Source organism: Pongo abelii, chromosome 10 (genome assembly GCF_028885655.2).
Source record: "Pongo abelii isolate AG06213 chromosome 10, NHGRI_mPonAbe1-v2.0_pri, whole genome shotgun sequence".
In the NCBI taxonomy this organism is placed as follows: Eukaryota; Metazoa; Chordata; class Mammalia; order Primates; family Hominidae; genus Pongo; species Pongo abelii.
In genome coordinates, this window is record NC_071995.2 from 16,240,001 (window position 1) to 17,325,000 (window position 1,085,000).

Here is a 1,085,000-nt window from a genome sequence, read left to right on the forward strand (position 1 = left end):
TAGATTGCCAGCAGATTCACGAAACTTTGGTGGTATGTGATGACAGGTCCCTTTGACAGTCAGTCATTACTATCTTCTAGTCTTGGTGAATCAACCTGGATCCCTGGGCCAACTTTAAGAGGACTTGCTAAGTCTACATAAGATGATCAGTTTCCTAACCTTAAAAAAAAGAAAAAGAAAGGGAAAAAAAAACCAGGAATGAGACATGTTGGACACATCACAAATAGCTCTCTGGTAATAGAATATCCATTCATCAATCCATGTAACTAATATATATTGAGAACCTTCTAAGTACTACTCAGATGCCAGACTACTTGTGGTAATAGTGATGGTAATGAACCCAGAGCGCTCTTTCACTTTCAGTTCACAAGCAGCTTATGATCTAGTGAAGAGGAAGATGGTAGTAAGTGCTGTACGGTGCTCTACAACAGGGAAATGTGGTGCAGAATGACTATGAGGTCAAAGCTTTCTTTGAGGAAGCCATGGAGGCTATGGTCTGAATAACAAGAAGAACTGGCCAGGAAAAGGCCAAGAAGGAGGATGCCAGGCAGAGGGAACAGGCAGGCCTGAGTGTAGGTCTTTTAAGGCATGCAGTTGGAATATTATTTTCAGAATAATGAAGGGCCATTGACAGAACTTAAATAATCCGATTTACATTTAAAACAATCCCTCTGGTTGCTTAATGAGAAAGGGATTATTGTATCAACAATGAAAGTAAGGGAACTAATTAAGGGGCTATTCGTGCCAACTTTAAAAATAATATTCTAATTCAAAGAAGTGGCAAGAGAGTGATGGTAACTTTGACTACAGTGGTTGTAATGGAGATGAAGAGAAGGGGACAGAATTCAGGAGCTCTTTTGGAGGTTGTGTCCACAGAACTTTCTGATAGGGCAGAAACAGGAAGTGAGGAAAAGGGAAATTAATGACTCCCAGGCTTCACTCTTGAGCAACTAGTACGAATGGTGGTGCAATTCACTGAGATTGAGATGACTAGTAAAACTACAGGAGGAGAACATTTAGGGTGAAGTAAGAATCAAGGATTCTTCTTCGGATGTAAAAAAAAAATTAAAATGATTATTGGATATCCCGGGGCAGATGTGAAGGCAAGGGGAGAATTCTGGGCTGGAAATAAAAATTTGGAAGTGTCTGGATGAAATCACCAAGTAATAAGTAAAGACAGAGAAGAAAAGAGAAGCCCGCGATTGAGTCTGGAAGAACCACCCCAGCAGTTAGGAATTCACCTTAGCAGGAAGAATCAGAAAGAGAGAGTGGAAAGGAACAGCTAAAGAGGTCAGAGGAAACAAAACAAAACAAAAAACAGAATTGCACACCACCATCATCAAATTTCTGCTTTATTCTGACCACAGACATGTTCGGGCACGTTCGAGATAAAGAATCATATAACTTTAGTGCTAGGAGAGCTTTTGGAGATAATTCAGTGCTATGTCCTCATTTGAACAAGCTGGCACTTAGAGAAATGTGACACGCTTTATACATTGCTAAATCTTGGTCCAGAAACAGTCATTTCGTACTTTTTATCCATCTGCTGCTTCTATTCCTGGACTGGGGTGTGGCCTTTTCCCTTCAAACTTCATTTTTTCTATTAAAAAATTTAACAACAGGGAGGAGCCTCATACCCACTTTTGTGACTCTCCGTTCCTCTTTTGGAATTTGGTCTTAGGGACATTGGCTTGATTTTCTTAGTCTCAGTCATCGAAACTTTTTTAGAGATTAGAAATCTTTAAAACATAATTTGGCTATGGACAAGAAAAAAATCAAAATACTTTGAAATGTTAAGTATTTGGGGGATAGTAGGCTTTTTCTCTCTGTCTCTCTCAAATACGGATATAGATATAGATATATAGAAATCTGTAGGCTGCCAGTCAGCTAGAAAGAAGCTAATAAAATGCTTAAGGTCTTATACTTTTTAAAAAAATTATTCATCCTGTGAATCAGCGAATATTTATTTAGCATTTACTATATGCCACACACTATCTTGGTTCTGAGCATACAGAAATGAACAAAACTGACAAAAATGTCAACCCTCATTCTAATGGAAAAAAGGAGATGATAAACATAAATATAAGAATGTTAATGGTGATAAGTGTCATGGAGAAAAGTGAAAGAGGAAAAGAGGATAGGAAGTGCTCTGGGGGATGGGTGCAATTTTTGTGGGGAGTAGAGTAAGTGTCACTGTGAAGGTGATGTTTGAGTCAGAGCCTAAAGGAGATGAGGGAGTAAGCCAAAGAGATCACTGGGATGAGATTCTGTAGGCAGAAGGAACCACAGGTGCACAGCTACGGAAGCGTAGTGTTCCTGGCAAGTTCAAGGAAAAGTCAGGCAGGCAGTGCGGCTGGAGTGGAACAAACAAGGTGGAGAGCCGTAGATACGGGGCAGAGAGGTAGCAAGGGATCAGACCGTGTAGGGTCGTTGAAAAGACACTTTCCTGTGAGTGAGATGATTCTCCATTGCATGCTTTAAGCAGAGGCACATAACCTAATGGGTTTCACTGGGTCACTCTGGTGATAATAGATTGTTCAGGGCAAGGATAAGGGCAGGAGGGAACCAATTAGGTAATATGACCATACATCCCTGTTGCCTTAGACAATACCACTTTACAACTCTTATGGATTAGTTAAAAGGCAGTAATCCTCTTTAGGATTTGGGGCAAGCCTTTTCTGCCCCAAAAGTGTTCCCGTGTGGACATTTTTGATGAATTACATGGTCACCTTAAAGTTTAGAGAACACTGAGTCTGTCCAGATAAGAGATTATACTTGTTTAGGTCAGACTGGGAGCCGCAGAGACGATGAAAAGTGGTCAGATTCAAAATTTATTTTGAAGGTGTTGCTGAGAAAATCTGCTGATGGACTTAGATGTTGTCTGTGAATGAGTAAAAGCAGCCTAGAGACACAGCAAGATTTGGGGCCTGAGCAGTTGGAAAGACAGAGGTTTGATTGATTTATTAACTTGGAGAAGATTATGGTAGAGGCTGGTTTGAGGCAATGTCAGAAGTTCAGGTCTGGGCGGGTCAACATTTTGAAGGTTCCTATGAAACCATTCAATAACAAATACTGAGCAGGCAGTTAGATAAAGGAGCTTGGGTTCAGTGAAGACTTCAGGACTAAAAATATAAATTTGAGTGTAGGCAGGAGACAGATGTGATGAGTTAACCAAGACAATAAAGAAAAAATAATGCTATCCAGGAACTAAGCCCTGGGCCACTCCAGCTGTAAGACGTGGAGATGGTAAGTAAAAACCAGCCAAAAGTGACTGGGGAGTATTGGCCAGGCAAGCAAGAAAGAGCATAGAAAAGTGTCCTCTCCCAGGAGCCAAGGGAAGAGAGATCCTCAGTGAGTGGAGATTGTCCAGGTCAAACCTGTGAACAAATCTGGTAAGATGAGGAATGAGAATTGACCACTGATCTTAGCAGCCCACAAGTCACTGCTGATTTTGAGAAGAGGCATTTGGGTGCCATGGTGATAGAAAAAAAAATCTAATTAAAAGGTGTTCAAAGAGAATGAAAGGAGAAAACCATGAATAGCTAGAATAACAAAACCTTTGAGGATTATATTATAAAGGGAGGGAGAGAAAATGCACAGGAGCTAAAGGATAGAAGAATCCAAGAGTTTTTGGTAGTTTTTTGTTTTTATTTTGTTTTCTTTAAGTGAGTGAAAACAGCTTGTCTGTAGGCTAAGAAAAATGATTCAACAAAACAGAGAAAACTGTTGATGCAGCATAGAGGTGAGACTTGGTGTGATGTCCTTGATTGGAGCAGAGGAGATGGAACCCAGGGATCCAGTGGAAGAATTGGGTCTAGATATATCTTCAGGAAGACAATGACAGACAAACAGACAGTATGGGCATTAATGGGATAGTGAGCAGAGTGAAAATCATGGATGGTTTCTTCTGACTGACTTCTTGTAAGATAAACACATGCATGTTCTTTAGGTTTGCAGGGGGCAATACCTGCCATGCTACTCTTCTGATATATACCTCCGTGGCCAGCAGCCCCATCCAAGCATTGTTTCCTGGTTTAGGTTCTCAGTGACAGCCATGCCACAGTCCCATGGCTCTGTACCTGGGCCTGACACTAACCAATCCCTCGCCTCAATATACCCCTCCTCACTGCAGTCTTCTGAGCGTCACCGTGGTTTGTCAACTGCCCAGAGGCATGCCAAACCACTTTAGTGCTTCTTTTTTTTTTTTTGAGACAGAGTCTTACTCTGTCATCCAGGCTGGAGTGCGGTGGCCTAGTCTCTGCTGACTGCAACCTCTGCCTCCCAGGTTCAAGCAATTCTCCTGCCTCAGCCTCCCAAGTAGCTGGGATTACAGGCGTGCACCACCACGCCTGGCTAATTTTTGTATTTTTAGTAGAGACGGGGTTTCACCATTTTGGTCAGGCTGGTCCCGAACTCGTGATCTCTTGATCTGCCTGCAAATGCCTCCCACAGTGCTGGGATTACAGGCGTGAGCCACCGCACCCGGCCCACTTTAGCGCTTCTCTAAAGGCATTTCTCCTGCTCATCATAAGGTACTGCATATTCCGCAGGTACATGATTCTCTCCGATGTATTGGAAGAATCTGAAGGATGGACACATAGAGCAATGACTGTGAAGTCTGGCACTGACCTAAACACACAAGCAAGTGCCCACTCTGGAAAAGTTAGTCTTCTAAGCAAAGGAATTTTTCAGGAGGCTTGGTCATCCCCACTTATATGCAACTGAGTGGGAAACTCACTGATTGGGAGGAAACCAGGTGTAATAGGAACGACCCTTAATTAGGGGTCCAGAGGTGTGGATCCCAGTTCTCGCCCTCACAAACAAATTGTGTTACCATAGCAAAGTAACTCAGACCCTCTGCATTCCAGCTTCCTATCTATAGAATGAGTCTGGGCTAGATGATCTTTTATGCTCCTTCAACTTTTAGAATTTCATTCCATACCTGAGTTCAGAATAAAAGCAACAAGATTAATGACGCAACGAAAGTGCTGATCTTATTCTAAGAATTTTGCAATATATGACTCCTAACAAAATAAAAATTGCTAAGTAAAAGCACATATTCCTGGAACCACTGAAAAGGAGGAATTCAGATATTTGTTTTGAAACTAAGCAAAGAGAATCAGAAGGGTGAGGGGGTGGGAAGTGGGTGGATGATGAGAAATTATTTAGTAGGTACAATGTATGTTATGTGGATAATGAATACCCAGAAAGCCCTGACTTCACCGCTATGCAGTCTATGCATGTAACGAAATTACACTAGTATCCCATAAACATATGCAAATTTTTAAAAATTAAAAAAAAAAGTAATGTTAAATGGGAGCTTTCTCTGAAAAACTCTATTGATCTTTAGAAGTTACTTAAGATACTAAAACTATCAACCCATCTAGTGATTCACAGAAGAAGGTATTATACTTGCTATCTCTAAGCCTTAAAGAATATAGGTAAGGCTGGGCACAGTGGCTCACTGCCTGTAATCCCAATCCCAGCACTTTGGGAGGCCGAGGCGGGCAGATCACTTGAGGTCAGGAATTCGAGACCAGCCTGGCCAACATTGTGAAACCCCGTTTCTACTAAAAATACAAAATTAGCTGGGCGTACTCATGGGTACCTGTAATCCCAGCTACTTGGGAGGCTGAGGCAGGAGAATTTTTTGAACCCGGGAGGCAGAGGTTGCTGTGAGCCAAGATTGCGCCAGTGCATTCCAGTCTGGGTGACAGACTGAGACTCCGTCTCAAAAAAAAAAAAAAAAAAAAAAAAAAAAAAAGTAATGAAAATAGCAGACATTTCTAACTCCTGAGAAAATTTTATGTTTATATATGGGAAAAAGGCCTCATAATTTAATGTGTTTTCAGGTGCTAAATATTTGCCTGAATTTTTTTTTACTTCCTGGCTTTTTTTTTTTAAATGTTCAAATTACTTGTTAAATGTATCTAGGAAAAGAATTTCCCTAAGTCAACAAGACAAAGTCTAATAAACTTCAGGTCTAACAAAGACTTCTGCTGTTTAATGTAAGTATTTCTCTCCTTAATTTCATTGCATATCAATCTTAACTCACCCTGAATAATTTCTATACCTCTTGTTTATTTTCCTTTCAGAGAGTGCTTTCTTTTGCAGATGTTATTTCACCAACTTGAGCATAGTTTCTGCAGCCTACACTGCTTACGTTACAGATGCTTCCTTTGGCCAAGTCAAATATGCTATATGACTTACACTGCTTAACATAGAGTTGCTTAAGTTGAGGAAAATAAAAATAAATTTAAAAGGCTTATTACAATACAGATGTTAACAATTATGCTTTGCATATGAAGAGCATCCTAAAAAACTGTTATCAGTAAGGCTAAAGATTGAAAATAAATGTTGTTATGTGGATCATGGATTAAGATAATTTTAACAATACTTTTCTACTTAATTTTCCTTATTACCAATGTCGCACATTTGTAAAATGACTCACCACGCTGGTCCTTATGGATATAATCTTGGCCTCATAAACATCATTCTCTAGGCAGCTAAATTAATGAGTCACATTAAAAGAAGAAACAATGTAATAGCTATCAGAGAAAGATGGGTTTTAGACAATAAATACATTACATTCTGCTCCTAGGCTAAATATTACATCTGACTATTCCCTTTGGAATTCCTGAGAAAAGAAAGAGATTTGCTGCCAGAGCACAGCATAAGAATCAGACACTAGCTCATACTTCAGGAAGGTCACTTTCACTCCCCAGAGATCCTAGGCAACAGCTTGAGCCTCTCATAATCCAATCTAAATTAAATGGTAGAGATGGCCTTGCAGCCTTCCAGTCTGCCCATATTCTATGCATTGTACTTGATTTTCTTATAAAATTAAATTGGATTCTCAGTCCAAACCCGGAGAGGCATGGAATGAGAGAGAAGAAAAGAAAATAGGCAGGGCCAGCTAGTTGAGTGGAACACCAGCAATGTTAGAAAGCTTTTAGAGGGTATTTAAAAGCAAACAACCCTATATCTATACCTCATTTTATGAAAATGGTATGTCTATCCCCCTTACCCATATACATAGGTACTCACACCAAATATCATGGACTGTGAAATTATTTTAAACAAAATGAAATTTGACATTTCGGAGCATGAGAATATTGAAAATGTTATGATTGAAAACTTCATTTAGAAAGATAAAAAACAATAGCCAGGAGATGTTCCATAACTAATATCTACGTGGCTTTACATTATATAAAGTGTTTGTGTATACATTGTCTTCAATTTCATTTACTCTTCACAACATTATTGGGTTTTTCCTATCCTTCTGCTTTAGAAGACTGACTGTATTTGATATTTTATAGGGTTTGTTTTCATCCCTCATGTGCAGAAAGGGACATATTTGGTGTTTTGAATAGTAAAAGACTGTATTAGTTTGATAGGGCTGTCATAGCAAAATACGACAGACTGGGTGGCTTAAACAACAGAAATTTGTTTTCTCACAGATCTGGAGTCTGGAAGTTCAAGGTCCACGTGTGAGCAGAGTGGGCTTCTCCTGAGGCTTGCAGATGATCACTTTGTAACTGTGTCCTCACATGGTCTTTTCTTTGTGCACGTACATCTCTTTGCTGTCTACATTTCCTCTTCTTATAAGGACACCAGTCTGATTAGATTAGGGCACATGCTAACAGCTTCATTTAAATTAATCACCTCTTTAAAGGCTCTATTCACCCCGGGTGTGGTGGCTCATGCCTGTTATCCCAACACTTTGGGAGGCTGAGGTGGGTGGATCACTTGAGGTCAAGAGTTCAAGACCAGCCTGGACAACATGGTGAAACCCTGTCTCTACTAAAAATACACAAGTTAGCCGGGTGTGGTTGCAGGCGCCTGTAGTCCCAGCTACTCAGGAGACTGAGTGGGAGGATCGCTTGAATCTGGGAGGTGGAGTTTGCAGTGAGCCAAGATCATGCCACTGCACTCCAGCCTGGGCGACAAAGCAAGACTCCACCTCAAAAAAAAATACAGTCACATTCTGAGGTACTAAGGGTTAGGGTTTCAGCATATGAATTTAGGGGGAGGGGATATAATTCATCCCATAACAAAGATAGAAAGCAATCAAAATGCTTTTGATGTCATTGTATTCCCTATCATATGCAATTGCCTAATTAATATTTAGCCACTATCCACTTTCATCTTGTGCTTCTGAGGATGGAAAACATGAGTCATGTAAACCAGGAGTGTCCAGTCTTTTCGCTTTTGGCTTCCAAGTGCCACACTGGAAGAAGAAGAATTGTCTTGGGCCACACATAAAATATACTAACATTGATGAATCAAAAAAATTCACAAAAAATCTCACAATGTTTTGAGAAAGTTTATGAATTTGTATTGGGCTGCATTCAAAGCCATTCTGGGCAGCATGTGGCCTACTGGCCATGGGTTGGACAAGCTTGATCTAAACCATCCTAGGCTGTGGCACTGAGCTGGCCTTGACTTCTCATGAGATGTGGGACCCCTCCAGCCAGTTTTTGCCAGAAATTTCCAGACTTCTACTCTAGGCAATAAGAAGAAATGCTCTAACTCAGTACTATTCATTTGAAACATAATAAGAGCCACATGTATAATTTTCAATTTTCTAGTAGCCACATTAAAAATTAGTAAAAAGAAACAGGTAAAATTAAATTCAATATATTTTATGTAACCAAATATATCCAAGGTCATATTGTTCCAATATATAATCAATATAAATAACTATTAATGAGATATTTTATTCTTTTCTCATACTAGGTCTGCGAAATTCTGTCTGTATTTTACATTTGCAGCACCTCTCAATTTGGACTAGCCACATTTCAAGTACACAACAGTTACATGTGGCTAGTGGCTGTGTTGGACAATTCACATTCCAATTCTTACATTTTAAAACATTTCCTGGGACAGTTGTTGTCTTGAGTAGGAAAATCTAATTATAAGCACTCCCAATTCAATTATACTTTCACTTGTGAAATCTTGTAATAGTAATAAGTTCATAATTATAATAACAATAAATTGTAATAATTTTCTTTGTTTCCTTTGGGATACCAGAGTTAAATTTCTGCCTGAGTAATTTAGGGAAGCACACCAATCACGAAGATCCTGAACAGTCCTCAAGCAGGTGATTTATGTATGTTATTCATTGACCTACAGAGCTGACATGTAAACGTCTTCCAGAAAAGTGCACAGTGATCACAGGTGCAGGGACCTTGAAATAATCTATTGCCCTCATATTCTACCCAAAAAGAAAAATTTGTTACATGGCTGTTAGATGTCCCAGACCTCTAGGAGATTTTCCTGAGGATCTTATCACCTAGAGCCACATTCTCAGCCAGAACAAAGGAAACCCTCACTGCAGTATTCATGTCATATTCCTTGGACCACTGGGAGCTCTTGCAATAATTCATGATAGTTCTTGACTTTGCCCCTGAAATTTGATAATTTTATCTACATAAAAACAGAAGAGAACATTAAGATACAACCTCAGCATGTCTGGTCTTGCATGGTGCTTGAATCCTCCTCTTTTGGTTGATGAATCTTGACTCATGTTTTAAATCAGCCGATAAATAAGATTTATTGAGTACCTATAGGCGGCTACTTCAAATGTCATTTATAACACATGACCCCTGTTCTTAAAGAATCTAGCAGGATCTACTAGAATCGGGCCTTCACTCACATAGATTATATAGGAAATAATTAAAGGCAGTAGAATGTCAGAGAAGGGATAAATCTTCAAGAGTAAGAGTCACCAAATGAGACTTCAAGGAGGAGGTAAGACTTTTTCTTGACCTTCGAATAAGCAGAATGAAGAGCATACTGATTGAAGGTAAACATGGGCTGAAATAGAGCACTGCCCTGAAGGTCAGTGCGAAGACTGTCTTTCCCAGGAGGCAACACATCTATGTGTCAGGAATGGTGGTGAAGCTGGTTGGATAGCATGCAGCCAGTTTAAGCAGGATCTTAAAGACATGGTATGTTTGGATGTGATACCACAGACAATGCACAGATAGGATTTAACATGAGTGAAATGGCATTTTAAGGTGATTTTAATCCATCGTTGACAAAATGAAGAAAGAACTGATTAGAGCCAGGGAAAAAGAGGCACAGCAAGTTTGTGATGATCAATGAGTGTGATCACAAAAGTCTAGACATGCAATATAATTTAAAAACAGATTAAAGGAGGCTGGGCATGGTGGCTCATGCCTATAATCCCAGCTCCCAGCACTTTGGGAGGCTGAGGCAGACAGATCACGAGGTCAGGAGATCGAGACCATCCTGGCCAACATGGTGAAACCCTGTCTCTACTAAAAATACAAAAAAATTAGCAGGGCGTGGTGGCACATGCCTGTAGTCCCAGCTACTCAGGAGGCTGAGGCGGGAGAATTTTTTGAACCCGGGAGGTAGAGGTTGCAGTGAGCCGAGATTGCAGCACCACTGCACTCCAGCCTGGTGACAGAGCGAGACTCCATCTCAAAAAAATAAAAAAGATTAAAGGAAGGAAAAGGTAACAAGAGTTTTTAAAAGATATGCTCTCTGGGACTGAGAAAAAAGGGAAGAGCCTCAGAATTGTGACTGAGGAACAATTCTGTAGTGTGTATTTTTAAAAAAGAAAAGCCTAGGCTCAGCCTAACTAATCATTCATCTATGCCCCCAAACAACTTCACACTTGGTTCCATAGATCCAAGTTCCACATGAGTCAGAATGCCTGAAGGACATAATCCTATTAGCAATGGCGGTTATAAAGGAAGTGAGAAGTGGAAATTGACCTCTGTGTTTCATTAGCAGTCTTCCTCAGAGCAAAAGTGGGACAATACAATGCCTGGAGGACTGGACAATTCATTGCAAGTGAAAAAGGGGTCCTGACATCTATTGTGAATTTTGCTTGCCTAAGAAGAACTCATCTCTTTCCTCCTTCAACTCTTCTGCCTAACCTTGTCAAGTTGCTGCAAGAAAGAAACATGCTTCTTTTTAGTTGGACATAAGTTTAGGCGATCTGTGATAAATCATGTCAAGAATGATTTTGACATACTTCTTGGTCCTGGGCAGGGCCACAATGATGATATTCTAGAAACAAGGTTCAAATCTTCCCACATAAAGATGTGTACCTGTCAAAGCAGTGAAATGGCCGACAGGACTTTTTCAAGCACCTCTAAAGGACAGGAGCTGGAGAACAGACTTAGGAGAATGGGGCAGAAAATGAAAAATCCAAGTAACAAGCAGGAAGAAACCTACAACAGTGGGTAGTTATCTGACAGGCACATATAAGTGGGTGGAGGATGCTGTTATGTGAACCTAGCAGCAAGATACAATATGTCCAAATAAGCAATGTCAGGGGGTCTGAGAGCAGGTAACAGGGACCCCAGCTTAAGACCTTGAGTTCAGGCACAGCACTCTACATACTGGGGGACCTAGAGGGAAAGACAACGTCCAAAAGACAGTCACAAGCAGAAGACCAGGAGACATTCAGGAATGGAGAATGAGACAGCAGATGACTATTAGAATTGAGGAACAGGCAGGATTTTTTGGTCTCACGAGAGCAATGCCAGTGACTCAATTCCTAGAAATAAGTATGAAGAGGACAGACAACACAGCTTCCTTGATGAATGGATTTATTTATTATTAAGATAAAATGTCCAAGATAAAAAATTTATCTAATGTTTTATTAATCCTCCAATTCCCTTCTATCAATTCTTTTCTTAAAAAATTGTATTATCAGCCAGGCATGGTGGCTCACACCTGTAATCCCAATACTTTGGGAGGCCAAAGTGGGTGGATTGCTGGAGTCCAGGAGTTTGAGACCAGCCTGAGCAACACGGCAAAACTCTGTCTCTGCAAAAAATGCAAAAATAAGCCAGGTAGTCCCAGTTACTTGGGAGTCGAGGCAGGAGGATCACTTGAACCAGGGAAGATGAGGCTTCAGTGAGCTGTGTTCGCACTACTGCACTCCAGCCTGGGTTACAGAGTGAGACCCCGCCTCAAAAAAAAAAAAAATGATACTATCTGTTTAGCTTTATCTTTTTAAATTTTGACTAAAATTTCAAGCAGCCATTTTTCTGTCTGAATTGTTCCAGATAGTTTCCAGAGAAAGGAAGACAGGTTGTTGGCTAAATACCAAACTGCATCCCTTCATTAGAAGGAAGCACACCAAGTTTCATTTTTCTCCACCTTTATTAAGTGCAGATTTTTGTTTCTCATCCAGGAAGTTCTGTATTATCAGGGCAATGCTAACTCCAGTATAAATGACACAGAAACTATTAATAGATTATGTCTATGATGAAACTGAAGTAGAAAACAGAAGTGTTCTGAAAAGAGAAGTAAAGAAATGGAAGGGGGAAAAGGCAAAGTATTCTGCCTTCCAAGTTAGATAGCTATCTTTATGAAAGGACATATTTCAAAGGCAATATAAAGTCTTTATGGTGCTCTTACCTACCTATATTTGAATTGGGGGATGCTTCACCTGCTTATTAGTGAAAGAAGAAAGAATACACTCAGTAAATTAAATTTTAAAAAAAACTCTGTCTTTGCTCAGAACCAGCTCCACCCAAATCACTCTTCGCAGTGAACAAAACCCAGACTTCAGTGACTTTGCTGTGGGTGGAAGAGGGAGTAGCTGATTTCTTTGAAGTTTTCTGTCAACAAGTTGGCTCCAGTCAGAAAACCAAACTTCAGGTACTGTACCTTTTGATCTACCTTTTCTCAGTTCACTTAAGTAAGGCTAATTATCTGGGCAAAATAATAATCTTCTATTTCTTTGATCTATATAAAATGAAAACTGTTTATTTGCTCTTTTGTGTTTCAGTGATAGAAATTAACAGCAGGCTTAGACCAAGCCCAAAAGTTGTTATAAGAACTTTTATCCTTGTCTGTATCACTTGCTCCTAATTCATAAGTCACTCCAGGTCAGACAAAGGAATAAAGGTAGTAGGCCATTGACTTGATCAAGGGAAGAACGACCCTACCATATAAAATATAATTTAACAAATATGAACCATTTGCCAAGTATATAAAAGGCACTGTATAGAACACACATGATAGAATCAATATTTGCCTTCAAAACATTTTTATATGGTGTGGACATTGCATAAGTATAGAAAAAAGTAAAGTAAAATATAAGTACCACAAGACAGGTCCATACTACCAGGAGAATTTAAAATAAACGTGCATATCTAGTTTGTAAGGGGGACAGTCTTGTTGCAAAATGAAGACTGAGGGAAGGCTATTGCTAAAGCTCTAGAATTGCAAATGGCAGATACGATAAACAGAGTTGTTCACCAGGTCAGAATGAATGGAAGGAAAGAGATGAACCTGCAGTTCTATGAGTGGCAATGCCACAAGGAAAAAATATTTCACAGCCAGAAGTGAAAGGAAAAGGACAGATTTGTTAGGGATTTTACATAACACAGTGTGTAGACTAATACTGTGAACATAAGTAATTGATCTTTTTAAATAATGAAGTTCATGAGATTGAGAAGAAAAAAGGATTGCTGGGAGTGCAAATCTTTTCATATTGAATGCTGAGATAATTTGCTTTGATTCCTTTCTCTTTTTGAGATTCCCTTCTATGAATGTATCTCTTGTTGATTTGTACTGAACAGCTGAATTTTCTCTATTCTAAGAATCCTTTTGGAAAATAACTGCTCTTCCGATAATGGATTTTCTTCTCTATAACTACAGTGATGCCTTCCTTTAAGAAAACAATGGTTAGTTAGCTACTTACTACAACTGAGTCCTGTTAGCAAAAGTCTTTCCTTAGAATAATTCTTTTATAGAATAGTGAAAGAGAAGGAAGTGGAAGAAAATGCTGATGGCTCTCATTTCTTTATGCAAGGGTGTTTCAAAATCTTGTTTTGAAAAAGATGCTGGCTCATCTTTTGCTATTGTACAGTAGTACTTGTCACTAGTCTGGCCATGGGTCCACCAAGTTAGCAACTTTTTTGACTCAAGAATAAGTTAATACTAAATGTTTCTTAGTGCAGATAGTTGCCATGTTTTAGTGGATGTTATATAAAAGCTAAGAATGCAGACAAAGGTGTAGTGTCCTTAATATATAAAGAATTGCTACAAGTCAAAAAGGTAAAGGTCAACAACCCAAAACAAATATTTCATAGAAAAATACAGAAATCTCTTGAACAGATGAAAACTTCAGCAACCTCACTTATGATAAAAAAAAATGTGAAATAAAACTACAATATACAATTTTCACTAGTAATAATGGAAAAGCTCAGAGTTTGCAAATGTATGGTACTGGAAAGAATGTAGGGAGGCAGGCATTGTCACGCATTGATGCCAAAGGTGAGTAACTCGCAAAATGTCTGTAGAGAACTATTTTTCTATAGCTTTCAAAATTTTAAATGTACGCTTTTTGACTCAGCAATTCAAAGAATGTGACACTAGCAAAGAATATATGAGTATATGTGTATGTGTGTACGTTCACACATACATACATATTACATGCATATATTGTGTGTATATATGTGTGTATATATATGTGTGTGTGTGTATGTGTCTATATTCATATGTGTGTGTCTTCCCAAATTTGTGAAATGAAGTTCATTGTAGCATTGTTTTCAATAGCAAAAAATCAGAGACCATTTACACATTCATCAACCGGGGCTCATTAAATAAAGTACGGTATGTCCTTTCAATGGATTTCTGTCCAGCCCTTAAAAAGAATAAAACAGCTTAATCTGTACTGATATGGAAAAAGCACCAAAATATATTGATAACTAAGGTAAAAAAATTAGCAGAACAATGTGTAAGCTAAGCCATCACTTATGTTTTTTAACTGTGTCATTCATGTTCATACATCCATAAAATGCATATGGGAAGAAAAATAATGCCTGACAACATGGAATAATGCTGCTTCCATGGAAGGGAATTGGTCAGATGGGGAATGGGGAAAAAAGGAAACATTTTTCAATGCTATTCTTTGTCATCTTGTACATTTTTTACTCTGTCAACCTATTACCAACTCAACTATGAAATATATTTTTAAAAAATATAGATGAAGTTAACCTAAAATTTATCTTATTTTCTGAAACCCCAGGAACCAGTTGCTGTTTCTTCCCATGTCGTGACCATCTCCAGCCTTCTTCCTGCCACTGCCTACAATTGTAGTGTCACCAGCTTTAGCCATGACAGCCCCAGTGTCCCTACGTTCATAGCCGTCTCAACAATGGGTAATTATACACATTAGTGAAATCTGGTCTTTGGAAGTTCTTTCCATATTTTTTTCCATATTTTTCTCACTTTTTTTGAATATATATATATATATGTATTTGTATCAATATTCCACTAAGAAATCCCAAGCTTCGGAGTCAGAGAGTCCTTAATTTCAATCCCAAAGTGCACTTACTAACTATGGAGTTAGAGAAAGACATTTGGTGCCTCTGAGCTTTTCTTTCATCTGTAAAATTGGAATAATAATATGTAACTTTCTGAGTTGTTTTGAAGCTTAGAAATAAAATACTTAAATCCTTAGTATATGCTGTCTAAATACTAGTTGCTAACTCATCTCATCTTCTTCAGGAATAGACACAGTACTCTTGTCAATCCAATTTCATCTGTTTAGCCTTGGCCTTCATTGGTCACTGATCAGAGAATGACATAATTGATAACTGGGTCAAAGAAAGAAAGTTTCCAATCCAGCCTAAGGTATAAGTGGGAAAATTAGAGATTAATGAAAGGTCTGGAATGATGCTGTTTATTTCCTTATTCTTTTCTTAGTTGTATTACATGTGTTACTCCTGGTTTGTTAGAGTCTGATTCTGCAACCTGAGACCCTCTATGAAGCTTCTTGTGATAAAGCCACTCATAACTTCACTGGTTTAGTTCCATTTCTGTAATATTAGTCATATATTTAGCTGCTATATTCAGGGATGACTGGAGTGGACTGTTTTCTTTTTTCTTTTTCTTTTTGGTTTTCTGTTTTTAATTTTTGTTTTTTTCAGAAGAGAGGACAAAAAATATACCTGCAAAGTATTTTAATGGTCTTTCATTCCTACATCCTTGTATACTTTCTAAAATATACAGTTGACCACGAATAATGAGAGACTTAGAAGTGCCAACCCCTGCATAGTTGAAAATCCATGTATAATTTTTGACTCCCCCAAAACTTAACTACTCATAGGCTACTGTTGACCTGAAGTCTTACCAATGATATAGACAGTTGATTAACACATTTTTGTATGTTATACTTATTATATATTGTATTCTTACAATAAAGTAAGCTAGAGAAAAGAAAATGTTATTGAAAAAATCATAAGGAAGAGAAAATATATGCACTATTCATTAAGTGGAAGCAGATTTTCGTAATGATCTTCCTCATGGTCTTCACATTGAGTAGGCTGAGGAGGAGGAGGAAGAGGAGGGTTTGGTCTTGCTGTCTCAAGGGTGGCAGAGAGGAAAGATAATCCATATATATGTGAACCTGCACAGTTCAAACTCATTTTGTTCAAGGGTCAACTGTACCTTAATGTCCATCATTCCTTGTCAGCTCCATGACAATGTAGCATAACAGGTGATATTATTAAACTTATTTATAAATGAGGAAAATGAGGCCCATAGGGCAGATGAAATGGCTTCTCTCCAAATAGCAGTACTCAAGTGAACAAGCTCTTCTGATCATGAGTCCATTGTTCTTTCTGTTTAAGCACTCTACTCATAAACTGGAGCCAAGCTGGCCCAAATGGGAAGTGGTAAATATCCAAAACCTTAGGGATCTGATGCGCCTGCTCATTCTGTGATTTTACGATCAATGCACAAGACGGTATGAGTCCTCAGGCCCATTTTAAAGAGTTTTATAAGAATATTTAACCTATGTTCCTGCCTTTGATATCCTGTTCTTCTGTGTAGTATGAAGTAGACAATGTGTAAGTGCCACAGGAGACAAGTCTTTATATAGAATACATGAAAAGGACGCGACCCCTGTTCTTCAGAGCCCTACAACCTATTGATAGGTTTAATCTCTTGAGTTGTGCAGATGGAAAACCTCTAAACATATGGCCACGGATCATCAGAATGCCTGCTTCTAGTAATGTGTTAAGTGCTTCAGCAGATGGTAGTTTGCCAACGTCTTTTTGATATACATTATTAGTTGTAAGCAAAGTATACAGTTGTGCTTTCTGACTTCAATATCATGGGCGTAAAATAAGAGGTTGCCACCCTCTAAGCTTGCGAAAATGTTAAAAAACAATAATGCATGATAATGACTTCCATATTTTTAGCTTTCAAATGAATTTAAACTGTGGCATAGGTATTCTTCATTCTTTAGTTTCCATGTGTGAGAATATCCTGAATGTTGCAGGCCTTTGAAAGGGACTCAATTCTTCCAGACACCTGAATACCACTTATCAGTCTAGTTTGCTAAGTTACAGTTGACCAGGAAGAGGTCATTGTTGGCTTGGGGAACATGATTGTTACTATTATTGGTATCATCATAAGCTCACTGCCCTTAAGACTAGATGAAAAGCAATGAATGGTTCTGTTTGGTTCCCTGTAACAGAACCTATGATGAAAATGCACAACTTATCTCTTTAGTTACAGAGATGAATCCCAATGTGGTAGTGATCTCCGTGCTGGCCATCCTTAGCACACTTTTAATTGGACTGTTGCTTGTTACCCTCATTATTCTTAGGAAAAAGCATCTGCAGATGGCTAGGTAAGTTAAGTTTTACTAATATTTCATCCGGAATCTTTAAAATATCTTTATCTGCTATATATATATTGTTTTTGCACACCTAAGTTGTATAGCGGTATATTGGATTTTAGTTTTCAGTGTCTGTTTCTATTGCATGTGTTTTCTAAATAGACTTTGAAACATTATATTGGAAAATATTACTATTGAAATGAGAAAGCAAAGGATTGCTTGTTTACACGAAGTCAGATCTCTTGCTATCAATCTTGGCATTTGAAGTAGCCCATATATGGGGATCCATTACATTTGGGTACTTTCAGACACATTTAGAATAAGAGAAATATCTATGACTGTTCGGTATAGTTAATGAAAAAAGTTAATAAAAATGGAGATGACAAGAAAGAATGGCGGGGGAGAAACCCTCTCCATAATTTTAAGCTGTTCTATTGGAAAATATTTGTACAGTTTATGATTAAGTCCATTAGCAGTCTCTATTAGTTTTATTCCTATTACTCAGAGTTGCAGCCAGCTTAGTTTTTCTTGCAATTAGAAAAGCCTTTGATTTATGATTTCAGCTCTTCCCTGTTCCTTTGACCACTGATGCATTGCTCATCAGAGCACATTCTCAGGTAGTTTCTGTGGCCCCCTGTATTATCAGAACAATCTATCAATTCCCTTAAAAACTGTTGCTTATTTGAATACTACTTGGTTTGGGAAATTTTGTTAACATTTATATTTGCCCAATATTAACCTGCTGAATTATAAATGAACATTTTTCTCCTGTCTCAGAGTTCTATCATTCACATATTCATAAATAAATTCATCCATCCAATAGTGATCTAATCAGTGCCTGACGTGGCATATCCAAAGAAAAATCAGACATCAAAGCTGTCCACTAGGAGCTTACCTACCTAGCTGGATATATGAATAGATAGATATATTTAAAGGCATAAGCTGACATGTAGTATAAAGGGGATTAAAAACAGGATGCCATGAAAGTAGAGAATAAAGACTAATTCTGAATGTGAAAATTAGCTTCTTGAAGGTTGGCATTTGAATAATCTTAAAAGGATAAGAAGAGATGTGGGATTGCACTGTAACTACAGTGGAGATCTCTGAAATTACACTCCCTGAGGTCAAATCTTTTTTTTTTTTTTTTTTGAGACAGAGTCTCACTCTGTTGCCCAGGCTGGAGTGCAATGGCGCCATCTTGGTTCACTGCAAGCTCTGCTTCTCAGGTTCAAGCGATTCTTCTGCCTCAGCCTCCTGAATAGCTGGTATTACAGGCACGCACCACTAGGCCTAGTTAATTTTGGTATTTTTAGTAGAGACAGGGTTTCACCATGTTGGCCAGGCTGGTCTCCAACTCCTGACCTTAAGTAATCTGCCCACCTCAGCCTCCCAAAGTGCTGGAACTATAGGTGTGAGTCACCATGCTCGGCCTCCTTGAGGTCGAATCTTGACTTCCAACTTGTGTGAATTTGTGTAGGTCATTGAAACTTCATGCGTTCATATTACAAATATTGCTACATATATGACAGTATATGAAACAGACAAAAATATGTGCCTTCATGGAGCTCATATTCTAGTGGGAAAAATAGACAATAAACAATAAAGATATAAGTAAAAGGACTGCCCCTTATGTTAGCAGGTGATAAAGAAAGGAAACAAGGCCAAGTAAGGGAGATAAACAGTACCAGTGTGGGGATAGGGGTCCTAGGAGGTGGGTAGGCTTCACTGAAATAGTGGCATTGGAGCAGAGACTTGAAGCACATGAGGGAGGTAGCCTGTGTTATCTGTGGGAAGAGTGTGCCCAGTGGCAAGAACAGCTGGTGTAAAGGCCCTGGGGTAGGAGCACGACTAGGATGTTCAAAGTGTAGCAGAGGGGCCGTTGTGACTAAAGCGGAGGAAGACAAGAGTAGAAGGAGATGTCAAGTCATGTAGGGCTTCGTATGCCTTTGGAAGGACTTTGGCTTTTACTCAGTAAAATGAGCAGGCATTGCAGGCTCTGGGGCAGAAGATTAACAGCATCTGACTTAGATTTAACACTTTCATTTTGACTTTTATGTAGAAAACAGGCTGTATTGAGGCAAGGACAGAGACAGGCATATCAACTGTGGTAGCCAGGAATCCAGGCAAGAGATGGTAATAGTTCAGTCCAGAGTAGCAACACTGAAGGCAGAGAGAAGCCATCAGATTCTGGACGTATTTTGAAAATAGGAGCAACAGGATTTGCTAATAAGTTGATATGGAATGGAAATGAAAAAAAGAGTTGAGGCTATAATCCCAGCACTTTGGGAGGCTGAGCCAGGTGGATTACCTGAGGTCGGGAGTTCAAGACCAGCCTGACAAACATGAAGAAACCCTGTCTCTACTGAAAATACAAAATTAGCTGGGCATGGTGGCGAATGCCTGTAATCCCAGCTACTCGGGAGGCTGAGACAGGAGGCAGAGGTTGCGGTGAGCCAAGATTGCACCATTGCACTCCAGCCTGGACAACAAGAGCGAAACTCCATCTCAAAAAACAAATAAACAAACAAAAAAAAGAGTTGAGGCTAACTCCAGGTTTTTGGCCCAAGCACTTGAAAGGATGGAGCTGCCGTCAACTGAGAGAGGATTCCAGGTCAGAGTTGGGTGAACATCAAGACTTCAGTTTTGGAAATTGTATTAGTCAGGGTTCTCTAGAGGGACAAAACTAACAGGACATAGTATATATATATATCCTTTTAGATATTATATAGAGATATAGTGTGTGTGTATATATATATATCCTATTATATATTATATATAGATATAGGTATATGGGAGTTTATTAAGTATTAACTTCCATGATCACAAGGGCCCACAATAGGCTGTCTGCAAGCTTGAGGAGAAAGGAGAGCCAGTCTGAATCTCAAAACTGAAGAACTTGGAGTCCAATGTTGAAGGTCAGGAAGCGTCCAGCACAGGAGAAAGATGTAGGCTGGGAGGCGAGGCCAGTCTCTCCTTTTCACGTTTTTCTGCCTGCTTTATATTCACTGGCAGCTGGTTAGATTGTGCCCACCCAGTTAAGGGTGGGTCTGCCTTTCCCAGCCCACTGACTCAAATGTTAATCTCCTTTGGCAACACCTTCACAGACACACCCAGGATCAATACTTTGTATCCTTCAATCCAATCAAGTTGACCCTCAGTATTAACCGTCACAGAAATGTTAAGTTTGAGATAACTTGCAAGTGCAGGTGCAGAGTAGCCACCTGGACATAAAAGTCTAATGTTTGAAAGAGAACTTTTGGTTGAAGATATAAATTTGAGAGTTGTTGGCTCGGCACAGTGGCTCACGCTTGTAATCCCAGCACTTTGGGAGGCAGGCAGATCACTTGAGATCAGGAGTTTGAGACCAGCCTGGCCAACATGGTGAAACCCCGTCTCTACTAAAAATACAAAAAATTAGCCGGGCGTGGCGGCGGGTGCCTGTAATCCCAGTTACTCAGGAGACTGAGGCAGAAGAATCGCCTGGACTTGGGAGGCGGAGGTTGCAGTGAGCTGAGATCGTGCCACTACACTCCAGCCTGGGTGACGACTGAGTGAAACTCCGTCTCAGGAGAAAAAAAAAACAAATTGAGAGTTGTTAACATATAAATTGCATTAGAGCTTTAGACTGGATGAAATTCAGGGAGTAAATGTAAAAGAAGGCCCTGCATTAATCACTGGAACAATCGATATTAAGGTTTTCAGGGAGAAAAGAAGATAACAGTAAGCGAGTGACAAAGAGGCAGCCAGTGAAGTATAAGGACAACTAAGGGAGTGTGGTGGCCTGGAAGCTAGGGGAACAATGTGTATGCAGAAAAGATGATAATTGCCCCTATATTAGTGGATACTTAGGAGCATTAATGCAGTAATGACATAGCATAATACTCAACTCATAGGAAGTGTGCAGTAAATGTCAGCTCACAATAGTAATGGCGGAGGAGGTGGTAATAGATGTAGTAATGCAAGTAGTGGTATTTCTGAGCATTTTTTGTGGTACATACCAAAAATATTTAGGAGGGGTGGTTCTGATTCTTTCAGCTAGTTATTAAAACAGAGATTCCCATCATTTTTCGTGCCATGATCCTTCTTGGCAGTCTGGTGAACTCTTCTAAGAATAACGCTTCCCTTTTCTGTGCCTAAAATAAAATAGATAGGATTATACAACTATATTGAAATATGATAATCATAATATTTAAAAAGCAAATGTGTTGTATGCTTTTTAATTAGTATATTAAATGTCAATATGTAATAGTCTAACAATTTCATCACGGTGATGAATATGACCAATATTTCAAGATATCTGCAGCAAGTCTATTATTAAAAAATATGTAATCTCTATTGCTAGCAAATCACCCATGTGGATATTATGATGGTTTGATACCTACTTTAATGATAGAAAGGACTGCTAAGTTTAGTCACAGGTTGTGAAAATAAATATGTACCCTTTTCTCACATATGTTCATAGAGTCCTAAATTCTATCTTTGGAACTCCAGATTAAAACCCTTGAGTTAGAGGTAAAATAAATCCCATATATAGAAAATTGACATAGGAAAATTCATTAATGATGTGTAATTTATAATACACTATGATATTATATTAGTGTATTTTTCAAAAGAAGAAAATTGTTCTTGGAACACCTTAATAAGAACAGGTAGATAATTCAAGTAATTAGCACATTGTGCCAGTAATGTTAAAATATCTGCTTCAGTTCTGGGTATTAAATCCATTAATTCCATATAAAGAAAAAATGAGATACATGAGCCCCAATGAGCTGTTATTCATGCATGAAATTAGCCAAAAGGTAGAGAAGGCATGAGAATATGTTTACTTTTTCTCTACTTCTGGAAAAAAAAAAAAAAAACTTCAACAGTGTTTTTACTAGCAGATTAATAGGCCACATTCCGGACAATAGGCACGCCAGAAGCTTCACTATTTCAATACATTCCACTGTTTTATTCTAATCTCCAGTGATGAATAATACGGGCATCACAATGTAAGAGAAAGATTTTGGAGGAAGTAAACATTCCACTTAATCCACTATCATTGTAGAGAGGAAATCAAAATACCATAAACAAAACCCTACAAAGAATTTTTGCTAAAGATGGAAAATGCTCAGTTCATCTAGGAGAGTTTCTATGTTACTATTAAAGGCTTTGTAAAAAAAATAAATAAATATTATACCCCAAATAGTTCAAATATTTCTTTTAGAATCATGAGTGCCCTTTGGAAAGGATTGTGAAGTGAATTCTTTTGGCCTCAAATAATTTGATTTGCAACCTTGCAAAAGATTATTTCTTTTCATTTTATCGTTCTGTTTTGCATTGTATGCCAAAAGGGAACATATGGAACTTCTATTAGCTTCTTTTATTTTGTTTTATTTTTTTTCTTTTTCTTTTTGAGACGGGGTCTTGCTCTGTCACCCAGGCTGGAGTGCGGTGGCGCGATCTCTGCTCACCACAACCTCCGTCTCCCAGGTTCGAGCAATTCTCCTGCCTCAGCCTCCCAAGTAGCTGGGATTACAGGCACGTGCCACCACACCTGGCTAATTTTTGTAGTTTTAGTAGAGACAGGGTTTCGATATGTTGGCGAAACTCCTGACCTCAGGTGATCCGCCCACCTCAGCCTCCCAAAGTACTGGGATTACAGGCGTGAGCCACAGCACCTGGCCTAGCTTCTTTTTTTTTTAACTTAATGCTGTGATGATAAGCTAGTAAAGTCTCTCTTTACTTTTATGTCAACGTAAGAATGCTTTGTCAAGCAGTAACCTTGATTTTGTGTTCCTTTAAAACAGGGAGTGTGGAGCGGGTACATTTGTCAATTTTGCATCCTTAGAGAGGGATGGAAAGCTTCCATACAACTGGTGAGTATTGTTTCGGAACAAGCTTCTACATAGTTTAACTATGCTGTGTGTGCTCCAAAGTCGATTTTACTATCCTTTGGGGATAGTTTTGTCTGATTATCCTTTTGTAATTTCGGTGATGGTAGACTTTCAATGGCTAGATCTTCACAGAATATAATGGTTTATATAAGCTCAGTGCAGTTCTGAAGTAGGGAAAACATCACGGTCTGCTCTGTATTTACAATATTAAACAAGGGACTGAAACAGTGGTGCACACACAGGAGCAAATACCTGTGCTGAAAAAGGGCTTAAATGCAGGAGCCACACTGAACAAGTGTGGCACAAGAAGAGATTCCAATGAAGCAGCTTGCGACAGATCAGCTTCTCCATTTTATTTTATATTTTATTTTATTTTATTTTTTATTGTTTTGTATTTTTTGAGGAGACAGAATCTCCCTCTTTGGTCACCCAGGCTGGAGTGCAGGATGATCTCAACTCACTGCAATCTCTGCCTCCTGGGCTCAAGTAATCTTTCCACCTCAGCCCCCCGAGTAGCTGGGACTACACGCACGCACAACCAAATATGGCTAATTTTTAGATATTTGTAGAGATGATGTCTCACTATATTGCCCAGGCTGGTCTCAAACTCCCGGGCTGAAGTGATCCTCCCACCTCGGCCTCCCAAAGTGCTGGGATTACAGGCCTGAGCCCCCATGCCCACCCAGCATCTCCATTTTAAACTCACATTTCAGTGCCTGAGGCAATAAGAGCCACCACTTCTGTTAAAAAGTTATACAGCCCAGTATTCAATTCTCATGCTTACAGATAAATAAATATCAAAGCCAGGGAAGTTTCATAAGAAAACATGGCTTCATTTTTCTTTATGCTTGAGTATTAAGGACCCGGAGGGAGGAAGTGTTCGAATTTTAAAGAGCACTGTCAGGAGATTAAATTGGTTGACATTATACCTGACAATGATAGATGAAGATTAACAATCCTATCCAGTTCAGTCAATGCCCAACAAAAGTACTAATTAAGTAAACATTTAACATGAAGCTAGTACTACTTACATGGTCTAGTTTGTTTCTTTTGCAAGAAACTATGCAAAGTATACGTAAATGAATATATGTCATATTAATCATTGTTCAGTTATTTCTTTCTGTTTACTAACTCCCTAAAATGGTTAATCTTAAAGAAATACGCATGGGAGACTGGAAATTTTACAGAATCAATGAGGGAGGGAGAACTTTATTTAGCATATAAATTTTACTTCCCTCAACGTAGCTGATACTCACTCTAGCTGAAAATCTAGTTGAAACCAGATTTCTTTTAATAAGACAATATGTTGTGCCATTTAAAATTTTTAACATGAATAGAATTTTGCTGTTAAAAAACAACCCAACTGTGAAGAAAAAGAAATCCATCAACCGTTGATGGTGAAAAGTTAGGAAACATTACCAGGTTTGTTCAAATATATTAGCACTCTTTCCAAAATTAAGAGATTGACTCACTGATACTTGTTTCATGCCTGGTTCACCCTTATAAAAGGCCCAATGGGAAACCAGTGATGAGTGGCCCATCTAGGAACCAATCCGATTATATGTATTTAATACTTGTGACTCATGAGAGGTAGATATTAACTAACTTCACAGCCAGTCACAATTCATGGAATTTATGGGGGACCAGTCATGGGAGAACTGAAGCAAAAGAGAATTCACTTCAGGATCTTTCTATAAAATCAAGCACATTTTGCAGCTCTTCACAAAGAGTTTTGCCGACTCTAGCATTTTCTAGCTGACTGAGGATAGATATCTCACTGAAGATTTGTAATAACTGAAGTGACAAGGTGACAGTATTTGTCCCCCTAATTCTCAGAATAACTATAGATGCAGTCACAGGATATTTTAAAATCTATATTAATGGGTGTTCTATTTGACAAGTGGTTTGAATATCTGAAACCAGGCATTTTAAATCAACAGTCTGAATTAGAATTAAAGTGAAACTCAACTATTTTGCTCCTACTTAGCTGAGTATCAGTGAGGTCACAGACTAAGTAGTTGATGAGCTACTTATCTTGAATGAATGATATCCTAGTATCATCCATACGTCTGTTTTAAGGGTTATATTTATAAATTTTATAGTAATTTAAAAACAATACAGAAAGTCACACTTAGTAGTACAGCTTTATAAGAATGTCTCTTAAAAGCTTAGTCTTCACCGGAATCAGTATATGTAAACTGACCATTTTTATTTTCTCACACAAGCTGCTGTTTAGCTGTCAAATGATGTTACAGAGGTTGCTTAAAATAGGCTTAAGCATAGGAAGAATAATATCCAAGAATAAGCCTCAAGATAACTAATGAGGCATTTAAGTGCTTCATTTAACTGAATGCAAAATGTAATCACCTGGTAGCAGACTAATTAACACAAAATAATTTGAAAGAAATATATCTGATTACAATAAGGTCATGTGTGAATAAAAACTGATTTTGTCAATATTGTAGCATTGAAGCCCTCACATTTATATTTCACAGAATGGAGTAATATTTAATTGTAATTAAGGTGCTTTTCATATTAATTAATCCCAGTAGATAATTTACTGATATCTATTCACAGTTTATATTACTAACTCTTGCAACTTTTTCATCTTTCCATCTGTTATCTATTAATGCACACAGGCGTAGGAGTATATTTGCTTTCTTAACCCTGCTACCCTCATGTCTTTGGACTGATTATCTTTTGGCATTTTATATTAATCCTTGGTAAGTGATTTTTTTTTTTACTGTTTAACACAAACCCTTTAAAAGTTAGCTTTCAAGAAGTAAACAAAAATGAAAGTTTCTTTTTAACTATTTTGTATGTTCAGTAGCATCTAAAATTATTAATCATGTATTGAAGTGAATTAAAGCAGTTAACGGTACAAAGATGTTAACTATAAGGTTTTCTGTTAAATTTTTTTCTGTGATGTTCCTGGCAAGCGTTTTTTCCCGTTTAGTACTAGTTATTTTTTTCTTCATTGAGTCAATCCATTGGCCTCTCATCTTTGCAAATAATGCTTTCCATTTTCCATTATCGTCTTCATCCATTAGAGAGCTCCAAATTTCCAAGAAGGTAGAAATGCATTAAGATGGAGAAATCAGAGTCTATACAATCCTCTGTATCTGAGGCCTCCTTGTTTTTATAATAATGCTAACTCAGTGACTATTAAACAGCTGACTATATGCAAGCCTCTTTGTATGATTATCTTATTTAATTTTCCCCCACAATCCTGCAGAGAGTATAATTAGTCCCATTTTAGAAATGTGGAAATGGAGGCTTACGGAGATTAACTGTCTTAGTAGCACATTCCACTATGTACAAAATCCAGGTTCCAAACTCAGTTCTCTCTGAAATCTATTCTTTCCTCTGTAAACGGCAGACTCCTTTAATTTCTTATTTTCTTGACTTCTAGATCATTTTAATAATCAAATCTTGAAGTGTTCCTTTTGACTTTTTAATATGTAATAATAATAATAACCTTGAGTTCTGAGACTAAAGAATCAAGAACTATTTCTTTTCCTGTGCCATAAGATAAAAGGTAGCAATTTCCCACGGAACTGACAAAAAAGTCATTGTCCTTAAATATCAATACCTAGTGTTTAGGTACTAAATTATGTACAGACAGATCCATAAATGTGGACAACTTGAAAAAGTCTCAGAAGAAAACAATAAAAATATCTCATAGACTGGAAAAAAATAGCTTATGGGGTGGTGGTGCGGGTATGAAAAGCAATCTGGAGCTTTTATTTATTCAAAAAGACAATTGACCAAATGTTCTTCAGCTCCTCCAAGGACAGAATAAATACAGCTGGCAGAATTTAGGATTTCAAGTTGCACTGGAAGAAACATAAAAAAGGATTTCCTCAAAATAGCGATTGTTAATTCCAGAATTCATATCTTCTTTTAAAAAAAGAGACTAGAGGAAAGCTTTTGAAACAAAGTAGACATGATGTGTAGGTAATAAAGTCAGAGGAATGTGCTAGATGCTGAGGACCCATTCACTGTTATTCTAAGTTCATTGTTACAGTTTTTAGTATAGGGCTTCAGCACAGTCAACTCCACATTTTCAGTATTTGACATCAAATAGTTTTCAGGTATGAATAGCACACATAAATTCCATTTCGACCTTCAAAATATACATTTACTTTTAACTGAACTTCTACTAATCATCCTCAAATAGTGTGCCTATCATTAAAATACTGATAGCAAATACCCATAAAGTATCCCAGATTGCAAATAAAATGAAAGAAAGATGCATATATCATTTCCTTGCTTAATTCTCTGAGACTTTCTCATTTTCCACAGTGCGTTTTTAAGCTTCCGTAAGGTAGGCCTGTGCAAATAAGCATGTATTCCTTAATAGGCCTCATTGATGAACATATGTTCAAATTTCAGCAACCCTTACAAGGTCTGCTATTTCTAGTACCAATCAAATAGCACGAGGCCCAACTTATGGGGAGAAAATACCCTTCAGTAATTTTTAGAAGAATCACCTTGAAACTGTAAATGGTTGTCTCCAGTTGAGAAGAGAAGGTAAAACATAGAGCTGCATGCTTTCTGTCACTTCAGTAAATTTCACACATATCAACTAGTGAAAACATACTGAATATAAACTATGTTCTCAGCCCTTTTGTACAATGCCAGATACAAAGGAAGTGAAATTCATGCTCCCCGCTCGTGGAAATACAGCTTCTACTCACACAACCACTCCAATTCCCTGTTTGCTTCATCTAATAACTTGTGGTTATTTTCCCCTGCTTTCATTGGCTAAAGAGTCCTTTGTAATCCTCCTAATGATGTGTTTGTCTTCATATTTCACCTACCCTGTTAACAACAGCTGCAAATAACAGAGCCGTCTCCCCAGACGCACACTGCCTAACTCCACAGTGTCCAACTTCCTTTCTAAACCATCGGTTTCTTGGAAATATATGTTCCTGTTGATTTTCTAAAACCCATCTGATGCCACTAGTGGTTTGTGTGGAAATCAAAAAACTCTTTCTCTCTCTCATAGTGTTGCTCGAATCTTTTCCTGGGGTGGTAGCAGAATCAGTGTGGAGCACCAGTACCCAGTTAGGTTGGTCTCAGGATTGTGTTCTGCAAGGATTTCTGACTTTCAGAGCTTAGAGTATGTTTCCTATTGAAAGAAATCATCTAAGTTGAACTAGCTATATCTAGATTCAGTGTTAAATCTTTTTTTTTTTTTTACTGCCGTAATGACCCTCATGCTATACTCAGGTATTCATCTGCTTGTTCTCAATCCTCAGCAGTTGGCATTTTAAGCAAGAAGTGGCATTTAGTTGAAAATGCTCAGCTTTACTCCTGATGATTGCACGTTCTATTTGAAGAATGATATAATATCCTAAAGTCCTTTTTAAGATTTGGGGATGGTTTCTGCTTAGCTCATCAAAGAGTAAGCAGCACTTACAAGATTGGAGACTTTTAGAGTTTTGTTTTGTCTTGTTTTAACCATTATAAATCGCATGTCCTTGCTATTGCTTTTTCGGAATGAATTACAGTGTGGATGGCTTTCCAAGACTGTCATAACCATGGCTAATTTATGCAGAATGTATCTTAACTTTTTGAAGTCATTAGGATTTTGAACCTTACCTAATATAAGGGAAAGAGAAAAAATTAAAAGTGCACAATCCTATATGCATACATGCTGTAAGTGTGTCTGATGGGAGTTATTTATTGATTTGGAAAATCTTTTGCAATGAAAAGGCGATACCCTATATGTCACACAAAATCGTCACTGTAACGTGCACATATTGGCTGTTTACAGAATATGCTTAAGTTAAAATTGCTAGCAAAGCCTTAATCTGCGTGAATTTTCCCCCGGTTTTAGTCTCGGAATTAGCACAGCAATTGAAAATGTAGGAACATTTTATCAGTGTTGCAGTGAAGCTTCATAATTCAATCCTGTCATGTTCCACAGCCTTAGGATACAGAAACTCCTCGGAATCAGCAAGATCTAAATAGAACCATGAAAATTGTATACAAATCATGATTACTTATGCCAATAAGTATATGATAATATGTCATACAAAACATGTAGTAGAATTATACATTATATTGAAAGTTCATTCAATAATGAATGAGATTGAAAGAAAAAAAAATGTGTCTCTCCTCCATGAATCAAGTTTCTATGCAGCTGCCGAGTAGTAGCAGCTTAATATTTCAGCACTGAATTTATTCAGTGTTACCCTCTTACATACATTTGTTACTTCCTAGTTTCCTTTAAAGCCTGTTTGGATAGGAAAGTATTTTTTTGTTCACTCCTGATCACAAAATGTGTTGGCAGCCTCCTGACTTTACCAGAGCTGTTAGTCATCTCCGCTGACATTCTGCTTTCCGAAAGCACTGAAGTAATTGGCTCTTACTACAAGAAGTAAATGTGGAATTCCTAAAACTAACTAAATTACCATCACGGGGCTGAATAAAAAACATGATCAATAAATATTCCTTTAGGTTCCCAAATGCCTGTAAGATACAGCTATGTCCAACATGACAGTGTTTTTTGAGGGGTCAGGGAGAGGCAGAGTAAAAACTGGACTGATTTTTCCCTCTAAATCTCAAGTATGGAAGACAAAGAGGGTGAGGGAGAAAAAACAGAACAGGAACCGTTGAATGGATTGTTTTCACTTAGAAGTGGGAGGAAATTAAAACTACCTGAAAACCACAAACACCACTTGCCTTCATGGATGTGTTCCTACATTTCTTGACCTGCGTTACTTTGTCTTCATCCGCAAGTCCCATCTTTTCAATAGAACATCACAAGCCCAAGTCTAGTATTCAATTGTTAAAGGAATCATTACATGAAATTCTGAGAGTAACATGGCAGAGATATTTTGTTTCAGTTCAATCGAATAAGCATTTCTTGACCGCCCACTAGGTGTTTCATTAACTATGCTCAGCCCTGGGGGGAAGCTATAGTGAGTGTAGCAAGGTGTGTAAGGTGTGTACCTGCAACTAACAATCACACAATGTGAGAAACTCTCCATTTGCAAAGTGCTGTGAAAGCACAAAGTAGTGCTTTATCCTGCTGAAAGCTTTCAGGAAGTGGAGATATCCGAACATTCATAATTTTAAACATAAATAAATATTTGGACACATTAAAGTACTAGGATTACAACTGGTTATTTACTCTAGACTGTTTATTTTCTGAAAAGTTGGGTGCGTCTATCAAAATTATGTAAAGACCTCTGAAAATTACTTGCAAAGAAGTTTGCTGTAACGTCACTCATACAGTCAATCATGTTTCAATATTTATTATTTATAGATGACAATAAGAATACAATCACAAAGTGCTTCAATAGATACTGTTAGCCTTAGCTAACTTAGGTAAGTTATCTTACTTGGTTGGGTGAAAACCATTACCTTAATTATCCCCTAAACAAATGTAACTAACTAAAGCATGCATTAGCATTTCCTGTGTTTGAGCTTATAGACTAGTAATGATGAAGAGCAAGCAGGTAATAGGTCCAGTTCTTCAGATAGCTTAGAAATTAGTTCAAGATGGAATAAAAACAACGCCATGCTAGAATTATATAAGGTACATGTCCACACTGACAGCACACATTCACATCCCCAAAGAAAAATGTCAGAAAAAGTTATTTTAGTCTTTAATTAAGAAAACAACATTCCACCATCTCTTTATTAGTTCTCCATTTATTCACCCATTCTTCCCTCCTGCCTGTAGAAATTGGAGTGCTCAGGTGGTAGATAGATAGTTCTATATATTTACAAACTGCTTTAGCAACTTAATCAACAGCAGTTAGAAATTTCATTTCTAGAACTCAGTTTTTGGCAAATGGTGGGAAGTATAAAGTGCAGATATGTTCATGCAATCTAGTAGAGTTTTAAAAAATGAATCTGAAATTATTATTATCTTCTCATGTAAGGAAAAGTAATTAAACAAACCTGATATGTGTTTAATGAAAATTAAATAAAACTGAGGTACCTGATGTAATTATTTAAAGCTCTTCAAGTTTAATTATTATGTTAATCAATTCTTTTGCCCAGATAAATTTGTCTTTTCTTTTTTAATTATCAGGAGTAAAAATGGTTTAAAGAAGAGGAAACTGACAAAGTAAGTTTTTCTTACTATGTCATTTAAAAGGATGTTTGTTATAATAATCTTAACGTTCCAATTAAAGATTGTTTGCCTTCAAATAGAAGGGATGCTTGAGAAAGAGGCAAATGCATATTACGATAGCTAAGCACAATCATGTATTGGTCGTTTATGCCTGAGTGGCAGTGGCCACTAGAAAAGTGTATCACAGAAATCACATCAGAAATAAGGACAATGTTTATCATACCAAATCTGAGACAGTGGATCGTTAGTAATTTTTAAAGTCTTGGAGGAGGAAGTAAGATATTCTAAATACAGTATATGAAAATCTAATATTTAACTACATCAAAGGGTTTCAAAAATCCTTTTAGTATTTTGAAATTCTGTGTTTATTGCAGGAAAAGGCTTTTACTCTATTTAATGTTACAATAAATACTTTGATAATGCTTTCTCAAGAAACCTGTATAATAAATAGAAAAGATAATTAATCTAGCCTGTGGTTTTCTTTATCTATTAAACCATTAAATGAGAAGAATTACTATTGTGGTAAGTGAAAATTAACCCCCAGTTGATTTCAAAAGCCTATTAGATTATCACCTCCACGCCTTTTCTTAATTATAATTCTGCATATGAAGAGTGGAACTTTCCTTTATATAGAGTTTGTTCTTGATACCTGCCTAGATAGAACATTGGTGAATTAGTACAAGAAGGAAATTAGGGGGTCCAGCCAGGTCTGTGGCATCTATGCTTATGGAAAGAAATCATGAGTAATCCATGACATAATCCGAAAGAAAAGTTGATGTAAAAATGTTTCTAGTTAGTCTTGAGTGGCATATAATTTTATGGCATATATGAAAACAGAATAATTTTTTCTAAGTCAATTTCATTTTTTATTTATTTTTATTTTTTAATTTATTTTATTTTATTTTTTGGAGATGAAGTCTCGCTCTGTCACCCAGGCTGGAGTGCAGTGGCACAATCTTGGCTCACTGCAACCTCTGTCTCCCAAGTTCAAGTGATTCTCCTGCCTTAGCCTCCCGAGTAGCTGATACTACAGGCACACGCCACCATGCCTGGCTAATTTTTGTATTTTTAGTAGAGACGAAATTTCACCATATTGGTCAGACTGGTCTCGAACTCCTGACCTCATGTGATCCACCCTCCTCAGCCTCGCAAAGTGCTGGTATTACAGGCATGAGCCACCGTGTCCAGTCTCTAAGTCAATTTCAAACCAGCATACATTCCATTGGCTTATACCAACTGATGTAGGAGAGATAAGAGCAGACTGAATAGAGGAGAGGGTACCGTCAACTGGGAGGGATGATTTCACAGAAACAGAAAGACTTTGTTACCAAAAACTATTGGTTGGGTTGGCAGGTGAGCTAAAAAGGTGAGCTAAAAAGGTAGAGCTAAAAAGGTGAGCTAAAATGGTAGAGACTAGAGCATTTAGAAGATAGTGTCCTTGGACAAAAAGGAGAGACTATCAATGCTTGCTCCTCTCATGACCCAGGCAAAGAAAAGAAGGAGAAGCAAGACCCAGACAAAAGATATGGTAGAGATTAGGAGTGGTAGAACATGCCTACAAGCAAAAAAACTCACATCAATTCGGCTTCCACCTTCCCCTGTCTCATCTTCCTCTGAGTCCTCTCTCCTTCTCTAGAAGACATTTCTTGAAAGGCTTTCCTCTCACCTTTTTATTTGCCTTCTCTAGCATTTCTCTTTCACTCCAAATGCCCCACCACTACAGTGTCTCCATGGTTCCCATTTTCTATCTCCACTTGTCTTCATTCCATCCTTCCTTTCCATCTCCTCCTCTTTTCCTTTTTCCTCTGTAGATATTTGTCCTTTTGGTCTCTACTCCCTTCCAGCTTTCTTTTTCTTTTCCTTGTCATTCTCCTTCTCCCTTATGTCCATTCTTCTGTTTGCTAGTCCTTCCTCTCTCTCTCTTTTCCCTCTGCTTCTTGCTTTTACTTCTTTTAACCCATAAATACTTTGTCTGGTTTGCCTTCAGTATACGTGTGCCCATTTTCCTAGTAACAAGATGAAAGCTAGAGTTGTTAAATCCAACTTTAAGGTCGATACACTGCCCAAAGACACCAGCCAGAGAGTGCAGTTCTAAGGGGGTTAATTCCAGGAGAGGAGTCCCAACTTTAGCCCATTCTTTTGGAAGGATAACAAGTTTGAAGTGGGAAAAGCTTTGAACCGGGTCTTACTCTCCCTGGATTCCAGTGAGAATTCTACTGCTTAGTAGACATGTGATGTTGGGCTACTCATTTAACTCTCTTAGCCGTGGCTCTCTCAGCTGGAGCATGGAGCTAATGTCTATTCCTACCTCAGGGATCGATTAAGCAGGATAACGCATGTGAATATTTATGAAGTGTAGCCTGTTTTATAAATGAGTTATTGTTCTTAAGTAAAAACATTTAAGTTTAAAGGTATTTTCTGGAAGATATAATGCCCTCTAAAATTTACTAAAATGTTAACGTAAATGAATTCATCAGATTAGCTAATCAACAACCTTAAATGAGCATTATTAAATACTATGTATTTTCTAATTGGACATAAGACCACAGTTAGGCTGGGCGCAGTGGCTCATACCTGTAATCCCAGCACTTTGGGAGGCCGAGGCAGGTGGATCACTTGAGGTCAGGAGTTCAAGACCACCGTGGACAACATGGTAAAACCAAATCTCTACTAAAAATACAAAAATTAGCCAGGTGTGGTGGCACCTGCCTGTAGTCTCAGCTACTTGGGAGGCTGAGGCAGGAGAATCGCTTGAACCTAGGAGGCGGAAGTTACAGTGAGCTGAAATAGTGCCACTACACTCCGGTCTGGGTGACAGAGTGAGACTCTGTCTCAAAACAAAACAAAACAAAAAAGACCACAGTTAGATGATACAAGCTGAGTAACACACCACAAGACCAAGCGAAGGGTCAACTATAAGGACCCTGCCAAAGTGGAAAGGCTTGAGTTAGATGACAGAATGTGGCATTCTGCAGAAGCAGAGAGGTACTTTAGAGAGCAAATTGGTTTAGGTAGGCTCTAGAGGAGATAAGCAGCTACAGAAAACTACAACAGATAAAACTTGATTCTTATTCTCAAAAAAAAAAAAAGTGAGAACTTCTGCTGCGGATGCAGAAACATAGCTCAGATGTGTTACTTGATTGAACCTCTGAGCCATTTCCATACTTTTATAGATATGCAAGCCTCTAAAGATAACTCGCTGCAGTGAGACCCTGGGAGCTTTCTGGACAAAAGTTTCATCCCACTGATCCTGCCTCTGCTTTGGGGAGACTGTAGCTAGCAGCACAATTCCTTATACTTGTAAAGCTGTTGAAACTTACAAAGTTCTTTATGTACTGTATGTCAACCCTGTAGCTATAACTATTTTATTTTATGGATGAGAACATTGACTCTGAAGAGTTAGGTGATTCTCTAGGATAACACAGTCAATAAAGCAAAACCATAACTCAAACAGGTCTTTGGAATCCAATCCTTTGTTATTTTCCATATGCCAGAGTTTTTTAGAAGCAACACATATGGGGGATGTGTATATGAGTACGCATATATATACAACTGTACTGCTAGAGTAAGAGCCAAGTGGAAATCTAGAGATTTCTCCTATCAAGGAAGCTGGACATATATGCCCTTCTTTTCAATTGCAATATATTAAGGATTGGTAACTTGAATCAAAAAAAAAAAGGCGAGTGCTAACCTTAGGGAAGTAAAACTTCTATTTTCTCCAAGAAGATTAAGAAGTATGATATTAAACAATATATAATACTTATCAACAAGAGTTTTAAAATGTATGTATATTTCTTTGTGTTTGACAAAGCCCGGTTCAACTGGATGACTTTGATGCCTATATTAAGGATATGGCCAAAGACTCTGACTATAAATTTTCTCTTCAGTTTGAGGTGAGTTGGTTAAGGCATTTTCTACCTTCTGTAATGGAAAGGGCCTGGGAATTGTGGGGTTTGTGTTGGGATCATGTCCCTGCTCACTGGCAGTGCATAACAAAAAGGGTATTGGACTGGCGGGTGCTGATCTGCTGGTTTAGAGCAAGGGTTGTCAATCCTTGCTTGGTAGGCAAGGCCTCAGGTGGCACAAATGAGGGGAAGAAGAGAATAGGTTTAGGTACTGAGGTGAGCAAACATAGGTACAGTAGAAGCCATCATTAAAAACCAGGGAAATCGAGAGTACAAGAAGAAAAATGCAAGCTGAGGCACGAAGCCTGAGACAGAATTTCCTTTTCAGGGGATTTATAGTGTTTCTCATGCTTCTTAGGCCACAGCAGGGGCGGATAGTGAATAAAACTGACCCCCTTTGTGTCCTGGGCACATAACGTCCTGGAGTAGGGCTTTTCAAACTATAGGACTCCTGGCATTCTACTTAAGAAATTTTGTGCAGTTTTATTTTCTTTCCTTGGACAAATTGGGGAGATAAAGTTACACATGATTTGCGTTAAGAAAAAAATTGACAACATCTCTTTTTCTCCAAAGGACACATATTTCTTTGGATCTAAAGCCATATGTCAGAAGAGATGGAAGTGAGTGAATCTAATATCGCAGCAGTGTGGGGGAAGATAATTAGTTCTCACTTTTTCTTTCTACATATTTTACAGCTCATAACACAGTCTAAATGGCCCCCCATCCTTCAGGTTTCTATAGCATGGCTTGAGTGGTCAGTGATTCAGGGAAAAGGGGAAGATAAAGTGATTTTTCTAAATTCTGTAGTTTTTTTTTTTTTTATAAAGCCTTTTAAGTGCTCTTTTCTATTAAGGTAGCTGCTTTTTCTTCAGTTTTTAAAATCATTTCTCCTTTCCACTTATCAGCCAAGGACAGCTTTAGTCTGCAAAAAGCATCAGTGGTCCTGGTGTGCAGACACTAATGGGGAATTTGAGGATGAGAAGAATCTTATACATTACCAAATACAAAGACCGCTAACTACCACCTGTGTCCTGAAAAATTCCACACAGAGCCTGCTCACTTATCCATTGTATGCAGGTGCATAGGATATTATAGCTGCTACACCAAATGCTATACTCAAAGAAATTCAATTTGAATTGGAAATGAATGAGGAGGGTGGCATTTCAGAAAGTATATTAAGGAAACGAGGACTTTTTTTCTAAGCAAACATGAGGCAAAACTCTGAAAAAATAAATAGCTAGATGATTCTAACAATGATGATAGAAATTATGGCATAGCTACACTTTTAACCTAATTAAAGCCACATTTTCTTAATTCCTTCAAGATGGCATGCCCTTGGTGGCACAGCTGGATCATAACCTCTGCTGGCAACTCACAGTTTATTTCTTGAAGCCCAAACATAACTATTACTGTTTCTGAATTGCATGAAAAAAAATTCAACAAGTCATTTTCCAGTAAACATATTCTTCTAGTTGTGAGTGACAAAAACATAGCTCAAACTTGTTTAGACTAAAGGAAACGGGGTTTATTCAAAGGATACTAAGGTATCTCATACAATCAAAGAAAGGGTTGAGTAGCTAGACTACGTGCAGGGAAGCAGCACGGTTTCAGGGATGACTGGAGCCAGGGACCAGAGCCCTGCAGGGGTCCCTCTCTGTCTTGGTTTCACTTTGTTTCACTGAAACCAACCTCTTTTTCTTTTTGTCACTTTTGTTTTGTTTTGTTTTGTTTTTTGAGACAGAGTCTCGCTCTGTTGCCCAGGCTAGAGTGCAGTGGCGCGATCTTGGCTCACTGCAACCTCTGCCTCCCAGGTTCAAGTGATTCTCCTGCCTCAGCCTCTTGAGTAGCTGGGACTACAGGTGCCCGCCACCATGCCCAGCTAACTTTTGTATTTTTAGTAGAGACAGGGTTTCACCATATTGACCAGTCTGGTCTCGAACTCCTTACCTTGTGATCTAGCTGCCTCAGCATCCCAAAGTGCTGGGATTACAGCCATGAGCCACGATGCCCAGCCCAACCTCTTTTTCATAGTGAAAAGCAACCAACAACAACCCTTGAGCACCACAGCCTTTTGTTTCCATGGTTTCCAAAGGGAACTATTGTCTCTCTTTCTTGTTTGTAGTTTGAAAATTAACAGGGGAGGATTTTGATGGACGAGCCTGTGTCATGGTGCCCATTCAAACCAATCGCAGCCAGAGAGGGCAGATGCACACAATCTCTAACTGGAACCATGTGGCTCAAGTAGCAAAACCTAAGAAGGGCATTATCTCCCAATAAAGAGAGGGTATTGGGAGAACCAAACCATAAGTGATTAGCATGCTATCTTTAGATATTACAAAAATATGAAAGGCAGAATTATAAATTTTATGTGCTAAATGTTCAACTTATATTATGCTGAGGGCTTTTATACATTCAATGGATAAATGAATACATTTAGTCTGACTTCATGGGATTTATAAGGGAGTTAGAAATGTGCTAAACTAGGAATCTAAAATCCGGAATCCTCACTACAGTGTCGCTACTAATTAACATTCTAAAAAACATGTTTTTTTCTTAACCAATTGATATATAATGAGTTTGGGGTGGGTTTGGGGGTGGATGATGTATTAGCTACAGATTTTTTATGTAGTGAACATGCTCATGTATAAGTTTCAATTTATCCAACTACTTTGTTGGAATAATTCCTATGGATTGAAACTGCCCAGGCAAAGTATATGCAAAATCTGCATTTAGAGTAAATTTCCCATAAGCGGAGTAAGTTTTCCCAGTGTTTGAGTGTTCCCCACTTCCTAAAACTATACAAACAGTAGATATCAACATTAGTAATCATTGATAATGTAATATTACAAAGAAATTGCTTTCTCATCTGTTAACATTAAGCTACATCATCTTCATATAGCACTATTAGTCATTTGTGTTATTTCATTTTCCTCTGTTTCTTTTATTTTCATGTACCTTATAATCTTCATCATTTTGTTACTGATTTCTAACAGCTGATTTATGATTAAAGAGGTTAACATTTTGTGAAGGGCTGAACATGAAATACCATTTTTTTCTCATTTTTTTACATTGGGGTCTTATTTGGAGTTTGTACAGAAGTTGTGTATTGAAAAATAATCATGTTCTGCTTTTTTTTAAGTACATTTTCTCATCACCTTAGTTTCTTTATGTATACAATGGGTGAGTTGAAGTAGATCAATGGTTCTCAACTGGACAAGTACCAGTCAGCCCCCAGATGAAATTTGAAAATGTGTGGGAGTGTTTTTGGTTGTTATAATAGCTTAGGAAGAGGATGCTAACAGCATTTTATGGAAGAGGGATGGGGCGTTAAATGCTCTTCAAAGAGTGGGACATTCCCGCACAATGGAGAATTGTCCTAGGCCGAAAGTGTTTGATTGAGAAATATGGGTTAAATATGGGATGAGGCTACAACCAAGCTTTATAACCCATGTGTATTAGTTAGGGTTCTCCAGAGAAACCAATGGGATGTTTATATAGAACAAATATGATGTATATATAGAGAGATCTATTTTAAGGTATTGGCTTTTGAGGTTATGGAGGCTGGCAAGTCTGAAACCTGAAGGGCAGGCTGGCAGGCTGGAGATCCAAGGAAAAGTTGAGGTTGCAGTTTTGAGTTTGAAGGCAGTGGGGAGGCAGAATTCCTCCCTCCTTGTAGGACCTGTCTCTTCTCATCAGGCCTTCAAACTGACTGGTTGAGGCCCAGCCACATTACGTAGCATAATCAGCCTTCCTCAAACTCTACTTACATAAATGTTAATCACATATGAGAAAAACACCTTCACAGCAGCAGACTGGTGTTTGGCCAAGCAACTGGACACTATACCCTAGTCAAGTTGACGTATAAAATTAACCATTACACCACGATTTTAAGGTCTTTAATATTGTTATTTATTATGATGCTCTCTTCATACATTTCTATTCTTAGAACATTATTGGTCATATATGTAATTAATTGGGTGGTAAGTCCTGACATTATTTACATATTCTGGTGGGAAAATACAACTTACTCTCTAGGGCTCTGTTTTAAGTCACAGGCTTAGACTGTATGTTTTGGACTAACATTTGCTCAAGCAGTGGCCTACTGGTCTAATTTACTTCCTTCTTCATTTGACAGACTTCAGATATTACCAGTCCTCAGTCCCATTCTGCCCCCTACATCCTCAGGGTCAGTGTCAGGGTTTCCTCATCAATTTTCATAGAAGTATTGTACTCCCATGCCTGATTTCAGGACGTATGCTGGACCTTTCACATGGCAGCCCCCAAATTTTTTTGAAATATATTGATAGTTAATTGAGACTTAAGGAAAAAAATGTTCCTAGCTCTAATGAGAATTCAAGAGGGTATGAGATGGCTGAATCACCTTGGTCTAGATAATTCCAGCAGCTGAACTTTTACTTGTTCTGTTTTTATTAATGCCTAGTATTTGTATTCATTTTGATGCTGACATTGAAATATCACATTCACATTGAGAAATCACATCATTTATAAGCATTTTGCAAATTGAAACTAATGTCTGGATTTATATATGCTACCAATACAGCTATAAGTCAAACATGAAGCTATATGAGTTACTAATTTGTGTTTACTGAATAAATTTCTTTTTTACTCTGAATCTGATTTTAAATCTGCTAGAAAGAATGATTATCCTTCTGATAAAAATATACACCTTTCCTTTAAAATCTGGGGACCCAGTGTTTAAAATAGGTTCCTCATTTTTTATGTTTCACATGGGAAAGATTTTGAAGAACCAGACTTCATAGCTGAAATGTGAGAGCCCAGAAGACATATCACATATTGCTCATTCTGCTATTAATGTCTGTGCTTAGTGTTTGATCAGGATACTAGTAAAGGCCCTCACCATCTCTGTTCAGACATGTGGCTGCAAAGATCAAAACAAAATTATAGAACTGGCCATGCAGTTCACAAGAGGTGACCTTTGATTTCTGGTAGTAGCTTTTACTTGCTATAGATGGAACCTCTTCTGTCAACACCACCGGCACATTGTTTCTCCTCACTTTTTCCACCCCTATGGACAAGTAATCTAGTAATCTTAGTATCCTTTGAATAAACCCCCTTTCCTTTAGTCTAAAGTAGTTTGAGCTATGTTTTTGTCACTCACAACTAAAAGAATATGTTTACTAGAAAATGACTTGTTGGATTTTTTATAATCACCTAATTCAGAAACAGTAATAGTTATGCTTGGGTTTCAAGACATAATGTCCACCCAATCCCAAAGCAAACACCGAAAGCAAACTGTCACCTGCTGACATTGTTACAAACCCTAAGACCAGAATACAGATTGTGCTCTCCTCAGAAGATGATGTTGCAGGTTAAGGGCTGAATATTTGTGGCCCCCCAAAATTCCTATGTTTAATCCCTAACCCCCAATGCAATGGTATTTGGAGATGGAGCCCTTGCTAAGTAATTAGGATTAGATAAGCTCATGAGGGTGAGGACTTCATGGTAGGATTGTTGCAGGACTTTTCCTTAGTTCAGCTAAAGATGAAGTCCTTGTCCATCCCACAGCCATGAAAATTTAGATTCACAGGCAGTTTGGAGGGTGAGTAAAACAGGGTTTTACTCGGTGAAAAGGAAGAAAAGGGAGAAACAGAGACTTTTACTAGGCTGGAGTCCCTACTACAGCACTTCCCACCGGCAGCTTGAATCTCAGGTTCCACACAGGAAGAGGAGAGGCCAGGCTCCTTCCCCACTGCAAACATGGTGAACTTCCCCGAGGCTCCACCTCTGTGAGCAGGCTAGTTGGAATTTCTCCAAGGACCCCCTCCCACCTGACTGTCTCAGGATTAGCCAAGACAAGATGCCTTAGAATGAAATCTACCTGTTGCCATCTTGATCTTGGACTTCCCAGCCTCCAGAACTGTGAGACATTAATCTCTACTGTTTAAATTATCACTCTATGGTGTTTTGTTATGGCAGCCCAAGCCAACTAGTGTAATGTATATGCTTGTGCTTTGCTTTCCAAGACCTGTATGCTTCAAACACAGCCAACAAAACGTAGCCTGCTATCGGGTTTGGGTGACCGTATTAGTTCCTATGGCTGCCATAACAAATTATCACAATTGTCATGGTTTAAAACAACAGAAATTTATTCTTACAATTGCAGAGCCAGAATTCCAAAATCAAGGTGTCAGCAGGGCCACACTCCCCCGAAGACTCTAGGGAAGAATTTTTCTTTGCGTCTTTCAGCTTCTGTTGGCCACAGCAATTCCTTGGCTTGCAGCTGCGTAACTCTGCTCTATCTCCATCTTTACATGCCTTTTCCTGTTCTCCAGGATGATCTCATCTCATGTTCTTTAACTTAATTACAACTGCAAAGACACTTTCCCCAAATCAGATCACACTCACAGGTTCTGGGGGTTAGGACGTAAACGTTTCTTTTTGGGGATCACCATTCAACCCACTACAGATGACTGTATATCCTAGAAAAAAAGGGTGATAAATTATATTTAGAAACGAAACTGACAAAAGAAAATTCAGAAATGATTTATGTGGGTTTCAGGTCCATCACTCCATACTTTGTCTTCATAAAGATTTAAGCCAGTGGAATTTCCATAAGGTTGGAAAGAAAATAACTTCAAAGCTGCTGAACTGGAAACTTAATATTTTATTTTCCACTTAGTGACAGGCTAAATTACAAAGGCTGCAAAGCATACTGTGTTTACATGCAGTTCCCACTTCGCCGCAATTCAACTTTGGCAACTTCCACTTACAGTGTTCAGCCAATTAAACCTCTCTTATCAACTTAGCTATTTACAGCAGGAAGGCAACACACAATTAAAGTTCTATCAGTTAGTCAGCTTCCACATGTGCTCAAACGCTCAGCCTCAATCTGTTTCCACCGTTCCTTTTGTATCTGAGGCCTTTTCCCGTGGCTTATCAGTCTGTCCCCAAAGCAAGAGAATTGGGGGAAGAGCTGTTGGTCTGCTGGCATAAATGGCAAAGGAGGAAGAAATTATGGAGGCAGGCAAAGCAAAACAAAGAATCATCACAAAAATATTTCACAATGATTATCAATAGTGTTGTATTGGTATTTGTTGAGTTAAATTATTCCATTCGATAATCACTATAAAAAAAGGAAAGTATGGAGAAATTACTAGCCTTATCTTACAGGTAATTAAACCGAAGCTAAAAAGAGTTTAATTACCCTTCCAAGAACATAAAGTTTATAAGTGGCATGTCAAAATATGTGAGATATTTTGAAAAAATATCTATGCAGGCATTTTCTAAAGGAGGTAGATTTCTGAAATAATTTAAGCAATGGAAGCATCATTTAAATAAGCTTATAACTACCAAAAGGAACTAACCTAAACATCACACTGATTTAGTTGAAATTTACTAAAAATAAGTTGTTTCTTACAAGAAAAATATAGTCAACCTTTGAATACCCTTTAAAATGGAACACTCAGCTATAAAATAACAATGGGAAGCATCTGCCTAAATATATTTGGCAAGTAAGTGCCTGAGATGGAAAAAACCCAATTTTGTGAGTTGAAAATCAAATGTAACATAGTTTGTATATAAGACTGACATCAGCTTAGTCCAAAGAACTTCAGATATTGTCATCCTGAAAAGCCAAGAGATGAGGAATCAAAAGAAAGAAATCTGGGCAATTTTTGTTGGTTCATCCATGTTGGCTACAGTCAGGCAACCCAATGCCATTAAGCACAAGGTAATTTGCCACCAAGGGTCTTCTATTTAAAAGCATCAGAAGACCCAATAACTTGATTAATAAAGCACGTGCTTTGCAAAGAGCACTTGAATAAAGACACAAAGGGCATGAAACAGATATCCCTATTCAATCCTAGAATGTGGTCAAATGGCTCCAATTCTCTTCAACAGTGTTAAAAGACTCTCAGAAATTCTTCTCCTAGGGAAGTATTCCTCCAGCTTTGATTCCTTGAAGTAATAATTGGGAGGAATTATGAAGAGTAAAACTTGTGCTCAATATTAACATTCTATAAATGTAAATAAAATTTATAACAAGTGATTTTTGCCTCACTTAGTAGGCTTACAGAAAGGTGCACACTATGTGGGTAATCCCACTTATACACAATTATGTACACTGTTTACTAACATTCCTCTAAAATTTGTATAGGAATATAACTAGATCCACTGCATTGGTTGCACATTGTACAACTCCAGTGAACACCATTCATATAGACCACAATGTGAATGATGCCTCCAAGAAATACAGGTGGCCTGATCATAATCCCCCTGTTTCCTGTAAGACACATGGCATAGCAACTTAGAAATTCCCCTTTCCCCATAACATACCATTTTTGAAGTGTGACAGTTATTTATATAAAAATTTCCCATCAGTCCACCTTCTGAAATGAGGTTTATAAGAGTACCAATATATGCAGGCAGATATTTGGATGTTCTGATTCTCACTGAAGGATTTTCTCCAACAACTACAGATCCATCTTTATGTTTGAGGTTTCATTACCAGATATTTAGTGACTGTTAATCCCATACTTTGTAACATGGAGATTGTTCCCTACTCATTCCTCACTATTTTTTACTACTTTCTCTAAGGCTCATTGCCTACAAGAAAAAAAACCTAGATTTCTTCAGAGAATAGGAAATATTTATACAAATCGCATAAACTTAAGTTATTCCATTCCTCCAAAAATCTGAAAAGCATTTTTATTTTCAAATATTTCATACCCTGAGTTTTATATATATAGTTCTTACTCCTCCAAATGACCACTAAGTTATCCAAGGTATTTAGTGTTGTATTAGATAGCTATTACCACAATAATGCTGTATAAGAAACAACCTCAAAATCTCTACATAACATTTACTTTTCTCATTCATGGGTCTGTGGAACAGCTGGGACAGTTCTGCTTCAGGCTGTGGGTCAGAGTCAGGTCTGCCCTATGTGCCGCCTCATTCTGGGACTAGCAGCTTCCCTGGGCATGTCCTTTTCATGGCAGATGGCAGACACACAAGAGGGCAAACCAAACAAGCAAGTGCATTGAAAGCTTCTGATTGGACTTGATTTCTACCTAAGATCATTGGCCAAAGCAAGTTGACAATAGTGGGGTGGAGGAGTACACTCCGCCTCTAAAGGGAGCTAATTGCAATGTCGTATAGGAAACGGCTTGTGAGCAATAAACCAGTGTGAACAATAATCCAGTTCACACCATCTATGGAAATCTCAAATCCATTCTCTGTCCTTTACAGGAGTTGAAATTGATTGGACTGGATATCCCACACTTTGCTGCAGATCTTCCACTGAATCGATGTAAAAACCGTTACACAAACATCCTACCATGTAAGATCGTCAATTGTGCCAATCATACTCATGTCTTAAGGGTTGATGGACTGTCATTGCAGATTAATCAATTTCACCAATCTCTGGCCACACCCATTTGTGGTCCGGATCTCAAGGCCAAGTCTGAGATTGCATTGATCTCACTCTGCTTTGATGTCTTTAGATCTTAGCATATGGAGGAAGATTTAATTATAGTGCTTTTAAATGAATTGCAGCAGAACAAAAAGACGGACCATTTGGCCCTTTAGAGATTAAAGAGCCATAGTCAAATTGGGGATTGGATCATTTGTACTCTCATAAAATATTTTCAGCCAATTCATTGATAATGGAAAGAGGCAAATGGAAAGGCAATGCAGTATATTAAAATGCCTTCTCTAACTTCTGACAAGTTATATAGTTGCTTAGCATTTTGTAATAAAAAGCAACATTCAAGAAAAAAAAGGTAATATAAAGCACTTACAAAACAATTAAAATACATTCCAGTTTAGATTTCACTTTTCTTTCTGCTACATGCTGTGGGAGCTAGGCACGAATGGAAAAGTGAGAAGAGAAAGGCTGAAAAAGCTCTAGAAAGAGAAGTCTCCTCTTGATATGGTTTCTTGATGAAATTAGATATATTATCATAATAACACTTCACATCTGTACACAGTTCAGAAATTGCTTCTTTCATTTAATGTCCACCTACAAAAGAAACCCATGCATCTTCTCTTCTCTTGGTCTCCTTAAAGTCGTGAACACTCTGGATATCTCTAGGTGAAATGAAAATCGTGTGCTTAGGCTACATACTATAGCTGTCTAATCAATCTCACAGATACTGTAGTTCCTGAAATACTCTGAACAACCCCTAAACAATCCTGGAAACAATTCTTTCAAGGACAGGAGAGCTGGTAGTGAAAAAAAATAGTGGTTGGAAAATATTCACTTATTTATTTAAACAACAAACCAAAGTTGAACAATGGCTAAAATATCAGGCTAAAAATTATTATCTACCTACTCTGTCACTGACTGATTTAACTTAATATTGGATAGAGAGGGCCAAAATAATTTTTCCTTCCATCCTGAATTTTAATATTTTTTTTTCTCCTTATCCTCTATAGATGACTTCAGCCGTGTGAGATTAGTCTCCATGAACGAAGAGGAAGGTGCAGACTACATCAATGCCAACTATATTCCTGTAAGTAGGAAAAAAAATCAGGCATCCCAATGCTAACCCAGCCAGAGAAAGACTAGCAGGGCTATATGGATGTGTCAAACAGTTCAAAAGAGAGCCATTCCCAACTCAGCAATTGAATTCTAAAAAGTTTGCATTACTCTGTTTCATAATAAAGAATAGAAAGAAAAAGCCCATAGATTAGTAATGTCTCTATTTCTTTATAAAGGACCAGTGAAACGGAAAGTAGAAAGGCTAAAGATCACCACTCTTGTGTTTAAATTTCACCTTCAGCAACCAAATTCAAAGGGTTCCACCCTAGCACCTGCACTTTTAAAATATAAAGATAGTTATTATTGTCATAAAAAGGTGTGGATGTGATTTTTACAGCCTTCTGGAGAACAATGCTCACAATCACACAGACTAATTATGGTCAGTTACTCTGATAGCCTCTTTGATTAAAACAGGAGAAAACATTACATAGGTGTGTGATCCTTTGCCAATTTTATCACCAGTAAATTTTCAGTTTTTTTCCCATAGGCCTGGAGCAGCATTTGGTGTTGACAGTGTCTGGTTAGGTGATAATTTTGTCACTTATCTTTCAGGGATACAACTCACCCCAGGAGTATATTGCCACCCAGGGGCCACTGCCTGAAACCAGAAATGACTTCTGGAAGATGGTCCTGCAACAAAAGTCTCAGATTATTGTCATGCTCACTCAGTGTAATGAGAAAAGGAGGGTACGTACTTACTGAAGCTGCTCCCACTTAGCAGCAAAACCTGCCCCAGCCACTGCCGTTGATGAAATGCTTGCTGTTTTCAAAGTCAAATAAAACATAGAGACAAATCACTAAATTTAAAACATTGTATTCGGGAAGCAAGAATTACAATTTGGGGGTAAACACACAGACCCGGTGGTCTTTGCAATGTCCAAAGGAAAAAAGAGAAGGTTGGGAGTCTTCTAAAAAGGAGAAATATTGCATATTGTTTTGCAGGAAAGTTCATTAGCACTGGTAAAGTTCTGGGGAGCTGGCAAGCTCTGATTGATGAATGGATGGTGGTGGGTAAAACTAGTCTCAGAGTCGCAACAGGCTGTTTCAGTTGCTGTTAGATAACACTGGTTTCAAGTTACTAGAGGCAGTTTCAGCAACCGGGGTTTACAGAGAATTATATTCCTGGAACAATGTTATGCGTTCTGAGGGTTTTTTTTTTTTTTTTTTTTTTTGAGACGGAGTCTCTCTCTGTCGCCCAGGCTGGGGTGCAGTGGCGCGATCTCAGCTCACTGCAAACCTCTGCCTCCCGGGTTCAAGCGATTCTCCTGCCTCAGCCTCCCGAGTAGCTGGGGCGCTCTGAGTGCTTTGTCCCCTGATCCATCAACTCTGTTTTAGTTCGATATGATAAGAATGACCCAAGTCATGTGATAAGAATTCACACTATGTAGCAGAAACGCTTGCATTTGCTTTATGTTTCATCTTCACCACAGTCCTATCTAATTCTTTAGAGGTGAATACCTTTGTTTTCCCTAAGTGAGCACACTTAATTTCTTTCCTAGCCTGTTTGTTTTAAAAAATTGTTTTGTCCTCGCTCCAGGTGAAATGTGACCATTACTGGCCATTCACGGAAGAACCTATAGCCTACGGAGACATCACTGTGGAGATGATTTCAGAGGAAGAGCAGGACGACTGGGCCTGTAGACACTTCCGGATCAACTATGTAAGTCACCAAGCAGAGAGCAGGTGCTGTCCCTATGCTGACACCTGCTGAGACCAGTTTGGTCGGGGAGACCCTAACCCAGCGGCGCTAGAGGAATTACAGACACACGCACACAAATATCGAGTGTGGAGTGGGAAATCAGGGGTCTGACAGCTTTAAGAGCTGAGAGCCTCAAACAGAGATTTACCCACATATTTATTGACAGCAAGCCAGTGATAAGCATTGTTTCTATAGATTATAGATTAACTAAAAGTATTCCTTATGAGAAATAAAGGGATGGGTCTGGCTAGTTATCTGCAGCATGAACATATCCTTAAGGCACAGTTCGCTCATGCTATTGTTTGTGGTTTAAGAACGCCTTAACAAGTTTTCTGCCCTGGGAGGGCCAGGTGTTCCTTGCCCTCATTCCAGTAAACCGACAACCTTCAGCATGGGCATCAAGGCCATCATAAGCATGTCACAGAGCTGCAGAGATTTTGTTTATGGCCAGTTTTGCAGCCAGTTTATGGCCAGATTTGGGGGCCTGTTCCCAACAGACACCTACACCACCACCGCCAGGCAAGTGATGGGAGACCAACCCAATGAGCACTTTGAGCTTTGCAATGCTGCTTCCTTCAAGAGGAAAAATCCACTCTCAGTGTCATTGTTTCCCATTTCATCAGTGATGGTGTGGATGATATGGTTGGTCTGGAGAGGCTGAGAAGACGCAGTAAAAAGTCTGCACTAGTTCATCTCAAATTAGCTCAAGATCATAGAAGACACTATTAATCATCGTTTATGAGGCATCATTGAGGACAGAAGTATTCTCCTTACTTATATTAATCATATATGAGTATAATTAGGGTATATAAGGCACACTTACATTTTAAATTAAATAATTAAACCCTGATTTAGTAGTTTGGGTTTTGTTTTGGTTTTTTTTTCTTATTTTGTTCTGGTTTGGTTTTCATTATTTGTAAGGTACTTCTAGGTCTTATTAATCATAATTCCTTATCTCTCTTGAAGGGCTACTGATTTCTGATTGATAACACATCCAAAAAAAATGTCTGTTTTTCTCACAAGGCCTGCCACCTTTCTGCTGACAAGTCTCTGAGCAAACGCTAAATATTTCTGTGCCAGGCTTAGGTGCTAACATCAATTGAAGTCATGCCATTGACCTCAGCCTATAGAATATACAGTTTTTACTATTAATAGTCTTCTCCACTTGAACATGCTCTCTATGAAGACAAAATTGAATAGGAAAGCTCTCACTGAGATGTTCTTCCCTGCTTAGAAACAATCCTTTCTAATAGTTAAGGAAATAGCAAACTGTAGCCTGTGGACCAAATTTACCTACTGCTTGTTGGATAAAGCCCATGAGCTAAGAATGGTTTTTACATTTTTTAATGGTTGAAATAAAACAACTGAGCATGGTGGTTCACACCTGTAATCCCAGCACTTTGAGAGGCTGAGGCGAGCAGATCACTTAAGCCCAGGATTTCAAGATTGACTGAGCAACACAGGGAGATCCCATCTGACTAAAAATACAAAAATTAGCTGGCGTAGTGGTACACACCTGTAGTCCCAGCTACTCAAGAGGCTGAGGTGGGGGGAATGGCTTGAGCCCAGTGGGTGGAGGTTGCAGTGAGCCAAGATGGTGCCACTACACTTCAGCCTGGGCAACAAGAGCAAGACTCTGTCTCCACAAAAAAAAAAAAAAAAAAAAAAAAAAAAATCAACAAGAAAAACAGTATTTTATGTGAAACGCTATATGTAAATTATGTGAAATTCAAATTTCAATGTCCATATATAACATTTTATTAGAACACAGCCTGCATTGTTTATGAATTGTCTATGACTGCTTTTGTGCTACATCAAGCTTGAGTAGCTGCAAACTATATGATCTGCAAAAACTAAAATATTTACTAACTGTCTCTTTGCAGAAAATGTTTGCTGACCCTTAAAATAGGCAATGGAAACAAAGATTGCCCATGTCAATACAACGTTAGAACTTGATACTACCTACTTATTGATATCTACAGGAGATAAATCACTTCTTAGCCATTGTTAACTGCCACTTGTTAACTGGCAGTTAACAGTGTCTTTTATGACCAGGAGAATTTAGGCAAATCCCCGTATGACTCTAACAGACTGTGTTTCGTGTTGTTTCGGTCATTTAAAATTCACATTGCTTCCTTGTTAAGCACGTTTTTACTCAAATGCAGAGTTTCAGCTTAAGCACGTTTTTACTCAAATGCAGAGTTTCAGCTTAAGCGTCACCTCCTTTGTGGAGTCTTCTCTGGGCTTGGACACCGTTAGCCCATTCCTTCGCTGGGGCAGACTCTTAAGCAAGCTGCTTTATCACAGCACACCATAGATAGTTACAATTCTCCCTTTTTGTGTCTGCCTCCCCAGTATACTGTGAGTTTCAGAAGCAAGTGCTGTATCCCTGTGGAACGAATAAATCAGCGAATGAATGAGTTATTTCAAAAATAATAAGGCACTTGTAAAGCATCAATAGACTTTCCATCAGAGAAAATATTTGTCAATCCAAATGCCATTTGAACTCTGTTTTTTGTTCTTAGATATTTCAATTGAAAAGCCAGTGCAAACTGATAACCAAATACAGTACAAATCTGTCCCTAGGTTTGCACGTAGGAGAAAAAATTTCTGAGCACAAAATAGGGTCTGTTCCATTGCCTATTCTGTTGACAAAGAAGAGTCACATAGATTATTGCATGGTCAGTACTATGCTTCTTGTCCTTGGTCTTAAGTGATGACCTATCTTTCAATGACAATCATGTGAAGGACTTGAAAAATAGGAATAAAACATTGAACAGTAGTGTTTGCTTGTAAGAGATTTACTTGTTACAAGCATCTGGTACCACAGTGCCCCCTTTTGGCCATAAGCATAATGAATCTAAATGTTAAGCTCCTACAATGAAGGCTAAATTGCCCAAAGAACATTGTGCTGTGCCTAATTAATATATTTTTCAATTTGTTTCATTTTTTGTTTATACCCTTCTTTATCCATTCCATATTGATATGTGGAAACTTTCCAATTATAAAAAGATAAAATTACATAAATAAGGAACTCAAGGTAAGAGAAATTTAGGAATAGCTAAGTAAGATAAAATCAGAAGAGTTTTCTCCTTTAACAAGAAAGGAGAAAAATGACAATAACACACAACTTGTCATTTTTGAGCTAAAAATTTCAAATTTCTACTATTTGAAATTTGGCATGAACTGAGTGAGAGCTGGAGACTAAAGATCATCAAAAACATGTTTGTTGCCAGGGACTTTGTGCCTTGCTATTCAGCTCACAGGGCTGACCCCAGTTCCAGGACCCCTGCCTTGTAGCTGGGGAGAAACTAACTACAATTTAATGATTTCCTGATATTAAATCACCTTGCACTTTTTAACTGAATACATTTTCACTTCAACCGTACTGGAATATATATATTGGCTACAATGTACACATGTTATACAAATTATGATCAGCATTTGAACAGGGCAAGGATTTTCCTGAACTTTCCTGGCAACTAAAGTTATCTGGTGGCTGAGTATTCTTAAATCCTCATGATGTTGAATAAGTAAATTATTCTGCACAATTCATTATGCCCAAGATAGTTTCTCAACATACTTCCTGAAGAGAGCAGTGAGGGTAGCCAGTGTCTTTGTAGACTTCATGTTCTGTGTGTCTAAGCCAGAGCCCTTGAACATAGTGGGGATGCACTGCACGCTGCTGGAGATATATTAGGTGCCAAGGGTACAATGGGTGTAGGGGAGGTGATAACTTATGTATATTTAAACAAATCTTACATATTTATTTATACATTTTATTTATGAATTGTCCTTATACATTTATTTTCTGCCCAAGACCACTGACTCTTTGAAATTCATTTCTCTTTTAATACTTGAACTTAAATTTTAGCTCAAAACTGACAGCGAGGCCAAGCTTCCTTCCTTCCCAGTTATGATATAGTATTCCATCCTCTGAGTGAATTCTAGGCTCTTCACAAATTTGAAGAATGAGGGATGAATCAGACCTTTATGAAGCCTGGGTTTGGGATATTTCTGATGGTTAATAACAAGTGGAGAATATATAACTCTTACAAATTAGTTGGGGCTAAAAAAAGTTGATCTGGAAAGATACACATTCTAGTTAATATGTACTCAGTTCAGAGAGAACAACAATATATTTGATGTATGGGTTAATAGGAATAGGTAAATATATAAGTTATACTCACTTACTAGGGACTCCCAGAATCAACCATACAATTGCACGGAGCTGGATGACAGTGAGGGATAGTAATGAGGTACTAGTAAATAGTAATATCACACACATGATTACACTTAATCCACACAACAACTCTAGTTATAAGTATCATTAGGCCACTTTTAGATATGAGAAAACTGAAGCTCAGTGAGTCAGGTCCTCTAGTATCAAAGTCCAAGACAAGGATTCTCATATAAGTGATTTTGTGAAAGTGCATTCTTAGGGAAAGCCCATAAGGGAGCAAGGGAAGCAGATTGACAGAGAAGAAGCCCTACAGAGCATTCAGCTGAAATCTCACCTGTGCTGGATCCCACAGACAGTGCTGGGGTATGAACAGCACCATGGTACTGTCTCACTCTGAAAAAGGCTGGATTTTTATACCCCACAATTAGTCAATCATTAGCTGTGGGCTGCCCTCAGCAGGAGAACGCAACCTCTTAGGCATTTTCTATCGAGGCAGCTCTGTGCAGTGGAAGGCAACTATCAAGAGATGGGTACTACTGTGCTGTTAGCAGCAACTGGGAAAAGTGTGTCCCAGGCTGGCAAAGTGTATCTAAAGGGCACCAACAGCACTTTCTACAGTGTTTAATTCATTAGCCAAAACTGATGCAGCTTCTAAATGACAGCCAGGATGCAAACCCTAATCTGCTTAAGTTTTGTCCTTAATTACACAGGTACAGATTAGCCTACTTATCCTACTATTTGAAGCTTTATACAATTAGTGTGTTTTTCTTTTCAATACCTATTTTATGCCAGATATGGTGCTCAAAGCTGGAAAGGAAAGTGTACTGACCAGGAGTGGAACATGGCTCTACCTTTTTGCATGCTTAACTAGCGGAGTCCTGGGTCATCCTAACAGTGAACTGAAAAATTAATGCTTGTTTTTGGCTTTTTTCTCTAAAGGCTGACGAGATGCAGGCTGTGATGCATTTTAACTACACTGCATGGCCTGACCATGGTGTGCCCACAGCAAATGCTGCAGAAAGTATCCTGCAGTTTGTACACATGGTCCGACAGCAAGCTACCAAGAGCAAAGGTCCCATGATCATTCACTGCAGGTAACCTCATCAACTGCATTTTCTATTAAATATTAGGAGTTGGTTTTGTAAGGGGAATAGCTCACCATTCCATAAGCCCTTATCAGATTTAGTTGAAAATTAAATAAACTCTGATGTTTTTTAAACTATGATTAATTGATGTCTCACTATACATAATATTTATTCTGGCTTTCCTGTATCTATACCCTATAAAATAGATGTTATTATTCCAATTTTTAAATGAAAAAAATAGAAGAGGGTAGAGATGTTAAGGGATTCACACAAGTTCATGCAACTAGAACATGGAGGAGTTAGTATTCAAATCCAGGCATGCCAATCTGCAAAGATCATGCCCTTAATATGTGACATTATCCTACTCCATCAAGGATTCTGGGTAGTTACAACATGGACAAATACAAAGTCAAATTATAGAAAGCTGATCACAGCTTGACATAATATAAATAGGCATAAAAACTAGAAAAGGAAAAGAAAAATGAAAATATTCAGCTTATGAAGATAAACATATTTGCTATGGTTCCTCTTTGGCATTGTCTCTTAAATTTTCAGACAGTAGCATGAAAAAGGATATAGGATATAAAAAAATCAAGGTCCACACTAATTCCCAACAGGAAAAGTTATCATTAAATTTAATTTGTTCTTCCTACTGTACGAACAGAGCTCCATCAAAATCTATCTCTGTGATACAATATTGCTTTAAAATCCTTATGCAACCTCAAAAGAACAGGGGACATAAACGTGCTCCAATGGCATGTGAGAGGTGGCAGTGGGATGAAGTTGTGAAGGGAAGCATTGGCAGCCATGCCAACCTAAGCAAATAAATCTACAATCCCAGACCTACTGCCTTGGCCCTTGTGAATTAGAATGACTAGAATGAGGATGTATGTGTGTGCATTCATGTGTGTTTGTGTGGAGTGTGTGTCTCCCTGGAAAGGAAAATGCTTCATAAGCTACCAAGTTTCTGTTTAGGGCAGATATTGTTGCTGTCAATCCACTGCAGGCATTCACAGGTTAAAGGATGTGCTTTAGCAGGTAAGATTATCTGTTCTCAAAATGGTTCTTTTCAAGAGCAGAAAATGAAGCTCTTCAACTCTGGGGTCAAACTCACCGATTCCTTTCATGGAAGATAGTAAGTGCAGTTCTGGATATGACTTTACAGGTGCTCACCCAATGGCAGATCATTTTATCTGAGAAATCCTGGGAGGGAAGAGTTGTCTAGTAGAAAAAGCAACCTTAAACTCAAGGTTTATAGAGTGGGATTTTTCTAGCAAACTTTCCATATAAATTGGCTTGAACTTTCTCTTTTCCCATCATTTCACAGTGATTCAAAGCTAAGAGCCATTTGGCTCTTTATTGAGGATTGGAGGGAAAAAAGGGCTGACTTCAACACATAGAACTAGGGACTGTGATGGGCAGTTGGTCAGCGCATGTCAGTCCACTTCCACCTGTGCCCTGAGCACTGGGATTGGGGTACTGGCTGAGACTGGGTCCAAATTTTTCATTTGATTTTAAGGCAACTATTTCAAAGGTCCCTGTGAGATGGAAGCAGGCCCAGGACCCACTGAAAGGGCAGGCGTGCTGTAAGGCAGGTCTGGGGTGGTGAACTGAACTTAGGGTTGAAGATACACAAATCTCTGTGGTCCCAGACCTAGAGTTATGGTATGGACATCTCCACTGGACTTTTGAGCTGGTCTGAGGGCTTAACTCTGATGCTGTTCAAAAGACTGGGTATTGTTTATGTGTATCAGCTCTCTGAATTCAGAAATCAGTTCTCGAGAGTACTCAACATGGAATCCCTACTTTTCTGCAGAAGCAGAGACCCCGAAAAAGGGTGTGGCCAATGCAGTGCAAATCTCTCTCAGGAAGGTAGCCATGATAGTCAGAAATGTGACATTAGAAGGAACACCAACCACAACTGCATACTTAAAAATCAGTTAAGTGGAAAATATTGTCAGGAGCTTAGTCTTCTTTTCTCCACAAGGGTACTATTTGTAGTTTTTTAGAAATCATCAGTTTCATTTCAACAGTAAAGTAGCACCATCTGGGCTGGCCGAGGTGGCTCACGCCTCTAATCCCAGCACTTCAGGAGGCCGAGGTGGGAAGATCACCTGAGGTCAGAAGTTCAAGACCAGCCTGGCCAACATGGCAACTCCATCTCTACTAAAAATACAAAAATTAGCCAGGAATGGTGGCACATGCCTGTAATCCCAGCTACTCGGGAGGATGAGGCAGGAGAATCACTTTAACCCAAGAGGCAGAGGTTGCAGTGAGCCAAGATCATGCCATTGCACTCCAGCCTGGGCAACAGAGCAAGATTCCATCTCAAAAAAAAAAAAAAAAAAGGGGGGGGGGGAAGAAACACCATCTGAATAATGTGCCATCGGAACATTCTTTTGCAGTGCTGGCGTGGGACGGACGGGAACATTCATTGCCCTGGACAGGCTCTTGCAACATATTCGGGATCATGAGTTTGTCGACATCTTAGGGCTGGTGTCAGAAATGAGGTCATACCGGATGTCTATGGTACAGACAGAGGTAGGAACATAATCTATATGTATTTTTAAATTTTCCCTGGACTGAAAAACTTAACCATTATTCAATGATATGCTTCAAAACAATTCTCTCAAACTTCTTTGTATCTTTCTTTCCCATTTTCTTATTGTTTATGTTCAAACTGCTTTGAGGCATAAAAGAAATAGACACTAGCCTCCAGAAATCCATTTGACGTATAGTGATTATACTTTTATTGGCATCATAATTCAGAGTGCACGGGTAGATTAGTAAGAGTAAGACCCCTTTGAACAGACTCAGAGTCAATTGCAGATAACAGCCATCCTGGGTAAATGCCACCAAATAGAGACTGTAGAACTGGTGCAATTTGATTTATATTTGAAATGTTGGATTTGATTCAATACATTTGTCATTAGTTTATCCTCCGTGTGACTCTATCTCAATTCACTTTTGATGATGATTAGAAGTTGGATTTGAGCTTTCTGTCCCTTTTATGATTTTAAAGATTCCCAGTCTCCAACCTACCAGCATTGCCAGTTCCCTTCATCTCAATGATGAAGATTTATTATTTTAACAACATGGAAGCATCCCCTGAAATGAAATATCCAACAGTGTTACGTGCTCCGTCTTCCTCCTCTTCTCCCGAGTCCTCCCTCCCTGAAAGCCTGAGGATGCACTTAGTCTGGAGCGGCAACTCAAGGCAACGCCGGCAGACAGCACCGCCTGCCTCAGAGCAGCCGTGGGTGTGTACCCCTGTGGGCGCAAAAAGCCAAGTACAACAGCTTGTTCATAAGCCTCATCACCCAGCCATACTCGCGACTTCTTAGCTTCAGTCTTACAATAATCCTTTTTCTCAAAGAGTGTGTGTGGGTGGAACACTTGGGTAGAACACAACCTGGCCCGACCTGTTAGGAGGATATTTTTAAAATGCTTTGGTCTTCCTCATGCTTTTCCTACCCAGCACCACTAGATGTCAGTATCACTTCAAAAGCCTAGAGTAATGGCGGCCGTCTCAGCTGTTTCTGTTTTCCCCCTCCTTTTACTTTTCTTTCCTCCTACCTCCCCATTCTTATCTGACCAATTTTTGGCAAGGCTGTTTCAATACATTCATTTCTGAACTACAGCAGGATCATATCACTTGGGAAAGAGTTATCCTCGTTAATATTCAGACCTCCCATTGATAATTAGGAAGCAAGTCCAATTGGTTTCCTCACTTGGTTTCAATCATGCTGCCTAGTAATTTAGCGTGGTGGGGACATCAATATCACTTTTTAATCATAAGTTTAAAATGTCTGGTTTCCCAGAGGAGTCCACTGTCTGGTGAGTAAACAGTGCTTTATTAATCAGTCCATATTTTTGGCTTTTACTTCCATAAATTTGCACCCTGATATGTGATTAAAACTCCCCGTTATGTATATGAATCACCAAGCTTCAAAGAGCCACACCTTATTTTAAGTATTTTGTATTTAATGAATTAAGGTATGTACTTAATTCATACCTTTTAAAACTTCATAGATTTTGGGGCCAGGCGCAGTGGCTCACAGCTGTAATCCCAGCACTTTGGGAGGCTGAGGCGGGCGGATCACCTGAGGTCAGGAGTTGGAGACCAGCCTGGCCAACATGGTGAAACCCCGTTTCTACTAAAAATATTTAAAAAATTAGCCTGCCCTGGCGGGTGGGCACCTGTAATCCCAGCTACTCGGGAGGCTGAGGCAGGAGAATTGCTTGAACCCAGGAGACAGGGGTTGCAATGAGCTGACACGGTGCTACTGCACACCAGCCTGGGCGACAGAGTGAGACTCCATCTCAAAAAAACAAAAAACTTCGTAGATTTTAATTATGGCCTGTTTTCTTTTGACTTTTCTCCAACTACAGATTCTTAATGTCTTTCACATGACACATCCTCCATCCCATTTTTAGGGTCATTATCTTTCTTCGGGTGGTTATCAAGCAGCCACCATGTTGCTTTCTGCAAAGCCAAGAAAACGTTTTGTTTTCTCCCTAAATGTTTTACCCTAAATTTTGGTTGTTTCATTTGTTTATGGCAGCATTTTATGTCGATATCTCCTCGAACACGGCCTTTTTAAAATACAGTATCCCCATCCTGGCCAACATAGTGAAACCCCGTCTCTACTAAAAATACAAAAATTAGCCAGGCGTGGTGGCACACGCCTGTAGTCCCAGCTACTTGCGAGGCTGAGGCAGGAGAATCGCTCGAACCCGGGAGGCGGAGCTTGCAGTGAGCCAAGATCGCTCCACTGCAACCAGTCTGGTGACAGAGCGAGACTCCGTCTCAAAAAAAAAACCCATAAAATAATTAAATAAAATCAATTATTAAATAATTAAATAAAATCAATTATTAAATAATTAAATAAAATCATTATTAAATAATTAAATAAAATCAATTATTAAATAATTAAATAAAATCAATTATTAAATAATTAAATAAAATCATTATTAAATAATTAAATAAAATCAATTATTAAATAAAAAAATAAAGTGCAGTATCCCTTCCCTGAACTCTCATGGGGAGTTCAAAGTCAGTAAAGGGGGCAGAGGTCCCCCAGGTTACTTCCTTTTTCCAACTTTTCTAGCTTGACCCTTGATTCCCTCAGGACTTCATGGTGGATGTTTTCCAGTTCAAGTTATTTATCTGTGTCTTTTTTTTTTTTAACTTATGTCTAGAACATTTTGTTCATTTACCTTTATTTTTTCCTTGTTCCTCTGCTCACCGTGGTTCATCCCGTATTTTGAATACAGATTGATCTGCCTAAGATTCTCCTTAAGCCCATTCACATTCAAATTCTGCTGCCAGGTCACAAAAGTTAACAAGGAAAGAACAAAGTAAAAATAAAAAAAAAGCTTATTCTTTTCACATGTATGATCCTAGAGTACTCCTTTGACACTAATGATTTTCAAGAGAATGAAATGATTCTCCAGTTGAGCTCCGTTTTTATGTATATAATCAACCCACATAGACCATATTTCCTCCCATCACTGGTATCTAATTTTCCAGCCTTCTCTACATTGCCTTGACTCCACCATTCCACCTCACCCAAAAAATTGCAGAAGTAGCTGATAGGATGAGCCATGTCTCCAGGTGCAACATGCTGCCTGGACTGCACTGTGACCTGCCCTCTTCCTCTTCCTCACCTGACCAGACACACTTCATAGACTTCTTCACGCAAGTACAGGCGTATTTAGAAAGAATGCCAGACCCTGGGGGGAGGCCTGAATCTCCACTTTACTGCTGCGCAAGTCACGTCACCTCTCAAGGCTCCCATTTCTCTTCTGTAAAATATGAATGATAACTTTCACTAATTTTTGTAAAGTAGACATGATGGGAAATAATATAACCTAGATAAGTGCTGTGAAACTGTGAAGTGCTACTTATGAATGATGTTCTCCTCTCTTCTATTTTTATCGAATATTTTGTTTGGTTTTCCTCTAATATCCTTCCCTAGAGGTCAGTTGGAGCTTTGCTTTGAGCAGCCCATCCTCCTGATCTGCAGTTTGGATTTTGGGACTTTCAAGGACAAGTCCCTCCATAAATAGTCTCTATTTACTTTTCTTGTGGTCTTTCTGTTTGGTTGTTTTTTGTTTTGATACAAAATGTAGCCACTAAGCAGATGCAGATTGAATGTCCAGGCAATCTCTGGTCTTATCTATTCCCTGTGTTGACATAACACCAGAAACAATGGATTAGGTGTCCATGTGTGACGACCACAAGGGGTAGCTCAGCCACTGATAGGATACCATCACCGCAAAAGGGAATATATTTTCTCCAAACCGTGTTGAAAAATACAGGTTAGGCTGAGGTGTCAACCCAGTGATGTTTGAAATATTAATTTTGTTTTTTGTATGAAGTTGTTACACAGGAAGCTTCTTAAAATGCTATGAATATTTTGACCGGATCTCATTTAAATGTTATTTCTAGTGGTATTACTTATAGAGAAACTCTGGAAACAAAGAAAAAGGAGGAACACTGTGAAATTACCCTTACTTCTTGGCAGAAAGATGTATTTTGGTGATTTCATCTTGGCTTTCATTCAAGTATAACTTTTACATGATTGTGCTCATATTATGTGTATGTATATATGTATGTTACTTTACATTCTATTTACATTGTAGTTTCTCATTTAGGATCTTACTATGTAGCCTGTATAGTATCAAAAATTACCTACAACTCTATAAATCTCATTTTAAGGACAGACTAATGTTTCATTACAGATACACTATTGCATATTTAAACCAATCTCCTTTTTAGAGAACATTAAATTAGATTATTTCCCACTTTTTACTATTATCTGTGTCCACACCATTTATCAGCACTTTATTAATTCTACCTCCAGAAACAATAAGTAAAATGGACTGCCTCCACAAACTTGTCATCATTAAATATTATTCTTTTCCTTCTAGCTTTGTCCACTACATAGATAGAAAATAATTATTTCAATGTACTTTGTATTACTTGACTATTTTTGGCATATCTTAATATTTCCTCAGTTTACTTCAAAAATCATTTAATAAGCAAGCTAAGTGCTAGGCATTAGGAATAAAAAGACATAGTTTCTAACTTCCAGGGAATATTTGGCCTAGTGGTTGATGTCCTTTACTTATTTGTCTATTTGTACATGTTACTGATTTGAATGACTTTATCACAAAAATAAAGGTATCAATATTCTGTCATAATTCTAGAAAATATTTTTCTTTCCCAGTTTCTGGTTTACCCGATGTTTTATTCTTTTTAACTTTTTAAAATATACAGTAGATTGAGATTTTTATTTGTAATTTATTCTACTGCTCTTAATTTTAGAAATTCCTTTCCTAAAGTAATCAGAGAGAAATTAACCAATATTTTCCTCTATATTTTTAAAGACAATTTATTAAATTACCTGGAATTTGCTTTGGTGTATGATAAGGGGATATCCTTTTTTTTTTTTTTTCAAAATAGCCCCGTGATTTGATTGAATGTTGATTTCCTTTAGCATTAATAATGATTTAATGTATAGCGTGGTGAACATAGTTCATAATACCGTATTGTATACTTGAAATTTGCTAGGAAAGTAGATCTTAAGTGTTCTCACCACACACACACACACACACACAAATATATATACATATATATATACACACACATATATATATAAAAACATATATATAATCTGGGGTGATGAATGTGTTAACTAGCTTGATTGTGGTAATCATTTCATAACATGTATGTATATCAAGTCATCACATTGTACACCTTAAATATATATAATTTTTATTAAACTGCAATAAAGTTAGGGAAAAAAAAATCCACTGTTTTTAAAAAAAAGCCATGATGTTCTAAGCTCTGTTATTAATCAAAATACTTGTACAGTTGATTCTTTGGATTTTCTAGTTATAAAACTGTGTCTCTGTAAATAATGAAAATGGTTTCCTTTAACACTAGATCTTGATCATTAAAACTGTCATAGTATAAAATATTATATCTTTGCACATGTCTGCTCTGAAACCTGTTTTTGTCTTTTGTTCCAGGAGCAGTACATTTTTATCCATCAGTGTGTGCAACTGATGTGGATGAAGAAGAAGCAGCAGTTCTGCATCAGCGATGTCATATACGAGAATGTTAGCAAGTCCTAGTTCAGAATCCAGAGCAGTAAGTGGAGAAGAGCTCGCCACGAGTGCTCAGTCTTACAACTATTAGAGGGGGACGTGATGGATGGGACAAAAGACAGCAGTAGCCATTTGTATTGACTCTGACTTCACATGAGTATTTCTTCCCAGCTCCTGGCCTCACGTGGGTGGTCACAGGGAAAAACAAGTACTGTAGCAGATCTTTGAGTTTCAGTGCACCTTGGTTGGTGTTGGCAACAAACAGGAGCTTCTACAGATCATGATGGCTTTACCTCCATTCCCTCTACTCAGAACCCTAAATTATTCTGTTATTGGATCTGTGCCTGTAATATCAGGATACTACCATCCAAATCTGTCTAGATATCTTGTGCAAATATTTTGTTGATTACAAGGGCTCTATACGGGGTGACAAAAAGACATGAGCTGGATTGGACACTCCTAAAACCAAAAACAACAGTGACAATAGAGTCTCAGGATAGCAGAGTTTGAAAATACCTTGGTCTCACCCATTATGTGAGCCCTTACTTGAGAGCTTCATGAAGACACTTGTAACATATTCAACGTCCTGTACTCCAATTTTGACTAGGAGATCAGATTTTGGAGGTGTAAGTAATCTTGGCTGAGGTAACAGTAATCTGCCCATTTAGTTTAGTAAACAGACTGTAGAGTGTCTGACTATACTGGGGGAAGAGGAGCCAATGACAGGATAGGGAGATGACAGTGGTGCATGTTGGGAGAATCATGAAAATCTGGGAAGCATATGGACCAGTAGGCAGGATAGGATTAGCACTGCACCTCTATATCCATCAAGAGAGACAGAGCGCACAATGGAGCAGGAAGGATAAAAAATAAAGAAAGACAGAGAGAAACAAATTTGCTGGGAGAGGGAAAGACATTCAGACCCACAGAAAGGAGGCAGCACACAGAGAAAGATGCACAGATCAACCCACATCTGCATGGGTTGTGAGACTGAGCATAGTGAGAGCAGTGGTGGGGCTGTGACACCAGGCTGCTTACTGTCTTTCTTTGTCTCATTCACAGGAGATGACATGATGTGCGCCCATCCTCCCTTGCTTCCAGATTGTTTTAGGGGGCCCTGATAGTCATTTTTCTAAACAGAGGCCCTGCTTTGTAATATGTGGCCAAGGAGATAATTTATCTCACAGAAGCACCGGGAAGACTTAGCCTTAAAGAGCCTACAGTGTCTTTTTGGACTCTTTCACTTCGGGACATTTAATAATGGACCAAATTCAACAGAACACCAGGAAGGTCAAGACGCTCTCCAAAGGGCAGGAAGTACAGCACTTCCGAAGAGTTTAATTGGCCCTTTGCTGGTTGGGCTGAGTTTTTTATTTTTAAGTGTTTGTTTTTAAGTGCAATAATTTTTGTGTGTGTGTGATTCTTATCAGAAAGTTGAATTGTTTTCTGCCTACACCATTCATCAGCCCCATAACCCAGGAAGGAACAGGCATTGTTAGCATCAGATTATACCTCATTATTAAAAGGAGGCATGGCCACACATGAAGAAATGGTCATTCTACTTCAAAGAAATTGAGCCAGCACTATCTGTACTCCAACATTACCGGATCTGGATTGGGGAGGTTGGTCAGGGAAGAGAGGGGTTCTACCCACAGATCAACTGTGTAATCTTTTCCTATTCAAGCTATAATTCAACTTCAAAGTAGAGTAGAAAAAAAAAATTGTCTTAACTGTTCTAGTTCTTGATGGTTTTCTTCCTTATTAACAGTTGGTGTTTTTTCCTTGGCCCTTTTGGACTAATGTTACTGTCCAAGTTCTTTCTCAAGAAACCACATCTGGTTCAGAAGAGTGTCAAGTCGGACTCTTTAAACTCTGTTGCTGTCTGAGCAATCTTGGTGCCTAGACTTTGCATTGCTTGTTCTGTTGACCTGCATACATGTGAGAGCTATTTCTTTAAGAACTGTATAGGCTGTGAAAACGCACTTTCTTTCCCCCAAAGAGCTGGGAATTTATGAAGTTATGGCAATGAACTGCAGCATGCTGGGACAATTATTTGACTACATTTTTTTTGCAATATTGTCAAATGTCTCTATGGATTCTGACAGAGATTTCCTTTTGTTTTGTTATTCTTTTGGTTGTCAGTTTCATTTTAACGGTGTAACTAGTAACTTTTATTCTTCGGATTTTGTATAATTACAGTACATGATTGTGTATTGTGACATGAATGCTGTCAAAACGACATTGATGGCATTGTGAAGCCTGTTACTTTGTGTCACTTCCTGATAAATAAGAGGTGATGACATGGATATACAACAGAAAACACTTTGAATTGAAAGTAAACACAAGCTGGCTGCTTCCTGTGGCAACTGTGGCTATTGTGAGCTTCCGTGTGTGTGCTTCCAGGAGGCTTTGCTCCTCTTCATGCACCTGACACTGCCCCTTCCCTGGCGTCCCTCCATCCCTGATCATCTTCATGAAGCCACAGATATAAGTTCAGCTTAATATTTTATCAGTGACCTTAGTGTTGGTGAAGGATGCCAAATTAACAGCTCTGCACCCCACCGTCTCTTGTCACTGAGAAGGCTCGGCCATGGCAGACCTTGGCAGAGTTTCTTGCAAGATCTGGCCAGTGAGTCTCAGTTTCACCTTGCAGGGTGAATGGCAGAGGATGCCCATACCCTGCAGGTTAACAGCTTGGGCTCCTCAGGGATTGTCAGTTCCTACTCACCTCCCTGCTACCACCTCCTCCTCTTCTTCTCACCCCCCACTCCTTTATTTCCCTTTTTGGACATTTTAATAATATATCGCACCATGCTCAGGAACAAACATGGTTAATGAAAGGTGGCAAAGGGATGTGTGACATTCTTAGATTTTCACACATGAACACTCAGGAGTGAAATGTGCAACCTTGGAAGAGCTGATACAATGTATGGTAAGCTGAAATATATTTCCAACACTGCTGCTCAGAGCATACAGAAGTTTTGCAGCCTGGAACATTGCTTCCCATGAAACAAAGCACTTCATAAATATTTTATGTTTTTCTTGAGCACCCCTTCAAGGTAGGGATCAAATAGTGCCAGATCAATTTTCCCAAAAGGAAAGAGGAAGTATCCAGAGTTTAGACTGAAGGTTCAGAGTCAAAACTACAGGAAGGTCACACTGTTCTCTGGAACACTGTTGCTCCTCAGTTTGTAGAGTTTATGATGGAAAAGGCATCAGTCTATCAAAAGACTTGACTAATCCTGATAATGACTTTGGAATTATCTCTCCTGGGTCTCAGTTAATAAACTGAAGAATGACCTAATCATAACTCCATATCTTGCAACAGGGATAAGAAGTATCAGATATGATAACTGACCCAAAGGTGCTTTGTGTCTTGTTCTCTCATGGATGCTCCGTAAAGCTACTCTAACCAGTTCTGTTTCCACACCAGGACCCAACTTTAAGCATTCAGAAGGGAGGCTTCCAGAGCCTCTGTATTATTAATTAGGGTTTTTAAAATTCATTTGAGTAATGCTTTGTTCCAAAAGAACACAGGGGCCTTAGTGCATGTGTTCATAATAGCCTGTATGGCACACAAAAAGATCTAAAAACTTGAGCGTTACAAAACATTTCACTTTGAGTGCTATTTATTTTTTTTTTTTTGAGACAGAGTCTCTCTCTGTTGCCCAGGCTGGGGTGTAATGATGCGATGGCGTGATCTTGGCTCACTGCAACCTCCATCTCCCGGGTTCAAGCGATTCTCCTGCCTCAGCCTCCTGAGTAGCTGGGATTACAGGTGCGTGCCACCACGCCCAGCGGATTTTTTGTATTTTTAGTAGAAACGGGGTTTCACCATGTTGGCCTGGCTGGTCTCAAACTCCTGACCTCAGGTGACCCACCCACCTCAGCCTCCCAAAGTGCTGGAATTACAGGTGTAAACCACCACACCAGGCCTTAAGGGCTATTGAGATCAAATTCCTTGGCTGCAAAACATAATTTATGAAGTTAATTGAGAAACTACCATTAGGATCTAATTAATAAATGTAATAGTTGACAGCAGTATATCCATTACTTCATATGATGATTTTGTTTAACTTGAAAAGAAAAGAGTGATGGATGACAGCATTTTTTGGAAAAGCATTTTAATTCAGGGTCTACAATTTCCCACTGTAAAGACAATATTGCCTCCAAAATGTAAAACTAGAAAAGTTACTACTTTTTTTTTTTTAATGTCAGATTTTATAATGTCTCTCCTTTCCTAAAAGCTGTTCCTACTCCCAAAAAGGTAACACAGCTCTCAAAGGAGGCTGCGGTGTCAACAGGCCGAGCAGGATCAGGGGCTTTGGATTTGAATTTTTTGCAGGCTACTTGCTAGAGAATTGGCCCTTAGCCAAGGAGTTAAAGTTACTGAGTCCAACCTCTAAGAGCCAAAATTCTCCCTGCTTTCTAGCAAGGAGGCCTTCCTTTACGCCTCAGGAAATGTCTGATGTAATGTGCTTCAAATAGCTGGCTCGCTTCCTAGCTCACAGATCTCTAGTCTGGTACTTGGCACAGGGATGAAGTCCGAGAGCCATGCCCATCACTGATTATAACATTCGCTTTGGCCAAAGGGGTTATAAAGCAACAAAATATAACTTGCAAAACCTGCAGACTTCCACCCCTGATTTTTAATAGCCTCATTTGGAACCGTTTGAAGGAAATTTCAGCTGTGACATCTCTGACCCCTGGCCTTCCAGAACAGTAAGATTTTTTGCTTTTAGTTTTATCTGGTGATTATCACAAAGCTTTTTCCTGGTGGGTCACTGGATTAAAGATGGAGTATAAGGTTTAGCTCTGGGAGTTGCATTACAGGAGGGTCATGAACAGACTGAAGGCCGTCCAGACATTGTCACTAGAACCACCGGAAATGTGGAGAAATAACAGATTATGATAACAAAACCTGGGAAAACTGGGGCTATTAAATCTTGAGTAAAGGAAGTCATCTATTGAATCACTCAGTCAACAAATGTGTGTTTATCTAATCATATTGTAGGGACCACTCAATCAATCCATCTAAGGTTTCTTGACCACTTGCAATATACTAGGCCGTATGGTAAGCACAAATATGAAGGCTTTTAAAAATAGGCTATATAATCAGTTTTAATGCTGTTGTTGGAATGTTCGAGAAAGCCTTAGTCAAGTCTTTTTCAACATTTTTATTTATATCTTCCAAAACTTCGTCAATATATCTTCTGGACATACCCACCAGCCATCATATTTAATGATGTTAAATATTTTCCCCAACGGCTTATATAACAGAAACAACAAATGTTCGTTGTTTTTGTTACTCATAAACCACTAGAAAGCCTGACATGATCGCTGTTGCTTGATGAGAGTCACCAAACTAGTCCTGCCCTCCTACTCAAAACAAGAGTCTCCTCCACCATGTTCCTGGTGGATGGTTAAGTCTTTTCTACGGAACACTTTTAGAGGGAGGAATTGCTCCTAAGGTAGTGAAGCATTTTTTCTTTTGTTTACACATCCAAGGACTTTACTAATATTAAGAATGTATGAGTCTGTGCCCCTCATGGGCATAGGCTTGAAGCCCAAATCTACTTCCCCATCTTGGAAAAAAAAAAAAAGATCAGGTTCTGCGGCTGCTTTGAATACCGGACTGGCATCTCACTTGGCAGCAAAGGAGATGACACCTGACTCAGGGAGCAATGGGGGTTTCTTTCTAATGTGCTAATCCCTTTATGTTCATATCCTCAACTTCAAAACATCATTAGGAAGTGAGAATACTCGTTTACCAGGTGACAAAGTTGAGAGACAATAAGGTGAAGAGGCAGTGTAGTTAAATTACAACTACAGGGTTAGAAAGTGGCAGAAGCAGGATTCTGAGCTAGCTCTGCCCAGCCCTAAACCTTTTCCCCCACGACTTCATGCTGTTTCTCGTTCATACTTATTAGCATGGATAAGGTGCAGTAGGATGGAATTAATAGATTCATCTCCAGGTAATGTGTTTAATATAGAGGGCAGGCATTCAATTCGAGAAATGGTAAATCTCTAACCTTCTAAGAAAATCATTTATTTATTGAACCTTTCATGCCAGGCACCGTAGAAGGGGCTATGGCTATGAAGATGGATGCAACAAGATTCTTGCTTCTAGTTTACATTCTAGTAGTGGAAATCAGAAGTAAAAATAAGGGCAACAAAGTGTAACACACACCATGATAGAAACACAAAAAGTATCCAATATAGGTCCAAGGGAAGGATAGGTGATCTTTTTTTTCTGGGTCAGGAAACACTATACTACTATATTAAAGTACTAATAACTATAGGGCCACATTAAGCAATACTAAAGAGGAACATCCATTGCTCATTCAGCAAACATGAAACACCCAGTATGCATCAGTCGCTGGGGCGCATATGGATGACTAATCCTCCTACCCTACCTTCTGAACCTATTCTTCTTGGCACCTTCCAAAGGGACCATTTCTCTTAAGATGTCCACAAACAGCTCCAGCTCATGTATCACTCAGCAGAATCCAGTGGATTTACTCTTACTGCAAACCTAACAGCATACTGGGACTACTTTTCAAGACCATTTGCAGAGTTCTGGGCAATGGAATGTGTGCTTCCTGGCCTCTGGACCATGAAAATTACCCAGGAGCAACCTTCCATTCCACCCTCCCCCACCCCTCTTCTTTCTCGTCTCTCTCTCTCTCTGTCTCTCTCTGTGTGTGTGTGTGTGTGTGTGTGTGTGTGTGTGTCTTTCTCTCTCTCCCTCCCCTCTACCCCAACACAGATGGTGGTGCCACAGATAGGAGGACTCTGGGTCCCTGTATCACCACTTGAGGCAGGGATATCTGGTAGCATTGGCCCATTATGTGATCAAGAAATAGATTTCTATTACATTGTCACTGAAACTTGGTCATTGTCAGTTACAGCAATCAACCTGACCTTAACTAATATGGCAGCACAAGGATAACCTTTACAACGATGTTCCATCTAAGTTACAATAGGAAGTTTTCAGAGCAATGGTGTGTGACTGCCCAGTAAAATTCCCAGAAGACAGTTAAAGACGAAGCAGTGCAGAGCAAAGTAAACCCACAATGCAAAACGAGGGTTCAGGAAAGGCCACAGAAGCAATAATGATTCCTTTAATAAATAAACTTTTTAACAGAAATATATGAATTCTTCTTTATAAGTTGTTTTCCTCCAAGTTAGATCTCTCCTGATCTTTTGGTTGTCATTGCTTTTCACTCCCCATCATAAGACCGTGACTCAGGACACCCACTAGAATTTCTTACCTTTACACTAGGCCATTGCCTCTGAATCAGACCACTGGATTCCTGTTAACAATATACCCCAGAGTGGTTTCACATCAACAAAAGCTCACACATACAGGAGCCCATGAGGCTTGGTGTTTGGAGTGATGCTGGGCAACCCAATCCTTTGCATTTTGTGTGTGTCCTGGTGCGTTCCAGGGCCACGGTCACAGTTCAAAGCCAGCTGACATGAAATATTTTTGTTCAGTTCTAAGAGCACCAAAAAGTCCAAAGGGCAATTTAAACTAGAAAAAGTTAACTGTAACCACTACATCCTTTATAAATATAAAACAGGATGGTCTTAGAAAGGTTCCTTCATGTCCAAAACCAAATTAGATCATATTGTCCCTTAACCAATGAACTTGGGAAGTGGCACAGGACAGGGTCCAGCAGGACAGCAGAGCAGAGGGGCTTAGAATAAGGGACTATGGATGAAGAGAGGCTTGAGCTAAGTCTCTGCTCCTGACTACATATAACTCAGTCGTCTAATCTGTGAAATGATATCGTGATGGTAGCTTTCACATAGGGAGTCTTAGGGCTGCTGTAACAAGGCACCATAAACTAGGTGGCTTTAAACATTTCTCACAGTTCTGGAGGCAGTAAGTCCAAGATCAAGATGCCAGCATGGTCGGTTCTGATGAGAGCCCTCTTCTGGGTAGCAGACAGCTGCCTTCTTGTTGTATGCTCACATGGCAGAAACAAGGCAAGAGAGCTCTCTGGGGTTCCTTTTATCTGGGCACTGATCCTATTCATGAAGGTTCCACCTTTATGATATAATTACTTCCCAAAGCCCCCACCTTCTAATATCATTACATTAGGGATTAGGATTTCAACATATGAATTTTGGGGGGCAAATTCAGTCCATTGCATAGGGCATCAGAAGATAACATGTGTAAGGATCTGAAAACAATACCAGGAATAGTTTAGTACATTACATACCACCCTGTTACGAGCCAATCTCCCACAGTCTCTAAGGGCCATCCTGATAGTCTTCAATAGACTTGGTAAGAGCATCTGAAGCTGGTATCTGACCTAGGCTGACTGGGTTTTTCCAGGGTGACACGTGAACCCCCCTCCCCTGGCAGCTACACTCACAATCACAGACCCTGGAATATAAAAGAGGTATAGTCTGTGACCCAATATGGATGACCTTGTGTCATAGGCCTTTGATGCAAAAGCAGAAGCTAGTTTTCCAGATAAGAGTCCTGGATTTCCCAGGCCTGGATTTCCAATTCTTTACTAGCAAATGTATCACCAATGTGTGTGTTTTATGTCCAGTGTATGTAATCTACGCTAGCGGGTTTCCCAGAAAAGCAATGTCAGCACCTAATTTACATTCCATGAAGATGTCTGCAGCTGTACAGATAATCTGCACAAATTCCTTGCGCTAAAACTATGTCTAGAAAGCTGACTACTTCTAAGACAGGACAGCCAATTTGTACAAACCTTAATACATACATACGCCTGTGTCAAGAAGAGATGCTTGGAGTGAACAGACACTGCTTGTGAGCACCACTTAATCCCTCTGTGAACTGGTTTCCTTGTTTGTTAATGGCAATAATAAGAGCCTCCTCCACAGGGCTGCTCTGAGGATTAAATGTAAAGCCCTTGGCATGGTGCCTGGTGGTCTGGGGGTACAGAATGGCATAATTGAGAAAGTATAGTCTTTAGAGTCACAGAACTCTGTGCTCTTATGCTGATAGCAGTGTGGCCTTGAGAAGTCACCTACTATTTCTCAGCCTAAGTGTCCCCACAATAAACAAGTAATATCTATGTTTTCAAGTTGTGGTAAAACTTACAACTGGTTGTGTAAAGCACCGGCCAAAAACCTGGCAGAGTCAGCATAGCATAAATGCAGTATGATTCTTCAAATTTCCAAATCTCTCCCTCTCTTAGTGCATTTAGGCCAACAAACCCACCTACTCCTTTCAGTACCAAGACATCTACAGAGTGAGTGTGCCCCTTTGATTTCTCAGTCCCACATGGGCGCCCTTAGCATGAGCATGCCCCCCCAACAAGGTCAGCTCCCAGAGCAGCGGTAACAACCCAACCCATGAAGTGCTGCCACACTTGGAGTCAGCAGCTCCCGTAAGAGGCAGAGGTTTGGCCAGGCGCAGTGGCTCACACCTGTAATCTCAGCACTTTGGGAGGTCAAGGCCGGCAGATTACCTGAGGTCAGGAGTTCAACACAAGACTAGCCTGGCCAGTACGGTGAAAACGTGTCTCTACTAAAAATATATATTAAAAAAATTAGCTGGGCGTGGTGGTGCATGCCTGCAGTCCCAACTACTCAGGAGGCTGAGGCAGAAGAATCGGTTGAACCCAGCAGGCAGATGTTGAAGTGAGCCGAGGTCACGCCACTGCACTCCAGCCTGGGCGACAGAGCAAAACTCCGTCTCAGAAAAAAAGAGGCAGAGGTTTTGTCTGCACGTACATGTCACATACTGGGGTGGAAAACTCAGCTGGAAAAAATAATAAAAGAATTTGGAAGCATCCAGGCAATTTCAGATATCTGTTTTAATTTGCGTTCTGTAAATCCACTGGCTGTCACCAAGGTATAATATAACAATAGTCATTTTCTCATTCTTTTTTTTTCCATTTGCTGCAATGCAAATGAAACAAATTACCCAAACTTCCAAATTCCATCCTATAATAAGATTGGTTTTGGAGATGAGGCAATAAACTAACTTCCCTGTGCTGTTTTCCTAATAAAAAATGCGCCCTTACTTATATACTGCAAGATACTAGGTTGCTACAGGCTATTAACACCATGACCTGCTTGCCTTGCAAAGAGCTGTATTTTGTGTTTGTGTATGAGACAGAGTCTCGCTCTGTCGCCCAGGCTGGAGTGCAGTGGTGCGATCTCAGAAGAGCTATATTTTGTGAGCTAGAAACAGCTCATGGCACCTGTCTTAGCCTCTTTTAGCCTGTGTTCCAATAGCTCTGCTGCTTCGGCTCCTTCACTAGTGAAAGACAAATCAATCCTTTTCCCACATGCTTCCTAAGTGCTGGAGAGGACACTGTCGTTGTGTTTACTGGATAAACCACAACACAGATGAACTTGAAGCAAATGTGTATCTACTCCTAGTTTGGGCCTGGCTATTAGCGGCAGGGTTGAGACTAAGATCCACTAATTTTTGCCCTGATTTCTTGGTATTTTATATAATGTCTACTCCAAAGCATAAATGTGGACCTATGAGAGAATGTCCAAGGGTAATTTTTCTATCTAAACAAAATAGTGCTTTGAGGAGGTGGTCAGTCATCTGAAATTCCCCACAGATGCAAATGACCTTTGCAAGTGAGAATTATATCTCCTGGTTCAACTGCTGCCTGGAACAGTCAGTGTCCAGTCTACCTTCATGTCCACCTGCAAGGGCCTTCGTGGGACCTGGATTTCCAAGGTCCAGAGATTTCCAAATAAAGCTCCCAGACTCCTCTCTGCAGCTTCAGTGCTGATTTTACCTGTGTTATATAGAGGCATACTATATAAAATTTCATTTTTTAAAAAAGTGCTTTTTCTGCTTAAATTGTTGTATACACTGACCTATATAATACATGAGAGAAAAAAAGGTTTGCATGATATATAGAAGTCCAAGAAATTGAGTCCAAATTTAGTTGTCCATTTTGTAATCTTTTACAAGCTACTTAACTTATCTGAGTTTCAATTTCCTCTCTTATAAAGTGGGATATACGTGAAAGTGCTCAGCACATATGAATTCAGTTCCTGTTTCCCTTTCGTTAGAATAGATGGCAGAGCAGAAGGCCTTGTCATATGACACCAGTTCAGAGTAAGAAACAATGAAACAGGACAAACTGTGAAAGATCTAGAGATTTCAGTTTCTCGCCAGTTTGTGTGTGTGTGTGTGTGTGTGCGTGTGCGTGGGTGTGTGTGTGTGTGTGCATGCATGCATGTGTGCTTTATTCCATTTTTCCATGGGCTGAAAGGGCCTTCATTTCATTTTTGGAGGAAACAGGAATGATTGAACATGGGGAAATTATATTCTACTCCATATGCAGAGCTTTCGCACCCAAGGCAGCCCAGAAATGGAGCAGGAATTGGGCCAACTGCCTGGGACTGGAGTCAGGAAGGAAAGAGCCGTGAGAGCCGCCTGGACCAGGACCATCTGGGCCCCTCAGCAGTCCTGGCTCGTCGCCCACCTCCTTCCAGCACCAAGCTCAAGGTGACGTGCCCAAAGCTCTTTCGAAGGCATTTCAACTGTTAAGATAACCCAGTTCATACAGAAATCCACATTCAGGACCTTAGTTCTCTCAGAGCACGTAATAGCCACATCCTCCTCCAATTCAGCTTCACGTTTAATTGTGTAGTTCTTAGTAATTCTATCTTATCAGAATTATACTAACTTTTCATTTTTTAACCCTTCTTTCACAAATGTGATGACACAAATCTGAACATTTGGGTATTAGAAGATGGTTCTGCTAAGTGTGCCCCCCACTCAAAACAAAAACAAAAATAAAAAACAACTGAGCATTTCCTGAAAAACCGCTCTCAGAACACTGGCTTCTTTTCCTGTCCTCAACTGAGGATAGAAAGGAACAAAGAGGCAAGTAAACGGGCTGTGAGATGATGTGGGAGCAGGTCTTAAAAATGTAGCGGAAAAGAAGGGATTGGGGAACAAAGATGATGGAGAGAGAATGGATGGGGAAAAAGAAACACGTCATACAAACTGAAATTCCTATATAGAACCCAGAACTGCTGAGAATGCAACCTTTCTCTGGAAGTCACTTGCAGCAACCATGGCTTTATGGTTTTATTTTAGTTTTATTTTCTTATTTTTATATTTTATTTTATGTTTTATTTTAGTTTATTAAAACTATAATAAAACAGTATTATGTTTTATTTTAGTTTATTAAAACTATAATAAAACAGTATTATGTTTTATTTTAGTTTTTCAAATAAGTATGCAAGAGAAAGGTGGTATTACAGAAGATAAAATGCCTTCCTTGCCCAATCCATTCCTAAGGGCCATTTGTACAACCCTATGAACATCTTTCATGCTAGTTACTAAGTTAAGGCCATGCCCTTTGGGAAAAACTAAGTGTCACAGCATAAAATTACAGTCTCTGGGAAATCAGCACTGCTAGTTTTAGGATGTAATTTTGTCCTAAGAAATCAGTAAAACTAGGTTCAGGAATAAATAAGGCAAACTGCAACGGTTCTTTAGATTGTGCGTTCCTTGATGGCGGAGACCCTGTCCAGGTTTCCCCTTGAATATCCAATTCTAAAAGAAAACACGTGCTAAATATTTATTAAATGAACATTGTCTCCTACTTAGAAACAACCAGTCTTCATATAAACTCCTTTATGGGCTCTCTACAATTTTCTAATGTTGTTCCACCCTCCTTATGCAAGCATTGGGAAGAAAGTGAGAAGACTCAGACCTGGTGAGATCTCCACCCAAGCCCTAGTGCAGCCTCTATAAAGTTAGTTTTAGGAAACAAGTGAATCCCATATTTCCTATAAATTTTCTTAGAGAAAAATGTGAAGAGTTTTAAGTGATTCGAGTACCTCTCACATTAGCTTCCCATGACCCAGTGCCTATTAAGGAGAGGGAAAGAGATAAAATTTATTTGTCTCCTTTTATAAGCAGTACGAGACTATCATATCTGGGATAAGGAAAACTTGTCGGCTCTCCGCCTGGGGACAATTCTGCAACCTCAGCATGCTATAATTCAAGCAGAACAAGATAGTCCCACTGAACTGAAGAGGCAAAGACCAGAATTCAGTTCACCTGAAGTGCCTGAAATTTCTAAAAAGGGGCACAAGGGTGGAGGGATTTGTGCAGAGTGGCCACAGAAATCTGTAAGGGAATCCACCCCCCATCCTTGGCATAGGCAACATCACCCAAGGCCTACCCAGCAGTGACTGCAACAAGGTTGAGAGTGGACTAGAGCTACCAGGGTAGCTGCGCAAGGGACATTGGCAGTCCAGCTCAGCAAAAGTGAGATTTGTTCGGCACCTTTTAACAACCTGGGATGTAAATTCAGCTAAGATTAAAAATATCCTGGGTATTCATCCAAAATGCAAAAAGGAACTTAGAACTAAGGAGCCTAGAGTAAAAACTGCTCTTCTCAGGTACAAACAAAACCTAGAACCATGCCCTGACAAGATTTGCAAAGGAGAGTTTTTAGATCGAGTCCCATTAAGTTAGAGGCTCTTGCAAAAAACATTTTGCTTTCTATAATTCATTCTAACAAAGCATAAAACCAAGCCTATACAATTCTGAAGTGATCAGCTGGTATTGAACTCCCTGCTAGAACAAAAATAAACATTCCTCAAGGAAAGATAACATATTCTAGGATATCTGAAACATACCATCTGCAATGTTAAATATATAATAAAAAATTAGGACACACACGAAGAAACAGGACAATAGGACCAATGTTAGTGGGGAAAGCAATGAACAGAAACTGAGCAGGAGAAGGATCAAATGTTAAATTTAGCAGATGAAGATTGTAAAGTAGCCTTTGTGCATTATGGAAATAAAAGAAAGTGTGTTCAAAGAATTAAGGGAAAATATATTATTTTATGAGTAAACAAATAGTCTCAGCAGAGAAATGGAAGCTATATAAACCAACTAAATGTAAATTCTAGAACTTACACAATAATTGAAATGAAAAATTTTCTTGATTGGCTTCATAGAAAAGAAAAGATCACAGATTTAAAAAAAGAGCTAGCGAATTTGAATATTGAGAGAAATTTTAGTATCTAAATAATAGGGAACATATATATTTTAAAAATTAACAGAGATTCAGGGATCTTTGGGGATGATATAAAATGGCCTAATATGTATGTATATAATAGGAGGCTTAGGAGAGAAAAAGAGAAAAGAGGAGAAAAAATATCAGAGGCATATGCCTTCTAATGATGAGAAAACATTTGATTCATACACCCAGAAACTCATTGAACCCTGAATAGACAAACTACCAAGAAAACCACATCAACTTTATAATCAAACTTGAAAATGAAAGATACCAAAAAGAACCTTGAAAAAAGCCAAAAGGAAAAGCATGAATGATGGCTGTCATGTCATCAGGAACGATGAAAGCCAAAAATCAATGAAATGACATTTTTAAAGTGCTAGAGTTAAAAATGGTAAACCAGAATTTTGTATACGTGAAAATATGCTTTAAAAAGCAAGGTGAAACTGCTCCCAGTTTTGGCCAAGGTGGAGTCAGAGGGACTAGATTTACCCTCCACTCTGAAACAACTGAAAAAAACAAAATATATGAAAGGGCGGCTTTCAAGATATTGAACACAAGGCAATGAATGCCAGTGATCACAGAAAGATAAATGCATGAGGAAATCCTACAATCATTCTAGCTTTCTGCCTAAAGATTGTTTCTGGCTGGGTGCAGCGGCTCACACCTGTAATCCTAACACTTTGGGAGGTCAAGGCAGGAGGATCGCTTGAAGCCAGGTGTTTAAGACTAGTGAGACCCTGACTCTAAAAAAAAAAAAAAATACACACAAAACAAAAAGATTGTTTCTAAGCTATAGTGCAGGGAGCCCATGAGGACTCCAGATCCCTTCAGTTGAGAAGACAAAGTTGATAGTGTGAGAAGGACAAGGGAACTGAAGTTCACAGGACAGAGTGGCGGAGAGGAGAGAACTATACAAAGAGAGAGCTCCAAAGATCTTCACAGGGTCCCCATAGATTCTTCAAGTTAGTATTGATAAGGGCATACATAGGAGAAAACTGCCCAAGGCTGAGAAAAGAACCACCTGAAAGAATCGGAAGGAACAATTTCCAGAGCTGACACAGGATGAGAAATAGTTCTCATTCCCACCAGCCAAAGTGAAAGACATTATAATTCATGGAACAATAGGTGGAATATTCAGAAGGGATTTGACTTAATGGTGGGATAAAATTAGCCCTTGTATAAATACTGCTTTGGTTTAAACTGACAAAGCCTAAAAGCAAGATCAGAAAGGATCAAACTATTTCCAAGTAACTTAATAGTATCCCAAAACAAAGCTCAATAATATTTTATAAAAATAAAAAGTATGCAACATATAAGATAGAATTCCCAATGTCTGACATCAAGTTAAAAATGATATGCCACACAGAGAAATGAGACCTATAGTGAAGGCAACAAAATCAATCAAAATCAAGCTAGAAGCTACAAAGATGATAGAATAAACAAGGATATTAGGACAGATTTTTTTTTTCAATTTTTCTATTATGGTAAAATATACACAAAATTCACCATCTTTAACATGTTTATGTGTACAATTCAGTGGTATTAAATACATTCATAATGCTATGCAATCATATCATTGCTGTTCGTCTCCAAAACACTTTTCATCTTGTTAAATGGAAACTCTATACCCATTAAACAGTAACTGTGGATATTTGTCCCTTAACAGATGTACAACTTGGAAACATTTTCTCCCAATACGTGGGCTGCCATTTTTGCTCTGTTGATAGTGTATTTTCATGCACAGCTAAAAAAAATTAATGAACTCCAATTTTCTATTTTTTCCTTATATTTTCTCTGCTTTTGGTGTAATATCCAAGAAACAATTGCCAAATTCAATGTTGTAAAGCTTTTGCCCTATGTTTTCTTCTAAGAGCTTCATAGTTTTAGGTCTCACATTTAAGTCACAGATCCATTCAAATTAAAGGCCCCAACTTCATTCTTTTGTATGTGAATACCTAGTATTTCCAGCACTGTTGGTTGAAAAGACTGTTTTCTCCCCTATTGACTGGTCTTGTCACCCTTGCGAAAACTCGTTTGACTATACAGGCAAGGGTTTATTTCTGGACTGTATTCTATTTCATTGTTCTACATGTCTATCTTTTTTTTTTCAACTTTTATTTTAGATTTGGGTGTACATGTGCAGATTTGTTACAAAGGTGTATCACTTGATGTTGAGGTTTGAGGTGTGAACACACCCATCACCCAGATAGTACCCCAGAGGTAACAAAGTACCCCATAAGTAGCTTTTTCACCCTTGCCTCGACCTCTGTCCCTCCCGCCTTTTGGAGTCCCCAGTGTCTACTGTTCCCATCTTTATGTCCATGAGTACCCAGTGTTTAGCTCCAACTTATAAGTGAAAACATGTAGTATTTGTTTTTCCATTTCTGCATTAATTCACTTAGGATAATGGCCTCCAGTGCCATCCATTCTGCTGCAAAGAACATGATTTCAGTCTTTCTATGGCTGGGTAGTATTCCATGGTGTATATTTTCCACAATTTCTTTATGCAATCTATTGTTGGTGGGCACTGAAGTTGATTCCATGTCTTTGCTATAGTGAATAGTGCTATATGGACATGGAAGTGTATGTCTTTTTGGTAGAATGATTTGTTTTCTGCTCTTATTGCCCAGGCTGGAGTGCAATGGCATGATCTTGGCTCACCACAACCTTCGCCTCCTGGGTTCAAGCGATTCTCAGCCTCCTGAGTAGCTGGGATTACAGGCATGCACCACCACACCCAGCTAATTTTGTATTTTTAGTAGAGTTGGGTTTTCTCCATTTTGGTCAGGCTGGTCTCAAATGCCCAACCTCAGGTGATCTGCCCACCTCGGCCTCCCAAAGTGCTGGGATTAAAGGCATGAGCCACTGCGCCCAGCCGATTTGTTTTCTTTTGGATGTATACCCAGTAATGGAATTGCTCGATCAAATAATAGTTCTGTTTTTTTGAGAAATCTCCAAACTGCTTTCCACAGTGGCTGGACTAATTTACATTCCCACCAACAATGTATATGTGTTCCCTTTTCTCTGTAGCTTCACCATCTGTTTTTTGACTTTTTAATAATAGCCATTCTGACTGTGAGATGTTCTCTCATTGTGATTTTGATTTGCATTTCTCTGATGATTAGTAATGATGAGCATTTTTTCATATGTTTCCAGGCTGCTTACATGTCTTCTTTTGAGAAGTGTCTGTTCATGTCCTTTGCCTACTTTTTTTTTTTTTTTTTCTGAGATGGAGTTTTGCTCTTGTTGCCCAGGCTGGAGTGCAATGGCATGATCTCGGCTCACTGCAACCTCCACTTCCCGGGTTCAAGAGATTCTCCTGCCTCATCCTCCTGAGTAGCTGGGATTATAGGTGTGCATCACTACGCCTGGCTAATTTTGTATTTTTAGTAGAGACAGGGTTTCATCATGTTGATCATGCTAGTCTCGGACTCCTGACCTCAGGTGATCCACCCGCCTCAGCCTCCCAAAGTGCTGGGATTACAGGCATGAGCCACCATGCCTGGCCCTTTGACTACTTTTGAAAGGGCTTATTTGTTTTTGGCTTGTTGATTTGCTTAAGTTCCTTATAAATTCTGGATATTAGATCTTCGTCAGATGCATAGTTTGCAAATATTTTCCCTCATTCTGTAGGTTGTCTCTCTACTCTGTTGATAGTTTCTTTTGCTGTACAGAAGCTCTTTGGTTTAATTAGGTCTTACTTGTCCATTTTGTTGTTGTTGTTGCAATAGCAATAAATTCTTTGCCAAGACCAGTGTCAAGAAAGGTATTTCCTAGGTTTTCTAGGATTTTTATAGTTTGAGGCTCTACCTTTAAACCTTTAATCCATCTTGAGTTAATTTTTGTATGTGGTAATAGGTAGGGGTCTAGTTTCATTCTTCTGCATATGGCTAGTCAGTTATCCCAGCACCACTTATTAAATAGGGAGTCCTTTTCCCATTGTTTATTTTTGTCAACTTTGTCAAAGATAAGATAATTATAGGTATGCAACTTTATTTCTGGGTTCTCTATTCTTCTCCATTGGTCTATGTGTTTGCTTTTGTACCAGTATCATACTGTTTTGATTACTGTAGGCTTGAAGTATAGTTTGAAGTCAGAAAATATAATCCTTTTTACTTAGGATTGCTTTTGGTGTTTGGGTTCCTTTTTTGTTCCATATGAATTTTAGAATAGTCTTTTTCTAATTCTGTGAAAAATAACAATGGTAGTTTGATAGGAATAGAATTGACTTTATAGATTGTTTTAGGTAGTATGGCCATTTCCACAATATCAATTCTTCCAATCTATGAGCATGGAATGTTTTTCCATTTGTTTGTGTCATCTATGATTTCTTTCACCAATGTTTTGCAGTTCTCCTTGTAGAGATCTTTTACTTCCTTGGTTAGCTGAATTTCTAGGTATTTTTATGTGTGTGTGGCTCAGCTTGAATATTATTGGTGTATAGAAATGCTACTGAGTTTTGTACGTTGATTTCGTATCCTAAAACTTTACTTTTGAAGCCTTTCAGTTTTAGGAGGATTTTGGCAAAGTAGTTAGGGTTTTTCTTAGGGATAGAACCATATCAAGAGTGAAGAGGGATAGATTGACTTTTTTTTTCTATTTGGATTCATTTTATTTCTTTCTCTTGCCTGATTGCTCTGGCAAGGACTTCCAGTACTATGTTGAATAGGAGTGGAGAAACTGGATATCCTTGTCTTGTTCGAATTCTCAAGGGGAATGCTTTCAGTTTTTGCTGGCTTAGTATGATGTTAACTATGGATTTGTCATAGATGGCTTTTATTATTTTGAGGTATATTCCTTTGATGCCTGGTTTGTTGAGGGTTTTTTATCACGAAGAGATGTTAGATTTTATAAAAATCATTTTCCACGCTTATTGAGATGATCACATAGTTTTTGTTTTTAATTCTGTTTATGTGGTGAATCACATTTATTGATTTGCATATGTATGTTGAGCCAACCTTGCATCCTAAGAATAAAGCCTCCTTGATTGTGATGAATTAACTTTCTCATGTGCTGATGGATTCAGTTTGCTAGAATTTTGTTAAGGATTTTTTGTATCTATATTCATAGGGAATATTGGCCTTTAGTTTTCATATTTCATTGAGCCTTTGCCAGATTTTGGCATCAGGATGATGCTGGCTTCATAGAATGAGTTAGGGCAGAGTCACTCCTCCTTAATTTTTTGGAATAGTTTCAGTAGGATTCATACCAGCTCATTTGTATGTCTGGTAAAATTTGGCTGGGAATTCCTCTGGTCCAGGGCTTTTTTTGGTTGGTAGATTTTTTATTACTGATTCAATTTTAGAACTCATTACTGGTCTGCTGAGGTTTTCAATTTCTTCCTGATGCAATCTTGAGAGGTTGTGTGTTTCCTGGAATTTACCCATTTACTCTAGATTTTCTAGTTTGTGTGTGTAGAGTTTTTCATAATAGTCTGAGGATGTTTTGTATTTCTGTGGGATTGATTGTAATGTCACCTTCGTCATTTCTTATTGTGCTTATTTGGATCATTGTTTTTCTTTGTTGATCTAGCTAGTGGTCTATCAATCTTGTTTATCTTTTCAAAAAGCCAACTTTCAGTTTCATTGATCCTTTGTATGGATTTTTGGGTCTCAATTTCATTTAGTTCTGCTTGGACTTTAGTTACTTCTTTTCTTCCGCTTGCTTTATTTTGTTCATGTTTTTCTAGTTCCTTTAGATGTGATGTTATATCACTAATTTGAGAACTTTCTAACTTTTTGAGATAGGTGTTTGGCACTATAAACTTTCCTTGTAATAACACTGCTTTTGCTGCCTCCCAGAAATTTTGGTGTTTTCTCTGTTTTCATTTATTTCAATTTTTTAAAATTTCTGGATTAACTTTGTTGTTTATCAGTAGAACCACTCTTGATAAGGTTCTATCCCTCAGAAAAACTCTAACAACTTTGCCAAAATCCTTCTAAAACTGAAAGGCTTCAGTAAAGTTTTAGGATATGAAATCAATGTATAAAGCTCAGTAGCATTTCTATACACCAATAACATTCAAGCTGAGTCACATACACATAAAAATACCTAGAAATTCAGCTAATCAAGGAGGTAAAAGATCTCTACAAGGAGAACTGAAAAACATTGGTGAAAGAAATCATAGATGACACAAACAAATGGAAAAACATTCCATGCTCATAGATTGGAAGAATCAATATTGTGAAAATGGCCATACTATCTATGGATAGTATCAAAGTAATCAGGATTACTTTGTTGTAATTCAGGAGCAAGTTATATAATTTCCATGTAATTGTGAGGTTTTGGGAGATTTTGGTATTGATTTCTATTTTTATTCCATCGCAGTCCAAGAGTATGGTTGGTATGATCTTAACTTTTTAAAAATTTATTGAAACTTGCTTTATGGCTGAGCAAGTGATCAATCTTAAGAGTATGTTCCATGTGCTGATGAGAAGAATGTATACTCTGTGGTTAATGGGTAGAGTATTCTGTAGATGACTATCAGGTCTAATTGATCAAGTGTTGAATTTAAGTTGGAATTTCTTTGTTACTTTTCTGCCTTGATGGCCTGTCTAATGCTGTCAGTGGGGTGTTGAAGTCTCCTACTATTATTGTGTGGCTGTCTACACATACATTTAAAGGTACTTGTTTCATAAGGCTGGGTTCTCCAATGTTGGGTGTGTATATATTTAGAATAGTTAAGTCTTGTTGAATGAACCCTTTATTATTATATAATGACTTTCTTTGTCCTGTTTAATGTTGTTTGCTTAATGTCTGCTTTATCTGATATAGGAATAGCAACTTCTGCTCCTTCTGAAGAAGTCTCTTGAAAACAGACGACGGTTGGGTCTTTTTTTTTTTAATTCAACTTGCCACACTGTGCCTTTTAAGCAGGGCGTTTAGACCATTTACATTCAAGTTTAATATTTATAGGTGAGAGTTTTACCCTGTCATGTTATTAGCTGGTTACTTTGTAGTCTCTATTATGTAGTTGCTTTATAATACCTGTGAGCTATGTACTTAGGTGTGTTTTTGTGGCAGCAGATACTGCTCTTTCATTTCCATGTTTAGAACTCCCCAGGCCTAAAGGATATCTTGTAAGACTGTTTTAGGGGTAATAAATTCCCTTAGCATTTGCTTGTCTGGAAAAGATTTTATTTCTTCTTTGCTTATGAAGCTTAGTTTGGTGGGATATGAAGTTCTTTGTTGGAATTTCTTTTCTTTAAGGATCCTGAAAGTAGGCCTCCAATCTCTCCTAGCTTGGAAGGTTTATATTGAGAAGCCTGCTGTTAGCCTGATGGAGTTTCCTTTGTGAGTGATTTGACCCTTTTCTGTAACAGCCTTTAAGATTTTTTTCTTTCATGTTGACCTTGAAAAGTCTGATGACTGTGTCTTGGGGATGGTTCTCTTGTTAGTATCTAGCAGGTGTTCTCCAAATTTCTTGAATTTGTATGTCAACTTCTCTAGCAAGATTGGGGAAATTTTCATGGACCATACCCTCAAATATATTTTCTGAGGTGCTTATTCTCTATTCCTTATCTCTTAGGAATGTCAATGAGTCACAGTGTGGGGGGTCTGTCCCGCAGACTCTGAGCCAACGACAGATGAATGAAGTACGCTGACACACAGATATTCTGCTTTGCCAGTTCGACTGAGTGTCCAGGCCACTTAGTTGCAGCCTCAGCCCTGACCAGCCAGCAAGACTCGCATTTATTCAGTAAAGATTAATTGACAAAGGCTTGAGTCAACACCACTAGAGGGTAATTGACATTGGGGACTTCCCCAGTAGAAAACAATTAAGCACCCACAGTAGATCAAAGGTTAGTCTTAGGACCACATAAGTAAACAAGCTAGTTAGGTAAACTCCCCACATTCCTTTGTTTCTACTCTGATTTATTTAACTAAGGGGACAAGGCTGCCTTCAGCCAAGTTTATTACTGGAGCTTACGCAAACCCCCCAGGCCTTCCAAGAAGGTTTCTGGCTTAAAATTTTCCCCACCATCCTGACCTAACTCCCACATCATAGATTTGGTTTCTTCACATAATCCCATATTTTATGGAGGCTTTGTTCATTTTTATTTTTTAAGTTTTTTTAAATTAATTTATTCATTTTTGAGATAGGTTCTTTCCCTGTAGCCCAGGCTGACGTGCAGTGGCACAACCATGGCTCACTGCATCCTCGACCTCCTTGGTTCAAGCTACCCTCCTGTCTCAGCCTCTTGAGTAGCTGGGATTACAAGCACGTGCTACCACACATGGCTAATTTTTTTTTTTTTTGGTAGAGATGGAGTTTTACCACGTTAGCCAGGCTGGTCTCTAACTCATGGGCTCAAGTGATCTACCTGCCTCGGCCTCCCAAAGTGCTAAGATTACAAGCGTGAGCTACCACACCCAGCCTGTTCACTTTTTAAAATTCTTTTTTCTTAATTTTTTTATTATTAATTTTTGTTATTTACCAAAATTTACTGCAAATTACCAACCAAGCCTTTCCCTGAAAGTTGCAAGTCATCAATGGATTCCAGAGTTTCAAAGGAGTTACATCAAATAGATTCTGTCAGTGTAATTATTGTCTAAGTGGGCAGACAGATTTCTGGTACTTCTTACTCTGCCATCTTCACAGAATCCTCTTTTAAAACTGATGCTCTAACTGTATTCCATATAATTGGGAAAGCTGAAAAATATTGAGTGAATTAAGCAGAGATATAGAAGATATTCTAAGAAAACAAAACACCCAAGTCAGACTTTTAGAAAACTATAACGTCTGAGATGAAAATATAATGGAAGCAATTAAAAGCAGATTAGAAATAGAAGAATAAAAGGTTATGAACTTGAAGACAGCAACAGGAACTACCCAAATAAAACAGACGAAACAAAAACTTGTTAAAAAATTAACAGAGCCTCAATGACCTTGGAAAGGCTTCAAATGGCCTAATACACATATATCGGAATCTCCCAAAAAGAAAGCAGGAGGGACAGAAAAAACATTAAAGCAATAATGGCTGAAAGTTTTACAAATTTAATAAAAGCTATAATTCCACAGTTCCAAGAAGCTCAACACGAAGAACAAGAAACAAGAAAACTACACAAAGGCACACAAAAACCAATTGGCTGTAAGCCAGTAAAATAGATCTTTACTCTGGCACCACCAGTTGAGTCCAGTAGCAGCAGGTGATTCTGTTTTAGTTTTTACCCTAACATTTTTGGGACCAACATCACTACACTCTCTCAGAGGGGCCGGCATCAAATGGCCAGAATCTCCTCCTCAGAGGTCTCTGTCCCAGCTCTACACAGGGCTCTCCTCTGTGCTACTGAAGCACCAGGACCAACACTAGACCATGCCTCCTCTTCATGGGTCCCAGTCCAAGCTTTCTAGGACTCTCCTTCCAAGCTTCTGAATGCTGATAAACCTAATCCCTTCCCTTTGCTCTGTAGCCCTCGGGGTAGGAGCTGTTTCCTATTATAACCACCTCTGTGATGCCTTAGTGTTCTCTTTTTGCCTGTTTAACCAATTCTTTACATTAAGTACTCTACATTAAATACTACTAAAATAACAGAGAAAGATGATTGCATCTTGTTAGGTAAAATTATAAGCTTTTTCTATTTTTTAAATTTTTTTAATCAATTTTTTTAGAGATAGGATCTCACTCCATCACCCAGGCTGGCATGCAGTGGTGCACTCATGGCTCACTACAACCTTGAACTCCTGGCTCAAGCGACACTTTCACCTTGGACTCCGAAGTAACAGAGACTGTATGTGAATGCCACCACACCTGGCTACATTTTTTTGTAGAGATGAGGTGTCACTTTGTTGCCCAGGCTGTTCTTGAACTGCTGGGCTCAAGCAATTCTCCCATCTTGGCCTCCTAAAGTACTGGGGTTATAGGTATGAGCCACTGCTCCTGGCCCACATTTAAAAAATTATTGTTGTATGAAATTTCAGATATGTACAGAAGAGCAAGTGTAGAGGCTAAGTACTAGAGATTGGAATGGGTTATGAGCTATTCTCTCAGCTTCAAATCCATCCCTTAATTCTCATCTTTGAGATTTGGGGCTTTGTCAGGTGCATGCTCAATAGACTGTGCCGAAAGCATGTGCTACAGGGAGATAGAAGGCTAGAGAAGGAACAAGGGGCTTCTCCCTCCTGTTTTACTTCCTGTTGCTATCAACATCACCCCAGTAGCGGTTCTTCAATCAATAAGTAGCAAATGATTCCCAGCAGCAGTAGTTGGCTCAATTTACCAGTTTTCTTTTCCCCATGCTCCCAGAGGCATCCTCATTGTGCTCTCTTAGAGATTCAATCACCAGCTACCTGCCATGCTCTTCTCCAAAGTCTAAGTCCCAGAGCCATGGATTTTCTGACCTGTTTTTCAATTCCTGAAATCTTTTCTGAATACCTGAGGCAAAAACACTGATTAGGCTGTGTCCCCCTGTTAGCTTTGTGGGGTCTTTCCTCAAATCCTCAGAGACCAGTGACCACACCCCTCAGATGTCTGGATCCAAATGCTGTGGTGCTGCTCTCTCAAGATTCTAAATTCCAGGAACCTCTTCTCTTTGTCCCCACAGCCTTAGCTGATATGACTGCTTTTTGCAGTCACTACCTCTGGGCTACATTCCTTTGGCATTTTATAGCATAAAGATGTAAATTACACCAATTCTCTTCATATCCGTCTATTTTACACGCAGGTTATCTTAACTTTTGGATCCTATTTTCTTTCATCTTATCCCTTTCAATAAAGGCTAAACTATACATATGTATCAGTCCTTATGAAATGTAAAAGATCTAAACTAATTTGCCTTTATCATGCTCATGTTTGTTCCACTTTATCCAAGGGGCAGTGTTATAGAGAGACCAAGAGATAGAAGATGAGAAACTCCCACATCCTTCAGGATCTGGGGAAAACCAGCTTCTAGGAAGCTAAATCTCCTCATCTGTAATAATTCATATAGAGTTGTTGTAAATATCCAGGAAAGCATTTATGTGGAAGCATTTAGCAATTGTAAGTGCAGTGTAAATTAGTTCCATTACCGTTACCAAATATGTCTAGAGGTAGAAGGAAAAGATGATGAAACGACAGGCGAAAAGAAGAAAAACAATCGAAAAAAGTATTCTAGAGTTTCCCTGTCCACTCAGAAATAGAGTAATATATAGTTTTTAAAAAATGTGGATCTCTACTTTTTCCCATTCCATTCAACACGAATCCTCAGCCAATATAGCACAGATCCTTTTTGCCAATGAGACAGAACCCATTTATTAACAGACAGCAAATACTGTTTATTGCAGACTTTCCAGCTGACTCATGTGAAAAAGGCACTATGAAAATTAATGAATCTAGATAATTTCTCTAAATGATTTATGTTAAAATATACAACATTCTTACATAACATCTGTTTTATATATGTGAAATAATATAACATTTAATGACAAAAATTGTGTTTCCAAAAATAACATTTGTTGAAGGTTAGGTATCTTTCTTTTCTCTATGTGGAATCTTTCACAGGATTAAAATATGTGTAAATTAAGTGCTTCTTATTACCAGAAATACTTGACACAGATAAACACATAAAATGGCCCCACTTCCTTTTAACTACTCATATCAACATTCAGAACTGAGGCTTTCATTAAGCAAAATACTGTAATGCACACCAATGCAGACTACTTCCTTTGCTAGATTTTGAGCAAACATGACCTCTTTCCCATTTGTGCTTTCTCATATATAAGAACACAGTATACATAATAAGCAGAATATAAACTAAATCAAAATACAAGCTATACAAGGAATTGCAATCAACAGAGCCATGATAAACTGTCTTGAGAATGCTCCATAGATTTATATTTGCATGTCCAAGGTATGGCTGTACTTTACAGTTCATTCAAATGTTTTAATTTTTTTAAAACTGTTGGCATTAAGAACTTTAAATAAATCTAAATATTCTTCCATTGAGTATGTCAGAGAAGAGACCTAAGTAAGCAGAGGCTAGCCTACAGTGAGCTACGCCCTGAATGACAGACACCATACTCACAGGCAAAATCGAAACTGCTTAGATTTTGAATCATGGACAACATTGTTGCTTTGTTGCAGTGAATAACTCCACCACTATCAAAACAATTCCTGTTTATACCCTGGGATGGGGATAAAATAATTAATCTAATTAAGGAAGCTTCACCTTGGTAAAGTAAGAAAAATATTTTCCAAGGTCAAAAAATTCAGTTTAAATTTTTTCAGTTTTAATAAAAATAATGGGCCTAGAAGCAAATCCTGTGCTCACTCAGGTTTGCATGGGTTTTTTTATGGTGATAAATTACATCAAGAAAAATGAATCTGACATTCCCTTCAAGGCTTCTTAAAACAAAGCATGTTGGAATAATGCCAAAGACAATGGAGTTTAAAAACAAACAAACAAATTAGTGACTGCTTCCTTCATCAAAAGATTCCACTCCTGAATCACTAGCAGCAGCACTGATTTTTTCCTGTCGTCTTCTCATAATTTCTTGTAACTCAGAGCTGCCACTGCTATCCTGAAAGATAAACAGTTAGACAAGATGGTTACTGATTTGTGCAGGCTGCAGGTCGTATCATGAAATGGCTCAGGATAAAATTCCACTGTGGTTTTCTTCTAGTATCTCTTCAGGAAAGCTAATGGCTCCACTTTTTAAGTGAAGCTTCTGCACTTCACTAATATATCACATTGATAATTTTTCATTTTGTAAAGTCTGTTAAGGCAATTCACTCACCAGGCCTTTCATTTGAACGTGATAAAGATAAATCAATCATGTATGTGTAGTACTCTAGGTTTGCTGAGAGAAAGAGGATATGTGTACAATAAGCATAATAACATGGTAAATTATCAAAGGACTCTTTTGGGGTCAAACAAGATACTGATCTGCCTTTAGAAGATTTTAACTCAGGCCAGAGTGGGCTCAGAATTCACCCAGTTTCCCATCCACATAGTTCTGACCCTCCGACCATGCTGGCTTTTCTCCTTTCCCATCAACAGAAGTCTCTGGCAACACAGGCGAATAATCTAAAAGACTAACTAGATCCAAGGAAAGGGTGAGGTGGTAGAAGGTGGCTGAGGAACATGAAGAACCTCAGGTAGTCAGCCTCTGCCTCAGTTCCCATCCAGAGAATAGGAAGAGAAGAAGCAGCAAGAGGCCATCCTGAAGTGGGTGGTGACAGCAAATGACAATAATGATAGGCAGGTGTGGGATGAAGGAATTCAGAATTTTAGGAATATGGCATTTTCTAACATACCTTGAAAAAGTAATTATATACTCTCAACAAAATTAAATATAGTGGTAATAAAACTGCTTGAGAAAAATATATAATCCTTATTAATATTCAACATATGGAAAGCAATCAAATCAAACCTTAATATGGAGTCTTCAAGATCAATGTTGTAGGGAAAACCTCCAAGGGAAATATGATTTCTCTTGATTGAGAATGGCTATGGGGTGATATGCATGAAGTGATTTTACCCTGCATTATTTAACTGTTGAATTTATAGAATATACCTGCTAGAGATGATTATGGATCAGTTTCATGCCAAAGCCTATATTCTTTCATTTGAGTCCAAGTATAATTTTCATGAAACTATTAAGAGCTGTGAGATGTAACAGTTGGAAACTACTACCCGTACATAGCACATTTTAAGTCTAAAATAGGATATTGGAAGCTTAAGTATAAACCAATCTAGAAAACATGGACTCTCCTGCTTTCATACAGACCATTGTGACTAAATACTTTTCAGGGCTCTCTATTTTCAGTGATCTCTACCTAATGTATCCTTCCCGATTATTGAGATGTATTACTAGACCTAACACACACAGCCAGGGTTTTACAATCTTATAACCCATACGCTATTAGAATCTCCAAAAAAAAAATATTAAGAATAGGCAAGCGTTCTGGCCTCTTAAGGCTCTTACTCACTCAGAAGCTAATTTCCATTATTATGTCAAAATTAAATTTCCTATAGAAGTAGTGAATACATATAAAATGAGAACATTACGCTTTTTGTTAAGTGTCCAAAAGTATGTGCTCAAGCTTCACGTCATATGAGCATTTATAACAAATTAACCTTCCGGAAACTCATTGATGATCTCAGTGACAAATTTACAAAAGCAGAGTTAAATTTAATTCAGCTCTGTTAAGAAAGGGAAATTGGCCAATATGGACATAAACAGTTGTTTCCAGAGCTTTCAATTTGCAGAAAAACACCACCTTAGGTTGACAAGTCATACCTCTAATGCAGCTTTTTGTACGGTGATTTGGCTATAGACTCTCGCCCCTTCAGGGCAGACTGTCCTCAGTTCATCCTTATTGAGAGAGAAAAGTTGTGCACCATTTAATACTCCAAGACTATTGACAGTCCTAAAAAAAAAGAAAAGAAAAAGAAACTGAGCATTAAAAATACTGCCTACAAACAAAGGAGAAAATTATCTGTTCCTGCTAGTAACTTCTCTTTTCTAAGTGTTCCATAGCCTGGAAGCCTTATTAAAATGCCACTACAGTCTTTACAGTTAGGGCAATGACAAGCTTCTTTCATGATGATGATCCTGAGGCTATACAGATTATTAATTACAAAGTATCAAAAAGGAACCAGTTGGGTTTAGGGTCATTGTTTAATACCAATTCTTGGGATTTGCTGTTTCATAGAAGGAAGAGATAACTTTCTAGTAACCTGGCAATTGACTAACCATTGTACCTCATTTTTCAATCATGCTGGGTAGGTGAGTTTATAATATGTCAAGGTCCTTTGAACATGTATATTCTATTCTAATAGCTCATCGTGCCAAATACATATTAAATGTTTATAGACTTTTAGATAGATAAATAGAACCTTTACTATGGGTTTATTAAAGGAAAAGTTCTATTAAGATTATAATTGATGCTAGGTAACACTATTTTTTATTTGCCAGAGACACTATATCCTGCAGCAGGAGGAAAGCTTATGCTCTATGTCCTACGTGGTCTAAGAAGTTCAGCTAAGACCATGGTCCTACCTAGGTTACATCAGAGAAATCTGATGGAGAAAAGAAGCTACTGGGCCTTAAAGCTGCCGATAATTTGCTTAAAGAACTAATAATGAACAGATACTACCAACTCGAAAATGGGGTGGCATCACAATAATTATTTATGCTTATTTTAGTTCTTTTTCAGCTATGAACAGCTATAATGATTTCTTGAGTATGGCACAAAGTATGCAGTCTGTGCCCTTATGTTTTTTAAGAGTTATCTGTGACATCTAAGTAAGCAAATTGAAAACAATGCATGTTGTACACACAGAATTGCAAAGTATTCACAGAGAGACTCACACAGGGTTGAATCCCTTTGACTGTAACCATGTCTTCACATCCTCCGGTGTGGAGTCGTAAGTGATATTGATAACTGGCACGTTCTGCCGTGGCACGTGGAATTTCTTCTGAGCGGCACTCCGACCAATGGTCAGTCTGTGGATGAGTTCATCCTGCACTTCCTCCATCTGAGATTTCCTTCCTAGACACCAACAGGGAGTAGGTTCTTTTTGAAAATCCCTAATATTACATCACCCTCTCTAGAACCCCGATCTCTATAATACTTTGACCCCAGTAGGACCTACAATCTAGTGTTCCTACCATCTTTCCTCACTTTTATCCTCGCCCGGTATAAATTCCATGATCAATTATTAAAATAACTCCCTGGCTCTTCTCTAGTCTCTTCACTGTACTCCTTTGGCAAAACCCCAACCCTGGTTAAATCTAACTTTCTGCGTATTCTGTGCCTGCACCTGCACAGCTGAATATAACACAACAATGCTGAATGATCTCATGTTAAATTCATGATTATGAACCTTAACTTGGCTGTTAATGCTTCCTGACAATCATACTACATTTCCTTAGACTGGTGGCTCTCAACTGGGGACAATTTTGACCCGAGAGGACATTTGGGAATATCTGGAGACACTTTTGGTTGTTCACAATTGAGGGAGAAAAAGGGGAAAGGCTGCTGCTGTCACACAGTGGGTAGAAGCCTGGGATGCACACAACATTCGATAATGTCAGCCTCTCCTATAGCAGAGAATAACCCAGCCTCAAAGGCCAAGAAGTCCTGCCCAAGGTCATGTAACTGCCCACTGTCTTAGACAAGTATTGAACATATTCTACTTTCTCTCTACAAACCTCTAACCCTATTCCCCAATCCTCACCTTGAGCTGATCTCATTTCCTAATTTATGAATAAAATAGAAGAAAACCTCCGTAAGTTCCCCTAGTGGTTCTTCCTACCAGCACTTTCCCCATATGCCCTGCCTGCCTTCCTATTATGTTATATAGGAGCTGTTTCCCTGCTCCCAAGGCTGACTCTCCACATATGCACTAGGCCTCATGTTCTCTGCCTATTCAAATACTCAGTCATTTCTCCCTTATTTATCCTGTTATTCATTTTCCTTCTTCACTGAATCAGTTCATCAGCCTGCAAACATGCTATTATTTTATGATTTCTGTTACCTTTAAACAAGCCCTTTTTACCATGTCCTTTCCCAGCTACTGCCCATTTTTCTGCTCCTTTTACAGCAAAAGTCCATGAAAAGTTGCCTGGACTAGTGGACTCCAATTCCCATTCTCCTATTTTCTCTTAATGTCATCAAAATTAAATTTTGCTTTTCCCCCCATCTCTCTACTACACTTTGCTAAACTCCAGCCAATTCTTTCCCAGCTACTATCTCATTTAACCTATCAGCACACATTTGAAGCAGAATATTCCTCCTGGAAACATTTTCTTCCTGTGGCCTCCAGGATACCACAGTCTCCTCATTTTCCTCCCATGTCTCTGGACTCCCCTTCTCTGGATCCTCTTCTGAATATTCTCATCTCTCCAACTAAGTAATATTAAGGTGCTCTAGGGGACACTCCTGAGACTCATCTCTGCCGGCACTACCTCCATCAATGACCACTGTGCTTAGGTTCACGGCCATTTAAAAGATGATGGTTACCAAATTATTTTTCCAGTCCTCTTACTTGGAACTTAGGTGCATATATGCTGTCTACTTGATATATTCATTTGGGTATTTGTTAAATAGTTCAAATGCATGTCAAATATAGCATGCCCAAACCTGAATTCCTGATCTTCTTCCTGAAGCTTGCTTTTATAAACTCTTAGACTTGCTTTTTAGACTTCTCAACTCACTTAATGACAATTCTGTCTTTCCAGTTCTGGCAAAATACCACGGAGCTGCACTTGATTCCCTGTCCTATGCTACATCCAATCCATCAGCAGATCCTGTTAGTCCAACCTCATAATGTATCCAAAATCCAATGATTTCACTGTATTTTTTCTGTTGCCAGCTTGGTCTGAGTTACCAGCCTATTAACAGATCTCTGTGCTTCCACTCCCTACCACCCTACCCCTTTCTCTTCATTCTCTTCTCAATATAACAATGAAGTGATTCTTTTAAAATGTAAGTCAGGCCGGGTGGCTCACGCCTGTAATCCAAGCACTTTGGAAGCCTGAAGCAGGCAGATCACAAGGTCAAGAAATCGAGACCATCCTGGCCAACATGGTGAAACCCCGTCTCTACTAAAAAGACAAAAATTAGCTGGGCGTGGTGGCATGCGCCCGTGGCCTCAGCTACTCAGGAGGCTGAGGCAGGAGAATTGCTTGAACCCAGGAGGCAGAGGTTGCAGTGAGCCAAGACAGTGCCCCTGTATTCCAGCCTGCAACAGAGCAAGACTCTGTCTCAAAAAAAAAAAAAAATGTAAGTCAGATGTTGCAGCTCTTCTGCTCAAAACATTCCCAAGTGATCCTAATTACTCCCAGTAAAAGGCCCTACAAGACCTCCACCTCTCTAAAGCCACTCCACAACTCTTCTGGAGCCCTTTACTCTTGCTCCCAATGGCTCCCTTGGTGCTCTTCAAATTTAAAGGCCACTCCAGTCTGCTCTGCCTGGAATGCTTTCCCCCGCATCTCCACATGGCTTACTCCTCCCCACCTTTCTATTTCCCCTGATGTATATAAAACTGCAATCCCTCCCCAAAAGCACTCTCTATCCACATAGTTTTATTAGTCTCCAAACCACTTACCACCTTCTTGATAGATAGCTGTCTATCATCTTTTTTTTCTTTTTTTTTTTTGAGATAGTCTCACTCTGTTGCCATGCTGGAGTGCAGTGGCACAATCTTGGCTCACCGCAACCTCCGCCTCCCGGGTTCAAGCGATTCTCCCACCTCAGCCTATCGAGTAGCTGGGACTACAGGCGTGTGTCACCATGCCCACGCCCAGCTAATTTTTGTATTTTTAGTAGAGATGGGGTTTCACCCTGTTGGCCAGGATGGTCTTGAGCTCCTGACCTCGTGATCCACCCACCTCAGCCTCCCAAAGTGCTGGGATTACAGGCATGAGCCAGCCACCACGCCACACCTGGCCAACTTAATCGTTTTTTAACCTACCTCCTTTCATTAAAATATAAGCCTGAGGAGAAAAAGGATGCTTCCCTTTTTTGTTTGCATCTATATCCTAATACCTGGAACAGTGCTTTAATTCAATAAATACTTGTTGAATAAATGAATGAATGAGGCATTCTGCTGACTTTTTCACCGAGACTTTGAGAATCATCATGTACAAACCCCTTAAATAACCAGATAAGAAAATGAAGGCCAAAAACAGAGAAATGATATGTCAAAGTCACATTTCAATTAGTAGAATAATTTAGCTAGAACTGGATCTTCTGACTTTCAGCAGAGGGCTGTTTTATAGCCAAAGTCATTAAAATCACCTTTGATTAACTTCCCTAGCTACTCCTTTTTCCTAGCCATTTATGCTAATGGAAAAGATGTGTGTGTCTATGAACATCCTGTCATGACAAAAATAGGAAAGGCATAAAAGCATGGGAAGGGGAATCATGTGTCTGTGTATTTTAAAATGTGTGTATATATACATAGGTACATTACGTTGTTTGTTTTCACTTTCAAGAAATAAGAACAATCTAATTAAGTTGGCAAGTGACAATAACCTGGTCACTCAGGGAGCTTTTTGTGACCAATGTTCTATGATTTTTCCCCCCAGGGAAAGGGTTTTAGAAAGTGTTTGGTGCCCCTGGGAAATAAGGGAAAGTGTGAATAGTTAGTGTTATTTCAGCCTAATTTTTGTTTAATGCCTCAAGTATCTAGGAAATCTTTCAAAGAAGAAGTCAAAAAAGGGAAAAGGGGAGGGAGGGAGGGAGGAGTAGGGGGTGCTAGAGAGAGTGAGAGAGAGAGAATACTATTGATTGTTACATTTAAGTATACATTACATGCATTTCATTAGTTACCTTTTAAAAAAATCACTACATCAAACTGTCAAATAGCATATGAGTGCATCTCAAGGGAATAAAAAATAAAATGTATCACCACAATAAAAGATTTAGTTTCTCATCTGCTGACTTAGCCAGTATATCGATCATCACCAGTCCACAGCCTAGTTTTCTTCCAGGAAGGACGAAAAAACCTCCGCCTAACATATTCCTGGGCTTTAGGTTTCCATTTCCAATGTTCTAACACACAACAGCAAACCAGAATAACTTTACGCCTTTCTAAAGTAACACTCTGATTACAAAAGATTAAACTCGAATAAAAGGACTAGCATTTCAAAGGAAATGGGAGAAATACAAAGCAACTAAAGTGTTGGCATCTTAAAAGCGATAAAAGGAGAACCTTTTGGGATCCTGCGATAAAACAGTCCCGAATAGCTTCTACGACACAAGGCTTCACAGCTATTTTGAATAGGCAACACACAGACTTCCACAAAAGGACTTCACTCTTGCCACTTGCTATGTTGTAAAAACAGGCATGTTGGCTTTTTTTCCCTGTTCATAGCTGCTACTTGATAGATTTCTATGAGTATTCACTTCCTAGTTCCTTTCATTTTATTTTTACCAGAAGTTTAGGCAGTAAGCAGAGAATGTGGGTAGATGAGTAGGTATATTTTGAGATAAATTTGGCTATCAATAAACACACACTGAAATATGTGCTACTGTCTGGTTCTAAAAGAACATTAAGCCCCAACATTCATTCAGAGAAAAACTGTTCTGCAATAAAGTTATCAAGAAATATTTGTTTTATAAAAAGAAATATATTTATTTAATGCCAAACTGTATTTTTGAGATATTTTAAAAAGGAACTTACATAAGTTGCAAATATATTGTAAGATTTTTATTATTCTAAGGAAACAAGTATGTGTGTTAATTTTGGGAGAGATGTTTATATTTTATACACCAATGCCACCCTTTTACTTATGAAAAACAGACTTCAAAATGATGAGTCACAATTATCAGGAGAGTTCTCTATCTTTAAAAGTATGCAAACTATGCCTCTTTCCCACTAGGTTATTCTTGGTTTCTCAGCGTGAACAAAGAACAGACTGTCCTAACCCACACACTGCTCCAAATAGGGACTGGAGGCTGATGAACTTTGATCCTAGCTAGGCCTGGATAAAGAGTCCCACCGTGTCAAAGATGACTGTGCTGACGTCTCTACGGAGGGAAATGCTATAAACTTGTGGGAAGAATAAAGAAGAGAACAGTCATTTCTAAGAGGAAGTTTTCCCCTTAGGGAATGCAATAAAAATATTTATAGAAATTTCTCATCTTAAAACTATGTCTTAAGGGTATTTGAAAAAGAAAGCTCTTTTTAAAAACTCCACATAATTTTAAAAACTTAGTAGCATATTCTATTTTATTATGGTTCTACACACTCACACACACAGTTGTTTTTGCCGTACAGAAAGAGCTAATCACTTTTCCAAAACTTCATTTTTCCTTTAGTTTTCTGGCAAGATAGATATGACAGTCATTTAAATTGGACATACCGTGGGAGAAAAATTAATGAGTAAAAGTAGACTTATGCTTATTGCATTTAACCAGAATTTTTAGAATTGTTAAATAGTAATAGTTTTAGTGTCTTTTTTATTTTTTAATTTATCAAGAATGTTCACAACTGAACAGATGTGGCAATAACTTACTGACGTGAGAAAAAGAGTACGATGAAAATGGGAGTGAAAGATTCAGTCATTTAGTTTTGAACATAAATAGAAAGCATCCAATCTCAGCTATAAAGTTAATAGTTCCATACTGGTATCTGGATGTCAGAGACGAGTTTTAATATGATGACTAATTTGGGAATCATTCTTTTCCCAACAATATAAACAGTATTGAAAGAAATGGAAATAGAATGAACTACAGTAAAAGTATGTTTATGTGGAAAACGAAGGCAGAACCCTAAGAAAGGCCCACATTGAGGGAAAGATAGATATCCATCTCTCTCTCTCTGTCTCTCTCTCTCTCTCACTCACACACACACACACACACTTCATATACTTTTGTCATATTGGGGAAATATGAAATATCTTCATAGCTCTGGTTTTCCAAGAGTTTTTACATATCGAGTATGAGTAAAGCAAAGTAACTTTATAATACGTTTAAAACACCAAATTTGGAGATTAAATTGACATGCCATACACTACAAGGTTAAACAAAATTTATCTTAAAATTACCTTCAGTTTTCAAAATATCTACACTGTTATTCACCAATAATACAAATAAGGATAATCCAAAGGTGGTCATAGTGCCTTTTTAATTTAAATATGGTTTTCATAGAAACCATTTATATGAAACATCAAATTTCAAGTTATGAAAATATGGCACTGAAGCGTAAGTCACATGAAATTTGAATTTGGAGGGTAAATCTGAGACTACTATTGGCAGGTGATTGTATTAACATAGTGTGACTGTGCAGCTACTGTGAATAGCAAATAAGAGGAAGAGAAGTGGGAAGGTTATGATGATGATGATGATGATGACAACAGCATGTAGTTAGTGACTGCGTATTATTTGTCATACAGTGGTCAAATCAGTCAGGGGTTTTCAACCTCAGCACCATTGACATTTTGGGCCAGATAGCTCCATTGCTGGGGGCTGTCCTGTGCATTGTAATTGTTGCTAAGTGTCCCTGGTCTCTACCCATTAGACATCAGTAGCATCCCCCCAGTTTTGACAACCAAAAATGTCTTCAGGCAATATCAAATGTCCTCAGAAGGATGGAGAAGAAGACAAAATCGCTCCTGGCTGAGAAGCACTGAAGTAGATGCTTTCTATGCATTATCTCATTAAATCCTCACACTTATCCTATGAAGCAGATACTATTATTTTTCTCCACTTTTCAGATATTGAAGTGCTGAGAGGATAATTAAATCATTGAAGGTCAGGAAGCTGGCAAGTGTTGTTTCAGTATACAAATTCCGGGATGTCTGGCTCCAGAGTCTGCATTCAACTATCATAATAGATTGGAAAAGGAGTGGAAAGGCATACATTAGAGAGTAGAGAGAATACTTCCTGTTTCTCAGAACTACATAGCTGATGAGAAACCAGGTGAAAATCTTTGCAATCTATTAAGTACCATGCAAGTATAAAGGACTTTAATACAAGTAGAATCAACAGTAAACAATATTTTACTTAGTAGTGCTTTTAATTTGCAGAAGACATTTTTTGCCTCCCTGGGAAACTTACGGTCCACCGGAAGTTGTTTGTGTCTCTGGCTGTCTCGCACGATACTGCCACCACTGTCACTGGAGCTGCTGTTTTGACGTGTTATATTTGCTGGGAACTTTGACACAGGAACAGGTGCTGGAGTGGAAGGGGGAAGGGGGACAGGAACAGGAGCTGGTGTTGGAGGAGGTGATGGAGCAGGGGGAGTATCAGCTGGTCTTGGGCCATACTCCATCCTTTGTTTCTATAAAAAGACAAATAATTAACTTAAAATTTAAAAAATATAAACCTAGGCTAGGAAAACAAATTATACTTTGATAGGACATTGTTGGGTATTTTTAAACTTACTTGGAAACCCATTACACATTTATCTGTAATCCTATGTGGTATAAAGACCATTAAAAATCATATTTTAAACATTCTACATAATTTGTTCAAAGTCAAAACGTAAGTTAAGGAGTCACAAGGCTATGTCAATAGCAAATAGTAGTATTACAGTAATAAATGTCAAGAAAATGGAATTTGGGCTTGGAATCACACAAGACCGGGGAGGCAGAAAGATTTATAATTATTTTTTAATTTATGCTAATAATAATTTCTAATTGCACTGGAAGTCTAAATGTCAACAGCATAAAGCATCACTTACTCATTTTAAATGTATGCTATATTCAAAGATTTTTAATTCTGTTTCCAATAAATAATTTTAAAATATTGGTATTATTTTGTTCAAGGCATAACCTTTTCTGCCATCATCTTAATGCTAATTTATTAAAATTAGAAATTTCCCTTGTTAAAATGGAAATGTCACGGGGTGGATGGTTGTGAGGGTAATGGTATGGTCTTTAAATGTTTATGATTGCAACTCACAAACGAATACTAGAAAGGGACCTGTGGCCATTTGTATTAAAAAAGGTAGGTGTGACAAAATGCTTTTTAATAATTTTAAAATCATGATTGTTAGGCATACTTATAAAACAGCATTTGTGCATATTGCTTATTAAAACACACATAATAGTTAACACTTTAAATCTAAATAAAATAATTTTAATAGATAATGCATTGTGAGAGGCTCCAAATTCTCAAAAGGCACATTTTCTTTTTAGAATCAAAGATACAGGGCAATTATTTGTAATTAAGGCAAAGTTTAGATACTGCACTGGCACAATTTTAATTATTCTAATTTAGGATTCGCATATTACATGCAAAAAGACCTTTTGGTAATCTGGTCCTTTGATTAGAAGAGTATTTACTTTTCAATTCTAAAATGGCCCAAATATCAGGTAATATTGATTTTAAGAGAGTCCTCCCAATTTCCACAGAGATCAAAAACAAAAATACACACCACACACAGACACATCACTTTTTAATTAAACTATTACTCAAAAACAACACAACAACCTTCATCAGTCACCTTCACGGCAAATGACTAACACCTGTGGAAAGCGGTGTGGGAAGGAGCCCTCATTCTTTTCAGCTCGCTCTTTCAAAGCTACTACTCACCGACCAGTGGGATGGGGTCAAGGACGTGGGAAGTGTATTATGAAAGGGTGGAAGTATATCTGAAAGGAGTGTTTATAATGCTGGTAGATGCTGAGGGAAGAAGGAGGGCAAGGAGGAGAGAGGCAGGACGGGAGGGAAGGAGGGAGTAAAGGGTAAGATTCTCAGAGTGAAAGAAGGGAGTTAGGTGGGACAGAAACTGAGTTGCTAATCCCCTTAGCATTCAAGGTTTAGAAATATTTCTAATGTATTCAATACTGTAATAAAATGAAAGAATGAATTGTTATTATTATTCCCCACAAACAATCTTCCTATATTTGGGCCAATAAAATACTTAAAGCAGTCAAAATACAGCAAACATCACCAGAATGTAATACTTAGCACACACCAAAGTCATCTGATTAATGTATACGCAATGTTCCCTTGACAAGAATGTCCTCTGCACGTAATTTCATGAAGGGCTAATTAATTCTCACATTAGTGTTTCAAAAGCATCATAGTTTCAATTATTGTTTTTAAAGCCTAAACAAACAAAAATGCCATAAGCCTTGCTTTCCATATGATTCATAATTTTTGCTTTTTCTATTCATCAAATACTATTGTGAGAAAGTGAATAAACTGTGTTACTGTCACAATCAAGCCTGAAAACAAACTCACCAAATGTTCTGTGCCTTATTTCATTCATGCCATTGTTACATAATGCAACTTTATCAGTATGATCTAACAAAATAATAGGTTTAAAATACATATTTGATTAAAGAAAACCCATATGAAAATGTATGCCATAAATTATATTTACTTTCATATTTTCCTCTTTCCTTAGTCCTCTCCTCCTGCCCCATGTTTCCAACCTCTGACATTAAAAGGGGCGAAGTACCTTCCTTGAATAGTGACAACTGGTTCTGAATGGCAACCTAGACGCTCTTCCATGGAAACTGGTTTGAAATTCTTCATGTGGTAGAAAAAGAATCAGCACTGACTCCTAATGTCACTTTTCTGTGTCCTTCCCTAGCTTCTCTACTCCTCTTTACCTACCACCCAACTACTGCTCTTCCTTTCCTTATGTCTGTCTCTTGGCTATTTTTTGTTGAAGCTACAGAGTTAATGATTCCAAGGTATCTCAGTTTACGTAATGTCTTGGAGAAAAGAAGTGCACTCTGAACTTTTTTCTCCTGAACCAAGGTACTGAAGCTCCAAATCCAAAATGAAATTCTGACCAACTGTTCTTGGTTTGCCTGAGACTTTCCCACTAATTAGCACTGAAAGTTCCACATCTTCACAAACCCCTCAGACTCCCCAACTGGGAACTGGGAGGGTTGGTCAGCCTGGTGTGGACCTACTTTTGCACCCAACTGTCACTTCCTTACTCTTGCCTGTGATATCCCACAAACACAAAGTTCTGTTAAAAGCAAAATCTATCTTTTTGTCTCTCTTTCTCTGAAAGAAGGCAGAATTACTAGACCTCATAGGAAATTTACTTTCCTATTGATAATTAAGTTGGAATGAGTCACTTTTCTTTAGCAACTTAAGCTGAGTAGAAATTCTAAAGAATTAAAGAATGCTATTGAGAGATAAGATCCTGATTCATACAAGATGCTGCTTCAGAGGGGAAATTATGCAAGTAAGCTCAACGAAGCCATTAAAATTGAACTGTTCTTAAATATTTAACCTACTCTAAATTACACATTTTTCCTCTAAATTTGTTTTTTTTTTTGGAACTCTGCAGTGAAAACTAAGCACAGCTGGAACATTTGGAGGGTGTTAAGTTGAGAGACTGAATCCAAAAAATTATATTAAAAAGAAGTGCCATGAGGGAACGAATGTGGGTTACCTCTGACAGCTCGCCAAGTAATTGCTATTAGGAAAATGGAGCAAATCACATCAAATGAGAAAATTAATACAGGAAATGGAATTAAAATAATATCAATTATAATTCACATCAAATATCAGAAAGAGTAAATTAGCCTGACAGTAAAATTACATGCCCACAATCAACCAGCGAAGGAGCCTGTAAATCTCTAATTAATTCCCATCACTATCTAGTCATGGAAAACTAATCATATAGATTCTACTACAGTAGAAACGGTGTGAAGTACTTCAGCAGTAACTATTTGTATATTCAAGTAAAATACTAAGATATAGTTTTATTTTATTCCTATTGCTCATAAAGAATACAATTAGAATGCATTAAAGGTAAGAGTTATTCTTGTTTAATTAGCTGATTTTACAAAAGGTAATACTGCATGCATTATCGTGTGATTGTAATGAGCTTTAGTTTCAAACTTTGTAAGCAGCCTGAACAAACATAGAACATTTAATAAAACTATGTACATGTGCATGTCAGACAGTAATTATCAATACTTTATATACGTATAAAAACACATATATATATTTAGAGTGGGTATTATTCAAATTATCATTAAGAAGTCTCTGGGAAAATGTCAATACATGTGGCAGAATAAAAAGTAAACATCTTTGTCTAAAAACCATGCCTATAATTAATGAGCAGAGTCTTCCAATATTAATTTTTAAAAAACACTTTTGAAGAACTGAATATTATCAGGAGGTTGGCCTGGCTGGAAGAAGATAAGCTATCTTTGGTAAAATGGTCACTCTATCCAGCAGTATCTAAATGTCTGGACCGAGCTTAAAAAACGGAGCACTAATAACATAGGCTGAAATTAGTAGTGTTAGTGGTTTCGTAGTCACCTGTAGAAAACATTTCCACTTTTAACTTAGGGCTATTTAAACATGTATATAATGAATGAGAAGATTTTATACCTAGACTGGATTGTAGAGATCACATAACTGACTCCTTCTATTTCATGACCAAGCAAATTGGAACACAGAAAAATAAAATGCTCTCTTCAAGGACTAGAACCCTCACCTACCAATACCTAGATTGGGGCTTTTCTCACGGTATCATATTACAATATCTCTTGCTAGACAATAAAGAATATGGGAAACGTTTTGTTGAATTCACGTGACCACAGAGACTGGACATTCATAATTACTTGCACCTTGGTAGAGTAAGAATACCTATAACAATAATAAATGCATAGATAATAATTAAGAATACGTGAAAGACTTCTTTAGTCAGTCCACTGGATATATAATAAATAACATCACGGGAGGAGGTGGTTTCTGCTCTTGGCATATAGCTTGCAAATTTAAATGGGCAAAAGGGTAATTCTAGCAGACCAGCAGTCACAGGGCTAGAGGTCTGAGAATCAAGTCAAAATAAAGATCAGGGAACTTTATGTGGCAAATAGCTTCCAGGTGGGGAGAAAGCACCCTGGATGTCCATCTGTTGCCCAGCTAAAATACTACAAAGCCTTGGAATGCTCTACAACATTTTTATCAAAAGCCATGTTATCTCTCCATAACCCCTCCTCAGCATTTACTTCCTTTTCTCTGTGGTTTATTCAATCTTTTGTGTCAATATCTTTTGTCAATTTTTATTACTTTCTCTTTTATGTTTAAAACTTTGCTGAAGCCATGGGGGAAATACATTAGGTGGGAATGGTTGTCTTTACAGAGCTGTTAAAAATCACTTCAAATGTGAGGATATTAAATAGCCTGGACTCTCAGGGACACCAGGTGGCAATTCAACACCTATTCACTGGTGGTGCCTGGTATGAGCATCCCTGTCATCAGAACAGAATCTCTGATAAAAAGTGTGTGAACAATAGGCAAGAGCTGCACTTGTGCCCTTCACCCAGAAACTGACATTATTTATATATATTTCTTTATAGGAAATGTAAGGGGATAAAAATAAGAGTCACGACTGTGTCCATTTTTTTAAGTATTTGGTGACTCACAGATGTTGCATGGAAATAGTTTACATCTAATTCCCTTATATCTACCACTTACAAAATGTCCTATTCTAAGTAAATCATATAATTTGGGTAATTTTCCTAAATTATAATATAATGAACAATACCATGAAATCCAGTGAATGGATACATAAGGCAAAAATCAAATTCCAAGGATTGTGACTGATCAGATCAACTTTTATCACAGTATAATGCAAAGTAAAGCTATTCTGAGAAAATATCACTTTAAACATTAATACAGAGAAAAACTATGGGTTTATACAAAAAGAGATGACAATCTTTTTTTTTTTCTTCTTTTTCTTCTTGTTTTGAGATGGAGTCTCGCTCTGTCGTCAGGCTGGAGTGCAGTGGCACAATCTCGGCTCACTGCATCCTCTGCCTCCTGGGTTCAAGCGATTCTCCTGCCTCAGTCTCCTGAGTAGCTGGGATTACAGGTGTGTGCCACCATGCCTGGGTAATTTTTGTACTTTTAGTAGAGACAGGGTTTTGCCATGTTGGCCAGGATGGTCTCAAACTCCTGACCTCAAGTGACCTGCCTGCCTCGGCCTCCCAGAGTTCTGGGATTACAGGCGTGAGCCATTGTGTCCACCCGAAATGATAACCTTTTATAATCACTATTCTCTAGAACAGCAGAATGCAACACAGCACAGGCTCTGGATCCAGAGTGCTGGGGCCCAATCCTGGCTTCATACAGCTGTATAAATCTGGGCAAATTATTTCTCCTACACCTTAGTTTCCTACGAAAAAATGTGCCTCCTTCACAAGGTTGTTGCGGGAATTAAATGAATTTGGATTTGCGAAGTGCTTAAACAATGTCTGGCACAGTATGAGCACTGACCACTGGCATATCTTCTCTAGAGAGGAGTATCTGTGAATGTTGTTCTCTGTGAATGTGAAGCACATTTAAGTAATGAATCATTGCTTGCCTTTTGGTGGCATGGTGCAGGAATCTAAAATATTTTTGTTAGTTTCTTTATATTTCTTCAAAGTTTTGGTATCACTGGATGAAAGAGACAGATGGAAGGGAAAACAAATGTGTGGGCCATATCTGAGGAGGACAGAGAGGGTCACGCTGCTCTTGATACAGCAAGCATGCAGGAAGGAGCAAAGCCATGGCAGATGACCTGTGGACTCACGCAGGCTTTCGGGAAGGATCTGCTCGGCACTAGGCTTTCTATTGTTCTTTTTACCAAGTGTGTGAGATGCCAGTACTCAATATGTATTTGTGGAATTAGTGAATAAACAGGTGAGTAAGACATAAAATTGTAACCCAGTTGAGTTTTATAAGGTTAGGGTATTAGGATCAGTGGAATCTACATAAATATGGTGGTATCTTAATTACCATTCTGAAATAAGTTGCAGGATTCTTCCTTAGATATTTTAGATATGGGTATCTGGTGTTGTAGAAATATAAAACAGTAGATATGGGTATCTACTGTTGTAGAGATATAAAAATGACTGGCACATATTTCCAAGGATGTTTTCTTTTCCATTTTACTCTATTCTTTTTTTTAAAGAATATATTATAAATGTTTTCAGAATAGGAATCCTTTTAGAGTAGGATTTATGCCAGATAGCAGACAGCAAAGCAGACTGTGAAGCTTGCTTATTAAAATTTTACAAGGTCTTAGTGGTTTTGTTGAGCTCAGCCCAAAATTTTCAGGAGGTGTTAAAAAGCAGATTGTTTTTAATACATTTTCAAAGTAGGACCCTCAACCTGAACAGCATACACTTCTGCATACACACAGAAAGCTTCTGTACACATTTCCACATACACCACTACATTTGTAGTTGCAACCCGAATTTTTAAGAAGAGAGTAGGAGAGTGTTGAAAAGTTTAAAACGAAATAGGCAAATAGGCAATCCCTATAAGAACCACAAGTTTCTATTTACATAAAGTAGCAAAACAAACTCCTGAAACTTGTGAACTCTTAAAAACATTTCTTGGGTTGTGCCAAAGTTGACAAAAATAAAAGATGAGGTTCTGTTTAAGAAAGGAGGAATAGGTTTGACATTCTCTGAAAATACTTTCCCTGCCTATGATATATATTAATAGTTTTGGTTCAGTTTTAGACAGAAGCAACCTTTTAAACAGAAAAGTCAACTTATGGCTCAAGCCAAGAATCAGAATTAAAGAAAAAGACAAGACTGAACAGCAAACAGCAAAAGGTAAGAGATATTAAACTCTTCAGGAATATCAGGTAGGAGAAAATTCCTATTATAGAATTCATACTATTTGCATGTTTTTTATTTTATCACAGTTTGCTTATTCCTAGCAACCACACACACAAATAAAACAAATTTGGATAATTCGTTTTCAAACCCTAAAATATAAACTCTTGCCTTCTGCTCACATATGGGAATCAGGGATATCCTTTATGAATAGTGCTTCTCATAGCTTACCATGAACAGCATATTAAAATTAGTTGATATAGCCCAAAGGTATGTACTCTACCATTATTTTAAGTATAGGTTTCAAGCATATACTACCTTTATGGGAAAGAAAATGAAGAACTGGTATTCATGAACCAGACAGAAGCATATATTGTATTAGGTAAACAGATATTAAACTCAGAAAAGTAGGAACTAAGAAAAGAAAAAGGTATAAAAACTAAGAAAATTCACTTCAAAAACCCATGGGAAATGGAGGAGACCATACCTTGAATAACTCAAACTCCTTCTTTGGCATCAACAGCTAATGACAAATGATGAACATAAAATAAGTACATAATATATATATGCACATCAGGCCAGCCAAAACATAACACAGTAAATAATTTCCATTGCCATCACTTTAAGTTACCGAGATAGAGAAACTATACACAAATTCTTTATTTTGAATGTTTGCTTGATTCATGGATTCTAGTAAGGCCAAGTCCCTCTGGATAAGCACAGGACTGACACCAGGCATGAATATCACGAGGAGCCAAAAGTACTGAAATAAATTGTCACGGCAGCAGAAGTATGACCACAATTCCAGCTTTGGACAATCTGTATTTTTTTAAGCCTAGATCTGGCATAAAAATTAACTATTTCACTGCATATTCTATGCAGCTTCTACTCAAATTCATGACATTATTATGAGGTCAGATGTGATCTTTTTCTCGAGACTTTGAAAATTAAAAGAATTCTTTCTGGGGGAATGAGAAGCCACCCCAGGTTCACTGGCTATACCTGAGAGAGTCCATCCATTCAGTCTTTGTTTACAGACCTGACTCTAGAGAGCCTGGCACAGGTCTAAAATTCCCGAGTTTAAGAGCAAGTTAATTCAGATGTTAGGGTGAATGAGCTGACCAGGGTCACTGAAATCCTGAAAATGTGGCATGGGCCATAAGAATGGACCTTCGTGGGCCTTCAATGATCAAGAAGAGAGAGCCTGACCTATCTAATCTATATCATAAGTACCTTTTAATCTTAAAATCAAGAGAGGAAAAATATTGTAATCCAGCTGAACAGGTACTCATGTATTAGTGTAAGGTGAGATGAGTGCAAGTTCAAGGCTGGTCAGTGGCAGAACATTTAAGAGACTGAAAGCAAGGGCTGTTGAAGATGAACTGCTGGACACCATGCCGTGATATCAGTGCCATCCTCTAACAAGAGGAAGCCCCTGGTGGATAGCAGAGCTGTGGGTAAAAAGACAGAAATGCCATTTCTTCAAATGTCAGAAATACTACAGATTGGGGGAAAAAAGCATTCAGAGAATCAGGCACCTACTGCTAAACATCTTGAACAATTTCTAGAAGTAAATCAGAAAACATATGTGTAATTCTTCCCTGTGTCTCTCGCAATTGCCACTCCCCCACCAATTACTCTAGAAAAAATATATAACCAACTACATCTCAAAATGATCAATACACAAAGGTGTTTAAATCCTGCTTAAGAGTGATAACTTCGTAAATGTGTACATACTACATTTTACTAAGAAATCATGCTCACCTGTATAGTATGAGTATAAGGTGGATCAGCACGCCCCAATCCAGATTCTGGAGGTCTCACAATATCCAAAATGTTATTTGGCACAAATCCAGAGTCTCCACTTGCATTTCGAACTTTCCACCATTGCTTCCGATCATCAAGTATCTGTCACGTACAAGAAAATAAAGGTATAATTTCCATATAAAAGCCATTCTACGAAGGAAGTTCCCTAGACTTCAACAAAGAAAATTTTTCTACTTCTGATAATTAACTCAGCATCAACATAGTGTTGACTGAATTATTCTCAGGAATTACACTAAGAAGACATTTATGAGTACACAGTAGGTAAGGTATCATTATGGTGAATCTACCCAAGGTCCATTTTACCCCCAAAGAACAGCCTGCATTATTTGAAGTACTTAAGGACTAAACTACTTAAAGGACTTAAGGACTAAAATGACTCTTTTGGAAAGCCCCATTGTCTCCATTTTGGTGACAGAAAGAAAAAATACATAAAAATTACTTTTTTTCCTTAAAAAATTTATTGTGATAATTCACCTTATATATTCAAGAAGATGAACTCTCAATTAGAACCTAACAAAGAGAAGTTGGTGTTGTGGTGGACTATCCTTAACATTGTTAGCTCAATGACTGCTGAGTATATCTGTGCAAGGATATAGGATAAAAAAAGAAAATGTTGTCTCTTATCGAACTATTATGTGCATCCACATCTGAATTGATAACTAGCCTTGACTCCAAAACGAATAAATATCAGAAGAAGAAAGAGGGCAAGGAAGAGAGCAAAGGAAGTTAAAAAAAACCCACCCTGTCACTCCCCACAAAAAAAAACAAATAAAGGAGTATTCTAAAGCTATCCCCTTAGAAGGAGTATCTATATACCCCTACTAAATAGATGTAGATATTTCTAATATACTATGTCTTTAGTAATATAATACTTTTGAAGGAAAGTTTAGTTATATACCAAAAGAGTAATATAATAAAACTACTTTATTAAGAGTATAAAAAAGAAAAAATTATATTACCTCTAAAATATCATCCTTTAGAACCGAGAGCTCACTGTTGTTCCTTGCTACAAAGTCATACTTGGATTTGGCATATTTCTTGGGTTGTGTTTTGAGTGGTTCATAATTTCTACAAAAGAAAGAAAAAAGATTATTATTCTGCTAGCTCTTCCTAAAGGATAAAAATAGAAAACACTGAGACAAGCCAAATCCTACCAGAAAACTTTCTGAAAAATTACAGCAGTTTCATTTTATTATATTTTACATTATGATAAATAAAAGTTACTTTAAAGTTCTTGCTTTTAAAATGAACAAACTATGGCCAGGGATAAAAACAAATAATGCAAAATCACAAGGCCAGATGGTACTTAGCCAAATCCAGATCCAAGTCTATGAATTCTTTGTCTACTAAATACACATACTGGATATTTTGTTAATTACCATCTCTACCATAAAAGAACTAGATAAAGATAAATGTTAGTATTTTTCATAAAATTAAAGGAGACTGAAAATAATTTCCATAGTGGTAATTTTAGTTATATGTTGATTTCACTAATTCAAGCAATGTCTGCAATTCAGTAACCAAATATATAAATTTAAAATTTATAACTAGGCATTAGTTTGTAGAAACACTTTGCCCAGTTATCTAAATTGCAAAAAAAAAAAAGAGATATGCATTAAGTATGAGACTAGTAATACTTGCAAATAAATAAGTAAATAATTCACTATAAACTTTTAAAAAGTGTATGGGCCCTATTTTTTTAAAATAAAACTTCCTTAAAAAACCAAATACCTCTTCTAATCATTAAATGAGTACTAATAGATTTAACAACTTAACTAAAGATTACTTTTATATGTAACACAATATACTTGATGCATTAAATATTTGTATTTTCTTCATATATTTCAATAATAAAATTACTTTAACCCTTTATTAATTTTACTCCCTAGTCTTCTCCTCCATTTACCTTCCCACATTTATTTACACATCTCTACAAGGGAAATAGCAGGTAGAGACTAAAGATATTAGGTCATCCTACCCCTGTAAAGTTGCCATTCTTTTTGCTCTCTACCAAGTTCTCTGGAATGTTGAGTTATACCAGGGCCTGCAGGACCGTTGTAGACATAATGTATCCTGTCATAGGTTTTTGTTACCTCTTAGGTAGTAACTCCATTGGAGGAGGGAGACAGGGACAAAGCAAAAAGATGACCGGTACAGAACACCTTATAGATAAGCATGTACGAACAGCTTATTGGCTATTTTTAGTACATTAAAAAGAAGATTGGTGGAAAAGGTGAAATTATGGTGAAGTAATTATTATATATTATTAATCATAATAATTTTAAAACTGTATTCCATGGATTTCCCATCCCTATCCCTACTGGAATAGCTCTGCTTTTATTTAGTTTATATATTCACATTTAATCTACTAAGATTTCATTTGGGGGATAAAAGAGATTCAACTACCCCAAAAATTAGGAAAACAGTAATTTCAGTGTTTTATCTTCCTCTCTTCCCCTATTTTCCTTTCTCCTATGATCTGCAAGATAATCACTATTAATAATGGAGAGTTAAGGGTCTATAACAAAGTTTTTGTTATCTTGCAGGTCTCAGAAGTGTTTACCTGAAGTGCTTCAGAATTTACAAATCTTTATGGCTCACGGTTTTTTGCCCTCTATAGGTTAAGCATGGATATGACACTGACCATAGTTATCAAACAGATAATCACAATTTGTAATTTTTCAGAGATACCAAACTTTCTTGGCCAGGTGTGGTGGTTCATGCCCGTAATCCCAGCACTTTGGGAGGCCAAGGAGGGCAGATCACCTTAGGTCAGGAGTTTGAGACCAGCCTGTCCAATATCGTGAAACCCCATCTCTACTAAAAATACAAAATTAGCCAGGCACGGTGGCACATGCCTGTAATTCCAGCTACTCAGGAGGCTGAGGTGGCAGAATCGCTTGAAACCGGGAGGCGGAGGGTGCAGTAGGCCGAGATCGCGCCACTGCACTCCAGCCTGGGCGACAAGAGCAAAACTCTGTCTCAAAAAAAAAAAAAAAAAAAAAAAAAAAAAAAAGAGGTACCAAAGTTTCTTAAGAGCTATAGAATGTAACAAAATGTATGGGCTCAGTTTCTGATTAGGAATAATAGATACACCACTTGATAGAGACAGCAGTAATTTGAGAACTTCTCTAAAATACTAATTGCATCTGACAGCAGTAAGCTATAAAACTCAAAGGCGTGGGCTCTAAATTCAACAAATGTTCTACCTAATGGCATAGCAATTTCACAGAACAGTGAATATACTTCGTATGGCATTGTTAAGCTAAATATGTTCTGAGAAACCCTCTGTACTTCCATACTTGAGTCCTGTGGACGAATCATAACCTAATTTAGTAGGTAGACACATTGAAAACCCAATTTAGGAGTATGCTTCTGTAACAATAGCTGAGTCTCAGCCAATCCCAGCAGCCATACTTCAAGCACTCATAGGCTGCTAACTGTTCAAATTGTGTGCAAATGCCAAGCTGTAACCAATCCAGCTGTTTCTATACCTCACATCCATTTTCTGTACGTCACTTCCTTTTTTTGTCTATAAATTTGCTCTGACCATGAGGCATCCCTGGAGTCTCTCTGAATCTGCTGTGATTCTGGGGGCTGCCCAATTCATGAGCCATTTTTTTCCCCCTTGTTCAATTAAACTGTTAAATTTGCCGGGCACAGTGGCTCACGCCTGTAATCCCAGCACTTTGGGAGGCCAAGGCGGGCGGATCACAAGGTCAGGAGATCAAGACCATCCTGGCCAACACAGTGAAACCCCGTCTCTACTAAAAAAAAATACAAAAAATTAGCCGGGCGTGGTGGCGGGCGCCTGTAGTCCCAGCTACTCAGGAGGCTGAGGCAGTAGAATGGTGCGAACCCGGGAGGCAGAGCTTGCAGTGAGCCAAGATCGTGCCACTGCACTCCAGCCTGGGGGCGACAGAGCGAAACTCCGTCTCAAAAAAAAAACTGTTAAATTTAATTTGTCTGAAGTTTTTCTTTTAACAGTATCTATTGCATTCCTGGTATGTAATAGAGTTTAAGGTCAATAATAATTATTTATAAAAACAAATTCCAAACCTCTGTGTATTTTATATCAGACCACAATTTTCAGACAGTTTTTCAAAATGATGACAAATGTTCTTAGCAACATAGAACATCAATGATTCATGTATTTATCAACTATCCTAGCTCCTATTAAGTCCAGCTGAGACAGAATCCATAAGAACAACTGAGATATAAAATCTACCCACCACTCAAGGTATTCAAAAAAATTCTTTCTATGGTGAAATTCTGACCACTCTAGACTATTATCTCTTCATGGAATTTCTATTTTTATATTTTATTTAAATTTCTATTTATCAAAGGTTACTAAAAGAAACCTTATAAAATTCCCCACAGCCTTCTCTGTGGTGAGGAAAAAAAAAATGTTAAAAATAAATGTCCCTGACATCACCTATCCCATCCTACATTAAGTTTCATGAGACAAATACTATTGAGAATTTAGGAGTAAGAAAAGCATTTTTTATCCCAATGAACTGATACTTATTCCTTTTCCTAATGTTAGCAAATGATTATGTTTCTCTTTTTGTTCTGACAGCCAGAAATCTGAAAGACAAATCTGAAATTCGATAATAATGTCAACTTTTATACTTTATAAAAATTCTCATCTTCCCTCTTAACTTCCTAATTTTATATTTTATTTCATTATTTAATTTTCAATAATAATACCACTTTAGCTATATATAATTTACGTGAGCTAACTGAATCTATTTTGGAAGTAGAAGGGGTACAAAGATATAACTAAATCAATAAACCAAAGGTACACTGCCCTGATATTCTATAAAGATCATAAAAATCAAGGTAAGCTTTTAAAAGACTCTGTGGTAAGGTGCCCAAAATAAATGGCAGAGGTTATTCCATCAGTAATACTATCCCTTATAGATGTGCAGGTGAAGGACAGGGAAGTAGTGACTCTGAAATACTGGATATATTCTCATGCACTTATTCATCCAATACATCAATCAAATAAATCTACACTTATTGAGTGACCACAGTATGCTAAATGTGGTCTTAAAATGGAACCTGATAAAAGTTTTCTAGTGTCAATATGTACTCTACATATGTACTCAAGTGGTTTTCTAGCTACTTAGCTGTGGAAAATCATCTGAATTACTGGAGTGATAAAACAAAAAGAAACCTATTAATCTGAAATGATTTCTAAAATATTGACATCTAAGACAGAAAGAAAAAAGAAAATATTAAGATGAGTACTGAGTTAGTTAAGGATTTCAGTGAAATAATGTTGTAGCTTCAAAACTGATTTTCAACTGTATCTACTGAAAATTAATTATGTAATTAAAACATTCTCATATGTTGGCATTTAAAAAATATATTATTCATTGCTGACTTTTCTTTGTACTCAATTTAATGTCACTGGTGCCCTTGGAGTTATACCTGTGTAATTTCTACAGCAATTACTTAAGCATTACCTGTCACCACCCCTGACAAAGAATAAAAATTTTAAATCCCACTTTCTTCAGATTACATTAAGAAAAGAGTATACAGAAAAGAAGTAAAGGGCAGTAAAGTAAAACCTCTCTTGTGGTAAGAGAGGCTTTTGAGGCAGGAAAGTACTAGGCCAAGTTCTCTATCCCCAGTTCACTGAATGACCCTTCTCCTATACCTGTGTTGCCAAGATTTTACCTCCTTTTCTCTTTTCTACATGGCTTGGCTCTATGTAGATCTCATTTACTAAAAACGAGATTGGAAATTAAAAAAAAAAGAACTTATTCCAGTTCCTTAATTTCTTCTCATCCCAATTCTCCATCTCTGCCTATATTAAATTTTTTAAGAGTGAAGATACAGAAAAATAAATGAAATGTAAAACTGGAAAGTCAAGATAAAAATATGAAATGGCAAGAATGACAAATAAGGCATTGACCCTGTTTAAATATTTAGTTTATATTCAGTTTAAATATATCTGTCTAAAGGAAGGTTTATTTGTTTTCACTGGGTGAAGATAATGATGGAAACTGTTTCCTTTAAAAGCTACAGAGCTGGAAGGATCCTCAGAGACCATCTGGTACAAACTAATGGAGGGTTTCAAGACAATTCTTTCTTCTTAATGTACACATTTTGTCAGAAGTATCTTTTAAAAAATGGAAAGTCATCCAAAGGCATTTACACTAAATGAGAATTACAGACTGAAGGTCCAGACATCTTTTGTTGATCAAAACCAGTTCTCTAAAGGAACAACTGAAACTTTATCAACTAATTAACAGACGAAAAGTTTAAAGAAGCAGTAGACAATACAGACACTGTCACCTCTGTTAGCACTAGATCAGAGACATTTATCCACAGCTCTCCAAAGGGTGCCCATTAAATGTTACCTATCTATATGGCGATTAGAAGTTGGCTTAAAAGCAACAGCAGCTTCCCCTTGGTCCAGGTGGGATCCTCTTGTGTAAATGTTGCTACTGAATGCATAGCCATCGGCTGGATGATACTCTGATACACTGGAATGCTGAAAGACAAAGTGGGGCATATTAAAGAATCACCAAATACTATTTGAATCAGCACTCAGGTCAGTCAACAAGATCTCTCAACTATATTGTGATAAGTTTTCATTTTCAAGTGACTGACCATTATGTTAACACATTATCAAATGGGAGTGATACATTTTTGTTAAATACTTACTTATAATAAGACAAGTCATTAGTGCAAAGGGTAATCTTGCTCTCTCTGTTCAAGAAACTTTCACCACTCTAGCAAAGTAAATATTGTCACATGAAAATCAATTGAACTCTATGCATTAAAATTATACCGACTTCTCATTTTTCTCAATTTTAAAATTATACACAGAACATTATAGCATTTTCAATATTTTTAAAATAGCAGCACTATTATATTTACTGTTAAGGGAAACACATAAAGTCACAACTAAACTGATCTTGATAGTCAAGAGTCCAGGATAAGAGAATGCTGGAGTCACTTCTTTGCAGTTAAGATAATTCAGACAGGAGACTACTGGGAGCTACCAAGAGTGACAGTTGAGATTCATAGGTCCCACTGAGGACCATGGTTTTAAAGCTATAGAGCAGCAGTCCCCAACCTTTTTGGCAGCAGGACTGGTTTCATGGAAGGCAATTTTTCCATGGACCCCAGGGCCGGGGATGATGGGGATGGTTTTGGGATGAAACTGTTCCTCCTCAGATCATTGGGCATTAGATTCTCATAAGAAGCGTGTAAACTAGATCCCTTGCATGTGCAGTTCACAAGAGCATTCTTCCTCCTAATAGAATCTAAAGGCGCAGCTCATCTGACAGGAGGTGGAGCTCAGGCGGTAATGCTCGCAGGCCTGCCGCTCACCTCCTGCAGTGAGGCACAGTTTCTAACAGGCCACGCACTAGTACTGGTCCACGACCCAGGGACTGGGGACCCCTGCTATAGAGAATACATGCTCAGATTGGGAGAAAACAAACAAAAACTCCCCAAAGCCTTTACTTTGTTTCTTTATATGAAAATGAGGTATGGAAGAAGCATGATAGACACTGACGCACTGGAATTCCTTGGCTATTTTCATTACGGATTTTGTATATTTGTTTATGGAGTCATTGGGGCAAAATAGTAGAAACTGGGAATGTTTCAGAAAATTCTTGGACATATGGTTACCACAGTTAATTCTAATGACAAAGTGATCAGAAGGAGGGCTGAGTTTATCCATGGACAGAGCAGGTGACGTTTATATATACAAAATAAGGATACTGCACTTAATACATAAATAAAAATAAACAAGTTTCAGCCATTTAAATTAAAAAAATCTGAGCTCAATTAATTCAGTTTATCATTTCCCTGGGAAAGAGTAGAGGCACTACATTAGATTAGGTAATCTTTAATTAAAGGCTGTTCTAAAGAGGGGAGTGCTCTAACTGTTGGAAGCACCCACACCTTTTGCCCAGCTCTGAACATAACAGTGAAGTCAGCAGTATGAAATCACTGGGTCCTGAAAGCAACTGCGAATACTGAAAGGGAGAAGAGAAATGATGACAAATGACTAACTGTGATGACTACCAAAGTTTGCTTAGGGTTCACAGGAAGTAAGGAAGCTGAGTACTGCCACCCATATTTGTCACTCCAAGTCACCTATGTCTTTCAATGCTAAACAAAAATCATCAGATCCTGAATTACCCAAGTCTTGTTGTAAATGCATTTATTATAGTAGCAATAAAGTATAATAAAGTTTCTCTTCCAGGGATGATTACGTTTTTATGCTTTTTAAGTCACAATTACTTGGTCTCTTTTCCAACAAAATCTCAAGGCATAAAATTCCCTGGAACTGCTAGCATGTGTTTTTCATTTTTTTAAACCTCTGAATAACTACTTCAGCCATAAAATGAAATATAGTTTATAACAGGAAAATAATAACTCATTACAAGTAAGGATTCTCAATAATTCCTCTTTTAAAATTAATTATTCAGTGAAAGTAGACAAACTTACATCCTGGGAGCCCAGAACACATTACTCTCTTCTTAAATACACAAATTGAGAATGAAATCACAAAAGTGAATTTCTGAGGCATACATTATAAAGTGAGTATATTTTCTTATTTAAGGTATGAAGGCTATAAGCTAGAAATTTTTATGATGTAAAAATAGTCAGGTGTAACTATAGCAACAGCAAGTGTATCATAATTTCATGTTTGATTATATTTTCTTTCCTCTAGAAAAACTACCCTTTAAATGGAAAGAAAATTCACAGTGATGAGGCCTGAACTATGAAATACAGGCAGGGGTATATGCTTGCCAACCGAGCAGTGAGGTCATCTTAATTATTCATTTAGAGGGAAAGACAGGCATGGAATCCACCTCTTCCTTTATAATACAGCCAGAGGAAAAAAAAATTGCATTAGAAAAAAATAATTTCAAAGTAATATGTTTGCTTTATTTTTAAAGTTTCAGGAACTGAACCAAACTTCTATATTATTGTTATTGTCCAAAGAATAGTCCACAAAGGGAACAACTTTTAAAATTTAATTTAGATAAACATTTCGCCTTAAAAGCAGTCACAGGATGTAATACACCATGGTTTGACAATTCATTCCCTCATATTTGCCACATTATAAATACCTATGATAGTCTGAGAAAATTAATCTAAGGAATTAAATAAAAATAATAGGACTTTGGGAAGATCTAGTCATCATTTACTGTTTCTTCTTCAAACTAGATCTCATTCACCTAACTCTTCAGGTTCTGATCATCCTATTTGTGTTTGGTCCAGCTTTAATCAATGTTCAATGTTCTTTTCCAACAAACAAGAAGAGTCATAGAAACATCATTTTTAGGGAATGTGAAGACAGCATACTCAATTTCATTCTCTCAGCTTGATTCCCAAATAGGTTATACTCTAAATATTACTAAATACTTTAAAGATAAAATGAATGTTAAGATCTCCTCAAGGTGTAATTTTATAAATGATCATTTGAGCCTAAGGACTAGAGTGCAGAAGAACTTAGGTCCTCTAGCAAAGCTGATAGGACTCCAGAGTTTTAGAACTAGGCAAAAGGGAAGAAAGAAAACAGAAGAGAAGAGAGGCAAAGCAATGTGAAGAGAAGGAGAGAAATTAATTAACTGGGGGAATTCAGGAAACAGCTGCTTAGGACAGGTTAGAGGATCTAGGTTCAGGGAACTGTCTTGAGGACCTGATAATGGGAGAGGAAAACAGAAAGAAATAAGCCAAAGGGCAGTAGTGCAATTCCCTGACAAGGAGAGAAAGTCATCCTAAAAAAGCTGACTTAGGATCGCCAGAGCCAGAACAGTGGCAACAAGGGGAGGGGGAGGGCTGACAGGCTATAGGAGAGCAATTTGGGTTGGGGTTGGGCTTCACGGAGGAACAGAGCAACTGTCACAAAAAATGACAGAGGCAAGAGAGAGAGGTAATTCAGGAGAAGGTAACATTCAGACTTTGATTCTAGAATAATTTTCAGATCAATAAAATGAGAACTTGCAATCAGAATTACAAGAGAATACACAAATAATTACACTGTCTACAAAGGGCAATGTTAAAAAAAAAACTTTACCTCTGTGGATAATCTTTTTATTTCCTGTTTGCGCTGATGTTCTGCTACATTTGCCACAGATTCTGCCAGTTGATAAAGATCTTGTTCCATTGTTGCTCCCATAAAGTTCAGCATTGGGGGCTCCCAGCCATTGCGGAACCGTGGAACATATGGTGGAATAAACTGTTCTTTTGGCCACTCTGCTCTGCAGGAGGGAATGAAGGCATATAAACAATAAAATCTAGGAATGTATCCATGCTCACAATTATCTTCAGTAAGACTAGACATACACACGCTCACACACATAAATAACAAACAACAAAAACAGCACATAGACCTAATGTGTCTTCCATCCACCCAAAAAGAAAAAGCAAACATGTTTATGCCAGTATTTCACACCTTAATAAAATGAAAGAAAGATTGAATTCTGTTGCATGATCTGTTTTCCCAACATTGCCTCATTTCTCCATTAAACTCAACTTTGTAACATGGATATAGGTTTTTAAAAATTTGTGTAAGAAGGGATTATGGAGCTAGGAGTATGATAAGTATTTAGAGTACAAACTTCTCTAACATTTAAAGTAGTTTCAGATTCTCAACTTTCCCTTCACTCCCCTCCCATCATTACTGAAACCTCCTGGTATTAGATATATCTTTCAAAAAAGAAACATCCCAGCAAGTTCTTAAGATAACGATTTTCAAATTTATGAAGTCCCCTAAAATGAAACAGATGGCCAGTTTTATAAATTAAATGTATCAGCTCTGTTTTAATCAGTAAAGTCAACTAATCTGTAATCACAATCATATCTGTTCATCATTTAATGACACTGAGTGAAACTTATTTCTATAAGATCCTAATCACTCATGAACCACAAAAATAACTAGGACAAAAATGAGGGCTTCATTTTGCTAGAATATGTTGCTTCATCTTTCATATTTAATTCTTCATGTTACAGTTCTACTATGATGAAATCAGCCATTTTATTCAGATTGTTATAGACTTTCATGGTCCTTTTTATCTTTATGAGTTTTTAAATCAGTCAGTACATTCATTTCCTAATACTCTTAACAATCAGGATCTAAAATGACCCTTTCCGTCTGTTAACAGCTAACAATATATTTCGTTTTGATGTAGTTTTTTGAATGTTAATTTTCTTATTTTAAGATAGAACTCTAAACAAAGAAATTAAGGAGCCTGAGCTATACTTGTAATGTGAGACCTGATCAATTTAATAAACTTCATGAAATTAAAGGATGCCACCTAGGCTTATCATAAAATCATAACCTATATAAATCTAATAGATTTAAGTGATCTACAATGGAATACTATTCAGCCATAAAAATGAAAGAAATCTTGTCATTTGCAGCAACATGGATGGAACTGGAGGTTATTCCGTTAAGCGAAATAAGCTCATTCATATGTGGAAGCTAAAAAACTGGATTTCATGAAGGTGGAGAGTAGACTGGTGGTTACTAGTGGCTGACAAGGATGAGGCAGGGTTGCAGGGAGATGAAGAGAAGTTGATTAATGGATACAAATGTACATTGACTAGAAGAACTAAGACCCAGTGTTAGATAGATCAGTAGAGTGACTACAGTTAACACTAATCTATTGTACATTTCAAAATAGCTAGAAGAGAAAAATTCAAATGTTCCTAGCATAAATATTTAAGATATTCAAGGTGATGGATATCCTAATTACCCTGATTTCATCTTTGTACATTATACGAATGTATCAAACTATCATATGTACCCTGAAAATATGTACAACTATTAATAATGTATCAATTAAAATTATAAAAATAGAAAGATCTATTTAACCAGTTTTTATACAGTATGACAAGAACAGTATTATATAGCATACACTATGCTATACTAGTACATAAATAATATAAATAAATGTAAATATTTTCAATTTAAAAGCAACAACTGCAATGTTTTCAAAGAATTTTCTGCTTAACTATATTCCAACACAAGCCACTGTCAAAGTCCAGAAAATAAGTGGAAAAGTTTGTATATGTTTCAATAGGAGAAAAATGGAGAAAAAAAATTATGAATTGGCCCATAACTCTTAGGCTAGCCCATTCAAAAGCATTAGGAAGACAAATGTCTAAGTGGCCATACTAAGTGATTTATTCTAAGTGGTGAAATAAAGAAAAAGATTTAGATAAATGAGCAAAGCAAAAATGATTTATTTACAATCATGAAATTAGAAATATTTTCTTACCTTGCTTTGTTCAGCAAGCATTAGTACAACTGTTAATAATCTGTCTTCCATAATCACTTTATTGACAAATGCACAATTCTTAAAATTACCCACTCTTCCTTTTCAGTTCCACTGTGACTCTCTAGTCCTGAAGAAAACTGATTTATAAGGAGCCTCTCCTACAACATTAGCATCTCAAAAGGTCTCTGCCTCCAGTTACTTTTGTCCTTGTCCTTGCTCATTTTAATACCATCTACCTCCCGCCCTTCCACAATGATCTGCTACCCGAAGTCCATATTCCAGAGAAACACATCTTCATCCTTTCTTCTCTTGACTACCTTATGCCTTCACTTCTGCTTCTCTCTCTACCTGGACAGGCCCTTGCCCTACTATGGAACTGTGGAAATCCTACCCATCCTGCTAAAAGGCAGTTTAGCCAACCAATGATGAACATTGACTCCAGAGCTACATGGCACGAGTTCACATCCCTGCTCTGTCACTTACAAGTTGTGTAACCTTGGTCAAATTACTTATCCTCTCTGTGCCTTACTTTCCTCATCTGCAAAATAGGGATAATAAGAGTAGTTACGTAAAGTGCATGGACTAGCAAGCACTGTGCGTGCGCGTGTGTGTGTGTGTATGTGTGTGTGAACCCTATGTGTACCTGTCAATTTTAAATGACAGCTCTTCTTTGAAAGCTAACTACCCTCCTGTCTGAATCCTCTTCCTGACTGCTCCCCCTTGCCAACCAACAGCATTTTGTTTATGACTCACTCCTAACGTATATCATGCCTTATATTCATACACTTCTATCTCTTCCACTAGACTTGTAGCCTTTAAGGGTTTAGGCTTTTTCATCCTATGACACTTAGTCCTTCGTACGTAGAAGGTTAAATAAATGTCTCATTAGATCCATGTAATAAACAAAGAATGGTACTTAAGGCATTATAGGTGATAAATGCTTACCTGGCTTTTGTCCAAGTTCCTCCCAATGACATCCACAGCTGCCGTTCATCACCATTGACAGTATAATTTAAGAAATCAATTGTGTCCTTATTCAATAGGGGACTAAGTACTGAACTGGCTAGTTCAGGGCCTCCTGTTGCCTGCACCACCTAAAATAATAAACCATTTTTTAGCAAGAAGATTACTATTCTTTGTGTATTTTCAAAATGTGTAGACAAAAACCCATGCCAAAAACAAGCACTATTTTTTAATAGTCATATTAAATTTTGATGCTGTGCAATGTGCTACCAAATGAAAAAAAGCTTGTCAAATCAACTTTCCCAGCCCAGCAGTGCTTTAAAACCTAAATGAAAGCTAACAATTTAACAACTTTCACAGCATCTGCCTATAGGCTGCATATGACTATAGTTTCTCTGGAAGATACCAAAGGCTATGCAGAAAATTCTAGATCAGGTGATTTTACTACCCTTGTTTTGTTGTTGTTGTTTTAAATATGTGTTTCTCTACTGGCAAATCTATTATGCCAAACTTGAAAAATACGGTTCCCGAAATGAATACTATCAAGAGAAACAATACTATCGAGAGTTAACAGTCTATGGTTGTGCCTATACAGACATACAAAAAATAAAAGGATCCAGGGAGGAAGGCAAAACAGGAATGAGAACTGGTACTCTGAATCTATGGTACTTTTCCCCAGAATTATTTTTAGAAAATTCCCCTGATTTAATATGGATAATTTAATGACAGCAGAAACAAACAAATAGGTGCAATTCTCTGATAAGCAAAATGAGGATATGTAGATGTTCAAAAACTGCTCTAAATTTACTTCTTATGAGCTATTTTCTGGCTAAAAAAAATGGTAGTTATCTCCTAGAGCAGAAACCAGAGTCCCTTTATAAAATCTTATCTTCTCAGAGATGTGGCACAAGAAGAAAGGAGATTTTTTGAATGGCTCCAATCATCCAGGTGTTCTCAGCATGCTGTGCTGTTCTAGGCCTCTGTGTATTTGCACATGCTGTTCCCAGTTCCCCAGAAGGCCCTTCCCCCATTATTCAGAACTCTACTCAGGTCCCAACTCCTGTGAAAGCCTGTGTTAATCCCACAGTGTAACTCTGATGTACCACTCCCCACCCTGCGTCCTCTAAACAATTTATGCATATTAGTAACACATTACACTATTACACTGTAATTTATGCATATTAGTAACACCCTACACTATTACACTGTAATTTATGCATATTCGTAACACCCTACACTATTACACTGTAATTTATGCATATTCGTAACACATTACACTATTACACTGTAATTTATGGCTTTTCAGTTTCCCCTCCTTGAGGAGTTGGACTAAGACTTATCTGACTTTCAACTGCAGATGATACAGTGGTACTGGAATGAAAGAAAAAAGATGGCAGATAATGGAGGAAAGCTAACTCTTATTTCAGAACAAAACCTACCCTGCCTATCTAGCACAGTAATTTTTAACTTCCAACCTCGAACCCATTTCCAATAAATATGTAGCAATAAGGGAGAAAAGTAAAACTAAAGAAAATGAGTAGAGGAATATAAAAATATCTGATTTAACAGAAGGAAGAGGAAATAAAATGAAAGAAAGTATAAATGAAAGGTTAAGAGCCATGGTTCCCTCTCAAGAACATGCACAGGCACATGTGCTGTGGCTATGCTCGTGTGTACATGTCCATGCTGAGGGAAGAGGAGAGCAACTCGCAGGTGTAAAGCCACTACATCATGCCTGGCCAGTAGCAGGCCCTGAATAGATGTTCCTCCCCATCTCCCTCGTCCAAGTAAAATGTCTGGGGCCCTGTAGGGAGAACATTAAATGGACCAGCAAAATATTGTGATTGGAGAGACCATTAATAAGGTATAATTTTTGTGAAAAGCAGAGATACCAAACATTGGCAAGTTTTCAGGTACATAACCTGATCACAAAGACCAATTTGTATATGTCAGGGAAACCAGCCTTGTTATGTTATAGTTCTATTCTGTGTAATGACTAGATATCTACATATGATCTCTGTAAGTGTGTGAAATAAATAAGAGGAGACAGCAAAAACTGCTTTATAAATAATACTTCCAAATAAAACAAAGATAGCATCAAAAATGTTAAAAACTAAGGAATACAAATTTTGTTAATGAGCTAGTATCAGTTTCTTTGCACATGTATGTCCTTGGTCTCCATCTAATTTTTTAAAAGCATTTATAGAGCAAGAATTATTCAGAAATAATTAGGCAAGTAGAAATCTGATGCTCCATATATAGCAACAACATATGGGAGCATTCATAAGTTATTGATGTACTCTTGGACTTTCATCTTCTAGTCTCTTATTGCTTAGCTTCTGACATTCATGTTGATAATGTTACTTACTTTCCTATGTTTGCAAAGCAATTCTCATTTCATATTCTACTTCAGGTCTTGTCTACTTATCCCTGGGGAAAGAAGGATGAGATTTATCCTCCCTTACTGCCTCTTGTCAATCTTACTTGCTGGTTCTTCCCATTCTCCTAACATCGAATGCCCAGGGCTCAACCAGTCCTTGGCCTGATTTCTCCATTGAACTCCACATTCATATACTCAACTATCAATTCAAATTTCCCCATCTGGATACAACTCAATTTTGATATGTTTAAAACTGAATTCTTCACCAACCTCCAAAAACCTGCTCTACCCAGTCTTCCCCATCTTAGTTAATCATCACTCCATCCTGTCAGTCTTAGGCCAAAAATCTGGGAGCGATCCTTGGCTCTTGCACAGTATATCCAATCTAGCAGCAAATTTATAACCAGATCAGACTTCTCACCACCTCCAATGCCACCAGGTCCAAGCACCATAATCCCCCATCTGGATTATTTTAATAACGACCCTAGCTTCTTCTTCCCCAAAATTTCTAAACATTATAGTCAGGGCAATCCTTTTCTGCTGAAAACTCTTCAATTGTCAAAGGTCTCCCAATCCCTTATAAAGACCAACAAGATGTGTCTTCCTGTTACCCTGCTGATATCATCTCTTTCTAATCTTTTCTTCATTCTGTTGAAGTCACAGTTCTACTTATTCCAAGAACATGCTTTGCATGTTACCACCTCAGAACATTTATACGTTAACTATTCTGTGTCTGGAATTCTCTTCTTTCAGGGATCCACATGACCCATTCCTTACTTCCTTTACTCCAATGACATCTTCTCAGTGAGGCTTCCATTAGCCAACCCTACTCAAAAAGTGCAACACTCCGTTTCCCACACACATACACACATGCGTGCATCCCCCTGGGGAACTCCCAGTTTTCCTTCACTCCTCTATTTTTCTGCATAGCATGTGATTTTTAGACCACTGTATTACGCAGACATTTATTTATGTTATTGGCTGCCCCGCTATGCTACAATACAAGTTCTAATAGGGTAAGAATTTTTGTCTGTTTTGTTCCTGATGGGCTACTATAAAGCCAAGCACATAGGAGGCTCTCAATTTGTATTTGTAGAATAAGTGCATAAATGAATAAACAAGTCAGAGACAGTTCAAGAGATGAAGGAACACCTTGATAAAAAGAACATGGGTCTCTGAATGACTTCATGGAGCAAACCATCCATCAAGAACTAGACTTCTCATGATTATTTTGTGAGAATGAGAAAAACATCTACGTTATTCAAGGCACTGGATATTATATACTAGTATACATTGAAACACTGGTATCCAATAAATCTTTATTTCTTTTCATATCCCTAGCACTGTCAGAGATACCAGTTTCCTCAACTATAAAATAAGGTGCTTAAACTAGATGATTTATAAGGTTCTTTTCAATTCTCAAATTTTACATTCTTGATATTTACACAAATGGCAAAGAAATAGTACCCATGCAAGGTAATGAAGAAAAGCAGTCTAGAAAATCCAGACAGACACTTGGGGTTAAAAAATATACTAAGAACGATTTTTTCTTAAACTAATAAAATCTCACCATATTTAATGGAGTAAACAAAAAGTGAACCAAATCTGCAGCACTAGGATTCTGAATATGAGACTTCAGTTTGGCCTGCAACATGAAGAAAACAGAAAACAGATTACTATCAAGCAAAGACAGACACTCAGAAAGGTCCAACATAGACTCAGAGGGGGCGGTCTTTACCACCAGTTTCAGTTTTAATACATTCTTCAGCATGGATAGAGTGAGAAGAGAAGTCACTGTTTTTCAATCAAGTCTCTTAGATATATATGTTTTAAAATTTGCTGTTTTAATTGAAGGCAAATCAAAACATACACACCCCCACAAAATCTATAAAAACAATTTTATTTCTTAATTTAATCAGAAACGTCCTGACTAGACTTTCATCTTTTCCATTTATTTCTTCTAATTCTATATACATAAATTTCACTTACCAGAAGGTTAAATCCATGTTTAAACTTTTGGAAACAGTCAAGAAATTCATCAGGAGGTGGAGGTTTTGCCCGCAGCGTTAAAACACCCTCTAATGAAATAAGCGAGAGGAGGAGATCAGAGCAAAATCCAAGAAAATTTATTAAATGGAAAAACAAAAACCACATTTATGTCTGTAAAGTTTGAAGATCTCATCAGACATGCTACCTAGTTACTGTGCTATATCTCATAGTCTGACTGTAACAAACTGAGAAGATACAAATTTCAAAATGGATTGCTCTATCCTTAGGCACTACAAATTACTCATTTAATTCCATAAACATACATTGTAGCCTTTCTCTATGGCAGACATTGTGCAAGTGAGTAAGTGACAAGCCCTGCTCTTAAGGGCCTTAAAAGCTAATAAAATACATGAATCAGATAAATAAGAGAAATACCAATCGTTATGAGAAGAGACTTACCTGGTTGGGAGATAAGGAAGTGGATACTTAAAAGGTATTAGATGGAGAAAGTAGCTTATAAAATGGGATTTGAAAAAGTTTGGTCCAGGGCGATGTGGTGGGAAAAACATCATGGTTGGATAAAAACAGCATAAGCAAAAACAAGGAAAGGGGAAATTGCGTGTATACGAAACAACAAACAAAAGCAGAGAAACATGAGAATGGAAGGGTAAATCAAGGTTAGATTGTGGATAACCTTGATTTCCAGGGTGAACAGTTGTACTTAAATCAATAGAACATGGAACTAGCGTGCTTTACAGCAGAAGAATGAAGTGACTGAGAGCTTTAAGAAGATTGTTCTCACAGCATGAAAAAGTAGAGGCTTAAAGACTGCTTAGAAAGCAGGGTAAAAAAAAATGATAGTAGCTTGAACTAGATATGAAAATGAAAAGGGAAATAACTGGATACAGGAGATGTTGAGAAAATAAAATTGATGTTGGCTATAAGCTAGAGAATGAAGTCATAGAAGAATCTGTGGTTTTGAATCCGGGTGATCAAGAGGATAGTATACCTTTCATAGAGAATTTCAAAAGGAATAAGTGGTTTAAGATACCAGGAAGCAATAGTACTTAATTTCAGAATATGTGGAGAGGAGGCACATCCATGTATTCACATGTAGAAGATAAAGCCAAACGTCATATGCTTATTATATAAATATGTGCTAGAGAAAGATTTGGAAGTTATCTGTAATGAAAGGGATATTTATTTACTATTTTATATCTTTCAATCTCTACCATTTTGTCAGAGGAAGTATAAACATTACTTCCATAATTTTAATTTTATATAGCTGAGGCCATTTTAAATAGCTGAACTGCAGCATACTTCAAAATTGTCCGTATGTGACTTTGTATGTGACCTGATGTACCGTTTAAAGTTTTGTGATAAAAAATTCAAATCCGTTGAAACTTTTAAATATTTTAGTAAGTCAACCCTTTTATTTAACAAATAATATGGTTCTAGTTTACAACAGAATAAATCCAACTACAAGAAGAATAGAGCTATGTCTTTCTTTAACAGATACTTAATTTTACAATAACTAATGAAAACTACAGACAGATGATCACTGCCTGAATCTCAGTCTCTGTGATTTAGGTAAAACATTCCAGGATCTTTCTTCCCTATAGCTGACTTATAACCAAAATGGACTCTTCCCTGAGTTCATCTTACTCTTTGCCTAAATCTCAAGTGCTACCCCAAAACTAGAAGAGGAACCCTAGTCCACAGTCAATGAAGTTTTTCTAAGCAGTTCATGAGGGTCAAAACTCTGCCTAGTACCAGAGTCCTTTTTTTTTTTTTTTTGACATGGAGTTTCACTCTTGTTGCCCAGGCTGGAGTGCAATGGTGTGCTCTCAGCTCGCTGCAACCTCTGCCTCCTAGGTTCAAGTGATTCTCCTGTCTCAGCCTCCCAAGTAGCTGGGATTACAGGCACATGCCACCATGCCCGGCTAATTTTTGTATTTTTAGTAGAGACGGGGTTTCATCACATTGGTCAGGCTAGTCTCGAACTCCTGACCTTAGATGATACACCTGCCTCGGCCTCCCAAAGTGCTGGGATTAGAGGTGTGAGCCACCGCGCCCAGCCAGTACCGGAAATCTAACCAGTCATTAGAAGATTAAGAAAATCCAACTTACCTCCTGGTCCTTTCCTTTTACCTTTCTTGTTTTTCTTCCTTTTAGAAAGCTCAGAAAATGCTTCTGCTGCTTTTTGGAGTTTTGTGATAAAAAATTCAATGTCATCCAAAATGTGGTTTAAGATTTGCTGAAATTAGAAATTATAGAATAAAATATAAAACAAAACTATTTTTACCTTAGCTGTACACTGTAGTAAATAATAGAAAGGTTTTTTTAGAAAAAGAAACAGCCCACATGCCAATTTCAAGTTTATTACTAATTACAAGAATCAAACTAAATATACCTATAGCCATATTCTGACATTTACATTTTTCTTTAGTTTACTTTTGCTCTATTTTCAATGTCATCAAGGAAGCATTCACAATATCTGCTCAGATTATTATTTTCAATTACTCTAATTTTCTCAGTGTTCTCCCACACAGTTAGGAGGAAAATTCTAAAATAGGTTTTGTTAGAAGAGCACTGACATTTTTGCTTTACTGATAAATGTCCCAATAAAGCACTGACAATATTATTTCATGGAATTAAAGGTATACATATTGTTGTGATAACCTAATAGCTAGTCTAGGATACTAAGCATTAATAAGAGTTTCCATGTGACAAAATAGAATAATGCACCATGCTTTCAGAGATCACTGAAATGAATTTGATTATCTTATATACTATAGTCTTAGTTGCCTTTCTCCAGTATGTGTGAAACTTGACATTCTTCTAATTTAAGACTATAAATTGGGGTTAAACTTTTAAGTATAACAGGTAATAGTGTGATGTAAAAATTGAATCAGAAATTTCAAATTCCTTTCAGTATTTGTTTCTCAATAAGCTGGTAACATGTATACAGTATAAAAAGTAATGTATTAACACCATATTCTATATCTCATTTAAGGAATGAGAATGCTATAATAAAGCATTTACAGCATTCTCATTCTGTAAATCACTATAAAGAAAACAAATGTATCATTATCTTTTATAAAAGCATTACGATTTACAAATCTATCCTTTAAAAATGCCACTTAACTTTTATCTCTTAGGTATTCTAAAATACATTGTTAATAAACACCAAGAAGACATATTAAAAAGATATTTCAATTATGAATTATAAACTATAATAAAATAAAAATTGTACCATTCCTGAAACCTAATAATTCAGCCTAAGTTCCAATGTAAACTAGTTAATAAGCTGATTCTTCTATCATAGCCCAAGTCTACTAACTAAATATTGGCATAAAGGCAAAAATGGTTAACGAAAAAATAATTCAAAGGGCATAGCCATCACAGGTAACAGAAAACATAGTTTCCATAAAATATCTTTATTTAAATCAGCTTCATTTTCTTATGAAGTTTTCTTTTTCCTCTTAAAAAAAAAGCCAGTGATCTAAAGGTGACTCCTGTACTTACCACATCTCTGTCAATGCGGGCTGCCATCATCTCAGGTGTTTCTTCCTGCTCATGATACTGCCTTGGTTTCTCAACTATAGAAAGGACAATCATAAGTCTTTCAATCTTTTACTCCCACAATACCAATACAGACAATTAAAACATAAAAATTAGTTAAAAAGGAGGACCATTTGCAAAAGGGAACACCTCCACTGGATACACAAGTCAAAACTGTGCTCATCAGCCATGAAATGCATCCTTGTCAATACTAACAGGAGCAGTTGAGCAGAGCTTAAGTATTGGTCCTCTCACCTTTATGATGTTTATTTACCTTGTAATATCCCCTCTATTCTCTTTCTTCCCTAAGTCAGCTACCTGTAGAACCAACCTTAACTTAGCACCCTTTAATTCCCACACAAGCCAGAAATATAAACCAGCAGTTAAGCTTTTAATTCTCAAAAGGTGGTCAACTAAGTTCTAATGCAACAGAGCTATAATTTTTATACATTCCAACACTGTGACTACAATAAAGCTTTGGGAATTCTGACAGCAGAGTGCTTCTTAAAATTCTAGTGTAATTAAGCTTAAAACCCACAATGTTGGGCTCATTAATTTTAAGCTACATGCTTTAAAAGCAGACAGAAATTTTCACATTAAAAAAATAAATGTCTTAAGACCATTCAAAATATTAAGGTTGCTCAGTTGGCTAGAGCATGATGTTAATCATGAAGTTATCATCATGAACTCCTTCCTCGCATGAGTCAGTTAATACTACCTCTAAACACAGAGAGTTGTTACAGATATCTCATGGTAGAATAAATTTCAAAATATATGGATGGAACAACAGAAACATAACACCACAAATGGAAATACAACTCATGATACATCACCATGATTCATGATGTTCAATACAGAGAACTGCAAAAAAATATTGGAAACTTTGTATTGCTATTCTTCCTTTACACTAACTTTACCTGTAACTGGAACACTTGCCAACAAAAAAAAAGAAAAAGAAAGAAAGAAAGAAGAAATCACTGTGTCTTACGAAACTTAATTAGCGGCTGTTAACTACTTTAAGATAATTAAAATTTCTATCTATGAAATCTTGCCAGTCAGCTACTATTTTACACATAGATAGCTGCTACCTTGGCTGTAGTGGACTACCACAGAAAGTACTAAGTTGAGGCTGAAACAGCTATTAGGAACTCTACAGAGGCCCCCAAAAATATCATTTGGAGGGCACAGTGAGGGGGAGATATGGTATTTCTTGGGCTCTGTCAGGTCTGAAACATGACTAGGAACCCTAGTGCTACTGGTGCTATTCCACAGAGATCACCTTTGGAAGTCGGGGTAGATATACCTCAGGGATTCAAAGGAGGAGCAGTTCAGCCTGAGTCAGCCAGAGCACCCAGAGGAACCAAAAAGATACTCCTCTTGAGGGACTTTCCAACTAAAAACTGGACTGGATCCAGGCCAAACCTGATATAATAAGTCTTCTGTTTACTCTAGTGGTAAATTAGAAGTTCTGAAAGCCTTATCTCACTTAAATAGATGACATTGCAGAAAATATTTCAGATAAAATTTAATGAAAGCTCAGAAACCCCTAGGGATAAATTCTCTCTTTGTTATAAATTATATTAGGTTCAGCAGGGCATGGTGGCTCACGCCTGTAATTCCAGCACTTTCAGAGGCTGAGGCGGGAGGATCACGAGGTCAGGAGTTCAAGACAATCCTGGCTAACACGGTGAAACCCCATCTGTACTAAAAATACAAAATTAGCCAGGTATGGTGGCACGTGCCTGTAATCCCAGCTACTCGGGAGGCTGAGGCAGGAGAATCGCTTGAACCCGGGAGGCAGAGGTTGCAGTGAGCTGAGATCGCACCACTGCACTCCAGCCTGGGTGACAGAGCAAGACTCCATCCCCCCAAAAAAAAAAAAAAAAAAAAAAAATATATATATATATATATATGGTTCAACATATAATATACATAATATATATAATATATATATTAGGTTCAACATAAATTTTTACAGGTTTGTTCAGAATGTCTGTAAACTTGTCTTATCCTTCCTCTACCTCAGACCCTCTTCATTGAAACAGTAACAACAAAAACACCATAAGTACACAAAAAGTATAGAATACAATAAATTAGTGTCTTTTAAACACATTTTAAATACAAAGCAGATCAATACAAATTTACATAATTTATGAAAACAGAAACTGTTATAAAATTAAACTACATAGCTCTGCTAATTAATTTTTTTTAAATGAATGCATCAAAGAATTCTTTTTTTCATATCTTTGGTAGCTTGGCTTACATTTCAACCTCTGAAAAAACAAGAAACCTAAACAAAATAGAAAACAATTCAGAAATAAAATGAACTCAATTTGGCAAAATGAGAACCACAAATTATGCTTACTATTTTGTAGTAGGTACTATCATAAACATTATTTACTTTCAGATTCACAGCAACCCATGAATTATTATCCCCATTTCAGAGATGAGGCCGAAGTACAGAGAGATAACTTCCCAAGACCACACAGGTAGACAGATCAGGTCTTGCTTCAGAGTCCAACTTTTACCCTGCACATCCAAAGTAGAGTCCGAGGTGACTCATTTTTGGAAATGAGTTATATCGTTTAACTATAGTGCCAGATACCCTGTGTGAATAATACTTTACTGGATAAAGAATAAGAAGTTAAGAAGTTCCACTGGAGTAGCGGCAAAAGAATGAGGCTCTAGAGTTCATCAGATTCGAGCCTGCTGAATCACAATTTATTCGTCCTTAAAACGAAGAGACACGACCAAACATATTTTAAGGCATTTTTTTTAGTTATAAACATTTCAGATTCTAGTAAAATATTCTAACATATAAAAAGTAACCCTAAGTTCTATGTTGTAATTGTTTTTGAACAGAATGCCAAGGTGAAATGATGCCACGCTCATAGGGCCCACTTGACAAGTACAGTCGTACGATGGATACCTTTTACCCTTCTCCACTGCCAGCAGCCAACCACTGTCCTGACAACCTTTCCATGAATATGACAAACTTGTCCAAAAAAGGACTGTAGTTAGATAATAAAAAATGGAAATAATGTTAAGTGCAATCTTTAAGAAAAACCTGTACATATTTTGTTGCCATCTTTTTGTCAATCAAGTAAAACTTCCTCTTAGCATTAAAAAAAAAAAAAGACTCTAATCCTAATACCATATTTATTAAATGGTGGGTTTAAACTCTTACAGATAATAATCTTAACAAAATTCAAGGCTTAACTTTCTTTTATCTAAGATCTGATTATTTTTTTTTTTGAAATGGAGTTTCGGTCTTGTTGTCCAGGCTGGAGTACAATGGCTTGATCTCAGCTTACTGCAATCTCCACCTCCCGGGTTCAAGTGATTCTCCTGTCTCAGCCATCCCAGTAGCTAGGATTATAGGTGCATGCCACCACACCCACCTAATTTTTGTATTTTTAGGAGAGACGGGGTTTCATCATATTGGTCACGCTGGTCTCAAACTCCTGACCTCAGGTGATCCACCTGCCTCGGCCTCCCAAAGCACTGGGATTACAGGCAAGAGCCACTGCGCCCGGCCAGAGTTGATTTTTTTAAAACTAACCTCAAGCTTCAGTTCTGAAATCAGCATCAGAATTTGAAAGCAAGAACTATGTCCCAACCCAAAGTAAGTGTTCAATAAGTATTAATTCTAAGAAGACTCACAGTCCCCTTGGTCGGCTGCCCATGCAGACCAGGCTGCCACTCGACTTCTAACATCCACCTGGGTGACGGTCCCAGGGGGCGCAGGGGCAGGAGCTCTGGGTGGAGGCGGTATACCAGGGTCTGCGTTGGAAATCATCCTTAAAAAGATGAAAACAAATAGAATTTTTACAATCTCTCTTTCTATAACATATCAACTAACTCTACTTGTGGTACTAGTTATTAAAATTCAAAAAGAACTATGTCAAGGGGCAATAAGGATTTCCTAAGCATTCCATATTATGCATATTTATGAATGCATATGAAATAAAAAAATTAATAGTCAGCTGAAAACTAGGTTGATTTTCTTTCTGAGTCTCATGTGATTTGAAAGGGCCATGGAACAATTACAATCCTACTGTCTAGCTTGTATTTCCCTAGGATACCTTCTCTTAAAATGCCACTCATCTTTCATGACTCTGTAACTTCCAACACAAGTGAAGCCATATCAGAGAAAGACCAAAAATATGGAGAGAAGAGGAGCAAACACACTGACAAACTTGGGAGAACAAATGTGTTGAGACTACAGGTTATGATCTATACAATATAATAATATACTTCCATAGAAAATAATTTTTCTAACTCTTTGTGGGAAAAAAGCCTTAGAAACAAATCAATTCCACTCCTTGATTTCTTTTAATGTTTTTTACCTCAGGGCATCGGGCCGCCTCTTCTGTTTCCCTCCTTTACTGTCACTGATTGCACTTTCAATATCTTCACTAATTAGGTTTGCCTGCAAGGAGACACAAGTTACCTGAAAGTTTATGGATTTTTCTGAGTCTTGATATGTAGTTTAAAACAGAAAAAGGGATTGTTCCTTGTCAGAACCAGTAAGTATCTTGATGTAAAAAGTCTTTTTATAAAAATCTTGCAAAACATGACTCCTGTGGTTTTTATAATGGTGAACTATATAATGATAAGATTTTAAAAACTGAAGAAATTTTTAAAGATTATTTTAAAGGGAAACTATCCTTGAATAAAGGCAATGATAGAAAGGATATACACATGCTAAAAATGAAACTGAGTAACAATCTCTAATTGGGTAGAAATTAAGGGGTTAGAGACTCCCACACATAGAACAGAGTTCCTTCCCTTTCTCATCCTCAAGATCCACTGGACACCCATTAACTCAGCAAAACAAATCTTTGAGTTTAAGGCAAATCTACTACACCCATGAGATAAACTCCAACACTAGGTTGTACCCCTTTGGGTAACCACTTTATTTTGTCACTTCAGGTAAAAGTTAACTTTCTGCAAACAACTGACTTTTCCAATACTTTTCCAGAACATTCAGTTAGATTTTTCTTGGGGATCAACGTGAGATTAGCAGATAAGAAGTTTTTGTTTGGTTGCAAAGTTTGTTTAGAGCCAGTGATTATTACTCTATATTAGAATGTTGATGAGATGCACCATCTATGTTTGTGCCTCCCTGTTCTCTGTAATGTTTTCTCAAATATGTATGTTGTATTTCTTTTACAGTAAGCATCGATAATCATAAAATTTTAGAAATGATGGGATATTTAAAAGAGCATCTCATCAGTTCCTTCTAATTAATAAAACTGAGGAGTACTTGTATGAAAGGGCCTGGCCAAGGTCACATTGCTAGTTAAATGAGAGGCCAATGCATCCCAGTCCAGTGTGACTTCCTAAGAGCACTGAGTTTCAATAAGACATTACAAACACCATGTCAAAGGCTTTCTGTTACATAGGACACTAAAACCGAAGATGAAAAGATATTTAATTAAAAATAATTATTTAAAAAAACCCAAAATGAAAACTGAAGATGCCTAGGAATCTTCAACTTCTTATACTGGGGCTATTATATTTCTAAGAAAAATTTTACGGCAAAGGTGGGCAGGAGCATTGCATGAAGTCCTATAATAAAGAAACTTTAAAAATCAAAAGCAATATTGCACAATGAGCCATATAAAAGAAACTGCGTTTTTCATTGCCTTTATATTTTTAACCAACCAAGCGAAAAATGTCTCATATGCGGAGTATAAAACTAATGAGTAAATGCATATAGTGCTTAGTGGTATGTGAGCTTTTGGGGTTAGGACAAAACTATATTCAGTAAATACATTTTGAATCCATTATCATTACCATTCCATATCAAGTAAAACAAGGCATTTGTTCCCAAACCTAAAATCCAGAAACTTTTCACAGCATAGTAACTTTTAGCTCCCAGGGGGGGCTTTTAAGAACACAGATACAAACATCAAATTTGAAATGTTTTTAAACTTAGGCCTCTGGTTTATAAAATGTTTGAATTAAATTTCACTATATTTTTAAAGCAAAATATTCCCTTTAATATTTATTGATTGAATATATCTAACCTTACAAAAATTATAATATACTATGACTTTCAAAAGGCACTATACAAAAATCTGATGAATATCACTTACACAAATTACCTAAATGCCAGTTCTTTTAGAAGAAGGTTTTTAGAAAGTCATCTGATGTAAATTGAAATTAGAAGAAAATTATAAAATACAGTTTACAGTCAATCTTACTTTATCATCTTTAAATGTCAAAAAATACAGAAAAGATCAAGTGACGGTGCTAATCTCCTAGAATTTCTTTATAAAATAAAATTACATGGATATTTTATAATATATCATCAAAATGTTAAATCACTGCTTTGGCAAAGTACCAATTAACACAAAATGATTTCTCTTTTAAAGAAAACAACTCAGGAAATAAACACATTCAAGGTTGAAGATAACTTCTAAGGTCCAATAAAGCATCACAAATTATAATCATTTGAAATTACACTGTACTTTGAAATAGAAACTTTCAGGATATAGCCTGTTATTACTGGCTCAACTATTTTCACATATCATTTGAGAATTACAAATCCTGAGCAATGATTCGTCACATAATTAAATGGTGAACTTTAAATCAATATCGTGGGAAATGTCTAAGTACGTCATTGCAGTAATCCATGCCATGTCATTAGTGCAGAATAAATTAGAATTACATGATTATTTACTTTCCACAAAGCATGATTTCTGAACAATCAATTTTTAATTATAAGTTTAAGGCATTTGATGTGAATTTAATATATTATCTACCCTTTAAAAAAATAAACAGAATGCATCTTATTTTTTTTAAATTTTTTTTCTTTTTATTATTATTATTATTATTATTATTATTATTATTATTATCATTATACTTTAGGCTCTATGGTACATGTGTGCACCGTGCAGGTAAGTTACATATGTATACATGTGCCATGCTGCTGCACTGCACCCACCAACTCGTCATCTAGCATCTTATTTTTAAGAGACACAGTCTCACTCTGTTGCCCAGGCTGCAGTGCAGAGGGGTGATTATAGCTCACTGTAATCTCCAACTCCTCGCTCAAGAGATCTTCCTCCCTCAGCCATCTGAGTAGCTGAGACTACAAGTGTGTACAACCACATCTAGCTAATTTTTAAAACCTTTTTAGTAGAGACTGGGTCTTGCCCATGTTGTCCAGGCTGGGCTCAAACTCCTGGCCTCAAGCCATCTTACAGCCTTGGCCTCCCAAAGCACTGGGATTACAAGTGTGAGCTACTGATTTTATTAACATCACCCTAATTTATTTATTTACTTGCCAAGGAAATCCTAGGGAAGATACTAAGGTATTTGTTTTCCTTACGAGATTCTCAGAAACTAAAAATCTAGTACCTAATATCCAGATATATTATCAAAATAGGTAATTCAAAAGCTGCCAGAACATCTGCTTAAAGAGGAAACAAAAATTTCACCATTCTTTTACCTTAACCTCATCACACTGGAAAAGATGAAGATCTGGCTTGTTCTGGGTTGGCTCTTTGCACACCAGGGCAAGAACTGAATCATAGCTGCATGAATGCATCACAGCTTGGCAGTGCTGGATTGTGTTTAAAGGAAAATTCTCCAGTTCATTCTATAAATAAAGTGAACATTTTATTTTGTCGAACTTCCACCCATTTTCAAACAATCTGAAATGATTGTAAACATTAATATTTGTGGAGTTTCTTGAAAATAAAATAGTATAAATTTTACACACTTGCCTTTGATTCTAAATCAATCAGGCTCACAGCTCTGTCATCCACTTGAAGAATCATATCTTGAGTCCACACTTTGCCCTTGGCATCAAGCAATTTCAATTTCCTTATTCCATCATCAACAGTGATCATAGCATCTTTCCGATCCAGGACAAAGGTAGTCAAGTGCTTACGATTGGCAAAAAGGAAAAAGATTTATAACACATACAAACACATACAACCTCTTAGTATACATTTTCCAAAAGAAAATCAAATTAACCTGAGGTCAGCTAGCAGAGAATGACAAACACAAAGTACTCTTAAAACTTCATGACTGTTTTTTTTTTTTTTTTTTTTTTTTAATGTTATAAGAATCTTTTTTTTTCTTTATTATTATTATTATTATTATTATACTTTAGGTTTTATGGTACATGTGCACAATGTGCAGGTAAGTTACATATGTATACATGTGCCATGCTGGTGCGCTGCACCCACCAACTCGTCATCTAGCATTAGGTATATCTCCCAATGCTATCCCTCCCCCCTCCCCCCACCCCACAACAGTCCCCAAAGTGTGATGTTCCCCTTCCTGTGTCCATGTGTTCTCATTGTTCAATTCCCACCTATGAGGGAGAATATGTGGTGTTTGGTTTTTTGTTCTTGCGATAGTTTACTGAGAATGATGATTTCCAATTTCATCCATGTCCCTACAAAGGACATGAACTCATCATTTTTTATGGCTGCATAGTATTCCATGGTGTATATGTGCCACATTTTCTTAATCCAGTCTATCATTGTTGGACATTTGGGTTGGTTCCAAGTCTTTGCTATTGTGAATAATGCGGCAATAAACATACGTGTGCATGTGTCTTTATAGCAGCATGATTTATAGTCCTTTGGGTATATACCCAGTAATGGGATGGCTGGGTCGAATGGAATTTCTAGTTCTAGATCCCTGAGGAATCGCCACACTGACTTCCACAAGGGTTGAACTAGTTTACAGTCCCACCAACAGTGTAAAAGTGTTCCTATTTCTCCACATCCTCTCCAGCACCTGTTGTTTCCTGACTTTTTAATGATTGCCATTCTAACTGGTGTGAGATGGTATCTCATTGTGGTTTTGATTTGCATTTCTCTGATGGCCAGTGATGATGAGCATTTTTTCATGTGTTTTTTGGCTGCATAAATGTCTTCTTTTGAGAAGTGTCTGTTCATGTCCTTTGCCCACTTTTTGATGGGGTTGTTTGTTTTTTTCTTGTAAATTTGTTGGAGTTCATTGTAGATTCTGGATATTAGCCCTTTGTCAGATGAGTAGGTTGCGAAAATTTTCTCCTATTTTGTAGGTTGCCTGTTCACTCTGATGGTAGTTTCCTTTGCTGTGCAGAAGCTCTTTAGTTTAATTAGATCCCATTTGTCAATTTTGGCTTTTGTTGCCATTGCTTTTTGTGTTTTAGACATGAAGTCCTTGCCCATGCCTATGTCCTGAATGGTAATGCCTAGGTTTTCTTCTAGGGTTTTTATGGTTTTAGGTCTAACATGTAAGTCTTTAATCCATCTTGAATTGATTTTTGTATAAGGTGTAAGGAAGGGATCCAGTTTCAGCTTTCTATATATGGCTAGCCAGTTTTCCCAGCACCATTTATTAAATAGGGAATCCTTTCCCCATTTCTTGTTTTTGTCAGGTTTGTCAAAGATCAGATACTTGTAGATATGTGGCATTATTTCTGAGGGCTCTGTTCTGTTCCATTGATCTATATCTCTGTTTTGGTACCAGTACCATGCTGTTTTGGTTACTGTAGCCTTGTAGTATAGTTTGAAGTCAGGTAGTGTGATGCCTCCAGCTTTGTTCTTTTGGCTTAGGATTGACTTGGCAATGCGGGCTCTTTTTTGGTTCCATATGAACTTTAAAGTAGTTTTTTCCAATTCTGTGAAGAAAGTCATTGGTAGCTTGATGGGGATGGCATTGAATCTGTAAATTACCTTGGGAAGGATGGCCATTTTCATGATATTGATTCTTCCTACCCATGAGCATGGAATGTTCTTCCATTTGTTTGTATCCTCTTTTATTTCCTTGAGCAGTGGTTTGTAGTTCTCTTTGAAGAGGTCTTTCACATCCCTTGTAAGTTGTATCCTGAGACTTTGCTGAAGTTGCTTATCAGCTTAAGGAGATTTTGGGCTGAGACAATGGGGTTTTCTAGATATACTATCATGTCATCTGCAAACAGGGACAATTTGACTTCCTCTTTTCCTAATTGAATACCCTTGATTTCCTTCTCTTGCCTAATTGCCCTGGCCAGAACTTCCAACACTATGTTGAATAGAAGTGGTGAGAGAGGGCATCCCTGTCTTGTGCCAGTTTTCAAAGGGAATGCTTCCAGTTTTTGCCCATTCAGTATGATATTGGCTGTGGGTTTGTCATAGATAGCTCTTATTATTTTGAGATACGTCCCATCAATACCTAATTTATTGAGAGTTTTTAGCATGAAGGGTTGTTGAATTTTGTCAAAGGCCTTTTCTGCATCTATTGAGATAATCATGTGGTTTTTGTCTTTGGTTCTGTTTATATGCTGGATTACATTTATTGATTTGCGTATATTGAACCAGCCTTGCATCCCAGGGATGAAGCCCACTTGATCATGGTGGATAAGCTTTTTGATGTGCTGCTGGATTCTGTTTGCCAGTATTTTATTGAGGATTTTTGCATCAATGTTCATCAAGGATATTGGTCTAAAATTCTCTTTTTTTGGTTGTGTCTCTGCCAGGCTTTGGTATCAGGATGATGCTGGCCTCATAAAATGAGTTAGGGAGGATTCCCTCTTTTTCTATTGATTGGAATAGTTTCAGAAGGAATGGTACCAGCTCCTCCTTGTACCTCTGGTAGAATTCGGCTGTGAACCCATCTGGTCCTGGACTTTTTTTGGTTGGTAAGCTATTGATTATTGCCACAATTTCAGCTCCTGTTATTGGTCTATTCAGAGATTCAACTTCTTCCTGGTTTAGTCTTGGGAGGGTGTATGTGTTGAGGAATTTATCCATTTCTTCTAGATTTTCTAGTTTATTTGCATAGAGGTGTTTGTAATATTCTCTGATGGTAGTTTGTATTTCTGTGGGATCGGTGGTGATATCCCCTTTATCATTTTTTATTGCACCTATTTGATTCTTCTCTCTTTTTTTCTTTATTAATCTTGCTAGCTGTCTATCAATTTTGTTGATCCTTTCAAAAAACCAGCTCCTGGATTCATTGATTTTTTGAAGGGTTTTTTGTGTCTCTATTTCCTTCAGTTCTGCTCTGATTTTAGTTATTTCTTGCCTTCTGCTAGCTTTTGAATGTGTTTGCGCTTGCTTTTCTAGTTCTTTTAATTGTGATGTTAGGGTGTCAATTTTGGATCTTTCCTGCCTTCTCTTGTGGGCATTTAGTGCTATAAATTTCCCTCTACACACTGCTTTGAATGCATCCCAGAGATTCTGGTATGTTGTGTCTTGGTTCTCGTTGGTTTCAAAGAACATCTTTATTTCTGCCTTCATTTCGTTATTTCCTGAACATAAGTCATTCAGGAGCAGGTTGTTCAGTTTCCACGTAGTTGAGTGGTTTTGAGTGAGATTCTTAATCCTGAGTTCTAGCTTGATTGCACTGTGATCTGAGAGATAGTTTTAATGAGAGAATAAAGCCAACCAAGGTTTTTTTTTGAATAGAAGAAACGGTGTTTTGACTCATAAGATACCTAAATCTGTTTCCTACTGAGCCACATTGAACTACATAAACATGACATTAAAACAAATTCTTAACAGTTTAAATAATATTCTCTTAAAATAAACTTTCCCCTATTTGACACTCTATTATGGTTATTTAAATGCTGAACATAGCAGCATTTAAACAGCAGGCTATCTGTATGGGAGCTTCAAAACTATGGACACTGATTGCAGCAATAGCACAATTCTAGTCTATAGGAACTGTCAAACTATTCAAACCACTAAAACCACTTACTGAAACAAAACTGTTTAAATTTGATTAAGCATGCTTGAGATAGGCAGAAAACTGAAAATAAGAGCAATTTAAAAATTACTTCCCTGCTTAAATATTTTCTATTATAAGCAGAGGTCAACTAGATAAATTCCGATCAAGAGCAAATATCTTAAAAGAGGGCAAAAACTAAAAAAGAACCATTATTTAACTAGAACTAGTAATAACTTTAGTTAAACTAAAAACTAAATTGCTCACTGAAACTGGCAAAGGCTTAATTTCAAGAAGATTCTATAGTACAAAGTAAAAGCCATTTTCCTATTTTAAATGAAATAAGACTGGCAATGATAAATGGGTAGTAGTTATGATTTTAAGTCATTCTTTATGAAAATAGACCACAGACTAACAAGATACTTTATATGTAACATCTGTTTTAAAAAATCTAAACAAAAAGGTCAATGCAACTTAAAATACATCATAAGAATGAAATAAAACAGAATTCTGATTTAACTTCCAATTTTTATGTTCCTCAAGGGTCACTCTAAATACTAGCAAACACCAAAGCATCTTACTTCAACACGGTATTGAGATATATCTGACACACTGCTGACACTGTCCCGTGCATAATTCTTCCTTTGTTCTGAAAGAGAAATAGAAAAAGCCATGATTTGTCCCCTAATAGGCTGAAGTTCATATATTGGTATCATGTGGCTATCTCTAAAACTAGTCTATCTCACATATAAATACAGTAGCTGACAAGTTGCCATTGTGTGGTGTATCTGAAAACACCCATTATTCACAGTAAATCTAAAAACCACAAGAAAGTCTAAATAATAGGCAAGAACAATTTGATCCACTATCCGTGTTTAGAATTCCAAAGGTTAACAAGAGTATAAATATAAGTTATTTCATCTAAAGGTTTTATTTATCAGTCAGGGACCTACTGTTTGACAAATCGATTACAACTGGCTTATAAATTTCATCTGTTACTTCACTGATATCAAAATATAATTGCAAATATTGTCATAGATACTGTATTATATGAGTTAGACTTCATTATTAAAATAATAGGCACTACAAGGGACACCTCTTTTTGCAATATCCAAACTGGGATAGTGTTAGAGGAGATTTAAAACATGATTCAATCACATGGCTTGCATTAAATATTAACAGTTTTCACACATCTACAGAACACACAAATGTGACACTTAGAATTATAAATATAAGCTGATAGGAAAAATAAGAAAGTCAGGTAGAAAGTTATTGCACCAAACTACTTAAAAATCGAAAAGAAACCTTTAATTTTCTTTTCTGAAATGCTGCAAAACCAAAAAAAAAACATTAAAATATAAAATGTATGTTGGCAATATTTGGTATTTGTTACTCTCTTTTTAAAATTTGTATTATTTTTTAAAATATGGAACACTTCATGAATTTGCGTGCCATCCCTGCACAGGGGTCACGCTAATCTCTAACATTCCAATTTTAGTATATGTGCTGCCAAAGTGCGCACTATTTGTTACTTTTCTAATCGAGCAACTTGCTTATTTGTAAATTCAGAGTTGCCCTATTTCTTCTAAACAGAATGCTATGATGAAAAATAACTTTGAGAGGGAACTGTAAGATCTACTGTTCCAGCTTTGGCTCTGTCACTAAGTAGGAAACTGAATTTGGGCAAGAAACTTAATACCGTGGGCCTCAGCACCCTTACTGTAAAATAAAAGGATTAAACAAGGTCAAACCTAAAGGCCTTTAAGCCATTAACATTCTGACATATAGATATACCTTAGCTTTCCCAACAACCTATTTTTTGGTAAATGTAAACTTATTTCTTTTAGTTAGTATACATATTCTATAATAGATAAGTTGTTTGGAAAGTTCTGTTGAACATAAAAGCTGAGCAAGTACAAAAATATAAAGTGCATATGTACATATGCAGATGCAGAATGTTAACACAGAATTTTAAGAAAACTTAATAAATTTTCATTTTACAACACATATGAATGTAACTTTTCATTTATATTTACTTTTAAATTTTAGATTAAAATCTCCATATCCTTGTATTAATATTACTCTGATATTCCAATACATTCCATTTTTGCTTTTGCAGCATTAAAATTACTTAATAAAAACAGATGCACTACAAAATTCACTCTGTGCTACCTTTCTTTTTTTGTTTGGATGATGACCTGAGGAAGTATGATCCATCTGGTCCTACCAAAATAATGTCATCAAAAAGAAAGATCTGGTTTCACCTAAAATTTTCTCTCTCAATATAACAAAACATAAACCTTCACTTACATGACTGTATTCTACATATTTTTAAAAAGTGAACGACCATGATTTTTCTGATTAGTTGTTGAGGATTTATCAGTGTGAGATATTAACACATCGGTAATTGTCCTTGTGACAGCCATTATGACCCTTGTAATACAATATATAATTCAGGAATATATTCCACAAAACCACATCTAGAAATAATCACTATTTCAGAGCCACTGGTTCACCATATTCTAACACAACTGTCCATGATAGATTCAGAGCAGGAGGGTTCTGCTTGCTTTGATCTGACCTTAGGACAGAAAAGAAATGGCAGTGGTTGCCATGACACCCAGTCATGATATGGCAGCTCCTGGATGTTCAAATGCTTTGTCTTTCAGGTAATTTATTGGCAAATATAACAGTTGAAGATCTGAAATACTGTGTGATTTCTGTTTAAATATTCTCATTATGAAGTATTAAGAATTTATCCCTGACCTCCCGATTTCCTAACCCATAGTTTCCCAATCCCACAGAAACATAATTTACAGAAATGAGAAGAAAAACTATCTGATAGCATTTTAAACAGTATGACATTAACTGATCACTCTGATTGCCTAGAAGATATGGTGTCATTTCTAATATTCCAAATTAAGAATCCACGTTAGGAATTCCTAAGCTGCTTTCTCTCCTATGTTGTACAATAAATAAGTTGTATAAGAAACTACCTTTTAAAGATCCTAAAAATGTATAAATGCTATAAATGGACTTATAAATAAACTAGTAGTTCCAGTGATTTTTAAGTCAATCCATAAATAAAGGTTAATATTAACATTTTAATAGGCAATTTTGAAAGACATTTCCTAAAAGGCAATTATAATACATTTCTTTTTTATGAGAATCACATGTATTCACAAGAACTGGTATAAACAGTAATCAGGCTCCTAAGCTAGAAATCTCACCAAAGCTTTAAAACAGTATAAAAAGCCTAACTAAAATCTCTCAACACTACTCAAGATGAATTCTCTAATGAAATTCATCACTTTGCTAACAGTGGTTCTCATCCTTGGCTGCCTGTTGGAATGAACTTTATAAAACAGTGTGCAACTCATCCACTATATACTATCTCTTCAAGCAGAACATTTTCCTTTCCAAATTAAGAATGTAAATATGGTCAAATGGTATATTAAATAATAAATTCATGAATAAACATGGCAGTAGGGTTTTAGGTTTCTAGTAGTACAAGCTGCTCAACTCCTAACATAAGACTAAGTCTATTTCCCCTCCTATTGTGGCCCCTGCCTCTCTTTCTCGCTCAGAATCAATTAGAGGTAGGATGAAACTTACTTGCCCATAGAACCACCGGTTGTGTTTCACTATTTTGCCTATTAGCTTTTATGTCATGGTCCAGAATGTACAACTCCAAACAGACAGAATCACATGAATTCAGTAACCAATGATGAAAAATCTTTACATACAATTTTATTATACACTATTGCAAAAATTGATATTCAACTCCCAGATCAGAAATACTAAATTTAGGTTTCATTTAATTTGTTAATTAGTTGAACTGCAAGTATAAAAAGCATCCAGGTCTTGGTATTTACACTTCATTCCCTTTCACCTGCATTGCTGTTTATGCATAATATAACATTTGAAATGGCTAATATTCAGAGATACAGCTAATATTTAGAATTTTTTTCTCTTTCTCTAAAAACAAAAATGTTCCTTAGAGAGTAAGGATTTGGCCATTAACAAGAAAAAAGTAACATAAAAGCAGCTGCTGAGTATTCCTCTCTCTAAATAAAACAATGGGCTAGAACTCATATTACTTTATACTTACAAAAACTTTCAACCACAGTAAGGGAGAATTCCTTTCCCACTAGCTTAGTGTCTATCTATTCCATAAAGGAGAGGTGCTTAATGGGAATCAGTGAGAAGCACTGAGTGATAATTACAAGCTCTCAATATCAAGCAACTACAATCACAGTTTGACAAATGAGTATCCAAACCAAGATACCATTATGAAAAATAAACAAAATCATTTCTTTAAAACTACATTAAGAACTAATTTTATTGGCCTGTTCAACAAATTATTAAAATGGCTGATTCCATGAGGTAAAAAAGACTTTTAAATTTTTCAGCTAAGTTGGGAAAACTGCCAAACTGTCTTTTTGAGTCAACTGCTCTGCCACATTCTATGAAGCTGAATTTTTGACTCAAACATTTAGCTCAATTTCCTGATACTATTTAATGAATGAGAAGCCATTTACATCTTAAGAATTTCAAAAAAAAAATTTTACTCTGTAAAAAAAAAAAAAAGATTTCAATGTTTTCTCTAAGTAAAATACACACTGTAAATAATAAGGATGGGCAAAAGAGAAACGGGTTTTAACTCTTAAGTGCTACTTGAATGTGTAAGAAATTGCTTGGGCTTTAATTATAACAATTAAACAGAGAGACTAGCTCCAAACCAAGATCAGGAAATAGACAAGAAGAGAAAGGAAGCTAGGTATGAAAAGGACAACATATGGAATGGACATATGTTAAGAAAAATTCAGGAACACTGCTACAAAAGAGTTGAATCAAGCACTGTGTAGAACTAAAGTTTATAGTAAACCCAACTGTACAGAAATTCACCATGCAGTTTATAGGTTACTTATACTCAATTCTTACCAACACCTCCTTGAGAAGAAAAAACAAAGATGGAAAAACAGAAATATATTTTCCTACTTGTTAACATCACAATGCGGTTTAAACTTGAGGTTAAAATAAGACTTAAGGCCAGGCATGGTGGCTCACACCTGTAATCCCAGTACTTGGGAGGCCCTGGCAGGCAGATCACTTGAGGTCAGGAGTTCAAGACCAGCCTGGCCAACGTGGCGAAAGGCTGTCTCTACTAAAAATACCAAAATTAGCCAGGTGTGGTGGCACATGCCTATAGTCTCAGCTACTCAGGAGGCTGAGGCAGGAGAATTACTTGAAGTAGGATGTGGAGTTTGCAGTCAGCTGAGATTGTGCCACGGCACTCCAGCCTGGGTGACAGAGCGAGACCCTATCTCAAAAAATAAAAATAAAATGAGACTTAAAAGAGTACCTTTCTATCATAGTGACCCAATATTATTTGTCCTCCCAATAATAAAATCTCAAAGTTAACTGTAGATGTTGGTAATGACAACTAAATATTACTAATTGGTAATTCAATGAAATGAGTTTTCTAGAGATAAAATGACTTTAAGCAGTTGGTAATTTATGAAATGATCACATTCCAAATTAAGCAATATCTAATCTAAAGAGAAGTTACCTTTCTGGAAAGTCCAGCTATTCAGAACATAGCATAATACCCACACTTAAATAAATGAAGTTCTCTGAGTGTTTGTTAGAGATGTCACCATGTCTATATATTAACATGTGCATATTTTAACATACAGACTCTAGTAGAAAAGACTCCCTCGGCTGGGCACGGTGGCTCATGCCTGTAGTCCCAGCTACTCGGGAGGCTGAGACAGGAGAATGGCATGAACCCAGGAGGCGGAGATTGCAGTGAGCAGAGATAGTGACAGGGCAAGACTCCATCTCAAAAAAAAAAAAAAAAAAAAAAAAAAAAAGACTCTCAAGTCCCCACTTAGAACTTATTTACTAAGAACATTTTTTATCTAGTTTCCCAGCCTATAGATATCAGAAGCCATGATGGAAGCTCACATGTTACAACAACATGGAAAAGGGACAGGCTTGAGACCCAGTCACATGGAAAAAGCAGCCCTAAATATTCAAAAGGGAGATGAATCTGAATGATTTGGTGTAAAGGTAAGGAGCACAGCCCCTGAGTTTCACAGCGCATAAGCTAATGTGCACACACAGGATCCTTTGTCACCAAGAAGAGAGTACAGCTGCCACACCCAAGGGAAGGGAATATTTAATATACAAGTATTTCCCTTAAAAACAAGTTTTAAATTTTAGTGCTTAAAATTTAGTTGGAAAAAAATATAAAATTTCCAGTATTCTGATAACAGTAGCTAAATAAAATGTTACTGTTATAACTGGAGGAGAGAGAAATTAATATTTATCTTCCTAAGTAAGTGTTACGGTGTCAGTGACGATAATGATGCGGAATCTTTCACATGCTGGCTCAGAAATTTCTTGTATGATAATTTAAAAATGGCAAAATCGAGTTATTAAAATGGCAGCATATTTTCACTATTTTCCTTGAATAAATTAGTATGTCTTCAAATAAGCAAATTTATTGTCATATACAAGCATAGTTCACAATACAATTATACCACTTAAAAAAATATTTCTAGAGCATTATGGGGAGTGATATATGGAATATAAGTTTTAAAATATATAATGAAAGTCACCTCTTGATTCTGTCAAAATATCACTATAATTGTCTAACATCATTTGGAGGTAATATCAAAATATTAAATTTGAGAATCTTGATGAATCTGAGGACCCAGGACAGAAAGTGACTCTCCAGTACCACTCCCCATTCCCCTGAAGGCGTCATTACTTCCGTTTTCTCATATAAACTTACCACAGAATTATTATCATTTTTATCTTATAAATAAGGAAACTGGGGCCAATCATTTGTGAAAGACAGCAGCCATTTGGTAGCAGTACCATGATTCAGATCCTCTGGCCCCCAAAACCCCTGCTGCCTTTCCAAGCACATTCAGTAGAAGCAATCCAGGAGGCCCACTATGGTGTCAGACCTGAAAAGTGTTCTCATGAAAAACTCTGCATGAAACTTCAGACAGAGTATCTAGACTGTGGTCAGTGCGTAAAAAACAGCGTGAACATTCATGTTCCAGTGCACAAAACAGTATCCTCCTATTACAAAGATGTTCATGTACCACCCATGAAGGCAAATTAATTCTTGGAAGATGATTTCAACTCATTTAAAATTGTAAAAGGATAAATTTTACATAAGATGCATCAACTGTGAGAAAACAAATTATATCATAAATCTCTTCTTTACTAAATTTCCAGTTAAGACGAGACACTGCCAGCATACACTATTTAAGTTGCAGATGTGGTTTCTTTCTTCTTTGTGTCTAATACCCACCACTGTCTCTCAACACACCACACAAAACACACACATAGTGCCCTCCCTCTGAGAGTTCTCAGAAAATGCCTGTGGAATGAATGGACAGATGGATGAACGACAAGGGAGAAATATGTTCATGTTTTGAAGATACATATAATCTCTTCTTGGTGACAAAGGATCCTGTGTGTGCACATTAGCTTATGCGCTGTGAAACTCGGGGGCTGCATTCCTTACCTTTACACCAAATCATTCAGATTCATCTCCCTTCTGAATATTTAGGGCTGCTTTTTCCCATGTGGCCGGGTCTCAAGCCTTTCTTTTTTCCATGTTGTTATATCATGCGTACTTCTAGCATGTGATAACAGACGCTATACATAAGTTAAAACTATGCAGACTGGGATGCTAAACACTCCTAAAGCTACCTAAAAAAAAACTTCAACTAGAATCTGTTTATTGCAAAGCTATCTTCACAACATGAACATATTTCTCCCTTGTCATTCATCCATCTGTCCATTCATTCCATAGGCATTTTCTGAGAATTCTCAGAGGGAAGGTACTGTGTGTATGTCTTTGTGCGGTGTGTTGAGAGACAGTGGTGGGTATTAGAAACAAAGAGGAAAGAAACCACATCTGCAATTGAAAGCCATCTTACTTCTAAGCCCAATCCATTGCTAAGACTTCTCTCTTTCCTATAAATGCTTCTTGGATTTGCCCATTTCAATCCATTTTTATTTCTATCTCATTGTACCTATACACTGCTCATTTTCATTACAGTATACAAAATTGTTACATTGTAATCAAGTTTTAAGTTCTGTGACTTTGATAATCATCTAAGTTGAAAAGAGAGCCTCACTTTGCTTTATATGTAAAAGGGGGAAAATAAAATTTACTGCTTAAAAGCTAAAGATTTTCCAGGCTGGTCTCAAACTCCTGACCTGAGGTAATCCACCTGCCTTGGCCTCCCAAAGTGCTGGGATCACAAGCGTAAGCAACCCTGTCTCTACGAAAAATACAAAAATTAGCTGGGCGTGGTGGCATGCATCTATAGTCCCTGCTACTCTGGAGGCTGAGGCAAGATAATTACTTGAACCCCAGAGGCGGAGGCTGCAGTGAGCCGAGATTGCACCAATGCACTCTAGCTTGGGCAACAGAGCGAGACTCCGTCTCCAAAAAAAAAAAAAAAAAAAGTAAGATTTTTCAATCCTTGGATCTAAGATTTTATAAAGTTGCTTCTAATACAATATAAACATTAAAATTTACAGGTGAGTTCTATTTTCTATTCTTATTTCTTTCTTAGTTCTCTGAAATTAGATTTTAGATCTGTGGTATTTCTGAGAGGATTAATACTCTTTCTCCTTATTGAAAGTCTTTAGGCTATTATTAGGTGTCTAATTTGCCATATTACTTAAATCTCTGATTCACTTATTTCCATCCATATTCATCAAATTCATCCTCAATATTATTACCAGAGTGCGCCAGAACAAATCTGACCTATTACTATCCTGAGTAAAATACATCAAAGGCTGCTCATTCATTGTAAACAATGCCTAAATTCCTTAGTATAATTCTTCCCAATGTGGTCTACATTCATTTTTTCAATCTTATTTCCCAATGCACCACCATGCACTCTCCAGTTAACACCAAATTGCTTGCATCTGATTAATTCATTACACTCATTCTGCAAGTATTTTCTGAGAATAAATTATATATTAGCCACTATGCCAGTAAGCACAGGGAATCCTGAAGTGAACAAGACAAATATGGGCCACCTTCACAGCATTGACAGTCCTGCTTAAAAGGGTTTCGTACTGTCTGCAGCATCCTCCGACCCCTGAAATGCTGAAGAACACAATATAACTTTCACAGCTCAGCTCAAGGCTCAATTCCTCTATTAAATCCTTTCTGACCAACCCTCACCAGTGCACCTCCTACACACTACCATCTAAGCACATTTAGCCCTTTATTATAACAATGTGTTTACTAGTCTATTGCACCAAAATGGCACATAGGCAACAGCCATCTCTTAGTCATCTTTGAAATGAATGAAAGCACATAGAAATAAAGACTATGAAGATCATGGCATAGCATACTTAATAAATACTGCACTTAGTAAATAATCTGTCTAGAAATGAAAGACTGAAGGAATTATTTTATTCTTAACCAAAAAATCTTTTTCTGTTATCTTCAAGTTATTCTCCAGACCGTAAGTCCCTTAAAGTCAGGGATCATATATTTTTGGTCCTGTTCTGTACACATATTAATGACAAAATATTTATTGGATACATTCTCTAGATCTACAATTCACAACTATTAGACCACGGTAAGAATGTCACAATACTTAATAAACTGAAACCAACAATAATCAGATTAATAAGGCTATAAAAAGTATAGGCATGTATGGTATTAAATCCATTTTATGAATGTCTGATTTCAGTGATAATGCCAATTCACTAAGAATATAGGTAGAAAAACAATCACAAAACCTTAGAATTGTTTATTCTTACAACAGCCAAGAAGTTGCAGATATAGATAATGTAAAAAAGAATTCCACAATTTAGAAAATGCTGTTGCTTCCTATAGCACATAATAACGATAATATCAACAACAATAATAGCAAACACACACAGTGTTTTCTACTTGCCAAGAACAGTTCTAAGTATTTTGCATGTACTAACTTTTTTAATGCTCATTTCAAACCTGTGAGATACCCCCATTACACAGATAAGCAAAATTAGGCACACACAGGTAAATTAATTTCCCCAAGATCACTCAGATAATAAATAACTGAATTTGAACCTAGGAAGTCTGGTTGCAGAGTCTTTGCTATTAACCACAATATTATTCTCATTCTTTATTGTTATACAATAAAAGTGGCCATCCAGACTCTATACAAATACATGCCATCCTAAACATATGTGGCAAATTTCAGGAGTCCTCGACTTCTTGTTACTTATGACTTCTATTTTATATCTGAAGTGTAAAAAAATAGTATGTATATGTGAGACAATCCAGAGAGGGCACTGGGAGTAAGGTCAGGGAAAAAGCGTAATTATTTTGCAGTGCATAAAGAAATTATATAACATCTATTAGATGTACTGTAATAATACCCCCCAAAATTCAAGAGCTATGAGGAAAAAGTTCTGTCACCTGTCAGTCCACCACCAACTAGATCAGTCACAAAGATCAACAAACATTATTACAAGTAGTAAATGGGAAAAGCCACCTAGGGCATTGGCACCATGCATAGGACTTTTGAAAACACTGCAATACATTTCATCTGTAGTTCTAAAATGTATAACAGCAAGCAGAGTTCATGGCTTTGGCAGTTTTTATAAAAACTCTTCTTTAAAATAATCCTTATTTAGCTATCACCACCTCATTCCAAACAATATTAAGTGTGTGGGTTCAAACCATGAGTTTGAAAATGTAATTTGTAAAAAGTGGTTAGAAACAGAATTATACCCTATCAAATAAACAAACCTACCATATAGGGCCTTTGCACTTGTTTTTGAACCATGTTCTCTGTCCATCTGGGAAAAGGTAGGTGATGATCCGTAGCCACTGTAATAATAATAATAATAATAAAAGGTCATTGTGTTGGGTTAAAGTCCAATATAAGTAACAGAAACTCAACAAGAAAATAAAAATTCCAATGCACTATAATCACCATGTGTTTAAAAGAACATACTGATCGCCAGGCACGGTGGCTCACACCTGTAATCCCAGCATTTTGGGAGGCCGAGGCGGGCAGATCACCTGAGGTCAGGAGTTCGTGACCAGCCTGACCAACATGGAGAAACCCCGCCTCTACTGAAAATACAAAATTAGCCGGGTGTGGTGCCACATCCCTGTAATCCCAGCTACTCAGGACACTGAGGCAGGAGAATCGCTTGAACCCAGGAGGTGGAGGTTGCAGTGAGCCGAGATCGCGCCACTGCGCTCCAGCCTGGTGACAGAGGGAGACTCTGTCTCAAAAAAAAAAAAAAAAAAAAAAAAATTAGCTAGGCATGGTGGCAGGCACCTGTAATCCCAGCTATGCAGGAGGCTATCTAACCTCTTGCTACTAATATGTTATGTGAAATAAATAGTGCTTTATTTGAATTTTACTCATTTCTTCAGTAAACATTTTTTTAAGACCCAAAACCTAGAAGAATAAGGACTATGGGAGGAGGAAACAGGGTGCTGTCAATAAAACAAGTACACAAAATAATTATAATAGAATGTGATATCCGGGTAAAACTAATAGATATGACACGTAAAATCAAAGCAGGACTAACTATCAACATATCTAAGAAAACTTTACTACCACATTGACACGAACAGAATCTAAATGAGTGGAAAGAAGCTCTATAAACAGGCAGAGAATCAAGTGAGGAAAAGGTATGTGGAACTGACTCAAGAAATAGCACAGTGTCTGTGGAAAGATGCAGTTAATGTAACATTCCCAGAATAGACGAATGACTGGAGAAGCTGTGGCAGATTGAGGACTTTTAGCATCATGATTAAGAACTACACTTTATTTTATTCTCTCAAAATAGTAAACATTACCTGTTATGAAAAAATGATGAGTAAAATATACACCACAATGGCCAATGTCAAATAATAACATTAATTGTAATACATAAGACAATGGCCAATTAAGTCAGGGTTATGATTTCAAGTTATATCTGGACCCACTGGAATTATTTTGTTAGTTTGCCTGATCTTTTCTAGTTTTACACAATGGTAAATAACTGGATTAGTTTATACTAAATGACATTTAACCCTTCTCAAATGCCAATATTTTACAAATAACAATAACAGAATGCACCACAGAAATTCAAAGCTCTGAAGTAGATTATATATTCAACCATGAAAAGCAAGAATGCATAAAGTACTAGAATGAAACATCTTCCAAGTGTGAGATCAATATCATTATCATAAGGCTATGTACTTCACCATCTTATTCTTATCAGACATAATAAACTTTTAATAACATGTTTTGTAACAAAGATATTACATATTAATGAGGAATGAACTACTGAACTACACAACAAAAGTAATCTTTTCACTAAAAATATAAAACAATTAAAATCACCAAATCAAATCCCCCCAAAACATATTAAATATAAACTTTTTAACTTACTTCATCTGAGATGGGTACATTTCAAAACTACTGGGGTGATTAGAAATATGACCATTCATTGTGTCTTTCACTCGTGTGTTCTAAAAAAAGAAAGACACATAGATTAAAGGCAATAAAAAGGTCAAGACATCTCAGTTTCAAAAGTTATTCATTCAACAAATATGTGTTGCTGCCAGGAATTATAGTAGAAATACAAAGATAACGATCTCCACCCTCAAAGAGCTCAGGCCCCAGAGGTATAGATGAACATTTAAACTAAGATCCAATTGGCATTTAAAATTACTATGCTAAAATTGTAAGCAAATTTAGGTGAACAAAAGAAAAATCTAAAATAAAGTTCTGAGTCCTCAAAGCATATAGACATAATTCTACATTCCGCCCAAACTCATAATCAACTACCAATTTTATGAGATGTTATTTTGTTTACTGTTCCATTATAAAAGTAATAAACTCATTTAATTTAAAAAGTTGAGAAATACAGAAAAGTATAAAAGCAAAAAGTATCACCCAGAGCCCTATCATTTACAGAGAACCAGGTAACAGTTACCTTGCAGTCTTTTTGCCTGCAAGTGGTTTTCTTTCCTCCCTTCCTTCTTTTATTTCTTCTTTCCTTCAAAGCACATTTGACAACATGTGCTTTGTCAAATGCACAAATGCACATGGATACATCTTTTTTCAAGAAAGTTTTCATTTACACACTTCTTTTACTTTTCACAAGAAAATAACTTTAAAAATCAGCATCAGATATTTAACCTCAAAAACCATTTTCAAATCTGTTTTACAGATTGAACAAACTTCCTTCAAACAAGGTAAATAATGAGTAAAACTTCCTCATTACCAAATAGAATGGCCTTTTCTTTCTTCTAGACAACATTGCTGTACCCAATTTATTTCTATTCACTCCTGGATATTTGGTCCTCTCCGGGTTTTGTGTCACTAAGCTATCCTGGATCCTGTCTTATTTTTCTGACTTTTGTCTTTTCAAATATATTATATTACTATGTCCTCTCAATAACTGTGAGTTAGGCAGGACGTACACCAGCTTTATGGGCCAAGGGGGTGAAAGCATGAACAAAAATTGATTATTAAGTTTCAGGTCCTGTGATGGATATTGGGACCACCAAAGTGAACCAAACAGACATGGTCCCAACTATAGGGCCAACAGTCTAGTTGGGGGAAAGAGACAATGAATAAATGTTAAATTTTAAGTTGTACTTATTATTACAAAGGGAACATTCATCATAACATGGATGCATATAATAAGGGAACTTAACTCAAATTAGAAGGGCATAGAAAGCCTACATAAAGAAATAATATTCAAGATCTGGTCACTTTGAGTTAATTCTTTCTCATTCTTCAGATCTCAGTTCAATCACAATGTCCTCAGGGGAAGATTTTACTGACCTTCCTGGATAGATAAAATCCCACTATCAGATACTCTCCATAATATAAACAATTTTTCAAAGCATTTACCACATTCATAACTTTTCCTTCACTTAAATTAATACCTGACTCTTCACTAAACTCTTAGCCCCCAAAAGGCCTGAATTTTTGTTTGATGACTTCTGCTTTTCAAACAAGAAGAAGGGTACCAGGCACAGAATAGGTGTTCATTAAGTATTTATTCAAAGAAAGAAAGAAGGAAATCCATGTCCCATTCTTCAAAGAGTTTATTGTATTCTTAGGGAAACAAAGTTAATTCACGTAAAACAAATAGTAAGGAATTAAGTCCCAACATATGTAGCTCTATTTTAAATCCTCTAGAAGTTTGGAGAGGGAAAAGGCCATGAAGACTGTCATTACTTTCTGGAAGGGCTGGGACTTGACCTAGTTCTTAAAAAATGGATAAGAATGGCCCCCAAAACACTGGAATTTAATTCAAGCTTTCCTATCCACTGCTTAAAAGCAAATTTATAAATTAAGAAGCAAAGAAAGATTGGCCTCTGCCCTATACATGCATGTACTTATAAAATTACGTGTATATTACACTGCTGTGCTCCATTTTTGTTGTTTTCCTTCTTCAGTTTATACTTAGATACAATCAGTGATGTGCTGGTAAACCAATTATCAGGGTGGGACAAGGCAGAGGGCCTGATTTGTAGTGCTTATTGATTTCCATGGTATAAATATTCCCACCATGGCCAATTTCAAGCAGTCAGTGGTTTAATAGCAGCTTATAAAATTCCTAAATTCTTCACAATTGGCTAAGGATCCAACTACAGCACATCATTGCTACATTCTATAATTTGGGCCAGCACAGAGGCCTGGAATAATATTATGGAACTAGAGATAGTCTGGAATTTTAACACTATTCCTGGCACCAACTGGGCTAGAAAAGTCAATTAAGCCTCTGTCTCAATGTTCTCATCAGTAAAATAGAGACAATTCTTCATCTTCCGCGCTCACAGTGCTAGTGTAAAGATGAAATGAGAGATGTGCAAGTTTCTTCCAAAACTGAAAAAAAAGAAGTGTTCTTTCAAAGCAACCTGGTTCATTCAGTATATAAATTAAACCCCTAGGGTTTGTGCTGATTTTGATCTGGTTTGCGTTTTAAAACCACAGCAGCTGGTTTTAATGAAAAGTGATAGCCACAGCATCTCATCTTTTCATGTTTAATTCTTCATGACAATCAAATAAATGCATGGTCTCTGTTTTGTTTTAAAATAGTGATCTGTTAGAATAAAAGAACATTAGAAAAGGGGATAGAAAATGTCAATTTGCTAAATTGAATTTTAAATCTAGAAACTTTTTGTCATTTGGCAATCACAGTTTCACTTATCGTGGTGGCTAATGTGGCAAATATGGAGGCTTTCAAATACCCAATTGGAGCAACTGCAGCGTATACCACGCAAAGGAAACAATTACAAATGTTTGTCTTTTTTTCCATTAGGCTTTTAAGACATACCCAGTTTATACCCATATACACCATATACACAATTTAAAATAATGAGCAACTCTAATGGAAAAAGTGTTTTTATTTTTATAAACTGTTAAAGCAACCTAAAAACTAAAGAGATAAAGGTTTTTTTAATCACTTTTAAGTTTAAAGACTCACAAATGCAGTTAATCACACTAACTACATAATTCTACTGAAAGTATACACTAAAGCCATCATAATAGCTACCATCTACAGTTGGCTCTTGAACAAGAGGAGGTTGAACTGCAGAGTCCACTTATAAGCAAATTTTCTTCCACCTCTGCCACCGGGAGACAGCAAAACCGACCCCTCCACTTCCTCTCCCTCAGCCTACTCAACGTGAAGACAACAAGGATGAAGACCTTCATGATGATCCACTTCTATTTCATGAATAGTGAACATATTTTCTCTTTCTTAAGATTTTATTTTCTCTGGCTTACTTCATTTTAGAGTATATAACACATATGCAAAATATGTTAGTCAACTATTTATGTTATCTTAGGTAGACAGTAGGCTATTAGTACACGTTTTAGAGGAGTCGAAGTTATACACAGATTTTCGACTGAGTGGGGGTCAGCACCCCTAATCCCTGCATTTGCTCAAGGGTCAGCTATATTTGATTTTAAGTAACAGCATCAATTTCCTTATGAAAACACTTTTAGTAAGTCGTAGTTACTATAATTTTATCTTTATTTTCTACAGAAAATAAAATTATTTGGCAATTAGAAGGATACAAATGATAAACTTAAGATCTAAGTTAAGCACATCAAAAATGTAACACACTATAATTTTCAAAAAGAAAGGAAATGGAATGTATAAAAAATGATTGTAAAGAAATAAACGAGGCTATAAGGCTAACTCAGCAAATTAAATTTGTATTAGAAAGTTTTAAGATTCTCAAATATAAGTTTCAGATTCCTTTTCTTTACTCTTGCTTGCATCTCATATCAATTTTCAAATTGGTAGATGAGTATGTAGTCATGACTCAATGTTAGAAAACTACCTACCCAATCTTGCTGCCACATAATTAGTAACTCTCCGCATATTTAACTGTCCTTCAAATGACTTGTGTTCTCAGAAAATATCACAGATGTTTTTTATCTACAGAATTATGTTTTTGTGTGTTTGGATATGACATTGAAACATCTATGTCTAGGTTTCAATTTAATTTAATTTATGTCTCCCAGTCTAAGTTACAACCAAGTGGGGGAGGGGGGGTATTATCATTACTTAGGATTTTCACTGAAAGATCAGTGAAACTTAATTTCTACCAATACTTTGTGACATTGTCTACCAATGATTTTGCTTAAAACATTAGAAAATAATAATCTTCTTTAAACCTCTTAAATCATCACACACTCTGTCTCCTGCAGTGTCTTCTAGAGCAATCACGTTTTAATATCTCCTACCAGTACCATTGGTAAAGATGGCACCATGTATTTTTCTATGTTATTTGTTCAAATATCAATTAACAAAGAATTTTTATGTGTGAATAAACTCAAAAAACTAATAAGGATATTAAGCTCTTGTAACAATAATGTGGTTAATGCCTGTGAAGGTATCACAATAATTTCTAGGCCATATAGAAGAACAGTATTTTCTCAACACCAGTATCAATGTAAAGGAGTAGTTTTATGCCTTTGAATCAACACAATAAAATCACTTAAAATAGTTAACTTAGTTCCTCTTTCTTTATGACAAAATTCTTAAGCTGTTCATAAATTAGAACATAATTTTAGGAAAATATGATCAAATCAGAATGTTGTTTGCTTAACAAGTGGCTGAAGAAAACTACTTATAACAAAATTTAATATGCAACTTTAGAAATAACTACTTTAGCACTAATTATGTTTGCTATTGTGATGGATTTCATAGGAAGGCCTAATACAGAAAAGAGCCATAGACATATTCTAATACTACTATTGTATTTCCCTCCAATTCTTGTCTATTCCCTGAGTTGCTATGATGACATCATTGGCACACATGTACTACTGGATGCTATACTATACATGGAAATTACTAATATCTCAGTTCAAAATGTTGTTGATATTTTACTGACTTGGGAAACTATGCTAATTTTAAAAAGAATCACTTCTATTTATTGAGTTTTAACACTGCATCAGGTATCATGCTAAATGCATTCTACTGTCTAATTTGACATTAGTTTTTGAAGGAAGTACTATTCTTCATTCTCATTTTATAGATGAAGAAATTGAAACAAAGAAACCGCCATTTGTGTGGTATTTTGAAACTTAATAAAATCATATAGTACCATGAATGACTGACAAGTAATGTCTTATTTGCATCTAAGGTAAAATCATAGGCAGAAGTGAACACAAAGGAGAAAGGGAAAGAAAACATTTAATGAGCCCCCACTTCATAAGACATTTTACAAATATCACCTCACTTTATCCTTAAAACAACATTATCAGCTAGTTATTGGCTCTATTTTATGGGTGAGATGACAGCCTCAAGGCGGTTATGTCATTTGCCTAAGTGGTAATGATACGGAAAGGAAGGGAGTGGTCCCTTTAAATAATACAAAAGTGGGGAAAGGAAGTGCTGGGTAGAGGAAGGCGTGGTCGCTGGTTAGGGCTCCACCCCCATGGACCTAGATGAGGACAGGCATTTTTGTTTTCCTGCCCAAACGTTGCATTTCCCAAGACCACCCTGGCCTGCCACGCCCCCATCCTGTATCTATAAAAACCCTGAGAACCTAGCAGGCAGGCACATAAGCAGCTGGACATTGAGAAGGGCACATTGGCAGAGGAACACACCAGCAGAGGAACACACCAACAGGTACCAGCATGCTGCTGGCCACTAACCGGCAGAATGACGCGGAGTTTGGAGTTTAGCAGTGACAGCCGGACTCCATGGGAAAACCATTCTCCCTTCTGGCTCCCACATCTGCTGAGAGCTACCTCCACTTAATAAAACCCTGCACTCATTCTCCAAGCCCACGTGTGATCCGATTCTTCCGATACGCCAAGGCAATAACCCCAGGATATAGAAAACCCCGTCCTTGCAATAAGGTAGAGAGTCTAATTGAGCTGGTTAACACAACCTGTCTATAGACAGCAAAACTAAAAGAGCACCCTGTAACACACACCCACGGGGGCTTCATCTGTAAACATTCACCCCTAGACACTGCTGTGGGGTTGGAACCTCACAGCCTGCCAATCTGCATGGTCCCCTAGAGGTCTGAGCAGCAGGGCACTGAAGAAACAAGCCACACCGGCATTGCATGCCCTGCGAGGGGGACAAAGGAACTTTTCTTGTTTCAGTAACACAAGAAGCTAAAATTAGAAGCAGAACTCAAACTCTGATCTGACTGACTTATATCCTATTTTTTTTCAATAAGTTACACCATTGTGTGATAGTTTGACCATTGTGTGCTTGCCGAAAGTTTTCAGTTTTATACACTCTGATGTGCAATTATATTCTTTATTCTAATCAACTTTTCTTAAAATAAGGTATTAAAAATGCTAGTTTTTGGAAAGGAAGAGTATTTACTGAGAAAACTAGGATTAAATATATTTTTAATGCTAAATATCCTTTTTCCATAACAGCACCACATGCTAAATTAGTACAGTTCAACATACTTTACAAAAGCAAACAGAAAAAGACCTACCAGGGCCTGACATAAATCAGCTGCGTGGGAAGATGGAAAAACATACTCTAAAAACATCTTTTTAAAAAGTTTTGTTTTGTTTTTAATTGACAAATAATAATTGTATATATTTATAGCATACAGTGTGGTGCTTTGATACATGTATAACTATGAAATGATTAAATCGGGCTAATTAGCATATCCAACACCTCAAATATTTATCATCTCTTTGTGGTAAGAACATTTAAAACCCTCTCTGTTAGCTATTTTGAAATATACAAAACATTAGCATTAACTATAGTCACTGTGCTGTGCAACTGATCACCAGAACTTATTCCTCCTAACTGAAACCGTGTACCCATTGTTAAGTGAAATAAGCCAGGCACAGAGATTTCACTTATACGCAGACTCTAAAAAAGTTGGATTCACTGAAGTAGAAAGTAGGATGGTAGTTAGCAGAGGCTGGGAGTTGGGGAAGGAGGTGGACCAGAAGAGGAGAAACGTTGGTAATATCATCTTTAATGAGACCGAAACGCCTGAATTCAAATTTCATTCTGTTGTATTAAATGGCATCTAAAAATAGTAAATCATAAAACATTACAGGTACAGCAAGAAGAGCTATAACCCACGGATGAGATATAATATTTTAATATTTAACCACCCTGACACCACATGATTACCTTCCTCTACATCACCTAGAGCAAAGGACATTAAGCAGCAAACAAAATACTGCAGGTGACTCACTGCATTTCCGTACAGCTCCTTAAGAGGATCAATCTTTTCTAAAATGTACAATAATATCTTTATAAATGCTTACAACCTACAAAGTGGAAAATGGTACATTTAGGCAACTGCTGTACTGAATTCATCCCACTTTTCTAAATCATAAATACATCTCCTGAATATTACTACAAGTAAAAACTTAACTGTTAAACCACATGGGACTTTTTTAAAAAGCATAAGAATTCTATTTTTTTAAAGGTTAACTAAATCTTTCTAGTGTATTATAATGCACATACTTACACTACCCGCAAACTACTTCTCATATATTTTATTGATAGTCACTATTTCTTATCTCAACTTCCTCTCTTCCTGCCTGCCATAATATTCTAACATTGACTGCTTTGATAAGAGAACACAGAGGTATTATATCTTATCAAGGATTATCCATTGTTTGAATTTGTCTGCTCTATTTTAGCAATACATGGTTTTACAGATCCAATGGCCAGCAGAATGATTATATGGGGGAAGGTAATTGCTTTCTAACAGAATATTTTGTATACTTTTCTAGGTATCAGACTGTATCAAGAGCAACATGTATAACTTTATAAGTCTATGAAAAGTTCACGACTAAGCAGGTAAGTTAAAACCCTCAATTCTTAACTGTTCCTTCTTCCTATTATCTTATGCCTCTTAACATTTTGCCCACAAAGATAAAAATGCACTCTTTTCAAAACAGTATTTTTCATTTATCTTCAAGAATAGAGGCAGTCCTAATAGGCTGCTAGAAAGTGATGCAACAAAGAAGAGTTAAGACCAAACAAAAAAGTCAGTTCCACTAACTGTCTACATTTGGCTGAATATAAAAAAACAAGCCAGATTGTCAGTAGGTAATCCTACTAAGAAATCAAATCTCTAGCACCTCATCCAACTCACAGAAAACCTAGGACAAACTTTCCTTGAAGCTTTCCTGCTAATAAAGAAATTTTAGGGGGAAAAAAAGCATCTTTAAGAAAAGACCACATTATAGGCAATAGAGACAGCAAAGTGTGAAGTTCAAGGGCAACTAGATTAGGGATGGATCTAGAGGATAAAATCTCCCTCAAAGAATGACTAGACCAAAAAAGGCAAGAGAGGCCGGGCACAGTGGTTTACTATGCCTGTAATCCCAACACTTTGGGAAGTCAAGATGGGGGTACTGCTTGAGGCCACGCATTCGAGACCAGCCTGGTTAACATAGTAAGGTCCCATTTCTACCAATAAAAAAAAATTAAGAAAAAAGAAAGAAAGATAATGACTTTTAGAAATATATAGTATAATGGGGCAGAGAGACATCAAAAGGATCATTTATAGTACAATGTGGCAAGTAGAAGGACAGTATGCAAGGCCTGCGCCTAGGGCTAGAAGTGGGAGACATTCAGTTCATAACTGCCTTCCTTCACAGGCTGTGATGCAGGCGCTGAGTAAGCCAGAAGGCAAAAGAGAAGAGCAAAGGCAAGAGATGGCTTTGGACACTTAGGAAACCGTCAGCAGTTTGGTAGGAAGTTATGAGGGATGAGGTTGGAGATGAAGTGAGAATCATATCACAGAGGATAAATTACAGATACACCACATTTTTGTGAGACTAAAATTCAGTGTTTAATTATTGAAACTATGTAAATGCTATTCACAGTATACTAAGAATACCCTTCCATTTTTATACATTTGTCTTCTTTTTGTTAATAATTATCTTTCCCCCCAACTCTTAGTGATCCTATGTCCCCCTCGTTAATTTTATTACTTTACACCACCAGAAGTGGAGCCCTCCTTTCAATACATTGAAGCACTACCCATTCTATCATTACTCTAACATTTCTGTCTTTCTGCAGGCTTCTTTCCCAGATATATGACTGCTCCACTCTGAACTGATTACACTCTAAGGCTCCGAAGAGCTTTCATCACGGGATCCACATTCCTCACCACCTTGTGAATCCCCTTCATGTTTCCCCTGTCTTGGAGCCTTGCTTCCTGGATCCCAGACCTCCCTCTTTCCATGCTTTTACTTTTTTATTTTGGTAGGGCACATACTTCAGGGACTTCCTGAGAAAGAGTATTAGAAATGTACATTTTTGAAATTTTATATGATGAAAAATGTGCTTATTCTACCTTTACACATGATGGACCATTTGTCTTGGTTTCAAATTGTAGATTGAAAGAGGTTTGGTTTTTTTCTTGTGTGTGCCCCATAATTTTGAAGCCATTGTGGTTCTGTCTTCAATGGCCCCTGCTGAATGTTAGGGGCCACGCTGACTCTCAATTTTTTGTATAGAGCCTGTCTGTTTTCTTCTGTCTGGAGTCTAGGATCTTCATTTTTACCCCTGATGTTCTGAAATGTTATGGTGCTATACATTAGTATGGGTGTTTTTTGAAAAATTCAGCATATTGGAAACACAATAGGCCTTTTCAAACTTGAAAATCATTTTCCTAAAGTCCGGGAAACTTTCTTTTGCTATTTCTTTGATAGTTTCCTTGCTATATATACTTTTCGTTTTTCTAAAAAATTCAATTGCTCAGAGTAGGACCTCCTGGTCTAAGTCTCTACTTTTGTATTTTCTCTTTTGTTTTTCATTTTGTAATTTTTTTTTCTACTTTCTGGGTAGCTTCCTCTTCTTTATCTTCAAAAAATATTTTGAGTTTCTTATTTTCTTCTATCAGTTCCATTTTTCAGGAGTACATTTTTAGAAACTAAAGCTTCCTTTTCTTATAGTGTCTATACTTATTTTCTGATTACAGTATATTCTCTGATCTTTCTGAGAATATCCATGATAATATTTTTAAGTTTTCTTCTCCCTTCATTGTCTCTTTATGACAATTTCCTTGTTTTTGCTAGCTTTGTTTTGGCTTCTGAATTGCTTTAAATATCAGGTGATTAATGGTTATTACTCATATTGAAGATGAAGCCCTAAAAAGCTGGCAAGAAAGTCAGTGTACATGGGTGGGGCTTGTGAACAAGTGGGCTTCACTGCACAGCAGTCCTGTTGGTAGACCCCAACCATCAGTGTCTATAGGTCTTTTGCATAGATCAGTCAGGTTCTCCAAGGAAGTATCTTCCAATTCCATGTTTAGAGAATGTAAAGCTGACTGTGAAAACTTTGGCAATAAGTGGAAGAAGTCAGCCAGGGTGTCTTACTGTTTAGTAAGCATTTCATTTCATCTTTCACCCTCTGCCTGTGCCTTGGTATCCCCAACCGAGTTCTCTAGTTCACATTCTCCACAGAATAAACTACTGGTTTTACTGGAGTGTGAGGAGGCATCTGGGATCCAAGTTCACTTTAAACACATGACTAATAAATCCTACTATTCTCAGCCTCACTCTCACTGTTGAGTCGGTTGGAGGTTCTGAAATGAAAATAAGGTTGCTTCTCAATGTCTCTCAATAGTAGCTTAGGTTTCAGTATGTAAGGACTTCTAGGTTAATTACAATTATCCACAGGCTTTACATAGTCCCTTTGTCTCACTGGCTTTCTGCATTTTAAAAATCCCTTTACTGTTATTTTATTTGGAGGAAGTGAAATAAATGCATATACCACTATGGAATACTATGCAGCCATAAAAAGGAGTAAGATCATGTCCTTTGCAGGGACATGGATGAAGCTGGAAGCCATCATCCTCAGGACACTAACACAGGAACAGAAAACCAAACACTGCATATTCTCACTCATAAGTGAGAGCTGAACAATGAGAACACATGGACACAGGGAAGGAAAAATACAGGCCTGTCAGATGGAGGTGTGGCAAGAGGAGGGAGAGCATCAGGACAAATAGCTAATGCATGTGGGGCTTAATACCTAGGTGATGGGTTGATAGGGGCAGCAAACCACAATGGAACTCGTATACCTATGTAACAAACCTGCACATTGAGCACATGTATCCCAGAACTTCAAGTAAAATTTTTTAAAAAATAAAACAAATGTATATGCTTAGTCTGCCATTTTTCTGTAACATACCTTCATTGTCTAAACATTAAGAAATAGTCAATGAAAAACCCAGATGAAAAATTCAAGTCACCTCTAATGTGAACTTGAGAGGTTCAGGTGGACTATGAAATATGAGTACAAGTTTATACTAAAAACAAAGGTACCATAACAACCAGAGTGAAAGTAACACACACACACACAAAAAAGAAGGAAATTTACATTTGATAAAGTCCGCTGGTATTTTGGTAGTATATGTTTAACTACCTATTGTTATTATAACAACAAATTCTGTTTTCAAATCCCAGAGAAAAAAACAATATTCTAAAGCATGGACGTGAGGCAATAACCCCAGTTAAATCAGACATTACTGTTCATGAAAAGCTCTTGCTTTAATTGTTTTTCTAGAAATTAAATCATAGCAGAGTTAGGTGCCTAAATAAAACCTGGAATTCATCCTTAGGTAAATAACCACTACTTTATCCATTTTTATTATTTTTTTTCCCAAAGAGAAGCCCATTTAAATTGATACAGCTGGGAACAAATTATTTGTGGACTACTCCAAAACAAAAGCAGATATATCTGTACATTAGTTTTAAAATTCAAGTTGCCTATAAAAGTAGTATGAAACTCTCTTCTTGAGAGTTTACCTACTTATATAGTAATTAAAAGATAAAGGAAGAACAAAAAGTTAATTCCAATGGGAAAAAATAATTACGCCTATTATATTTCATATTTAAAAGTCAGTAAATATAAGCTTTGACTGTGAATAGCATTACCTTTGAAAAATGTGAAATTATAATAGAAGTTCTCAAAACCAGCAGTAAAGTTTTTCATAACCATGAAATCACCCACGAATGAGGTAAATTTAGACATATCTCACTATTTCATTATTGTAAAAATAATGCTCATTGATTAAGTATTTTACTATGTCAGCCACTGTGCAAGCACTTTACATGCATTATCTTACTTCTTATTAAGAGGTAAAAAGAACTTCTTATTCTCATTTTATTGAGAATCTGAGACTTATTAGAGTTATAAGTAAAGGTAATTTGGCCATGACATCAGCAACAAGTTGTGTTTTTAACCACTATTATATAATTTCCTTTTACTAATGATAAATCCAGTATTTTGAAGTTGGCTGGGGAAATGTCAACGTGGATTAATTAAAAACTAAAATAACTTTTAAACATGATTATTCAAACAAGATTCATTCAACATTAATTGGCACCTGCCAATCTGAGTACTACTTCATTCATTCACTCATTCATTTAACAAATATTTACTACGTAACCAGAATGTGCCCATCAGTGCTCTCGCACAGTCCAATACAACTTCCTAGAATAACAGAAATGCACTATATTAGCACTGCTCAATACAGTAGCTGAGCACAAGTGTTGAGCACTTAAAATGTGGCTAGTGCCACTAAGAAATTGAATTTTAAGTTTTATTACATATAAATTAGTTTAAATTTAAATGTTAATAACCACATATAGACTAACAGCTACCACCCTAGACAAGGTAGCTCTACATATTGAGTGCACAGTTAGCAAAACAGACAGGGTCCCTACCTTCATGAAGCTTACAATCTACAGGAAGGAGAGCATGAAATAAGAAAATGAGGCGGGGCATGGTGGCCCACACCTATAATCCCAGCACTGTGGGAGGCTGAGGTGGGTGGATCACCTGAGGTCAGGAGTTTGAGACCAGCCTGGCCAAAATGGCAAAACCCCATCTCTACCAAAAATATATAAAAATCAGCTAGACATGGTGGCAGGCACCTGTAATCCCAGCTACTCAGGAGGCTGAGACAGGAGAATCACCTGAGCCCAGGAGGCGGAGGTTGCAAAAAGAATAAACATGACAACTTCTGTTAATTTATTAAAAAGTAAAAATAAAACAAATAGCATTTATAAGGATACAAACACAGACTGCATCAAACCTAGCTATGAACTTCTCAAAAGTATGGGACTGAGAGATTCATTCTGAAAATGTTCTCTCAGGATTTCTCTATCTAAAATCCAGTATAATTAGTCTACCTTTAAAACAAAGAATTTATGCATTTATTGAAAGTGTTTTTAATGTTTCAAGACAGGTGAAACAGTACTCTGTTGACAAAAAAATATGTAAAAATAATTCTGAATGAGAATGCTATTATTTATTATATTTCAGGTAGCAGTTTGAACATAAGCAACACAAACTAAAAGACAGTAGGGATGAAGAAATACAAAAATAAAACAGTAAAATCTATAAAACACTAACTTTAGAGACTTTCCAAGTTTAAGAACATGGACTTGGCCGGGTGCAGTGGCTCACAACTGTAATCCCAGCACTTTGAGAGGCCAAGGCGGGCAGATCACGAGGTCAGGAGTTCGAGACCAGCCTGGCCAGCATCGTGAAACCCTGTTTTTACTAAAAATACAAAAAATTAGCTGGGCATGATGACATATACCTGTAATCCCAGCTACTTGGGAGGCTGAGGCAGAAGAATTGCTTGAACCCAGGAGGCGGAGGTTGCAGTGAGCCAAGATCGCACCATTGAACTCCAGCCTGGGCGACAGAGTGAGACTCTGTCTCAAAAAAAAAACAAAAACATGGACTTGATGAATCAGAAGGTCAGAGAAAAACACCTGAACTACTATTCCACTTGGGAAGAAATGGGACTTTTTTACACGTCCACTTTTAGGCCAGTGTCAATTTATAAACCCCCAAAAATATTTGCCAGGAATTACATTCCTAAACTTGGGCATCTGGAATTAAAACTAAGCAGAAATACACCACTTTATAGTGAATTAATAAGTGAAAAAAGGTGTTTGGATTAGCAGGGAAGGGAGAGTGACCAAAGAACCTTCATGTCCCGGATCACATTATGTAGATTTTTGTTTGGGAATTTCAGATAGATTTGTTTGGGTAAGTAAGCTATTTTAGGTCAGAAAGAAGAGGAGATTGAAGAGGGAATTATCGTAAGGCCAGCATTTGCATTTCTTTCTTTCTATTCCCACAGTTCCCATCTCTAAGCAACTGGGAAAATGGCCTGTAGACTGAAGAAGGGAAAACTTGAGGGACAAGCACAAACTGATTAAAATGTGTTGCTTATAGGAAGAAAAAGTTTAACTTTTCTAAATAACCCCCAAATTAATTCCAGCTCTTGATTAAATAAACTGGATATCACTTACATGGCATAACTGCTGTCCCCCATTCTAAGCCAAATGGTGGTACAAAATCAGGGCATGAAGGAAAACTAAACTATTACAAACTGCCAATTGCAGTGACAGCAGGAAGAGGAAGAGGCAGAACAGCAGCAGTGGTGGCAATGGCTCACATCTAGAAAACACGGCATGGCAGGCACAGTTCTAACTGCTTTACATGTGTCATTTTCTTTTAATTGTCACAACTGCCTCATGAAGTAGGAACAATTATCATTCCCACTTTACAGATGAATAAGCTAGGTAAAGAGTTTAATAACATGTTCACTGTCAAAGAGGTAATTAACAGTAGATGTGGGATAAAATTCAACCACTTTGCCATATAGAGGAAAATAATGGCTAGAGTTTTTTTACCCAAAAATCACATGGTCACATGACCTCTAAAAAGAACTACGTGGATTTTTTTCTTCTTTTGCCAAAAATTACAGATGATAGTCCTACATCTGTATTAAAAAGAACTGATAATCTAGCTTTATTGGTAAGTAAGAAAACTGGATTCTGAAAGTTTAGGGAGTCCAAGCAGTAGATGATCAGGATTATTAGAAATAGGATCAATATAAAGGCCAAGATAGTATCAGAATAAAGACAGTGGACACTAGAGTGACAAAAGAATCACCAAATTCCAAAAGAACATGGCATCACCTTGACTTTGTTCCATGAAGTTCATGCCTATTACAGAAATTTCTCTATGGGAACATATTTCCAGCTGTATAAAAGCTATCAATAAAACTAGAATTGACACTTTTATATCCAACTTTGAGGCAACATATGTTTTACAAAGCATGGAGACATATGGATGATTATGAAAGAAATATGTATTTTAAAAGGCTTTCTGAAACTGTTTAATAAACGTAAAATGGAAAAACTATACAATTTTCTAAAATCTTTTATAAAAAATTATGCCTGTGAATATTTTATTACTTGGCCAAATGGAGATGTCTATCTCAAATCTTCTTATAAGACAGAATAAAACAATGTTCTAAAAGTAATTTTAAAATCTTACTAATAAATATTTTAACCAAGTAAGTTAAAACAGAAAATATTCAGCAGCTCTAGCTTCTAACAAGAACTACTCAAGGAAAAGAACAAGCAGTGTCAACTAGACTCCCCAACCCCCCTCTTTAAGTTAACCTCATCCACACAGTAAACAGACATCTCTCTCCTCCAGCCTCTCCATGTTGACCTCTCTTATTGCCAGCCAACTTCCTTATTTTCCTCAAATGGAGTGGAAAAATAAATCTTCATCCTCTTTAAAAAAAAAAACAATTTAGCTGCTAAGAAGCCCCGGGAATAGCACGTACCAGCACATAGTAGCACATTCAAACTAGTTAGCTGGGGAAAACATCATGACTTTCCCTGCTCTCCTAAGAACTGAGCTGTTCAATTCCAGATCCTAACAAAGAAATTTTTCCAGGATGCCAGTTTGAAATTTAGGAGATAGGAGATTCAGTGTTTACAAGAATGGTGTTTAATCTCAACTGCCTCTGTTGAAATCTCAGGGAAGGTCAGTTTTGCCAAGAGCCACATGACTGCTTCCCCATTATGAAGGAAATAGGATTAAACAATGTAGCATATTCTTGTAATCATTGTATATGTCAAGAATGAAAATCAAAGATTCCAACTAATCAAGGCCCAGATGCTTCAGATTTGAAAAAATGAAAATGACCATCAATCTACTAATATAAATGGGCAAAGGACAGATGATCCACAGCATGGCTCACCACAACCTACAAATGATCCCTCCACCGATTTGACTGCCCCTGCAAACCTTACAGAAAACTGCTCCCCAAGAGGAGGAGAACAAGCTTACCCACAAGGCAGTTTCCTAGAGTCCAAAGACTTATTCCTAAAAGAAAGTAATACTTCTGTTCAGAAGAAAAATGCCTTTGAGTTGCTTTTTCATAGCTACTGGAAATAATAAAAACTTACTGAGTATGTCCCAGTGCTTTTATTGTGGTATTTTGCCATAGTGGAAAGAAAATAGTATGAAGATGAGCAACCCTAAGTGTAAATCCTGACTGACATCTCTCTGTGACCTTAGACAAGTCATTATCCTATCTCAGCTTCGGTTTACTCATCTGTAAAATGAGAATGATTGTTATGAGGATTATACGCAAAAGCACATACAGATCATTTGACATCTAGATCTATCAGTTCCTTTATTTTCCTGCAGGATTATATATTTAAGAGAAATAGAGAAGCTTTCTTTAAATACTAGTTATAAAATGAAATTCACTAAAAACCAGTTGCATTCAACCAATTACAACTCAAGAGAAATATATGACAATTAAACAATGTTACCAACTACATAGTCACACATACAATTTTTTAGTGTACCATTCAAGGCTCAACCATAATTTTGGCTTACATAATTTTTCCAGTAATCCATATTCTCTCAAATACTCCTACATATAAACCCTCATTCCCACCACTCTGTCCTGAGCACATCTTGACTGACCCAACTTTAAGTGTCTGTTCTTAAATGCCCTTTCCACTACTTTATACCTCCCATCTAGCAATTTCTCAATTCCTCAATTCCCGCCCCTTTTTAAAAGTCTTCCCTTAGGCCAGGTGCGGTGGCTCACACCTCTAATCCCAGCACTTTGGGAGGCCGAAGTGGGCAGATCACGAGGTCAGGAGTTCAAGACCAGCCTGGCCAACATGGTAAAACCCCATCTCTACTAAAAACACAAACATTAGCTGTGGTGCTGCACAACATGTAGTCCCAGCTACTCTGGAGGCTGAGGCACAAGAATTGTTTGAACACAGGGGGTGGAAGGTGCAGTGAGCTGAGATTGTGCCTCTGCACTGCAGCCTGGGGGACAGAATGAGACTCCATCTCAAAAAAAAAAAAAAAAAAAAGAAAGTCTTCCCTAACCAACTCAACATTAACAGTATCTAGTCAATTGGCAATTATTTATCATGTTTAATGTTTTTTAATGTGGTTATGAAGAATCACTCTAATGTATTCTTTTCTATCTTCTAAACAATTCTGAGGTGTGGCAAACTAGTACAGTCTTTTGCAAAATAATCCCTGAACTGAAATTGGGCTATAAAGAGTTATATGTGTGGGCTAAAACAGAAGTCATAGAATTCTAATGACTAAAGAGCATATTATCACCAATATAAATTCTTCTAAAATTTACACAACTGGTCACCTGACTCCACTCCTTTCTGAAGCAAAATTGGTGTGAAAACAGAAACTAATTTAGAAGTATAGAATTAAATTGAAAATTTAAAAAGAAGTTTATTCCACAGAATTTCTACAGTCACAATTAGATAAAGAGCCTCAATGTCAACTGAGCAGAAAAACCAATGAAGGCACTGCTGTTAGTGTAGCCGTGTATCAATGATGATTTTAACATGTGAAAAGCAGAACTTTTGGTAAAAGCATGCCTATTTATATCAAGGAGGTTCAAAACTGACTCAGAGGAAAAAGTACTATGCTCTGACTCACCAAGACCACTTCCTGAAACACCCAGTGTTTTTCTTGGAAGGAAGTCCATACAAGTGCCATTTCTTTCAAACACTGATTAGACAAAATTGAAGTCTATCACAAAATAGACAAAGGACATATATTTTCTAAACCCAGCCAGGTTTCAAAGTAAAGAACATTTTCATAAACATATGGTCAGGAGAAAGAAGATTTTAAAAATAGTCAAAAATTGGTAATGTAAGGTATATTATAAAGAATAAACTACTACCTACCTGTGTCCATCTTTATACCATAGTCTCTTAATGATAAACAACCTTATGACTTCAATGTGCTAAATTAACTAATATCTTTGGCTTCAAAACCGTCACTTTTTTAAAAGGTAATTCTTTTCTCTCTCTGAATCAACTGTGTCACCAATATTTAATAATAATTTACAAAAACAATAACACTTATTAAGTCCATATATGTGTCAAACATTGTTGTAAGTTCTTTGCACGCATTAATTCAACTGATAATCACAACTCTAAAAGGCAGGTACTACTTTTATCTCTAGTTTACAGATGAGGAAACTGGGGCACAGAACAATGAAGTGCCTTGCCCAGTATCACACAGTTAGTACATGGTAAAGCCTCAAACACAGGCAGACCACCACAAAAGCCCAAACTCAGTTTCTATGCTATGTCTGTATGTGTGACTCATCCCCCTTTAGAATGCTTGATAGTAACTTAAACACACTTAAGCATACACACACACACACACAGTTATGCATATACAGATACGTATTAACATTTCACATCTACATAATCCATGCCTGGATTCAGGTACGTCCTTTTCATCCATTAGTTTAAAATTTTTAATGAAACTAATTATATCAATAGGACTTTAGTACAAATAATACCAAGTCTTCAATCTGAAAGAACAACTACTTGGATAAGCTTTGAAACATTATACTGTCCAGATACATTTATGTCAATCTCACTTGTTTTTTAGTTTCGAAACATTGGAAATATCTCACAGACCTATAAAAACACCAAAATGATACTGCCCTGGATACGGCCCTCAGGGGAAGAAAAATAACATAACATTTCCTTCTTCAAAATAACAAGCAATTAAATGGGATCTTGCTGTTTGTTTCCTCTTGAGTAATCTAGACTAAAAAGAGTTCAAACATCTGACTCTTACAATATTTTGCTTTCAGTAGAAAGACCATCCTTTTAGATGTCAAGTCAGCTAATAAGTATTCACTCATATTTATAACTGGTTCATGGAAACTAGTTTAAATATTAAATGACTACACATGTGAAAAAGAAATTCTTAAGTAGTTTGTGAGTCAGGCTAAGCACCATGAAATAAACCACATTTCTCTGCCGTGCAGATTATTAGGAGGCAGTATAAGAAGAACAAATTTATTCCAAAAGGGCAAAGTGCTTAGAGCAGCAGCCTAAGGAAACAGAATATATTCCCCCTGTTAACACCACTCTGGAGATGCCAAAGATTCAGAGGTGCTCTTGGAAGCCTGCCTGTCCAGCGTGATTTTAGGGTTGAGAGAGTATCATCCTATTTCCTTAAAATCTATCGTTTACACAGGCGAAAAGGTGAATAAAATTCTACCACTGGAAATTAATTCATTCTTTTGAGTTAAGCATTTCCATCCATAGGAAGCACTTTTAAACTACAAACACTTCTGGGAGTAATAATGTATTATGTCATTAACATTTGAGTGTGGATTATGAGATACTTTCTCCTAGGATAAGAGGATGTATGAATGCCTATGAGATCAGTGTCTGGAAATCTTCATAGAGCAGCAGCAAACTACTGAAGAAAAAAAATGCATGCTTAATGTTTTTACCTATCTCTAAAACATATATCCAGTATATTAAATATGAAGAAAAAATTGCATGCTTAATATTTTTACCTATATCCAAAACACATATCGAACACATAAATATGAAGAAAAAAACTGCATGCTTAATTTTTACCTATATCCAATACATATATATCCAGTATATTAATAATACTAAAATTATGAAAGGAATTCTAGCTTATGCATGTAATGGTTATTAAAGGTAAACATTCTACAGAGTGAGCAAAGCCACATAAGAAGTTCATTCGAGGCTGGGCGCGGTGGCTCAGGCCTTTAATCCCAGCACTTTGGGAGGCCGAGGTGGGTGGATCACAAGGTCAGGAGCTTGAGACCATCCTGGCCAACATGGTGAAACCCCATCTCTACTAAAAATACAAAAATTAGCTGGGTGCGGTGGCACGTGCCTGTAGTCCCAGCTACTCGGGAGGCTGAGCCACAAGAATCGCTTGAACCCAAGAGGCGGAGGTTGCAGTGAGCCGCGATCGCGCCACTGCACTCCAGCCTGGTGACAGAGCGAGACTCCGTCTCAAAAAATAAATAAAAATAAAAATAAATAAATAAAAAGAAGTTCATTTGGTATTTTTTGGACATGTATGCCTACAAGGTATTGTGCTTTGCATGATGACATATAATAAACATACTTTCTCTCCTCTGGGAACATTCAGTTCAGCAAGACGGATAGATATACAGATAATTACAATGCATTTTAGTAAATGTTATTACGGTATGAACACTGTACTAGGAAAGTGTCTACCTATGGAAGCTGCTGGTAGGTTTCATATACGAAGAGACAGTAAAATCAGGTCTTGAAAGACAGTGAGGAGTGCACCAGTTGGTACATGTACAGGTAGTTAGAGAACATTCCAGACATATACAAAGGATATGGAAGGACACGAATTTCAGGGAATAGTGAGATATTCAGTGTGGCTGCAATACAGAATATATAAAAAGAAGATGTGATGAAGAAAAGCTTGATGCCAGATTGTGAGGGGCCTTGTAGAGCATATAAAGGAATTTGGACTTAATCTTTTAGGAGATAGTAAGGAGTAACAATCATTCCTAATGTTTAAGAAAATAACTATAACTATGCAGGCATTCTGGAAGGCAGACTAGATCAGGGAACGAAGTTGACAATTTCAGGAAGCAAAGTTGATTATTATTTGAGATAATTGTATCTGTTTCTTTCACTTCTATAGGAATCTTCCCACCTGTATTCTGCTCTATGTATTTTTTTTTTTTTTTGGAAAAACTTAGACTCAGCTTTGTTATTCCCCTAATGTCTCCAAACTCCATAATTATCCAAAAAGAAACCGATATACTAATTTTAAATGTGCCCACCACTTACCTCTAAGGACACAGACCATACTTCCTAGAATTATTAGTTACACAAGGAATCTAATGAAGCTATCTTCATCCTGTTTTAGGAAGTTCATTGTAATATTCGAAAGACTATAAGAATAGAGGGTTTTCCTGCTGGGTTTTTTTGTTCGTTCATTTAAAATATCCCTTTAATGGTGTAGCCATTGTGGAAAACAGTATGGCAGCTCCTCAAAAAAATCAAGCATAGAATTACTATATGATCCAGCAGTTCTTCTTCTGGGTATATACCCAAAAGAACTGAAAGTAGAGACTAGATATTTGTACACCCATGCTCATATCAACATTATTCACAAGAGCCAAAAGGTAGATGCAACCCAAGTGTGGTCCATTCACAGATGAATAAGTAAAATATCATATATCTACATAAGGGAATTATTTATCCTTTAGAAGGAAACAGACATCTCTCATATGTACTATAACATGGATGAACCCTGAAGCCATTACACTAAGTAAATAAGCCAGTCACAAAAGGACAAATTCTCTATGATTCTACTTAAATGAAGAACTTGGAATAGTGAAATTCAAAGACACAGAAAGCATAATGGTGGCTGCCAGGGGCTGTGGAGGGTGGAGAATGGGTAGTTATTGTTTTGGGGCACAGAGATTCCATTCAGGAAGATGAAAAACTCCTAGAGATGGATGGTCATGATGCCTGCACAACAATGTGAATATACTTAATGACAATAAACTATACATTTAAAGATGGTTAAGTTGGTAAATTGCCTGCACAACAATGTGAATATACTTAAGGACAATAAACTATACATTTAAAGATGGTTAAGTTGGTAAATTTAATATCAACTTTATCATAATAATTAAAGAAATCTGAGGAACAAATGAACTACGGAATGTCTGTGAGCCTATCAGGTAAAGCCACCTGGTCTGTAAGGCAAAGGCTAGATCTTATTGTAGCTGCCTCTGTTATGGGGATGTACTAGAAGATTAACAATTTCCTGGGCGTGCGTGCGCATGCACACACACACACACACACAAACTGTCCTTAAAATCCTGTGTGTATATACACATACACATATACATATACATGTGTGTATATTTTTTAAAATTTGAACTAAAGTAGGTTAACATTGTATTCTACTTTAATAAAGATCAAGAGACACAATCTCTAATTTACAAAAGCAATAAACTGAACTGCATTTTGTAGAAAAAAAAAGCTCACTGGTCTAGCTTTATACCAACTCCTATTTTCTGGTCCAATTCTAACATTATCTGGCAGGGACTTTTGCAAATTCCATTTCTCACTGATTCTTAATTTTTACCTTAGTCAAACAGAGTAGGACTCCTTGCTTCACCCCTACACACTGATCTCAGTCTACTGAGGAGATAAAATAAGAAAATGAATACATGACATTACTTTAAAAATATTCAATGATTTGGAATAGATATGTTGTTTCATGAACACGTGAAATCACTCAAAAAATTTTCAATGTCTATTTTTCACTTTTTAATCGAGCTTTTAAACAATCTAATATGCATATAAGTTTGGGTGAAACATTCATTCAACAAAATAACACCCACTAGTACTCCAAGGGGTTTAAAAAAATCTGTTCAATAAGGTGATTTCAACAAATTTTTACGGCAATTGGAGAAGAAAACATCTAGATCTTGTTTTCATAATTAACTAATCCATTATTAAATCCCATACAAAATATCAATAATTATAAAATGATGCTAATTAAAGTACTTAACATTCATTTAGAAAGCAAAATAAACACATGAATGTAACTTCCTTTTGAAAAGTTATTGACATTTTATGCCAAATCAGTTGTTGACTGCAGTAGTTAGAATACCCTCTTGGAAATGAGCCCAGTGACATTGTTGATACCTTAGTAAATTTTAATACTTAGAAAGAACCTGTTTTAAATCAATAAGAGTTCTCCCTCTGCCCGTACCATTAATCCCCCTCCCAACATACCTTGTGCAAGCCTCTTTTTTTTTGTAAGGAGGGATATCTTTTTCCTCACTGCTCAAAACTTCCAACTCTTAGCAAACACTAACCTCAACTGCTAGCCAATATTACCCTTTTTGTAAGGAAAAACAGACTTATGATATCCAGTAGGAAGACATTAAAACCCCCAATGTTTGATATCATTAACTAAAGTTCACTGAAGTTTAAGCTTAAGTATCATTATTAAATTCTTGTACAATCAGAGGCACATGTGTTGTTGCTACCACCTATCAGCTATTTTTTTTAAACTCAAAAGAAGACTAACATTCAAGAATGACCCTGAATCTATTTTCTTTCCTTCTGTCTCCAAATCCCAGTCTTCTCCTCACCTAAGGTTACTCTCTCTAATTCTGCAAACCAGTATGGTAAACATCTTGTAAAATGGTCCCTCCCATTGAGACAGCTAAGTGGGAGGGGGTCCCTGGCAAAGCTCCTGCCGGCCTGTGCACTGGGGTGGAGCCTGAGGAAGTTTGCACCTTTGCAGAGGGGAGGAGCCTGGCCTTTCCTTTTCCTGTGTGGAACCTGGGATTCAAAAGGCAAGGCGGGAAGCACTGTAGCATCGACTTCGGCCTTGCGGAGAGTCCCTGTTCACCCTTTTTTTCCTTTTAGCCCAATAAAACCCTGCCTTACTCACCCTTTAAACCGTCTGTGAGCCTAAACTTTCGTGGCCGTGGGAAAAGGACTCCATGTTTAACTGAACTAAGGAAAAGTCCTGCAACACTGTGGTTACTATAGTCTTAATTCATAGACGTGGAAAACGTGCAACCCTCTCCCTCTTCTCTTTCTATTTATAAATTCCTTAATGCACCCAAACCATAAATGAAATTATCTCAATTTGGAAGTTTGAATTTGATTTTGAAGAAATAAGCTCCTCTAATAAAAAGTAGTTGAGTATTTAACTCCTTTATTAAATCTCTAAGCCTGATTATCATGTGTTATCGCCCAAAGAACCCAAGATCATGTGTTCTAGCACAGAACACCCTCCCTCAGCTGGTTAATTTTTTTTTTTTTATTTTTTTTGAGACGGAGTCTCGCTCTGTCACCCAGGCTGGAGTGCAGTGGCGTGATCACAGCTCACTGCAAGATCCACCTCCCGGGGTTGACGCCACTCTCCCACCTCAGCCTCCCAAGTAGCTGGGACTACAAGCATCCGCCACCATGCCCAGCTAATTTTTTTATTTTTATTTTTAGTACAGACGGGGTTTCACCATGTTAGCCAGAATGGTCTCGATCTCCTGACCTCGTGATCTGCCCACCTCAGCCTCCCAAAGTGCTGGGATTACAGGCATGAGCCACCGCGGCCGGCCTCAGCTGGTTATTTTTTTAAAAAGTGGCTGTATTCATTCTATCTCAGGTTTATTGCTGACACTGTAATAATACAGATTTACTTTTCCTTCTCAGGAGCAGATCCAGTTGTGGTATTCTACATTCATTTTTCCTGCATTTTCTGTTCAGACCGTATCCAGGTCAAGCTCCATCCAGACACTGAGACAGCAGTTAAGAAGGGTTAGGAAAGTGGCCTAGGGTAATCTTCTGGGGTTACCAACAATCTGAAGAACTTAATGTAATTAGGTTGGCTTCAGAAAAGAGAAAACTAGCCTACATCCAGGGAATCCCTGTACTCACAATCATACCAGGAATCTTCTAGGAAAATGTCCATTCCTTCTTATCCACTAAATAAATCTTGCTGAGGGCTTACTATATAGCAGCAAGTATTGTACTTACAAAGCTGGATATAAATGATGAACAAAAGATATAATTTCTGTCCTCAAATGTGTTGGAAGACACAATGCTGTTTCCTTGAATATGCCAAGTTCTTCCTTCCTCGAGGCCTGTCACACTTGTCTAGAATAATTATCTTTTATATCTTTGCCTATCTAAATCTTGTATCTCAGCTTAAATGGCCCCTTCTTGGGAAACCATTCCCTGACTCACCAATCTATCCTAGATTCCTACATTACATGTTTTCACAGCACTCAGAAATTCTCTTCATAAATCTTTACTGTTAGACATTTGGAACAATATGTGCTTAATATCTGTATTTCAAAAATAAAGTACTAGCTGGTATACTTTCTATTGAAGCAAAACACACTTTTTGTATTTTGCATTTTCTTTCAAAAACATCTTAAATCTCATCTTTTAGGTGAATATTACATTTTTAATATGAGACTAGAATTTTCTGTTCTTTATAAGTTTTTTTTTACAACTTATCCAAAGATATTCTTCCTTGTGCAAATTTTGTAATAAAATGACACAATTCTCCAACCTACTCTATTGTCTATATGTACAATTTTTTTTTCTGTTTTACATACTAACTAAATTTATACAAATACCCATATTTGATATCTAGTTAGCAAGCCAGGCAAGCTTATATTTCAATCCTTATTAAATGTAAAACTTTAGGCTTACTTAGCTTCTATGAGCCTAGTTTCTTCATTTGTAAAGTGGTTATAGTATCTCTCAAGGGTAAGAACAATCAAAGTATGCAAAACCCCTACAGCAAAAGAGCAGGCTAAATAAATGACAGTTCTTTCCTCCATGTGGGAAAAAGGCACACGTTTGAAAATGTAGCCCCTATGAAATATTACACTTTACAGTACCTAATCCAGTTTCCTAAAAGGGAACAAGTCTAACTTTTTTCTTCATGGGATGTATTTCAGGTCAGGGGTTGACAAACTTTCAGTAAAGGGCCAGGTTATAAATATTTTAGGCTTTGTGGGCCACATACAGTCTCTGTCAATATTCTTCATTTTTGTTTTTAATAACCTACCAAAAATGTAAAAAGCATTCTCAGCTTGTAGAAAGAAAACAGCCCAATGGCTAGAGTTTGCTGACCCTCTGCTTTGAGTTCATCATTACTCATCGATTCTACCCTTACTTTTCCTATTACTTCACCTTAATCAATACCCAACTGAACAACTACTCTCCTTACTATTTATTAAGCTTTCAGTATAACAAACACTAATCAAGTACTTGCTTATCTGTAAGGGCCTGTAAGGTAACTCACTACCTTAAAAAAAAAAAAAAATCACATGCTACAAAACAAGTACAAATAAAGCCTTCCGAAGTCTTCCTCTGGTGTCGCCTTGCTCTTCCCTCTGATTTCTGAGCGTATTACTACTAGTGATTCTCTTACCACAATCTTGTCATGACGTTGGTGGTTTTAATTCCTTTGTAAGAATTTGATTAGGCTTTTTGTACCACAGAGTTACAAGTCCCCTAGCGTTCATTTTTCAGTGGACTCTCTCCTTACAATTCTGAAGTACTTTTATAACTCACCGTCTTTTGTTCCCCAACTTCCAACACAACCATTTCATCCTCTTTTTGTAGTTCAGTTCACCTCCCTATCCCTAATTCTCTAATTGTTTTTTTCCCTTTTTATGTATAAGCCCCAGGAAAAAAAATCTGATTTAGGTATGAGAATGAGTTCCTGTTATTGCTCTACCTAGGATGATCTGTGCATTCTTACCCTGAGTAGCGTTGTTTCCTCATCTATCATAGGGATCGAAACAGCCTATGATGCGAATCAGAGACAGTTATTAAATGCAGATGAAATAACACATGTGAAAGCTACTTATCTGTAATCTACAAAGTAAGAGAACACTAAGATCTAAATCAGACTCGATTCAAGAATTGGCTCTGCCATTTATGAGTTATTGACCATGGGCAAGTTAATTAACCCCTCTAAGCCTCCCTTTCCTCATCTGTAAAGACAGGAATAATACCTACTGTATCAGGTTTTGTGAGAATTCCATAACATAACCCATGTTAAGCACTTATCATAGTGCTTAGCACATAGTTAAGGCTCAAAAATGTTAACATAATTGTTATTTGTGGGAAAGAAATATTTCTATTCCAGGCAGCCACAGGCCTTGCATGTAAATTATTGGGAAGTGGTGCAAGATAGGTTATCTGAAATTGGAGGGGAAATTATAATACATAATATGAATGAGTGTGGCTCATAACGTGGTAAAGTGAGAGAGCTGGGCAATGTCTGAGGTGTGTGCATGTACACTTTGTGTAGCCTAGGCAGCTCATTTTAGTTGGGTGAAATTTTCTGTGCACGCCTACTATTTCTCAGGTGAAATCACACATGAGCAAAAGTGAAATCTGCATTATGCTCAAAGTGTTGCCTAATATCAATCGTGAAAGAACAAAAACTCCCATTTTTCAAAACAATCATTACAGCAGAATTGACTGTATTTCTTCTCACACTATGAACTCACAAAAAATGTTATCTGAGTTAGAAATATAGTCACTAACCACAAAGCCTGTGTTTCTCTTCAATTTCCTATCAGTCCAAAGTCTTTTCCTAGTAAGAACTGTCCTTTGCCTGTCAGTATTGAGCCACTATGCAACATGATTTAAAACATTTCTTAGCTGCAGCCTTGATTATTTCATCACCTTTCCCTGCTGGGGACGGCTTGATTCAGAGAGCCATGCCACACTTGTTTAGACTTCCAGTTGATCCCCTGTCCCCAAATGTCCATTCCAACAAAGGAGTAAAATGTCTTATAATCAATAACACTATCATATCATTCCATTTTTTTCAGTAACCAAATATTTATAATAAGCATGTACTGAACGCAAGGCAACCTAGAAGAAACAAGACAAAACCACCTCTAACCCATCATAGTAAGAGATAGACTTTAAGTAATTCAATCAGTTAAACTCAGTCATTAGAAAGGAAATGAAATATAACACATGTAAAAATAAATATAACAGAAGATGGAACACAAAACACTGTAAGAATATGCAGAAAGAAGAAGGGGAAACCAAGAAAAATTTAATGGCAGTGGTCAGTAAACCTTAAGGATGAGGTAAATTTTGAATATGAGGGAGAGACTTTCTAATTACACCATGTGTCAAGAAAAAGAGGCAGGAAATGGAAACTGTAGCACATAAAGAAGAAGCTTAAGCCATACATTAAGATACATGACTCAAAACATAAGTTACACACTGGACATTGAATTTCATATAATGGGAAATGGGAACTCTACTGACAATTTTTAGCCAGAAGACTGTAGCATGAATTATGAATGGGCAAAGGGAGCCCAATTGGCTTTTAGAATCCAGGCTTTGAATAAGTTAAGAGAATTGAAAGAGTCTTTGGAATGCTAGGCCAGAGCAACAGGAGGGCTTTCCCCACCCACAATCCCAGGCTTTGTGTCCAAGATTGATATTCATGGCTCTGCTTAATGCAGTGGTCTCCAGCCTTTTTGGCACCAGGGACTGGTTTCATGGAAGACAATTTTTCCAAGGCAGGAGTAGGGGGGATGGATCAGAATGAAACTGTTCCACTTCAGATCATCAGGCATTAGCTAGATTGTCATAAGGAACACGCAACCTAGATCCCTCACATGTGCAGTTCACAATGGGGTTTGACTCCTATGAGAATCTAATGATGTTGCTGATCTGACAGGAGGCAGAACTCAGGCAGTGATGCTTGCTGGCCTACTGCTCACCTTCTGCTGGGCGGCCCAGTTCCTAAAAGGCTGCCAACCGGTACTGAACCATGGCCCAGGGATTGGGGGACCCCTGGCTTAAGGGATACCACTATGTCATTTGGTCTGGCCAACTGTATAAATGGTGAAATAAAGAAAAATTACTTGCATAATGAGGAAAAGCATTTTTTTTAGAAACAAGGAAGATAAAGAATCCAATGGAATCTAATACTAGAGTAATAATGAGATGTCAAAGTGTTGTTACCAGAGCATTAAATCTAGTGATCAGAATAATATAATTGGCAAAGTTAAATAATATTGCTCTAAATTACACCTAAATATCTGACACAAATAATTTTTAATAATCAAGAAAATGCACACAAATGTTCCTAAAACCAAGCTCTTGAACAAATGTTGATACAAAATCTAAGACAAGCTTAAGAAACTCACATTTCATTCAGCTCAGATCTTACATTACCAAGTACAGAGCGACAATATTTCACAAATTGCTTTTGCGTTTTAGAAAATATATTGAGCATTAAAACTACCACAAGTTTTTTCTAATCAAATTAACAAACCTAGTTAAAATATTTTGTATACACGATTCTGTATAAAAAGGACACAAATTTAACCAAAGTATAATTTCTTCATGTAGCTAGAAAGTCAATTTTTAAGTGCTTACATGTCAAATTAAATAAAACAAATACACAAATTAAACTCTAAAAAAAAAGAAATTTTAAAATACTGGATTGTTTACATTAGAAATATCCTGTATAATAAATTTTCAAAAGACTATACGATAACCTACCTCATTATATTCTCTTCAAAAAATATTTATACAATTCAACCAAGCTATTATTTAAAAGGCTAGAAGTTTTTTTAAGACAGTCTCACTCTGTCGCCCTTGCTGGAGTGCAATGGCACAATCACAGCTCACTGCAGTCTCAGTCTCCTGGGATCAAGCCATCCTCCTTAACTTAGTCTCTTGAGTAGCTGGGACTACAGGCATGCACCACCATGCCAGGCTAATTTATTTATTTTGGTAGAGACAAGGTCTCACTATGATGCCCAGGCTGGCCTTAAACTCGTGGGCCCAAGCAATCCTCCCGCCTCAGTCTCCCAAAGTGCTGGGATTACAGGCATAAGTTACAGAACCTGGCCAAAAGTCTAAAGTGTAATGAGTCCATTTTCGTCACCTTGAAACTCCAAGGTTCATACTTACCTTGATGATTTAATGACAAATGACATCACTGAAAAGTAAATTACAAAGGAGACTTCTCTATACAATTTATGTCAGAACTATTTACATAGAAATGAGACTAAGCAGGGTATCTCCTCCATAGTCATTTCCTCTTATATACAATTTGCTTAGGTTAAATTGAAAAAAAATTGTTTTCAAGTCTAGTTGCTGAAAAATGGAAACCTCTTTTATAATTCAAGCCATTGCAGACACAAGGGTATCTTACTAAAGGTGGGGACAGGTGGATCAGGGAACAAAATATTTTACATACCATTCCAAGAACATATATGGAGATTTACACTCCACATTAATACTGCCATTTGCCTTAGAGTTTGGCCACTAAAGCTGACCAAAGCTTTATAGCAAGGGTAAGAATATACCAGGCCATAAATGTCTTGAGGAACCTCACCTATTTATGCTACAATAAAGCTGTATACAATATTTCTATGGGTAGTTAAAATTTGTGTAAACTTATTATGCTCTTTACAGTATATAAGAGTCTTAAGAAATAATAGCGACATTACAAGAAAATCAACACATCCAAGAATGTATTTCAAAAAAGGATCAAAACAGCCATAACCATGGAGAACCTATTACATTTCCCAAGACCAAAACAGTAACTTAACCAGTTATTTATTTTTGCTCTCTATCTAGCCTGTGTTACAATGTTATTAGCTCTTATTTGTTTTTAAATAGCCTTGCACTTAATTACTAGTGACAGAATAATAATAAAAAAGTTCCTTCTCAGTAAGATTAAATGTAACAAATCAATAAGAACTACTTATAGATCTTTATATATTATGAATTACATGTTTGTCACTAACTCAAGTTTGATATTTAAAACATCATAATTATAAAATTGAATATTTTGAAAGAGTTGTTTCTTAAAAGCTTCCATTAATTGACTATTTAAACATTTACAAGCTCCATTAATATACATGGGCTTTAAAAAAAATTTTTAAATACACATATTCAACTGTATTTTAGGTCCCAAGCAAAATGTTTACACAGAAATTTGGCAGTGTTAAATCTGTGGACTCAAAGCCAATAACAACCTAAGAAGTCTAAACCTGGTTAATAAGCAAATTTTCATAGTACAACTAACATTGTATAAACAATCCAAAGCAGTTAATATTTATAAGATAATCAATGTTTTGCATATAAGGTTAAGTTCAAAGTAATTTTTTAAACATTTGATATATTATGCCCACGGATTCCCAATTTGCAATAGTCAACAGACCTCTTCTTAGCTATAATATGAAGGGAAAATTATTCTCTTAAATACCATGATCTAAAGGAAAGAAATCCTTTGAATCCCCACCTCTGTAAGCCAGAAGACAGGAGGCAAGACCCTGTGAGACTGGGTTACCACTAATTTCACCAAGTTCAGAATCCACTTGGAATACTAAATGGGAAGTTAAAAACCAATCAAAGGGTTTACTTGGACTAAAAGTATTGCTACATGTTTCAAGGTCTACAAATACCCTTTATAATAATTATGCCTTTGAGAGCCCTCCTTAGCAAAGAAAATATTAACAAACTCAAACTTACCTACCCACACAGTTCAGGAAATACTCCTCTAAGCAATCGTCCAGGCAATTTTGAGAGGCCATTCCACTCAGTTTACTTATGTGCCAAATGACCTTTGGCACAACGTCAGAAAGGGTGGGACTCTAAGCGTCAGTTTCAGCATCGTACTGTACCGAACAAAATTTCTGATTTGGTTGCTCTAGGGCGTTAACTAAGATTTCCTCCTCTTGTTAAGTAAGTAAACACAGCTACCACTACACTTCCAACTCTTGCCTAAGATGATTTTCTTTTTAAGTTTTAAATGGTGAAAATAATACTGGCTAGCATTGACTGAAAGCTTACTGTGTGGTCTAAATTAACGCTATATAGACAGACACCATTATTACTCCAATTTTAGAGAGGTAGAATCTGAGAAACAGTAGTTAATAAGTAACTTATGGGAATTCCAGGTATAGAAATATGGTCAACTGAGCTCATGAAGACTTCCCACTACAGACACTAAGAAAAGAAGAAAATAAGTGTAACAAAATTAAACACGTAGCTTTACTTGCAATAAAGATAATTCCCTGATGATAAACCAAAGCCAGAACTGATGGCCAAAATAGTAAGCACAAAAGCATACACTGTCAGCTGTAGCCAACACTGGAGCTATGGGGATAATCACTGGAGTCTCTTTAGCACTTAAGTATAGATTGAAATTGGTAACAACATGCCCCTTGAAGGAGAAAGAACGGAAGAAAGTGCTCCCTCAAGTGAGAAAGCACTCTGCTGGATTTCCGGCCCCATTAAACCTTCACAACTCTAAAGCAGTCCTGATACTTATGCAGGGACAGAAGGAGAGGCCCTGGGCACACATGAGGTATAACGTTGGTACTGAGATTCTTCCAGGAAACCAGGGCTGTCTTCAAAGGTCTATCCTCATAGTTAAAAAGTGGTGGTGGGGTCAGGGGAGGAGAAATTCACTCAGTCATATTAAGACTTAGGGAGCTTGTCTCTGAGAATCTGGGTGAAATGCTATAAATGCTATAAGAAATTAAAATCCTAAACCTATGACACAACAGTTTTGAAATTTGAATCTTATTTGTATGAGAATCTCCTAGGTAAAAAAATTAAGAATCTCCAATCTAAGGAATTAGATCCTGGGCCAGTGAAATCTCTAAAGTATCTAGAAGAAACAAACACAAAACTATTTTAAAGTGATGATAGATAAACAAGGCCCCATGGGATTTCTTTGGGTAGAAAAACCAAACCAAACCAAAACAAAAAACAGTCCCCACTGAAGATGAGCTTATAAATTTAGAGATTACAAAATATGTGAGAAAATGATTTACTGTGATTATTAACAAATATGCCAAACAGAAAATTGAGTGTTCAACTTATTTTTAATATGAAGACACCAAAAAAGTATATTTAAATTATTAAAGAAATGGAGAAAGAAAAAAGAGCCTATAAAGAACATGAAACTAAAAAATCTGTATGTTTTATAAAACCAAATTATATTTGAATAAAATATGACACAGGCTGGGTACGGTGGCTCACACCTGTAATCCCAGCTCTCTGAGAGGCCAAGGTGGGAGGATCCCTTGAGTCCAGGAAGTCAAGAGCAGCCTGGGCAACATACCAAGACCCCATCTCCACAAAAAATTCAGCAATCAGCCAAGCGTGGTGGTGCACACCAGCAGTCCTAGCTGCTCACAAGGCTGAGACAGGAGGACTGCTTGAGCCCAGGAGTGAGCTATGATCATGGCACTGTATTCCAGCCTGTGTGACAGAGCAGGACCCATCTCTTTAACCCATTTCTCACTTAGAATAAAAAAGTGCTGCTTGTTGCCAGTGCAGTATTCTTGGGGCAAATGGGAAATGGGTTAAAAAAAAAAATACATTCTCTGTATACTGCACTCAGAGTTTTCATGAGGTTTCTATAACTTTAAAAGGGAAAAGCATCACTATAAATAGAATTTTTAAAATGTATTTAGAGAAGCAGTAGTCAATGTCAGAAGTCAATTGCCTGGCAGAACCTATTCTACATCCACTTTTGTTCTCTACCATCTCTTAAGCTCCTGACCACTGTATGCTGCAACTCCTTATTCGTGAAAATTCTGACCCATCCCCTGGGCCATTCCTTCCCATCTCCAGCACGCCTGCAAAAAAGATTGAATGGAAACTGTGACATGCCACCCACATCTCCTTTCAGGACTGAAGGACTGATTCCCCAACTGCTGTGGTGCTGCCTGCAGACAACCTTCAACTATCAGCTCTTTCAGGATGGCCTCACTTTACCCAGTATCACACTCCCTTCCCAGGGAAGCCCACATCCAAAGATTGGTTGATATGTGGAAAACAAAGCCTTGGTCCCTTTCTCCAACTGGGGACAAGGGTGAGGAGCCCTCTCAGCTTTGGAGCACCCCACAGGGTCAGATCTTATTTGAGACTACATGGCAGCCCACCATCCCCCTCAGCCCAACAGTGTTTCCTTCCTTCCCTTCATCCACAGGGGCTGATCCCAAGAGCACTTTCTTTTTTTTCTTTTTTTTTTTTTTTTTTTTTGAGATGGAGTTTCACTCTGCCGCCCAGGCTGGAGTGTGCAGTGGCACAATCTTGGCTCACTGCAGCCTCCGCCTCCTGGGTTCAAGTGATTCTCCTCCCGAATAGCTGGGACTACTGGTGTGCGCCACTACGCCTGGCTAATTTTTTGTGTTTTTAATAGAGATGGGGTTTCACCATGTTGACCAGGCTGGTCTCGAAATCCTGACCTCAGGTGGTCTGCTGGCCTCCCAAAGTGCCCAGCTAATTTTTTGTGTTTTTAATAGAGATGGGGTTTCACCATGTTGACCAGACTGGTCTCGAAATCCTGACCTCAGGTGATCTGCTGGCCTCGGCGTCCCAAAGTGCTGGGATTACAGGCGTGAGCCACCACGCCTGGCCCCCAAGAACACTTTCTAATAAACTTTCCCGAACACTAATTTCCATCTCAAAATCTGCTTTCTGGGGAACCCAAACTGCAACAGAAGGACATTAGGGAAAAAAAACCATGGCAGGACACAGAAACTGAAGGGAGTGAGAAGAGGATAATAATATTAAGTCTTGAAACCAATGGAGAGAACAGCAGAAAGTACTAATATAATTCCTCAATGAGAAAATCAGTATTAAAAGTAGCAAGAAGAAAACCCTTCAAAATGAAGAATATAATCAAAATAAACACTATAATCATAAAATTCCAACCCAACATTTCAAAGTATCACTAAACTTGAGAGCTGAAAGAAATCTGAGAGAGTGTCCCAATTCCAATCCCTGTCATTTTTAAGATACTGTCTCTTAAAAATGGTCCATAGGTCTGCCAAATGCCAAAAAATGTTGCTGCTTGGAAACAGACAGTTTCCTAATAATAAGTTAACAGGTACAGTTAATATCCTGCTGTTAAACAAAATTCTGATATACCTTTGGCTCCTGAATTATCTATCAGTAAAGATGATAATGAAGTCTTATAAAAGGCTGATCTGGCACAGGCTGATACATGACAAATCATTGTCCAAATATTAAAAAAATGGCATGGACTGAAACCATCCATAGTCATTTATATGCATACACAGGATATCAATGACAGTGGAACAATTCTAAGCAAAGCTCATGGGTATTTGCTGATTCCTTCAGTTTTCTACGATAGGGCAGTTTACCAGAAGTAGTCACATGAAATATTATATATTTGGAATGTGACAGATTTGGTTACTGCACTTTTTTCCAAAGCTCTTGAAGGAAGCTGGAAATTGTACACACACACATCTTTACTGGTAACCTTGCCCTACATTCCCATACTTTGTAACTACAAATATAGAGGCAGACAAAATAGGCTGTAACATAATCTGTCAGCTAAGATCATCAGATCCAAAATGATGTGAGGTCACTTATATAAATTGTTAGGACAACCAAGCAGAATCGATCAACAATGTCACAATCCATTCATCTTGGAAGTATAAGCAAAATTTCACTTTCAGTTCCTGTATTGTTCAATCCCAATTCCTCATCGGTCCTTCATTCCTTCTTTTCATAAGATCCACTATCTGCTTTGTCTTCTCTAGACCAATCCTTCTCCTAACTTTAATACCTTTTTCAGTGAGAGTAAGAAACCCAAAAGAAGTTTCTAAAGAAATACTCTAAACTACATATTATCAAATTTCAATTACATACATGCTAAGCTAGTTAAATTTGTATGGATAGAATGATCAATCAAATGCTTTAACAATTTACCTGGAGAGGGACAGGAGATGCAATATGACTCATCTTTGGGAGAATCACATCTAACTACAATTATAGTCATGCAAAAGGACAAACATGCATGGCATATAAATGACAGGAATTTGTTAAAACATTCAATGAGTCACTATGGGTTGAAGCTATTGTTTGGCTGTAGATAGGATTAAAGGTAGAAAAAACAAAAAAAAGGGGGGCCAGGCACAGTGGTTCACACCTGTAATCCTAGCACTTTGGGAGGCCGAGGCGAGTGGATCACCTGAGGTCAGGAGTTCAAGACCAGCCTGGGCAACATGGTGAAACCCCATTTCTACTAAAAATACAAAAATTAGCTGGGCGCGGTGGCACGTGCCTGTAATCCCAGCTACTTGGGAGGCTGAGGCAGCAGAAATGCTTAAGCCCAGGAGGCAAAGGTTGCAGTCAGCCGAGATCGCGCCATTGCACTCCAGCCTGGGTGACAGCACGAGACTCCATCTCAAAAAAAAAAAAAGAAAGAAAGAAAGAAAAAAGAAATGAAATGGACACTTCTTGGCATGAATAAATATAAATAGCAGGACCAATATTATATGTTCTTTCCATAAGTTATTTAGAAGAGTGAGACCATACTTAAATTAACTGTATAGATGGCATTAGTAGCCTAAGTTAGGAAAATATTGATTTGAGAAAGATGAACCGCAAAATTATGTAACGGGGAATATAAATGAACAAAATGGTAGTTTTGCCTTAAATTGGCAATGTTTAGGAATGCATTAAGGGAAACACCACACAATCTTATTTGATTATGGATTTTAAATGTCACTTTCAACCTAGAAATCACTGTACAGCTCCAATAAGACATGATCTTATTTGGCAATTTCAGTTAAAAAGCCAGCAAGAAACAAAAAAATTGGTGGAAAAAGTGACTTCTCATTTCCGTTCAAGTCCTATAACTAAAGATTAGATGTAAAGTGTTAAGACCTCAGCACAAGGAAACCAAAAGCTTGTGTTTGTGCCCAAGTCTGCCACTTAATAGCTCTATAACCTTTGGTGAGTAACCTAACCTCTCTCAGCCTCCACTTCCTCACCTGTAAAATGAGACCAATGAGACCAATTTGTAAAGTCTCATTCAGATCCAATACCCCAGAACATTTTCCTAATTCAAATTTAAAAGGAGAAAACCTATTTAATTAGATTTTGGCTAAAACACAGTAACTAACAGTTTTACACTTTTCAACATAAAATTTCTGAAAAAAGAAATAACCAAATAGTCACAAAACCTAATGACGAATAAGGAAAAATTATGAGTCACTATGAGGACATCTGCAAATTCACCTTACAAATTATTGAGTAATAATATTTATAGAGCCTCCCATTTCTGCTGAAAACTTCCCATTTAAATACAGACTGTGCTGAAACACAATAGGTACAAAGAATTGAAGCAGGGAAAATGAAAGCTTTTGGCATGTAGTATCAATATTTCCCATAATTATGAATACTTAGACTTTCCTCATTTCACCTGGCTGAAATGCAACTCCATCCCCTGTAATTAGCTTGATGAGTGCATATCAAGAGTCTCATATTCTACTAAATCAGCTAGCTGGACATGTTGGTGAATGCATATCAAAAGAATTGTCTAGAAGGTCCTTGTAAAACAGCATTTTTAAACCTACAATGTTGTCCTCAAAGCCTGTCCTTTCCACAAAAAGTTAAACTCTAAACAAAATGACAGGACTACTTCAGCTTATTAAAATAATGAATGCTTCTGGGTTCTTAAGTGCCGTTTAGAGAAAAAAAAAAAGGCATTTCTTACAGAAGTATCAATCCTTTCTGGAGTATTTTTACCTTAACTCTGAAATACTGTCAGGAAATTATCACACTGGCTAGGTAGCAAGACTTAACCTCTCCTATCTATAATCATGTGCTATATAGCAATGGGAAGGAAGCGAGGAAGGAAGGAAGAGAAAGGGGCAAATCAGTAAATACAAAAAAGGAACTGTGAATGCTGATAAGGTGTCCTCTTATCAAAAAATCAGGGGAAATGCCCAAGTTTAATTCCAAAGCATGTACCTATCGAAGCACTGCAAAACATCATCATATATATGTGTATATATACACATATATAAACATACATATATATACACATACATATATATACACATACATACATACTTACATATAAGTTACTGAGCAAGCAGCCTTGACAAGTCAGGAAGCATTACAATACACAGAATAAAAATGCCTGTTTTCTGAGTAGCAGTTTAGAAAAAGCTGTGCAAATAGTTGTTAAAATGATATAGCTTATGTCATCCTTTAAAAGTACAACCTGCAATTAAATTTGCACATCAAATGATCCTTGAAGCTTGTATGTTACCAATAAATAGGAGTGATAGAAGGGGCTTGAAATCAGAGAAGCCGTGTCAGTGACACACAACAGAAATGCAGTCATATAAAGAGAAGATATTACAGCAACACATGATCTGAAGCTGAATGCCACAGTGATATACTTATATTAAACTGCCAGAGGATATATCAGTTTTTAAAATGGTTTAATTTCTTTGAATATCATTGGACTAGAGTTTTCCCAGGTGGCAGAATTTAGTTAGGGCCTTTGGCTGAAAATTGTTAGTGCAGTGAAGGTTTACCCTGGGTGGGCAAAATATTAAGGATCCCTTTCAAGTTTATTTTCAATTGATAAAATACTTATTCTCCTAACCCATTCTTAATCTTTATTTAGATTATAGTTTAAGACCTCCTAATTGTAATTCTAAAAATGGTATCTAATCCCTTCTATTTTTGACATGGGGCTATGAAAAACAGATTAAACCAACTATGTCAAGAGGTGGTATGTTATGGCCAAAAAGCCATGGATTTGAAATCTAAACCTTAATTATTTTCCTGGCTATACAATTTAGTGTTATGTGACAAACAAATCATCAGTATAGGCAGTAGAACGTAGTTGTAAAGAATTCAGGTTCATGTACAAAACAGGCTCATATCCCAACTCCATACTTCAAGGCTATCCAACTTTGGCCATATTACTAAATCTGTTTGCTTATCTATAAAATGAAAATAATAGCATCTTCTTCACATATTATTTTCAAATAATATATGAAAAGAGTATGGCATAGTACCTGATTAATTATAATTAATAAATGATAGATTTAAAAAATCACATCTGAGTTTTCTAAATAATTCAAATATTTCCCCCTTGCTAGATAACACTTGGGGTCAGATGAGGTAACATAAATTGTAACTTCTTTTTTTAGGAGATAAGGTCTTCCTATGTTGCCTAGGCTACACTTGAACCCCTGGGCTAAAGCAATCCTTCTGCCTCAGCCTCCTGAGTAGCTGGGATTACAGACGTGCCATCATGCCCAACTGTAACTCTTCTTTACTCCAGGATGACTAAGAACATAATGGTCACACTACTGATATAACCAAAGCATACTGTGAAAGAGGTTCATTGACAGTCACATTCTGCTAAGTGGTACAAATAATCATCACTTAGTAATCATAAAATGGGGTGTTACTTAAATCTGGTCATGTTATTTACTTAGAATGCTTCAGTGTTGTCTGAATGCAGTCATAGTAAAATCAAAGCCTCTTACTGTCACCTAAAAGCCCTTTTAGGATCTGTCCCCTGCCTCACTTTTCAGCTTTGTCTCTTTCCTTCTTTCTATTACCTCCTTGCTCACTTTGCCCCAGCCCTGGACTCCCTGGGCATGTTGCTCCCTCTGCCTGAAACTCAAGTTCTCCATTTCTTAGCAATTCTCATCCTTTAAGCCTGTTTATCTACCACTTGCTCAGAGAAGCACACCCAGATATTGAAAGTGCTGTATGAGAATATCTATCCCCAGACCTAACCCACCCTCTTGCATTAATCTCTGTGTGCTTTTATTTTTTATTTTCTCCCTACCACTTACTACAGTTGGTGATGTTGCATGTCATTCATTTTTGCTCTGTCTGTCCCATTAGAATACATACTTTTTGAGGGCAAGGGCCAGCCTTTGTTTACCACTGTATCCCCAGCACTTAGTACAATAGTTGGCAGATAATAGGTAAAGGCAATCAAAAATATGTCCACATATACTCAGAGTGAAAAGAAAGCAAGAAAATACTATAACACAAATACCACAACAGAGTAACCCAAACTTTTCCCATTCACAATCTGTAGGAAACCCACTCGTGTCTGTAATATACAGTCATATGCCATTCCCCACTCACAAAAATAAACCTAACACACACCAAATAGATTTTTTAATTGACAAATAAAACCAAATAGATTTTTTTAACTCCAGTAGTTCATCTCCAAACTGTTTTCCTCGATGTAATGAGGGAAAGAAAGCAATACTGGAAAAACTACATAATACTCAGCTAAAAGAACGAGGTTTGTGGGGCTCAACAAAAAAGTAATCGTCTGGAAGCAGCCAGTTCTGTGAACCAATAGACAGAAAATTTCATCTCCAAACCCCCAGGCAGCTCTCCAGTTAGAAGGCACACTGCTCTACATCTCAGCCCATCAGTTTTCCTTCTTTGGAATAGTACATTTTATCCTCCATTTCTTGTGAAAGACAACAATCTTGTTTGCCTTTGTCTTGTGCATCAAGTTAAAAGGATTTTCCTGAAAATTTAAAAGTAATAAAAGCACACTTTACTGCAACAAATAGAAATAAGAAGTGCCTGCAGGATTTCTAGTGTTTCATTCAGCACCAAATATCAGACTTTTTAAAATTTTTATATTTTACAAATATTATTTCTGATCATAAAAGTAAATCCATGGCAGAAAGTTAGAACATACAAAACTATTTTAAGAACAAAAATCATGAGTCATCCTGCTAGCCAGAGATAAATGCTTTCACATTTTATAAATTTTTCTAGTTTTTTTTAATGCATATATACTTTTTTTTTTTCAAAGGGTGCTACTGTCTGTATGGTTTTATAACCTTTTAACTCAAAGTATCCTGAGAAGTCACAACAAAAAGACCATCGCACTATGAATGATTTCTTATTGAAGCCTTCTACAGCAGGGGTGTCCAATCTTTTGGCTTCCCTGGGCTACAATGGAAGAAGAAGAATTGTCTTGAGCCACACATAAAATACACTGATAGCTGATGAGGTACAAAAAAAACACAAGAAAAAATCATAACGTTTTAAGAAAGTTTATGAATTTGTGTTGGGCCGCACTCAAAGCTATCCTGGGCCTCAGGTTGGACAAGCTTGTTCTACAGCCTATTTTAAACAGTTACTCCCCAAAAAATTATGTAACTAATGTTTCCTTGAGCACTACATTGCTAATATTTATCATAAAAATCTGCAACTAAAAAATAAAAGACAATCTACAACTGCCATCCTTGAACATAAATCTTTATGCCTATTCCAGAATGTCTTAATGTAAAATTCTAAAGAAGATGCTATGTAAAAGGATATGCCCATCTCTAAATTATTAATACACTGTCAAAATTTCCCTCCAGAGACGTTACACCAACTTACACTCTGTCTTAGTGCATTCAGACCGCTATAGCAAAAATGCCTTATGCTGGGTAATTTGTAATGTGCCGCCATTCACAGCAAAGTCTGGAAAGTCCAAAATCAAAGCACCAGCAGATTCAGTGTCTGGTGAGGACTTGCTCTCTGCTTCAAAGATGGTGCCTTCCTTCTAGCAGTGTCCTCACATGGCAGAAGGGGCAAACAGTTCCTTCTCACCTCTTTTATAAAGGCACAAATCCCATTCATGAGGGCTCTCCATGACTTAATCACCTTCTAAAAGGCCCCATCTCTTAATACTATCACATTGAAGATTACGTTTCAAATATGAATTGTGGAGTGACACATTCAGACTACAGCACCCAGCCACCAGTAGATTTTTTTTCTGTTATCTCACACTCTCACCAAAACACTGGATATCACTTGTTTTTTTCTAAAAAAAAAAAAAAAAAAAAAAAAAAAAACATTTTTCAAAGCTGGGCGGGGTGGCTCATTTCTATAATCCCAGAACTTTGGGAGGCTGAGGGGGATGCATCACTTGAACCCAGTAGTTCGAGACCAGCCTGGGCAACATGGTGAAATCTCATCTCTACAAAAAATACAAAAACTTAGCTGGGTATGGTGACACATACCTGTAGCTTCAGCTATCCGGAAGGCTGCTGTGGGAGAATCACTTGAGCCTGGGAGGTAAAAGTTGGAGTAAGCCATGATTGTGCCACTGTACTCCAGCCTGAGCATCAGAGTGAGACCCTGTCTCGAAATAAATATATATATCTTTTTCAATCTGATAGAGGAAAAAATTACTATTTCTTTGCTTAGTAGTGATGGTACCCTTTCTTTAAAACCATTTCTCTTAAAGTTTTCAATATTTTCTTGCTGATTTTTCATCTTTTTCCTTTTAGATCAACAGGAATCATTTGTTAGTCATCAGCATGGATTTTTCATTGTATATGTATAAGGTACAAATATGCATAAGATTTTTCCTGAAGACCAAAATATACATACATCATGGATTTATGTTTTCAGTGTCAAGTTCTAATTTAAAAAATTAATGTAGACCTATTCTATATCTATGCTTCACAAAAGGTTATAGATTATGTCTTTCTGTATTCTCAATAACATCCTTAAGTTAAAAACCACATCTGTTTATCTTTTTATGAATCTCATGAAGTGGTAATCCTTTCTGTATACCTCCATAGATTATTCTAATTATACTTAATCCAAAACCAAAAGTTTTTGATCAACTTTAAAGTAAAGTCATTTTATACTTAAGAAGATGAAGTTTACCCACTAACCTCATGCTACCTCTCAAATCCCAGAAGGTCACCTTAATTTTTACTGCAAATACAGAATTAAATTTGAAGATAACCAACAGGTTAACTATACTAGTACAAAAGCATCATTACATCATTTACACGGAGACAACCTGTCATTATTCTTTATCTTTTATTGACTGAATATTCTAGTATTCATTGACTTAACAGAAAAATTCTGCGGCTTCTTAATATGAAATCAAAACATCACCTTTGGGTCAGTGAATCCTAAGGTTTATGAACTTTCAGAATTTGATGTCAATATTCAATCCTCATCTCAGACTCCCAGGATAAACTGTGTACTTTATGTATAAGGTATATGTAAAATATCACCAAAAAGTCTTCTTTCAAAGACTTCAACATTCGGTAAACATGAGACTTAGATCCAGAAAGAAAAAGTAGCTTTTCTTAATATGAATAAAGTTTGTCAAAGTTTTCTGTGTTGTCAAATCATATAAATTAATTCAAATCAGCTCTACTTCAAATTTTGACTGTTATGGTATAATAAGTACATATTAAATAGTCACTTGGTGTGAGTCTTATGTATGGATATTTTAGAAAGACATATGATATACATATGCATATCTCCCACACAAATTATCTTGGCATTGCTCTATTTTGTAAGGGAGACTGTTTACAGACATCTCAATATCTGCAAGTATGGATACACTTTACTTTTAAAACTTTTCAATCTCTGATATGGTTTGGCTGTGTCCCCACCCAAATCTCATCTTGAATTAAAGCTCTCATAATTCCCACATGTCATGGGAAGGAACTGGTGGGAGATAATTGAATCACAGGGCAGTGTCCTCCATACTGTTTTCATGGTAGTGAATAAATCTCAAGAGATCTGACAGTTTTATAAGGGGTTTTCCCTTTGACTTGGCTCTCATTCTCTCTTACCTGCCACCATGTAAGACATGCCTTTCACCTTCTGCCATGATTGTGAGGCCTCCCCAGCCACATGGAACTGTGAGTCCATTAAACCCCTTTTTCTTTATAAATTACCCAGTCTTGGGTATGTCTTTATCAGCAGTGTAAAAACAGACTAATAAAATCTCCAAAGTTCTTTTCTCCAAAACTTAAAATAGCATACAATGCATGAAAATAATAAGTCTTCAGTTCACTTTGTCATTCTGAATTATGTCACAATGAAAAAAATTCAACATCCACAGATCACTCACTCCTAGGTATCCTGTTAAGGAAAAAAAAAATCCACTTTCTTATTCAAGGTAAATGTCGTTCTGCATTCCAATAGGATACCACTAGTCCACAGATCTGTGTCAATAAATCAGGATAAGCCAGCAAATCTGATACTTACCTGCTAGATAACTGAAGCAATTTCTACTCGTTTATGGGGACTGTCTGGAATTTTAGCAGCAACGTGCTTTATCTCATACCACTAACTGTGTATCACCTGAAATCACTCTCAGAGATCTCCGGAAAAGCCATGTAGCTGGTTGCAGTGGCTGACACCTGTAATCCCAGCTACTTGGGAGGCCGAGGCAGGAGGATCACTTGAGCAGGAGAATTGACCAGGAATTCAAATCCAGCCTGGGCAATATAGTGGTACCCTGTCTCAAAAAAAAAGGAAAAAAACTAAAAAAAAAAAAAAAAATCTGTGTGGGTGTGCACATACATTTTGTAGTTTACACGGCACTTCATTTACATTGTCCTGCCTAATTCTCATACCTTTGTTACCTTATGAAAAATTCTAAAATACGGTGACACAATGGGTCTTCATCATATGATGATTCGCTCACCACCACAGTAACAACCTTGGACATCAGACCTGTAAAGATCTCATTATCTCATTAAAAGAATCCTGATTCATCATCATCAAATAACAGAGAAATGAACAAAAAAATGGAAAAATATGAATTTTAAAAATTTACAAGCTCTGTCAACATACAAGATTTATTATATATTTATCAGATGTGTGTCTTAAGCATTTGTTGAAATTTGTCTCACATCAGTAGGCTGCTTGATTGGTTCAAAAATAAGATGCAGAATTTGGCCTTTAGGTTTATCTGTATGGCAAATACAGGTATAGATACACATATTAAAAGTGTACACATAGCACATGCATACACTGAACAGCATAAACACTGAACAAAACATAAATCTAATAAAAAATCATACTTAAATATAAGATCAAAAGACTTTAATATGATGGCTAGTTATTAGTCACTCATGAAAACTAAATAGGCAGAAAGATTTAAGGAAGCAAATTGCCACTTTTCCTCCAGTAAGGCTTTGTGGGGGAGCTGATATCTGAGGATTATTTCACAAGAGAAATTAAAGAGCTGACAAAGCAAGAAGGATCTTTTTTTTCAGATGAAGGACATGCTGAGGAACAAAGATTACAAGCAGGAAAGCAGCAAGAAACAAAAAGGATAATTACACTGTCAAGAATGACAGAGTGATGGGATTTACGGAGGGGGCTGGAAATCTCAGACTCATCTGTGGGATATAAAATTCAGTCTCTGTGGTTGGCAAGGAAGAAAATCTTAAAAACAAATCCCTGAAGAGGAAAGCACTGGCTCAGCAGAGTTCAAATATCTGCCAAAGTCCAAGTAAAAGGACTAGAACAAAAGCTCTGTAGTGATACATGTCGGGTAGTTATAAAAAATGGTCAAGGGAGGGGGTCAGATTTTGTGAAAAAGCTTGATGTCTGTGTGGTGACAGCAAAAAATGAAGATACACACTTACATACATACACATGGAATGCTTTATTTCCAGAGATATTAGTGATATAGTGGGCACTCCTTAAAATAGTGAGACAGCAAAAAGAGGCAAATTTTGAAGTGACAATCTGTAGCTTTATTTTTCTTAACTTGGTCTGAGCTGGTAATTAGTTAATCTGTTCCTGCTTTGCCTCCTGAAAGAATGAATAAAGATTTACTGAGTGCCTACTATGCAGTGTGTACTATATTAGGGATAAATGAAATCATATAGTCATCCTTGAAGCAGAAATGATTACTCCAGTTTCATTAGTGATGTAGAAGGAAGAGAGAGGAAAATCTAATTCAGGCTAATTAAATAGAAAGCTATTTTCATTACTGAAAGTTATGAGTTAGAAAAGACACAGCATAACCAGAACTGTACTAATTTAAACATATGACAACTTAGATTTCAATTGTTAAACAGTTAAGAATGACTACAGTTCAGTGAGTGTTATTTTTTCAAGGTCTGAAACTCACTAGCTCTCTGAAACCATCATTGCACTCAAGAAATTTTATGAATTTGTTTAGTTAAATCTAAGTTAAGTACAAGTGACTATGGTTTTACTGTTTAAATGTTTTACAAAGCCTGGGCACCTGGAGTTCTGATTACTTCCCTGGTGGATTTAATATCTACCTTTATATGTAGGACTTTACACAACTGGGTTTGCTTTAGAAGCAACGATTCCAAGTAGATTAACTCTCACTATATCCCCAAGTAGATCTGACCATTTGGCATATAGTATATATTTCTAAATCAACAACTCATTTTATTATCCCAAATTCATTGTTTTACTTGTGTCCATCACTCCTCATTCTTGTGTTTTATTTTAAACATAATTGAAACACTTTAATATTTCCTTTAATGTTGGTAGATACTAATAAATTTAACTTAAGACAACTGACCCATTGCTACAACTTTTGTAAATACAGTAAACCAAGGTATTTAAAATTCTGACTCATTAAAATAAAGAATAAGGCTGGGCACAGTGGCTCACGCCTGTAATTCCAGCACTTTGGGAGGCCGAGGTGGGAGGATCACAAGGTCAGGAGTTCGAGACCAGCCTGACCAACACGGTGAAACCCCGTCTCTACTAAAAATACAAAAATTAGCCAGGCATGGTGGTGCGTGCCTGTAAACCCAGCTACTCAGGAGGCTGAGGCAGGAAAATCACTCAAACCTGGAAAGTGGAGGTTGCAGTGAGCCAAGGTTGTGCCACTGCACTCCAGCCTGGGCGACAGAGCAAGACTCCATCCCCCAAAAAAATAAAATAAAATAAATAAGTCTAGTTTCCTTTACCAAGATGCTTTTATCAAGATGATTCTCCCATAATGCTTTAATAAATGCTGAAAAACTTATAACTGCAGCATAGAATAATTCCCTACCAGGTCTGATTGCAATGGAAAGATTTAAAGCCCTGTGAAATGAGTAAGCCCCTGCTACTTAGCACTGAAAGGGAATAATCAACAGATTAAAAAGCATTGATGTAGCTAATTCTACTAAATCATTACTTTTGCATTCTACCTACTAGCTTTTTAGTGATGGAACTTTAACTGCTACCAAAAGTGTAGTCGATGGGTATTATAGGAAGAAAACACAAGTGACCTAATCCAGAAGAATCATGCCAACCATAAAACTCAGCAGATTATTCATCACCATGGCAATAACTCTCAAAGCAGGCACGGAAGCCAATTCATAGATTCCATTTTCAAACCAGGGGGGTGTCTTGTGGGTGTTATGTGTGTATATAATTTATCCAGTGTCCTTGCCAAGCTAATAACAATCCAAGATGAAGCTTAAAGAAACTACAGCAGTGGCCCTTTTAATAACACTGGATCCTGACTCATGGAAGGGTAATCTGTTCCTCACTACAAAGAACCTTAGAGAATGTTACACAAACACAGCAACAATAATAAGGAACACTCTCCTGGGTGCTGAGTCATTAATTGAATTTGAAGAGTCAGGCATTACTCCTAATACCACCATATTTATGTGAGGATAGCATATATCTTTTACGTGAAAATACAAGGCCTAAAATCACAGATTTTACTATTTACATTTCAGTGAAATATTTATGCTTTGTGACTTACTTGAACACAAAATTACACTCCATTCCTGAGACTTTCAATAAGTTTAAACTGAAAATGTTTGTTGCAGAGATGCTATTTCTAGAAATATTTAAAGCACAATATATGTTAATATCAAACTTTGGTAGCAAAATATTCAAGCCAATAAAAATGGGCTAAAGGACACTATTAAGAAAATGAAAAGACAAGCCATAGACTAGCAGAAAATATCTGTAAATCCATCTTTTTTTAAAACATTTCTTGTAAGACACTGTGCTGGCAGCAAATTCCCAGTTCTTTTGTCTGAGAAAGTCTTTACTCCTCCTTCACTTCTGAAGGATAATTTTACTGGATACTGAATTCTAAGTGATTTTTGTTTCTGTTTTCCAATACTTTAAATATTTCATTCTACTCTCTTCTTGCTTACATAGTTTTTGAAGAGATTTCCGATGTAATTCTTACCCTTAATCCCCTAAAGGTAAGGTGAAGTCACCCCCCACCTGTCAAAATCTTCCCGTTGTCTTGAATTTCTGCAATTTGAATAAGATATGCCGGTCTGTAGATTTTTTTGGTGTTTGTCCTAAGCTTGGTGTCTGTCATTAATTTTGAGCTTCCAAGATTTGTGGTTTGATGTCTGTCATTAATTTTGGAAAATTCTCAGTCATTATTATTTCAAATATTTTTTTGATCCTTTCTCTCTTTCTTCTCCTCATGGTATTCCCATTCTGCATATGTTACACCTTTTGTAATTGTCTCACAGTTCTTAAATATTCTTTTTCAGTTTTTTCATTCTTCTTATGCCTTCGGTTAGGAAAGTTTCTATCGCCCTACCTCCAAGTTCACCGATTATTTCATTAGCCCCCTCCAATCCACTGATGGCATCAAAGGAATCAAAGGCATTCTGCATTTATGTTAGTTTTTAATTTCTTTAGTTGTGTCCCACAAATTTTGATATATTCTGTTTTCATTTTCATTTAGTCAATGTATTTTTTATCTCCCTTGAAACTTTCTCTTTATCCTATGGATTATTTAGAAGTGTGTTGCATATCTTCTCAATGTTGGAGATTTACTGACCTTTCTGTTATTGATTTCTAGTTTGACTCCATTGTGTTCACAGAATGCGTGTATGATTTCAATCTGTCTGAATATGTTGAGGTACTTTTTATAAGCAGGAATACAGTTTATTTTGATATGTACAGTGCCTTCATTAATGTTTACATAGGTATGATTAACTCTCAAGGTCTGTACCTCCCCACACACCTCTTGAATAGTATTTCCCGATTAATCCTGTTTAAATACATTTTGATTTAACTATTCACAATATACTTCTAGGATCAAGAACCTAAAATGGCTCCGTACTGGCTATCACAACACTGTAAATTCACCTGTGTAGCTTCTGCAGTCCATCATCACCTGGAACCCTCTCCATTATATCAACTCCCATCTCTATAACTTTGGGGCATCTCAACTTTTCCTTAGTTTTGATAACCATATTGATAATTACAGTTATTTGTAATACACATACACACACAGTCATTTACACTTTTGTAATACACAAACACACACACACACACAGTCATTTACCCACTCAGCTAACTTATGAAATTGGTATGACAATCACGATTTTACAACAGAAGAAATAAAAGCTCAGAGTTTGGTACTTGCCCAAGACCACATAACTTAAGTGGCAAAGCCAGGTTTTAAATTCAGATCTTGATTACTCTAAAACTTCTTCTGTCCATCACTGGAAGAATAAAAGCATGACTTTTCCTTTAGCACTTGATTCCATCCAGTTTAATTTAACCAATATTGGGGAGTATAAACTGTAAGCACAGAGCTAGGTACTTGAAGACAATTCTGAAAAATAAAGATTCAACAAGATACACTAGAACTAGACTGTAATCGTCTGCAGGCAGCTTAAAAATGATGGGACTTTAAGATAGATAATTCTAGTTTGTAAATAAAACTATGAACTCTTGAGGGCAGGGGCCTTCTCTTTACCCTGGCATATGACTACTCAATCTTCTCTGTATTTGCTTCCTGTTTTCCTTTTAAGAGAATTACGAACCTATTAGGACCACTATACATTGTTATCAGTATCGACTAGTTTCTAACCGCTGCTCATCAATACTTCCTTTCTTGTTGGTTCCTTAAGAGAGCCTCCCATAATAACTATGTCCTCAAATTATAATATAGCCCTTCTTTTCCTTCACTCCCCTCAGAAAATAATTGCATCTCCCATATAACTAAAAAAAAAAAGAGACACAAATGGCATGCCCTCCTTTACATATAAATAAGAACATCTACAATAGCACACAAGGTCTATTAGATGTTAAATACTGCTTTAAAAATAGATTCACAAATGACATTTAAAATATTCCATTTATTTCAGAAATGCATCTTGTGCAAAAAGTTCAGTCAAAAATATATACCATAGTACCTTAAAGGCATATCTACACATGACATAGAAATTCATCTTTTTTAGATAGAATAATTAAAATGTCATGGGCAACTGCTATCCAGGTTTTTAGCTAGCTTAACCAAATCCTTTAAACAGAATTCCTGTAGCCTTGGAAATGTTTATTCTCTTTTCAAAGTATTTCAAAGACAAATTCAGAATATAAAACTTTAATAAGCCTTCCACCATTAAAAATATTTAATTGACTTTTTTTTTTTTTCAGATGGAGTCTCGCTCTGTTGCCCAGGCTGAAGTGCAGCGGCACGATCTCGGCTCACTGCAACCTCAGCTTCCCAGGTTTGAGCTACTCTCCTGCCTCAGATTCCTGAGTAGCTGGGATTACAGGTGCCTGCCACCACGCCTGGCTAATTTTTGTATTTTTAGTAGAAACGGGGTTTCACCATGTAGGCCAGGCTGGTCTCGAACTCCTGACCTCAGGCGATCCACCCACCTTGGCATCCCACAGTGCTAGGATTATAGGCATGAGCCACCGCGCCTGGCCTTAATTGACTTTTAATTGGCTTTTTCACATCATGTGACTTCATGCTAAAGATTCTAAGAGCTAAAGTATTTTCTGAATAGAGAAGATTTTTTTCTAGTGTTCTTGCATAAAAATATTTCATTTTGTCTTCATGTAAGGGTCAATAATTTCAATCATCCCCAAACTGGCAGCAAGAAGCTGTTCAACATGCTGTTAGCTAACCCCTGCAGCTTGTGCAGTCATATTCTGAATGAAAAACAGAAGATAAAGTGTGTGTGTGCATGTGTGTGTGTAGGCAAAAGGAAGCTGGGTGGTTAATCACTATATATATCTGTTCCTTAAAATCTGATTTCAGGACGGAATTTTTTCATTTTATCCATAAAAAGGAAACAAACTGAAAAGGTAGATTTTTTTTCTTTCAAATTGGCTACTACTTAAATAACTGCCTACTCCTGAGAGTAGGTAAGTCTAAAGTTGTTATGCATTTCATAAAACTCTAACCCTATTCCCAGTAACGCAGCTCATTAGTGACCAATTAACCCATTTTCATAAGTCTATAGTAATCTCAGCCAGAAATATTGACATATCTCTAGGGCTGGCTGGACATTCTCATCTTAACGAAGATGAATGGTGTATCAAAGAACCTATGACTACACACAATTTGTCAAAGTGATCTACTGTATCGAGACCTTCATCAACAATGCATTCCATTTTGAGCCCATTAGTACAAAACTCCCTTTAGGTTTTCCCACATAATCATGGTGATAATGACAACAACAATGAGGAGAAGATACCAGTAATAACAATAATTACATTACTGTGTGAACTTCTTTGTGCTCCACAATGTACTAGGCATTTTATATACACTATCTCATTTAATCCGAACAATCCCAACACTACGCCCCTTTTACAACTATAAAATTTAAGGCTCAGAGAGCATGCATGCCCAAAACTAAACAGTGAAGACTATGAAGCCCGGCCTATCTGCTACATCCTACATTCACTATCTACATAAAAAAGCAACTGGTAAATGTTCCTTAAAACTATTTTTCTTTAAATAGCCAATTATTTTTTGGAGAAGTCAAATAAATGACTTACTCTTTACTAAGAAACAACATTTCTTAAAGATGAAAAAGAATACGATTTGCAATAAAGAGAACACAAAAGTACTCGCCAGATTACTCATAGTTTGGAGGTTACAGTGGCCACAGGAGAATAAAACTCTTGAGCTAGCTCTGAAGATTAAAGGACATGTTGTTAATCATTGTTAAGGCCTTGAATACAGCCACCTCGGTCATTATGCAAGGAACAGAATAAGTAAGCTATGTGAGGAAAATATAACATTTTCTTGTAGACTAAGACACAGAAATAGCAGCTGCAACATTAGACAAAAATGACCACCTGTAGTCATGACCACCACACTAGAATTGAACGATACCTAAATAATGGAGTACGTGGAGATGATTTTACTAGCAGCTGACCAGCATTCCTCTCCCAAAACAGATACTAGAAAGAAATATAGTGTATTCGTCCATTTTCACACTGCTATAAAGATACTACACAAGATTGGGTAATTTATAAAGAAAAGAGGTTTAATTGACTCACAGTTCCACAGGCTTAACAGGAAGCATAGCTAGGAGGCTTCAGGAAACTTAGAATCATGGTGGAAGGTGAAGGGGAAGCAAGCCCATCTAACAGGCGAGAGGTGAGAGTGTGTGAAGGAGGAACTGTCAAACACTTGATAAAATCATCAGATCTCATGAGAACTCACTCTCTCTCGTGAGAACAGCATGGGGAAAACCATTCCCATGATCCAATCACCTCCCACTAGGTCCCTCCCTCAACACATGGAGATTCTGGGGATTACAATTTGAGATGAGATTTGGGTGTGGACACAGAGCCAATATAGTAATTACATTCATTAAATAGTATCTTGGCACCTTTGAAAAGCCTAGATATACCTTTTGTGAGATGAAGAAAGAAAAAAGGACATGTGAAAACACTTCAGCCCAGAGATAAGAGGACCACATGTTCCTGGTGGATGGAAGAAGAATAACAACAACAGAAATAAAGGCAGGTAAAAAGAAAAACAAACAAACAGAAAAACTAATGGAGATAGAAGAAATATCCATTCCATTTTACTAAACATCATACCACATATATCAAGGCATCCAGATGAATGATTAAAATTCTAGAGAAGGGACTAGGCTTTTCTCCACAGCAAGAAATGTAAAAACATTGAAAATAATGTAAGCTGTTTTTAATGGAAAATACATTTTTATTTTTATTTTTTTGAAAAAGGGTCTCACTCTGTCACCCAGGCTAGAGTACAGTGATGCAATCTCAGCTCACTGCAGCCTTCACCTCCTGGACTCAAGTGATCCTCCCACCTCAGCCTCCCAAGTCGGTGAGACCCTCAGCTAATTTTTGTATTTTTTGTAGAGAAAGGGTTTCTCCATGTTGCCCAGTTTGAGCTCAAACTCCTGAGCTCAAGTAATCCTCCCACCTCAGCCTCCCGAAGTACTGGGATTACAGGAGTGAGTCACCATGCCTGGCCAGAAAATTCATTTTTAATAACCTATAGATTAACAATTCCTTCAAAAATTTTCAAGTGATGTGTAGTTCTAAAAATGCCAATGCTTTCAAGACCATATAATCAGTTTAGTTTTGTTTTCTCTCCTCCTCAGCTGCTTCCTCCTCTTCCTTTTCTTCTATTTGTTTGCCAGTTTATTCAGAAACAACATATAAGATGGCCCTGTCTTACTACTGTTCCAGGGGCACTAGGCTACAATAACATTCAAAAGTTTCATGCTTAAAAAGATTCTCTGCAGCCGGGCACGGTGGCTCACGCCTGTAATCCCAGCACTTTGGGAGGCCGAGGCAGGCAGATCACGAGGTCAGGAGATCGATACCATCCTTGCTAACACGGTGAAACCCCATCTCTACTAAAAATACAAAAAATTAGCCGGGTGTGGTGGTGGGCGCCTGTAGTCCCAACTACTCAGGAGGCTGAGGCAGGAGAATGGCGTGAACCCGGGAGGCAGAGCTTGCAGTGAGCCGAGTTTGCGCCACTGCACTCCAGCCTGGGCGACACAGCAAGACTGTCTCAAAAAAAAAAAAAAAAAGATTCTCTGCATGTAACTGTTAATTCCCATTTAACTCACTGTGACGCTTCACAATATTAATACCTCTACCTTACATTTTTCATAATAAAATACTTTCATATCCATGATCTCAATTGATTCTTATAACATGTAAGCTGGAAGGTAAGCAGGGCCAACTGCCATAACATTCCCATTTTAAAAATAAGCAAACTGACAAAAAGATGTCAAGCAACTAGGGTCACAACACTGAAGGGCATCTGCAGCACAGCCCAGGTGTTGACAGGGAGCTCCGAATGCCTAGCCTAGAACCCTCACCACGACTTCACACTAACAGCATTTCATAGATAACTGTAGTATTCCCGAGTACATGCAAATGACAAAGTTTCCAAAGAAACAGTAGACTGATTTAAATATACTAATTTTTCTACAAATGAACTCACCTCAGAAATGAAAATAAGCTCCAATTCTTATGTTTCTACTTCAGTCCAATGAAGGCTAAATTAAAGGTGTTCTGCATGTAACAAAATGATAAAAGAAAAATATTCATTTTGAAGCACAATATGCAACCCATAGTTGCTTTTGCTTAAGAAATACATTTCATTCTTTCTTACACATTTTTGCCTCCTCTTTTTTATCAAGATTCAAAATTATATAGATGGAAAAGATGAAGGGGAAAGAGGTCATGACGGACCAAATATTGTTATATGGCACATCCCACGCCAATGCTACTTGACTTAATCCTTAAAGTAACCCCGGGAAGTACTGGAAAAGCTAACATTCTAAGATTAAAACTATGATTTGAATCCATGTCTAATCCTAAATGCCTCAAAGCTACTTTATTTTGCATCTTTTTAATATTTTTCTAGCATTTTATAAACTGTAAGTAAAATAGGCACATTTAAGTATTTCTTCTATGTAGATGCACATGTATATTGAGCTCAAAGCCTATAAATAAACATAGTAATCAGGTTATTTAAATTGTAGACCTTTTAAAAGTGCATGTTATTAAATGTAACCTATATCTGTGTAACTTACTGTTGTAAAATATATGTCGAATATGTATCTATCAATTAAATATTTAAACAATCCATAATTGGGAATATTTTTAAAAACTCATATAGAAAAAAATGCCAATAATAGGACAAAGACAAAGTTTGTGGCTTTTTGTGTTTTGTGACAGGGTCTTGCTCTGTTGCCCAGGCTGAGTACAGTGTCATTATCATGGCTCACTGCAGCCTCAACCTCCTGGGCTCAAGCAATCCTTCCACCTTGGCCTCCCAAGTAGCTAGGACTACAGGTGCGTACCACCACACCCAGCTAATTTTTAAATTATTTTGTAGAGATAAGGTCTCACTGTGTTGCCCAGGCTAGTCTCAAACTCCTGAGCTCAAGCAATCCTCCTGCCTCAGCCTGCTAAAGTGCTGGAATTACAATCATGAGCCACTGTGCCTGGCCGAGTTTGTGTTTTAAACCAAAAACTACCCTAGTACCATGTCACTTTACTGAACTGCAATAATTAACAATATTAACTTTTTTATAACATGAGTCTAGCAGCAAGGAAAATGGACTTTGGAGTAAGGGAGATCTGGATTTGAATTCCAACACCATAAGTTAACACTACGGAAATACTGAAGAGAATTTCATTCTTCTGTACAGAGGATAATATAATAAAAAATAACTTGCCTGGAGGCCACACATATATGACAACCTCAGCAATGTCATAAAGTAAGTGTAAAACCTATATGGCTAGCTAAATAGATGTCACACCCTCTATGCGCTGAACTTCTGCATTGTACTCACAGAAGATGCCCTCAAGCTTGGTTAAGATCTTATCTTTTTCTTTAGGTTCTAATGAAGTTAGTAAGCAAATCAATCCACAGCAGGTTAGAAGCATTAAATTTGAATTTAGGAAGCTAGGGTTGCTAGATGTGGCAGAAAGAAAGAATAGAAAAAAGAAATTGATATATTATAATAATAAGAGAAAAATAATACATAAGATGCAAAGAAAAAATGCGTAAGGCATCCTGAGAGTATGTGATATAGAACCATACAGCCAAGCATATATCAATACCCTCCATGGAGACACTATATTACAGCCCAAATAAACAGTATGCATGATGATGAATTTACATTATGCTTATGAAGGATGGGGTGTGCTCAATGCTTATAAGAAAAATTATCCTATATAGTTAAAAAAATAAAATCTTCATAAAGTAACGTACTTTAATTCATGTAGCTAGACAGCTAGGAAACTCACTTGTTTTTTAATTTGAAAAGCACACTATTAGGTAAACCTGATAAATGAGATGTTAGTATAGTTAACAGAACAACTATTAGGGGCTCAGGCCTCATACCTAGTACCAGACAGTGTACTAAACACAATAGTGTAGGTCTCTTCTTTCAAAAAGCTCACAGCTCAATGGAAAATACCACCATAAATATCAATAAATTGTAATGCTATTTGGTACCATAATAGAGGTTAAACAAAAGACATATAATGTTCAGTTTTCTCCTTTTATGACATTACCAGCTACTGAAGTTCAAAGCCTAGACACTTTAGTTCAGAAAGGGTTGCAAAGCGTGACTTTAAGAAGGCTGAAACAAACAAAATAGTTTAGAAAAAATATACAAAAGGCAAGACTCTGTAACACAGATTAAAAATAAGCATCAGAAGTTCCATCCCTCCTCCTTTCTACAAAGAAAAATAATGACAACAACAACAACAACTAACATCTACTGAGAGCTTACTATGTTCCAGGCTCTGCTCTAAGTGCCTAATGTATACGAACTCATTTAATCGTCACAATGACCCTATGAGGGAAGTTCTATTATTATCCTAAATTAACAGATGAAAGAATTGAGGCATGAAGACATTCAATTATTTGCCCAAAGTGACACTGGTAAGTGAAGAACTAAAATTGTAAACAGAAAGTCCGGCTTCAGAGCCCATGATGCTAACTATCACATACCCAAATATTAAAAACTTAATGATGTTACTGTGTTGTAGAAGGTATAGTTCTCAAAGCATATCCTAGTGACTTTTTTTTAAAGATTATTAAAACTGTTTCAACAGTCCTGCAACACCAATTATTTTCCATTTTTGCTCATTTACCAATATATGTTTATGATTTGGATCTATCTGCTCTATATTCCTCAGGTGCTCTTTGTAAGTACATCAAAAACTTCCCTATGACTCCTGCCATTAAAAACTCAGAAACTAAGAAAGAGTAGCATTTTTCCACTTTTTATACAAACTTTAACATTAGCTAAACAAATAGTAAATGAGGGGAATTTGCTTTTCACAGAAATATTATTTATTTTAATCTTGTATATAAACTACCAAAATAGATATATTTCCTAGTGTTATTTCTGGTAGATAGTGTTTAATACATAGTAACTAATATTTTAATTGTGAATATCTAACTATTATTCTAATTAATATCACTTTTATTCTAACTAATATTAGACTCATTTCTCAACTGCCAGCAATATTTCCCATAGATGTAAATGATCATTTAGAAACACACCCAACCTGAGTGGCTAAGAAACCCTTTTGTACATTGCAGCTATAAGTAGGCTTCACATAATTAACAAGATTTTGCCTATAACTCCTATTCACCTAAGTTGTGAAGATTAAGGATAAATAATATTGTTTGAAAAATTTAAAGATGGGCTTCTGTCACTTAAATACCCAAAGTTAAGTTACATTTTCAATATGTTTGGTGTTTGAAGGATCAATCTATACTAAAAATATCAAAATAATTCATTGAACTTACTGAAGGTCCTTCTGTAATAAGAACATTCTTAGCCCTGAAGATAAAATATTAACAAAGAACAACTTCCCTCCAACTCACTTTATGCCCTAGGGCATTCTGCATTATTATGCCCTAGGGCATGTTAAGTACCTTAAAGCACTTATGTTGTATTTAATATCAGTCATTTGTTTGCATATTTGTCTCATAGTTGGAATATAAACTACAAAAGGACACAGGCCAACTTGCTTTTTTTTGTAATACCAGCAGCTACAAAGTCCTGGCAGTAGCAGGTGCTTAATAAATGTTTGTTGAATCCACATACAAGCATACACCTTCACTCCAAGGACCTCAGATTAAATCATTAAGCATGCCACAGTTAAACAGTCCATGGTGGAGCTAAATCTACCAAACCTGAGACACGACTCTCAAGAGACTTTCATTTGGTCTTATCCTGACCCCTTAGTCCATGCAGGCACGTCTATGCAGATTGCTCTAATATAGCACAGACTACATCCCTGGGTTACTCTTCTAAGCCTTGATCCTTTAATCTATAATAATAGCTAATACTCACTGATAGTACTCTATGTGCCAGGTATAACACCGAACACATCATATACCTTAGTTCATGTGATCTTTACAATAACCTGAGAGTAGTATTACTCCCATTTTACAGGTGAAGATGCTGAGGCCTTAGAGAGGTTATGAAAAATGTTTAACGTCCCAAGATCGTAGGGCAGAGGCAAGATTTGAGCCACATCTGTCAGACAGTACAGTCCACATTCTCCACCACTGACATTTCTAAACAGAAGGTGTGATGATTAATTTTGGGTGCCAACCACTAAATTAGGGAATACCTAGATAGCTGGTAAAACATTACTTCTGGGTGTATCTGTGATGGTGTTTCTGGAAGAGATTGGTATGCGAGTTGGTGGCCTGGTGAGGAGGATCTGCTGCCCTGAATGTGGATGGGCACCCATCCAGTTGACTGCGGGACCAGATGGAACAAAAAGGTGGAGGAAGGGTGAATTTCTTCCCACTCTTCCATAGTCAGGACACCCTTCTTCTCCTGACTTTGGATGTTAGCACTCCAGGGTCTCTGCTTTTTGGATCCTGAGACTCACACCTGCAGCTCCTCAGGCTCTTGGGCCCTCAGCTTCCCTGGTTCACCATCAACTTCCCTGGTTCTCCAGCTTGCAGATGGCCTATCGTGGGACTTCTCGGCCTCTACAATTGTGTTAGCCAGTTCCCCTAATAAGCCCCTTATCATCCATCCATCCATCCACCCATCCATCCACCCATCCATCCATCCATCCATCCATCCATCCATCCATAAATAGATATCCTATTATTTCTGTCTCTGGAGAACTCTGACTAGTACAGAAGGCTACTAGTAAACAAAGCTTTTCAAAGAAGCCTCTGAAGGTCCCTTGAGGTCACTTTAGATAGTTTTTAATGAGCTTTTAAAAAGCAATGTTTGTTTCCTCGTGTGAGTCTACCATTTTCAACTCTTACATTCTCTGACACACAGGGACTCAGGAATACAGAGAATACTAACCAAAAGAAGCTACTCCAAGGTGATGGCAAAGTTAAGGATAAAAAGCATGCTCAAAGGAAAAATCTGAGCAGTCTAGAAATCTTGTGAGCAAAACACTAGAAAAAAAAATCAAATTCCTAGATGCACAATCTTATTGCATAAAGGACCAAATCTCTGTTAATAACTAAAATCTTTATAGGGCTTAAAAACTCTAGAGCACTTACAAGCATACACACTAAGTTCACTAAACGGGAAATTCCTAGGCTAGGAGCGGTGGCTCACAGCTGTAATCCCAGCACTTTGGGAGGCCGAGGCGGGCAGATCATGAGGTCAGGAGTTGGAGACCAGCCTGGCCAACATGGTGAAACCCCGTCTCTACTAAAAATACAAAAATTAGCCAGGCATGGTGGTGCATGCCTGTAATCCCAGCCACTCAGGAGGCCAAGGCAGGAGAATTCCTCAAACCCAGAAGGCGTAGGTTGTGGTGAATCGAGATCACGCCACGACACTCCAGCCTGGGCTACAGAGCAAGACTCCATCTAGAAAAAATAAAAATAAATAAAAATATATAAATAAATAAATAAATAGGAAGTTCCTGAGGCAAAAAGCTGCCGCCAGAACATATGTGTCATATAGATTTAATGCTAAAACTTACATGAGAGCCAGTACAGGCTAAGGAATAAGACAGTCTCTCCCAAGTTTAAACTTCAGCTCTGCCAATTAATACATGACTTCAGGAAAGGTACTTATCAACTACTCTGAGTCTCAGTCTCCAGTATGTAAAATAGAAACAATAATACCTCCCTGTAGTGAAATTAAGAGAAACGTGGCTAATGCATCATGTCCACAACCATTAAGTTGAGTACATCTATGTGGATGGGTAATGACAGAAAAAAGGTAAATTTATTTTTTTTAGAATGGGGCTTTTAGTGACCTGTATGTTCCAAAGCAGCAGCAGCCAAGAAACTGACCAATAATGGAGAATTGTCCTAAAGTCCAAATTCCCAGGCAGAATTGGACTGCCCACAAAGGAGACCCTATCCAGAGAGAGGGGTATATCTAAAAAATGCTCTTCACCAAGGTGGGCTTCATGGGCAGGCAGTCAGTACAACTGCATAGAGTCGTGGGCTCAAAATGTCCAGGACCTTGTTCTGTGGTAATTATCTTTAAATTCTTAATAACTGTATCTTTGAATTTGCATTTTGTATATAAAGTCCAATGGGATAACAGAGCTTGGCTTAGCACTGTGGCTCCTGTGCAGTCCTGCCTCCAGCCGCCTCCCTCCACTAGGGACAGAAACTGGGTTGCAGAGAGGAAACGGCCATCCCCATCCTGAGCCAGCAGTGAGATATCACTTTAGGTGGGTGACTCAGTGGGGTCCCCTTGCCCACCCCAATTCAGGTACCAAGCGAATCCTGGCAGGATCATTTGTAGGTTGACCATCTGCAGTTTGGGGTAGAAGGGGAAAGTGACTTTCCTAGCTGGAACCCCCACATTTCATTTTGCTCTTGGCCCTGCAATTTATTAAGCCTGCCCTGTCTCTGACTTGGTGATGGCAACAAAAATACTACCAAGAGGAGAGAGGTGATTGGTTCGCACATATCATCTTTTAAAGTATAAAGTCCATTGGGAAACTATTAGCTACTCCAGCTTAGATTAATCAAACTGTTGCCTTTGCAACATCACATTGAGATCAGTAACATTAAGTCTTTTTTTTTTTTTAAGTTTTAGGGTACATGTGCACAACGTGCAGGTTTGTTACATATGTATACATGTGCCATGTTGGTGTGCTGCACCTGTTAACTTGTCATTTACATTAGGTATATCTCCTAATGCTATCCCTCCCCCCTTCCCCCAATCCTACGACAGGCCCCAGTGTGTGATGTTCCCCTTCCTGTGTCCAAGTGTTCTCATTGTTCAATTCCCACCTATGAGTGAGAACATGCGGTGTTTGGTTTTCTGTCCTTGTGATAGTTTGCTCAGAATGATGGTTTCTAGCTTCATCCATGTCCCTACAAAGGACATGAACTCATCCTTTCTTATGGCTGCACAGTATTCCATGGTGTATATGTGCCACCTTTTCTTAATCCAGTCTATCATTGATGGACATTTGGGTTGGCTCCAACTCTTTGCTATTGTGAATAGTGCCACTATATGCATGTGTCTTTATAGCAGCATGATTTATAATCCTTTGGGTATATACCCAGTAATGGGATGGCTGGGTCAAATGGTATTTCTAGTTCTAGATCCTTGAGGAATTGCCACACTGTCTTCCACAATGGTTGAACTAGTTTATGGTCCCACCAACAGTGTAAAAGCGTTCCTATTTCTCCACATCCTCTCCAGCACCTGTTGTTTCCTGACTTTTTAATGATTGCCATTCTAACTGGTGTGAGATGGTATCTCACTGTGCTTTTAATTTGCATTTCAACAAAAAAAGAGAATTTTAGACCAATATCCCTGATGAACATCAATGCAAAAATCCTCAATAAAATATTGGCAAACCGAATCCAGCAGCACATCAAAAAGCTTACCCACCACAATCAAGTTGGCTTCACCCCTGGGATGCAAGGCTGGTTCAACATACACAAATCAATAAACGTAATCCAGCATACAAACAGAACCAAAGACAAAAACCACATGATTATCTCAATAGATGCAGAAAAGGCCTTCGACAAAATTCAACAGCCCTTCATGCTAAAAACTCTCAATAAACTAGGTATTGATGGGACGTATCTCAAAATAAGAGCTATTTATGACAAACCTACAGCCAATATCATACTGAATGGGCAAAAACTGGAAGCATTCCCTTTGAAAACGGGCACAAGACAGGGATGCCCTCTCTCATCACTCCTATTCAGCATAGTGTTGGAAGTTCTGGCCAGGGCAATTAGGCAGGAGAAAGAAATAAAGGGTATTCAATTAGGAAAAGAGGAAGTCAAATTGTCCCTGTTTGCAGATGACATGATTGTATATCTAGAAAACCCCATCGTCTCAGCCCAAAATCTCCTTAAGCTGATAAGCAACTTCAGCAAAGTCTCAGGATACAAAATCAATGTGCAAAAATCACAAGCATTCCTATACACCAATAACAGACAAACAAAGAGCCAAATCATGAGTGAACTCCCATTCACAACTGCTTCAAAGAGAATAAAATACCTAGGAATTCAACTTATAAGGGATGTGAAGGACCTCTTCAAGGAGAACTACAAACCACTGCTCAATGAAATAAAAGAGGATACAAACAAATGGAAGAACATTCCAAGCTCATGGATAGGAAGAATCAATATCGTGAAAATGGCCATACTGCCCAAGGTAATTTATAGATTCAATGCCATCCCCATCAAACTACCAATGACTTTCTTCATAGAATTGGAAAAAACTACTTTAAAGTTCATATGGCACCAATAAAGAGCCCGCATTGCCAAGACAATCCTAAGCCAAAAGAACAAAGCTGGAGGCTCACACTACCTGACTTCAAACTATACTACAAAGCTACAGTAATCAAAACAGCATGGTACTGGTACCAAAACAGAGATATAGACCAATGGAACAGAATAGAGCCCTTAGAAATAATACCACATATCTACAACCATCTGATCTTTGACAAACCTTACAAAAAGCAAGAAATGGGGAAAGGATTCCCTATTTAATAAATGGTGCTGGGAAAACTGGCTAGCCATATGTAGAAAGCTGAAACTGGATCCCTTCCTTACACCTTATACAAAATTAATTCAAGATGGATGAAAGACTTAAATGTTAGACCTAAAACCATAAAAACCCTAGAAGAAAACCTAGGCAATACCATTCAGGCCATAGGCATGGGCAAGGACTTCATGACTAAAAGACCAAAAGTAATGGCAACAAAAGCCAAAATTGACAAATGGGATCTAATTACACTAAAGAGCTTCTGCACAGCAAAAGAAACTACCATCAGAGTGAACAGGCAACCTACAGTATGGGAGAAAATTTTTACAATCTACCCATCTGACAAAGGGTGAATATCCAGAATCTACAAAGAACTTAAACAAATTTACAAGAAAAAATCAAACAACCCCATCAACAAGTGGGCAAAGGATATGAACAGACACTTCTCAAAAGAAGACATTTATGCAGCCAACAGACACATGAAAAAATGCTCATCATCACTGGCCATCAGAGAGATCAGTAACATTAAGTCTTAACGACTGAGGAAAAACAAACTTTCTTCTAGAGTGGAGCTCAACAAGCATGGAAATAGCACTTTGTTAAAACAGCTGGCCTCTTCCTTCCTCTTTCACCCTATGAGATACCATGTGATAGCGTCTTCCTCTGCCCCTTCCTTATTTAATTGGTCTTTCAAAGAAATTTATTAAATGCAGATGCTGTTCTAGATCCAAGTATACAAGGATGAACTATAGTGAGTGAAACTGATCAGTAAGAATAACAATACCTAATATTTGAGCACTTGCCAGCTAATATTTGCTGCCTAAATCACCATTGAGAAGGATTCTCATGACTCTTTCAAGATTCCAGGCTCTTTTTTAAGTGCTTTACATATTTAATAATTTGATTCTTACAACAAGCCCATGAAGGTAAGTTGTAATACTGTCCTATCTCAAGAGATAAGAAAATTGAAACATGTAGAATTTGAGTAACTTGCAAATTCATACAGGTACTAAGTGGTAAAGGCTGGTTTCAAACTTAGGTAATTATAACAGTTTGATAAATGCTGAAACACAGGTTATGGTAATAGTACAAACAAGAATTTAATTAAACCAAATAGTTATGGATAACATTAACAAATACTTTTAAAAGTCTTTTGTGAACTAGCCTAAAAACTTAACTGTCCATTATTACTATTTTTATTTATTTATTTATTTTTGAGACAGACTCTCACTCTGTCACCAGGCTAGATTGCAGTGGCGCGATCTCGGCTCAGCTCCCAGGTTCAAGTGAATCTCCTGCCTCAGCCTCCCAAGTAGCTGGGATTACTGGCACGCGCTGCCACGCCCAGCTAATTTTTGTATTTTTAGTAGAGATGGGGTTTCACCATGTTGGACAGGATGGTCTCCATCTCCTGACCTCGTGATCCACCCACTCGGCCTCCCAAAGTGCTGGGATTACAGGCGTTGAGCCACCATGCCTGGCCAATTGTCCATTATTTTTAACATTATTTGTAAAGAAAAACTCTACCTGTTTCAAAGAAATGAGTATAAAAGAACACTTCACAACCTAACTGCTTATTACAGACTAAGTTCAGTAGATTTTAGTTTCCTCACCTGAGAAACAAAAGAATTAGAGTAGATCAGGATAGCAAGTACATGATGTTTGTGCGGGCACTCCCCGTTCCCATAAAAAAATCAATAATTTATCATTACACTCTTTAATGCCAAGCTGAACCCAAAGATGTGGGAATTCTCAACATTGCTGTAAATAGCCACTACTAAATTATCAAGTCAGCATAGAAATGGAAACCAGGTATTATCCCTGAATTAGACAGTCTCTACAGTCCCCATCTGACTCCAAAAATCTATGACTATGTATCAAAAAAAAAAAAATTCTTTAAACCACAGAAAAAGAAATCACTTTTATTTTGTCAGGTGAGTGTAGCAATCACTGCTAGCAAAATATAGACCTCTCATTGTTCACTTTCAAATCCTTGGAAATACACAAAGAGAAATTAAACAAAGACATTGCCACCCCATCTTTAAAATTTTCATAGACTATCTAGATAATAGCTCAAGTTCTCTGCCTTTTAGTAGAAACATCAAGAGCTATTATATGTGGTTTCCCAGTACATGTAAGTTTAAAACAACAAAGGATGAATAACTAGGGCAAATACGTTGTCCAAATGAAACTAGTTAACATTATTAAACTGAATTACTATCATGACAATAAATGCGATCATGCCATAAAATCTCACAAAGCCTTATGAGGGCTGAAGGGTTACACCATTTTCTTTAACACACAGCTTTTACATGGGATTGCACATTCTATGAACACCTTTATAGGAGAAAAAGAAGCATCATACGATTATATAATCAGGCCAGTATTGGTCTTTTTGAGGTGAATTTGCCTATACCAGCTTATTAAACAAATGTTTCAGTCAGTGATGCATCTAATAGATAACTAATTTTTCCTTGAAGCGGGAGTCAGGCGGAGACTTCCTAGAACTAAACTGCCCTCAGTAGTACTGTGTGAAAAGATGATATTGCATGCTAAGCAGCCAGTGAATCCTCTTTAGCTGCTAAATATAATTTAACATCTAGAATATCAGCCCCATATTGCTATGTGTCTAATCAAACATTCTCCTCGATTTCTAATTTGTTCAAAATTGAACCTGATCTGTCCCACCATAAGCTCACTCTTCAAATTTTCTCACTGATTTTAATGGCACTTCCTTTCTCCTCATCACTCTCGCCATCGATGACTCCATCATCACATGTCTGGATAATCAAAATGAGCTTAACTGGTCTTCCAATTTTAAATAACTTCCCCCTTCTAATCAATCTTCTTTTTCTAAGACTGTAAGAATTTATTCAAAAAGCACTGCTTTTATTTTGCTTTCTTCTCTCCCAGAACCAACAATGGCAACACATGAGATCGTATAACAGAAGAAACATTAGCTTATTAATCAAGAAGCTTGGGTTCCAGGCCCAATTCCTCCACTCAGTAATTTGAGCAACTCAATTTGGTTTCCTTACCTGAAAAGCAAGTCCTGGATTAGAAGAGCTCTGGAATCCCTTCTATTGAACAACAACAAATCTCTTATCCTGGAATTCATGGCCCACCATAATTTAGCTAATCAAACTCACCTACAAGCATCCCCCTAAGCATATACTACTACTGTCCACTACTGTTTGCATGCTCCTGAATTATGTCAGTTACCATAGTGCCCTACTAACTAGTTCTTATAAAATGAACTCACCCTCCTTTCTTACCAAAACTATTCTCAAACAGAAGGGTTAACAAGGGACTCCTTTCTTCTTTGTCTGTTTCTGATATTTTTAAATCCTCAATAGTCAATACATATTTTGTATGCAGGAAGTGTTCAGAGAAAATAAACAAACTTTTCAAACCAGAACTACAAAGTAAAATTATCTCAATACATGAAGCCAACCTAGTAACCCTCAATAATATATCCTATTTTTCTTGCTAGAGATTTTATTTGCTGTACACATTTGGATATTAACTTTAAAACTTAACCTATATAAACTATGGCTCTAATGTAAAGACTCAATAGTTAATAAACTGATTTTATTTTGGTTCTTTTAAGTGCCTGGTCTAATTTATTAATGGTAAGCTGAAGTGGATATTATATATAGCTAATACGGTTATCGGAAAGTGCTTAATCTTAGTACATTAACAAACTTATTCCATTTCCTAGAAACCCAATCTATTTTTCAAACCAAAATGCACTATTTTAGGAGCAGCTGGTTAGTTCCAGTAATACCAATTCAGTAATTTTATAAGTTAAATTATTTTTGTGAACTAATCAGAGAACCCCCAGTTACCATCTACAACACTGCATTAGTAAGAAAGTGGCAAATGATCAAAAAAGTAACTTGGGGGGAGCCAAAAACATATTTTCCTTTCCCTCAGCCATCATTCAGCTTACAGAAAGAAGAAATGAATGATCCAGAGATATTATCCTATTCTCCAGAATCTTCAGTGACTTGATTTCAATATAAAACAGGACAAATACTCCAATTTAAGAAAAAAGTAGCCAGGCGCAGTGGCTCACGCCTGTAATCCCAGCACTTTGGGAGGCCGAGGTGGGCGGATCACGAGGCCTGGAGATTGAGACCATCCTGGCTAACATGGTGAAACCCCGTCTCTACTAAAAATACAAAAAATTAGCCGGGCGTGGTGACAGGTGCCTGTAGTCCCAGCTACTCAGGAGTCTGAGGCAGGAGAATCGCTTGAACCCCGGAGGCGGAGATTGCAGTGAGCCAAGATCACACCACTGCACTCCAGCCTTGGCAACAGAACAAGACTCCATCTCAAAAACAAAAACAAAAACAAAACAAAAAAAAGTAATGCCTCATGCATGCAAAAAGGGCAGAGAATTTGCTATCAAAAGGTCTGTGCCAAGCCCCACAACTTAATAACCCATAGTCAAGTCTCAGAGCCTCTTATCCCCAGATTCCTTAACAGCAAAATGGGAAATAATCATAATACCAGCCTTATCTACTGCATAAGATCACTGAGAAGCAAATAATATAATGTAAAATGTTTTGAAAACTTCAAAATTCTTCACAAATATCAATTAAAATATTACAAAGTAATATTCTTAAGTCAAATGCTCACCAATTTTAAGTATTCATCTACTACCAAATAAATTCACCTAGTAGGAAAACTAAAGTGATGAGGATTAGAAAGGAAAGAATTATCCTGAATAATATCAATTTTCTAAGTCTGGGTTTTTACACATCTTCTTTTTTTTTAAGTAGGACACACAAAACTCTGCAGAAACAATTTCAGTGAATTAAGTGTCTGAACACCTACACCTTTTCTTAAAGATCTCCAGGGAGAGAAATTCCACAGCTCCCTTGGTATTTTTCACTCTGGATCTGAACAACTCAAATAAAGTATAAGCACGAAGCTTTCATTCCTTTCATATGATATAAAGAAAAGAAAATATGCCCAGTTAGTTTAAAATGGAATAACTCTAGATAGAAAATTCTATTCTGCAACAAGTTTTATGTCAGGTAAAGACAAAATATCCAATGTATAACAGATCTAAGCTTTTTCTCTTTTATTCACATATCCTCCTGAAAGGGCAAAAACATCCATTGCCTAGCCCCTCTTCTCACCAAAAAAAGCCTATCTGGTTTCCTAATTTTCATAATGGAATGCTAACTTTGACACTTGCTAATCCAGAATATAAAATGTATAGTATTCTCTTCCTTCCATACCATAGAACATCAGCACTTTATGTACTTGTCAAATGTTAACATTAAACTCCAGCAAAAGCAAATACTGAGACAACTGATGCTAGAGAGAACTTAAGGCCCTTTTAACTACTTTTGTCAAGATCCATCCTAGTGTTCTTCTGGAAGAGCTAAATGTTGAACTATATCACCTTAATTGGTCATAAAATGTATTGATTACCTGACTATTTAAGATTATGCCTTAGGCTCTCACTAAGGGCCAATATAAGAAACGAGCAATTAAAAAAAATTTTATTCTGGTTTCCAACACTGTCCAATAGGTTTTTCAATATATCTTTTAATATAATATCCTTTTATAGCACTTGCTGTCTGTGGTATTTCATTGACAATTCATGCATTATAATTTATTGAAATTCTTATTTGCTTGTCTATCACTTACCCTGGCCAGTATACTCAAGGGCAGGAATGTCTTGTTCAACATTATTTCTCAAATGCTGAGCAAAGGGCCTGCACATAATAGAGCTCAATAATCATTTGCCTAATGAATAAATCATTTATTATAATTTGTTTCCAAGATATATGTTCAGTCCAAAATAGAAAATAATCTCCTTACAAGAAAACACATTCCTTTTGTTTTTCTTCTTCACTCTTGCTGCGACTATGCCTCATTCAAAGCAGGGACTCAATAAATACTTGATGATGACAATAACAATTATGATAGTGGTAGTGGTAGGAAGAAAAATTAACCTAATCAAAACAACATATACCATATTGTTCATAATATCTTCATATTGCATTGCTCATTAAAATCAAATATAAAATTAAGTGATTATATGTTGAGATTATAGATATTTTCTTCTTTGTTTTCTGTTTTCTAACATTAGTTAGGGAATATTAGTTGTGCTTCCACACACCAGTAAGCCCAAAATAAATCAGTTCCTTATGTAAACAAAATCTAGTAGACTATAGTAATTCATCTAAGAAAAACGAATCTCCGTCTGTAGAATAGTTACACTTCAGAAACCTAAAAGCCCACTGCCTTTTGTTCCTTTTGTCTAAGATTTCAGATAACTTTCCTCTGTTTCTCCCTGCTGAGGACAACTGTCTCCAGAATTGGACTCTATCTTTCTAAGCCTGCCGGGTGCTTGGATGAAGATAAGAAGAAAACGGGGAGCCAAGAGTGACAATGATCTCCTACCCTGTAGAGGATACACCTGCCACTCCAGTACTCAGTGAGTGTTTGCCATGGCCCTGCCTTAATTCCAACTCCAGTTTTAGTTCATAGCTAACAAAGCAATTGTCCCTGACAAGCAAGCTTGGCTTTACACTCCATCCTATGGCAGACATACATGCACATGCACACACACAAAAAATTCTCCTATTTATATGAAACAATGTTTATTGCAATCCAAGGTGCTTTGATCCCATAAGCAGCCCAATCACTCAATGAAGATAAAAACCTAAAAAAGAAATTCCTTTACATGTGTCTATCAAGATAAACTCCCCCCACTCAATTTGAGCATTTGGGTTGTACTCTAGATAGGTTTCATTTTCCCAGAATAATAGTGTTTGAAAAGTATACATCTTTATGGTCTAATATGGACAATGCTAGAGTCCAGAAGTACAGGTAGATGAAGAGATGAATCTGTCACCTGGAAATATTCACTCTGGTTCCCAGATTCAAGGAGCCTCAAGCAGTGAATAATTGCTCAACACCAACCACAGGATGCCAAAGTAGACCAGTGAGAATGAAAACAGTGGATGCTTTTCATCCCTTTGTTGAGTACTAGAAACCATAGCTATTATTCATATGATACTGAATAGAAACATACTTACAGCATTGTTGTGTGTAAACATGTTGACTATCCATATAAGCAATTTTTTAAGACCATGTTTTAGAAACATATCTACCAATTAAGATTCTGGATTTATATTAACTCAAAAAGAAGCATCTTGTGTAAAAATATCCCTTCTTTTTTTAGTATCAAAAGGATTTTCTTTCTGAACCCTTCAGCTCAAATTACGGTACACTGCAAGAACAAAACTCTTAGTACGTTAGACAGTAAAAGTAAATGTTAAGATCAGAAGGACACTGTTTCTCTCCTTGTCACAATAAGGACCAAATCCTTAGTTCAGCATTCAAGAATCCACATTATCGCCGGGCATGGTGGCACATGCCTGTAAATCCCAGCTCTTTGGGAGGACGAGGCAGGCAGATCACTTGAGGTCAGGAGTTCGAGACCAGCCAGGCCAACATAGTGAAACTCTGTCTCTACTAAAAATATAAAAATTAGCCACGCGTAGTGGTGTGTGCCTGTAATCCCAGCTACTAGCAAGGCTGAGGCAGGAGAATCACTTGAACCTGGGAGATGAAGGCTGCAGTGAGCTGAGATCACGCCACTGCACTCCAGCCTGGGCGACAGAGTGAGACTCTATCTCAACAAAAAAAAAGAATCCACATTATCAATTTCTGCCTTCTAGCCTCAACTCCACTGATTCCAACATTTATTCATTCATTTTGGCAAAACTATATGGCACTATAGCAATAAACAAGGCTACAATGATCCCGGTCCTAAAAAGCTCACAGTCAAGTGTCCTCCAGACAAACTGGTCAATTAGTTGCCTCCACAAACACTTATTCAACAAATATTTAATGGATAGATTCAATACTGGGCAGTTTCAGACACTAGGGACATAGCAGTAAAAAAAAAAGGGGGGGGGAGTAAGATTTTTTGCCTTTACAAAGGTCACAACCTAGTGAATGAAAGAATATACCTGTCCCTTGTACTTTTATGCTATGTTCATGCCATTTCACTCTCTCCTCCATCCCTCCTCTATACTTTCCCTCCTCCTTAGTATCCTTCTTACCATATTCTACTTACACCATAGCTCAGACAACATGTTAGACGTTAACTAGACTTCTGATGAAGTCTCCCTTACATGAGAAAATACACTGAGACTCAAGCAGGAGTTAAATCTGGCATGTGTGTAGGCATGGGTGTGGGGGAGGTGGGGAGCCAGAAAAGTGTAGAAAATCAAGGAGGATTAAGAGATTCTGGGCAGGTTTCTAAGGCCAAGGCAAAGTGCCAATACAGGAAATCAGTGACTGGATTTGAGGTATAGTTGAGAATTTCATCACACAACCAAGACAGAAGGCCAGTTATCAGACTGGGACACAAAGTTAATACAGAATCATTAGCAATGGTACTTGATATCAAGTAAGCAGCTCCTAATTAGAGCTATTAAAATTCCCCTAGGCCAGGCGCGGTGGCTCATGCCTGTAATCCCAGCACTGGTGGGCGGATCACGAGGTCAGGAGATCAAGACCATCCTGGCTAACGTGGTGAAACCCCGTCTCTACTAAAAATACAAAAATTAGCCGGGCGTGGTGGCAGGTGCCTGTAGTCCCAGCTACTCAGGAGGCTGAGGCAGGAGAATGGCGTGAACCCGGGAGGCGGAGCTTGCAGTGAGCCGAGATTGCGCCACTGCACCCTAGCCTGGGCGACAGAGACAGACTCCATCTCAAAAAAAAAAAAAAACAAAAAAAATAAAATAAAATTCCCCTAAAGAGCTGGCCCCTCTAGCCTAGGTTGAGCCTTTTAGCAGGAGTGAAATATTCCCAGCAATGGAATTAAAAGAAATTCAGGGGCCCAGAGTCAGAAACATTATATTGAGCCCCCAGATTACCTGAGGAAAAAAAGTCTTTATAATTGTAATAACCAATGGGTATGATTTCCCTTCTCTTTCCTGCTCAGGAGGTAGAGGAGATAGGCCTGGGAAGTTATACCCTGACAGTGAAGATGTTAATAATGATGATGTTGGTCACGATAAAAATAGTAGTAGGAAAATTAATTGTAATAACAGTAATAATTGTAATGCCTCTTTATATTTATCAATCATGTAACACCTTAAAAATACCTTTGAATCCACTATCTCATTGCATTATTATAAAATCCTGTGAGAAAGGCAAGGCAAGAACCATTACTTTCCTAACAACATCAACAATATTAGTTGCATCATTTCAGTTACATTATGGTAAAAGGGGCAATTGTGGGATAACCATCATTTATTTATAGCTCTGTGGCTTAAAGAAATGTGACTCAGGCAGCAACTAGATCCTTCAGAAATTAGGATAGCTCTTTGAGCTGCAAATCCAGGGCTGAACAAGAGACCCTGGACAGGGCCACAGCAGGAAGACATGCATCACTCCTATCACCCCTGTCCCCTGCAACATGCCAAAGTAATTTTGCTTTGTTTAGAAACATTTATGTGTCTCCGAAACATTATCAAGAAAATTCCTAGATGTTTCTTGTTACTTTTAAAAAGATTTTTTAATAAAGCAAAAATTAAGTAAAATTGTAAGAATGCTACTAGTAATGCATCATAATCACAGAAATCAAAGCTGGTATGAAAATGGAAGATGTTGATGAAGCTCTGTAGAATGGCAAGGCCTTTGTTTCTTTTTCAGAATTCCTTCTTGATAGCTTCAAATAGCTCCTACTACAGTTGAGACTGGAAAATCCTAAGACCCGTAAATGCTATTGCTTTTACCATTATATAGATAAGGCATAACTAATATTATAGTACAATCCAGGTACAAAAGCATAAGTCGCATCAGATTCAGTGGATATATTTCCATTTGAGGGAGACCTTGGATGCTCATTTCCATCTTATGGATGTTACAAAGCGGCTAAAAGATAACACGTAATAAAAACTCTAATGCAAGCACATCTCAAAAGTATTTCTAGTGATCAAAATAATGATATATAATACATGAACTATACCAGTTCAATCTCATTCAAATCTGCCCACTTCCTCTCTCATGCTCACTCCAGAAGATCTGTTTAAACTCGAGTATGGTGTTAAATAAATTCCACTCCTGAATTTTATTAATTTGATGCTTTCATACTACCAATAAACCATATTTTTTAAAAACCAAATTTAAACAAAATCATGTAAACATTAAGTAACAATGAGGGCAATTACTGTTTCCACAGGGTCACTCATGCAAGGAAAGGGACAGCTGGGCATTTCATCTTATACCTGAGGAGGTGAAAGAAAGGCCAGAGCCAATGGTTCACCCACCAGGCCACCATCTGGCTTGGGACCAAACAGAACAACAGAGCCTGGCAAAACAGTCACTGTGTTGTGCCTCCAACTGGGCATCAGCTTTATCCCAATGGACATTCTTTGGGTTCACAGTTTCACAACATTCTCCTTGGCATGAATTCTCTGTCCCAGGGAAGGTGAGGAGAAGATTCTTCATACTAAGTGTTGGCCTGACCTCAATTAAGACACTTGTTCCATTTGGGGGAAAAAAAAGAGTTTAAATGAGTCTTGTTCTATAAACTCCAAGAATCCAGAACTCAAACCAAAACTGTAAGCAGAGGAAGGAAAAGATGGAGCTGGCAGGGGTCATGAGCTTGGCAGGAAAGGGAAAAGCAGGAATGGAAATCTTGAATCTCTTCACACGACACCATTTTAAATTTGAAATACAGGGGGAAAAACAAGAAGGATGAGTCAGATAATAACATATTCCTGTTTTATTTAGTAGCTGATCTCAGGATTTAGTAGTTGGCATGGCTTGAAAGCAAGTGAGGAATAAGTGAATAGCTATTCATCCTTAGACCCTGTCCAAACAGAGCAACAGTCATATATGCCACCAGAGATAAAGAGATCCAGAGAACTCTCAAACCCTTTTTCCATAACTGGAAATTATTTTTCCTTCTTTGAACACTCAACTTCAGGTGTTCCAAGTAAATAGTCCACAAGATTTCACTAAAAATGTGAATGAAATTTGTGAAAGAAACCAACAAAAAAGTCTCTACCATATTAGCTTACAAAACTAGAACAACAATATTAGCTCTCTTTTTCCCCCCAGTGTTAGAGACAGGAATGTGGACTGGCTGAGCAATGTGTACTGTGATGCTGTGATATGATAAGGCCAGTACAATCATTAAGCTCCCTGGGCATTTCTGCCACCCAGTTACTTTCTACTCCACCTCTCCAAGGTAGAAAGGGAAGCAGTGCTGCTTCCCCTCCGAAGCCTAAACCTTGCGACTGCAAATCAAGATACCACCTTGGCCTGATGTGCACATACCCAGAATGCTGTCCAGTGGTCAGGTCAGCTTGATCCTAGTGGTTAGAGATGTCAGGAGAGAAGCTGAATACAGATTACATCTATCAAAGGTAAGTATAGATGACATCACTCACCCAGAGGCACACTTTCAGAGCTTCTGCAAAGTCTATCAGCCAGTTCCTTCTGTTTTCAAGTTGTTGGAAAATCAAGTTCTCCTTGACACTTGAAAGTATTCATCTTGAGATTACAGACACGAGCTGCTGCACCCAGCCTTTGCTTTTTTCTTGACATGAAATCTTACATGCAAAACCTATATATTCAACAGATTAAAACTGAGATACTGTTGTTGGAGGAGAAAAGGGGCAAAGTAAGCTGAACTCCTGAAACTTCTGGCTTTCCCCTTTCCCACCAAGATGAGCTTCTGACATCTTAGAAGGACCACTGATTTTTGAGCAATCTCTCTGAGCCTGTTTCTTTCATATGTAAAATAAAGATGTTGTCACTGGGTTGTTGCAGGTATTGCATGAAATGATAAACTTAGTAAAGGATTTAGCACAAAAAGCAAATGTAAAGCACTAAATGTATCCAAAAAAAGAAAGTATTCATCTTGGAACCCCCTGAAGCAGTGGTCTCTTTCTATGGGTTCCCTCCTTGGCAAATCCTTAAACTGGTCTCTTTATCCTAAGTACCCAAACCCACACCTCCACTCCAAAATTTAGCTTTCTCTCCACCCTCGTCCCTTCCTGTCTGCCGCCGTTCAAAAGTCTTCCCCCAGTGATTCCTTCCTGTCCGTACATTAACTCTTTACTCTGTAGTTTTGCTCCATTTCTTAAATAATTCTATATTCTTTTACCTTTATCTCACCCTCCCAGAGTTAAACATACAGAGCTTCCTATCACAACATGCCTCTCAGAATTGTACACTTTCCAGAACTGATTTGTATTTTGATTGCTCCTTCCCCACCTAGATAGGATTACTCTTATATCTTCCTACAATTCTGAAGCAGCTCTAATCACATCTTCCCTCTGTATAAAGATATAACACCATTTTACTTGGCAACAGTTGTAGTCTGACTTAATTTACTAAACTGTTGATTGATTTATTCAATCATTTATGGAGTTTTTCCTGTAGCCAGTTACTTAGGAAAAAATGTTGCTAAATGTTCAGTCTAGAAGCAAGTAACAGGTGAAACTGTAGAGCCTACAAAGAAATTAAACATCATGAGTTTGACCATATTAGCAAAGTAGTCTAGACAACAGGGTTTTACCAGAAAGAGATAACAATGAAATAAATGGACATATTTCTTCTTTGTCTTAAATTATATGTTCTATCAAGAAATTCAAATAGAATTTGGGACAGAAAAATATAAGTAAACTTGCCAGTATCAAACCAAAAACAAATGAAAAATGTATTTCTTAATTATTATTATATCCCAGAACCGAATAAACAAACACAATAAGAAAACTGTGGTTTCATATTGGCAGAAAAACTTTAAAGGCTCTATATAGTTACCTTTGATCCACTTTTTTCATAAGCATGCAACCAGTATTAAAAAGCATGGTTCATCTATATAGAATTTACCTAATCAACAACTATTTAGGACAATATATTAGATACTAGCATACTTTGTTAATACATTGTACCTTACATTTTTTCAAAAATCATACAACAGTATCCTGACAGCCTTCACTTCACAGACATTCATTTAGCTCACTATTTCTTATTTACGTAGGAAGAAATTTGGAACATGACAGATCTATATTTTAAAACACATATATTTCTATCTTCAGAAAAAGATACATTCAAACCCCTAAACTACAAGGCTAACAGAACTTCTAACATAAGAGTGCACTTAAAATGTGTTTTCTTTTAATTCTGTATGATAAGAAAATAATTCAGAAAACAGCATTGACCAGCCTTGGGAGACTAGAGTCTACAATCATCATAATAACATCATTTTAGTCTTTTGGAAAATAAACACCTTTCAGTTGAATCATCTTGAAATACAAATTAAGTATTACCCAATCTACACCCTTCAAATGCCATTCATGTTAGTTTTCATCCATAAGCTCCAAGTGGATAATGATCATATCTCATAAATTTTATGTCCCTAGTAACTGTAATAGAAACCTAATAATATTTATTAAATCAAGCTACAAAATGAAGAAACTGAATAAAATGATTTCTAAAATTGTTTCCATTTTAAATACCCTCAAAACAATGGTGTAGAGTGAAATGTTCTTGACAAGAAACTTGGTGGGAGCTGATTCTATCCAAAATTAAACTTTCCTTCAGATTGTATATTAATAACAAAGAGGTAAAGGTATTTATTTAAGATGAAGAGATGGGCCAGGCACAGTGGCTCACACCTGGAATCCCAGCACTTTGGGAGGCTGAGGTGGGCAGATCACACTCAGGAGATTGAGACCATCCTGGCCAACACGGTGAAACCTCATCTCTACTAAAAAATACAAAAATTAGCTGGGTGTGGTGGCGCATGCCTGTAATCCCAGTTGCTCAGGAGGCTGAGGCAGGAGAATCGCTTGAACCCAGGAGCCAGAGGTTGCAGTGAGTCGAGATCGCGCCACTGCACTCCAGCCTGGCAACAGAGCGAGACTCCGTCTGAAAAAAAAAAAAAGAAAAAGGAAAAAAAAAAAGATGAAGTGGCCACCACTTAAGTGATCAAGCCTCATCAGTAACAAGTCACACTGACATTACATGCCCCCTAATGTGATGCAACAGGAAATGCAGACCATCATTTAGGTAGTACTCTTGTCATACTGTTTAACCTGTGCATTAGTTATTTACTGCTCTGTAATAAATTCGTCAAAACTTAGCAGCTTAGAAGAACAATAGCGTAAGATACTAGCTCTCACAGTCTCTTTGCATCAAGAATTCTGACAGACCTCAGCTGGAACAGCTATCTGCTCCTCATGCCTACTTAACTGGAAGACTCAAAAGCCAGCGGATGGAATCATCTGAAGGCCTATTCACTGTCGGCTTGAGACCTTAGCTGGAGTTGTGTAACATCTTCACACCGCATAGGCTTCCTCATAGTGTGATGACTAAGTTCCCAGTGCCAGCATACCAGGAAAGAGCGAGCCAGTCTTAAGTCACATAGCATGACTTCTACCTTACTCCACTGGTCACCTGTCAGTCACATGCCCTTGCCCACATCCAAGGAGAGCAAAGACCCCACCTCTCAGCTGCAGGAATGTCAGCCACATTTTTAAAAAAGGATGTGAGATAGGCCAAGTATCTTAGTGCAGCTAGTTTTGAAAGACACAATCTGCCACAACCTGAATCTAATCATGAATAAACAAGACAAATCTATAACGCAGAACATTCAACAAGACAACTGGCCTGAACTCCAAAAAATCAATTTCACAAAGACAAAAAGAGGTGGGTACGTTCCAGATCTGTCCAATAGAACTTTCCATGGTCGTGCTGTTCAACAGAGTATCCATTAGCCACATATGACCACTGAGCACTTGAAATGTTGCTGGTATGTAAGGAACTGAATTAAAGTTTAATCAATTTCAATTTCACATGTGGCTAGTGGCTACCATACTGTACAGCACTGGTACAGATTAAAGAAGGCCTGTCAGAGACAAGATAACTAAACGCAACACATTGGCCTTGATTAGATCCTAGCTTAAACAAACAAAAGAGCTATGAAGGCAATTTTCATATGATTGCAGAAATTTGAAAATAGACTGTATAGCTGATGATAATATTCAACGAGTGCTAAATTTTTTTAGTATGAAAGTGATATAGTGGTTATGTAGGAGAATGTCCTTGTTCTTAGGAGATATATAATCAGTGATGAAGTGCCTTAATGTCTGCAGCCTACTAACAAATGGTTGGAGGCAGGGAAATATACATACATGTATACATGGGGGCAGGGAAGAACAAATTCAAATACTGTAAAATGCTAATAATCAGTGAATGGGGAGGAAGCATATATGTTCACTGTACTATTCAATGCACTCCAGCCTGGATTCTGGATTCTTCTACAGATCTTTTTTTAAAATTTTTTAATTAAAAGATGCAGGGGAATTAAACTTTCTCCCTTCTCCAAGACTTCTTATATAAACCATATTATCAAAATTAGCTTATGTGTTAATATGTCATATATGGTATTGTTATATCCCCTACGTTTTCTTTTGGATTTCACAATTGCCAACAGAGTGCTATAATACACTAAAAATGCCTCAAAAAACATGTTTTGATTAACTGACTAATTTTAAAAGGAACATCTATTAATTCAATTGGGAAGCTGAATAGTTTCTTGCCAAATAAATGTATATTATGCTTTGAAGGCAACAATTAGCTATACTTCCATAATTTTAATCTGATTCAACACAACTAATTTTATGCAATAAAAAAATTATAATGACCATCTACTGTATTTAATATTCATCCATTAAGAAAGATACTAGCATTGACAAATTAAACCTTTATATACTAAAAAGTCTTCAGTCTCTTAAACTTCAGTAGGAAAAACGGAATTCCAATTGTGTTTTCATTATAAAATTATGGTTACAGATAGACCATATGTTAGGTCACAAAACAAGTCTTTAAACATTCAGAAAACTTGAAATAGTATCAAGCATCTTCCCTGACCACAAAGGAATAAAACTAGAAATCAATAACAAGAGAAATTTTGGAAAATATACTAGTACAAGGAAATTAAACAATACGCTCACGAATGACCACTGGGTAAATGAAGAAACTAAGAAGGAAATTGAAGAATTTCTTGAAACAAATGATAATGGAAACACAACATACCAAAACCTATGTAAAACAGCAAAAGCAGTACTAACAGGAAAGTTTACAGCTATAAGTGCCTACATCAAAAAAGAAGAAAAACTTCAAATAACCCAACAATGCATCTTAAAGAACTAGAAAAGCAAGAGCAAACCAAACCCAAAATTCATAGAAAAAAGGAAACGATAAAGATCAGAGCAGAAATAAGAGAAATTAAAAAGAAGAAAATACAAAAAAAAATCAATGAAACTAGAAGTTGGTTTTCTGAACAAAGTTGATGAACCTTTAGCCATACTAAGAAAGAAAGAAAGAAACATCTAAGTAAATAAAATCAGAGATGAAAAAGTAGACATTACAGCTGATACCACAGAAATTCAAAGGATCATTAGTGGCTACTATGAGCAACTATATGCCAATAAACTGGAAAATCTAGAAGAAATGGACAAATTCCTAGACACACACAACCTACTAAGATTGAACTAACCTGAACAGACCAAAAATAAGTAATAAAATTGAAGGTGTAATAAAAAATCTTCCAGTAGAATAAAAGCCCAAGACCCAATGGCTTCACTGCTAAATTCTACAAACATTTAAAGAAGAATTAATATGAATCCTACTCAAACTATTCTGAAAACGTAGAGGAGAGGGGAATACTTCCAAACTCATTCTATAAGCCCAGTATTACCCTGATAACAGAACCAAAGACATACCAAAAAGGGAAACTATGAGCCAATATCTCCAATAAATATTGATGCACAAATCCTCAAAAAAATACCAGCAAACCAAATTCAACAATACCTTTAAAAGATCATTCATCATAACCAGGTGGGATAAATCCCACCAATACAAGAATGGTTCAACATAAACAAATCCATCAATGTGATACATCCTATCAACAAAATGAAGGACAAAAACCATATAATCATATCAATTGATGCCAAAAATGCATTTGATTAAATTTAACATCCCTTCATGATAAAAACCCTCAAAAAGCTGGGAACAGAAAGAACATACCTTAACATAATAAAAGCCATATATGACAGTCCCACAACTAGTATCATATCAATTGATGCCGAAAATGCATTTGATTAAATTTAACATCCCTTCATGATAAAAACCCTCAAAAAGCTGGGAACAGAAAGAACATACCTTAACATAATAAAAGCCATATATGACAGTCCCACAACTAGTATCATATTGAATGGGGAAAACAAGAAAGCCTTTCCTCTAAGATCTGGCACACAAGAAGTATGCCCACTTTCACCATTATTATTCAACGTAGTACTCCTAGCTAGAGCAATCAGACAAGAGAAAGAAAGAAAGGGCATCCAAATTGGAAAAGAAAAACCCAAATTATACTTGTCTGCAGATGATATGATCTTATATTTGGAAAAACCTAAAGACACCACATCAAAACTATTAATAAATTCATTAAAGTTGCAGTATATATAATCAAATTACAAAAATCAGTAGCATTTCTATATGCCAACAGACAACAATCTGAAAAAGAAAAAAAAAAAGTAATCCCATTTACAACAGCCACACATAAAATTAAATACCTAGGAATTAACCAAAGAAGTGAAGAATCTCTATCATGAAAACTATAAAACACTGATGAAAGCAATTGAAGAAGACACCAAAAAATGGAAAATATTCTATGTTCATGGATTGAAAGAATCAATATTGTTAAAATTTCCATACTTCCCAAAGCAATCTACAGATTCAATGAAATCCCTGTCAAAATACCCATGACATTCTTCACAGAAATAGAAAAAACAATCCTAAAATTTATATGGACCCACAAAAGACCCAGTATACCCAAAGCTATCCTAATCAAAAAGAACAAAACTGGAAGAATCACATTACCTGATTTCAAATTATACTATAGAGCTATAGTAACCAAAAAGGCATGGAACTGGAATAAAAATAGACACATAGACCAATAGAACAGAATAGAGAACCCAGAAACAAATCCACACATCTACAGTCGACTCATTTTCAACAAAGGTGCCAAGAACATACACTGGGGAAAAGACAGACTCTTCAATAAATAGTGTTGGGGAAACTGGATATCCACATCCAGAAGAAGGAAACTAGACCCCTATCTCTTGCCACATCCAAAAATCAAAGCTAAATAGATTAAAGACTTCAATCCAAGACCTCAAACTATGAAACTACTACAAGAAAACATTGGGGAAACTCTCCAGGACATTGATCTAGATGAAAATTTCAATACCTCACAAGAACAGGCAACCAAAACAAAAAGGGACAAATGTGGTACTTACACACAATGGAGTACTATTCATAAAATGAATCCTGTAAACTGTAAAACCAACAGGCCTTTGAAGAACTTTTCTCTCTCTAAATCTATGACTATACAGCCTAAAGATCTTATTTTCAGGGCTTGATGAAACTTCAACCAGATAAAGTAATAACTGAACCTCTGAAGCCAGAAATTATACTTTACCAATTTAACTCTTTTCAGTCAATAACTATGTCTGACGTCAGCAATTCTGAGGTGCTAGATCTTAGGGAAAGGGAAAGGTTCAGCTAAGACAATTTAAGTAAAACCTTGACCTCTTCTTCCTTTAAGCTCTCATCTTGAGGTAAGAACATCAGGTCTCATACCTTCTGGGGAATGAAGATCTAATACAAGTAATTCAATAAAAAACAAGTAGTATCTACAACCATTATAACTAAACATTATCAATGTCAAGTACAATATCACTCTCCAAAAACAGAAGACCATTAATCATTTTCCATTGAATTATTTTATATTGAAAGTCAGAATTTTTCTATAAACTGAGATTAATCCTTGTTTAATGATATCTATCAGGTTATAATTGACCTTAGAAGCCATTGAAGTTATGAGGTCATAGCCAACTTAGAATTCCCAGAGAAATCCAAAGAAAAAGGAGTAGAACCAATTTTCAGCATTTTAAAGCTTTTTCAGTTTGCAAATCGAAACTCACATCAGACAGACTTTAACAAAAGAACCTGAAAAAAGTACCTAAATGAAACAAAACAAGCCTTTATCCCAAAGAATAATGCCTAGTAATGATTCCTTCACTTTATAAGTTATTTGAATATAATAAACTGTAGACTACAAGTAAAAGTCTCCTGTATAAATACTACCAAGGGGCATAGGTGCACAATTCCATACTTGTATTTCTACCCATATCAACTGGTGACTTTTACATGCTACTCCAACAGATCTTACAGCAATCAGATGTTAAAGAGTTTGAAAAATAGTCCGTTGCTGAGCGCAAAAATAAATAAATACAGGAAAAAAACAACAACAGATGCATCCAAAAAGAGAGAACAAAGGATCAAGAAACTGTACCCTTCAGTAGCTTTCAATGAGAAAAAAAAATTGTAATTATTAAAACAAAATGAGATACTTAAATTATTGGGGCTACAGAAGAACTAAATAAAAAATGGCCAACAGAAACTGGAGAAAGATTTCTTCAGAAAAGTAAACTGTAGTAAATTAGTGTTACAAAGAAGTGATTTTCAAAATGTCTACAGGGACTTAAAGGAATTACAAAAGTCTTGTAAAAGGCAACAGTATTTTGGTTTTTGACACATATCTACATTTGGAGAAAAGTGTTTTTTTGTTTTTTTTTTTGAGACGGAGTCTTGCTCTGTCACCCAGGCTGGAGTACAGTGGCACAATCTCCGCTCACTGCAAACTCTGCCTCCCGGGTTCAAGCAATTCTCCTGCCTCAGCCTCCTGAGTAGCTGGGATTACAGGCGCCTGCCACCACAGCCAGCTAATGTTTTTGTATTTTTAGTAGAGACGGGGTTTCACCATGTTGGTCAGGCTGGTCTCAAACTCCTGACCTGATGATCCGCCTTCCTCGGCCTCCCAAAGTGCTGGGATGATAGGCGTGAGCCACCTGCACCCAGCCTAAAAGTTTTAACAGAGGAAAAAAATACTCTTCAGTAGTTTGTTTCAGTGTTTAAAAAAAAGAAAAAAAGAAAGGAAGTTTTGGCCTGGTGCAGTGGCTCACACCTGTAATCCCAGCACTTTGGGAGGCCGAGGCGGGTGGATCACCTGAGGTCAGGAGTTTCAGACCATCCTTGCCAACATGGTGAAACCCCATCTCTACTAAAAAATACAAAAAAAATACAAATAAAAAATAGCTGGGCCTGGTGGTGGGTACCTGTAGTCCCAGCTACTTGGGAGGCTAAGGCAGGAGAATCACTTGAACCCGGGAGGCAAAGGTTGCAATGAGCTGAGCCGAGATTGCGACACTGCACTCCAGCCTGGTGACACAGCGAGACTCCATCTCAAAAAAAAAAAAAAAAAATACAAAATATTAGCTGGACATGGTGGGGAGCACCTGTAATCCCAGCTGCTTGGGAGGCTGAGGCAGGAGAATTGCCTGAACCTGGGAGGCAGAGGTTTCAGTGAGCAGAGATCGTGCCATTGCACTCCAGCCTGGGCAACAAGAGCGAAACTCTGTCTCCAAAAAAAAAAAAAAAAAAAGGAAAGTTTTAAGAAAAAAAGAATATAATAATGACCATGAGACCCTTATCCGAGTTAAAGCTAAATGAAATTGATTTTCATCCAGGCTTAAGTATATAAAGTAAGACTCTATGGGGTCATTCAAACATATGTCTAACTCGATTCTTTGAAATAAGCCAAAATCACTCAGTCATTACTACCAAAAGGAATTAGTCTAAATACTATAAGTATCCATAACTACATTTGCTCTATCTTTAAACAGCAGGTCTCACATTTTAAGATTCTCAGATTTATGCTTTTCACAAATTCCACAAGCCAGTCAAATAGCAATCTCTGATGTTTAAATATATATATATATGATGGCAATGATGATGGTGGTGGTGATAATGATGATGGAGACAAACAATGACAGCAACTGACAATGTGTGTGGGCCTGGCAAATAGCACCTAAGAACAAGAGATTGCATGACTACTTCTAATATTCTACTCAAAAAATGACTGTATGGTGAAGGAAATCTAAAGAATATTGTTCAAAATATATCAATGTTAATAAGAAGTTTACAAATTGGAAGGTAAATGAAATATGGACAGAACCACAGAGTTCATCCCTACCAGTTTCACAAATTATTTCTACAGAAGCGGACTCGTTCTACTAAGGTCTAGTAACTACTGTTCACCAGTGGAATTTTATGCAGAAAAATGTTTCTGCTATGAAATGTTTTATCTTGAAGCTTTCTATTCTAAAGCCACAACAGGCTGCACACAGAACAAAGCCGTTAAATGACACAGTGGCATAAAATGAAACTCTCCTCTAGGAACACCCTACTAAATGGAACACAGGAAGTTAACAGTATCAGGTCAGTCTTAGGCCATAAAGAAGTACTTTATTACCCTCATTGTTACTCTATTTTCCAAAACAGTGAACTAAATGCCCTATTTTTCCAATACATTAAAAAAGGTTTATATTCACCCACCTCTCTCAACACTAAATATTTGTTTCAAACTGAGATATGTCTTCTTCTCTGCTAAACATGGTTGTTAGAATAAGGAAATTGAAATGGTTGGTGGCAACAGCTCTCCTTCCAGGAATACCTGTCAAAATACTCATTTGTCAGTTTTAAACTGTCTGGAAATCTGTTTTCCCAACGGGATTTTGCAAAGCAAAAACATTTTAAGTGGAAAAATATATTACAAAATTGTCTTTCCCCAGAGAATAAAATAGATATTTTTGGTTGTTATTTTACAAATAAAGTTTTCCATTCAATTTAGAATAATGTAAAGAAATGTTAAGTATTACCTTAGAAAATGGAATTATGCTTTTCTTCCATTGCAGTTAAGAATTAACCTAAGTAAAAACCAAAGACTTACAGAATATTAGAGCTGGAAGAAATCTGGGAGATATCCAATTTTTAAAAAACTGTTCTGGCTTATACAGTTAACTACTGAATAATAATAAAAGGAGGGAAATGAGATTTAAGAATTTTAAGGCTGGGCACGGTGGCTCACGTTTGTAATCCCAGCACTGTGGGAGGCCAAGGTGGGTAGATCATGAGGTCAGGAGTTCAAGACCAGCCTGGCCGATATGGTGAAACTCTTTCTCTACTAAAAATACAAAAATTAGCCGGGCGTGGTGGTGGGCACCTGTAATCCCAGCTACTCGAGAGGCTGAGGCAGGAGAGTCACTTGAAACCAAGAGGCAGAGGTTGCAGTGAGCTGAGATTATGCCACTGCACTCTAGCCTGGGTGACAGAGCAAGACTCCGTCTCAAAAAAAAAAAAAAAAAAAGAATTTTAAGAGCAGAGGTAGTGAGATACATTTCCCAACAAATTACCCTAAGTTGGGTGTGTAGTATTTACTAAATATTAATTAATGAGAACATCACGTTAGGAGTTGGGTTCTTGACACATTAAGTCACAGAATTTTCAGAAGCCAGTTTTTTTGAAGGGAGAAAATAGGAGTTTTTTCAATATTACTCTCAAGCAAAATAATCTCCCTCCAACATAGTAGGGATTCGGCAATCCACATGCATCTACACAGGGAAAAACTTTTTTTCCTATCCCAAATAGGTGGATGGCTAACATTAAACAATATTGACATATATGAAGTCATCTTAAGACTAATATCAGGGAAAACATGATACAGTACTAAGAAAAGACAAAAGCAGAGGTCTGGCACTCTGCAGACTCTCCAGGTTTACACACCTTTTGATTCAAAAAGAAACAAAACCATTTCTTATATATTATTTTAATCAGACTACACTTTCAACATTTTACAGATGAAATTATAATCACCTGAGCTTTTAAAAAATAAAAATTAGGCACAAATACACTTATTCATAATTGCACTGGCAAACAGTTCTTATCAGATATTTAAATCTTTGTGAAGAGACAGCCCCATTCTTTTCCCATATGCCCCCAAGTCAAGCCAAATCTCTCTCCCTGTCACCCATAAAATCTCACTTTATGTTCCATTAACCAGGATCACATGAACTAACCTGAAAGAAAAAAAACAGGAGTTCTCTGTCTATAGAATAATATTGGCAAAATAAATCGACATATGCTTAACCAAAAGCACACAAAAAATAAGAGATACAATCAGGCAAATATTATATGTCATTCTTTCATTATTAACACAAAATTGTAATTCTACTTTTGCCAATTTTATCAAGACTCTCAAAATAAATGCCACACTTGATATATACATACAACAAGAATAAGAAAAAATAAATGAAAAATGCATTTTCAAGGATATATTAAAGAAAATCACTCAGAGTTTTATGAAAAATAAGCAAATTAGCATTACAGTTATTACTCAACTTCAGAAAAATTACACAAATATAAGATGCTCTTGTTGGCAAATATTAAGATAAAACATTTTCATGGAAATATCTTAAGTATATCTGGAAAGCAAAACATTTAAGATGTTAAGATATAAGATGTATTTATGATTTAAAATAATCTCTACATAATTATTCTGCACATCAAGAGAATATTCAAGACTCTATTGAATTTCTCCCCAAACAATGAACATCTCTATATAGTAACTCTATTTTCAGTCTTTTGTCTAACACTAGCATTCATGAGAATCTGATCACAGAGCAAAATAAATTGGACACAGTACAAAAATTTCCTGAACTTTCTGACCAAAGTCACGTTTTATTATTTCTCAGATGTATTCTGCAGTTATGCTGATTTTATTCTTAGCAGTTGAATAATACCCAAAATTGTGTTCCAGTGTCACAATTATTTGTAATTTTCATGTTTTTTTTAACTGGGTTTTTTTTTTCTTTTTTGAGACTAGGGTCTCGCTCTTTCACCCATGCTGCAGTGTACTGGCATAATCTTGGCTCACTGCAGCCTCAAACTCCCAGGCTCAAGTAATCCTCTCATATCAGCCTCCCAAGTAGCCGGGACTACAGGCACATGCCACCATGGCTAATTTCTGTATTTTTTGTAGAGATAGGGTTTCATCATGTTTCCCACATTGGCCTCAAACTCCTGGACTCAAGTGATCCACCCACCCATGACTTAAGGATCACTTGAGCCCAGGAGCTCGAGGCTGCAGTGAGCTATGATCACACCACTGCACTCCAGCCTGCATGACAGAGCGAGACCCTGTCTCAAAAAAAAAAAAAAAAAAAAAGAAGAAAGGAAGGGAAAAAATAACATTATTCATACTATTAAAAATATTTATAATTACAGTAGGATTTGGTAAAAACAATGTGCTAAAGCGTGGTTTTCTAGGCCCTTTTGGGTTTAGTTCATGAAATATCAAAAAGATCTCACTGTCTTACTCATAATACAAAAATCTTGAAAATTGTGCTCTAATGAGGGGAAAGGACAGAAAAGAGTGAGACTGAAAAATATCATCTTTGTTGGCTTTTTATTCTAAGAGCTCAGTTTCTTTGTGGAAAAAGTTATAATACTTTAAAACAATGGTTTACTTATTAAATCTGTGAGATGTTAAAGAACATAATCATAGCCCACATTTCAAAGAATGGGAACTTGAAAAACAGGCATGTTTGCCAGAAGGGTTTATCCTAAATAACAGAGTACATTCTGATTGTCACCATGATTAAGCTTTTTCAGAATATTTCAATTTAGGCTCAGTAAAAACTGTGGTCAGTATTTTTTTCCTTTTCATATTGAGAGTTGGGATGTTACTGGCACAAATCTCATGAAAAATGCAAGACAAAAATTCATTTATTTCATCATTTAACCAATACACATTGAGCTTCTATCACACAAAAGCACCACTCCAGGCTTTGAGGCCTGTCCAAAAGTAAAAATCAGATATAGAGCCTACCTTAGAGAAGCTTGATACCTGGTATCAGGTAACACACATGTATATAAATTACAGTTCACAAAAGAAAATAAGTGCCTAAGCGATCCTGAGGAAAAAAATATTAAGTGGGGGAGGTACCAAAGAAGGTAGATTATTCTACAATGGCAGATAAAGTAGACCTTAACTGATGGATTCGATTTGTATATAGAGATAAATTAAAAAGTTATTCCAAGTACAGACAAGAGGGACACTGAAGCACAGACTGGGAAAACTGAAGTATACAGATGAAAGTGTATAGTACCTCACTTTGGCTAATGAGTAATTTATAGGAAAGGCGGTAGTGAGGCTAAAATTAAAGAAACTCACCAGGTTGTGAAAAGCCTGAAAAGGAAACCTTTGTTAGCAGTTTTTAAAGCAATGGACTGACATCATCTGAATTCAGCTTTAGCAAGACTGATCTGAAAGTAGTAATTAACATGAATTGAAGTAGGACAGAGGCAGATACAGAGACATTCAGGAGGGAATAGTTTAAGAAAACGGTCATATAGCCTTGAAACAGTGAAAAACTGAACAGAAGGGGCAAAGGCGAGGGTTAACTTTAATGTGAAAGCAGCAGAATTTGGCAGTCAGTTGCATATGGCAGGTAAAGGAGAAGGGAGGGTCATGGATGTGTTCTTCTAATGGGCTAGAAATTCTCCCTAGGATTGCACTGCACTCCAGCCTGGGTGACAGAACAAGACTGTCTCTTAAAAAAAAAAAGAAAAGAAAAAGAAAATAAATTCTCCCTAGAACTGAACTATTTTTGTGGCTAACTCATTACAAAGAATTCTTTGTGGCAGTATTGAGAGCTAATTTCAATACAAAAGAAAGGGGAAGGCCGGGCGCGGTGGCTCACGCCTGTAATCCCAGCACTTTGGGAGGCCGAGGTGGGCGGATCACGAGGTCAGGAGATCGAGACCATCCTGGCTAACGTGGTGAAACCCCGTCTCTACTAAAAATACAAAAATTAGCTGGGCGTGGTGGCGGGTGCCTGTAGTCCCAGCTACTCAGGAGGCTGAGGCAGGAGAATGGCGTGAACCCGGGAGGCGGAGCTTGCAGTGAGCCGAGATTGCGCCACTGCACTCCAGCCTGGGGGTCAGAGCGAGACTCTGTCTCAAAATAAAAAAAAAAAAAAGAAAGGGGAAAAACTATTTTGCGTAATGATTAAATTACACAATGAACTCAAATGAGATTATCATAAAGAAGTTATCCCATATTTCGTTCATTCTTTCTTCCTCTTTTTTTTAAAGCTTTAGAAATGAATTAGAGAAAACATGGCTGGAAGTCACCCAAGTGACAAAGAAAACACAAAACTCAAGTGTCATCTGATCATAACTTTCCTTTTGAACTCCAGGCATTAAGCCACTGAATATAAGACTAAGCTTTATCTAAACACAAAGTGCAAACTATAAGAGACGGAAAATTTGAATGGTATTGTAAACAAACTGCATCTGTCTCACAATTTTACCTTCAGATGTGCTAGGAAAGAAAGCAGGTTAAATGGTCAAATAGTGAATGAATGAATTATGCTCAGTTTTTCTATCATAGTTTGTTTATATGTAGATCAGGGACTGGAATCTCACTAGCACCAAAAACCATTTTAACCATTCATTCATTGAACAAATATTAAAACAAAAACTGAGTACATACTGTGCACCCATCATTGTGCTAAGGGACAAGAGACAAAAGACTATTCGGACACATTCCTTACTTCCAAGTGCTCACAGACTGGTTAGAAAGAAACACAAGTAAAATAACCCATAAGCAACATAGCAACTACTTTAAAGTAAGTATGAGATTCTATAACTTGGGCAAAAAGAATCGACGACAAGTTTTTTTCTAGGAAAGTGATCTTTAGACTGAATCTAAAATAAGTAGTTTGCCATATGATGAGGTTGACAAAGAGGAAACTCCAGGCAGAGGGAACAGTATATGCAAATTTATGGAAGAGTGAAGCTATGTGTGTCCGGGGAATTGCAATTATTATGGCATGTGTGGAGTAGAAGAGCAAAAAAAATCTGGCTGGAAAGGGACTCCTTCACAGAGTCTCTTCATTTGTACCACCCTAATGAGCATATGGGGAACCACTGAAGAATTTTAAGCAAGGTAGTTAACATGATTAGCAGTGAGAGACGGAAGAGGAGAGTGCTCTATCAGCCATTTGCAAATAAGAATCAAAAAGATTTGATGACCGATCACATAAAGGTGGGGCAGAAAGATTCGTAACAAAAAGAGTCCAGAAAAAATTCAGATTTCTAAGGTTGTCATTTGGATAAAAGTCACTCCAAGTAGAGAGACAGAAAGAGACGAGGGGGCCAGAGTAAAAGCAAGAAATTAATTTTGGGAAATGTGAAGTCTGAGGGGCCCGTGTGATATTCAGGTTCAGTCATAAATAGACTTAGAGCTCCCAAGAGAGGCATCAGCTGAAGAACTGAGAGTAACTGTTCTAAACGAAACATTGAGGTTCCCTAGAAAGAGAATGAAACTTACGCTGTAACATGAAATGAGATGAGGGCTAAGAAAATAATTCCGGAAAATCCAGAAACTTTTCAACTTGTGAATGTTCTGAGAATACACAAAACCATGAACTGAGGCACAAAAAAAAAAAAAAAAAAAAAAAAAGCATTGGCTCTCACTGCTGCCAACAGATGGTGCTAGAACTTACTTGAGAGTTTCACTTCGGAAGAATTTCGGATACCTATTCCATCCCAAGTAGCAGAGCTTCTGAATAACATCTAAGTGTAGATGGGCAACAAAGCAGAGGTAGACGTTAACCAAGAAAGAACAGCACCACCACAGGAGCCAAAGGAAGAGAATATTCTGTTTATTTAAAAGAAGGCAAAAATCATTACAAACATACATTCATTCAGCAAATAGACAGGTCTACAAAGTACCAGAAACCCTAAATGGTAAAAATTCATAGTGAATGAGACACAGTTTATGTTCTCAAAGAGTTTACAGGTAAATGCTACAGCAAAATCAAGTAAAAACTAAACATTTTCCTTTTGGTTTAGCTTTTAGAAGATGGCAGATGACCTACAGACATAAGCTCAGCGTCAGACCACAGTGGGCTCGCTGATGTAAGAGAGGTGAAGAGGAAACCATAGACATTAAGCTTCTCTTCAAGAATCTTACGTGGAAACAAGACAGAAATAAGGCAGTAGCAAAAGGATGTTAAGAGACTATGTTCCATATATGCAGAATACCTCACCAAGATACACCTGAACTCCAAGAGCTTACTATATACACACTTGGACATAGGTACATATGAGAGAGAAGAATCACATTTTAAACTGACTCCATAATACATTTTGCAATAGACGCCTGAATTATTAAAATTACATTCTAATGTTATTAATTGTGATTATTAATGATTCTCTTACTATACTCTGGTTTAAGTCAAGTTGAAAATTAGAAGGCAATCATGAAGCCACAAAATTTCAATCATCCTCAGAAGAAGAAGGAAATGAATGGGGATACCCTGGTATTAAACATATGCATGGGACCAAATTATGTGTTAAAGGGAGATAGATACATGAAATATTTTAGAACTGGGTTTATTAGCCCCTTCAAGAGACAATGGAGAGAGATTTAAGAAAAAAAAAAAGCATTGGGGATAAAAAGAAAGACATGATGCAGTAGAAGCAAGTAAGTGTTCTAAGTACAAGTACTTATTAGAAAGAATAATGTGATATTAACAAGTCTAGCTGACATAGTCTGCATCAGTTTTATCATTCCAGCAAATAATCTCAGGACAACATTATTCTGACAGCATATGACAGGAATCAAATGCATATCATAGGAAGAAGAAAGAAGTTCCTATCTGTGTCTACTAAACAGAGTGACAAGGTGGCAATCAGGGAAGTCAATGTCTGACCAAACAAAAGTAATTCACATTGGTAACTATAATTCTCTCTCATTTTTGCAGTAGCAATTTGTAAAATTTATAATAAAGGCTAGAAATCTTTTGTGACTTTAATAAACATAATCAATTTCATGCATTCATAAATATTTGTTAAAATTTCTTTAACAGTCTCATCTTCTTTGGATAGTTGAGCAACTGTCACCAGAAGTGTACAAACTAATTTACTGCAGAAAAGCAGGAAAATGATTCCACCATCTTTTACCAATATATTCAAATACTACCTTTGAAAAAAATTCTTCAAAAATAACTAATTTTTATAGTGTCATCAATTTAAAAAAAAAAGATTCTCTGGTAATGGTTTGCCTGAGCCACGAATAAGAAGGAATAACCAAAATGAGGAACTAATGAATTTTTTCTTTTGGAAAAGAGGTGCCTGTATGCTACACCTCTTTTACAGATTTGGTAAAACTGCAGAAATGAATTTATATATCTACCCCCCTCCTTCACCCCACCCCCCCTCCAACTTGCATACAGGCCTAGTGTTATTTAAGCAAACAGTAAACAGCTATTACTCTTCAGTTAGGTAGACAGAACTTGGAAAATTATTAGATCACAAGGTTGCCACAGGGACGCCAACCATCTGTCTAGTAAGTGTGAATGACTTCTTCCTTCCTGTGATCCTGTATTCTACAATGCTCAATAGGCAAGGTAAGGGAAAGTTTACAGGTTTGTTTTATATATATATAATTTTTATATATATAAATATATATTTAATAGATATTTATATATATATTTAATATATATTAATATATATTAATTATATATATTTATATATATTAAATCTATATATATATTTTATATATATATATATATATAAAATAGTGACCAAAATATTTGGTCCAAATTACCAAGAGGGTGGGAAAACTCAGGGACTTTTCTTCTTCCACAGCCAACAAAGTAATCAATGATTTGACAAATATTTATCTAAAGCCTTCTTTGTGCACAGAAATCTTTTTTTTAGTTCAGTGTATAATGGCCCAATCCATGCATACTGACTTAGTATTTAAAAGCAATTCTTGACCCTGCTACCAAACAATTAAGCTCCCTGCAGTGCAAATAAGGAAGTTTTTTGAAACAGATAGTTATGAATCTTTCATTCATAGTAGCTAACTAGAAACACATGAGCCAAACCCATTGTGAGTATCATTTCAGCGGTGTGTAATTTGAGAGGTGTGTTAGAATGCGCTTGGCTCCACTAAAGAAGGAGGAGTCCACATTTTCCTTGCTTGCAAGGGAAATGCAAAAACAGTTTTGCAACGTGGCAATTCATATGGCAGTCTCAAAGTTACCCACATTCAAAATTCAAGACAATAGAATTTTCCCCATCTCTATGGCTTAACACTTTACAATCAGCCTAAGGTGTTAAATATGAATTCATTTTATGAATAATGGCTTCTTCACTCCCAAAAGTTTGCAGGAAAAAATACTGAATACTGTATATAAAAATGACACAAACCACACTTGTCTGGTCTGATCTTAAATTGACCTTAATAGTTTAAAATCTTTCAAAGGGAGTACTGGTATACTGTAACTTTCCCCAAAGCTCATAAACAGCCAATGTTCCTTTGTGGAATCATTGTAAAATACATGTAATTTGGAAATAGACTTATTTTATAAATCCACAGTACCAGTATATGTAGAAAAACAATACAAAATGTGAATATCATTACATTTGAATCGGAAAAAATGTGAATCTATATTAAGGAAAGAGGGGGAGAAAAGCCAAAAAGATTATCCTTTATTTTCCAGATTTTTGAGCCCTTACCTAGAACCTGATGCTTCTGTTAAGTTTTTATGCTTCTTTTCATTTAGGCGTCTAACATCACGCAGTCCACAAGGATAAGAATGTTGTCTATCTTGTCAATTAGAGTATACTCATTATTTAGTACTAGCACTTAATAGGCACTTATTTAATATTTATTTATTGACAGATAAATTTCATTAACTGAAACAAAATTATTTTCTATTAGATAAAGTTGTATATTCCAGGACTATTAGATCAAGAAACTAGATTGGGTTACATTAAGCCAATGGGCCTGCTAATGATTTAGCAAAATTCCTGTCTCATATAGGCGTATCACAAGAAAGAACACTGGAAAACGCTGAAATGAATCAAACCAGATCTGACACCACTACAACAAACAAAACTCACCTTCACATACAAAGGACAGTTCCATATGTATTTTATTAAATATTCAATATAAATTTGTGTACATATTTCTCTCCAACAATTTTTCTTTTAAAAGAAATTTTTGCCCAAGTATTCTCCTTTCCAGTGATTGGTATGGTTGATATCAGTAACAGAAATAGCAAGAATAATTAGAAAGGGAGGAAGAAGCAGCTGAAATGATCATAGCTAGAAGCTTTTAAATGTAATTTTGGGGGGAAATAATACACCTCTGGCTGAACTAGTTTATCTAGCCTTAAAAGTTAAGCCATGTTCTCAAGTCAGTCCCTGCAAAGAAGCAATCCAGTACTCTTTTGGAAGAGAGAAAAAACCAGCTGGCTTAGGTGAGTGATCTACTCTAAAAACCTTCCCCTCAAGTTCACATGCACACTCTCAGGAACTAACACAGACCTAGATTAGCCTCTATGCATCAGCAAGCATTTGTTACACCTAATACCCAAAACCCAACTGATGTCCACATTAGCCCAATAACGTCAATGTTAGCTAGAAATGTCTGGCTCAATCTCGCAAGAATAGGAATTTCCACGTTCAGAACTCAGTCTTTTATTTTGCAGTTATTTATTGAATACTTATTTAATATACACTTAAATCAAATAATATATTGTTCCTTACAGCATATAATCAAAGTTCCCTAGATGTAGCTCATGAAGAGCACAGTGTTAGTAAAAATGGCTTATGGGTTCTTGAGAAATTTTAGCGTTTCCCCTTTTGCTACCACCAAACTTCCTATATCAGATTCTACCACCACTTATTTTCCCAATCATTTTACCACTTTATCTATTAGTTTGGAATCTTATTGAAAATTTCATATTTCCCAATAACAATAGTTTGATTTTATCAATGCCTTTGAAAACCATAAACATAACACAAAATGTAATTGGTAGCCATTGGATTAAATTATCCCATATTTTTAGGTCTTTTATCCTGTAGTCCAATGAGAGCTGATAAAATCATTCTTCAACTATTCCACTAACTGCCTGGCAGAGAGAAAAGATGAAAACAGCTAGAGATAACAGATATAGATGGAGAAAGGACATTGGAGGTAAGATGAAGTTACTTTTATATCTATTTTAAGATTCTTTACAATGCCATGGAGTAGCCTATATAAAATTTTTTTACATTATATAACTCAAGATATATTTTAATTCAAATTCTAAAATTCCCTACTGTGATAAGGGGTACTTACAAAGCAGAATGAAAAAAAAAACACACACACACACACAAAACAAAACAAAAAACCAACAGCATATGTTCTAATATATGACCAAAATCACAGTGGACCTTTCTAATCAGTATAAAAACTGAATGGTGTTAAGATGCATTCCAGTTAAAGTTAAGCACTGTTAACACATTTATTCTGGACTAGATTTCACTCTTTTCATAATGAGATTTTACTATTTCCAAAATCACTTACTTAGTACCCAAATAAGGTAAAGGCTATGAAGCCTTCAATCCCTCCTTTGTTTCAAATCCCCTAGCAGCCTAAACTTAACCTTCACTGTCATAACCACTATGAATGTCTCTTTTATTCAGACTTCTCTCTCCATGACTGAGATCTCACCAGGCAGTGAGAAAGAGTTAGAATAGTAACGGGAAAGCTATCAAAGTTATGAAAAATACACTTTTCTATTAAAGCCATCTGAGGATTGAAAAAGGGTGTCAGAAACGAGCTAAAGGAGGGGGAACAGCTGGGAGGAGGAAAAGAGTTGGGGAAGGGGGTGATGAAGGGAAGCCCACATGGTTATTTATCTGCTTCAAGAGTTGTAAAAGACTATTTTCTTGACAAGACCATGGAAAGTAGCAAGTCTTAAGATAAAGCTGAAAATGTGAAATGTGGACAAAGTTTATGGATGTTGTACTAACTGGGACTGAAACTTTTTGTTTCAACAGTTTGGGTAAAAAATGAAAAAAATTAAAATAACATAAAAAGAAATATGCTTTAAACAATTTATTCTGTAATTCTGCAAACATAGCTAACATACAAATACACAAAAAACATAGACCTTATTCCTAAATTTAAAGGAAGTTATAATTTTTCCAATTTTTCTTACATATTATTGTTCAGGCTAGGCCACCATGGGTTATTCATTTTAAAATAGAAGTGATAATACTTTAAGCAAATCTGAGAATTAACACACACAAAAATCTTTACAGGGTGATTTTCAACAATGATTAAAAACACTCTGACACACACTCTTCAGGCACACGCATTAATCCCACACCTTTGCATGCATGAGTATCATGTGAATAATGCTACAAGTATTGGACCAATGACCAGATTTTTATCACAGAAAGGATTCCATTGCTATTAAATTATTCAGAATCTAACAAGGCCCCACAAAGGAGCTAAATAAAAGAACTACTGACAAAATTAATGTTCTGTCGACTAAAAGGATCTTGATGTGTAAAAAACAAAACAAAAACACTGTAGTTTATGGTACACAGTACTTTTTTGAAAACAGACCACACAACAGAGGTTCTGAGGATACAGATAAACACTAAAACAGTAAAGACAACTCAATCTGAAGATAGGGTTTCAAAAATCCACATTCCTGGATTAAAGAATAATATTTTTAAACTCCCAAATACATATAGTTTGTTATAAAACAGTTGAAGTTTAGAAAACACACTGCAAAGAGAAATTGGAGATTATGTACACATGCATATAAACATAAACAAGCTGTTCATGCCTTCATGGGGGGAATAAAGGTAGTAAATCTACTTAAAGTTAGTGTTTCCATTTCTTCCATATATGAAAGAAACTATCAAATGCAGAGTTTGCATGCCCAGGCAGAAAATAAGTCATCAATTTACCAAGTTACTCACAAAATGAATTTCAAGAAATCCAAGCCCCCAAAAAAGAAGGCAAAACAAGATTTTAAAATGTAACAGACTTTTTTTCTCTTTCTTTCTTTCTTTTTTTTTTTTTTGAGACAGAGTTTCGCTCCTGTTGCCCAGGCTGGAGTGCAATGGCGCCATCTTGGCTCACCACAACCTCCTGCCTCCCAGGTTCAAGCAATTCTCCTGCCTCAGCCTCCCGAGTAGCTGGGATTACAGGCATGTGCCTCCAAGCCCGGCTAATTTTGTATTTTTAGTAGAGACAGGGTTTCTCCATGTTTGTCAGGCTGGCCTCGAACTCCCAAACTCAGGCGATCTGCCTGCCTTGGCTTCCCAAAATGCTGGGATTACAGGCGTGAGCCACCATGCCCAGCAAAATGTAACAGACTTTTCACTAGCGAAGCAGTTAAATGTATCTTCTATCTCCATCATCAAAAGTATATCTTTCTTTAAATTCTAAAAGAGCACTTAAAATCATCTTATTGTACATTCAGGTCTAAAATTATCATCAACTTTAAATGTCAAAATTATTGCAGAAAATTAGATAAACTGTAATCAATGTCTTCTCAAAAGAGATAGATTTCACAAATATTTTTATTTGCAGCTTTGTTTTTCCACTTCAGATACTGGAAACATTCTATTGTTGCATTAAACCAACAAATATATCAATAATATACATGTATTTCTATAATAAGGAATAACTTAATAATATTCTAATGGTGTTAACAAAAGATAATTCAACAGCCATCAATAAGGGACTTGAAAAATATTTCTCTCTCATTCAAGTACAAACTTCTCTTCCTTCTATCAATCTTTTTTCTCACAATTTTTTCTTTCTCTTTTTCTTCTCCCCTTATATTAAAAACACAATTTTTCAATTATAGAACTCTTATCTCTTATCAAGCACATAATTCATTTAACAACTTATTTTTTGTATATTCCTAAATAGTATGTTTCAGGTTCTGTTCAGAAACTGTTTACGGCTTAGAATTTTAGATAGGCTTAAACAGGACTAGATCTGGCTTCAGAGATTATTACATTCTTTTGTTGCTATGCTACTAAATGTAAGAATGGTTTGAAACAGGACCTCCAATTTCACCCAAAAACATGCAAGTTCTCTTTCTTAAATTCCATATAATCACTTGAGTATCACAGGACTGAAAAACAACACATGAATTTGTTTGCTACATAAAGAGCTACATTTAGAAGGCCATGTGACTAGAAGAGAAGATTCATGCAATTCTTAAACAGGTTTGGTATCTTTATTCTCTTCTGCTCCAATGTAATAAATACTTTATTGTATTGTTACTTACAAAAATGAAAAATAACTGCTCATTCAGTTCTTTCTAATACTCCTGTAAGCTCTGAAGGTGGGAATGTGCAGAATTGCCCACCACTCCCATCATGCCAACCTGTTCCGCACATGTCAAACATGCTCATCCTTCTACCTGGAGAGAGATGAGTGTCTCGCTTTGCCTCAAAAATTCATTCTATGAGACTCAAACATCACCTTCCCCAGTAAAGACTTTTCTGACTCCCTTGGCCACAGCGAGGCTCTCCTTTCTGCTATGTGCTGAGATACACACACACACACACACACACACACACACACACACACTTTTCATTTAACATTCCCCATGGACAACAGTACCTACTTGACATTTTCACCTCTTCGATAAGAAAACCAAGGCAGATAAGGTCTGATTCCAAAGTCCATTGTTTGTTTGTTTTTTAATATATACTTCCTTCAGCTCCACACTGTACTAAAACGGGTGTCTGGCTGCCTCCATTCTCTGAGCCTGCTGACAACAAAAGGCAGAGATCCTATCTTACTCATCTTTGTATTCCTGGTGTCTGGCACAGAACAGATACTCAACAAACACTCAATAAAAGATGAATGAATAAATAAATGAAATGTAGTAATGCTCAACTTCCTACGTGAGGAAAACTCATCCCCTTTTAAGTATTTACGTAAAAGTATGATAATAAGTGCTAATTTCATTCAGCAAGCCTTTTCTGAGTGTGTCATATGGTTGACACATATGGTCATATGTTGGCCTTAAATACCTCGGGGAACTTAACTGACTCAGTTCCCTGCCCTTGAGAAGCTTTAAATACAATGAGGGAAAGAAATAAATAACTAGCTAATGCTACCATTATTTGCTTTATTTTGTCTAATACCCCACAAATGTTTCTTTTTAAAAGAACCTCATTCTTTAAAACAACCATGTTCCATCACCACATACCTCTGGTCAGTAGGATATAGATGAGTCAACAGAAAACAAAGCTAGAAGAATCTTTGTGGAGCTTAAATACACAAACTTTTTAGCTATTCTTGTTTAGCACAGTAGTAATTTGAGCAAGTATATAACACAGTATTAAAGAAAAGAATATAATTAAGGACACCCTGGCCATCCTTGCCCTTTTTCTTTAATAAGGGCAGCACAACCAAGTGGAAAGGGCATGGATTTTGGAGTCAGGTCAGAGTTCTCATCCCAATTCTGTCCCTTTCTCCCCATGTGTGACACAAGTCGCTTTTTCTTTCTGGGCCTTATTCCCTTATCTGTAATTCTGAGATAAAGAAGCATGCCTTAAAGGGCTCTTGTAACAGTTAAAGAAGATAATGTATGTAACACCTGCCACACAAAAGGTACTATTATTATGTGAGCTGCTCCACCTGCTTCTTGAAGACTACCGGTTCTAACTTTAGCGCAACATTATAAATATTTCTAATCCTGTCTTACTCTGTTTTCTGTTGTTTATAACAGAATACCTGAAATGGGTAATTCTAAAGAAAAGGAATTTATGTCTTACAGTTACGGAGGTTAAGAAGTCCATGGTCGAGAGGCTACATCTGGTAAGAGCCTCCTTGCTGGTGGGGACGCTCCAAGAATCCCAGGACAACAGAGAACATCACAGGGCAAGGGGGCTGAGTGTGCTCATGTGCTCACTCAAGTCTCTCTTCCTTTTCTTACAAAGCCACCAGTCCCACTCCCATGATAGCCCCTTAATCCATTAATTCATGAATGGATCAATCACTTCTTAAAGGCCTCACCTCTCAACACTGCCACATAGAGGATGAAATTTCAACAAGAGTTTTGGAGGGGACAAATGTGCCAACTATAGTACACCACAATATCACTAACAAAATGTATACCAAAAGACAGGTACGTTTCACCTTTGAAAAGACAGGTTTGAACTACATGGGTCCACTTATACACAGATTTTTTTCAATAAATATATTTGGAAAAAATTTTTGGAGATTTGTGACAATTTAAAAACACTCGGGCTGGGTGTGGTGGCTCATGCCTGTAATACCAGCACTTTGGGAGGCCAGCTTGGAAGGACTGCTTGTGCCTAGGAGTTCAAAACCATCCTGGACAACACAGAGAGATCCTGTCTCTGCAAAAAATAAAAATAAAAATAAATTAGCCAGGCCTGGTGATACATGCCTATGGTTCCAGCTATTCAGAAGGATGAGTGGGGAGGATCACCTGGGCCTGGGAGGTTGAGGCTGCAGTAAGCCCAATATTGCGCCACTGCACTCCAGCCTGGGTGACAGTGAGACTGTCTCAAAAAATTTTTTTTAATAAATAAATACAATAAAAACACAGACAAACCATGTAGCCGGGATAACAAAAAAATAAGAAAAAAGTTACGTATGTCATGAATGCATAATATGTATATAAATACTAGTCTACTTTATCATTTTATGGTAGTAACCATAAAATTTATTAGAAAAAATTAAAATTTATCAAAACTTACACACACACGATACACAGTATCATTCGCAGTCAAGAGAAATGTAAACAAATGTAAAGATGCAGTATTAAGTCCTAACTGCATACAATTAACTGTAGCACATACTGTACTACTGTAATAATTTCATAGCCACGTCCTGTTGTTATTGCAGTGAGCTCAAGTGTTGTGAGTATCCGCTTAGTCCACTGTGTGATGTTAATCATCTCTGCGTGAGCAGTTCATCTCTCCGGTAAATTGCGTATCACAGTAAAAAATGATTTCTTGCTGTTCGCTTGTATTTTTCATCCTGTTTAGTACAATACCATAAACCTTGAATGAAAACGTGCCACTAGAGATGCCAGAAATGCTCCCAAGAAACAGAAAAGTCATGACATTATGAGATAAAGTTGAATTGCTTGGTATGTACCATAGATTGAGGTCCGCAGCTGCAGTTCCCAGCCCTGCCCCTCCATTCCCCCACCTTTTCAGACAGAGGAGTCATCTGGTAAGCAAACAAAAACTTACAATATCAATAAGCACAATACAGTACCGGATTTTCTCTCCCTTATGGTTTTCCTAATAAAATTTTCTCTAGTTTATTGTAAGAATACAATGTAATATACATATAATATACAAAATGTGTGTTAACAGACTGTGTTATCAGTAAGGCTTCCAGTCAACAGAAGGGTTACTAGTTAAGTTTTAGGGAAGTCAAAAATTATACACAAATTTCCGACTGCGCAGGGGTCAGTGAGTCTAACCCCTGCATTATTGAAGGGTCAACTGTACTTGAAAAAAGTCACTTGTAGCAGGAAGAATAGCATGGGAAAAGATTCAAGACCACATAGTTAAGTCTCAGATTTCTAGCTGGTGCATATATCAACTGCCTCTTCTCAACATACACCCTGCAAATCCTTTATTCCAGATCCTTTTTGTGAAAAATCAAACTATTATTCCCTATGATAAGATCTAAAAGAACTGACAGATGTTACTCTATACTAACAATTCCATTTTCACAAAGAATCTGAGTTAGTAAAAAAAAAAAAAAAAGAGGAAAATGAATTATGTACAATGTCTAGAAATAAATCTCAGCACACAGTACATGCTGTATTATATATTGGTTTCTAAGTCATTTCTCAACTGTTTACGGTAAGTAATTTTGCAGAGCATGTAATAAAAAATTTAATAAAAACATTTTCAATTCTAAACCTAATTTATAATCTATTAATTTAAAAATCACATTTACATGTGCTGGTACAACTAGGAATCCATATGCAAAAAAAAAAATTAACCTAGACACAGACCTTATACCTTTCATAAAAATTAACTCTAAATGGATCACATACCTAAATGTAAAATGCAAAACTATAAAACTTCTAGGAAAAACACAGGATAAAATCTATGTAGCCTTGGCAATGAGTTTTCAAATACAACACCAAAGCCTATCCATGAAATTGGTAAGTTGGCCTTATTAAAATTAAAGACATCTGTTCTGACAAAGACACTGTTAGGAAAATAAAAAGACAAACCAAACTGGGAGAAATATTTGCAAAACACATATCTGATAAAGTGACTGTATACAAAATGTATAAAGAACTCTTAAAACTCAACAATAAGAAAACAACCCCATTAAAAAGTGGGCAAATGATCTGAACAGCCATCACACCACAGAAGATGTACAGATGAAAAGGGGTATGTGAAAAGATGTTAACATCATATGTCATTAGGAAATAGTAAATTAAAGTAACAATGACATATTACTACACACCTATTAGAATGGATAAAATCCAAAAAAACTGACAAAATCAAATGCTAGCAAAGATGTGGGGCAATAAGAACTCACATTCATTGCTGGTGAGAATGTAATAGTACAGCCACTTCGGAAAACAGTTTGGCAATGTCTTACAAAGCTAACCATAATCTTACCACAGGATCCAGTAATCGCACTTCTAGATATTTATCCAACGGATATGAGAACTTATGTCTACCCAAAAACCTGCATGTGAATATTCATAGCAGCTTCGTTCATACTTGCCAAAAACTGGAAGCAACCAAAATATCCTTCAATAGGTGAATAAACAAACCATGATATATCTGATAACGATAGAAAGAAATGAGCTATTAAACCTCAAGAAGACATGGATGAACCTTAAATGTGTATTGCTAAATGAAAGAAGCCAGTCTGGCAAGGCTGTATGATTCCAATTATACAACATCTGGAAAAGGCAAAAGTAAAGAGACAGTAAAAAGATACGTGGTTTTCTGGGAGAGGGGCTCACAGAGCTTATGAGTGAAGCCCAGGGGATTTGTAATGTGCTGAAATTATTCGATATGATACTATGATCCTATAAGGATAGCTACATCAAATTAAGTATTTGTCAAAACCCAAAGAACTTCACAGGACAAAGAGTAAACTTTAATGTATGCAGATGTAAGCAAATCATTTAGAAGGTCAAGGAATCCCAAGGTGGAATGCAGATTGTAACAAAGAAATCTAACTGTATTATAAATGTGTGCTACAATCTCACTGAAAAGGATAGGAGGAAAGGTGCTTAGCTGACTAACTCTAGAAATGAGTAGAGGCTGTGAGACTAAAAGCAAAAGGAATAGTACATAAACACTGTACTCTTGATGCTAAAGTTGTTTCCCATGGGAGCACAGGTTAACAATTCCAATGCTGCTATACATCTATGATAGAAATGAATGATTAAGCAAATGTATGGCAGATGGTGCAAGCCAGGTTTCTTCTCACTGTTGGAGTAAGTTTACATATAAACAAAGGGAGAAGGCTAGAATGATACCTGTGGTAATGAATTAGCATTACAGATAAAATGTAAATTCATAGTTAGTTTAACATGGATACAAACTGTTACATAAAAATATGTACAGATATGTTCATATACACATATGTATTTCCTGCTTTGTCACATGAGAGAACCTAGAAGCAATGATACCGCAGTAGCAACAAGCACACCTAGCACCCAGATCTTGGTTTCTAACACCATTCCCCAACAAAATGATCCAGATTCCTTGGAGAAATGACTGATTCTAGGACCGTGGCAAGATGTATACAGACGAACCTAGAGCATCTCATAGTACCAGAAAATATGGAAATGCTTCCAAAAAAACAAAATTCACATTGATGGTAGTATGTCAAAGAGGCACTGGAGCCAAGCTGTAACAAAATAAAGTAGCATTGTATTATAACCCAAAATATTTAGATCAATAGATATATTTTGTATTTATATTTTATATATATATATATATATATATATATATATATATATATATATATATATCTCCATGAGTCCAGAACAAAATAAATATGATTGAGTAAATAAATACATGGGGGAGAAGAGACAAATCTCCCACGGAGAAAAATATCCAAATAATTTACATAAGATATTCTACCCTCAAAGGGGGAAGCATAACTCTCTACTCCTTAAGTATAGGCTATACACAGTTCCTTCCTTCTAAGAGCACAGCATGAAAAAGGCAGAGAAAAGTGGAAAAACCTGATAAACACTACCTCAGCCAGGTGATAAAGATGAGTATCACAGTGACAAATCATACTGATAGTATATACCCTTGATATGAGACGAAAATGGCACGTTACCTCTGTGATCTTTCTACCAAAAACCTATAATCACAGTCTAATCATGAGAAAAAACATTAGATAAATTCCAATGAAAATGCATTCTACAAAATACCTGACCAGTACTCCTCAAACATCATTAAAAACAAGGAAGTTTAACAAATTGTCACAGCCAAGAGGAGCCTAGGGAGACATTACAAGGAAATACATTTAGTGGTGTCCTGGATGGTAGGGTCCTGGAACAGAAAAAGGACATTAAAAACTAAGGAAATCCAAATAAAGTGTAAACTTTGTTAATACTAATGTACTGATACTGGTTCATTAATAGTAACAAATACTAATAATACAAGATGTTAATAAGAGGGGAAGCTGGTATGGGGGTATATAGACACTGTATTTGTAGCTTCCCTGTAAATCCAAAACTTCTGAGAAATAAGGTCTATTTTTTTAAATCCCATTTAGGAATGCATCTAGAAAATACTGAAAAGGTTGTAGTGAAGCACTGAAGACCCTTAAACTTTCTTGCATATATTCAACTTAAAATGTTTGCAACTATTCCAATGCAGATTTTTTCTTAAAAAAAATCTTCAATCACTAACAGCTGCAAACAATTTCATGTAGTATTAATAATTCCCAGGAGGGATTTACTATAGCCAGAATACTTTAATTAAAATTCCACTTTTTCCCCCGACATACCTCTACAGATGTCCAAAAGTTTGTACCCTATCATTAACTTATGTTGTTCTGTGATGATCCGTGTAACTACCAAGTATGTTTCATACAACTCAGGAAAGCTGAGTTGTGTATAAATATTACATAAATCAGTGCTAAAATATTCATCCAACAGAACTTCAAGTATTTAAAGAGACAACTTTTAAAAGCTATCATTTCCTATTCTGGATACTATGTTTTCTTATACAAACCTTGGTTCAAGTGACCTGCTGCAGAATTAAAAGAGGTATGTAAAAGAAGGGAGTAGAGAGAAGAATAAAAAGCAGTAGGGTAAAGGGTGTGAAATAGAGTGTAAGAAAATAACTAGGATTTGGAATGTAATAAACACAAAGTAGAGAGTAGCAAGCCTATGCCATAGCATAGAAAAGAACTGGTATCTGAAAAGAATCAGTATTGATAAAACCTTGAAAGCAGGAAAAAGCTAGAAATAAAAACAAAATGAATCTTTATGTTTGATCACAAACAAGCAAAATATTCAAAATTAGACATTAGGTTCCTGACGGGAAACAAAAGAAACATCACCCTATTAAGAGTGGGGCTACTAATAGCATAAGTTAAATTACACTTACTGGAAATTACTATATAATATTCAATGACATTGGGAAGTGAAAAAAATTACAAAGAGAATGCACCAAGTCTTGTAAACAGCGGTTATCTCAGAATAGTAGAATTAAAAGCAAATTATATTTTCCTTCTTTTTTTCTGCTATAAAGTGAATGACTTGTGGTGCAATCTTACAAAGTCTCAATCTGTGTATTCTGCACTAAAGGCATTATATTAACACTATCGTATATGTGATACATTCTACCTTACCCTTTATGTGACAATTCTATACTGTTTTTTAACTGTCAAATTGTAAGTAAAAGTGTGAATTCGTGACCAAAAATTTTCCACACCAGCAACTTAAGAACTACAGCAACATGTTTAGAAAACTGCGATCCCAAACAAAAAATCTGTACTAGGTGAGACAGGATGACATTGACTTTAATTCCAATAGACTCACTACCACATGATGTCCATTACTAGTGCTCACTTTCCAGAACCCAAGAAGCTGTGGAAGAATGGAGTCCTTTCAATGAAAAATAAACTAGAGGAAACACACAACACAGTTACTTTGAGGGTTTTTTTTTCAATATAAAGAAGATTGCCCGGAATCCTAATTCTCCTATTTCCCAAAAAATGACAAAGCCAAAAAGTCACACTCTTCACACATCTGAAACCAAGTTTTACCTGAACTCATCCTAACATATTAGCTCTTATACCTATTCCCCTTACTATCTAAGGCAAGAAACCTCGAAAAGAGAAGCAGTAACACATTTCACTGAAACATATTTTGTAAAGGAGGATTCTAATTCCTGCTTCACCGCTCTAGATGTCTGCGGATTTCAAATCCTAATACCACGGCGTCCTGCCCCCCGCGAGATTCCAACAGCACTACGGGCCCTATGCGAGGAGGAGGATTTGAGAAACACTGCAGGAGAACGATCGGTGCAAAGATTTTGCAAACAGGTAGTCCTAGGAAGGAAAGTAAGAGTGAGAACATTGGAGAGAGCAGGGGGTACATGGGTGGGGAAATGCATGAACTGACCACAACCGGAGAAAGGCCGTCTGTCTTCCCAAAAGTAAAATGGTGAGTAAAGGGGAGCAAGCTAAGAAAGTCAACAGCCATTAGGCATTGACAACGATTCCGAAACAATTAGCTAACTTAATTCGAGGAGGTAAACGGGGGTGGGACCCTGCCCTAAAGGGTCATTTTGAAAAGAACCCCTCCCCATTTGAGGCGGGTAGGCAGAGCAGCTCACAAATCCCAAGTCTAACATAATAAGCCGAGATCGGGATACTCGGTCTGCAGTCGCCCCACGGACCAGATGAGCGCAGGTGTATCTGCGGAAGCTCAGGTTACCATGAATATCACTGGGCCACGGCGAACCCTCCCTGCCCAGCCTCCCGGAGCCCTGGGCGCGGGTCTGCACGGGCCCCGCGGCTTGCCCGGACCCGGCGAGCGGACGCCTCCGGCCGCAGCGCCCTCGCGCACCTGGCTGCCAACACCAGTTGAAAGCAGTCAAAGTGAAGGGAGGCGGACGCGGCTCCTGGCACCGCTCCGATTCCAGCACACAAAGGCGGATTTTTAAAATCGAGAGAGTCAAAGCCGCCGGACCCCCGGACCGGCGCCTTTCGCCAAGGGGCTCTTACCTCGGATCCGCCCTCGGGGCCACGGCTTTTCCCGGAGACGCCGCGAGCCCAGACGAGGTGGGAGGGGACCGGGAGAAAGCCCCCCAATCTGATTCGCGCCCAGCCAGTCGTCCGCGAGCCGCGGAGCCGCCTCCTGCGCCCAGCTGAAGAGCAGCGATCTCCCAGGCGAGCACAGCGCCGGCCTCGCGCCGGGCGAGACCGCCTCGCTAGCTGCTGCCTGAGAAGTCTGGAGCCGCCCGCCCGCTCGCGGCCAGTGCCAACCGCGCGCCGCGCATGCCCAGTGCCCGCGCGAGGAACGAGCGAGCGGGCGGGCGGGCGAGTGCGCGCCGCGCAGCCAGGAGCGGAATCCGCTATCCGGGTCTTGCCGGCAGCCGAGCCGCGGAGTTCTGGTTGACTCCAGCGCTGTAGGCGAAGCTGCCGGTGAGGCCGGGTGGGCGGGAGAGGGACCGGAGGAAAGGAGACGGGGCGCTGCGCCAAGTTATCAAGGCCGCGATCAAAGTCGGACCAAGGCAGCTAGTCGACAGCGGGTTTCCAGAACTGCCCTAGCAGGACTGACTAGCAGCCAGGAGGCGCGGGAAGGGGCAAAGAGCGTGTGGAGAGCTTCGCCCCCGGCGAGGATGGACGCCCCGGGCGGAGGGAGCGCTCGGGTTGCAACACCCGGTCTGGCGGCACAGCTCGTAACCCCTGCCCTTTGGCGGCAAACAAGCTGCACCTAATGACCAGCCAGCCTTCGTCTTCCTCTTCTGGCCATCGGACCTATTTTCCCCCTTTTGTCGCTTTCCTCTTTTTTTGTCTCTCCAACCCATGCGGTAAACTGGTGGTGCCCAAGGCCCTCCATCGGGTCCCTGAGAGTCTCCCAACTGCCGGTCCTCAGCGCCAGCCTGCAAGCCCAGACCCGCCTCGCCCGGCTGCCTGGGAGCCTATTTTTCATGTAGCTCTTGCCAAAAGCCCTGATGTGGTTTGAAGTAGTGGAGGCTTCTTTCACTTTGTGCCTCTCGTACCTTAACCAACCCTCGTAACCCCCTCTCTGAGTAGCTCATGGAGCCTCTAAAAGAGAAGTCCATGTTCTCACAGACATTGTGTTTTCTCACTCTTAAAACTCCTCATTGTCATAGCTACTCCCGCCATCCCCCCACGCTGTCCTACCTTCGAAGTCAGTTGACTTCCAGAAGTCCACGAAAGCGTATAAATTAAACTCGGTTAAAAGAGATTGGACTTGCTTGCTTTGTGAAGCAAATAAAAGCAGTCAGGGAGAAACGACATAACATGCCAAGGTGGACATTAAAACCTTTCTAAAAGTTGGAATCGATCTAACTGCTAAATCCAGTCCCCTATTTTAAGTGGGAATCCTCTCTCCAATATTTCCACCGGACCACTATCCACTTGAACATTTCCAATGTTGTAAATTTCTATTTTTATCATTACATATAACCATGATTATTTGTTGAATATTTACCTATGCCAGGAACTGAGCAATTTACACACATTATTCCTAGTCCTTAAAATGAGATAGGCCTTATTATACCTATTAAACACATTAGGAAAATGAAACCCAGAAGTTTCCTTCTTTTTGCCAAAGCCAATGCTGACGCCAGAATTAACAACCAGGTCTGCTTAGCACGATAGCCTGTATCATTTATGAACATCAAATCAACTTCCCTGATACTACTGGTCTTGGTTCTGCCCCTAGGAACCACACAATATGAATCTCATTCTTTATAGACACTGCAAGCCTTGAAATAGTAGGAGCAACTACTAAGTAACCAACAGATCTAATACATTTCTTCAAAAATTCTTTTAAGTATTTTTCAAATAACAGTGAGCTGCCATAATCACACTACTCACCTTGCTTTGAATGTGTTTTGATTTTTCATTCTCCTCTCTAAATTGTGCACTCAGAATACAACATTCAAATACAGTGGGCCAAGAACTGAGTTCCAGTTCTCCAGCTGCTGATCAGCCACCCCTTTGATCCAAGCACACACTACCTAGATTCAAATAGAACACCCAAGTCGATTTCACATGAACTAAATTAAACCATATCTTCCACCTTACATAGTCTATACTTATATGTATTTAAATCTTAATTTTTGTTTTATTCTTATTAAATTTTATCGTGTTTGTTTTAGGACATAATTTCTGATAAATACTAGTGTTCACTTATAAAATTTGTAAATTTAATAAATATACCTTATTTGGCTCCATTTATGTCTAGTAAGAAACAGTAACACAGAACAGGCTTTAAAAAGAGCCTGTGATATTATAAAATATATATTTGGTCTTCATCCCATTTCCAGACATATAGCTCCTAAAATCCTTGAAATCTCCAAAGTGATGAATATCTTTTTGTATTTTAATGAATTGGCTGATGGCTGGGGACTCCTGGATAGCTTCAGAATGGGGACTGGTCATAGGAACGACCAAGGCATGATTAGTGTGTTGGAACTTTCAGCTCCACCCTCTAACTTCCGGGGTTGGTTAAGCTGATCACCAATGGCCCATGACTTGATCAATCACGCCTACGCAATAAAGCCTCCACAAAAAAACCCACAAAGAATGGGTTACATGCACTTCCAGAGAGGGGAACATGAATAACTAAACACTTGGAGATTCCTGGATGGCGGTGCTCCCAGAGAGGGCATAAATCACGCTATGCATCTCTTCAACTGTATCCTCTGTAATATCCTTTATAAGAAAATGGTAAACATGTTTCCCTGAGTTCTGTGAGCAGGTCTAGCAAAATAACCAAACTCAGGGAGGGAGTCACGGGAACCTTAATTTCTAGTTGTTCAGCCAGAAGCACAAGTAAAGCCACCTGGGGCTTTTTTGTTTGGCATCTGAAGTCAGGGTATTCTTGTGGGACTGAGCCTTCAACCTGTAGGATCTGACATTATCTCCAGGTAGATAGTTTCAGAATTGAATTGAAGACACCCAGCTTGTGTCTGCTGCAGGATTGATTGGTTGATTGCTGGTAGGGGAAATTCTCACACACTTCTTGGTAACCAGAGCTTACAGAAGTCTTCTGTGTTGATTGTTGAATAAGAGAATAGAAAAAAACACTTAGGTTTGGGGTTTCTTTTCCCCTGTATCTTCAGACAGCCCACCGCCAAAATAGATCTCCAAGATAACAGTCATTTATGAACCAACACTTTTCAAGCACTTTAGTTCATGCAACCATACCATAACCAACATGGAGTTCATGAAGATTTTCCAGATGCTTTGCTGAAATAAAGATTTACTGTTTCTAGCATCCCCAAATCAACTGGTCCAAGAAACTCTTTCAAAAAAAAAAAAAAGAAGCTAGTTAAATAAGATCTGTTTTCAGATTAACCCATTCTGGTATTAGTGATCCCCACTAAAACCATTGTTAATAATCTGGCTTATACTTTTGTTAAGAATCTGTGTCAAACTTACCTATTTGGAGTATCACTGTACACAAGTTTTTCCTTTTTGAAAATCTCATTAGTTTATGTTGGCATTTGGGATGAAAATGATGTAGGAATGATGTAGAACGGAGATAGATACCTGGAGTGAATGGGGCATTCAAAATATGGAGCAGGCCAGGCATATTGGCTCACGTCTGTAATCCCAGCACTTTAGGAGGCCGAGGCCAACCTATCACCAGAGGACAGGAGTTGGAGATTAGCCTGGGCAACATGGGGAAACCCCATCTCTACTAAAAATACAAATATTAGCCAGGCGTGGCGGCACATGCCTGTAGTCCCAGCTACTTGGGAGGCTGAGGCATGAGAATCACTTGAACCCAGGAGGCAGAGGTTGCAGCGAGCCAAGATCATGTGACTGCACTCCAGCCTGGGTGACAGAGCAATACTCTGTCCCAAAATACAGGAGCAGAGTCTACAGCTGGGTATAAATGCTACATACAGAAAATGTGGAGAAATTATAATGACTGAATTTTATCTGGGGAGGAAGAGCTATCTCCACATTACCCAAGAGTCAGAATTCTTCAAACATCCCTGTTCACTCCCACTCCCCAATCTGATGTACGAATACAATTTAGGGACTGCTGTGTATACCTCTGTAGACTCAGAGCCTTAAAGCCATATAACGTAAAACATATCCATGAGTAAATCTAGAAAAGGTACACTGTAGCTTAGAATATTATTATTATTATTATTATCTAAATCTTCTAAGTATAACTTGGTAGACAAGTAATTTCAGGTTGGCTACCACCCTTGTTATTATTTCACATTGTTATTATTTCGCATTTGAAAGAACAAACCAAATTGCTTGGATTATTATATTTGTTCTCACTTTAGGAGGTGCTTGGGCTTGCTTCTTACTTTGTAACTGATGTTTATATTTCTTGTTAGTTATGGTTCTTTACACCCATTTGGGTTAACAAACTCAATTTGCTTTAGCCTTCAAATGTCAAAATGCCCTAATTTCTTTTGTAATATGTAATTAGAAATGTATGGAAATTTTGACGCATGATAGGAAGTATTCTTAACAAGGAAGTTTTTTCCAAATATAACCTCTATTTTCACCAAAAAGAAACTATATTAGTTAAAAATAAATAAATGAATATACAACTTTGCTTACCCATGGATGAAATCTTTTGCTTTTCCATCTCTTTTAATAATTAAGAATTAGTTTTCCACAAAGGGAAGAAAATCCAACCAGTGTTACTTGAGTAAAAAGCATCTGAAAAGAACTTGAATCTTTTGAAGAATTTAATGAGTGTGAAATGGTCATTCATTCAACAAATGCTTTTAGACTCAAATAATAATTATAATTTGAAATAATAATGTAGTTGAATCCAATAGTGTAGATGAGGTAAGAGGGTAAATCAAGAGAGAACTTTGAAAGAAGGAAAAAGGGGAAAGAGACCAAATGAAACACATGGAAAAGATAATGAAACTCTAAGAAAAAAGAGGAAACAAAATAAAATGTAGAGGACATTGGGAGCTCCTTCAGGCAAAGAACTCCCCATCTTATACACTATACTTACATGCATGTAGAGAGTTGGCATGTATGTTTCTTTAAGCTTCACACAGAAAGGTAAATTAGATGATTTGAAAAGTTCTCCAGCTACACATAACCTGGATCCTGCATAAAATATACTTTGATATGCATTGTAGGACTCTGAGATAGTAAAGGGACTCTCTCAGGGTCCAAAATGAAAACAAAACAAAACAAAATTGCTGAAGCAGGTGGGGTGGGCAGTAATCTTTTAAATAAGACTTAAACCGGCTACAAGGTGAAGAAGCTAATCTTTTAAATCCCATGTTAGCTGACTCTGCTGGAAGGAAGTCAGTATGGTTTCAGGTCCTTGGGCCCACAAGTGCCCAACAGAGATAGACAGAAATCCTCTTTGGAGAAAAATAACCTCAAGTTAGTGTCCCAGAATTTCCCACTAATAAACATCAACCAAATAGGAATTCATAATCAAAGATCTCAAGCCATATAAGAAAATTCTGCAGACATGAGTGTTAGCAGAATAAACAAACATAATTCGATTTATGAGGCAAAAAAACTAATTAGCTATGATCTGGCTGTATAAAGAAATTAAAAATTAAAATCATAAATAAATATCTAAGATGACTAGGCATACATGAAAAAGAACCCACTAGAACTTTTGGAAAAGAAAAATATAACTTCTAAAATATAAAACCCCATAAATGAGTTAAAGAGTAGATTAAACATAGTTGAAAAGAATAATGTAAGCTACATATGAAGAAATTATGCAGAATGCATCACAGAAGGTGAAAAAAGAAAATAATAAACATTAAGAGACATGGAATATAGAGAATGTTAAGATATTACTCATCTCTAAATAGAATCACAGAATGAGAGACCACAAAGAATGGAGTAAAGACAAGAGAAGACACAATAGCTAACACTGTTCCCAGATTAACATAGGACATGAATCTACAAAAAGAGGAAGTCCTGGCTATGTACATGTATCAAGTAGGATACCTGAAAAGGAAATGAAATAGAGGCAGTACATATACATGTATCACATAAGATGCATGAAAAAAAGCAAACCAATATAAACCACAGTGAAATTTCAAAACACCAGAGGGAAGGCAATCTTAAAAGAATCAAGGGGGGGAATATTATTTACAAAAGAAAAACAAGTAGACCGAATAATTTTCAACAGCAATATGGCAGCCAGAAGAGAGTGTAATATCTTCAAAATGTTGAATGAAAATAGCTGTCAACCTATAATTTAGTGTCCAGAAAAATTACATTTTGAGAACAAAAATGAAATTAAGACATTTTTAGATTAAAAACTATTCTTTTTACCACCTTCACTAGATGAACTTCTGAAGTACACTTTCAGATGAAGGAAAGTGACCCAGTAGGAAATACTGGAATACAAGAAAAAATGGTGAACAAATAAGCTGATTAATATTTGGGTTAATATAAAGATGCCTGGTCTGTAAAAAATAATATTAATAAATAATATGAAATCGTGAAGCTTAAAAGACACAATTTAAATGCTAGAGAATAACTTACAAGTCAGAAGGAGGATAATTAGAGTTAAATCATTCTAAGGTTCTTGTATTGTTTTGAGGAGGTTAATATATTAATTTTAAGTGTCCTTAAGAAAAATATTCACAATAAGATTTTAAGAGAAATGATCTATATGGTACTTCACAACCTCAATTTTACAGGTAAACACAAACACACACACAAAGGTCATAAATCGTAGAGTTAGTATGTGATGAAGTTGGGATTTGAATTCAAGCAGAGAACATGGTTTTGACCATTATGCTCTACAATATCTTAAAGACTCTAAAAGAACGGAAATGTGATGTAGAAATTCTAAACCAGTAGAGGAAGGGAAAAATAATAAGAAGTAAACAAATATTAACAATCAGTCTTCCTCTGTAAGCCATAAAAAAGCAAGAAAAAAGAAATGTAGAAGAAAAGGAGACACATAGAAAGATAGAAGGTAAAGACAGAGGAGAAAAACATTCAAGCATGTAAATAATCACAATATAAATGGACTAAACTCTCTAGTTAAAAGACAGAGTCAAGGCAGTTTTTAAAGATATAGCTATATGTTATTTACAAACATAAGAACGGGAAAAGCTTAAGATATATCAATTATATAATAATTAAAGCTGGTATAGCTATGTTGACATCACACGCAATGGACTTTAAGATAAAAAAGCATTATTGTGACTAGAAAAGCTCATCACATAATGATAAAATCTACAAGAGGAAATTGAAAAACCTATTATCATAGTGTAGCTATTTCAACACCCATTCAACCACTGTTAAGTTATTGATATCTCTCTATATCTATCTCTATCTCTCTCAATATATATATAGATTACTTATATAGAGACCTATATCTATCTATATATATGTATATATCATACATATAATACATATGTGGCATATAGCAATTAGAGAATACACATACTCAACAAACCCATAAGAAATATTTGTAAAAATTAACCAGCATACCTTAATACATTTCTGAGAATTTGCATCATCTAGAAAAGGGGTTAAAAATCTTTTTATGTAAAGGACCTGATAACAAAAGCTAAGGTTTTGGAGGTCAGTGGTCTCTGTTGCAACTACACAACTCTGCCACTGTGTAACTCAATAGCAGCCATAGACGATACATAAGCAAATGACCTTAACTATGTTCCAATTAATGTAAGACCCACTAAATTTGAATTTTATGTAATTTTTACAGACCTCAAAATATTATCCTTCTTTTGTGTTATTTGACCATTTAAAATGTACCAACCATTCTTAGCTTGCCAGCTGCAGAAAAACAGGTGACAGGCCAAGTGTGGCCCATAGGATGGTGAATCACTGACCTCTGATCTTGACTCATCTGTTTGTAAGGCAGTAGAGTTAGAAATCAATAGCAGACTAATTTTTTAAACATTTAAGTTTAAAATGAAATTTTAATTAATTGTACATTTTAATTTCTAAAGATTAATTTAAATGGGATTTAAAAACAGACTCCCCACCGGGCATGCTGGCTCATGCCTGTAATTCCAGAACTTTGGGAGGCCGAGGCAGGCAGATCACGAGGTCAGGAGTTCAAGACCAGCCTGACCAATATGGTGAAACCCCATCTCTACTAAAAATACAAAAAAAATTATCCGGGTGTGGTGGCACATGCCTGTAATCCCAGCTACTTGGGGGCTGAGGCAGGAGAATCACTTGAACCCAGGAGAAGGAGGTTGCAATGAGCTGAGATCCCACCACTGTACTCCAGCCTGGATGACAGAGCGAGACTCCATCTAAAAAAAAAAAAAAAAAAACAGACTCCCCAATAATGTATGAATAGAAGAAGAAATCATAATAATAAAACTTATAAATATGTAAAACAGCAAGAAAGAGAAATAAATTCTAGTATATTCTGTTAACAAAATATTCTATAGCAGTGAACATGAGGAAGCAACCACTATGTTCAGCAGTATAGATTACTCTTAGAAACTTGGAGTTGAGTGAAAAAAGTCATAGAAGATTATGCATGATAAGATATCCTTTTTAGAGAGCTCAGAAAAGCATAACTAAATGATATATTATTTAGGAGCAACACATGTTTGTTAAAAATTTGTTTGTAAACAAAGGAATGTTTATCACAAAATTCAGGATAGTAGTTACCTCTGAAAGACAGGAAAGGAATGAAATGAGGAAGCTAACACAGGTAAGTTGCAATAGTGTTGTAAGGTGAATCATAGGTGCTCATCTTAATTACTATTCTTGTCCCTCCTGGGAGAAAAATTGTGGAATTGCATACAGTAGGGAAGACCTTAATGCAGTGAGACAACCACGGCTAGGGAAAGGCTAAAAGAGATGAGACAGAATGACGGAAGAAGGACAATGGAATCGTTGCTCTAATTTGTGTTGAAAGTGCTCCAGTCATATTCTCTTATTTACCTGGACTCAGGTCATCAGAATGTCTCATTCCCTATTATCTCTGACCTTTGAATGACTGATGAGCTCTGTAGATTAAAAAAAAAAAAAAAAAACTTCTTTCTGAACAAGAGCACAGATATTCTGTTTCCAATTTTAAATGTGAAAGTTTGTTTTTATGGTTTTTATGAAAAGGTTGATTTCCTCCAGAAATTTTAATGTTCTGTATAACTGAGGGAAATTTAATTTTTGAATTTGAGAGTTATTGATCCATTTACTAGTAACAGCTGAATGTTCTTTAAAATGCAAAAGAGACATTTGTTTTATCTTTTTGAGAGAATGGTGCTGTTTGTTCTGCAGAACTGGAAATTTGCCATTTACAAACAGCACTTATCTCACTATTTACAGCTTTTTCTAATCAGATCTAGGCTTTTTATTTTCCTACTTGTGCCTAAGCAAAAAAAAAAAAAAAAAAAAAAAAAAGCAGATGAGAATGAAAAGGGAAGAAAATAAAATAACTGGGGGAAAAATCTTCAAAAAACTATCTATTTAAAATTATAGTAGAGCTTTAAAATGGAATTCCTACTATACAGTTGAAAAGAATGAGGTGGTGACATTAACTACTAGCTAGGATAGACAGCAAGATATATATTTATTAAGGTGGGGGGAGACAGCATGTTGCAATACATAATGTAGTATGAACTAACTTATGTAAAAAAGAATAACAAATAAATATAAGCCAACATTCTACCAGTATTTTTATAGGAGAGGGGTGACAGTGTAATAGGAGTCACTTTCACTATTTCAGTTAATTTATTTCTATAATTGAATTTTAAGCCATGGACCTGTATTATTTTGTAGCAGAGAAAATTTAACTTAGCAATATTTTATTATTCATTGTGGATTTTTCATGTTTCTCAATTCTTTACTCCTGCTAGATAGAACTCGGGCAGATTTTTAAAACTCCCATCCCTAATGTCCAAAGTTGCATTTTTGTATCTTTAGGATTGCTGAGCTAGAATAATCCTTAGGCTATTTAACAATTTCCCCTGGGTAAGCTCATTGGCATTGCAAACACAGACACTGTTTCCTTTAGTTGGCACCCAAACTTTCTTCTTCCTTAACAGCAGAATCCTCAGCAGGGAAAATAAAACGAAAGAAAACTCCTATTACGAATTTGGAAAGTTTTAAAATGCAAATTCACATTTATCAATAGCTATCTCACTGAGATCACTTGTACTCAAGGTAATTCCAACAACCTTAAAGATCATTTTCCTGATCACAGCACAGAAATCCCAGTTTTGTTTTTGCTTTGTTTTTTTTAATCAAAAATTCATTGGTTGCTAAGAAATCCCAATTTGGGCAAGGCAAGAGCAAATATATCCCACAGATTTCAAATGTAACTTCATCTTAAAGGACTCAGAAACACATACACAACCCCCAACACACACACACAGAAAGAAAGAGAGAATCTCTAAAGTGTACTATAAACACTTGTTGGCTTTCCAAAAACACTAAGTTTCGTACCAAATGCAAAGCTTTCAAAGTATTTTCTTCACTTTATCGTATGAAGGATGCATTTCTTTCTTTCCTCTCTTCTTTCCTTCCTTCATCCTTCCTTTCTTCCTTCCTTCCTTCCCTCCTTCCCTCCCTCTTTCTTTCTTTCTTTCTTTCTTTCAGACAGAGTCTCACACTGCCACCCAGGCTGGAGTGCAGTGGCACAGTCTTGGCTCACTGCAACCTCCGCTTCCCGGGCTCAAGGGATTCTCCTGCCTCAGCCTCCCAAGTAACTGGGATTAAAAGCATATGCCACCACGCACGGCTAATTTTTGTATTTTTATCAGAGATGGGTTTTTGCCATAGTGGCCAGGCTGGTCTCGAACTCCTGACTTCAAGAGATCTACCTGCCTCGGCCTCCCAAAGTGCTGGGATTACAGGCGTGAGCCACTGCACCTGGCCAAAGGATGCATTTCTGATCTTATTAACCACACTCATCATTCTGGGCATTCATGACTGTACTACAGAGGTACACAACCCTTTAATCAAAACCCTTGCAACCAGATGTTTTTAATTTTGTAAAGGGAACATGGTACTTATACCATATATTCATCCCACCCCAAATAAGGTCTGTAATTAACACATTATTTCTGCAGCAAAACATATTCCCACAAATTAGAATGAACTTTCTAAGTTGCCTCACATCAGTTCAGATAAGATTTGCTGCCAAACAAGTACAAGACAAGTTAGGCTTTGCTACCAAATGGAATTTGAAAACAAACAAACAACCCAAACAAACAATCTTAAAAAAAAAAAATGAATCTTTTGATTTGACACTGCAGATAAGTCACTGTGCACTTATGTAACAGTGACTAAAAGGGTGCCTGAGTTGTTTTATCTTGGATGTAGAGGTCATGGCTATCATTTTGAGGACTCGAGGTCTGCTTCTCTAAGTCTTCCTGCCTCTATGCAATCTGGCATCCTCCCGTCTGTTTTGTTGCTGTGATTTCCTCTACCACCTTTCCTGTCCTGTTAATTTATTACTTTTAATCTGCTGTGACTTAATGAAATAGATACCAACATTATAATTATGTATGAAATTAGAGTAAGTAGGTTTTACATCAGAAGGCCAAAAATTGTTTTATAATAAGGTATATAAACTTTGCTCCTATTCATGATAAAAGCTATTTTAACAATTTAGAGGCTTTTTTGTTTGCTAGTGATTCGCACCTGTATTTGCAATTTTTGAGATACTTATCTTTAAAAAAACCCGCCAATCCCCACTCTGAGAAACAAAGAGAGAGATACATTGTCTCATTTTATAGATGTCATCTATTTTCAGGATCTGACATCTTATAAAACCATATTATTATAACATATGCGTATATGACATTTTGGTCATCGAAAAATAAGCTAAAGTTTAAAACTTATTCACTCTAGCACAAAAAAGATTATGACGATAGTGAAGTATTTGTAAAATATTAAAAGTAGAATCTCAGCATGACTTTTGTAAACAAAAACAGTCAATTGCCGATATTTTTATTATCGCTCAACTTGCAAGTCCTTCCATATTCTGCCCCTGCCTTCTGCATTTATCTTCCTTTATTACTGCTGTCAGTATGAGCCTTCCCACAGCTCCAACATGTAGAGCCCTTCAGCGGCAATGCCCACACAGCCATACTTATCACTGCAACACATAAGAAATCTGAGGAGGCCGGGGGCAGTGGCTCATGCCTGTAATCCCAGCACTTTGGGAGGCCGAGGCGGGCGGATCACGAGGTCAAGAGATGGAGACCATCCTGGCTAACACGGTGAAACCCCGTCTCTACTAAAAAAATACAAAAAATTAGCTGGGCGTGGTGGTGGGCGCCTGTAGTCCCAGCTACTCGGGAGGCTGAGGCAGGAGAATGGCGTGAACCTGGGAGGCGGAGCTTGCAGTGAGCCGAGATCGCGCCACTGCACTCCAGCCTGGGAGACGGAGGGAGACGGAGCAAGACTCCGTCTCAAAAAAAAAAAAAAAGAAAAAAAGAAATCTGAGGAGGAGTAGAGGGTCACAAATGGAAATCAACAGAGGAATGTCCAAGATTCAAGGTTCCCGGAGGGAAGTAGCCAAAGCTGGTCAAACATCAATACCAAGTGTTAGAGAGAGGTAATGAAAGCCCTACTCCAGAAGAGTACCGGGAGAAGTAAGAACAAAGAAACCCAATCAGGTGACTCAAGCATAAGAAAGCATCTTGAGGGCCTCTGACTCACCCATTTAGCAAAGGTCCAAGTACCTGCCAAGCACAGGGATGGGCCCTGGGGATACAAAAAAAAAGGTACAAAATGGTCCCCACCCTTCAGGGCATGCAGTGTTGTTAGCAATTAGACAAGCATAAACAAATAACGACAACCATATACCATGTCATACCAGTACAATTTAATACTAGGCGCTACCTGAGCACAGGGAAATGAGTGCCTGACGCTGCTGTGCAAAACCAGCAGTGACATCACAGAGACTTGCTGTGCTTCCTTTCACTGAATGGCTTCCAACTTCCACGCTGCTCCTCCAGCGCTCTGACATGCATCCGCCACAGCGCCTTAGCACTTGCTCTTCCCTTGCCCTAGAGCACTCTTCTTCCAGATTGCTAGATGGCTCACTCACTTCATTCAGTTCTCAGCTCAAGTGCTACCTCATCAGAAAAGATTTCTCTGACGAACCACCCTATTTAAACTATACTCCTACCCTTCCTAAACCCACACACACACGCACAGACTCACTCACTCTCTCTCTCTCCCTATTGCGTTACATTTCTTTTTTATCACAGCACCTGTCACAATCTGAAGATCTCGTTCAATTATCTATTGTCTGTTTCCCTCATGTAAATTCTGTGAGAGCAGGGATATCTGTCAGTTTTGTTTATTGCTATATATCCCCAGTGCTGGGCAGAGTTTAATGAATGAATAAGGAGAAATTTGAGCTGAGTTATGAAGAACATGTAGCAGTTTATCAAGGGAATGGGCAGGAGGTGGAGGCAGGAACACAGAATGTACATAGGCACAAATAACAAGGAGTCAAGGCACTGTTAAAGGAACTTAAAGAGGGAAATAAAATAATCTGTTCCTGGCACACAGTGTGTTTATATTACATGTTATTAAATAAATGAGTGAATGAGTGAATAAATGGTTGAATTAATAAACAGAGTTGTGCTTTAGAAAGTGTGTAAGGGGGCCGGGCATGGTGGCTCACGCCTGTAATCCCAGCACTTTGGGAGGCCGAGGCAGGAGGATCACGAGGTCAGGAAATCGAGATCATCCTGGCTAACATGGTGAAACCCCGTCTCTACTAAAAATACAAGAAATTAGCCAGGCATGGTGGCGGGCGCCTGTAGTCCCAGCTACTCGGGAGGCTGAGGCAGGAGAATGGCAGGAAGCCGGGAGGTGGAGCTTGCAGTGAGCCAAGATCGCATCACTGCATTCCAGCCTGGGTGACAGAGTGAGACTTGGTCTCAGAAAAAGAAAGTGTGTAAGAGGGCAGGCCTGGCACTGGATTTGCAGCAGACTGTCTTGCAGCTTCTAGGGCTAACCCAAGTGAGGTGGAGCTGCTAGGGTCCTGAATTCAGAGATCCCTTGATTGACAAGGAACATTATGGCAAGCCAGTGGCTGAAGTAACTGAGGAGGAGAAGAATGATCAGGAACTCAAGGAGACTCAGCTCATCAAAGCTGCTCCAACAATGACAACGAGCTCTGTGTTTGAAGACCCCACAATCAGTAAATTCACCAACATGATGATGAAGGGAGAAAACAAAGTACTAGCCAGATCCTGCATGACTCAGGTTCTGGAAGCTATGAGAAGTACCATGATGCTTCTGCAGGGGAACAGGAAACCACTGAACACAACCCCTACACCAGAGGTCCCCAACCGTTTTGGCACCAGAAACTGGTTTCCACAGAGAGGGGAGAGGGGGTTGATGGGAGAGGGGTGGAAGGGATTGATGATTTCATCAGGCATTGCATTCTCATAAGGAGTGTGCAACCTAGATCCCCGCATGTGCAGTTCACAATAGGGTTCGAGCTCCTATGAGAATCTAATGTTGCTGCTGATCTGACAGGAGGTGAAGCTCAGACAGTAATGCTGGCTTTCTCACCTTGCTTGCCCGCCACTCACCTCCTGCTGTGTGGCCTGGTTTCTAACAGGCCATGAACCTTACCATGGGTCCGTGGCCTGGGGGTTGGGAACTCCTGCCCTACACCATCTTCCACTAAGCAGTGAAAAACTATGAGCCTGTGATTGGGCTGATACCCATCCTCAAGGGAGGCCATTTCTCCTGGATCCCTGGATCCCTACCCTACCAATGTCACCACTTCCTGGCCATAAAGTGGATGATCACTAAGTGGCACCAGGGGATGCTGATGCCAGCCAGAGAAGCTGTCGCATGGGCTGCTGGAGGCTTTTTGCAACCAGGGCCCCGTGATCAAGAGGAAGCATGACATGCACAAGATGGTCGAGGCCAACCACGCCCTGGCCCACTACTGCTGGTGGTAGAGATTCCAGAAGGAGCTCAGGGCCCTCCACTGCAAGAAATACTGTGAGCCACTGCCACTTCAAAAAATAGCTGTGGGTTAAGGATGTAGTTCCTTTTTAAGGGCCGGCAGGCCTCATGAGAAGGATGGAGCAGCATATTTATTGCCTGGTAATCCTTCTTTCTTTGAGGCTAAAATTTGCTCTCTCTCTCTGTCCCCCTCTCCCTGTAAAGAGAGAGCACATTGTCTTGGAAACGTCATGCAAGAAACTTAGGACCCAGGCTTCTCTTCCCTCAGCTTGGGATGGACCTTTGGATGATATAAAAGGAAGCAGTTTTAGGTATTAGAAAAGATTTTGGACATTTGGATGATATAAAAGGAAGCGGTTTTAGGTATTAGAAAAGATTTATTAGAAAATTCTCACACTGAACTGGTATACCATGTGGTACAGTACTACCATTCACTAAAACTGTCTGGAGGAGGAAAAAAGAAAGTGTGTAGGATAGATTGATGGAATGGAAGATAGGAAGTAGAGAAATCTCAAAGGCTAGTCTTCTATAAAGAGAAAAATCAGGCTCCAAAATGGCCTTAGCCCCTTCCCCCCCACAACCCCACAGAAAACCAAAAACAAATATATAGTGCTGAGATTATCACTAGCAATATACAGAACTCAAATATGAGGAGGAGATAGTTCCCGAGACCACAGAAAAGTGAAACAACTTTGAGCAGAGAGTAAGAAAATCAGACTTCCATATCCAGCACATGCTTCCTCCTTCCTGGCACCAAAATTGTGGAAAACTTCCCTTACTCATGGTTTCTACACTGGCAAAAGTGAGATGAAGGTGGGCAACAAGCTCCTCTACCTTCTTGGGTTCCCTAGCAGGAAACCTGTCCCTGCCTCAAACCACAGGAAGCATACCAGGTGCTGTAGGTAGAAATATCCCTGAGGGCTGCCAGACACAAGGAAAGGAAATGGAACTACCATCCCCAGCCCTGGACACCCTGCTCTGTAACTTGGCCAAAGAAAATGCCAAGGCTGGGTGCAGTGGCTCATGCCTGTAATCCCAGCACTTTGGGAGGCCGAGGCAGGCGGATCATGAGGTCAGGAGATCGAGACCATCCTGGCTAACATGGTGAAACCCCGTCTCTACTAAAAATACAAAAAAAAAAAAAAAAAAAATTAGCTGGGCGTGGTGGCACGCGCCTGTAGTCCTAGCTACTCAGGAGGCTGAGGCAGGAGAATGGCATGAACCCAGGAGGCGGAGTTTGCAGTGAGCCGAGATTGCACCACTGCACTCCAGCCTGGGCAACAGAGCGAGAATTTGTCTCAAAAAAAAAAAGAAGGAAATACCAAATCAGAGTGTCCAATCAGCAGCACCATGCAACAGGAGGTACATTCCGCAGGGTGGTCCCCCTAGGCACAAACCCCTAACCATCCTTTCCATATTAATAGGATATCCTCTTTCAGACCTCCCTCATTAAAGACAGGCTATGTGAAAGTATACAGTCAAAGAATTAAGAAGAAAAAAGAGTGAAAAGGAACAAAGATCACCCACAGGATACAGAAAATTACCTCGACAGACCAAATCCTGGAATTATTGGTGTTCTAGGAACAAAAAACAAATAAAGGGGTCATTTCAGCAAGAAGATATAACAATTTTATAACATTTATATATCAGTGCACCCAACACCAGAGCTCCCAAGTATATAAAGCAAACATTAATAGATGAAAAAGGAGATATAGACTGCAATACAATAAAAGTAGGGGATTTTACTCTCCATTCTCAGTAATGGACAGATTATTCACACAGAAAATCAACAGAGTTAAACTACACACAAGACCAAATAGGCCTAATTGATATTTACAGAGCATTTCATCCAACTGCTGCAGAATACACATACTTTTCATCAGCATATGGAACATTCTCCAGAATAGACTATATCTCATGCCAGAAAACAAGTTTCAACTAATTCAAACAAGTAGAAATCATATCAAGTATCTTTTCTGACCACAATGAAATAAAACTAGAAATCAATAAAAAGAGAAACGTCAGGGAATACACAGACACATGAAAATCAAACAACATTCTCCTGAATGACCAGTGGGTCAGTGAAGAAATTAAGGGGAAAATTTAAAAGTTTCTTGAAACAAATGAAAATGGAAATACAACATACCAAAATCGATGGGATACAACAAAAGCAGCAATAAAACGGAAATTTATTGCAATAAATGCCTATATCAAAATTGTAGAAAGACTTCAAATAAACAATCTAAATATACACCTCAAGGAAGTAGAAAAGCAAGAACAAACCAAACCAAAATTAATAGAAGGAAAGAAATATAAAGGTCAGAGCAGAAATAAATGAAATTGAGACAAAAAAATACAAAAAATCAATGAAACAGAAATATGATGTTTTGAAAAGACAAACAAAATCAACAAACTTTTGGCTAGACTAAGAAAAAAGGGCCAGGCGCGGTAGCTCACACCTGTAATCCCAGGACTTTGGAAGGCCGAGGCAGGCAAATCACAAGGTCAGGAGATCGAGACCATCCTGGCCAACATGGTGAAATCCCATCTCTATAAAAATACAAAAAATTAGCTGGGCGTGATGGAGCGCACCTGTAGTCCCAACTACTCAGGAGGCTGAGGCAGGGGAATTGCTTGAACCTGGGAGGCAGAGGTTGCAGGGAGCCAAGATTATGCCACTGCACTCCAGCCTGGCGACAGAGCAAGACTCAGTCTCAAAAAAGAAAAGAAAAAGGAAAAAGAAAAAAAGAGAGAAGACCAAAGAAATAAAATCAGAAATAAACAAGGAGACATAACAACTAAGACCACAGAAATGCAAAGAATTAGAGATGATTATGAGCAACTACTTGCCAACAAGTTGTAAAACCTAAAAGAAATGAATAAATTCCTAGGCACATAATACCTATCAAGATTGAACCACGAAGAAATAGAAAAATAATGAAGGCCTGAACTAAAAACATGAGAATAGAGAAGAGAGATCACATTTGAGAAGCAAGCCAAATTGTCATATGATTGATGTGGAGGAGTCAAAGAGGAAAGAGGATTCTGATATGGGTGTCCAGATGGGTGGTAGTGCCATTGGCTACAGGGTAAAACCAGGCAAGGGGACTGCAGTGGGGTGATAATCCATTCTGTGTTGGAGATCTTGGGATTGAAGTGCCTTTTTAACAGGTGAAGACAACTAATATGTAGCGTAAAGTGTAGGCCTAGGAGTATAGTCAAGACAGAAGAGAGATTTGATATAGCATGGATGTCTTCATCTTCAGAATGTTCTATTAGAATAGGAAGACAAAGTGTAAGGACCATTTAAGAAATCAAGAGGCAGAAAGAAGAAAAGGAGCCTCCACAGAAAACTGAGAAGCAGCAGCTACTAGGGTGATAAGATGAAAACTATGGGTTCAAGCCCCATGAAAACATGCAGTGTGCTGTCTAGCTCACTAGTCCCAGTGCCCTGGCCCATAGGACAGACTCAAATACATAGGAAAACTGAACCAAGTAAAGCAGGGAAGAGGGAGGGATGGAAGGGAGTTTGGAAGGAGTGAACTGGTTAACAGTAAAACTACAAATGTAGCAAGAAAGATAGTGATAGCTAAGTATTCAAAATACAAGTTATTTCATTTTATTTATTTTTGTTTGTTTTAATTTTTTTGTTTGTTTGTTTTTTTGAGATGGAGTTTTGTTCTTGTTGCCCAGGCTGGAGTACAATGGCGCGATCTCAGCTCACCACAACTTCTGCCTCCTGAGTTCAAGCGATTCTCCTGCCTCAGCCTCCCGAGTAGCCAGAATTACAGGCATGCACCACCATGCCTGGCTAATATTTTGTATTTTTAGTAGAGACGGGGTTTCTCCATGTTGTCCAGGCTGATCTCGAACTCCTGACCTCAGGTGATCCGCCCTCCTCGGCCTCCCAAAGTGCTGGGATTACAGGCATAAGCCACCGTGCCCAGCCTTTTTTATTTATTTTTTGAGACAGGCTCTTCCTCTGTCACCCAGGCTGGAGTGCAGTGGCACGATGATAGTTCACTGCAAGCTCAAACCCTTGGGCTCAAGAGACCCTCTTGCCTCAGCCTCTCAAAGTGCTGGGATTACAGGTGTGAGCCACCACACCCAGTCCAAAATGTATTTTAGTAACATGCCAGACACTGTTTTGACCGGGTTACATAGCTTAATTTAGTCAATTCTTATGAAGATCCTGTAAAGTAAGGATTATTATTATCCCCACTTTACAGATGAGAAAATGAGGCACAGAGAGGTGAAGTTGCCTAAGGTGACACAGGAAATCAATGAGAGAGGCAAGATTGAAACCCAACTGTCCTGCTTCAAAGCCAACATTTATTTGCACAGATGGAAGAGTGTGCTTTGTGAGAATTTAAGTGTGGGCAATTTCAATAGAGTGGCAGCTTTGTGGCCTGGGAAGGTGAAAGGAAGGTGGAGAAGTGGAGAGAACAAAGGTAAACTGCTGTTGCAAGGAGCTTAGCTAGGAAGAGAGGATAGACTAGTAGCTGGAAGGGAACATAGGAGTGACAGAAGCTGTTTTGTGTTTTTAATGAGCAAGTCTGGAGCATGTGGGCTCGATAGATTCTGTTTACATTACACTGTAGAATTTGCTCAAGGAAAACGAGGGGGTTGGATAAAAAGACAGATTCCTTCCAGCTTTGAGTCTACTATTCCACAACTTTGAAATTCTTTCTCAGTGAAGCCAGATGGAAGATTTTACTTGATAAAATTAGTTGGAAAAAATCATTTACTACACTTTTAAAGAGGTATTTAAATAGAAACCCAAAGACCTATTTATTCTAATATCGTTTTAATTCATGAGCTTTTAATGTTTTCCCAAGCTGCTCTGTGACATTTCTTGGCCTAAAGAGAAATCTAAAGTTTTTATTGTCTTTAGATTTCGCCTAATGACATGTTTCTGCTTTCCTGTCTAAGGTTAGGAAAGAAAGAGTCAAGGTCATCTTGGGTTCATATTCTTTTTCTCCACTGCCTTTTCCTTTCTGTCCTCTGCCCCTCTTTCCACACAAAGAAAAAAAAGTAAGTGCAGGCAGTTATAAAAAAAGCCATGTTTCTTTCACAATACATATTAAACTAATGTAATCACTCGTGTAGGTGTTTTCTGCAATCTTCTGTCTACTAAATATCCCTTGAAACACTTCAGCTTTCTTCGAACCTGGTATCTTTCACTTATGCTAAACTTTTTCTTTTCTCCTTCTCTTCCTATGAGCAAGAGAGAAGGATAGACTAGTAACTGGATAGACTAATAGCAGTGTATGCATGTCAATCCCAGAAATTACCCCAGAGCCTCATTTTATCTCTACATCACTGCACAAGGCCCTTTCTCAGCACACCTGCTTCAATTATACGTATTCCTATTTTTTTCATACTTTTTGCACTTTTCTATCTCCAGTTGCTCCTTTTCCTATCCATACCTCAGTTTTCAATTATCCCCTAGTAGGGCTATAAGAAGGGGAGAGATGGCTGCAAAAAATATAGAACTCATTTTTTCCAGCTTTCAGATGTGTTTTGGCACCTACCAAAATTGGTATATCCCCAGTTTTGGAAATTCACTATACTTCAAACAAAGTAACATTACACCTGGAAGACAGGTCTCAAAAAGAATTAGAGAGCTATTCACTTAGCAAATCTTTGCTCCTTGCTCATTTCTATTCTGGGCACTCCTCCATACAATGGATGAATAGCATTATCTCTCAGACAAATGCAAATAATCTTCATAGAGAGATCTTTATGTTTTTCTCTAAAGTATGGTATCTTTCTAGCTCGCAATTCCCTGGAGCCAGGTGATAATTAAAGAGTTTCAGGTTCAAAGGCGTTCTCTCTGAAATTCCTGATGAGCTAGCTTCAGACAAGAATGAGAGTAAACAGAGATGGTGATGATATCATAAGTGGATCAGGTTATAATGTTAATAAGTTGGAAATGAAATGTGGCTGCTAGTATCAATAATTGACTTAATTCACATTTTCCCTGACACATGTAAATCCAAATCCCAGCATTCATAATTGTAGTTACCATATTTTGGCAGGCATATGTACCAAGCTGAGATGAACAGAGCACAAATAATCTCTGTCAGTACTGTAGCCTACACCACAGTAGCACCTCATTATAAAGAGATCTAAAACATTTTGTGACAGCAGGCAATCCTTCTCTAGAAATAATAGCAGAAATCTCAACATCTCTAAATCTAAATAATGTTTTGCACCCTTTATCTTTACAGGACAGGCTTTTAAAACTAGAAAATATTTTAGAATACTCAGCATCTGGGACAATCTAAGTACTTCTCTATATAATTGAGCAACATTTTCAAATATTGACCATCCTGATGGTTCCAAAACATGTAATTAGCTTAATCAAGTATACTTTCCTCCATCTTACTCTTGGTAAAACATATTTTTACATTATTTAATACAATTAAAAAGCCATTCTTTTTTCTATTTCTCCTTTTTTTTTTTTTTTTGAGACGGAGTCTCGCTCTGTCGCCCAGGCAGGAGTGCAGTGGCGCGATCTCGGCTCACTGCAAGCTCCGCCTCCCGGGTTCACACCGTTCTCCTGCCTCAGCCTCCTGAGTAGCTGGGACTACAGGCACCCGCCACCACGCCCGGCTAATATTTTGTATTTTTAGTAGAGATGGAGTTTCACCGTGTTAGCCAGGATGGTCTCGATCTCTTGACCTCGTGATCCGCCCACCTCGGCCTCCCAAAGTGCTGGGATTACAGGCGTGAGCCACTGCGCCTGGCTATTTCTCCTTATTTTTATTTTTTTCTTAATCAAGAATGCTGAAAATCTAATTTTTAAACCATGACAATTTTCCATTGGAAAGTCTTCAATTTTTAGGATATGGACCATTTTAGCTTAAAACAATTAATTGGCAAATGACCGATGCAAATGCTTTTTATTAAAATTTTACTTCTATTTTTAACAAGGGCTAAAAAAAACTAGAATATGTGCTTTATACCATGTAATAGTTAAAATTCTTCTGTATGTGAGAATGTGAAAGTCTTCTGTAAAAGGAAACATTTTCCCTAAATGAGTTTTTGAATGAATCAATTTCCTCTATTCCTGGTCACAACAGTTTCTGAGTTTTTGACAAGTCTTGTCTCCTAGGGTTTCTGATACTCTTTCCAAATGTTTAGTAGGAAGAAGCTTCTCTTTGCTTCTTCTGGGAGAAAAAGCCAGAAGAACTCTCAGGCTGCAGTTCTCTCTCCTGACCTCCTGTCCTTCCTCACTCCTAGCTCCCAGAAGTCCTTCTGAAGGTTACCAACTGGCTTTAACCCAACTTTAATCTTTCAACTGAGGGCTTGGAGAGGCAACTTAGACTTTTTAAACTTTTTTCTTTTGTTTCATAAAACACAAGATTGAAAGATTATTATAAAATATTGCCTTTCGAACACCTAAATGGCCTTGGCCATGCTTACATTGGCAGAATCCACGAGAGCACTGTGGTCCCAAGGCCCTTTAAGAGGTGGGGTGTTATTTTTGAAATGGATTTGGACCATATGCAATACATATAAGAAAGTTGTGTTTTCCCGCCACAGTGGAAAACATCTGTTTTGCGAGTGGATTTGACTCTATTGCCAGAATAACTTTCCAGATGTTTTGAAACTCTAAACAACTGCTTCCTTTCTGATCTGCTCTGGCTCAAAAATTGATTTGCTAAGAAAACACATACGTCTGTGACATAAATGAAAACAATAATATTTATCTTAACTAATCCATATTATCAAAACATTTTAGACATGGCCTTGGACTAATGGTATAATATAGATTCTTTTTCTTTCTAAAACAGGCACACAGACATGTATACACATAGGCTCTTGGAAGGGAATATAGTGCAAACAGGAAAACATTCCCAATCCTCTTAGTGTAAATAACTACTGGTGGTAGACCATTTATGCTCCTGTTATTTTCTCATCTTTTTCATTGACTTAACTTAAATGACACCCTGGTAGGATATAAGCATGCCCAGCACATAGTTAAACCTCTTCCCTTTAATGACTCCTGTATAGCATGCAAAGTATTTTACATTATCTCACTTTCAGCCTTCTGTAGCGTCTGCTTTAGCTATTTCTTCCTCGTTAAGCTCTAGTCACTGTTTTGTTGTCATTGTTTTTTGTTCATTTAATGTTTACATAATTTAAAGAGATGATTTTTATTTTTTTATAATCAACTGCCAAACTATACAATATTTCTTTTTTCTGCCTCACTATACCTTGTGATTTCACTTTGTTATCTTTATCCTAACCCTGTTTGAATTTAAAACCTCTATGTTTTCGTTCCATTTATGTTTTTAACTCCTCGACTTTTCCAAATACTCAGCTTTTCCCTTTCATTCTTTACAAAGTCTTCTAGCAGATCATATTCCCATTTCCACTATGATCCAGAAATGCAAATGTTTGAAAGGCAAATTCTAAGTTGAACAGAACAAACCTATTGTGTACTAAAGTTCAATATGCATTTTCCCTTATAAACATTTCCCAACCTTTTGTATGTGTCTTCATTTTACATTATACCTGAGTTTCTAAACACCAAGAATCTGCTTTGAATATTTCTTTAGATTCTAAATTTGGTCAGTCATTTCTAATAAGCACACTTTTTTTTTCATTCATACTCTAGAATGCAGCCCACATCTTGTTCATCTTTGTATTACCAGTGCCTAAAGCAGAGAACCTGGCAGACACTCATTTACCATTTATTAAATAACTCTAACATTTTCTTGGCAGGGATTTCATGTCCCAGGCACTGTGCTAAGCATAGATTATATGCTATGTCATGTGATCCCAAGAACTCTGTGCAGTAGACATTATTATTGCCATTTTACTCTTGAGGAAACAGAAACTCTGGGAAAGAGAGAAGTAATTAATACAAATTTACATGGGTAGAAAGTTGCAAATTATTTAGTTCCAAAGATAGGCTCTTTGAATAACATGAAAAACAAACATAAACCACACAAACACTTTCTTTCCCATTTTCCTCTATCATGGTTGGTCCAAGGCAAAACTTTAAAATAGAGTAGATTTTCAGTACATCTTTCCTTTCCCCTTAATACCTAACTTTTAGTGCCCAAACCCTTTGACTTATCCTTCCAACCAAACTCAGAAGCTTCTACAGTGGACACTCCCTCCCTTATCCAGGGCCTACCTGCCATGGTCTGTATCCCCACCTATCTTTAGCCATACTAAATTCTGTTTTTTCTTTCATCAAATCTTGGGTCTTATTGCTTCGTAATACTTAAGCTTCTGAGGTTGAAAAGTTGCTTATTAGGCAAGCTTTCTTCCCCAACATTGAAAAGCTAGAAGAGTCTATAAGAATTATGTGGTCATAATTTTATGGGCAAAAAAAGTCATTGAAATGACTGTAATCAAAAGGTATGAACTTACATTAGGCTGAACAGAAGCTAAGGACAGCACCTTGGCAGGATCCTCATTGTCCACCTCCAATCAGACTTCACTGCACTAGGCTGACCTCTATTTCCTAAGAAGCCTAGCTGAAATACACAATGGCTTCAAATTTTCTTATGCAACTTCCATGTTGAAGACAGCATCAGAATTAAGTTCAATGGTAGCGTCTAAAAGTGAAAAAAGAAAGACAACTACCAGCAAACTCATTAATTATTATGTAAATCTGTTAAATTTTACACATACACACACAAACACACACACACACAAAACAAGGGTATAGTCCTTGGAAATTATGATATCTGCTTTTTGCACACTTCTGTAATATATGTATTTATTTTTTTTCAGATACAGGGTCTTGCTTTATCACCCAGGCTGGAGTGCAGTGGTCCAATCATAGCTCACTGCAGCCTCGAACTCCCACGCTCAAGAGATTCTCTCACCTCAGCCTCCTGAGTAGCTGGGACTGCAGGTGCACCACCACACTTGGGTAAGTATTTTTATTTCTTAGAGATGGGGGTCTCACTAAGTTTCCCAGGCTGGTCTTGAACTTCTGGCCACAAGCGATCCTCCTGCCTCAGCCTCCCAAATCACTGGGATTACAGGTATGAGCCACCACACCTGGCTAACAATGCAATTAAATACATTGACTTACAGCTGGGCATGGTGGCTTACCCCTGTAATCCCAGCACTTTGGGAGGCCGAGGTGGGCAGATCACTTGAGGTGAGGAGTTCGAAACTAACCTGGCCAACATGGTGAAACCCTGTTTCTACTAAAATTATAAAAATTAGCCAGGAGTGGTGGTGGGCACCTGTAATCCCTGCTACTCAAGAGGCTGAGGCAGGAGAAACGCTGAACCCAGAAGGTGGAGGCTGCAGTGAGCTGTCACACCACTGCACTCCAGCCTGGGTGACAGAGCGAGACTCCATCTCAAAAAAAATAAAAAATAAAAAAGTAAAGTAAATAAATAAATAAATACAATGACTTAATCATTAATTCAGTTAACAAATAGTTATTGAGTACATACTGTATAGAAGGCACAAAAGAGATTATAATTTATAAGGCAATATAAATCATGTTCACAAATGATTGAAATGTAAAGCATGTAAGATCATTGTCAAAAAAAGGACAAAGTATTTTGAGTGATCAGAGTAGGGAAGGATTAGGAGCAGCTAGCAGAATCAATGATTTTGACATATTAATGTTTATATTTTACCTTATATTTTACTTACAGAAATAATGACCAAAGTATTTAAACATGTGCTATTTTTTCAGGCATTGTGTAGGCAGTTTATAGCACTATTGAATCAATTAAAATTGCTTCTGGCTGTAAGTATCAAAATACTCTATTACAACTTGGTTAAACAATAGTGAGACATTTAGTTATTTCACTCAAAAAGAAGTCTGGAGGCAGGCAGTTGAAGAATAAGGGAAGTGATTTAACAATGTCATAAAGGACATAGTTTCTTTCCATCATTCCCCCTGCCAATTTTGTGATTGCGGGATGACTAGTGGACTTTCTCTAGAATCATGTATGACACATCTTCATATATATGTATAATAAAATCATGGTGAAATGAGGTACTTTCTTCAAGGGCCTCTCTCTGTTACATGAGAGGAAATCTTTTCCAAATGTCTCCAGCTAACTTCCCCAGGTCTTTTTAGCTAGACGTGGTTCACATACCCATGCCTAGAGCAATAGATGATGAATGAGGAGAGGATTGCCATAATGTAGTAACCATCACACACAATGCCTCTTCACTGTCTCCCAAGACTCCAGTTTAAATAAGCAATATGTTTGCATTGATAATGGAACTTTAAAATTATTGCTTTACATACAATTATTAAGATATTTTCTATTTGTCAGCCATGGTCAAAGTTTAGTCCCACAAAGGTCTATTAACCTTATTTTAGTGGCCAAGAATCAATAAGCATTCTACAGATAGAAATAGTGATTGATTAAAGTAAAGTTTTTTTGTTTTTCCATTGTTTAGTTTTTTTGGTTTTGAGACAGGGTTTCATTCTGTCACCCAGGATGGAGTGCAGTGTCTCCATCAAAGCTCACTATAGCCTCAACCTCCCAGGCTTAGGTGAACCTTCTATCTCAGCCTCCCCAGTAGGTGGGACTATAGGTATGTGCCACCAAGCCTGGCTAATTTTTTGTAGAGATGGGGTATTGCCACATGTTGCCCAGACTAGTCTTGAACTTCTGAGCTCAAGTAATACACCAGCCTTGTCATCCCAAAGTGCTAGGATTACAGGTGTGAGCCACTGTGTCCAGCCAAGGTCAAGCCTTGTTTAATGTCTTTGTCATTTGGTCAAATCTGTGATCCTAAAATTTTGCTGAGTCAGTTGGTTTCAGCTAGGAACTAGTGAATGAAAACTAACACATGTGAAATTATTACTGAAATGTCATAGCAGAGTTCATGGCCAGTGGAATTAAATTAATATGGCTAGCATATTTGAAAACATTGTATCTGTCAAAGTAACTCTCTGTTTGAATTTAACGTGTTAATTTCACTTCTGATATTTTCCTGGAATACAACTTTCCACTTCACTCAGAACAAACATTAAAGTAGTATGTTTATATACTATGTGTAGTATGATAAAACTGTTTTAACCATTAAAAAAGTAGAAAATCCTCGTTTTTATATCATGTGACTATTGAAATTGCAATACAAATGTTTTATTTAAGGGCTTCTTTATTTATCCTGTGATAAATCTGTCTTTCTCTCTTTTTCTTTTTTCTCTTTCTTTTCTTGTTTCTTTATGTCTCTTTCTTTCTTTTTCTTTTTTCATTCTTTCTCTTTCTTTTCTTTTTTCTTTCTCTTTTTCTTTCTTTCTCTCTCTCTCTGTCTTTTTTTTTTTTTTTGAGATGGAATCTCACTCTGTCACCCAGGCTGGAGTGCAGTGATGCAATCTTGGCTCACTGCAACCTCCACCTCCCAGGTTCAAGCAATTATCTGCCTCAGCCTCCTGAGTAACTGGGATTACAGGCGCCCACCACCATGCCTGGATAATTTCTGTATTTTCTCTTTTTTCTCTCTTCTTTGAGACAGGGTATCTCTCTGTCACCCAGGCTGGAGCACCCTAGTGCAACCAGGGTGAACCAGGGCTCGCTGCAGCTTTAACCTCCCAGACGCAAGCAATACTCTTGACTTAGCCTCCCTAGTAGCTGGGGCTACAGGTGCATGCCACCACACACAACTAAATTCTTAAATTTTTTTATAGAGATGGGGTTATGGTGCCAGGGCTTGTCTCAAATTCCTGGGCTCAAGCGATTCTCCTGCCTTCACGAGGTGTGATAACTCATGATTACAGGCATGAGCTACTACACCTGGCTTTATTGCAATATTTCTAAAATTATATTTCAGTCATCTATTATTCTATAACAAACCATCCAAAACTTACTAACTTAAAACCACAGTTTTCTAGATACTGGTGAGGTTGTGGAGAAAAAGGAATGATTACCCACTATTGGTGGGGGTGTAAATTAGTTCAACCATTGTGGAAGACAGTGTGGTGATCCCTCGAAGACCTAAAGAGAGAAATACCATTCAACCCAGCAATCCAATTGCTGGCTATATACCCAAAGGAATATAAATCATTTTATTATAAACATATATGCACGCAAATGTTCATTACAACACTATTCACAATAGCAAAGACATGGGCTCAATCTAAATGTCCATCAGTGATAGACTAGATACAGAAAATGTGGTATATATGCACCACAGAATACTATGCAGCCATAAAAAAGAACAAGATCATGTCCTTTGCAGGGACATGGATGGAGCTGGAGGCCATTATCCTCAGCAAACTAATGTAGGAACAGAAAACCAAATACCACTTGTTCTCACTCATAAGTGGGAGCTAAATATGAGAACACATAGGCACACAGAGGAGAACAACACATGCTAGGACCTGTAGGAGGGTGGAGGGAGGGAAGAGGGAGAGGATCACGAAAAAATGACTAATATCTACTAGGCTTACCACCTGGGTGATGAAATAATGTGTACAACAAACCCCCATGACACAAGTTCACCTAGGTAAAAAACCTGCACGTGTACCCCTCAACTTAAAATTTTAAACAAAATAGTTATAATTTATTTTGCTCATAAATTTACAATTTTGGAATGGTTGGGTTGGGATGGTGAGTTTCTGTTTTCCCATGGCATCTGTCGAGGCAGTTTTCTGGGACAGAATCCACTTGCAAGTTAGTTCACTTACATAGCTAGTGTCTGCTTTAACAAAGATACCACAGAATAGGTGACCTAAACAACAAGTGTTTCTTTCTCACAATTCTGGAGGCTGGAAGTCTGAGATCAGGGTACTAGCATAATTGGGTTCTTGATAAAGGCCCTCTTCCTGGACAGATGGCTGTCCTCTTGTTATATCTTTACAAGTCGGAGTGAGAGAGAGAAAGAGAGATACTGATGGGTACCTTGGCTCCTTTCCACATGAGTTTCTCCATGAGGATCTCCCCATGAGATTGCTTGAGCTTCCTCACAACATGGCAGTTGGGTTCCAGAAACAAATATTCCAATAGGAAGTTGAAACTATCAGTATTTTACAAATTGGGCCCAGGGCTTCAGCCTAGCATCAATCCTGCTATATGCTAATGGTCAAGCAGTCACACAGACTCTGCCCAGATTTAAAGCAAGTGGACATAAATTCCTTCTTTTGATAAGAGGATGAAAACTAAATGTAACCATCTTTAATCTCTATAGACTGGAAAGATGATTCATTTTTATTTTCAAGGTTCATTCCCATGGAAATTTTTCTTCTTTATTATTTAATACTGTCAAACTGTGAAGATGACGTGCTTTGTAAATAAAACTGCAATAAAAACATCACAGAGTTTTAAAAGTTTATTTTTATATCACAATAAAAATATGGCAGAGTTTTATTGTGGTTTATTTAACCACAATAAAAATATAGCAGAGTTGTAAGGTCCAAAGTTATACTTGAATCAGGATTACTTAAACTTGAGTCAGGATTCAAGTTTCATGTATAACTAATGCTTTTCTACTCAGAAAACTGGTCAGAACAAATATTGTGTCACCAGGATACAATAATGGTGTTGTATTTATTATGGTAATAAAAACAAAGTAAGAAATGTTCCTTGCTATACTTTTTAATTTTCGTTAAACATTTTTTATTGGGTAGACCATTTTTTCTTTTAAAAGGCAGTATTTTAATTCTCTTTCTGTTGAATATTCTTAAATTGTATTTTGATAATGTAGTAAAAACTTAACAAGAATAGAAACATTTTCTGTGTAGAGTTAAATGGAACACAGCACATCACTTCTGATGACAAATGAAAAATTTTATTATGTAGTGAGAGAATAGTACTAACTCAATATGAGGCATAGTGAGGTAGTTTTTAATTAGTTTTTTATTTTTATGAGGATGATGTGCTCAGATTTAATAGAAATTGAAAGATTTCATGATACAGTAAATGACAAATCTTATGGCGTTTTCTTCTATTTGCTGAAGAGGAGAATGCCACTTTATTTCTTTGATTTGTGAGAAAACTCTATGTTCTCTAGTTTTCAAAGCATCATTAATGTTGTTTGTCAGTTATTGTTCAACAACAATGTGCAAGGTTAGGCTTGAACAGTCAAAAGAATAAAATGAAAGAATAAGAAAAAAATGAGTAGGGATTGGTAGTGTCTTTCCTTCCAAGGATAAGTTATTCAGAGTTTCTGGTGCTATTAGGAGACTACTTCCTCCTTGAACGTTTTGATGATGCTATGCTTCTGGGGTTTTTCACCTGAGCTATATTTTGTCTATTCAATGGCTTCACAGTCTCTGATGGTCTCTGTCCTCCTTCTCCCTGGAGAGTGTTGGTGTTCTGCAGAGTGTTCCTCCTGGTCTTCTATTATAATTCTACATTTCCTGATCATAGTTCTCAAGATTTGTATCTCTAATCCAAACTTCTCTACTGAGTTCCACACATATAAGCCACATTGCTATCTGTATATCCTACAGGAATCTCCAACTCGTCAGCCCCAGATTAAAATCATCATCCTTCCAAAATCATTAATTAAGAGTTGCTACTCTTCACCCATATTTATTAGGTCACTAAGTCCTATCAATTCCATCTCAAAATATGTTCATGTTTGCCCCATCCTTTTCATCCTCACGACCACTAACATATTTCAGGCTTTTTGCATTTCTTCCCTAGGTTGTTACAAAGGTCTCCTTACAGGTCAAACCACATCCAGTTTCACTCTAAGCCATCCCTCAAACTGCTTCCAGACTGACTGTCCCCAAAATACAAATAAGATAATGTGACAACCATATGTAAAACATCAACCTTCATTGTTTACAGAGCAGGGTCCAATCTCTGTCATCAGATAGAATAAACTCTCCATGATACGTCTTCCTCTCTATTATCATCTCCCTCCAATTTCCTGAAAGATCCATCATATTGTTTCCTGCTCCTATACCTTCATGCATGCATACACACATAAATACACATCACATATATACATATAATGTATATGTATATAAGTGCACACACATCACATGCATACATGTAATATGTATGTATATGTACATAAGTGCACACACACACTCTTTCTAAATGGAATGACTTCCCTCTCTTTATTGGTATACAGTGTCTCTGCCAAGATCTAGTGTAAACACGACCTTCTCTTTGACGTTTTCTATTACTCTTCCACCTCTGCTGCCAGCTACACTATTACCACTCCCTACACTGTGCTGCTAAGTGTGCCTAAATCAAACATGACTTTTATTATTGCACTTACAGGATTGTATTTCTATTATCTTTTGCATGTCTGTCTTCTGTAGAAAATTACAATTCTTTTTTTTTTTTTTGAAACAGGGTCTCACTCTGTCACCCAGGCTAGAGTGCAGTGGCATGATCTCGGCTCACTGCAACCTCCACCTCCTGGATTCAAGTGATTCTCCTGCCTCAGCTTCCCGCGTAGTTGGGACTACAGGTGCATACCACCACACCCAGCTAATTTTTGTATTTTTAGTAGAGACGGGGTTTCACCATGTTGACCAGGCTGGTCTCGAACCTCTGACCTCAAAGTGATCCGCCCGCCTCGGCCTCCAGAAGTGCTGGGATTACAGACGTGAGCCACCCCACCTGGCCAAAAATTACAATTCTTTAAAGATAGGAAACACGACTTTCTTACTAGCAGCATCTAGTGGCATTACCCTCTACAAAACCTATAAATTAAGCTGTGTAGAATGAATGAAAGAAAAATATGAAGATAAACTACATTAACTATAAAATGCTTATTAATTTCTGAAATTACATTGCAAGAGTAAGAGCCACATTATACTTTGACAGAGAAAAGCCTTCAACTTCAAATATCCAGAAGAAGTAACAATTTGAAATCCAGTCACAATTTAAAAAAACAGTCTATCAGGTTTTAATACTTAATGTCAGATGCTTTCCTAGGTAACAATTAAAGCCAGAAATTTTCAGAAAACATGCATTAGAAAAAAAGGAAAATAATTGGTATTAGAACAATTGTAGAGGCAGAAAAGACTAAAAATTGTTGGTTATGATATGAAAGCTTTGATATTAGTAAAATAATAATGCAGAACAATGTGAAACACATAAAATAATACAGAAAAGGAAGAACTAACATTATATATAACAATAGTAATAATAATCACTACTATTTATTGCTTATGACATGACAGGCACCGTGTTGCAACTCTACAATCTTACCTTTCTATCCCCACAGTAATGTTGAATGTAGATATTATTATTATTTATCTCATTTTGTAGATGATGAACCTGTGTCTTAGAAGGGTTGATCAACTTAATTTACCAAGGTCACATAGTCTAGTAAGTGACAGAACCACATCTTAAATTCTGACCTGGGAACCCAAGCTCTTATCTATTACATACAAAGAGACAATTTCTTACCCATGTTTGACCATGTTTCTACAGTCTCTTACGAGGAGAAATTAAGAATCATATCAGAACCAAACTTTATAGTAATTTCGGTAGTTGGATGAGATGAAATTTTGTGACCTTGCTCTTGGGATCATAAGAGCAACAGGTTGGGAATGGTCTTTTCCCTGAAGGGAACATGCTTCCCCTGTTGATCACCTATCCACTAAATAAATCTCAGGCTCACAGGATTGGACAGCCGACATTAGATGGACATAGAAAGGAAGACATGCTTCCTTTCTCTTGGGCTAGAAAGTGGTTGATTTTTGTCTTCCAATAAAGGACACACCTGAATGGCTTTGTGGGAAGTGAGGAGCTGCCCCTGACACATAGATCTAGTCAAGGCATCTGCCTGATCAGAAATGGGGGACAAGAACAGGGATTGGTGTGATAGTTATACTTAATTCTCAGGGTTGTATCCCCTCTCCATAGTTACCCATACAGTCTGATCTCACTTCTTCTATGAGGAGTAAAAAAAAAAAAATTAGGAACAAGCCTGCGGCTTTGCTTTCAACAAAGCAAAAGAGTACAGAGCAGTACAGCTTCTCCTGGACCAGTGTGGAGGTAACAAAAGCAGTGAACAAGGGAAGGTAACTGTGCCCAGCAAGGCTGATGTTTCATGAGGGTCAGGGGCAACAGAACAGCCCAACAGATACAAAGTAGAGAAGGATGGATTCAACAAATTAATAAATGGTTCCACATACATTGATCATTGAAAGTAAATGTGATCTTATTTTTAGTTGCAGACCATTGAGGCTTAGACCTCTGGATCACATTCATCGTACTGACGCCCTGTTTTAAGATCTTCTGTGCCTCCCTACTGTCTTCAAAAGGAGGTTCAAGTTCCTGAGCATCCCACAAACAAGGCAATTCATGAACAGCCCCATTGCTAATGTCCTCTCTCACCAGCCTTCTGACACCACACAGAGGCCCTCAAATTCAAATGTACTAAATTATGAGCATTTCTCCAAATGTGGGCTTTTGTCCTCTTTTGCCTCTGAACACACGATGCTTTCTCTGTGTCTAATTCTTTTCCCCAAACTGCTTCTGCCCTAAAACTCAATTCTTTAGAGCTTAACTCAAAAGTTCCTTTTTAAAAGAGCCTTTGTGACTAGAATGCAACTTATGTGATCTCTTCAATTTCCTATTAAAATCCTAAGAAAACATATACTTTATTTATTTATTGATTTATTTATTTATTTATTTATTTGTTTGTTTATTTTTAGAGACGGAGTTTTGCTCTTCCTGCCCAAGCTGGAGTGCAATAGCGTGATCTCGGCTCACTGCAACCTCCACCTCCCGGGTTCAAGCAATTCCGCTGTCTCAGCCTCCCTGGTAGCTGGGATTACAGGTGCTCGCCACCACGCCCAGCTAACTTTTTGTATTTTTAGTAGAGACAGGGTTTCACTATGTCGGCCAGGCTGGTCTCGAACTCCTGACCTCAGGTGATCCACCCGCCTCAGCCTCCCAAAGTGCTGGAATTACAGGCGTGAGCCACCGCACCCGGCTAGAAAACTTTAGAATTGATCACTCTGTATTTTTATGCTATGTTTACAATCTGCTTCCTTTTTGCATCATGTGCTTCTAGCGTGCCTGGCCCATGGTAGGATACAATCATATTTGTTGAGTGAGTGAATGACTGGTAATTCTCTTGATCATGCACAGTAGCTGCTGTAGTCCTCAGAGATTTGCATGTGCTGTGTCTTTTGTGAGAAGTCATGTATCCTGGAGGCTGATTCTTCCTTTAATTTGCAAATTAACTTAACCAAAATTGAAATTAGTGAGGAGGGCATAAAGGACTTAAACATTCTGACAATATTTTATCTTCCTTCTTTAGCTGCAGTCATTGACGTTGTTGCTGATTCTTTCACGTATTATATTAACTAAATTGATCATTCTTAGAGCATGTTCAAATGTTTAAAATATAGATATCTTGCTTGTGGCTCCCTTTATGGCTGCTAGAGGAGGTGGATCTTTCTTTTCACTTGCTCACTGATTTTCTCACAATGGACACTTTCCTAGTGCCCCTTTATCACACATGCACACAAAAAGGTACACACAAAAAGGTCCCCTTAAACAAGGTACAGTATTTGAAATGAATGAGAGTATTTTAGGAAACAAAGGTTGGATTAATTCTCCCCATTCATACCAACTGTGACTTCGACACAGCTCTTTGTAAATAAGGGTTTCACAATCATGTGATTTCCTGGCACGCTCATCCTGTTCATGGAGAAAAAGAATGTATTGACCTGATTCTTGACCTAATAATCAAATTTCATCAAACTTTTATACAAATTTGATTTACAGCAGTCTAGAATAGAGATTGGTGCTTGCTTTTTAAACAATATATTTTTACAGAACAGACTGTTTTCGCTAGAAGTTCTGTCCCAGATTTTATGATCTCTGTCTATATATGCATATTTTTTGAGACAGGATCTCCCTCTGTCACCCAAGCTGGAGTGCAGTGGCACAATCACTGCTCACTGCAGCCTCAACCTCCCAGGCTCAACTGATCCTCCTGCCTCAGCCTTCCGGGTAGCTGGGACCAGAGGCATATGCCACCATCCCCAGCTAATTTTTTATTTTGTAGAGATTGAGTCTCCCTATGTTGCCCAGGCTGGCTCAAACTCCCGGACTCAAGCAATCCTCCCCCTCGGCCTCCCAAAGTAATGGGATTCGAGGCATGAGCCACTGCAACTGGCTTGATCTTTCCATTTTTAATTATTGGGGGAGAGCACCCACTAGCCTCTTTGTCTCACTGTGTTCCAATTCTACTATTCTGCTAGTATTTCATTGCATAAAAATGATTATGAAAAATGACTCATTAATGAGGTTGACAACCTTATACACTCCTTCCTTATAATTGTGGAATGGAAGTTTTGTGTTTTTATGTAGTTACATTAACAATCTACTAACTACTTTACCACTGATTTTGTATTCTTCTCACTTCATGGTCTGTGCATTTTTTGCCAAATATATGTCCGAAAAAGTATTAAAAATATTATTCTTTTTTCAACACTCACCCAAGTCAATGTTAACAGGCTGTATATGCCATCAGCCCCCATACCAAGATTTCATTTGCAACAGTTGTTTAAATTATTTTTTAATTATAAAATATTTCATACATTTAAAGAGGGATAGAGATAATTAGCAAATGGAATGCTCAACACCATTAGTCATCAGAGAAAGGCAAATCAAAACCACAATGAGGTACCATTTCACGCTCAATAGGATGGCTTTAATTAGAAAAGACAGACAATAACAAGTGTTGGTCAGGATGTGAAGAAATTAGACCCCTCACACATTGCTTGTGAGAATGTAAAATAACGCATCTGCTTTGGAAAAGTTTGGCAGGTCCTCTAGGTTGCATGTGGAATTTCCATATGACCTACCTATTCCACTCCTAAGTAATGTAAACATATGTTCACATAAGAACTTGTACACAAATGCTCATAGCAGCATCATTCATAATGGCCAAAAGCAAAACAATCCAAATGTTCATCAACTGATGAATGAATAAACAAAATGTAATATACCCCAAAATGGAATATTATTTTGTCACAAAAAGGAATGAAGCACTGATATATGCCACAACAGAAATGAAACATTGAAAACATCATGCTAGGTGAAAAAAAGCCAATCACAAAAGACTACATATGTATGATTCCTTTTATATGAAATGTCCAGAATAGGTCAATCTATAGTGATCAAAAGTAGATTGGTGGTTTTCTAGGGCTGTTAAGGGTTGGGGAAAACTGCGAAGTGAATGCTGGCGGGTACGTGATTTCTTTTTGGGATGATGAAAATGTTCTAAGATTGATCATAGTGATAGTAGCACAACTCTGTGAGTATCCTGAAAACCTTTGAATTTTACAATTCAAATTGAGTAATATATATGGAATATGTTATATTTCAGTAGAACTGTTAGGAAATAAATAAAATGAATAATTTTTAAAACCCTAAATAATTACATAGGCAATATGTGGTAGACACTCATTAAAATATCTCCAACATTTAAAAATATGTTTGCCAGGTCGGGCACGGTGGCTCACGCCTGTAATCCCAACACTTTGGGAGGCCAAGGTGGGTGGATCACTTGAAGTCAGGAGTTCAAGACCAGCCTGGCCAACGTGGCAAAATCCCATCTGTACTAAAAATACAAAAATTAGTCAAGCATGGTGGTACGCGCCTGTAATCCCAGCTATTCGGGAGCCTGAGGCAGGCAAATAACTTGAACCCTGGAGGCGGAGGTTGCAGTGAGCCAAGATCGTACCATTGCACTCTAGCCTGCATGACAGAGTGAGACTCTGCCTAAAAATATATATTTATATAATATACATAGTTTAATATATCTGTTTGCCAATTTTGCACCAGTTTTTTTAAGAAACAAAAAGTTACAAAATAAGTTGAAATCCCCTATTTTCACTTTGCCCATTTTGCCTAGAAAGAACCACTATCATAAAGTTGGTGCACATCATTCCATCTATATTTTTGTCTTTTTCATGTGTGTTATTATTTTTGAGATGTAGTCTTGCTGTGTAAACCAGGCTGGTCTTGAACTCCTGGGCTCCAGGGATCCTCCCACCTCAGCCTCCTGAGTAGCTGAGACTACAGGCATGCATCACTGCACGCAGTCCATATTTTTGTCCTTTTACTACTTATATGTGTGTCTATAAATAAAACATGAGTCTATTTTGAATCTTTTTTACATTTTACATAAATAGCATAATGAAAAAATAGCCTTCACAGCTTGCTTTTTACACATTGCGTGGTGTTTAAAAAGTTTAAATCTGTCCATATAAACATATGTAGATCTAGTTATGTACTTAAATTCTGTATAGTATTCCATTGTGCTAAAATAACACAATTAATATCTACTGTTCTAGTGGTGAAAATATAAGTTGTTTCCAAATTTTCAGCACTACAAAAAATACTGGGAAAAAAACATTCCTTGAATATGTTTCTGCGGGCATGTCTACATATATTTATCTAGGGGTATATACCTGAAGTTGGAAGTTTCTAGGTTATAGGTTATGATCAGTTTAAATAAAGTACAGTATAAGCTTATTTTCAAATCATTTATACCAAATTACATCCTTGCTGGCAGTGGTTGAAATATTATTACCTCCAACCCCTGACCATCATTTAAAACTATCATTTCAAATTTTTGCCAATTTGATGGTACTGAAATAATATCTCATTGCATTTTAATTTTATTTTCTTGAATTCTGGTGAGATTGAACTTTTTTTCACGTTTGTTGCTTTCTAGGTGTTGTTTCTGTAAATGTTTTTCTTTTCCTTTTCAAGGACTGTTTATATAGGCTGGATAATAATCCTCTGTTAGTTACACATATTTCAAAAATCTTTCCCAGTTTTGGCTTGCATTTTAAATTTTTAAACAGCATCTTTGTCAGACGCAAATTTTAAATTTTTATATCATTAAATTTAACCATCTATGTCCTAATGGCCAGGAATTTTAGTGATATGAACATATTCTGCTATATTTTTTCTAAACATTGTAAGGTTTTTGTTGTCATATATGGATGTTAATCCACCTGAAATTTATTTTTTGTATTTATAAGATAGATAAATACTTTTATTCTTTTCCTCAAATGGCTACTTGTCCCAGAACCCTTGCCCTACTGATTTATAACTGTTGTATATCAAGTTTCCTGTATAGATTTTTGTGTTTCTGAATTATTCTTTCCCCTTAGTCTATTTGTCTTGCCTTATGTTAATAAAATGCTGTTTTAATTGCTATACCATATAAGTCTTGCTATCTTGTTGTTTTTTTCTTGTACCCTGTCAGCACTGACCAATCACAGAATCAGAATAAACTTGAGAAGCAGTATACTTGGGGAAATAAATTTCTCAAAATGATAAGAAGTTGGCACTGGCTCTGGAATGCTATTTGGAATAATTTACAGTGGTACCTGTTAGTGATATGTGCAACTATCTGAAAATGTTTTTAATCACAGCCAACTGCTATGATTTTAGTTTATAAAGATAACTGCCTTTGGACTTTGAATACTGCATCTATTAAATAGAAGAGTTTTCATCTGAAGTTGTATAGAATACCATTAAAACAGTGGAGTTATAAGAAACACACAGAACCTTTTTAAAGCTTCTTATACATAATATAACACTATGTGTCCATAAGAAAATCATTTTAAAGGCAAGATAACTAAATTCTGGAATAATAAGGCATGTTAATCATAATATGAAATCTGTCACGCATAGCAGACATTTATATATATTCTGTCTTTAAGTTTCACTGCCAAAAAGTTTTGAATATAAGGAAACATACTGATAGAAAAAAATAAGAACATGAAAAACGTCTTACTACAGTAGGAATTAGCACGAATTAAATAGGAACATCTCTAACCCTCAGCTTTTGTAATGCCCGTTGTGATATTTCATCTGAATAGAACACCACAAATTAAAACACGACATTTCTCAGATGATTTGCGCCCCCTATCAGCTTCCCCTCTTCAGCTTCTTTACTTCTGTCATGTGTACCCTTGTCTTTACAGTTTCTCAATTATAAAACTTGGTGTTATCTTTTATTTATTTTACCTCTGTATACTCTATCTATGGTAGGCAGAATAATGGCTTCCTCCCTTTCCCCCAAAGATGTCCATGTCCTAATTTCTGAAACCTATGAGTATGCTATGTTATATGCAAGGGGGTATTATGGTTGCTAATAAACTGATCTTAAGGTTAAAAATGTATCCTAGATTGTATGGGAGGGTCCAATGTAATCACCAGGATCCTTTAAGCATGAAGGATGGAGATGGAAGAGTCAGGGTCAGGGTGATGCAGCCTCAGAAAGACTCAACAGGAAATTTCTGGCTCTGAAGATGATAGAGATTCAGGAGTCAAGGAATGCAGGCAACCTCTAGAACCTGGAAAAGGCAAGAAAACAGATCTCCTACAGCCCCCGGCAGGAAGGCAGCCCTATTGAAACCTTGATTTCAGCCCAGTGGAACCAATTTCAGGCCTCTGACCTTTCAGGATGGTAAGATAATGAACTTATGCTGCTCTAACGCATCTAGTTTGTGGTAATTTGGTAGAGCAGCAATAGGAAACGAATACACAATTCAATTACTAATCATATCTTCATTGATTCTTTTTTTGTTTGTTTGTTTCTTTGAGACAGGGTCTTGCTCTATCACCCAGGCTGGAGTGCAGTGGTGCCATCTTAGCTCACTGTAGCCTTGACCTCCTGGATTCAAGCAATCCTCCCACCTCAGCCTCCCGAGTAACTGGGACCACAGGCACAGGCCACCACACCCGGCTAAATTTTTTGGATTTTTTAGTAGAGACAGGGTTTCTCCATGTTGCCCGGGCTAGTCTTGAACTCCTGAGCTCAAGCCACCTACCCATTTCAGCCTCCCAAAGTGCTGGGATTACAGGCGTGAGCCATCATGCCTGGCCGATTGATTCTTATGTTCTACTTCCTCTCAAATGGCTTTACAATCTGGATAAAATGGCAGGCCCCACTTCTGCCTTCATTTGTTAGCTCCTGGATGTTGCCATAGATTCCTAACAATGATATAGGGCAGTGGTTTCCAACCTTTTTGGCACCAGGGATGGGTTTCATTGAAGACAATTTTTTTTACAGACCCAGGGGGTGGAGGATAGTTTTGCAATGATTTAAGCACATTACATTTATTGTGTGCTTTATTTATATTATTAACACATTGTAATATATAATGACATAATTATACAACTCACCATAAGGCACAATCAGTTGGAGCCCTGGACTTGTTTTCCTGCAACTAGACAGTCCCATTTGGGGGTGATGGGAGACAGTGACAGATCATCAGGCATTCGATTCTCATAAGAAGCATGCAACCTAGATCCTAGATCCCTCCCATGCAGAATTCACAATAGAATTCGCACTCCTATGGGAATCTAATGCTAGGGCTGATCTGACAGGAGGTGGAGCTCAGGTGGTAATGGGAGGTATGGGGAGCAGCTGTAAAAACAAATGAAGCTTTACTCACTCATTCACTGCTCACCTCCTGCTGTGTGGCCCAGTTCCTACCAGACCACAGACCAGTACCAATCTGTCACCTGGGGCTTGGGGACCCCTGATATAGGGGATCTTGTCCTAAACTGTGAGTCAGGTCTAGTCTATTTCTGCTGTTAATTAGCTTGTGACCTTAGGCAACCTCTCTGCTAAATTTCCTTGCTCTCCACCCCAATACATACACACACACACACACGTGCACACACACACACACACACCAGACACCAGGAATTGAGTAAGTTAACTAAGATGATTATTACATTTCTTTCTAGTTCTGGTTAGTACCATTTTGCAGTCTGTTTCTTGCTTCCTCACATCTTCTATACATCAATCCAGAATTATTCTTAAAACTTATTTGGTATAAATTAAATTCTTATGTAGAAGCATGCATTGACTTTTCACTGCTTAGGGATTAAATAAGGCCCTATTAGAGACCTTTAACCACCTGCCCACTGCCCCATCTCTCTGCAACAGTTTTTCTTTCCCAGAGTTCACTACTCACTGCAGCAAAACAGGTCTCATTCATTCCTGAGACATGATCTGTTCAGGCTCTTCCTCCTTCCTGAAATACTCATCGCATTTATATCTAGTTATCGGAGTCCTGTTCTTTCTGTAAAAGGCCCAGCAACTACCACTCCCCTGGGACTGTTCCTCCCCGACAATTGCTGCCTACACTGTGTTTCTCAAACCAAATTATCATGAGAACTTATAAATGATCTAAGTTTTCCAACTCAACACTGAAGATTGAGGATGGTAGACAGACGATAGAAGACGGATAAAAGAAAAGAGAAACTAGTTCAAAAGAGTAAGGTTTTGCCTTTGAAGTCTCCGGAAGGAGTGGGGGAACAAATGTGTTTGGAACTGATCTAATATGACTTGCATTATTATTTCTTTGTCAATATGTCTTGTCTCCCAAGGTATAACCCCTTGGTGACACAGTCATTTCTAATATTTCTTTTTATCCTTGTCATTTTTTTAAAAAAGATGTTTTAACAACAAAAACTACTTATTTGTTTGCTCAGTGTTGTAATACATAAATGATAATGACATTAATACACCAAATCCAGTTTTAGCTTCCACAATTCATGAGGATACAAAATACATAATGAGCTCATCAACCAAGTATTTGTTAAATTCCTGCTTGTGTATAGTACATGTTAGCAAAATAATCCCCAGTACTGGATGGTGTGAACTCTCAATCCCCCTCATTCCTTGGCCTCCGAATCCCATGTCTGCAGCAGGACTTTTTGGTAAGTGTCAAATATAACTCACAGTTCTCTAACCCCTTTTGAATTTCTTTGGTTTCTGGGAGGGAGTTCCTCCTACCAGTGGTCCAAAGCCTACTTCATTGCAAGCTGTGTAGTCACAGCCATCTTGCCAGGGCAGTCAGCTTCATCCAGTGGAGCAACGTGGAGGCCTTGAATGAATCCAAGATGTGGCTCATTGTCCAAAAACAAGGGCAATTTCTTAAGAAACTGGGCACCTTTATGAGAAATTTTTAGATTTCCTCAATTTAGTTAACCCATAAGAGTACTTAGTCAGATTCTTTGCTTGAAACTTTCTGTCCAAACCATCTATTCAGCCAATATTTGCAGGTCTGACTAGAGCATTATCTTCATGGGGGCTCTCTCCAACTTTGCCATTTTATTCTAAAACCAGAAGCACTTCTGTATGATCCATTTACACTGCTATACTCCATGATGCTAATAGCTGAGTGGTCATGACGAAGGTGAGCTCTTGGCTCAAGTCTGGGGTGATAAGTTTAATCCAATGTGAACCTGAGTACTTGGTCTGAAATCCCAGACACTGTGTCAGCACATATCCGTCCTTGAGAATCTAACACAGTACTATTTAAAAATTGTTTCATGTAGCTAAGTATTTCACTTTTTCCTATTTGTTCTCTTTCTAGTCAGCTCTCTTCCAGGTTTTTTGTTTCTTTTGTTTCCCACACTTAAGTTCATTTCTACACACATATTGTACCAACTGTCAGTAGCATACAAATGCCTCCTTCTTTGGCTTGTCAGTGACATAAATTTTCTCTAATATAACCTGACAAGGGCATTGTAGTAGAAATGTCATTTATTTCTCTCATTTAGTCATAGATTTTAAGTCTCTTTCAAAGACTCTGTATCTTTCTCATAGAAATTCCTTTGCCTATACAATATTTTTGTTTCCCACACAGAACATATATTTATATGTGACGTAATGAAGCTGGCAAGGAAATGACTGTTTCAGCTTTTTAAAACCACAATAGTAGCTTGGAGCTAATATACAATGGGCTAGTTAGTTCCATCATACATACATACAGGTACATGTATTACACTACCATCTTTAAACCATGAATCATGTACATTCTCATTCACATACACAGCCATGCATATAAATTAACTGTTGCTGCACAGCCACAATCTCTCACATTTCCATTTTCTTCCAATCTTTCTCCATCTCTTCTACTTCTTAACTATGTTCATCATAACCAGGACTATGACATACTGGGTAAACTGGCTATCATGCCCAATATATCTGGAAAAACATTTAGATACACTGCTTTGCAGAATGAACACAGCTGGAATCCAGAGAACAGTGCAAATTTTTTTTAAAAATTTCTATATTATATCATCTTACTTGAGGCTATAGAATAAGACTTACATGGTCACCTTCAAGTCTTCTCTCTTCTAAGAATCCTCAATTCTTTTATTTTCTATCTTTCAGCAGTTGGTGCTAAAAATGGTGGGTTGCCACCACCCCATAACATGCTAGCACTCTCTTGGGAGAGCACAGGTGAACTGAGGGCTCTTTACAATCCTTCATGGACATAGGCTGGGGCAGCTCAGAATCTTCAGAGTCAAGCAACTGTAAGACAAACAAACCTTTTTCTTTCTAATATTGGTCACCACTCATAGCAAAATTTCAATGCACGATCATGCTTTAAAGAACTAGACCTGATGATAGAAAGAAATTCTTTTCTCTTACCCCTTAACTATTGCATTCACCCTCCTTTCCAGCCCCTGCCCCACCCTCCTGGGACTATTGACTGGTGTAATAATCCCAGAAGATTGTCTCCCTCATAGAAAGACTAACGCATACTTAACTTCACAGAAAGACAAGTGAAGTGATGTCCTTAGAATTTCTGCTTGAATTTGGTGCCCTGGACCCTCTTATTGAGAGATGAGATTCCAGGGTGAGAGTAACAGGCCAACTAGCCAAGAAAGAAAGCTATTTGTTTTTCTTTTGAATTATGAAAAGTCCCTGTTTGTGAGTGCATTTTAGAAAGAAGAAAGGAAGGCTATCTCTGGAACTTTGTCCTGTTTTCTGCAACAAAATGTGAATGAATAGTTCAAAGAGTGAAAACTTTTAGTAATGGTTGATGTCTAAGGGATAAGCTGGATCCCCAATGTTTTGAAGATGCTTTGAGTCCAAAAATTGATAATCAGAAAACTACTTTGTGTTTGTTCAATGTATCCCTGTTCTGATTTCAATTAAACTCCACATTTTGTTTTACAACAATAGATGAAGAAGACAGTCCTTTTCTGCCACACACATGTAACATCTAGCTGGACATACCAGACACAGATGCCCAGTCTTGAAGCCTAGCTCAGGGTGACCCAGGTTATATCATAGCCCACAAAACTGTGACTGGCCTGAGTCTTCAGGTCTACATGGGGCACTTGCTTTATGCAATTGCTTTGGGCAAGAGTAACTGATTATCCAGAAAGGATGGTCAGGATTTAAGGAAATTGCCTGGGAATATCTTGAGAAAGTCAGTCCAGCCTTTGTGACAGCAATATAGTTCCTGGGATGTAGGCAAAATATGACTAATGCATGAGACTTAACAAGGAAGATATAAATAACAATGGAAGATGGAGAAACAGTGAGCATAAAACTAAAATTGGGGAAAAGGCCAATGCAAGCTTCCAGGTCATGTTGACATAGTTGAGGAGGAGTAAAACAGCCCAGAATGAAATCCCTTAATCAGCAAGAATCCTTCTAATTTCAAAATGTAAGCTCTTTAAGTGCAAGAACCTATGGCTTTTGTTGGGAAAGGCAACCTGCTAACAGGCCCTAAGAGTCCCTGTCCAGTCTTGCTGGATATGCCAAGAATGCAAGGCTCTCACTAGTCTTCACCTGGGCCTTTCTTCAGGGTTATGTTTGTAGCAAGCAACAGCCTTGGAGGGATAAGGAAGTATCTTCTCCTAGACAAAGAACAGACTTGTTACCCTGCACTCAAAGTTCTCTAAGCACAGTGTTCCTCTCTCTAATGAGTGTGTAGGCATCTGTACAGGCCCCACTGTGTCATCCCCATGAAATTTGGGGGTCGTGGAAAATTGATACAAGAAAATGTGAAGATCATGCTGCCTGTTACATCATAAGTCATAGAGTCCTTTATCTCCGATTCAAGAGTCTCATACCTTTTCCCAGTGTCCATGATAGAGTAACAGGCTAGCTTATTAGCTTGAAAGTAGAGTAAAATCCCAGACTGTCTATGGTTCCTGACAGCTATATCCCCAGCACCTAGAAAAGTAAAATCACGTGGCATCCTGTTTATTAGTGGTTAAAAGTTTGTGCTAGGTGTTCACTTTTCAAATTTAATTAAATCAAATTAATGGGATTTCCATTAAATGTTTCTAATAATTTCTGAATATTTGTCAAATCATATATTAAACAGTTACCAAAAAAATATTTGGGAAAGAGCATCAGCATTTTAATTGCATTACACATAATGTTTTTAATTCATTTGTTTAATTCTAAAGATAGCCATTTTATGAAGATAATAAATGCCAATAATAAGGAAATTTTAAAAAATCTTTCATTATTAATTTTTCAGTGTACCCAGACCAGAATCCAGATTGAGAAGCCTTGGAAAAATAAGCAACTCAATTTTCCCCTTTGGTCTAAGGAAGACATTGATTCAAGGTCCTCTGAGTTCCATTAAGATTTCAGGGGTAATCCTCTCACTTGTGTCTATAATTGATTTATTAATAAAATAACCTCTGATTAGTTACACCTTTCAACAGAATGTTTTTCCACTTACACAATAAAGAATTAAACAGTTTAGACTTGAACTAATATTTGCAGGACTTGTGTTGTGTACCTATCTGTGTGCTATGCACTTTCACATAAACGGTGATACAAAATCTCTTGGCAACACATGGCCAGTGTTAAGTCTCTGTAACTGGCTCATTGTATTTTTTTCAATATGTTGCAATCCTTTTTGCATGTGGGTTCCACACCTTTCTAAATACTTAGTAATTTACAGGAACAGCAACCCTTTTTTTCCTGGTGAGAGGTTATGGAATCTGTTTTTACCAAAATGCAGAACTTCCTTTTCATTTCAAGTAATGTGACACTGTAAGCTGCTAGCATGGCCACAAGTAACACTGAAACAAAATTTCAGGCAAAATGGATCATCAATGTTTAATTCAAATCTTTAAGAATGGCGACTGCCTTGAAAGGATCTTCCTGAATAATCTCTTCTAGGTGTCTAAAACTATATTGTAGATGAAAAGTACTTTATTTTTTTTTGAGATGGAATCTCGCTCTGTTGCCAGGCTGGAGTGGAGTGGCGCGATCTCAGCTCACTGCAGCCTCTGCCTCCCGGGTTCAAGTGATTCTCCTGCTTCAGCCTCCCGAGTAGCTGGGACTACAGGCACCCACCACCACATCCAGCTAATTTTTGTATTTTTAGTAGAGATGGGTTTTCACTATGTTGGCCAGGATGGTATCAATCTCCTGACCTGGTGATCTGCCCACCTTGGCCTCCCAAAGTGCTGGGATTACAGGCATGAGCCACCATGCCCGGCCCGAAAAGTACTTTTTTACAAAGAGAGAATAAAGTAAGACCCTGTAGACAACCTCCTCACACTGTTTTACCACCACTCTCTCAAAACAGTTTATTCACAGAGAATTCTGGAGTTTTGGGATTTGGACATATTGCAGGGTTCCCCAAATCCCAGGCCACGGACCACTACCTGTCAGTAGTCTGTTAGTAACTGGGCCACACCACAGGAGGTGAGCAGCAGGGGAAAGGGCATTACCACCTGAGCTCTGCCTCCTGTCAGATCAGCAATGGCATTAGATACTTATAGGGGCGCAAGCTCTATTGTGAACTGCGAGGGACCTAGGTTGTGCACTCCTTATGGGAATCTAACTAATGCTTGATGATCTGAGGTGGAACAGTTTCATCCAAAAACCATCCCCCCAACTCCATCCATGGAAAAACTGTCTTCCATGAAACCGGTATCTGGTGCCAAAAAGGTTGGGGATCACTGCTTTACTGGCCATTAAAATCTCATCTTTATAAATGAATGTCAAAGAAATCATTAACATTATTCAGATCATTACAATGGGCTAAAAATACAGTTCCATTGGAAGAAAAAGAAACATAGAGTTGTAAGTTTTCCTAGTAGGTGTTTCACATAATAACAATGCAAGACTTCCTAAAATGTACATATATTTCCTATGCCATCACATAGCCAGGATGACAAATATTATGCAGATTTGCCTCACTGAAGCTCTGAAACAGAATTTTTAAAGGTGAACAGTGATCCTATGACAGGCAAATAAAGTTGTCTTTCTTTTGTCTTCATTTTTTTAAGTATTGTATATCATTGCTAGTCATACCCACTTTCTTGAGTATTCTTTCTTTCTTTTTTTTTTTTTTTTTTGAGACGGAGTCTCACTGTCATCTAGGCTGGAGTGCAGTGGTACAATACCGGCTCACTGCAACCTCCGCCCCCTGGGTTCAAGTGATTCTCCTGCCTCAGCCTCCTGAGTAGCTGTGACTACAGGTGCCTGCCACCATGCCCAGCTAATTTTTTTGTGCGTATTTTTTAGTAGAGACAGGGTTTCACCATATTGGCCAGGCTGGTCGCGAACTCCTGACCTTGTGATCCACCCGCCTCAGCCTCCCAAAGTGCTGGGATTACAGCCATGAACCACTGTGCCCGGCCTTGAGGATTCTTTCTACACTGTCACCACAATTGGAAGACTGAAGATCCTCGATGGTACAGACTATTGCTTACTCTTCAAGTATATTTATATAATTGTGCCTAGCTCGGTTCTTGGAACATTGTAATTCTTAATAAATGTTGGTTGAATAAATAAATTTATATACCCCTATATTCAACCCTCAACATATTACCTTTTTATCTCTACAGACACTTTTTTGGATTCCTCCTATATGTGAATTTCATCCAAATATGTATGTCATCCTTCTATTCCCTCTCCTTCCTAGGCCTTTCAGCTCCAACTGACTGCTGGATATTTCTCTCTGGATGCTCTGTGTATTAATCCGTTCTCACACTGCTGTAAAGAAATAACTGAGACTGGGTAATTTATAAAGAAAATAGGTTTAACTGGCTCATGGTTGTGCAGAATGTGTAGGAAGCATGATGCTGGCATCTGCTCAGCTTCTGGGGAGGCCTCAGGAAACTTACAATCATGACAGAAGAGGGAGCAGGCACATCACATGGCCAGGGCAGGAGCCGGGTTAAGGGAGGTGCCACACACTTTTAAATGACCAGATTTTGCAAGAACTTGCTCACTATTGAGAGGAAAGTAGCAAGGGGATGGTACTAAATCATTTATGAAAATTAAATCCCCATGATCCAATCACCTCCCACCAGGCCCCACCTCCATAAGATCTGTGGGGGGACACATATCCAAACTTTATCACTGTGCAAGTCCATAATTTCAAAGTGTAAACGCACTGCACTAGGTAACACAGATGATGTGAACAAGGGTGAATCACAGTCTTTGCCCTCCAGAAGTTTACAAACTAGTAAGAGAAATGAGCACTTTCAAAGCCCAACATAAGTATTATGAAAGAAGTACAAACTGAAGACTGCAATGTCTGGAACTCTCTCACAGGCACTAACTCTTTTAACGGGAAAGTTTCATCTAGAGCTAGACATGAACTTCAACATTCAAAATTCTCCAGCATGCTTTGCTCCTTGTTTATGCCCGGATCATCCTTGGGTTCTTCCCGACTGGCCTCAGTGCCCTAATTATATCCAAAATTGTGGTCACAATTCTTGGATCCTGACCTGCTTTCCCATTTGCTACACAGTTGTGACTTTCACATACTGGAAGAGGTCCATGAATCTTTCCAACTTCTTAGACTCCTACTCACTGCTCGGAGACTTTGGCATCCTGGCTGTCTTTTATGCTCCCATACTGCCTCGAGTTGCTTCTAAGTCTGTGCATGTTAAAAGGAAATAAAAAATCATATTTCAGGAAATACTTTAAGAAACAGTTAGCATTTGATTTAAATATGCTGCCAGCAGTCATGCAAGTAACACTGGAAGAAAACAAAATTAAAGCAGAGGAACTAATATGAGCAAAGGCAGCAGAGAAAACTTCAGGGCATATGCCCCTAAAGGTGGGTAGAGTAGTTTGGTGTGCTTGGGCTTTTTTGGCTCCCTCAAGCTTTACCCATATCATCCTCACATTCAAGGACTAAACCTGTTATTACGGAAAAGGAATAATATTGTGCCAGAAAAAGGAATGGAAATGGGAGAAGAAAATAAATGCACAGTAAAATAAAGCAGGAAAGAGCCTGAGAGGGTGACAGAATTGCACAAAGGCAGTGTGGGCATGTTGGTGATGATCTATAACATGACTCCCCATTCATCAGCCTGAGGCTGGGGCTTATGAGAAACAGAGCAGCAGGACCGTAGATGCTCTACAGAGTTTCCAGATGAGTACCCACCAGATGAAAGCTATCCTCCTAGCCACCCTGAGTTCTTTTCTCCTCCCAAGCATATCACGGGGATTTAGGGACTCCCCATGTTTGTTCATGGACACTGCAGCAGTCTCTGCTGCGAGCCTATGGACTGAAGCAATGCTGTTCCTTACGACAAATGCCTCATCTCCTCACTGCCATGGCATTGCCCTGAAGCTGTTGCTGCTGCCAACTTTGCCTCTTCTCCCAATCTCTCTTCCTACTGAGGCTGCTGCTGTCACCCCAACTACATACACGATGCTGTGCTCTGAGATGTGTGATGTATGGTCTTTTGCTACAGCCTGGGTGTGTGTTATGGAGATGAGCAGAGAGGGCAAAGGAACATTAAAGAATTGAAGAAGCAAAAATGAAACAGTTCTTGGATAAGGCAGAATTTGCCCTGAGCTTTGAAAAATGGTTGTGGTAGGAGGAGACAGATTTTGAAACACAGAGAAAGTAAAGGAGAATTTCCTGCGACTGAATAAAACTGTCAACTACGGAGTTAACGAAGTGTGTCTGGGAGTCAGTAGAACCCATTTAGCAGGCGATGAGAATTCACGTAAGGGACTAATGACATCATGTTTTGTCTTGGAGCTAAATTTTTTTTTTTAGTTTTATGACAGAAAGAGAGAATTAACATAAACAATAGCCTTTTAATGAAGCTGGGATGCTTTCTCTTTTCTTCCCTGTTAAAGGGAGTTGAGAATTGTCTTCAACATGAATTGAGAAATTTCTTCTTCACACAGAGAAAGACAGTTTTAGCTAGAGTAGGCAGAGTGAAGACATGTATCACAGTTGTTCAAGATCCTCCAGGCAGAGCTAATGCATTTGCTTTGGGAGCCAGCAGGGTGTTCTTTAGTAGGGACAGAACCAATCAATAAAGAGCCTGTATGTGAATGAGAAAAAAGATACTCCTTTATTCAAACAGATACAGGCTCAAGCAGACATATAGATTGGCAAGACAAGTGTGAGCTGAATTTAAACCTACTTGCCACTAGTCATGTGCCCTTAAGTAATGTGCAAACTTCACGAAAAAAATCAGGAAGCCCTCGGGTTTAAGACATCTAGCCATACTTAAAGTGAATATGAGAGGCCCCATCCCACTCTCCCAGCTGACATGAGAACAGATAGAGGTTTCAAATGGGCTATTTTCTGGTGCAATGAGATATAAGCCTAGATTTCCTATCCCTATGTCTATTTTTCCTCTGTTATTTTGAGATTGCATTACTTGTAGCCTTGAGTGTTTAAAAGAGAAGATCAAACCCATTTATTTAATGTCACAATCAATATTGAGCCCAGGGTATCTACAGAATAGATTCTCTGTAGGCAGTGTTCACTATGGCTTTGAGGAGTTCAGGGAGAATTTATGAGCACAATTCTTTTTTCAGTTAGAAAGAAAGCACATTCAAGATGTACTAAAATAGTTGAATAGAACTGTAGTGCCTTACTGTATGTACATAAGATGAGCTTGTATTTACCAGCCAAAGAATTTATAGCTGAGAGAAGTAGATTTCAGCTTATGAGAATTTCTATCTTTCAACTCAGTTCAATAGTTCATTGTAGAAAATTGGTTTGTAAGAGAGTCTGAGAAATGATAAGGTTATAAATGATTGAATTGACATTCAATTACTAGCGTTCTCAACTGATAATATTGCCTTGTATGATGTAATGCAATTTGTAAATAGCCAGTTAAGATACATTGTCCCATTACATATAGTGAAATATAATTTTGAAGATATGTTATTACAATAGAATGTAGCTATGTATAAACCATGCTTTCTACTGGTAGACTTATTGTGGGACTCAAAAGAAAGTGTAGACCAAAAAGTACTTTTTCAGCATACATAATTGCAAGATAAGATGAAGCATTTTATACTTTTTGATATGTTATAATTAGATGGGAAATCAGTATCCTCTTTTGTTGTTTCTAATACTCATTTGCAGTTACATGTAAGGCTAGCTGCAATTTTTTGAGATAAAATAGTTTTTAAAATTCTTGGTAGGATTTTTTTTTTTTTAAACAAACTAGAAAACTGGATCCTATGTTAACACCTTGCACTGTGACACTGATCACACTTCAGATGTTGGCATTTTGTTTTCCTTGTTTCATGTGGATATTTTAATCCCCATTATCCTAAAATCTACTGGACAAAATGACAGCAGTGGTAACCTCATAATGATTAAGTCAAGTAAATGCCTTACAACTCTCTCCCTAACACAAATCATTCATTTGCCCTCCTCACTGTCTTGTGAAAGGTTGGGATAGTCCTAAAAACAAATTTGTGTTGAAAATATTTCCCATCTTTGAATATTTCTTTCTTTTTCTTTTTCTTTTTTTTTTTCTGACAGAGTCTGTCACCCACGCTGGAGTGCAGTGGTGCAATCTTGGCTCACTGAAACCTCTGCCTCCTGGGCTCAAGTGATCCTCCCACCTCAGCCTGCCCAGTAGCTGGGACTACAGGTGTGTGCTATCATGCCTGGCTAATTTTTATATTTTTTTTTGTAAAGACAGGGTTTTGCCATATTTCCCAGTCTGGTCTCAAACTCCTGGACTCAAGTGATCCTCCTGCCTCAACCTCCCAAAGTGCTGGGATTATAGGCATGCGCACCACACCCAGCCTCTTTCATTTTTTCCTACATCTCTGAATCCTACCTAATCCAAACTTATCTGAAGCCTCTCTAGCAAGCTTTCCCCAACCTGTCCTCCCTCTTTGGAGTTCCCATGTCACTTATATCCTTATAGTTATTTAACTAATTTTGATGCAATCCTATTCCATCTTAGATTATGTCTGTTAATATGTATGAGCCTTGTTTCCCTAGCAACACTGTAAGCCCCGGCATAAGAAATGAAGCTTATCTCTTTTTTGTTTCTGTATAGAGCTTGGTGTAGAGCTGAGCACAAAATTGGTGCTACTCAGTTCAGTAAATTTAAGTCAGCTTCCCTCCAACTACAGGTTGTGTAAGTTCCCAAGATGTTGCTCTCCTCTCACCACTACAAACTATATATAGATATCAATATACACACATACATATATACATATATGTATTATATTACATTAATATAATATATACACATAATACATACACACATATATAATGTGTATATATGTATAACAATATATACACATACATGTGTATATATGTATAACAATATATACACATACATGTGTACACATATATGTATATATTACATTAATATATAACATATAACCATATATATTATATAATATTATATAAAATACATAGTAACCAATATTCACAAGATTTCATTACCCCTTAACTCTACTTCAGTTAAAGAATAAGACACATATAATTAAAATACATTAAAGGAAATTTATATTAAATTACACTTCCTTCAAGAGAATTATTGATAGTCTGGAATTTAAAAATGTTTGAGAAAGTACAATCAGTATCATAACATGTGAACATGGAATAAATATGGACTACTTCACCAAATCCATGAAAACATGTAAGGAAGAGCTCCTAAAGTTGAAAAGGCTGGAGAGGACTACACTAAAATCCTCACATCAAGAAAAAGACACAACATGGATGAGCCAAAGGGACATTGTGCTGGATAAAATAAGCCACTCACAGAAGGCCAAATACTACATGATTCCACTTAGATGAAGTGTCTAAAGTAATCAAACTCATAGAAACAGAGAATAGAATGGTGGCTGCCAGGGGCTGTGGGGAGATGGAAATGGGGAGTTGTTGCTCAGTGGGTATAAAGTTTCAGTTGTGGAAGATGAATACGTTCTAGAGATCTCCTGTACAACAAAGTGCCTGATGTTGATGACATGTTGTTGTGCACTTAAAAATTTGTTAAGGGGTCGATCCCATGTTAAATGTTTTAACACACACACACACACACAGATGCAGAGAAACTTTTGGAGGTCATTGGTATGGTTTTTTACTCTTATTGTGGTGATGGTATCAAAAGTATATGTGTATGTCCAAACTCATCAAATAGAGTACATTAATCATGTGCAAGGTTTTTAACATATCAATTATTTCTTAATAAAGCTGTTATATATAAAAAAGAAAAATAGATAAATACACAAGTTTAAGAATAGATTTAGATAAATTCATGAATGACAGATGTAATACAGATCACCAACAGGGAAATAAATAATAAAAATAACGTCTAATGCTTTGGGAGAACTTATTGTATATCAGGCTCCATTTCAAATGATGTCTCCTTAATCCTGATGTTGACCCTTCAGTGGGGTACTATTATCTTCATTTTATAGAAGAGGAAACTGAGGCACAGAGAAGTAATATTGCATTGTCAATTATCCATAACAGAGTTGGAATTCAACCTCAAGCAGTATGATATCAGATCTGGCATTTGAAGATGGGATACCCTTTCAACCATTTGGGTTGACATCTTGGTGGCAACAATTGCACACTCAGTATACCTAACACTGCCCCCCAAGCAAATACCCTCTTCACTGAACTCTAAAAAAAAAAACTCCTGAAAATCACTTTGATACAAACTTCTTCCCCAGTTGTTCTAAGCATAGACTTTTTGTAGCAGACACATCATAAGTTGACCCTTGGTGAGTCACACTCTGGTATGATATCTGTCCCTTGAATGCGGAATATTATAATTTGCTCCAAGCCAACAGAGTACCACAAAGGTGAGAGGATGTCACTGTTGTGATTAGGTTACATCATATAAGATCCAGTCTTAGTAGACTGGAGAAAGAGCCTCTCTTCCAGAAATTGGAAACCAGCCTAGAAAATGTATTGAGATGCTATCTCTTAAAAAAAAAATGGAGCAAACAACTATGTTGTGAACTGCCTATGGAGCATGTTATATGGGAGAGAGTGAGCAGCGGGCAACCTCTAGGACTGGAAAGTGGCTTCTAGCCAACAGCCAAGAGAAAGCCAAGGTCCTCTGTCACATAACACAAGAAAATGACCTGAATGAGCTTGGAAGCAGATTCTCCCCCAGTGAAGTCTCCATTTGAGAACACAGCCTCACCAACACTTTGATTGCAGACTTGTGAGACTGTGATAGGCAAAATTCTAAGATAGTTCCCAAGATTCCCCACCCCAGCATACACACCTCCATCAAACACTAATTTAGATGCTACCATGAAGGAACTTCGTAGATGCAATTAAATTCTCAAATGAGTTGACCTTAAGATAGAGAGACTGTCCTATGCTGGCCTAATCTAATCAGGTGAGTCTTTGAAAGGGACTGGGACCTTCCTGGAGAGATTTGATGTGTGAGGAGTATTCAATACATAGGAGACTCTCCATCGCTCGCTTTAAGATCGAGGGGGTCTTGTGGCAAAGAATGAAGAAAGCCTTTGTGAGCTGAGAACTCCCACTTGCTAACAGCAAGCAAAGAAACTCAGGCCTCATCTCTATAACCATAGGAAGTAGATTTTGCTTGGAAAAGGACTCTTAGGTCCATAAGATACCTTGATTTTGGCTATGTGAGACCCTGAACAGAGAATCCAGTCACACTGTGCCCAGACTTTTGACCTATAGAATAGTGCACTAATAAGTGGATGGTGTTCTCTAAGTTGCTAAATTCATAATAATTTGCTTAATTTGTTACACAGCAATAGAAAACATATATACTTCTCATTTGTGATGTAAGTTGAGTCCATTTCAATTAAATAATGAAAATACTCAGTACAATGCCTGGAATATAGAAGATACTAAATATTTGTAGGACTTTTTTTCCCACAGGACTTCTGAAATACAGAATTTCTTCTTCCATCATTGTCAAAGTGATCTGATAACATTTGCAAGAAAAAGTGTGCACCATCCAGAACAAGTTAAACAAAAAATACTATGCAGTAATCTATTGAAATACAGCACTGTCAAACCATCCCTTGGACATCTGTGAGAATCCAGGGATCAAAACAAAGAAAATAAGTCACTAAACTTTATCTGCATGTCTTAGAATTGGAATAAAAAGAGTTCAAGTTTTTATCCTGGTTCTTAAAAGGCAGAAATGTAATATTTAATCTTTTAAATTAGTTGACAATATTGCTATTTCTCCAACTTCCCAGTCTTTTACTCACTAAAGGCCAAGGATACTGAGATCATGGGAAAGGGTTCAACAAATTGTCTCATGACTGACTCATAGACTTGGCAGCTGTAAATCTGTTTGTTATGTATAGAAGATGATCTCTGTGTTGAGAATTCAAATGTTTAAATTCTGGCCTATGTATCATAGATAATTCGAGCATTGGTTGCAAGGTTTTGGGATACATTCCAATGTAAGCGTGTGCTGTCTGAAATTTAGAAATTCTCCTGTAGCTTAAAGCTTCTCACTTTCTGCTTTAAGAGAAGTTTTGAGCTGGGCACAGTGGCCTACAACTGTAATCCCAGCACTTTGGGAGGCCAAGGTGGGAGGATGTCTTGAGGCCAGGAGTTCAAGACCAGCCTGGGCAACAGAGCAAGACTCCACATCCACAAAAAAAAATTTTTTTAATTAGGTAAGTGTGGTGGTTCAGGCCTGTAGTCCCAGTTACTCAGGAGACTGAGGTGGGAGGACTGCTTGAGCCCGGGAATTTGAGGCTACAGTGAGCTAAGAAGGTACTACTGCATTCCTGCCTGGGTGACAAAGTGAGACCCTGTCTGTTAAAAAACAAAACAAAAAACAAAGTTATGCATCAAACTGCTACTAGTTGAGATCTGTTTGTACAATGCCAGAGATGGTTTTATATCATTTGTAAAAATAAATAGTCCCACTCACAGACACCATTTTAGTTCCTTGGCTTTTAAAATTTATAAGCGATCTTGACCATTTCAAGATCCCAAGTATTATGAATGAAACAGATGCATATAAACTTACTCTTTGATAGTGAAGAAAGATTCAGTGTACTACAGGCTGATTTCAGCAGGGTTACAACCAACTTTTGGGCATTACAGAAAAGTGCCTTGTAAAGGAAATGTTTCTTTTTCACTAGAAACGCATCTGAATAATGAAAAAAGGTACTTTTTCAAGTTTGTGATAGTAAGACGCAGGGTAGGATAGGATGTCTCAGAATTTTTACTCATGAAAAAACTTTACTTATGGCCCCATGGAGATAAACGTATCCTTTATAAGATAATTTTTTTAAGACAGTGAGCTGTTTAATGTTGGTTGTGAGCTTATCATAACTGAGATTTAAATTTTTTAGCAAGTATGTTTGCTTTTGAATGGAGGAACAGTTCAATATTCAGTCAAGCAAGAATGTGTTGTACTAAAAAAAAATAAAAAAAAAAACTTTTAGGCCTGGCATGGTGGCTCACTCCTGTAATCCCAGCACCGTGGAAGGCAGGCGGGTGGATCACCTGAGGTTAGGAGTTTGAGACCAGCCTGGCCAACATGGTGAAACCCCATCTCTACTAAAAATACAAAAAATTAGCCAGGCGCAGTGGCGGGTGCCTGTAGTCCCAGCTATTCGGGAGGCTGAGGTAGGAGAATCGCTTGAACCTGGGAGCCAGAGGTTGCAGTGAGCCAAGATCGCACCACTACACTCCAGCCTGGGCAATAGAGCGAGACTCTGTCTCAAAAAACAAACAAACAAACAAATAATAATTTTAAAAAAACCCTACAGACCACAAAGCTGATCCAGTGTGGTGTTGAAGTTATTCCTCAAACATTCCATATTTAAATTTATGACTGAGAAACATAGCTAAATGCAACAAAGGAATTGCTGTAACATCATATACAAGCTAATGTATTTATTTACATCTTTATGGTCTTGTGCCAAGTACTAATATTCAACAAATACTTGCTTCATGCATAAATATGATATTAAAATTTGTTTGCCTTTGCTTTATACTTCTGGTTCTTAATGAAATTTTTTTTTCTGTATGTACTTTGGCTATCTGTACAATAATTCAGCCACATTTAGTTCATATTGTGGCTTGGTATTTAAACTACTCACTGAAATACTGTAGTGGCATTTGCTTTACTGTATTATATGATCTCCAATTACTGGTGAATTTGCTGGGTAGCTTCCTGCTATATGTCAGTGTTCAGTGACGACAAAACATTTCTTTTGAAATTTGTAATTTCCATTTTTCAGGGTTAAAGGTTAAAAGTTTTGCATATTCAGAACATATGCCTTCCTGCTACATTACAGTATTCAGTATTTACATGGGCCAAATACTACATTTTCCCTCACACTACCAATTTCAATACATGTTTGATAATATGCACTCTTCCCCACTCTCATACACGAATTTCATTATAAACTGGAGGTATAACTTATATACCAGCAAATGTCAGCTAATAGGGTATTTCTGGTTAGCGGATTTGGTGAAATATCTCAAAGCAACGTTTGAGCTGGACTGTGGTTGATGGTCTGGAAGTAACAGAGATAGAACTGACTGAGAAAATAAAAGCAGGTCTCTGAGGAAATCTCTCAAAGGTAGGAAAGTTCAGAGCATAATTGTGTTCCTGCTGTAACTCAGAAGACTAAAATCAGTGTGTGTAAAAGGAATTTTAGGAGGTAAAATTAAAAAGCTCGACTGGAGCCAGGTCGTGGGGGCCCTTGAATGGCAAGCTATGGATACAGAAGTGTATTTTGTAAGAAATTGGGAGCCATCGAAGGTTTCTTTGATTTTTTGTAGAACAGAAATAATACAATCACACTGCCCTTCAAAAAGGATTAATCTGGCAACAGTACTTTAAGTGAATTAGAGAGGAGAGAGCTGGCAGGTGGGGACACCTGTAGAGAAGCCAATAGTGCAGATAATGTGCCATAAAGGTAGTGAGAGTCTAAACTAGAGCAGGTGCATTGAAAACCCATAGAAGGGGCAGAAGGAAAAGATGGGGTAGAGATTGAATCAAAAGAATCGACTAGTTGTTTGGATCTGGGAAAAAAAACGGAGAGAAGAGGTAAAAATTTCTCTTGGTATTTGAGATAACGGTGGTGTGAGTTAGGACTGAACCACTATGCTCATTTTGGAATGCACAGAATTACTGAATTTGAGGGGTCAAAAGATCATCCAGATTGAGCTCTCCAGTAGGTGGTTGAACCAGCTTAGAAGCAGAAATCAGAAGGGAGGCCAAGTTTGGAGATGCTGACTTGGTGGCTGTGGAAGCCATGAGACTATGCCCAACACATCTGTAACACTGGGAAAATACGTTAACTGAGGGCCCAGGGATTGAACTTCAAACCCACCTTACCATTTGACCTGAGAATGTGCACCCCACAGGCAGCTTCTTGCTGATAACTAGTTTTTGTGGAAATAGTAAGGCAGATCAGCTACTAAGAAGACAAAGAATTCCTTTGTTAGCCAACTTGAGCTCCAGAACTCAACAATGGCTTTGCTGAACTTCCTGTTGACTGTGCTGCAGTGTAGACAGCTGCCACTCAATCCTCCACTATCCAATCTTTTCTTCCCTCCTTCGCCTAGGATCAGACTTGCATCCTGGTCTAATCTGTCTCCCAGCCTACTCTAGCTCCCTCCCTGTTTTTTTATTAACACAGCCATTTCACTTTACACCAGCATTAAAATACTTCACCGTTTAATGCTGTCTTGACATCTGCTTCTGAAAGCACCCAGATTAACATTAGTTATTTGAAGAGAAGTGATCTATATTCCATATGCCATTTTGTGCAATTAGAATTAATGTTCAATATAAAGTTTAAATCATTAAAGCAATTTTAAATTATTAAATTTAATCATAAAGTATAAAATTATGTAACATAGGTTATACCTTTAAGTGAGCATGTTCTGCATTTATTTTATTATTATTTTTTTTGAGATGCAGTCTTGCTCTGTTGCCCAGGCTGGAGTGCAGTGTCACAATCTCGGCTCATGCAACCTCCGTCTCCCGGGTTCAAGTGATTTCCTTGCCTTAGCCTCCTGAGTAGCTGGGACTATAGGCGCACACCACCATGCCTGGCTAATTTTTGTATTTTTAGTAGAGACGGGGTTTCACTATGTTGGCCAGGATGGTCTCGAACTCCTGACCTCGTGATCCGCCCACCTCGGCCTCCCAAAGTGCTGGGATTACAGGCGTGAGCCACCATGTCTGGCCTGTACTTATATTTTAGAAGATTATTTGAGATGGAAAAGGTAAAAATAACTATAAGAAATTTTAGTGGGTGGTTATATTTAACCTGCAGTAAATATCCCAGAGTTATGAAACAGAGTTAGAGTCACAGATAAGAGTGACCTTTGAGGCAATGGAAAACCCTAGGTAACAAAATATATCTTTCATTTTCCACCTACTCAGAAAGATGTGGTCCCATTTATGTTGTTCTTCAGCACCCTTCAGCTAGTTCTTAAAACCTCTGTGCCACATAATTGCTTGTAATACTAAAAATATATTCTGATAGTATACGAATTTCATAAATAAGATAAATATGTAAAACAACAACAAAACCTACAATTCAGCTGACTACCCACTGTGGCATAGTACAATAAGTTTTGCAAACACTGAAGGTTTTTTGTTGGTAGGCAGCAAATAATCTAAGGTTTCTCTTACACCCTTGTTTCAAAAGAAAATTTATGCTCTCTAAAAATGTATGACTTCAAATCAATCAAAACAAAATGGCTTAATCAATATAATAATTAGGCTATCATCTGAATCATTCAAGCAATTATGGCTTTCAGGTATATTGATGTGAGTATTGTAAAAGCCAATGTCAGATGAGAATTGACACTTTGGTTGCTGGAGCTATGATAGGGTATCTCAGATGTTAGAATTTAACTGGAAGGAAAATATTGTATGGATAAGCCCTTACTCTAACAACTTTTGTTTCTTCACATTCTTAGGAGTTGTTTATTTTCTCTTTGGCATCAGGCTTTGGTTTAGAAATCTAGTATGTTGTTAATTCTGCCTCCATTGGATGCCTTTAGACTCAGGAGACTAACAAACTATGTTAGCAGGAACATCTGTTGATCTCTTGAAAGTCAGCCAATGATTTGGAGTTTCTTTGGCCAGACAAGTCATGGGATCAGAGCCCAGTTCTGAGCTAAACTTAAGGCCAATAAGATTAGTTCTGACATCTAGAAAAAAGAATTGAACACATGGGAAATTTTAAGACTTAGAAAAATTAATATTCTCTGATTTTTTTCACAGTTAAAGTGAATGGAAAAATAGGAGTAAGGCTAGATAGAAAGGTTGTAAAACTTACATATGCACAATTAAAATAAAGGGTTGAATTATTATGTGGAAAGTTTGGATCACATAAAGCTATGCTATATAAAAAAGAACAACTCTTTGGCCTGGTACTACTCAAGCTTGATGGTTCACTAGCTATAGAATTACAAAATTCTAGTAATATCAGATAAACACATTTGATATTGAAATGCTAAAATTAACTGTTTCTAGAAAAATGCATTTCTCACTAACTCAGACTACTTTTGGATATCATTGATTATCTCTTTGTAATATTTCAGGTTTCAATTCTTTCAAGGTTTTCCTTACTCTTTGAGCTACTCGAACAGAAATCTACCATGTCTTCAAAGATCTTTCATCAGGTAATCTTCCACAGGATTTTCAATTCCCTGCAAATCTTTATCCTATGTGCTACTATATTGATCCTTAGTGGTAACTATAGTACCTATGGCTTCATTGCCATCTATCTACATGGATTTCTTGCACACATCCATCCTTCTGTTCCTATCCTGTTCTCTGCCATGCTGACTCCTACATCTTGAGCCCCACCTCCAACCATCTTACTTAGATAGTTCTTAATTGTCTTTGAACTATAATATATTCCTAAGTCTAATTATATTCTCCTCCATATCACTGCTGTGCCATGATGCATAAAATGTATTTCTCAACTATACTTGTAGACTTTGAAATGGCAGGTATATATACTACTTTTTAAAATATCCCTCACACATAAAATCAATTTGATTTTACCTTCATTCTACTAACATACATTATTATCTATACAACACCCCAATTTTCAATTATCACTTCTTATAAAAATAAAATATGCTCAGCTCTGACAGATGCCTCATCCTTAAAACACTCTCTTCCTCATAACAAGAATCTCTGAGGGGAAAAAAAAAGAAAAAAAATACTTTATTCCCTTGGATTCTTAGGTACCACAAACTCTGCTCATTCTGCTTACTTCACAGTTTCTTTTATGCCAATTTTGCTGACTTCATCTTCTCTATACAACCCTCAAAAACCAGGGTTCCTGGGGAGCTTTTTCTCTGGGTCTTTTCTCCATATATCTCTTTTGCTTTAGGTGATTTCTATTGTCCTGTAGCTGTCAGGAGTGGTTTCAGGTGGAAGTTTTAGGATATAGCTAAAAATTATTTTTAACACTTTAACATTGTCAAAATATTGGGATTGCAATAATATTACCTGCATAGGAAATACTTAATTTCTTGATATTCCCTGGTTGCCACATTCAGGGATGTAAAGGAAAGTTATTTTCCAAAGTCATGTTCTGATGTAACTATCAGGTCACCGTATTAGCTATCTATTGTCTTATAACAAACTATGCCATAACACAGGGACTTGAAACAACAACAGTCATTTACTTTACTCAAAAATCTGCAATCTGGGCTAAGATGGGTGGCTCATCTTCATGTGGCCTCAACTGGGTTGGCTTGACTGGAAGCTGGAGGGTCCACTTTCAATACAGCTCAGTCATGTCCTTGGCAAGTTGCTGCTGGCTGTCAGCTGTCAGCTCAACTGTGACAGTAATGAGGAGACTCAGTTCCTCTTCACGTGGGTCTTTCTATGGACTTTTTGGGCTACTTCGCATCATAGTCACTGTTTGCATAGCGAATGCCCCATGAAAACAAATGGATACGCATGCCATTTTTATGAACTTACCTTATTTGAAGCTGTCACAATGGCCCAGGAAGGGGACACAGACTTCACCTCTTGGGTAGTGGCAAGGTTATAGAGGAACATATAGATAGGAGATACCATTGCAATTGCCTTTTAAAAAAAACTCAAAGTCTGCTACAGTGACTAAAGACCAAGTCACTTTCTGTAGGTTAATTCTGGATCAGCCACATAATCCAAGTAACAAGTAATCTGTATGTCTCTCCGATTCTTTTTTTTTTTTTTTTTTTTGAGATGGAGTCTCGCTCTGTCGCCTATGCTGGAGTGCAGTGGCGTGATCTCAGCTCACTGCAACCTCCATCTCCTGGGTTCAAGCGATTCTCCTGACTCAGCCTCCCAAGTAGCTGGGACTACAGGTGCGTGCCACCACACCCAGCTAAATTTTTTTGTATTTTTTTAGTAGAGATGGGGTTTCACTATGTTAGCGAGGGTGGTCTCAATCTCCTGACCTCATGATCCACCCAGCTCGGCCTCCCAAAGTGCTGGGATTACAAGCGTGAGCCACCGTGCCAGGCCTTGTCTCTCCAATTCTAATCAGTGCAACTTTTTGCCTATATCTGCCCAGATGTTTAAAGATAGTAGGAAATTTCTTTAATTTCCTATACCATAATATCAAATCTAATGTATGTATGTACATGTGTGTATACATGTATGGTATGTGTATGTGTGGGGGAGTATATATATATATATTCCCAAAACAGTATCTAGGTTAACTGCCAAATGAGAGTCAAATCTATACACCTGTTTGTCAGTCAGCGTATCATCTGTCCCTCAGCCCAGGTTTTGAAAAAGGAAGGAAGGAAACAAACAAAAAACTTCCCAACATAGCTTCAAAGAATAAATCTTACATAAGTGAGGTAGTCAAATAGATAATCTATTCAGTTTATGTTCTTTCTGCTGAAATGGACAATTTTTAGAAGTGGTCACCAATTCCAAGCATGCAAATCGTGTTCCTCAATTTATTTCTGTGAAAATGTAAATTTTAAAAGATTCAAAAGAATTACAGTCAGCACCTAAGGAAATTTAAATCAGTGATCCTCAAAACTAACACTTAATGTCTCACTTTTTAAGATTTGATATTGTTTTAACTCAACATCCCTGCCTACAATAGCAGAGGGTAACTTTTAGGATCATCTGTCATCTACTACAGATAGAAAATAACAAATCAACATGTCAACATTCTTATATTTCCAGGGTCATAAAAATATTGCTGTTTCATAAAAGACAAAAGAAAGCAAAGGGAATGTTATTTATTTCCAAACACAAATTATACAAACTATAATATTGTTTTCCCAAAAAAGCATTTTCCTGAGTCCAAAACTCTCACAGTAGCTTTCCAGGAAGAGCCCCAATTCTACCCAGTAGCACCCTGCCCAGGCTATGGATCCTTTGTGGACGCCATGGGTATATGGACTTGCTGTAACTTACTTAGCCTGATGGTCTACAGGAAGAATTTAAAAAGTGATTCACTTTCCCTTTTTGTCTGAACATATGCATTTACTTTATGATATCAATTTTAGATTAAATAAATAAAATACAATTCTCTTAAACAGTAAACCAAGTAATATACTTTATTATAAAAACTTGCCAGGTGCAGTGGCTCGCGCCTGTAATCCTAGTACTTTGGGAGGCCGAGGAGGGCAGATCACCTGAGGTCAGGAGTTCGAGATCAGCCTGGCCAATATGGTGAAACCACCTCTCTTCTAAAATTAAAAAAATTAGGCACGCGTGGTGGTGCATGCCTGTAATCCCAGCTACTCGGGAGACCGAGGCAGGAGAATCGCTTGAACCAGGGAGGTGGAGGCTGCAATGAGCTGAGATTGTGCCACTGCACTCCAGCCTGGACGACAGATTGAGACTTCATCTCAAACAAACAAATAAACATGTTTAACAAAAAACTTATGCATTCTCAAGTTTTGTGCACTATAAGATTTCCCTCATAGTTTTAAACGTTTTTGTTATGTGCACATATTTTGGGAATTATGCTATGAATAAGACTAAACAGGCCAGGTACGGTGGCTCACGCCTGTAATCCTAGCAATTTGGGAGGCTGAGGCAGGGGGATCACTTGAGGTCAGGAGTTTGAGACCAACCTGGCCAACATGGTGAAACCCCTCTCTACTAAAAATACAAAACTTGGCCAGGCGTGGTAGCTGGTCCCTGTGATCCCAGCTACTTGGGAGCTGAGGCATGAGAATCGTTTGAACTCGGGAGGAGGAGGTTGCAGTGAGCTGAGATCATGTCACTGCACTCCAGCCTGGGTGACACAGCCAGACTCTGTCTCAAAAAAGAAAGAGTAAACAACGATGAGAGCTGTCTAGTTGATATATAACACAGAAAGAATGAGTTGAAAAGAGAAAAACACAGCTAATAAGCAGATTATCTTAAGGTCTGCAGTATCTCTGTAAGAAGGAATTCCACACTTAGATGAACTGGGCTCAAATCCCAGGTCATCTACGTGCCTTTTAGGGTTGGCCAAATTAAGTGACAGAATTCCTTTAAATCCCATTAGCACAGTAGCTGATGATAGATAGGGTCAATAGTCATTATTCTTATTGCCAAGCCCATCTCCCAAATCTCTTCACATACTTTAAAGAGAACTATCTTTCTCTTTCTGTCCTACTTCAATACTTTGTTTATACCTTTCCTATAGCACTTCTGTGAATTTTGGTTACTAATACATATGTGTGTCTTCCTCACTGGAGATTGTTTTCAGATGGCAGGGACCATGTCTTCTTCGCTCTGTATTTTTCTCACAGTACTCTCTTCCCAATACCTAATACCAGGTTTACACACACTAGACTTTAAATAAATGCTTATTAAGTTAAAATGATGGATTCCTTCTCATCTTTCAAGGCTCATGTCAAATGTCACCTCTCTGCTAATTCAGTCTAAAGAAGCCTCTCCACTCTACCCTCTCCCCTCCCACAAAAGGAACTCTATCACATCATCTTGTTTTATGTTTTTCACAGTCGTTATCGCTTTTGGAAATTATCGAATTAACATATGTACTTGTTTATTGTTTGTTCCTTCTGACAGACTGTGAGTGTCATGTTGGATGAGCCATTGCTCACCATGGAATCTTTAGCCTCAGGATAGTAAGTATCAATTTAAATACTCAGGAAGTATTTCTTAAATGAATCATATCTCCTAGGACCCAGGTATGACAATGGCAGTAGAAGAGATGTGTTCCAGGGCCCTTTGTTTAAAGAACTCGTAAAGTTGGTGACGACTTTTGAAGCTCTAGAAGGTGATTGATATTCAGGAACAACTGTGAATGAGGTGTTAGTCTTGCCTCGTTTCCTTTACCTTTGCTGTCCCCAGCTACCCATGCCCACAGACAGCATGGCCTGCCAACTTAAACCCAAAACAATTTCCAAACCAATCCTGGCATGAGGAAGGAAAGCCTTAAGCAGCTGCTGGAGCTGTGACTGAAACTGAGTTAGTGAGGCCTCATCGTATCTGGATGGTTAGACAAGGTTTGCCTACAGGGAGGGTCTGTCAAATCATATTCCCTAGGCAACAGTCCTCTCTTACTCTACGTAGTGAAAGACTCTGACTCACTAGAAGATGGCAAGGACATTGCACCATTTGAATGATGCAAACAGACATTCGAATTACATTTATGTAATGTAAAACATGGGGATGGCCTTTTACTTGCCTCATTCTCAAATATGTCTCAGGGTCTGGGGAACAACATGGTGCCTTGAACAGATCCAAAATATCTGATAGGGGTGGGGTGCGGTGGCTCACGCCTGTAATCCCAGTACTTTGGGAGGCTGAGGAGGGAGGATCGCTTCAGTCCAGGAGTTCAAGACCAGCTTGGGCAACACGGTGAAACCCTGTCTCTACAAAACTACAAAAATTAGCTGGGCCTGGTGGTGCATGCCTACAATCCCAGCTATTCAGGAGGCTGAGATGGGAGGATCACTTGAGCCCGGGATGGGTAGGCTGCAGGGAACCGAGATCAGGCCACTGCACTCCAGCCTGGGTGACACAGTGAGATCCTATCTCAAAAAGAGAAAAAAATAATAACCTGGTGGAGCCCTTGGTAGAGATAGTATTGAAGCCTGATAATCATTACAGAACAAGGGTTTCTTGTTCTTCATCTGATTGACAGTTACGGCAGTCCCAACCAGTGACATGGAGTGTGGCATATATTAGGCTTTATACAGGAAATAAATTGTTTTTGGCAGAAATCTATGACTTCAGTGTCAAAGCAATTACATAGGCTATGTCATAGTGTAACAGTATCAACTCAATTTTTCATTAAAAGTAATGTTCCTTGGACCAAAAATCTTGACTCTCTTTCAGCCAACATCAAACCCATCAGCATCTTTTGTCAGCTTTTCTCTCAAAACATATCTAGAATCTGACCACCTCTTAACACCTCCACTGCTACCACTCTGGTCTAGATTTCTACCCTCTCTCCTCAGGAATATTAATATCCTCCTAATTTGGGTTCCTATGTTCAAGTCAGATCACTTCACTCTTTTGTTCAAAATTCTCTAGTTGGCTTCTCATGTTGTTACCAGAAAGGGGTCCCAATCCAGACCCGCAGAGAGAGTTCTTGGATCTCTAGCAAGAAAGAATTCAGGGCAAGTCCATAAAGTGAAAGCAAATTTATTAAGAAAGTAAGGGAATAAGGAATGTCTACTCCATAGGCAGAACAGCCCTGAGGGCTGCTGGTTGCTCATTTTTATGGTCATTTCTTGATTATATGCTAAACAAGGGGTGGATTATTCATGAGTTTTCTGCGAAAGGGGAGGGCAATTCCCAGATCCCACAACTGAGGGTTCCTCCCCTTTTTAGACCATATAGGGTAACTTCCTGATGTTGCCATGGCATTTGTAAACTGTCATGGTGCTGGTAGGAGTGGCTTTTTGTATGCTAATGCATTATATTTAGTGTATAATGAGCAATGATGGGGACCAGAGGTCACTTTGTCACCATCTTGATTTTGGTGGGTTTTAGCTGGCTTCTTTTCTCCAAACTGTTTTTATCAGCAAGGTCCTTATGACCTGTATCTTGTGCTGACCTCTTATTGCATCCTGTGACTAAGAATGCCTTAACCTCCTGGGAATGCAGCCCAGTAGGTCTCAGCCCTATTTTACCTAGCCCCTATTCAAGATGGAGTAGCTCTGGTGAGAGTGCCTCTGACAATCGCACTTTAAGTAAAAGCCAAAGTCCTTATAACATCCACGAAGACCTATATGATCCAGTCCCCTTTGCCTCTTTCATTTCGTCTCCTACCAGTCTCCAGGTCGATTATGGCACTCAAACCTTGCTGGACTCTTTGCTCTTATCTTCCCCTGAAATGTTCTTCATGCAAATATCCACATGGCTTCCTTTTTTATTTCCTTCGGGATTTTGCTAAAATGTGACATTATCAATGGTACTTCCTATAGCCTGTTATTTTTCTCTGCAGCTTTCATCACCGTGTGCCACACCATATATATTATTTGATTATTTATTTACTGTCTGTCTGCCTTCTCTAAAATGTAAACTCCATGGAAGTGGAAATTTTTTTTGTATGTTTTGTTCACTGCTTTATCTGCAGTCTCTAAAACATTACCTGAGTACAGTAGCACTCAATAAATAATTTTTCATTATAGTATAATTGCATATTTCTCTGATTCGTTCACTAGACTCCAAGTAAATACTGCGTCTTATTCCTCTGTGTCAGTGCTCCACAAATGTTCTTTTAATGAATGAGCATGAAATGTTCTGAAAAGAAATCTGTAGTTTCATTTGTTACTTTGAAATTCATGTTATTCTCACACCAATTAATGGCAGAGATGGTATTATTTTGATGTTTGTTAGTTTGCTTGAATAGATTAGGAAAATAATTAAAAAGAAAACCATTTGCATATTGACTTCCAATCTTATTTTCAAATTAAAACTGTGCTCTAAAACCTACAAAAAGACTTAAGCAGACATTGAATTCTCCAGAAATCGAACCCATGTTTCTTAGCTTGATACAAACACTTAGGCTTCTTGTTCTTGTATTTAATTCTATTTTTCCCATTTCTATATACAGAGGATAAAGAGAAACATTCATCCTCATAGAATGGCATAGCATACAGAAGTGATGAGGGCTGTGTTCTAAGAGGATTAAGCACACAAAGAAGATAATTAACTTGCTGAGGTCCCACAGAAATGTGTGGAATAGCAAGAATAGCATTCAGAGTCTCTGTTATCTTAAGGAAGATCGATCAGTCAAATAGCTGCATGTTCATGATACAGAGTTTATTTGTAGCCCTAGGTGTTAACATAAGTTAAGAAAAATGTTTAACCCTAAACAAACACACAAAAAAAAATGTGAATAAAATTGGTTTGTTTTAAAATATAGGTTGACATCTAGTTTAAAGACCAAACCAGTGAATTTTCTGTTACTACCTTTAAAATCACCCACAATTGCAACAGAACTCCAAATAGTTTAACTATGGAAAATGATGGGAATGCAGAGGTACTGACGTTTTTAGACACAAATCCTTATAATCGATTTTATAGCCACTTATCCGACACTTTTGCTGGGTTGGGAAATTACGAATGATTTCAACTTTTCTTCCTTGAGCTTTTAGAGTACTGCAAAAAATTTAAAATGAGAATGTATTTTGTAATCAGAAAAAAATTATGAAAAAGTACTACATGCTTATATAGTCTTCTCTAATGTGTAGTAATCACCCTTGAATGTAATGTTCAGGCCTAAAATTTAGACATTAGAAATGCACCTCACGTGTTCAAAAGCAAAAGGCTTGGCTGATCCAGCAGAAAAACAGCTCTGAGTGTACCAAATTTACCAATTCCCTGAGTACTGTTTATTATAAATTGGAAATGTAATGCCAGGCAGATGTGTCATCATCCAACAAAAGTGAAACTTAAAGAAGAATTATGTTTGACAAGCAATCAGACTTTGGAAAGACAGGAATAGAGAAAAAGAAAACAACTCTGGAGAGAATTTGAGATTTCTTTGATGCCTCTAATACCCTAAATAAAAACAGTGGTGGAAAATGGCCATTTAAGAAAAATATTGCTGGAAGAGCCATTATCCTCTAAACTCTTAGGAATATTCATTAATATTCCTGAATACATTATTGCAGGCAAGATTTTAGAATCATTTAGAATATGTGCCACCAGGACATTCCCCACAGGAATATCCCTCTCCTACCAGGCTCTGAGCTTGGGAAGCTTGGTTCAGTTTGACTCCCTTCCCCCACTATGAATGCCAATTCTTAGGTCTCTGCCAATGTGGAGTTAGTTGGCATACATGGAAGGAGGATGGCAGTGTGCTTGTCCTTCAACAACACCAGTTAGACTGAATAATTCCTGTGGGATAGAATTGCTTGAGATGATACCAATAAACATGAGGTGTTTATAAGAAAATTGATTTAAATTTTAAATAATTAAAACCCATAATTTTCTTAATATGTATTAAAATATGCTCTAAATATAAATAATATATTTTAATTTGTTAGTTGAAAATTAAAAATATTTATGTAAATTATGCACAATCCCTGAAAGGGTGCTTCAGCAAGTTGTAAATGGAACAATACGTGGGAAGAGATTGCCATCTGGTGGCTGAAGGAAAAGTGCATTTTTGTGTAGGACAGGTATAAATACTTGTTTAAGCAAATAAATGTTAGTATATTAGTATTCCCTACTATCTTTTTTTTTTTTTTTTTTTGTATCTTAGAGGCAGGATCTCGTTCTGTCACCCATGCTGGAATGCAGTGGAGCGAGCACATCTCACTGCAGCCTCGACTTCCCGGGCCAAGCTTTCTTTCCACCTCAGCCTCCCATCTCAGCCTCCCAACTAGCTGGGACTACAGGTGAGTGCCACAACGCCCGGCTATTTTTTCTTAATTTCTATGGAGACTGGATCTCACTGTTGCCTGGGCTAATATCGAACTCCTGGCCTGAGGCCATCCTCCTGCCTAAGCCCACTATCCTATTTTATTAACCAAACACTTCTATCTTAATTCAAGAATCAAATAAGATATAGAGGTATATGCAGTGGTTTTTTAAATATGTAAATGATTTTTCTCAATGTTACATATTCTGTTTAGAAGTGTAATATATATCATTGTGGAAAATGTACATTTTTATATATCATATATTTCTAAACTACAGAAAAGTATAGAGAAGGAAACAAAATCTATAACTCCACCATCTAGAGACAATCACAATGAACACTTTTTTTTTTTTTTTGAGACGGAGTCTCGCTCTGTCGCCCAAGCTGGAGTGCAGTGGCACGATCTCGGCTCACTGCAACCCCCGCCTCCCGGGTTCAAGCGATTCTCCTGCTTCAGCCTCCCAAGTAGCTTGGACTACAGGTGTGCACCACCACGCCCAGCTAATTTTTGTATTTTTAGTAGAGACAGGGTTTTACCGTGTTAGCCAGTTAGGCGATCTCTTGACCTTGGCCTCCCAAAGTGCTGGGATTACAGGCATGAGCCACCATGCCCGGCCCCACAATGAACATTTTAATAAATTTCCTGCAACTTTTTTTCTATGTATTCACATTCTTTTCATATAATTGATATCATAGAAAGTATTTAGCTTTGAATAGTGCTTTAAAAATATTAACAATACATTATGTTTTTTTTAAAACTATGTTTCAAGTTTGCTGTCATTTGAGAGAGGTTCTTTTCCTGGGAGAGAATAAAATATGCATATGTATGAATAGGTGACAGTATCCTTTGTTCAGGAAATTGCAAGTAGCTCAATGCTGTTGGAAAATGTAGAAGCTTCCAGTTCAGTAAGAGTGGCTGGGAGGAGAATTAACAGGTGTTGGAGAGGTATGTGGAACGCTGACCAAGAAGAACCATGGGCTTGTCATTTATCTACATTGTATGTTTATATGGATAATTATTGAGGAATTCTGGGTAATGAACCAAGGTTACTGGATTTGCACACCACAAAAAAACAATAAAATAATTGGACACTAATGTGGAGGATAGACTAAAACAATAGCTGTCAAAGCTGGCTGCGCTTTAGAACTACCCAGGGAGCTTTAAAAGTGCTAATCCCTAGACCTCAGTCCAAACTAATTAAATCAGGGTCCTTGGAAATTAGATAGTTTAAAAAGTTTCTCAGATGATACTATTATGCTGCCAGGGTTGAGATTCACTAAAGGGAGATGAAACTAGAGACAGAAATATCATTTAGAAGGGTGTTGCTTTAGACTATATGAAAAACGATGTGTGCTTAAATTGGGTTAGTGACTATGAATGTGTACAAGTTAAGTGGCAGAACTGACACAAGTTGCTAATTAACTGAGCACAAGGTATTAAAAAATAAAAGATTGAAGGATTATTCTCTAATGGTGCCTTGGTAAATGGTGGCGTTGACAGGAAAGACAGCTGATTAAGTGTTTGGGAGGCAAGGAACGTGTGTTCATTAAGAAGCTACCATTTTCCTTCAGATGCATCATCAATGGCACAAACACTTTTAGACATATTTTCTGTTGCCCTGTTTTAAATCCTTGTGCTAGATATTGTCTCTTAGCTCCACCCTACTCTCTTTGTGATGGTGTGGTGAGAACTCTACCAAACTTCATTTTTGCTTTCCCAGGCTGTTCTGTGGTAGGGTCTTCCAGCAGGGGGCGCGAGAGGAGGACTGCAAAGCTGGAGAGGAAGGAGGGACTGCTTTTTCCGGTTTGCTGCTTTATGGCTTCCTGTCCGCTTGTGGTTCTATTAAAAACTATTCCTGCTGCAGGTTTTTTTTTTTTTTTTTTTTTTTAACCCCTGTAGCATTTTTTTCTGTAGCAGCAGCAGAATCCAGGTTGCACTTTTTCACCACTTGCAGAACCAGCCTCAGGACCACCTAGCCACCCCAACCACCACCACTGACACCAGCATCAACTAGCTGGTGTCTGCTCCTGGGAGGCTGGGGTTTCAGGACCACAGTGCCCTTTTCTGTTTCAAGTTTTTCTCCTTGCTGTCTTTGATCCCTCAGGCTTGAGCGTGATACCTGCTTCCTGAAGTTGCTTTTTCCATGATTTGTTAGAGTTCTCTTTTTACCATTTCATAGTTAACAGCTTTATAGCTATATAACTATTGTTTATATTAAGCTGTTTCTATTCAAATAACTAGTATATTTTCTGTCTCCTGATTAGACCCTGGAGGGCCACTATGAATAGTGCCCTCTCAGCACTAATTTGGCCTGGCAGCCTTTCTAAGGACCACCACTCCATGTTTCCAGACTAAATAAACATTGAACTATAGTGGCAATTTAGGCAGTTATTTTTATAGAAGAGTTAAGTAAGCATTCCCAGTATTTGCAAAATACAAGAACCCAGGAGTTGTGATGACTTTATCTCATTCTTTTTCTTATACCACACAAGAGAAGAAGCACAGAAAGTCCTCGGATTTAGGCCTTCGTATGGTTGTCCCTTGTTTCTGAACTCTATCTGTTCAAATCCTGACCTTCCTCCTGCAGACCCTACGTGATCCTCCACCATCTAGGGTCCTCACGTATTTTCTTCGGTTTTCCTTGGTCTGCATATTGCCAGAGAAACACAGGAGTTTGGCAAGGGAATACTGTGGGTTCTGGTGTTGTAAGTGGGGTAAAGGTAGTGAGGGCTCTGACTCCAGATTGGTCTCTTAATCAGTGAAGGCTGCTGCTGTTTTCTACCTGATTTATCTAAGGAAAAGGGCAACTCACCATCATGAGTCTTAATTTTCTTCCCAAGACAACACAATCTAGCATCATATGAGGGGGTTATAATTTTCCTATTAATGTGGCTTTGACCCCATTCTTTAGAAAATAATAATGCTGGAATTCCTGAAAAAAAATCTTCTGGCTTTTTCCTGAACATGTCCGTATTACTGGAACCATCAGTTTAGTTTGAAATTACTCTGTGTAATCTCAAATGATTCCATTTGAGAAAATGTTGCCAGACTCAAATGGATTAATTCTGATAACGTACTATTTCCTCTCAGAAAAGTGTGGGTGATTGTGGTGGAAGATGGAGTTAGCCTATCAAACTATCTCTATTTCCATCCACAAAACCATGACAACTGACTTTTGTCTAAAACATTCAGATAGAAGCAATACTTAAAGTATCCATGGTAGGTCTCTGTGTTCTCTTCACTTGGCATATAACTTGGGATCTGCCACCCCATATGCTGCTAATTTCACACCAAAATAATAATTTGATATTCATTCCTCTAGTTAAAGTTCTAGGGATATAGCCAAAACGAAGGGCAATAGAAGAGGTAGGAAAATGAAAAGAATACACATACTGTTCTTGTACAAATAACAGACTAACTTAGTAGAACTCTCACCATTTAAAGGTAAGTAGTAGAAACATAAATGTAAGAGACATAAAGAACTACTGAAAAAAATAGTGAAATGTTTATGCAAAAATTTTCCTACACTCAAAAAAAAGTAAGGAGAAATTATAAGAGACAAAAAAATTAAATGTTTTTTAAATTAAATTAAAATTGTAAAAAAAATTATGTGAATACACCTGGAGATGCAATAGTAGCTGACAAAGTAGAGAAACCAGAATTTTAAAAAATTATTGATATGTGAAAACTACATTTGAAGCACTGAGAGACAACTGACTCAAAACAGAGTCAACAAAATGGAAAAAGCACATGGAGTGCAGTGGAAAAGGTATAACTTAAAAAGAGAAAAGCAGGTGAAAATAGGTAACAGTGGTAACTGTGCCTGAGCCTTTCAAACTTCCTCTCCTTATCTTCCTGAGCACACAGATGCACAGCTAAACTATATTTTCTAGCCCTTTTTGTGTCTACATATATGGCCATGTATTTATGTATTTAGAAATTGTTCTGCTGAAATTTTTCTCTTTGTGCATTGTCAACAATGAAATGTGAGTAGAAGTGAAGTGTGCAAGGTACTTGCCTGGACAAGACTTGTTCAGATTTGCATTGCAGTCCTGGTCTCATTCTACCCAGTCCTCCATCTTTCCCTCTCTCCTCTCACAAGTGTCAGACCAGTATTGTGGCCTTAAGTTCTCCCTGCTTAATCCTGCCCACCCTTCCTCCTCATCATTCACAGGTCTTTTGCCCATTGTATCTGTTTCTTGTGTTTCTAATTCCTTCTTGGTGTCTGTTTCTCAGAGGACTCACAGACACATCCAGTGAGTTTTTAATTCAGCTACTGTATTTTTTCAGTTTTATAATTTCCATTTGGTTCCTTTTAATAATTTCTGTTGCATTGCTGAAGATTTTGTTTTTGTTCATTCATGAGCATATTTTATGTTTATAAGCGGAGCTATAATAGCTATTTCAAGTAGTCTTGTCTGCTAATTCCAGTATCTGGGTCGTCTCTGGGTAGCTCTGTATTGATTTGCTCTTCAGGATTCTTCATATTTTTCAGTTGCTTCACATGGCTGGTAATTTTGGATTTTATACTAGAACTTGTAAATCATATAGTTAGAGATTCTGGAATCTCTAAATTCTTTGAAATTCTTTTATTTATTAATTAATATTTTGTTAAAGCAAGAAACTCTCAACTCTGTCATTTCAACAGTGGGCAGCAGCACAAATCTATAAAGTCATTTAACCTTGGCTGGGTTGTGTAGTTTGAACAACGCATTTGTAGGTCAGGAGTCACCCACATGGTGTTGGCAGAGTTTGTACACAGTATTTAGAGTGTTTTGTCTCTGTGAATCTCGGTTCCAAGATGTGTCTCCTCATTTCCTAGTTGCCGTAGTTTTCCTGAATGATGATCTCTGGGTCTTTAAGCTGGTAAAATGTAGATTTTCTATCTGAGTTTTGGCAATGAGTGTGGCCTACCCTTAGGCCAGGAGTCATAAAAGTGGGAAACTTGCCCAATGCCCTTTCCTTCTTCCAGTGTACATTCTCCTCTACAGTTGGCCTGGTTTTCGTTGTTTGTTAGTGCCTTCAAGTACTGATTTTTAAATTTTGTCCTGCATTATATGTCTTGCATATATGCAAGAGGTTGGCCTGTTACATAAATACATATACATCAAAGATTTAGATATTTAAAAAAACCCACAGTTACTTTAAAAAGCATGGATTAATATTTTTATAATGTAAGAGTATGAAACACTTTCTAAGCATGACATAAAATCTGGAAGCCCCAAATAAAAATATTGACAAATTGTACCACACCATATCAAGTAAAACATCTGTGTAATTAGAAACATAATAAAGCAAGTCATGATCGGATGCAGTGGCTCACACCTGTAATCCTAGCACTTTGGGAGGCTGAGGCAGGTTGATCACCTGAGGTCAGGAGTTCGAGACTAGCCTGGCCAACATGGTGAAACCCCGTCTCTACTAAAAATACAAAAATTAGCTGGGTGTGGTGGTACATGCCTGTAATCCCAGCTAATTGGGAGGCTGAGGCAGGAGAATCACTTGAACCCAGGAAGCGGAGGCTACAATGAGCCCAGATTGCGCCACTGCACTCCAGCCTGGGCATAAGAGTGAGACTCCATCTCAAAATAAAAATAAAATAAAATAAAATAAAGCAAGTCAAAAGAGGAACTGGGACAATACCTGCAGCACATGTGACATTTAACAAAGAGAGTTTCCTGAATGTGCAGACTTCTCTTCCAAGTTTGTACCTGACATCCAATAGCCTATTCATCATCTATACATGCGTTACACACATCATAAACTAAACATGTCCCAAACTGAATATATAATATTCTTCCCCAAAACTGCTCCTTTCAGTGTCCCCTGTTGTTAAATAGCAACACTATTATCAAGTTGTTTAGATGAGAAATCGAGGCATCGGTTGACAAACTCCTTTCCCTTCCTCTCCTAACCTTCATTAATCATGCTATAAATTCTTCTTGCTAACCACATTTGAATAATCCAATGTGACAATCTTCATAGTTGCCTCCATCATCTCTGGCCTCAATTATATAATAAACTTCTAACTGCTGTCCTGTTATCTGCTCCCATTCCCATTCTTTATGCAGCAGCCAAAGTTCTGTTTTAACAAAATAAATCTGATTGTGTCATCTACTGCTTCCAGTTGCACAAAGGTTAAAGTCTAGTATTCTGAACTTGGCCTGTGAAGTCCTGGGTAATATTTATCCTTGTCTTCTTTCACTCACGCTTGCTTACTTTTCCCATCTTTCTGTCCCTCAAACTTGTCAGATACCTTCCCAACATACAGCAGAATCTGTCTGGAAAGCTCTTTTTCTTATACTTCAGCTGGCAGATTATATCTCATCCTTCTTCTTCATTAAATGGCACCCACTACCAGACTAGGTTAGATTTTTCTTTAAAAAATGCCTAAAGGCAATATTAACAGAGCTCAAAAGACTGAATGAGAAGGTATTTCACAAATTGCGGGAGTCCATCCCACAGACCCTGACCCCACGACGGATGAATAATGTACGCTGACACAGATATTATGCTTGTCAGTCCGGCTGAGCATCTGGGCCACTACGGACTCCAAGGAGAGTGTTGTAAAGAGTAGCAGCCACGGCCTTGACTCACTGGCCCTGCCTGCATTTATTCAGCGTACATTAAATGACAAAAGTCTCAGGTAAACACAGTGCACTAGAAGGTAATTACCTTTGCGGTTGCTGGATCTTCCCACTCCCCCTGGACCTCCCCACTGCCCCGAGTAATCACGCACCCGTGAGTAATCACGCACCCGTGGATGGTCAAAACAAGCTATTAGATAGACTTCTCTACATTCCTATGTTAATTACCCATGCTACAGCTCAAAGAGGATTAGGCTGCCTTCAGCCATAACTCTATCCCGAGGCTTTTGCAAAAACCTTCTGGCCTTCCAAGAAGGTTTGTGTTTATTTTATAATTTTTCCCACCATCCTGACTGAACCCCTACAACAAATGACAAAATACCAACAGCTAATAAACATGAAAATGTTCAACACCATTAATAACTACAAATGCAAATACAAATTTGAATAATGAAATATTTCCCACTGACAGATTGGGAAGTTTACACACAATATTGGCAAAGGTGTGCATAGACATAAATTAGGATGGCAACTTGACTGTATCTGCTACATTTTAAAAAAATATTAAGTGGTCATTTGCTCTGAGTCAATCAACAATGATAGAGTTTGCAAAGTACTAGGAGTTTGGTGCAGCTTGATGGAGGAGAAACTGTTGAAAATGAAAGCATTAGCTACTTGTGTCAAAGATTAAAAAGAGGAAGGTGGATCATAAGAGATGGGCAATGTGGTTTTAAAACAGTGAGTTGTGTGGGGAGGGAAGGATAAAAAGGGAAACCACAGCTACTTGGGAGGCTGAGGCAAGAGGATCACTTAAGTCCAGGAGTTTGGGGCAAACATGGGCAATGTAGCGAGACCTCATCTCTAAAAAGGGAAACCAAAGAGGACACAGTTCCTGATGCTTACTTAATGGCATCTGAATGAACTGATAAGCAACAGTAGGGAAGAAGTAAAGGACTGTTTTATACAATCCTATAGATTCCACATGTATTAAAAAAACTTATTTTGCTATAATTTGAAATTATAGGAAAGTTGCAAGAATAGAACAAAGAACATTCACATATTCATTTTCCAATTTTTAAAATCTTTCACCACATTCGCTTTATTATTTATCACCTATCTTTGTATAGATGTATATATACACATATAAAACATATAATTCATTTGTTCTGAACCATTTTGGATTAGGCTTCATGCATCAATGCTTTTATATCTCCTTATACTATGTATTTTTCTTAAGTACAAAAACATTCTCCTCATGATTATAATCTAGTTATCAAATTCAGGAAACATAATACTAATACAATACTTTAATCTACAATCCATATTCCAATTTTGTCAATGTCCCAATAATGTCCTGTATAGCATTTTTCCTTCCAGCACAGGATCTAGTCTAGGATCATATATTTAATTGCCATGCCTTTGTATTCTTCTTTATTCAGAAACAGTTTTCCAGACTTTAAAAGAATCTTTCATGATATTGCCAATTTTGAAGAATACTGGTCAGTTTAGAAAATGTTTTTCAGGCCAGACGCAGTGGCTCACACCTGTACTCACAGCACTTTGGGAGGCCAAAGTGGACAGATTGCTTGACCCAGGAATTCAAGACCAGCCTAGGCAACATGGTGAAAACCCCCATCTCTACAAAAAATACAAAAATTAGCCAGGCATAGTGGTGCACATCTGTAGTCCCAGCTACTTGGGAGGCCGAGATGGGAGGATCGCTTGAGCCCAGGAGACAGAGGTTGTAGTGAGCCGTGATTGCACCACTGCACTTCAGCCTGGGCAACAAAGCAAGACCCTGTCTCAAAAAAAATAAATAAATAAATAAACTGTTTTTCAGTTTTGGTTTGCCTGATGATTCCTTGTAATTAGGTTTTAGTTATGCAGCCCTGGTCAGATACTTTGTAAGTGATATTGTATCCTTCTCAAAGTATTTGGAAGTATACAAAGTCTGTCTCTCATGGGTGATGTCAATTTTGATCCTGCTGTCAAGCACTGTGAAAGGTCTGAGATTTTACCCTACTTGCAAGCTAACAAACCTAACCTGCCACATTTCACTGATGCTGGTGAAAGATGCTGGTCTGACTTCTTGAGTCAGACACAAAGGATATTATTATTCATGGTGCTGCTGGGAGTATGAGAAGCAGCATATTTACATCTATTCTCGATGTCCCCAAGTTCCACAGGGATAATACAAATAGGTTCTGATGAGTAGCCACATATGCAGTGGGTTGCATTACAGGAGAAAGACCTTGAGCTTAGGGAACTCAAATGTTTTATAATGAACAATAAACATTATTTTGTTTTCCTATGGAGGGAGAAGCTGTCTATCTTCTAAAGCTGTTTGCAATAAAAACATTATTTAAAAGGGAATCCAGAACAAAATGCAGCAAGTTTCTGCTCATGAGATTTGCAGAAATAGTGGGGATCCATGGAAAATTTTCTGCCAACACCTGGTCAAGATGTTGCATGTTTTCTCCATTGTATAGTAATTATTTACTCTTATCATACTTATCATCCCTCTAGATTAGGCATCTATTGATGACCTTCACCCAAAATCCTTTTTACAGTGATAGTTGCTATATTGTTTTAGTCTTGTTATTGTACTCCAGATGGATTCTGTACTTTTGTTGTAATTGTTTGGTGGATATTGTATTCTTTATCTGGGAAGCAGTAACACTGCTTTTGAGGAGAGAAAGTAATACTCCAAAATAAAAAAAGAAATGAATTAAGCCATTCCTAAGGGACTGAGAAAATCAAATAATCATGGGGAATAAAACTTGTATAAGTCATTTTTAATTATAAAGGTCTTAAACTCAGAATTTAAAAACTGTTCAATAAAATTTTAATTTTTTAATCTTAAACCTATATTGTTTTCCAATTGGTTTCATTTCTTTTGAAGATGAATGCCTGTAACTAAAACTACCGCCCCATTTAGAAAAACAATTATTATTCTTTGTTTTTCTTCCCCATCACTTCTTTCTATGCTGAGCTTTTAATAACGCTTAACTTACATGCATTGCTTAAAGAACTCCAGGAACGGGCCTTGAAAAACTAAGCATGAAATGAAGGTTGTGGAATGTTTCACCCCAGGAAGAAAGTATTTCATCTGTGTGTAGTTCATCTATATTCTTGTTGCAATCAAGCAGACACCAGCTAGACCACTAGTTGGCCCACTGCTCAAGATAGTCATCAAGACCAGACATACTACCCCTCATGTAGTCAGCTCTTGTGCATAGTCCATATCCCTGCTTCCCATAAAAACTCTCTAGTTAGCCTGAGAAACTTGAGATTATCTTTGTGACATGAGTCCACCATCTCCTCTGGTTGTCAGCTCCTGAATAAACCTACTTTTTCTCCCAACAACTTTTATCTCTTGAGTTTGGCTTTTGAGCTGTGAGCGGGTAAACCTGAGTTTTGTTACGTGCCTATGTTTAATGTTTTAAGTTATTATGAACAGGGATTATTAATGCTATTACATAGTTTTTCTTAGTATTTGGAATCCCAAAGAATGCACTTAATATGCCAATGAAAAATAAAATGCCAATGGTGTCTTTGTTATCAGTGAGAAATTAATCAGGAAAAAATTTGAAAAGAGACATAATTGTTATGATCAAGTATTTAAAATGCAACTATATAATATTTTTGTAGCTTAGATAATGAAAGTGATTTGTCCTTCTACTAATAATTTTCAAAATATTTGTTTTGTTTTTATTGCTATTATTATGGAGTTATTTTGAATATGTGAATAATACCTGTTGAGAATACTGATCTGCAAAATGTTATAGAAGAATAAACGGGAGGAGTACACACTACCCAATATTATGACATACTAGAGAGCTACAATAATCAAAACAGTGTGGTATTGGTGGAGAGATAAACACTTACATCAATGGAACCAGACAGTTTAGTAACAGACCCACCCAAATATGCCCAATTGATTTATTTTTATTTTTATTTTTATTTTTAGATGGAGTCTTGCTCTGTCTCCCAGGCTGGAGTGCAGTGGCACAATCCTGGCTTACTGCAACCTCTGCCTCCCCGGTTCAAGTGATTCTCCTGCCTCAGCCTCCCAAGTAACTGGGACTACAGGCACCTACCACCACACCTGGCTAATTTTTTGTATTTTTAGTAGAGACGGGGTTTCACCATGTTAGCCAGGATGGTCTAGATCTCCTGACCTCGTGATCCACCTGCCTTGGCCTCCCAAAGTGCTGGGATTACAGGCATGAGCCTTTGCGCCCAGCTCCAATTGATTTTTTTTTTTTAAAGATACAATAGCAATTTAATGAAAGCAGGATTGTTTTTTTTCAATAAACGATGCTGCAGCAATTGGACATCCACAGGCAAAAAATGATCATGGAACAAACCTCACACATTATGCATATGTTAACTCAAAATGAATCATGGCCTTAGATGTAAAACAAAAAACCATAACACTGTTAGGGAAAAAAACAGATGATACAGGGTGAGGTAGAGTTTGTAGACCTGACACCAAAAGCACAATTCATAGCAGGGAAAATGGACAAATGGCATTTCATCAATTTTTTTTTTCTCTGTGAAACACTGCTAAGAGGAAGAGAAGACAAGCTACATCCTAGGAGAAAATATTTGCAAATCACATATCTGACAAGGGACTTGTATCTAGAATGTATGACAAACTCTCAAAATTCAACAGTAGAAAACCAAATAATTAGGAAAAGAGCAAAAGGAATGAACAGAGATTTCCCTCAAAAGGTTATTCAAATGGCAAATAAGCAAACAAAAAGATGTTCAATATGAGTAACCATTAGGGAAATTCAATTAAAAACCACAGTGAGATATCACTGCATACCAATCAAAATGGCTAAAATAGTGACATCGCCAAATGCTGGTGAGGATGCAGAGAAAGTGGATTGTTTATACATTGCTGGTGGGAATATAAAATGGTGCAACCACTCTGGAAAAAGTTTGGTAGTTTCTTTTAAAAAATAAACATCTGGCCGGGTGTGGTGGCTCAAGCCTGTAATCGCAGCTCTTTGGGATGGCTTGAAGTCAGGAGTTCAAGACCAGCCTGACCAATATGGTGAAATCCCGTCTCTACTAAAAATACAAAAAATTAGCCGGGCATGGTGGCAGGGGCCTGTAGTCCTAGCTGCTCCGGAAGCTGAGACACAAGAATCACTTGAACCAAGGAAGTGGAGGTTGCAGTGAGCCAAGATTGGGCCACTGTACTCCAGCCTGGGCGATGGAACAAATAAACAATTAAAAAATTTAAAAAATAAAAAAATAAAAATAAAAAAAACACACAAGTACCACATGACATGGCCATTGCATTCTTGGCATTTATTAGGGGAAATGAAAATTTATGTTCACACTGAAACCTGTATTTGAATGTTTATAGCTGTTTCATTCATAACAACAACAACAACAAAAAAACTGGAAACAACCCAGATGTCCTTCAATGTATGAATGATTAAACAAACGAATGGGCGAATGGTTAAACACTTGTTATTTTTTGTTTTTTTGATAGTAGTCATCAAATGGGTATGAGCTAGTATCTCATTGTAATTTTGACTCGATTTGCATTTCCCAAATGATTAGTAACATTGAGCACCTTTCTTTTTTCTTTTTTTTTTAAGACTGAGTCTCACTGTGTCACCAGGCTGGAGTGCATTGGGACGATCAGAGCTCACTATGACCTCAAACTCCTGGGCTTAAAATCCTCGTGCTTCAGCTGCCTGAGTAGCTGGAACTACACCATGTCCGGCTAATAATTTTATATTTTTAGAGATGAGTTCTCACTATGTTGCCCAGGCTGGTCTTGAATTCCTGGTCTCAAATGATCCACCTGCTTTGGCCTCCCAAAGTGCTAGGATTACAGGTGTGAGCCACTGCACTCGGCCCTCATATTCTTGGTCATTTTTATATCTTCTTGGGAGAAACATCTATTCAATACTTTTGCCTGTTTTTTGAATCTAGTTGTTTGGTTTCTTTTGTTGAGTTCTCTATATATTCTTTTAGGAGTTCTCTATATATTCAGGATGGCAATCTTTTATTATATAAATGATTTGCAAGTCTTTTCTCCTGTTCTGTGGGTTGTCTTTTTACTCCGTTGATAATTTCTTTTCATGCATAAATTTCTAAAATTTTCATGAAGCCCAATTTATCTGTTTTTTTTTTCTTTTGTTGTCTGTGTCTCTGGTGTTATATCCAGCATGTGGCTATCCAGATTCCCCAGGTTCATTTGTTGAGGAGCCTGTCCTTTCACCCATTGAATTCTCTTGGTCCCTTTGTCAAAAATCATTGGACTATAGATGCGAGAGTTTGCTTCTGGCTCTGTATTCTATTGTACTGGTCTATATTGTAGTTGAGTATGATGTTTACTGTGGGTTTTTCCATATATGGTTTTTATTGCATTGAGATAGCTTCCTTCTATTCTGAGTTTATTGAGCTTTTTTCATCATGAAAGTGTTCTGAGTTTTGTCAAATGCTTTTTGCATCAGTTGAGATAATCACGTGGTAATTTTCCTTTGTTCTGTTAATGTAGTGTATTACATTAATCATGTTGTGTATATTGAACCATCCTTATAAGCCAGGAATAAATTCCATTTAAAATGGTGCTTAATTCTTTAATATGCTACTGGATTTGGTTTGCTAGTATTTTGTTGAGAATTTTTCCATCAGTGACCACAAGGAATATTGGTCTACAGTTTTATTTTCTTTTGGTGTCTTTGTCTTATTTTGGTATTAGGATGATTCTGGCCTCACAGAATGAGTTAGGAATTCTTTCTTCTCTTCAATTTTTTTGGAAAACTTTGAGAAGAATTGGTATTAGTGCTTCATAAAATGTTTGGTACAATTCACCAGTGAAGTCAGCAGGCCCAGGGCTTTTTTGTTGTTGGAAGATATTTGATTAATGGTTCAACCTCCTTACTAGTTATAGGTCTATTCAGATTTTCTATTTCTTCATGGTTTAATCTAGGAAGGTCTTATGTTTCTAGGACTCTGTTCATTTTATCTAGGTTATTCAATTTATTAGTGTGCAATTGTTCATAGTATATTACCTTTTTTATTTCTGCAGAATTAGTAGATCTGTCCACACTTTCTTTTTTCTTTTTTTTTTTTTTTTTGAGATGGAGTCTCACTCTGTCACCCAGGATGGAGTGCAGTGGCATGATCTTGGCTCACTGCACGCTCTGCCTCCCGGGTTCACGCCATTCTCCTGCCTCAGCCTCCTGAGTAACTTGGGACTACAGGTGCCCACCACCATGCCCGGCCAACTTTTTGTATTTTTAGTAGAGACAGGATTCCACCGTGTTAGCCAGGATGGTCTCGATCTCCTGACCTCGTGATCCGCCCGCCTCGGTCTCTCAAAGTGCTGGGATTACAGGCATGAGCCACCGCGCCCAGCCAGATCTGTCCACACTCTCATTTCTAATTTTAGTAGTTTTAGTCTTCTCTATTTTATTTCTTAGTCCATCTAGCTGAAGGTTTTTCAGTTTTGTTAATCTTTTCAAAAAACCAACTTTGTGTTCATAGTTTTTCTCTATTATTTTTCTATTCTTTATTTCATTTATCTCTACTCTAATCCTTGTATTATTTCCTCCCTCTGCTAGGTTTAGGTTTAATTTGTTCTTTTTTTCTAGTTCCTTGAGTTGTAAAAGATAGGTTATTTATTTGAGATCATTCTTCTTTTTAATACAAGAATTTATAGCTATTAATTTTTCCTTTAGCACTGTTTTCACTGTGTCCCGTAAGTTTTGGTATGTTCTGTTCTTGTTTTCATTTGTCTCTAAGTATTTTCTAATTTCCATTGTGATTTCTTCTTTGATCTATTGGTTGTTTAAAAGTGTGCTGTAGCCGCGTGCGGTGGCTCACGCCTGTAATCCCAGCACTTTGGTAGGGTGAGTCGGCGGATCATGGAGTCAGGAGTTCGAGACCAGCCTAGCCAACATAGTGAAACTCTGTCTCTACTAAAAATACAAAAATTAGCCAGGCGTGGTGGTGGGCACCTGTAATCCCAGCTACTTGGGAGGCTGAGGCAGGAGAATTTCTTGAACCCAGGAGGCGGAGGTTGCAGTGAGCCGAGATCATGCCACTGCACTCTAGCCTGGGCAACAGAGCAAGACTCTATCTTGAAAAAAAAAAGTATGTTGTTTAATTTCCAGAAATTTGTGATTTGTTTTGTTTAGTTTTCCTTCTGCCATTGATCTCTAGCTTCATTCTGTTGGGGTCATTCTGTTGGCAGTTTGCTTCTTCATGGCCAACATAAGAATTTCTCTTTTTGGTCAGCTGAAATGGAGTCTTATATAAAGCTCACAAGAGTGACTTTCCCATCACCTTCGCTATATAATGTAACCTAATCAAAGCAGCAACTACTGCCCACATCATACACAACTTCGGCCCATACTCAAAGGGAATAGGTTGTACGGGGCAAGTACACCAGACAGTTGGAATCTTGAGGGCTATCTTAGAATTCTGCATATGGTAAATATTAAGTAAATATCATAGGATATTTATAAAAATTACATGGAAGATATAATAAAGACATTGTAACAAACACCTGAGTACCCAGTATTCATTTTTAGAAAAAAAGTATTATAAAATTTGAAGTTCCATGTACCTATCCCACTTCCTGTCCATCGATCTTCAATCCTATTCATTAGTATGTGCTTTTCTTTATAGTTTTGCCACGTTTGTATCCCTCAACAATATATGGTTTGATTTGCATAGTTTAACCTTATGGAAATGAAATTATCTGTATGTATGGACAATATCATGGTTCTGGGATTCAACCATGTTGTTCATTTTCACTTCTGTTTAACAGTTTGTGGTATGGATATACCATAGTTTATATTCTACTCTATTATGGATGGATATTTCTGTTCTAATTTTTGGCTATTCCAAACAATCCTGGCAATGAACATTCTTTTACATGGCTCCGTATATCTTGTGGAAATGTTTCTGTAGGTTATATACGCAGATGTGAAATTGATGTTTTATGGGATATGTACAATTTCAACATCATTAGTATTGCCAAATTATTTTCTAAAATAAGCCTGGGAAACATGGCAAAATCTCATCTCTTCAAAAAATACAAAAAGTAGGTGGGTGTGGCAGAACGCACCTGTGGTCCCAGCTACTCAGGAGGCGCAGGTGGGAGGATCACCTGAGCCTGGGGCGATCAAGGGTGCAGTGAGCTGTTATTATGCCACTGTACTCCAGCCTGAATGACAGAGACCCTATCTCAAATAAAAAAAAAAGTTATAATTTACAGTCTTATCACACCCTTCCTTTACATCCTTGCCAACACCAAGAAATGAATTTCTACCAATGGCCAATGTGAAATGGTATTTCATGGGAATTTTAATTTGTATTGTTCTAATTACTGCTGAGTTTAAGCATTTCCTCCTATTTTTCTACTGGGTTGCCTGTCTTCTTAATGCTTAGAGTTCTTTATATACTCTTGTACTAGTGTGTTGTTAACTATATGTGTTGCAAATATTTTTTTCTGCTCTGACATGCTATTTCAACTCTTTATGTTGTATTGCAATAGAATTTCTTAACTTTGCTATAAGCATATATCAATTTCTTTTTTTTTTAAAGCTCAAAGTTTGCACACTTTGAGCTTTATTTTATAAACTATTTCTTTACTTGACGGTCATAAAGACATTCTCCTTTGTCATCTTCTACATATTTTATACATTTGCCAAATTATGAAATATTTTATATTTTGTCTAATGTGTATGATTTAAGATAGGCATCAAATTTCACTCATTTTCAAATGAATAATCTTTTTTGTCCAGATTTAATGAAGTTATTTTTACACACTTATCACAGTACTGCTTTACCATTAATTGGATTTTTTTTTTTTGAGACGGAGTCTCGCTCTCTTGCCCAAGCTGGAGTGTAGTGGCGCGATCTTGGCTCACTGCAACCTCTGCCTCCTGGGTTCAAGTGATTCTCCTGCCTCAGCCTCCCGAGTAGCTGGGATTACAGGCACGAGCCACCACACCCAGCTAACTTTTGTATTTTTAGTAGACACGGGGTTTCACCATGTTGGCCAGGCTGGTCTCAAACTGCTGACCTCAAGTGATCCACCTGCCTTGGCCTCCCAAAGTGCTGGGATTATAAGTGTGAGCAACTGTGTGTGGCTGGATTTCTATATACATGGACTACTTATTCTCTACCCTTTTTCTACTTGTTTATCCCTATGCCATTGCCAAAATGTCTATTATAACTTCAAATTATGCTTGATATCTAGTTGGAGAAGTTATTTCCCCTGGTTTTTATTTTTTTGGAGTGTCTTAGCTATTCTTGGCCTTTTTATTTTGTATGTAACTATTAATATCAGCATGAAAAGTTTTATTTAAAAACAATTGGAAGGTCAGATCCAAAAAGGAGCACTCCTGGGATCATGGCAGACAGGAGGCAGGACTAGATTGCAGCTCCATATAGAGCAGCATTTGGAGGCTTGCATTGTGAATTTTAGCTCCAGATTGATTGCAACAACAAACCAGCAATCCCAAGAGGACCCACAGAGCCTCTGAAGGAAGCCGACTGCTCCTGCGGGACGTGGGAGACCCTCAAATACTGTAAGTGCCCCAACTGTGGAAGTGGGAAAGGGAGATTCCTCCTCTCCCGAACACACACCTCCACTGGAGAAGCTGAAGGTCCATTTGCGGGAGAAGTTTCTGACTTTACCTGGAGCTGAGTCAAGTTAGAGAGCCAAGTGAAATACAGGGGTAGAGGAAGCAGCAGTAAGGCCCTGGGGGCTCGCTGGGTCCCCTAGCAGCCTGTTCCTGCCTGGCACCACAGGGATCCACTGGAAGAGTGGCCAGAGGAGCAGCGAGTAAAACTCCACAGAGAGAAGGAATTCTTTAGCTGAATTTTGTAACAATTTGAACAGGGTGAGAAGCCTCCTGGCCAGAACTTGGGGGAGGGTGCGAATCTTGCGTGCAGACTTCACAGGTTGGGGAAGAACTAAATCCCTTTTCTTTTGCAGCTGGGAAGCAGACAGCATTGAGAGGTGACAGTGTGCTGGCAGCCCTCGCAGCTCTCGCTTGCTCTCGGTGCCTCCTCGGCTTCGGCGCCCATTCTGGCCACGCTTGAGGAGCCCTTCAGCCCACCGCTGCACTGTGGGAGCCCCTTTCTGGGCTGGCCAAGGCAGGAGCCGGCTCCCTCAGCTTGCGGGGAGGTGTGGAGGGAGAGGTGCAGGTGGGAACCGGGGCTGCACGCAGCACTTGCAGGCCAGCGCGAGTTCCAGGTGGGCGTGGGCTCCGCCGGTCCCGCACTCGCAGCGGCCAGCCAGCCCACAAGCCCCGGGCAGTGAAGGGCTTAGCACCTGGGCCAGCAGCTGCTGTGCTCGATTTCTCACCGGGCCTTAGCTGCCTCCCCACAGGGCAGGGCTTGGGACCTGCAGCCCGCCATGCCTGAGTCTCCCCCCCACCCCACCGTGGGCTCCTGCACAGCCTGAGCCTCCCTGAGGAGCGCCACCCCCTGCTCCATGGTGCCCGGTCCCATCAACCGCCCAAGGGCTAAGGAGTGCGGACGCACAGCACAGGACTGGCAGGCAGCTCCACCTGCAGCCCCGGTGCAAGATCCACTGGGTGAAGCCAGCTGGGCTCCTGAGTCTAGTGGGAACTTGGAGAATCTTTATGTCTAGCTAAGGGATTGTGAATGCACCAATCGACACTGTGTCTAGCTCAAGGTTTGTAAATGCACCAATCAGCACTCTGTTTCTAGCTCAGGGTTTGTAAATACACCAATCAGCACTCTGTATCTAGCTAATCTAGTGGGGACATGGACAACTTTTGTGTCTAGCTCAGGGATTGTAAATGTACCAATCAGCACCCTGTCAAAACAGACCAATTGGCTCTCTGTAAAATGGACCAATCAGCAGGATGTGGGTGGGGCCAGATAAGGGAATAAAAGCAGGCTGCCCGAGCCAGCAGTGGCAACCCGCTCCGGTCCCCTTCCACACTGTGGAGGCTTTGTTCTTTCACTCTTTGCAATAAGTCTTGCTGCTGCTCACTCTTTGGGTCCACATTGTCTTTATGAGCTGTAACACTGCGAAGGTCTGCAGCTTCACTCCTGAAGCCAGTGAGACCACGAACCCACCGGGAGGAAGGAACGACTCCAGACATGCCGCCTTAAGAGCCGTAACACTCACCGCGAAGGTCTGCAGCTTCACTTCTGAGCCAGCGAGACCACGAACCCACCAGAAGGAACGAACTCCAAACACACCCGAACATCAGAAGGAAAAAACTCCAGACACGCCGCCTTTAAGAACTGTAACACTCAACTCAAGGGTCCGCAGCTTCATTCTTGAAATCAGTGAGACCAAGAACCCACCAATTCCAGACACAGCACCAGGCAAGTTTTCAAGCCCGTCTTACCCTCCACCTGGAAACAGACTTGGGGCTATTGCGGGGACATAGTGGAAGTGAGACCTGCTTTTCGCTTTGCGTGGGAGCTGGGCGAGGCCTGTGACTGCTAGCTTTCCCCCACTTCCCTGACAACCTGCATTACTCGGCAGAGGCAGCCATAACCCTCCTAGGCATACAACTCCAGTGATCTGGGAATCTCACCCCCATCCCCCACAGCAGCTGCAGCAAGGCCCGCCCAAGGAGAGTCTGAGTTCAGACACACCTAGCTCCACCCTCATCTGATGGTCCTTCCCTATCCACCCAGGTAGTGGAAGACAAAGGGCATATAGTCTTGGGAGTTCTAGGGCCCTGCCCACTGTGGGTCCCTCTCCACACTACTATAGCTGATGCTTTCTGGAAAGCACCACCTCCTGACAGGAGGCCAATCAGCACAAAAACAGAGCATTAAACCACCAAAACTAAGGACCCTCAGGGAGTCCATTGCACCCTCCACCACCTCCACCAGAACAGATGCTGGTATCCACGGCTGAGAGACCCATGGATGGTTCACATCACAGCACTCTGTGCAGACAACCCCCAGTACCAGCCCAGAGCTGGGTAGACTTGCTGGGTGGCTAGACCCAAAAGAGAGTCAACAATCACTGCAGTTGGTCTCACAGGAAGCCACATCCATAGGAAAAGGGGGAGGGTACTAAATCAAGGCAGGGGGTGGCGCTCCTCAGGGAGGCTCAGGCTGTGCAGGAGCCCATGGTGGGGTGGGGGGCAGACTCAGGCATGGCGGGCTGCATGTAATAAAAGCCATCTATGACAAAACCACAGCCAACATAATACTGAAGGTGGAAAAGTTGAAAGCATTCCTGTAAGAACTGGAACAGGACAAGGATCACCCACTGTCACCACTCCTCTTCAACATAGTACTGGAAGTCCTAGCCAAAGCAATCAGACAAGAGAAAGAAATAAAGGGCATCCAAATCGGTAAAGAGGAAGTCAAACTGTCCCTGGTTGCTGATGATATGATCGTTTACCTTGAAAACCCTAAGAACTCCTCCAGAAAGCACCTAGAACTGATCAAGGAATTCAGCAAAGTTTCTGGATACCAGGTTAATGTACACAAATCAGTAGCTCTTCTATACACCAACAGCAACCAAGTGGAGAATCAAATCAAGAACTCAACCCCTTTGACAATAGCTGCTAAATAAATAAATAAATAAATATTTAGGAATATACCTAACAAAGGAGTCAAAAGACCCCTACAAGGAAAACTACCAACCACTGCTGAAATAAATCATAGATGACACAAACAAATGGAAACACATCCCATGCTCATGGATGGGTAGAATCAATATTGTGAAAATGACCATACTGCCAAAACCAATCTACAAATTCATCTCAATCCCCATCAAAATACCACCATCATTCTTCAAAGAATTAGAAACAACAACTCTAAAATTCATATGGAACCAAAAAAGAGCCTGCATAGCCAAAGCAAGACTAAGCAAAAAGAACAAATCTGGAGGCATCACACTACCTGATTTCAAACTATGCTATAAGGTCATAGTCACCAAAACAGCAGGGAACTAGTATAAAAATAGGCACATAGACCAATGGAACAGAATAGAGAACCCAGAAATAAACCCAAATACTTACAGCCAACTGATCTTCGACAAAGCAAACAAAAACATACAGTGGGGAAAGGACACCCTTTTCAACAAATGGTGGTGGAATAATTGGCAAGCCACATGTAGGAGAATGAAACTGGATCCTCATCTCTCACCTCATACAAAAATCAACACAAGATGGATTCAGGACTTAAATCTAAGACCTGAAACTATAAAATTCTAGAAGATAACATTGGAAAAACCCTTCTAGACATTGGCTTAGGTAAGGATTTCATGACCAAGAACCCAAAAGCAAATGCAATAAAAACAAATATAAATAGCTGGGACCTAATTAAACTAAAGAGCTTTTGCACGGCAAAAGGAACAGTCAGCAGAGTAAACAGACAACCCACAGAGTGAGAGAAAATCTTCACAATCTATACATGTGACAAAGGACTAATATTCACAGTCTACAACGAACTCAAACAGATCAGTAAGAAAAAAACAATCCCATCAAAAAGCAGACTAATGATATGAATAGACAATTCTCAAAAGAAGATACACAAATGGCCAACAAACATATGAAAAAATGCTCAACACCACTAATGATCAGAGAAATGAAAATCAAAACAATTTGATATCACCTTACTCCTGCAAGAATGGCCATAATCAAAATATCAAAAAACAGTAGATGTTGGCATGGATGCAGTGAACAGGGAGTACTTCTACACTACTGGTGGGAATGTAAACTAGCACAACCGCTATGGGAAACAGTGTGGAGATTCCTCAAAGAACTAAAAGTAGAACTACCATTGGATCCAGCAATCCCACTACTGGGTATCTACCCAGAGGTAAAGAAGTCATTAATTGAAAAAGATACTTGTACATCATGTTCACAGCAGCACAATTGCCCATCGATCAATGAGTGGATAAAGAAACTGTGGTATATATATATATATATATGATGGAATACTATACAGCCATAAAAAGAAATAACAGCATTTGCAGTGACCTGGATGAGATCGGAGACTATTATTCTAAGTGAAATAACTCAGGAATGGAAAACAAAACATCGTATGTTCTCACTGATAGGTGGGAGCTAAGCTATGAGGACGCAAAGGCATAAGAATGATACAATGGACTTTGGGGACTTGGAGGGAGGAGTGGGAGGGGGGCGAGGGATTAAAAGACTACAAATATGGTGCAGTGTATACTGCCTGGGTGATATGTGCACCAAAGTCTCACAAATCACCACTAAAGAACTTACTCATGTAACCAAATACTACCTGTACCCCAATAACTTATGGAAAAATAAAAATAATAATTTTAAAAAGGTCATTGCCCCTCCCCCCAAAAACTGGAACTTTCATTTGCAATTGTATTGAATCTGTAAATCATTTTGGAGATGTATTTGTTTTCTAGGTCTGCCATAACAGATATTGGTGGCTTAAACAATGGAAATTTATTTTCTCACAGTTCTAGACGCTAGAAGTCCAAGATTAAGGTCTGTAAGTTTCCTTTCTTCTCTGAGGCCTCTCCCCATGACTTGCAGATGGCCGCCTTCTCACTCTGTCCTCATCTGGTCATTCCTTTGTGTTGTCTGTGTCCTCATCTCCTCGTCTCAATAAAGACAACTGTTGCATTGGATTAGGGCCCACCCATATGACCTAATTTTACCTTACTTAATCCAAATACAGTCACATTCTGAGATAGTGAGGATTAGGACTTTAACATAGGAATTTGGAGGAGGGGAAGGCAATTCAGTCCATAACAGGGGAGCACTGATATTTTCCCAAAATTGAACCTGCCAACCCACAAACACAATATATCCATTTTCCATTTATTTTAATATTATTTAATGCCTTTAATAGAGAATGATACATTTTGCTGAGAGGCATTAAATAATATTGAACATCATGTTGGGTATTCCTTTATTTAACGAGATCCCCTTTTCTCCCTTTCGTACTATGGTTTAAGTCCTAGAAGGTTGATATTTATGGAGCCCATTAAAGGGCTCCCTTGTCTTCTGGGCTCTGGCTGGGTTTGACCAATGGGAAGCATGGGAGATCTCAAAGTAGATATTCATTTCCCCACTTCTTCCCCATGGCTGGGCTGATGATAATTGGGAGCAGTTGTGTTCCTCTACTGATTATTCCAGCTCTCGCCCAGAGCCTTCTGCTGCAGCTGTACCTTTTCTCGAATAAATCAGGTTCAGATAACCGCTCCCTTTCAGTTTCTCGTTCAGATCTATGGTTAGTGCCCCATTTTCTCCTTGTTGGTTACTTTTGATCCTGGCCACACTTCTGTGACTGATACCTTCATTACATTGCCCTCAACTTCTACATTTCAGTGTGCCAGTTTTTTTTCTGCTGGGGAGTACACTTTGTTTTTTTATTCCTATGTACTTTATAATGCTTGATGCTATTTAATATGGCATATTTTAAAATTACATTTTTTGTTGTTGCTAATATATGGAAATGTGATTTCTTCATTGCACTTAAAACAACAACAACAACAAAACCCAGTAACCTAGCCATTGCACCTAGCCTGGGTAACATAGTGAGACCTCAACTCTTTAAAAAAAAGAAAAAAACAACTTCAGTAACCTTTCTAAATTCTTTCATTAATTCCAATAATTTGTATTTTTTTTTCTTTTGAGACATGGCCTTACTTCATCGTCCAGGCTGAAGTGCAGTGGCAGAAATACGGCTTATTGCAGCCATGAACTTCTGGGCTCAAGCGATCCTCCTGCCTCAGTGTCCCGTGTAGCTGGGATCACAGGAGTGTACCACCATGCCCGGCTAATTTTTTTATATTTTTGTAGAGCCTGGGTCTCACTTTGTTGCCCAGGCTGGTCTTGAACTCCTGGGCTGGAGTGATCCTCCCATCTCAGCCTCCCCAAGTACTGGGAACTGGAATTACAGGCATGAGCCACCACACCTTGCCTCTTTTCTTTGTATATAACCTCTAAAACAATTTCTAATCAAAGATTTACAACTTTCTTTGGAAGATTTATGCATTTTTAAGTTACCTGAACATCTAGTACGATGCTGTATTGAAGAGGCAGTAGCAATCATCTGTCTTGTACCTAATCTAATACAGAATGCTTTCTGTATTTCACCATTAGGTGTAGGGTTTCAGATATTCTATCAGGTTAAAGAAGTCCCTTCTATTTCTAGTGTCTAAGAATTCTTATAAGTGAAAGAATGCTGAATTATATCAAAAACTTTTTATACATCTTTTGATATGATTTTCTTTAATCTTTTAATATTGTTAATTATATCAATTACATTAACCTGTCTTCTAATATTAAACTGACCTTGAAGCCTACACAATTGCTCATAATACATAATACTCTCAGAACTCATAATCCAAATGAGCAGGAAATAATACATTCTTTAGAGCCAAGTAGGTACCATAACTTACCAGTTATATTCTTATCTACACACAATGAGCAATAAATGAACATGTATCAGTATCTGACCAGTTGTGTCGTTTTGAGTGGTTCTTTTATTTACCTCCATCAGTAATGCAACAATCTATTTAATCAGTAAACAGTCATGCTGAGCATTCACTAAATGCCATTCACTTTTCTGGCACTAGAGTATAAACGACTACGCCATAACCATTGCCATTAAGGAGTTCATAAATGTGTGAGTGGTGTGTATGTGTGAGACAAAAGGGAGAGGCTGGCATAAAGGAGGAGTCGAACAAGATAAAATGAAAAACATATATAGTAAGTGCTTTACCGTAAGTGAATGAACGAGAGTACTAAGGAAAAAGAATGGAGACGTATTTCAAGTTCTCACGTTGTTTGACTCGAATCTTGTAGACGGTGTTTGCTGCAAAAAGATGAAGAAAACATTCACAGACATTTATGTTGATTACATATTTATTGCTATGTGCCAAGACGTTGTGACCTTGGGGATAAAGTAGTAAAGAAAACACAAAAATCTCTGTTGTATTGGGTTTACATTCTATCAATAAAGATACAACTTGCCTAGAGAAAAGGCCTCTACTGGTTAGGAAACAGTATGAACAATTAACAGCTCTGGTGGTTTCACAGAGCCACAGTGGGCTGCCTGCTGCAGACAGTTTGTTTATATTTAAATATTCTTTTAATATTTCTATTTTTGTCCATGTATTATAACGCACATGTATGTAATTCGCAAATTATCACTCATATATATACATCATATCAAAAGGTGTAAAAGTTTTTGATAGAATTCAGCATTCATTCGCTTATAAAATGAGTGCAGGCTCACTTTACTGATGAGAGTATTTCATCAAAAAAATTGGGGATCTACAACTCTAGAGTTCTCCGAAGTCCACCAAGGAAAAAGTAACTCGAATTTAATCGCACTTAAAACTATATAGTATCCACTTCTAATACATTAGCAACATAGGAAAACTTACACAGCAGAAGAGATGACTGGGGAAATTTTTTTTTTTTTTTTTGAGACGGAGTCTCGCTCTGTCGCCCAGGCTGGAGTGCAGTGGCGCTATCTTGGCTCACTGCAACCTCCGCCTCCCGGGTTCACGCCATTCTCCTGCCTCAGCCTCCCGAGTAGCTGGGACTACACGTGCCCGCCACCATGCCCGGCTAATTTTTTGTATTTTTAGTAGAGACGGGGTTTCACCATGTTAGCCAGGATGGTCTCGATCTCCTGACCTCGTGATCCGCCCGCCTCGGCCTCCCAAAGGGCTGAGATTACAGGCGTGAGCCACCGCGCCCGGCCTTTTTTTTTTTTTTTTAAGACATAGTCTCGCTCTGTCGCCCAGGCTGGAGTGCAGTGGCGCGACCACCGCTTACTGCGGCCTCGACCTCTCGGACTCCAGTTATCCTCCCACCTCAGCCTTCCAAGTAGGTGGGACCACAGGCACCACCACGCCAAGCCCGTATATGGTTTCTAAATAACACAAATTGCAAAAAACGTTGCCAGACAGCGTTCGCTGGTTTGGGCCGTCACTGGGAATGGCTGGTGTCCGTCTAGATATTCAGAGGCCGAGCACAGTCCTCAGTAGAGCTGCTTGGCGGGTACACAGCTGACGCTGGTCCTTGGGCTTATGGGAGTGGGAACGACTTTCAACTCGGCCGTGGACCAGGAAGGCATTCTGACCCGCTAGAGCTCGGAGACAGGGACCCCATCCCGGTGCCTAGAGCGTCTCACTTAGTTGGCGTGGGCCAGCGACAGTTACCTCACGAGCACTGAACTAGCGCCTGCGCCTTTCTGTACTTCTCGCTCGCTTTTCAAGTCACTGCTTCCCGGCGAGCCTGCCCTCCCGCCAATCGTCATTTCCGGCGGGTGCTCTGCGTCATTTACGCCGTCACTTCCTGCCGATACCGGTGTGGACGGTGTGAATCGTGGCTGGCCCGGTTCTCCGCTTCTCCCCATCCCCTACTTTCCTCCCTCCCTCCCTTTCCCTCCCGCGTCGACTGTTGCTTGCTGGTCGCAGACTCCCTGACCCCTCCCTCACCCCTTCCTAACCTCGGTGCCACCGGATTGCCCTTCTTTTCCTGTTGCCCAGCCCAGCCCTAGTGTCAGGGAAGGGGCCTGGAGGAGCCCGAGGCGCTGCAGCAGAAGAGAGAAAAGACAACGACGACCCTCAGCTCGCCAGTCCGGTCGCTGGGTTCGCCGCCGCCATGGCAATGAGACAGACGCCGCTCACCTGCTCTGGCCACACGCGGCCCGTGGTTGATTTGGCCTTCAGTGGCATCACGCCTTATGGGTATTTCTTAATCAGCGCTTGCAAAGGTGAGCAAGGCCGCAATCCTGGTCCCCGACGGGTGGGACTGGGCTGAAAGGGATCGGGACCCGCACGCTTCAGTGCCGAAGCGGTGGTGTGGTGAGGGGGGAGGGGGCGATATTAACATCTGAGATGAGGGCCAACGCTGGTCCGGTGGAGAAATGAGTGTGTTAGGGAATCCGCAGCTGGAGCCGAGAGGACGCTTTTGTAGAAACTATTACCCCCAACTAAGACCTCTCTCCTTATTTTATTTTTATTGCTATTTTTGGAGGAGCTGGTCAGCACTTGCCTAGACTCTCGGGACAACACTGTAAATAGCTTTCAAGGATTTGGGGAAAGGAGAAATTAGGCCAGGCCGTGCAATACCTTACAAAGACATTCGCTCTTGTCTCACTGGATATTCCTTTGTGGTATTAGCCTCATTTTTCAAATGGGAAACTGAGATTTAGGCTAAGATGTTTGTCCAAAATAAGACTAAAATCTAGATTGTTTTGACGCAGATCAGTATTCCCAGCGAATTACAGATGCTTTTCAGAGAGAATGATCTGTTCAGCCCTTCAGTTAATGTATTACTGCACATTCCTTAATGCCTTCAGTGGGTGATGGTAGTTAAATTGCTGAAACAATTTTTCCACTTTGTCATTGAACATCATTGTATATTTACATTTGAATCTTAGACTTTAAGTAATCTGAACTTATAAATTACATGTTTTAAAAAATATTTTCTAGATGGTAAACCTATGCTACGCCAGGGAGATACAGGAGACTGGATTGGAACATTTTTGGGTCATAAAGGTGCTGTTTGGGGTGCAACACTGAATAAGGATGCCACCAAAGCAGCTACAGCAGCTGCAGATTTCACAGCGTAAGTGTAGCCAACACGGCTAACTTTGGTGTTCTCTGTAGCTTGTGTCCTGAAATAATCAAAAACTTCAGTGTCAGATATTCATAAAATTCTGACTCACTGGCTGCCATATAGAACGCATGATGTTTGATCCCACCAAAATTCCATCGTGGTCCTGTGTGCTTCTTTGTCTTCAGTGGTTCTCAAAATTTTCAGAGGCCTAAATGACTTTTCCTTATATTTTGATTGAGACTCAGGAATCTGCATTAACAAACGCACCAGATAATGAATGTTGATCTTCTTTACGAATGCTGCTCTGTGTGTACTCCTTAGTGATATCCTACATTGATGGCCCTAGGTTTTTATTTCAATCCCAGTTTTTGTTAACTGGCTTTAGGCATCACTAAAACTCACTGTGTCAAAAACAAACAAAAAAACAAAACAACAGCAAAAAAACAAAACTCAGCTGCTCTTCATTTCCTAAGCTTTTAAAGGTTGAAATCTAAAGCATTCTTGATTTTCACTTACATCTAGATTATCATCATCTTTTTTGATTCTGCCAGCGGGATGTCTCCTGACTATAATGTTCCTCCATGTAGTAACTGCAGCTGCCTTAGTTCAGGATCATTTTTAACTTTCAGTAGTTTCTTTTCCTCCTGTTCATTTTCCATATTGTTGCCATTTGTCTTCCTAAAAACATACTTGATCATGTCACTTCTCTACTAATGATCTTCCTGTCTTCCCTTTGCCATTTTAGTAGTTCATGATCTTTGATGTACATTAGAATATCTGGAGAGCTTTTCAAATATTCAAATGGTATGAGTCCCAGAAATTCGGAGTTTTAAAACTTTTTTTTTTTTTTACTTTTTTACTATATATATATATTTTATAGTTTTTACTACATTTAAAAATATTTTTTAATACTTTTTACTATACAGACAGTATCTAGCTATGTTGCCCAGGCTGTCTTAAACTCTTGGCCTCCATGCCTCAGCCTCTCAAAGAGCTGGGGTTACGGGGGTGGACTACTGTGCCTGATACAGAAATTCTGGTTTGATTGGTCTGGGGATGGAGTACTGGTCATACTGATTATTGGTGTTTTTTTATTTTTCTTTCTTCCTTTTCTTTCCTGATGTGCAGTCATAGAATTGCTGACCTAAAGGACACATTTCAATTGTTGGCCCTTTACAGTTTGCTTCATCCTAGTTCATCAGCATCATCCTCTGCCATTGCACACCATAAACCTACAATCTAATTATACTAATCTTATTGTTGCCAGTATATACCTTACCTGTTCTGACTTTTGGCTGTTAATTATGTCATTAAACTGACTTGCAGTGGCCCTCGTTGCCTTTTTGGGAATGTATCATATTTTATAAATCTTGTTATCTCCAGTTCCTGCTTGGTATTTGTAACTTAGGAATTTGACACTTCATTGTTTAAAATGATGAAGGCAATATCAAGAACTATTGTGCATACACAGATTTATTAGACTTAAGAGGCTAGAGAGTACAAGTGGTGGTGATTTTTTTTTTTTTTTTTTTTAAAGACAGAGTCTTGCTGTGTCACTGAGGCTGGAGTGCAGTGGCACAGTCTCGGCTCACTGCAACCTCCACCTCCCAGGTTCAAGTGATTCTCCCACCTCAGCTTCCTGAGAGGCTGGGACTACAGGTGCACGCCACCACGCCTGGCTAATTTTTGTATATTTAGTAGAGACGGGGTTTCGCCATGTTGGCCAGGCCGGTCTTGAACTCCTGACCTCAAGTGATCTGCCCGCCTTGGCCTCCCAAAGTTCTGGGATTACAGGTGTGAGCCACCGTGGCTGGCCTTTGAATTTTTTTTTTTTTTTTTTTTTTAACAACCTCACACTAAGGAGCAATTGTAAATCTGCTGCCTCCTTCATTTTAAGTAAATTAAACATACCAATTTTAGAATGAAAAAATGAAGGCTGATTGATTGTGGTGGCGGATGCATGACTGTATGCTCTTGTTTATTGAAACAGTGTTGTTTTTATGCTTTCTTAACATTTCAAGTCTCAATGTCTGTGTTTACAAGTGGTATTAAGAGCATGAAGGCTGGAGCCTGATGACCTGTATTTGAATTGGTGGCCTCATGCACTTTATTTAACCATTTTTTTTTCTGTCATGGTACCTACTTCATAGGTTGGTTTTGAATATTAAATAAGTTAATATGTTTCAAATACTTACAATATTACCTGAAGTCTATTACACCTATGAAAGTGTTACATATGTAAAGTAACAATGATAGCTACCATGTAAACTGTTACCACCCGCACTTGATCAAAATCACATATTATTTTGAAACTAATATGGTTAAAGCCTTGAAACTATCTGGCCTCATATAAGGAAGGTTGAATAGATTTAAATGTCAAGAAGGAAGATTTTTGTGATTTTTTTCCCCCTCCTCAGTTAAGGCTTTAGGTGCTGTGTTAGAGTGGAAAATAATAACAAGCATTGGCACTAGGTGGGCTTGCATTCATGTGCTAACTGTGCTGTGTATTTCCAGTTTGATCATCGTAGGATTTTTTTTTTTTTTGAAACAGGGTCTTAGGTGCCTAGGCTAGAGTGCAGTGGTGTGATCACAGCTCACTGCAGCCTCTATCTCCCAGTCTCAAGCAGTTCTCCAACCTCAGCCTCCTGAATAGCGACCACAGGCGTGTACTACCATGCTTGGCTAATCTTTGTGTTTTTTGTAGAGACGGGCTTCACCATGTTGTCCAGGTTGGTCTTGAACTCTTGGGCTCAAGCGATGTGCCCACCATGGCAGGATGTTTCTTAAATGTTGGCTTTCATATCTGTAAAATGGGACTAAGACCCATGAGATTATTGGAGGAACAGAGAGATCTTCCTCCACCATATATCCCTGAAGTCCAATAGGATCTCTGTCACATAGTAGGTGCTCAATAAATGCTAGTTGAGATTTATCCCTCATTTCCTCTATGTCTTGTCTATGGGGTGTAGGAGCGTGTTTTTGTGTGTGTGTGTGTGTATTCTCTCCAAGAAGTTACTCCTCACAGCCTACCTGATTAGTCATGGTTGGTATAAAGCATTTTTAGAAACATCTTCTTTTTTCCCTCCATTCTTACGTTTCTTGGAAAACTCATTTATGGTGTGGTCATCTAGAAGTGGAATTTGGTCCTGTTTCTTGTGGAGAAATTTAGCAGAATAGGTCTGTGGACTAGTGTAGAATGTTATCTTGGAGTAATTCGGGCAGTTGAGTCCAGTGTTGAGTACAGTGTCCCTAAAACACCATCTCTTTGTATCTGTTTGGGAAGAGTGCCAAAGTAAAGACAATTCTGTGCTGTGCTCCCAAGAGTGCTTAAGTAGATCTGGGATTGGGTCCAGGAATTTATAGGTAATCACAATGTATCACTCTTTCTTTCTTGTAAAGCCAATAGAAATATCTAATTTTAGTTTTAATAAGGTTCTTGATCAATCAAAAATGGTATTATCTCCTAGATGACTTGGTCAACATGTTAAGGTATTTGGGCAACTTTTAGAAAATCTTAAACTGGCCTGTTTTGTTGAAGGTTTAAATAAGTAAGTTAAGCAGCTCCTATTATGAGACTTACGGTAAGTTCATTCTGAGGATATGAAAAGTATCAGGCAGCATTATTATTTGCAAGAAACTGGGTATAAGAGGTAACAGTAGTTTAAGGAGATGACAAGTACTTCATGGGATGTGAAGAAAATAAATGTTGGAGGGTTAGCTGCTGAAAGGGTATTGTTAATAGCACTTTACTGTCTTGATTTGAGCCCTGTGGTCAACTAATATATCTCAATTTCTTGCCTGGAGATTGAATAATACATTAGGAAACACTTAGATTAGATCCATTTTAGGGCTCTTACTGTGAATAATGGAAATCTGCCAGAGTTAGTACATGCCCTGTCAGAAAATGTCATGCCTCTATTTTAGTACTGTTTCTAAATAGGAGGAAAAACTACAGACACATTACGTCTCTGGTTAATGTTACTACTTTGGTCACTCCAACTCTCTTCTCACCTTTGAATAGACACAGTCTTGAATAGACACAGTCTAAGCAGAATCTTAAGATTTTAGAGCTGGCATGTTGGCATTAGCCTGTAGCTTACTTAGGAGGCTGAGGTGGAAGGATCTTGAGGCCAGGAGTTCAAGTATAGCTTGGGCAATATACCAAGACCCTGTCTCAAAAAAAAAAAAAAAGAGAGGTTTTAAGTTTATGGGAGATTATTTAATAAACTTGAAATTAGCATATCAAAGGACATTGCCTGGGTTTCTTTGGAGACTTGTAAATATTAGAATAGTAATTTTAGATACATTTGTTGTTTTCTTCACTTTTGATGCTTTCTGTCATTCTAATACTTGTGAACTCTTATCACAACCATGAAATGCATTTCACTGTAATTAAGGATATATGTAAACAAAAAACAAAGCAAATTTAAGCACAGTAATAAGTGGAGTTCTGTGGGAGAACAGAAAGGAATGGTTAATTATCAGAGTTGAGGATAAATAGGTTTAAAGAAAAGATAGCATTTGAAATGAGCCCTAAGGGTGAGTAGAACTTTAATAGCTAAGAATGTAAAATACAGACTTAAGAGAATAATATGAACAAGAACATAGGAGCCTGGAAGAAAATACATAAGTTATTTGAGGAATGGTTTATAATCTAATGTTGCTAGATTCAGAGAAACAATACAAAATGAGGTTGGGAAAGTAGATTGGGGCCAGAGAGTTGCATTGGAATGACAGAGAGAGGAGCAAGTTTCCTGGGCAAAGAGAAATGAATACTAGGGAGTTTAGTAGCAAGGCTACTTATAGTTGACATTATTTCTTTCAGAACATATTTATTCAGCCACTCGTATGACCCACATTATTAAATATTGCAAGCTTTGGTAGTGTATCATGAGCATTCCTGTTAGATGGTCTTTCATATTTATTAACCACATTGCCCATGCTATTAATGCTCATCTAGAATAGCCTTCCCTTCTTTTTCCCCGATATATTTCTCTTTGCTTCTTCCGACGGCTAGCTCTGTTACTTACATTTTCTGGACAATATCTAAGTGCTTTTTTCTGAGTTTTTATAGCCATATATATGTCTTTTAATTATATTTCTTAAATGTGTTATTTAATGCATGTTTTTCTCCTCAGCTAAAGCTCTACTATGGCAAGAACCTACTGTGGGGTATTTTTTGTCTCCCATTTGTGCCTTAGCACTAAGTATAGAATGATATATATTTAATATATTTTATTATGTATTGGGGTAAGCAAAAGAAAAGATACATCTTGCTTTTCTCTGATTTTTTTCCCTCTACCATTTTATTGCCCACTGTGTTCCTGAAAATAAATAATATCAGTTACATTAAAGTGGAAATCTCTATGGAACATAGATTTTTCACTCTTAGCAATTCTTTTCCCTGTCTGCAGAGTTTTCTTGTTTATTTTTCACTGACCTGTTCTGATCTAAAATCAACTTTTTTTCCCCCTTCCTTAAGCTTTTTTATTTGGGGGAACCCTTTTAGAGTAATGTTGTAAAGTATTGCTCAACTATTACCCGCCTGGAATATACATACACATATAAATGTATGTATACCTACAACTAACTTGTATTTTGGGGTGGGGTGGGACAGAAAAAACAATGTAAAGATTAAAATACTCAGTGTTAGCCTTATATAATCAAAGGCTGATAGTTTGGGGGAAGTTAACTGTACTAGAGTTTGAAATTTTAAGTCAGCTTTGAAGAAGAGATGAAGTGGACATTGTCTCTCCACTATCTTAATTTAAAATTTTACTTAGCCTGTACCAAGGCTTTTCATTCCCCTGTAACATTTTTAAGGATTTCTGGTTTATTTATTTATTTTTATTTTTTATTGTGCATCTGAGTGGAGAATAGAGAAAAAATTAGCATGGTGAAACTAAAAATTGGTTAAAATGTATGACAGGCTTGCTAAAGGGATATTATGACTGTCAGCTAAAATAAAAGTAAGTTGGATGGGTTGGTTCATGAATCTTACTTACTTAAATTGTTCCTATCTTTTCCACTGTCAAAGAAAATTAGATTGGTTATAAAGTTTTTACAGAGAAATTTCTTTTCCCTTAAGCTTATTTAAATATTTTATCAAATGAAGTCTGTGAGGGATATTAGAGATAAAGGAGATTTATAATACATATATGTAACATTTCACATATCTAACTTATTTGGTACTCATCAATATTATAATTGTATTTATCCTTTTAATATATTGGGTAATATTTATCCTACTAATTTTCCCTTTTTTACTTTTAGCAAAGTGTGGGATGCTGTCTCAGGAGATGAATTGATGACCCTGGCTCATAAACACATTGTCAAGACTGTGGATTTCACGCAGGTATCAGAAAATGGAATTTATTTTAGCGAGTTAAGTTGCTGTTATATAGTGTAATAATGCTTTTATACTTGATTGGTGTGTATATTTGATTGATATATTTTATGTGGAATATTTGTTATTTCTTGGTTCATATTTGATTTGATTGTATATTAAGCTCTATGAATTTGTTTCATGGTTAATCCTGTCAAGCTTTTAAGATACTGTGGAACAAGTACCCGTCCTTCAGCAAGCAAAAAACATCTGAAAAGCTCCAGTGGTCTTCCCCAACTACTAATAGAAGGGAGAAGATACATTTGAGATAATCAGAAAAGGGCCTCTGACGAGGGAGAGGAGTAGGATCGGGGAGAATGGGAGAGTTCGTGTATGTGCAGTGTAGTGTAACGCTTTTGAAGTGGAAAGCTTACAAGTCTTGGCAGTTGTGAGAGGGCAGCTGTTCCACAGTATCTTCTCAGAAGTAATTGGTTATGTCTTGGCATCTCTTTGTGATGTCTGTGAGCTAGATTTTGATTTTATTTGGTGTTGAAGTTTGAAAGAGAAATAACTATTAAAACGGTTAATCTATTCACATTTTACTTTGTGTTTTCAGGATAGTAATTATTTGTTAACCGGGGGACAGGATAAACTGTTACGCATATATGACTTGAACAAACCCGAAGCAGGTAAGCATAACTTAAACATCGGCTTGTAGTTTTATTTTCTTTTAATTTAAATAACTGATTAAAGAATTTCATGCTCAGTACTCAAATTTGGAAAATAAAGATAGTCATGACCGGGCATGGTGGCTCATGCCTGTAATCCTAGCACTTTGGGAGGCTGAGGCAGGTGGATCACTTGAGGTCAGGAGTTCGAGACCAGCCTGGCCAACATGGCAAAACCCCGTCTCTATTAAAAATAGAAAAATTAGCCAGGCATGGTGGCAGGCGCTTGTAATCCCAGCTACTTGGGAGGCTGAGGCAGGAGAATCGCTTGAATCCGGGAGGCGGAGGTTGCAGTGAGCCGAGATCGCGCCACTGCACTCCAGCCTGGGCAATAAGAGTGAAACTCAGTTTCAAAAAAAAAAAAAATAGTCACAAAGAAGAAAATCAAAACATAATTCATCAGTTTTTGGTTTATAAACTTTCAGTCTTTTTTTCTGCACAGTTTTTAAAAAATAAGTTTATTTGCTACATTGCTATTGTATAACCTTCTTCCAAACTGAAAATTTATTATGGCAAATTTTTATCATTATATTAAGTTTTAAAACATTGCAGAACAGTGTTACTATTTTTTGGTAAGAAAGACTGGTTATTTATAGAAGTTGGTGATGGTGAGAATTCTCAGTTGTGTGCACATATTGCTTAGATTTTTGAACCATGTAAATATATTAGCTATTCGAAAGAATTTTACAAAATCTGCAATTACAGTTTTTTCATGTCACTAAATAGTCTATGAACTGTTTGTAATGACTTTCTGGTTTTCCATCCTGTGGATATATAAGTGAATTAACTAGTTTCCTGTTTTGGCCTGTTTGGGCTATTTACAGATTTTAAATATGAAAAGCAGTATTATGCTAAACATCCTTACAGTTGCAAATATTTTCACAATAAGATAACTAAGCAAAAGTAGAATTGGTGGGACAAAGAGGAGTAGAGTTGTTGGAAGGTGGCCGGGCGCAGTGGCTCACGCCTGTAATCCCAGCGCTTTGGGAGGCCAAGGCGAGTAGATCACCTGAGGTCAGGAGTTCGATACCAGCCTGGCCAACATGGTGAAACCCCATTTCTACTAAAAGTACAAAAAAATTAGCTGGGCATGGTGGCAGGCGCCTGTAACTCCCAGGTACTCAGGAGGGTGAGGCAGGAGAATCGCTTGAACCCGGGAGGTAGAGGTTGCAGTGAGCCGAGATTGTGTCATTGCATTCCAGCCTGGGGAACAAGAGCGAAACTCCTCAAAAAGAAAAAAAAAAAATGAATTGTTGGAAGCCATTGATAGATAGTACCAAAGTGTCTTCCAACAAAGTATAGGTATATATGTATGTATCTATACCCAACATGTTCTAGTGAACACTGATAACTTTCTCTTTGTCAATTTAAGAAAATAATTCTGTTGTATTAATGTGAATATTCATGAGATTAAAATGCTATTGAATACCATTTTAATATATTTCCTTTTTTATGAAATAATTGCCTGTCTACCCTTTGTCCATTTATCTGTTGTGTTATTCATGTTTTTCTTACTGGTTTTTAAAGGTTCTTTATTGAATTCTAATTTATCATTTGCTTTTAAATTTTGTTAAGGCGGTTTTATGGTATATACGTTTTTAACATTTTGGTGGCGAAATTCTTTATGCATTCTCTCATTTTACAGAAGTTATAGGTGTCTTCCCCAGTCTACATATTTATTTTATAATATTTTAATCATTTCCCTCACCATATAGATACTTAGCTACCAAAACATGACAAACATAATTTTGTTTTATTATATATTTGGTATCTTTCAGATTTTATTATGTGGGCATTTATGTAGTCATAAATCTATAAAATTTAAAAGAGTAATAAGAGAGTTAGAACCACATTGGAAATTAAGCAGTTATTCTCTTGAGATACCTTCCATTTCTGAGAACTTTTTAAAATATTTTACATTTTAGTGTTACGGTAATTTGTTATGAAAACATTTTTAAGGTGAGGAAACAAAGTGCCTTTACAGATTTTTTTATTCTCCATTGCATGTAGGAGTTTTTTCTCGTTTCTTTTTTGATAAATTTATGCCAAAACATGGCAAAGGACTCTGACCTCACTTAATCTATGAACCCGTTCAACAAAGCAAGATAGTTCAGGGATTGGGTCAAAGCAAGGTAGTTAGGGATTGGGTCAACATTTTTCATGCTCTTTACCTTTCCCAAAGCTGTTTTATGAAAGTTGCTCTTTCGCTGTGCTGGCAGCAGAAAATAAAATGAGGTTTTACTGTGTATCAGGTATCTGTTAAGCCCTATTCGCATTTGTAACTATTGTTATCTCATTTTACAGGTGAGGAAATAAAGTTACAAAGTTAATTAACATGCCCAAAGGTGAAAATAGTGTTGAATGGCATTGCCTCCAGTGTCTGCTTTTGCCCTTAGAGACAGCAGTGAGGGTTTTTTGAAGTTCTTTGAAAGGATAATCTCCTACAGATTTAACCTCCCTTCCTTTTTTTTTATGTTTTCCTCACAGTGTAGAAACATTCTTGGGAATTGCTGTCCCACTTTCTATTTCCGTTTTTTCCTTCCAACCCTTATTTCTCATTATTTACTATCAATAGCTGCTTGGATAAATGTCCCAGAGTTAGCCATAGTACTAGAATCAGATTCAACTGTCTTGTTCCTGAGTCCATGTTCTTATTAAATTATGCCACATTAATTATTCTTTTATTTCATGGCGATACAATAATGCTTTTGAATATTATCAGTTGTGTAGAAATTTAGCCTAGAGGGAGTGTGTGGTGCATTCACTCAGCTACATATAGCAAGCATGGTGGTTCCTTGGGTCCCTGTCATGCAGATAAACTTATGTTCCAATATAGAAAAACTAACTGTATTCCATATAAACATCAAGTTTGAATTGGGCTGGGCTTTGAAAAGTTGCAGTCTAATTTAAAATGTGTGTTTTTAAAAATATATAATTGTTCTGATATTGTTCAGTTTAAAAAATCATATATTAACAAATGTACTTTAAATTGTTTTATCTCAAGAACCTAAGGAAATTAGTGGTCATACTTCTGGTATAAAAAAAGCTCTATGGTGCAGTGAGGATAAACAGATTCTTTCTGCTGATGACAAAACTGTTCGGTAAGTAATTTTTCTTTAATAATTTACAATTTAAGGCCGGGCATGGTGGCTCACGCCTATAATCCCAGCACTTTGGGAGGTGAGCCGGGTGGATCATTAGAGGTCAGGAGTACTAGACCAGCCTGGCCAACGTGGCGAAACACTGTCTCTATGAAAATTACAAAACTTAGCCAAGCGCGGTGGTGCACACCTATAATCCCAGCTACTCAGGAGGCTGAGGCAGGAGAATCACTTGAACCTGCGAGGCAGAGGTTGCAGTGAGTCGAGATTGCACCATTGCACTCTAGCCTGGGCGACAGAGCTAGACTGTCTCAAAAGAAAAACAAACTTAAAATTTGCAAAATATTTTACCTTAGAGCTTATATTTTAAATACATTTAATATTATGTGTGAAAAATGTTCCGAACATTAAAATTTAAGTTGCACCCAGGTCACATTTATCTGGAGCTATCTATTTACTAATACAGGTTGAGTATCCCTAACCTGAAAATCTGAAATTTGAAATGCTCTGAAATCTGAGACTTTGAGTGCCGACTTGATGCTTAAAGGAAATGCTCATTGGAGCATTTTGAATTTCCTGTTTTCAGGTTAGGGATTCTCAGTCGGTAAGTGTCTAATGCAAATATTCCAAAATCCGAAAAAGTTTGAAATCCAACTTTTTTCTGGTCCCAAGTATTTTCAATTAAGGGATGCTCAACTTGTGTATACAGACAGCAAAATTCAGAAGAAAATTAAATTGCTGATACCTTATAAGCAGGTGTTCTTAACCTGGGTCTGTGGGCAGGCTGGTTAAAGGGAGGGACCATGAAGCCTCTGAAATTCTATACAAAATCTTGTGTGCTGACACCTGATGTATATTTCTTTGGAAAGATGTGTAGCTATTACTAGATTCACAAAAACAGAGTGTAAGAACCACTATTTATAGCAGTGCTGAAATTGACTAGATTAGAACTTGTCTTAATAATGTAGTTTTGCCAAATTGGGAAGTGTATGTAGGTATTAAAGTTGATTTTACTTACAAGCTATCACACATAATTTGACATTGTATATAGAAACCCAGAATTTCTTTTTATCATCTGTAATGTGTGACTTGGAATGAATGTTGTTTTTCTGTAATTGTGATTGTTCTTTCGTTGGCTAATCTGCAGATGTAATTAGAATTTATAAACTTTTTTCTTACATGAGTAAACATCATATTTTTATCTTTATTTTGCAGACTTTGGGATCATGCTACTATGACAGAAGTGAAATCTCTAAATTTTAATATGTCTGTTAGTAGTATGGAATATATTCCTGAGGGAGAGATTTTGGTTATAACTTATGGACGATCTATTGCTTTTCATAGTGCAGTAAGGTATGTCCAAGAAATACTTTCATTTTCTTTTTTAGGTAACAAAAGACATTTTGGCTACTTAAAAATGGAAAGGTATTTACTTTTTTTAAAAGTAAAGAGGCCAGGCGTGGTGGCTCATGCCTATAATCGCAGCACTTTGGGAAGCTGAGGTGGGAGGATGGCTTGAGACCAGCCTGGGCAACGCAGTGAGACCCCCATCTCTACAAAAAATAAAATTAGCTGGGCTTGGTGGCACACACCTGTAGTCCAGATGCTTGGGAGGCTGAGGTGAGTATTCTATTGCTGGAGCCCGGGAGGTTGAGGCTGCATTTTGCTGTGATCTTGACACTGCACTCCAGTCTGGATGACAAAGCAAAACCTCCTCTGAAAAAAAAAAAAAAAAAGCAAAAACTACTGAATTGGTGCTGTAATTAATGTTTTTTACTATATAAAACCAGTGTGGGCTGGGCGTGGTGGCTCACATCTGTAATCCCAGCACCTTGGGAGGCTGAGGTGGGCAGACCACTTGGGGTTAGGGGTTCGAGACCAGCCTGGCCAACATGGTGAAACCCTGTCTCTAAAATAAAAATACAAAGAGAAGAAAAATTAGCTGGGTGTGGTGGTGAGTGCCTGTAATCCCAGCTATTTGGGAGGCTGAGGCAGGAGAATTGCTTAATCCCAGGAGGTGGAGGTTGTTTTGAGCTGTGGTTACACCACTGCATTCCAGCCTGGGTAACAGAGTGAGACTCTGTCTCAAAAAAAACAAAAAACAAAAAAACAGTGTGATCTTGATTCTACTATTTATTTTCACCTTAAAGTTTTAGAGAAGGAATAATCTTATTTCTATTCCTGAGTATGTGCAGACTTAATGAATTTTTTAAACAGATTTGAATTTTGCGACTTTAAATGTAGTAAATACTCTTGGAGAAAGACTGGAATATATAACATAATTGAAAAAAATGTACCCACAATATTATAACCATAGGTGCAAGAGTGATAATGGTAGTTATATTTTCTGCTAGTCCATTTTTCTATGTTATATATGTGGGTGTAGAGTATTTGTGTTTTTTTCTTTAATTACTAGGACCATAATGAATACCATTTTGATTTGTTTAAAAATATTGTTAGCCATTTAAAACTTCTTTGAAAACATTTTTACTTGATAAACTGTATTTGCATCATAGGTTGTACTAAATTATGGGTTAGTTTCCCTGTTTTAGCACCATGGTGAATGTTCTAGCACATCTCTGGGTGTTTCTTTACAGTAGATAGGATCCTGTAAGTAGAATTATCAGTTCAAAGGCTAGAAATGAGTTTAAAGTTCTTAGTTATACATGACACTTAATTGATTTCTGTAAGGATTATATCCACATTACACTTTGATATTTGACCAGTGTCTTAACCTTGTGTCTAAAGGGCTAACTGGGAGAAAGGGCGGTAAAATTGGAGGAGAGCAATTAAGCAATGTCAAGGAGTTTATACACATACAGTGAACTGATAATAGTAGAATACTATGGCCTGGAGCCATCAATTGGTATATTAATGCTCTTCACTCACTCCTGCAGTTAGGCAAATCCCATGTTGGTGGCAGAAATTTTCTGGACCATTGAATATTCTAGCATTTGAGCCAGCAAGTTGCTATGTAGTGATCCTGCATAAGTCACGACTAACTTTAATTATCATGGTTTAAAGTATATGATGATGGGAAGTATTTAGGAGCTGGGATACTATAATGTTTTGTATTGGAGGCCTTTCATGATTTTTAGGGTTAAACTGAAAAAGCTAATGTCCAAACTGTAATTAAATTTCAGATGAAGCTGTTATTATGCATTGATTTTTATTATATAACTATAGCCCCAAATTTTGTTAGTCTTTTACTGCCTTATAGTAGAAACTGTTTTCAGCAGTTTATATTTTATGACATTGAAAGTTTATCTTGCTGAGGAGCTTAAACCTTCAGCAATTAATAATAATATATAAATAATCCTTTATATTAATTACCTACTGTGAAAACTTTTTCTGTTTACAAAGATAATATGTGGTTGTAGAAAAACGAAACAATACAGGTGAAATTTATTTAAGAGCAAAAATCCCAATGTATTATTCATACTGTTTTAATTAGCCAACACACTCATTTCCGGGAAGACATCCACTGCATAAACTGGATATCCCTCCATCAAAATGTCTTTGTATTGCTGAGATGAGCTCCACTCGGGCATAGTATCCATTTGATTTTTTTTTTTTTTTTTTTGCTAACAGCTTTTTTTACATCAGTGTTTATGTTTGAGTAAATTAGTATTTAATTGTTCCTTGGGTTTCAGAATTTAAGAACAGTTCAAATGTAACTCGTTATTTATACAATATTCAAGATTTGTAAATACTACTTAAATTTTTTTTCAGTTTGGACCCAATTAAATCCTTTGAAGCTCCTGCAACCATCAATTCTGCATCTCTTCATCCTGAGAAAGAATTTCTTGTTGCAGGTGGTGAAGATTTTAAACTTTATAAGTATGATTATAATAGCGGAGAAGAATTAGGTGAGTTGTCCCCTTACAGTGATGTGGATACCTTTATCATATGTTAAGTCCCAGTAATTAACACCTCATTTATATATACATATATATATATATATATATATGTTACATATATATGTTGAAAGTAAATTTTTCAGCTAACTTTAGCTTGGTGCTTACGAGTGAAAAAGTAAAGGAGTTTTAACCATTTGGGTTAGATGCTCTTATAGATCTGTAAACAAAGTATGCAGAAATTTATCCTTTTAACTAAAGTTCATCATTATGCTGATGTTATGTATTACGGTACAGTGAGTTTTAGGCTTTATTGGCTGGGAGGGAGGGGGGAATCTTATGTCAAAGTCATATGCTAAACACATGCAAGGAGATCCATTCTTTCTGAACTATGTTGTGGGTGTATAACCCCATCTACTTGGCCCATCTTCCTTTTTGCCAACTTAGGAATTCCTAAGACTCCATAAAGAACAGTGTGTGGGGGAAAAACCAGTATAGCATATTACAGGGATACCTTTAGGAATCTGAATTGGATAGTTACTTTTATCAGCTTTTTATTTATTCTGTTTTGGAGTTTGAGTTTTGCTTTCATTTTCATAACAGTCCTTAGTAAGGGGAAGGGAAAGGAATGCAGATTAATTTGAAGTTAACGTATATTTATCTGATGGACCAGGTATTTCACATAGTTACATGTGGTTCTCAGTATCTACTTTTAGCCTTCCCAAATAGTTTTTGCTTTTAGGTCAAAAATATATTTAGTTTTTATAAATATATATTTTTTTCTATAAGCTGTCTCTTCTTGCTCTTGTCTGTTTCTAGCTGCCCTGCTTTACCAAAGAACGAAGCTTGCTAGATTACACCCAAAGAACAAAAGACAATTTTACGTTTTGTTTCTTGGGGAACATTGATGCATCTGGGTTGCACAAATGGAACCTTGGTGATGGACCATGTAGAATCTATTTTAATTGCTTATGGTTCAGCTTTTATTACTTGAATACAAGTGATTTATAAATAAGATATTCTTTTCTGTTACTTTTATTTAATGCCAGTTTTCAAAGTTTTAGAATGTTTTTGGTTTCATATTTTATTCTTTTTCAAGATTGAGAGAACTGAATTATTTGCCCAAGATCTGAAGTCACAGTGAATACCAGACCTGCCCAGCCTTTCTCTTTCCCAAACTTTGTGTTCTTTGTACTCTTACAACTTTTCTATTCTCTGATGGGACACAGACGGGAGACAGAATAGTAACATTGATCTAGTAAACGGCTTTGAGAACTAGTAAGGTGATGAGGCATTAGAAAGTAAATGAGAAAGGTTCATACATAAAGGTACTACTTGAATATAACAGTGCTCCTAATCTATACATTTTCTCATTAGGTTCCATAGATTAAAGTATTTATGGATCATTGTTGATCCTATATCTCACCTTTCTGTGTGACAGAATAATTAGTGGACTGTAGGAAATTAAGAGGCAAAGTGTGTAAAAGAGCTCCACCTGGTGGCTCTCTATAGTCATAATAAAAATTAGTTCCCTGAGAAATAGGCAGTGAGTTTTAGGATATGGAAATTGGAGGTTGAACTGATAAGACTTTAAATCTACTTTCTATAGAATTAATGGGGCTTTCATCTACCTCTTTTTCTCCATCCTTAATGAGACATGAAGCCTCATTTGCTTTTTTTAGAGGGACAATTTGAAACTAGAATGTGTGCTAGATTTGGAAAGGAATAATCTTACAGAGAAAGGGTCAATGATATGCCACTGTTGTGATGAGAAATGAATTAAATAAAATTTTTAATGTTTTCCTTAAGAATTTTTCATCTCCCCAGTAACACAGACAGTATTTTTTTTTTTAGCGTATCAATATTTAACCTAATAGTTAAAATTATCTAATAGCCGTCTTCTTTTTCAGAATCCTACAAGGGACACTTCGGTCCTATTCACTGTGTCAGATTTAGTCCTGATGGAGAACTCTATGCCAGTGGTTCAGAAGATGGAACATTGAGACTATGGCAAACTGTGGTAGGAAAAACATATGGCCTTTGGAAATGTGTGCTTCCTGGTAAGAATTTTTATTCAGAATAATAAAATTTTTAAAATGCATGATTTTATGTCATTTTTCATCATTAATTTTATTTCAGGGTTCCTGTTTTCTATAAATTTTAAATTATATATTATGGTTTAAGCAGCGAGAAGCCCAGGATTATGAATTGGCCAGAGAAAGGGTCATGTTCCTTTGTTTAAATTTTTTTTTGTATGGCTGGGCGCGGTGGCTCACGCCTGTAATCCCAGCACTTTGGGAGGCTGAGGTGGGCGGATCACGAGGTCAGGAGTTCCAGACCAGCCTGGCCAACATGGTGAAACCCCATCTCTACTAAAAATACAAAAATTAGCCAGGTGTGGTGGCACATGCCTGTAATACCAGCTACTCAGGAGGCTGAGGCATGAGAATTGCATGAACCCAGGAGGCATGCATTGAGCTGAGATCACGCCACTGCACTCCAGCCTGGGCAACAGAGTGACTCAGTCTCAAAAAAAAAAAAAAGAAAAGTTTGTTGTACAATCTAGTCTGTTCCTAAATTTTTATACTAGCACATTTTGTGGCTGGAATAGATCTAATTCAAAATTTGCTGGAAGGCAATATAAAGAATTTACAAGTAAATGTATCTAATCTCTGAATAGTATTACTCACTGATCGACACCAATAAAGGTAGACATGTTCTTAATAAAAAATACCTAGTTACTAATCCCTAAGTAGTTGCAGTATGAACCTAAAAGTAATTTTGAAGAAAGACATACTATTTTAGAATCACAGTTATTTAAAAAGGAGTTGTTTTTATTATATTTTGTAGCCATTTTCTTGGAATAGTCTTATGTTGCTCTTCTTGCTTATTGAACACTAGAAATTACTTTAATAGTGTAAGTCATATAATCGTCATTGCTTTTCTTTTTACAGAAGAAGATAGTGGTGAGCTGGCAAAGCCAAAGATTGGTTTTCCGGAGACAACAGAAGAAGAGCTAGGTAAATGCTATGGAATTGACTTTTTTAAGAGTCTTGGGGGATTTAAAATTGAACTGTAGCAGAAGTTTTACTCATTGGCAGAAGAAATTTATTAAATATGAACATATTTAAATAATGGAAACTTTAAATATTTATGCATGTATATATACATATTTATAAGCTAAATATTTAAATACCTACTGCATAGTAGTAATAGGCACAGAGATGTAGTATGGACACAACCGATGTGGTTACTCTTTCATAGCTAGAGTCTAACTTAGGAGACATGCCAAAACAAACAAATTATTGTAAGGGGGATTAAAAAAAGGTTCCTAGAGAAGTGACATTTAAACTGGGACCTAAGGATGAGCAGAAGTGATTTAGGTGAGGTCATGAGAGGCGGTGTTGGTAGGGACAGGATGGAAAAGTTCATAGCAGGAAAACTATATTAACTAAAAGTTCAGAACCAAAAAGGAGCCTAGCATATGAGGAACTAAAAGAACTTCTCCATGCCTCCAGGTTAAAGAGCAAAGGCAAAGTGAAGCTGGAGAAGCTAGATCATTTAAGGGCCTCATTTGCTGTATTAGGACTTGGAGAATTTTATACTAAGAGCAATGAGAAACCTTTGAATTTTAAGAAGAGGACTTTAAAAGATTGCCTTGGTAGTTCAAGACCAACCTGGCCAACATGGTGAAACCCTGTCTCTACTAAAAATACAAAAATTAGCCAGTCATGGTGGCAGATACCTGTAATCCCAGCTATTTAGGAGGCTGAAATGAGAGTAGCTTGAACCCAGGAGGTAGAGGTTGCAGTGAGCCGAGATTGCGCCACTGCACTCCAGCCTGGGTGACAGAGAGAGACTCTGTCTCAAAAAAAAAAAAAAAAAGGTTGCCTTGGCTGTGGCACGTACAAAGAATTGGACTGGGAACAAGAGTGAACATAAACCAGTTAGGGGGCATTGTAGTCTAGATGAGTGATCATGTAGGTTTGGTTTTGTTTTGTTTTGAGATGGAGTCTTCCTCTGTCACCCAGGCTGGAGTGCAGTGGCATGATCTCGGCTCACTGCAGCCTCCACCTCTGGTTTCAAGCGATTCTCCTGCCTAAGCCTCCTGGGTAGTTGGGATTACAGGTGCACCACCGTGCCTGGCTAATTTTTGTATTTTTAGTAGAGGTGGGGTTTCACTATGTTGGTCAGGCTGGTCTTGAACTCCTGACCTCATGATCTGCCCACCTCGGCCTCCCAAAGTGCTGGGATTACAGGCATGAGCCACTGCACCCGGCCTATCATGTAGTTTTTAATAAGGGTATTGCAATGAGAACAGAAAAAGGTAGATGGAGTTGAGAGTCTTTTGTTAGACTTGTTAGAATTGTGAGATTGATGAGTGGGGGTATCATGAGGAAGAAATATGCAGATTGCTGCCATGAGAAACTGGGTATGATGATTTGGGGGGAGATTGGGAAGGTGTTTACCATTTACCCAATAGAGTTTTCCTTAAATTTTTCATTGTTAAGCACCTTCTTGCTAAAACTTAATGTTGATGGTTAATGTTTTGCTTTAAATAGCACTAAATGTTAGGATTTGAATCACTAAAAGAGAGGGCCAGATCCTTCGAAGACATGACTTTAATTCCGGGTTTGTTAGATAGCTGGAGTCTGAAAATTTAGGCCAGAAAGGGACTCTTGGAGGTTGAGTTATGGTGTAAGAGAATCTAGTGGATAAAACACATGAACTCTTTCTTCTTTGCCTTTTCAATGACATGAGTCTAGTTGTTAGTGGCATGTGCAGTTGCTCTCTTCTTCCCCTTACCACAGTATGCTTTACAAACACTTTTTTATTCCTTCATTACACAGAAATGTAGATTTGCTTCTTTCTTTCATTGACTAATGTGACTTTTTTTTTTTTTTTACTTATAGAAGAAATTGCTTCAGAGAATTCAGATTGCATCTATCCTTCAGCTCCTGATGTTAAGGCCTGAGCATCAATCATATGTTGCAGTTAGTATACAACTGACTAAAACAAGCAAGCAGAGAAAAGCATCAGCCTTCCAGAGTTACTCTCTGCTTAAGGCAGAAACAGCAGTAAATAATGAGGAAAATGAATTAGCTCCAGTGCTGGAACAACTAACTAACTTGGTGTTACCTGTAAGTGAAAACTCAAGTGTCAGATGAAGGGAGGTGGAGTTATCCTCTTATAGTACAGTGGCCTGTTATCGTTTTAATGAATACATACAAGCCAACATCCAATTTCTATTATTACAATTAGGGTTCTTGTAGCTGTTTATGTTATTATGGAGAAGAAAACTATATTGGCTTATTTTTCTGATCTTAAAGCAGAATGCCTTTTTTTTTTTTGCTTCAGTTGTAAAGAAGAGGGAATACATGATAAAGTAACTGGTTTGATTTCTCTTTCATTGTACACTGCTTCTGAACATCTAATTGTTTTTAGTTGTCTAAATAAAATGCCTCTAAAACAAAACAATGTTTGGTTTTTTTGGGGAAAAACTACTAATGTGAGTTTTATAAGTGGAAATAGCCAGAAAGTTTTTCTGTATCATAACCATAGCAAAAGATAAGCCGATTAATCTGTAGTAAACATTATTTTATAATATTGAGATTCAGTTACTTGTACTGAATTTTTGAAATTCTTACGTCCTTTACTAGTGTTTCATTAACCTTCTCTATTCCCAGATTGGATAGAAGTGCTTGACATGCCTTTTTAAACGATTATTTAAATAATACATGCTAGTGATAAGAAAAAAAAAATCAACTGAAATTTAGCAGTAAGCTGAAAGATCACTTAAAATCCTACCACTCCTCAAAAAACTATTAAAATCGAATGACCGTGAATGCATGTTAGGGCATCTCTGTATGTATATACAGATAGATAGAATGGATTTTATAAAAATGGGATTACTATAGACCTGCAGTGGTTTAAGAAGTATGGAATTTTACCTCATTCTTTAAATTTGGGTGGCATTCAGAAAGCCCTTCTAAAGCCTTCTAATAAATTGGATCAACTGAGTTTAGACTTGTAATTTATTTATTTTTTAAAATAAAGAGGGCATATTAAATGAGTAATTTGGAAATACTTGAGATGAATAAATAACATCTCTGCCAACTTCCTTTTTCTCCTGATCAGTCTTGTGAGTGACCCTTGATAACTTTTCTTAAAAGGAATATGAGTCAACCAAAGAATAAGATTAATTTTTGAGGATTTGTGATAACCAGAAGAAAGCACTGTAGGCTGTGACAACCTGTGAGGGCCAAGAGAAATACAGGGGAGCCAACTAGTGATCCACATCGGCTTTCATAGAGTGGTAGTATTTTTGTGTCAGCTTGTTACATGCCTGAACCTCTGGATTGCAGCAGTGTTGTCATTGTACCAGCAGTTGCGTCATTGTACCAGCAGTTGCTCAGACTCTAATCAGAGTCTGATTTACCCTCAATACAGCTTTGTACGCATCAGATTGGATTCATGAAGTTGCTTGTTATTTATGAACCAAGGGAATTTCTACTTAGGTTTCATAAAAGTCTAATGACCCTGTACAGGTACAGTCCTTTGTGTATTGGTTTCCTGCTGCTGCTGTAACAAGTGACCACAAATGTGTACCTTAAGACAACACAAATTTATTATCTTACAGTTTGGGAGGTCAGAAGTCCACAGTAGGTCTTGCTGGGCTTAAATTAAGGTGTCAGCAGAGCTGCAAGCCTTCTAGAGGCTCTACAGGACAATCTGTTCCCTTACCTTTTCTAGCTTCTAGAAGCCAGCTGCATTCCCTGGCTCATGGTTCCTTCCTCTTTCTTTACGTCCAGCAGTGTCCGTTTTTTAATCTCTTACTCTGAATGTGACTCTTTATCTCCTGCTGCCTTCTTTTACTTATAAGGAGGTTTGTAATTATATCGGGCCCACCTGAATAATCCAGGATAATCTTTCCAGTTCAAGATCTTCAGTTTAATCACATCTGCAAAGTCCCTTTTGCCATATAGGATGACATATTCACAGGTTCTGGGGATTGGGAAGTGGACATCTTTGTGGGGGCCATTAGTCATTAGTCTGCTTACCACACTTGGTAATGGTAGAATCCTACAGTAGAATTTAACAAAACTTTCAAGTACTTTGAAGAGTAGTGGTCACTTTTCTGTTCTCATGTTACTAAACCTTCAGCAGCATTCAATAATCATCCACTTCCTTGTTTTTGATTTTTTTTTAGCTTCTATGAAACTACACTCCTGGGTCTTTTTTTTTTTTTTGAGATGGAGTCTCGCTCTGTCACCCAGGCTGGAGTGCAATGGTGCGATCTCAGCTTACTGCAACCTCTGCCTCCCAGGTTCAAGTGATTCTCCTGCCTCAGCCTCCTGAGTAGCTGGGACAACAGGCACACGCCACCGCGCCCAGCTAATTTTTGTATTTTTAGTAGAGATGGGGTTTTGCCATGTTGGCCAGGATGGTCTTGATCTCCTGACCTCGTGATCCACCCGCCTCGGCCTCCGAAGTGCTGCGATTACAGATGTGAGCCACCGTGCCCGGCAGGGTCTTTTTATACCTTACTGACTGTTGTATTTGCCAGTTCCTCTTTTTTTTCTTGACTTCAGATCTGGGCTGTACTTTCTAGCTCTGTTCTCTAAAGAAAAATATCGTCTGCTGTTACTCAAGATCATCTGATAGGTTCTACGTCGTTGTCTATATGTTGTCTACCTGGCCTGCCTCTTTGAGCACCAGAGTTTGACAGCATAGTTGAGTGCTCCATCTTAACCTTTCATAACACTCAGACTTACCTATCGTAAGTCTTGATTTTTTTAATCAAACCTGTTTCTCCTTCAACCTTTCCCCATTCCACCTGGCACTAACTTATACTTACTTGTTCAGACTAAAAGACATGGAAATCCTTGACTCTGTTCTCTCTCATCCCCATGTCTATATGCAAGTCCTATGGGCTCTTCGAAGCTGTGCTTTGCCTCCTTTCCATTGTTACCACCCTAGGCAGGCTACCTTTATTTCTCAGTTCCTTCACAACTGCTCCCTCTTGCCCCTACTCATTCGTCTGGCTCTTGTCCCATCCATACTCCACACAGTAGGAAAGGTAATTGCTTTAGGATTTGAAGAGATGAGGTGATTTCCTTGTTAAGATCTGTAATGGTTTCCCATTATATCAAATTATGATTAGTTGGCTCTTGATACCTTTTGTGACTTTTTCATATTTCCCTTGCTTGCCCTGCTGTAGCCACAGTGGCCTCATTTCTGTCTCAAGTCCTTTTTACTTGATATTTCTGCTACTTGGTTCACTCTTACCTAAATGTTTGCTTGGCTGGATCCTTTCTTTGCATTCAGTTCTCCAGCTGGTCTGTATTCCATCTCTTCTCACTTCTTACTTAGTCCTATTTTATTCATACTTGTTAACACTATTTGAAATTTTGTTGCGTGTTTTTCAGCTTCATTGATTGGAAAGGTGACTGGTATGTTGTGAGTGCTCAATAGTTGTTGAAACAAGTCCCTCACCAAATCTTTTTAATCTCTCCCAGTAATCCATGTCAGACCAGGAAGACTGTTTTCCTGTTATCTCATATGTAGCAGGCCATCCTCCACTGAAGAGTGAGACATGGCGGGCATGGCAGACATGGCAAGACAAAGCTCTTACCTCTCCAGTGAACCCGTGTACAGCTTCAGCCGGTGTGAGACTGAAGTTACCCAGGAAGAATCCAGCTTTCACTTTGCCTTCTCATCCCATTCATCCTCTGGAGTCTCCTCTCTAGGTCCTAATTTCCAGTAGGTCATGGTATCCCAAGTTCCCACCTAATATTAGTAATTTGCCTTTTTATGAATCAATTACTTCTCTATTTTAGTGTCATCCAGAGGTTTCTTCCAGAAAGCGAGGATTGAGTGTGGTCATTCAATTCTCTTCAGAATATTTTTCATGTCAGTAAAGTTCAACACATTCTTTTTAATGTCTACAAAATACCATAGTAAAGATGCACCATAATTTATAACAAATTATAGATTACATTTTTTAGTAGTTGCTCTTGCTCAAATTCCATGGAAGTATTTAGCTGCCTTTTCTTTGAGACCAAGGTTGGGGAAAAATGGATGCAATTTTTCAAAAGGGAGCAACAACAAGATGAGGCATTGAAAAAGCAGACCAATGGAAAATATTTCTCAACTAGCTACCTTGCTTATGCTTTACACCTAGGGGATTAACAACTTAAAAAGCGGTTACTATATGTTACTGTGCATGTCTGTCTGCTACACTGCGGGGGTTACCCATGAAAACATTGTTAAAGCAAGAACATTCTCAGATAAGAGGAGGCCTAGCTTTTCTTTGGTTATCTATTTAATATAGAAATGCTTAATTGCAAGTGTGCTATAGTGTCACTTAGACTGAGGTGACTAGATCAGTAGAGTTCTTGGAGGCATCTAACAAATTTACCTTTGGAAACAAGGCCTAAGTATGCATCTAAATGATAGCTAATGAACAATAATAATACTTTATAGATTGAATCACTTTAATGAGAGAATAGAACATGGTCAAGTGGAAGGTAACTGATTTTAGTTTAAGGACAAGTATGGAAATGATACAAGTGCCTTATGTTAGGTTTCAATGTTAACATATGTGTCGCTTTTTAATCTCTCCCAGTAATCCAATGAGATAGGTAATTGTCTCCGTTGCATATATGGAAAACCTGAATTTCAGAGAGGTTTAATGGTTTGTCTAATAAGTTTAGCTTCCAAGAGATAGTAGGGAATAGTAGTGTGTAGTCTAATGTTATATATTGTTATATGATTATATATTGCCAGGTTTTAAGCAATCCTCTAGTACTTACAGGTAAATCTCTCTTAGCCTCAGTTTATCTGTACAGGGAGAAAAGAGTTCTCACACACAGATTTTTTTCAGGAAAAATCTTATAAATATGAAATACCAAATACTTTATGGAAAGGACTTAATTCACAGGAAGCACTTAATATTAGCGAGTATTATATATTCTATCAGTGATTCCCAAGCTTTAGGATTCTGTGGCCAATAGACTTTAAAACGGGGGAGAGGAGATGGAATGGTTGGCTTCTAGCCAACTGAGGCTATTAAAAAAGAAAAAATAATTATCTATCACCACAATCTTTATAAAACGACATTTTAAAATTCAAATTGGTAGTGAACAACGTCTCAGAATGAAGGAGTGTTATTTAAATTGAATAAATTTAGCGTCATAAAAGACTGTATAATTCTTTTTTTTTTTTTTATTTTACCATGAACTAGGAATTGGATGTTCTATTAGTCTCCCTCCAGTTCTAAAATATTTTGACTCTAATATTCATACTTCTTCATAGTCCTCCCTGCTCCTACACTTTTCTCCATCTGACCTAGAAATGCTGGCTGACAGTTTGTAGTCTAAGTGGTTATTTACCTAATGAACTTGTGAATAATTGCTCTTAGAAATCATAGGAGTAGAGACTATATGAAATGAAATTTGACTGGATCAAACAATAGGCAGTATAAGAAAAGTAACAAAGACAACAATATACACTCATTCATTTAACAAATATTTATAGTCTACTAATTGCCAACTACTGTACTAGATCCTACATATGATGAACCAAACACAAATGATCTATGCCCTTTGGAACTTAAAATTTGTTTTACTCCTATCTCCCAGAACTGGTAGGTTCTTAGAAGCTTCAAGATAAATATTACGTATTCCTAGAGCTTTAATTTTAATTAGAGGAGGAGTGAGGGTGGGAAGATAATTAGGTAATTTATTTGGCAGTTTAAAATTTACATTGAAAAACATCAATGAATAGGAATAGCATGCAAAATTTACATGGCTTAAAAAAATGTAATACTTTAAAAGCAATTTTACTCTTGTAAGAGTCAGTTTGGGCTATGGCTCCAGATTGGCATGCATAGTTTATTTTCCTCTGCTTCTCGTTTGTGGTTCTTTACATTTAGTTTGCATAAACATTGTTTGAAGAAACATTAAAATTACAGATTCCAGGGTCCTAGAGATTCTGATTGAGTAGGGCTGTGAGGAAGCCCAGAACTGCTTTAGAAAAAGCTCTTGGGTGATTCCCATGCAGTGGTCTATAGCTCTTTCTTTGAGGGGACTTGCCTTAGGGATACTTTAGAAGTTTCATAAGGCAATAAATTTAAAAGAAATCTTCACAAAGTGAAATATAGGAACATTTCTCTGTGAAAGAAACTCATTTTTTGCATACTATCCCTGTTGTCTCTCCTAATATTGCCAAATTAACATACTTTTAAACTGCAGAGATTAATTTGAGATTAATACATTCAACAGGTCCATTTTAGAAAAAGTCCTTGAGAAATTCTTGACTGATACATTGCTAAAACGTTTGCTTTAAGAGGCTGCCCTAATTCTGATTTTTCAACTAAGGATATCACAACTTAAAAACAAACAAACAAACATTTATGTAATGAATGGTATGGAATCTGGTTTGGAGTTGTGTCTACTTCTAAAAATAGAATTTCATGTATTGCCTTTGTATCTTCTAGAGATGTGAATGATCTCCAGCCAGAGACCACCAATAACACACCTACAAGTGGACAAAGTTGTGTTTATTGACTTATTGTAACAAGGGAGAATGCTTCCCATGGGGACCTAATGTGAGGTGTTTCAGTAAGAGGATGTTAGAAACGACGTAGGATTTGGGCCTGTCATAGGTGATTTGGGGAAAGTTCAAGGAAGGATCTGGACTGGATGATGGTAGGAACTGGTGATAATAGTGCATCTTAATTCTTATCTAAAACACAGGAATGGAGTGAAGCTAGAACTGATTGGTAAAGAAGTCATAATAGCTAGGATAGGGGCTATTTGAACAATATTCACGGTTTTCTATTATCAGACATGATTATGATTATGTTTTTGTTGATTCATTATGGTCACAATGGCCTTGGCTGATGCTGTTCTGTGAAATTGTATATGTTTAACCAGGGAAAACCATGGTCCAGTTGTGAGTTTCAGGCCAGCTCCAGGCTTTCAGGGCCTGGTTTTCTCTTTTTCAAGGTTAATATAAAAAAGAAAAGTGCTATATAGTATGTATGAATAGGATCTAGACACATCCGAAACATTCAACAGTGGCTGTGTGTGGACAAGGCTGAAAGCTCAGTGTAAAGGAGTATACAAATATTACTATTCCTATTTAAAACAGCTCAGTAATTACTGTGTGAACTTGACAATAACATTAACAGCTTCCATTTTTTAGGCATCTACTGTATGCCATGTTATGTACTAGGTGCCTTGCATACATTCAACAGCTTTGCAAGGTGAACATATTTTGATCATCTCCACTTTACAGGTAAGTAGACAGACTATTATTTCCAGAACCGCCAAGTTACATTTATTAAATGGAAGAGCTGGTATATTAATGGGTTCAGCTCATTTTGAGCCCACTGTATTTCCACTATACCAGGATGCCTTTCTATTCAGAACTTTGATGTCTAAAGGTACAGCAATGGAGATAAAATACATTATTGGCAGGATTGTTCAGAGACTCAAATGCTATCATACATCTATATATGATGTATGAAAGCACCTAGCACAATAACTGGCTCATGGTAGACAAATCATAACTAACTGTACTCTGTTTTCATAGCAGAGGTGCCTCTAAACGTGAGTACAGATAAGTTAACTACATTGAGGTTGTGGAGTGACTCGACGATTTTAACCTCTTGGTCACAGAGAAATCAGGCTGAAGCATTTTACCTTTATAGAATCATAGAATCTTAAAGAACCAAGAAATTGTCAAGGTCTTCTTTTACAGATGAGAAAAACGAAGCTCAGAAAAGCAGTTAATTTGCCCAGAGTCACACATTTAATTATTGCCTGGGCTTGGCTAAGAAACCAGGTCTTCTGACTCCTAAACCCTTGCCTTCTTCAGGCCACATAGCTGCTGCTTTTCATGACGTGTAGATTAGAAAAGTCAGTGTGCCCTGGGGCCCTTGATTGCTCCGTGGTTTCCCTAACAAGGATATGGGATCCCTGCTGACATTTCAGATCTTAAGTTGCAGAGCTCTGCACTTGGATCCTCTTCCTTCTTGTTATATAATCTTACAGTTAAAAGTTTCTAGGAATATTTTTATTACGTGCAATTGGCAACTTCAGTATTTTTAAAAGGGTGTTGGTAGCATTATTTCCGGGAGCTACTTAGCGTTCCGGTTCGGTACCTCGTGGAGAAGACGGGGGAGGGGAGCAGCGAGATTTCCTTGCGGAGCAATAGGCCTAGGGTCGTGACCTCGTGGCCCGGGCCCGCGACTCCGCCCCGGGAGCGGGCAGGGGCGGGGCGAGCGCTCCAGCTGGCGGGAAGCAGGAAGGGCCGCGCGCGGCGCAGAGGCGGGCGCCTACCCGCCGGCAGCTTCGGAGCTGCCCACGCCATGTCCGCGCACAATCGGGGCACCGAGCTCGGTAAGGGGCCCGCGGGGCTCCCCATCCCCTCTCCCTCGCGTTCAGCGCCGCCGGGACTAGCGCGGTGCCTGCTGCCGCCCATTGCCCTGGCTGTGGGTCCCCGAGGGGTTTTCGCTGGGGCGGGAAGCAGTGGCGTCTGGTCCGCACTCACCCCAAGTAAAGGCCGAACCCGACACGTTCGCGCCGCTTGCCTTTGCACCTAAGCTTTTACTCTTGTATGCGGAAGGAGTAGGAAAGGGTTAGATTATTATCTTCCTGCCTTTTCGTCCTCTCTAGCTCGCTGGTTGGAAAACCCAACAACCCAAAAAACAAAACCCAAAACAAACAACCCCCAAGCAGGTAAAACCAGATAAAAACCTTCCTTCTCCTCCTTTTAGTAGAATACTTGTGTAATTTAATGCAGTATTTCCGTAGATAATTTTAACCGTAACCTTGAAGTGGCCGTGCTCGTGGAAAAGTTGTCAGCCTTCTGTGCTCAAAATGTAACACTGCAGATTGCATAGGATTTTAGAGTTACAAAGATTTGTTAAAGTACCTGTATTATTTCCTAGTTTTCTTATTTTTTATATTTGTTCAAATATTGGCAAGAAACCTTAGTTCAGATTTCTTAACATGTGAAAAATTGATAATTCAAACAGCAAAACCATGATCAAGATAAGGTTTAAGCGTCTCGTTTAAGTATTATAGCTTGGATGTCTGTGTATCCAGGATCTTTAACTTCTTACCTGTGTGACTTCGGACAAATTAATAACTTTGCGCTTAAGTTTCTTCATCTGTAAAGTGGTTATTATGGTGGTAGTTACCTTATAAGGCCGTTAGGAGATTAAATAGGAGGATACATGTAAAGTAGTTTGGTATATTGTGGGCACCTAGTAAGTCTTCAGTATAGATAGTATATGGAGTTATGGTTTTAGGGGCTAATTTTGAGAAAATTGGCTGTAAATTATATGTAACACATACAGGTAGTTCCTTTTCGCCCCCCTTAAAAGTGACTTGTACTTAAACAGTCTGCACTTCCAAGAAGTGTTCTGGAATTTTTGTCGAATGGTAAGAGAGTAAATCTATCATTTTAAAGACAGTTGATTTCCTAACCTAGTTGATTTTGTTTTAGTCACTGTCCTCTAGCTGATTATGTTTTAAACTCTAGTCCCATCTCTGGAACGTGGTCTTAATAACGGCATATTTCTTAGATTGGAATATCCTTGAAGGTGGTGGATATGGGACGGGTTTGGGGCGGTGTCTTACCTTGATATTTCCAGTAATATGACCATGTGATTATGCATACATCAAGGATGTGCCCTAAATTTCCCAAAACTTGGAAGTTTTAAATTTTTCTTTCAAAAAACATAATTGAACCATTTTTAAATTTATTTCTTTGCAGTAATTAGAATCAATCACTTGCATTCATTTGTTGAAAAGTAAAAGTATAGACATAAATCATTGCCAGGTAGAACAATAGTAAATGTGGTTTTTATGCAGCTATCGAAATGATCATAGCTTTGTTTTTATTAGCTTATTTGTTAAAATCAGATTTTTTTCCTTCACAGGTATTAATCCTTAATCCAAACAGGTTTAAACTGAAATGCTAAAATAAGTTATTTGAATTAGGTACTAGGGAAAAAAATCAGTATTCATTTATGCAGTATATTAACTGATGATTTTGAAAGTAATTTTCTAATTGAAAGTCTTTTTAATAAACATTGTAACTAATTTCTAAAATAACATTTTTGTTCCCATTTCTTATTACAAAAGGAATTCATGGTTATTGTAAAAATTCTAGAAAATACAGTTAGCACAAAAATATCGTAGAATTATTACTAGTCCAATCACTGTTATTTATGATTTGCTGTATATACTTCTAGTTCATAGACTTAAAAAAACATAGAGTTCCTTCAGCCTGACCCTCATGATTAAAAAGTCTTTAAGGAAAACATTGGCATTTGGACGTATGAAAGATGTTTTCCAAATAGGGAAGGTACCCTCTAGCTTTAATATTAGAGGATGGGGCCCAGCATTCTGAGTTTTGACAAGTCCTGTGGGTAGTACTGAAGCATACCCAAGTTTGAGAACCATTGGCTTAATGATCTCCAAGGTACTATCAAATTTTGTACCTAGACTATTATGCCCTATATAGTCTATTAAAATGTACAGATATTCTTCTATTTTATTAGATGCCACTTAACTATTGTCTAAAATGTAGGTGTCACATGGGTAGTGATCTTTCTTTTGTTCACTGATGTGTCCCAAGTACCTAGAATAGTGTTTGGTACACAGAAGGCCCTCAAAAATGGCTTGAGGCTGGACATGGTGGCTCATGCCTATAGTCCTGGCACTTTGGGAGGCCAAGGCAGCCGGATCACTTGAGATCAGAAGTTGGAGACCAGCCTGGCCAACATGGCGAAACCCCCTCTCTACTGAAAATACAAAAATTAGCTGGGCGTGGTGGCGCATGCCTGTAGTCCCACCTACTTGGGAAGCTGAGGTACGAGAATCGCTTGAACCCAGAGAGTGGAGGTTGCAGTGAGCCGGAATTGTCACTGCACTCCATTGGATGACAGACTGGAGACAGACTGTGTCTCAGAAAAGATAAAAAAAAAAAGAAAAAGAAAAAGTCTGTGGAATGAAGGAATGAATTGAGAGCTGCTTCTTACTTGGGGGAACTGGGGAATCTACCTGGTCCCCGTGTATGGTTGCATGGACAGGTGCTGTGAAGCTTGGCACCTTCTTTCTCTTTGTGAGTATTATTAAGATTCAGTTTTGTTACATCTGTCTTCAGAGATATCTCAAGAAGCCTATAAAGGATGTAGACAGTGTAACTTCCTTGCAAATGTTATCTTTGGAGGCGTCTGGAGAATGGGGGTGTTATTAGATGACTTCTAAGGATCTCCCTGCTCTGTCTCTGTGTGTCTGAAAACTCTTCTGTACAAAAAGGAACATTTCAAAGATATCTGAAAAATAACCATGATAAGATTTTGTATTTTTTTTTTGAGACAGAGTCTCACTCTGTTGCCCAGGCTGGAGTGCACTGGTGCCATCTCGGCTCGCTGCAACCTCTGCCTCCCAGGTTCAAGCAATTCTCCTGCCTCAGCCTCCCGAGTAGCTGAGATTACAGGTGCTCGCCACCACGCCTGGCTAATATTTTTGTATTTTTAGTAGAGACGGGTTTTTGCCATGTCGGCCAGGCTGGTGGGATTTTTTTATTTTAAGAAGCACATTTATTTAGGTAGTTATTGAGTACCAATCTGTACTGGGTAGTATTACCCTAGGCTGGGGGTACAAGATAATCAGGGATGGTCACTGCCTTCACAGAGCTATTAAGAGGTCTGGTTCAGGAGCTGGACATCAAGCTAGAGCTACAATTAAAATAAATGCAAGTGTGATGTGCAATTATTTTTCATTTATTTTTGTCTAAAAATCAGATAGATGTACCTAGACTGTGCTTTAAATGGGTTGTGAAAACAGAATGTCCTGGTCCTTTTGCATTATAATTTTTAATTTCCTTTTAAAAGAACCTACGAATTAGGGATTCAGGGAGCTCATTTTTGGCATTCCTGCTAAGGTATAACTTGGGTACAGAGTGTTTCTGATTTGGGTGATGGTGATTTTCCACTGCAAAGTTAACGTTTAATTTTTGGAATGGATATTTATTTATTTATTTATTTATTGTTTCAATAGAGACCATGTGTCAGTATGTTGACCAGACTGGTCTCAAACTGCTAGCCTCAAGTGATACTCCAGCCTCTGCCTCCCAAAGTGCTAGGATTATAGGCATGAGCCACTGTGCATGGCCTAGAATGGCATCTTAAACCTCAACGATAGGCAAGGCTATCTGTTTGCATAATAATTCTTCACCTTATTTAATACCTACTGTGTGCAGACACTGTGCTTAGGTGCTGGGTATAATGATAGTGTTAACCCAGAGCTCTAGCTACTTGTAAGGCACTATGCTGAATGCTTGAAATTCTCATTTAGTCCACAATGGCCCTGTGAGGGAGATAGCATGATCCATGTTTACACATGAGCAAACTGAGGTACAGGGAGTTTTAAGTAACTTGCTGAAAACCAGTTAGGTATAGCTAATGTGGCAGAGCCAGAATTCAAGCCCAGGTGATCTGGTGCTAATAACGCTACATGCTTAAACAACCACTCTGTGTCGATTGGTGCTAACTGGGAGCACTACACCCTAATGTCAGAAAAGTCAAATAGATAACTGGTGAATAATGTTAATGTTACTCTTTTAGGTTTGATTTGTCTGTTTAAAACATAAAGGTTACTGTTTTATTGCCATAACCCACATCTTAACCATTGCAGTTTGTTTCAGAGAAGATGCAGTTTATCCTGAGGGAGAATGGAAAAGTCCAAACTTTGGTAGATTATGCGAGTAGGGTTAGATGTTAGTGAAGTTTTCAAGGATGGCATGTCAAAACCAGACTTCCTCTGGAACTGCTTCATGTGGATATACTGGTGAGCCTCAGAGCATCATGTGATGGTGACCAGGGAGTGACCTCAAGGTGAACAGAGTGGGGCTTTTGTGTGCGTGTTTGTTTTGGTCTCTTGCAGTTTTGTGAAACGTCATCTTTCATACTCCAGTGTTTGGGCTGGCCTCAGCTTCCTAGGTTTAAAAACCAATACTGTTTCTTTTTTTTTTTTGAGACAGAGTCTCACTCTGTCACCCAGGCTGGAGTGCAGTGGTGCAATCTCGGCTCACTGCAACCTCCGCCTCCTGGGTTCAAGCGAATCTCCAGTCTCAGCCTTCTGAGTAGCTGGGATTACAGGCATGCGCCACCATGCCTGGCTAGTTTTTGTATTTTTAGTAGAGATGGGGGTTTCACTGTGTTGGCCGGGCTGGTCTTGAACTCTTGACCTCAGGTGATCCACCTGCCTCGGCCTCCCAAAATACTGGGATTACAGGCATGAGCCATCACACCCGGCACAATCCTGTTTCTTGATGTATTCTTTTAAAAAATTTTTAAAATAAGAGATGGGGTCTTGCTGTGTTGCCTAGGCTGATCTTGAACTCCTGGGCTCAAGCAGTTCTCCCTCTGTGGCCTCCGAAGTGGCTGGGACTATAGGCTGTAGTCACTGTGCCAGGCTCTTGTTCTTTAGGTTAAAAAAAATTAAGTAGAAATAGTGAAGTATTTGATAATTTTGTTAATTTGAAGTGACTTTTTTGTCCTTGATTTCTACATCTGGAGTTTCTCTTAGTAGTTTCCTGAAAAATAGAACTGGAATCTCTTTAGCTGTAAACAAGATAAACAGTTAAGGAATCTATGGCTCACAAGTGAGAAGTGACCTAATACACCTTACAAAGTCCCCATATTTCGTTTTATTGAGATAGAGGGCTTTAAATTTTGCCTTTAAGTTAAAAAAGTCAATTCCTAGTGAATTGACTAAAACATAAAACAAAAAACTAAAACATAAGGCAGTGTATTCTTCATTAGGTGGCATATGAAAATTTGACTCTAGCTCTTAGCTCAGGTGGTAAGAGAATTTAAAAATTTTTAGATTTCTGCAGGGAATTTCCCAACTGGAGTTAATTTGAGGTTTCTTTAAACAATAAAATTGATTTGCGTAATTTTAAGTTAATGTGGGTTTTATGTCTGAATCTAATTTTTTTCTCTTTAATATTTAATACTTAACATACATACGTTACTTTAGGTTTCATAGAGTGCTTTTACTAACATAATCTCTTTTAATTCTCCCAGGAATCCATTGTGCTACGCATTATCATTCTCGTTTCATGGATGAGAAAACTAAGGCTCAGAAAACACAAGAAACTTGCTTATTATACCTCAGAGCTAGTAAGAGTTGAGGTCAAGACTCAAATGCAGAACTTCTGATTACAGGTTTTTTACCCTTTGCTTTACACCAACGGTCCCAGACCTTTTTGGCACCAGGGACTGAACTGGTTTTGTGGAGGACAGTTTTTCCACAGACTGGGGTAGGGGTGGGTGTTTCAACAAGGTATTTCTGGCTTATCTTATAATTTCCCTTTCCCAGCACCAAAGTCAGCCAGTTCTCCATGGAGCATTTTTTTCAGTGGATAACGATACTGAGAAGCCAAGATGTGAGCACTAGGTATGCTCATTGTGATGGGTGACTCTCTTCCCAAGGCCCTCAGCTGGCAGAGCTGAAAAATGTGTGTACTGTATACACACACACACTTCTAGATTCATCTACCTATCATCTCTCTGTATCTACATAGTGAAAACCATGAGTTCACACTAATACCACCAGTTCTGGTCCAGCACCACAGGATTTATCCCAGTTTTCTCCCTTTCCATATTTGAAACACTCCATGTGCTTCCCCTGGCCCCAGCAGACGTTCTTTTCACTGTTCTCAGGCTCTGACCCCTGAGCTGGGCCTCCCTCCTGTGAGGCTGCCTTCCTCATCCCGCTGGTGCTTCGTCCCCCACAGCAGGCTGCTGCCTACACAAATCTCCCTGTTACCTTAGTGTGGGGCTGTGGAGCTCTGTGCCCGGCCGCCTCTCCTCCCTCTCCAGGTGGATACCCTCCTTACCCTGCTTGCGCTTCCACTCCCCATGTCTTGCTCCCGCTTTGTGCAGATCCCCTCCTTGTTCTGATTGGACTCTGGGCTACCCCATACTGTTTGGCCCACTCTGGGCCATAGTGGTGCCCCCATTTCAACCTGGCTCAAATGACTCCGTTGTTCACGTCCTCTTCAGTGCCCCACCCCAGCGGTTTAGGACAATCGTTTGGGAAGGGGAAGGGGGCCAGAATAATTTGTTTTTTTAATTTTTAAAATGTAAATATATAAGAATATTTTAAAAACCTTTATGTGGAGTGCCTGCTGTTCCTGGCACTTGTTACTTGCTGCTCATGGTCATGGCAGGGATGCCAAGGTGAGCCTGACCTGGTCTTTGCTTTCCCAGAGCTCACAGGCAACTAAGGAAGATGTTTATGTAAATCACCACACACAGCATGTTAAAACTGACAACAGGAAGGTGGTGGGATTGGAAGGATAAAGACGAATTCACAGACGGTCCAGGGAGGGTTTTTTGGAGAGGATATTTCTGACGGAGTAGTTTCTACAAAGGGACTAACAAAAGCAGCCTGGCATGTTTCATTAACTATAGAAACTCAATTTTCAGGTATCTAGTGTAATCTTCTCATTATACTATAATGGCTAAGAGTAATGTTTTCATGAAGAAAGAAAAAAAATCCTTCATAGCCTATGTATGAAATACATACACTGAATCAATAATTATGTACATTTTAGATTTTAACTGGGGCATCCTTTTGTGAATGCTGACTACTTTGATTTTACCTTAGAAGTCTTTTACTTTTTGCTTGTAAGCATAAATGATGAGGCTGTCTTTTATTATTGTGATACTGTTTGATAAATAGAAAAACTATAAAGTAATAATTTGGGTTTGTGGTATAATTAAATAATTAAAAGTCCTCTGCGGTGCCTGCTAAGTTAAAAAACATTTTTTTTTTAAAAAGCATCTAAGCCCGGTGGATTTTAATTATTAGGAAGGAAGAAAAACTTCAAGCACTTATTTAAAATGGGATGCCTCTGCCAGGAAAGAAAGACTAGCAAATGAGACAGCAGACAGAGCCCTTGAGGATGCGATTTAAACATGTCACCAGAAATTGTTTAAGTGGAGAGCTCTGGCCCTTTTAAAACACTGTCTGTCACTTGAGGATTGGGTCACCTTGAAATGTGTTCATCTTTTGAGTTAAAGGCATAAAAAGGCACTTTGAAATTTTTCAGTTAACTTTGGTGTGTGTTGTGTGTGTGTCTACGAATGTACTTCTCCTCAGCCTGCCTCAGCTGTAACAGTGAGTTCCCTAGAAACCAAAGTGGTTGCAAGGGAAGGATAAATGTTTAATCTTGGCTCCAGCAAACTATACAGATTTTTTAAATGTTGAGACACTCTGGCTGCAACTTCTGGCTCTCTTTGTATAGTCAGGCCTTCCTCCCGCAAAGCAAAGTCTAAGACGAGAGTAGCTGCTGGTAGTTATTTCCTAAAAAGGTGCCACTTAACTGGTGTCTTTGTTCTTTTGGAAGGTGGTTAATGATGCCAAGGTCTTTAAAGTCTGGAAAAATATCCAAATTAACTGCTCTCATAATCCAGATTCATATAAGGTTTTCAACTGTCCGCCTAATGGACTGCCCCACAGCCTCAGAAAGAAATGTGTGTGTGTGTGTGTGTGTGTGTGTGTGTGTGTGTGTGAGAGAGAGAGAGAGGGAAGGAGGGAGAGAGACAGAAAAGAGATTTCATTCAAATGTCTAAAATTTGACATTGAACTAGGTATCTGGCCTGCTGAAGGTATAGATAGAGACTCCTTCTCTGTGATGTAGAAATTCTTGAATAAACATTACCTCTTATGAATATTTCAGATACTCTTTTCTAGGAAAATAATAGTGTCCACACTTATAAGCCTACTTCTTTTTGTTGTTGTTTTTCATGTCATGGAATTTCCTAGCAGAAAGGCATGTTTGCTATCAGTCCAGCCCCCGTCTGTTGTGGGTAAGAAAATTGAGACCTAGGGAAGTTAAGCCTGTGGTCACATGGCTGGTTAGAGGTAGTCCTGGAATGGAAATTCAGGCTCTCTCTATGCTCGTTTAGTCTAGCACGTTGTGTTACCTTCTTTTCCACTAGTTTACCGTGAGCTTGGCTGGGCTCTGACCCTGCCTCAGAGTCACCTAAGATGCTTGTTAAAAAATACAGATTCCTGAGCCCCACAATAGCTTTAATTATTTGTATTATAGGAGCTGGGCGTGGTGGCTCACTCCTGAATCCCAGCACTTTGGGAGGCGGAGGCGGGCGGATCACGAGGTGAAGAGATTGAGACCATCCTGGCCAATATGGTAAAAGCGCGTCTCTACTAAAAGTACAAAAATTAGGTGGGCTTGGTGGCACGTGCCTGTAACAGTTCCAGCTACTCGCGAGGCCGAGGCAGGAGAATTGCTTGAACCCGGGAGGCGAGGTTGCAGTGAGCCGAGATCACGCCACTACACTCCAGCCTGGCGATAGAGCAAGACTCCGTCTCAAAAAAACCCCCAAAAAAAAAAAAAAAACCCAAAAAAACAAATGATTTGTATTATGGGGAGAAAGCCCTTGAGTCTGCATTTTTATGAGATTCCCAGATAGCTCTTACGAATGAATTCTGCAGGGTCAGAACCATGCAGTAAGCTGTGGAGTAGACCCAGGTTCAGATTCAGAGTATCTTTAATTACCATCTATTGTTTTTTGATAAATCTTCTGTCATTTTTACCTTATCTTATTATCTTTATATATCATATATTTTACATTGATAAGCAAAGTTTCTCTAAGCAAATATGGAGAGAAATTAGCCTTTTTATTTGATTGAGATAAGTGAAGAAATGTGTTAAAGTGAATGTGAAGGCATATTGGAAACATCGGGGTGACGTAGTGAAGTAAGTGCATATATCTGAAAAGTGCACTTGTGTCTAAAAAGGGACATACTTTATTCGAATGATGCCAGTGGTTAGTGGAAGGATATAATCAGTGTTCTTGATGATTCTGGAAATTGACATAAGGATATCTTCTCTGTGGTCTCAGAGACTGGAGGAGATAGACCCCTAATCCCATTAGCTGAAGATGTGAGATTAACCAGAAAGAGTAATTCCATTAATTTTCTGGTAGAAAAAAACATATTCATGTTTCCTTGAGATTATGGATTAAGTTTGTATTTTGGACTCAGGGAAGAAAGTAGGTTGTAACAATTCCTATTGTATTTGGTGAAGGAGCTCAAGATCTGTATATTGTGGTATTTTGAGGGAGATTATTTTTTCTTCAGTAAGTAGCGAGAAACTTAAGTGCTTCTAATAGTTTTCCAAAGAGGCCAGGCATGGTGGCTCATGCCTGTAATCCCAGCACTTTGGGAATCCGAGGCAGGCAGATCACCTGAGTTCAGGCGTTCGAGACCAGCCTGGTCAACATGGTAAAATTTCGTTTCTACTAAAAATATGAAAAAAATTAACCGGGCTTGGTGGCGAGCACCTGTAATCCCAGCTACTCGGGAGACTGAGGCAGGAGAATCGCTTGAACCCAGGAGGCAGAGGTTGCAGTGAGCCGAGATCACGCCATTGCACTCCAGCCTGGGTGACGAGCAAAACTCCATCTCAAATAATAATAATAATAATAAATTTTCCAAGGAATAAACAAGAAATGTGTTTTAGTTTTGTGTCTTTATAAGCAGAGTTTTCCTTTTTTAACTTTTGACTTCTTAGGAGGCAATCATTATTATAATCTCAAAGTCATTCATTCAGCATGTGTATGTTGAGTACTGTGAACTCATCACTGTCCATGTCTTTGTGAAAGCTACAAGAGCAATAGAACTTAGGAGCCCTGCCCTTGAGAAGCTTACCTTCATCAAATTTTAAAATATCCCTGGGGAAGTACACTGCCTTATTCTTGTCAAGGAAAGCAAACTGTGGCCATCATCAGGATATGCACTTGCCCTGTTTGAAATGATTAGCCAGTCAACATTGTATTATTAACCTTTAGATAATCATTTAAAAATGCTGTGGGAAATCTCTTGAGCTAGGCAAAGGTCTGATATGGATTTTTATTAGTGAAAACATTTCCATAGATCTGTCTCCAGCAAGAAAAAAAATCATAATTTCAGTCTGCAGATGAATGCTATATTTGACTGAGTGTTGCATTAAACTACTAATTAATATAGAGAAATTTTGGGACACAGTGATTAGCATGTAGAGTCTAGAAAATAGGCATTGGTGCTGGTAATACTGAAGACTGTCTGAAAGAAAAGCATCCTAAAGAAAGTTCAGATGTTTTGGTGCTTGACAGTAGTTATTTTTACAGGCCAAGTTGAAATTAGGTATCCTGTGGAAAGAATGTCAGGGAATGTGTACCTGCCCATTTGTGCTTCATTGAATGCATTGTGGTTTATCTGGGAAGGATACACAATTGAGACCCAGGCACGTTAGTTGTAGATCTGATAGCATCTAGCTGTGGAACCTTGCGGGGTGGGGAGGGGCTTCAGTACACTGGCTTGTACTTTCCAAGTCTGTAAAACAGACACACGAGAATGTAGGTTCATCAGTCGTAAGGTTTGTACCACTCTGGTGGGGGATGTTGATAATGGGGGAGGCTATGCATGTGTGGGGCAAAGCTTATGTGGGAAATCTCTGTACCTTCTGTTCAGTTTTGCTGTGAATCTGAAACTGCTCTAAAAAATAGTGGGTTTTGTTTTTGAAAAACAGACACAGATTTCTGAAAATCCTTCTAGTTCTGAACTTCTTTGAGTCTTCTGATCATTCCTTAAAATGACCATTTGGTGGAATTGTAGGTCTAGAATGTTCCCTGTGCTTGGAGTTCAGACCTTTTCCTTCCTTCTCTGGCCGGCATAATCTTCTCTGGCTTTCAAGGCTCTGAATTCCAGTGATCAGTTGACATTTTCTGCCCTATCTCTGATGACTAGACACATTATATTTTCTTTTTCTCTAGATGTCTCATGAATGTATACCTTGACTTAAAAATTCTTATGTGAACAGAGCCTTTTATTTTGTATTCATTCCTCTGCATGGCAGAATATTGGTTATAGTCTTAACTTTTTTTTTTTTTTTCATAAAAATATCTTGTGAATTCATCTCTTCCTCTCTTCTATTTCCTAGGCTTGGCTCATTCTATCACACATCTGAATCACAATGGTGGCTTCATAGCTGGTTTCTTTACCTCTGGGCTTTCTCATCTGCCCCTGAAAAATCCATATTTGGTTAAACTTTTTCTTGTTGTTTTTTCAAATAGAACACATTTATTCATCTCCAATTTGCTTTTCTGATTATTTGGTTCCTTCAGAATGTTCTTTCATTTCATGAAAAGTATGTAATCTTACTTAAACAAATTACTGTATTCTCTATCTTTAGTTGAAGAAAATAATTGAGTTAGTGAGTAACAGCCAAATAATTCTATCCAGAAATATTTGAATGATGTTAGCCAGGTAAGAATTCTAAAGACTGAAAATAGAGTTGTCTATAAAATTCTATTAAAATTATATGTGTGGTTGGGTTAGGTGGCTTATGCCTGTAATCCTAACTCTTTGGGATGCTGCAGTGGGAGGATCGCTTGAGCCCAGGAGTTTGAGATTAGCCTGGGCAATATAGCAGACTCCAACAAAAAGTTTTAAAATTAGCTGGGTGTGGTGGTATGCCGCTATGGTCGCAGCTACCTGGGAAACTGAGGCGGGACAAGGTTACAGTGATGATCATACTGCTGTACTGTAGCCTGGGTGACAGAGCAATACCCTGTTTCTAAAATTAAAATGTATATATATAAAAGTTAAATAATCGAACTCAGTAAATATGTTTTTCACTGTAGAGATTACAAATACAATATTCTAGAAATAACTTGGGTTTTTGAATTGTAGAGATCTGTGTTTCCATCTTAGTCCTGATAAGTATGGTGTGACCTTGAACAAGTAATTTAGTATCTGAGCTTCAGCTGTTTCCTTATCTGTAAAATGGACCTAATGGCTACCTGGTAGAGTTAGTGAGACTATTAAGTGAGATATATAATTAAATCACCTTTAATTTGATGAGTGATCAATAAATGGTAGCCACTATTGTAATTCCAATCGATCCTGTATTATCGTCCTAAAATACTTGGCTTTCACCATTTCACCTCCTCCCTGAAGGCTTACTTGGTCTCCTCTGCCAGACTTTTCAACACTGATCTCCTAAGATACTTTGCCTTCTTTTATGGTATCTACCAATTTCAGTCTTGTGTTTTTATGTTCTAATGCTGCCTTATTAATAGGCTGCTTGAGGGTAGGATCTGTGCTTATCGGGCATCTGTATCCCTTATGTCACCTTGAACAGTACTTTTCATAATGTGAAGACTTGTTTTCATCAGTGTTTGTTGAATGAATAAGGAAGCATTCCTCCCCTTTTCTGGGAAGTTACAATGGACTTTTACTGCCTGGTGTACCAAGCCCAGACACTTCATTCTCTCTCTCTTTGAAGATCCTGGGTCATTTGGCTCCATTCCTGTTACCTTCCCACCCCCCAGCCCCAACCCCTTTGCTGTTGTCAGGCTGTCTTGGTCTTTGTTCTTTGGGAATGTTGGTCCTGTTTAGAATGCCTCTTGATGTTATCCGCTCTGCTATTGGAAATTATCCCTAGCCTTGAAGGTGAAGCTTAAATTCCTTCACTTTCGTAAACCCTTCTCTTATTCCTCTTGAGTTTCAGTGCTTAATTATTTTTTTCTCTAAATTTTCTTCTCACTATTTTGAACACATGCCCCTTAACACCAAAGACAATAACTAGAACATAAAAAAGGCCTACCTATCTGTAAACTTTGGAGAACGAATCAATGTGGCAGCTTTACTCTTTTAAGTGTGAAAAAAAAGATGTTTAAAAGTTGAACCATCTGGGAGTGAAATTGTTCTAAAATTAAGTATCTTTAAAAAATGTTTTTGCCTAATTGTAAAGGTATACATAGATTACCTTTATAACTTATCTGTAAATTATCAAGGAAATTAAAATTCACAGATTTTCAGGGAAATCAGAATTGCCTAGTATCATCTCCTGAAGAACTTTGAAGGTTTAGTCCCTGTGGGAGGTGCAGTGCACTGGGGAGAATTTAATCATTTTTGCTGACTTAGAGGACCTTACAAGCATCAAAGCTGCTGTGTTTTCATGCAGTGAGGCCCTCATCAACTCCTGAGGCTTTTTTTTTTTTTTGAGACAGAGTCTTACTCTGTCACCCAGGCTGGAGTACAATGGCACGATCTCGGCTCACTGCAACCTCCACCTCCCAGATTCAAGCAATTCTCCTGCCTCCCGAGTAGCTGGGATTAGAGGTGCCCACCATCACACACCCGGCTGATTTTTGTATTTTTATAGAGTCGGGGTTTCACCATGTTGGCCAGGCTGGTCTCGAACTGCTGATCTCAGGTGATCCACCCGCCTCAGCCTCCCAAAGTGCTGGGATTATAGGCGTGAGCCACTGTACCTGGTCAACTCCTGAGGCTTTTAGAGCCACTTTTCTCTCATCAAGTGGCCAGTACTGCTCTTCTTTTTTGATGCACTGTTTTTTGTTTTTTGTTTTTCTTTTCAAGATGAAGTCTTGCTATGTTGCCAAGGCTTGTGTCAAACTCCTGGCTTCAAGCAGTCCTCCCGCTTCAGCCTCCTCGGTAGCTGGGACAACAGGTGTGTGCAACTGCTCTTGGCTCACTGAGTGTATTTTGAAATAAAACTTTTCGATTCCTCCCCTGTGATCAGGCTCTCATTCGTCTATCATAGCAATTTCCACTTCAGATATGCTATTTCGAATATGCAGTAGGCAAGAAACAAGGGAATTGGCCGGGCGCGGTGGCTCACGCCTGTAATCCCAGCCCTTTGGGAGGCCGAGGCGGGTGGATCACGAGATCAGGAGATCGAGACCATCCTGGCTAACACGGTGAAACAGCGTCTCTACTAAAAATACAAAAAATTAGCCGGGCGTGGTGGCGGGCGCCTGTAGTCCCAGCTACTCGGGAGGCTGAGGCAGGAGAGTGGCCTAAACCCAGGAGGCGGAGCTTGCAGTGAGCCTAGATCGCGACACTGCACTCCAGCCTGGGCGACAGAGCGAGACTCCATCTCAAAAAGAAAAAAAAAAAAAGAAACAAGAGAATCAATGTTACCAGAATTGTGGGTAAACTAACAGGACGATGGTTCTGAGTGGAGTTCTAGCAGCTTTCAACAACTGGAATTCTGTAAAAGAATTCAGCCCTCATGCCTTAGGGCACCCATTATATGTAACGAATTAACTCTCCAGTGAGTCTAGAAGGATACCAGTTCTTCACTGTGAGAACTGAGAAAATAGTTGTTCTTGAGTGTTTTTGTTTTGTGGTTCAAATGAGAAACCTTTGTTGGAAAAGGCTGCTGGGGTCCTTCTGATTAGTCAAGTACATAAACTATCTGCTATGTCTATCATGCTAACACATGATAATGATCAAGTAGTTACATAATAATATAATTGATTTTGTTAAAGTTGGTTTACTTAAAACATTTTGAAAGGGAGATGCTGTTCATGAAGATGGTAATACATATAATAAAGATTAATATTTACTAATTACTTAGAACATGCTAGGCATTTCTAGGTACATGCATTATCTTCTACTCCTCCCAACAGTTTTATTCCGATTTTTATCCTGATTTTACAAATGTGGGAGCTGATATCTTGAGAGGTGTTTATTTGATAAGTCTCATTGGTAACCATCCTATGACTATTTTAGATAAATAATCAGAGACAAGTGTTCATACACTATTACTTAAGAACAGTAACACTTTTTTGTTGTTGCCAAAATAGACATTGGTTTCAGAATTTAAATATATAAGTTTTAATAGCAAAATTACTGTTATAATTCTCAGTAGGTCATTTAAAAAATATTTGCTTAAAAAGTTAGGCATCAGGAGTAATATGAACTCACAAACTTCAGGAAATGAAGTTGTTAACACCCCTCATAAGATATGTTTTTCATAGTTTGTATGAAAAGTAAAGTTATCAACTTGCCCATAGTCATACGGCTAGCAAGAGAATGGTGAGCCAGGAATTAGCTGTAGTGTATGTGGTTCCAGAGATTGCACTCTCAATCTGAAAGCTACTTTATATACTTTTGTATGTTTTATTATTCATATAACCTTCACATTCCATATACGACTAGCTGCTAATTATCTGTCTTTTTTAAAAGACTTTTTTTAAAAATTAGGAATTCAAAATATAATGAGATTACACGGATGAGATTTAGATTGATATGGCATGGAATAGTGGCTAAAAACCATATAAGGGAAGAAAAAGTAGCAGACGAATTAGAAGTTAATTTATATTTCTCTTGCTAACTTTTAATTTTAATGAAACTGTTCTTGGCTCAAAAATAGTTAAAACTTTTTAAATTGGAAAATAATAATTGTATCTATTTATGGGATACAATGTAATATTTTGATACATGTATACAATGTGAAATGATTAAATCAATGATGATTAACTTCATCACCTCACATACTTAGTTTTTGTGTTGAGAATGTCTGAAATTTACTCTCTTAGCCATTTTGAAACATACGTTATTATTAATTGTAGCCACCATGCTGTGCAGTAGATCTCAAAGACTTACTTTTCTTGTATGACTGAAACTTTGTACCCTTTGACCATCATCTCTAATTACCTGCCTTAATTGGAAGACCAAAATGAAGGTAGATATGAAATCTACAGGTAATCTCTAAGTGTTATTTTAATTAACAAATTTTAAATGTCTTGCCTATTATTCCACTTACAGAGATTTTTGAACAAGAAACAAAAAGGATTGCTTTAAATTTCAACTCTTTCTATATTTGCATTTTGGACTATATGGTGGACACGTCATGTGCAAAAATGTCTTGCCTATTATTCCACTTACAGAGATTTTTGAACAAGAAACAAAAAGGATTGCTTTAAATTTCAACTCTCTATATTTGCATTTTGGACTATATGGTGGACACGCCATGTGCAAATTGTGAGCACAGGAAAAGGCTAAGGGCTGAGATCACCCTGTTTGGACTACTTAACCCTTGAGTCGTTGAGCCAGCTGATGGCAAGGACAGCCCTTATGAAGTAGGGGAGATTTTGCCTGTGGGTGTGTTGGACTCTTATTGCAGCTTTTCCCACCCCCGAGGTGTCTACTTGGAGAGTTTCCCCTATTAAAAGCTGTCTGGGAGAAGAATAGAAAATTCAGCTCTCACTAAAGTGTGAAAGGCTGTTGGTATAAATAGCTTTTTCCTGGGAAAGGTAAGTTTGGTTGGTACCAAGGAATGACCCTTTATATGTGCAGTTTAAAATGTTTAACCAAAGGGAATATTTGGTTGTGGGGAGCCTTTTGGGTGTCCCTGAAATCTTGCCATTTTAACTTCTGTCCATCATGGTTTTTGTACACTTGACCTTACTTTTCTCAGCCTTCTAGATCTGTAGCTGTTAAATCCTGTCCTGCAGACAGGAGCAGGGTTCTCTGTGAAAACTGGACAGGAGTCAGCTCCTTTAGAGCACTGGCTCAGCCACCAGGGCTTTGGGTTCAGCTGGGTCAGGAGAGCAGAGGCGGGAAGCTTGTGTCCCTGTGGAGCCCCACTAGGGAGAATGTCTCCCAGCGACCAGCATCCAGGCCACAGTGATCGTAGAGCTAACCCACACTAATTTCTTAGTGGACACATCTAAGGACTCCCTTTTTAAAGGCGGAATGGGGTACTTTAAAGTTTTTGATGACTTGTCACAGAGCATTTGAAAGCACTGGGAAAACCAGCCGCCTTGTCAAAACCTGTGTCACTTCTTCCAGAGGAGAAATTGCAGAAAGAGAGCAGGTGCCGTGGGAAGCAGTGTTTTGAATCAGCACCCAGCAGGTGGTGATTTCCCCTCTAATTCGGTTTTGAACAGATACTCCCAGACAGTGTTGGCAATCACTGTGCTCCATAATGTAGCGGAGGCTTGTTTGTTTGTTTGTTTTGGGAGACAATATCAGCTCAAACCCTGTCTGCTTATAGTCACAGTATTTTAGCACATGTTAGATGCCTGCTGTTTAAGGGGTACACCTACATTCCAAGCTCCTTCTGTGTGTGTGTCTGTGTATGCATGTTTAAATATATATTTAAGCACAGAAAAAGGCATTACCAGAGAGCATGAGACTGTTAAGTAGGGATCTGGAGAGTATTTGATTTTTTTCTGCAAGTCAAAGGTAGTGCAAAGGTACATATACAGTATGTACATATACAGTAGCTACACAACAAATCTTTCTTTTTTAAATTTTTCTTTGAAAACTTAGCTCACTTCAGTTTCGAAGGATGACCCTGTACCCTGGTTAGAGAATTTGGTTATAGAGTTTGAGCCCATCCTGATTAAAATTTTCACAAATATATATGTTGGGATGTTACTATTTAATTACCTGTAGCTTTTTTGAAAAGAGATTGGACTTTCAGGTGAGACTGACGGGCATTCAAATCCTGGTTCTTCTACCTATAATTTTTGAGTTTTGTAAGTAAAAAATAGTGAATAAAAGCTAGGTCATGGAGTAACTGTGAAGATTAAATGAGGTATTATTTGTAGAGCAGTTGGCATGGTGCCTAGAATATAGTGAGCCACAATAAGAATTACCCTTCCCTTTACACAAAATATATTAGGAATATTGGAAAATTCTGACCTTAAAGCCAAAGAATAACTGTGAACAAGGGTATTTGCTGACTGGAATATAACATGAGGTTGTGAGGGAAAAAATTCAAAGAGTGTAGGCAGTTGGAGCCTCAATATATGCTAGGATATAATGGTAGTTGAAACTAGACATGTATTCAATACCTTTATACTGATTTTCTTTCATATGGAAATGTGATTAAAGGGTAGTTATCAATTGTTTTTTCTTCCAGAGGGAATTTATCCATCCCAAGTTCTTTTATTTTTCAGATTCTTTTTTGATCAGCATCTTTAAAATTAATCAATAGCCAAATAACAGAGTAGGTGTTTATTTGATAAGTCTCATTGGTACCATCCTGTGACTATTTTAGATGAATAATCAGAGACAAGTGTTCATACACTATTACTTAAGAACAGTAACACTTTTTTGTCGTTGCCAAAATAGACATTGGTTTCAGAATTTAAATATATAAGTTTTAATAGCAAAATTACTGTTATAATTCTCAGTAGGTCATTTAAAAAATATTTGCTTAAAAAGTTAGGCATCAGAAATAGTATGAACTCACAAACTTCAGGAAATGAAGTTGTTAACACCCCTCATAAGATATGTTTTTCATAGTTTGTATGAAAAGTAAATGTTCCTGGGAGAGGTCATGTATTACCTTAAATTCATGGTAAAGTATAAATGACCAAAAATAGATTTTTTCCTGAAATGAGACTTAAGTGGGGTAGTTTGTGGTAAGAGTAGGACATTGAGTACTGAGCTGTGGTAATAGGGCAGTAAGTTTCAGGAAAAATAGGTACAGATATTGTATAATCTTCAAGTTCCATTAATTTTTTTTTTGAGAGCTTAATATACTTATTTAAATTTAAATGAAATAGTTTTCAAATTGTTTTAAGTGTTTTCTATTATGGAGATATAAATAATATTTATGATATTTTCACAGGATTTATTGTTTGTGGATCTGTTTTAGCATGCAAGTATTCTTGCAGTCACTCTAACTTGCGTGACTAGCACAACATCCAGCATAAGTAGCAGCTTTAGGAATAACATTTTCAGTTGACTGATAGTATAAATTCAATAAGTAACAGGGCATTATTGGACATTCTAAAATTTTAATTTTGGAAAGTTCTTCATCTAGTAGTTTTCATTGAGAGGAAAGAGTTAAGTGGATTTTCTCTCAAGCTCTTGGTTCCTAGAATAATTGATTAAATCTTTTCAAAGCACTGAGAGTTGACTCTTTACCCAACAGGGGGCCAAAGTTATCCAGCTTGATGAATTTCTCTAAGGTGTAATGATTCTCTCTGTAAGTTAGGCACATTTAGGTGCTTGACAAAACTCTCATCAGAAGTTTTCCCAGAGTACATTAAGTTGAAAAACTACATGTTTGGAAATCTAAATGTGGTTTATTAAGTCTTTTATGGAGTTATCTTCATGAGAGCATGCTATGGTTTGGATGTGGTTTGTCTACCCTAAAGCTGATGTTCAAATTTGATCCTCAGTGTGGCAGTGTTGGGAGATGGAGCCTAGTGAGAGGTCTTTGGGTCATGGAGGTGGATCCCTTGTGAACAGATTAATGCTCTCTCTGGGGAGGGAGTGGGTGAGTGAGTTCTTGCTCTCTTGGGAATAGATTAATTCTCATGAGAGTGGGTTGTTAAAAATAATCTGGCTTCCTCGCTTTTTCTTCTCTTGCTTCTTGAGGAAGATCTTGTGAATTTTTTTGCACACATCTGCTACCTTTCACGTGTCCACTTCCCCTTTGACCTTTTGCCATGTTACGACTCAGCAGAAAAGCCCTTACCAAAAGCCGGCACCACACTCTTGAACTTTGCATCCTACAGAACTGTGAGCCAGATAAACCCCTTTTCTTTGTAAATTACCCAGTCTCAGTTATTCTTTTATTGCAACACAAAACGGACTAAGAGCATATAATAATATAACCAAGATATTGACAATAAACCATTTTGTGATATGGAAACTTTTGTCATCAAATTTATCCAAGATGTTAATTTGACTGAAAAGCATGAAAGAGAACTGATTTTTAGATGACAGCTTTCCAAAGTTCAAGGATTAACTCACAACTTTAGGTATGTAAATATGTGTGTGCGTTTTCCAAATTTGACAAGAATGTATGAACCCATATGATACTTTACCTTAAAGTTTCACTATAATTTGTTGGCTGGACATGGTGGCTCATTCCTGTCTCCCAGCACTTTGGGAGGTCGAGGAGGGAAGATCACTTGAGTCCAGGAGTTTGAGACTAGTCTGCACAACATGACAAAACCCCATCTCCATAAAAAATACAGAAATTAGCTGGGTGTGGTGGTGCATGCCTGTAGTCCTAGCTACTTGAGGTGGGAGGATTGCTTGAGCCTGGGAGGAGTGGAGGTTGCAGTGAGCAATGATTGTGCCATTACACTTCAGCCTGAGTAACAGTGAGAACCTGTCTCAAAAAAAAAAGTTTCACTGTAATTTAAAAAAGAAATTTCACTGAAGTGTAATATGTGGTGAGAACATTTAAAGTCTATTGTTAATGATTTTCAGGAATACAGTGCATTGTCATTAACTGTAGTTACCATATTCTACAATAGATCTCTTGAACTGAATAGATCTTCTAACTGAAATTTTTGTACCCTTTGACCAACATCTCCCCAGTCATCTCTCCCCAGCCTCTGGTAACACCATTCTACTCTCTGTTTCTATGAATTCAGCTTTTTTAGAGTCCGCATATTAAGTGAAATTATGTGGTATTTCACTTAATGTAATACCCTCCAGGATTATCTGTATTGTTGTAAGTGACAGGATTTCCTTCTTTTTAAAAGCGGAATAGTATTCTATTATTTAGGTATACTACATTTTCTTTATCCATTCTTCGTTGACAGACACTGAGGTTGATTCCTTATCTTGGCTATGGTGTATAGTGCTGCAGTGAACGTGGTAGAGCAGATGTCTCTTCAACATACTGACTTCACTTCCTTTGGATATATACCTAGTAGTGGGATTGCCGGATCATATGGTAGTTCTGTTTTTAATTTTTTGAGGAACCTCTATATACCATTCTTCATAATGGCTATACTAACTTACATTTCCACCCACAGTGAACATAGGTTCCCTTTTCTCCACATCCTGTCATTTTTTAAAATTATCTCTTTCTGGAATTCCTACTCCTTAGATATTGGACTTTCCACACTGATCCTCTAATTTTGTTATTTTTCCCATTTCCTATTTTATTAAATTAATTTTTTCCTCCTAGATTTTAAAATAAGTAAATGTTTGTTATACCACATTGGCAGAAACTTGGCTATAGTTTCTCCCTTTTTCCAGTCTATCTTATACACCAATCTGGTCAAATCAATGACTGTGATCCACTGGTATTTCAAGTCTAGAGTTTGAATTTCAGGATTCTCTGTGACTTCATATCACTATACCCATGCAACCATATTTTTACTCCCGCATGTAACTTTTACCATTGTTACTGTTTTGGAAACAGGCTGTCACCATTCCCAAATTGGTCTTCATTTTATACTCAGTGTTTGAAATGTCTGTCTTCTCCTTGATTCTCAGTTAATTTCTACTAATCTATAAGCTGGTCTGTCGGCTTGTTGAAACCTTCTCTGGCCAGCCTCATCTTTTCATAGTGACAGGGTTGGAGCTAGAACCCAGTTTCCTGCTTTGTTCTATACTGTTATGCCCTATATTTAGCACTGCTGCTCAGATCAATTAAATGATGACTGTCAGGCCACGTAAGCCAGTTCTTTCCTTTTTGTCAGTGATTGCCTTCTAATTCTGTGGTTAAGTTACCCAGAGAAGGCCTCCAACATCAAGTTGGTTGTACTAGGATAAAGCACTGTAAAACAGCTACTAAAGTGCCTGGCGGAGTTTCTGGTTCATAAACTGTTATCCATGGTTTTCAACTGCAAATCCAGTAATGGCCCATATCACAGAACCAGAACCTAGAGTTCCCTTTTTCCGGGTCAAGGCTGTGTTCCCAGTGCTGGTGCCTTGCATATTCCTGTGGATCTCCATCCATGGCTACCCAGTACTTGGCCTCAGTAGACAGCCTGTGGGTTTGGGTGTATTAGAACTGTGCTGTTAAAAGTTTTACGATGGGCCCTGCGTGGTCACTCACACCCGTAATCCCAGCACTTTGGGAGGCCGAGGCGGGTGAATCATGAGGTCAGGAGATCGAGACCATCCTGGCTAACATGGTGAAACCCCGTCTCTACTAAAGATACGAAAAATTAGCTGTGCGTGGTGGCACACGCCTGTAGTCCCAGCTACTCAGGAGGCTGAGGCAGGAGAATTGCTTGAACCTGGGAGGAGGAGGAGGAGGTTGCAGTGAGCCGAGATGGCGCCACTGCACTCCAGCCTGGGTGCTGGAGTGAGACTCCGTCTTAAAAAAAAAACAAAAAAAAGTTTTACAATAAACTCACTGGGAACTATAGTAAATTCAAAACAAAATGGGTGGGAAACTTAATGGATATTTTAACTGCCTCTTTCTTCGACTTCTTGATTCAAGACAAGAAGTACATTTCTCAAACAACTTTTGATATGTGAATTGCTGAGGAAAACTATATAGTCCCAACCTGGCAGGTTAAGAGTTCTTTGAAATTGTTAATGAAATGCTTCATACTGGGAACCTGGTAGAAGGACTTAGTTTCTGAAAAATCTTTTGATAATGCTTCCCCTGAGAGTTTAAGGAAAATGCCAGCAGACTAAAAAATACTACCTTTTTCAAAGGTTTAAACATATTAAAACAATAGCAAAAAAGGTTATGATAAAGCTGTTATTCCTCCCAGAGAGGTCAGTCATTGGTTGACTTTTTTTATAGCAAATATTTCCAAAGCTAACAAAACTCTTTGGAGGATAGTTTGGAAAAACAGTTGATAGACATCAAGTTAAGGTTTTTGAAAAACCAAAAATATACTAGTTTTCTAAATAAATTGAGCTGAATTTAAATACATGGACATCCATTGCTATGATATTTTAAAGTTTCACTATAATTTTTTGGCTGAGTATGGTGGCTCATGCCTGTAATCTCAGCACTTTGGGAGGCTGAGGTGGGTGGATCACTTGAGCCCAGGAGTTCAAGACCACCCTGGGCAACATGGCAAAACCCTGTCTCTACAAAAAATATAAAAATTAGCCAGGCGTGGTGGCATGTACCCGTAGTCCTACCTACTTGGGAGGCTGAGGTGGGAGGATCGCTTGAACCCGGGAAGTGGAAGTTGCAGTGAGCAATGATTATGCTACTGCACTTCAGCCTGGGCAACAGAGTGAGACCCTGTCTCAAAAAAAAAAGTTTCACTATAATTTTTAAAAAGAAATTTCATTGAGGTATAATATGTGTACAGTACTATGTACTAATCTTAAATGTATAGTTCAGTTTTCACATATCTGTACCAGTTTCAGTGTAATTTGATTTATATATTTTTATTAGTGGGATTTTAAATGTTTACATTTTCAAGTTGGGGAAGATAAAAATAAAATAATTCCTAGTCTGCCATTTTATTTTTATGAAGCAGGTTGCTACTAGAATCTTTTCATATTGGTTTCTATATGTTGTTTGTTGTTGTGTAATATATTTCTCCAAAATTTAGGGGCCTGAAACAATAAGCATTTATTATCTCACAACATTTCTCTGGGTCAAAAATTTGAGAATGGCTTAGCTGGGTGGTTCTGGCTTGGAGTCTCTCATGAGGTTGCAATCAAGTTATTGGCCCAGGCAGCCATCACCTGAAGGTTTGGCTGGAGCTAGAGGATCTAATTCCAAAGTGGCTCACCCATATGGTTGGCAGCTTAGTGCTGACACCTGGTGAGAGGCCTCAGCCCTTTACCGTGTGAACACCCTCTTAGGGTTGCTTGAGTATCCTTATGACATGGCAGCTGGCTTCTTGAGTGATCCAAGTAGGAAGGCAAAAGCCACCATGTGTTTTCTTACCAAATGTTGAAGTCACACGTGGATATTTCCACAATCTCCACTTGGTTACATAGGTCAGCTCTATTAATTATGGAAGGGGCATGAATACTAGGAGGAGAGAATCATTGTGGGTCATTTTTGAGGCTAGCTACCAGTTTCCCTTGTTTGCTATGTTAATTGTTTTAACTTGCTTTTGTATTAGTTTCTTCCTATGGCTAAAGATTTCAAACATTCAGAAAAGTAGGACTAGGATAAAGAACACTCATGTATCTGTCACGACCTAACACATTAATAATTTACTATTTGTGTTGGCAGTTTTTTCTGCAATATCTTAAATTAAAATTATAGACATTTTGGAAAACATTTTACTATATGATCTGGCCCTTGCCACCCTCTCTTTCTTTCACTCATAAACATAAAAAAGTTTGCACTTTAAAGAAATTAATATATTTTCTTACAATACCATAACATCATTGCCACAGTATCCAAATTTGAAATAATTCCTTGTTAACATCTAATACTGAGACCATATTAAAATTTCTTCAGTTTTCCCCAAAATGTAATGTATTTTATAGCTGGTTAATCCAAGCCATGATACAAATGAAGACTATGTATTTTATTCAGTTGTGTTTGTCTTCCTTTAGAGCAGAACTCCCCTTTTAGTACTATTATACTGGGTTATGTTTTCTGTAGATTGTCTCACCACCTGGATTTGTCTGATTATTTTCTAATGATGTCATTTAACCTATTTCTCCATCTTCTGTCTTGTCTTGTCCTGTCGTGTCCTGTCCTGCCCTGTCTGTCTTGTCTTTCTTTTTTGAGATAATATCTTGCTCTGTTGCCCAGGCTGGAGTGCAGTGGCATGAACATGGTTCACTGAAGCCTCAAGCTCCTGGGCTCAGCCTCCTGTATAGCTGGGACCACTGGCATGCACCAGCACGACCTGGCTAATTTTTAATTTTTTTGTAGAGACAAGGTCTCACCATATTGCCCAGGCTGATCTCTGACTCCTGGGCTCTAGGGATCTTCCCACCTTGGCTTTCCAAAGTGCTAAGATAATGGATGTGAGCCACTGTGCCCAGCCTGTATTTTCTTTAATTTGGAAGTTACATCTAAAACTTGATTCAATTCAGATTAAACAGTTCTGGTAAAAGTACTTCAGAGTGATGCTGTGTGTTTTACATATCACATCATGAGGCACAGAATGAGTGCCTGGCTATCCCATTATAAGTAACGTTAAGTTTGATCATTTGCTTAAGGAGATTATAGCCACATCCGCCAGTAGTATAGTTCCAGTTTCACCCCTTGACCTGCATGTCCTGTATGAGTTGATACTCCAATACCATGTGAATGTCTCATTTTTCATTAACTTTTTACCCAGTGTCTTTAGCATCCATTGGTAATGCTAAATATATTAATTATTTCATTAAGGGTTACAAAAGAATGTAGTTTGCTTTAGTTTGATTCTTATGTTGTTAAATTACATGTTTTTCTTCTCCCTTCTCCTTTGATGGTTAACACTAACTGCACAGTCTCTGTCGTTTTGAATCCTTTTTCCTTGCCTCTAGATGTCTCTTTCTTTTTAAGTTTGTTTATCAAGTAGTAGTTACTTACTGAATCTTGGTTAAGTGAATGGCTATACTTCCTTTATTCTGGTGTAACAGAGCTTCCCCAAACTACCAGCTCCCTTTTTCATGAAGTTATTTGTTTTCGTCATCAGTTCATCAAATATTTGTAGAACATTTGCTATGCGTCAGTTAAGTACAGTGATGAGGAGCTGGGCTGTTATTAATGAAGTAGACTGAAACCCTTTGTTTTGAGGAAGCTCTAATATCTTGTGGGCAACATCCAAGTAAATAATTCAACTATCACAACATAACCACTGGATTATGTGCCAGGGCCTGATAGACAATAAACACCTAAATATTTATTTACTGACTTGGGTAAGAGTTGTAATATAGATCTGTTAAGATTCAGTGGAGCCCAGAGGAAGACTTAGTGGTTGAGGAGCTGGAGAAAGTTGCTCAGAAATGACATTGACTTGGATATTTGGTAGGGTGACTTAGCATGCAAACTAGACACTTTTGACAGCAAAAGGGAGCACTAAAAATATTTAAAATTATATAATTAAAAATATTGAATGATACATTGCCTTTATTTTATTGGTAGATCTTCTGTTCAAGAGAAAATAGTTCCATTCAAACACTAAAAAATTCATTCTAACACTAAAATATACTCATGTACATCAAAGCCAAAAAATGTATTTATATTATCTCAGCATTATAAAACAACACAAGTTGAATTATTACTCTGCTTTAGCTTCTTAGCTGTATCAATCTATGTGTCAAAGTTGCATTTTGTGTTTATTAAGTTTAAAATTCTTGATAGTTTTCAATTGATTCTTATCCATGAAACATGTTTTTAAAATTGAGAAAATATTTTCTCTACAAGTGTTGAGATACTTGGTAAATTTAGCACATTCTATAAATGGAGGATATTTTCAATTCACATTTTTTAATTGAAATGTGTAAATATTTTACCAGAAATGTTTTCATAGCTAATATATTTTTGCCTCCATTCTGAGACAAAATAGTAAATATTTTTATAAGACAAAACTTGGCAAATAAGATGTTTCTGTTTATGATCCTTTGGGATATTTTGCTAATTCAAATACTGTAAAATTATAAGTCTTCTCAATTTCATTTCTTTCCAGTACAGAATCTAAGCTTATCTAATTTAAAATAGGAGCTTGTGGTAGCTAGTCTCCAGAGATGGACCATGTCTCTGGTATTGATGCTTTTGTGTAGTCCTGTACTGCATTAATTCTGGGCTGACCCTGTAACTCCCTTTAACCAATGGAATACGGCAGAAGTGTTGCTCTACAGCTGCTTCAACAACTTTGGGTGCTCTGAGCTGCCTATTAAGAAATTCACCTACCTTGTTGGAAAAGGCACTTGGAAAGGGAGAGGTTTGAGGACTACATGGAGAGAAAGAAGGAGACTTAATGTCCCAGCAGAGCCCAGTCTTCCAGCCGTATCCTTCAAGGTATCAGAAATATGAGTGAAATCATCTTGCATGTCCCAGTCCCAGCCACCATCTGACTTTAGCCACACAAGAGATCTCAAGTGAAAGCAGCAGCACAACCACTCAGCTGAGCCCCAGTCAACCTATCAGGAAAAATAGAATGACTGCTGTTTTTAGCCACAATGTTTTGTGGTGGTTGTTATACAACAAAAGACGGTCAAAAGAGACAAGTTGAAGTATTCCAAAGTGCAACTTTAGAATTTTAAAATTAACCCCAGTACGCTAGTTGAAATCTCATTATTTAATTTGTTCAAATCCGTTCTTTTGTAGGAGTAAATTTTATGTCTCCCTCTTTGCAAAATTGTCATTAATAATTGAAGTTCACTAACAGTTTCAAAAACAAGAGGGTTTGGTGTTTTATTTAATTTTTTTTTTAATAAAAGATTTTCAACTGATTTTGAAAAAAAAAAAAGCCAACATTTAAAGGCCTTATTTAGAAGATAGTTCAAGACCAGTGTACATCAGCTTAGATTAATTGACAGAATGGCTCTTAACTCTTCAAAGAATCAGATGTTTCTAGTATTCAACGATGAGAATCAGCAAAGAGAGAGTGCATATTGCCATGAAGAAAGATTTATGTTTGATTTAATGTCACCTTTTTCACAAAGATCAGATCGTTCTTTTATTCTGTGTATAAATAAAATGTTTAAAATTTGACAATGACAGCTTTTACTTTAGTTGTTAGACTATGGAAGCGTATTTGGATGAAATTATGAATTATGTGTCTGTCACAAAGAGATCCAGGTATATTTCTGTTCCATAGGTTTCCTAATTTAATAAGAACATATTTTTATCATGATACTACAACAAAATTTGTGTCCATGTTATCACTGCAAAATCACATAATTATGTGTTTTATTCTAACCTCTTTAACTGAATTTATAGTGGTAGTCACAACAATGTCAGGTATTTTATCTTCAGCAAAATAGACTTCCGGTTTTTTTATTTGATAAATTAGATTTTTAAAATGAGTCAGTATTCAAATTAATTTAACTGATTTTCTGTTTGAGGCATCTATGACTGCTATGAAACTGATATTTTCTAGTATTTTTGGAGCCAGCAACTTAATAACTACTGCTTTCCTTATTTTATTTTATTTTATTTTTTTATTTGAGATGGAGTCTCGCTCTGTCGCACAGGCTGGAGTACAGTGGCATGATCTTGGCTCACTGCAACCTCCACCTCCCGGGTTCAAAAGATTCTTCTGCCTCAGACTCCCGAGTAGCTGGGACTACAGGCGCATGCCACGACACCTGGCTAATTTTTTGTATTTGTAGTAGAGACGGAGTTTCACCGTGTTAGCCAAGATGGTCTTGATCTGACCTCGTGATCTGCCTGCCTTGGCCTCCCAAAATGCTGGGATTACAAGCGTGAGCCACTGCATCTGGCCTGCTTTACTTCTTACACATTCACTAGAAAATTTAGATCTAAAAGTGAGCAATATTTAGAATAGTCATTTATCTAAATGGAAGTCATGCTTCAGAGTTTTCTGTAACTGTATCTTCTGAATATGTGTTAAATTGCCATCTTTGGACACAGACATCTTAACATAACTACTAATTTTTTGAGGTAGATACCGATGCTTTTTAGCAGATTTAGGTCATCCTGGAGTCTGATATATAAATAGATAGATAGATATCTTTGGTTTCCATAGCACGTGGCAAATGCTGAAAAACATTTTGTGCAAATTACAGATAATCAACTTTCCTGAGAAATGGGAATTCAGAGTAAAATTTTTTATTAAACATACTTTTTTTGAGGTCATTGTAACTGATAGTTTTTGTTGTTGTAGAATTAAAAAGCCTGACCCAAAGAAAATAGTTTAGATTTACAGAATTTGATAAATCATAAAAGCATTGCTTTCAGTGTGCTCTCTGCAAGGAACCTAGTGATTTCCCATACATATTTCATGTTCATCTAATCTACAGTAGCGGCTCATTGACCTACTGACTGTGGGTATTGTGCGTTTGTGCCTCTTGCATGCTTGAGCTCAGGCCGGGGCTCAACTAGCTGCTATAGCAAATGGGTATAACAGAGACACAACAGTGTTGAATACTTCTCCTACTACCACCCAAGACTAGAGGACTTAGCTGTCTCTAGCCACAATTTTTTTTTTTAATTTTCAATAGTTTTTGAGGTACACGTGGTTTTGGATTACATGGATAAGCTCTTTAATGGTGATTTCTGAGATTTTAGTGTACCCATCACCCTAGCAATGTATGCTGTACCAAATATGTAGTCTTTTATTGCTCACCCCCTCCCTATTCTCTCCCGCTGAATCCCCAGAGTTCACTATGTCATCCTTATGCCTTTGTGTCCTCACAGCTTAGCCCCCACTTATAAGTGAGATCATAGGATATTTGGTTTTCCATTCCTGAGTTACTTCACTTAGAATTGTGGCCTCCAGCTCCATCCGAGTTGCCGCAAAAGACATTATTTCATTTCCTTTTATGCCTCAGTACTCCATGATGTATATATACCACATTTTCTTTATCCACTCGTTGATTCATGGGCACTTAGGTTGATTCCGTATCTTTGCATTTGCAAAATGTGCTGCAATAAACATACATGTGCATGTGTCTTTTTCATATAGTGACTTCTTTTCCTTTGGGAAGATACCCAGTAGTGGGATTGCTGGATTGAATGGTAAGTTCTTTAAGGAATCCCCATATTTTCTGTAGTGGTTGTACTAATTTACATTCCCATCACCAATGTAAAAGTGTTCCCTTTTCACCACATTCATGTCAACATCTATTATTCTTTGACTTTTTAATTACGGTCATTCTTGCAGGAGTAAAGTGTTGTCTCATTGTGGTTTTAATTTGCATTTCCCTGATAATTAGTGATGTTGAGCTTTTTTTAAATATGTTTGTTGGTTATTTGTATATCTTCTTTTGAGAAATGTCTATGTCCTTTGCCCACTTTTAATGGGATTATTTGTTTTTTTCTTGCTGATTTGTTTGAGTTCCTTGTAGATTCTGGATGCTATTCTTTTGTCGGATGCATAGGTTGCGAATATTTACTCCCACTCTGTGGGTTGTCTGTTAACTTTGCTAATTTTTTTTTTTTTGCTGTGCAGAAGCTTCTTAGTTTAATTAGGTCCTATTTATTTATTTTTTGGTTGTTGTTGCATTTGCTTTTGGGGTCTTAGTCATCAAATTGTTTACCTAAGCTAACGTCCAGAAGAGTTTTTCTGATGTTATCTTCTAGCATTTTTATGGTTTCAGATCTTAGATTTAAGTCTTTCATCTGTCTTGAGTTGATTTTTGTATAAGGTGAGAGATGGGGATCCAATTTCATTTTTATACGTGTGGCTTGCCAGTTTTCCTAGCACCATTTATTGAATAGAGTAGCCACGAATATTCTGAGTACCTTCAGTAATCAGTGAATGCCTGGCATGCTGGGAGTGTTAGTTTTGTTATGTCCAGGAGAGTGGGGAAGAGAGTCAAGTTTTGGTTTCCTTTTAGAGTGAACCACTTGGTAAAGTAACACTGTTGACTGTACCGGGCTCTCACATGCTGTGTGACATTGCTGGAGAACGTGAGAGAAGAGAAGCTGGAGTCTCCCAAATGCATCTTGGTTTATTTTCAACTTTGTTAAGAAATGAAATATAGAAGACAAATGCTAACACAGAGGGGACGGGAGGCATAAACCGGGCTTGTCTTGGGCAACCCAGGATGAGGTGGTCACCCTAGTGAGGACCAAAAGCTCAGCAGTAGTTGGACCATATTGGGAAGAGCTATCAAATTTGACTTAAGTAGTTACTTAGAGCATAGAGTGGTTGGAGAGAGGGACAGCGAGGTTAGTCCTGACAGTGTGTTCTAATCTGTAAACTCTTCCACACACTTACTTACCTGAGGCTGTTTATGGGTAGTGAGCAGAGGAAGCTCTTCTTTGAATTTTGTGCTTTGTGAATCTTACAGATGCTTCTGGATCTTTGACTTTTCACTCTCGAGGTGAGAATAACAGCACTGGAGATTGAGTAGCTCTTATTTGTTTGAAGACAAATTTTAAACGCAGAATAGAAAAGCTATAATCAGTTGATTGATGAGATTTTGACCCCCTCCACTGTGCATCTTTTAGTGATTTGGTACAGGCTACCACCTGCTCTTGCTGGAGCTTCCTACTTGACTTTCCCACCACAGCCAGAGGGGTTATTTAAAAATGTAAATCAGATCATTTCAGCCCTTGCTGAAAATTCTCTAAAAGACTTCCCATCTCACGTGAGAAAACCTTTCTGTGCTGAAAAAAGTTCTCCTTAAGGACCTTTTAAACCCTGTTGGCCATGGCTCACCATATGCAGTGTATTTTATATTGCCACACGGTACATGCCACACAGTACACATGGGTTTGAAACAGAACTTCCACGAATGATCCTACCTGTATAACGTGCCATATCTTGACATTTTCTATTTTCTGTTTCTTCTTTTTTTATTTTTATTTATTTATTTATTTTATTATACTTTAAGTTCTATTATACATATGCACAACGTGCAGGTTTCTTACATGTGTATACATGTGCCATGTTGGTGTGCTGTAGCCATTAACTCGTAATTTACATTAGGTATTTCTCCTAATGCTATCCCTCCCCCCTCCCCCTACCCCATGGCACACCCTGGTGTGTGATGTTCCCCTTCCTGTGTCCAAGTGTTCTCATTGTTCAGTTCCCACCTATGAGTGAGAACACGCGGTGTTTGGTTTTTTGTCCTTGTGATAGTTTGCTGAGAATAATGGTTTCCAGCTTCATCCATGTCCCTACAAAGGACATGAACTCATCATTTTTTATGGCTGCATAGTATTCCATAGTGTATATGTGCCACATTTTCTTAATCCAGTCTATCATTGATGGACATTTGGGTTGGTTCCAAGTCTTTGCTATTGTGAATAGTGCCGCAATAAACATACATGTGCATGTATCTTTATAGCAGCATGATTTATAATCTTTTGGGTATATATTCAGTAATGGGATGGCTGGGTCAAATGGTATTTCTAGTTCTAGATCCTTGAGGAATTGCCACACTGTCTTCCACAATGGTTGGACTAGTTTACAGTCCCACCAACAGTGTAAAAATGTTCCTGTTTCTCCACATCCTCTCCAACACCTGTTGTTTCCTGACTTTTTAATGATCGTCATTCTAACTGGTGTGAGATGGTATCTCATTGTGGTTTTGATTTTCATTTCTCTGATGGCCAGTGATGATGAGCATTTTTTCATGTGTCTTTTGGCTGCATAAATGTCTTCTTTTGAGAAGTGTCTGTTCATATCCTTCGCCCACTTGTTGATGGGGTCGTTTGATTTTTTCTTGTAAGTTTGTTTGAATTCTTTGTATTTTCTGGATATTAGCCCTTTGTCAGATGAGTAGATTGAAAAAATTTTCTCCCATTCTGTAGGTTGCCTGTTCACTCTAATGGTAGTTTCTTTTGCTGTGCAGAAGCTCTTTAGTTTAATTAGATCCCATTTGTCAATTTTGGCTTTTGTTACCATTGTTTTTGGTGTTTTAGACATGAAGTCCTTGCCCATGCCTATGTCCTGAATGGTATTGCCTAGGTTTTCTTCTAGGGTTTTTATGGTTTTAGGTCTGACATGTAAGTCTTTAATCCATGTTGAATTAATTTTTGTATAAGGTGTAAGGAAGGGATCCAGTTTCAGCTTTCTACATATGGCTAGCCAGTTTTTCAGCATCATTTGTTAAATAGGGAATCCTTCCCCATTTCTTGTTTTTGTCAGGTTTGTCAAAGATTAGATGGTTGTAGATGTGTGGTATTATTTCTGAGGACTCTGTTCTGTTCCATTGGTCTATATCTCTGTTTTGGTACCAGTACCATGCTGTTTTGGTTACTGTAGCCTTATAGTATAGTTTGAAGTCAGGTAGCGTGATGCCTCCAGCTTTGTTCTTTTGGCTTAGGATTGTCTTGGCAATACCGGCTTTTTTTTGGTTCCATATGAACTTTAAAGTAGTTTTTTCCAATTCTGTTAAGAAAGTCATTAGTAGCTTGATGGGGATGGCATTGAATCTATAAATTACTTTGGGCAGTATGGCCATTTTCACGATATTGATTCTTCCTATCCATGAGCATGGAATGTTCTTCCATTTCTTTGTATCCTCTTTTATTTGATTGAGCAGTGGTTTGTAGTTCTCCTTGAAGAGGTCCTTCACATCCCTTGTAAGTTGGATTCCTAGGTATTTTATTCTCTTTGAAGCAATTGTGAATGGGAGTTCACTCATGATTTGGCTCTCTGTCTGTTATTGGTGTATAAGAATGCTTGTGATTTTTGCACATTAATTTTGTATCCTGAGACTTTGCTGAAGTTGCTTATCAGCTTAAGGAGATTTTGGGCTGAGACGATGGGGTTTCCTAAATATACAATCATGTCATTTGGAAACAGGTACAATTTGACTTCCTCTTTTTCTAATTGAATACTCTTTATTTCTTTCTCCTGCCTGATTGCCCTGGCCAGAACTTCCAACACTGTGTTGAACAGGAGTGGTGAGAGAGGGCATCCCTGTCTTCTTTCAGCTTTCAAAGGGAATGCTTCCAGTTTTTGTGCATTCAGTATGATATTGGCTGTGAGTTTGTCATAAATAGCTCTTATTATTTTGAGATACGTCCCATCAGTACCTAATTTATTGAGAGTTTTTAGAAAGAAGGGTTGTTGAATTTTGTCAAAGGCCTTTTCTGCATCTATTGAGATAATGTGGTTTTTGTCTTTGGTTCTGTTTATATGCTGGATTACATTTATTGATTTGCATATGTTGAACCAGCCTTGCATCCCAGGGATGAAGCCCACGTGATCATGGTGGATAAGCTTTTTGATGTGCTGCTGGATTCGGTTTGCCAGTATTTTATTGAGGATTTTTACATCGATGCTCATCAGGGATATTGGTCTAAAATTCTCTCTTTTTGTTGTGTCTCTGCTAGGCTTTGGTATCAGGATGATGCTGGCCTCATAAAATGAGTTAGGGAGGATTCACTCTTTTTCTGTTGATTGGAATAGTTTCAGAAGGAATGGTACCAGCTCCTCCTTGTACCTCTGGTAGAATTTGGCTGTGAATCCGTCTGGTCCTGGACTTTTTTTGGTTGGTAGGCTATTGATTATTGCCTCAATTTCAGAGCCTGTTATTGGTCTATTCAGGGATTCAACTTCTTCCTGGTTTAGTCTTGGGAGGGTGTATGTGTTGAGGAATTTATCCATTTCTTCTAGATTTTCTAGTTTATTTGCATAGAGGTGTTTGTAATATTCTCTGATGGTAGTTTGTATTTCTGTGGGTTTGGTGGTGATATCCCCTTTATCATTTTTTATTGTGTCTATTTGATTCCTCTCTCTTTTCTTCTTTATTAGTCTTGCTAGCAGTCTATCAATTTTGTTGGTCTTTTCAAAAAACCAGCTCCTGGATTCATTGATTTTTCTGAAGGGTTTTTTGTGTCTCTATTTCCTTCAGTTCTGCTCTGATCTTAGTTATTTCTTGCCTTCTGCTAGCTGTTGAATGTGTTTGCTCTTGCTTCTCTAGTTCTTTTAATTGTGATGTTAGGGTGTCAATTTTAGATCGTTCCTGCTTTCTCTTGTGGGCATTTAGTGCTATAAATTTCCCTCTATACACTGCTTTAAATGTGTCCCAGAGATTCTGGTATGTTGTAACTTTGTTCTCATTGGTTTCAAAGAACATCTTTATTTCTGCCTTCATTTCGTTATGTACCCAGTAGTCATTCAGGAGCAGGTTGTTCAGTTTCCATGTAGTTGAGCAGTTTTGAGTGAGTTTCTTAATCCTGAGTTCTAGTTTGATTGCACTGTGGTCTGAGAGACAGTTTGTTATAATTTCTGTTCTTTTACATTTGCTGAGGAGTGCTTTACTTCCAACTATGTGGTCAATTTTGGAATAAGTGTGATGTGGTGCTGAGAAGAATGTATATTCTGTTGATTTGGGGTGGAGAGTTCTGTAGATGTCTATTAGGTCTGCTTGGTGCAGAGATGAGTTCAATTCCTGGATATCCTTGTTAACTTTGTGTCTTGTTGATCTGTCTAATGTTGACAGTGGGGTGTTAAAGTCTCCCATTATTATTGTGTGGGAGTCTAAGTCTCTTTGTAGGTCTCTAAGGACTTGCTTTATGAATCTGGGTGCTCCTGTATTGGGTGCATATATATTTAGGGTAGTTAGCTCTTCTTGTTGAATTGATCCCTTTACCATTATGTAATGGCCTTCTTTGTCTCTTTTGATCTTTGTTGGTTTAAAGTCTGTTTTATCAGCGAATAGGATTGCAACCCCTGCCTTTTTTTTGTTTTCCATTTGCTTGGTAGATCTTCCTCCATCCCTTTATTTTGATCCTATGTGTGTCTCTGCACGTGAGATGGGTCTGCTGTATACAGTACATTGATGGGTCTTGACTCTTTATCCAATTTACCAGTCTGTGTCTTTTAATTGGAGCATTTAGTCCATTTACATTTAAGGTTAATATTGTTATATGTGAATTTGATCCTGTCATTATGATGTTAACTGGTTATTTTGCTCGTTAGTTGATGCAGTTTCATCCTAGCATTGACGGTCTTTACAATTTGGCGTGTTTTTGCAGTGGCTGGTACCAATTGTTGCTTTCCACGTTTAGTGCTTCCTTCAGGAGCTCTTTTAGGGCAGGCCTGGTGGTGACAAAATCTCTCAGCATTTGCTTGTCTGTCAAGAATTTTATTTCTCCTTCACTTATGAAGCTTAGTTTGGCTGGTTATGAACTTCTGGGTTGAAAATTCTTTTCTTTAAGAATGTTGAATATTGGCCCCCACTCTCTTCTGGCTTGTAGAGTTTCTGCCGAGAGATCCGCTGTTAGTCTGATGGGCTTCCCTTTGTGGGTAACCCAACCTTTCTCTCTGGCTGCCTTTAATATTTTTTTCTTTCATTTCAACTTTTGTGAATCTGACAGTTATGTGTCTTGGAGTTGCTCTTCTCGAGGAGTATCTTTGTGGCGTTCTCTTTATTTCCTGAATTTGAATGTTGGCCTGCGTTGCTGGGTTGGGGAAGTTCTCCTGGATAATATCCTGCAGAGTGTTTTCCAACTTGGTTCCATTCTCCCCGTCACTTTCAGGTACACCAGTCAGATGTCGATTTGGTCTTTTCACATAGTCCCATATTTCTTGGAGGCTTTGTTCATTTCTTTTTACTCTTTTTTCTCTAAACCTCTCACTTCATTTCATACATTTGATCTTCAATCATTGATACCCTTTCTTCCAGTTGATCGAATCAGCTACTGAAGCTTGTGTATTTGTCATGTAGTTCTCGTGCCATGGTTTTCAGCTCCATCAGGTCATTTAAGGACTTCTGTACACTGGTTATTCTAGTTAGCCATTTGTCTAATCTTTTTTCAAGGTTTTTATCTTCTTTGCGACAGGTTCTAACTTCCTCTTTTAGCTCAGAGTAGTTTCATTGTCTGAAGCCTTCTTCTCTCAACTCGTCAAAGTCATTCTCCGTCCAGCTTTGTTCCATTGCTGGCGAGAAACTGCGTTCCTTTGGAGGGGGAGAGGCACTCTGATTTTTAGAATTTTCAGCTTTTCTGCTCTGTTTTTTCCCCATCTTTGTGGTTTTATCTATCTTTGGTCTTTGATGATGGTGACGTACAGATGGGATTTTGGTGTGGATGTCCTTTCTGTTTGTTAGTTTTCCTTCTAACAGTCAGGACCCTCAGCTGCAGGTCTGTTGGAGTTTGCTGGAGGTCCACTCCAGACCCTGTTTGCCTTGGTGTCAGCAGCGGAGGCTGCAGAATGGCGAATATTGCTGGACAGCAAATGTTGCTGTCTGATCGTTCCTCTGGGAGCTTCGTCTCAGAGGGGAACCCGGCCATGTGGAGTGTCAGTCTGCCCCTACTGGGGGGTGCCTCCCAGTTAGGCTACTCAGGGGTCAAGGACCCACTTGAGCAGGCAGTCTGTCCATTCTCAGATCTCAGACTCCATGCTGGGAGAACCACTACTCTCTTCAAAGCTTCAGATAGGGACATTTAAGTCTGCAGAGGTTTCTGCTGCCTTTTGTTTGGCTATGCCCTGCCCCCAGAGGTGGAGTCTACAGAGGCAGGCAGGCCTCCTGGAGCAGTGGTGGGCTATACCCAGTTCGAGCTTCCCAGCAGCTCTATTTACCTATTCAGGCCTCAGCAATGGCGGGCACCCCTCCCCCAGCCTCGCTGCCGCCTTGCAGTTGGATCTCAGACTGCTGTGCTCGCAATGAGCAAGGCTCCGTGGGCGTGGGACCCTCTGAGCCGGGCGTGGGATATAATCTCCTGGTGTGCCGTTTGCTAAGACGATTTGAAAAGCGCAGTATTAAGGTGGGAGTGACCCAATTTTCCAGGCGCCATCTGTCACAGCTTCCCTTGGCTAGGAAGGGGAATTACCTGACCCCTTGTGCTTCCTGTGTGAGGTGATGCCTCGCCCTGCTTCGGCTCATGCTCAGTGGGCTGCACCCACTGTCCTGCACCTACTGTCTGACAAGCCCCAGTGAGATGAACCCGGTACCTCAGTTGGAAATGCAGAAATCACCTGTCTTTTGCATTGCTCATGCTGGGAGCTGTAGACTGGAGCTGTTCCTATTCCACCATCTTGGAACCGCCTACCTGTTTCTTCTTTTTTAAAAATGCTGGTTGCCGCTGAGAAAACTGATTTCATGACTTATCTGTGGGTTATTACCCTCATTTTGGAAAATATTTTACTATATGATCTGGCCCTTATCACCCTCTCTTCCATTTCCCGTACCTGGCCTTGCCTACTTTCCTCTGATTACACTGTGTCCCTGCTTTGCCTTAGATATGACTGTTCACTCTTGCCTTCTCCTCTTTCTGTTACCGGAAAGGGGTCCTGATGCAGACCCCAAGAGAGGGTTCTTGGATCTTGCACAAGAAAGAATTTAGGGCGAGTCCAGAGTAAAGTGAAAACAAGTTTATTAAGAAAGTAAAGGAATAAAAGAATGGCTGCTCCATAGACAGAGCAGCCCTGAGGGCTTCTGGTTGCTATTTTTAATGGTTATTTCCTGATTATATGCTAAACAAGGGGTGGATTATTCATGCCTCCTCTTTTTAGACCATATAGGGTAACTTCCTGATGTTGCCATGGCATTTGTAAACTGTCATGGCACTGGCGGGAGTGTGGCAGTGAGGAGGACCAGAGGTCACTCTTGCAGCCATTTTGGTTTTGGTGGGTTTTAGCTGGCTTCTTTACTGCAACCTGTTTTATCAGCAAGGTCTGTATGACCTGTATCTTGTGCTGACCTCCGGTCTCATCCTGTGACTTAGAATGCCTTAGCCGTCTGGGAATGCAGCCCAGTAAGTTTCAGCCTCATTTTACCCAGCCCCTATGCAAGATGGAGTTGCTCTGGTTCAAATGCCTCTGACATTTCTGCCTAGAACACTGTTTTCCTATATGATGGCCTCATTGCTTATTTCGCCTGGGGCCCTGCTCAGATGTTTTATTACCAGATTTTCCTGGCTCATGCCCATCCTACATTCTCCATTTTCTTACCCTATATAACTTTTCATTATAGCTCAGATGTATAATATAGTTAATAGATATTTATGTGTTTAACTCTTATTAGGAAAGGCCTATGAGAAGAAGGATTTTGTTTTTTCAGCACTGCTCAATCTCTAGAGCCTCCAGTGGTGTCTGGCACCATTTTGGATAGCCCTTTGCTATTAGTTGAATGAATGAATGGTATTCATAGACAGACTTGCATTTATCAAACTCTCCAGGAGGTTTTCTGTCCCTTGTCTGTCTTGTATCTTGTGTAAGTCTTGACTTTGGGTAGAGATCCCTGCAGACTCTGTAAACAAGGCTGGAGCCATTTGATCTAGGAACTCTGGGTCCTGTGTACCTTGAGCATGGACTAGAGGGGAACGTTGGCCCAGGGACAGTCTGTGCCCTTGGCCCCACAGACCCCTGCCCATGGGGAGGAGCACAGCTTTGGGTGGGCCAGAGCAGGCTCTAAGTAGAGTGTGGGCCCATCTCATCCCTTGGTAATGTTGGTGTCATGTAGGAGCAATGTAATTACCAGTTTCTACCTGGGGGCCTGTGGTGAAGATTTTGGTGATCTTTTCTATGGGAACAGAAATAGGGCATTCTGACATCATCATTTCTGCCTGACACTGTGTAGCTGTGTCAGGCTGGCTTTCTGGAATAGCTCAGTGGCCAAAGATTGATCACGAAGGGTTTAGAGCTGTGAAAATGCCCCAGGTAGGTGTTGTATAATGCTGGTGCCTGGACCACAGACAGCTGCCTTACTGGTTTACCTACTGTAGTCTGCCTTTCCTTCTACCTGTCCTTCACACTGCTGCCTGGTGCTTCCTCTTAATTCAAGAGTTAAGTATTATTATGTTTTATATTTCCTGCTCACTAAGATAATGCATGCTCTTTGTAAGAATGTTTAAATATTAGGGGAATATATAACGTGAGAAAGTAGGAACATAATCTTACCTCTGAAGAGAAACACTTCTATCAATTTGGCATATAGTTTATTTTTTTTTTGCATATACACCAATAGATACATGTTTTGTATTCTTTTTGTTTTTATTAACAGTTTTATTTTAAAAAGCACACTGCTGTGCATATTTCTTATTTTACTGAGTAATGTATCATAATCAGTTTTCTACAACAGTACTTACTGATGTACCTCGTTCTTTTTTTTTTTTTTTTTTTTTTTGAGAGGGAGTCTCGCTCTGTTGCCCAGGCTGGAGTACAGTGGTGCAATCTCGGCTCACTGAAACCTCTGCCTCCCGAGTTCAAGCAATTCTTCTGCCTCAGTCCCCTGACTAGCTGAGACTACAGGCTTGCACTACCATGCCCAGCTAATTTTTGTATTTTTAGTAGAGACGGGGTTTCACCATATTGGCCAGGCTGGTTTCGAACTCCTGACCTCGTGATCCACCTGCCTTGGCCTCCCAAGGTGCTGGGATTACAGGCGTGAGCCACTGCACCCGGCCTGTACTTCGTTCTTTTTAATGGCTGGATTGTATTCCGTATTATGGATTTGCTATATATTATTGAACAGGACATGGATCTTGGTGTCATTTGCAACAGTGCTGCCACAAATGCCTTTTTATGTTTGCATTTGCAGACTTACGTAAGTATTTCCATGGGACATATTCTGTGTACTGATTACTTTTTTTAAATACTCCTTTAATTCTGTTACAGCCCTGTTTGGAAATCTTCTGTGACTTCTGGTCACCTGTATCATGAAGTCTAGACTAGAGCCTAGAGCCAATAGAAACATAATGTGAGACATGGAGTCATTTTAAATTTTCAAGTGTGCGCATTACAAAAAAATAAAAAGGAACAGGTGAAAATATTTTAATAGCATTTTACTTAGCCAAGTGTACCCCAAATATTATAATTTCATTGTGAAATCAATGTTAAAACGTAATTAGATATTTTACATCCTTCTTTTTGTACTGAATCTTTGAAGTCTGTGTATTTTACACTTAAAGCACATCTCGATTTGGACTATCCACATTTCAGGGGCTCAGGTAGGCACACGTGTGTGGCTCCTGACTGGACAGCCCATGTCTACACTCAGCCTGGTGCTTACAGCACTTTACAAATAAGGCACAGTCAGTCAAACAAGCCACATTCAGTCACATTTAGCCAACCTGCTTTTGCTTCTGACAGCCCCACAGACTTGCAGTGCGTCCGGTTTATTTTTCCTGCATCCTGCCCAGTTTTTTGGGCAGAGTTTCTCAGCTTTGGCACTGTTGATGTTTGGGACTACATAATTCTAAGTTGTGGGTGCCTTGTAGGATATTGAGCAGTATCCTTGGCCTCTACCCACTAGATACAAGTGGCACCTTCTCCTCTAGAATCCCCCTACCTCATCTGTGGCGACCAAAAATGTCTCTAGACTGAGAAACAATGCTTTACGGTGAATCAGAAATCTCTACTTATCCATTAGGGTTGTTTTAGCCAGCTGGATAAGCCTACTGTGACCTACCCTTCCTCTGAACTTGACTTTTTATCCAGCCAGTGTGGTAAGTTTTTATTTTTGTGTATTAGGATCAAAGTTAAAATCAAAATAGAAAATGCGCCTCCTTTCATAGGGTTATCATTTGGTGTTACATGTTTTAGGAATACTGTGAAAAATACAGGAACTTCTGCGGAAACACAAATGAAAATGATGGAAAGACTAGAAAGTAAAGTTGCAGGGAAAATGACCTCCATCTCCACTAAGACTTGAACCAGAAATAATAATAATAATAATAATAATAATAATAAAAATAAATTTTGAGAAGAGTATTTGAGGACAAATTTATCACCAACACAAGGGCCTAAAAACCACCAAAATGACGTATTAAGATAAATAGTGGGATTTTTTTCATTGGAGAATTTTAAGAGAAGAGTATCATTGCCTTCCAATTATGGTTTCATATCTGTTCTCCCCAAAGGCGTGTACTTAAAACCCCTCTTGGCCCCATAAGAAGATTCTTTGGTCCTGATGAGATTATGTGCATTAGAATCACTTCTCCTGGAAAGGAGACGCTAAAGGGTCCTTGAATAAAATATTAAAAATTATGAAGGACATAACAAAGGCCAATCAGTCCTTTCTTCTCCCCAGACCCCATAATAGGAGAACATGGGTTATTTGATGAAATTAAAGAGTAGCAAATTAAGTGCTAATAAAACGAGATAGTCACTTACATAATTCATTGCCATGGGAGGTCACAGAGGCAAATTTTGTGGCTACATTAAATATGGGGCTGGATAATTTTATGACCGCTAATGATATTTTTAGCAGTCAAGGCTGATATTGTGAGAGAAGAAATCCTATTATATTCTCCAGTAGATGGTTTGCAGGGACCTCTGGCAAGAGGTTTCTGAGAAGTGCAAGAGCAGACCTTGTGAGTTCTCACCTTTGGTGTACTCAAAATTGGTTTTTAAGGTGAAAGTTCCCAGGCATCCCATTCATACCTCAGTCCCAACATTTTCTTGTAGAGATCCAAAAGCCCTTTCTAGTCTGAAGCAGTGGAGAAAGACATTGCCCAGAATTAAATCCTTTCTGGTCTTTAGGAACCACTCGACTTATTTATCGTATGCCACCCGTGTGTCAGGTCCTTCGCTTGGAGTTTTAAAAAACCTTTTGGGGACATAAACATTTGGACACATCAGTGGCGTTCTGAGTGAAGGGGGTTTGGAAGCACAAAGAAGCAAAGGGATGTCTCAACCTGTGAGGTTCAGGGAAGGCTCCCAGAGAAGGTGACATTTGAACTGAGTCTTAAAGGATGAGCAGCAGTTCACTGTTCGCAAAGCAGGGAAGGGCATTCTTGGTAGAAGGAGCATGCAGCATGCCCAGATCCAGAGACAGCCTGGCATAATGTGTCAGGGAACTGCCAGTAGTTTAGGAAGTCTGCACCACAGAGGCAGAGGACCCATGAGGAAGGAGCTGGTGCTTGAGAAGGAGGAAGGAGCCAGATGGTGAAGGAAGAGGCTTGTGTTTGCCTGAGACCCCTCTCCAACAGTGGTGCCAGTGTTTCCAGTGGCGACAGTAGTGGTAGTGGTGAGTTGGGAGTAGAGAAGGGGAAGGACTTCAGGGGTGTCCTGTGACCGATAAAGGACAGCCTCTCAAAGCCTTGCCCCACTGAGTAATAGGCCTACCTCTTTTTGATCACGGTCAACAATTAGTTGGCAGTGAGTCTTGGAGTTCACATACTCTTCACTCATTTTTCTGTATCTGCCTGAAACAGTCTTTACCATGAACCCAATCAGCATTATCAATCATCTGAGGAGAAAAAAAAAAAAAAAGCCTCCAAAAAAAAAAAGCCTCTCAGGGCTGGGTGCGGTGGCTCATGCCTGTAATCCCAGCACTTTAGGAGGGCGAGGCAGGTAGATCACTTGAGGTCGGGAGTTCGACACCAGCCTGGCCAACATGGTGAAACCCTGTCTCTATTAAAAATACAAAAATTAGCCTGGCGTGGTGGCGCACGCCTGTAGCCCTGGCTCCTTGGGAGGCTGAGGCATGAGTTCATTTGAACCCGGGAGGTGGAGGTTGCAGTGAGCCAAGATCGTACCACTGCATTCCAGCCTGGGCGACAGAGAGAGACTGTGTCTGGAAAAAAAAAAAAAAGAGCCTCCCCTGTGTTTGAGTACGGGGTGTTTCTTACAGGTCTTAGATAAATTGGGACGAAGTCTAGAGTGTCTGGTCTGATTTTCTCAGGCTCTGCTAGAACAAAAACAGCCCCTGAGTGGGAAAGCAGAGGCAGATTTCATCGGCCTGACCCCAGACTCCCATTTTCTCTGTGAAGTTGGCTCAGCAAACAAGCAGGAAAACATACAATATCTTTGAGGAGCAGGAGCAGATGGATTGAAATGTTAAAAATCTGGTTTGTTAAATGATTTCAGCTAACAAAATAATTAGAGAGAAAAAGAAGCACCCAAACTCTCTTTCTTCTTCAGTGAAATTTAAATAAGATCATTATTAATCACTCAGAGTCCACCTTGCAATTTCTATACCTTTAATACTGATACTTTTAAGAAGAATGAAATGAAAATGAGTGAGAGAAAGAATGTCATCTGTAAACCTTAGTTTAGATGCAAATACTTAAATTTGTATTGTTACATGATACAGTATGTGATCAGCAGTTTTCCTCATTGCATTATAAAGAGTTTTGTAATTAGTGCATTTTTTCTAATGGATAACTTTTTTCCCACAGTACTCTTTTAAGGCTCTTTTAAAAACATGGAATTGCTGGAGAGATATAGAAGTGAGGTTAGTTATAGAAGGTAAATAATGTTCATGTCCGATTTACCGTGAGGCCACCTATGTTTATAGGGTATTGTTGGATGAAGTTGAAATACGTGTACCAAACACTGTTGGATGTTAGACACCTAAAGATGAGTAAGATCGTGGCTGACAATGTACTAAGTACAACAAATAGTTTCACTAGGAATCCTTGATGAATTGATTACAAGTTCTGTGGTAGAGATCTATCCAAATGTTAGCTGTGTCTGGGGAGCTGACAGTGTTTTCACAACAGCTAATGTTTAGACCAGGTCTGAAGGTGGAAATTACAGTTAGCTGGAAGAGAAGAGCGAGTGGATCAGGATAGGAGAGAGCATTTCGGAACAACAGCAACAGAGATATCTCCTGAAACTTTAAAGAATTTCTTCTTTCTTTTTTTCTAACTTCTGTTTTATCAGTCAATGTTGTTGTTTCTAATACATTTTGAAAAATTTTTCTTTGAAGAAAGAATGGGCTGTATCCTGTCAGTATGCAGTAGGTATTAATCTTGCCAGTAAGCGGGTAGTGAGCACACTTTCTGTAAGCCCCACCATTAGTTCACTTAAGATTTGTTAATCATTTGCTCTCCTGGGCTGGACACTCACCAATAAGTCTTAGCTGTCAGAGGTGAGGTACGTGGCATGGGTAACACACATTTCCCACGTTGTTAGACATGTCTGTATGATGAATCAATACAGGTTCTTCAAGTTGCAAATGTATAGGTTGGTACAGAAGCAATTGTGGTTTTTGCCTTTGAAAGTAATGGCAGTGATTTTGCATGAAGTATGCCTTTTGTTGACTGGGCTTCCATCAACAAGGTTGTTTATTTATGATTGTACAAAAAAGAAACATAAGCTTTAAAAAAAGGTTGATGTCAAATGATAAATGTATCCTTTCAAGGGCCATGTAAAAATAGGTGACTATATTTAATGAAACTTTAGGTTTCAGAAAGTGTTTTTCTGTCTGTTTTAGACCTTAGCTGGATCTCCAAAATACAAGTGAATCACCCGGCAGTTCTGAGGCGTGCGGAACAAATCCAGGCTCGCAGAACCGTGAAAAAGGAGTGGCAGGTAAGGGTTCTTCTTGAGCATTCTGTGCCTGTATTTTACAATGCATGGTCTCTTCCCTCAAGGCCACAATATTGAATTTCGCTCAAGATGCATCTAAACTTAAAAGATTGCAGCTGTCCATGACTTATTTCAATAATTCATATATGATGATGATGGGTTGGAGAAAGATAACACATTTATCCAAACAAGTTAAAATCTTATCACTCTTGAGTGGCAAAACCGCAAATGAATTTGAGGCATCTTTATTCATGAGTGAATTAAATGGCATATTTTCTCAACACATTTATTCAGTTTTTTAGACATGCCTTCTTTGGTTGTCTTCTGTTTTAATTTTAAAGCCCTAACATCTAAACTTGATGTGTCCACTGTTGAGGCCCTTAGGTATAAGAGTTGACCTTTCTTGACCATCATGTTTACCTTACTATTATTTTCCATAAATCATTTTTCAAAATTCCAAAAATGATGTTTCGTAGAGTACTTGCGGTCAGCATTTTCTTCAGTGTATCCCAACCAAAGACGTGCTGTGTAGGATTAAAGGGAATTCAGAGTTCATTTCACAAGTGAGGCAGAATACTGTGATTGAATCCTTGAGAGTGATAGTTCACGTTTTGCTCATCCTTAGTAATATTCTGGTTGAAAAGATAAAAGAAAATTCATCAGACTGAGTTGTGAAATATGAATATTGTTTTAAAAATGGAATTGGATTAAATTGAAAAACAAAACACCAAAAAACTTGGAAACTTTTAAAAACGATAATCTCATCCCAGATCCCAGAGCAGGAGGTAAAATGTAAGATAAAAACCTTCTTTCGGAGTTCTTTGTCAGGGTGGCTCTGATGGGCTCTCCCTTTGGCTGAGATGGAGTAGTCATAAGTGGGGAGACATGGGCTAATAGGGGTTTCAATTTGGGATATCTGTGGGAGAAAAAAATGTTTAAGCCTACTCTTCCTCCCTTTTATTTTGGGCAGTGTTCATCTTGTTAGTGGCTCTTGAGCTGTGTTTATATCATATATCAGAATATTCCATTGAACAGTGTAGGCATAAGATATTAACACCCATACTTGTCTAATGATTCTCTACTAACCAACTGGGTTGGAGGTTTGTTTGTCTGTTTATTTATTAAATTTACTTTGTTTTCACTTTTGTTTAAACCAGGCTGCTTGGCTCCTGAAAGCTGTTACCTTTATAGATCTTACTACACTTTCAGGTGATGATACATCTTCCAACATTCAAAGGCTCTGTTGTAAAGCCAAATACCCAATCCGGGAAGATCTCTTAAAAGCTTTAAATATGCATGATAAAGGTAATGTTGTTGTGTGTGATCTATGTGGTGTTTAGTGCTTACAATACTGATTGCTAAATCAAAGAGGACTTAAGATACAGCTGCTAATGATAGCGGTGATAGAATCCATGATAGAAACTCTTGTTATGTATGCATAGACAGATTCTTCTCTGAAAAACAGCAGGAGGAGAATCTGAGTCTTTTTTTTTTTTTTTTTTTTTTGAGGTCAGTTCTTTCCATCAATGGATTAAAGTACTTGGTAGAGAGTGACTTTATTTCTTTTCAGTTGTTCAGTTTTGGAAAATTTCTGTTTAGTGACACTGAAATACTCATTCTGATTCCCTAGCCACATGTGAAAAAGCCAGTCTCATTACTTAATAATCACATCTCATACATAAAGTATTTTCTGTGAGTATATGAAATACTTTTGAAAATAAAGTGCAAATGAGAAGTATAGTCTGCTTATATATTAGGTTAGATCTTTCAAAAAAAAGTCATATTCACTGCCTTAGTATACATGAATAGAAGGACTTTCTAGAGTTGCCATAAGTTTAGAACCTTAGCGTTTTGGAGATGTTGGACACCTGTAAGAATTGATTCCCTTGTTTTCTAAATAAAGAAACCAAGATCTGGAAGGCTAAGTGGCATTCCCAAGACTACACGTCTTGTTACTTGCTGGGCAGGTTTTGGGAGCCAGGTCTCCTTCCCATGGAGTATGCTCCATGGCCTCCGAATGCCTATCTGCTGTGAGTGCAACTAGAGACGTTGAATTGGCCCAATGCAGGTCTTTTATCCCAAATAAACATGTTTAGGTTTGTAGGTAGACAACTCTACGGCTTTTGAAAAGTATTTATTATATGTTTATTTTGAGTTGGCCATAAAAATACCACCTTATTTATTGCACTTAAAGGTAACAACTTGTAAGGTCTTATGATATTGCTTTGTTTTATAGTGACTATTTGAATTCTAAATTTTTAAAAATTTATGAACTTATTTCTTAAAATCAGGGCTTCCGTTTCAGATTTTATTATTTCTTGCAAAAGAGGGAATAGGATTAGTTAAATGTCATTTTTGTGGTACCACCCTCTAAATTTTACTTATATTTGTCTTCATCTGTCCTTCTTCAAACTGTCCTTTCTTCAAGTTGTCCTATGTGAATGCTCTGTAAATACGGATTTTGTTATCTACATGAAATATTTTCATTTAGTAATGATCACCAAGTTTACTATTTAGACATTTTTAAAAAACAGTACTATGTTAATCTCAAAGACGAGTATATCAAACTTGTTTTCATGACTTTAACGATAAGAAAATAATCCATGTTGTCAAGAACTAGAAGGGAATGTGGAAAATAAAAATCTTTTAATTTATTGCAGCATTGTGGGGGAATTATTTTTTCTCTCATTTGATTTTTGCCAGTGTTGCGATATAAATAATAATTAAAAGCATGTTGTATGAGTTGAACTTCATTTAAAGTTGGCTATTCCTATTTTCTCTTGATAGGCATTACTACAGCCGCCGTTTGTGTTTATCCCGCCCGGGTGTGTGATGCTGTAAAAGCACTCAAGGCTGCAGGCTGTAATATCCCTGTGGCATCAGGTAAAATGTGTTGTGGCTTTTGTTGTTACTTTTTAAACATGTTTCCAGTTCTTCATACAATGGGGTATTATATATAGTTTTGTACTGTGTTTTAAATTAGTTTATGTGTTTAATTAGTTGTGTTTATTCATGATTTTAGTGTGTATTAGTTACTTAGTAAGTGGAAGACATATTTATTCCCAACAATATAGAACTGTATTCCTATCCTTAAAGAAACTCGGTTTAGGAGGAATAGTCAGGTAAAGAAAAAAATCATAAGGCATGATATGTAGTGTGTGTATATATATATATGCATACTAACACACACGTATGCATGTTCTGTTATACACATATATGTAAAATATAATAATAAGGATATGCGGGCTGGGGATGGTGGCTCACAACTATAATCCCAGCACTTTGGGAGGCCAAAGCAGGTGGATCACTTGAGGTCAGGAGTACGAGACCAGCCTGGCCAACATGGCAAAACCCCATCTCTACTAAAAATACAAAAATTAGCCAGGCATGGTGGCAGGTGCCTGTAATCCCAGCTACTGGGAGGCTGAGGCTGGAGAATCGCTTGAACCTGGGAGGCAGAGGTTGCAGTGAGCCGAGATCATGCCACTGCACTCCAGCTTGGGTGATAGACCAAGACTCCATCTCAAAAAAAAAAAAAAAAAAGGGATATGTGCAAAATGTAGTTGCAGTTCTGAGCAGGGAACAATATATTCTGCAGAGGTTGGTGACACCAAAGTAAGAGAAAGCATCGTCGTGGAGATAATTGCACTGGGTCTTAAAGGATGAGGAGGAGTTAACAGTGTTAATAAGGTAGGGAACCACATTTTAGACAGAGGCACTAGCATGTGTGAAGGCACAAAGCATGTTCAGGGAACTGGAAAAGGTTTGCTGTTGTTGACTACAAAGGCAGGGCTCCGAAGACAGGGCAAGGGGAGCTACAGGAGTTGAAGCTAGAGAGGGAGGTCAGGGCGGAATTGCAGAGGGGATCGTGCCATGTGGGGGCATTTGGCCTGTATTCTGATGATAGGGAAGACACTGAAAGGTTAGAGGTGTGACATGATCAGCTTCATGGCATAGTAAGTTACCTGATGGTACTGGTTAAATTAGAAAAGGAGTGAAATGGAGTTAGGGGAGACTTGTCACAGTCCATGCGGGAGCTGATAAAAGCCACACAAAACCTAGAAGATAAAGGAGAGAGTGCATTCATAAGTCACTGACTTCAGATAGACACGGTAGGACTTGGTATGACAGAAAAGTCTTTAAAACATTAGTTTGGTAAATATGTATCTGTATTTACCGGTACAGATATGTATTGTGTATATGGATGGATGAATAGACAGATATAAAATTAGATTCTAGTTTTAAGAGATGTTAGAGGAATATCCTGATGCTTTAAAAAGGGAGTCTACGCCAGGCATGGTGGCTCAGATCTGTAATCCCAGCACTTTGGGGGGCTTAGGCAAGAGGATTGATTAAAGCCAGAAGTTTGAGACCAGCGTGGGCAACAAAGATCTCTACAAAAAAATAAAATAAGTAAAAATTTAAAAGGAGTTTATAAAGGTCATTAGCTTATTAGGAATATATTAAAAGAAACATGATGTACAGTATTTATGTAGAATTGATTTATGAGGGTTCCTGAAGTATTTGGCAGCTACACTTGTATAGACCTTAATTTTTCATCAGCCTCAGTCAGTTCAGTTGTTACTTTAAACAACAGAGAAACATGCTTTCCTCTAAGGTAACAGATCTAAGGAATTTTTTTAGTTTTTCTTTTTTGAGACAGAGTCTCACTCTCACCCAGGCTGGAGGCTCGGCTCACTGCAACCTCCGCCTCCTGAGTTCAAGCAGTTCTCCTGCCTCAGCCTCCCGAGTAGCTGGGGCTGCAGGCGTGCACCACCACGCCAGGCTAGTTTTTATACTTTTAGTAGAGATGGGGTTTCACCATGTTGACCATGCTAGTCTCAACCCCTTCACCTCGGATGATCCACTAACCTTGACCTCCCAAAATGTTGGGATTACAGGCAAGAGCCACTACGCCCAGCCCCAAGGAATTTAATATCAAGGTAACATGACAGGTTTTTTTAGAAACAAGGATGGAGAGTTAATGATGTGCATGTAAAAGATGTTACTATTTTTCAAGAGTGTAGTTGTGTTTTGTGTTTTCATTTTCCTCTTATTTACACTTGGCTCTGCTCTTCCCAACCCTGCCCCTGCCTCAATTTTGTGGACTAATTAGGTGTGTTTTCCTCCTGCATTCTCTTTTCTTTATGTTCATCTGCCAGGCTGGTTGTTTTTAACATAGGCAGTGGGAGGAACACATAGGACAGTTTGTTTACCACAGCTAAAGAGGTTCATGAGAGAGTTAATCAAGATAAATCAAGGGTAAATGAGTAAATCAAGATAGCTAATGTGATCAAGATTTGGATCCAGAACTAGTGTGCTAGATAACTAGTGTTCATTAAGACAGGGCTACAACTACTATTTTATGGCTATCGCTATGAAGATAACAGTTTTGCTGGTTACTTAATCCACCTTCATGAGCATCTCTGCAGCATCTTAATTTCAGGTCTTCCAGAAAATGATATTTGTCCTAACACTAATATGAGAGAACATTCAATTTCTTCACACTTATGCATAAGTGATGTTCTTAAGTGTCAATGCATTGGTCTTTAAATGCTGATGTTTGGGGATTTGGAATTCTTTGATAAACTACTACTGAGCAATTGAAATTTGTTTTCCCCTCCCCACCTTGCTTACTTTCCTTCTTCCCTCCTTCCCTCTTTCTTCATTTCCTTTCTTAACTCTATTAGTGGCCACTGGATTTCCAGCTGGACAGACTCATTTGAAGACACGATTAGAAGAGATCAGACTGGCTGTGGAAGATGGAGCTACAGAAATCGACGTGGTAATTAACAGAAGCTTGGTGCTGACAGGCCAGTGGGGAGGTAGGTGCATGCTCTTACCTAAGAGAGTTTCACCATTCTTCCCTGGTGAATCAGATGATGAGATAAGATGTAGTATGTTTTAGAGGTCACTGTTCTAGGTGACAAGTTAGTAGATCAAATGGTGAGTTTAGGAGAAAGCATGGCTAAGATTACCCATCCTTGTGCCCCTCATAAATCTAGGCAGTTGCCTACCTGCATGAACTTTTCAGATCCTTTTGAGTGCTTAGGTGAATAGTTACTTCCATGCAATAGATTCATAACTTTTAAAACAATTTTATTTTACCAACATGCTTTTTCTTTAGAAGGGAAAAGTTACTACTATTCTATACTGTTTTGTTACTCAATACATACTTCACTCCAGGCAAGTCTTTTATGCAAAGTTTATTTGAATATATGGGAGGAAACTTCCCTTTTTTATGTTAATTTCTGCAGTCTTTGAAGGTATGGGATTATTAAGTTGACTAAGTTTATTTTTACTTCTAGCATTCTTAGCCATAGCTCTGATGACTGTCATGAGATTAATGATTCACTATCACGTCAGCATACACTAAGACATTGCCCTTTCCAGCAACAAGCTTTTGTTTTTTTAAATAGATATTAAAGAATCAAATAGATTTTACCTCTGTCTTAAATATATTTTGTATACTAAAGATGAGGTCATTGGTAGCTAGAAAAGTAAAATTCTCTCTTTCAAAAAAGTCATTATAATAAATAGTTTAACCAAAAATTTTTAATGAAATCACAAGTTAAAGCCAGGATAATATGTTGTCTCTTTATATGTGTGTATATCAAATAAAAGGCATATTTTATACTAATTACGGAGGCTATTCCCACACTCTTAAAGTTTAAATAAGAGATAGGATTTTATCTCTTATTTAACTTGCTTATCGGACTTGCCTATTTCTCATGGGTATTTTCCTGTGACTCTTTCTATCCATCTGTATCTGTAAAGCCTTTATTTGTCTATTTGTGAAGCCTAATTCCATTGATTGTCAATTATGAATTGCTTTTGGTTATGAAGTAGCAAACATTTAGTCAGTGGTTTAAACCCTCAGTATTTATTCTCTTATATAAAGTCCAGGGATAGGTATTTCAGGGGTGTGTGGCAGCTCCACAAAGTTCTTGGAGACCCGGGCTACGTTTATATTCCAGTTCCAAAGCATGTGGCTCTGCTGTTAATGTCAAGGGCACTTCATTGTCTGAGATGGCTTCTGAATCTCCAGCACCTTACACTCATCTCCTAGACCATAGGAAAGAAAGGCTTTTCTCATCAAGTCTCACACAACACCTTTGTTTATTACACCTTTGCCCGTTGGCCTGAGCTGAGTGACATGGCCATTCTTGGCTGCAAGTAAGCTGGAAAATAGAGTTTTTAGCTTGGAATATTAGCTACTTTCCTGTACATTCCCATTTCCATTGCCTTCACCCCACTGCCCCCCAAGTTCCCCGTTAATGCTGATCAACATTTATAATTCTTGCCAGGTTTAAATTCTTGACAGTTCACAAATATCTTTTTGTATTTTGTGTTCCTGTTTTATGATTGTTCATGTGTGTGTTTTAGCCAATTACAGTCATTCTTAAAAGACATATTTTAAATAGATATCTCTGTTCCTATATATTAATTTTGCTTATCTGCTTTTAGTCACGGGTTTCGCTAAGATTTAAGGCTAGAGTAAAATGAAAAAGTTAGTAAGCATAGCATTTAAAACAAATCTGGCAATAAACTTTATGTGATTTAGTTGTATACAAACCTATATGTCCTTTATATATTAAGCAATTGTAGATGTAGAAATAGGGTTTATATTATAACTTACACCTTTTATTAAGCAGTTGTGGATATAGAAATATGGTTTATATTATGCTACTAATTGGAAAATAAAATACAATAGGAGATGGGTTTTGATGTAATTGACTGCCCCTTAATGAACTAGGATTGGTTATTTTTAAGAACTGATAATTTTCCAATAACAGGCGTTTATGCAAAATATAATGACACGTCTTTGTCCTGGACCATACTTTTGTATTAACTCTTTTTCTGGTGTTAATAACCTCTTGACCCAAACAAATTGAAAAGGAGCATTTAATACTAGAAATTTAATTCTAAATAGAAACCTGAAATGACTTAGGACTTTTCACTGCAATATTTTGTCTTAATTTTGATTCTCAATTTGATTACATATTGTATTTTTCAGTGTCATGTTTTAATATTAGCTGTTTATTAAAATATGAGCATAAAATAATTTCTTGGAATTTGTGGATGGAAATGTCTATCAAGCAATTGCATTTTTAAATCCAGGGCCCTCTCCCTTGTGCAGTGAGGTTTGTAGGATACTTGGTAAAGCACAGTAGAAAGAACCCCATTTTATTTCATTTTTTAAGTTCTGGGGTACATGTGCAGAATGTGCAGGTTTGTTACATAGGTAAATGTGTACCATGGTGGTTTGCTGCACCTATCAACCCATCACCTAGGTAGGTATTAAGTGCCTCATGCATTAGCTGTTTTCCCTAATGCACTACCTGCCTCCACCCTCCCCCAACAGGCCCCACTGTGTGTTGTTCCCCTCCCTGTGTCCATGTGTTTTCATTAAGAACCCCATTTTTTAAACCTGGCCCTTCAGAGTGGTCCTAACCATTTCTCATGGACATGAGAGTCCACAGTTTAGGGTATGAACTCGAGGAGACTGGAGTTTGGGGGTGGGGGAGGTCTCATATTCCTCTCTGGGTTCTCCTTAGTGACCATTTAAAATGTCCGCTTTCCTGAAATTTCTAACTTTTCCACCCTCCTTGCAGCTCCTTCACTGTTAGCATATGAACTGCCTGCTACTTCTCAGAGAAAATAAAATCATCAGACAGGAGCTCCCTCCAGGTGCTTGGATCAGGGCTGCTTTTCTTTGCTTCTTCCTTTGCTCCTTCCTCCTAAATTCCTTCCCTCCACTGTGCTGTGGCTGTCGTCTCCCCCTGCATTTTCAGAAGCCCTGCTCTATCTATTGGGCATTCTTTCTCCTGTGTCGTCAGCCTTTCTGCCAGCTCATTCCCATTAAGCATTTAGACATACTCAAGCTTTTCTTAGCCATTTATGAAAGAACCCACATGCCGGCTTTCCCTTTCCTTCATCCCCAGCAACGTCCTCCTTTCTTCTCTTCCCTTCATGACTAAAATTCTGAAAAGAAGGCCCGATGCGGTGGCTCACACCTGTGATCCCAGCACTTTGGGAGGCTGAAATGGGCACTTTGGGAGGCCTCATCACCTCTTGCTCTGCTGCCGCCCTAAGCTCTGGTTCCGCAGCGACGCTCGGGGGTGGGGCGTCCTCCTCACTTGAGGTCGGGAGTTTGAGACCAGCCTGGCCAACATGGCAAAACCCTGTCTGTACTAAAAATACAAAGATTCGTTGGGCATGGTGGCACATGGCTGTAATCCCAGCTACTCTGGAGGCTGAGGTGAGCGAATTGCTTGAACCTGGGAGGCAGAGGTTGCAGGGAGCCGAGACTGCGCCACTGCACTGCAGCCTGAGGGACAGAGTGAGATTCCCTCTCAAAAAAAAAAAAAATTCTGCAAAGAGTTATATTTATTTGTTTGTCTTGAGAAGTTCAAACTAATATACTAATGACCTCTCATCTCATTATGTCCAGGGCATACTCCCCAGTTGTTTATTCAGCGTTACCATGCAACTTATGACACAGCAGACTGTTCCTTCCTTCTGGTAACACTTTGTTGTTGTAGCTTTGGTGCCTACATTCCTGAGGTCTTCCTTTCTGTTTCTGATTACCCCTGCGTCTCATCTGCAAGCTCCTGCACCTCCTCTGTCATCCCTGAAGTGTCCATGGTTCTCAGATTCTGTCCCAGTGTGACTTTTCCACAACCTTGGTGTGCTTTCCTTTGGAAACGTCATGTCCTTGCTGATTTCAGTTACATTCCTTATGGCAAAGACAACCAAACCTCCTGAGCACCAGGACCACCTGGACCCAGGGCCACATGCTCCAGAACTCGTATTCCGTTGTATCACTACACTGTGTTGCATTTCACCCATTATTTACATATAAGTAGAGATTTAAATATCACTGAACCTTGACAAAATCAGAGAAATCTAGCTATTTTAGAAATAAATCTATTAGGCCGGGCACAGTGGCTTATGCCTGTAATCCCAGCACTCTGGGAGGCTGAGGCAGGCAGATCACTTGAGCCCAGGAGTTCAAGACCAGTCTGGGCAACATAGCAAAACCCCATCTCTACATTAAAAAAAAAAAAAAAAAAATGCAAAAATTAGCCCAGTGTGGTGGTATGCGCCTGTAGTCCCAGCTACTCAGGGTTGGGGCTGAGATGGGAGGATTCCTTGAATGTGGGAGAATTTCTTGAGCCTGGGAGGCAGAGGTTGCAGTGAGCCATGATTGTGCCACTGCACTCATAAGCCACTGTGCCTGGCCTAATAGATTTATTTCTAAAGTAGCCTGAGCAAGAGAGTGAGACCCTGTCTCAAAAAACAAAACAAAACCAAACAAACAAACAAAAAACTATTAAAAAGTATTTTCATTTCCCTGACTTTCTTAACAATTTTTATTAAATAGAATTTAATTTTTTCTTGATTATTCCAAACTGTTTCGTTACTGATTATATTATCTCAGAATACAGTGATGCTTTCAGGGGCCAGTGGAATCTCTGAGATGTGATTGGCCTCATAGCTCACAGTCCAGAATCTTGTGCTTTTTGATTTAGGTATCTTCTTATTTGTTACTGTTTTTTTGCCTACTCCTTAGTGGTTAAGCTTTTTACTGTCAGATCGTGTTGAGCTCATGACGGCACGCTGTCCTTCCCTGCCAATCCTTCTGTCACTCCTGTCCAGCTGGACATGGAAACGTGGACAACTACATTTCTCACTTATCAACATAGTTTTAACCCAGTAGGGTGTGGCACGTATTGTTGGTTCTCAAAATTATAATACCTGACAAACATTTTCAAATGATTTGCCCCAGCTGCTTTCCTGACAGGATCTAGCATATCCCCCTGGGCATTTGTGATAAAAGAATTGAGGTGTGTATGTGAGGGAGGAATAGGCTTCTAAATGGGGAAAATCCCTCCAGGTGATTTTGTTCTCCTTCCCCACCAGTCCCATGTCCTTATTAAGAAGTACTAACTCAGGACTCTTTCTTCTTCTTTTTTTTTTTTTTTTTTTTGACATAATTCCAGTTCTTAGTTGTATATACTTTAGGTGCCAGATAATGAAAGCATTGTTGAATTTACATACAACAATGTATGTAAACTCATAAATTGAATACATTCATATATTTATGTTTTATTTTATTACTAATACTAAATTGATTAATTAGTACATCTCATATTTCCTGTGTGTTTCTATGCCTTTAGCCTGGATCTGTAGTTAGCTGTAAACAGGAGAGTTTGATGAATAAAGTGTTATTCTGGCGAATTTAGCTAAGAAGTGCATCTACTTCTGTGCTCTTAAGAGAAGAAGACTTTCCTCTCCCTGGGATGGCTGTGCTCTGTGATAAAGATAGCATCCAAGTGGGGACATCACCCGGCCAGCCAGCCAGGCCACCCAGTCATTGGTGGTGTCACAGTCAGACCCAGAACAAATGCACTGTGGGGCAAGAAGGGAGGACAGTACTGCGAAAGCAGGAATAGTTTAAAGCTGAATATTTGCATTAGACAGATCTTGGTTGGTATCTTGGCTCTACTGTTTACTCTTGGACAGGTTCTTCTCTGTGTTTTCTGTTCCTTCTATGTAAAATGGAGATAATGACATCTACTTCACAGGGTTACAATAGGGAAGAAATTAGATAATGTATGTAAAATGATCATCCTGTTGCTTGGCCCAGATGAAGCCCTCCTTGCCAGCTGCGATGTTGCCTTCTCCTTCTCCCTCCTCCTGCCCCTGATGATGGTCTGTTGTCAAGGGAAGTGACATATAGCACATATGTTAAGTGAATAAAGTGGAACTCTAAAGACTTGGGTTTTAGTCTTTTTGATTTTGATAATTTATACCTAGACCTTGGGTAAACACTTCAGTTCTCTCTGCTTCCATGTAAATGTTACAAATGAAGGGACAGGACGTAATGATTTTTACAATCCTTTAGAGCTATAATGATCTTTGATTTTATGTTTAGCATTTTCATTTTCAGCGAATATTATTCCCATGATTAGTACATGTAATACAATGTTTCTTAATGGTGGTGTTGAAGTTGACATCTAAGGTGCATTCCTTAAACAGTTCTTTGAAGAAAACATTCACCAGAAGTTGTTCATCATCTCATAAATCTTACTGAGCAGGTTTTAAAAATTGAGTACTGTCCATGCTCTGTAAATATACAGAGGTGTTCATTTTACTTTTTTTATGACGTCTTTCTGTTGCATCTATTTTCCTAATATATTTACCAGTGACAGGGAAATGCTATCAGATTGCACCTTGTTCAGGAATCTAGCTCCATGAGCTGAGGACCTGGAGCTGGCTTTACTAGCTTTGGGAGACTCATTCCACACTGGAGCACCAGCAGACGTAGTTCTAAAGGTGGCTAGGATTGTCTGACATTCTGCAGCATCTTACGTTCAATGGGCAATTGGAAGTACCATTTGTCTCCTGTATCCAGAGCCTCATGCACTTTTCATCTCCTTCAATTGTTTACCCCTGAATTGCTCTCTTAAATCTGGCCTGTGAAGTACATACCTCATGGCTGTGAAACATTTTAGGATAAGAGAATGAAATATCAGCACCAAAGTCACATTATTTTTCATTTTCTTATATGAAGAGAATCCTAAAGACCTTGAATCTGGGCAATAATCTATTTTTCTTATTTGCTGATTTTTACACAAGAAGGATGGTAGAAAGACCATCTCAAAAATAAATTGGTATGTTTCTTTTATAGAGTGTTAATCATATTTTATTAGAAAAGCAGTCTCTAAATCTATAGACACTTTTTGGGGAGGAATTACATGATCTATAAGTTGTGGTTTCTCTGTTTTGGGAGTTGTATATAACAGAAATTCTGGAAATACTTATGACAACTGTATGCTTTTATGGTTTTTATTTTTATGCTACAATTCTTCAAAACTTCAGATACTATTGATAAAAATGTGCATCTTATCTCTTATAGGTTAGTATAATATCTGATGTGTTAGCTCATCTCTGCCTTAGTCTTGCAAGATTAATTAGTTGCTTTGGTGGATGAAACTGTGTTCTTGAACATTTTGTGACTTTTTTAGTTTAAAAGGTTGCTGTACAATTTTATATTAAGTGTTTTACTGTACATATAATTATCTTTGGAGTTATTTTCAGGCCATTCTTGCACAGTGTTGAACATCTTTCTGATATTCAAAAAATAATTGCTTAGATATGTTCGTTAACAATTATTTTTAAGTGCCTTTGAATAGCAGGAAATATAAAAGGAAATATACTTTATGACTTTTAGATAGGAAACAGTCTTTAAATGCTTGGATTCTTACTTAAATCATAATTTTATACATGTAAGTTTTATTGACAGAGTTTTTGATGTCTAGAGCAGTGCTCTTCCAGAATACTTAGCAGATTGCCAGCTGCTTCAAAATTGAGAAGATACTTTCCTTTCAGGTGGACCCTGGAGAGAAGAAAGTTAATTTTATTTATTTATTTATATGTGTTTTTAGCTTTTTGAGGGTTTTAAAATTTTCATTTCCTTTTTAAAAATACACCATTCTATTTTTTAAAATAATGTTAAGAATGAGCTCATTAAAAAAGAAAACTGAAAAAAAAAAACAGGTACACCCACATTTCCAACTCCATCTCCCCTTTCAGATTGTTCAAGATGTACACATGTTCATTGTGTATCTGTAGACCTGGTTCTTTCCGTGTTGTTTTCAGAGGTTGACACCAAACTACCAAGTAGATATTTTTCCTTTGGTTTAAATTCAGATAACATTCCACCAAAGCAACACGAAAAAACCTAATGTCTAGTTTTAGCTTCTGGGGATTAGGTTCTCCAGGTAAGAAGTAGAAATAAATATAAGAAAATAGAGAATAAATGGTGTTACCATCTTTATTCAGAAAGTCATTATTTTCAGCAAAATGGGGCCAAGGCAGAAAATCCAGGTTGCAAGACTTGGAAAAAGGAGTGTCTACCCCATGGGACATTTACAGATTGATCACTATGACAGCAGCCCTTTATAGAGGTAATAATGTTGTCATTAGGTTGTGATAATTCTCCAGAGACTTCAACAGCACCGGATTAATAACATCTGGAAATTGTTCAGATGACACAAATTTCTGTTTTCTGTTTTAAGGCTTCCATGGTGGCTTTCTGTGGCATCTGCCATTGTTGTTCTTTTTCAAACCTTTCAAATCAGGAAGTATGCATAAAATACAAGATTATTTTCCTCACCTGTGCTCCTAGGCTCTTGTCTTGATAGCCAGCATTACCAAATCTATCAGGTAAACTGCTGGCCAATGGTATGTCTGCTGGAATTTCTGGAAGTGGAATAGCAAATGAGTTCATCTGGCAGAGAGAGCATCTGAAGGTCCATGCAGTCTTGGCAAGAAAACACAAAGTCCCACACGTAAGACAGGGATGGGGAGGTTTTCGTCACTGAAGAGGCCATCTTTAGATCTCAACTCTTTTTTTTTTTTGAGATGGAGTTTCCTTCTTGTTGCCCAGGCTGGAGTGCAATGGCACGATCTCGGCTCACTGCATTCTCCGCCTCCCAGGTTCAAGAGATTCTCCTGCCTCAGCCTCCCGAGTAGCTGGAATTTCAGGTGTCCACCACCATGCCCGGCTAATTTTTTGTATTTTTAATAGAGATGGGGTTTCACCATGTTGGCCAGGCTGGTCTTGAATTCCTGACCTCAGGTGATCCACCTGCCTCGGCCTCCCAGAGTGCTGGGATTACAGGCGTGAGCCACTGTACCCGGCTGGATCTCAACTCTTAAAGATAATTCAGGAACCATTGCTAAAATGAACAAGGCCGGCAGATTTTGGAGCACAGTCAGTCTTCAGTGAGGGCAGATGTTTCCTAGTTAAATTCCTGAATTTCTTTGGCTTCTGTCCTTTCTTCATTATCAAAATACCAAACGGTATAGCACATCTGGTCTCATAGGAAGACAGCACCTCGTGTGGGTTCCTGCAATCTGACCAGAAGAGCAATTTTTCACAAATGGCCTCCACATCTGCCATGAACGATTTCTCCTCTGCAAATAGCCATAGGATCCCACTGTGTAGCCTTGTATCCCTATTCTTGTTCAAATAGTAGATGCAGGTGATGCAGCAGCCATCGTTGGGGTTGTCCACATAATGAATGTAACCTATTCCATTTTTAAATTAGCAAGCCACCATTGCCTTGGACCTCTCCTTGACATAGTATTTTCCCACCGGCTCCTGCACTAGAGGACCAGCCTGTCAGTGAGGGACAGGAGGAAGCTAATGGCCTCGCAGCCCCTCTTGTTTCTCCCAGAACTGTGGGGTGAACTGATCACCCCACAGTTCACCCTTTAGAGACACTGCACACATCCCAGCCAGCTGGCTGTCCTGCAGGGCCCCCTTGCAATGCAGCTGCTTAATGTGCTCCTGGATGCAGTTGCCTACCACCTCCTTGCCCAGGAAGTTTTGCGGGTAGCAGAAGCTAACCTCCTGCAGACAGGGCATGATGTACTCTAGGGAAATTTTCTCCAATTCCTGCCTCATGATGTGTCCCAGGGGCATTTCACGCACAGTGCAGAAGTCGGGGACCCCCAGCATGCACCCAGAGAGGGAACGATGTATGTGATGTGAAGCCAAGGCGTGGGGAGTGTGGCCATGGTCCCGAGCCACTGCAGTCAGTACTGGGGACAGGGGAAAGTTGCTCACAGCTCTCAGGAGAAGGGATCTGCGTCCCGGGATCAGTGGGAGTGGCACGGGACTCCACGATCTACTGCTGGACTTGCAAGTTAATCTTCAATAAAGAAAACTAAAATGCTACAGATGCAAGTTCCTGCTGGCGTGCGGGGGCAGCATTGCAGAAGGTAGGGCCAGTTGTCAACCTGATTTGGATGCTGTTTCAAACATGCAATCTGACCCCTTTCCCTCCTCTCCACTCCTTGGATCCACACTCTGATGCACACAGGCCTTTCTCAGTGTGGCCAAGTGCTCTGATTCCTGTCAGTGAGCACTCCACTGACACAGCCTCACTTGTTTTTCAGCTGGGAATGACAGGCAGAGGTCAGGTTATGACCTCTACTTCTCAGTGTGGCAGTAGTAGGAGGGATGCGGGGAGACAAACAGGAGACAACTCTTCTGCTAGTTGTGCCACTATATTGATTAAGCATCTGCAATGTAATATGTCCTGGGTTTCTAGCACACCCACTTTCACTACCCCCGAAAACCTCATTATAAGTCAAAACATTATTAATAGGTTTTTAATGTGACATCACTATGCCAGCCACTTCTCTGGTGTATGTGTTTTGTTAAATTTTACATTATTCTGACTAATTTGCATTCGTGGTATTGGAATTCCATTTTCATTTCTCAGGCATCTTTGATAATAGCCTACCAAATTATTATTTTTCTAGTACATGGCAAGAATTGCTTTTTTTTTTAAATAGAGAATTTCCAGTTTTCGTAATGTTTGAATTTTTAACAACAGACATATATTACATGTGAATATATAAGCAGAAAAAATAGTAAAGGCTCTGGAGAATAAGGCCATGATGTTTGCAAATATTTAACTATAAGGACATTTACTGAAGTATTACTTATAATAGCAAAAAATCTGGAACCTTAAGTATCCAATAATAGGAAAATGATTGAATAAATTTTTTATGTCCATGTGATGGAATATTGTGTAGCCATTAATAATAATTGCTCCATAGACCTATATTTATTAATATAGAAATATGTCAAGGATATATTAAAGGAAAAAACCATGTTACAGAATAATATGTACTATATATAATCACTTTTTTTTAAGTTATAGAAGCCATAGAGTGATTGATAGTCTAAAAAGCCCTCCTGTAAGAAAAATATCTGGATGCTAAATTACAACAAACATATCAAATTATTTTTTAACTTTTATTTTTGAATAATTTTAAACTTATAGAAAAGTTGTAAAATTGGTACACAAAACTACAGTTTTATCACTGAGATTCCCCAGTTATAAAGTGCTATCCCGTTTACTTTTTTTGACTTATTTCCTCTGTGATGTGTGTACATACATATATAAATTATGTATTGTATACATATTTTTCTGAACCATTTGGGAATAAGTTGCAGACCTGTTCACTTGTTACCCTTAAATACTTCAGTGTGTATTTCCTAAAAACAAGGACAAGGACAAGGACACTCTTGTACCAAGCCACAGTACTGCATCAAAATCAGGAAATTAACATTGATAACCATAAGGCCATTAAATCTACAGATCGTTCAGATTTTGCAGGTTGTCCCAATAGTGTTCTTTATTAGGTCTAGGATCAGTTGTTTCATATCTCTTTAGTATTCTTTAACCTAAGAATACTAAGAACAGTCCTCAGTCTTTCCTTGTCTTTGATGATTACGGGCCTGTTATTTTGTAAAATATACCTCAGTTTGGGTTTGTTTGGTATTTTCTCACAATTAGATTCAGGTTATACATTTTTGGCAGGCATTCCACAGAACTTTTGCTCCGTTCTTCTCAGTGCATTATTTCAGGAGTCACAAGATGTTAATTTGTCCCATTATTGATGATGTTCCTTTTTTTACTTGGCAAAGATGGTGTCTGCCAAGTTTCTCCATTGTAAAATTAATAAGTATTTTGCATTTTAATAAGTAATTAATACAGATTATGAATGGAGATATTTTGAGACTATGTTAATATCCTTTTCCTCATCTAACTTTTATTCACTCTTTTAGCATCCATTGATGATTTTTCCGCTATTACTCTGATTTTCTAATTCTGTCATTTCTTCTATACTTACGAGTTGGCATTACCAAATCTGGGCATGATATGGAACCCTACAAAGCCAGATGTGGTATTGAGGTCCTTCCCTCCCTCCCTTCCTCTCTCCTTCCCTCTCTCTCTCTCCTTCCCTCTCTTTCTCTCCTTCCCTCTCTCTCTCCTTCCCTCCCTTCCTTCCTTCCTGTTTGTAAGAACTCATTGATTCTTATTTTACTCAGTTGGTTATAATCCTTTACCATCATTATTTATTTTGATACTCAAATAGTCCCAGATTTGGCCATTGGGAGTGTAACCGCTCAGTGGGTTCACCTTGCCTGCTGCCTACACAGAGCCAGTTTCTCAAGACAGGGGAATTACAGTAGAGAAAGAGTAATTCACGCAGAGCCAGCTGTGTGGCAGACCAGAGTTTTGTTTTATTACTACTCAAGTCAGTCTCCCTGAGCATTTGGGGATCAGAGTTTTTAAGGACAACTCGGTGGGTGGAGGAAGTCAGTGAGCCAGGAGTACTGACTGGTTGACTAGGAGATGGAATCCTAGGGAATTGAACGTGTCCTCTTGTGCTGAGTTAGTTTCTGGGTAGGGGGCCACAAAATCCATGAGCCAGTTTATCGATCTGGGTGGTGCCAGCTGATCCATCAAGTGCAGGGTCTGCAAAATATCTCAAGCATTGATCTTAGGAGCAGTTTAGGGAGGGTGAGAATCTTGCAGCCCCTAGCTGCATGACTCTTAAGCCATAATTTCTAATCTTGTAGCTAACTCGTTAGTTCTACAAAGGCTGTCTAGTCCCCAGGCAAGTAGGAGGTTTGTTTTGGGAAAGGGCTGTTATTATCTATGTTTTAAACTATGAACTATAAACTAAGTTCCTCCCAAAGTTAGTTCAGCCTGTGCACAGGAAGGAACAAGGACAGCTTAAAGGTTAGAAACAAGGTGGAGTCAGTTAGGTTAGATCTCTTTTACTGTCTCAGTCATAATTTTGCAAAGGCGGTTTCAGGACCTGCTTCAAACTGGCTCCTCTATCCTTTTTATGTTCCCATCATTCTTTGAGAACTTCCTTGCTTTCTTGTAATAGATGTTTCAGGTGTATCTTTGACTTTGTCTGCTCCAGCTTTGGAATCAGTCATTTCTCCAAGTAGCTCTTGCTCCTTTTATTGATTAATTGTATTTAGAAACCAAGATCTGCGTGCTAGGTATAACTCACTGCTATTGGGATGTTATTGTTTCTAGGCCCTCTTGTCAGACAGATCTAGTAAATACATGAACATACACATATACACAGCACACACATAGAAATACACATTCGTTTATATTTGTTTATTTATATGTCAGTCTATAAATCTGTCTGTCTTAGAACTTACAACTTCACACTATAACCTCTATTACACTCCAGCATTGCATGGTTTATTCTTACTTTCCCCTTCCATATTTATTCCCCTTCTTCTCGTCAGTGAGAAATCTTGCTCCCATTATCCATTATCTTTAGTATATTCATCTTTTTTATCAATATTTACCTATTTTATCAATCGCTTTGTATTTGACAATCTCTAGAACCTGCTGGTTGTCTTCCTGGTTCTACTTGCCAAGTCCTCCCCAACCCCTAGAATTTTCAGTCCTCGCTGGTAAGGGTGACCTTCACTTTCCCCAGAGCTGACTGCACGTCCCCCTCACCTTGCCTCCACCCTGATGTGGCAACATGCAGGCCAAGAATTTCTCTAGGCCCCAGTGACATGGGGGCTAGGTTTCTCTCTACCTTCTTGGCAGTGTGTGGCTTAGAAAATCCCTGCTCCCCCTTGTCTGTGGTTGAGAGCTCCCAAAGATAGAGTTCAGAATCATCTTTGTAAATCAACAAGAGGCTCTTTCATCTTAGTTATAACAGCTTAAACTTTTAGAGTAAGTCAACGTTTACCATCATTTTACATGTGCTTATTATCAAAGGTAGATCTGAAGGAAAAATGATTACCTTCCTAACCATTTTAATACTTTTATATTTATTGGCAGAATTTGAGAAAGGTTTGAGCTGTAAAAGTAAAGCTCTCCTATCTAATCTTGAGGAGAAAAATGAAGCTTGGAGAGGTTCAGTAACTTTCCCAAATAACACCAATAATCAGCGGCCAAGCAAGGGCTGAAAAGTCCTGATTTAAACATATGAACTCTACTGTAGCACCATACCCTTGTTTTCTTCCCATCCAGGGGGCTAAAAGAGCAATTTAGAGATCGTTTTTAGTGTATTATACAAAATTAAGTATCTTATGTTTCTGAATTACCTTGGAACAAAGAGCAATTTAGAGATCATTTTTAGTGTATTATACAAAATTAAGTATCTTATGTTTCTGAATTACCTTGGAACTTTTCATTTTATGCAGTTTTTTCCCCTAGAAGAATGAAAACCAGGTCCTAGGATTATAATGCCCATCTGTCAAGTGAGTAGTTTGAACTAGAACGGAGTTGACATCCCTCTAGGTTCTGAGTTTTGACGAATCTGTTGCTCGAAGCACTGCAATGTATTTCCCTGGGAATATGTTGTAATTAGAATGAGTGTACATGTGCATGCATGTGTGTGTGTGCTGGGATAGAGGCAGAAAATTTTGAGGAAATACAGTTTTATTCCACGTATGAAGACATGACTCCTCCTCTCTGTTCTATAACTGACCCACAATAAGATTTGGGGCAAGTCATTTATCTCTCCACATCTCACTTTTCTTTCTTTTTTTTTTTTTTTTTTTTTTTTTTGAGATGGAATTTTGCTCTTGTTGCCTAGGCAGGAGTGCAGTGGCGCAATCTCAGCTCACTGCAACCTTCGCCTCCGAAGTTCAAGTGATTCTCCTGCCTCAGCCTCCAGAGAGTAGCTGGGATTACAGGCATCTGCCACCATGTCTGGCTAATTTTTTGCATTTTTTTTAGTAGAGACGGGGTTTCACCATGTTGGCCAGACTTGTCTCGAACTGCTGACCTCAGGTGATACACCCACCTTGGCCTCCCAAAGTGCTGGGATTACAGGCGTCAGCCACCGCACCCAGCCTACATCTCATGCTTCACATGGGAAGTGTGGAGGTAACTGCAAATTGTCTCACAATGGATGGTTAAATAGCGTGTGGAGAACCCTGAGCATTTTTGAGGGAAGAAGCTTTGAAAACATAGGGGATTTCTCATCCTTTAGAGTAATTATTCCTCATGAAAAATTTTTTGGAAAGGGCATCTGTTGAACTTATTGCTTCACTTGTAATTTCCTCTGCGTGTGTGGTCTAGCAGCAGTTACAGTAACTCCATACCCCACCATTGTCCTTTCCTACCAACATAGGGGAAAACCTGCTCATTCGTTTTTCCATTGTTTGGCTTATTTATATTGAAAGGAAAGTGCCAGCTGAGTTTGTTAAAGGACATAATTTGAGATTGACTGGGTTACATTTCAGCCATCAAGCCACTTTGATGAGCATATGTCATTCATCTAGTTTCTGAGGTGTCTATCATGGTACTGTCAAAGTCCTCAAAACGACCTGAAGACTAATAATGCTGCTTTGTGGTTTCTATGGCTTGTGTTGGAGTGAAGTTGTCTATTTTTTCTTATATGTAAGATCGGCAAATTCTAGTTGTGCTTTCATAAGTATTAAGGCAGTGCTTGCTATTTTTTGTTCGTTAAAGTTATTTTTGGGTTTCTGGAAGTGTATAAGGGAAAATAGGGGAAGCTAGTATTGAATGATTAAATGCCTTCTAAATGCCTGGTTCTATTCTAGCGACATATATTATTTAATCATCACAAAAATATGTGAGCAAACTGAGCCTCCCTAAGTAATTAGGCTTAGAGAAATTGAATAATTCCTAAATGTTTACACAACTAGCAAGTAGCAAAAACTGTCTTATCTCAAGAGTCTGTGCTATTCAAAGTAGCATGGGTTCTTAGCTTAAAAACAAACTCATTTGTGATATATAGTAAACTTTTCCCCCAGACTGTTTTTTTAGGGGCCCAAAGAGGTTTTATTTTATGTTCTTTAAGGAACATAGATCATGGTGTCCTCTGCTTTTGTAAGTCCCTCTGTAATCTGAGCCTGATAAGCACTGAATAATAACAGGAACACCATCACTGCTGCCACCAACAGCTTTGAAAACAGGAACTGACATTCCTTGAGCATGAACAATGTGCTGGATATTGTCCTTATCTATTCGTGTGTGTTAACCTGTTTGAAAATAACTCCATGAGGTGTGCATACTTCTATCATTCCCATTTTGTAAATGAGGAACATGGGACAGGTTTAGAGTTAAGTAACTTACCCAAATCAAACAATAAACTAGTAGTAAAGTTGGGGTGTAAATCCATATACTCAGGAGAACCCACATTATTGTCTACAATACTATACTTCTTCAGTAAACATTCATGAGTTGAAGATGAAGAAAACCAATTCTGATTAAGTGAAGCTGAAAGGGGATTTATTATATTAGGAAGACATAAAGAAACTCACTGAATAAGTAGGAAGCCTTGCTTGGAAAAAAAGCAGGACCATGAGAGAATAAGGAGCAGAGAACACAATCAGATTGTGCTACAGGAAGAGCTTGGTTCCAGGGCCACTGCTGATGCTGCTTCTACTGGCCAGCACAGGTACCACACTGTTGGCTGGTGGCTGGCCCCTGGGACACTGGACTTTTGGATCTCCTGCTATTGCTGATGCCACAATAATAAAGAAAATATCTAAGTATTCTTTCATATTTGCCTCACTCTGTAAGATTCAAAGGCCTGAGTAGAAGCAATCACTTGATAGAGCCCAGGTCACATTTTAAAAAGACCAGGTTTGGTATAACTTTTGATTTAATTGTTCTGATATATTTTGGGCAGAATGGTAACAGAAAGAAATGACAACTTTCCACCTGTTGAACCTTAAAGATTAAGATATTTTCTCAGAAAAACTTGATCCTGTTATGTGGTAAAATAGGCCAGTAAAATGATTTTAGAAATTGGCAGTTGAAGAATGAGAAGGCATTGGTTGCATATTTGCAAATCTAGTTATGCTCTAAGTGACCACTTTCGATTCATTCTGTTTGGATCATGGATTAAAAAGTATAACTTCCAAATGACTGAATCATAAAATACCTCTGGTTTTCCTGGTTAATTTTAACTATACTTCAAGAAATTCACTTGGCATCAGAAGGTAGTACTCTAGAAAAAGGATGGTTTTTTTTGTTCACAAGTATGGTTGTGATCAGTGTTTTAAGAATTTGTTTTACAGGCCAAAGTTCACTTTAACAACTGCTGTAATAAAATACTTTCCAGCCTTGTCTGATGGCTCGCTGATTGTAAGCAGTAATCCATGCAACAGAACTTTGGTTACTGGAACTGGGTCAGGCCATGAAATAAGATTTGACTTTTATAATGCAACACTTAGTGGAAATTCATTTTACTAGAATTCTGAACTTAATAATTAAACTTTTCGAGTGCTTATAACATGTCAGGCAGTGTGCAAAGTACTTTGTATATCTCTCTCTCATTCCTGGTAACCCTGTGAAGTAAATACTATTGACACTTTAAGGATGGAGCTGATGCTGACAGAAATAACTTGCCTGAGGTCCCACAGGAAATGATGGAGTTGGGTTTTAAATCTGCATTTGTCTGACTCTAAAGCCTGCTTTTAATGACAACACTGTTTTGTGGAAGAAAATCATTAATTAAATCACAAGTTAACTTGGATTAGCGTTCTTGGATTTTTAGATCAGAAGATTTTCCTTGTCACTTGTTCTTAGAGAACAAGTTTCTTTTTTTAGATTCAATAACTCAAGAAATGTCATTCCATCCAATTCATTCTCTGAATTAAAAGAATGTAATTTTTTTTTTTGCTACATAGTCTATTACTATTTTTAACATTCTTACACAGGTTGTCATATTGGAGGCATAAGTAGGATGATTTTCTCCCAGGTTAGGTAGATGGGCAGGGTAAGGTAGGTGGTGTGGCATCTCAGATCATCCCTAGTACTCAGAACTGCATGTTACTAAGGATCTGTGAAAATAATCTGTTCTTTATTGAACCTTCTGTGGGTACCATCTCTCAGTGGTAACAAACTTTCTAAACTGACTGAGCATCTTGGAATAGAATATTTGCTTTCATTTCTCTTCATTTTTCACTTCTGAGCTTCAAGTTCATGTTTTCTGTGATTGAGAAGCCAAGTTTTATTTGGCTGTTATAACTCTTGTGGTTTTAACTGAGACTAATTTTTCATGTTTTAAATGTACTTTAGTAAGCCTGTGAATTATAGAACTCTCATTTTAGCTTTAAGAAATGCTTACCCCAACCCTTATTGTGAATGTTTCCCTCCTGCTTGGTTTACTCCGTATGATTATAAAACTACTTCCTATGGGCCGGGCACGGTGGCTCACGCCTGTAATCCCAGAACTTAGGGATGCTGAGGCGGGCGGATTACCAGATCAGATCGAGACCATCCTGGTTAACACGGTGAAACCCCGTCTCTATTAAAACTACAAAAAATTACCTGGGTGTGGTGGCGGGCACCTGTAGTCCCAGCTACTCGGGAGGCTGAGGCAGGAGAATGGCGTGAACCCGGGAGGCGGAGCTTGCAGTGAGCCGAGATCACACCACTGCACTCCAGCCCGGGTGACAGAGCAAGACTCCATCTCAAAAACAAAAAACAAAAAACAAAAAAACCTACTTCCTATGAAAGATACTCAAATATGAAGGAAAGAAGAAGCCTTGGTCTTGTTACCATGGCAGTAGCTTGAGTTCAAGAAATGATAGTGGCCGGCCTGAAACAGGGTTTAAAAGCCGAAATTCACTGGTATCATTGACAAAAGACTTAAATAATTTTTTAAAGATTTAATACTCATGATTTTGGTCTAATTTGCTTACTAAAATCCTGTTACCTTTCATATAAAATGTTACCTTGAATATGAAATATGAAATAAATCTGGGCCCAATGTGGAACCTTCCAAAGCCAGATGTGGTACTGGGGTCATGGGCTCAGGGGTTAATAGATTTAAGGCAGCATCTCTGAGCCTCCCTGCAGATGGCTTTGTGCACATGCATCCAACACTACCTGGCCAGGCCTAACACTTTTTAGTCAGATATATAAACATACTCTGGCAGGCAGTGGGGCAAGCTGCTGTGTCTTTATTGTCATGAACATAACTCTAGAAAGGTGTGCTTTATATTCCAACCAAAGAACCTATTACTTGTGAATGGAAGAATTAATAACCTAAGATTTTTTTTTATTACTTTGCAAAGGGGTACACCACTGTATGTATGGTAGCTACATTTGTTTTTTATTGCAAGCAACCATCATATGGACAAGACAGAAATTATTTATAATTTGCATGTCATTATGATATTTAAAAAGCTCTATGTCTCTGGACCTCAGGCCAGGGCTTAGAAACGGTTTCATGGTAGCAAACTAAGCATTCCTTGTAACAGGATGTGAACTGCAACAGAATGCTCCAGGCAATGTTAAATTGGGGTGATTTTTAGAAAGTGACAAATGTTTTATGTTTCCTAAATGTGAAATGGGTTCCACCAGCTCTAAACGGCTGCCAAGTTATGTTATCACTTGCCTGCTTTGTAACTGCCTCAATTATTTTCTTCCCCAGCCCTGTATGATGAGATTCGTCAGTTTCGCAAGGCCTGTGGGGAGGCTCATCTTAAAACTATATTAGCGACAGGAGAACTTGGATCTCTTACTAATGTCTATAAAGCCAGTATGATAGCAATGATGGCAGGTAAGTGTTTTATGTTCAAATGATGTTTTCTATTGAATTGATGTTTTTAGGAGAAATTAAGTAAGTGAAAGCATTTAGCTGTTATTAAACGTGCTAACCACTTGGAATTTTTTTGTGGGAGGAATCCGATATTTTGTAAAAACATGTTCAATGTGAAGTGGTCAAAAACTCCTGGCTTTCTTCCACATATTTTTTTGTGTGTGTGTGGCATTTCATTGCTGCACTATGCTTATAAGGCAGTAGATGGCTCTCTTGTTAGTGAATTGCCTTCTGTTTTATTCTTTGATTATTCACTCATCAACATATGTTAGACAGGAATTTCTTTGACTTACTTCTCTCTGAATTTAAGCTTTTCATTTATCTCAGAGATATGTATCCATACTATCCGAGACAGCCTCTGCCTTTGTTTGTGTTAATGTTTTAAAATTTAGTGCAGTATCATTGATTTTTATACTTTCAAATATAAGTTGACTTATTCTTTATCTCTGTGAACAGCAGGTCTATCCATTTAGACATCCTAGCTTGCAGCCTAGGAGTCATGCTTGGTTCTTTCTTTTCTCACCTCACGTAAATCAGTGAACAAGCATTGAGAGTTCTCTCTAGACCTCTTTGCTGTGTCTGGCACATCTTCCCTCCATTCTAAGTGCTACTGTCTGAGGCCACCATCCTCCTCCATAGGCATTACTTCAGCTGTTCCCCTGTCTTCTTGACTTTTGTTCCCCTCCAATCTGTTCTCCACACTGTCGCCACAATTTTTTTTTAATGCTAATTTTATTATGGTACTGCTTGCTTAAAATTCCTTCAGTGGTTTCCCTTCATCTTTATGGTAAAGTATACATTCCTTGATTCTTATTTTAAAAACGTCCTTCCTAAGACCCTGGCTGTGCCTCTGCCATCTCATTTTCCCTTCACACCATGTTCTCCTGCCGTGTAGAATTACTTGCAGTTCTCTGCAGATGGTGCCATCCAACCTTTTGAGTCTTTGTATGTTCTGTGCCTTCTGCCCGGAATGCCTTTTGCTCAAATAACTCAACATCTTGGGGTTCAGCACAGGTACTACCTTGTTCAGGAATTATTTCCCCTTACACTTCTTCTCCCCCTACTGTTTGGCCCATTATCTCCTCTGTGTGTCCCCACAGCATTCAATTAAAAGCCCTATCATATAACTTATCACATGACATTGTGATTGAGTGTTGAATTTCTAGGTGTCCTTCTAGGGGCCCTATATTTGGTCTTGAATCTGGGCCAGCCATACTCCTGTGTACTTCTTGAGTGCTCTGTCAGGCCTAGTAGATCATTCCTTGCAACTCTACTGAAAATCAGCCTACTGGTCATCAATGGTGCTGTTGCTCTGGTCACAGCTGCGGTATCTAGAAAATATCTGCACTTGTTGTCTGAGAGCAAAATGTCAGAAAAACCTAAGGATGAGAAGGGATGGAACACTTTGAACAGTTGTTCATCAGTGATGTTGGCATTTCAAAGATTCACAGTAGAAGACTCACTGTGCCTCTTAGGAACCTGGGAAAGCCCCTTGGAGGCTACTTGGTGTACAGGTAGGCCCCCTTTTATGCTGCTTGCCAGCACAAGTGATTGTTAGCCCGGGTAACAAAGTAAAAGTTTGGAAACGAATAACAGCAACCACTTTTAGTACATACTTTGTGGTAGCCACCCTGTTGGTTGTGCACATGAAGCTGAGATACTCCTCAGGGTCACATTGGAGCCAATCTTGTGATACCTGTTACCCCAGCTGTTATCCTGGTCACAATGAAAGTGTATTCATTCTGGGAGGTCAGCCAACCCTGTCCTACGCACGGCACCTACTACTCATGATACGAATGTGGTATTAGGTCATCATGCTTTGGAAGCTCTGTCCCACCCTCCACCCATCCTGTCCACAGAAAAAAATGTGATTATAAACATGTCCCTTTATTTCTTCATGTCTGCTTGTTTCTCTGTTCATGTTGTTTATCCACTTCATTTCTTCATTTAAGCAGTGTTTATTGAGCACTTACTATGAGTAATAAAACTGTATTCATGGTGTGCTTTACCAGGTACATTGAAATAATATTCCTTAGTCCTCACATCAGTCCTGGAGTGGAAGAAGTCTATGATTGTGTGACTTGCTTAAGGTCACAAAGCTAATAAATAACCTGTATCACTATTTGAACACCCTGGTCTGGCTCCAGATTTATTCCTTTTTCACTTGTAACATGGCTATTTCCCAAGGCACACGCCAGATTTTATCATGAATGAAAGATACAATCTTTGTGAGGCATAACATATGCAACCTTGTAGCATACTTCCTGGCCTATAGTTTATACTTCCTACTCTGTTAAGAAGGTATATAATAGAATTGAAGTATTCTTTGACGAACTTTAAATATTTTGAAATATTTCTTATATTCTTGTCCCAATTTTATATGTAACTTGCACAAACTAATCCCCCCAAAAGTAATTTAAAAATTTCTGACTAAATTCTGTATTCTGCTTCTGTGGTGGAGTAAAAAAATTTTTCTTAAATCAATTTCATTGAGGTAGATTTGCATTCAGTAAAATTCAGGTGTTGTGTAGACAGTGTGATGAGTTTGGCAGTTTGCAAACACCTGTAACCACTACTCCCTTCAAGACACAGATCATTTCCATCCTCCTAGAAATATCTTTGTGTCCCTTTATAGTCACCTCCACTCAGGTCACCTGCTGTCCCCACTGCAACCACTTTTCTACTTTTATCACCATGCTTAGCTTTGCCAGTATTAGAACATTATCTAATCACATAGTGTGAACTCTTGTGTGCTTTGTTTTTGGTTTGTTTTGCCCTCACTAAAAATAATAGATAGGATATCTTAAGGAGTTTGCCTAGAAGTATTTCACTGTGTAAGTATACTGAGTTGCTACAATTGTTGGCATAATGTTGTTTATAATATGTTCTTCCATTCTGATATCTGTGGGATCTGTAGTTATTTCTCTTTCTTTATTCTTGATATCGGTCATTTTTGTTTCCTTTCCTGTTGTTTTTGCTTTTCTTTCCTCCTCTGCTTGTTCACGCTAGGGCTTTGCCAATTTTATTAACCTTTTCAGAGAGCCAAGTTTTTATTTTGTTGTTTTTTTCATTACTTTTCAGTTAAAGTTATTTTCTAATTTCCCTTGTGATCTCTTTTGTTATTTAGAGTGCTATTTACAATGAGATATTTACTTTCCAAATATTTTGTGCTTTTGTGGATATCCTATTATCCTATTGTTGCTTTATAATTTAAGATTTTGTTATCCTCAGAGAGTATCCATTGTAAGAATCTTTTGTCTTTTGGAATTAACAGTTATTTTGTAGCTCATTTTATGGTTATATTTAGTTATATGCTTCAAGTGCACTTAAAAGAATGTGTATTTCAGATATTAGAGCAAATGTCAGATCTAATTGGTTGATAATGTTTTGCAGATATAGTTTGGTTTTCCTTTTGGTCTACTGGTTCTATTTATTACTGAGAGAGTGTTAAAGTCTCCAAACATGTTTGTGGATTTGTCTGGTTATCCCTTTTGTCTCTCAGTTTTTTCATCATGTATTTTGGAGCTCTCTTGTTATGTATATATACCTTTAGGATTGTTATGTTTACCTGTTGAAGTAGTACATTTGTCATTATGAAACGTCCCTTTTTATCTCTGATACTAGTCCTTGTTTGAATGTCTACTAATGATGTTCATCTGGCCACACCAGCTTTCTTGTGTTTAATACTTGCATGGTATATATTTTTTCCATCTTTTTATTTTCAACCCATCTGTGGCTATATATTTAAAATGTATCTCTTGGAGGCATTTCTTTTCTAATCTATTGTGACAGTTTCTACTTTTTAGAATGTTTTATTTATTTACATTTCATGTAATTGATACAGTAGGAGTTAAGTCTGTCATCTTGCAAACTTTTTCCTATTTGAATCTATTTTTGGTTCCTCTTTTCTTGCAACCTTTTGGGTTCATTAGCTATTTTGTAACATTTTGTATCTTCTGTTGGCTTTTTATCTGCAGACTCTTTGTACAAAATTTTTAAGTGGTTGCTCTAACAATTTGCATCCTTAATTTTTCACAGTCTACTTAGAATTAATGTTGTTTCACTATACATGTCACAAATGGAAGAACCTTACAACAGTTTAATTTACATCCTCATTGGTTCTTTGAGTTATTTTAATGTTCTTTTCTATATATATTACAAACCTCTTATTACAATGATACGAATTTTTAACAGTCACTTGTCTTTTGAGGACATTAACAAAGAAAAAACTAAGATAAGCTAGTATTTTATGTTTTCCCTAAATGTATCACTTTAGTCTTTATTTCTTCCTATAAATATGAGTTTCCATCTTGTATAATTCAGTCTGGGAAACTTCCACGGGTATTTTTTGCAGTACAGGTCTGCTGGTGATGAGTTATTTCTGGTTTTATTCATCTGAAAATGTCTTTATTTCACCCCCATGTTTTAAGGATAATTTGCTGAATATAGAGTTCTGGGTTGAGCATTTTCTTATTTCAGCCTTTAAATAAGTCATTCCATTTCTTGGAATCCCATTTCTTCTTGTTTCCTTGTATGTAACATCTTATCTTACTCTAGCTATGGTCAATCAATATTTTCCTTTTGTCTTTTTTGTTTTCCCAGTAATTTGACCACGACCGACCTAAGTATGGTTTTCTTTGTATTTATCCTGAACTTTTCTGAGCTGCTTGGATTTGGAGGTTGATGTTTTCTATCAGTTTAGGACATTTTCAAAACCATATATATGTACTTTTTTTTTTTTTTTTGAGACAGAGTCTGGCTCTGTCACCCAGGCTGGAGTGCAATAGTGTGATCTCAGCTCACTGCAACCTCCACCTCCTAGGTTCAAGCGATTCTCCTGCCTCAGCCTCCTGAGTAGCTGGGATTACAGGTGTGCACTACCATGCCTGGCTAATTTTTGTATTTTTAGTAGAGACGGGGTTTCACCATATTGGCCGGGCTTGTCTCAAACTCCTGACCTCAGGTGATCCGCCCACCTTGCCCTCCCAAAGTGCTGGGATTACAGATGTAACCCACTGTGCCCAGCCTAAAACCATATTTTTAAATGCATCTTGTACCCCATTCTATTGGTCTTTCCTTCTCGGACCCCAAGTACATGAGTGTTAGACTATTTGATATTATCCTATAGGTTAATGAGGTCCTGTTTGTTTTATTTTTAATCTTCTTTTCTCCTCTATTCTCCTGATTGGTTACATGGATCTTTATTCAAGTTCTTTTGTCACAGGATCTTTAGGGTGTCGCTTTGCCAGTCAGAAACCTCCGTGCACTTCTGCTTGAGTTTTGCTCCTGGTTGCTGGGCTTGTTCCACCCACTCGGCCCGGCAGGCTGCACTTGGCTCGCACTGCTGGCCTGGGTCACACAGCTGCCAAGGGCAAGCCAGGCGCAGAGTGGCAAGGGATGTGTGAGTGAGTGCACGCGGGGTCCAGCCACTGTGCACTGCCAGGCACATCGGCTGCGAAAGGGCGGGCAGCTTCAGGTGCAGGCTCCATGCGAGGCTGTGGCTGGACCAGACGTACCACGAGCAGCTTCTGCTGCGGACACCAGCATCTGGACAAGGGGAACACAATGGTGCCCCAAAACTTGGAGACATCAGGAACCACAGAGCCCCAGAGAGGGTATTACGGCATGTCACAGGCCTAGCTGGGGGAGCCCTGAATTCTGGGCTCCCAGAAGGGCCACAGCTCCTTCTTCCTTCTCATTACCTGCAATGTGATGAGTCGGGGGCGTGTTTCAGCCCTGTTTGTGTTACAGCTCTTTCAGTCCCGCCATTTGATGAGTCCTGAGTTCTTGTCCTGTGTCCAGGAAGAATGAAGTACTTGGACAACTGGAGGGTTAGCAAGGCACAGAGGAGCTTCATTAAGCAACAGAACAGCTCTCAGGAGACCCAAAGCCAAGTAGCTCCTTTCTGCAGGCAGGTCATCCCGACAAGTGTCCAGCTCTCAGTAGAGAGGAGACCTGTAGTGGGTAGCTCCTTTTTGCAGGCAGGTCGTCCCTGTGAGTGTGTGAGTCTGACTGAGTCTGAGGTTTTTATATGCTCAGAATGAAGGAAGTGCATGCTGATTGGTCCATGGGCGGCCATGGATGGGCCTGGAAAAAGCACTATCGGATTGCCTGAATGGTCATCAATGAAGTTCTCACTCCAGGTTGCGGCCTTCACTCAGACCTGGCAGCCTGGTTCCCAGGCTTCAGGCCATCCCTGGCATGAAGGTGGGGCTTCACCAGGGACCCATCCCTTCCTGCCTAGGAACCTGTCTGCCTCCTGCCACCATCATCCCGTTGTCCACGGCACCCAGGCTATTCACTCTTGAGGGGCGCCTGCAGATCCGCACCAAGCTGCTCTCGGCCCCTCTGCCTTTCTCCTATGCTTGTTGTCGCCCAAAGTCCAGAGGGGGCCAAGGCGGTGGGAGGCTGGTGTGTTAGCGCTGCTCTGAATGCGTGCACACTCAGCCAGATTGCGGCAGCATCCAGGCTCAGCCACAGCTTTGCTCCTCAGTGGAGCAGGCGCCAGGAGTAGGGAGAGGGCAGGGAGTGGGACCAGGTACTTCTGAGCCTGCAGGGGTAGAGGGCTTCCCAGGCTCCTAAGAGCACAGGAGTGCCTGGGTCTGGAGATGTGGCTGGGTGGATGCAGCTGCCCCTGGGAGCACAGGGCTCCTGCCCTACCAACATGGTAGAGGGTGGAGCTCCCACCTGTTCCCAGACCTCACCAGCTCCACGGAGTGTGTAGCCCCAGCCACGCCTCCCCCGCTGCAGCTGGCATCCCCACGGTGGCTGCTCCAGATGGGCCACTGCCGCCATCACTTTGATCCTTATTTTCTATTTCAGATCGGCTTTTAAGCCTATCCAGTGAAATGTATGCTGCTGTACATTTTTAGTTTAGAATTTCCGTTTGATTCTTTTTTATAATTTTTATTTCTCTACTGACATGTCCCCACTTTTTCACTGGTTGAGATCATATTTTCCTTTAAGTACTTGAGTATATTTGTAACAGCTGATTTAAAGCCTTTTGTGCTAATTTGTACAGCTGGGTAATTTCAAGGGTCTGTATTTTGAGCTTTTAATTTTTTAGTGCCTGAGTTTTATTGTTATTTATAGCAGGAGGGCAAGTTTGGTGACATTCTGTTATGTCTGTTATTCTTCTCTGTTTTTGTTTTCCCATTAATTTAGAATCAGAATCTCAAAGGGAAACCGTTTGTCATTACATTCATAATAATTTATTTTATAATTTTTGTAGCCATTTAGATTATGGACAAAAAAAAATTCTTTGGAGACCAGGTAGAGATACCTAACTATGTTAGTCTGGTATTATACATCATTGTAAGTAAAATTCTGTTAAACAGCTTTGGTCAACTAAATGTTAGTAGTCTAAACTATAAGGATTATTGGTTTAATCTTGTTTAGAAATTTTTCAAAATGTTTTAGAGCAAGGAACACAGTCAGTAAGAAGACCAGAACTCTTGTTCTATCTTGCATATTTTGTGACCTTGAACAAATAAATTAATCTGGTTATCAATTCAAATGCAGCAAGGTATGTGAGTGCATCATAAACTGTAAATAAAATACTTTGCAAGTTATTGAATAATATTAATATACCTTCCTTCTCCATCCTACGTCAATAAGAAAGGAAACATAATGAAATCTTTTTTTTTCTAGACTCTCTCAAGGCATTATTTTAAGCATAACCCTTCAAAACCATTTGGTGTAGTTGTAGGGGAGACAAATGACATTGAGCTGGATTTATTTCTGTACTGATTCCAAAGCTTACTATATTAGCAGAATTGTTCAATGAATCTTATATTTGAACTTACTTTGCTAACACTTGCCTCTGTATTCAAAAAGAAAGGTAAAAAAGAATGATTAATTGAGAATCACAATTAGATGTGGTCCAGTTAATGATATGTTTATGGTACACTACTTTCCATGTTTGTTTGTTTTTTTTTTTTTAGTTTTATTTTTAACTTTTAAGTTCAGGGGTACAAGTACAGGTTTGTTACACAGGTAAACTTGTGTCATGGGGGTTTGTTGTACAGATTATTTCCTTACCCAGATGTTAATCCTAGTATCCATTTGTTGTTTTTTTCTGATCCTCTTCCTCCTTCCACCCTCCAAACTCCAAAAGACCCCAGTGTCTGTTATTCTCCTTGATGTGTCTATGTGTCCTCATCATTTAGCTCCCACTTATAAGTGAGAGCATTTGGTATTTGGTTTTCTGTTCCTGTGTTAGTTTGCTAAGGATAATGGCCTCCAGCTCCATCCGTGTCCCTGCAAAGGATATGATCTCATTCTTTTTTTATGGCTGGATAGTAGTCCATGGTGCATATATATACACCACATTTTATTTATCCAGTCTACAATTGATGGACATTTAGATTGATTCCATGTCTTTGCTATTGTGAATAGTGCTGTTATGAACATATGCATACATGTGTCTTTACAATAGAATGATTTATATCCCTTTGGGTGTATACACAGTAATGGGATTCCTGGGTCGAAAGGTATTTCTGTCTTTAGATCGTTGAGGAATCGCCATATTGTTTTCCACGATGGCTGAACTAACTTACACTCCCACCAACAGTGTAAAATAGGTCCTTTTTCTCCACAACCTCGCCAGCATTTGTTATTTTTTGACTTCTTAATTTTAGCCATTCTGATTGGTGTGAGATGGTATCTCATTGTGGTTTTGACTTGCGTTTCTCTAATAATCAGTGATGTTGAACTTTTTTTCATGATTGTTGGCCATATGTATGTCTTTTGAAAAGTGCCTGTTCATATCCTTTGCCCACTTTTTAAATGGGGTTGTTTGCTTTTTCTTGTAAATTTGTTTAAGTTCCTTAGAGATGCTGGAAGTTAGACCTTTTTTGGATGCATAGTTTGCAAAAATGTTCTCCCATTCTGTAGGTTGTCTGTTTATTCTGTTGATAGTTTCTTTTTTAGCCATGTTTATGTAACAATTCTTTTAAATTTTTTATTTTGGATGCCATAGCAGCAACATCAGCTCTTCAGACATGTATCCAAATAAAAATCTTTTAACTGACAGTCACTTAATCAGCAGCTGTAATTATCCAGAACCAAGGCAGGAACCAGAAACAAATAAGAGCATTTTAAATAGATGAAAAATATCTAATCTAATCTATCATACAACAACAATGTCATAATAGCTCAAGTTTTTTGAGCATTTACTGTGAGTTGGACAGTGTTTTGAGGATCTTTGCACATTTACATTTAATCTTCACAGCAACCCTATGAAGTAGGTACTCTTATATGATACAATTAGAATATTAGTCAGAAAGATCTTTTTGCTGTTGTTCTATATGGTCATTATTGATGTTTGGAAACATTCCAGGTACTTCTGTCTTTGTTTTACCAGTTCCTCTGTTACAGCTTTGTCCTCACTCCTTGGCTATTTTAAAAGATTTAAATAAAATTTCTGTACTCTGTCAAACCTCCTATTGATTATACAAAGGCAGAATTAATTGATCATGCTATTATACTTTTAGGACAGTTGTAAATACCAGTAGCATTTGTAACATAGTATCAGCATCAACTGTTTTACCTGTTAGATTTTTTTTTTTTTTTTTTTCAAAACTGTGATCTTCCCTAGGCTAAGGACCACACCTTCCTTAACTTTATTCCTCTGTGATTACTATCAAGCCTGGCATATAGTAGAGCCTAAGAATATATTTCCATATACACCAATGAATGAGTGAAAGAGAGAAAAAGATAGAGATAAGGAAAAGTGAAAAGAAGCAAAAAGAAATTTGAAAATTTAGATGCCTCTTTCCAGATGTGCCAAAATCTTGTAGAGTTTGAACATGTTATTTTAGAGAGCAACTCTTATTTTAGTTGTACAAAAAGAGAGATAATTTATATTTTAACAAGGATATTGTATTTCTAAAGCAATGTAAGGTATGACAAGGATATTAATGATCTGTAAGAATGTGGAGATGGATCTGGAGGCAAGGAAGAACCAGGGAGAACTTTTTGCTTTGGTTTTGGGGTTGAAGAAAAATTGATCTTCCATGTACATTGGTGGAAATGTGGTGAGGGAAGTACAAATACAGGAGGAACTAAAGTAGGAGCAAACAATTTGAAGGGAGTATAATCAGAGAAGAAAAAAGAGAGCTATACTTTTTTCCTTGAACAATCCAAGAACAAGATGATAGGACATAAGATAGGGAAACATACTTACAGAAAAGAGAAGTCTAAAGCAGGTCAATCTACTGCTAAGGGATTTCAGCCTAGCAAATGCACACATTAAGAATAATGCCAGAATGTAGAAAAGTGGCTTTATCTTTCAGTAGCGGTGGACTGTTCGCACACACTCAACAGCTAACAAGCTCCGCTCTGAAGTTATTCTAGACCTTATCTTTGGAAATAATGCAGGCATGATAAATAAGGTTGGAGTAGAAAAGCACTAAAGATGCAATCATAATGTCATCAGGTTTGAATTGCTGATGAAGATCTGTGGGAAGAGTACTAACACAAAAATATGGGGCTTGAAAAAGCAGACCTTGAAGGAATACAAAATGAGTTTTGAACTTGGCTGGAATTTTGCAATGTGTAGAAAATGAAACATGAAAAAGGTAGAATCCAGGGGAGGGAACATTCAAAATTCAACCCAATAAGATCAAAGTAATACAGAAACAATGAGAGGAAGCAGAGAAATAAGAGGATATAGGGGAAGCCATTAAAAAATAAAATAAAGGGGAAAAGTAGTGGGAAACGCTGACTGAATGAAACCAAAACACTAAAAAAATGTGGTGATTAATAGCAAATTAATATCTAAGATTTTAAAAAATATATTTTTGAAAATTTAAATATGCATCAAATAGTAAAGTAAATGACAATGTCGATTTATTTTTCTAAAGATTGTCACAAGTCACATGGAATCCCTCCTCTTAGGCTGCAAGTCTTTGTATACTTAAGGAGTATTGATCCAGATGGCACATCTAGACTCCTGTGGTGTTGTGGCCTTTTTTTTTTTTTTTAATATGGTCTTGTCTTTCATAGGAAAAAGTATTTAATTTATGAAAAGGTATGCTACAACTGAAACTTCATCACTGGGGAAAGCATAAGACCATAGTTTGTATTGGGTTAAGAGATAAAAGATTTAAAGTGTAAATTTATTTACAGTTCCTTAAACTAGCCCTGGAAATTAGACTACTTATAGGGTGAAAACTAATTAATTTGCTATCTCATCCATGGAATAGATTTAAATTCAGGTCCCCAAGCAAAAATTTTATAAAGTTTACCCCCACCTGGCCCCTTGCTATCCTTTGTTGAGTGGAAAACACAGAGCACTGTAGAGGAAAGAAGTTATCGTATTTTCTGGCTTCCCAGCAATGCAGGAACTACTGATGGTGTATTTTGGTACATGCATATCCTTTTAAAGAAAAGGTTGAGTATATGACAGACATTTAAACATAAAATGTTTTCTTTGTTTCTTCATGGTTGGGCTTCTGTGAAGAAAGAAAAAGAGAGAAAAGAAAAAGCTTAGTTTTTTATGTGGCATATTTTCTGGTCTGTGTAAAATTTTATTGTATGAAATTGTGAAAAATGTAGCCCAACATATTCCAAAATCACAGAACTGTTTATTGCAGACCTAACTTTCCTAGAAAAATTCACAGGTGCAAAGACTGGTACGTAGTAAGTGCCTAGTACATGCTTACTGATAGATTCAGGTATCATGCATATGTGTGCAGGGGCATCAGTAGATATATCTGTAATCAACTTGTATAAAAACCAATTTTTAAATAAAGCTGTATTTCCCCTTTAAACATTAAGGGATTTTATTTTCTAAGTGAAATTCTGGCACATGACATAGAGGCTAGACCCGTGTTCACGTGTCTGAGATTCTGTTATTCCTTTATCTGTAATTCCTAGCATATTAACTCTTGGTTATTTATTCCTTAATATCTGTGCCACGTGGTTACTGATCTATTAGAAAATTCTTTTTTTTTTTTTTTTTTTTTTTGAGACGGAGTCTCGCTCTGTCGCCCAGGCTGGAGTGCAGTGGCGCGATCTCTGCTCACTGCAAGCTCCGCCTCCCGGGTTCAGGCCATTCTCCTGCCTCAGCCTCCCGAATAGCTGGGACTACAGGCGCCTGCAACCACGGCCGGCTAATTTTTTGTATTATTAGTAGAGACGGGGTTTCACCATGTTAGCCAGGATGGTGTCGATCTCCTGACCTCGTGATCCGCCCGCCTCGGCCTCCCAAAGTGCTGGGATTACAGGCGTGAGCCACCGCGCCCAGCCAGAAAATTCTTAAAATGGTGGGAAATTGGAATCCTTGAATGGATCCCTCAGTATATTGTACCAGGTAGATGCTTGATTTTGCATATTTATTGAATGAATAAATGAAAAAAGAGTAATAAATCATGTGAAGTTGGTAGGTTATAAATTCTTTCTGCAGTAATCCCAAGAGGGAGGGAGGGAGGAGAGGTATCTTATTATCATCTTTTAGTGGAGGAAAACCTGAAGCTCAAAAGTTAAGTGACTAGACCAAGGCCACACGTTGAATAAGTGGCAGAATTTTCTGAAGGACTTTTGACTCTAAACCCCATGCTTTTATTAATGCGCAGTCCTGCTCTCTATCCTGCAATTGATCTGTATATCAGATAATATTTATAAGCTGTGTTTAACTTTTAGAGGCACAGATGTGTTTCTAGAGGCCTTGAATGAGATTGTATGTTGCACTTTACTTTTCTATTGAGGGCAAGAGAAGGAAGACATAATGGCAAGGTGTTTCTATAGAGAGGCAAGGTGTTTGCAGAAATTTATAGGGGTTGGTGAACATGAAATCAATATAAAAGGGAAAAATGACAGCAAGCCCGGGGCCACCTGCCTATGATCAGCCCACAGTAACTCCTTGTTGGAAAGAAAAGGTAGGGTGCCCAGAGCTAGAAGATCTCTTCTCAGGCAGCTTCCACTGTTTTTTGTGTTTAGCTACTCTGTTGATGTCCCTGTAGTGATGCACTTAGAAAATTAACCAGGGTTGTGATACAACTGCCACTTGAGTTCTGTACTTTTTTTCCAGATTCTCTTACCTAGGGTGCTGAGAGACCAGCTAGGGAGTGACAAGAAAAGCAGATCTTTCTGTTTTCCACCTGATGGAGGAGTAGGAGAGATGTTAAAGCTGAAGGCAGTCTGAAAATGACGGAACAGAGTAGGGAGGATGGAGGGGTATGGGAGAATGGAAGTGGTATCAGAATATTTAGAGGGAAGTCACAGCACAGGATGAGATAAATTGAACCCTTCTCATGAAGAGTGGTTGGAAAGAAAGTGGACATCTAATTAGGAGGAGGAAAATCCTTGGGGTTGTAATATGTTCAGATACTTGGAAGATTTTCCTGATAAAGGAAGATTTTTCTCTGTTAACTCAAAGTAGTAGGACTAGGACCAACTTTTAGACATTGTGGGAAGATGGCTTTTGAGCTAGTTCTTATAGGAAGAATTTCGTCAGTGTCTGAATCACCTGGAAATTGGGTGCGCCACATCAGGAGGTAAGAGACGTTTGAGGCACAGGCTGAGTGAGCCTGATGGAGCTACACTAAGACAGACTCAGCAAACGTTAGAGATGCCTTCTCTTTCAGAGTTAATGTGATTCTGTGCAGAAGAGAAAATTATTTCATATGCAGACACACACACACAGAGCATGTGTGTGTCTGTGTGTGTAATTTAAGAGTAGATTACAATCCAGTATACACAGGGCCCCAAAATATAGAAAAGAGGAGTGTATTAGTTTCCTGGGCTCGCTGTAACAGAGTACCACAAATTAGCTGGCCTTAAGCAACAGAAATGTATTCTTAAGGTTCTGGAGGCCAGAAGCCCGCAGTCAGGGTGTCAGCAGGCTTATGCTCCCTCTGAAACCTATAGGCAAGCCCTTCTTGCTTATTCTGGCTTCTGGTGTTTGCCAGCAATGCTTGACATGCCTTGGCTTTAGATGTATCACTCCAGTCTCTGCCTCTGTCACTAGATGGCTGTCTTCCCTCTGTGTGTCTCTGTGTCTCTTCTCCTCTTCTTATAAGGAAACCAGTAATGTCATGGCCCACCTTACTCAGTATGACCTTATCTTAACTAATGACATCTTCAGTGGCCCGCTTTCCAAATCAGGTCTCTTCCCGAGGTATTGGGGGGTGAGATTTTGACATTTCTTTTTGGGGGATACAATTCAAAGCAAAGAGAAATAGGATTCTTGCTCTATGGTCTTATTATTTTCTGTTAAGAAGACCTGAAGAAGTTAGAGAAAAACATTTTGACTCAAACCCAGTAAACTTGAATTCAGGTACAAAAGATTGATTTTTCCCTCACAGCAGTGTTGGATAGTTTTGTGGATAGGGGAAATCTAGTAGATATTAAATATTTTTATCTGCAAAAAGCATTTGGTAAGGTTCTCAATGGGAGATTAATGGCTAAAATAAAGAATGAGGCATTAGGAGATAAATTTGCTTATGAGCAAGAGACAGATACTAACAGTAGAAGGAAATAACTTTTTAGATTGGAAAGGAGTGACATATAGCACAAGCCAGGAATCAGTTTTGGGACCTATGGGTTTTTCACTTTGTTTTTATTGGACTTTGTAATAAAAATACAGATCTTCAAACAGTCCAAGACAGAGTGAGTAATACTACAAGCATCAGTAATCAAAAGTTATTCTCTATCATAAACTAAATGACTGATAATAAATACTGACACAAGACTACACAATGTACCATAATATTATAAAATGGAGCAGGCGATTCTCTTGTGTTCTCTTTTCCTCTGCATGGGTGAATATTTTTTTATTTGCTTTTTAAAAAAAAAAATTTGCAGGCTTCTAGGATTACTTTATAAGCCAAATGAATGAAAAAAATGATTTTTTTTTTTTAATTTGGAAAGATATGTTAACAGGGAAAAATTGGTTGAAGCAAGACAAAGGTTATATTGCCATCGCTAGAATAAAGAAATGAGGGGCCTGGCATATTAAATTGCTCAGCAAGGTGTTTGGTAAAAATACTTGAGTTAGGGGGCGTTCTTGAAATCATCAGCTTATTCTGCAGTCATGACTTTAATGGAAGCATATGCAAAAAAGTCATTGTTAGAATGAGGAAACTACATATCTAAAGACAGGGAAATATAGCATGGAACTTTTTTCTCTTCTTTTTTAAATTTTAACGTGGCTCTAAAAAAAATCCATAAAATCTATTTATTGTATATGTAACGTTTAGTCTGCCCAGCAGCTAGTAAATTATGTAGAGAATATACTTTTCAAATTGAACTTTTGTCTGTCACCCCTTTTGTCAAAAATCACTAAAAAGTGTTTACGGATTCATTGCCTTTTCCCCATTATTTGTACATTGTCAGATATAAGCCAAGAGAAACAGAGCAAATAAACATTCGAAAGTTAACTCAGAGAAATTGTAAATGCTTAGAAAACTATAAAGATTATTAAGTACAAAGAAGCTTCATTAACCTCAAACCTCTCATTTTAAAGGTGAGAAAATCGAGATCCAGAAAGGTCAAATTCATAAGAAATTTGCCCAAGGACAAATAACTAAAGTCAAAACATAGAGTCTAGAACAAGGTTCTCAACCTGGGCTGCACATTAGAGTTTCCTGACAAGCTTGTTTAATGAACTGTTGCAATGATCTTCCTACCAGAGATTCTGATTTCAGGGGTCATGAATGGAGCCAAGGAAATTCATACTTTGAGAAACATGCATTTTAAAACTTCTCCAGGTGCTTCTGCTGTGTGGGCAGGAATGAGAACCTCTGATCTAGGATCTAGCTTTCCTGATGTTAATACAGGAAGTCTTTCATTCATTCATTCATTTATTCATTCATTTATTTATTTATTTATTTAGAGACGGAGTCTAGCTGTGTCGCCCAGGCTGAAGTGCAATGGCCTGATCTCGGCTTACAGCAACCTCCGCCTTCCGGGTTCAAGCAATCCTCCTGCCTCAGCCTCCCGAGTAGCTGGGATTACAGGCATCCGCCACCACACCCAGCTAATTTTCTATTTTTAGTAGTGATGGGGTTTCTTCATGTTGGCCAGGATGGTCTCGAACTTCTGAGCTCAGGTGATTCGCCTGCCTCAGCCTCCCAAAGTGCTGGAATTACGGGTGTGAGCCACCATGCCTGGCCTAACACAGGAAGTCTTTCAACTCACATTTGTAGTTCAGAGATTGCTTAAAGAACTTCAGATTCTGAGGTAGGAATCACCTTTAGCATAGGCAGTCCACAGTTAACAAACCAATTGTTCTAGTAGTTATTTTCATTGCAGTGTGCTTATTTGGACCGCTGAACTTACATCCCCAAATAAACAAGATTGTACATTGCTGTTTGGTCTCTAGGCCAGCTCCGAGATTAGCTTACAGAATAACTGAAGTGTAGCCTGTGTCAGTTGCACTGTAGGTCCTAACCAGTGCATATACAGTGTTTTTCTAAGAGCAGGAATTTATATTTTTAATTTAGGTCTCTCAGGACGTTTGTAATTCTTCTACTGTTCTGATAGCGCTATCAAGATTTCACCTCCTTTCATCTTCAACATATTAGATTTAGGATTTGAATAGGGAGTTCCCCAATTCCAAACTGTGTTGGGGAATGGGAGGAAATGAGGGATGGAGGATGGTGAGGGCTGGAGGGAAGACTGAGGCACTGTGGGAGAGAGGAGGAGGCCAATCAAGAACAGAAGGGCCAGGGTTCTCTACCGTCAGTACCTGGGGATATTTCTTTCCGTCGAATGGGTTCATCCAAATATTTGATGAAGGCATAATGTTTATCAGACACTATTCTAGGCATTGGAGGAGGATTAGAAGAGAGAGTGGAGAGAGTAAAGTAAGCATGACATAGTTCCTGGCCTTAAAAAAGTGACATTATCTCTTAGTGTGGTGAAGAAGTGAAAAATAGGGTTTATGATTTGTCATTTTGGGAAAGCAGGTGATGTGGGGACACATTTTCCAAGCGCTTCAGGAACACAGCTCACCTTCTCTGGAGGAGTCATAGAAGAATTCACAAAGCAAGTGGCATTTGTATAGAAGTTGTTAGGTGCAGATACAGAGAAAGGCATTTTGGGCTGAGAGTCACTGGCTCTTTTATACAGAGATGTGAAAGAACATGTCATGGTGAGAAAGCTGGTCTGGTTGGGCTGGAGAGTAAATGGAAAGTGGCAGGAGAGGTGGGGATGAAGCTAGTAAATAGCTTGGAGTTTAAGGCCATGCTAAGAAATTGAAGTTTCGTGTTTGAGGGTACAGGAAATTTTTGGCCTGAGGAATGAATGATTGACTGAGTAACTCATTCCTTCATTTATTCATTCGGTCGTTAGGATTTATTGGAAGTTTGCTGTATGTCAGACACTGGATGACAAAGATTATTATGACACACTCAATCCAGACGCTTTGTAGAAGTGGAGCAGTGATCAGATTTTCATTTTAGGGACATAACCTTTGGGCGATGTGTTTAGGCTGGAGACAGGAAGGCCATTAGGAAGCTGTGATAACACTTCAGCTGACCATCACGAGCTCCTGAAGTGAGATGCAATGCAGGCAATGCAGTGGGTATGGAGCAGAGTAGATGCCTGTGGGACATATCGGGGGGCAAATTTGATTGTGCTTGGTGAGTGATTGCATGCTGAGCAGGAAAGGGAGGGGCAGATCCAACTCCTAATGGTGCCATTTGTCAGGATAGGGAATTTAAGAGGACGAAGTCTTTTTCCCAGTCCAGGAACCAGCGCCTCTGTTTCCGTTTATAAGACCTGAACCCGTTCATTCTGTTATTGGTTTATTGCAGAACATAGCGTAGTCTAACCGCTTTTCCTCTACTTTTCTGTTCTTGCAACAAGGAAAAACATAGTAACGTTTTTAAGGAAATCTGATGAAGGCTATGAAGGTGAAAGAAAGGCTATTTTTTGGTTTAGAAAACATTAGCAAGATAACACATGTAAATCAAAATGCAGAACTAATACATTTGTTTTAGTGATTCAGGAGGAAAAGGAAATTCATGCTTTTACTTGAATTATCAGGATGATGCTTTGCTTTACCAGTGACCCAAGAATGAGTGTTATAGTATGCTTTTTGTAAAAAATTTATCACCAACTGGGGTATTGAAAGTAAGTTTCCTATGTTACGCAGCTGCTAAATTGGGCAGGGACAACAGAGGAGGCACTGAATAGTCAATGAAATTGGAAAGAATTTAGATCATCCATGTCACACAAAGCCAGCAAAGGCTGTTTGTAGAATGTTAGCTGCTATCACACTGGCTTGATATTAACATTCTAGTGAATGATTAAAATATTCCTGTTTATTTTTTAATAAAAAGAAAAAGCATATATGTTACCTCAGAGTCTGTAATGACACCTATAGTTGCATCCATCAGATGTTGAGTTTTTTTTTACTAGGATTGTAGAGTAGATAACTTAGACAATTAAAAAGCAGGTTTTGTTCTGCCTTTTTCTGCATTCTTATTTTACAGTATTCAGTATTACAATGCCATTCAAAAATATAAAATAAAAATCCTTAAAAGTGCTCTGAGACATTTTCATTATTGTCAGTATTTTCTAAATTGAGTGGTTATCAAATACATTTTTCTCCTGAAATTATTTTTGAAGTACATCTATCATTTTCATTTTCTGTCCATAAACGCATACCCAGGCAGAGCTGATACTCTATTTCTTCCTGCTAAAATTCAGGCTCCCATTAGAGGATGGGTCAGTAGATGCAGCAAACCACCATGGCACACGTATACCTATGTAACAAACCTGCACATTCTGCACATGTATATCCTGGTTTTTTTTTGTTTGTTTTTTGTTTTTTGTTTTTTTTTTTAGAAGAAATAAACAATTCAGGCTCCCATGAGGTGATCAGGTACTTCTTTATAATTGAATATACTTTTCAGCTAAACCCACCCTTTTCCACTGACTGTTTTCTTTGGTTGTTCCTTCAGGGCTAGAGTGGAAAAGTTCAGTGTTTTATTCGAGACAATTGACTCAGAGAAAAGAACAACTCACACAGAGACCAGAAAGAGATTCGTGCTCAGTAACAAAGAGAGAGTATACAGACTTGTGGAGTCATGGTCTTAGGTCTGTGTGATGTGTTTGATGCTCTGCAAGGTGGTCAGTTTCTGGGGTGACTAGACACCACCAATTTCTGGAGGATCTGCCTGAATTTATATCCATTAGATAGTAGTAACAGGCTTAGTAGAGTAGTTGGAATAAAATTACAACTGAGGAAGGACAAGAATAAATGGTATCAGAGAGAAATTTTCCCAGGAGGGCGAGGTCATGAGTTAGGAGAATACTAAGACCGAATGCTCTGTCTCCTGCTTCCCTGAGTCAGAAGTGGCGGGCACACTAGAGGAAGTAGCATTTTGCTGGAGGCTTTGTTGAGAATTCAGGTGCTTTGGGAGCTTAGAAAGGAAACAAACCCTGGTATGGACTTTTCAGACAAAATATTGCTTTCTTTGCCTAATCAAGTAAAGTTAGGATATTGATTACCAGGCACTTTGTAACAGCAAGGTTATTTTTTTTTTTAATACTTTAAGTTTTAGGGTACATGTGCATAACGTACAGGTTAGTTACATATGTATTCATGTGCCATGTTGGTGTGCTGCACCCATTAACTCATCATTTAACATTAGGTATATCTCCTAATGCTATCCCTCCCCTCTTCCCCTACCCCACAACAGGCCCCGGTGTGTGATGTTCCCCTTCCTGTGTCCATGTGTTCTCATTGTTCAATTCCCACCTATGAGTGAGAACATGTGAACAGCAAGGTCATTCTTAACTCTAAAGTTAAGGTTATTCTAAACTCTAAATTGTTTGCTAGAGAAATCAACAAACGTAGAAAGAAATACCACATAGGACCCAACGTATATCACTTTTAGTTAAATGTGGCTCTTATCTGTGACCAGGAACTAGCAAGAACTGTGGCAGAGAAATTAGGAATACCCTCACCCCTCACAGCTGCCCTACAGGACTTTTCCTTTTTCCTCTCCTTTCTTTTTTTTAATTTTAATTTATATTTATTAAAATTGTATATATTTGCAACATACAATGTGACATTTTGATAGACATTGTGAAATAATTAACTACAGTCACGTCCTCATCTCACGTGGTTACTATTTTTTTGTGTATGTGTGGTAAGAACCACACAAATCCTCTCAGCAAATTCTAAGTATATAGTACATTACTACTTAGAGTCCCATGCTGTATATCCTCTTCTCTTATTTCCTTAGCTAGTTGCCACCTAGGACTCTTTACCTCTCCTGAACCTCCACTTTGTCTTAGACAGCGCAGTAGTGCTGTTCTCTTCTCTTCCCCTAAAAATGTTGTTCTCCTAGACCCAGTGCCAGTTTCTTGGCTATGTCCTCCTTCCTCATGTCATCTCATTTTTTAAATCTCCTCCCCTGCCCCAGCTCTGTGCTGAAATACCCTGGAGAGTTGATTTTGGATTCATTCTGAAATATAAATGACCTAACTGTAGTCTTTGAAATATTTGACACCCACTCCTTATGCTCCTACCCCTTATCTCCACAAACTGCGTGCCTTACACAACAGAAATTTATCTGAGAGTTCTGAGGGTTAGAAGTCTGAGATAAGGTGTGGGCAGGGTTAGTTCCTTCTGAGGGCTATGAGGAAGAATCTGTTTTGTGGCTCTCCCCTTACTTCCAGGGGATTGTTGGCTATCTTTGGTGTTTCTTGGCTTGTAGAAGCCTCACCCCAGTCTCTGCCTTTGTGATGATGTGGTGTTCTTCATGTTGTGTCTGTCTCTTCACCTGGTGTTCTTTTTATAAGGACACTAATCACATTGCAGTAGGAGCCTACCCTACTCCATTGCGACCTCGTATTGACTAATTATATCTGCAAGCACTCAGGTTCCAAATAAGGTCACATTCTTACATGCTAGGGGTTAGGACTTCAACATATGAATTTTGGGGGCTCCAGTTCAATCCACAACAAATGAGTTCAAAATGAGGCAAGCAAAGCTGGAGTTCAGAGAGAATCTTTTTGGCTCATTTTGCTTGTGTGCCTAAGGGCTGAGTGCTTGTTTTAGGTAAGAGAAGCTGTGAGGGTTAGGGTTAGGGTTAGAGAAGCCTACTACTGTAGGCTAGATGCCAACTAAAAACACCTGCCGGGGTCAGTGGAGAGGGAAGTAGACTGCAGGGTTGATGTAAGAAAAACAGGTGAGTTTGCACTTGTTGGGGGAGTGCCAGGAAGCAAGAGTGTCAATTTCTGGCTCATGAGTGAGAAGTATTCCTCGTTAGTTGTGCCTGAGAAGCTCCCAGCTTCCATAACTCCTCACTGCCCCTTCCCCACAAAACCCTCTTTGCATCACCATCTTGAGATTCCTTATCCAAATTTAAACTCCATTAGTAATTTAAAGCTCTGAGGAAGTTCATCCCCAACCTGGAAGAGGAGAGAGGTGTTCTGGGTTGTAGAGCTAGCCAGTCAGATGCATCCGGGCCTTCCTCTGTTTCCTAAAACATCATTGTGCAGAATGCTTAGAAGGGGTTGGTAGGGCTATTCATTAAGTGCTATAAGAGTAAAACATGCTTTTCTGGGCTGGCTGGGACTTACTACTACATGAAATCTGGAAAAGTACATTCTGATTTCCAGCCAGCTGTGAATTTACAAACTTTTGGAATGCAATCTATTTCTAGGTTGGAGAATGGCATTACTAAACTGCTCAATTTAATAATTTGAGGTAGAAAATATAATTGGTTTATCTTTGTAGTCAAATAGCAATTTCATATGTGCAGATAATTTGAATCTGAATGTACAGCCAAGTATTCAAAATATAAATAGATGCAGAGAAAAAATTAAAAGCACATATAATTCCCCCAGACCCTACATGAAGCAAAAGGAACCACTGCAGAAAAGAAAAGAAAAACCCAACTCCTCCCTAACAATCTTGTTCTCCCACCAATCTTTGATATATAAATCTAGAAGCCTCATGCTTTCCGGAATCCTTAATAAAAAATGACTTTTTAAATGCTGCAATTCTTAATTTTTCTTAGTATATCGAAAAAAATTAAAGCTAGTAAGGAAAAGAGGCGTCCCAGTATTTTCTGACAGAGGAAGAAAGAAAAGGACTAACCACCTTTCTAAATGTTTAATAGTAATCACATTAACTTATTAAATTGTATGCTCTCTTAAGAAATAAGAGGGTGTTTACGCCTGTATCCTTTGTACAATGACAACAAATGACTTAGTGGGGCTTTGGTTCTTTGTTACATTCTTTTTTCAAAAACCAAGGTGGATTATGTTTATTAAATTTTTTAAAGAATTTAAGAAAATCCTACTACAAACTAGGAGATACCTTGGGAGTTTCCAAAATCAAGGTTAGGAACCATTGATTTATAAAGATCGTCTGCATATGTGTGTTTCTTATTTCAAGGAGTTAGAAAACTTTTGATAATTTAATGGGATTTATGAACCTATTTTAAGAGTTAGAGTCTGTGAATAACTAGATAAAGAAGAAACAGAGCAACTGAGGATTTGGTTTTATGCCCTGTAGAGTTCACATTAAATTTTACTAAAAGGCAGTTTAAAAGTTTAAAAGATTAACTTCTCTTTCATTTCATGCAGTCTACTTCAGAACTAGTCATCATAATGAACTCAAGACGTTCCCTGGAATGCTTTGAATACTAGAAGAGTTACTGTCAGAGTTGAAAAGGGGCCAAGCACAGTGGCTCATGCCTGTAATCCCAGTGCTTTGGGGAGGCTGAGGTGGGAGGATCGCTTGAGGCCAGGAGTTTGAGACCAGCCTGGGCAATGTAGGAAGACCCTGTCTCTACAAAAAATATTTAAAAATTAGCAGGGCACGGTAAGGCGCACCTACAGTCCTAGCTACCTAGGAGACTGAGATGGGAGGATTACTTGAGTCCAGGACAGGAGTTCGAGGCCGCAGTGAGCTATGATTGCACCACTGGTCTCTAGCCTGGGTAACAGAGGGGAAAAAAAATTAAAAAGCTTATTCTGAAGACCAGCTCGCTTCAACCGAGAGAATGAAGAAAGCTTTTATGTTTGGAACTATTTTCTGCTAAAACTGATTTCTGAGTTGTGTTCTGTTAAACAATATCTCAATCAAAACTTCTTTGACAAAAACGTCTGGTGGTCATGCAAGTTTGGGGAATACGGCATGAATATACCCCTGCAAGCCATTCACAGTGCACATGCATTTAGAAAAGACCCTGCAAGTTTACAAAAAGAAAAAACTTCTATATTTTTGGATAAGTTCATCATACCAAACTTATTTTAAGTATGGCAAAGTTTTTCTCGTGTATCATTGTTAATATTGAACCAAAGAATAGAGCAAGTGAATAGTTATTAGGTTCTGTTAAGTCCTGTAGACATAGAAGATTATGCTCCGTGGGAATATAAATTTTTAAGCAGACAAGATTACTATGAACACATAACTGTAAGAGCATAAGATGCAGGTATAAGTGGTCCAATTTTAGAAAACCTTCCTTGCAATCTCTTTAAACACCACCCCCTCCCCATTCCTGCGGCCATTGTCTGAAATTCCGCTGTTCGGTCCTTACACTTTCATTTAAGCCTGTTAAAACTTAAGTCTATTTAAAGGATGTAACATGTTCAGCAAATGTATGGCCTTACTTGTGGAAAACCAGCTAATAGATGATGAGAACTAGATGTGGACTTTGTGAAAATATTCAATAAAAACAAAATCCATTGAGCTGAGACTGTAGGTGACAATCCCTTCCTTACCCTCTCCCCTCTTGCTCCCAATCAAGATAAGTCAGGACATTGTCCAACCCAAATCAGAAACCCAAAACCAGAAACCAAGAAAAGAGGAAGTTTCTCTTTAAGCTGAAAATTGGGTTGCCAGTGAGATTTTTTTGTATTAATGCTCTGACTAAAGAAATAGCTGGAAAAAAATAGCAGAAAAATGTAATACAAATTTATGCAGTTAAATGACTGTCTGGGACGAAAATCAAGAAAACAAAGCCCAAACGTTACCAATTAGTTAGTGAGCGGCCCTCATTTAGAGTGTGCTGAAACTCAACTACCCTGTCTCCACGCTTGGCCCCTCCAGCCCTGCCATCTGGAGACAGAAACCTCGTTCATTTCCACACATTGTACCCGACATGAATTCCTAACCTGTCACTGCATCCTGATCCCACCTCCTAGCTATCCCTGTCTTCTCCAGCATTTTGGACATGTCTCTCAGCATGTGTGTCTGCCTGTCTCTCAGAATGGAGTATGAGTGTCCACTCAGAGACAGAGACTTATTTATCAGTGCTGAGCACATAGCCTAGAACATGGTAGTCAATCACAGATATTTCTGATGGGACACATAGTTAAGGAAAGTTCCTTACATTTCCTAGGAAATGTAAGCCTGTATTGCCATCAAGAAATTCTGGAAATTCCTTCTTGGTTACTTTAAGCTTGAAAATATGTCTTCTCCGTGTGTACTTCCACAGCTTTCTCAGCCAGATGGCTTCAGTAGGAGCCTGAAGTGTCATGTAACTGCTTTATTTTTTAAATATTTGTCAGATTATGTATCAAGCTCTTAGAACACTACCTGGCCCATAGTAAGTGCTAGATAAGTGTATTAGAGAAAATCTTTAAACAAAAACCCATTTGTTTATACAAGTAGGCAATTGCAGCCATAGAGTCATTGTAAAGTTTAGTTATGTTCATTATAGACATTTTTTTTTCTTTTTGGGGTTTTTTTTTTTTTCTTTTTTGAGACAAGGTCTCACCCTGTTGCCCAGGCTGGAGTGCAGTGGCGCGATCTTGGCTCACTGCAACCCCCACCTCCGGGGTTCAAGTGATTCTTGTGCCTCAGCCTCCTGAGTAGCTAGGATTAAAAGTATGCATCACCATGCCAGGCTAGCTTTTGTATTTTTAGTTGAAATGGGGTTTCACCATGTTGGCCAGGCTGGTCTCGAACTCCTGGCTCCTGGCAGTCCACCCGCCTCAGCCTCCCAAAAGTGTTGGGATTGTAGGCGTGAGCCACTGTGCCCCGCCGATAGACATTATTCTTCATTAAAGCTGGTCTAATACAGAATTCATTTAGATTTTGTAAGTATTTATTAAGTTTCTATTATCCACTTAGTAGATAGTGGGTAGTAGATTGTGCTAGCTGTATGGTCAATATAATGATGGTTAGTGAGGCAGGCATGGCTCTCAAAGAGTGTGTAGTTCATTAGGGTGGGGGTTGTCTCCCCATGAAGGGCAGACGCATAGAAAAATTTCTCATTCAGGCCCAGTGTCTTCTTCAGTTAGCTTTTTAAGACTTGTACCTTAGTTTCTTCCTTCATTTTCTGCTATTGCTGAAGCTCCTTATATTTTCTGTATATTGATAATGCAGTTTTTTGTTTTTTGTTTTGTTTTGTTTTGTGACAGAGTCTCATTCTGTCACCCAGACTGGAGTGCAGTGGCACAATCTTGGCTCACTGCAAACTCAGCCTCCTGTGTTCAAGCAATTCTCATGCCTCAGCCTCCCCAGTAGCTGAGATTACAGGTGTGTGCCACTATGTGCCCGGCTAATTTTTGTATTTTTAGTGGAGACAGTTTCGCCATGTTGGCCTCGCTGGTCTTGAACTTGTGGCCTCAGTTGATCTGCCTGCCTTGGCCTCCCAAAGTGCTGGGATTGCAGTAGTGAGCCACTGCAACAGGCCAGATAACAGTTTCTTTTTCTCTGTTTCTTCAGCAACGTGCAGACACATTGGTGTACAGATGCTTCATTCGCTAATGCCTCAGATAGTTGTTTCTCAAACAGGAATCCTGCTACTCTGTGGCTTCTCACTTTTAGCTTTTCCTAATATTTCCTAATAGCTTTCTCAAATCTCTCTTCCCTTGGTCCTTTCCTTCCACATTTTATTCAGCTGGACTCTGACTCCTGTCTGATTTGCCAGTGTAGATGGGGTGGGGAATTACCTGCATAGGCATAGCTGGTGGTGTCTTAGGGGTCTCAGCTGCACAGAGCAGAGTGTGTGAGGGAAGGATTACTTGTGTCCCTGGTTGCAGAGTCTGAGTGATCCCCCCAGTAAACTAATGTAGGATATCTTTGGATGTCCAGGTCAGCAGAGTGACAGTAAACAGTCCAGGGTCTGTGCTAGGATTGAGTGTAGCCACAGATAGCACGGAACATGATAACGGTGGCTTAAATTGTTTTTTCTTGTGTAAGAAGGAACTCTGAGGTGTAGCCAGTCACCGCTGTTGGCTCATCATTAGTGTCAGGATTGGGGCCTCTCTTGGCATTTCTCTCGTGGTTATAAGATGGCTGCCACAGCTCCAGTCATCATGTTTATATTCAGAATAGGAAGAAAGCAATGACAGTGCCATTTCGTATTGAAGGAAATAGTTTAACAGGGCTAGGTAGGATTTTGACTGGGAAAGAAAGGACATAGAGAACTACAAACTTGTTAAGGTAGAAACTGCAAAACAATAGCTGGTCCGATGTAGAGGCAGAAGTGCATAGCAGTTAAAAGCCTGGACTTTGAGTTAGCAAAACATGGATTCATGACACTTACAAGCTGTTGTCTTAATGTGTTCCTCAGTCTCTATAAAGCCTTTTTTTCTTAATTGGTAAGAGAAGTATCTGCCTTTTAATGTATTGTGAAGATCAAATGAGGGAAGTTTTAAGGTGAAGCCAAGCACTTAGTAATTTTCAGAAAGGGAGACCTATTCTGTTCCTCCTCCTTCTCTTACTGTTGTATGGTTGTCAGTCAGAATGAACTAGAATCTAAGATGCTTTCAGGCGAGTAGCAGAAGAGAACAATGGAATACTGGATTAAATTCAGCCCCTGGAGAGTGGAAATCCTAGGGTTTTATTCTTTTAGCAGGTTTTGTGATGAAAATGTCACGATCAAACCAGTCTTACTGTTCATCCTATATACAATACTTTTTAGATCTTTATACTTTAAATTTTTCATTGTCTTTAGTTTCCATGTATTAAATACAAAAAATTGGGCCAAGTCAACCCAGAAAACCTCTTCTCAAGAGTAAATTTATGATATTTGTGACAAACCACCAAATAAATAGATCTCCAGCAGAAGTTGACACTGTTCACTGTCTCTAACCCAGTTTCCCAAATGCCTTTTTACTTTGTAGGTTATCATTGTGAATCTCATTTTCCATTTTGGTAATAAATTTAACAGCTGAATTTTTTTTTCACTAAGGTTTTATATTTTTAAGTTATCTATGTATTCATTTTGGATTTTGACATTTAATAACTTTCCTGAAATACATGGGAGAAATTATATCTACAACAAAGAAGACTCTAACATGTACTCTAAGGGGAGGAAATAAATGCCACACTCAAAGCAATTATACAGGAAGTATTAAAAACATTAAATATGTATCAAAAATTTAAAATGCAGGTTTAAAAGGAAAGTAGGTAAAACCCCTAACTTTGGCAGTATACATGTTAAGAAACTATTTATATTGTTTTCTGCTGAGCAGAAATCTAAAAACAAATGGCCTTTAAATCAGACCTATTAGTTTTGTAATAGGAAGTTCTGTGAGAGACAGATAAAACCTCTGTATTAAGTGTGCAGTATAACCTATTCGTCTGAAATATACACGATTACTGTATGGTTGTGTGTTATTTCTATTTAAGAGTTTTAGTAAAGGAAGCCAAGCCCTTCTGCTGTGAGGGAAATATAGCATGTGAGCATATATATTCGTGGGCAAGGCAGTGCCTTGAAAACAAGTGTGTGGCATCCTGGGAGATCCTAGATGAGTTCTAGTTGATACGCAGAGTGGATCCAGGTTGCGCGCATGCTCAGTATTAATGCGTGACTTCTGCAAAGTCTAGGTCAGGACCATTCTTCCTGCCCCCTTCCCAACCTTTTCCTTGCTTTCTCCTTGCCTCATGTGTCTTCAGGAATTTGTGAATGGTTCTGATATCCCAGTGATATAAAACATGATCTGGCAAAATTTGATGGTGACCTTTTCTGCTTGTACCTTTACCCACAGATGAGGTTTTCTGGGTTCTGTTGCTTTCCCCTTTGCCAGCATATATTGCTTTTGTTGAGGAATCAAGGTCTCTGGTGGTTGCCCAGTGAAAAGGAATAAAGATAAAAATGAAGGAGTGACTAGTTGAAAAATAGAGACAGAATTTTAACGTGGAAAGTGTTTATGAACAGAAGGAGAGAGGCTGCATTGTCTTTATAAGTGGTTAGTAAGTGGAGACTGCAGTCACCTAGATGGCCAACCCCAGGGTTCCGTATAGTAAATCCTTTCCATTCAGGGCTGTTTCAAAGTTCACCTGTCTATGGATCTGCTAATGGGAAGCACATACGTCTCCAGGTACAGTGAAATAATCACCTGGAGATAAAACTCCCCACAGAAAAATTAACACAACTTCTTTTATGAAAGACAGGTCACTGTAAAAAGAAACTCTACCCACTTATCATCAATTGTTGAAAAAAAAGATTTATGATGACATTGAGGTATGATAATCTCAAATACGTTCCGCATTGTTTTTAAAAGCTTTGTGTTTAAAATTCATAGCACTTTCTAATCCTGATAAAGTAGCCTAATTTTCTAGCTTGCTTTGTTCAGTAAAATGTATTTCTAAATCCATTTTAAGCAGCTATTTCTTCAATTTGAGTAATTTTCTCTCAAGTTAATAGATTCCACACAAGCATACCTGACTTTTAATGTTAATATATACTATATATTCCAAACTTGCAAGTGACAATAGAAAGCACAATCAAAAGGAAATTCAGTTGTTTAAAGCGTATCTAGCTTGTTATTTTGTTAAAATGTTTCTTCATTTTACTCATCTTTGCCAAAGCATAGTGATACCAAATCATATTTTACAGGTTGAATATCCTTTATCTTAAATGCTTGGAACCAGAAGTGTTTTGGATTTTGGATTTTTTCAGATTTTGTAATATTTGCATATGCTTACCCTAACCTGGTTGAGCATCCCAAATCCAAAAATCTGAAATGTGAAATGCTCCAGTGAGCATTTATTTTGAGTATTGTATCAACGGAGTTTCGATTTTGGAGCATTTCAGACGTTCAGATTTGGGATGCTCAACTTGTACCTTGCTGTTATTGAGGTTCCATTTCCCCCTTCACTCTCAGCAAAAGTAAAAGAAAAGAGAATGTGTTAGATACGATTTTGTCATTTTAACATGAGATGACTTTAAAACTAATCAATGAAAGGCATTTGCCTAACATAATAAATCCCTTCATCAATAAGGTCAGCTATAGGAGCTGGCCAAGAAGGAAAAACATTTTGATTTTGAGGCGTTTGGCATTGGTAATTTTATTTACGGATAGATGTTTTCATTTTATACTGAGTCTAAAATACCTTAATATTTTGTTCAAACTATTATATCTATATAATAATAATACCTGTGGATATTTCTGGCATTTTCTTTTGTTTACAGGGTACTGGCCTAATTGCCATGAATCTCATTTTTTTTCTTCTCAGCAATGCCACTGGCTCTCCAAAAAAACAGAGGATAATGCGATGGAGACAGATAAGGAATTTTTCTAAATTAGGAGATCACACCAAGAAAAAACACATAAAACATGCATAACTAAGTCAGTGTTTCCTCAAAAGGGGCAGAGTTTGGTAAAGAAAAGCCTTGTCTTGTACACTGCTGTGTATGCACTTTATAGAAAAGTACTAGCATAGAGTGGGTGCTCAGTAAGTGTTAGTTAAATGAATGTTGAAGGGTTGGGAAAGAGAGGAGTTGAGCTGAGCACAGAGATGTGATACGAGTCCTACACAGTCATGAGTTTATAAGTGTAGTTTTAGAGTTACTCCTGTGTATTTGAAAACTGAAAGCAAAGCCAGTTCCAGAACAGGATTAAGGGGCCAGCCAGCTGGGCAGTTTCCCAGTGTACTAATCTCTAAGAGACATTGAAACCACTGAAAATACTCATGACAGAGGAAGCTGTATTTCCTAGAATTTCTCTACTGTCTGTCATTGGGATTAGACATAAGGCATTCCGGGGCTGTGCTCCCCTGTCCCTTAAAGAGATATTCTCTTTTTTTCTAAGGAGGGCAGGTTGAGTTACTTACAGATCTTTTGCATTGCTGAGTGAAATATTCAAATTTGGGAGCAGAGCTGAGTTGTTTAGACAAGAGAGAATAGTCAAGTGCTGTCACAAGGGATCTTCTTATTCTATTCTACCTCTAGGCAGAATTAAGCCTTTTTTCTCAATAAATTTTAAACCAACATTTAAAAGAGATTGGTGTAAAATGGTGTCAAATTGTTAACCTACAGAGTGATTACATGTTTTGGTGTCTCATTGAAGCTCTGGAAAAATGCTGTTGAGCAGAGATATTTAATTTAAAAATTGTTAATAACCACATTAATTAAATGAAGAGAAACAGGTGAAGCAGTAATTATATTTTATTTAATCTAATAAATCTGCAATATATCATTTTAATGTGTAGTCAGTATAAAAATTATTGAGATTTATTACATTGTATTTTTTTGTATTAGGTCCTCAAATCCCTGTACGTATTTTATACTCATAGCACACTTCAGTTTAAACTAGCCACATTTCAAGTTCTCAGTAGATACATATGGTGTGTAACTATCATATTGGACCATGATGTGCAGCCCTAGACAAATCAGTAGAGTCAGTGACTCCCAGTTGGCATCATTGATCTGGTCCTAAAAGGTCCTTTAACCAGAATTCTCTCTTTGGCCAGTGTGAAATTCCCAGTGTTGATACCAGTGTTTAAAAATCATTTTAAAGAACCATAATTATGAATGTGTTGAAGTATTTTTCTTCAGTAGTAATGCTTAGTTTAATGTGTGACTGCAAATGCTGTTCATTTGTGATATGGTTAGGCTTTGTGTCCCTGCCCAAATGTCATCTTGAATTGTAATCCCCATAATCCCCACATGTTAAAGGTGAGACCAGGTGGAGGTAATTGAATCATGAGGGCAGTTTCCCCCATGTTGTTCTTACGATAATGAGTAAGTTCTTACAAGATCTGATGGTTTTATAAGGAGTTCTCCCTACCTTTGCTCGGCACTTCTTGCTGCTGCCTTGTGAAGAAAGTGCCTCACTACCCCTTCAACTTCTGCCGTGTTTGTAAGTTTCCTGAGGCCTCCCCAGCCATGCTGAACTGTGAGTCAGGTAAACTTCTTTCCTTTATAAATGACCTAGCCTCAGGCAGTTCTTCATAGCATTATGAACATGGATTAATACAGTAAATTGGTACCGAGGTAGTGGGATACTGCTATAAGGATACCGAAAAATGTGGACGCAACTTTGGAACTGGGTAACAGGAAGAGGTTGGAACAGTTTGGAGGGCTCAGAAGAAGACAGGAAGATGTGGGAAAGTTTGGAACTTCCTAGAGACTTGTTGAATGGTTTTGACCAGAATGCTGATAGTGATTTGGATACATATGGTGGTCTCAGGTGGAGATCAGGAACTTGTAGGGGACTGGAGCAAAGGTCACTCTTGCTGTGCTTTAGCAAAGAGACTGGTGGCACTTCGCCCCTGCCCTAAAGATCTGTGGAACTTTGAACTTGAGAGAGGTGATTTAAGGGTATTTGGCAGATAAATTTCTAAGTAGAAAAGTATTCAAGAGGTGACTGGGTGTTCTTAAAAGCATTCAGATGTATGCCTTCACAAGGAGATCATTTGGAATTGGAACTTAGTTTAAAAGGGAAGCAGAGCATAAAAGTTTAGAAAATTTGCAGCCTGACGATGCGATAGAAAAAAACCCACTTTCTGAGGAGAAATTCAAGCCAGATGCAGAAATTTGCATAAGTAACGAGGAGCCAAATGTTAATCACCAAGACAGTGGGGAAAATGTCTCCAGGGCATGTCAGAGATCTTCATGGCAGTCCCTCCCATCAGAGGCCAGAGGTCTAGAAGGAAAACATGGTTTTGTGGGCCAGGCCTAGGGCCTTGGTGCTTTGTGTAGTCTCAGGACTTGGTGCCCTGCATCCCAGCCATGGCTAAAAGGGGCCAATGTACAGCTCAGGCCATTGCTTCAGAGAGTGTAAGCTCCAAGCCTTGGTGGCTTCCACATGGTGTTGGTCCTGCAGGTGCACAGAAGTCAAGAATTGAGGTTTGGAAACCACCACCTAGGTTTCAGAGGATGTATGGAATCGCCTGCACGTCCTGGCAGAAGTTTACTGTAGAGGGGAGCCCTCGTGGAGAACTCTGCTAGAGCAATGTGGAAGGGAAATGTGGGGTTGGAGTCTCCACACAGAGTCCCCACGGGGCACTGCCTAGTGGAGCTGTGAGAAGAGGGCAACCGTCCTCCAGACCCCAGAACGGTAGATCCACCAACAGCTTGCACCGTGGGCTTGGAAAAGCCACAGACACTCAATGCCAGCCTGTGAAAGCAGCCAGGAGGGGTACTGTACCCTGCAAAGCCAGAGGGACAGAGCTGCCCAAGACCATTGGAACCCACCTCTGCATCAGCGTGATCTTGATGTGAGACATGGAGTCAAAGGAGATCTTTTTGTAGCTTTAAGATTTGACTGCCCTCCTGGATTTCAGACTTGCATGGGGCCTGTAGCCACTTCATTTTGGCCAGTTTCTCCCATTTAGAACAATTGTATTTACAATGCCTGTACCCCAATTGTTTCTAGGAAGTAACTAACTTGCTTTTGGTTTTACTGGCTTATAGGTGGATGGGACTTGCCTTGTCTCAGATGAGACTTTGGACTTGGACTTTTGGGTTAAAACTGGAATGAATTAAGACTTTGGGGGACTGTTGAGAAGGCATGACTGGTTTTGAAATATGAGAGGGACATGAGACTCGGGAAGGGCCAGGGGCAGAATGATATGGTTAGGCTTTGTATCCCCACCCAAATCTCATCTTGAATTGTAATCCCCATAATTCCCATATGTCAAGGAAGAGACCAGGTGGAGGTAATTGAATAATGGGGGTGGTTTCCCCTATGCTGTTCTTGTGACAGGAAGTTCTCACAAGATCTGATGGGTTTATAAGTGGCTCGTTACCCCTTCGCTTGGCACATCTCCTTCTTGTCCCTTTGTGAAGAAGGTGCCTAGCTTCCCTTTCATCTTCTGTCATGATTGTAAGTTTCCAGAGGCCTCCCCAGCCATGCTGAACTGTGAGTCAATTAACACCCTTTCCTTTATAAATTACCCAGTCTTGGGCAGTTCTTTATAGCAGTATGAAAATGGACTAATACAATTTGGTCAACCTTATCTATGGAGTGAAGTATCATCAATAGATAACTATCTATTTAAACCAATGACTGGTTACATCTTGTTGATTAGAGAGAAGGCCTGGATTATGGATGTCATATTTGGCAGCTAATGTGAAACCATGTCCAGAGAAGACGAGGAACAACTTTAAAATATAAGTTCAGGGAAAAGAGTAAAGGTACAAATTGATTATATGTGTTTGCCATTTGTCAGCTAATGATACTTTTCCTTGTAGTTACTTTTACTAGGCAATTTTTTTTCCTCCTTTCTCCCTCATGAACTCACTTGCTGTGTTCCTTTTTTTAAATTGAGATATAATTTATGTACAATAAAGTTTACCCTTTTAAACTGAAGTTATGGTGAACCCTCTTCAGGCGTTTTTAGCATTCTCACAAAGTTGTGCAGCCATCCCTTTGCTCCCTTTCTCACATGGGTAGCTAATTATCCTTGGATCATGTAAGCATGTCTTTGTGGAATCATAGTCTGCAGATTTAGTATTAGTATCACATTGATATCTCCAAAGGGGCTTTCTGCTTCCATATTTACTCTGGCCAGTGCTTCAACCATAACACTGGATCTTTATTATATTGCTCCAAATCAGAGCCCTTTGTTTTAATTACAAATCTTCTAGGGCTCCCTTCACATAACTCTCCTTCCTTGACAGCCATACTCAGAAAAGGGGAGGGGAAAGGGAGAAGTGCAGTGTTATTTTGGAGAACCCATATTTGAATTGTTCTCTATGTAGATATTTAAAAACACCCTCAAGAGAACTAATACAATATTAAAAATTAGAGAAGTGGTCCTGTAAACACTTGAATTAAATAATCCCTTTCTTTTTTCCAAATGTGTTAAAACCCAAAACCTTACAGTTGTTTGAAAGATTAAACAAGTTGGGTGTGGTGGCTCATGCCTGTAATTCTAGCACTTTGAGAGGCTGAGGTGGGCAGGTTACTTGAGCTCAGGAGTTTGAGACCAGCCCGGACAACATGGTAAAACCCCATCTCTACAAAAAAATTAGCTGGTGTGGTGGTGTGCACCTGTACTCCCAGCTACGTGGAGGGCTGAAGCAAGAGGATCTCTTGAACCCAGGAGGTCAAGGCTGCAGTGAGCCATGATTGCACCACTGCACTCCAGCCTGGGTGACAGAGTGAGACCCTGTCTCAAAAAAAAAAGAAATTAAACCCACTCTAAAAATAGAAGTTATGTACTTTGATTAGTAACTTATTTCTGGCATTACTACAGTTCATTTTGAACACCTTAAGTTTTAAAAGGAAAGGGAACATCTGACTTATTGGACATACTCAAGGACTTTTGTTTCTATCAGGTGCGTCTACCAGTATTTTGAAGGGTTTGCATAATTATGCAGAATCTTCTCCTAGTCAGTAACCAAGGATTATACAGTCAGAGTCCCCACTTTGTATTCCACTTAAATCATACTGTTTTGCATTATTTTAAACGGTTGCAACTTTGTTTTTATTGAGGGGAAGGCAACTGGAAGAAATGTGGTTATCATAAGATCATCTTTCCTTTGGGGCATTGGAGATATTTTCCAACCCTAAAATTGTGATTTCTTTGACTGCCATTATGCTTAAACAAGCATCATTGCTTAATTATCGTGTTCTATTGCATTGCTAACGTGGTGGACTGGACTGACAAAGAATTACTCTGTAGCTCACTATTCAGATTGGAAGAAAGCACTGGAAAGAGCAGGTGTTTGAATTTTTCATTTTTCTTCTTATGCTTTTCTTTCTCTCTTTCTCTTTACCCCCTTTCTCACATCGGTAGCTAATTATCCTTGGATCATGTAAGCATGTCTTTGTGGAATCACAGTCTCCAGATTTAGTATTACTATCACATTGATACCTCCAGAGGGGCTTTCTGCTTCCATATGTACTCTGGCCAGTGCTTCAACCATAACACTGCATCTTTATTATATTGCCCTAAATGATTTCCAAACCTATGTTGAACAAAAGAATACAATATTGAAGACTTTTAATTTGAGGGCTTATATCTTTGCATACCCTGCTTAATTTTTTTCCAAGTGTCCCATTGCAGATTGCAAGTATAAGTTAGTGTCGGAATTACCATATGAAACTCTCTTTCTAACTTTAATCGGTAATTTCTTAGCAATAGAAAACATGATGCTAATGAATAATGTACCCAAAAGCTCTTATTATAGGGTTGGCATGAATTCCACTTAATGACAGGCTTTCTCAAGCAGCAGTTGATTTGAAATCCTACTTTTCATTAGTAAAGTATAAAATGTTAATAATACCTTCCATTGTGCTGTTCTTTTGTAGCATAGTAGCATATATCTTCCCTGTTCACCATGGACTCTTTTTAAGATCTTACTAGTAACTTCCTATATCATAAATAAGATTTGTTCAAGAAATAAAAATGTGTGTTTTCCCATTGTTAGCTATATGTTTTTCTAATAATCACATCTGAAGCTTATTATACAGTAATAGCCTTAAGATATTATTTTTTTAAATATACTACTTTGGTCTTAATACTAGTTTTTAATCTCTTCTTGTTTCTATGAAGTCTGAATGAGATTTTCAAAATTGAATAATAATTTGATCCGTTAATCTTTTGAAGCTAGTAATTTTATTTTCCTCTCTTTGCAGTCTCTGAGGTTCGCAAATGAATAGAGCTTCATTACTGCAGTCTGCATTTAATAACCATTATCCATTATCTTGTAATTAAGACTCCCTGTAACGAATCATGAGGACAATGCAAAAATACATAGTACATTTCTTTAATGAACTGGAAAATGTTCATCTTGTTCTATTTAGTAATGAGTTGCTGAATAGTCATTAAATCCACTGGAGAATAGAGCTAGATGGATTTTGAAGACTGTCTTGAGTTTGTGGTTAATCTATTAGAATTAAAATTTCATCTTCTATTTTTATCAACAGCTGATTAGAAGTCATTCTGTTTGACCAAATTGATTAGAAGACCATATACAAGGGCAGCTGTTGTTTAATGAAAGTTTTTAATGAAACTGTACCATGGAGACTTGTAATTATAGGCCTTAGAAAAGCTTTGAGTTGCCTTAGACCACAAAAATAGTATTGTGCTAAAGATTTCAAATTAGGAAAATAAAAAATACAATTTAATATAATACTATAAATTTATTATTAATTTTAATTTCAAGTAATCACAGTTGAATATTAGTCTACTTAGTGTGTTCCTTTTGACTTTTTCAGCCCTTTCATCTCTTAGTTTAGTCATTTAGTTGAAATTGTGGGCACTGATGAAAGAACATTTATAGGGATAGCTATTGTAATTTGAGATATTTTCTCATAAGATTTTTTCCCCCAAGCTGAGCAGAGGTAAGCTTGGCTAATGTTAGATTTGCGTGAGCTCTGAAGAGAGTCTGTAGTGCTGTGTGGTGTTGGTAATTCAAAATGTAGCATTTATTTCTCTAAGGTAATTTTGTTTTAGCAGAAGGGCAAAGGAAGCAATATTAAAATGAGAAGTAAAACAAAAGTGTGTCCTACTTAGTCCCATTGGAAAATCCATTTTTATTTTGACAGTGGTAAAGTACTGATGTACTTTCTAAAATATTTTGTGTAATGAAAGCTAGGTCTTATTCCTCACTTAAAAAATAGCCAGTGTCTGCATGTCTGAACTATTTTTAATATCTCGTGGTCTCTGACTCTCAATTGTCCTTTCTCAACACATCCAATAGAGACACTAAATTTAGCATCTTAAAACACTGATTTCATGTGATCAGACCTCACGTTACCTAAAGGACAGAGCCCAATGTCTGTAGGTTCAAAGCTGTCTATAATATTTTCCTAAGGGATATTTACAGTCACATCTTCTAAAACATACATTCATATATCTATGTATATGTATGTCCCTCCTCCCACCTCACCTCCAACACAGACTTCTTAGATGTATTCTTTCATTATTTGGTATGCCTTATACTTTCTTTGCTTTTGGTGTTTCTTCTTATGGTGGTGTTCTTCCATGTGTGCTCTCTCATCTTTAAATTTTGTCTCTCCTTCAAGGTCTGTAACACATTCCGTCTGTTCCATGAAGCCTTCCCGTATTATTCTAGCTAAAGTTATTTCTCTAATCCTGTGTAATTCTTATTGATCATAATACTTACTGGGCATATGATATAGTTTGGATTTTTTGTCCCCTCCAACTCACATGTTGAAATGTGATTCCCAATGTTAGAGATGGGGCCTGGTGGGAGGGGATTGGATCATGGAGGTAGATCCTTCATAAATGGCTTTAGCACCATTCCTTTTGGTGATGAGTGAGTTCTTGCTCTGAGTTCACGTGAGATCTGGTTTTTTAAAAGAGCGCGGCACCTCCCCGCATCTCACTCCCACTCTCGCCATCTGACATGCCTGCTCTCTTTGCTTTCTGCTGTGATTGTAAGCTTCCCAGGAGCCTCACTAGGAGCAGATCCCAGCACCACACTTCCTGTACAGTCTGCAGAATTGTGAGCCAATTAAACCTCTTTTCTTTATAAATTACCCAATGTATTAGTCCACAGGCTGTGCAGGAAGCATGGCTGGGGAGGCCTTAGGAAACCTTTAGTCATGGTGGAAGGGGAAGCAGGCATGTCTTAAAGGGCTGGAGCAGGAAGAAGAGAGAGGAGGGGAGGTGCTACACACTTTTAAACAACCAGATCTCTTAGTAACTCACTATTGCGAGAACAGCACCAAAGGGGAAATCTATCCCCATGATCCAATCTCTTCCTACCAGAGACACCTGAACATTGGGGGGGTTACAATTTGACATGAGATTGGGGAAGGGACACAGACCTAAACCATATCACTCAGCCTCAGATATTCCTTTGTAGCAATGCAAGAATGGACTAACACAGAAAACTGATACCAGGAGTGGTGTGTTGCTATAACGATAGCTGAAAATGTGGAAGCAGCTTTGGAACTGGGTAATGGAGAGGTTGGAAGAGTTTGGAGGGCTCGGAAAAAGACAGGAAGATGAGAGAAAGTTGAAACTTATCAGAGACTGGTTAAATGGTTGCGACAAAATGCTGACAGAAATACAGACAGTGAAGTCAAGGCTGAGGAAGTCTCAGATGGAAATGAGGAAGTTATTGAGAACTGGAGTGAAGGTCACCCCTGTTATGTCCTAGTAAAGAACTTGGCTGCATTATGTTCATGCCCTAGGGATCTGTGGAAATTTGAATTTAAGGGTGATGAACTAGGGTATCTGGAGGAAGAAATTTCTAAGCAGCAAAGCATTCATGATGTGGCCTGGCTACTTCTAACAGCCTACAGTCACATGCAGGAGCAAAGGAATGACTTAATGTGAGAACTTATATTTAAATGGGAAGCAGAGTATAAAAGTTGGGAAAATTTGCAGCCTTTCCTTGTGGTAGAGAAGGAATTCAAGCGGGCTGCGGAGCAACCGCTTGCTAGAGTGATTAGCTTGACTAAAAGGGAGCCAAGTGCTCATGTATAAGACTGTGGGGAAAAGCCTTGAAGGCATTTCAGAGGTCTTCGAAGCAGCCCCTGCCATTACGGGCCCAGAGGCCTAGGAGGAAAGAATGGTTTTAGGGGACAGGCCCAGAGCCCCACTGCCTTGCACAGCCTCAGTATACTGCCACCAGAATCCTAGAAGCTCTGGCTCCAGCCTCAGCTGAAAGGACAACTGATACAGCTCAGGCTGCTGCTGTGGAGGGTACAAGTTGTAAGCCTTGCTGGTTTCTATGTGATGTTAAGCCTTGAGGTGCATGGAATGCGAGAGTAAAGGAGGTCTGGCAGCTTCCATGTAGATTTCAGAGGATATGTCAGAAAGACTGGGTACCCAGGCAGGAATTCTCTACTAAGGCAGTGCTGAAGAGAAATGTAGGGTGGAGCCCACACAGAGTCTCCGCTGCAGCACTGTCTTAGTGGAATTGTGGGAACAGGGCTGCCACTCTCCAGACCCCAGAATGGTAGAGCCACCAGCAGTTTGCAACTACCACATGGAAAAGCCACAGGGCAGAGCTTCTCAAGGACTTAGGAGCCCACCTCTTTCACAGGTGTGCCCTGGATGCAGGACATGGAGTCAAAGGAGATTATTTTGGAGCTTTAAGACTTAATGACTACCCTGCTGAGTTTGGGGCTTGCATGAGGCCTATAGTGCGCCTTCCCCCCCCACCCTTTTTTGGCTGATTTCTCCCTTTGGGAATGGTGATGTTTACCCAGCACCTTTGCCACCATTGTATCTTGGAAGTATAACTTGTTTTTGATCTCAGGCTGACAGGTGGAAGGAACTTATCTCCAGATAAGACTTTGGACTTTAGACTTTGGCATTTTTGAGCTAAGGCTGGCACAAGTTAAGACTTTGCAGAACTATTGACAGGGTATTACTGTGTTTTGCAATGTGAAAAGGACATGAGATTTGAGAGGCCAGATGCAGAATGATATAGTTTGGATGTTGTCCCCTCCCAATCTCATGTTAAAATGTAATCCCCAATGTTGGGGGCAGGGCCTGGTGGAAGTGTTTGGATCATGGTAGTAGATCTCTCATGAATGTCTTAGCACCATCCCCTTGGTGATGAATGAGTTCTCACAAGATCTGGTTGTTTAAAAAGAATGTGGCACCTTCCCTCTCTCTCTCTTGCTCCTGCTCTTGCCATGTGACATGTGTGCTCCCTCTTTGCCTTCTGCCATGATTGTAGGCTTCCCAAGGCCCTTACCAGGAGCCAATCCTGATACAACACTTCTTGTACAGCCTGAAGAACTGTGAGCCAGTTAAACTTATTTTCTTTATAAATTACCCAGCCTCAGGTATTCATTTATAGCAATGCAAGAATGGACTAACACAGCATATGTTCAGAAACACCTTAACTACCAGATATATTCTTATTTTCCCCCACACCTAATCTCTAGACAATAAAGGCTTGGCTTGATATTTAAGGACTTCCAGTTTCAGCTTTAACATATAAAGAGCTTGGAAGCTGTCACTCCTGTCCTTAGAGCAACAAAAAGCAGAATTAACTGAAAATGAGTGACTTTTCTCAGACCCATCAAAGACCTGAGGTCACAAGGTAAACTGTCAGCTTGAAATCCAGAGAGACAGATAAATCTTGAGCATCTCAACTGAAATTTGCTTATCTGGAGCAGAAGCTACTAGAACCAAAACCTATAGGAACACTTAAATGGTAATTTTGACAAATTACTGGAGGCTGAGTGTGGCCCCCACACTTTTTTGGGTTTTATCTCCAAGAACCCCATCAGGTTCTCACAGTGAAGAGCCAAAGAAGATCCCTTCTTGGCTCTGGCAGGAGAAGGAGAAGACAATCATTGTGCAATATGCCCAGCATATTCCCCATAGTAAAGCCTACTCTCTAGGACAAAATACTAAGAGTCTTTTCCCTCTTGAGAGAAGGGCATTTCCTCTCTAGTCTTTCTGTCTCATCAAAATGGGGGGAGAAAAGCTAAGAAACATTTGTGACAGTTGCAGCCCAGGGACACAGGACCACTGAAAGACTGAGAGTTAATAATAAGGTTATAGAATACTCCTCCCTCATCTTTTACTACCACAGCAACATGGTTTCAGTATAAGATTACACCTGACAGAGCTAAAATACATAGGCTGTCTGAAGAGGAATTTTAGGGAAGCCCAGAATAAAGAGGGAAGATAAAAACAAGAATACTATGGAAATTTGAAGACTATGGCAGCTACAGCAAACCTTAAACACAGCCCACCTCCTTGCCAGATTAACATAAAACCTTACACCAAAGGCCCATTTGTTTTTGTTCATGTTACCCAATATATCATGCATAGCTTTCAACAAAAAATACGTTGGAAGCTAGAGGCAAGAAAAAAACTCAAACAGTCTTTATAGAGAAAACAAGTATCAGAATCAGATTCAGATATGGCATAGATTTGGGAATTATCTGACAGAGAATTTAAAATAACTATGACTAATATGTGAATAGCTTTAATGAAAAAACAGACAACATGAAAAAAGATGCATAACAGAATCAGAGAGATGGAAACTAAGAAAGAATTGAAAGGAAATGCTAGAAATCAGAAACACTGGGACAAAATGAAGAATGCTTTTGATGGGCACATCAGTAAGCTGGAAACTGCTGAGGAAAAAAATCAGTGACCTTAAAGATAGGTCAATAGAAACTTCTTAAACTGAAATGTGAAGAGAAAAAACTGGGAAGAAAAACCCCTACAGAACAGAACATCCAAAAACTTTGGGACAGTTTCAAAAGGCATAACATATGATGCATAATTGGAATACTAGAAGAAGAAAGAAAATACAGCAGACAACATATTTGAAGTAATGGCCATGAACTTTCCAAAATTGATATGAGACACTGAACCACAGATCCAGGAAGCTCAGAGAACACCAAGTAGGACAAGTATTTAAAAACTGTGCACCTAGACATATTATAGTCAAATTGAAGAAAACCAAAGACAAATAGAAAATCTTGCAAAAAGCCAGAGAAAGAAAACACTTTTCGTTTAGAAGAAAAAAATTACTACAATGGACTTCTCATTGGAAAACATGTCAGCAAGAAGTGAGTGGAGTGAAATACTTAAAAGGGTTTAAAGAAAAAAGCAAAAACAAAAACCCAACAACATGGAATTCTGTGTTCAGTGAAGCTATTTTTCTAAATTGAAGGAGCTCAGACAAACAAAAACTGAAGCAATTCATTGCCAGCAAAGCTTCCCAAGGCTTCAGAGAGCCTGTGTATTTTAGCTCTGTCAGCTGTAATCCACTCTTATTACACTGAAATGTTAAAACAAGTTTCTCAGGGAGAAGAAAACATATAGATCAGAAGCTTTGATCTGCATTTAAAAAGGAAGCACATTAGAGAAGGAGTAAATGAAAAATAAAAATAAATTTTTAACTGATTTAAAAGATAACAGTTTAAAGTAATATAACAATTTATTGAATTGTTATATTACCAGATAGGTAAGTTGAAATGAATGACAACAGTGTTATAAGAAACAGGAGAAAAGAATTGGGAATACTTTGTTAAAAGGTACCTGCAGTACTTATGTAGTGGTATAGTGTTATTTGAAGGTGGACTTAGATTAGTTAAAAATGTATATTGAAAACTCTAGGGCAGTCACTAAAATATGTACAAAAGTATGATTGATATGAGAAGAGATAAAATGGAATAATATAAAATGCTCAATTAAGCCAGGAAAGGCAGAAAAATAGGTGTCAAAATTAACCAAAAAAATGCAACAAATGGAAAAGTTATAAACATGGTAGATATTAATTTGACTATATCAGTAATTACTTTAAATATTAGTAGTCTAAATATGCCAATTAGAAGATAGAGATGATAAAAAATCAAGATCCTACTATATGTTGTCTATAAGAAAGCCACTTTAAATGTGAAGACTCAGAAGGTTAAAAATAAACAAATAGGAAAGATGCACCATGCTAACACTCACCAAAGTAAAGTGGGAGTAGCTATATGAATTTCACACAAAGCGGACTTTAGAAAAAGGAACACTATCAGCGATTAAAAAGGATATTTTATAATGATGAGGGGGTCATTTCTCAAGGAAGACATAACAATCCTATATATGTATGCACCTAGCAACAGAGCATCAAAATATGAGGCAAAAATTTGATAGAACTGAAAAAAAGAAATAAATCTACTATTGTAGCTGGAAACTTCAAAGCTCCTCTTTTAGTCACTGATGGCTGAAGCAGGCAGAATAACAGCAAGGATATAGTTGACCTGAACAGCACTGTCATTCAATATGATCAGATTAACATTTATAGAAAACTTCATCGAACAACAGCAGAATACATATTCAAGTTCACATGGAACATTAACCAAGATAGACCACATTCTGGTCCATAAAACACACCTTAACAGATTTAAAAGACTGAAAATCACACAAAGTATGTTCTCAGACCACAATGGAACTAAGCTAGAAATCAATAGCAGAAAGTTAGCTGAAAGATCCCCATATGTTTGGAAATTGAACAACACACTCCTAAATAACATATGGGTCAAATAAGTCTCAAGAGAAATTTTAAAATACTTTGAACTAATTGAAAATAAAAATACACCACCAAAATTTGTAGGATGTTCCAAAAGCAATGCTTAGAAAGAAATGTATGGCATTAGATGCATATATTAGAAAAGAATAAAGTCAGTATGCAAGCTTTCATCTTAGGAAAGTAGAAAAGGAAGAGCAATTTAAGCCTAAAGCAAACAGGAGAAATAGAAATGAGAACAGAAATGATGAAACTGAAAACAAAAACAACAGAGAAATTTTTTTTTTAATGAAAGCTACTCCCCCCACCCCGCCCCCCGTAAGATTGGTAAACAGCTAATTAGGCTAATCAAGAATAAAAGAGAAAAGACATAAATTACCCATATCGGAAATGAAAGAAGGGTCATTTCCTCTTCCCATGGATATTAAAAGGACAATAAAGGAATGTATGAACAGCTCTGTTTTCACAAATTTGATAACTTAGATGAAATGGATCAATCCTCAAAAGACATGAACAACCAAAACTCACAAGGAGAAATAGTCTGAATAGGTCTATATCTATTAAAGAAATTATTTAAATTAAATGTAATTGCTTTTATAAAATATTTAATGTGACTTTTACATAAATTATAAATATATTTAGACATTTATGTAAATATATAAAATATTTTAATTATATAATATAAAGTTATTTATTTAAAAATTTAACAAATTACTAAAAACTATTTATAACCTTCCAAAAGAAAGCACCAGCTCTAGATGGCTTCATTGGTGAATTCTGCCAAACATTTAAGGAAGATATAATACCAGTCTTCTACAATCTCTTCCAGAAAATAGAAGAGAGAACACTCATTCTGTGAGAAAATTACTCCAAAACCATTACGCCAAAACCAGATAAAGACACTGCCAGAAAGAAAACCTATAGATGAACATCTTTAATGAATATAGATACAAAAATCCTTAACAAAATATTAGCAAAATGAGTCCAACAATGTATAAAAATAATTATATGCCACAACCAAGTGGGATTTATGCCAAATATGCAAGTCTGGTTCAACATAATGTAATCCATATCAGTAAGCCAAAGAAGAAAAATCATATGATTATATCAATTGATACTGACAAGGCATCTGACAAATTCCAACACCCATTTATAAGAAAGACTCAGCAAACTAGAAATAGAGGGAAATATCTTCAACTTAATAAAGAACATCTGCAAACAAACCTCAGCCAACATACTTAATATTGAGAAATTGCGTGCTTTCCTCCTAAGATCCTCTTAAGGATAAGGCAAGGATATTCTCTCTTACCACTGCTATTCAACATTGTACTGGGAGTCCTAGCTAGACAAGAAAAGGAAATAAAATGTGTACAGGTCAGGAAGTTTGGTAGGCTAATGATGACTCCTGAAGATAGGTTCACATCCTAATCCCTGGAACCTGTGAATGTTACCTTCTTTGGAAAAAAAAGAGCTATTGCAGGTGTGATTGATTTAAAGGTCTTGTGGTGAGGTGATCATTCTGGATTATCTAGATGGGTCCTAGATGGCATCATGACAAGTGTGTCAGAAAGACACAGAGGGAGATTAGACTTATAAACAAAAGGCTATATGAAGACAAAAGCAGAAATTGGAGTGATGCATCTGAGAAATGCTGAAAGCCATTAGAAGAGGCAAGGAACAGATTATCCCTAGAGTCTCCACAGAGAGTATGGCTCTGCTGACACTTTCATTTTGGACTTCTGGCCTCCAGAATGGTGAGAGAATACACTTCTGTTGTTTTGAGCCACCAAGTTTGTGAGCCCTTGTTACAACAACCATAAGAAACAGGTATGAGAAGAAAGATATAAAACTGTCTTTGTTTACAAACATGGTCGTAGAAAATCCCCCCAAATCAACAAACTCCTGAAATTGCTAAATGAGTTTACCAAGGTTGCACGATGCAAGGTTAATATACAAAATTCAGTTGCTTTCCTGTCTAGCAGCAGTGTACAATTGGAATTTGAAATTTAGAAAACTATTTGCAAAAGCACCCAGTATCCATGGATTCCACATATTTACAGATATGTGTATATAAATGCGTTAATATACACAGATATATTTCCCTGCTCAGTCAGCTGAGAGAGCTAAAAGCAAGAACACTAGAGCAGCAGTGAGCACACCTAGCACCCATATAGTGGTTTCCAATACCGTTCTCCAGTAAAAGGAGCCAGGCCTCACTGGAGAAATGGCTTATACCAGGACTGGTGCAGAAAACACACAAGATAAACCCTGAGCATCTTGTAGTCTCAGAAAGTAAGTGCTTAAAAAACAGAAAAATCCACATGATGCAACGGCATACAGGAAGCAACTGAAAGAGCTCCCAGTGGCCAAAGCTGGAACTGTGTGAACAATAAAATAAATAAGGTAGTGGGGAATTATAAACCCAAGTGTAAAATAAATATCTTCAAGTGTATACTGATATTAAGTAAATTATTGTAAATTTTAAAATGGAGAGGACACAAACCTTCCCATATAAAAAATTCCAAGTAATTATGTAGCCAAGCCCCCCCTCGAGGAGGTGGATTATAACATCCCACTCCTTAAATGTGGGATACCCATAATGACTTCTTTTCAAAGAGTACAGTATGAAAAATGGGGGAAAAAGGTTAGCTTTACAGTGGAGAAACCGAGCCAACACTAACTACCTCAGCCAAGTGCTCATGGTCAACATCAACAGTGGTAAATCATGGTGCTAGTATGTGCCCTTGACATAATGTGATTAACATAGCAGTTTCCCTCTATGGTCTTCCCAAACCTATAACCTCAGTCAAGTGATGAGAAAAACATTTAACAAATCCCAATTGAGGGAGGGACAGTATTTTGAAAATACTGACCAGTACTTTCAAAACTGTCAAGATCATCAAAATAAGAAGAATCTAAGAAACTATCACAGCCAAGAGGAATCTATGGAGACCTGACAAATGTAGTATGCTAGATGGGATTGGTTATTGAGTCATACTAAAAAAATCTAAAGTGTGGACTTTGGTTAATAGTATATCAGCATTGGTTCCTTAATTGTTACAAATGTACCATAATTATATAAGATAGTAATAATAGGGAAAACTGGGTGTGGGGTATATGGAAACTCTGTATTATCGCTGTAATTTTTCTGTATATTGAATTTTGTTCTAAAACTAAAAGATTATTTAAAAATAAACAAACTATTTTGTTCTGAGCCACCAGCCCAGTTTTGTTACTGGGACTGGAATGAAACACAAGATTATTTTCCCTTCTTCATTAGTCAGTTAAAGGTGGAAAATACTGTAGTTTTCTTTTTCTTGGTAGCTGTGTCCATCCATCTAGAAATTATTTATTGAGCTTCTCCTGTGTATCGTGCTCTGAGGATACAGAAGAGTATAAGAAAGATGCAGCACCTGCCCCTAAACGTCCAGAAAGGGGCACAGACATGCGAATAATGTGTGGGCCACTGTAGCTACTGCTGGGCTACTGTTGCTGCCATAGTAGATCTTCTGCTTTGCTCTCCCAAATATGTTAGAAAGAGAGTGTCCACCCCACCCTTCTGAAGGAGTTTGGCTCTTTTGATTAACTTTAGATGGTGTGGTTTTTAAGAGATCATGCCTTGTTTTCAGATCTCCAAATGTAGCCTTAGTCTTTTTTTTTTTTTTTTTTTTTGAGAGGGAGTCTCACTCTGTTGCCCAGGCTGGAGTGCAGTGGCACAGTCTCGGCTCACTGCAACCTCCACCTCCCAGGTTCAAGCAGTTCTCTTGCCTCAGCCTCCCAAGTAGCTGGGACTACAGGCACCCACCACCATGCCTGGCTAATTTTTTTTTAATATTTTTATTAGAGACGGGGTTTCACTATGTTGGCCAGGCTGGTCTTGAACTTCTGACCTTGTGATCTGCCAGCCTCGGCCTCTCAAAGTGCTGGGATTACAGTTGTGAGCCACCACGTCCAGCCAGTAGCCTTGGTCTTCTGTCTTAATCTTCTCTTCCAAGATGCTTAACATAATTTAGGTGATATCCATTATTATACCCAAAAGCCTTCTAGTGAATCAAAAGATGCCACATATTAGAAAAACACATCTTGATATCATTATGGATTCTTTGGGGATGTTTCCCTCACCTTCTTACATCTATGTGGAGGCTTTAATCTCTTCTTTTTGATTGTCTCATTTCTGATGTTGTAGGCATCAGGCATCATTTCTATAGTCTGTTCATCTATGCATTTATTAATGAACTTAGTATATGCCTAGCTCAAGGCCCTTACACGTTGTTTTCCTGCTTGTAATGCTATATCCCCACATTTCCTTCATTCAGTCTCTATTTGGATTTGATTAATTAGAGATGTTCTTATGATAACTCTTTAAATATAGCTGCCCCTCACCAACTCCATCACTCTCTATCTCATTACATTGTATTATATTTCTCCATAGAACTTATCTCCACTTGACATTTGTTTCTTTATTGTCTTTCTCTTCTAGAACACCTGCTCACAAAGGCAGGAACTTTTTGTTCATTGGTTGCTCTATTCCCAGCATCTTTAGAGCGGAGTCTGGCACATGGTAGTACTCAGTAAATATTTGTTGAACAAATGCATGCATGGTAGTCATGTCTCCACTTTCTCCCAGGCAGCCTTACAGACCCAAAGAAATGAAGGCTTCCAATGACCTGCTCTGATGCATCAGTGTCCATGGAATTTGTACAGATTGCAGTCCTACTTAAGTCCTTGCTTCATTTCTATTTGTATAATAATTGACAGTTTTCAAAGTGCTTGCTATGCGATTGTCCCTTTTGATGCTTTGTGTAATACTATGAAGCAAGTGGGAATTTCTAAGACCTATCTTACAAATGAGGAATGTAAGGGGATGGAATTTCAAAGGTAGTTATCAGAGCCAGAGCTAGAAACTAGATCTCCTCACTCTAGCTCATCTGGTGATTACGCGGGGTTTACGTTTCATCTCCACCCATGTCTACGTTGTATAGTTTTGAGGGAAAGATCTTGAATTTTTTGTTTTTATGTTTTTCCATATGCCTTATACACAGTGTGCTTAATAAAGGTGTGTTGCTTTGGGCCTTTTGGCCACTTCAACTTTTATCTTTGACTTCGTTAATGGACTTTGGGAGGATCTCAGAGACTTGTTTTAGGTATGGTGCCACAGATTCCATAGGCTAGGGCCATGAATTTGCACACAAATCACCTAGGAACTTTGGTTATGTTAGATTCTGATTTAGTTGGTCTGGTGTAGTGCCTGGGAGTATGCATTTTTAACAGCCTTTGGTAGTGCCCATGCTGCTGGTACATCTTCCACACTGACTATTTCAGGGCCTTGTAACATGTGAAAGATGTATTCTTTGTTTGGCTCTCTGACTGTGTGAACCTAGGTAAGTTTATTGGAGACGCTGTGATGTATTGTTTAGGCTAGATTACTTTGGTTAAAATCTTACCTTTCCATTTACTGTGTGATCTCAGGTAACTTACTTAACTTCTCTGTGCCTCAATTTCCTCTTTAAAAGTAGAGATCGTATTACTATGATCTCTATTTTTAGCTCATGCAGGTATTGACTGAATTAATACTTGTAAAGCACCTAGATTCATAATGCATGGCACTCAGTGAATCTTAACTACTGTGATCATTTCTTTGTCTCCTTGTGTTATTCTGTTAAACTACATTAATAGGTTTAAGATACGTTTGAAGGAAGGAAGTTGTTTAAGATATTTGCAAGGTATGAAATAGCACGGTCTCTTTCATGGAAATGCTAATCTGGTTGGAAGACAGTTCTTTCATTAATGAACAATGCAATAGAAATCAGCTAATGGTGATTCTTCTTGAGCTGTCACAACTGTATACTGTGTACTTTTCATTAAGCATGAGCAAATTAGGAGAAAATGAGTAGGCACTCCTGTTGTAGTAAAATGTTATGATGTATAATATTAAGCATAAGGCATAAAATTGTTTTTATTCATCTCAGTTATGTATTAAATGAACCAACTTGATTTTAATTGGCATTGTAGAAATATGGAGGCAAGAGTATCAGAGGTCAGTGAGAATATATTTGGTGCCTAATATAGTGATGATGGTAAGGGGGAAAAAGTATGGACATAATCATTTTAAAGGGAGATTTTGGTTCTAGTTTTTCCAATAATTAATGAAAAATAGCATTGGGTTTCTTCGGGAAAAAATTTACACAACTCATTTCTCCCACTGACTCAAAAGTGTAAAAAAAAATCTTTAATTAACATGGAGTTTTTCTTCTTTTTGTTTTAGGATCAGATTTTATTAAGACCTCTACTGGAAAAGAAACAGTAAATGCCACCTTCCCGGTAGCTATAGTAATGCTGCGGGCCATTAGAGATTTCTTCTGGAAAACTGGAAACAAGGTATATTATTGCCAGCAAATCTTTCTTCAGAGTAAAGATAATGTTATTTATAATACTAGTTACAGCCACAATAACTGTCTTTATATGGAGAAGTTGTGAATGAATTACCTTTATTAAGATAAATGTTTAATTTACCTTTCATTATAGAAGAACACATTGATGGAGAAAAATTGTGATTAACAGAAAGTGAGTTGTGAGTGTGGGAGTGAATATGTGTGATCAAGATGTAAACTCACTTTATGTCCTTTTGTTAACCGAAGACAATTTTGTCACTGACAAGAGATTCCTAAATGGGTTCTTTAACGAACTAATTCTGCTGCAACACGGAGGCTTTCTCACAAGGCGTTGGCCAGTGAAAACAGGTTAATGCAGAAATTAAACTTCCTTGAGGAACGGAAAGAATTGCAGAGTAACATTTATTGAATGATAAGCTGTGGTGGTGATATGAAAGGTATGCAATATAATGGGAAATAATCTTTTCCTGTCATTATTGAAGGACACACATAAATTGGTTTTTCTGTTGGGAAACCCCCGGTCCAGAAAAACTTATTACTTTTAATAATATGAGGTGAAGAGAAAATTCTCGAGGAGATGAACTTATTAAACAAAATAATGAAATGCTGTGAAACAGCAGGGAAAAGGTAGCTAGACGTTATATAGCTCTTGAATTAAATATCAATTTTTGCATTTTATGGCAGTTGGATGTGCTCTTTGGAAGACTGTTAAGCTGAGGAGGGTGTATACTAGCTTTTGTCAGCTTTTCGAAAAATAATACATATTTTTTGAAACATGAAGTTAAAAGGAAAAATGCATATGAGGTGCTTTTTTAAAAATGAGTTTGGATTTTCCTTTTCATCTCAAGTTACTTGTTTAGCTGCAAATTATCTCAAAGGATTTTTTTTTACATGATTGGAGAGCAAGGGTGTGTGTGTGGGGGGGGCGGGGGGGTGTTTAATGACACTTTCCCTTCCTGAGAGGCATCTTTTAAATCCACTCTCTTGATTTCTGCCGAATAGAAACCCAAAAAAGACCTTTAATCTTTTGTCCGTTGGATGTGATAACTTTATATGTAAGTGTAGCTTCAGTTTATTTTGGAATCGTGACCTTTTTTTAAATATACTGTTTTATGAGAGGAAATAAACTCCTCCCAGAATTTTCTCACTTAGAATAACTTCACATCTTAATTACGAATAGAATAAATATCTATTGTGACCTACATGAGAAAGCTGATCCAACTCGAATAACCTCTACCTGGTATCCTTTCTGCAACGATCCAAATAAGTTAAAAGATTTTTTGTTTAAGCTGTAAAAATGATAAATCTATCTTTGGTCCTCAGTTGAAACTACCAGCACTCATTTGATTGTGATTCTCATTCTTAGCCAAAGAATATCAAAACCAAATGTGAAGCTTTTCATACTTATAGATGCCTGGGCCCCCATCCCTGGTGGTTTTGGGTCTGGCGTAGTCTTCAGGCATCTGTTTGCATTAAGTTCCATTGCCAGGGTTCAGACCTGCCATTGGGGACCCAGTCCTGTTTTGTTCTCAACAAACATTTATTGGGTAGTTAACCATGTGCCATGTTAACCTGTGTTAAATGCTAGGAATGGAAAAATGAGTATGTTCCTTCTCAGGAGAGCTCTTAGACAACAAGCAAAGAATGTCAATGAAATTTTTAAGTGCTCAGTGTTCCAGGCCAGAGTACAGAGGGAGGGACACTTTGCTGTCTTTCAGTCCTTTCTTTTTAATTGTATTGATTCTTTTCCTCGGTAATAAATAAGTCCATCCTAGTTTTATTAAGAAAAAGACAGGTACAAGCCAAATTGTATTCATTTAATCATATTCAATTTCAAACAAAGAGGTTCTGTGTATGTGTTTGCAAATCAGATGCAGCCTTTCGGGTTGTTGACAAGTTGCTTGGGCAGCCCTTAGACTATAAAGTTTCTACGTCATTGATTTAAGGGTGTTTTAAAATGTGATAGGCTACCTTCCAGACCATGATTAGTGTCACTCCTGAGAAGCAGAGGTTTAATATTTCATAACTGATTTCATTGCAGATTTATGTTTTCCATATTCTCTCTCTTTAAAAAAAAAGGATAAACTTATGTTAGAACCTCTCTGGAAACAGACTTTCTGACACAAACTGAACTGTATAGAAGAAAATCTGTAAGAAGCACTGCCTAATTGACAAAAATGCTCCTATGATTAACATGTATGCTAATATCAACTAATTGATTTTTTTGGCTTCTTCTCAACAAATAACCTCATCCTACTTAACCCCCCTACTACCTTACAGAGTCATAGCTTGGGCTCCAGAGTAATAGCAGATATGGTTGGAATCCGTGCACTGCTACTGCTTAGTTGTGTGACGTTGTGTAATTGAGGCAGGGAAACCAGTTAAAAGACTTCTACTGATATTTCCTGTGAGAATTGATAAGGGTCTAAACTGAAACAAGTGAGGGTGCAGTGGAAAGTGTGCATATGGAGGGCTAAGGAAGGTAAGGAGGTAGAATTGGCAGGACTTATTGATTGGGTGTGGTGTGGCCAGGGAATGGTGGAGTTTGGATTAAACTATAAGGTTTCCTGCTTGGGTTGATAATAGACTATATTCATTTAATGTCTCCCTTCTCTAGCATTCTGTTAGCAGTCATCTGCTGGTGCAACCAATCACAGCCCTGAGTGATAAAATGTGAGAGATTTAGTACTCAGGCTCTGAGGTGTTGTTTTGACCACTACCATCTACAGATTCCTGACTCTACTGGATAGTCAGTTTCCTGAAACATGTAAATCCAGATTATGAGAGTTTTATTGTATATGGAACATATCTTTCATTTCCTAATGGATCCAGGGACATCATTTACGAATATCAGATATTGGCGGAATTCGGCTGTGTTATGGTCAACCTTAAAGACTACTGGACTGTGAGGAGCCCCTCACGATGTTTTTCTACTGCCCTTATGTAACTGGTCTGCCAGCTTTTTAGAACTGTGTGTGCCTGCAACTTAGAAAAAAAATCCCACAGTTGATTAAAACAACTGTCAACTTTCCTTGCTTTTTTGCTGCCAGTTTGGTTAGGGTAAGCTTGCAGCCTTGCTGATTCTGTCCTTTGATTTTAAATGCACATGTCTTTTGAACCTCAACATGAAGGCTGAGAAGTGACTCTACAGGCTTACTTGTGGAAATGTAGAATGAGTGAGCTTTTGTGATCTGTTTTCCTATTTATTGACACCATCCTTGTTTATTCCAGGTTCACAGCTATAGTCTAGATGGTTGAGGTTTATGACTTTCCAATAAGTGAAATGTTAATGAGGATTATTAACCCTCACTAGTGTCTGTTCGGAAGTAGTGACATTCTTCCAAAAATCTTGGAAAAGTTGTTCTGTAGTGTGAATGAGCATGAGTCACTGATCTAAGCCCTTTCACTGGATGAAGTGAAAAGATTTTTTTTTCAACAGAAGAGGGAGAGAGAATCAAGACTCTGATAAACATAGTACTATTTTTAAAAGAAATCCAATAACAATAAAGATTGTTCTATTCTCTGCCTTCCCATTTAGATAGGGTTTAAACCAGCAGGAGGCATCCGCAGTGCAAAGGATTCCCTTGCTTGGCTCTCTCTTGTAAAGGAGGAGCTTGGAGATGAGTGGCTGAAGCCAGAACTCTTTCGAATAGGTGCCAGTACTCTGCTCTCGGACATTGAGAGGCAGGTGAGTAATCATCTCTGTCTTTGGAATAAATTAACAAGTGTTTTTTGAGAAAGGAATTGAAAAGTCAAATTGAGAACTGGAGATAAAAACTCATCTCACTGACCTCATCCTACCCAATCCTCTACCTTTTCTTCCAAGCAAACCGCCATCAGAAGTGAGTAGGGTGGAGATTCTGCTGAAGCACATAATAGTGAGGCTTTCTAATGAAATGTTCGTTAAAACTATTCATTATTATTTGATAGTATAATTATTAACTGATGTGTATAATTATAGAATGATTGTTAATTAAACTCTGCTTTTCCTCACAGATTTACCATCATGTGACTGGAAGATATGCAGCTTATCATGATCTTCCAATGTCTTAAATTAGTCACCAGTTCCTGAAAAGATCTTGACGACAACGTTTAAAAATTATTTTTCTACATAATTGCTAAAATTATTTAATTAAAAAATTGGGCAATAGGTAACTGGCATTCCTTTCTTTAAAATTTCTACCGAACTTAAAGAATGGAATGGAAAAAGCAAACTCATCCACATGTGGTACTCATTTCAGGCACATCTGAAATGATCTTAATTACTAGAAGATCTGCACTATTAATTTTGTGAAGAGTTTCTCCTAAAAACTTTAAGTAAAATGTTAATGGTAGCTTTGATAACATCAAATTCTAAGGGAGAAAAAAACAATATTAAACTGCCCAAGCAGTGTGCCCTAGCAGAGGAAAATGCAACATCTCGCAAGTGCTGCTGTAACGACTTCAGGAGTCACTGATTCAGCACTAATTTCCTGCCGTGAAAACTCATCTTTCATTTTTGCCGTGGATATGCGCTTTTATTAAATGTTGTGCTAATTAAATTTCTGGCATTGTCATATACAACTATGAATATCATTAAAATTTTTAACATAATAAAGTTCCTATAGTTTATTTTTTTTTAAAACTTAAAAATTGTTACAATACATAATGAAAAAATAATCCATTAAACATAAAAAGAGGTTTGATCAGTGAGTCTCTGAATCTCTCTAGTTGATTCCTTGGGTATATATCTGTAAAACACCCCAGTACGTTATTAATGAATGCAACTTATGTATGTGTTCTGAAACTCTTCAAATTTTCTGGTATAGTGAATGGAGGAAAACAGTAGATATTAACAGCACTTGCTGTGTAATAAGCTTTACCTATATCAATTTATTTAACTCTGTTTTAATCCTCATAATAGTAAGGTAAATACAGTAAGGGTTTTGATTCTTACAGCAGTAAGTACTGATGTAATCATCCTTTTATACAGACAGGGGACTGAGGAACAAAGAATTTAAGCAACGTGCCAAAGGTTGCTCAAAATTAGCAGAGTTAAAAATCGAGCCCAAGCAGACAGGCTGGCTCCCAAGTGCGTGCAGTCACCCCCATGTCTCCCTGTCCCTTGGTACACGTAGTCAGGTGTACATAAACAGAGCTCCCCATCAGCTGACGGGACGGTAATCTGCCTCGTGGTGGCTGGCTTTTTTTGCTCTGTCTGTCCCAGCCTCGCTCTTCCGGAGATTCTGCTTGCTAGCATCTCTACCACGTTACAGAATGTGTTTCTGTGAGTGGTGATTTTCATCAGGAGAGTCTTTTTCTTCCCTGAATGGCTCTCTAGTTGCTCATAAGCAAAAACCTGGACTGGAAGTCAGTTTTGGTTTCATCTTCTCACCTGCTGAATTCTAGCCTGAACTCTCCCTCTTCCTGGGTCCAGTCAGTTCACATCTCTTGACCTCAGTTTCTTCATCTGTGAAATCAATGGGTTGGGGCAAATGGTATCAAAGTCCTTTCAGACCTAAAATTATATTACCTTAAGGATAATTAGAACAAATTCAAGAAATGTTTTATGGCTAAAAAGAGAAAACACTTTTGTACCAATCTAAATTAGAATTTGCCTCTCGGGAGACAATTTAGCAGGTCCCTCAGAGCACCTCTCTAACTGTAAATGAAATGACTAACATAAGAATAGAAAAGAAATTGTTTTTCCCCAATGCCTTAGCAGGATGCCAACTTTTGACTTGTGCCTTTGGATATGGTCAGTGGCTCCAAATGCCATATCCAGCCTCACAATATGCTAGCCCAGGTGCCCACCAGTGCAATGGCCAGTCACCTTCGGAGAAGAAACATGACAGAAAAATAATTAGTCTATCACCTTTGAAGCTATTCCAATTTTACAGGGGTTTCTATTTTCCTCCCATTAAACCCAGCTGGTCATTTTAGTTGGTCAAGTGAACAGGCATCATTATCTTCAATTTTAATTTATATGAGGCATCCACTGAAATTGACCTCTGTGGACAATTACCGATTCACATAGGAAATTAAGACTAATGAGTCCCTCAGACCTATTAGAGGCTGATGAGCATGGCCTGATCTAAAGGTAAGTAATGTTATATTTGGGGGGAAAATTTATTCCAAGGACTGTGGGGCTCTTCATCTGGGAATGTCTGCCCATCCTTACCTGGCTCTTGAAATCAAATGTAACACAGATGATTTTAATAGGAACACCCTCATTAATGTTGATTGCTATGAAAACATAAGAGGAAGAGGTCATTTCTGAGGTGACTATGATTTACTACAAGCTGATTTGTGTACTTCAGAACATTGGGATCAGATGCTTTATACAATCAGAAAATGACCTTCTATGTTCTGTGTTTAAAGCTTCTAAGTTAATAAAAGCACCCTGCCTTGTTGCAATTGTTCAGTAAAGCATATTAGGCTTTAAAGTTATTTTTGAAACAATCAATCATATAATTTGGGAGCATAGAGAGACTTTAGAGAACATCTAGTTCAACACTGTCTTTTTTTACATTGAGAAAAGAAGCAGAGTGGAGAAGTCACTTGTTCAAGGTCACATAGAATGTCAGAGCTGATGCCAAAACGTACATCCCCACCACATGACGAAATATTTTACAACACATACCCTGGTCTTTGGAACTGAAAATTTCTTGCTTGTTTATGCACCCTGCTATACCTAATCATGTTTGTCAGCATGTGAACTTAAGACTTACAAGAGATTCACTTTTGAGTCTTCGAAATGGTGTTTTAGAGACCAACCATCTCAATCTAGCCCAAGTGATAGTGTGATAGCATGGCTGATTTCATCTGTTAGAATCTCAGAATTTTGGATGACCTCTAGAACTGATTTTTTTTAAAGGTTGAGTGTTACTTTGTTTTGTTTTAAGGAAGAAAAAGACGTGGGGGCTTGTTTGGATTCTAATTTGTATACACATGGAGAGGAAATGACGTGTAGTCACAAAACAGTTTTATAATTAAAGTATTCTTGCCTCATTCTGGATTATTTGAACACTAATGAGAAATTCAGACAAATTGGTTCACATGAAAAATAATTTGTAAAGAGACCTGTGGTAGCAGTGGGAACTGTTAGAGATATCTGGAAGTGCATCCTCACAACAACATAACACAGTCTCTGAGCAGAACAGTTTGCTATGTCATACATACATGTCTTACAGAAACCAAATCTGTTTCTTTGGAAAAATTAACTTACACTTCTAGTACAGAGAGAAACCAGCATTAATTTTTCTTCCATCAACCTGATATTGTACACATCATAAACAGGGCCACAGTGCAGAGGTATAAAGAAGAAGAAATAATTTGAGTAGATCTTACCTTCCAAGACAGTGAAATGTTATGCCCATTTTGGTGCTAGGAAAAAGGTATGAGGTGAAATCAATTTCTACATTTATTTTCCTGATCACACTCAGGAGTTCTGCCTCCCAAAGAAAATATGTATTTTACAACCACCACCAAGTGATCCTTTTTAGAAATGACCACAGGTAACATCTGGCTGATACATAAAATATGTAGTAAAAGTAATCATTTTTAATTAACTAAAACCTGCTCAGGAGAGAGTCAGAGGAATATTCATCTGGTCAATTCGCACTTAATAGGACAGATGAGGATCAGGATGTTTAATGCAATATACGTGAAATACTTAGTGACCTTACAGTGAACTAAAACTTTTTATTGGGAAAAAGAACACAGATGAGGAGGAAGAATTGGAATATCTAGAAAGGACAGACCTGAAATTTGATATTTTTAGAAGTACGTCTTGTAAAACAGGTAGAATGTAAGAAACCTAGGTCGTATGGCATTAGTTTCTGTTTTCCAATGACAGGGAATATTTTCATTTGAACAGTAAAATAAGGTTATACTTTATTCTGGAGATTGGCAACGAGTTTTAAGAAGTGCTAAGTATCTTATAAGAAGTGATTATAAGTAAAATTTAAAGGAACTGGGATTGTTTAGCCTGAAGAGAAGATCAAAGGGTACTTAATGTCTGACAATCCCAGGAAAAGTTACTTCTATATTAGAGTTTAGTAACACAGTCCTGTATCTCCTCTGTTGAAGAAGAAATGGAATTTATGCTACATGTGAAGTTAGGTTAGTTCTAGGTAAGGACTCCCTTAATGGACTAGAATGTGTTATTAAGAAGGTACATTTTACTATTCTCAGTAGTAGACTTGTCTTTTTGTTTGATGGTTTAGTTGTGCTGCCAAAAAAAGTGTTTCTCAAATGGAATCACTGGGAGGATTATATGAAATAAGTCTGATCTCCACCCCCAGAATTTCCAATTCAGTAAGTTAGCTGTAAAGCCTGAGAATTTGTATTTCCAACAAGTGCCCAGGTGATGCTGATGCTGTGCTCCAGGAACCACACTTTGGGAACCACTACATTAGAAATCTTTGCACTCAATACCTGGATTCCAAATTAAATGCATCTATTAAGCAGTAAAATCCACCAGCTGCAGCACTTCTTTATCATGAAGCTCTAGGATAAATGTGTATATTTTGCTGCTTTTCATAGCCAAGAACAGGAGAGGGGACAGTGGAAATGACATTATCCCTTAATCCTTTCACACTAGGCAATGAACTTGATTTCATTTTGGGTTTAAAAGCAAGCTTTGGAGCCTAGAATAAATTAGATGAATTTAGAATCATTATCCATAAAATCTCCAAAGGATTTTAGCAAGCCAAGATTGTAAGATTCAGCAGTATTTGATTCTGCCAGTCTGGAATGCTATAATTTTTGGTGATTTATATATAATATACATTAAAATCAAGACATATTTTAACAGAGCCCATTCTTTAACTTAGAATAGATAAGGTGTTTTAGGGAATGGCATGTTTCACAGATACTTGGCTTATTTTGAAAGTACTGTGTAGATGGTCTCTAGAGCACGTGAAAATGTTAGTTCCTTGGTCTTTTCCACATTAAAGGATGTTTTAAATTTGGTTTTTGCTTTGTAAGTGTTTGCTTTGCCAGTGCTATACTGCACGTAGGTAAGGTTCTTAATTGTAAGCAACAGAACTCTACCTAGTTTAAGCAAAAAAATATTCTTAAAGCATGCTGTCTTACAGAATATGCAGGATGGCCAGATAGTGGGAAATTTTAGTAGACCGTTCTTGCATCGCTCTAAAAAAATACCTGGGACTGGGTAATTTATAAAGAAAAGAGGTTTAATTGGCTTATGGTTCTGCAGGCTTTACAGGAAGCATAGTGCTGGCATCTGCTCAGCTTCAGGGAAGCCTCAGGAAACTTACAATCATGGCAGAAGGTGAAGGGGAAGCAGGTACATCACATGGTGAAAATAGGAGCAAGAGGTGGAATGGGGAGGTGCCACACACTTTTAAATGACCAGCTCTTGAGAGAATTCAGTATGGCAAAGATAGCACCAAGCCATGAGGGATCTGTCCTGATGACCCAACCACTTTCCACCAGGTCCCACATTCAGTATTGGGGATTATAGTTCAACATGAGATTTGGGCAGGAACAAATATCCAAACTACATCAGAAATACAGGCAGCTAGGTAAGAATAATGCCCAAACTACTCTTTAGAACTGCTCTTAATCGCTTCTTGGGCTTTTGGCTAAGATCAAGTGTAGACCTGATGGTACTGCCTCAGGGAACTTGATACCAGAACCCCCACTTTTGCCTTCCCTGAAAGTTGAGTTTATCACAGTGGCCAAAGATGAATTCCTCATGTTGATCTCTTGGGTATCAAGTTCCTGTCTGGTTATGTCTAATTGTTACAGTGTTGGCGACATCCCTGTACCTTAGCTGCAAAGGAAGCTGAGAAAGCCAAGTTTTGGCTGCCTTCTTGGGGAACGGGGCATATCATGCTCAAAAGATAGAGGATGGTCAAGCATCATCACAGTTGTCAACTACAATATAACAAGGTGGTACTGGAGAGACAGTTAATGCTTTGTATTAAGAAAGAACTTGTTGGCCCTGTACTGTATTTCTATTTTCAGTTAGTCTCTAAAGCTGAACACTGCAAAGTTACCCCTTGTTTCTTGGTCCCATATGATAGGTCCAGAGAAGTCCTATGGAGTCCTTTTGTTTAAAGAGAATTGTACTGTCACCAGCAATATGCCCTTTCCTCCAAATATGTACACTTCTGTTTATTTAGACAGCTATTGACTTCCTACCAAGAGTGTGATGAAGTTATTTATTTCTACTTTCTCCCCCTTATCTTCCTTCCAAACTTATCTGATTTTTGATGTCACGTAGCTTTTATAACATATTCTTGAGGCTTGGAAATGTACTTATAGCTCTATTTTTTCTTTTTTTTTTTTTTTTTTTTTGAGACAGAGTCTTGCTCTGTCTCCCAGGCTGGAGTGCAGTGGCGCAATCTTGGCTCACTGCAAGCTCCGCCTCCCAGCTTCACACCATTCTCCTGCCTCAGCCTCCCGAGTAGCTGGGACTACAGGCGCTTGCCACCATGCCCGGCTAATTTTTTGTATTTTCAGTAGAGACAGGGTTTCACCGTGTTAGCCAGGATGGTCTTGATCTCCTGACCTTGTGATCCACCCACCTCGGCCTCCCAAAGTGCTGGGATTACAGGCGTGAGCCACTGCACCCAGCCACTCATAGCTCTATTACATGATTTATCAGCCTTAATAATAATCTTCTGTTCTCTACAGATGAGAAAATCAGCATACCTACCCACCACCTTGTCCTCTTCTTCAAACTATTGGTGTATTCTACATCATTAGAGTTTACAACGTTTAAATTCTGTTCTGTGACCATAATCTCCACAATTCTTTTTGTCTTAGTTGCAAGTTAAATGCAGTCAATATTCATGACTCTGTTTATCTATTCTTTTCAAAGTTTGGCCTCTAGTAGTTTCCTGAAGAAGGGCTTTGGGACTACATTCCCTGAGTTTTTGCAAGTTCAAAAATTTTATTGTCTTTACACTTTAGTGATTATTTGGCCATGTACAGTTCTTGGATCACACACTTTATTTCCTTGAGGACTTTGTGTTATTGCTCCAGTGTCTGCTAGCATTGAACACTGCTGTACATAGTTTAACAGTCTGACTTAAACTTTTTGCCTCAGTCCAACAACAGATTTTTCTTTCAATGCCAGTAACCTTAATAAAACAAGATTCAAGGTTGAATGTTTCGTATCAGTTTTTCCTGGGGTTTAGTGTGCCCTCTCAGTCTATAGATCCATAACATATTTCTGGAAAGTTACTTTGAAGTATATATTTAACATTTTTCCTTTTTTATTACTATTTTTTAACTTTTCTTCAGGATGCCAGTTATTACATATGTGTCCTGTCTAGCTATTATGTTCTCTAGTTCTGAGGGGTTTTTTTCCTACTTCATTTAGTACTATTTTCTATTCCTGTCATCCTTCTTTCTTGCCATGTTTTCAGCACAATCTGGTTGCTTTCAGTGAAATGTTTGTTTTCTGAGCTCTACCAAATTATATTTCATTTTCTACTGTCTGGTATTATTGTCCCTGAGCTCTTGTATATTTGATGTGAATTCTTGTTTTATAGATATAGTAGCTTTGTTTCAATTGTTTGTTTGTTTTTAAGACTTTGGCAATATGTTTGGCCCACATTTTTATCTACTTTATGGAAACATTTTTCTTGGTGAGTATTCTTTGTCTTCTATTTTCCCCCTTATTTATTTTCTGTCTTATTTTCTTGGAGTAGTTTTGCATAGATGCTCATTTTTTAATGAAATAAGTTTTTTTCTGGACCAGGTACTGGCAAGAGGTTTGTGTGGAATAAATGCTACATCTGTCCATATTCTAGGCTGGCAGGAATTCTTATTGTTCACAGAGACATACGTTGTTTATGACACAGGATTATGTATTTGAGTGAATTATTTTGGCCTTAACTCTCCCTTGCCACCAGAGATTAGCAGCTTTAGGGCTACTCACAATGCATTTCTATTCTCTGATTCTGCCTCAATAACAGGCTGCTTCCTACAAATATGGAGTTGTCATATGCTTTTTCTGTTAGCCCCACCTCTCTTGCTTCTCTTCTGTGCCAGATTGGGTGCAGGGAAACCTGCTGTCAGCCAATGCACCTATCCCCATTGATTCATAAAAGTTCTACACTTGTTTTCCTGGAGGATACCACCTGTTTTGATATGCTGCCTTTGCCTGAAGCCAAGGAGTTGGAATTTGTATACATGTTACATTTGAATAGGAAGATTTATGTTTGGAATACATACAAATTCTGATTCACATTGAAACAGAAGTAGACACAACAGCAGCTTTAAAACTAAAATGCTAAGAAATGGGGAGGTTAAGTGGCAATGCCTGAGGCATCTGTTATTATTCTGTATTTTTCTCTCAGATAAAACTTATCCCCATTGGAATGTGGAGGGGAATAATTAATAAAATTGGATCGGGAAAGTGCCTGAGATGTAGAAGCTGTTTGAAAAGTTCTAGTTAGTCTTTCTACCACCATGATGACAGTACAAAAAATTGTTAACACAAATATAATTTTTTTAATGAGTATAAGCATGCTTTTTCTGCTTTAGTTTTACCTACTGGGCATCTTTTAAGCTCATCACTAAGCAACATCAGAAAAGAAGATTCAAACTTGGAAGCCATCTCTCACTTTTCTGACTTAAATATATAACAACTCGTTTCTATCATTCTTTGTATCATTCTTATAAAATGATTGCCTTGTGTCTTTTTCTGATTCCTCTTCTACTGCAGGAAGGTTGCAAGACCAGGAGGAAGTGGAGAGTGGGAGGGGGTCTAGGTTAAGTAGTTCTTATAAAGCAGAACTGGCAGAGGGGTCTCTAACCTGGAGCTTTGCAAGTCTGGAACTCCAGAGTGAAGAGAAATCTGAGTCAATAAGGGGCTCTAAATTGGTCAAAAAAGGCACAAGCTTGGGGTGAGTATAGGGAACCAGGCTTTAAACTAGGAGATTGCAGAAGAAGGAATTGGGGGCCAGTGGCAAACAAGTCAGGCAGGGGTGGCCTAGGACAGAAGTCTGATTGGCCTGCGTATCTTTCCTTCATCGTGATGGCACACTAGGCACACCAGAACTTGTAAATGGACAGGGGCAGAACAGATAATCTTGTGCTAAGTTTATTTCTCTGCATTGTCTTTCTGCCTACCTTGAGTGGGAGCTCTTTGAGGGGTAAGCTGTTGTAACCAGCTTTAAACTCCTTAAAGCATCCAGCCAAATATCTTAGTAAGTGCTCCAAATGTATTTGTTAAGCAAATTTAAAAGATAATTATCATTTGGGATTAATACAGGGAAGATGTGATTATAACGTGAGACCCAGTCCACAGGATAACCATAAATATTAGTACCATCGAGGTAGACAAAAGTGCGGCTTTGCTAGTGAATTAAGTTTCAAAGTACACATGTGAAACATATTTTTAGAGAAGTTTTCATAAAATAACCACACCTGAAGTTTGATATAAATATGGGAGGGGGCTACAATTTACCAATGGCTTTTCTAAGTTCAGACTGCTAAAACCTGCTGGATACGTTGCAAATGTATGAAAAATGGTTTAGTTTGGGGAAACAATTTTTATTCATTAAGTTGTTTGTTTTGATAGATAAAAAAAGCACATGTCTTTTTTAAACCAATGTTTATTTCATGTTTTGAGTGGCAGCAAAAATAATTGCGTGTTTGAAATCTTTGAAATATGTTTTAATGCTTTTAAAATGACTTAAGAGTAAATGTGCCAAATTTGCCCACTGCTTAAGCCATTCCAAGGTTGAAAGTTTGTTTCAGTTTCCAAGCTTTATGGAACTAGGTAATATGTTATTGGATTATGTCTTTTAAACCGCAGTCAGTGTCTGTATCCTGGTGGACTGATTAGAACTTTTGACACACCTAGAGTAAGATTTTGCAAAGAAGAGACAGTACAGTTGTGTGAATGTTTGATTTGAGCTTTAAAAAAATGGATGTGAATTTTTTGAATATAATAGAATTATGCAAACATGGTCTTGGAATTTCAGTTGGTAGATTTAGTATGTATATACCTGGTATTTATGCTAAGAATTAGTTTTCAAAAAATCCTGACTGCCATTCTAATTTAAAAGATCTTTTTTTGATGAGACCAGGTATTTAAAAGGTTTGAATGAGGTCTATAAAATTCAGACCTAAGAACAGGTTCCAGTGTTTTGTGAGTGCCTACTAACATATATTGTAAGTTACTGGGAGTTCATGGAATTGTAGAATTCCTTGGACACATATTTGCTAAGTAGTAATTCATAATTTACTGCACACTTAGTAAGTGGTGGGCACTGTTCTAAGTGATTTAAATATATCAGCTATTTGCTCCTCACAACAGGCCTGTGAGATTGGTATGATTATGATCATCATTTTATACATGAGTTGACGAAGGTAGAGAAATTAAAATACTTTGTCTTAAGGCCATGTATATAGCCAAGATTTGAGGCCAGTTATTCTGCCTCCTGTGTCTGTGTTTTTAGTTACTATGAGCTAGGCATTGTTTTGAGATGATGCTTTTGCACCGCACTTCTAAGAAAAGGAAACTCACCGAATTATAGAATTTCAGGGGGTAAAAAGAGACCCACAAAGGTCATTTAATCTAAACATCTAGCCAATGATCATGTTCTCAAGCAGTCTGCAGGCTGCCATGGAGATGGGGAGAAATAGCAATGAAGTGGAATCTCTATAATGAGCTGTTAAGGGACAGAAACAATGCCCTCCTTCCAGGTTAAACATGTTCTATCAGGCTTTTATTATATTTACTGCTGGGTCTTAGGATCTGGGATTCGGCCCATGTTATTTCCAAAGCCTTATAAAATGAGTTGTGATACTGCAGATTTCTCCCATTATAGCTGTAAATACAAAACACACAAACACTCAAAGGCATCCACCCAAGTATAAAATTACTAGGAAAATAGGAAGGATGAAAAAATGAATTGTTGGGCTTGGGAGATAATTACTGGTGACCTTGGTCTGGCTAGATCTTGATAGGAAATGAGAGTAATTTCAGGGTCAGGGTGAAAGTTGAGTAGAGATTTGTTTCGGTCAAATGGTGTAGAAAGATTTCAGATGGTGCAATGACATGCGTAAATTATTATTTGGTGGAATAAGGGTGTCTGTGTACTCGGTGCTTCTAAATTTGTTGAAAGAATAAATGTAGGGAATAAAAATCTGACAACTGTATCAGAGATGCTGTCATAGATATCTTTTCCCAAACTTTTTCAAAGTAGAAATAGTATCTTATTTGTATTTGTATCCTCGGTGCCATGTATGTATGTCTTAATATGACTTGAATTTATTTATATGTAAAAAATGCTCTATGGGTGGAGGGGAGAAGACATCAGGAGGTTAAAGCTTCATACAAGAGGTCATGCTTAAGTATGACTAGGAATTTTGTAGGTAGAGAATATTGGTTGTACTGTGTGTATGTGTGGGGAGCGGCTGAGAGAGAGGCGGCAGTGGGAGATACGATTCATCTCCATTCCTGTTTCCTTTTGTGTGAAAGAAAGCAATTAGGGTACCACTCCTGGTTTCTTTTTCAGTCATGCTTCCTGTAAACCAAAAATAAAATCCTAAGCCTCCCAACCAACTGAATGGCCCGCATCTGGGCCAAGGGGTCTCAGAGATACCTGAAAAACTGAATTCCCACCCATGAAGGGAGGTTGGACACATCTCATTAAACCCCCTCCCTTTTAAGGTTTAGGCATAACTAGGCAGCATTAACATTAGAGATCATAAGCCTGACAAAACACACTCTTTGTGGCAGTAAGATACCAAATTCCAACCTGATTGTAATATAACATCATATAACAAATAGCAGACCCTGAAGGAAATAAAAATGCTTTAGCCCAAAATGTCTTTCTTTGGCATATTTTGAAATGGCCTTGCAAAGCTGTCTCTTGTGGGAGAAATTTGCATCTATAGAGAATCTCTGTTAAAATGGCAGGTCTCTCTGGGATCTAGGAGAGATTAAGCGTTTGACACTCTTTAAGGTACGAAAGGAGATATTCACCATACATTCTCTCTGAAGGCTGTTATCTGGAGGCTTCATCTACATGACAACCTTGGTCTCCACAACCCCCCCCCCCCTTATCTTAACCCAAACATTCCAGTCTATTGACATCCTCTTTACGTGAAGCTTAAAATGCCCAAACAGAAAATCTTTAAATCCGTCTGTGAGCCATAAGCCCCGTGATATGATTTGGACCTGTGTCCCCACAACTCTCATGTCAAATTGTCATCCCCAGTGTTGGAGGTGGGGCCTAGTGGAAGGTGATTGGATCATGGGGGTGGAGTTTTAGCACCATCCCTGCTTGGTACTGTATAGTGAGTGAGTTCTCAGGAGACATGGTTATTTAAAAGTTTGTGGATCTCCCCACTTCTCTCTTCCTCCTGCTCCAGCCATGTGAAGTGCTATTTACCCCTTTGCCTTCCGCCATGATTATATGTATCCTGAGGCCTCTCCAGAAGGTGAGCAGATGCCGGCATCATGCTTCCTGTACAGGCTGCAGAACTGTGAGCCAATTAAACCTCTTTTCTTTATAAATTACCCAGTTTCAGGTATTTCTTTATAGCAGCGCAAGAATGAACTAATATACCCCTCAACTTCAAGAAACTGTGCCTCTGATACAGGAGGTAGAAAGAAATTATTTAGGCAGATAGTGAGGGCAACAGAGCTTCCCTTGGAAGAGCTTCTCTTCTAACAATAAGCAGCCCCCAAGTCATTTCTTTTCTAACAAAGAGCAGCCTGAAAAATAGAGCTACAAACATAGATAAGCTGGAAGCTTGCACGGGGGGATACCAGCAGCTGTGTCAATAGAAAAGGGCTTACCTGAGGGCCAGGCATGCCCAACATGGAAGCTCCATCTTCCTTTTTTGTTACTACATGTACAGTAATAGAGAAATGGGCAACATGGTGCAGCTCAGGCAGAGAACCTGCCTGAATAAAAGATTCAGGTGGGGGCAGCCAGAAATTCACACCCTGTGCAAATGGGATACTTACTCCTAACCAGTTTTTTGCACCCTATGCAAATGGCACACCTGGTTCAACCAGTCTTTTGCACTCTATGTAAATCAGATACTGCCTCCTCACTAGCTCATCTGTAAACCCCCCTGAATTTCACCATGGATCCAGCAACCCATTTCTCTGGGACCCCTCTCTGCAGCAGTGAGCTTTCTTTTGCCTATTAAACTTCACTCTTAATCTCACTCTTTGCATGTCTGTGTCCTTGTTCTTCTTGGCCGTGGGACAGCGAACATTGGGTATTACTCCAGACAGCAGGGCTGCTTCACCTCTTTAGGCTGAAAGAATGTATACCTTTCATGTACAGATTTAAGATTTTACCTGCAGTTCCTGTGTCTCTAAAATGTGTAAAACCAACATGGAACCTGACCACCTCAGGCACACTTTCACAGGACCTCTTGAGACTGCTTCCTGGGCCATGATCACACATATTGGCTCAGAATAAGCCTTTTAAAATATTTTAGAGTTTGTTGTTGGTGTTTTTGGTCAACACTTCCTAGGGAAGATGGAGTGATTTACCTTGTTGACTGTAGGATAAGGAACTGGGTGTTTGTATGTTGCTGAAGTCTTTCCTCCTCCCTTTTCTTTGTAGTGAGCCTTTCCTTCATTATCAAAATTTAATAATGGGGACCAGGCACAATGGTTCACACCCGTAATCCCAGCACTTTGGGAGGCTGAGGCAGGTGGATCACCTGAGGTCAGGAGTTCGAGACCAGCCTGGCCAACATGGTAAAACCCCATCTCTACTAAAAATACAAAAAATTAGCTAGACATGGTGGTGGGCACCTGTCATCCCAGCTACTTGGAAGGCTGAGGCAGGAGAATCACTTGAACCCAGGAGGTGGAGGTTGCAGTGAGCCGAGATCGTGCCATTGCACTCCAGCCTGGGCAACAAGAGTGAAACTCCGTCTCTAATAATAATAATAATGGGGCAGGGAACTGTACTTGGGGGAAGCTTGCAGTTATCTAGTGCTTTCTGCACCTGGGTAGGTGGGTCTGTAAAGTTCTGGGTATGGAGTATCAGGAAACCCATTGTTACCATATATTAGCTCACATTCTTTAAAATCAACTTTATTGGTAATAAAGGCATTACTTGATTCTATCTGCTTGCTTTTTTGCTTTGTCTCAGTTTAATCTGAATTTGGAGAAGGTATTGAGTTCCTTCAAACACCAATATAGCAGCCAGAGACAGGCATTCTTGGAAGAGAAAATGGTAAGTGCAAAAATATATAGAACTGAAAATTCATCTTTCTGAGAAGTAGTCAGAATTTTGCATGGCTTTAAGAAGGACCATGCTAGAGAGGATAATTGAGGAAGGTTTAGTATTAAATCAAGAAAGGATGGTGAAACCCTGCCTCTACTGAAAATACAACAAATTAGCCCGGTGTGGTGGTGGGCACCTGTAGTCCCAGCTACTCGGGAGGCTGAGACAGGAGAATGGCGTGAACCTGGGAGGCAGAGCTTGCAGTGAGCCGAGATCGCGCCACTGCACTCCAGCCTGGGCGACAGTGTGAGACTCCGTCTCAAAGAAAAAAAAAAAGGAAAAAGGAAAGAAAGGACTAATATGACATTTTAAAGACACTTTTTTTTGGACTTTATGGTTCTCAACATATATTTTGGACACCCTTAGGAGCCCCTAAAACCTACCGGGGGTTCACAAAGCCAAAATTGCATTCAAATAATACTAAGACATGATTTACTTTTTCTGCTCTTGTTCTCTCATGAGTGTGCTAGGGAGTTTCCTGGAGTCTACATGATTGCAACAGATCAAATGCAGAAGCAGATATGAGATTTCCACTTCTACTATAATAGAATAAGCCAGTCACTAAAGAGATTTGTGAAAATGTAAAGCAATGCCACGTCTCACTAGTAGGGTTTTTTTTTATTTTCCATTTGAAATAAGTATAAACCACATAAGCCAAAGATCTTTGGTGCCCTCAATAATTATTAAGACTATAAAGAGATCCTGATACCAAAAAGTTTGAGAATGCCTACTATAGACAATGGAGAGCCCTTAGAGGTTTTATAGCAGGGAGTTAGCACAATTTATACTAGATGCCTAATTCTTTAAAAGTTACAAAGAATGGCATACCTAGTGTTGGCAAAGATGTAGGAAATTGGCATGTCTACATTCCAGTGGTAGAAATATGAATTGATAGAGCCTTTAAGAAGGGTCTTTTGGCAATAAAAGTGCATAACCTGGCCAGGCATGGTGGCTCACACCTGTAATCTCGGCACTTTGGGAGGCCGAGGTGGGAGGATCTCTTGAGGCCAAGAGTTTAAGACTAGCCTGAGAAACATAGTAAGATCCTATCTCTAAAAAAAAAAAAAAAAAATTGAAAATTAGTTGGGTATGGTGGTGCATGCCTGTGGTCCTAGCTACTAGGGAGGCTGAGGCAGGAGGTTCGCTTGAGTCTAGGAATTACTGAAACTATTCCAAATAATTAAGGAGGAGGGATTCCTTCCTAATTTAAGCTTTTTAAAAAATTTAATTTAATTTTTTTTTTTTTTTTTTTTTGCGAGGAGTCTCGCTCTGTTGCTCAGGCTGGTATGCAGTGGTGCGATCTCAGCTCACTGTAATCCCTGCCTCCCGGCTTCAAGGAATTCTCATGCCTCAGCCTTCCAAGTAGCTGGGACTACAGGTATGTGCCATGACACCCAGCTAATTTTTGTGTTTTTTGTAGAGGTGGGGTTTTGCCATATTGGACAGGTTGGTCTTGAACTCCTGACCTCAGGTGATCCACCTGCCTCAGCCTCCCAAAGTGCTGGGATTACAGGCATGAGCCCCTGTGCCCAGCCTCTTGTTCACTTATTCTGTGGGGCCAGCATCATTCTGATACCAAAACCTGGTGGAGATTAAAACAAAAAAAAAGGAAGACAATTTCAGGCCAATATCCTTGATGCACATTGATGCAAAAATTATTTTAAAAATGCTGGCAAACTGAATTCAGCAGCCAGTCCAAAAGCGTATCCACCACGATCAAGTAGGCATTATCCCTGGGATGCAAGTTTGGTTCAACATACGCAAATCAATACATGTGATTCATCACATAGACAGAACTAAAAACAAAAAAACCACATGATTATCTCAATAGATGTGGAAAAGTCGATACAATTTAATATCCATTCACATTAAAAACTCAATAAACTATGTATTGAAGGAATATACCTCACAAAAATAAAAGCCGTATATGACATACCCACAGCCAACATCACACTGAATAGGCAAAAGCTGGAAACATTCCCCTTGAAAACCAGCACAAGGTTGCCCTCTCTCACCACTCCTATTCACTATAGTATTGGAAGTTCTGGCCAGGGCAATCAGGAAAGAGAAAGAAGTAAAGGATATTCAAATAGGAAGAGAAGAAGTCAAACTATCCCTGTTTGCAGATGGCATGATCCTATATCTAGAAAACCCCATTATCTCAGTTCAAAAGCTTCTTAGGCTGATAACTTCAGCAAAGTCTCAGGATACAAAATCAATGTGGAAAAATCACTAGAATTTTTATATGCCAACAACAGTCAAGCCAAGAGCCAAATCATGAACAAACCCCCATCCACAATTGCCACAAAAAGAATAAAATACTGAGGAATACAGCTAACTAGGGAGGTGAAAGATCTCTACAAGAAGAACTACAAACCACTGCTCAAAGAAATGAGAGATGACACAAACAAATGGAAAAGCATTACACGTTCATGGATAGGAACAATCAGTATTGTTAAAATGCCATACTGCCCAAAGCAACTTATAGATTCAATGCTATTCCTATCAAACTACCAACGACATTCTTCCCAGAACTAGAAAAAACTATTTTAAAATTCATATGGAATTGAAAATGAGCCCAAATAGCAAATGCAATCCTAAGCAAAATGAACAAAGCTGGAGGCATCATGGTACCCAACTTCAAACTATGCTGCAGGGCAACAGTAACCAAAACAGCATGGTACTGGTACAAAAACAGACACATAGGCCAATGGAATAGAATAGAGAACACAGAAATAAGACCACACACCTACAATTATCTGATCTTCGACAAATCTGACAAAAACAAGCAATGGGGAAAGGATTCCCTATTCAATAAGTAGTACTGGGATAACTGGCTAGCCATATGCAGAAGATTAAAACGGGACCCCTTCCTTACACCATATATGAAAATTTAACTCAAGATGGATTAAAGACTTAAATGTGAAACTCAAAACTATAAAAACACTGGAATACCACCTAGGTGATACCATTCAGGACATAGGCAAAAGCAAAGATTTCATGATGAAGATGCCAAAAGCAATTGCAACAAAAAAGCTAATTAAAGAGTTTCTGCACAGCAAAAGAAACTATCAACAGAGTAAACAGACAACCTACAGAATCAGAGAAAATCTTCACGAACTATGCATCTGACAAAGGTCTAATATCCAGCAGCTACAAGAAACTTAAATTTACAAGAAAAAAAACCCATTAAAAAGTGGGCAAAGGATATATATGAACAGAGAGTTTTCAAAAGAAGACATACATGTGGCCAACAAACATACAAAAGAAAGCTCAACATCTCTGATCATTAGAGAAACGCAAATCAAAACCACAATAAGATACCACCTCACACCAGTCAGAATGACTATTATATGAAAAGAAAAAAAGAAAAAAAAGGCGATACTGACAAGATTGTGGAGAAAAAGGAAGAGTTATACACCGTTGGTGGGAGTGTAAATTAGTTCAGCCTTTGTGGCAATTCCTCAAAGACCTAAAGGCAGATATATTTTTCAACCCAGCAATCCCATGACTAGGTATAAATCCCAAAGAATGTAAATAATTCTATCACATGCACGTGCATGTTCATTGCAGCACTATTCACAATAGCAAAGACATGGAGTCAACCTAAATGCCCATCAGTGATACACTGGATAAGGAAATGTGGTACATAAACACCATGGAATACTATGCAGCCATGAAAAAGAATTAGATTATGTCCTTTGCGGAGACGTGGATGGAACTGGAAGCCATTATCCTTAGCAAACTAACACAGGAACAGAAAACCAAATACCACGTGTCCTCACTTATAAGTGGGAGCTAAAGGATGAGAACACATGGACACATAGAGGGGGACAACACACACTGGGACCTGTCAGATGGTGGAGGTGGAGGGTAGGAGGAGGGAGAGCATCAGGAAAAGTAACTAATGGGTACTAAGCTTAATACCTAGGTGATGAAATAATCTGTGCAACAAACCCCTATGACACAAATTTACCTATGTAACAAACTTACACATGTAGGTTTGTTGCACAAACCTGAACTAAAAATAAAAGTTAAAAAAATTAGCTAGTTGTGGTGGCACGTGCCTGTGGTCTCAGCTACTCGGGAGGCTAAGTGAGGAGGATTGCTTGAGCCCAGGAGGTTGAGGATGCAGTGAGCCATGATCACACCACTGCACTCCAGCCTGGGCAACAAAGTGAGACCCTGTCTCAAAAAATTAAAACCAAAAAAAAAAAAAGTGGGCAGGTACTCTGAATAGACATTTCTCAAAAGAAATGGCCGTACAAATGGCCAACAATTATATGAAAAAATGATCAGCATCAATAATGATCAGGGAAAATGCAAATCAAAACCACAATGAGATATCATCTCACCCTAGTTAGAATGGCTATTATGAAAAAGATCAAAAGTAACAAATGCTAGTGAGGACAGGAGACAAGGGAACTCTTATATACTGTTGGTGTTAAATTAGTAAATACAGCCATTATGGAAAACATTATGGAGCCTTCTCAAAAAATTACAGATAGAATCCCATCTCTACTAAAAATACAAAAATTAGCCAGGCATGGTGGCACATGCCTGTAATCCCAGCTACTTAGGAGGTGGAGGCAGGAGAATCGCTTGAACCCAGGAGGCAGAGGTTGTGGTGAGCCGAGATGGCGCCATTGCACTCTAGCCTGGGCAACACGAGCAAAACTCCATCTCAAAAAATAAAAAATAAATAAAAAAAGGAAAAGGAAAAGAAAAAAAGAAAGAAATACAGTCCAGCAAACTCACTACTAAGTATTTATCCAGTGAAAAGGAAATAAGCATATCAAGGAGATGCCTGTACTCCCATGATTATTGCAGCACTATTCACAATAGCCAAGATACAGGGTCAACCTAAATGTCCATCAATGGATGAATAAAGAACATGTGGTAAATGTACACAATGGAATACTATTCAGACCTAAAAAAGAATGCATTTCTGTCATGTGTAGCAACATGGATGGAATTGGGGACATAAGTTAAATAAGCCAGACACAGAAAGAAAAACGTCACATGTTCTCACTCATATGTGGTTGCTAAAAACAAAACAAACATTTATCTCAGTGAGGCAGAATAGAATGATGGTTAGCAAAGGTTGGGAAAGGTTGGGGGTGGGGCGGGGGGAGATGAAGTAAGGTTGGTTATTAGGTACAAATACACAATTCAATAGAAATAAGTTCTAGTGCGCGATAGTACAGTAGAGTGACTATAGTTAACAGTAATTCGTTGTATATCTCAGGTAGAAGAGTTTAAGTGTTTCCAACACAAAGAAATTATACATATTTGAGGTGATGAATATCTTAAGTACCCTGATTCGATCATTACACATTATATGCATATATCAAAATATCACATGTAACTCATAAATATGCACAATTGTTATATATGAATAAAATAAATTTTTGAAAAGAGAGAAAAAAGCGCCTACCCTTTGGCCCAGAATTTCCACTTGTACAATAAATACTATGAATACTTACTGTGGTATTGTTTATAATGATCAAAAAATAGAAAACAACTTAAATACCCATGTTTTAGGTTTTGCCCATTTTGGGAATCACTTCACTGCCTGGGCCAGACTGAGCCTTAATACATTTCATTATAATGAGATGGAGAGTTCTACATTTTAAGAGACAGAGGCTGATCAAAGGATCTATATGCCTTTTATTCTCTATCAAATTCAGCACCAAATAATATTTGAAACTCACCTGCACTGATTTCAGGCATCCTCCTGAAGGTAAAAGTCTTTAAAATCCAAAACTGATATTGTTCCCCCAAGGGCCCAGGAGACAGCAGTGATGGAGCAGTTTTTCATGGCCACACAGCTCGAAGTCTGCAGATTTGACTGGGTACCCTACCTGGGAAAATTGTAAGTCTACAGTAAAATTATTTTACATCTTCCTATTGCCGTATTTGGGATAGAAAAATATGAGTTTTCCCAAAACTTATTATGAAGACATGTTTGTTTTTAAAAATCAATATGGTTTATAAACTATATAAACTTCAATAAAAGATTCACAGAAGTGGCTCATTTTTCAACAGGGCAATTGTAGATTTCTTAGTGTAAGAACACAATGACCTTTGACAATATTAGATTTGTTCCCAAAAGAAGAACAAAAATTGCATGGTCAGCACTGCAATTTTCAAGCCCATTTGAGATTTCCCTAAGAATCCCCAGCAATAGTCAACAATAAGGAATTAGGAATTGATAAAAATTATGGTATGTAGATACAATAGGCTCCTAGTAACCTCCAGAATAAGGATGTAGATATGATTTTATAGACTTGGTAAGAGGTTTACAATATGATGTTAAATGTAGAAAAATTGCATATAATAAAGAATATGCATATATGATTACATAATTGTTATATTTATATATTTCATTGGGTTCCTCTGGTTATAGAGAACAGAATCTCAGCTGATGTCAAGTATTGAGGGACTTTATTATTATTTCAATACATGGAGATAAGAGGGGCAATCACAGCCATGCAATCAGGCTTCACAGGCAAGAAAAGAACTATGTTTTTGCTGGGCTTCACAGAGCCTGAAACAGGCCCTATAGCAGTAGCGTTGCTTCTTTTCTCATGCTCTTAGTGTAATCCAGCTCCATTTTCTGCATTCTAGTGGTTACATTACCCTCCACGGGTAACTGTTTTCTCTGAGTCATGCCTTTGATTTCTATTTCTACCTCTTTGTGGCATATGAATCGTGCCTCAGGTATATGTCTACCAGTACTTACCTTTTTCCCAACTCCATTACTCTCTTCTCATATTTATAATTCAAATTCTTGAGAGAAAATCTGGTCAAGCGAGTTAATATCTGTTTTCTCTGTTTGAATCACACCACTCAAAAGCCACTGTACAGCCCGTGGATGGGTTGTGTGAAGTAAGGTTATATAGCACAGAAAACAGCTACCTACGTTTAAGAAGTCACTTACAGCCAGTTTCCTCAGCAAGGGAATAAGGATAGAGTACCTTGGAAGAAGGGTGTGGGCATGGTATGGCATTTTGAGCCTTGGACTGTTCATTAAAAATATATTTACATGTATATTTAGGTGTAGAAAAAACTCTGGAAGATGATTTTTCCAGTATGTCAGCAGCAATTATCTTTAGGTTGAATGATTACAGATACATGTTAAAATTTTCTTTTTGCCTACTTTTCATTTCTGATTTTTCTATAATAAATGTGTAATAAGGAAATGAAGACTACAAGTAAAAACCAACAAAAATTAACAATAAAAGAAAAGTAACTTTGAGATTGATGATGGATGGGGAAGGTCAGGGGAAAGGAACAGACAGTCCTATTTTTGAAAACGGACAGTCAGATGCTGTGCCAGGGGCCTCTCATGTAGTACATAAGGTAGGCTCCTTCTAGGAAACAGAAGGCACTTAAAAGGAGAGGAGAGTTTAGTCAGAGGTGCTATGCCATTCAGTCCTTACATATATACCAGGAAACTGAGGCAAAGGAAAATAATTGCCAAGACTCAAACCCAGGCTCTATAACTCCAAATTTGTGTTTCTCCACTCCATCATACTACAAGCAGAGAGAATCAAGCCAGGCCACCAGGCAGGATGTATTAAAAAATTAAGTATGGGTTGAGCCTCCCTAATCAAAAGATCTGAAATGCTCCAAAATCTGAAACTTTTTGAGCACCGATAGGATGCCACAAGTGGAAAATTCCACACCTAACCTCATGTGACAGGTCGTAGTCAAAACTTTGTTCCATGTATAGAATTATTTAAAATATTGTAAAAAATTACCTTCAGGATATAGGTATAAAGCATACATAAAACATGAATTTTGTGTTTAGACTTGGGTCCCATCCTCAAAATATCTCAAAATATCTCATTATGTATATGCAAATATCCCTGAATCAAAAAAAAAAAAGAAATCTGAAATCCCAAACACTTCTGATCCCAAGTATTTTGGTTAAGGGATACTCAACCTGTATTTAGAATTATTTTAGAAAACCTGACTCAACTGGCTTAAGCCAGAATGGGAATAGTTATTGGCCTACAGAGCTACAGCAATACAGAGGAGGCTTTATCCAGGGTCCAATGAAGTGACCCAGGCCCAGTTTCTCTTTCTCCTTTTCCAGCTCTTTTTTCTCAGTGTTGGCTACAATTTTAGGCAGGCTTTCCTCTTTGAAATAACTTATCCCTTGCCTACAGCTCCTTGGGTGTCATGATTCCTAGGCTGTATCTAGAAGGGGAGAACAGAGTGCCTGTGTCTCAGCATTTCCAGAAAAAAGTTCACTCTGACTGGACCAGCTTAGGTCAGGGCCTGAGCCTGAACCAATCACAAAATGCAGGAATGTGATTGGCTGATTCGTTTAAGCCAGTTAACACCTCCCCGAGAATGGAGGTGGGGCAGCTCCCCCAAAGAAAACAGAGTTTCATACCATGAAGGAGAGGAAATATTGACTGGGTAGCAAACAGCAAGCATCTATTACAAGAGGAAACCAAAATAACTCAAGGAAGGAAGAGCAAGGGCCTGTGAACTGAAGCAGCATGGGAGTCAACAGGGGAAAGATAAAGAAAGATGTTAATGTGGGAGAAGGAAAAGGACTTCATCCGTTAGTTGTGTTAAGAGGGTTAAAGGAACAAGGAGGAGCTTGGTAATATTTTGAGAGTTTTAGCTTGGATGACTGTAGATGAGAAATTCAGAAGGGAAGCAGATTTAAGACAATTTTTGTAGAGATCCCCGTGTCTTATTTTTTATTCCACTTTCTGTGTTTTGCAGACAACACATTATTTCCTTACACAGTCATATTATGATTCTTTTTATTTTTAAAATTCTTACAGTGATAACATAAATTGTGATTGCTGTATTTTTGAATAAAAATCGGTATTTGAAAAATCAGTACAAACTCCATTCAAAGTTGTATCACCAGTTTCTTAATCTGGATCTAGCCAGAGGCCTTTAGCACAAATGGGGATATTTCCCCTCCTCCTTTTCGTTACCCATCCATACAAACTCTCCACTTTCCTTGTCTCTTCCCGGATAGTATCCTGTATCTTCTCACATATTCCTTCCGTTAAACTTCCACAAAATGAGGATTTAATCAGTGATGGAGGAGTTGACTGCTTACTGGGAGATGTCTGAATCTTATATAGACACAAATAGACACAAGGTCCCAATCTAAATTAAAAATACTCTACTGGAAGCTGCTTTATGCACACGGGACCACTGGTTATGAATTTCCCAGGAACCAATTTGGAGAGAGGATTGAGGGAGAATTCTTAATCAAGATATTACTGTTTTTTAACTGAGGAGTTTGAGGCCCATAGAATTCCCTTCTAGCTATATAACAATGCTATTTCAAACAAAGGAAGGTCTTCCGAAGTACCTTCCTTTATTTGAAATAGTATTGTCTTAAGTTCTGGGCCTGGGACCACCTTCCAGTTTGGGATTCAAAGCTGTTCGCTCAGTGGTCCCTGTCAGGGTTCAGACATAGTTGCTCGGGGTCTAAGTCCATCTCTAGCAGTCAGAAGGCTCCTCAAGGGAGCCATGTCTTTTTATTCTTCCTACCCAAGCATCTTGAACAAAGCATGGAAAATAATAGAAACTCTGTGAAAAAGGGACCAGGGTCTATGAAAATAGTGCCCTGGAACTACTCGCTATTCCACTATGTCTTGGAGAGCTAAATTAAGAATAAAAAAAGGGTGTACTGTTTAAAACAAAAACAAATATGCTCCTTCAAATCAGGAAGTAAGTCAGCATAGCCTAATGGTATAAAAGTATGAATTTTGGAGCTGAACTAACTGAATTTAAATCCCAACTTTATCACTTACCAGTTTCGTGACCTTGGCAAGTTGCTTAAAACTTCTCTGTGCCTCAGCTTCCTCACCTGTAAAGTGTGGATACTAGAAGGGCCTACCTCATGGGGTTATGAGGTTAAATGAGCATGTTTTTATTATGCTTAAAACAGTGACTGGTACACAGTAAACTCTACTTAAGTGTTAATAGTAAGAAAGGATTATTACATGTCTAACTATTTGAGAAAAACTAACACTCTGGCCATACAGCTTTATCAAAACAAATTTCAGAAGTTATATGCACAAATACAATTATAACAAATCTAAGAGAAAGTACAGGTAAGTTATGTATGTAATTTTGGAAACTGTATAGTCTAAATAATACAAGCTAGCAAACCATAAAGGATTTTATAAAAATAAGAAGGAATGTATAAAATCTATGTTAAAATCTCCATTAATAAATTTAAAAGTAAACACTAAAATACAAATAAGGTCTGCAGTCTATTTACCAGTCTTGTACCAAAGTCAGTTTCTTGGTTTTGATGATGGACCATAGTTATATAACAAGTTATCAATGCAGGAAGCTGGATAAAAGGGATGCGGGAGCTCTGACTATATTTTGCAACTTTTTGTGAGCCTCTAACTGTTTCAAAATAAAGTTTTTTTAAAAAGTGAATGAAACTAGAAAAAAAAATTGCAACATAAAGAGGGAAAAATTTCATAGCCTTGCTGTAAAAAAGCGTACCTATCAGTAAGAAGGCCATCCCAGTAGTAAAATGGGCAAAAAGTATAAGTAGATATTTTGCAAAACATGGCAGCTAAATTCGTGAAAAATTATTCAAACTCATTTACAGTCTAGAAACAGCAAATAGAGGGCATACCACTTTCTGTTTATCAGACTGGTAATGATGAACAGTGGACATAATAATAACAAATGTTGTCAACTGTGTGCATAATTGGGTACTCCATCTACTGCTGCTACCAGGGTGACTTGGCGCAATTTTGTAGGAAACCAATTTGATAACACACAGATTGTCACAGAAAGGTATGATTTCATATACAGGAATTTATTTTAGGAAATAAGGATGTGTGCAGATATATCTGTGAGAATATTCATCAAGCATTATTTATAATAAGTCATAGAAACAATAATAGAAAAATGATTAAATAAATACAAGGTAATACTATCCTTATAAAAGAATATTAAATGGCATGGGAAAATAATATGTCAAGTATCAAAAAATCAAATTAAAAAATGTGAAAATATATATATAGTATGATGCCAGTTATATTTCTGAAGGTTGTACTACATAGAAAAATAATGAAATAACAAAATAGCAATAATTGCATATCCTTGCCTAAGAGGAACATGTGTGATTTATTTTCTTCTTTGTGATTGCCTAAGATTTTCATTTTTAAATGTTGCTCATGCATTACTTTTGTAAAGAAAACAATAAAATGTATTTTATAAAAATAAGTCAGCCAAATTTGTTAAAATCCCATTATTCTGGCTGATACAGATGTACATACTTTTTTTATATTTTTAAGGAATGTAATCTAACAGACAAGCAAATATAAGATGTAAGGAACACCTAAACATTTATATAATCAAATAAAGCTAATATCAGAGCAAGAGAAAGTCTAAGTAAACACAGGAATGTAAACTTGGCAGTCAGTCAAATCTGACCTGGCCTTAAGTCCTGACCTTATTTAAAAAAAAAAGAAGGCAAAAAAGTTCAGAGTGGGAGGTAAGGGTGGCATAGTGGTGCTTGCTTGTAATCCCAAGGAGGCTGGGGAGGCTGAGGTGAAATTGCTTGAGCCCAGAAGTTTAAGACCAGCCTGGATGATATAGCGAGACCCTGTCTCTAAAAAAATTTTTTTTAAGTTTTTTTTTAATCTAATAATGGGAGTAATAATACCTACATCATTTGAGCTATAATCAGAATTAAATGAAATAAGGTGCATAAATGCCTAGTATACAGAATATGTTCAATAGTTGCTCGTTGTGGTAATAAAGGTAGTGTATCTTGGAAAGTTTGAAGGGAGAAAAGCAAAAACAATGAAAAGGTAAGTCATAGCTTATAACAAACTGGAGTCAGGTGGCGGTGGGCTGGTTGTTGAGAGAGCCGAAGAAGGGTACTAACAAAGACTTTGAAATGGAAGAGATGCTTTGTGAGTGAAGGAGAGCTGCTCTAATTAGGAAGAAAAGTTGTACATCATAGTGGAAAAGGAAATAGGAAACTTGCTAAAATATGTGTATTTATTACTATCCCACTGGATCTAAACTTTTTGAGGGCAGGCACTGTCTGTCTTAATCACAGTTGCATTCCAGATCCTAGAACAGTGTGTACATAGGGTAGATATATATTCATTGAATATTTATGGAAGAACAAATGTTAAATGTAATATTTACTCATTTGAAATGTTTAGTAATATAACCCCCAAAGAGCATACTAAGTTGAAGCCTCCTTTTATTGTCCTAGACAGAAGGAATTAATTTTTTTATTTAGCCACTCATTCATGTGTTCCTTCATGGATTGGTATACATTTATTAAATACCTATATGTGCCCTAAAGTAGGGCTTAGTGATAAATAACAAGGTGACCCGTGCCCTCAAGCAGTGGTGTACTGGAGCCATCTTGTATTAGATTTTGTGAGTGAGTTGTTAAATTTTCAGGACTTTTAAAAGCCAGTTGTTAAACAGAGCCATTGGTAAAAAATTAAATTATATAAACTTACAATTAAAGAAATTGTATTACAAATAAAGCTATTACAAATGAAGGCATTTGCCATGGAAATTGAAATTGGTAAATGCAACAAATCAGATATTTTTTCCCAGGAGAACCTTTTTTTTTTTTTTTTTTTTTTGAGACGGAGTCTTGCTTTGTCACCCAGACTGGAGTGCCGTGGCATGATCTTGGCTCACTGCAACCTCCGCTTCCCGGGTTCAAGTGATTCTCCTGCTTCAGCCTCCCAAGTAGCTGGGACTACAGGTGCACGCCACCACGCCCAGCTAATTTTTTGTATTTTTAGTAGAGGCAGAGTTTGACCATATTGGTCAGACTGGTCTTGAACTCCTGACCTTGTGATCCACCTGCCTAAGCGTCCCAAAGTCCTAGGATTACCGGTGTGAGCCACCGCACCCGGCAGAGAACCCATTTTTAAACATTTACAAGAACACCACAGCCCTCAAAAACAGAGTACCTTTGGCTTTCATAGAAACTCATGGGAGGGAATCTGGTTTGGGGTATTTATGGCCAGGTAGGCAGAGAGCATGACTAACTAGGCTGTGTCTCCATGGTTTTGCAGGGCCCTAGCCCTTTATGAGCCTCATAAGCAAGACTTTAGTCCCCAAGAAAAGAGGACCAGGAAGAGCAGAACAGGGGAGAAAGAACCACGATAGAAACTCATTCCTAACAGCTGATACATGGGGGCAAGGAGAGTTTCAACCAAGGTAGTAAAAGAAATGACAGTAGTTATTTCTGGGTTGCCAGATCTCCAGTCTTAGGATGAGCAGAGAGGGATGTGGGAAATCCCATTGGTCAGCACTGCAGTACATGGGAGAATGATGGATATTAAGTCTCACTAAATGTGTATGTATATATACACATATGTATATACATATGTATATACATACATATGTGTATCTGTATGTGTGTTACAGGAGGAATGGAATTGAGGCTATTTACCTATTTCTTATATCTTGCCTTAATTCCTGGGGGAACTGAAGTTTGAGTCTTTTTTATGTATGTGGGAACAAAGATTATTTGAGTTAGCTGTGTAGAGTGCAAATGCAGATGAGTTGACATAGCTGTAAGTTTTTTGGGAAGGAAGAAGGTAGGAAACTAAAGTAGATGGGTAAAACCTCGAAGTGGGCAGCCCAGGGACTGACTCCAGTAGAGCTGTAGTATAAAAGAAAAAGGAAAACGAAAAGTGGAAAACTTATGTCATCAATATTGATATCTTTTCTTGCAAGCAACCTGTGTTCTTTGTTTCCAGATTGGACAGAGCTTTTTATTCCTTCTGGACTACTAGGTCCTGATAAACACAGATATTTATCAGGAGCTAATCCATAGTCTGTATTTTATTTCTTCTTTATCACAAAGTGATATAAACCATTATAGGTTTATAAGGGCTGATAGATTAGGTTCCATATTCTTATAAAAACAAAGCAAGCACTAAACAGTGAGTCAGCTGAGGACACTGTTTTTTCCCGCAGGCTTTGCATTCAAATGGATGTGAATTTGAGTAATCAGCTCTGTTCATTTTTTTCTCACAATTTTAAATTTAATTTTTTAAAATTGACAAATAATTGTACATATTCATGAGGTACATAGTGATATTTTGATACATATAATGTATGGTGATCATATTAAGGTAATTAGCATATCCATAATCTCAAACATTTATTATTTACTTGTCCAAATCTATTCATTTTTAACTGTGTGATTGCAGTTGTCTTCTCTAAGCCTCAGTCTTCTGGTCTATAAAATGGGGATATTAATACTTTCCCCATTAAATGATACAATGCATATAAAACACCTATGATAATGCCTGACATATAGAAAGCACTCAAAAATTTTAAATTATTTTTGTAGATTTATTCTTAATGTAATGGATTTACATTCCAACATATCACAAGTTGTGTGTGTGTGAGTGTGTATGTGTGTGTGTGTGTGTGAATAGATATGTTATATGGCTAGAAACTGGAAACCATTTTTGTGGACATAATAGCAGAGGGTTTTTGCCAACCGGATACACTCTGTTGTCTGGTTTCTTTCACTCAAGATAATGTCTGTGAGGTGTGGCCACATTGTTACTGAATCAGGAATCTGTCCCTTTTATTTCAGAGTAATATTTTGTTGTGTGGATATCACAATTTACTAATTCATTCACCTGTTGATGGACATGTGGGTTATTTTCAGTCTAGAGCTATGATGAATACATGTGCTGTGAACATTCTTGTACAAGCCTTTTTGTGGATATTTGTTTTCATTTTTGTTGGGTAGACATGGAATTGCAGGGTCATTGTGTAGGTTATGTTTAGCTTTATAAGAAACACAACACTGATTTCCAAAGTAGCTGTTCTACTTCATCCTCTCACTAGCAACTTCTTTGTGTTCTGGTTGCTTCACATCTTCACCAACCTTCGATAATGTCAATCTTTTTTATTTTATCCATTGAACTGGGTGTGTTGCTTCCTCATTGTTGTTTAATTTGCGTTTCTCTCCTGACTAATGACGTTGAACGTTTTGCCATCAATTTTTTGTCCTCTGCACTAAACTCTATGCCCATGATCAAAAGGGAATGCTGTAATTAAAAATCAAGCACATTGACACTGTAAAATACCTGCTACAAATAGTTTACGTGTTGATTAACCTTTAATCCCACCTGGTTGAAGTGTTATTTTATACACACCTTTAGGACATCATGTTAGTTTCGGTCTCTTCAGTGCATTTTCCCTCCATTGTTTAGCTGGATTTAGCATAAAGTAACTACTCTCTTGGTAAAATCCTCCTGATAATTTATATGATAATCATGAAGTAGAGCCTTCAGATTTCTTAATGCCTTGTATTTGGAGCATGTCTTTCTTCTGGAGTGCTCAAAGCCCTTTGATGTTAATATTCACAACATCTTTGTGAAGTGGGTAGGAAGCACTGGGAGAAGTTGAAATTCCAGAAGGCAAAGCAACTTAGCCCAAATCTTAAAGTAAACCGATGAAGTTCAGACTGTCACTTGAATCACAGTCTTCAGAGATGTCACCAGACCTACTGTAACCTAACAAACCAAGTTACCTCTCCTAATGGGGTCAGACTGATAAAAGTTTCAAATAAAGTCAAGTGGCTTCATCTGCTGATACAAAGTTAATGTAGTTCTCTCCGCCCCAAATCTTTCAGAACTAGAAAGTTATCATGAGCCGTGCCATGTACAGTCCCCATGGATTTGTGAGCTGATGGTTTTAAAGAAAAACAGAGTCATTCTGCCCCACAGAAAAAGATGTGTGAGAATGCAGTAATGTAAAAAACAGGTTTCAAAGAACAGTACACAAAATCTCCTATCCTTTCATACACACATAAATGTTTTCAAATAAGAAGACTGCATTTTGATTAAAAAATAAAAAAATGTATAGGACTCTAGCAACAAAGAAATAAAACACTTCGGTGTTCCAGGTTGGTTTTTCCTGTATCTGAACATACTGCATATTTAAAGAGTCACTCTAAAGTAATATGTCTGATGTTTAACAAATATGCCAGAATCCACACACCCAAATAGGTGCTGTTTTCCTCAAAGGAGGCATCTTGGGATGTTATACGCTTACTTCAATGTCACTTTGTCACTGATAGAAACACTTTTGGAATTGCTATTTCAGAATTGCCTTTAGAGCTTAGGAACATTTTTTGAATATTTTCAGGATTCTGTGGCTCTGTACAAAAGGATGCTTCACATATTCTCTCACCATTTTAGTGCCTTAAGTCTTAGTCTTCTTATTCTGAGTCTCCTTACTCCAAACCTCTACCCAATCCTGATCTCCAGATTTTTAATCCATTCTTCAATCTCCCATTCACAGCTTATTTTATAGTTCTGACATGACCACTAGCTCCACAATTTTAGCTGTACTCTTCACTTCTCTTCCTGACCACATTTCAGATTTTGCTTCTGTCTAACAGCTTCAGGCAGCTCTAAGTAAAAACCTTTTGGTGTAGCCTGACACCTGGAACAATTATCCTAGCTCAACCCCTAGATATAAGACTACCCACCCATTGCACCCTTCATCCCCATGAGCAGTGGCTAAAGACTCCGTGGCACTTCATCACCATCCCTTAAGAACAAAATTTATTTGTTAAAACAGTCCAAAGTTATTTGGTACCAAATCTGATGAATGACATCTTGAACCCACGCTGTATATGGAAGACAAAGAATGACAAAGTGGCTATAAAGTAATGAGACTGGATTTATCCTGTGGCTCTGAATGCTGCATTGAATCATTTGCCATGAAGTAGGGAATGCCGCTTTCACATGCAGTGAAGGTTCAGCTCTCACTGCCACTACCGGCAGGTCAGTTGTCCCTCTGCTCCATGTCATCTTTGCTCTGGGACTTCTGCGGATGGGACTCATCTCCTGATAGAGGAAAATTAGATGTGGTGAAACACACACTCACAAATGTTTAGGGTCACTGATGGCAGAGTGAGACTAAGTATACAGCCTACCATAGATGCTTGAAGGGAAAACTAAATTGATTTAAAAAGGTAGTTTTTAAAAAAAAATTACTTGTTTTAAACATCTTTAGTAGGGTGAGAGCACATTCTTATATATCTCCAACAACTTTAAAATATTTACACTGTACAAAGAAAAGTAATGAATGGGTAAATAAAAACTGCAATAATTAAAATACATTAGTCTTTTCTTTTGGATAGTGCATTTTTATAGTAGCATTTATCAATTTATTTTGCTAGCTGCCTTTGCCTTAATTAATATAAAAGGAATTTATATTTCCCCAGTGTGGGAAAGCAGATTATCCCAAACATAGAGATGGGAAGCTGTGTCTGTGGTTATGGCTCATGCTCAAAGATGACCTGGATACTGTTCATATGTTAGCCTATGTCAAAAATCCAATGCATCATTTGCAATATTTCCCATGCCAGATTCACCTGAAGAATTGACTTAAAAACAACAAGAAAAATTATCTATTTAATAAAAATGCTAAGGATGAGTGCCAGGATTTAGATTAATGTGTAAGAGAATCTGGTAGTTCTCCAAGTGCATGGGGAAGAAAGTAATTATCAGAAATGATAGGGAGGGCAGGTCAGCCCAGGCAGGAGAGGGCTGGGGAGGCCCGGGCAGCAGAGCCCCTCTCTCCATGGGCAAGGCTGGAACATAATCCACGTGGAGGGAAGAGAAGAATAGTTAAGGAAGGAAGTTGTATTGCATTTTGTCTTCCCTTCACGCACTTAGCTTGGGGTTTCCAACATGCAGGGGAGAGGATGGAAAGGGCACTCTGTCTAAGCTCCATCACAGCAATCCTACAAAGGAAACAGCTTTTAAAAGTCGCGAGAAGGATTTATGACTTCAGGGACCTTTGTGAGTCCTTTCATTAGCCTAGTACATCACTTCTCTCCCATCTTTATGCTGACAACACTTCTCAGCCCTTTCCTGGATGTCTTGTCAAACTGGGCAACTATATAAAATGAACAGACAAGAGCTGCAGGAAAGGGCTGATTGATTCCTGTGTATGCCCACACATTTGGAATAAGTTTATTCTGCTAAGCGGTTCTCTTATGCAGGCTTCCAGTGAGGGAATCTTTGATTGTTTCTGACAACTATGTGTTTCTAAAAAGCTTTATTTTTTTCTTACAGTGATCTTTCTAAGAACATAAATCAACATATAAGTAGAATAGCACACCAGCCTAAATAGTTTTACAAGAGTTATTTGAAGTTTGTAGATAGCTCTGATTAGTGTGGTTTGGCCATCAAAGTCAGTAAATGGTGCAGGTTCTTTTAAGCCATTTATGTGGCTGACTTTTTATTTCCACTACCTTTACTTATTAATGTGAAGTTTTTAAGGGACAACTCAAATTTTACCTCCTCTGTAAAGCCTTCCTTGATTTTTCCAAGCTATAATTAATTTGTTCATTTTCTGTATTCCAACAACAACAACAAAATTCATAGTTGCAAAAATTTAATGAACAGTTACATATCCTGTAGGCATTAGTCTGGGCATGTTGACTCACTGATTCTCTACAACAATCCTATTCTATCTGTACTGTGATGTTCTGAGGCCCAGAATGGTTCAATGACTTGGCCAAGATCATACAGCTGGAACATGGAAGAACATAGATTTTAACCTAGACATAGGCATTCTTTCTCCAGAGCATGCATTCTTAACTTCTGCCCGCTGCTGCAACTCCGTAATATTTTTAATGACATACACCTTCAGGAACAATCATCTATAGTAGCTAACCTCTACTGGGTGCTGCACAAAACTAACTTCAGTGTTTTTATTGAACTTCTTGAGATGTGCACATTCTTCCAACGCTCTCTATCTTTGGTTTACTGATGAGGAAGGAAGTACTGAAAAGAAGACCCCTCATGAATGGATTAGTGGCCTTATGAAAGAGGTGGGAGAGGTGTTTGCCCCTTTTTGCTCTTCTGCCTTCCACCAAATGAGGACACAGCAACAAGGCGCCATCTTGGAAGCAGAGACAGCCAGCCCTGATTCGACACCGAACCTGCTGGCTGCTCCTTGATCTTGGACTTCCCAGTCTCTAGAACTGTGAAAAATAAATGTCTATTATTTAGAAGTCACCTAGTGTCAGGTATTTTGTTATAGCAGCACAAATGAACTAAGACAAGTCACCTCTTGTGCCAAAACTGAAATAAATATAGCAGCACTTATGGTCAAGTGATAAGGGATGGAAGAAAATTAGACTATAAAGCAAATGAGGTTTTCAGATTTCCTTTACATAACAGGGAACATAATTTAGTGGAAAGCGCTTGTGTATTGAGTCAGAGAGACTGGATTTTAAGTGTAGTTGTGCGACTTATTAACTGGGTAAACTTGGCAACTTTCACTTCTAAGCTTCAAAGTCTCCATATGCTAAGAAGGGTATCTGTACTTACCTTGAAAGACTGTTGTATCAAATGAGAGAAAAACCTGGGGCTCAGTAAATGTTAGTTTCCCTGTCCCTACAGATCATGATTTACTGGTTTTACAGGTAGTGCAGAACCCAGTCCAGTAGTCTCTATTCCAGGGATGCCATAGTGGCAAAAGTGAATTCAGAGTAAAGGAAAAACCCAGAGTCTTATTATGTTCCATTCTTTGTTTTCATGCAATCTTTGCTCCTGCTTCTATCACATCATCCACATTTAGTTATGAAGAAGAGACATTATCAGGTACTATGATTAATACATGAAAGATGTGCTTGAGAATTCCAAGCTTTATACGGTGCCGATTCAGAGATTTCATTGTGACGTCATTTTAATATCTTAACTAATGGGTAGTTTGGCCACACTTACTAGATTTGAAATTATTATTAATTTCTTTAGTACTGTAATAACACTAATTTAGGTGAACCTTTATAACATAGAAAGTGTATAGTATTTAGCAGTAATCAATATCCTTTAATTTGAAAGAATTGCCAAGTAGTTTTCTCTCTTGGCTTGGTTATAGGTAGCTAAGTGAGGCTGAATAAAAATTAATCACAAAGGAAACAGCTTGTGTTTTATGTTAAATTTGCCTTTAATGGATTAAAAATATTCTTTGGTAGAATATTTTATCATAAAGAGGTATATTTGAATCACCAATGTTATAGAATGTGAAGAGTCCAAATGCCATAAACCTTATGGATAGAACCATTCACCTCCAGATGCACATGTAGGGTATAAAGTGAGTATAGAAACTTGATATGTCTGTCCATATGCTCATGGAGTTGTGAAGATCTTAATACTGGCTCTGCTATTATTATTCCTCTAGAATCACAATATGAAGTTTCATATTTTTATGTGCATTTATAGTAAATGTTACTCCTTGCTAACCAGAGAGGCATTTAGGCAATCTCTGGGTATGAAAACTGCTGACATTTTCTGAATTTCAAATGACAAATGAGATGCTCCTGTCAGTTTACTGTGTAACTCCATAGCATATGGTGCTTCTGCTGGTGGGTGTTATTTCAAAGTTTGCAAATCACACCACGAGAAAGTCCCTCTGGTGGGCTCCTGGAATACTTAGCAACTGTGAATCTGAAGTGACAGTACAGAGAGAAAGAACTAAAAAATAGCTTTTTTTTTTGACAAGGAGAAGGCAGTACAAAGTGAATGATAAGTTAATACAAGGAGGTGGAGGAGTAGAGACACCAATCTAGCAAAAAAAGAAAAAGAAGCAGTTTTCCGTTTTATAGGAAAAACTAGGAAATTATCTGAATTCTGAAAACAGAGTGTATAATGTCAGGTTTCAGAGAAAAAATAAGGATTAAGAGACTGGCTAGGATGGGAATAATTGTCAACTATGCTACACAAAAGTTTAGAAATGAAGGAGATAATTGTTTCATGAGATAGAGGATGGTGACAAAATGATATTTTATCCCAGATGTTTTAACCCCAAATGATGAAGGTTCGAAAATAAAGCCTCTGCTATCCAAAATGGGGCAGTTTATTTAAAACCAGTTCCCAGCAGAGCCTTGTTTCTTTCATTGCGATCTGTTTTAGTGGGCACATTGTCTTGCTTTATTCAATAATGTCCACATTCCAGAGCGTTTCTACAGTGGTCAAGAGACCAGTCAATTAAATGGAAAAGCCAGTGAAAGTGGTTGCTAGAACTAATTGACTGACCAGTTTCATAACAATAGTTCAACCAACTGCCCTAAGGACCACTGCCCAAAGCTCATTTCTCCACATTTCTCTTTGGAATCCAAAAACTTTCCATTGTTCTTCAACCACAAAATTTTTTATTTATTCCTAAAGGGTGCAGAGAAAGTGTGAGCAACCTAAAATGATGGGTTTTTTTGTTTGTTTGTTTGTTTGTTTTAAGTTGAACCTTCTATTCCTCTCATTCTGGAATCTTTAAGTAATTTTACCCCCAAGTCCATGGAATCCTAGATATGTTTTCATGTATGAAATGAGAAATAGCCAGTAAGATAAGAAAGTGGGGTGAATGGTGTTGAATCTCTTCAGATATTTTAGGTTCTTGAACTTATAGGTGTTAGGAGTTGATCTCAGATAATAACAAGAAACAACAACAATAATAATAGGTAAAATGTATTATATTCTAAGCATGTCATGTGAATTCAAATTTGTAATCCTTACAAAAGCAAAAAAACTTACTATCCCCATTTCACAGATGAGGAAATTAAGGCACAGAGGGGTCAAGCACCTTATTTAAGGTCCCTGGGGAAGGAGTATAGCAGTTACCTCCTTCTAGTATTGATGTAGAGTAGAAACTGGTTAATTTGTCTGCAAAACCTTCCAGACCCCTGCCCCTGCCCCCATACACTCACCAGCCCTAAGGTGAGCCATTACAGTCCACCTTTGTAATTTCTGACTATGACCCTTCTTCTCAGACCATAGGAAACTGGATCTAAGGATGGATCATATTATACAAAGTCTAGATTGTGCCAAACATTTCTTTTCCTGTGGGACTTATCTTAGGCTTGGGGTGATCCAGAGGCACCTGAGCAAGCAGAAGAGGCCATTGGCTGACCCAGGGAAGGACCACCATAGAGGGCAGTGGGAGTGAGGGGCCGAAGAAGGAAAGAGCAAACTCAACTGTCAACATTTTACTGCCCAGCTCTTGTCTGCAGGAGATCTGATGTACTACTTGTGATGGAGTTCCATGGGAAACCCCTATGGCCTTCTACTAAAACCTTTTAAAATTTCTTCTTAACCATGTTTGAGCAAGTTTCTGTTAAATACAACCAAATTATGCTTAAGAGTTATGATTCTTCTTTGAGGGGCTCCTGTTCTGTATCAGACCAAACCACTCTGAATAGTTACATCAAAACGTGTGTTCATTCACAGCCTCCCAAAACATCTATCCCCCTTTACCCCCAGTATTGATATTGTTAGCAGAAGGCAAGATTGACAAAGAGTAAAAAAAGAGGCCAAGTACTGCTTACTACCGACAAGATCGGGAATGGCTTTTAACAAGATAGTATATGTCAACTGACCTACTATAAGTGTCTTAAAAAAATGTTTGTTTTCTTTCATTTCTATTTATTCAGTAAAATTATAGCAACTCTGGATTCTATATTTTATAGGTTAATACAAATAGAAATTTTAACTCTTACAGAATTATGTTAACATTGCTGTTAAAGCGTGTGTCTCTATTTTCATTTGGGGAAATGTGCAGTGAGGCAGTGTGGTTTAAAGTGGAGTCAGGCCAGCTGACAACAAGAGTACCCACCTCATAGGCTTAGAGCAGTGGCTGGCTCACTTAAAGAGTTCAGGGAAGGTTTGCATTAATTATCATTTTATTATCATCATTATGCCTCTGACCTCTTACCTTTCTCAACAGCATAATTCCTACATTCTTTGGATTGGTACCAACCAAGAGTATTCTTTAAATTCTGTGGAAAGACATCATTAGTACGTTTGACTTACAATAGCTGTCTGTTTTTCCTGTCTTAAAAGTAATGATTGTTAGGCCCTTTACCTCTTACTTGCTTGCAAATCTTATTTTTTCAGCATTTCTCCAAGAAATACAGCAATGCACTCAAAGGTTTTTCATAGACTTTTATTTGGTGTGACACTTTTCTAGAATATAGGAATTGTTGAGCAAAGACATTTTAATAGTACTAGATTTAAATTTACTTCCCAACTGTTTACTTTTTCCTCGATTTTTTAGTAAACGAGGATGTCCCTCTTCAAGGCTTGTTTTTAGTGATGCTCAGCAAAATCCAGGTCATCACAGGGTACAGCTCTTCCACTTTTCTGCTTTCATTTAATATCAAAATATTAGAGAAAAGAGGAGAAATAATTTTAAAAAGTGAAGTGTGTGGAATCCAACAGAAGACATGACAGGAAATGTTAGATTTTACATATATAATAAGTATATATGTAAGTATATAGTATCTTCTTTCTTTGTAACTTCACCACACTCAATAAATGTTGACCAAATTAACTGACCTTAGTTCTATCCTTAATACGTTGGAAATTGAACGTTTTCCTTCTATATATAATTAACATATTTCTTCAGAGCAGCAGGATAAACAGACTGCTAGGTGTTTTTAGTAATGCTATCACTTAATTTCATAGAAAAATATTACAAATAGGAGGAGATAACAAGCCATAGTTTCATGCTGTATAACTCTATGCAAGTTTCTATTATGATTATGTCCCTTTTAGTGGAGATTCTATTGTGATTTGGTGTCACAAAATATCACCTCTCTCCAACAGATATTGTAAGCCAAACTGCTTTTAACAGCCAGTCAATCTCAAAATGACAGAAGTCCTGTATCCTTATCAGATCCAGCACTGGGAAGGGTTTTGTGTTTTATCTGTCACACTTACTTGACATACATAACATCAGTTGGAAGGACCACATTTGTAAGAACAAGTTGTCCAGGTATTCCGTTGACATCAATGCTCAGAAAGTACAGGCTGCTGTGTTATCAGAAAGGGAGCCACCAGCATAGGAAATCAGTTGCCAGGTAGGTGAACTCAGTCAGAAGTGAGACATGGAATAGTGGCAAGTGTCTACTGAGTTCAGGTTGGAGGCATGGCCAATAGAAATAGCTAGGAGATTATGTTAACACAAATTGTCTTTGAGAGCCATCCATCCAAATAGAACAGTTTGCTAAGAGCAAACTTGACTAAGAACAACCCTTGAGCACCAGGTAGCCCAAACCATGTTTTCATGACTCTAAAATAACCCACCAGGGCCATAGAGTGCCTTTGGGAAAGTCTGGAAAGGGCATTCCTTCTGGATGGACATATTAGGAAAAGGCTGATTTCTAGTGGAATGTGCCAGTTATCAATCCACTCAGCCACTAATCCCTTCTTCATTGCCCTGCTAATGATACTAGAGCATTGCTCCTTTGCCAGCTGACACTAAGTTAAGCTGTCAATAGAGGGCACTGAAGGAATGCTGGAGGAAGAAGGAGCGTCTCTTCCTGGTTCGAGTGTGTGCTATTTTGGCATCTATGGCACCTCTGCATTGGCATCTTCCCCCAGCTTTCCAAAAGAGGGCTTCCCAGTAAGTTCGGCTCTTGCTGCACCTCAGCAAACTTGTGTACATTCAGTGGACCCCACCATCCTCTCTATAATAAAGCCTGTATCTCAGCCCTGGTAGGCAGGGGTCTTTTGTCTAATTTATTCCTTATTTTTGTGCTTTGCCTGTGTCCTAGAGATAGTGTCTGCTCCCTAAATCTGTTATCCTTGTATTGTTTAGAGTTCTTTTGATGCTTAATAGCTAACCCTCTGTTCCTCCAACCTACTGTTGTAGTTAATTATTCTATTTATTTATGGTGTCTGTCTCTTGAATGAACCTTGACTGACACAGTGAATGAATTAGAATAGTGGCCATTTGACAAGATTTACTGAGTAAAGGTGCCTTTGTGCAAAAGAATAAATGCCTCTCTCTGCCAGTGACAGCAGCTCTCACCAAGACCTTCAACTTGTTGGGCAAATGAGAGTTGGACTTCAGCCTCCATTTACTTGTGTACCTTGGACAGGCACCTTTGAGGAGGTTCACAGCTTGTACAACCATTGCCCTTCCTGGGGCCACTGAAGCTGTATGAATTGAAAGATGAATTGCTGTGTTTCTGCTCTCAAGATGATCTCAGGCTAGTGGAAGAGACAGACAAGTAAACAGACAAAGGGAAATAGGTTTTGATGGAGGGAAATGTAGGATACTATGGAAAAATGTAGGACAGACCCTGTATCTATTGCTGCATAAGAAATCACTCCAAAACATGGAGGCTTAAAAAAACAATCAATATTTATTTGCTATGGTTTGGATGTTTGTCCTCTCCAAACTTCATGTTGAAATTTGGTCCCCAATGTTGGGAGTGGAGCCTAATGGGAGATGTTTGGGTCTTTGGCCTGGATCCTACATGAATGGCTTGGTGCCATTCTCATTGTAGTAAGTTCTTGCTCTGTTAGTTCCTGTGAAGGCCAATTGTTAAAAAGAGTCTAGCACTTCCCTTCCCCTCCCTCTGACTCTTTCCCTTTTGCCATATGATCTCCACACACACCAGTCCTTCTTCACCTTCCAGCATGAGTGGAAGAAGCCTGAGGCCCTCACCAGATGAAAATGCTCAATCTTGAACATTCTAGCCATCAGAATAATGAGCCAAATAAACATTTTTTTTCTTTATACATTACCCAGTCTCAGGTAATCTAGTATAGCAGCACTAAACAGACTTAAGAAGTTTCCTTACACAGTTTCTGTGAGTCAGGAGTTTGGGAGCAGCTTAGCTGAATGATTCTGGCATGAGATCTCTATGAGGTTATAGTCAAGATGTCAGCCAGGGCTGCAGTCAACTGAGGGCTTGCCTGGGGTTGGAGAATTTGCTTCTAAGATGGCTCACTCACATGGCTGGCAAGTTGATGCTGGTTGTTGGCACAAGGCCTTACTACACTGACTTCTCCATAGGGATGACTGAATAATCTCAAGATATGGCAGCTGGCTTTCCCCAGAGTAAGTGATTGAAGAGAGAGCAAGGTAGGACTTTACTACTTTTCTTATGACTTAGACTCAAAAGTCAGACATTTGACAATTTTGCATAGATTACATAGGTCAGGTCCACTTTATTCAGTGGGGGAGGAGACCATCCGGAGACCTTACCATCAGAAAGTAAAAACCATTGGGGGCCATTGTGAAGGCCGGGTACCCCAGATCTCCTAGAACAAACTGGGGAGAGGCAAGCTTTCTGAAGCAGAGAGCACTGGAGGTGAGTCTGGCAGTCTGAGTTTAAAAAGCAAAGTAGGGCAGAAGAATGTTGCAAACAAAGGCATCATCACATGTAAAGCCATGGGAAAGTGAAAGAGCAATGAGAAGTAGTGAGGTGTCTCTGTGGTAGGATTTGGGGTTTAGAGATAGGAAGTTGGTGCTGGGTGAATTCAGTGAGAATAATGTTGTAAGGCTGGATGAATCAAGAACCTTGCTTGCCATTTTTCCTTTTACAGGATAAGGGCAGTCACAGACAGACTGTAATTATTCTTAGTACCCGCACCTCAAAAGGAAGCCATCCAAATTCAGTTCACTTTTTGCAGTGTTAATTTCCAATTCTTCTTTGTGGAGTCAATCACTTTCTGTATGCATTTCCTGGCTTCTTCTCTTCTCTTTCTCCAGTTCTTTTCTCCTTAAACACATTTGAAGTGTAAGGGCATGGCCAGTGTGAACTGAGAGGCTATGTTCCACGTTTCCCCAGTCATGATGGCAAATGCCCTGTGTGGACCTGCTGGCTTGCCGTGGATGTTGTAGGGACTCTGGCCAGAGACACACGAAATGATATCAGCTTCAGTCAGTGACAGCGCTTGAGTCAAGGGACATCATTCTGAAAGGACATTTTATTCATGTGTCAGCATGGCAGATCATCTGGGGATGCTGTCTTTTTAGCTGTCCTCATAAACAAGGAAAATAATGCTGTCAACATTAGCATTTTCAAAGGTAATGAACAGCAGTGTCTCTCTCTCTCTCTCTCTCTCTATATATATATATATATGTGTGTGTGTATACACACACACACACACACACACACACACACATATACATATATCGATCAGTTAGGCCTGGGACACTGGATTAGGAAACATTATCTGTCTCTTTCAGGAATGGAAGCAATCCATTAAAGTCAATTTCCAATTTTCTATAGGAGGAGTAGGAATAAGACAGAAAATAAAAATCCTTATATAATCATCCAATCCTATTTTTATTACTATTGTCATATTCTTTTCTGGAAATACCTTAGAGATGTTAGCAAGTCTGCTTGCAATTAACAGATTGCCTGATTTTAGTCCCTTCCACTAACTCACTCACTTGCCTTGTCAATTTACTTACTCTTCTTCTTTTTTTTTTTTTCTTTTTGAGATGGAGTTTTGCCCTTGTCTTCCAGGCTGGAGTGCAGTGACACAATCTCAGCTCACTGCAACCTCCACCTCCCGGGTTCAAGCGATTCTCCTGCCTCAGCCTCCCAAGTAGCTGGGATTACAGGTGCGTGCACCACCATGCCTGGCTAAATTTGGCCTTTTTAGTAGAGACGGCGTTTCATCATGTTGGCCAGGCTGGTCTTGAACTGCTGACCTCAGGTGATCCGCCCGCCTTGGCTTCCCAAAGTGCTGGAATTACAGACATGAGCCACTGTGCCTGGCCAACTTTCTCTTCTTAAGACAGTTGGCTAACCCACAAAGTTAAGAAATAGGCATAGTTAGCCTCTAAGTCTCTTTCAGACTGAAAACATCCCATGTTATGAATTGCACTTTTTGAAGCCACACTCTTATTGGAGATGTTAAAAGATATGGGAAGTGTGAGATATGAAGGGAGATATAGTAATTCACAAGCTGTACAATCTCTGAATAATTAAAAATTTTTTATACCACTAGAACTTGTGTTTTACTTGCTGTTGACATGACTCAGATAACAAAGGAAAGAGTGATCAAAAAACTCTTAATGAAGAAGTCCATTTTTCTGATTCCTAGTCTAAGTTTTTCCGAAAGTATCCTAACTGGATTAGCACAGTTCCTGTGGAAAAGACTGTATACTCTTAAAATTCACTGTCCATTTTAAAAAATATAAAACACACACACACGTGCACACACATACATGTATATTTTAATATGATCCTGCTCCTCCTTATTCAGTCCACTGTTCCAAAGACACTTCTTTGTTTCTTCTAAGTTTTCCTAGTGCTTTGCTGCTGACTTGCACGACTCATGACTGCAGAGGCCCAGGACTAAGAAGCCATCCCAGCAACACAGAAAGATACAGAAAGCCTGATAGACAGGAGCAAAATTCCATAAAGGAAAAACACAATGGAGTTCACAAGGCAGCGGCATAGTGGAGGACAAAACTTTGGGGTGAATGCTGATCACCACAAAGTTTTCTTTCTTAATTACAGATATTTGAGTTGACCATGGACAAAATCTTGACTGATCACTTAGTTCATTAGCAAGTCTAGGGGTTTATTATGCGTTAGCTTGACTGAGCCATGGGGTGCCTAGTATTTGGTGAAACCTTTTTCTGAGTATTTCTGTGGGAGGGTTTTTGGATGAAATTGAAATGAAATCTGTAGATTTAGTGAAGCAGATTGCTCTTCCTAATGTGAGTGGGCCTCGTTCAATCAGCTGAAGGCCTAAACGGAAGAAAATGGCTGACCTTCCCCCAAGAGAAAACTCCTCCTTACTGACTGCCCTTAAACTGGGACATTGGCTTTTTTCGGCCTTCTCACTTCAACTGAAACGTTGCCTCTTCCAGGGTCTCCCCAGCTTGCCGACTCAACCTGCAGATCTTGGAACTTAGCCCCCACGTTGTTATGAGCCAATTCCTTGTAATAAATCTACCTATATATTCTTCCCTTCTTTCCTTGCTGTTTTTGTCAGGCTTCTCCAGAGAAACAGAACATCTATCTATATATCTATATCTGTATCTCTCTAGATAGTATACATGTATGTACTGTATACAAACTATTGATTCTGTTTCTCTGGAGAAGCCTGACAAAGACAGCAAGGGAGGAAGACATCCATAGTAGAGATTAGACAAATGATTTAAGCAAGGATGATGATAATCTCATAGCAGTGACAAAACTGGAAAATAGCAAAGATATGCAGCAAAACACAAAAGTCCAAGTGGCAAAATAAGTCAATATGTATTGATGAAAAAAGTATATGTGTAGTGTCTCTGTCACCACAATGGTATCAGTAAGGGGTTGTAGGCAAGAGGGGGTCAGGTCAGATTCAGATGGCACAACTAAACTTGTTGCATGGTATGTAAGAGGAAAGAGGACCCAACCTGGGACCAGTTAGTGTATGTTTGTTATTTATTGCTGTGTGACGAGCCGTACCAAAACTTAGTGGCTTAACATAATAACCATTTCATGTGTTCATTATTTTGCAAGATGGGCTAGGCTTAGCTGGATGGTCTTCTGCCAGTCTTGCCGGTGGTGATTTGTGTGGCCGTATCCAGAGGACAGAATGTCTGGAAGCTGGGCCCAGCTAAGGAAGCTGGACTTTTGTCTGTCTTCATCTAGTCTCAGGGCACGAGGGAAAGCTGTCAGCCTTTCTTAAGGTTTAGGCTGAGAACTGACATAGAGTCACTTCTGCTACATCTTCTTGCCTGTGAGTCACAGTGCCAGCGAAGATTCCAGGAAAGCAGACTATACAAGGATGTACATATAACAAGGTGTGGTTCATTGGGGGTTACCAATGGGACAGACTGTGACAACATACAAAACAAGTAATGTGAGCACTGGAAATGCAGGACTGTGAGGAGGGAACTCAGAGAATGGGTAAACAAGATTAAAGTCATGGACAGAGGGGCAATTCCTAATGTCTAAGGATTTCCTAAACAGGAGGAAATGTGGCAAAGAAATCTCATTAGGGAAATTAAAATTTTTGTCCAGAGTGTGAGCTGGGTGTGAGAGAACAGGCAAGAGATGGAGCTGAAACTGAGTAAAATGGGAACACAGCTTGAGATTCAGCATAGACAGGCAGGTCCACAAAACAGAGCAGTTGGTAATGATTGCTGGACCTTTAAAATAAATAATAGCAGAAGATATTATCTTTACTGAAAGCCTGTGCTACAGTTTGGATATCTGTCCCCTCCAGACCTCATGTTGAAATTTGATCTCTAATGTTGGCGATGGGACCTAGCAGGAAGTCTTTGGGTCATGGGGGCAGAACTCTGATGAATGGTTTGATGCCATTCTCGTGGTAGGAAGTCATTGCTTCTGAGAGAGTGGTAGTTAAAAAGAACCTGGCACCTCCCACCCCTTGTGCTTTCTTTCTTGCTATGTGATCTCTGCACACGCCAGCTCCCCTTCACCTTTGGCCATGAGTGGAAGCAGCCTGAGGCCCTCACCAAGAAGCAGATGCTGGCACCATGCTTCTTGTGCAGCCTACAGAACTCTGAGCCGAATGAACCGCTTTTCTTTATAAATTACCCAGTCTCAGGTATTTCCTTATAGCACCACAAAACTAACTAACACAGCCTTGAGAGTGAATATCGTTGCCAGAAAATAAAAGTGTTGACTTAATCTGGTGGACAATAGATACAAGCCAAGCTATGAAGTTTCACATATATTATCATTAAAGCCACATCACTTGAAACTGGCTAATTCTTTATAATAAATACACAATAAAGCATTAAAAAAATCCCCCAAAATCCCTTCAAGTCACAAGTTAATTTCCTTATCTATAAATAGGGATAATAATTTTTGCATGAGGGGATTGTTATTTATTGTAGATATTAGATTGTAATGTTGCACATTGTAGCTAGTACACTATTGTTAAAAGTTCTAATACAGTGCTTGTCATGTATTAAGGCCTTAATAAATGGTAGTTATTAGTACGTCTGAATACCTTCACTGAGGTAGTGAAATGTAAGTCATCTGAGTATGCACAAGGTATTTCAAAAGTAAACAAGAAAATTTCCCATAACCAAGATAAATGGGTGGAGGGACAAATCATACTGACCACTAAAACAGCCTGATAAACAATAAGATGTCCTATGAAGTATAGCATTAATTTTCTTATGTGCTTTCTAAACTGCTAGTTATATCAATGGATCATTATCTGAATAATTATCCTAATGTTTAAAACCTCAATTTACTGTATAGATAGGGAAGCAACAAAACAAAACAATTACTAGCAGAGCCCAGTTATGGAGGCCTATCTTTTGGTCTGCCCAGCTAGCCTCACTCGATCTGCACTAAGAGGGAAAATACCATTTTGAGACTGGAATAGAGATGGGCCATAAAGTGATTTATTTTTCCATTCGCTTTTAAGAAAAAGAAGATGAGAGTATAATGTAGAGTAATGGCTGCATATTATAGTTGTGGATGGAGAAAATTTAATAACATGCTACTTTAGCACAAAAAATCCTCTGATTCCTTATTATTATTCTGAAATCCATGAACATGTATATACAAATATTCTAATTAAATGAAAGCCCTATTTTGTGGGGCTGTTTATTGAAGAGACCTTGTAAAACCATTTGTATAAGACCAGGTCTTCATGTTGGTTAAAATTAACTTGGTTGGGCCACAAAGAAGAAAATAAATGCAACACTTTGCTCTTGAGGTGTTTCGGGAAATTTAGAAACATGGCTGTAACTGTAATACCAAAAGCATTTCAGGTTTGTAACCAAGGCAACTCTTCTTTCTCTGCTTTCAAGCTTTCCTGTTGATTAGCTATTGTAATGCCAATAATTGCAGCTGAGAGGAGTCTCTGTTTGTTGTGAGAGACAATTAGCACTTGAAATAAAATAACAGATTTAAATAAATTGGGGGACTCAACAGTGTGACCTGATCTCTTAGGAGCAAGCAACAGCTTTGGAATATAAGTGATTCCTATGTTTGCAGCAGCCTCCAGAGTGAGGGAGCCATCATCCAACATTACTTGAGGTCTTATTGGTGATTACTCTAGTTGTTATGGTTGAAAACCATTTGTTTCTTCTTAGATTATATTGGAAAATAGCTTAATAAATCCAAACCTGCAAGAAGGTGATACTGAATTTTTGGTCGATAGGCTTATTCAGACAACTTCTCTCTACATGTAATGCTTCATTAAAAATATTTCCTTCAATTATTGTCATAATTACTCTTCACTGTTATATAAACTGTATTTTAAATTGCTATTTATTTTAATTCAGATGTGAACGCAAAGTGTGCAACTCCTAATCTACATATCTTAACCTCGCCTGCAATTTTTGCTTTCAAAATGAAAGTCATCATTCGAGTTGTGACCATTACTGAAATCATTGAATAGCACGGACTCTCACAATTGCTGTTAATTAACCTGTGGACCCGTGACTCTTAAGAAAAGTTTTTCCTAAGTCTCCATAAATCTTTAGTGTTCCGAGGACAAATAAGTTTTCCCTGACTCAACTATAGTTTTTTCAGTTTTATTTATTATTAGTATAATCACTCTGGCCTCGTGTTTTCATGTGATGGGATTTCTACTCGGTTAATACTCCTAGCCTCAGCCGGGCGCGGTGGCTCACGCCTGTAATCCCAGCACTTTGGGAGGCCGAGGCGGGCGGATCACGAGGTCAGCAGATTGAGACCATCCTGGCTAACACGGTGAAACCCTGTCTGTACTGAAAATACAAAAAATTAGCCGGGCGTGGTGGCTGGCGCCTGTAGTCCCAGCTACTCGGGAGGCTGAGGCAGGAGAATGGCGTGAACCTGGGAGGCGGAACTTGCAGTGAGCCCAGATCGCGCCACTGCACTCCAGCCTGGGTGACAGAGCAAGACTCCGTCAAAAAACAAGCAAACAACAACAAAAAAAACTCCTAGCCTCTAATGTCACGATCTGACTTGTAAGTTCAAGAGAAGAAACCAAACATGCTGGACCAGGTCTCCTCTAAACTTCTTTTTCAGGGTGAATATGTCCACAGGATTCATGCCTTCTTGTCAGCCCTCTGACACACATTAAGGGTTCCGTTTCTAGAGAGAATGCCCTGCAGCTGTCAGGCTACACTGGAGAATAAGGAAACACGTCTCTTAAATTCCGTGATAAAGGCAGATTTAGAGTCACATTCTCCGATCAGCTTTAACAGTTATAAAGCTGTTGGTTTGATCTCCATGTGTCTATCTTTTCTATCTCTAATTTGGTTCTGAATTCAACTGGGAAAAAGGAATGTTTTTTATTGGCCATTCCCGAACACCTAACATATGTTTTCCATATCAAATGTAGTTGATGAATATTAACTAATGACAAAGTAATAGGTGAATTCCATGAGGACAGAGCCCTGGCTTATCTCGTTCATTGCTATTTCTCTAGAACATGAACTTTGCTTAAAAATTGTGTTGAATGGCTGAAGTTACAGCTTCTCTAGTTCAGATCACAAATATTCTCACTCATTTCAGAATAAAGCATTTGGAGTATTTCAAATTTTTGCAACACCCAAAAGATGAATGAAAGATAATCTTGGTGTGAATGAAAGGATAGGAACCACTGCAGATTCACTGAATTATTCACATCAGAGATTTACAGGGTGATGTGCCACAGATTGGAATTTAGGCTTTTCTAAGGCTTACTCTCTGGTCCAGGACCACAGTACTGCTGAATCTCAAAGGATGGAAAAGGAACATACTGACATAGGCCAGTGGTAACGTCCGAAGGAACACAGGGAAAGTATTTGAGGCTGTGAAAGGTGGATTACAAAGTAGATATTGAGCTGTCACAATATTGGATAGGAAATAAGCAGTGATGTCTCTGAACCACTGCTTCCAACAGCATGTGCAGACTGACAGAGAGTATCATGGCAGGGGACACTGGGAAATAATGTGTCCAAAACAGGGAGCTGTTCTGGTGGCCAATTAATGTGGACTTTAAAATCTGTACTTTGATCCTATCAAAGAGGCAAGGACACTGTAGTTGGCAAGGAGAGCTCTAGTAGGACAGACTGCTCTGAGCCAAAAAACAAATGAGGAAGGCAAACACCTTGAACTCTACACATTGGAGGGGAGGAAAGTCATAAGGAAACTTACAAAAGGGGCACCTAAAGTCAACTATGGGCATTTGTAAATGAAAAGACCAATACTTTATCCCAGAGACCTGAAAAACAAACAATAAAGACCATCCTAGAGCTCAAGAGTGTAGAATATCTGGGATAACAGACAGATAAGTATCGAGACCAGGACAAAACAGAGATGAGCCTGTGTGAGGAAAAGAATAGCTTAAGTTTCCAAAAAGGACTTGGTTAAAAAAAATAGCAATTGGGCATGGTGGCACATGCCTGCAGTCCCAAATACTCAGGAGGCCATAGTGGGAGGATTGCTTGAGCCCAGGAGTTCGAGGTTGCAGTGAACTATAATTGTGCCACTGCACTGCAGCCTGGGTGACAGAGCGAGGCCTTGTCTCACAAAAGCAAACAGAGGAATTGGTATGTGATCACCACTGTATAGTGTTTATAATTTGTTGTCTGCCATTAGGTCTAAGAACAGCATAATATATGTAGCTCTTGTTACTCTGTATGATTTCAGGCATTCCCCAGAAATCTCTTAATGAAGTCCTGAAGCTACATCATTCCTTTGGGTATTGTTACATGTAGGACTTGACGATTAGCGTTAACATTATTATGGTGCCTAGCATGGGTCAGAGAAGCCAAACAGAATTGCATAATTCTGTCTTAATAAGGCATAATATTTGTGTAGCAGAGCTCCTGAGGTGCTGGAGTAGTGCCTAAATGCAGGTTTGGAGTTGGAATGCCTGGGTTTGAACTCTGCACAGCCACTTAGCTAGCTAGTGTAAAAGCTTGGCTCAGTTACTCATAATTTTCAGCCTAAGTTTCCTCATTTGTATAAATGTGCAAATGGGGATTATAATAGTACTTACGACATACAGCTATAGTAAGATTTCAATAAGATGAGTCACATATGTGAAATATTTATATTAAATGAACTGATTATTCACTTATCTAAATTTTATGAGTTTTTCAAAATAGGTAGTATGCATAAAGCCCTTTGCACAGTGACTGACATGATCAAGTTCATACAAATTGTAAGATATTAATAGATCCTGCAAACAGGTGTTGAGTCCCTCCTATATACTGAGTGACTATCAAAAATGTGCTGAATATTGGCTGGGGGCAGTGGCTCATGTCTGGTAATCCCAGCACTTTGGGAGGCCGAGGTGGGAGGATCACTTGAGGTCAAGAGTTTAAGACAAGCCTGGCCAACATGGTGAAACCCCATCTCTATTAAAAATACAAAATTAGCTGGGCATGGTGGCACATGCCTGTAATCTCAGCTACTCAGGAGGCTGAGGCACAAGAATCACTTGAACCTAGGAAGTGGTGGTTGCAATGAGCCGAGATCATGCCACTGCACTCCAGCCTGGGCAACAAAGCAAGACTCTGTCTCAAAAAAAAAAAAAAAAAGTGCTGAATATTTAACAAGAGCTGTCTAACCACATTTTATATTTCATGTTATCTCACCTTCTAAAAGTTGATAATTTTCTTTTTCTTTGCAATATTACTATTTTTTTCTTCCAAAAAACATGGACAGTATATGATTGGGCTACCTCTCCTATCATCCTCCCCTTCCCTGCAGGAATTTTTGTGATAAGTGAGTTGGTGGGGTAGTCAGGAAGCCCTTGATCCCTGCTATTTCTATCCTGGTGTGGTTTAAGGGCCCTCATTCCTATTGCTTAGTTGATCCCCTTGTCCTTCCCTTCTTTCCTTCTTCACAAATTTCCAGGCCCCTATTATATAAACTGCATAGAGCTAGAAGCTGTGGAAAATCCCAGAAACGCACATGTGTATGTGCACACGTGCACACACATACACACACACACACTGCATGTTGTCGGGTATTTAAAATCATTTGAGGAGATAAGGCATAAAACTTAAGTGTAATATTTTAATGGCAATACAAGACCCTATAGTAAGATATGTACCAAGGCTGCTTAAGATATACAATCAATGATTGTCCTTACCAACTTAGCCTATCACATTGTCAATCTCTATTGTGAATAATTTAGGAGTTTTGGTTTTGTCTTTCACATAGAGATAGCTTTACGAGATAGCTTTACTCTCTGGATTGTGTAGATGTAGAAATCACCTAATTCCAAAATTGCTAGATGAACTTAATAACTTGACCAAGGATGAGTTAGCAATACAAATGACTACATAAGATAAATTCAGTATCAGTAACATATTTGGAATTTGACTCAATTATGCATTAGAGGGACTCTCAGAAATCATCACCAAATTTCTATTAGATGTGTATGAGCATAAAATGTGAAAAGAAAATTTGCTGACTAAAGATATGTAGAAGATTATTCTGAATAGTGATGTTTTGATAATATGGAGTGAATCTATTTGGGAACATATAATGAAACACTGACACTCATATAGAAGGGGAAACGTGGAAAGCAGTAAGGCTAAGTGTACTGGGGTGATAACCAGCAACAAATTCAGATGAGCATGTAACATAAGGGGTGCAGAAAAAAAAGGCAACATGACTTTAGGTAGAAGACTAAGCAAAGAAATCACATGACAGGCCAAGAAGAACACAGGTCAGTCTGTTTATGTCTCCTTGATGAAAATACTTCTGGAAAGTACACCTGATCTCAGGATTTCGGTGCAATGAAGACATTGAAAAACAAAGCAGATTCAAGCATGAAAGCACAAGTTAACATAAAGACCTGCCAGATTGATTTATGAGGCATGAATGGCACAACCACCACCTAAATATATGCATATATGTGAGTATGTCTTGCAGAAACCCAGTGATTATTAAGATAACTAGTTTTCTTTGTACTTGTGTTGGGAGGGACAAGTGTTTTTTCACTTAAGTAAGATCCTATGCCTTGAAGAGAAGATTATTTTGTCATCAGGCAGATCCTATAAGTAAAACAAAAATACATGTAATTCTAATGCAATTGTCAAATTCAAGCTCATTTATAATAAACTGAGGAGACTGTAGTTCTAAAAACAAATGGTTATAATGGCAATATGGTGATAATAGAAATGAAATATGACCTTAGCTGATAAATAACTATAGTTTTTGCTGGACTTATTCTTGGCCAATAGCCCAAGTTAAGGGCTTGAAATTTTTAATAAATGTATTACTATCTTAAATGGAGAGTTGACTAATAACCTTAGGAGAAGAAAGAATAGAATAGAAAAGAGAAATTAAAAAAAATAGCTAAAGGGTGAGATGTGCCCATCCAGTGACATTGTTTCTTAGAAAAAGTGAGATCTTGAACTAATTTATCATTGGGAAGGTGCTTAAATTTACCTTTTTTACTTCAAAAAATATAACTGCTTATTATAAGCCACAAGTTACTGAAATTGTTATATGAATATATAAAGGAAATATGAATATTTTAAATAAAGGATAAAAATAGTCCTTGCTAGAGATACCATTGACTCAAAAGGCTGACTATGCCTATATAAATGTTATGTAAGAAATAGCTTTAAACTCCTTAATGTCATCAACTGACATCTTGGCTTTTTTTTTTTTTTTCTTGGTAGAGACAGGGTTTCATTCGGTTGGCCAGGCTGGTCTTGAACTCCTGGTCTCAAGTGATCTGTGCCCCTCAGTGCTGGGATTACAGGCATGGGCCACTATGCCCAGCTGGCATTTTATTGTGAACCTCAAAAAAAGTCAACAGTAAATGTGAAGAATTTTGGAATATATATGTCTCATAAATGATTGCTTTTTATTTATAAATGTGCTTTAGAATACACTCAACATGAATTATTTTCTACTTGAAAATAATTGCCTTTAAGTGGTATAAAGAAAAGTGATAGGCAAACACACAACTTATAAAACTATTTTAATGATTGTGGTTCCACATATATTTATGCTTGAGTTTATGGGAAGTGTTTTGAAATTCATGCAGAACACTGAAAAAAAGTTACAGGACACATGTTCAAATTGAGGTCATCCAAGTTATAAATCAAAACATAAATGTATTTCACAGTACATTTAGTTCCAACATAGTTCATAAAATAACCTGTTTACTTGTTGAAGCAAAGCATATAAATTTTTCAAATTTATTTTCGTCAGAATTAACGTTTTTTAAGAAAGCCAAAATTAGCTCTGGTGTATCACTCTTCTGTGCAAAAACCTTCGATTGCCCAGCATTGTTTACTGCATCAAATTCATAGTTTTCAGCTTATAGGCAACTCAGTTATCTTCTTCACAGTATAGGTGATTCAATCTGCTTTTCCTATTTCAGCAATTCGTGCCTTATAACTTAATAATTGGTCACTTATTTTTGAAGCGAACTGGATAATTTCAAGCACCTTTCTAATCATATTGAAATTATTTCAAGTTCTCTTACCTTATCTTAGACTATATCTCATGTGTTTCTTTTGAATTAGTTGTTGTAAACTCAAATGGCTACCGAGGCCACGTAAGTCATGCAAATGGGTGCAGTGGGTCTGGAGGGGACCTAGGCCAGTGGTAAAGTCCTAAGGAATATGGGGACATGAGAGGAGAGGTCATGCCCTGTGTTAGAGGTCAGCCTCTACACAGCCCCAATCGTTCACATGTAATAATGCCCCTGGTTGTTAGATCATCTGACTTTTTAAGAGGAGTCGTAAATCTAACTCTTATGTAAAATCTTCCAACTTTTTAATGTTGGCAATACATTTAAATAAAACAAAAACAAAATCAAAAAACAAAACAACAACAACAACAAAACAACAAAAATCCCCAAAAAACAAAAAACCTGTGTAGACCAAAAAAGAAAACAAAAAGTTACCAGGCTGAATATTGTCCATGGACTCCTAATTTTAACCTCTGTGGCAAACTATACACCAACTAACCCCTCCCCACCGCCCAATGACCTAATCACCTCCCACAAGGTCCCTCCCGCAACATGTGAGGATTACAATTTGGATTACAATTCAACATGAGATTTGGGTGAGAACACAGAGCCAGACCATAGCATTCTGCCGCTGGCTCCTCCAAAATCTCATCTTTCTCACATTTCAAAACACAATTATGCCTTCCCAACTGTTCCGCCAAAGTCGTAACTCATTTCAGCTTTAACCCAAAAGTCCAAGTCCAAAGTCTCATCTGAGACAAGATAAGTCCCTTCTGCCTATGAATCTGTAAAATCAAAAGGAAGTTAGTTACTTCATAGTTACAGTGAGGGTACAGGCATTGGGTAAATACACCCATTCCAAATGGGAGAAATTGGCCAAAGCAAAGGGGCTACAGGCCCCATGTAAATCTGAAATCCAACAGGGCAGTAATTAAACCTTAAAGTTCCAAAATGATCTTTGACTTCATGTCTCACATCCAGGTTGCACTGATGCAAGATGTTGGCTCACGTGGCCTTGGGCAGCTCCGCCCCTGTGACTTTGCAGGGTACAGCCCCCCTCCTGTCTGCTTTCACAGGCTGGCATTGAGTATCTTCAGCTTTTCCGGGTGCATAGTGCAAGCTGTCAGTGGATCTACCATTCTGGGGTCTGGAGGACAGTGGCGCTCTTTTCATGGCTCCACTTAGTAGTGCTCCAGTGGGAACTCTTTGTGGTGGGCTCCGACTCCACATTTCCCTTCCACACTGCCCCAGGAGAGGTTCTCCATGAGGGCTCTGCCCCTGCAGCAAACTTCTGCCTGGACATTCAGACATTTCCATACATCCTCTGAAAACTAGGTGGAGGTTCTCAAACCTCAGTTCTTGACTTCTGTTCACCCACAGGCTCAACACAACGTGGAAGCTGCCAAGTCTTGGGTCTTGCACCCTCTGAAGCAATGGCACGAGCTGTACCTTGGCCCCTTTTAGCCATGGCTGGAGCTGAATCTACTGGGACACAGGACACCATGTCCTGAAGTTGCACAGAGCAGGAGGGACCTGGGCACAGCCCAGGAAACCATTTTTCCTTCCTACGCCTCTGGGCCTGTGATGGGAGAGGCTGCTGTGAAGGTGCGCTGGAGACATTTTCCCCATTGTCTTGTTGGTTAACATTTGGCTCCTTGTTACTTATGCAAATTTCTGCAGTGGGCTTGAATTTCCCCCGAGAAAATGGGTTTTCTTTTGTATGGCATCATAAGGCTGCAAATTTTCCAAACTATGCTCTGCTTCCTCCTGAACACTTTGCCACTTAGAAATTTCTTCTGCCAGATACCTTAAATCATCCCTCTCAAGGTCTAAGTTCCACAGATCTCTAGGGCAGGGGCAAAATCCTGCCAGTCTCTTTGCTAAAGCATAGCAAGAGTGCCCTTTACTCCAGTTTTCAACAAGTTCCTCATCTCCATCTGAGACCACCTCAGCCTGGACTTCATTGTCCATATAACTATCAGCATTTTGGTCAAAGCCATTCAACAAGTCTCAAGGAAGTTCCAAGCTTTCCCATATCTTCCTGTTTTCTGAGCCCTCCAAGTCTCTAGAAAGTTCCAAGCTTTCCCACATTTTCCTGTCTTCCCCTGAGCCCTCCAAACTGTTCCAGCCTCAGTCTGTTACCCAGTTCCAAAGTCACTTCCACATTTTCAGGTATCTTTACAGCAGCACCCCACTATCTCAGTATGAATTTACTGTATTAGTCCATTCTCACACTACTATAAAGAACTGCCCAACATGTATATACCTATGTTACAAACCTGCATGTTCTGCACAGATATCCCAGAATTTAAAGTATATATATATATATATTCATATATATTCATTCATATATATTCACATATATTCATATATATTCATATACATATATTCATATATATTCATATACATATATTCATATATATTCATATACGTATATTCATATATATTCATATACATATATTCATATATATATTCATATACATATATTCATATATATGCATATATATTCATTTACATATATTCATATACATATATACATATATATTCATATATACATATATATTCATATATATTCATATATACATATATATTCATATATATTCATATATATTCACATACATATATTCATATATATATTCATATATATTCATATACATATATTCATATATATATTCACATATATATATATATATGAACTGCCCAAGACTGGCTAATCTATAAAGGAAAGAGGTTTAATTGACTCACAGTTCTGCATGGCTGGTGAGGCCTCAGGAAACTTACAGTCATGGTGGAAGAGGAAGCAAATATATCCTTCTTCACATGGTGGCAGGAGAGAGAAGTGCAGAGCAAAGGGGGGAGAAGCCCCTTATAAAACCATCAGATCTCATAATAACTTACTATCACGAGAAGTGTACGAGGAACTGCCCATGAGGTTCCTCTTTGAATATGTGAGGATTACAATTTGGATTACAAATTGAGATTTGCGTGGGGACATAGAGCCAGACCATATCAGTGATAGTATTAGAAAGTGGAGTCTTTGGAGGAGATTAGAGCATGAGAGTGGAGGCTTCATGAATAGGATTACGGTCCCTACAAAAGAGATCCCAGAGAGCCTCCTCACATCTTTCATCCATGAGGTTATGTGAGAAGATGGCTGTCTATGAGGAAGAGGTCTTCATCAGACACCACATCTCCTGGTGTCTTGATTTTGGACTTTCCAGCCTCTAGAACTGGAATAAATAAATTTCCACTGTTTGTAAGGCAACCAGTCTATAGTATTTTTGTAGCAGTCTGAACAAACTAAGACATGTTGCTTTATGAAATCTCCCTTGTCTTTCTCCAGGTGTCTGCTTTTTTTGAATCCAGATAATACTAAATCCTTTCCAAACTAAATTCTTCATTGTATCATATTCATTTTTATGGATGTTTTATTCTTATTGCTAAAGTTGTGAACTCCCTGAAAGCAGAGATTATTTTACTATTCCTGACACCTAGGCACTCAGTAAATGCCTAGGTGTCAGGTATAGAATTCAATTGAATTAGATACATAGGGTATCACTTACAGATGCCTCATCAGCAGTATTTTTCACTGAGACTTTCATTTGAGCTGGACAATATAGAGTTAATATTTGCAAGGCTAAAGTCTAACGAAAAAATCAGTTAAATCATGTTTTCTTAACAGATGGTGCATCTGTGTTTCCTAATACAATGTTCTGACTGTGTAGAGTTGTCATAATTAATAGTTGCATGCAAAATCTTCCATAACTGAAGAATCTTACTTATATGTAGACTCTAAGTATGTTCCAAGCTTGATCCATACTCCTTCTGAATTTGATTCAGCGCAGACTCTTTCTGGATGGCATTCCTCCCTTGACTCCAAATAATTGCTGAAGTCTTTCTTGGTTTCAGTTTGAGAAAACAGACAGTTTAGAGTGTATTAGGCCTCTATGATTACTCGAGAAATAACCCTGTGACCAGCACACAGAATTTTCTGGCTTTCTGGTTACTCACAGCTTGGTCTAATGCTTGACTCAATGGGACTAGATGAGTGTTGATATATTGCACTCTGCTGACCAATAACTGTATCTATAGAAATTGTTATCACTTACATTTCTTTCTGTTTGATCTGTATAATGTGCATTGTTTACTAGACAGCTGGGTATGTGGTGGAAACAGCATTGAAACTGAAATCAAGATATCAGCTGTTTGATGTAGCAGAGGAGTTACCTGAGCAACTCAAGTATGACTTTCTCATGTGTAAGATAAGAAAATGATGATTACTGTCTCTTAGGGTAATCTTCATTTCAGTATTAAATGAAATAGTATTTGTGAAAATGTTTGTGAGCCTGCTTTCTTTTTCTTTTTTCTTTTTTTTTTCTTTGAGACGGAGTTTCACTCTTATTGCCCAGGCTGGAGTGCAATGGCACGATCGCAGCTCACCACAACCTCCGCCTCCCAGGTTCAAGCAATTCTCCTGCCTCAGCCTGCTGAGTAGCTGGGATTACAGGCATGTGCCACCACGCCCAGCTAATTTTGTATTTTTAGTAGAGACGTGGCTTCTCCATGTTGGTCAGGCTCGTCTCCGACTCAACGACCTTAGGTGATCAGCCTGCCTTGGCCTCCCAAAGTGCTGGGATTACAGGTGTGAGCCACCACACCCGGCCTGTGAGCCTGCTTTCTAGGTGTTCACTATTGTTTATTTAAGTAACTTACGTACTTGTTTCTTTGGTGGTAGATAGCTAATCTCTTGGGAAGCCTTTGGGGTCAGCAAACTTTGGTTGGACCAAATTCAGCCTAATTCATTGATTTACATATTATCTATGGCTGGTTGACTCAAAGATGGCAGAACTGAATATTTTGACAGAGACCCTATGTCTTGCAAAGTCAAAAATATTTAATATCTAGCTTTTTACAGAAGAAGCTTGCTGACTCTTGCATAGTTTTTCACTTGTGGGAGATATTAAAAGATTTGGCTTTAAGCCTGAACCTGGAAAGCACCCCAACAAGACCCTCTCAGATTTACTATTTATTTTTCCTGTGGTCACAGGGCAGGAATGAAAACACCTGTGGGATTTGGGATCAGAACAATAATTACTTCTCAGTCTTATCTCCAGCAGCCAGAAGAAAACATCTGCTTTTTTCATTCTGCAGAGAAGGGCAGAATTAAAACTGTCTAGGGACTTCCACTGTATCTCTGGCACAGAGAAGGAAGGGAGGAAGGCAGGCAATAACATTTCCGGTTTAACTGAATGAAAAGTTAACGCAAATCAAATTAGTGAGGGTGAAGCCTTGGCTTTAAAGTTTAAACCTAAATAGGTCTCATTGCTCTTCTTGAACCAATGGATAGATGTTGGCAAAAGTCCCACTAATTCTTTGATTTGTTTAATAAAAGTCATTTTAAAAAATCAAATGGATCACTGGGCAGGAATTTGACCAGAAACACCTTCCAAGTGATAATTAGCTTGCCAATTTTTCTCCGAGTTTTATGTTAGCATAAATATTCATGACACATTCCCCATCAAATTGTAAGTTCTTCAGGAAACAGTTATCAGTTTAAGAAGAACATGAATCAGACTGATAAAGCTAATTGGTTAGGGTTCTTTTTTCTCCTTCATTTTAAATAAAGCTGTCGAAGGTTCCCAGGGTAATGAAGAGCTTTGTTGTTATGACAACTGCTTATTCCTTTCCCTTTGAAGAAGCTTGTGATGTGATAGGCAACACATCAGGAATAATGAAAACAAATGATAAGCGAGATACATCCGCTTAGAGGAATAAACCAGCACAAACCTAAACCATTTTACTGGTTTTCAGTTACTGTTTTCATGGCAGGAATTTTATATAGTCTGAGCTGGTCATTTGTGCCAATTTTCACTGTTTCTTTATCCAAGAATCGTGTTACTCTGGAGGATTTAGACATGTACTGAGATTTTTTTTTTTTTTTTTTTACCTAGTGCTTCTCCCTGTCCAACCTACTCTTTTCACAGACTGCCTGAAATACAGGAGGTGATGGTTTGTCAAGGTGATGGTACACACTTGAAAATGATTGAGAAAGCTCACTTAGTTTACTTACTCTGATTTCTTCAAGCAAAAGGGAAATTGCACTATGGCTTTAGAGCTTACCCCCTAGAACCATAAAACAGTATTTGCTTGTTTTGTGCCAGGCACTTTCACGTTCCTTTCCTTCTTTAACTTGTGCAACAACTCTGTGAACTTGACATTATCTGTTTCGAAGAGGAAGAATACATTTCCACATTTCCAGAAAAGTCCAAAGAACACGCCCAAGGTCTTCCAGTGAAAAGCAGATATGTAGGAATTCAAACTAAAGTCTTTTGATTCCAATTGGTCTCTGCATGATGCGATAGCTGAGAAAAAAGTAGATTTGAATAATTAAGATATAACAGCTAACTCTCAACTGAGGTAAGCTATTACTCTAACTCCTCTTCATTTTTTGCTAAACACTTAGCCTAGCTAATCTAATGCATTTTTCCCCTCCAGCTCCAACTCATGAACCTTTGGGGGTTATGAACATTTTATGGATAAACACAGATTCTTTTTTTTTTTTTAACGACGTAGGCTAAGATATGTTTCTTCACGTGTAGTAAGGATAAGTTTTGTGAAATGTTTATTTCAGTTTATATATACTCATGTATAATTGGTAGTAAGTCATGGCCTAAAAAGTTTGAGAACCACCTCTCTAATACTATCATTGTCTCCCTGTTGATTTTCTAATTTCATTTTACTTCTATTTTCCTGCCTTTTTTGATGTCGATAGACATGAAATGTGCTAGGGAGAGATATTTGTCTTTAATAAATGGTCACTGCAAAAACAGCCTTGGCTACTCTCTGTAAAAAAACTTTTTGAAAAGTATGTTGTCCTTCTTTCATGGAATTAAAGATTCTGTTCTGCCATTGTCTTAGTTCATTGGGGCTGCCATCATCATACCTTAAACTGGGTGGCTTATAAACAACAGAAATTTATTTCTCACCATTCTGGAGGCTGAGACGTCTAAGATCAAGGCGCTGGCAGATTTGGAGTCTAGTGAGGGCCCACTTTCTCATAGACAGCCATTTTCTCACTGTAACCTCATATAGGGAAGGAATGAGGGGTCTCAGGTCTCTTTTATAAGGTGCTAATCCTGTTCATGAGGGTGGAGCCCTCATCACTTAATCTCCTCCCAAAGGGCCCAATTCCCAAACTATCACCTTTGGGGTTAGAAGTTCAACATATGAATTTAAGGGGCACACATTCAGATTATAGCAGCCAATCATGAGGATCAGGGAACTAAGTCCTCAATGAAAATGATGCTATGGCCAACTGAGTCAAACTGCCATGTGTTTATGGACAAGCATCTCTCCTCCATATATTCTATTAATGTCTTCAGTTTTACTGAAGGGTTCCTGGGGCTTAACTGCTGCTATTCTTGGAAATGGCCACAGAAAATTAGGAAGGAAGTTACATGAGAAGAATGGATATCAAAGTGTATTGAATAGATGTACAGATAGAATGTCCTTCTATGAAGTATACTTTTCATAAAATATTTAACTTAAATATCTGAATCTTCCAGATCAAACCTACAATGTAGGGAAAATACAGATGATGGAGACACAAGCTAAACAACACCATAAAGAAGTAGACAGATCCAGAGTGTGACATACCCTAAAAAGACAAATTGGTTAGGATTTTCTGAAAAGGAAATGTTGTGGATAAAAAAGAAGTAGGGGTTAGGTCCTAAATTAAAAGAAGCTAAAGAGACAGTTAACAACCAAATGTAATGAATGAGACCTCTTGGAAAAAAAGTTTATAAAGGTTATTTTTGGTATCATTGAAGAAAATAAATTAAATATGGACTGGATATTAGGTATTATGGAGTTATTATCAATTTTTTAGGTGTGGTAATATGGTTATATAACAGTATGGCTTCATTTTTGGGATATGGATGAAGTATTTAAAAATGGGGTATCATATCCATAATCTGAAACTTACCCTCTAGTGATTCAGTTTATCTATCTATCTATCTATCTATCTATCTATCTATCTATCTCTATCAGCTATCTATTTATCTATCTATCATCGCTCTATTATCTATCATCTATAAAGAGAGATAGAGGTAGGTTAAGCAAGTGTAGGCAAATGTTGACAACTAGAAAACATAAGTTAATAATATCTGGGGTTTGTTTGGTACTATTCTTATAACTTTTCTGTAGGTTTAAAAGTTTTTAAAATAGAAAGCTGGGAGAACAAAGAATATGTATTATAAGATTCATTTATATAGAGTTCAAAAATAGTCAAAAATAATCTGTGGTGTTAGAAGTTAACTTTGAGGAGGACAGAAGGGATTGTGATTGGCAGGGAACACAGGTGAGGTCTGGGATTGTTCTGATTCTTAACTTGGGAAGTGATTACATGGGTGTGTTTCATTGAGATAGACCACTGAGTCTCATACTTATTATTTGTACATATTTTATACATATTTTGCACTTAAAAAGACAGGGTAGAGAATTAACAGTTTAGAATAGCTTATTTCTACTGGGATGAAATTTGGAAAGGGGAGGTAAAATGCTGGATTAATATAAAGCTGTGTCTGTGCTTGGGCAAGGCCTTCAGAAATCTCTTGAGTTTTGGGAAATAAGGGCTTCAGTTAAATTGTATAGCTTCTGCATATGTTAATTAAAATATTTTGCCCTTAAAATTGCTTACTTAGATGTAAAATAATTACAATCATTAAAAAATGATTATTGCTTCAAATGTTGAACTTGAAAGCCCTGCTAGCCTGTGTATGCTTATCATAGCACTTTAAGTTCACTGTTATACAGTAGTGTTACAGCTATTTCTGTAAGATTTTTACAATAAGATCCAAAATACTATATTTTTTATGATTAGAGAATGTGGGCTCTATCTGCTGAAGGTGATGGTAGTGCAATAGAATCTAGTTAATGGGCAAAATGGATTTCTTTTAAATGGCATCTCTCTAAGCTTTTCATTTTGGGTTAAGAAGAGAATGAATAATTCTCCTGCTTTCTACTACTCCCCTGCCACCATGAATGATTGTAGGTGTACTGAGTGATGGTTTGAAACCCATTCATTTACAGGGGAATTTTCTGCTCAAAGGCAGTTAAGTCCTACAATGGATGTATAAGTCAGCCTTAACTGATATAGCAATTTTATATGTATTATGACAATTTTTGGGGAATAAAATCCCTCACAGTTACCTCGTATTGTCTCCTTTCCTCCTGATACATTCATCCTTTCATTCATTCATTTATTTAATGGAGTCTTCCTTTTAAATGTAAGTTACATGAGGGCAGGGACTTCATCTATTTTATTCACTGCTGAATCCATAGTACCCAGTACCTGGCACGTAGGAGTTGCTCAGAAACTGTTTGTTAAAATAATGAATGGATAAATGTGCTTTGAGCATCTACTATGTGTCCAAAGTTATTCAGAGCTTAGAACAGAGAGGAGAATTAGAGATTGAGACTTGATATGAGTGGAATGGCAAACTCTTTTGTCTCTCTGGATTTTAAGGAATTTCAGCTAAAAGTCTTACATTCTCAACTCTTGTATTGGTTAAGTTAATGCTAGCTGCTGTAGCAGGAAATCCCTAAATCTTAAGGGCTTATCATGTCAGACACTTATTTTCACTAAAATAACATTCGATGCTTTTGGTTGGTACTAGTTTAAGTGGAGGGGGAAGGGCAAGCTCTGTGGGTTGCAGTTATTCTGAGACTCAACTATGGAGGCTCTGACACGCTCACTATAAGGCATCTGAGATCACTTTGATCAAGGACATCCAACTGGCAGAAGACAGAGGATAGAGAAGGCACACTTGCTTCTTAAACATCTTGGCTGAAAGTGATACGTGTCACTTCTGCTCACATTCTGATGGCGAGAACTAATCACATCCTTTCCTTAACTCCTACCCCATATGCAACAGGGGCTGAGCAGGTATGGCTTTATGGTTATGTGACCTGTGCAGGACAGGGCCCCACACTTAGAAGGGTTCCATGTTTGGTTTAATGCTCTGCTATTACCATCTTGAAATTCTTAATATATATATTTTTAAAGAGGGGTCTGCATTTTTATCATCTTTATTTGCACTAGTCCACACAAATCATATAGCAGGACCTGAGGCTTTAACAGGGCAGCCCCTTCTCAATATCATCTCTACCTTATGGAGGATGATCATGAATATTTGGTAGACAGCCAGCAATCTCTGCCACCCAAATTTAAAGTTTCCATGTTTGAAACATATAAGAGTCAATACCTTAATATAGTCATTATTTAATAATCCCCAGTAGTCAAGTGAGAAGAGTCAAAATGAAGTGCTGGTAAACTTAATGCTTTTCCGAATCACAGAATGCCACCAGCTCAGCTAGTAAAAAATTATAACAGGGGCATATCTTAATAGATGGGCATCTTCTGCACATGGCCCTCTGAAAAGGCAACATGGCACAGTTATATGTGACAACTGTAACCACATGCCAGTTTTTCTAGTACTTTGGCTTAAAGAAATATTGAATGAATATACGTTATATGTCTATGCTTGGGATACCACCATTAAGATAGACCAAAAAAAAAAAAAACCCTGATTCATAGCACTTATATTTTATGCAATTCTTTTATATTTTAAAAAAAGCTTTATAGAAATGTAATTGACATACCTAAACTGCATACATTCAAAGTATATTATTTAACTTTCATTTAAATATAATTTAGCATATGTATAACCTGGTGACATCCTCTCCCTACCTTATTTAATCCCCAGACAACCATTGATCCACTTTTCATCACTATAGATTACATTGTATTTTCCGGAATTTAATATATGTGTACTGTTATTTGGGGTGGCTTCTTTTTCTCAACATAATAGTAATAGTAATTCTCACATTTTAGATTCAGAGGATACATGTGCAGGTTTGTTTCATGGATATATTGTGTAATGATGAGCTTTGGGCTTCTAGTTAACCCATCACCCAAGTAGTGAACATTGTACTCAACAGGTAATTTTTCAACCCCCACTGCCTTCCCAACATCCCCACTTTTGGAGTCCCCAATGTCTATTATCTCCATCACCATGTCCATGTGTACCCACTGTTTTAGCTCCTACTTGAGACCATGCAGTATTTGGTTTTCTGTTTCTCTGTTATTTCACTTAGGATGTTGGCCTCCAGCTCCATCCATGGTGCTGCAAAATACATAATTTCATTCTTTTTATGGCTGTGTAGTATTCCATGGTGTACGTATACCACATTTTCTTTATCCAATCAACCATTGAAGGAAATTTAGTTGATTCTCTAACTTTGCTACTGTGAATAGTACTGTGATAAACATATGAGGCCAGGTGTCTTTTTGATATACTAATTTCTTTTCTTTTGGGTAGATACTCAGTAGTGGGATTGCTGGATCAAATGGTGGTTCTATTTTTAGTTCTTTGAGGACTCTCCATACTGTTTTCCATAAATGTTGTACTAATTTACATTCCCACCAACAGTGTAAATGTGTTGGTGGTCCGCATTCTTGTCAACTTCTGTTATTTTTTGACTTTTTAATAATAGCCATTCTGACTGGTGTAAGATGGTATCTCATTTTGATTTTAATTTGCATTTCTCTGATGGTTAGTGATGTTGAACATTTTTTCATATGTTTGTTGGCCACATATGTGTCCTCTTTTGAGAAATGTCTGTTCAGTTACTTTGCCTACTTTTTAATGGGGTTATTTGCTTTTTTTCTTGTTGATTTGTTTGGGTTCCTCATAGATTCTGGATATTAGACTTTTGTCAGATGCATAGTTTGTTAGATGCATATGTCATATGCATATTTTATCCCATTCTGTAGATTGTCTGTTTGCTCTGCTGATTGTTTCTTTTGCTGTGCTCTTCAGTTTAATTCTCATTTGTCTATTTTTGTTTTTGTTGCAATTACTTTTAAGGTCTTACTCACAAGTTCTTTGCCTAAGCCAATGTCTAGAAAAGTTTTTCCTAGGTTTTTTTTTTCTAGGATTTTCAGTTTCAGGTATTACGTTTAAGTCTTTAATCCACCTTGAGTTAATTTTTGTATATGGATTTTGTGTACGGTTAATTTTTATATACGATAAGAGAGTTAATTTTTGTATATGGTAAACCTTTTGCTTAAGGCTAGCCAGTTTTCCCATCACATTTATTGCATGGAGTGTCCTTTCCCCATTGTTTATTTTTGTTGACTCTGTCGAAGATCAGTTGGTCGTACGTATGTGGCTTTATTTCTGGGTTCTCTGTTCTGTTCCATTGATCTATGTGTCTATTTTTGTACCAGGACTATGCTGTTTTGATTACTATAGCCTTGTAGTGTATTTTGAAGTCAGGTAATGTGATGCCTCTGGTTTTTTATTTTCCTTAGAATTGCTTTGGCTATTTCAGCTCTTTTTTGGTTTCGTATAAATTTGAGAATTGTTTCTCTAATTCTGTGAAAATGACTTTGGTAATTTGATAGGAATTGTATTGAATCTCTAGATTGCTTTGGGTAGTATGATGATTTTTAACAATATTGATTCTTCCAATCCATGAGCATGGGATATTTTTCCATTTGTTTGTGTCATCTACCATTTCTTTCATCTGTGTTTTGTAGTTCTTCTTATAGAGCTCTTTCACCTCCTTAGTTAAATGTATTCCTAGGTTAAATGTATTATTAGGTATTTTATTATTTTTGCAGCTATTGTAAATGGATTTGAGTTCTTGATTTGGTTCTTAGCTTGAGTGTTGTTGTGTAGAAATACAACTGATTTGTGTATGTTAATTTTATATCCCAATAATTTACTAAGGTGATTTATCAGGTCTAAAAGTCTTTTGGAGGACTCTTTAAATTTTTCTAGGTATAAGATCATGTTATTAGTGAACAGAGATAATTTGACCTCTTCTTTTCCAATTTGAAGGCTTTTTATTTATTTCTCTTGCCTGGTTGCTCTGGCTAGGACTTGCATTATTATGAACATAATTATCTTGATATTCATTCATGTTGGTACATAGTAGTTCATTTTTTGTATTATTGAATAAAACTCCTTTGTATGGATACTTCACATTGTTTGCCCATTCATTTGTTTGCTGATGGACATTTAGATTGTTTCCAGTTATTGACTATTACAAATAAAGCTGTGAACATTTGTGAAGAGTTGTTGTGTGGACCTAGGCTTTCATTTCTTTTATATAAATACCTAAGAGGAGAATGGCTAGCAGGTGTATGTTTAACTTTTTAAGAAATTGTTAAACTTTTTCAAAGTGGTTGTAACATTTTACATTTTTCTGGCAGTATACGAGAGTTCCAGTTGCTCAACATCATCAGTATTTTTAATTTTGGACATTTTAATAGGTATATACTAGTATTTAATTGTGGTTTTAATTTGCATTTCCTTAACTACTAATGTTTAAACTCTAATATATTCTTATTATTTTTGCTTTAAGTGCTATTTTTTGGGGGGGAGATTTTAATAATAATAAAAAGATTTTATATTTATCTACATAGTTTCTAATGCAGTATTTCAGCTTTGTGCACCTAAATGAGTCTTTATTTTGCCTTCATTTTTGAAAGATATTTTTGCTGGGTGTAAAATTCTAGATTGACAATTTTATTCTTGTTATTAAAAGATACTGGGTTGGGTGCGGTGGCTCACACTCAGCACTTTGGGAAGCCTAGACAGGGAGATCACTGGAGGTCAGGAGTTCGAGATCAACCTGGCCAAAATGGCAAAACCCTGTCTCTACTAAAAATACAAAAATTAGCCGGGCATGGTGGCACACACCTGCAGTCCCACCTACTTGGGAGGCTGAGGTAGGAGAATCGCTTCAACCTAGGAGCTGGAGGTTGCAGTGAGCTGATATTTCACCACTGCACTCCAGCCTAGGTGAAAGAGTGTGACTCTGTCTTAAAAGAAAAAAAAAAGATACTGTTCCACTATCTTCCTGCTTGTCTTGTTTCTAATAAAAGGTCTGCTGTCATGTTTATCTTTGTTCTTCTGTATATAATATGCTTCCCCCCGCCCGATACCTTACAACTTTTTCTTTCCTTTTTTTTTTTTTTTGTAAGACAGGATTTGGCTTTGTTGCTCAGGCTGGAGTGCAATGGTGCCATCATAGCTCGTGCAACCTCAAACTCCTGGACCCAAGTGATCCTCCCACCTCAACCTCCCAAGTAGCTGGGACTACACATACTACCATGCCTGGCTGATTAACAAAAAAATTTGTAGAGATAGGCTCATGCCATGTTGCCCAGGCTGGTCTTGAACTCCTGCCCTCAAGAGAGCCTCTTGCTGTGGTCTCCTAAATCACTAGGATTACAGGTGTGAGCTACTGTGCCTGGCCAGTTTTAAAATTTTATCCCTCGTTTTGACCAAATTAATTTTGATGTTCCTTGATGTATTTTTTTTATTTCTATTGTGCTTGGGGTTCATTGAGATTCTAGGATTTGTGGGTTTATAGTTTTTATCAAATTTGGAAAAAAATTGACCATGATACCTTTAAATGTTTTATCTGCCCCTTCTCTTTTGTAGACACCAATTACACATATATTAAGCCACTTGAAGCTGTCCCACAACTCACAGAAGTGCTGTTCATTTTTTTAGCCTTTTTTTGGTGTGTGTTTCTTTTTTCATAATTTCTAATAGTATTAGTCCATTTTCACACTGCTGATAAAGACATACCTGAGACTGGGGCAATTTACAAAAGAAAGAGGTTTAATTGGACTTACAGTTCCACATGGCTGGGGAGGTCTCACAGTCATGGCGGAAGGCAAGGAGGAGCAAGACACATCTTACGTGGATGGTGGCAGGCAAAGAGAGAGCTTGTGCAGAGAAACTCCCGTTTATTAAACCATCAGATCTTATGAGACCCATTCACTATCATGAGAACAGCATGGGAAAGACCTGCTCTATGATTCAGTCATCTCCCACCAGGTCCCTTCCATAACACATGGGAATTACGGGAGCTACAATATGAGATTTGGGTGGAAACACAGAGCCAAACCATATCACTAATTCTTTATCTGAAAATTCACTGATATTTTCATGTCCATCATCTCATATGTTGTTATTGCCATGTGTTGTATTTTTCATCTCAGTCATTGTAGTTTTAGTATCTAGAAATTTGATTTACATGTTTTATATATTTGCATGTCTTTGCTCAAGCTTTCCTCTAACTTAGTGAACACACAGACTACTACAGTTAAAATAATTGTTTCAATGACCTTGTCTAGTAATTCTATTACCTGTGCTATTTCTGGGCAGAGATCTATGATGGGGTATAATCCTTTTACACTCCAGGGAGACCCACTGAAGACTTTCAGACCTCTCTTTGTCTGAAGCTCTCTCTTCTCTGGTACCCTGCACTATGAATTCTGGTTGCCTCGGCCTACTGAGACTTTTAGCTCTGTTTCCTCAATTCAGGAACCCTTCTGGGCTTTTCCTGGGTTTTTCTTTCTTGTCCTACAGCCTAGCACTCTCCAGTAAGTAGGCTGGTGCATTCATAAGACTCGTATTATTTCTTTCCCGTCTCTCAGTGATCATTGCCCTTAATTTTCTGGTATTCAATGTCTTGAAAACAACTTTCTCGTATATTTTGTGTATTTTTTTCAGCCAAGGGTTAAGTCTGGTCCCTGGTATTCATCTTAGCTGGAAGTAGATGTCTCTATGTCATTCTTTTTTTTTTTTTGAAATAGGGTCTGTATCTGTCGCCCAGGCTGGAGTGCATTGGTGTAATCTTGGCTCACTGCAACCTCTGCCTCCTGGGTTCAAGTGATTCTCCTGTCTCAGCCTTCTGAGTAGCTGGCATTGCAGGCATGTGCCACCACACCTGGCTAATTTTTGTATTTTTAGTAGAGATGGGGTTTCACCATGTTGGCCAGGCTGGTCTTGAACTCCTGACCTCGAGTGATCCGCCCGCCTTGGCCTCCCAAAGTGCTGGGATTACAGGCGTGAGCCACCGCACCCAGCCTTTTGTCATTCTTGACTAGAATCTCACCACTGCCACCACAAAAAGAAAGAAAGAAAAAAAGACCTGGCAGAGAATTCTAGGAAGTCAAGAGGGGAATAATGAGGAATACAAATTCCTTGCACATAGTTTATAATAAATGTTACACAGATTAATAAATACAGTACTGTGTTTGGAGGAGATACTTCTGAGGAGAAGTACAAATGAGGATGACAAGCAGGACTGCATATTTGCCTTCTTCATACACATATTGTTGGTGGGGATAAGAGAAACAGAATCTTCAGTGGGGTCATTTGCCAAATACTGCTGCTTTTGAAAGCAACAGTGGCAAGTGCGGATTTCAGTGAAATGAAGGATTACTATTTGGCAAGATGGGAACACTTCAATTTTTCATTCTAATGTCTTCACAGGAATAAAAGAAAATACATTTCAGCAGATACCAAAAAAAGGTGAAGTGAAATTTATAGTGTCTACTATATAAAATATCCTTGGATTGAGATATACAGTTTGTGAAATAATGTCATAGCACTTCAAACACCAGTTTCTTGTTGTCCTGATCCTACCCTGAAATTTCCTCTTTTCACCTATGAAACAACATTGAATGTAGTGATGTTTGGGGAGAACCCAGTGTGTCAACGCAGAACATTATATTAGCTGTGTGTAATGAGGAATCTTGTGGCCTGAAATAGGAGACTGCTGTGCCTATCAGCATTACTGTGAGCACAGTATTCTCCACATAAAGCTGGGGGCCACTGTGAGTTTGAAAAGAAAAAACATGGGCTAAGCCGACTGAGTATTATATAATTCTTGAAACACGAACTGTCCTGCACTTTCCTTTAAATCCACTTAAGTACCTGCAAAGCTTTGAAGAGGGATTTTAATGACTTAGTGCAAGAACTGTGTGTAGAATTAGCATGTTTGAAGATTTTTTTCCCTCCTGCTTTAAACTATTGAATAAAGGACACAATAGTTTCTAGAATGAGATATTGAGATATGTGGCTTATTGACATAGCAAAACTATGTACTGCGAGGACTGTTTTAGACCATGGGAATGTAACTTTGTTTTTATCCCTTACAGGGGCTTCCTCTCCACTGACTTCCACAACATGGCCCGTGTCACTGAGCTGGCAATCAAGAGGGTGAGCTAAGACCATGGTTTCTATATAGTGGACGAGAGACACTGGAATCTACTCTCATATGTCTTTTCAAATTAAAAGAATTTTAATTACTACTATATCATGTAAGAATTCTGTCTCTGCTACACACAGACAACATGAGATGGCTGCAAACATCCTCTGGTGCATCCCAAATTGTCCTCCCCTTGCCATTCATCTGCTTTTGTTAAATTTTGCTATCCCGTTGTCTTCTCAACATGCAAATATTCCAGAGAGAGTTATCACGCATCTCATAAGGACAGTTTGTATCAAGTCACTTTTTCTATTTCACAAGAGAATTGGTCAACATGAAAGGCTTGAGTGCCTTGGGAGAGGGAGAAATAATAGAAGGGATGAGGAAAAGGAAGGCAAACACCAAAGATATCGCCTACTTAAGAATTTTGCCAAGGAGCAAAATACCATCATTCATTCATTCAATTCAACAAACATTTATTTAATATAAAAAAGCACGTTATTAATTTATATCTCTCCTTGTAACAAAAATAATTATTGTCCTGTCTACTGTGGACGCAGACCTAGTTCCCAGTGTGGACATGACATAGAGAGCAGAGAACAATAGGTTACAGAAAAATATGGAAGGCTGATCATTGTTTAAAATATAATGTGCTGTATAATGGATGTATCACAGTTCGTTCACATTTAGAGGACAGGAGAACTCTAGGAGAACAGGAGTAGAACTTGATAAATAACCAGAGGTGGAGACAGCTAGGTACTATCATAGAGCCATCATAAGTGAAATATAAAATGCAGGCAAAGGAAAAATTTGGGTGGAAAATAACGAGTTCAATTTTAGAAATATTGAGTTTGAAGACAATGTCCAGCTAAGGAGACAAATTTCTAGACTGAAAGTTGAGATTTTGGAAGTATCTGTTTCTAGGTGGTAGTTTAATATTTTGGTTGATGGGATTGCCCAGGAAGATCAAATACACTGTAAAGAAGGTCAAGGACAGTATAACAACTTTAATGGGCGGCACAATGAATATGGAAAAGACTGACTGGGGTGGTGGAGGCACAGAAAGGCAAAATAGAAAACAAAGGTCAGTAATGTGACAGAAAACAAGAGGGGAGAAAATTTCATGGAGGTGGAAAGGGATTGTCAATGGTGCTGAATGCTTTTTGGTTAGTGAGTTCCAAATGCTTTAGGGTTAGTGAGTCCAATCTAAAAACTGGACACTTGGAGGGCAATTCAAAGAGATTTAGTGATGTCACGTGTTGTGGAAGGTACCCAGGGGGACGAAACTCTTTCCCCAGTCTTTTCCATGCTGTTCTCACAATAGTGAATAAGTCTCACGAGATCTGAAGAGTTTATCAGGGGTTTCCACTTTGCTGCTTCTTCATTTTTCTCTTGCCACTGCCATGTAACCTCAGTGGGCTGAAGAGAGAACATTGGGAGAAGAAGGATAGATATTAAGTGAACTCTTTCAAGGCAGGTTAGCTGTGAATACATTAAACTCCTCCAAAATGTGGTCTCTGGCCAAGAAATTGCATTTTGTTCGTAAGTAAATTATCACAGATATGTAAAAAGAAGTACATCTACAGATACTAATCATAGAATTGTTTATAAGAAAAAAACTGGAAACAACTTTGATGTGCAACTGTAAGGCATTGGTTAAGCAATTTAGGATTCAGTCTTAAAAAAATACACAACCCTTAAAATTATGTTGAAGAAAATATACAGACATAAAAAATGTTTGTGAAATATGTTTTCTAAGACTTCTGCATTGAGACTGTAGTCATTTTGTAATTTGAGGAAAGTCATTAAAAATGCACCTACACTCAAACTAAGGTTGGCTCTGAATAGAGAGAAGAGATAAGGTAGTGGAGGGGAATCAGTCAAAGAGTGGTTTTTATCTTCATCTTCCTTCCCCTCCTTCATCGTCTTTCTTACTTTTTAATTACTTAGAGACACTTGAACATGCTTATTTGCTCCAAGGAAGTAGCCATCAGAAAAAGGCTTAAAAAATATATTGGGCTTGCAATAGGGAAGAATAAGTGAAGAATTAAGTTTCATCTGTATTTGAGAAAAAATCAAAATCAGAGGAGAGTTGACGTGCGTAATGCTAAGCAAGAATGAAGACAGGATGGGGAAGAAGAAATGTAGTTGGAGATATAAATGGGTGTGTAGGTGAGGGACAGGAGACGAAAAATCTGAGGAATGTTCATTCAGTACATTTTACTTTTTATGTGAAAGAAAAAGCTAGGTCACCCATCCACAGACTATAAGTGGGGTAGGGGTGAGAATGAAGACTTCAGAAGTGTTGAAGTTTAGGAATATGATTATTTGTAGGTAATGGACAAGGACACATTAGTCTTATGGACGTTAACTTATAATGCTTGCCTTGTTTTCTTTGACATGGATACCATGGTAAGTCACAAAATGGGGAGCAAAATGTTAGCATGTTAATGACAGGAATTCGTCTGCATAACTGTGTGAGTGAATAAGGTCCTGCCTCTTCATCTTATCACAATCACTAACATGTATTTATGGAATTCGCATGATCAGGGCACCGAGGAAATTACAACAATGATGAGCTATAGTGCCCTTCCTTACGGAACTTACATCTGGTTGGGGAAAAGAGTCACAGTCACTTGAAAAGTTAACTACATTTCAAGGTAATTTTGCCATAAGTGATGAAAGTGGCATAAAAAATCAGAGAGATGATTGATCACTTACAACTGGAGCGGTGAAGGGAGATTTCATATAATTTTTACATTGCCTTTGTGTAGTTATTTATTTCCCTTTTCTAATAGAGTGGGCACTGCCATATTCATCTTCAACCCGTATCGCATTTCCTGGTACATGACAAGCCCTTAATAACCATCACTGAATGAATGGACTAATGAATAAGCGAATAAACAAATCAAGTTAGACTTGAACAGGTGAAAAGGATAGAAATTCATTACAGTAGGGTTATGGTCACATAAAAATATGGAATAAAGGAGAAGATAAAATAAAATTGCATTCACTGAGTATTTACATGCCAGATATTATACTATACATGATTTTACCTATATTATTAACTCGCTTAATTGTTACAGCAACCCTGCAAAATAGGTATAAATATCCACCACCATACAGGAATTAAAAGGGGAATTCCAGAGAGATTAGCTAACTTGCTCACACAGTGAATAAATGTCAGCGGTGGGACTGGAGCCTCTGGGCACAAGGCTTGCCCTAGGGCAGTGTAGAGGTGGGTTTCCACATCCTCCCTTCCAAGGATGTGGCTGTCTTGACTGCAGTACATTATGTTTCTCTACCTTTAATGTCCTGTAACTACTAGTTACATCTCAGGACACAGTTGAGTTGATGGCCTGAGTCCCCACTGCCCAAGACATCAAGTTGAGACTTTGGTATGGCCCCTGCTTGTCTCTCCAGACATATTCTCAGCTATCTTCATTAATCAATATCCATGCTACAGCTTTCCTGAACTCTGCTGGCTCACTTGCCCTGCTCCTCTTTCCCTCATGCAATTCTCTGTTCCCAAAGGCTCTTCCTCATCTTGGCATTTATTCAGCTTTCAAAATATCACTCCATGGGTACTTCCTCTTTTCCTAACTTGTAGATGATATTGGTTGCATAAATTGATGTTTTATCTTCCTAAGGCTCCATCATATTCTCTTTTATCCCAAATAGTGATGCTGATGGATTCGTCTTTCTCCTCCCCTGAAGAGGCCTTGGCCAAAGTACAGTTTAATATTTCTTTATTTTTTATTAAAAAAAAATTTGTTGATTGATATGGTTTGGCTGTGTCCCCATCCAAATCTCAACTTGAATTAATTGTATCTCCCAGAATTTCCACGTGTTGTAGGAGGGACCTAAGGGGAGGCAATTCTTTCCCCTGTCTTTCTCATGCTATTCTCGTGACAGTGAATAAGTCTCGCGAGATCTGATGAGTTTATCAGGGGTTTCCGCTTTTGTTTCTTCCTCATTTTTCTCTTGACACTGCCGTATAAGAAGTCGCTTTTGCCTCCCGCCATGATTCTGAGACCTCCCAGCCATATGGAACTGTAAGTCCATTTAAACCTCTTTTTCTTCCCAGTCTCGGGTATGTCTTTAATCAGCAGTGTGTAAACGGACTAATACATTGATTAATTTTTTTAAAAAAATGTAAAGACGAGGTCTCACTATGTTGCCCAGGCTGGTCTCAATTTCCTGGTCAAATCACAGACAGTGCTGGGATTACAGGCGTGAGCTACCGTGGCTGGCCCAGTTTGATACCTCTACAGCTACAAGTGGCCTCTCTATTTCAATATTGTGAAACACCAGGGAAATTTGGACATTTATCCCCAAGGCTATGATTCTGAAATTTTGTTCCCTTGGTAACTATGGAACCTCTTCCCCTCATCCCATGAGATAAAGAGAAAGGAGAATTGAAATTATGCGTATATATATGTACTTTATTCAGAGCCCGTAAAATTTTTCAGTGTTGTAAAGTTCTGGAATTCCTGAGCTCTTCTCCCTACATCCTATCCTGCGTCTGCTTACATTTTTATCCATTTTTGGAGTGTCTGCTAAGCTACTTGAGAGGAACAGAAAGGAAGCTTCTGCAGGTTCTGCCCAGGGGTGGTGGCCAGACTGCAGCTGTGCCGGCCCCCTGGAGCCTCAGAGGCTAGGAGAGAAATGCTGGTGCCCTGAGAGAGGCTTTTTCTCAGGAACAGCATGAAACGACACCCTTGTCTAGCTCCAGGGATTAATTAGCACAGCTTTGAAATAAATCCTTTAGAAGAATTTTACTTCTCTGCAACAGAAAGCTATTTTTGAATTCGGATCAATTTACTATTATTAAATGAGACTAAGGATGGTCTCCTTCCATAGTCCTCTTATTCTGAATATAGCTAATGACTTCAAAGCCGTGTATTAATACCGTCGTTACTTTCATAGTGGTCAGGCCTTGCTTCTAGGTCCTGGGTGAAGAAGGGAGTGCTATGGTTTGAATATTTGTCCCCTCCAAATCTCATGTTGAAATTTGATCTCCAGTGTTGGAGATGGGGTCTAGTGGGAGGTGTTTGGCTCAGGGAGCAGATCGCTCACAAATGGCTTGGTGCCACTCGTGTGGTAGTAAGTGAGCTCTTGCTGTTTGTTCCCCGGACAGCGGGTTGTTAAAAAGAATCTGGCACCTCCCCTGCCCTTGCTTTCCTCTCTTGTCATGTGATCTCTCACACACTGGCTCCCCTTTACGTTCTGCTATGAGTGGAAACAGCCTGAAGCCCTTATTAGAAGCAGATGCTGGTGCTATGGTTTAGCTTGCAGAATTGTAAGCCAAGTAAACCTCTTTTCTTTATAAATTACCCAGCCTTGGGTATTCCTTTATAGCAATACAGACTAAGACAGGTGGCAACTATGGTCTTTGCTACAGACTGGGCCTGGAGTTAAGTATTTGTGGTGCTGACGGGGGAAACTGAAGCTGCTACATAGTTTAACCTGCCTCAAGTTCAAGGATGTTTGGGGGCAGCACTGTTTGCACTCACCTAGTAGAAGGCCAGGAGGGAAAGGAGAATTCTTTCAAGAGCTCATAGGAGACTCTTTGCGGATCCCCTACTCTATAGTTAGATGGCAGCTGGAAGAGAGAAGAAATTACCTGTGGACTATGGTAATTTCCCATAGTCCACCAAGAAGGGATTCCCAGCTCGTGCACTGCATCTCCAGATCTTCCAACTCTCCCTCATGAGTGCTCAGAAACTCCCTAGGGAGCCCTTAACCTGCAGCTTTCCTGTCATCTTGCTCTAGCAAAGTGGTATCACAGAACATTTGTCTCTGACTTCTTGTACTTCATTAATTTTTACAAAATCTGATAAAATTTCTACTGCTTATCAAAGAGAACAAATGTTGTCTTCCAACAGGCACAAAGGCCAAATCAGGATGTGAAATTAAAACACTTGTCAAAATTACATCTTTATGTGTTCATTTATACAGTTGTCAGGAATCTACACCTATTCCTAAAATCTCTGTGTACTGATAACAATTAGTAGCCATAAATAACCTAAATAGATAGCCAACCTTTTTGCTAAAGGTTCAAATTTTGTTTTGTTTTGTTTCTTTTTTGAGTTTGGAAAATGAAAATTGAGGGACACTGGAAGCCCCTTTTCTATATAGAATATATTCCCTAAATTACAGAAGTACAGTGAGTAAAGATAACTTGGACCATCCAGGTTTCCAGGAAGGATTAAAGAGAAAACAGTGAAAACTCAACATCAATTTTGGCTACATATTTGTTTATATTTAAGATTATTTATTTAGGATACATTCTTACATAAGAACTTGTATACAAATAGATTAAAAAATTGATAAATATTGCCAGATTGCTTTTACAAAAGATAGAAACAATTTGTACAAGAAAATCTTATTTTACTTAATACTGGATTTTATTATTAAACAATTATTTAAAGCCAGTGAAATTTATATTTGGAACTTTGAATTCCAAAAGTTCTATTGAACTCTTGTAGAAATGCAAAACAACAGCTTTAACATTTGCTAGGGCAAAGTTTTAATATTATGCATAAATCACAGCACAGTTCTATGTACTGAAGTTCAATTTATTTTAACACACTTATTGAGTCTCTTCCATGTTCAAGGGACTGCACTATGCCTGGAGGCAAAAAGATGGATAAAATGTTGTCCCCTACTCGGAAGCAGTTCCTAATAGTGTGGAGGACACCAGCATGTAAATCAATGATGAGAAAAAAGCTAAAGAATGATAAAAATAACAATAATAATCAACATTATAAAGTGAGAAGTATGTTCCACAGTCCAAGCATTATGTCTTAACATGCAGAAATGTGAAACACCCCTAGAGAATTAAATCCCAACACATGTTCTATGTATTTATGCAAAAAAGTGAATGGTGTGGAACGATTGCAAACACAGGTAGTATGATTTCTTTTTTCAACTGTCTCAAGAGTATGAAACCCGATTGTTATAAAGACATCAGGAAGTCTATCTTGAATTGCTATCTAAAGCCCCTGCCTCATTCTTCTGACGCAATCTCAAGTAGATATCAAGTTAAAGAAACCATTTAGCACAGAGAAGAAATGTCACAGAAAAATTGAAATGTTACTGATTTTTTAAGAATGGCATAAATATCATCTGTAACATTTATCCCCAGAATGGAAGTGAATGAAGGATTACTCAGAACATATGAGAATGTCATCATTATGCAGCATTGAACAACATTGAGTGAATAAGCAGGAAACAGTAAACTTTAGTCAAAAGGGGACTGTGTTTACCACTGGGTTCCTAAGGCTTTGCATTCAATAAGTGTTGATTGAATCAGTAACAATGTTGTGATAATAGTAATGTGTTGCAACTTTTCACATAAATTGAATTTTGATATGCATAGAAAATCTTTTAAAGGCCAAACTTCTTGACTTCTTTGAAAGTTTGAAGCGAAACTCTTCTTCAGAACATAGGCTCAAAAGGTACTGAAGGAGCAAGGTGAAATGCAAGCTTCTAGAGACAAAGTATGCTTGACACATAGATTGACTGAAGAGAGCAAAATGGTTGAATTGCTCTTGGTGGTGGGTCACTGTCTAGATCTTCCTTCAGGATGCAGGCACTCATTCCAAACACCTGGGAAATTGGTGGTTGACAGCATGGACCTGAATGACTGTCTGGGAATTACCCTCAAAGGAAGAGATCTACTTGGCCCAAAGTAGCTCACACTCCTTTCCCTAGAGCAGCCCTCATCTATGACTGGTTGTTGGGGCCCAGAACAAATTGTGTGTAATAAAGTCCCATGCTCCTTGCCTCAAGGTGGGACAACTCTGAATACTTATTCTAGCTTCAGGACTTTCATGGGACTGTCTGAGGTCTGCCTGCATCGCAATTGCATTCTTTCACTGGTGTAATCCGTCTTCCTTCACTTCCTCACAGATGTTGGTCCCTTGAGCACTCCCCAATAAGCTTCATGCATGCAGCTCTCTGTCCCAGAGTTGGCGTGCTGGGGAGCCTGACCAGCGATGTTGTATGTCGCTTATTATTTCTAAATAAAGAAGAGGGAGCTCTTCTAAAAGCTAAAACATCCCAGGGAGAACTGGGTTTGGGCCTTGGTTCAAGCTCAGTGCTAGGCACCCATGTATTCCAAAAAACGTTAAGTGGTAATCAGAGAATCAGAGAGATTTTCTTAGAATGTCTTAATTTTGAAGCTCTGTTTTCTACCATTTAGCTACTTCTTATTATGTTAGAATATTACAAAATATTTTCAGTTTGATTTTAAGTATAGCTAATATTTATTTAGCATGTATTTGTTTATTATTTCTGTTGTAAAATGAAACACAGTTACAGAAAAATCACACAGAACTGTGTAGATTAATGAGCGAGGCATTTGTTGAAATAATTACCCATCTTTAGAAATAGAACTTTTCTGGCTACCCAAGGAGCCCATTCCAGTTTCAACACTTCTCTTTCACTTCAAAGTAACCACTATCCTAATTCTATAATAAGCATTTTTTGGCAGTTCTTTATAGTTTCATCAAAATTGTGTATCCCTAGCCACTATAATTTTGTGTTGCCTATTTTTCAAATTTTTAGACTTCTAAATATTTTTAAATCTGCAGGTCCTCCCCCTATCCCTTTCTTTTCCTCACAAACTATTTATTGAAGAACCTGAAGGATATTCACTGAAGAACCTGAGGGATTTGATCTGCAAAATTTCTTATCGCCTGTATTTTTCCTTTTAACACTTTCCTTTGTCCTCTGTATTTCTACAAATTGGCAGCTGGATCCAGAGTCGTGTTGATCCCTTCTGAAAGATGAAATTTCAATCCCCATTCGATCCATTCAAATATCTTCACCGAAGCTTAAATTGTCCTGCATTTGGCTAGTGGGAGCTTCTTCAGGTTGGCTTTCGAGTTCTTTTATTTATTTATTTGTTTGTTTGTTTATTTATTTATCTTTGAGATGGAGTCTTGCTCTGTTGCCCAGGCTGGAGTGCAGTGGTGTAATCTCAGCTCACTGCAACCTCCGCCTCCCGGGTTCAAGTGATTCTCCTGCCTCAGTCTCCCGAGAAGCTGGGATTATAGGCGCCTGCCACCATGCCCAGCTAATTTTGTATATTTAGTAGAGACGGCATTTCGCCATGTTGGCCAGGCTGGTCTTGAACTCCTGACCTCAACTGATCCACCCCCTTTGGCTTCCCAAAGTGCTGAGATTACACACGTTAGCCACCATGCCATCAAGTTCTTTTAACATGACTGATAATTTTGTTTTGCTATTTGGCATGACAGGGTTTTCCAGGTGCATCTCGTACATTTCTTACCATAGACATGGAAATAGCCACTTCTTCAAGAACACTTGGGTGTTGTTTTGGGGGGAAATGTTACTTTAAAGCCACAACCTGTTTGCTAGAGATGGTTGTTGTTTTTAAGCATCTTCAGTGGACAAAGTTATTTCATGAGTTGACACTGATAGTTTTAATTTAAATTCCAGAACACAGTTTTTTTTTTTTTTAACTTAACTTCCACATTGCATCTGTATTTCCTTTCTTGCATACCAAAATCTTAGTTCCCAAGGACACAGGGGATCATAGAATCAGAACATTGCATAATTAATCATTTACCCAATTCTACTATTACATACCCAAACAATACTAATAGATCACTGGCAATATAATTACTGAAAATAACTAAATTGTTTTTGCATATACTTTCTCCATTCTCCCCATTAAGTGTTATAGCTATTCTATATCTATATTATCTAAACATGTAGTCTTTAATACTATACTTTCCCCTTTTATTAAAGCTCATTTTATCTTAGTTCTATAGTAACTGTATGTTTTACATACTGTATTTAGTCCTACTCATCAGTCCTTATGTCTATGTCTGTCTAGTGATTTGGATTATCTGAAGCTCATTACTAGTATATTCCTCAGTAAGGGCTCATGGGAATAATATTCCTTGAGTTCCTGCATATTGATGACAGTTTGTTTATGTTCTTTCTATCTGAAAGTCACTTTTACTGGGAAAAAGTCCTTTAAAAATATTTCCTATAGACATTGAGTATATTAATTAGGCTACTCTGTTTTCTTCTGTCATAATGTACTGCTGTTGTAACGTCTGATGATAACCTAATTTTTTCTTTATAAATCACTTGCCTTTTTTTTTTCTAGGATGTTCAATAAACTTTTTGCTTTAAAATCCAATGATTTTTATTAGAATACCTTGTTGTTGGTCATTCTGAGTTGATATTCTTAGATTTGTGGTGTGTTTTTTCAATATATAGTTTCAATTTTCTTTTTTAATTTCAGGAAAGTATTTTTGATTCATTGTTTTTATTACTTTTTCTCTTCCTTATTTCAATTTTCTTCCTCAGGGATTCCTATATTGTATAATTTGAACCTTCTTTTCCTATCTTCTCTTCGTCAATTTATCTTTAGTCCTTTTTCTTTATTTCTTTTTTATTTTATTTTTTCCTTTTCACAAAATATTCTTTTCAGGCATATTTAGTTCTTATTTGCTTTTGTGTTCCTTCTAGTTTAGTCTTCACTTCAGAAATGACTTTTTCATTTATTTATAATTCTTTCCTATGTTCTGTCACCTGATTTCTGAGTTTTTCTAATTCTGATTTATGCTGTTCTTTTACATCTTGTATCATGTTCTTAATGTCTTTTAGCTCATTTTGAAATACATTACAGTTTTGATCTGTCCCTGTCTTTCTGATATGCTTTTATTATCTATAGTGATGTTATTCTGCTCCTTATTCTCTTTTATCTTATAATAACTTTGCATGGGACTTGACTTCAATACGTTTCTGCTGCTCATTTTTATGTGAGATCAGTTTTCTGAAATTTTAGAGGCCTGGTTCTTCTAACTGGCTTTTCTAACTTTGGAGAGTTCCCTCTTCTGTTGTATTCCAAGACTTCCTGGTTCTGTTTTCCTCCTCCGCTTTTATCTGGATCATTTCTTTCTTTTGTCTCTATTGGGCCTAATTTGCTCAGTTTTGATTCCATTCCAGCAGTTTCACCTCAGTGCAAGGCCTTTTCCTGGAAGGGAGCTCCATCCTGGAGGAAGGCTCATAAGTGTTAGATTCCTAAGGTTCCTCCAGTTCCCACCACGAGCCCCCTTGTACTGCCCATTGTTGGATTGGATAAACCTCCCAGTTTCAGTAGCTGTTTCCAAATGGGCACACAGTGCTTTGTTTTTGATTCTCTCTGCCTTCTTCTGCACGGACACTGGTAGCACTCTGGTCTTGCAGCTGTTGGTGGTTTGTCCTCACTGGCTGATATTTGAGGTTTGTAGAGAAATGTAGTCCTCTAATTTCATTGTAAATGTTAGCCATGGAGTTTTGGTTTGCTATCTGATTACTTTGTCTGTTTTAATGCAGGGATTCAGAGAGATAAAATATGTATGTATAACATGTCCACTGCCACCATCTTCTTTTGAACACTAAATATTTGCCAAGATTCTCTTACATATTGTCTCATTCAATTTTTACAACATCCAGGTGGGGTAGGAATAATTATCATTCTTATTTCACATAGAAGGAAACCCTGGCTCAGGAGGTCAAATAGCTTTTGAAGTGGTAGAGCTGGGATTCGAACCAATGTCTGTGTGACTACTAAGTCTGCTAATCTTTATGTCAAAAATATTTTAAAATCAGTTCTTTAAAATTTAAAATATATATTCCCATAGAATGTTTTCTAACCAAAATATTATGATTTATGGTTTAGAAAATATTAGTTTTTGAGCATGAGAATTTGGATGATTTTTTTCTTTTGTTCACATCCTCAAATTTCTCTAATGAGTCTATATTAACTTAAAATGAAACATCCAATACACCTTATTTTAAAAATTAAAACAAGCAGGTTTGCAAAGTTCCTTGGCGAGTCTTCAAAAGTTTATTTAATTCATGATGTACTTGGAATACAGTATGTATACGTGTGTGGTTACTTATGCATACACAGACATTTGATTAAAGCAGCAAATCAAATCATACATCTGTAAAAGTAATAGTAATAGCACAATTGTTAAGGTGCTTAATGGTTAAAAATGTCAGTTCTGTGGTTAGACAGACTTGAGTTTGAACACTGGGTCTTTGTCTTATTTGGTTACCTTGGATGAATTATTCAGCTCATTCAAGCTTCAGTTTCCTTATCTGTACAGTGGACTGACTTCATAGGATTGTCCTGGTCATAAAACGATGTAATACATGTGGAGCAAAGCACTTAAGGCAGTACTCAGCAATAATAAGCACTCACCAAATATGAATGGTTGTGAAACAGACAAACAAAAAAATTAGGCGTAGTGGAAATAAAAGGATTGTAGCCATTCCGAAAAAAATTCTGTGTAATGTCAAGCCTGCAGAAATAGATGGCTTTTTTGTTTGTATGCTTTGCAGAGGGGTGCGGGGATTTTTTTAAACCAATTTATCAGAGATCAATGAGTGCCTTTAAAAAAATTTCACAACCGGGGGAAACGAGAGTTAAAATAAGTAGCCTTAGAGTAGGTGGAGTAGGTGGTCCAGTGTGGAAATGACAGCTCACACATCACATGAAAGGCATGTATAGGTTAGATACTTGTTGCAACTTGGAAATTGACTTCCTGTAGAGTTCTAGGGACAGATTGGAAATTGCCCTGCTGAGCCAGTATATACTTGACAGAAAACTTTGTCAGGTCTCCCCAGGAACTGATTTGGAAGGCCATTTGTAACCCTGATAATTGTAAACAAATTGTACTGAAGTGGTAACTTGAAATATGTGTTGGTACGAATTGTTAGACTATTCAACTGCAATGAGTTTAATTGGTTATAAGAATGTGGTTCTTCTTGGAAAGTGTAATGCACACCTCTCCTCGCCCACGGAATGTGCTATTTTGTGATGGTTGCTGTTGAGATAATAGAAGCAGTTAATTTTATTGAGTGCAAATATGTGATTTGAAATGGATAAACAGGATTTCTCCCTTTCTAATTTTGGGTTATAATATCATTTGTTCAGTGATAAGATGCCTGTTAGCATCCAGAAGTGATATAGAGACCATTTTCCGTGTCCACAATGTGGGGAAGATAGAGAGGGTTAGGTATGGTGCATGTATTGCAAGAGGGATTCCCCGGTGCTGCAGGCAGTGTTGGCAGTTGAGATGTATTTCTGCTAGTTAGTGATTGCATTTGTGCACCTGCCTTCCCGGACCTGGCTCCCCACCTGGGAAGTCTGGTAAGGCTGACAGACAATAAGCTTGGGTGACAACAACTGTACCATTGGCTCCAGTACATTCCTATGAAGGGAAATCCTAAGGTGAAAAGAATCTGTTAGCTAACATGGGGACTAGAAAACCTCCTGCTAAAATATGAGCTGTGGTTCCCACTACACAGATGGTTTTCAGCTCCAAGAATCTAGAATGGATTCTCCTCAGGTTTCCAGTTTCTAGAGAAGGTAGATTTTTTTTTTTTTTTCTGAACAACTAAATGTGTTTATTTTCTGATAGGTATTTTGTGACTCTTGAAACCAATAATGATTAACTCTTTGATTTGATCACCAGGGAGTCACATTTGTGGCTTATGTCAACAAATCTTATAGTATCCCTAAAGATATGAGCTTTTATATAGTTACTTATCTGGAGAACAGAGATGCATCTCTCTCTATCTCTTTATTTTCCCTTCATTGTGATTTCCTCATCTATCATTTATTCCCTAGTATATATACTTTTCTGTGAGGCATTTCAAGGCCTTTTTGAATCAAGTTAAATCAGTTCCACACCTAATAGTTTCCAAATCAGGCCAAGAAGTACAGACGGAGCCTAACTTTCCCTTTCATTGTTTTGGTCAGTAATTAATTAAATCTTTGCTTAGTTGAGAGGATGAAGTTGCTGGGAGTGTATATGGTCTGTTCCACTTATTGTCTTTTGAGAAAAACTTTCCATCTTTGTTAAATAATTTGTAAAATCCTATTCCTGAGTTATACATGTGCATGTGAAACAGTTTTTTAAAATGCTGTCTTGATCTAGTTTTGAGTCACCGACTAGAGGCTGGTCAGTTCCCCTTCTTGAGCATTCCATTAAGTCTGCACCCCAAGCATCTGCTTGATTGGGCTTTCACACTCTGGGCCACTATACCTGCTCTAATTGTCCCAGGGTCAGGATATTAGGCAACCAGAGTTTACCCCTATTTCCCAGCCTGCTGAATTTTTTCAAAGTAGCCAGTCCTCAGCCTGCTTGCTGGCCTCGTCCTTTCCTTCCCACAGAAACCACAATGAAGGCATTTGCCTACAGTCTCCTTCCTCTGACACACACCAGTGCTTCCCCAGCACGGTTGTCTTAGTCCATTTAGGCTGTTATAACAAAATGCCTGGGACTGGGTAATTTAAAAAGAACAGAAATGTATTTCTGGCAGCTCTAGAGGCTGGGAAGTCTAGGATCAAGGCACTGTCTGGTGAGGGCTGGCTTTCTCAACTTCCAAGATGGTGCCTTGTTGCTGCACCCTCACATGGTGGAAGGAGGAAAGCGAAAGGGCATAAGGGGCTTAAGCTGCATCCCTTCAGCCTTTTCACAAGGCACTTATCCATTCATGAAGGCAGAATCCTCATGACTTAATCACTCCCGAGAGGCCCCACCTCTTAATACCACCACAATAGGGAATGAGTTTCAGCATGAATTTTGTGAGGGACACGTTAAAATCATAGCAAGTGGCTATGATTTTTCAATTCCCCAGGGAATAGTGCAGAGAACAAAACTATAAAACTCTTTCTGGTTTCTCTCTCTTGAGCTATACCTGGCCTCACCATACCTCACCCAAGGTGATCTGGTTAAAATAGTAGGTCATGCTTGACGGGTGTCAACTCACTTTCATTGTTCTCAGTTTTTCAAAGTCTGCTTTTAAAAGATTTTCTATTTATGTTTTTAGGCTCTTTGTTTGATTTTCTGAGACTCATGTTGGTAATTTTTTTTTCTTTTTTTATGATGGAGTCTTGCTCTGTCGCCAGGCTGGACTGCAGTGGTGCAATCTCAGTTCACTGCAACCTCTGCCTCCCAGGTTCAAGCGATCCTCCTGCCTCAGCCTCCCAAGTAGCTGGGACTACAGGCCCGCACCACCATGCCCAGCTAATTTTTTTTGTATTTTTAGTAGAGATGGGGTTTCACCATGCTGGTAGAGATGGGGTTTCACCATGCTGGTCAAGCTGGTCTCGATCTCTTGACCTCATGATCCGCCCGCCTCAGCCTCCCAAAGTGCTGGGATTACAGGAGTGAGCCACCACGCCTGGCTCATTTTGGTATTTTCTATTTCTGTTATTGTCAGATAATTTAAGAGATTAAAAATACAATGTAATCTATACAAAGGACAAAACTGTAATATATTTTTATCAAAAATGTAAATTAAAGTGGGTGTAAAAAGATTAAAGATTCTTTTTATCTATGCTTGCAATAAGTTATTTTCTCCCCAGTCAAGAGAATCTATTACAATTAAAAGGTAAAATACAAATTATAGTAAATGAATATAACATTTTAAATGTTACAGAGATCACATTTATATAATTGACATTTTAAAGTTAATTTTAAAAATATCGAATTAAATGTTATAAAATATTTTTATAAAGAAAACTGTTCGAAATTCTAGAGTTCAATATGCATCAGGTTGCCAGTGTAAAGAAACGATAACATGCTTCATGTATGTTACATCTAGCCCAGTGGTTTTGAACCAGTGGGGCAGTGGCAATTTTGTCCCTTAGGAGAGATTTGGTAATACCTAGAGATATTTTTGGTTGTCACAAGCATTGGGGAAAGAATGGTGAGCAGGGAGACATTACTGGCATCTAGTGGATAGAAGCCAGGGATACTGGTAAATATCTTACAAAGCACAGAATAGCCCCCACAACAAATAAAATAAATAACTTACAAATGTAAATAGGTTAGAGGTTGAGGAACACACACACACACAAAGATAAGAGTAATATGAAGATTGTAAGATGCTCCTCAGTCACCATGTGTGATAATTTCTTATATTGTACTAATTTGTGAGTAGCTCTGGAACCATGAATGGGAACACAAAGAAAATCAAGAAAAACATTTAGCATTCCTGGGAAACAATACTTCATTATGCAATAATCTATTGTGTTCATGCTACCTCAGAGGAAAGATATGACAAGTTATTTAATTTGTCTTGTCTCTTAAGTGCCTCTGCCACTGAAATCTTCCTCATACTCTAAAGCAGTGCTTATTCATTAGCAGTGCCACAACCCACAAACTTTTACAGCAACTGAATGAAGTTATGCTTTTTCTGGGAGATACGGGGCAAGAGATGAAGAGCATGTCTGGAAATATAAGTGTTGTGCCAACATTAGATCCTGAGGGACAGAGGCATGAATGCAGTCTTCAGTGCCTCTGTGTGTGTGTGTGTGTGTGTGTGTGTGTGTGTGTGTGTTTGCCTGTGTATGTGTGCACGTGCGCATATGCTATGCGGACCCGTAAAGCACCGGCCCAGCACAGAGGCCTCTTGTGTTCAGATCTAAGGACAGTTCTGTCACAAATATTTTTTAAATGTGAGAAATTTGAGACCTTGGATTTTCAGCTTGAACCCAGAAGGTATTTAGCTGGGAATGAAGTCAGGAAATCAGCGGAGCCCACTGTAATACTAGATTTCCCTTTACAATTATACTTGAATATTGTAATAAAGGACAAGCGTTTCTGTATGTCTGAAGGACTCTTGATGAAAGGACAGTGGGTGCATAGACGAGTCCCAGGTAATTGTTTGTGCCTAGAGCAAGATTAGAGGTGAAAGAGTGGTTGTGGGTGCGGCCTGGGGGCACAGGGGCCCTTGATCCTGAAGCTGCCTTTGCTTAATTCTACCCAGGGGATTGTAAGGGAAAGAAAACTTCAGTTTAAACACTTTCACTATGCAGGATCTTATTTTCCTCCCCCACTCCAATTTCCCTGGTTCATTTTCTCTTAATTGGTCCTGATTGGAAGTCATCATAAATCAGAATAATTTCTCTTTCATGCTCTTCAAATTTTAACTTATGAAAAAAGTCTTTAGCTGGAAATGTCCATAAAAAATGAATGTCAGTGGTTTCATCTCTAACAGGGAGAAAATGAAACTCAGACATTTTGGAGTCACAGTCAAACTACCTCAGTATGATTGTGAATTGATTTATACAGGGCCTTAAGAAACTTCATGTCCTTTTTGGAATGTACTAAGCAGGAATCACTCTTTCACAAATCCAGAAATTATAGCCACCTGTGAAGTTAAATGCTATATCTGTCTTAGCCTGGGTCTGTACTAGGCTGATAATTTACTTCAAGACTCAAAAAGGCAATTTGACTCTGCTATCTAGTTCTCAAAATGACTTATTCAATACTGAGTATTTAGATAAAGGCTGGAGATTTCTTTCCTCCCTCCCTTTCTGTTTTCCTCCCTTTCCCTTCTTTCCTCCTTTCCTCTCTTTCTTCCTCCCTTCCTTCCTTTCCTTTCCCCTCCCTTCTCTCCTTCTTTCTTTCCGTTTTTTAACCCACATGCTGTGGGTGACAGTCTGGTGACAGCCTGCTATCATCAGCAGGAGCAGTGTGGGAAATATCAATTTATATATGGATAGAGGTTATACATGTTCCCTTAGCTCCAAGGTTGCAAATGAGAACAATCTGCTTTCTAGTAATTTCTAGTCATTATTTGCATAATTTAAAATCTGACATATTAAAGACATTTATGCATCAGTATTTATGAGTTGGCTAGATATCAACTACCAAATCTAGAATGTAGAGATTGAGAAGGGTATGTGTAAGTTACTTCATTTTGAAAAAGCCACAGAATTTATCTCTTCCATTTACTTCCTCAACTAGTAGAGTCTGGGCATGAGACTCAGAGAAAGACATTTTAGTGAAACAAGTCCAGGAACCCAACTTAAATCATAGGCTAGTCTATTTTTCAGAGCAATTTTTTAATTTTAAAAACTCACACTGTTGGTCCTGTATAGGTCAGCCAGGAAAACTCAGGTTAAGAGAGTGGAACATTTATCTTGGAATTATGTCTCACTCCCTTATAGTTCAATGGAGCCACTTTCTAATAGAACTCCTAGCGTGCCATCATCTCAGTAAGGCCAACAGGAAGGCCGCCTTACATCGTTTTTCACTTCATGGCTGTATGACCTTGAACAAGTCCTGAGCTTCACTTTATCTGTTCATTAAATAGAGACAAAAACTGCCCTTCTTGCTTTGCAGAGTTGGGAAGCCTAAAAGTGGTCAATACCAGCTGTAGTCCCTATGAGATACCCAAAGCTTTATACGTGATGTCAGGCAGCGGCATGATAACAAACATCAGTGGTTGTGAAGAACAATGAAGAAAGGATGGTTGTCTTTTTCTGGAGAGCAAAGTGTGCAGGACAGACTCCTAAGGATTAGGCAAGTGGAGCGGGGAAGGGGTACTATGAAAGAAGGCCTAAAAAGGTGGAATAAAAGTTTCTTGCACTTCAAAGGTTGCTGGGGCTTCGTCTAGCATTTAATCATTCCTCTCACCTGACAAGGCTAGTTACACTTCATTTACTGAAGGAAAAACAGATTTTAGAGTGTTGAGATTTGGGGAGTGGCACCTACATGAGATGCAGAAATATTTTCTCTTGCAGGATGAATAAAAGGCTACTCGGCCAGAAAACCAGTTCTTTCCCTTTAGTCTTCCAATGCCTCTCAAAAAAAGTTTGAAGACATCAAAGCATTCATGTCTTTTTTTTTTTGAGACGGAGTCTCTCTCTGTTGCCCAGGCTGGAGTGCAGTGGCCCCATCTTGGCTCACTGCAAGCTCCGCCTCCTGGGTTCACACCATTCTCCTGCCTCAGCCTCCCGAGTAGCTGGGACTACAGGCGCTCCGCCACCATGCCTGGCTAATTTTTTGTATTTTTAGTAGAGACGGGGTTTCACCGTGTTAGCCAGGATGGTCTTGATCTCCCGACCTCGTGATCCGCCCACCTTGGCCTCCCAAAGTGCTGGGATTACGGGCGTGAGCCACTGCGCCCGGCCACATTCATGTCTTGAATAGGATTTCCCATTTTACTTATTGAGCTAAGGTAATTGTGCCCATAGGATACTTTTCTGCCTATTTTCTATGCCGTTTGGTCATGTAAGTGAGGTGGTTGTAGAGACAGATGGACAGAGAAGGAAAGGGAGGGGGCAGAGAAAGAAGGGGAGGAAAGGAGTGAAAGGACAGGAGCATATATTGAGCACCTGCTGTGTGTCAAACACTACATCAGGCATTTTACATTTTTGGAAGTGAAACCATGCAGTGTGGCGCATTCTTTGCCTATTCCAGTGATTACTGGACATTTGAGATTAATTGATTGTTTTCAGATTAAGTGACAATAACTAAAAAATTACTTTCTATCTCATTGAGCCAGGTGGCACCTTTGAATGGGGAAAAGGAATTCCTCCTTGCCTTGCTAAATAGACGAGGTATACTCCTGTACTCTTAAGCCAGAGTTTTGTACTCTACAGGTTAGCCCAGCAGCCAAGTATTCTATGCTCCAATAGAATGCTAAAGTCCTGATGAGGCTACTCACCAACTTTTGAGAGTTTTTCTGTGTTTCCTGAGGAGCAGTAAGTTTAGTGATAAGAGATAAACGAATAAAGCCTAGAGACCAATTAACAGGCTAGATGCACCTTATCTAACCAGACTGTGACATTCACACAAAAGCTTTCCTTGAGTGCCTGACTAGAAGGTGTTTTATAGAGAACACAGTTGCTTAAAATGGGCACTTGCTTTTTAAGATGAACACACTGGGATTCCGGATCTGGATTTTTGCTGGGTTGATAAAATATTTGCTTTATTTTTTGGTTTTGGTTTTGAGAGTCTCATCTTTGGTCTAAAGGGAGTCGAAGTCTTCAGTGAAATCTTACTTTTATTCACATTTTAGATAAGCTTTCAGTTGACTCTATTGGCCTGCTGTAATTCATAGACTAAGGAGAAACATGAAAGAGAAAAAGAGGGATCAAGCTGAATTTGATGGTCCACAGGATATTTCCATAAGCATGGTGGGGTGCTTTTGTGGGGTGATTCCCATGGTCTGTTTCTGATAAGACCAACTCTCTGGATAGAAAGTCCTAAATCTCCCCTTCTTGTATGAGGGTGAAGTACATCTGTCAAAGCAATAGAGTTCTGGGACAGTGGTTATTCTGACTTTCCATCTCTCTTTTAATTTAAAGGACTCCCCTGACCCTACCATTAACTAAGATAAAAAATACAAGCGATGTAACAGGTTAGGGGAGGGACATGAAAATGAATTTTATTTGGAAATATTGACAGGGAAGTGCTTCACATAGAGATAACTAATAGATGGGTTCAGAAATAGTTCTGAAACTCAGAAAAGAGATATGGGCTGAACATGGCTCATTCAGGCCTAGATGGTGGTTGACATTTAAATGAGATTTCCTAGGGACAATGGTTCATAAGGTGAGTGTGGAGGGAACATCAAGGTCTTGTGGCAATGATGGCAGAAGAAAATCAGTACATAAAAATTACCACCAGGACACAATACCCAACTGAAATGGTGATAGAAACCATCTGTTGGTCTAAACCATGATGATAAAATTGTAGCTATCTTCATAAATTATACTCTGAGATAGATGGTGGGGGTTGGTGGTAAAACAGGTATCTTTCAGAGTGCAAGATTTCATAGAGGTTTGCATGTGAGGGCATCAGGGAACCAGAGCATGGGAGAATGACAGAGGTAGAGACAAATATGTTTAAAGGGAGGGAAAAATATATGTGTGGGTATTTATATAGTATTTATAAACTACTATTATGTATAGAAATGTACTCCAATCGTAACTGATGTGTATACTTGAGTCTTTGGCCACAAGCATCATCCACATAGTAAAAATCTACTATTAAGTTTAAAATTATACCTCCAACATTCATGTCTGTCAACAATGTGCACTTACAATTTCAAAAATTCAGAATAAGAGGGTGCTTATCCTTCTTTGGGTTAATTTATTTTAAAACTTGTTCATCAAACATTTATGGACTTCATTTCTTGCCAAATATTTACTGAAACATGTACAGGGTCAGGGAAAATTACTTCCTCCTCTTGCTGGGCAACAGGGTCGCAGAGCAAAGCAGTGCCTGGACATGGAGGTGAGAAGTGCGGTGCTGCCTCTTGTAGGTCCAGCATGTCTCTTATCAGGTAGATCTCAGGAAGACCAGCTCTAGGGGCAAAAGGGCACTGATATGGTTTGGCTCTGTCCCTACCCAAATCGCACCTTGAATTTTAGCTCCTGTAATTCCCATGTGTCGTGGGAGGGACCTGGTGGAAGGTAATTGAATCATGGTGGTGGATCTTTCCCATGCTGTTCTCATGATAGCCAATAAGTCTCATGAGATCTGATGGTTTTATATATGGGACTTCTCCTGGACATGCTCTCTTGCCTGCTGCCATGTAAGACGTGACTTTGCTCCTCATTCACATTCCGCCATGACTGTGAGGCCTCCTACAGCCATGTGGAAATGTGAGTCAATTCAACCTCTTTCCTTTATAAATTACCCAGTCTGTCTTGGGTATGTCTTTATTAGCAATGGGAAAACTGCAGGCACCTTGATCTTTAGGCAACTGTGTGGTCTGAACAAAAGCAGCCTATATAAGCTTTAGTCCCAGCATATCAAAAATAACAGGTCTAAAACTTAATCCTTCATCTATCCTCCTTCCAAGAAACTTCTTCTCCTCCTGCACTTGATTCTCTTGTGACAGCATCATCATCCCCTCAGTAAGTATTTTCCTATGTACTTTCTAAATTGTGACCCATGAATGGGTTATGAAATCAATGCAGGGAGTCATGATCAGCATTAAAAAACAACAATTGAATAGAAAATATCAGCGTGCACTACACATGGTAAGACTAAATATATAAGTCCCTGCATAGTGCTGAGGCTTGGGCAGTGGGAAGGGTTTGGAGGGGTTGGGGGTGGGGGGCAGCATTTAATCCTTGATGTTGTCTCTCAAAGGCAATGTATGTTAAACATCCATCACCCCGTGTTCCAGATTGAATTGTGTCCCCCAAAAAGATATGTTAAAGTCTTAATCCCTGGTACCTGTGAATGTGACCTGATCTGGAGATAGGGCCTTTGCAGTTGTAGTCAAGTTGAGATGAAGTGATACTGGATTAGGATGTGCCCTAAATCCAATGACTCATGTCCTTATGAGAAAGAGATTTGAAGACAAAGGAGGAACAAGGAAGAAGGCCACGTGAAGATGGAGGCAGAGACTGGAGGGATGCATCTACAAGCCCAAGGATGCTGAGGTTTGCCAGCAAGCACTGGGAGCTAGAGAGAGAGGCTTGGAGCAGATCCTTTCCTACGGGCTTTTGAGGGTGAATGGCCTGCCCACACCTTGATTTTGGACTTCTGGCCTCCAGAACTGTGAGAGAGTAAGTTTCTGTTGTTTTAAGCCACCTAGTTTGTGGTATTTTCTTATGGCATCCCTCAGAAAGTAGTCTACCCTTAATCCATATGGCCCCTTCAGGCCTCTGCTGGTGCCATGCCTTGCTAGGGAGGGTATCTTTCTGGTTCCCTGTGGCTCCATGTACAGTCACTATACAGGGGCTCACTGTGTCTCTTCTCCCCTTTGTGTTTTACTTCATTTTGGGGAAGTTACTTAAAAAAATAATATTCTGCCATGTAATTAACACACTTTTCTATCGTCTATGATTTACCTATTTCCTGAGGAGAGAGACTTTGTCTTTTTGAGTTCTTATCTGTAATGCCCAACCCTCATGTGTATTTAATGCCTGAGTCTGGTTGACAATGTGTCTGAAGGAGGGAATAATGAACAAAGGTTTTCAAACATCTGTGTCAACACCCTGTGCAATACCAGCATTTCTGGCAACACACTTAAAGGAATTAAAACATAAAAAGTTGTTTAAATAAACACATTGGAAAAACTGAGAAAAAAAACATTCATTGTTATAACACTAATCATTTGCTGCCATTCAGGAATGTTTACTGCCCTGGCCATGTTTTTAAAATTTATTTATGAGGTAAATTTCTGAAAATTTTAATGATCACATACCATGAGATTACAGACACACTCAAACTACACTCAGATGTGCAAAGAGAATGTAGATTCTTAATTTTTCAATAATTATCTGATCTTCTTCACAAGCTTTCCCCCGTTAGATACTGGAAGAAAAAAATAGCTATATTTTAATCTTGTGTTTAAATAGTCTCTTTACATAAAGTGGCCTCCGTTTAGAGGACTCAAATAAAATGCTCAGTTTTTTGAAATTTCTTCTCTATGCCTATTGTATTAGCCTTCAAGAAGGTTGTGGTAACAACATGCTCCAAACAGGGTAGCTTCAAACAGACATTTATTGTCTCACAGTTCTGGAGGCTAGAAGTCTAAAATTAAGGTGTTGGCAGGGTCTTGCTCCATCTGAAACTTGTAGTGAATCCTTTCTTGCTTCTTCCTAGGATCTCGTGGTTTGCTAGCAATCTTTGTTGGTCCTCAGCTTGCAGCTGCATAACTGTCATCTCTGCCTTTGTCATGACATTGGCATGAATGACGTTGGCATTTTCCCAGTGTGTCTCTGTCATCATGTGATCACATGCTTTATTTATTTATTTATTTATTTATTTATTTATTTTGAGATGGAGTCTCGCTCTGTCGCCAGGCTAGAGTGCAGTGGTGCGATCTCGGCTCACCACAACCTCCGCCTCCCAGGTTCAAGCAATTCTCCTGCTTCAGCCTCCCGAGTAGCTGGGATTACAGGTGCGCGCCACCACACCCAGCTAATTTTTGTATTTTTAGTAGAGACGGGGTTTCACCATGTTGGCCTGGATGGTCTCGATCTCTTGACCTCATGATCCACCTGCCTCGGCCTCCCAAAGTGTGGGATTAGAGGCGTGAGCCACCACACCTGGCCGACCACATGCTTTTAAGGACACCAGTTACATTAGATTAGGTGCCCACTGTACTCCAGTATGACCTCATCTTAACTAATCATGTCTGCAACAAACTTATTTTCCAAATAACATCACATTCCAAGGTACTAGGGGCTAGGACTACAACATTAAGTTTTTTGGGGGACAAAATTCAAACTAGGACCACCTATCTTTTCTTTAAGATGGCATTGAGGTACATGAAGGAGAGTAATGACTTACCTGACCATGGGTCTCTGTTTTTTGCTGGTCTCTACTGAGGGATGGGTATTCAAAGTTGCTTTTAGGAGTGATAGCTGAAGTTTACAATTCACTCTATTCTTGTTCTAATCACGTCCACTGCCAAAAGGTGATACTGGCATACTTGTAATCCATTCTCTCTCTGCTTGGTCAATTCTCAACTATTTAGTTTTCCTTTCGAAGCATGTGGGAAATTTGCAGTCCAATTTCTCAATCCCATCCCCACCATCAGAGAGCGAGGGCTCTCAGGAGAGCTGAATTCTGACTTTCCCTCTGTCTAAACATGACGAGCCATTAAGATTCCATTACTGTAGCCACTCCTACATAAGGGGAGGCATTCTCTCAGTGTATCTCTGTTTTCACATGACCATGTACTTATAAGGATACCAGTCACATTGGATTAATGTAATCCCATAAGCAGCCTCTTCCCAGAGTCATAAACAGGAGGCAGAGTAAAAACCTTTCTGCTTTTGAGCTTTTCCGTACCTAACTGTGGGTCTCTGCTTCCCACACCATCTACTTCCACAAGATTGGCCTGAGATGAGGTAAGAGGAAGAAAATAATAATAAAGGACTATGACATCTGCCTTCCTTTTCTACCTCTGTCTTCCATCTTCTTTCCACAATCTCTTGTGCTAAAAGGAGTAGGCGTTTTTTTTCCCCTCTGTGTCAAACTGACCTTATACATCAGGGCAATAAAACTTATTGCCAGATCATCATGGAAGAAAATGTATGTCCTTTTCAATTTGAAATAAACTATGATGTGAGTCTTCTAGAAATGGGTTTTGATATGAGAACCTGAAGATGTCTTTGAATTAGGAATAACCAAAGACAACCAAATATATTGGTTTAATATCACAGAAAATATTATCTTACTCACATGCTAATAGCTTGGATTATAGTGTATTAATTAAGAGAATAGGCTTTGGGGTGAGACTACCTGGGTTCAAATCCCAGTTCATCACTCACTGTTTGAAATTGGGAAAGTGACTTAATCTTTATGAGTCACTGTTTCCTGGTCTTGAAAATAGGAATAATAACAATAACTCATTTGAGAGTTACTGTGAAGATTCAAAGAGGTAACAAAATTTTCCAAGAGCACTTGACACATAATGACTGCTCAGTAAATGTTGGCCAATGTTTCTAGTAGTATTTATTTTTTATTGCCTACTTTGATATTATACTATGCCTTTTTCTTTTTTACTCCCAGAAAATTGTAGCCCTCTTTCTGGGGCACTTTTTCTGACAAGCCATTGCCTGTCACACAACAGTATGTATCCTCAGTTTTTGTTTGTTTGTTTGTTGAGGCGGAGTCTCACTCTATTGCCCAGGCTGGAGTGCAGTGGTGCAATCTCAGCTCACTGCAAGCTCCACCTCCCGGGTTCACGCCATTCTCCTACCTCAGCCTCCCGAGTAGGTGGGACTACAGGTGCCTGCCACCACACCTGGCTAATTGTATCCTCAGTTTTAATACCAATACATTTCATACTTCAACCACAAATTGCTAATATATCCCTGGGAAGGTTTGCAGCCCATCAGCATGTGGTGGAGATCTGATTCAAATCCACTGATCCAGGGCTGAATAACTCCATGTCCAAAGATAGTCATCAACTTTGTAAACTAAAGGGGACAAGTGAGTCACCTCTTAAATACTAATACAGACATGACATCATTTACTTATTTTTGTTGTTGCTTTATTAAGTAGTGCTTTTCTTTGTACTCTGAGTATATAGAAAAGATGACATTGTAGGGCAGTTTTCATCTGTCTATGTGATATATGTATCAATTTAAAATAAATATGATAGAAAACCTCATGAAATAAATCTTATCCTTCCTGGTGGAAAGAGGATACTTTGATGTCTGATTTTTAATTCACACTGCTATATGGAAACCACCCTGAAGATTTATTGTTTTAGAGAGTAAGAGCTCAACTGAAGGGGAAAGTTCTACAAAGACAAAAGACTACCATAACCAGCTTTGTATTAGCTTATTACTTTTGACAAAGGACTCCTACTTTATGGGTAAAATTACGTGGGACTCTACCTAGCAAACATCCTTGTAGAAGAATTTGAAGAACAGTAGATCCTAATTCACGAGATCTTTCCATCTACCTTTGTGCTATTAAATGCTTATTGAAATATGGCTTTGACTACCAGTTTTCTTTCTGGAAATTATAGGGTTTGGAAATTATTGAAGTGAGAATTAGTGAGGTGCTGCTCTATTTAACCCAAGTTTTCCCTACTACAGCTTAAAAGCCATTAGTTCTTATTCTGTCTTCATGACTAATGAGAGTAATTCATTCCTGTCTTCTTTTTACGTTATGCATTTATGTATTTTTGTCCATTAAGCTTTTCCTTTTAAAGTGATGTTTTCAAGAAATGCCATATTGATTATGTGTGAGTAGCAGTTCCTGATTATACTAATATGAAGAGGTAAGTAACCTTATTTCTGGGTCATTAAACCAATCAGTAGAATTGGAATTAGACAAACAGATCTTTCCCATCTCTAACTTTAGTGTGTCTATCAAATTGAGATAAAATGCTTTGCTTAATGCATTTCATCTACCTCCTTACTCACTAAATATAGAATTTTCTTTATAGAATTTTTGAGCAAGAGGTATCATTTGAAACTGTGCAGCCCAGTTTCATCATTTTACAGATGGCCTTAGATGGGTAAGTTCTCTTTAGCCCTGAGTTTTCTGATATGCCAGAAATATTTTCCTCCTCCTTCTTTATATGGCCGCCATATCTTACCTTTAAGGTCTCAGCTGAAAGCTGAAATGTTAAATGTCATGACTTTAAAAAGACCTTCTCTGACTCTCTTGAGAAAAATATTTGTCCTTTTTCTATCACTGTATTTTCTTGATTTTTCTTCCTAGAACCTAACATATGAATCACAATATGCTTCATTCTTACTTATTTTCTGCTTTCTGTGCTACACTGTAAGATTCATGAAAACAAGGTTGGTGATGTGATGCTTACCACTATCTACCCAGTGCCCCAGCAAGATGCTTGGTACTGTGTAGGCACTGGGTTTAAGAGCTGAGACCAGAACATACCTTCTTTCCTTGCACACGCGCACACACACCCCTACCCCTGAGATAAATCAGCACTATTGTTTACTTAAAATTCTTGATCATGTGATTGCCATTAGGTTTTTGCTGGTAGTATTGCAGCTTTAGTCTGCATAGGAGTTCTTATGTTTGTGTTATGTGGAAGAAACTAGTACAAGCATGCAGAAATCATTAGCTATGGGGCCTGGAAGCAGAGTGATCACTTTTTACTTCTTCCAAAAAGGAATTTTAGGTTCTGAAAGTGGAAAATGCATGGTAAGCTAAAGAACTGGCTTGCAAAACAGTAGGTAGGCATACTTATAGAATAAGCTGAAACCAGTTACTGTGAGAACCTGGTTGCAAAATGAAGTTGTGCTGAGTCATAGTTTGCAACTACAGTGGAAAGTAGGATCGCCTGTAGGGCTTCTGAAACATACTGATGCCCTGGCCCTTCCCTGGGATCCATTGGATCAGAAACTCCAGTGATGGGGCCCTGGGCATGTATATATTTTAAACTTGCGACTTGTCGTTCTGTTGATTCTGTGGTATACCAGAGTTTAGAACAAACTAGAGGATGAACTTTGGTCTTGGGTAACCAAATTTGTGTTTGGTGTGTTGAGTATTTTCTTTTGAAAATCAATAAGTTAGTCACTACAGTGGCTGTAAGATTATGCATGATATTTAATTTTCTTGATTTCTATGATTTAACCATGTCCCCAAAAAGCATGAGTTGAAAAACTTAATTCCTAATGCAACAGTATAGGGAGGTGGGGCCTAATGGGAGGTGTTTAGGTCCTGAGGGATCCACCATCATGAATGGATTAATGCTGATTATAAAAGGGCTTGAGGCTGCAAGTTCTATTGTATCTTGTGCTCTCTCTCCCTCTCTGCCCTTCTGCCATGAGATGATGCAACAAGAAGGCCAGATGCCAGCACCTTGACTTTCGACTTCCCAGCCTCCAGAACTGTGAGAATTTTACTTTCTTTATAAATTACCCAGTCTGCAGTATTTTGTTATAGCAGCATAAAATGGACAAAGACATTAATTAAAGATATTTTGTAGATAACCATTGATAGTATTACATTAGTCTACTGTCTATATATTTGGTTATAGAACAGTAGTGAAAATGGTTCTGACTTATTTTAAATGTGGTCCATCTACATAGTAATTCTGTGGGAGCAATTACTTTTCTGGAAATATGCCAATTGTGCCTTCACGTAGATTTGTCACCTCCCTCCACCCACTCACCATATGGATTCCTTCTACTGTTTTAAGTCAGGTTTTAGGGCCTGTCTCCTTTAGCAAGTTCCCATAAACAGTTCTATCTATCCTTCTTAAGCACACTGTTAGTCAAACTGGTGCCATTTACCTTTGTAAATTGCAGTGTCTTATTACGCACACGCTTCTATGCAGGTACTTCTATGAGCTGCATATTAGTCACCATGTCTACTTTAATAGTAGTTTAGTGACTTTCTAATATGAATTGCAAGGATCCAAGGTCATATGGACTCAGCTGATGAATGTCCAGTAAATATTTGTTGACTAAGTGAGTGACGAAGCCATGCTCATTCTAGGCAAGCTTTTTCACAAGGGCAAGTTAAAAAAAAAAAAGGGTGAGGGGAAGATTTGTTGGCAGTTTGTTTCTGTGAAATAAAAATGAAATAGAGTTTTCTTTTTTCTTGTGGCTGATTTCGTTTCACAGGTTTCTTTACCAACTGGCCAGTGGCCAACTTTGTCAGAGCTGAAACAACAGACAGCTAGAAGAGAGGTTCTCAGTTGATAAATATTTGATTTACAGGGTATTGAGAGGTTTGAAGAAATGGAGGGGAGTTTGCCTAATGGGAGTTGTGTTTAGTATAGTGAGGAAGATCACCAATAACCAGGGCTGTTTTTCTTTGCAATGGCCAGTGGGTACCTAAGTTTACCAGCCTCGTTGCACTACAGATTGTGCTGGACTGAGCTGACAACTAAGCAAAACTGAGGAGGACTGGGATGCTCTTGGTTCCACAACAGAAATACAGCTGAAGGGAATATTCTTAGATTTTCTTTTCTTCTTTTCTAGAACCTGTGATAAATATTGTATGTCTCAGCAGCATAGGGAAATAGTGATTGATCCTTTCTCAGTGATATAGCTATGTGGTTGTATATGTTATATGCAGAATGAATGATTGAGAGCAAAAGCGGGGAGGGGGCATGAGAGAAATGCAAGCCACTATGTATAGAATTGCCAGTAGCAATCTATCAAAGGAATGTCAGGAGTGCTAGAATAGATGGTGGATTTTATCTCTAACTTAATCATTTGTTGTTTTTCTGTTATCAAAGTTTTGTTTCTTTTTAAATTTTACTTCTCATTCCCTCCCCGAAAGTTCCAAAGAAGTACTCATGATTAGAAAAATAATAAACTGATTGAACCAAATGCTTAAGAAAAAAATGTGCTGCCTTTTATATATGCCATGAATCTTGCATATAAAGATAATCCTGATCCAGCACCACACATTAAGAACATTGCACTGTAAATTATTTTCCCCCCCATGGGAGTAGTGCAGACCACTCCTTCTCAATGGGGACAATATTGCCATGAAGGAAGAAGTAAAAATTGATTTGGGTGGGGGAGGTGAAATAATTCGATCTCCTTATAGTTTATGGCTCTTGAGTGAGCCATAGTACATACATAGATATACAGTATCTGTCTTTTGTTTCAATCTCTCCTTATAACAACAGCTTTAACTATGGACATTTTTCTTTCTGGTTGTATTATTTTGGAGGATATTTAACCAGGTGATTTTGTGAGGACTTTGCTTTGTAGGACACTTAGTTTCAAGACTAACAGCTAAATGAAAAAAGAGTCTGTGTAGGCTAGTGGGCATAAGTCTGACTTCTTCATAGATTATCTACCTGTTAGTCTCTCTGAACTGTTAGAGAGTGTAGGAATGTGGGCGGAAGATGTTTACTACAATTTTGGAAAAGTGTGCTACCCTCTGATCATGAATACTATATAAACATTGAAAGGTAGTTAGTAGTATACTTCGGTCTGTTAATCCAAGCCATGAAAAGAGTTTATGAGTTCTCACCAGAACATTTATTTGTTTCCCTCCACATCTCCATAGAATGAACATTATTCAGTATCTCTTTATGAAGAGTCTTGTTTTGTTCGCTGTTATTTTCTGTGTCTATTGTGTCTTTCCATCTAAATTGTATACTCTGAAAGAGAAGAACCCATGTAGAATCACAAAGCATTAGAGGAAAAGGAAGGGAACTCATTTCACAAAGCCAAAATTCACTTGTTAATTCATTCATTCATTTGTCATTCAAAAAATATTTATTGCACACTTAGCACATGACAGGCTGTCGTGGTTTGTTTTCTGCTGCTATAACAGAACACCTGAGACTGGGTAATTTATAAAGAAAATAAATTTATTTGGTTCATGTTTCTGGAGGCTGGGAAGTCCAAGATTGAGGTGTTATATATGGTAAGGGCCTTCTTGCTGCATCATCCCATGAGGGAGGGCAGAAGGGCAAGAGAGCAAGCTTGAGAGAGAAAGAAGAAGGGGCCAAACTCATCCTTTAATCAGGAACCCACTCCTGATATAACTACCCACTTCGTTGATAACGGCATTAATCCATTCATGAGGGCCGAGCCTCATGACCTAATTGTCTCTTAAAAATCCCGTCTCTCGTCAGGCACAGTGGCTCATGCCTGTAATCCCAGCACTTTGGGAGGCCAAGGCAGGTGGATCGCTTGAGCCCAGGAGTTTGAGACCAGCCTGGGCAACATGGCAAAACCCTGTCTTAAAAAAAAAAAGTCAAATGTCGTGGCACATGCCTGTAGTCCGACCTACTCGAAGGGTAAGGTGGGATATCACCTGAGCCTAGGAGGCAGAGGTAACAGCGACCAAAGACTGTGCCACTGCACTCCAGCCTATGTGACAGAGTGAGACTCTGACACACGCGCGCGCACACACACACACACACACACACACACACACAAGAAATACCACCTCTCAACAATATTGCAATGAAGATTAAGTTTTCAACACATCAGCTCTGAGGACACATTTAAACCATAGCACAGACACTGTGCTGGAACTTTTGGGGGTACAAATATAAATTAGTCATCAATGTATCATGCTTTTAGAGAGCTTAAAGTTCAGTAATAGGAATAACACACTTTTGCATGCCTTCCACTTGTCTGAAAATTTTTTTCCTAATGGCTGCCTGTTGAATAGATCATGATTTGTTTAATTATTCTCTTATCATTGGTCTTTTAATTCTTCATTATAAACAATACCGCCAAGGAACATCCTTACACATAAAACTTAATAAGTAAATTGTTATTTCTTGCTTTTTTTTTTTTTTTTTTTGAGATGAAGTCTCGCTGTGTCACCCAGGCTGGAGTGCACTGGCATGATCTCGGCTCACTGCAACCTCTGCCCTCCAAGTCCAAGTGATTCTCCTGCCTCAGCCTCCTGAGTAGCTGGTATTACAGGCACCCACTACCATGCCCAGCTAACTTTTTGTATTTTTAGTAGAGATGAGGTTTCACCATGTTGGCCAGGCTTATCTCGAACTCCTGACCTCAAGTGATTTGCCTGCCTCGGCCTCCCAAAGTGCTGGGATTACAGGCGTGAGCCACCATGCCTGGCCAGTAAATTGTTATTTGTATTATAATTTTCTAGAATTGGAATTACTAGGCTCAAAAGTATAGACTTTAAAATGTCTTGATTTTAATGCTACTTTTATATTGCTTTCCAGCAAATTTTTACCAATTTGCACTGCTGGTAGCAATGTGTGAATGTGACTATCTCACCGTACTGTCTCACTGGCATTGAGTATTGTGAAATCTTAGTTAATTTAATACAAACGAGAAAAAATGTTATTTGAAGCAAAAAATGATTACAGCAATTTATACTTTTTAAAGGAGGTAGCATAATTCAAAATAATGAGAAAACAAATATCTAAACTACTCCATTCCTTTCAGGGAAACTTGTGGAATCGATAGAAGAGCAAGGCAGGAAATTTCAAAGTTTCTGTCAGTTCAGTTTTTCTGTGCTTAAGGTGGGACACGGAATAGAGATTTATTATTTAGGGGAAAATATCAGTGACTCAGGATGCCTTGAGCCAACTACAGGGTAGAAAACTGCAGGATAAAAGGAGAGAGCTTGAGTTTTTGATGTGGGTAGGAGATCGGAGGGTGGTGGTGCAGGCAAGTCTGAGGAGAGGAATTCTGAAACAGAGCAGCTAGCAGTTTCTAAAGGAAGTAGGGAAAAATAGTCAACCTCTCTGTCACCATAAACCTTTGGAAAGTCTGTTCTTGATGTGGAAATTAAGGAAGGGATATGTTCCATGTCTGTGGCATCGTTTCCAAAGGACATTTCACCTTGTGAAATGGCAAGATGCTCCATTTATGCTCTGTACTCATGGACCCAAAGTGGGGTAAGATTTAGAAAGAATTAAAGTGATTCTCAAGAGCTCTACAGGCATTAGGAAGGAGTTAGGCTTTCCTCTCTGAAAACTAAATTGGGTTATATTTTACAGGTATTTAAAGTTGGATATTTTTTATTAGTCATGAGGCTGAACATTTTTTTCATATGATTTAAAATTTTTTTTGGTTGTTCATTTTTTCTGCTGCGAATTGTCTACTCAGATCCTCTGCCCCTGGCATTTGCAACTTACATGAAAATATTGTACCTGGGCTGCATGGGAATAGGATGAAATATATTTCTCTTATGTCAAGACCAAAATAGTCTTTATAATGTAAATAATATTCAGTCAATAACACAACTCTAGATGGTCTTCCTAGAGGACAAGGTCTAAGGAACACCTGTGCCATTGTAGGTCTCCAACAACTATTTGTTGAATGTGTAAGATAACTACCTTGAGTCTGCTGATTGCCTTTTGCTAGGAAAAGGCTAGGAATAGCCCACTTAGAATCCAGTAGCAACAAGAAATCTTGTCTCTACCAACTTCCTTCAGAAGCATTATCTTTTAGTTCCAAATTGGCTACGAGGGTTCAGAGATACAACAAGCATTTTCTCAGCAGTCTGGCCCATAATGTACATTTTTCTAGAAAGCAGGAGTGGAGGAAGAAACACTGGAAGTACCTTAAGACCATACCTGGGACCATGTCTAATGATGTACTGCAGTTTAGACAGCCTGCATTATGGAGATCGTCAAACTGTGCCCAGGAATACAGATTTCAGGGCTAAATCCCAGCCTGCTTTGTTGGTCTCCTCTTTTCATGCTAATAAGATGTTCAGTTTTCAGCGAAGTACACTTCACATGAAAAAAAAAAAAAATCCAAAGGTGACTTTGTTTTGCTTTCGATTTGAACATTATCAGAATATCCCTGAAAAAAGTCCATCTCAAAAGGGCTTATCATCATAATAGCAATATTTTAAAAGTGATAAACTTCAAAAGCGGAATGGGCTTTTGTTTATTTTCCTGCTAGGACAGATAGCGTCCCACAGGATCTTCCTTCGGGAATCCTTGTCAGAGGATGAAAAGAACAAGGTTTATGTAGGCAGTGCCAGCTCCTATTCCCTTCAAAAAACAAACAAACAACAAAAAAAGTTACCGCTTCCAGTAGTTTGCCATGTGGATAGAGTAAAATTTCAGTTGACCTGCTATTCATTGATTGGCATGAAAAGGTAATAGAATTATTTCAGGAGCTTATTTAATCAACGTATTTCATTAAGATTCTGCCTAAAAGGGAGGAGGCTGAAGGTGAAAAAATCTTGAGATGAAAGTCTTTTTGGATCCAGACCATTGATAAATTGATTATGACACTAATCAAACCCACAAGCTGGAGAATAGGAAACATGGGGACAAGTTTATTAGGTTTACTTAAATAAGCCTAGGTCCTAGAATTGCAGTGACATCGCTCATAGCTATAACCTATTCTAAGGAGCAGGTGAGAGCTGGATGACCTGATTTAAATTGTCTTGCAGTCTCCAGGGATGTCCTGATTTTGTACTCTCTGGAATTGTGAGATCTGGACAGATCTCACCTTTACTAGATGAGGGCAGATTTGCAAGTGCCAGTTGCACCTGAAAATAATAAAGTGGACTTCCTCTATCACCTTGACCCTAATGAAACTGAGGGCCAGATTCAGAGTTTGTGGGTAGCACTGACACAGATAGGGCTATGTGAATGGTGCAGTGTTTTTGTCTTCCCACAGGTCAACTGCAGATTGTGGTCTGGAATTTTCTTCATGATGATATATCTTAACTCTATTTCTATGTTAGTTAGACTCTTAGATCTGTGAATGACAGAAAACCCAACTGGAGTTGGCTTAGACAGGAAAAAGGTGTTCATTGGCTTGGGGAAGTGCGAAAAGTCAAGCTAGAACTAACTTCATACATCCCTTGATCTAGGGGCTACAATGATGCAAACAATACCAATTCTCTTTTCATCTCCTCATTCCGCCTCCTTTATTGATTTCATTCACAGCTCTTTTTGGAGGCAGGTGGGCAGCTTTTAGCTCCAGTGCAGCATCCTTCAAGATTCATGTCTTATGGGAAAATAGAACTTCACACATTAAACTAGTTTAGATACAAGTACAGTATTGGGACTCATTCTCATTAGCCCAGCCCCAGATGAATCCCTGTAGCCAGGAGGCTGAAATTTTATTCTTGTGCAGCTCTGAGTGACATGTTCACTCCTGAGGCTGGTATGGTGTCAACTACATCAGAAATCCATACTAGGGGAGTGAAGGAGGGCAGGTGAACAAAGGGAACAGGAGAGGCACTGATATCACAAGGGGCAGCAGATGGTATATGAACAAAAGACCACAAAAGTTCAGTACACAATTCTGCAGGCTTATTGAAGAGATTGTAAACCCAGCTTCTTCTAATGACCAAAGACGTAGGTCCAATTGGAGTAAGAAATGACAAACTGAGCAGTCGCTGAAAGATCTACTGCCCCATGCCGCATGACAGCAGTTGGAGGACAATCACCTTTTCTTGCCAGCCCCTTGGAATATAAAAGGTTCACCTCTGGGAAATGGGCTGTTGACCTACAAAGAAATACCTGTGTGAAACTCTGTAATACAACTTTTGTTTTTCTTTGTAGCCAGCATAAAAGTTGACAGCCTAGTATCAGCTTACTGGGATGCTGTTCATTGAAGGGAACTATCTAAGTTTCAGCATTAGAGTTGGATATAAAATAAATATAATAGTCCCTTGAAGATATTTTCAGACACAAGGAATACCAATAACTTGGCACCATTAACAGTAAACAGCTGGAGTTTCTGAAGGCATATTATTGATGTTCTTGTGACACTTTTTCTCATGGGGAGATCATCCACTTTCAGGACTTCAAATACAGTCATATGTAGATAGAGGTTACTCACATCTTTCTCCAGATGAGATTCATTGCCTAGGTCCAAATATAATTCAACTCCTACTAGCATCTCAAATCCATTATATTTAATAGTGAACTTAATATCTTGAGTCCTGTTCCACCTCCTGTGTTCTCTATCTTGGCTTACCATTTCACCAACCCAATCTAAGCCATAAACTTGGGGGTCATTTTAGAGAACCCCTCCCCCAGATGATATCTGTTGATACTGTTTTCATCTTTCAATCCATCATCTATCTACAGGACTTCCACTCACATATTCATTCAAGCCACATTTTACATGTCTCAATTTCATACCTACCATGTGCAAGGTCTATTTTAGATATTGGTATACAATAGTGAGCAACACAAAGGCCCTGATCTCATAAAGCCTATGTTTTATTGGGAAGAAAGAGTGAATATGTGAATAAATGTAAATGAAACAGGGAAGGGGTAGAGGGAGAGTTTGGAGTGGGGAGGGGCTATTTTCTGCCGTGTGGTCATGGAAAGTTTCTCTAATAAAATAACATTTGACAGAAGACTTTAAAGAAGCAAAGGAACCAGCAATGTGGATATGGGAGTGAAATGAGATTCAGTATACAGAACAGCAGAAAATATAGGGGTAAGTGTACATGCAAAGGATACCAAGGAGTTCCATGTAGCTGGAGTGGAAGGAGCAAGGGCATGATGGTAGCAAATACTGACAGAGGGGATAATCAGGGTGGGGGGGATCATCAGATCAGGGGAGGGCATTGTAAGGTTTTGGCTTTTATGGAGTAAAAGAAGTTGGCCCGGCGTGGTAGCTCACGCCTGTAATCCCAGCACTTTGGGAGGCCGAGGTGGGCGGATCGCAAGGTCAGGAGATCGAGACCATCTAGCTAACACGGTGAAACACTGTCTCTACTAAAAATACAAAAAATTAGCTGGGCATGGTGGCATGTGCCTGTAGTCCCAGCTACTCTGGAGGCTGAAGCAGAATTGCTTGAACCTGGGAGGCGGAGGTTGCAGTGAGCTGAGATCGCGCCACTGCACTCCAGCCTGGGCGACAGAGTGAGATTCCATCTCAAAAATAAATAAATAAATAAATAAATAAATAAATAAATGGAGAAGTCATTGGAGAGCTTCTAGCTAAAGAATGAGTTAATCTAACATTTTAAAAAGAACAGTCTGAAAACTGTGGAAATGGAAAACAGACTATAGTTTTAGGGTTGTTATGTACTGAGTTTTATCTCCTCAAAATTCATATGCTAAAAAGTCTTACCCCATAACATCATTGTGTTTGGAGATAGGGTCTTTAAGAAGGTAATTAAGGTTAAATGATGTCATAAGGTTGGGGCCTTAATCTGATATGACTGATGTTCTTATAAGAAGGAACAAGACACCAGATCTTGATCTCCCTCCCCGCTCTTTCTTTCTCTCTGCATGTGAAACCACCTTTGCAAAGATTATTACAGTGAGAAAAATCTGGCATAGGAAACATGGCAGTGAAAGAAGTCTGACTTAATCAACCCTATATTTCTTCTCAACTTCGAGCTGCCTTTGTTCATTCCTGGGCATAGACCAAGCTAACTATGGGAGGAATTTACTTTATAGTTTAACTTTTTTTTTTTTTTTTTTGAGTTGGGGTCTTGCTCTGTCACCCAGGCTGGAGTGCACTGGTGCGATCTTGTCTCACTGCAACCTCCACCTCCTGGGTTCAAGCAATTCTCATGCCTCAGCCTCCCGAGTAGCTGGGATTACAGGCGCCCACCACCATGCCCGGCTAATTGTTGTATTTTTAATAGAGATGGGGTTTCGCCATTTTGGCCAGGCTGGTCTCAAACTCCTGACCTCAAGTGATCTGCCTGCCTTGGTCTCCCAAAGTACTGGGATTACAGGCGTGAGCCACTGCGCCCAGCCAATACAGTTTAACTGTGAAACAAAGATGATGACAGCCTTTTCCCAAAAACAAACCCCTTCCTTGAGGGTCAGACCACTTTTTTTAAAAAACTAATGAATTAGCCATTGATCAGAAATTATGGCTCAGGAGTCATGCAGCCAGAGGCCACAAGATTCCCAATTTTCCCAATTGTTTCAATAGATAACATCACTATTGTAAAATCTAAAATTGGTGTTCAAAGTATTTTTCAGACCCTGAATTCCAGTGGACCAACTGGCACCACCCAGATTGGTAAACTGGCTCATCTAGCCTTATTGCTCCCACCCAGGAACTGACTCAGTGTAAGAGAACAAGCTCCGACTCCCTGTGATTTCATCCCTGACCCAGCCAATCAGCACTCTCCACTCTAGCCCCTGCCTGCCAAACCATCCTTAAAATACCCTAGTCTCCGAATTTTCAGGGAGGCTGATATGAGTGATAACTCCAGTCCTTCTGCTTAGGTAGCTCTGTGTTTATTAAACTCTTTCTCTGTTGCAAAAACTGGCTGTTCTCAGTTCGTCAGCTTTTCTGGGCAGCAGGCAAGATGAACCTATAGAGTGATCACACATGGGTGTAGAGAAAAGGCCATGTGAGGACAAAGCAAGAGTGTAGCCGTCTGCGAGCCAGAAAGAGAGGCTTGCCAGAAACCAAACCTGACAGCACCCTGATTTTGGACTTCTGACCTCCATAACAGTGAGAAAATAAATTTCTGCTGTTTAAGCCACCCGGAGTGTGATATGTTGTTACGGCAGCTCTAGCAGACTAAACTACTCTAACAAAGGTACCCCCATGTATAAGATAAAGGTTGATTTCTCTCCCATGGAATAATCTAAGTTCTAGGCTGGTGGACAATTCTGCTCCATTCGATTATTCAGGGGCTCAGGTTTTTCCATCTTGTTTCTTTATCAAGTTTACAGTATTGTCATCATCTGCATTGCCAAAGCCATATTCCTGTGTTGCACCAGACTGATGAGAAGAAGAAAAGGTATATAAAGGAGCAATCCTAGTCTCTTAAAAGATCTGCCTCAGTAGTGGTTCATACTCCATTGTCATAAACCTTGTCACATGAGTGGGGCAGGGAGACTGGGAAATGCATTAAAGATGGCTAGTCATGTATCAGGCTCCAATTGTATTACTATGGGAGAAGGGGAGAACAGATTATATTGGACAACTAATTACTTTTACTGCAGCCTGATCCTTTGGCCATCAAATATCTGTGGACCTTTCTTTTCATGTAAAAATACATATAATCCCTCTTCAAAAAAGAAAACCCTAAGTCCCACCAATTTTTGAATTTAGATCAGAGCCCAGAGTCTCTGGGTGATGAAGAGTTTTCTCCACCAAATCTGGATGTACTCCTAGGATACAAAAACTAAAAGACAAGGTGTTTGCAAACTCACAATGCAACAAACACACCCTATATACAATCATGGACTAGAGACAGGATAACCATATTAAAAACTCTTGATTGGAAACAAACAAATGAACAAACAACAGTCAATGGTTTATGTAGTGATGGTAGTGATGGATCCTGCTGTGTAGGAATTGCTTAAATGCCCTAATCTGGCAGTTGAATTTACTTGATTTAACCCCGGTTCTGCTTTCTCAAAGGAATTTCCTGTCTATTATCCTCCTGGAAAATATCCAAAGTGTCCTCTTTAGGGACTGTGTCACTTTTGCAGCCTGCTTCTTGCTTGTGCAAATTTGGTGATACCACATTTGTTTTAAACCTCAGTCACAGGTGTTTTGCAGACCAGGCTTTGGTTCCTTTGGAAATAAATTTCTTAGTACTCTCAAAAACATAATACGTTTCTGCTATATTCATTCTCAGTCACATTTGGCTGTAGCCAAATCCAAGGTTTTTTTCCTTTAGCCATAGTGTTTTCATTTGTTTAATGTAATTCTGCCTTGCTACCCATCACCGCTCCTGCCGCCAACCCATGTGCTACCTTAGCAGCTCTCTGAAACAATAGACTTGGATAAGAAGGCAAGATAAGAACCTTAAAGTTTGGGTTCTGTGATCAGAAAGCTTTTTCAGCCTTCAGACCCTGATCCTTTCTATTCTTTTCCATTTTTGCCTGCCAACAGGCTAATTCTCAACTGAGCTCATCACTTCTTTGTTATAACTTGCAAGCAATAAGGATCTGTTCTTTCTAGACATTTCATAGACCTGCTACTTCACGAGGCATGTGGTCTCCCTTCCCAATTGTTTGAGGCAATAGTTTACAAAATGTTTTGCCAGGTTATACCAAGTATTTGTGGGTTTCTCATCTCCAATAGCCTTCTTGTCTGTTGCCCTTCTGATAAACCAATGCCACATTTTAGGTATTATAATGGTAGCGCACCATATATGGTAGTTCTTTCTGTATTAGGTTAGAGATAGCAGCTAAATAAAGAGACTATAAAATACAATGCTTAAAACAAGATGGAAGATTTTTCCTAGCTCACATAATCATCTGAATTTCAGGTTGATAGATAGCTCTCTTACATATAAATAATCAGGGACTCAGATTCTTTCTATATTATTTTCTTATTACCTCATGGGATATTGTCTTCATTTGCAAGATTAAAACTATGTCTCAGGTATTTCTATTGTGTAAAGAAGAGATTATGAAGGAGGTAGGTCTAGAAGTAGGCACATTTATGTTCTGCTCATATTTTAATGGTGAAAACAAAGCCACATCTAACTGAAAGGGAATTTGGGAGCTGTAGTGTGGGTAAGCAGCCCTGTACAAAGCTTCAGTTGTATAATTATGAAAAAAGTGAGAGTGTTAGTCAGCAGCCTCTATTATGGGAGACAGTCTAAAAGTAGGGACCCTAGTTAGGAGGCTGCTTCAATCATCAAGGTATGCAATGATCATGTCTTTATAGAGTAGTAGTAGTAAATGTGTTGAGAAGGAGTTGGATTTTAGGTATATTTTGAAAGCTAGTAGAATTTACTAATTGATTGGAGGGTATGAGAGAAGGTGACTCTAAGATTTTTGGCTTGCGTACCTGAGTAGGGACATGTACTGAGAGAGGTAAAATTAGAGGAAGGGCAGGATTGAGATGGGGAAAATAAAGAGTTAGATTTTGAACTGATTAGACATCTAAGTAAGCAGGTCGTGTGGGGATATTTAAGTTTGGAGTTCAAGAATATTATTGAAGATATACATTTCTGGGGCCATCAGTGTGTCGATGGTATTTAAAGCCATGCATCTGTAATACCATCTAGAGAGTGAGTGAAGCTGAAAAGAGCAAAGCGCTCTAAGAACTGAGCTTTAGTGCACTCCAGTGTTTAGAAGCCAAGGAGATTGGGAGAAACCAATAAAGACTATTGACAGGGCAGCCAGGGAGGTAGGGGGAGAATTAAGAGAGAGTTTCCCTAAATACAAGAGAAGAAGGTGTTTCAGGAAGGAGAAAGTGGCAGACTAGGTCAAATGTTGGTATTTCGATGAAGTTCAAACTCACAGTCAACCAGCAATGTGGAGCCTAACTGGTGACCTTGACAGAGTTGTTACATGGGATGGAGTGAGTTGAAGAGAGAATGGGACTGGAGAAAGTAAAGACCAAACATGACCAAATTTTGGAGAAGTTTAAAGATAAAGGGAAGTAGTGAAATGGAGTAGTAACTTGAAGGAAACTACGGGAACATGAGAGAGTTCTTTTAATATGAGAGATATTAAAACAGGTTATATATTCATAGGGATAATCCAGTACGGAAAGAAAAATGTCACAATGTGTAAGAGGGAGTGATAATCATTGGAATGACCCTAAGCAATGGAATCTAGTATTCTAGCACTGATCTTGATCTTAAATAGGAAGACGCTTCATCCATTGTCATGAAGGAAGGTAGGGAAAATGAGTATAGATGCAAGTAAGTTGATAGACACAGCAGTGGAAATGTGTGGACATTCTTTTCTGATGGCTTCTACTTTATCAACCACATAGGAAGCAGGGTCCTCAGCTAAGAGAGGGTCAGGAAAGAGGAACTGGAGGTTTGAGAAGAGATGAGAAGTTGTGAAATTGTGGTCTAGAACAAGAGGAGTGAATGAATTCAGCATATGTAGAAGAGCTGCTTGATACTCCTGATTATGGATTTAAAGTGAGACAGTCAGAATAAGTGAATATTTTTTTCCAACCTTGTTTAGCTTTGTGATTGTAGGTGCAGAATAGAAAAGAGTTGGTTTAACCAGCACAGGGATTTATCCAGGTGTATCTGTCAAGATCCAGTCAGAAAACAGAAACTATACCACCAACTAGAATAGAGGAAATCTACTATAAACAACAATACCTAGGTGAAAGATGGTTAACTACTAAACAGGGGTGAAAGAGAACTCTAAGGTGCACAGAGGCAGTGCCTGCAGAGGGTGACTAGATGCCTACATGCCAATCACAGCACTAGAAATGTCTCTTCTTTCACTTCTAGCCTTGCAGTTTCCCTCTAGCATTCTCTATGGGCAGAGCTTATTCTGAAGACATGTCTGCAGAATCCAGCTCTTGTATCACAAAGCAGGGCAAAGAAGAGTGGGGTTTGGAACTGAAAGACAACAACTTAATAATTAGCGCAACCCGATGAGCACAAGGTGGACAGAGCGGGCAAGAAAAGTGAGGTTGTATACCAGAGAGTTATTATAATAATCATGGAATCTTATCTGGATAAGGAGGGGGAGATGGAAAAGGAGGTGAAAGGCAGTAAAAAGAAGTAGGATTCTGGGCCACCAAATCCTGTAGCCTGCTGGAATGGCACTCTCTGGAAGGGTGCAGGGTATGACCTGTACAACTGTTTGTCAATGCTCTGGAATGCATTGCAAGACCCATTTGGACCCCAGAAAGATTGGAGGAGGGTTCTACATGTGAACAAATCTGATTTTGCTATGTCAGCTTTCAAAATTGTCATAAAGATATACTAGATGAATCCTGTTGGAGAAAGTAAGTGGAGAAACTAATTCGTGCTCAGGCACTTTCATTTACTGTAAGGACCATGGAGAAAGCAAATTTTCACCTAAGCTATTATTATTAAACATTGCAAAACTTGGGGATCTTTCAACGCTTTTCCACTTTATTTCCTAAGTGAAGAAGAAGAATACTAGAAGATTCAGTTCTAGTAATTTGTATAATGAAACAATGAATGTATTAAGTATGTTTTCCAAACTACACGAAGATTCTCATATTCCCCTTCTCCTTCGTTGCCTGCATCTCTTCCTCCTCCCACCCTCTTGAGAATCATTGACCTCGACATATAAATGTCTAACAGGGTAATCTCAAGGATCTGAGGAAGTGCAAGAGGCCACTCAGGAAGAAATCTTAAGCGTGAAGCATTTTACTCCACTAAAATCATACTAGTTACTGACAGCCAACTCTGCCTGCCAGTAATTATAGCCTGTCAGAGTTCACAGGCACTTGCATTTCACAAGGATGTGTGAATTGCACATGTCTTACATTTCTTAGTAGGGCCCTGCCCTACAGCAATATTTTTACCAAATGACAGTTTTCAGGGAGGTATTGGATCTTATTTAAGTGAAAAAAATGATAATAATAATAGTTATTCTTCACTGTAAGACCACAAAGAAAACTGCAATTAATGAATTTGCAGAGTCAGGAACATTGCTCAAGGCATTAGCTCAGTTTGGTGTAGAGCTGTTTGTTTACAAGTCATTAGAAGACCCCAGACCCATTTGTGGTGACAGGTAGCATAGTCTTCAGTCCTTTATCTGCTTTTTTCCCTCCTTAAACTAATTTTTTATGGTGGTAAGATATACATAACATAAAAATTACTATTTTAAACTACTCATTTAGATATCTCAAGGGTAAACTGCCTCTTTTTAATCTACCTATGCCATATAAAATTAAGAGCCAATTACACCATCATCAAATAGAGGAGGGCTTTTAAAAGATAACTGGAGAGTGATATACAAGGTTTCCTAATCACTATACCTAATTGCAAAGAGGAGCAAAGAAGTTTTCATGAGTATCTGAACTATAATTAAATACAAATAATCAACTATGAACTTTCCATTATTTTAGCAGTGTGTTCTCTGAGGCAAACAAACTTTTCCCAGGGGAACATAGATTACTGTTTGCTGTAAATCAAATGTGTGTGTAAAAAAGGGCATACAACAAAGTGGGAAATAAGAGAGATAAGACTCCAGGAAAGTAGAGAAAGAATTCCCGAGTCAAGAAGAGGTAGAAGAACTTTTGCAGGCTAAAGGAAGAAGAATTTAATAAGAGAAAAACTTAAATAAACATGAAATTGGAGGAATATGTGGAGAAGTGGGCTAAAAAGGTGATACAAGGATCATATATGTAACCTGCTATGGGGAGTCCAACCAAAAGCAGTCAACTTCCAGCCTGGATTTCATTAGAAAATTTTTCATTAACAGGGACAAATTCAGCTTCTTTTTTTTTTCTTCTTACACATAACAGTTGATCACTGGATAAGCAAGTTATATCCAAAGTAGGCGTCCTCACTGTTGTGGAGTAATGATTCTAGAAGGAAGGGTGTGCATTGGGCTGAATGTGGGGAGTGGGAAGTGTTCTTCCCCTTCTAAGCTCAGGGAATTAATTCATTAATTCATTCATTCTTTACGGAAACTTTTTTTTCTGGCATTACCTAGGTTCCAGACAAAAACACTTTTTCACAATTGTAAGCAAGACCAACAAGTTTGTTCTTTTATGGCCCTTACTATTTTGCTAAAGAGAAAGACAATAAACACACAAGTAAACAAGAAAATATCAGATAATAACATCTGTGGTGAAGAAATTATAGCAGAATGGTGAGACAGAGTACACATCTTCTTGCATAAAGTGAATTATTAGACATTTTTATTTTTCCTCCCTCTCTTTCTCCTCCGTCTTTTTCTTTCTCCTTTGCTTCCTTCACACATTTTTTGGAGCCCATATTATGTATCAGGCATATCTGGTTTATATTTTTATACTCCCTAAACCCTACTTAAGAGAAAAAGTAGTGTTTTGCGCATAATAGGCCTTCAGTAAATTGTTGGAAAGATTCAGTTGTTCACAAACTTAGACTACATGAAATGAAGAGCATAAAATAGAAAGAAAAAATGAGCATAATTAACACAGAAACAGGTTAAAATTAGATGACAGTGAACCTTATTGGCACAAATAATGACTACATCAATATGGCATTTGAAATAGCAGGACGCCATCATTTATCTCACTTTTGTGTCTCATCTGTCTTATGAATTTGGAGAAAGCAGGGCATTTTGCCAAATTTAGAAGCAATTCAAATTTTATGTATTAAGACTTTCGACTGAAAGTTGTAGATGTCTGTATTTGAGCTCTGATTGCTGGCAAGATAAAATTTCCCAGTTAAAAGAAAATCAGTTTTTAAGATTATGAAAGAGAGAGAGAGAGACCTAATGTGCCGAGTTAATTGTAAAGAATCAGAAACAGATGGACTGATGTCTTCTTAAGAGATAGAAGGGAAAATAGAGGGAAAACAGTGAGTGGCAGAAGGCAATTTGGGGGTCATTGCTTTTGATCACATAGCCTTAGCATGTTGGGTAACTAATAAGCTTAGGCCGATTTTCCCTGGTAAAGGAGCTCTGGATGACATAAGCCAAACATTTTTCCTCTTAATTCTCCTGGTAATAGCAATTTATCTTTTTCAAGCAGTGGTGGAAATGGAGGAATGCACACGAATGCAGATGCTGGACCTCTCTGCCCACCTCATATGTAAATGTTATAATAGGATTTACCTGACTTAGCAGTACAGTGGAGGCTCCCAGAATTCATTTTGATTCTTACCCCTGCTCACAAAGGCTATACAGGTTTGTAGAAAAGATCAGCATTAAGCAGAAAAAGTCACAGCCATACTAACACTTCTGGAAAGTGTGAGTTTACCATAAAATATAAGCCAATCTAAAATCCTGGTCAGAAACTTACAGGTGTCTTAGGGTGGCGGTGGCTTATCCACAGTTGACTTAGGCAGATGTTGTATCTTGCATTTCAACATTCATGAATAAATTCCCTCAACCTAAGGCATATAAACACACACATTCATGAAAGAATCCACACGACTCTCTTTATTTTTAGGAGATTACATAAAATATTTATGTCCCTCTGTCTTCCTAACCAATTACTTTCCCTAAGAAAAAAAATAATACATATGAAATGTGATTAAAAATTTACCTTGTACCAAATAACTTGCAATTAACTCATTCATTTCCACATTTCTTCATTCTCAGTTACAGTTGGGATGCATTGCAAAACAACTATCACTTTTGAACCTTTCAAACTGGAAATACACCATATCAATGGTGGCAGGCAAGTCAAAACACAATGTAGATTTTGTATCAATCAGAATGTCAAATGATCTCATTAGAGTTTCAGGTCTATATGTGGGTGCATTTTCAACTACTCCGCTTTCCTGCATGAAAGTTTAGCAAAGATTAAGTCATTTACCAGCGACAGTTGGCTAAGGCAGCTGAGTGGAGGCTTTGATGAAATGTGTCAGTCATTTTCCAGCAACTCTGCCTTAGACAGTAGGCTATCAGGAGTAACCGCTGTCAAAGAACTATTGTCAATGTAGTTGGAATTCTTTAGACAGAACATTCCTCTCCTAAATATTTTCTTTAACCTGTTTGTGAGCCTTTTCTTTTTATGACTGTATTTACTATTAAAATTAACATTCTGAACATCATAGCCTGGATTTATTTTTGAAAAAAATTCTAGGGGGGAGTAATGAGTGGAAAGGATGGACTTTAGAATTCATATAAAGAAATAGCAGTACATATGTTCATTACGTGAGTGATGGGATCGGTCGTACCCTAAACCTCAGCATCACGCAATATACCCATGTAACAAACCTGCACATGTACCCCTTGAATCTAAAATAAAAGCTGAAATTATATGAAAAGAAAGAGCAGTACATAAGTAACACATAATAAAACAATAAATGTCACATAGTATCCTATTTATATAATATTTTTGTTCCAAGTTTTACTTAAAATTAACTAGCTATTCTTATTTAGCTAAATTTGAAGAATTACGTATTGTTTCTGTTCTTGTACATCTTATAGCCTGAACCAAACCCAAATATCTCCTGTGCTGGTACACAGCACAAACTCTAAACATCTTGTGGCATATTTATTTAAAGCAGAAAAATCTTGGCCTTCCAAGGGTCCCAGTAACAGATCACGCCAGGAACTATTCCAACGATTTCGGATACTGAACTTTCAAAATACTACTACTTCTGTTTCTGTGAAAAATTCATAGTGATCAGATCCTAACAAAATTTGAAATCTCTGAACAGGTATACAGAAATATCCACATAAAAAGATAAGCAAATTTAACACACAAGAAAATGAATTTGAAGCAATGACCATTTGATATTTAAACAGTGATTTTCTTACATCAAAAGAAGCTACTTTAAATTTATCTTATGTAAAAGATCAGCTCAAGGTCCGTGACTTCTGTTTGAAAGTGGTTCATGAGATTCTTAGCCACACAACAGTTTTTAGCTTATAATTTGGTAATGAATGAGTAGACTGACCTTTTTAAATGAAATGTATTGCCCGGGCATCATCACCATCAACTAGAAGCAGAAGGCCTTCTAGTTCAAAAGTGTCCTCTCAAATTATCTTGTGTGTGTTTTCCAAAATTGAATATTCATCTTAGGATTTTAAATGTTGATTTAAGACTTTAGTGAAAGACGTGCATTTGGGAAGCTGAACCAAACAGTGGGAGTATTGTTAAATATTTTGCTAAATATAAAGAAACTTTATTTGGGGTCAATTTTTTAGGGAGAAAATCTTAACTTTAAAAATATTGTGAGTTATGTTTTGAGATCTTGAAAACTTTTTGTAGGTGAATTATCAAGTGGCATTGGTGCTAGGAGGAAAAAGACATGTCAACAGATAATTACAATAAAATGTGATAAGTGCTATTATAAGGATTTGTGCCAAGTCCTCTGAGAGGGCTCCTCCCCTTCCATATGGGGATTTTTGGCAATGACAGAATCAGGGTGTGGGTGAATTTGCTGAAGTGATTGCAATCAGGTCAGGGGATTAAAAAACTCTTGAAGTGGGGACTTAAGACAGTCTTCCTACTTATGATATGTTCAATATGAAGGAAATAATGCTAAATAAAGAAAAAAAGGACATTACTAAGATTATCTGAAAACTCACTCTGGCATTCTAACTGAAATGAAAATTTCACCTATAATTGAATACAGTTATAATGCTTAAAATTTATACGGCACTTTGTACTTTTCAAAGAAATTTCTCATTGTATTAGCATTTGGCTTAAAAAGTAATTTAATTTTTAATATATCCATTAATTAATTCATTCATTCATGTATGCTGTGTGCCAGATGCTGTGTCAGGAGTTGGTAATTCAAAGATGAATAAGACATTGCTCCTTTGTTTATATATTGCATTCTTACTAAACTGTGAACATCTTTGAGGAGAAACGTATATGTAGCACATAGGTACTTGCTATCTGTCTGTTGAATGAATATTTGAATTTATGAATAAATGAATAAATGTTCTGATCAAGTTGCAAATAAAGAACTCATTTACCAAACTGAAGTTTGGGCATATTAAGATAATAGGTACTGGAGTCAGAAGCCCTGGTTTTATGTCTTAGCTTGGATATACTAGGATGATACCAGAAAATTTACTTAACCTTTTCTAGTCACATTTTCCTAAACTTGGGGATAAAATAATCTCTCTCTTAAAAGGTTGTTATGAGGGTAAATGTGCAAGTGCTCTCTAATTGAGTGTGCTATTTAGATGTTAGTAATTATTGCAATAACATTCTTATATTCTACACCATACAATATTATACTAATATTCTTATATTCTACACTATAGTGCAACATTTAAAGGGAAGTTGCTCTATTAGTCATAAAGTAGCATATTCTTTCCACAGTGGAGAAATCAAGACTGCTATTCCTGGCAGGATGCCAGTTATTCTGGGATAAATTACATCAGTGATGAGAATCAGAGGCCAAGAGAGAAGGCTCTATATTGATGGGCCGGCTAAAGGGGATGGGAAGTGTTGTGACTTGGGAGTAGCATAGATTTCATGTAGTTGTAACTAAAGAACAGGGTTCTAAGTCCGACTAGGAACAAGGCAAGCTTGCTCCATGGCCAATTAATGGTCCCAACAATCACCACTCAGGCATCTGAATCTTGGGTCAGGTATTCTGATGATATTTGGAATGTCATTGAATGGGAGCTAAGGAACTAGATGATTTTTATAGATAAAGGGGTATCATGGATGTTGCTAAATATACATGAAGATGGAAATGATTGAAATGAGATGAGGCTTATAGGCAATGGCCTAGATGACATAGATGGTAATTACACTGTTATTATTACTACCTCCACCACCACCAATATGTTGACAGTCTACCTAACATTCTTCATTATCTCTATTAATACTCATGAAAAACTACTAAAGTACCCATTTCATTTTACAGATAAAAGCGTACATCTAGATGCATCAAATGACTTGTCTGAGGCTATATTGCAAGTAAATTGACTCAGCTCCTGTGAATCCAAGTCCACTGCTATTTCATGTAAGAGGCCTGCTTCTTTCTTCTCTGAAAGGCAGGATGTCAGGGCGTTGTGCAGAGTGGACTGAGGGAACAGAAATTTTCCCTGGGTAGTCAACAATATTTGCTACAGGATGCCTTGGGTTGTTTTTCATGTGTGTGCATTTTCTCCCTGATGAAATGAAAACTCCCTGAGAGCAGTAAGCACCATCTTATTCTCCTTATTTAGCTCTGAGGACAGTAGATATACGTAATAGACTATGTAAATACATTTTAGCAATTATTGTTATCATAAATATCTATTAAAAGTTTGCTTTCCAGTTAAATAGCTTATTTGTGAACTGCTAGCCACTCCTGCCCTTTTTTTTTTTTTTTTTGAGATGGAGTCTCACTCTGTTGCCCAGGCTGGAGTGCAGTGGCGCGATCTTGGCTCACTGTAACCTCCACCTCCCGGGTTCAAGCGATTCTCCTGCCTCAGCCTCCTGAGTAGCTGGGAGTACAGGCACGCACCACCACACCTGGCTAATTTTTTGTATTTTTAGGAGAGATGGGGTTTCACGAGATTGGCCAGGCTGGTCTCGAACTCCTGACCTCAGGTGATCCACCAGCCTCGACCTCCCAAAGTGCTGGGATTACAGACGTGAGCCACTGCACCCAGCACCACTCCTGCCCTCTCTAACACACATACACAGATGTCACTACTGAGCCTATTTCTTTCTCACATCCATGCCGCTATTAGATCCCTTGATGTATCCCGTAACCAATACGTCATGGCAGGCCTCTTCAGGCAGGGCGGCTCCTGAGCACACCTCCTTGTTGCCATGTTGCCTGCAACCATGATCCCCTTTTCTATAAACATAGCACCAGGCACATCTAATCTGCAATATGATATCCCATATTGTTTTATTTTATCGTTTGCTTCTTAATGAAGTTTGCTTCAAACTTCATTATTTGGTTTAGCTTATATTTAAGGAAGGAGAGACAGAAGGTAGAGCAAAATGGGTCGAAGTAGAATGAGTGAAGAAGAAAATATCTTAAATAAATGTTGGACTTTAAGACATTATTTGTATTCAAAATTAATTTGTGTAAGTCAGTCTCGTCTCTAACAACTAGACTATAAGCGTATTCGTCAAATGGAAGCTTAGGTGAGACCTGAATGTAGAACAGATACCCATTTTTCTTGGGTATGAAGTTGCTGCTGCTGTGTAAGACCTGTCTGGCTCTTATTATCCTGCTGGGCTCTTTCTCTCCTGGCTTGATCTTTTTTAGAAAACTGTTGGCAAGGGCTTCAAAGGGTGACCAGCTGAAACTAACCATGCTGTAGGTTTCTGACTGCAAAAAAATTCTCTACCCAGTTCTCAATCAGTAAGGCTATAACAGAAACACCTTGGAAATTTCTCAAACTATCTGGGCCCACTCATCCTCCCTCCAGTGAGATATATCAGACATTCTGACGGGGCAATGAGCATGTGAGATTTGGAAAGGCTTCCTAGTTGGTTCAATCCCTCTGCCTATCTTTGCTCTGAGAATTGCTTGCCTAGTAGTTAAGAATATGTTCTTTGGATTCAGTTACTTCTGTATTTAAATCCTGGCTAAGGCACTTGTTGGCTCTGTGACATTGGGAGAATTACATAATCTCTGATGATCTTCTTTCATTTGAAAAATGTAGTTAATAATTACTCAAATAGTTAGGCATAAATTGCTAACATATGTTCAAGACTTATACACTGAAAACCCGGAAACATTGAAAGAAAAATGAAAGAAGGTGTGAATATGTGAAAAGATATATCATACTCATAGTTTGGAGGATTTAATATAGTTAAGTAATTCTTCATAAATTGATGTATAGAGTCAAACCAATGCCAATAAAAACCTTAATGTGAGTGTGATTTTTATAGAAAATGATACACCAATTCTAAAATTTATAAGGAGACACAAAAGATCTGGAAGAGGCAGAAAAAAATTTGAAAAAGATCAAAGAAGATGCAGAACTTATACCTCCAGATTTCAAGACTTCCCATAGTAATCAATACCATGTGATATTGGCATAATTATAGAATTATAGATAGATGGAATAAAATAGAGTCCAGACATGTATTGTCAGGTGATTTTTGACAAAGGTGCTTCAATAATTCAGTGGGGAAAGAATAATTTTTTAAATAAATGGTGCTGAAAAACTGGTTATTTGTATGGAAAAAATTAATCTAAATCTCTACTTTACAGCATCCACTAAAGTAAACTGGAGATGAATCGTAGCCCTAAAAACAAGTCATAGAACTATAAAACACCTAGAAGGTAAGATACCAAAAAATATTTTTAACAATTGGGTACACAAGATTTCTTTGGACACAGGAAGCACTAACTATACAAGAAAAGAGTTAATGAACCAGACAGCATCAAAACTGTCAGCATTTACTCTTCAAAAGACACCATTGAGTAAATAAAAAGGCAAATACCAAACTGAGCAAAAGAATATTTGCAATAGCTTATAAAGAATTTGAATCTAGAATAACTTAAAACTTAATAAGAAGACAAACAATGATCCAAAATAAACAAAAGATTTGAATAAATACTTAAAGAAAAGAAGACCACGATGGCCATGAAAAGATGTTCAACATCATTAATCATTAGGGAAATTCAATTGGAAACCGGAATGAAATGCTACTTCACACCTACTAGAATGATCAAAATGAAAAAAGACCGACAATATCTATTTGGCTGTTGGGAATGTAAAATAGCACAATCACTTTGGAAAATAGTTTGGCAGTTTCCTATAAAGTTAAATAAACCCTTATCATATACCCCCAAATTCTATACCTAGGCATATATCCAAAAGAGATGAAAACATATGTCCACTAAAAGGCTTGTACACAAATGTTCATAGCAGCTTAAAAAAAATAACAGCCCCCAATTGGATAAAGCTCAAATGTCTGTCAACAGGTGAATGGATAAATTGTGTTATGGACATACAATGGGATATTATCACTCAGTAATGTTGCAACACTGAGGAATCTGAAACATAATGCTGAGAGAAAGAAACCAAACACAAAACAGTATTTACTGTACAATTCCATTTAAGTGAGATTCTAGAACAGGCAAAAGTAATCCATTGTAACAGAAATATAAGATCAGTGGTTGCCTGGATGCAGAGAGAGAGCAGCTGGGTTACACTGAAAAGGCATCCAAGGGAATATCTTGGAAATGTTCTTTATTTTGATTTAAGTTGTGGTTTCATGACGTATTCATTTTTCAAAACTCATAAAACTCTACATTTAAGGTTGAATGCATTTTATTGTTTAAATGCCAACTTTTTAGATTACAAACTTAAAAATATATTGGGTCAGTTTGAGAGCTCACCAGTAGTCTGCAATTGTGTATGTAAAATATAAAAATGAAATTCACAATCTGAAATGAATACAAATGAATGAAATACATGAATGTAAACTGTGATTATCATAAAGTGCCAGTAGCTTATAGACAAAGACTTTGTTTAAAAAAAAAAAAAAAAAAGAAAAAAAAGGAAACAACAAATGAAGCAGATACTTTGTTGGCGTAACAATCCTTTAAGTTCTTCTGTGAGAATTGGTCTGTATTAGCAAAACAAAGATTTGTTGGTCCTTAAGATGCTTCATTTTGAAGAATCTGGAAGAAACCTTTACTGTTGGTGCCATATCCATACTAAGAACATGGACTTCATGACTTTAGAACATAGAAGTACCACCCAAATGGATGTGGAACCTTGGGAATGGGCCCTCAGTGAGAAGTGATGCAGGTTACCTGTCAGATTCTGGATGAACTGAGAGGCAACCCACCTGGAAAAATAAATAAATTTGTACCATTTTCTGAGTTCTGTATGTTTATGATAGGCTAACAATAAAATTGTTTTGAATCTGATAATGTACCTGTCTCATATGTCCTTTCGAGCTGTAACTGAAGCCTTACATTTTGGTAAAGAACAAAAATGTATAACTCCATGTATACAGGATAGCTTAAAAATATTTCTGATTTTAGTAATTCAGTGTTTGATATAAGTTTTCAGACTCGATTTTTTTCTACTTAAAATCATCTAATCAATCAACCACCCACCAACCAACCACATATAAAAACCAGACACTATCTTAGGCTGCAAAGATGGCTAGTCTCCTGAACTGAAATGGTGAGCTAGGTAATGGAAGGCTGTAGAAATTTCATTAGGAGGCTAATCAAGTTAGTGAAGAACATGAAAACTATGTTGGATAAAGAATGAATGAGAAAGAAAGGTCACCTCTTTGAAGGTCTGTCATGTGTAAGAGAAAACAGAATTTTCCTTTGCTGCTCTAAAGGCTGGAAATAAATCCAATGCGTGGAAATGACAATGTGGGAGATTTGGGCTTGAGCCATTATATTATATGGGTTCTCAGAGGTTTTGCCTCTGCTGAAGTATTTATAAGGAAGGGGAGAACTTACCTCACCAAAAGGTAGCTAATTTCTTCAATAAATGGCTCTAGTTGTTGACAGTGAGAAACTCTTATCATAGTTAAGATAATAGACTCTTAAGAGTTTGAATTCCATCTCTGCCATGTAGTAGCTATGTGACTTTGGACATGTTGCTGAAACTCTCTGAGCCATTTCCCCAACTTAAAATGGTACTTACTGCATAAGATTTTTGTGAATAATCAATACATAGATGATACTTACAATAGGACCTGGAAATCAGTAGGTGCATATTATATGTTAGTTACCACTTACAATTATTACCTTCCAGGGGAACTGAAGTGGAGATTTCTGTGTGAAGTGAGAGTTTGGTCAAGATGATCTCTAAAATTTTATCTGCTTCTATCTTTCAGTAGGTTCAATATTTTGGGAAGTATACTTTTCAGAGATTTGCACATCACTGGAAGGTGATACCCAACCTCGATTGTGGGATTATCTTCCACATGAATTTTGAAATGATGATAAGCTTCATTAGGTATGATTTTGTGTATATTTTTCAGGCTAAAATGTTGGAAGATGAGGCTGACTTTTCTTTCCAACAAGTTCTTTATCTATGTTCCTGGGTCACCTTTCATGTGATATTCTCGGTGAGGAAAAAAAAGTGGGGAAGCAATGTTCTTTTCTGTTTTCTCCTAAGCATTCTTCTAAAGCATGGAGGGCACAGTTACATGCCGTGAGAGTTTATTAGAACATATTAGCAGCCTAAAATAGGTAAATAAATCTCTACCCACCTATACATCAATAAATATTTATTGAACACATGTTATAACATAGGCATTGTGCTCAGCATTGAAAATCATATTTATCATTTAAAGTCCAAATCGAATACTACTTAAAAGAATCTGACCTAAGTAAGTATCATTACCCATTGCTTTATGGTAAAGCACCACTCAAATTAATGATTTTTTTGTGTGTGTTGGACTCAGCCAGGCAGTTCTTCTGGTCTTGGTTGTGGTCAGCTGCACCTTAGCTGGGCAGCTCTGCTTCTAGGGGCTAGGTTGGATATTGGCAGGAGTTATACTGGGCCACATAGCTCTCAGTTTTCATCAAGCTATCTTGGGCTTGTTTGCAGAAGCAGGAGTTCAAGAGAAAGAACTGAATGTACAAGGCCTCTAGAGCCTAGGTTTAGAACTAGCACACCATCCTTTTCACCAAACTCTGTTGACCATTGTAAGTCACAAACCTAGCCAAGAGATGGGGAAATATATGATACTACTTCATGAGAGGATTGACAAATTCACATTGCAAAGAGCATGGATATAGGGAGGTCAATAATTGGGGCTATCAGTACAATCAATCTGTGAGATACAATCATCAAATAGATGAAAAATGCTAACAAAACCCTGTTAGAGAGTCAGACACTCTGAAAGAGAGGAACCAGATTTACCATATAAAGCTTCTTGGAGGCAATGGAAAGGAGAATTACACTGGGGATTGATCAGTTCTGACTTTTATCTAAGAAAACTGGTCAGTATTCCCAACATATATCCAAGAAGCTGACAATTGTATTACACTTTTAAAACAGCAGATGATATCAATTATAAAATTGTAGCATTCAGAATAATTTAACCAAGGGTGCCAGAGTAAATAGTCAGCAATGTGAATATTCTAGAGGCATGAAGATTAATGATAGTGTGAGAACCAGGGACTACTGTTTACAGACAAGGAGTTAAACTCTCACAGCAGCTCTAGAGAAGACTTTTGAATTAATGGCTAATTTCAAACAAAGCATTTAATGTCACCACTTGAAATGTTTCAGTAATAATTCAAATGGTTTAATTCTAAGCCACTTATGATTAAATTTCAAATATGCTAAGGTATTATTAGACATTTATGGGAAAAATCATTTTTCCCCCTGCAAATTAAATGTTCTTCTTTGACAATGATTCAAGTTATGATGGGGATTCTTGTTTCCTTTTAATTATAGCCCAAACACTTATATGGATAATGCAGCAATATGATCACTATTTCATTTTGGAGCCATTATTACCGAAATGCAAAATATCTCAATCTCTAACACACTCCCCCTCCTCTAGGTTTTCCTTTTAATCCCATAAAAGCATCTGTCTTTGATTTCAAGTGGAGTACCTGCTGTGCAGGATGCAATGCAAATCCAATTTGTGTGTAACAAAACCAAATGGGCTGAAATGAACTCTGCATTTTAAAGATGTTTTTGTTTAATCATCGCCATCACTCGTCTTTAATGAATGCATAATCAAGTTAAACTTCAGGCAAGAAATGGAATGGCTCTTCTTAAGACAGAGAAAGCAAATTCTTGTGATATCCCTTATTGCTGATTTGCCTCCCATTCCCGTATTGGCAGGAGAGAAATAGGAACACTCTTCAAATGCATGCTATGGCAAACTGTTGAGAACCATGGCATGAGCAGTATCACTGCTCTTTTTTTTTTATTTCTTTCATAGAGTTTACAGTAGAAAATGAGGACTCAAGATTCTTGGGTTCTCATTTTGACCTTTTTTCCACATCTTACATAAAATATGAGGCATAATACCGTATTTTGGAAGTTTAGAGGAGGATGTACTATGAGGCATTTCTGTGCTAAATATATTTAGCCTAAATGTTGACATACGATTTCCTAATTACAGAGGATCTTTTTGATAGTGAAACTTCTGCAGTTCTTTCTTTTAGAAAGAGACTCTTACAAAGACCTCAAGGCATCAGATAACTTTTTGTACAATCTTAATGCTGTTCAGATATGGATCAATTACAAACAAGGGAATGTGATGAGAAAATGTTTTATAATGGTACACTCTTATAGATCTTCTAATTTACTCATTTTCCAGATGAGAAAGCCAAGCACAAAATGTGCATTGACTAACATGAGGTCAGATGGTCAATGAGTGGGAGAGTCAGAGCTGGAACACTGGTTTCTGGATCCTTAGTCTTTCCAAAGCAATATTAAAATATCACATTGTGTTACCACAGAGATGCGTTGCAACAAAGATGGCAGAACTTAAAGTAAATATATTCTAGAAGAATTATTAAGTGGTAAACTGTCACCATGAACTTTGTATTAAAGGTGAGTGTGACAATAGGGTTAGGTACTGTGTCTGAATCTCAAAATACTGTTTTCAAGAAAAAATCTAGGGATTTATGGAATGCCATGGTGCAGATTTCTACTGATTACTTTTAATGGGATAAGAATTGGGATTGGTTTTATTTATAGCTGAGAGTCTACATGGTGGGATTTGCAAAACTCTGAGACAGACTGCTTGAACGCCTGCCATTATACCTGAAATTCCAACATTGCAAGTTATTTTCAGGTGATAAGGCATGGTCTTCTAGTAGGGAGAAATTCCTCTGGTGCAATAACCCTGTGGAACCAGCATCTGTTCTTTACCCTTTAATTTCTAAAGATTCACTAATTTCCTTTTTGATTAGGAACACCTCACTGCAAGCAAGGTGTTGCTACAATACTGTGATTGTATATGATGCTAAATTTTGATAATTAATGGGAAGGATAAGGAAAGTTAGAGAATGGTGTCCAGGACAAAACTGTTAGGTTCTGCAGTGAGGTGTTGCAGAGAGCAAGGGGAAGGACCAAAACTGAGAAAGCCTTAAAGCTAGATACCTCTATTCACAACTTATTTGAGGAGGCTGCCCCTGAGTTAAGTCACTTGGAGAGCAGATAGGTCAATTTATATTCCCTTGTTCTTAACCTGTTCTGCTTGTCCTTTACCCGACCTATTCACATAAGAATCTGAATATTAGGTTTAGAATAGTTTTAAAATTTCCCGTGTAATGGGAAAAAATCACAAGTATAACAATTAAATTACATTCTGGGGGAATAGCATTTATATACTGTTTTATATTGACTAAGTATTTCATCTCATATCAGAGGACCACCAAATATCTTTCAATAACATTGTTCTAGGGAGACTAAAAGACACGTGTATTCTTTCCTCCCTGAAAGATTTCAGTTCCCAAATTGTGCTAGCCAGTCAATGTGACCTCTTGACCCTCTGAAACTTTTTCATTTTTCTTTATATTGACAAAAATAAGACTTCTTTCAATACTGATGTATTCTTTGCACCCGAGGCCAGAAGGTCATCCATGTAAATGAGCCATGTAAACAGCCTGTTATGATCAGATTTTTTTTTTGGTGAGGGGGTGGGGGAAGAAATTAACATTACCTTGTACTTGGTTTGATGTGGTAGATAATTTTGAGCAGTAGACTATGACCCAGGTGTCCACAAATTAGATTATTTGGGGAGCTATACCTGCCAACTGAACTCTAGATGAAGGTACACTGGTTACCAAAGTGTCCCATGTATAATAATTTTAAAAATTATTAAAACCAGAAATCTTTTAAGGCCTTTTGCAATATAGGAGTCTCTATCAAAACCACAACGTATCTTTGTACCAATAATTCAGTTGTTATCAACCCAATGGCCACTGGATGTCCCCACTCTTCCTCAAATGCAGCTAAGGCATCACTTAACTGGCAGTTATAAAAACAATGCATTTTCCAGGGAACCTTCAGAAACATCCTGCAAGAGTTCTTGGTGTGCTTGGCAGGATTGTTTGTCCCTGGCAATAGCAGGACTGATTAGAAATGGGTGACTTAAGAGACTGCGTTCAGTGAGAAGAATTATTTGGCTCATGTCATTCTGCGTCATTGCAGATTTACTTCTGTAATCCTCTCCAATTGCTTTTTTTGTTTTTCCCTAGAAAGCTCTAAAAGGGGAGTAGCTCTGAGGATACTTCTGTTGTAATCATCAAAGGTGAAACAAGTATGAGTTGGAAAAGGTGAGAACATGGGAGAATGAGCATGACAACTTTGCAACATACGTTAAGAAACTGCTTCCTGGGAATGAAGGATAAAATGTATATGGTATTCTTTAGCGTGGTGAAAGGTCTGAATTTTGATCACTCCTTTATTCTCAGCAATTGTACCTGATCAGTAATAGCAGTGCGGCAATTGACTGAACACTGGACTTAAGAGTTAAGACCAGGATTTGAATCTCATTTCTATTACTTGTTTCATGACATGTGACAAGTACGCTTTGTGTCTCTGAACCTTGGGCCCTTGTCTGTAAAATGGGGTGATATAGTGCTTTCCTCAGATTTCTTGGGAAACTTAAATTATATTTTTTATATGAAAGAACCTAGGACACAGTAGTTACAGAGTAACTGTCAAATTTCTTAAGAATTTGGGAGGCAATTAAAAGTTAAATAAGGATTTTATAACTTCAAAAGATCTGTGGTTTAGTTACAATGGAAATAGAAGGGTTTAGTGTTACTTACAATATATTTTATTATCTATTCAGAGTTAATAAAAATTATTTAACTACATCAGCTCCCCCTTTGCAATTGTCCCAAAGGAAGAATTATACATAGCTAGTGAATGCCTCACCTAAAAAGGAAAAAAAATCCCAAAGCCTTGGAAAGTGGAACCTTCTTAAAAGAAAAGCACTACAGATACTTAGCTAATTCTTAGGATTTAGAGAAAAGGAAGGAGAGTATGAATGAAATGAATTTCTTTACTGGTGACTAGCTGAAGTACAGAACTCTGTGCAAAGTTAAGACAAAGTGACTTTGCACCTTCAATCTCTTGGCAGCGTAGAAGTCAAAGGGAGAGGACAAAGTGCAGTAGAATCTGGGTCATTTCTTCTTCACCTAGGGTCTGAAACATTCAGAGAATATGGAAAACTGAGGATTTTCTTCTCCTAAAAGACTCCGTCAGGCTCTCAAATGAAGTTTTGTTTCTCTAATTCCATTCTACCACTAGACTATTTTATTTTCGTTTGGGGAAAACAATAAAACTTGCTTGTAACTAAGGAGCAGTCCCGGCACTCAGTTCCTGCTGCGAAAACAGTACTGGGGCTCATCTACTGGGAGAGTACTCATGCTCCCTTCTAAGCACTGACTGCCAGGCTCCTAATTAATATTTCTCAAAGGAGGAAGCTAACTTTGTTTTTTGGCTATGTATTCTCTACAGTAGCACCAATATCTCTATATAGATTAGCAATTTAACAGCAACAATACACCCCCACCACCACCTCCCCGCCAAAAAAAATCGGATAGTACTTCTGGCATTGGCAACTTAAATGAAAGTTAACTTAGAGATACAGTCTGGTTTGAATGACTGAGAGTAAGATTCTAAACCTTGAGCTTTGGCTTAGTTGAGTCTAAACTGCTGAGAGATTTGGTAGATCAGGAGTTGGGTGGATAAAGAAATCATCCAATTGGGGTCCACGACCAAGGCATAACTCTTGTAAATTGGGGTTAGCTAGCCTATCGAGAGCTTTCATTGACGTTTTCCTTCTCTAATTCCATTCTGCCACTAGACTATTTTATTTTCATTTGGGGAAAACAATAAAGCTTGTTTGTAACTAAGGAGAAGTCCGGCACTCAGTTCCTGCTGGGAAAACAGTATACTCACAATGTAACCATGCAAGGTTCTGCATGCAGGAAAGTGCAAGCTCTGCTGCCTTTAAGATCCTTGTACCCAAGACACAGACATGAGTTTACCAAGAACTGGGATAAAGTCTCATTGATGTTTTCCTTTTTTGGAAACTTATCCTATGTCCTGATTATAGTTAAGCCCTTTTACTCATTCAATAACTGCCAATGGGAAAAGAATATTTCCCATTGCAATAAAAATGATGCAGTTGAAATTAGTTTTTCAGTTTGGGTACTAGCTTGACTTTGTCTATCCAAACTGTCTTTTCATGTCCTCATGTCTTCTAGCTGCTTATAATTTGGAAGATGGCTAAATAAATAAATAAATAAGGAAAGGGCCAGAATAAAACCGCCAAGCAAAGTTGGCTCTTCTGTCTGAGAATTGAACTTCAACCTAATTGGCCCTAATCAGTTGAATTACCCACCACAAAGTCTCAATTGAGCTCATTTTTTGTGCAGCAAATTCATTCACAGAGCTTGTTCATTCACAGAGCATCTTGGGCCTCGTTCCTAGAGATTTTGATTCAGTTGATCTAAGGTAGGACTCAAGAATCTGTACTTTCAATAATCACTACCTGTGGTGCATACTCAGATGGTTCTTGGAACATACTTTGAGAAACATTGGTGAATGATGTCTGAGTCATTTGAATTAACCAGAGGAGACTAGTCAGGGTGCTGGGAGGAGACAAAGCTTTACATTCCTCCTAAGGGAAGAGAGATGATGAGACAGGGATACTGGGGGTAGAGAAAGGCAGCGAGGAAACAAAATTGGCTAAGTGTCTGTAGTATTGATTGCTGTATTCACACATCCTGGGAAATATATGAAAATTTCGTTTCACCACCAGATAACTACTACCCAGTGTGCATTTAGGACTGTGGGCCACACATAGGTTGGAGGTTAGAGGGGCCAAGAGCGTGGACTCTAGGACCAGCCTAAGTTTGACTTTTGGCTCTGCCATTTATTAGCTGTGCGACTCTGGTAAAATGATTTAATTGCCAAATGGTTTTGTTCCCCTCATCTGTAAAATGGGAATGATGATAGTATTTGTCTCATAGAGTTGTGAAAATGAAACGAATGAATATAAGTAAAAGTGCTCAGAACAGTGTCTGCTTAGAAAGTGCTAGATAAAGGTGAGCCATTACTACTCTTTTAATCACTGCTTGTCTGGGAAGGACAAGGATGCAGGTAAAGCTGGAAAATGAGGCAAAGGGGATGAGGTCACTCTGAAAAGAAGGAAAAATGTAGAGCTTGTGAGGCCTTAAGTTTTGCCAAGCCATTTTGTGACTAGACTTCAGTTATTTAAATATATCTCTATCTTGTAAACTTCTCTGTATTTGAACCTCTGCATTTTCAGACTTCGTTTTGGATTTTGGTTTTGCTTTGCTTCTTGGGGAAGCCTGTATGAAAAATATCAGCATTAATATAAAGGAATTAATGCCCCAGATCATTAATTCTTGGGCTACAGAGGGTTTCTGAAATAAAAATTTACTTATACTAGATATTTAAGTGCGTTTATGGATCTCAGGTAAAAATATTTTCCCCACCAAATTCTGTAAGAGTACTGGGACACCAAAAGGTTAAAAATCATCCTCTAGGAACCAGCTTCTTTGTGGCTTCTTTCTGACCCGACTTTCTATGACTCCAGATGAGCTGGTACTCAAACAAGGGTGGTCTTGACCCCCTCTCCTCTGGAATCATTTGGCCATGTCTTGAGATATGTTTGTTATCACAACTAAGTAGTGCTAGTAGCATCCAGTGAGTAGAAGACAAAAATACTACAAAAAATCTTAAAGTGCACTGGACAACCACCCCCAACAACGAATTATCCAGTCTAAAATGTCAGTATTGTTGAGGTTGAGAAGCCCTACCTTAGAGGTAACATCAGCAGAAGTCCAACTGAAGAGTAGGGGCAGGTCTGGTGAAGCTGAGCACTTAGTGGGGGAGGAGTAGCAGAGCTGGGAACAAGAGAGATCATTATTCCGTGAGCAATGGCATGGGCTTTTTGTCAGTGCTATGCCAGGTGCCAATGGCAACATATCTTGGTGAATGTAGGAGATACTTCTACCAGGACCCTCTTTGGGTCTTCATGACTTGGTACTACAGGAGTACACTCCTACCATGTTGAGTCTCACCACTTACTCTATTCATAGATCAGATGTCAGGCTCACTGAAAATTTGGATGTTTGATTCAGAAGCAGACACACTTAAATTCTTTTTCTGTAGCATAGACTTTATCAGGGGAGACATTTCCTCACGTGGGTAATGAGGTCCCTATAATAATTAGCACTAATTGAGATCCAGGTAGGCAGCTTAAGTAGAAAGGCTGACAACTAAATCACTCATAGTGGTGACCCAGGGGACTAGTCTCACAGGTCCTCATTTAGTCAGAAAGAAGGAGGCAGAATTCAATGACATTAGTAAGTTTTCAGGAAGGATTACATTTGTTATAAACAATTAGCAAAATATTTATTTGAGCTAAATGCTGTGAACGAAACACACACATACACATACACACACATATACACATTTCTCTCAAGAAGAGTCTGATCTTTATCTCATTATATAGAGAGATCAAGAGCCAGCAGGATTATTCTTTGAATAATATATAGGTTCTGTCTAGTAGCCTGGGGACAAGATCACATGGGTCCCAGTTGTGTCCCTAGAGTGTCTTCCTGTGACTCTTACTTAAGTTTTCTACAGTCTCTTCATCATTAAAATGGCCTAAACCTTTATTATTTTCTGTTCTATGGAAGGCCTTCCTTACCTCTGGAGAACTACATTTGAAGGTGAGGCTATATCACAGAGGGCTGTGTAATTTAAAGAGCTGCGAGTTCATTAACTTTCTAGAGTTATATCCTAGTTTGTGGGATAGAGTGGGTGTGAGAAAGAAAATCATGAAAATAATTCCTTTTAGATGGATCACAGATTAGGAAAAATTCAGTGAAAAAACTGGAAGAGGCCTGCTTTGGAAATAAGGTGTACACTGTTTAGACCTTAGCTTTGTTGTACAGACCTAGGGAATAGAAGCCAATGAAAGTTTGCAGGATTTTGACAGTTTCTCTCCAATCTTTCTGCTGAAAGGATAGAATAAGGAGTGATCTAGATTGCACAGGGGCGAATTTTCCATAATCCAGGACGAAATGTGGCAGATGCCAAATTTATGAGTGTTAGTAATCTTCACCCTGTTGTTCTTGGGATTTTTCCATGAGGAGAGAAAAGAAAGAATTATCTGGATTCTAGTTCCAGCCTTGCCACTACCTAAAAAAAAAAAAAAAAAAAAAAAAAAAAGTTTCTTTATGTGCCAAGAAAAAGGAATTGAACCAGATGACATTTAACTTCCTGTTCAGAATTACATTTCTATAAACTCAGCTCCATGATGTTTCAAGAACACTAAATTCAATCCAAAACAACTTTCTACAATAGAAGTGTCTCTTTTTTTTTTTTTTTTTTTTTTTTTTATGTCTTGCTCTGTCACCCAGGCTGGAATGCAGTGGTGTGATCTAGACTGACTGCAACCTCTCCCTCCTGGGCTCAAGTGATCCTCTCACCTCAGCCTCCTGAGTAGCTGGGACTACAGATGCATGTCACCAAGCCAGGCTGATTTTTGTATTTTTTGTAGAGATGGGGTTTCACCATGTTGGCCAGGTTGGTCTCAAACACCTGGACTCAAGTGATCTACCTGCCTTGGCCTCCCAAAGTGTTGGGATCACAGGCATGAGCCACTGCACCTGGCCTATGACGGAAGTTTCTATGAGAAACAGAATAACATTTCTGTGATCTACAATCCTGGAACTCCTCAATCCTGAATAAGACTTCAAACTCAGATCTTATCCTGGCCAAATATATCACCAGAATTAATTTACTGCTAGTGGTCCAAGCTTGACCCTACGCTGCTGTCACCTCAGGCCATTGGTCACATCTGCTCCTGTTGGCAAGGCCAAGCTAGTGAGGTCACTCACCAGGAACCTATTTGTACAAAAGACCTATGAACTCTGTGCATTCTCTGTCCAGGGAAGAAATTCTTGGAGAAGAGAGTGCTAGGCACCCAAGCTTGCTCTAACTACTAGCCTTGGTAGTTGAAAGAGCTTTGAGTACATACATAGTAGTGTCCACTATTTCTATTTTCCTCTTTCCACTAATATCTCACAAGACCTGAGAGTGCCTGGCTGCTCTGCGTTGGTATTTGTGTGGCAGAGTGGAGCACAAAATGGGGAAACCCTTCAGCAGGGAGCAAAAGTATGGCTTTGGGAAATTGAGGGCTTCAGAATATAGCATCAAAAAGACTCCAGCAGAGTAACATTGTTTGCAGTCAAGATATCTAGGGGTTCTGACAAGGGTCTCTGGCAATGGTAATACCTGGGGTGGTCTTTGGATCACTGGGAAGCAGGACCCTTGTGGTTGTGGTCTTGCTGTGGGTGCATGCTGCAACTGTGTTAACAGGACTCTCTTGAGTGGCTTTTTAGGGAGTGTACGTGTTGGAGAGGAGATGTGACACAACAATGACGTATTTCACATGGAGTGGAGAAAGCTCTTCCTTGAGAACTTGTAAAGCACCCTTGGGTGGGATGTTGGAGTGGGACCAAAGCTCCCATTACAGTAGGTCCAGGGGAGAATCTAACAAACACAGTGCATAACTGTAAATGTGACCTCCTGTTTTCACTCTTTCTCCTCTGCTCTAATTCCACCCTCAACCTCCTTCTGCTAACCATCTCCATCCCCAGGCTGGTGTCCTAAAAACCATTCCATCAGAGGTAACATCTCATGGAAAGTCTGAATAGAACAGAGCTAAAACCATTGCTGTGCTGGGTACTGCAATGTTTGAAAGCAATTCTTGTATAAAAGTTGGAAATAGAAATGATTTTGAGGGGTTTCAGGATAATTTGATGGCAAATTTGGAACGATAATGTCTAGAATACAGGGAAAATGCTAAAAGGAGCACCCAAATGGAATATCTTGGAGCAGAATTTGTACACATACCACAGCTTCTTGGAAAAGAGCCACAGCATATGTTGTGCTACCAACCTTACCTGGTGGTCCTAGCTTGGAATGGACAAATAACCAGCATAAGTTCCATGACTTTTCCAGTTCCAAAATCAAGTACAATTGCTTAATTGCACTAAGCTTCCTACCCTGACATTCCAGATCTGGACCTCTGTAATGGTCTCCAATATTTATTTTATTTTGTTTCCTGGCATCCATTTACCCTGTTTTTGGCAACTGTACTCCAATTTTCCTCTGGTAGACTACTCTATTCAACTTTCTATTCACAGTCTTCATTCCTCTATAGTCGTCTCCAGCTTCAGAGACAGGCAGCGGGATAGAACCCTGGGTAATTAGAGAATTATACTGCTCTGATCACAGTGATTGGCTCAGAAATATTCCCATGACCCACTGGAATCAATGAGAGGTACTGAGACAGTTGCTGGAACTTGTGAGAAAGAAGCTCTCTTTAGCTTGTTTTCTGCAGCCATCTGGTGACCATGATATAAGAGCCTGGCTCAGCATGAAGCCAACATGGAGGAGAGTAGAGGCAGATAATGGAAAACGAGGCATTGGGTCCTGACCTTATCACGAGTTTTCCATAACTCAAGGTACTGGGACTGGCTTCACCGTCATACATCCTGTGCAGTTTGCACAGGGCTCCGTGATCAGAAGGGCCTTGTGCTTTGTTCAATGCTCTGCTGTTGCTATGTTGAAAATCTTAATACATTTTATCTTTGAACTTGTATTGTGTAAATAAAGTCCAGTGAGATAATGGAGCATGTGTGTGAACAGAGGAGCACATGAAATCAGCATGCCTGCCATTCCTTGCTATGCCATTTGCATATAGTGACCCACGAGTGCAGACCTCCAGCCAGCCCCTTACAGCCCCCAGTGTGCAGAGGTTCAGTGACTCAAAGTGAGTACGAGGTATGTTGATGGCTGAGTAAGTGGTGTGCTGACAACCTGGAAAGCCATGCTTTCCCTTAGAATCAGAACTTGCTTCAAATGCAGAAAGAAGGCCATGACATTTTAAGAAAAACAAATGGCCAAAGAGCCCTGTTAGAACCTTTCTTTTATATCACTTCTCCGTATTACTCAGTCATTTACACTGGAAATAATAATGACACAGATGGAAAGAGAAAGAAACAAAAACCCAGAGTTGCTTATCCTTTTAAGTCTTTCTTCACTCATTAATGAATGTAGAATAGAGGGTGTTGGCAGAATGTGTATCAAGAAGTGAAATAACATCACAGTTGAGTTAGTTTTTGAAGCTTTTCCACTATTCTGGTAAAAATGATATATATATATATATGTACATATGCATGTATGAGCTATGAAATATAAATTCTGCAATTTTGGTGTTCTACACATGACTTAAGAGCTCTTGTATTTACATTTAAAACTGATTTTGCACAATATACGGATAAATGGTAAAATTCATGCTGATAACTAAAAATTTTAGTTTTTCTTTGTGTAGAAACACTTAAGTAGCAAAACCAAAATCATCCCTAAACTCCAGAAAACCCGCACAACAAAACCACCATTACAAGTAAGAGTGAGACCACAGAAGAAAAAAAGCCTTATATTTCAGGATCATGAGGCGCACTGTTCTCCTACTTTTTGAAGTCGGAGAACCACATTTTCATTTTTCACTGGATTCTGCAAATTTTACAGCCAGCCCTACAAGGGACTTGTATTGATTCACTAGGGCTGCCATAAAAATACCACAGAATAGGTGACTTAAACAACAGAAATTTACTTTTTCACACTTCTGGAGGCTTAGAAGTCCAAGGTTAAAGTTCTGGCAGGGTTGGTTTCCTCTGAGGCCTCTGTCTTTGGTTTGCAGGTGGCTACCTTCTTTCTACCTCTTACCATGGTTGTTTCTCTGCGCGTGCATGCCTCTGCCTCTGATGTCTCTCTGTGTGTCCAAGTTTCCTCTTCTTTAACTACCCCAGTCGGATGGCATTGGGGCCCCTCCATATAACCTCATTTAACTTTAATTATCTCTTTAAAGACCCGATCTCCAAATATAATCACCTACTTGTGAATGAGGGAGGATTAGGGCTTCAACCTATAAATTTGAGAGGGGGGCACAATTCAGCCCGAATGGTACTTTTCAATGGCTTGAACCAATAAATTCCATTTTTCTTTACGCCAGGTTAGATTGTATTTTTTTTAATCCCTTAGAACTTAAAAGAGCCCAATTGCCACAGATTCATAGTGTTACCCCTCAGCATCTATTCCTCAGTATTCTGCTACCCGTGGACAGGATATTTTTAACCCTCTTAAGCAACTCAGAAATGAGGAAAAGAGATAGCTAAAGTTGTCAGGAAATGGAACAAGATGCTTGTGAAAATGTATATTCACTCTTTATTCATGAAGCCTAGAAAATATTAATGCCAGTGAAGAGATCAGCCTCTTTATTTTCACGGGTTATAGAATTAGGACATGGAGGAGTAAAATAAAATCTGCATAGCTCGGGAAACTAATACCAGAACCCCATAGCCCCTGATGGCTACGTCAGGATTCTTTTCATTCTGCTTCATGGTACTTACCTGAATTTTTCATAGTACAGAGATGAGGGATATAATTGTAATCTCTGAGTTGGTTCACCTGTTTGATAAAAACTCCTCTGAAGTTGTTTTTGTGTATTTTTTAAACAAAAGGCCATTTAAATAAAATATGCACCAATCTACCAAGATCCTCTGTTAAGTCCAAACTAGCAAAATAAGTGGTGTAGAAGAGTGTTTTTTCATTTAAACAACTTTTAAAAAATAGAAGTGATGCAAATAAATGCATGTCTCTTTCTGGAAAAATCACATATGCTACAATCTAAACTGAGATCTTTGTAGATGTGACTTCAATTATAGTATGTATGAGGTAATCAATAATTATAGAAGGCAGCTTCTCAAAGGCAACAACGGACCTCAGAACCAGGACTGGGATTTGAAATTTAGAACACCTTTTACCCATCCCCTGATGTTAATTCCACATTCAGGGCATAAACTTTTAGTCTGAAGAACTAACAGGGAGCAGAAATAACACTATTTTACTTGCACAAATTTTTGAAGAGGAATCACGTACAGGGGTTGGATATTTTTTATTTATTGAATGTTCTCAGCATTTCTCATTGGTGTCTCTAAGCAGCAGAACTAAGATCAATAGGAAGGCATAAAGTTGCGAGATGGGAATGAAAAATGAGATTAAGAGTAATGCTTGTAAAAATGCAAAGATACCTGCTTGAGAGACAGCAGGGGCTGCGTGACCCGGGCCCTCTTAAGCTGTCTTCTCTTCTTGCATGACAGTCCCAATGTTGCAGGCCCTTGGAAAAGGCTCCTTTCGAAGTGTGGAGAAATAGAAGGCAAAGTGCAGATAGAGACAGTGACAGAGAGCAGGAGACTTCAAGGGAAATAACCATGCAGTCGCAGATGAGATGTTTGCTGCTGCCCTAAATACACATGACTGTGATGTGGCTGTTTTTGAGTTGTTCCTTATTTTCCCACAAATGTACTAACAAATCCAAATGAGTGTTTTCATTCAGAATAGTCATCTTAACAGTACATGTATTGCAACACAGTAGCCATTGCTTAAATACCTTTGGGATCGCTTTTATTCTTTTAATATATTCAGAGCTAATAAACATTTGTCAGTTGAGTTTTGGGAACTGCCAGAAGCCTACAAGTGCCAAGTTTGGTGAATAAAGCTATTATTTGAGTCCCTCCCTCCCTCCTTCGTTCCTTCCCTTCCCTTCCCTTCCCTTCCCTTCCCTTCCTTCCTTCCTTCCTTCCTTCCTTCCTTCCTTCTTTCTTTCCTTCTGTCCACAATTGGTAATCAAAAATGGAGACTCAATATAAACTACTAGAATTGACCTTCTTGTATGGTTTATAAAATGATGCGGAAGGTGTAAGAAAGAGTGAAAAATGACAACATCATAAGTAGAGGCTCCCAAGGTAACTATTCTGAAGGTTCCAATATTCAGGAACATTTGGTTATGCTGGTAAAATACACACACATACATGTGCACACATACTAGCTTGTGTACAGATTGCAGTGTTTTCAAGTATCTTTGTTGTGTAAAAAGATACCTGTGTAGCTTTATTTCATGTGGCTCTACTAAATACACATTCAGAAACGCTATTATTCCACAGTTATAAATAATACCAGCCAAGTGAATTCTGAGTTTGCTCTGTTTCTGATCTAAGCTCCATCAAGTCATTAATTTCTCCTTTTTCCTGGGGCTGATCTAAGCTGTGAGGTTTTCGGTCTCAAACAAGTGAAGAGGAGAGTTAGTATCTAGTCCTTGGTTATTACCTGACCTGCGCTGGTCTCTTCTGAGATACACAATTCTTCCATTTGGTCCTCCACGCTGCTCCCTGCTGCCTTGCCCCTGTGTCATGACTATAAGCCAATTTGGGGTCACTTGTTCTCTCTCTCTCTCTTGCTCTCACTCCCACTCTTCTCTCTTTTAGAGCTGACTTCTGTTTCACAAAAATGTGGGAAAGAGGGAAGGATCAGTGTATCTCCCACAGCTTTTAGGGAACTCTTGGATCCTCTGCCCCAGACATTTCTTGAAGCCATTTGGCTCGATTGCTGCCTTGCTTTAGTGGTGTAGAAAAAACAACAGCAACCCTATAAAGGTATGCCTGGCACACAACAGGATCTCTCTGAATATTTATTGATTGATTGGCTGGCTGACTGAATGAATGCAAATGCTATTTCCCAGAGTTCCATAGGGTATATGTTTTCTCTTCTCTTGTGTTCTCCAAATAACGTAAGGATTCTATAATCTTCTCTACTCTCATTGAAACTTATCCTGGATGGGGTGGAGAGAAGAGGATAAGGCCCCTTCACAGGGACCCTGCAAGAGTAATTCTAGATCTCTGAGGAGTTTCTGTAGTTATGTAAGGAGGCTGCCAAGTGTCCCACCTCATTTGGTTAAATTATGGCTCATCTTTTAGGTGTCAGATGAGACCACCTTAACTTTTCTTTAGACTGTGTGCTCCATGAGGAGTCTTTTCTGTTCTGTCCTCATCACCATTTTATTACTAGATATTGTGCTTGGCATATCAGGTTGTCAATATTTTTGTTTGTTTGTTTGTTTTTTGAGATGACTTCACCTGTTGCCCAGGCTGGAATGCAGTGCTGTGATCATAGCCCACTGCAGCCTTGAACTCCTGGGCTCAAGCAACCCTCCTGCTTCAGCCTCCTGAGTAGCTAGCAATACAGGCACACCACTATGCCTGGCTAATTTTTTATTTTTATTTTTGTACAGATAGGATCTTACTGTGCTGTCCAGGCTGGTCTCAAACTCCTGGCCTTAAGCAGTTCTCCTGCTTTAGCCTCCCATAGTGCTGGGATTATAGGTATGAGCCACCACACTCGATCGGTATCTTTGAAATAATTAATGTGAATATGAATAATTGAACTATTTGAGCTAGGCTTGGTATTTCTGAGTGTTACTCAAGTTTTCTAGATTTTGCTAGTTTAGCTATCTCAGAAGACTGGAAATAATTGTTTTTTTACTGTCTTCATTTTTGCAAACCTGAAGATAGTGGGTTAAGAGGGAAAAGTCACAATTCCCAAGTAAACATCCTTTATGCTATCAAAAACTAAGGGAGGTAATCTGGTTTTAAGATGCCATTTATTTAACTTTTCAGATAGTTTCTTAAACATTTTTTTGCACATATTAAATGTCCTGTTAGAGTGCTTTGGGAGAAGTTGAGATCTAACAAAGTCAGTAATCATTATGTAAATTTTTGGTTGTATAACCAACAATCCATTTCTTATAATTCAGATTCCTCAGTGACCATAAATGACTTTGAAAGGAAGAGTACTTGTCACCAACTAGTACAGGGAAATCTCCAATGAACACTTTGCACAGTGAAGATTAGAAATGGCTGGTAAATCTTTAATGGACAATTGGCTTTATTCTTCATGGGTTTATGAGAACAGCTGCACCAAACTTACTAAATTAAAATGTTCTGTATTCTGCTGAGAAGGGTCAACTTTTCTTTCCTTTCACCCTCCCTTCTTCTGTCACTCCCTTCCTTCCTTCCTTTCCCTTCTTTCTTTTTATTTTACCTGTAATATTTCCTTTTATTTTTATTTTTTTGGAGATAGAGTCTTGCTCTGTCACCCAGGCTGCAGTTCAATGGGGCTATCTCAGCTCACTGCAACTTCTACCTTCTGAGTTCAAGTGATTCTCATGCCTCAGCCTCCCAAGTAGCTGAGATTACAGGCATGTGCCACCACACCTGGCTGATTTTTGTATTTTTAGTAGAGACAGAGTTTTGCCGTGTTGGCCAGGCTGGTCTTGAACTCCTGACCTCAAATGATCCTCCCACTTTGGCCTCCTAAAGTGTTGGGATTACAGGCATGAGCCACCACCCCGGCCCATTCCCTATAATATTTCTAAGCCAACATGTCTTTAACCTTCAACTAGATTTGCACAGAAGTAGTTGTTTTTATGATTGGCATATGTGGGGGTGAGAAGAATACTTATTTCTGGTTGTTTAAACCTCATCCATATCCAATTCAGCTATACATAGGAGCAAAATTCTTTTCAGGATAAAGAATAAAATCCAAGAAATATACTTAATAATATGGGACTTCCTCTGGATACATGCCTTCCTTTCATCAGACACCAAAGAGTTATTATATGTCCTCAGGGCAAAAACCAAAATTCATCTGGCACATGCAATATTTGATCTTTATTAACTTGGATTCATCACTTCAAGAGAGCACAGTCAATAGGAAGGGTGAGAGTTAGATGTTGTTCCTTTATCTTAGATTTGGGGAAGATTATTTAACTATAGTTTTGAAATCTGGGGCAAGCATATATTCAATGTGTTTTTTTATTTCTTCCTTTTCCCTTAGTTTTGACAGTGGATCTTCCAAACATTTGATGAGAAAATTGGATTGTCAAAAAAAGTCTATTAAACAACTAATTGCCTATGTCATTGACATACTGACTGCATTTATAGCACATTTAAAAAGTCTCTATTGTAAAATATCTAAAATATGCAAAAAGGACTGAGGATTTCACAGTGAACTTTTGTGCATCCAAGTCCTAATTTCATTTACCAATTCACAGCAAATTTTAATTTATCTAAACTCTCACCCACTTCCCCTTTGGTTAAATTATTTTGAAGCAGATCCTAGACATTGTGGTATTTCTTTTATCAGTGTTTCTATGTGGATATACAAAAGATAAGATTCCTTTAAAAAAGCCATAATCACCACATCATCATCACACCTACAATTATCAGTATTTCCTTAATATTATCAAATATGATCTCTTCAGATTTACCAATTTTTAAAAACATTTCATTTATTAAATAAAGATCTAAATAAATCCAAATATTGGAATTGGTTGATATAATTTTAACTTTCTTTTAATCTAAAGATGGCTCTTCTCTCTCTTTTTAAAAAATGTATTTGTGACAGAAATGGAGTTTTTCATCTTGTGAGTCTCCCTCAGTCTTGATTTTGCTTATTGCATCCCTGCAGTGTCATTTAACATGTTCCTACCTCCCCTGTCTTTCCTGTAAATTGGTAGTTGGATCTGGAGGAGGCTTAATCTACTTCTTAGATGGTGGTGTGTGCTTCTATTAGGTGACACCTAATGTCTAGTTTTCTTTCTTTTGTTATAGCATGCATTTTAACACTTGATCATACAACTTATTTTGTATTTATTTCATTAATGAATATTCAATCTGGCAAAGGGGATTTTAAGTGCCTTTAGGGTGAGATTGGTTTCTTTGATATCCTGTGTAGTGCTTTCCTGAGGTTAGACTCACAGAATGTGGGCTAAATTCTGTTTATTGACTTGCTGCATGCCTTCCAAACAAGAATGGGGCATAACTGTTGGCAAACATGGCAGAAAAGTGGACTTAATTTCACTCATTATTAAGAGGCTTAAGCAGGAAGACAGATGAATTCAACAACTGCTGTTCACTAAAGAGGAACAAAGTGAATGCTACCAAACCTTGCACTCTTTTAAAGAACAACTCTTTTGCAAGCATTCAATGTGCAATTGAGACCTTATTTGTTTCTCTGCATCTATATGTGGTGACTGTATGATGCTCTAACTCCATTTTAAATTTAATTATCGGTGCCAATGAAGAAGAGACTTGTTATTTGTGTATTTGGAGAAATTCCAGATTCCACGGACTGAGGACTTGTTGTGATGAATTGACCAGGACTTTTTGTTCTGACAAATAAGATTTCTGCTGCTTCATCTCTCTTAGCCCCACAATTGGATGCACTTAGGGTCTGGTATCAAAGTGATTGGTACTGATAGATAAAAATTTTGTTTGGAGTAAAATAAATAGAAAAGACAGATGCTTTTAGTTTTTCTTTTTGAGATGGAGTCTCGCTCTGTCACCCAGGCTGGAGTGCGGTGGCACGATCTCGGCTCACTGCAAGCTCTGCCTCCCGGGTTCATGCCATTCTCCTGCCTCAGCCTGCCGAGTAGGTGGGACTGCAGGCGCCCGCCACCACGCCCGGCTAATTTTTTGTATTTTTAGTAGAGACGGGGTTTCACCGTGTTAGCCAGGATGGTCTCGATCTCCTGACCTCGTGATCCGCCCACCTCGGCCTCCCAAAGTGCTGGGATTACAGGCATGAGCCACCGCGCCCGGCCAGTTTTTCTTAAATAGTAGTAAGAAATATGTTAATAATTAACATATATCCATGAATGGTTTGGAAGCATAGAAAATATCAAATAAATATTTGCTGATTTAGGAGAAGGAAAAATAGTAAGTGACTAATTTGTATTGCCAGTCTCTATGTCTGAGAGTCTTTGCCACATGTGTTATGTATGTTAATGTAGAAAGTGCTGTGATGGGTAGATTTTTTTTTTTTTTTTTTTTCCCTTGAGACGGAGTCTCGCTCTGTCGCCCAGGCTGGAGTGCAGTGGCGCGATCTCGGCTCACTGCAAGCTCCGCCTCCCGGGTTCACGCCATTCTCCTGGATGGCTAGATTCTTACTTGTATTTTGCAGAGAGGGAAACTACAGTTCAGAGATTAAATAACATGCCAAAGTCTTCCCAGCTACTACCTGGTAGAGACTTAGTTGAAATCTGAAGCTATCTGATTCCCAAGCTTATGCACTTTCCACCCTACCAGCTTTTCCAAAGTGTCTAGAGAAGGCCAGTGCTGAGAAATGCTCCCTGAGTAAAGGATTATGTCGAGAAGACTCTGAATAGCAAACCCCTTTCTTAGCAAATTCCCAATGCATATAATAAAGTTTCTGAGAAGTCCTATAAAAATTAAACTAAATTAAGTTTGTTAAATCCAGCATTGGATTATGAAAACTTTTCTCTTTTCCTTATAATTCTTTGGGAAATACATACTTTACTGAGCTGGACTGAGAATCAGTGGTTCTGGATGCTTTACCAGCTAAGTAGGTAAAAGTATTTACCTGGGGATAAGTTACATTACCTGTCTGGGCCTAGAATTCGACATTTATAAAATAAAACTCTGGCTAGATATTTTCTAAGATCCTTCTTGAGTATAAGTGCTTGATGACTCCAACCCATTTCCATATGAACAAAACCCATTATGCTTTGTTTAGATTACCAACAAGATACCTGAAATCTCCACTCAGTTTCCTAGAGACGTCTCAAATTCATTATGTACAAACATGTTCTTATCCATTCCACTTCCCCATCCTCCTGCATTTCTTTATCTCTGTCACATTACCAGTCATTTAAGTTGTTTAATCCAGAAACCTAGTAGTGATCCTGGACTCCTTTTTCCTTTGTCACCATCACATCCAATCAGTATAGCTTAGCAATTAAACGTGTGGGCTTCAGTACTGGAGACTACAAATCCTGGTTCTACTTGTAGGAAAATTAGAAAGCAGCTTGACTTCTCTATGTCTCAGATTCTTTGTACATAAAATGCATACAATAATTCCAAGATATAAATTTATTGTGAAAATTACACAAGAGATAATCACATGCAGAATGGAAATTCAATAAATGGTTCCTTCCTATTATTCTATCTGTAAGTCTCTTATGCTCTTCCCCTCTTCTCCATCCAGAGTAATACCATCCTAACCCGGACCTCATTATCTCTTACTGATATTGCAATAGTCACCTAATTGGGCTCTCTAACTCTTGTCTAGTCCCTCCCACTTTATCCTTTGCATTTTTGACTGGGTGATCTTTTTGAAACAAATTCTGTCATATTACTCTGCCCTTGAGTCTTGTGGTCCAGTGACAGCAAATGACTTGAAGTTCCCAGAAGAAGCTATGCTACTTCACACTTTGGTATTTTGCTTTGTTACTTCCTAAGGTGACCCGGAGTGTTCTTACCACTGCCCTTTGTTTGGCTAGCAGATATCTATTCATCTGTCAACTTAAATAATGTTTCTGGTCCCAGATGAATTTCTAGAATCTAGCTACTCCTCTGAAGAGATGGAACCTATTTTCTCTCCCTTTAAATCTAGATAGAGCTTTCAGCTTGCCTCAGCAAATGAAATGCAGTGGTGGTGATACTGTTTAGCCCCTGAGGCTAGGACATAAGAGGCAATGGGATTTCAGCCTGGCTTTCTTTCTATACTGGGATGCTTGCCCTTACATACCAACCACCAAGCTTGGAAGAAGCTCAGAGTAGCCCATCTAGGGAGACAATATGAAGAGACCATCTGGGATGCAACTCCCATGTGGAGAGTCTTCTAGATGACAGCCAGCATCAACTGCTGGCTGGGACTTCATATTTTTACACGTGTGTGTATCTGTATTTGTGTATATATATGGATATATGTATATACACGTGTGTGTGTGTGTGTGTATCTTCATAAAAATCTCTGCCTTCATGGACCCCATATTCTCTGTAGCCCTTGTGGCCATGTCTTGGAAAGGTAGTGAGAGAGACATCTCTGATGAAGCAAGAGGACATACTTCAGGAAACTGTACTGTTAGGTACATTTACTCACTAATGTGAAAATCCATTTACTATTTAGCATGAATTAGAAGAGAAAGCTTGAACGAGAGGGTCCCTTTGAATTGTTCCACCTGCTTATCTAGACAGCGAACTTCACGGCCAGTTCTACATTCAAGCTTCTTGGTAATTTAAACGTTCTCTTGTGTGTTGCATATGGCAATCTGGGCTAGCCGTCTGGGATGTGACTCCTGCTTCAAGAGCAATGAAAAAGTTTCCAGCACTCGCTGTCGATGTGGGAAGCAGACTGTTGTTGAAGTGTTATTATTAATGAGAATTACTGCCGGACAGCTTGAACTAGAGGATAATTTATTCTCCGTGAACTTCTAATTGCAGTAAAATGGTTTATTCACTGCCATGCTTGTCCATCTTGTTTGTTCCTGTCTTTCAGGCATGGTTGACTGCAATGAAATAAGGCAGAACTGCACAAGCTGCACTAGAAACAAAACTCTGTATTTCTGGAGACACAGTGGAAACTGGTCAGGCAGGGTTAGCTTGTGGAAGAGATGCTTGGGAAAATAGTAAAAAGCAGTATGGCATGCTCAAGGTGGAGCCAGTCATAGTCAACTCAGACGAAGCAAGACACCTACTATGTGTTATGCCAAAATGGGAAATCAATATTTCCAGATGGCTACTCACTGCTCTTACTTTTGAAGTTCTCACTTCCCCTCTGGTATTTCTGACAGCTCTTTCACTTATTTTAAAATTTGGCATGTCTTCTCCACTCTCCTCATTTTGCTTCTATTGACTGCTTTGGGAAAATAAAAACTGACCCTTATGAGGAGATGTAGGTTTTCCTGGTAATATCTTTAATGTTCTGGTGTCTTCCCCCTGATTTTTGCCAAATCTCTGCCTCCCATTGATCTCATTCTTCTCCATTTTGTTCCCTGGTAGAACCACTGCCTTTCTCTTTGCATAAATGTTATTAAATGTGCTCCTGATTTGCTGCTACCCTGGTAATAGGCACTTGTCATAGGCTATTGACTCATTACTGTATTTATATGAGATTTGGTCACTTGTGGTTTAGCAAGCTTAGGAAACAAACTGACTCTCAGCCAGGAAATGGATTCGAACCTGTCTGTGATGAATGATAGATTAGGGTTTGGGTGCTATTATTATTTAATAGTTAGTAAAGCTTCTGAGTGGACTAGAGACAGTGCATCGCCTGGGGAAATGGTCCTGGCTGTCACACAGCATCTATTCTACTGTAGACAGCCTTAGTGGAGCACATAGCCAGAGAGAAGGGGAGAGAGAGGGAGTGAGAGAGAGAGAGAGGGAAAGAGAAAGAGAAAGTCTTATCACTATCTTTGAATATCCTTGGAGAACAGGGCGGGAGGACAGGTCTGGAGGAATCCAGGAAACGTCTGCATAGATGTTACGGAAACAGAGAACCTAGTTGACCTCTTGATCTAACTGTGACTGTTTCAGATGAGAAACAGAGGGCTTACATTATGATTTGAGGAACACTAGAAAAGTATGCCTACAACAGTTCTTAAATAGATGTGCCCACTTGCTGCCACAGAACCTGACATTTTGCCCCAAGGGCCATGCCTTTGGATCCCTTGTTTAACTTCCTCACTGTACACACCATTTAACAAACTCGTTTCCTTGCCTTACAATAACAATTCCCACCTCAGATCACCCAACCATGTGTCTTCTCTCATCTTACTGAATGTTGCTGGTAAAATATTTCTTCTCAGAATATCTGTCTACTTTCACATGTAAGCAGGAGATAGTAATTATTTTTGAAAGGGGAGGAAGGGGGACAATATAGGAATGTTGAGAATCAGTGTTATTTCAACCTGGTAATTACCAATGGAAGAGGTCATATTCTTATGTGTTGAGACAGAAAAAGACTGAGATCCATTAAGCTTAGGCACTGTCTTCCCTGGAATTCAGTTCCCCTGGGAGTATAGAAAAACCTCCTATAGATAACAGCTGTACTGAGAGACAGTTATGTAGAGAGGAATGGCCCCCAGATTTTGTAGACAAATGTCCTGGGTCCAAACCTTGACTCTGCCCATACTGTCTGCATAACCCTTGGAAAATTATTAGCTCCTGTATCTTTCATATTTCTTATCTATAAAATAAAATTAACCATTGTATTAACTCATGGGGTTACTGTGATCATTAAATGAGCATATGCCTTGAAAACACTTAGAACAATGGCTTCAACTTAACAAGTACTACAGAAGTCTTCATAATTATTAATACTACTTTTCAGGGTACATTTGTTTTCCTCAAATTGCCTTTTCTTTTCTTTCTTTTTTTTTTTTTTTTTTTGTGAGATTGAGTCTTGCTCTGTCTCCCATGGTGGAGTGCAGTGACGCGATCTTGGCTCACTGCAACCTCTGCCTCCCGGGTTCAAGCGATTCTTCTGCCTCAGCCTCCAGAGTAGCTGGGACTACAGGCGTGCGCCACCACGCCTGACTAAGTTTTGTATTTTTAGTAGAGATGGGGTTTTACCATATTGGCCAGGCTGGCCTTGAATTCTTGACCTCATGATCTGCCCACCTCAGCCTCCCAAAGTGCTGGGATTACAGGCATGAGCCACCGTGCCTGGCCCTCAAATTGCCTTTTCTAAGGCAGTTTGCAACTGACTGTAGCACAGCCAAGTCAGTTTGATGAAAAGAGAAATAAAGGATGGTTTTGACATTGAGAACACCTCCCCTGCCATTGTGTTCAATCTGGGTAGGTCTTTTCCAGGACCGTTTCTGACATCCTGAGGTCCGTGTCGGGAAACTGCATGGCTCCACAGGGAGAGCTGAGTGAGGGAGAAGAGATGCTAAAAAGATGTTTGCTTTTTTTACCCATTTTGTCAGAGTCTGTAACCTTGACATAATCTTTCCTCCCATTCTTGTTCCCTTTTGAATGATGTAGAGAGTGTTTCACCTAAGTGGCTGGGGAATGATCCAGTGTTGGTGACATTATGAGTATTGTTGTAGAAGGAGCTAGCACTTTAGCGACACACAGACCAAGGTTCAAGTCCTGTGTGTGCCACCTACTATCTCTGTGACTCTTGATAAATCACTTAAGGTGTCAAGAGTTGCAATTTCTCATTTATAAAATGGGCATGCTAAAATGTGCCCACCTCCCAGAGTGGTGGTGCTAATCAAATGTGATCATATGTGCGACAGCAACTTGTAAACTGTAAAAGGTGACATAGATGTGAGTTGTTACTATTAGTGGTTCTTTTAATTTCCCTGCTCTCTACAAGCAGACCTGAATTCTAGCAGCACCTGTGTGCTGTCATCACTTGGCTGCTGATTTTATTTGAAGGCTTTACTCATAAGTCTGGGACCAATAATTGTACGCTGGCTTCTCTTGTAGTGAGAGAATGGTAGATGGTGGATGCCTATCACCCGACTGGCTAAGAGTACCAGTGTGGAAGCTTTGTTTTCATCAAACAAGGGATCCTGACAGTTTTCAGAAAGGATTATTTTCTCTCCCTCAATTTGTAAATCGTGCAATATTATAATAGGAAACTTTTTGGAATTATGAGCTGTTATTTGGTGATATTATTACTCTGATAATTGATAAAACACTTTCAGAAACCAAGAGAATTAAAGTTGCCTAGGGTGGAATGAATGCTATAAATCAAGTTTACCTGAAGGGGATATGTATGAGAGATAAGGGATTAAACTGAATAAAGAGGAAATAAGGAGAAATATCCACGGAGCTTGGGAACATTTACCTACTTTCAGGAGCAGATCTCTGAATGTTATTTTGTGCTATTAAAGAAGTCACTCTGATGAAAACCATCTTCACTTATAAATTTATGTAATGAGAGTATAGTTTTCTTAATTTTGTATATAGGGTCAATGCAGTGACTTTTGGCTACAATGGATTGAAGTGTTACAAGAAAAAAAAGGAAAAGAAACGAGATGTTACTGTCAGTTGTGAACAGAATCAGATGGGGTCAGACCTGTGCTCTGCGGGTCACAGAAAACATTTTCAAATACCTTGCATTTCAGGCCTTGATGGTGGACAGAAATAGAGCACAGAAGGTGCTTCTTAGGGAAGTCTTCACTTTTCCAACCTTTTGCCACAAGTGAAAAATGGAGCAAATGAGTGGCTGGGTACAGACCCTTGGCACCAAGTGGCTGGAGTAAATGGAACACTGCAGGGACCCAGAACTTCGCCCGCCACTGAGCATATTACTGGAGAAATACAGTACGAAACCCAGCAGGCTTCTGCAAACAACGCATCCCTTTAAGTTAATTGGTGTTATATAGAAGCTGAAATGCTCCGCTTATTTACAAAGCTACAGATTTATGTAAAGCAAAACCAATTACACTTAATGCCTAAACTATTCCAGGTGCTCAATGATAATGTTGCTAGGCAGTAGAGAAGAAACTGCTGTGTGAATGCATCCTGTTCCGAATGGAAGCCTGTGTAGTTACTGCAATTTAGCTAATCACGAGTGTCACCGCCAACGTGAGGATTCTAAGCTCTTTTGGTGTTTGCTTTGGGTCAACTTTATAATTCTGTAGATCTTTCAGCTCTAAGGACAAGTGAAAGCATAATGAGCACCTTTTTCTATTATGATGTAGAAATTAAGGAGATGAAGGCAAATTTGTGGAGAGGGGGAGAACAAAATAAAGCAGGCTCCTTTTCTAACAGTAAGAGGGACTAGAGCTTCTCACTTGTACTGAGATGAAGTGTTTAAAGATTTCTTGCTCTTTTGGGTGTTCATTAAACCCAAATTGCAAACTTGGCATTTAACCTTTTGCAGCAAGGAAAGCTTCTAAGGAATATCAGGGGTCTGCCTCACTGTTTTGCTAGGAAACAATTGCTAAACAGAAAGGATTTGAAAAAGTTGCAGGAAAAGGATTTATGCCTGTACCAGCAAGTCTTTTCATTTGTCCTCAAACAAAAAATAGTTTGAGTAACAGAAACACCTGGTGCTTTACAGCTCCTCTTTTGCAATTAAAAATGCATAGCATACCTAATCAAGTTGAGTAAATCTTTTATTCTACAGACCTAAAATATTTTATGTATACACAAGGGAGGTGCATAATTGCAGAATAATTTGCAGTCAGCTGATAAACTCACCTGTCCTATCCAACATGAATTGTCCTGGAAAGCAATGGCTTTTAAACTTTAGGGAACATGAGAATGATTTGGGTATTTGGGTGTGCTTATTAAAACCACCAATTGCTGGACCCCAATCTGAAAAAAGATTTGAGTTAAGGCAGTCTGTGTAGGGGCCAGAAAGATTCACCTGTAGCAAGTTGTCCTCAACCAAATTTTGACAAATACTGCTACTAAGAAACAGACTTTAATTTTATTTGATTTCTTAAAAAATGAGTTTCCACATATTTTTGCTTATAAAAGAAGAAGCTCTTAGAAGATAATTTTCTGAATGCATCTGAATTGGCAGTGGAGACCGAAAGATGTTACTCGTATAATTCCTTTAAGCATCTCTATTTGGTTTGGTCACTTACCCTCCTCTCAGCTCTCATTTTATCTTCCCTAATTTCCTTCTTTCTTTTAATTCCAAGAATTCCATAACTTACATTTATTTTTCAACTTTTTTAGTATGTGGACATTCTCTTTGTTAAGGACATCTATTTTAGTAATACTGCTTTTAAATTCAGAGAAAATATCCTTAATGAAGTCATATTTTGATAGCAAAATATTAACAGCAAATATAGAAAATCATGTATATGTTTATTATTTACTCAGCCATGTACAGTATATGGTCACAATGCTTGGCATGTAATAAGGGCTCACTAAGAGTATTGAAAGAGTGTATATTAAAATACTGTCATTTTGCTTCTAATGACTCATTAAAACTCCAAAAAAAGGTCATATGCTTTCAATGGCTGAACCATTGTAGAAAGCTGTAAGGTATTATTGGTGTATAGAAAACTGTCATTTTGGGGGGGAGGAGCCAAGATGGCCGAATAGGAACAGCTCCAGTCTACAGCTCCCAGTGCGAGCGACGCAGGAGACGGGTGATTTCTGCATTTCCATCTGAGGTACCGTGTTCATCTCACTAGGGAGTGCCAGACAGTGGGCGCAGGTCAGTGGGTGAGTGCACCGTGCGCCAGCCGAAGCAGGGGCGAGGCATTGCCTCACTCGGGAAGCGCAAGGGGTCAGGGAGTTCCCTTTCCAGGGGTGACAGACGGCACCTGGAAAATCGGGCCACTCCCACCCGAATACTGTGTTTTTCCGACGGGCTTAGGAAACGGTGCCCCAGGAGAGTATAGCCCGCACCTGGCTCAGAGGGTCCTACGCCCACGGAGTCTCGCTGATTGCTAGCACAGCAGTCAGAGACCAAACAGCAAGTCGGCAGCGAGGCTGGAGGAGGGGCGCCCACCATTGCCCAGGCTCGCTTAGGTAAACAAAGCAGCCTGGAAGCTTGAACTGGGTGGAGCCCACCACAGCTCAAGGAGGCCTGCCTGCCTCTGTAGGCTCCACCTCTGGGGGCAGGGCACAGACAAAAATACAGCAGTAACCTCTGCAGACTTAAATGTCCCTGTCTGACAGCTGTGAGGAGAGCAGTGGTTCTCCCAGCACGCAACTGGAGATCTGAGAACGGGCTGACTACCTCCTCAAGTGGGTCCCTGACCCCTGACCCCCGTGCAGCCTAACTGGGAGGCACCCCCCAGCAGGGGCAGACTGATACCTCACACAGCCGGCCAGGTACTCCAACAGACCTGCAGCTGAGGGTCCTGTCTGTTAGAAGGAAAACTAACAGAAAGGACATCCACACCAAAAACCCATCTGTACATCACCATCATCAAAGACCAAAAGTAGATAAAACCACAAAGATGGGGAGAAAACAGAGCAGAAAAACTGGAAACTCTAAAAAGCAGAGTACCTCTCCTCCTCCAAAGGAACGCAGTTCCTCACCAGCAACGGAACAAAGCTGGACGGAGAATGACTTTGACGAGCTGAGAGAAGAAGGCTTCAGACGATCAAATTACTCCGAGCTACGGGAGGATATTCAAACCAAAGGCAAAGAAGTTGAAAACTTTGAAAAAAATTTAGAAGAATGTATAACTAGAATAACCAATACAGAGAAGTGCTTAAAGGAGCTGATGGAGCTGAAAACCAAGGCTCGAGAACTACGTGAAGAATGCAGAAGCCTCAGGAGCCGATGCGATCAAATGGAAGAAAGGGTATCAGCCCTGGAAGATGAAATGAATGAAATGAAGCGAGAAGGGAAGTTTAGAGAAAAAAGAATAAAAAGAAACGAGCAAAGCCTCCAAGAAATGTGGGACTATGTGAAAAGACCAAATCTACGTCTGATTGGTGTACCTGAAAGTGACGGGGAGAATGGAAACAAGTTGGAAAACACTCTGCAGGATATTATCCAGGAGAACTTCCCCAATCTAGCAAGGCAGGCCAACATTCAGATTCAGGAAATACAGAGAACGCCACAAAGATACTCCTCGAGAAGAGCAACTCCAAGACACATAATTGTCAGATTCACCAAAGTTGAAATGAAGGAAAAAATGTTAAGGGCAGCAAGAGAGAAAGGTCGGGTTACCATCAAAGGGAAGCCCATCAGACTAACAGCGGATCTCTCGACAGAAACCCTACAAGCCAGAAGAGAGTGGGGGCCAATATTCAACATTCTTAAAGAAAAGAATTTTCAACCCAGAATTTCATATCCTGCCAAACTAAGCTTCATAAGTGAAGGAGAAATAAAATACTTTACAGACAAGCAAATGCTGAGAGATTTTGTCACCACCAGGCCTGCCCTAAAAGAGCTCCTGAAGGAAGCGCTAAACATGGAAAGGCACAACCGGTACCAGCCACTGCAAAATCATACCGAAATGTAAAGACCATCGAGACTAGGAAGAGACTGCATCAACTAACGAGCAAAATAACCAGCTAACATCATAATGACAGGATCAGATTCACACATAACAATATTAACTTTAAATGTAAATGGACTAAATGCTCCAATTAAAAGACACAGACTGGCAAATTGGATAAAGACTCAAGACCCATCAGTGTGCTGTATTCAGGAAACCCATCTCACGTGCAGAGACACACATAGGCTCAAAATCAAAGGATGGAGGAAGATCTACCAAGCAAATGGAAAACAAAAAAAGGCAGGGGTTGCAATCCTAGTCTCTGATAAAACAGACTTTAAACCAACAAAGATCAAAAGAGACAAAGAAGGCCATTACATAATGGTAAAGGGATTAATTCAACAAGAAGAGCTAACTATCCTAAATATATATGCACCCAATACAGGAGCACCCAGATTCATAAAGCAAGTCCTGAGTGACCTACAAAGAGACTTAGACTCCCACACATTAATAATGGGAGACTTTAACACCCCACTGTCAACATTAGACAGATCAACGAAACAGAAAATCAACAAGGATACCCAGGAATTGAACTCAGCTCTGCACCAAGCAGACCTAATAGACATCTACAGAACTCTCCACCCCAAATCAACAGAATATACATTTTTTTCAGCACCACACCACACCTATTCCAAAATTGACCATATACTTGGAAGTAAAGCTCTCCTTAATAAATGTAAAAGAACAGAAATTATAACAAACTATCTCTCAGATCACAGTACAATCAAGCTAGAACTCAGGATTAAGAATCTCACTCAAAACCGCTCAACTACATGGAAACTGAACAACCTGCGCCTGAATGACTACTGGGTACATAATGAAATGAAGGCAGAAATAAAGATGTTCTTTGAAACCAACGAGAACCAAGACACAACATACCAGAATCTCTGGGATGCATTCAAAGCAGTGTGTAGAGGGAAATTTATAGCACTAAATGCCCAAAAGAGAAAGCAGGAAAGATCCAAAATTGACACCCTAACATCACAATGAAAAGAACTAGAAAAGCAAGAGCAAACACATTCAAAAGCTAGCAGAAGGCAAGAAATAACTAAAATCAGAGCAGAACTGAAGGAAATAGAGACACAAAAAACCCTTCAAAAAATCAATGAATCCAGGAGCTGGTTTTTTGAAAGGATCAACAAAATTGATAGACCGCTAGCAAGATTAATAAAGAAAAAAAGAGAGAAGAATCAAATAGATGCAATAAAAAATGATAAAGGGGATATCACCACCGATCCCACAGAAATACAAACTACCATCAGAGAATATTACAAACACCTCTACGCAAATAAACTAGAAAATCTAGAAGAAATGGATAAATTCCTCAACACATACACCCTCCCAAGACTAAACCAGGAAGAAGTTGAATCTCTGAATAGACCAATAACAGGAGCTGAAATTGTGGCAATAATCAATAGCTTACCAACCAAAAAAAGTCCAGGACCAGATGGGTTCACAGCCGAATTCTACCAGAGGTACAAGGAGGAGCTGGTACCATTCCTTCTGAAACTATTCCAATCAATAGAAAAAGAGGGAATCCTCCCTAACTCATTTTATGAGGCCAGCATCATCCTGATACCAAAGTCTGGCAGAGACACAACAGAAAAAGAGAATTTTAGACCAATATCCTTGATGAACATTGATGCAAAAATCCTCAATAAAATACTGGCAAACAGAATCCAGCAGCACATCAAAAAGCTTATCCACCATGATCAAGTGGGCTTCATCCCTGGGATGCAAGGCTGGTTCAATATTCGCAAATCAATAAATGTAATCCAGCATATAAACAGAACCAAAGTCAAAAACCACATGATTATCTCAATAGATGCAGAAAAGGCCTTTGACAAAATTCAACAACCCTTCATGCTAAAAACTCTCAATAAATTAGGTATTGATGGGACGTATCTCAAAATAATAAGAGCTATTTATGACAAACCCACAGCCAATATCATACTGAATGGGCAAAAACTGGAAGCATTCCCTTTGAAAACTGGCACAAGACAGGGATGCCCTCTCTCACCACTCCTATTCAACATAGTGTTGGAAGTTCTGGCCAGGGCAATTAGGCAAGAGAAGGAAATCAAGGGTATTCAATTAGGAAAAGAGGAAGTCAAATTGTCCCTGTTTGCAGATGACATGATAGTATATCTAGAAAACCCCATTGTCTCAGCCCAAAATCTCCTTAAGCTGATAAGCAACTTCAGCAAAGTCTCAGGATACAAAATCAATGTACAAAAATCACAAGCATTCTTATACATCAATAACAGACAAACAGAGAGCCAAATCATGAGTGAACTCCCATTCACAATTGCTTCAAAGAGAATAAAATACCTAGGAATCCAACTTACAAGGGATGTGAAGGACCTCTTCAAGGAGAACTACAAACCACTGCTCAAGGAAATAAAAGAGGATACAAACAAATGGAAGAACATTCCATGCTCATGGGTAGGAAGAATCAATATCGTGAAAATGGCCATACTGCCCAAGGTAATTTACAGATTCAATGCCATCCCCATCAAGTTACCAATGACTTTCTTCACAGAATTGGAAAAAACTACTTTAAAGTTCATATGGAACCAAAAAAGAGCCCACATCGCCAAGTCAATCCTAAGCCAAAAGAACAAAGCTGGAGGCATCACGCTACCTGACTTCAAACTATACTACAAGGCTACAGTAACCAAAACAGCATGGTACTGGTACCAAAACAGAGATATAGATCAATGGAACAGAACAGAGCCATCAGAAATAATGCCACATATCTACAACTATCTGATCTTTGACAAACCTGACAAAAACAAGAAATGGGGAAAGGATTCCCTATTGAATAAATGGTGCTGGGAAAACTGGCTAGCCATATGTAGAAAGCTGAAACTGGATCCCTTCCTTACACCTTATACAAAAATCAATTCAAGATGGATTAAAGACTTAAATGTTAGACCTAAAACCATAAAAACCCTAGAAGAAAACCTAGGCAATACCATTCAGGACATAGGCATGGGCAAGGACTTCATGTCTAAAACACCAAAAGCAATGGCAACAAAAGCCGAAATTGACAAATGGGATCTAATTAAACTAAAGAGCTTCTGCACAGCAAAGGAAACTACCATCAGAGTGAACAGGCAGCCTACAAAATGGGAGAAAATTTTCGCAACCTACTCATCTGACAAAGGGCTAATATCCAGAATCTACAATGAACTGCAACAAATTTACAAGAAAAAAACAAACAACCCCATCAAAAAGTGGGCGAAGGACATGAACAGACACTTCTCAAAAGAAGACATTTATGCAGCCAAAAAACACATGAAAAAATGCTCACCATCACTGGCCATCAGAGAAATGCAAATCAAAACCACAATGAGATACCACCTCACACCAGTTAGAATGGCAATCATTAAAAAGTCAGGAAACAACAGGTGCTGGAGAGGATGTGGAGAAATAGGAACACTTTTACACTGTTGGTGGGACTGTAAACTAGTTCAACCCTTGTGGAAGTCAGTGTGGCGATTCCTCAGGGATCTAGAACTAGAAATTCCATTTGACCCAGCCATCCCATTACTGGGTATATACCCAGCATGATATATAAATCATGCTGCTATAAAGACACATGCACACGTATGTTTATTGCGGCATTATTCACAATAGCAAAGACTTGGAACCAACCCAAATGTCCAACAATGATAGACTGGATTAAGAAAATGTGGCACATATACACCATGGAATACTATGCAGCCATAAAAAATGATGAGTTCACGTCCTTTGTAGGGACATGGATGAAATTGGAAATCATCATTCTCAGTAAACTATCACAAGAACAAAAAACCAAACACCGCATATTCTCACTCATAGGTGGGAATTGAACAATGAGAACACATGGACACAGGAAGGGGAACATCACACTTCGGGGACTGTTGTGGGGTGGGGGGAGGGGGGAGGGATAGCATTGGGAGATATACCTAATGCTAGATGACGAGTTGGTGGGTGCAGCGCACCAGCATGGCACATGTATACATATGTAACTTACCTGCACGTTGCGCACATGTACCATAGAGCCTAAAGTATAATAATAATAATAATAATAATAAAAAGAAAAAAAAATTGGAAATCAGGGAGAACACAAACATTCAATACATAACATAGATGTAATTCTAGTGTCTCTCCATACCAAATATATTTTGCAGGAGCCCTGAAAGGCTTTAAATTACACAGGTTAATCAGCTACAAAGGCCATGCCATTATAACCGTTGATAACAAGAACAATATCTTTTACACAATGAACAGAGCTGATTTGGAAAGTTTTGTAACAAAACACATAAACCACATTTTTAAAAACATCAACATCCTTCTTTCACCAAGTCTGTTATAAAGATATGATGATCATTATAAAAAAAAAAAAAAGAATTAAGAAAAAAAAAAAAGAAAACTGTCATTTTTTTGTCATAGAGTAATCACCTAGGCTTTGAAATTATTTTATTAATTCTAATGCTATAACAATGCAAAAGCATGACAGTTTACTAGAAAGGTCATAATTAGTCTTTGTAAATAAAGTATACAGATGATATTTGTAAAATCACCTCCATATATATTGGCTTTTACACTAAAACACATAAAATGCTCAACTGAAGAAGAAAACAATGAATACTGTTCTCATAAGACAGGTAGACTCAAACACAGTTTCATAGGGCTGTCTCCCAAAGATCAATACTTGAAGAAAATTCCTGTATACTGCCATAAAATTTCAGAGACTTTTCGTGGAGGAGAAGTGTTTCTTCAAGATTACTTCCATGGATGTTCTGGACATTAAAATGATTTAGATTACAATATCTAAAAAAGAAAGAAAGAAAGCTTTTCTTAGGACCAGATGTAGATGAATTGATAAATCATTTGCTTCCCTCCTGCGCTTGTCTACCTTTTATGATGGGCTCATAGATACTGGCACAACAGTGATGATTATTTAAGAGCGCTGCTCACCAAAACAGCCTTTTTAAAAGGACAAAAGGAGTTTTTGTGACTTAGTAAAGTGTCTCATAAGGACCTTTAGGTGGCGCTTTTTTACAACCTGCTATGCTGTCTTCAATGCTGACAGAGAGATGGTGAGAAGGCTGAAAGCCTATTGATTTGACAGATTTCATGGCGGTCAGGATGCATAAGAGGTTTACTGGGGATTTGTAAATTCAGTGCTGAGATTATGTGGAAAACACTATTGTCAAAGAAGGAATCTATGAATATATTTCTAGAATGTGCACTCTCCATCCCCAACCTCCAGAAAAACCTGCCTTTCCAGTGTCTTCTAAGTACCAGCCCCATGCAAGGGTGGGATAGAATCATCCCATTTTGAAGATTGAGAAACTGAAGTTTCCAAGAGGTTAAATAACTTGCTTAAGGTTCATAGAAATAGTAGTTGGCAGAGTTTGGATTTGGAACCAGAACTTGATTATTCTGAATCCTGGCGCTTTTCCTCTATGGCATACTGCCTGTAAAGACAAATTACTTTCTTAAACACTTTCGGGTAAGTTCCAGCAAAATAGAAACTTCAAATTGCTTTATTCACTGCTTTATTTCCAGTGATTGATACATAGTAGATGTTCAATAAATATTTGTCAAATGAACAAAGGAATATCGGCTATAAGTTTAATTTTATCACATACACATAAGTTTCAAAAATAGATGGGGTCAGTCATCTATTTTTGATTTGTGAAGGTTTCAAAAGTTAATTTTACCTTCTTTTCCTTCTCAATACATTACTAAAAATAACTGTAACTGTAACTCTAAGAGAATGAATACTGCCTGAACAACTCTGGTCATTTGTCTCTGATTTATGTCACTTTCAATAATTCTTACAGCATAGACACAAAAGATTACTGGAATATTTGACAAAACAAGTGCAATATCAACTTTATAAGGTGTGTTTCACAACACTGGAAGGAAAGTGGTGTTAGTTATAAAAACAAACACTCTCTGCCCCCTGCCTCTCAAAACACCTGAAATTTCTTTTTATTTTAGCACCAAATGTGGGATAGGATACATATTTATATAAAGCACTGTAGACATATTTACTTTCATCTACCTACTTCCTTCACCCCTAAACTGGAAAGCCTTGAGTATGACGTGTCACTAATGCAGTGTTTCAAATTTGATTGTGGAGGGGTTGTTTTCAGTTTGTTTGATTTGGTACATGTGACAGGTAAGTCTGGCCTTATATTTATGGATAATTCCTAGCTTTATGCAGCTGGGGATTTGAGATAATGTCCCAGTAACCCTCACAAGATTGGTTTGGTTCTAGGACTTAACAATAAGATTATATCAGACTAATATGAACTTGGCTGTGGGGGTGTCTAGGGTGCTAAAACAGACCTCATCCTACCTGTATTTTGGTGAGGATGTTGTTTCGTAATTAATACACTGTCCTCAAGATCTTGAGGACAAGAATAAGTTGGAACTGCCTTGTTCTTGATAGATTTGCCACCATTACCTGGCTCTGAACAGATACACCTTTGGGTTTGATAAAAAATGGGATTGTGATTGCATATGTGCTGAGATTAAATATGATTTGACTTGGAAGTAATATGTTTCAATAATGCTGTTCCTGGGACATCGGTACTTTTCCCATTTCTTTGCATGCTTATTGTTCATTAGTGTCTGACAAAAATAATCAGTATAGAAAAAAATCGGAATCATGCGCTCCTCACTGCAGACACTGGTCTTTCTCTCTCAGGTTTCATACTGTGTCTTGCTTAACTCTTCTGACTTGGCCTGTCCAATCCCAATGGCCAATAGGTCCCCAAGGCAGCAAGTGCTTTGGCTTTGATGTCATTGGTTCTAGCTGCTTAATCTCTGGAGGAAAATTTTCCAGAATCTCCTACTTCTGACATGTGACATCCATTCTTTTCCTGTGGGGTGCTCGTCAACAGGTGGTAGTGGGTAGAGTTACTTTAACTGAAGGAAATAGTTTTCTCCCAAACCAAGTTAAGAATTGTCAGAGAGCAAGAAGACGGCTCTTCTATGGCACCTGGAGGCAGCATAGTATAGAAGTGTAGAAGCATGGGCTTCAGAGACAAATTTGGGGTTGAATCCTAGTTGTGTGAACTTGGTCAATTTATTTAACTAGCTTTGCACTTTAGTTTTTTGATTTATAACGTAGAATGAGAAGATCTATATGCCAAGAAGGTGGTGGGGAGTAAGTGCAGTTGTTTGTGTGTGTATAGCATGCCACCCAAGACACACAGGCTGCTCAACACATAGAAAATTAATTTCTTTCCTTCTTGTTTGTTTCTTCCTCTCTCTCTATCTTTAGTCCCTCCCTAAGAAAGTATGCAGGAGAAGAGAAAGTAGATAGGAGATGGAGAAGATTTGGTAAGTATCAGATTTATTTCTGAATGAACTTTACATTTTTACTTAGTAAAATGTAAAGTTTTACTTCTCATCTTTGGTTCCTCCAATCTCTGGTGTGTTGTATATTTTTATTCTTACCTCCTCCTCTGCATTCCACACCACTACTTCTCACTTCTTTACAGGAACTCACTAGTTCCCTTCACAATCAGAGAGAAAGAATCACACTTGAATATTTTAATTTGGGCTGTAGATGTTAGCTCTATGTAGACTACAAGTTTGCCTGTTCAACTCTATTTCTCTATTGCCTGGAACAATGCTTAGCATGTTGGTTGAGTGTATATATTAATGAGTAAATCCCTGGGCTAATAGATTCTGGGTCCAGTGCCAGTTCTACCTGAACTCTGTCCATGACTGCGGTCATCTTGGCCACACCTCAACGTAAGTCTAGGAGAAGAATAAAAAGGAGGAAGAAGAGAGCATATGGCTAGGCATGAGACCATTGTAATTATAATTCCTAACACTTCAGAGCATTTACTCATCCTCACAAAAGCGTTATGATACAGTTACTATTTTTATCATTTCCATTTTTCAAATGAAGTAACTGAGGTTTAGCAAGGTTAAACAGCTTGCTGAAGTTTGTATAGCATGTAAATTGTGAAACTGGACTCAACTTGGGTGACTAAATTACTTTATGAAAGACAAGGATCAAACCTTACCATAGGATGCAAAATAAAAATTGAGAGATGGTGCAGGTTTTTGAGAATTGCTGGGTGAGCATCACTTATGTGTCTGGAGGCAGTAGATGGAGGGGAATGAGGCCATGCCTCCAGCTTCCATTTTCACTGTGAAATCTGTTTTGCTACAATGCTGAGAACATTCCTGTTGGACCTTTCTGCAAAACTTTCTGGTTCTCTAATTTGATTTTCAATCTAAGAATGAGATCAGCATTTGGGAAATGTATACACTGTGAAGGATCAGTTTGATAATTTATACACTTTGGAGTGTAAGAAATATAAAAATTCAGGGAGCTATTAAGGCTTTTAATTTTGTTATCAATTCTGCCTTGCATGAGGTTTGATTCTTTCTTATACTGGACCGTAAGCCCAATGAGAGCAGAACACTGGTGAAAATAAACCTTTATTGACGTACTGACTTTGCATCTTTCTGGTTTATGACACCACCTATCACATGGCTGATGTTCAAAAAGAGATTTGTTAGGTTAATAAAATAATGACCTAGGCAAAGGTGAAGTGACAATGGATGAGATAATATATGACTAAATGACTAAAGAGAAAAATGGATGGAAGGAAGTGAGGAAAATGAAAATCTGCTTAATTTCTGCTTCGTGACAGACATTGTGATTAGCCCTTTATCAATATTCATCCCCCTAAAACCCACAAGAGGTTTTTTATTTTACATGTGGAAAAACAGAGGCCCAGAGAGGTTAGAGAATTTTCTCAAAAGTACACAGCTGTCCAAGAATATGTCAAGGGGAGAGAGAGAGAGAGGCTGGTAATGGATGAGTGGATGGATGGTAGACGGTACATATTAAGCCACTCTCAGGTGATCTCAGGTGACAAGCTAAGGGATTTTGTAGTTTTTTTAATTGACCTTGAAATGGTCACTGCTGATTTAAAAGCCTGAATAGGATCCAAATCTCAAGCATCATTAGATTTCTAGCTATTTGTTTACTGATATTTGCTTTTAATGGTAATGATTCACTCGTTCTTCCTATCAATACGCTTATTTCTAATTCTAAAGTGATGCTACATGGTGGGGAGGAAAATCTTGTGTTAGGACATGTTTTAGAATTTGTAAAGCACTGTTTTATTATGAGGATCGATGGAAAAAGTGAAGTCTAAATTGAAATTTCTTGCCCTGAATAATCTGTTGAACTTCTCTAATATGCTAATTTGTCCAGTCATGGTGTACAGAATTCCCGCTGGCTCAGTGACGGTTCCCAGACCAATATTTCATGGACTCAGAAATTTTTCATCTTACCACACACTTACTTACCTTTGTGAAACACTCCAGAATCCCAGGACGTTCAACAATGTTAATGATGCCAGGAAGAAGAAGAAGCTTTCTAAATTGCCTTTGTTTAATGTGTTTGGAAACCAATTGCCTGTTTGGAACAAATGTAATTGTTATTCAACTGCAGAGTTGTAAGTTTCTGTGAATATTTTATCATTCCATAATTCATAGAGCTTTGTTCGCTTCAGTAATATCCACAAAGGAAAAAAGCTCATCTGAAACTTGATTGTCAAAATTTATTTAATTCCGTAATTAATAGTAAAATGATAAGCAAAGCACCCCAAATATTTTGAAGGTCACAAAACACTGTTAATTTGCATCGCACAAATATAGGTGTCAGAAGAACTGGGTTGTAAAGGTAATCCTGACTATTCCATTAACTTGCAGGAGCCACGTGTGTATCTTATTTATCCTTATATTTCTAATATTTACAACTGTGCCTGGCATGTAGGGATTATTTGGCAAATATATAGTGAGTGAATGAATAAAAGATATTTTCTATGACCAGATAGTCTGTTTCATATGCAAATTGTAAGGATAGTGAGATAATGTATATAGGTGATAGATGTTAAATTATTTTCACAACTTTGATAAATCCAGGGCTACCTTACGATATCACAGACCTCATTGGTCAAATTACTTGCAATCTCTGGTTAACGTGGAGATTTTCTTTTCACCTAATAAGTAAATTCTTCAATTCGATACCACCAAATAAAGGATCTCTACTTCATTATGATGTCATACTGGGTATATATGAAACTATTCAAGATTCAAGGTAATTACTTTAATTTGCTTCTAAGTTTTGACTTTTGCTTTGGATCTGTCCTATAACTCTATCTCTATCTCTGTCCCTGTCTCTGTCCCTGCCTCTGCCTCTGTCTCTATCTCTATCCACATACATACTTTTCATTTCTTCAGTAAATTTTGGGGTATTGTTTAATATATAAATATAATGCACTATTTTATACATATTATGTATGTGATACTTAATTTTAGGCAATACTTTAGAAACAGCAAGGAGAACTAGTATTACCAAACGTATTTACATAGCACTACAGAATGCTTAAAAGGGAAAAATCTAACTTAACAGAGAGAATTTAATTTAACTGTAGCTCTGAATGGGTTGAATTTTTTTAATGTTATGCATTATGAGAACAGGAAATGATTATCTCTGAAGACACAAATGCCAAGGTTTCATCATTTCGTTGCCTTTTTATAGGAACAACTCCTACAATGGGAGGTGAAGAGGGTGTGGGACCAGAGCAATCAGTCTGTGACCCAATAGGACTGGGCCTCAGTACCATCTTTGGCACATGGGTTGTAGGGTTGTTTCCTGCAGTAGAAAGTGGTTCTTGGCCTCTCCCTTGACAATGCATACTTTTAAATGGGATTTAACTTAAATATTCTGATCACAGTCAGCAAGTGCATAAGTATGACAATTGTGATTAATTGTGCCACTTCCCATTTAAAGCTGTTTGTCTTCTGTCTTTTACCTACTCAATGACTATTACTATGGATCAACAATGAAAATTAGCTGTGTCTGTTATATTCTTGGACCTATATCTGAAAGCTAGCCTAAATAAATTATAGAACAAATAAATAAAATGGTAAAGTGCAACTTACAAAATAGGTATTATTTTTTCAAAAGAACTGGGTTGTAAAGGTAATCTTGATTATGCTATTAATTTGCAGGAGCTGTGTGTCTTATTTATCCTTATATTTTTAGTATTTAGATCAGTGCCTGACAAATAGGGATTATTTGGCAAAATAATACCAAAATAGGTATTATGATAGGTATAAATAAGTATTACTATACCTATTTTGTGGTTCCACTTTACCATTTTATTTGGGTTCTATTATAATGAAAATTTATGGTTTTATTGCTACAGTTACATGATGCCTTTGTCTGGTGTTTAGATGCGTAAATGAAGTTCACTGAATGTTTCTCTGTAAGTCTTGTCTATTGGATATTGTGTAGCCTTTTTGATGTGTATATGTGTGCTTTTGTGTGTGTGCGTGTGTGTGTGTGCCCGTGTGTGTGTGCACACAGGAACTAAACATTTGATTGTACTTCAATGGGGAGAGTTGAGGTGGAAGTCAAGATAAGGTGCAATAACATCCTACTTATTTTCAGGAAGAACTAAACCGTCCTTCTAAGCCTATTCAAACAGTGCTATTGTTTCCCCTCTTGAATTAATATCCCAATCGTATTTCTGTCCTTTTCATTTCACATCAGCACTTTGCATGTCATGTGATTATACCTTTTTATCACCGTGTTTCTCTGGCTAGTGTAAGAGGAGTTTGCACAGAGCATGTGAAGCCTCGGAATTAACATGACATTAATTCTTCTTGGAGCATGAATTCTGGTCCATAATAAGTAATTGAAAAGACTATCTTTATATTATAAGAGAGTCATATGAGGAAGAAGAATATAAATTTCCTAAGATCTTTAAAGGTAAAACATAATATTTTAAAGAAATTGTTTCATTATGGCAAATACCAGCCTTTTGGGAGATACCACTAGATCCCCCTGGGCACACCAGAGCACTCTCGTCACTGGGGATGCTGTGGAAAACAGAAATGAGAAGTACTGTGACTTGGTATTTGAGAGTTTGGGGTGACAGGAGAGAAGGACATTTATACTAGAAAAGTTAGAGAAAGATAGTATAAATCTGTGGATATGGACAAAACATTCTGTGAGTGGGATTATCTTAAAAAAAAAAAAAAAAGACAAGAAAACCCCAAACCAAAGATTGCCATATCACGTATTCAAACTTTCTATAATGCTCCCGTATTCATTCTTAAATATCATTTTTAGCATGTGGCTTTCTTTCTAATGCTCATCTTCATTCTAGTCCCACATTTTTTGCCATATTTAGATTCATTTAACATTCTCTGTATAGCTAATTTACATGGTAAAGAGAAGCATCTCCTGAATTGATAGCATGGGACAAACACTTGTATCAAGTCAGACAGAAAGATTCTTCAGGACACTTAAAATTTGCTTTATTTATATGGAGATTATCTGTCTATGTGAAGAGACAGAATTGGGTATAAAAAGATGTAGAAAGAGCATGGGCTTTGGAGTCAGGTAGACTTTTAAAGTTAAATCTTGCCTTAACAGTGTAGTCATTGGGCAAATAACTCAGTTTCTCTTCTATGAAATGATGATAACAGAATCTTCCTTACTGAGTTGTCATGAGAAGTTAAAGAGATAATGGTTGTCAAGGGCCGGACACAGAGGAGGCACTCCACAAACCTTAGATTATCACCTCCTACTGCCCCTTTCCAGGTAGCTCACACACCGTCATGTAGCCTGAGCTTGATCTTGGGTCTGTCTCCTGTCAGATATTTCTTCATTTTCTATGTGCCTTTTTTTTTTTATCATTATCCCAGGACTGGTTGTAAAATGTTCCATTTAACATTGTCAGTTGACTCAGCTGTTAGGTACTATAACTTTATTTTAGTAGCTTATAAACTTTTATTGTCATAATTCACATTTGTGCCATTTTTCGTCTGACATTTCCAGTAGCTGATTGAAATCAGGAGCATCCTTGCAAAGGAGGCATAGTGAAGACTTGAGGTCTAGAATGAGACTAACTAAACTTCTCCAGATCGCAGGATAGCTGAACAGGAACATGAGAAACAGTGTGCCACATAGAGTCTGATGGGTCATTCACTCGCTGCCATTCGTAATGCCTACAGTGCACCCTAGTTATTACTTTCATAATATAACCAGCTAGTTAGTAATAGTGTTCAACTGCTGAAGTAGTAAAGGACTCAAAATATTTAGCATTGTTCAGAATTCCCCCAAATATCTCTTGCTTAGCTAGATGTATTTGAAAGTCATTTTTTAGAATTTTTTTGTGTACCAGGAAATGTGCATTCCATGCTGCTTAAGAAAAGTAATTCATAAATTAGTAGGGGACAGGCAAAGGGTAATTATTCTGGAGCATTAGGCCTTGTAGACACTAAATAAAATGTTTCTATTTATCCAAAATTATCACAGTCATTTTAGAGACAAAGGATTTTAGAATCATCTGGACTTGTTCTTTATTTTATATATTAATGAGTGAAGGAACAGAAAGGTCAAGTGAAACATCACTCAGAACACTCATCTTCCTGCTGTTATATCAGATGCACTGCTGTAGTCCACCTCTTGGTGTTTAATGCAACTACCACTTTTATGACTTTCTTTAACATCTTCTCAACAGTTTTAAAATGTCTGCATTTCAGTCTTTGAAATCACTTACCCCAAATTCTTTCTAAAATACCTAAGGACATTTCTACTTCGGTCCTGAGACTGGCATTCAACCTACTGTGAGATTCTTAGAGCAATTTACACTAAATTTAAGGCTTTTGAAACTGGATTGAGAAACATATATGGTGATGCACACATGCTATAACACTATAAACTACACAAATTTGCTAATATGAAAGAGAAATATCGTTTATTTCTCTTCTATCTAATGCCCTACATTGTAAGGCTCAAAATTACATTTGCTGCCTTGATGCCTTTGAGTCTCACAGGCCCCAAAGGTCTAACCACGTGTTCCCCTGCTTTCATTAGATGTGCTCCTCACCCAGAGGGAAGAGCTCCCACCTGGCTAGTTCTATTAGCCAGGCCAGCTGCACTCCACCCAGGTCTCAGCCTAAGAGGTTTCACTTCCCTGCTAGCTCTCAACATTACTCAAACGAACCAATCACATCCAGCCTACAGGAACCAGCCTGTCACCACAACCCTTTGTTACTACAAAGCCTGCCCCCCACAGACCCTGCTTGTTCACTGTATGCCTGAGTGCAACCCCAGGTAACCCTGCACATATCAGGGTATTTTTCTTTCCCAGGCTGTGAGTGTATGTGACTAATAAACTGCTGTCAGTCTCATGTGTAGACTCTCTCTCAAAAAAAAAAAAAAAAAAAGGATGCATGTTTTCCATAATCTCATACTGTTTAGAGTAAGAGGCACCCCCAGGTCACCAATGCGGTGAATAAGAGATGATCAGAACAGGCCCTCACCACAGAAATCAAGGTCAGTTCTAGAGAAAATAGTAATAGCTTTTGCTTTAATGCATAATTACTGTTTATTTTTCTTTTGGAAGGAGGAGAAAAGAGAAAGGAACCCTCCCATTCATCCTTCCATACCACTACTCAGAACCAAGCACCTCTGCTTCTAAACTACATCAGGGAGTGCAACTCCCATGGAATCACAGGACAAGAAGTAATGGGAACAGATATTTAAGGTAATAGATATACAAATTACCTTGATTTGACTGTATCGATTTATCAAATGATCACATGTATCCTGAAAACAAGTACACCTAATATGTATCAATAAAAAATTTTTAAAAATAATAAACAAATAAAAGAAGTAATGGGAATAAGACATAGTCATCCAAGAAGTATTGGATGCAGTGCAACCTGCCTGACCAAAAATAAAACATTAGAGGTGAGTATGAGTTCTGGGGGGTGCCATATAGCCATGTATGCTTGACACTGTAGTCTGTAATCACTCTATCTAGTCAGAGTGTTAGAAAACCTAAAAATGCTGTAAAGTTCTCATTGTAGCCTAGCAGTCTTGGGTTTAATGGGTCACTTTAACTGTAGACTTTAGCAAAAATATCCACATACACTCTGTTAGTAAACACTACTCTCAGCAAATCTCTTCTTTTGAGGATGAGTAAACAGAAAAAAGGTCAATATGGGTAAGGAAAAGTGACTACAATACATGTTATAAATGTTACTTACAGGAAACACCCAGAACACAGAATGACAAAGCTTAAAATAATAATATTAATAATAATAATACAATAATGAACGAGAAACTCATAAGACAAAGAAAAATACTGGAAAGTACTAACCTCAGCAAAGTTGAATTCAAAGGAAAAACTATTTTAAAGGGACATTGAAAATTTTTTTATATTGATAAAAAAAACACAATTCAAATTGAAGATATGCCAGTGGATTTCCCTTAAGTAATGAAATCATAAAAAAATCTGTTGTCTTTTGGAAAAAATGATATATAGGTAATTCTTATCAATGACTATAACACATTCTTGTCAGTTTTTGATCAAATTGTCAAAGAAGGGATGTAGAGAATTAAATTAATGTGATTGACAAGTGTTTAATAAAGATCACAACATTGTTTAATATGAAGAAAGAATATTTCACCATCTTACAGAAGTTTCAGTAACATTAGTAATAAACCAAACCTCCAAGAAATTGAAGATATGCCTCTTGGATAACTAACTGGTCAATGAAGAAATGAAACCCACAATATCAAAGTATTTAGAAAATGAAGAGAATGAGGAAATTGCATTTACACATTTTAGAGATACAGATATAAACTCTACCCAGAAGCACATTTAAAGGCACATAGGTTTTCATTTTTAAAGTCAGAATTAAAATAAATCAAATAAACATTCAAGACAAAAAAATTAGGAAATGCATAAAACAAATCTAAGGAAAGTAGGAGTATGGAAATAGAGATGAGAACAGGAAATAAATATATTAAACATTTTTAGATTTAATAGTTCTAAGAGATGATTCATTGGAGAAAATATGACAAAATAAATAAAACTGGCAAATCCAATCAGAATATGTAACAACAGATACAGAGGAGATAACAATGTTTAGTTATGCATATGCTATTTTACAGTCAAAACTCTTACGGAAATGAGATGAGTAGTTAGGTAAACATTAATTGCCGAAGTTGAACCAAGAAGAAATGGAAATACTTAATGACCAATAATAGTAGGAAAAAGTTACAAAGAATTACTTTTTAAAAAGAGACATTAAGATCCCTACCAAAATTCCAATAACACTTTTCACAGAAATAGAAAAAACAATCCTAAAATTTATATGGAACCACAAAACACCACAAATAGACAAAGTAATCTTGAACAAAAAACAAAGATGGAGGCATCACACTACCTGACTTCAAAATATACTACAAAGCTATAGTATCAAAACAGCATGGCATAAAAACAGACACATAGACAAATGGACCAGAGTAGAGTCCAGAAATAAATCTGTGCATTTACAGACAACTGATTTTTGACAAAGGTGCCAAGAACAAGCTGATATGTTTAGGCTTTGTGTCCCCACCCAAATCTCATCTTGAATTGTAATCCCCATAATCCCCATGTGTCAAGGGAGAGAGCAGGTGGAGGTAGTTGAATCATGGGAGTGGGTTCCCCCATGCTGTTCTCATGATAGTGAATGAGTTCTCAGGAGATCTGATGGTTTTATAAGGGGCTCTTCCCCCTTCACTCAGTATTCTCCTTCCTGCTGCCTTTGAAGAAGGTGCCTTGCTTCCCCTTCACCTTTCACCACAATTGTAAGCTTCCTGAGGCCTCCCCAGCCATGCTGAACTGTGAGTCAATTAAACCTCTTTCCTTTATAAATTACCCAGTCTTGGGCAGCTGTTTATAGCAATATGAAAACGGACTAATACACAAACAAAGGAGAAAGTACAGTCTCTTCAATAAATGGTGCTGGGAAAACTGTATATCTACATGCAGAAGAATGAAATTGGACACTTACACCAGATATGAACAGATAAACTCAAAATAGATTAAAGGCCTCAATGCAAGACATGAAACTGTAAAACTACTAGAACAGGGGAAAAGCTTCCTGACATTGATCTAGGTAATGATTTCTTGAATATGACAACAGAAGCTTTGACAATAAAAGGAAAAATAGATAAATGAGAATGTGTCAGACTAAAATGTTTCTGCACAGCAAAGGAAATAACAGAGTGAAGAGATAACCCACAGATTGGGAAAAATATTTGCAAATTATATATTAAGTAAGGGCCTAATATCCAAAACATGTAAGGAATTCAAGATACTCAGTAAGAAAAAACCCAAATAGCTAATCGAAAATTGGGCAAATGACCTGAATAGACATTTCCTAGAAGAAGACATACAAATGGCCAACAGGTATATAAGAAACTGTTCAATATCACTGATCATCAGGGAAATGCAAATTAAAACCACAATGAGATATCACCTCACACCAGTTAGAATGTTATAAAAAAGATGAAAGATTAGTATTGATGAGGATGTGGAGAGAATGAAACCTTAGCACACTATTGGTGAGAATGCAAATTAATACATCTATTATGGAAAGCAGTATGGTGGTACCTCAATAAACTAAAAATAGCATTACCATAGCATTACCACATGATCCAGCAATGCTACTACTGGATATATATCCAAAGGAGTTGAAATCAGTATATCAAAGAAACGTTTGTAAATTTTGGGATACTCTCAGTTTGTTGCAGTACTGTTCACAACAGCTAAGACATGAACACAACTGAAGTGCCTATCAATGGATTAATACATTTTAAAAAGTGATATATATACACAATGGAATATTCAGCCTTAAAAAAGAAGACAATTCTGTCATTTGTGACAATATGGATGAATCTAGAGTACATTATGCTAAGTGAAATAAGCAAGACACAGAAAGACGAATACCATATCATCTCACTTATATGTGGAATGTAGGAAAGTCAAACTCACAGAAGCAGAGAGTAGAATGGTAGTATTACCAAAGGCTGAAGTGGGGAAGGGGAGTGGGTGGGGGAAAGGGAAATATTGGCCAACAGGTACAAAGTTTGAGTTAGACAGGAGGAATTAGTTCTGGTGATCTATTATACAGCATGGTGACTATAGTCAATAATAATGTAGTGTATATATCAAAATTGCTAAAAGAGTGGATTTTAAATGTTCTCACCACTAAGAAATGATAACTACGTGAGGTGGTGGGTATCCTAATTAGAGTGATTTGATCATTCCACAATGTATGCAGGTATTGAAACATTACATTCTACCCCATAGATATATACAATTACTATTTGTCAATTAAAAATAACATGCAATTTAAGAAAAAAGAGAGATATTAGGCATTTTTAAATTTTCATGGAAAAAATAGATCTTTTCTCTGGATCTTTCCAGAACATAGCAAAAGAATCATAATTGCCAACAAGTATTGTTTATTGCACATATATAAAGATGATTTAATACTGAAAAATTTATTAATTAAGTGCACACTAATGATAGGTCCAGTTTCTTATGATTAAGAAATATCATAAGGTGATCTTAATAGCTACTTAAGAAACATTTGATACAATTTAAACTGATTTGTTTACCGCTTAGAAAACAAGAATAAAGTTTTTGTATGATAAGAAATATTCTTTAAGATCGCCTTTATAATCCTACAAATATACTTAATAAAAAAAAAGATATCCTCATTAAGATCATGAGCAAGATGTAATGTAACTGTCTTCTGGTATTAGCATTGCCCTGTAAGCTCTGGGTCCTGAGAAAGATGCAAAGCATAGGAGTAAATATTGGAAATAAGGATAAAAATTACATGTACTTGAAGATTAATTTTGCTGAAAAAATAAAAGGGTCAACTGAAATACTCTTATAAATTTACTAAGTTTATGAAATTGGATGCAGATTAAGACATACACATTAATAAACAGTAATAATCTCCCTGTATAACAGTGATCACCTCAGTGAGTTGTAATGAGGGAAAATGACTCAGTTCAAATAGCAAAAATGAAAAATGTATAAAATGTCTGTGATAATTTCAACAAGAAATGATGAGGATATATATGAAGAAAAAACCTTACTGAACTCAATTTTTAAATATTAAATTTAAAAAGTATGTTATATACTTGGATGGACCACTACCTGTTGCAAAATTTTAGTTTTTCTAAAATTAACTTACAAGTTTTACTCATTTTATTAAAATAAAAATAAGATTGGGGTCCAGGTGCAGTAGCTCACGCCTGTAATCCCAGCACTTTGGGAAGCCCAACTGGGCTGATCACTTGAGGTCAGGAGTTTGAGACTAGCCTGGCTGGCATGGTGAAACCCCGTCTCTACTAAAAAATACAAAAATTAGCCTGGCGTGGTGGCAGAAGCCTGTAATCCCAGCTAGTTGGGAGGCTGAGGCGGGAGAATTGCTTGAACCCGGGAGGCAGAAGTTGCAGCACTCCAACCTAGGCAACAGAGCGAGACACTGTCTCAAAAAAAAAAAAAAATTGGAGAAAAAATAATAAAAATGTGAAATTCATCTAGAAGTATAAACCATGGAGAACACGGTTTTCATAAATAAAAGATAACCAATAAGATAAGTATGAGTAATAACTGATATAAACTATATATCATAAAATTATTATACTAATTAAAAGGAGAGTGATACTAAGCTAAAATAAAGAGGCAGCTGAAAGGAACAGGACAGAAAGATAGCCCTGAAACAGTCCCAAGATCACCTCAAAATATGTTAAAATATGTAAAACTGATTAGTTTCATTTCGCTTACTGTATGGTTGTGAAATATTTAAAGTTTAACCAACTTTTCACAACGTATATTAAATACTGTTGTGAATGTTGGTTATTTGAAGTAAATAAGTATTTTCTTTAATAAAACCAAAATGAAATCCACATGAATAATAAAATTAATCCAAAATGTGAAACCATTAAAATTATACAACCGTAGATAAATGCAATGAAATTAATCATAATGAAAAAGGTGGACAGATTTGATTACATATGGCAGCAAAACTTGTATAAAATAAATTTATGAAATAAAATGTTGAGTTAAAACTGGGAAAATACTAGCAATAAATATGACATAAATCACAATATTCTTAAAGTATCATGAGCATATATAAACTGACAAAAAAAGACCAAAAGAAAAATAGGCCAAAAATATGACTAAGCACATCATAAAAGAGAAAAGATAAAAATGTTCTATAAACATTAAACATTTCAATTTTTCACTCTAAAAATGCAAATTAAAGTAGCAATGGAATATGATTTTTTCCATTCAAATAGACAAAGATCAAAATATGCTAAGGGCTGAAATTAATATCTTGAGGCAAGTATTATCATTTCACAATGGCACATAATTGATGCAGTCTTTTAGAAGTCAATTTTCCTTTAATTCTCAATAGTCTTTAAAATATTTATCCTCATTGAAGGAATAACCCCATTTCCAGGATTCTAGTCTAAGGCGGGAATAAGTTGTGTACTTAATGATTATAGAAAAGGATGCTTACCTTAGTAATATTTATAGCATGAAAAATTAGAAATAACCTAAATATTCCATAAGAAGGGAAAGTGCATATATATATATACACACACACACATATATACACATATATATATACACATATATACACATATATATGCACCTTTCCTCACTTCAGCAATATGTCACTCCATCTTCCACCAAAATCAGAGCTTTATCAGATACTTCAAGTATATGTGGCATTAAGTGCTATAGCATATTGCTTTTGACTCAAGGCAGATTTCTGTTATCTCTCTTTGGAGAAAGATGTGGTATTTCCCCTCTTTACAAACTACTGTTTTATTTTGAACATAATGGAACTATGAAAATCTTAAAATGTGCCTTTTGGAATCTCTTCAAAAGATAGTTGGAGACAGTGAGCAATTATTTCCCTCAGACTTCATTAGATTTTTTTAAGTTATTTTGTAGTGCTGATGTTCTAGCAAAAGTCCAAAATTGTCGAGACAAAACTGAAATGGATTTTATACTCTGCTTTATCTGAGGCACGCCTTCTACTTCACTATGTGCTTTTTGCTTGGGAGCAAAAAAGGGTGCAATTAAAAAGATGTAACAGTCTGTCTCCAGGGTGGATGTGCTTCTGTACCACAGGAAATAAAACTAGTGTAGTAAAAAGAGATTTGGAATCTGGAATCCACCATTGCTATGTGATTTAGACAACTTATGCAACGCTCTAACCTCATTTTCCTCTTATATATGATGGGGCTACAAATATCTACCTCCAAAGAATTGTTGTGAAGATATAATGAAATAATATCTTCGTGAAATGCATATAGCAAGGTCTGCATGTAACTGACACTTAATAAATGTTAATTTCTTTCCTTCCTCCTTTCAGTAACCTGATTTAAATGCTTCATTTGAGATTCATAGCTCTCCTACCTGAGTTAATTTTTAAAACACATTAATTTTCATGATACCTGAAGGAAATAATACCTAACCACTGTATTCTAACTTTGACTTTTCTACCAGTTTTTCATGTTTATCTAATAAGGACTCAAATTTTTATTACCCTCAATTTATAAACAAGGAACAAAGGCACAGAGCAGCTGAACTGTTTGCCTAAAGTCATGGAAAGGGGACAGAATAAATATTTGTTGACTGACTGGATGAACTGAGATTGGGCCTCAGATCTGCACATGCTCAATACTTTGCTCTAGATAATAATGGCTGCATCACGACTTTAATTTGCATTTCCAGATCTTGGGAATTGTGGATAAAAATGAAGTCAGGTTGCTGTTTCCAGGAAGGAACACTGTGTCTTTCAAAATTGTAGGGAAATTGCTAGGCATTGTTCACCTGAACTGCAGAGAGAACAGGCATGGGTGATATTTGGCATAACTAGCTTTCTTATAAGGGTGAGTTCATTCTCTTGAAGAGCATTCGGAGGTAAAAACCCATCAAGATATGTGTTCTCATGATGATTTCAATGAATTATCATGGAAATGAGTTTTAGAACAGAGGTAATGCTTTGTGATAATAGCCCGATAATGCCATTAGCTATGAACTGTAATTGTAATAGCATTAGTCAAATGAATATATCTGATATTAATTTGAGTGTCAAATATTTCTATAAGGTTCTTCTTATTAATTAAACATCAGACTTGATATTATTAATTCAGCATCTGGCAGTGCTTGCACATAGTAGGAAACCAATATGTATTTGCGACTGAATTAATAAATCAGTCTATAAGTGGGGTTATTTAAAATAGTAAAATGTTGAATTTAAATAATTTCATGGATATAACAACACTGATTTTTACCCAGAACCTGCTTATTTGTACAGTCTGTTCTTCATTTGCAACTCTACTAATAGTGTAGATATAACAACACTGATTTTTGCCCAGAACCTGCTTATTTGTACAGTCTGTTCTTCATTTGCAACTCTACTAATAGTGTAGATATAACAATTTCATAATTTTAGAAGAAAGTCTTTCTTATCTTTTGCGTATTTGGAGGAAAATAAACTTTTACCCCAAATTACTTTAAGAGTACAGTTTGTGCCTTTCATCCTGTGTCTTGTGCTCTTTGGGCTATTTAAAAATCTATCAGACATCTTTATGCCTGCATTGAGCTTCTGAATATCACTGGGCAAATTCATGCTTTAGGTAGTTTGGGATCACTCTTCATGATCACCAACATCAATTGGGGCCTTCAACACCACCAGCAATTTTTTTTTTTTTTTTTGAGACGGAGTTTTGCTCTTGTTGCCCAGGCTCCAGGCTGGAGTGCAGTGGTGCAATCTTGGCTCACTGCAACCTCCGCCTCCAGGGTTCAAGCGATTCTTCTGTCTCATCCTACCGAGTAGCAGGGATTACAGGTGCACGCAACCACTCCCGGCTAATCTTTGTATTTTTAGTAGAGACAGGTTTCACCATGTTGGCCAGGCTGGTCTCGAACTCCTGACCTCAGATTATCCGCCCACCTCAGCCTTCCAAAGTGCTGGGATTACAGGCGTGAGCCACTGCACCCGGCCACCACCAGCAATCTTAACACTTGTCTTCGAAATCATCTTTTCATACCTTCATAATAAGTTTGTAATCCTTGCTCTTCCAACTCCCCATTCTCATCCTATTCCCTTTGCTCTCACAGATGGCTCACTGCACCCCTCATTAAAAAAATGGGGGGTGCCAAAGGAAGGCTCCAGGATCTTTCCAGTGTCAGAACTATGCATCTGTGTACACCTGTGCCTATCTTCTCCTTTCTGTCTTCTGTTCAGTTCAGGAAAGAAGTATCCACCTTCCAATAAGAAGTCACACTCTCTGGGTTGTCCCTGACCGAGTCCAACATTCCTTTCCTCAGGGCATTAGCTCCATCAATTCTCTGTTCTTTCTCTTGCATTTTTAACTTCTCCATTTACACCAGGTATTCTTATCAGAAAAATACACTCAAATGTCTCTCAGAAATAAAGTATTAGGTGTGGTGGCTTTTGCTATATTCCCATCTACCGGGGAGACTGAGGTGGGAGGATCTTTTGAGGCAAGGAGTTCGAGACCAGCTTGGGCAATATAGTGAGACCCACATCTCTAAAACAATGGAAAAAAATTAGCCACGCGGTGTTGTGTGCCTACGGTCCTACTCCAGAGACTGAGGCAGGAGGATCCTTTGAGCCCAGGAGTTTAAGGCTGCAGTGAGCTATGATCATGCCACTGCACTCCAGCCTGGATGACAGGGCAAGATCCCATCTCTAAAAAACCCCCCAAAATAAATAAAATAATAAAAAAAGTATCTTGAAGCCACACCTAAGGTTTTAAATACAGGGTTCCCACTTAAATTTTAATTTCAAAACGAGGAATTATTTTTTAGTATAAGAAGGTGTATGTATTTTTTAGGATAAGGAGGTATGACCTAAATATTGCGTAGGACATTCTTAAAGACCAAAAAGTTATTTGTTTACCTGAAATTCAAATTTAACTATGTATCTTGTATTTTTATTTGCTAAATCTGGCATCTCCACCCACATCCCCTTCTAGCCATCATGCTATCTCTTAAATCTTCTTCAGTTTCTTGTTCTTCAAAAGAGTTCTTTAAACATGATGCCTTTTTTTTTTTTTTTTTTCATGTACTGGACATCCATCACCCTAATCCAATCTAGTTTTCATTTCACCACTGAAATGGCCCTTATTAAAGGTATCAGTGATCATAGTGTTGCTACATTTTATGAATAGCTTCCATTCTTCATCCTACTTGATTTTATAGTAGCATTTGACACAATTTGCCATTCTGTGCTTGAAACCATCTTCTTTCTTATCTTCAGTGAATATACATATGTGCATATACATATATACATACATATACACACATATATGTGTGTATATATGCATATATAATTCCCTCCTTCCAGCTTTCTGGCTGCTATGTATTTTCTGTGGCAAACTAGTTCCTTTCCATCCAACCTCTAATGTTGGGGCTCCTTTTTCTCCTCATTCTTAATACTTACACTATGTAATTTCATTCATTTCCATGGTTTCAAACGTTATTTTTGTGCCATAGAGTTTCATAGTTATGTATCTAACAAAGACCTTTTTTTCTGGCCTCCAGATATTTCTATATGGATGTGTCACAGGTATGTCAAACAATGTGTTAAAAAGCAAATGGATGGCAACTTTTAAAATCTATTCTTCCAGTTTTTTCCATTTAGTAAATGGAATCTTTGCCCACCCAGTAGCTCATGGCAGAAACTGGAATGCTTTCCTGATACTACCTCTTCCCTCTTGTATCCTACTGTCTCCTGACTTTCTCAAAACCGTTGCTAAGACGTTGATTCTACATCTAAAATATAGCTTATATCCATTCACTTCGCTCCATCTGCCCACTTCCTCTCTAGTTCATTACTATTCCAGACTTTCCTGGATTACTTCAGTTCTACCTCCTTGTTTCTCCAAATTATTCCTTCTTCCCTCAAAAATCATACTGGAACCATAATGATCTTCCCAAAACACCCAAAACACCAGTAAATCATTGGTGTTTTGAATGTTACCATTCTTAACAACATTCAAGTAAAAGTAAAATCCCTGTATTCAAAGATCCCACGTGATTTTGCCCCTGTCTAACTCTCCAGTGTGACTTCATGCCATTTCCTCCTTTTTTGAATATTTTCAGCTTACGGCCTTCTCTGGGTTCCTCTTATGCATCTATCAATTCTTTATTTGTGGGCCTTGATATATGTGCTGTCTACCAGAAAAACCTCATTCCTAGGCTTACCAAGCTAAATTGCACTCATCTTTCTAGTTTCAGCTTCAATACCATTTCCAGGTACTCCTAGTATGCATGTGCATATGTGTCTAACTCTACCTAGACTTACAAATTTGCCATGCATAGGAGGCTTCATTAATTACATGGGTCCATGAGGCCAGGAAGAATCTCAGAGCACTTTCTAATTTCATCTTCTCCCAATCTCCACGTGGAATTGAAGTTGAACAGGACAACTGAACTCCACAAATATGGAATCTATTCTTTTCTGGAGAATTAAGTGCCATACCAAAACATCACATCTATAATACATCTAGTCCACCTGGAAGATGTTGGGGTCCCACTCAAGATAACAACAAAATCATTATTTTTTGTGCACCTACATTTAGCTGGTGATTTTTATCTATTTCTTCTAGTCCTCATAAAAACCTTGAAAGGTAAGTTACTAGTGAAGACTAGAAAGAGAAACAGACTCCATTTTAGAGAAGCAGAAACTGGGACTCAGTATGGTTAAGTAATTGAGCTCATTGAGAGCTGAGTTGAGTTTGAATTCAGGTTCATTTGACTCAAATGTCTGCCTTTTCTACCTCTCGTGAGCCAACAGCAATGGACTGTTGCTTTCCACAGTCTGAAGCTGGCTCTTTCTTGATGCTGTTATAAACTCAAAGTCCTCTGTGCAGCATCAGGGGTTTCTGTGGATTAAAAGGTTAATGATATAGAATAAATTGTATCTGAAATACATAAAACCATTGTATGAGGGAGGCTTTGCATCTAATTCTGACTGAGGACCATGAGCAGGGTTTGCCTATGGGAGTTTTTGGGGCCCTGCTGACTTAGCCACAGGAACAAGGGCACTAAACCAGTTGACAAGTAGAGTATGGGCCTGGCTAAGGGTGAATTATGGCAGTAGGCCACTTATTTTTCCCCTCTGAATCTAAAAATCTGTAAGCCCAAATCCCATACGAAGTTGGACCCGAGGCATAGATCTGAATTTCAACAAGCGTATCTCTTAGATAATAGGCATGAGCCCATGAAATGCAGTTGGAATACTTTTCCAGATGCATAAATATTTTCTTCAAGTTTACTGCAACTGCAAATTCCTGTTTCGAGAGTGACTCAGTGATTCATGCTGACATAACTGTCAGTGGCCTCAATAATCATAGATATTTAAATGAGTCTTTTAGGAGATCTCATTTTTAATTTAAAATAATCTTGATGGAAATTAAACAGCTACATTCTTTATCCTTTTCCCGAATTTTGAGGAGAAGGAACTTGTAGGGACAAGAAGATATACCACTTGACCTCTTGATTCTGCCCAATTATCCCTTTTTGTCTTAAATATTTTGCTTCGGATCTTTCAATCGCCTGCATGTCCATAACTAAGATGTCATTTTTTACTGAATTCTGTTTTGTTATTTTTATGAAAAGGCTTAAGTTCAAATTCATGAGTGTGAGGAAATTGATCTTGTTGCTAATGGGATAGAGTTGAAATAAGCAGTCTGACTGACTTCTTCATTCCCTTATATTAGCATTGCTACTTTTAGATAAACTATTCCTGAAATGATTAGTGTAGGAGGATGAGTTTAGTCTTGTATCTTCTCCTTTAAAGCACTCAGAGTTAGAGATCCCAGAAGGATCAGTTTTCTCACTTGTACTGAAAATGTCACTCTAACAGTTATCTGTCTGCACAGTCAAGTTTTGAGAAATCTTTTGAATTTACCGCATTCACACCATTCTCCATTATGGTGCTAAAAATGACTAATGCAGCTTGGAGACTGGAAGACTGTGATAGCTGATATTCTTTTCCAATCGGGTATACTAACACTCTCACACACTCACATGCACACATGCTCAGCTGACATGAATCCTTAAAGGTTGAAAATATCCTATATACTAAATGAAATGCTGAAGGATGTAGGGTGCCTAAATGTATAATTATCGTGTTTGTTTCATTATGGTCACTTCTGTCAAAAAGATTTGTCTGATTGTTTGAGTGGACTGATCTTGTTTTTGGCCAAATGAACCATTATATCATATGACAATTTTATATTTAAAAATAATCTCTGGCATAGAAAATTTTCAAATATCTTATTTAGTTTTATTCTCTTATCCTGTCTGAGAAAAGTGAAGTACAATTTCCTTTTTTTATTAAGAAAAACCAGTTTTAGAGGGATACTGACCTACCCAAAGCCATGCTTATGGTCACTGTCTTTTAGGGCCTTTATTTATTATACCAGTATAGGATTACTATAACCAAATCATCTAAATGAACCTCATTTCTTTCATTGAGGAATACTATTCTGATGGCTAAAGCGATTGTCGCAAAGAGACTTATCCTATTTCCAGAAAAACATATGAAAAGTCTCCTGTGATGTCATTTAGTTAATGATGGAGGTATGTGGGCTGAATGATAGTAATTAGGTGAATTGGGAACTGATTATATCCAAAGGGAGAGGATTAATGGATTATCATTAACTTGAAATGAGGTCTAGGAATTTTCTGCAAGACTCTTTTTTGGTCCTGTCCAATTCAAAAATTTTATCAATTACCTGGAAGAAGTCTAGGAACTTGCTTACCAAATTTGCAGATGACACAAAGCAAGTAAAGAAGTAAAGATTAGTAATTCCCTGGATGACATAGAATCAATTTTCAAAAATGTCTATTACTTAGGATGATGGGTTGACATTTATTAAAGATAAAAATAAAGTGCTGCATCTAATTAGAAAAAAGAACTGTGATGAGTAGAACTGAGCTGAAAGCAACTCCTGAATATTAAAAAAAGTTTCAAATTTTAATTGACCATAAGCAAGATGCAACTGTGAGAAAGTCAACAAAATCTCTGTTGGCATTCAGAGAGAGAGAGAGTCCAGGTTGATAAAAGTAACATACTTATCCTGGTTGTACCTATTTTGTACCCTGGTTGTACCCATATTATGTTTGATTTTGGAAGCCATATTTTAAGAAAGATACTGACAAGTTGCTGTTTGTTTAATGGATGGAGGGGCCTTGATAGAGAAAAATCAAGGAATCATGCAATATGAAAAGACTGGAGTGGTTTGTCTATAAAATAGAAGGGGTCATGACTGTCATCTTTATTGAACAATTACTATGCACATTAATTGCTTAATCTTCAGAACAACATAATATATTATTTATTATCATTACTGAAATAGAAATTGAGAACACATAGCTAGACTACCTGGATTCAAATTCAGGTGGTCTGACTCCAGAACCTATTCTCTTAACCACTATACCATATTATTTCTCCAAGTATTTATCAAATGTTTGAAGAGCTGCTATGTGAATGGAGAATCGGACTTACTCTGTAGAACATAGTGATCAATAGATGGGCACACTCAGGTTATATCTCAAAGTAGAGAATTTTTCTGGGCACTAGATTATGCTACTACATCTTCTATTTTTGGTACAATGTTAGACTAGTTGAGATCTAAGGCAACATTCAACTCTATGATTGTAATTTATTGGGATTATAATTTGATATAACACAGTATTCTTATAAACTGGAAAGAATACATCTAAAAGAAGATGTAGCTTAAATTGATTAGTGGTAATTTAAATGGTATTCTCTTGAGCACAGTTTAGAAAGTGCCCCACCCCGCAACCCATCTTGCTAAGATGTCCTCACCATGTGTCCTTGGCAAATTTCCTTTCATGCGCACCAAATTGTGCCAGAATTATATAAACTTTTGTTTCTCCACCTTTGTACTGTATCTAAAATATTATCAATATTATACAAAACTCTATCCAAGGAGGTTATATTGCAAAATTAACAAATGTCTTTAAAAACCCTTATATCGTGGTTTTGATTTGCATTTCTCTGATGGCCAGTGATGATGAGCATTTTTTCATGTGTGTGTTGGCTGCATAAATGTCTTCTTTTGATTAAGAAAATGTGGCACATATACACCATGGAATACTATGCCACCATAAAAAATGATGAGTTCATGTCCTTTGTAGGGACATGGATGAAGGTGGAAACCATCATTCTCAGCAAACTATCGCAAGGGCAAAAAACCAAACACCACATGTTCTCACTCATAGGTGGGAATTGAACAATGAGAACACTTGGACACAGGAAGGGGAACATCACACACCAGCGCCTGTTGTGGGGTGGGGGGAGGGGGGAGGGATAGCATTAGGAGATATACCTATTGTAAATGACGAGTTAATGGGTGCAGCACACCAACATGGCACATGTATACATATGTAACAAACCTGCACGTTGTGCACATGTACCCTAGAACTTAAAGTATAATAAAAAAATATATATATATATATAACCCTTACATCTAGGGATTTCTACAAGTTGCTTGGTGTATTGAAATCAATGTTGGAACTGGTTTCAGAATGCTAAGAGGATTAGGTCTCTGTCAGCTACCAGTTGTGATGACTAGAGAACTTGACTTTATTTTTTCTGCCTTAATTGTTACATTTAAAAAATTACAATAATAATATAAGGTTGTTGTAATAAATGCAATAATGCATGTAAAAGCTCCTACTATACTATACAGATTCCCAATAAAAATTTAGATTTTCAGTGAAATGCTTTTGTAAGAACAGTTATGTGATTAAAAAATTTGCCTGGACTGATTCCTGGGAGGTAATCTAAATCCTTTCAATTTCTTGAGTGGTTATAATGTCTGTTATTTATGGTGGGACCCTCAGTCCCCACCTGATAATTTATGCTAATGAGGCAACTCAGAATGGAGAGGGCCCATAGGTAATTTATGCTAATCAGATGACCCGGAATGGAGAGTGGGCAGCCAGGAAGACGAACCACATGATCAGACTTCGAGCTTTGAGCCACATATACCAGCCCAACTTCTGGGGAGCAGAAGGAGGGTGGAGATTGAGCTCACAATGATTCAGTCAATGGTGTCTATGTGACAAAGTCTCAACAGAAACACTGGGCACTGAAGCTCAGGTGAGCTCACCTGGTTGGCATTATTCTTATATTGATGTGGTTAGCGCATACCTGGGGATGAAGGAACCTCCACTTTTGGAACCCTCCCAGACCTTGTTCCATGTGCCTCTCCCTTTAGCTCATTCTGATTTGTATTCTTTTGCCATAATAAACAGTAATTATAAGTATTGTACTTTTCTAAGTTCTGTGAATTATTCTAGCAAATTATCATACCCGAAGGAGTCTGTGGGGATCCCCACATTTATAGGCAGCTTGTCAGAGGTGATGACAGCCCTAGGAATCTCCAAACTTGTGGCTAGTATCTACAGTGAGGGTAGTCTTGGCCGGGTGCGGTGGCTCACGCCTGTAATCCTAGCACTTTGGGAGGCCGAGGCGGGCGGATCACGAGGTCAAGAGATCGAGACCATCCTGGCCAATATGGTGAAATCTCATTTCTACTAAAAATACAAAAATTAGCTGGGTGTGGTGGTGTGCACCTGTAGTCCCAGCTACTCGGGAGGCTGAGGCAGGAGAATTGCTTGAACCTGGGAGGCGGAAGTTGCAGTGGGCTGAGATCGTGCCACTGCACTCCAGCCTGGGTGACAGAGTGAGACTCTTTCTCACAAAAAAAAAAAAAAAAAAAAAAAAAAAAGTGAGGATAGTCTTGGGGAGAACTTAGCCAAGGTTGTTTGGCCTAACTCTGGGTAGGCTGCTTAAGCATGCATATGAAACATTTAGATTTATATAAAAGATAAACTTGTAGTAATATTTGACTTTGCAGTTCTTCAGGTATATGTCAAATGTGATTTGATTCTAGAAATTTTGTTTTAGTAAATTTTTGGAAATATCTTCACTGAGTAATGTAAAGAAAGGAAACATGTTCAACACTGAAAATGTTTCAGGTGTGAACATAAGTAAGACTTTTCAAGGTTATCTTACAAAACCTTAACGCCAGTGCTTTGTCTCTAGCTTATGTACGAAGAATCTGAGCACTACAGAAGTCAGCAACTTGCTGCCGTTCACACAGTTAGCTATCGCAGTTTGAATTTGAGTTCTTTGAGAACTGGACCATATCTCACACAATTCCATGTAGCACATAGCCTGGTACACAGTAAATATTCAACACACACTTCAGCTTAATTTTCTCAGATAAGTAAAGAAAGGGCAGAGTTTGACCTTGTCAGTCATCAGTCAAGGATTATTAGGTTTCTTCCCAAGAACTCTGCTGCTATATCTATCATTGGCTTTTTCACTTTTAATTTCATTGCTTCCTTGTACCCCTGGAAATTTCCTGAGGGCTTGCAAGTGTTTATTTTGCTTGCCATGGTATCACCAGTGCCCAATATAGTGCCTGGAACAGAATGGGTCCTTGATAAATATTTTTTGAATGGAGGTTTAGTGTTTTAGTGTTAAAAGGAGTGTCTCATTCATAGAAGTTGATTTTTTTCCATAGTTTGAAAGCAGGTAAATTAAATTTGTCTGTTATAAGAGAATAGAAACTAACACTTTGTTTACATCATTTTTAGTGCACAACAATAAGTATTTTTGAAAGTAGAGAATACACTTGTGATCATTTCCATAAAATAAGCAAAAGTACATTAAAATTAAATTAAAGATATATCGACATTTTAGAACAGAATTTCAAAACTCTGGATTTAAAATACAGCCAAAGTCATTTCACTGTGATGACTTATCATTATTGTCATCCTGTCTGGCTGTTGTTTTTACCAACACATGCAACCAAAGAGTAGTTCTTTAAAATTTGCTTTAATCTAACATTTGCTTTAGTAGGTACTTTAATATTTCAAATAATATTTGAATTTTTCAGATTAGTTGTTTCTCCTGACCAAAATCTCTACTGGGAAAATTTTAAAATACCATTTATTATTCAATTCACAATTTCTCTTGGATTGCATAGACAAGCATTGTGGCAAATCATGAGAAAAAAAAGATCATTCAGGTACCCCATCCCCTATATTTACACAGATCTTAGTTTTTCTGAGGACTGTCTATGCCAGCTGTGAGGCATTATTGCATATGGCCTCATTGAAAGATCTAATAAGAATATAATGACCAGTTTGTTTTAAAATACACTAAGGACAGCATGACATTCTGTAATTACCTCCTCCTATCAAAAGAAAAACAATTCCCAGAAATTAATGAATACAGCAAGAGTGTATTTCCTGTCTTAATTCTATCTTAATTGCAAAAGTGGATCAATTAAAAAAAGACTGCACTGGCAAAGCCCTTCTCTTAAGGTTTGGTCTCCCTGTTCCCTAGTCATCAACTCAATGTATATAAGCATGCCATGAACCTATTTTTACCTTCTGAGATGAGATATACCAACTCCACAAGCAGTGCCCCTGTGAAACAGCCAAATCCTTTGAACAGTGTCAGAAAATTCATGGAGGTTCCTCTGACGGTGCTTGGAACAAATCTGTATGATATTACAGAGACTGAGAGAAAAAGAGAGGTCAGAATTTAGAACTTTCTCCTGAAAATGCTTTCATAGAGACTGTTCAAATTGATGTTGATCATATATCAAAGCAAATTTACTGATACAGTAAAAATTTGGGTTGGACTTTGTTAAGGTTACTGTAGTAAGATATGCTGTGATGCAATTTACAGATGTCTTCAAGGAATAAAATATGACAAAAATATACCCTGACCCAGCTACAAGGAGAATTTGATTACTTAGTAGTTGAGTGTCCTAATGTATTCACCTTAATTTCACTCCAAATTGAATATTTCTGATAAATTTTGGATGGAGGTGTGGCCTCTATTAGATAATATCATGACAATCTATCAATTCTATGATTCTGTGTAATTCGTTAGGTTCCTTATAGAAAACTTGTATTGTATAACATTTGCATCAAGGTTAAGAGCATGGGCTCTGGAGTTAGACAAGATAGTATTAAAACACCATGTCAGCCATCTACTATCTCTGTGTTTTTAGGTAGGTGACTTAAACTTTCCAGCCTCAATGTCCTCCTCTATGAAATGGGAATAATATCATTATTCACTTGCAGAGGTGCTGGGACACTTACCTGCAATACTACATGTAAAGTGCTTAGTACAATGCTGACTCGTAGGTCCTGGGTCCTGAATAAGGGTTAGGTATTTTTGACAGTATTAATCTTATCAAATTGAGTAGCTCCTACTTGTGCAGGCACTGTACAAAGCCCTTAATATGCATTATCTCATTTCAGGAGAGGTGCTCAGAGAGAGAAACAATAGCTTAAGCATTGGGTTTCCAAAGTGGTTATCTTTCCTTCCCAAGTCATTTTTTGGGTGCCAGTAATGATAGTAACAAGAGGTCAAAAAAACCACGAAAAAAATTTTTTTAAATTTTCAATTAAAAATAACTTTCTTTTGGAATCAGAAATAGATGAAAATAAGTATATGAGATTTTGTACATGCCATATAAACATAATATATTAAAATGCATGACAATCTTATGGATATGTGTTAAAATATTTGATGTTTATTATAATATATTTGGGATTGCTTCAAAATTATACAAGAAGGAAAAAAGATGTGAATGAGAGTAGAAATGAAACAAGTTTTGGCTATGAGTTGAAAATTATTGATGCTAGAAGATGGATACAGGGGAGTTCATTATACTAATCTCTATTATATATGTGTGCCAAAAAATTGTAAGGAAATACACTAAATAATATTAACAGTCTTAGCTTTGAGTGGTTGAATTACTGGATTTCTAATATTCCTCTTACTCTTTTGTGCTTTGCAAATCTTTCCACAATGAAATCATAAATAAATATTACAGCTCATTTTAAAAAGAAAAGTGATGATAGAAAACAGATGTGCAGTCATGCGTGGCTTAATGATGGAGATATGTCCAGAGAAATGTGTCATTAGGTGATTTTGCCATTGTGCAAACATCATCGAGTATACTTACACAAACCTATATGGTCTAGCCTACTACACACCTAGGCTATATGGGTAGCCTATCACTCCTAGGCAACGAATCTGTACAGCGTGTGACTGTACTGAATACTGTTGGCAATTAGAGCACAGTGATAAGTATTTGTGAATCTGAATATATGTAAACACAGAAATAGTACAGTAAAATATGATATTATAATCTTATGAAACTGCCGTCATACACGTGATCCATCATTGATCAAAATGTTGTTACGTGTTGCATGACTGTCCTGTAAACACTAAACATTTAGTTTCCTTCTCAATGAGAAGTAAGAGATCTTATTATCTCCTCCTGCTCCTCTCGGGAATATTTACCCCTGGTTTTTTGTTTGCTTGTTTGTTTGTTTTTAATACTTTGCCGCAGCAAAACTCTGCATTTACCAGAACTTTTCCATGATCTTACTAACACATGATGTAAATGTATTAATGCTCCTTCCTTAATGTAAAATGTCTGTTTTACTTTCGGTGGGTCCTGCACATGTCTTGATTTATTTATCCCATAAAGATTTAAAGGAATCCCATTTTGTGCTTCAGGAAAGTGCTCCGTGCTGGAACTGAGAGGTGGGAAAAGGCATCAGTTTATCTTTCCTGGACTTTAAACTCTGGAGCAGAAACAGCACATTATTTAATACAAAGGGCAGTGCTAAATGTGCACTTTTCCCACAAACGCTGATTGGAGATGAAGATAACAATGGTGATAGGTAAAATACTGTGGAGAAGGGCTTCAAATATTGGTGGCAAGGTAACACAGCTCTTTGTGTAGTACCAATCACCAGCAGGAGCCTTGCAGTATTTTCAGAAAGGCCCAAATGGGAGTATGAGAGGAAGCCTGAATAGGCTTTGGGAATAAATGATTCACAGTGATAAAAAGGATTTGGCTTATAAACTTTCCTTTCCATAAGTACAAGGAGACAAGCAATGAGCAGAAAGAGTAAGTAGGCCTATTTCTTTCACTAAGAAAAAGCAGAACATACAAGCCCATTATTACTCTGCTAGTTAATTATTAATCCTATGCTTTTCTCCTGCTGGAACTTCTGGTATGGTATATAATTCATGAACACACTTTGCCAGCTCTCTGCCTGCTGGTTAATCTCTCTTTGGTGTCATTTTAGTCGTTTCTGAAAACCTCCAGTTCCCTTTTATAGGACTTAGCTTTTCAAGTCCTCGAATCTTCATTTTTAGGCATCTACTTGCATGTTCTGATCTTTTGAAACTTTAGTGATCATCATTTTGATTTTTTTTAGGCTCTGAGATATTTCTTTTAGCCCATTACAATGTAGATAATATCAACAAGTCTGTCACTATTCTAAAATTCCCATTTTACTATGAAGACAGAATAAAAAATATTCAATGTGTACATGAAAGCTGGTCTTCTTGCCAATGAGTGCTAAAAATGTGCCTCCAGGTTTTAGCTGGGTAGTGCTTGTGAAGATGCCACATCACAGCATATGAGGAGTCTTCAAAATATAGGGCCATAACCACCTTCCTAAAGCACCTGGTACTGGGGACTTATTGCTGGAAATTTTTTTTTTTTACTCTAGTTGTTCTTAAACAGTTAAAATGTGTTTATTGTGTTTGGTGAAAAGTTATTTTGAACATGTGGAGAAGAAGTACCACAGTCCTAGAAAATGGAACTTTATCCTGTTGCCATTTTTAGACCATTATATCTCCCTTAACCCTGAAAAACTTCAGCTTTGAAGCTCATGTTATCAGATTATATCATTTACTTCCCTTTCATGCTGTCGTCTTCCAATCTATAGGACATTTTCCTCTTTTTCTCAGAGTTGTCAGTTCCTCTCTCATTGTCACACTCTCTGGTACTACTGCTGCCTTAATACTTGGCAATTTTACTATACATATAGATCACCCTTCCCACCTTCCATCCTTTCAATCTTGGTTGTCCAGTTCCTTGACCTCCAATGTCCTTGATCTCCAATCTACCTTAGCTTCCACTCCACTCACACCCTAGGTCATGGCCTATGCCTTGTACCTCAGACCAGTGGTTGGCCAGCTATGGTCAGGTAATATTCAGCTTGCCACCTATTTTAATAAAGTTTTACTGGAACACAGCCACACTCATTTATTATATGTTGTCTATGGATGCATTCATACCACAATGACATAGTTGAGTAATTGTAACAGAGACTGGCCTGCAAAACCATGTCTTGGATCAATAACTGTACCCACTCCATAATCACAATTTTGTGCACCCTCCTCTGATTAGAGCCTTCTATCTTCCCAACTTACTCTCTACTACTCAACCACAGAGATGCTATAAGCTATAATGGCAGAAATTTTTGTCTTATTTTTTTTAACTGATGTGTCTAAAGCTTCGAGAGCAGTATTAGGCACATTGTAGACACCCACACAGTATTTTTTGAATAAACAAACATAGGGTATGAGACAGCTGAGGTGTACACTGCTACAATTAAAACATAATTTGAAAAGTTTTCTACTGCTTTTTTTTTTCTAGCTCATCTCCAATGTATAACATGTCTTAGTAGGGTAGACTATGTCTACTGTCATTTATGGAGTGATTCACTGTGTTTCCTTGCTCAATGCCATCAGTGTAAGACACTGTCAAAAGTTTGAATAATACATTTTTATTGTACCATATAGAAATAACCATAGATTTCATTCATTTGTTTCTTCAATCAAAATGTATTTATTGATCACCTATTTTGTATATGTACTTTTCGGAAAGGAGAAACATACATTGATGTCAGGAGTGTATATTCTTACAGTGAGAGGCAGGCAATACAAATATAAATAAAGTAATTTCAGATTCTGACAAGTGCTATTTTAAAAACTAGGGTAATTAAGTGGAAAGTGATGGAATGGTCAAGGAAGCCCCTCCAAAGAGATGACCTTTGAGAAAGCTCAATAATGAGAAGAAGCCAGTCATTTGAAAACAGAGGAAAGGGAATTCTGAATAAAGGATAAAGCAAGTACAAAGGCCTTGGGGTAGACAGAAATCTAGCATCTTAGAAACACACACTTTTCTGGGGATGTGGTCAAGGGGCAGAATGTAACTAAATGTAGATGGAACAACATGTGGAGACCAAATCATGTGGAACATTATTCACCATTGTGAATAATTTATCTCTGAAACTCTACTGTGGAATTTAAATCAGGGGAATGATAGAACTTATGTTTTGAGAAGAACACCACAGCTGTTTTGAAGAGAATGGACTCATGGGGCAGGAGAGGAAGCAGGGAGAAAAGTTCAGAGCCTCTGGTCGAATTGGGACTGGAGGTGATGGTGTTGTACGCCAGGAGGAGAACAAAGGGGATAGTGAGATGTGGCCAGATTTAAGTTCTATTTCAGAGTAAAAACGAGGACTTGCTGTTGGATTGGAGGGGAGAGGTGAGAGGAAAGAGATGGATCTAGGATGAATCAAGTGAGAGACAGTTCTGCTTATGCTTCCAGGTGTCCCAGCTGTTCAGGTGGTTTATGGCAGAAAGAGCTGGGAACAGGACACCTGTGCTTCTGTTCTGAGTCTGACACTATTAATTCATGTGAAACATGATAATAATATTAGGTTGGTGAAAAAGTAATTGCGGTTTCTGCCATTACTTTTATTAATGATAACAACAACACATTATAACTGCTAATTATTGAATGCTGTCTATATACGGGGCACTGCGGTTTTTGCTTTACATAAAATCTTCCACTTAGTCCTTTGAACAACTCCCTGTTTTATAGATGATGAGAAAAGCCCAGAAATGAGGAATAATTTTCCCAACGTCACAGAGTTAGTCAGTGAAAGAACTGGGTTTGAATTCAGATCCGTCTGACTTTAAGACCATCGAGCCTAACCTCTGTGCTGTACTGTCTCCCAGAAGGGTAATACTTGATTTTATAGTTTGAAATACCCTTTCATATTTTATGTCATTTGATTTTCAAGGAGTAGTCTGTCATTCCCATTGATTCTTACCCTATCAATGCTGTGATATAAAGAATAATACAATTATTTCTATTTTAAATATCAGAAAAGTGAGGATTGGAGGTTAAATGAGTTCCCAGGTTTATGTAGGTGGTAATGGAAAAGCTAGATATCAGACCAAATTCTTTCAGTCCCTGGTCCATGACCCCGATAGCAGATGAGTCAAGTGACTTAGTTAGACCTCAGTTAGGCCTGATTTCCTGAAGAGTAAATCAAGGAGTGGTGGAGTAAGTGATGAGTAGCACATGATCTGCCTTTTTCAGTCATTGGTTTTCTGTACCTCTCTGGCTCCTGCATGTTGAATCACTATTGCTAAGCTGGCTAGCAATTTCCTCCACATATTCACTCATTACCTTTACTCATTATTTACTCTATACCAGCCCAGAAAATTTTGGCTGACTACTTCCAACACATTTTTGGGAATAACATCAGAGAAGATCACAAATATTTGTGTGGTAGCATTGCTTTACACTTCTTTTGTCTTCCTTGCAATGTTAAACAGTGAGGTCCCCAGTATAAAATCTCATAAAGTAATTTATGTATGCAAAATATATGGAATGAAATGATATACAATTATAAAAAAAGAAGTCTGAGACACACATATATATGAATATATTCCAACTTAATTTTATTTTCATTGTTTAATGAATTGCTTTGGTATCGTAAGTATGTATGTGTATCAATACATATTTATTAAATATTTATCTTTAAGGAGTTTGGAAACAACTTTGAAGATAATAGAATCATTGAAGATTGTAGACACAGATGGAATGGTTAGAATTGTTATTTAGGATGATTACTCTAAAATCCATGTGCCGGTTGATAGAAAGGGAGAGATATTGGAGGTCGGAAGATAGTTAGAAGTTATAAAAATATTACCCATAAAGTATAATGGGAGCTTGAGTTACAATCAGGACTCCTACTACACGAAAATTTAAGGAGGATAGAAACATAAGATATAATCAATTACACTGATAAATAGATGTACGCACACATTACTGTATTGCAAGAAGTCACTGAAATATTGTGATAAATTGTAAAGTGGCTAGTTTAATTAATATAAGCAATCTAGATAATTCAGAAACCCTTGATATTTAATAAACTTATTCTGAACCTGTCTTATGAAACATTAGTGATTTCATTTAATCTAGTGTAATTTAATTCAAAGACATCAAGTTATCTGGAAAATTGGCTTAAATTTTCATTTCATTTGCATGTTTATATACTCTCAAAGAACATTAAGTGTCATTTTTGGAGGGGTATAAATGAGCTTTTTTTTTTTGAGATGGAGTCTCACTCTGTTGCCAGGCTGGAGTGCAGTGGCGCAATCTCGGCTCACTGCAACCTCCGCCTCCCGGGTTCAAGTGATTCTCCTGCCTCAGCCTCCTGAGTAGCTGGGACTACAGGCGCCCACCACCACACCCAGCTAATTTTTTGTATTTTTAGTAGAGACGGGGTTTCACCATGTTGGCCAGGATGGTCTTGATCTCTTAACCTCGTGATCCACCCGCCTCGGCCTCCCAAAGTGCTGGGATTACAGGCGTGAGCCACCGCACCCGGCCTGTGAGTTTATCTATGAGTGAGAGCTGGGGAGGTGAGAGGAAGGAAGGGAGAAGAGAAGAGGCTTTTCGTCTTAGTGTTCTGGAGTTGTCTTCTGGGTTTTAGCAGAGGTTTTCCTCCTGTGGTGTGTCTGACAAAATGGTTATTGCCTTTAACCAGATTAAAAATCTTTTGTTCCATCTGTATCCAGGCAGAATTGATAATTGTTCTGTGCATGGTAGAGGAATGAGGAGAAATGAAATGTTTGTAAAAAAGTAATAAATAAATTTGCTGGAAGTATTTGGGAACTCTCTAGGGGGTGAATAGATGACATACCACTTTAATTGTTCTGGTTGAGGTGATGTGTTCTGTGTAAAGGTTCAGTATGTTCTAACGTTAGTTGAAAAGTTGTTTACTCACCAGCTGGGTTTACCAACGTTTCCGCCACTCCAAGTAAAACATACTGAAGAATCAGGTAGAAACAGGGCATGGAGGAAACAGTGAGAACTTTTCCTGAAAGGGGCTGCTCCACTGGAGGGAAATGTTTTCGGTGTATTTCAAAGAAGCCAGCTATCATCACAGACAATGCAGCAAAAAGATTTCCAGCAACTGAAGGAAAATAATGCAAAAGAAAAAAAAGTTAAAGGAAGAGCTAGAGATTCATGTAATAGGCCATAACATTTCTTACCCATTGACATTAGATGTTTCTTTTTTGTTTGTTTGTTTGTTTTTGTTTTTAAAAAAAATTTTTTTTATTATACTTTAAGTTCTAGGGTACATGTGTACAATGTGCAGGTTTGTTACATATGTATACATGTGCCATGTTGGTGTGCTGCACCCATTAACTCGTCATTTACGATAGGTATATCTCCTAATGCTATCCCTCCCCACTCCCTCCACCCCACAACAGGCCCTGGTGTGTGATGTTCCCCTTCCTGTGTCCAAGTGTTCTCATTGTTCAGTTCCCACCTATGAGTGAGAACATGCAGTGTTTGGTTTTTTGTCCTTGTGATAGTTTGCTGAGAATAATGGTTTCCAGCTTCATCCATGTCCCTAAAAAGGACATGAACTCATCATTTTTTATGGCTGCATAGTATTCCATGGTGTATATGTGCCACATTTTCTTAATCCAGTCTATCATTGTTGGACATTTGGGTTGATTCCAAGTCTTTGCTATTGTGAGTAGTGCCACAATAAACATACACATGCATGTGTCTTTATAGCAGCATGATTTATATTCCTTTGGGTATATACCAGTAATGGGATGGCTGGGTCAAATGGTATTTCTAGTTCTAGATCCCTGAAGAATGGCCACACTGTCTTCCACAATGGCTGAACTAGTTTACATTCCCACCAACAGTGGAAAAGTGTTCCTATAGGCAATACCATTCAGGACACAGGCATGGGCAAGGACTTCATGTCTAAAACACCAAAAGCAATGGCAATAAAAGCCAAAATTGACAAATAGGATCTAATTAAAGAGCTTCTGCACAGCAAAAGAAACTACCATCAGAGTGAGCAGGCAACCTACAGAATGGGAGAAAATTTTTGCAATCTACTCATCTGACAAAGGGCTAATATCCAGAATCTACAATGAACTCCAACAAATTTACAAGAAAAAACAAACAACCCCATCAAAAAGTGGGCAAAGGATATGAACAGACACTTCTCAAAAGAAGACATTATGCAGCCAACAGACACATGAAAAAGTGCTCATCATCACTGGCCATCAGAGAAATGCAAATCAAAACCACAGTGATATCATCTCACACCAGTTAGAATGGCGATCATTAAAAAGTCAGGAAACAACAGGTGCTGGACATTAGACGTTTCCTCAACATTTGTTTGCCCTTGGGATATCCAGACACCAGTGATCTGTGCTGTTTGGCCATCCAATGCTTAGGCTGTGTCCTCACAAAGGGCTGAGTTGACTTCCTCTTCCCTGACTTCCTACATATAGAACCTCAGGCCAGTAATGTAACCTCACTTTCCTCAGCTCCAAGGTGGGGTTAATGATGCTTACTTTGTAGGGTGCTTGTGACATTTAAATAAGACAACTGATATCTGCTGGGGATTGGTTCCAAGACCCCAAAGACACCAAAATTCCTGCTGCTTAAGTCCATTATATAAAACGGCTTTGTATTTATTTGCACATAACCTATGCTCCTCTTCCTCTATTCTTTAAATCATTTCTAGGTTACTTATAATCCCCAATACAATGCAAATAGTATGTAAACTGTTGTTACACTATATTGTTTAGGGAATAATGACAAGAAAAAAAGTCTATACATGTTCAATACAGATGCAACCAACTACTTTTTATTCAAGGTTAGTTGAATCTGCAGGTGCGGATCCCTTGAATTAGTAGCAATTATTATTGAAGATAAAGCAATGTTTTAAAACTTTTTTTCCCAGAAAAGAGATATCATCCTAGATAACTTTCATAAAAAAGACATATGAGTCAAGAATGATTTGGAGGAAGTTCAAATATAAAATTATCTTTATATATAGCTTTAATTATTATTTTAAACATGTTTTTGAAATAAACTTAAAGTATTATTCGTCCTCAGTTGTCTGTCATTTCTCTAATTTTCACAGAGAAGGTAAAACAGCTATTAGAGAATTAAGGACTAGAAACTTTCGTTTAGAAAAAAATTTCTTAAAGAGATAAATTAGCTAAGTGAAGAGTGTAAATGCCAACAATTATAGTGGTCAAACTCTTCTCTTCATTTTACTTTTAAGGAATTATCTAGAAGTTTTTTGTTGAAATTGAGTAGGATTTTTTTACCGAGTCTATATCTACTCTAACCATTCCATTTCTCCATTTAGCATTCATATTACTGGACTTGATCCTTTCGTTAGAGTGGAGGCAAACTTTAGCTTGATGGAATTTATTTGAAATTTTCAGATAGTCACATTTTGCTAACTTGCATAAAATTTTAGATAAGGCCAAGCTTTCAATTCAGAAAAATCAATCCAATGCTTAAATAGCTTAGTGTTTGTTTTGGTTGATAGAGAAACTGGTAGGTAATTTTTTTGATTATATCTCAGAATTTAAATATATTCATAAAGACTGCTCTTTCCAGGGTCCCCAAGAAATGAAAGGTGTAAAAGAGGAGGAAACCTCAATAAACCTCAGTTCAAAAATTTGAGGAATTTTTAATTTATTACTATTTTAAATTAAGGCCTATAAAGGCTTATTCATAGTAAAGTAGAGATTTTGGTTCTGTAAACAGCTCACATAAAAAATATACATTTCACGTATTATCTGACTTTAAGGCCAAATTCATTATATAATCACATTTATCAAGATTATTGGACACATTACAAACTCATCAGAAAGAGTGCTAATATGTCAGTTCAATTTAATATTTGCTCTGTTCCTGCTATATGCAAGATAGTGTGCTCAGCACCGTGGGGGATAAAAGATGAAAGAAGTCTGTTCCATTGCAGACTCATATTCTATTGGGGAGTATCAGGAGAAGAACTTATTGCTAGTTGGAGAGGTGAGAGACATCATTTTATGCTTCTAAGAAAGAAGGGCTTCAGTATGAAAAGGTGAAGGCAGCACACGTGACATGAGCAAAGGGACAGCGTTGTGAAAGCATCAGACAGATTTTCAGGATGACGAGACGTTCAAGTTATTTGGGAATCAAGGTAGACGATAGATTGGGGTCAGATCATAAGAAGCATTTAATACACTTTTAAGAAATTTGAAAATTACTCTGAAGATAAGAGAATGAAGACAATAGAATCATTGAAGATTTTAGACACAAGTGAAATGATTACAATTGTTATTTAGGATGATTACTCTAAAGGTCATGTGCTGGTCGATAGAATAGGAAAGATATTGGCGGTAGGAAGATAGAAGTGATAAAAATAATCTGGTAAAGTATAATGGGGGCTTAAGTTACAATCAGGGCTTCCACTTCAGGAAAATATAAGGAAGGTAGAAACATAAAATGCATTAGAGTGCACTGATAAAACCATAGCAACTGAAGCAAAGAGCAAGGAGGAAGCAGAAGTTAGTTGTGAATATGAATCCAGGTGACTGGAAAGATGGCAGTGGTAATATAAGTAAGAACCATAGTAGATATGGGAATAACATGAATTTAATTTTGAGTTGAGTTGGAGGTACAAAGGGGTCATCTAAAGAGAAACGATCAGAAAACAATTGAAAATGTGTTATAGCTCAGGAAATTGGGTGAATCAAGAGAGAAAAAATAATGAGTCATCTGCTTAGAGTCAGAGTTTAGGGCCAGATGAAACTGAAAGAGGATTGGAGAGGGACAGTAGAGAATATCTAAGCAGTGCCTTCAAGCATGTTTGCATTTGGGGCAAGACAATGAAGTAAAAGTGCTGAAAGCAAGGTCAGAAAGATAGGTCATGTGTAAGAAAAGGTTTCAAGGAGGAGGATATACAAAGTAGAACTTTTGATCTTTTTCTCTAATTCTTCTCCTTCACTCTTCTGATCTCTTCCACATCTGTGGTCCCCTCTCTTCCCCCTACCTCCAAATACATCATTAAGTCCTGTAGATTTTGTTTCCAAAATACACTGGACCCTTGAACAACATGGGTTTGAACTGCTCAGGTACACTTATATGCGGGTTTTCTTCTACTTCTGCCACCTCTGAGACAGCAAGGCCAACCTCTCCTCCTGCTCCTCCTCCTCAGCCTACTCAGTGTGAAGACAGTGAGGTTAAAGACCTCTGTGATGATCCACTTCCACTTAATACAGAGTAAATATATTTTCTCTTCATATGATTTTCTTATTTTCTTCTCTGTAGCTGACTTTATTGTAAGAATACACTATGTAACACATATAACATAAAATGTATATTGATTGTTTATGTTATTAATATGGCTTTCCATCAACAGTAGGCTATTAGTAGTTAAGTTTGCAGGGGGTCAAAAGTTACACGTAAAGTTTTTGACTGTGTGGGGCTTGATGCTCCCAACCCCTGCGTTGTTCAAGGGTCAACTGTGTGTTATAAATCAGTTTGCTTCTATCCATAGCCACTGCCATCATTCCAAGCCAAGCCATTCTCATTTTTAACTCAGATAATGTGCAGTAGCATATTAACTGGTCTTCTTGTTTCCACTCTTGTCCACCTCTAACCTATTAAGCACCCAGCAGCCAGATTGAGTTTATGTAAATGTAAATTGAATATTACTCTTCAGCTTAATTCCTTCTATGGGTGTCCACACAGTTAAGAAGAAATCCATAATTTTTAACATGGCCTGTGTGATCTTGCCTGTGCTTGTTACTTCAGTCTAATTGCCTGCTACTTTCTACTGTCTGACCAGGTCTCAGCCACAGTAATCTTCGTCTTTCTTGAATATCTTAAACTCTTTCTTTTCCACCTTAGGGACTTTGATTTGCTCTTCACTCTGTCTGAAACCGCCCTGTCTAATGCCTCTTTGTCTTTTAGATATGCACTTTATAATCTAAATTAGATCCCATAACATCCATTTTTTTCACTATGCTTACTACAATTTTAAATTAAATATTTTTAGTGTGTTCATTTGTACCATGTGTTTCAATTACTTCATTGGAAGATTCACAAGAGTTGGATCTAAGTTTGTTTTGTTTATTACTCTTTACTACCAAGAAAAGGGCCCAGGTTCACAGTAAGCAACACACACACACACACACACACACACACACACACAATCTTAAATAAATAAATGACCACGTTTAATATTTTAAGAGATAGAGGATAATGAAACATGTGACAAGTCAACTGTATTGAAGAATGGATTATCATCAGTTACCTTTTACACTCAACAGGACTCCCATGATGAAATCAGAAAGCAAGGGGTTGAACAATGAGTAGGTGGTATGTGTAAGTAGTGTCATCTAATCTTCTAAGAAGTTTGGTGTGCAGAAAAGGAGAAGGCTACAGAAATTGCTTAAGAAGTTAGCAGGATCACAGGAAGCTCTTTTATAAGATGTGAAAGGCTTAGTAATGTTTGTATAGGTGGAAGAGGAGTCAATGCAGATGGGAAAAAATAAAGATATATGAGGAAAAAATAAATAATATAGAAACATCCTGAAGTAGGTGAGAGAGAGAAAAGGATTAGGGGCCCAAGTTTAATCCCAGAAAGGAAAGAAAAAAGTTATCCTCTAAAGGAAAAGAAATGTATAGAATGTTTAGAATATGGGGAATATTGACAAATAGAAAAGTGAATTTGAGGATATATTTACCATATAATCTTATTCTTGCAACTTAGGGAGGCTAGTCACTTGGCGAGAATGAGTAGATGGGAATGAAATTGAGAGGATAGAGAGGTAAGTTTCAACAACCCACTGTTGATGAGTTTAAACTAAAGATAGAGTCTACGGTAAAATTAGAGCTGGTTGCTGAGGTTTGCAGCTTATTTTACTGAGCTTTTTTTTTTGTCCTAATAGTGCAAGAGCTGAACTATCCCAGACAATAGAAGCACAATTTAATACTTGTCCCATAGGCTTTGCTTTTAACATTACAGTAAACAATTAGAATGATGTTAAATTATTCAATTTGTTTACAAAATTTAGATGAAGTTTTAAATATTTACACCAAGAGAATAAGGCACTTGAGTATTTTTTTATTTTTTAATTCTTAAAAAAGACAAGGCCAGGTGTGGTGGCTCATGCCTGTAATCCCAGCCCTTTGGGAGGCCAAGGCAGGTGGATCACGAGGTCAGGAGATCGAGACCATCCTGGCTAACACGGTGAAACCCCGTCTCTACTAAAAATACAAAAAAAAAAAAAAAAAAAAAAAAATAGCCAGGCGTGGTGGTGGGCGCCTGTAGTCCCAGCTACTCGGGAGGCTGAGGCAGGAGAATGACATGAACCCGGGAGGCAGAGCTTGTAGTGAGCCCAGATCGTGCCACTGCACTCCAGCCTGGGCTACAGAGCGAGACTCCATCTCAAAAAAAAAAAAAAAAAAAAAAAAAAAAAAAAGACAAAAAAACTTCACATAATTATGTTCTTCAAAGTTTAGGACCTAGATAATGGCCAAGTATTTTTCTAATTAAATAGTCTCCACTGTTGGCCGGTCACTTTACCTTAAAAATTCTCAAGTATCTTTTGTACGAAATTTGGTATTAGATAATGCATAATGGTGCAAATTCTTTGCAAGTTGGAAAAGAAAGTTGGAAAGAACTATGCAGATTTAGAATACTTTTAAGATCCTATTCCACTAAAAGAAGATTTTTATCTACATTCTAATATCTAGAGCAGTTTAGGGACTTCCAGTTAAGGTGGCTGATTGACCACACAATTTTATTTTTCTTTCTCATGATTCTAGTTAAATGATGGCAAAGAAATTTGGAAAAGGTAAAAAGCCAGAGAAAGAGAAAACAATGGTGGAAAAAAGTTGAAAAAAAATTTAGAAATTGGAAAGAGAAGTGATAACTGATTTAGAAAAATAAATGAGAGAGCTACAATCTAAACTGACAGCTGAGTGAGAGACTGAAAAAGTGTGACACTAATCCTCCTAATCCCCTGAGGAATCATTTAGAAGCTCATGACTTGAAGGCACCAGGTATTTCAGAAGATGGGGTAAGACTCAGAAGGAAAACTGCAAGGACTGGTTGAAAGTCTGTGCTCTGAACAGTGAAATTGTCAAGTCTCCAATTCTATCCCCACGAAACAAGGTGAGTATGTGTTCCATCTCCTCCTCCGGTAAGAGACTGGAGATTACTTTGCAGAATTTAAATAGGTGTGACTTTGAATTCAGAGAAGGCTGAGGCTGAAAATGAAAAATGGGTAAAAACTAGGATTTTGAATGATGAGACATCCTCCATTCCTATCTGCACACAGCCACACCTCACTTTCAGCACTAGGAAGTATGCCTCAAAGCAGGAGGCTGAAGAAATCTTCTCTTAATAAGCTGAATAATTCCATTAAAAGATTGCTGCATATAATAACTGGGGGGAGAGCCTCATAATAATATGACTGGTTCCTTGCCAAATGATTCTATAGGAAAACAAGTCTCACTTATGTACAAAGTCATATCATCCTCACTAATACTATTATTTTACAGTCTATAAGAATAGATATCCAAAGATCACCAGACATTTGAGAAAAGCTTCCCATGTGAAAAACAAGGCGACAAGCAAAAACCAAGTGGGGGTAATCTGTAGTTAATGCAATCAATAATAGGTAGCTATGAAAAAAGAATAATAGGAAATCTTAGAAACCAAATATGACTGCTGAAATACAAAACTCAGCAGAAAATTTGCAGGATGAAGTCAAAGAAATTTCCAAAAATATAGAGAAACAACAAAGCAAAAAAGACAATAATGATAAAAATCAAACAAACACACTTATAAACATTTGAAGAAAAAATATTGAGACTTATTGAGTTATTTTAGGAAGGTCCAACATCTGATCAATAGGAGTTTAAAAGGAAATACAAAGAAAATGGAAGAAAGGAAACTTTTGTAAAAAAATAAAATTTTTCTAATTGAAAGAGCCCACCTGGGTCAAAAGTACAATGGTTGAAAACGACCTTTACCAAGGTACAATAACATGAAATTTTAGAATAGCATGAAAAGAGAGAAGAGCTTTCCTTTTAGAAAAAGAGATTGTAACACAAGGATGAGCATCAGAAAAGCAATGGACTTCTGGCCAGGTGCAGCAGCTTGTAGCTGTAAACCCAGCACTTTGGGAGGCCGAGGTGGGAGGATCACTTGAGGCCAGGAGTTCAAGACCAGCCTGGGCAACATAACAAAACCCCATCTCTACCAAAAATACCAAAATTAGCTGGGTGTGGTGGCACATAACTGTAATCCCAGCTACTCGGGAGGCTGAGGCACAAGAATTGCTTGAACCAAGGAGGTGGAGTTTGCAGTGAGCCAAAATTGCGCCAGTGCACTTTAGCCTGAGCTACAGAGCTAGACTCTGTCTAAAAAAGAAAAAAAAGAAAGAGAGAGAGAGGAAGAAAGAAAGAAAAAGAAAGAAAGAAAAAAAGAAAAAGAAAAGAAAGAGAAAGAAAGAAAGAAAAAGAAAAAGAAAGAAAGAAAAGCACTAGACTTCTCAACAGTAATTTAAGTTGCTTTCTTTGGTTTCCTTTTAGAATTTGAATTCTGTGAGTATCTTCTAAGACACCCCTTATCCTAACTAATTTGAGGTAATTTAGATTTTAAAACTATCATGCCCTTTTATTTTTTTGATGGTTACTTGTGCTATGTAAAAATGTTTATATTTTATGAAGGAAAGTTTATGGCATTATCAGCAAAAGTTTAGACGAGGGTCACTATTTTTTTTCTCTGTAAAAGGCCAGTAATAAATATTTCAGACATTGTGAGAAAAACAACAAAATTGAGGATAAGTAGGTACTTATGTAACAAGAGAGAAAATAAATTTCTATGATTTTTTAAATTGATAAAATTTAAAATTATTTCTTTTGGAAGGGCGATGCAATTTCACTTAATTGGGGTTCAAAGGTGTTTTCTGTTATCAAATCAGTGGCAAATGTTCATCTGTGTAAACTATTCTTACCATGCAGGTCATACAAAAACAGACGGTGGGCCAGATTTGGCCCATGAGCTGTAGTGATTGGCTAACCCCTGGTTTAGTCATCAGCTTTTATTGCCTGTTACTGAACTTTCGTTCTGGCCTAGTGAGAAATTGTGGCATTTTATCTGGGCCGCTGCTGCCTATACACATGCATGAAACTTGAAAGAGCAGTCTTTTGGGCCACTTTCTTTGTCTTTGATACTGAAAGTGTGCTCCCTGACCAGTAGCGTAGGTATCACCTGGGAGCTTGTTAGACATGCAGAATCTCAGGCTCTGCTCCAGAACCAGTGACTCAGAATCTGCATTTAAACTAGGTCTCTAGATGATTCTTACACAAATTAAACTATGAGAAGCAATCCTCATGCATACAACACTATCAGGCCTGATCTAGCAAAATCCAATGAAAGACTCTTCTCCAGAAAATTTCAAGCAAAGCACATATATTTAGTTTATTGTCTTAGTTTGCTTGTGCTGTTATTCAAAAAAAGTCTGAAACTGAGTAATTTATAAAGAACAGAAATTTCTTTTCTCACAGTTCTAAAAGCTGGAAAATTCAAGGACAAGGTGCTGGTAGGCTTGGTTGTCTGGGGAGGGCTGCTTTCTGCTTCCAAGATGGCACGTTCCACATGGCAGAAGGTAGAAGAGCAAATGGAATGAACTCTATCGAGACCTTTTATAAGAGCACCTAATCCCATTTATGACAATGGAACACTGATGACTCACTCACCTCCCAAAACCAACACCTCCCAATACTGTTGTATTGGGGATACATTTCAACATGAATTTTGGAGGGAACAAAAACATACAAACCATAGCACTCATTTACCTAGGTATTTTAGGGCAAAGCATATTTTAGCGTATTTAAGGATCTATGTTTGCTTCTTATTTGCTACTGCACTCTGGTGCCAATGAAAACTAACTTTCTTAAAATTTAAAGCAAACTTTGATTCCAACCTAAATTTAATCCACTCCATTTTTAATTCTTAACTTGTATGAGATAATAACACACCCAAAGCAGAGTGCAGTGTATCAGAATGCACACATTTTAAACCTCTAGCAGATCTGTACTTACAAGATAAAGCACAATGGTTGCATAGGAGATATTATATTCAGATAAATAATGTGTGTTTTAATACTGCCTGTGTGGTTGCAGACAAGTCCACAAGAGTCTTGAAGTTCTTATAATTTATGCTATTATTGAACCATGTAATAATTTTCCAAATTAGTCTACAATGAAATGAAAGACATTCCGAGTTTATTGAAACATTAGGGTTGCACTTGTGATTTCATAATGAAGCTGAACTTATATTAAAAAAGTGGACGTGTTAAGATTCTTTAGGTATTGGTATAAGATTCTTTAGGTGTAAATTTATTTGCTGAGAAAACTATGGGTTTCTATGTGTAGTGTGATGTTTGAGTTTCTGATATGTAAGCTCACAACCTTAAGTATGAAATTCTGTTGAGTCCTTGAGAAATTCCCCTTGGATCCATGATTTTGGCAAATTCCCAGGATAGGAAATTTGCTCAGTGTGAATATATCATTCAGTGTTCATGAACTACTCTCATAAAGACAGCTATAATTTTATTGTCTTATGTATCTGCTGCCTTTGGGGAAGATATTTGTCACTCACTTTTTAGGGTGACATATTGTTTTATTTTTATTGTTTTCCCCTATTTGTGGCATGTTTTTATACATAATATATACAAAACACATGACATGTTATAAGTGTATATGTATATATACGTATATATACATATATATGACCTTCTATCTTTTGTTTCTCTGTAGACCATTGGAATTCATTTCAGAAGACCCAGCTTCAGTTTATGTTTTATTTCTGAATGTAGAACAGGTAATCATTTACATAGAGATAAAATACACAAATGTATCTCTATAAGGCATCAGTTATTTGCTTCAGATTACATATTAGATGATCTACCTCACCTCTGATTTAATTCTAACCTGATGTTACATTTAAGAATTGAGAACACTAAAGTGCTTATATCAAACAAATGTGCAACCAAATGAATGACTTATTCAGGCTAGATGTTTACAATTCATGGTTTCCTTCTTTTGGTGTTTACACAGTTCCTCCTATCAAGTATTTTACAATGGGTACATACCATGATGTTTCTTGGGAAAATATATCAGTTTGAAAGCTATATCAAAAAATAATTTTCCCTGAGATAATTGTACTTGCAATGAAAATAACTGAATCCTTGACTTGGTTTTTAGCTTAGCAACCACTTTGTTTTCAACCACAAAAAGAACTTTATATGACTGCAAATTATTAGAACTAGTTGAAGTTACTGGTTATGTATACAGGGACCTACACTGACTGTGACTATACCATAAAAGACTTTTAGCTGGAACTTGAATTTTCATGTTTTTATTTTAAAGAAAAAGGTATTGCAGTTATGTGAATATATTTCATCTACATTTCAATTTAAATGTTATTTAAAAGCCAAGATAATTGCTACCTACTGTGTTGTACACTTCTGCTTTGTGTAAGCCTTAATAACAATCTTAATTAGGCTAATTTTAGTCAGATTAATACTTGTGTGTGTCAGCACTAACTACTGAATGCTCCATACTGCAGGATTTTAATTAATGCTAAGGAAAGGAAATACTCATAGTGTAAACATTTTTGAACTTAAAAAAAAGATAAAATGAAGTAAACCCAATTATGACAGAGGATAAATTACAACAATATCATTAGTTCTGGATTTTTAGTGAATTAAGGTTGACTTAAATAGATAAATCCACACAAGTGTGATATTAAGAAAATGCAACCCTTGATAAAACACTCTGAGCCTATGAAGTCTTTGCCTTTCACAGTCTTGGAAGACTTAGAGATTTTTCTTTTTAATAGTTGGAGACCCTGACATATTTCTTGACCTCCATAGGTGATGAACTCAGGAATGTTGCATCTTGAATCAGAAACACCTTTGTTATTGCATTGTTTATGAGCTAGATTAAAAAGTAAGCTTATTTTTTCTTTATAAATTTCTAGTTTGACCAGCTGGGTAAGATTTCCCCATCTCTCACTCTTGGTCTGGGCTGTGATTTTGCATGTGAAACATTAGGCATTGTCATCGACTTTACCATCTGCCTCCTTAAACATGACAGTCCCTGGAAGGAGAATGACTGAATGTGGAAGGGTGTGTGACAGCATAGGGAGTAACTGCCCATTGTGATGACAAAAGGAGTTTTTCAGATACTTCATAGCGCTAACTGGAAATATCAATAAGGATGCCAACCTAATATCAATACATTAACTTCTATAATCTAACAGCTACGTTTAGCTGCTAAGCAGAATAGTAATAGTAATAATAATAATAATATTATGCCCTTAAAATCAGAAAACCTGTTCAAATGACACTATCTTTGTGACCCTGATCTATTAAATGATGATTTATCATGAAATTAAATGTAATATGTGTATGAAGGTTCCCAAATTCAAATTAGGAACTCACAAATATATGTTCATTCATAATTCATATACCTGTATACTTCACCCACATTTTCAGGCACTTGAGTTCAAAGTGAAAGGTAACTTTAATATTAGACTAATTCAATTATGTAAATTAGTATTAAAAAGTACCCCAGGTTGGTACTTTTATGTCTTGATAAAACTTGTTAATCTTTCTTAATCATAACCAGCATATGGAAAACTGAAGCAAATATCTAGTTTAAAAGACGCATATCATCGCACTTTTATATTCCCATAGCAAAACATTATGCAAATAAACGTACAAGTATGCAAATCAATGAATGAATGGAGTAGGGTTCAGAAACAACTGAAATCAGTATTCTGTACCCACTGGAACGTAGCTTAGTTTCTTTTGAAGTGAGTCTAGTTTTTCCTTTTTCCTGTGCAATAGGTCTTGTTACCAATCTTGAAGGGGAATATTTAATTCATTAACAACATCAAACAATATACTAAATAACTCTGTCTAACTTTTCTAAATCCAGAAAAAAAATACTCTCCTTTAGGAATAGATATGATTTCAAATATGCGGGAATAGAGAATTGTCCAAAAGAAAGTTGCTTAACTTCAAAGTGAATTTAAGATTTCTTATTCTCAGGAAGAATTTATTTTAGCCATGTTGTATAGAATATTTTTCTAGGGTACCCAAAATTTTAAAATTTGTGGTAATTAAGCATGATTTGGAAGCTCAGATTGGGATGTTTCATGACACTGTACAAAACTGCTGAGATTTTTGGCATTTCACAGTATGATTTTACTCCTATTTTGTCCTGCATGCATTATGTTTCAATCATGGACTTGCTGAAGGTATATACAAACCATGTCTTACTTTTCCTTTTTTATCTTTATTTTACTGCTAATCCTGGACATTCACCAAATATGTGCTGGCTTTTGGATTCCTACATTGGCAGACAGAAAAGCACTTTTTAAGACTTAAGGATTGTCAAAACCTAAAGATTTATAGTTTGCTAAAGCCTATTACAATAAATAAAGATGGGGTTACTGGCTTAAGAAAAACATCACAAAAGTTTATGTACTAAAGTCCTCCTCTATAATTGAAGATGATAAAATAAACTAAGGTGAGTTTAGTCACTTTTAGTTCTAACCAAAAATAAACCCACTCCATGATGTAATCTTGAGTGATCTGGTAGATAAAGAACAGGAAACACACACAATGAAATGTAACTTCTGTAAACAGAGAAGCAACAAAAAGTATCTGTGACTAGAAGACTCTGCCATAGTCTCCTAAGTCTCTTAAGAATAAGAACAGGTTGGCCGGGCGTGGTGACTCACGCCTGTAATCCCAGCACTTTGGGAGGCCGAGGCAGGCGGATCATGAGGTCAGGAGATCGAGACCATCCTGGCTAACACAGTGAAACCCTGTCTCTACTAAAAATGCAAAAAAAAAAATTAGCCGGGCGTGGTGGTGGGCGCTTGTAGTCTCAGCTACTTGGGAGGCTGAGGAAGGAGAATGGCGTGAACCTGGGAGGTGGAGGTTGCAGTGAGCCGAGATAGCGCCACTGCACTCCAGCCTGGGCGACAGAGCGAGACTCTGTCTCAAAAAAAAAAAAAAAAAAAAAAGAATAAGAACAGGTTAACTGAGAGAAGAGAATCTTCTATATGCCTGACCTTGACTATTTCAATAGAATTGTTTCTCAAGTAGAGGATAAGACATTAGGTTACCATTGCATGATATTACTTAAGAATTTCAAGCTTCCTTTGCTTTCTGTTTATGCTCACCAAACAATTAAATGTGTCACCTGCACATAATGACTCATAATAATAGCTAACATTTATAGAGCTTTTGCTATGTGTCTGGACTACGTTCTGGGCACTGATGTCATCCTGAGTGATTTCAAAAGTTTTACAGAACAAAATGATCCAAAATTTATCTAGGGTATGTCCCTCAATGAAAAAAAAAAAGCAAACTAAAACAAGAAAGTTTCAGTGGCTTTTTCAAACTCACCAGGAGCAGTTCAATGGCAGAGTTCTCTGATTCTTAGATTGAAACTTGTTTTACTGCACCTGCACTGTTCTCTTGTTCCCTGATGGTGTCGAAGGAAGACAGGCAGAGGAGAGTATGATCAGAATGGACTTCCATCCTTCTCTCCCATTTCAATCAGATAAATTTTATTTTATGTCCTATTGATTATGTTCTGAGAATGATATCCTAAACTGTTTCACTTTAAAAAATGATTAAAAGGCATTATTTCTATACCACTTACTATTTGATAAAGTACTGTATTGAAGCTGTAACTTACAATACTAATCCTTAATCAATTTTGTTACCAATTCAGAAATTAAAATGATCTTTTGGAATTAACTATGTTTATTTTTAAAAACATATTTGACATAAACTTAAGGGGTAAGGACTGCCTGACTTTAAGGATAGGTCATTTGTTAGTGCTGGAAATTTCACCATATCTTTATATCAGGTGTGTCTTCTGAGGAGACATAAACATAAAAGGATGGGAAGAAGATGGGACACATGTCTGGCTAGAGATTTCAGAAGATGGATGTTATCAGTCACAAATTCACCTGTTTTCCAATTTGTCAAAATCTGACACTACTCAGGAGCATATAGCTAGTTCGGATCTTAGCAGAACGTTGTTTTAAAAAAGTTTCAAACGATTCTCATGAAATGGTTAAATTGTACTTACTGATGCACGTTGACAGAAATGATCCAACTCTCTTAGAGGGAAACAGGCAGGTGCCGAAATACTCCAGAAAAGGAGCCAGAATTAGTAATGGTAGGCTGCTGATGGCATTCATTACTGCAATTGGCAGAAGAAATCCATCCAAATTCAGGTTGGAATTCATAGTTTGCAGATAATATCCTGAAGGAATCTGTATTCGAGAGGGAAACATCCATGCATTAAGACAGTTGTTTAACTTTGAAGAAAGCATCGTCCACCAGAGGCCTTCCCTCTTGCACGTTCTCTGTGCTGGATGAGCTGGATGTTCCCTAGTTTTTCAAGTTCCCAGTTATGAGCTGATAAAGGGTCTTCATCTGTGGTGGTAGGAGCTCTGTCTAGTCTATTGACAACAGTACTCATTCCTCATGAAAGACTCTATCATCATTTAGTCTCTCTTAATTTTTCTATGAAAAGTAATGATGGCCCCAATTTTGTGCTTAAGATGACACATAAAAAGCCAAATAACTTAAATTCTGTAGATAAGCAAAATGACTTTTCTTCATGAACACTAATACAAAACCAGTAAAAAATACTAAAGACGTCTGTTTTTACCCTGATGAAAAAAATGAGGCTAGAATAGATTCTTTAAAAAGCATCTAGTTTGGTGGCAATATAGAAATGACTTTTTCCTAAGAAGAAGGGCCCAATGTGGACACATGTTAATTGCTGTAGGCTGTCTTTGAGGGGGCTATTTAGAGAGGCCTTGTTTCCAATGTGAACTAAGTAACAGAGGGAGGAAAAAAAAAAAAACCCTTCTTGTGTCTTTGCCCTCCCTTCAAACTAATTACGTGATGCTAGAATTCCATAAAGGAAACGACATGAAAAAGGTTTGCATGATAAAGTGAAAGATACAACTTTTTTTTTTAAACCCTGTGCTCCACCCCAAATCCTCGCTGTATTGTTAGAATTTCTTCATTTTAAAAATAACCCCAATGCTAACTAAAACTTACACTAATTTGGAGCCTCTTAGTGTATTCCAATCCTCTTGGCAACCAGGTGTGATATCAGAACCAAGGGATGATGTCACATGAAAGAGGTGTCTCTTCACTTTTCTAGTACATGAGCTTTGTTACAGCTTCATCAGCTTTATGATGTTCTTTTTTTTTTTTTTTTTTTTTTTTTTTTTTTGAGATGGAGTCTCGCTCTGTCGCCCAGGCTGGAATGCAGTGGTGTGATCTCGGCTCACGGCAAACTCCACCTCCCAGGTTCACGCCATTCTCCTGCCTCAGCCTCCCAAGTAGCTGAGACTACAGGTGCCTGCCACCACGCATGGCTAATTTTTCTGTATTTTTAGTAGAGATGAGATTTCACCGTGTTAGTCGGGATGGTCTCGATCTCCTGACCTCGTGATCTGCCTGCCTCAGCCTCTCAAAGTGCTGGGATTACAGGCGTGAGCCACCGCGCCCGGCCCATCATGATCTTTAGTAGCGCATAGTATTTCTTTAATTCCCAGTGGTACACAAAGCTATTGAGTGTCATAGAAAGTCAACCAAGTCTTCTTGAGGAATGGATCCTCCAAACTCTTATGGTACAAGAGCTGCATTAGGATCCCTGCTTCACCACCATCCTGGGAGAGCAGCCTTGCTCAAATATCCAGATGATAACTTTTCATTTGAAACCTTTGCTAACCCCTTCTATAGACTCAATTGTACAATTCAAGAGGGTATATATGGAGAATCAGTGTTATGTTGTCAGTACAGCTGTTACCAAGTCCACCAATTGTAAAATGAGCCTATTGCCATGTTAACTGCCCAAACACAGGATAAGACCACATTTTCACTGAGATTCTTTCTATAGACAATGTGTCCTGGTGATCATTTATCTTCCAATCTTTAATTTGACCCTTAGCATAGTAAACGAGGATTGTTTCGGCTGAGTACAGATGGCAAGAGTTAAAGGAACATTAGTTAGTTCTGCCATACTTCAATAAAATTATTAAGCACAGATCCCCCATCGGAGGAAAATGAATGATGTGTTTTAACAAAAAGTGCTGGCAGCAGAACAACTCTAAGACTGAAAGGCTCCCAGCACAACTTGGAAGTTTCTGTTACTGATTTCAAATGAGAATTATTGTTAATAGGAATAAAGTTATTATCGGCATGAATCACAGACACAGAAATCTGTTAACTTAATAATGTGGCAAATGTACTATTAATCTTTAGTGAAGCAATATTAATATATTGCCTAATTTTAGAAAAGGCTGCAGTGTCTTGAAAGCTTGAAATCATTTCTGCCTCTGCCTCAAGTTCTGAAATCATTGCCCTGTAAAATTTTAAATACTTTTATTTCATCCAAGCCTGTGAGTATTCAGAAATAATTGCTGTCAATAGAGATTCATTCTCACCTTTGACTGGTCAGTAATGTCAAATGGCAACCTCATCAGCCGTAATATCAACATATTTTAGATGTATGTCTTGCAACTGAAGGTCAATAATGGCTACTAAATTTAAAATATGTATGAAATTCTGTGATGTTTTATTCTTGGTACTTTGATTGCCTTTGTACTGGTGATTATTTCATCTGGGGGCAAAAATCTAATCCCAGCCTATCCTACTGGAAATTCCTCTGCCTCCCTGGCGAAGTATGGTCTAAGCATTTTCTTTGAAGTTTCTAGCATAAAATTACTGTATATAATTTTTGAATCTGTGTAGTTTGTATCAGGGATTTTTAACCCAATGCAAGAGTGATATTGAGGATAATAAAGCATGGCCCTTGACACTAATCCTGAGTTGGGATGTTGCTCTGCCACACATTAGCAAGGTGACTGGGAACAAGTTGCAACTTAGTTTCTGAGCCTCAGATTTAGGAGAGTAATAGCCATGTAGCCTTGCTGTGGGGATTAAATTACATACTGTGAAGCCATCTTTAGAAGCTATGGCACATAATAGGTGATCAATAACTATTAGTTTCTGTGCTTTGCAATAAGTTGCACATCTAGATTTGGTGATATGCTTAAAAATTAGCTTATCAAAATTTATTGTAATTTATGTTAAATTAAAAAATATATGACAGTGTGCAAAGAAGGGTCCAACTTCATGGAAAGAAATCTCAGGTGTCATTGCATTATGAAGGTAAGGAACTGGTATTCTGTGCTACTTGCACATAAGCTTTTGAGGTTAGCTATGGGCCATGTAGTAATTTTGTACTGTTTATCAGTTCCTCCAGTCTAAGATGTTGTATTATATTAATGCTTACATATATGGGTAATATTTCTGCTGTATTCTGTTTTTGTGCCCACTACTATTGTAGAGTCAAGAGGGAGTTTGAATCTCCTAAATCAGACTAGCTTTCATGCATTATTTAGTCTAGAGATCAAGAAATTTTCTGTAAAGGGCCAGATAGTAAATATGTCCACATATGGGTTCCGTGGCAATTACTCAACTCTGCTATTTTTGTGCATAAGCAGACATAGATATGACAAAACAAAGAGCATGGCTGTGTTCTGATAAAACTTCATTTATGGACACTAAAATTTAAATTTTATATATTTTTATTTGCTTTTTCTTTTTTTTTTTTTTGAGATAGAGTTTCGTTCTTGTTGCCCAGGCTGGAGTACAATGGCATGATCTCTGCTCACTGCAACCTCTGCCTCCCGGGTTCAAGCGATTCTCCAGCCTCAGCCTCCCAAGCAGCTGGGATTACAGGCATGGCCACCACACCTGACTAATTTTGTATTTTTAGTAGAGACGGGGTTTCTCCATTTTGGTAAAGCTGGTTTCGAATTCCCGACCTCAGGTAATCTGCCTGCCTCGGCCTCCCAAAGTGCTGGGATTACAGGTATGAGCCACCACACTGGGCTAAATTTTATATAATTTTCATGTGCCAGAAAATACTATTCTTTTTTAAATTTTTTTCAAACATATAAAAATGTAAAAATCTTCTTAGCTTACAGGATGTACAAAAATAGTGGACTGGATTTGGCCTTCAGATAGTGGATGGCTAACCCCTGGTTTAGAGGGGCAGGCACTGTACTGAGAGGCAGAGGACAGATTCCGCCTTCCCTTACACTACTATTAACTGTGACCTACGGCGCCTCACCTCTACCAAAAGAAAGTCACTTAATTTTTCTGAGCCTAAGGTTCCTGTTTAACAAATAAAGTAGTTTATGAAGTTAATCTCTAAATTTTGTTGCAGCTCTATTATTCTGTGATTTCTAAATGTAACTCATTCATGAGTCTTCTAAATTCCAAGTTGGGAGTTAGCAATGATTCATTCATGAGTCTTCTAAATTCCAAGTTGGGAGTTAGCAATGAACAAAGTCCCAGATTTGTTCAAAGACTTTTGTAATCATTTATTTTTCTCAGTAAATAAGTTAGTCTTTAACTCTAACCACATTAAAAAAAAATTTTAAATCACATATATCTATAAAACGTACTTTGGACTTAGTATTTTCCCTTGATTTTCTCACAGCACAGGAATGAATTCCCCAAGGAATTAATAGAGTGGGTGGGGAGAGAATCACTTGCTCATTAGTACTTATATTTAAGAGTACAGTGGAGGTGGTACTCAAATCAGTCAATTTAGCTACTTGTTAGTACCACTTTCTAAAGGTTTAATGAGGGAGGAAGGCAAAACCTTTGGCTAAAGGGAAGTTTGGTAATTGCCTACAGATCTGATATGTTCGTGCACTGCTCTTACGCCTTACGACTATGCACTCTGAAGTACTGTGTGCACCTACTGACAGACATTTATAGCTCCACAAAAGAAACACATCCCACGGTCTCCTCAGGTATGCGTCTGCCTGACCCCGCTTAGCTCTGGAAATCAGAGCCTTTAATGATGAGAAGCTTCTATGGGATAACTGCCTGCCAACGTATATGGAAAGCGCTCGTTGGGGAGAAAATTCACCTTGACTTGCACTGTTGACATGCAGTCACTTTCCTGTTGTTGGGGTAGTGCTCATCGCCTGTCCTTACCTGCATAATGCACATTCTGTATAGGAGCTGAAAAATGAAGAGAGGGAGAAGGGTGAGGAAAAATATTGTGTCTTCTGCATGGAGCTCTCTGTAGCAGCCACCATTTTTTTCTTTGGCATGGTCTAACTGGCTTGTCACGTCTCTGCCAAGATGGCAGTACTGCAGGTGGCATGTTTTCAGTGCACTAACCAACACCCCAACGCTTGTCAGGACAGAATAACCTGCAAGTAAGTGGAGATATTATGTATTAATATAGGAATTGTTCTCCAGTTTTTCAAGATGCCGATCAGAAAGATAACGATTCAAGGATTCAGGGCAGTGAAGTGAGAAAGTTTTTAGCACCCAAGGGGTTGGACTCAAAGGACCACGCATCTGACAGTGATTCTGGCATCCTGATGACCAGCCCATGGTGGCACCTAGCAGTTGATGTCCAAAGTGTAAAAGGTAAGATCAATGAAAACATATTAAAAGGGAAAGAAAGGTGACAAAATAATATGCCAAAGTTAAGGACTTCAGAATCTCTCAGAAGTCTCTAACTTTAATGCATTAATGAATACAATAAACTGAACTTTCTTTAACATCCTTAACACAAAGAACTAGTACTATTTTTTCATATAATTATTATATAAATAATCCTCATTTTACTTGGCAGGTAGAGGGTGGCTTCTTATTGTGACATGGAGATGAAGGGAAATGTAATCTCTGCTTTGACTTTATCCTTGGATTTAGAAATAAGGTTAGACTATGAACTCTCTAAATGATTTTGTGCATGTTGATAGTGTCATTAAGAGTTCAGATTAGATTAGTTGGCTTTTGACTTTTCCAGTAGTTTCTTCTAGTTTTGCATGGCTGTTGCTGTACGATCAGAAGTGCTTTATTGCTTCAGATGGCAGCAGTCACTTACTGCTAGTGATTTGCAACCTCATTGTTGCTTCTTTTATGATCTTTCAGTTCCTACCTTTTCTTTGACTCCATTAGGGTTTCCTGATACAATGACAGATAAGAGACCCCCGTTTAGGCAGCAGTTCCGCTGTGCTATCATGATGGTTACAATTTTTCATAGCACTCCCTTTGACCAGATAAATCCCCCCAGAAATTATGTAGACACCAAACTACTGTTGCCAGGTAAATGCCATAATAAATGTGAAAATGTTTGTGTTTCTCCAAAGAAGGCTGCTATAGAAACTCAAAGTATAGTTTGAAAGTCATTTTGATTGTGTTCAAGTTTCCTATAATAAAATTCTATATAAAATGCATTCTAATGAAATTCATTTATATGCCACAGAGTCTTGGTTTTTATATTTAAATAAAGAATATGTATTAATATATTTTATAGCTATAAAATGGTTATATTGATTTGATCTGGTCTTTTCTTCAAGAAGTGTAATAGACCCATTATGTCAGCCTTTGATTAATTGAGGAAGCTGGGGGCCTGGTAATTGAATATGGAGCCTTTCACCTCTAAGTCACTGAATCAAATCCAGCCCAAATTGGTAGTGACCAAGAATGATTACAGCTGTGGCTCTTTGGTGGCCTTTGTGAAGTATGTTTAGTTCATCTGGGAGTATGTTGGAGTACTTGCTAACAGGAGATAGGCTTATATCTATGGTCACTTTTGCCTCTTCTTTGTCACTGTTACCTGAAGTAGATGAAGGCCCAGGTACTGGTAAGGCCAAGAAGACAGAAGCCCCTGTGAGAGGCCAAGATTTGTTTCTCTTAAGAAAGAAGTAATAGGGACTGCTCTTTATTATTAGAGAATGAACTGCTCTATTATGAGACTTTTCTAGCTATTTCAATTAGTTTACTTAAGGTTTAAGTAAGATGAGAACTGAGAATGTGTTGATGAACAGTCTGGAGACTGAATTTGAACAAGCCTGGGCTGGGTGGCTTAACTTCCTGACATTTCCTTACAATCTTGTCTCTATTACTCATCAACCTGTTCTCTGCTAAACTCTTGCAAAGTGGTGCTGTGTAGATAGTAGAGTTATTATGAACACTGATCCAAATTACTTTATGCTTTCAGATAGGTTTTATTATTAAATGATAAGTACTTGCAGGATGAAAGATTATTTCCAAAGATATTTTCCCCAGTTTCCCCCCAATTTTTAAAATTCAGGTATTTGTATTAAATATAATATATTTTAAACTCACCAACCCTTTTTTTTGTATAAACAATCACTATTTGTTGCAAGATAAACTTGGATCTGCTTCTAATACATGATAAATTGATACCTGCAATCTTATTAAACAATTAAATATTGCCATCATTTTATTTCTAATGAGAGGTAGTGGTAGTTCAGATTAGTGCTTCTCAACCTGTGTTAAAAATGAGTTTTTAAAAAAATTTCTCAACTATCATGGTCAATTCATTTGTGAAATCCAATAAAAATGAAATATCTAAACATAAAATAAAGACATAGAAAATATAAGCCCTGATATTTTTATTATTAGATTCAACAGACATAAGATGTCACTGTCCATAAATATTTCTATATGTTTTCTCTTAGTGTCTGTGTTTATTTTGTTGCATACTGGCAACAAACAGTTCAGAGACCAGCACTGCTCCATGGACCATGCTTTGTGTAGCACTGACTTCAGTTGAATATGTACTTTGAAAAATGAACTTGTTTAAACAAATAAAATTGTATCAGATATAGTGATATGAAGCAACAAAAACAAAATGGTCAAGAAACAAGAAATGATAATATAGGAATGAGGTCTAAAACTCTAGCTAACATGGCAAGGGCATATAATTGATGCCAAATAAATGTCATTACAATCATTGATTTATTCCATATATTTACTGAGAATCTACTAGGAGTCAGGAAAATGTTTTGGACCCTGAAAATATAGCAGTGAACAGTACCTACAAACTCCTGATTCTTCTTTGTGGTGGGGGAGACCCTAAAAGCAGGAAAATACTAGGCAAGTTCTATGATGAAAACACAGTGGGCTGATACGATAGAGACCCATTGTGGGGTAGAGGAGACCTCCTAGAGAGTTGACATATGAACTGAGGATTAAATGACTAGAAATAGGCAAAGAGACCTAGGAAACATATGCCAGGCTTATCATGAAGTAGAAATTAGCCAGGAGGGGTTCAGAAATCATAAAGGCCATTAAGGCAGGAGCTCAGTTAGAGGAAAGATTGCGGGGAGATGAGGTCTAGGAGGTTGTCAGGGGGGTCCGATCATATAGGTCAAAGTAAGGAACTTGACGTTTATCTACAATATTATAGAAAACCATTAAGAAGTTTTAAGTAGACTAGGGAGGTCTTATGATGTATATTTTCAAATAGTTACCCTGGAACCCTGGTAGCTGCATGGATAATGAATTTTAGGGACCTGGGGAACAGGCAAGAGACAGTGGTGACCCAGACTAGTACGGTAGTAGCCATGAAGAGATATGAAGAGAATGGGATGGTTTTTGAACAATCAATAAAATTTTCTGATGTGGGAAAGGGGTGAAGAAGTGAGAAAATTTGAAGATGTCTACACTTTTCCCCTTAAACAACTGGGTGTTGGTGACTTTATTGAGAGGGAGAAAACAAGAAGCCAGTCTGTAGTTAGCTGAATCAGGAGTTGTGTTTTGTTCAAATTAAGTTTGAGGAATTATTAGATAACCAAGTCAACATGTCAAATAGCAAGTAGAATATATGCTTTCCAAGGTCAGGAGAGAGGTCAATATAACACTGAGTGTTTGGTGTATTAGATGGCATTAAAAGCCATGAGTCCAGAGATTAGTTAAGGAAAGAGGGCAGGAAGAGAAGATTCAGGGTCCCTGGAATGACTCCTAGGGCTGCACATCAGTTAGGAAATTATCACAGGAGAAAGGTTGGTTAAGGAGACTGAGAAGAGGTAGACAATGTGCTAGATGAGTTGTAAGAGGGAAAGAAAGTGGTGAAGTAATAAACCTAAGTCAATCAACTGGACTGAGAGAGACCCAGTAAGTCAGCAAGAGAGTCCAAGAAAAGGAACTATACAATAATCTGTCTACCCAAAGGGAGTGGCCCTTGTCCCATGATACTGTAGTTACCACTGAATGTTAGGATGGATACCTGTTGAAAACATTTACATCTAAACATCATACCACTTCCTTGGATTAATCCATTAGACTTAATAGAAAACTCACGCCTTCTATGCAAATAATTTTCGGTGTCATGTAGGCTGAGCCTTTAAAAAAGTCCATTATCATTACAGTTCTCAAATTGATTTTCTGTACCAGGAGCAGAAATGGGAAGTTGACGAAAATACTGAAATGAAAAATTCAACTGAGACTTCAAGCTCTGGTTTAAATGTGCATGGCAAACACACCAGGCGTGCACATTTTAAAATAAAACAGATGAGCTATTTTAAGTGTTTTATTGCAAAACTTAAAGATTGTAGTTATTACTATTTTTTTAAAAAAACTTTTAGAAAGCAGTTTTCCTATTCTTCGTACCTTTAAGTCCTTGGCTGTAATGTTCTACTCTTCTGACCTTGATCTAATCATGAATATCTATGCTACTTAATTATAATTTTAAAAAAGCCTACATTGCACTCTAGATGGTAGATGCACATTTTTTCTTCTTTGGTCACCTGCCAGTTCTCAAAATTATAGCAGTGGGAAGAAATGCAAATGAATGCCGTGCTTGACAGCTAAACATAATGAAATGCATGGTCCACATTTGAAAAGTTACCTTAAAATAAAAGGTAGCATATAAAAAAATCATTTCTTTAAGGTCACCTATGGCTTTGAATTACAGCTTTGAGGAATTTCCAATTTAGTCATCAGAAAAAGAAGCCAAAGTAAGGATTATATACTTCACTAAAGGAAAGACAGAGTTTTACTTCATCATAGTTGGGTGAGCTTAGAAATAGTAAACAAAACAAGCAAAACAAAGCACAATCCTCAGATATTCATTTTATAGAGGCTTGTGTAAAGTCAGGCACTCGAGAACATTTTCTATGCTAATTGTTGCTGTAGCTAATAAAGTTTTATCTTGTTAACATCCAAAAACAGGTTACCTTATCACATGTTAAAATATGTAATATATGGACTGCAATAGGCTGGCAGTAAACTGAGTTGATTACATAGATCTGTATTAGTTGAAAGAGAATTGTATTTCTTGATTCAGATGAATATATATTCAAATAGTAGATTAAGAAGCAAATGAATGGATGCTGAACAGTTATTTAGAAACTTTGAATCCAAAAATAGTATTTATGAATATATGTATACATATGTGTGCATATGTGTGTGTATATTCACAAAACCCCAAATTATTTGATAATTAGACACTTGAGAAAGTGCCAAAGTGGTTTTTAGGAAAAATCTTATACTTTACATTTTCTTCTTTTTTTGCTATTGGGGACTTTTTGCATATTGACCCCATTCTATAGACTACCAGGAGGACATGTACTGCTAAGTGTGGTCCACAGGCTGCAGCGCTCTCAGAAACAGGGCAGAGGCTTCTGTGTATAATATTTTCAGTGCTTCACTGCCTCAGTATGTGGTGTAATAGAATGAGCTCCAGCCTAAGAAAAATAAGGCTTGGGTTCTGGTTCCACTTCAGCTCTTTTCTGTGACATCTTGAGTGAGTCATTTAATTATGTCTCAGTTTCTGTGCTCAGCTTAACAATAACAAACACTGATTGAACACTTACCATATTCAAGTATTTATAAGACACAGGAATTTCTAATTGTGTTTATAAATAGAAATTTCAACATATGTGGTAAATAAAATGGTAAAGATGTGTTCAGAGTGCTACAGGAGCAGAGGCAAAGCATCCAGAGTCTAGCCTGCAAAAGGTGCCCTTCCCACCTACATTGTAGGTATATGATAAAAATAAAATAACATTGGTGAATGTGCTTCATTTTTAAAAATGTAACTCATTGCATTACTATTGGTAGTAGCTGTATAGAGAAATAGCAGGAAAAGAAAAATATGTTATGAATTAAGGTCTGAGTTAAACAAGATGAATAGAGAGACTTAACAATGGAACAGAATAGAAACTCCAGAAGTGCAAGCGAAAGTACGCAATGAAGATGGCATCCAAAATCAGTTTGAAAAACAGACTTTTTAATAAGTAAGGTTAGGATAAGTTGGTAATAGTATGAAAAAAAGATACAGTTGGGTTTATTCTTAAAAGATATTCTAATATAATTTATGAAGGGGTCAGAGAGGTAAAGAAAAGAGGCAATAAAATGAATACGAAAAGAAAATGTGGATTAATTCTTTCATAACCTGAAAGTGAGTAAAACTTTTGACCATGACTCAAAATTTAGAAGCAATAAGGGAGAATATTGATGAATTTTATTACAAACATAAACCCCAATGAAAGACAAAACAAACACGTGGAAAAACCTGTGCATAAAAAATAACCAAGAAGTAAGTTAAAAATATGTATGATAAATAGGGAATAATATTTGCAGCTTTTGTCATGGACAAAGTGTTAACACTCCCAAAATATAATGCTCTAAAAAATGACGAGAAATGAACAACAGAACAACCTACTTTTAACAAATAGGACAAAGAAGCAATCACAAGGGAATTTAGAAAATATCTGGACACAGATTAAAACAAAAACACACTATACCAAAACTTATGAGATGCAGCAAGAGTGGTAAATACTAAGAGGAAAGTTTATAATGGCAAATGTTTACATTAATAAAGAAGAATGATCTCAAATCAATAACTTAACCTTACACCTCAAGGAACTAGAGAAAGAAGAACAAACAACACAAAGTCAGAAGAAAGAAGGAAATAATAAAGATTAGAGCAGAGATAAACAAAATAGAGAATGGAAAACAATAGAAAAAACTCAATGAAAGCATGTTGATTTTTGGAAAGATTTAAAAAATTAACAAACCCTTATCTAGACTAAGAAAAATAGAGGAAAGACTCAAATAATTAAAATTAAAAATTAAAGGAGACACTACAAATGATGTCACAGAAATAAAAAGGATTATAGAGGAACAATTATACACCAACAAATTATATAACCTAGAAGAAATGGATAGCTTTCTATAAACATACAACCTACTAAGACTGAATCATGACAAAATAAAAATCTGAAAAGACCTAAAACTAGTGAAAAGACTTAAACAGTAATCAAAAACCCCCTAACAAAGAAAAGCCCAAGACCAGATGGATCCACTGGAGAATTCTACCAAACATTTAAAGAAGAATTAACACCTGTTTTTCTTGAACTCTTGCAAAGACTCTAAAAAGAGAAAACATTCCCAACTATTCTGAGGCCAGCATTACTTTGATACCAAAACCAGGCAAAGACATAACAAGAAAAGAAAAGTACAGACCAATAGTTCTGATGAATATTGATATAAAATAGAAACAAACCAAGTTCAATAGCACATTAAATGGATCATAGACCACAGACAAGTGGAATTTATACCTGGAATTCAAAAATAGTTCAACATACAAAAATCAATCAATGTAATACATCACATTAACAAAATGAAGGACAAAAACCACATGATCATCTCAATGGATGCAGGAAAAACATTTGACAAAATTCAACACCCTTTCATGATAAAAACATTAAACAAACTAAGAATAGCAGGAAACTACCTTAACATAATAAAAGTCATATATGAATATCCCACAGCTGACATCATACTCAATGGGAAAGACTGAATGCTTTTCCTCTAAGATTAGGAACAAGGCAAAGATGCCCACTCTTGCTACTATAATTGAACATAGTGCTGGAAGTTTCAGACAGAGAAATAACAAGAGAAAAAGAACTAAAAAGCATACAAATCAGAATAGAAGAAGGAAAAGCGCCTCTGTTCACAGATGGCATAATCTTTTATGTACCAAACACTAAGAATTCGACACAAAAGTCATTGGAATTAATAAAGGAATTCAGCAGTTTCAGAATACAAGATCAGCACTCAAAAATCAGTTGCATTTCTATAATTAACGATGACTGATCTGAAAGTAAATTAAGGAAACATTCCCATATACTGTAGCATTGAAAAGATAAATACTTAGAAATAAACTTAACCAAGAAGGTGAAAAACTTGTATAGTGGAAACTATAAAACTTTACTAAAAAAAATTGAAGAATATACAAATAAATGGAAAGATATCCTGTGCTTGTGAATTGGAAGACTTAATATTGTTAAAATGTCCATACTAGCCAAAGTGATCTATAGATTCAATGCAATCCCTGTCAAAATCTCAATAGCATTTTTGCAGAAATAGAAAAAAATTCCTGAAATTCATATGGAATATTAATAGTGAAAACAAACTTGAAAAAGAAAATTGAAGTTGGATGTCCCACACTTCTTGATTTTAAAACATACTACAAAGTAACAGCAATTAAGAGTACAAGGTTCTGATATGAAGATAGATATATAGACCAATGGAACAGAGTAGAGAACCCAGAAATACACCCTTGCATATGTTGGCGAATAATTTTCATCAGGGGTGCCAAGACTACATAAGGGGGAAAGGACAGTCTCTTCAACAAATAGGGCGGGGAAAATCGGATATCTACGTGCAAAAGAATGAAGTTGGATCCTTGTTTTAGACCATATACAAAAATTAACTCAAAATAAATTGAAGACCTAAAAGTAAGACCTAAAACTATTAAACTCCTACAGGAAGAAACTATAGGGCAACAGCTTCAGAAGATTGGATTTAGCAATGATTTCTTGGACATGACAATAAAACACAGGCAACAAAAAAAATTAAAAATAGACAAATGGGATGACATCAAACATGAAAACTTCTGCATTTCAAAGAAAACAATCCACAGAGTGAAAAGGCAACATATGGAATGGGGGAAAATAATTGCAAAACATATGTCTGATATGGGGCTAATATCCAGAATATATAATGAATTTCTACAACTTAATAAAAATCCCCCCAACCTCAAATAACCTGTTTAAAAAATGACCAAAGGACTTGAATAGACATTTCTTCAAAGAAGATTTACAGATGGCCAATACACACTTGAAAAGATGCTCAACATCACTAATTACTAGGGAAATGCAAATCAAAACCATAATGAGGCTGGGTGTCGTGGCTCACACCTCTAATCCCAGCACTTTGGGAGGATGAGGTGGGAAAATCCTTTGAGCTCAGGAGTTTGAGACCAGCCTAGGGAACATAGGGAGACCCTGTCTTTGAAATAATAATAAGAAGAAGATATCACTTCATAGCCATCATTCAAGGTGGGCAGTATTAAAAGATCAGAAAAATACTGCATTGACAAGGATGTGGAGAAATTGTGGGTAACCCTTGTGCACTGTTGGTGGAAATGTAAAATGGTGCAGCCATTATGGAAAGCAGTAAAAAGAGTTCTCAAAAACTTTAAAGTAGAATTACTACTATATGATTCAGCAATCCCACTTCTGAGTATATATCCATAAGAATTCAAAGTGAGATTCTGAGAAAATATTTACATACCCACATTCATCTCAGCATTATTTATATTTGCCAAGAGCTAGACGCATCCCACATATCTACTGTTAGACAAGTGAATAAAGAAAATGTGGTATATACATACAATGGAATGTTATGTGGTATTAATATCCTAATATTCTCAAGGTATATCCATGTTGTAGCATGTGACAGGATGCTACAACATGGATAAACCTTGAGGATATTAGGCTAAGTGAGCAGTCATAAAAGGATAAAGACCCTGTCTTTGAAATAATAATAATATGATTCCACTCATATGAAGTATCTAAAGCAGTCAAAAAATAGAAACAGAAAGTAGAAAGGCATTTACCAAGGGCTAGGAGGAGTGGGGAGGAGGAATTAGTGTTTAGTGGGTATACGGCTTTAGTGTTGCAGCAAGATGAAAAAGTTCTAGAAATCCATTGCATAACAATATGAATATACTTAACACTACTGAACTGTACACTTAAAATGATTAAGATGGTTTATTTCACTTAATACAGTGTCTTCCAGTTCTACTCGTGTTGCTGCAAATGACAGGATTTCATTCCTTTTTATGGCTGAATAGTATTCCATTGTGTATAGATACCACATTTTCCTTATTCATTCATTTGTTGTTGGATGCCTAGACTGATTCCATATCTCAGCTACTGTGAGTAGTGCTGCAATAAATATGTGGGTGAAAATGTCTCTGATGTATTGATTTTCCTTTGGATAAATGAATGAAACTGCAAGACATTATGTTAAGTGAAATAAGCCAAGAGAAAGTTAAACATTGCATGTTCTCATTTACATGTGGAAGCCAGAAAAAGCTGATCTCAAAGAAGTAAAACGTAGAACAGAGGATATTAGAGGCTGGGAAGCATAGGGGAAAGGGAGAGATTTATTAAGTGACACAAAATTATAGCTAGGTAGGAGGAATACATATTAGTGTTCTATACCACTGTAGGATGACTATAGTTAACAATAAAATATTATGTAGTTTTAGATAGCTAGAAGAAGGATATTGAATTTTCCCAACACAAAGAAATGATGTTTGAGATGATGGATCTGCCAATTACCCTGATGTGATTAGTATACATTATAGGTATTGAAACATCACTATGTACCTCATAAATATGTACAATTATTATTATCAGTTAAAAGCTACAGTAAATAGTCCTGATAGCTGAATGCCTGAGCTGAAAATTACATGTTCATCTTATACACTCAGAAAAAAAACGATAAAGATGGTAAATTTTATATTATGTGTTTTTTTTACCACAATAAATACCACAACCCTATAGAAAAGTTGAACTAGAGACATGAACAGGTAATTCACTGAAAAAGAAATTCAAAATGCTCTAAGGCAATGAAAAGATGCTCACCTCTTCTCAAAATAAGAAAAATGCAAATTTAAACCACAGCAAGATACCATTTTCCACCCTCAAATTGGCAAAAATCCCAAAGTTTGACAATATACTTTGTTTGAGAGGCTGTGGGGAAAAAGGCATTCTTGTACATTTTTGGTAGAAATACAAAATAGTGCCACAACCACTATAGAAAGGAATTTGGCAACGTATAGAAAAATTATATATGGACTTACTTTTGATTTGGCAATATTACTTCTAGGAATCTATCCTAAAGATATACTGGCAAAAAAGAAAAGCAAAGAGAAACATGCACCAAGCTATTTGTTAGAATCTACTTAATATGGCAAATGTAAAAAAACAACCCAAATGTCTATCCATATGGGACTGGTAAAATAAATGATAGTTTGTTACACGATGAATATACAATTATAAAACGATCCCTAAACTATACTAAGTAAAAAAAAAAGCAAGTGAGAAAAGTGTGTATTATATGTTATTTCTTACATCAAAAGGGCAGAAAATATATATGCCTACATGCACCCACACATATTTTAATATTTGCATTTATTTAAAAAAATGGAAGGATAATCCATAAAACAAAGGAAGCAATGAAAACCAGCAAGAGGCTTATCTGAACGACTAAGGTACCAACATGAAGGGGACTTCACTGTCCAAATACGGAAACAAATTTGAGAATCACTAGCTGTAGTAGATTGAAATACATAAAAAACGCTTAAGAGCATAAATTCGTAATCATAGTTTTTTTTTAAAAGAAATCCTAATTGTAATAGCAGAATGTTGAAATTCAACTCAATAATTTGCAAATCTGTAGATAGAAGGAAATAATTAAATGTTTATCTTCTTTTTATTACATATACTATACCTCAATGTAACTAGCTGATGAGGAGATACTTGTCTTTATGAAACTGTTTCAGCTAGTAAAACAGGAGGAAATATAGAATATAATCACCTTGCAATCCTCAATAAAATATTGGATTTGGGCAAAAATCATCAATGAATGCTAACTCTCCGAAAACAGACATTATGCCTCTTAATTAAAGTACATAATGCCACCTATGAAGAAATTTGACCAAAATAAAATCTGAATCTGCAAGTATCTAGGTCTATTAGAAGATTTACAGGAAATACAGAGGGAAAGCACTATGCGGATGCAATTCACAAAATCCTGACTATGGGAAATGCTCTAAGAAATGTTAAGATTTCTTTTAAAAAAATAATAAATTAGGGGCCGGGCGCAGTGGCTCACGCCTGTAATCCCAGCACTTTGGGAGGCTGAGGTGGGCGGATCACGAGGTCAAGAGATCGAGACCATCCTGGCTAACACGAGGAAACCCCCTCTCTACTAAAAATACAAAAAATTAGCTGGGCGTGGTGGCGGGCGCCTGTAGTCCCAGCTACTCGGGAGGCTGAGGCAGGAGAATGGCGTGAACCCGGGAGTCAGAGCTTGCAGTGAGCCGAGATCGTGCCACTGCACTCCAGCCTGGATGACAGAGAGAGGCTCCGTCTCAAAAAAAAAAAAAAATAAAATAAATAAATAAAAATAATAATAATAATAATAATAATAATAAATTAAATAGAGACAGAGATGCATGGGGAATATAGATAGATAGATAGATAGATAGATAGATAGTTTCTGGACATATCTGGCATTTGGAATGTTTAAACCTTTTTTGGATTTGATTTGAACAAACTATAAAACAAAAAAATACAAATTTCAAAAAGGAAACAATCAGGGAGATTTTAACAGTGACTAGATATTTGATGGTATGAAGAAATTTTCTTCCTCCACAAACACATATGTGGGTGTGTGTGACAGAGAGAGAGAGATTGATAATGACATTGTGGTTATGTTTTTCAAATGGAATTTAACTTTTATGTATGCATACACCTACATAATATATTACATATAAATAAATATAACAAAATACAAGAATAAGAAATGCTATAATATTTAGTTTTTGCTTGAAAATTACCCAGGTGAGAAGAAGAAAAAGTGAGTGAAGATGAGTTGATAATTGCTGAAGCTCAGAGCTACCTAGGTGAGGTTCATGTATAATCTTTATCTACTTTTGTTTATGCTTAAGATATTCCATTATTAAAACTTTTTCAACCAGGGAAAAAAAGGAAGATGGGGAGAAGAGGAATCTCTACCTCTCAAATTTTCATTGGGTCTAAATCTTGCCATTAGAATCCCATTGCAAAGAAGCAGTCTTAATTTTTACTTAAAAATATTCTTGCAGACCATTGCTTTTTCAAGGGTAGTAACTGAAACAATTTCCAAATTCTGAGTTGAAAGAGAAGTTATAAAGAATCAAAGAGAAAGGAGATCTGTCAAGAAAACAGTATAAACCCAGAAATTAATGTAATGCATAATTTACTTACGTTTTTCTGACTGATAAATTAGGTTGTAGTATATCATATGAAGAGTTATCAGAGCCATAAGCGTAGACATAAAAGGAATAAGTGAAACAAGGGCCCAGGCCTGTGAGTGCTGGATGTAAGATATTCCCAGAAACACAATAGTTGCATTTAGGTTCATGAGCCAATAAAACCTGGGGTATACAGACAGACAAAAATAAAAATACCATTGAATTGCTTTAGATAACTATTGCTAATTTGAATGCTTCTAATCAAATGTAAACTACCAAATGATGGCATGTTAACTGAACCCAGTTTTGCAAATATTGTTTATCAGATTTCTTAACAAGTATATAAACATCAGCCCTGACTTACCAGTTTCATTATCTTTGTTTTATCCTTGTTTAGAATTGATATAGAAAGAAGGTGCTCTCTTTCATCTAAACCAGAGGTTGGCAAAATTTTTCTATAAAGGGCTGAATAGATAGTAAATATTTTAGGCTTTGCAGGCTCTGTAGCACTGTGGTGCTAAAGAAGCTATAGACAACACTTAATCATTCAAATACCCCTAATGAAACTGGAAAGATTAAAAAGTTAATCCTTCCTGTATGTTCCAGTTTTCAAAGTATAGGAAAACACAAATACTCAGAAATATCTGGGTTATACTTAGAATAGCCTGTAACTGAAGAAATGAGTGACATTTGAATAAAACTTTCATTTTTCTTCCCAATGATTAGTATCACAGAGAGGTACCTACCCCAGTAGTCTGGTTTGCAAGTTCTGGGAAAATCATCTCTACCTCTCAACCTTTCACTGGGTATAAATCTTGCCATTAGAATCCCATTGCAAAGAAGAGATCTTAACTTTTACTTAAAAAATTGAGGTAAAATTAAATACAATAAAATTTACTCATTTACATATATAACTTATATACATATTAGTTTTTTTAAGTGTTGCAGTTGTGCAAGCCTTAGTACACTTACACTATCATTAAAATTTTAGATAAGCCTTAGTACACTTACACTATCATTAAAATTTAAAGGGCTTATGTGATTAGATGAGACCCACCCAGTATAATCTGGGCTCTGATCAACTCAAATCAACTGATGAGAAACCTCAATTATCTCTGCAAAATCATTTCACCTTTGCCATATAACATAATTAGAGGAGTGATATCCCATAATCTTTCCCATATTCTATTGGTTAGAATCGGGTCACAGGTTGTGCCCACGCTCAGGGGGATGGGTCTAAACAAGAGTGTGGTTCACTGGGGGTCATCCTGGGGCATGTCCGTCACATCTTCTTTTTCTTTTTCTTTTCTTTCTTTCTTTCCTTTTTTTTTTTTTTTTTTTTTTTTGCGACAAGGTCTTACTCTGTCACCCAGGCTGGAATGCAGTGGTGCAATCATGGCTCACTGCAGCTTTGACCTCCCAGGCTGAAGCAATCCTACTGCCTCAGCTTCTCTCGAGTAGCTGGGACCACAAGCACGCACTAACATACCTGGTAATTTTTTTTTTTATTTTTAGTAGAGATGAGGTCTCACTGTGTTGCCCAGGCTGCACATCTTCTGATTCCTCTCTCCTGTCCTCTCCTCTCCTGTCCTCTCTTCTCCTGTCCGCTCCTCTCCTCTCCTCTCCTCTCCCCTCCCCTCCCCTTTTCTTTTTCCTTTCCTTCATTCTTTCCCTCCCTCCTTTTCTCCCTCACTCCCTCCCTCTCTTCCCTCCTTCCTTCCTTCCTTCTTTCCTTCCTTCCTCCCTCCCTCCCCTGCTTCCTCCCTCCTTCTTTCCCTTATTTCCCTCTATTTCTTCTAAGTAAAAGGAGAAATGCAGACAACAGGTAGAACTGGCTATGGAAAGGGAATATTGAAGGTTTGAGAAGAAAGAAAATGTTTAGAAACAGTAATCTGAAGGAGAAGGAGAGAAATTGGGCATCATATACTTGCTAGGCAATGATAAGGAACCAGTTTGGTGGTCATGAACTTAGTGTGATCATAGTATAATTTTGCATTTTTCTCAGACTTGTCGCTGTGTGAGTACAATAATGGAATACGTGGAGAGTTGAATTTTAACTAAGATTATTTCCTCCATCACACAGGAGAGTATGACAAAGTAAGCTGGTGGGATGGGGAGGGAAAAATAATTGAAGACATGGAATATTATTGCTAATTAATTGGAGACTAGCCTTGCTGCATACTTTCTGGTTGGGAGTGGAGGCTCAACTCCCTGCTGTACCCAGATGACACCGCCCAGGGGGATAAATTAGAGCACTTCCAGTTTCTGCTGGGCAGGAGATCAAAGACAAGCTCCTCACTTGGCCTCAGCACCACCACCCGACTTGGGAATCAGAGTGTTCCTGTCTGATTCTCTGAGTGTTTATGTAAAATATTAAATCTTGCTCATGTCTGCTGAAACTATTAGGCCAGCAATATGCAGGGTAGGCAGCGTTTTTAATAGTGTTTGGCTAGAGAAGGACAGATATTGTCAAAAATATTTTCTCTTATATTAGTCTACCTTTTCCCTAGTACTTTAGGTAAGGGGAGCAGGACATTTTTTTGGAGCTGCCCATTGCTTGCCACACCTCAGCTCTTACCCATCTGTACCTGGTTCCAGGTTCTAAGTTTCTCCGTAGCCCCACTGATAACAAAAAGAAAACCCAGGAAATTCATTATTGTCCTTCTTCAAGTTCAAAGGCCCCTAGGAAGAGATTGTCTTCTTTCCACCTTTTGGAATCTCCCTACGTTCGTTTGTTGTGTTAAGTTCGGGTTTTTTCAATGTAAGAAGTACCCGGGAGAAATAGGGCTCTTCTCATATTGGCTAATACTGGAAATCCTCTATTTTTTTTTTTTTATCGGGTAGTTTCTTTTCCTATCATTGATTTGTCAAAGGTCTTCATATATTTTGGATGCATGTCATCTGTCAGATACATGTTCTACAAATGTTTTCTTATAATATGGAGTTTTCCTTTTCATTTTCTCAATGATATCTTTTGATGAGAAAAAGTTTAAAATTTTAATAAATTTTAGTCTATCAATTTTTATCTTTATTGGTTCATACTTTTTGTGTCCCGTGTAAAGAATACTTTCTAAGCCTAAGTCACAAGTATTTTCCCCTGTGTTTTTTTTTTTAAAAAATCACTTTTATGGGTTTTGATCTCATATAAAGTTAATAATGTAATTTGAATTAATTTTTAGTAGAGTGTCATGGGGTAATTATTTCCTATATGGATATTCAGTTATTACAATACCATTTATTGAGAAGATGATCTTTTCCTCAATGATCGTTTAACACTTTTGTTGAAAATCAATTGACCATACAAATGGAGGTATATTTTCTGACTCTCAGTTCTGTTCCACTAATCTATCCTTACGCCAATACCATACTGTTTTGGTTACTGTTACTTTCTGTTCTCTTGTTGTTGTTTTTTTTTTTTTTTAAAGAGCTTTATTGAGATATAATTGAGATGCAATAAACTGCATATATTTGAAGTGTGCAATTTTATGTTTTGAATATGTATGTACACACAAAATAATTACCACATTCAAGATAACAAACATATCCATTGCTTCTAAAGCTCAGTCATATCCCTTTGTCATCCTTCCGCTTACCCCTTCTCATTTCCCCTTCCTCATCTCTAGGCAACCACTGATCTTTTTTCTGCCACTATAAATTAGTTTGCAATTCATAGATTTTTAAAAAAAGATATTAAATTATCTGTATTTTTTAATCTGGCTTCTTTCACTTAGCATAATTATTTTGAGATTCATCCATGTTAGTATATTTATCTGTACCCATTCCTCTCTGTTGCCAAGTACTATTCCATTATGTAAAGGTACCACTGTTTGTTTATGCATGTATCTGTTAATAGACATTTTTCAGCTTATTGCTATTACAAATAATGCTGTTAGGAACGTTCATATACAAGCCTTTGAACAGACATAGACGTTAATTTCTCTTGGTTAAAACCTAGGAGTGTAATGACTAGGTGATATGATAGATGTATATTTAATATTTTAAGAAAATTTCAAATAGTTTTTAAGTAGTTGTAACATTTTTACATTAACACAACATGTGTATGAGAGTTCTAATCTCTTCATATTCCTGCCAAAACTTGGTATAGTGCGTGTGTACTGATATATCATTGTGGTTTTATTTTGCATTTCCCTAATGACTAATGATATTGAGCATCTTTTCATGTGCTTATTGACCATCTGCATATCTTCTTTGGTGAAATTTCTGTCCTTATGTATTCTGGCTATAAGTCCTTTCTCAATTATGTGATTTGTAAGTATTTTCTCCCAGTCTGTGGCTTGTCTTTTCATTCTATTAAAAGTGTCTTTTGAAATGCAGAAATTCTTAATTGTGATGAAGTCCTATTATAATTTTTTTTCATGGATCGTCCTTTTAGAATTGTTTCTCAGAAATCATTGCCTAAACTGAGGTCAGAAAACTTTTCTCCCTCTCTTTCAGAGAAGAAATCTGAACTTGGAGAACTGAAATGACTCATCCAAATTCACACAGCTGTGTTGCTTGTAGAGCTATGAGCAGAAGCCATCATCCTGGTACAGGGCTAATTGGGCTAAATATCCTGTTAATACTTCTTTCTGCATCTTTGCAGTATCAATTTCATGACACTATCATTTTCTTGTTAATCCAGCCTTTAACATTTGAAATTACCTTTCATTCCTCTCATCACATTTTATATATCAATCATTAACTGTAAATGTTGTCCTGCCTCTTCAGACTGGTAGTCCAAAGACATGAGTTAGAGTCACAAAATCTGAAAATCACATGGTCTGTGATCTTCTACTCTCTGGAATTTTAAAAATTGGAATCATACCCTCTAAACAAGGTTTTTTGGTAAGAATTTTAATGAAGAACATTAAATGAAGAACATGGATTATAACTACATGGTGCTAAGCAAATGTCGTCATCATCAAATGTTCATTTTTCTCCAACCCTGATTTCAGGAACAAAAAAAGCAGTGAAGTTGGAACATAGTGAGTGATATGGTTTGGCTCTGTGTCCCCATCCAAATCTCAACTTGTAGCTCTCATAATTCCCTCATGTTGTGGGAGGGACCCAATCAGAGATGATTGAATCATGGGGGTGGGTCTTTTCTGTGATGCTCTCGTAATAGCAAATGGGTCTAACAAGATATGATGGTTTTAAAAATGGGAGTTTCTCTGCACAGCTCCCTCTTTGCCTGCTGCCATCTATATAAGATGTGACTTGCTCCTCCTTGCCTTCTCCCATGATTGCGAGGCCTCTCCAGTCATGTGTAACTGTAAGTCCAGTTAAACCTCTTTCTTTTGTAAATTGCCCAGTCTCAAGTATGTCTTTATCAGCAGTGTGAAAGCAGAATAATACAGTAAATTGGTACCAGTAGCATGGGGCACTGCTGAAAAGATAGCTGCAAATGCACAAGTGACTTTGGAACTGGGTAACAGGCAAAGGTTGGAACAGTTTGGAGGGCTCAGAAGACAGGAAAATGTGGGGAAGTTTGGAATGCCCTGGAGACTTGTTGAATGGCTTTGACCAAAATGCTGATAATGACATGGACAATGAAATCCAGGTTGAGGTGGTCTCAGATGGAGATGAGAAACTTGGAAACTGGAGCAAAGGTGACTCTTGTTATGTTTTAGCAGAGACTGGCACCATTTTGCCCCTGCCCTAGAGATTTGTGGAACTTTGAACTTGAGAGAGATGACTTAGGGCATCTGGCAGAAAAAATTTCTAAGCAGCAAAGCATTCAAGCGGTGACTTGGGTGCTGTTAAAGGCATTCAGTTTTATAAGGGAAGCAGAGCATAAAAGTTTGGAAAATTTGCAGCCTGACAATGCAATAGAAAAGAAAATCCCATTTTCTGAGGAGAAATTCAAGCCTGCTGCAGAAATTTGCATAAGTAACAAGGAGCCAAATGTTAATCCCCAAGACAATGGGGAAAACGTCTCCAGGGCATGTCGGAGGTCTTCATGGCGCCCCTCCCATCACAGGCCCAGAGTTCTAAGAGGGAAAAATGGTTTTGTGGGCCAGGCCTAGGGTCCCTGTGCTGTGTGTAGTCTAGGGACTTGGTGCCCTGTGTCCCAGTTGCTCCAGCCATAACTAAAAGGGGCCAAGGTACAGCTCGGACTGCTGTTTCAGAGGGTAGAAACCCTAAGCCTTGGCAGCTTCCATGTGTTGTTGAGCCTGTGGGTGCACAGAGGGCAAGAACTGGGGTTTGGGAACCTCCACCTAGGTTTCAGAAGTTGTATGGAAACGCCTAGATGTCCAGGCAGAAGTTTGCTGCAGGGGTGGGGCCCTCTTGGACAATCTCTGCTGGGGCAGTGTGGAACAGAAATGTGGGATCATAGCCCCCACACAGAGTTCCTACTGGGGCACTGCCTAGTGGAGCTGTGAGAAGAGAACCACTGGCCTCCAGACCCCAGAATGGTAGATTCACTGACAGCTTGCACCGTGTGCCTGGAAAAGCAGCAGACACTGAATGCCAGCCTGTGAAGGCAGCTGGGAGGGAAGCAGTACCCTGCAAAGCCACAGGGGCAGAGCTGCTGAAGACCATGGGAACCCACCTCTTGCATTAGCATGACCTAAATGTGAGACATGGAGTCAATGGAGATCATTTGGAGGTTTAAGATTTGACTGCCCTGCTGCATTTTGGACTTCCATTGGGCCTGTAGCCCCTTTGTTTTGGCTAATTTCTCCCATTTGGAATGGCTATATTTACCCAATACCTCTACCCCCATTATATCTAGGAAGTAACTAACTTGTTTTCAATTTTACAGGCTCATAGGTGGAAGGGACTTGCTTTGTCTCAGATGAGACTTTGGACTGTGGACTTTTGAGTTAATGCTGAAATGAGTTGATACTTTGGGGGACTGTTGGGAAGGCATGATTGGTTTTGAAATGTGAAGATATGAGATTTGGGAGGGGCCAGAGGCAGAATGATATTGTTTGGCTCTGTGTCCCCATCCAAATTTCATTCTGTAGCTCCCATATTTTCCATATGTTGTGGGAAGGACCAGGTGGGAGATGATAGAATCATGGGGGCAAGTCTTTCCCATGCTGTTCTCATGATAGTGAATAGGTCTTACAAGATCTGATGGTTTTAAAAAGGGGAGTTTCTCTGCACAAGCTCTCTCTTCGCTTGCTGCCATCAGTGTAAGACATGATTTGCTCCTCCTTGCCTTCCACCATGATTATGAGGCTTCTCCAGCCACGTAGAACTGTAAGTCAAATTAAACCTCTTTATTTTGTAAATTTCCCAGTCTTGGGTATGTCTCTATCAGCAGCATGAAAATGGACTAATACAGTGATTAAAGGATGAAATATTAGAAGAAAAGATAAAGCAGGAAGTATGGTCCAGGTCATTTAGGGCCTTGAAGTTCATGGCAAGAAGTTTGGATTTTATTTTCAGTGCATTGGGAAGTCATTTGAAGGGAATCAAACAGGGGGCTCATATGATCTTGTTTTCAGTGGAAAGATTATTGTGTCAGCTCCATGAATTGCAGATACAGCAAGGTAGGGAGAAAATCACAGCTGTTGTAGCAAGGTATGGAGAAAATCACAGCTGTTGTGAGTCTGGATGAGAGCTAAGAGCAAACTGGGCCATGGCGGTAGCAAAGGAAAGAGATAGAAGTGGATACATACGTGATATGTGTTTGGAAAGATGTGTCAAGTTGAGCTAGTCTCCTCACTGTCCCAGAAACAGACCCACTCGTGTTTGTCTCCTTAACTTGTCCTATTTCTTGGCTTGCCCTGTCTCACTTTCAAAGTCCTATATTCAGTCTCTTTTCCTTCATTAAATACTTTCTTGAATATTCTGCTTGTTCTCTTCTGTAAACTTTTTTTTTTTGAGACATTATCTCACTCTGTTGACCAGGCTGGAGTGCAGTAGCATGACCTTGACTCACTGCAGCCTTGATCTCTTGGGCTCAAGTGATCCTCTTGCCTCAGCCTCCCGAGTAGCTGGCACCACAGGTGCACACCACCATGCCTAGCTAATTTTTTTTTGTATTTTTTGTAGAGATGGGGTTTTGCCATTTTGCCCAGGCTGGTCTTGAACTCCTGAGCTCAAGCAATCCACCCGCTTTGGCCTCCCAAATTGCTGGGACTAGAAACATGAGCCACTATACACAGCTTCTTCTCTGAACTTCTAAAGCAAATACTCTTCCTTCAATTATTTCATTTTTGTCAATTTTGCTTTTCATTTATAGATTGTGAAGCTCCTTGATGGTAAGATTTTATTCTTTATTTTGTTATCTCCATGAGACCTAGCACAGTACCAGGTTCAAAATAAATGGAGATTAAATAACAGATTAATAATATGGCATCTCATAAAATTCAATTAATCAAACAAACACAACATAAAAAAACTAAAACCTCTCAATAATTGGCCTAGAAAGTAATAGAACATCGAACGTGATCACATTGATTTACAAACTGATTTACTGTGATCCACTAAATGTATTTATCATAAGGTAGGTGAGGTACAAAAAGTTATAATTTTCTAGGACAACTGGGTGGAGTCCCTAGGCTCAGACATGGGTTGTCCTTTCTTGCCGCTGCAAGCCATACACTTGACTTGTGGCTGTAGCAACACAGAGAATCTGGAGCCAAAAGCACTGTTACAGTGCCTTTAGTCTTTAGGAAACTCTTTTTAAAATGTTAAGCATTGTTGCGAAAATCTCAGAGAACACTGTGTGACTCTTCAGTATACCACATGGTGATGTAAACTGCATTGCTCTAAAGAGGGTCAAGGAAAATTACAATTATTCCAAGACTTCAATCTTGTGAAATGTAGTTAGAAACCAAAAATTATAGTACTGAATATCTATGTCTAGGAAGAGATTTTACATGAAGTACTAAATTAACAAATGCCACCCAACATATTTGACTGTGTAATTTTCTGAAAGAATTACCTAGTACAGGCATGTTTTATATATGTCTTTGTTGATCCATGGACAGGACAAGCCACAGATAATTAAGGATGAAATTGTATATGTATCATTTTTAAAAAAAAAAAGAAATAAAAACCCACAGTCTTCAAACTTACCATTAAGACTCCTTTCATCTCATAGCTTACTAGCAAATTGAATTTATAAAGCACCTCTCACACAAAAAGTCAGAGAGCAAAGCACTAAAGCAAAACAAATACCAGTGATTAAGGAAAATTGAAAGCGACAGTAAAAATATGTTTCTTTAGTCTACTTTTAAATACAGACTGGGAACTGCAAATAATTGGGAGTATATATAAGTGGTAATTTTTTTGTCTTCATGCTTGTACAGTATTGAATACAAATGAGAAAAAATTGTTGCTGCAAAACTCAGCAATCCTTATGAGATTATTTTAAACATTCGCTTAATTTAGTAATAAATTTAAATTACTCAAATATTTTGTCATTTCTTAGACTGGCCAGTTTTGATGTGCTTCGTGTTTACTTTGGTGATTTGAAGAGAAATTATTTAAAATGGTGTTTCCTAACCTGAGACAGTATCAAAGAAAGAAGGCAAATTTTCTGTAAGTTTCAGGTCTTCATAGCATTAGTATACCGTTTAAATATTCCAGAGAAAGTATTTTATTCTACACTGATCAATATTCAGATAATTTTTCAGGGGATTTGTGACTCTTCAATGGGATAAAACTGAACTGTTTAGAGGAGTCAGTGAAATAAAATACATGGGCACCGATTTCATGGTGGATGGCTGTTGTCAATCATTGCTTCTTTTAGCATAACCATTGGCCACTGAAGTACTTCAAAAAATATTCTGGCAGCCAAATATTTGGAGAAAGAAGGGGAAAATAGAAACTTTAGAGTTCCTTTTTATCTGTAAATACATATGTTTTTTTCCAGCAGAGCTGTTAAAGACAATTTAATAAAATATTGATTTTGGTAGCTAGACATTAGGATTGAAGAAGTTAAGTTTTTAATTTAAAAATTTGGGGTACTGCTTTACTCTCTCTCCCAAGCTCTCCCTACCTCTCTTACTCTTTAACCTGTTTCATTCCCTTTCTGTCCTTTCCCATTCCCTCTCCCTCCTTTCCCATTCCCTCATTCTTTTGCCAACAACCCCCGCCCACCCCCAACCTTTTTTTTTTTTTTTTTTTTTTTTTTGAGATAGGGTCGCACTCTGTCACCCAGGCTGGACTGGTGCAGGGTGTTCATAGCTCACTGTAATCTCAGCCTCCTGAGCTCAAGCGATTCTTCTGCCTCAGCCTCTCAAGTACATGCGACTACAGGCTCACCCCACCATGACTGGCTAATTAAAAAAATTTTTTTTTTTGGTAGAGATGGGGTTACTCAGGCTTGTCTCGAACCCCTGGCCTTGAGTGATCCTCCTGCCTAGGTCTCCCAGAGCCTAGGGATTCAGGTGTGAGCCACCATGCCTGGCCAACACTCTAATTTTAACAGTTGTCCTGACTCATGTACCTTTCAAGCTTAAAAGAGAACATGCGCCAGGTTCTGTGGCTCACGCCTGTAATGCCGGCACTTTGGAGGCCAATGTGGGTGGACTGCCTGAGCTCAGGGGTTCGAGACCAGCCTGGGCAACATGGTGAAACCCCATCCCTACTAAAATGCAAAAAAATTAGCTGGTGTGGTGGTATGCACCTGTAGTCCGAGCTACTTGGGAGGCTGAGGCAGGAGAATTGCTTGAACCCCAGAGGTGGAGGTTGCACTGAGCTCAGATCGCAAAGGTAAAGAAGGAAGTGCTTGTTGTTATTAGGGTGAGTGGGTAGCATTTGTTAAACTTGGCTAGAGCCAGTGCAAATAGAATTTGGGAAGGTCTGGTGATTTTTTCAAAGCTATTTACAAGCTACTACTCCTGAGCATGCAACTCAAAGGACATTTTGAGTATTAATAAGATTATTTCATGAACTGCTTTGATTTTGTTTGCTGAAATGTACCTTATAAATTATGAGTTTACGATTGAAGAATATATGTAGATTTATATTTTTTTCTTTCTCTTTTCAGAATTATGTTGAATTTCTCAATCAGGTAGATTTTTAAATGTGATGATAATTGCTATAAAATTGTCAGAAAGTTCCAAAGCAGTCTGAAACACAGTAGTGGGTTCAATCAATGATAGTTTCATTTCCATTCAAAGGCATCACTAGACTTTCCTTATGGCTCTGGAATTGTTTTCAAACTTTGATTGTTCTTCTGAATCACCTGAAGTACCTGATATGGTAGGAATATTTGTGTCCCCTCAAATTTCATATGTTGAAATCTTAACTTGGTATTAGGTGTCATACCTCCTATAACAATGGTATTAGGGAGCAGTGTATTTGGGAGGTGAGGCTTTTGATCATAGGGGTGGAGCCCTTCTGAATGGGATTAGTTCCCTTATAAAAGAGACCTCCGAGAGCTCCTTTGCCCTTTCCACTATGTGAAGACACAGTGAGAAGCCAGCAGTCTTACAGCCAGGAAGAGAACCCTCACCAGAACCCTGATCTCAGAATTCTGGCCTCCAGAGCTGTGAAAAATAAATTTCTATTGTTTATAAGCCAGTCAATCTATGCTGATTTGCTATTGCAGCCTGAATAGACTAAGACAGTACTTGTTTAAAATATGCATTTCCCACCTGTCCTCCCAGAAAATTCTGATCCAGGAGGTTTGAGGTGGGACCTGGGAAACATTTTCAACAAGGCTCTCAAGTGATAATTAAAATGAGCAACACTGCGTTAGAACAGTGGTTCTCAACTCTAATTGGGCAACTTTAAAAAATCCTGGTCTCTGGGTCCTACCTCTAACCAATGTAATCAGAATCTTTGGTGGCAGGACCCAGGCATTTGTACTTTTTAAAAAAGAATCCTCAGGTGGCTTTAATGTGCACCTAGGATTGACAATCATTGTTCTCAATGTTCTTGTGAATACTAAAATAGATTCTGGAAAAATGCTGTGGGATAATACATTTTTACCTCTAGTGCTTCCCTAAGATAAAATATATTTAATTTGAGTAAGTGTTAAAATCAGAATATTTCAGATACCATGTAGAGTCAATTTGAGTACCAGATACTCAACATTTCTGGGGTGAAAAAAGTCAGTCTCTAGACTTTTTTCAAGAACTTTACCAATATTCTATTTGGGCTTTTAATCATGTATATAATTCACGCTAGTAACCCCTTAGCAACAGACTGTGATATGCAGATAGGATGCAAATTATCAGGTAAAGAAAGTAGAGAAATGCAGAAGCAAGATTTGAGGTTAATTGTGGTAGAATTTAAAATTGTGGCCAGGAACAGACTTCATTATCCTCCTCCTTTTTGCTTACAGAAAAGAATCTGCACAGGTGTATTTACCTAGGTGATCTCCAGTATGGCAATTCTTAATTGTCCATCTCAGCTTTTGGAATATGTGGAAAGCCAGGCTCTGATCTGGATAATGACACAAGGATGTTGGCAGATTATTATGTCTCTTGATTTCAGGGAGTTTAGCTTTATTTTTGTAGTGAGGTGCATTAGTTGAGGAAGATCCAGTACCAGATGGTAATGTTGGCTGGGAGTGGTTTTCTCACCTACATTTGGCAGCTTTACTCGGAAGTGGTGCTTTCAGTGCCTGAGACTTCCAGTCTATGCTACTTAACATGATCATTGGGAAGCTTTAGGTGGTATAGAAGCAATGACACATCTCATTAAAGGTCCTGTAACTATGAACATCTGACATCTGTGCTGCAAATAGGACTGAATAAAGCCTTCAAGTGGTTACAGATTCAAGGGGTATGTTGTTTTTTAAAGGCACGGTTGAAATTCATTATATTTACCAGGCTTGTAATTTCTAGAGGCATTTTTGACTGGAAGACATAGATGACACATTAATAAACTGCTCCTTTCAAAGATGACCTCCTCCTAAATGGGTTCCCTCTTTCCCAGCATTTAGACAATGGTTTCAGCTGATGGCTTATCCATGATTTAGCACTAATCATAACAATAGCTATCATAATTTGAATACCTATAATATGCTACGATACTTTATATAGAAGTGATACAATAGCTCTCCAAGATATTCCCACTTTGTGGATGAGGAACCTGGGGCTGAGGAATTAAGGAACTTGCCAAAGACCACAAAGCTCCTAAGTGACAGAGCCAGGATTCTGCGAGCTGTCTGGTTGCCCAGTGGAGTCTCTGTCCATCTTGTCACCAGCCCCTGCACTGTGTACAGGAATGGAATCAGCATTCATTGCTATAATCTGCAGTAAGGTAAGTGAACATTCATAAAAGTTGGCCTGTAGTTTAGTATTTAAACTGGAAAAATAAAAAAAGGTAAGACAACCAGATTCAGCCTTCAAGGATCTTACCATCCAGTTCTTTTATCACATTAAAGAATAACAGCCTGATTCTTTATACACATTTCTAGATGCTTTAACTTTAAATTTTTAAAATACTGAGCTATTTAGTGAAATCAGAAAATAATTTTTAAAAATCTAAATATGTTCATCCTAAATTTGGCCTGGTTCCTTACAGCTGCAGAAATTCATTTTCACCCCATTCCCCATCCCCCTTCCTGAAGCCCTAAAGCACAAACCCAGTGGGAGTCCCCTCTGTTTCCCAAAGGAAATATTTCATTCATATAATGTCTCCTTTGTAATCAACACTGAGAAATGTCACTTTGATTAAACACAACTCTGAATGACTAAGACCACAGTACAATAAATTCTCCAGAGCTATCTTTCAGAACAACTGATTGCTCTCCAGTCTTAATCCTCCAGAGTCTTATTTAATCAAAATGATGTTGCTAATTAAGGATTAAAACCTCCGAATAGAATAAAAAAGAAGGATTTTTCTTTCTCCTTTGGGCAGGTCAAGGAGGCAGAATTTGCCGCAAGGAAGTAGAGTCCCTTCTACCTTTGGTAAGACTGCATTGTTCTCTGACATTAGGACTTAATCCAAAATAGGGCTGAGTGCTTTGTAATATTAATGTAATTGGAGAAAGAAAAAAGTGGAGCAAGAGAAAGAAAAAGAAAGAGAGAGAAAAGAGGAACTGCCTCGGATAGCTACTTATGCCTATACATATACATATAGACACTATTTACTCTAAAAATGGACAATGTAGCTCACATCTGTTTGACATCCCCTGATAGATAACAACAATAACAAAGAAGTTTTATACTAAATGCTTAACTACCCTCCCTCAAGATCCATATATTAATTTGTTTTCTTGAGTTTGTATTTGATAATATAAATTGTTTCCTTAAAAAACACAAAAACTGACGAACTCCATAAGAACTCATTGGGAGAGACAAAGATTCACAGGAAGGCTGTTTGATTTTCATGGAATATAAACTCTTTTAGGTGTTGGGAGCGAACTGGGTGAGAAACAGAGATGCTGGGTGATGCTTTAACAAATTGCAAAATACTTCTTTCATCTTTGCATCTTCTCTCTGCATTGGCCTAGAAATTTATAATCTCTGCCAAATTAGTCTATTACAATACAGACATACTAACAGCTACCATTTTTTGATCACTTACTATGTGCCAAGTTCTTTGCCAGCAATACACATGGTGTTACCTCTAATAAAACTAGAGAAGAGGTATTATCCCCCTTCAGAAATGAATAAACTGAAGTAGAGAATAAATGACTAGGTCAAGGTCAGTCAGCTTGTGTTAAGCAGAGTTCAGACTTCCACCCAGGTCTCTTTGGTTCCAAAGCCACGTTCTATTCTGCAGGACAAGGCACTTCAAATCTTTTTACCTGGAGGATAAATGTATCCGTGTGTGCTGGGAAGGTGCTGGTGAGCTGTACTGGTCTGCATGAGACTTAGAAGTTCCTGTGATTACTGACTGAATCATCATCACAGATTCATCACATCGTCACTTAGCCCAATTCATCACAAAGATTGAGCAACTACTACCCAAATGGCATCAGAAAGTAAACAGTGAGAACGGTCATAAGCCTCTTTTCTCTCCTAGCCAGTGCCACTTACCAGTTAAAAAAAGACATTGTTTTTTGTGATCCATACTCCTGAAGGCCAAAAGCACCCAGTGGACAGACGATGGCTCTTATGCCTCCGATGCCAAGGCAAATGCTCAGCAGTGCTACATAAAACAGCCTGTGCTGCTCTGTTTTTGGTATGTTGTTAACTGCATGGTAAGTGCCCAGATAGAAATCTTCCAAGGGAAAAGCCACCACAGATAACAAAGCAGTGCCTGTAGGTGGAGAAAAAAAAGAGTAAATGTAGCATAGAACAATTGGATCACCAAATCACATTTTAAACAGGATTTTTCCTCTGACAGTGGCATCATTTTGTGATTGTCGTATCCAAACATTTATGGTAGTCATTGCAATTTCAGGGATAGCCTGATGTTTTCTAATTGTAAAAATTTCCTTCAATATGTGTCTTAACTAATCCAGAGTTTTAGGGTTTTTTTTCTCCTCAAGCTTGAACTATGTTTTCTCTCAGAATATATGAGCAAATCATGTTTATTTTGCCAAAATTAAAATAACTCAGGAAAGCATTGTATAAAAAACGAAGCTGTTAGTATTCCCACCCCCAGAGAAAACCACTGTTAATAAAGGTTATTTGTTCTTAATCAATCGAGTGACAGAAAACACCATGATCTCAGACATCTCAGAAGCTTATTACCTAAAAGCTTTTAAGAAGAACATTCTCATAGTTAGAGGAGAACACAGCCTTTTTTTTTTCTTTCCTACTTCTGTTTCTCCTTGTAATGTCTTTCTTATTTCTCTTATTTCTCACACAGCTGGATGGAGCCTTCTTTGCCACAAACGGAGTTGAGAAGGCTGGGGACAGAGGAGTGTGAGTGGAAGGAGAGGGGACATAAAGTGACAAAAGAAGGTCGAGTATCCTTCTTTCTTCCACCTTGCAGGGACCACACTTGATGACTTTCCTTGTCTAATAAAAATTACTGTACAATTCCATGCTTTTGCTAAGCTCTTTATATTTTGCAAAGCATATGGACTATATTGTTTCATCTTGGAAAAACTTTGTGATGTGAGTGGATAGATTTTCTTATTCAATTTTTTTTTTTAAAGAAATAGGTTCAGTGAGATTAAGTGGCTTGCCCAATGTTATAAAGTAACCCAGTTGCAATCTCCCTCTTCTTGGACCTCCTACCATCAAGTAGTCAAATAAATTTTTTTTTTTTTTGGAAATAGCATTCCCCCCCATCAGATTACAAAAGTAATACATTCTTACTTCAGAAAATTTGAAAAATAGAGGAAAGCACTCAGAATAATACAAAAGGCCCGTAATCTCATGACTCAGAGATCATCTTTACATATATATATATTTTACTTTTATAAAATAAAATATTTTATAAATATATATATTTTACTTAAAAATATTTTACTTAAATATATAAATATATTTTACTTAAATAAATTGAGGTTTCACTGTTGATTTTTTTAATGTAACCAAATAATATGAACAATTTTTAAAATACCTTCATACTTTTCCAACATGATTTCTAGTGATGATGTGATATTCTAATCATAATGTGTTTTAAAATACCTTTTCAGTTATTTTAAGTGAATACCGTAAAATACCCTGACACATAATTTTTGTGCACATCTTTATTAGCCTAAGTTCTCAGTCAAAGGCATTCCTATTTTTATTGCTTCTTAATGCCACTGGCAAATGTTCTTTAACAATGCAACAAGTTAATCTCCTACCATCATTGTATGAGAAGATCTTCATTCATACTAGTTACCATCATTAATTTTTTTGTTTTGATGATTCGATTAGTGAAAAATGGCTCCTCCATGTTCGTTTTGCTCTTCATTTTATTAATTTGGCATTAATGTTATTTGGTATACATTTTTATACAGTTATTTCATGTGGTTTGTTTTCTCAATTAGATTATAAATTAGATTATAAATTCCTTACAGATAAAAATGTGGTCTAATGCTTCCATTTCCCCTACAGAGGCTTTCACAATGTAAAGAATATATGCCCTTAATAGCTATTTGGCAACAGATTCATTTACCATGAGGTGAGCCCTTTAAATTATTGAGTTTGAAATGTTCCCTTTTAAGGTTAGCGAGATATGAAACTAACTGCTCTCTTTCTACCACTTAGTCTTCTCTTCTGTAGGTGTCACATGAGGCCTGGCTAGACAAAGGGATATCCAAAGAGGAGGGACAGGACAACTATTTCATGCAGCAACTATTTACTTAGGAACAAGGCACTTTTAGTTTGAATGATATATTTGTGTAACTTAGGCACTTTACTTCCATCTTTTGAGAAAATGTCATAATAGGCTGATTGTGTTAAATCAAAACTTTATCCCTATCTGTTGTAAAATGACGCAGTAAAGAGACAAATCTATGACATATATGAAGAAAAGTCTCCTCTGTGATGTGTGCAATTGTGTATCTCATCATCAGTATACCTGCATTTAGTAGCTCTGTAGAAGCACCATGATGTGTCATATCCCCTGCCAGGTGGTGGGGGTCCACTGGCTCTTTTCTCCAGGATATGTTGAGTCCATCAGAGAAGTCAGCCATTCAGGTGGACAATTATATTATAAAGTTATGGATGCAATCGTATAAGTATTATATGGGTGTGGTTGAACACAGAGAAGCTAGCAACAAACACTATTTGGTTCTTGAAAGAATAGCAGGAGTTTTCCAATCATGGATAAGGGATGGAAAGATAAGGGAAGGTGATAATTTCAGTAAGAGAGAAGAGCATGTTTAAGATTAGAAAACTAGGGAAAGAGGCCAGGAGAAGTTAGCAAGGTTGGGGTTGCATGTTGAACAACAAGTCTGGAGAGGTGAACTTAGAATAGGTTGGTAAGGTTGTTGTATGCTAAATTAATAAATTTGGATTTAATTTTTTAGATAATAGAGCCAATGTAGAGATTTATTTGTTCAGGAATTCAGTGTTGTTGGTAGAATGGAGTATGAACTGGAGACTGATTGACAACTGGCAGCCAAGTAAGTAGGCCATTGGAATGGTCAAAAAGAAGAAAGCTGCATTTTTTCAGCTAGGGTAGTAGCAATTCAGACAGAAGACTTTTTTTATATATAACCTCTGATATTTAGTGACAGTTGGAATTTGATGGCAGCTGTAAGTGGAGGGCAACAAGGAAATAACTTTTAGTAAAAAAATGAATGGAGGTAGAGTTGACTTAAGTCTTTTGTTTGCCAAATTCCAAAGTTGGGATTTCCATCCTGTCTGATGACTGACCTCAGAATTTAGACTGATAGAAATTACCATGTTAAACAAGGATCCAACAAATGCTACTGGTGTGGCCTGTTACCAAGGTAAGCAGAGTAAATTAGTCTGGGATTTGCTTAAATGTCTTCTTATCAGAAAACTTTTTCTTGGTACCAAGTAGCAGCCTCATCACCATCCATTCCATCCTGTCCCCCTACCCAGCTTTATTTTTTCATCCTAACTCATTGCCACATGACATCATATCTATTTCCTCTTTTATTTTCTCTCTCCCTACGCCAAAAAGTCCACTTTAGCAGGAACAGACGACTTTCTTCTCTATTGCATTTCCAGACCCGGAATAATGTCTGGTACAGAGTAGTCAATAAGAAATATTTGTTGAATGTTGAGTGATTATTTGCCATGCAGTGACTTAGTTTTTATTCCACAAAACTAAAGCTGCGAAGTTTCCAGGTTTGACTTAAACTCCAATGGATTCTCTGAATGGTAATTTACCACCTGCCTGAGATTGTGTGATATGTTGAGTACCTGATATCTATCCATCTCTTTCTCATCCGTCCCCCTACCAACACTCATTTTGGCTGCACCTCTCATTATTGGTGAACAGCATGCTATATTCCCAAGTTTCTCAGATCAGAAACTTGGAGCTAATTTTTGACCCCCATCACATTTGTACCTTTATTTAGTTGCCTTATAGCTTTTCGCTTGTTCTCTCCTGAATTGCTTTATTGCTTAAACCATCATCCTGAGATTTTCTGATCTCTCTCTATTTAATCCCTCACTGTGGTTGTCCATCCTGTATTGCAGAATAGCATTTCTCAAATGTTGTTTCCATGATATTTTCAGAGACTTCTTGTTGTTTAAGAAGAATAACTTGAACTTTTCAGTCTAAAATTCTAGTCTGTTCTTCAGGTTGCTCTCTATTCCTTATTAAACTATCTTGATGTTTTCCCAGCATTTCTCGCAATCGGTCCCAAACTTTTGCAGATATATATTAGTATATATGTAAAGACGCACACTGTAGTGTCTAATTTACTCATTTCTAAAGCATATAATCATAGTTAATAATATAGAAATCATGCCATCATATGCAATCTTAATTACTATATGACTAATTAAAAGACCACCTTTGGATAAAAACATTTCTCAATTATTTTATATGAACTTCAAAAACCTTTTTTAGCACATTTCATCTTAGTTGTGAAGCAAATAAATTTCACATTTCTGAGGGAATTTGTCGTGAATTTGGGCTTGAGGTAAAAAGGTTTTGGGAAAGGAGGGCATTCTAAGGAGTAAGATACATATGTAAAGGAGTAATTATTGTAAAATATAAATGCAAGGATATAGGCGTCAAAGCATTCTCTAACACACACACACACACACACACACACACAGACTTACTAGCATTCTTCAAATAGTACAAAGGATGAAATACATTGAAACCACATTCTTACTTCATTTATGACATTTTATGCTAAGAGCAGAGTAAAAATAATATAAACTAAAAATTCTAACAAAAATCTACTTAAGTCACGAAACAATCCAGTCAGCAGAGGACACTCACCTAGAAAATGTAGAAACAAGCAAATATACACCAGTTTGTTTCTTCCTACATAGACATCAGTGAGCCATCCGACAAACACAGGGGTAAGTATTGAAGTTCCAACAAAACACAGGTTTAAGATGGCTGCTTTGCAATTGTGATAGCCAAGCTTGATAGTGCAAAAGGGGATCATGTTGCAGACGACTTCAAAGAACGTGAACCTCTCACACAGCTCCACCAGAAGCAAGCAGATTCCAACCTGAATTTTTTTCACAGAGCGTGAGGAACACAAATCGCCAATATGTCTTACAGTTTTCTCCTTCTCAATGCTGTGATGTAAGTGTACTTTCTCATCAGTTATGGTAAAGTCTGTAACAGACATGACTACCCTCCTTGAACACAACTTATGTTAGTGGTTTGAACTTGGTGCTATTTTGAGCCCCATCTTTCTGATGAAAAAATAAGAACGTTGCTTTGAATTTCACATCTCCATGCTAGAATTTCATAAGGTTTGTTTTTTTGTACATGGACGTTGTTCATTTTGATGATCCAAGAGCATGAGTATTTAAATGTTCACGGTAGCTCAGTGTAGCCAAATCTGATTTGTTTGCTTAATTACTTAGCGGCTAAATTAGGATCGTCCTCCAAAATTATATTGAATTACATGAATCCAGTTGCAAACATGTGGAAACTCATCTGCCTCATACTGATAAAGGTTTAAATATTGAGGCAGAAGAAGCAGTTTTTCAGGAGAATTTGAGCACTAGATCAAGAAATAATTTGAGTCTAATAATTTCTGATACTTTAATTAAACAAGCCAGAACAGTACCAAGAGATAAAGCGCAAAAGGAAATCTGTTTTGAGGGGCATGATATCTTATCATTATTACATTTCTTGTTATTTTTGGTTGGAATTCTGATAAGAAACTTAATTAGGTAACAAAAGTGCTAGTACATTTGGGTAACAAGCAGAGTTTACAAAAAAGTAATTTAAGTGCACTAATGAAAGGAGAAAATATTAAATAAAACCTTGCTTCCTTTAAGTTGACCCCATGCTTGTAGAACAGCCTCTCAGAGGAAATCAGAATCAAAAGGTGCTATTTGACTCCTTTATTATTAATCAGTAGTCAGGGATACAGCAACCAGCCTACACAGGCTTTGGGGAATATTGGATCTGGTATCACCCTGACCCTTCAGCTGTGAATGGGTGTTAGCATTCTATTTTGGAAAGCAGGAGGGCCAATTAAGCTAAAAAAGCAGCAGTGAAAGAGAACACCTTAACATTTAGTGGCTTAGCTGCAAATGAAAGAAAAGGGACCGGAACTATTGGGTCAAAGTCATAATAATCCAACACTTGAGTATAGGAATGTTATTTTCATGCTGGAGTCAAAACCTAAATACCGATAGGGACTTTTGACTCTGGTTCTCATCTTTTGGTTCTGAGAGACTGGGGGCAAAATACTCTGTTCTGACCCCTTCTAATAGCCTCATTGTAATGGTAGCTATTTGTGTCTGCTCAGCATTGCTACTTTGGTAACAATGCCCTAAATTTCCTTTGTGTAAATTGATCATTCAATTTATGATCCAAACTTGGACAGTTTTGTGCAGGTGAAAAGTGATGCTATTTATAGTTACTCCTAAAAAAAAACACAGTTATAAACTGGGACTGTCCAGGGCAACACTCTAACATGTGTTCTCCCTACCTTTGGAGAATGACTCCTATCTATTACCTGAGATCATGGTGGGCCTGTTGATCAGGATATCCCTTTTCTTCTAGCCAAGGGGGTCAACACCCAGTCTAAGATAGTCCTTTTACTTTTCTCCTGCGGAATTTTAATCTTGAGTGGAACGACTTAAGAATGGGCATGGTGACAGCTGAGTTATTCAGATGGCAGTGTATTAGTCTGTTTTCATGCTGCTAATAAAGACATATCCGAGACTGGGTAATTATAAAGGAAAGAGGTTTAATGGACTCACAGTTTCACATGGCTGGGGTGGCCTCACAATCATAATGGAAGGCAAAAGGCGTTATCTTACATGGCAGCAGGCAACAGAGAAAAATCATAGTCAAGCGAAAAGGGAAACCCCTTATAAAACCATCAGATCTAGTGAGACTTATTTACTACCATGAGAACAGCATGGGGGAAACTGCCTCCATGATGAATATACCTCCCACTAGGTCCCTCCCACATACTTGGGAATTATGGGAGTTACAATTCAAGATGAGACTTGGGTGGGGACACAGTCAAATCATATCAGCAGTACCCAAAAGGGACTGCCCATGAGGCCCTGATGGAGAACTCAGCACCTCTCTGGTTCTTTTTCTTCTGGAGCCACGATTACTTTTTCCTTCTGTAGAAGGCTCAAAGGATTCCCATTAATTTTGGTTTGATTTAGTTAGCCCCATTTGGCTTCTGTGGCTTACAAAGAACCCTAAATGATACTTTACTTTTTTGCTTACACTAGATGCAAGGGCAAGCTGTTCTCTAGCCACTGGCTGATTTCTTTAGCCCCTGACAAAGTGCTCCTTCCTAAGCAGAGTAGCACTGCTCTTCCCCAGGGCCTGATGATGATCCCATCTGAATTGTTTGGCTCCTCTCTGTATACTTGCTCAAGATCAGGCTCCATTTGCATTGGAGCCTGATCTTGAGCAAGTATACAGAGAGGAGCCAAACAATTCAGACTGGCCATCAGAGAAATGCAAATCAAAACCACAATGAGATACCATCTCACACCAGTTAGAATGGCAATCATTAAAAAGTCAGGAAACAACAGGTGCTGGAGAGGATGTGGAGAAATAGGAACACTTTTACACTGTTGGTGGGACTGTAAACTAGTTCAACCACTGTGGAAGTCAGTGTGGTGATTCCTCAGGGATCTAGAGCTAGAAATACCATTTGACCCAGCCATCCCATTACTGGGTATATACCCAAAGGATTATAAATCATGCTGCTATAAAGACACATGTGCACGTATGTTTATTGCGGCACTATTCACAATAGCAAAGACTTGGAACCAAGCCAAATGTCTAACAATGATAGACTGGATTAAGAAAATGTGGCACATATACACCATGGAATACTATGCAGCCATAAAAAATGATGAGTTCATGTCCTTTGTAGGGACATGGATGAAGCTGGAAACCATCATTCTCAGCAAACTATCGCAAGGACAAAAAACCAAAGACCGCATGTTCTCACTCATAGGTGGGAATTGAACAACGAGAACACATTGACACAGGAAGGGGAACATCACACACCGGGGCCTGTTGTGGGGTGGGGGGAGTGGGGAGGGATAGCATTAGGAGATATACCTAATGCTAAATGACAAGTTAATGGGTGCAGCACACCAACATGGCACATGTATACATATGTAACAAAACCTGCACGTTGTGCACATGTACCCTAAAACTTGAAGTATAATAATTAAAAAAAAAAATTACAAATCAGCAAGAAAAAAAAAAGATCAGGCTCCAGGTGGTGGTAACCTGTGGCTTGGGGACACTTGAGTCAGTAAGAGCAACAGCATTTGCCTTCTTTGGAGGGGATATTTGGTAACCCTCCAAGAGAGCCACCTACTCAGAAATAAAGTTTATTTTAGTTATCTGTAAGGGGGAAAAATCTGACTTCAATAGGGACATAATAGTTAGCAAATAGGATATTCATTTAAGTGGGAGTTAGGAGAACTAAGTTATATTCCTGCCCCTTTATCACTTAAGGCAAATTTCTTCCTGTCTATGAGCCTATTACATTAACTGCAAAATACAAACAGTAAAGCCTGTCTCAGAAGATCATTTCTGAGGCTTGGTATAAAAAAGAGCTTATGAAATGTCAAGAATTGCACATGGAAATGCCTTTGTTATTACTTGCTTCTATATTCCTGAATTTTCTAGCTACTCTAAGCAATGAGCCATAAAGAAATGTCATAGAACCACTTCCAAATTCCAGTTTGCACAAGAGACAGACGTTAGGAGGCCTGGATTATGTGGAATAGAGTTGAAGCAATGGGAAACCACCCCCTTTTTATTTGTCACATCCCTACTAGTTCTCAGTACAAAGTTCACAGTGAGCTCAAAGGACAAGTAGTAATTCCATCTGAGAATAATACTTGGCAGAGAATATTGAATGTCATCATCTTTATCAACAAACTTGGGCCCTTGAGTAAGACTTATGCATACTTTAGTTTTATGCAAACCCCTCCCCCATTCCAACCCAGGTTTGTTCTCTGTCCCTGCCTCTTCTCTCTGTTATAAAGTGATATTTTTCTCCTTTATAGAGGCAATGTATGGAATGTATGTAAACTGGATACAATTTGGAAAATGTCTAAAAATAGAAGAAAAACCATGGAAGTTTTTGGAGCACTTTGCTGGATGTTTTCTCCCCATGGCTCGTTCTCTTTATTAGTAGATTTAAAATATTTAAATTGTATAATTGTATACAATTATTGTACAATACATTTTCTACCCCATTTGTAGATACTATTAAAAAGCATTTTAATGTGCCATTATGAACTCTTTGTAAACATAGTTTTTTATGGTTGCATTAATGGAGACATAGTTTACTTAACTATTCTTCCATCGTTGGTTAGTTATATTTGTTTCAGATCAGTTATAAGCCAGCCCTTTCTCAAACATTTGACCATGAACCAACAGTTGAAAGAAAAAAAAACACCTTTATAAATAATGCTGAAAAGAATATTTGTGCATAAAGCTTTCCCCATTCCCTGATTATATCCTTAGGCTGGTTTTTCAGAAGCAATATCACTGGCTAAAATTATGAGAAAGTGTTTCGGTTTCTTGATATATAATGCAAAATTACAATATAAACTTCAGAAATTTTTAAAAATTGGAAAGCCTACATTGTTTTTGGAAGGCAAAGACTATACTTATCACTAGAATTCTTCGCTGGAAAGACAAAGTCACAAATGAAACATAGGGAGTAATAACATTGACCATACTTGTACGTGTTGGCAAATGCATCTTATTTAATAGAGAAAATTAGTCAGATGCTCATTTCATGAGCTGATGACATCCATGTTTTTTTCTGAGGACCCAGAGCATAGACACATCAGATCTTGTAAGGATTGTTTAGGGAACACACTAGGAATGCAAGCCCTGCTTCTAAGGAGGCTATTTTTAAATATTCAAGATTAGAAAGAATCTCTATAAGCTACCTCCAATATGATTATAAATTCTGAGAAAATGGTGGTGGCTTTTAAAATGTTTGTACAGTGGGTTGCTGCAATGCTTTTCCATTTGTGTATGTATTTTCAGAATAACTTTTCATAGGTCTTCTAAACAGTAAGTATTTTTAAGGGAAGAGCTTTTCTAGCTCAGTAATTCTCTGTAAATGGTATACACAAAGGTCATTTGAAGATATTTATTCTTTTAGGCCTATCGATTCCATTTAATTCCATTGACTATGAGGTTTGGTAGCTGGTTTGAAAGCATTGTCAAGAACATGAGGATTGGCTTCCGTATAATTTAATTGTTAAAAATGGCACATCAAAGACTTGGAGTGAAATTTTTGCTTCATTGTTCAAGGTGTAAAGCAGAAATGAAAAGATAACATATTGGGCTTTACTTTTTGCTTTGTAAATAAGATATTCTCTGTGTAAACCTCCACTCTTCCATTATAAAGAGGCTATGGCAATTGTATGATATCTATACCTTGATCCTTCTGTCCAGTGTGAAAGAGAATTACTTCAGCCCTGATATGGTTTGGCTCTTTGTTCCCATCCAAATTTTCTGTTGAATTGTAATCCCCAGTGCTGGGGGAGGGACCTGCTGGGAGGTGATTGGATCATGGAGGTGGTTTCCCCTTGCCTTTCTTGTGACAGTGAGTGAGTTCTCATGAGATCTTATGCTTTAAAAGTGTGGCACTTCCCCCTTCTCTCTCTCTCTCTCTCTCTCTCTCTCTCTCTCTCTCTCCTACTCTGTGATGGGAAGATGTGCTTGCTTCCCCTTCACCTTCTGCCATGATTGTAAGTTTCCTGAGGCCTCCCACTCATGCTTCCTGTTAAGCCTGCAGAACTGTGGGTCAATTAAATCTCTTTTCTCCATAAATTACCCAGTCTCAGGTAGTTTTTTGTAGCAGTGTGAAAATGGACTAATGCAAGCCCCTAGCAGAAAATCACTCATATAGTCCCAAGAATATATAAGATATTCAATTCTTCTCTAATATAGTGTGTTTTTTCCTTTTTCTGGGGACAACTAAGAACGAAGGGTATTTTTCTTCTGTTTTTCCCTCCACACTATGCAATGACCATTACAAACCTTGCTATTTTGTTGAATTCTACATGCAAGATAAATCAGTATAAAGTAAGTAAAGTGGGAATGAGTCATCACATGAACACCATAACGGTTAATTTTATGTATCAACTTGGCTGGGCAATAGGGCCCAGATATTTGGTCAAATATTATTCTGGATGATTCTGTGTGTTTTTGGATGAAATTTGCATTTAAGTGAGTGGACTTTGAGTAAAGTAGATTGCCTCATCTAATTGATTGAAGGCCTGAATAGAACAAGAGGCTGAGGCTGACCATGCCCCCACTTTCAGCAAGAGGGAATTCTCCAGCAGACTGCAAACTTCCTTTGCAACATCAGTTCTACCTGGTTTCCTAGCAGACTGCCTTTGGACTCAACTGCCGCTCTTTCCTGAATCTCCATACTGTCAAACTCACATCAGATTTTGGACTTCCCAAGCCTCCACAATCACATGAGCCAATTCCTTAAAATCCATTGATATATACACACAAGCATATTCTATTGGTTGTTTCTCTGGAGAACACGAATATAGACACTGTCCATATCATCCCTATTGTTCCTTCTGTTCATTCTTTTTTTTCTCTATTTGATCATAAAGGAAAAAGAAGGATTTAAATACAACACTGGTAGCTTTCACATTGATGTGTGGAACTGAGACCTCTTCTTGAGTTTTTGGTAGGTGGGTACACACTTCCACCTAGCTTTCACGTTGAAAATTCAAACTCATCATGTTCCAAGCTTAACTCATCATCTTCTTGCCTGATCCTACTCCTCTTTTTCCTTCTCTTAATGGTTCATGGCATCACCACTTATCCACATATTCAAGGTAAAAAACAGATGTCCTAGGCTCTTTCTTCACTTCTTTGCCTATTATATTTACCTTTTTCAGGAAAATATTTATTGGGTCCCTAACATGTGCTAGGCTATTTTATACTTGGTGGTGTTGGGGAGGGGCAGTGCTGTCAATTCAACATTCTTAATATTTTACAAATCCATCCTTTTTCTTTGCCTTCTACTCTGCTGTAGTTTGAGTCCTTTAGCATGTCTCCTTTGCACTGCTGCCTCAGGCGTTGCTTCCATCTCTCTCATACCTTAGTAACTTGTACATCATTTTCATCAGTTTGCCCTAGCTGTCTACCTCTTGTCCCTCTGACTGGCCTGATTTTTGCCATATGTTATATTGTTTCCTTTTTTTGCCTTATTTCCTATTATTTTCTTAATAGTGTTATTTAAAATGGCTTACTTTTAAAAATCAAGTAAGTTTATTTAGCAAGGAAACTTTTATTTTAGATGCAGGGGGCACATCTGCAGGTTTGCTACCTGGCCATGTTGCATGATGCTGAGGTTTGGGGTATAAATGAGCCCATCACCCTGGTAGTGAGCATAGTACCCAATAGTTTTTCAATCCTTGCCTTTCCCTCCCACTCCCCAGTAGTCCCCGGTTTCTATCGTTGCTATCTTTGTATCCATGAGTACCCAGTGTTTAGCTCCCACTTACAAGTGAGAACACACAGTATATGGTTTTCTGTTTCTGTGTTAATTTGCTTGGGATAATGGCCTCTAGCTACATCTATGTTATTGCAAAGGACATGCTCTCATTTTTTTTTTTTTTTTTAATTTTTTCCCAAGACGAATTCTCACTCTGTCGCCCGGGCTGGAGTGCAGTGGTGCTGTCTCGGCTCACTGCAACCTCAGCCTCCTGGGCTCAAGCAGTTCTCCTGCCTCAGCCTCCCTAGTAGCTGGAATTATAGGCGTGCGCCAGCACGCCTGGCTAATTTTTGTATTTTTAGTAGAGATGGGGTTTCACCATGTTGGCCAGACTGGTCTCAAACTCCTGACCTCAAGTGATCCACCTGCCTCGGCCTCCCAAGCTCTCATTCTTTATTGTGATTTCATAGTTCCAAGGTATATATGTACCACATTTTCTTTGTTCACTCTACTGTTGATGGGCACCTAGATTGATTCCATGTCTTTGCTATTGTGGATAGTGTTGTGATGAACAGGTGAGGGCATGTGTCTTTTTGGTAGAAAGATTTGATTTCTTTCGGATATATACTCGGTAATGAGATTGCTTAATTGAATAGTAGTTCTGAGTTCTTTGAAGAATCTCCAAACTGCTCTCCACAATGGCTGAATGAAGTTACATTCCCACCAGCAGTGTATAAGCAGTCCCTTTTCTCCACAGCCTCACCGGCATCTGTTGTTTTTTTGACTTTTTAATAATAGCCATTCTGATTCATGTGAGATATCTCATTGTGGTTTTGATTTACATTTATCTGACGATTAGTGATGCCCATTTTTAATTTTTTTTTTTTTTGGGCCACTTGTATGTCTTCGAGAAGTATCTGTTCATGTCTTTTTGCCTTTTCTTTAATGGGGTTGTTTGTTTTCTGCTTGTTCAGTTGCTTAAGCTCCTTATAGATTCTGGATACTAGACCTTTGTCAGATGTGTAGTTTGAGAATATTTTCTCCTATTCTGTAGGTTGTCTGTTTACTGTGTTGACAGTTTATTTTGCTGTGCAGAAGATCTTTGGTTTAATTAGGTCCCAATTGTCAATTTTTGTTTTTGTTGCAATTGCTTTTGAGGACTTAGTCATAAATTCTTTTCCCAAGGCTGATGCCTAGAATAGTGTTTCCTAGGTTTTCTTCTAAGATTCTTATAGTTTGAGGCCTTAAATTTAAATCTTTAATCCATCTTGAGTTAATTTTTAATATAGTGAATTGTAGGGGTCTAGTTTCATTTTCTTCATATGGCCAGCCAGTTATCCCAGCACCATTTGTTGAATAGGGTGTTGTTTCCCCATTGCTTATTTTTGTTGACTTCATTGAACATCAACAAATGTGGTTGTAGGTGTGTAGCTTCATTTCTGGGCTCTCTATTCTGTTCCATTGGTCTATGTATCTGTTTTTATACTAATACCATGATATAAAAACCTGTGCCATGCTGTTTTTGTTACTGCAGGCTTATAGTATAGTTTGAAGTCAGGCTTATAGTATAGTTTGAAGTCAGGTAATGTGCCTCCAGCTTTGTTCTTTTTGCTTAGGTTTGCTTTGGATATTCGGTCTCTTTTTTGGTTCCATATGAATTTTAGAATAGTTTTTTTTAGTTATGTGAAAAATGATGCTGATAGTTTGATAGGAATAGCATTGAATCTGTAGATTGCTTTGGGCAGTATGGCTATTTTAACAATATTGATTCTTTCAAACCATGAGCATAGAATGATTTTTCATTTGTTTGTGTCATCTGTGATACCTTTTAGCAGTGTTTTATAGTTCTACTTGTAGAGATCTTTCACCTCCTTAACAAGGAAACTTTAATTTACTATCATAAATGAAATTACTCGCCATAAATGGAAGGTAACTATAAAGAAAATAATACTACTTAAAAATAATTATTAACATTTACTAACTGCTTTTCTTTGGCCAGGCCATTCTAAGAATGAATTCATTTATCTTTGAAACTATCTTATGAGGAAGATACCATTTTTATGAGCCCCATCTTACCATTATGGAAACTGAGGAACAGAATGGGAATAACTTTTTCAAGATCAATTACAAGTAGTAGAGCAGGGACTTAAATTTAAGTGGCCTGATGCCACCACCTCCACTCAACATAATGCTTTTTCCTTTATATAAGAAAAAGATTGAAAGATAGTACATAAACAGCCACTTTTCTTACTGCAGGATTCTACATTATCTAATGCCCAAACCACATATCACTTAAAATCATTTCAATTTCCAAGATATTGGGAAACACTTTTCTATTTAATCCTCCCTAAACCTCCAGAGACTTTTTTTTGTTTAATCTAAACTTGTTCAATATGCTCCCCTGCTTACAGTCTGTAAGTAATCCCTTTAAACTGTGAGATCAAGTTAGAAATTCTTTGCTGGCACAAAAGGCCCTTTATGATCAAGTTCCTGCCTTGTGATAAGAGTCTTCCCTTGCTGTTCTGCCATGGAGCTGGATAACATGCTCACAGTCCCAGGACTATGCCATGTTCTTTTACCTTGTCTTACTTTTTCACATGCCATTTCTTGTTCTTGGGACACTTTCATTTTCCATTCACTTTGGGAACTTCTCTTCATTCTTTAAGCTTCAGCATAAATATCACGTCTCAGTAAATGTTTCTTTGATTCTCAAAGATAGTCTCTTTGGGCTCTTAAAACACTGCTTATATTTCTCTCTTCTAATACATAGTATATTATATTAATTAGTTTGAATGCCCCTTTTCTTGCTTACCATGAGTTTTTTTGATAACAGGGGGCAGTTTCATATTTATCTTTATAAGCCTAGCACAGTGCCTGGAATGAACTAGTTATTTCGGTACATGTCAAGTGGCTTACATGGCTGTGCCATGTGACATACCCAGACATAAATTACTTGCATTCAGTCAGAATTCTACAAGAAGTGCTGCTTACTAAATTTTCCTCCCAATTGACTACCGGGATCTTGACTCTAATAACTGGGTAAAATCCACTTGCTACCTATATATTATTTGCTACCTATATATTATTTATTTTTGTTTTTAGTAGAGACGGGGTTTCACCATGTTAGCCAGGATGGTCTCGATATCCTGACCTCGTGATCCATCCGCCTCCGCCTCCCAGAGTGCTGGGATTACAGGCATGAGCCACCACGCCTGGCTTCAAGGTAGAATCTTAATGACAGAAGCGAGAGCATCAAAAATGCTGTGCAGGTTTCTAGTATAGGCATCCTGGTGGACGGTGGTGCTATTCATGCAAGGGAACAGACCGGGACAAAGGAACATGACTTTACCATTTGACATTTTGAGTTCGAGACACCTAGGGCATATCCAATAGTTGATGAAAGAAGGGAATCAAATTCATTTTCTCTCTCTCTGTCTCTCTTTCTCTCTCTCTCTCCCTCTTTTTTTCATAGGAAGTCACTTTTTCCTTTGTGTGGAGGTGAAATATATCCCCCATTGTGCAGAAAGAACAAAATGACATTTTATGTAACAATGTTAAACCTTCCCAAGCCAAAAGCAGCTTAGAACATTACTATTTAATTACCCTCTCCTGAATACCATTTGGATTTCATGAAAATTTATTGGGGCACTGTGCTATTCCTTTGCAAAGTACCTAGGAAAGGCTATACAATGCTAAACATAAACTGTAGAATAGCAATGAATTTGAGAAAAAATTAAAGTTTTTATTAAAATAGGAAAATGGACAGGTTTTAGTTATTTTGAAATTAATTGCAAAATACTAATCAAAATTTAATTTTAACTTCTACACTTGTTCTTAGCCAAAAGGCCAAGAAGCTATTGAATTAAACTAAATTAAATTTCAATTTTAAATCAAATTTAATTTATTTGAGTGTCTTTTTTATTTCTTGGAGTGAACTAAATAATTTGGCTACTATTTTAATGCAAGATTATATTTTCATTATAAGTAAAACATAAGCATTTGGATCATGTACTGTTAGTCAGTGTCAAGATAAAACTATTTCTTTGTCATTCATCTGAGATTTGAGTTTTGCCTGCAAAAACTTTAGGGAAGATGTGGAGGAGAAAATTCAATTGTTGATGAATGTTAAGCCCCCCACTTTTAAACCTATCATTTGCTTAGAATATGAGTTAGTAGACATGTTTTGAGGAAATGGCTACCTTCAGGAAGGCATCTTACCACGGAAGGGGGCAGGATTGGTGAGATGGATAAAGAGTTAGGACGGTGATATCTGATTTTTATAGTTCATCATTTTAGACCGATTCTCCTCTAATTTCAAATTTATACAACATTGGACTTGAAAGAGGGCATTTTGGCCAAGTCCTTTATGTTACATTGTTACACAGCTGAAGATCTGAGAGGTAAATTGACTGGTCTAAGCTAACTTAGCTAATTAATAGCTTGTCCTGCAATCAAATTCACGCCCCTTGGCCACTAATCCCATTTTTTTCTTCAACATTGTAATTGGATAAAAATCTGTCCTACTGCTTTGAAGTTTGAGTATCTTAAAAATTAGAAATTGACTTGGACCAAGAGAGTGTATGCCTAATCAAATCCATAATGCTATAGAAATGCTTTTAGACTTAGTTCTTCCACTATCTACACAAATTCGCACAATTAACTTCTCAGGACCTCAGTTTCTTATACAGTGACTAAGGGCTTTGGATTAGATGATATTTAAAACACTCTAGTTCTCTGAGTCTAAGTTCCCTTTCTAAAGACCCTGGAAATTTACAAGAAATAAGTCTTTTTCACAGTAGGAATAGAATCATCTTCCTATAAATTTTACTTTTCATATATGTAAACTATGCACAGGGCATAAGTAAGATTTAACCATTTTGAAAGATGCAATTACCATGGTTATGCCTAGATTTCTATCTTTGTAGTACCTTCCCTGTGAATCCAATTTGAGACACGGACACAGAGGAAAGCAAAGGAAAAGCTACTCTATCTTTCTCTCTTCCTGCGCCCCATAGTTCAAAAATTATCCCTGGCCTTTCAAAATGTATACAGAAGAAAAAAAAAAACAGAACATTTAAAAATATATAGTTATAAATAGCTCTTTGGCTCTGATTTTATTGTTTCTTCAAACTCTGCACATTTTATTCTGGGGACTTTATTCACACACATGTAATTACCTGAGCTAAGCAATTTTTCATACTTTTCAAGGTTCTTGCATTATTGCACCTGTACGACGACGGCTTTATAATTCAGTAGTAATTCAACAGCAATTATTTTCCATGATGCATGTACATTTTTATATCAGATTGTTGGCAGATATTCTTTATGATGTCGTTTTCACTAATGAGGAAATTAGAGTAAGTTATCTCATAGAGTGAGATGTCTTTTTCTGACTCATTTCCCAGCTCTTGACATGGATTTTAGAAAAGTTTGTGTATTGTAAAACAGCATATACGAATGGGAACAACGTTGGCTCTGGATCTATGGGGCCAGGAAGAGCGGTGAACTATTTTATAGGTCTAGTAAGGTCCTGTCTGTTCCATCCATATGATGGACTCTGACAGAAAATTTACATATGCATGAATGTAAATATTTAGATTGTAAAATTCTAAGAGAACAAAGACCAAGCTTTGTACCACTTTTAAGCTTTTCATCATGCTCACTCAGCCCAGTATAGGTCCTCAGAAGGCACAGACTGTCTTAATAGTTTGGCATAGGACAAGAGAGCAAACAGCTACCATGATTATCCAATAAACTCAGGCACCAAATCATTTTGATCGAAACCATTTGTAGCCAACAAAATTCAACATTTTTTGAGCACCTACTATGTCAGACACTCTGCTCGATGGTGTGGTTTCTAAGGTGAATAAGACCTGATTAACTTTCATTTTATTTAAATAAGTTTGTTATATGTTTTTGATATGCCATATGTATACATATAAGTATGATAAGATTACTTCATTCATTCAAGAAATATTTATTTAACACCTGTGTATGCTAAAAAATTTACTAAGTAGGGAGGACCCAAAGAGAAAGACACAGATTTTGCCTTCAAGGAATTCATAGTCTCAGGGTTGAGACAGAAATAAGTACATATAAATGCAATTAGAAAACAGTGAAAATTGTTCTCAGAGAGGTACACATGGGCACTGTGGGATAGCGGATGAGGTGCACCTTAATGAGATTGTACAATAAAAACTTTCTGGAGGAAGTGATGTCAGCATGAAATCTCAATGAAGAACAAAGGGTTGTCTAGGACAAGAAGGTAAAGCACATTCCAGGAAGAGGGGAGAAAGGGCCAAAGGCAATGATATGTGAAAGCAAATAGAAATTAAGAACTGTAGATACTTTTAGCTAGTTCTAGAGCATAATGTGAAGAGAAGGAGTGGTGAGAAATGATTTAGATGGGACAAAATTGGGGAGAGCCTTGCCGGTCATGATGAAGAGTTTAGATTTTATTCTAAGCTCAGTGGGAAGCCATTAAAAGTTTTCAGCTGAGGATTAATGGGGTCAGAACTACATTCTAGAGAACAAAGGGAACATTTTTCTAGCAGCAATGGGAAGAATGGACAGGAGGTCATAGTAACCGGGTAGTATGGGACTAATCTTAGTGATAAGTGATAGGAGCCTATTAACAGGCATTATAGGAAACAGTACAGATTAGTGAGTCATTAAGGAGGGAAAATTTACAAAAATTTCTGACTGATTTAATATCTGTGCTAGGGGAGGGAAAATCAATCTTGATTCCCAGATTTCTGGCTGGAGAAATGTCACAGTGCCATTCCCTGAGATGCAGATGAGTGAAGACAGTGGGTGGTAGGAGATTGGGTGGGGGTGAGGGAAAAAATGAACCAAGTGTTGATATATTGCTTTGGGAAGCCTATGGGACACAGAGAAAGAGATGCCCAGACAGTTCATGTCTGAAGTTGCGGAGACCAACCTGGGCCAGAGATAGAGATTAAATAAGAATCATTTGTTTACTGATGGTAGAGGGAGCCAGCCGTAAGAGTGGTTGAAGTCACTCAAGGAGGGTGGGAAGAGTAAGACAAGGGAAAAGCAAAGCTTCTTGGAGGATTTCAATATTTAAGACAGAAAAAGCATTGCTTATGTGGGAATGTAGGAAGAAATGAGAATGGCAGGAGTGGTATTGCCAGGTAGACTTAGGAAGAACTGAATAGTCAAATGTAAAGTTGATAAGAATTAAAATGTACTTATTTGATTTAATAATAACCAAGACATTGATGTCTTTGGTGAGGGATAAATTTCATTGGTACGTTCAGTATACACTCAAGGTATTTTTAAAGTGCTCAGGAAAAGGGAGAAGTTGATTAATTCCCCTGAGATGAGGAGACATTCAGGTGATATTTGAGCTGGACATGAAGAAAGTGGGAATTTGTTATGTGGAAAAGGTAAAAAAGTTAATTCCATCCAGAAAAACGACCTGAGCCTAAGAAACGTGGTATATTTGAGTCAAAGTTTGGCTTGAAATAACCTGACCCTACCCCTTTCTCCAAGCCTCCAATTTTCCATGTGTACCCCATTGATCAAAGTTAAGTAGAAGGAAGTGGTAAGAGAGTTTCAGAAACAGTTTGCAGAGGTCAGCCTCCCAGTTATAGATAGCAAAATAGAGGAAAGGCTGGGAATAGACCTGAGAGAAAGTAATACTGGAAATAAAGAGGAAAAGGTAAACTCAACAAACATGTCGTAGGTATCAACGTCTAAATATGTTAATTATGTGGATAGGGCCAGGAATATTGGGCCCGGAGGGATGTATAGAGAGTGACTGCATATTCCCCCTGTCTCTGCCTCCTCTGCCATCCCACACTTATTTGGGTGAATGACGTTTAACTGGGATGGAGAATACAGAGGAAAAAGCAGGTTGGGGTTGGTTATTTAGCTTGAATTTAGGCATGCTGGTTAAAGTTACTGAAAAAAATTCAGATCATGTTAAAAATACATCCTGGGGCACAAGAATATGAATGATAATGATGTTCATTTGGGAATCATCAATGTATAATCATTACAGCCAAAGAAATAAGTGAGGTCATCCAGGAAAAATGTGTATAGTAAGAAATGAAAGGCCACCAACAACAAACCTTGTGAGAGACCCACACATTTTGGATTAGATATTTCTAATATGTTTTCATTACTCACCCTTCTAGATTCTGATGTCACTGTGGCCAAAGGTATTCATAAGTAGCCAAGGGAAATGGAAAATCGAGTCTGTTGTAACATTGCTAGGTATTCTAATAGTTCTTTTAGAAATGAAACTTCTACTACTGAGAGAAAAAAAGTTTGATTGCTTAATTCTTTATTTGCTGTATTTTTATTTTTCTTACATAAAAACTACAGTAATGATTTGAGTTGACACATCATTTCATCATCTCGTTTCCAGATACCTCCTTTTTTGGGGCTTGTGTACATCTAGTCATACCCAGTTAATCTACTTTAAAAAATATACTTTGGGCCTTACTTTGGCCACCTCTACTGAGAGAAATCATTGACTGTTTCTTGAATCTCTTTATGCTATGCTGACAGTCTCCATTTAACACCCAGAGAGCACAGAGCATTTAGTTTTTGCATTCCCTTACATTTGCAATTCATTTTCTGTGTCAATTCATGTGGTTGATATTATAAAAATCATTTTAAACCTAGTTTAACTTTTCTTTTTTAACGTTTGGCTTATTCATAATTTTATGAGCTATAAATTTTATTGCATTGTGAATTGCTTTTCCCATCTGCAGATAATGCTGAGGAAGTCCTTGGAGGAATTGCTTAGGATGTGGTAAAAAGTGAAAAGAAAGGGACTTCTGTTGTGAATTGGTACATGTTAGGCCAAAATGTATCCTTGAGTAGAAAATAACCAAAGAGGAAAGATTTGGGCTTTGTAAATCTGGTTTTATTTGAAGTATTCACTCTAGTTGAACAGGTACACTCTGTCCACAACGTGCAAAATGAATCTAAAATTTAATACAATTGCATGCTTTACTGAAATAGCTCTAACTAATTCAAATAAAGTCCTTCTCAGCTAAGGATTTTCTTTGGTGTGAATTATCCAGAGAAGCTGTCAATAAGAATTAAAAAATTGGGAAAATGCAAGATTCTATTTTTCTTGTGAAATGCTAACTTAGTCTTGGTACAGATTAAGACTGGGGTTATTAAAGTCATACCAAATATTTATTGAGTGCTTCAGGACTCTTCATGCCCATATTTTATCATTAAGACAAGGCAGAAACTAAGTGCCAAAAATATGTATGAAAAAATTATATTGATTGGTTTCATGTTGGGTTTATTTATATTGACAAAGTCTAAATGACTCAAAGGATATTGAAGAAAAAGTATGATGAATTTTAGTTCCAAAGTTCTTCTGGTTCGTTGATTTGGTACAAATGTAATTTTATTAAATCCCTTTCCATTCACTGACTATCCAAACTTGTTATTTTTATTATTTCTCACAGTGCATAATTGTGCCCTTAAGGAGTCTGGAGAAATCCAGTATGAGTCTTGGGAAGTAGAAGAGCCTAGATTTGAACGCTGTTCTGACTCATACCTCACTCTTTTTATTTTGCTGCCTTATAGACATAATCCTTCTTAATATCTACTTTCTATGTATTAAATTGGTGCAAAAGTAATTGTGGTTTTGCGCAATTACTTTTGCACCGACCTAATATATTCACACCAAGCATTCTCTCACCTTAGGTGCTTTTCTCTAGCTCTTCCCTAGCTAGAATGCTTTTCTCCCAGATAGCCACATGTCCAGCTTCCTCAGCTCTATCACGACTTGCTCAGATAATATATTCTCAATTAAGCTGACACCGAGCTTCCCCTTTAAAATTGCTTACCACTTCCCTCCTGCACACTGTAGGATGGCCAACTTGTCCTAGTTTGCCTGAGACTTTCCCGGTTTTAACACTGAAAGTCCCACATCCCAGGAAACCCCTCAGTCCAATATCCTTTACTCTGCCCAAGTTTTAACCTATCTGTCTAATCTATCTATACACACACACACACACACACACTCACACACACGTTTAATTGAATATTTTCCCATACTAGGATTAAGTTCTATAATGGCAGAAATTCTTGCTATTTTTTTTCCCAACAGAAGCATTTACAAGGGCCCCAAAATGGTGCTCAAAGAATATTTGTTAAATGAACAAAAAAATATATATGTCAGGGCAGATTACTAACAATTAGAATAGAAAGGCCGTGTTGACATTGTTCTATCTGCCCAAATAACTATCAGAACTGTTTTGATTTTTATCATTTTCTTAACTCATACTTACAGGTAAACTCTGATTGAGTCAGAGATTCCAAATAGCAGAAAATGTAATGTCTTATATACTAGTTGTTTGAACTGAAAATTGAGATTTTTATAATGAAGATGCTGATTCATATCAGAATTGTGCTTCAGGATGATCAGATGAAACACCAACTTTCAGTTGTGCCTCATTAGTTAGAAGACACTGATAGAAAAATGAAGAGAAGTAAATGACAGGCCTAAAAGAGCATTATAGAACAGGCTTGGCAACTGACTTTAAAGTAGGTATGGTACACTTCAGTACTAGCAGATTTAGATTAAAATTCAATCAACCAAAATGTACTCAGGCACTTTTATATATAGCATACAGATATATGTTATGTAGTAAAAAATAAAAACTAGAAAACAAATGCGGACCTGGATATGTTATTAGAAGGCATCTAATCAAGTACTCCAAGTAAAAATGAGGTCATTAGCCCAGGGAAATGACATAATTTACCAAGGATTACTCAGATCTCTCTCTCTCCGTGCCATCTTTATCACCGTTTCTTTGAGCTTCTTACATTCTGGCCCTATGACCAAGTGTTAATATCTTTTCTTACCCCCTTCCCCTTTCTCATTTAAAAGTCTGAGGTTTCAGATACTTGTCCTTCTCCCTCACCGTCCTCCACATCCAGTCATCAGGCTCTACCCACTTTATCTTTAAATATTTTTCACACTGCCTTCTCTTTTCTACCTTGGGGCTCAGAAAACGATAGCTCCACATGAAGGCCTCAGAAGCAGCTTCAAAAGCATGAGTTTCGGGCCGGGCCTGTAATCCCAGCATTTTGGGAGGCCGAGGTGGGCAGATCATGAGGCCAGGAGATCGAGACCACCTGGCCAATATGGTGAAACCCCGTCTCTACTAAAAATACAAAAATTAGCCGGGCATGGTGGCGCATGCCTGTAATCCCAGCTACTCGGGAAGCTGAGGCAGGGTAATCGCTTGAACCCGGGAGACAGAGGTTGCAGTGAGCCGAGATCGCACCACTGCACTCCAGTCTGGCGACAGAGCAAGACTCCATCTCAAAAAAAAAAAAAAGCACAAGTTTCTCTCTGACCTTCTCCTGCTCTCCTGTCTCTATCCCTTCATTATCCCCTGAGGCCAGCCATAGAAACTAGAATCCCTCTCCCCAAGGTGGGCCATAGAAACCAGAATGTCTTTTCCCCAAAACCAGCCATAAAACTTAAAAATATCACTCTAACTTCCCTCTTCTCCCCTCCCCACCTTTCTGTGCAAAAAACTGGCCAAAAAGAAATTATCTAACAGGCTTTGTTTGATTGTAGGTCATAAAACTCTCATTTCAGGATAGATTCCTGCCCCATACCTAGAAGGAAGGAATGCATGCTCAGAGAGGCCAAGAAGATTCCAGACAGACAGGCCTGGCTGGGTTTCCCATCCAGTCTATTGCATTAGGTCGTAGTCTGTCCAGTCATATTTCTACATGACTGCTCATACTTGGTTGAATCTAAGCATAAAACTGGACAATTTCCTTTGTATCTTTGGGTCTTCATTCTGAAGGTTCCTGTGTCACATACAACTATGATCAAATAAATGTGTATGCCTTTTCTCCTCTTAATCTGCTTTTTGTCAGTTGATCTTCAGCAACCCTTCAAAGGGCAAAGGGGAAGTGTTCCCTTTCCCTTCCTTACACTACCCATACTGTTCCTTATTCAGGCCATCATTATTTCTTGCTATAATTATAATAAGAGATTCTCTAATGATCACCTTGCCTCCACTTTTGTGTCATCATAATCTGTTTTCTACTCAGCTGCCATCGTCTTCTATTAGCATCTCAGTCTCCGGAATAAAGCCCGTGCCCCTTGAGAAGGCTCATACTGCCCACCATAATCTGCCTCTGCCTGTTCCTCATCCTTCAATTTTCTTTCTACTTCATCAACACTGAACTACCCGTAGTTCTGAATATAACTCTGGTGTTAGTTCCTTTCTTTTAACTCATGCGGTCTATGATTTCATAAATATTACCCTCTGTAGACAGGCAAATTTTATTTTCATATTTCAAGATCTATTTCAGGGGTCTTGTCCTCCAGGAGGATGTCCTCATGTCTCAGTGGGTGGCAGGTAAGATGTTGTTCCTCTGTGTTGCCATAACACTCTGTGCTTCATAATATTATGGTGTAATCATCAATATACATCTCCTTTCTCTGCTTTCCCTTTATATTTTTCATACATGGACTGAGCCTTACTCCTCTTTGTATTGATGGCATCTGGCAAAGTACTTGGTGATAGACACTTTGGTTGATTCCATATCTTAGCTATTGTGAACAGTGCTGCAATAAACATGGGAATGAAGATATCTCTCATACTGATTTCATTTCCTTTGGATGTACACCTAGAAGTGGGATTGTTGGATCACATGGTAGTTGTAGCTAAGCTAAGCATTCATCAATGGATGAATGGATTTTTAAAAAATGGTATATATACACAACGAAATGCTATTCAGACATAAAAATGGATGAAATCCTGTCATTTGTGAAAACACGGGTGAACTTAGAGGACATTTTCTTAAGTGAAATAAGCCAGACACAGAAAGACAAATACCACATAATGTCACTCATATGTGGAATCTAAAAAAGTTGATCTCATAGAAGTAGAGTGGGACAGTGGTTCCCTGTAACCACTGGGGAGGGTAAAGGAGAGAGGAGATTGCAAGAAGTTGATCAACAAATATAAAGTTACGGTTAGATAGAAGGAATCAGTTCTGGTGTTCTATTGCACAGTGGGGTGACTGTAGTTAACAATAATGTACTGTATATTTAAAAAGTAGCTAGAAAAGGGAATTTTGAATGTTCTTACTACAACGAAATGACAAATGTCGAGGTGATAGATATGCGGATTATCCTGATTTGATGATTATGCAATGTATACATAAATTGAAACATCACATTGTACCCCATAAATATGTAGGATTATTAGGCATCAATTAAAAACAAAATAAAACTTAAAAAGTACTTTGTGGTAAAAACAACGATTGGTTGAGTGATCGAATAAATGAATGTGTACATGACTTCACTGTAAACGGCATTATATCAATGGACATTCATTGTCCATTGATTCATTGTCCATCATTCAAGTCATTCATTGATCAGCAAAGAACTTCCTTTTATGCTATTTTGAAAGGTATCTTTTTGTGTCTCTTATGGAGAATCCTCTTTTATTTCAATACCTGACAAATGAGTCACACCTCAACTGTAATGAAATTTTTCTTTTACTGCCAATTCTCTGTTCCTGATGGAAGGATCCATGTTAAAACTTTTTATTTTACTCCCTTTCGACTATTGTAACGATATTTTGGCTGGCGTCCCAGCACACATAATGAGCAGACTTCAGTTGCTATGAAATGTTGCTGCTCAAATCCAATCCAACACTGGATCAAATAAGCACATAACTCTGGTTTTTGTGTCATCAAAATTAGAAATGGAAAAATATTATTAGTTTCACATAGACCCTGTGCCTCTGGGAGTGAAGGCAAAATTGTTCCCCTCTGGTGTTTTGTCCACTGAGTTTAAGAGAATCAAGCAACAGGTCCTCTACTATTTCCCTTGGGAAAGTCTTTCACTGTCGAGTGGAAGTGATTTTTTAAAAAGAAAGAAAAAGAAAAAAAAAAATCTCTTCAACTTATATTAGGTTTTCTTTACTAGTTTCTTTCTAACCTCTGCTCAGTTGAACTCCAAAGCATCTCTACATGATGGAGTGTTTTTGTTTGTTTTTGGCCAAAAGGTTTATTTTCCTTTTTGATGATTGTTGAAGGTATTGCCTTTATAATGACCCATTTAATCCCAGTCACTTGGAAATAAGTTGAGTACTTCCTCCTTCACACAATCTAAATCGGTTTAACATTTTTCATTGCAAGTTATTTGTGTAATTCCCTGCACATGCTAATATATATACCTCAATCTGACTACATAGACATCAGGTCCAAATAAATGATTTCAGGGGCCCAGGAGCGAATTACTGTATTGATCTATTAAACAGACCTAAAATGCTTATTTGGATTTGGAAGTCACTTGCAATCAACAGCATTTTAGTGAAAGGCATTTCCTATGAATGACTTAGTAGTAGGAGGCAAAGCCATGTTGCTTAATGACCTACAGAGACTGGTATTCCAAGAAGTTTCCACAAAGGCCTTTACTACTAGCAGCCTTTGGTATGAGGCTTGATGTCAGTTTTATTTTTATTTTTATTTTTCATTTGAGACGGAGTTTCACTCTTGTTGCCCAGGCTGGAGTGCAATGATGCGATCTCAGCTCACTGCAACCTCCGCCTCCCGGGTTCAAGCGATTCTCCTGCCTCAGCCTCCTGAGTAGCTGGGATTACAGGCACCCGCCACCATGTCTGGCTAATTTTTTGTATTTTCAGTAGAGATGGGGTTTCACCATGTTGGTCAGGCTGGTCTCAAACTCCTGACCTCAGGTGATCCAACCGTCTGAGTCTCCCAAAGTGCTGGGTTTACAAGCATGAGCCACCGCACCCCGCCTGATGTCAATTTTCTCTATTAAAAATAACCCTCAAAGTTAGATTTGGGGAATAGGAAAAATGTTTTCCATTCTACCTCTTCACAGTTGCATAAGACATTCACTAGGGAGGGTTTTAACACAGAGGAAAGAAAGCTTGCTGGGATTTGAAGCCAGATGGGCTACAATTCAAGTACTGATTCTCCCACTTCCTAGTTGTGAAACATTAAAAATGTTATTTGGCTTTTCTAAATCTCTGACTTCTCATTTATAAATTGAAAATAGTAATATAATACTCATATGATTATTGTGGGGATTCAGTGTTGCAATGTACGTAGTATGTCTTGGCACTGGGTTGACAATAAAATTTAAATATTTTTCTCCCTTTCCCTTTGCTAACAAAACTATTCTGCTATGTGAATTGATGAAGGTATGTTGGCAAATGTGGATGAACATCTGGGATGAATTTAACGTGCATTTTACGGAGATAGGAAACCAAGGTACACTTTGTATTTAATTATTAATACATTACCACAAATGATATTAAATAGAAAAAGTTCCATGTAAGTTCAACATTACCACTGGTACTGCTAATATTATTATCTACTTAGTGATCAGCTATCAGTCACATCCACTTAATAGCCCCCTCTTGACCTATAAAGCTCTTTAAACATTTTTTTTCCAATGTATCTGTCTATATAGCTGAATATTATTCAGGGCATCTCAATCTTGCCTGGTTTTGTCAATAGTGTGTAAATGCATTACACTAAAAAGTTATTTCAGACATTCTGGAGGCCTTTCTTTCCCTTTGGTTTACAATTAATTGATCAAGAATGTTAAGTTTTCAAAGCAAGCGAAGTGTGTGTGTATTTTGGGGTGAGAGGGATAGTGATAGAAGCATTATGCCATTTGACTGGATCCAGTCTCTCACGTTTCTATATCCTCTGGGCTGATTTTTTAGGTCTCTGAAGCATTATGCTTTATTTTGTATTATTATGTATCCTACTTTGTTGCCCAAATAATAAAAGCAGTGGAGTCTTTGGATTTAGGATGTGGGTGTGGTATGTTGGATGGGCAGCAGTGTCCCAGCCTCATGCTTCCTGATAGGTTTCTGGCTAGTTCCAAGTCAAGCCTGCAGGAAGTCAGTTTGACCAAGGTCATGTAGGAAACCTAGGAGAGGATAAAGTGCTTTGTGGATTGCAGTCTTGTGCAGATGATCTGCTAAAAAAAGAAAAGGTGGTGGTGACAAGGACTTCTAGATTATGATGCAAGCTAAGTTATGATTCAGTGAGAAGAATCCAACCTTTTTTTGTCCTCTGTTTTTCAAAAAAAGGAAAAAAAAGGATTTTTGTTGCCTTAGCATTTAAGTTGCACATTATATTTTAAGACATTTCTTCCTTTTTTTCTTTTTATGGAACAACTCTCTGTGAGACAGATCAGTCTGTGAAAGGGGTTGAAGAAAAACAGTTCCTAAAGGCAGGTGTTTATGTTAACTTGTTTCTCTTTAGAACTAGACTCTTGTCCCATTAAAATCAGTGCCAGAAAAGATAAATACCCCATGTTCTCACTCATATGTGGAAGCCAGAAAAGTTGATTTCATGGAAGTAGAGAGTAGAAAGGTGGCTTCTACTCTCATAGAAGTAGAGAGTGGGAGACTGGGAAGCCTCCTACTTTTATAAGAGAGTAGAAAACTGGGAGGGTTAAGGGGGTCAGGGAATAGCCAGAGGTTTGTTAATGGATACAAAAGTACAAGTAGATAGGAGGAATAAGGGCTAATGTTCTACAGCACTATTAGCGAGACTTATAGTTAACAACAATGGATTATATATTTTCAAGTAATTAGGAGAGTGGTTTTTGAATGTTCCCAACACAAAGAAACGATAAATGTTTGAGGTGATAGATATGCTAATTAATCTGATTTGATCATTACACATTGTATACATATGTTGAAATATCACTCTGTACCCCATAAATATGTACAATTATGTGCAAATTAAAAATAATAAGAAGTGCTAGACCAGTGTTAATTTGGCTATTTTTTACATAAATCTGCATTAATATCTAAGACAATTAGTGGTACCTCTGTCAATTATATTTAAGTCCAAGATTCAGTGTGTTGAACATGGCTGAAAAGCACAAATATTTAAATCAATCAGTGCTCATTCATGCTTAGAGGAGACACACAAAGGAAGTATTCGGACACACACACAGGAAGATGCCATAGATACCTTCTTCACATTTATAACTAGAAACATGCCCACTCTCTTCCAACTCCTCCCCGTCTCACCACCCAACCCCCGTAAAAAACAAAAAAAACAAGACACAAAACCAAAATCCTGCCACAAATAACATCACACATACAGACTGGTGGGACAGAAAGCCTTTGTCAAGAACTTAAGCCTCCGTGTATAGTTTTTAAAAAATTTTTTTGCTGAGATTTTAGAGATGCTTCACTCTAAAAAAACAAGGTTTCGAATTAAAAGTAGAGGTTGTGGGTGGGGTGTGGAGAGAACTGAATTGCTCTTCATGGGCAAATGGTGGTAGGAGTTGGTTTTGAGAAAAGGGAGGAAAGGAGGAACAAAGGAGGTCTGAGTAGGGAAGGCAGACCTGAACCTGAATTGCTCCAGTAGCTGGCTATCTACTTTGATTCATTGGAGCAGATGATATTACATAAGGAGAGACTGTCAAACAAAAAAAAAAGGACAAGACTTTGCAGAAAACAAACATTTAACAGGAAGAAGACCTGCCAGTGAAGGAGATTAAAAACAAGTTTTCCTTCTTCCAAGTCTGCTGTTTTCTTAATTTTCATAATCCAGACCTTTCCTCAGGGCATAACCATCTCCATCCTGGACTTTCACTAATACCTTTTCTCTGAGCTCTGGACCTTGGAGAAAAGTGGGAGCAACCTAATTTTCCCCAACAGAACTGATAAGCAGCTGTATTCCATTCACCTAATGAACACTATACAGCAGGCAAATTGAGTGAGCTACATGTATTAACAAGGAAAAGAACCTCAAAAACGTAAGATTGAATGGAAAGAATTTGTAAAATGATAACATCTAGTATGATAACATGCTTTTCAAGGTTAAAACTAAAAAAAAATCGATAATTGTCATAGAAAAATACAAATGAATGGGCATGGTACATAGCAAATTCAGGATAGATGTTATCTTCAAGGAAAAACTGAAGGGAACAAAACTGAGTAGATGTTTATACAGGAGGCTACATCTCTATCTGTGATCTTATTTTACTCTATTTTGTACAGGAATAGAAACTTTAACCTGAGTTTAACAGTGCATATGGCTGCCTAGCTAGAGATTAGGTTTTCCAGTCTCTCTTGCAGCTGCTTATGATCATATGACTAAATCCTTGCCAACTTAATGTGATTAGAAGTGATGTGTGTGACTTCCCACTCACTTTCTTAGAGGAAATTGCTTGTCTTTACCTCCTCTCATTCCCCTTCCCCACGTGCCAAAATACCTACGAACTGCTGGTAATCCAGTCTCAATCCTCAATCCTGAAGGCACAGACAGTACCCTGGGGCACGGATCGTGGTCCTTGGGCCAGAGGTCTCATTTCATATGATCTTTGAGCTAAGATTATGTTTTAAAATAATTTTGAAGAGTTGTGAAAAAAAGAAGAAGAATATATCACAGATACCATAATTGGCCAGCAAAGCCTAACATATTTACTATTTTAAAATATTACAGATATTTGCCAACTCCTGTTATGGAGGATGTTGAAACAAGAGAGAAAGGACCTGAGTCCCTGAGACCTCCAAAAGCTGAGTTGCATATCTACTCTAGGTCCCCTGACTCCTATTTTTGTATGGTACATGTGTGCAATATCTTATTTGAAGTACATTTCTATCTTATTTGAAGTACTGCAATTTTGGGGGGGATCTCTTTGTTATATCAGCTTAGATGATATATTAATATTAACTAATATAATTGAAGAGTATTATTCTCAGTACTCTTTGGTATGTTTAATTAGAATTTATGGGTCCTTCATGGATCCAATCTGCTATAGTACATAATGTCTACATTCATTCATTCATTCATCAAATATTTATTGAGCACCTACTATGTGTCATCTACTAGGCCAGATGTTACAGATGTACTAGTGAGCAAAATTTATATGCTAATGACCTTGAAGGAGCATGTTTTTGCTCCTAAAATCTCTGGATCTGATCTTGCCAATGAGTAGCCTCTATGTTTCTACTCTAAACCTCATTTCAGTTGAAGGAATACTGCAGAGAGGTAGTTATTTCAAACGACCCTCTACTAAGAGTCTGAAAAAAGATTTTGAAGAGGACTTCTGGGAACTTTCATGGGTTTTGAAGTTTTACTACTCTAATTCTTTAAAAAGGTGTTTGATTATTGTAAAATATATCATGCATACAAAAGTGTGTACAACCCATCTGTATAGTTTAAAGAATAATAATAAAATGAATACCCATGAGACCATCACATAGGATTAGAAATAAAATGCTAGGAGTGCCTTAGAAGTCCTCTGCAGCTCCACCTTTATTGAATTCTGCTCATTCCTCACCTTCCCAAGCAATATATACTTCCTCAGTAATATATCCCATTACATGCATATGTTGATGCGTGTAATCGTTTCATTCATTAACTTCCACTCCTATGTCTTATTTTATTATGTAAATACAACACAGTTTGTTTGTTGACCTGTTGATGGAAATTAGATCATTTCCTGTTTAGGCTATTAAGAACAACTTTGCACAAGACATCTTCCCTCATAGTTAGAGTTTCCCTATGGTATCCATTTAGAAATGAAATTGCTGAAACATGGGATATGCCTATGTTGAATTTTCCTTAGTCATGCCAAGATAGACTTTTTTTCAAGTGGCTGTAACAATTTATATTATCACCAGAAGTGTGATAGAGACCTTCACCTTGTTTTCATTTGAGTTTTAGTTTTAAAATTTGTCATCATTTTAATTTTTTTTAATGTTATTTAAGTTCCAGGGTACATGTGCAGGATGTGCAGGTTTGTTTCGTAGGTAAATATGTGTCATGGTGGTTTGCTGCACCTATCAACTCATCACCTAGGTATTAAGCCCAGAATCCATTAGCTATTTTTCCTGATGCTCTCTCTCCCTGCACCACTCACCACCCTGACAGGCCCCACTGTGTGTTGTTCCTCTCTGTGTTTATGTGTTCTCATTGTTCAGCTCCCACTTATAAGTGAGAATATGTGGTGTTCGGTTTTCTGTTTCTGCATTAGTTTGCTGAGAATAATGCCTTCCAGGTCACCCATGTCCCTGCAAAGGACATGATCTCATTCCTTTTTATGGCTGCATAGTATTCCATGGTGTATATATACCACATTTGCTTTATCCAGTCTATCATTGATGGGGATTTGGGTTGATTCCATGTCTTTGCTATTGTGAATAGTGCTGCAATGAGCATATGTATGCATGTATCTTTATAGTAAAATGATTTATACTCCTTTGGGTATATACTCAGTAATGGGATTGCTGGGTCAAATGCTATTTCTGGTTCTACGTCTTTGAGGAATCACCACACTGTCTTCCACAATGGTTGAACTAATTGACATTACCACCAACAGTGTAAAAGTGTTCCTGTTTCTCCACAGCCTTGCCAGAAATCATCATTTTAATGTTTATGAAAGTGAATTGTTTGTAGCTTCAATTAGTGTTTTTCTGATTTGCAATAAGTATCCTTCCACATACACAGGGCCATTTTTTTGCCTTTGCTATAAAATGTTCATTCACACTTTTACTTATTTTTCTATTGGGTTGTCTTATTTTATTGATTCTACATATAAATCCTATGTCAAAAAAATATGTATAGCAAAATTTTTTCATTCTGTGGCTTGTCTTTTTAACTCCTCATGTCTTGTGATGAACACAAATTTTTAGTTTTAATGTAGTGATATACCATTTACTTTACCATGTGCAAGTTTTACTATTGTTTAGGAAATTTTTCTGCATTTTGCAGTTGTAAAGATATCCTATATTTTATTCTATAATTTCTAGAGTTTTACCTTTTATATTTGCCTTAAATATACAACTAGTGGCCAGGTGCAGTGACTCATGCCTATAATCCCAATACTTTGGAAGATGAAGTGGGAGGGTCACTTGAGCCCAGGAGTTCAAGACCAGCCTGGGCAACATAGTAAGAGTTCCATCTCTGCAAAAAATTAAAAAATTAACCTGGCGCACACCTGTAGCCCCAGCTACTTGAGAGGCTGAGATAGGAGGATCACTTGAGCCTGGGAAGTCAAGGCTGCAATGAACTATGATCACATCACTGTACTCCAGCCTGGGCGACAGAGCAAGACACTGTCTCAAAATATATATATATATATATATATATATATATATATATATAATATTATATATATAAAATAGTAATATATATATAGCATATATATATAATATTATATATATAAAATAGTAATATATATATAGTATATATATATATAAAATGAGTAATATATATTTATAAAACTGGTAGCTGATTTTAGGGTATGATATGGGTTAAGAATCAAATTTATTTATTCCCTTATAGATAACCATTTGTCCCAGGCCCGCTCATTGAATAAATGTTATTCTCCCCAGTGACTTTTAATTTCTGTTTCAAATTATTTGTGTGGGATTATTTTAGGATTCTTTATTCTTTTCCATTATTCTGCTTATCTACTGTCATGCAAATGCCACACTGTCCTATTATAGATTTAATAAAAATGTTGAGTGTCAGGTAGGACAAATCTCCCACTCCTTGTTCTTCTGATTGATGATTACCTTGGATATTCTTTTTTCTTTGTTACTCTATCTTAACTTCAGAATCAGACGATTGTGCTGTTCTACTGTCTTTGTAGATTTGTAGATTTCATTGCCTTTATAGATTAATTGGAGGGAGAATTTTAGCTCCAGTTCTTTGTTTTTAAATTTACTTAAACATAATTCTTTTATATAAGTTGACTTTAAGCCTGACTTTAATTCTTTTCTGTTTTTATATGATTTAAGTCTGACTTTAATATTTTTCTGTGTTTACATGATTTGTAATTTTGGTTCAAATGTAAACAAAGAAAAGAGGTAACCTGGAAGGAATTGTTTAAAAAAGAAGAAAAGGAGTTTTTGCTGTTGCTTAAACGATGTCTATATATTGTTGCTTAAAAGACAAATCCATACATTGAGAAAAAAATAACTTTAGCTGGAAACAAGGAAAATGTGAATCATAAAAGAGAGAGTGAGGATCAAAGCATATGCTTGACCTCCTTGAAGAGTGAGGTGAGGAAGAGGAGGCCGGGCTGGCTCCCGGCTGGCTCAGACTGGCTTAGGAACCTCTCGGCTGTATTCTGGAGCAATCCCTGAGGGAGAGAGGTGAGGATCTTGAGATAAATAGTGAGGGTGGGGCAGAATGAATTCATTATGTAAATAATAGTTGCAAGCCAGATGTTCATAGCTTGAGTAGCTTGGGTATACCTTACTTGCCTGAGGCAGTTGTACAATGCATTTTGAGCTAGTTTTCATATCCTCAGGGGCCTTGCTATCAAATTCCAAAATTACTCCCTCTCCTTAGACAGCTTACCTCACAACTGCTGAAAAAAGAAACCGTTAGGATGGTCTCATATTGAGGAAATTTTGGTAAAGTGTGTTACATGCAAACAGGAAGAGTGCAGGAATTAAGCAATCCAGATAATTACTGTCATGAATGCTGGATGGTGTGAAAAAGAGAAAAGATACTGCTTTTCAGTGTTTATACCGAAGTACATAAAATGAAAAAGGAATGCCACAGAGCTAATTTTTTTTTTTAACCCAAGCAGGCTTTTAACTGCTCAGATAAAAATCAAAAGGACGAATGTGACTTAAACTTGCTTTACTAAAGCACATTTTCACAACCTGGTATTTAAATTGAGCTTTGGGGCACTCAAATAATCCCACAGGCATGTAAAATCTGATACTATATCTGCATCTAAGTATACTGCTCTGGGATTTAGAATCCCAATTGGCAACCTGGGAAAACCATATTACTTACACTTGCTCAAATAGTCTCTAATTAGTTCTTCTGACCTTCTTGTGTACTAACAAATGGCCCATTACAGAACATTAAAACTGAATCCTTTCTATTAAAAAAATGATTTCCTTGCACTTGAACATGATCTAGGTTTAATGTACAATGTTAGTTAACATTAGGTTTTTCTAATGTATAGTGAATGCTTTCCAGTAGGAAGTGATTGTAGCACTAATTAGGCTTTCTGGTTCAGTCAATTAGCTGAGAGGGGGATGAATCTTCCTACCGTGATCTAGATATTGCTTATATTCTTAGTTTGTTTTTGGTCTATTACTTTGTGACCGAAAGAGCTGAAAATGCTAATGTGAAATTGTATAATGAGCCTTGGAAAATTATGAGTCTGAAGAGACATTTGGATCACCTCATCAGATCAATTTTCAAGTTTTATTTGGTTGATGGCATGAACAGGCTCATTTGATAGAACTTCTTTCGGATTCTGGCTGCACCCTCATTCCATCCAAAGCTGTGTGGCTCCCTTAGTACATTGTCACACATAGTAGGGGTCCGGGAGTTATGTGTTAGATTAATATTGTTAAATACTCTGGGTGACCAGTGATGAAAATTTCTGAAACATTTTCCTAAGAAGTCAATAAACACATATTTATTGAGCACCCATATGTGGCCAGGATTGTGCATGAGCAGCTCTAAGGAAAATGCAAAAGAAGCATTAAATCTATTGGTAGGAGACAATACAGGGAAAATGTTAAATATTTATTTGAAATTCCTATATTTACTCCCACCGACCTCAGGAGGAAGTGTCCTTTGCTTCTCAGCTATTAACAGTTTTGGAGAGGAATATTGGATAAACTGAGAGTGGCCAAGTTACTTAAGAACAGGGAAAGCCATTCGTAAGTTTCCAATGGAAGAGTAGGATGCTGAGAATGAAGTTTTTGGTGTCGCAAAAAAAAAAAAAAATTAACATGGGAACAAATGATCTCTCAGCAAGGCGAGCTTTACTTTCTGCAGAAAGGGTGCTACTCAATAGCTGTCCAGCCACAAGAGCACACGAAACAAAGGAGACAGAGTTATTTATAATCTGACGTGTCTGCCCTACTGTTGTGTCCAATTTCCATTGGCTGGAATAGGACCTCACATTTTACACATTACCCGATTGGCTATTAGTTTAAAACTTTTTTAATTGGGTAAGGGGAACAGAAGAAAGAAAGAAAAGGAAGTTGCCCAGGGATAGTTAAGGAAGCATCTCCAAATAAGGAATGGCATGCACTATGGGCTGTGGCTTGTCTAGTTCTGTCCAGGCATGCTGGAGCAAGCTAGGACAGCTGATTTGGAATATATATATATATATATATATATGTATGTATGTATACTAATAGTGGATAGCAATCTTATAGTAAGAAATTGTGACTTTTTATAATCTTTGAAGAACTTTCCCATTTCTCACAAGGAGGCTAGAAGTGGCCAGAGAATGGAGTGAGAAAAGCCAAAATGGTGATGAACTTTGCATGAGAAGGCAGAGCATAGAGCAGAAAAGAGAGAGAGAAGTTGCTCTAAGGAGTGGACCTTAGAGTACTCCTACAGAGTCAAAGAGAAATACTTAGTGAATTTTAAATAAATTCCTACTTGGTAATATGTGAAGTAAACAACTTCCTTGTCTTTCCAGGAAACCCTCAGTAAAAATATCTCTTTGTGAAGTTTTTGGAGTCTGATTTATTGAGAGGTTTGGAAATAGGACTTAGACTGGTCTTAAGAACTGGTTACATTCAAATTATAGTAGAAACATAACAGGATATATTCAAGTACTCATTATCTAGCATGAACTATAAATATAGGAGTTGTTTTTGCCACCAAATTTGGACACATGATTTGAAAAATGTGATTTACCTGTACTTATTTAGTTGATTAGTCATTAAAATTTCTGAAATGTTTATCTACTGAATCAATAAACATATCTGTTGAGCACTTACATGTGTCCAGAATGAACTGTGCATAACAAGCCCTAAGGAAAATTAAAAAGATGTGCTAAATGCGGCTCTTTGAAACAACATAATAGAGATTATTTTAGGTAATTATAAACTGTCTTAGATTGGGGCTATCCCAGAAAACTCAGGCCACAGGCTCACTAACTACATGCTTTCAGGAGGTTAAGCAGGAGATCAGAGAAGGTTTTAATAAAGTAACCACTTTTTTTTTTCTGAGTTGCTATGGTGGGAATTTTACTGAATTAATATTTATTGAGCACCTAGTAGGTGCCAGGTGCCCTGCTAGGCCCCAGCACATAGATAAGGCATTAAGCATGCCCTTCAGAAAAGCGTGGTCAAAGGAGGAAAGAGAGAGAGCAAGACATACAAACAAATATTATGGTAAATGGAATAAAGGTCATGACAGCTGTTACTGCAAGTTTAGCCTGACTGACCCCATGACCCTGTTGAGCTAGACTTTGCCCATCCAGGTGCAGAGGTAGGAATCCTGATGATTAGGCAGGGATAGCAAGTGAGGTCAAAGGAATTGGTGAAGGATGTTGAATAAATAGAAATGTACAAGGGACAGGAAGTAAATGGAGGAAAGAGATCTTCATTCAATGGCATGAAGTCTAGTAAAGGTTTGGAGACTTAGTTGGTACCCAGTATTGCAAGAGCTTCCCAACTGCACTTCTTATTTTCAGTCCAAGCTCATAATTAGCAAGTGAATCTTCTTTAAAATATGGCACATACATGCTGTCCTCTCAAAGGTCTCACAGTTGTTTAAGAGCATAAGTCCCGACTTTTTCTAACATTCAAGATCATCTACAATTTAGCCCCAACATACAATTTTGACCTACAAGAACAGCATTTTTATATATTTCAACCACATAAATTTGTCTCTGTTTACTCCTCCACAAATATGCTCAATTTTAGTCACGCTTGACTTCTTTATCATCTCTGTGTCTTTTTAAAAAATTCCTAATTGCTAAAAACCTTTTTCTAATACTGTTCCTTCATGAAGTTCCTCCAGGTGCCCCTTGACTCCCACCCACATTATGCGATTTCTTTCTCAGCTGAATATACATTGTAATTGGTTTCTCTCTGTGGTATATTCTGTCTTACATTATTATTATTTACGTATATCTATGTTTTTTAACCTCTGATTATGAGATTCTTATTGTAATCAACTGTTGATCTTTCCTCTCCTCATACTCATAGCAACTAATATAATGTAAGACTATCAAATTACAGTTAAAATAAACAAAATTGAGTGTTTGATGGAGTTGATAGTGAGAGACTTGAAGATCCAAAGCAGAAATGCAGGAGAGATATTGAGTTGTGATCCACTGGAGGGCTGATTGAAGAATCTTTCTTTCTCCTTTCCTCTTTTCCCCATGCTGTCTGTTCAGAGAGAGAGAGACAGAGAGACAGAGAGAGAGAGAGAGAGTGTGTGTGTGTGTGTGTGTGGTGGGGGGAGTCTTCTTAATATGTAAATGGAGACTAGGAAATCTAAAAGTATTAGTAGCTGTGAGTAGGCAAAACCACTACAACCTCCTTATTTATTGTGTAATGAGATGGACAGCTTCATTTAAACACTGTGAATAATAAAAAATGCCTTTTGGGGGGATTTCAATATACAGTTTTTCAACAGTTTCAATTAATGGGTATAAAGTATTTTCAATGCCAGCACTTTCTGAGAATGAATTTTATCCTAAAGACTTTTGTCTCCTACTTGCATGAGAATTTTTTTTTTAACAAAAAGCTACTATTTTTAAAAAAAGAAAATTATTTTGGAGTAGAGTAGAGCATCTGTGAATACAGGTAGAAAACTTGAATTCAGTACTTGAATAATGAAAGATAAGAAAAAGGAAAAAGTAGAAAGGAAGATGAACATAAAATAAAACAGCGCACTCATTCAAATCAATGGTGAGAGTCTGCATTTGCTAATGTATTTCCAGCTATAGCTAGTTTACTACTCAAGGTACTTTCCTTATGCCTGTATAAGGTAGGTATTTTTTTATATGTGGAAAATGAGGTTGAGAAAGATCATGTAATCTACTCTAATTTTCTTTCTTGTTATAGCTTTTGCTGTCTCCCGTGAAGCACTCCTTACTCTATATTCTTCCTATAGTCTATACTTCTGCTCTCTTGCTCTATTCTATACTTTTGGCTAATGTTTCTCCCTAGATCCTGCTCTAAAACAGCAAGTTGTCCAAATGAAGATATTCTTATCTAATATTTACACAAATTTCATTTGTTCTGATCCCTTCTCCCTCCACTATTCTGACAGAGTTGTCCAGGGGAGAGAATACAGTCATGGGTTCTTAGTTTCTGTTTCTGCTTGGGCCAGTAAAGCCCCTTCCTCATCCTTCTTTTCTATTTATCACTAGAGACAGAAACTAAAAACCATTGCTTCAGGCTGCTAAAAGCCTAAAACAAAACAAAACAGAAGAATAACAACAACCAAATAAGGTGGGTTGGACAAGCTTCATACAACATTGCTATTGATCTTCATTTAATCTAGATTTTTAAATCAGTATGATTATTCCTGTTTATCTGATTAGAGGAAAGAGGCACAGAAAATTTATGAGATTTTCCCCAAGTTACATTCTGTTATGGGTTGAATGGTGTTCCCCCTCCCACTTCCCCACCCCCTACCCCCACCTTTTTAAATTGATATATTAAAGTCCTAACCCACAATATCTCAGAATGGGATCTTATTTGGAAATACATTTTGGATGTAATTAGTTAAGATGAGGTCATACTAGAGGAAAATAGTCTCCTAATGCAATATGACTGGTATCCTTTTAAAAAGGGGAAATTTGGAGACAAACATCCACAGGAAAAATGCCATGTGAAGATGAAGGCAGCGATCAGGGTGATACTTCTACATACCAAGGGACATCAAAGCTTCAGAAAACCACGAGAAGCCAGGGAAGAGGCATGGGGCAGATACTTCCTTACAGCCTCGGAAGGAACCAACCCTGATGATACCTTGATCTTGGACTTCCAGCCTCCAGAACTTGAGACAATTAATTTGATCTAGCCTCCAGAACTGTGAGACAATTAATTTCTGCTGTTTAACCCACCCCATTTATGGCATTTTGTGATGGCACCCTTGGCAAACTAATACAGATTCCAATCCAGAACACTCAAGTCTTGTGCTCTTTCCGCTACATCACGGCTGCATCTTCTGAATGGATATTTCTTGGACTTGGGTTTTAAGGCCTAAGTCCTCAATGCAAAGTTAGTGGGAACCACAGACGTGAAAATGATTTTTTTCTGCCATGGTGTCCTAGAAAGTTTTATTGAGAAGACATCATTTGCTAGAGGCCTTGATCAATAAGTTGGAGTCTACCAGATATAGGCAGATTGTTTAAGGTGAGGGATTCTAAGTAGAAGAAATACCATATCTTGCATCCAAAGATAAGAAAGGAGGGACATAGTCGATTAAATGACGATTTAGGAGCAGTAGATAGATTAAGAAAAAGTCCTGAGTAGGCAGTAAAGAATGTAGAGGTTTTGATATTTTAGAAAAATTTGTAGAGGATTGATATTTTTAGAAAAAAATAGTTCTTACCACAAGGATAGACTTGAAGGGAAGCCATAGGAAGCCGTTGTAATTGTTATGATTCTAGACCCAACTTATGCATCAGCCTAGGTCGACTTGGTTCCACCAATACCCCAACCCAGATTTCACTTATTTGCTTCTCTTACTGGGCAGAGATGTCCTAACAACATCCTTCACCAGGCCCATGAATCCTCTATCACAGCCAGAGTCATCTCATCTCTTAATAGTACCAAACTTCACAGCACGTGATATGGTTTGGCTCTGTGCTGCCACCCAAATATCATCTTGTAGCTCCCATAATTGCCACATGTTGTGGGAGGGCCCAGGTGGGAGATAATTGAATCATGGGGGTGGGTCTTTCCTGTGCTGTTCTTGTGATAGTGAATGTGTCTCATGAGATCTGATGGTTTTAAAAATGGAAGTTCCTCTGAGCAAGCTCTCTTTGCCGGCTGTCATCCACATAAGATGTAACTTGCTCCTCCTTGCCTTCCACCATGATTGTAAGGCTTCCCCAGCCATGTGGAACTGTGAGTCCAGTTAAACCCCTTTCTTTTGTAAATTTCTCAGTCTTGGGTGTGTCCTTATTAGCAGCATGAAAATGGACTAATACAGTAAATTGGTACCAGTAGAGTGGGGTGCTGCTGAAAAGATACCTGAAAATGTGGAAGCAGCTTTGGAACTGGGTAACAGGCAGAAGTTGAAACAGTTTGGAGGGCTTGGAAGAAGAGAGGAAAATGTGGGAAAGTTTGGAACTTCCTAGAGACTTGTTGAATGGCTTTGACCAAAATGCTGATAGCGATATGGACAATAAAGTCCAGGCTGAGGTGGTCCCAGATGGAAATGATGAACTTTTGAGGAAATGGAGCAAAGGTGACTCTTGTTATGTTTTAGCAAACAGACTGGTGGCATTTTTCACCCACGAGATTTGTGGAACTTTGAACTTGAGAGAGATGATTTAGGATATCTGGTGGAAGAAATTTCTAAGCAGCAAAACATTCAAGAGATGACTTGGGCGCTGTTAAAGGCATTCAGTTTTAAAAGGGAAACAGAACATAAAAGTTTAGAAACCCTGGCAATGCAATAGAAAGGAAAATCCCATTTTCTGAGGAGAAATTCAAGCCAGCTGTAGAAATTTGTATAACTAATGAGGAGCCAAATGTTAATCACCAAGACAATGGGGAAAATGTCTCCAGGGCATGTCAGAGACTTTTGCAGCAGCCTCTCCCATCACAGGCCCAGAGGTTTTGGAGGCAAAAATGGTTTTGTGGCCCGGGTCCAGGATCCTTCTGCTGTGTGTAGTATAGGGTCTTGGTGTCCTGCATCCCAGCCACTCCAGCTGTGACTAAAAGAGGCCATGTTATTATAGCTTGGGCTGTTGCTTCAGAGGGTGGAAGCCCCAAGCCTTGGCAGCTTAAGCCTGTGGGTGCACAGAAGTCAAGAATTGAGGTTTGGGAACCTCCACCTAGATTTGAGAGGATGTATGGAAATGCCTGGATGCCCAAGAAGAAGTTTGCTGAAGGACTGGGGCCCTCATGGAGAACCTCTGCTAGGGCAGTGCAGAAGGGAAATGTGGGGTCAGAACCCCCACTCAGAGTCCCTACTGGGGCACTGCCTGGTGGAGCTGTGAGAAGAGGGTCACTAAACTACCGACCCCAGAATGGTAGATCCACTGACAGCTTGCACCAAGGGCCTGGAAAAGCCACAGACACTCAACACCAGCCAGTGAAGGCAACCAGGAGTGGTGCTATACCCTGCAGAGCCACAGGGGTGGAGCGGCCCATGGCTGTGGGAGCCCACCTCTTGCATCAAAGTGACCTGGATGTGAGACATGGAGTCAAAGTAGACCATTTTGGAGTTTTATATTTGACTGCTCTGCTGGATTTCAGACTTACATGGGGCCTGTAACCCCTTTGTTTTGGCCAATTTTTCCCATTTGGAAGAGCTGTGTTTACCCAATACCTGTACCCCATTGTCTCTAGGAAGTAACTAGCTTGCTTTTGATTTTATAGGCCCATAGGTGGAAGGGACTTACTTTGTCTCAGATGAGACTTTCAACTGTGGACTTTTGAGTTAATGCTGAAATGAGTTGGGAATTTGGGTGACTGTTGGGATGGCATGATTGGTTTTGAAATGTGAGGACATGAGATTTGGGAGGGGCTGGGGTGGAATGATATGGTTTGGCTCTGTGTCACCACTCAAATCTCATCTTGTAGCTCCCATAATTCCCACATGTTGTGGGACGGCCCAGGTGGGAGATAATTGAATCATGGGGGTGGGTCTTTCCTGTGCTGTTCTTGTGATAGTGAATGTGTCTCATGAGATCTGATGGTTTTAAAAACAGGAGTTTCTCTGCACAAGCTCTCTCTTTGCCTGCTGCCATCCACGTAAGATGTGACTTGCTCTTCCTTGCCTTCCGCCATGATTGTGAGGCCTCCCCAGCCATGTGAAACTGTAAGTACAATAAACCTCTTTCTTTTGTAAATTGCCCAGTCTTGGGTATGTCTTTATCAGCAGCAGTAAAATGGACTAATATGGCACGTATCATAGTGAGAACCAAGTGTGCATGGAGAATGGCTTTCCCAGCAGCTTCTCAGAGGGGCCAGGTAACATAACTAGAAGTAGAGAGGAGTTAACACCAATGGGATTGTAGCCAGTTGAAGACAGGAGACAGAGAGGAGCGCAATAGATGAACAGCTTCCTCTATTTGACAAGTTCTGAGCAGACTATTTAGTCCTGACAATCAGCTGTGGGTTTTTGTTTCTTTGTTTGTTTTTGTTAGATATTGTAACAAGCTCACCCTATCTTTGCTTTGTTTCATATCCTACTTCACTTTTATTTTCCTTCATTCCTACTTTCCTAGGACTATCCTGCTTCACCCCCATAAAACAAAATGAAACACCAACATGTATGTTTTGCCTCAGTCTCTGGGATAGGCTATGACAACTGTATGAGAAGTAATTCTAGCAATCAGACTCTCAAACAGTATTTTGAAGTTGAATTGACCACTGGTTTCAAGGCATTAGGATCCCTAGCATGCAATAATATCACAGTTGTTAAAGTTTACTTTTGCATGATCATGGATATGTCTATGGTGGTGATGGTTTCATGGGTGTATGCTTGTCCCCAAACTGATTGAATGAGTACACAATAAATATGCATGTCAATACCTCAATAAAATGGCTTTAAAAAGCTTACTCTTATAGTTAATTGGCAAAAGGCTTAGGGCCCCTACTTGCCAAGTTAAAGCATATTGTTAAAGCTACAGGCAGGTTTAAAGGAGATTTTTATCTCATATAGCCATATGGCTGACTGTGCTAGAAATCAGGCCTAGGATCTCATTACGAAGTAGAGCTGCAAAGAAGACTAAATGCAGAGCCATTCCAGGTGTCCTATGTCAACACTGAATGCCTGATAGGGAAAAAGTAGGACCCTTGACATTTGAGTAGACAAGTCTAAGGACAGAAAGCCCTGAAGTTCCTCTGAGTGCTCTTGGGTAGCAGAAGAAGCCCCTTCTCCCTTTGTTAGAGGAGAACAGCCTCCATTTACCTGATGTCTCAGTCTGTTCAGGCTGTAATAACAAAATACTATAGACTGGATGGCTTATAAACACTAGAAATTTATTTTTCACAGTTCTGGGGAGGCTGGGAAGTCCAGGGTCAGGGTGAAAGCATAGTTGGGGGTCTGGTGAGGGCCCTCTTTCTGGTTCAAAAATGGTGGCATCTAGTTGTGTCCTTACATGACGGAAGAGAGAAGACAGTCTCTGGGGCCTCTATTATAATGGCACTAATCCCACTTATCAAGGTTCTAACCTCATGACCTAGTAACCTCCCAGAAGCCCTGCTTCCAAAATCACATTGGTGATTAGATTTCAACATATGAATATGGAGGGGAGACAAATATTCAGACCATAGCACCTGAACACCACTCAACAGCCTCAGCTTAGAAGATGCCATGTGAGATGATGCCTGCTGTTCTCAAGATGTGCCACCAACACCATTCAATGCCTATAGCCCAATATCAGGATAGAGTCTCAACACAGACTCAGCGGGAAATCAAAATCCCTATTTGAGACAGGCAAAGCCTACAACAGAAAGAAATTATAGAATTTGCTATTATATGCCAACAGGAATTGGGAGAATATATATGAGAGTGGATTTTATGTGTTGGCATGGGAATGTGCAATGAAAACTGAATATGAAAAAAACCCATTGACATAGTGGGCATTCAACAGCGACTCAGGATTCAATGTTGTGGCAGGTTCACTTGAGGATTGGTTCTGGTATTTTGTTGGAATGATTTATTGAAGCTTGGTCATGATGATGACCTATGATGAATAAAGTAGAGAGGCTAGAACTTCCCAGAGAAGGCTCAGGGAGGTGGGAATGTTAGACTAGTTTTGTTAGGTAAGACTAACCATTTGACTATGGTCCCTGGGATGGGAAGGTTTCAGAGAAGTAACCGGGAGGACTCTCCCTTCATGAAGGCAATAAGGAAAGCCCTGAGAACAAGACACCAAAATCTTTGAGATGCTTATTGGTTGTTGTGTGCTCTCTGCAGGCTGTGGTTGATAGATCCCTATTATCTGTAGGGATGTTGGGATTTCATTATGCCAGGGGTTAGATGATAGTACTTAAACATCAGAGACAAGATGAATTTTATTACAGAATTGGAAGTAAAGGTAGCACATTGTGACAATAAAGGTTCCTTTACCTGCAGGACTCTGTGGCAATGGTCAATAGGTCATGGTATGCCTAAGAGTGAGATAGAGGAACAGGTAATGTATTGCTCAATTTGTGTATAAAAAATCAAAATAAAGACAGTGGCAAGGAGAACTTAGTTGCTAACATGAGAAAATTGAGTTATAGGCATTCAGAGACTCCTGGCTAGTGGTTGGTTCCTGGACTTGCCCAGCAAATCAGAGGTCGGGGAGGAATAATCCTAAAAGAATAAGGATAAGACATTGGGAGGTGGGTCTTGGAGGATGGGCATAAGGTGAGTAAACCTCTGTTTCTCTTGCTCACTAGAAAGCATCACCTCAGCAAGGACTGTAAGTACCAAGGTGAACAAGTGGCCCTGTCCTGTAGTTATCATACAGCACTGCTCCTAGTACCCAGTACTTCTCTAGTGGGCCTGTAACCTGAGTGGCCATGAGGCAGAGATGGAGTCTAAAAATGAGTTCAACAACACGGCCTTCCTCTTAATGAAGGGTAATCTAGCTACTGGCAGTGTGGAATGCACAATTTGCCAGCAGGAGTGACTAATACTTAGCCCTGGATTGGCACCGTTTTTTGGAGGGAATGGCCAGCCCACATAGTGCCAGGTCAATTACATTGATCCTCTTCTCTCTTGGAGGGAGCAATTCATCCTTACCAGAAGCAATAATAGATCAAATAATGTGAATTTTTAAATACTGGACGATTTTTGGCCTATATTAATGACTATTTAAGACCAAAAACATTATTCCGGACATGGATATGGCAGACAGAACAATGCTCCTCTCTTCCCCAAACATACCTACATCCAGTCCCCAAAACCTGTGAACATATTAGGTCCTGTGGTAAAGGAGAATTAAGGTTGCAGATGGAATTAAACTTACTAATCAGCTGACCTTAAGATGAGAAGAGTTGACCAGGTGTGGTGGCTCAACCTGTAATCCCAGGACTTTGGGAGGCTGAGATGGGTGGATCACCTGAGGTTAGGAGTTCAAGACCAGCCTGGCCCAACATGGTGAAACCCCATCTCTACTAAAAATACAAAAATTAGCTGGGCATGGTGGCATGTGCCTGTAATCCCAGCTACTTGGCTGAGATTCACTGGATTCACTCCTGAGGCAGGAGGATGACTGGAACCTGGGAGGTGAAGGTTGCAGTGAGCCAAGATAGCACCACTGCACTCCAGCCTGGATGACAGAGCAAGACTGCATCAAAAAAAAAAAAAAGAGTATCCTGGATTTTTCAGGTGGCTTAATAGCTAATTATTAGGGTCCTTAAAATTGGAAGACAGAATCAGAAGAGAGATACCAATGTGAGGACTCAGCTCAACCTTGATAGATAAAGAAGGGGATCATGCGTCAAAGAATGTGGGAAGCCTTTAGAAGCCAGAAACAGCAAGGAAACAGATTCTTCCTGTAGAGAAATGCAGAAAGGAATATATCCTGTTGACTTGATCCTAGACCAGTGAAATCCATATTGGACTTCTGATCTATAGAACTGTGAGATAATTAATTTGTGTTGTTTTAAGTCAGTGAATTGTGATAATTTGTCATAGCTTTAATATAAAACAAATATAGTGAGTTTGTTTTTTCTGTCTGCAGTGCAAATCCCAGCCTTACATTCCAAGCCTTTACAGAACGCCTTATCCATTGACATGGTATGCCACACAACATTGCTTTAGACCCAGAGATCCATTTTTTGGCAAAGGAGGTGCATCATTGGGCTCATTCACATGAAATTGATGTGTGTTCCTCATAACTTGTATATAGACAGCTTGATAACATGTGGAATAGGCTCAGTTAAGGCACCAGCTCAGGGGCAACTTTTAAGAGGTTAGTGCAATATATGTGCTGCACCTACAACCTGAACATGGAACTGTGTCCCTGATAGCAAGAATATTTAAGATGAAGAAAAAAGAGAAATACGTAGGATTTGTTCATTCTCACTGCACTTCCATTCTCCCACATGCCTCTTATCCTAGAAAAGTTAGGCTTTGTTAGGTTGGAACTAAAATCTCTACATACTGCTTGTCTACTTTAGGATTTCCCTGCCAGTAGATCATCAGGCAAAAAGGAGTTACCCTATAGACTAGGCTAATTGATCCCAACTACTATCAGGAACTAGGGTTTCTACTACACAATGGGGGTAGGATGTGGGGATTCACTGGCTCTTCCCTTGGTGCTTCAGTGCACTCTGATATTTGTTAACAGGCAATTGTAGCAATAACAGCGCGACAATGGTAAGGTGACTAAGACCTCAGATCCTTCCAGAATGAAGGTCTGGGTCACCTTATGAGACAAGAAATCCAGATCAGCTGGAATCCTGGCTAAGGATAAAGAAAATCCAGAATGGGTAAGGGAAGGGAGAGGTGATGAATGTCAATAGGGCTTTCGGATCAGCTAAAGCAGCTAGAAGTGCAGCTTGGGTTGCTAATCCTCTATATGTTGTTTTAGAAGATGGCAACTGGCTCAGTCTTGGAAGATTACAATTTTTTTACCTCCCCTCCACGGAAGAAGTAAGGACACCTTGCTCACATATAAGATTCATATGTTATTAGAGCGTGTAAGCAGAATGGAGTGGCACTCAGTGAATTTTATCAGATTCAATTTACGTGTCATTTCATATCAGCCTGACTCCCTTGCCTACCCACTCCAACTTCAGCCGTTTGCCTTGCTTTCTATCTGGACTGGTCCCAAAGAGCAACTGCTCACACTATGCTGGGCTGCAGCCTCAGTCATCCCATCTCCTAATACCTCCCATTGTTTGTATCCTCCCAGGGAATTTAGGGCTGAGCTTTAGGGCAACCTTCATCTCACTCACTACAATTCAATGGAAAAGTTATAGTAGCTCAGTGCTTAGGTCCTACTTGCATGCATGCCTGGAGACTCTAATTTCTTTGGTGGCTGTCCAGGGTGGGAGAAAGAAACTATAATAGAAGTGTAGGAAAAATAAAGCCTCAAGAGGTGTACTTTGACAAGTGAGAGATAGAAGACGGGATCAGATCATCTGCTTACTCTTCCTCTCTCACAGATTTTTTCTAGCAGTGCTTTCCTTCCACCTTATGGAACTGAGGCATTGTCTAGGCTTCCTCAAGAAGCTGTGGCCAGTTCAATAACAGATCATCTTATTTTTGCTTTTCCTCCTTTCTTGCCTGACTTTTCTTTTTCCTTCACTCTTCCTCTCAATAACATTTTAGCACTGATGCTTTGCCTTAAACTCTGATTTTTAGAAAACCAGGGCTAAGATAATTTGCTTGAGTCGTGCTGAAGACTTGAACTATAGGAGTCAATGAAGATGGTAAAGAGGGGTAGGTACATTTGTAAGACAATTAAGGGAGATGAATTGTCCATATTTGCTATTGTGTGGGATTGGAATTAGAGAACTGAATGAGGGTAAGAGAGGCGATTATGAAAACTTTGAAGTTTATAGCATTGAAAACTGCTGAAATGATATGTTAACTGGGATTTCAAATATTAGATGTTTGGAGAGAAGGTAATGAGCTGAATTTTAAATATATTCTTCTTGAGGTAGCTGTGGGACATCCAGGTGTTGAAATCTAGGTGCAAGTTGAGAATGTGTGCTTGCAGCTAAGGTGGCGGTGTTAGTAAATGAAGGGCTGAGGTCAGCTTGCTACAGTGTAAATTTTTTATACACATAGATTTTTTATGACCACATTTCTGGCAGACATGTAGGTGTGTTTCAGCAGTGAATGTAACACCTTTTGGAAAATAAATCATCCAATAGCATTTATTTGAATGTCCCTTGCCCTAAAACATTTTAACGCTCCTGTCATTTATTTCTTCCAAATCATCTATCATTTATCCTTTCCTGGCTAAGGCCACATTTATCCACAGGGCTGGCTATGATGTGCTATCAGGGGCACAAATAAGGCTGCTGTGTTTCAAGAAGTATCTCTTCTACTGCCTTGCTTAAGCTTGATTTTCACAATTAGTGATTCTACTGTTGAAAGATGTAATTTATCAAAACTGGGTAGATCATTAGTGGGCTTGGAGAGACTGAGAGTAAGCTTCTCTCTGAGTGAAGATTTTGATTATAAGGAAATGTGGATGTATATGTGCTTGTGTCTGTGTGTGTGTGTGTGTGTGTTTGGGGGAAGCAGGGTGCGATAAGTGATGTAAAAGGGAATGATAGTGTTCTACTTAGAGGTTAAGAGCTCAGGCTGTTGGGTCAGTGACCTGGGTTCAAACCCAGCTGTGTGTTACCTGGCTCTAATGCCTTGGAAAAGTAACTTCACTGAGATTCAATTTCATTGCATCCATAAAATTGGGGATAATTATAATAAATGTCTATAGGGCTGTTTTGTGAATTAAATGAGAAAATGGATGAAGGGTACTTAGTTTACAGCAAGCTCTCACAAATTGTTAATAATTTTAAAGGTGTGGATAGTAATGCTAAAAATAAACATTACCGTCTTTATAGTATTGTCCATAAAAGACCTTTTTGATAAGGTATAATAATTTGTAAATAAGTTCAGATTCAGGATCCAATTTTTTTCTCTTAATTCATTTACTTTATAAAATAAATATACAAATCGATTTCAACCACCTCCTTCCCCACCCGCTTGGGTGACTCATCTACCTACCTCACTTCCTGGTTCACTGGGAAAATAGCTTCTCAACATCACGGTGCTCACCCATTTACTTGAAAGGTGCACTGTCTGCTTTACCTCAAGAATACATCTTAAATTGTCAACCTGTCTCCTCTACATGGCCTTCACAATGGCAGTGGCCTCCTGTTGGGACTCCTACTTTCACTTTTCTCCCCTACAGTCTGTTCACCTCTTGGCCCAGAGACCATATTTAGACCCCTTCAATGGATTCCTGTTGTTTTTTTTTTTTTTGAGGAATTCTTTTTTGTTTTTATTATTATTTTTAGTTGACACAGAACAATTGTACATACTTATGGGGGTACAGTGTAGTATTTTGATACATGTATACAATGTATACTGATCAAATTAGGGTAATTAGCATATCCATCCAAACATTTATTATTTCTTTGTGTTGAGAACATTCAAAATCCGATTTTCTGGCTATTTGAAAATATATAGTAAATTGTTCATTATAGTCACCCTACAGTGCTATAAAACACTGTAGGGTGACTATAATAGAACTTAATCCTATTTAGCTGCAATTTTACATCCGTTAATAAATTTTTGCTTATCCCCTCTCCCCACTATCCTTCCCAGCCTCTAGTAATCTATTCTACTCTTTACTATTCTACTCTTTACTTTTATGAGATCAGCTGTTATAATCCATATGAATGAGAATGTGTGGTATGTGTCTTTCTTTTTTGCTTGTATTATTATTTTTAGTCAGTTTATTTCACTTAATGTCCTCCAAGCTCATTCTTGTTCCTTCAAGTGACAGGATTTTGTTCTTTATGGCTGAATAGTATTCCATTGTGTCTATATATTCCACTATTCTTTATCTATTCATCCATTGATGGACACTTAGATTGTTTCCATATCTTGGCTATTGTGAATAGTGCTGCAATCAACATAAGAGTAGAGATATGTCTTTGACATACTTATGTCCCTTTTTTTTTTTTTTTTTTGGATACATACCCAGTAGCAGGATTGCTGGATCATACGTTAGTTCTGTTTTTAGTTTTTTGAAGAATCTTCATACCATTTTTCATAATAGATGAACTAATTTACATTCCCACCAACAATGTGTAAGAGTTCCCTTTTCTCCACATCCTTACCAGCATTTGTTATTTTTTGGTCTTTTTGATTATAGCCATTCAAATGGGGATGAAATAACATCTCATTGTGGTTTTGATTTGCATTTTCCTGATGATTCATAATGTAGCACATTTTTTCATAGGCTTCTTGGCCATCTGTATTGCTTTTTATGAGAAATGTCTGTTCAGCTTATTTGCTCACTTTAAAATAAATTATTATTATTATTATTATTTTTGAGACGGAGTCTCGCTCTGTTGCCCAGGCTGGAGTGCAGTGGTGCGATCTCGGCTCACTGCAAGCTCCGCCTCCCGGGTTTACGCCATTCTCTTGCCTCAGCCTCCTGAGTAGCTGGGACTACAGGCGCCCTCCACTACGCCGGGCTAATTTTTTGTATTTTTTTTTAGTAGAGACGGGGTTTCATCGTTGTTAGTCAGGATGGTCTTGATCTCCTGACCTCGTGATCCGCCCGCCTTGGCCTCCAAAAGTGCTGGGATTACAGGCAAGATTATTATTATTATTATTTATTTACTTTTTGTTGTTGAGTTGTTTGTTTCTTGTATAGTCTGGATTTTAACCCCTGTCGGATGAATAGTTTGGAAATGTTTTCTCCCATTCTGTGCGTTGTCTCTTCACTTTGTTGATTATTTCCTTTGTTGTGCAGAAGCTTTTCAGTTTGATATAATCTCATCTGTCTATTTTTGTTTTCTGTGTTTTTGAGGTCTTCTTCATAAAAGCTTTCCCCTGACCAATGGCCTGAAGTGTTTCCCTTATGTTTTCGTCTAGTAGTTTCATAGTTTTGGGTCTTAGATTTAAGTCTTCCGTCCCTTTTTATTTGATTTTTTGTATGTGATGAGAGGTAGGAGCCCTGTTTCCTTCTTCTGCTTATGGATATCCAATTTTAATGAATTCCTGTTTTGGTTAGAGTAAAATCCAAACCCCAAACCGTGGTCTCCATTTACTCACATAAGTAGATTTCTTGCCTGGTCTCCCATCTCATTTTATATCATTCACAGGGCTTCATTCTGTTCCTTAAAACATCAAACCCTTTTTGTTTCCTTCTTGGTCATCTTCTTTCTTGGGCGTTTTCACTAATCTTGTCAGGATGAAAAGCTCATTATGTGTCTGGATCATTCAAGAGTGATCTTCCTACTGCAATTTATTAACACAATATCCCTTTCATTTTCTTTACAGATCTGGTATCACATTTTTAACTACCTTTTTATTATTGTATTTGTATGTGCTTCTCTCTTCTAGCAGAACTTCATGTGGCCAGACACTTTATGTCTATCTTGTTTATCTTTATATCTTCAATGTTAAAACAGCCTAGCACAGAGTAGACAATAAGTAATTGTTGAGTGAATGAAAGAATGAACATAAGGAAGAATTATTGCCCATCCACATCTCCATGGTTAGCAGAGTAGGAGAATAAGGTGACAAGAAGACCCCTCACATGATGATAATTTACAAGGTGTCTGTGCGCCTATGGGTAATTGAAAATAAGTAAATACAAAGGTTTCTAAAGTTGAGAAAGAAGTGTATAACAATAGCGAATACACTGAGCTTTGTTTACCAGGGATAGTTCTAAGAAATGTAGCTATATTAACTCATCTAATTATCACTACAATCCTAAAAAGTAGAAACTGTTATTAACATTCTTCTTTTTTTTTTTTTTTTTTGAGACAGAGTCTCGCTCTGTCACCCAGGCTGGAGTGCGGTGGCACAATCTTGGCTCACTGCAACCTCTGCCTCCCTGCTTCACGCCATTCTCCTGCCTCAGCCTCCCGAGTAGCTGGGACTACAGGCGCCTGCCACCACACTCGGCTAATTTTTTGTATTTTTAGTAGAGACGGGGTTTCACCATGTTAGCCAGGATGGTCTCGATCTCCTGACCTTGTGATCCACCCGCCTTGGCCTCCCAAAGTGCTGGGATTACAGGCTTGAGCCACCGCGCCCGGCCAACACTCTTCTTTTATAGATGAGGAAATAGTCACACAGGAGTTGAGTTAGTTTTGCTCAAGATCACATGGCTAGCAAATGTCAAGGCAGGTAAATCCAAGCAGTTTGGTTTCAGAGCCCATGCATGTGACCACCCTACTCTAGAGTTTCTTACAGTTCATGAATGTCACCTTTGATATTACATGATGAAAGTTAAGGGCCATATCTTATACATATTTGTATCTACTTAGCCCTTAATCCATTGCCTTACCTGTGATTGTTGTGTATCAAATTGAATGAGATATTGAAGGGTCTGAGAATGTCAGCAGGATAGGTGAGAAAAGAAAGGTCCAAAGCTAAACATTAAAATTAACAACTTATGTGGGAGAATATTCTGCAGATTGGTAGGAAAAAAATGATAAAGATTAAATTAAAATGTGGAGCATGGCGATAAATACAAATAATAGAGTTTTGTGGAATCCAGAAGAACAAAAAGCAGGGTAAGAATGAATGTGTTTCAGGAGTGTGGCATTCAAAAGAAAGAGTGTAACTTGACAAGGGTCTATAAATATGTGATTACATTGGCAAACATAACCCCTTAGTGGAGGGGAATGACTCACCAGGCTTCATAGCTTGATAAAAGTATCATCTTTTGAGGCCATGTGATTTCGATTTCTCTGATTCCATATTTACCAAACAATCTTCAAATTTAAATTCAATTTCCCAGTGTTTCCTGACCTGGATAAGAAAGCACTAGGAACAAAAAATAAAGCACAAACAACCTGTCTGTTTTAAATAAAAAATTTTCATGGAAAATTATTAAATTTGGTCTCTATTACCAATTTGAGTAATGCTGTTTGAGTATTTAATCTACGCAAGCAATCCTTCTAGGCTGTGGGGGTGGTACAAAAATGAGTGAAACATCATCCCTGTTCTCAGTTTGCTTACAAAGTTGTAAGGTGAGGCTGTGCTTGTTTTGGTATAAATGTGGGCCTTATTATCATCTGGAGGAGCTGACCATTAAATTCCTTGACCTGTAGCAGTGGAGGGTCAAATCCTGGGCCCACATAGCTTTGGAGTAATGTGTCTCCACCAGAAATGCCTGCATTTCCAAAAGTGGAAAATGCTTTTTCCTTCAGAATACTTACCTGGAACCTGTTCAAACTTAATTCATGTTCCTCCTCTATCTTGTGAACTGGTACTGACCTGTTCAACCAGCAATGAACATGCTCGCAACTACAGACTAAAATAATGCCTGGGCTTCTGTGATACTGACACCAAACACTGGTGACATAACCCCCTTTTTAGGTGTGGCTTTGGGAAAACTTAAGAGACAAAGATTGTGTGATCTTGGCAATAACTTGGAAGATTTTTATTATTTGCTTACACCAAAAACCCAGAATAAATAATTTAAACCTATTTTAGAGTGTTCATTTTTCCATCAAGAATTATGTAGTTTAATAACTCTCTCTTCCTCTCTCTTACACACACACACACATATACACACAGATGCATGCATATATGCACACATGTGCATTGTAAGTGCATGAGGATGGGAGAAAGGAACACGGAGGTAACATTATCTGGAAAGACTTGAATGAATTTGGTTGCCACTGCAACCATCACCCTTTGTCCTACTTGTCTGTTCCTAACATCTTATGGTCTTTAGCATGATCCCATAAGCTTTGGTGCATGGGGCCCTCCTCAGGCTAGTGTTAATAGGTTGACATAAAAATACTCAAAAATTACATAATTTTAAATGTCAATTAAGGTAAAGATAATAGGCATTCTATGACAAAGGGAGTAAAGTTTATCACAGAAAGGCTGTTTAATAGATAACAAATACAGGCTTGATGGCTAAAACACTGCTGTGTACTCTTGCAACTATGGCCTCAGCTACTGTGCTTACTAGACAAGGCTTCTGAACACTCGTCCAGTTTGGATTGAAATCAGTCTAAACTAAATATGAGATTTTTTTCTTTCCACCCGCTTTTCTCCTCCATGCTATTACTTTTTCATAGTTAATGTCTATGTGGAACTAACTCACTGCACTGTTTTTCCATTTGTGCTCCCCAAAGCCTCCTCCAGAGTCATAAAACCATGAATAAGAGGAATTAGCAAACAGAAAGCCTATGATTTTAGAGTATCTGGGGTAAATGGGAATATAATTAGGCTTGTGCTGGTTTACAATTAGGAAAGGGATTATATCTGCCTTTGCTCACTATCTATGAAGGTAACCTGGAGAAATATGACTAATTTGAGGAGAATTATCATGTTAGCCCATAGCTCTAGGTCAGCCTCTCTCTCTCTCCCAGCTGTGGTAACCCTACAGGCCCCTTCTTAAAGAGAAAGCACTGGCTACCACCCCTGCTGCTTTATAAATGCTCTCTCCAACCTGGAGGGATTGTGCTCACAGCACAGTGCAATTTTCATTTAGAAATGGACTTCCAATTGTGTAGACACACCTCATTAGATAAGCCCTGCCTCTAGAATCAGGGACTTTCGTACAGGTGGTAAGTACTAGGGGGGCGGCGGGGAAAAGCCCAACTAACAAGTAAATGAAGAAAAGCTTTTATTTTTACTCAAATAAATCATGGAGGGCAACATTCTTTATTCCAGGTCCCCTGCACCATGCAATTCTAAGGTTTGTTATTGCTATTGCTATTGTTTTATTTCATTTCATATTTCTTCACCCCAGGGTAGGAAGTCACATTCTTTGCAGATAATGAGGGTGCGGTTAGATATGGATTTGGCTTTGTAGAATTATAGAAAAATAACAAAAGCCTAATATACTGTTTTCCTCCTTAAGGCTCCCACTCCTATGCTTTCCTGTTATTGTCAGGTGTGCCATTTGGAAGTATTCAGTTACATTTATTTAAATGTTTTCTTTTATCAGCCTCTGCTGAGGATATATTTGGCACTTTGTTTTACTTATTGGTTTATCCGATGAGTTGCTTCTCAGTTGTCTAAGGAAATATGTGTGCTGATAACTGCAGCAGGTGTTAAATCGTTTGGCAAGGGTTGTCACTTGGAAGAGAACCAACCCCGCTTGGGCCACGTCCTGTGGTAGTAAATTTCAGCTCCATTGTAGGTTTCTCCTGCTCATTGCTGATTTACATGTCAGGAAGAACATGTTAGGAGGTTCTATTGGGTTAGATGACTCTTTGCCCTCAGAAATATTTAATGAATCAGTGCCTATTAGAAGACCAGACTAGAGACAATTGCTCATCTATTTTGCTCTTTTTTTCTGTGTTTTTTTTTTCTTTCTCTTAGCCTTTTCATCATGTGAAAGAGAATTGCATCATAAACCTGCTGTGCAATTAATATGTGATACTTTACTTGCCTTTTTCTGGATACCTTTCTATGTTTCATGATTAGCTTTGGCTAACAGCAGAAATGGGAGAGAATTGTCCAGAGAGGGATACTACCAAAAAGACTTTATGTGACAAACCATATTGTCAAACATTAACAGAAAATACACCACTGCAGAATGATGGCAACATGCAGAGAGAAAGCACCAATGGCCATCACAGATAACATTATACATGTAACCTCCTTTAAGTTCTTTTTTCACAGGTTATTGTTCTGCAAAGTACATTCTGTATTGTTATTTGGGTAAATTAATGGTTTTTAGAGTTAGAAAATGTTCCTCAGTAAACTCAGTGCCCCCTTTCTACATTTCATGAAATTACTTTCATTTTAGTTTTAGCTTTCACTCTATGTCCTTTTCATTTGACCTATGGGTAAACTGAAATCTTGTTTCATTCTCATCACTGGTTGTCACTAATGATGTTTCCAGACCTGTCAAAGATTGACTGTACTTTTGAATTACACCACCCCATCTAAAATAACCACCAAGTAGCCTACCGCCTGAAACACACATCCCATTTTATTCAAAGAGCATTTCCTCCAAGTTGGGAATTGTGATACAGTCTTTACTTGCTCACTTAAAACATGAAGATATTACAATGTTTCCAGTCATTCTCAAATTATACTCTGAAAGAAAATGCCCCTGTGCAGTGTTTCAAAGGTTGTATAACCATAAAATTAACCTTCTTGAAAACACCAATTCTAGCCTTGAACTAGACTGGTTTGGATCAGAATCTCCAGGGGGAGTGGCCCGGGAAACTGTAATTTTGACGAAACACTTACTGTTACTATCAGGCAAGTTTGGGGAACTCCTCTTTGCATCTATGAACTATCTGGTATAGGGGAAAGAGAATAGTCTACAAAGATAGGAAGATACAGGTTTGAGGCTGTGCTTTACTATTTACTAATTTATGACCTTGAGTGAGTATACTTCTCTGAGCTTCAATTTGCTGGTATGTAGATTAGGCATAATATAGCTTGTGAGGAGCTGATATTGAAAATAATTGACAGCCAGCATGGCATGGCAGCAACCAATCAGAATCAACACTGGCCAGAGAATCGTGCCAGGAATCAACCTTTTGATTGCTGGATTATGGGGCTTGGGAGCAGGTGATGGTAAGAAAGCCTGGAAAACTTGGAAGTCAGGTGGGAGGTTTTTGGGAGACTGGGGCAGTGGCTATTTACTAACCCGTGAGAAAGCATTGCAGTATTTTCACAGCTAGGAATGCTATATTCATATGCCCATCAGCTGGCTATCAGCCCTGCATAAACGAAAAGGTGGTTGTACATGTTAACATAAAACTTAAAAACACAGTTCCTAGTCGACTGGGCATGGTGGCTCACCCTGTAATCCCAGCACTTTGGGAGGCCGAGGCAGGTGGATCACGAGGTCAGAAGATAGAGACCATCCTGGCTAACATGGTGAAACCCCGTCTCTACTAAAGATACAAAAAATTACCTAGGCATTGTGGCGGGTGCCTGTAGTCCCAGCTACTCAGAAGGCTGAGGCAGGAGAATGGCGAGAACCCAGGAGGTGGAGCTTGCAGTGAGCCGAGATCGCGCCACTGCACACTCCAGCCTGGGTGACAGAGTGAGACTCTGTCTCAAAATAAATAAATAAATAGAAAAAAAAAAACCAGTTCTTAATACTTAGTGCGTATTTAACAGATTTAAGTTACTATTATCTTTTATGGTTTTATTACTTATATGGCACTTGTTATACCTGGAGTATAGGGCTGAAGAGATGAAGACCAGGACCATAAATTCATAGACACCCCCAGGGCTTCCAAAATAGGATTATAACCAGAGTATTAATCTAGCCATAGGAGGACAAGGATGTGAATATAGAAAGGGAATCTGAAATTGAGAGATGAGTCAAAGGGGAAAGAACAGACATGATATAAACCAAGGTTAGAGTGAAACTCACATGTTATCTTAAGCAGAGGTGGAACAGGTAGTTATTATGGGGCATACAAAGTGGACAACTGGCAGAGATCAAAGAGGAAGGTATTCAACTATTCAATAGTAGATGTCAGGAACCCAGATGTAGGGATGGGGATCAAATTAGATGTCTTAGTCAGTTTGAGCTGCTATAACAAATACCATAGACTAGATGACTTAAACAATACACATATATTCCTTGCAGTTCTGGAGGCTGGGAAGTCCAAGTTCATGCCAGCTGATTCTGTTTGTGGTTAAAGCCTTCTTCCTGGTTTTCAAATGGATGCCTTCTTGCTATATCCTCCCTTAGTGGACTGAGAAATCATCTTTCTGGTTTTTCTTATAAGGGCACTAATCCCATCATGAGGGTTCTACCCTCACGACCTAATTACCTCCATTCCACATACGATTACATTAAAGATTAGCCTTCAACAAATGAATTTTGGTGGCATGCAAACATTCAGTCTCTGCCATTATGTGAGGGCCCAGCTAATAAAGGTGGTCAAGGACAGGAACACAGCCTTGGGGAAACTTGGTTGCACTAGTCACAGTGTTATGATAGAAAATAAATTGATTTAGTGTGGAGATTAAACTTCTTAAATACAAGTCCTGAAATTATTTGTATCTAAGGACTGGGCTGATTACAGTGTATAAATGAAGGCTAAGAAGACATTTTTCCAATTGCTACCCTGATCTGTATGGGAAGAGCCAAACAATGCTAGGGGATACTGGGAAAGGATTGGGTGAGAAAGGAAGGCAATGACTTGCAGAGGGGCTGGCCTGGGAAACACAAGTCAGCAGGCATGGAAATTGCCTGTTGGGGATGTCATTCTTTGTCAACTCACACTCACCAGTAATTCCTGCCTCTAGCCCATTTCTCTCATTCATTGACATCTGCTCCCCAAGTCATGTAACTGTATGGAAGCATATATGCATTACCCCAGGAAAGGATTATATACATTTATTAAATGGAAACAGAGCTAATTATAGAAAACTTAACTTTAAAACAAATACAAAATATACTCAAGGTAATGAAGACAGAAGTGTAGCCTGCAAATCTGTCATTGAACCACTGCTAGAAGGAAGAGGAATCCAGCTGCTGGCACCTCTGTGGTGCCAAATTTGAGAAAACTTCATGTTTTGTAACCCACAGCAGTATTGATTATTTTCTGCTGCCTTCTGTGGGAACGAGAAATAATTGTAGCAAGAAGGCTGGCCATGGGCAAGAAGAAAAAGGGGTTTCCAAGAAGCTCAGGAAACACAAGGGAGGGGAGCATCTATTGGCTGGAACCTCAGGGTCCCGGGTTACCTTTTGAAACCGGCCTCTTCCTCCACAGAGCTCTGGCCAGTGTTGATGTGGAGTAATGGGGAACATTTCTTCATTCCATTAGCAGTAAACTCCAAAGGGAAGTCTTACCAAACTGCCTCCTGGTTGCTGTCATTTCTAAATTTTAAGCTGGTGACTAGAGTTACTCATAAAGTGGGTACTTTGTACTCAATGACTTAAATAAATGCATATTTATTTATATCTTTAAATTAGTTTCTTTAGGCACCTCCTGTTCTAAGAACTGTCACAGTTAAGCTGAAGAGGGTGAGCTCGAGCTGGAAAGATAGTTGCTGTTTCTTGAGTTTAAATTAAATCCTTGACATTATAAAGCATTACAGATACATTACCATTGTGGATTTTGTCCTGTTCATATGTTTTTGCTATTGCATTATTCAGAATCAAGTTAAAAATTCTTTTTTATTGTGTTTGAATGTTTCTAGGATGTGGACAGATCAATATTTCTAGCCTGTGCACACACTCTACCTAAGGGCTGTGAGTCATATTTGCTTTGAAAGAAATAGCACTTAAGGACTGTCAGTCAAGTCAGTTGTAAGAAACATAGAACTCTTTAAGAAATACTCTGCCTCCTCCTCACATCTAAATATAGCTAACCGGTTGGAGTGTCTAAGACAGATAGTGAAGCTGCATTTTTAAAATGGTGCAATTGCAATTAATCAATGCAAATAAAAAGCTCTCAAGGTCTTTTTACCTATACATATCAAATATATAACTTTTATTAAATTAAAAATTGTATAACATGATGAGTAATGAATATGCATAAGGAAATGACCTAGGTTCTTCAAGTCATTTGTAGGTCAATATTACAGTATTTTACTTTTATGGATCCCTATAATCTGGTTGAGAAAGCACTGGGCGGGATGTGTGAAGATGGAATTTCTAGTATCCACTTGGCCATTGCTTAAGTGCATAAATCTGGAAAAACTACTGTCTTCGTCTCTTTCTTCCAAGGTCTGAGTTTCCTTTCAGACTATGGGTTAACAGCTATGTATTAAGAATTAACACTGTATCTTCGAGTTCATTTCCTGTGTCTCCGTGAGTAGTTGGAGTTAATATCAATATAGCTTGATATAGAAACAATCTTCCTTTAACTCTACAGCTGGTTTACCCAATTAAGATCTGTTTAATGCTCTTGAAAGTAAATAAAAGCAAAATTGTTCCTCTTGTGTCTAATATACTAATGGCACAACAACAATTTATCCAGTGACTACTTACCTTAGGCTCATCTCTGTGCTGGGTGTGTGTATATTTGATCTGCTCCCTGTATGTACTTCTATTTACCTATCACATAATTTATATTTGGATTCTTCTGGCACATTACTGCCAGGAGTGCCAATAAAGGAGCCATACTGTGTCCTAATATCCTTGATTATATTTGTATCAGTGTCTACAGAGGTTACATCAGCAGACAGAACAATGGACTGTACCATTAAATTAGCACAATTTTGCAGCATCGCCTGGCAGAAGCTCACATTTAATCCAAGAGGTTATTCAACCCTATCCAATATGATTACTCTATAAATATTTGCCCAAGCTCAGCACCAGCCGTTACATCACTAATCACACACAGGTTTGTTATAGCGAAGACCCCCAGTGTCAGCAATTTGAAAAACAAAGCTAATTAGTTTTGATTTAGGGATGAGAAGACTTATTAAATTGAAAGCGAACAGTTTACTTAGTATAGTGGCTATTTAGAGCATGTATGAAGATGAAGATTTATTGTTGTTTGCATGGGATTTTGAGTAGGAACGGAAAGACTAAGCTAGTCATTCAGAGATATGTGATGGCCAATGGCTGCAACCAGTGATGGCTGGGGGACTTGCGGGGTGGGGGGTTAAGGGGAGACAATAGAAACACCTCCTTAAAAGTACTACTCCAAACAAACATACATCTAAGTAAATGGTGTATTTGCAACCAGCTTTAGGATAAGTTCCTGATTCCCCTTCCCAAACAGAGCACTGCCCCTAAACTTCTCCAGCAGAGAATTCTGGGACCAACACTAGTATTGGTCCAAAGGTGGCAAAGAAGCCCCTTACCCCTATGTCTCTCAGCCACCAGCCTACTGTGATGCTTGAATTTGTTGGTTTTATTCTTATGTCTGCAGCCTTTAAAATCTGTTTTAAATTGCAAAGATCTTAGTAACATATAACTTTATCATCATGAAATAGTGCAGTACTATTTATTTATTCTAGTGTTTGAAAAGCAATGTCATTCGATGAAGAAGACATTTACCCTGAGGAAAGAAAAGGAACTAACATTAACTGAACCTTTGATTGTGCCAAGCACTGCATTACCCTCTTTAAATAGTCTCTCATGTAATTTAATACTCATGATAATTTTATTCTGTAGGGATTATTATTTCTTCCTTAGAGATGAGGAAACTGGGACCTAGTGGAGTTAAATAACTTACCTGAGGTCATCTCACACGGACTTCGGTTGACAACCAGCTTCTTCCACTAACAATTGAGATCTTGGATAAGTTGCTTCCCTTCTCTGTGTCACTTGCCTTTTCTGTGATGTAAGAGGAGTAGATGAAATCACTTATCTTCCAACTTTTGTGATTGTACCATTTTATTAGTAAAAAAGAAAAAAATTGAGCATGTGCCCTTTAATATATTGACTATTTTAAATAATAAATATGTAGCATTTTGAATGCATTCATTTAAGAATTATTTCTTTCAAATTTTACACTAACAATATACACAGACCTATAAATTTTAATAGATTTTCCCCTTGACTTTGATGGATCAAGATTCCTGTGCACCCTACTTTGGAGACTACTAGAATAGATGGCTTCCATGGTTCCTACAAGTTCTATAAATGTATGATTGTAGGGTTTCTGGTCAGCTTTGTAAATCACAGAAAGAATGCACTGATAAAAATCTTATTGACATAAGTAAACTCTGATAAAGAAGCCAGAGAAGACTGGAAAAACTGGACCAAGAAACTAGTTCCATTGGGAACACTGAGTAAGGCAATCTGAAGGAACCGGAAACTCAACAAATGAGAAAGAAGAAGTCAGGATCACAGACTATTTATATAATCAAATAATAATAATAATAAATACAAGAGAATACTTTCTATGTACCAGTGTGTCCGGAATTGTTCCTTCCAGTGGGTTATTGGTCTCGCTGACTTCAAGAATGAAGTCGTGGACCTCGTGGTGAGTGTTACAGTTCTTAAAGATGGTGTGTCTGGAGCTTTTTCCTTCAGATGTTCAGATGTGTCTGGAGTTTCTTCCTTCCGGTGGGTTCACCTGACTTCAGGAGTGAAGCCGCAGACCTTCGCAGTGAGTGTTATAGCTCTTAAAGGTGGTGCGTCAGGAGTTGTTTGTTCCGGTGGGTTTGTGGTCTTCCTGACTTCAGGAGTGAAGCCGCAGACCTTCACAGTGAGTGTTACAGCTCATAAAGGTAGTGCGAACCCAAAGAGTGAGCAGCAGCAAGATTTATTGTGAAGAAGGAAAGAACAAAACTTCCACAGCATGGAAGAGGAGCTGAGTGGATTGCCCCTGTTGGCTCCAGTGGCCAGCTTTTATTCCTTTTTTGGCCCCACCCACGTCCTGCTTACAGAGAGCTGATTGGTCCATTTTATAGAGTGCTGATTGGTCTGTTTTTACAGAGTGCTGATTGGTGCATTTACAAATCTTTAGCTAGACACGGAGCACTGAAGGGTGTGTTTACAATCCTTTAGCTAGATGGAAAAGTTCTCCAAGTCCCCATTCGACCCAGGAAGTCCAGCTGGCTTCACCTCTCACCAGGCCCTGTTTTAAGCACTATTTATTTATTTATTTATTTAATCATGACAAAAATCCCCATGAGGTAGGTACAATGATTATCTCTAGTTTACAGAAGGGAAAAATGTATAGAGAGGTCAAATAACTTATTGAAGGTCATGTGTGTGTGTGTGTGTGTGTGTGTGTGTGTGTGTGTGTGTGTTATATGCCATCTATCTCATTTCATTTAATTCTCAATAATTTTATTCAGTAGGGATTATTATTTGTTCCTTAGAGATGAGGAAATTGGGACCTAGTGGAGCTAAATAACCTACCTGAGGTCATCTCACACTGATTCTGTTGATAGCCAGCTTCTTCCACTAACTATTGAACTGAATTGGTTCCTTCTGGTGGGTTCTTGGTCTCACTGACTTCAAGAATGAAGCCAAACTGAATATGGCAGTTCTGAATATATGGTAGAACTGAAATTCAACCCCAGTCAACTACCTGGTTTTAGAAATAAATAATAGAAGGAAGCAGAGGAACAAAGAGTCATAGAAAATTGCTATTTCTTAGTGGACATTTGTTCATGCCTTTAGAATACAAGCGTCTCTACCCCATTCTTAAAACTCTTCCCAAGTTTCCCAGTTGATAGGTGACTAAGATTCACTTCCATCCCTGCCTCTCCAGGTAGGCTCATCTCGTGTAAGACATTCAGTGCATTTCATCTAATTTTAGAGATAGATATCAGATCCAATTAAAACAAATTAGGGTCAAGAAGGTTTAATTCTGCGACTTAGTATGCTGTTAGAGTCAGACATATCTTCCAAACATGAGCAGAGAGTTTGCCTGGAATGCAGTCAACACCAAGGAAGCAGGGCAGAGAAATGGGGAGAGATCCTAATTTCATTTTATGACACTTGATTCAAGCCCTTACAGAAATTAGATATACCTGTGGGCCACCTAATTATATGAGTCAATAAATCCATTTTAGTTGAATTTGTATTGGGTATTCTCATACCTGCAATATAGAAAGTTTTAACAAATATACAGAGAGAAGTCAGGCAGGGAAAGATTCCAACGTCTTTGAGATCAGCTTCAGGATGCAGGAAGTTACCATGCTCTTTCATATTCAGACCATGGTAGCTGACTATTAGATGGATCCAGGATGGCATTGCAGACATTTTCTTGTTTTTCTATGTGCAGAGAAAAGTCTGGTTGACCTTTGCTGGCAGATGAATTATTGCCTACTTCATGGTTTCGCCTAAGACCCACCTAATGACTAACAAGCAGAAGGATGTGATCATAATCAACTAAATCAAAACCGGAAATCTTGAAGGATTTATGATCAAAGTTGTAGTAATAGACTCTACAAAGTCATTAATTGCAAACTCCAATAAAAAATAATCTTGAAAGAATCCCCTATATACACGTTTCACTTTTTTTCTCAGTCCACGTTAATCTCCGTATTTCTGATGATTCTTTTGCTCATATTGTCCCTGATATGGCTCCCTTCCCCTGACTTTCTATCCAGTGGTACTGGGAAGAGACATTCTTCAAAAGCATTTTTTTTTTTTTGTTTATTTTCACCAATGTTGATCTTTCCTTTTTCTAAGCCACTGAAGTTGATATTACCTGTTCCACTTATGAGCATGTAGTTATTTGTTGTCTTAGTACCTTGTACACTTGTGTGTGTGGAGGAGAAAGCAAGAAAGAGGTATCACCCCACCTGATTCTTAGAGGACCAAGATGGAATGAACTCAAGCTCTATTCCCTGTACATCGAGCAAGATGGAGAAAACAGAAAAATGGGGGGAGAGTCTAGATTTGTTGCTCAGCCTAAGGGTGGTAAATTCAGACACAGGCATGTGGAGGCTGGAGTGCTTTCCACTGCAAAATAGGGCCAAATGTGGAACAGTCAGGAAAGATATAAGGATCTTCAGGTTCAAATAAATCTTCACTATCTGTCAAAGGAGAAGCAACACAGGTGATGAGAAGATGGCTGAACAACAGGCCAGACATTGAGGACGAGCCCTGAGGAGGTCCGGAGCATAGCCATTGAGTGACAGGGGCTCTTGGTAGGAAAGCCTTTCTTGGGATCTGGAATGAAGCAGGACCCTAGACTTTGAAGACTAGGTGTAAGCAGAGTGTAGGAGCTCTAGGATTCAAATGGGACATATGTCACAATCTGAAATTAGGTCCAAGAAATGTAATGCTCTAAAATAATCACAAAGAAGAATTAGGAGAGTGATACAATAGGCAGGTTCTTAGAGTAAGAACATGTAAGTTCTAGTTACTAGCTGAGTAATATAGTACAGGTTACAATAGCCTCTCTATGCTTCAATTTCCTCTCCAGTTAAAGGAGGGAGCTGGACTAGATGAACCCCAAGATTTTGTGGAGATGCTTCAGGGATTTCCTAACCAAAGAATTATTTATTTTCTCCGATCATTAAATATTTCAGACGATCTGAAAGACTTGCATATTACTGTAAATATTTTAAATATTAAGGTTATCTTTAAGATTTTATTTGAACACAGAATCCTATGGGAAAATATAGTTTGAAAACCCGTTGATCTAATACTAGCAGAATATGTTTCAGTGATGTGAATATGAGGATTGAGATATCTATTCTAACAAGTAATCGTAGGTGGTAAGAGATTTGTAAGTTTTGTTGTTACCACTTGAGAGGATCTTGGGAGTTAAGGGCCTAAAGTACTGTTGGTAAAGGACATAATACAATATTTGTATTTCTGATCACATATATTTATTATTGCATTGCATATATAAATAATACATATCATAATGAACATTTTCAAAAATAGAGATAAGGAAGAATATGGATACATAAATATACACATATTCATGTATGTATTTATATGTGTGTGTGTGTATGTTTAGTTTTTCAGCAAACTTAGGGCCATGGTTTATATTCAAGAGTGAGTTAGAATGGTCTAGTAGGAGTGTTAAAATTACAAAAGTAATCAAATTACAAGATAATGTAAACATGTCATAAACTAGGTAAATATAATTTGCTACAAAAGTTCAGCAGAGAATGACATCACCTTTAACTGAGTGAGAGCTTCAGAATTAAGAAGCAGTAGGAGCTGGTTTAGGCTGCCTGGATTTTAGAGAGACTGATGTAAGAAGGAAGACACTCTCGGCCAGGACAGAGGACAGGTATGGCAATGGGAGTAGGTGGAACATGTGTAAATTAACCACCTCCACACATTTATCTTCTCAACCTTTTCTACTTTCTCTGCCTCGTCATGAATTTCATATACAGTCAAGATAGCAATAATTTTTCTACTGGCCCCATAATACCTATTTTGTCCTTCCTAAGCCCTTGTTCACAGGGATTGTGAAGGAGCAAGTCTTCGTGGTGTTCACAGGAAAGGTCCCGTCACTGTTAACATGGCACACCCTATTTACAGATCTCATGTGAAGCGAGAAGCAATTCATTTTTTTTTTTAAATCAGGATAGGAGCTTTAAACTCTATCCCTGTATTTCCAATCCTCTTTGAATAAGAGAACAGAAGAAAAAGATTTTGCTCTTACAAAAAGTGGCAGACAGGGAGGGCATAATTTTTCACAGCCAGTCAGCATTTAAAGATGATATTGAAAAGAAAAACATGTCTATGTAAGTCACATATAGACTTGCATAAACAGACTGCCCTATGAGCAAGTCTCCAATTAAAGATTGAGACTTCCCAATACTGGTTCTGTAGTAAGATGTAGCATAGGTTTTGTTGGCATAAAAAGAGTAGAACACACAGAAGAAAAATCCACTTGGACTCAAGTTATTGCCAGTTATTGAGTTATTGAATCAAATGATCGCCAGTTTCTTCCCAAGGAGAAACTGGAACTGTGATCGAATCCTGCTATATGTTGATTGTACATTAGTTGTTTAACCAAGATGTGGCTGTACTTGAGGGACCCCTCTGTTCTCAACCCATCTGTTGAAGCCCAGCTCTGTACTCTCATGATTCACTTAGGCCAATAGACTAGACTTGCCCAGGTCAATAAAAAGAATATCAATTCCCTAAGACTTTACAGAGAGTGGCATACTTTACTAAAGACAGTATAGAGAAAGGAGAGGAGGCTTATATTACACATTATGTCTAAAAACTTAATAAAAATCTCCATTAGAAAAGAGAGGCTGGGAGGTGTGAGTGGGGAGGACAAAGAGAAGTGAGTTAAAGGGTACAAACATACATATAAATTCAGTGTTTGATAGCAGAATAGGGTGACCATAGTTAAAAAAATATATTGTGCTTGGGATATGGGCACCTTAAATACCCTTCTTTGATCACTATGCATTATATATATTTAACAAAATTTTACATATACCTCATAAATTTGTGCAAAAAAAACTTCCTTCCTTTAGTCATGTCTATTCTTCTTCTGATGTCACATCTGTTCTGCCTCTGAAGATCATCTTATTCCCCATCTACCTCATCTCTGTCTCAACCCTTTCCCCAACTGCTCCTGAAGTCTCACTGGCTCTGCCTCACCAGGTTTCTATTCCAGCAACCATCTCCTCTTTTTATCTCCCTTCTCTCTTATCTAGACCTGGCTAAATTCTCTCATTTTCAGTAGCCACTTTCTTTTGAGGGTGCCAGGGATTGCAAATTACTAATTTTCATAGGTAGAAATTTTGAATTTTCCTTATGTAGTCTAAGGAATAATGTTTATTTTCAAGATGTCTGCTTAGTGATTCTCAACAAATATTTCACATTCTCTTCAAAGAGGGAAGCTTGAGTGACATAACCCCTTCAGGTACTGTTAACATTGAGTGCAGGTGAATCTTATCCACCTCTTACAGTCGAAGTCTTGACATCCCAGACATTGCCAAACTATAGGTAGAAGGCCCAGTCCATGTCACAAATACTTCAATTTTATTGCAACATGGCATATTCTAGAAATAAGATTGGAATGGTAGACTAGGCAGAAATCATTAAATTGCTTAAATTCCGGACAAGGGGAGCCACTAAGGGTTTCTAGTGGAGGAGTGGCTTATTCAGAGCTATGCTTCAGGAAGTCCAAACAGACAGTCCTGGGGAGGCTCTGTGGAAATGGAGGGTGACGAAAGAGAGGCTAAAACTACAGAATCCAGTTAGGAAACTATAGTAATATTTCTATGGTCACTCAGAAGGTGTCCTCTGATAAAAACCTGAGATAATTATCCTAATTCTACCATAGCCTGGAAAAAGCATTACTTTCACTCTGGACAATTTGCTATTTCTTATTTGGGTTTCCACCTAAGAAGGGAGCACCTTATAAAGCAGACTGAGTAGCTGATGAGCAGAAAGACAAAACTTCTCTTTTTTACCGATTAAATTGGAATTCTGATTTATAATTCAGCAATAATAAATATATGAGTATGAATTCATTCTGAAGACTTGTATAGGCCAATAAAAAGGAAATATTTAAAATTTGTTCACACTTACAGACAGAGACATCTGTGAAGGCTCAGAATTTCAGCCCACTCACCTTCTACTCAGTCATACTTCCCGCCCTTCCTTTATTTCTTAATTGCCATATAACATTTTAAGGTCATTTCGTCTGTTCTTCAGTTTCCTATCTATGAAAGGAAGATAATAATTATCCTAAAGTGTTATTTTGAGAATTGAATTATCAGTAGAAGAGAGGACACTAGAAAAAAAATTGAAGTGTTATAAGAATGTAAAGGGATAAGAGGTCAACTTTGTAAACAGAAATTGTTTGTCCTTGTGTTTCTGAGTGGGTCATACATGGCTGTGCTGAAAAGACAAAAGGCATTTAACTTATATAAAATATACGTCCCTGCCTATTAATAATGTGTGAGAGTGTTCCACTCTTGGGCTTTGTAAAACGTTGGGAAACACTGGTATTAGATGTATAATGTTTCTAGGATAAAAATTGTAATTGAGTATAAATTGGTAACTCCATAAAAGTTTTCGCAAGTGGTTGGAAAAATGTCCAATTGAGGTGAGTCAAATCCGAATTTCTCAGTTTGGGGTAGGTTGTCCTCTGCTCATCATAAAAACAATTCTCTTTACCACTTAATAATCTCAGTGCACCTTTACAGCTCTTATGCCATACTTCAGCCTTGCTTGAAAATTTGTACTGTTGCTACCACTGATGTATCTGTTCTAGAAAGTAACAGGCTTTCGTTTCCAGGACTGTCAAATCAGAAGTTTTCCCAAGAACACAAAGATTCACACTATTATTGCACATCATAGAACTCATGCCTGTAGCTTGAAAACAGAAGTCTTTGGTGTAGGCATTTGCTTGTTTGACAGTTCTGTTCTAAATTTTGAAACTAGTGGTACTGTAAAGTGCCTGTCTGACAATGGTGTACCAGACCTTAGTCATGCAAAATAATTACTGTTCACGGTTCCTTAGCTGAAGTCAATAGCTCCCTGCAAAACACAACGTAATGCAGAGATCTAAAGTTACTAAATCGAAATGGAGAAAAAGAAGAATTTTAAACAGATTTGGAAGAAAAAAATAGATTCTACAAGATTTACCAAGTGATGTCTTGCAGCACATGGAAGGCTCTGATCTTTCTAAAAGAAACTCCGTGATAGAAATGATAACTTTTATTAATCCATTCTGGTAATTGTTGTCAGGAAGCTTATGTGAGTTCAAAAGAATGAAAGCAGTTGTGAAGATGTTAGCAAATAGTGTATAGTGTTTATTTTCTTGACTTGAAATCATATCTTCAAGTTTGCTTCTGCGAATTTGGTATTTAAAACCAGCAATACATCACCTATACTAAAGGGATTGATTAAATCAACTTAAAGAGCTACAGTTTTGGAACTAGAGTGGCAGGATGCCCTCCCTGAACCTTTGGTAAGCTCCATGAATCAGTGTAATGGTATATCCTGGAAAAGTCAATATTAATCCAACAAATAAACAATTTAGTCTCCATGTTGCCTGAAACATTTGCCAGGGAATTCTGGGAACATTGCAGCTTGACTGCTTGAGTGAAAAGGATAACCTCCTTCTTAATCCTTGGTACACAATTGCATTAAGACTATCCCCCTTCTGGGAAAAACAAGGAAACAAACAATCAAATTGATTGTTTCCCTGGAAGAGACAAAAACACAGAAATAAATTAGAATTTCACAGACGCCTTTATGACATATTTACCTACATTTACCTTCAACATTTTCAATCTAATATTAAGGTGGAACTAATTGTGATAGTTATGTAATTATCTTATTACTCTTTTATTGTCAACTTCAATGAAGTTTATAACATTTTTTGATTTTTAAAAAATGTTACTTTTTCTGGCCGGGCACGGTGGCTCATGCCTTAATCCCAGCACTTTGGGAGGCCGAGGCAGGCAGATCACAAGGTCAGGAGATCAAGACCATCCTAGCTAACACGGTGAAACCCCGTCTCTACTAAAAATACAAAAAACTAGCTGGGCGTGGTGGCGGGCGCCTGTAGTCCCAGCTACTCGGGAGGCTGAGGCAGGAGAATGGCGTGAACCCGGGAGGCGGAGTTGGCAGTGAGCCGAGATCGCGCCACTACACTCCAGCCTGGGTGACAGAGCGAGACTCCGTCAAAAAAAAAAAATGTTACTTTTTAATGATACATAATAAATGTCCATATTTTTGGGGTACATGTAACAACTTAATACATTCATTAATTTGTAAAGATGAAATCAGTTTGGATGCCCTTTCTTTCTTTCTCTTGCCTAATTGCTCTGGTCAGGACTTCTAGTATTATGTGGAATCAAAGTGGTGATAGTGGGCATCCTTGTCTTGTTCTAGATCTTGGAAGAAAGGATTTTAATTATTCCCTGCTCAGTATGATATTAGCTGTGGGTTTATCTTATATGGGCTTTATTATTTTGAGGTATGTTCCTTCTATACCCAGTTTGTTGAGGGGTTTGTTTTGTTTTGCTTTTTAGAGATGAGGGTCTCACTATATTGCCCAGGCTGGTGCCTCGAACCCCTGTGCTCAAGGGATCCTGATACCCCAGCCTCCTGTGTAGTTGAGACTATAGGCATGTGCCACCACACACTTGGCTAACAGTTTTATATATATATATATACACACACACACACACATATATATATGTATATATATCATAAAGTAATGTTGAATTTTATTGAATGCTTTTCCAGTATCTATTGAAATGATCACGTTTTATTATTCTTGGTTCTATTAATATGATATGTCATGTTTATTGATTTGTGTATGTTGAACCATTCTTGCATCCCTGGGATGAATCCCACTTGATTGTGACAAATTATCTTTTTTAGTGTGTTGTTGAATTTAGTTTGCTAGTATTTTGTTGAAGATTTTTGCTTCTATGTTCATCAGTGATATTGGCCTGTAGTTTTCTTTTCTTGTCTCCTTGTCTGCTTTTGGTATCAGGGAAATCCTGGCCTCATGGAATTAGTTTGAAAGTGTTCCCTCTTATTTATTTATGTATTTATTTATTTATTTTTGAAGAATTTGAGTAGAATTGGTTCTTCTCTAAATGTTCAGGTAGAATTCAGCAGTGAAGCCATTAGGCCTTGGGTTTCCCTTTGATGGGAGACTTTTTATTATAGCATCAATCTTGTTACTCATTATGGGTTTGTTGAAGTTTTCTATTTCTTCCTAGCTCAATGGTTATAGGCTATATGTGCCCAGGAATTTATCCCATTTCTTCTAGATTTTCCAATTTGTTGGCATGTAGTTGTTCTTAATAGTCTCTAGTGATTCTTTATATTTCTATAGCTCAGTTATTGTGTTTCCTTTTTGTTTCTTTCTTTTCTTTTTTTTTTTTTTTCAGACACAGGGCCTCACCTTGTCACCCAGGCTGGAGAGCAGTGGCACAATCATAGCTCACTGTAGCCAAAAACTCCTAGGCTCCTGTGATCTTCCACATAGCACCCTCCATGTAGCATCGCCACACCTGGCTAATATTATTATTATTATTATTTTTGTAGAGATGAGGTCTCCCTATGTTGCCCAGACTGATCTTGAACTCTTGGCCTCAAGTGATCGTCCCACTTCAGTCTTCTCAGTGGTGGGATTACAAGCATGCGCTACTTGTTTCTGATTTCATTTATTTGAGTCTTCTCTCTTTTTTTCTTAGTCTAGCTAAAGGTTTGTTGATTATCTTTTCAAAAAACCAACTTTTTATTTTATTGATCTTCTGCGTTTTTTTTTTAGTCTCAATTTTATGCGAATTTCTGCTCTGATCTTTATGATTTCTTTCATTCTACTTACATTGAGGTTTGGTTTGTTTTCTTTTCTAGTTCCTTGAGGTGCGTCATTAAGTTATTTAAAGTCTTTCTACTTTTTTGATATACATGTTTATTGCTATAAACCTTTTTTCTTCATTCTGCTTTTGCTGTATCCTATAGATTTTGTTGTTGTATTTCCATTTTCTTTGTTTTAAGAAATTGTTGTTTCCTTCTTAATTACTTCAATGACCCATTGGTCATCCAGGAACATATTGTTTAAGTTTCATGTGTTTGTGTATTTTCTGAGGTTCCTCTTGTTATTGATTTCTGGTTTTATTCCATTGTGATCAGAAAAGATACTACGAATGATTTCTACTTATTTGAATTTGTTGAGACTTGTTTTGTGGTCTAAGAAACGGTCTATTCTAGAGAACTCATGTGCTGATGAAAAGACTGTATTCTGCAGCAGTTGGGTGAAATGTTCTGTAAATGTCAGTTAGACCTATTTAGTCTAGAGTATAGTTTGACTTTGATGTTTCTTTGTCAGTTTTCTGTCTGGAAGATCTGTCCATTAATGACAGTCAGGTGTTGAAATCCCTGCTATTATTGTATTGCAGTCTATCTCTCCATTTATATCTATTAATATTTGTTTTATATACTTAAGAGTGCCAGTGCTGGGTGCATAGATATTTATAATTGTTTTCTCTTGCTGAATTGACCTCTTTATCATTTTACAGTGACCTCTTTGTCTCTGTTTGTTTTTAATTTGCAGTCTATTTTATCTGATATAAGTATAGTTACTCTTGTTCTTTTTTGGTTTCCAGTTTCATGGAATATCTTTTTCTACTCTCACTTTCAGCCTGTGTGTATCTTTATAGGCGAAGTGGGAAACTCGTGCGTTTTAAAAAATGAATTTGTTATTGAGATATAATTTGCATATAGTGAAATGCACAAATTGTAAATGTATAGGTCAATGAGTTTTGACCAATGTATACTCCCATGAAACCAATACCCTGAACATTTCCATCACTCCAGAAAGTTCTTTTATGCTTCACTATCGTCTGAATGTTTGTGTCCCTCCAAAATTGATGTTGAAACTTAATCCCCATTGTGATGGTGTTAGGAAATGGGGCCTTTTGGGGAGCGATTAAGTCATGAAGGTGGAGCTGTCATGAATGGGATTAATACCTTTGTAAAAGAGGTTGAAGGGAGCTGCCCTGCCCCCTCCATCATGTGAGGAAGCAGCAGGAAGGAGCAAACTTACAAGCAAAGAGCAGCCCTGGCACACACCAAATCTGCTGGTGCCTTGATCTTGGACTTCCCAGCCTGCTGAACTGGGAGAAATGAATTTTCTGTTGTTTATAAATTACCCAGTCTAAGGTATTTTGTTATAGCAGCCTGAGCAAACTAAGCCATGCTCCTTTCCAGCTAATCACTGCCCCCACTCCATTAGAAACAACCACTATTATCATTTTGATTATTATACATTAGTTTTGTTTATTTTTTAATTTAATGTAAATGAAACCATACTCTTTTGGGTCTGGTTTCTTTTGCTTGGTGTAATGTTGAAATTTAGTTAGATATTTTTGTGTGTGTCAGTAGTTTCTTACTTTTTTACGTGACGTAGTTAGCATTTCCTTGTATGAATATACCGCAACTTGTCTTTGCACTCTTCTGCTGATGAACATTATGGTTTTTCCAGTTTTTGGTAAGTATGAATAAAGCTATTAAAATCATTCTTGAACAATCTTTTTGGTGGCCATATGCTTTCATTTCTCTTGGGTGAATACTGTATTTAGAAGCAGAATTGTTGGATTATAAAACAGTTCTATGTTTATTTCATAAGAAACTATGAGACAGTTTTACTATTTGATTCCATTTTATACCCTCACTGGCAATGTATGAGAGTTTCATTTGCTCCACAGCTTTGCCAATGTTTGATTTTGTTTCTTTAATTCTTGCCTTTGCAATTTTGGGGAAGAAGCAAATCGTTGTGGTTTTGATTTGCCTATCTGTGAAGACTAATGACATTGAATACCTTATCATGTGCTTCTTAGTCATTCATATATCTTCTTTTGTGAGTGTTCAAGTATTTTGAATATTTTCTATTTTTAATTTTCTACTTTTGTCTCAATTATTGTCATAGGTGTTCTTTTGCATACAAGTTCTTTGTCAGATACACGGTATTGGGAATATTTTCTCTCAGTCTCTGGCTTTCCTACTTATTAATAATGTCTTTTGATAAAGTTCAATTTATCAGTTTTTTTTGTTTTATGGATAATTTTTTGTTTCCTGCCTAAAACATCTTTACCGACCCCAAGGTCATGAAGATAATCGAGGTTTTCTTCCAGAGGCTTTATAGTATTAGCCTTGAGGTCTATGATTCAGCTTGAATTAATTTTTGTGTATGATGTCAGTTAAGGGTCAAAGTTCAATTTTTTTACCATGTGGCTATTCAGTGGTTCCAGCCCCTTTTGTTGAAAGCTTTCCTTTCTTCAGTGAATTGTCTTGGCACCTTGTTGAAAATCAGTTGACCAATTAAATATAGTTCTATTTCTGGATTCTATTCTATTCTTTTGACCTACTTGTCTATCCTTTTACCCTTACTATACTCTCTTGATTAGCTTCAAGAATTTTTATCATTTTTTAGTTCTGTTCCTTTCATCGTGGCTACTTTTGCCTCTTGCCAATATTAGCTTAAGAGTTTATTTCAGAAGTTAGCACAGCTTTCAAGCTGCTGTGTATCTCAGAGTGTCTATCTAAAAAATAGGAAAAATAAGAACTCCCTTATAGGGTTATTGGGAGAAATAAACAATCTAGTATACATGTTTAAAATGTATTATAATTCTAAAATAATCCTTAAGTGTTCAGAATATTGCTTATTTTTGTTTCACTTTTTGCTCTCTTGACCTTAAAACATACTCTTATGTAAGTTTACTGAAATCCCCCAGTAAGTTTCAGATTGTGGCAGGGCACCTGTTCTGTGGATTTAGGGAAAAACAAAGGCCCCAATATAATTGAGGGGAGTGATAGGCACCTGTTTTCTTCCTATTTACAGTAAGCCTTAACAGAGGGTGATGGCAATTCTTTCTGACATTTTTCCTTTGCCTGTTTTAAAAACAGACAAAGGTATTACTGGACTTCCAATGCTTTGCTCTTCCAGATATTTCTAATTTGATCCCCTGAACAGTCTGCTTTTCTTTTCTTTATTGTGGTAACTCCTTTTTCAGATGAATGACCTTTGCTCTCCTCACCCCAAATCAATGACCTTTTAAACTGTTTTAATATTTACTGGGGAATTACTTGTTCTGAGGCTTGGATTGAGTTTCTCTAAAAGATGGTATTCTAGAATTTAAATGGTGGTGAGAGGAAGGGTTGAAAAGCTGAATCCATTCTTTTACCCAGACAAAACTAAGCTGAATAACAACTCTTTCTCTTTCTCAATCATTTAAGAGCTTATAACAAAGATGAATAAAAATGTCAATTATTGTATACAACTTTTACCTGTTACCACCCTAGTTCACACCCCAAATGTCATTCTTATTTCTAAATGGAAACTTTCCTTCCACAAGCTTAATGGCAACTTTTTACCTTTTTGACCTTTGTGTTTACTAGATTGTAAAATCCTGGAGGACAACTCTTTGACGTTATTTATCTTAGTTTTAGATTTTAGCATCAAACCAAGTACATTGCATTCATTTAATAAATATTTATTCAATTAAACCAAGTGCTGATATTCTACCCAATACAGTGTCATATATATATCTATATGTATATATATAATATTGCCTGATACACACAAACACACACACACACATATATATGTATGTAACAGGCAATAATTGTTCATGATTTAGTGATAGTAGGAACTCAGTATTTATTCATTGATCAATTAATAGTTTGAACACATCCTATATTTAGAGCATTAGATGAGTCAAGTGCTACTTTCTTTTTTAAAAAAATGTTAGAACCGGCTGGACGCGGTGGCTCACGCCTGTAATCCCAACACTTTGGGAGGCCGAGGCAGGTGGATCACGAGGTCAGGAGATCAAGACCATCCTGGCTAACACAGTGAAACTCCATCTCTACTAAAAATACAAAAAATTAGCCGGGCATGATGGCAGGCGCCTGTAATCCCAGCTACTCGGGATGCTGAGGCAGGAGAATGGTGTGAACTCGGGAGGCGGAGCTTGCAGTGAGCTGAGATTGCGCCACTGCACTCCAGCCTGGGCTACACAGGCAGACTCCGTCTCAAAAAAAAAAAAAAAAAAAAAAAAAGTTAGAACCATTCAACTAGCATTCTGTAGACCAAATTATCTAAACAATAGCTCTCCTCTTCCTTTTTCTGCAATGTTATCCATAAGATTTGGCCTGTATCACCTTATAATAAATGAAGAGAGTCTTAAATTCTTATAATACCAAACTCCTTTGGAGAGAATTCAGAATAGATTTATGTCATCTCAAATTCTATCCTATTCCAGTTAGTGTTACAGACAGATTCTAGTATACTTTACAAAGATAGGTGAATAAGTAGAGTTTTGAAAAGATACAGACATAAAAATGAAGAACAGATGCCTTCTGATGCTAGATTTTCCAAAACTCCTACTGTTATGCTTATATAGAAATAATTCTCAGACCTTCCGTGGATTAATTTCTGTTCCTAGAGCAAACTGGTAGTTATTTCTTTCTTTAATAGAACATGAACTTGTCCATCAAATCCTAGAAAGTTAGTCCTAGGGATATCCTTTAAAGCCTAAAGGAGTAAATTAAGAGCAAAAAAGGAAGTAGACCTTGCAACAGGTGGTGAGTGTCTGAGATATAGCACTAGGAGAGAAATAATATAGATTGAAAACAGAAATCCTTAAACATTTCTCGTATAAACCCATGAAAGATAGATCCATAAATATTGTGGGGACTATGGGGACTAGGAAGCTTGGAAGTATCCCTAATCTAGATATTGATGGTAGGCTAAATATCTACGGCTTCCCTAAACATTCCTCTAAACCTCCCTGTAAGAAAACACACTAAGCTGATTGTATAATGAGCTGATCCAGTACAATTGCCTCCAATTTCATTCTGGACCCTGAACAGGAGGGGACATCGTGACAAAGCAAATATTCTGGTGTCACGAATTTGGAACACCGTAAATGATCTTTACTGAGGGTTACATTCTGTCATTGTCAGCCTTTTAAGGAGGCCTTGCCACCAGCGCAGGGGAGGAGAAGTCTAAGGGAAGGTAGTTTTGTCAATGCCTGCTAATTAGTTTTACCCTGGAGATTTTAACTTTCTACGAAGTTTTTAAAAACAACTTCCAAAACTCTGCGTGATCTTTTTCATCGTTTTCAGGTAACTAAAAGTTAACCGCCTTCCCCTTCCTTCCCCTCTCCCAATCCTGAAATGTTCGAGGATTCAGAGTTCCTAGACAATGGCTACTGTCCCCCTTCCCACTGATTAGGGGAGTTGGCATTTCAGGAACCAGAGCTTCTAAGGGCGCCAAATAGAAGGGCTCAAAGGGAATCAGCAGGCGATGGTTACTCTGGGCGGGTAAATCAGGTGATTTAGAGGAGGGGTTTGGCGAGGTTGGGGTCGGGCTTTAAACGTGGGAGGGCTAATTAATAGAAGATTAACTGGAGAGGGGCGGCGCCTGCGTCCGGCCCGCGCGGCCACAGTCCCTGCATTGCGCGCGACCCGGCGGCGGGACAGGCTTGCTGCTTCCTCCTCCTCGGCCTCACCGTGCGTACTGGGAGGGGAGAAGGGGACGGCATGCAGAGGGTGGCAGGCAGGGAGGGCCAGGGTGGGTGGCAGATGGAAGACTTGGGGGGGGGGGGGGGGCGCCTCTGCCAGCCGGAAGTGCTTGGCTCCACTTAGCAGCTAAACTTAGCTTTTCAATCGATCGCTTTTGAAAGGGAATTGTATTTCTGTCCCCGTGTGGCTAAGTTTTCCCATTTCTCAAACTCCAAGAATGAAACGAGAGAGTAAGTCTTTTCAGGCTTGAGTGATGATTTCCAAACTTTGCCTTTTCAAGCCAAAGTAGCCTCCTCTTTGAAAGGGTCCCTTGAACTCTGGGGAAGGAGGAAAAGTCACGTGCAAGTTGTAGAAATGGAGGAAATGCCTGTAGTTTGAACGACTGCTGTTCTCCCCAAGAGTGCAAAAGCCTGCGGTGTCTCAGGTTTCATGGGCTTAGTGGCCTTTATGCCTATTGTAAGGCAGGATTTGCTCTTCTGAGTTCACTTTGATAGGAGAAACATCAGCAAGTTTTAAAATAATACTAAATACTACTACTACTACTAATGCTAGCTATCGAAACAAGAGGATGTGGGTTAGATGATAATATTTTTGTGTGATATTATAGCCAGTGACAAGAGACCTAAGGGTGAACCCCTTGGGAGGGTTCCCACCTGTGCCCCACTTACCCAGTATGGAGGAGGAAGCTATGTGGAAGGAGAAAAGGAGAAGGGAACTCTTTTTTTCGGGAATTAAGGTCTCATATATTGCTCTAGCTGGCCTGGGACAGAGGAGAGAGAAGTGCATGTAAATCTTCTAGTCTCTCTGCTTCTCTTGAAATGTGGCAGTCTGAGCTCCACGTTTATATTCCCCTACTTCTTCTCCCTAATTTCTTTCCCAGTGAGTGCTGAGTGGGTGCCCAGCAAGCATTGCTGTATGGCACCCAGGCCTCCAGTGAGCAATCCTTAAAGCCCAGTTTTCCTGGGGTCCCAGCCTGCTGTGAATCCGAGCCTACTACCTTTTGCATATGCTTTTCTTGGCCTTAGGATAGTACTGGACTTTGTTGTCCTCTGCTGTTTCCAAAATAAGAGGGCTATGTGTGTGATTATCTTTGGTAATTAAAAAAAAAAAAAAAGGCAAATCAGTCCAATTTGGATATTACCTTCTCTGGCAGACAAGTAAAATTTTTCTACGGGTTTGTTTTAGAGTGGTGTCTATGAATCCCTGAGATTGGAAAAGGAAGTCAGCACAGAGAAAGGCCTTACCCCACCACTCTCCTGAGAGGCACCAGCATTTCACCTGCAGCCTCTGGGCTCTGAACCCCACTTTGCATGAGACCACATAGTGGGCTGAGTCTGCAGCCACCAGAATGCCTTCAGGAAATGCTAGAATTCATCTAGAGTTCCAGATTAACGTATCCGCAACATGGCCACCGAATTATCTTTTTTCTTTATCTCATGTGTAGTGTTTGTTAGTTTTAGAAGGTACAAAATTGCAGAGTCATGGCCCTGGGGATGCGTGCCCAGATTATTCATGTGTTTCACAATATTGATGTAGAAAGGCCGGCCACCTTATCCTGGGAAGAGAACTTTGCTCATTTTGGCCAGAAGCCTGTAAAGGGAAAGGGAGTTCCTCAACTGAGAAGTGAAGATTCTTCTCTGCTAGATAGTACGGGGGTTTTGGGGGAGGGGTAGAAAACAGGAATGAGATTTGACAAGGAAAGGCCTCCAGAAGACCACAGCTGTTGAGAATTCTTAGCCTTGATGGTGGGTAGCCCAGAGGTAAACACTTGAGAAAGCTAAGTTGCAGTCTTGGTCTCTCCACTGTGAATTTGGGTCATATTACTCACTACTTTCCTGGGCCTCAATTTCCTTATATACTAAAGGTAGAAAAAAATATTATTTGCTCTACCTCAGGGTTTTTCAGGTCAAGCGAGATAAAATATGCAAAAGCTTTTTGAAAATTCTAAAATCCTCAGTGCCTAGAACAGCGCCAAAGTCGGAAGTTTTTTATTTACCAAACACACAGCATTTAACAGGTCCTAGAGCTTTTTTTTGTTTGTTTTTGAGACGGAGTCTTGCTCTGTCGCCCAGGCTGGAGTGCAGTGGCGTGATCTTGGCCCACTGCAAGCTCTGCCTCCCGGGTTCACGCCATTCTCCTGCCTCAGCCTCCCGAGTAACTGGGATTACAGGCGCCCGCCACCGCACCCGGCTAATTTTTTGTATTTTTAGTAGAGACGGGGTCTCACCGTGTTAGCCAGGATGGTCTCGATCTCCTGACCTCGTGATCTGCCCGCCTCGGCCTCCCAAAGTGCTGGGATTACAGGCATGAGCCACCGCGCCCGGCCCCCGCTTTTCTAACTTTATTCAGCTAAGACTCACAAGAATCCGGTGAAATAGGAGTTCTTATTCAACTCCTTTTACAGGTAAGGTGAAGAAGAGGTCCCAGAGAAGTTAAGTCACAGTTGCTAAGTGGCAGGGTCGAGATCCATCCGAATGCCAATCTAGTTCCAGAGTTTTGAATACTTGACACTCTACCCTATGTCCTCTTATGAAGAAGTCACCTCCACATTAGGGGACAGAGCTCTGGTCTCTGGCAAGAGAGGTCGAGATATTTATTACCATGCTGGCCAATGAATGGAGAATATAATGAGCAAACAAAGCACTGTGCACACATGATTCATCATTGTAAATATTTTCTATAATTCATAACCAAATTAGTGTTTTTCCCTGCTTACTTTTCTTAGATTATTTCTCCTTCATTCCTTGAATCCTCAAACCACTTAACATTTCATCCTGTTATTTATTATTATACAGGACCACTCTTCTCCCTCCTGACCAGCTTTCCTGGTAAAAGGCTTTCAGTAATTTTGTTTTGACTGCAGAGCCAACCATGATAATGGCTGCAGTTTTGTGCAGCAAACTCATGGCAATTTATTGATAAATCAGCTTTGGGGGAAAAAAAGTTTACACCAGCATTGCCTTAATCCATGCTATAAACAACTACTATTTCTTAATGTTCGTACCTTAACTGCTCATTACCTGGCTCTTGGGTACCTGTGAAATGGAAGATGTTACCCTGGAGAGATGGTTCATTGACTCATCAGGTGTGTGTCAGAGGCTTGGTGCTGGCCTGTCTCCCAAACCCACAGACTTGAGGAGTTAAGCCACATTCTTCGTGATTGAGAAACTCTGTGTGAAGTGCACTGTGTGTTGTTCATTTTTAAAGAAAAGGCCTCCCATTGCCCTTTTTCCCAGCCACTGACTTCTTTGTGTACTTTCCTGCCAACAGTCCTGGGAGGCTGCCATTTTTTTCTCTACTCTTTCAATACTGATTTTCAATGAGGGGGGGAAAAAGTTCCTTGGACTTTTGTTCCATCAATAAATACATTTCATTCTGGGAACATTAGTAGAGGCCTACAGAGAATGTTTTAGTTTTAAAATTATTGTTAAGTAGCAACTTTCTATTTGATAAACTTACCTTAATTTTAAAAAACTTCACATGCTTGCTGTATTTCTTCAGATCTCTGTACAGAGGCCGGGGACTTAGGGATCCTTTATTAAGCTAATTACTTTACTAACACTCTGAAGGATAGTGCAGTTTATTCATGACTTTCACCCCTTCAATACTAGAACAAAAGCAGACACATTAAATGTTGCTGAAAATATTATCTTGCACTGAGAGCTAATCTAACATACTGTGCTTTCAAGACTAGAGACTTGTGGAGGTTGATTAATTTGCTATCTAGGGGATTTTTTTAAAAACCTTGCGCATGTAGTTTCTGTTTGCCTAAATCCAAGCTATATATTTTTAGTCTAAGAAAACAAAAATAGGGAGGCCAGGCATGGTGGCTCACACCTGTAATCCTAGCAGTTTGGGAGGCTGAGGCGGGTGGATCACCTGAGGTCAGGAGTTCAAGACCAGCCTGACAAATATGGTGAAACCCCGTCTCTACTAAAAATACAAAAATTAGCCAGGTGTGGTGGCGGGCACCTGTAATCCCAGCTACTCGGGAGGCTGAGGCAGGAGAATGGCTTGAACCCAGGAGGAGGAGGTTGCAGTGAGCCAAGTTTGCACCACTGCACTCCAGCCTGGGCGACAGAGCGAGACTCCATCTCAAAAAAAGAAAAGAAAAGGAAACAAAAATAGCGGTTACTTAGGTAGCTTTGATTTCTTTATCTGCAAAATGGAAATGATAATACCTCACCACATAACTGGAAAAAGAAAGAAGATGACAGATATAAGGGGTGCCTACTTGTGCCAGCCACAGAGTAGGCATTCACTTAATGTCAATTGAATTAGAATTAAGCAGAATTAAAGAGTTGAGAGCAGAATTAATCAAGTCTCTTGAAAGAGAGAGTATAATGTAGTAACTGTATGGGGTATTCGTGTCCCAGCTTGGCAGCTTAACAACTCTAATTCCCTTTTTCTTCTTTTGTGAAATGGGTATAGTTATGACAATTGTAACAGATTAACAAAGGTGAGGAAAGTAGTGTACAAAATGTACATAGTATGGTTGAACACATAGCAAACTCTAATAAAGCTAAATATATATGTATGTGGTTTTTAATCACATTCACCAGCAACACAAAGATAGCTATATGACCAATAATGATACATATAAATGTATAGATCACTGGTAAGATGGATAGAAAGATTGCATCTGATAGATGTCAGGCTAATAAGGACACACGCAGGGGTTGAGCTTTAAAGGTGGGAATGGACATCATCTAGAAGAGATAGTACTACATGCCAAGCAGGATAAATAGCGTCTAAGCTTGGGTCTGAGAAAAGATGTGTGTTTCTGTGGAAGAGAGAGAAGTAGATAGCAGGGCTGATAGAGGAGGTTACAAAGAATAATGGCAGAGGACTGGAAATTTACATTTTAAGCTTTACCCTAAATTCCTACCTGTTTTGACTTCAGTATCACCAGTGTGTCTTGGCTTTCCTCTTCAGCACATTCCCAATTATACTTCCAATTCCTGACAGATAGCTAACATTCCTCTACTCAACAGCTTTTAGTTGAATGTAACTTTGGAATGTGAAATGACTGAAGGATCATGTAAAGCTAATTCTCCTTCCCTATTACACCCATGAAAGTAGCATATATGGTAATTCCTTACCTTCCATTTGCAAGCCTGTTTTTTTGATGTTTCCATTATCCTGCTTCTCCTTCTTTACCTGTCTTCGAATTGATGATGACAGTATGATGACAATCATGATAAGGATATTATAAACTTTATTGAGGGTTTTTCTTGGGCCACTCCATATTTTATCTCTATTACATTAGACAACAACCCATTAAGTTAGAAGCTATTACTATTTCAATTTTATTTATTTATTTTTTTTTGGGAGACAGAGTCTCACTCTGTCACCCAGGCTAGAATGCAGTGGTGCGATCTCAGCTCACTGCAAGCTCCGCCTCCTGGGTTCATGCTATTCTGCTTCAGCCTCCTGAGCAGCTGGGACTACAGGTGCCCCCCCCACCACGCCCGGCTAATTTTTTTGTGTTTTTTGTAGAGATGGGGTTTCACTGTGTTAGCCAGGATGGACTCGATCTCCTTACCTCATGATCTACCCACCTTGGCCTCCCAAAGTGCTGGGATTACAGGCATGAGCCACCACATCAGGCCTACTGTTTCGATTTTAAGAATGAAGAAATTTAGTCTCAGAGACTGAATCCCTCAAGCAAGGTTAACAGCTAAATTGTGGGACTGGAATTCAAGTCCTAAAGCCTACAGTTTTGAATACTACTGAAATGACAACAAGTTGTAAGTTGGGTCTCCAAAGCAGGATACATAAGAACTGAGGCCTTCCTAAGTTCAGTGCTGCTACTAGGTACATAGCTTGATGTTTCCAAAGAGATCAGTCTATGACCTCTGGTCTTTTGCTTTCAACCTACTTATAGTTAATCTCAGTGCAAGTATGTGATGTTAGTCTATGTTAGGGCATTTTTGCTGTTTATTTTTGCTTATACTGCACCCTCTTTTTTAAGTAGTACTTGTTTGATGTCTTCAAGCTTAATATAGAACTAGATAAAATATAATATTGTATACTTTTTTTTTTTTTGAGACAGAGTCTCTCTCTGTTGCCCAGGCTAGAGTGCAGTGGCGCAATCTTGGCTCATTGCAACATCTGCCTCCCAGATTTAAGCAATTCTCCTGCCTCAGTCTCATGAGTAGCTGGGATTGCAGGCACACGCCACTGCGTCTGGCTAATTTTTGTATTTTTAGTAGAGATGGAGTATCACCATGTTGGGTAGGCTGATCTCAAACTCCCGACCTCAAGTGATCCACCCGCCTTGGCCTCCCAAAGTGCTGGGATTACAGGTATAAGCCACTGTGCTCAGCCCCTATTTACTTTGACATTTTAAAAACTAAATGATCATTTCTTCTGCAAATAGTCCAAGATATTTTTAAGAACAGTGTAGTTAATGTTGCAATATAAGAACATCAAATGATCTTCCAGTTATTTTGGGTATTTATGTCTGCTTTTTCCCATTTTATTTAAATCTTTTTAAGATTCCAGACCAAAATTGAAAAAATGGTTGACCTCACCCAGGTAATGGACGATGAAGTATTCATGGCTTTTGCATCCTATGCAACAATTATTCTTTCAAAAATGATGCTTATGAGTACCGCAACTGCATTTTATAGATTGAGAAGAAAGGTAAGAAATTTGGAGGTAATATTTTCTTACTTTTAAGAGTTGGAATTCTGGAGAGCAGTTTTCTTAATTTTCTTTTTTTATTTTTGGTAAAGCCCAATAGCACACTGTTTTATGCTGTAAGTGAAGTATGCAATCGTTTGGCACAGATGGATCTGATGTATTTATGGAACAGTTGCTTTCTCCTAGAAACTAGTAAATGGTTTTTTCATTATGGCTTTTACCTTTTTATCATTCTGCTAAGCAGATGAGATATTCTGGAATATCAAAGTTTTCATGGAAACTTTCTTTCATTTTGGAATTAATTTTGCCAATGAAGGTTTAGAAAACAATCATTTTCTAGACAGTTAACTGGTATTTTCAGCTCTAGTACAGGTCAAGGGTATGATTTTGGTAAAAAAAAAAAAAAAAAGAAAAAAAGAAGAAAGAAAAAGAAGAAAAAGGCTGAGAATTAAAGTTCTTACTTTCAAAGTGAGCCTTATATGATATGAGCCTTTTGAATTTTGTATACTTCTGACGTTTTAAGTGGATACTATTCCTACACAGCATTATAAGAATGACTCTTTTTTTTTTTTTAAGTGCAGATGTGGGGAAGGTGGTAGACAGATTCTGAAGCACATATACTATATTCAAGCAGGGTTTATGTGTGCTTGAAGTGCGTAGAGCAAGGCTCCCTTTACAAAGTTAAAATATTTTCACGGGTGTAGTCCCTGTGTCCATTCAGCAACTTCTTCCTGGAGACCATCTGTTTCTCTCTTAGGACCTGTCCTGAGTTTTGTCCTCTAGAGCCTTGATTTTATCTAGAGGTCACAGTCTTCCCTAAGGTGTTTCCTTGTTACTATCTTTTTTTTTTTTTTTTGTGAGACAGAGTCTCACTCTGTTGCCCAGGCTGGAGTGTAGTGGCAGGATCTCGGCTCACTGTAACCTCTGCCTCCTGGGTTCAAGTGCTTCTCATGCCTCAGCCTCCCGAGTAGCTGAGATTATAGGCATGCACCACCAGGCCCAGTTAATTTTTGTGTTTTTAGTAGAGATGGGGTTTTGCCATGTTGGCCAGGCTGGTCTCAAACTCCTGACCTCAGGTGACCCACCCACCTTGGCCTCCCAAAGTGCTGGGATTACAGGTTTGGGCCTGGCCTACTATTCTGAGGTATAATGGAAGAATGTTTGCATTTTAATGAAGGGCACATGCCCACGTGGTTAAGTCTCTCATGCACTGATATGTTGTGGCATCAGGGCAACAAAGTGGCTGTCTGCTTCCAGGTCCACACTGACTTCTAGACACAGAATGTCACCAAGGAAATGTACCCTGTCTTATAAGAAAAGATGAAGGGAATTCAAATTGGGAGAGTGCTGGGAGCCACATGCTTTTTATGTGTGCTTGGTCATGGAGTCATTTTACACAATTGTTAGCATTGTCAGGTGAAATGAGGATTCATCTTTCCATTTTATATAGAAAGGGAACTTAGAGGTTAAGTAGCTGTCTGAGTCCGTTTGGGCTGCTGTTACAAAATGCCATAGACTGGGTGGCTTAAGCAACAAACATTTGTCTCACAGTTCTGGAGTCTGGTAAGTCTAAAATCAAGACGCCAGCAGATCTGGTGTTCAGTGAGGGCCCAGTTCCTGACTTGCAGATGGCCATCTTCTCATTGTATCCTCACATTGGCAGAGCACAGAAAAAGAGAGAGAGAGAGAAGGAAGCAAACTCTCTCCTTTCTCTTCTTGTAAAGACTTTAATCTCATTCATGAGGACTCCACTCTCTTCACCTAATTACCTCCCAAAGGCCTCATATCCCAGATACTATCACATTGAAGATTAGGCTTTAACATACAAGTTTTAGGGGGCCACAAACATTCAGTCCTTAGCAATAGCTTATCCAAGGGTTACATACAAATAAAGAGTGAAACTGAGATTCAAAATGAAATTGCATTAAACCCAATCTAATGCCCTTTCCGTTGTAATACATTTATTTCTTTATTCAACATATATTTATTGTACATCTATTGTGTGCCAGGCACTTATTTAGGGGAGCACTACGATGAACAAGACAGACAGGCCTGACCTTAGGAACTTTATTTGGAATATTTATTCCAGATAAAGATGTTGAGGAAAACTGATGGGCAGTGTCCCAGCCCTGTGCATCAGTTCTCTTCAACATCTTTATCTCTAATAATGTTCATATCATATTAAGAAAAAATAGAAAACAAATGAGATTAATTTTGCAGTTTGTGTTTTTCTCTGCCATAAATTATTAAATAGTGGCACTTGCTTAAATATTTTTTAAATGCAGATTTCAAGTTTCAAGGGATGGGGAAGCTATTTCAAAGAGCATAATAATTGCAGGAAGGAATACATGAATGTGTACTTCTTATTCCTAGGAATGCAATTCAGCTTCTCAAATTTCATTATACAGTATTCTTCAACCCAAAGTTTTATCTGGTTTAGAAAAAGAAAAGAGGTACACATGTTCTGACAAAGTACAAGACACATTTCCCATCCCTTACTCTTTTATGCTTCCTGCCTGTTCTCTAAAACTTTTGGCAGGTAAACATATTACTTTCAGATGAGCCAATCACTTGGAAATGTTAATCCACTTGAGAGAAGGTATGTCAACATCACTGTGAAAAAGATACCAGTGAACCATACTAATAGTCAATGACTTAGAATTATGCCTTTCCCCATATTTGCTTCCTTTTCACTATTTTTATTCACTGATTTTTGTTCCAGTTCTTATTTATGCTTCTCTTTTTACAACTTTGCATTGTTAATAAAAACTCAGTTTTAACTATAGATGACTTCTTCTTCTCTTGTGTTTGATTTATTGCTCCAAATGGGCCAACCTGGATGTCTATATTTCTTCCACTAAAATGCAAATAACTTACTAGGTAGACTATCCCCATGTTATTTGTTGGTTTGTTTGTTTTCTTTTTTTTGAGGCAGAGTCTTGCTCTGTCACCCAGACTAGATTGTAGTGGTGCAATCACAGCTCACTGCAGCCTCAACCTCTCGGGCTCAAGTGATCCTCCCACCTCAACCTCCTGAGTAGCTAGGACCACAGGCATGCGTGTGGCCTACTACCATACCCACCTATTTAAAAAAAAATTTTGTAGATATGGGGACTCCCTATGTTGCCCAGGCTGGTCTTGAATTCTTGGGCTCAAGCAATCCTGCCTCAGCCTCACAAAGTGCTGGAATTACAGGTGTGAGCTATTGCTCCCGGCCAGTATTTGAAATAAGTTTTTTTTTCTTGGTATTTGGAATAGGTTTTTGCCAATCCAGAAGACTGTGTAACATTTGGCAAAGGAGAAAATGCCAAGAAGTATCTTCGAACAGATGACAGAGTAGAACGTGTACGCAGGTAAACCAGTGTCTCTTGAAATTACTTTATGAAACAATTTTGGTCAGGCAGTTCAGTGAAGATGTCTCAGGGTCTTGGAGACTGAGGAAAAAAAGTTAGACCTCTTACCTACTCCACAGGACAATTACAGAAAACTGGACATTTGAAAGTCTCCAAGTATCACTGCAATTGTATGTATTGCCAGTTTTGCAATACTGTACTTTTATCTGTACTTTCTTGGGGTTAATGACATTGCTTTATATAGGGATGTATCAAAAGTAATGACAGGGAGGAGGTGAAATGGGAACAATAGATTCTTGCAGTTTTATCATCTTTCTCCATAGGTGAGACTGTCAACTCATGTAAAAGGTTGAAGAATTAGGTATTTTTGCATAAGATTCAAAATAAGAATGTTGACACTCTGGAGGAGTAGGAACCTCTTTCTCTCTATCCCTCTCCCCACTGCCATCTCTTTTTAAATATTATGTTTTAATGTACTGGGAATTCAATGAGCAATGAAAAGCTATAAGCCAAGATACGATTGGGGTACAATTGTTCCTGTCACCCAGGTAGTGAGCGTAGTACCCGTTAGTTTTTCAACCTTTGTCTCCCCTTCTCTACCCCCTCTAATAGTCCCCAATATCTATTGTTGCTATCTTTGTGTTTATGTACCCAATGTTTAGCTCTCACTTACAGGTGAGAACTTGTGGTGTTTGTTTTTCTTTTCCTGTGTTAATTCATTTAGGGTAATTAATTGCCTACAGCTGCATCAATGTTGCTGCAAAGGACATGATTTCATTCTTTTTTTTTATGAGATGCTGTCTCACTCTGTCACCTAGGCTGGAGTGCAATGGCGTGATCTCGGCTCACTGCAGCCTTCTTCTTCTGGGTTCAAACCATTCTCCTGCCTTAGCCTCCTGAGTAGCTGGGACTACAGGCATGTGCCACCATGCCCGGCTAATTTTTTTGTATTTTTAGTAGAGGCTGGATTTCACCATGTTGGCCAGGCTGGTCTCAAACTCCTGACTTCAGGTGATCCACCCACCTTGGCCTCCCAAAGTGCTGGGATTACAGGTGTGAGCCACCGCGCCTGGCCCAATTTCATTCTTTTTTTTTTTTTTTTTTAACAGATGTGAGCCACTGTGCCTGGCCCAATTTCATTCTTTTTTTTTTTTTTTAACAGGTGTGAGCCACTGCGCCTGGCCCAATTTCATTCTTTTTTTTTTTTTTTTTTTTACAGCTGTGTAGTATTCCATGGTGTATACGTACCACATTGTCTTTATCCAGTTCATATCGATGGACACCTAGGTTGCATTATCCCTTTTTTGATTCTCTGTGAAAGTCTGAAGCCCCTCCCAAGATTTCTGCAGATTCCCCTTCGGCATATCATCACCAGATTAACTCTGGATCTGGGTTCCCGCTTCTATGCATGTTTCCATATTCTGCAGTTGGTTATGCTGGATGTTAATCCAGCCCTTTCGTCAGTTCCCTTCAAAAATTAACTAAAAAAAAAAATGTGGCTAAAAATAGACTTGAATAAGTGGAGGTGCAGAGGCATTTACACTGTGGCAACACAAACATTTTAAGTTGTATGTTATTTCTCTGTCAGACAATGACCTTCAGCATCCTCTCTTTGAGGAATATGCCCCGTAGCTGTACCTCCTTCAATCAAGCAATGCCCAGTGTTACACCATTTTTGAGGCTCTCCTCTAGCCCCACAGAATCTTCAAACTTTTCAGCACTAAAATTAAAAGTACCTTCTTGCTCATGCAAAACAATTCTACCCCCAGGCTATTCATCAAGCAAGAATGTTTCTCTTCTAAGAAAAAGTCTGTGCAGATACTTAGCACAAAATTTCACCTTCTATCTCACTTAGTTATGTACTTGTTCATTCAGCAGCCCTGCTGAGTAAATCAGTGAGTCTTGAAAATGGGTTGTGTCAAGAATATGGATATAAAATAGTTTCAGGACAAAGAATCACTGTGGACATTTCAAACAATAGCAGAACAATATCAAAGGAAAAATTATGTGTTCGACGAAAAAAATAAAAGTGAGTGAAGCTTGAAGTTTTCAAAACCACTGAAGAGACATGAGAACGTTTAAAGCCTTGTCTGGTCCTTTATGCACTTCCCGTTTTAGAGCAGGCAGCCGCCGGCATGATGCTAGTCATGGCCCTGTGGTTATAAAATTGCCCAGAACTGGAAAGTGATCAGAAGCAATTAGACCCTCAGTAGTATTAGTAAGATTGAAATGAAAATCCAAGTAAGTCTCCTGTGTGAAAGCGTAACAAAAGATATTTTATTTGGGGATTTTAGATTCCTCCCTACTATGTTTTCCGACCTTCCACCCTTACACCCTGCCCATGGGATTGTACTTTTAGAGGAAAACGATGTTATCTAAATTGATCCGCTAGTCAGGTTGCAAATGAATGTTAGAAAGAACAATTGATCCCAGTTCTGTAAAGGTTCCGAGTCCTGGAGGAGGTGCAGCGACTGTGTGCACAGCGCCCCCTGGTGATGAGACACTGGCTTTTCAGCATAGTAAGAGAAGAGCGTCTCCAACAGAGTGGAGTTTCCAGTCGTATAATGCTTTTTGAGATAGTAACTGTTTCATCGAAAAAGTGCCTAATAACACACTTTTGGAGATACTTTTCAGAGAAAGCATTTCCAGAATCTTCCCTTTCCATTTTTAAGCTAGACTTTTTTTTTTTTCACCTCTCTCGTTACTTCAGTAATTGTAAAGCTGTTACGATTAGCATATTTGAACGGCAGGGCCAGAATGGGGCTACAAATAAAGTGAAAAGTATGCTTTACAGCGTGCAACAATTGTGAAAATTAATACATACACATATGGAGCAATTAACTAAAAACTTAAAATAATATGTGTTGAAATACCAAGATATGTGACTTAAAGTCAGTTATTTGAGTTCTGGACAGACAGAAACCAGTGATGGTTAGAAAGCACTTGACATATTTATTTATTTATTTAATACCATCTTAGCTTGTCTAGGAAGCATTCAAGACCATATACATTCAACACAAAAAGATAAAAAGAAAGTTGAAAGGCAAACAGGCCAGTTGGTGAACTACAGGGAGTCTTTCGAAAGACAAAATAAAGGCTTGAGGTTGGTATTTAGAAAATAACCCTTCACTGAGAGTGTTCCATGGAGTCTAAGTGACACTTGCTGGGGACTCTGTCAGGAGACTGGAACATAGGCTAGGGGTTGATGGATGATGTCCCTCGTGGGCCCAGTGTATGAACACACATATATGGAGAGATTATTGTGTATGTATCACTGTCATTTCTTCTATTGGGATGCTATCAAAGAGCTTTAAAACTGGGTTCCTGACCCTCAGGGGTTTATAATGTTCCCCCCACCCACCCCCAAAAGACCCACATGCATATAGTAATGAGAGAATGATATGAAGCCATGTTGCATTAGTTCCATGGAATATTTCATAAAGGAAGACCTTGAAGAGTATTAGGATTTGAAAGGAGGAAGAGGAGAGAAGAAGTCTCGTCAATTTGGGAAAATTCCTTTGTGAGAATGTGAACACACGGCTGGCTGTGTGCTGAGGGTGAAGAGCTTTGGCTGAGATGAGGGCGTCAGGAAAAGCCTGCTGTGCAGCTCCTTTTGTAGTTATTCACAGCCTCACAATCCCCAGATGCATGTAGCAATGGCAGTCTAGGTCAGGTGGATGCTGGGATCCAAGTAATTCTGATTTGAGGGAAGGAGGCGTGGCTATGGCCTCAAAAGCACAGAGATGGTGGGAAGGTCCGTCACAGAGCAAATATGTGCCACGGCATGTGTGTCCAAAGGAGAAAGAAGAATGGGAAAATGTAATCATGGGGGAGAAGGGTAATAGACCCAGGTAGAAAGTGGTCTCTTAGGAAGACTGATGTCCACCTGGTGATAGATTTCAGCAGCTGTCCATAAATGGCACTAACGTGAAGGAAGCTGCCGCTCCAGGAAGGAGTCTGTCGTTGGAGCAGAGGGGAGGGTTAGGACGGAAGGGTGATAGTGCACTGCAGCAGGTGCTCACAGGGAAAGCTGGGGAACTGTTTGCTTGGAACAGAGTCTCAAAAGAAGTACAAAATACAACATAAATTGGCATAAGTATGAGGGTCTGTGGAAAACAGGCCTTACTAGCATAATGAGGAGTGTTATCTTTGAGAACATTTTGAGGGCTGACAAAAGAGAAAGAGAACTCAAAAGGGAGAATAAGATAAAGAGAAAATGAGGCTAGAAAAACATGCAGGAGCTAGAAAGGTAAAGGAACTCCTGCCCCTTGACCTTCCTTCCCTCTACCCTCATAGTCCTCTTACTGTCCTTGACTTTCTCCTCTGCTTTAACATTCCATTCTATTTGTCAACTGCTTAACACAGGCATAGAAGTGGACACCGTTTTCCAGAGAGTCTCCTTTTTATAGTTTCTTCCTCAACCTTAAAATTTCTCTCCTTTTGGCATGTTGTGAAGGAGAACACTAACGTGCCTAAGATTGGAGGTGACGATATCTCCATGATGCTGCAGGAGAAATCAGAGGGCCAAAAAAAATACTTCCGGTGTCACTGACAAAGTGGGCCCTTCTTTAATAGAAAATGGTATTCCTGTCTTTTCTTTCCCATCTCATTCTCAGTAGTACTTGTATTGCTCCATGAAAGAGAGGGCACAAGAACACTCACACCTTCCTCTCTTTGCTTTTATTCTGTATTGAAGCCTTTTCAAATCGTTACTTATCTGGGCTGCTGCTGTCTTTTTCATGTCTCTATGTAGTCATTGTCTCTGTGAGGCAAGCTTAGAGATAATCTAGGGAAAACAGGAGAAAGGAAAGGAGAGGAGGAAAATGACGATCATTGAGCAGGCAATATGTAATAATTATATGTTTATTGCTATACAAGAGAGTAACGTAAAGCAGCAATAGTTTTAATTTTGAAATACATATCAATAGCTGGCAAACTCTATCAAACTCTCCATTTCTAGCCTAGATTCTAAAGCAATTTCTAATTCTGTAGACTTAAGGGACATGACATTTTAAAATTAAGTATTTTTAAAAATTTGCTGGGCATGATGGCTTGCACCTGTAAACTCAGTGTTTTGGGAGGCTGAGGCTGGAGGACTGCTTGAGACCAGGTGTTCAAGACCAGCCTGGGCAACATAGCAAGACCCCATCTCTAAAAAGAAAATTTTTAAAATTAGCCAGGCATGGTGGTGAGACCTGTTGTCCTAGCTACTCATGAGGCTGAGACTCAGGAGTTTGAGGCTGCAGTGAGCTATGATTGTGCCACTGCACTTCAGCCTGAGCAACAGAGCAAGACCTCCTCTCTAAAAACAACAATAGCAACGACAACAACAATAATAAAAACATCAAGTCCACAGTAGATGTGTTTTGTATTCGGTCTTAGCCAGAGAAACCCAAGATGCCATGATTTGGAGCAAAACTGTGGCTGAAACATGCTTTTTGTTTTCTTCTGTCTCTGTTATAAAGAAAACATTTAGGAAATTCTCTCTTTCTCTCTTTCACCTATCCTACTTTTTGTGTGTCCGTTGTAGTTTTGCACCATCATTCCTAACGAATTTATTTGGCATTTGGAAGATAGGTTAGCCAAAATTTTACTGTATTTGAAAGGCTAGTTATGTATTCTGTTATTTAGATATAAGAGCATGAGATTCTTGATATTAAATTGGTAAATTAATTATTGGCAACCTAGTGGTTTGGGTTGGCAAGGATTCTCTCAATAATCATTTGGTAGAGTAGCAGAAGCAAAGGAGGAGTCTTAAGAAAAATCAACACCAAAAGGGTTTTCTTCCTTCGGGAAAAAGAATTTTTATAAAAAGAGTCTTGAATTGCTAATTGTTATGAACCTCATAAGAAAAAAGTATTTTGTATTTACAAAAATGAAATGAGTTCTATTAGATAGATGTTGTTTTGATATTCTAGGAACTACAAAATGCCTTCTGTGATATTTAAAGATACACTAAAAATAAAAAGAAACAGAAATAATGAGAGATTCTAAATAAAATTCAAGTGGGTAAGGAAGCAAGACAATTTGAGAGAAAAAAATAAATCTTACTTTGAAATTTAAGGATCCATTAGTGCTCAGATTTAGTTTTTAGAAGAGAGAAAGGATACATATCTACTATTTTGAAATTAGTGTCTTTAATAGTTATCTTTTTCCACAGAGCCCACCTGAATGACCTTGAAAATATCATTCCATTTCTTGGAATTGGCCTCCTGTATTCCTTGAGTGGTCCCGATCCCTCTACAGCCATCCTACACTTCAGACTATTTGTCGGAGCACGGATCTACCACACCATTGCATATTTGACACCCCTTCCCCAGCCAAATAGAGCTTTGAGTTTTTTTGTTGGATATGGAGTTACTCTCTCCATGGCTTACAGGTTGCTGAAAAGTAAATTGTACCTGTAAAGAAAATCATACAACTCAGCATCCAGTTGGTTTTTTAAGAATTCTATACTTCCAATTTATAATGAATACTTTCTTAGATTTTAGGTAGGAGAGGAGCAGAGGAATTACGAACTGGGGTAAACCCATTTTGAATATTAGCATTGCCAATATCCTGTATTCTTGTTTTACATTTGGATTAGAAATTTAACATAATAATTCTTAAGTCTTTTGTCTGATTTTTAAAGTACTTTCTTATAAATTTGGATCATGTTATGATTTGTAACATTCACACAACACTTCACTTTGGAATCTATAAAATAATTGCACGTATGAGAAACCTATATTTCAACACTGTTGAAACGGACATATGAAATAAAGAATTTAAAGAATGATTTTGTTTGGTTTTATTTTTCCCAACATTTTGTTTTCAAAAGTTTCAAACCTAGGATAAAGTTGAAAAATAGTACAAAGAACCACTCTGTACCACTCACCAGTTGTTAACATTTTGCATATTTGCTTTCCTTCTCTCTCTGTTTTCTTTTTCTCTGAAACATCTGAGAGTAAGTGGCAGATATCATGACACATCACCCTTTAATACTTCAGCATGTTTTTCCTATGAACAAGACATTCTCCAAATAAATACAATACCATTATTACACCCAAGACATTTAGCATTAATATGATAATATTTCATATATAGAGTCCTTATTCCATTTTTTCCTATTTCCTCAGTAATAGTCTTCATAATTGCTTTATTTTTGATCCAGGAATCAAAGACCAAACATTGCCTTCTGTTATCATTTCTATTTAGGTTTCACTTAAATGAGAGAGTTCTTTCACTTTCTTTCTCTTTTGTATAACCTTGACATTTTTTGAAGAGTACAGACAAGTTGTTTTACAGAATGACCCTTAATCTGGATTTGTTTTATCTATGATTTTCTCATTCTTAGATTCAGATTAAACATTTTTAGTGGTGTGTCCTTCACACTATAAAACATCAACAGGCATATGATATCAGTTTGCCCTGTTATTGGTGATATTAAATTTCATGAATTTAGTAAGATAGTGTCAACAAAACCTGTCCATTTTAAAGGGATCCTTTTATTTTTATAATCATATGTGGGGTGATAATTTGAGACTGTATGCATATCCTGTCTCCCCACAAACTTTGACTTAATAGAGTTAGCACCCAGATATGTTCTATGGTTTCTACATATAAATATGTAGCACATAAATCACACAAATTTAGACTTTTTTTGGTCTTAAATGGAATGTGTACTTAAGTCTTTATGATAAAGGGTAACCTTTTAAAATATCAATTTTTTGTTATGCATGCCATCCATCTAATTTATATTAGTTTTTGATTTTCATATCTTTTGATGCATTTTAACTTTAAATATGTATTTCTCAAACAGAACTTTTAATGACATTTGTGAATTGTTCATTTAGATGTGCCACTCAAGAGAAAAGTCACTGTGTTTTATTTTAGGTTTCATAGTTTGAGCAACTCTGAAGTCCATAAACAAAACCTATTAGACAATTGACTACGTAGAATTCCATACAAGTTTACTTTTACTTCTTTTCCTAATGTTAAAAAGCAGCTTTGCATGCTGTGGATCTTGGCCTTAGGAACTCTTTGTGGTGTAATTGATGGAAAAGACCACGAGCTCAGGAGGGAAAAGTCCGAAACCCATGAGTTGGCTCTGCCTGCATGAACACACTCACGTGAACACACCCACGCACACACACACACACCCTGCTCTGGATTTGGGCAACTGACTTACGCTGTCTGATCTGCAGTTTCCTCAAACTTTACAAGATTTTTTGAAAGTCATATGCTTTTCTGTATGTGGAGCCTTTGAAAAAGTATATTCTCAGCCATTAAGTGTTTCCCATGTGTGAATTATCTCAGTAATCTCTCAATCATAAAGATTCAGATAACTGAGTTCCTCCTGGTTTTGGGTCAGATCTTTGTTGAACCATTATCACGTCTTTCATTGTCTTCTCAAATTTTCTTCTCACTTGGTAATGCTTCTCTGAGTAGAAGCAGAATGGATTGTGGTTATTGTAGCAGTTATCCATTTAGCTACTAATATTTGATATTCATTAGTAGACAATTATTAGGGGAAAAGGACGTTTAAATTTTATATTCTCAAAGATATAGGAACTATGTATATGAGCAGAACACATGTAAGGATAAATGAAAAAGTCTAGGGATTACCCAGTTCAGTTTCTAAATTTAAATATAAGTTGTAAAAACAATTTAGAATAGTTTCTAACTATACTTTTACTCACAAGAGAAGCTTTAGATACAGGGGGATTTATTAGTGAAACTGCTTTTATGAAGGAAGGTGGATGAAGGGGAAAGCTATTTACTGGTCTAGTCTCTCCTGCAACAAGGATTCCCCACCTGACTACAAGACAGAACTGGCTCTAGAGTGAAGTCTGTGTGCTAAGTGACTTTAACTTGTGATGGGACTCAGGTGGAATGGTACAGCTTGCCTTAACACTATTACTTATGAGGAATAGGATGGGTTTGTTTTCATGTTTCTGCTACTTAATTTGAAAACAAAGATTGTGGTTATCTTTGTATCTGCATGCATATCTGTGTACACACACACACACACACACACACACACACACACACATACTACCATCATCAGTTCTAACCATTATGGATGCTTAGTAATTAGATAACATTGTTACTTTTTCTTTTTTATTTTATTTTATTATTATTATACTTTAAGTTTTAGGGTACATGTGCACAATGTGCAGGTTAGTTACATATGTATACATGTGCCATGCTGGTGTGCTGCACCCATTAACTCGTCATTTAGCATTAGGTATATCTCCTAATGCTATCCCTCCCCACTCCCCCCCATCCCACAGCAGTCCCCAGAGTGTGATGTTCCCCTTCCTGTGTCCATGTGTTCTCATTGTTCAATTCCCACCTATGAGTGAGAATATGCAGTGTTTGGTTTTTTGTTCTTGTAATAGTTTACTGAGAATGATGGTTTCCAATTTCATCCATGTCCCTACAAAGGACATGAACTCATCATTTTTTATGGCTGCATAGTATTCCATGGTGTATATGTGCCACATTTTCTTAATCTAGTCTATCATTGTTGGACATTTGGGTTGGTTCCAAGTCTTTGCTATTGTGAATAGTGCCGCTATATACATACCTGTGCATGTGTCTTTATAGCAGCATGATTTATAGTCCTTTGGGTATATACCCAGTAATGGGATGGCGGGGTCAAATGGTATTTCTAGTTCTAGATCCCTGAGGAATTGCCACACTGACTTCCACAAGGGTTGAACTAGTTTATAGTCCCAACAACAGTGTAAAAGTGTTCCTATATCCTCTCCAGCACCTGTTGTTTCCTGACTTTTTAATGATTGCCATTCTAACTGGTGTGAGATGGTATCTTATTGTGGTTTTGATTTGCATTTCTCTGATGGCCAGTGATGGTGAGCATTTTTTCATGTGTTTTTTGGCTGCATAAATGTCTTCTTTTGAGAAGTGTCTGTTCATGTCCTTTGCCCACTTTTTGATGGGGTTGTTTGTTTTTTTCTTATAAATTTGTTTGAGTTCATTGTAGATTCTGGATATTAGCCCTTTGTCAGATGAGTAGGTTGTGAAAATTTTCTCCCATTTTGTATGTTGCCTGTTCACTCTGATGGTAGTTTCTTTTGCTGTGCAGAAGCTCTTTAGTTTAATTACTTTTTCAAACACCACCATCTCCCTTCATTCAGGCCTCATTCTGTCCTTACCTGTCCTAAGGCAACTCCATCACAAGCAGTTCAAGGTCCACTGAAACTGGAAGATATTTATCTGTATCTATTATGGAGTCATCATCTAGGGCAATGATGGGAGGAGTTCTAGGGGGCAGGGTTCAGCGACTCTCAAATGAAATTGGAGAGGGGTAGATTTTACCAGAATTACTGTGGCAAGGGCAAACATATATTTATATAGATATTGAATCTGTATTATATTGGACAAAACTTTATATTTTTATATAAAACTATAAAACAACATGACGTAGAATCTTCTTAATAGGTGGGGACGTCTGTAAGATGCACTGATATTGTCTTGGGCATGCTGATGGATGGGGGTAGGTCATGAGATTTTTATGTACATTCAAAGCCTCTGTGGTTTAAACAAGGCTGAGACATCCTTGTTGAATTAATGTCAAATAGACGAGTCCTTCTATTTTGAAGACTGAGAAAATGACTCCTTCAGGGCACAGGAGATCTTAGGCTCAGAGAGGCAGATTCAGAAGATCCTACATATAAATGAGACTGGAGTGGAAATGAGAATGGCGGGAAATGCATGGAAACAGACTTGTAACTGTCCCATGGCCTGGCTGTCTGAATCCCAGAGGTTAGTCCATTCTCCTGCTTTGGTCAAGCTGCCCTGGAAGCCTCTCTTAGGCTGCTGTTGGTTCTCTCTGTGGGATCACTGCTAAAGATCCCAGAGTCACTCCACATCCCAGTGTTCTGCACATTGCTGTATGTTGGCTTGTGTGACCAAACAGCATGTTTGGTGAGTGTGGTTTTAAACCAAACAGAGTTAGAGGAATCAAATATTAAATGGCATAAGACTAAGATAATCTGACACATCCATTATTCACTTCAAGATGGAGATAATCTCTCTTCAGTGAAACTAAAAACCTCACAGTCTGTTGGCCACAGCACCCCACAGTCAATTCACCTTTACACTTGGAATGACTCTGCAATTGAGACTGGCAAGGCCAAGTCTGATGACACAGGACCCTCACCACTGTGGGTGCTTGGATAGGTATAGTCAATGCTTATATTTGTATTTTTTTTCCTGTTTCTTGGGCTATCCAATCATTCTTCTGACTGATATATTCTCCCTTTCACTATATTAAAACACAAAGAGGCTACTTCTTGGATCTTACCAATCAGGAAGTGACTTGGCATGTCTATGCTGAGTTTAGCTAGGAGGTTAACGATCAAAAGGTAATTGTACAATCTCTGATCCCTAGTTATCAGGGAGACCTCTCAAAACCCCTAAGCACTACTGACTGCCACCTTCCCGATCTAACATTCAATGATTCTAAGGCCAGAAGTTTTGCTAGGCAGTGAGGAGAAGGGAATGGAGTTTCTGACAACCAAAGTGTTAAATTTTAATGCAGTAAGGCCCAGTCCTAGGGAATCCTGATGGGTTCTATAAACCGTTCACCCTAGAGCTCTACTTTATAAATAAAGAAACCAAAAAGAAAGTTTTCTGAGTTGCACAGTTGCATCACACTGATTCTTCACGGAGGCAGATGGTGAGAAGTGAGGCAATTTGCCTTGGGAGTCTTTACAATCCATTTAGAAACAGCAGCACAAAAATCCTATGATCATCTCCCCTCTGCCAGCCTGAAATGTCAGCCCTGTGGGAAGCTGATAGGTGTTCCTGCCATCAGCCAAAGCGGCACCTCTACATTCATACATTTCAGGGTACTTTATTCACTATATATTCTGTGTAAACTGTTGGATTTGACAAGGAGGAGTTGTCGAAGGCAGACTACTGGGAAGGGGCCGTGTTGGGTTGAATTTGGCACCAATCTCTCATACTTGACAGCTCATGTACAAGATTGTGGATGAGCTATAGGACCTATGAGCCTCCTCAGTCAGCAAGCACAGGCCCTAAGTCACATTTAATTCAGAAAGCCCTGACAGCCCTGCATAAAATGTGAGCCGTAAAATGGAGAGATAGGAGCTGTGTGCAAGAGTAGACCATTTAAGTTATTTCCTTTTACTGAAGTTTTGGAAAACATGAACCAGGACAATACAGACTGATATACCACAAAGAGATCTGTATTAGTAACTTCCAGAAAATAATCCAAATAATCCACACTTTAAGCCAGACATAATTTTTAATGACCCCAAACTAAGAGGGACATCAGTGGAGAGTTAGAGGCTGCCTAAAGTTCTTAGTCTTTTAGCCTAAGTCATTCGTATCTATACCTATATGTTTATAGAAGCAAAACCACCCAAAATAAAGAGAATAGTGAAGGACTGAAGCAGTATGGTATAGTGAATAGATACTGGATTTGAAAAACACCTATATCTGTGTCTTGAGTCTTGAGGCTTTCTGGCTGCCTGAGATAATGACTGAGGCTTTATGCCCCATCCTTAATTCTAAAGTGGCAAAATTAATACTTTACCTACTGTATTAATAGCCACAATAATTCTGCATGATAAGTCATCCTATGACTCAGTGGCTTTGATCATGATTCTGTAGGGTTGAGCTGATCTTGACTGGGTTTGCTCATGTGTCTGCTGTCTTACAGGTTAGCCAGGCGGTCCTGCTGAATATGTGTCTGGGTTCTCTAAGGAATCTGAAAATTGGCTGAAACTTGGCTGATTCAGAAAGATCTCAACCAGGGTTACTTGGGCAACTCAACTCTATCCCATGCGTCTTATCCTCTAGTACAGTGCTCAGCAAACTATGGACTGTGGGCCAAATCCAGCCCATGGGCTGTTTTTATAAATAATGTTTTATTGGAACACAGCAGTACTTACTTATTTTTATATTTCCTGCAACTGCTTTTGTGTCACAGTGGCAGAGTGGCGTAGTTGAATTGTTGCAGTGGAGACCACATGGCTCACAAAACCAAAAATATTTACTCTCTGGTGTTTTACAGAAAGTTTTCTGATTCTTGCTCCAGTAGGTTAGCCTGACTGTGCTATCACAGCATAGGAGCAAGAGAGGAAATGGAACTGTGTAAGTCTCCTTTCAAGAGTCTGCAATCATTACATCCACCAACATCCCTTTGGCCAGAGAAAGTCACAGGGCTGGCCTCAGAATTAAAGTGCTGGGAAATGGACTCAACCCCCTCAGGGAGATGAACTGCAAAGTCACATGGCACAGGGGCACGGATGCACAGAGGCGTGAAGATTTGGGCCACTTATACAATCAATCTATTGCACTTGCCTGCTTTGTTATGCTAGTATGAGTTTCAATTCAGACACATGTAAAAGCATTTTATAAACTTTATGACATTATGCAATTAAAACAGCATTTATTCTAATGTGTCATAATTTTATCAGATTAGTGGTAATCTGTGATATGCTCAGTATGAGAGCAGTAGTTACAAACTAAGTAAAAAACACAATACAGGGTTTATGAACTTGGCCTTCTCCCTCTCATTTGCAATGTGCTGCCTTAGGAAGACAGATGGGACAAGGAACAAATATTTGGACAGCCTTATCGCCTCTATAACCAAGTTGGTTCCCAAACTGTGCCCAGTCTGTTCTCTTGAAATTATAATACGCACCCTGCTCCCAACCAAGTGTTTCATCAAATTTAATCAGTTTCTGATTATTCACATATTAAATGTAGACCAGAGAATATTGCTGGCCCAAATGTAAAATTTTTGTGTTAGTGTTTGCTGAAATAATTGTATATTATCTTCTATGGGTCGTATTAATCATGAAAATAAAGCTGTGCTAAGTTCTTGTTTGAGCTACCCAATTTATAACTTGATAGTGAAAGGAATATAATTTACTTTTTCTTTGTAACTTATCTTTCATGACAACATAGTTAGAGGCTGGATCCTAGAATTGATTCTTATAATAGTTTTGCCACTGACACACATGAGAAACCCAGGCAAGTCACCTACTTATGCTCTATTCATTTCTTCACATTTAAAATGAATACACTGAACTAGAACAATTTTTGAAATATTCTGTGACTCTAAAAATTCTATTTACTCTGGAGGCAGGTGTTGGTCTACTCTTTCTCCACTGATAAAATATGAATATCAAGATGTGGAAATAATTATAGCAGAAAGCTTATAGCCTCTATTAATGAGGTCAAACTCAATTTGAGTTAAATAGCATTTTGTGGGTTTAATGTCTCAGAATAATAATCTTTAATTTTCTCTGAATCACCAATGTGATGTCACCAAAAAGAAATGATTGTTACTTTTCAGAAAAATTCAATAAATGCATTGAATTACCTCCATTTAATAATTTTCTTCTATTAATTCTTCTTCAGACATTGAACATACGATCACTTGAATAGACCAGTAACTTATGCTAATAGTTGATGGTGGGACAAATAGAATGCTTGGAAATAAATGAAACAGGGTTCCTTGGTCTAATCATTATTCTGGGTTCCCAGAATCTTGACTCTATAAATTAGTTAGGTTCTACCTAGTCCAAATGTGTACACATAAAATAAAAGAAAAATGTTTATTCATTTCTTCATAAAGAAATATTTATTGAAGGACTCATATGTGCCCAGCACTATTCTAGATGCTTGGTATACAGCGAGGACCACAGAAAAAGTTTGCATTCCAAAGGAAATTCTTTAACTTAGGGCTTGTAAAGAAAGAAAGATGGTGAAACAACTGAACTCATATTATACCAGAAGTCAGTCAACTACGGTCTGTGGGCCAAATCTGACCTGCCACCTCTTTTTGTATGGCCCACAAGCTAACAATGATCAATGGTTTTTACTAATGAACATTTGCAATCAATCTGATGACTAGAAACACTAACCTTGAACTCCAATTAAGCAAAATGTTAATCCCCTGAATAAAAATTCCATTCTTCTCATTAGTAGATCTTTGTTACAAAAAAAGGTACTTCATCATTATTGTTATCTTTTGAATATCATCAGTTAAAAAATATGGAAATTTGTTTTCATTCCTGTTTTATAAGTACCTATGTAACATACTTGATTTTGCCTCTTAGCTCACAAAGTCTAAAATATTTACTCTGGCATAAAAACAGACACATAGATCAATGGGACAGAATAGAGAACCCAGAAATAAATCCATGAATTTAGTCAACTCATTTTTAACAAAGGTACCAAGAACATGCATTAGGGAAAGAACAGTCTCTTCAATAAACGCTATTGGGAAAACTGGATCTCCACGTGCAGAAAAAGGAAACTAGACCTCTATCTCTTGCCATATACAAAAATCAAATCAAAATGGATTAAAAGCTTAAATCTAAGACCTGAGACTACGAAATTATAAAAAGAAAACATTAAGGAAACACTCCAGGATTTTGGTCTGGCAAAGATTTCTTGACTAAAGCCTCAAAAACACAGGCAACCAAAACAGAAATGGACAAATGGTATCACATCAAGTTAAAAAGCTTCTGCACAGCCAAGGAAACAATCAGCAAAGTAAAGAGACAATCTACAAAATGGGAGAGAAAATATTTGCAAATATCCATATGATAAGAGATTAATAACAAGAACATATAAGAAGTTCAAATAACTCAGTAGCCAAAAGTCAAGTAATCCACTTAAAAATGGGTAAAAGATCTGAATAGACATTCTGAAAAGAGTACGTACAAATGGCCAACTAGTATATGAAAAAGCACACAACAGCACTAATCATCAGGAAAATACAAATCAAAATCACAATGAGGTATCATCTCACTCCAGTTAAAATGGCTTTTACCCAAGACAGAGAATAACAAATTCTAGTGAGAATGTGGCAAGAGGGGAGCCCTCTTATACCATTGGTGGGAATGTAAATTAGTGCAGCCACTTGTGGAAAACAGTATGAAGATTTCTCAAAGAACTAAAAATAGAATTACCATGTGATTCAGCAATCTCACTGCTGGGTGTATATTCAAAAGAACAGAAATCAGTATATTAAAGAGATATCTGTACTCTCACGTGTATTACAGCACTATTGCCAATAGCCAAGATCAGCCTAAGTGCCCGTCAACAGGTGGATGGATAAAGAAAATGGGATGTGTGTGTATAATATAATATTCCATTATATATTATATGTTACATATATTATGTATTATATTATATAATATATTACATATTATATATCATATATTACATATTATAATATATTACATATTATATAATGTATTATCATATATTATACATACTATGTGTTACATAATGGAATATTATATTATACAAAACAAAATATTATTTGGCCATAAAAAAAATCCTGTCACTTGAAACAACATGGATAGAACTGGAGGATTTTATGTTAGTGAAATAATCCAAGCACAGAAAGACAAATATCTCGTGTTCTCACTCATATGTGGGAGCTTAAAAAAATAACCTCATGGCGATAGGGAGTAAAGTGGTGGTTACTAGAGAGGTTGAGAAGGATAGTAGGGATGTGAGGAATAAAGAGGGGTTGAGTAATGGGTTTGAAAATATAGTTAGATGGAAGGAATCGATCTAGGGTTTGGTAGCACAATAAGGTAACTATAGTTAATAATAATTTATTGTATATTTCAAAATAACTAGAAGAATGCAATTGGAGTGTTCCTAACGCAAAGAAATGATAAATACTTGAGGTGATGAATATCCCAATTAACTTGATTAGATTATAATATGATTGTATCAAAATATTATATGTATCCCATGTGATAACTGTTACCTATCCGTATCCATAAGAATAAAAATAAATAAAAATTTTAAAAAAGAAAAATAAAATAAATTGTTTACTCTGGCCTTTTACAAAGTTTGTCAACTCCTGATCTATACAATTGAATAAAAAGCATATAAATGGATACTGAAATTTCTCTTATTATTTTTCACTGACTAACTGGTGCCAGAATTTAATCAAAGTGACTAAGAACACCACTTTATTTCAATATTGGTCCTCTCATATTTGCCCCAAATTATCCATTTTTGTCTCAAATTATTACATTCTATATGGCATGGTATATGTGGGATATTCAGTAATTTTTCAAGAATTTTCTCAGTTGTTAAAGGATTGAAATATTGTTAATTGTCTTCTATGAAAACATAGCTTCTTATCAGCATGTTTTGAGCTTGTATGGGCTTTCCCTAGTAGCTGAATGTTTTTCCATGAGATCAGTTCTCTTGACAATACTGTGATGGAAATTGAGGTTTTAAAGTCCCTTTGGTTGGAAAAGTGTATTTTTGTTTGGAGTAGATATACAGAAATCATGATACATCCAGTGTAACACCATTAAATCACTCACTTCTCAGAAATGGTAGCTAAAACCATTAATGTTTAATCACTTCATCGCCAATGCCAAGTAGTTTACATTAACAGGGAGCAGAATATGCTATGGCCAAATGAAACTAAATGGAAAACTCAGAAACAGCTGATGATGTCTAATTTAACATCTTTGTTTTTTCCTGGGACATTTATGCTCACGGTGGTGATTTTATATTGCACACATATAATATAGTCATGGTTATTGCTTTTAAAATTGCTCCTAGTTTCTTTGATGGATTTAAATTTATTACTGTTTTATGGAGAGAGAGCATATTGTTCCACCAGGAGCATCACAGTGTCTCATTGCTCTGCCACACAAACAAAATTTAAACCCATCCAAATCCAAAAATCACCCCAAATCCCTTTATCCAAAACAAAAACAATAGCCATTATCTTTAGGATCCCGATTAGCATTTTAAACTATATTTTAAAATATGAAGAAGAAAAATGTCATAGATTACTATTTTTAGGAACCTATCCCAAAGTTACACTAGATAAATGTATGAAAGTACTTGCAAACCAGGTTATTTATTGAAGCACCATTTTTAATAGCAAGCGATTGCAAATAATTCAAATATTCACTAACAGAGAATGGTTAAACTATGAAGATTAACACAATAGATTATTATGCAGCTGTAAAAAGAATTAGAAAAATCTCTATATGTTACTGTGGTTACTGTGGAATAAACTTTAGGATATATATATACTCTTGTATGTGTGTGAGTGTGTATTTGTGCTTGTGTTTTATTGAATTTAGCATTGGTTTGTTTTAGAGACAAGTCTTACTCTGTTGCCCATGCTGAAGTGCAGTGGGACAACCACAGCTCACTGTAACCTCAAACTCCTGGGCTCAAGCGATCCTCCCTTTGCAGCCTCTTGAGTAGCTAGGACAACAGGCATGCACCACCACGCCTGGATAATTTTTAAATTTTTTGTAGAGATAGGGTCTTGCTAGGTTACCCAGGCTGGTCTCGAAATCTTGGCTTCAAGTGATCCTCCTGCCTTGGCCTCCCAAAGTGCCGGGATTGAAGGAGTGAGCCACTGCACCCTGACTGTTCTTATATTTTAAAATCAATGAAAAGACAAACCATAAAGTTTGGAAAAAATAGTTAACTATACAGGGAAGGAGGCAATAGAATAAAAGGAAAAGAGAAACTATTTTTAAAAGTATCTTGTTTTAAGGATGTGACTTTGAAAACGTAAATATTTTACATAATGATTAAATTAATTAAACACAAAGAGCAGTTCCTAAACATTGAAAGTAAAAAGAAACAAAGAAACCTTAATGCGTATCCTATTGATGGCATAACCTTCCACAAAGGAACTATCTGAAGTGGTCTTAAAACATAACAATTTGATTGAACATAAATGGTAGGACAACAGAATATGAAAACAATCCTTTCAGTAATAGTATTATTATTGGTAGTAGTGTTGATATTATTCTGAGACTGTAATCTGCATAGTGTGGCATGAAACAAATGAGTAATTATATCAGCATCACCGAAAACTAGGATTTGGGGCATGGCAGAAAGAAGATACACATACAAAATCAAATAAGTAGAAACTCTGTACTCCTGAATTTGAATTAGAACTATTAGTTTTAACTGATGATGTGTTTTATCTAAAACAAAACAAAGATAATTTTTTTATCTACGTCTGCTGAAAGGAATTAGCAAGCAGATGCAGGCAATGTGAAATGAACCTGGAATATGACTTATTATTCCATATTAGAAAATAATGATGCTATTCAATACAACTAGCGTTGTGTCAAAATGACTCAAGACTAAATGAATACACTCCCAAGCCAATAAATTTCAAGATGTGAAAGATGTTTAAATCTATGAGCTCATAAGACATATACACACACAACACCCACACACCTATATGTAGACACACAGATTTTATACATATATATAAAAATGTATTTTATGTGTGCACGTGTGTGTATATAGTCTTTGAAGGATATTAAGAATCTTATTTTTTTTAAATTGTTTACAATCAAACAAACCCTGAGCATTTATCTTGCCTCTTCTATATAAACTTTAACTCGGCATAAGCAATTGCTGATGAAGAAGAAATGTTTCCTTGTAGAAGCAAACCAGTGAATAATTGAAGAAACAATTTATCTTTTCAACATCTAATGAGTTAATGGATTCAAGCAAAGATTATCCACGGCTGCTAACAACACAAAAAGACAATCGGAAATTAGTTATTATTGCGGGAAGTACCCAATACCATCTATGAAACTGTGTGGACAAAAACACTGACAAAAATCTCCATGAATCTCTAATTTTGAATACAAATTTAAAGAAAATGCAAAGGATTAAAATAGACCATGATGAAGTCAGAAAAATTCAGACAGAGAAAAATGCTCCAGGACCACAAACCCATTTCTTCCGCAAAAGCTTGCAGGTAGAGATTGACTGACCAAGAGAGCAGAGACATAGAGAGAATCTAGAGATTAAAAGAAACTTGAGCTATTTGTCAGCATTCAGTTGCAATGTATGGATGTGATTTGAATTCTAATTTAAAAATCAAAGTAGAAAGTGGTAAACAATTGGGGAAATGTGAACAATGATAGAATATTTAATATTAATGAAATATGTTAAATATTTTCAGATATAATAATGGCATTGAGTATGTAAAAAAGAGTCTGTTTTTAAAGAAATACCTCTGAAATACAGATGATATAATATCACCTGTATATTAGATGATATTATATATATCAGTATCATCAGAATAAATTAACATTAGCATGAATTGTTAATTGCTGACACTGCGCAATAGGTACGTGGATAATTACTATACTGTTCTCATTCCTTTTACTTATGTTTGAAATGTTCTAAAATTAAAAGTTAAAGCATAGAGTGTAAAGTTGAGCAAATTCCTCCAAGACCTAAATATAGCTTATCAAAACTTACATGAATTAGATGCTGCCTGTTGAGCTAATACTTTTTTTTTAAATGATGTGCTTCAGTTTATTGCACTTTTCGAATACTCCAGTTTTTTTGTTTGTTTGTTTTTGTTTTTTTAATTTTATTATTATTATACTTTAAGTTTTAGGGTACATGTGCACAATGTGCAGGTTTGTTACATATGTATACATGTGCCATGTTGGTGTGCTGCACCCATTAACTCGTCATTTAGCATTAGGTATATCTCCTAATGCTATCCCTCCCCCCTCCCCCCAACCCACAACAGTCCCCGGTGTGTGATGTTCCCCTTCCTGTGTCCATGTGTTCTCGTTGTTCAATTCCCACCTATGAGTGAGAACATACGGTGTTTGGTTTTTTGTCCTTGCGATAGTTTGCTGAGAATGGTGGTTTCCAATTTCATCCATGTCCCTACAAAGGACATGAACTCATCATTTTTTATGGCTGCATAGTATTCCATGGTGTATATGTGCCACATTTTCTTAATCCAGCCTATCGTTGTTGGACATTTAGGTTGGTTCCGAGTCTTTGCTATTGTGAATAGTGCCACTATATACATACCTGTGCATGTGTCTTTATAGCAGCATGATTTATAATCCTTTGGGTATATACCCAGTAATGGGATGGCTGGGTCAAATGGTATTTCTAGCTCTAGATCCCTGAGGAATCGCCACACTGACTTCCACAGTGGTTGAACTAGTTTACAGTCCCACCAACGGTGTAAAAGTGTTCCTATTTCTCCACATTCTCTCCAGCACCTGTTGTTTCCTGACTTTTTAACGATTGCCATTCTAACTGGTGTGAGATGGTATCTCATTGTGGTTTTGATTTGCATTTCTCTGATGGTCAGTGATGATGAGCATTTTTTCATGTGTTTTTTGGCTGCATAAATGTCTTCTTTTGAGAAGTGTCTGTTCATATCCTTTGCCCACTTTTTGATGGGGTTGTTTGTTTTTTTCTTGTAAATTTGTTTAAGTTCATTGTAGATTCTGGATATTAGCCCTTTGTCAGATGAGTAGGTTGCAAAAATTTTCTCCCATTCTGTAGGTTGCCTGTTCACACTGATGGTATTTTCTTTTGCTGTGCAGAAGCTCTTTAGTTTAATTAGATCCCATTTGTCAATTTTGGCTTTTGTTGCCATTGCTTTTGGTGTTCTAGACATGAAGTCCTTGCCCATGCCCATGTCCTGAATGGTATTGCCTAGGTTTTCTTCTAGGGTTTTTATGGTTTTAGGTCTAACATGTAAGTCTTTAATCCATCTTGAATTAATTTTTGTATAAGGTATAAGGAAGGGATCCAGTTTCAGCTTTCTACATATGGCTAGCCAGTTTTCCCAGCACCATTTATTAAATAGGGAATCCTTTCCCCATTTCTTGTTTTTGTCAGGTCTGTCAAAGATCAGATAGTTGTAGATATGTGGCATTATTTCTGAGGGCTCTGTTCTGTTCCATTGGTCTATATCTCTGTTTTGGTACCAGTACTATGCTGTTTTGGTTACTGTAGCCTTGTAGTATAGTTTGAAGTCAGGTAGCGTGATGCCTCCAGCTTTGTTCTTTTGGCTTAGGATTGACTTGGCGATGCGGGCTCTTTTTTGGTTCCATATGAACTTTAAAGTAGTTTTTTCCAATTCTGTGAAGAAAGTCATTGGTAGCTTGATGGGGATGGCATAGAATCTATAAATTACTTTGGGCAGTATGGCCATTTTCACGATATTGATTCTTCCTACCCATGAGCATGGAAAGTTCTTCCATTTGTTTGTATCCTCTTTTATTTCATTGAGCAGCGATTTGTAGTTCTCCTTGAAGAGGTCCTTCACATCCCTTGTAAGTTGGATTCCTAGGTATTTTATTCTCTTTGAAGAATAAAATTGTGAATGGGAGTTCACTCATGATTTGGCTCTCTGTTTATCTGTTATTGGTGTATAAGAATGCTTGTGATTTTTGTACATTGATTTCGTATCCTGAGACTTTGCTGAAGTTGCTTATCAGCTTAAGGAGATTTTGGGCTGAGACGATTGGGTTTTCTAGATATACAATCATGTCATCTGCAAACAGGGACAATTTTACTTCCTCTTTTCCTAACTGAGTGCCTTTTATTTCCTTTTCCTGTCTGATTGCCCTGGCCGGAACTTCCAACACTATGTTGAATAGGAGTGGTGAGAGAGGGCATCCTTGTCTTGTGCCCGTTTTCAAAGGGAATGCTTCTAGTTTTTGCCCATTCAGTATGATATTGGCTGTGGGTCTGTCATAGGTAGCTCTTATTATTTTGAGATACGTCCCATCAATACCTAATTTATTGAGAGTTTTTAGCATGAAGGGTTGTTGAACTTTGTCAAAGGCCTTTTCTGCATCTATTGAGATAATCATGTGGTTTTTGTCTTTGGTTCTGTTTATATGCTGATTACATTTATTGATTTGGGTATGTTGAACCAGCCTTGCATCCCAGGGATGAAGCCCACTTGATCATGGTGGATAAGCTTTTTGATGTGCTGCTGGATTCTGTTTGCCAGTATTTTATTGAGGATTTTTGCATCAATGTTCATCAAGGATATTGGTCTAAAATTCTCTTTTTTGGTTGTGTCTCTGCCTGGCTTTGGTATCAGGATGATGCTGGCCTCATAAAATGAGTTAGGGAGGACTCCCTCTTTTTCTATTGATTGGAATAGTTTCAGAAGGAATTGTACCAGCTCCTCTTTGTACCTCTGATAGAATTCGGCTGTGAATCCATCTGGTCCTGGACTTTTTTTTGGTTGGTAAGCTATTGATTATTGCCTCAATTTCAGAGCCTGTTACTGGTCTATTCAGAGATTCAACTTCTTCCTGGTTTAGTCTTGGGAGGATGTATGTGTTGAGGAATTTATCCATTTCTTCTAGATTGTCTAGTTTATTTGCGTAGAGGTGTTTATAGTATTCTCTGATGGTAGTTTGTATTTCTGTGGGATCGGTGGTGATATCCCCTTTGTCATTTTTTATTGCATCTATTTGATTCTTTTCTCTTTTCTTGTTTATTAGTCTTGCTAGCGGTCTATCAATTTTGTTGATCTTTTCAAAAAACCAGCTCCTGGATTCATTAATTTTTTGAAAAGTTTTTTGTGTCTCTATTTCCTTCAGTTCTGCTCTGATCTTAGTTATTTCTTGCCTTCTGCTAGCTTTTGAATGTGTTTGCTCTTGCTTTTCTAGTTCTTTTAATTGTGATGTTAGGGTGTCAATTTTAGATCTTTCCTGCTTTCTCTTGTGGGCATTTAGTGCTATGAATTTCCCTCTACACACTGCTTTGAATGTGTCCCAGAGATTCTGGTATGTTGTATCTTTGTTCTCGTTGGTTTCAAAGAACATCTTTATTTCTGCCTTCATTTCATTATTTACCCAGTAGTCATTCAGGAGCAGGTTGTTCAGTTTCCATGTAGTTGAGCAGTTTTGAGTGAGTTTTTAAATCCTGAGTTCTAGTTTGATTGCACTGTGGTCTGAGAGACAGTTTGTTATAATTTCTGTTCTTTTACGTTTGCTGAGGAGTGCTTTACTTCCAACTATGTGGTCAATTTTGGAGTAGGTGTGGTGTGGTGCTGAAAAGAATGTATATTCTGTTGATTTGGGGTGGAGAGTTCTGTAGATGTCTATTAGGTCCACTTGGTGCAGAGCTGAGTTCAATTCCTGGGTATCTTTGTTAACTTTCTGTCTCGTTGATCTGTCTAATGTTGACAGTGGGGTGTTAAAGTCTCCCATTATTATTGTGTGGGAGTCTAAGTCTCTTTGTAGGTCACTCAGGACTTGCTTTATGAATCTGGGTGCTCCTGTATTGGGTGCATATATATTTAGGATAGTTAGCTCTTCTTGTTGAATTGATCCGTTTACCATTATGTAATGGCCTTGTCTCTTTTGATCTTTGTTGGTTTAAAGTCTGTTTTATCAGATACTAGGATTGCAACCCCTGCCTTTTTTTTTGTTTTCCTTTTGCTTGGTCGATCTTCCTCCATCCCTTTATTTTGAGCCTATGTGTGTCTCTGCACGTGAGATGGGTTTCCTGAATACAGCACACTGATGGGTCTTGACTCTTTATCCATTTGCCAGTCTGTGTCTTTTAATTGGAGCATTTAGCCCATTTACATTTAAAGTTAATATTGTTATGTGTGAATTTGTTCCTGTCATTATGATGTTAGCTGGTTATTTTGCTTGTTAGTTGATGCAGTTTCTTCCTAGCCTTGATGGTCTTTACAATTTGGCTGTTTTTGCAGTGGCTGGTACTGGTTGTTCCTTTCCATGTTTAGTGCTTCCTTCAGGAGCTCTTTTAGGGCAGGCCTGGTGGTGACAAAATCTCTCAGCATTTGCTTGTCTGTAAAGGATTTTATTTCTCCTTCACTTATGAAGCTTAGTTTGGCTGGATATGAAATTCTGGGTTGAAAATTCTTTTCTTTAAGAAGGTTGAATATTGGCCCCCACTCTCTTCTGGCTTGTAGGGTTTCTGTGGAGAGATCCGCTGTTAGTCTGATGGGCTTCCCTTTGAGGGTAACCCGACCTTTCTCTCTGGCTGCTCTTAACATTTTTTCCTTCGTTTCAACTTTGGTGAATCTCACAATTATGTGTCTTGGGGTTGCTCTTCTCGAGGAGTATCTTTTTGGCATTCTCTGTATTTCCTGAATTTGAATGTTGGCCTGCCTTGCTAGATTGGGGAAGTTCTCCTGGATAATATCCTGCAGAGTGTTTTCCAACTTGTTTCCATTCTTCCCATCACTTTCAGGTACACCAATCAGATGTGGATTTGGTCTTTTCACATAGTCCCATATTTCTTGGATGCTTTGTTCATTTCTTTTTATTCTTTTTTCTCTAAACTTCTCTTCTCACTTCATTTCATTCATTTCGTCTTCCATCACTGATACCCTTTCTTCCAGTTGATCGCATCAGCTACTGAGGCTTCTGCATTCTTCATATAGCTCTCATGCCTTGGTTTTCAGCTCCATCAGGTCCTTTAAGGACTTCTCTGCATTGGTTATTCTAGTTATCCATTCATCTAATTTTTTTTCAAAGCTTTTAACTTCTTTGCCATTGGTTCGAATTTCCTCATGTAGGTCGGAGTAGTTTGATCGTCTGAAGCCTTCTTCTCTCAATTCGTCAAAGTCATTCTCCGTCCAGCTTTGTTCTGTTGCTGGTGAGGAGCTGCGTTCCTTTAGAGGAGAAGAGGCGCTCTGATTTTTAGAGTTTCCAGTTTTTCTGCTCTGTTTTTTCCCCATCTTTGTGGTTTTATCTACCTTTGGTCTTTGATGATGGTGACGTACAGATGGGCTTTTGGTGTGGATGTCCTTTCTGTTTGTTAGTTTTCCTTCTAACAGACAGAACCCTCAGCTGCAGGTCTGTTGGAGTTTGCTGGAGGTCCACTCCAGACCCTGTTTTCCTGGGTATCAGCTGCGGTGGCTGTAGAACAGTGTGTATTGGTGAACCGCAAATGCTGCTGCCTGATCGTTCCTCTGGAGGTTTTGTCTCAGAGGAGAACCCGGCCGTGTAAGGTGTCAGTCTGCCCCTACTGGGGGGGTGACTCCCAGTTAGGCTACTCGGGGATCAGGGACCCACTTGAGGAGGCAGTCTGTGGGTTCTCAGATCTCAAGCTGCGTGCTGGAAGAACCACTACTCTCTTCAAAGCTGTCAGACAGGGACATTTAAGTCTGCAGAGGTTACTGCTGTCTTTTTGTTTGTCTGTGCCCTGCCCCCAGAGGTGGAGCCTACAGAGGCAGGCAGGCCTCCTTGAGCTGTGGTGGGCTCCACCCAGTTCGAGCTTCCCAGCTGCTTTGTTTACCTAATCAAACAACTAACTCGGCAATGGCAGGCGCCTCTCCCCCAGCCTCACTGCCGCCTTGCAGTTTCATCTCGGACTGCTGTGCTAGCAATCAGCAAGACTCCGTGGGCGTAGGACCCTCCGAGCCAGGTGCGGGTTATAATCTCCTGATGTGCCGTGTTTTAAGCCCGTTGGAAGAGCGCAGTATTCGGATGGGAGTGACCGGATTTTCCAGGTGCCGTCTCTCACCTCTTTCTTTGACTAGGAAAGGGAATTCCATGACCCCTTGCGCTTCCCGGGTGAGGCGATGCCTCCCCCTGCTTCGGCTTGCACACGGTGCGCTGCACCCACTGTCCTGTGCCTACTGTCTGGCACTCCCCAGTGAGATGAACCCAGTACCTCAGTTGGAAATGCAGAAATCACCCGTCTTCTGCGTCGCTCACGCTGGGAGCTGTAGACTGGAGCTGTTCCTATTCGGCCATCTTGGCTCCTCTCCCAGGTAATACTTTTAAAATATTTTGCACTCCACAGAGGAAGGTTTTATATATAAGTCTGAGTTTTGTTTTTCTGAGTTGTTTTCAGTTGGTCCATGTGATTACATTTTTATACATGGTAAAATTTATATATATTTTTCCAAGTCTGAGATTTTTCTTTCTTTTCTTTTCTTTCTTTTTTTTTTCTTTTCCTTTTTGAGACGGAGTTTTGCTCTTGTTGTCCAGGATGGAGTGCAATGGCATGATCTCAGCTCACCGCCACCTCTGCCTCCCGGATTCAAGTGACTCTCCTGCCTCAGCCTCTTGAGTAGCTGGGATTACAGGTATGTGCCACTACACCTGGTTAATTTTGTACTTTTAGTAGCGATGGGGTTTCTCAATGCTGGTCAGGCTGGTCCCAAACTCCTGACCTCAGGTGATCCATCCGCCTTGGCCTCCCAAAGTGCTGGGATTACAGGCGTGAGCCACCACACCCGGACCTGAGTTTCTTTCTTAAAGCTTGTGTTAAGATGTTGCCATGTGGGGCCAATATCATAATATAACATACTATTCTGTGTGTGTCTGCACATGTATAATAGAGATATTATTTTAAAATATGATTACAAATGGTATAATCTCTTTCTTAAACCATACAGGTTTTTGTTGCATTTTTTTTTTGTTAACACTATGCCCTGAGACTTTATTACCAAAGGGAAGAGGAGAGGAGGCATTTTCTATTCAAGAAGCCCAAAAATAGGAATTAACACAGGTGCAACAGGGGGAATTCTTCATTGAAAAGGGACAAAAAGTAGAAATTCCTCTGGTACAAAAAGAGGGGGTTCAGAGAGAATGGATCTTGGGTTGGGATACTGCTGGGGTCCCCTGAGGGAACTTACCCATCTCTGGCCTTTGTGAGAAGATAGGGACCCTATTGAAGGATATGCCCCATGTAATTGATTTAAATGTGCCCTCCTGCCCCGCAAAATTATCCAACTTCTAACCCTTGGAGCCTATAAATGTGACCTTCTGTGGAAAAAAGGGATTGGGCAGATATAATTAAGTTAAGGTTATCTCGATGAGATTATTCTGGATTAGATTGGGCTCTAAATCCAATGGCAAATATTTATAAGAGAAGAGAAGGGGAAACAGACACAGAGACACAGAGAGAAGTCCATGTGAGGACAGACGCAGAGAGTGGGGTTACACAGCTCCAAGCCAAGGAATGCCAAGGGTTGCAAGCAACCAGAAGGTAGGAGAGAAGCAAGGAATAGACGCCCTGGAGAATCCAGACAGAACCAACCCTGCCAACAACTTGATTTCAGGTTTCTGACCTCCTGAACTGGGAGATAATAAATTTATGTTTTAAGCCGCTAAGTTTGTGGTCATTTGGTATGATTGCTCTAGAAAACCAATATATCTCACTTATTATACCAAACTCTGGGAAGAATCCCAGTCACGGGGCATCTAAGCGCAATAGGAGATGCCCAAAAGCATAGTAATATTGGTCAGGTAGTTTGCAGGGGTGAGTTCCAGAGAGAAAACCCCTAGGTATCTCTTGACGTATTTTTCTACACAGCTTACTGGAGTTCTGACATGCTCCTTGTGGGATGCAGAAGGCAGCTGATGGCTGCGAAACAGTAGGCCTATCACAGGGATCCCTGTAGTGAGGGATAACTCTAGCTGGGGTTACAGCAGAGACTATAGGTGGAGGTGTAGAGTAACGGTAGAGGCCAAAGAAGGAACACGAGTTAGGTGGGAAAGGGAAAATAGTATCAGGTGCTAGATATGCTGAGAAAACAGCCCATGGATTTCACCCACTGTGGACTTGCTAGAATGGATTTAGATAGGACAGATCAGAAGAAACTATTTGCAACTCAGAGAAGCAGAAGCCAGGGAAGAAATATAATTTGGAACTAAAGATTGCCTCCCCAGTATAAAGTTCTTATTGTGCCCAAATTTTATTTTGGAGAGGAGGAGAATCTTGAAAAGAGAAATTTTAATAAGAAATAGTTTGAACTGCAATATGAGTTCTGCTGCAATGGACCATCATAATCAATCATTGTGAATGGGGCAAGTCTAAAATTTCTTCTGTCATTAGGTGGAGGGAGGTTGGAAGTGAAGGAAGAACTCTGAGGTTACATCAATCACATGATTTCTTTAAAACTACATTTGTTTGCATGAATTGTAGTATATAATATTTGATCTTATTACACATAGAAATGGCAAAAATCAGTGGTTATATGCTTTCAATATTTTTCTCAAGTAAAATCCACTATAATTTTTACCGGCTAAATTTAGACTTATTTTATTAACAATTTATTTGCACATCTACCTGGGAAAGAGTCTATTTCAAACAATGAAAATCTGATGCAACTGTATCTCTTTTAGTTTCAGTCCTACCATCAAAGTCCAGGAGAAGCCCGTCTCTTTTCAAAGGGCTTTTTTTTTTTTTCCTCAATCTAGGTGGCTAACTTTGATTTGTCTTTGGCACGATACTGTGGAGCTCACAAGTAACTCTCATTAAGAGTTCTACAAATGCTAATTGACAGATCAGCAAGTTTGGAGGGCTGCTTTTAATACATACAGTTTCTTTTGGTGTTTTGCATCTTTTCTACCTCTCAAGAGTCAAGTCTATTTGACAGCCAACTAGAAAGAGAGTATTGAAGTAATTGCCCATAAAATGAGAGTCTCCTATCTGCCCTCTTCTCAGCACACTTGCCTAAAGAATCTGCCTACTGCCTTTACTCTTTGCTTCATTTGGTCATACAGTGGCTTGTTAGGTGTGGGCTCCTTTCGGCCAGGGCTACCCAGCTCTATTTCAGTTCCCTGTGTGCCTGTTTGCCTTCGGAGGCAGTGACAAATTTGCTAGGTTGCGAGGTTTGCACTGGTCAATAAACCAGTCCAAAGTATCCAAGCAGTTTGTGGTTTGGAAATTCTTGAGCTCTTTTGGAGAAGATCGGTGATTTCCCATTGCCACTAGATGTCCCTGTGTGGCTTTTCTTTTGGACATTAGTGCTGTACACGCGGCAAGTTATTTCTACTCTGCTGGATAGAAGGAAAGTGCTCCGCAGGCTGTGAAGAAGCGGTTTATAGCGGCATGTCATCCAAGCTGGGACTCGGCACAACTTAGCCCTAGCACATGGATTTAGAGTGCAAGGGTATGGCAATGCCAAAAATTACTCTGAGACTGTGCAGAAATCAGGATTATCTCTATAGAGGTCCTGGGGTCTTTCCAACTTGCATCATTAAACTTTTCCTGCCTCCCAGCCTACTCTCAATACTGACACCAAAGCTTCTAAAACAATCTGTCATGAAGAATTACAAACTAGCTTTTAAAAAATATGTTTTTACTTCTGATCTTTTGCAGGCCAACGCCTGATCTTCCTGTATATGACCAGTATGCCGCTCACTGTGTGAGTTTGCGAACACCCAAACTGTGTACAGTAGGCCCCCTTTGTCTCAGTTTTGCTTTCTGCAATTTCAGTTACCTATGGTCACTTGCAGTTCAAGAATATTAAACGGAAATTTCCAGAAATAAACAACTCGTAAGTTTTAAATTGTGTGCCACTCTAAGTAGTGTGATGAAATCTACTTCCAACTCCATCCGGCCTGGGATGTGAATTATCTTTTTATGAAGCGTCTCTGCATAATATACACTGTCTGCCCCGTCAGTCACTTAGCAGCCAGCTTGGTGATCAGATCGATTGTAGTGGCATTGCAGTGTTTGTGTTCGTGTATTTTACTTAATAATGGCCCCAAAGTCCAAGAGTAGTAATGCTGGCATATTATAATTGTTCTATTTTATTATTAGTTACTAGTTATTGCTGTTAAATCCTTTACTGTGCCTGATTTATAAATTAAACTTTACAAACTTTATAAACTTTATTTTATTGTGCCTAATTTATAACTTAAACTTTACAAACTTTATAAACTTTATTTTATTGTGCCTAATTTATAAATTAAACTTTATCATAGTGCATGACATACATGTATAAATGGGAAAAAAACGCTACAATCATGCATTGCATAATGACATTTTGGTCAATGATGGAGCATATATATGGCTGTGGACCCATAAGATAATAATAGAGCTGGAAAATTTCTATCACCTAGTGATGTCATAGCTGTCCTAACATTATAGTGCAAAGCATTCCTCCCCTTTTTATGGTGATGCTGGTGTAAACCAACCTACTGGGTTGCAAGTCATAGAAAAGCGAACAAGTAATGTCCTAGGCCTTCTCATTCACTGCCCACTCACTCACTGACTCACCCACAGTGACTTCCAATCCTGCAAGCTCCATTCATGATAAATGCCCTATACAGGTATACCAGTTTTTTTTTTTTTTTTTTTTGAGATGGAGTCTCACTCTGTTGCCCAGGCTGGAGTGCAGTGGGGCAATCTCGGCTCACTGCAACCTCCGCCTCCCTGCTTCACGCCATTCTCCTGCCTCAGCCTCCCGAGTAGCTGGGACTACAGGCGCCCGCCACCGCGCCTGGCTAATTTTTTGTATTTTTAGTAGAGACGGGGTTTCACCGTGTTAACCAGGATGGTCTCAATCTGCCGATCTCATGATCCGCCCGCCTCGGCCTCCCGAAGTGCTGGATTACAGGCGTAAGCCACCGCGCCCGGCCGTTTTCTACTGTATTTCACGGTATCTTTTCTATGTTTAGATACACAAATACTTACCATTGTACTATAATTTGTCTACAGTGTTCAGTACAGTAACATGCTACATAGATTTGTAGCCTAAGAGCAATAGTCTACACCATATAGCCTAGGTATGTGGTAGGCCATACCATCTAGGTTTGTGCAAGTACACACCATGATGTTTTCACAAAGATAAAATCACCTACCAATCCATCCCTCAGAATGTATCTCTGTTGTTAAGCAATACATGACTGTATATAGACATTAAGTTGGTGCAAAAGTAATTGCGGTTTTTGCCATAAAAGTGATGACAAAAACCGCAGTTACTTTTGCACCAACCATGTTACTGTACTGAATACTGTAGGCAATTGTAACACAATGGTAAGTATTTGTGTACCTAAACATAGAAAAGGTACAGTGAAATACAGTAGAAAACATTAAAAACTGGTATACCTGTATAGGGCATTTATCATGAATGGAGCTTGCAGGATTGGAAGTTGCCGTGGGTGTCAGTGAGTGAGTGGGGAGTGAATGTGGAGGCCTAGGATATTACTTGTTTGCTTTTCTATGACTTGCAACCCAGTGGGTTGGTTTACACCAGCATAATCACGGAGCTGAAGGTGGCTCACACTAGCTGGCAGGGGCCAGTTGTTACCAGTAGGATTTGATACTATTGACAGTTTCAGGCATCAACTGGGCTCTTGAAATATACACTTGCAGATAACTGGGGTCTACTGTATTCCCTGTTTAATAAAACCAGTTAATTAACTATATGCTTGGTTGTCACAGCAATGTCAGCTGGCTATAAATGTCCTTTTAATGCTTACTCTCAATTTCTGTATTTATTTTGTGACACACTGGAAACACTTAGTGGACTAGCACTGGTTTGAGGATTAATTAGTCTTCGAGCAACACGGGCCTAGGTACTATCACAGGCTGAGTTCTACATCCTTAAATTAAAACTAATGGACCTCGAGGAACTGGAGAGGCCTAAGGCAGTTTTAGGAGACTTGAATGGAGACTCTTGCAATGTGGTAGGAGCTGTACTCTGTCCTTCCAGAACTCCTGCTCTAGGCCAGGCCTGGACCTTCCACTGAGCAACTACACTGAATCTCAGATGAAGGCTACTTTAAAACAGAAAACAGTGGATGATCCCAGGAAGCAACAGTAGTGGAGAAGGAATGCTTCTTGAAGTTCAGCTTCTGAACCTTCATGGGGAAATTAAGTTAATCTTGTAAAGTGCCACTTTGCGTATCTGAAGACAAATAAAGGTGGCATAGGGATGGTAAATACCTTGCACTTGGATTCGTTTTAATAATTAGCCATAGTGACACCTAGGTGATAGATAATGTGATGGCTTACCCAGCAACCAGCTCCAATTACAGAAATAACAGAAGGAAATTTTAGCTTCACAAACTGAAAAGAAATAGTTTGTTTACTCGATGCATCAACAGTTTGTGTCTCAACAGTCATTTATTGAGCCAGTTATTTGTAATGCAAGAGCACAACTTGCCTAAAAATAATGTTGAGAATAGTGGTTAAGTGTCCTGTTTTGCTTATAGAAGACCATTTAAACCAGACCGTAGTTGAACTAAAATAAGTAAGCTCTCTTTTTCTCTTTTTTTGTGATTCCATGGGTCAGGTCAAATTGATGGCACGGAACATTGCTTACTCTTGAAATTTCAATTTCAAATATTGAGTTTTCCCTGCCCTTCTTAGGATAGCCAGTAGAAAAATGGGGTTTCCCTGGATTTCCTTGGTCTGGTAGGTGCAGCAATATGACATGAGTACCTCATAGGAGGGACTATAGAGAAGCAAGGATTCCAGACAGAGGAAGAGTTTGGAATGTGAAAGAAGGGTGTTACTAGCTGATGCTGATTCATTGGGGTTTGAAGTATGAACATGTGTTTAGTGAGCAATATTGGAGTTATTGTAGTAAGAGCTTGCAGAGGTGGCTGCGAGCGAGGCATGAGATCTCTCAGTAGAGGCAAAATAGAGTGATGAGAGCCAGAAGCACTGGATCAGGTGCTCCCAAGGGGAAGTTGTAATGAAGAGTGAGGCAGGATTGCATAAGCAGAAAAGGAGAAAAAGAGAGCAATGCTGTTGTGAAAAGGGAGTTGAAGTGCAATACAGACTGCAGCTCCATCAGTCAGAGGGTTGAAATTTCACACATGAAGGCTCATTTTTGATATGTTCATATTTATGTGGCAAGGGCTCCAAAAGGGAGGCCCTAAATACATCTTTTCAGAATAACTCCAGCAAAGACTGACATTTACATGATATTTCTCTGGTTGGGAAATGTAGTAGAGGCAGGGGCATATACAGGTTTTATGGGGCCTAAACCTTACGTAATTTGAGGGTACCTCAGGGAAAAGAAAGAGAACAATTTAAAATATTAAATTGGGTAGAGAATTTTTTAAAAAAATTATCCACTTAAAAAAGCTAACGCATGCTATAAATTATAGAAAAAAAACTATTTTTTTTTAACTTTAAACATATGCAGATTTGCTATACAGGCAAACTCGTGTCTTGGGGGTTTGTTGTCCAGATTATTTTGTCACTCAGGCACTAAGCCTAGTACCCAATAGTTATTCTTTTCTGCTCCTCTCCCTTCTGCCACCCTCCACCCTCAAGTAGGCCCCAGTATCTGTCTTTCCCTTCTTTGTGCCCATGTGTTCTCATCATTTAGCTTCCACTTATAAGTGAGGATATGCAGTATTTGGTTTTCTGTTCCTGTGCTAGTTTGCTAAGAATAATAGCCTCCAGCTCCATCCATGTTCCAATAAAAGACATAATCTTGTTCTTATTCCTTTTTATGGCTACATAATGTACATAATTTCATGGTGTGTATGTACACATTTTCTTCATCCAATCTGTCATTGATGAGCATTTAGATTCCTTGTCATTGCTATTGTAAAGAGTGCTGCAATGAACATTCACATGTATGTCTTTGTAGTAGAATTATTGACATTGTTCTGGGTATAGATGCAGTAATAGGATTGCTGGTTCAAATGGTATTTCTGTTTTTAGCTCTTTGAGGAAGCACTACACTTCTTTCCACAATGGTTGAACTTCTTTACACTCCCACCAAGAGTGCATAAGTGTTCGCTTTTCTCCACAACCTCTCCAGCATCTTTTATTTTTTGACTTTTTAGTAATAGCCATTATGACTGGTGTGAGGTGATATCTCATTGTGGTTTTGATTTGCATTTCTCTAATGATCAGTGATATTGAACTTTTTTCATATGCTTGTTGGCCAGATGTATGTCTTCTTTTGGAAAATGTCTTCATGTCCTTTGCCCACTTCTTTTTTTTTTTTTTTTTTAATTTTACTTTAAGTTCTAGGATACATGTGCAGAACGTGCAGGTTTGTTACGTAGGTATACATGTGCCACGGTGGTTTGCTGCACCTATCAACCCATCATCTAGGTTTTAAGCCCCACATACATTATGTATTTGTCCTAATGCTCTCCCTCCCCTTTCCCTTTCCCCCCACCCCCCAATAGGCCCTGGTGTGTGATGTTCCCCTCCCTGTGTCCATGTGTTCTCATTGTTCAACTCCCACTTATGAGTAAGAACATGCAGTGTTTGGTTTTCTGTTCCTGTGTTAGTTTGCTGAGAATGATGGTTTCCAGCTTCACCCATGTTCCTGCAAAGGACTTGAACTCATTCTTTTTTATGGCTGCATAGTATTCCACAGTGTATATGTGCCACATTTTCTTTATCCAGTGTATTATTGATGCCTTTGCCCACTTCTTAATGGGGTTGTCTGTTTTTCTCTTGTAAATTTAAGTTTCTTATAGATGCTGGATATTAGACCTTTGTCAGATGTATAGTTTGCAAATATTTTCTCCCATTCTGCACATTGTCTGTTTACTCTGTTGATAGTTTATTTTGCTGTGCAGAAGCTCTTAAGTTTAATTAGATCCAATTTGTCAATTTTTGCTTTTGTTGCAATTGCTTTTGGCATCTTCATCATGAAATTTTTGCTCATTCCTATGTCCAGAATGGTATTGCTTAGGTTGTCTTCCAAAATTCTCATGGTTTTGGGTTTTCATTTAAGTCTTTAATCCATCTTGAGTTGATTTTTGTATATGGCATAAGGAAGAGGTCCAGTTTCAATCTTTTTTATATGGCTAGCCAATTATCTTAGCTCCATTTACCGAATAGGGAGTTATTTCCCATTGCTAGTTTTTGTCAGCTTTGTCAAAGACCAAATGGTTGTAGGTGTGTGGCCTTTTTTTTGGGCTCTCTATTCTGTTCCATTGGTCTATGTGTCTCTTTTTGTACCATTACCATGCTGTTTTGATTACTGTAGCCCTGTAATATCATTTGAAGTCTGGTGATGTGAAACTTCCAGCTTTGAAGAACAATATTTTTACTTGTCAATCTTATCTGTATAATTCTTTTTTGCATATTTGCATTGCATCTTCTTTGATTGCCTCTTCACATGACAATGATTGTGTAATTTGATTTCCTATAGTAAGAACAAGATAATTCTTTCCACTAGCCTCTAGTATGGTTAATTTCATTGATACTTTCAGAAAGTTTCGTTTTGTTACTTTCTCAGTAATATCATGCAAACGTTTAGGACTGTTGAAAAATTTAGAAAGATTTCTATCAAATTTCATTATCTATAAACTTTCTGGAAGAATGTTCCCCAGACTAACTGGTAGTTCCATACATTTCAGTTTCATTTTTCTCCCAGTATGTACATAATTTGAATGCCTGACACAATAATATATGTTCAAGTCATAATCTCAACTCCAGTCCTTCACTTATGTTCCAGAAATAAGAAAAACAGATATTGTTTATAGTCTTATAGTCATTTTGGGATATGGCTTTATAGTCTTATAGTCATTTTGGAATATGGCCAAGTTATTTTCCTGTCTCTATATCTCTGTATGTCTCTATATCTATCTAGATATATACAAACATATATCTATCTGGATATATACAAAGATATATCTATCTAGATAGATACATACAAAGATATATCTATCTAGATAGATACATACGAAGATATATCTATCTGGATAGATACATACACAGATATATCTATCTGGATAGATACATACACAGATATATCTATCTGGATAGATACATACACAGATATATCTATCTGGATAGATACATACACAGATATATCTATCTGGATAGATACATACACAGATATATCTATCCGGATAGATATATACAAAGATATATCTGTATACATATGATAGATAGATTGAAATACACATTTTTGTATATATATAATATAACTGTCTATATTTATTATATAATTACTTAAATCTGTATCTATCTAGAGTGACCTAGAGAGCTAGTAGGTAGATAGGTATAGATATTTATCTGTATCCCACTAAAACCCCTTAGAAATGTACTCCCAGCTCAAGTTCCCCTTAACCATATATAGAAAATACTCTTGGCCATTCTAATGTCACCCATCATGAGTTGAAGTTTTATAAGGGGGAACTTAAAATGAAAATAGACAGTGGTCTTAACTCTTTCCTGTTTTTAGTTTTGTAAATTGTGTAGAGACATATGACCACATAAACAAATTGCCAGAGCCCCTGCCAGGCCTTTGGAAGATGCCTGTGCAAATAAGGGGGCCCTGATATTTTTGCTTCCTTAGCTTCACAGTAAATCTGTGAATGGTGACAGTGGTAGGAGAGTTTTCCCCAAAAATGTCAAGAGTAGAGAAACCTACCCCGTCATATTGCTGTACAGTCTCTTCACTCACTGATAATAAGCGTCTTTGTCCAGAGTCACAGCCATAGCCCTGGATGCCGCTTCTCCTCGGGTTCTGAGAATCACGCGATGTCCCGGCTCTGCCACCCGCTCTCGGCCCAGGAATCCCGCACTCTTATTCTTGGTCAGATTTATAATAAGCTACTAACACTTCTTATGCTACCATAAATTGTATAGTACCATTTTCTATTTTTTCTGTTTGCTGCTGTGTTACATAAGTGCAGTTGAGTTTTATATATCATTTTGTATTTAGAAAAGTTGCTTATGTCCCTTATCAATACAATAGATTCTTTCGTTTTTTCCATTTACTTTCGCCTTCTCAACTTTTTCTTGACTAGTCTAACCAGATATTTGTATTTTTCTTGTTCAGTCTTTTAAAAACCCAACTTTCAATTGTATTGATCTCCTTCATAATATGTGTGTTCTTCATATTATTAATTTCCACTGTTTGCTGCAGTATGTCCTTTCTTCTTTCTTTATAGAAAGAAGTATTGTGGGATTTATTTTCTACTTTTTAATATATATTTAAAAATAAAAGTAAAAATAAAACATATTTAATATATTCTCTATATATTTATTATTAAATAAATTATCTAGTAATTAGACTTAATCATTTTTATCCTTTCAACTTAATCATTTTTATCCTTTCAACTTTGAGTTGATATAATCATTTTTATCCTTGACTTAATCATTTTTGTCCTTTCAACTTTGTAATATGAATATCTAAGACTAAAAGTTTCCAAGAAGTATAGCTTTAGCTGCACCTTACATGTGTTATTATGTAGGATTTTTATTATCCTGCATATTCGAATTTTAGTTAAATGGTTTAAATTTTTATTCAACTTTTTTTGACCCATAGATGATATAGACGTGTGTTATTAAACACTAAATGTGTGAAGTTATTCCCCTTTTTAGCCTGCTTTATTATTTTTTTAAGTTTCTGGCTTAAGAGCACTGAGGTTAGAAGACATGCCATGTATGATTTCAATCCTTTGATGTGTATTTCAATTTTCTTTACTGACCATTGTATAGTCAGTTTTGCAAATGTTCTGCAAATGTTCCAAGTATATTTGAAAAGAAGGTGTGTTTTGCAATTATTGGATATAATGTTCTAGATGTATTAGATTGGTGCAAAAGTAATTGCTGTTTTTGCCATTGTTTTTAATGTCAAAACTGCAATTACTTTTGCACCAGCCTAATATCAAAGTTTTCATTATGTTTGTATTAGTCTGTTTTCATACTGCTATAAAGAACTGCTTGAGATTGGGTAATTTATAAAGGAAAGAGGTTTAATTGACTCATAGTTCGGCATGGCTAAGGAGGCCCGAGGAAACTTATAATCACGGCAGAAGGGAAAGGGGAAGCAAGGCACCTTCTTCACAGGCAACAGGAAGGAGACATGCTGAGCGAAGGAGGAAGAGCCCCTTATAAAACCATCAGATCTTGTGAGAACTCACTCACTATCATGAGAACAGCATGGGAAAACCACCCCCATGATTCAATCACCTCTAGGATCTCTCCCTTGCCACGTGGGGACTACGGGGATTATAATCCAAGATGAGATTTGGGTGGAACTAAGCCTAATTATATCAATGCCGTAAATATTGCGTCTCATTTTTTAATATCAATTATGAGAAAACTGTGTTGAAGTCTAGTGCTCTGATTGTAGAATTGTTCTTTTCTCCTTATAATTCAATTAATTTTGTGCCATACATTTTAAAGTCACGTTTTAGGTAGATACAAAATAATATATACAAGTATATCTATTTGAATTGTACCTTTTGTCCTAACAACTTGATCCTCTTTCTCCCAAGCAATTATTTCAGCTTTATAGTCTATCTTGTGTAATATTAATAAAGTGACATTAGCTTCCTTTTAGTTAGTTTACTTGATATATTTTTTCCATTCTTTTACTTTCACCTTGTCTAAATCATTATATGTTAGATCTATTACTAATAAATTGCGTATAATTAGATTCTTTTTAAAAATTCAATATGGCAATCTTTGTCTTTTACAGTGCATTTAGTTCATTTTTATTTAATGTAACTGCTGATATATTTGAATTTATACCTATGATTCAAGTTTTCTTTTTGTATTATTATTTATTCTTTTTTCTCTATTAGTATAGAAACTATACACTCTGTTTATATAATATTTTAAAATAGTTATTCTGTAAATTTCTACAGGCACACTTAACTAATCAAAGTCCAAATTTAGCCAATATTTTTAACTTCCTCTGGGACATTTCAAGGACCATAGGAGCTTTTGCTTTATTTATTCCTCCCCCTATTTTTGCGTTATTGTCTTTGTCTATTTTAATACTTTTTTAAACTCTAGAGATATTATTTTATTGAATCAGTGGTCTTCTAGCTTTACGTCCTCATTACCACTTTATCTTGCTCTTTATTTCTTCACTTTTCTCAGACCTTCCAGATGGAATTGCTTTCCTCTGGCTCTGAGATACATTTTTTACAGTTGACTTGAGTGTGGATCTACTGGTGGCAAACGCTCTTGGTTTTTGTCTTCTAAGAACTGTCTGGTAAATAATGAAACTAAGGCAGAAATCAAGAAGTTTTTTGAAACTAATGAGAACAAAGATACAACATACCATAATCTCTGGGACACAGCTAAGGCAGTGTTAAGAGGGAAGTTTATATTAGTAGAACATCCACATCAAAAAGTTAGAAAGATCTCAGTTTAACAACCTAACATCATAACCGAAAGAATTAGAGAACCAATGGCAAACCAAACTCAAAGCTAGCAGAAGACAAGAAATCAAAATTGAGCTGAACCAAAAGAGATTGTGACACACACACACAAAAGAAAATTCAAAAGATTAGCAAATCTAGGAGCTGGTTTCATGGAGAAATTAATAGGATAAATCTCTATGCACCCCTACACACTCAAATTAGATAATCTAGAAGAAATAGATAAATTCCTGGACACATCCACCCTCCCATGACTGAACCAGGAAGAAATTAAATCTCTTAACAGATCAATAATGAGCTCCAAAATTCAATCAGTAATGAACAGCCCACCAACCAAAAAAGAACCCAGGACTAGAAAGATTCATAGCTAAATTCTACCAGATCTACAGAGAAGAGCTGGTATCATTCTACTGAAACTATTCCAAAAAATCGAGGAGGAGGGACTCCTCTCCAACTCATTCTATGAGTCCAGCATCATCTTGATACCAAAACCTGGCAGAAACAGAAGGAAAAGAAAACCTCACGCCAATATCCTTGATGAACATTGAGCAAAAATCCTCAACAAAATACTAGCAAACCGAATCCAACAGCACATCCAAAAGCTAATCCACCACGATTAAATAGGCTTTATCTCTGAGATGCAATGGTCCAACATACACAAATCAATAAATGTGATTCATCACATAAACAGAACTAAAGACAAAAACCGTAAGATCATCTAAATAGACGTAGAAAAGGCTTTTGATAAAATTCAACATCCCTTCATGTTAAAAACTCTTAATAAACTAGGTATTGAAGAAACATACTTCAAAATAATAAGAGTCATCTATGACAAACTCACAGCCAACATCATACTGAATGGGCAAAAGCTGGAACCATTCCTCTTGAAAACTGGCACAAGACAAGGATGCCCTCTCTCACCACTCCCTATGTTACATAGCATTGGAAGTCCTGGTCAGAGCATTCAGGCAACAGAAAGAAATAAAGGCATCCTAATAGCCATCCAAATAACTGGCTGTCCCTGTTTGCGGCTGACGTAATTCTATATCTAGAAAACCCCACCGTCTCAGCCCAAAAACTCATTAAGCTAATAAACAACCTCAGCAAAATTTCAGGATACGAAGTCAATGTACAACAATCACTAGCATTCCTATAAACCAATAACAGCCAAGTTGAGAGCCAAATCAGGAACAAAATCTCATTCACGATTGCCACGAAAGAATACAGTATCTGGGAATACAGCTAACCACGGAGGTGAAAGATGTCTACAATGAGAATTACGAAACGCTGCTCAAGGAAATCAGAGATGACACAAACAAATGGAAAAACATTCCATTCTCATGGATAGGAAGAATCAATATCATTAAAATAACCATAATGTCAAAAGCAATTTATAGATTCAATGCTATTCCTATCACACTATCAATAATATTTTTTTTGCAGAACTAGAAAAAACTGTGTTAAAGTTCATATGGAACCGAAAAAGAGCATGAACTGCCAAGGCAATCCTAAGCAAAAAGCTGGAGGCATTGTACTACTGGACTTCAAACTATACTACAGGGCTACAGAAACCAAAACAGCATGAAGTGGTACAAAAACAGACACACAGATCAATGGAATAAAATAGCCCAGAAATAAAGCTGCACACCTATGACATCTGATCTTTGACAAAGCTGACAAAGCAAACATTGGGAAAAAGACTCCCTATTCAGTAAATGGTGCTGGGATAACTGGCTAGCTATATGCAGAAGATTGAAACTGGACCCCTTTCTTACATCATATACAAACATCGACTCAAGATGGATTAAAGACTTAAAAGTAAAACTCAAAACTAAGTTATAAACACCCTGGAAAACAATCTAGGCAATAGCATCTGAACATGGGAACTGGCAAAGATTTGATGAAGAAAATGCCAAAAGCAATTGCAACAATAGCAAAAATTGACAAGTTGTATCTAATTAAACTTAAGAGCTTCTGCACAGTGAAAGAAACTATCAACAGAGTGACGAGAGGAGACAACCTACAGAATAGGAGAAAATATTTGCAAACTGTGCATCTGAAAAAGGTCTAATATCCAGCATCTCTAAGGAACTTAAACAAATTTACAAGAAAAAGCCAACCTCATTACAAAGTGGGCAAATGACATAAACAGACACTTTTCAAAAGAAGGCATACATGGGGCCAACATGCATATGAAGAAAAGCTCAATATCACTGATCACTGGAGAAATGCAAATCAAAACCCCAATGAGATACTATCTCACACCAGTCAGGATGGCTATTGTTAAAAAGCCAAAAAATAAGAGATGCCGGCAAGGTTGTGGAGAAAAAGGAACACTTAATATACTGCTGGTGGGAGTGTAAATAAGTTAAACTATTGTGGAAAGCAGTGAGGCACTTCCTCAAAGAACTAAAAGCAGAACTACCATTTGACCCAGCAATCCCGTTATTGGGTATATACCCAGAGGAATATAAATTGTTGCATCATAAAGGCACATGCATGCATATGTTTACTGCAATGCTATTCACAAAAGCAAAAAGACATGGAATCTACCTAAGTGCCCATCATTTGTGGACTGGATAAAAAAAATGTGTTACACATACACCATGGAATACTATACAGCCATAAAAAAGAACAAGATTGACCAATTGCAGTGGCTCACACCTGTAATCACAGCACTTTGGGAGGCCAAGGCGGGTGGATCATGAGGTCAAGAGATCGAGACCATCCTGGCCAACATGGTAAAACCCTGTACCTACTAAAAATACAAAAATTAGCTGGGCGTGGTGGTGTGTGCCTGTAGTCCCAGCTATTCGGGAGGCTGAGACAGGAGAATTGCTTGAACTTGGGAGGTGGAGGCTGCAGTGAGTCGAGATCATGCCACTGCATTCCAGCCTGGCAACAGAGCAAGATTCTGTCTCAAAAAAAAAAAAAAAAAAAAAAAAGGACAGGAACATGGATAGAGCTGGAGGCCATTATCCTTAGCAAAGGAATACAGGAACAGAAAACCAAATACGTGTTCTCAGTTATAGGTGGGAGCTAAGTGATGAGGACACATGGACATATGGACATAAAGAAGAGAACAGCAAATACTGGGGCCTACTTGAGGTTGGAGGGTGGGAGGAGGGAGAGAAGCAAAAAAACAATAATAACTTTTGGGTATTAGACTTAGTACCTGGGTGACCAAATAATCTGTACAGCAAATTCCTGTGACAGGAGTTTACTTATGTAACAAATCTGCACATGTACCCCGATCCTAAAATAAATTTTTTAAAACTGTCTTTATTGCATTCTTCCTGAAAGGTATTTCAATGAATATACAATTATAATGTGACAGTGGTTTTCTGTCAGCACATTCCAACTACTGTTCTAGTATCTTCTCACTTCCATTAATGCTGTTGGGATGAAAGCTATCAGACCAACTGTACCTCCTTTAAAATTAATCTTTGCTTCTGGCTGTTATTTTTACCAGCTTCTCTTTTAATTTTATATTTTGCAGTTTCACTGGAAATTTTCATCTTATTTTACATTTGTTGAGATTTTCATATTTATGTTTTCATCACTTCCGGAAAACTTTTAGCTATTATCAAATATTAGGATTTTAAAATTCTCTCTTTTTACTACTTTTAGATCTCTGATTTAATATTTGTTAAATCACCTCCCTCTCTTTTCTATATTTCCTCATCTCTATTCCAAATTTTCTAACTTTTCAAAAATCTGTGCTGCATTCTGGACTATTTCTTTTGAACTATCTCCAAGTCACAAATTCTCTTTTTAGTTGAGTCTAACCTACTGTGAAATCCATATATTTAGTTTTCAATTTTGCTTATCATGCTTCTCATTTTTAGAAGATACTTTTTCTTTCTGCAAATCTATTTTGTCATTACTCAGTGTTTCTATTTTCTGAACTAAATTTTGTCTCATTTCTTAAACCATTATATGTTAAATCTGTTGGGGATCAGTATTGTATAGCCTGTGTTTGTAATTTAAACATCTGAAGTCTTTGTGGATACAATTTTTCTTCTGATTTTTGTTTATGATACCTAGTTTCCTTGAACAGTTCACAAAGAAATATGTGAACTACTTATTTTCCTGGAAATTTATTTGTGGGAGTTATTTGAGGTCTAGAGTTAAGGTGATGTGTGACGTGTGTGTGTGTGTGTGTGTGTGTGTGTGTATGCACACACACCTATATATATTCTGAAAGGAATCTCCGGATCAGAAAACAGAGCCTTTATTACCCACAAAGTATCTTTGTACCTGCAACCTAATTCTAAATAGGGTGATGTAATAAGGGCTAGATATTCACCTGTGCATGCAGTGGGATTGTACCATAGGAGAGGATCACTGAAATTATGAGACTTGGAGCTTATATAGGGTGGGAGAGGGAAAGCTTTATTCTGAAGTATAAACGAATCCTCTCTGGGGAAGAGAGGGAAGAAGAAGATCTTAGTTTTTATCTCCCTAGAATATAGAAATGTAAGCAAATGGCTTCTAGGGAGACAAATTTCTAAGCTTTTGCAGAACAATATCCTGTCGCTTCCATGGCAGCTCTGGTGTTAAGTCAGCCTTTAACTATTTTGCCAGTGCTTTTTGCCCAGAAAGCCTGTACCACACAGAAATGTAAAAATATTCACAGAAAATTGTTTTCCAACAGGTGGTCCTCCCCAGAGTTTAGCACCCTTGGCTTGCACCAAGTGCCTCAGGTTATAGGCAATCTGGCACCCATGTAACCTCATCTAAGTTAAATGAATAGCTTGAGGTATATTGAGCCACTCAGATAACATATATTAACAAATTTGAAAGAGAAAAAATACTTGTTTTATGTTATCTCAGAGATAAATCCCTCCTCCCTCATGAGTTCTCAGTGCCAAAGTAAATTTTCTTTATCCCGGGAAGTGAGTGGGGTAGTGTAGCGCAGATTTAACTCTGAGTTTTCTCTTTGCTGTTCATAATCTGCAAGGGTCTGAGTAATGAAGTTTGTCAGGTTCAGCAAATGTCACCAGGGTCAAAGTGGTTATAGTGCTATGCTTACCGTCATTTCTCTTTAACTTGGAGATTAGCCTATCTTGTCTGCTCTTTGACATTTTAAGATGATTTACCATATTTAAAAATCTATCATTTTAATTATTTTAATGGAAGGGTTGAACCTACCGTTTTACTAGCACTCCTGCTTATACACCTTCTAAGCATCTCTGAAATAAACTTAACTCTTCCTATTTCTTCTTCCATCTCTCCAGTTCAAGTTCCCACCAGTTCTCACCCGAATTGCTGCAATAGCCCTGTCTGTGTTTTCTAAATCTGCAAATATAATACACCCAGTTCTACAGATTCCAGTCAGATTTGTAAAAGCATATATGTTTATATATATTATATATGTGTATGTATTTGATTATATATGTTTATATACTATTACATGTACATAATATATATTTTACACATACATATTAATGTTTATATATTACATATACATATTAATATATGTATATGTAATACATATATATAAACGTATACAATCAAATATATAATGTAATATAAATAAATAATATAATATATAAATATATAATCAAATATTCAAATATACTCACATGTATATGTTTGATTATATATATTTGATTATGTCATCTCCCCATATCCCAAACCCTTCACCAGCTTCTCATTATTCACGAGAATAATGACTACATATAACTATTTGATTTGACTCCATTTTTTCCCAAGATGTTCCAGCATCACTATTTCTCTTGCTTTTGTACCCTGCCAGGCTGGCCTATGTTCAATGTTTTGTGTACCTCATATTCCATGCTTTTTTCTGACATGGAACCTTTGAATGTACCTTTCCCTCTGCCTGTAATGCTATGCTTCCTGCTCCACTCCCACTTAGCTCTTCCTCTGTTCAACTGTTACTTCCTTACGGACTTTCTCAGACCTCTTTTTCTCATCAAGTTCTTTTGTCATAGACCCTCAAGGTATTACTTGCTTTCTTTTCTGGGCACTTTTCACAGCTGTAATTGTATGTGTGTCTGTTTTCTTTGCCTGCCTTCATGTAGGCTCTAACTTGCGTGAGGGCAGAACCACATCCGTTGGGCTCACTATTACAGCTAGTCCTTAACATCTAATGCAACTCTGGTACTTGGGTCATTGAAGGTGGTAAATATAAACATATTTACTAAATAGGTAAAGGAATGCAATGTTGATTATATCTTGTACGTTATATGGTGAGATCCTCTATAGAGAGTTACCGTATGATACACTTGTGAGATAGTCAAAGGAAGAGTAAAAGTATATAGAAAATATTGCCTATGATATTTTTGTGTTAAATATAACAGATTATTGGCCTGTTAGGTCAAAGATCTCACATTCTTAAAAAATGTTAGTTTTCTTTAATAATATACGATGATTTTGGATGACAGCATAGGTAATTCATTCTAAGAAGAGCTAATGTGACATGATAAAGGGCTGTACAAATGGTGAGGCTTCAGATCCTGTAAATCCTAGTATGAAGAGTGTCATAATGAAGTTGTTTTCTAATACTCTTGACAGAGGCTAAAACTAGGAAAGAAAAATGGCTTATCTCATGATGTATTCTCTATGATAATGTATTTTCTATGATGATATATATTAGAATTGTATTCTTTTTAGATGTAAAAGCAGTGTAGAACAATCACTAAGAACATAGACTTGAGAATCATGTCTGCCTTCATATTCAGGCTCAAACACTTATCAGTTCTATGGTCGTTACAGAGTTAGATAAGTTCTCTACACCCGAGGTGACTTGGGTGTCAAATGAAATTAATAATAATGCCAACCTCATAAGGTTGTTGTAAGGATAACAAGAGTTAGCCCATATAAAGTGTATAAACTAGTGCCTGATAAATAGTAAACTATTAAAAAAATTAGTCATTATTATTACTGCCTGTGATAGATATGGATTTTTAAATTAAGAAGTCTTACACTTGCAGTGTGGACATTGAGGCTATATTATTTCTGGATAGTTTCCTCTTATAGATCAAACTTAAGGTCACGCTTGAAGTCAGAAGACTTAGATTTGAATCCAAACCACTAAATGTGACCATGAGTACAACCTGAATCATACTTACATCTGTAATGTAGAGGATGATAATACCTACCTGAGAGGGTTGTTTTGAACTTTCCAAACATGGTAGATAGTGTAAGTGCTCCAATCAGATCTCCTAGTTTCCCTTTGTAGTGAGATATTATTTTGAGATACTAATTTTTTTCCTAATATCTGCCCAGTTGGAAATTGGTCAGAGGCATTCGTTGCTTGAGGAGAATTAGGATTGTGCATAACAAACATTTAGAGAAAGAATCAACTAATATTTCAACTTTGACATCCAAAATAGGCTTTTGGAGCCTGATATGGTTTGGCTGTGTTACTCCCAGATCTCACCTTGAATTGTAGCTCCCATAATGCCCACATGTCGTGGGAGGGACCCAGTGGGAGGTAATTAAATCATGGGGATGAGTTTTTTTCATGCTGTTCTCATGGTAGTGAAATCTCATGAGATCCGATGGTTTTATAAAGGGCAGTTCCCCTGCACATGTGCTCTTGCCTGCCACCATGTGAGATGTGCCTTTGCTCTTCCTTCACCTTTTGCCATGATTGTGAGGCTTCCCAGCCATGTGGAACTGTAAGTCCATTAAACTTCTTTTTCTTTATAGATTACCCAGTCTCAAGTATGTCTTTATTAGCAGGGTGAGAACAGACTAATACAGAGCCCTCCTCAAAAACAGTAATTTTGAAAATAATATTTTTATTTGGAAAAGTCAACCTTTAATGGGGAGAAGAAAAGCCTCTTGATTCAAGAAGGACTCAGAATGAAGCAGAACATAGATAATATGTCATAATAATAAGCCAGAAAGAGAGTAGGGAACTCCTCACTCCACCTGCCCTGGATGGTGATAGTGAAGGTGGTTAATTTAGGGGTGGGTTGTGTGGCTACTCAATGAACATCACTTTAAAAGAAAGGAAGGAGAAGAGAGACCAGCAAATTAGCATCAAGAGAACCACTATCACTGACTTTCTTGAGCCCTATTTGGCTGTGCAGGAGCTAAACTGGTATCTACGGACGCTGTGTTGCCATTTGGGCAACCACCACATATCACTTGTGTTGAGAAGCCATGCTAGCCACTGCTCAGGTAGCTGCCAAGGGAGAGTCTTGCAGACACAACTGCCTGCAGGTCCATGAATTCTGCAGCAAAAAAGACATCTGTTTATCCCGCAAGATTTTGCTAACTCTCATCCAAGCAGCCCCATTGTGAACAGAACACTCAATTTTTAATGGTACAGGCATTTTATGACCCCTGAGAACAGCAGGTAATTGGTGGTATGGAGTTGAAAGAGAATTCTCCCAGCATCCGTATCTGGATTGGAAAGGATGATGGTGAAATACCCATCACACCTGATTCCCTTTTATCCCCTCCCCAGGTCCAGTGAGTAAACTCTCACTTATCCTTATAGATAGATCTCAATTTTCTCATTTACACTTATTTTTTTCCATACATTCTCAAGGAAGTGTCGGTTATCCCTTCTTTTTGGGATAAACCACTATAGTTTGTATTCTAGCATTTGTCATAGTATGCTGCCAGTATTTGTTTACATTTGTTTCTACTTCTAGATTATGCAATTAATAGTGTTATTTAATCTTGGCATCTCCAGCATATAATTTCTGACACATTGAAGACTTAGCCATTGCCAAATCAATGAATGAAAGTATACATATATTAATATGAATATGTGAATGTATATTATTTTCTTCTTACAAACATAATATTAAGGCTTATTTTCTGTAAAATTTAAAAAATTCAGAATAAATATAAGTTTTGTAGAAACTGTAGGATCAACAACTAAGTATTATGATATTTGCCTGCTAAAAGTTGGGACCATCTGGTTTTATACAAAATAATAATAATAATAAGGTATTTCCTCTGCTACCAAGAGAGGTAATATTGGTGCTCAAAAAGGCACTTAGGTCCCCTAAGCTTTCATGATCTCTTTATTCCTGTGGAAAATCAATTTTTCTAGCTACTAGCTTTTTTAGTTTTATGTATACCTATTTATGATTTTCTAGCCTAAAAATGTGGACTCCACAGGTTGAGGACTCACAATTAATTGATAAACCATTTATTAAGTTCAAACTACTGATCAGACTTCAAAGACTTATGTTTTCCTCTGTATTACCTGATTTCTTTTTTTTTTTTTTTTTTAGGCCTCAAGGTGTTTGTTGTTGTTGTTGTTGTTGTTTGTTTGTTTGTTTTTGAGACGGAGTCTCGCTCTGTCGCCCAGGCTGGAGTGCAGTGGTGTGATCTGGGTTCACTGCAAGCTCCGCCAGCCAGGTTCACACCATTCTCCTGCCTCAGCCTCCAGAGTAGCTGGGTCTACAGGCGCCCTCCACCACGCCCGGGTAATTTTTTGAATTTTTAGTAGAGATGGGGTTTCATCGTGTTAGCCAGGATGGTCTCGATCTCCTGACCTCGTGATCTGCCCACCTCGGCCTCCCAAAGTGCTGGGATTACAGGCGTGAGCAACCGCGCCCAGCCAAGGTGGTTATTTTAAAAATATTTTCAGCCAGGTGCAGTGGCTCATGCCTGTAATCCAAGCACTTTGGGAGGGTGAGGCGGGCAGATCACTTGAGGTCAGGAATTTGAGACCAGCCTGGCTAACATGGTGAAACCCCCATTTCTACTAAAAATACAAAAAATTAGCCGAGTGTGATGGCATGTGCCTGTAACCCCAGCTACTTGGGAGGCTGAGGCAGGAGAATCACTTGAACCTAGGAGGCGGAGGTTGCAGTGAGCCAAGATCACACCATTGCACTCCAGCTTGGCCAATGAGAGCAAAACTCAGCCTCAAAAAAATTTTTTTTCTGATAATTACTATATGCTTTAGCATGTATGGTAGGTCAAAACACTTATGTGAGGGACTGGAACATTAAAAGCCACATTTGCATTTTATTGTTGATATGTACATTTTATGGAATTATATAATGGTCAGATTAGATGTCTTATACTACTCTTCCCATATTTCTTGACATTTTTCTAGTTTGAATACAAATATAAGAAGTTTGCTCAGTAACATTTGCAGTTTCCATTGTTTATTTCAGAATGCCTTAATTTCCATAGGGAGGAGGGGTACATTGTGAATTACACAGATCTGAGAACTTCCTCTTCTTTACTCATCTGATTTCCTTGGCCATGAATAAAATACGTAGACTCTTGAACAACAGGAGTTTAAAATGTGTGGGTCCACTTATGCATGAATTCTATTTTGCCTCTGCTACCCCTGAGAGAGTCAGACCAACTCCTCTACTTCTTCCTCTTCCAGCCTACTCAATGTGGAAACAACCAGGATCAAGACCTTTGCAGTGATCCACTTCCACTTAATAGATAGGAAATATATTTTCTCTTCCTTGTGAATTTCTTAATAACATTTTCTTTTCTCTAGCTTAATTCATCATACGAACACAGTACATAATGTGTACAACACAAAAAATATGTGTTAATTGACTGTTTATGTTATTGGTAATGGTTCTGATCAACAGTAGGCTATTAGTAGTTAAGTTTTTGGGGACTCAAAAGTTATATGTGAATTTCCAACTGTGTGTATGTGGAGGGGTGCTTCCAACCTCCCAAGTTGTTCAAAGATCTACTGTATACCTAGCTACACAAACGAGGGGAAACCCTCATTCTCAATGGCAGGAATGGCTTGCTTATTTATCTTCAAACATCAGTAGTAGAAAAATTACAGATAAAATTCTATAAAATTTATTTTATAAATATTTGCAGCCATAATCAAGAAATAATCTTTCATTTCATTTCATATGCAGAGATTTTGCAAAAAGAGTAATATATATTTAGTAGTCCTTTTCATGTGCATTTGTATATAATCAAATAGTTGCCTTTACTGAATAACATAGGGTCACCTGGGCCTACCATTTTCATTTGATTCTTTAAATATTCAATGTGAGAATAAGATATAAAATGAGACCATGAGGAAAAGAAAGAACTTTGTAGATGCAGATTTAATTGGTTATAAAGTCAATTTATACCTCTACTTTAAGAACTTGTATGTTTCTGCTTAAAACTATTTATAAATGTTCTGTTATAAGCTTGTTGTTTTAATGATGTGAATGAAGATAGTTTGCAAAGTTGGAAATGAGTAAGGGTCAGATTCAGCCTTCAAAAAATACAAAAATGTGTAACTAAATATTGTAGTGCTAACGTTGAGGATTGTAGTGCAAGTCATTTTAAGCTGTTATATCTAGATACCATAACCTGGAGTGGCTTAAACAATAGAAACTTATTTTTCACAGCTCTGGAGAGAAGGACTCCAAGATGGTCATTCTGGTGAGGGCTGTTTTTCTGGATTTCTCACATGGCAGGTTGAGGGGGCAGGGGGAAGATGTAAGCTCTCTCCTGCCTCTTCTTATAGGAGCACCAACCCCATCATGAGGGCTCCATCTTTATCTAATTACCTCCCAAAGGCCCCATCTCCAAATACCATCACACTGGAGATCGGGGTTTTAATATACACATTTTGGGGGAACACAAACATGTAATCCATAACACAGGAAAATAAGCAAAATGGCTGAGGGCGTAGATGTAAAAAAAGTTGTTGTAGACTGGAGAGAAGCATTGAGAAAGAATTCTCAAAGATTGGAGCAATTTGGTTTGAATATCTTGAAAGTTCGTTGTTGTAAACTGAATTAGGAATCTGCAGAATTTGCATTCCTCATGCCAACTGCAGTATATCCAGATCAAAAGTGTGGATCAAAAGCATGCATTGGAAGTATCACAAGGTAGCCAGTTAAAAATGGGCCAAGTTATTTAGCCTACAATTCCTATATGGATTAATTATCTAGTTGACGGATAAATTATTTATTCAACATACCTTTTTGTAGTCTTTGTTCTAGGTACTCTACTGTTGTGTTAGTTCGTTCTCATGCTGCTAAGAAAAAATACCTGAGAGTGGGTAACTCATAAGGGAAAGAGGTTTAATTGACTCACAGTTCCACATGGCTGGGAAGGCCTCAGGAAACTTACAATCATAGCAGAAGGGGAGACAAACACATCCTTCTTCACATGGTGGCAGGAGAGGGAAGTGCAAGCAGGGAAAATGCCAGATATAAAACCTTCAGATCTCGTGAGAACTCTCTCACTATCGTGAAAGCAGCATGGGGGAACTGCCTCCATGATCTAATCACCTCCCATGAAGTCCCTCCCCAACACATGGAGTACAATTTGGATTTGGATTGTAATTTGGATTACAATTCAAAATGAGATTTGGGTGGGGACAGAGAGCCAGACCATATCAACTTATCAACTGTATAGTATAGAAATGAATGAAAACAGGTACCCTCCTCCAGGAGCTGAGAGAGCTATTTGACCAGTGCCCTGCCAATGGAGAGTAGCAGATCAATGAAAGAATCCAAGTGTTATGACTCCTGATTTAGTACTCTTTCTAGAAGCAATATTGCTTCTGAAGTTTGATAGTCTAACCAATAAGGGGGGAATGCTCAACAGTAAAGTAAGCAAATCAATACCTCTAACTTATGGTAGGTTAATAAGGGCCTAGATATTTGGAGCTGTGAAAAACAAACTTGCAGAATCTGAGGTAATGGGCCCTAAAGTTTCTACAATATTGGTGAAATTCTAAACCCAAGAAACATCCCCAAACACAACTACTAAAACATCAAAGGTATTGGCTTTAAAATACAAAAGCAGTAAAGCAAGTATTTAAAGTATCAAGGCAAGTATTTAAATGTAATTGAGGTCCTTTCTTAATTACTTAATTAAATCACTTCTACATATGGGGACTAGGAAATCTTCAATTTCCAGCTTGAACAGCTCTTCCATGCTCCTTGCTGTAGGGAAGGACTTTTAAGACTTGGTGGCTGACTGCACATACATCTCTTCATCAGGAAAATAAAGGAGTCAAAGCAGGTCAAAGGGAACTCACAATTACTGAGTATCATCCATGGGCCCTGAGTTTTGTGTGTGTCGTGTCATTTAATCATCAAAACAACCTTATAGAGTGGCGATTATTGTCTTCATTTTACTGAAAACTAAATTCAAATTTTAAAATACTATGCCCAAGGACGCACATTGTAAATGACAGAGCCAGAAATGGAGACAGGCTGATCTAATTCCAAGGTTCATGTTCTTTGCAGCATATCCTGCCACCTCCAGGAATTAGAGAAAAATTTGAATGAGCGAATAAACGTCCAAAGGTAAAGCAGAGAAGATGGAAGTTGGGAACAGCTAACATTTTGATTTTTGTTTAATTATCACATATATCAGCAGAAGATTTGGGTTTATAATGCTCATTATTCTCTGATAAAAAATTCACTTTTCAACAAATGGTGTCAGGAACCAAACTCAGTTCCCTCACTCACCTCTGTTGTACCCAGAAGCAAACTCTAATACTCTTAGTTTTCTGAGAGACTCTACATTCATTGAGAAATAAGAAGATAAAATCCTGGGCTCTGGAAGCAGATAGCCTGTGTTTAAATCCCACCTTTGCCACCAACTAGATATATGTAGACAAATTATTTAACCTTTGTATGCCTTGGTTGTCTCAAGAGGGATACTAATAATAATGCCTAACTCTTACACTTGGGAATAAATAAAATAATACATATAAAGAACTTAACACAGTCCAGTCCATAGTGAGTGCTCAAGAAACACTAGTGACATCTTTATGTTGTTAAACTGAATTTGATCCATTTCAAGGATTGGTAAAAAAGTTCACTGATCAATTTGGAGAACTCATACCCACCCCTCAGAGCTTATATGTTTAGTGTTTGTGAGTCCTAAATTGGAAGAAGATCATTATTGATGTCCAGGCTCAGGTGGCCTATTCAGAGACGGTAGCTCTACTCCAGAAATTAGGCTTCACCATGGCTTTTCAGCACTACCTAAATTGGAGCCATTTCTATTCAAGATTCTACAACTCATTTGATCGTGGTCAGGTCATCACCAATCTTAGAAACCCAAATCTGACAATCTTCTTTCCCAGTGTTAGGGATCTAACCATGAATTTTAAGTTTGAGCCATTCCCTCTTCCAAATGCTCTGTTCTTGCCTTTTCTCAGATACCTCAGCCTACCTCTTCTTAAAATACAAGCTCCTGTGGGCATTATCTTCAAGATTCACACTTTGTCTGGCATATTCTCTTGTCTGGCTCTAAGGAAAGTGTTGTTTCTTCACCAGGGGTGGGAGTGGTGAAAAGGCAGATACTGGAACTTTAGAAACCCTGGTCTGTCCTTCCTGGGGGAAGAGAGATCGGTACCTTTATTATTTCCTACAGAGATTCCTTCAGAAAAAAGGAAAAAACCTCAACAATGAACTTTCTCAATAAATTACCTTGTAAGTACGAATACAACCATGCTATCTGTAAGATACTGTAGGAAATATGGAGAATAATATGGTATATTTCTTCAAAGAGGTTATTCTCTAGTTAGTCAAAGGAGACCAAGTCAAGGCAAAACAATTGAGATACTTGGGATTCCTGGAATTTCTATCAAACATCTGAATATCTTTCCAGTGATTTTAAAACATGACAATTTTAACTAAGAATAGCTTGGAGGGTTATATATCTCAGCCTGAAGATATACTTTGATGGCCATAATCTTTGCCTTTCTGCTTCAGTGATATGGAGACGGATTGGATGCCAGGGTGTCAGAGAATCCGCCTAGCTGATTAGGCTGTCATAGACATAACAAAGGCCATACTTTAAATTAGCTCCAACAGTCTAATCAGAGTGAACAGACTACTTGAATCTGTGATGGAGACATATTGGCAGCCGATGAAGGCTGTCTAGAGGGATTTTGGTGAAAAACCAAAGTATATAAATGCTAAAAGCAGTTTGATTCTAGTGTGAGGATTAAGGGTGATTTAGAAGAAAACGTTTATGTTAACAATTCATTTCTATCTTAATTTCATTTTCTTTAAAGTTTAGCTTTACATATATGAATTTTAAGAATCATACAAAATAATTTTTTCTCATCTATTTAATGAGTGACTTAAAAATATATATATTTCAAAATAATTACACTCAGGAGCATTTTGATAGCACAGATCACATCATCAAGATGCCCACTTCCATCTGAAGCAAAATGCACTAATTGGAGATTCAGATCTTTTGATTGAAGAAGCCAATTACATATTGATTCTGCAACCTGGTGCACATTCATAATCTAAGAAAAACGCACGTTACTTGGCATGAAAGCCATTAAGCTTATTCTCATAATGAACTTTTCTAGATATGTCCATTTGTTCACGTGTTTTTAAACATAGATTAAAACAACTATCCTAAGTCGGGTTTCCTGGGAAACAAAATCTGAGTCAAGGTTTCCATGCAGGAGGTTTATTGGCAAGTGCTCTCAGGATCAACACCTGTGATGGAGTGAAGGGAGGAGAAAGGGTAGAAGGCAGAGCTGAGTTGTGATGCAATCACAACAAAGGCTCATCAGATTCTAAGGAGAGCTCTGGAACTGGGATGATCCTTCAGAGCTAGACCTTTCTTCCTATTCATCTAACAGTGATTGGATATGGGGAGCTGTCTATAGGAAGCGGGGGTGATCTTGGGTGAGAATGCCCTCTTCTGCTGAGAACAACTGCCAGAGGACTCAACTGAGCACCTTTAACCATTAGCTGAGGCTTCTTAGTAGGTGAGGGAATGAGTGCCTCAGCATCCATTATAGTCCACCCACTCAGTTTCTTAAGTTCATTTATTTTCATGATAAATTCTGGGAACAGCTCCTCCAGCATTCGGATTGATCTCTTTTACTGAGGAAGAGTTGCCTGAGAATGGTTAGTGGGATGCAACACAGCACCGTCTCTGCAATTGGTCTCAAGACTGGAACTGGTACTCATTGTCTCTCTTCTCTCCTGTCCTCTGCTACACATTTTCCCCATCCTTGGCTGCCATCTCTTTTGATCTAGATTACTTAACCAGATGAAATGATCCAGACTTAAGCCCTGAGGAATCTGAATCCCTGATTGCTATACCCGTGGCTGCCACGCATATCCATTTATCAATACATTTGGGGAAGGGAGGTACTAAACATATGCCCCCATTGCTTAAGAGTAGCCATATCTCCCCCTATTGATCAAAGTTCATTACCTCTAAAAATATGTGACTCCTTTCCTTCCCTGGTCATCTCTTGCATGAGGAGCCTGATGTGACCCAATAAAAGGCTTAGCTTAAAGTTTAATAAAATTGTTGTTTTGTTCTCCGGTTAAAACACTTCCCTCTTGAAACTAGACCACTAAACCAATAAAGCCCAGAGTGGCAATAATGGAAATCACTAATTCCCCAAATGGGATCACTTCTATTTCTAGTTTATTTACTGAGCACCTAATAAAATATGACTGTAGATTTAGGATCTACAGTGCATTTTGAAGGATATTGCTCTATTCATGTATAGAATAATCTCCTAATTCTTACCTCACTTTTGCCTTTACAAGGCTGTTCCATTACTCTATCAAACCTGTAGTTTCTGGATAGTGTGCCATGGGATAGGTCCATGGACATATATTCACTTTTATATTTTCCTTTCTGTAAAGTGGGTCTCTTGATCTGGAGCAATTTTAGATAAAATGTCATGATGGTGGGTCAAAGACTGTAACCCCTGGCAATAGTGAGACAAATCCGTACTTGGAACATATGTCCATTTTGGTCAAGATGAATAACTGCCCCTTCCAGACTACAGGGGTCCAATGTAACTAGCCTGACACAAAGCGACTGTTCTGGTTTCTTTGAGGGATGTTGACATATCTGGATTCCACATTGATCTCTCACCATTCCTCTAGATCTTTGTGGCTGGCTGGTTGGACATTTTTGGCAGCAGTGTCGTGGTTAGATCAGCATCTTGCAGTGAGCATTCATGCTGGGCCCATGTATAGTCTTCATTCCACCATCATAGATACTCCATTCTTGCACCCATTTGTCAGAACTGGGGTGATCATTGATGAGACTGGCTGACATCAACTGACTGGGTAACTCTTTATCAGTGGAGATTAAGTTCTTCTTCTGTGGGACATGTGCTCTCTTTCAGCCCTCTGATCAACCAGCCCATCTATTCTCTATAGTGTGTATATGAATCTATCCATCTGTCTATATATATTTATCTTGGACCAACTATCTTTTTATACAGTGTGGATGATCAGATATACCGCACAAATCCCTGGCTAGTGGGAGAAGTTCCCCTTACTACTTTCAGGGCCACTTCTCAGTGGAAGTCCATTTTCAGCTGGTATCACACATAACAAAATGGCCTGTTTTCAGCATGTGCCATACAGACCAAGACTGTCCTTTTCTGTCTCCATTATCAGGTCAAAAGGAAACACGCATGATGCCATAGGAGTGAGTTGAGGTGCAATTTTGGTAGCTGACAATGGGGTCTGGGTCACCTGCTTGCAATGTACTTGTGCTTCTGCCTCTGGATTGCTTGTTCCTGATCCCAATGTACTATATCCTTTAGATTTCTGCACACATAGTCGATTGATATTCTAATTAAGTTACTTAGAAACAGCTTTAATCTTTTAGGTCTCGCTTTTAAGATTTCCTAGTGGATACAGGATCAGAGTTTATTCTCAGGCCAATTACTAAGACAATACTTTTCTGGGTACCCTATCCAATCCCTCGTGAATTATAAGAAGGCCCCTTTCCTACATATGAGCTCCAGGTACTGCTTCCTCTAATTATTTTGGGTGGTTCTCCCTTGATACTCAGGTTGTCTTGTCACATGGACATGCTGATTGGTACTCAGCTCAGTATTCCAGGGAAGATTCTGCAGGTCTCTGGAGCTTCCTCTCTGTGTCACTCTCTGATCTCCAGTACTCTACCCTGTGAACTCTAGCTGCCTTCTTTTCCCCTGACTCTGTTTGTCTCCTCCACTAAGGAAGACTGCTGAGCTCTTTAAGCCACAGCCTGGAAACTCTCTGAACAGTAACCTGGAACAATCAGAGGGCTCATCTTACTTTTTTCATTATCTTAGGGATCACTGTCTTTAATTGCCTAATGTCAAATACATTGAAAACCACTGTTTCATCTATTTAGTTGTTTCATGTGGGAGCATAAATCTGATCCTCATGTTGGCCCATGTCCTCAACCATCAATGTCAACTCAGACCTGGCATGCAACAATCCTGTAATTATCTAGGTGTTTCTATTTTCTCAGTGTATAAGATTAGGCATGAAGATAGGTCACAGCAAATACTTGATTTTAAAGTGAAACAAAAAACAATTCTCTGATATTTTGTTGTCCCTAACCTATGTACAAAAAAAAATCCTTGTTGTCCATGCTTATTATTTATGCTCTAGAATTGTTTTACCCAGCATCTGCTCTTTTATAGCACTTTGTTTGTATACTCATTATGATGCTAATTACCTGTGGATTTGTTATTTTGTTACTTAACATACATGCTCCTTCCTCATGCTTCCTTGAATTCTGTTATTGGTATTACATCTTCTCCATTTTGCTCCTCTAACCAAGAGCACCAGATTTAAGGTAAGTCAATTCTATGCTCCCTCAATTCACAGAAAATTGTCATTCCCCACTTGGCAGGTACATTCTCACCAGGCCCTTTCTGCTATGATTCCCACGTGGTAGTCTCCTGTCTTGCCTTGGTGAGTGTCAGTGTTTCAGCCTGGTTCTCCAGCCTCCCATTAGTTCTGAGAGTCTCCCAATATATCTAACATATTTCCTTTATTTATAGCACTTTCAGAATACATTTACAGTCAATAAAACAACCTATCTAGCTTTGTTTTATGGCTATGTGTCTTTCTCTCTGCAACTAGACTGTGAGCCAGTGGAGAGCTAGAATCATGGTTTATTCACCCTCGTGTCTTCTGCAGGACCAAGAACAATTGTAGATGTTAAATAAATGTTGCATTAAATTTAATCAATCATCAAGTGTTTTTAGCACCTTCTTCATGAAGGATATAGTGTGTGTTTGCACAAACACATCACAGTCTTTAAGTCCAACAGACGTGTCATAGAATCAACTTAACCTTGACCAAAGCCTTCCTGGAAGAACTTTGGGAGAAACAGACAATATTTTCAATTCAAAAGTATATTGGAATAAAGTCTGTCATGCACCACTTTACAAAAAATTCAACTTTCTCTGCAAAATTGAGTGGTCTAAAATCTCCTAAATCTGTGAGTTGCTGACTAAGTCTCCTCTCTCCTGGATACTTTTTCATGTTTGAACATTTGAGTTGAAATTTTTCTTTTCCTCTAGTTATTTCTTCTTGTAAGGCCCAGGATTGAAATCTGTGCTGTTACTTCTCCCTACTCACTTTCTGGCAGAATGGCTCCCACCATAAGCATGAAGATGGTTTCCAAATTTTTATTCCATAGCCTAATTTCTCAGTGACACTCCAGTTTCACATCTGCTTCTGATTGAGTGACATGGGCCTATCCATACACTGCCACCCATGAAAGCTAAATCTGGCACAAGTTGAACTTCTCACCTTTTAAACTGTCACCTTGTCATTTCCCCACCGTCATTAAAATGAGAGTCATCCCTCAGACTTGGGAAACGGGATATATTTTTGTCTCCTCTATTTTATAACCCAGTTCATATTGATCAAATCTGTATGAATGTGAGTCACATGTTCCCAAAAGTCAGGCTTTTTCTTCAGCTCCTTCACCTATGTACATGCCAAACAAAGAAGCAGAACAGATATGTTTGGAGCTATATAACAGAATCAGTCTATAGGAAGGAAAAAAAATGTGTTTTACACAACCATCTTTCAGTGGTATTTCTGGGAACCTAACACCTCTTGCCCTAACACTGAATCAATTTGATTCAGGTACATGGAACTCAGGGTTAGAATGAATAATCATCTACTTACAGCAATTATGGTCTTTGAGTTAAGTTTAGTTTGGTATATTTCGTACTTTATCTACTTAAGGACAGTAAGGTAGATAGATCCAGGCAAAAGTAATAAAATAGCCATAATATCCATAAAAGTATAAATATTTTTGGAAACTAGTGGGTTTTTTATTATGTATTTATTTATTTAGAGATAGAATCTCTGTGTTGCCCAGGCTGGAGTGCAATGGCATGATCTCTGCTCACTGCAGCCTCCACCTCCTGGACTCAAGTGATTCTCATGCCTCAGCCTCCTCAAGTAGCTGAGATTACAGATGTGAGCTACCAATGCCTGACTAATTTCTGTATTTTTAGTAGAGACAGGGTTTCTCCATGTTGGCCAAGCTGGTCTCAAACTCCAGAACTCAAAGCGATCTGCCTTCTGGGCCTCCCAAATTGCTGGGATTACAGGTGTGGGCCACCGTGCCCTGGCAGAATCTCTTTATTAATTCTTAAACTATGGGGCACCACACCAATAAAGACACTTCTACCTCCATGATGACAACAACTAGATCTAAAGCACAGTCTAGAGAAAAGGCAGCTGCTCAAGAACATGCAGCAGAATCTCAGAGCTCCCCTGTTCTTCACGTCCTTATTCCTACTGCCCCACTGGGCATTTCCTTTTACAGAAACTCAGAGTCAAAGTCCTTATTTTCCCCAAGCCCATTCTCAATGCCCCATTTTCTGTTCACACAAGTGTGAAGGTGTAAGCACATTTTCAAACCTCTTCTCTCAACCCGGGGAGTTAATTCATACTCATTTTATTATTGAAATACCACTTTCATTTTTTTTTTTCCATTCCATGTTTACTGTCACTGATAAGTGTGGTCTCACATCTCTTGCCTTGATTATTATAATACAATAGACTCCTTATGGACTCCTTGATTCCATTCTATTGTCTTGACCAGTAACCCTCCACACTCCTAATAGATTTGGCTTTCTAAAGGGATATCAGATCACTTTATAACCGGCTCAACAAAATGTTTCATTGCCACTATAATAAATTTTGAGGCTGACACTATGTGTTTGCTTTACAATCTTCATCTCTTATTCCTCACTATAGGGTTCCATTCATCTTACGTTGGCTATATGAGATCTTTCCTAAGCATACACTATACTTCATCTATGGTTTTGTAACAACTGTTCATTTTGATTGGAATGCTCATTCACTCCACTCTTCTGAGTCAGAAATTCTATTTATTCGTCCTGGCAAAACTCAAAGGACAATTCATTTTGATTCTTCCAGTTGAAATTAGACTCTTCTTCCCTCTGCGTTCTTTTTGTTCTAGTTGTTTTTCCTCTTTAAACCAAATAAGTTTGATTATTATTTAAATTTTTATTGCATTCATTCATTCACTTCCTCAGTCATCCAATAAATATTTACTGAATGTTAAGTTCATGTGTGACTTCTTTTTTTTAATGTATTTGAATAAATAATTTAACTTTATTTTATTATTATTATTATTATTATACTTTAGGTTTTATGGTACATGTGCGCAATGTGCAGGTAAGTTACATATGTATACATGTGCCATGCTGGTGCGCTGCACCCACTAACTCGTCATCTAGCATTAGGTATATCTCCCAATGCTATCCCTCCCCACTCACCCCACCCCACAACAGTCCCCGAAGTGTGATGTTCCCCTTCCTGTGTCCATGTGTTCTCATTGTTCAATTCCCACCTATGAGTGAGAATATGCGGTGTTTGGTTTTTTGTTCTTGCGATAGTTTACTGAGAATGATGATTTCCAATTTCATCCATGTCCCTACAAAGGACATGAACTCATCATTTTTGATGGCTGCATAGTATTCCATGGTGTATATGTGCCACATTTTCTTAATCCAGTCTATCATTGTTGGACATTTGGGTTGGTTCCAAGTCTTTGCTATTGTGAATAGTGCCGCTATATACATACCTGTGCATGTGTCTTTATAGCAGCATGATTTATAGTCCTTTGGGTATATACCCAGTAATGGGATGGCTGGGTCGAATGGAATTTCTAGTTCTAGATCCCTGAGGAATCGCCACACTGACTTCCACAAGGGTTGAACTAGTTTACAGTCCCACCAACAGTGTAAAAGTGTTCCTATTTCTCCACATCCTCTCCAGCACCTGTTGTTTCCTGACTTTTTAATGATTGCCATTCTAACTGGTGTGAGATGGTATCTCATTGTGGTTTTGATTTGCATTTCTCTGATGGCCAGTGATGGTGAGCATTTTTTCGTGTGTTTTTTGGCTGCATAAATGTCTTCTTTTGAGATGTGTCTGTTCATGTCCTTCGGCCACTTTTTGATGGGGTTGTTTGTTTTTTTCTTGTAAATTTGTTGGAGTTCATTGTAGATTTTGGATATTAGCCCTTTGTCAGATGAGTAGGTTGTGAAAATTTTCTCCCATTTTGTAGGTTGCCTGTTCACTCTGATGGTAGTTTCCTTTGCTGTGCAGAAGCTCTTTAGTTTAATTAGATCCCATTTGTCAATTTTGGCTTTTGTTGCCATTGCTTTTGGTGTTTTAGACATGAAGTCCTTGCACATGCCTATGTCCTGAATGGTAATGCCTAGGTTTTCTTCTAGGGTTTTTATGGTTTTAGGTCTAACATTTAAGTCTTTAATCCATCTTGAATTGATTTTTGTATAAGTTGTAAGGAAGGGATCCAGTTTCAGCTTTCTACATATGGCTAGCCAGTTTTCCCAGCACCATTTATTAAATAGGGAATCCTTTCCCCATTTCTTGTTTTTGTCAGGTGTGTCAAAGATCAGATAGTTGTAGATATGTGGCATTATTTCTGATGGCTCTGTTCTGTTCCATTGATCTATATCTCTGTTTTGGTACCAGTACCATGCTGTTTTGGTTACTGTAGCCTTGTAGTATAGTTTGAAGTCAGGTAGCGTGATGCCTCCAGCTTTGTTCTTTTGGCTTAGGATTGATTTGGCGATGCGGGCTCTTTTTTGGTTCCATATGAACTTTAAAGTAGTTTTTTCCAATTCTGTGAAGAAAGTCATTGGTAGCTTGATGGGGATGGCATTGAATCTGTAAATTACCTTGGGAAGGATGGCCATTTTCACGATATTGATTCTTCCTACCCATGAGCATGGAAAGTTCTTCCATTTGTTTGTATCCTCTTTTATTTCCTTGAGCAGTGGTTTGTAGTTCTCCTTGAAGAGGTCCTTCACATCCCTTGTAAGTTGGATTCCTAGGTATTTTATTCTCTTTGAAGCAATTGTGAATGGGAATTCACTCATGATTTGGCTCTCTGTTTGTCTGTTATTGATGTATAAGAATGCTTGTGATTTTTGTACATTGATTTTGTATCCTGAGACTTTGCTGAAGTTGCTTATCAGCTTAAGGAGATTTTGGGCTGAGACAATGGGGTTTTCTAGATATACAATCATGTCATCTGCAAACAGGGACAATTTGACTTCCTCTTTTCCTAATTGAATACACTTTATTTCCTTCTCCTGCCTAATTGCCCTGACCAGAACTTCCAACACTATGTTGAATAGAAGTGGTGAGAGAGGACATCCCTGTCTTGTGCCAGTTTTCAAAGGGAATGCTTCCAGTTTTTGCCCATTCAGTATGATATTGGCTGTGGGTCTGTCATAGATAGCTCTTATTATTTTGAGATACATCCCATCAATACCTAATTTATTGAGAGTTTTTAGCATGAAGCGTTGTTGAATTTTGTCAAAGGCCTTTTCTGCATCTATTGAGATAATCGTGTGGTTTTTGTCTTTGGTTCTGTTTATATGCTGGATTACATTTATTGATTTGTGTATATTGAACCAGCCTTCATCACAGGGATGAAGCCCACTTGATCATGGTGGATAAGCTTTTTGATGTGCTGCTGGATTCTGTTTGCCAGTATTTCATTGAGGATTTTTGCATCAATGTTCATCAAGGATATTGGTCTAAAATTCTCTTTTTTTGTTGTGTCTCTGCCAGGCTTTGGTATCAGGATGATGCTGGCCTCATAAAATGAGTTAGGGAGGATTCCCTCTTTTTCTGTTGATTGGAATAGTTTCAGAAGGAATGGTACCAGCTCCTCCTTGTACCTCTGGTAGAATTCGGCTGTGAACCCATCTGGTCCTGGACTTTTTTTGGTTGGTAAGCTATTGATTATTGCCACAATTTCAGCGCCTGTTATTGGTCTGTTCAGAGATTCAACTTCTTCCTGGTTTAGTCTTGGGAGGGTGTATGTGTTGAGGAATTTATCCATTTCTTCTAGATTTTCTAGTTTATTTGCATAGAGGTGTTTGTAATATTCTCTGATGGTAGTTTGTATTTCTGTGGGATCGGTGGTGATATCCCCTTTATCATTTTTTATTGCATCTATTTGATTCTTCTCTCCTTTTTTCTTTATTAATCTTGCTAGCGGTCTATCAATTTTGTTGATCCTTTCAAAAACCAGCTCCTGGATTCATTAATTTTTTGAAGGGTTTTTTGTGTCTCTATTTCCTTCAGTTCTGCTCTGATTTTAGCTATTTCTTGCCTTCTGCTAGCTTTTGAATGTGTTTGCTCTTGCTTTTCTAGTTCTTTTCATTGTGATGTTAGGGTGTCAATTTTGGATCTTTCCTGCTTTCTCTTGTGGGCATTTAGTGCTATAAATTTCCCTCTACAAACTGCTTTGAATGCGTCCCAGAGATTCTGGTATGTTGTGTCTTTGTTCTCGTTGGTTTCAAAGAACATCTTTATTTCTGCCTTCATTTCGTCATGTACCCAGTAGTCATTCAGGAGCAGGTTGTTCAGTTTCCATATAGTTGAGCAGTTTTGAGTGAGATTCTTAATCCTGAGTTCTAGCTTGATTGCACTGTGGTCTGAGAGACAGTTTGTTATAATTTCTGTTCTTTTACATTTATTGAGGAGAGCTTTACTTCCAAGTATGTGGTCAATTTTGGAATAGGTGTGGTGTGGTGCTGAAAAAAATGTATATTCTGTTGATTTGGGGTGGAGAGTTCTGTAGATGTCTATTAGGTCCACTTGGTGCAGAGCTGAGTTCAATTCCTGGGTATCCTTGTTGACTTTCTGTCTCGTTGATCTGTCTAATGTTGACAGTGGGGTGTTAAAGTCTCCCATTATTAATGTGTGGGAGTCTAAGTCTCTTTGTAGGTCACTCAGGACTTGCTTTATGAATCTGGGTGCTCCTGTATTGGGTGCATATATATTTAGGATAGTTAGCTCTTCTTGTTGAATTAATCCCTTTACCATTATGTAATGGCCTTCTTTGTCTCTTTTGATCTTTGTTGGTTTAAAGTCTATTTTATGAGAGACTAGGATTGCAACCCCTGCCTTTATTTGTTTTCCATTTGCTTGGTAGATCTTCCTCCATCCTTTTATTTTGAGCCTATGTGTGTCTCTGCACGTGAGATGGGTTTCCTGAATACAGCACACTGATGGGTCTTGAGTCTTTATCCAATTTGCCAGTCTGTGTCTTTTAATTGGAGCATTTAGTCCATTTACATTTAAAGTTAATATTGTTATGTGTGAATTTGATCCTGTCATTATGATGTTAGCTGGTTATTTTGCTCATTAGTTGATGCAGTCTCTTCCTAGTCTTGATGGTCTTTACATTTTGGCATGATTTTGCAGTGGCTGGTACCGGTTGTGTCTTTCCATGTTTAGCGCTTCCTTCAGGAGCTCTTTTAGGGCAGGCCTGGTGGTGACAAAATCTCTCAGCATTTGCTTGTCTGTAAAGGATTTTATTTCTCCTTCACTTATGAAGCTTAGTTTGGCTGGATATGAAATTCTGGGTTGAAAATTCTTTTCTTTAAGAATGTTGAATATTGGCCCCCACTCTCTTCTGGCTTGTAGGGTTTCTGTGGAGAGATCCGCTGTTAGTCTGATGGGCTTCCCTTTGAGGGTAACCCGACCTTTCTCTCTGGCTGCCCTTAACATTTTTTCCTTCATTTCAACTTTGGTGAATCTGACAATTATGTGTCTTGGAGTTGCTCTTCTTGAGGAGTATCTTTGTGGCGTTCTCTGTATTTCCTGAATCTGAATGTTGGCCTGCCTTGCTAGATTGTGGAAGTTCTCCTGGATAATATCCTGCAGAGTGTTTTCCAACTTGTTTCCATTCTCCCCGTCACTTTCAGGTACACCAATCAGACGTAGATTTGGTCTTTTCACATAGTCCCACATTTCTTGGAGGCTTTGCTCATTTCTTTTTATTCTTTTTTCTCTAAACTTCCCTTCTCGCTTCATTTCATTCATTTCATCTTCCAGGGCTGACATCCTTTCTTCCATTTGATCACATCGTCTCCTGAGGCTTCTGCATTCTTCACGTAGTTCTTGAGCCTTGGTTTTCAGCTCTGTCAGCTCCTTTAAGCACTTCTCTGTATTGGTTATTCTAGTTATACATTCTTCTAAATTTTTTTCAAAGTTTTCAGCTTCGTTTCCTTTGGTTTGAATATCCTCCCATAGCTCGGAGTAATTTGATCGTCTGAAGCCTTCTTCTCTCAGCTCGTCAAAGTCATTCTCCACCCAGCTTTGTTCCATTGCTGGTGAGGAACTGTGTTCCTTTGGGGGAGGAGAGGTACTCTGCTTTTTAGAGTTCCAGTTTTTCTGCTCTGTTTTTTCCCCATCATTGTGGTTTTATCTCCTTTTGGTCTTTGATGATGGTGATGTACAGATGGGTTTTTGGTGTGGGTGTCCTTTCTGTTAGTTTTCCTTCTAACAGAAAGGACCCTCAGCTGCAGGTCTGTTGGAGTACCCGGCTGGCTGTGTGAGGTGTCAGTCTGCCCCTGCTGGGGGGTGCCTCCCAGTTAGGCTGCTCGGGGGTCAGGGGTCAGGGACCCACTTGAGGAGGCAGTCAGCCCGTTCTCAGATCTCCAGCTGCGTGCTGGGAGAACCACTGCTCTCCTCAAAGCTGTCAGACAGGGACATTTAAGTCTGCAGAGGTTACTGCTGTCTTTTTGTTTGTCTGTGCCCTGCCCCCAGAGGTGGAGCCTACAGAGGCAGGCAGGCCTCCTTGAGCTGTGGTGGGCTCCACCCAGTTCAAGCTTCCAGGCTGCTTTGTTTACCTAAGGGAGCCTGGGCAATGGCGGGCGCCCCTCCCCCAGCCTCGCTGCGGACTTGCTGTTTGATCTCAGACTGCTGTGCTAGCAATCAGTGAGACTCCGTGGGCGTAGGACCCTCTGAGCCAGGTGCGGGCTATACTCTCCTGGGGCACCGTTTCCTAAGCCCGTTGGAAAAGCACAGTATTCGGGTGGGAGTGGCCCGATTTTCCAGGTGCCGTCTGTCACCCCTGGAAAGGGAACTCCCTGACCCCTTGCACTTCCCGAGTGAGGCAATGCCTTGCACCTGCTTCGGCTGGCGCACGGTGCACTCACCCACTGACCTGCGCCCACTGTCTGGCACTCCCTAGTGAGATGAACACGGTACCTCAGATGGAAATGCAGAAATCACCCGTCTTCTGCGTTGCTCACGCTGGGAGCTGTTGACCGGAGCTGTTCCTATTCGGCCATCTTGGCTCCTCCTCCGTGACTTCTTGATAGTATTCAATTCCATTCCATTTCACTACATGCATTTGTAGAATGCTATACCTATCAAATGTATTAGGCTTCATCCTGTTGTAGTTAAAAGCTGAACAAGGCCAGGCGTGGTGGGTCACACCTGTAATCCCAGTGCTTAGGGAGGCCGAGGCGGGCGGATCACAAGGTCAGGAGATCGAGACCATCCTGGCTAACACAGCGAAACCCCGTCTCTACTAAACACACACACACACACACACACACACACACACACACACACACAATTAGCCAGGCATGATGGCGGGCTCCTGTAGTCCCAGCTACTTGGGAGGCTGATGCAGGAGAATGGCATGAACCCAGGAGGCCGAGCTTGCAGTGAGCCGAGATCGTGCCACTGCCCTCCAGCCTGGGCGACAGAGCAAGACTCCATCTCAAAAAAAAAAAGCTGAACAAAACAGAATTATATTTATTCATTAACTGAATAAATATTTATGAAATTTCTATTGCATGCCAAACATTGTGTCAGTTACAAGGAATGCTGAAATGAAGTAAACAATTTACAGTCTGGCAATAAAGACTTTAAACAATTGTTTACATTATTCTATTAAGGAGAAGTTAAAGTTACAAAAAACGATTTTAAGAAGACTAACATATTTTGGGGCTCAAGGAAAATGTCCAAGTGAGAAGAGGTGCTTAGACTGAGATACAGGTGATGAGTAGGAATGATCTATGTAAACAAAGTATGAAAGGCAGAGGGAAAGAGATGAAAAAACCTCTCTCTGACCTGACAATGTTTAAATCAATATTACAGAAAGCAATAGGCATTGAAATAATAATCAAACTGACTTTTTTGTCTGAGACAGAGTCTGGCTTTGTCACCCAGGCTGAAGTACAGTGGCACGATCTAGGCTCACTGCAACCTCTGTGTCCTGGGTTCAAGCGATTCACATGCCTCAGCCACTTGAGTAGCTGGGATTACAGGGTGTGCTACCATGCCCAGCTAATTTTTGTACTTTTAGTACAGACAGGGTTTCACAGTGTTGGCCAGGATGGTCTGGAACTTCTGGCCTCAAGTGATCTGCCCATCCTGGCCTCCCAAAATACTGGGATTACAGGCATGAGCCACTGGGCCTGGCCTACATTTTTTCTTTTCCATTAAAGGATAATACCTAAAGGAATATGACTTGATACTGGCTATACAGCTTTAATTATTTCCATCTAAACATTATGCTTTTTTCTTTTAATTTTACATTTTAAAAAACTTACTGTTTTTAATGTTTTTTTTCTTCTTCAGGGAGTCGTATTGGATCTTTTAAGCTATTTTCTGTGACTCACCTGTTCTTGAATATTTTTATTTATTTCTTCTTTTTGGTTTTTAAACTTTTTGATTTAATCTTATATTTCTCTTGAGGCATTATACATTGTTTTTATTCACTTTTGTGTTCTTTCTGTTTAGTCTTTATTTCTTGAATTACTTTTACATTTATTTCCAACTTTTCCTAGAGTTTTGTAACCTTTTTTTAAAAAATTATTTTCCCAATCTCTTCAAACCAGAGTTTTTCTAATTGTCTTTAAGATGTCTTCAAATTTTGATTTATTTTCATAAATGTCCCTTCATAGCTTTTTTCAAACATTTTTAAATATTATTTTTTAGCTGACTTAAAAAATTTTTTTTGCCTTTTTTGAGGGATCATATATTTTGGCTTATTTTCATTGATGTTAATCTACTTTTAATCTTTTTTCTTATAACTTTATTTGCAAATTGATCACAGTATTTTCTACTAGTTATTTTAAAGTAAAGTGCATTTTCCTAATTTTTTTCTGAAAATGAGTAGAACAGAGTAACATTTCTAGATACATATTTCTAAAGCTTCCCCTTCAGTTATATTCATGACTTCTTATCAAGCTGTATTGAACATTTCTATTGTTTTTTTTCTCTTGGGGATGTTCTCATGAGTTTTTAATTATTATTCTAGTGTTTATGGTGGATTTTGGAAGATTTCAGCAATTTCACTGATATTGCATCTGTATGAAATTCAATTTTCCTAGAGTTTTAAATATATATTTTACTTTGCTAAATATATTTTAAACTTTATATGTCCTACCAAGTACATTATGTCATTTAGTATTATTGGTTTTGTTGTATAAAAGTATTTTATTTAAAATGTTTTTCAGATTTTATGTATGTCAGATGGTTAAAAAGCCATACATTTTGTTTGTTATTTTTATGAGGCTTGCTTTTACTTAAGATTTCTATTTATGCTTACTTGCTCCTGATAATTTCTTAACTTTTGGTCTATAAGACATATTTATTTTCTAGTGATTTCTAATCTTTTCAATTTCTATACCATCATTTAAACATGATAAAATGTAGCCATCTTTTTTTGTGCCTTTGTGTTTTGTTCCTTCTCAGATGGGCTAATATTATCTACAATTGTAGTTCCACATCGTTATGTACATTTTTGTTTTTTTTGAAATCTTCCCTGCCCTTTTTCCTTTTACCTTTGCTTTTTAAGATAACAATAAACGTTGTTAAATTTTTTGAACATCGTTGAATTCCAGCACCTTCTGAATTTATTTATCTTATTTATGTTTTTATTCAAGGGTAATTTCAAAAGGGTTTTCTTTGTGCCTTGCACTTCTGAATCTTTTAGTTCTGTGTATATCTTTATTGTACATTTATGTAAATCATAATTTGGTTACTTCAAAGCAGTTTTCCTTCAATATTTCAAAACAATCACTGATGTTCAGCAGTTTGAACTACTTATTATTTGTTGGTGATTTTTCCTTGTGGTTATAATTTTCTCATTCTTTTGATAGTCTTAACTGGCATTCTCCTTTCCTTTTTCATTTATCTTCAGTTATGTTTTATATTTTCTCTCCCTTCATCCTTTTCTGTTGACTTCTGAGCTATTTCTTCAATCATATCTTTTGATTCCTGCTAGTCATCCTTTTTTTTTTTAATTACAAGCCTACCTCAAAGATAGGTATGCTAACTAAAGAAAGGTTTAGTTCCTGACCAATAAGATGGAGCAAATATCTCAATTAAGTGAGTCAGCCAACCTTTTGGTTTCCTGTTGCATATAAAAATTATGTTTATACTATACTGCAGTCCATTAATTATGCAATATTCTTATGTCTGAAAACTGTACATATCTTAATTTAAAAACGTTTCTTGCTGAAAAATGCTAGTGATTATTTGCAACTTTAGCAAGTCATAATCACTTTGCTGGTGAATGGTTTTACTTCAATGTTGATGTCTTCTGACTTATCAGGGTGGTGGTTATTGAAAGCTGGGGTGGCTGTGGCAATTTTTAAAATAAGGTAACAATGATGTTTGCTGCATCAATGGACTCTTCCTTTTATGAAATATTTCTCTGTGGCATGTGAGGATATTCAATAGCATTTTACCTGCAGTAGAACTTTGAAATTGGGGTCAATTCTTTCAAACCCTTTTGCTGCTTTATCAACAAAGTTCATGTAATATTCTAAATCCTTTGTTGTCATTTCAACAATATTCACACCATCTTCACCAGGAGTAGATTCTGTCTTAAGAAATCACTTTCTTTGCCCATTTATAAGAAGCAACTTCTCATCTATTAAAGTGTTATTATGAGGTTACAGCAATTTAGTCACATCTTCAGGTTCTACTGCTAATTCTAATTCTATCAAATCTATAGTTGCCTCCTCTATTGAAGTTTTGAATTCCTCAAAGTCATCCATGAGGTTTGGAAGCAACTGATTCCAAATTTTTGTTAATGTTAATATTTTTACCTCCTCCCATGAATCACCAATGTTCTTAAGGGCATTTAGAAAGGTGAATCCTTTCTAGAAGTTTTCAATTTACTTGTGCTAGATCCATTAGAGGAATCACTAACTATTGCAGCCATAGCCTCACAAAATGTACTTCTTTAATAATAAGACTGAAAATCAGAATTAATCTTTGATCCATGGGCTGCAGAATGGATATTGTGTTAGGCATGAAAATACTAATCTACTTATACATCTCCATCAGAGCTCTTGGGTGATCAGGTGCATTGTCAATGAGTGGTAATATTTTGAAAGAAATTTTTTTTTTCTGAGCAGTAGGTCTTAACAGTGGACTTAAAATATTCAGTAAACAGTGCTATAAAATGATGTGCTACCATTGAGCCTTCATTGTTTCATTTATAGATCATAGACAGAGCAGATTTAGCATAATTCTTAAGGCCCCTGGGATTTTCAGAATAGTGAATGAGCATTAGCTTCAACTGAGTTACAATCTGCATTAGCCTCTAACAAGACAGTGAGCCCGTCCTTTGAAGCTTTGAAGCCAGGCATTGGCTCCTCTTCTCTAGCTGTGAAAGTCCTAGATGGCATCATCTTCCAATAGAAGGCTGTTTGATCTACACTGAAAATTTGTTATCTAGAGTAGCCAACTTTATTAATGATCTTAGCCAGATCTTCTACATAACTTGCTGAAGCTTCTACATCAGCACTGGCTGCCTCACCTTGCACTTTATGTTATTAACATGGCCTCTCTCCTTAAACCTCATGAACTGTCTTCTGCTGGCTTCCAACTTTTCTTCTGCAGCTTTTTAAAATAAAATCTCTCTCAGCCATCATAAAATTGAAGGATGTTAGGGTCTTGCCCTGGACTAAGCTTTGGCCTCAGGGCACATTGTAGCTGGTTTGATCTTCTATTCAGACCACTACAACTTTCTCCATATCAGCAATTAGGCTGTTTGGCTTTCTTATCATTCATGCATTGACTGGAGTAGCACTTTTAATTTCCTTTAAGAACTTTTCGTTTGCATTCACAACTGTTTGGCATAAGAGGCCTAGGTTGGGCCTATCTTGGCATTCCATATGTCTTCTTCACTGAACTTAATCATTTCCAGCTTTTGGTTTAAAGTGCGAGATGTGCAACTCTTTTTTTTTTTAACTTGAACTCTCAGAGGCCATTGTAAGTTCATTAATGCAATATTTCAGTATTGTGTTTCATGGCCTAAGAAGAGAGAGGGATATGGGGAAATGGCTCACAGGTGGAACAATCAGAACCCACAGTGCACCATCTTATATGGGTGCAGTTCACTGTGGCCCAAAAGAATTACAATAGTAAATCAAAGATTATTAATCACAGATCACAGCAGATATAATAATAATAAAACAGTTGGAAACATTGTGAGAATTATAAAAGTGTAACACAGAGACAGGACGTGAATGCATGCTGTTGGGAAAATTGTGTTGATAGACTTGTTTGATGCAGGGTTTCTGCAAACCTTCAAGTTGTAAAACAACAATAACAACAAACAACAACAAAAAATGCAGCATCTGTGAAGCTCAATAAAGTGAAGTGCAATAAAACAGGTATACCTGTATTTATTTCAACCATCATATTTTTCCCTAAAATTTATGCTGTATTATTCCTATAGCATTTATAAAATCTCTTCTTTAATGCATTTGAGAAATTCGTTTTGATGATTTTAAATATTTGACTGGTCTTTTTCAATACTACTACTTGATGTGGTCTATGCATTCCATTTGTTATCTGCTTTTAATAGTGATCCTTAACATTGAACGGCTAATTACTTTGCCTATGAGTTCACATTATCTTAGACGTATCAGATCCCTGACCGATATTGTATACTGGGGTTACATATTCTTCTGATAAGTTTAAGAAGAGGTGAGGAAATGTACCTCATGGCAATGTATCCCAGGCAGTCCAGAGTACCTACATCATAATTCAATGTCGTTCTGCCAGACAACTTCTCACGTAGTGTATTCCACCACAATCTCTTTGAAAGGAGTACCACTGAGAGTACAGTAGCTCCTATGTTTAAAAATCCACAATAAGTTAGGATTTGGAGTGGTGAGAATGAGTGAGTACTTATGGCCAGTGGGTGAAAATTTGTCTACATAAACTCTCATCTAGTTTTTATCTGCCTAGTCTACCTTAGAAAGGTTGAATTTTTTTCCTCTTGATTTCTCCCTCATAGTGGCAATGGAACAAGCAATGAGTCTCTCAAGGACAGGTAGGAGAGAGCCAAAAGTAACACTTAAAAATGATTCAACATTGCATTCTTCCCCTCTTGCTTTTATTGTCACACCTAAAACTATGTCCTCACTAGCAAATCTCTCCTCTCTCTCTCTGACACACACACACACACACACACACACACAGAGAGAGAGAGAGAGAGAGAGAGAGAGAGAATATTGTCAGGGTTCTCCAGAGGAAAAGAATCAATAGGCTGTGTAGATAAATAGACAAAAAGATTTATTACAAGGAGTTGACTCACACAATCATGGATGCTGACAAGACCAAAGAGCTGAAGGGTGAGCTGGCAAGTGGGAAATTCAGGACGGTCAATGGTGTATTTCCAGACCTAGTCGATGCTCTGAGAACCTGGAAACCAATAGTGTGTGTATTAGTCAGGGTTCTCTAGAGGGACAGAATTCATAGGATAGATGTGTATATAAAGGGGAGTTTATTAGGGAGTATTAACTCACATGATCACAAGGTGAGGTTCCACAATAGGCCGTCTGCAAGCTGAGGAGCAAGGATGCCAGTCCAAGTCCCAAAACTGAAGAACTTGGAGTCTGACATTCCAGGACAGGAAGCATCCAGCATGGGAGAAAGATGCAGGCTGGGAGGCTTAGCCAGTCTAATCTTTCTGTGTTCTTCCACCTGCTTTCTATTCTGGTTGTGCTGGCAGCTGATTAGATTGTGCCCACCCAGATTGAGGGTGGGTCTCCCTTTCCCAGTCCACTGACTCAAATATTAGTCTCCTTTGGCAACACCCTCACAGACACACCCAGGAATAATACTTTGCATCCTTCAATCCAATCAAGTTAACACTCAACATTAACCATCACAGTGTGGTTTCAGTTCAGAGACCAGCAAGCTCAAGATGCAGGAAGAGCTCATGTTTCAGTTTAGGGCTGAAGGTAGGAAAAAGCCTATGTCCTAATTCAAAGGCACTCAGGCAGTAGAAATTTTCTCTTAGTCAGAGAAGTATAAGCCTTTTTGTTCCATTCAGGCCTTCAACTGGTTAGATGAGGCCCACCCACATTAGGGAGGCCAATCTGCTTTACTCAGTCAATACACTTAAATATTAATTTCATCCAAATACAACCTCATGGAAACATTCAGAATAATGTTTTACCAAATATCTGGGCATGCTATGGATCATCAAGTTGACACATAAAATTAACCATCACACACATCACATATACACATCCCAATCCAAGGCAATCTCAATGTCCCCCAAGGCATTCAGTTAGTTTTAATGCCAATTTATTATATGTATGTTTCTACCTCTCTTTTCTAATGTCTGCAGGGTTGATTTTGGGATAGGAAGCCAGTAGCCCATGTCAATTTTCCATCCTATCAGAATACTCCTATTCATAATTCTTATTTATATTCCCACCAATACCTTTCTTGTGTATTGGAGAAAATTGCTTCTCTTCTACAAAACTAACTTCTACTGTGTCCATCTCTTTTCACAGTCCCCATTACATTTCCCTTTGCATTGACTAATTAAGGACCTGCACTTTATGCATATCTATGTTAACATGTATTTATTTCTATTTCATCTGAATCAGTAAGAATATTTCTTATATAGGAACAAGATAAATGTTGGATGAGCAGATAAATGAATGAATAATGAATGGATGAAATGATCACTGAGAACAAGTCGTTAATGCAGAAATTGTGAAACACTATGCAAATGAGAAAGAAATGCATTTCATGAATGGTGCTAGAAAGTCATATAGTTAAGCTGTGAAGCATTATAAAATACTTTCTAGTTTTAAAACACAAGATTAAACAACGGAAATTTCTAGTTCTTCTGATCACTTATTATGTCTTATTATAGTTCCAAGTAATTCTCATTTATTTCAATCGTGTGTGTAAGTGTGTGTGTGTGTGTGCGCGCACGCGTGTGTGTGCGCGTGTGTGTTTCTGTTCAATTTTTAACATGCTTCAACTAGATTTGGCTAGTGTTTATATGCTGGTTACTGAGAGAGACTCTTAGGAAATTATACTATGACTTGGTAAGTCCCTAGATGATTCAAAGATTCATTGTCACCTTAATTGAACAGACTTTCTTTTTGTTTCTTCTCCCCCTCCTTTGCTCTCCTTCTACCTGCACCTTTTTTCTTTTCTTTTTTTTTTATTTTTCAGCAGGGAGAAGTGGGAGTGCTAAATTGTTTTTGGAGCATTCAGTTCCCTTTGGGGAATTAACCAGCATGCTTGACTTCCAAGAACTCTTAGAGTAAAACGATTTGACAGAACGCAAGTTTAAGCCTACTTTGATAGCTTCCGTTTTGTGTTTTTCTCATAAGCCAACATCACATTTGATATTAGTTTAGTTTAAAAACAATTTTCTTATGAAATTGAAAGAACTTAAGTAATGAAAGTTGAAGGAGAAGCGACATTTTTAGTTCACTTAACCTGGCAGGTTTGTGTAACTCTTTCATTGTTAATTTTACATTTATCCGAGATTCTTTTTAAATTTATCTCATAAGAATATTCATCTTTTAAACAAGAAGTTTGTTTTTTAAAAATATTCATTTCATATTTGTTGAACCACTGCTATATGCCAATGTGCCAGGCATTCTTTTAGGACCTGGGATGTAGCTAACAAAAAAACATTTCACAGCACATTCTTGTTGTTTAGTCTTAATTTTATTTTGATTTTATTTATTTATCTCAATTAAATGTACAAACGAAGCATAATAAGAGAAAAGAAAAAATACAAATGAATGTATATTGATATAGCCCAGGTACATTAATGAATTATTATTCACAATTTTCCTAGATTTCTACTTATAGCTTCCAGGTAACACTTTTGCAGTATTACTACTAAGGATTTTCTTTTTCATGATTCCAGGAAAATATGCCTAAAACAAATTTGCACTTCTAATTTTATCATCTAAACTTGATTTTCTTCATTTCATGGCTGAAACATATATCATTTCAATCAAATATTGCTATGAATTTTTATTTATTTACATTGAAAACACTTTTATCAAATAATTTTTTCTTTGTCATCATTCTGAGTATTCACAGAAGAAAATTTTCATCCATTCAACGTTCAACAAATATTTATTGATCTTTTCTAACATGCTGAGTGCTAGAGATAGGGAAATAAAAAGACAAGATGTGTAATCAAATCAGAGCTATAATTCTAAAAGTTGTGATAAGACTTGTAACCCTAGACTTCTAAGAAGATTAATAAGTAACAAACAACACAGGCTCAAGTGTAGAAAATTAAAAGTTGTACATGATTGTGTTGTTTATTATCTTATAATAAAATATAGAATCTAATGTCTTGTACTTAGAGACGTTGTTACTTCAGATACTACTCTAGGGATATTTCAGGGTAGCCTTGATTTTTCAATAGCCCTTGAGTCATAAGATCTATGTAGGAAAATTGAAAATATAGAGTCTGTGTGATATCTTTTAAAGAAGTTATTTCCACTCTGCTGCAAATACACACACACATACATAACACCTTCTTAAAATGGACCTGATGGTTTCTTGGCTCCACTAAAATTATTTGAGCTTCTAATCAGTGAAACTACAAACTCTGAGTTCCCAAAGTCAGAACTTTGTATAAATGTATCGGCTCATTTAATTTTCACAAGAGCCATATTGAAATAATTGCTATCATGATGCCAATCGTGTACAGAAGGAGAAACAAAGGCATAAAAAAGTTAACTACCTTGTCCACAGTCATGCAGCTAGCTAGCAACTGAGGCAGGACTTAATCCCAGGAAATCTGGCTTCAGCATCTATGCTCTTAACCAGTCCACAATAATGTTTCTCAAAGCACTGTGAATAATATAAAAAAAGATATGACATGATCATTGCCTTCAAAGAGCTTAAACTGTAACTGGAGAAAATTGTGTAATTCTGGCCATTTATATAGCCAGATAGTAATAAAGACATTAAAATTAAAGCTGTCGCCACTAATCTTGGAATGAAGAACAATGGCATAAATGATCCAGTTAGAGAAAGACAAGATTACTGAAGCCTGGAGTACCCTGGGAAGACTTCCTGGAGGAAGAGGAACTCATATTAGTCCTGGGAATATTGGTAAGATTAGAACAGTTAAAAAGGAAGCATATCCCAAAGAGAAGAAATGCTATGAACTAAAGGAGGGTGACTCTAATCAACACAAGGGTATGCTCTGGAGAAAATTTATAGACCAGATTGTCGGGAATGATGATTCTGTATTTGAGAATATTGGCTAATTGTCAAAAAGGAGAGACTGAAGCATATGGTAAAGGTGCCTGACTGACAAGCTGAAACTTTGGCCCTTCTCGATTTTTCAGGTCTAGTGCCACTTGAATCTTTAGCACAACAGGGAGCCCCTGTGCCCAGGGTTCAGTGGCTTCCAGGAATTCTTCCCAGAATAAACCTCAACATTCTGCAGACTTATCTTCATGGGTGCTGGCGCAAGTTGCTTTTCAAGTTCTTCATACTCTACTGACCTCAGACTTCTCAGCCCAAGGAAAACAGCTTCCTCTTCCTCCTGGCCATTCACCAAGACACACCATTCTCTTCTCTCCTTGTCCAGGGCGCTTAGCATGGTCGCTTCCAAAAGTTTATGCATTTTCAAAAGAAAATGAAGACATCCTTCCATGCTGTTGCAAACATGCCCTGAGGCAAGAAGTCACAAAGGCTCTTTGGAAAACAGGAATAAGTGACTGCAGGTATGACAGAAAGTGAAACAGAATAAATGAAAATTAACGCCCCACAGATGTATTTATCCACAAATTTTATCATAAGGTGACTTGTTGGTAGTCACATAAAAAGTAGAAAAAAACCCCTCTGAATCAAGTATTTTAAAGTATTCCTGGGCATCTTTCCTCTAAGTCTCAGATTATCCACACACGGTCCACATAGTTTTAAGAATAGTTGGCATGCCTGGGCTTAACTCTGTGGGACAGTAAATTTTTTTTAAAAAAAGCTTTTGCCCACTCTTGGAAGACAGTATTATGTTCAATATAGTGCAGTGTTCCACAGCTTGTAAAATCAACTATGTGGCACAAATCCGAAGACAACTTCAAAAGATATATGGCAAGAAAGATACATTGCCGGCTTTAGTCAGCCTTGCCATTTCTCTTACGGAATTTCACTATAGTGGCTGGACATGTGCAACCTACATCCTGTCTGGCCTTAATGTGATTTTTCTATAAAAGGAGAGGAGGACAAAAGTAAAAGCAAAATATGCTTTACAATGAAAAATGCAACCCTCAGCCACTAGGATAAAATTACATTGACAGTGGGGGAGTTATTTTCTTCCTTCAAAGAACAATATTTGATGTTCCAACTAGACTCTATGGTGATGAAGCTCATAATTTGGGAGCTGAATCAGATTCGAATTTAGAAAAGGGGTTTCAGACATTGCTTAGCAGGGTGATTTTAGGGGTTAACATATGAATAGAGATTACATTATATCTCATCTGCCCTGTGTTTGTTGGACAGAGCTTATATGACCTATTATTCCTGATGGTTGATCATAGAAGGATATTTAAATTCTGCTGTAATTCTTCCTTATAAAATCTGTGACATTCTAATAGCTAGAAAATGTTTAAATCTTGTCTAGTTTCTGCTTCGTTTCCTTCTTAATGTTGATTTCTTCATTTCTTCCTATTTATCTCTTTTGTGCATCACACATATTTCACTATAAACTCGATTTTTGTGGGTGAAAGGCCACAACTAACTGTTTACATGTCTTATCTTTGCCCTAGAGAGTGGTAACTCACAAATGAGCTGGCTGCACCTACTGTACATAAAACAGCAACATCACTTTGATCTCTCCCTTAATATGCTAGGTTTAGATTACTTTGTGAGCAAAAGGGGGTGAAAGGTGGCAGGATACTATTTTAACTAACTACTGGGGGCAGTATTTATTCATGGTGCAGATTTTTAATGGGAAAGATGGAACATGAAAGCCTGTCAAATGTACAGCTCAAAGAGTCTGACAACACAGAATATTTTATAGATGAAAGGTGAAGAATCTCCAACTTCTTAGTGTAATATAAATTGTATGGGAAAAGTAAGACATGTAAAAAAAAGCCAGATAGTAAACTATCTATATTCTGTTATGATTGCATAGAACCCTGTCACAAAACCAGAGGACTATTTTAGAGTTGCATTTATCGGATACAAAGTATGACGTGGGCAACATTAAAAATGTACACTTTTAGAAAGATTCTCATTGCACTTATAATTAATGTAATATTGTTTTATTAAGAATAGGTATTTCGGGAAGTGTCTGTTCCAATGTGGTAAGAAGATGGAAACCCAGAAAAAAATGTGCCAGGAAAATATCTTCTATGTTTGGAGTAGTGGCTTTATCTTGAACTTCCAATCAGACTCTAATTATGTTTAATTCAAAGATTGCTTGAAAATTCTGCCTTTACCTTTGATGAGGTCTTCAACTGTTCTTTCTTGATTCACCATAGCCTTGCCCTAGAGCATTGATTGTCAATCTTTCTTTCTGTCCCCAAACACTGATGGTGCCTGATATATTCCTGTCACTTATAGTGGCTCCTTATGGTAATATTTCTCAAGGTGGAGGGGTAGAAGGTGCATGAAAACTTCTGGAGTAACTTATGTGTTTTAAAGAACTCTCCAAGCTGATTTAGATATACCCACAATTTTCCAACATGGACCTAGGAATCATTACTGTTAAATTATTTAGCCCTTTGTAATCTGGCCATAACCTGCTTCATTAATTAAATCAGCAATTAGAAACCTTACTCATATTTTCTGAATCTCACCTTTTTATATATTATTTCATCTATCTGGAATATCAAGTCCCACCCCACCTCCACTTAACTCCCTCTCCAGCACTCTCCTGTTTCATTTTAACATCAAAGCTCAAAATTGGCTCTTCAGCAAAGCCTTTTCTATCAGCTCCCAGAAAATGTAGTTGTTCTCATCCCGGATATTTCCACAGCAACATTAAAATGACTCTGGAGGTGCATTTATGGTGTGATATTCTAACTTTTCTGGTTAAATAGCTGTCTTCTCATCTCAACCAACAGACTGGGGGTTAGGATATTTATTCATCTTTGCTAATTCCTAATTTAAATAGAGTAGAAGGTTCAGATACAATGGTGAACACATTGTAGGTGATGAATAAATGATTGCTTGTATGCATGTGTATTTTTCATGTTATATTAAGAAATGTGTGTGTACACACACACACACACACATACACAGCAAAGCGTATAAACCTTGGGTACAGAGTTTAATAATTTTTATATTTGGATACTCCATATGACAGCCACTCAATAATTCCAACATGTGACAGCCACTCAATAATTCCAACTTCTTAGAGGTTTCCTCATGCTCCTTTCTAGCCAATACCTTCTCCCTGCCACTAGAGGTAACTTCTATTCTGATTTTCATGGAATGAATTAGTTTTGCTGGTCCTGAACTCCATATGGACTCTATAAATGGAGTCAGATAGCATTTACTCTTTTTTGTCTAACTCAACATAATGTTTTTAAGATTTATATATGCTGTTGCATGTATCAATAGTTCATTCTTTTGCATTCTGGTGTGGAATTCCATTGCACAAATATGCCATAATGTATTTATCCATTCTCTTCTTCATGAGCACAAAAGCTATTCAGTTTTCAATTATTAGGAATAAATTGCTACCAATATTTTTGTACCTATTATTGTTTGTGGACTTTATATTATTTTTTCTTAAGTGTACACCTAAGCATTGGATTGCTGAGTTATAGAATTGGTTTTTATTTACTAAAAGTGGCTGTGCCAATTTATGCACTCAAAAGCTAAATATGAGAGTTCTAGTTTCTCCACATCGTTGCAAAAAATTGCTATTGTTTGCCATTATTTTTAGCCATTCTGGTGGTTATATAATAGTATCTCAATATAGATTGAATTTGCTTTTCTTTAATAAATAATAATGTTAGTAAATTAGTCATTATTAGCTATTTGGATACTATCTTTTGTAAACCACCTCTTTAATTCTTTTACGTACTTTTTATTTTTTTCCTACTGATTTGTTGGAAATCTATATATTTGCATACAATTCCTTTGACACCTGTATAAACTACACACATATATTTTCTCAGGTGCAGTTTGCCTTTCTTTCTCGTTTAAAATTTACTTTATTTTTTAGAGCAGTTTTAGATTCACGGCAAAATCGAGTGGAAGATAAAGAGATTGCCCACATACACCCTACTCCCACCCAGGCATAACCTCCTCGGCTATCAACATCCTACACCAGAACAATACATTTGTTACAATCTATGAATCTACAATGACAGGTCCTTATCACCCAAAGTCCATAGTTTACATTGGGATTCACTCTTGGTGGTGTATAGTCCATGGATTTTGATAAATGTGTTATGATATCTATCCACTATTATGGTATTGTAAAGAATAGTTTTGCCATTTAAAAAATCCTCTGTGCTCTGCCTATTCATATCTGCCTCTCCCATTGCTAGCAATCATTGACTTTTTACTGTCTCCATCATTTTGTTTTTCCAGGATGTCATATAATTGAAATCACACAGTATGTAGCCTTTTCAAATCAGCTTCTTTCACTTAGTGGTATGCATTTTAGTGTCCTCCATGTCTTTTCATGGCTTGATAGCTCATTTCTTTTTAGTGCTGAGTAATACTCCATTGTCTTGGTGTATCATCACAGTTCATTTATCTGTTCACCTACTGAAGGACATTTTGGTTGATTCCAAGTTCTGGCAATTGTGAATAACCCTGCTTTAAACATCCATATGCAAGTTTTTGTGAAGACATAAGTTTTCAACTCCTTTGGGAGAAGGATTGCAGGATCATATCGTAAGGGTGTTTTAGCTTTGTTAGAAGCTGCCAAACTGTCTTGCAAAGTGGCTGTACCATTTTGCATCTCCACCGGCAATGCTCCACATCCCCAGCAGCATTTGGTGCTGTCAGTATTCTGGATTTTGGGCATTCTAATACGTGTGTGGTGGAATTTCATTGTTTTTGAAGTCTGCATTTCTCAGATAACACATAATATGGAGTGTCTTTTCATATACTTATTTTCCATCTCTCTTTTTTCCTTGGTAAGGTATCTGTTCAGATCTTTTGCCCATTTTTTAATAGGGTTGTTCATTTTCTTATTGTTGAGCTTTAAGTTTTCTTTGTATCTTTTGTAAAAGAGTATGTTACTAGATGTATCTTTTGCAAATATTTTCTCACAGAGTGTGGCTTGTCTTTTCATTCTCTTGACTCTGTCTTTCATAGAGCAGAAGTTTTAAATTTTAATGAAGTCTAGCTTATCAATTATTTCTTTCATGAATCATGCCTTTGGTGATATATCTAAAATGTCCTCACCATACCCAAGGTCATCTAGATTTTCTCCTATTTTATCTTCTAGGAGGTTTACAGTTTTGTGGTTTACATTTACATCTGTGACCTATTTTCAGTTACTTTTTTGTGAAGGATTTAAGGTCTTTGTTTTTATTTATTTATTTTTTGCATGTGGATGTCCATTTGTTCCAGAACTTTGTGTTGAAAAGACTTTATTTTCTTTATGTATTGCCTTTGCACTTTTGTTAAAGATCAGCTGGGATCTGGGCTCTTTATTCTGTTCCATTGATGTACTTGTCTATTCTTTTACCAATACCACAATGTCTTGATTATTGTAGCTTTATAATAAGTCTTGAAGTAGGGTAGTGTCAGTCCTCTGACTTTGTTCTTCTCTTTCAGTGCTGTGTTGGCTATTCTGGGTCTGCCTTATTGATTTTTTTTTTTTTCTGGTCTGCTTGTTTTTATCAGTTATTGGGACAATTGGGTTAAATATGATAGTGTTTTATATACATCAATTAAATCAATTTGATGTGTCATATTGTTCTAATCTTTTATATACTTACTGATTTTTTACCTGCTTATACACTCAGTTACTGAGAAAAGTGTGTTAAAATGTCCAATTGTAACTGCATATATACCTGTCTTTATTAGTTTTGTTAACTCTTGCTTTATATATTCTGAAACTATATTATTAGAGCCACACAAGTTTAGGGTTATATATATTCTTGTCTATGACCCTGTTATCTCTATGACATGTCTCTTTCTTGTGCTACTTCTTACCTTCGATGCAATTATGTCCAATATTAATTTAGCAATAGTATCTTTCTTATGCTAAGTATTTACTTGGAATGCCTTTTTTCAATTATTTTCAGCTTACCTTATATTTATGTTTAAAGTATGTTTTTTGCAAATAACATATAATTTGACCTTTTAAAATATATCTAAATCTTGTGTTTTAGTAGAAATGTTTAGTCAGTTTACATGTAATGTAATTATGACACAGTTAGGTATAAGTCTAAAATCTCGCTTTTTGTTTTTTTATCATCCCATCTGCTCATTATTCCTTAATCTTTTTTTCCTGCTGTATTGTATTAGTAAAATATTTTTGTTCTTTATTTTATCTCCTCTATTAGCTCTTTTTTTTGGTTATAACTTTTAGTATCATTGTTTTGTGGTTACTCTTGGAATTCTTAACTTATTACAGTATACATTAAATTAGTATTTTTACAACATCGTAAACAATGCTGTTTCTACTAGTTGTACTCCATTGAATATCTCTCATCATTTTGTTTGTTGTTCGTTTTACTATTATTTCATGCATTTAATTGTAATGGAAGAAAATAACTCCCAAAATGTTACAAATGTGGCTCTAATTGGCCAACAGTCTCATATGTATCCATATATTTGTCCATTCCAGAGTACTTTATTGCTCTTGGTCTCTATTCTTCCATCTTGGATTATTTTAATCATTATACCTGTGAATTAGACACTCTATAAACCCACAGATAATGGTACTGACTGAAGCTCTGCAGGCAGAATTCAAATCCATAACAAGAAAACTGTCACTGCCCTTTTAAGATAGGAGGATCCAAAAGTTGTCAACTTGCCACTAAATTGTTGTATTCTCCCTGAGAAACAGAGTTATAGTTTTTATCTGTGTTGTCGTTGGCTGATTGATCAGTCAGATAGCAATAGCCAGATTAGCCTTAGTGAGTAGTATTCCATGATATTGAGCTCATAGTCTCAATATCTGCCACTCTGATCAATCCTTGTTTGCTTGGACCAACACTGAAGTGGATGATGACAAAGGCTGACATGTCTATTGGTTGATTTTTTTTTTTTTTTTTTTTTAATCTACTTGGCTTTTTAGTGCATCTTCCATGGCTGGAGGCTTCTGTGGGTATTAAGTTATAAAGACCTTTATACTTTATACCAAATCTTATATATCCACGCACATGCCTTTACTCCAGACTACTTTGTCTCTGATCTTCCAATCCACTTTCATTGTCCCTTGATCAGCTGCCCAAGCCATTTGCCACTGCTCATGAATTCATTATGTATCCTCAACTCACAATACCTTTTCCTTTGCCAAAATGTGCATAGACATAAGCACCTCAAAAAGCTTCACTTATTGGGAAGATTTTTTTGTCTCAACAGTATCTTTCAAAGTAACTCCTACATGTGACTTCAATACAGACATCATCATTTTCAGCTTATCCTCACATACAAAGTCAATCCATCCATAAACCAAGCTTGGAATTTTTCTCCCTCCTTCAGCTGGTTATATAGAATGTTTCACATGGCCATACACATAAGCTGAAGGGGGAGTGCTGGTACAACAGTGGTGAGTGACACATGGTTCTGGACAACCTGCTCATGCAATTTACTTATGCCTTTTGTTCCTGCTTAGGGCACATAATTCCAATTTATCATGGATTGCTGCAGGGCCCACCTGACTTTATGACTTGATGGGTCTAACAGAAGTGAGCTCATGGACAGTTTCAGACAGACTCATGGTTAAGCCATGGGTCCAAGTAGCGTATTAGAAGCTGTTTTTCTAAGGGCATATAGTGTTTTGTTTTGTTTTGTGTAGATGGCATGGCTTTCCCAAGTGACTTGAATTGTGATTTTCCCACTGAGACTTGTCATAAAATCCATACTGTATTTTTTTTAACACTGCTGAAATCTCCACAGTCATAAAGTCTGCTTGATTTTGAGCAGAAAACTGCAGGGATTTTTTTGTACAGCATCCTGGGGTTGCTGTCTAGCCCTTTTCTGCTCTAGGCCCCATCTGAGATCAGCTCACTAAGTCGCATACTACATTAGGCCAGAGCAATGTTCTTAGGTGTGGAATGTGTTTTGTCTCTAGAATCCAAAAGGCTAGTAGGGATTGTAATTCCTTCTTTGTGGCGGGGGATGTAAGATATAGCAATTAGCCTTTTGCTTTGGTGAGATTGTACTGGCGTATCCCTTATGTTAGGCACTAGACACTGCTGAGTTGATAGGCCCTTGAAGATATAATTTATCTTCTACCTTCCAGGTCTCATGTGCTTTACCAAATCCTCCAGCATGCTAGCCATCTCTTGTTCACTTTGCATTATAAGAATGATATGATGTCATTGATGCAATTGATCAATGTGATGTTCTATGTAAAATCCAGATCTCTTTATATTTATGAGAAAAAGCGGAGAGTTAACATAGTCCTTGGGCAAAAGTGTAAATGTATGTTGTCTATTCCATGTAAATGAAAACTATTTTGGTCCTCTTTCTTGATTAAGATAGTGAAGAATTCATTCGCTGTATCAATGCCCCCATGCCAGATACCTGAGGTTATTTTATTCTGTTCTCACAAAGATGTTACAGTCACGTGGCAGCTATAATCAGGGCTACTACTTGTTTGAATTTGTGGTAACCTGAAGTTATTCCTCCAGAATCTATCTAGTTTGGGCAAGGACTACTTATGGCAGGATACACCAAACCTGAAATCTTTAAGGATGACGCTAATATCCTTCATATCTTTAGAAGTATAATATTAGCTTCAATTTACTAACTTGGCATGGGTATTAGTTTCAGATCTTTCTACTTGGTCTTTCCTGAGATTATAACTTTTACCTCCACAGGCCAAGGTAATAATGTGAAAGTTACTCTAATTGGCAAGTATGTCAAAACCAATTACACATTTGGGATTTGGGGAAATCACCAAAGTATGGTTTTGTGGACCCAGTGGAACCACTTAATCCAGTCTGACCAGAGCACCATTTGCTTTATACTCCCTCTGTGTGACTCCACTCTAACTTTGACATTTTGGGTCTCCACATATCAATATCGAATTAGTGCCCATGTCCAAATGACCAATAGCAATATCTGGATATTCTGCTTTGCCCAGTGTATAATTATCCAAACAAATAGCTAGAGGTCCACTTGCAGAGTGGCTAAGGAAATTATTTCAATATATGTTTGTCCAGGTGTTGCAGTCTTTTCTTCTTGGGACATAGTCATCTTTTCACTTAACAGGTTGTAGGTCTGAAACCTTACTCAGGTCCAGGAAATGGAGAAATGACCATGACTTTTTAAAATCAAGGTCACCATCTTCAGCCTCTTGAGGAGTCATTCCTGCATTCTTTTGATTATATAATTTAAGAGATATGTTTTGGCTGTTCATTTATTTGTATTTAGAGATGCTGTATTCTATTAACCATCTCCACAACTCCCAGAAAGTCATGCCCCCTTCCTTACCACTCCAACCTTACCAGTCCTGTGTTAATGGAGACTCCCAGGACCCTGAGAGTTAAATGCTGCTACTTAGCCTTTATTGATTTCAGTTGTTCTGTGGCAAACAAAATCTCTGTGACAGCCCCTTCTATCATCCACTGTGGCTTGGGGAACAGAGCCACCACTGAACTTCTTGTTGATTCTGGTGTCCCTCTCCCTTGTACACTCCTGATGGCCTTCTTAAATGGTACTTCCTCTAGGCCTTCCCATGGAACAATATAATCCTCTGTGGGTCTTCTGACCTCACGTCATATACTCTTTCCAGCATGCCTATTTCCCTAAGCCTCTCTATTCCTTTCTCCACAGTCTGCCATAGCAACTCAAGTAATGCAACTTTACTCAGCATGGACCATCACTTTCTCCAGACTTCTAAGAGATGCCATAGCAGAAAATTTATGCCTTTCCCTGCGTCTTTGTCAAGTGTTAAATCCCATGTCCTGATATCCTGAGAGAATGGCTCTAAATCAATAAACTCTCCTTTATCTAGTTTCATGTCCTGCCTCCTTGATCAAAACTCTTAAAACCAGTTGTTTATCCAAATATGCTGGCTAATCATTGAAGCTCTTTTGGGGGTATAGTCTCTTTCCTCACCACTCAGGTCTGGTATAACCTTGAGTTGCTTTTGATGTAATTTAACCCAAATTTTGGGCCTGGCATTTAGGAGATGAGATGAGGGAAAATCCTGAAGGTGACCCTGTTGCCTTGTGGGAGAGAGGACTCTGCAGTGTTTTCCCATATGCAAGAAGGGTAGCTGTAAAAAAGGAAGGATGCATTATCTCTACAGGATCTAAGGATTTAGAAAACTTTGGGGAACCCAAATTTTTGGGTGAATAGGTGCATCTGACTGATCTCATATGTTGGGATACCAGGGATTCCTAGCAAGGGCCCCAAGCTTGGCATAATAGATTTGACTTAGTTAAACATTCTATATACTTTCCCAGCAGCCACTTTCAGCCAGGCATCCTGGAGGCTCTCCTGGTACTTGCGCAGCTCAGATATTGAAGGTCCTGGTGGAAGATTGTGGTGCTCACCCATGGGCCTCCCATTTTTCATGGGCTGTAGGCTTCAGTTGCTGTCTAAATCCTACAAAGAGTTCCTTTATATATTTTTCCAGATTTTCTGGTTGCTTATGGTGAGAACTTAATTTCAAAGCTAGTAACTATATCAAGGTTGGAGCTGGAAATCTCAATAAATGATTGCTGAATAAACAAATTTGCTGCATTTGACATGCATCTGGACATCTGGTACGTCCTGATGGATACACTGAGTAGGCATTGGGAGTCATCTATGTATGATAGTAGTTGAAAGACACTGTACAAGTTGTTGAGATATCCAAAGAAGATTATAAAAAGGCCAAAGAGAGAAAAATGTTAAACATTTTAAATTTTAAAATGAGAGAAGAGCAATATTGAAAGGACAATGAGTAAGACAATTAAGAAAAGACAAAAAAAAGAAGAAACATTAATATTTTATTTAAATATTATTGTCCTTCAAATTAACAAATACTTACTGAATTTCTCCTATAATTTATATAATTAATGAGGAAGAGATTGTATGGATTTGTGGGTGAGTCAAGAATTAGGGTTCAATGAGGAAGAATTTTTGAAAGAGTAGAAGTGTTGGGTTTCAGACTAACTGCTTAAAACATAAAACAGGATAGATCTGGAAGATAGGGTTAATTCAGCCATCAGCTAAGCAAGGGCAGGCTTAAGACTTTGCTGCTATGATGCACACAAGAATATCAATTCAAAAAATATCAGGGTAGAAGAAAAACAGTAATGGTTCCAGAATTTTCATAGTGATGGAGATTTGGGGCAAAAATATGGTTGAAAGCAAATTCAGAAGACTTGTCTGGAGGTGGCATTTCTCCATAAATATACTTTTAAAATTTAAAGTCTGTGTTATAGATGAATAAAAATAATCAGACTGATGATTTCAAACACATGTTGGCTGACTCTATTCTTATTTACATAATTATAGCAGTTGTTTAAATTGGGATGGTTTTGTGAAGTAGAGGATTTTGGAGGACCTTTATTTCTCTCCAACTCCACCCCAAGCTATCCTTACCCTGCAAATGCAATGCATGACTGTGTTAATGAAAGAGGAAGCTGGGAGATTCCACATGAAAGAGTGAAGTAGGAAACATTATCCCAGTTGGTCTGAAAGGCATATATGTACTTTAAGAGATATCATTTATAACAAGAGAGGGGGAAGGTTAGATGTTTAAAAGTTGAGCTAACAATGACAAGAATAGTCCATAAAAGTGTTGGTAATTTTAATCCTAGTGAAACAGGAAGAATAATGATGCTATGAAGTCTTATGTTGAACTCTATGTAACTTTAGTTGTTATATTAGGCTATTCTTTTGCATTGCCGTAAAGAAATACCTGAGGCTAGACAATCTGTAAAGAAAAGAGGTTTAATTGGCTCACAGTTCTGCAGGCTGTACAGGAAGCATGTTGCCAGTATTTGCTTCTGGTGAGAGTCTCAGGGGACTTAAAATCATGGCAGAAGGTAAATGGGAGGTCAGTGTATCACATGGCAAGAGCAGAGCAAGAGAGAGAGTAGAGAGGTACTGTACACTTTTAAACAACCTGATCTCAAATAAACCCACTCATCACCAAGGGGATGGTGATAAATCACTCATGAAGGATCTGCCCCATAGTCCAAACACTTCCCACCAGGCCCCAACTCCAACACTGGGCATTACACTTCAACATTTAAGACAGGACACACACTCAAACCATATCAGTTGTTAAGGTGAGTATACAGTAATACATGTCCAGGTGGATATGCTTCATAGTTAGTGAAAGGTGTACAATTGGATGAAGAAAAATCCAGGGCCATCTGCCTGTCTGTGACATAATAAATGCTCCATGTAATTGTTCATCAAAATAGAATGGCAATAAGCAAGATCAACTATATTGTGATGCCAAAAGGGGGCCCTGTGGCTTTGTGATAAAATTGTACTCATTTATTCCAATTTTGCCCCAAAAGAACCATATAATTAGCTCCATTAATAAACAATTGAGTCCTTCCACTCATCCATCTATCCCTCCATTCTTCCACTCTCCCATTTAGTGCCATTCACCTTCATTCTTCATTAGTTAACAGTGAGAATACTCAAAAGGCAAATAGCTCTGCAGTTTTCTCTCCACCTCATTGGAATTGTGGGAACATTTATTGAGTGGTGAGGGTTAGGGTAATGAAACTTGGAAAACTGCCATCCTAGGATCCCTCTGTGCTACCAATATGCAAATAATTTAATAGTAATGCAGTCAAGAGTTCCCTGAGTAAAGACTCTCCATTTTCATCACTGTTGGTAAGTGCCAAGAGGGACAGATGAGAATAAGTTATAGCCACATTGTGACATGTAATAAATCTTCCAAAAGAGGTTTACACGTACTCAGCTCTTTGGCTTTTATCCTGTGTACGACACTTCTGTTTGCTTTGCATCTAAGCAACAGAAAGTAATCAGCTGCTAAGAACTTAATTATTGGTTGCACGGATAACCCTTAGGGTGTCTGTGTCCAGTCACTTGGGCCTCCTTCTACATCTCTCATCACATAAAGCAATATGCTTCCCTGAGTGCCTGCCTCTCTGGAAAGTGTGGTGGTTCATTTCTCCTTCAAGAGGAAGACAAAGGGCTGCTGAAACAACAAAATACAATGAAATGGCTGTTCCTTGGGAAAATGAGCCACTAATAGTTCTTGATGACTGAAACAAAGGAAGAGTCCTAGGGCTAGAAATCACTCAAGAGCAGAGCCTTGATAACAGTCAGAAGCTGAGAGGTAGAAAGTGTAAGGAATTCTAGGGAGAGGAGTGAGAAAATACTGTAACAGGCTTGCAAAATCCAACTCAGAATCACACTAGTATATTAATGAGACAAGTTAAACCAGTCACACTCCCACCTCTTAACCAAACTGTTAACACAATTTAACACACTTTCAAAGGGGCACCCCTATGATGTGCTAATGAAGACACTTTCTTCCCAGCATGAGTGAATGGGCTTTTCCCCCTTTGTTGAGCTCTGTTTGATCAGGAAGACAAAATATTCAAATATCTTGTGAATCTAGGAGGTGGTTAGGATGGTTTTCAAATATATATATTTTGTGTATGTGTGTGTGTGTGTGTCACGCATGGAAACGGAGACATAAAGGACCAAATCTATAGCTCAAAGTTAGTACAATTATGTGAATTTGAATTGGTTTTCTGCTTCAGCTTTTCCTTACTGTTATTTAAATGCTGTGAAATTAATAAATACTGTTTAGGAATTTTCTCTTTTAGGATTATAAGTAACCTGGAAAATAACAATAACTGAAATGCTCTGTAATTTGTAAGCAGTCAACAGATGTATAAGTATCATTTCAGTTTTCAAAATTACATTGTAAAGTGTTTGAATTGGACTTTGAAACAATTTTTCTTTTAACTATAGGTGGTGGATACATTCTAGAAACTTGTATCTTAAAGCAATCAAACAATTTATTTTCAGTATAGCTTCAAGATTAAAGCAATCTCCGAATAGGTATTGTTTCACTTAGATAGCTCCAAAGACAAAAACTAGGTCCCGTGAGGCTAAAACAGTGGTATGCATAGGGGGGTTTATTTTTACTACCCTTTAAACTGTCCACATACAATATTATATACATGCAAAGATATACAAAATACACTCTTTATGCATTACATATTTCAAAATAAAAAGGAATTCTCAAAAAGACTTTTTTCCATAGCTGAAATATTAAATTGAGTAGAGGCAACGCATTTAGCATTCTTAAAAGTTTCTTGAAAGATTTTATAGAAAAACTGCCCATTATTCTAGTTGACAACAGTTATATGAATTTTTTTAAAAAGACAACCTGTAAAAAACAAAAAACGTCTTTTAACTAAATTATATGATATACAGATCACTACCTATATTTTTTTATGAGCATCTAAATTTTGGTGGAAAAGGTTTTATAAGTTCTTATTGCTCTTATAAAACTTTGTGGTTATCTGACAATGATTCATGTAATATTATTGCATATCTGACTTTGGCAGTTACCCATTACACCATGTTAACATATTTCAATAAGTAATCAATTTGGTTTTCCAGTACCCTGATTTAATACAGGTTTCATTATTAGCCTAGTATTTATTTTTTAGGCATGTTGTCCATCTTAGTCTAGGACTGCCCTTTTTGCATTAGCCATTTTAGGATAAAATACTTAATAAGATTTGCATTTAAAAAATGAACTTGAGGAACTGGACCCCCTCCAGACAGAGCAAGTAATTATGTCATTTGTATTGCAAAGCAGGAGTGGCTATAAAGCAATGGTATACTTTTTTAAAGATTGATAACCCTAAGCAGTATTATATTATACATAAAATGGCAGGTCTGACAGAGGAACTAAACGTGGGCAGTGTATAAAATCCTGAGAACTGTAGAGAGTTGCAAAGTCTTTACTTTGTCTTTCTATAAGACAGCCAATTAGAAGGAACTGATTATGGCTGATATCTTTATTTCCTATAACATCTCTGTGTCATATATTGGTCTTGTCCTAAGAGAACCCTATGTTTTTGTAGATAGCAAGATTGCCACATCATATACTAGTGGATGCTCTCAAATTCACTTCCTTGTATTCAGAGGTTCAAATTAGATTGTGTCTATAGGAAGTGGCCAAAAAAAAAAAAAACGGAAACTGTTCGGTTATCATCATGATCACCCTATCCACCAAACTGAAATTTTCCATTGCTGATAAGAACTCAAAGCTGGCAATATTATTACTACTAAAGAATACAACAGAGAACTTGTATTGAGCAGCTCAAAGCTATTTAAGATACTTGTATTGAGAGACTCGAAACTATGTTCCAAGTACTGTGTTAAGTATCTGACAGTATTTATCTCATTAATCCTCACAACAACCTTGCAAGGTTGGCATTATTAGTCAAGATACCCAGTCTAGTTTAACTTTAGGAGTGATGTTTTTAATTACTATGGTAAATTTATTTAAACTAAAAAATGTTTTACAAAATATTCTGAAGATATTTTCCAAACAGAAGCATCCACGACTATGTTTCAGTGAATTACAGGGCATTAAAATGTTCTGGCCTTAAACTGGGATCTTTTAAACTAATAGCAGTCCTAATGTTTTTTAGAGGAAGGTTTTATAAAAAGATATGCCTAAATTATCAATCATGGTCTTTCTTTAGGATAAAAAGATACATGCCAGCTTGTTTTTCAGGCATTGGCCAACAATATATTTTCTTAAATTTGACTAAAGTGTTCCCAACCTTAATTTAACAGGGTTCACACCCTCATGAAGGAAAACACTAAAAGAAATGCAAAGCAAATGAGAAAAGTAGTCTGATAAGAAAAACAAAATTCCACAGAGGCAACAAGCCAGTGTGATATGAACGAAGAACACCGATGGGGAAAACTTCGACTTTTCCCATGAGCTCAGTAAACCCATCTAGGGAGTTGTTAAAAATTGGAGAGGCAATGTGGAGATAGCAACATTCTTTTAGACTTCAAAGAGAAGGAAATATGTTTAGGATCTTCCTGATATAAAAAGCTGTTAAATTCTGAAGTTTTTCCTTAACATTTATTCTCGATTTGAGACTCTAATATTCAGTAATTGGATTCCATGTTTAATTGTTCCATATTTCAATCAGCAGTCTACTTAACAAGTCAATCAAATGAATATTCTGGTAGTGTTCTTTACATTATTTATACATACATACAAATACATAAATATGTACATACATTTATATAATAAAGAAAGCTCAGCAATTTTAGTTAATTATAAAATAAGATATATCAGTTTCTTAGGGCTGCTGTAACAAAGTATTATAAAATTGTTAGCTTAACAGAAACTCTGAAAGTTCTGGAAGATAAATGTCGGGATCAAGGTGTTGACAGAACTGGTTTCTTCTGAGGACAGTGAGGAAGTGTCTGTTCCATGCCTCTCCCCTGGGTGCTAGTGGTTTGCCAACAATCTTTAATGTTCCTTGACTTGTAGAAGCTTACCCCCATCTCTGCCTTCATCTTCACCTGGTGTTTTCCCCATGTGCCTGTCTGTCTACAAATTCCCTCCTTATAAGGACATCAGTCATAGTGAATCAGGGACCCATGCTACTCCAGAATGACCTCATCTTAACATTATATCTGCAACAAGCCATATTTCCAAATAAGACCACCTTCTGACATGAGAGTTAGGACTTCAACATGTAGATTTTGGGGGGACAAAATTCAACACAAGACATAAGGTTAACTTTGGAAGAAAAGGGATGTTTAACATAGAAAGTTAGAGTTGGCAGGAACTTTAGAAACCTTTACGACTTTCAGATGAGAATGCCTCGGCCCAGAGAAATCAGGTGACTTACCCGCTGATCACACAGCCAGTGGCAGAGCTAAGACTGGGATTCAGATTCCTAAGTTCAAACACAATACGCTTCCCACCACCTGGGTTTCAACTTGCTGATAATATGGTACTTGCACAAGTGATTTCATTTAGGAACCATTTTTTCCTGGTAGGCAAATTACATTGTTAAATAAGATTTTAAGGTTTGGACTACATATTTCACATACTTTATGGGGAAACTCTGGATGCTTCTCAAGAACAAATATGTTAAATTATTAAAAAATAAGAATTTAATCTCTCTTTATTTCTTCTCCTAGTGATGCTTAAATAATGAGGGCATTGTACAAAATACTCTACTTATACTATTTCAATTTATCTTTATTGAAATCTTAGAGGGTAGGTCTTATTATTCCCATTTTAAAGATGAGGAAGAAGAAAAAGATGTTAAATAAATCTACCAAAGTCACCCGATAATAAGTTACATAGCTAGGATTCAGATTGGTTTATTTGACCAGAAAGTCTTTTTTCCTTTCAACTATGACAAGCTGTTTCACATATTTGATTTCTGACATCACAGAATAACCTGTAGAAATGTAGAGGAAGAAGAGGTCAGAGATAAATCATTTTAGACATAATATTTCTACTGGAAAATATGTCAAGCATGTAAGTAGAAATGTTCCTTAGGTAGGGGTGGATAAAGGGAAAATTCAAGGCATCAAAATTGAACTGTCAACGAAACCTGTAATTAATATAAAAAAATCATCAGTAAGTTTAAGTAGATTAAAAAAAAAAAAAAAGGAAGGAGATGGGAAGATTTGAGAAGAACCAGGGCAGGACAGTGTCAGATATCTCACATTAGGAAGAAAGTGAAGGAAGAGAGGCCCTTGAACTAAATTTTGTACTGGAAACAAATCTTACTCATTTTGTATCATTAGTACCTAATCTGCATTAAATAATTAACAAATATGTGTAAAAATGAAAACTTTGGAATTGACAGAAACCATTTTTAATAGAGTTTTGAGGATGATGATAGGATGTAAGTCTATCAAATATGCCTGGTTTCATAATAGTCTACCTACTGGTTTGAAAAATAATAGCCAACATTAATTGAGCACATGCTATGTTTCAGGCTGTTCTAAATAGTTTGTAGGCAACATTGCATTAAATTCTCTCAACAAATTTATGATATGAGTACTATTTTGATCTCCATTTATAAAGGAAGAAAATGAGGTTTAGAAGCCACACAGTAAGGGGCCCACTAGATTATTAGGAGCAATCACTCTTAACCACTGATTTCAACAAGGAAGAAGAAATGTTATAAGAAGGAATTTAGTTCACTTTTTTTTTTCACCTAGCACAGCACTTGGCAGGTATTTAATAAATGTTGGATAAAGTTTTAAGTTATGTTTTATTAAGGATTGGGTCCATGGAGATGCAGAATAGCACAGGGGAGTCTTCAGAGGATAAAGTAGATGATGCTAAAGAATGAAAAGAAACAGCAGAATCAAGAAGCCTCATCAAGTGAAAAATAATCTATGCCTGAGCATGGATAGAGAAGGCAACTTTGTGTGAGAAATACTTCATCATCTATTGCTATGGTTCATCACATCTTGAATTTCAGAAATCTGTACAAGAAAGTTACATTTATAATGGCCATGAAACCCAAGAAAAAATTCCTTATTCCTAAAGTTTATGTTTTGCAATCATCAGTTTCAAAAAGTTTCAAATGTGAATCATATTGTTAATAGTGTATAACCATAAAATTTTCAAGAGTAAGTTATTGAAACAAAGTAGACGTTGCAAGAAGTACTTAGGGGTGTGTGTGTACGTGTGTGTATAGGAACAGTCATATTGAACTATTAAATGCAAAAATATTTTTGTTAAAATTGTTGGATGCTGAAGTATATATGCAATTGCCTTGATATATTTGAGCAAGTGTCCACTTTCTATGTCAAATACAGGTACATGTTTATTTAATATTTATTGAGTTATTATTATATGCCTGATATCATGCCAGGCTCCAGGATGTCTCTATAATTTTAAAATAAAAAAATTAAAAACCTGCTAGTTACAGTTTGTTAAACTGTTTGTTTATAAACTCTGGAAATATTTAGTGTCCCTATTTTTCCCCAATTGGAGAAGGTCGATATCTAATTCTTGTAAATGCATATAAATTATTGTCAAATATTTTCTGAATGTTAGATAAAATACATTGTAGCCCCAACCATCATTTATTATATTAATCATTAGTTGTCAGAAGCTGAATAAAAAATACAATTTATCTTAATTTTTGAAAAAACTTGTTTTAAATCTTAATTCTAATTTTAAAATAGCTATATCATTAGCTCACAAAAATATTCTATCCAAGTACATAAGCCATACCAAGACAATGGGCTTAACTCATGGACTGAATTAAAAGTTAGGGATATGAAAAGGCAAACTTACTTAAGGAACATCAGTAGTTATTTCTACAATAAATGTCTTTTTCAATCACTACTATTCCAACAGAGGTTGAGGGCTCAGGAAAATTAATCTAATTCAGTATTTTGTAAGTATTATAAATTAACACACAAACTGAGTCACCTCCCCTACATACTCCTTAGTGTATATTCTGTAACTCATAAAAAGCACCGTCAACCTTTGGGCTTTTTTAAAATGGCAACCTCAAGCTATTCTGAAGTCCTCGTCCTTATTCTCTCCTCAGCCAATCAAATGTGAAATTCTGTCAATTCAGCTTCTGAAAACTGATAACTTGCATTTGTTTCTCCACCTCTTCCTTAATTTGAATGTTCACCCTCTAACCTGGACTAATGCAGAGTCATTAACAACTCTCCCTCTCTTTGGTTCACTCTATTCCTTCCAGTCTATCCTAACTGCACACATGTCCTAAACCTGACTTGTCACTCCATGCATAAAGGCATTTTAAGTTCCTCTACTGTTCAAAGAATTTGGACCATCCTTTTAATACAATTCATATAGAGAGACTCATGGTTTCTGCATGGGTCTTCTCATATCCAGGCATCAATAAAATAAATGACATCACTTTAACTAAATATTTTTAAGACAAAATTCTTACTAATGCATTCTTATTAAATATTTAGAATTACTCCAATTATAGTCCTAAACTCCTTTAGAAATATATGTGTTCATAAACATGTACATTACATTTATATGTATATACATTTACATTTGATTTTGTTTTAAGAAACTTGGGAGCATGCTCTAAATCATCATATTAATTCAAAGTTGGTCATCTTATTAGGCTGCAAAAAATGTGGCCTAAATACCCTAGTTTATAATTCAGCAAAGTGCTTGGAGGAGGCACAGTAGGAATGATGAATGATAAAGATGGGATTATTACTCAAGTCTCATTTGTGACAGTTGACTTCCGTGATATTTATCTTACATTTTTCTTTTTGGCTGTGTGTGTGAGTGTAATACACTTTATATATTAGCATTGGTCCATCTATTATTATATTGGCAGCAGGAGATTTTCATTGATTAGTTTCTCTCTATTTGTTTTTTCTTTCTCTAAACCTTCATGCTGTAATGCAGAAGATTTATTTCCAATGATTTATTAAAATGTAATTCTAAGGTGACTCCTTATCAAGGAAGTAATCTGCAGGCTATCTTTGTTTAAACTTGCAACCTGCTTTGTCAAGGAAAACTGCCTATGAAATTTTCATTATAATAGACAGCTTTTCATAATGAATGAAAAACAGCTATTATGATTGAAAACAAATTGCTCTGAAACATATTCTTTGAAACAATGTGCTGCTTAATTGTATTTTGGAGGAGGGGGAGGTGAAGGCAATTCTATTTAATTGGTTACATTTTTCAGTTCTATAAATTAATTTGCACTACCCAATATCACTTAATTTTTCCCTAGGAAAGCTTTTGCTTGCCCTAGCAATATTATAACTGCTAATTCAATTACACTGAAATTGTTTAATAGAAAATATAATTGCTTATTCATACAGAATACCCATTAAAGAAGTGCAAAAGCGTGAACCCGAGGGTTACTGCATATTAATACTTTGGGAATAAAGATGGGAATGTTGCGCAGCGAAGGTGCCAGCTGATCTTTAATTGTTCATCACCTGCCTCCAAAATAATATGAATGGACCCAAACTAAATGACCACTCATTACAAGTTTCAATTTAGGAGCTTGGCTGGGGTCAGCAGATTGCTTATGCTGATCGCAATGATTTGAAGTTGTGATTACCATAAGCAATTTAAATTTTATTGATCTCTCCTTCTGAAAGTTGTAATTGAGCATAGATGTTGGACCCAGAGCTCTCCAAACTAAATTGTACTCTGAAGCCCTTGCTGGATTCCTGCAAGAATCAATAAGCAGTCAGTCACATTAACAATGAAATAGGTCCATTAACATATGATGCTATTGGTGAAACTTTATTTAGGAAGGGTGTTAGTTCACTTCATTGTTTTATCAATGAATCTTGGCTGTACAAGGAAAAGTATTGCTTTAATATGTGTAATAAGCTTGTATGAAAATGAAATTATATATTATAAACCTATGGAATATCAGTAGGTAGGCAGTTGAGTCCTTATATGAGAGTTATTGTGATTCATATCATCATTTTACTGTAAACAGAGGTTTCATTTGACTGGAATTGCAGCTTGCCTGCTGCAGTGCTTTGCAGTTATTCGGAATTTTTATTCTTCTTTATTAGATACAAGGTTTCCCTCCATCAAGGTTAAGTACATCTTGAAGTCTCCATGTTCAGTGGTAAGTAGTGGCTTGTTAGGAAAGGTATATGACCTATCCTGCTGAGCTGAAAGCAGGGAATTCTTACAGAAATCTAAGTAGTTCCAAGCAATCTGAGGCAGAATTTCATACCCAGAGTGCTACTGAGCCTTGTTAACAACTCTGGCCTACCTATTGTCATCAAATTAGAAAATGCTTAAAATGATAAAAGTCTATTAAAAGTTTATGATAAACAGGACATTGGGAATAAGATTTGTCCATTTTGAAGGCAATTAAAGAAATTATTCTGTTTATTTTTCTAAATTTAATCAGTTATTATTTGCTTCTTCCATTCACTTTCTTTCTACTTCCTAGTATAATGATGGATAGTAAACTCTTGAAGATTCCCAACCTCCTGGAAATTTTAAGTCTCAAGAAGTGCGGGGATAATAATATCATCACCTAAGAAACTTGTGGCTAATACCATGAGCTTCGAAGTCTCTAAATGACCTACGGCATGGATTCTTTAACTTGGTACAATGTGGTGAATGAGGAAGAAAATAGAATCAAGAACCTTTCTATTCAATATTTATTACCCTAGTTAGTAGAGATAAACATTATTTCCTTTCTCCCTTTGGTTAGCCTGAGTTACAGATGATAGTCTCCTTTAAGTGATCCAAGTCATAGGTCATGGATCCTGCAGCTCTTTATTATTTAATAATTAATTTAATAATAGTACACACAGACAAATTTTATTTTTGGATCATCCTTGCTGAGTAACAACGTCTAGTTCAACTGGGGTCGAGAATGACCAAGACGTGGGAACAGAATGTCAGATCAAGGGCCAGGGAGTAAAGTAGAGAATCTTATCTTGATCCAGAGGGTGCTGCAGGTTTATACTAGAGTATCACACAGAGTAACTCTGGAACTCAGCTTCTCAGCCACATCTTTTGCTCTCATGACCTTGATATATACAATGCCCAGCAGGAATTTAACTTTGCCTATGGCCTGGATTGTGTGTCTCTCCTTATGGGAAAGTCTCCCGTGGGGGCTTTGCTTAAATTACCTAAAAGAGGAATAATGACCCACATAGAGATATGGAAAAGGCATATTTTAGAAATCTGAATGCTACATTTTAAAACTTTCTGTCTTGTAGAAACAGAAGGTTAATGGATTCAAAATGTGACTTAACCTCTCTATGGCTCACTTTCCTCAGTGGTATAAGAACAATAGAACATACTCTTATAGGAATGATGTCGGGATTAAATAAAACAGTCCATGTAGGAAATTTAGTATAGTGCCTGGCACAGAATGAAGTCTTAATAAAGTTTAGTTGTTATTGGAGTGTCTTATGTCTGGATAGCCTTGGATAGCCCTGGTGTCTTATTAACAGTGTGGCAGTGCAATGTTTGGATGAAAACCTAAATGTCCACTTTAGCTATTATCATTCAATGCAGCAGTGAGTGGAGAGCACGGCATATACATTTTCTGCTGGAGGAATCGGGAATGGGAATGGAGAGAGTGCTTGAAGACTTGTGGCTGGTGGGCGGGTTAGAGTTCACGGAAGGCCAAGGTGAGGTGTGCTATCCAAAACATAGATAGGTCTCCACAAGATGGGAAGTTGCTGACTATTTTCTCTTACATACTCCTACCTTCTTTAAAGATTTTGTTTCCCCTTCGAATGGTCTCTGTTCTGACCAGGCATCCTCCTCTGCTTGCGCCTGCCTAGGGCTTTTGTGTGGGCATCTAATTCAGGTCAGCTTTTTTTTTTTTTTGAAAAATATTTTATATTCTTGGTGGTGGTGTTAATCACCTCCAGTTTAATAACTTCTAACTCATTCTCTACGCTCCATCATCAACAATGTTAGATCTAAATTCAGGCTATATTGTAATAGCCTTGTTTTCAAAAACAGGTATTTATTGAGTAGAAGATTACATGAATTAACCCTCATAAGCACATGTGTGTTTTAATAGATGTCAGGTGATGCAGTCCCTTAACCTTAACAAAATACTCTTAAATGGTAACTTTAGGCTTTATAGCAGGCTGTTAAAGGAGATACTATAAAGCAAGATGCTTTCTGGGTATCTCTTAAATCATACGGTATTAGTAATTACGTGACCTTCTTGCAGAGTGGAAAAGGCTTAGGAGAAGATTCAGAGGACGATATAGAATAAATGAGTGAAGTGGATGTTGAGCACATTAAGAGTGAGACAAAATAGAAGTGATAAAGTAATAGAAACAACAATAAAGACTGTAGAGTAGAGTGCTTTGGAGACAACTAAGTTAAGAGGATAATGGGTTATTTCAATAAATTGGAATATTGGAAAAGAATGCCCAAAGGAAAAAAAAAAAGCACATCATAACTTCATTGACCTTGTTCAAACTCAGGCTGCCTAGGTTACTTATGGCATTAAAGATGCAAATTATTATTAATCCATAGATACCGTGAATGCTAAGGGGATTTAAATTAATTATCTTTCTGCATTTGACTTATATAATTATTCTATATTACTTAACTTCTAGATCTTGTCAGACTCACTAAGGTACATCATTCCAAACAGTTTATCAGACGTACAACCAGAATGGTTTTCCAAGCACTTCTTATGCTAACACTTGCCTGCCAAAGAAGATCCTTTGTGACTCTTTGATGTTTTAAAGCATGTCAATGTATTATTAAGTCAATATTTTATCTTGGCACCAACAATATAAAAACTCTCTAGGAAAAATGGTTTCTTTGGATAAGAGAGTCTGTTTCTAAATAAGCATGAGAAGGGGTTCGAACCCATGAGAAAAAAACATTTCAACTCTCCTTGAAAAACACATGTGCTTTTCTTGCTTTCCAATTATTAGCAAAAAACAGAATATTAATACGTGTTTCAATTATCTCACAGGAACATTGACAGAATAATTGAAACAACCTGTACCCAGAACAACTGCACCAAAACAATTGGTTGTTTTTGGTGGTTATGACCTTGAAGACACCATAATCGTCTTTATCATGTATTATCATCTTTATCATGTATTATCCCCAACCACCTTTTAATCTTACTTGGTTTACCAAGATGATTAGTTGGCTTGCAATAGCTATTTCTAACAATAAAATATTACACTGAATTCCAGATATACCTTGTTTCATGTGATTTGAGGATATATGAGAAGCCTGTTTTCCTAAGGTCTCATCACTCACAGATAATCTGACTGAGGATACGGATCTGAACAGCTGGAAAAAAAACCTGTGATCAGCAATCACACACTTTATGCTAATTTGCTCCCCATCTCACCTTAGATACTACTTCATTATTAAAAGTACATTTTCAGAAAATTGGGATGCTGTATCTACATATGTAGATATGAATATGTTTCATTTCCTAGTTGTTTGGAGCTTTTGCAAGCATTTTGCATCAGTTAAATTTTTAAACTTCCAACCAACCTTCTTGGAGGAACAGGGTGAATATAATATCTTAAAACAGATGAGAAATTTCAAGTAAAAAGATGACTTTTATAAGGTTACAATAAGTCCATAGAGACCTTCTAGTTCTTGATCCATTAATATAATCTACAGAGGACAGCATTTGCTGTCTTGTGTAACACAAACAAGTACATAAGATAAAATAAATAGTACATCAATGAACTCTGTTTTAAGGCTTTATGAAACCCATATTTTTAGAATGTATAAATGCATTAATATTAGGGTTCATTAAAAGATGCACTTTACGCAAAGAAAAACTAGGAAAAACCTTTGTTGAAATTACAAACTACAGAAATTCTGAAATCACAATTTTTGCTGAGATAATGGAAAGAATCCTGGCAGCAGTTGTTCTAGATGCAGATTCAAATCAATTGTTTATCTTATCTTGATTTGATCTTCATTTAGTGGCAGGGTAAGCATCATCTTTTTATAATGTAGAAAACTGAGACACAAAGAAAAGGAAAGTGGTAACTTTCCCAAGATCACGTAGTGGGTAACTATAAACTAGAAATAATACTCAGATCTCCTAGCTACAGGTTTGGCATTGTTTCTACAACATTTTAGGAAAGTGTGATGAGATTTTATTCCTCTTATGGTAAAGCTTTGCTACTCTTTCACTTCCTTTGTGACTGATAACTTTGGCAAATCTGATATACCCGCTATAGACATACATGTCTTCTTTGTTCTCTCCCACCCTTTCTCCTGAAGATCTTCTAATTTAAAACTTAAAAGGTAGTTGAGCAACACTTCATTTTTACTTGTCAGTGTGTTTTTTAATGTTATGTTGTTTCTTAAAAAACTAAGCAAAAGGAAAGGCAGAAAATTAAGAGACTAACACTGCTTACCTCTCCCCTTACCTTACCCCAATACCTGGTTTTCTTTTTTCAGAGATGAGGTTTCCTCTGTCAACCTAGAGTACGGTGGTGCCATCATGGCTCAGCTCACTGTGGCCTCAAACTCCTGAGCTGAAGCCATCCTCCTGCCTCAGCCTCCCCGATAGCTAGGATTACAGGTGTGCACAACCATGTCCAGCTTCACTTTTTTTCTTAAGAGAAAGAGATAGGCAATAATTTTTAAAAGACTGGTGGAGGACATTTGCTGTGAGGTAGTATATGCTCTGGGGGTTGGGGGAAGGAGGGCATCAGGAAGAAGAGCTAATGGATGCTGGGCTTAATACCTAGGTGGTGGGATGATCTGTACAGTAAACCACCATGGCACACATTCACCTCTGCAGCAAACCTGCACATCCGGCACATGCACCTGTGACTTAAAATAAAAGTTGAAGAAAAGGAAGAAAAAAAAAAAAAGAAATAAGTGAGGCAGAGTTTTTTCTTTTTTTAAGCAGAAAAAATATTTTGCTCTTAAAAATAGATTCTACTTTGATCCTTTGATCTATATGATTATTAAGCCTTTACATTTGCTTCCATATTTTCTACCCTACATAGTGTGAAAATAAGGCACAAGACATTCACTAATAAGCCTGTTTTTTTGTCTGAGTATAGCTCATCTTTGCTTCTGCCTCTTTGTCAATACCTACCACAACATATTTGAAAAGAAAGATTACTTTAACGTTAAATGCTTTTTTGAATTTCAAAGTATCTTCTCTGTGATGATAGGAAGTCATAACGTATATGACTGGCTGTCACGTCATCATCTTTGGAGGCCACAGGGCATGGTTGTTAAGAAGCATATTTGGACTCAGTAGGCCTGGGTTCGAATGGCAGTTTCATTACTCGTTGACTATTGAAATGTGAGCCAGTTACTTGACTGTTATACTTCATCTGTGAAGTGGGTATACAAAGACTTTGTAAGTCATAAGAATTATGGGAAATAATTTACATAAAAGATTCTTTTTTAATAGATCCTGCGCATAGTGAATGGTCAATCGCAGTTATTATGAAACACTAAATGTAGCGGGAACACAAAGTAACATTTATTTCATTACATTTCCCCCCGTTTTCATATTATCTAATGCTGCAGACAGGCAAAACTTCCAAGCTTCATCTTTCTTTTCTCTGGCTGGTAGCAAACAGAGAAAAATTTTCTGTTGTTTTTCTTCCTTTGAAAGGAATGGGTAGTTTTTTCTGGTGAAAGAATGATTTCTTTCACCCTCACCGTGATTTAGTTTCAGATAATAATATGATTGAAAAATTTAAATCTAAGAGCCTATAATACATAATTAGCCATGGGCTGTGTGTGTTTTGCCAAAGGGCAAGTGTCACGTTCAACCAACAAGCTGTTAATTGTTGAAATCACAGAATAAAGCAAACTAGCCTTTTAGAACCATGTAGTAGTCCCTGGATTCCTATGCAAAGGTACTCACCTATATTACTGTAACCAATAACATCAAATTTCAGTGCCTTAACATAATAGTCATGTGTTTCCTCTTCAAGTGACAGTGAGCTCAATGTATCTGAACACTGAGACATGAGGCTTTAAGGTAATAATTCTGATAACTGAGATTCTTCCATCTTGTGGCCCCTCCATGCCCTAGGGCTTCATAGTCCTTTGCAATGTATGTAACAAGCTTAAATAAATTTTTCAATAACTTCTGCACATAACGCCAGGGAAACTCTGAAAAACAAAGACCTTTTGATTCCCATCTGACTGCTTTCTATGGGCTCATGCCTCATTTCCCCTTGTACACACGTATTTACCTGACACAGCAGTGCTCTGTGTTGTTTATACTTGGAATAACAAACTAGAAATACTGTACTCCTGTACCAACACTGCCTCTGAGAAGAGAAGTGTGCATGACCAGCCAGGTCTCCAGATGTAACCTAGGTGTGAGACTAAAAGCTTTCTTTATTGACTTAAATTTGAGTAACGGCAAGAGGAGGGGTGGTGGTATGGTTTGTGCTTGTACAGGGAAGAAAAACTCTACTGACCTGTAGGAAATAATTTTTGACTGAATCCTTTTGAACTCAAAACAGTTATGAAAAGCAAGGTGAAGTATATGGAGCTGTTTCTGTGTACATTTAATTCTGACGAACCTACATTTTATGGGAAAGTAGGACTAATCAGATTCAACTCTAGCCACGTCCTGTATTTGAAGGCCTAGGTTTAACTGGTTAACATTTAAATCAGAGGTCCCCAAATCCCGGGCAGTTGACTGGTACTGGTCTGTGGCCTGTTAGGAACTGGATCGCATAGCAGGAGGTGAGCGTCGTGAGTGAGCATTGCTGCCTGAGCTCCGCCTCCTGTAAGATCAGCTGCAGCATTAGATTCTCACAGGAGCCAAACCCTATTGTAAACTGCACATGCGACGGATCTAGGTTGCACACTCCTTATAATAATCTAATGCCTATAAGGTGTCACTGTCTCCTGTCACCCCAGACGGGACTGTCTAGTTGTAGAAAAGAAGCTCACTGATTCTGCATTATGTCGAGTATGTAATAATAATAGAAATAAAGTTAGAAATAAAGTGCACAATAAATGTAATGCATTTGAATCATCCCCAAATTATCCTCCTCCTTCCCCCACCCCAATCTGTGGAAAAATTGTCTTCCATGAAAGTGGTCCCTGGTGCCAAAACCCTTGGGGACTGCTGATTTAAATGGTTGGAGATATTAGTGCATAAAGTATGATAGTTTTGTTCCCAACTCATTTACATCTTCCCACACCCCTTCGACCATTGTCCTTTTGGCCCTTTTTTCTTTGTAAGTGCATTCTCAGTTAATATATAGCTAATAACCCTTATTTTTCTTATGTTTTAGACTGTTAGGCTTATCTGGATGTAAGAATGAAAACTGACTTAGTGGAAACACTTGCATATGTGTAAAGACCTAAATGGTGGTTCATTCTAGAAAATTAATCTGTGTAATAAACGGATAACTACAGCCATAAGTTTTTTTAAAGACACATCATTTCTGATTTCTGCTCACATTCATTGGCAGCTAGTCCCATGGCTGTATTGAACCTCGAAGGAGGCTGGCAAGCATAGTGTAACTTTGTGCCCCAGAAAGAGAAGAAATGGATTTGTGATTTGTGAAAGGTTCAGGATCTTCACCCCACCATCCCTCTCACAGGATTCTGAAATTTTTAAATAGCTGGCGAGGTCAAGGCTACTAATTCTGATGAAAAGTGAAGGATTCTACTGTATACAGTTGAAGCTTGATAGGACACTTTAACATAATATGTCATTACTGAAATGTGGCCATGACAAAGATGCTAACACAGCTACCTTTTGTCATCTGGTGTTAGATTTAAAACCTTGATTTAATGAAAGTGTTGATACCACACCGAAGAAAAAAAGACTGATTTTTGGGGGTCATTAAATATGAGCCACTTGAATAAAGGAAGGCTGGTCTTGGATAGGTAAGGTAAAGGTATTGTTTATATTAGCATGGGACAAAAGGAGAAACTACAGAAATCTACAAGAATCCCAGTGAGATATATTTTTCCTCTGGATAGAAACCAATAGCAAAAGTAAGGCAAGGGTTAAATAATTAACTCTCTGTTTTTCTTTCTTTTAACACACTTTCTCTTTTGTGTCAGACACTAAAAAGCATGGCCTCAAACTTTGAACACTTTGAAATTTCCTCTCTTTTTTTTCCCTAAAGGTTTCACATTTTCCACAATTTTTTTGCACTGATAACTATCACTCCCTTCCCTCCACTGATAATCCCAGTTTTATGTAACTTATAAAAGGCAGTCTGACCCCGACACTTCATAGCAGGTGGCAGATGGCTTTGGTGGATGCCTATGTCTGCTATTAAAGTAAAAAGACAGGAAGCAGCACAGAGAGTATTCTTTTATTTAAAAAAAAAATTGAATTGTCACGTGATTTGAAACACAAATCTAAGAGCTTTCAGCAATCACAAACCTCATGTAGTGTGATGTTCACTAGAAGGTCAATGTAATACCACCTTCAAGGCTGCGTGAAAGACGCATTGCATGAAAGAAAAGATGGTGCTTTCTGGTCTACTACTTATACATGTAACAATTTATTATACAAAAATCAGAGTACAATTCGGACAACTTGTGAGTGCTTATTGAAATTGCCAGGCAAAAACATGCTATTCCGTGCCATATTAGCATTTTCCGGTTTAGGCCAGCTGATCTATTTGAATTAGGTTACATAAACCATCACATTCAATATGTAAGTTGAACACGTATATTCAAATATTTTTCCTTTTAAAATGGAACTATGACTCATATTATACAGAACTTATTCTGAATAAAGTAAAACTAGACAGATTGCAGTGTTTCCCCCCAGACAGCTAAGAATTCTAAGAGCCCACAGACATAATAGTGAGAGTTTCAGGTTTGTTTTCAATAGTCAAATGTGTTGCTTATTCCACCTTTAAAAAGTTCATAGATCTCATTAATACTTTTACATACCATAATCATTCACCTTGAACGTTTGATATTGTGTTTAAAATAAAATATGACTTTACTTAATTATTTACAACAAGCACTTTTATGGAGCATCTACCAGTCAAAAACACCATTTCAAGTGCTCTGGAACCTTCTGCTTTTACATATTAATAATTCTCAAACAGAGTGTCTGCTTCAGACATTAGTTTCCGAAATAGAATTGAATGTTAATTAGCTCAAGAGAAACTCCTACTTAAGTAGTCTTAGAGAAAATGCACTCATTTTCCCCTCTAATATATCCTCCTGTTGTTTGACTGTGATGAGAATGGTCTTTTAAGAGGCCTCAGGTGTGAAACCAACTGTTCAGGCTCATTGTCAGCTGCGGTTTCTACAGTATTAATTCAAAATTAGGGAAAATATAAGACTATGTCTACATCGGCCAAATCTATCGCAAAACTGAACAATTTTCAGTTAAGGGTGCGGCATCCTCTACAATGCCCTTGAGGAAGATTCAGAAGCTCATTCTATTTCCATCTGCTTCCATCATTAGAGAATACAGTTGATTGGTTCAACCTCTCTAACAATAAGAACGAATGCTATTTAACTAAAAGGTGAGTATCGGCATCATATCTAGGTCAAAATGAATACAAATAAGCATGCTGTTTGTCAATTACATATCTGTATATACATATGCAGATTCACAAGTATCTATACAATTTTTCAAACATAGAAATTATGCTTTTTATGGTTTGAAGGCTGAAATGACTTCATTTGTGTCAGGTCTCATTGTTATTGGATGAAAAGTGCAAAAGGAGAATGAACAAAAGAATGGCTGCTGTCTCCTCCAATCTTCCTATCAAGAAATGACACTGAGTACTCATCTCACACATCTTCCACATCACTCATTTAACACCAGATATAGTACATTATGATCAACGTTATTATTAATATCATCATTGGAGGTCTTGAGTGTATATAGCTTATGTCATCAAAATATGGAATGTTGCTTGTGGGTAAAACGGATATATATTTTAAATCCCTGGGGGGTCTGTTGGAGTGCTATATACAAAGTAGGCACTCAGAAAATATTTGTTTTAGGATAGATTAATCAAACCATTTATTAAATGCTTAAGGCAAGACTGCTAATTGTCTCCTAGTATTTATTCACCCCTTCCTATAGGAATAGAAGCTCCATCTCCACCTTCTTGTCTTAGGGCACATGGCTATCTAGCTAGGAACTACATTTCTCAGCGTCGCTAGCAGCTAGATAATCTGGCCTGTGTCCAGTTATTTCTTATGACACTGCTGTCCTCTGCTTCTTTCACCTTTTCAGGGGTAGTGATGATCCAGCCTCACCCGCAGTAGATGAGAAACTCCTAGGGGATGGTAGACAGACAAGGTAGAAGGAATTTAGATGGAGCAAAATTATTTATGTGTTTGAACCTCCCACCTGTTTCTGCACTGCTAAATGTGAGAAAATAGAGTTCCATTTTATTTGAGTGAGATTGCATTCTGTGATATCTTTGTTACTGCTGCTGGGCTAGCGCTGTAACTGACATAACATGCATAATGCTCTATTCCTTTTTTTTTTTTTTTGAGACAGAGTCTCACTCTATTGCCCAGGCTGGAGTGCAGTGGCGCAATCTTGGCTCTCACTGCAAGCTCTGTCTCCAGGGGTCAAGCGATTCTCTTGCCTCAGCCTCCCAAGTAGCTGGGACTACAGGCATGTGCCACCATGCCCAGCTAATTTTTTTTGTATTTTTAGTAGAAACAAGGTTTCACCATGTTGACTAGACTGGTCTTGAACTCCTGACTTCAGATGATCTGCCTGCCCCGGCCTCCCAAAGTGTTGGGATTACAGGCGTGAGCCACCAGGCCCGGCCATAATGCTCTATCCTGTAGATGCCATTCTAGAATTCCATAGATCCACTGGTTGTCTTCTACTATGACTGTGATAATCTGAGAAGCAGTCAGGTCTGACTTAAAGGCGTTTGTGGCTATTGAAGATGAGAGAACCCATCTGTTAAGGATGCCTGCTCTCAAGCTAAGTATGGGCAAAATTCACTAAGGCTGGTCTTCACTGTAAGAGAAGCCACTGTAAAATGAAGTCAGAATTGCACAGATTATCAGAGTAAGCTGCCTTTTGTTGCCTATGTAATTTGTAATTGTCTCAAATAAAAATCTAACAGCAATTTTTTAAGGTTTTGTAAAGAACTAAAAATGAAGTGCAACTTAGCCTTGAATAACCAAAGCATTTTTTTCTAAATACCTCTATGCCTTAACACACACACAAAAATGTAAGTAAACTGAGGAAAGAGATTGTTTCATATTTCTGTTTGCACAGAAATCATGTTTGTATACACGGCAAAACTGAACTCATCCTAAGTATTCATTGAGGGTTGTTGAATTGATTGTTCAGAATATAGAAGCTCAAAAATATTGTACATATTCTAGTGTCTATGACTAATAATTGGAATAAGTTTCACAATAGTTTACTTATCTAAATATTATTTTCTCCAAATTGGTAATTGCTATACTGTTGGTAGTACAAAAATAAATATTTGGGGAACTTTCTACATAAAAAAAATCCAGTCATTGCTAGAGTTATTTGAGCTAATAGCTATGTTTCAGTTGGGATTTCCAGAATATCTGCTGAAAACTTTATCCTGCAATTTAGATCAAGAAAGCAGGTTTTATTTTTGATCAGGGTTTATATATTTACAGAAAACAAAAGAAAAATCTCTAGATTCCAATTAGGTTGAGTTTGCTTTTTTGAACAATAAATTCAGATGTCATAATAATGAAATATTTCTCCACCACACTGAGCCTTTGAAGAGCAGCTTTCTTATGGGTAAGTTGATCAGTTTGGCCTGTATAAACAGGAGCTACCCACACAGCAATCACTGGTTTGGGGAAGAAGGCTTTCTGTTATTTGTGTTGTGTTGATCCCCATCATAACAGGAGAGTAATCATGGATGAGAAATTTTATGTCTTGTACCAGTATAGATATGATGAAGAATTTCTAAGTACCTAATCTATTGCCCAATTTTGAAGACCTAATTGAATCATTATACATTTAAATACAGCCTTTTGGACATTTTTAGCAATTGCTTCCAGAAAAACATGACTTGTGACATTTTAAAAAATTACCTTAAAAATAATATGAAAAAATCAATAATAAACTCAAATAAAAAGTTACTTAAGAGTTAACTATTTTTCCAAATTAAATTGCACATTAAGTTCTATAGTTTTTGAGATCATTTAAAACAAAATCTCTACCAACCTCTCTTTATTTGAGGGTATTTTAAAACTAAAAACAATTAAGTTTTTGAGATCGATTTAATTTTTACTTCTTTTAAGTACCAGCATAAACATCTGCCATCTGGCATAGAAATTACTTCATATGGCAAGAGGAGAGATGAGATTTATTTAAAAGTTCTTTGTCTTTGATACTTTTCCCTGCTGCATTTTCCACTAGTGTAATTTGAACCTGACTGTATTTAAATAACCATTTATCGCCATAATGGAACAGCGGACTTAAAAATACATAACTGCTGTCATTCCAGGAGACTGTATTAAGGAAACATAGAATTTGCCATTCTAGATCAGACCATTTGTCTGTCTTGTCTCACACTTGCCTCCGGCAGTGGCCAACATTGAAGACAATGGAGAACGGCAAAAATATGCAACGTGGGCACAACCCATTTTGCAGGGGAATAATTATTTTCTCTGTTGGTATTCTTACACTATGGTATATTAGAATTGAATCACCCCCACCTGTTTATATTATTAATAATTTTATCAATCAATACACTAACCAGTTCTGCTAAAATTTTACCGAATTATGCTTAATGATCTATGGTATTTCTATAGAGGAAATACTCTTATGGGACTAACACTCAGGTTTTTAATGCCTTGATTTTTAAATATGAGAAAGATATGGGGAAATTTAGGCTGTATAGCACAATAAAACAAAAAGAAACCCTTTAATTTTTGCTTGTACTTCAAAGCCCAGAAAAAAACATATTTACTACAAAAGTTCAGCTTGCAGGTCCAGAAGACAATCTAACATGATCTAGCTTTACACTAAATTTACTAATGATAGTAGAAGAATAATTCTATGCTGGGTGATTAATAGGTTGGCCAGAATGTAGGCCTACAAATTTTTATCTTCCTTGACAACTCACCAATGTTGTGGAAAAAATATTACAGCGACAAATTCATTTCATGATCTGTCTCTGAAGTTATAGGTGGGTAGAATGAACAGAATACTTACCAAGCATAGAGCTCGCATACACACACACACACACACACACACACACATGCAGACACCAATGCATGCACATGTTGTCCGCTCCACATTCTCACACATCTCCCCAGTGCTCCAGGCATGTTGAACTCTTTAGTGCCCCCTGTTCATTATTTGCCTTCACTTTGTCCTCTGCTAGTTCCTTCCTTACCTGTCCCTAGGCAAATATAAACTGTCCTCCATGATCACATAAATTATACCCATTCTTCTATAAGACTACTATTATAAGCCCTCAAGGAATTATAAGTGCATAAAATTTGTGTAATCTTTCAGCCAACTTCTTACTTGCCCCATAAAAAGTACTTATAAAACAACTTTTTCCTTGTCTCCTTCACAACCAGAAAAAAAAACAAATCTTTGTAAATTACTGTCAAATTACAAGTACCACTACTGGTGTGATCATTTTTTGGAATAATACGTTTGTAAACATATTTACTACAAAAATCAAGAGTTTTAAATAACTTGGGTAAACACCTGCCCACCTGGTTACTCAGTTGAGTAAGGCCTTACTTCTGGTTTTTTTTTTTTAAAGTCCTCTGTTGGTGTGACTATTAATGCCAAATCATTTTGAAAGTTCAGCAAAATGTTTTCAGTTTTGAGCTGAAAAATGGTATTAGTGGCTGGAGATGGTATCACATGACATTTCCAGCCTCCAGAGTGATAATGTGTTGTCTGCTGATTTAATAAACTCTCTTTCTACAATTGTTAGTATCTTCAGAGATATCTTTTCAGTATTTGTTTTTATGTATATTGAGCAATAATACAATCATACATGGTCATGGGTGACTAAAAATATTCAGATTGGGATACTTAGCTAGTGAATGAGTTTTAAAAGTGCTCTTTAAATAGGTAAGCAGTTGAAAATGATTTATTTCAATTGGCGTTGTACTGAACTGGCAGCAAAAGGAGAGGCAGGGAAAAAATCCTCATCCCTTTCTAAAATAAGAGAAAGAATTTTAACTTTGAGCCAAGCTCTAAAGGCATCTGGAAATCCTTGCATCGGTTTCTTAGCTTCTTGCATTTTGTAGGCTAGCCTTTCCATGAAGGCAAAAAGAACTTTCTCAGAATAAACACTTCTTCCAGCTAAGATCAATCCCTACCTTTTAGATGTAGCATACCTATCAAAAATAAAGCTTGGCAAGATTTTATCCATAATGCTACTTGATAACTTTTAAATCTGTTGGTCAGAATCTTCACTTTAGCATGGGACAGGTTAAGATATCCCACTATCTCCATAGTTCTCAATGGAAGCAATTTTTGGCTCCACATTCCCCCCATCCCCAGGATATTTGGCAAAGTACGGAGACATTTCTATTGTCAACACTGTGGGGTTGGTACAGGCACATAGGAGGTAGTGGTCTGAGATGTGTTAAACATCCTACAATGCACAGGACCGATGCACCAACAAAGAATAATGCCCAAATATCAATAGTGCTGAGATTAAGTAATTCAGCTCTAAATGAAGAGTATTAGAAACACCAACACAGAGAGTGTTGAAATATCTCACCGCCCACTGTGGAATGAGAATTATACGTGGTTTACTATGAATTAAATTAAGCATAACCATATACAATTTTCAAAGAAATACACTAGGCTTCTAATAGCCTTTTTTTTGTTTGTTTTTTAGTTTTCCTCTCTAAGGAACTAGAAATAATCTTTCTATTTATTTTTGGTTGGTTTCTTAATTTTCTAGTGATGCTGGTATTCCTCTGTCTCCCACACCATTCTTGACTGTGCTGTTTGTGTTTTGAATGGTCATTTCCTTGTATAATGACTTGCAATGCTGTTTGCAAATCAGTCTAATCACTGGCCGTGTGCGACAGCTCACACCTGTAATCCCAGCACGTTGGGAGGCCGATGCGGAAGGATTGTTTAAGCCCAGAAACTCAAGACCAACCTGAGTAACACTGAGAGACCCTGATTCCACAAAAATTTTCAAAAATTAGCTGTGCACAGTGGCGCATGCCTGTAATCCCAGCTACTTGGGAGGCTGAGGTGGGAGGATGGCTTGAGCCTGGGAGGTTGAAGTTGCAGTGAGCCATGACTGTACCACTGCACTCCAGACTGGATGACAGAGCAAGACCCTGTCTCAAAATAAATAAATAAATAAAAATTTAAAAAAGTCTAATCACTGAGAATGGAAAGGCCTCAAGTTAATTTTAAGTAGTACTGTTTGTCATCTTATTTTTATAGGGACTTTGCTTGTGTCCCTATAGAAGTTATGTGTCTAACCAGGGTATTCTATGCTATACTGGAACAGAGTGAACAATTTGTTCTACAACCTTTGAGTTTCAGTTGGAACAGCTCCCATTACTAACTGTGAATGTAGGCATGATGACATTCTTTGTGTAATACCAGTAAGCATCCACTTATCCTTCTCACTGTACTTGTTGTAGCTGCTTAACATTGTGTTTTGTTTTGTATTTCTATTTAAACATTCCATACCCAATAGCAGGAAGGCAAAAATGTCACGAAATTGACAGAACATGTAAAAGTGTGTTTGCAGCTTCAGATGAAGAATTACAAGGAAAAATGTTAATTTTACATTTCATCAGAGAAAAAGGTACATTATCAATTCTGATACTTCTAAAAAATTAGAACAACATATTAGAAAACCTTTGTCCTTGTTGGATTTCATTCAATTTTGCCAAGACTCTTGGATATCAATACCAAAGCAGACTTTCAAAATTACTCTACCCCAAAGCTGAACACATATCTCCAATGTATTCTCAAATGATGGGCATTGTCTTAGGCCAGGTGGCTGGGCTGATTTTCCACTGCATTGCTCTACTCCCCACTGAACACACAAATTCATAGAACCTTTTTGATCCCCTTTCTCCCTCTGTCCTTCCCCTACTGCCACTTTTATGTCTTGACCATTCCAGAAGAAATGACAAATGGTTATCTTGAGGTCATTTTTGAACGAGAGCAATAACAATAATATTGATAATAAAATCCAAATTCAGAGAAGACCTGCATTTGATTCAGAAGCTAGTGTGTTTGTGCATGGTGTTAAAGGTGTACTAAGTAGGTATTAATCTTATTTTCTCCTTTCATTTTACATGAAAGCTGTCATTATTGGGATAAGAATAAAATGAACATAAGTATGATAAATGATAAGTGCACATGGGAGTCAATATACCACTCAGAGAGAGCACTGCTAATCAACCGGTGCAGTAGGCTAATGCACCATGTGAGCAGGCATCTCAGGGAAAGTCTAAATTTGTAACTCAGGGGAGCTTGGCATTTAGCTTGAGCTGCTTTTGGCTTAAGGTGAAACAAAGGGTACAATCATGTGTGGATTACAGCAGCAAATCATGTTTCAGAAGGTGCCTTTGCAAGACCATGTAAAACACAGAACCAATTCTATATCCCTAACAAGGCCCAGCATATACATGAGTTGTTTAATGAATGTTAAATAATGTTAATAAAAATGGGTGAGAAAGTACTGTACTTATTTTTTTTTAATGAACAGTGAAAAGAAAGAGTTAGAGAATCAATTAGTTCTCAGTTTGAAAGCTCTGCCTTATATATTAAAGCTGATGAACACAATTTTAAAAATGCAAGTGCTGGAGTCTCTATGCTATTGGGAATCTGTCATCTTTTAAAACATACTTTTTAAACTTGATTCTTAATTATTAATAGATTAATGATTCCCATTGCTTTTGATGATCTCAAGATCTCTTACATAGTTTCTTTGTTAACGGCAATACCATTTCTGTTTCCCTTATTCCAGTTAGCCAAGAAGCTAGGGAAGTAGCAGGTTTATAGTTCTGTTATTTCAACTAAAATGCATTTCTTATACCCTTAAGAGAGGAGTGGAGTAGATAGCAATTGAGCTGCATAGAAATATGGTTGGCTGGGCTCATGTTGGTTAAGGAGACTGTTGGAAGTAGCAATTCTGGAATGATTAGTGGCTCTTAGTGACATCAGTCACCTTGGCTATTACTTCTGGTATTTTATAAGTGTCCCTGTTGCACTCCCTTCCCAGGTGGCTGATGAATTAATGATTATTTACTGAGCATCTACTATGTGCCTGATTCATTGTTAGGTACCTAGAGAGCCACAAAGAAAATGATACAGTGAAATAGAAAACCCGTGCTTAACTAGCAAACACTACCTTCTGGCTGACAGTTCAGGAAAGAGTTAGAGTCTGGAAAGAAAAAAGATACATGATCTTGACTAGAAAGAGGAAGTAGGTTAGATTCCTCAGTTTCCATTTTCCTACCTACCACCACAAGCCCCTACTCTCATATTCCTGTTCTAGACCCAATGAGGACTTGGTAATAGGTAAGCAACTGCTGAAGGACAATAAAAAAAGTGGAAAGGAGAATAACCATAGGGAACGCAGCTAAAGACTAAGAATGGTGGATGTAGTGAGAGTGCAAATAAGACTCCTCACATCTTTAACGTCATAAGGTAGCTGACATCAAACACTAAGCAGCAAAAATAAGGAGACAGCAGTGGTTGTGAGGTAGTTGCCAGCTTTATTTACCACCAACTAAATCAACATTGTGCTCTGCTACTTAAACTTACATTACTACAAGTATATAATCATAATTCTTGGTCTATATGCCACTAATTCCTATGAATATTGAGCAAGAACGATGTATCAATATAGTAATATACTGCAACCTTCTCTCAGCAAGCATTCATCTTCACTGTCTACTATTTCAGGCCCTTTGTAGGGGCTGGATAAACAAAGATGACCAAGACATGTTCCCTGCCCTCAAAGAGGACAAAATCTAGAATTTTCTTTTAATTTAGAATTTTCTGGTGTATTGTTGCTACACCAGAGTCATGGTCATAGTTGGTTAAACATATTGGTTAAATATAATCATTTTGTTGGTAAGCCAACACAACTTGAACTGCTTTAGATAATAATTTTTTGATAAGGTCAGACCTGAAGGAAGGATTTGAATAGATCACAAGGATAAAGAGCATTCCAGATTGATGGAAATATGAAACTAAAAAAGGATCCAGTCTTTGAAAGATAGCATGGCACCCACCTGTACTGACAGGGGTCAAGGTAATCGACTGAAATAAGGTGAGAAAGAAGAGGATTTCTGCATTGCAGATGGTGTAAATAAAGTCCTTGGAAAGAGATTTGGCCCTGAAGTCAGGAGATCTGGGTTTAATTTTATAATCTTGAGCCAATCAGTCTTAATCTATCATCTTTTAATTCTCCTATTCATAGAAATGAGGATGAGAATATATATTTGTCTATACTGTAATTCACAATTTCACAGAATGGTTTCTAGACTGAATAAGAACCTAAAGCAAATTGCTTTGAGCTGTTGGAAGAAAGATACTATTCAAATCCAAGGAAGTATTTTAAGATCTTATATTCACTCACTTTTATATGTGGTTTTGCTAAAATAGAAAGATTAGTTTGAAGTTCATCCTGCTGTTTTGGTAAAATCAGTAAAAATGTCTTCCTGATTTTTTTCTGAGTGTAAGATAAAATTTATTGTCCTCAGCTAAGTAGGTTATCAGCCATTTTCTTTGAATACCCATATCTTAAAAGTAGAATCTCTTTTATTTACAGATAACCCAAAAAATGACATGTGAACTTATAAAATTTCATGTGAAATGAAGCATGTTAAATGCATGTGATAGTTCTTACTCCTGAGTTTGTTATTCCTTTCTATGTAATACAAATAGAATCTTCCCTAAGTTACATTTTAGTAGTTTCAAAACAGATTAATACAAATCAGTTTCTTTCAAGCATATAGTTTAGGGTATTTTTAGAAATAAAATTACTATCTTACTTGTATACTACTCAACTGTATTTGAACAATGATATTTGTAGAATAGGTAGATGGAAACTTCATTTTCATCCTCCAAGTAACTAATGCTTAGCTATCAGTTGAGGTCATACTGCCTCTTAAATCTAAGGAAGATTAACTTGATTCCTTATTTTAAGTCTTGAGATTTCAGCTCCTTCTACAGTAGGTTAGATCATGCATCATTTTGCTATTTTGTTCATTCTGTCCCTGTTCTGTCATATTGTCTCAGAGGTGGAAGCCATCTTGTTTACCTGCTTTTAACAGATAAATGTCTCAGAAATAACTTTTTAGTATTAGCTGAGTTTAATGATAGTTTGGGGAAATGGAAAGGGTTCACAGTGCAGCGTTGTTAACGTCAAAATTGCATATTAAACATCTCGGTCCATCTGTAGGTATTTTTGAAAATCAGGCTTTAGCCTTTCTCTGTGTTATTTATTTATTTATTTATTTTTGAGGCGGAATCTTGCTCTGTCGCCAGGCTGGAGTGCAGTGGTGCGATCTTGGCTCACTGCAACCTCTGCCTCTTGAGTTCAATTGATTCTTCTGCCTCAGCCTCTCGAGTAGCTGGGACTACAGGCACGTGCCACCACGCCCAGCTAATTTTTGTATTTTTAGTAGAGATGGGGTTTCACCATGTTGGTCAAGATGGTCTTGATCTCTTGACCTCATGATCCGCCTGCCTCGGTTTCCCAAAGTGTTAGGATTACAGGCATGAGTCATCACGCCCGGCCCTTTCTCTGTGTTTTTAGAGCCTCCCTCTCCTCTCATTCTCTTGAAAGCCAAACATAAAATGAAGTTAAAATAAATTCTTATTTTTGTAATACAGAAAATTTTGAATCTCTCTCCATTCTTCTTAACTCATGACTTCGTAGTTATACTTTGCATTGCCACTTTTCCAAACCTATGTGGTTCATTCACTGTGAAGTCTTGATGTTACTATAATTTTTTTATGTTATTAAATATTCTATGTCAAATATATCTCAGACTGATTAAACCACAGAATTACTAGAAGAAAATTTTGGTGAATATTTTTTTAATTTCAGAAAGTGGGAGGACATTACAAACATAAAATAGATAATAAATTACAATATTTAAAAATGTATAGATTGGACCACATGACATTTATTTTGTCCTTACCCCTCAAAAAAACGAAATAATTAAACTTATAAGGATTTCATCCTTGAGTCTCTTAAATGTTTTTTTCAATTTATTGACATGAAATTCACATAACAAAAATCATGTGAAATTGAACAATTCAATGGCATTTAGTACACTCGCAGTGTTGTACACTGCCTCTATCTAGTTTCAAAACATTTCCGTTGTTCCAAAATAAAACATATCACTAAACAGTTTCTCCCCATTGCCCCTTCCCCTAGACTCTGGCAAGCACCAACCTGCATTCTGTCTTTATGAATTTACCCGTTCTGGGTATTTCATATAAATGAAATCATACAGTACGTGATGTGTCTGGTTTCTCTCACTTAGCGTGCTTTTGAGGTTCATCTACAGTACAGTATAGGAGTATGTATCTACTATACATATTAAAGTATGTTTCTGTGCTTCGTCCCTTTTTATGCTTGATAATATTCCATTGTGTGTGAATATATATATATATATCACGTATTTTTAATAGACTTTATCTTTTTTTTTTTTTTTTTTTTTTGACAGAGTCTCGCTCTGTCGCCGAGGCTGGAGTGCAGTGGCGCGATCTCGGCTCACTGCAAGCTCCGCCTCCCGGGTTCACGCCATTCTCCTGCCTCAGCCTCCCCAGTAGCTGGGATTACAGGTGCCTGCCACCACGCCCAGCTAATTTTTTGTATTTTTAGTAGAGACAGGGTTTCACCACGTTAGCCAGGATGGTGTCCATCTCCTGACCTCATGATCCACCCATCTCGGCCTCCCAAAGTGCTGGGATTACAGGCGTGAGCCACTGCGCCCGGCCTCTTTTTTTTTTTTTTTTTTTTTTTTTTTTTTTTTTTTTTTTTTTTGAGACAAGGTCTTGCTCTGTGGCCCATGCTGGAGTATGGTGACACACTGATGGCTCACTGCAGCCTCAACCTCCTGGGGTCAAGCCATACCTCCCACCTCAGCCTCCTGAGGGGCAGGGACTACAGGTGCATTCCATCGTACATGATTATTTTTTAAAATTTTTTGTAGAGATGAAGGTCTCACTGTGTTGCCTGGGCTGTTCTCAAACACCGGGCTTCAAGCAACGCTCCTGCCTTAGCCTCCCAAAGTGCTGGGATTATAGGCCTGAGCCACTGCACCTGTATCTTTTAGAGTAGTTCTAGGTTCACAGCAAAACAGAGCAGAGGGTACAGAGATTACCCACATATGCCCCATCACCTACCATTTTAAAACACCTGTAAGCCTCCACAATTGTATTTAAACATCAAGAGTCAAGAAATGGATCATAAAGTAAATATGAGTTAAAACCATAACACTTCTAGAAGGAAACATAAGAATAAGTCTTTATAACATTGGGTTAGGCAGTGATCCTTTGGATAATACACAAAAGGCACAAACCATAAAATAAAAAATTGATAAATTGGACTTCATTAAAATAAAATAAAAATTTGCTTTTGTTTTTTTGAGACGGAGTCTCACCCTATCACCCAGGCTGGAATGTAGTGGCGTGATCTCGGCTCACTGGAACCTCCACCTCCTGGGTTCAAGCAATTCTCCTGCCTCAGACTCCTGAGTAGCTGGGACTACAGGCAATCACCACCACGCCCAGCTAATTTTTGTATTTTTAGTAGAGACGGGGTTTCACCATGTTGGCCAAGATGGTTTTGATCTCTTGACCTTGTGATCTGCCCACCTCAGCCTCCCAAAGTGCTGGGATTACAGGCATAAGCTACCGCGTTTGGCCAAAAATTTGCTTTTTAAAAGACACAGTTGAGAAAATCAGAATACAAGCCAGAGATAAAATATTTGCAGAACACATATCTGATGAAGGAATTGTATACAGAATGCATAAAGAACTCTTAAAAGTCAATAATAAAAGGGCTAACAAGTCAACTGAAGAAATAGGTAAAATATTTATCAGGTAATCTAAACCTGTTGAAATGTCCCTGACCTATCTGCTAGCTAAGAAACAAAAGCCAGGGATTGGCAAATGTGTTCTGTAAGGGATCAGGTAGTAAATATTTTAGGCTTTGAGGGCCACACATGGTTTCTCTCACATATTTTTTTTGTTTGTTTGATTAAATCATCCTTTGGCTAGGCCTGGTAGCTCCCACCTGTAATCCCAGTGCTTTGGGAGGCCCAGGCAGGATCATTTGAGACCAGTTTGAGACCATTCTGGGCAACATAGCCAGGGCCTGTCTCTACCAAAAAAAAAAAAAAAAAAATTTAACAACACTTTGAAAATGTTTAAAAACATTTTTTTTTTTAAATAACTCACAGGCTATACAAAAATAGGCTGTGAGCAAGATACAGTCCTAGGATCATAGCTTGCTGATCTCTAGCCTAGGCTTCAAGTAGAGCAAAGAAAAAAAACCAACCATGCCCTATCCTGAAAAAAAAAAAAAAAAAAAAAAAGAGAGAGAGAAAGAAAGAAAGACCTCACCAAAACAAACAAAAAAAGCCCTCACTTACTGAGAATTAATAATAACATCTCTGTCCTTAAATGTGTTGATGTTTCCAATTTTCAGTACCTACATGGTCCAGGAAATCCCAAGTCAAGATATGCAATTAAAGTAGATCTGGGTAGGTAATGCTGATAGATGCTCAGGGGAAGCAAAAACGTAATTTCTGGAAAGCATTCTCTCAAATCAGATTTAGAGGAGCAATGCATGACTCAAACTAAATATTTTAAAATGGAAAAGAAAAACCTCAAAGAATTTCTCTGTTGGAATTGTCAAATATTTAAAATGTTGAAAGAGAAAACAAAATTGAAGATATGTCTAGATCCTCAATGGTCTAGACATTCTAAAAATGTCTAAAAATGTTCTAAAAAGAAAAAGATGTGTAAGAAATAAAAAATAATAAGATGAACCAGTATATTTAGAAAATATTCAAACAAAATTTATAATAATTAACACTACAGTAATTAAAATTAGAAACAGTGGATGAGTCAAGGAGTAGATTGGACATGGCTGAAGAAATAATTAGTTATCTAGAAGGTAGATCTAAAGAACATTACAAAATATAGCACGAAGAGAAAAAGAGATTGAAAGTATAAATTAACGGTTGTAAAAGACAATGGCTGGAGTGAGATGGGCTAAAATAATCTGATCATAGTTTCAGATAGAAAAGAATACAGGTATGAGGGGGTAATATTCAAGGTGAAATACTGAGAATTTTTCAGAATTGAAGAAAGTCCTCAAGCTTCATATTCTGAATGCATAATGAATTCCTAACAGGAAAAATTTTTAAACTTATATGATAGTAAAATTGCAGAACACCACAGTAAAAGAGAGCTTAAAAACGACTAGAGAGAAAAGACATTTCACACAGAAAGGAATCATAAGCAGATTGACAATGTAAGTTCAGGCATATAAAATAATAACATTACGGTGCTGAAAACTTAGTAGTCAACATAGAATTGTATTCTAGCTAAATTTTACTTAAAACGCTGAAGGAAAATAAAGATATTTTCATGAAAAAAAAAGCAAATTACCACCAGTAGACCTCCAAACTCTGAACTTCTGGCAGGAGGAAAATTATCTCAGATGGAAGGTCAAGAGAAGCTTATGAGTAAAGATACTCAGAAATATGTGACTACATTTAAAATAGATTTTTCTGTGAGAAAAAGAAAAGGAATGTTTGATCTGAAGTATAAAAAATAGAGCAAGGGCCGGGTGCAGTGGCTCACGCCTGTAATCTTAGCACTTTAGGAAGCCAAGACAGGTGGATCACGAGGACAGGAGTTCGAGATCAGCCTGGCCAAGAGGGTGAAACCCCATCTCTACTAAAAATACAAAAATTAGCCAGGCGCAGTGGCAGAAGCCTGTAATCCTAGCTACCTGGGAGGCCGAGGCAGGAGCATTGCTGTAATCCTAGCTACCTGGGAGGCCGAGGCAGGAGCATTGCTTGAACCCGGGAGGCGGAGATTGCAGTGAGCCAAGATCACGCCACTGCACTCCAGCCTGGGTTACAGAGCAATACTCTGTCTGGAAGAAAAAAAAAAAAAAAGAGTGAGAACATGTAAAAATGCAAGGAAGTTGATTGTTCTAGAGACAGGTATGCTCTGGAGAAGGGAAAAGATAACGAGATACGCAAAGGATTAGACTATCATGTCAGATACACCTAAATCAGAGACCTTACCCAGTGTCAAGCTTGACTAATCATTTCAAGGATACAGCAATCAGGAGTCCTAGGCAGAGTAGGTTCAAGGTCTTGAACCACCAGTGCAGGTCCTTTATTGCAACTTCATGACATGTGCTCTGGCTCAAATAATTCATGAGGCCTCCAAGTAAGAGTAATGTAGGCAAGAATGTTACTTTTGGAAGGGATCCATTCTTTCATAAAAAACAGCTTTATTTTATGTGGATAGCTACATAGCTTATTGAACATTTAAATGCCCTATATGCCCAAAGATTCCAGGTTTGTTTACCATAAGCAGGCACAGCCTGCTAAAATCATTCATTCTGCACATAAGGACTACTGTATTCTGCTAGCAAACCATTAGTGTGTCAATATAATATTCATTAAGAGATTTTTTTCAAGTTGCCTTATTGTTTTTTGGGGATGATCCCTTACTCCTCAAAAGGGGAATAATTGGATCCTGATGTGCCTCTTAAAAATTTTCTTCCCGATTATTAACTTTAGGCATTATGTTAAATATGTATGATAAAATCATAATGTTAACTCCAAAAACATAAATATTAATAAAACATGCAACTTCCAACCAATGGTGTGAAAATACTTGGAATCAAATGTAATAACCCTTGTTTAATCCAATGGCAAAACAAGCAAGGCAAATAGAGCATAAAATAAGACATTAGAAATGATTTCAAATATGTTAACAACCATATTCTAACCAAAAGAAAGTTGACATAGAAATATTAATATCAGACAAAATAGAAATGAAGGCAAAATATATTATTAGAGACTCTAAAAATCAACCTTATGGATAAAAGTTTTGTCTTTACCAGTTTCAGTTCACCAGTAATATAGAACCATTTTAAACAAATATGCGTGAATAACATAACCTTAAGACACACAAAGCAAAAATGGATGACTAAAAAGTATATATTGTCAATTTCATTATCATAATGGGAGATTTTAATACACTTCTTTCATAAAAATTAGTAAGAATGTGAAAGATTTGGGTACTATAATTCTCCTGCTGGATCCAATGGACATTTCTAGAACTTGTGCCCCCAAATTAGACTACACATAAAATGCACAGTACCTTCTTGAGAACACACAAAATATTTACAAAAACCAGCCGTATTCTAGGCATAAAACTAATATAAACATATTTCAAAAAAGTAATATCATATTGCACATACTCTCTGACTACAGTGGGACCAAATTAGAGACCAGTAACAGAAAGATAACTATGTGTGCCCACATATCTGCAATTAAAAATATCCTCAAAGCAAAAATAACCCTTGCCAGACTCCCTTGCAGCTAGTACTCTGGATGGGATTTAGTTTGCAATGATCATGAGCACTCTTCAGAGTCTGAAATTTGGAACTGAGCTGGAGAAAGAGGTAGAGCAAGAGGCAGCTGTTTGGTTGGTGTGAATTGTAGGAGAAATAACATGGTTCAGGAGCTAGAATCTATAGCTAGGATTTGCTAACATGATTGGTGAAGTTCTGATTGCCCCAGGAACAGAAGATTCATTGGAGTACAGTTTTGCTTGGAGGGCTTTGGAAATTTTCCCTGAGGCACGATAAAGAATCTGTTTTTTTGTTTGTTTGTTTGTTTATTTTTTTACTTTCTGTTTTAGTCCGTTCTCACACTGCTGTAAATGAGTACCTGAAACTGGGTAAATGGGTAATTTATAAAGAAAACGGGTTTAACTGGCTCACAGTTCCACAGGCTATACAGGAAGCACAACTAGGGAGGTCTCAGGAAACTTATAACCATGGCAGAAGGTGAGGGGGAAGCAGGAATGTCTTATATGGCTGGAGCAGGAGGAAGAGAGCAAAGAGGTAGTTGCTACACATTTTTAAACAACCAGATCTCATGAGAACTTAGTGTCATGAGAAGTGTCATGAGAACAGCAAGGGGGAAACCATCCCCATGATTCAGTCACCTCCCACCAGGCCTGTCCTCCAACACTGGGGATTACAATGTGACATGAGATTTGATCAGGGACATAAATCCAAACCATATCACTTCCCAGTGATGTTGTAAGATATTTTGCATCTTATAAATTTTTTAATTCTCTTGCACTTAGATGAGTAAAAGCAGATTGCACCTAAACCCTGATCAATAGGCCCATTATATTCATTTATTCATCTCTCACTTACTTTTCAATCCACTCTAACCTGACCTTGCCCATTACTACACCAAAATCGTTCTTGCTACAGTTAACAATATTTTATGCAGAACTCAATCCCATAGTTGTTTTCAAACATTATTGTATTCCCTCAGCTGCAATTTACTCTGTTGACCACCTTCCCCCTCTTAAAACCCTATCTGCTCTTGGATTCTGTGAACGTACATTCTATGGATATTGTTCTTGCCTTGTACCTCTTTGACAGCTTCTTAGTCTTTTGCAGGTTCATCTTCTTCTACTTGGCCATCAAATGCTCATTGTCTTAAGGCTTAGTCCTAGGCTCTCTTGTAGGCTCACTTTATAAGTGTAAAGTTCAGTGTAATAGCCACCAGCTGTGGATATTTATGTTTAATTAAAATTACATACAATTTAAAATTCAGTTCCTGTGCTTGAGCTAGTCACTTTATTCAAGTACTCACCTGTTACACATGGCTTACTAATAATTAATAAAAATATGAAGGATTTGACCATATTGGGATGTGAACTATGTTTTAATCCATTTTGGATTCATTACTTTACCGAATTTGAGGATTATTGTCTTTCAAAATATCCATAAAATCATCAGACATTATGTATTCAAATATTATCTTTTACCATTCTCACTATTGTTTCCTTCTGGAACTCCAATAATTAATTTACCTACCCACATATCTTTAGGCAAACAATTTATGGACAAAAGACAAAATTTAAATGGACATTAGAATATTATTAGAACAAAATGATAAAGATAAAACACAAAATGCATGTCATGGACAAAGCTACATGTTTTGAGGGAGCTCTGTTGTCCCAAGTACTTAGATTAGTCAAGAGGAAAACCTAAAAATTTTTGTACTAAGCATTCAATTCAAGAAAGTATTAAAAGCAACATCAAAATAAATTCAAGGAAAGTAGAAAAAAAGAAATAACAAAGTAAAAGCAAAAATCCCCTTCTTGTTTAATTTTCTCTTTTGCTTGCTCCATTCCAACCACACAAGGGGCTTCGATGACCTTTGAACATGCCAAGCACTGCTCTTACCTTGCCAGATGCTGATGTATCTGCTTCTAATGCTTTCCCTCCTGAAACCCACATGGCTTGTTCCCCACCCTTATTCAGGCCTTTGCCCAAATGGGACCTCGCTGAGGCCTTTCCTGACCCTCTGATACAAAATTACATCCCTATTCCCACACTTCGTAACTACTCTACCTTGACATAATTTTTCCATTGGATAGATCACATTTAACATAGAATATACTCTTACACGATTATTTGTATGTCTCTTTACATTAGAATGTAAGTTTCATCAGATAAGGGAGTTTTAAACTTTTTGCCTATAGCACCTAGAAGAATGCTCAGCTATTAATTGAAAATTGATGACTATTTGTTAGATAACTAACATTGATGAATATAAAAACAAAGAACAATAGTAGAAAATAAAGTTACAAATGCTTCTTTGAAAAATGTATAAAATAATTGGCAAATTTATTTTTCTGAGTAAGATTTAAAAAGTAATTTGGATAGTAAGTGCCATTTTATCTCAATATATTTGATAAACTAGATGAAATAAATACATTTATTACAGAATGCTATTTAGAAAAAGAAAATAAGAAGAAATAGAAAATCCAAGAGATAAGTGTCAATTTGTCCAAGACTGAATTCCTACAGGCTGGCTTTCCTGGAAGATGAGTTGGGCTCATGAAGAATTCCATGAAAACTGGCCAGAGCCTATTGCTTAATATGATCAGTCCTAGAAGAAGGCTCACAGAGTAGATCAAGCCACTAGCCAATCATGTCACGTAGCTGAATTACAAGTTTTGGGACTTCAGCAGGAAAAGGACTGGTGCTCCCTAATTCTTAAAAGCTAAGGTGGACAAAAAACAGTGGGTACAGGGTTCTACTTGATTGTACTCCTGTAATCGCAGGACTTGCATTACAGTTCTTGATCACATCAGAGTGCTCTTCCAGGCCACGAATGTTTAAGAGCCTGCCGTATGCCATCCCTGATTTCACCAGAGAAGAACCTAATCATGCAGGTTAAAAAACCTGCAGCTCAATGGCCAGAATTTCTCCTATAGGAATCCGATGCTCAGCCTTGCAAGATCCTGTGTGCTGCTCTAGAATCCATTAGGCAATGGTGGAACTTCAGGCCGCGTACTGCTCCTGCCTCTGTTGTCTCTCAAAAAAAGCTTTTCCAGAATAACAGTTGTGTGTCCTCTCTAGACGTTCCCTTCCATTGGGCGAGTAAACCCCAGAGATTTTCAGTAAAAGAAATCACATTAGTTGTTGCAAAACAAACAAACAAAAACAACAAACCTAGAAACCTTTATAGTTGAATTCTACAAAATATTCTGGGAACAAATAATTTTCTCAATCTTACATAAATTCTTCCAGAGAAGAGAAAAAGACTCTCCAACTAACTTTTTTAACAGATTAGCATATTTTGATATCAAAACTGTATAGGAAGGATACAGTCCAGAATGGCCAATATTACTGGTGCACGTAGATGTTTAAGTGGTAAAGAAATATGGAGGGAGATAAAGAGGAGGCAAGATGAAGAAAAGGGTAATGGCAGTAATATCATCTTAATATGTTAATAGTAGGAACACTACCAAAGAAATAATATCTATATCTTCTAGATCAAGTGATAGAGACTTTTTTTTAAGAGACAGAATCTTGCTCTGTTGCCTAGGCTGGAGTGCAGTGGCATGATCGTAGCTCACTGCAGCCTCAAACTCCTGGGCTCAAGAGATCCTCCCACCTCAGCCTCCTGGTAACTGGGACTACAGGTGTGCACAACCACACCCAGATAATTTTTTAAAGTTCTTTTGTTTTGCAGAGATGGGGTCTCACTATGTTGCCCAGGCTTGTGGACTTAAGTATGTTATTTACAGTTACAAAAAGAATGATAAAAGCATTTAAACAATAATTTAAAAATTGGCTGGTGAATAGGCTAAAGAATGGTGAAAAATTTGAATTACATACCCATCTGTAGTATAAGGAAGTTGAAATATATATTTTATTGCTAGTGGATTAAGAAATAAAGGATTGCTCAAGTTATTTAGAGATATTGCAGTAACCATTAGAAGAATTAGATATTACATGTTAAAACATGGTTTCCTCCGGAGAGAGGGTCTAGGAGAATGTGAAGTTGAATTAGGAGAATATTGCTTTTCTTTATAAATCTTTCTGAAAAATTTAATTTCTAACCAATACGTTGCTTTGATGAAAAAATAAAATTTGCTTACTCCAAGCCCCTGTTTAAATTTAGTTAATAGCTTCACACTACTTGAGTAGTGATAGATACTTAGAGCATGTAAGACCCTTCGGAATGGGGCCTCAATTCCACCCTCCCTCATCTCTCTCCCCTCTCTGCACTAGATACAGTGATCTTCCAGTTCCTCAGTGTCACACTGTCTTGTGCCCCAAAGTCTTCATATCTTGATGTTCTCTCTGTCCAAGATGCTTTTCCTCTTCCCCATTGCCTTAGTCCACGGAACTAAGGTAGTTTTCAAATCTCAGATCAAAATCCCCTATTTTGAGAAGTCTTTCTTGTTTACTTTCCTCCATAGTCTGCCAGGTTTCTTTTTCATATACTCCCCTAGAATTATATTCTATAGCACATTTTTATTTTGAAATTACAAATGATTAATGTAATTAATACATATTATTTTAATGTACATATTATTAATATGTAATTTCAAAATAAAGTAAAATTTTATGATTAATATTGGTCTCCTTGATTAGATACTACTGGCCATAATGTCATGAGTGTACATTTTTTTCATCACTATTTCTCCACCGCTTAAATGGACACAAAACAGGTGGACCAGGCATAGTGGTACACACCTGTAGTCCCAGCTGCTCCAGAGGCTGAGGCAGCAGGGTTGTTTGAGGCTAGGAGTTTGAGATCAGCCTGGGCAACATAGTGAGACCCCATCTCTACAAAACTTTTGAAAAAAATTATCTGTGAGTGGTGGCACATGCCTGTAGTCCCAGCTACTCAGAAGGCTGATGTGGGAGGATCCTGTGAGCCCAGGAGTTTGAGACTGCAGTGAGCTATGATCGTGTCACTGCACTCCAGGCTGGGTGACAGAGCAAGATCACCATCTCTAAATAAATAAATAAATAAATAAATAGTTAAATAATTATTGAACAAATAAATGAGTCATTGATTGAATAATGAATGATGAGGAAACAATTTTGGGCCATTATAAATAAATGACAGTTTCCAATTCATTTTTTCCTTTCATCTTAAGATGGTACTATGGTTTATGATTTCTGTTTTAAAATCTCTAGTTCATGTTCATTTTTGCTGAAGTTCAGCAAGTTGGACTTGGTTTTTGAGATGTTCTTAGTGGTATATAGCGTTAATATTGCTTTCATAATCTCAGAGGGAGCCCTTATGATTGATAGTTTGCAGAGCTCATAATGGGATATCTGGGTTGCCTGTGTTCCCTTGTTTACAATCCAGGGCAACAGCTGGTCAGCCTTGCAAAGTATTCATCACTGTTTTGGATTTCTACAATGGCAAGTTCTTCGGGGGCAGAACTTTTTTCTCCTTATTTCCATTATTCATTACAAGGATTTATTTGAATTGCTTTGCATCATTTAATGCTTACAACAATGTTGTTATAGATGAGGAGTCTAACACTTAGAGATTAAATGTCTTGTTGAACATCATATAGTTCGTAGAGGTAGAGCAGGCAGAGACACTTTTTCAAACTCTTTGTAAAGTGCTGTTTATGTCTCCTTTCCTCTCTTGTTAAAGAATCACCAACTATGGTAGAATTGAATTGTTGTGCCCAATTATTTTCTACCTCCATGAAAGAGACTTCTACATTCTCACCTGTCATCACGCAATTCCGTTTTCTCCCTGAGGGAAGAACATACTTTCTGACTTGGCTATGTGAGTTACTTTGGTCAAAAAAATGTGAATGGGAGTGACATATACTATGTCTACACAGAAACTTTAGGCTGGGCATCATGGCTCATGTCTATAATCCCAGCACTTTGGGAGGCCTAGCGGGGAAAAATCGCTTGAGCTTAAGAGTTCAAGACCAGCCTGGGCAAAGTAGTGAGACCCTATCTCTACAAAAGAAAAAAAAAAAGTAGCTGGGCAGGATAGCATGTGCCTGTAGTCCTAGCTACTCAGGAGGCTGAGATGAGAGGATCACTTGAGCCCAGGAGGTTGAGGCTGCAGTGAACTTAGGATGATGCCCCTGCACTCCAGCCTGGGCAACAGAGAGAGACCCTGTCTCAAAAAGTAAAACCAAACAAAATGTAAGATCCATTGGTTGTGGCCATTGCTGTTTTCTTTCTACCATGAGAACAGCATGTTCCATATATGGGCTGCTCTTTCAACCTAGATCCCAGAATGAGGAAGAAATGCAATAGAGCTAAGACAAAGCTGTTCTATAGCTGACATGTAATATGAACAAGAAATAAACATTTGTATTTCTAAGCTACTAATATTTGCAGATTGTTTTTTACAAAGCATAACTCAGCAAATGCTGACTGCTATACTAACTTAGCAATTACTATATGCTTGGCAGAATACAAGTACTGTATTCTGTACTGTATGCCAAGTACTATATGCTTGGCAGAATAGTAAGCATTTTGCATATACTGATATCATTTGATCTCTATACAAACTTATGAAGCTGGTATAATTATCCTATCTTCCATATAAAGAAAGAAAGCTTAGGAAGGTCATGTAAAGTGGGGCGTAGATTCAGGATTGAAAATCAAGCCATATGACACCTGAGCATGGTTAATTAACTCCTCCATCAAAATCCCTCCATCCATCCCAGGACACATGAGACCCAATACTTTAATGGACTAAACTTCAATTTTTTAAAGACCTTGAAACATAAAATGACATGATTTATTAAGTACTTTCAAGATCTGAATTACTCAAATGGGTAGAATTAGCACAATAGGAGATGTGTCCATTTATTGCTTCTTGGCTCAAGAAACCAAGCCATGCAGAGAATCTTACTCTCGGACCTATGCATTGGGGAACATCCTCTGTAATATAAGATTTAATCAAATTCTCTCTATATAACTATTTATATGTTTTGCTTTTAGCTTCTATGTTTACAGTTCAAGCTCAGCTAGGAGTATAATTATTTTGAAAGGCAGCAGAAAGAAAAATCATCTAACATTAAGTAGATCTGATGTATGGTCATCCTTTCAAAACCAACTAGATATTTAATATTTGACATATCACCCTGATCCCAATTACCTTATGTGTAAAATGGAGCTAAAAATACTTCACAGCTTATTGACTGGGAGCTGGAAATAAATGATCTCTGCAGGAATTATATAACTCTAAGCGTGATGATTAATTGTTCTATGTTAGGCTACAGACTAATGGCTGAGACATAGAAAAAGAATGGTATAGTGGAACAAGAATTGGTTTGGAGGACAAGACCTGTATTCTGCTTCTGCTTCTGCTGCCAGTTTCTTTTATGATTCTCTGCAAATCATTCACGCTATCTGGACCTTGTTTCACCATTTCATTGTCCACTTTCCTCTCTTAAATAATGAGAGGATAGGAGAATATGTTCTCTTTTTCCTGTTAGCTTGAAAAGGCACTGATTTTAAACTGAATAAATGTAAGTACTTTACATTTAGTGTTTCAAATGCAACTATAGGATGAGCTTACTACAACATACACCATGTCGTCAAGTTCAAGGTGATATGAACATTTCTTATAGATAGAATTATATTTAGCTATATTCTTTCTAATGAATGTTTCTTTTTTTTCTTGCACTCTTGTATTTAGTACAGATTCTTTCATGAAATAAGTGATCAGTAACTTTTTCTTTTTGATGATGACCTTTTTCCCGTTTCTAATATTTTGAAAGCCGGTGTTTTAGTAGTCATTTTCTGTAAGGCCACATTAGTCTATGAAGCAAAGTTTGATTTTAGAATATCAAGGTAGCACCAACTGCCCTTTATCTACATTGATGGCTTTCTATATTGTTAGATTGGTTCAATTCTCTTATTCTCATTATTTAAAGTACATAGTTACATGGACTACACTTGATAAAGGTATGTATGAAAAGTATAAATGTGTATGTCACTGTGATTTTAAATGTCATCCTTCAATGCTCATATGAAAAAAAATGGAATGATATGTGGGGTGGTAGATTCAAATTGGATTTCTCACCTAACATTTTTAATATTTGGTTTCTTATTAAGCAAATAAAATAGGTGATAATGTATGAAAATCTTGCACCTGAAAAATAGTCATTCTCCGAATGGCTGACAGCAGTTTAGGGTAGCATTAAAGTCACCATGTTTTCCTGTATCTGGGGAGCACTGTCACAGTGCTTGAATACGTCACCTAACAGGCTCTCAGAAAGATGGACCCCAATGTGGCAGCTTGTAGCTATACATTAGCGCGGTTTGTGTTACAGCCAATTGCTGTCTGACCTCTCCTCCCAGCAGAGGCAGTGTAGCGCCATCTGTACATCTTTTAGTCACATTAAATCATGTCATTTAAAGGGCCTCTGAATGTGAACAAGTTTACCTTATGCTTAGGAGAGAAATTAGTCAAACTGCTGAATTCCAAGTCCATGTTCATTTGCACTCACCAATTTTCATATTGTTTTAATCTTTTCTGGAGTGATAATAATACTGTCAGAGACTGCTATCTGTTCAAAATCAGCTACTGTCATAGCTAGAATATCACTAAAGGTTTTTTTAAAAAGGTCATTAAGGTAATTTGAACTTTTCATATGCCAACTAGGTCCCAAGGTTGGAGTCTGAACTACATTCCCAATCGGGATGTAGATTTTTCAGACATAATTTGGCCCAGGGGCTACCTTGCTAATGTATATTTACATGAAAGACCAAGGAATTTCATAAGACACAAGCTACTCTAAAAGAGAGAATTGAATTGACCAGGTCTATTGAAGGAACACCTTCTGGGCCCATGGGCATGGATATGGTCTAGGCCTGCACAATCAAAATATGCCATTACCCTAGCACAGTAATTTTCTCCCCTGAGGAATGCACATGTGAGTAGGCTAAGGCCAATCAGAGCTCTCCCCAGGATTTTCTTTGCAGAGAATAGGGTAAGATTGTCCCTTTGAGATGAACTTGCTAACCCTGAAAAACATGATTATGGTTGTGCCAGTGACCATCTTAATGGAACGGAGAGTAAATCTGCTTTATAATTGGGAAGACAGAGTCCTCATTACAGTACTTAAGCTTCTACCTTTATGCCAGCCAGACTGGAGCAGAAGTAGGATTTCTGGAGCTTTGGACTTCAAAATTGCATAAGCCTTTTTTTGGTTTGTTTTTTACTTGCTTGTTCAAGTCCATGTTTCTCAAAGTGTGATCTCTGTAGCAGCAGCATTAACATGAGCTGAGAACTGGTTAGAAATGCTCATTGTAGGGCCCTATCCCGTACTTTACAAATCAGAACCTCTGGGAATAGGGAAGAAGTATAACAGACTCTCCAAGTAATTCTGATGCATTAAAGGTTGAAAAACACCGGTTTAAGTTATTGTGAATCAAGTTTCTAGCCATCTTCAATTGGCCAAGTCCTGATATAGCAGTGACAAATAAGAACTTTCATAACAGTGCTAATAGTAATCAGAGAAGTATTTTGGTTAAAAAGTGTTCTTACTTGACCATATCAGAGACCTAGGTTTGAGTAAGGAGACTCTCTCAGGAGACTCCTGGAGTATCTGTTCTTAGTTTAGCCCCATAACAACCTAGCCTCAAATGGAGTCACAGGTCACTGGGAGATAAACATTGAAGAATCTTTTCCATCTAGGACTTCAAATTATTAGAATTTTAAAATTGTAGAGATATGGATAGGAATCTTCTCTGCAACTTTATGTCAGCTTGAACACATTCTATTTAAAAGAACTGCTTAATTTTAATTTCAATATCTATGTTTAGAAGAGAACCTTTATACATTTTCTCAAGGGGGAGATTTAGTCCCTCAATCTAAATATCTCTGCCTTTGATCCAAATCATTCCAATTTACTTTAACATAAGAGGGTGCCTTTTTTCAACTGGCTTAATGCTGGATACTGTGTCATCAAGGTAAAAATATAGTCAGAAATCTCTTGTGAGCTAATTGCATAATAGCAGTATGTTCCTTGATTAACAATTAAAATATAAAATATATGCTTCTAAGAAGTATTGCATCCTTGATCAAAAAAATTAAATAAAACAAAAACCACTGTCCTTCACACGCTTATGAATGCAGAATATACCACATGGAAAGCACTGGGTTTCCTTTAGTGTTATTTTTAAATATTTAGACATCTCCATGATTCACGTTGATGATTTGGCAGATGTAATTCTCATGATACCTTCTTTTCAGAGGATTTATGCTTTGAAACATATCTAAGAGCTGAAAAATTATTGCCTTAATTACAAAAATAGTGTCTCTTTGTACACTTTGTGTATTTCATAAGTTTGAGTATGACTACCAGTAATTACTTATTAATTGTAAGACCTGGACTAACAAACAGAAATATATTAATCTATAAAATTCTTTGCAAGGATATTGACAACATTGACAAAATGTTTAATTAACATTTAGTTATAATTAGAGGTTATATTATATAAAGTTGCCTTTTGCAAGCTATGATTGTCTCCACAGTTCAGAGGGCTTGCATGGATGGGAACTGTGTGGCTATTAATGGGAGCAAGTTTCCTGTTGGAAGTATGTGTTAGTATTTTGCAGACAGGCTTCTTTTCCAAGACCCAAGTAGGCTAAAAAATTCCATGGGTACATATCAGTATTTTAAAGAAAACTATTTCTGAAATTAGGGTAAACGTGAAAATTATCGTCAAAACAGAAAGCCAGATTGTTCTTGGTCCTTATTAATAGTGTCCTAAGTCACTGAAACAGAATTCAGCCAACTCATGGAAAATTCTTATATCAATTTTTACTGTATATATGTTTATTCCCTTTTTAAAACCAGTGTAACAGCAACAAACAGGGATAAACTTTGAGGTCAAACAAACATTTGTTAAAATTCTGGTTGTACCAAATACGTACCAGCTGTATGGAGTTAGGCAATATACTTTTTGTGAGGCTTTGTTTCTTTAATATAAAATGAAGATAATTAACACCAGTATTCCTAACACCATGTCCTACAATGTCCAGGATAACAAACCTCCACTCATCTTTTGAAATGCTGCAACATGGATGCAACTGGAAGCCATTATCTTAAAAGGAATTAATGCAGGAACAGAAAATCAAGTGCTGTGTTTTCTCACTTATTATTGGGAGCTAAACGTTGGGTCCTCAAGAACACAAAGATGGCAACAGTAGAAACTGGGGACAAATAGAAGGGGAGGCAGGTGAAGAGGGTTGAGAAATGAACCATTGAGTACTATGCCCAGTACTCAAATGACGGAATCATTCCTACTCCAAACATCAGTATTGCACAATATACCCAGGAAACAAACCTGCATATGTACCCTCTGCATCTAAAATAAACGTTGAAGAAAAGAATAAAATTCAAAGAAATAATTACCAATAAAATAAAATGCAAGGTGATTTGGAATTTTGATGCTCATGGTATATGTAGGTCTATAAGCGTGATTACCAGCAATGCATTTTCAGTCTAAGAGGATAAATTTTCCAAGCAGAAAATGACAATTTTTCAGTCAAGGATCCAGTAAGTGTACTTACTCTTTCATCCCTCAGGGTCACTTTTTTTTTTTTTTTTGCAAAAAACTTCCCCTGATTTTCTAGTCTGGACTATATGATCTGCCTCTGTGCTTCTCCAAAACTGTATTCATTCTGCTATCAACAGCTTTTAGAATATACTGTCTTCTGTCTCTCTTATCCATTATAATCCCTGCTCCCTGAATACTGAATTGATATATCATTTGCTTTGAAATTTCACCATCTACTTCAAGGTAAAGCATTTGTCACAATCAGTAAGAGCTGTTGATTAATTATAGTCCCCTTTCCTTTATAAACTGTTTATGTATTTATATGACAAAAATATGAAACTAGAAAACTGGATAAAATATAATGTTGCAGGGATGTGGATGTGTAACAAGCCTCATGTGCCGCAGGTGCATGTGGATTGGTGCTGCCCTTCTGGAAAGCTGTCTGTCATACTTAGCCAAATCAAATATATACTCACCTACAGCCCAGCAATTCTGCTCTCAGGCATGTAACATAGAGAAATTCTCAGAGAGGTGTGTAAGGGGATTTGTTAAAGGATGCTAATGTTAGTGTTATTTCTGGTGGCAGAGAATTGGAGGCAATCGAAGTGTCTATCTCCAGGGGAGTGGGCAGATCTAGTGTGGTTGGCAGCATGTATTACACACTGTACTCTGCAGCATTCAGTAATAATGGAGCCAGATAGGTGAATATCCAGAAACGTGTGAATCTTTAAAATATAATGCTGAGTGCAAAGATAAGAACAGTAAACTTTAACACAACGTCATTTAAAATGTATGCACACAAAACAGCAACACACATTTTAATTTTTTGAAATGACTTAAACTTTTATTTTAGATTCAGGGGTACTTTGTTACCTGAATCTTTGTACATTGCATGATGCTGAGGTTTGGGCTACAACTAATCCCGTCACCCGCAAACTGAGCATAGTATCCAGCAGTTAGTTTTTCAACCCTGGACTCCTTCTCTCCCTCTCCCTTCTAGTAGTTTCTGATGTCTATTGTCATCTTTATGTCTATGAATACCTAATGTTTAGCTGCCACTTATAAGTGGGAACATGCGGTATTTGGTTTTCTGTTCTAAAGCAAATATTTTCAGGAACACCTAAGACCAAAATAATGTATGTCAAATACATTGGAATGGTTGCTTTGGTAGGAGAAAGAAAATGAGAATGCTGAATGCTGATAATAGGAAAAAAAATAAAAAGAAAACGTATAGGAGGTTAAAAGAGACACAAACAAGAAGTCCTATAAGACCTTTTACAAAATTTGCATAATTGAAAAAGCACTGACAAATCACAAAGATTTCTAAAGCTTAGCAGCTATTAATTGGCACTGCTAAAACAGGAAGAAGTTATAGATTATAGAAAGGGAATAACTTAGATGCTGTTATCTAAGAATAAGCTTTGTCTTCTTAGAAGAGAAAGAAATATTTAATCCTATGCCTGACGGGAAAAGATGAGAACCACTGAATCTGCAACCTTTGCTGTTGGAATCAAATGTTTGGCATTTTAGGAAATTTCTTCTCAAGGGCTAGTCTTGAAATCAGATCCCACTGTTCACAGGCTTTTCCTTTTTTTTTTAACCAAAAATAAGAAACAGAAATTGACAGGCATTGAGAGAAACAGAAGATTCATGGAAAAAATAATAGTTCTTTTTAATCATGGAAATGAGGCAGTGTTGATCAAGCAAAAACAAGCTAGGGAAGCAACAGCAGCAAATGGAAAAGGAGCAAAAAGCTCATTAAAGCAATGATGTGAAATCTAGAGAGAAGAGTGGAATGAAGACTGCACATTCTCACACTGCATCATGGTAAAGTGAAAAGAGAAAGCAGAGTTTGGTGAGAAAAGAATCTCTTCAGTTACATATAAACAGATATTTCAATTTCTGTAAATTTCATTTCATATTTTATGTCTCAGTGCAATCAAAGTTTTTCTGATTGTTTTCTGAATTTATAGAAAAGGGAGTTTTAACTAGGTTGTGGGCCAAATACTTTCTTGAGAAAATTTGGCCAAATTTAGCCAATTTTCTCTACTTCCTTACCTATAACCATTTTTCACCTGTTAATCGTTCTGGTTGTAGCCATTTTTACTGTAATTTAGCCATCTCTAAAGCCATGGTTCTCAAACTTTGTGCGCTTTTGTAAGAATTCCCTTGGTAATGTGTTAAAATAGCACATTCTTTGGACATCTGTCCCCCAGAAATTCCGGAGTAGCATTTCTACCAATTCTAGTCTAGATGATAGTCTTTGTAATCACATTTTATGGAATATCTCCAAGGAACTAGTTTTGGAAATTGGAAAATAATATACATCTGCAAATGTCACATTCCTTAAAGCAAAGTCATCACATAAGTAAAAGTTAGAAGCACTGTGATATGACCCATAAAATGGGTGAATTTTTTCATCTTCCATCATAACATATCATTGTGAAGGATTCCAATGTACTTTCAAATAAAAGGAAACACTACTTTGAATGTATTTTTGAGTTATCATTATTTCACTCATAGTTAAGACATTTTTCAAAATCCAAAATTATGGGATAAGAAAAGACTTTTGGCTGAGCTGAAAGAGCCATAATGGTTATTCTGAAACCTGTCCTAAATGGGACTGCTTCCTAGTATCTCTCCCTGGAACCCATCATCTGCCAGTGAACGTGCATTTACTCAGTTACCCAGGACACTGTACTTTTTATAGCAGCACAGACAGAAGAACATTATTACCATTGTGATACCAAGAAATGAAAAATTGAAAACATTGCTATTCCTGGTTCTTCTTCCTCAACTCCTCCAAAACTCAGTCCAGGCCATGTTCCTACGTGGATTTATCCAGCTAAGGCTGATATAGAGTGCTAGTCCTCCCAGGAAAAATGAGGTGGTACATCTCTTCTCAGGTAAAGTTTATACCAGTGCACTGTAACCCCTGTGGAAGGGCAGAGCATGTGAGGCTAATCATCTCATTCTTTTGAAGAAATAGGCTGAGCCCTTGAAGAATAACTATGCCATTTTATGCTCTAACAGAAGACCCATTTTCCATGATCAAATGATATGTTAGAAAAGCCTAGAAGTAAGTAAGTAATTAAGTAGATTAAGTAGGGTAGCTCATGCACCAACTAAGGGAAAAAGAAACAAGCCAAAATCTCTAAAAACTGCCCATCTCTGTTTCAAATTGGGTGTTATACTATTGACGAGTATTGAAGTAGCAATTTTAGAACATAGACTTTGACTTAAAAGGAGACTTTTAAGTCATCTTTGACTTAAAAAGGAGACTCAGGTGATATAAAGAATGACTTGGGTTATACTAAGATACAAAGGGCCTTTAGAAAAATGATCAGAGTTGTAATATGTCTCAATAATATTTCTAAATATCCTCTTAAAATTTGTATTTAAAGGGAACTTTTCAGGACAGATACTTCATGAAAAGTAATTGAGTTACTGTTAGTAATTGAGGAATTTTATGGGAGCCTCCAGTTTTGACATATAATCTCTCCCATTTAAGTATTTTCTTTAACATAGGTACAATAACAGCATTTGCATTTGTTTTCATTATGCTGATGCAAAATTTACACGTTTAACTAGGTGTGTAAACACATAAAATTATTCACTTCGAATAGCTATTTGCAATTTATTCAAGTAGGATGAAGTGACAGGTATTCCTTTCTTTATCGTTTTCTCTATAAAGAATATTTAATTTTTCAGGCAGTCTCTCTCTTCCTTTTAGATAACTTTTGAGGTATCAGATCTAGAACATTTTACCAGCACTTGTGTGGGGAGCTTCAGTTGCATCTGTGGGTGTTTTGTCCCCGTTCGTTTCCCTGTTTTTTGGAGAACTATGGCTCCTGTTAGTGTTTCAATCAGATTTGGGGGAAAAAAAGTTTCTCTGGCATTCCTTCATTCCTTCTTCTCATTTCAATGGGTGCCATTAGCAATATCTGAACCGAACAAAGAGACAAGAAACAAAGTTGTCATGTCTCAGTCCAAATTCTGAAACCCAGAAGAGTTTTTATTTTTTTTTTCTCTCTACACCATTTGATTTGCTTTCTTATAAAGTTAAAGGCAGGCTTGCTTTAGTTTTATCTTGTTTTCATTTGCTCAAGCTCCATTTCTCAGTTCCGGATGTTCTGAAGATTATGTGTAGAGATCTGACACCCATCTTTTCTTGGCTATGGAATCCCGGCAGATTAAACTACGAACACGATAGCACTGCATTCTTCTTAAGGCTACCAGAGAAATGCCTTCCACTCCGGCCCTTAGTTTAGTAGTGCATGTTTTTAAAACAAATAGGTCAAGTTTAAAAGGGATTTTTCATAATAAATGTTAAAGGTACAAGGAGATGAAAAAAAGTGTTTGGTGAGTCTTTCTGATCATTTTAAAGGACAGTCTTAGAATTTCAAGGAAGCTAGAATTCCAGGGGATAGTTTCATAAGTATGTTTAAACTTTAGATATTTGTGAACAATTAATTATTTTTTAAAGCTTATACTGTTGCCAGAGAAGTTTTCTTTTTTCCAAATCGAGTGTTTACTTTTCTTCTATCTTAAGACTGTACTTTCCGCTTAATCTTCTAGCAGGTGCCTTTGTTTAAAGAAAATAATTAAAGATTATGCCTTTAAAAAATGTGCCCAAAATGAAGCAAAGTGTAACTATGATAGTTGGAAAATATAAAATATTTGGCTGAGATACCTGACAGGCAACAAATAAACTGGAAAAAGAGAGGTTCTTATTATAACAACAGCTATTCCCAACCTTGCTATCCAAAGATTAATTAATCCGTCTCATTTCTTTCTTTGCCTCATATTCTTCCTCCTCCTTCTTGCTATTATTGTAATGATCAGATTCTGCACTCTCTGAAGGCAGAGAAAAATCTTTCTTTTGCTCTGCATCATATTGCCATAGAATTTAAGCTAGATCCCTTGAAGGAGTTTGTTCCTGGCTATATATATCTGACCCTTAGCAAATGCACAATAAGTATCTGTTGAAAGAATGAATAATTGAATGAATGAATGAATAAGATGTCATGTCCCCACTAATGTTGACAGGTGGTTTTCCATCCAATGTAAATCCTGTCTTTTATATTTTTCCTTAAGTGGTAATTATAAGTTTACGTCATAATCAGCTTCAATTTTTTTGCATATGAAGGTTCTCAGATTTTGAAAGCCAGCAAGTGAAACCATTCCTGTACTTTTTGATAGAATAAGAGACAGGTCCGTGTATTGATAACAAAACTAGAAAATATAACCAGTGAAGTAATTTGGAATCAGACAAGGAGCCCCTAATTTTAGCTTGAATGAATGTTTTATATTTTAATTTATGGGGCTGCTTTGTAGACAGCCAAAACCAAAGCGCTGCTCCCAGGAGACCTCCATAAAAGGAGATCATGCTACAGCCTTATTTGGAAATGTTTCTTTATGTTTCACATGTTCTCCTTCCATACAACTACATTTAAATTCCCTGAAAGTATAAACTTTATTCTCATGTAATCCCAGGAAAAAGACATTACAACTGAATAACCATACATCTTTTATGCTGAAATTGAGTCACTCATCAAATTTCATTTAATTTCTTTGGTGATGCTTATTTACCACTGTAAAAAATATACTTACAGTTCTCTTCCGCAATTTTTTCCCTGAGCTTGGTGAAATTTCCTAACTTTAAAAGGTTGAAGGGGAAATGGGTAAATGATTCTAAAACTGTGTTTCAGTTCATTTGTTTTCTTCTCCTCCAACTTCATAGTGCCATTCTTGCCTATCTTCTTGCTAGCTAGATCCATTCAGGGACACATTTCAAGCAGTTTCAACTCTTTTAATTAGAATTTATTTTTAGATATTTATATTACATTACATTTAAAGTTTTATTTCATTTTGTAAAGTTTCATTTCAAAATGGAAAATATACTTATTTTGTGTGCCAGACAGTCCTGTCCTTTGATGGTGGTGCTTACTCCCCTAAACCTCTACAGTTGTCACTTCAAAGATTTAGGGCAAAATTAACTTAGAGTTGTTTTTGCTGAAGCAGACTTAGAAGGCCTTTGCCCAGGATGATGTTTACACATAGTAGGTGCTCAATAAATATATGTGACTGATTGTGAAAGTCATCATTATCTATTAAATATTACTATCATAAGGGCAAAAATTTATAGGGAGAAAGATCAGTGCATCTATTTATCGTTCTTTTTGTTCAATGAAAATGTACTTAGAGGTCGGGCGCGGTGGCTCACGCCTGTAATCCCAGCACTTTGGGAGACCAAGGTGGGCGGATCACAAGGTCAAGAGATTGAGACCATGCTGGCCAACATGGTGAAACTCTGTCTCTACTAAAAATACAAAAAACTTAACTGGGTACGGTGGTGTGCACCTGTAGTCCCAGCTACTTGGTAGCCTGAGGCAGGAGAATTGCTTGAACCTGGGAGGCAGAGGTTGCAGTGAGCTGAGATGGTGGCCACTGCCAGCCTGGTGACAGGGACTCTGTCTTGAAAAAAAAAAAAAAAAGAAAAAGAAAGAAAGAGTACTTAGAGTAAATCACAAATACGCAGATATACATTATGCATTTTCTTTTAACCTGAACTTCCTTGTGACATGTAAATTGACTTGTTTATGTTAATAGCAGCCATTTAGGAGTAGGTTTCTAAAGCACTGCATGATAATTAAATTGGGCATAATTCACAAATTGTATGCTACTTTGAAAATGGGCTCCTTCAAAAAGGTATAAGCTAGAACAGAATGTATACATCACAACTGTCTCTGAACAGATTCTCATTACATAAAACCGCACACACAGTGTGGCAAAGATAATGCCAGCACTTAATGTAGAAAAATAATGCAACATGTTCTTCTTTTGGTTCATTTACTGCCATATGTTACTTGAGTAATGAAAACCTATTTGGTGTAGAGACAGAAGTGGATGTACTCTGAAAACCCTAGTCAATAATGAAGGCTTATATTTGCTATTTCTGGAATGACTGCTAAGTACTCAATTATGAAACATCTCTAGATTATTAGGAAATTTCATTTGATGTGTCCCCTATAAGGACTAGAGGAGGGCATTTAGTTTTCTTTATTCATTACCCAGTTACTGTGTAATGAAAATTCTTCCAAATTTGGAAATGCCTAATAACTATGCAATTCTACTAGTACTAAATTAATTAATATTTAAACATTTTTATCTCCATAAGAAAATGCTATTAAAGAATTACTGGTTGCCCAAATACTCATATTTATCATTACTTTATATGATATCAAACAGAACTGTGAATTAAATATTAATTTAAATTATTCTAAAATGTATCAAAAATTCTATTAATTATCTAAATTATTCTAGGTTGTGGAAAAAATCTGGAGTACAAATAATAAACTTTATCAATATTTAAACAGAAGTGAATTAAGTAACTTATTTAATATTACTGAGAAGCAATGTCTACAGCTCAAATCCGAACAAATAAAAACCATGTTTTGCTGTTTATTTTATATGATTGTCGAAGACAAATGAATTCCAAGGTACAAAAATAATTAGAAACACAAAGACAAATGATGGCAAATATTTTGTGAATTTGGCTTCTTAACTTTTCTGTTTGATTATGAAGAGATTTCTGCCAGGACAAAAAATAAACTGATCAATTTCTATAGAGTCATTCCATTAAGTTAGCAAATTTTTCAGACGTTTAGGCTGACCTGGTTCCAAACTACAAATTTATGGCTCTTAATCCAGTTTGAAGTTAACTCCCCAAGTCCCTAATTAAATAGGTACAATTGTGTGGGATTATACTCTTTGCTTAAATTCACCTCAAAGATTTTCTTTGATGAAGCTTTAACCCACAAATTTTTAGTTTACCATTTACCATTTATTGAGACAATGTCTTTCAATTTTGCATAGTATTCATATAAATTAAAATATAATGAAAAATAGGTACTTGAACATAGCCCCTAAAGCCTCATGCAACTAAAAACAGTGGCTGATAAATTACAAAGAGAAAAATAAACAAGTTTACAGTGGCACTTTGCTAATGCTGAATTTTAAGTACATATCGAAAAACACTGAAGTCAAACAAAGAAAATGTTTTACTAAATGGTTAGAAAACAAACTGAATCCTTCAAAATAGAAACAGCACCCTCCTCTCTTGCTCCTCCCCCTTCCACATATGTTACACTAAGCATTGTCTTATCTAAACATATATAAATTGCTTGTTTAGAACTTGGAAAGAATTTAAGGCAAAAACCATGTGACTATGGGAACAGAAACTTCGTACTTCAAATTCAGGGTATCAGAGCATGTCTTGCCACTTTCAATCCTAGGCATAGGTTCTGGAACTCTTCCTATATGATGGCTGGAGGACAATGGAATTTCTTCAGCTTCAAACCACTGGTGTTAGCTCTAGGATTTTGAGGTAGAGCAGTATGACATTAGGAGTAGAATACGAATGACAAGTCAAATAGAATCTCTGAGGGTGGAAGATGCAGGGTGAGGTTTAAGTGGATGGTGTTAAGTAAGAATGAAGAAGGAAAGGAAAGAAGTTAAAATAGGAGTTTTTACGGGATGTGGTTTATCTTCCCCCGCCCTCCCCTCTTTTTGTTTCTTCTCTTATTGTTATTCCCCACAATAGTTTGGGTTGGACAGGCAATGTAAATATGGATGGTTTCAAGGGAAGGAAAATAAGAGAATTGGTGGTCAAATAGCATTTTTTCTACTTTTTCCCTCATTCTTAGCTTTGCTTCACTCATAAATGTTATTTTTTCTTTTCTTTTATGTTTTATTTCCAATATTTGTTCTCTTACCCCAGGCTTGGGCAGGAGGTGGCAGAGGTGGTAATCAGTAAAAATCTAATCAAAGCACAAAGAAGACAGTCATTCTGTTGTCTTTCTTTCCCTTTAACTGCCTTTGTTATTAGGATGAAGAATAAAGGACATGAGCATTTTCTGTTCACCACTCTATCTCTTCTCTACTATTGGCTTCATAATTGTACATCCTGTTTAGACAGGAGGCAGGACTTAATTCTGGAGGTAGGTCTTGGACCCCAGACCAAAAGGAGGGCTAGTTGAAATAGGGATAGGGTGGCAGCAGCTTTCCATAAGACATGTCCAGCCGTGTGCCGGGTCAGTTTATCATTGCCATGGCAACACCTGGAAGTTACCACCCCTTTCCAAGACAATGACCCAACGACCTGGAAGTTACCGCCCTTTTTCTAGATATTTCTGCATAATTTCCTCCTTAATTTGCATTTAATTAAAAGTGGGTGTAAATATGACTGCATAACTGCCTCAGAGCTGCCACTCTGTGCACATTGCCTATGGGGTAGCCCTGCTCTGCAAGGCACAGTACCTCTGGTGCTGCTGTATGCTGCTGCTCTATGCTGCTGCTTCAATAAAACGTGCTGTCTAACACTTCCAGCTCACCATTGAATTCTTTCCTGGGAGAAACCAAAAGCCCTCCTGGACTAAGCCCCAATTTTGGGGCTTGCCTCCCCTATGTCACAGTCAGTCTAAACACTGCTGCTGCCTACCATGGGATTTGGAGAGGTTCTGGCATTGCTCTGACCTGTAACCTTCTCACTTTTTTGTAACTCAAATAAACACTACAACCCCAAATGGCCCAGCCTAAATATTCTGTGATATTCAAAGAAACACAGTCCAGCAAACAATGTTAGTAAAATGTCACCCAGATCTTTACTTTCAGCTCTTGAAAATCACAAAAGGAGATCCTGTTCAAAATTCACAGTACCACTTTATATCCGTTTTCTGTAATTTCTCTTCCTTTAACACTTTCTCCCATGCCTAGATGCTTTGAAACCCCTTTTTCTCTACCTCTAAACTTTCAGTTTTCTGATATAAATTGCCCTTGGGAGGGACTTTTTTCCTTTTCTAGTTTTCTCTTTCCTTTTAATTTGTTCTATGTTCTCATTCCAGTAAACTTCTACCCTTTCTGATACAAGTCTCCCAATCTCTTAGCTGGTTTTTCACCAACCCCCAATACCCTAATATGGCTGATAAAGCTAATGGGGAGATTAGAATGTGGGGCATGGGGTAGGGAGAAGGAAAAATGTCAGAATTTCCTTAATAGCTAGGGGAATTTAAAGATGCTTGAAGAACTCACACATTAATATTCTTTGCCCTTGTTAGAACATCTTCAATTACCTTTCTCCTTAGTTGTCTCTCTTTTAATTACAAATATATACAAGTTCTCTTATCCCCTAAATAATCCCCACAAACTTACTTAAAACTTAACCTTTCAACCTAATCCTCAGACAACCCATAAAAATAGCTTTCTTATGCTGCCTCTATTTTCTAATTTTCCTTTTTAAAAAATAAAAAAATCCCACCGAAGCCTGGCTTCCATGCTTGCTATAGGTTACCAGTTGTTAAATTTAATGGCTTCTTTTCAGGCCTGCATCGTATGGATTTCTTTGAAGTCTTAACATTCTTTCTTGAAACTTCTGTTTCTGTCTCAGCAAATTATTTTGTATTTATTTTTCTTGCGACTTTTTCTTAGCCTGCTTCTTTTATATTCTCACTATGGACACATCCCAGAGGGCAATCTCAACTATTTTGGGGATAACTCTCACATCTAAAACTCCAGACTTTTTTCTGCAGAGTTACCACAGGTCCCTTTGAAAGTCTAATGAGAAGGCAGCAATACTTTCCACAAGAATAAAAAAAATGCCTATTCAATAAGCATATAAAGTTTTATATTCTGTGTCTCAAGCTATATGGACTCCCTGAGGTTCATCCATAGACAACCTGCTCCAGAGCTAGATAGCACTGCGATTAACATTCCTAGCTGAATATCCTTTAGGTTCCTTCAGCTTGTCAGGTTCTTAGCCCTCCCTGTAAGCTTCTCTTACTCCACCAAAACTTTAACAAGTTCCTCCTGATTTTACTTTCATCTATTGGCTTCACTATCCAACAGATCATCCAAACTAAAAACCCCTACATAATTCATTGTCCTTCTTTCTCCCAAGATATACCAATATGGCACCAAGTTCCAACAATTTCATGGAATCATTTCCTATTTATCTACTTTACCTGCTGTTGTATTAGTTGGGCCCTCTTCACATGTTTCTTATACTCCAACATTTTAGTCTAGATTTCTCTCACTGTAATTCATCCTCATATTGTCAACGACTCTGTGAAGCTATCTTTCTAAAGCACAGATCTAACCTAATTCCATGACTAAATACATTTGTTGACACCTTATTGCTTCAAGCAGGGTCACAAACTCAAATGACCTTAGAAGCCAGACAAGGAATATAAATCAGTGAAACAATGACTGGGCAGGAAACAGCCCAGAGGTGGGGGATCCTAGAGGCAGCTCCCACTCAGTCCTTGTCATTTGTTGCCATATAAAAAACACATGTCCAATGTTGCCAAATATTTTAGTTTTTCAAGAGAAGGTAACATTTAATTTTTTTAAGTAAAATCTCTTAATTTTAAATGATTAGCTCAAATTATTTAAAGTATGATGTAAGATAAAACTGTCAAGAACTCTGAAGGATCTGACATTTTATGCTAATTGCAAGCTAACAATTTAGCCTGTTATGGTTTCATGGTTGTTGGCAGAAGACATGAAAGATAAAGAACTTTATAACTCATGGTAATAACAGTAGCCACTGTCAACATGTGCCCTCATTCCCTGAACCCGATTCCAACAGTGACATGAAGGGGATCAAAAGAGAGCTACACACACAGTGGTTTGTAGTACAGGAGAATTACCCTGAGTTTTGGGACCTGAATATTTTTTAATGGGCAGTAAGTTTGCCTGCCATCTACTCTGGAAGGAGGCACTATTTTCCAGGTCTGTTCGCTACACAAACATCTCTGTGAAGATGGTATGGAAAAACAAAGGCAGTCAGTACTTCTGCTTGTAAGATATGCGGAAACCTGAGAGACCTATAGAGAATTGTCTCTCTACAACCAAAATTAAAACAGATTCAGAGGGCAGCTCTAACCTGTGGGATGTGAGATTGTGACCTATGGTATAGAGCTGAGGTCATCACACTACAGCCTGCATACTGGCCATCTGTTTTTGTAAATACAATTTTCTTGGCCCTGCGCCACGCCAATTCATCTGCATATACCTATGGCTGCTTTTATGTACCATGGCAAAGTTGAATAGTTATAACAGAGAGCAAGCTTAAAATGTTAGCTATTTGATCCTTTAAGGAAAAAAGACTACTTTTTCTTGACTGAACACCGGTATAGAGAATACAATTTGAGCATGTTATCTAGAATACTTTAAACATTACAATCAACAATTAATGAATGAATTAAACAAATATGTTTTGAGCAGCTACTGTTTGTTGGCTCCAGGCCCAATAAAGGACACAGACAATAGAACAGTGAAAATAATATAGTATAAACTTTCCTATACTTGCTGTAACCACATGGATTTGTGGAAGTACATAGGAGGGAGAGTCTACACAGCATGGGAGAGTAGGGAGGCTTCCTAAAAGAGAGTCTTCAAAGATGAAGATGTATTCCCTAGATACAGAAAGAGGTAAGGACATTCTACATATAGAAAGCAGAGGGTACAAAACTTGGAGGTTGGAGAAAGAAGACAACATTGGGCCAATGTGTTTGGTAGAGAGAAAATATTAGGTACAAGAAAGGGCAGTGTGTATGAGGTGGGGTGGAGAAATGGGTGACATGAGTAGGGGCAAGTTCATCAAAGGCTTTGAATGTCTTGCTGAGGAGTTTATTCTAAAATAATAAAAGCCATAAGGTAAGAATTATATGGCATTTTTGGAAGTTAGTGAGGCTGAAGAGGAAAAAAAGGCCAGTTTGGATGTGGTCGCACTGACTCAGATATAAAATAATTAACACCAGAAGGAAGCAGTAGGGAATGAAGAGGAGGAATGTATTAGTTCTCATACCACTATAAAGAACTACTTGAGACTGGGTAATTTATGAAGAAAAGAGGTTTAATTGATTCACAGTTCTGCAGGCTGTTCAGGAAACATAGCTGGGAGGCCTCAGGAATCTTACAATCATGGCAGAAGGTGAAGGGAGGGCAAGCACATCTTTACATGGGAGCAGGAGAGAGAGAGAGAGAGAGAGAGAGAAGGGGTAAGTGCTACACTTTCAAACAACCAGATCTCGTGAGAACTCACTCACTATCATGAGAACAACAGGGAGGAAATCTGCCCCCATGATTCAGTTACCTCCCATTAGCCCCCTCCCCCAACATTAGGGATTCCAATTCAACACGAGATTTGGGTGGGGACACAGAGCCAAACATATCAAGGAATGAGCAATAGGAAAGAAGAGGAGATGGGATTAGATATTCACATTCTTTCATGTGCCCTCTGCTCCAGCCACATCAAATTATGTACCTTTCCTTGAGTTCAGCATGCTTTTTTCATATGTGTGTGTATGCACATGTGTGTATTCTTTTCTGAGGTGAGGAAGAGGGGATCGCTTTATGTACTTAGGGTCTCAGTGCCCACCAGATTATAAGCAGCCTGATGGCAGGAACCATGCCTTGATTATCATTATACTCCTAAAACCCTATGAAGAGCTCGGTACTAAATAGAGACTTAGTACATTGCTGGTAAATGAATGAATGGATGAATGAATCAATGAATACATAGGTGCAACTTCACCTTCTTTCCCACTCATTCACTAGAACTCAGCTCAAAAAGAACTCCTCTTTATAAAGCTGAATTCCTTTCTTTACTCTTGTTACTTTCCTCAGAGTACTGTGTTCCTAGAGAATCTTGCATTATTACATGAAATCAAACTGAATAGCGACGGTCTCTGTCAGCCCCAGGAGAATTTTAGAACTCACAGGGGAAGTCTTATTCTTTATCCTATCTGTAGTGCCGGGTGCAGTACAGACAGTTTATAGTTGTTGTCTAATAAATGTTAGTAAAATGAACATGTACTTACACTTTACCAAGTTTATCTCTGATGAATCAATCATCTTTCTAAACAATTCAGACTGACTATTCATCATTCCATTTGGTAATCCAGTCCATGATCTGATCTTCAACTTTGATATATCTTTAGCCTGACAAGTTTAATTGCTGGACAGTGCAGAGATGGTCGTGGTCTCACTCTTTTTGTGCCTGATCAAATGAGTGTACGCTTAATGTAGTGAAAATTTCAGACAACTTGGCATCGTGATGGCTAAGAACCATAAAAACGAAGAAGAGTATAAGCAGTTGCTTGCCTGTGTTCTAATTGTATAGGCACTGTTTTAGCTTACCATCTGCAAAATTAGAATGACATTAAGTTTACCCCGAGTGTAAAGTATGAATAGTAGGTGGTTAGGGGGTATTTTGGACTTACAGTATCCTTTGCCAGCAGTGGTTTGAAGATTCTTGATGCTGCTGCTATGTGCTTTTATCCCCTCTGAGAGCACTCCATTTGCCTCATTAACCATAGGACTTGAATTAATATGAATTATTGAAGCTATTTCTTGTTGTCTGCTTTTTAAAAAGCATTTGGCTAAACAACATTGTTCTTTTCACAGGAAATGTTGATTAACCCTTTAGCATACTTGTTTAAAATAAAGAAAACATAATATTGCCAGTTTTTTTCAATGCCTTAAGACAGTGTTAATAATGAAATATAACATAGTTTTAATTATTATGACCCTGCCTCCCCCTTCCATGGGGAGGAAAGAAGTGCTATGAATATACAAGCAATAGAATTTCAATGGATTACCGTATTTCTTCTTCGTTTTCATCTAGTTTTTGCACATCTCTTCTACTATTATCACACTTACAATGTCACCATCAATCTTGGATTTTCATAGTGTTTAGCATTAAAAAGAAACCACTGCATAGTCTTAGACATTCAGCTACAAGAAGAGTTTAGTAAACACTATAGCTTCAGTCATGCACAACTAGGGGACTAGAAGACTAAAGAGCTCCTTTAGGTATCGTTGGAGATAGATATGTAAACTGGGTGGATGCCAATTGACAACTGTAATCAAGATTCATAAGTTCAGAGTGGACAAACCAGATAGATGGTGGACGTTACATACCAATTCTGAAGTGTATTTATCCATGCCTGAGTGTGTTGTCATTACACATCTGTTTATAGGAGCATGTAGTCTTCCGGAGTCAGGTTTGTCAACTATGTTGGTCTCTTGTGCCTGAAACAATCTTTGGGGGAACAAGAATGAAAGTCACTTCTCTAGGGTATATAGCCTTTCTCTAGATTTCTCAATTTGGATATGTTTAGGTAGGAGTGATTCAGAGCTTTGTGCCCAAACCTGGTCACAAGGAGACAGTATAATGAAATCAATCCTGACTCTAATTATTATCTGCCTAGACTTCAGACAAGCTAATATAGCTCTCTTGATCCTTGATTTCCTCAACTATACCAGATGAAATTTTATAAGAATTAAATAGAGTATTCAATGTAAAAGAGTTAAAACAGTGCTGGCATAGAGTAAGTCTTTAGTAAATTGTAGTTATTGTTTTCTCACACAAACCTTAAAAGGAAGCTCAGATAATCCTGGCTTCTTCTTGCAGACTTGTATGTCATGCAGTTTGGAAGCCTCTGTCAGATGGCAGTGGCTCCCTTGGTCTTCCAGAATGTCCTGCTTTAGTCTGCAGGCGTGACAGAAGATATGACCTTACTTAGACATTAAAAGGAGGAGGTGGGGAAGAAAGGAAAGGAAGAAGGGAAAGAGAGAGAACCGAAGGTGGAAAGGGGAGAAAGAAGAGATGAAAGGAGAGAAAAAGAAAGGAGGAAAGAAATACCTTTTCCTCACAAACTTTGGCAGTCTATTATGAAGACAGCATTTGCTAATTAGCAAACTGTTTTAAAATTTGTACAAAAATAGTTATGGATGGAACAGAAAGCTACGCCTTAACACATTGTAATATTGAGTCACGTTTGTCTTTATTTCAGTTGATTCAGCAGTTGGCATTGCCACCCATTACTTTATCAGTATGCAAACCTTGATTTTCCATTTTGAATTTGTATTTTTAAAACTTACCTTAAACATTTCCCTGGGAATAGTATAAATTTCTCATATGATGGTTAATGATAACTTTGCTTAATCCTGAAACCGTAGTTTCTCTCCAACACTGTAAAATCATTTTATGTCTTACTACACGCAAACAATGACAATTATACTAGAGCTGAAGATAAAGTAAGTGTTGGGTGCTTCTTCCTGGTTCTAAGGATGACTTAGTCAAGAAAGTTAATGACTGATATTTGGCTATGGAATAATTTAGAAGGGAAAGGCAAAATCAATTTTTATGAATTAAAAAACTCATGATTATTTAACATTCTATTTATAAGCTCTTTTGTAATGGAGAACGCTGCAATAAGAAAAACTAGTGTAAACTATGAGGCAAAAATTAGACTATTTTGTCTTAGCTTTGAATAAATAAATACTAAAATTTGTTCAACAAAGGATAGGCCTAGTTGTATTTTACAAAGGCCATGTTTGTATAGCATCTCATGGATATAAGTTTACATTCAAAGTTAATATAATTTCAAAATTGTTTGCATTTAAAAAAATTTTTTGATAATTATCACAGCCGAGCTGAAAGTGTCAGGCAATGTTAAAGTAGACACTGAGAAGACACTTTTTTATTCCTCCTGATAGTCATTGATATAATTAACTGCCAGCAGCAAAGTTATATATATATTCCATGGCCTTGAATTTGAGTCTAGCTAACTGGCCCCTGTGGGGCTAATGCCCATGACTTTGGCCTTTTTTACTATACTTAATAGTACAGAAACATAGATTCATTCGGCTCCTGAAGGATTAGAGTTTTCTCCATCTAGCCTCCTCTTCAATACCTATGCTGAATTTTTTCTTTTTTTGCTTTCAAGGATCTAAATTTGGCAATAATTGGTGAGTGCTGATTCTTAAACTTAAAAAAAGTCATATCGGCAATTTTTTTTTCTCTCTAGTCACAAGGTGTTAAAAACACCAAAGAGAAAAATGGAAATGTCCTAGCATTCCTAGAAGGCATTGTTCTTTATGCTCCCTTTAGGCTAAGAAAGGGAGTGCTATTTCTTCTTCCTTGTTCTTGAAGAAGGGAGAGAATGCAAAGAATATTAGATCAGAAAAATGTTCTACTTTTTCAGTCTTATTAATATGCCCTTCCCACCAGTACCAGCCCCTCTCTTCTTTTCTTTTTTTCCCCCCTTCTCTCACTAACAACAATTTCCCGAGGACACAGAGCCTGATAGTGCAAATAGGGTCACATTTGGAGACAATTTGGTGATATATGCTAATATCCACTCTGGACTAGCTGAGATCACCAATTTCATTTCTCTTGTTATCTATACCCTATGAACTGCAGCCTTCAGGGCAAAATGTATTTAACCTGCAATAATACATTGCCCAGGAGCCATTCAGTGTTTATGTCAGTCTATATTTTTATTTAGAAACAATTAGAGCTAGTTGGATTTCAAGAATTTTCTTGAGTTTCAGGTCAAAGTTTATTTTTTAAAAAAGAGAGAATAATCTACAACTTTATCAGCATGCAGCTAAAATAACAACTATATTTTTAGATTGCTAGTTCTTTTTTCCTCTGGCTGCATTTATCCCCTGCTGCCATAAGGTATGCACGGACATATACACTGAGAGCACACAGGGTGAAGGATGTGGGTATGGATGGTAGGGAAGATTTGTAAGAGATTTGTACTTGGTAGCAGTAAAAAAAATTCCAATAAACATTGTTTTCATAGGATAATCTCATCTCTGGAGAACAACAGGCATTTAATTAAAATAAAAACACCCATTGATTGAATTACAAAATTTTTAGATAATCGCAATTCTGACCTTTTGCCAAGTTAGAAAATATAGTAATGTTCTCATTTGGTACAAACGTTATTGGCTCCCACTGAATTTTTTACTCACTGTGATACCTATTACCAATAAAACAATGTAAAAACAACTTCAAATATAATTCTAAATGATTACATATGTTGATCATGTTACATTATTTTTCACTTTACAATGATTTCTTTTCATCCCTAAAAATAAATCCCTGAAAATATGAAATCTTTACATAGACATCACAGACAAAACATAAAATCTGTTCAAGTCAGGTCCCCTAATATGGACTGGGATAAACAGAAGCCATGCCCATCATCAGTGTGCTTTTTCAAAATGCTTGTCTATTACATAAATAAAATAATTTCTTGCCAATGAGGACAATTTGCACATAGCACTGAGATACAGTATCTCTATTTTTTCATTAGGCTGTTTTCAAAGAAGTGAGTAGAAATTCATCTGAGTTATGTATATAATGACACATTAAAATAATATGCTTGTGATAATCTCATGAGAATCAAGGGCTAGCCATTCAGCCATGTGACCTGACAGCCAGGACTCAGAGGGGAATGGAGTTTAGTAGCTAGATATATCCCCAACCGTCTCTAGGGACTTCAGAGTAAGTGTTTGTAACTGATCTACTTTTCCTCCCAGTGTACAAAGATTAAAATTCTGCATATTTGCTTCTCTAGTTATCATTATCAAATAAATCATTCTTTCATGTGTATATATACAGATATACATATATGTAAACATACAGATAACTTAATCCACTGCCTACTAATAGCTTCAATTTCTTCATCTTACTCAGTTTCTGCTTCTTCGTAACTTCGGCTTTTCATGAACTCTATGGAATTCTCCCATAACTTATTTCCTATTTTAGCTCTCCCTGCTTACTCTGGTTCCCTCTACATTTCCCATTGCAAATTCCTTAAAAAAGAGAATTTTATGCTTGCCCTCTGCTCCGTCCTGCGGCTGCCCACTTCCCGCCTACCATCCACCATAGCCCCTCTGCTCTCCAGCTGCGTCCTCTCCGGGATCGCCGCCGCCTTCCACCCGGGATCGCCTCTGATGCCCCTGCCAGAGCCAGCTCCTGGTGGACCCGTGTGGAGATGGGGCCACCAGATCCCATCCTGGGAGTCACCGAAGCCTTTAAGAGGGACACCAATAGCAAAAAGATGAATCTGGGAGTTAGTGCCTACAGGGACCACAACGGAAAGCCTTACAGCATCCACAAGGCAGAGGCCCAGATTGCAGCCAAAAATTTGGACAAGGAATACCTCTCCATTGGGCGGCTGGCTGAATTTTGCAAGGCATCTGCAGAAGTAGCCTTGGGCGAGAACAGCAAAGTCTGGAAAAGTGGCCGGTTTGTCACTGTGCAGACCATTTCTGGAACTGGTGCCTTAAGGATCAGAGCCAGTTTTCTGCAAAGATTTCTTAAGTTCAGCCAAGATGTCTTTCTGCCCAAACCAACCTGGAGAAATCACACACCCATCTTCAGGGATACTGGCATGCAGCTACAAGGTTATCGATATTATGACCCCAAGACTTGCGGTTTTGACTTCACAGGCACTATGGAGGACATTTCAAAAATACCAGAGCAAAGTCGTCTTCTTCTGCATGCCTGCGCCCATAATCCCACGGGAGTGGACCCTGGTCCCAAGCAGCGGAAGGAAATAGCAACAGTGGTGAAGGAAAAAAAAATCTCTTTGCGCTCTTCGACGTGGCCTACCAAGGCTTTGCCAGTGGCGATGGTAACAAGAATGCCTGGGCTGTGCGCCACTCTGCCAATCATACGCCATTGTCTCTGCCAATCATACGCCAAGAACATGGGCTTATACAGTGAGGGCGTGGCAGGCTTCACCGTGGTTTGCAAAGATGCGGATGAAGCCAAGAGGGTAAAGTCACAGTTGAAGATCTTGATCCGTCCCATGTATTCCAGCCCTCCCCTCAATGGGACCCGTTTGCTTCTACCATTCTGAACACTCCAGATTTGCGAAAACAATGGTTACAAGAAGTGAAAGGCAAGGCCCGCCGCATCATTAGCATGCAGACTCAGCTGGTCTCTAACCTCAAGAAGGAGGATTCCACCCACTACTGGCCACACATCACTGCCCAAATTGACATGTTTTGTTTCACAGGGCTAAAGCCCGAACAGATGGAAAGGCTGACCAAGGAGTCCTCTATCTACATGACAAAGGACGGCCGCTTCTCTGAGGCAGGGGTCACCTCCAGCAATGTGGGCTACCTTGTCCATGCCATTCACCAGGTCACCAAGTAATGTCCCTGATGCAAGGAAACAGAGACAACCTTTCTGTCTTCAGCCTCTGCTACTGGGAGCTTCACAGAGGATGAGAGAGGGTGGATGGTGGTGAGTGGATCATTTCCTTTAACCACAGTGTGTAACACTCAGCGATTGAACGTTTCTCAGAAAAGAACATGTAGTGACATAGGGCAGAGGCATCCGTGGCTGGCGTCTGGAACTTGTGGCTCTAAACCAAACTCTCCCCTATCCTTTCAATCCAACTTTTCTCAAAGAGTTTACATGTGCAAGAAAGTCATCACACAAGGAAACCTGTCAATTATGCCATTGGAATATTTTAGAAGCTTTAACTGAAGTGTTACGCAGTTCGGGTTCCTCATGATAAATAGCACACATTAGAGGCTTTGAGAGAAGACCTAGTTCTGTCATGAACAGTTGGCCTCAGGTCTGTCCTCTCATCATAGAGCAACCTTATCAACAGACCATATTGCAGAAATTTATGTTTATGAAAACCAATGAGTCTGCTGCCACTACAGCAAGGAAAATATGCAGATTCCTGTCTTATTTAAGAAAAAGAGAAGGCTCTCTTTTCTTGTTTGTCGTTGCTGTTCTTTTCTTTAGGCACAAAGAATTTTAACCAATGTAAATTTTTATCCCATTCTACTGCGTGATTGACCATCAACCCCATCCTATCGGGATTTATTTAAAAATAAAGAGGCCGAGCGCAGTGGCTCATGACTATAATCCCAGCACTTTGGGCGGGTCACTTGAGGTCAGAAGTTTGAGACCAGCCTGGCCAACTTGGTTAAACCCTGTCTCTACTAAAAATCAGTCAGGCATAGTAACGGGAGCCTGTAATCCCAGCTACTCGGGAGGCTGAGGCAGGAGAATCGCTTGAACTGGGGAGGTGGAGGGTGCAGTGAGCCAAGATCGTGCCATTGCACTCCAGCCTGGGCAACAAGAGCGAAACTCTATTTCAGAAAAAAAAAAAGGAAAAAAAAAGAATAAAGAACGTAATTTTCTGCTTATCTCATACCCTCACCCTTCTTGGCAAAGAATAGTGGAGAGTAGGTAACCATACTTTATCTCAGCATCCTCTTCAATGATTGTGTGAATTCTTCTAGTTAGGATGTTGTCTCTGAACAGTTGGACCTCCTCCCTTTGTTGAATGTGGTTGTGCATTCGCTCATCTCTCATCATGAGTCAGACGCACAGGCTAGTACCAGGAAAGAGGATATTCTAGGCTATGTGTGCTGCCAGCTGGGCTCAGGCTTCACCCTTTGGAAAGAACCACCATCTGCTCTAATTATGTAGACTTATTGCAGCCTGGTTTCTCTGTTACCTGTAAACCGCCCCCCACCCTGCCACCCCATGCCCTGCAAAAAAAGAGAATTTTATTTACTCATTTTTTTTTAATGTCAGGCCTTAGCATTATTTCCTAACCAGACTTGGGTTGTATGCCCATGCTGACTCAATCAGTTCTGGCTTACGAGGTCTGTATTGTGCTACCTCTTTAGCATGAGCTGTAGTTCAGGGCGCTTCACACGAAAGAGTCTGACATGTCTTTTACATCCTGGCTCAAGCTATTGTTACTTTAACCCACCATGTTTTCTGAATTAGTCTTTCCAGTAGGTTAGCTAAGGAACGTAATACGGAGTCATTATTAGCCATACAGCCCCAACTCAAATACATTGATTTTGTCAAATATGTTGATTACGCAGTCACCTGGCAAGGACCTGAGAGAATAGGTAATGTTGGCAAGATTTTATGGAATGGAAATTCAACTGGGCATCAGAGGACCTGGATATTAGCTCTCTGTGGCCATGAATTAAGTCTCAAAATCGGGCAAGTTTCTAAGTCTTTCAGACTTTCCATTCTACATCTGAAAGTTGGGGAGATAAGCTGTACAATTTATAAGATGGCTCCCAGTCTGAAATTCTGTGGGCCCACATCATGAGTCTTGAGGTCAGAATATATCTAGAATATGAAGAAGGCAATGAGCCTCTCAGGAGCTTCTAGGTGATAAAAGGTCAGAATGAGGGCATTGCTTTTTTTAAAGGAAGACTATCTATCAGAAATGACTTCCCTGAGCTAATATGTACTTGCGGGTCTAGGATGGGTTATGGCAAACCCACTGACTATAGTCCACATACAAAATAGTTGGGGCAGGACTGAGACACTCAAAGTCTGAGAGAAATAGATTCTAGAGGAAGGAAGGAAGTCAATCTGCCAAATACTTTCAGAGACGACTTAACTTACAATTAGTGAGTGTGCCTATTCTCTGATAGTCAGGAATGTCAACACTCAGTACGTTATTTGATTTAGCTCTACATTTTTCTTATCCCAGAGGCTGACAGTTTTCAGTGGCTACAGTGAGCTGAACCCCCAAGAATCTAGACATGAATGAAATTGGAGTTACATTAAAAAAAATGAATATGTAACCTGAGAAGAGATATGCAAAGTCATTGGAAGGAAGCTGAATGGCTCCCAGGCCAGCAAACTTCACAATCATCTGATTGAATATATGAGATCTAATGAAAGACTCTCTTAGAAGGCAGGTGCTATGATTTGAATGTGTCCCTCCAAGTTCATGTGTTGAAAACTTAACTCCCAATGCAATAGTGTCAAGAAGTGGAACCTTTATAAGGTGATTAAGTCATAAGGCCTCTCCCCTTATGAATAGAATAATGTTATCACAGGAGTGAATTTGTTATAAAAGTAAGTTTGGCTTCCTATTGTTCTTTCTTTTGCCATGTGATGCCTCCTGCCACGTTCTGGCACAGCAAGAAGCCCCTTACTAGATGAGGATCCTTAATCTTGGACTTGCCAGCCTCCAAAATCATGAGCCAAATAAAATGTTATTGTTTGTAAATTACCCAGTCTGTGCTATTTTACTATAGCAGCACATAAGAGAGACAGCAGGTATCAGTAATATTTTGTTATAGTAGCACAAAATGAACCAAGACAGCAGGTAAGCTAATCATGGAACAATGGCCATGACAGAGTGTCGCAAGCCAACTTGGCTTGTGCTCATCTAAGCACTGTCCACAAGGAAGAGAGTTTTAGCCAATGGTCTTCTGCTATTCCAGATTCATTAACAAAGTAGCAATAAATGCCAGTGGTGGACTTTGAGGTTTTTGGATTCTGATAATTTCTTATTGGAGATTAGTATATGGACATTCCAGTTATATTAATACATAGATCCCTAAGTCCTTGATAAACATACGTTCAGCCTTAAAGAGATGCATTTTCATTTGATGTGATAAAACAATCAAATGTTGTTCTTCAAACCCAAGGACCAGACTCTAGGCAGTGATACATTCACCAAAGTGGTGGTGGTCACACTGAGGTCTTCAACATGGAAGAATGTCAGTAAATACAGACAGTCTTCCCATGGTGACCACGATGCATCCATGTGCCTTCAGGTCATTCTTATGCTTAATGTTTAAAAAATATTTACACATTTGCCCTCAGAGTAAAATCCCAACTTCTGACATGGCCTTATCCACCGCTACCTCATCTTCTCCAACTCTGCTCTTCAGTGACATCACTCAAGCCACACTTCCTCTCTTCCTGTGCTGCTAACTTATCAAGGTTGTCTCTGCCTTGGAGCCTCTCCACTCATTCTTCTCTTTGCCTGGAAATTTCTTTTCCTGATATGTATGTGGCTTATTCCTGTTCAGCATTCAGGCCTTAATTAAAAATAATGACAGAAGGCTTCTGTGACAATCCTATCTAATATAGTTCTCCTATCTCTACTTCATTCTATTTCATTTATTTTTGAAAAGTTTTATTTATTATAGCTAACACTAGTCAAAATGATTGTACTTATTTGTTCCCTCTTTTTTTAAAAAAATGTTTTCCTCACTAAAAATATTTATTCTGTGACAGCAGGACCTTGCCTGTTATGCCCATTGCTATATTCTTAGCAACAAGGAGACTATCTGAAACATATAGAAAACTCAATCAGTGTCCTTTAAATGAACATAACAGATTTTTACTCTGGCCATTATCTGATCAGCTTAAGCTTCCCATACTAGAGAACACTTATTGGTTTTGTTTTGGTCAGATGGTGGCATTCCCATGGGGCTCACAAAAAGACCCTGATTTTTAGAAGGAAACTAAGTGGTTCAGGTTGTGCTTCTCTCCAGAGCCTTAGTCCAAAGCAAATAGACATTTAGCATTACAGAAGATGTATTTCCTACTTGGAGGCCTGAGGACATTATCAGCTACACTGATAATATCAGAACCAGAACTAAATAGGGAATTCTTTCATATGCTTCTAATCGGGTAGATAAGTTGTGTTTGATTTATACAATGTAATTCAAAGTAAACTTTTCTAATTATAATATCACTCCGTGTTTCAGGGATTGAGAAGACAGTGTGCCATAGTGGAAAGAGCTCAGGCTCTGGAACCAATAGAGCTGGGTTTGCATTCTGCTCTATTGCTTACTAGACTTTTGCCCATGGACAAGCCTGTCCAACATTTGAGTCCCAGTTTTCTCATCTGTAAAGCGGAACTGGTAATATTTTCCAGAGCTGCCATGAAGCATGTAAATATTATGCATAAAGTACCTGGCATATCATAGACACTTATTGACTTATAACTACCATTTTTATGAAGACGTCACAGCCTATGTTGGTATTGTGTTTTCGTATTTGATTTTTTATCTGGCTGCAAGTTATAGAAACTACTTCTGGGAACACCAAGTTATGGGTTATGGAAAGATGGCTATCTTGAGAGGAGAAAAGTATGAAACTCATACCATTGTTGAGTACCGTCTGAACTGGCAGTGGATCCAAGATAGCAGTGGGAACTGTAGCAGCTGGCATTCAAGTATATGCACTAGAGGACTCCAACATTCACATTGTCCAGTTGCTCTCCAACCATATATTTTCTTCTTCTTTTGCTACTTGCTTAGTCTCTCTATATATTGTGTATATCTTTTTTATTACTTCATGCTTTTTGGTAACAAATAGACTACATTTTTTTTACGTTTCAGCTGACTATAACTCTATGTCTTCGTAACTCCACCTTCCTCATTATGACCCATCCTCTGCTTCATACCTCTTAAGTCTTATGTTCAGATTCGAAATTCTACTAACTGCCTGGTTTTTGGTTTGTTTCAGTACTTAGTTCTGAAGAGGGTCTCATATTGGTCTTATTCAAGTTTTATGATCAAACCATGGCATCATTCTCTAAGTAGCCAGATATTAGTTTGACCCACTTGAAATCAACATTTGTATATGTCTTAATGGACAAACAGCAATTTCATGTGGTACAATCAGATACATGTTGCCTCTGGTGAGGAACCGTTGCTAGAGCCAAGAGTGAGGTAGTGCTATTTAATAAATAAACAACAATAAAAGTAAGAGTTCTATTTCGTGCCATTTAGAACCAGTTGTGTCTGGAGCGGGCATTGGATTGGCTTTTTGGCAAAATATTTAATCATTTTTATTGCCTGAAATTTTCGACCCAGAAATTTTAGACCTAAAATAGACCCTTTATTTAGTATAACCCTTTCACTTTAGAAATAAGGAAACCAGACCTCAAACAGATACATAACAGACCTCAAACAGATACATTTCCATGTGACACATAAGAAATTAAAAGTTGGAAAACTAAATTAGTGAAAGAATGTTACAAAGAAACTGGTTTATTTATGTCCAAAAAATCTGAGTGTACAAAAAACACTAAGAGACAGACTATTCTATCAGAAATATCACAATCTAATCAGGAAGGAAAGATTAATTTTAGTATAATAAATGTTATAATAACTGTATGCACAGGGTGAGGGAGCCTAATGATGGAGTTTAGGGGAGACTCAGGGCAATTTTTCAAGAAGAGCAGATGTCTGGACTGAGACTTGAAGAGCTGAGTCAGTGTTGGGAGGCGGCTATGTCTGTGAAGCACGTTCCAGAGTAAGAATGGGGAAGATGTGTGAGTGTGTGGTACGTGGTGTGGGAAACAGTAGGGAGGTTGGGCCACAGGTTTTCCCTGAGAAGTGTCCCTGTCTGTGTCTCCTCTCCCTCCCTATCCTCTGCATTCTCTTCTCCCTCATCTCTATTATGTTCACCTCCAGCAAATCTTAAAATAAATTTGCATTCTATCTTCTGATCCAAATAGCACTGTGAAAAGGTTATTTAAGAACATTTAGAGTGGCAGAAGGAAACCATTTGGAATTTGAAATTTATCATAATTAAATCATGAGTTGTAAGGTGACTGTTTCATTTGGGGTACCCAATAAAACTTCTTCCTTACCCCATCTTCTTACGGAGGCTGTCATTTCCTTGGCGAAGGTCACTTTAAATGGTATTCAGGTCTTTTCAGGTGTTGCAATCCAATGGGTGTTGTCATTTTTGCACTTAATAAGCACACTTCCAATTCCTTCATCCAGTCATGATGCCCTATAGTACACCACCCAATACATCCTCCTCCCCCAGGATGACAGCACGCAATTGATTACCGCTCTTTGGGTACTCCCCTTTAGCTAGTTATGGGCCACCTACTTCAGTATGGTTCTGATCGTGTATACTTAATGCAGCTGCTTTATTTTTCCCTGTATGAGTGACTGAGGTTCTAAGAAATGATTCGTGTGAGGAAAATCAGTAGACTGTCTTGTCAGAGTAGCCATACCACAAATAAAAATCCAGAAAGACCTATGCCCATTCCAAAAATGCAATTATAGAAGTACAATGTTTTGAACTTTCTACATAACAAAACCAAAAATGACCATTTATTGACAAAGCAAGAATTTCACATAGGCATTTACATTTTCCACTTCCTCCTCATGTTATGGATTAAAAAGTAAATCTTTGCCAAAAATAAGACCTTATTTAGAGGCAGACAAGCAGGAAAAGCTGAATACTAAGCATTGTTTAAGGCAGTAAAGAGTTTAATTCAATACATTTTACCCTAAATTTAACTACAGAGTTCAGCATTTAAATGTACTGAGAGATTCAGAATCAAATCTTAGGCAAAGTTTTCAAAAATCTACCAAAGCTTTTGTGTGTGTGTGGTTTTCTCTCATTTTGTTGCAATATAACATATTTTTTGTCTTTTCCCTTTGACGATGAGAATTAACTTGCAAAGAAATTTAAATTAACATCAAAGCGAGAAGAGACAAGAAGAATTTATGAGCTGAGATTAGCACTCCAAAGAAAGAAAAGTGAAAATACAGCAATAAGATAACACTCTTGGTAGGCTGTAAATGCTCCTCTGCTTTTAAAATTCCCTAACAAGGTGAGCGAAAACCATTCCGAGAACACTATTGTCAAGAGACACCTTTGAACTGATCTATCCTGAAGAATAACCCCCAGAAAGGTAGAAAAAAAAATAACTTTCATATGTTTGTGGCCACACAGTGCAGCTCCGACTTCTGAACATTTTTCCCCAATTATTTTTGTAAAGTATTGATCGCAATTTAATTTTGCAGTCCCAACATGAGAGGCGCTTCATGCTGAAACGTCTCACAGGAGATTGTAATCAGGGTCTAGCCTGAAGGTGAAGCGCTCGTACATAGGTTTTACTCTATTCCTCCACTCTTCATCAGCTCGGGGATTGGAGCAGAGGGCATTCTCAGGCAGATTAATTTTTGACGATGGGATCGATGGAAGATGTTTTTTCCTCCTGACATTGAGTCATCTAATTTGCTGTTTATCTTTGGCTTATTGAGTTTTGAGCATTGTTAAATCATACCTTTCAGCTGTTTAATTTCATATGTGAATTTTGCATTCCCCTCTTGTACTTTGGCATAACTCTTTTACCTAAAATGAGCAGGACGATGGGCCTTTTTTGACACAGGGTTACTGCTTTTGAGTCTGTTAAGTACTCCAAGGTAATGTTATGGTACTTTCTAGCCTTTTTTTCTTTGCTTGTGGCCATAGATCAGTTCACCTCTAGGGAAATCATTACTTGCCATCATTATTATCCCCAGCACCTTCATCTGTTCTTCCTTGTTTCCTGACTCCATGGCTTGATGAAGTGCCTAGATGTGCGAACACCTTATCTCAGGTCTCATAATTAACCCCTTCATAACACAGGCTGAGAAGATTATTTTTCCTGGGATATACTCCATCTAGTTCAATATTTGGGACTCTTTATAGTAATCACAGCAGCTTTAACAGTTTCAACTCTGTTTCTGCAGTAAGATGTGAATTTTGTAAGTGTGCTCATGGCTAGAAGAAAAATGCTTTCTACCTAGAGAAACTTGGCCTTATGTAACCTTTCTTTTTGTTTCCCTTAAAGGTAATCAAGCTGTATCTCAAGACAGTGCCTCATCTATACACCTGAAAATTCCCCACAGTGGCAATATTGTATTAAATGTTAGTCATTCTATAAATTTTTATGAGTGTAGTCATCATTATCTAGAAATTAATAAAATATGAAGAGGGCTTTTTTTTTAGTTTGAAAGACATATGACATATTTGCAAATAGACCTGAAAACAAAATAAAAGTAAAGATGTTGACAGAATGTACTTCTAGATTTGAATTTAACATTAAAACAATCTGTCAGTTCTATCAATTCAGTAAATTAGAACCATCCTATTTTATACACCAAACCACTTACGGGTTTGATTGAATAGAGAAATGTTATTCTTGCTATCACGAAAAGAGCCCTGGACCAAGTCTTAGTAAATCTGATCCTTGCTCTGCTAACTAGTTGGATTTTTTTGAGAAAGTCGTAACATATCTTTGACTCTCAAGTTTTCTCATCAGTAAAATTGGGGAGTTTAAAAGACAGGTTTTTTTTTCTAGGTGTAAAATATATTATTTTACTCTGTAATGTTATGTACATATTCATCTGTCACCCAAGGCCTCCCTTTCCTCCTACCTCTTCCAGGAAGCTTTCATGCCTGTTGCTGCCCACAGTGCAATCACTGATGTACATACACTCACAGCCATTCACTTGTTGTTTTTACCTTCATTCTGGTGGTGCTTTCTGGTACTTAAAAAAAAATGCTTCACTGTATGTTACAAGAAGGGCTTATGATTCTGTTTTACATGCTATTCCAGTATCTCTAAAAAATGACTATCCATTCTTTGAGGCTGCATTTTATTTTTGGAAAAAGCCCAAAATTCTCTGTAGGCATTGTTGTAAAGAAGGTGAGTAATCAAGACTGGAAACTTAGTTTTCAAGTGAATCTCTATATTGTTCAAGTTTCTTAACTGAAACTGACCATGAACACAACTCCAAGAGAAGAGATCTCAGAATGCATTGCATTCTGTCAGCCTTGTTAGAATAAGCATATTGTCCGGTGAAGTAACTACTTTGGAAAAACAGTTTTTAGTTTGATGCAATTTAATTTAATAGTTTTGTTAATCAGTTTCATGCCCTTACAGCCACACGTTATATGTCTTGTCCTACTAAGTTACAATTTCTTCCCAGGAAAGAAAATGGTGTTAATCTGTATACATTTGCCTTGTAAACATTTCAATTATTTCCTCAGTTCAGACTTCAAGTTGCTATTAAAGAATCAATCAACTAAATTTGTCAGAGAGTGTTTGTGTTTTATTAGCTGGTATCAGAGATGAGAATGAGTTAGCATTTTAAAAAATGAGGAAGTAAACTTTCTGTGCCACAGGAGAATATGTGAATTATACATGTAAATAAAAAATTACCAATTAATATTCGTATCTATAAACATTAGTGTAGGTTAATGTCTTTATGAATCACATTAAAATACTTTGGTTCAGAACTTTTTTGTTAACTAATCAACAGGAAAAAAAAATACTTCCAAACCTGTTTGTGAAAAGAAAGAGCCAGAAATATTCTATTTCTCCAATGTGTGCCTTTCTTGAGATCTGAATAAATTGTGGAGGGTCAAGGAAAATATTGGGCTTAACGATGTTGGAGGCCAAGAAACCATATCCACCAATTATGTCTATAAAGAGAAGTTCCCTTGTAGTGCTGACCACATCAGTTCATCAAGTCCAAGTCCAGTCAGACAACACACACACAAGCAAGATTAGAGGGAACACCAAACCTGTTAGACTTGCTTGGCTGTTGTTGCATATTCATAAAATAGTAATGGTCACTTTGTTTGTTCAACCTAAACTTCAAAGGTACTTTAACTCCAATGTTTTGGTCTTCATTTTCAGTATATTTTGTACCTATTGTACAAACCCATCTATTATATACAGAGCTTACATATTTATGCTGTGTAAGGTAACTATGACTATGTGGCATATTCATACTATAATTATATATTAATCTTGAAATAAATAGCTAGGATACCTAATGAAATAATTATTGTAGAAGTCATTAATTTATTGAGCTTCTGTTAACATCCTTACAATACACACTGTGTTGAATATCATCTAATCCCCATTGTAACCCTATAGATGGCCACTGTTATTGCCTTTATCTTATGGATGAGAAAATTTATTAAGAAGGGACCTTAAGAATCATGGAACCCATTTTTTAAGTAATAAAGCTAAGTCCCAGGGAGCTAAGTGGCCCACATAAAGCTACGTGGTCAAAACTCAGGTTAAAACAAAGCTCTCCTGACCCCATTGGAATGTTCTTCCTACTCTACCTTCCAGAATCCTAGTGCAGTATGTTGCTGGGGAGATATAAACTTTCATTTGTGATTATCTTATTATCTCACTGAAAGAAATCAAACTGCATGAGAAATTTCCTGCAGAATATTGTTAAGATTTTTTTCCTTTGGAAAAAAAAATTCATATAAATGTGTTAAGGTTTTGATACTCAGCATATTTTTGTTTAGAGGGTACAAACATGATTTTATTTTTATTACCAAGGTCTTGCCATAGAGGAATTTTGAGTCACAAGTATGAATTCATTCTGTCACCATAAATTAGGGAAGGTATTTCTAATAAAAACCAGGTCTTGGGATGTAAGTCTGAAAGAGAGAAAGCCTAAAATTGGTTTTAAAGAGGCTGTGAAAAGTGAGCCAGGAAGGGAAAAGCCCTGTTTTGAATGCCAAAATCTGGAAAAAGTGAGTCATGATGGCTGTAATCCTGGGTCAGAGTCAGGGCTGCAGTAGTTGGTGTATTATTATAAAATCATGTTTTGCTGTTGCTCCAAAACTCCCCCTCCTCCTGTGGACAAGAACTTAGGAACCAAAACAGCTGAATCATGATCTGTGATAAGCGATTTCTACTGTATCTATCATCATCTACATCCATCCTGAGCAGAATTCCTAGGCTGTGGCACCACTTAGCTCTAGGTTAGAGATAGGGGGACCAAACGGTGGCCCTTCATGTTTTAGTTAATTGCCAGTCAATACAAATACCCACTTTGACCCATCTTAAATGCCTAGTGTTATTTGTTTCAGCCATTCTGCAACATGAATTTCTTCCACTATCATATATCTGGTTTCTTTGCATGTATTAAATAATAACACTTTCAAAAGTACACCAAAAAAGAAAAAGAATAAATTCTAAAGCTCTGGACAATCTACAGTTTCACAATGAGTTCTTTAATAATTTAGAGGTGATTTAGGATTCTGTAATTAATTTCAAATCATATAAACTTAATAGCCATTATGTCTTACATTGACATCATATTTTCAAAAAATCTTTGCAACTCTGATAGGATATAGGTATGTTGCATTAAAATTTTGAATAAGACTAATAAATCACACATGGAATTAGTAGGTTATGGAATTATGGAGCAGGCAGGAGACTATAAAACAAGTTGTTAAATTGGGGTAATTTGGCCATACATAATCGTTTCCCATCACTCCATTTCCTAGCCTAAAATGGTATAAAATGTATGTCTTATAAAAGGAGTCTGAGGTTCTGGAATCTTCTGGCTTGGTCAGCGCTTTTGCTCTATTAGGTTGCTAAGACTACCAAACTTCAAGTGTGCATCATGGGGAATAATAATAATAAGTCATCAGGAAGCCATATCCCATTCTATCTTCAGATATTTTTCATCTTACTTATACACCTTGCATGGAGTCTTTGTTGTGGTTGCTAATCCTGGAAACTGAAGTAGCCTTTATTGTCTGGCCCAGAACAATCAGCGCATACGCCCCCTTATTTAATTTTTCTAAGCACTGTACAAGGTAGTCAGAGAAGGTGCTATTATCATCAACCTATAGAAAAAAGAATATAAGGCTCAAGGAGGTATTTATCCAAGTTTGCAGAGCCAGGCAATATGTGAAAATACGTTTAAATCCAGATCTGTTGATTCTAATTCCTCTATTCTGCTACTAAGTCTGTGAAAAAGGGTTGACAGAGGTGATTACTTTTGAATGGGCAGGTGGTGTAGACCTAGCCGATAATGAATTCGCAAAATAATTAATTCCAAATCGTTTTGGCTTGTTTTCGCCAGGCAAAACAATGTCTGCCTTTTTCATTTTGTGGGGATAACCCATACATTTTCACTAACTGCATTGCCTGGTTCAGTGCCTGCTTTCCATAGTGAAACACACAGATATCATCGTAGGCTAAACATAACTCAAGATATGGTACTCTGGGGAGGATTCAGCGAGGGGAAACATATATAAAGAGTTATTTTATAGAGTGCAAGGACATTAAGAATGAATATAAAAGCAAACATTGGTTCAAATAAGTTAAAAACAAGACCTGTGCTCTTAAGAATATTATTATACAAGCAAGAGAAATATCCAATATTTATGAAGCATTATTTTATTTTTCTTAATGCCATATATCTAGGCAGTCAGATGTATGTCTGTTCTCCCAGGAGTATTATCAATTTATGGTGATGTAATAGTCACACATGATGAATTTTACTTTATAATCATATTGTCTTTGATAAGTGGCAAAGCCTAATGCAAAGTGCACTAGGTAAAAGGATGGTGGAGAGTATACAGTTTAGTGCTAGCACTACATTCTAGTCAACAATAATAGTGAGGCCTATTATGTGAATCTACTCATCACTTAGCCTGGGAAGACTTCTATGCTTGAACAAATGCAGTAGTTTACCATAAAATACATAAGTATGAAGCACCCAAGAAGAGCCCATGTGGATTGGGGATGCAGTGAGCCTGGCTAGAATGGTGAATGCCATTTTACTTTCACATTTATCTGACAACGGGCCAATTTGAGAACTAATCAACTACTTGGCTAGGTCCTTGTGGATAATAAGACTTACTTTGTTAGAAGATGAAAGTCAGTGAGAGCTCTTAGCCTTGATGGTTCAGGGAGAGGAGAAGGGGCTTAAGTTGATTTGAATCCTAAACCATTCATTAATCCACTGAAACCTCATTCATTTTAGATATGACTACTAATTTCAGGGCACTCTTGGCTTTTCTCTAGCTCTTTTCTCCTTTAGTGCTTCTTATATAAACAATTCCTTTCTTAGTTTTTCATTTTGTTTCTCTCTTGCTCACTCTTTCATTCTTGGGAAATGACTTTCTTCTTTCCTAGGATACCCAGACCATTGTAACTATGATGATTTGTTTCATTTCTGAGATTACCCAGTATGCTTTACAATTCCCTGGTATATTCATTATCCACCCAATGATAGTCTGCGAATTTAAGTGCCAAAAATAATTATTGACTTACTTTGTGCCTTCTCTTGAATCACATGTCAAGATTTAGTGAAAATGTTACATTTCAACAAGGGTGTCCATGATTCTGGTAGCAGAATTAAATACCACACCTTCATCTGGGAGTACCTGGTACACAAGTCTACCAACTATTTCATTGTCTTTTTAAATTTTTAATATACCTGTCTTTACAAATGAAATGGGAACCTCTTCAGGCAGGGGCCACATCTTCCTTACTGATATAACCCCATCACCTCCTGGTGTCTTCCACTTAAGAGATGGTCAATGAATATTAGTTCGAAGAATTGTTTAAACTTCTTTTGTGAAATGATGAAAAAGGGAGAGTCGGGCCCAGTTATTCTTCTCTAGGCAAAGTGTATGGGCTTGTGTTATTTGTTAGAACATAAATGAGTTGGCATTTATGCTTATGGAATAAGTTAGAAATCTATAATTGTAAATTCATGCTGATTTTAATGAAATCAAAACTCAAAGTGTGAAACCATCCAAATAAATATAATTTTCTCCAAACTGCTTTGATATGAAAAAGACTCTTTGGCATAGCTCCAATTAACTATCTTAGTCACCCACACAGAATCAAGAAGACTCCTTCCATCTGATTATAAGTTTCTGCAAATAGCAAAAACACTCAAAGCATTCCTGGTTGTTCTCTCTGTATGGAAATTTTCACAACCCAGAGCAAATAGAATGGACTGATTCTGTCATTTGTATAGACAGATCTGATCTATGTCTCACTTTTCAAGCTTTAAAAGTCCTACTGAATATGATTTTAGTAGTAAAAAGAAATCATATAAAACGTTAATAAAAATGATGTTTTTATACTTCATCTAATATTTTATGCCCAAGGCACATATTCAAAGTTTAATTATAATAGATTAAGTTTTTATCATAATACTATTGGTGTGTTCTAGTCTGCAGTTCTTAAGTGTAGTATTTAAGGGTCTTTGTTTTTTTTTAAATGTCAAGCTTTTGTTTTATATTCTTCCAACCTTTGCCCACTACTGGTATCTCTGCTTCTGTTAATTGTTCCAAACACCTGCTACAAACTCAGCTCCTGAACAAACAAAAACTACAGGGAACTTGACAGCGAAACAAATAAATACAGATATAGGAGTTTTATAAAACCTGCCCTCTGACTAAATCTGTAAACACTCAGGCTGAAAAACGAGATTGTCTGCAGATGTATCTGCTGGCAAATGGGAAAGAAGTGAACCACTGAGGCCAGTTTATGGAGGTGGTGAAGGCATGGTAAACACGTCTGCCTACCCCTTGATAAGTTGTTCCAGATGGTTGCATAGATACAAGACAGATTCAGTGAGCTGGCTCATTTCTACCATGAAGCGAAAGAAAGTAACTCTCCATCATGGGCCAGAGCAGGATATTTAACTGTCTATGTGTAATATAACAGGCAAGTAGTTTTGAAGGTACCTACCTCTCATTATTTGAATGAAGGAACTTTTCCAGCACTGGGCATGTATCACATGCCTCCCAGCAAGATTTGAACTTCACTAAAGTAAGAGCATGGTCTTTGCCCAAGAGGTAATAAATTTTCTGTGCTAGCAACAGTGAAGACTTCGGAAGTGAATAAAGAATGTCTTGAAGCATCTCTTAGGCATGTCAAGAAAGGGCACATTCAATATAACTTATATGAAAAAGTAACGTCTGATGGTGCTTGGGAAAGAGAGGGAGAGAATGGTGGTGCTTTTAGTAGTAATTCAGGAAGTAAGTTGCAGCACATGTGTTCATCACTGAATAGACGCAAAGGAATTTTCTTCACCTTACCCCTGACAAAAAAAAAAAAAAAAAAAAAGTAATGATCATGGTGAGTGGAGTAGGAGGGTCTATGATCCCTTCTAACCGAAGAACCTAATTTTGAAAACAAATTTAACACTGAAAAAAAGAGACACAGGCTAGGCAATCCTTTTTTATTGAGATTATTTTTATTTGACAAACTAGGAAAAGTTAACATCAGTGTTTTGCTTTCTTTCATCTTTTTGTTCTTTTGTTGTTGCTATACAATGAAAACTAAAACAAGGGCCCTTTCCTGTATAGAGGTAGAGAGAAGAAAAAATAAGGGTTGAGAAAAAAATAGAGGTGCAAAGTAGAAATGAAATTTCAGAAGGAAAATTAAAAAGAACCGGTACTTAGGAGGCTGAGGCAGAAGGATCCCTTGAGCCTAGGAGTTTGAGGCTGCAGTGAGCTATGGTTGTGCCACTGCATTCCAGCCTGGATGACAGAGTGAGACCCATCTCTAAAAAAGAACTACTAAATGAAACAAAAGGATTCCTTGAGTTTTTAGGGACTTAAATGTCCAGCAAGACCTTGCACTCAGAGAGACAGGTTGCTAAAATGTGCTGAAGCTGAGTGTGACTTGGAAGAATGCCAGCGGGAATGCACAGAGGCGCTTCTTTGTGCGGTATTGTTTCTGTGGGTAAATGCCAAGACTGGCCCTGGGCTAATTGCAATGAGCAGCTGCGTGGGTCGCCTCAGTAGAAGAAGCAAGTATTAACAGGTGCAGGGGGGGCCATGGGCTTTCCCTTTGTCAATATTGAAGTAAACAGGTAACGCTGTTTATTTGTCTTCTTAAAATGTAAAACTTCAGGCTGAAATTGAAAGCAGCCCTTGGCATCTCCTATGTGTCTGTCAATGAGTCTAGGGTGCCTCTAGCTTCCCAAATTCAAAACCAGGCAGTTACTCATGTCCATGAGGAAACAGAAGTTCAAGGGCTATATCTTCAGGTGTTGATGCTCAGGACAGACTGCAAAATCACAGCAACTTCTAGCAGGTGTCGAGTGTCTTTCTCCCAGATGTTACAGATTGCATCTTAAAGTTGTTTTTCTTCAAAAAGCCTCTTGTGGGGGGAGAAAACCTCTCTCCCATTTCTGATTCCATTCAGGGCCACTATAATCTTATTCTTGTTTGCTTGCTTGGGGCATAAAAAGCACCAAGGCCAGTCCTGCTAAGTTGTTTCATTCCCTCTGAGTCTCTGTCAAAGAAATTGAACTAAAATGGTTGCTGGGAGTTAAAAAAATTAACATTCTCACCACAAAAACTTCAGATTGGACCAAGGAAACAATCTGTGAGTGGGGCTTAATGATCCAGCAAAGCTGTAGGGTTTAATTTTAGACCAGAAATATTTTTCATTTATGTTTATTAATGTGAGATTTTTCAACAGAGGAGGAAAGGGATCTGGAAGCTATAAAACAGAATCATAAACAGTTGATTTTATCATTAGGGACAATAGCCATTTTAACTACACTGAGTTGGAGTGTTCAAGGGTTCACAAAGCGTTCGTCTCTATCCCAGGTTCTTATTCTGAACCTGGAATTCTGCAATTTCCAGAAGGCAGATTGGGTAAACATATTTTCCTTCTCTCTGTTGCATACTACCTTAGCATTTTGACAAATCTGCTGTTTCATGTAATGCATTTTTTTTAAATTTTACATTCCTTATACAAAACAATACTGAAAGAACTAAAACATGTCTCTTTTGTCTTAATATTCAGAGTCACTTTTGTACCAAACTTCTGTAATAATATGTGGCTCACCTAGGACCTGCTCCAAATCCCAGGAGAGATTATTAACAAAGCTAATAACAAATATCTTTTTGTTGAATCTCAGGTGAAGCTAAGGAAAACATGTGAGCATAGCTTGGGACCTTTCGCCTTCACAGAACCTCCCTCTTCCTCCTGCCACTTTAAACCAAAGCTGTTGAGTTGAGCTGATTATACTTTCTTAATTAGTATTGAAAGAATCAGTCTGATTTTCTGGTTTTGCTTCATTTTGTTTTGTTTTAATGAAGAAAGAGTTGGCATGTAAAAGACAGAGGACTCTCATTTTTGTTCATTTCACTAGAATTATGGATAATCTGGTATTCCACTTTAATATTCACGTGTCAGGGGAAAATGTTAAAGGTGAGGCTGTACACACCTCATAGTAGCCTCTGGATGTGTTAAAGAGAGGCTGTACACCTTGATTTGTGGAATCAGCATTGCCTGTAGCCGTATCATTTAGGCCAAGCAGCTGGGAGGCTCAGCCAACCATTTGTCTCTCTGGGTTCTCCTGGAAACAGGAACATCTACTTTTCTATGAGTTATACTGTAAATTGAGCCTTGCTTTATTCTCGGTTAATTTTTTCCTACATTTTCTTCTTCAAGCTCATCAGGCTCTTTGGAACCTTTCTGAATATTTCAGTCATAAATTACTTATCTGGAGATTCCAGGATTGTGTTAATATTCTAGGATGGTAAACTGCATTGTCCAACTGATTGATTGATTAATCAAGCATTTGTTAAGCATCCATTATGTACCAGATATTGTTATAGATCCTAGAGGACTTTTAAGGCACTTACAGTCTAGTGGGGGATGCAAAAAAAAAAAAAGTTTGTGATCAGTTACTCACAGTAACGTGAGTGTGGTGGTAAAGGAACACTGACAAGGGTGTATCTAACTCGGGCTTGCAGATTAGAGAAGCTTTCCCACAGCAATTTCTTTAGAGAAGGTACCTGGCAGGTGAGTTAACGCTTGCCAGAAAGAGAAAATAAACAGTTGGGATATTCCAGGCAGAGGGAACAGTATAGGTAGGAACAGGAGGCATCATAGAACATGGCTATTCAGGGATGAGGGGAAATGCAGTGTGGCTGGAGCATGGTTTATTATGGTGAGGTGGAAGATGAGTCTGGAAAGGTAGATGAAGCCATGCATGTTATTTTGGGATTTGGAAAAACTATAGAATCTTTTAACTGAAGGCAGTGGGATATCAACTCAAATTTAGACACTATTTAGCTTACTGCTCCAAACAATACAAAATGATTGATAAAATAAGACAAAAGAATAACTATAAATGATGCATAAATACAATCAATAACTTTTATGTAGTAAATAAGGTAATCTGGAGGAAAATACTATGAAACACATATATTCAATATGCACATTTGAGATAAAAGATATTTGTTAGAGTATGATCTTTCCTTGCCAAATTCTTTGGCAATACTATCTTTTCTATAATGGGCATTTTCCTCCTCAACACAGCCACTGATTCAAACAAAACATCTGCAACCATCACTGGCTGGATTCCCACCATTAGGTGCATTTCTAATGTGCTTTTCATTTATCTTTTTATTGTGTATTCTGGGGGGCTGCATATAGTAAGTGATGGCACGTGAAACACGGGGCTAAATGTTCCTTTATGTATCATGTGTAGCAGGGATAAGGATGCCTATTTAAAGAGCTAGAAAATGATCTTGAAATATTTAAGAATATATAATCTGTAATTTTTAATCCCAGAAATAGATTTCCAGGATGATAAAAATGGGCTTTGGGTTTTTATTTTTCTAGACAATAACCTTTTTGAAAAAATGTGAGATAGTGCTGGGTTTGGTAGAAGCAATGGGAAATGATAATGATTCTCAACTTGAACGTTCTTTTTTATTTGAGCCTATAATAACGTGCTAGGCAATCAATTGGGAAATGCATTTGTACCATCCAGTATTGATCTATTCTCCCAGGCCTTGTAAGCCAGGCTGCCATATCCTGAACACTACCAAATCTGATCAGAAAGGTAAGTCTAAACTACTTGCGGGAGAGATGGTTCTCAGGTGCTGCTCTTCACCCCATTTACCTTCACATATTTTTGTTGTCCTTACTTTGAAAACCCAGATCCCAGCTCATGGCACTGAGTGCAGTGCCTGCCTCTGGTCCCCTTAGGGTTTGACTCCCTTATAGGCACCATTTCTTGTTCTCTTATTATCCAGCATTTTAAAAATTCTGCTTTCATCTTTTACTTTAGTCTCCCAAATGCCTTAATTAACTCCTTCTCTTATTAGCTTCTAGCCACTAGCCCACTCTTCAGTTTTACCAATTGCTCACCCTAGGGTGGGATCCAAAAGGACACAAAACTGAAAATTACACCTAAAGGGTGGTCATCAATGAACAAGTGGCCTCCGCGAGAGTTAGCTGTGGGCTCAATGTATAATATACACAGCTAGCTGACAAAAGAGAGAGCTTGCAAAACAGGCCTGGGAAAGGTAATGATATTTAGCAATTTGGGGGACTTACTAAGAATTATAAAGAGTTTTAGTATAAGTAGAAGATACACTCGCAATTGTGCTGGATCAAGTTCCAGCATGACAGATATGGACATTCATGTTTGCTTGTGACAAAAACAGATATAGTCAAACTACACAAACACCATGGGGATTCCCCAGTTACATGCAGGAAAATACATCTGGTCTATAGTGGAACCATGCAAACTGCCAATGAATTAGTAAAGTTGCAGTTTTCATTAGAAAAAAGCATGATATTGATATATATAAAGCAGCAACAATATAAATCGTGGTCCTCATTAGCAATGGCTCTTAATATATTCCCCACCAGGCAGACTACCCTGCCCACTTCTGAGATCCACAACCAAAAATATGTGTGAAAAGCATCAAAAACATTCAGAAGAAAGCCTCCAAGATTATATAAGTTTTGGAAAAGAAGACCTTTGAGGAAAGCTCAAAGATTGGGGATTATTCTGGATGAGAAACGATTTTGAGATTATCTATGAGTATTTTAGGTTTCTTATTCAGAGAACAGTTGATATGCATTTTTTATCTACCACTACCAAAGGCTAAAAGTGAAACACAAAGGATTTAGGCTTGAAAGGAGAAATGCTGGGTGAAGAGGGCTGTCAACCATTGGAAGGGTTATTTAGTCTCCTCCTAAAGCCTGAGTAGAATCTCAGTAACTTGGTGTGTGTGTGTGTGTCAGGCGAGGAGGAGTAGAGGGGTTTCTTGTCTAAAGGCCGGGAATACACTAGCTGTTTCTCTTATTAGGAAGTCTATGAGATATAATTGAAAGACTTAAAAAATTATTTTAACCATTTAGGTTTATACCCTGACTTTGAAGCAGGACAATAAGTAATCTGTAACACTGATACATTACCATCTGTCATTGTATTTCATGTGGTTCACTGTGTATGAAAAAACTACGTGGATAAATGAAATCAAAAATTTCAGAATTATCAATTCTATCTAACTGTAGTCCCAGTAGTCTTTTTGAAGGACAAGTGGAAGAAATGGTTTCGAGAGAAGTAAAGACAGTAAAGAATAGTACTTGAAATCATTTAGAACTGAAAGAAATGTTGGTAATTCTGGTTAGAATTCTGTTTTGGCACTAAGTAAAAAGGCAACCTTGAAGTGACAATGTATTTGTCCATTTTCATGCTGCTGATAACGACATACCCAAGACTGGGAGGAAGAAGAGGTTTAATTGGACTTTCAGTTCCATATGGCTGGGAGGCCTCAGAATCATGGCGGGAGGTGAAAGCACTTCTTACATGGTGGAGGCAAGAGAAAATGAGGAAGATGCAAAAGCAGAAACCCCAATAAAAACCATGAAATCTCGTGAGACTTATTCACTACCCTGGAACCGTATGGGGGAAACTACCCTCATGATTCAAATTATCTCCTACTGCGTCCCTCCCACAACGTGGGAATTATGGGAATACAATTCAAGATGAGATTTGGGTGGGGACACAGAGCCAAGTCATATCATTTCACCATTAGCCCCTCCAAATCTCATTTCCTCACATTTCAAAACGAATCATGCCTTCCCAACAGTCCCCCAAAGGCTGAACTCATTTTGGCAATAACCCAAAAGTCCACAGTCCAAAGTCTCATCTTGGACAAGGCAAGTCCCTTCTGCCTATGAGCCTGTAAAGTCAAAAGCAAGCTAGTTACTTCCTAGATACAATGGTGATACAGGTATTGGGTAAATACAGCCATTCCAAATGGGGGAAATTGACCAAAACAAAGGGGTTACAGGGCCCATCCAAGTCTGAAGTCCAGTGGGGCCGTCAAATTTTAAAGCTCCAAAATTATTTCCTTTGACTCCATGTCTCACATCCAGGTCACGCTGATGCAAGAGGTAGGTTCCCATAGTCTTGGGCAACTCCGCCCCTATGGCTTTGCAGGGTACAGCCCTCTCCTGGTTGCTTTCATGGGCTGTCTTTGAGTATCTGTGGCTTTTCCAGTAGCATGGTGCAAGCTGTAGGTAGGTGGATCTACCATTCTGGGATCTGGAGGATGGTGGCCCTCTTCTCACAGCTCCACTAGGAGGTGCCCCAGCACGGACTCTGTGTGGGGGCACCAACCCCACATTTCCCTTCTGCACTGCCCTAGCAGAGATTCTCCATGAGGGCCCCACCTCTGCAGCACACTTTTGCTTGGGCATTCAGGCATTTCCATACATATTCTGAAATCGAGGTGGAGGTTCCCAAACCTCAATTCTTGACTTGTGTGCACCTGCAGACTCAACACCATGTGGAAGGTGCCAAGGTTTGGGGTTTGCACCCTCTCAAACCATGAGCTGAGCTGTACCTTGGCCACTTTTAACAACAGCTGGAGCAGCTGGGATGCAGGGCACCAAGTTCCTAGGCTGCACACAGCACGGGGATCCTGGGCCCAGCCCAGGAAACCATTTTTTCCTCCTAGGCTGCCAGGTCTGTGATGGGAGGGGCTGCTATGAAGACCTATTACATGCCCTGGGCACATTTTCCCCACTGTCTTGGAGATTAACATGTGGCTCCTTGTTACTTATGCAAATTTCTGCAGCCAGCTTGAATTCCTTCTCAAAAAATGGGTCGTTCTTTTCTACTGCATCGTCAGGCTGCAAATTTTCCAACTTTTATGCTCTTTTTCCCTTTTGAAATGGAAGGATTTTATCAACATCCAAGTCACCTCTTGAATCCTTTGCTGCTTAGAAATTTCTTCTGCCAGACACCCTAAATTATCTCTCTCAAGTTAAAAGTTTTGCAAATCAGTAGGGCAGGGGCAAAATGCCACCATCGTCTTTGCTAAAACACAGCAAGAGTCACCTTTGCTCCAGTTCCCAAGTTCCTCATCTCCATCTGAGACCACCTCTGCCTGGCCCTTATTGTTTGAATCACTATCATCGTTTTTGTCAAAGCCATTCAACAAGTCTCTAGGACGTTCTAAACTTTCTCACATTTTCCTGTCTTCTGAGCCCTCCAAACTCTTCCAACCTCTGCCTGTTACCCAGTTCCAAAGTCGCTTCCACATTCTCAGGTATCTTGTCAGGAACACCCCACTCTACTGGTACCAATTTACTATATTAGTCCATTTTCACACTGCTGATAAACACATACCTGAGACTAGGAAGAAAAAGATGTTTAATTGGACTTACAGTTCCATATGGCTAGGGAGGCTTCAGAATCATGGCAAGAGGTGAAAGGCACTTCTTTTTTTTTTTTTTTTTTTTTTTTTTTAGACGGAGTCTCGATCTGTCACCCAGGCTGGAGTGCAGTGGTGCGATCTTGGCTCACTGCAAGCTCCGCCTTCAGGGTTCATGCCGTTCTCCTGCCTCAGCCTCCCGAGTAGCTGGGACTACAGGTGCCCGCTACCACGCCCGGCTAATTTTTTGTATTTTTAGTAGAGATTGGGTTTCACTGTGTTAGCCAGGAGGGTATCGATCTCCTGACCTTGTGATCCACCCACCTCGGCCTCCCAAAGTGCTGGGATTACAGTCATGAGCCACCGCACCCGGCCGAAAGGCACTTCTTACATGGCAGTGGCAAGAGAAAATGAGGATGATACAAAAGCAGAAACCCCTGATAAAACCATCAGATCTCATGAGATTTATTCACTACCATGAGAACAGTATGGGGGAAACCACCCCCATGATTCAAATTATCTCCCACCAGGTCTCTCCCACAACATGTGGGAATTATGGGAGTACAATTCAAGATGATATTTGGGTGGGGACACAGAGCCAAATCATATCAGACAACTTTATTGAAATTAATATGGTGGGTTAGGGTAACATATAATCTATCATTCTGAACTCCTTAATTTCTTAATCTTTGTTTCCCATCAACTTCAGATTAAATTTAACATTTTAAATAAGATTTTTACATTTGAGAAGGTAAAATGTACCCTACGATTTTAACAGGTTGTCTGAATAATATAATTTAAAGAGTAAGGGGGTATTACCTTTACCACCCAGGTACACAAATACTTAATTTCCATGGTATCCTAATCATAAATTTTCTTTTAAATTATAAATACTTGTAATTCCATGTTCTATCCCAAGACAATTTCAATGCAATGAGTCTAAAACTCATCTTCTTCCACAAAAAATGACCACCTCCTCCTGTATTGACTGCCTCCTAAGTGTCGTGGAGGTGTACCTTATCTCTAATTCTGCTACTCTGTTCGTTTAAGTATACCCATATTTGTCAACTGTATCAGCTGGTCCCCACCGTATAATGTCTGCTGACTCTACCCCTGCTTTCATAAGGCCACCAGATTGAACAACCTAAAATGTAAACCTGATCATGCCTTCCCCTGTGTTGTAAGTTTTCACAGGCTCCTCATCTTCTGTGTCAGTGGTCTTCATGTTTGATTGTTTTTCACTTATATGGAGCTCAGGGCATGACAACATACAAACTGAATCAAAATACACACATACATATATTTTTAAAGATTTGAAGACTACTATTTTATGAAATAAACAAGGCCCTTCATCACTGGATTTTAATCTACAACTCCTCTACATACTAGTTTAAGTTCCTTTAACATATTGAAACCTCTCATACTTGGAAGTCTTTGTGTGTGTTTGGAATGACTTTCTTTCCTTTCCCTAACCCACTGGAAGCACCATATTTTACTGCTCAAGACTCAGCTGCTTTTCTCAGAATATATAGCTGACACTCTTAAAGTTGAGCATTCCTTCCTCCCTGCTCCCAGAGTATCCATTCCAGACTTTAACAGCACCAATTTGCAATGGAGCTGTTTTGCCCTTGCTTTCCCCACAGATTGTGGGCTACTTGATCTTGGAGCCTTGATATCTCCTTCCTCTTTCTTCTCCACCCTTTTCTTTCCATGCTTCTGGATTTACACAGTGATTGGCATAATTTATTTTATTTTTTAGAGCCAGGGTCTTGCTCTGTTACTGAGGCTGTAGTGCAGAGCTGTGATCATGGCTCACTGAAGCCTTGACCTCCTGGGCTCAAGTGATCCTCTCACTTCAGCTTCCAGAGTAGCTGGGATTATAGGTGCACACCACTATGACCAGCTGGTGATTGGTGTATAAAAGGAACTGAATATGTGTTCTTAGAAGCATAAGAAAGAAGAAAAGAGGATGAGATGAAATACTCTTGAGATGATGCTTTGGAAGTTTGTGAATTATTAAATTATCTTCTCTATAGACAGAGGAAGCTATAGCACTTGGCATCTGGACAGAGCGACATTTAAGATTGGGTTGGAAGGTTGTTATAAAATAAAAAATTGTATTTGAGGCAAGGTGTGGTGGCTCACGCCTGTAATGCCAGCACTTTGGGAGGCTGAGGCGGGAGGATCACTTGAGGCCAGGAGTTCCAGACCAGCCTGGGCAAAATGGTGAAACCCCATCTCTACCAAAAATACAAAAATTAGCTGGGCATGCTGGCATGCACCTGTAATGTAACCCCATGAGAATTGCTTGAATCCAGGAGGCGGAGGTTGCAGCAAACCGAGATAGCGCCACTGCACTCTAGCCTGAGTGACAGAGCAAGACTCTCTCTCAAAAACATAAAAATAAAAATAAAGAAATTTTAGAGGGGCACAAAGTTAAAACCCGATTTTGGATTCACAACCAATAAAACCAAATTAATTGATTTCACAAATTTGTTATGCATATTTTAATACACACATGTATTTAATAGGGAAAAGAATGAAGTGGCAGACTGTTTATTTCTTCATGTAATATTTTAAAAACTAGACCTATTATCTAAAATCACAATACTTTCATTAAAAGGTCTATTTGTATACCAAGACAAACAGGAAAAGTAAATATCAAATTAAATAACTTTTTTTAGTAAATACAGTTGAGTAACATATATGTAAATATTATCTTTGTTTTTCTTTTTTTTCCCGGCAAACAGAGGAAAAACTTCATAGATCAGAAATGATCTTCAGATAGGATTTGGAAATAGGCAGAAAGACTTTCAAAACTTCTTTTATATCCAAGGCAAGGATCTGACATTATCTCCTCAAGGTGAAATAACCTTGAATGGCCTGACATTTGCACAGTGGCTTTCTTTTTGATCTGTCTGTAGTTCTAACTAATTACTTGAAAATACCTTTGCTATTTCTCTGCATCCTTTTTCCTATTTTGTTTTATGACAATCTAATAAGAACTAAGCCTTCTCCACTAACCACACACAAAATTAGATAAATTATAACATTCTAATCGAAATACTGACTTTACGTTAAAAAGTTAGGGTAGAGTTTTGGGATTATGCAAGATCAGAGAGAATATAAGACACAGATACTAGAAACTATTCTCAGGTCTCTTTTTTTCAAGGATTATGGTTTCTCATGTGATAGGAGGGAGCCAAATTGGAAGGAGAAGTGATGAAATCATACTGTGGGCTCTTATAATGGACTCTGCAAAATTTCCCTTCTTCAAATCAGGCTAAGTATGAATATCACAATACAGTGTGTCAATAAAATTCCTAAGTTTCAGTAAGCCAAGTATATCAGGTAGGTAGGGGTTGCTTTTGACTACATGTAACAGAAACCCAACCAGAGTAACAAAAGTAAATCAATCATGGTGACAAGATGCCCAGAGATAGCCTAGACAGTCCAAGTTCAAGTCTGTTTAAGTCCGCCCTGCTGCAGTGGCCCCAAAGTCATCAGTGGACCTTTTAGTTTGTGATTTCATTCTCTTGGTCATCTGTGCTTTAGATGGTTGGTCCACCTCTAGTTCCCATTTGCATTTTTCAGGCAAGAGGAAGGAAACGATAGCAAAATTCCTACATCTGGAAAGACTCATAAATCCTCCATTGATTAATTTTCATCAATTAAAATGGTGTGAAATGGCTATTCCTGGATACAAGAAAAAAAGCTATGAAATAGAAACCCTTTGATTAGGCACAACACTGGTCCATTCACTGTTAGTAAGAATAAAAGAAAGAAAATATATTGAGTGGACAACTAGCAAGTTCTGCCACTCCAATCAAAAGCATTTATTTATGTCATATTTGTCCTTAAAAGCCCAAAGAATTTTTGAAACAGGAATACAACTGCACTTCCACTTGAAATATGGCATTCCTCATATCCAGGCAGTCATCGAAGAGCGTACATTTCTTATTCCCTCTTTTATAAGTCTGTTTGCTACATTAACTATAATAATTTAGGGTAAAATTCTCAAATCTCAGTCATACTTGACCCTTCTCCATTGTTCCTTTCACATTCAGTCAACTACCATTTTTGGTAAAATTTCCTCTTCTCCATTGCTATTTCCCATTCTTTTCATTCTGTAATGGCTACTATGCAATGTAGATGCTTAGCTCTTTCTTTGGTTTTTACCAAGCCGTCTTGACTAAACTGTCAACATCCTCTCTTGTCTCTCCCCGAGTCCACCCTGTATATTCCAGTTGGAGTCAATCTCCTTGAACTTTGGCATTAATTCTGCTATACATCTGTTCAATATCTGTGATGGCTTTCTCTCTGTCAGATAGATGAGTCACCATGAAACTAATTGCTAGTAAACTTAGATTAGGGGTGGTCTCTATACAAACACCCACATTCCTTACATCCTCTGATGGTTCTTTAAGACTAAAGGTAAATGTCGATTGTGAAGCCTTTTCTAATGTGCCCAGACAGAATAAATCACTTCCTCCTGGGTGCTCCCCCAGTGCTTTGTAGATATCTCTACTTCCTCAGTTATTACCTGTTACCTTCTGTGTTAACAGTTGTTTGCCTGTCTTCCTCAAGTGCAGGGACTATTCGTTATATTCCTCACAGAACATGGCAGAGAATCTGACATGCAGAAGGTGCCCAATAAATGTCTGAATGGCCCACTACGTGAATATAGTGATTACTGAGTTCATCTTGCTAAATATCAGAAGCAGAGGCTTCCCTATTATAAATGCTAGACACATACATGGAACTCAAATTTTTTTTGAGACCAAAAGAAGGCAATTAAAAAAATGCCTTACCGTCCAGTGTCTCTGACTATGGCCTGAATCCCCAATTTACTGTCCTCTTTGAATCTCAATGTTTCACTTAGAAGAAATTGTCTTGTTTGCTTGTTGAGTGCTCATCTGTAATTGTTATTATTTGGCCCACGTGTACCTAATGGAACATAAACCATGCCTGATGCTCATCCAACGCAGATTATTAGCACATAAATGACTCTTAGAAAAGTTGAGATTAGTAAAAATAATAGTAGTACTAATAACTTGAACACTATGTATCAGACATTATGTCAAATGCTTGCCTTAGATTGTTTCATTTAATCTGCAATAAAACGCTATAAAGTAGGTATTACCTCCATTTTACAGATGAGAAAACTGTTACTAATATAAAGCTAAGTAATATTTTCAAGATCATTTTCTGCCTGATGGCAAAGCTGATGTTGCTAACCAAGATGTTCATAGTCTCAAACAGTTTCAATGGAAAAAATGTAAGGGTGAATTGAGACTAAGAAAATTGTGTTGTGAGTTAAATAGTAATCAAGCTAACCTTAAAAATAATAACTAAATAAAATATGGTCTTGTCAAATATCCTTAATTAAGACAGGATAAACTCTTAAGTCATCATCTCAGCTCTTGACTTATTCTTCTGTTTCTTTATTGACATCTCAGTGTCCAACTAGTGTAAAACATTGATACTCTTCCTAAGTGTAAGCAGGCGATTTCTTATACTGCTGCTTTAAACACATTTGTTTGGTCGCTGCAGTTTTCAGGTTGAGGATTCCTTTCTGGAACAGTTCACAGCGTCTTACTGTGCTGCACTGCATTTTTCTCATGCCTTTTATTTTTGGATTTCTGGTTTTCTAAGGTATTGTCTTTCAAAACAAAATTTTTAAATTGACACCTTAAGTAAGAACTACACACACACACACACACACACACACACACACACACACACACACACAAACAACAACAACAAAACATAACCAGTAGGTTATGGACAATCTACTAGTCAATCTGCCTGCATTGCATCAGGGTCTATAAAAGCTATGGGTCCACAATTGTACTCAAAAGGGGAAGAGTTAATGTAATGTATACAAAAGAGTTTTCATACAAAAGACAAAAAGCCAAATATGGTATATGTGGCTTGTTTCTTCTATTGAATGTGTGTTTACTTATTTTTGTATCAATTTTATTCAGCTCTATTTTCTAAGTAGATAAGATTAAATGTAAATATACAGAATTAAGTCAAACCATGCCAAGAACACAAAGTGCTAACACAAAGTGCTAAACCATGCTAAGAACAATTGGGAATGCATTATAATCAGCTCAGAAGTGGTCCAATAATTTGTGTGAGAAAAAGAATTAGCCAAATATCTAACAGGAAATTTGACTACATAGGTTCAAGTCCTTATTTCTGAGGGGACAAAAATCTCAAAATAATCCTATAGCTTATAATGAGATACTAAAATCGCATACGTACGATTCCAGCCAATTTGGGAAAAAGCATTGAGTTATGAAAAATTATAACCTATATGAAAGACTTGGAATTATGAAAGTTCCATTGATGTGATAGGGAAGATGACTATTATTGGCTAACTTGATGTGCACTGGCTGAAGTTTGCATCATTTTGGACAGCAGAGCTAGTTCTTGTGCCCCAACCAAGGTTCATATCATCAATAACACAGATCCTGTAAGTTTAGCAAACACAGTATTTTCTAAATTTTTAAAGGAATTACTAACCTCAGAAAGATATAAAACAAAGTATAGAAATTTTAAATTAAATTAATATTTTTGTTACAGCTTTAAGTATATTTAAAAAATGTTTGGCCCATTGTGAGAATTTTTGTCTGTTTTTAAAGTACTTGAAACTTATTACATGGGATTTTATTAAAATGTTTAGAAGAATTTGACTAAGATTCTAATCAATGTTTAAATGGTTGAATCTGATTTATTAAATTTACAAGTTTTGCTTTATTAGCTGCTTAAATGGTGTTCAAATGTTGAGATAAATTGTATTTATTAGAGTTGTATGTTTAATAAATTGGGCACTAAACAAAGAATAAGTAGCAGCAAACATATTTTCTGCACCAATGTCACTCAGGCAAATAAAATTTAAAGAGGACTGGTGTGCTGCTACACACAGGGTGGGTGCCCACAGTTCTGACATACATAGTTTGTCTAGGGCCTTTAATTTGTTTCATCTCATCTTCTGGAAGTTTTAAAATATCAAAGACAGATAACATACTCATTCTGGAAGTAATACCAAAGACAAATAGTATACTTGTTGTATTATCTTGATTCTGAGACTGTAGCCTCACATTATTACGGCATATTTATCCTGATGCTGAAACTCGCAACTTTTTACTTCAATGTACCCTCGCGTTGATGCTGACCACTCTTGTTTTCGTTACTGCTATACGAAGAGTCCTCTATTCTTGGTACCCTAGATTTACAGGCTCAAATAAATGCCTTCATGTTATGGTTGAAAGAAAGAGCTCCCAAACAGATTGCATCTAGGAAAATATAATCACTCTCATTCCCAATTTTTATCTTTAAAGATAATATTAACACTGATATGTTTGGAATTTTTGCCCAAGTATAAATAACTCCTAGTTCTTGGCTATTCCCAGGAGCTAGAAAAAATAATAGTGACAATAATAATGACAACCCTATAAAAGATGATATGGTAGAGTGAAAAGCACTAGACCCAGAAAACTTGTGTTTAAATAGACACACTACTTTCTGACTGTATGGCCTTGGGCAAATTAAGTAACCTGCCTGTGCCTTCATTGTAATAGTACCTGTGTCACAGGGGTGTTGTGGGAATGACATGGGTGTGCAGAACTACCCGATACATGGCAATTGTTTGGTAAAAATATTCGCTATTATTACTAAAAGTTATTGAATATGGGTCATATGAAAATGGTACCTGTTTCAAATGAACGGTTTTACTTTAGGTGATTTAAACTCTTCTCCAGGGGCAGGGTGAAAAAAGATTTTGATAATGTATTATCTGAATGTCTCTTGTTCCCATTTTAATTTGTACTGCGGCCACTAAATTTGGTATAGTTAATGCCAACCACTTTGCCCATAAAGCCAAAATATTCTGTAATCACCCCTGTGATATCAATTTCGAGTATTCAGCTTCTGAGTCCAGAATACCAATTGTGTAAAAAGTGCAGAGAATTCCAATTCACTTTTGAATGTAATGATCTGAACCAAACACAAAACCTCATTGATCCAAGATGATTTGGTCTTTATAATTTTGTGCATTATGTGATCTGCATGCCCAAAACAGGAGTATCTTTGAATTTAACATATTTTCCTTTTCAGAAAACAGAATTCTTTTAATTAAAAACATTTTTAAAAAGTTCAGTATGTGTAATTGTTAACACCTGCTATGTGTTACCAACAGATGTTTCTTACTTACCTAAGGGAACTGTTATAATTATTCTATAAGCTTATTGGAATGGCATTTACCAAGATAGTTGGGAAAGTTTAGTTGGTGACTTTTTATGTCAGGTTTGGTATTTTTTTAAATCCCTTCCCCTACTGCTGTCAATATCCACAAACCTACCCCAACCAAGCCTGCCAAAAGCAAAAATGTCATTTTGGGGTACCAAAATGCAAAACTGGCAATGATCATGCATATTTTAGTTTTCATGAAAAGTTACTGAAATTAAATCGTGTGTATACTAAAGCATTGTAAAATTGACTCAAGTGTTTTAGCAGCTATTCTTTGTACTGTTCAACATGGAAGTCTTACATCTTGATTATAAAAGTAAAAATATACCTTTCCGAATAATACCCTTCTAATAGCATGGCCTTAAAGGAAGCTCTAGTAAAAATGAGAGTTTTCTTTATTTTTCTGGCCATTGATAAGGTTTTATAAACCCTAGGCATTCTGAAATCTTCGTTTATGATACTAATCACACAATTACCTACAGGCATGTGTTAAACTTGACACTGGTTTCAGCCAAATAATCGACCAGTTGCAAACAATGAATAAAGAGAGGCAGCTTCATTTATAACCGCTATTTCAACAGAGCTCTATTGTAATCATAGCAATCGGAGGGTGACTCATTAATTAATTGATGTTCTTTTTTATTATGTGCTATTGAGTTAATGAGTAATTTGTGTGCGATAAGTCTCTGAACACATTGATTACTTGAGATATTTTCTGGGGCTTTCATATCAATGACATGCTGGATAGGTAGAAGATGCCATTTGCTTTTGTATGCTCATTATTAGCAGGTTGGAGATGAGCACAAACCAGTGCAAAGACATGTTAAAGTTATTTGATCTAGGCCAACCCTAAGTCTGCCCAACAGGAGGCTGAATGCTCAGGGAGAGGCCTGTCACATAGTAGGTGCTCAATAAATGTCAATTGAACTAATGACTGCTAAATCTCTGCTTTCTATTACCTTAAATTACATTAAAACCACATTTCAAAAATATAACAACGTTTTTAAGGAAAAGTAATGATCAAAAAGGCTTTTGCTAAAATTGTATTTTGTGCTAATGGCCTATTACAATAAACATGCAGATTGTCTTTGCAACTTACTGAAGTGAACACTAAACATGTTTGGCCTATATAATTTCTATGAAATGGTTTAAGTGACGGTTCAGAGAGTGGTTTGCCTAAAGTGATAGTTAAAAGGAAAACACTTTTGTATGGCATGTTTTACTACAGATATAATTTTCAGTGCCCTGTTTCAGTTAAGGTGCAGCATCTCTTCTGTAAAAATGTAGAACTGAGTTTCCTGTTTTAATTCATTATACAGAATAGAAAATTTGAAATTTAATCTGACAACAGCAACAGAGCTGCTTTCAGAAAGATCACTTAACATTTGTATAAATGTGCAAAATTACACCCAGGAATTGCTACCTTCATTTTTGAGAGTTTTATTTTCCCCATAAAAATAAATAGCGGTAAACGACCTAGTGCAGAGATACTAAACATAACATTCAGAGAAACATTTGGGGTGCTTTGTCTATGTTTGTTATGACTTAGCTTTGGAAAGTAAATGTCCTTACACACCTTTTTTTTCTTTTCATGGACTTAACATGCTTTCTAGAGATCATCTTAAATTTTGCCAATTAAGTGCAATCAAATAGTGTAACACCCCTTTTATTAAAAACATAAATCCAAATGTAAAAAAGTGAATGAAAGAATCCAGCAGATATTTATTAAGCAAGATGAAAGTGAAATTACAAACACAGGTCAGCTTTTAAACTCAGCACTCTGTTGGAGTGGAGGTGCACAGTCCTTCATCATAGGCAGCCTATGCGAGATGCATCTTAGGAAGGGAGCTTTCGCTGCTCAGAAATCAAAGCTCCATCAGAGGTGTCCTACTGGAGGCATCAGACAACAAGCTAAATGACATTAGGGCTACACAACACAAAGGGGAAAGTTGACAACAATTCAGGGGCTTTGAGTAGTCAAGACAATTAGCTTAGTACTTCAGGTCAATAAATGCTACAATTTATGGGCAATTAGCTGTAAAATGGCCTACAGCTGAAACACTATTCCTGTCTTGTTTCACAATTTCATGGAGATTAAAGATGATCTAAACAGATTAAGGCCTTAATCTTTAATCCAGGTGAGTAATTTTGTTTGCAGTAAAAAGCATAAGAAATAATTCTCAGCATATTATGTAAAAGAAAAAGCAGTGAAAACCTTGTTTGGTCTTCCAGTGGCAAGGATAGTTGAACAGCTTCAAGAAGCTGAGAGAAGTTTGTTCCCAATTTACAAGTATTTTGACATATAGATAAACAAAAGCAAAACCAGTTAAACCTTAAGAGATCATCTGAATAAGATACTGACAATTATAATTTTACATCCACGTGAATTTCAAACAATTGTTAATGGGGACCAGCAGGGCTGCATTAAGAAAACCACTTTTCACTGATCTGTCCCCCACATATTTTTAATTTGTCTTGCTTTGTTTATTTTGGTTATGCAAGTCCTTTCTCTTCATGAAACAAGTGTAAGGCTCTAAGGCTAAAATAATAGTTATTTTTGTGGGCCCCAAATAGCTATTTCTGAATTTCTTTCTTTAGTATATCTCAAATCTGGGGAACATGGGACTTGAAGACTCCTAACCATGAAGCATTTGTAAAAATACATATCATTCACTTTTCACAGAACCATTTTCTTAAAAATAAGAGGCAATATCCAGATTCACATGCATGTTCATAATAAAACTTTGTTTTAAAACAAATCCACACCAGCATTATTTTCAGCTTAATATTTTGGCCCCAACCCAAGAATTCAGGTATAACATTTAATTTTCATCTGTAATGCATATATTGGAAGGACAAAATATATATGCAAATAACACTGGAAAATATTGTTTTCTATACAAGTGATCAAGAAAAAACAAGAAAACCCATAGCACTAAGTTTGCTGTAGTGAAAACATGGTTAATGGTGCCATGCAGAATTAGATTTGTTGAAAAGTAGTTCTATTACAGGGAGCAAAAGCAAAGAAGCAAGTTTGTGGGCAACCCGGAAGAGGGGATCATATTCTCATTTCCTTAATTGTAATTTAAATAATCATTCTCCATAATTTCTGTTTCTAGAGCTTTCTTCTTTGTATGCTATCATGTAAGGTAGTACTATTTCACCTTAAAAAATGGAAAGACAAATTTCAGCCTAAGAGTGATGTATTCTGAGTTGGCAATTACTTGAAACAATGAGAGAGTAAAACACATCAAACTTAAAGTGTTTACTTTTTGAACATTAAAATAAATGTCAGGTAAATACAGAAAAATATATAATCACTAGTTCTCAGCTTTTTATCAATCCCTTTGTTTCTCCTCTTCTAGAACATTCTATGAGCATTATGTTGCTCCGATCAAAAGTAACCTCACTACTCAAATACCATCATAGCTTCAATGTGCATTATAGTGATTTCAGTAGATTCACACTCAAATCTTTTCAGTGTCATACATTTATTAAGCCATAAAGTTATTAAACCCTCAGCTCTTGTGGCGAGATCTGGGCAGAATTTATACAAGAAGAAGTTTAATTTATCACTTAAAAATCATCTCATAATTGTGGTAACAGATTTTTAAAGTAACCCTTTGGAAAAAATTTTACATGATACCCAAAGGCACTAGTTCACATAAGGGGTGTGGCTGAAAAAGCAAAACAAAGTCATCGTGTAGGTAAAGAGCACACAAAAAAAAGGATATTAAAAGGAAACCTGTTAAGCTTTAAAGTTATTCTAAAAATGGCACTTTTCACGTTGGTATAAAATGAAAGTGCTTTAAGATGAAATTTTTATGTATTTTTTTAAAGCTGATTTTTAACCCCCTGAAAATAGGAGGTTATAACAAGAACACTGATAGACTCTAACTCATAGCGGCAATAAGTAGTGGATGTCACTAAAATGCTCTGTGTGTGTCTTTATTTTTTAGTATTTTTAATGTTGATAGACTTGCTTTATCTATCTGTGTATCATTAGCGAGATTTGCTTTTCAATTCTTTACTAGAAAGTTACAGCTCATTTAAAATAGCTGGTAAATACAGAAAGCATAAATATACAGTAAGTTTAAACACTGATTGTACTAAATGCAACAATACAAAGAAGCAAACGGAACACAAATGGTAACACAATAAAACTGTATTACATTTGTGCTTCAGATATTACAATACATTATATACAATAGTCCAAAATAAACATCTCATGCCAAGTGACACAAAAACGAATAGCAAGCAAAAAAATCCAGCCATATGTACATTACTTTTTTCTTTAATAATAAACATTCAACTCTGAACTGGGGCAATTTTACTACATACAGATGCAGTCCGCCTTTTATTCCATATAACCATCCTGCCTTCCTATATCTACGCTATTCAGTAGGTTCCTGTGTCAATTCTTATATACATGTGGAGCAAAAAAGATAAAAGAATGTAGTGCTTTGTATTCTTAATGGGGTGATGTTGATAGATCAGCGAACCTGGGGTGCATAACCTTCTTTCATTAAACCTTCCTCGTAGTCCGTCTGGCAAAGGATCATGTTATTCTTTAGGAAAAATTTGTCTCCAACACAAAATCTGAAAATATTTTAAACAATAAAATGTGGTTAAGACCATTTCACTTGGATCTATAAATTTGAAGATTTATTTTCCTATTAGTAGTTTCGCATGGTAATTCCCTGAATCTGAAAACCTGGCTTAGACAGTTGTCTTCATTATCAGAATTAAACCATTTACCATTTACTTCATTTAATGAAATGTTGCACACATTTGAAATCTTGCCTTTGCATGCAAAAATTCTAAGGATATTGAGATAAACACTTTGGCCACCAAAGATGACTTGCTTTATTTTTATTTATTTATTTTTTTTAACCACACTGGAAAGAAAAAAAATAAAAACAACTGATCTGTATTTACACCCATTAAAATAAAAGAAAGAATGATAATAATGTTTCACTGCAGTAATTATGGATGATTTCATCTCTGGCCATTTAGGCACTTAATAAAAAAAAAGTAAAAGGCATTAAAATGAATCAAACAATTAGAAAATAGCCTATTTTAAAGCTTCCCATTTAAAGCTTTCTTTTACTCTGTTATTAAAATGTGATTGAATTTTAGTAATCTAGAAGTGATCATTCTGAAATGAGAGTTGCTCTAGCATCAGATTCTGATGCTGAATTCTGAAATGAGAGTTGCTCTAGCATCAGATTCTGATGCTGAATTCTGAAATGAGAGTTGCTCTAGCATCAGATTCTGATGCTGAGCCATTTTCCTTTGTTTGTGGCAAGTTCACCAACATGAAATAGTAGATGTCATTTCTTAGAGCACTTCCAATTTAACCAAAGGGAGTAACCTAATTAAACTAGTTTCCAAGAGCTAATTATGCATTTTATTGTATAAAGCATTGTTTAATGTGCAAGACTGTAATGTTTTTAATAAGTGTTCTTTTTGTATGATTTCCCCATAGTGACACTTTGGACACAATTAAGGTCAGAAATAAATGCTTTTTCTGTTTCCGGTACATTTAACAATAAAGTAACTCTGGGGAGATCTGTATATATATTTAATTGTAACAATTTAACCTTCAAATAGTGGTGTCTGGTAGAGTTGACCCAGTAAAACTACTTGTAATTATACAAGTTGACCTCTCTGACCTTTGATAGTAGTCTCTCTTTATCAGATAGTCAATTTCAAATGATGTTCCAGCAGAAATCTTAGTGGATAGATTAAATTGTGTAGTGAAAGGCACCCTTTAATGTTTTGTGAAGTTGAAGGTTTAAATGAGGAGCAGTTGGACTGATTTACATTTGCAAAGATTGGAATGCTAGACAAACAGTGAACCTATTTTTTTTCCAACTGGGTAGCTTTGGAAATTTATCCTTATACTAGCTAAGTAGATAGAGGGGAAAATAGTGTAATAAAAAAAGTAGATTGAAAAGAATTAGCTCTCCTCTTAAAGGAAAATTGGTCTGTTTATTTGTGGAATTTACTTTTTTTTCCCCAGGATTACTGCCTGCTGATGATGTTGATTGAAAGCACAGACTACGCACTGATCTTGAAATCCTAGGGTTGTTTGTGGTCAAAGCTACTGGATACAATGAACATTCAAGTTTGGGGCTGTAAGTATATTTTCTTTGTATTAGTTGTAACCTGTATACTTTAAATGTTGCACTTCAATAACCGTGTTTGTGCAAACCAGTTTGATATCCTGATCACTAGAATATATTGAATAAAAGGAAATATTTCTCTTGTTGAATAGACTTAAGTAGTCAAATTGATAGCTTATTTTTTATGTGAAATTATATAAAATAGCATATAGAATATGTTTAATTACTGTTCAAAGTTATAAATTTATATTACTGTTGAAATTAATTTTGACTAATATGCAAATAATAAAATGTCACCAAAACCAAGTAGATTCAATAAAATACTCTTGTGTTCCAGCTGATATTACTGAATCATTTTTTCTAAAAACGGTTTAATCCGGAAATACTCTCTTTTAACTCCATATTGTTTAAAATTTTGCTTTACTTTTTTAGTAAGCCCTAAAATTCTACTAGCCATCAAATAAAAACGTTTTCTTTGTCATGTTATCAGGTTATGTCATGCCATTTACACCTTTAGAGGCCTTCGCATTTAGAAAATTTGTATTTGTAGAATAACAAATTCAAGGTAATTGTAGTGAGAAAACACAAAACCAAGAGCCTGGGGATCTGTCTTGAGTCCTGCCTCTATTGCCTACCCATTGCAAGACCTGGGGTACAGTTCAGACTATCCCTGTCTCAGTTCCCCATGTATAAGAGGAAAAAAAAGCCCTATAAGTAGATTATAGAGAGGTTCAAATGAAAAGTGTCTGAAAGGCAGAGAGGTATACTGCAACCAGTAGGGTCCAAACTCTACCTTCCCACTTATGATAATTGAAAATAAAACTTTGGTTTTTAGTATCTGTGACATCAGTCACCTTTGTAGGCTTGTGGCAAGGAGTAGAAATGAAATATCTAAAATCTTACCTCAATCTTTGAAATACAGGTAAAATAGCCACCTTTTTATACTTACAATGTGCTAAATGCTAAGCATGTATGTACATGATCACATTTATTCCCTACATCCAACCTACAAAGTAAGTATTATCATGGCTTTTTACAGAAGAAAAACCTAAGACTCCATTCCAGAATTTCAAAACCCTGCCCAAGAGTCTATAATTAGAACATATGTAGTAAAGGAAGGAAAATAACCCAGGTCTTTTTGGATTCAAGACTCACTCAAGCTTTCACCTGAGGGCAGTAAAGCATGCAGGCTACAAGAATAATGTGAAGATTAAATGGTTATACAGGGTGTAACTGTGTTTTTTGTATTACTATTATTCTTTTGCATAACTTTAAAAAAGTCTGCCTACTATTCAATTAGGTGGTATATATAGAGCAACAGAGGGAGAGAGAGAGAGAGAGAGAGACAGAGAACTTTTCTAAAATATTCCTACCTGACATATTTTATTACTAATATGTTATCAACTGGATAAAGTGCATTTTATATGCATTTCAATTTATACTTAAAGGTCAAGATGAAACAGAACATGGATGAGGGATGTCACACTTGCACATATGACTCAAACAAAACAGCCTTGAAAGCTGTGGTTAAGAGCAGATTACGACTGGTATGCAATTAAGGTTGACATCCTCTTTAAAAAATGCTTCATATATAAATATAAAGAAATTTCAGAGACAGCAATACAGATAGTACGTATTTAACAAATTAATCTGTAACTGTGATTTTGTAAGAAATGCTAATTTCCAGTGTGATTTAACCAACTTCTTATGAGATTCAGCATTTGCAGGAAAAAAAAAAAAAAGCATTATGAAAGGAGTGATAGCCAGAGGACACTGTAAGTATATTAACAGGCTACAATTACTAAAAATAAACATAATCTTTCTTGTAATCTGACCCTAATTACTTGTAGTATGCTCAGTTCAATTAGTTTTACCCTCATTTTTAAAAAAATTATGGTAGGGAATAAGAAGATGCCCAATTGGATTATTAAACCATCTAATTCTGATGTTTTGGAATTAATATTAGATTTAATTTCTAGATATTTTTGAGTGATTCTAGCTGACTTCATATAGTCTTAGAGACTTGAGAAGTATATGAAACAAGTATAACTAGTAAATCATCCTTACAAAATATAGTGCTTAGTTTTAAGCAGGTTATCAAAAGCCTTTGCTAAGAAGCCTCCACTGGTAACATCCCTTTTAAGAAATAAAAATGTTAGCCTAGCCATCTTCTTTCCCTAATGTTTGTTAGTGACTGACAATTATGATTAATTTCTATCTTACAACACTTAGATAGGGAGCTCCAATCCATATTTCTAGTGTCTATATTTTCCTATTCCACATCTTCAGTTAACTGTAAGTTAGAGATTTCTATACTATACTGTTTTCAACAAGAAGTCCGGGCTGTGTACTCATTCCACCACTATACACCTGTGAACAAATTTACTGTCTTTCCCACTGACAGTCCGGCTGTCATTATACATCTCACTGCTAACAACCCTTAGTGTATCAAATGACACTACCCACACCCCAAATCTTGCTATGCATTATTCAAAGTTTACCTTACTTTAAGTCCACTATATCTATTCACATTTATATGCTCTTAGTCAGAAAATAAAATACCTCTCTTGAAATGGGCCTGACTCCAGAGACGGAGACCAGATTCCTTGGGTTTAAATGTTTTTTTTTTTTTTTTTTGAGACGGAGTCTCGCTCTGTCGCCCAGGCTGGAGTGCAGTGGCGCGATCTCGGCTCGCTGCAAGCTCTGCCTCCCGGGTTCACGCCATTCTCCGGCCTCAGCCTCCCGAGAAGCTGGGACTACAGGCGCCCGCCACCTCGACCGCCTCATTTTTTGTATTTTTTAGTAGAGACGGGGTTTCACCATGTTAGCCAGGATGGTCTCGATCTCCTGACCTCGTGATCCGCCCGCCTCGGCCTCCCATAGTGCTGGGATTACCTGCGTGAGCCACCGCGCCCGGCCGGGTTTAAATCTTGAATCTACCATTTTCCCCTAACTGTAATCTTGGGCAAGTTACTTACATTTCCTATACTTTACTTTCTTCATCTGTCAAGTGAAGCTAATAACAGTACCTATTTATGGGATATTTTGAGTATTAAACGAATGAGTACATGTAAAACACTCAGAACAGTGTTCGGTGTTTGACCAATACTTTATCAGAGTTCGCTATCATTATCATTTGGTAATGATAATCTTTTCACCTTTACTTAAGTTGTTCCCTAGCAAGAAACATTTCTCCCCTTTTTCTGTCTACTTAAATTGTAACAGTCCTTGAGTTCCCATTGCCTCCATCAACATCCTCTGACTATGTAAATTTGCTTATTCTGATCTTTCCCAAAGCACTTATTTATTGGTGTATTGTTTATTTTGGTGTTTCAAAATTTCTCATGAATGTGTAACTGGTTTGCCATTATAGTCAGCAGTTCTGCGGTAAATGACCACGAGTTATATTTCTTTTGAACCCTTTGCAGAACAATCATAAAATGTACTACCACTTAAGGTGTGTGGCCAATAAAAATTGGTTAAGGTAGATTTATTCCAGAAACCAACAGCTTTAAATAACAAATGTATTTTAGATGACTAATTTAAAGTTGTATTCATTTTGACTTTTATTTAATGGCTTTTCAAAGACTAAGTTTACAATTTCATTTCCTCTAGGAGCTTGCTCTTTCTACTCCTCCATGTGCCTACCAAACCGCTTCTCTAATCTCTGAGCATACTGAGCTGCTTTTCATTTCCTAAACACGTCAAATGCGTTCACATCTGCATGCCTTTGCACGTTGCTCAATTTGCCTGAAAATTCCTTTCCTCACTGCTCCCTGGCTCCCTCATGTTCCCCAACCCCCAGCAGACACACTTCCTATAAGTCATCCAGTTCTAGGGAGTTCCTTTTTTTAAGACCCAGCATATCAGGCCTTTGATGCTTCCCTAACACTTCAAGAAGGATGGCTCTCTCTTCCCTCAGTATAGATCTATTTAGCATCGATTACACTCTTCTGTGAGTCTTTGATGTCCTGTCTTTCCCATAGCTCTGGACACCTCTAAGAAGTAAACCAGATTGTATCCACCTCAGCTTCCACAGAGCCTAGCACAGTGCTTTATTCTTAAAAAAAGAAAATTAATTGTTACATAATTTTACATATTTGGGAAAATTTCATCACAAGCTTTTTATTTTTCCTTTTCTTACAAAACTATCATTTAGTTTTATTGCGTTTTCTAAGAAGAAGGGTCTTATTCACCTTTAAGAAATTAACCTGTTATATAGAATCTTCCAGTTCTGAGTGAGATTGAAGATATCATAAAATAAGCTTAAATAACCCTCCTGCAGTACCTTTTAAAATAGAGAAACTAGCAGAATTTTAATGCAGGATTCACGTTTTAGCTATACTCCTCTAAAAGGGGCAGAGGAGATCTACATATAAGGGACAATCAATCCTGAAAGGTTATTATTACTGCTACTTTTTAAAACATTCAGAAATGCTTTGGATCTTAATGATACTTTGATTTAAAGGTAAAGATGAAATGACTGCTGAATACAATTCACAAACATGTGTAATTCCACATCTTCAGAAGTCAATAAAGTTTGCTTTAAGGGAAAATGCCTATGAATTACCTATTTGCCTTGTGTTTCACATGAAAAGTGCAATATTGCGACAATGATTTGGCTACTGGAAGTGGGATATGGGTTTCCTGGAGGGGACTGAAGCAAACTTCAGAGCAAAAGGAGAATCTCCTATATGAAAACCTTCTGTATCCTGGGTAACAAAATTTGTCTGCTTTGCTTGACTGATGAAGATTAGCTGACTTCCCGCATTAAAGAAGTTTGTCTTGTAGGGGCTGAAGTGACAAGACAATAACAAAGTGCTAATTGTGCATAACCAGCACTAAAGATATGCAGTCCCATTATGGCATGTAATAAATGAAGCGAACACAGAAATATATTAGGTACTTTAATAATGATACTAGAATAGTATTTCGCAGCAATAAGAATGTGAACAGTTTTAGAGTCAAAATTTAGGAGTGTTTGTCTTACTTGACTGAGTTCTCCTGAGGAGACAGACTTAATTGTGAATGCAACTTTTTATTTCAATGGTGAAATAAAATTGATATATGATTTGTAAATAGCATTAACAACCTACAATTACTTTGCATCATAATAGAATTTAGGCTGGGTTTAGCACTTGAATGATGTTTTTATTTTCTATGTAGAACATGGATAAAATAGGTAAGCCTACTTAATAGAAGAAAATGGACAAAGGACATAAACTGCCTACTTCTCTAAAAGAAGGAATACCAAAGGGCCACCAGGGATCAAATAAATGCCAATTAGAAATTATAATGAAATACTATATTTCATCCCTCAAGGTGGCAAGGATTTAAAAAAAAAAACAAAAAAAAAGACGTAATTCCTAGTGTTAGAATGAATGTGAGGGAATGCGTAGTTTTGTAGATTTCTGCTAGGAGAATAATTGGTATAACTTTCCTGGAGATCATTAAGCAATGTATAGCATATGCCTTCAAACTGTTATATACCTTGTTTAATTAATTCTGCTCTGTGAATTTAACCAGATAGAGATATAAGCATTTGTTTTTATACAGTCTGAGTATCTACATTTAGCAAGAAACACTATTGTGATATATGTCTTGTGGGAAAGTCAAGCTAGTGGAATATTATTTGGTAAATTATAAAAATAACTAACTTTTGAGAACCAGTTGTGTTCCTGACATTTAATATAAATTATTTTATTGAAGTTTCAGACTCTGCAAGATAGGTATTAGTGTTTCTATTTTATAGGTGTGGGAATCAAATTCAGAGAGATTAAGTAACATACTCAAGATCACACAGTTAATATATCAGCTAATATATGGTGGTGCTGAAATTTGAATCCCGTTCTCACTAGAAATGTCACATTCTTTCTACTATTCTGCAGGGTCTCATAAGGCCCATTTTTATATTGATAATACCGATAATATTTACAGCACAAAAACTTTTGAAGATACAACTTATATATCTGAGGATAGAAGACATACGTGAAGCTCTGTCCATAAAACTGAACTCAGGAAAGCTTAAAATATCTTAAAAGAATTTTTAATGGCAGGTAAAAAAAAGGCACACAATATAAATTGAGTGAAAAAGTCCAAATATCAAACATTAGGATTCTTCCTTGTAACTTTAATTTGCTTAAATGTGAGTGTAATATTTATACAATGTCATTTGTCCTATATACATAGAAACATGTATAGCTGGCTATATGTCAAAATATTAAATGTTTTCTTTTAGAATAATGAGACATGGCACAATGTCTTGTTGTTGTCATTTTCTATTTTCTAAATTTTCTACTATGAATATGTAATCTTTTATAAGTAGAAAAGCAATGACTTTATGATTCCATAATGGGAACTGCATGGTTACTGGCTGCTATTAGTTGATCAACATGACAAGTCAACAAAAGTATTCTAAATTTACTACTAAGACACCTTTAAAATGTATAAAATACATATATACATGCACATAAAGGTGTCTGTATGGATGTGGGAATGTTTGTGTTTGTGTATCCTTATCCCTACCAAAAACATGTGCATTTGGCAATTTATTTTCGTCTAAGTGTTACCCTAGACTGAATGAACTTACTTTGATTCTCAGTACTTGCGGGGAAGAGTCAAGACATTGTAAGATAACATCTTAAATGATTGTCTGGGTAACTATTTATATTATAAGGTATATTAGGCCACAATCTGAATATCTACATTTAGCAAGAAATACTACTGTGATATGTGTCTTGTGGGAAAGTCAAGTTAATGGAATATTATTTGGTAAATTATAAAGATAACTAACTTTTGAGAACCAGTTGTGTTCCTGACATTTAATATAAATTATTTCATGTAAGTTTCAAACTCTGCAAGAGAGGTATCAGTGTTTCTATTTTATGGGTGTGGGAATCAAATTCAGAGAGATTAAGTAACATACTCAAGATCACACAGCTAATATATCAGCTAATATATGGTGGTGCTGAAATTTGAACCCCGTTCTCACTAGAAATGTCACATTCTTTCTACTATTCTATAGGCTCTCATAAGAAGATTCTGCATCAAATAGTACCTTTCAGAGTAAATTACAATAACTGAGAACTTGATGCAACTAATATTTATTGATTATATACTCTGTCCAGGTGTTCTCACAGCAACTCAGTTAATTCATTTTCATTAGAATATATCAAGTGTGCTAATTTTTGAAATGTTGTATTTTTAATATGTACATTTTAATATTCTAAAATCCTCTCCATTTATCACATAAAACAGGTGCCAGTAGTATATAGTTTTCACAGAAATAAAAAAATATATAACTTTCAATAAGAAAAAATGGAATTAAGTGATAATACTTCTGAGCTGAAAGAATTCTCTGAGATGAACTAATCCAGCTTCATATGTTACAAATGAAAAACCTGAGGTCCAGAGAGGGAAAGTGTTTGGTTTAAGATCACACAGCTTATTAGTGGCAGAGCCCATATTAGAATTTAGGTTTCCAGGTTCCCTGTTCAACACTTTTTCAAATGCTCCTCTCCAATGATAATAATTGTTTAATTATTAGCTATATCTGAACTGATTTTCAAAGATATTTGAAGTAACTGCCAAAGTACGTATAGGACAGGGTTAAAATTTAAGGTAAACATCTAGATTGGGTGGGGGTGGTGGCTCATGCCTATAATCCCTGCACTTTGGGAGGCGGAGGTGAGAGGATTGCTTGAGGCCAGGAGTTTGAGACCAGCCTGGGTAACATAGTGAGAATCCATCTCTATAAAAAATGAAAAAAAAAAAAAAATTAGCCAGGCATGGGAGTGCACACCTGTACTCCCAGCTACTTGGGAGGCTGAGGCAGGAGGATTGCTTGAGCACAGAAGTTGAGGCTACATGAGCCATGTTAGTGCCACTGCACTCTAGGCTGGGTGACAGAACCAGACCTTGCATTAAAAAAACAAAAACATGAGAGATAAGGAATTTAAAATATAAAAAATAATAAGAATATAAAATACCTGCAACAAATTCCTGTATATTTGCTTCACTGCCAATTTATTTGCTCACATAAGTAGTACAAAAAAGTAGATATTTAAAACTACTTTTAAAAAGACAGGAAAATAATAAAAGAAGGAATGAGTAAAAGAAGTCAAAGTTTACAGAAGTGTTTGCATTTTGTTACTTGCTCTTGTATGATGCTTTTCTTTCAGGTAGAATTAAGTCTTAAGACCTTTCTTCTCCTTAGTGGTTTGTCTCTGGCATGGGATTAAAGTTTACAGAACAGAAAAACGCTGAGATTGATTGCTTTAAATGTACAAATATAATTTCCACCTATTAAATAAATAGCCAGCACAGAGAGGTTTACCATTTTTTAGAGACCAAAAAGAGATCTGCTTACCTCTGATTACAAAGCTGACATGCAAAGCAGTCCAGGTGGTAAACATTGTCCTTGGCACGCATCACCATCTCAAAGGCAGGGATGAGCTTACTACAGGCAGCACAGTTTCCCGTTACACCGAAGAGCCTAGAATAAGAAACATTTTTTTTTTTTTTTTTTTTTTACAAACTCTTACAGAGAAATCTGAGATCGTGAAGAGAGATGATGCTAATATACTCTGTAAAGCTACAATACACGATGCTTTATGATGTACACAAGTGGATTTTATCCTAGGTGTATGCATAAATATTCTTCTGCAATATATTCTCCGTTGACCTTCCTTGATGAAAATCACATCTTGTTTGAGAAGAAAAGGAAAAGACAAATACATTAGGAAGCTTACATAACTGCACATAAACAGAAGCCAATGGAGGTGAATTCATAGCAAAAATCTCCTCTGGGTTAGAGTATATAGAAAATATAAAAGCAATGTAACTTTGATCTTAATGTTATATATTGAACATTTTAGTTGGGAAAGGAACCAACTAATGAATGACTCACTATTTTTTGACATTTAGTTACTAAAAGGTTTGCCATTATTATTAAGAATACATTTATGAAGAAGCCATTTAAATAGTCAAAAAACATAGAGGCGCATGCATGCACCTTATGGCTCTATACCATAGTTATAGCTATGATTATGTTATTCAAGTAGCACATTAAAGTAAATGAGGCTGTAAACTATATATAGCTAGACCAGAAATTGAAGGATAATATACTGTCAGAACCACTGGAATTGTCTAGGATTTAAAAAAATTCCTATTTGCTGCAGATTCCTGAGAATCGTTATTGTAACAACCTAAAAAGAGTACAAAATAAAATATCTCTCATTTCATAACGTGTGGAAATATTTTATCCATTTGCACTGGCAATATTTAAACCAAGTCTCTTTAAAGTTGATAATGGTGGGGAAGAATTATTATAAATAATATTCCGTGCATAGTAGTTAATGCACTTTTTTACTAGGAAGCAAACTAGATGAAAAACACCACATCTGCCAGTTTTCTTTTTTCTCCAGCGTCAGGCTGACAGGAGGAAAATATAATGGTTCTCATGGGAAAGACCAAATTAAAAGCAGTTCTAAACTAATGAATTCAAAGGTCCTATAGAGAAAACTCATTTTGGTTATAAAAATGTACTTTTAAAAAACTTAGCCTTTCATTTTATTGAATTTAAGGATTAGGCACAAATGTGCTGAAGTCTCTCTTATTACTTTCTATAGACTCCAAAGAGAAGTCTTTTCTTCAGGCATGCATATTCATTTTCAAGTTTATAACTATTTCCTTTTACCGGGATAATGACAGTTGTTGGAAACAGTTGTGAGAATGGTTTCTAAGTGTCTGGAAAAATGTGCAATAAATGTTTATGCTCATATTTTTGTTGGATTGTCTCTTGAAGAGCATAAGCGCCTTGAAGGTAGAAACAATAAACGCATTTTAAAGACTGCTAACATAGTCTGTGCACTTGATAAAAAGTAAGCGAAGTTTACATTCAAGAAGATCAAACTCATAATTGTTAGACACTTATTTTCCTTAATGAATTAAAAAATACTTTAGTATGCTTATTTTAAGGAATATAACCCAAATAACCTTCATGTTCTCAGTTTGTAATCCGTATTTTGATAAATAATATTTATTTAAAAAGAACTTGCTCAAAAATGTAATATCTTACATCTCCTACTGGCATCATCAAAAATGAAACCATCACCAACTAAAGCTTTCATCCTATTCATTTGTACGGAGAATTTTTTAGTTCATTCTAACATTTCATATTTATTTTTCAGTGTACTTAACATGATCTACTTAGGAGGCACATCACTTACCACGTGCCACTGTTTCTTCTGTTCTTTATTATTTTTGAGAAATAAGAAAAACTTAAAAGTTCTTTATTCAATGAATGTAGATATACTTGTGTATATAACATCTGGTTAACATGCGATAAAGCCGTTTTTAAGAATTATTCAGTTTGTTCATATCTAATAAACATACACACACAATGCCATTTTGAAATTCTGGACGTAGTTTCCCCCCATTTCAATTGCTCTCGCTAGCTGAGCATTTATCAGCTACCTGATTAGAATTTGTTTCCACACAAACCATTGATCATCAGCCTATTACTAGGCAAATGACAGTTAATTACCCACTACATTAACCACTGGGACCTGAGACCTGCTTCTGCTGCCATCAGTCAACATGATAAATGTGGCAAGTTCAGTAATGCATGGCCAGCCCTGAGCTGCCTGCTATACTGTGAACAACCCTCAATCTCACTTCCAGGCCCAGGAAAATCTATGGCAATCTGCATAATTACAAGCTCTGGGTTAATAACAGACAAATGATTTGTTGCATCTAAACAAAGTCCTTGGAATGGTCCGAGTCTCTGATGGCTGCCCGTACGGCGCACTGCTACGAGTGTACTTTCCACTACAATGTGCACAAAACAGTTCTCTGACGTTATAGCCTTCCAATTTGTTGCCCTCCAATTTATGGATTCTGCATATGTGATTTTTAATCATTAAAGGACTCTTGAAGCAATATTATTTTAATTATTCTCTGCTGTAACCAGGGAATTAGGCTTCAGATAAAATTTTCTTCTTCCACGCACTTTCCCTGCCTCGCTGGAGGCTCCATCAGTTTCCATCTACACCTGGACTCTGATATCCTAATGATGAATTATTGCCCCTTTTCCTAAGAGGGCGAACCTTACAAGGGAACATTTTACTGAACTGTCAGCTCACAGACTGAGTGCGGAGATGCGGAAATCTGATCTAATTTACTGCAAAGCGATGCATTTGTTAGACTTTTTCCTCAGTTTTGTCCAAGGATCAAGAGATCATTCTATAGCTACATTCGAGTTCTCTTTTTTCTCAGTGGGACAAACCCAAGATTCTCTGGGAAAAGAAACAAAGTATTATTTTATAAAATGGGATTTTCAAATGTATAATGTTATCCTTTGGTTTCCAAACATGACATTTGGGTTTCGAGGCAAAAGAATTTTCATATATGTCAATTAAGCATAAGACATGCATACTTCTCCTTTGTAAGATTTTTTTTTCAGATTGTGCCTAGGAAATATTTAAAAACAGTCGCTTAACTATCTAATTCATTTTGAGTACTCATAATCCTGAAAATTCTTGTAACCCCTTCCTCTGCACTCTACTTCCACACTCGTTTATAAAGATATCATAGATCCACTTTTCCATTTAAGGTGGAGATCCTTGTAAATTCTTGTTTGTAGTGCTTGTACAGTTGCATCCCCTACATAAGAGGGCCTAAGAGTTCTTAGTCGTACACTGAGACAGACAAAGCATTATTTTAAAAAGGAAGTCATTTTGAAATTTTGATCTAAATTAATCACAGCATACCAGCTTATACATTTATGGTAAGGAAAAAAATAAGCTCATTGATCTATTTTGCTCATTTTAAGATGTCTTATAGATGATTAAATCACGATACATGGTAATTTGCCAATTTATGGGCTAGATTTTTCCCTATCATTTATGTTCATAGTAGGCCTTAAGCAATGTGACCTTTATCTTGTTTCTGACACACTTCCAAAAGTAGGCTTATAATGTAAAAGGTGACAAGTATCGGCTATACAATATCAGTGCATATAACTATTAATATGTGTAGAAATCCCAAAGATGTTTCAGTCCCCTTTCTATTCCATTTTTTTGCTTTCGCTACCTTATTTTGTCTATCTAAAAACAGACATGAATATAAATAACCAAACAGACAACTTTCTTATGGGTAAGAACTCGGCCTACCTGTATGCTGTATTACACCTGCCACACTGTGGTGAGCATGCACAGAGAAATATTAAATAACTTTTGTGTATGGGTGGCATTGCAAGAACTAAGACAAAACAAGTTTAGATGTTTTTAAAGGTGCCAGAACATTTTGCATTTTTACTAAATGTTCAACAGCTTCAGCAACATTGCCATAAAGCAAGCAAACCCTTTATGGTTTAGTGTATATTTCTAAAGTTCCTGCGGACTGAGGGTAGGGAAAAACTCAAGACATATAATCATTTAACATAGCAATAATGAATATGGTTTACTACAGGCATCAGGGGAAAATGAGTGTTCATTGTATTAGTGTCTTTTATTTCACAGCACCAGATGTTTCTATAGATTTTTTTAACCAGGTCAGTGGCTCAAGTCACTAAATCAAATTCCTCCAAGCTATGGAAAGCATAGTATTTCACTCAAATTAATTTAATATTTGAGGAAAATGCACAAATATGTCACTGCAGTAAACCTTAATTCTGAATAAAGATCAGATCAGTAGTCAAGCAATCCTCATTTAATGAGATAAATATGCATAAATTTAGAAGTTATTTTATTTTATTTTAGACAGAGTCTCACTGTGTCACCTAGGCTGGAATGCAGTGGTGTGACCATGAGTCACTGCAGCCTTGACCTCCTAGGCTTAAGTGATCTTCCTGCCTCAGCTTCCCACAGGTGCATACCAACACACTTGGCTAATTTTTTTAAAAAAATTTTGTAGAGATGGGGTCTCTCTATGTTGCCCAGGCTGAACTCACACTCTTGGGCTGAAGCCATCCTCTCAACTTGGCCTCCCAAAGTTATCAAATTATAGTGTGAGCCATTATGCCTGGTCTAGTATTTGTTAAAATATTAAGGATAAGACTAGTTTAGTTATAATCCTATCTTTAAAAAAAAACTATAGAATAACTACAGATGAACAGAGAAAGGAAAGTTTGGCTTTCGAAGAATATGAAATTGTAATCAATTGAAAAGATTTTTAACTTTTGACTGTTGGATGGAAAAGTTTTATTGAATATGTTTTGTGGGAAGGAATGAACATTTTCACAGGTTGAAGGACAATTGCTTTTTTGTCTATTATAAACATGCTTCTCATCTACTTTCTTCTTTTACTTTTTTAACTAAGGAAGGTAGTGATAGAAAATGAAAACACTTTAAACATTCAATTCTTTTGTTTTAAACTTAAAAAGTTAACCCATTACAGGCTGTAGAGAGTTGAGTCCATTGTTCTTTCTCTTTTTGGGTTCTCAGCATGTGCTCCACTGTCATAGAGATAAATGTATTATGAGAGTTAAAGAAAAGTAAAAAAGAAAACACTGAACATTTTAGAATGTACTTATAAAAATATAAATGTTTAACATTATTTTGAACTACGTTTCTAATTGTTGCAGTTAGGTCTACCACATATTAAATATTTTCATTGATGATTTTGAATTTTCCTGAAGTTAAGATTAAAAGGCTGAAAAAAGGAACACTGACACTCTGTTGGTGAGATTGCAAATGAGTACAGCCATTACAGAAAACAGTATGGAGGTTCCTCAATAATTAAAAATGGAACTACCATATGATCCAGCAATCCCACTACTGGATTAAAATGAAATGAAATCAATATGTTGAAGAGATATCTGCACTCTTGTGTTTATTACAGCACTATTTACAATAGTCAAGCTATGGAATCAACCTACATGCCCATCAATGGGTGAATGGATGAAGAAAATGGAGTACTATTCAGCCATAAAAAAGAATGAAATCCTGTCATTTGTGACCACCTGGATGAACCTGGAGGGCATCACGTTAAATGAAATAAGCCAGGCATAGATGGAAAAATAACTCATGATCTCAGTCATGTGGAAGCTAAAATAAAAAGTAGACATCATAGAAGGAGAAAGTAGCATAGTGGTTACCAGAGACTGGGAAAGGGAGCAGAGAGGGAAGGAGGAAGGGGAGAGATTGGTCAATGGGGCCAAAATGACAGTTAAGAGAAATAAGTTCTGGTGTTCTATTGCACAGTAGGGTGACTACGGTCAACAGTAAAGTACTGTATATTATGAAATAGGTAGAAGAGAAGCTTTTGAATGTTTTCAATACACAAAAAAAGATAAATAATGTATGAGGCGATGGGTATTTGAACTACCCTAATTTAGATCACTGCATAACATATATATGCACTGAAATATCAGACTGTACCCTATAAATATGTACCATTATAATATGCTAATTAAAAAAGGAAATTTTCAAAAAAGCGTAAAAGTTGACCATATATTAAAGAAAAGACATTTTCTATTTTAAAACCTTAGAGATGATTTATTTCATAATTAATTCTGTAATATTAACTCTAATTTAGCTTATTTAGTTCAGCCTTTGTAAATAATATTTTTCTTTATTAACATACACAGATCATGCCAAAACAGAAACATAAAAGCCATTTGCTGAAAGTTTAATATATAAATATATACATGTATAGTACATATATTCATTCTCTCTCCAAACATGCACATACACGCATAATAGGCAGATATTACACTGAATGAAAAGAAAAGAGAAGAAAAATGAAGTTAAACTTACTAAGTGCCTAACTAAAATTTCAGTAAAAAGCTACCAAAAGCCCATGCTACATAGTAATATATATGTTAAAAACTACAACTTGGCACTTGAGGTCAGGAGTTCGGGACTAGCCTGGCCAATATGGCAAAACCCCATCTCTACTAAAAATATGAAAAATTAGCTGGGCGTGGTAGCAGGCGCCTGTAATTCCAGCTACTCAGGAGGCTGAGCCAGGAGAATCACTTGAACCTGCGAGGTGGAGGTTGCAGTGAGCTGAGATCGCGCCATTGCACTCCAGCATGGGCAACAAGAGTGAAACTCTGCCTCAAAACAAACAAACAAACAAACAAACAAAAAACTACAACTTGGTACCTGAAATCCCAGCAATAATTCATGGTACTGAGAGAAAGCTGAGGTTCAATGAACCTTTTTTAATGAAAGTAGATGTCTACTACGCGCAAGGTACTTCGTGGGAAATGTTCAGATGACTATGGGTGTGTGTTGCCAGGCAAGCAGTGAGAAGGATAACCCAGGGATAGAATACGAGAAGTCCTCTGCAATAAAGGGGAGGATGGTACATCACTTGGTAGGCTTGTGCTGGAGGATCAGGGAAGACAAACCAGCTGAAGCAGAACTTGAATGACAGATGGCATTTCACAAGTAGAGAACTGCGGGGAGCTGAAAGAAGGTCATCGTGGGATGATGTTAGAGGGTGAGCAGAGGCCTCTATATGGTCAAGATCAGAGTTTATTTAAAGACTATTTTTTAAAATGACCAATATGGTAGTAGTCTGCTTGGTGGAGGTTAGGTGGAGTAGGTAGAGAAACCTACACAGCCTGGATGGGTGATGACAGCTTGGATGATAGAAGCTTCATGTTTGGTAAGTTGGTATTTTAAGAGAATCCTCAGAATATCATCCCTCTCCTACACTCAGGCAAAACTCCACACTTCCTTCAATCAGACAGAACACCACCAGGCAGCAGTGGGTGCTCAAGCCCACTCAGAGGGCTCACTCCTAAGATCCGCCAACCACTAGCTGGACTTACTGAGTAGCGATCATGATCTGACCCATTTAAACAACATGGTGGGGGTAATTAAATTACAGGTAAAAATTATCCCTGAACAGGAGGGAGAAAGAAAATTTAACTTTTGGATTTTTTGGAATTCTTGAGATCTAGACTTAGTATTACACTGGCAACAATAGAAAATTAAAAAGGAATACTAAAGGTGAGGAAGGAGATCTTGGTGAAAGTTATTGTCATCTGTTTCTCTGGGTATTGTATGTTAGTGGAAACCTGATTTCCCATTAGAACTACACAAGACTTGTAAGAACCTAGCATTACAGAAGAATCAAGTCAAGCTCTATGAATAATCTATATAAAATACCTGCCATAAACAATTACAGAACCCATTCCAATTTGAAGGTCGTGATTCAAAATAGATTGTTTTAGACATGAGATACTCAGAGAAACATAGAAAACAGAACAGCAATACCCTCCATACTCTGGATGTGGACCTTTCAGTTTTACCAAACGACTGGTTTTTCCCCAACCTCCAATCCACTCATAATCCAAGCTAAGTACCCATTCACTTACTGTCTATTGCTGTGCTAACCGGCATTTTAGCCACTAGCCACATGTGGCTATCGACTACTTGACATGTAGTGAGTCTGAACCGAGATGCCCTAAGTGGGGCATATGTACCAGATTCCAAAGCTTAGCACAAAAAAGAAAAATATTTTATGAGTAATTTTTGAAAATATTGATTACATATCAAGATGATAATCTTTGGATACATTGTATTAAATACATTGTTTAAAAAACTAATTTCACCTTTCAAACACTTTCCTTGGCTACTTTGGCTACTAGAAATATTAAAATTAATATGTGGATCACATTCTATTTCTATTGGACAGTGCTGGTCTATAGCTTCAGCTTTCTTTACATCCCTGGATATATGACAATTATAACTTTCAAACAAATGGAGATCCAAAATTTTCTAACTGAAATCCATCCTAGAAATCTCTCTTGTAATGTTCTAAGCCTAAAGATGAGAAAAAATACAGGCCAGAGACATTTTTTTCTAACTTGAAACTTAAAAATATGTATGCTAATAGTGTGAATCATTATAGCTCTCTCATAATCTGAAACAGATGACAATGCCCCACCTATTGTTCCAGTTTCAGGCTTACTCCGTGTTAATTTCTTTCTAAACTTGCCAGTTTCTGTTCCATGAAGACAGCAACAGAACAATATGTAAAGAAAAATGGGTTGACGCTTGGGCTAATTGGCCCTGTCTTAGCTCTGCTATAGAGAGCAGAAAATATCCCATGTCTACACACAAAACCTTACACAATTAATGTCAGAGCTAGCATGAGAACCTATGTCCCTTATCCAAATTTGTTTTCCCTTCTCACTATACTTCTTTGTTTTTCCCTGCAAAAATGGGGCAAGAAGGGGTTGCTTTGAATAAAAGTCTCTAGGTTTCTGGCCTGACAGAGGGTAATGGCTGATCTACATAGAATCATCATGTCTCTTTCTACACCTGACTCTTAAAAGTTGCAAACAGTGTTTAAACATGATACTTTCCCTTTCAACAAATAATTGTCAATTTCTTCTCATACCCATTTTCCAAAGCCTTACGAGCAGGTGTTACTGCTATTTATGATCAGCACAGCAGCCTACTGGGAGAAGCTATGCAGAGAAAAGTAAAATAGAATGTTTTTTCCTTAACATTTGATGAGAAAAATATTTCCAGGCAAATATGGCAATTGTACCAACATTTCATAGAATCACAAAATCTTAGATCTGAAAAGAATCTTTTGTTGCTAGAATAAAAGAAATGTGTCAAGCTTGCTATTTATTGTTTTGATATTTAAAAGACAGGATTTTTCAAACTTTTAGACATAGTTATGGAAAGAACTAGAATATTAAAAGGGAGAAGGGAAAAAGAAACAGTAAAATAAAGGATAACACATATGTACTAAAACAGAAATATTTTAACTATATTTTTAAAGTAGTAGAAACAAATATTTTATCTAATCACTATAGCTCCTTGTTCTAATTTTAAGGTAAGTTTATAATGAAGGGAAGGCCAATCAGCCACAATTATACAAGCATAAAAATCTACAACTATTTTAGATATCGTGGGCAATTTAGGTATTACACATCTCTCCCTTGATATAGCTCAGGAAGCTGCCAGTTTCAGCCACAGTACAATTAATGCTAATTGGAATATGCTTTATACAATTTCATAATAAAAGCTTTTAAGAATTTTTTGTGATAGTCTATTCTATAATGAGTTTCAGAAAGCTTTGTCTACTTAAAATTGAATAGGGTTTTCTAGGTGAGACTTTTTATGTAAGTAATACTTTCCTAAAAATCAGCATTGAAGTCTTTTGATATCTTTACAGACTTCTTAGAGACTCATAATTACCTTCTTTTCTATCTTTCTTTTTCATCCTTTCCTTTCCATACACTATATATAAAAGTGAACAAGAAATTAAGTGGAGAGGTATCTGGTTTGAAAATATTTTTTTTTTTACTCATCTCATAATTAAGGCACTTCAAATACTGAAATTTTCAACAGAAAAGAAAAATAAAGGAAATGAAAAGAAGCATTATAGGAAAATGATCATGGTCATTTTGTGAACAGTTGGGAAATAATCCTGGGAAAGACCTTTTCTTAGATCTTTGTCAAATAAGCCATTTAATGTTTTCATGTGTCAATTTCACCATCTTTCCAAGAGCCACTTATTCACTCAGGCACTAACACAGGCTTAGCAAAGCTCCACTGTGAAATATGAATGAGTGACTGGTGTAATCTGGACTGCAATGCAAAACTCACTTGTTCTGATGTAAAGGATATCTTTTATATCCAGAGATTGTGATTTAGTGACAATAGTCACTGGATTATTCACAAAAAAGTTAACAAATCACTTACCTTGAATAGGTAAGGTATTATTTAATTCTTGCAGCTAGCCAGTAAAATTTCAGATGATCAAACATTTCTTCTAGGGTTAATTATTATTACTTACTTCAAAGAAAAAGTGCTGTGTGGGAGAATAATGACAACCTATATAAGAATCTATTATCTATAGCTTAGTTTGAAATTTTATTTAATATTTTATCTTACCTCATTGAAGAAACAACCTAATTACTAATGTTTTCTTTTAAGGTAAGTAGCAGGGTTTGGGGCATTGTGTCACCTATTTTATAAGTTAAATTTTCCAAAGAAAAGGGATGCAAAAAGTGTTATCACAGATATTCATCCTTGTATTTAACTAAGGATATTACATTACAAAGGCATCAGTATTTTATTGTACAGAATTTCTTTGACATAATCACCTAAGATTCATGAAGCATATTCTATTTGGTCACTTTTGTTAAAGTACTTTCTGCAAAGCAAATTTAATATCCAACACCATTTATCTCATTAGTAGAAATAGTATAAATATTTGTTTTCAAATTCTTTAAGAAGGTACTCTAAACACAATCACTTGAAAAAATATATAGATTGAATATCTCTAAAAGCAAGGGTATTCATATGTCACAATTTTTCTAGGACAATCCTGGATATAAACCTGTTGCCTAGTCTATACACTCACGTTATCTTTATCAAAAATGTCCTGGGTTGGGTAGAAAATTATATGGCAACCTTAATAGTAGCCAAAGAGCAATGAGAACTCAAAGGTTTCAAAATGTCTGTTCTTTGGTTCCTTCACTGACTCAAATATGCAGATTGAATTAAATACCCTTTCAAGATATTTATATAACTATAAAATTCTGTGATTCTTCATTCTAATCAAAGTGTAACTGAATCATTCAGCTAAAACTAATTTAGAAAATCTGACTTAGTTTTCAGACTGAACTTGTAACATTGTCTTAAAACTGATTGAAAAGGGAAGGTATATAACTTTTATTTAATATAAGCTAGTATTTAAAATACATACACATTTTTTAAATTTGTGAATCCTTAGAAGGATTTTTGCATTGCCTCAAAGTGGGATTTAAGAGAAAAATCCCATGTTATCAAAATAAAGCCATGAAAGCAATTATTTGTAGGATTAGACGAACTCCTTTTTGGAATAAGAAATTAACAAAAGCAAAGAGATTCAAAAAGACAAAATGGTTTTGTGCAAGAAAAAGGTACATTTCATTAGTATTAATTTGTTAAAACTTGATGCTTTCCATAATAAATTACCACAACTCTCAATCCAGTATTAAGAAGGAGAAATATTAAAGTTGTACTTTTACATAGTAAAGCTCTACAGAAGGAATTACAATAAAACCTGTAGATTACATATTTATATGTTCACATACAATATTGTTCATAAACATTCTCTATGTTTTCTGCATAGTGGTCCAAATTCTTTTTTTTTTTTATTTGTAAAGAGCTGTTTCTACAGTGCTGACTTTAAGTAGCGATTTTGGAATGTGTATCTATCTTCTTTATTAAAAAAAAAACAGAGCTACTAAGCTATTTCCTTTATTGGGTCACCTTTAGGACTTATTATTTGAAGTACTTCTTAGAAGCTGCTATGCCAAAGTGCCTAGAATTTTAACTGTTTCTTAAACAGATCTAAAACTGGATGTCAAACCCTTCATAAATAGAGTATGTATTAGGGTGTGTAACATCCACGTATATCCAACTTCCAACTTATAAAATATATTTAAGTCAGTTACCTCTAGAACCACACATATATTATAAACCATATAATGCTCTGCTCACTGTCAATAAACTAAATATTTTTGTAAGAAACAGACACCAACCACTTTGGGAAAACCTGTTCACGAAATATAGGTTAAAGTAATTTGCTCCAAGGATACTACATTAAGGCCAAACCTGCTAAGATATTTGATGTGAATTTATTAATCTAATTTTTAACAGTGTGATAATAGCAAGTGGATGTAAAATTGATCATCAAAACTGGAAATTATAAATATGAAATCCACAATGCTTGAAAGTAGAGATTTTTTAAAGGAGTGCAATTCTCAAAATTTTCCTGTTTTTATTATGTGTTTCTCTATCCAGATACATTTTATAAAAGGAAAGAAAAATACCTTTTTTTTTCCTATGAAAGTTGTCAAATCACAGATAGGAAGAAACATTAAATAAATATATTTCAATGTCTATTCATAAGTGCCCCGGACAAAAACCTCATATTAACATATTATTCATATAAATACTATTTGGGGGTTTAGAGAGAATATTGAATAAGGCAGGTCCAATTTAAAATCATTAGTGAATAAAGTCAGATATAGTTGAAACAAAGATTTTGAACTCAGACATATTGAATATTAAAAACATGAGGTACTGGAATCATTTGACAGCTGATATTCAGTGGTAACCAGCGGCCCCGAAAAGACAACTTAAAAGATATTTGAACGCGCGTGTGTGTGTCTTTCTATGTGCTTGTGTGTCCACATGTATAAATAAAGTACTAACCTACTAGTTATCTCTTTTTACTCTCAGCCTGTCAAAAAAACCTGTCAGCTGCAAAGGCGATAAGGGGGGCAGTTAAAAGAAGATACTGGAGCCTTAAGCTTCTTAATGTGCCAAGAATCAATCCCATGAAAGCAAACAACTTGAAAAAGGGTTATATGTATTTAGGAAATCTCTGAGGCTCCCTTCCTGCTCTGCTCGAGCTGGAGCGAGTGCTCAAGTTTTCTCACCCTAATGACCCCTGAAGCAGCCCTGAGGGATTGCAAAACAAGGCCGTTACACAAGGCAGCTTGCTAATTGAGAAGCTGATCGGGGGTAGAGAAATCCTGCTTTACCACGTTAAGTGTCGAAATCAAGCATGACTAGATTGACGTCGCCAAATCACCGTCTGGAGGCCACTCCACGCCAGGAGCAGCAGGGCTTTTCACACCTGATAGGCCCTCACTCTATCTACATCAAGTCACATTAAGAAAGGAATGTATTACGGAACTGGAGTCCGTGCCCCTCAGAGCATTACTCCACTGCCTAATTGCTGCTTCTCCGCTTCCCCGAAGTAACAAATGTGTCCACGTGGACCTGCAGCTTACCTGATCCCTTTGGAAAACCAACCTTCCTCCACCTACTCTGCCGATTTGCTCCATTATAAATATGCAACACCACCAAGACCCAGAGTAAGTTAGAGGAAGAGAGTAGGGTTAGAAATTTTGTATTACACATCTCGATCACATTGATTTAAATTACAGGGACCTTGGAACAATGTATAAACGATGGCTCTTTAAACCTTTTATTTTTAAATGAAGTTGCAGATGCAGGATGTCTGATCAATGAAAGCGCCTGTCTCTCGGATAGTGATTTAGACACCACACGGTGTGTAGAGAGGAGAGACCTTCTGCTTTTGAACTTTGAGTCCCCAGTCACGGATTTGCTGCACTCCAACTTAAAATCTCCTGTGACAGATGGCATAATAGATATTCCCAACAGCCCAGACTAGCAGGCTGATATTACTTGGTATTTTTTCTTATACTCTTTCTGACAGGTTCAAAGCACTTAACCAATGATGTGTTTTAGGTAGGGGATAAAAGGTGACTTAGGAACTTTCCCCCTATTTGTACCACTTTTTAAATTTTAAATCTCAGTTTTCTTACTGACACAATGGAGCTAATTCCTATCTGTGCTCTGTTAACTACAAGGCACATAGAGAAGAAAAATGGCTTGTTTCCAACTGCAAAGGATTTACTGGCCATTAGAAAAGAAAGTCTTCTATAAATCTGTAATAGAAAAATTAATCCTTACCATACATTTTGAGAGGTGGTAGGTGACATCCATTCTGTGAGTGGGGAAACAGAAGTATAGAGGTAGCGGTGACATGTCTAAGATCTCATAGTCATTAACAGCAGTGACAGAAATCTGGCCGAGTCCGAGTCTGTGTTCTGATACCTAGAAGGGTGCTCCCTACATAAGGCACCTCCTTTCTTACCCTCAATTGAAGTATGATACGTAGTATGACAAACTAGTAACAAAAAGAAACAAACACAAAACACACAAAAGAAAAGGTGTTTTTGTTTGTTTGTTTTTACCTAGCAAAACATAACAGGGCAATCTACAGTATTATGTAACCTAGTACCGACTTCCAAGTTACAATCTAAACTTAACATTATGATGTCCTTGATGTTTTTATAAAAAGCTCCATATTCTCTTTTGCAGCTCAAAATTCATAAATAAACCTATATGAATAAAACCCCACTAAAGTGGAAGCTTTGTTTATCGTCGAAAACATAGGCATAAGGTCAATTTCCACACACTAAATGTCATACTGTCTACGAAGCCTTTTTAATGGAAAAAGCAACTAAAAGTCCAAGTCCTCTCTGATAATGATACCTCCGCAAATTAGACAAATTAGTCCAAAGATTTCCCTTTGCTTACATTTTAAAGAAACATCTGAAATCAATATCAATATGAAATTTGGTCAATTATGTAAGGGCGTAGTGTATAAGAGCTAATGTTTATTGAGCCCTGTCTCTGTACCAGACACTGTTCTAAGCATTTCACACGAGTTATTTCATTAATCCTCAGGACAACTGAATGAGGCAGGTGGCAGTTTATTCTTCCATTTGATGGATGAAGAAAAAGAGGCATGCAGAATTATGTAATACACCCAGCGTCACCTAGATAGATAATAGGAGAGCTGGACTCCACACACTGAGCCATTTAGGATTTCCCCTCTTGTCTCAAGAGAACAACAGAAGGAACCTCAGAGGCTATTCACTACTACCTCTTACAGATCGCTTTTCATGTCCTGACCTGTAGGAAGTGCTTACACATAAAGCTAAATTCTTCAGACTTTCTACTCACCAGGGCCTTACAGTCTAGTTCTCCCTACACGACATCCTTCTCTTCTGCAGACTACATTACGCTCCCTCTCCCCATGTTCAATGCACGTAGAAATGAATGTCGGAACATTTGCAAGCCCCTCGAGCCACAGGTCTTGAACTTAACTTTGAATTTGCCTCCTCTTCTCAGACCCCCAAATCTAGCCCTGCCGCTGTGTTAAAAGGGGATCTGTCCTCTTTTGTCTCAGTAAGCTACTTCTAGTGCGCATCACTTCTCCCTTGCACTCATACTACAACCTCCCAGCTGAACATCTTTCCACCAGCCTGCCCTGCCCTGCTGTCCTCCTTCCACTCTGCAGCCGGTGGCCTTTCTATAACACAGATCCAACCCATTGATCCTGCTTATAACCTTCCATAGCTCCCCTACTGTATGCAGGATAAATGTAGGGAAGCATGAAAGGTCCATCCTGTCTGTCTTCTTTTCTGTCTTCTATCCCACCACTGAGCCTCACCCCCAGTGTGCTGTCTACTCCCTGGACTCAGCATCTACTTTCACACCTGATGTCCCACCACTCCTGCCTGCTGAGTTCCTACTAAATCTATTCTTCCTGGAAGACTACTGCTGCTTTTTTTCATATTCAGATCAAATGTCAATGGATCTATGAAGCCTCTCTGATTTCCTTGAGGCAGAATAAATAACACACTTCTTTAGACATTTAAGCACTTGTTTTCATATACTACTTCATCTTTCAGAATCTGTATCAGTTATGTACCTGTTTGTTTCTTTCTCAGTAGATAATAAGCTTCCTGAAAACTTGCCTTCTCCTTTCCTCTGCATCTAACACATGTGATGTTCATATGCTCCATAACTGCTGAATTAGAATGTAGGGATATAAATGGAAATTAACATTCCTGCATTGTCCAACTATATAAACTGCATGCAGGGATTTTACTTATGACCCCTAGATTAGTACCACCTATTTTTAAATACCATTTTAAATTCAGTGTACAATGGACATAAGACCTGTAGGTGGAAGTCAAAAATAAATTACTTAAAAGCTGTTACAAAGAAATGATTATACCACCCTCCCCATGTTCTTTCCTAAACTATCTATTTTAGAAATAACCCAATAAGGGCAAAGCTATATGAGTAAAACTACACGGGAAGCTTCTAGGCAACATGAGAATCTACTTGCTGAAACTTAGCACCGATTCCATCTGTCTTTGATCACACTCAAGATGGTTCAGGTGCCAACACATCAGAGTTCTATTATTAGCAGATGCAGAAAGCTTGTGACTGGTAACATCTGTATCCATCATATCTAGTGATATTTCTTTACCATCATTACCCCAGTACTCTAAAGAGTTAACAAACAGCATGATATTATATACCTAACTTAGGCAGACAGTCAGAAGGTGCACCAACATCCACCTGAATTCTGCAAGGATGTAAACTTTCTTCTTTTTAGGATCATCTCTTAAATTTCCTTTTCAGCTTCTAGGACCATCTCTTATCACAATTCTTCCATGAAGTCCTCCTAAATAAGCTCAGTTATTAAAATCACATTTTCCTAAGTAGTTGGTAATTATTCTTCATTATTTTCATCATATAGGTTGTCATCTTATTGCATTTATTTCAGCATTCCTAAATATATTATTGTACCCCACTCCCTCTTCCTACCCTCCAGTCAATATTTATTGAGTACCTATTATCAGCCAGATTTTCTACTAGATGTTGGATGTAATAAAACAAATAAGAATTTCCCCTGTTCACAAAACGTTTGTGGTATAGTTTTGGAAGAGAAGGACAAGAATAATAACAAACAAACAAAAAGGACATTCTCATCTCATAACAAATCATTCTGCACACATCTAGAGGAGTATTTTTTTCCTTAAGGCACTAATTTCCTCATTTCACTCATCTGTTCAATAACTTACAACGGCTCCATCTCACCAACATCATAATATTCAGGTTGCCCATGATGGTTCTCTGGATCAATTTAACAGGGCCACAGTTCTTTCTCACTTTCTTCTAAATGTGCCACCTAATTATGGTTGCCAGATTTAGGATTACAAAATATTTCATGTGACATTTTTAGACTAAAATAATAATCCATTATTTATCAGAAATTTGAGTTTACCTGGGTATCCTGTATTTTGTCTGGCAACACTACAACTAATTCCACCATCTCATTTGGAATTAGATGTACAATGGACTCCAGTCCTCAGTAGGCAACCACTTTCGTCAGAAATATATTCTGTCCTCATTGTTCATGGCATCTCATCTCCTCCCAGAAGTCCTCCCAGGCAACAAAGACTGAGCTTTTCTTTAAACTCATAGTTTCATGAAACTACTTAAAGTGACAGTACTGCAATTTTCTCAAATTCATGTACAATGAATGTTTAGGGGAATTCTAAGAGAATTTTTTTCTTCCAAAGCTTGTATAAACTACTCAAGTTTGAGAAAAATTGTATTTTACTTAGCTCAGCTGATATAAATTAAAAATAACTTCCTACTTTCAACTTTCCATGGGGTAGAGGGAGAAAGGGGAGGAGTCACGTAGAAGGCATGGAGGAGCAGGGAAGAGAAGTAGTCGTGCTCTCTTTGGAGTAGACGGTCTCAGGCTGGCCCATGCTCAGGTCTGACCTTAGGTCTAAAAGTTTCAAAGTACTAAAATAAAAATCACATTAGGCCGGGCGCCGTGGCTCACGCCTGTAATCCCAGCCCTTTGGGAGGCTGAGGTGGGTGGATCACTTGAGGTCAGAAGTTCAAGACCAGCCTGGCCAACATGGTGAAGCCACATCTCTACTAAAAATACAAAAATTAGCCAGGCGTGGTGGTGCATGCCTGTAATGCCAGTTTCCTGGAAGGCTGAGGCAGGAGAATTCCTTGAACCTGGGAGGCAGAGGTTGCAGTGAGCCGAGATCGAGCCACTGCACTCCAGCCTGGGAGACAGAGTGAGATTCTGTCTCAAAAAACAACAACAACAACAAAAAAAAAACATTAATTCACTAGAAGAATATATTCAAGGAGAAATAATTCATAGTTACATACTTAACAAAGTCTCACTTGAAACAAAAAGCAAAAGAAAAAGTTCTTTATTCTAATGAACTATATTGCATTGTTAATGTCTAGTATATTACATTTGTACACACTCTTGACAGACTGTATCATTGCAAATAGGTGACCTTTTCCAACCCAAACACTCTCTAGAGCCTAGTTTTTTAAAAAGCATTGATTATAAAGGTCATAAACTTCCATAGGGATTTTTTTTTGAAGAGAGCAACATGTTCTGTCTTCTAGCATTAAATCATATACATATATTCCCTTAGATACACATAATTTAGATATTTAGGGTAACCTTCATTAAATGGTTTGGCTGTTTTCCAATAGAATTGGGAAACCAAGAACAAGAATTGTCCAAATTTGTTCAGATAATTATTACCAGAAAAACAATAGCTGTGTTTCACAAGGAGGTCTTTGGTGAGCCTCAGAAAAGAAGTAATATCAAATGTGCCTGATGCCACTGATGAGAAACAATTTTTTTGGTAGGATTTACATAACCTTCTAAGTTTACATTTAATTGACTAACAATTTGGTGATGGTATATCAGTAGCTTAAAAGCCAATGCAGATGTATAAGTGAATAGTTCCCTTGCTTCTTATTTGTCAGCATTATGGCCTAATACTTTGAAAAAATGGTTTTAGAATCTTAGCCAGGGTAATGGCTGCAAGTAAAGAAAGATCATGCTGGTGGAATCCTCTAGTTGAAATCTTACTCAGTAGGAAGGCTGAGGCTGCCTCTTGTCTCTCAACCCCACCTAGCCTACTAGGCACTCAGTAAGAATTCAGAAAATTTTTATCTTGTTTTTCCAGTAGAAATTGTATTTCAGAATGACCAATAGATTCAGTGGCTGAATGAATGCGATACTTTACAGAAAAATACCAGCTAATAAATGTGGAAGTGATAGGATGACAATCTAATTTTTCAACCTGTACTGATTTAGATAATGATTATCCATTGTTATTGATACCCACTAGGTTTAATTGCCAACAGAGAACCAGGTATCTGTTGGTATTTAAGTAATGTTGCACAGGGTACTTTCTGGTCACAGTGAGAAAGGTGTGACCATACAAAAGCAGGATCAGTTTATCATCTCATGATCAATTTAAGTGTCACAAATAGTGAGATAACAGATATTATGTATTTCCTGATATTATACAATATGACATCATTTATCATGTATTCTAAAACAAAATATACACCTACGTTATTTTTATTTTTTAATGGAGATGGGATCTCCCTATGTTGCCCAGGCTGGCCTCCAACTCCTGGGCTCAAGTGGTCCTCCCACCTCAATCTCCCTACTAGCTTAGACTACAGGTGCATGCCACTGCTTCTGGCAATATCTGAATTTTATCAATGTTTAAAGCAACTTCTATTTTACTGGGAGCACTAGGAATAGAAGGATCAAGAGCAAAGACACCACAAGGATGCAACCAACCAAATGAAGTAGGTGAAAAATTTTAGGGGACCACTTCTATGGTCTCTTTAATAAGTGAATGTCATGAAAATGATGATGTTCAAGATTAAGAGAAACTTAATAGACATGACAATCAGATGTAAAGTGAAATCTTGGATTGGATCTTGATTTGGAAAACCTTTGGAGGACTTTTCTGGGGACAACTAGAGAAATCTGAACAAGGATCAGGTAGTAGATTATATAAAATTTCACTAGCATGGAAAAATGTAGATCATAGTCTAAAAAACTAGGTTAAAAAACAGTATGTAAATACAATCTCAATTTGATAAAAATACATACATGTGCATAAATACAGGTAGAAAAAGATTTGGAATGATGAATAATTAGAGCAAACATTAGTAGGTTCTGGTAGAATCATGGTGCTTTTGTTACTGCATTTTTGCTAATCTCTATTGTTAAATTTTTCACAATGTTCTTATAGTTCCTTTGCAATAAAAGCTTTTATTAATTATACAAAGAAACAGAATTGACCACCCAGAATTGACCACTGTTAACACTTTATTTGTTTTAAATCTATTATGAATAAATATATTGTGTATTGGACATGCTATATACAACACATTCATTCATCCCTCAAGTTTATGTTTGCTGTGTTATTTTATAACTAATGTTTTGATGAAATTGCAGCCACTAACAAATTTTTTTCTAATCTACAATTAATCAACATTATAAATAGTTAGGTACAAGAAAACCATTGGTTATTTGGAGAGAAACAAAGGAAGTTCATCAGTGCTTGGGTCTGAATGATTGAAAATTCAATTACAGATCACAGGATCAATTTATGGGGACCTGGGAGTAAGTCCCTGAAGCCATGTCCTCAGTCACTAAACAGTAGAGTACAGCTCATGAGGATGGGTTCTGGAGTCACACTGTCTGGATTTGAATCCTAGCTCTATCACTTGCACCTTGGGAACTTTGACTAAATGACTTAATTACCCTCAGCCTCAGTGCCTTCTTCTCTAAAATGGGTTTAATAATACTGTAGTTCCCAAGGGCTAGAGGAGATGACATCTGTACAGCACTTAGCACAGTATATAACTCATTGAGAATACCTGAAAAAATAATACTAAAATATAAGATACATAAAGGCAAATATTTCTGTCCATTTTTTTTTAACTGCTGGAGCCTCAGTTCCTATACTACCACCCATTATAGAGTAAATCCTCAAGAAATATTTGCCATGATCTGAGTTTCATTCTGTTGACTTTCTTTCCCAATGTTAAAACAAACACTCAAAATTCCATTGCTATTATAACAGGCTTACCCTCAGTCTCATTGAGATTTTTCTGTGATACTTACTTGCAGGGAAGAACAGAAAAATAGAGGACATTTTTTTCAGCAGAGTTTTCCTTTAAAAAGATTTCTTCATATGAATGCTGAACTCTAAAGCATATGTATTTTAATAATTGTATTACTACTCTTTATTAATTTATTTTCTAACAAGCTATTTTTGGCATAGAATAAAACTATAAATTTGATATACTTTTTTATTTAGCTGCTATGCTAAATGTACCTATTTCTTGAGTTTTCTCGATTTTCTGCAGATAAAATAATTATCTTTTTACTATTTATATTGATTTACTTCATTTTCTTATCTTATTACATTGGCTAGACCCTTTAAAACATTAAATATGAGGGACAATAATGAGTATCCCTGGCTTTTTCTTGACTTTAATGGAAATTACTTTAGTATTTAGCAGTTTTATAAATTTACAATTAGGTTTCAGTAAATTTTCTTAATCATATTTAATTGGTTTCCTCCTGTTTCTCTTTAGTTGGAAGTTTTGAAATGGCTGAATTTTATCAGTTGCCTTTTTGGTACACACTGCCATAACCATGGTGTTTCTTCCTCCAGTTTGATAATATAATGAATTAGATTGAGATATGTCCTGGTGTTCATTCTCTGAATTCTAGAAAACATCTTACCTGTTCCTACAGTATTATCCATTTTAGACAGTGACAGGCTATTTGCTAATATCTTTCAAGTTTTTATATCTATATTCAAAAATAGCATTAGTTTTTTATATTTTATATTGTCTTTATCAGGTCAAGGTACTACATTAGAGTTATGTTAGTTTTGTATAAGCTGCTTTACATATTTTGAACTTAAGTTTCCTGTGTAACACTTAATTGTGGATGCTATGGAAGTTGCTAGATATACATTGCTTAAGCTTGTTGGAGAATAATGGGCTGCAGGTAGAGATTGAGTCATCACAATGTAAGGAGGGATTGAAATCATGAGGACAAATAACATCTCCTAGGAAAAATAAGTATACCACAACAAGATCAGTATTCCTAGGTATGGTCCGTCACTCTTTTAAGTATCTGATTGGGATGAGACGCCCAGAAAAGAATCAGAACTAGGCCGGGCATGGTGGCCCATGCCTGTAATCCCAGCACTTTGGGAGGCCGAGTTGAGTGGATCACCTGAGGTCAGGAGTTCGAGACCAGCCTGGCCAACATGGCGAAACCCCATCTCTACTAAAATAAAAAAATTAGCCGGGAGTGGTGGCATGCACCTGTAATCCCAGCTACTCGGGAGGCTGAGGCAGGAAAATCTCTTGAAGCTCGGAGGCAGAGGTTGCAGTGAGCTGAGATCACTCTACTGCACTCTAGCCTGGGTGACAGAGTGAGACTCTGTCTCAAAAAAAAAAAAAAAAAAAAAAATCTAAACCATAAGGTCATGGCATCCAAGACCGTAGAAAGCTTTTAAAGAGAAGAAATGATCAACACTATTAAAAGAGAAGAGAGACTGTAAGATGACCCCTGATAAAATGCCCATTGGCTTTAGCAACTGGATGTCAGTAACAGCAGTATCAGCAGAGTGGTGAGAGACAGAAGCCAGATCACAAGTGGGTGAGAAGTGCAAAGGAGGTTGAGGGAGTATGGCTGACAACAACAGACTGTTCTTTTTTTTAAAAAAAAATTAGACAATAGGGGAATTGATAACACTAACATAAACTTGAGGGATAAAGAATCTTTTTTCAGAACAGAAAAATCTTGGGTACAGCCATATGTTGGCAGTCAAGTAATTGTAGAAAAGAAGATACTGAAGACTGAAGAAAAATAAGATACCTCATAAAGCGAAGACACACAGAATACTGGAGGGAATGGAGCCAAGGACATAAAATTGGCCTTACAAGGAATAGGAAGACCTCATTCCCATAGATGGGATAAAAGAAATTAAAGATAAATGGAAAAGTAGATAAAATGTAAGAGGCTGATTTATATCAAACCTGATAAAAAACATCAGGGAGTATCAATCTGTATGTTATTTGCTTGTTTCTAGCAATGCTTAGCCACACTGTAGGAATGGATTTAAAAAGGGTGGCATACCCATGGCAATTTGTTAGACTGGAGCAGTGGTGAAAACTGAGCTAGCACAGCAAGGGAGGAGACACAGAAGATGGAAGTGAAGGGGACTTGCCTGATTGACAGTTGGGTTCATACTGGGCAGGAAAGATAGAAGCCTTAAAGGTTTGACCAAATTAGGAGAGAGAGACATGACAGGAGAGCTGAATGTCTGAAATCAAAGATCAGTGCTATTACAAGTGAAACAGGACTACAGTGTGGAGTTTAAGATTCCTGAGATGAAATACTTTTCCATAAGGAAAAGACACTGTATATAATTCTGGGATGGCAGGCTGATGCTCAGTAGGGTCAAGGAGGCTCAACAAGTTAGGGCTTGGTTTCAAATGAGTCATCTCTAAGCCTTTTAGAATCCCTAGAATTATGGTAAGAGGGAAATGACAGCAGTGAGAAGGGGTAAAAGGTAGTATAATCAGATGTATGAGTTTTGTTGGAGGATGCATTTTTTAGTAGTGAGTGGGGAGAGTTATGTGTATCTAAGATTGCCAGTTTCTCCTCTTGGCTTCATGGAATGTGGGATTTACATGAGTAAGTAGTACCTTGCCCCTGTTGACAGCTGAAAGAAAAGTTGCCTCCTTAAAGGAGAGGCAAGTTTCAGGTAAGGCAACAGATGAAATTCAGTTAAAACAATATTTTGATGGGAAAGGCATCTGGCCAAAAGATTGTGGACACAGCAAAAGTTGTTGACAAGGACATGAGGTTTCTGGAGGACCCAGTGGAAAAGTGTTGAGTGAAGGTAACAGCAGAAATATACAGAGAATGAGGAAAGGAATGGAAACGAGAAGTTTTAGATTAACATTGGCGAGTGGAGGAGTGGTGGGGGTAAGAGGCCTATTTAGAGGTGGATGGCCTCAGATGTCTTAGCTTTGGCACAGTGAGGGTCCCAGAAAATATCCCACTTAAGTCCAAACATATTGTAATGGCTGCCATGAAGTTGAAGAAACAGCAAGAGATTTCTTTTCTCAGGACGGGCTGCTTCTCGCTTCACAAAGCAGTGCCAAGGCTCCTTGTCAGGCTGAAAGCTCCCAGGAGATTTCTGAAGCAGGAGTGTAACTGGTATACATTGGATGAAGGGCTGTGATCCTCTCTTCAAGAATTCAGGATGCGAGGAAATATTTTCAAACACTTTAGCGAACTGTACACATTAAAGGGCCTGATCAGTTATCTGAAACTAGAATTTTATGATTCTGACCAAAAAGTTACATACTAGTAGCTGTGTGCCACATTAGAATTAGTTGCCAATGTCTTATATACAAGAGATTTTACTGAAATATCTAGAAAAAAATTCTGGTTTATCCAGAAAAATCAGCAACATTAGGCCCACACTTGTACAGTGTGCTGGAATTAAGTCATGGCTTCCCCCTTTGGGTGGGGCATGCAAGCCCCAGTTCACAACGTTATTTTTCCTTCCAGGCCCTGGAACCTGGAGGCATTTGAGTTTGTAATTCCTGTCTTAGCCCTTGGCAAGATAAATAATTCAGCCTATTTTATTTACATTCAAGTATCATGGTAGAAAACAAGTTATTGATTACTGCTTCAAGAAAAAGGATTTGCATATTTGTGTATATATTTTTAAAAAGTGGATTAACTTTATGCTAAACAATCACTTAGCCACAAAGATTAATATTAACCTATATTAAAGCTTATATTTGCTACCATCTTCATCCTACATAGTGAGCATAAATGTTGTTTCAAATATTGTTCCCAAATATTGTTCAAATTCACCTAATTTTACATATAATTGCAGATTAGAAAACTAATTTCATCACAATCTCCCCTTTCCTAAATTACTCTCACTCAGCTATCTGAGCAGCTCTCATGCATCAGGCCCTGTGTTCCCACCTGTATTTTCTTTCTGTTGAGGTCCACCCATTCCAATTATTTAAGGATTTCATTTGAATGATGTCAAAAATAATCCTCAGGTGATGTAAACAGCTCCAAATATAATAATAAAAAGGAAAATATGGGTGAGAAATTACAAAAGCCTGGAGAATCAATTAACATATACACTTCTAAACAATTGTTAGAAAGTAAGTTTGAGCTGGGCTTCCCAGGAAACAAAGAAAAGAGGGAAAAATGTCAACAAGTATATAATTCACAGGCCCAAGAAAAACATCATTTAGTCATTTATAGTCTCAGAAATCTTGCTTATCCTAAGATCTGGGTGAAATTTCACCAGTGAGGTGGTAGAACATTGTGTGATACAGTAAACAAAGTCCCCAATAGCTTCCTTAGGACAATGCTGTTTTTGCAGCTGTTAATGAAAATCTTCAACACAGGAAAACAGCAAAACCTTGATGTACAATTCCATAAAAATTTTTGAGGGGCCAAAACAATAGGGGTCAAGATCAAAGACACAGGGAAAGATAAATTAAAAACCATCAGAAGGAATAATTTAACATCCAGTTTTTCAGGTAATCTGCCATAAATACTATTACCTTCAGATGACTACTTAAAACATAAGAATGGAAAAGCAGCATTTGTAGTTGTAATCTCTGGCAAGAACACAGAGTGCTAAGATGTCATGATACGATGAAGTCCACATACGGAACAACTAAGAAACAACTAAACACGTGCATGAATGGAGAACCGCTGCATGGCTGTGGTAAGGAGAGCGGAGGATCCTAATCTTCCCCAGCAAGCCTTTCTGGGTCTCCTCCAACACAGCTGAGTCACAGAGGCCCTGGACAATGTGTCTGGACAAATCTCACGCTAAGCATTATCTTCTACGTCCACAGAAAAAAAAATCTGTTGTATAATATTGTCAGATTCAGGCCAACCGAATTCTGGAGGACATCTGCAAAGACACTGCATTTCATCTTTGGATGTCCTTTCTTGGCCGGACCACTTGTCTCCCAAAGCCTGTCCTAGGATGTGGCAATAAGGCTATACCGTCGGGGTATGGAATTCAAGATACACATCTTTTGACCCCCCCATCGCAGTAGATGATGTTTTTTTCCATTTCTCTGGTACTCGAGCTAAGCTCTTGTGGCTCAGATTATTTATTGCATTACTTTTATAACCTTTCTCCCAAAGGAACATGTAAGCCATACACAGTTGGCATCAAATAGTACTGGATGACAGATTTGTTTTTAAAATGGTAAAATTAGACAATACATCTCATCTAAATTCATGGAATTCTCCCCTCTAATAATAGAGTCATGTGATAGCTTAAAAACACATGCTTTGTCATCATTCAGTAGCAGTTTATTCATTAGAACATTCTGTACTCCTCTAAAAATCCAACATATCTCGTCACATCTCATATTTGGTTATTTTCCTTCTCAAAAGGTCTTGTTACAAATCTAATGCATTTAACTACCAAACTGTGCCCACAAGGGTACTTGGACAATGGCTTACATTTTAAATTATAGCAATTGTGGGTGCTGCTGACCTGTCAATCTCAAATATATTCATAAGCCACACACACAAAAATGAAATGAACAAAGTGATTCAGATTAAACAGCTCTGACTACCCACTTTAAGAAAATCACTGGGTGTGCCTAGGATCCAATGCTAACAATTTGTTACGGGCTGCAGTGTTACAGCTTTCTAAATGGTAAGTAACTGTTTAAAAATTCCAAAGCATTCTTAAAATGTTTCACTTAAACATTTCTGCAATAAAATCTTATTGAACTGTTACTTTCATTAATTTTCTACAGACTAGAGAGCAAGGAATTCAAGTTTGATTTTTTTTTCTTTTAACTTTGCCTACTACTAGCAAATAAACTGTGCCTCTTTTTTTTAAATAAACCCCTGGCCTTGAGTTTTGGCCCCTTAATAGTAGCCTACATGGTTGACTACCCTTGGTGTTAAATTTTCTTAAATTGTATTTCTGTCAGTGTATCATTTTTTTAAGCAATGGACCCTATAATAGCAAGCACTGGTCTGTCAGGAGTGCATTTTAACAGCACGACACAAGTATTTTTCACTACAGGAGACAAACAATGATATGTATTACATGCAGTAAACACTGCCTTTGGTACACAGGGTTCTCTTAGCATTTATCTGTCTAAAAATCTCACTGTGTCCTGAATGGGGGGTTTCAGGGGGAGGGAGAGGAATCTTGTCTCATATTAATGCTGCCAGTAGCTATGGTATAGCATTAGAAAAAGTCCACAAACATTGCTGCATTTCTCATGAAAGAAAACCTTGATTTAATTTTAAATGAACAAAACAAGGAATATTAATTCATGCTTAAAAAGTCCCTTTCTTTCAGATAGTTACCCTGTCTTTCTCTTACGACTTCTTTCCCAAGCTTTGGTATTTTCCCCCTTTTATTCACAAGTATCATTATCAAACAACTTTCAATTAAACACAAAAAGCTACTAAGACATAGTGCTCTCCAAATTTAAGGTGCGATAATCTAAGAAATGCTTCAAAAATTATTAGCATTTCCATGCATTTTCTACTTTTTCCTTTAAACATTGTTTTCATAATTTTTAAAATGCATTATAAAGTATTTACAATTTATAAATATATACAAATTGAAGGTGTGCACTTAAATTTCTTTAGGAATAAAGATATATAATCAAACTGTTTAGAGAATACTGTGAAAAATAATGTGAGTAAAAAAGTTGGTATTCAATTTCCTTGCCACCTGAGAAAAAGATGCAAAATCAACACTATAAGGAAAACCTAAAACAACGTAAAATTTTATAATATAATTCTACTCTATGGAATATTAAATATAATGCTTTACAAGGCCATAGAACTTTTATAAGCTAAAATAGGGAGAGCATGGGTATATAAGATATTTTAGAAAACTATCACCTCAGTTACAAAGGAAATAGAATTTTCAGTAATCCTCCCAAAGATCCAAATTCATCCTAATTTATATAAAGCACACTACAATCTTAATTTACAATCCATTCCAAATTCCAATAATCTCCAGTGTTGAGATATTTTTTCCATACAGCCTAAAGTGCACATATTTAAACATTTCTCCACCCATCTCCTTTGCACATGAAAAGTTGGTAAACGATTTTATTATACTAGTAGCCTTTCATATTCTTCATTATTAATCACTCTTAAACCTCTTCTTTAATCTTCTTCTCATGTTTAATTTCTCCCTTATCTTATCTTCGTAACTCAGTGCCATTCTCCCTTCGTAACAACAGAAGCTGACATTGGAGGAGTATCAGCCAATGTGTACCGCTCTTTCCCTACTGTGTTCCACTGTCGCCTCTAACTATTTTATGAATAGGATTCCTATTTCTAGAGAAGAAAACTGAGACTTGGAGAGGTTTAGTAAGTTGCCTAGGAACGTGAAGCTGGGGTGTAGCAGAAGGGGGTTGACATCAGTCAGGTCTGGATACCTCACCGTGATGCTACCTGACATGCCTCTAAGATCTAGGAATTAGATGTAACCTCACCCAGTTTGGAAGATTTTAGGGAAGTGACAAGAACTCATGTAACTTTTTATTTTTTAATGAAGTGATATTCACAGAAGATTAAAACAACAGTAGATGAATGCATCCTAATAGGAATACATGAGTTATCTGCCACTGATGATCATTGATGGAGGAGGGGCAATACCTAATGTAGTAGAATAATGAGAAACACAAGGTGAGACATTTAAAATATACTGTACATATTACTATGAGTGCAGTATAAGCTGTGGCTTTACTTTTACTTGTGACTTCACAGTAAACAGTTAGGTTGTAGTGCAGATGAAAGGCTCCATATAAATTAGGAAGGAAAAATTTAAGAAAAATTAATTTAAAATCTCCTGAAAAAGTATATCTTTTTTAGGTTGCTGCAGAAATCAAGAGCTAACCAAGAAGACAAAGCATGTAACATATTTAATCAAATAAGCACATCATCTCTATTATAAAGAGAGTGGTTTGTTTAATAACTATTACTGACGAGGTTATTTCAGCGTATTTAAACACCAAGCAAACTATCAGGTCAAGATCAAGCAACTTTTCTTTAAGATCAAGCTCAAATTGATCTGCCTTGGAAGACGAGGATCACAAAGTGATTAGGAATATAGGTTCCTCAACTCAATCTGGACAAGAAAAGAAACTGCCAGGAAGAACAGAGGGGGACTGTTAGAAATTGTAACAGAAAAAAGCCCCCAAGATGCAGACCACAGTAGGAATTAAGCCTCGTAAAGCTCTTTGGCTACTATCTCCGTCTAGCTTTCTGGGAAGTATGTGTTGGATTTTTTTGTGCATGAAGTATAAATGCCACTGTTTTTGAAAGCCCAGCCATTCATCCTGTACCTCCTTATAAGATTCAAAGCACATTTGCATAGCTTCTTAGCCAAGTACCCATGAAGACATCCCAGCCCATTTTATAAATATAAATGCAAGCTCGAGAACTTTGATTTGTACCCAAAGTTTAAACTTAAACATTTTTAAAAGACACTTTGTACATACAAATCCCACTGTTATAAATAGAAATTAATATTTAACTTTTGGCTTTGAGGATTATGCTTAGCTCTTCTTGAAGCGAAACTAACATTAGTGAGCTAGGATTAAGGTTAGTGGGTTAGGTTAGTGGTGAGAAATACAAGCATAAACAAACTCTCATGTAACATTTGTCTCATCAAGAATGTAATTCACTAAATTGTTTTAAATAACAATATGTCCTTAATGTATCTTCTCTAAGTGCTGGATTTAGAAACATTTCTCATAACTAGAGCAAATCTATTATTTTACATGTTTTATAAGATAATTAAATAGGGCTTGGCTTGACTTTTAAAAAGTGAAAAAAAGACAAGAATATCACCCCTCAGACCTAGAATAGCTGACTTCAAGAGTAGAAAATTAATGGCCTTTGAAAAATCCACATCTTTGCAATTTGTATTACCTAAGAATTAAAAAAAAAATCAGTATCATTGTGATCAGGACAGTTTGATGACATCTTTGGCCAAGATCTTACTCTCATAAATGCTGTGTTGGCAGTCCTAGCTCATCAATATAGGCATTCCCTTGAATTTCACATTGAAATACTATGATGTCTAGATATTCCATTTGCCATATTAATAGATGAATGTAGATGCATCACTTTAAAATCAAACATGTGACTATATCATCCCCCTTAGATTGGCAACAGATCATCACGTGACCAAATCCAGAAGCCTGTTTTCAAATTCATATTTCACAACTATTACTTAATCACACAGGGTCATCAATCGGGCCAAATAAAAAGACATCCAAAAAAACTTCCAGTAAATACATGAAAAATAATCTCATTCAGTTCAGCAGATGAATTCTATAATCCCAAATGAAATTGATTTCACAACTGCCTCACTGAATAAGCTTTACAATGGTTTTCAAATTGAAGTATTATCACTCTTCTAGGGGACATTTAGAAATGTATATGGGGCATTGTTTGTTGCAACAGTGATAGGTGGTACCATAGACCTACCCAGTGACTACCCCTTATTCTTGCCCCTCCTGCTCGCACACACCCCAGCTGCACTAGTATCTGTGATGTCCTTCAAACATATGAGAAAAATTCCCACCTCAGGGCCTTTGTACTGGATGTTCCTGAGCCCAGAATGTCCTTCCATACGTGATCATGGCTAGCTCCTTCACTTTCATCAGGTTGTTACTCAAGTCGCCTTCTCAGTGAGGCTGTCTGCACTCCCTCCACACAAACCAAAATTCTACAAACCTCTTGTACTGCTTCATTTTCTCCTCGTTGTGTTTATCATCTCCCCATGCGCTACACTTATTTTGTTGATTATCTATTTCCCCTAAGTAGAATATAAACTCTACAAGGGGAACAGGTATTTTTGTGTTTTATTTAGTGCTGTATGTCAAGGCCTTTTACAGTATCTAGAATATACAGAATAATCACATTTATTGAATGAAAAAATGGGAATGGGGATGATTAAGTGTTTTGCAAGAGGTATCAATTGTACAAGGAATGAAGCATTTTGCAAGGGGTGTCAATTATTGATAACTTGCTGATATCTGTGATAAGAGATGGAACAATACAAATAGCATGAAAATTACAAGCTAAGTCTGTCTTGCTCTGCATCCAAAATATAACCCGTGAAGCTGAAAGCTCAGCTTTTATAAGAGGACCACTGGCTTATGAAATAATTTTTATGAAGTCCAGATACTTTATAACCTCCCTGCTTCAGAATATTTTCTAATCTCTCCTGATCATACCTCTTGTCATTCTCTATATTTGTTCCATGGGACTTAATTGGAGTGAAACTCTTTATATATTCTACTTAGTTATTTGACAATAATAGTGACTATGTTTATCAGGTGTAGAAAATTTGAAAAATAACTTGCTCTTAAGTTCTTTCCAATTTTCCCAGACTAGATAGCTTATTCTTCACAGAAGAAAATATTTATAACTTTGTACTTTATGTATTATATAAAATTAATTAGAAATATAGTATTTCACATTCATTATTTATAAGGATGAAGTATTGGCACTCAAATATTTGTCAAGTGACTAAATGGTTTCATTGTGAAACTGTTAAAGAGATAGCAGAGCAAGTAATCATAAACACAAACCCCAATCCTGCTTCTCAGGCAAGGGTGCACTGTGAAAGCAAGAGATTCTTCTAGCTCAGGAACTTTCTAATATTTTTCCTAATAAATGGTCACAGAAAATACTGGTTTATAAATTTGAAGGCAATTACTTATAATTTCTTTGTATCTCCCAAAGTGCAAATGTTCCTCAGTGGATATTCACATGTAATATTTACAGACTCTAAAATTACATTCACAGTATAAGTGAGCATCTCACCTGTAAAATGCAAATAACCTGCTCATGGAAACTAATACTTGCATGAAGTTATGACTGCTTTTTCCATCCACTTCCCTTACTCCTACCCACCCAGGTAAAGGAACACGTACTATTCCACTCATTTTACCATCTTTATACATAGATATTGGTAAGAATATATTTTTATTGAGCAGCTAATAAACAAAAAATAAGTGGTATGCTCAATGTTGTAAGGTATTTTAAAATGTAACAGTCTTAATTCTTCTATTTTTTGGTGAAATGTGAGCAGTATGTCAAAACACTATCCTAGAGATGGAAAATTAAAAAAAATTAAAAATAATTACTAAAGAGATTTCAAAATCTTTTAAAAACAAAAAGAATAAAATAATTTCAAAAACAGGTAAATAAACATCTCTGTTAGAACTGCTAAAATAAAAACATAACATTGTTCTAAAAGTTTTAGAAACTACGAGTAAACTAATGACATCTAAAATTAGCTTTTCCCTCTTGTTGCTTGTTGGGATCCCACAGCATAAATGAGGCAGGAATTTATTTTTTCTCTGTGGTATCTGGATTACTGTTAAACATTAGGATTAGCACATTTTATGAAGTTCCATGCCTGCTTACTAGTCCTTGTCATATCGGATATTTATGTTTACTAAAATTGATTTTCTCTTTTTATTAATAGGATGGGTTTAATGTGGACGATGCTTCACTGCATTAGTAATAACAATTTTACTTAAATATGGCTTTGGTGTGCTCTTCTGCAAATACTCTTTCAATTCCTAAGAGTCTTTTATTTTCCCAGTAGCCCAGTTGGAGAGTTTTAATATTAAATTGAATCATAACAACACATGCTGATTAGAGTCTAACTTAATACATGCAGCTTAATGTTAATTTTCCAACTTCAAATCAGGGATTTGACTATTCCAAGATGATTATTCATCTCAAGTGTGATTTCATTTTAAACTTGTAAAGCCCACAACTACAGATTTTTGCATCAGAAAACACTAACATGAGAGCGCAAAGGAATTCGGCGAAAAGAGAATCATTACATAACTACAAAAATACTGTTGAGAAGAAAAAGGTTTATCAAGAAGATTTCATAATACAGCACAGAAGCAAAAAATGGCATAAGCGAATGCACAGTTGGCTGATGTAGTTAGTTTGTGAAGATAGCAAACATGTTTGGTTTCTATAATAAGAGGATATGCTTAGGTCCTAATTCCTTTAGTGAAAGTTATCCATTAATACTGATAATAAAGGGGGGAAAGGCATAAGCCAAAGGAATTGCTTTAAAGTTAGAAATGAAAACCTAAATGCCACATTTCTTGCTTCACATTATAAACTTCCACTTCAAAATAAGCTTCGTGTAAGCACCTTGAAAAGGGAAATATATGGTTAATCATCAAAACAAGTATATTATGATAGTAAAAACAGAACTAGAAGAGGCAGTATGAAACTCCATCGGAGCTAAGAAAAACAGAATTAGATATTTAAAATCACAAGGAAATAAATTTAGGCATTCTGTAGTTTTATAAAAGTTGTCTTACATGTTAGACTGATTAATATCCTGTAAGAACAGATGAGTGCTATAGTTTGCAATACTAACGAATTAGCTGATGTCAAGTGTTTGAATTTTACAAGTTTTAAAGCTTACCAAGCTATGGTGATTTGTTGGCTAAAGTCAATGATGGCAAAAGGTAATGGCCATTCTAAGGTTACATAGATTCCAATCTCTGTATGTGCAGCATATATATATATATATAGATCCACACCTCTTCAAATGCTTAACAAGAGGAAGTGCCATGTATCAGCAGAAGTAATCATATACATAAACCAATTTTTATAAGCCAATTAAACTAAAAAATAAAAAAGAAAGAAAAAGGCTATTTATAGAGACATGGCTAATACAAATGGAGTTTTATAAAAATACCTAGCAAACTGAACAGAGTATTGCTATTTTTATTTTTATTCCCTTTGTTTTCCAGATCTTGTCCAGCATTTACACTTCATATATTGTATTTTTTATTGATAAGAGTGAGAAACATTGGCTAATTTTTTCAGAAGATGGGATGAGGATGCAGTACATGACTTTGAATAACAGAAGGCATTCCCATACGAACTGGAAAAATGTTTTCAAACCAAATACCAAAATAAGACTTCAATGCCTCACAGTGTGATGAAGGGAAACACAATGGTCATTTAGGTGGGTGCAATTCTTTTTTTAGGCTATTTCGTTTTTATGTGAGGCAGAAAACGGAACTATATAATACATTTCTACAATTTATATATTCATCAAAACCATTTTCAAAATTACCACTTTCAGCACATTTTAAAAATGAGATTGCTTAACAAATTATGTTCATGCAGTCAGAACACACCATTAAAATTTATTATTAGTCACTTAATGGAAGTTAATGGTGAGTTTATAAATGAAGTGCTGGCTTACTTTGATATAGTCTAAGAGCAACCAAAAATAGAAATTATTTCCCAGAATTCTATGTATTTATAAAGGGCAAAATAAGCAATTTTAGCAATTCTTAAATGTAGGTTTTCCAGATGCATTTAATCCTAAATACACTTGTAGAAACAGAATATTTTTCTGCTAAGTCAGTTATGTCTAACTTATCCATCTTACATGTAAAAACTATCCTGACTGAAGTATTTCATACTTATTAAAAGATAAAAAACTGTAAAGATATAGAAACATTATAAAATATTTTTAATACTCTGGGGGGTGGTGAAATTTCCAGTGAAAATATCTCAAGTCTACCAAACAAACTAAAACAAAAATCCACAAAACTAAAATAATTATATTGGTAAATACTCATTTACTGAAAATGAATGCATTACAGAATTAAAGATAGAAAGATATTGTAGATAAATTTACCAATGAGAAGAAATTCTGTATGTGCAGTAAATATTTTTAATAGAAGTTCTTTGGGGGCAGTTTTTGCTCAGGAAGTCTAGTGTGAATCCACCTACTATTTTCCAGAGTGAGGGGTACTCTTCTGAAGAATTATCAAAAGAAATTATCACTCCTAATTTGTATTGGTTCAGGAGTAGTATAAACGCTAAAATAGTTAAAACAGAATTCAATAATGCTTCTTCTACAATAAAGGGAAAAATGATCTTAAAATTGTAACTTTTTATAAAGCCGCAAATAAGATAATTTATAAGGAATGTAACAGTATTTTTGTAACAGATATGGAGTTCAATATGCTCATATGTCAAAATATTTCATAATACTAAAATTAACTTAGACATTCAAATATAAAAATTATGACAATAATATAGTGTTTAAAAGCTCAAATGAAGCTTATAGAAATAAAGCTTATTTGTAGAGTTCCATTTCATATAAAAGTTTATGCTTTCAGAATTTAGAACAGTAAAAAGTGGTTTTTCAAATAATAAGAATACATTGCTTTCCTGGAAAAATACTTCCAAATGATTAATATTAAAAAGATGACAATGAAAGAAAAAAGAATGAATATTGTATCAACATTAAAAAAGCATCTGTGCTATAAATTGCCAGATAAAATAATATTGACAACATATTCCTATTTACCTTTACACTTATAATTATGTACCAATATAAAGTTGACCTTACATAAAAATTTAGAAGCACCAGGTTTGATCAGTGTGAGATAAAGTTACAGCTAGATTTATGCCCATGTGGCATTGTATTTTTATTTTCTCTTTTAGAGTTATTATATTATTATATTAAAGCATATAAAATTTGTAGTCAGCATAGCAAGCTTCAGATCATTTTAGTTAATTAGCAACTATGGTGAAGCATGAAGCATCATTCTTTCCCAGTAGTTTCATTTTAAACAAATCATCCTCACATACAAAATTAGCAAATTGCATTAAATTTTATATAAGACATTTTACAGCTTCTTATATAGGAAAAGCTATAAGCAGCTTCCATGGCACATACCACAGCAAACAGCTTTGAATAAACTCTGGCAAGATATCATTCATAGAGATACGAGATACATACAGCCTATGTTGACTTAATGCTTAAAGTATGTCACAAAAAGTTGCAGGTTCCAAGAAAGAACAACAAAAAATTGCCCAGAAGTTGAGTTCCGGTTACATTCTGACATCCTTTATTGCCTTCAAGTTGAAAAAGAAAGTATTTCGGTATTTCTCCTAGTTCTATTTAATGCTTGCTGCAAAACATTAAATAAAAGCATGTAGAATTCCTAATTCTAAAACTCTGATTATGCACTGGCTGGCTACTTTATTCATATTTTTCAAACTGAAATAAGGCTGATAGATCGCAGTGATAAGAGTCACTTAAACATTATCACTACAACTTTGCTATTTTTACACAGTCATTTTTAATCTACTTTAGACAATATCAATTTTAAGCTCCAACTTAAAGTACAAAGATGCTTCTATATCTTATTTGTCATAAGTTACTCTTTAAAAAAATAAAAATAATTATAAATGCATTGGATAGATTTTTAACAGATACATTTCTTGGTCTGCCTGGCATATAAATATTGACCGGGTAGACTTCATAATTTCAGTCAGAAACATGTTAGAGGAAGTTTTAAAAAGTCAGTCCTTCTCTTTCTTTAGCTAATGAGTTTCCAAAGGAGGAAAGCAATCCCACAAATGGGCAAATTCTGTCTCATCAGATATGTACATTTTATGTTTCACAGCTAAATGAATGATATGCCAGTCCAGTTCTGGAAAGTGAAAAATTCCACTGTTAAGATTTGATACTTAGTGTACAAACTATGGAAGATTTTTCTTTCTTTTTCTCTTAAATATAGCTACTAGTGCCATAAAAGAGAAAAAAAATGGAAAGACATCAAATTTTCCATAATAATAGTTTCTATAACCCTTAAGAAAATATCTTACAGTCTAAATTATTACATTTTCATATTATTTAATATCTCAAATCATCATTCAAAGAACTTATAAATCACATCATCATTATCACTACTCAAAGTAACACAAATAAAACACAGATCTTTAAGACTCATTGCTCATAATTAGGAGTGTTTCTTTCTTTCTGTTTATGGAGGGAGAAGTGTATTAAGAAGCTAAATGTAATTGGCAAAAATATTTTACTTTTCACTGTATGTAAAAAATTATCTGGCCCAGGACAATACTTGTAACCAACAATTTATGTGGACAGGCAAATTACTATTTTATTACTTTCCTTATTCTTACTTACGTTCTTAATAATTTAGACATGAAATATAAATATGCAAGTTATTTATGTTCAGTTTGGTGCCTCAGAGAAATTACATAATATCCAAGGGCCAAAAATAAAACAACTTTTAAAATAGAACTTAAGTGATTAAACATTGGTTGTATAAAATACAAAATGGAAGTATGCTGAATTTGGAGGAAAATGAGAAAAATTACTTTTAAAGCTCAGGAAAATAACCACAGAATATTACTTGTTCACTGATTATATTACAGATTCTATGTAATTAAATAAACAATTAGACAGTAAAAATTTTAGGTGTACCTTCCTTTTTCCTTTAGCTAATTTCACCCATTGCCTGAAATCATACCTCTCACACAGTAAGCATTTAATAAACATTTTTGAACAACTATTTGTACCTAATCAATTAATTTGTAAATAAAATCTGCTTGACTATATTTGTTGATTTACCATAGAGAATCAGACTATTTTAATTTGCCAGTCAGAGACATATGCTGTTGAACATCTACACAATTTCACTGAGACACATGCTTTCCACATAAAACTAAATACCACATCTGCGGCATAATCTATAACACGTAATACAGTGTTTTACACACACCAATTCTCCATTTCACTTCTGCAATTTTAAGTGTTGATGAAGTTGCCAAATAAGTCACATTATATACAACAAACTTTCAGTTTAAATAAGGGACAAGATTGCTGTGAACAACTTAGTTTGAAATGTTAACAACACTTAGGCTGTTAACATAACAACTGGCTATTAATGTGGTAATGACCAATTTAAGAGGAAATCGTACTCTGAGAAATGAATATATTGGCAATTAGGACCAGGGTTTATATTGGAAAGAATATTACATACTTTTAATAAGTTAACCAGCATTAAAAGTTGGAACCTATCAGGAGGTAACTGAAAGTTATTCTACAAAAAAACACATACACTCTTACAGAGATACAAAAACTTCGATATGAAAACTATTTTTGATAAATGCATTTTAGCAAAACACTTGAGACTATCAAATACCAGTTTAAAATCATATATTTTTACTACCACAAGGAAAAAGAAAACAAAACAAATCTAAGATTACTGTCTTTGCTCGATACTATGTTGACAGCCAAAAAGCATGTTATACTCACAATATAGGTATTTCCTTGGCAAATTTTTATTTTTGGTTTTCAAAAACCCCAGATATTTCAGTTGACATTCTTTCAAGTTTACTTAATTTTTGTCCTTTGGTTTATTAAAACACCTTAACATTGCCCGGGCTATATAAACTCCTTATTTGAAATGGTAACATAAATCCACTTGAGATACTGAAATTACAAACAAATGTAAAAGTCAAAAGGAGTCAGAAAGCTATGACTATTGGTTAGTACAGATAAAGCAAAACTAAAAAGCAGTATTAAATCACTAAAAGCAAATACAAATGCTTTATGTGGAAATGAGGCTCTAATTCACAATGGGCAGAAGAGAAATTTTTATTTCAAAGAGGAAAGTTCAAAGACTGGAGAGTTCTAAAAGAATGAACATTATACATTAATTTTGATTAGTTGTGCCAACACAATGAGGGAAATCCTGGCTGGAGAGAGTGACTTCTCATTGTTGGCACCTTGCATGTGTTTTACGCACTTGGAACACAGAGAAGTAGTAACAAGTGGCCATAATTAGTCAGGAGGCTGTCAGATGAGGCCGTCCTAAGAGCGAGAAAGAGTAGAATCTGATAAACAGTACCGCTTTCACCCTCTTGTAACTATCATTAATCAAATGATATATTTTTATATCTAAAGATTGGATCTGACTGAAAATAGCTGAATTATATACTAAGAATGACCAAATTCCCTAGAAAACACCTCACCAAATGACCAAGGTACTAAAGGAGTTACCGTTGATTGATAAATTTTGTCATAAGGGAAAAAATTCCAAATAAATCGCTTAATGTCAGACCAGAAAAATGATTAATTGTATTAAATATGAAAATCCCAATGATGCCATATATCATTTCTCTAATTTGATAGATCCTACTTTATTAATATAAGTAATTTGCAGCTGAAGTAAGTCACAAAGTTGCCTGAAAAGCAAAATAATTTTTCTTCAGCAGAAATTGTGTTGAGTACTTAATGCTGGAAAACAAGCTTTAGTAGACTTCCTAGCTCCATAACCGAGAACACCTGCCTTGTCCTGAAAGCGTTCAGATGTTTACAGGTTGGAGAGTGGCTGTCATTTTCCTATAATGATGGAGGTCTTTACTTTGTTATTATCGATAAAACTACTGGCAAGTCTGAGGCGGTTCAATTGCTTAGTTGTATTTTTGAGATTCCCGTTTAGAATGTCATGGGTTGGGGCGGGGGGAAGATGTATCTACACTTGGGGAAAGTTTTCAAAACTCTACAATAAATGCACTAATAGATATTAATCAAGGATTTGCGCCTGACTTCCTCTGACACACCTGAAACAGAGAAGACAGCTGAGTAACTTTAGAAGAATAAATTCAGATCCAACTTAGAGGCAACAATTAAACTCTTTGACACAGTCCATTTTTTTCAAGTTGAACTTTTTAAAAATAAAGAGTTAAGGCATTTTGCCAAATGGCTGATTAATTTCTTTGTGTTATGCTTAGCCCCCATTCCCCCTTAAGCTCCAAAAAAAAAGCAAAAATAAATAAATCAACCTGAATGCTGATTTCGACCAAATACATCCTTGACATTAACTGGCAGTTTCAATATAGGCAGTGCCATAACCAATTGCCTGAGTGTGCAGGCAAGCCAAATTGAAATACTTTAAATATTGTGGTTTGTTGGCTATTACTTAAGCATTAATATGAGTAACACACACAGGGCAACGCTTTGAAGGCTGACAGGTCAGCTTCTTTCAGGAATATAAGCTGGCAGTAAGTAAATGAAACAAGCAAACAAAAAATACACTTACAAAAGTACTTTAAAAGGCATCCAGTCATCACTGGTGTGCAAGGATAATTCCTACCTCAGATAGTCTCTGCGACAAAGGATAAGATTAGCTTTAGTGTACAGGGTGGAGCCCACCTCTCCCAAGCGACAGTCACAGCAGGCACACTTCAGGCAGTCTTCATGCCAGTATTTGTCCAGTGCCTTTAGAAGATACCGGTCCTTGATCTTTCGGTTGCAGCCAGCACAACCTTTCGGCTTGGTGTCTGGCTGGACTGAGAGCATTTGTATACCTAAAGGAAGACAAAAGCAAAAAAGAGAGCTGAGACTACCAGACAGAATAAAAAGACCTCAAACAAGTTAAATATTTAATATCTCCTTATTCTAGGAGTGTTAGCTTTTCTTGTTTAGGGCTATACTGAAATCAAACTAAATTTTGGAAACAAAAGTCTCAAACTTTATCGAGTGCTTATTAAATCATTCATAAAGTTACACATGCCAAGTGGCAATAATAATAAATTCATGTTGACCATGGTAAATTGACATTATAAATATGAAGTTCAATAACATTAAATAATTTTATAGTATCTTCATTCTCCCCATAGAGCAGTTCCTTTAGAAAGAAAATGTGAGTAAATAACAATCTGAAAAGAAAGCTATTTAACAAATTAATCTATGCACAGTCCCTAGAAGTAAAAAAAAAGAGTTTCGCTTAACTGTTAAAAAATTTCACTTAATATGTGCTTGATGGTGCAAGGAGAGTGCACCTGGTATGGGGTTACACTAACCTTATTCAGCAGTAGAGGTGTTTATAGTTAAGTACACAGAACAGCTACCCGAAAAGCTCACCAATCCTATATTTCTTGCTTGCATCCAAATACTTCCTTCTATGTCCTTGATATTTCAAAGTATTCATTGTGTTCAAATATAACATTTATACTCACAAGCATCGGTCAGCACCTATATTAATGGCAGATTACTTAACTATATACTATGTGCTTTTATGTAAACCTAAACTGTATGATTATACCACTTATTACCATAAACATGCAATTATTTGTTTTATAAAGGAAAGAAAAAACAATAGAAGGCAAGATCTAAATATATATACAATTATACAAACATATATAAGTAAATATATACATATTATATATATACTATGCTAAACATAGGAACATTTATATATTTTAAAGATGTAAATCCATCATAAATAAGGAATCCAGCTGGATTCTATGGGTTTTACAGTTTGAAATCTTTTGAATGAATGGATATTCACCTTGAGTGTCTTCTTATTTCCTAGGTATTAAACACCCAGCTTTAGCAAGAAGCTGGGACAACTATCCAATGCCTCATATTTATCAAATAACTCATTTTAAGCACTATAAAGTACTGCAGACATCATCAATTCCAAATTCCCTCATTTTACAAATTATGTTACAGAGGCCCAAGAGAGGTTCAGAGACTTGCTCAAAGCTGAAAGACAGTTATGCTATAGACTCCGATCAAATGGCCTTCTTACAGTCCAGAGACCCCTCTGCTGCATTATGTTTGCTCTCCTAGGCATAAAGTTTTAAACTTGCATGTAGAAGGATACAAAACACCAAATGTGCATGCATTATAGGATAAGAAATGTCAAGCTATAATCTGCACTTTTGTACATTTTCCTTCTCCAAAACAGCTAAACCTCCTCCAGTTTCCTCTGATACCTTATGATGAAGGCTTCACTCCCATCACAACCTTCACAACCTTTTTTAAAAAAATAATCCCACTGGTAAGAGACATCAAGGCATCCGCAGAGCGGAATAACTTTTCTAACTACAAATAATACATGAGTTGCACAAAATATTGTTAGGATGTTAAACTTTCATTAGAAAATAACTTGTCTGGTAGAGTTGTGGAGGGAATGGCAGGAAATAAAGCAGAGTAGCTGTTCTTTCTTTCTGCATCATAAGCATAGCTGTAGTCACCGGAGCTGCAGACTAACAGCTGGATTTGTAAGAAGAGCAGGTGGTATCCCTATAGCCTGCTTTCTGTTCCTTTCCTTTGAAGGAGCTAAGGGCCTAGTGTAGATTAATCATAACCCTTGATAGCTCTGCTAAATCTCACTCTCTAGAACTTCTAACAAATGAAGTTTCTTTGATCAGAACTAGTTACCCTCTTCTAGCAAGGTTCCACAAGGAATAAATCCCATTAATTACAGTGAACAACAGACCCAAGTGTCTGTTAACCATATATCTGGGGGGAAGGGGAAGTTTTGATTTACTCAATGAAATTCTGGATGGTGTTACTGAAAACATCTAGATAATAAATATTAAGAGAAGTCATTCTAATTAAGTCATCCTAATTAATGGCCATTCTATTAAATTTATAAGGCTATTATTTTTATTTATCACAAAGCTCAAAGATGAAAAATCGAAAAAAAAAAAATCCCAGTAGCAGCTAAGTTACATTTCCCATAGTTGTGTTTCTACCATCAAGCATAGAAGGTCAGCTATTTTATTCAAAATGCTTTGCAACCAAGACAGGGGATACCAACATTTGGCACAAGTAACAATACCCTACTTGTCTTCACAAAATGTTTTTGTTGTGTTGACATTTTAATTTAGCACTCAGAGGCCAATTAATATTTGAAACTCTTACATTCTGTTTGGCCTTGGGCATAAAAGGAGTTTGATATTTCACACTCCATCCTGGTACCTTCTTTTAGAGAACATCACAGCACTTCTCTTGAAAATGGAATCTCTTCAATTCCATGCAAGTTAACAATTGTAGCAAAAGAACTATTTTGTCGTCACCATGTTACCATGTACTTAAAAGGCATAAAGCAGTCAGCGGCCTCCCCTCTTCCTCCAGAAGAACATGTCTGGGTAGAGTTACGTGTTTGTAGCTAAGAAACATTTCACAAGTTGCTCATAGCACATCAGAACTCATAACTAGTTTTAGATTGGCATGTAAATTGTTCTGAGGGAAATTCTTATTGCCTCTGAGACCCTGCCATTCTGAGTTATTTGACAGTTTAAGGGAAATCATAATTAAAAAAAAAGACATAAATAATAGCCTGTGCAGTGTGGTGTGCAGAAATAAGTAGAACCATTTCATTTAAACTCTGGTGAGCTTTTAATTGCCTGGATTGCATTGTGAGACGGCCTAACGGTTGATTGCCTCCATTATGTTCCCTTGTTCTGTGCCATTCATCCGCACAGTCTCAGCTTCAGTAGTTAACACAACAAAGTAACCACAACTCCACAACACACAGGGGTTTAAAAAATAATAATAATAATGAAAGATTCGCAGCACTTAGACACAGTCTTACATTTTTGGACTAACTATACAGAGTGAATAGTTGTCGCTGTCGGAAAATTCACAGAGAACAATTTGGGAGAGGGAAGAGGAAGGGGGAATACATAAAGGGGGTTGGAAGAGATGAGGTGCTTCAGAAAGATGCTAAAATGGGAATGCAGGTTCTGCAGCTGGGAGCATTGATACAGATTAAAAGAATTTGGCCAACATGGCCATTCGATTGCCAAAAGGCATCAGACAAAAGATTTTCTCTCCTCCTGCCCATCTTCATCCTCTTCCCAGCCCCCAACCCAGGTTGGAAAACTGGATTGGGCCTAAAAGCTTGTTTCTCTCTGTTCACTGGCCCAGAGCATCCCTACAGGCTGCAGCCCCCTAAGGGACAACAATGCAAATAGATGTCCCCAGATCTCAGGCACTGGAGCTGCTTAACTCTGTTCTGCCCCTTCAACTCCCAGCCCCCTTCCCTATCCTTCACCCCCCTCCCCTTTTTGAGCAATGGAGCTGGGAACCAATTTGATTCCCTTTTTCTCCAATGCAGCTGCAAGGCTCAGAGATACTGACATTTTTCCACTCTTATCAGTTTAATTACAGTTACCATGGCAGCAAAGTGCTAGTGCTTGGCAAAGGCCAACAAGAGATTTGCAAGACTGAGTTCAATTTTGATGCAGCTCACATGCAAAATAAATAAAAAAAAAAAAAAGAAACATACATACACTCTAACAAAGAATCCCTTGCGGAGTTTATGCTCCAGCCTTTTGTGGTTGTGTCTTTGCAGCCACACAGGGATGGTTTGCAAAGAATGTAGCAGTATTTGTTGCATCTAGCAAGATTAATTGGTTTAAGCAGCAGTCTTTCAAAGCAGTTACAACAATAATATTTCGGTTCTTTCAGAAAGACACAAAAGCAGCGGAAAAGCAGAAAGGCTTTTGAGCAGCCAAGAGTGCAGAGCGCCAGCAAAGTGCATCTATGATAGATTGTAACCTTACCAAAACTTTTCTCCTTTTTCTGCATGAGTTGACTTAGGCGTGCCTGAGTTGCAGCAGCTTCGCATTGAGCACCAAGCCCAAAGGTAGAAGTAGAAGGGGGTCTCCTTGATTTCTCTTAAGTGTGGACCTGGTGCGCAGCCTACACCGCCGAGGACCGACTATTGTGAAGCCACTTTGGGAGCGGGTCGGAGTGGCGGCAGGGGGTGGGGGAAGGGATAAGGACAGCCAGACAAGACAGGGCGCACACACGGAGCCCCTCGCAGTGTGCAAAATGATGGCGAATGACAAAGCCACATGCTTCCCTAACTCTGCCCGTAATCCTAAAATCCCAGCGGCCCCCTTTAGCTTCCTGGTAACAAATGGATTTGATTAAACTGTCACATGCAGCGTTAGCATAGCATATCATGTTCAATATGAAAAAGATCATAAATCTGACTTGTATTTCATAACAGCAATCTGGGTAGTCCCCGTAAAAAATGTGCTGCATCAGTTTGAATCTCAATCTATTAGGACATAGGCACCTTGGTCCAGGGACCTTCCCTCTTCTGGCCACTTCTGCCCCTACCCACCTGCTCCCCCATGCCCAAACACAGCCACTTTTCCATGGCAAAGGAACAACATTTTGTTATTATGGCTGCGTGGAGAGAGGCAGAAGTGTCAACAAGGACCAAAAGATTGTAATATCAACTCTTTAAGAAGTGGGGGGTCATGAATTCCAGTAAGCAAGGGGGAGGGGTCCGGAAACCCACCCAGGACTGAATTCTTTTCCTATGGGCTGGGAGCAAACACTTCCTAATTCCAAACTCTCCCTGCCCCTCTCTCCCCGGGAGTCAGGGGTGTGGAAATACTGCAGTTCATGGTGAACTTTGACTATTATCCACTCGAGTCGTACTTGAGACGTTCCGCGCCGCAGCCGCTCTCCCTCCTTCCATCAACATCTTCCGCCTGCATCTATTTCATGTCTCATCATAAAAATAATGAAGCCTCACATGATTTAAACAAAACCGTCTCAGTAGAGCTGCAGCCCGAGTGAAAGTTGCAGTGCGGAGCTGGGTTGCAGCTCCAGTTTATGCCTCATTAGCAGAGGCTGGGGAAGAAAAAAATACCCACATCCGCACACGCACGCGCGCACCCGCAGACACACACACCACAAATAAGCCGACGCGTGTGTACACAGTTGCTGCACTTACCTTCTCAATTAAGCGATACAGGGGGAGGCCGTTCAGTAAGCACAGTGGCTGCTTTGTAGCGCTTCTCCTTGGGAAAGGTCAAAAAGAAGCATTGTTTGAAAAAAAAAAAAAAAAAAAAAAAAAAAAGACGGGGGAGGGAATGTCTATTTTTTTAAGTTTAAAATAATGAGGTCCTCAAGGATCCGCCAAGTAATGGTGTTGACCGCATCTGAGCCACAGGTGTCCTCCTTTTAGGCAACTGCAGTCCGAGGCTGTCTCTCTCCGTCCTGGTTCAAGACAACTTACCCCAGCAGCGTGCGAGGAGCCGAGCTGAAGGAAGCTCCGGCTCTCAGCTGCAAAATGCAATCCCTTCCCAGCCAGACATAATACAGCCAAAGAAAAGGTCACTCAGTTATTACTGAGCCGGCGGAGCCCATGCAGCGCTTGTCAAGACCACAGAGAAGCAGCTCCCTTCCGATTTAAGACTATTTACCTCTCGCCCCCACCCCTCCCCTCTTCTTTCCTTGTCTCCCTCCCTCTCTCGCTGGCTCCCTCGCTCGCTCTCGTGTGCCTGTTCTGCAGCTCAGTCAAGTACAGCCGCCCTCGGAAAGTGCAAAGCAGCCACGAGACAGATCGGGCTTTGTTGCTAATTTCCCAGGGTGAAAATTTACAAGCCTGCGAGTGCAGTCAGCACAACCACATGCATATGCTACTCACAAACGCTGGGGACAAACCCGCACACAAAATGTGACCTCTGCAGGAGTCGACTGAGGAAGGACCCTACCTCCTGGACCAGTCCAAAAGAAGAACTCCTGCGAGAGAGCTCCGGAGGAAAAGGGTAGGGTTCCTAAAATAACCAGGGCATTTTGGAATAGGTGGCTACATTTAAAGCAAATTGCCTTCCAAAGCCCTTTCTGAAGCTACCAATTATGGAAATCAAAATAAAAGCAAGAGAATCAAACTGCTACCAGAATACCCTGGAAAAAGCACACAACCCTCCCCTTTAAGAAATGCCTGGAGGTGGCTGCAGTTGCTGGTCTCTCTGTGACTTCCATTCATGAACTCTCTGAAGTCGCTGCTCCGCAAGTCCGCCACACAAGCCTGGTTCAGGGCATCACACACACACTCTCCTTCCTCTAATGGCCCAAGACCCAAACTGTGAACTTGTTCTCCATTCACTAATGCTGACCCCCACCACCACCACCCCGAAACACACTTCCTGCAATTACTTGAATTCCTTACTATTTAAAACTCACACGCTCCAATGAAAAACAGCCAAGAGCACTGAGAAACATGTTTTCAGGACTAACTTGGTCAAAGGACCATAGTTTCTGCACCATTACTGCTTTGTCTTCACAGGCTTGTTTTAAGGCCTTGACAGATTTTGGTTTTTTTCCTAATAGGTCCCATTCTCTCTAACCTCCTCTCCTCTTAACTTTCCTTGGCATCTATAAAGGCCACTGGTAGCTTTAAAATACCTTATTATTTTTCGAAGTTTTCAAACTTCAAAGTCACCCTCTCTTTGGGCTGCTCTTAAAGTACCCTCACCAGATTTTACAAAGCTTCATCAGAGGTCAAGCTTAAAAATGGTCCACATTTGAATGACACTCACTGAAATGTTTAAGAGCCAAGAAATATTCAATTGTTGAACTACAAAAAAACTTTTTTTCTTCTCTTCACCATCAGTTTTAATCTAGTTCTAGTTTAAAAAAAAATCAAAGCACCCCCCCATGAGTATTTAAGCTAAATTTTGTTTTTCTTCATAAAGAATAAAGGCACAACATTGATAACTAGTTTTTACCCCCTCTCTTTTGAAGGCTCATAATAAAATAGCCTGTGGCTTGCTTTCCTGTCCCTTTAAAAGGCAACAAAACTCAGAACTAACCTGAAAAATAACGATATTCACAGACGGTAGATTAATGAGAACCCCTTAGTTGACTTGTTCTGTACATAGGCAGATTTCTTAAGTTTGGCTTTTCTGGCCCGTCTAGGCAGGCATACGTGCACTTCACCCATCCGCACAGCTCCCCGCTGTTCTACCCCACCTCTCTGCTACAGCCACTCTGAAAACACCCCAGTATGTGTGAGTGTGTGTGTGTGTCTCGTGCGCTCTGTCTCAGCCAATGCACTGAGAAGAAGAAAAGAGGGAGGGAGGGAGAAGTATGTGTGGGGAAAGGGAGAAATAAAATCAAAACAAATGGTACAGCTAATGAGGACAATTAAATTAATTATGTTCAAGGAGATGAGATTTTTTTTTCCCTCCAACTGTATGATCTGTTACCCCTCGCTGGCAACTGCTGCTCTGTAATTCAAGGCAACTGATTAGTGCATCTATGCAAATCTTTGTTTAAATCATTCAACTAATTAAATGATGGGATTATTCCTCTGCCTACGGTGACATCATTCGCAGTAATTAGTACTCTATTTGGACTGTGGCAGTGAGATTCCTGATATCAACACCAACCTGCAAAGACATTAACCACTTTGTCAC

At 37.7% G+C, this 1,085,000-nt stretch overlaps 7 protein-coding genes, 2 long non-coding RNA genes, 1 other non-coding gene and 3 pseudogenes across 35 annotated transcripts in view; 8 read left to right on the plus strand and 5 right to left on the minus strand.

The window, feature by feature from the left end:
- The window catches only part of PTPRO (protein tyrosine phosphatase receptor type O), a 285,274-nt gene extending 221,796 nt beyond the window's left edge, over positions 1-63,478 (plus strand). Inside the window, exons 13-27 of one of the 2 annotated variants that reach the window (XM_024257382.3) lie at positions 12,512-12,651; positions 15,029-15,161; positions 17,521-17,641; positions 23,419-23,487; positions 26,145-26,228; positions 31,559-31,594; positions 35,412-35,493; positions 44,734-44,824; positions 45,922-45,998; positions 46,580-46,714; positions 47,565-47,687; positions 52,849-53,003; positions 55,400-55,535; positions 61,035-61,155; positions 62,175-63,478. In XM_024257382.3, the coding sequence (XP_024113150.2) occupies positions 12,512-12,651; positions 15,029-15,161; positions 17,521-17,641; positions 23,419-23,487; positions 26,145-26,228; positions 31,559-31,594; positions 35,412-35,493; positions 44,734-44,824; positions 45,922-45,998; positions 46,580-46,714; positions 47,565-47,687; positions 52,849-53,003; positions 55,400-55,535; positions 61,035-61,139 (1,487 nt within the window). In that variant the 3' untranslated portion in view covers positions 61,140-61,155; positions 62,175-63,478. The remainder of the gene's footprint in view (positions 1-12,511; positions 12,652-15,028; positions 15,162-17,520; positions 17,642-23,418; positions 23,488-26,144; positions 26,229-31,558; positions 31,595-35,411; positions 35,494-44,733; positions 44,825-45,921; positions 45,999-46,579; positions 46,715-47,564; positions 47,688-52,848; positions 53,004-55,399; positions 55,536-61,034; positions 61,156-62,174) is intronic. The other variant, XM_024257383.3, reaches the window with a different exon arrangement.
- Positions 63,479-86,356: 22,878 nt separating this feature from the next.
- On the minus strand, positions 86,357-353,823 carry EPS8 (EGFR pathway substrate 8, signaling adaptor). 11 transcript variants are annotated; one of them, XM_054526581.2, is made up of 23 exons: positions 258,338-258,592; positions 225,696-225,871; positions 205,758-205,828; positions 152,195-152,274; positions 150,554-150,630; positions 140,336-140,403; positions 135,830-135,991; positions 135,553-135,702; positions 132,440-132,522; positions 131,754-131,890; positions 128,055-128,128; positions 126,657-126,783; positions 124,527-124,615; positions 124,108-124,182; positions 120,140-120,288; positions 116,989-117,172; positions 113,303-113,436; positions 107,891-107,999; positions 106,869-107,012; positions 97,621-97,843; positions 90,423-90,603; positions 89,349-89,478; positions 86,357-87,626 (listed from the first exon to the last, which is right to left on the minus strand). In XM_054526581.2, the coding sequence occupies exons 4-23, from the start codon at positions 152,251-152,253 to the stop codon at positions 87,513-87,515; spliced, it is 2,469 nt and encodes an 822-aa protein (XP_054382556.1). In that variant the 5' UTR covers positions 152,254-152,274; positions 205,758-205,828; positions 225,696-225,871; positions 258,338-258,592; the 3' UTR covers positions 86,357-87,512.
- Positions 141,175-141,276, minus strand: LOC112135919 (U6 spliceosomal RNA). The gene has a single exon (XR_002917149.2). It is a non-coding gene; the product is annotated as a U6 spliceosomal RNA (small nuclear RNA).
- LOC129049299 (small ribosomal subunit protein uS7m-like) lies at positions 270,748-273,216 on the plus strand (annotated as a pseudogene).
- Positions 353,824-353,828: 5 nt separating the features above from the next.
- Positions 353,829-374,626, plus strand: STRAP (serine/threonine kinase receptor associated protein). Its single transcript, XM_002822987.5, has 10 exons — positions 353,829-354,292; positions 355,014-355,149; positions 361,414-361,495; positions 362,082-362,154; positions 365,198-365,294; positions 366,510-366,647; positions 369,027-369,163; positions 371,062-371,211; positions 372,106-372,171; positions 374,065-374,626. Exons 1-10 carry the CDS (start codon positions 354,181-354,183, stop codon positions 374,124-374,126), a joined length of 1,053 nt encoding a protein of 350 aa, XP_002823033.2. The 5' UTR covers positions 353,829-354,180; the 3' UTR covers positions 374,127-374,626.
- A 7,328-nt stretch (positions 374,627-381,954) lies between these two features.
- Positions 381,955-740,619, plus strand: DERA (deoxyribose-phosphate aldolase). Of its 4 annotated transcripts, XR_010135729.1 has the most exons (10): positions 381,955-382,560; positions 427,405-427,502; positions 428,657-428,804; positions 430,287-430,382; positions 433,190-433,324; positions 452,781-452,909; positions 502,290-502,402; positions 575,886-575,946; positions 673,994-674,134; positions 737,260-740,619. XR_010135729.1 is itself a non-coding variant. In XM_002822988.6 (9 exons), exons 1-9 carry the CDS (start codon positions 382,530-382,532, stop codon positions 506,467-506,469), a joined length of 957 nt encoding a protein of 318 aa, XP_002823034.2. In that variant the 5' UTR covers positions 381,955-382,529; the 3' UTR covers positions 506,470-507,013. The 4 variants fall into 4 exon arrangements, 3 of the variants coding, with proteins under 3 accessions (XP_002823034.2, XP_054382866.1, XP_054382865.1); XM_002822988.6 differs by lacking the exons at positions 575,886-575,946; positions 673,994-674,134; positions 737,260-740,619 and adding exons at positions 505,955-506,104; positions 506,413-507,013; XM_054526891.1 differs by lacking the exons at positions 673,994-674,134; positions 737,260-740,619 and having other exon boundaries at positions 575,886-576,041.
- On the minus strand, positions 442,237-442,998 carry LOC112135753 (prolyl hydroxylase EGLN3-like; annotated as a pseudogene).
- Positions 663,683-752,848, minus strand: SLC15A5 (solute carrier family 15 member 5). Its single transcript, XM_063712047.1, has 9 exons — positions 752,488-752,848; positions 747,708-747,930; positions 732,818-732,987; positions 719,655-719,875; positions 714,703-714,889; positions 699,464-699,652; positions 691,937-692,068; positions 668,874-668,982; positions 663,683-664,349 (listed from the first exon to the last, which is right to left on the minus strand). The coding sequence occupies exons 1-9, from the start codon at positions 752,846-752,848 to the stop codon at positions 664,202-664,204; spliced, it is 1,740 nt and encodes a 579-aa protein (XP_063568117.1). The 3' UTR covers positions 663,683-664,201.
- Positions 752,849-825,404: 72,556 nt separating this feature from the next.
- On the plus strand, positions 825,405-842,906 carry MGST1 (microsomal glutathione S-transferase 1). Of its 5 annotated transcripts, none has more exons than XM_054526893.2 (4): positions 825,405-825,728; positions 832,628-832,775; positions 836,034-836,128; positions 842,289-842,906. In XM_054526893.2, exons 2-4 carry the CDS (start codon positions 832,650-832,652, stop codon positions 842,533-842,535), a joined length of 468 nt encoding a protein of 155 aa, XP_054382868.1. In that variant the 5' UTR covers positions 825,405-825,728; positions 832,628-832,649; the 3' UTR covers positions 842,536-842,906. The 5 variants fall into 5 exon arrangements, with proteins under 5 accessions (XP_054382868.1, XP_054382867.1, XP_002823037.1 ...); XM_054526892.2 differs by lacking the exon at positions 825,405-825,728 and adding an exon at positions 825,799-825,935; XM_002822991.6 differs by lacking the exon at positions 825,405-825,728 and adding an exon at positions 825,865-826,115.
- Positions 842,907-861,814: 18,908 nt separating this feature from the next.
- The window catches only part of LOC129049067 (uncharacterized), a 239,567-nt gene continuing 16,381 nt past the window's right edge, over positions 861,815-1,085,000 (plus strand). Inside the window, exons 1-3 of one of the 3 annotated variants that reach the window (XR_010135732.1) lie at positions 861,815-862,691; positions 862,887-863,009; positions 1,028,732-1,028,846. This is a non-coding gene — a long non-coding RNA (uncharacterized LOC129049067). Of the gene's footprint in view, positions 862,692-862,886; positions 863,010-1,028,731; positions 1,030,708-1,085,000 lie in introns of those variants that run through there. The other 2 variants (XR_010135731.1, XR_010135730.1) reach the window with 2 other exon arrangements.
- LOC134759491 (uncharacterized) lies at positions 890,685-928,411 on the plus strand. Its single transcript, XR_010135728.1, has 2 exons — positions 890,685-891,460; positions 923,040-928,411. It is a non-coding gene; the product is annotated as an uncharacterized LOC134759491 (long non-coding RNA).
- LOC129049066 (aspartate aminotransferase, mitochondrial-like) lies at positions 990,228-995,579 on the plus strand (annotated as a pseudogene).
- The window catches only part of LMO3 (LIM domain only 3), a 238,396-nt gene continuing 177,799 nt past the window's right edge, over positions 1,024,404-1,085,000 (minus strand). The window contains exons 1-5 of one of the 6 annotated variants that reach the window (XM_009247520.4): positions 1,084,395-1,084,560; positions 1,082,531-1,082,597; positions 1,077,134-1,077,347; positions 1,037,203-1,037,328; positions 1,024,404-1,027,305 (exon numbers count right to left, since the gene is read on the minus strand). In XM_009247520.4, coding sequence (XP_009245795.1) covers positions 1,027,200-1,027,305; positions 1,037,203-1,037,328; positions 1,077,134-1,077,339 — 438 coding nt within the window. In that variant the 5' untranslated portion in view covers positions 1,077,340-1,077,347; positions 1,082,531-1,082,597; positions 1,084,395-1,084,560 and the 3' untranslated portion in view covers positions 1,024,404-1,027,199. 6 annotated transcript variants of the gene reach the window in all.

Coding starts and splice junctions, on each gene's coding strand:
- EPS8 (XM_054526582.1), bottom strand. CDS start 152,253: ATGAATGGTCATATTTCTAATCACCCCAGTAGTTTTGAAATGTACCCA. Junction 150,631..152,194: donor ATGTACCCATCTCAGATGAA/GTAAGTTAAAAA, acceptor TTATTATTACAG/TGGCTACGGATCATCACCTA. Junction 135,703..135,829: donor TGATTGATTTAGAATCAAAG/GCAAGTGTGTAA, acceptor CTTTATTTATAG/AATGAACTGGAGAATTTTCC.
- STRAP (XM_002822987.5), top strand. CDS start 354,181: ATGGCAATGAGACAGACGCCGCTCACCTGCTCTGGCCACACGCGGCCC. Junction 354,293..355,013: donor CTTAATCAGCGCTTGCAAAG/GTGAGCAAGGCC, acceptor AATATTTTCTAG/ATGGTAAACCTATGCTACGC. Junction 369,164..371,061: donor TAATAGCGGAGAAGAATTAG/GTGAGTTGTCCC, acceptor CTTCTTTTTCAG/AATCCTACAAGGGACACTTC.
- DERA (XM_002822988.6), top strand. CDS start 382,530: ATGTCCGCGCACAATCGGGGCACCGAGCTCG. Junction 427,503..428,656: donor CCGTGAAAAAGGAGTGGCAG/GTAAGGGTTCTT, acceptor TGTTTAAACCAG/GCTGCTTGGCTCCTGAAAGC. Junction 433,325..452,780: donor GCTGACAGGCCAGTGGGGAG/GTAGGTGCATGC, acceptor TTTCTTCCCCAG/CCCTGTATGATGAGATTCGT.
- SLC15A5 (XM_063712047.1), bottom strand. CDS start 752,848: ATGTCTGTTACAGACTTTACCATAACTGATGAGAAAGTACACTTACAT. Junction 719,876..732,817: donor AATTTATCAGTCAGAAAAAC/GTAAGTAAATTA, acceptor ACTTACTTGCAG/GTTATTCTGTCCTGACAAGC. Junction 699,653..714,702: donor ATTTCTGTCAACGTGCATCA/GTAAGTACAATT, acceptor ATTTTCCTTCAG/TTGCTGGAAATCTTTTTGCT.
- MGST1 (XM_054526893.2), top strand. CDS start 832,650: ATGGTTGACCTCACCCAGGTAATGGACGATGAAGTATTCATGGCTTTT. Junction 832,776..836,033: donor TTTATAGATTGAGAAGAAAG/GTAAGAAATTTG, acceptor TATTTGGAATAG/GTTTTTGCCAATCCAGAAGA. Junction 836,129..842,288: donor AGAGTAGAACGTGTACGCAG/GTAAACCAGTGT, acceptor CTTTTTCCACAG/AGCCCACCTGAATGACCTTG.